Raw genomic sequence first — 1,122,613 nt, 5'->3', positions numbered from 1 at the left:
ACATCATGCTGTTGTGTCCTTGAACTTCTGTTTAGCACCAATGCACTAATTGTGCCTCTGGGGCAGGATAACTTTACTGGGTTGGAAGAAATATCCCAAAAACCATTGTCTTTATCCATGAAGCGTCCCTGACCTTCTGAGAGGGGCCTGCCTCACTTCTTCAATCCAAGGAATTATGCATCTGCCACTGTGTCAGGGAATATATTTAAGGTATAAGAAACATGTACTGTGTCAGGAAACATATTTAAGGAATAGGAAAGACTTTCTCTGCCCTGTGACTCACCCATGCTTGCCTTCGTAGTTATGGGTAGTGTTTTCAGTTGCTCAAAGAGCCTCACAGTTACGTGAGGAGAGGTCTGGTTTATTTCCCAGTAATTATTTTCTTCCTTTCAGAAAATTCCAATGAGTCAGCTGATTTCAATGCTGCTGAACTAATTTCTGTGTCTAAATTTCTTCCTATTTCTGGAATGGAAAAGGAGGCCATTCTGAGACACACTGAAAAGGAAAATGGGAATTTATAACCCAGTGAGGTGAGTGATGAGAATTTATTAGTCATTGTTCAAAACAGCTACATTCCTTTTGAGGATTGAGAGCTCTTCTGGCATTAGAAAGAAAGAATGTAATATACATATTTTATATGCTTATGTGCATATATTTGTATATGTATATATCTATATTGAGAATATATAAAAGCTTATAAATATGATTCATCTCTTAATTATACACATACATATATAGTAAGAAATAATAATACATCCATGGAGCTAAGGAGAAACTGAGTAAGCAAATATAAATTAATCTTTTGAAGACATTACAGGTATCATTTCAGGAAAAAGATAAGACATATTATACATCTGCATTGTATAATACATGCTATGGTAAAGACTGTACAAGACACTACAAGAATACAGAAAGTTTGCCTGAGAAACTTTGGGGTTGTTGTAAGGTGATGTGATATTGAAGGTAAACTTTAAAAATGACTGAAAAATAGACAGTTCCAAAGAAAGTTCACAATATGTGCAAACTAGAGGCAGAAAAAAGAACTATGCCTTTACGGAACTATTAGAAATTTTTTATTCAAAAACATATATTGAACATATTTATGGTAACAAGTAGTACCTCGAGCACTGAAGATACAGAGATAAAAGAGACTATTGGCAAAGACATGATTGTTTAATAAAAGATATCATAGTCTATAGGTGGTAATATGAAGAGGCCATATAGAGAGAAGCGAGGTGGTTAGAATCTAAGCTGAAAAGGCTGCAGAGAGCCCTGTAATGAATGGTCTTACCTGCTATACTTTATGTTCATCTTTCATTTGGGGGTCTGTTGAAGAGGTGATGATGAGCTTTGAAAGTTTCAGATGAGACAAGATGATTAGAATTGCATTTTCACAATTTGCTTTCATGAGAAAAACATAAAAAAAATTTCAAATGTGAACAAGATGTATAGTTAAGCTACACATCAAGAGAAAAAGTTTGTGAAATGAGTTACTAGATACATTTTCTGTTTCTAAAATAATTTGGGGAAGACTACATCTAGAAATGAAATGTAGAAAAAGTTTTTTTATAGAAATACTATATATTGTATATACGAAATATAGATTGAGACAAAGGATAAGAGTTGGAATTCTTAAAGCAAACGAAATGTAAATTGTGAATATCTATAAAATGCACAGCTGATTTTACATACTATATATATACACACACAGATACATGGAGTTCTATATAAACTGTACAGAGCACAAAAGGGTTAATATATGTGAATGTAAATTGTGTGTATGTATGTGTATGTGTAACGTCCAATAGATAATTGGGCAAAGCTATGAAAAGACAATTCAGACAAAATGAATTTCAAATGACGGACATTTTTAAATGTCTGGAGGATTGAAATTATAATTAACAATGAGGTATCACTTTATACAAATCAGACTAACAAAAATTTGAAATACCATCAATATTTATTACTGGCTGGAATACAGAGAAAAAGGCCATTTCAAACACTGCTCTTGGAAGTGTGAGATATGGTAGGTAGCCTTTGGAGAAAGCAATCTGGCAACTTCTATTAAAAATTATTTTCAAAGATTCATAGAGCCTTTGACCCAGCAATTCTCTCCCTGAGAATTTCTTCCATACCAATAAAGTCACCAGTGTGTAATGAGAAATACACAAAGATTCCTTTTTGCAAGGTTGTTGAAAGTGGCAACAAACTAGAAACAAAGTGAATGCCAGTTGACAGAGTAGTGGCTGGAAATATTATGGTTTAGGCAACTAAAAAAGAAAAAATCATCTATAAAATATAATAATATGATTCCATTTATGTATGGGCTATAATCAAATATAATGTTTACATCTATAAAATTATGCATTTGTATGTGCATAAAGAAGCTAAAAATTCTAGTGTTGTAAACTGAGAACCATGAATAATATTTGATTTATAATCTGAAGCATATGAATGTTTTCTGATATGATAAATAATAATTGAACTACTTTTCCCTTAAAGAGTAATCACCGCTGAATAACTGCTTCAGAATCACATGAGGGTGCTTTTAAAAAATGGCGATTCTTTTTTTTTTTTTTTTTTTTTTTAAATCTTTAAGTTCTGGGATACATGTGTTGAACATGCAGGTTTGTTACATAGGTATACATGGGTCATGGTGGTTTGTTGCACCTATCAACCTGCCATCTAGGTTTTAAGCCCTGCATGCATTAGGGGCTTAAATTTGTCTTAATGCTCTCCCTCCCTTTGCCCCCTACCCCCCGGCAGGCCCTGGTGTGTGATGTTCCCCTCCCTGTGTCCACGTGTTCTCATTGTTCAACTCCAACTTATGAGTGAGAACATGCTATTTTGGTTTTCTGTTCCTGTGTTAGTTTGCTGAGAATGATGGTTTCCAGCTTCATCCATATCCCTGCAAAGGACATGAACTCATTCTTTTTTTATGGCTGCATAGTATTCCATGGTGTATATGTACCACGTTTTCTTTATCCAGTCTATCATTGATGGGCATTTAAGTTGGTTCCATGTCTTTGCTGTTGCAAATAGTGCTGCAATAAACATATGTATACTTGTGTCTTTAGAGTAGAATTATTTATAATCCTTTGGGTGTATACCCAGTAATGGGATTGCTGGGTCAAATGGTATTTCTGGTTCTAGATCCTTGAGGAATTGCTACATTGTCTTCCACAATAGTTGAACTAATTTACACTCCCACCAACACTGTAAAAGCATTTCTGTTTCTCCACATCCTCTCCAGCATCTGTTGTTTCCTGACTTTTTAATGATCACCATTCTAACTGGCATGAGATGGTATCTCATTGTGGTTTTGGTTTGCATTTCTCTAATGACCAGTGATGATGAGCTTTTCATCATGTTTATTGGCCACATAAATGTCTTCTTTTGAGAAGTGTCTGTTCATATCCTTTGCCCACTTTTTGATGGGGTTGTTTGTGTTTTTCTTGTAGATTTGTTAAAGTTCCTTGTAGATTCTGGATATTAGCTCTTTGTCAGATGCATAGATTGCAAAAGTTTTCTCCCATTCTGTAGGTTGCCTGTTCACCCTAAATGATAGTTTATTTTGCTGTGTAGAAGCTCTTTAGTTTAATTAGATCCCATTTGTCAATTCTTGGCTTTTGTTGCAATTGCTTTTGGTGTTTTAGTTATGAAGTCTTTGGCCATGCCTATGTACTGAATGTTACTGCCTAGGTTTTCTTCTAGGGTTTTTATGCTTTTAGGTCTTATGTTTAAGTCTTTAATCCATCTTGAGTTAATTTTTGTATAAAGTGTAAGGAAGTGGTCCAATTTCTGTTTTCTGCATATGGTTAGCCAATTTTCTCAGCACCATTTATTAAATAGGGAATCCTTTCCCCATTGCTTGTTTTTGGCAGGTTTATTGAAGATCAGATGGTTGTAGAGGTGTGGTGTTACTTCTGAGGCCTCTGTTCTTTTCCATTGGTCTATATATCTGTTTTGGTACCAGTACTATGCTGTTCTGATAACTGTAGCCTTGTAGTATAGTTTGAAGTCAGATAGCTTGATGCTTCCAACTTTGTTCTTTTTGCTTAGGATTGTCTTGGCTATACAGGCTCTATTTTGGTTCCATATCAAATTTAAAGTAGTTTTTTTCCAATTCTGTAAAGAAAGTCGATGGTAGCTTGATGGGAATAGCATTGAATCTATAAATAACTTTGGGCAGTATGGCCATTTTCACAATATTGATTCTTCCTATCTATGAGCATGGAATGTTTTTCCATTTGTTTGTGTCCTCTTTTCTTTCCTTGAGCTCTGGTTTGTAGTTCTCCTTGAAGAGGTGCTTCACATCCCTTGTAAGTTGTATTCCTAGGTATTTGATTCTCTTTGTAGGAATTGTAAATGGGAGTTCACTAATGATTTGGCTCTCTGCTGGTCTATTATTGGTGTATAGGAATGCTTGTGATTTTTGCACATTGATTTTGTATCCTGAGACTTTGCTGAAGTTGCTTATCTGCTTAAGGAGTTTTTTGGCTGAGATGATGCGGTTTTCTAAATATACACTTGTGTCGTCTGCAACAAGAGATCATTTGAGTTCTTTTTCCTGTTTGAATATGCTTTATTTCTTTCTCTTGCCTGATTGCCCTGGCCAGAACTTCCAATACTCTGTTGAATAGGAGTGGTGAGAGAAGACATCCTTGTCTTGTGCTGGTTTTCAAAAGGAAAGCTTCTAGGTTTTGCCCATTCAGTATGATATTGGCTGTGGGTTTGTCATAAATAGCTTATTATTTTGAGATACGTTTCATCAATACCCAGTGTATTGAGAGTTTTTAGCATGAAGCATGTTGAATTTTATCGAAGGCCTTTTCTACATCTATTGAGATAATCATTGAGTTTTTGTGATTGGTTCTGTTTATATGATGGATTACATTTACTGATTTGCATATGTTGAACCAGCCTTACATCCAGGGATGAAGCCAACTTGATTGTGGTGGATAAGCTTTTTAATGTACTACTGGATTTGGTTTGCCAGCATTTGATTGAGGATTTTCGCATCAATGTTCATCAGGAATATTGGCCTGGTATTTTCTTTTCTATGTTGTGTCTCTGCCAGGTTTTGGTATTAGGATGATGTTGGCCTCATAAAATGAGTTAGGGAGGAGTTTCTCTTTTTCTATTGTTTGGGATAGTTTCAGAAGGAGGAATGGTGTTAGTTCTTAGCTCATCTTTGTACCTCTGGTAGAATTCGGCTTTGAATTCTATCTGGTCATGGTTTTTTTTTTTTTTTTTGGTTGGTAAGCTATTAATTACTGCCTCAATTTCATGACTTGTTATTGGTCTATTCAGATTTGACTTCTTCCTCGTTTAGTCTTGGGAGGATGTATGTGTCCAGGAATGTATCCATTTCTTTTAGATTTTCTAGTTTATTTGTTTAGAGGTGTTTATAGCATTCTCTGATGGTAGTTTGCATTTCTGTGGGATCAGCGGTGATATCTCCTCTATAATTTTTTATTATATTTACTTGATTCTTCTCTCTTTTCTTCTTTATTAGTCTGGCTAGTGATCTGTCTATTCTGTTGATCTTTTCAAAAAACCAGTTCCTGGATTGATTGATTTTTGAAGGGTTTTTCATATCTCTATCCTTCAGTTTTGTTCTGATCTTAGTTATTTCTTGTCTTCTGCTAGCTTTTGAATTTGTTTGCTCTTACTTCTCTAGTTCTTTTAGTTGTGATGTTAGGGTGTTGATTCTAGATATTTCCCACTTTCGGATGTGGGCATTTAGTGCTATATATTTCCCTCTTAACACTGCTTTAGCTGTGTCCCAGAGATTTTTGTATGTTGTGTCTTTATTCTCATTGGTTTCAAAGAACTTCATTATTTCTACTGTAATTTCGTTACTTACTCAGTAGTCATTCAGGAGCAGGTTGTTCAGTTTCCATGTAGTTGTAAAGTTTTGAGTGAGTTTCTTAATCTTGAGTTCTAATTTGATTGCACTGTGGTTTGTGAGACTGTTTGTTATGATTTACATTCTTTTGTACTTGCTGAGGAGTGTTTTATTCCCAATTATGAGGTCAATTTTAGAACAAGTGCTATGCGGTGCTGAGAAGAATGTATATTCTGTTGATTTGGAGTGGAGAGTTCTGTCAATGTCTATTAGGTCCATTTGGTCCAGAGCTGTGTTCAAGTTCTGAATATCCTTGTTAATTTTCTGTCTCATTGATCTGTCTAATATTAGACAATGGGGTGTTAAAGTCTCCCACTACTATTGTGTGGGAGTCTAAGTCTATTTATAGGTCTCTAAGAACTTGTTTTATGAACCTGGGTGCTCCTGTATTGGGTGCATATATATTTAATATAATTAGCTCGTCTTGTTGCATTGATTTCTTTACTATTATGTAATGCCCATCTGTGTCTTTTTTTATCTTTATTGGCTTAAAATCAGTTTTATCACAGACTAGAATTGCAACCCTTTTTTCTTTTTTTCCTTTTTTTTTGCTTTCCATTTGCTTGTTATGTTTTCCTCCATCCCTTTATTTTGAGCCTATGTGTGTCTTGCACATGAGATGGGTCTCCTGAATACAGCAAACCAATGGATCTTGACTCTTTATCCAATTTGTCAGTCTGTGTGTTTTAATTGGGGGCATTTCACCCACTTACATTTAAGGTTAATATTGTTATGTGTGAATTTGATCCTGTCATCATGATGCTAACTGGTTATTTTGCACATTAATTGATGCGGTTTCTTCATAGTGTCATTGGTCTTTATATTTTGGTGTGTTTTTACAATGGCTAGTACTGGTTTTTCCTTTCCATATTTAGTGCTTCCTTCAGGAGCTCTTGTAAGGCAGGCCTGGTGGTGACAAAATCCCTCAGCATTTGCTTTTCTGTAAAGGATCTTATTTATCCTTCACTCATGAAGCTTAGCTTGGCTGAATATGAAATTCTGGGTAAAATTATTTCCTTTATGAATGTTAAATATTGGCCCCCACTCTCTTCTGGCTTGTATGGTGTCTGGAGAAAGATCCACTCTTAGTCTGATGGGCTTCCCTTTGTAGGTAACCTGACCTTTCTCTCTGGTGTCCTTAACATTTTTTCATTCATTTCAACCTTGGAGAAACTGAAGATTATGTGTCTTGGGGTTGCTCCTCTCAAGGAGTATTTTAGTGGTGTTCCCTGTATTTCCTGAATTTGAATCTTGGCCTGTCTTGCTAGGTTGGGGAAGTTCTCCTGGATAATATCCTAAAGAGTGTTTTCCAACTTGGTTCCATTCTCCCCATCACTTTCAGGTGCACCAATCAATCATAGGTTTGGTCTTTTCGCATAGTCCCATATTTCTTGGAGGCCTTGTTGTTGCTTTTCATTCTTTTTTCCTCCAATCTTGTCTTCATTCCTTTTTTCAGTAAGTTGATCTTCAATTACTGTTATCCTTTCTTCTGCTTGATCGATCTGGCTATTGATACTTCTGTATGCTTCATGAAGTTCTCATGCTGTGTTTTTCACCTCCATCAGGTCATTTATGTTCTCTAAACTGGTTATTCTAGTTAGCAGTTCCTGTAACCTTTTATCAAGGTTCTAAGCTTCCTTGCATTGGGTTAGAACATGCTCCTTTAGCTCAGACAAGTCTGTTAGTATCCACCTTCTGAAGCCTACTTCTGTCAGTTCATCAAACTCATTATCTGTCCAATTTTGTGCCCTTGCTGGAGAGGAGTTGTGATCATTTAAAGGAGAAGAGCCATTCTGGTTTTTGGAACTTTCAGCATTTATGCACTGGTTTTTCCTTCTTCATTGATTTATCTACCTTTGATACTTGAGGATGATGACCTTTGTTGGGGTTTTTGTGTGGGGGTCCTTTTGGTTGATGTTGATGTTACTGATTTCTGTTTGTTAATCTTTCTTATAACAGAGTCAGGCCCCCTTCTGTAGTTCTACTGCAGTTTGCTGGAGGTCCACTCCAGACCCTGTTTGCCTGGATATTACCAGTGAAGGCTGCAGAACAGCAAAGATTGCTGCTTTCTCCTTCCTTTGGAAGTTTTGTCCCAGAGGGGTACTGGCCTCATGCCAGCCAGAGCTCTCCTGTATGAGGTGTCTGTTGACCCCTGCTCAGAGGTCTCTCCCAGTCAGGAGGCATGGGGGTCAGCGACCCACTTGAGGAGGCAGTCTGTCCCTTAGCAGAGCTCGTGTGCTGTGCTGGGAGAATTCTCCATGTCAGGATTTGCTGCTCTCTTTAGAGCCAGAAGACAGGAACGTTTAAGTCCGCTGAAGCTGCACCCACAGTCGCCCCTTCCCCCAGGTGCTCTGTTCCAGGGAGATGGGAGTTTTATCTATAAGCCCCTGACTGGGGCTGCTGCCTTTCTTTCAGAGATGCCCTGCCCAGAGAGGAGGAATCTAGAGAGGCCTTCTGGCCACGGCCTCTTTGGCCTCCTTAGCACTGTCAGGGGAAAACCGCCTACTCAAGTCTCAGTAATGACAGATGTCCCTCCCCTGACCAAGCTTGATTGTCCGAGGTCTACTTCAGACTGCAGTGCTAGCATTGAGAATTTCAAGCCAGTGGTTCATGGCTTGCTGCGCTCTGTGGGAGTGGGACCCGCTGAGTGAGACCACTTGGTTCCCTTGCTTCAGCCCCCTTTCCAGGGGAGCGAACGGTTCTGTCTCCCTGGGGTTCCAGGCGCCACTCAGTTGGAAAGGCAGAAACCACCCGACTTCTGCGTTGGTCTCACTGGGAGCTGCAGACTGGAGCTGTTCCTATTCAGCCATCTTACCAGCTTCTAAAAATGGCATTTCTTAATTTTACTGTATTTCCATGGAATAAAAGTAATTCTTACACACACTGAAGTTAAAAAAAAATAGCATTTAAAATTTCTGCTTGGGAAAGTAGTATAATTTTTAACACAAGTCAGTTTGTCTCTGTGTTATACTGTAATGAATTCTTATATGCATATGAAGAGGAAAATGACAATTTTCTATTTATGGTTTTGGTTCAGCCTTGAAGATACCTTGATGAAGACCTGGACTATTGAATGGAGCAGAAATTCACCTCCCTCACTGACTATTACAGTTGCATTTTTATGGAGTTCTTCTTCTCCTAGTATTCCTAAGACTGCTGCTGACTTTATAAAAATTAAGTTTGTGAATGTGACTACTTAATAGTGTATATGAGACTTTCAAAGGAATTAAATAAGTAAATAAATAAGAATATTACTGATTTGAGTTTGCTTTAATTACTTGTCCTTCATTCTATTAATTTCTAAATGAGCTTCCTAATTTTTTGTAGAGTTTCCTAGGCGTATTATAATGTGTTTTATTTGACAGTGTTTCAATTTTCATGTAGAGTACTATATATACTTTTTCTTATTTGGTTTGAATAATTTTTCTATTACCAAATAAAAATAAGTTTATTTTTACTTTAGTTTTTCTAAGAAAGGGAAAGTTAATGGTATTGAAGGGTCTGTAAATAATATATGGTTAATTTTATAAGGCATGACTCACAATAGTTCTTTAACTGCTTTTTGTTACTGTAATTCTGTTCACTGGAATGAAATGCATAGCCACACCTGGTAAGGGCACAAAGACTCAGTGGTTTAGTTTCTCATTCCTCAGGACATTATAACTAAAGCTGAAATAAATACATAAGCTATGTCTTTTCTATATAAATATAATGGTCATAAAGTAAGTTTGTATATTACTAAAAGTTACTTATGATACATATTCACATAAAGAAAAGTTGGCATTTAAAGTAGTACAACATTAAACTTAGGGTCCACTAACTTGCTAACTATCGTAGTTTTCTATGCAATTAATTTTTTTAAAATTTCAGTGGGTCCACCATAAGTGTGTATATTTATGGGATATATAAGATATTTTGATAAAGGCACACAATGTGTAATTGTCACATCAGGGTAAATGAGGTATTCATCACCTCAAGCATATATCCTTCGTGTTATTTTTTAAGTGACAAAATTTTACATATTTATCATGTTCAATATGATATTTTGAAATATGTATACATTGTGGAATGACTAGATCAAGCTAATTGACATATGCATTACTTAACATACTTATTTTTTTTCTGGTGGAGAACACTTAAAACCTACTCCTCTGAGTGATTTTCGAGAATACAATACCGGGATATGAACTGTAGTCACCAGTTGTGACTACAGTTGTGCGGTAGATCTCTTGAACTTTCTCCTCCTACCCAACTGAAATTTTGTACCCTTTGACCTCCCGACACCTTCCCCCAGCTACTGGTAACCACCACTCTACTCTCTGTTTCTATAAGTTCAACTTTTTCACATTCCACATATAAATGAAATAATATAGCATTTGTCTTTCTGTGCCTGGCTTATTTCACTTAACATAATGTCCTCTAGGATCGTTTGTGTTGTTGCAGAGCACAGGATTTCCCTCTTTTTAAAGGCTAAATAGTATTCCATTGTGTATATATACCACATTTTCTTCATTCATCCATCAGTGGACACTTAGGTTGATTCCATATGTGGGTTATTGTGAATAGTGCTGCAATAAACATGAGCATGCAGATGTCTCTTCAACATACTGATTGCCTTTACTTTGGAAATGTACACAGAAGTGGAATTGCTGAATCACATGGTAATTCTATTTTTAATTTTTAAGGCTGTCCTAATTTACATTCTCACCACTAGTTTACAAGAGATCCCTTTTCCCCACAACCTCATCAATCCTCATCTTTCATCTTTTTTATTATAGCTATCTAATAGGTATAAGGTGAGGTGATATCTCATTGTGGTTTTAATTTACCTTTTCCTGATGATTAGTGATGTTGAGCATTTTTTTTTTCATATACCTGTTGGTCATTTGTATGTTTTCTTTTGAGAAATATCTGTTGTTTTGCCCATTTTTAATCAGGTTGTTTTCTCAATATTGAGTTGTGTTCTCTCTGTATTTTGGATATTAACCCATTATCAGTATGATGTAAACTCATTTGTTTATGTTCATCTTTGTTGTCTGTGTTTTATTTCCAAAAAATCATTGTCATGAAATTTCCCCCGTGCCCCGCCCTTTATTATTATTATTATTATTATTATTATACTTTAAGTTCTGGGACACATGTGCAGAACATGCAGTTTTGTTACATAGGTATACATGTGCCATGGTGGTTTGCTGCACCTATCAACCTGTCATCCAGGTTTTAAGCCCTGCAGGTTTTAAGGTATTTGTCCAAATGCTCTCCGTCTCCTTGCACCCAACTCCCTGACAGGCCCCTGCGTGTGACGTTGCTCTCCTGTGTCCATGTGGTCTCAATTGTTCAACTCCAACTTAGGAGTGAGAACATGCGGTGTTTGGTTTTCTGTTCCTGTGTTAGTTTGCTAATAATGTTGGTTTCCAGCTTCATCCATGTCCCTGCAAAGAACATGATCTCATTCTTTTTAATGTCTGCATAGTGTTCTATGGTGTATATGTGCCACATTGTCTTTATCCATTCTATCATTGATGGACATTTGGGTTGGTTCCAAGTCTTTGCTATTGTGAATAATGCCACAATAAAGATATGTGTGCATGTGTCTTTATAGTGGAATGATTTATAATCTTTTGGGTATATACCCAGTAATGAGATTGCTGGGTCAAATGGTATTTCTAGTTCTAGATCCTTGAGGAACTGCCACACTGTCTTCCACAATGGTTGAACTAACTTCCACTCCTGCCAACAGTGTAAAAGTGTTTCTATTTGTCCACATCCTCTCCAACATCTGTTGTTTCCAGACATTTTAAAGATCACCATTCTAACTGGTGTGAGATGGTATCTCATTGTGGTTCTGATTTGCATTTCTCTAATGACCAATGATGACAAGCTTTTCTTCATATGATTGTTGGCTGCATATATAAATGTCTTCTTTTGAGAAGTGTCTGTTCATATCCTTTGCCCACTTTTTGATGGGGTTGTTTTTTTCTTGTAAATTTGTTTAAGTTCTTTATAGATTCTGGATATTAGCAGTTTGTCAGATGGATAGATTGCAAAAATTTTCTCCCATTCTGTAGGTTGCCTGTTTACTCTGATGATAGTTTCTTTTGCTGTGCAGAAGCTATTTAGTTTAATTAGATCCCACTTGTCAATTTTGGTTTTTGTTGCCATTGCTTTTGGTGTTTTAGACACAAAGTCTTTGCCCATGCCTATGTCCTCAATAGTATTGCCCAGGTTTTCTTCTAGGATGTTTATGGTTTTAGGTCTTATTTTTAAGTTGTTAACCCATCTTGACTTAATTTTTGCATAAGGTGTAAGGAAGGGGTTCAGTTTCTGCTTTCTGTATATGGCTAGCCAGTTTTCTTAACACCATTTATTAAATAGGGAATCCTTTCCCCATTGCTTGTTTTTGGCAGGTTTGTCAAAGATCAGATGGTTGTAGAGGTGTGGTGTTATTTCTGAGGCCTCTGTTGTGTTCCATTGGTTTATGTATCTGTTTTGGTAACAGACCATGCTGTTTTGATAACTGTGGCCTTGTAGCATAGTTTGAAGTCAGATAGCATGATCCCTCCTGCTTTGTTCTTTTTGCTTAGGATTGTCTTGTCTATGCGGCCTTTTTTTGGTTCCATATGAAGTTTAGAGTAGCTTTTTTCCAATTCTGTGAAGAAAGTCAATGTTAGCTTGATGGGGATAGCATTGAATCTATAAATTACTTTGGGCATTATGGCCATTTTCATGATATCAGTTCTTCCTGTCCATGAACCTGGAATGTTTTTCCATTTATTTGTGTCCTCTCTTATTTTCTTGAGCACTGGTTTGTAGTTCTTCTTGAAGAAGTCCTTCACATCTATTGTAAGTTGTATTCCTAAGTATTTTACTCTCTTTGTAGCAAATGTGAATGGGAGTTCACTCATGATTTGGCTCTCTGTTTGTCTGTTATTGGTGTACAGAAATGCTTGTGATTTTTGCACATTGATTTTGTATCCTGAGACTTTGCTGAAGTTGCTTATCAGTTTAAGGAGATTTTGGACTGAGAAAGTGGGGTTTTCTAAATATACAATCATGTCATCTGCAAACAGAGACAATCTGACTTCCTCATTTCCTATATGAATACACTTTATTTCTTCCTCTTGCCTTATTGCCCTGGCCAGAACTCCCAAATACTCTGTTGAATAAGAGTGGTGAGAGAGGGCATCCTTGTTTTGTGCCGGTTTTCAAAGGGAATACTTCCAGTTTTTGCCCATTCAGTATGATATTGGCTGTGGGTTTGTCATAAATAGCTCTTATTATTGTGAATACATTCCATTGATACCTAGCCTATTAAGAGTTTTTAGCATGAAGAGCTGTTGAATTTTGTCAAAGGTCATTTCTGCATCTATTGGGACATGTGGTTTTGTCATTGGTTCTGTTTTTATGATGGATTACATTTATTGCTTTGCTATGTTGAACCAGCCTTGCATCCCAGGCATGGAGCCTACTTGATTGTGGTGGATAAACTTTTTGATGTGCTGTCGGATTCAGTTTGCCAGTATTTTATGGAGAATTTTTGCATCAGTGTTCATCGGGGGTATTGGTCTGAAATTTTTTTGTTGTGTTTCTGCCAGATTTGGTATCTGGATGATTCTGGCCTCCTACAATGAGTTAGGGAGGATTCCCTCTTTTTCTATTGATTGGAATAGTTTCAGAAGGAATGGTACCAGCTCCTCTTTGTACCTCTGGTAGAATTCGACTGTGAATCCATCTGGCCCTGGACTTCTTTTGGTTGGTAGGCTATTAATTACTGCCTCAACTTCAGAACTTGTTATTGGTCTAGTCAGGGATAATGACATGATCAAATTCACACATAACTATATTAATCTTAAATGTAAATGGGCTAAATTCCCCAATTAAAAGACAGACTGGCAAATTGGATAAAGAGTCAAGACCCATCAGTGTGCTGTATTCAGAGACCCATCTCATGTGCAAAGATACACATAGGCTGAAAATAAAAAGATGGAGGAATATTTGCCAAGCAAGTGGAAAACAAAAAAAAAGTGGAAGTTGCAAACCTAGTCTCTGATAAAAGAGACTTTAAACCAATAGAGATCAAAATAGACGAAAGGTGTTACATAATGGAAAGGGATCAGTGCACCAAGAAGAACTAACTGTGCTAAATTATATGCACCCAATACAGGAGCACCCAGATTCATAAAACAAGTTCTTAGAGACCTACAAATAGACTTAGACTCCCATACAGTAATGGCAGGAGATTTTAACACCCCATTGTCAATATTAGACAGATCAACAAGACAGAAAATTAACAAGGATATTCAGGACTTGAACTCAGCTCTGGTCCAAGTGGACCTAATAGTCATCTACAGAACTCTCCACTCCAAATCAACAGGGTATGCATTCTTCTCAGCACGTCATCATACTTATTCTAAAATTGACCACATAATTGGAAATAAAACACTCCTCAGCAAATCCAAAAGATTGGAAATCATAACAGTCTCTCAGACCACAGTGCAATCAAATTAGACCTCAGGATTAAGAAACTCACTCAGAACTGCACAACTACATGGAAAGTGAACAACCTACTCCTGAGTGACTACTGGGTCAATAAAGAAATTGGGCAGAAATAAAAATGTTCTTTGAAACCAATGAGAACAAAGACACAATGTACCAGAATCTCTGGGACACATTTAAAGCAGTGTGTAGAGGGAAATTTATAACACTAAATGCCCACAAGAGAAAGCAGGAAAGATATAAAATCAACACGCTAACATCACAATTAAAAGAGCAAGAGATGCAAGGGCAAACAAATTCAAAAGCTTTCAGAAGACAAGAAATAACTAAGATCACAGCAGAACTGAAGGAGATAGGGACATGAAAAATCCTTAAAAAAATCAATGAATCTAGAAGATGGTTTTTTGAAAAGATCAACAAAATAGCCCATTAGTCAGGCTAATAAAATCAAAAAGAGAGAAGAATCAAATAGATGCAACAAAAAATGATAAAGGGGATATCACCACTGATCCCACAGAAATGCAAACTACCATCAGAGAATACTATAAACGCCTCTGCACAAAAAAACTAGAAAACCTAGAAGAAATGGATAAATTTCTAGAAACATACACTCTCCCAAGTTGTTGTTGTTGTGTTATTGTTGTTTTGTGGGGTTTTTTGTGTTTTTTGTTTGTTTGTTTGTTTGTTTTTTGAGACAGGGCCTTGCTCTGTCATCCAGGCTGGAGTGCAGTGGCTTTTTCATAGCTCACTACACCCTCGAACTCCTGGGCCCAAGTGATCCTCCTGCCTCAACCTCCCATGTTGCTGAGACTTTAGATGTGTGCCACCATGCTTGGCAAATTAAAAAAATTTTTTTTTCTAATAGAGACAGGCCCTCACTTTATTGCCTAGGCAGGTCATAAACTCCTGGTCTCAAGTAATCCTCCCTTCAGCCTCCCAAAGTGCTGCGATTACAGGCATCCCCTATGTTTTCTTGTAAGACTTAAAATTTTCAGTCTTATATTGAAGTCTTTAATCTTTTGAGTTGACTTTTATATACAGTGTGAGATGAGACTCTAATTTTATTCTAGTGCATGCGGATATCCAATTTTCTCAACACTGTCTATTAAAGAGACTGCCCTTTCTCTGGTCTGTGTTGTTGGCAACTTTCTTGAAAATCAATTGACCACAACTGAGTGGATTTATTTCCAAGCTGTCTATTCTGTTCCATTGCTCTATACGTCTGTTGTTATGCCAGGACCATGTTGTTCTGATCACTATAGCTTTGTAATATATTTTGAAATAAGGTAAACCAATGCCTTTAACTTTCTTTTTGATCAAAATTGCTTTGGCTATTCAGGGTATTTTGTGATTTTATCCAAATTTTAGGATTACTTTTTGTATTTCTCTGAAAAAAAATGTTATTGAAATTTTGACAGTGATTGCATTGAATCTGTAGATCTTTTTGGGTAGCATGGATACTTTAACAATATCAATTTTTCTAATCCATAAATATGGGAAGTCTTTTCATTTATTTGTGTTTTCAATTTCTTTCATCAATGTTTTATAGGTTTCAGTGTACAAGTAGGCCTTTCACCTCACTGGTTAAACTTCTTCCCAAGTGTTTTATACTTTTTGATGTTATTGCAAATGGGATTTTAAAATTTCTCCCTTAGAAAGTTCATCATTAGTGTATAGAAACGCCACTGATTTTTATGTGTTGACTTTGTATTCTGCAACCTTGTTAAATTTGTTAGTTCTAACAGTTATTTGGTGGAGTCCTTATTATATGTGTGTATGTGTGTGTCAGTCTGTGTCATCTGTAAAAAGGGACAATTTAACTTCTTTCTCTTTCATTTAGATGTCTTTCATTGCTTTCTCTTGCCTAGTTGCTCTAACTAGATCTTCTTGTGTTGACTAGAAGTGGGGAGAGTGGACATTCTTATTCTTTCCTTATTTCAGAGGAAAAAACTTCATAATTTTTTTCAAACCTTGAATCTGGTATTAGCTGTAGGCTTGTCATATATGGCATAAAAATTACTTTGTTTAGGTACATACCTGATGTACCTAGTTTGTTGACTTTTAATTATGAAAGGATATTGGATTTGTCAAATGCCTTTTCTGCATCTCTTGAGATGATTATACAGGTTTCTTTTTTATCATTTCTTCTGTTAATGTGATATATCATATTTATTGATTTGAATATATTGAACCATCCTTGCATTCCACTTGATCATGGTGATAGATCCTTTTAATATGCTGTTGAATTTGGTTTGATATTATATTAAATACCACGTGATGTTTTGATACATGTTTACAATGTGGAATGATTAAATTGGGCCAACTGACAAATTCATCACCTCACACAATTTTTTGTGGTGAAAACATTTCAAATCTATTTTCTTGGCAGTTTTGAAATATATAAGGCATTAATATTTATTAGAGTGACTACTCTGTTAATAGAGCAGTAAAGCTTATTCTTTCAGTAAAGCTTATTCTGTCTAAATGCAACCTTTTACTTCTTATCAATATCCCTCTATTTTCCATTTACTACTCTCCACTCTCTGGTAGCCATCATTCTACTTTTCTATGAGTTCAACTTTTTTAGATTCCACATCTAAGTGAGATTACATGTCATTTGTCTTTCTGTGACTGGCTTATTTCACTTACCATGGTGTCCTCTAGATTCATCCATGTTGTCACAAATGATAGGATTTCTACTATTTTTAAGGCTGAATGGTATTCCAGTAGTATGCCAAATTTTCTTCATCCATTCATCTGATGATGGACATCTAGGTTGCTTCTATATCTTAGCTATTGTGAGTAATACTGCAATAAAAACTGGAGTGCAAATATCTTTCACATACTCGTTTCATTTCCTTTGGATGTATACTCAGAAGTGGTATTGTTAGATTATATGGTAGTTCTATTTTTAGTTTTCTGATAAACTTCCATACTTCTTTCCATAATGGCTGCATTAATTTACATTCCCACTGACAATGCACAAGGGATCCCCTTTTCTGTACCCTCATCAACACTTATTATCTTTCATCTCTTTGATTGTAGTCATTCTAAGAGCTGTGAATTGATATCTCATTGTGGTTTTAATTTGCCTTACCCTGGTGATCAGTGACAATGAACATTTCTTCATATATCTGTTGTACATTTGTATATCTTCTTTTGAGAAATGTCAATTTAGGACCTTTGTCCATTTCTTGATTGGATTATTTGTTTAAAAAAAATTTTTTTTTTTTTTGCTATTGAGTTTTTTCAGTTCCTTATAAATTTAGGATATTAGCCTCTTAACAGATACATGGTTGCAAATATTTTATCGCATTCTGTGGGTTCTCTCTTCATTCTGTTAATTATTTTATTTGCTGTAAAGAAGCTTTTTAGTTTGACGCAATTCCATTTCTTTATATTTGCCTTTTTTTTTTTTTTTTGCCAGTTCTTTTGGGGTCATACACAAGAAATCTTTGCCAAGACCAATGTCATTAAAATTTTCCCATGTTTTCTTCTAGTAGTTTTACACTTTCACTTTTTTTTTTTTTTGTACTTTATGTTCTAGGGTACATGTGCACAATGTGCAGGTTTGTTACATATGTATACATGTGCCATGTTGGTGTGCTGCACCCATTAACTCATCATTTACATTAGGTATATCTCCTAATGCTATCTCTCCCCCTCCCCCTACCCCACAACAGGCCCTCGTGTGTGATGTTCCCCTTCCTGTGTCCAAGTGTTCTCATTGTTCAATTCCCACCTATGAGTGAGAACATGCGGTGTTTGGTTTTCTGTTCTTGGATAGTTTGCTGAGAATGATGGTTTCCAGCTGCATCCATGTCCCTACAAAGGACATGAACTCATCCTTTTTTATGGCTGCATAGTATTCCACGGTGTATATGTGCCACATTTTCTTACTCTAGTGTATCATTGATGGACATTTGGGTTGGTTCCAAGTCTTTGCCACTGTGAATAGTGCCGCAACAAACATATGTGTGTATGTGTCTTTATAGCAGCATGATTTATAATCCTTTGGGTATACACCCAGTAATGGGATGGCTGGGTCAAATGGTATTTCTAGTTCTAGATCCTTGAGGAACTGCCACACTGTCTTCCACGATGGTTGAACTAGTTTACAGTCCCACCAACAGTGTAAAAGTGTTCCTATTTCTCCACATCCTCTCCAGCACCTGTTGTTTCCTGACTTTTTAATGATCACCATTCTAACTGGTGTGAGATGGTATCTCATTGTGGTTTTGATTTGCATTTCTCTGATGGCTAGTGATGATGAGCATTTTTTCATGTGTCTGTTGGCTGCATAAATGTCTTCTTTTGAGAAGTCTGTTCATATCATTTGCCCACTTTTTGATGGGCTTGTTTTGTTCTTATAAATTTGTTTGAGTTCTTTGTAGGTTCCAGATATTAGCCTTTTGTCAGATGAGTAGATTGCAAAAATTTTCTCCCATTCTGTAGGTTGCCTGTTCACTCTGATGGTAGTTTCTTTTGCTGTGCAGGAGCTCTTTAGTTTAATTAGATCCTATTTGTCAATTTTGGCTTCTGTTGCCATGGCTTTCAGTGTTTTAGACATGGAGTCCTTGGCAATGCCTGTGTCCTGAATGGTATTGCCTATGTTTTCTTTTAGGGTTTTTATGGTTTTAGGTCTAACATTTAAGTCTCTAATCCATCTTGAATTAATTTTTGTATAAGGTATAAGGAAGGGATCCAGTTTCAGCTTTCTACTTTTGGTTAGCCAGTTTTCCCAGCACCATTTATTCAATAGGGAATCGTTTCCCTATTTCTTGTTTTTGTCAGGTTTGTCAAAGATCAGATTTTTGTAGATGTGTGGTATTATTTCTGAGGGCTCTGTTCAGTTCCATTGGTCTATATCTCTGTTTCGGTACCAGTACCATGCTGTTTTGGTTACTGTAGCCCTGTAGTATAGTTTGAAGTCAGTAGTGTGCTGCCTCCAGCTTTGTTCTTTTGGCTTAGGATTGTCTTGGCAATGTGGACTCTTTTTTGGTTCCATACGAAGTTTAAAGTAGTTTTTTCCAATTCTGTGAAGAAAGTCTTTGGTAGCTTAATGGGGATGGCATTGAATCTATAAATTACCTTGGGCAGTATGGCCATTTTCACGATATTGGTTCTTCCTATCCATGAGCATGGTATGTTCTTCCATTTGTTTGTGTCCTCTTTTCTTTCATTGAGCAGTGGTTTGTAGTTCTCCTTGAAGAAGTCGTTCACATCCCTTGTAAGTTGGATTCCTAGGTATTTTATTCTCTTTGAAGCAATTGTGAATGGGAATTGACTCATGATTTGGCTCTCTGTTTGTCTGTTGTTGGTGTATAAGAATGCTTGTGATGTTTGCACATTGATTTTTGTATCCAGAGACTTTGCTGAAGTTGCTTACCAGCTCAAGGAGATTTTGGGCTGAGACGCTGGGGTTTTCTAAATATATGATCATGTCATCTGCAAACAGGGGCAATTTGACCTCCTCTTTTCCTAATTGAATACCCTTTATTTCTTTCTCCTACCTGATTGCCCTGGCCAGAACTTCCAGCACTATGTTGAATAGGAGTGGTGAGAGAGGGCATCCCTGTCTTGTGCCAGTTTTCAAAAGGAATGCTTCCAGTTTTTGCCCATTCAGTCTGATATTGACTGTGGGTTTGTCACAAATAGCTCTTATTATTTTGAGATACTTTCCATAAATACCAAATTTATTGAGAGTTTTTAGCATGAAGGGCCATTGAATTTTGTCAAAGGCTTTTTCTGCATCTATTGAGATAATCATGTGGTTTTTATCTTTGGTTCTGTTTTTATGCTGGATTACGTTTATTGATTTGTGTATATTGAACCAGCTTTGCATCCTAGGGATGAAGCCCACTTGATCATGGTGGATAAGCTTTCCGATGTTCTGCTGGATTCAGTTTGCAAGTATTTTATTGAGGATTTTTGTGTCGATGTTCATCAGGGATATTAGTCTAAAATTCTCTTTTTTTGTTGTGTCTCTGATAGGCTTTGGTATCAGGATGATGTTGGCCTCATAAAATGAGTTAGGGAGGATTCACTCATTTTCCATTGATTGGAATCGTTTCAGAAGGAATGGTACCAGCTTCTCCTTGTACATATGGTAGAATTTGACTGTGAATCCGTCTGGTCCTGGACTTTTCTTGGTTGGAAGGCTATTATTTATTGCCTCAATTTCAGAGTCCATTATTAGTCTATTCAGGGATTCAACTTCTTCCTGGTTTAGTCTTGGGAGAGAGTATGTGTCCAGGAAATTATCCATTTTTTCTAGGTTTCCTAGTTTATTTGCATAAAGGTGTTGCATATAGTATTCTCTGATGGTAGTTTGTATTTCGGTGGGGTCAGTGGTGATATCCCCTTTATCATTTTTTATTGCATCTATTTAATTCTTCTCTCTTTTCTTTTTTATTAGTCTTGCTAGCAGTCTATCAATTTTGTTGATCTTTTCAAAAAACCAGCTCCTGGAATCATTGATTTTTTTGAAGGGATTTTTGTGTCTCTATCTCCTTAAGTTCTGCTATGATCTTAGTTATTTCTTGCCTTCTCCTAACTTTTTAATGTGTTTGCTCTTGCTTCTTTAGTTCTTTTAATTGTGATGTTAGGGTGTCAATTTTAGATCTTTCCTGCTTTCTCTTGTGGGCATTTGGTGCTATAAATTTCCCTCTACACACTGCTTTAAATGTGTCCCAGAGATTCTGGTGTGTTGTATCTTTGTTCTCATTGGTTTCAAAGAACATCTTTATTTCTACCTTCATTTTGTTTTGTACCCAGTAGTCATTCAGGAGCAGGTTGTTCAGTTTCCATGTAGTTGAGTGGTTTTAATTGAGTTTCTTAGTCCTGAGTTCTAGTTTGATTGCACTGTGGTCTTAGGGACAGTTTGTTATAATTTCTGTTCTTTTACATTTGCTGAAGAGTGCTTTACTTCCAATTATGTCGTCAATTTTGGGATAAGTGTGATGTGGTGCTGAGAACAATGTATACTCTGTTGATTTGGGGTGGAGAGTTCTGTAGATGTCTAATAGGTCTGCTTGATGCAGAGCTGAGTTTAAGTCCTGGATATCCTTGTTAACTTTCTGTCTCATTGATCTGTCTAATGTTGAGAGTGGGGTGTTAAAGTCTCCCATTATTATTGTGTGGGAGTCTAAGTCTCTTTGTAAGTCTCTAAGGACATGCTTTATGAGTCTGGGTGCTCCTGTATTGGGTACATATATATTTAGGATAGTTAGTTCTTCTTATTGAATTGATCCCTCTACCATTATGTAATGGCCTTCTTTGTCTCTTTGGTCTTTGTTGGTTTAAAGTCTGTTTTATCAGAGACTAGGATTGAAACCCATGCCTTTTTTTGTTTTCCATTTGCTTGGTAGATCTTCCTCCATCCCTTTATTTTGAGACTATGTATGTCTCTGCACGTGAGATGGGTCTCCTGAATACAGCAAACTGATGGGTCTTGACTCTTTATCCAATTTGCCAGTCTGTGTCTTTTAACTGGAGCATTTAGCCCATTTACATTTAAGGTTAATATTGTTATGTGTGAACTTGATCCTGTCATTATGATGTTAGCTTGTTATTTTGCTCGTTAGTTGATGCCGTTTCTTCCTAGCATCGATGTCTTTACATTTTGGCATGTTTTTGCAGTGGCTGGTACCGGTTGTTCCTTTGCATGTTTAGTGCTTCCTTCAGGAGCTCTTGTAGGGCAGGCCTGGTGGTGACAAAGTCTCTAAGCATTTGCTTGTCTGTAAAGGATTTTATTTCTCCTTCACTTATGAAACTTAGTTTGGCTGGATATGAAATTCTGGGTTGAAAATTCTTTTCTTTAAGAATGTTGAATATTGTCCCCCACTCTCTTCTGGCTTGTAGAGTTTCTGCTGAGAGATCTGCTGTTAGTCTGATGGGCTTCCCTTTGTGGGTAACCCGACCTTTCTCTCTGGCTGCCGTTAACATTTTTTCCTTCATTTCAACTTTGGTGAATCTGAGAATTATGTGTCTTGGAGTTGTTCTTCTCGAGGAGTATCTTTGTGGCATTCTCTGTGTTTCCTGAATTTGAATGTTGGCCTGCCTTACTAGGTTAGGGAAGTTCTCCTGAATGATATCCTGCAGAGTGTTTTCCAACTTGGTTCCATTCTCCCCATCACTTTCAGGTACACCAATCAGATGTAGATTTGGTCTTTTCACATAGTCCCATATTTCTTGGAGGCTTTGTCCATTTCTTTTTACCTTTTTTCTCTAAAATTCTCTTCTCACCTCATTTCATTCATTTGATCTTCAGTTACTGATACCCTTTCTTCCAGTTGATTGAATCAGTTACTGAAGCTTGTGCATTTGTCACATAGTTCTTGTGCCATGGTTTTCAGCTCTATCAGGTCATTTAAGGATTTCTCTACATTGGTTATTCTACTTAGCCATTTGTCAAATCTTTTTTCAAGGTTTTTAGCTTCTTTGTGATGGGTTCGAACTTCCTCCTTTAGCTTGGAGAAGTTTGATCATCTGAAGCCTTCTTCTCTCAACTCGTCAAAGTCATTCTGCATCCAGCTTTGTTCCATTGCTGGCGAGGAGCTGTGTTCCTTTGGAGGGGGAGAGGTGCTCTGGTTGTTAGAATTTTCAGCTTTTCTGCTCTGTTTTTTCCCCATCTTTGTGGTTTTATCTACCTTTGGTCTTTGATGATGATGACATACAGATGGGGTTTTGGTGTGGATGTCCTTTCTGTTTATTAGTTTTCCTTCTAACAGTCAGGACCCTCAGCTGCAGGTCTGTTGGAGTTTGCTGGAGGTCCACTCCAGGCCCTGTTTGCCTGGGTATCAGCAGTGGAGGCTGCAGGAGAGTGAATATTGCTGAACAGCATATGTTGCTGCCTGATTGTTCCTCTGGAAGCTTCGTCTCAGAGGGGTAACTGGCCATGTGAGGTGTGAGGTGTCAGTCTGCCCCTAGTTGGGGGTGTCTCCCAGTTAGCCTACTCAGGGGTCAGGGGCCCACTTGAGCAGACAGTGTGTCTGTTCCTAGATCTCAAAGTCTGTGCTGGGCGAACCACTGTTCTCTTTAAAGCTGTTAGATAGGGACATTTAAATCTGCAGAGGTTTCTGCTGCCTTTTGTTTGGCTATGCCCTGTCCCCAGAAGTCAAGTCTACAGAGGCAGGCAGGCCTCCTTGAGCTGCGGTGGGCTCCACCCAGTTTGAACTTCCCGGCCGCTTTGTTTACCTACTCAAGCCTCAGCAGTGGTGGGCACCCCTCCCCAGCCTCGCTGCTGCCTTGCAGTTAGATCTCAGACTGCTGTGCTAGCAATGAGGGAGGCTCCGTGGGCATGGGACCCTCTGAGCCAGGTGTGAGATATAATCATTGGGTGTGCTGTTTGCTAAGACCCTTGGTAAAGCACAGTATTAGGGTGGGAGTGACCTGATTTTCCAAGTGCTATGTGTCACAGTTTCCCTTGGCTAGGAAAGAGAATTCCCTTCCCCCTTTTGCTTCGCGGGTGAGGCAATGCCTCACCCTGCTTTGGCTCTCACTCAGTGGGCTGCACCCACTGTGCGACATGCCCCAGTGAGATGAACCCTGTACCTCAGTTGGAAATGCAGAAATCACCTGTCTTCTGTGTCGCTCATGCTGGGAGCTGGAGGCTGGAGTTGTTCCTATTCGGCCATCTTGGAACTGCCCCCTACACTTGCACTTCTTACACTAAGTTTTTTTTTTTTTTTTTTTTGATATATAATAATTGTACATATTTATGGGATACACGTGATATTTGGATACATGCATACAACATATAACAATCATATCAAGGTAATTGGGATATGTATCACCTTGAATATTATTTCTTAATAATATTTGATTAATTATATTACGTATAATTATACTATATTCTTAAAAATATATAAATGTATTATAGTCTTTAAAATGTAATTGATTAAAATCAATTATATAATTTGTTATTTGGAAATATGCAATAAGTTATTGTTAACCACAGGCACACTATTGTGTTACTAAAGACTAGATCTTATCTTTTCTATCCAAAAGTACATTTGTACCCATTAACCGATCTCTCTTTATCCCCCTTCCCCACTCCCCTTCTACCCTCTCTATCTCCATGAGATCCATTTGCTTATATCTCATATATGAGTGAGAACATACCATTTTTTCTTTCTGTGCCTGGCCTATTTTACTTAACATAATATCCTCCAGTTCCATCCATGTTGCTGCAAATGACAGGATTTTATTCTTTTTATGGCTGGATAATATTTCATTGGATGGCATTTTCTTTGTTCATTAATCCACTGATGGATGGCTAGATTAACTCTGTATCTTGACTGTTGTGAACACTGCTGCAATAAACGTGGAAATACCGATCTCTCTTCAATATACTGCTTTCCTTTCTTTTGGTTATATACCCAGGAATGGGATTGCCAGATCATATGGTAATTCTATTTTTAGCTTGTTGAGTAACCTCCATACTGTTTTCCATAGTGGCTGTACTAATTTACATTCCCATTTGCAGTGTATGAACATTCCAGTTGGTTACTTTCAGTACTATGTTAAATAACAGTGGTAACAGTGGGCATCCTTGTGTGTTCCAGATTTTAGAGAAAAGGCTTTCAGTTTTTCCCCATTCACTATGATACTAGCTGTGAGTCTGTCATATACGGCTTTTATTATGTTGAGATATATTCTTTCTATACCCAGGTTTTTGAAAGTTTTTATCATGAAGTTTTAAAATTTCATCATGAAGGGATATTGAATTTTATCAAACGCTTTTTCGGCATCAATTGAAATGATCATATAGTTTTAATACTTCATTTTGTTGATATGAGGTATCACATTGATTGGTTTGCATATGTTGAACCATCCTTGCATTCCAGGGATAAATCCCACTTGGTCATGATGAATAATTTTTTTAATGTATTGTTAAATTCGATTTGCTAGCATTTTGTTGAAGATTTTTGCATCAATATTCATTAGTGATACTAGTCTGTAGTTTTCTCTTTTTTTGATGTGTCCTTGTCTGGTTTTGATATTGCTGAATTTGGTTTGCTAGTATTTTGTTGAGGATTTTTGCATTAATATTAATCAGTGATATTGGCCTGTAGTTTATATATATATATGTCTTTGGTTTTGGTATCAGGGCAATACTGACCTTATACAATGAGTTTCGAAGTATTCATTCCTCCTCTATTTTTTGGGATAGTTTGAGTAAGACTGGTATTAGTTCTCTTCTTTAAATGCTTGATAGAATCATCATTAAACCCGTTGGATCCCACACTTTTTTTTTTTTTTTTTTTTTTTTTTTTTAAATAGGAGATTTTTTACTATGGCTTCAATCTTATTATTGTTATTGATCTGTTCAGGTTTTGGATTTCTTAATTGTTCAATCTTCGTAGGTTGTATGTGTCTAGGAGTTTTTCCATGTCTTTAATTAGCTTATAGTCATAGTTGCCACTAATGATCCTTTGAATTTATGCAGTATCAATTTTCATGTCTTCTTTTTCATCTCTGACTTTATTTGGATTCTCCCTGTTTTTCAGTCTAGCTTACTAAACTAAAGGCTTGTTAATTTTGTTTAATTTTCATAAAACCAACTGTTTGATTCATTGATCTTTTGTATTGTTTTCTTCATTTCAATTTTATTTATTTCTGCTCTGATTTTTATTATTTTGTTTCATCTTCTAATTTTGGCTTTGATTTGCTCTTGTTTTTGCTCTAGTTCTTTAAGATGCATGATTAGGTTGCTTATTTGAAGTCTTTCTACCTTTTTGATGGACATGTTTATTGATCCTGAATGGGTTTGGGGTAAATAATGAAATTAAGGCAGAAATCAAGAAGTTCTTTGAAACTAATGAGAACAAAGATACAATATACCAGAATCTCTGGGACAGAGCTAAAGCAGTGTTAAGAAGTAAATTCATAGCACTAAATTCCCATATCAAAAACTTAGACAGATCTCAAGTTAACAACCTAGTATCACAACTAAAAGAACTTGAGAACCAAAAGCAAATAAACTCCAAAGACAGCAGAATACAAGAAATTACCAGTCAGAGCTGAACTGAAAAAAAATAGAGTTATGAAAAAACATCCAAAACAAATCAAGAAATTCAGGGGTTGGCGTTTTGAAAAAATTAATAAAATAGACCACTAGTTAGACAAATAAAGAAGAAAAGAGAGAGGATTCAAACATACACAATCAGAAATGACAAGGGGGATATTACCACTAACTCCACAGAAATGCAAACAATGATCAGAGAATATTATGAACACTCCTATGCACATAAACTAGAAAATCTGGAAGAAATGGATAAATTCCTGAACACACGCACCATCCCAAGACAACCAGGAAACAATTGATTCCCTAAACAGACCAATAGTGAGCTCTGAAATTAAGGTAGTAATAAATAGCCTACCAACCAACAACAACAACAAAAGCCCAGCACCAGAGGGATTCACAGCTGAATTATACCATATGTGCAAAGAAAAGCTTGTACTATTTACATTGAAACTATTACCAAAAAAATTGAGAAGAAGGAACTCCTCCCTAACTCATTCTATGAAGTTAGCATCATCCTGATACCAAAAACTGACAGAGATACAACAAAAAGAGAAAACTTCAGGCCAATATCCTTTATGAACTTCGATGCAAAAATCCTCAACAAGATACTGGCAAACTGAATCCAGCAGCACATCAAAAAGCTTATCCACCACGGTCAAGTAGGCCTCATCCTTGTGATGCAAGATTGCTTCAACATATGCAATCAATAAATGTGATTCATCACATACACAGAATTAAAGACAAGAAACACATGATTATATCAATAGGTGCAGAAAAGACTTTCAATAAAATTCAACATCAATTCATGTTTAAAACTGTCGATAAACTAGTTATTGAAGGAACATACCTCAAAATAATAAGAGCCATCTATGACAAACTCACAGCCAACATCATAGTGACTATGCAAAAGCTGGAAGCATTCCCCTTGAAAGCCAGCACAAGACAAGGATGCCCTCTCTCACACTCCTATTCAACATAGTATTGGAAGTTCTGGCCAGGCCAGTCGGGCAAGAGAAAGAAATAAAAGGCATCCAAACAGGAAGAGAGGAAGTCAAACTATCCCTCTTTGCAGGCGACATAATCCTATATCTGGAAAACCCCATAGTCTCAGCCCAAAAGCTTCTTATGCTCATAAATATCTTCAGCAAAGTCTCAGGATACAAAATGTGCAAACATCACTAACATTCTTATACACCAGCAACAGTCAAGCAGAGAGCAAAATCAGGAACACAGTTGCCATTCAGAATTGCCACAAAAAGAATATAATACCTAGGAATACGCTAACCAGGGAGGTGAAAGATTTCTAAAAGAAGAACTACAAACCACTGCTTAAAGAAATCAGAGCTGAAAGAAGCAAATTGAAAAACATTCCATGCTCATGGATAGAATCAATATCATTAAAATGGCCATAGTACCTGATATGGTTTGGCTCTGTGTCCCCACCCAAATCTCACCTTGGATTGTAATAAGGTGTTATTTGATATATCACCTATCAATAAGGTGATATGTGGGACCAGTTATCTCCACCTGGTCCCACGTGTCACGGGTGGGACCAGGTGGAGATAACTGAATCATGGGGGCAGTTTCCACCATGCTGTTCTGATAATGAGTGAGTCTCTTGAGATCTGATGGTTTTATAAGAAGCTTCCCCCTTCGCTCTTCTTTCATTCTCTCCTGCCACCCTGTGAAGAAGGACATATTTGCGTCCCCTTCCACCATGGTTGTAAGTTTCCTGAGGCCTCCCCAGCCATGCAGAACTGTGAGTCAATTAAATCTCTTTTCTTTATAACTTACCCACTCTTGGGCAGTTCCTTATAGCAGTGTCAGAATGAACTAAAACAATGCCCAAAGCAATTTATAGATTCAATGCTATTTCTGTTGAACTACCATTGACATTCTTCACAGAACTAAAAAAAAGACTATTTTGAAATTCATATGGAACCAAAAAGGAGTCTGAATAGCCAAAGCAATCCTAAGTAAAAAGAATGAAGCTGCAGGTATCACGCTATCTGGCTTTAAACTATACTACAGGGATATAGTAACCAAAACAGTGTGGTACTGGTACAAGAACAGACACATAGACTGACGAAACAGAATAGAGAACCCAAAAATAAGACCACACACCTACAACCATCTGATCTTTGACAAACCTGATAAAAACAGGCAATGGAGAAAGGATTCCCTATTCAATAAAAGGTGCTGTGGCCATGTGTGGTGGCTCAGGCCTCTAATTCCAGCATTTTGGGAGACCGAGGTGGGTGGATCACTTGAGGTCAAGAATTCGAGACCAGCCTGGCCAATATGGTGAAACCTTGTCTCTACAAAAGATACAAAAATTAGCCAGGTATGGTGGTGGGTGCCTGTAATCCCAGCTACTTGGGAGGCTGAGGCAAGAGAATCGCTTGAACCCAGGAGGCGGATGTTGCAGTGAGCCAAGATCGCACTACTGCACCCCAACCTCGGCAACAGAGTGAATCTCTGTCTCAAAAAAAAAAAAATGGTGCTGGGATAACTGGCTAATCATATGCAGAAGATTGAAACTAGACTCCTTCCTTACACCATTTACAAAAATTAACACAAGGTGGATCAAAGACTTAAATGCAAAACCCAAAACTATAAAAACCCTGGAAGACAACCTAGGCAATACAATTCAGGGCATGGGCAGGGCAAAGATTGCATGATGAAGATGCCAGAAGCAATTACAACAAAAACAAAAATAGACAAATTGAATCTAATTAAAGAGCTTCTGCACAGCAAAATAAACTATCAAGAGAGTAAACAGACAACTCACAGAATGGGAGAAAAATTTTGCAAACTATGCATCCAACAAAGATCTAATATCCAGCATCTATAAGGAACTTAAATTTACAAGAAGAAAACAACCCCATGCAAAAGCGGACAAAGGACATGAACAGACTTCTTAATAGAAGACATACATGCAGCCAAAAGGCATATGAAAAAAACTCGATATCACTGATCATTAGAGAAATGCAAATTAAAACCACAATGAGATACCATCTCACACCAGTCAGAACGGCTATTATTAAAAAGTCAAAAAATAACAGATGCTGACAATGTTGTGGAGAGAAAAGAATGCTATTGTTGGGAGTGTAAATTAGTTGAGCCATTATGGAAGACAATGTGGTGATTCCTCAAAGACCTTAAAGACAGAAATACCATTTGACTCAGCAATGCCATTACTGCGTATATACCCAAGGAATACAAGTCATTCTGTTATAAAGAGACATTCATGTGTATGTTCATTGCAACACTATTCACAATGGCAAAGACACAGAATCAACCTAAATGCTCATCAATGGAAGACTGGATAAAGAAAATGTGATACATATACACCAAGGAATTCTATGCAGTGAGACTGTCCTTTGCAGGGACATTATCCTTAGCAAACTAAGTCAAGAAGAGAAAACCAAATGACACGTGTTCTCACTTATAAGTAGGAGCTAAATTATGAGAACACATGAACACTTACAGGGGAACAACACACACTGGGTTTTGTGGAAGGTGGAAGGTGGGAGGAGGGAGAGGATAAGGAAAAATAACTAACAGGTACTAGGCTTAATACCTGGGTGATGAAATAATCTGTACAACAAGCCCCCATGACACAGGTTTATCTACGTAACAAACCTGCACATGAACCCCTGAACTTAAAATAAAAGTTAAACAAAAAAAGAGAGAGAGAATTCAAATGGGATTGAGTGGTGTTACCTAAGCCTGTGGTCATGGCAGCCTCTGAGCACTAGAGGGCACCCTAAGCCTCAGAATGCTACAATTTTTGCAGACTAAGATACACAGCCTTGGTGGACTTGGGAAAGATAAAAGAGAATTCCCTGGGTTCCCAGATGGATTCTGGGCTGCCTGGAGTTGTGAAAGGTATGATTGAGGCACTCTCATGACCACCACAGCTGGCACCACACTGAGTCACACCTGAGGCCAATGGCCTCCCAGACCAACACAGTACTTGGGCTCACCCAAAGTCTGAGGACACTACTACCTGGCTACCACTGATGTTTATTTAAGATCCACCGCTACCTGTAGTCAGCAGGTGGGGAATTCTGCTACGGTTGGGTCTGTCCCATCAAAACAGTGGATTCTCTTTTGTCCTGGGGTGGGCCTAGAAATGCTATTCAGGAGGAAAGGCTTGGAACTGAGGTCTTCAAGAATCTGGTGCTTTATTTTACTGTGGCTCAACAGGTACCTGAGTTGCCAAAGTCCTCCATATTCCTCCATCTTCTTCCCCGAAGTGGAAGGAGTCTCTCCACATACTGCACTGTCTAGAGTTGAGGGAGAGGTGATGCAGGCACTCCCATGGCCACCACAGCTGGTGTCACACTGGGTCATATTCCAAGCCCACTGTCTCCAAGACCAGTACAGCACCAAGGTTTGCCCAAAGACTGCAGTCACTGCGGCCTGACTGCCACTTGAATTTATTAGGGTTCCCAGGCCATTGTAGTCAGCCAGTGGTGAAGCTGGCTGGGACTCAAGTTTTCTTCCATTGGGATTGAGGATTCCCCTCTGGCCCAGTGCTGGTCTAAGTGGGCACTGGTAGAATGCTGCCTGGTATTGAGTTCCACTGTGAGAGGGTGGCACTGAGCTCCAATGCAAAGTCTCACACTCACTTCACTCTTCTTCCCCTAAGCACACAGATCCTCTCTCCATGCTGTGTTGCCTATGGCTGGGGGTGGGTAGTGTAGAGAATGCAAGACTGTCCTTCCTACCTTCTTCAGTGTCTCTTTCCTTGTTATTGTGTTAAAACCAGGTACCATGATCTCTCACCTGTTTGTTCTGTTTTGTTTGTTCTTATGGTTGTGCTTTCTTGCTTGGATATTTGTTCAATTTAGTGTTAGTCTCTTGTGGTCCTTAGTATTTATGGGACATCAGTTGTAATGTCTCCTTTTTCATACCTGATTTTATTTATTTGAGTGCTCTCTCTTTTCTTCTTAGTCTAGGTCAATGTTTGTCAAATTTGTTATCTTTTTAAAAATCAACTCTTAATTTTTTCAATCTTTTGTTTGCTTTTCTAGTCTGTTTGGTTTACTTCTGCTCTGTCATTTATTCTTTCCTTTTTGTACTTAGCTTTAGGGTTAGTTTTTTTTTCTTTTTCTAGTTCCTTGAGTTATAGCATTAGGTTGCTTATTGGAGATTTTTTTAATGTAGATGTTTAATGCTGTAAACTTCCCTCGTAGAACTACATTTGTTGCATCCTATAAGCTTTGATATGTTATTTCCATTTTCATTTGTCACTAAATACTTTTTGATTTACCTTTTAATTTCTTCTTCGACCCATTTGTTGTTCAGAAGCATTCGATTAATTTCCATATATTTGTGAATTTTTTCAATGTTTTTGTTACTGATTTCTATTTAATAGTATTAAGTTTGGAAAAGAGACTTGATGTAATTCTAGTCTTCCTAAATTTGTTTAGACTTGTTTTGTGACCTAACATATGATCAATACTGGAGAATGTTCCATGTGTGCTTGATAAAAATATTTATTCTGCTGCTGATAGAATGCTTTGTTTATGTCTATTAAGTGTAGTTTAATCTGATGTTCCCTTATTGATTTTCTGTTTGAATAATTTGACAATTGCTGAAAGTTGAGTATGTAAGCCCCCTACTGTTTACTGCATTAAATTCTATGTCTCCCTTTGGATCTATTAATATTTACTTTATATGTTTAGGTTCTCCTATGTCGAATGTGTGTAGATTTACAATTGTTATGTCCTCTTGATTAATTGACCCCTTTAGCATTATATAATGACCTTCTCTTTTTTTTTTTCCTTTTAAAGTTTCTTTTTTCTTTCTCTTTTCTTTTTTCTTTTTTCTTTTTTTTTTGAGACAGAGTCTGGCTCTGTCGCCCAGGCTGGAGTGCAGTGGCAGGATCTCCACTCACTGCAACTTCCGCCTGCTGGGTTCAAGCGATTCTCCTGCCTCAGCCTCCCGAGTAGCTGGGATTACAAATGCCCACCACTGTACCCAGCTAATTTTTGTATTTTTAGTAGAGATGGACTTTCGCCATGTTGGCCAGGCTGGTCTCAAACTCCTGACCTCAGGTGATCCACCTGCCTCAGCCTCCCAAAGTGCTAGGATTACGGGCGTAAGCCACCGTGCCTGGAGCTTTTAGTTTTTAATTTAAAGTTTATTTTGTCTGATATAAGTATAGCTACCTTTGCTCTGTGTTAGTTTCCATTTGCATGGATTAACTTTTCCCAGCATTTCATTCTCATTCTGTGTGTGTCCTTAATGTTAAAGTGAGTCACTTGTGGTCAGTGTATTGCTGAGTCCTGTTTTTTTAATCTATTCAGCCTGTCTGTCTTTTGATTAAAGAATTTAATCCATTTACATTCAAAGTAATTATTTATAAGTAAGGTCTTACTACTGCCATTTTGTTAATGATTTGCTGGTTGTTTTGTAGATGTTTTGTTACTTTCTTGCTTGCTGTCTTCATTTGTCATTAGATGGTTGTCTCTAGCGGTATGCTTTGATTTCTTACTCTTTTTAAAAATAGAGATGGGGGTCTCTGTTGCCCAGGCTGGAGTGCAGTAGCATTCACAAGTGTGATTATAGTACACTATAGCCTCAAGCTCCTAGGCTCAAGTGACCCTCCTGCCTTGGCCTCCCAAGTAACTGGAACTACAGTCATATACCACTGCATTGGTTCTGATTTGTTACTTTTTATTTTTGGGGTATCTACTATGGGTTTTTGCTTTGTAATTACCATGAGGCTTATATAAAATACCTAATAGTTATAATAGGCTATTTTTAAGCTGACAACAATGTAACTTTGGTTGCATAAAAAATAAGACTTTCACTCTGCTGCTCAATACATTTTATGTTTTTGATGTCATAGTTTACATCTTTTTACATTGTGTACCTCTTAACAAATTATTGGAGCTATTATTACTTTATTCATTTTGTCTTTCAACTATCATACTAAAGATATAAAAAATTTACATACTAAAGATATAAAAGATATAAAAATTTCATCATTGTTATAGTATTAGAGTATTCTGAATTTGACTACCTACGTACTTTTATTAGTAAGTCTTACACTTTCATGTCTTGATGTTGCTAATCAGCTACCTTTTTTTTCAGCTTGAGGAACTTCCATTAGTATTTTTTCTAAGACAAGCATAGTGTTGATGAACTCCCTTAGCTTTTCATTTTCTGGAAAAGTCTACCTCTTTTTCATTTTTAAAAGACAGATTTTCTGGGTAAAATATTCTTGTTTGTTTTTTTCCTTTGGCACTTCGAATATATCATCTCACACAGTTCTGGCTTGTACATTTTCTTCTGAGAAGTCCACTGCTCTTCTTTTTGGATCTCCCTTGCATTTGATATGTGTCTTTTCTCTTGCTGCCTTTAGGATTCTCTCTTTGTCTTTGACAGTGTGATTATAATTATATGTCTTGGAGTCTTGTTTGCATTAAATCTCATTGGAGACCTTTGTCTTCCCTATACCTCGATATTTATTTTCTAAAATATGTTTTCTGGCCTTTTGTCTCTTTCTTCTCCTTTTTTAAGTCATATAATTTGGATATTTACTCATTTGATGCTGTTTCATAAATTTTTGTCATTTCTTTTTATTTCTTTTTCTCCTCTGACTGGTTTTGAGTTCACATATATTATACTTTCTTCTGCTTGATCAGTTCTGTGGTAGAGGCTCTCTGTTGCATTTTTATTTCTTCATTGTATTTATTAGCTCCAGAATTTTTATTACATTTTTTTCTTTTTTAGAATTTTAACCTTTCTGTTAATTTTTAAATTTATTTTGGTAATTGTTTTCTGAATTATATTGAATTGCTTCTCTGTATTATCTTGTTCACCAAGCTTCTTTAAAACAATTATTTAGAATTCATTGTTAGACAGTTCATATATTCATTTCTTTAGAGTTAGTGTCTTAGTCTGTTTTGTGTTGCTATAAAGACATACCTGAGACTGAGTAATTTATAAAGAAAAACATTTGTTTGGCTCACAATTCTCATGTCTGGAGAATCCAAGAGTGAGCATCTTATAAGAGCCTCAGATTGCTTTTACTCATGGCAGAAAGAGAAGGGGTGCCAATGTGTGCCAAGAAAACTTAGCAAGAGGGAAAGCAAGAGATAGGGTCGAGGCGTCAGTTTCTTTTTAACAACCAGCTCTCACAGGAACTTACAGAGTAAGAACTTACTTAACCTTTACCCCAGGTAGCGCATTCATCTATTCAAGAGGGATCTGCTGCCGTGACCCAAACACTTCCTATTAGGTTGCACCCCTAGCACTGGGGATCAAATGCCAACATGAGACTTGGTGGAGACAAACAACCTTATCCAAACCGTATCAATTTTTTACTGGTGCTTTATGTTGTTTCTTGGCGATGCCATGTTTGCCTGATCCTCGTGGCTGTGTTCTTGATCCTTGTGGCTATGCTGGTGTCTGTGCATTTAAAGAGGTAGGGACTTATTGCAGTCTTTGGAGACTTGCGTTGTATGGGAAAGCCCTCTATCACTCAGCCCATCCAGAAGTTATGGACAGGTCATTTGGCATGGTTCGCAGAAAAGCATGCTACTGAAGTCCTCTTGCAGGTAAGCCTGGGGCCTTGGCCAGAAGGAGGGTGAGCCTGGTGTCATGATCCATGGGGTTGGGCCTGGAGCCTGGATCTACTTGAGTTTACCTTCTGATTGGGTCCGTGGGAGTAAGCATAGATCCTGGAGCCACAGGCATTGGCTTGATGCTAGATGGGCCTCAATCCTATAACTGCAGGTGTCAGTCTGGAGACTTGGTTCATGGATGCTAGCTTGATGTCTAGGGCTGCAGGAAAAGGCTGGGAGTCTGAGTCTTTGGGGAATGGCCTGGCCCTGGGATGTATCTGAAGCCCAGGACTGCTGGGGCCAGCCTGGTACTAAGGCAGTCTGCAGTCTGAGGCCATTGGAGTAGGTCTGGTGGTATGGCAGGACCTAAGACTGAGTCCAACAAGCATGGTTGGAGCCTAGGGCTGTAGGATCTGGCCTGACACCAGTGTGGGCCTGGAACCCAGTCTATGACTGCGACCCTGGAGTCTGGGGCCTTGGGCCTGCCCAGTGTTGGGTTTTGCTAGGGCAGGCTCAGTGTTGAAGTTCTAGGCAAAGTCTGATGCTTACTTCCCTTTCCAGGGAGGGTATCTGTCTCCACATCATGCTTTCTGGGTTTGGGGCAGAGGTGATGTTGATCATGTAAAACTGTCCTTCCTCTCCAATGCATCTTTTCTTATTACTGTGCTACACATATGTTCTATAGTCTGTCACCCAGTTTTCTTAGCTTTTGTGAGGGTATTTTTGTGCATGAATAGTGTTCAAATGTTTCTGTAGGGAGCGAGTGTTGGAAAACTCTATTGTGCCATCTTGCCGAGATCCAGGTGAAAGATGAAAATTGATTTTTAATCCTTTCTTAGTATCCAGGTATTACAAACACCGCTTTCTGACATTTAAGTCTCCAAAACAACCCTCTTGTGGAAACATGCCATTTGGCACACTTTCTGTATTTTTGTACTTCTTGTCAATTTCAAATATATATTTGACATAAATTAACTAAATTATTTAGTCATTTATTCAACAAAACTTTTTGAGCACCTACTATGTGTCAGGTATTATGTATTAAATACCCAATTATATTCCATATACTATGCATCCAATCATATGCCAGGTACTATATATATGTGTGTGTGTGTAAATATGAACACATGTATATATCTTTTTAGAGTATATATACTGAGGAACTCTGCCAATATGCTAATTAACATAAATCTTTATGTACATGTTTCAAAGTAATATTTAATATAAAATAGAGTCTTTACTTATATTTTAGATTTATTTTTATCAAAATTATGTGTCAGACATTAATTGTTAAAATATTTCCTGTTAATACATTCCTGGATGGTTAAAAAATATTGTTGTGGTGCTTTCAGATTTTCCATCATTGTTTGACAGAATATTAGTAGTAATGTTCTCTCCCCTTCTTTTATTGCTCAATATTTCCTCTTCATGGTGAAATCTCCACTCCATATAATAAGAGCTAACATTTACATAGTGCTCACTATGTGCTAGGGATTGTCTCAATGCTTTATATGAATTAAAAACTTAATACTCGCAATAACTTTATGAGGTACATACTTTTTAATACCCATTTTAGATTTGGGAAAGCTAAAATACAGAGAGGTTAAATGACTTGCTTAAAAGCATGCAGCTAGTAATGACAGAGCTGAAATTTGAACCCAGGTGCTCTGGATCAAGTGGCCACATTCCTCACCATCATGTTATATTGCTTTTCAAAACAAAATACAGTTTATATGGAGTCAAAACATTTCCAATTTTCATTGTCTTATACCCACTTAAGTGTAAATTTGTGAAACTGTTACTCTTTGTAGGTAACCTGTTTACTTTGATGAAACAAAGGCAAATCTAGAATAAGGGCCACCTCCATACAGATAAGAAACAAATTTATATTAGCAAAATTGTCCTCTCAAGGTTTGCTTTTGACTCCGTCTAGTCTCAATTTTTTCTTATCTTTAATGTCTATATCACTTGGCCACTTCAATCACCTAGTTAAACAAATCATGTTCTTTGGAAAATATGTACTTTAGAAATAAAAATGTTTATCTTTGCCACCTTAATAATTATTAGATTACTTTTTTTAATGACTCCTTTACAGAATTATCTCCTTCTGTTGTCCACCCAATACAATTCATTCATTATTAATAATCTCTCTTTCTCTCTATTGTATGTTGTAATATAACAGTCCTAACACTTCTTGTTTAATTGGCTCCTAAGTAAGTTTGTGCATTTGTTGTCATTATAAATGTATCTTTTTTCTTCCAATTTTTGACTGGATTATTGCTAATATAATACAGATTTCTGTTTCTCTTGAAAATCAGGAGGTCTGAAAACATTGGGCCATCATTTCAACATGACAACGGTGACTTGGAGGTGACTACCCTCTTCTTCCTTCCAACAGGACATGCACCTGCCGTTGTACCACATTCTGATCTCAACTCACTTCATGCATTTACATTAGTTGCCTCATCACTATGGGCAAATGCATTTATTTAGGATTGGGTGAGTCATAGATACAGATGTTGGCATTACTTTGATGAAACAGTATCATGTCTTCTGCTTGGTGCTGCTGTTGACTCTGTGATCTCACCAGCTCAATCTGTAAATATAAGCCCTCCTTCTTGGCCTGTGGGGATTTCTGGGTTCTTATAGCTCTGTCTATTTTCCGTAACCTGCCACTGTCCTTTCAGACCAAAAACAAGTGCTATGTCCTCCTACCTAGTCATATCCTCCAATGTCTTGCCGTTCCTGCCTAGCATGATCTCATGGTTATCTGACAAATAGGTAGCCCTAGAGTGGTTGTAAATATTTTTTTTGTCATCTAAAATCTTGTTTGTATATGTGTTCTAGTTTTCTCTAAAGGTTTTCTAGTTAGAAAGAAAATTTTAAAGCCAAAATTAAAAAAAATATTTCTGGCCCTAGAATTCCTCACTTTTTCCTTACCATATTGTTGCTTACCCCGAATTTCTGCTATAGTATCTATAAGAAGACCACATAATCTATAGGGAAGGAAAAAGGAATTTGTCCCTCACCACTGCAATTTATTATTTTTGGAATCACAGTAGACTATAAAAACTCCTAATAAATATACCTAAAGAAAGACTATGTTATAATTTAAGAAACTTATATTATATACATATATGTATAAATCTATAGCTGTGATTTATAATAACATCATAAATTATACAAATAGGTTATGTTTGCATTTGAAAATGTAGGGTAGCTTGCTCATTTTCCTTCTTTCGGCATATTTCCTCAAATGTTTTATAAACATACTTTTAAAAGATACACTTCTCACTTCTCTTTTAAATAAACTTTTTATATTAGAATAATTTAGATTTACAGAAAATTTGCAAAGATAATAAAGAGAGTTTCCATTTACTGCTCATCCATTTTCAGTTTCCCCTAATCTAATAATTATCATTTAATATCATCATGGAACATTTGTCAAAACTTTGAAACCAGCATTGGTACATTATTGTCGTGGACTGAATTGTGTCCCCACAGAAGATATGTTCAGGTCCTAATCCCTTGTATCTATGAATGTGGCCTCAATTGGAAATAGGGTCTTTGCAAATGTTATCAGTTAAAATGAGGCTATACTGGATTAGAGTAAGCTCAAATCCGATGATGTGTCCTTAAAAGAGGAGGAAAATGTGGACTTAGAAACCCACGGGAAGGATGCTGTGTGGTGGTGGAGGCAGAGGCTGGAGTGATGAATCTTCAAACCAAGGAATGCTTATGATTGCCAGCAACAAGCAAAAGCCAGGAAGAGGCAAGGAAGGCTCCTTCCTTAGAGCTTTTGTAGGGACATGGCCTGCTGACACCCTGATTTCATTCTTGTCATTTCCAGAACTGTAAAAAATATATATTACTATTGTTTTAAGCCACCCAGTTAGTGGTACTGTGCTATGGTAGCCCCGGAAAACAAATCCAATTACTATTAAATAAACTCCAGATTTTTAAAAATGTCAGCAGGTTTTTAAAAATTAATGCCTCTTTTCTGTTTCAGGATCCAATTTAGGATATTACATTGCATTTAGCTGTCCTGTCTTTGTAGTGTCCTCTGGTCTATGCCATGTTCTCAGTCTCTTCTTATTTCTTATGACCTTGACAGTTTTGAAGAGTACTGGTCAGGTGTTTTTTAGCATGTCCCTCATTTGGGGTTTGTCTCATGTTTTACTTGTGAATAGATTGGAGTAGTGGGGTTTGGGAAAGAACACCACAGAGGTAAAGTGCCCTACTCATCACAAAATATCAGGGCATACATGATATATACATGTTATCACTGGGGATGTGATCACTGATCATTTGTTTGAAGTGGTATTTGCTAGATTTCTCCCCTGTAAATTTATTTACCATCTCCTATACTCCATGCTTTGGAAGTAAATCACTAAGCCTAATATAGATCTACTGGTAATGACGTCTCTCAAGCTTTGTTTAAGGGTTTTTAAATTTCTCCTTCGGTTTTTAAATATACATTCACTATGCAGAGTATTCTTAATCGACAGGTTCTTTTCTTTCTTTTAGCACTTAGTAGATATCATCTTCATTGTCCTCATGCATGCACAATTTTGACAAGAGGTCATCTGTAATTTTTTTTCTCTCTCTATATACACAATGTGCTTTTTTTCCTCTGGCTGCATCTCTCTCTCTCTTTCTGTCTCTCTCTCTCATGCCTGTGCAGATTTAAATATGTCATACCTAGGTAGAGTGTGTGTGAGTGTGTGTGTTATTCTTTTTTTACTTGGTGTCCTTTCAGTACATTGTACTGTGGTTTGCTGTCTGTCATTACTCTTAACCATTATTTCTTTGAGTCTTTCTTCTGCCCCATTCTGTCATCATTTTTCTCCTGGCATTCCAATTATAAGTGTGCTGCATATTGTCCTATAGTTTTTAGTTTCTCTGGTCTACTTTTTGTTCACTTTTTGTTGTAGATTTCTTCCAAAATTGTTCCAAATTATGGCTGCCTTCACATATTTGTGTTCAGTGTAATCTGCTCCCCTTGTGTGTGGGCCGGATCTAGTAACTTGCTTCTAATGAATAGAATATGGCAAAAGTGCTGAGATATCAATTTCAAGATTAGGTTAGAAAGGACTGTGACTCCATATGTCTCTCTCTCTCTCTCTCTCTCTCTCTCTCTCTCCCTGTGCAAGATTTTACACTCTTTCTGTTCTATGGGGATGTCCTCCTGGTAAGAAACTCAGGGCAGCCTCAGTCCAATTTGGCAAGAAACTGAGCCCCTCAGTACCACATTCTGCCAGCAACTATATTATGGACTGTATTAGTCTCCTCTGGCTGTCATAACAAAATACTACAGACTGGGTGACTTAAGCTACAGAAATTTATTCTCTCACAGTTCTGGAGGCTAGAAGTCCATGTTCAAGGTGCCAGCAAATTTGGTTTCTGGTGAGGGCTGTCTTCCTGGCTTGCAGACAGCCACCTTCTCTCTGTGTCTTCACATGGCCTTTCCTCTTTGCATGTGTCAAGAGAGCTCTCTGGTGTGTCTTGTTTTGTTCTTATAAGGATAGTAATCCTGGATTAGGACTTTACTCTTACAACTTTATGTAACATTAATTACTTCCCTAAAGGCCCTATCTTCAAATATAGTCACATTAGGGCTTCAACCTGTGGATTTTGCGGGGGACAAAATTCATTCCATAACATTCCACCCTCCACTCCCAAATTCATGTTATTCTCACATGATAAATATATTCATCCCATTCCAACAACACATAAAGTCTTAACCCTTTCCAGCATCAGTTCTAAAGTCTAAAGTGCAAAGTCTCATTTAAATCAGGTATGGGTGAGACTCAAGTTATGATTCATCCTGAGACAAAATTCCTTTCCAGTTATGAACCTGTGAAGCCAGACAAGTTATGTGCATCCAAAAAACAGTAGTGGGACAGGCATAAGACAGACATTCTCATTCCAAAAAAGGAGAAGTGGCAAATTCCATTAGATCTTAAGGTTCAACAATTATTATCTTTGGCTGAATCCTCTGCCCTTCAGGCCCACGGGGGTGGCATTGTCACCACTACAGCTGTAAGTAGCAGCCTGTTAAAACTTTTTGTGGACGCTCCACTCTTCAGGTACTGGATGGAGGCAGCTGGTCTATTGAAACTGAGGAGGTGGTCTCATCCTCTGAAACTGAAGACAAAACAGCATTTTCCCTGGGCCTACAGTGGGAGTGATAGCACTGATGACCTCTGAATCACCTTCAAGGTCATTTATCCCTTTCCTTGAAGGATAAAGCATATTCACAGCTGAATAGCTCTGTTATTTCATCCTACAGAATCTCAGAAGTCAGAAAGCCTTCCGTGATTTATTTCAACCCATCTCTATTCTCTTTGGTCCAAACTGGCAGGGTCTCTGCTGATATAATCCCAACTCTATTCGTGGCTCCTGCTAAGGTGATGAAAAAAGTCATGGTTAATTTCTCTATGGAGTGATTGAGGAGCCACACCATTGATGTTCTCTCCAGAACACATGTTATCATTTTTTTACTATATAAATAGGCCGAGAATTTTCCAAATCTTCAATTTCTGGGTTGCTTTTGTTTTTGTTTTTTCGCCTAACGATGCTGTCAATTTATCTTTCCCCTCTAGCCTTTTACCATGAGCAATTAGGAAGACCGAGGCTGTGCTTTCAACACTTTGCTCACAAATCTTCCCTTTTAAAAATCCAAAGTTGTAATTCACAAGTTCTACACTTTACGAAACACTAAGCCACAATTCAGACAAGTTATTTGCCACTTTAAAACAAAAATCATCTTTTCTGCAGTTTCCGATAACATGTTCCTCACTTCCATGGAAGACTTCATCAGAATTGCTTTTAGCATTCATATTTTTATTGACAGCCCCTTCAAGGCAATTTAGGCTTTTTCAGGCATGCACCTGAAAACTTTTCTGGCCTCTATTCACTGCCCAGTTCCAAAGGCACTTCCACATTTTTAGGTTATCTGTTACAGAAGCATCCCACTTCTCAATACCAAAATCTGCATTTGTCTGCTTGGATCAACATAACAGAGTACTGTAGACTGAGTCACTTAAAAAATGACAGAAATTTATTTTTTCACAGTTCTGGAGGCTAGAAGTTTATTATCAAGGTAATGGGAAATTTTGTTTCTAGTGAGGGCTCTCTTACTGGCTTTTAGACATCCACTTTTTGTCTATGCCCTCATATGGCCTTTCTTCTGCACATATGTGGAAAGAAAGAGAACAAGCTCTGGTGTCCCTTCTTACAAGGACATCAATCCTATTGGATTAGGGCCTCACCCTTGTAATCTCATGTAACCTTAATTACCTCATTAAAGGCCCTATCTTGAAAGATAGTCACACTGGGGGTTAGGGCTTTAATCTATAAATTTTGGGGTGACACAATTCAATACATGGAATAACAGTGGCCATGGGAGCAGATCCTTCCTCAGTCAAGCTTCCAGGTGAGACCACAGCCCCAGTTTACAATGTGATTATAGCCTTGCGTGAGATCTTGAAGCAGAATATTCAGCTATTTCCCCAAAGAGATAGTTATCACATCCCTTATGCCTTTGTATCATAAAGGCAAGAAAGGGACTCATTTAGATTAGAATCTGCTACCAAATATTTGGAGTGAGAGGACTTGGGAGTCTAGAAATGGGAGAAGCTCAAAACAGTAGCAAAGATATTGTGGAGGCATATGTTCTATCAAAGAATAGCAATAATCAGGTTTTTATTGTTTTCTGTTTTCAGTTCCCACTTCTGTGAGATCACTTTACCAGCAGTTAGTTTGCTGTGGATTCTGTTAGCATGAAAGAGTTTCCGGTCATACTGTATTTTAAAAATTTCAGGCAATTTTTCTCAGCATGGTTGAGAAATAATATAGTAGAACAAGTTTCAGCATCCTCTTTTTGTGTCTTCCATTCTTCCATCATATGACCTATTCTAGTTAGTAAATTACATTTTCCCAAAGACATTTCATCGCAAGCTTTCTCAGAAAATATTCTCCCTGTTTTCTTTCTGATTTCTTCTGACTTTGGGCATCTACCTCAGTTCTGAGAAGTAAGAAAGTAACTACATTTTGAGAAAGGCACTTTATCATTTCAGAGGCACATCTCGCTAATATCTAGCAAGCTCTGATGTTTAATTGAATTCAAAATACACGGCATTAATTGCAGCAAAATTTTATTTAGCCTCTGTTATATAAAGGTTTGTCCATATCCTTTGCCCACTTTTTGATGGGGTTGTTTGTTTTTTTTCTTGTAAATTTGATTGAGTTCTTTGTAGGTTCTGGATATTAGCCCTTTGTCAGATAAGTAGATTGCAAAAATTTTCTCCCATTCTGTAGGTTGCCTGTTCACTCTGGAGGTGGTTTCTTTTGCTGTGCAGAAGCTCTTTAGTTTAATTAGATCCCATTAGTCAATTTTGGCTTTTGTTGCCATTGCTTTTGGTGTTTTAGACATGAAGTCCTTGGCAATGCCTATGTCCTGAATGGTATTACCTAAGTTTTCTTCTAGGGTTTTTATGGTTTTAGGTCTAACATTTAAGCCTCTAATCCATCTTGAATTAATTTTCGTATAAGGAGTAAGGAAAGGATCCAGTTTCAGCTTTCTACTTGTGGCTAGCCAATTTTCCCAGCACCATTTATTAAGTAGGGAATCCTTTCCCCATTTCTTGTTTTTGTCAGGTTTGTCAAATATCAGATTTTTGTAGATGTGTGGTATTATTTCTGAGGGCTCTGTTCTGTTCCATTGGTCTATATCTCTGTTTTGGTACCAGTACCATGCTGTTTTGGTTACTGTAGCCTTGTAGTATAGTTTGAAGTCAGGTAGTGTGATGCCTCCAGCTTTGTTCTTTTGGCTTAGGATTGTCTTGGCAATGTGGGGTCTTTTTTGGTTCCATATGAACTTTAAAGCAGTTTTTTTCCAATTCTGTGAAGAAAGCCATTGGTAGCTTAATGGGGATGGCATTGAATCTATAAATTACCTTGGGCAGTATGGCCATTTTCACAATATTGATTCTTCCAATCCATGAGCATGGTATGTTCTTCCTTTTGTTTGTGTCCTCTTTTATTTCACTGAGCAGTGGTTTGCAGTTCTCCTTGAAGAGGTCCTTTACATCCCTTGCAGAAAACCAAATACCGCATGTTCTTACTCATAGGTGGGAATTGAGCAATGAGATCACTTGGACACAGGAAGGGGAACATCACACACCGGGTCCTATTGTGGGGAGGGGGTAAGGGGGAGGGATAGCATTAGGAGATATACCTAATGTAAATGACGAGTTAATGGGTGCAGCACACCAACATGGCACATGCATACATATGTAACAAACCTGCACGTTGTGCACATGTACCCTAGAACTTAAAGTAAAAAAAAAAAAAAAAAGGTTTGTCATGTATCTAAGTCGAAAAGGGACAAGAATAAACAAAGTTCTTGAATTCATCGATGGAGATTTATAAGGACTTATTTATCTAAAGTATTTAGATATTGTATATCTCATTTTAATTTCTGTATATATTAGCTTCTTTTTCACTAATAGGCCTACTCGATATCGAAGTATGGTACAAAAAATCCTGGCAAACCCTCTGATGGGCTCACTTGGGTCATTGACTTTTCCTTGAACTTGTCACTGTAATCGGGGAGACATGGGCCTGTGAAAAGATGTAATCTACCACTCTTAGATATAATCTACCATTCTTAACATATCAAGGAATGGAAAAAGCAATCTTCCCAAAGAAGCAGGGCAGGACATACAGGCCGATCCAAACACAGAGCAATCACTATGAGCTCAGAAGCCACTCATGGTTTTCTGCCTAATGGTTGGTATCATTTAAACGAATATTGTCCAAACTCATTTGATGACCTAGCTTTATTTTCTTTTACATAATCATTAACAATAAAAAAACCACTTTTAAAAGACTCCATTTTTGTTAAACATTTTTATAGACATGAACTTTTTCAAATATGTTTATCTGTGCTCGTGTTTCATCAGCAAAGCTTTCATAGACTAGCCAGTTTTCAGCAATGTAACCTCTTCTGATCCTTTCAGCATAACTGGTTGAAATATGTATGCTAAAGCAAACAAATTTGATGATATATTTTATCTTTTAAATATCTATAAAACTATGCTTACAAGATCACATTTATAGAGCAAAAATTTTTAAATGTGAAACATGAGTCTTTTTTAAAATTTAGAGTGGAAATTTACAGTCCTCTTTATTCTGTGAGACTTTCCAGGCATATTATTTAACTTCCTTTGTTTTCCATATCCTAACGTGCTAAGGAAGTGGCAAAGAAAAAACAACCTCAGCTTTTATAATGACTTCCCCTTTGGAGAACTATGAACTCAATTTTACATTATTGTCATTTCCAAATAGCAGATCTGTTTTCACCTCATAAGTACACTTCTGAGATTACATATAAGAGGACCCAGGAGTTAAATCAGGACTCAGGAAGAGATAGTCCCATAATGATGCTGCCTCAAAACTCTTGGCATATTGGTAAGGGTTTACTTTTATTTTGCTCTGCCATTTGGGAGATGGTGGGTATAGTAAGAATATGTGTAACAACAGACAGATATAAATATTATATAGTAAGGTAAAAAGAAAACAGGACATGAGAAATGTAAAAAAATTGGAAGTTTTTTGGAACTTAGAGTAGCAGCAATATTGGAGGCAAAATTGAAATTCAAGAAAGGAGGAAATCATTAATAAAGTAAACAGAAAATGTATTCTAAAGACTGGAGATTAGAAATCACACAAGGATATAAAGTTGTGGAAATGGAAAGAAGGGATAAATTAGAAACTTATTGTTCTCAAGTGCCAGGTACTACAGTAAATGCTTTAGGTCATTTCAATTTAATTCACGCATGTAACCTATTTTACAGATATCATTGTCTCCCTTGGTAGATGGAACATGAAGACTTATAAGGACTAACTGATTTATGTAAGGTCATATAGTAGAATCTAAAGTATGATTTAAATTCAGGACCAGCTAAGTCTGAGCCCTTGATCTTTCTGCTATAAATTTTAATAAAGCAAATAAATAAAAAGACATTATGATAAAAAACAAAGAATAGGTCTTTGATGGACCCTAAAGAGTAAGGACTAAGAAAGGAATATATGGCTAAGAAGTATTTCAGAGCACGTCTGAAATTAGTAGTATCCTTTCAACTTGCACTTCGTAGACATTTAGTGGAAATAAAGAATCACGAAGGGAGGTTTTTGCTGTATTCGGGACTTATAACTCCTAAATAGGATTGAGGCTTTTGAAAATGCAGTGCTCCTTCTGTTGGCACTGTGTCTCTGTGCCATTCCTCAGTGCAATTACTACAAGTCAACTTAATATTTTGTAACTATTTTGCTTATGACTAAAGACCAGCATATTTCTAGAAAACCAGCAGAAATTCTGATATTTTTCAAAGCCTCTTTTTTGAAAAAGGCTTTCTACAGTTTGAGAAGCTTGGCTGCCTTCTATCTGGCAAGACTCATCTTAATGAATTACAGTTTTTCATAATTCATGTGTGTTACTTAAAAGGTAACATTATTTAACTTTCAACATGCTGTCTGCCATGTATCTAATTAGAAAAGGAATGGGAAAGATGAAGGTCTTGAATTGGTGAGATGGTATTAGATATATAGAGGGTCACAAGTTCTGGCAATTATACTTTAATAGTACCCCTTCTCAAGACTTTCCTACTGCACTGTTTGTTCACATTCATCAGATCTGGATTGTGTTGGTGTCAGAGCTTACTATCCTTTTCTTCTTTATAGTTCATCTTTAGCTCTAACCATTCTTACAAATGGGCACTCAGAGTTTTCTGGAAGGATTTAGGCAGATGAAATGTCCTCCTAGGATAATCGTACACATGAGGTTTGATGGAACTAAATATTATCATTAGGAACAAAAGAAATAAGAGAAAAAAGAAGACCAACTCAGTAAGTGTTTTGGACAAGATGGAAAAGAAGGAAATTGGGACACTAATTGCCCATTCCACACTTATTCTCCCTGTTTGGTTCTATAGGGAGGATTTTCTCTTGATTTGGGTACATTTTCCAAGAATGATGGATGTGACTGATGATAGTTGTAATACTAATGTCTCCTCTATGGTTATTGCTGACTGTTGCTAAACTCACTTGGGATTGCTTCTTCTTAGAGAAGTGCCCAGGATCCATGTTAGTTTCAAAGCATCACTTGAAAAACTAAAGATGTCCACCAAAGCAGCTCGCGCCTTCTGTCTCTGCTTTTGCATGGCCCAAGCAGCATGGGCCTTTCCACGTTGGGTACTGTTCCTTCTGTCCTCTTAGGGTTGTTGTTTTTTGTTGTCTGGGATTACACATGCTCAGTTTAACTCTGACTTCATCTTTTCCATAAGATACTAATGAAAATACTATTTAAGATAGTTCTGTAGCAGTTACAGCTGTTACATACCCCTCAAGTAAACAGGATGATAAATATTATTTTTAAGTATTTCTTATATATTTATTTATCTCTATGAATTAATCATCCCATCTTCCTTTAAAATAATCTTTCTATAATGTAAATTTTATTTATTACACCCTGATTAAATTCTTTAAAGTCTCCAAATAACACTCAGAATAAATTCTCAACTCCTTCGCTTGTGTATTGCTCCTGCCTATCTCAATTCATTCTTTCTGCACATGTGTAGCATAAACTTTATTAGATGCAGAACTGAGCATGACTGAAAAGACAGGGAGTAGTGAGGAAGTGGCAAGATTCTGTAGGAATAATAACATAGTGACCCTGAAGAAAAGTGGATAGCTTTGGTAAATAATCATGAGCTCAATCAGCAGTTATTATAGTGACCTCCAAATGTTGATTTGCTTGTACATTCCAGTCACAAGCCACTGAGTGGAATGCAGGCAAGAACTCTTATTCATTCCTCTGTTCCCATAATGAAGCACAAGATCTGGTACATATGTCATACTCCAAAAAGGAGCAAATGAATGAACAAAGTAGGGTGATAACGTTAGGAGGAAAAACACATTAGTAAAACTGAGGAGAGGGTCAAAGCGTTGAGAAGTAAAAATAACTCAATAACCCAAAATGCTAATCAATTACCCCAAACAGCCACAAAATATATTTGGACATAGAATGCAATTTTTCAGTGAATCATGTGCTAAAATATCTGCCCTGTTACAAACCATTTGGTGCCTTTCCATCACAAACAGGAGCTAATCCTGTGGCTTTTCCTGGGAAAAGGACTTTCTTTTGTGGTATCCTTGACAGGTGGAAGAATAATTCATCTTACTCCTTCTATATTATTTTGGATTTAAGTCATTGAGGTCATCTGACACTTCTTAGAAATACATGAAATTCTACCCTGCTATATTTTGTTTCTCCAGATTTTGGAAGATGCTGCTGTCATCAGAACCTTTTCTCTGCTATGGTAACTTGCATCCTGCTCCTGAATTCCTGCTTTCTCATCAGCAGTTTTAGTGAGTTCTGATGGATGATGACTTTTGGGCTTACAATCCTCTATCCTACCTTTCCCCTACTCACTACTCTAAATGCATATTTTGAGGGAAATAGAACATGTAAAAATAATGTTGGACCTTCAATAACTATATCCTGTAAATAAAGGTGTCTAAATTATTTTTACTCATTTCATATTAAATTTTTTGTTGACATTTTTCTCCTTCAGATAAAGATAATTTCCAAGTTCAGCCGGGCACAGTGGCTCAGGCCTGTAATCTCAGCACTTTGGGAGGCCAAGGCGGGGAGATCACCTGAGGTCAGGAGTTCGAGACCAGCCTGGCCAACATAGTGAAACCACGTCTCTATTAAAAATACAAAAATTAGCTGGGTGTGGTGGTTGCGCCTATAACCCCAGCTACCTGGGGGGCTGAGGTGGGAGAATTGCTTGAACCCAGGAGGCGGAGGTTACAGTGAGCCTAGATCATGCCACTACACTCTAGCCTGGGCGACAGAGCAAGACTCCATCTCAAAAAAAAAAAAAAAAAAAAAGAAAAGAAAAAAGATAAAGATAGTTTCCAAATGTAAAATGTCTCATTGAAAAAATATGGATATTGTATTTTTGCAAATAGAAAAATAGGTTAATAAAAACTTACAAGATACAGAAATCAAAGAATTAAACAAAATTAAAAACATATATGGGTTATACACCATGGAATACTATGCAGCCATAAAAAAGGATGAATTCATGTCCTTTGTAGGGACGTGGATGAAGCTGGAAACCATCATTCTGAGCAAACTATCTCAAGGACAGAAAACCAAGCACTGCATGTTCTCACTCATAAGGTGGGAACTAAACAGTGAGAACACTTGCACACAGGGTGGAGAACATCACACACTGGGGCTTGTCACAGGGTGGGAGGATGGGGGAGGGATAGCATTAGGAGAAATACCTAATGTAAATGACGAGTTAATGGGTGCAGTACACCAACACAGCACATGTATACATATGTAACAAACCTGCACATTGTGCACATGTACCCTAGAACTTAAAGTATAATAAAAAATAAATAAATAAATATATGTATTAATATATTAACAGCCAGAGAAAAGCACGGTTGTTTAAAATACCAATTTGTGGCATTTTTTATAGTTTTATATAATAATGTTTTAAGAAAATTTTGCATTATATTTTATCTATTGGTTATTACCTGTATAGTTCTTTAACATTTTTATTTTATCACATATCACTTATAATACCTTGTTTTATTGGCTGTGTAGTTTTCCATCATTTGGATATACCCAAATAGATTTTAATAAGACCTTATGAGTGATTATTGAAGTTATTTAATTGCTTGGTATTTCAATAATTTTTCAAATATATTACATTTCATAGATCTAACACAGAAATTGTTATTTTTAAGGTTTTTCATTATTTTCTATATTTTTCATTAGTGCCAAATTTGTAGTTTAAATAAAATTTCATTGTCGTTAGATTCTTTTTTTTAAAGAGACAGAGCTTCACTCTGTCACCCAGGCTGGAGTGCAGCTACAGATGTGTGCCACTATACTCAGCTAATTAAAAAATTTTTTTGTATAGATAGAGTCTCACTATGTTGTCCAGGCTGATCTGGAACTCCTGGCCTCAAGCAATCCTCCCATCTCTGCCTTTCTGAGTGCTGAAATTACAGACATGAGCCATGGCATCTGGGCTAAATTAACATTTTAAATGCTGTTGAGATTTAATCATGGTATTCAAATGATTATTTATTTTAATTGAATGCTTACTTTATTTGTGCAATTTTCTTATTTCTGTTTAATCTTAGATAATATTACTATATCTTTGTATACTCCAAAATAGTATTGGTTCTTGCCCAGTTACAGATATTTTTGATTAATGTATTTGTTTTTGTTTTTGTTTTTTGAGATGGAGTCTCGCTCAGTCGCCCAGGCTAGGGTGCAGTGGCGCGATCTCGGCTCACTGCAAGCTCCACCTCCTGGGTTCAGGCCATTCTCCTGCCTCAGCCTCCCGAGTAGCTGGGACTACAGGCGCCTGCCACCACGCCCGGCTAATTTTTTGCATTTTTTGTAGAGACGGGGTTTTACCGTGTTAGCCAGGATGGTCTCAATCTCCTGACCTCGTGATCTGCCTGCCTCGGCCTCCCAAAGTGCTGGGATTACAGGTGTGAGCCACCGTGCCTGGCCGATGTATTTGCTTTTAAAATGCTTTACATTTCCTGATGTTTAATATTATATTTTATTAGACAAAAATGGCCATTTTACAACATATATACAAATCATTAAGCTAATGTAATGTCACACATAAATCCATTCCTCAAACAGGTAACTGGATTTTTATCAACCACTTTTTTCTAAGTATGTTTTCTTCTTCTCTCCCACCTACCTTCCAACCCCACCAGAGAAAATGTCTATCCTGAATTGTGCATTTCTCACTACCTTACTTTTTAATAATAAAATACTTTCTAATAATATGATAGATGTAGATGCAGAAATAATGTATTGTTTAGTTTTGTTTATTTTAAGCTTTATAATATATCAAACTGCATTTAGTGTTCTGGGACTTGCTTTTATCTTTCAATATTATATTTCTAAGCTTCATCTCTGTTGTTACAATGGCTATAATTAATTCAGTTTTCATGAAGCAAAATATATTATCTTGTATAAATAAATATTCCCAATGAATTCATCTATTATCCTGTCAATAGTTATGTGGATTTTTCATTACTATGGTCAAATATACTGCTATAAATATGTCTCTGGTGCAGATTTGTGGGAGTTTACTAGGTTCTATAGGTAGAAGTAGAATTACCAGGTTCTGGGATGTGCATGTTTTCAACTTTACCAAATAGGATGAATTCTGCCAACAATGTATATGTATTTTCAATGACCCATATCCTCACTAATATTTTAAATATTCAGAGTTCTAAAGTTTTGCCAATCAAGAGAGTATAAAGCTATATCTTTTCATCTTAACTTTCAATTTCCTTAAGACTAACAAGTTTAGGCATTTCTCCATGTATTTAATGGTCATGCCTTTTGTTTTCTTCTGTGAAATATCTGTTCAAGTCATTTGCCCATTTTGCTTATTTTTCTAAATATATACATTTAAAAAATATAATCTAGAGACTTTTCCATAGTCATAATATGTGTTGCTAATATATTCTTCACATTTGTGACTTTTCACTTTTTATATGGTGTATTTTGAAGAAGTTCTTAATTTATCAAGTTTTCTTCAATAATTTTTATCACACCTTGGTAGAAATTTGGTATGTCTGAAAATTAGTAGAAATCCTAATGTACACATTGAAAAAATACCTTAATCAATATATTGAAAAAATAGAAATGGCAAATATCAATCATATTAGAATATATATCTCTGTGTATGTGTGTGTGCGTGTGTACCAACTACATTTTTAAGAGCTTTCATTAGACTTATGAGTTATATGATATGGGCACAGGCATTAGAATGCCCCTCACACACATTTCAACTAAAAAGAAAAATGTACATATAGAAAGAAATAGGAAACAGTAGCAGCACTAGGAACTCAGAAAGAGAAATATAAAGAAACCAAAATTTCTGGTTACTCTCATGAGTATAGTATAGGCAAGACCACACTGAATGAAGACTTATGGTTAACTCACAATCCACTTTCAGAAAGAATATTGTTATCTCTTGTGAAAAATATGTTCTCACTGAGCCATTGTGGACTGAAACTCAGAAATGGGAAGCCTTTTCTATTGTATTCTCTCGCCCTGTTTCTCTCTCTCTCTCTGTCTCTTCCTCTCTCCTTCTCTTTCTTTCTCTTTTTCCCTCTTTTTCTTCCTCCTTATTGCTTCTCTCTGTCCCTTTGGCTCACTTGCTCTTCTTACTAACACACCCTCTCATCGTCATCATATGCACAGAATTCACCATAAAGTTTCACGTTGAAAAGTCATGGTTGCTTTAAAGTTTTCTCCCTTCACATTGGCTTCCCAATTAAATTTTTATTGTCTGTTCCTCAAAATTTTGGCTTACAAGTAGATTTGGGTTAATATTAATTTTCACTTGTTTTAAGTGGATTTTTTTCACTTAGGATTTTTTAAAATCCATTTTACTTATTTCAAATTTTTAAGACGGGATTATGAGTAGTCAGTGGTCATCTGAAGGACTGACCTTTTCTGAAGTGGTTGTCTACCTGTGATCCACATAGCTGTTGATTAGGGAAGGTGGAGTAACATGCTACAATCATGGATGACTAGGTCTTCTCCTCCTGCAAAGCCTATTGCAGAATGTATTTAAAACATTTGAGGATATAAATACTCAAAAGTATTTAATGCTGTAGATTTTATTGAGTAGAAAATTATTATGTCAACCTTACAGGATGTTTTCAATTGTTAAGTATATAAAATATCTCCTTCAAAAATGTGAGGTGGAATCCTCAGATACAGATTATTTTGAAACTGACTAGCCAAGGGACTTTCATTCTGCCTGCAAAACAGCCAACCTTACCTTTTCTGTGGTTTATATTGGTGGGAATTGCATAGAAAGGAAAAATTTCTTTCCCTTCTTTTTATTTTCACATTACAATGCAAAGCAAAACTATGCTGCAATGTGGTCTCTAGTTCCCTTTCATGAAAAATTAAAGCTTCTCACCTCAAATTTTCTCATTTTTCTTTTCTCTCTACTATAAGTTCTAATAACAACATTTAAGCTAAATGATCATCATCCATCTCACCTACTTATATTATTTCTGCCTTCTAATCTTTGCCATCTCTAATGTATGTTTCTGTCTTTCTTGTAGATGGAACAGATTTGGAGTTGAGGCTGGTCGATGGAGATGGTCCCTGCTCTGGCAGAGTGGAGGTGAAATTCCAGGGACAGTGGGGAACTGTGTGTGATGATGGGTGGAACCCTGCTGCCTCAATTGTCGTGTGCAAACAGCTTGGATGTCCATTTTCTTTCACCATGTTTCATTTTGGACAAGCCGTGACTAGATATGGAAAAATTTGGCTTGATGATGTTTCCTGTTATGGAAATGAGTCAGCTCTCTGGGAATGTCAACACCGGGAATGGGGAAGCCATGATTGTAATCATGGAGAAGATGTTGGTGTGAACTGTTATGGTAAGAGTCTAACTAGAGTAGGAAGGCAAGGTAAGACCTACCCTCAGGAATCATCTGCTGGAAGGTAGGGGTTTCTATTTTGACTTTAATGGTATTCCTCTGGGAGGTGTAGAAAATATTTTATATATTCTACCCTTCCCTTACTTCCAAAGTAATGTTTAATTGCTTTTCTTTTTATAACTGTAACTGAGTTTAGAAAGAAATGGAGAGAGAGAGACAGAGAGAGAGAGAATATATTACAGTTACCAATGTAATATCTTTATCATAACTGTAATTGAGTTTAGAAAGAAATTAAGAAGGTTGGGAGCAGGGATAGTTTTGATTTCAGTGCCCTTTTTCATGTACCAGGTACACTAACAGAACAAATATTTTCTGAAAAATGAAGTATAAAATTAAAGCAAAACGATAAAGAATATCATGCTAATGATTGATTTTTTCACCTAGGATTTTGTTTGTTTGTTTGTTTGTATATTTGTGTTTAGAAAACAGTCTCACCTACCCCTCCTATAAGTATTTTCAGTTAGGTTTTTTTTTTTATTTTTTGGTAACTTCATTCATAACAGGGCTATCTTCTAAGAATCCTTTTGATTTTATTTCAGGTTCAAAGTTGAATCAATTTTTCATATGTCTGCTTGTCTTTTTCATAGGTGAAGCCAATCTGGGTTTGAGGCTAGTGGATGGAAACAGCTCCTGTTCAGGGAGAGTGGAGGTGAAATTCCAAGAAAGGTGGGGGACTATATGTGATGATGGGTGGAACTCGAATACTGCTGCCGTGGTGTGCAGGCAACTAGGATGTCCATCTTCTTTTATTTCTTCTGGAGTTGTTGATAGCCCTGCTGTATTGGGCCCCATTTGGCTGGATGACATTATATGCCAGGGGAATGAGTTGGCAATCTGGAATTGCAGACATCGTGGATGGGGAAATCATGACTGCAGTCACTATGAGGATGTCACATTAACTTGTTATGGTAAGAGCCCAAGACATGTAGAAGAAAGGAACAATTTGTTTAGAAATAGTATGTATGGAAAGAAAAGGGTCAATCATTCTCTGGAGAAGAGTTTTCTCTGGTTATAACAAATTTTTGTTACCCCTGAAATTGCTCCATTCTGGAGTTTTCCTAAACACTCTTCCTAAAACTGCTCTTCCTAATAAATGTAAAGCACATTTTGAGTTTTAATATTTCCGATTACTCAGCAGTATTCCATAGGCTGATCAAATCTTTTTTTCTAAAAACCTTTTTCAAATAACTTCCTGACATAATATCATATTTTCCCCTTCTTTCTCTGAGGTCACTCATTCTTAGTCTGGTTTCCCCACTTTACTAATTCTTTCCAGCTACCAAAACTTAGATTTCCTCAGGACTAAGTCCCTAATCTCACACTACACTCTTTCCCTTGGCAATTTACTTTCTTAGCTTAACGTTACTTTTGGAAACGTTAAGGTTCAGGTACATTTTGGACCCTTGGCAATTTACTTTCTTAGCTTAACAAAAATTCCACACCAGACACCTCCTAAGAGCTCTAGATACATATATCCGTGTACCTGAACCTTAATGTTTCCAAAAGTAAGCTTATTATCCTTGTTTACTCATCATCAAATCTTCCTAAGCTCAGTAAATAGCATTACTTCCCACTTCATTGTTCAAGTCAGAAATCTAAGGGATCACTTTTTTTTAATATACTTTAAGTTCTAGGGTACATGTGCACAACGTGCAGGTTTGTTACATAGGTATACATGTGCCATATTGGTTTGCTGCACCCATCAACTCATCATTTGCATTAGGTATTTCTCCTAATGCTATCCTTCCCCCAGCCCCCCACTCCCCGCACGGGCCCCGGTGTGTGATGCTCCCGGCTCTGTGTCTATGTGTTCTTGTTGTTCAACTAGGGGATCACTTTTAAGTCCTTCATTTCTCTGTTAGCACACTATATTCATTACATGACCAGATGGAAATGATTATACTATTTAAATATTTTAAAATGTGCTTCTTTTTTGGGGGGACAGAGTCTCATTCTGTCACCCAGGCTGTTGCCCAGGCTAGAGTGCAGTGGCGCGATCTCTGCTCACTGCAGAGCCACCACACCCGGCTGAAGAATGTGGCTTCTTTTCACGATTTTCATTGCTATCAATATAAACCAAGCAACAATCACTCACCACCTCTAAGAAGTCACTATGGAAAGCAACGACCTCTCCCCAGTGGCCTCTCTGCAGTCGTTACAAACACCTTCACATCCATTCTCCACACTGCAGCGGAAGTGATGTTTTTTGAAGCACATTTAGTTGACCTTAAAGTAATACAGGAAATTTCTTATTATCTGCAAGATGTTGCTACTCTCTCCTCTTTTCTGCTTGATCTCTGCTGCGTTCTTTCATGTACGTGATATTTTCTGTCCCACCTCAGAACATTGAGACATTCTTTTCCTCTAGGTAGAAAAAAACTCTTCCTCCTTCATTTCTCTTAGCTAAATTTGGTTATCCATTAACGTCATCTTAAAGAACATTTCCTCAGGGAAGACTTTCTCAAATATAAACATATCCTATTCATATGCTGTGATGGCACTCTGTCCTAATTCTTCATGTGTTAATAACATTTTAGTTATTTAATTTCTTGCCTTCTCTCAAATATGCTAATACCAGAGGGATGGGAATTATTTTAGACTTATTTATTCCTAACAATTAGCATAGTTTTCAGCAATTTTAGGTGACCTATACATGTTTATGTTTTAACTGGTTAATTTATTAGAAACTCGGGAAGGTGGAAGAGGCATAGAAAATATGATGTCTTTGTTCCTATTCTTAAAATCCAGTTCCTCTCGATCATTTTTTTTATGTTTGGAATTTCAGGAAGATACAATATTCTTTAATTTCTAAGTGATCTGTCTCCTACTGGCTGACAGAATTCTTACAAAAAGTGAATAATAATCTGAAAGAACTTAAAGTCTTGGAGTAGTTCAAAGTCAGGAAGAGTACTTAGAACCTTCTGTAAAGCCTTCTAATTTCTTCTGTTTTTTCTTCTACGAATATCTACAGGGTTGTAAACTCCAATAAATGTTTTGAAATAAAGATACAAATTAGTATCAGATTATTTAATAGGATAACTTACTTAATGTAGGTCTTTAGAACTGGGTTACTGAAATCTGAGGTGTTAAAAGCAGTTTTTCAACAAACAGTATTTCAAAGGGACAAACCCAATTCTCCTGAAGTAAGAAAGGACTTGGTGGCCTCCAAGGGTAGAGAAAACACTGGAGTAGCTGTAACTTAATGAGGAAGGTTGCGTGATAGTTGATGAAGCTGAGGGCTTGTACTCAGAGGTTGCGTGATAGTTGATGAAGCTGAGGGCTTGTACTCAGAGACTGGGGAGCTATGGCAAGAGTTTTAGACTTTATTTTAATAGCCAAGGGTATTCTTTGAAGGGTTTTATGCAGATAATTACCATGATAAAATTTGATTATTATAATATTGTGGACTAACTGAATGAACAACAGCTTTTGAGAGCCAAGCTTGGATGCAGAGACACGAGTTAAGAAGACCCTGAAGGAGGTCAGGTAAGACATGATAGTGGTTTGACTAGGGCTAAAATAGTTAAGATAGAGATAAGTGGATGGATTGGAGTTAAAATTACACAGCAGCTTTGATAGTACCAAGAGAAGTGAAAAAAAGGTGAGAAAGAAAGAAGGGTAAGAATTTTTCCCAAATTTCTTATGTATACAGCCTTGTAGCCAGTAGTACCATTTAAAAGCAAGATGCTAAGAGTGTTAGAACATTTTTGAGGTACTTGGAAAATATGCAGGTGGATATTCCCACTGGAAATTCTCAGAAGAAATGTCTGAATTAGAGATATAAATTTAGTATCAGCATATCAGCAGTGCTTGAGGACTTTGCAATTGATAAAATCCTGGGAGATTTTAGAGGAATTAAGACAGATATGATTTTGTGGTTTACAAATTTACTATAAAGACAAATCCAAGGAAATTCTTAAAACATTTTTGATAATTTGCAGTAATGCCTACTGAAGTGGACATTTTATTTTGATTTATAAATGTCATAATAGCCCCTAAGAATTCTATTATTTAACCTAAAATGTGTTTTAATTGTTACATGGTTTGAAAACATTTCTCCTCATGACAAAATGGGGAAGATAAAAGTATCCAGTTACAATTTCAAATTTGAGATAATATCCTTTATTTTACATAGTTTTTTCTTGTTTATTAAACTTTGCTACACATATCTTCTGATTATGTTTAACAATTTTGGCACATAACACAATATTGTATATATAATTATATTTTTTAAGTCAGTTTTTGTAGAAGAAACTCGGATTAAATAATTTGTTATTTATATTTTTACTTTGGTATTGACACCTATAGACTAGTTTGATTGGATTATTTGAGTCTGCAAACATAATTTATTTACTTCTTCCAGCTACCTGGATGTGAAAGGAACATCAGCAGCAGAATTAGCAAAAGTTAGTTTTATATTTTCACTACGTTTAAGTGACCACAAATGTCCCCCAAAGTGCAAAATAGAGTATCAAATTCTCGCCAAAATTACAGCTATTGAAAGCAAGTAGTAATGATGAGGGTGGTATATAGGTATAGAAACAAAAGAGAACAAAGGGAAGTCAAATCTAGGTTTGATACAATACAACTGAATGGGAGAATGAAGAAGTGAGGAAGGGGGCTTTAGTCCAGAAGCTGGTAAATCATATGAAAATACTGGCTTACAGTGCGAGAATACTACTCTGAGTGAAGAAAGAACTACAGAGATAAGTTATAAGTGACAAAGAGATGATTTTTCTAGGGCTTTTTCTTGTTGTGTACTAGACACAATGACTGATTCTGTGAAAAATAAGAAAAAGTTATGTGTTACATATTTTGTCCTCAAGGAACTAATAATCTACTGGGCAAACAGTATGAATACATGCCATCTAAAGAACATTGAAAGTGAACGTATATTTCACACTAAATAGATTCCATTGACTTAAAAAAAATTTTTTTTATCAGTACAATTGTCTATGTTATGTAGCTAAATACAATTCTCTAATTTTACTCCTTATTTTAGTTTCTGGATGATAGTTAAAACCATAAAGGGGGTATCTTGGCAATCAAAATAGTCTTGGATTTTACAGTTTTATTTAAAGGTGTTTGGCTTCAGTTACAGATTTTTCAGTTACAGAAACCCAGTTTTGCCAAGGGCAGCCAGACATTATTTGATTCAGCAGAATTTATCTGGTACTAAATTTATAACAGAATGACGTATAAACAAAGCTTCAAATTATTGTTTTGCAATTAGCAATGTAACTATCAAGTAGGCCAGAATGTTTTTGAAAATTGGTCAGAATATACACTCTTCATAGGAAATTTATTATATAATTGTATAATAAGTTTGATGAGACTTAACTAAGAACAAAAGAAGCAAGGGAAGTAAGTTGTAATTAATCATTGACCAGCACCATTAAATACAGACAGTCTGAAACCTCTATAACTTGGAAGGATGCCTGCATGAGGGGACTGGATTGTCATGTTCACTGAACAAGAATCACATTAGCAAGTATGACATTGTCAAATTCTTGCTATCTGGACTGCCTTTATCGTTTTATTAAAGCCCTTAAATGAGTTTGTTTGACATGTAAAAAGCTGTACATATTTAATATACACAACCTGATGAGTTTAAGAAAAACTGTAAACCCATGAAACCATCACCACCATCAAGGCCATAAGAATATGCATCACTTCCCAAAGTTTCTTCCCACCCCTTTTATTATTAATTTTTTGATGGTAAGAACATTTAACATAATAGCTACCTTCGTAGCTGCTTTTAAGCATGCAGTACAGTATCTGTAGGTCTTTTGAGGTAGAATGAACATTTTAACAATATTAATTCTTTTAATCCATAAACGTGGGATATTGTTCCATGATTTTTATCAATGACTTCTGGTTTTCAGAATACAGATATTTCACCTCCTTAGTTAAATTTACTCCCAGGTATTTTATTCTTTGTGATGCTCTTATAAATGGAATTGTTTTCTCAATTTTTTTCCAGGCAGTTTGTTGTCAGTATATAGAAATGCAACTTTTTAGGCCCGGCACTGTTGCTCACGCATGTAATCCCAATACTTTGGGAGGCCGAAGCGGGCAGATCACTTGAGGTCAGGAGTTCCAGAGCAGCCTGAGCAACATGGTGAAACCCCATCTCTACTAAAAATACAAAAATTAGCCAGGCCTAGTGGCACGTGCCTGTAATTCCAGCTACTTGGGAGGCTGAGGCAGGAGAATTGCTTGAACCTGGGAGGCAGTGAGCCAAGATCATGCCATTGCACTCCAGCCTGGGCGACAGAACAAGACTCTGTCTCAAAAAAAAAAAAAAAAAAAAAAAAAAAAAAAAGAAAAAGAAATGCAGCTGCTTTAAAAAATATTTTCTGTATCCTGCAAATTTACTGAATTTATTTATTAGTTCAAGCATTTTTTTTAAGTCCCTACAGTTTACTGTATATAAGCTCAAGTCATCTGAAAACATAGACAACCTTATTTCTTCTTTTGCAATTTGAATGCCTTTTATTTATTTCTCTTGCCTGATTGCTCTGGTGAGGACTTTCAGTACTATATTGAATGGAAGTGGTGACAGTGAGTATCCTTGTCTTGTTACTAATCTTAGAGAAAAACTTTTTAGCTTTCACCACTGAATATAATGTTAGCTGTGGGCTTGCTCTATCTGGTATCTATTACGTTGAAGTACATTTCTTTTGTACCTAATTTGTTGAGAGAGTTTTTTTTGTTTGTTTGCTTGTTTGAGACGGAGTCTCGCTCTGTTGCCCAGGGAGAATTTTTATCATGAAAGAGTGTTGAATTTGTTTTCAACATTCTTTGAAAATGTTTTCAATTTCTTTGAAAATGTTTTCAAATGTTTTTTCTGCATCAATTGAGATGATAATATGATTTTTATCTTTCATTCTATTAATATGATGTATTCTATTTATTATTTTCTATATGTTGAACTGTTGTTGCATCTCAGGGATAAATCCCACTTAATTATGGCTAGTGATCCTATTAATATGTGGTTGAATTTGGTTTGCCAGTTGCTAGTATTTTTTGAAGATTTTTGCAGCCATTTTTATAAAAGATATTTGTAGTTTCCTTTTCTTATAGTGTCCTTGTCTGACTTTGGTCTCAGGGTAATGCTGGCCTCTTCAAATGAGTTTGTAAGTCTTTCCTCCTCTTTGATTTTTTGCAAGACTTTAAGAACTATTGGCATTAATTCTTCTTTAAACGTTCGATCGAATTCACTTGTAACATCAGGTCCTGGGCTTTTTCTTTTGTGGAGACTGTTGATTACTGATTCAATCTCCTTATTTATTATTGGTCTTCTCAGATTTTCTGTTTATTTTTGAATCAGTCTTTGTAGAGTGTATGTTTCTAGGAATGTAACTATTTCTTCTAGATTATAAAATTCATTTTTAATAATTGTTTTAGTAATATTTTATGATTGTGTTTCTGTGGTGTCAGTTGTAATGTTTTTTCTTTCATTTATTATTTCATTTATTTGACTTTCCTCTTTTTTCACAGTCTAGCTAAGTCTGTCAATTTTGTTTTTTTTTTAAAGCTCTTAGTTTTGTTAAAATTTTTGTTTTTATAGTCTCATAGATTTATTCTCTACCATTTATTATTTCTTTTCTTCTGTTGACTTCAAGCATAACTTGTTCCTCTTTTTCTTGTTCCTTGAGTTGTAAAGTTTGGTTGTTTAAGATCTTTCTTTTTTTCTTAACATAGGTGTTTGTCACTGAACTTCCCTCTTAGAACTGCTTTTGCTTCATTTCATAAGTTCTGGCATATTTTGTTTCTATTTTTGTTTGTCTTAAGATGCTTTTTGATTTCTCTTTTAATTACTTCTTTGACCTATTGATTGTACAAGAGTATGATATTTAATTTCCACATATTTGTGAATTTCTCAACTCTCCTCTGTTACTGATTTCCAGTTTCAAACCATTGTAGCCATACGTGATACTTGACATTATATTAATCTTGTTAAATTTGTTAAGACTTGTTTTGTGGCCTAAAATATGATCTGTCCTGGAGCATGATATGTGCGCCCTTTAAAAGAAGCTATATTCTGCTACTTTAGATGGAATGTTACATATGCGTCTGTTAGGTTCCTTTAGTCTATAGTGTTGTTCAAGTCCACTATTTCTTTATTGATTTTCTGTTTGAATTATCTGTCCATTTTTGAAAATGGAGTATTAAAATCCCTACTATTATGTATTACTGTCTATTTCTCCCTTTCAGTCTCCTAATATTTGCTTTATATGTTTAGGTGCTTTGACAGGGGCTCATATATATTTTTTCTTGTTATATCCTCTTGATGAATTAACCCCTTTATCATTATATAATGGACTTCTTTGTCTCTTTTTACAATTTTGGACTTAAATCTATTTTGTCAGATATAAACATAGATCCTCTGGCTTACCTTTGGTTGCCATTTACATGAAATATGTTTTTGCATCTCTATTTTCAGCCTATGTGTGTCCTAAAACTAAAGAAGTGAGTCCCTTGTAAGCAGCATATATTTGGACCATGTTTTTTCTTAATCCATTCAACCACTCTGTCTTTTTATTTGTTTATTGTTTACTTTAAGTTCTGGTACACATGTACAGAACATGCAGGTTTGTTACATGGGTATACATGTGCCATGGCAGTTTGCTGCACCTATCAACCCGATTTTGGGGGTGACAGGTGGTGTTTGGTTACATGAATAAGTTCTTTAGTAGTGATTTCTCAGATTTTGATGCACCCATCACCTAAGCAGTATACACTGAATCCACAGTGTAGTTTTTATCCTTTACCCACCTCCCACTCTTTCCCCTAAGTCCCCAAAGTCCTATTTATTTATTTATTTATTTATTTTTACTTTAAGTTCTGGGATATGTGTGGGGAACATGCAGGTTTGTTACATAGATATACATGTGCCATGGTGGTTGGCTGACCTATCAACCTGTCATCTAGGTTTTAAGCCCCACATGCTGTCGGTATTTGTCCTAATGCTCTCCCTCCCGTTGCGCCCCATTCCCAGACATGCCCAAGTGTCTGATGTTCCCCTCCATTTGTTCATCTGTTCTCATTGTTCAGCTCCCACTTATGAGTGAGAACATGTGGTGTTTGGTTTTCTGTTCTTGTATTAATTTGGTGAGAATGATGGTTTCCAGCTTCATCCATGTCCCTGCAAAGAACATGAACTCATTCTTTTTTATGGCTGCATAGTAATCCATGGTGTATATGTGCCACATTTCCTTTATCCAGTCTATTATTGATGGGCATTTGGGTTGGTTCCAAGTCTTTGCTTTTGTAAATAGTACTGCAATAAACATGTGTGTGCATATGTTTTTATAGTAGAATGATTTATAATCTTTGAGTATTTACCCAGTAATGGGGTTGCTGGGTCAAATGGTTTTTCTAGTTCTAGACTGTTGAGGAATCACCACAGTCTTCCACAATTGTTGAACTAATTTACATCTCCACATCCTCACCAGCATCTGTTGTTTCCAGAGTTTTTAATGATCGCCATTCTAACTGGTGTGAGATGTATCTCACTGTGGTTTTGGTTTCCATTTCTCTGATGACCAGTGATGATGAGCTTTTTTTCATATGTTTGTTGGTTGCATAAATGTCTTCTTTTGAGAAGTGTCTGTTCGCATCCTTTGCCCACTTTTTGATGGGGTTGTTTGGTTTTTTCTTGTAAACTTGTTTAAGTTCCTTGTAGATTCTGGATATTAGCCCTTTGTCAGATGGACAGATTGCAAAAATTTTCTCCTATTCTGAAGGTTGCCTGTTCACTCTGATGATAGTTTCTTTTGCAGAGCAGAACCTCTGTAGTTTAATTAGATCCTATTTGTAAATTTTGGCTTTTGTTGCCATTGCTTTTGTGTTTGAGTCATAAAGCCTTCACACATGCCTATATCCTGAATGGTATTGCCTAGGTTTTCTTCTAGGATTGTTTATGATTTTAGGTCTTACATTTAAGTCTTTAATCCATCTTGAGTTAATTTTTGTATAAAGTTTAAGGAAGGGTTCCAGTTTCAGTTTTCTGCATATGGCTAGCCAGTTTTCCCAGCATCATTTATTAAACAGGGAATCCTTTACCCATTGCTTGGTTTTGTCATGTTTATCAAGGATCAGATGGTTGTAAATGTGTGGTGTTATTTCCGAGGCCTCTGTTCTGTTCCATTGGTCTATATTTCTGTTTTGGTACCAGTACCATGCTGGTTTGGTTATTGCCTTGTAGTGTAGTTTTGAACTTAGGTAGCATGATGCCTTCAGCTTTGTTCTTTTTCCTTAGAATTATCTTGGCTATACAGGCTCTTTTTTGGTTCCATATGCAATTTAAAGTAGTTTTTTCTAGTTCTGTAAAGAAAGTCAATGGTAGCTTGATGGGAATAGCATTGAATCTATAAATTACTTTGGGCAGTATGGCCATTTTCACAGTATTGAATCTTTTTATCCATGAGCATTGAATGTTTTTCCATTTGTTTGTATCCTCTCTGCTTTCTTTGAGCAGCAGTTTGTAGTTCTCCTTGAAGAGGTCCTTCATGTCCCTTGTAAGTTGTATTCCTAGGTATTTTATTATTTTTGTAGCAATTGTGAATGGGAGTTCACTCATGATTTGGCTCTCTGCTTGTCTATTATTGTTGTATACGTATGCTTGTGATTTTTACACATCGATTTTGTATCCTGAGACTTTGCTGATGTTGCTTATCAGTTTAAGGAGATTTTGGGCTGTGACATGGGGTTTTCTAAATATACAATCATGTCATCTGCAAACAAAGACCATTTGACTTCCTCTCTTCCTATTTGAATATGCTTTATTTCTTTCTCTTGCCTGATTGCCCTGGCCAGAACTTTCAGTACTATGTTGAATAGGAGGGGTGAGAGAGGGCATCCTTGTCTTGTGCTGGTTTCCAAAGGGGATGCTTTCAGCTTTTGCCCATTCAGTATATTGGCTATGGGTTTGTCATAAATAGCTCTTCTTATTTTGAGCTGTCTTCCGTCAATACCTAGTTTATTGAGAGTTTTTTTGTTTTTTGTTTTTTGGTTTTTTTACCATGAAGGGGTGTTGAATTATATCGAAGACCTTTTCTGCATCTTTTGAGGTACTCATGTGGTTTCTGTCATTGGTTCTGTTTATGTGATGGATTATATTTATTGATTTGTGTATGTTGTACCAGCCTGGCATCCCAGGGATGAAGCCAATTTGATCGTGGTGAATAAACTTTTTGGTGTGCTGCTGGATTCAGTTTGCCAGTATTTTATTGAGGATTTTTGCATTGATGTTCATCAGGGATATTGACCTGAAATTTACTTTTTTTTGTTGTATTTCTCCCAGGTTTTGGAATCAGGATAATGCTGGCTTCATAAAATTGAGTTAGGGAGGAGTGTCTCTTTTTCTATTGTTTGGAATCGTTTCAGAAGGAATGGTACTAAATCCTCTTTGTACCTCTAGCAGAGTTCCGCTGTGAATCCTCTGGTCCTGGGCTTTTTTGGGTTGGTAAGCTATTAATTAGGGTCTCTTTTTCAGAATTTGTTATCGATCTATTCAGGGATTTAACTTCTTCCTGGTTTAGTCTTGGGAGGGTGTATGTGTCCAGGAATTTATCCATTTCTTCTAGATTTTCTAGCTTATTTGTGTAGAGGTGGATATAGTGTTCTCTGATGGTAGTTTGTATTTCTGTGGGATCAGTGGCGATATCCCCTTTATCATTTTTATTGTGTCTATTTGATTCTTCTCTCTTTTCTTTCTTATTAATCTGGCTAGCAGTTTATCTATTTTGTTAATCTTTTCAAAAAATCAGCTCCTGGGTTGATTGTTTTTTGAAGGTTTTTTGTGTCTCTATCTCTTTCAGTTTTGCTCTTATCTTAGTTATTTCTTCTCTTTTGCTAGCTTCTAAATTTGTTTGCTCTCCTTCTCTAGTTCTTTTAATTGTGATGTTGGAGTGTCAATTTTAGATCATTCCTGCTTTCTGATGGTGTTTAATGCTATAAAGTTCCCTCTTAACACTGTGTTAGCTGTGTCCCAGAGATTCTGCTACATGGTCTGTTTGTTCTCATTGGTTTCAATGAACTGCATTATTTCTGCCTTAATTTTGTTATTTACTTAGTGGTCATTCAGAAGCAGGTTGTTCAGCTTCCATGTAGTTTTGTGGTTGTGAGTGTGTTTCTTAATTCTGAGTTCTAATTTGATTGCACTGTGTCCTGAGAGACTGTTTGTTATGATTTCCATTCTTTTGCATTTGCTGAAGAATGTTTTACTTCCAATTATGAGATTGATTTTAGAATAAGTGCTATGTGGTGCTGAGAAAAATGTATATTCTGTTGATTTGCTGTGGAGAGTTTTGTAGATATCTATTAGGTTTCCTTGGCCCAGAGCTGAGTTGAACTCTTGAATGTCCTTGTTAATTTTCTGTCTCCTTGATCTTTCTAATATTGAAAGTGGGGTGTTAAAGTCTCCCACTATTATTGTGTTGAAGTCTAAGTCTGTTTGTAGGTCTCTAAGAACTGGTTTTATGAATTTGGTGCTCCTGTATTGGGTGCACCTGTATATATATATATACACACACACATATATGTATATATAAATATATATACATGTATATATGTACACATGAATATATACATGTATATATTCATATACATATATACATGTATATACATATACATACATGCACATACATATATATGTATATATACATATATGTATTATACACATGTATATGTATACACGTATACATATATACATACACATATACATACATGCATGTATAGAATAACATATACATATATCCATACATGTATGTACATATACACATATACATATATACATACATGCATATATACCTATATATGTTTACATATATGTATCACACAAGTATATACATACATGTATATGTATGCATGTATTATACATGTACACATGTATTATACATGTGCATAATACACATATATGCATGTCCATAACATATATGTATACACATATGTATATACAAATATCTACATGTATATACATACATATGTATATGGATATACATATGTATGTGTATATATATGAATATATGTATAAACATGTATGTATATAGCATATTTTGTTTCTAATTCAGCTTATTTGGATCTTATATATACACGTATATGTGTATATGTACATATGTATATATGTGTATATTTTTATATATATTCATATATATATGATAGTTCTGCTTGTTGCATTATTCTCTTTACCATTATGTAATGCCTTTCTTTGTCTTTTTTGATCTTTGTTGGTTTAAAGTCTTCCTATCAGAGACTAGCATTGCAACCCCTGCTTTTTTTTTTTGCTTTCCATTTGCTTGGTAAATATTTCTCCATCCCTTTATTTTGAGCTGATGTATGTCTTTGCACATGAGATTTGTCTCTTGAATATAGCACACCAATGGGTCTTGACTCTTTATCCAATTTGCCAGCCTGTGTCTGTTAATTGGGGCATTTAGCCCATTTACATTTAAGGTTAATATTGTTATGTGTGAATTTGATCCTGTCATCATGATGCTAGCTGGTTATTTTGCACATTAGTTGATGCAGTTTCTTCATAGTGTCATTGGTCTTTATATTTTTGTCTGTTTTTGCAGTGGCTGGTACTGAGTTTTCCTTTCCATATTTAGTGCTTCCTTCAGGAGCTCTTGTAAGGCAGGTCTGGTGCTTGTCTGTAAAGGATTTTGTTTCTCTTTCATCTATGAAACTTAGTTTTGCTGAATATGAAATTCTGCATTGAAAATTCTTTTCTTTAAGAATGTTGCATATTGGCCCCCAATCTCTTTGGGCTTGTAGGGTTTCTGCAGAGAGATCTGCTGTTAGTCTGATGGGCTTCCCTTTGTGGGTAACCTGACCTTTCTCTCTGGCTGCCCTTAACAGTTTTTCATTAGTTTCAACCTTTGGAATCTGATGATTGTGTGTCTTGGGGTTGCTCTTCTTAAGGTGTATCTTTGTGGTGTTCTCTGTATTTTCCGAATTTGAATTTCAGCCTGTCTTGCTAGGTTGGGGACATTCTTCTGGATAATATCCCAAAAAGTGTTTTCCAACTTGGTTCCTTTCTCTTCATCACTTTCAGGTACACTAATCAATCATAGGTTTGGTCTTTTCACATAGTTCCACATTTCTTTGAGGCTTTGTTCGTTCCTTTTCAATATTTTTTCTCTAATCTTGTCTTCACGCTTTATTTCATTAAGCTGATCTTCAATCTCTGATATCCTCTCTTCTGCTTGATCGAGTTGACTATTGATACTTGTGTTTGCTTCACGAAGTTCTTGTGCTGTATTTTTCAGCTCCATCAGGTCATTTATGTTTTTCTCTAAACTGATTATTCTAGTTAGTAGTTCTTTAACCTTTTTTCAAGGTTCTTAGCTTCCTTGAATTAGGTTAGAACACACGCTCCTTTAGCTCAGAGGAGTTTATTGTCCACCTTCTGAAGCCTCCTTCTGTCAGTTCATCAAACTCATTCTATGTATGTATATACGTTTATATACATGTGTGTATAATACATATATACAAACTCATTTGTGCCCTTGCTGGAGAGGAGTTGCGATCATTTGGAGGAGAAGAGGTATTCTGGTTTTGGGAATTTTCAGCATTTATGCACTGGTTTTTCCTCATCTTCATGGGTTAATCTACCTTAGATCTTTGTGACTGAAGACCTTTGGATGGGGTTTCTGTGTGGACGTTCTTTCATTGATGTTGATGTTATTGCTTTTTGTTTGTTAGTTTTTTCTTCTATCAGTCATGCCCCTTTTCTCCAGGTCTGCTGCAGTTTGCTTGGGCTCTACTCCAGACCCTATTTGCCTGGTTATCACCAGCAGAGGGTGCAGGACAGCAAATATTGCTGCCTGCTCTTTCCTCTAGAAGCTTTGTCCCAGAGGGCACCGGCCTGATGCCAGCCAGAGCTCTCTTGTACGAGGGGTCTGTCAACCCCTGTTGGGAGTTCTCTCCCAGTCAGAAGTCATGGAGTTCAGGGACCCCCTAGAGGAGGCAGTTTTTTCCTTAGCACATAGCTCAAGCGCTGTAGTGGTTGAATCCTCCTTGTCAGGATCTGCTGCTCTATTCTCCATTACATCATTCTTATACCTTTGCATCTTCATAGCTTAGTTCCCACTTATGAGTGAGAACATACCATGTTTGGTTTTCCATTCCTGAGTTACTTCACTTAGAATAATGGTCTGCAATTCCATCCAGGTTGCTGTGAATGCCATTATTTCATTCCATTTTTATGGCTGAGTAGTATTCCATGGTGTATACATAGATATAGATATAGATATAAATTGTGATATATATTTTCTTTACCCACTCATTGATTGATGGGCATTTGGGTTGTTGCCATGTTTGTACAATTGCAGATTGTGCTGCTATAAACATGCATGTGCAAATACCTTTTTCAGATAATGACTTCTTTTCCTCTGGGTAGAAACCCATCAGTGACAGACTGGATTAAGAAAATGTGGCACATATACACCATGGAATACTATGCAGCCATAAAAAAGGATGAGTTCGTGTCCTTTATAGGGACATGGATGCAGCTGGAAACCATCATTCTCAGCAAACTATCACAAGAACAGAAAACCAAACACCACATGTTCTCACTCATAGGTGGGAATTGAACAATGAGATCACTTGGGCACAGGAAGGGGAACATCACACACCGGGGCCTATTGTGGGGAGGGCGGAGAGGGGAGGGATAGCATTAGGAGATATACCTAATGTAAATGATGAGTTAATGGGTGCAGCACACCAACATGGCACATGTATACGTATGTAACAAACCTGCACATTGTGCACATGTACCCTAGAACTTAAAGTATAATAATAATAATTTTAAAAATATCTATTTCAGACTTTTTGATGTAGGCATTTAAGGCTATGAACTTTCCTCTTAGCACCACCTTTGTTGTATTCCAGAGGTTTTGATAGGTTGTGTGACTATTACCATTCAGTTCAAAGAATTTTAAAATTTCCATCTTGATTTCATTGTTGACCCAGTGCTCATTTAGGAGCAGATTATGTAATTTCCATGTATTTGCATTGTTTTGAGGATTTCTTTTGGGGCTGATTTCCAATTTTCTTCCACTGTGGTATGAGAGCGTACTTGATATAATTTTGATTTTCTTAAATGTGTGGAGACTTGTTTTGTGGCCTATCATATGGTCTATTTTAGAGAATATTCCATGTGCTGATGAATAGAATGCATATTCTGCAGCTGTTGGGTAAAATTTCCTGTAAAAATGCGTTAAGTCCATTTGTTCTGCCACTTGTTTGCCATTTTTTAACCTCTCCACTCTGTTTTTTCATTAGAGAATTTAATCAATTTACATTTAAAGCAATTATTGATAGGTAAGAACCTGTTGATGCCATTTTGTTAATTATTTTACACTGTTTTGAGACACAATAACAACAACAAAAAACTGCAGGCCAATATCCCTGATGAACATTGATGTGAAAATCCTCAATAAAATACTGGCAAACCAAATCCAGCAGCACATCAAAAAGCTTATACACCATGATCAAGTCATCTTCATTTCTGGGATGCAAGGCTAATTCAATACATGCAAATCAGTAAATATAATCCTTCACATAAACAGAACCAATGACAAAGACCACATGATTATCTCAATAGATGCAGAAAAGGCCTTCGATAAAATTCAACACCCCATCATGTTAAAAGCTCTCAATAAGCTAGGTATTGATGGAATGTATCTCAAAATAATAAGAGCTATTTATGACAAACCCATAGCCAATATCATACTGAATGGGCAAAAGCTGGAAGCATCCCCTTTGAAAACCAGCACAAGACAAAGATGCCCTCTCTCACCACTCCTATTCAACATAGTATTGGAAGTTCTGGCCAGGGCAATCAGGCAAGAGAAAGAAATAAAGGGTATTCAAATAGAAGGAGAGGAAGTCAAATAGTCTCTGTTTACAGATAACATGATTGTATATTTAGAAAACCCCATCGTCTCAGCTCAAAATCTCCTTAAGCTCATGAGCAAATTCGGCAAAGTCTCAGGATATGAAATCAATGTGCAAAAATCACAAGCATTCCTATACACAATAATAGACAAACAGAGAGCCAAATCATGAGTGAACTCCCATTCACAATTGCTACTAAGAGAATAAAATACCTAGGAATACAACTTACAAGGGATGTGAAGGACCTCTTCAAGGAGAATTACAAACCACTGCTCAAGGAAATAAGAGAGGACACAAACATAGAAAAACATTCCATGCTCATAAATAGGATCAATATCATGAAAATATCATGAAAATTACTTTAGGCCATACTGCCTAAAGTAATTTATAGATTCAATGCTATCCCCGTCAAGCTACCATTGATTTTCTTCACAGTGCTAGAAAAAATTACGTTAAATTGCATATGGAACCAAAAAAGAGCCTGTTTGGCCAAGACAATCCTAAGCAAAAAGAACAAAGCTGGAGGCATCATGCTATCTGACTTCAAACTGTACCTCAAGGCTACAGTAACTAAACAGCATGTTACTGATACCAAAACAGATATATAGACCAATGGAACAGAACAGAGGCCTCAGAAATAATGCTACACACCTACAACCATCTGATCCTTGACAAACCTGACAAAAACAAGCAATGGGGAAAGGATTCCTTATTTAATAAATGGTATCAGGAAACTGGACAGCCATATGCAGAAAAATGAAACTGGAACCCTTCCATACGCCTTATACAAAAATTAACTCAAGATGGATTAAAGACTTAAATGTAAGACCTAAAACCATAAAAACCCTAGAAGAAAACCTATTCTAGGTTTTCTAGGTATTTCTAGGCAATACCATTCAGGACAAAGGCATAGGCAAAGACTTCATAACTAAAACACCAAAAGCAATGGCAACAAAAGCCAAAATTGACATATGGGATCTAATTAAACTAAGGAGCTTCTGCACAGCAAAAGAAACTATTGTCAGAGTGAACAGTCAACCTACAAAATGAGAGAAAATTTTTGCAATTTGTCCATCTGACAAAGGGCTAATATCCAGAATCTACAAGGAACTTAAGCAAATCTACAGGAAAAAACAAACCAGCCCATCAAAATAACAAAAGCAGAGGCACTGTTTTGACTCAAAGAGCTGGCATGCCCAATTGTGAATCACTTTGAGTATGCCTAGATCCAAGGTTCCACATTATTTCTGGGAATCTATTTCCTTAATCAATAATTAGATTAAGAAAAAAACATCTAAATAGTTAGAAGAGAAGATTTGGAATGTTCTCGCCACGAATAAAAGACAAAATTTTGAGGTGACAGATATCCAAATTACTCTAATTTGAATATTTCATACTGTATATAGGTATCAGAATATCACATGTATCCCCAAAATACATACAACTGATATATATCAACAAAAATAAAAAAATAGAAATAGTTTTAAAATATTGCTAGTATAACATTCTGTTTCTTGAACCTAGCAATATATTAAAAAAATAATACACTGTAACTAACTGTCTTTCAATGAATGAATGGGTTAACAAAGTTCTATATTCTCACTGTGGTAATAGTTACACAAATTAATGCCTGTATTACAACTTAGAGAACTATACACACAAAAATGTACACAAAACCAGTCAATTTTACTGTATGTTAATTTATTAAATAAAGGTAAATAATCTGTAAAAAAGACTCATTCATTTAACTGACAGATATGGGGACAAAACAAGCAATTGGAGAGAGAGGGAGACAGACAGACAGACAATGTATTCTTGGATTCTTGGAAGACCTAGGCAAATATAACATATAATATAAAACATATTTTATATTATATATTATATTTATATTATATAATATATTATATATATATATAGTGGTCAATTTTGCTAAGTGTAAAAATATGTATGTACACACACAGTTGGCCTTTGGAATCTGTGGGTTTCATATCCATGGAGTCAATCAACTGCTGATGGAAACTTTGCATTTAGTTGAATCCGTGGGTGTGAAACCAGCAGACACAGAAGGCCAACTAAGGAACTTGAGTATCTGCAGATTTTAGTATCCATAGGAGTCCTGGAACCACACCCCCGTGGATATGGTGAGATGATTTTTGTGTGTGTGTGTGTGTGTGTGTGTGTATATATATATATCCAAATTCTCAATCTTTCCTTATTTCCTTATATCACTTAGCAAAATTGATCACTATATATATACATACATATATAAAATATCCAAATTCTCAGCCTTTCCTTATTTCCTTTTTTCTTTATATCACTTAGTAAAATTGACCACTACGCATGATATATATATATATGTAGTGGTCAATTTTGCTAAGTGATATAAAGAAATAAGGTAATAAGGAAAGGCTGATAATTTGAATTAAATCAACAGAGTGTTTTAATAATATGACAAGTCCATAATTTATGGCTGGCCACACTTGCTTTCACCTTTGGAAGTTTTATTTTTCATTTGTTTCATTTGTTCCATTTCATTCAAGAGTAAATTCCAGTAAGATGAATAATTGGAAGTTATATTGCAAGAAGTTGGAGTTAAATGTTCACTTAAAGGAAGAAAAATTTTTGAAGTAGGACTAAGAGAATGATGACGGTGATGACAATGATATCTTATTGCCACTGCTTATACACAGTTATAAGTTCTAAAATGGTTGCTGGCTAGACTCAGAGCCAGCAAGGCTCATGTTTTGACAACAAATTTACATGCATTCTTGACCTTTGGTAGATTTATTCTTAACTCACAATCAGAAAGGGCATTTCTAGTCTCTGTTGTGCTTTATTCCCCAAATGCCAGAGATTCTGGTGGATTGTCAACATCATAGCATGATCCTTTCCTGGGATAGATTCTATTATATTAATCTTGTACGTGTACAAGAATTTTAAAAAGCAAGAGTTAGGCATTCATTGAATCTCAATTTGGATAGCAGGATCTGGAATCTGAAGTTTCTGATCAAAACTTCACCTGGGCTTTGTGTTTATATCTCTGTTTCAGATAGTAGTGATCTTGAACTAAGGCTTGTAGGTGGAACTAACCGCTGTGTGGGGAGAGTAGAGCTGAAAATCCAAGGAAGGTGGGGGACCATATGCCACCATAAGTGGAACAATGCTGCAGCCGATGTCGTATGCAAGCAGTTGGGATGCGGAACTGCACTTCACTTCGCTGGCTTGCCTCATTTGCAGTCAGGATCTGATGTTGTATGGCTTGATGGTGTCTCCTGCTCCGGTAATGAGTCTTTTCTTTGGGACTGCAGACATTCCGCAACCGTAAATATGGACTGTATTCATCAGAACGATGTGTCTGTGATCTGCTCAGGTAAGACTGACATCCACATGATTACATCAGATAAAATTCCTTTTTTGGAGAACTAGGACCAAACCCTGAAGAAGTTACAACCAATTGTGATGTGTCAGAATTGACGCTTTCAATTCTTCCTCAGGGAACACGCCTGCGTTTTATGCAGCATAGTACATTGTAAAAGCCTCATGGGAATAAGGCTTTTACCCACCCCCAACACACCGTTTTACTAATTCTAATTGGTGCAACAAAATATCCAATCTAGTCAAAATTGCTGTTAATCTATACAAGTGTATGGCTTATATTAATATTCAGTATAATTTTTAAATGTGTAATCACTTTGCGTATTCATAGATACAACTATATTTTTCTGTGTTATCATTGAGTTTGTTTTAGCACTTCCTCTCATTAAAATAAACTATTTCCAAAGAGTACCTATCTAAAACTTTATGACTTTGCTAATTACTTTGTACCTTATACTAGCAGAATTTTTGTCTGCAGCCATTTGTTTTCTAGTTTGCAACTGTCAACTACAAGCAAGTTACCCCTCCCTGTTTATTTATAGTTTTGTATATCAGGGGTTAAAATATCGCTCATATTTCTCTCACAGTAGTATTTTATGTTCAAAGATGTAATTAAACGTGTTCACTGTCTTAATAAGATTAAATCCACACCTTCTAATATTCTTATGAAAGGAGACTCCCTAGATGTAAAGCCAAGTATTTTCCTCTGAGAGTCAGTTTGTCTTGATGGAAGAGGCTTCTTTAGTAAATTATTACTGACCTTATTCTACCAGCCTTACACAGGATGCCTTAATCTTATTTCCTATAGAATTTGAGATCAGGTCGCCTCTTTTAAGAAGAGTTTTGCTTAAGTCTAGATTATGCAGCAGGGAACGATATACATAGAAAAACATATGTAGACAGAGGTTTATGGGTTTAGCTGTACCTTAGCCACAGGATTTATGCCATCCTCATAGGACTTTTGGGAAGGATAATATATTCAGAACATCTTTTAATCCTTTTCTTTCTGTTTATACTAGTTTGCTTGCAAGTTTTATCTGGGGAACGACCACTTTCACCATTCAAAAGAGTTTCCCACAGTATATGTGATCAATCCATCATTTTACAAGAAAAATTTTCCTCCACATAAAAGGGAGGTAGAGAAAAGAGGGAGACATGAGAAGATGAGAGAGATGAGAGGAGAGGGGGAGGAAACAGGAAGAGAGAGAGAATCTTAATCATTTTGATACATTTTCTTACAATGAAGTGAATTCATAACAGTGTGCTTCTGACTTTATATAACATCCCTAACTGTAAGACCAGTTGCTATTCAAACTCTGGAACTTCCGGAACGATGTGCCTCTGGAAGAGTAAGGAAGGGCCAGGAAGAATGATGCAGATGTGAAAACAAGGTGGGAAAACAATCCCAACACTGAAAATAGATGTGTATGTGGCCAACCCACAGGAAAATGGGTAGTTAGATACATTGGCCTTCTCTGCAGCCCTGTAGTCAAAGGATTTTTTTTTTTCACCAAACAAAAACAGTTCACAGTTTCACAGTTTAAAATCTGTCACTTGATAATTATGTGACCCTGTATAAATCAATCTCCAAGTTGCAGATTTCTTATATCATGACTAGGATAACAGCATTAAATAAAATAGTGCAGGGAAAATACCTAAAATGTGCCAGGCAACCAAGAAGTTCTCCATAGGTTTAGGCATAATTATTATCATCATTATGACCCACATTATTTATAGGAAAATAAACCTCCAAATCTCCCGAGACTAACCTATTCAATGTGAACCAGATTTCTCACTAGATAGCAAATTACACTTTGTAATGATGTATGAAAAGCTTGAATAATGGGAGGAGATGAGGCATAGAAATTATATCTTCTTTCCTCAATTATTTCAAGAAAAATTCTCCACATTTTTACTTTCTTGGGGTTATTTAACATATTTATTTGTATGCATGAAAAAGCAGAGTCACAGGGACACAAAGAAGTCACGTGATGTACATGCTGACAGAGCGAAAACACACAGTTCCTTCAAAAATTACCACTGAACAAATTTCATTTCCTACGGCAAATATGTTTAATAAGCAAAGGCTTGCTTCTTCATAGAAAACAGTATGAGAAAGAACATGTTTCTATTTAAATCCAAGAGAGATTTTTTCCTAATTGCACATTCTTTTTGTCCCTTTTCTTTCTGAAGTTACTGAAAGGCAAGTATTTCCCAACACTTTATTTTATTTTATGGTGTTAAAAATAATCACTCTAATATTTTGAAAATTAATGTAATTAATGGCATATAGGATTCTAAGGCTTTTTATTGTAATGTTTAGTTTCTTAAATTTTAGCAAGGCTAAAGCAAGGTTCTTAGGATTCTAATTTCAATGTTCATATTTAAAAGAAGATTGTTGTCATAAAGACCGACAAGTACTTTAGCATTGAAGTCTTCTTGTTGAAATTTTGAAACAAAATGCATTTCCAGTCTTTACTTTTCTCAGTATGTGAAGGATACATCTAATCTTCACATGGGGAGGTTGGAGGAGAGGGATGCTGATGATATTGTCCCAAATCCAATTCAGACGTTTCTCTGTGACTTCATCCTAGATGGAGCAGATTTGGAACTGCGACTAGCAGATGGAAGTGACAATTGTTCAGGGAGAGTAGAGGTGAGAATCCATGAACAGTGGTGGACAATATGTGACCAGAACTGGAAGAATGAACAAGCTCTTGTGGTTTGTAAGCAGCTAGGATGTCCGTTTAGTGTCTTTGGCAGTCGTCGTGCTAAACCTAGTAATGAAGCTAGAGACATTTGGATAAACAGCATATCTTGCACTGGGAATGAGTCATCTCTCTGGGACTGCATATATGATGGAAAAGCAAAGCGAACATGCTTCCGAAGATCAGATGCTGGAGTAATTTGTTCTGGTAAGGTTCAAAGATCATGAGAGAGTGCACATTTGAATTTTTAGAAATAATTTGTTGGGAGGTTAGAAGCACTTAGTAGCTTGATAAAAAGGTTTTTTGGTCCTTAAAAAAACCGCAAAGTACTCTTAAGCAGCACAAATACCTTTTCAAATGCACATTGTAAAAAGTTTCTCCTCACTAGCAGTCTCTCCTGAAATCAGACACAGCTGGTACCACTGCGTGAGTATAATCTGTATCTCTAAAATAACTGGGAAAACTCTCTTCATATTAAACTAATGAGTTGTACTAGTTTACAGTTTTCTTAACAGTTTTTCTGCTGCTTTTTAAGTTTTTTATTTAATAATATACATTGTTTATTTCTGATTATAAATTAAGGCTTATTATAGAGAATTAGGAATATATACAAATCCAAATAGCTGATATAGATATATTTATATACATATGTTGATATGATGTGTAATTCTGTAAGAATCTAGAATATCATTAGTAGAATTGAAAACAAAGAAAATCTGTGTGTATAATACTTATGAATTATTTTAAGTATAAAACATTTCCAAGACCTTCTAAACAGAAAAAACAGGTTAGATATTTAAAAAACAAAGCTAGGTGCAGTGGCTCATACCTGTAACACAGGAAGATCACTTGAGGCCAAGATTCACAATCAACTTGGGTAATATAGCAAGACTCCCTCTGAAAAAAATTTAAAAATTATCTGGGTGTGGTGGCACATGCCTGTGGTCCTAGCTACTCAGTAGGCTAAGGCAGGAGGATTGCTTGATCCCAGAAATTCAAGGCTGCAGTGAGCCATGATTGGGTCACTGCACTCCAGCTGGGGCAACAGAGTCAGATCTCATCTTGTAAAAAAAAAAAAAATGAAATAAATAAATAAAATCCAGTCATCATTATTCTCTGTGGCACTTTATGAAGGGAAAAAAAAGGAATATCTAGAGAGTCCTAAGTGGGAGGGGGCACAGGTGTCAGGGGAGTATTGTGAGCCTACATAACCATTTCCAATGATGCTATTTACATGAGAGTATACCTAGATAGTCCTGTTATTTATTGATATCCTAAAAGCCTGATAGATGATAGATATAGGATAAATGAAGAATGATGTTCTTGTAAATGAAACACACACACATACCTTGTATGTGGATGGAAGGATAGAAATATAGATAATGCAACTTCTTATTTTGTATCTTGTCTCTCACTTGCTATAACATTTGCATTTTCCCACACCCTTAAACTAATTTTTTTTTTTTTTTTGAGACTGAGTCTTGCTCTGTGCCCGGGCTGGAGTGCAGTGGCCGGATCTCAGCGCACTGCAAGCTCCGCCTCCCGGGTTCACACCATTACTCCTGCCTCAGCCTCCCAAGTAGCTGGGACTACAGGCGCCCGCCACCTCGCCCAGCTAGTTTTTTGTATTTTTTAGTAGAAACGGGGTTTCACCGTATTAGCCAGGATGGTCTCGATCTCCTGACCTCGTGATCCGCCCGTCTCGGCCTCCCAAAGTGCTGGGATTACAGGCTTGAACCACCGCGCCCGGCCAAAACTAATTTCTTAAAAATTAAAATTAAAAAACTTTATGTTATTCTATCATATGAGTACAGTAAATTTAACCTGAGCTCTTTTCTTGGTGTTTAGGCTGTTGATAATTTTTCACTATTAATATTATACTAACCTGACATTCTTGAATGTACACTTACATACACCTTATATTCAAGAATGTCAGATTAGTATAATATATAATGGTATCCAGAAATTGCAGAGTGGAGTTTGGTTTATGAATCTATTTATCTATCTATTCTGTTCACATTTAATGTGATTAATTTGGTAGGCAAAGTTAACTATCAATTCTTTTGTACACATCAATTTTATTTTAGTTTTCTCTTTCTCATAGATTGATATAAAACATTATAAAAATTGCTTTTGCTTTTTGGAAACTACTTTTTCAAATTATAAACCCAGTGAAAAGGTCAAAATACAAAAAAATTAAAAGAATTTTTTAAATCCACATGCAACGCTGCCATTCATTCTTTTGTTTTTTTGTTGTTGTTGTTTATATTTCTGGATCGTGTGTGTGTGTGTACCCTTTGTGCTGAACAATATACCACAGATATATTCCACATGGCCATTACTAATCTATCTTAATGTTAAAGGCTACTTACTATATTGCATAAATGTACTATAATTTATTTAACTATCTCATCATGTTAAGTTAAAAGGTTTTCAAATTTTTATTGTTAAAAATACGATTTTTTTGATATACTGAGAAATAAATTTTTCACACTTGATTATGTAATTTGCCAAATACTTAAAAATGAAATTGTCATGTAAAACCATATGCATCTTTTTTTTAAGTCTTGGATATATATTAACAAATTATTGTCTATAAATTGTGTTTTTTTCTTCTATTCGATTTCAGTTCCCTATTATTCCACTGTATCATATTAACACTGAATGTTTTCATATTTTAGAATAACTGTTAATCTGATTTTAAAAATATAATAATATTAATGAACAGTTATTGAATATTTATAGTGTTCCAGGCAGTGTTCTATTAGTTTACATATATGGGTTCGTGGAATCCTCATGGAATCCCAGGAAGGGGGTTACTATTCTAATTTCTATTTTACAGTGAGGAAATAGAGATACTGAGAGAAAGTAACTCACCCAGGTCACTCAGCTATCAGGGCAGTAGTGAAGCTGGAGTTCAAATATGGACTGTTTTAGCTCCAAAGTCAATGCTCAAAAATCTTACTTCCTTCATAACAAATGAGTGCTTTTTCCCAATTCTTTATTAGCAACTTATTTGTATTTGTTCATGTGTTAGCATTTCTGGTTCTTTGGCCATTTTTCAGTTGTGTGAGATCTTTGTCTTCATAATGTGTAAGAACTCTGTGTATTTTACAGAGTCCCTTTATAAAATACATAGTCCCCCTCTTCTATTTCTAGAACCATCACATTTTACTTTAACTACTTTAACTAACTTTAACACATTTAACTATCGTAGCTTTCTATAGGCTAATATGTACTGAGATATATATTCCCTAAGTATTCTTATTTTTCATAAAATTCCTTGCGACTTTTTTCTTCTTATTCTTCTAAATATGGATTAAAATTAGAATTGTTTTTAAGGTAATATTAAACCTATGAATTGGTTGGGCATGGTGGCACATGCCTGTTGTCCCAGCAACTCAGGAGGCTGAGGCAGGAATATCACTTGAGCCCAGGAGATAGAGACTGTAAGGTGCTATGCTTGCACCTGTACATAGCCACTCCACTCCATCCTGGGCAATGTAGAAAAGCCCAGTCTCTTAAAATACCATATAAATATAAATTGGCTTGATTTGTGCAGAAATTATATCATTATACTATCCAGTTACCCTATACTAGAATAGGATACACTGCTTCATTTGTATATTTATTTGCATCAGGAATTTAAATTTTTTCTTTGCTTTGTTTCTATGAATTTTTATTTAGTATATCTGGAAATGATATATATTATATATACATACATCATATATCTGTTCATACACCCATACATTTAACCTACACTGAATACATTGGTTTCCATTATATCATGGAAGTACTTGGTGACATACTCAAAACTTTATGTGTAAGGATGTCCATGGCAGCGTAATTTGTGAAAATGAAAAATTAACCATAACATAAGTAACCAAGAATTGTGTCTTGATTAAATAACTTACAGAATCTCTATATCTCCATATGATGGTATCCTATGCAATTATTAAATATTATGTTTTAAAATACACACACACACATACTAGGTTGAATAGAATGTAAGATTATTATAGACACATGGAAGAGTTGTTGTACTGGATAGCAAGTAAGGAAATTGGAAGGCTTTTAGAATTTTTAAAGTGACCCATTATAAAATATTATACCTTTCCTATATCACAGTAGTACCTGCATAGCAAAATATTTCTCGGCTGCGCACGGTGGCTCATGCCTGTAACCCTGGCACTTTGGGAGGCTGAAAGGAGGTCAGGAGTTCTAGACCAGCCTGGGCAATATGGTGAAACCCTGTCTCTACTAAAACACGAAAAATAGCTGGCTGTGGTGGTGTGCGCGTGTAATCCCAGCTACTTGGGAGGCTGAGGTGGGAGGATTAAACCCTGAAGGCGAGGTTGTAGTGAACCAAGATTGTGCCACAGCACTCTAGCCTGGGTGACAGAGCGAGGCCCTGGAAAGAAAGAGAGAGAGAAAGAGAGGAAGAAAGGAAGGAAGAAAGGAAGAAAAAAGAAAGAAGAAAGAAAGAAGAAAAAGAAAGAAAGAAAAAAAAGAAGAAAGAAAGAAAGAAGAAAGAAAAAAAAGAAAGAAAGAAAAAGAAAGAAAGAAAGAGAAAGAAAGAGAGAGAAAGAAAGAAAGAAGAGGAGGAGGGAGGGGGAGGGGAGCAAGGACAGAAAGAAAAGAGAAACAAAGAAGTCAGAAAGAAAGAAAGAGAAAGAGAGAGAAAGGAGAGAGAATGAAAGAAGAGAGAGAAGAAAGAAAAAGAGAGAGAGAAAGAGAGGAGAAAGAGGAGAGAGAAAGAGAGGAGAAAGAGGAGAGAGAGAGAAAGAAAAAGAAAGAAGGAAAGAAGAAAGGAAGAAAGAAGAAAGAACTGGAGAGAGAGAAAGAATGAAAGACAGAAAAAGGAAGAAAGAAGAAAGAGGAAGAAAGGAAGAGAAAGAAAGAAAGAAAGGAAAGAAAGAAAAGAAAGAAAGAGAAAAAGAAAAAAAAGAAAGAAGAAAAGAAAGGAGGGAGGGAGGAAGGAAGGAAGCAAGGATTTTCTCAAAATTTATCAAGTGCTCTGAACACTGGAAAAATTACGAATTAAAAAGGAATTTATTTTATGAAAGGGCAGTTTCATGTACATATGCCTCCCTTTATCTTATAAAACATGGCAGGCAAACTAAAATGAAGACTATGAGGGAATGAACTTTGGTGCTGATGCTGGACTCCACTGCAGAAACCTGCCAGAGTTATCTCCTGAATTGTATCCATACCTCAAAGAACTTCTCTGCATGCTTCCACGTTGCTCATCTTATCCAAACCCATCATTCTTGGAGGCTTTATAACATTCCCCAGGCTTTACTTCGGTAAATTTGCTTTTGCTGTTTCATGCTTTAGAGACACATTCTCTCCAAAAATTGAATAAAAAATTGTCAAAAGAAAGAAAACCAAACTTTTCATCCAAAAGTATGCCTAATATGTCACCTATTAGGCAAAGCCTTATAGTGGTGAATTTAGAGAGTCTTTTCAGTCTTCTGAAAAGACCCTCTCATTTGATCTCAAATATGTGGTTTTGTCTTGCTTGCAGATAAGGCAGATCTGGACCTAAGACTTGCCGGGGCTGATAGCCCCTGTTATGGGAGATTGGAGGTGAAATACCAAGGACAGTGGGGGACTGTGTGTCATGACAGATGGAGTACGAGGAATGCAGCTGTTGTGTGTAAACGACTGGGATGTGGAAAGCCTATCCGTATGTTTGGTATAACCTATTTTAAAGAAGCATCAGGACCTATTTGGCTGGATGATGTTTCTTGCATTGGAAATGAGTCAGATATCTGGGACTGTAAACATAATGGATGGGGAAAGCATAATTGTGTACACAGAGAGGATGTGATTGTAACCTGCTCAGGTAAGACTTGTTCTTGTTTATTATTTCCTGACAAGAGAAATAGTATTCCTCATAGGAGGGGCTTCTGGGTCTATAAACTGGCTCACATCTGGGAATTGATTGAGGGGTCATGACTCTTGTCTTTAAGTTAGACTTCAGTTCACTTTACCTGGAACTCTTCCGCTTATACAGGTAAAGTAAGAAATTAGTAGACAACCCTGACCATGACCCTTTTGATCCCTTCCCCTACCAAATACAGAAGCAGTCTGGCCTTTCAACTTCATTAAGCGTAGGCCACCTTTGGGTACATGTTTCACCCAACCAGTCCAACAAACTATTAGAGCCTTTCTAACCCTTAGCTGCATCATTAAATCTAGAATCTCTGCTTAGGGCTCATATCAGTAAATTCACCCTGATCCAACTTTATGTTCCTTCCAGCATTATCTCAGATCCTTAATATTCATTCTCACATATATTCTGATACCTGTCTGTGTAAATTGGAAAAATCATGGTTGTTTGTGTGCAATTCCACATTAGACACTTTGTACCTCATGTTTTGGAGCTTGCTGGGACTTGAGTCTAGATGTAAAGAGGGCTGATGGAATGGGTGCTGAGGAGAATCAGGAGTGCCTTTCAAGGCAGTTATCTCAGGAGAGATTCAATTTCTTCAAGCAAAGTGGAATTAATATTCTCATACAGAGGTGGATGGTTGTCTCTACTGTTAAAGGAGAAACCGTAGAATTTAGGGTTTCAATGTTCCCAACCTTATCAGATCTCCCCATATTACCCCATCCCAATGTTCAGAATTCTGTTCCATCCCAATTAAATCCCTCACTTAGACAGTAGACATCTTGTGAGGTTGAGAATTCAGTACCTTACCAGGTGAAGGTTTTCAGTAATCTCAGTTCTGTGGCTATAAGAGACATGAGTTTCTTTCCAGGAAGACATAAAAACTTGCAGGTTCAGGTGGGAATTTGAATCTCTAAGTTCATTCTTTTCTTTCCCCACTTTGTCCAGTGCAATGGGGAGTAGCCAGCCAATCTCATTATACTTGTAAGTTTGACAGAAATGTCCCAGGTTAACAAATACATGTTCATTCAGAACTTTACCTCCTATGAGTATTTGATTAGGAATATCTAATGATGAGATTTTGTATATATCTATTGCCACATCATGCCATGGATTTCAGTGCCCTCTTTACTACTGGATATAGAATCATTCATGTCATTAAATTTTTGTCAGGTTAGAGAACCAATTCCAGAATCAATTTATGAATTATAGCATCAATTCGTAAAACTCATCCTTAAGATTTTGTTCCTCTAGAACCACTATTAGTACCAAAATCTGCATTATTCAGGGTTCTCCAGGAAAACAAAACCAATGGAATGTGAGCCTTTCTTCTCTGTGTGTGTGTGCGTGTGTGTGTGTGTGCACGCGCGTGTGTGTGTGCGCGCACGCGTGCATATGTATGTATGTAGAGAGAGGGAAGGAGAGAGAAAGACAGAGATTTATTTTAAGGAGTTGGTTCATCAATTTTATAAGCAATTGTGGGGACTTGTAAGTCCAAAATCTGAAGAGGAGGCCAGCAGACTGCAGAGAAGAGCTGATGTTGCAGTCTTGAATCTCAAGAAAGTGTGGAAGTAGAATTCCTTGGGGGACTTCAGTCTTTTCTCTTAAGGTCTTCAACTGATTGGATGAGGCCCACCCACATTATGGAGGATAATTGGCTATACTCAAAGTCTGCTGATTTAAAGGTTAATCACATCTGAAAAAATACCTTCACAGCACTGTCTGTTTGACTGGTGTTTGACCAAATAACTGAGTATCATAGCCCAGCCAAGTTGACATATAAAATAAACCATCACACCCATTAACTACTTGCTTCATTGTTCTTGGTGCAGGTAATGCAACATGGGGCCTGAGGCTGGCGGGTGGCAGCAACCGCTGCTCGGGAAGACTGGAGGTGTACTTTCAAGAACAGTGGGGCACAGTGTGTGATGATGGCTGGAACAGTATTGCTGCGGCTGTGGTGTGTAGCCAGCTGGACTGCCCAACTTCTATCATTGGCATGGGTCTGGGAAACACTTCCACAGGATATGGAAAAATTTGGCTCGATGACGTTTCCTGTGATGGAGATGAGTCAGATCTCTGGTCATGCAGGAACAGTGGGTGGGGAAATAATGACTGCAGTCATGGTGAAGATGTTGGAGTGATCTGTTCTGGTAAGATACCCAAACCAGGGCTTCCTTAAAAGAAACTGCCTGGGTTCTCTAACATACCTTCTACATACCTTCTTTTTTCTTAATCAGTACATTTATGACTGAGTACTCATTTCTCACTTTTTTTAGAGCTAACCATACCTCATATTCTCATTCATTTTTAATATCTTTCTATGGGATCAAACCTGTTTTCTCAAGAAATGAAACCTAATTTTCTAATATCTATCCAAATTTTCCCAAAGTTAGTTTCATCAAACCACTAGTCAATACAATTCTACAAAAAGATGTTATCCATAGTCAAATCAGTTCAGGAAAAAATAATGAGAATTCAGTTATTTATTTAAATAAATAAACCCTTATGTTGAATCACCCAATTTCTCAAAAATTGGTACCCAAGATTACTCAAATACTCATTGTTACCTGAAAGGCTTATTTATGTAAGGTCAATCCATCCCAACAGCATTAGAACAAAAATACTTCATCCAGAGGTCTGGTCTTATGGATTATATAATTTTTTTATTATTATACTTTAAGTTCTAGGGTACACGTGCACAACGTGCAGGTTTGTTACATAGGTATACGTGTGCCTTGTTGGTTTGCTGCACCCATCAACCCATCATTTACATTAGGTATTTCTCCTAATGCTATCCCTCCCCCAGTCCCCAACTGACCAACAGGTCCCAGTGGGTGATGTTCCCCACCCTGTGTCCAAGTGTTCTTATTGTTCAATTCCCACCTATGAGTGAGAACATGCGGTGTTTTGTTTTCTGTCCTTGTGACAGTTTGCTCAGAATGATGGTTTCCAGCTGCATCCATGTCCCTACAAAGGATGTGAACTCATCCTTTTTTATGAGTGCATAGTATTCCATGGTGTATATGTGCCACATTTTCTTTATCCAGTCTATCATTGATGGGCATTTGGGTTGGTTCCAAGCTTTTGCTATTCTGAACAGTGCTGCAATAAACCTACATGTGTATGTGTCTATAGTAGAATGATTTATAATCCTTTGGGTATATGCCCAGTAAAGGGATTACTGGGTCAAATGGCATTTCTGGTTTTAGGCCGCACTGTCTTCCACAATAGTTGAACTAATTTACACTCCCACCAACAGTGTAAAAGCATTCCTATTTCTCCACATCCTCTCCAGCATCTGTTTCCTGACTTTTTAATGACTGCCGTTCTAACTGGCGTGAGATGGTATCTCATTCTGGTTTTGATTGGCATTTCTTGGACGACCAGTGATGATGAGCATTTTTTCATGTGTCTGTTGGCTGCATAGATGTCTTCTTTTGAGAAGTGTCTGTCCATATCCTTTGCCCACTTTTTGATGGGGCTGTTTTTTTCTTATAAATTTCTTTAAGTTCTTTGTAGATTCTGGATATTAGCCCTTTGTCAGATGGTTAGATTGCAAAAATTTTCTCCCATTCTGTAGGTTGCCTGTTCACTCTGATGATAGTTTCTTTTGCTGTGCAGAAGCTATTTAGTTTAATTAGATCCCATTTGTCAATTTTGGCTTTTGTTGCCATTGCTTTTGGTGTTTTAGTCATGAAGTCCTTGCCCATGCCTATGTCCTGAATGGTATTGCCTAGGTTTTCTTCTAGGGTTTTTATGGTTTTATGTCTAACATTTAAGTCTTTAAGTCAATTAATTTTTGTATGAGGTGTAAGGAAGGGATCCAGTTTCAGCTTTCTACATATGGCTAGCCAGTTTTCCTAGCATCATTTATTAAATAGGGAATCCTTTCCCCATTTCTTGTTTTTGTCAGGTTTGTTAAAGATCAGATGGTTGTAGATGTGTGGTGGTATTTCTGAGGCCTCTGTTCTGTTCCATTGGTCTATATATCTGCTTTGGCACCAGTGCCATGCTGTTTTGGTTAATGTAGCCTTATAGTATAGTTTGAAGTCAGGTAGCATGATGCCTCCAGCTTTGTTCTTTTTGCTTAGGATTGTCTTGGCTATGTGGGTTTTTTGTTGTTGTTGTTGTTGTTGTTCCATATGAACTTTAAAGTAGTTTTTTCCAATTCTGTGAAGAAAGTCATTGGTAGCTTAATGGGGAAGGCATTGAATCCATAAATTACCTTGGGCAGTATGGCCATTTTCATGATATTGATTCTTCCAATCCATGAGCATGGAATGTTCTTCCATTTGTTTGTGTCCTCTTTTATTTCATTAAGCAGTGGTTTATCGTTCTCCTTGAAGAAGTCCTTCACATCCCTTGTAAGTTGGATTCGTAGGTATTATATTCTCTTTGTAGCAATTGTCAATGGGAGTTCCCTCATGATTTAGGTCTCTGTTTTTCTGTTATTTGTGTATAGGAATGCTTGCGGTTTTTGAACATTGATTTTGTATCCTGAGACTTTGCTGAAGTTGCTTATCAGTTTAAGGAGATTTTGGGCTGAGATGATGGGGTTTTCTAAATATACAATCATGTCATCTGCAAACAGGGACAATTTGACTTCCTCTTTTCCTAATTGAATACACTTTATTTCTTTCTCTTGCCTGATTGCCCTGGCCAGAACTTCCAATACTATGTTGAATAGGAGTGGTGAGAGAGAGCATCCTTGTCTTGTGCTGGTTTTCAAAGGGGATGCTTCCAGCTTTTGCCCATTCAGTATGATATTGGCTATGGGTTTGTCATAAATAGCTCTTATTATTTTGAGATGTGTTCCATCATTACCTAGTTTATTGAGAGTTTTTAGCATGAAGCAGTGTTGAATTTTGCCAAAGGCCTTTTCTGCATCTATTGAGATAATCATGTGGTTTTTGTCATTGGTTCTGTTTATGTGGATTACGTTTATTGAATTGAGTATGTTGAACCAGCCTTGCATCCCAGGGATGAAGCCAACTTGATCGTGGTGGACAGACTTTTTGTTGTGCTACTGGATTCAGTTTGCCGGTATTTTATTGAAGGTTTTCGCGTCGATGTTCATCAGGGATATTGGTTTAAAATTCTCTTTTTTTTGTTATGTCTCTGCCAGGCTTTGGTATCAGGATGATGTTGGCTGCATAAAATGAGTTAGGGAGGATTCCTTCTTTTTCTATTGATTAGATTAGTTTCAGAAGGAATGGTACCAGCCCCTCTTTTTACCTCTGGTAGAATTCGGCTGTGAATCTGTCTCTTGGATTTTTTTTTTTGGTTGGTAGGCTATTAATTATTGCCTCAATTTCAGAGCCGGGTATTGGTTTATTGAGATTCAACTTCTTCCTGGTTTAAGTCTTGGGAGGGTGTATGTGTCCAGGAATTTATCCATTTCTTCTGGATTTTCTATTTTATTTGCATAGAGGTATTTATAGTATTCTCTGATGGTAGTTTGTATTTCTGTGGGATTGGTGGTGATATTCCCTTTGTCATTTTCTATCGCATCTATTTGATTCTTCTCTCTTCTTTATTAGTTTTGCTAACGGTCTATCAACTTTGTTGATCTTTTTGAAAAACCAACTTCTGGATTCATTGATTTTTTTAAGGGTTTTTTGTGTCTCTATCTCCTTCAGTTCTGCTCTAATCTTGGTTGTTTCTTCTGCTAGCTTTTGAATTTGTTTGCTCTTGCTTCTCTAGTTCTTTTAACCGTGATATTAGGGTGTTGATTTTAGATCTTTCCTGCTTTCTCTTGTGGGCATTTAGTGCTATAAATTTCCCTCTGCACACTGCTTTAAATGTGTCCCAGAGATTCTGGTATATTGTGTCTTTTTTCTCATTGGTTTGAAAGAACATCTTTATTTTTGCCTTCATTTTGTTATTTACCCAGTAATCATTCGGGAGAATGTTGTTCAGTTTCCATGTAGTTGTGTGGGTTTGTGTGAGTTTCTTAATCCTCAGTTCTAATTTGATTGAGCTGTGGTCTGAGAGACTGTTGGTTGTGATTTCTGTTCTTTTACATTTGCTGAGGAATGCTTTACTTCCAATTATTTGGTCAATTTTAGAATAAGTGTGATCTGATGCTGAGAAGAATGTATACTCTGTTGATTTGCTGTGGAAAGTTCTGTAGATGTCTATTAGGTCTTCTTGGTGTAGAGCTGAGTTCAAGTCCTGGATATCCTTGTTAACTTTCTGTCTCGTTGATCTGTCTAATATTGACAGTGGGGTGTTAAAGTCTCCCATTAATATTGTGTGGGAGTCTAAATCTCTTGTTAGGTCTCTAAGGACTTGTTTTATGAATCTGGGTGCTCCTGTATTTTGTGCATATATATTTAGGATAGTTAGCTCTTCTTGTTGAATTGATCCCTTTACCATTATGTAATGGCCTTCTTTGTCTCTTTTGATCTTTGTTGGTGTAAAGTCTGTTTTATCAGAGACTAGGTTTGCAACCCTGGGTTTTTTTTTTGTTGTTGTTGTTGTTTTGCATTCCATTTCCATTTGCTTGTTAGATCTTCCTCCACTCCTTTATTTTAAGCCTATGTGTGTCTCTGAAGGTGATGGGTCTCCTTAATTCAGCACACTGATGGGTCTTGAGTCTTTGTTAAAGTCTTTAATCACTGATATCCTTTCTTCCACTTGATTGAATTGGCTATTGAAGCTTGTGCATGCATCACAAAGTTCTCGTGCCATGGTTTTCAGCTCCATCAGGTCATTTAAGGTCTTCTCTACACTGTTTATTCTAGTTAGCCATTCGTCTAACCTTTTTTCAAGGTTTTTAAGCTTCCTTGCCATGGGTTAGAACATGCCCCTTTAGCTCGGAGAAGTTTGTTATTACAGACCTTCTGAAGCCTACTTCTGTCAGCTCATCAAATCCATTCTCTGTCCAGCTTTGTTCCGTTGCTGGTGGGGAGCTGCGATCCTTTGGAGGAGAGGCACTCTGGTTTTTAGAATTCTCTACTTTGCTGCTCTGGTTCCTCCCCATCTTTGCAGTTTTATCTACCTTTGGTCTTTGATGTTGGTGACCTACAGATGAGGTTTTGGTATGGTTATCCTGTTTGTTGATGTTGATAGTATTCCTTTCTGTTTGTTAGTTATCCTTCTAACAGTCAGGTCCCTCAGCTGCAGGCCTGCTGGAGTTTGCTGGAGGTCCACTGAAGACCCTGTTTGCCTGGGTATCAACAGCGGAGGCTCAGTTGGAAATGCAGAAATCACCTGTCTTCTGCGTTGATCACACTGGGAGCTGCAGACTGGAGCTGTTCCTATTTGGCCGTCCTTTACATAATTTTAAAGATGTCAAGAATTGCCTTGTAGATTCCTTCTCTAAGATGAAACTTTTTATTAGACAACTGTAAAATGGTACAAAGAAAAATTTGATATACAACTACCCATGTAGTAAAATTTTTAAAAGAGTTGGATTCCCTGACTCAGATACATCATTGGTCTTTGGGCTTCCTTGTTTTCAACATATTTATTCCTTAGTCTGTACATTATTTCTAAGATGAGTGGATAAGATATTAAATTAAATTTTAAAGAATCATTAAGCTCTGATATAAATTTGAAATTTTCCTTTTAAACTTTCATAATTCTATTCTCCCTTTTAATGTAGGTAGACATAGAGTTACGATTTACAAATAGTCACAATCTTTCTTCAGAGATCTTCCAATTTGAATTTTCCTGTTGTTTTCTGGAAGCTTGTTCTTCCAATGCACTATTCTCTTTTTATTATTTTTACTGATCTATAATGTGTGTACATATTTATGGAGTACATGTGACATTTTAACTCAAGCATGGAATGCTGCATGAGTGTAAATGATCAAGTCAGGGTACTTAGGATATCCTTCTCTTCAAATATTTATCATTTCTTTGTATTGATAACATTTCACATCTTCTCTTCTAGCTATTTAAAAATATACAATATATTATTTTTAACTATAGTCACCCTACTGTGCTATTGAACATGAGAACTTACTTATTCCTTCTGTTTAACTGTATGTTTGGACCTATTAACCTCTCCTCATCCTGCCCACCCACCATACACACACCCTTCTCAGCCTCTGGTAACTATCATTTACTCTCTGTCTCCATTAGATGACTTTTTTAGCTCGCATATATGAGTAAGAACATGTGATATTTGTCTTTCTGTGCCTGGCTTATTCTGCATAACGTAATATCATCCAGGCCATCCATGTTGCTGCAAATAGTAACATTTCATTTTTAGGGGGACTGAATAGTATTCCATTGTGTGTATGTGTGTGTGTGTGTGTGTGTGTGTGTGTGTGTATATATACACACCATGTTTAATTATTCATTCATCCTTTGATGGACACTTAGGTTGATTTCATATCTTGGCTATTGTGAATAGTGCTGCAAGAAACATGGGGGTACAGTTATTCCTTTGTTTTTTAATTTTTAAAATTTTTTTTTAAATGTCTGTGGGGACATGCTAGGTATATATATTTATGGAGTACATGAGATATTCTGATACAGGTGTGCAATGAGAAATAAGCACACTGAGGAGAATAGGTTTCCATTCCCTCAAGCATTTATCCTTTGTGTTACATTCTTTACATAAAGCAATCCAGTTACATTTTTAAACTTATTTAAAAATATGCAATTAAGTTATTATTGACTATAGTCACCCAATTGTGCTATCAATAGGAGGTCTTATTCATTTTTTCTGTTTTTTTTTTTGTACCCATTCACCATCCCCACCTTCTCCCCAGCCACCCATTACCCTTCCCAGCCTCTGATAAACATCCTTCTACTCTCTATGTCCATGAGTTCAATTGTTTTGATTTTTAGATCCCAGAAATAAGTGAGAGTATGCGATGTTTGCCTTCTTGTACCTGGCTTGTTTCACTTAACATAATAGGCATAGGAAAAGGTGCTCAACATCATTGATCATCAGAGAAGTGCAAATCAAAAATACAATGAGATATCATATTACCCCAGTTAAATGGTTTATATCCAAAAGACAGGCAATAGCAAATGCTGGTGAGGATGTGGAGAAAAGGGAACACTTGAACACTGTTGATGAGAATGTAAATTAGTACAACCACTATGGGGAACAGTTTGGAGGTTCCCTGCAAAACTAAAAATTGGGCTACCATGTGATTCAGCAATCCCATTGCTGGGTATATACCCCCCAAAAGGAAATCAATATATCAAAGAGATATCTGCACTCCTATGTCTGTTGCAGCACTGTTTACAATTGCTAAGATTTGGAAGCAATCTAAGCGTCCATCAACAGATGAATGGATAAGGAAAATGTGCATATACACAAAGGAGTACTATTCAGACAAAAAAGAATGACATTCAATGATTTGCAACAATATGGAGGTATTCTTTTGGTATACTGATTTCCTTTCCTTTGGATAAATAGGATTTCTGGATCATATGATTAAGTTCTATTTTTAGTTTTTGAGAAATCTCCATATTGTTATCTTATTTTAAGAAATGTCTATTCGTAACCTTTATAACCTTTGCTTCCACCCCCGCCTTTTTTTTTTTTTTTTTTTTTTTTTTGAAACTGGATCTCACTCTGTTGTCTAGGCTAGGGTGGAGTGGCACAATCTCAGCTCACTGCAGCCTCGACCTCCAGGGCTCAAGCAATCCTGTCACCTCAGTCCCCCAAGTAGCTGGGACCACAGGCATGCACCATCATACCCAGCCAATCTTTGTAGTTTTTTGTAGAGATGGGGTTTCACTGTGTTGCCCAGGCTGGTCTCAATCTCCCCGGCTCAAGTGATCTGCCCTCCTTGGCCTCCCAAAATGCTGGAATTCTAGGCATAAGCCACCATGCCCAGCCTACCCACTTTGTAATAGGGTTGTTTGTTTTGTTTTCCTGTCAAGTTATTCAAGTTTTAAAATATTCTGGATATTAGCACTCTGTTAGATGAAGAGTTTGTTTGCAAATATTTTCTCCTATTCATCAGGTTGTCTTTTCACTCTGTTGTTTCCTTTCCTGTGTAGAAGCTTTTTAGTTTGTCTAAAAGTTTGTCTCCTTTTGGTTTTGATGCCTGTGTTTTTGAAATCTTAGCTATAAAATATTTGCCCATCAATGTCTTGGAGTATTTTCTCAATGTTTTCTTCTAGTAGTTTTATAGGTTGAGGTGTTATATTTAAGTATTTAATCCATTTTCCTTTGATTTATATGTATGGTGAGAGAGGGGTATGGTTTCATTCTTCATGTGGATATCCAGTCTTCCCAGCATCATTTGTTGAAGAGGGATCCTTCTCTCGATGTATGTTCTTGGTGCCTTTTGTCAAAAATCAGTCAACTACAAATACATGGACTTATTTCTAGGTTCTCTATTCTGTTTAATTGGTCCATGTGTCTGTTTCATACCAAATAGCAGGCTGTTTTGGTTACTGTAGCTTTGTAGTGTATTTTGAAGGTAGATAGTATGATGTGCCTCAAACTTTATTCTTCTTGCTCAGGGTTGCTGTGGTTATTCAGGTTCTGGGTAGTGTCTTAGTACATTTGCATTGCTATAAAGGAATACTTGAGGCTGGGTAATTTATAAAGAAAAGAGATTTATTTGGCTCACAGTCTTACTACTGAACAAGCATGGCATCAGCATCTGCCTCTGGTGAGGTCCTCAGGTAGCATGGCAAAAGGGGAAGGGGAGCCAACATCACATGATGAAAGAAGAGAAGGTACCAGGCTCTTTTTAACAGCCAGATATCAAGAGAACTAATAGAGTGACAACTCACTCATTACCAAAAGGATGGCCCCAAGGCAACCATGAGCAATCCACCACCAGGAGGCAAACACCACCCATTAGACCTCACCTCTGACATTGAGAATCAAATTTCAACATGAGATTTGGAGGGGTAAACATCCAAACTATATCATGTAGTATGATCATTTTAATAATATTAATTCTTCCAATCAAAAAGCATGAGGTGTCTCTTCATTTCATTTGTTTGTGTCTTCCTTAATTGCATTCATCAATGTTTTATAGTTTTCATCGTAGAAGTCTTTCACCTCCTTGGTTAAATGTATTCCTAGATATTTTATTTTATTCTTTTTTGTGGCTATTGCAAATAAGATTGCCTTCTTGGTGTCTTTCTCCGTAGTTTGTTATTGGTGTATAGAAATGTTGCTCACTTTTGTATGTTGATTTTGTATGCTGTAACTTTGCTGTATTTGTGTATTAGTTCTAAGAGATTTTTTGATGGAGTCTTAAGGTTTTTCTAAATATTCAATCATGTCATCTGCAAAGATGGACAATTTGATTTTCCCTTTTCTGATTTGGATGCCTTTTATTTCTTTCTCTTGTCTGATTGCTCTGGCTAGGACTTCTAGTACTATATTAAATAACAGTGGTGAAAGTGGGCATCCTTGTCTTTTTCCAGTTCTTATAGGTAAGACTTTCAGCTTTTCCCCATTCATTATAATGTTAGTTGTGGGCTTGTCCTATATGGCCTTTCTCATGTTGAGGTATGTTCCTTCTATGCCTAATTGAGAGTTTTTATTATGAAGGGATGTTGAATTTTTTCAAATGCTTTTTCTACATTTATTGAGATGATCATATGGTTTTTGTCATTCATTCTGTTGATATAACGTATCACTTTTATTGATTTGCATATGTTCAATCATGCTTGCATGCCTGGACTAAATCCCACTTGACCATAGTATATATATATATTTTTTTAAGTGTTGGCAGATTTGGCTTGCTGGTATTTTGTTGAGGGTTTTTATATCTATGTTCATCAAGGATATTGGCCTGTATGTTTCTCTTTCTGTTGCTTCCTTTTCTGGTTTTGGTATCAGGGTAATACTGGCCTCATAGGATGAGTTTGGAAGAATGCCCTCCTCTTTGATTTTTTGGAATAGTTTGAAAAGAATTGATGTTAGATTTTCTTTATTAGTTTGATAGAAGTCTGCAGTAAAGCCATCTAGTCCTAGGGTTTCCATTGTCTGGAGACTTTTTATTACTGATTTAATCTCATTAGTCATGACTGATCTGTTCAGGATTCCTATTTCTTCCTTGATTAATCTTGGGCAGATTGTATGTGTTCAGGAATTTATCCTTTCTTCTAGATTTACCAGTTTGTGAGTATATTGTTGCTCATACTTGTCTCTGATAATCTTTTGTGTTTCTGTGGTATCAGTTGTAATGTTTCTCTTTTAGTTTGTGATTTTTATTTGAATCTTTGCTCTTCTTTAAGCAAAAGTTTGATCTTATCTTTTCAAAAAGTCAACTTTTTGTTTCATTGATTGTATTGGTTTTTAGGCTCTATTTTGTTTAATTCTGCACTGATCTGTATTATTTCTTTCCTCCTACACATTTTGGGTTTGGTTTGGTCTTGCTTTCCTAGCGTGTTATGATGCATCATTAGATTGTTTATTTGAAATTTTCCTACCTTTTTGCTTTGTTTATTGCTATAAATTCCTTCTTAATTGTGCTATTGGTGTATCCTATAGGCTTTGGTATGTTGTGTTTCTATTTTCATTTGTTTCAAGAAATATTGTCATTTCCTTCTTAATTTCTTAATTAACTCAGTGATCATTCAGGAGCATGTTGTTTAATTTCCATGTATTTTTAGTTTCCAAAATTTACCTTGTAATTGATTTCCAATTTTGTTCCATTGTGGTCTGATAAGATACTTTATATAATTTTGATTTTTAAAAATTTGTTGAGACTTGTTTTGTGGCCTTGAATATGGTCTATTCTGGAAAACGTTTTATGTGCTGATGTAAAGAATGTATATTCTACAGCTGTTGAATGAAATAGTCTGTAAATGTCCATTAAGTACATTTGGTCTAAAGTCTAGTTTCATCTGATGTTTCTTTACTGGTTTTCTGTCTAGACGATATCTTCAATATTGAGATAAATAGTTGAAGTGTCAATTATTATTGTATTTGAGTCACTCTCCCCCTCCAGGTCTAATAATATCTGCTTTATATGTCTGAATGCTTCATTGTTGGGTGTATATGTATTTAGAATTGTTATAGCCTCTTAATAAATTGATCAATTTATCTGTATATGATGATTATCTTTGTTGGTTTTTTTTACAGTTTTTAACTTAAAGTTCACTTTATCTGATGTAAGTATAGCTATTTCTACTTTTCTACTTGCTTTTGGTTTTCATTTCCATGGAATATCTTTGTCCATTTCTTCACTTTCAGTCTATGTCTATTTTCACAGTTGAAGTCATTTTCTTCTAGGCCACATATATTTGGGTCATTTTTTTTTTTTATCCGTTCAGCCAATCTATATCTTTTAAGTGGACAGTTTAATTAATTTACATTCAAGGTTATTGTTGATAGGTATAAGGACTTATTTCTGTCATTTTATTCATTGTTTTTTGTTGTTTTATATATCCTTTATTTTCTTCTCTCTTATTTATTATTGCTGTTTTGTGGTTTTCTATGGTGGTAACACTTGGATCCTTTTTTTCTCATTTGTCTGCTTAGTGAGTTTTATACTCTCATATGGTTTCATGATGATATACACTTCCAGATATAGATTTCCATAAGTGTTTCTTGTAGGACCAATCTAGTGGTGATGAATTTCCTCGTGTTTTGCTTATCTGGGAAAGACCTTATATCTCCTTCACTTTGGAACGATAGCTTTGCTGGGTATTGTATTTTAGGCTGGCATTTTTTTCTTTTAGCACTTTGAATACACAATACCTTTCTTTCCTGGCCTGTAAGATTTCTGCTGGGAAATCCCCTATTCATCTGATCTGGGTTTCCTTGCACATGAGTGGCCGTTTTTTTCCTGTTGTGTTTAACACTTTTTTATCTTGGGCTTGTCACAGTTTGACTATAATGTGCTTTGGAGAATACATTTTGTGGGAGGAGGTGTAGCTATTTGGACATCTTTCAACTTCTTATATCTGGATATCTAAGTATCTTTTAAAACTTTGAAAGTTTCAGCTATTATTTTATTAAATAAGTTTTCTATGCCATTATCCATCTCTTCTCCTTCTTTTGGGTATTTGGGAATACCCAAAATCCAAATATTTGGTCACCTTATGGAGTCCCATGTGTTGCAAAGGTTTTTTAATTAAAAAAAAAATTCTTTCTTTTTCTTTTACTAGGTTATTTCAAAGACTTATCTTCAAGTTCTGCAATTCTTTCTTCTGCTTTATTTGATTGTATTTTTTATGTTTTTCATTGAATTATTTAGTTCCATGGTTTCTGTTTCTTTTTTATGATTTCTATCTCTTTGTTGAATTTCTCATTAATATCTTAAATTGTTTTTCTAATTTATTTGTATTATTTATCTGTGTTTTTTTGTGTGTGTGTTTCACTGAAATTCTTTAATATCATTAGTTAAAATTATTTTCAGGCAGTTTATCAATTTTATTTTTGCTGAAATGTGTTGCTGGAGAAATTATTGTGTTCCTTTGAAGGTGTCATGTTTCCTTGCCTTTTTATGTTTCTTGTGTCCTGACATTGATATCCTGACATTGATATCTAGGCTAGGGTGGAGTGGCACAATCTCAGCTCACTGCAGCCTCGACCTCCAGGGCTCAAGCAATCCTGTCACCTCAGTCCCCCAAGTAGCTGGGACCACAGGCATGCACCATCATACCCAGCCAATTTTTGTAGTTTTTTGTAGAGATGGGGTTTCACTGTGTTGATATCATTGATATCTGTGCATCTGGTATAACAATCATTGCTTTCGAATTTTGGGGTTGGCTTTCATGGAGGAAAACTTTTTGTTATAGATATATCTATAGTGTTGGTTGAGTAGGACAGTTTATCTTTGATCCTGGGTACATGCTCTAGTGTAATCTCCATGATTTCTTCAGTGGTAATCAGTGTCAAGAGTGTCTGGGATTTCCTCTTTGGCTTAGACTATATTTATTAGTTAAGGCTGTTGTGAAGCTTTGCTAAGAATAAGGATATCAGACAAGCCAGTCCTTGGGTCTCAGTGGTGGTGGTAGCAGGCTGAGCATGCCTGTCCATGGGACCCTAGGTGTCACATGCAAGCACCAATGTGAGCTGATCTAGGTGGGTCAATTCTTGGGCTTCCAGGTGGCTTGCTTGTCTACCAGCAGTGGCAGCATTGGGTTAGGCAGGTGGGAAAGTTCTCAGGCCCCTAGGTAACATGCACGGTGTCCCCAACGGCAGTAGTGGTGGCAGGCCAACTCTCAGGTTCCAAGCTGGTATACACTGGTGCTAGCAGTGCTGGGCAGGCAATTCTCCAAGCCCCCAGGTGGCACATGTAGGTGGGTGCTGGAGGCGGTGGTGGCACCCAGCAGTGCAGGTCTGTCCTCAAGGCTACTGATGTTGCACACAGGGTCAGGATATGATGAGTGGAATGGGGCAATTTACAGGCCATTGAGTGGCATGCTTAGGTGGTAGCAGGTGGGGCAAGCCTCCATGTAGGTCCTTGTATGGCATCCTGGCAAGCCATTTTCAGGCTCACTGAAGGCTCATGCAAGTGCACAGTGTCCCTGCTGCTGTGAGGAAGTGAGGCTGCTATCAGTGATAGTGACCCCAGGCAGGTGGCTCTCAGGCTCTGGGGAGACATGCTTCAGCTCTCTTCATCATGGGGGAACTCCTCTGTGAACTACCCATTTCCCAGTGTGTGAGACACTGTGCATAATAGATGGCCGGGACCTAGATACACTGCCAGTCCAGCCAGCATGGCACCACTGCAGCCCTCCGGATGGACGAAGGAGGATATCAGTGGGGTTCTAGACTTGCAAAGATGTAGGCCCAGGACAGGATGCAATCTTGTGGGAGCTGGACTCTCAAAATGGTGCCATGCTGCAGTTACTTGGTTCTTGGGATTTGGGATTGGGATGTAGGACTCAGCATAAACTTCCCCTCTGGAACAATGCTATTGTGCAAACTCTAGGCAGCTCCCTATATTAGTCTGAGAACCCACAGAAGCTGAGGGGCTCTCCCATGGCTAGGATTGCAAGGGCCCACAGTGGGAATGTGGACTGCTAGGAATCTCTTGTTTATTCTTTTTCTACAGTGGGGATCCTTACCAGGCTTCCAGTCAATCCTAACCAGACAATTGCTTCACTTCTTTCTCTCTCTGTGCCTCAGAAGGATCTGTTCCCTATCACTTCCCTGCTGAATTCCAGTGTTCTATCTTAGACACTATTCGTTGTGAAATTATCTACTTGCTGTTTTGATCGTTTTTGGTGGTGAGTGTTGGGTGCCTCTAGCAACCATCTTGAAGCCTCTCGCTTGAGCTCTTCTCTTTTAAGGGAAAGTTCTTCTCTCCATAGTCATGAGTATCAGTGTGTCTTTCAATAAGACAGTTGAGGGTTCCTGAACACAGGACCCAACTCCAGTCCGTAGAAACTACCCACACCTTTCTTCTCTGTGCTTATATCTGTTACTGTAAACTACAGACTTTCTTATTGGTAATAATTGTTTTATATATTGAGAATTATATATATCTCTGTGTGTATATATATATTTAAAACAATTATCTATAACAATTATATATAAACAATTCTATATAAAACCATTATATATAAAATATATAATTGTGTATATAAAATATATAATTGTGTATATAAAATATATACTTATGTATATAAAACAATTATATATAAATATATTTTTTTAATTCAGAAAAAACTAAAAGTCAATGTGATGTCATCTTTTTATGATGAATCACCTACAACACCTGTTTTTCCATCTAAGACTCTCTCTCAGAGTGGACATATGTTGCTACAAAGCAGTGAAATATGTTTTTCCCCATATTTAGTGTAGTTCATTTAGGGAAGAAAGTTCATCTGTTTCTAGACACCCTTTCATGGAATCTCAATTTCGATAGAGATTCCTACAAGATATATATGTTTATTCTTCCCACCCTCCCCGCCACCACACACAAAATTAGAGCTCTCTAAACATCAGTACCTACAATAAGTCCCATTTTAAAAAATTTCTTTTTACTTTTATGGTAAAGTTGCTAAGACTGATCTGCCACCCTCACACGATTATTGTTTTGAAACTCCTGCCAATTACAAACAGAAACTCATGTTTCACAAACCCTGTCACTGAGCTCCAGAGACACAGAGTAACGAATAGGCTTAAAATGGAAATACATTGCAACTCTATTTTTCTGCTGAATGAGAGTTTTATTTAGAGAATCATCTCATGTCTACACAAGATTATATCAAAAGAACCAATGCAGTAAAATTTCATTCAGCTGTTTTATAAGGCAGGAAGTGGGGTGAAGTGGCAGGAAAGGACAGACATTCCAGGTCCTCTAGACCATGTTCATTATATTTTTCTTCTTCTCAAGGCCAATAGGAAGTAACTTGGTCAGGTTTGAGCTGGTCAGACAAAGTCAGAGTTGATTTTCTGACATGTCAGATCTGTCAACATTAGGAAGTCAATAAATGTATTAAGATAATGTAGTATATAAAGTAGAAAAATAGTTTGATATCACATAGGCATTTAATAATATGAATTTTTATTTTTAACTAAAACAATAGAAAACAAGCTGATACCATTTATAGTTTTTAATTAGATAAAGAAGTATTACACTCTTGTATAATTAGATATATTCTCAAATTAGCAGGCAATATTATTTTTGTTTCACAGACTATGCCACAGCACGCTCAAAGCTACCAAACTGTCCTAAAAAGATAAAGTAACCTTTCTAGAATTAGATTCATTTCATTTTACATCAATACTGCTAAAAATTTCCTTCAAGAGCTGACTCTTTCAATTTGGCTCAGAATTACTTTCTGATTTAATTCTTTTTTTTCCTCCTTTTAAAAAAGTTTTTTATTTCCATAAGTTTTTGGGAGAAACAGGTGGTAATTGGTTACATGAGTAAGTTCTTCAGTTTTGATTTGTGAGATTTTGATGCACCCATCACCCAAGCAGTATACGCTGAACCCAATTTGTAGTCTTTTATTCCTCAACCCCTCCTACCCTTTCCCCTGAGTCCTCAAAGTCCATTGTATTATTATTATGTCTTTGCATCCTCGTAACTTAGCCCCCACTTATGAGTGAGAACATACAATGTTTGGTTTTCCATTCCTGAGTTACTTCGCTTAGAATAATAGTCTTCAATTCCATCCATGTTGCTGTGAATGCCATTAATTCATTCTTCTTTATGGCTAAGTAGTATTCCATCATATATATATGTGTATATATATGTGTGTGTATATATATGTGTATATATGTGTGTATATATGTGTGTGTATATAACACACACACACACACACACACACCAGTTTCTTTATCCACTTGTTGACTGATGGGCATTTGGGCTGGTTCATTATTTTTGCAATTGTGATTTGTGCTGCTATAAACAGGCGTTTGCAAGTATCTTTTTCAGATAATGACTTATTTTCCTCTGGGTAGATACCTAGTAGTAGGATTGCTGGATCAAATGGTAGCTCTGCTTTTAGTTCTTTAAAGAATCTTCACTCTGTTTTTCATAGTGGTTGTACTAGTTTACATTCCCACCAGCAGTGCAGAAGTGTTCCCTTTCCACTGCATCCATGCAAACATCTATGATTTTTTGATTTTTTGATTATGGCCATTCTTACAGGAGTAAGGTGGTGTTGCATTGTAGTTTTGATTTGCATTTTCCTGATCATTAGTGATGCTGAGCATTTTTCATTAAAAAAAAAAAAAAAAAAAAACTCACCTACTCCTCTTCTCACATACAGTGAATTTCATGTTTTCTTTTCCTGAGCTCCAATTTCTTTTTAGAATTACTTCATTTGGCATTACTAATAGGCAAGTTTCTCCATTTTTCTGGATTTGGTAATATCACAACCCTATGTAGTTTTTCCTTGACTTTTTTTTTTATTATTATACTTTAAGTTCTAGCGTATATGTACACAACATGCAGGTTTGTTACATATGTATACATGTGCCATGTTGGTGTGCTGCACCCATTAACTCGTCATTTACATTAGATATTTCTCCTAATGCTATCCCTCCCCCGTTCCCCACCTCACGACAGGCCCTGGTGTGTGATGTTCCCCACTCTGTGCCCAAGTGTTCTCATTGTTCAATTCCCACCTATGAGTGAGAACATGCGGTGTTTGGTTTTCTGTCCTTGTGATAGTTTGCTCAGAATGATGGTTTCCAGCTTCATCCATGTCCCTGCAAAGGACGTGAACTCATCCTTTTTTATGGCTGCATAGCATTCCATGGTGTATATGTGTCACATTTTCTTTATCCAGTCTATCACTGAGGGACATTTGGGTTGGTTCCAAGTCTTTACTATTGTGAATAGTGCCATGATAAACATACGTGTGCATGTGTCTTTATAGCAGCATGATTTATAATCCTTTAGGTATATACCCAGTAATGGGATGGCTGGGTAAAATGGTATTTCTAGTTCTAGATCCTTGAGGAATCGCCTTTTCATTAAATTATTTCACCACTTCCTAACATTCTCTTCGGTATCTAACATGTAATATGTAATTCTTCAAATACTCAGGCAAGAATTAGGGCCATTGAGTAACATTATTTTTTATCCTGTCTCTGATAAGATGTTGTAAGCGAAATTATATCCTTGCTTTATAAGCCAGAAATGTTCATGGATTTGAAACATACCTTGGTGTACTTTTGTTATTTTATTTTTTATCCAATAAAAAGGAAAATTAAGTTTGAAGGAAAGTACAAAATAAAATTAAACACTGGTGAAGCCAGGACCTGAACAATCTCTCAACTTTTGGCCACTGGTCTATGTTAGTGTATGTGAATGGATAAGAATCTTTAATGTCTCACACAGAGTGCTTCTCTAAAATCATTGTGGTATTTGGTTTCAGATGCATCAGATATGGAGCTGAGGCTTGTGGGTGGAAGCAGCAGATGTGCTGGAAGAGTTGAGGTGAAAGTCCAGGGTGCCTCGGGAATTCTGTGTGCTAACAGCTGGGGAATAAACATTGCTGAAGTTGTTTGCAGGCAACTTGAATGTGGGTCTCCAATCTTGGTCTACAGAGAGCCTCATTTCACAGAAAGAACATTACACATCTTTATATCTAATTCTGGCTGCACTGGAAGGGAAGCGTCTCTCTGGGATTGTATACGATGGGAGTGGAAACAGACTGCATGTCGTTTAAATATGGAAGCAAGTGTGATCTGCTCAGGTAATTTCTGGACAAAGATAAACACACTTATTCAATTATTTATTTTTTGCACTTATTTAATACATGTTTATGAAGTGGCTACTTAACAGTATTAGGTCAAAAGTAAATGAACTAGATAAAAGTAATCCTACCCTCTTATCTAGAAGACAGGCATATAATAAAAATATATAATAAAATAATTGTTTATTTAAAATTGTGTGAAGTAGAAGCACAAGATGAAATGAGAAGGCATAATTAGAAGATATTACCTATTTGCAGAGTTGGAGAATACTTCTGTGAAGTGATAGTTAAGGAAAGATGCGAAGGACAGGTATCATTTAATCATATGAAGAAGTGTTGGGAAAATTAATTTAAACAGCAGTATTTTATTCGAGTACCACACTTGGGAATAAGCTTGTGTTATTCCAGGAACTAAAAGATGGTTGAAAGAAGAGGTATTAGATCCAAGTGAACAAGGGTGAAAAGTTATAATAAAGTCTTGATATGTAGGGAAGGGAAAGGTTATTTATGGAATAGGAATTCTGGACTTTATTCTAAAGTGAATGATAAACCATTGAAGGTTGTAAGCATGATACGATTTGCATTTCAAAGACAGCACTCTGGCTGCAGTGTGGTGTGTGTGTGTGTCTGTGTGTGTATTGGAGAGAGGAGGCTATTGGATGCTGGGAGTCACGTTGACTAATTCTAGGGAAGATGTGGAATTCTGATTAGGATGCTCACTGTAGAGCTGCTGAAAAGCTTCCAAATTTCAGAAATATTTAGTAGCTGAAACCAGTAGAACTTAATACACTGAATGTGGGAATAAAGATAAAGGTTTCTAGACTAAGCAGATGGGTGCACTGCAGTTTCATTGTCTGGAAAGATAATCTTGGAAGAGGAGCAGGTTAGAGAGAGTGGGATGATGAGTCCAATTTTGTATGTGTGAAATATGAGGCAATAGTAAAGCAGTCATCAAATGAAGAGGGTTGGAGGAAATATGATATAAAATTTAGGTGATCAGAAGACTTCTATTGAATGGAGATGTAACTATTAGAGTCCTAGATATGTGGATGGAAACTAAATCTAGGAATAAAATGTAAATTGAGAATGTTTAAAGCCTAGATGAAAGAAAGAGGAGCTCTTAGGTCTGAGGAACAATAATATTTAATAGTTTATTGACATAAAAGAAGTTGGAAAAGCATACTGAGGAATAGTGGTTGCAGAATGTCACATCACTAAAGCCAAGGGAAGAAGATGTTTCAAAAAGATGGGGACATGGATTAAAAAAAAAAAAACCCTAAGAAGCCAATATAGATGAAACTGAACAATTTCCACTAAACTTAGCAACAGAGAAGTCATGAATAAATTTAATAAAAGTAGTTTTGTCACATTAGAAAAAGGAGATCATTTCAAGTTGAGAAGGAAATGGGAGGTAAAAATGTTGGAATAATAGGCATAGATTATTTCCAAAAAGTTGAAATTTTAAGGGGAAGAAATAGATAAGGTGATGACTAAAAAGGAATATAATCTCCAGGGGAGTTACTCAATTTTTTTTATTGATAGGAGATTCTAGAGTAGTGCTGTTCAAAAGAGCATCACTTTCTGCGATGAAGTAAAATATATGCTATTAGCTGATGTTAGAAGCTATGGGAAAAAAATAGAACTAGAAAATAGAATCCAGAGTGTTTATGGGACAGAATGAAATTCCAAATAAAATGATTGGGGTAGGCCTTACTTAAAAGGTGAAACATAGACAAAGACTTGAAGGTCATGAGAGAGTCAGTTATATGCATATATGCAGAAGGAAAATACAAATAGAGATACAGCCAGTTGAAAAGCCTTGGGGTAGGATTATGCCTGATATGTTTGAAGAAGAGAAAGAAATCCAGTGCAGCTGAAGAGCAGTAAGTAAAGCATCAGAACATGGCACCAAAAGAAGTAAATGAGCAGGGGAAGGTCACTGAGGGACAAGTAGATCTTTGTAGGAGTTTAAGTTTTTACTCTGAGTAAAATATGGAGTCATGGGAGGATTGGGGGCAGAATACTGATTTAACCTGATACATCATTTTAAATGACCTCTCTGGGTTTTTATTTTTTTAAAAGATGAACTATAGAGGAATAATTACAGAAACAGGGAATCTGTAGGAATCTAATACAGTAACTCAGGCAAGTAATGATGGTGGCTCAATCCAGGCACTAGGATTGAAGGGGTGAGAAGTTTTGGGATTGTGGACATACTTTGAAAATACAGAAAACAAAACTTTCTGAAAGGCGAGATAAATTATGCAACAGAAGTCAAGAATTATTTCAAAATATTTGAATGTCTGGAATGGTAGAGTTCTATCAATAGGAATATGGAAGTCTGCAGCCTTGGATAGAAGTTTGAAAAGACTCCAAAGAATTCACATTGAGATGTCTATAAGAAATCCAAGTGGAAATGCTAAGTAGAAATTGGATAAATGAGTCAGGAGTTTGGAAAAATGGCTGGGTTGGAGACAGATAATTTACATTACTAATATAAGTAGTTTTGCTGCAAAGAATAGAGTCAGAATAATAGGCAGTATTTTTTTGTTGTTTATAAATTACTCATTTAGATGGATTACTGGGATCTAACCAGTAGGTAGAAGTCTTTCTATTCTTACATTACACCATCTTCTTAAGATGACTACAAATCTTCATATATGTTGTTTAATGCTGAGGTTACTTAGTAGTTTTTAATGTAAACAAATTGTGCAATTCATTTCCTTCTGAGGAGCTCTAAATCTAGGATTGGTGGGTCACCAAGACATAGAAAATAGATATGTAATCCAGATCTATGAATTTAAGTCTGTACTGCTAATCTCATCCTCTGAGCCACTACAAATGGGATATTCTAAAGATGAATGGAAAAAAAATTGCTCTGGGGTTAGAGGTGGAGATTGGAGACAGGGATAGATATTGGAAAACCCTAAAAACTAACTTTTGAAATACTATTTTGTAGCCCACAGGCAGCCCAGGCTGGTTGGAGCTGATATGCCCTGCTCTGGACGTGTTGAAGTGAAACGTGCAGACACATGGGGCTCTGTCTGTGATTCTGATTTCTCTCTTCATGCTGCCAATGTGCTGTGCAGAGAATTAAATTGTGGAGATGCCGTATCTCTTTCTGTGGGAGATCACTTTGGAAAAGGGAGTGGTCTAACTTGGGCCAAAAAGATCCAGTGTGAAGGGAGTGAAACTCACCTTGCATTATGCCCCACGGTTCAACATCCGGAAGACACTTGTATCCACAGCAGAGAAGTTGGAGTTGTCTGTTCCCGTGAGATTTTTAAATAATCTTAATTGGTGGGGCTAGAGATGGGGAGTATGAGGCTGGAGCGGATAAGTCATGATGTCTCTTCTATGGCCTTGTCTCCTCCCAGGATATACAGATGTCCGACTGGTGAATGGCAAATCCCAGTGTGACGGGCAAGTGGAGATCAAGGTGCTTGGACAATGGGGCTTACTGTGTGACACCCACTGGTACCCAGAAGATGCCCATGTTCTATGTAGACAGCTCAGCTGTGGGGCTGCTGTCTCAACCACAGGAGGAAAATATATTGGAGAAAGAACTGGTCGTGTGTGGGGACACAGGTTTCATTGCTTAGGGAATGAGTCACTTCTGGATAACTGTCAAATGACAGTTCTTGGAGCACCTCCCTGTATCCATGGAAATACTGTCTCTGTGATCTGCACAGGTAAGAGAACAATGCTTATGGTTAACTACTGTCAATATAACCCAGAGATGGTAGAGGGAGTGTGGGATTAAAGGAAAGAGGGGTAAGAAAATGGGGGCACAGGTGGAGAGAGGATAGGCATGACAGTCAAAGAGTAACATGTAAGAAATAATGATAACTAGGGCCATTCCTAGGGTGAAGTTAACAACTCTGTGTTTGGGATTTACAAGTAGACATCATTAATACAAATGATTTCAATAGACGACAGGGTTTGAGAAGTCCTTACCACAACTGCTGATTCCATGTTATCACAGAACTCTTCAACCTTTTCCATGTATTTTGGTCTTACTTTTGCCCCATTTCCTACACCCTCCACCAGGAAGCCTGACAGGGCCACTGTTGCCATGCGTTGCAAATTTATCTGACCCGTATTTGTCTGCAGTTCCAGAGGGCCGTGCTTTCATCTGCTTAGGTAAGCAGAATCAGTTTTAGGAAACACTGCGACCCTAAAGAATGTGACCTATTAACTGGACTTTCTCCTCTAAGAGGACAAACGGCTCCGCCTGGTGAACGGGGACGGCCGCTGTGCCGGGAGAGTAGAGATCTATCACAACGGCATGTGGGGCACCATCTGTGATGACGGCTGGGACCTGAGCGATGCCCACGTGGTGTGTCGAAAGCTGGGCTGTGGAGTGGCCCTCAATGCCACGGTCTCTGCTCACTTTGGGGCTGGGTCAGGGCCCATCTGGCTGGATGACCTGAACTGCATAGGAACGGAGTCCCACTTGTGGCAGTGCCCTTCCCGGGGCTGGGGGCAGCACGACTGCAGGCACAAGGAGGACGCAGGGGTCATCTGCTCAGGTCTGTGCTACTACCTTTGCACCCTCCTCTACACATACGTGCACACACTTGCACACACACAATTGTAAAGTATAGTGAAAAGTGTATGGCCTAGGAATAAAAAAAAAAGGCACTTGATTTTAATCCTAGTCTTATACTGATTTCTTAATACCCTTGTCATATTACACTTGTCTGGGTATCATTCATAACTGAGAAAAATAAGATTGGTCTTACTGTCAGAGCAGGTTAGACCCCAAGAAAGGGACCTTACGTTACATCCACCGTGGCTCTGAGAACACACTGTCAACCGTGTCCAATCTGCCTTTTTTTGTTGTTCTGTTTTGTTTTGTTTTAGGCTTTTAGTAGCCTGAAGCCATGGTTATTAGTTTCTGTCTCTAGTGGTAAGCGGAAAAGAGGGATGAGGAAGGGGCTTTACCAGCCTGACCAGAAACAGAAACTAAGAACCCATAACTGTATTCTCTCCCTTGGACATCCCTGCAAATGGGATTAACCTCCTGATTATTTCCTGAATTGAATTTATGTTCGAGAGTAGAATGTAGAAGGTTGCATTTTAACTTAAGTTGATACAAATTTAAAGCTCAAATACTATATTAGGGAAACCCACGCTAATCGTGAAATCACACAAGACCTTTAGTTTCCATCAGATTTATGCTGTTAATATGTCAGAGTGATTTATGAAATTGTATCGTGAGCCCTAATATATTATTTCCAAGGGAAAAATGGATTCCTTGGGGAGGAATATTCCAACTCCAAAGGAAATATTTAACACTAAGTTTTGTATTTCTCTGTAGAATTCACAGCGTTGAGGCTCTACAGTGAAACTGAAGTGGAGAGCTGTGCTGGGAGATTGGAAGTCTTCTATAATGGGACCTGGGGCAGCGTTGGCAGGAGGAACATCACCACAGCCATAGCAGGGATTGTGTGCAAGCAGCTGGGCTGTGGGGAGAATGGAGTTGTCAGCCTCGCCCCTTTGTCTAAGATAGGCTCTGGTTTCATGTGGGTAGATGACATTCAGTGTTCTAAAACGCATATCTCCATATGGCAGTGCCTATCTGCCCCATGGGAGCGAAGAATCTCCAGCCCAGCAGAAGAGACCTGGATCACATGTGAAGGTGGGTATCTTTCTAAACACTGGCTGTCACTGAAGCCCTGTGAAATATAACTTAGCACAAATAGCAAATCTTTCCATTCAGGAGCACATGACAGACTCACTGAAAAGTGCATGACAATAAATCCTGATTTATCACATCTATTCTATATTGAAATTTTATTATTTTGGTTTAGTATTTTACAGGGTATTTAAAAATGTATATTGTCTCTTTTGATTCCTTTAAGCTCCTTGTGAGAAGCTGGATGAAAGCACATAAAGGGATAACAACTCATAAAAAATTATAGTGTTTTAAAAAATGAAAATATTATATATATACTTTGTCCTAGAAATTCTAGAAAGCCCAGAACTTTTGAGGAAACGTGAATTAATTAGGGAGATTAAACAGCTCTATTTTTTCCTGCAGAACATTTTACTATGGGAAGTTAGTTGATTATTTATATGAAAATTGTCTTATTTGATTAAAATTTAATATGTTTATTGTAGAGATTTTAGAAATTGTACAATTATAAACAATAAAATGCATTCCACGTTTAATCTGATTATCAAAAATAACCATTACTAATATTCAGAAACATTAACTATTAGACTTCCTTTTGTACCAAAACTTGAAGTTATGATTGTGTGTATGAAATATAGATATGTGTATATGAAATATAGATACTGTATATGTGTATATGTATATATAGTATGATATATATGCGTGTAATATATAGCATTGCACTATATTTAGGATTTCTGTATCCTACTTTTATATGTAAAAGTATACTGTAAATATATTCTAATTTCAATTAATAGCTTTCAAATGGCATGTAATATTTTATCATGTAAACATAAATAACCATGCGATTATTGGTGTTAAGGCTATTTCTCAGTGTCAAACTAGTATAAATAATGCCATTATAAGCATCTTTATTCATTTTCAGTGAATCTCTGATTATATCTGAAGGTTATATTTCTAGTCCCATAATGAGTGGGTAAAATGAGTGAACATTTTTATGATTCTTTATACGTACTAGCTAATTACTCCAGCAGAAAACCTATGCATTAGTTTTCATTCTTATCACCAGTATATGAGAGCATTGATTTTATTTCACCCTTCCCATCAATGTTACACACAGAGAGAAACATATACACAGACATACACATAACTTCCCAAATTAAAATTTCACCTAAATCAACATAATTTGCATGGGCTTGGTTAGTAGTGGATATGGACATTATTTATGAGTATTGTCCATTTGTGGTTCATACTTTTAAGCATTTTGCTTCTTTTTACTATTGTAATTTTGTCACAAAATATCATTCCCCCAAAAATTGAAAAAAAAACAGAAATCTTGAAAAAAAACACAAATATCACCTATAGTACCATGATCAGTTGATGATATGTAGCTGATGTTACACTCTTGAGTATCATATATGTGTATATAATTATATATATTCGTATATTTTATTGCAAAAAAGTTATACTATGCATTTTTGTGCTGCCTGCTCTTTTGATATAGCAGTATTTTCTCAAGTTAAAGTATATATTTTTTTACCATATGATACACTGTAATCTGACACACCAAATCCCTGTCATTGGACATGTAAAAAATTCAAGTTATTTTTCCATTTTAAGTAACATCACATTAAATATCTTTAAATATAGAGAAAATTATTTTAAGCATATTTCTCAATATTTTCTTCCCAAAATCTATTTTCCTATTTGATCAATTATATTACCAATAATAAATTAAATTAAATCCAATAATAAATTTTGGATTTCAACTATCTTAAGTTTTAATTTATCAATATTGTATGTTAAAATTTTACATCTATGTGTATATGAATGATACTATGCAATAGATCTTCTTCAGTGCTCTTTTTATATTTGTTGATATTAGCATTGGAGATTTGTTGAAATATAAAATTGACTAGGATGAATTCTGCCAGCTTTTATGATCTTTAATAGTATATGGAATAAAATCATTGTGTTTCAATATTTGAAAGAGAATAACTACAGCTATTTTGGATAGTAATTTGTTAATACTTAAAAAGAATGTCCAGGACTATTGGCTTATTCTCATTTTCTTGAGTCAATTTTGTGAAAGGATGAAAGAATGCATTAGTCAGTTCTCATGCTGCTAATAAAGAAACATCAGAAACCAGGTAATTTATAAAGGAAAGAGGCTTAATGGACTCACAGTTCCACATGGCTGGGGAGGCCTCACAATCATGGCTGAAGGCAAAGGAGGAGCAAAGTCACGTTTTACATGGTATCAGGCAAAAGAGCATGTGCAGGGGAACTCCCCTGTATAAAACCATCAGATCTTGTGAGACTTATTCACTATCACAAGAACAGCACAGGAAAGACCCATCCCTATGATTCAATTACCTCCTACCAGGTCCCCCCAACAGCACGTGGGAATTATGGGAGCTACAGTTCGAGATTTGGGTGGGGATACAGGCAAACCATAGCAAAGAAGTAGGATTAAAAACGATACTCTGAATTTATTATTATATAGGCCATTCAATGATTTATTATTATATAGGCCATTCAATGGTAGGAGGTAGAAACTAGTCTAAAAGTATTTATTAATGAGCAGGAGATTTACAAAAATGAAGAGAAAAAATTAACACTTTCAAGATGTTTGGCTATGCGAGAGAGAAAAGAGTTAACCTGGTAACTGAAGAGGGACTCTTATGACAATGAGAAAGGAAAATTTTTAAAGGGTACATGTGAAAGTTATCAGGTTTGGGGACTTGGGGATGACTTATCAGACCTGGGGATGAGATATTTAGATCAAAAACACCCTTTTGAATAGAAGCCAAATTACCTAAAAGTTAATTAACTACTGAAACTGTAACTTTTCCTATATTATTACGGGAACTAAGATCCAATAGAGAAATCCCAAGATTCTCTTTTGGTCTTCATGTGGTTAGTGGGCAGAGGTAAGGCTGAGGCTTAGAATATGAAAGAAAGTGTAACAAAATAATAAAGAATGAGAAATAAAAATGATAAGATCATTCTAAAATATCGAGGATTCTGCCAACTTTTTTGGCAGCAAGTTTAAAATGACCCCAGTTATAATTATCTGCAGTGAAACTCAGTATTTCAGGAACCAGCTTAAAGGAGGTGGAGAGTTAGGCTTATCCTGCATTTGCACACAGCCATGTAATGAGAGGTCACTAGTGCCAAGGCATTGTTCATTTGGGAAAGAGAGTGTTTGTAGTTATGATCTTAGTATACATACTTACAGGGAGCGAAGTGAAGGCAAGAAAGGACTGATAATTGGAAGACATAGAAGAAGCAATGGTCTATGGATCAGACTTGAGCCAAACGAACATTAGTTATATTTGGAGAAATCGTGAAAATGAGAGGGACAAGACAGGAGGTTTGTGTCAGATAGGACATTGAAATTTGGAAAATGAAATCAATATGTTTTGTTTTCAAACGCCTAGAGTAGAAAATGAATATCTGGTTTGGCCTCGCTGGAGATGCTTCACCCCTTGACTGTGATTAGGACAAACCACAGTCATGTGTAGGGGCTTATTCACTTTACAGGTTCTTGTCTAATCTATGTAACATTGAAATTCTGCCTTCCTTACCACACCCATATTCATCAAGCACATTTATTACCTTCACGTTTTTCTACCTCAGCATTCTCCCACAATCTCCTTCAGGAGTAAAGACAGCCATGTTTTGTGCCTTTGTAGATAGAATAAGAGTGCGTGGAGGAGACACCGAGTGCTCTGGGAGAGTGGAGATCTGGCACGCAGGCTCCTGGGGCACAGTGTGTGATGACTCCTGGGACCTGGCCGAGGCGGAAGTGGTATGTCAGCAGCTGGGCTGTGGCTCTGCTCTGGCTGCCCTGAAGGAGGCTTCGTTTGGCCAGGGAACTGGAACCATCTGGCTGGATGAGATGCAGTGCAAAGGAAATGAGTCATTTCTATGGGACTGTCATGCCAAACCCTGGGGACAAAGTGACTGTGGACACAAGGAAGATGCTGGCGTGAGGTGCTCTGGTAAGTGTGAAAAGGCCATGCTTAAACTGAGCCTCCCAGTAATGGTAGAGAACATTGGGAAACAGCCTTACGCAGAGAGTTGGGCTGAAGATACTAGGATTTCTTGCTGAAGAATGAAAGGCTATGTTAAACTAATGTTTTTCCACAACTAAATAAGATAATGTTCCACAGTTATCTAAAATAGCCCCCATAATTTTGAGGGAAGCAAGCTGGATTTAGCCTTAGACTAAATCCTCTTAGCAAGAGGATTCTGAGGAGTGATATTTTAAATGACAGCCAATATTCACAGACGTAAAAAGGATATTTAAATGGCATCCAATATTCACAGGAGATGTGAAAAGAAATACCCAGTTCCTTTTCATTCATTTATGTCTTTCTCTCTCTCTCTCAGGACAGTCGCTGAAATCACCGAATGCCTCCTCAGGTATAGTCTTCTGCCTATCAGTGCTGACATCAGTACCTAAGGCTATAAGGAAGATCAAGGGAGGGCAGAAACTGCTATGATACTCAAAGAAGACTCTGGATTGCAGAAAGATGAGTCTCTGGGTCGCAGCCAGTGGTATCAATAGCTCTATGATTGCTTTGCTATGCAGTCCTTCTCTCTAGAAAAATCCTTTTTACACGCAGAGAAGGATAAGACTCTCGTGGTACCCTCATAGATAGAATTATCTTTCTAGATTCTCAACTATTCTTTATGAGACTGGCAGAAACAGCTCAAGCCTCAGGAGAATCACTTAAACCCAGGAGGCAGAGGTTGCAGTGAGCCGAGGTCATGCCACTGCACTCAGCCTGGGTGACGGAGTGAGACTCCATCTCAAAAAAATAAAGAAAAAAGACACAGCTCACAGCTCAAGCTCTAGTATTTTCTGATTTCTGATGTTTTAGTAGTGAATGTAATGCAAGAGGAAAGGTTTAATTATCAAATATTTCGCATAAAATTGGAAGTAATTTAGGGCAATAGAATTATGGAAAGATTTAGATTCAGTTGTTCCTAGATCGTTTTCATCTAAAATAGCTCTCAAAAATTATGTATTGTTCATGAATATGCTGAAATGTATAGCCATTATTCTTCTCAGCAACCAGGGAACCAGTTTTTTTTACAATGTATAAACCCACAACTGATATCTACTAGTTTAATACTTATCAATGCTTAATTTCTATACAGGTCATTCTGCACTTATTTTATCTAGTATCTTTGGTCTCCTTCTCCTGGTTCTGTTTATTCTATTTCTCACGTGGTGCCAAGTTCAGAAACAAAAACATCTGTCCCTCAGAGGTGAGAGCCCCACTAGGATTGTATAAAATGTGAGTTACTTGCCACCAAGGGCACACAGGATGGGGGATTCTTGCAGAGGGGAAGAAATACACTTGCAACTTTGAGTGAGATGGATTGGAAAGTGCCAGGCCAAATGCAGAAGCAAGTGGAAGGATCAAGAATCAGCCCATCCACAATTTCCATTTACACAAATGTAATCTTTTAGAAGCTGTAGCTTGCGTTACAGATGATGAGTCAGAGAGGCAAATATCTTAGCTGATAGAAGGAAAGGAATTGTATGTTTGGGTTCAGAATCTAGATTGCAGAAATAGCCAATAGAAAATGTAGAAGCATGGTGGAGGATTAAGAACAAGAGTGTCCTGGGTTTGAACACCACTTACATAATTTACTAGCTGTGTGGCCTTTGGCTAGAAACTACCTTTCCAAAATCCAATTTCCTAATTTGTAAAGATAATAATAGTACTACTTCATTAGGTTAAGATAGTTAAATAAATTAATCATCTGTATGAAAAATGGCCATCACATAGTAAGTACTATGTAAAGAACTTAGTAATAAAAGTAGAAGAATATCAAGGGTTCAAGAAAAAGGAAGATAAATATTAAAATTGTTAAAAATTCACTAGCAGGGTAGGTGCTGAAAGGGCCAATGGATTTTAGCTCAGAGGGATTAATATGTGTCAAACCTTAGCATTAAGTGTCCTAGTATAAGGGATAGGCCAATTGAATTTGAATCCTAACCATGAAGCATCCATTCTCAGTTTCAACCAGAAGGAGGGGTTCTCTCGAGGAGAATTTATTCCAGGAGATGGAGACCTGTCTCAAGAGAGAGGACCCACATGGGACAAGAACCTCAGGTCTGTGCAACTCCAGGGGCCTCATTCCATGGAGAGGGTGGGAATATAAATACCACTGATATTTAGGAATTCCCACCGGATGGAGATGTGTCTCAGCCTCTTATACAAAATACACGAAAGGGAAACAAACGGGGAATAGATAAAATAAAATATGACTCAAAATTAAGAAAACTGGAATATACATTCCTACTTATTTCATCCTCAGTGTCATATTTAGTTCATGGCAGAGGCACCAAGCAGAGAAGACTAAAATAAAAAGTATTGTTTCTTCTAATAATAAGTCAAATACCTTGTCCACAGTTTCATTACAAACCCAATAAACAATAATTGTTTTCCAATTTCGTTACATTCTGTTTTAATATGGTGGCTAAGTTCCTTGAATCTTATCTATATTTGTACATTTATAATTATTTTTAAAATAATTTTATTATGATATGCAGTGTGGACAAAACAGTGCATAAAACTACATCTTTTTTGGAATAACTTATAATGGAATTACTGTGACAATACAATGAACACCATCTGGCAAAGTGACTTTCCAATAGCTATAACAAATTTTACTCCTCTGAGTTATAAATGAGAATGTATTTTACTGAATAATCACTGACACTAAATAGTTTCATCTTTTATAATGTTGCTACTTTAGTATTTGATAAGTGGCATCTCATTGTTATTTTAATTAACATTGTTTTTAAATTTTATTTTTGTATTGATGTACCTAGTTTCTAGGTACATGTGATAATTTAGTACATTCATATAATTTGTAAAGATCAAATTAATATAATTGCATTATCTGTCACTTCAAATATTGGTCTTTTTATTATACCAGAAACATCTGAATTATTATCTTCTAGCTATTTTGAAATAGCAATAGATTATTGTAAATTATAGTCACCTTATTGATTTATCAAACACTAGATTTTATTTCTTACAATTGTATATTTGTACTCAATCAACCTCTCTTTATCCTCCTTTTCCCCTACCCTTTCCAGCCTCTGATAACCACCAATCTACTCTCTATCTTCATGGGACATTTTTAGCTCCCACATATTAATGAGAACATGGATATTTGTCTTTCTGTGCTTGGCTTATTTCATTTAACATAATGACCTCTAGTTCCATCATGTTACTACAAATAACATGATTTCATTTTTTATGGCTAAAAATGTGTGTGTATATATACCACGTATTCTTCATCCATTCATTCATTGATGGACACTTAGGCTGATTCCATATTTTGGCTATAATAAATAGTGCTGCAATAAACATGGTGCAGCTATCACTTTGTTATATAATTTTCATTCTTTTGGATACATACCCAGAAGTGGAATTGCTGAATCATATAGTAATACTATCTTTAGTTTTTTGAGGAAAATCCATACAGTTTTCCAAAATGACTATACTAATTTATATTCCCATCAATAGTGTATGAGGGTTCTCCTTTCTTCATATCCTTGCCAGCATCCATTATTTCCTGTCTTTTTGATAAAAGCCATTCTGCCTGAGGTATGATATCTCATTGTCTTTTTGAGTTACGTTTCTCTGATTATTAGTGTTGTTGAGCATTTATTTACATATTGGCCATTTGTATGTCTTTTGAGAAATGTCTATTCAGTTCTTTCACCCATTTTAAAAATCAGATTAGTTGGTTTTTTGCTATTGAGTTGTCTGAGCTCTCTCTATATTTAGATTATTAACCCGTTATTAGATGGATAGTTTAAAAATATTTTCTCCCACTCTGTGGGTTGTCTCTTCACTTTGTTGATTGTTTCCTTTGCTGTGCAGAAGCTTTTTTGATTGATTGAAAATAATCCCATTTGTCTATATTTTTGCTTTGGCAGCCTGTGCTTTTGAGGTCTTACCCAAGAATCTTTGCCCAGACCAATATCCTGGAGTCTTTCCCAATGTTTTCTTCTAGTAGTTTCACAGTTTCAGGTCTTACATTTAGTTATTCAATCGTTTTTATTTGATGTTTTATATGGTGTGAGATAGAATCTAGTTTCATTCTTGTGCGTGTGGTTATCCAGTTTTCCCAGTGCTATTTATTGAAGAGACTGTCTTTTCCCAGTGTATGTCCTTGCTGTATTTGTCAAGAGTGGCTTGGCCATAAATGCATGGATTTATATCTGGGTTGTCTATTCTGTTCCACTGGTTTATGTGTCCGTTTTAGTACCATGCTGATTTGGTTATTATAATTTTGTAGTATATTTTGAAGTCAGGTAATGTGATACCTCCAATTATGTTCTTTTGCTTGGAATAGCTTTGGCTATTGGAGGTCTTCTGTTGTTCCATCTAAAATTTATGATTGTTATTTCTATTTCTGTGAAAAACGTCATTAGTGTTTTCATAGGGATTGCACTGAATCTGTAAATTGCTTTGAGTAATTGCTTTGGTTATTTAACAATATTAATTCTTTCAATCTATGAGCATGAAATATAGTTTTATTTTTTTGTCCTCTTCTATTTCTTTCATCAGTGTTTTATAGTTTTGTTTGTATACATCTTTCACTTCTTGGTTAAATTGATTCCTAAGTATTTTATATTATTTATAGCTATTGCAGATTGGATTGCTTTTTGATTTCTTTTTCACGTTATTTGCTTTTGGGATATAGAAATGCTACCGATTTTTATATGTTAATTTTGTATTCTGTAACTTTACTGAATGTATTTATTAGTTCTCACAGTTTTTTGGTGGAGTCTTTAGATTTTTCTAACTATAAAACCATATTGTCTGCAAAGAAGGCTAATTTGACTTCTTTCTTTCCAACTAGGATGACCCATATGTCTTTCTCTTGCCTAACTGCTCTGGCTGGGACTTCCAGTATTACGCTGAATAAATGTGGTGAAAATGGACATCTTTGCCTTGTTCCACATTTTAGAGGAAATGTTTTCTATTTTTCCCCATTTAGTATCATATTAGCTGTGGATTTATCATACATGGCCTTTATTATGTTGAAATATGTTCCTTCTATACCCAGTATGTTGAGGCTTTTCATTATAACAGGATGTTGAATTTTATGAATGATTTTTTAGCATCTATTGATGTGATCATATGGGTTTTGTTCTTGATTCTGACACTTTTTTATTGATTTGCTCATGTTGAACAATCTTTGCATCCCTGGAATGAATTTCACTTGATTTTGATGAAAAATCTTTTAATCTGTTGTTGAATTTAGTCTGCTAGTATTTTGGTGAGGATTTTTATATTTTTGTTCATCAGTGACATTGGCCTGGAGTCTTCTTTCTTGGTTGTTTCATTGTCTGGTTTTGGTATCAGGGTAATGCTGGCTCTATAAAATGAGTTTAGAAGTGTTCTCTCCTCTTCAATTTCATTAAGAGTTTGAATAGAATCAGCATTAGTTCTTCTTTAAATGGTTGGTAGAATTCAGCAGTGAAGCATCAGGTCTTGGGGTTTTCTTTAGTGACAGGTGTTTTAAAATTATTATTATTATGGCTTTGATCTCATGACTTGTTATTGATTTGTTGAACTTTTCTATTTTTTCATGGTGCAGTGTTGGTAAGTTTGTATATGACTAGGAATAAATCCATTTCTTCTAAGTTTTCCAAATTGTCTATAGTTCATAATATTTTTAAATGATTCTTTGTATTTCTGTGGTCTCAATTGTTATGTCTCTCTTTTCATTTCTGATTTTATTTATTTCAGTTTTCTCTCTTCTTACTTAGTCCAGCTAAAGGTTTATCAATTTATCTTTTCAAAAAATCAACTTATTAATCTTGCTGCTCCTTTGTAGATTTTAAGTCTCAATTTAATTTATTTCTTCTCTGATTTTTATTATTATTTCTTTTTATCTGCTAATTTGGGGTTTGGTTTGTTCTTTCCTTTTTTGTTCCTTGAAGTGCACCATTAGCCTGTTTATTTGCAGTCTTTCTACCTTTTTTTCCCCTTTTTAATATGGAGTCTCACTCTGTCACCCAAGCTGGAGTGCAGGAGTACAATCTCAGCTAACTGCAACCTCTACCTCCCAGGTTCAAGCAATTCTCCTGCCTCAGCCTCTGGAGCAGCTAGGATTACAGGCACATGACACCATGCCTGGCTAATTTTTTTTTGTATTTTAGTAGACATGGGGTTTCACCATGTTGGCCAGACTGGTCTCGATCTACTTTTTTGATATGGGTGTTTACTGCTATAAACTTCCCTCTTAGTACTGTTATTTAGTGTATTTTTTTTTTTTTTTTTTTTTTGCTGTATCCCATATATTTCAGTATGTTGTGTTTTCATTTCCATTTTTTAAAAAACTCTTAATTTTCTTAATTTCTTTCCTTTTCATGGCTGAGTAGTATTCCATGGTGCATATCTATCTATCTATCTATCTATCTATCTATCTATCTATCTATACATATATACCACATCTTCTTTATCCACTTGTTGATTGGGCTGGGTCCATATTTTTGCAATTGCAAATTGTGTTGCTATAAAAATGCATGTGCAAGTGTCTTTTTCATAAAATGACTTCTTTTCCTCTGGGTGGACACCCAGTAGTAGGATTGCTGGATCAAATGGTAGATCTCCTTTTACCATTATGTTATATTATATTATTATATATTAATGTTATGTTAATAATATAATTATATTATAAATCATATATTATATATTATATATTATATTTATACTATATTATGATATAAATTTATATTATATTAATATAATATATAAATTACATTATATAAAAATTACAATATAATATGTAATTTATTATATTTATATGTAATATATAAATTACAATATAATATTATATTATATGACATCATATTATATTAAATTAATATACAATATATTAATATATAATTATGTTATGATTATTATTTAATATATTAATTAATATATACTATATTATAGAATAAATTATTAGAATAATTTAATGATATGTAATTATATATTATATATTATAAATAACATACTATATAATTATCTATAATAATAATTATATATTATATAATATTTGATATATATTTATTTTATATTTTATATTATATTTTATTTTATATAATTTAATGTAATTATATAGCATAATTACTATATAGTCTATAATATATAAGTTATATATTATAATATATAATCTATAATAGGTAAGTTATATATTATAATATATAATATAAAAAAATAATATATATATATTATATATTATATAATATATAAGTAATATATACTATATATAATTTATATAAGTAATATATAATATATAAAAATAATATATAGTATATATAATATACAAATGTACCTTATATATATAAATACTCCATTTTACATGTATGTGTATATACACAATGGAATGTATGTGAACTTTAGGGAAATTATACTAAGTGAAATAATTATGCTAAGTAAAATAAGTCAGCCAGAAAAAGACAAATACTACATGATTGCCTTTATAAGAGGTACATAGAGCAATCAAATTCATAAAAACAGAAAGTAGAATGGTAGTTTCTGGGGGCTGGAGGAGGGAAAATGGGGAGTTATTCTTTAATTAGTATAGAGTTTCATTTTGCAAGATAAAAAGAATTCTGGAGATAGATGGTGGTAATGGTTGCACAAACAACTGAATGTACTTAATTTCATCAAATCATACACTTAAAAAAAAATCTTGGGACTCTGAAAAGTAAATAACACATTGAAAAGAGACGTCAGACTGAGGAAAGACTATTGTGATCATGATGGTAAATTTTCTGTTTGTTTTTTTTTCTTCCTGGACTCCTAAAAAAGCCCATCTTTCTGGCCAAAGGACAGGGGAAGGAAAATCCAGGGAATACGGGGGAATCTTCCTATTTTTTAGTTTGCTTTTTTGGCCCTAGCCCTAGTGCAGTTTCAAAGGCATATCTGCCATGCTACAGCCAATGTGGCACAGGCACCCAAGTTTGAGAGAAGATTTATTTCTCTGGATAGCAGAGCATGAAAGAATGACCCCTGTTATGCAAATCATTTGTGGAAAATCCTTATTCTCTTTTCTCTTATTACTTCCTAGTCATGTGAAACTTTACTGCAGTATGAGAAAATAAAACTGTGAGATAACCCATTTATTTTCTTGCCAGAGAAAATAGAAAACGAAGCCACTGGAAGCTAGAGACAATAGAGGAAATTCCATAGAGGGAAGATCAGGAGAAGAGGTCTTGAAGCAATACGAGTACCAGGTTTACCTTTTAGCTCCAAATATACAGAACATCCACAGTAAAGCATAGCAAAGTATTTGAGAACTGAACAAAAATATGTATACTACTCAAATCCCAGAGCAACTCATACTGGTACATACAAAAAGCATACCCAAACAGAATAGCAAAGTCTTTGAGAACTGAATTGGCACTAAATAAACCACCACAGATTGCAATCTGAACCTAGCTGGGTTGATGGCTTGCTAAAACAAAACAAAACAAAAATCCACTTTCTCCAAAGTGTTTTAACAAAACTTTTATAAGACTTAGAAGTCTTACAACATAATATTCAAAATATCCAACATACAAACCAAAATTATTCAACATACAACCAGGAATATCTGATCAATTCTCACGAAACAGACAACCAGCAACTGCCAACCTACATTAAACAGAGGTTGGAATTATCATACATATTCTATGAGGCAATGGCAAGCTTTCTAGAAATGCATAGAGAAATTTTTTCAGGAGAGAAGCAGAATCCCATGGAAATTTAAAAATTAAAAATGTCAGTAAAAATTTTTCAAAAACTCACTGGATTGCCTCAACAACAGAATGAAGATAACAGAAAAAAAATCAGTGAACTTCAAGACAGACCAATAGAAATTATTCAATAAAATAGGAAAAAAGGTGCCTTAAAAATGGGGAGAGAGGAACCTATGGGAATATATCAAAAGATATATATACTGGTGGTGTGTGGTGGCTCATGGCTGTAATCCCAGCACTTTGGGAAGCCGAGGTGAGTGGATCACCTGAGGTCAGGTGTTTGAGACCAGCCTGGCTAACATGGTGAAACCTCATCTCTACTAAAAATACAAAAATTAGCTGGGTGTGGTAGTGGGGGACCTGTAATCCCAGCTACTTGAGAGGCCGAAGCAGCAGAATTGCTTGAACCTGGAAGGCAGAGGTTGCAGTGAGTGGAGATCGCACCATTGCACTCCAGCCTGGGTGACAAGAGCGAAACTCCATCTGAAAAAAAAAAAAAAAAAAAAAAAAGGCATACATATCATTGGAGTATTAGAAAAAGAGAGAGCTTAGACATGGTGCAGGATTTGTTTTTAAAGAAATATTGGCTGAAAACTTCATAAATTTCTTGAAAGACATGAATTCGTAGATTTAAGAGGCTTAGCAAACACCAAAATAAATGTATACATTCCCAGACACATCATGCTCAAATTACTGAAAATCAAACACAAAGGAAAAAATATCAAAAGCAAGAAGACAAAAATGACACATTATGTTTAGAGGAACAACAATTAAAATGAATACAGATTTCTAAAGGGGTCAGGAAACAAACAAAATCTTTAAAGTACTAAATGAAAAGAACTGTCAGTCCAGAATTCTATATCCAGAAAAAATAACTTTCAGGAATGAAGATGAGCAAATTTATCTGTTAGATCAAATAAGAGTAAAAAATTTTTAAGGATTTTATTTTATTTTACCTGTATTTATTTCTTCTCTAATGCTTCCTTTTTTTTTTTTTTTTTTTTTTTTTTTTTGTAGATCAGAGCTTCTGACCTGTATCATTTTTCTTTCTTTCTGAACAATTTCTTTTATAATTTTTTCCAAAGTGACTGTAATGGCAACAAATAACCTCAATTTTTATTTGTCTGAGAAAACCTTTTATTTCTCATTCACTTTTGAAGGATAATTTCCCTGAACACAGAATTCTAAGTTGATGGTTCTTTTTTTTCACCCTAAATATTATACTCACTCTTTTTGCTAGTATAGTTTTTGAAGAGAAGTTCAATTTAATTCTTATCCTTGCTCCTCTATAGACAATTTTTTTTTCTGGTTTCTTTTAATATTTTTCCTTTGTCTTTGATTTTTTGCAGTTTGAATATGAATGCCTAAATTCCGGGGTTTTTTGTTTGTTTTGTTTTGTTTTGTTTTGGCACGTATTCTGCTTGGTGTTCTTTGTGCAGTCTGGATAAGTGCTTTGGTTTCTGTCATTAGTTGTGAGAAATCCTGTCATTTTGCTTCATATATTTTTCTGCTTCTTTCTCACCTTTTTCTCCTTCTGGCATTCCTATTGTATGTATGTTACATCTTTTGTAGTTCTTTCACAATTTTTGGATATTCTGTTCTGTCTTTTTTATTCTTTTCTCTTTGCATTTGAGTTTTTGAAGTTTCCATTAATGTTTCTTCAAGCTCACTCATTTTTTTTCCTCAGCCGTGTCCAGTCCATTGACGGGCCCTTAAAAGACATGCTTCATTTCTATTACAGTGTTGTTAACGTCTAGCATTTTTAATTCTTTCTTTGAATTTCCAACTCTGTGCCTACATTGCTCATATGTTCCTGCAGGTTGTCCTCTTTTTCTTTTCGATCCCATAACATTAATCATAGTTGTTTTAAAGTTCTGGTGTTATCATTTCAACATCTCTCTCATATCTGAGTCTGGTCTGATGCTTGCTGTCTCTTCAGACTCTGTTTTTTGTCTTTCAGTGTGCCTTGTAATTATTTTGTAGAAAGTCAGACATGACATATAGTGGACACAAAGAATTGATGTAAAGAGGGTGTCGGTGTAAGGTTTTATATTTATCTGGCCAGGGATTAGGCTGTATTTGTTGTTTGCTGTAGCTGTAGGTGTCAGAGGCTAATATTTCCTCTGGTGCCCTTGTTTATGTCTCTCCTGTTGTCTTTGGGGCTCCCTAGTGAGTTCTGAAATCAGATCTCTGATGTGCAATTTTATTCCTTGTATTCCCCGGTATTTTATGGGAACCCTATTGAAGTGTTCTTCGTTAAGAAGAACACAATATTTTATACGTACTTCAAAATGACTACTTTCCCCTCTCCTGATAGAAAGCACAAGATGATTTTGCTCCAGTCTTCACTGTGATAACTTGGTAGGGCTTCTAAAGGTAAAATAAAAATGTAGGTCCCCTGGAGTTTTTAACACTGAAACTTTTCCACTCTGAGCCTACAGTAATTTGTCAATTACAGTTTAGATTTCCCTACCCCATTACTGATTTCCACAGGGATTTCTGCCTGTGAGGTCCTGCTCTATAAGTTGTAATTCTCTGTCTCTGCCTGTCTGTCTCTCCCAATTTTGGTGGTCGTGGTTTGCCCTATGACCTCAGTTCTTTGATGGGCCTAAGAAGAGTTGTTGATTTTCAGTTTATTCACCTTTTTTCTTGTTATGTGATTGGCAGTAATGACTCCCAAGCTTCTTATAGGCTGCATGGGCAACTAGAAGTTCAAATAATTACTCTTAAAAGATGCAGTCATATTCAACCTTCTTGATATTTAGTTATCTAAATTTATCCACGGACAACAATTCTTTATTTCTCTCAATTCTGCCAAAAATGGAACAACTCCCTAAATACAATTTTTAGTACCCTCCTATCTTTAGACAATGATGCTTACCATTGAGTTTCACTTGTCCCATTTTAAAACTCAAAATATAAATATCACAATTCTAGGCTTTTAAGATATTGGGAGCAAATCTAATAATCTGATAAAAAAACCTGTATTATTTGTTTTGGTAACACTTAATGGTTTATCCTTTTAAATATGGTAATTGTTTTACTTCAAAACAGTAACTAAGCATGCTCTTAGTTTATGTAATAGTCACTTCTTGCTCTATTATACTTTCCCAGCTGATCAAACACTGTACCTAACAGCTCTTCCCTCTGCAGAAGGGTTTTCTACTACTCAATAATACAGATTTTGCCTCTTTTAGATGATACCCCCAGTCATGGTTGTGAAGATGCTAGAGACACATCACTGTTGGAGGTTCTTCCTGCCTCTGAAGCCACAAAATGACTTTAGACTTCCAGGGCTCACCAGGTAAGTTGAGAAGTATCATTCTTACTAAAACTAGTAATTTAATCTCCCACTGTTGCAGAATTAAACACATTTTTTCCAGTATTTATATTACCATATATTATGTCACTGGTTCTTATCCCCAGTATATCAAATATTCTATGTTAACCTCTGGAAAGCAGAGAGGTTGGTAAGAAAGTTGTTCCTATAGAAAATTTACAGAGTTTATCAGAATTGGTTTTGAGCATTGGCTGGGGCTGCAGATAGTCTGTCACTAAGGAAGAGGTTGATTAGATCTCAGCTTTACATACTGCTCATTGATAACCTCAATTCCTAGGATTTCTGTTCATTTTTGTTACACAGAGTAGGATGTTCACATTTATTCTCTTAAGTACAGCCTAGATTCCATGCATGAATATCACTCCTTATTGCTTTAATCGCCAGTGCCTGACAGATGATACATGCTTCATATTTAATCAATGTAGGTGGCTTTGTCTGATGAGAAAACATTAATATAATAGTAATGAAATCATTCTCTAAAGGTTTAGAAAAACAAGCATTCATTATATAATAATGTTGCATTGAGGCAATTCTAAAACACTCACTGGTGCCAGGACAAATAACTAAAATCAAAGTCAACTAGAAAATCCAGCACAAAAAGAACAGTGCTTTCTCTCAAGTACAGTGGATGGTCCAAATATGATGGAGAGAAAAATTGAACTCAGTGAAGTCAAAGGACTAGAAAGCACTGTGCTTTCTAAATACTGTTGAGAACACCTTTTAATTCCTAGCATGAATGAGCTAGCAATTCTGAAAAGAGCATTTCTGTGTAGCCCAAAGATAATTCTAAATTTTTTATGGGAATAAATGCCAGGGAGCAAAGATAAGTCATATCTCCTGATTTTTATTACAGAATAACTAGACATCACCAACACAAAACTATTTCAAATTTGACCCAAAGATCCAAGTGAATGGGCTTGAGTTTCTCCATTTTTTTCTCGAAAATATATTATTACCATAATAACAATAAAAGAAATACCAGAGGCCAAATGCGTAAAAGCCATTTAGATAATAACTAGCTCCAACATAATTTAATGGTAACTCTTCTAATACCAAGACTTATATTTATGATTGAAGCCTTTTTCCTCTTTATATGCTATTGATAATTTCTCTATTTGGAAAGGTTCATTGAAAAACTTAAAATATATCCTAAAGTGTATCTTATGGTGTTATCATCTGCATGATATAGGGAACAAATGATTTAGTTTATATTATTTTAAACCAATTTTAATAAATACTAATTTATATTAACACAATTTTTCTTTGCCAGTGGATACTATATGTTGTTTTTAAAGTACTTGATACTATATGTTGTTTTTAAAGTACTTGATACTATATGTTGTTTTTAAAGTATTAGGGTTCTATATTAGAAAACATTTTCCCTCAGCAGTTCTGCTTAGTTTATTATTGTGCTTAGTGTATTAGTTTTCTAGGGCCGCCAAAAGAAAATACCACAAACTGGGCAGCTTAAACAACGGAAATTTGTTTTCTCACAATTCTGGATGCCAGAAGTCCATGATCAAGACGGTGGGAGGTTTGGTTTCTTCTGAGGCCTCTTTCCTTCCCTTGCAGACGGCCATCTTCTTGTTACGCCCTCAGATGGTCATCCTTTGGTCTGTGTCGCCTGTGATCTAATTTCTTCTTGTAAGGACACCAGTCATACTGGATTAGGGCTCACCCATGTGACCTCATTTTACTGTAATTAACTCTTTGAAGGTCCAGTCTTCAAATACAATCACATCCTGAGGAACTAGGGGTTAAGACTTGAACATGTGAATTTGGGGGGGATCCAATTCAGCTCATAACACTGAGCAAGTCTATTACTGTATGATACAAAAAAAACTACTTTTGCCCTGTCTAAACCTCATTAATCATCAGTTCTGACTTAGAATCCATCCTAAAAACTTTTGAAAGATTAATTTCCAGAGGCATTCCAAAGAGCAAAACCATATGTAATTGTACCTTCCTTTTTAATTTTGGTGTTATTTAACACTTTTTCTTTGATAAGTAAATTATTACATTCTGAGACTCAGAATTCTAGACTATGGGACAGAAAGAAAATTGCATCATATTTGCATATGCACAAAAAAGAAATATCAGTACATAGCATCTACTAAATCTGTCCTAATCGATCAATTCTTTGTGAGGTGTGTGTGTGTTTGTGTGTGCACGCACACACGTGTCTTAACTTTAACCTCATGTAGGCTAGCATTCTTATTTAGAAGAACAGTAACTTGTTGCCTCTTGTTTTATAATTTCAGATAAACCTCTAAATGTCTTTGAAGGAGACAGCAACTTTTAAATGAATAAAGATGAAGTCAAGTTGCCCTATGGAAAACTGATCCAAATAACATTTCTTGAACAGTAGGAGAGCAACTAAATTGATAAAGACTGGTGATAATAAAAGTTGAATTATGTGTATCACTGTTAAATGGACTGAATGTTTGTGTTTTCCTTTCCCCTCCCACAAAAAAAAAAAAAAAAAATCCGTATGTTGAAATCCTAACGGCCAATGTAATGGTATTAGGAAGTGGAGCTTTGGGGAGGTAATCATGTCGTGAGGGTGAAGCCCTCATAAATGGGTTTAGTGCCCTTAATAATGGAACCTCAGAAGCTCTGTCACTGTCCTTCCCTTATGTGAATGTAGAATGGGAAGTCAGCAGTCTACAACTTGGTAGGGAGCCCTCATCAGATCTGAATCATGCTGGCACCCTGATCTCAGGCTTATAACTTCCCAAACTGTGAGGGAAAAAAATTCTGTTGTTTATATGCCACCAGTTTATAGTACTCTCTTATGGCAGCCCAAACTGAGACAATCACTAACTAAAAAACCACTCTATACCATGTCCTAGTCCTACTCCTGCTGAACAATGAAAAACATTATTTGAGGCTGACTTGTGGCTATTCTTGTAGTTCAAGTTAGTGTAATTCCATAGATATTTGAACATAGAAATCATTTTCAAAATTTAATGTCAGAATAGTCATCTTTATTTTTATCCCTGATAGATTGATTAATGACAGCTTTGCTCAATTGCCCTTGCTTCTAACTTGGCTTCCTCAGATTTTGAACATATTGTTGTTCCTATAGGAATTATAACATATATATTATAGTAACAAGTACCTATCATAAAAGAAAAATAATTTTTAAAAAATCAGTAGGCTTCATGGAGCTGTTACAAGAGATGTAAAACAAACAAACAAAAGAAGCCTAGGTTATTAGAAAAGACATTTTAAAATCTTTAAGACCCTAAATAAGCTTTATTCATTTAGGATCTCTACCCTCAAAGAGTTGGAAATCCTAAAAATCAGGAGACTTTTGTTCACAAATCTGATAAAAAGGATAATTATTCCAATGCCAAGAAAAGCTTGTCTGAAGGCTTCTTCTCAAGAGATAGCAAGATTTTAGATTGTACTTCAAATACTGGGGCCTCTCTGTGCAATATGTTTGCAGTATATATTATGAGGAAATGTAGTAGAGAGTTTAAAGACTATAATTTAATCCTAGCCAATTAATATATATTTCATTAATATTGTTGTACTGCACTAAAATTATTATAGATTCATACACTAAAATAAAGAGCTGTCCCTATTTCTATGTTTGGAAAGTTTAAGTTTTTATTATAACATCAATACATGTTTAAAAAATATTGAAAGAGCAATAATAAATACGAAAAAGTCTATCATTCTGAAATAAGCACTGTTAACATTTTGGAATGTTTCTGTCACTCTTTTGTCTGTCCTCTCTCATGTATAAATGAATGAAATTATTCACCTACATAAAATAAAGATTATTAATTCTTATTATATTATTTTTTGAACTTCCATTAAATGCAACATTAATCGTATTGTTGTTTTCTTGCACATGATGAATCATTTTTCTCTTACTGTTTCCAAGATTTTCTCCTTGTCCCTATCTTTCAACAGCTTGATAGTATCTAGAGAAGGATTTATTTGTATTTCTTCCTTAAGTTTCACTGGATTATTTGGATTTTCAAATTAATATACAAATCTGAGACATTTTCAGCTGTTATTTTTTCAAATATTTTTCTATCTCTTTCTCTCTCTCTTCTTCTATGCCTCCCTTTACATGTATGCTGATATACAAGCTCTGTTAATTTTTCTGCAGTATTTTTTTCCATGTTCTTAAGATTGATCATGTCTATTAAACTACAAATTTGCTGCATTTTTTTCTCCTGGAATTTTAAATTTACTATTTAGCCTTTTTATAAACTTATCATTTCATTTATTTCATGTTCCAACTCAAGAATTCCTATTGTTTTTTGTTTTACAGATTTTTATTTCTTCTTATTTGTAGAGCCATTGTCATTATATTTTTCTTTAATTCTTTAAATATGATTTTCTTTAGTTTTTCAAACTTATTTATATAACTACTTTGAAGTCTTTCTCTATTTAGTCCAGCACCTGGGCCTCCTCAGAGCTAGTTTTCGTTGATTGCTTTTGTTTTTCTTGGTATGAATAGATCACTTCCCTGTTTCTTTCATATCTCTTTTTTGTTTGTTTAGATCTGTACATTTTAGATAATATACTGCAGTAATTCTGGTTTCTAATCTGTCTTCCCCAGGGCAGTTGTTGTTGCTGTTTGTTTTTTGATCTACTTGTCTGCTAACTTGCCTGGACTACATCTATGGACTCTAAGTCCTCCATACTATGCAGCCTCTGATGTCTCTGCCGAGTTTTTTATTCTTGTTTTTATTTTCAAACCTGGATTTTAAACAGGTCATCCCTCTATCTGTCTAGCTTAGCGTTCAGCCAGTAATTGGTTAAACATTGCACCCGAACACACTGAACCGGTAAAGCTTCATCCTCTGCCAATAGATCTCTCTGTGTGTTAGGAAACATATTCTAAGTTCAGGTACTTTTAAAGTCTGCCCTTGTTTCAAATTTCTCTATAGAGTCTCTTTTGTCTCTTCTTCTGCATGTGTGTGTGGTCTTCAGTCAGTCAGGAATGTGTGGAATCCTATATGGCTCATCTATTGCTATCTCGCTTACCAGATCTCCCTGTTAAATACCCTCCTAGTCCACTGGTTGTTTCTATTTTTAGAGATGTGGGGAGAAGAGAGCAACCCCAGCAATAAAGCCAAAGATTTCCACTGTTCTTACTCTAAGTTTAGTCATTTTTCTTGAATAAATAGTTCTCAAACTATTTTTTGCCTTTGGTCAGTTTCCAGAGTTCTAAAATGGTCAGTTTTGACTGTTTTGTTTAGTTTTATAATTCCTTTTGGGAGACAGGATTTGTCAATCTGTTCATTCTATCATCTCTCACTTACCAGAGTTAACATTCATATACTATCAATTGTTAATATGATGATTGCCAAAAGTTATTTTTAAATCCATTCATGATTTTACTTTATTTGTTGAAATTCTACTATCAGTAAGAGCTTTTTCTTCTTCCCTATTTACTTTATTTTCTTTATTTATTCAATATAAATTTATATTGATGCAAAGCCATCTCACATTTGGCCAGCAGGAGCCCCTCATATTAGTTCCTATGTCCTTTAGACCCATTTACGTCATTCTTTGACTTCCTTAACTTATGGGACAATTACAGTTTTCAGGCTTATCTTGTGCTTTCTCTTCCCCAACCCTAGAATCAGGCACCTTTCCAAGGAGCCCTGGTTTATTTTAGAGAGAAATAAAATTTAGAAAGCAATGTCTGAGTTCTAAGTGATCTAATTGTTCCTGAAGTGTCATTTGTAATCTGATATATATTTAGTTGGTCCCTCCAAAATTCATATGTTGAATCCCTAATCTCTGCTGTGACTATATTTGGAGACAGGGCCTTAAGCAGGTAATGCAGGTTAAATGGGATCATAGGGTGTGAGTCCCATCTGACAGGGCTGCTGCCTAATAAGAAGAGGAAGAGACTTCAGAGTGCTCTGTCTTCACCATGTGAGACCACAGTGAGAAGATGGCTGTCTGCAAGCCAGAAAGAAAGCCCTTACCAGAAACCAAATCAGCTGGCATGTTGATCTTGGACTTTCCAACCTCTAGAACTGTGAGAAATAAATTCCTGTGGTTTAAGCTACCAGTCTGTGGTATTTTGTTATGGATGCTCAAGCTAAGGCATACTCGTCTCAGCAGAAAGATGGAAAAATAGATATACATACACATGTATGCACACACACATATTACATACATATACATATTTATATGTATTATCTATCTATATATCTATATGTATTGATGTATATCTATCCATCCATATATCTATACATTTATCTATAATATTCTGAATTCATTAGATCAAAGAAGACTTTATAAAGAGACATGACAATTAAGTTCAATTCATGATCCTTGTCTGAATCCTGGATGAGAAGAAAAAGTCATTACAAATAATATTATTGAAACAATTGGCAATATTCGAATATGAACTTTGCATAATATAATAATATATTTTTGTTTGATAATTGTACTCAGTTACATAAAATGATCTTTTTGTTCTTATACATATTGATGAATTTCAGGTAAAGGGTATGATATCTGCAGCTCAGGAGAAAGGGGTAAAGGGAATGAAGTAAATGCTAAATGGATAAAGAAGAGTAGTTCTTTTGATATTTTGGCAATTTTTGGTACCTTTAAAATTATATCAAAATTAAAATGAATAAACATCATTTCTAACATCTGTTTGTGTAATTATCAAAACATCTAGAGTTGATTAAAATAAAAACAGCTGAAAAGCTTATAATAGTAACTTCGCAACATCTGATTGTTATCTTCCAGGAAGCAGTTTTCACATCTAAGTATGTATTACTAATAGAGTAACTGTACTATGATATAAATTTAAATTGACATTTATAAGTTGAGGAAAGAGGACAGAAAGAGACAGGAACAGAAAAGCAGAGACACGAAGATGCGGTAAATGGATGGATGAAATATCACAAGTAAATTAAAGGAAATAACCAACCACATAACTGTAAGAAATGACAACCCAGAATTCCTTAGCTGTTTGCACATTGCATTTGGGACTAGAAATGAAAAGTCACACACTAAAGACGCTCTCTAAAGTTACATTGTTTCCTGGGATTCACAGAACTCCAGTTCATGAAAAGTAGCTTTAGATATGAGGGGTGATTTAAGATTCACATCTTAGGTCTAGGAACTCTCTGTGACTCCAACTTGGCACCTGGAGCTGCTAATATTCTCTGACTACAACCCAGCTTCTGGAACTGCTTCTGCAACAAAGGAGCATATTTTAGCAAATGAAGATAACTAAATTTAGGACTATACATTTATTTGCTCAAGAAATGAGTCTGCACACCTCTCTAGTGACTTTCTCCATAGCTCCTCATATTTCTGCATAAACTCTGCTTCTGGGAGCTCAGAGAAGAGAAGGGAAACATTTAGTTTATTCCCAGGTCCCGCATTTTTTACATCAGGAGAGAATGTTAGCAATAAAGACAAAGGGAAGAGAGGCAATTGTTCCCAAGCTATGTCAGTTTCATGAATAAGATATTTTGAAGAGTATAAATATACTATTACTCCTCAATGAGCTCGATGAAATACTTTCTATGAGAAAGTCTAGGACATCCTAACTACTTTGGAAACATCCTGTCTTCCCCCAGCTTAGTGTATTGTTCCCATTACTCCAGAAAAACATTTCTGAAAAATAATTTAGTCAACATTTGTAGAGTAATCAAAATGCCCAAAGCTTAGTACAAGTGGCTGAGGATACACTTACAAATAAACGTATCTGCCCACTCCACGTGAGTCAGATCATTTGGTGTGGCCACAACACCTGTAGGGTATGACCCTTATACATCTTTTCATTCTCCCACCTTTCCCTGTGGTTTGTTATTCCAGTCACTTTTATTACTTGCAATTCCTGAAAGAAATAATTTTTTGCTTAACCATAGACCCTTACTAGAATAATTTAACTTCATCTTTCAAAAACAATCTTTGTATTGAGAAATTACTAATTACTTTGTATTGAGAAATTACTAATTACTATGCATTAAGTCATCCAAATCTCCCAGCAAGCATCCAAGAAGATTTCCATTAGTTATTTATACTTCCTAGTTGAGGAAAGTATAACTCAATTTGAGACTTGACTTTGAAATATGAGTAATTTCAAAATAGTCAGTGTCAATCACATCTGAACTACTTCTGCAATATTTAACACAGAACCCAGGATATAATTTAAAAATCAATATATAATTAAGGGTTTAGTAAATGTTATTTGATTAAAGATAAGAAAGTAATTTCTCATGTGCTCTAACTATCATTTCTGGATTTCCACAAGCTTATCAGTCTCTAAACATACTTCCATGGAGACATTCATACTTGAATTCTCCACAATTTCTCGACTCAGGATCAAGTCCAGCTCAGTTTAGCTAACCAGTGTGATTTGGACAGAAATCCAGATTCAGCGTCTACCTCATTGTAATTTTTCCCCTTAAGTCTCAGAAGAGGGAGCTCACAACCTTGACCCTGACCTCCCAAAGTGTTGAGATTATAGGGGTAAGCCATCGCACCTGGCCATACTATTTTTCAACTCTTTTGTAAATCTAAAAGTATTCCAGAGTACTCAGTTTTTAAAAAACATTTATTTTGAAAACAAAAAAACGTAACAAGGACTTATTATTGCTTTGTGAGGGCCTTCCAGCTTTCCTCTAACCTAAGTAATGAATATGTATTAACTATGTACTATATGTAAAGCCTTGTTTTAAATGCTTAGTGTATTTTACTTCACATGAAAGTCCAATAACTCTGTGAAGTAAGTACTATTAAAATTCTCTTTTTTTTTTTCAGTTAATAAAATAAAAACTGAGGCTCAGAAAGGTAACTTGCTAAAGGTAACAAAGCTTATAAATGAAGAGCCTGGATTCAAACCCAGGCAGTTTGACTCAATAGCAATATACTAAATGGCATACTATGTTCTAACCATAGGATTATCCATTAATGGATGGGCTGGAATAGACGCGTGGACTAAGAAATCTACTGTCACCCATTCTCTTCTTCCTTATTAATAGGGCCATAAGTGGTAAACCATATGCCATTCTCTTCTTACAAGCAATAAGATTTTCAGCTAGGTCTGTGCATTAGCTGTGTTTCTCAACATTCATTACAACTCGTTATGGTCATGTGACTGGGTCTCACCAATGAAGAGTTGTGATGTGGGCCACTTCCCTGCACAGTCCATGCTCTTTCGCCTTGCACAGAGTGGTGGCAGATGATTGACGCTCCCTAATGAATGGCAGAGCCTCCTTACGTGGAACTCTGTTCAATATTTTTGTTAATTTTAGTATAGCCTATTTACATCTCCTTGTATTATAGACAAATATAAGAAAAAACACATTTCTAATAGTCATGAGTTGAAGGGGATACTTTAAAAACTACAAATATTTGCCTTTTCTTTAACAATGATGTTTGAAAATGTGTTAATTTAATGATGCAAAGTAGTAAATAATTAAAGAAGAAAAATGTGGGTTTGTGGACATTTGAATGACATGTGAAGCTTATGTGGAAACACAATAATAGTTCAATGCAACCAGTGTTTAATTTTATATTTGTTATTATTTTATCAAGAGAATGGCAATTGAGAAGTTTCTGGTTGTTTTATCCCATGGCATCCTTAGCATAAGAGACTATTCCTTTTTACCTTCAAAATTGACCAAGATAAACTGGTTATACAGATATAAGGAAAGTAACCACCCATTGCAATGAAGAAAACTATTAGGCTAACTTTCAACATCCCAGAGATTGGGTTACAAAGAATATTTTTAAATAAATACATCAGGTATTCATTAGCCCAAGAGGATCTTTGAAGAGCAATGATTTCCTGGTAAGGAAATTAAAATGTTGGTGCCCATACACAAAGATATGTAAACTTAGGTAAACACAATTTTAGAGAAATGAACTGAAAGCTATTGCAATTGTTGTGTGCTTTTAGAAAGACACAGAGAGAAAAAATTTCTTTAAATTTTTAAATTTTTAAAAAAATTTCTTTAAAAATAGAATCTTGATATGTGGCCAATGTTAAGCTCTCCTAACCCAGCAAACTGAAAACTCACCATGAAGAGCAGCAGTCAAAGGAACTAGGGAAATCCTACAGTGTGATCAGTTTTTCTGCTGCAGGTAAACCAAGAGCATCCCTTTACACTGAGTAGACCACTGAGCTGCATTACTGCTTATTAATTCCTCATCATTCTTGCCTCCTTTTATGTTCTCCCTGAATGACTAGGTTTGCAGGGCTAAGAACTTTATTTCCCACAATCCCTAGCAGGAAGAATCTGGGCCCACTTCTACCAGAGAGACTTATTCATGGAAGACATGGTTTCCCAAGGGTCTTTGTACTTGTCCTGAAAACTGCTAGCCTTGGTATTACAGCACGGTGACCTTTAGCAGTGGTTTCCTGGGTGTTTTAAAACTTCCTGATGAGGGTTTTGTAAGCACAATTATTTCCTGTAGTAAACCACTTCCTGCTTAAAATACCTAGGTGACTTTTTGTTTGTTGTCTGATTTTAGAGCTCTTGGTCTCCTTGAATTTGTTTAACCCTGGAAAGAATTACATTTTGGGGAATGGAACAATAGAGCCTTAAGAGTTGCATTCTCTAATTCCAAATAGTGAAACATGAAGAATGAAACAACGTTGGCAAGAAATGTATTGGGCAGACAGAGAAAAAAAGAGTGAAAGAAATTATACTCAGTAAGAAGTAATCCAAGACTTAAGAAACAAACAGTAATAGGAAAGACACACACAAGCTAAAAGATTAAGAAAGCAGGAAAAAGGATTTTAAAATTTTTTAGAGAATCAGAGTAATAAAAAGAATCAATGCAAATTAATAGAAAACATAGAAAAGGGGAGAAATAAAAAATAAAATGGAATAAAAAAGAATAAATGTAGCCCCCAGGAATTTTGGGGGCATCTACATAAACAAGATATCTACAATCACACAAAGTAATACACACACCAAGGAAACCCATGCAGACACAAGAGACTAACATCCATGGCTATATAGAACATCTTAATATACATACAGTTTTACAAACATCAGAGTAAATTGGTCATGTGGTTTGGATATTTGTTCCACCGAAATCTTATGTTAAAATGTAGGCCCCAAAGTTGGAGATTGGGCCTAGTGGGAGGTATTTGGGTCATGGGCACAGATCCTTCATGTCTTGGTGCTGTCCTTGTAATAGTGAATGTGTTCTCCCAAATATATGGTTCTTTAAAAGTGTAGCATGTCCCTGCTCTCAGTTTTGCTCCTGCCCTTGCCATGTGATAAGCCACTCTACCCCCTTTGCCTTCCACCATGGTTGTAAGCTTCCTGAGGCCTCATCAGAAGTCATCCAAACAGATGCCAGCACCATGCTGCCTGTACAGTCTACAGAACTGTGAGTCAATTAAACCTCTTTTTATAAATTACCCAGACTCCGTATTTTGTTGTAGCAACACAAGGACAGCCTAATGCAGAAAATTGGTGCTGTGGAGTGGGGCGTTGCTATAAAGGTGCTTGAAATTATGGAAGCAACTTTAGAACTTGGTAATAGGCAGAGATGGGACGAGTTTGGAGGACTCAGAAGAAGACAGGAAGATGTGGGAAAGTTTGCAACTTCTTAAAGACTGGTTAAATGGTTGTGACCAAAATGCTGATAATGATATGAACAGAGAAGTCCAGGCTGGGGAAGTCTCAAATGAAATTGAGGAACTTTATGGAAACTGGACTAAATGTTACTCACATTATGCCTTAGCAAAGAGCTTGGCTGCTTTCTGTTCATGCCCTAGGGATCTATGGAAGTTTCAACTTAAGTGACGACTTGGGGCATCTAGTGGAAGAAATTTCTAAGCAGTGAAGCATTCGAGATGTGGCCTGGCTGCTTCTACTAGCCTATATTCAGCTACAGAAGCAAAGAAATGACTTAATGTTGTAATTTATATTTAAAAGAGAAGCAAAGCATAAAAGTTCAGATAATTCGTAGCCTAGCCATGTGGTAGAGGAAAAAAAAAAAAAAAAAAAAGAAGAAGCATTATCAGTAGAGAAATTCAAACGGGCTGTGGAGCAACCACTTTCTAGAGATACTTGCATAACAAGAAGGGAGTCAAGTGCTAATAGCCAAGACAATGAAAAAGAGGGCCTGAAGGCATTTCAGAGATCTAAGAACCAGCCCCTCCCATCACAAGCCCAGAAGCCTAAGAGGAAAGAATGGTTTCAGGGGCCAGGTCCAGGGCCTACTGCCCTGTGCAGCCTGGGGACACTGCTCCTCACATGTGCTCCAGCTGCAGCCTCAGTTCAAAGGGACCCAGGTACAGTTGTAGCACCAGCTTCAGAGAGCACAAGCCATTTGTCTTCGTGCCTTCCATGTGGTTTTAAGCATGTGAGTACACAGAATCCAAGAGTGAAGAAGGATTGGCAATCTCAGCCTAGTTTTAGAGTATTTATGAGAAAGGCTGGGTGCCCAGGCAGAAACCTGCTGCAAGGGTGGAAACCTCACAGAGAACTCTAGGGCAATACCAAAGGGAAATGTGGGATTGGAGGTCCCACACAGGCTCCCCATCGGGGCACTGCCAAGTGCAACTGGGGGAAGGGGGTTATCACCTTCCAGACCCAAGAATGGTAGATCCAACAGCAGTTTTTAATATCAGCCTGAAAAAGCCAAAGGGGCAGAGCTGCCCAAGGCCTTGGAAGCCTACCCCTTGTACCAGTGTGCCCAGGATGTGGTACTTGAAGTTAAAGCAGTTTATTTTGGACATTTAAGGTTTAATGACTGAGCTAGGTATGGTGGCTCATGGCTGTAATTCCAGCACTTTGGGAGGCCGAAGCAGGCAGATTGCATGTAGTTGAGAGAGGTGAACAAAGAGGAGGAGTTAGAGACCAGCCTGGGCAACATAGTGAAACCCCATCTGTACAAAAAAATGCAAAAATTAACCAGGTGAGGTGACACGTGTCTGTTGTCCCAGCTCCTAGGGAGGCTGAGGTAAGAGGATCACTTGACTCCAGGAGGTCAAGTCTGCAGTGAGCCATGATAACCCACTACACTACAGCCTAAGTGACAGAACAAGACCCTGTCTCAAAAAAAAAAAATTAAAATTAAAATTAAAAAAGTTTTAATGATTGCCCTCCTGGGGTTTCAGACTTGCTAGGGGCCTGTTGCTCCTTTCTTTTGGCCCATTTCTCCCGTTTGGAATGGGAATGTTTACCCAGTGTGTACTCCATTGCATCTTGGAAGTAAATAAAGTGGGTTTGATTTCATAGGTTCATAGGTAGAAGTAACTCATCTCCAGATGAGACTTTGAACTTGGACTTGGGACTTTTGAGGTAATACTGGAATGAGTTAAGACTCTAGAGGGCTATTGGGAGGGCATGAGCAAATTTGGCCATGTGAGGACATAAGATTTGGGGGGCAAGAGGTGAAATGATATGGTTTGGATATTTGCCCCACCCAAGTATCATGTTGGAATACAATCTCCAATATTGAAGGTGGGGCCTGGTGGGAGGTGTTTGTGTCACGGGGGTATATCCCTCATGGCTTGGTGCTATCCTCAGGATAGTGAATTCTCACAAGACCTGGTTGTGTAAAAGTTTGCGGCACCTTCCTGCTCTCTCTTTTGCTTCTGTTCTCTCTGTGTGATATGCTGGCTCTCCCTTTGCCTTCCAACATGATTGTAAGCTTCCTGAGGCCTCATCAGAAGCCAATAAGATGCCCGGCACCATGCTTCCTGTACATCCTGCAGAACCATGAGGTAATTAAATCTCTTTTCTTTATAAATTACCCAACTTCAGATATTTCTTTGTAGCAATGTAAGAATGGCATTGAGATTGAGATTTCAACCATTCTTTGTCACAAATTGTTATAATTATGAGACAGTGAAGAGACTTTCACAAACCATTTTAACTTCCCATTCCATGCTGAAATTCCTCACATAACTGTTCTGACAGGTAGCACCAGACTTTAACATTTCTACTGACAAGAGTTCCTTTCATCTCAAAACAACCTATTCCATGTCTCCAGTTCATATCTCTCTCCCCTCCTCTTTCCTTCTGTCTCCTTCTCTCTCTCTCTCTTCCTCCCTCCCTCTCTTCCCCCATTCCTAATATCCTCTAATGTATCTAACTAGAGGTTTCCACTTTGCTGTCTTATTGACCCATCATGACAAAAGATATTGCATGTAGTTGAGAGAGTGAACAAAGAGGAAGAGCAGGTAAACAGGTATAAGTTGGTTAAGATAACAGAGATTATGGGATGAGATTTACGTGAAAAGAAAATCTGATGTGGGAGAGGAAAGAGAAAAAGTACTTTCATTTGACACTAAATAAATAATATTTTGGAGTCCATGAAGCTTTGGGTAGAAAATAAAAACTGTAGCAGTTTCTTCCCTATGCATCTTTCTCCACTTGCCTGTAGTCCTGGCTACTTGAAAGGCAGAGGCAGGGGGATCTCTTGAGGTGGGGAGGTCCAGGCTGCAGAGAGCCATGATCATGCCACTGCACCACCATTTCCTTGGGTAAGTGTTGTGCTCCTCTCCAAGGTTGGAGGAAAATGCAACCTGGACAGAACATTTTTGCCGAGACCAGCTCAGTCAGAGAGACCTTAAACCAGCGGCACTAGAGGAATTAAAGACACACACACAGAAATATAGAGGTGTGGAGTGGGAAATCAGGGATCTCACAGCCTTCAGAGCTGAGAGCCTCGAACAGAGATTTACCCACATATTTATTAACAGCAAGCCAGTGATAAGCATTGTTTCTGTAGATATTAGATTAACTAAAAGTATGCTTTATGGGAAATGAAGGGATGGGCCAAAATAAAGGGATGAGTCTGGCTAGTTATCTGCAGCAGGAGCGCACATCCTTAAGGCACAGATCGCTCACGCTATTGTTTGTGGTTTAAGAATGCCTTTAAGCAGTTTTCCACCCTGGGTGGGCCAGGTGTTCCTTGCCCTCATTCCGGTAAACCCACAACCTTCCAGAGTGTGCGTCATCACCATCATGAACATGTCACAGTGCTGCAGAGATTTTGTTTATGGCCAGTTTTGGGGCCAGTTTATGGCCAGATTTTGGGGAGCCTGTTCCCAACACATTTTAGAATGTCCGGGTGATACTTCTGTGGACCATCTTGAGAGGGGAGAGAGGAAGGACTCAGCTGTGGCCTGGGATTCAGAGTTTGCTGAGTCATATAGTAACCATGAGCTTCTCTTCCCTAAAGCTCCACACGTGGCTTTAGGAGCAGAAGACAGCATGAGTCATTTACCTAGGATTTCACCTGAAAGTGGGAAATCTGTGTGAGATTTGAATTGACTAAAATCAATTGTGTGGAAGAAGTTAGAAGTTCAACAAATTTCTTGGTAACACAGAACTTTTCTGAGAGTCTCAAAATATTTATTACCATTTTTTCAATATAAACATTGATAATAAGGGTCTCAAAAATTCTCGTCTCTCTAGAATATAATGTCACAGGTAATTCTTTACAGGCTAAGTGACTCTCATACTGAAGGCCCAGGGGTAGAGATTTCAGCCTCAGAATCCCTGGGCTCTCTTGTCACTTTCACAAGTAGTAAGGGGTCTTTTCCTACCCCATCTTTCTTCCCTCCCAGAACTCCTCTCCTTGGGGACTCCAGAGGACAACCTGAAACAACAAGAAAATTGCTTGGTTATATCTGTGACATAGCAGAATCACCACACACATTTTAGACGCAGAAACAATGCAAGAGATACAGATCATAAAAGTTTCTGTACATAAAATGCTTGGAGCTATCATGTTAGGGCAGGACTATGTAACTCTTGACCCATAGTCTGGAAAATATTTGTTACAAGAGATGATTATTTCTCAATCTGAATACACAAAAAAATGGAAAAGAGGAAACCACAGTTCCAGAACATTTGTTCCTCAATGACAAGTCAACTCTTTCTTTGCAACTATGTCCTGATTCCCACATCTATGCAGATAATCCCAACCTGTATAGATTGTCCATAAATGAATGTTACCTAAACTCTGAAAGTCACCAAATGTCCCACAACTTTCATCTTACATAAGAAACAGAAAATAAATTGATATTTTCTACATCAGCTCTACTGCTTCTAGATCTAATGTTCTCTGACTTTATTTTTTAAATCTGGAATAATGTTCTTCTCATCCAACCCAAGAAACTAAGTAAAGAAAATTAATCTATTATATTAGGAGCAATGGTCACCATAAGGTAGGAAAATGTCAAAAATATGTCCGTATTTTAGCAACTTCCCACACTTTGGACATATACAGAATTAGCACAAAAATCATTTGATGGTCCAAAGAACTAACATTTGAATTTGGAAAATGTGGTCATAATGGCATAACTTGTATGCATCAGTGAATGGGAATGGGGTTGCAGGAGGCATATTCAGATTCTGAGTAGGCTTCTGTCTCATACACCAACTTGCAGAAAAGTGGAAGTTGATGTGTAAGAGAGATAGGAGCCCATTCAGATTTTGAACTCTCTGAAAGGCTCTTGGTCATTTACAAGAAGCCCTGGATAATAAGCCTGGGTATCTCTACCCTTCCTGGGGGAGATACTCCTCTCACTCATTGCTGGAATGGAAAGCTTCAGAAAAAGGCACCCATTTGACCCCTTTGAAAGCAGCTCTTGGAGTATTGCTCTTCTGCCTATGGGTTCTAAGGGCAAACAACAGTCTCAAGAACAATAGCAGGTGAGGAAGTGGTACATGAATTGAAGTGAGGAATCAAAGACATTTGTACAAACAACTGGGAGTTACAGTGACTTCATGTGAACTTTGTGGTAATACACATTTCCAACTATAAGTGTTAAGTTATATATTCTCACTATAAATTACATATTCTAATTTATATAATTGCAGTGTTTGGAGAGACATTCTGATGGTCTACAATTGAAATCATCATATACTTTTATTACGGTGGGGATGCAACAACCCAAAAATGTGGTACCATTCTTCCCTTGAGTTAATAAGCAAAAATGTTCCCAAATCCAATTATGTACTCAGACAGAAATGTATTTTCACCCTGTTTTACTTATCTCAAAGCAACACAAGAACCTTTTACAGACTAGGCATTTTAATTTTGTATGAGGGAAAGCTGTTCAGAGTATCTATAGGACATATTCATAAAATGGTTGTGCAGCAGTGGGCACAAAGAACCCTAGAATTTAGTGTGTTCCCTCTCTGTGATGTGATGAGGGAGCCTAAAAACAGCAAAAAAGCAAATTAGAGCTGACCTTGACTGGAGAGGCAAGTTCCATAATATACACAACCTGCAGGAACTATGATTAACACATGGTCATAATGTCACCCAAAAAAGTGGACTTTCAGTCTCCTCAGGCCATTTCTACGATGATCTCATACCTACAAAGTCCCTTTGCCCTTATCCTATCACAAAAGCAAATTTACAACCACTTCCTGGAGACCAGCCACCTTCTTTTCATTGTCTAGCATGAAAAAAATGATATCTAAGTCACTGAGTCACGTAAGAGGGAACCTCTCTAGTAGGAAGAGAAATATCACAAGTATAGATTGCAAAAGAAACTTTTCAACCAACAAGAGTTAACAGGGCTCAGAATCAAACCTCTGCCTGAAAAATATTCTCTCTAGAGAGAAATCTCAGTGGTTTTAGGCTAAGCTTAGAGGAAGAGAGGTCATGTGCACACTTTGAAGAGTCTGTTTCACTGAGACCAGAATTGAGCATGGGGTTAGCTATCTGGCACATAGACTACGGAACTGACTGGAGTTGCCAGGTTTTGGCCAAAAGAACCCAGAGGCGAAGGGCAAAGAATACTTACCTGTCCTTTCTAGATGGTCCATCTTTATCTCCCTGTTTTTTTTGTCCTTATGCACAGTGTTATGCAGAGAATACCTGCATCTGATCAAAACTAAGACAAAGCATACTGCATCAGAGACTATCATCTGAAAACTCTCTCAAATATCCCCAGATTCCAAACAACGTCCCATATTTTTATACTGGGTATTACTATTGGCTCAGTCAGGGCCCAAGATACTGTCTTATGCTCCATGAGGATACCAGGAATGGACTTCTTAGTCTAGTTTTGTTCTGTGTCCTCCAAGTATATTAATTATATATAAGATTATAATGTCTAAGAACTCTAAATCCTGGGTCATGGAGCCTTGGAGACCAGAGAAGAGCAAGCATTATTTTCTTGTTTCTCACATTATAATAAATATCTTGCCCCCCTTCATACATTTATTATTTCACTATGTTTCCCTGTGCCCTCAGGCCCACCATGACACTTACATTTCTTTATGTGCTGGTCTATCTCAAGTAAAAAGGGAGAAAACATGGCAAAAAGAAAAAATACAAAAAGCATAGCAAACACAACATAGAGCCAAGGAACACCATTTGGGAGTAAACTGGCTCCTGGTTCAACCACCGCCATTGGGATGTGAGAGAGGACATGGAATTCTCTGCCGAGCTCTGTCGTCTCCTTGGTGATCAAAGTGATGAAGTCATAACTTCAGACACAATGGGAGTGATGAATATCTGGGTGGAAATTGGCTAAGCCTCATCCCATATGTGCCATATAGGAATGATAAATCTCGGGCAGTTTCCCTTCCACCAGAGGTCTATTGAGCCTAAAACACTAGATCAGCAGGGTAGACCAGGAGGAAGGTAGGTTACTACACAGATATTCAGAGTAAGCATCTCACTGCAAAAGAACGACATCTGTGTATTACAGGGAAGGGCCTGTTTCCCTAGACTTCTCAGCCCTAGAGCCAATCTTACTCAGCAACGTGTCATCTAAGTTGAAGCACCAAGGAAAGCATATTTTCCCAAAGAAAGACTTCAAGTTTTTCCCTAGAATTCCTGGCATTCCCTGTCTTAACATGCTTATTCATGTCAGGAATATCTCATGTGTATCATAAAACTGTCTCCCCAGAACATGTGTCAACATGAAGGGAACAGTTTATTTTTCTTTTTATTTATTTATTTTTTAAAATTATACTTTAAGTTTTGGGACACATGTGCAGAACGTGCAGGTTTGTTACATAGGTATACCTGTGCCATGGTGGTTTGCTGCACCCATCATCCCATCATCTACATTCAGTATTTCTCCTAATGCTATTCCTCCCCTTGCCCTTCATCATCTGACAAGCCCCAGTGAGAGACATTCCCCTCCCTGTGTCCATGTGTTCTCACTGTTCAACTCCCACTTATGAGTGAGAACATGCAGTGTTCAGTTTTCTGTTCCTGTGTTAGTTTGCTGAGAATGAAGGTTTCCAGCTTCATCCATGTCCCTGCAAAGTACATGAACACATCCTTCTTTATGGCTGCATAGTATTCCATGGTATATATGTGCCACATTTTCTTTATCTGGTCTATCATTGATGGACATTTGAGTTGGCCCCAAGTCTTTGCTATTGTAAATAGTGCTGTAACAAACCTACGTGTGTATGGTGTGTATGTGACTTTGGAGTAGAATGATTTATAATCCTTTGGATATAAAACCAGTAATGGGATTGCTGGGTCAAATGGTATTTCCGGTTGTAGATCCTTGAAGAATCACCACACTGTCTTCCACAGTGGTTGAACTAATTTACACTCCCACCAACAGTGTAAAAGCATTCCTACTTCTCCACATCCACTCCAGCATCTGTTGTTTCTTGACTTTTTAATGATTTACATTCTAACTGGAGTTAGATGGTATCTCACTGTGGTTTTGATTTGCCTTTCTCTAATGACCGGTGACGATCTTTTTTTGTTATGTTTGTTTGGCTGCACAAATGTCTTGTTTTGAGAAGTGTCTGCTAATATCCTTTGCCCACTTTTTGATGGGATTGTTTGTGTTTCTCTCATAAACTTGTTTAAGTTCCTTGTAGATTCTGGATATTGGCCCTTTGTCTGATGGATAGATTGCAAAAATTTTCTCCCATTCTGTAGGGTGTCTGTTCACTCTGATGATAGTTTCTTTTGCTGTGCAGAAGCTCTTTAGTTTAATTAGATTCCATTTGGCAATTTTGGCTTTGGTTGCCACTGCTTTTGGTGTTTTAGTCATGAAGTCTTTGCCCGTGCTTGTGTCCTGAATGGTATTGCCTAGGTTTCCTTCTAGGGTTTTTATGGTTTTAGGTCTTACATTTAAGTCTTTAATCCAATCCACCTTGAGATAATTTTTGTTTAAGGTGTAAGGAAGGGGTCCAGTTTTTGTTTCTGCATATGGCTAGCCAGTTTTCCCAACATCTTTGTTAAATAGGGAATCCTTTCCCCATTACTTGTTTTTGTCAGGTTTGTCGAAGATCAGAGGGTTGTAGATGTGTGATGTTATTTCTGAGGCCTCTGTTCTGTTCCATTGGTCTATATATCTGTTTTGGTACCAGTACCATGCTATTTTGGTTACTGTAGCCTTGCAGTATAGTTTGAAGTTAGGTAGCATGATGCCTCCAGCTTTGTTCTTTTTGCTTAGGGTTGTCTTGGCTATACGGGCCCTTTTTTGCTTCCATATGAACTTTAAAGTAGTTTTTTTCTAATTCCGTGAAGAAAGTCAATAGTAGCTTGATGGGAATGGCATCGGATCTATAAATTACCTTAGGCAGTATGGCCATTTTTCACGATATTGATTCTTCCTATCCAAAAGCATGGAATGGTTTTCCATTTGTTTATGTACTCTCTTCTTTCCTTGAGCAGTGGTTTCCTTGAAGAGGTCCTTCTCCTTAAAGAGGTCCTTCGCATCCCTTGTAAGTTTTATTTCTAGGTATTTTATTCCCCTTGTCACAATTTGAATGGGAGTTCACTCATGATTGGACTCTCTTTTGGTCTATTATTGGTGTTTAGAAATGCTTGAAATTTTGGCATACTGATTTTGTATCCTGAGACTTTGCTGAAGTTGCTTATCAGCTTAAGGAGTTTTGGGGCTTAGATGATGGGGTTTTCTAAATATACAATCATGTCATCTGCAAACAGAGACAGTTTGACTTCCTCTCTTCCTACTTGAATACCTTTTATTTCTTTGTCTTGCCTGATTGCCCTCACCAGAACTTCCAATACTAAGTTGAATAGGAGTGGTGAGAGAGGGTATCTTTGTCCTGTGCCAGTTTTCAAAGGGAATTCTTCCAGCTTTTGCCCATTCAGTATGATATTGGCTGTAGGTTTGTCATAAATAGCTCTTATTATTTTGAGATATGTTCCATCATTACCAAGTTTGAGTGCTTTTAGCAAGAAGGGGTGTTGAATTTTATCAAAGGCCTTTACTGCTTTATTGAAATAATCATGTGGTTTTTGTCATTGGTTCTGTTTATGTGATGGATGACATTTAGTGATTTGCATATGCTGAACCAGCCTTGCATCCGAGGGATGAAACTGTCTTGATGGTGGTGGATAAGCTTTCTGATGTGCTGTAGGATCTCGTTTGCCAATATTTTATTGAGGATTTTTACGTTGATGTTCTTCAGAGATATTGGCCTGAAATTTTCCTTTTTTGTGTGTCTCTGCCAGGTTTTGGTAGGAGAATGATTCTGGCCTCATAAAATGAGTTAGGAAGGATTCCTTGTTTTTCTGTTGTTTGGAATAGTTTCAGAAGGAATGGTACCAGCTTCTCTTTGTACCTCTGGTAGAATTCAGCTGTGAATCCATATGAACCTGGGCTTTTTTTGGTTGGTAGACTATTAATTACTGCCTTAATTTCAGATCTTGTTATTGGTCTCTTCAGGAATTCGACTTCTTCCTAGTTTAGTCTTGGGAGGGTATATGTGTCCAGGAATTTATCCATTTTTTTCTAGATTTTCTAGTTTATTTGCATAGAGGTGTTTATAGTATTATCTGATGGTAGTTTGTATTTCTGTGGGATCAGTGGTGATATCCTCATTGTCATTTTTTAATGTGTCTATTTGATTCTTCTCTCTTTTCTTCTTTATTAGTCTGGCTAGCAGTCTATTTATTTTGTTAATATTTTCAAAAATCAGCTTCTGGATTCATTGATTTCTTTGAAGAGTCTTTCATGTCTCTATCTCCTTCAGTTCTGCTCTGATCTTAGTTATTTTTTGTCTTCTGCTAGCTTTTGAATTTGTTTGCTCCTGCTTCTCTAGTTATTTCAGTTGTGATCTTAGGATGTCGATTTTAGATCTTTTCTGCTTTCTTCTGTGGGCATTTAGTGCTATAATTTTTTTCTCTAAACGCTGCTTTAGCTATGTCCCAGAGATTCTGGTATGTTGTTTCTTTGTTCTCATTGGTTTCAAAGAACTTATTTATTTCTGCCTTAATTTTGTTATTTACCCAATAGTCATTCAGGAGCAGGTTGTTCAGCTTCCATGTAGTTTTGTGATTTTGAGTGCATTTCTTAATTTTGAGTTCTAATGATTTCACTGGGGTCTGAGAAATTGTTTGTTACGATTTCTCTTCCTTTACATTTGCTGAGGAGTGTTTTACTTCCAATTATATGGTCAATTTTAGAATAAGTGCTATTTGGTGCTAAGAAGAGTGTATATTCTGTTGATTTGGGGTGGAGAGTTCTGTAGATGCCTATTAGGTCCATGTGGTCCAGAGCTGAGTTCAAGTCCTGAATATCCTTGTTAATTTTCTGTCTCATTAATCTGTTTAATATTGATGTTGGGATGTTAAAGTCTCCCACTATTATTGTGTGGGAGTCTAAGTCTCTTTGTAGGTCTCTAAAACTTGCTTTATGTATACAGGTGCCCTTATATTGGGTGCATATATATTTAGGATAGTTAGCTCTTCTTGCTGCATTGATCCATTTACCATTATGTAATGCCCTTCTTTGTCTCTTTTGATCTTTGTTGGTTTAAAGTCTGTTTTATGAGGGACTTGGATTGCAGCCCCTACTTTTTTTTTTTTTTGCTTTCCATTTGCTTGGTAAATATTCCTCCATCCCTTTATTTTGAGCCTATGTGTGTCTTTGTACATGAAATGGGTCTTCTGAGTACAGCACACTGATGAGTCTTGACTCTTTATCCAATTTGCCAATCTGTGTCTTTTAATTGGGGCTTTCAGCTCATTTATACTTAAGATTAATATTGCTATGTGTGAATTTGATCCTGTCATCATGATGCTAGCTGGTTATTTTGCACATTAGTTGGTGCAGTTTCTTCATAGTGTCATTGGTCTTTACAATTTGATATGCTTCTGCAGTGGCTGGTACTGGTTTTTCCTTTTCATATTTAGTGTTTCCTTCAGGAGCTCTTGTAAGGCAGGCCTGGAGGTGACAAAATCTCTCAGCATTTGCTTGTCTGTAAAGGATTTTATTTCTCTTTCACTTATGAAGCTTAGTTTGGCTGGATATGTAATTCTGGATTGAAAATTCTTTTCTTTAAGAATGTTGAATATTGGTCCCACTCTCTTCTGGCTTGTCGGGTTTCTGCAGAGAGATCTGCTGTTAGTCTCATAGGCTTCCCTTTGTGGGTATCCTGACCTTTATCTGCCCTTAACATGTTTACCTTCATTTCAACTTTGGTGAACCTATTATGTGTCTTGGGGTTGCTCTTCTCAAGGAGTATCTTAGTGGTGTTCTCTGTATTTCCTGAATTTGAATGTTGTCCTGTCTTGCTAGGTTAGAAGTACTCATGGATAATATCCTGAAGTGTGTTTTCCAAATTGCTTCCATTCTCCCCATCACTTTCAGGTACACTAATCAATTTTAAGTTTGGTCTTTTCATACAGTCCCATATTTCTTGGAGGCTTTGTTCATTTTTTATTCATTCTTTTTTCTCTTTGTCTTCATGGTTTATTTCATTAAGTTGATCTTCAGTCTCGGATATCCCCTCTTTTGGTTGATTGATTTGGCTATTGATACTTGTGTATGCTTCACGAAGTTCTCTTGCTGTTTTTCAGCTCCATCAGGTCATTTATGTTCTTCTCTAAATTGGTTATTCTCGTTATCAGTTCCTGTAACCTTTTATCAAGGTTCTTAGCTTCCTTACATTGGGTTAGAACATGCCCCTTTAGCTCGGAGGAGTTGGTTATGACCCACCTTCTGAAGCCTACTCTGTCAATTCATCAAACTCCTTCTTCAACCATTTTTGTTCCCTTGCTGGCAATGAGTTGTAATCTTTTGGAGGAGAAGAGGCATTCTGGTTTTTGGAATTTTCAGCATTTTTGCTCTGGTTTTTCCCCATCTTGGTGGAATTTTCTACCTTGAGCTTTGATGTTAGTAACCTTCAGATGGGGTTTTTGCATCGGCTTCCTTTTTGTTGATGTTGAAATTATTGCTTTCTGTTTGTTAGTTTTCCTTCCAACCATCAGGCCTCTCTTTTGCAGGTCTGCTGCAATTTGCTGGAGGTCCACTCCAGATCCTGTTTGCCTGGGTATCACCAGTGGAGGTTGCAGAACAGCTAAGATTGCTGCCTGTTCCTTCCTCTGGAAGCTTCATCCCAGAAGGGCTCCTGCTGGATGCCAGCTGGCACTCTCCTCTATGAGGTGTCTGTCGCCTCTTCTGGGGGTTGTCTCCCTGTCAGGAGGCACAGGGGTCAGGGACCAACTTGATGAGGCAGTGTGTCCCTTAGCAGACCTCGAGTCCTGTGCTTGAAAATCTGCTGCTTTCTTCAGTGCTGGCGGGTAGAAACTTTTAAGTCTGCTGAAGCTGCACCCACAGCCGCCCCTTCCTCCAGGTGCTCTGTCCCAGGGAGATGGGAGTTTTATCTATAAGCCCCTGACTGGGGCTGCTGCCTTTCTTTCAGACATGCCTTGCCCAGAGAGGAAGAATCCAGAGAGGCAGGCTAGCTACAGTGGCTTTCCTGTGCTGAGGTGGTCTCTGCCCAGTCCAACCTTCCCTGCAGCATTTTTACACTGTGAGGGGAAAGCTGCCTACTCAAGCCTCAGTAATGGCAGACGCTTCTCCCCCCACCAAGCTCAAGTGTCCCAGGTCGACTTCAGACTGCTGTGCTGGCAGCAAGAATTTCCAGCCAGTAGATCTTAGCTTACTGGACTCATGGGGGTGAGACCTGTTGAGCAAGACCATTTGGCTCCCTGGCTTCAACCCCCTTTCCAGGGGAGGGAAAGGTTCTATCTCACTGGGGTTCCAGGCGCTGCTGGGGGGGGGAAAAAAAAAGAAAGAAAAAGAAGAATCTCCTGCAGCTAGCCCGTGTCTGCTCAAATGGCCACCCAGTTTTGTGCTTGAACCCCACGGCCCTGGTAGTGTAGGCACCCGAGGGAATCTCCTGGTCTGTGGGTTGCAAAAACCATGGGAAAAGCATAGTATCTGCGCTGGATAGCACCATCCCTCACCGCTTTTCTTGGCTAGGGGAGGGAGTTCCCCTGCCCCTTGTGCTTCTCGAGTGAGGCAATGCCTCATCTTGCTTCGGCTCGCCCACAGTGGGCTGCACCTACTTTCTAACCAGTCCCAATGAGACGAACCAGGTACCTCAGTTGGAAATGCAGAAATCACCCACCTTCTGCATTGGTCTAACTGGGAGCTGCAGACAGGAGCTGTTCCTATTTGGCCATCTTGCCCAGAACCCCCAGGGAACAGGTTTTTTTTCAAGATGTAAATTACATTGTCTTGTGAACTAAACAGTATATCGAGCAATAGTTACTCTGACTATCACCATGACATGCTTTCTCGATCCTTGGCAGCAATTCTGGAACCAGACAGGAGAGAGAGGCTCTGCATTCCTAACCTACTATGCAAACCCATCTCATGGTTTTCAAAGAATTTAGGTCAATTCATTCTCCCCCTTTCATAAGAGCACTTACAAGAAGATGTCTCATGCTTCAAGTACCTTTCCCGAGAGTCCCAGCCCACTGCCATAGCGATGGCTCTGCCTTGTTTCACGCCGCACAGCACAGGATGATCCCAATCTCGGTCTAAACACAACCTTCTCTAAAATCCCAGTGGAGACCCACTGATAAGATGTTTGCATGACTCTGTAGCCTTGGCTAGCTCTCAAGACTTCTCATGTACCAGCTCCAGGAGTCTTCATACCTAGTCTCTGTCTGACATGAGTATGTGTGTTCTCTCAAGGTCAAGTTCCCTATTTTTGTTCCCACAAAAGAACAAAGAGAAATCACCACCATTGTGACTCTGACTAAGAATCTAAACTGTGCCAATGCTCCCTCTGCGAGCATCTGATCCAACTGAGGAAATAAAATCCCAGGCAGGAAAGTCAAAGGTCATCATGGGCTGGGGTACTTGGGGAATTCTTTATGGAACAGCACAGAGAAGGAATGACAGCTAGGCAAAGGGAACTAACAGGAAATGTTCTCCTGAGGCTCAAAGTGACTTCTTGGCTTTCGTGGATGGAAACAGGGAATGAAGACAACCATGTATATGCCTTTATTGTCTTTTTGGGAGAAAAAATGATGTTGGGAGACTCTCAGAAACTTAACACTTCTCAGTCTAAATTTCATTTTTAAGTTATTGAGATAATTAATATTTAGAAGTTGAAACCAAAAAACTGTTGATGCTGTTTTACTCTTATAATTATTAATACTAATAACTACATAGAATTCTATCTAGTCCCTGTGTTATTTTGTTTTGTGTGTGTTCATATCTCATACAGACAGATTCTTATTTTAGACCAAAAATACTCTGACTCTAGCACATGCTTCTCCCCTTAGAAAGCTCATTCCTTTTTATGTAGAACTTGATTCATTATTTTTATTGTTATGTATATGATCTGTGTTCCCTCGTGTGAGGAAAGGGAAAATGTCATTTAAATAAGCATAAGTGAAGTAGCTTATAAAAAATAACATTTGCTTTTTCCTTTTAACAAAACCAGAGGGACTCTTAAACCTGAAGTCAATTTAATAATCAAAATATAAACACAAGTAACTTTAAAATAACTATATATGAACAAAGTTATTAAAATGGTACAGGAAAATAGTACAGAATTAAAAAGTGATTTATTAGAATCTCTTTTAAAAATTTATTCTTTTTACTGGAGTTTGCAGTGAGCTGAGATCGCGCCACCATGCTCCAGCCTCAGAGACACAGCAAGATTCCGTCTCAAAAAAAAAAAAAAGAAAATCATTCTTTTTATAATTTTTTTTTTTATCAAGGGAAAGGCAGTTGAAAGTTTCTTACAGTTTTAGTCTATGCCATTATTAGCATAAGGGTGAATCCTTTTAAGTGTTTGGGAAATTCACCAAGTTCAGCTATGCAATTATGTAGGCATAAGAGAATAAACCAGACATTTTCTGTGTATCGAATTCTTAGGCTTTCTTGAATCTGAATTTAGGCCCCAGAGATTGGTTTATAATATACATTCTTTAATACATTTATCCAGTATATCATTAAACAAAGACTATCTTTAAACTTTATTTTGAAATAATCATAAATTCACATAGTTGCAAAAATAGTACATTTGCTTGGCTCCAATTTTGGCTATTACAAATAAAGCTGCAATGAAAAAGTACATACAAGTTTTTGTGTGGATATAAGTTTTCCTTTCTCTGGGATAAATACCTAGTAGTTAGATCTTATGGTATATGTATGGTTCATTTTTAGGATCATAAAAAAGCCTCAATGATTTCAAAAGTTTGTAATAATTCATATATATTATCTGACCAAAGTGGGGAAATAATGATAAAATTAGAAAATAATTTTAACTGAACAATAGTGAAAATATAATATATAAAATTTATTAAATAAAGTAGTACTTATATCCAGGTGTGGTAACACGCACCTATAATATCAGTTATATGGGAGGCTGAGACAGAAGGATTCCTTGAGCCCTGGAGTTTGAGTTCAGCCTAGACAGCATAGCAAGATCTCATCTCTTAAAAAATAGTTTAAAAAGTAGTGTAACAGTTAGAGGAAAAGTTACAGACATAATTATATTAAATCTTAGATTATAGCAAAATGAATCTAAAAATAGTAATAGAATGCATAAAGATACAGAAACAAGCTTAGAAAATGATACAATAGAAAATCAACCTGTAATAGAGTAGATCATTAAAGCTAAAAACTATGTGAAAATCTAAATGAAATTGTTAAAATCCTCCACCAAGATTGATAAAGGATATAAAAAGTATAATACAAATTGTTATTAGGAATGAATAAAGGATATGCTACCATAAATTCTACAGATGCTAAAATGATAATACACCTTGTACCAACGTAGACAATTTCTTTTAAAACCGGCAAAGGAAGAATTAGGAAATCTCAGTAGTCTTCTAAGTATTACAAAAATTGAATGCATTATTGAAAACATTCCCAGAAAGCAAACTTCTGGATCACATAACTTCACCAATGATTCTCCCAAGTATTTAGATCAGAAATATCACTACTTTTCAACAGATGAAAGAAATTGAAAAGGACACACAAAAAAATGAAAAGACATCCCATGTTTATTGATTGGAAGAAATAATATTATTAAAATGATCATACTATACAAAATAATCTACAGATTTAGTGCAATCTCTATCAAATTATGTGTGCCATAAAAATACTTTTATGGTATAGAACATGTTTTTTAAGCCAGCATAACTTAATACAAAAGCTTGGGGGGAAAAACTTTATGAGAAAGAAATACAACAAATCCCTCTTATGAGCATGTTGCATAAGACTAAGCATATTATTAGCAAAATTAATCTGGAGCATATATGAAGAATAATATATTATGACTAAGTAAAGCTTATGCCAGGAATGCAAGGGTGATTTAGCATTTAAAAATTCAATCAATGTAATATCTCTTTGATACTGAAAAAGGGCCAAAATTATACAATTATTTTGATACATATCAAACAAGCATTTGATAAAATTCAACACTCATTAATGTTAAAAATTCTTAGCAAAATAAGAATGGAAGGAAACTTCTTCAACCTGGTAAAGAACATCTACACAAAACCTACAGCAAACACGATACATGCTGACATATTAAAAGCTATCTCTCTCCCTCATATTGCTAATGAAGTGAGTACTATCACTATCACCATAATTCATCATATATACAATCTACCAGGTGTAGTAGGTGATATATAATATATATCCTAATGCATTTTTTATGTTTGTTCTATGAACCTGTGATTTTAGGTTTGTTCATTTCTCTTTTTTGTGTATGAATTTTCATTATTTTAAAAGTGTTGATGGATTTAGAATTAATTTTTGATGACTTGACCTCTTTATCATTATAATATGTTAATTTTTGTCTTTAATGGTGCTTTTATTGAAGAGACTGTTCTTTCCCCAAAATATATCCTTTGTGTATTTGTCAAGAATTATTTGGCTGTAAATGCATGGATTTATGTCTTGGCCCTCTGTTCTGTTCTATTGGCATATGTGTCTGTTTTTACTCCAGTACCATACTGATTTCTTTACTACAGTTTTGTAGTATATTTTGACATCAGATAGTGTGATGCTGCCATCTTTTCTCTTTTTGCACAGGATTTCCATGGCTATTTGGGGTCTTTTATGGCTCCATAGAATTTTAGGATTTTTTTTTTCTATTTCTGTGGAGAATGGCACACATAATTTGATAGAGATTGCACTAAATCTGTAGATTATTTTGTATAGTATGTTCATTTTAATAATATTATTTCTTCCAATCAATAAACATGGGATGTATTTTCATTTTTGTGTGTGTCATTTTCAATTTGCTTCATCAGTGTTTTGTAGTTTTGATTGTTAAATTTATTCCTAGGTATTTGATTTTTAGGTAATTATTGTAAAGAAATTACTTTCTTGATTTCTTTCTCTAGTTTATTATTGGTGTATAGAAACACTACTGATTTTCATATGTTAATTTTGTATCCTGCAACTTTACTAAATTTGTATGCCCATTTTAAAAGTTTTTGGTGGAGTCTTATGTATGTAAGAGCATGTCCTCTGCAAACAGTAACAATTTCACTGCTTCTTTTTCAATTTAAGTGGTCTTTCTTTCTCTTGCCTAATTGCTCTGACTAGTACTTCCAGTACTATGCTGAATAAGAGTGGTGAAAATGGCCATCCTTGCCTTGTTCCAGTTCATACATAAAAAACTTTCAATTTTTCCCTGTTTAGTGTGATGTTACCTGTTTTCTCATATATAATCTTCATTTTATTGTGGTATGTTCCTTCCGTATCTAATTCGTACAGAGTTTTTTCATGAAGGGATAGTGGGTTTTATCCAGTGCTTTTTTTGCATTTATTGAGATGATCACAAGGCTTTTGTCCTTCATTCTGTTGATGTGATGCATCATATTTACTGACTTATGTGTGTTTAATCATCCTTGCACCCCTGGGATAAATCTTACTTGATCACGCTACAAAATATTTTGATGTGCTGTTGGATTTGGTTTTCTAGTATATTATTGAGGACTTCTGCATATATGTTCATCACAGATATAGACTTATAGTTCTTTGTTGTTGTGTCTTCATCTGGTTTTGGTATCAGATTAATGCTATCCTTATAGAATGAGTTTGGAGTCCCCTTCAGTTTTTTGGAATAGTTTGAGAAGAACTGGTGTTAACACTTATTTAAATGTTTGATAGAAGTCAGCAGTGAAGTCATCCAGTCTTGGACTTTTCTTTACTGGGAGACTTTTTATTATGGCTTCAATCTTATTACTTGTTCTTAGTCTTGTTCAGATTTTCTATTTCTTTCTAGTTCAATCTTGGTAGATTTTATGTATCCAGGAATGTATCCATTTCCTCTAGGTTTTCCAATTCATTGGTGTATAGTTTTTCTTAAAACTTACGATCCTTTGTATTTCTGTGGTTATCAGTTGTAACGTCTCTTTTTGTTTGATTTACTTGCGTTCTTTCTCTTTTTTATTAGTCTAGCTAATGATTTGTCAATATTGTTTATCTTCTCCAAAAAACAACTTCTCATTTTGTTGATTTTTATATTGTTTTTCGTCTTGATTTCATCTGCTCTGATTTTTTTTTTTTTTTTTTTTTTGAGACAGAGTCTCACTCTGTAGCTCAGGCTTGAGTGCAGTGGCATGATCTTGGCTTACTGCAACCTCTGCCTCCCAGGTTCAAGTGATTCTCCTGCCTCAGCCTCCCGAGTAGCTGGGATTATAGGCCCATGCCATCGCTTCTGGCTAATTTTTTGTATTTTTAGTAGAGATGGGGTTTCACTGTGTTAGCCAGGATGGTCTCGATCTCCTGATCTCATGATCCACCCTCTTCGGCCTCCTAAAGTATTGGAATTACAGGTGTGAGCCACCGCTCCTGATCCTGCTCTGATCTTTATTTATTTTCTTCTACTAATTTTGTTTTTGGTTTGTTCTTGCTTTTCAAAATTCCTTGAGATGCACTATTGGGTTGTTTATTTGAAATCTTTCTACCCTTTTGATGTAAGCATTTATTGTTATACAATTCCCTCTTAGCACTACTTTAGCTATGAAGGCCCATTGGTTTTCATATGTCATGTTTCTGTTTCCATCTGTTTTAAGAATTTCTTTAATTTTCTTATTAATTTATTCATTAACTTCTTGTCATTCAGGAGCATGTTGTTTAATTTTCATGTATTTATATACTTTCTGACATTTATTCTTGTTGATTTCTAGTTTTATGCCACTAAGGTAAAAAAAAAAAAAAAACTTGATATAATTCCTATTTTTTTAATTTGTTGAGATTTGTTTTGTTACTTAATACATGATCTATCCTGGAGAATATTTTGTGTGCTGATAAGAAGAATGTGTATTCTACAGCTGTTGGATGAAATGTCCTGTAAATATCTGTTAGGTTCATTTGATCTATAGTGCAGTTTAAATCTGATGTTTCTGTGTTGATTTTCTGTCTAGATGATACATCAAATTTTGAGAGTGGGGTATTGAAGTACCCAGCTATTATTGTATTGGGGTCTCTCCCTTGAAATCTAATAATATTTTCTTTATATATATGAGAACTTTGGTGTTCAGTGGATATATATTTATAATTGTTATATCCTTTTGCTGAGTTTATCCATTTATTATTATACAATGACCTTCTTTGGGTTTTTTTGCAGTTTGTTTTTTTTTTTAATTTTTACTTAAAGTCTATTTTATCTGATGTAAGTGTAGCTATTCCTGCTCATTGCATAGAATATCTTTTTTTTCATACTTTTGCTTTTAGTCTGTGTGTGTCTTTACAGGTGAAGTGAGTTTCTTATAAGCAATATGTAAAGTATTTTTTAAATCCATTCAGCCAATCTATATTTTTTAATTGGGAAATTTAATTTGTTTACATTCAAGGTTATTACTGATACATGAAGACTAACTCTTATCATTTTGTTAGTTGTTTTCTGGTTGTTTTGTATTTTCTTTGTTCATTTCTTCCTCTGTTATTGTTTGTCTTTGTGGTTTGGTGGTTTTCTGTAGTGATAAGGTTTAATTTATTTCTCTTTTTCATTTGTACATCTGCTCTATTAGTCAGTTTTTTTGCTTTCATGTGTTTTATGATGGTAGTTATTTTCCTTTTGTTTCCAGATGTAGAACCCCCTTATACATTTCTTTGAAGGTAGTCTAGTGGTGATGAACTTCCTCAGTTTTTGATTGTCTGGGAAAGACTTTATTTCTCCTTAAGTTCTGAAGGTTAGCTTTGCTGGATATAGTATTCTTGGCTGCTACATGTTTCCAAGAAGGAATCCTGTCTGTAGGAAAATAAAATCAAGTTGGAATAAAATTCTTTATTTAAAAAATTTCACACTCAATCAAACATTGCCAAACACGACCAAAAAAAATGGGATAAAATGAAGGAGTGAGATAAAATAGACAACAAAAACAGATTTGCAGATCATGAAAGAGTCTGACATAAATATACAAGGATTTTAAAATAATAATGATTGAGATTTCCACCTCTACTGAAGTGGTAGCTCAAAGAATGTGGAAGCTACAAAGAATATTTCTATTGCCCAAAAAATGAGAATTTGCACTACAGAATCATACCTTTTCTTCAGCTCATTAGATAACTGAAGCCATAAGCCATCCAAGTAATTCAAATTCCAAGATAAACAGCCCCCTCAAAAAATAGGACATAAGGTAAAGTTCTAATGAATTGTTGTTAAGCGTGGGCTACTTCATCAGTTTGGAATCATTGGGGTACCCAGAAACAGGGGAATTTTATACTTCTTCACAATCTCTTCTTCATGGGCCTTTACTGGGACCTCACAAAAAAGATTAAGAGCAGCATAGGACACTGCATAGAGACCCTCCAATGTTACAAGAGTGTGAGAGGTAATCAACAACTGCTGGGGAGAAAAAGCCCTGTCTTCTTCAAAACGTTTTCTTACAAAAAGGAAAAGCCTTGCATCACCAGATAAGAGGCAGCAATCCCTTTTGCCTCAGGGTATAGGCAAAAAAAAAAATCCATTGCTTCTGAGGTAGCAGTAGAAGCAAAACCAGTCTGTCTCTTGCTTCCATGATACAAATTAATAATAATATTAATAATAATAATAATAAAAGATTCATTGCTTCTGTTGAGTGTTGAAGCAAAAACTCTCTACTTCTGGATTGGATGTAAGAAACTGTCTTTGACTCAGGAACCAACACTAATACCAAGCAGAGCTCTGCTAGCCAGTGGTAAAGAGGTAAAAAACAACCACCAAATATCAACCATGATACATTTTAGAATTTGGCCATTATGGGGAGGAAGAAAATAGATGCTGAAAAGATCCACCACTTAAGTCCAAATGCATAAAGTATTCTAAGACTGGGAGTGGACAAGGAAAAGATAGAACTCTCTCTTCTCTCACAATGAACTTGGCACTGAGTAACAAGAGTGAGGCATGAATGAGGAGAAAAATTATCTCTGGGGCACAGATTTGCAGAAACACTGAATTGAGGGAGAATAAAGAACACTGAAAAAAATGCTTTGGTACTGTAGTCCCAACTCAAAGCACAAGATGGCAGCAACCCACTTCTGGGGAAATACAAAGTTTGTGGTGTACTGAAGATAATGATAGCAAAAACATTTCAAAACAGCTGAATTTTTAGCTAGACAAACTCGGCCCCTATACTTATAAACTTGTAAAAGAAGAGGAATTAAAATTTCTAGATGTAAATGTTATTTATCTCATTTTCTACTGTTCTATACATGATGTACAATGTTCAAATAAAAATTATGAAAGGAGAAATAAAATAGGCAGTTCTACAATATAGTTGGAGGCTTTAGTATTCCACTGTTAGTAATGGATAGAACAACCAGACAGAAGTAAGGAAATAGAGGATTTAAACAACACAATAAACCAATTAGGTCTAACAGACATTTACAGAACACTCTACCCAACAACAACAGTATGCATATTCTTCTCAAGGGCACATGAGGCATTTTCTAGAATAAACTATATGTTAGACCACAAGTTAAGTCTCAATATATTTTGAAAGGTAGATGTGTACAAAGTATCTTCTCCAACCACAACAGGAGAAAGTTAGAAATTAATAACAGAGGAAAAACTGGAAGCTTCACAAAGTTGTGGAAATTAAGCAACACACGCTTAACAAATGGATCAATGGAGAGATCAGAAAAAAAAATAGACAATTCTTAGAGACAAACGAAAATGAAAGCACAGCATACAAAAACTATAAAAACATATGGAACACAGTGAAAGCAAAACTAAGGGGGACCTTCATATCTATGAATGCACACATTAAAAAATGAGAAAGATCTAAAATCAACATCCTAAATTTACAACTTAAAGAAGTAGAAATAGGGCTGGGTGCATGGCTCATGCCTGCAATCCCAAGACTTTGGAAGGCCAAGGCAGGAGGATTGCTTGAGTCCATGAGTTTAAGACCAGCTGGGCAATAAGGCAAGACCTCATCTCTAAAAAAATAAAAAAATAAAAAAATTAAACAGGACTGAAAGCAAAAGTATGAAAAAAAATTTCTATGCAAATAAAAATGAGCAGGAATAGCTAACTTACATCAAATAAAATACACTTTAAGTAAAAAAAAAAAACTGCAAAAAGAGACGAAGGAGGACATTGTATAATAATAAATAGAAAAATTCAGCAAGAGGATATAACAATTGTAAATATATATCAGATGGTTGTAGATGTGTGGTGCTATTTCTGAGGCCTCTCTTCTGTTCCATTGGTCAATATATCTGTTTTGGTACCAGGATCAAGCTGTTTTATTTACTGTAGTGGTGGAGTACAGTTTGAAGTCAGGTGCCATGATCAAGTCAGGTGGCACGATCCCTCCAGCTTTGTTCTTTTTGCTTAGGATTGTCTTAGCTATGCGGGCTCTTTTTTGGTTCCATATGAACTTTAAAGTAGTTTTTTCCAATTCTGTGAAGAAAGTCAATGGTAGCTTGATGGCAATGGCATTCAATCTATAAATTACTTTGGGCAGTATTGCCATTTTCACAATATAGATTCTTCCTATCTATGAGCATGGAATGTATTTCCATTTGTTTATGTCCTCTCTTATTTCCTTGAACAGTGGTTTGTAGTTCTCCTTGAAGAGGTCCTTCACATCCTTTGTAAGTTATGTTCCTACATATTTTATTCTCTGTGTAGCAATGGTGAATGGGAGTTCACCCATGATTTGGCTCTCTGTTTGTCTGTTATTGGTGTATAGGAATGCTTGTGATTTTTGCACATTCATTTTGTATCTTGAGACTTTGCTGAAGTTGCTTATCAGCTTAAGGAGATTTTGGGCTGAGACATTGGGGTTTTCTAAATATACAATCATGCCATCTGCAAACAGGGACAGTTCAACTTCCTCTCTTCCTATTTGAATACCGTTTATTTATTTATCTTGCCTGATTGCCCTGGCCAGAACTTCCAATTTTATGTTGAATAGGAATGGTGAGAGAGGGCATCCTTGTCTTGTGCTGGTTTTCAAAGGGAATGCTTCCAGTTTTTGTCCATTCAGTATGATATTGGCTATGGGTTTGTCATAAATATATCTTATTATTTTGAGATATGTTCCATCGATTTCTAGTTTATTGAGAGCTTTTAGCAGGAAAGGCTGTTGAATTTTGTCAAAGGCCTTTTCTGCATCTATTGAGATAATCATGTGCTTTTTCTTATTGGTTCTGTTTATGTGATGGATTACGTTTATTGATTTGTGTATGTTGAAACAGCCTTGCATCCCAGGGATGAAGGTGACTCGATTGTGGTGGATAAGCTCTTTGATGTGCTGCTGGATTCGGTTTGCCAGTATTTTATTGAGGATTTTCATAACAATGTTCATGAACGGTGTTGGCTTGAAATTTTCTTTTTTTGTTGTACCTCTGCCAGGTTTTGGTATCAGGATGATTCTGGCCTCATGAAATGAGTTAGGGAGGATTCCTTCTTTTTCTACCGCTTGGAATAGTTTACGAAAGAATGGTAGCCGCTCCGCTTTGTACCTCTGGTAGAATTCAGCTGTGAATCCATCTGGTCCTGGGCTTTTTTTGGTTGGTAGGTTATTAATTACTGCCTCAATTTCAGAACTTGTTATTGGTTTATTCAGGGATTCGACTTCTTCCTGGTTTAGACTTGGAAGGGTGTTTGTGTCTAGGAATTTATCCATGTCTTCTAGATTTTGTAGTTTATTTGCATAGAGGTGTTTACAGTATTCTCTGATGGTAGTTTGTATTACTGTGGGATCAGTGGTGATATCCTTTATATCATTTTTTATTGCGTCTATTTGATTCTTCTCTCTTTTCTTCTTTATTAGTCTGGCTAGTGGTCTATCTACTCGGTTGATCTTTTCCAAAAACAGCTCCTGGATTCGTTGATTTTTTGAGGAGTTTTTTGTCTCTATCTCCTTCAGTTCTGCTCTGATCTTAGTTATTTCTTATCTTCTGTTGAATTTTGAATTTGTTTGCTGTTGCTTCTCTAGTTCTTTTAATTTTGATGTTAGAGTGTCAATTTTAGATCATTTCTGCTTTCTCTTATGGGCATTTAGTGCTATAAATTTCCCTCTACACACTGTTTTAAATGTGTCCCAGAAATTCTGGTACATTGTGTCTTTGTTCTTATTGGTTTCAAAGAACATCTTTATTTCTGCTTTAATTTCGTTATTTACCCAGTAGTCATTCAGGAGCAGGTTGTTCAGTTTCCATGTAGTTGTGCAGTTTTTAGTGAGTTTCTTAATCCAGGGTTCTAATTTGTTTGCACTGTGGTCTGAGAGACTGTTTGTTATGATTTCCGTTCCTTTGCATTTGCTGAGGAGTGTTTTACTTCCAATTAAGTGGTCAATTTTAGAATATTTTTGATGAGGTGCTGAGAAGAATGTATATTCTGTTGATTTGGGGTGGAGAGTTCTGTAGATGTCTATTAGGTCCTCTTGGTCCAGAGCTGAGTTCAAGTCCTGAATATCCTTGTTAATTTTCTGTCTCATTAATCTGTATAATATTGACAGTGGGGTGTTAAAGTCTTCCATTATTATTGTGTGGGAGTCGAAGTCTCTTTGTAGGTCTCTAAGAACTTGCTTTATGAATCTGGGTGCTCCTGTATTGGGTGCATATATATTTAGGGTAGTCAGCTCTTCTTGTTGCATTGATCCCTTTACCATTATGTAATGCCCTTCTTTGTCTCTTTTGATCTTTGTTGGTTTAAAGTCTGTTTTATCAGAGATTAGGATTGCAACTCCTCATTTTTTTTCTTTCCTTTTGCTTGGTAAATATTCCTCCATCCCTTTATTTTGAGCCTATGTGTTTCTTTGCATGTGAGATGGATCTCCTGAATACAGCACACTGATGGGTCTTGATTCTTATCCAATTTGCCAGTCTGTGTCTTTTAATTGGGGAATTTAGTCCATTTACATTCAAGGTTAATATTGTTAAGCGTGAATTTGATCCTGTCATTATGACTCTGGCTGGTTGTTTTGCCCATTAGTTGATGCAGTTTCTTCATAGTGTTGATGTTCTTTATAATTTGGTATGTTTTTGCAGTGGCTGGTACCAGTTGTTCCTTTCCACATTTAGTGCTTCCTTGAGGAGCTCTTGTAAGGCTGGCCTGGTGGTGACAAAATCTCTCAGCATTTGCTTGTCTTTGTAAGGGATTTTTTTTTCTCCTTCGCTTATGAAGCTTGGTTTGGCTGGATATGAAATTCTGGGTTGAAAATTCTTTTCTTTAAGAATGTTGAATTTTGGCCCCCACTCTCTTCTGGCTTGTAGGGTTTCTGCAGAGTAATCTGCTGTTAGTCTAATGGGTTTCCCTTTGTGGGTAATCTGACCTTTCTTTCTGGCTGCCCATAACATTTTTCCCTTCATTTCAACCTGGGTGAATCTGCTGATTATGTGTCTTGGTTTTCCTCTTCTCGAGCAGTATCTTCATGGCATTCTCTGTATTTCCTGAATTTGAAGGTTGTCCTGTCTTGCTAATTTGGGGAAGTTCTCTTAGATAATATCCTGAAAAGTGTTTTCCTACTTGGTTTCATTCTCGTTGTCACTTTCAGGTACACCAATCAAATGTAGATTTGGTCTTTGCACATAGTCCCATATTTCTTGGAGGCTTTGTTTGCTCCTTTTTATTCTTTTTTTTTTTTTTTCTAATCTTGTCTTCTTTCTTTATTTCATTAAGTTGATCTTCAATCACTGATATCCTTTCTTCTCCTTGATCAATTCGGCTATTGAAAGTTGTGTATACTTCATGAAGTTCTCATGCTGTGTTTTTCAGCTCCATCAGGTCATTTATGTTCTTCTCTACACTGGTTATTCTAGTTAGCAATTTGTCTAACCTTTTTTCAAGGTTCTTAGCTTCCTTGCATTGGGTTAGAACATGCTCGTTTAGCTTGGAGGAGTTTGTTATTACTCACCTTCTGAAGCCTACTTCTGTCAATTAGTCAAACTCATTCTCCGTCCAGTTTTGTTACCTTGCTGGTGAGGTGTTGTGGTTCTTTGGAGGAGAAGCAGTGTTCTGGTTTTTGGAATTTTCAGCCTTTTTCCACTGGTTTCTCTCCACCTTTGTGGATTTATCTACCTTTGGTGTTTGATGTTGGTGACCTTCAGATGGGGTCTTTGAGTGAACGTGCTATTCCTTTCTGTTTGTTAGTTTTTCCTTCTGATAGTCAGGCCCCTCTGCTGCCAGTCTGCTAGTGTTTGCTGGAGGTTCACTCTCAACCCTGTTTGCCTGGGTCTCACCAGCAGAACCTGCAGGACAGCAAAGATTGCTGCCTGATCTTTCCTATGGAAGCTTTGTCCCCGAGGGGCACCTTCCAGATGCCAGCCAGAGCTCTTCTGTATGAGGTGTCTGTCAGCCCCTATGGGGAGGGGTTTCCCAGTCAGGATACACGGGGGTCAGGGACCACTTGAGGAGGCAGTCTTTCCCTTAGCAGAGCATGACTGCTGTGCTGGGAGGTCCGCTGCTCTCTTCAGAGCTGTCAGACAGGAAAGTTTATATCTGCTGAAGCATCATCCACAGTCACCCCTTTCCCCAGGTGCTCTGTCCCAGGGAGATAGGGGCTTTATCTATAAGTCCCTGACTTGGACTGCTGCCTTTTCTTTTTCAGAGATGCCCTGCCCAGAGAGGAGGAATCTAGAGACACAGTCTGGCCGTAGCGGCCTTGCTGAGCTGCAGTGGGCTTTGCCCGGTTCGAACTTCCCAGTGGCTTTGTTACACTGTAAGCATAAAAACCACCTCCTCAAGCCTCAGCAGTGGTGGATGCCCCTCCCTCCCTCCAAGCTCCGACGTCCTGGGTTGATTTCAGACTGCTGCTGTGCTGGCAGCGAGAATTTCAAGCTAATGGATCTTAGTTTGCTGGGCTCTGTGGGGGTGGGACCCGCCAAGCCAGACCACTTGGCTCCCGGCTTCAGCACCCCTTTCCAGGGGAGTGAACAGTTCTATCTCGCTGGTGTTCCAGGTGCCACTGGCGTATGGAAAAAAAGAACTCCTCCAGCTAGCTCAGTGTCTGCCCAAATGGCCACCCAGTCTTGTGCTTGAAACCCAGGGACCTGGTGGGGTAGGCACCAGACAGAATCTCCTGGTTTGCGGGTTGCAAAGACTGTGGGACAAGCCCAGTATCTGTGCCGGAGTTCCTCAGGCTCAGACCCTCACAGTTTCCCATGGGTAGGGGAGAAAATTCCCCAACCCCTTGCACTTCCCGGGTGAGGCGATGCCCCATCCTGCTTCGGCTCGCCCTCCTGGGCTGCACCCAATGTCCAACCAGTCCCAGTGAGATGAACCGGGTACCTCAGTTGGAAAAGCAGAAATCAGCCGCCTTCTGCGTCAGTCTCGCTGGGAGCTGCAGACCGGAGCTCTTCCTGTTTGGCCATCTTGCCAGCAATCCTCTCCTGTAATTCTTCGTTAGGCCTCATTTGTGCTGAAAGACAGTCTATAGCCCAGTCATCCTAGACTATTTATTTATGTATTTATTTATGTGTTTATTTATTTGTTTTTAGAGACAGAGTCTCATTTTGTCCCCCAGGCAGGAGTGCAGTGTTGCCATCAGGCTCACTGCAGCCTTGACCTCCCAGGCCCAAGTGATCTTCCCACCCCAGTCACCCAATTAGCTGGGACCACAAGCATGCACCAACCACCATGTCTGACTAACTTCTGAATTTTTTGTAGAGATGGGGCTTTGCCACGTTGCCCAGGCTGGTCTCAAACTCTTTTGCTGAAGCCATCCACCTGCCTTGGCCACCCAAAGTGCTAGGACTACAGGGATGAGTCACCACGCTTGGTGAGACTCTTACATGTACACTATACCTACCTTGAAATTTATACTTCTTAGTGTTTTATTCGAGACTAGTGTTCTGCACTGGTGGAGTATGCAGTCCACAGTTTGACTTGAGCTGTAAATGGAAGTATTTCTCTCTAACTTATCAAACTGAGATTTATTCTTTGGAGCATTGACTAAAGTGAAAGTAAGAAGCAGGCAAATGATCTAGAAGTGCTCAAAGAAGGAGAACTAAATCATAAAACAATTACATTGGGACATAAATTATTCAACCAATTTTCAAGGGAGTGGGAAGGAAGTACCCACAAAACACCAGAAAAAGTTTAGAAAGAAAGACTTGTATGTATAGAGTATAAAATTGGAGGAGAAAATTGGAGGGAAAGAAATTCATTCACTTTTGCCCTTAAGAACACAGGCTCACAAAATGCCAAGTTTGCCTTAGAGAAACATGTATGTCAAAACTGGGACCCAGACACTGGTGGGATGCAATGAATTAGAGGTGGCGGGGATCAGTTCTTCCCACTCAGCAGGGTTGAGTAGGTACAGGGGCCAGGCTAAATGTGAATCCTCCAGGGACAGACTCAAGTTCGCAGCGGTTCAAAGCTGGGTTCCAGCCTGGAAGATCAGGCTGTTGGGTGAGTTTCTTACACAGTGTGTGGGTGTGATGAAAGCTGCCAGTGAGGCTACAAAGCCAGTGAAAGATGGGATGTCATTCAATCAAATGTGAGGCAGAAACCAGTTGGCAGAGGGAAGGCATGTAGGTCTTATGCATTTTGTGTTATTTTAGTTTATACTATATATTTTTTTAAATTCCCTTGTCCACAGAGGAGGTCTATGAAAAGGGAAAATAAAATAAAGTTCCCTTTTCACCTTCTGAGTAAAAGGATTAAACAGCTTTCAGTAAGTCAGAAATATAAAAGAACCACTGAAATTAGAGAATGATAGACAAATAATGAGGTTAAGTGATCAGATGGAGGGATGGATACTCATACCAAAAAGAAAAAACAGGCAAACAGGCTTCCATGAGTCTGAAACTAGCTGTTTTTAAGTACACATTAACTGAACAGTGACTGTGAGCTAAACACTTGTCATGCCTGATCTTACTGGATATTTTCAATAACCAATAATGTATTATTATTATCTCCATTAATTTTTAAAAATCTTACAGGGAACCTAAAACTTGGGTTAGGTAACTTACTTAGAGTTCCACAGCCAGGTCATGGCAAAGCCAGGATTTGAACTTGGTTTGACTTTTGAACCTGGGGTCTTAATCATATGAGACATACTCTGAAGGCAGCAGACATTGGGAATCAAGTCAGGAGACCAAGTTTTAGTGTTAGGACATCTGTTCCCTGAAGATGCTGGGTAACAAGAGAATAAGGTAGGAAGTGTGAGTAGGGAGTAAGGTCAGAACAGGAGGAGGGTCTAAGAGTGTCTCCTACCCAGATTCTGTACTGAACATACAAGTAGAACCATGATTAATTAGCCAATGCCAGAGCTCTATATGAGTCAGACTATTCTGATTGCTGCTTTCCCTCTGGTGTCCATTATGGTGGCTATGCCCACCTTGCCTTTGATGGTTGAGTGCTGCCACTTGACCCTTGCCACCTCAGGACCCAATTATTTCCATTGTATTTAAATTTCATAGTTGAGTGACTGTGATTCCCACCATTAGACCTGACATACAGAGAAGGGAAATTACAGGGCTCTTCAAAAATGCAGGTGCTGCCCTCACAAATCTATTTCACAAGTCATAGTTTACAGGTATATCTTCTGGACCCTCTCAGCTGGGATGAGTAGGTATCAAATAACTAATCCACTCCACCATCCCAATCTCCCTAAGCCTTTGGATCCCTTCCTCTACATTAAACCACGGGAGATCAGGCATTTCCAGCTCACTCACAGGGGGCCATCTTTTAACCCATATTTCAGCAAACCAAGCAAATATATTATTAAAACCTTCTTTAACTTCCTGAGCTGCAACATTAAATGCAGAGTCCCTACTTCGTTGGCCTAAATCAATAAATTCAGCCTGATCCAACTCTATGTTCCTTCCACCATTATACTGTACCCTTAATATCCATTCCCATGCCTGTTCTCCAGATTGCTGTTTATGTAAATTAGAGAACTCAAACAGTTGTTTTTGAGTGTAGCACACCTCCTCATGGATCACACTCTCAACTTCACCGCTAGGGGCCACCAGGACTTCAGTCTAAAGTCTAGAAGCAAACAGAGGTGTTGGGGGCAGCTTCTGAGGAGAATCAACATTATCTTGCCTGGCAACTGCCTCAGGGGAGGCCATCACTGTTTCCTCAGGCAGCACAGGGTTTATCTCCTCAGACAAAGGTGGAAAGGCTGATGGCAGCATGGGTCCAGGAGGGGATGTTGCCACTACTGGGGATGGGGAGGCTGTTCCTTCTGGAAAGAAAGGTTCATCAGAGTTTACAAACTCAGTGTTCCCAACTTCATCAGGGTCCTCCCATACATCCCCATTCCAAGTTGTAGGGTCCCATTCTTTTCCAGTCAATATCCTCACTTTAACAGTAGACACCTGGTGAGGCTGTGCATGCATCTTTTGTTGCAGGTCAGCCACTCACAGGATAAGAGCTTGTGTCTGTTTTTCCACAATTTTAGCACTTTCTCTACAGGAAATAAGATTCTCATTCAGGGCAATTTTAGTCGATTTAAGACTCAGTATCGGCTTCTGAAGCTGGGAGACAGAATCCCTTAGCTCATCATTTTCTTTCATCACTTTTTCCACTGAACTTAGGAGTAACCAACCAGCCTCATTATGTTCTTTGGTCCTCCACAAATGGTCAAAGATACTATGTATAGAATCACTAATCCCCTTGCCTCTCACAAATGGTGAATCAGGAGTGTCAAATGCATTTATTTTGCATAACTCTCTAAACAGTTTCCGCCAAGGACTGTCAGTGTTCTCCATAGTATTAGAAGTAGAGTCTTTGGCATTTTGGGGTCTAATCATATTAGGCATCCAACTCCAGAAACCTAAAACAAACAAAGAACTCCATCCTTAATATTCTGTTCCTCTAGAACCACTTCTAGAGTGCAATCGCTTGCACCGGAGAGGCGGTGGTTGCAGTACCAAAATCTGTATTAGTAAGTGTTCTCTAGAGGGATAGAACTAACAGGGTGTGTGTGTGTATGATTTTATTAACTTACACAATCACAATGTCCCACAACAGGCTGTCTGCAAGCTGAGGAGCAAGGAGAGCCAGCCCAAGTCCCAAAACTGAAGAACTTGGAGTCTGATGTTTGAGGGCAGGAAGCATCCAGCTCAGGAGAAAGATGTAGGCTGGGAGGCTAGGCTTGTCTCTCCTTTTCATTTTCTGCCTGCTTTATATTTGCTGGAAGCTGATTAGATTTTGCCCACAAGATTAGGGGTGTATCTGCCTTCCCCAGCCCTCTGACTCAAATGTTAATCTCTTTTGGCAACACCTACACAGACACATACAGGATTAATACTTTTGTACCCTTCAATCCAATCAAGTTGACACTCAATATTAACCATCAAAATCTCTTTTAGGACTTTGTAGGAACTTAAATCTGGTAACAACTTTGTACCTGAGTGCCTGAAGAGCAGTATGGGAAGCACTTGCATTTAAACACATTCTTCAAAAGTGGCATATTTTCAATGATTTTTAAAAAGATAGTAACTTGATAGTTGCCAAAACTATGGCTAAAAAGGCCACAGAGGGCCGGGCGCTGTGGCTCACGCCTGTAATCCCAGCACTTTGGTAGATGAGGTGGGTGGATCGTCTGAGGTCAGGGGTTCAAAACAAGCCTGGCCAATATGGTGAAACCCAGTCTCTACTAAAAATACAAAAATTAGCCAGGTGTGGTGGCATGCGCCTGTAATCCCACCTACTGGGAGGCTGAGGCAGGAGAATCGCTTGCACTGGGGAGGCGGTGGTTGCAGTGAGCCGAGATCATGCCACTGCACTTCAGCCTGGGGGAGACTCCATCTCAAAAAAAAAAAAAAACGCAGAGAAAGCAGTGTGAAACACTTAACACCAGCCAACATTCTGGGTTATAAGTCAACTAGAAACATAGCCTAGAAAATTGAGGCTGAAATGGAATTTATTGGAAGCGTTTTGGGTAACCAGAAATACAGGGAGGCTGGAGGAAGCTAGGAGGATGGAGCCAGCTTCAAGGGTCCGGAGAGAGAGCCACTGCCACCACTTCCGGAATGGTTGCTATGCTGTCCCTACCGGATTCAGGATCCGGCAGAGGCGGGGCAGGGGTGGGGGTGGGGGAGAAGGCGGGGCTTGTGCCGGTCTCGCTCCACGCCTCTCTCTGGTGGTTAACCAGGGCTTTAGGAACCGAGCAGCACGGAAGGAGGCTTGGAGGCCGGCTAGGGAGGCCTTTGCTTATGTCTGACGTCACCATCCATTCTGGTAGAGGTGAGGACGCCAACAGTCGCGGAGAAACACCCTTCTCGTTCCTTTCAGCTTGCGCGCGCCATGGCGGCCCCGGCCCAGCAGCCTACTCAGCCTGGCGGCGAGAAGAGAAAGGCAAGCTCAGTATGTGCTGGCCAAGCGAACTCCGCCGCGACTCTGGTGGGCCTCGGCAGCTGGAGCACGGGCTACAGGGCATCCTCATCATCTGCAGAATGAATGAATGCAAGTGCGTGGAGGCCTACAGCCTGCTCAGCGAGTAAGACGACAACATGTAGGGGCCAGAAAAGGTACCGGTCTTGGGTGGGCGGGCGGCGGGCAGACCTTGGGGTAGGGGCGGAGGGAAGGCTGGAGGGCCGGCTGCGGGCGAAGGCTTACGCGCCTTGTGTCTCTGGCCTGAAGCTTGTAGGGGCGTGGCCTCGCCTGCGTTTCCACACCTACCCCTGGCGCTCGCAGACTCCGGGGGGATCGGTTTTGTGCTTGAAGTACTTTAACATTTTCTTTCCATCATTAATCACAGTAGCTCCCACTTACTTTTTTAATTTAATTTTATTTATTTTATTTCATTTTATTTTATTTATTTTATTTTTGAGACAGAGTCTCGCTCTGTTGCCCAGGCCGGAGGATATCATAGCTCAGGGCAACCTTGACTTCCCGGGCTCAAGCGATCCTCCTCCCTCACCCTCCATAGTAGCTGGGACCACAGGTGTGCGCCACCACTCTTGCCTGATTTTTGTATTTTTGTAGATAGGTGGTCTCACTATGTTGCCCAGGCTGGTCTCAAATCCTAGACTCAGGCGATCCTCCCGCTTCTGCCTCCCAAAGTGCTGGCATTACAGGCGTGAGCCGCTCTCCCGGCCTAGCTCCTGCTTCTTGATTGTTCATTGAGTGCCAGGCGGTGTGCTGAAGCTCCTTTAGAAACACACTTCTCACGACAGCTTTGTGAAGTTGCCAGTAATGTGTTTGCCTGCAGCAATAATATCTCTGAAATAATACGTTTAGTACTAATGCTAGTTATTGCACTTAAGATACATTTTAGGCCGGACGCAGTGACTCACACCTGTAATCCCAGCGCTTTGGGAGGCCGAGGCGGGTGGATCATTTGAGGTCAGGCGTTCAAGACCAACCTGGCCAACATGGTGAAACCCCGTCCCTACCAAAAATACAAAAATTAGCTGGCTAGTTTACAGGCGCGCACCTGTAATCCCAGCTATTAGGGAGGCTGAGGCAGGAGAATCACTTGAGCCTGGCGGGGCGGAGATTGCAGTGAGCCGAGATTGCATCATTGCACTCCAGCCTGGGCCACAAGAGCGAGACTCTGTCTCAAAGAAAAAAGAAAGTAAAAACTTGTTTACCAATAACACCTAAAGTCTCATTGTTATTAAGACTTTAATTGGGCCGGTCTCAATGGAAATCAGATTATTGGCTTATCTGGACCACTACACACATGCACAGTGAGGGACTAAATGAAGAAGGGTAATACAGAGGGAATTTGAATTCAAGGCTTATCCTTTACTAGCTCGGGAACTCGAACATGGGCACATTACTTGATGCTGCTGAGCTTGATAAAAAAGAATACTTTTAAGATTGGCTAGAGAGTTCCTTATATACATAAAGTGCATAGTGGTATAAAGTTTCTGTAAATGTGTATAATTATTACTGTGCCTGATGGGGAATCCCACTGGGCACGGGGGGACAGAAAACTGAGCAACAGGTACATGTCCTGTCTACACTGATACTTTGAGCAAATTCTGTTGTTTTGTTTTGTTTTGTTTTTGGAAACATGTTGGGAGCAAGCCCCCCAAAATCCGGCCATAAACTGGCCCCAAAACTGGCCATAAATAAAATCTCTGCAGCACTGTAACATGTCCATAATGGCCCTAACGCCCAAGCTGGAAGGTTGTGGGTTTACGGGAATGAGGGCAAGGACCTGGTCCACCAAGGGTGGAAAACCACTTAAAGGTATTCTTAAGCCAGAACAAAAGCATGAGCGATCTGTGTCTTAAGGGCATGTTCCTGTTGCAATTAATTCAGCCCATCCCTTCGTTTCCCATAAGGGATACTTTTAGTTAATATCTATAGAAACAATGCTAATGACTGGTTTGCTGTTAATAAATATGTGGGTAAATCTCTGTTCAGGGCTCCCCACTTCACACCTCTATATTTCTGTGTGTGAGTCTTTAATTCCTCTAGCGCCGCTGGGTTAGGGTCTCCCCAGCCGAGCTGGTCTTGGCAGAAATGGTCTTGCTCTGTCATCCAAGCTGGGGGCTGGAGTGCAGTGGCTTGATTTTGCAACCTTCACCTCCTGGGCTGAAGCCGTCCTTCTGCCTCAGCCCCCGAGTAGCTGCAACTCCAGCGTGTGCCACCACACGCTCAGCTAATTCTTTGTAGAGACAGGTTCTCAGGCCATGTTGCACAGGATGGTCTCAAATTCCTAGGCTCAAGAGATCCGCCCACCTCTGCCTCCCAAAGTGCTGGGATTACAGGCCTGAGCCACCATGCCTGGCCAAAATTATTGAACAATATATTTCTGTGCCTTGTTCCTAAGTAGAACAAGAGTAAGAGTTTTTAATTCCACAAGTATTTGGTCTAATCTCACTAAAAGGACAGTGTCGTGTCAGGCACAGAGATATCTGGTGAAGGCGTTACTCTTAGTTAGAAAAATGAGTAGGTAGATTCATTTAAAATGTATTATGAGAATTTCTTCTTCTGTCAACTTATGTCATTGCCAGTAAATATTCATTTTAGAGTTCAAGCTTTTTTTTTGCGGGGGGGACGCAGTCTCACTCTGTGGCCCAGTCTGGAGTGCTGTGACGTGATCTCAGCTCACTGCAACCTCCGCCTCCTGGGTTCAAGCAATTCTCCTGCCTCAGCCTCCCAGGTAGCTGGGATTACAGGCGCCTGCCCTCACACCTGGCTAATCTTGTGAGAAAGTGGTGCATCATATTCCCCAGGATATGTACAAAACCAAGAAGAAGAAGACTTCAGTTATTCTATGAATGTTAACCCATCTCAGGCACTTTATTAGAAGATATGAAAACATGTGCAGAAACATGGCTGGAACCCTGGTTTAAAGCTCCAAACAAAGGGACATTTCAGATTGTGTACAAATCTCAAAATAACAGTCACATGAATAGAGAAGATGTTATCAAAGAATTGGCAGGTATGGTTTTCCGTAGGCGTTTAGTGATTTTCCATAGACGTTCAATGGTAAACACTTGTTCTTGGGTTTTTTTGGTTTTTTTTTTTTGAGACAGAGTCTCGCTCTGTCCCCCAGGCTGGAGTGCAGTGGCGCGATTTCGACTCACTGCAAGCTCCACCTCCCGGGTTCATGCCATTCTCCTGCCTCAGCCTCCCGAGTAGCTGGTTCTACAGGCGCCCACCACCACACCTGGCTAATTTTTTTTTTGCATTTTTAGTGGAGACGGGGTTTCACTGTGTTAGCCAGGATGGTCTCGATCTCCTGACCTCGTGATCTGCTTGCCTTGGCCTCCCAAAGTGCTGGGATTACAGGTGTGAGCCACCACACCTGGCCACTTGTTCTTGTTTTTAAGGACTTTTTCTTTTTAAACATTTAAGGCTTACATTTTTGAGTGTAGGACAAATATATTAAAATGTTCTTAAAATAATATTAAATCTAACTGATTTCAATTTGTTGGATATGAGATTTGCTGGTAGTTGGATAAAATCTTTAACTGAGAATTGAATTTTCTTTGGAGAAAAGTACTTTATTAAATGTCTTAGGGTTTCATTTGTATTTATTTATTGCAAGGGTTCAGAGTATTTGAAGTCCACTTAGAAGAATGGATTAGTATATATCTTGTTTTAATGAGAAACAGGGATGAAAGATTTTTTGTATCTATCAAACTTAATGGTATCCTCCTCAGCTACATGGTTTTCTGTTCTTATTACAGGAATAGCGGGCACCCTTAACTCAGAAAATAAAGTACATCTCACCAATCCACAGTACACGGTGGTAGTAGAAATCATCAAAGCTGTGTGTTGCCCGAGTGTTCTGAAAGATTACATGTTTGGAAAATACAATCTCCAGGAGGTGGTGAAGAGCCCTAAGGATCCATCAAAATTTAACCCAAAGCAGGGAAATGGGAAAGAAGCTAAATCGGAATCTGTTGACAAATCAGATCAAAAGAACCCAGCAGAAGGAAAAAACAACCAGCAGGTCATACCAGAGAATAACGAGGAGCTGGGGCAGACAAAACCGATGTCTGATCCACAGCTGGTAAATGAGGGCGGAGCCAAACCTGAACTTGCAAGTCAAGTCACAGAAGGATCCAAATCAAATGGAAATGACCTCTCCTAGGAAGTCATTTGGTGTTGGAGGTGGGTTTCTCAACTGGGGTTCTACAAGATGTTGCTGGGGTTCCACCTAAAATTGTGACTAAAAATACTGGTTTTTATTTGTGTGCTGCATAATGCTGTTCTCACAGTAGCGAACAATGATTTTGTAGCCTATTAACAGTTGGGTGAGGGATCTTTCCGCCCCATATGGTAGTATGTATAGTCAGACCCATATGCTACTTTTGCACAGAGAGGAGGATGGGAGGAGGGGGACGTTGGCCTCTCCTAGGCTCCTCTTCTGCGGTGCCAGCTGACTTCTGGGAGTAAACTGACTGTGAAGTAGAAAATCAGAGGGAAATTTTCATTCTAAGGAAGGAGTTTTTACACGCCACAGCTCAGCTTTCCTCCTGCCACTTTGTTGTAAACATTGCAAAAATGTGGATCATATAAGTTAGAAGTGAATTGTTTAGTGAGTTTGTGTACTATTGTGATTTTCTTGTTTGGTTATGTCTGTTTTTATATTTTATTAACATTTGTGTGTAACAAGCTGACAGTCCATTGCTACAATTTTGGAAGGCAAGATGTGAGAAAGAAGAGGCCCAGGCCGGGCGCGGTGGCTCAAGCCTGTAATCCCAGCACTTTGGGAGGCCGAGACGGGCAGATCACGAGGTCAGGAGATCGAGACCATCCTGGCTAACACGGTGAAACCCCGTCTCTACTAAAAAATACAAAAAACTAGCCGGGCGAGGTGGGGCGCCTGTAGTCCCAGCTACTCGGGAGGCTGAGGCAGGAGAATGGCGTAAACCTGGGAGGCGGAGCTTGCAGTGAGCTGAGATTCGGCCACTGCACTCCAGCCCGGGCGACAGAGCAAGACTCCGTCTCAAAAAAAAAAAAAAAAAAAGAAGAGGCCTGTTTTAGGTGTTTTAGGCATAGAGCTACAGACATTTCTGATAAGGTTGGTGATGAAGAATTTCAGTCTTCTGAGGATACTTCAGTATACGAGTGCAACAAGGGACACAAAGAAATTCTCTTTATTATGTCTTTATAAAGAAAGCTACTTCTCAAGCGTTTTATATGGACGTGGTCCAAGCTGTCCTATCCCATTGTGCATTTTCTGTGGCATGAAACTTACAAAACTGCAGTTGTAACTATAAATCACAGCCACTTGACCAGAAAGAGTATTTATTATTTTAAATGGCTTTTGGAACATCAAAACAGTAAGGCTTTTGTTCAAAAATCACATTCAGTCAAAAGGTTTAGGAAGCAAATTATTTTGTAGCAAAACTTAGAAAAGAAAAATTTGCATGGTTGGTGAGAATCTAATAATAAAATTAAAATGCTGGGGCATGATGTAGTACAAAATTGAAAAGACTTTATTCTCAATAAGTTGAATTACTGAAGATATCTCATATGATGCTAAAAAGGTTTTGTGTCATTAACTGAAAAGCAGCAGCTTCTCTATCCAGGTTGATGAGTCAACGGGTTTCACTAGTATTTGTCATGTTGTAGCATTTGTAAGATTTATAAATGATGAAATTCAAAGAAAACTTTCTCTATTGCTAGGAGCCTCCCGAGACAAAGGCCAATCTATAATGTTGTGTCATCCTATCTTATAACCAGAGTCTGTCATCGGTACTCCTGGTGCCCCATTGGTGATTGTCTCCATGAGAAGTTTGCCTCATTAACAATGACCAAAAACTCCTGACGTTGACGTTATAACACTGCTTTCTTCACAGAGGTGCTGTTATCAAAAACTTGGAGATACAGCAAAGTTCTGAATAATACTTACCTGTATCAACGACCCATTTATTTAAAAATATTTTTTTAAAAACCCAAAACAAAAACCTGGACAAACAGCACACAAATCTGCACCATACACATCCAGTGGCTTTATTAGAGGAAGAGCTCTGTACAGGATATTTGAGTTCAAAGGTGAATTGCCAGAGTACTTACAAGAAAACAGTAAGCCAGCTTTTGCTGAGTGCTGTGCTTTAAAAATGAAGAATGGCTATAGAAACTAGCCCGTGTAGCAGATATTTTTCGTCACATGAACAAGTGAACAAGTTTTTAAAAGGTTCTGGAGAAAAAAATTTTTTCCTCCTCAAGTGACAAGAGTCTTAGTTCTAAAAGGAAACTGACTTGCCACCTTGCCAGAGGAACTCTTGAAATGTTTTTGCAGCCACTTGGACTTCAGAATGAAGGGTACAACTCTCAAATCTTGCTGTATAACCCACCTGGAGGAACCACAAAATCAAATTAAATAGAATTTTCTCTCCTTTTCCCAGCGCTAGTGTATGACCGGATGAGGAAAGCTTTGTCTAAATTTGCTCAGCCTGAAATTTTGTCTCTGAAGGAAGAGAGTGAACTCAGCCCTAGTCAGACAGTTCTAGGTTTCTGTGAAATAGGAGTTTCTTCAACTTAAAGCTAACACTCACATACCATGAGGGTTCCCTGCAGGGGTTTCCTGAATTTGAAAGCTTTTTCAAGGACTATTCCTGGGTAACACAATTGAAAAAGGCTAGAAGAGACAGACACCAACAGAGTCTGTGAAGTAAACTGTCCAGATTAAGAATATTGAGGGGCTGTAAAGTTAGCTTATGGAAATGGACTTATTCTTAAATTTTAAAAAGTAGCAAAAAAGGTTAGGCTTCCCACACAGGTGGCTATGTTTATTTAATGGCTAGTGAACATAGGAATAAATTTGTACCCTCCTAGCTAGTGCTTTTGCTTGGTAAACCAGACTAGAAAGATTTGAGAGGGGCAAAGAGAATAGGCAGGACCTTCCTTCCATAGCTTTAGATTTTTAGAGTGTTAACTCTTAATAATGTTGTAGTTACCTTGAAAGGATTGATAAGAGGATTATTAAAAGTGTTTAGGTAAATAGGGAGGATAGGATTTTGGTGCCTTCTTCAGTAGACTTGCTCTAAGACAAAGATTCTTTTGATAGTACAAGACCAAAGGACTCAGAATAAAATTGGCCGTTTGCCTACAGAACATACAGCTCTGTGGAACTGAGTTGTTTTCACTTTGTGAAAGCTGCTACTCTGTGAAAAGATTTTGATTTTATAGTTTATTTTTAATTGGCTTTTATATTTATTTGTATTTGGTAAGGCTCGGTTGTTATACAAGCTGTTCTTTCCCAGCTATAAAATCCTCATTGAAAGACTTGTTTTCAGGTTTATCAACTATTTATTTTTACTGACATTTGAGCATGTTATTTGGTAAATGATGAGATTCCAGGGTAGGAATCGAGTGCCTTTTTGCCCCCCTTTAGTTTTTTCTTTCAAAAAATTATGTCAGTTTAAAAAAAAAAACTGTAGTCTTGTGGTTTAGAAAATTTGCTTTGCTTTATAGAGGAAAGAATGTTAAGCTTTGTATTTTAATATGTGTTTCTCTAAGGTTAAACATAGTTTTCAAATGTTATTTTTACTTGTATTTTGCTTTTGGTATGGCCAAATATCAAGCTTGTTTTTCATAGTTTCTGATATTTTTAGAAAAATAAAAGTAAATTTGTTCCCTAAAGATTAGTATTCTGTACTTTTTCTTTCTTTCAGCCTCTTAGTAAATCTCTTGCTTTGTGTATATATATACACACATACACATTCAGATGTATATATATGTATATAGATGTACATATGTGTATATATACATTCAGATATATATATACAGATATAGCTCAGTATTGCAGTTAATGCAGATATATCTATATATAATATACATAGGTATATATACACACGTATATATGTGTCTATATATACAGTATACATGTATATATACAGATACATGTGTACTGTATATGTATATGTATCTGTATACACATGTATACTGTATACACAGTACATATATACTGTATATATAGATATATATACATTCAGATATTTTACAGTTAATTTGCTTCAAAATGAGGCACAAAAATACAGTACTTAATTTCATTAAGCTCACTAATTTTTTAATTATTTATACTCCTTATTTTAATGTCTTGAAGTTTGGTCTCATAAAGATGTTAAGCAGAAGAAATTGTCTTGAACATTTCTCTCAGGATATATCTTTATTTTGAATCAATCAGGCACAAGGTAAATGAAATACAGATTCATTGTGTACTTTCTTGTTCTAAGCAATCATTTGATTCCTGATATTTTCAACACTACAAATCATCATCATTACCTTTGTCAGTTTGGTCATTATAACAATTTGCATCCATATATTTTTTAGGCTTTTATTTACTTTTAAATTTAAAAAGCTAAGTAAAAACCAAAAACTCAACAGTTCAGTTTTCAAGCAGGAAAGATCTTAAACATTTTAAGAGAGTAGTCACTGAATTATCAGGAACAAATACTAAAAGAAAGCAACCATATTACTACTTAACCTTTCAGTTTTCTTATCAAGCTATCTTCGTCCCCATTCTTGGTCTCTTAAAACGTTGCGTTTGATTTTCCCAGTGATTGTCTTTGGGAGTTCTTCAACAAATTCCACCTAATTGACAGAATAAAACGTTATGAGACACTTATCCTTCCAATTGTCAGTGCAATGGGAAAGAGCTTGCATGAAACTCTGACTGAATTTTAAAGTCGAGATTATCTTAGCCTAAGCTCATTGAATTTCATGGACACCAGAAACTGGTCTGTTTATATAGGAAGGGTGACAGTGTAGCTCCATCTGATGGATTTTTAGTGCAAATTCACTGAAATGCTTTGCCAGTAGAAAGTCATAGTCCCTTTACCCCATTTCTTTCCCCTAGTTCAAATAAGTCCTAGGCCTCCACTCTTCCCAAGAAACAGAGATCACAGCTAAACACAAAAAGAACAGTTCTTGTCTTTTCAGAGCTGGATCCTGGAGGTTTTGAGGAAGAGTTTTAGGGGTAATTTGGAGTATATAATTTGGAGTATATACAGTTTTCCCTTCTGCCCTGACTTGACCACAAAAATCCTCCTTTTGTTCTCTTTTCTCAAAATAAGACTACTGTATTTTAAAATGCCCCCAAATAGTCTTTCTGAAAGTCAACGATTACTGATTTAGTGAATTTAATGGAGGAAATGTGAGTAGTTTTTAGGTTTAACTGCTTTTTGACTGAAATGATGCCAAATGAAATAGAAATGTCATGCAGCGGATCAGTAATTATCAACCAATTCCACAGTTAGAAGGAAACTACAGGGCCATCTTCATGTATTTACATAGTGTTGTTCTTAAATCATTCTTTGAAGAAGGTTTCAGGAAAGATTCCATAGTTTCTTTGGATACCATCTTCTGAACATTAACTGAGGTTACTTGATACTTCAAGGCATGTACTTTGAATTTATAGGGGTATTAGGGATAAGAGTAGTGAGATAGATGAATCAAGGGCTGTCCCTAAAAACAAGGCACTTGGCAATTCTTTGCCACTGTGTTGTTCTCATACAGAATGGGACTAATTAGTCCTAGAAAGACTCTTAGTAGTGATTCAGTATTGCAGAGTTGATTAAAGGTTCTGGTTTATAATTCACTTATACCGTTCTAATATAAAACATTTTAAAGCAAAATTCTTATGGTTAAACAAATTGAAAAGCGTCATCTACCTATATAATGAGCTACTATAAAGTCAAAATCCAGTAAAATCTAATTCTAGCTTAGACCCTAGTTTGGTAACATCCAAACTTAACTTTTGGGCAAAGTACTTGCCTTTCTTGGATATTTATAAGGTGCAGTTGATTTTTTCACATGATCCTGAAGCTCAAGAGTTAATTTCTCTGGGTTGTAGGACTTAAAGGGTGCAGCTAAGACAACAAAAGCTTTCACCACCTGCAACAGAAAAGTTAATTTATCTTGCTCATCTGTTTTTCAGACATGTCAAGGATTTGCAGCCAATGCTGAATGCAGTTGCTTACTACTTGTTAACAACAGTTCGTGTGATGACTACAAATGCCAGAGGTTACCTCTGAACAAAGCTTGGATACAATTGCAAAGTGATGTTTTTCAGAATATTTTCAGGTAAATGGTGCATGAGTATGAGGAGTACAGTGGTTCAAGAAAGTTAAGTTCTATTTACAGATCACGCATGTATTTAACATTGCAATCAGACTGATCCTATTTATTATACGGGCAGTCCTTGGTTTATGGATGACCACTTACTCCATTAAACCGGTACCATTAGAAGCATGTAGGAGGGGGACAAATGGAGCTCCTAGAGAACATGTGGTTTCAAAGGAGTTTGGAGGGTCCCAGTGGAGGAAGGGCTGTGTATCCTGGGAGATCAAACCTCAGGAAGGGGCTGAGCATGGTGGCTTACACCTATAACCCCCAAGACTTTGGGAGGCCGAGGTAGAAGGATAGCTTCAGCCCCGGAGTTTGAAACCAGCCTGGTCAACATGGTGAGACCCCCCATCTCTACAAAGACTTTAAAAAAAAAAATTAGCCAGGGTGCAGCGGTGCACACCTGTAGTACTAGCAACTCAAGAGCCTGAGGCAGGAGGATCGAATGAGCCCAGCAGATTGAGAGGTTACAGTGAGCTATAACTGCACCACGGCACTCCAGCTTGGGTGACAGAGCAAGTCTCCATCTCCAAAAAACAAAACAAAGCCAAAAATCAAAACCTCTCAGGAAGGATCGATCTATCTCTGTGAGGTCTTTTTTGACTCATATTGTTTGCTTCTCTTTGAAATACTGTTTAAAACCCACCAATTAGATAATTACTGAGGTTAGTAAGCATAATTTATATTATTTATTGTTCATACATTGATTCTAATTCGTGGTTACTTCGGTTCAGCTGAAATCATTTATATTGAGAGAATAAGAACATGGTGGCAGGAAGAAACTGTTTTTGAGAATGGAATAGATGGAGAGTAGAGTGGGTACAGGAGGTAAGAGTATGGGATCCACAGTGTCACTACAGAGGCTAACTGGTGTGTGAGAGGGAGGTACAGATGTGGATTGATGCTGACAAACTGTTTTGAAATTTTGTCACTTGCTATGTCCGTAGGAAATTTCCATGAGGAAAACAAATTATGAAAATAAGGCTTCCTCCTAGAATTAAGGCTATTACTGTCATTGCCAGAGTTCCATTTCCTTAGGTCCTAAATAGGCTCATGAGATTGTCTGGGAACCTGGCCACAATTTTCTTTTTCTTTCTTTCTGTTTTTTTTGAGACGGAGTCTCTCTCTGTTGCCCAGGCTAGAGTACAGTGGTGCAATCGTGGCTCACTGCAACTATTGCCTCCCAGGTTCAAGCAGTTCTCCTGCCTCGGCCTCCTATGTAGCTGAGATTACAGGTACCCGCCACCACACCTGGCTAATTTTTGTATTTTTAGTAGAGACAGGGTTTCACCATGTTGGTCAGGCTGGTCTCGAACTCCTGACCTCAAGTGATCCACCCACCTCGGCCTCCCAAAGTGCTGGGATTACAGGCATGAGCCACCGTGCCCACAGTTTTCTATTTGTCTTGTTTCTGTGAGAAAATATATTCTGAATTCCATGACAGCTTTCCATTCAGTGAAATCTGTGGCTTTTGCTTACGCAGTATCTGTTCCTCCTTTTTAGTAACTAATTTTCCTATGGAGTGTTACCCTAACTTCTGTCTGGTGGGACTGACACCAACACCTACTTCCAAGGATAGACATATGATCCAAGGCTGACCAATTAGCATATACCAGTCTCTGAACCACATTGGTTAGAGATATCATCTAAGGTAGGCAAATGAAGTCTTAAGTGTTACTTGAAACAACTGAAAGCAGAGCTGTATCCTTCCCTGAAGGGGTGGAGGGTTGCTAAGGTGTATATGTCTGGAGTTGGTTGATATCAAGTAGGAAGAATCTGATCAAATGGAGCCATAATAAAGAACAGCAGAGTCAAAAGTGAAGAGAAGGTAAATCTTGCCAACCTCACGTGAACCCTTGGATGTGGCTGTACTTAAGTACTTGTCACTTATATGAGCCAAATGCCTTTTTTTTTTTTAAGGCAGTTTGATTTGTGTTTCTGTCACTTGCCATCAAAAGAATTCTAATACCGCCTCTTTGGGACACAACTTATTGTAAAGTTGGTTGCCTGATTTATATTTTGGCCAAATGCATGCTTCATAATGAGAATTAATAGATTGACCACTCTTGGTTCAGCCTTTACAGTGGTCAAATGGACAGAACTTGAAAACATGAAGTTGCTTCTTTAATGAATGACATTCATCTACCTCTCTTCGGATTTGATCTGGACTACTGACAACAGCCGATTCAACAACTGCTGGGTGCTCAATGAGTGCACTCTCCACTTCAAATGGCCCAATACGGTACCTGAAGAGGAAAAGAAGTTTTTGACCACCACATCCTCCAAGTAAGTGATCTCCCTCCCTGTCAAATTGTTACCTCTTCAGAGTGGAAAAGGTACAAACCCAGAGGATATAATGACATCATCAGCTCTGCCGACAAACCAGAAATACCCATCACTGTCCATCACTCCTCTGTCTCCAGTAACATAAAAATCTCCTCTTATCGTGGCAGCAGTTTTCTGTGGATTGTCCTAGGAACCAAGGATGACATTTGGGGATTAGTCTGGTCAGAACAGAGATGGGTATGGCACTCATTAAGTTACTAGTACATTACACATCCTACTTCTAAAGGAATTTTTTTTTTTTTTTGAGACAGAGTCTCTCTCCATTGCCTAGGCTGGAGTGCAGTGGCTTACTGCAGCCTCGACCTCCTGGGCTCTAGTGATCCTCTCACCTCAGCCTCCTGAGTAGCTGGGGCCACAGGCATGTGCCACAACACCTGACTAATTGTATTATGTTTTTGTAGAGATGGGGTCTCACTATGTTGCCCAGGCTGGTCTTGAACTCTTGGGCTCAAGCCACCCTCCCACCTTGGCCTCCTAAAGTTCTGAAATTATAGCCATGAGCCACTGTGCCTGGCTGGAAATTAAATTTTTTTAAAAGATAGTTCCTAGTGTAAAATACAAAAGGTCCCAAAGAGTATAATAAAAAGCCCCTCTTCTACCTCTAGCACCCCCCAACTGCATCCTTATTCCAGCCTGTCCAGTTTTCCTTTCTGAGGATAACCACTGCAACCAGTTTCTTACATTTGGAATTTCATCTTTACAGTACTCTTGGGTGATAGATGATAGCCTCCCCATTTTACGGTGGATGAAAGATTTTGTTGCTTGCCCAAGGTTACATAGCAAGACATGGTGGAAATGAAATTTGAACCCAAGTCTGTATTTAAGGCATGACCAGCACTTTCTGTCCTCATACCACATATTCAGAGAAGAAACAGAAGGGCCGTGTAGACTTCAGTCTGAGGGCAATTTCCCCTTCTTTGCCAGGTGGTAGAACATTGCCGTTTTCGTCTATAATCTGGAATGAAATAAACAAGTGATGTTCTTAAAATTTTCTTTTCACAAAATGAAAGCAGCTTGTGAATAGTTGTACAATGAATAGCAGAAAAGGAACACGTTCTCTCTCCTTTATGGAACCAGTCAGATATTTTCTCAACCTACCTGGACATCATAGGGCAGCATTCCTTTCCCCATTGAACCTGGTTTGATTTCTTGGCCTTTCTGATTGGCACAAATTATTCCCTATTGAGAGGACAAGCTTTGTATAAGTATACAAAAGTTCCTTTTCTGAAACTATATCATGGCAATGAAAATTAAGATTTGATTTTGACTGATTTTCCTGGCATGCAGGCACACCTTCCGAAATATATTATTTGAGACCAGTAGTTCTCAAACTTGGGTGTGCATTAGAATCAAATTTGAGATTCTGGAGCATTGTTGAAACACAGATTGATGGGCCTTATCCCAGAGTTTCTGATTCATTAGGTGTGGAGTGGGGTCTAAGAATTTGGCATTTCTACCAGATCTACCCAGATGATGTTGATGTTGCTTGGTTTGATGGCCACACTTTGAAAACCACTCCTTAGACTCCATCAAGTGCACCTTAGAATCAGCTTCCCATGGACGCTCTCAGAGGATTATTCCCAGCACAATGGAAAGATGAGCTGCTCAATTCTGAACCTCACCCACCCCCAATGCCTCTGAGGTTTCTCCTGCAAAAGGGGGAGGCAGGAATGATGGAATAATCATCATTCCCCTTCAGCAAAACCTAATTGAGCAATCTGCAAGTTTTGGTAACTGCTGGCAAGGTGAGGTATCCTGGGAAACTCCATACAAATTTAGAGTGGGAGGGAGGCACTTCAGGGGCTCAGCTGACACACCTGGGGCAGAAAGGCCCCCTCATATGCTAAACATAGATGCCTGCTAGATATACCACTTCCGTCTGTCCATAGCCCTCATATAGCTCCAGCCCAGTTTGCGCCCTCCACTGCTCCAGCACTTCTGGGTTGAGTGGCTCCCCTCCCGTCAAGCAGTGCCGCAGACTCTTGAATTTATACCTGGAGAGAGAGAGTTGCATGGGTCTTTTCAAGAGGAACCTGAGTGCTTTCACTGCAAGACAATGAGGACATTCAAGCAGCAAGCATAGCAGCTGGGAGAGGCAAGTCTTAGGAAAGTTCATTCAATAAATACTTGTTAACACCTGCCATATTGCCAGACATTGTTCTAGGTTATGGGGGCACATTAGTGATTATAACAAAAATTCCTGAGAGCTTTCATTTTAGCAGATGGAGGAGAACTTAGCTACTAAAGATGTAAAATGGCAGGAGAAAATGCTATTAATGATACTAAGTGTTTATTATGAGCCACATGATATAACAGCTAATATTGATTGAGTAGTCGCTATGTCGTAAGGGCTTTAGAAGCATTCTTAGACTTCTCTCAACCCCTATTTACGCATGAGGACATTGAGGCTCAGAGAGGTTAAAGAACTTGCCCAAAGCCTCCCATGTAATAAAGGACTGAGTTGATACTCATGAAACTCTACCAGGCACCTTCCACTTCTCAGGGTGATCTCACCAAGCATGTCACATTAAATTCTCACCACTACCTTATGAGGGGGCTCTTAATCCTCTCTTAAAGATGGAGTTGATGGAGGCTTAGCAAGGTTATCTTGAGTGTCCAAGGCCACATGATTAGTAAGTAGCAGGGCCCTGCCTCTTTGACTTTGCTGCTTAGCTTTTAACCACTAGCCTTACTGGACTCAAGTGAGAAAGCCTGGAACAGCCTGCTTCTCATACGCTGAGGCCCCAAATGGGCCAGAGAGTGTGGGTAGAATACAAATCATATGCATTCAAAATAATCATTGAATAGTCCCTGAATTACTCCTGAAACGTGAACAAGATGCTCATGTTTCAAAGGCCGTGACATAGGAGCAAAGGAGTTGACACTGATTAGGAAAAGAGAAGATTCATATTTGCTTTATTCTGTCTCGCATAGCACTTTCCCTCTTGGGCCACCACACTTTGGTGGCAAAGGAGGATGGACAAGCCTATGCTACTGAATTTGCTCCTCTCTTCCTTTCTCTCCTCATGTATTGAGTTTGAATTAAACAAATCTACATTGCAACTCTGCTGGGTGTTCATATGGTTTGGCTAAATTTAATATGACCTTCAAGTCATAAACTTTGTTAGCTTTTCTTCAAAGCAATATAAATGCACTTTTCTTTCTTTCTTTTTTGAGGGCTGATTCTAAATCACAGTGTTTCTAAAAGAGTAGAACTAGAGGATAATTTTTTTTGAGTGGGAGTTCTGGGACTATAGAGGTCTGATTGTCCCTGGAAAAATGTCCAGTTGTCCTAGAAGATATTCCAGTGGTTCTTAGACTAGGGGACAGTTTTGCCCCCCAGGAGACATTAGGCGGTGTCTAGGGACATTTTTGATTTTCACAAATGGGGAGGACGAGGTGCTACTGGCATCAAATAGAGTCTTGGGATGCTGCTCAATATTTTGTAATGCATATGACAGTCTCCCAACAATAGAATTATTCGGTTCACAATGTCAGTGGTGGTAAGACTGACAAAGCCTCAGCTATCCTAAGCTGAAAAAGGGAGATCTGTGATCCTGGATGGTAGCTATTGGTTGTGGTTCAAAGGGAGATTTCTGCCCAAGTACCTCTTAAGGTCTTTTCGCACAAGCATCCGGTACACAGTGGGAGGACTGCACAGGGTTGTGATGGGATAAGTGGTAAGCGTCTGGATGATGGAGAAAGACACAGATGTCAGAAGTGGTCAATCAAAGGCCATGACTAGAGCTGTTATTCTACACCCTGTTATTTTCCTCTATTAATATGTGCCCATCCCATGGTCACTACTAGGAATAAGAAAACAAATATTTATTACTTGTCACTAGTGAGTGTATATCTGTTGGGAATTTCCAATTACTGAAAAGAATGTATATATATTAATATTACAGTAACAGACATACACAATCTAATTCAACAAGTGAATTACTGAATTTGAGAACAACCCAAAGTATGAACTGGTTTATTCTTCCTCAGGGCTGCAAGTTACCTTTTATAGTGTAATCTTGTAACCTCCTGCCCATATATTCATAGATAGTATTGACTATGGATGTATAAGCAAACCTACTGGGACCTTTCCAGCTCCATTCCTATAAAATATATTAGTCTTTTTGAGTAAGTTGAATAAATGTAGAAACAAGCATTTTTTTAGGCCTTTTCTTAATTTTTAAAAATTTGCTGAGTTCATTATGCCTCTGGTTTCTTAAATAAGATATGGCCTAGGCGTCTTAAATCTAGAGAAATACTGTTTTAGAGCTCCTTCTTCTAGAGAAGTTCCACTGTGTCCCTCAATGTATTGACAATTTGCATTAAACTTAAGTATTTGGGAGAAGGCTCTCAAAATGTATATCTGGGCTACCTGGATTGTCACAGATAAAGTATAACGTTTGATCAGTAAGTAAACATTTCTACTGTGTTTATCTGCTCCGTAGATTCTAATTATTTTTATAAAGTATAATATATACACCTAAAAATAGCATACATCTATAAAGGTTTTTATAGCACTTAAAATACACACATGATTTTTGTAAAATAAAAATATTCTTATTTTAAAAACATAGGTTTTGAAACTGCAAAGTTAACTTACCAACTTTAGGGCACTTTGTAAACCTGATGTAGAGATCCCAGTTCTTATGTTAGCATACATTTATGTTAAGACCTTTTAACCAGGGATCCCCAACCCACAGGACAGACTGGTTTCTGTTTGTGGCCTATCAGGAACTGGGCCACACAGCAGGAGGTGAGTGGTAGGGCAACAGAGCGAAGCTTCATCTGTATTTTTTTTTCTTTTCTTTTCCTTTGAGACTGAATCTTGCTCTGTCACCCAGGCTGGAGTGCAGTAGTATGATCTCAACTCACTGCAACCTCTGCCTCCCGGGTTCAAGCAATTCTCTGCCTCAGCCTCCCGAGTAGCTGGGATTACAGGCGCCCACCACCACACCTGGCTAATTATTTGTGTTTTTAGTAGAGAAGGGGTTTCACTATCTTGGCCAGGCTGGTCTTGAACTCCTGACCTCGTGATCCACCCCCCGCCCCCAGCCTCCCAAAGCGCTGGAATTACACCTGCTTCATCTGTATTTATAGCCACTCCCCATTGCCCGCATTAGCGCCTGAGCTCCACCTCCTGTCAGGTCAGTAGTGGCATTAGATTCTCATAGGAGTCTGAACCCTATTGTGAACTGTGCACGTGAGGGATCTAAGTTGTGTGCTCCTTAAGAGAAACTAATGCCTGATGATCTGTCACTATCTCCAATCACCCCCAGATGGGACTGTCTAGTTGCAGGAAAACAATCTAAGGGCTTCCACTCATTCTACATTATGGTGACTTGTATAATTATTTCATTATACATTACAATTTAATAATAATAAAAATAAAGCACACAATAAATGTAATGCACTTGAATCATCCTGAAATTATCTCCCCACTCCCCCCAGTCTCCATGGAAAAATTGTCTTCCACGAAACCAGTCCCTGGTACCAAAAAGGTTGCAGACTGCTGCCTTAAACCATCTTGTCAGACCAGTTAGCAAAATAACAGGTGAAGAGCTTTTATTCACACACAAGTATAGTTTGTATGTAATAATATGTATTTTGTTAAACTTAATAAATTTGTTATGGTTGAAAAATAATTGGCCCTAATCACATTTTTCTAAAGTCTAAAGAAATTGGAGTTATCTGATATCTCAATCTAGCTGTGCCCGGTTGAGAAGGCAGGGCATGCATGCCCGGTTTCCAACAGAGTACTGGGTTCTGAGAACTAACAAAGTGGGAAGTATAGGCTGGGGGAGAATAAGAAGAGCTGCTCTGGGAGAAAGGCACCCCCACTTTTAATGTCCACTCCACACAAGAGTTCCGGTTTATCAGCTATTATCTTTATTTCACTGAATCAGAAATGAAGTATTTGTTTGGACTTCAGACTCCTAATCTGTTATTTAGAACCAGTTTCTTAAGTAGCTACAGATTGAGCAACAGTAATCCTAAGCTATTTGAAGCAGCAGTCCGGATTTCCTGCCTAAGAGTGCTGCAGTTATTCCCCCTCCATCCTGTCAAATACATTTCAAAAGCCAAGACCCTTGAGACTTTGCTTTGTATAAAGAAATGATTTCCAGAAGCCCAAGAAGCCTCGTATTCTGAGGAATAATTTCTTCGTGATTTTATGGGAAACAAGGAGGAACTCTAAAGATCTATCTAGCTGAAGGACTTGACTTACGTCTAGGAAGATGTCAGTGTCAAACTGTGCCATTTGATGCACAAAAACACAGGCTCCACACAGCCAGGAAGAAAACACACTGCCAGTGGCGGCCTTGACCCAGCCCGTGTCAGACATATTCCATATGATATCTGAGGACTTCAAGTCCAGCCAATACCTAAACGATATGAAGAAGCAACAAAACAGACCAAAAGTAAAGAAACAAAAATTACAAACTGGTATCTTTCAGGGGTGACTTTGCCCCAAAATCTTAAGGGCTATAGAGAAGGGTCAAAAGAAGCCCCAGGCAAGGTGATAGATTCTACTTCTACTCTTCTTAAGGGCATTTTCAGAATCCCAGGTGGTCTGAGAGTACAGTGAGAGGCTGGGTGTGGCATGATTTTTTGAGTTTGTCCATTGATGCAACAAATACTTGTTAAGCTGGAATGTTCTAGGCGCTGTTCTACAGCAGTGAGCAAGGTAGACCAAATCTCTGCTCTTATTTTAGGGTGACAGATAGTGAATAAATATACAATAAAGTGAGTTAAGTGTATTAATAAATATAATTATTTCAAGTAGTATAAATGCTATGAGGAAAATAAAATGGGATAATGTGACAATTGTAGGACAGCCTCTCTTTTAGGAAGGCCTTTCTGGGTAGCCCTTCCTGGCAATGAGAAAAGGGAGCCAGACATGCTGTTAAAGGATTAATTGCGGTCGATTCTTAAGTTCTTGCTTGATCAGCTGGTTAGATGCTGCCATTTACTGAGCTAGGTTGGGCAGGGCCAGCAAGAGATCTGTTGTGTAGCTATTATATTGGCAATATCTTACAGCAATTCAAGGAGAAGTATCAGTTAGTTGGATACACATATTGGCAGCTTTGGGGAGTTCACCAAAAACAAACTGAATTTTCTTCCCTACCTTCCACAGAGGGTTAACCCAATGCCGAGGCTGCTCTGAGAGTGCTGGGCCATTTTAGGAGAGCCTGTGGTCCCACTGGTGAAATAAATGGTCATTGGTTCTTGACTTCGTGTTTCCACACAGCTGTGCTCTTCAGAGGCGAATCTGCAAAATATGGACCCCAAGATGGTGGTGGAAGATGGCAGACCAGTTTAACTCTGATATTTCTTCTGCTCAACTACTTATGCCCTCTTGCTACCAGAAGATAGTTAACAGAACTGAACCTAATCCAAAGCTTTCCTGAGAGGAATTCCTCAAGAAATCTTAGCGGGATTTTGAATATCAGTGCTAAGATTTAACAGCCCAGTTCTTTTTTTAAGGTTCATCTCCCTATAGGGTAAAGAAATAGCCAACATAACTTTCAATATTAATAACAAAAGACATGCATTTTATGGATCGTAACTTTTTTTTCCAAGTGTGTTTTTAAAAAGTCTGTGAGTTTTTAAAAATCAGCATTGAATCTTCATACATTGCTATTAATGTTTCAGGGGGTTTTATTATTTAAAGGAAGATCTTTTGGCATTTGGATCAAACTTTTAAATAATTTTTTTTCAGTATCTTTGATATCTGTGGCAGATGCAGCTAGTTGCTTACCAAATAGCTGTCTCCTTCTTCCTTGCACTCATAGAACTGATTCTGTTCAAGTATCAGGCAATTAAGTGCTTCAGGGGAGACTGTCCCTGTATAGCTCCTACAGGCAAATCTTGATGAATCTAAGCCAGTCACAGTCATTCCTTTGGTTGAAGATTGGACACATGATGCAGTTATGGACAATGAGATGTGAGGCTTTAATGGCATATGTTTTCTTGTTCTAAAAAGAGTCATGAGGAAAAGATGCAGCCTTCTTCCCCAGCCCATCCTGTTTTGTGGCCTTTGGGTATTGTTGTGCAAGTACAGGATGTCTGGAGCTACCCTGGCCATCTTGGATTTATACTGAGAGTGGCGTGATAGGAAGATGAATAAATCTGTGTCCATGTTAATTTCATTGACCCACTGAATTCACCAAACTGATAACAATCTCTGTGTAAGATTGTCTGCAAAGATAGCTCCAGATTCCTTCCATCCCTGTAGACAAATTCTTAGATATTGTATTAGTTATCCATCACTGAGTAACAAATCATCCTGGTATGTCATTCCCTCATTGTAGGACAGAGCTTATGTCCTCTCTCTTTGAATCTGGGGTGGTCTCATGACGTTTTTTCATTAATACACTGTGGCACAGGTTCTGGGACTTCTCAGCTTAGGCCTCAAGAAGATTCATAGTTTTCATTTTCCCTGTGGGGTACCTTAGCCACCATATAAAGATGTTTAGACTGTCCTGCTGGAGGGAGAGGCTATGTGCAGGAAAACTGAGGTGCTTCAGCTGGCAGCCAGCCTGACTTAAAGGTGAACCCACTTTGGATACTCGAGTCCCAGTCAGGCTGATTTGGAGCAGAGACCAGCTGCCTCTGCTGAGCCGTATGTGAATTTCTGACCCATGGACTCATGAGCAAATAAAATAACTACTGTTTACACCACTAAGTGCTGGGATGATTTGTTACTCAGTGATGGATAACTGGTACAGTATCCGAGAATTTTTGAGACTGGTGCATCATATTTTTATTTTATTTGTTTATTTATATTTTGAAATGGAGTTTCACTCTGTCGCCCAGGCTGGAGTGCAGTGTCATGATCTCGCCTCACTACAACCTCCACCTCCCAGATTCAAGCAATTCTCCTGCCTCAGCCTCCCAAGTAGCTGAGACTACAGACAATGCACCACCACACCCAGCCAATTTTTATATCAGATGGGGTGTCACCATGTTGGCCAGACTGGTCTCAAACTCCTGATCTCAGGTGATCCACCCGCCTCAGCCTCTCAAAATGCTGGGATTACAGGCGAGAGCCACCACATCTGGCTGGTGTATCATATTTTTAATTTCTCTGGTTGAAGGGAACAGGGTTAAGGATGCTGTTTTAGTTCATCTTGATGGTGAATAAGTGACATTGTCATTGAAACAGTAAAAATAGTGAGGATTTTTTTTTTTTGAGACAGAGTTTTACTCTGTCACGCAAGCTGGAGTGCAGTGGCATAATCTCGGCTCACTGCAGCCTCCACCTCCCAGGTTCAAGCAATCTTCCCACCTCAGTCTCCTATTAGCTGAGACTACAGGCATGTGCCACCATGCCCAGCTATATTTTTGTATTTTTAGTAGAGATGAGGTTTCACCGTGTTGGCCAGACTGGTCTCGAACTCCTGACCTTATGTGATCTGCCTGCCTTGGGATCCCAAAGTGCTGGGATTACAGGCATGAGCCACCGTCCCCAGCCAACAGTGAGGATTATTTAAAAATAGTTTCATAAAATATTAACATGGTTTTCTTGGTAACTTGCTTCCTCCCCTTAAAATAGAAAAAGATCATTCATTCAACTATATTGATTTTCTTTTCAGTGTATGTATAGAGTGAAGTTGATATGTGTTGGCCTAGAGAGGGGCATTACTTCACAGAATCTAATACCTATGGGGAGACCTCTTATGTTTAAACATTTCTCAATCCATAAGGGAACAGATGAATGGACATGATAATTCAGATGGTGATAATTCAGATGGACAGTATGGAACCTTTTGATAGAAGGCATCTATCTATCTTATCTATCTATCATCTATCTATCTCTGTCTATCATCTATCTACCTACCTATCTTTCATCTATCTATTCTTCCATCCATCTGTCTACCTACCTATCTACCTACCTACCTATCTACTTATCCATCTTTCATCTATCCATCTATCTATCTATCTATCTATCTATCTATCTATCTATCTATCTATCTATCAGAAAAAGCATCACAACCTGTGAGTGACAGGAAGATTTTCAAGCAGTGATTTCATTATCTGACTTCCTTTCCTTGAATACCTGAGTTCTGAGTTATGCCTTTCAAGATTTCAGAGCTAATTATATACTAATAACTTCTTGCTTTGTATCTTTGCCTCTTGTCCCTGAGACTCATGTATCTACTACCTGCTAGACATTTGAATGTTCACAGACCCTTCAATCTTGTATGTCCAACTCTAAACTTGTTATGTTAACCTCATCTACTGGCTCTTTCTCCAACTCATGGTACCTACCCACCAATCACCTAAGTCAAAAAGCAGCTCAGCCTTGACTCCTTCTTCCTTCATCTTCCACATCCAATACTCTTCAAGTCCTGCTAGTTGTTTAGTTTGTTTCCTTTCCTCCATCCTATTCATCAGAGCTCAGATTTAGATTTTTTATTATCTCTGCCCTAGATGAGGCTCCAGAATGGCCTCTCTGATTCCAGTTTGTTCCTCCTCAAACTAATCCTCTACATATCTGCCGGATAAATCTATTTAAAATCCATACCTGACCGTGGCACTTCCCTTCTTAAAACCCATCAATGGCTTCCCTTGTTTACAGGGTCAAGTTTAAGATTTAGTATGGCATGTGAGATCTCCCATAATCTGGCCTGTTTGCTCTTCCAGGCTTCACTCAGACTCCATATTTTATTCTCTAGCTAAACCAAACTGCTTGTAGTCCGTTCCCTGCACAACTTAGGGTATTTTTTGGTTTTTTGCTTCCATATCTTTGGTCATGCTGTTCCCATGCTTGGAACACCATCTTGACCCTGTCATGGTCAGAATCCAGAGTCCTGGACCCCACAGGACAGGGTCCTTTGTACTAGGACAGAAAAAGAGACATATCAATCTGGCTTATAATTTTGACCTTTTCCCTTATCCCATTATGAATATTCTGGAAAGTGTTAATGGACTTCTATACTTGGGAGGCAGAAGGATGGCAAGAAGGCTTAAAATGTACTTATTGAATAAAAGATCAACTCTAGCAATGTAAAATTAGCCCACATTATTGCTATGTGTAGTCTTCTGAAAAACTAGCCAACTGTTGGCAATGAGACGGCTATCCCTTCCCTAGTTTTTAGAGAAACAATCCATGGCCATTTGGAGGTATGACACTCCAAAGTCATTTGTTTAAAATGAGGATTTTTTCCGTCTTGAAAACCACTCCCAAAGTGTGCAAATTTCAATTTGAAATCCACATGAATTTAAAGTCCTTTATCTGTTGTAAATTTTGTGGCATCTTTAAGGTTTCTTGGGGACTCAACAGATTATTGCAAAGATTCTTAGGACAGAAGTCTCCGAAGTGGAAGTGCTTGCTGCTCAAAGAGTGTGCAAGGCAACTGGGGTAGAGAAGAAAAAAGAAGAATTGCAAATTATATGTTTTTTGTTTTTTAGACAGAGTCTCACTCTGTCACTCAGGCTAGAGTGCAGTGGCACAATAGTACTGTTTTACTCATCCTCTAAAATTTTTATTTTTGCTATTTGTATAATGCATAAAAGTACATGTATATAATTTATAAATAAATACATGTATTAGAGGTATGTTAAAAAAAAGTATGTTACTAATGGAGATGCATATTCAAATAATATAAATACCATTACCTTAGGAATCACTACACTGTTGAATGACTTTGTTAACTTGAAAATAAGAATGATAGCTGTTATAATTACTATGATATTTATGGAGTAATTACTCTGTGCCAGGCATTCAGCTAAGAATTTTACATGTTTTATCACATTTGGTCCATCTACAACCCCATGAGGTAGATACTATCATAGTCTCCACTTTATGGATAAGATAAAGAGTTTCAGCAATATTACTTGACTTAGACTTATCCAAGGTTACACAGCTTATAAAAGACACAAGTAGTATTCACTGGTGTGGCCCTTGGGAAAGAATTTTGGGATTGGCCAATAGTATTTGGTTTATATTAATTAGTAAGATAAAATTTCATTCTAACAAAAAAAACTGTGCTATTATTCAGCAGGGTTTACATGTCTTCTCTTTCTATAAACTTCTCTGGAAGAATTATTTTTAAACATAAGCTATTCAACACCTCTTTGAAGGATAATACCATTAATTAACATTTTACACATTTTTTGCAGCTTAAAAAACACTTTCTCACATATTCATTTAATTTATCCTCAAAACAACACTTGAGATAAGTACAGTATAATTATTGCCATTTTACTTATGAGGAAAACTGCAGTTGTGATCTCTTTTGTTCATTCGCTTATAAATATTAAGCACGATTTATGCATTAGAAACTAGAGATAGAAAGATGAACCAAACAAAGTCTCTGCTTTCTTACAACTTATGGTTTAGGGCAGGGATTGCCAAACTTTTTCTGTAAAGGAGCAGATAGCAAGTATCTCAGGCGTTGTGGGCCATGCAGTTTCTGTTGTAACTGCTCCACTGTGCTGTTGTTACATAGACAATATGTAAATAAATGAGCATGGATGCAGTCCAATAAAACTTTATTTACAAAAACAGAGCCGGGCATAGTGGCTCATACCTGTAATCCCAGCACTTTAGGAGGCTGAGGCAGGTGGATCACTTTGAGGTCAGAAGTTTGAAACCAGTCTGACAAACATGGTGAAACTCCCTCTCTACTAAAAATACAAAAATGAGCCAGGCATGGTGGCCGGTGCCTGTAATCCCAGCTACTCAGGAGGCTGAGGTGGGAGGATCACTTGAACCCAGAGGTGGAGGTTGCAATGAGCCGAGATCACACCACTGTACTCCAGCCTGGGTGACAAAGTGAGACCCTGTCTCAAAAAAAAAAAAAAAACGGAAACAAGCAAACAACAGCAACAAAAAGGGTGGCAGGCCAGATTTGGCCTTTGGGCCTGAGTTTACCAAACCCTACTCTAGAGGAGCAAAAAGACTACATAAAGGAACAGATAAATGGACATGATAATTCAGATGATGATGAGTGATATGAAGAGAACAGGAGGACGATGTGACAGAGTGGCTTGTAGTTCTATTCTAGGTAGTGTGGTCAAGGGAAGCTTCTTAGGATAAAATATTGAGTCAAAATATGACAAGAAGGAGCCACTCATGAAAAGGGATAAGAAGAGCCCTCCAGGCAGAAGAAATAATAGGAGCTGAGGTAGGGCATGTTTGAGGAAGAAAAGGGAGAGTAGTAGGAGATGTGGTCCAGCTTTAAGCAAGGGCCAAATCACACAAGATTCTCATCATAGACCACAGTAGAAAGCAGGAGGGTGGAGGCAGAGCTATGTCCCTTTCTTCTGCCCTTAAATCCATTTATTAGGTAATATTTTTCTTTTTCTTTTTTTTTTTTTTTTTTTTTTGAGACGAAGATTCACTCTGTTGCCTAGGCTGGAGTGCAGTGGCATAAACTCGGCTTACTACAACCTCCACCTCCCAGGTTGAAGTGATTCTCATGCCTCAGCCCCCTGAGTAATTAGGATTATAGGCGGGCACCACCACGCCCAGCTAATTTTTGTATTTTTAATAGAGACAGGGTTTCACCATGTTGGCCAGGCTGGTCTTGAACTCCTGACCTCAAGTGATTCGCCCACCTCAGCCTCCCAAAGTGCTGGGATTACAGGTGTGAACCACCATACCCAGCTATTAGGTAACTCTTTTCTAAGTAAGAGCCCAGATCAATTCACAGTGTTCCTGAGTCCTTAGAGGCAAAGAGATTCCCCAATGTAGCTATAATTTGTGGTGTTGCCAGCAGAGTAGATTGGCTGGGAAAAATACTCACTGAAATAACTCCTGGAAGCTGAGCCACCCAGTCCGGCTTTGTGGAGACACCAGGAGTTTTGTCTTAAGGTCAGGACACTCCAATGCAATGGACTCCACCACTGGCGCCACCTCTTCACTGGCCACAATGCACTTGGCCTTGGATGCTCGCAGCCGGTAGAGGATGTCTTTTGCTGTCAGCTGGATTGTTCCCGGCATGAAGACGATCCCTGGGAAGGACAGAGGGCCCTGCACTGAACGGAACTGCTGTCCATTGTGGAAGACTTGGGCTTCGTGCCTCGGTGAGGAGAAGCATCACAATCCATTCTTCAGTTACCTCGGCTACCTCTGCCTGGATCCCCAAGGATATTGCACAGGACCCTGATCCCTGAGAGATCCCTTAGAGCACTAGCTTCAGAGTTTGACAGACCATGGGTCTAATCCTGACCTTGCAATTTACAAGCTTTGTGACCTTGATGTCTCTGTGCCTTTCTTTCCTTATCTGTAAAATGGGAATAACAACAATAAGTGTCTGGAATATACTAGACATTATAATGGAGGGCCATTACAATGTAACATTTTAACGTCCGTTTGAATCATTATTATGTATCACTTAATTAGCACTTTACAGCTTATAACACATTTCACGAGCACTCTCTCATTCAATTCTCTAAACCGATGGTCTCCTGCCAGGTGTGGTGGCTCACACCTGTAGTCCCAGCATTTTGGGAGGCAAGGCCGGTAGATTGCTTAATCAAGCTCAGGAGTTCGAGACCACCCCAGGCAACATGGCAAAACCCTGTCTGTACTAAAAATACACAAATTGGCCGGGCGCGGTGGCTCAAGCCTGTAATCCCAGCACTTTGGGAGGCCGAGGCGGGCGGATCACAAGGTCAGGAGATCGAGACCACAGTGAAACCCCGTCTCTACTAAAAACACAAAAAATTAGCCGGGCGCGGTGGCGGGCGCCTGTAGTCCCAGCTACTCAAGAGGCTGAGGCAGGAGAATGGCGGGAACCTGGGAGGCGGAGCTTGCAGTGAGCCGAGATCGCGCCACTGCACTCCAGCCTGGGCGACAGCGTGAGACTCCGTCTCAAAAAAAAAAAAAAAAAAAATACACAAATTAGCCAGATGTGGTGGCGCACACCTATAGTCCCAGCTACACAGGAGGCCTAGAGAATCACTTGAACCCTGGAGATGGAAGTTGCGGTGAGCTGAGATCATACCACTGTACTGTAGCCTTAGTGATAGAGTGAGACTCTGTCTCAAACAAACAAACAAAAGAAAGAAAAAAAACAGTGGTCTCCAAAGTGAGTTTTTCAACAATCCATTGGGACTACGAAATGAAAATAGAAATCTGAAAAATTATTGGCTGGGCATGGTGGCTTACACCTGTAATCCCAGTGCATTGGGTGGCCAAGGCAGGGCCACTTGAGCCCAGGAGTTTGAGACCAGCCTGGGCAACATAATGAGATTCCATTCCTGTTTAATTTTTAAAATTGAAAATTTTAAAGAATTAGAAATTATTGAGAAACTACAATTCTTTTAATGCTTTTATCTCATTTTTATATGTTTTATAATATGCATAGTCTATTAGTGCAGTAGAAGCAAATAAATAGCTATACCCAGATGGGAAGATGTGTATCCTAAATATTTTTATTGATAGATTATACAATCAAAAATGCCTAGAGACTACTGTTTTAAGCAACCCTAGTAGGTCCATGTGGTTGTGCCCATTGATGGAATATGAGATTTGGTCATAACTGGTGAGTGGCAGAGCCAGCCCTCAACTCTATGGATTCCAGTGGTCTGGCATCATCAAGGTTTGCCTAGACTACTTTAGCAATGCTTAGTTTATCTCACCTCTTCATTTCATCCTAAACACTGGCTGGAGACGTCTGATTTTAAAGTACCAGTTCATTCTGGGAAGAACATACATGGACAAATTAGATGAAAGAGAAAAGTTTGTACTTTCTAAAGTGAATTATTGGGAAGAAGAAGTGGAGTGTATATAAATAAAGTATTACAGATAATCACTACTGTTTATTGAGCACTTATTACGTGCCCAGTATCTCACTTAAAATTAATCCCAGTATATAAATAATAACTTGCACAAGGATCACAAAGTCAGTAAGTGGCAAAGGATAGAAAAGATTCAAAGATACATTTCCCAAACTCCCAAGACCTGTGCTATAAGCCAAACTACTTATTTCTTGGTGAGTTCCCTGAAGTTTGCTAAATATAAAAATGTGGAGTTGAATTGCTAGAAAGATTTTATTTTATAAATATATTTTAAAAGCTTTTAAATATCATCCCTTCGGCCGGGCGCGGTGGCTCAAGCCTGTAATCCCAGTACTTTGGGAGGCCGCGGCGGGTGGATCACGAAGTCAGGAGATCGAGACCATCCTGGCTAACATGGTGAAACCCCGTCTCTACTAAAAATACAAAAAACTAGCCGGGCGTGGTGGCGGGCGCCTGTAGTCCCAGCTACTCGGAGGCTGAGGCAGGAGAATGGCGTAAACCCGGGAGGCGGAGCTTGCAGTGAGCCGAGATCGCGCCACTGCACTCCAGCCTGGGCGACAGAGCGAGACTCCGTCTCAAAAAAAAAAAAAAAAAAAAAAAAAAAAAAAAAAATCATCCCTTCTTGAGAAAGTGAATAAATGCAAAAGGATAAGGAAGTTGATTAAGAAAACACCTTAGAATATTCGCTCAATGTAAAAATTTAAGATTATTTATTTTAGAAACCACTTGTTCTTAATGACTCAAATAATTAGTACCCTTGGTAGACTGGTGATGTGAATGTGCTCAATGTGTAGACCGCTAAATTCAGGGTTGGGAGAAGTTTTCTTCTAGTGGATTTCAGATAGCAAATATCTTAGGCTTTACTGGATACACTTTACAGCAAAAATCCAAAATATTTTGCTGTGTGGTATAGTACAATTTCAATATTCTCACTGAAGATTTAATAATTCTGAGTTAGAAAATATAATCTCACCTCCTTGCTTTGCATTTAATTTAGTGTTTTATGTTAGCCATTCAACCTATGTGTTTAGTTTTCATTATTATTTTATACATTTCATAACTTACGTTAAGCAATATTACATTTTTTTATAACAAATCACCTTCAATCTACTCTCAACACACAATTGGTTTAACATTTGCAGGTTGTTTTTGGTGAATGCAAAAAGAATTTTATGTAAACAAATTTTATATAATGCTGTTTTTATTTAATATTGACAGAAAGATCATTTTCAACAGTATTATGAAATCTTTGTAATTATCATTTTAGGAGTATTTCAAGTTGAGTTACCATAATTTTAATCACTTATGCACACACACCTCAACTAAACTTAGTCTCACCTATTATAATTCAGTCATTTCTATTCAGTTGTTTCCAAATTTTTATTATTAATAGCATTGCAACAAACATCTTTGTGTTCTTTACAGTATTCTATCCTTTGATATTCTTATTTATTTTTAATTGACTTATAAACATTTATGTCATGTTTTAGAGCAGGAATTGGAAAACTTTTTCAATAAAGGCCCAGATAGCAAATATTTTAGGCTTTGGGGGCCGTAGTATCTCCATCTCAATGAGGATTTCTGCTGTTGTGAAACAAAGGGAACCATAGACAGTATATAAATAAATAAGCATGGCTGTATTCCATTAAAATCACTTATGTAAATAGGTGCCCGACCAACAGGCCATGGCTTGTCAACTCCTGTCCTAGAGTGGAAAAAATCCTGTCGGAATTTTTATTTGGGGTAAATTATAAATTACTACTTTGGGAGAAAGTGTGTCATTGAATACATTAGTTAGTCTGAAAAAAAGGTAGAGATTTTTCAACTGGGAAGTGCCAATCATATTCTTACAAGTCCTGATATATAAATACTTTTTCTTCTTCTTGTAATTTTTTTGCTAGGGAGAATCCAAATATATCCAGAGAAGTAAATTTTGGATGATCTGGATGAACATGTCCTAGACAATCCAGCACTGCAAAGAGATGTTGGTACCCAAATTTGCTTTTATAGAGCTTTTGTTTTTAAATTCCGATTGCATAGCTTTCTAGCTGTGACTGACTAGAATCGCTTTCTAATTGTGACTTTTGGCAAGCTTTTGTTTGTTTGTTTTTGAGACAAAGTCCTGCACTGTTGCCCAGGCTGGAGTGCAATGGCAAGATCTCGGCTCACTGCAACCTCCACCTCCCAGGTTCACGCAATTCTCCTGCCTCAGCCTCCCGAGTAGCTGGGATTACAGGCGCACACCACCACACCTGGGTAATTTTTTGTGTTTTTAGTAGAGATGGGGTTTCACCATGTTGGCCGTACTGGTCTCGAACTCCTGACCTCGTAATCCACCCGCCTTGTCCTCCCAAAGTGCTGAACTTACAGGCGTGAGCCACCATGCCCAGCTGACCTTGGCAGTCTTCTTAACCTGAGCCTTGGTTTCCTCTTCTGCAAAATGGTTATCACACTAATACCTCCCTCTTAGTGTTATTGTTATTATCATTATATCATGATTACCTTAACTCTTTTTTTTTTTTTTTTTTTTTGGTCTTCTGTACACATAGCTTTAATCAGAGCCAACATTTCAGAAAACCCTTGAGTTTCAGTTTTTCTATGTTTCTGTGTGATTTAGAATGTTAAATATTGGCGCTGACCTGTTCGTATGCAAGCCACATTGACCAGCCACCACTCAGGGATTCGCGGCAGAATCACGGCCACATGGTCTCCCCTCTGCAGGCCACAGGGCTTGGTGAGCACGTTGGCAGCTTTTCGGGACAAGGAGCCCAGTTCTCTGAAGCTCCATTTTACCTCATCCCCTTTGCCATTCACCCACCACAGGGCTGGGTTAGCTGGTCTCTCCCCTGTCTGACCGGGGACACATAGGAAAGAGAGGAGTAGGTTTACATGACTGATTACTCTTACATGGGGCATCTGCTGTTTTCCCCCTTTGGCACCGGCTCTGGTGCATTCTGCTAACAGCACCCTGAGTTCGACTTTGAGGGCACTGCTCCTCTCCTATTGAACACAGCCTTGAAAAGAGAATCCCTCGGAGTGCTTTTACCCTTCCCTGAGCAGTGGGTGGGCATTTGACCAAAGTTGAGCCAATCAGACCTTCTCTCTCTGGACTTTTTGGTTTTCTGAGAGGAATCAAAAGATAGAAAATGGTTGGTACAAAACTTGTCTATGGGTTGTTGGTGCTTATGCATCCTCAGAGAACTGTCCTGGTTCCTGTCCTCATCGAGATGGGCTCTCCAGCGTCCAGCCTAATTTTGTGATCTCTCCTATAGTGCTTGAATAAATTTCTTTCTTGCTTAAATTAGATTCTGTCCCATACAAATAACCTGAATGAATCTGCTAAGTTTAATTGAGAACCAAACATCTCTTTGTACCCTAAGGCTGAGGTGTGGTTTTCACAAGTCACAAGAAGCAGGGTCGAGGGAGGCATCAATTGATTGACTTCTAGAGGAAACTTCTTCCCCTTCATTCTACAAAGTGAGTCATCTGTACTGCAAAACCTGTTTGCCTTATGTATTACTTGGAAAGAAAAAATTCCTCCCCCTTCTTTCCCGTATCTGGAGAACTTATTTTATCTTTTCTGGCTGGCAAATCCTTAAAAGCCCTGTTGACAGGTCAATTAGTCTAGGAGCTTTTCTTAGACTTCTCTTTGTTTCTCCACTGACTTCTCCGTGTTCCTTCATCGTTGTGCTCATACTCCAGACAACTCCAATTCATTATATGACAGATGTGTCTCTTTCCTATGGATGTAACCTCTGTAAAGATCAGGGACTCAGTTTATGTTCTTTTGTGTGGCCTTGGATAAGTAGCTTAGTTTCTATGAGGTCAAGTTCCTCATCTGCAAACCTCCCAGGTTGTTATGGGGATTTGGTGAAATAATATAGGTCAGTATTTCTCAATCTTTAGTCATTTAAGTATCACTGTTTCTGTCAGCTCTGTCTGCACCTGCACTATTCTTTATTTTGTATACTTCTCTACGTTGACTCACTTTTTAGGTGTATACATTTACCTAAGAAGGAATATACATTTAATCAGCACCATTATTGGACAGTTATTACCACTTGCTAAAAAATAGGTTATTGAGAAACAAATATGCTAAGAAAAAAACTATGCCATTAAATTTTATCTAGAGATGATTAGCTTCTACCTGTGGTCTTTATTCAAGAGACTGTTTAGCAAGTGTTAGGTGCTAAAGACACAATGGTTTTCAAGGAAGGCTTTCTCCATGTATTCAACAGGAAGAATTGATTCAATGTTATTTAATACCTTGTCTGTCTAGTACCTAACATCATGTTCCCATCCATGGGGCCTGCAGTGCATTTTGATAAGCACTGCTAGGTTAAGTGTTTAGCTCAGTGCCTGGCAGGGGGTGAGGATCAGTACACAGAGAACTCATCCTGAGGCTGCACTGTAAACATTGCATAAGGGCTGCTTGCTTTATTCTTGTCAACCTCCAATTCTCTCCTAATGACTCCAATGATAACTGTATTCATAAAACCAAAACTCAATTTACTACTTTTTGGATAAGCCTGTGACCAACTTAAAAACAAAGCACTGTTGCGTGGGGCTTGGAGAAGAGAAGGAAAAGAGGCCTAACTCTGTGAGGAACCACCCTGGGGATGCGGGACAGAGAAGGCTCCAGGGCCACCCAGCCATTTGTAGCTGAGGATCTAAGATCTTCCCTGGGGAGAGGGGAGGACAATTGGAAAACAAACAATGGAAACCAAGAGGGTGAAAGAGTGCATTGGAATTAAGTGGTAGACCACAGAACAAGGAAATGGAAGACTGAGAGATAAGGGGACACCAAGCATCTACTGGAAGCCCATCATCGTATACCTTCTCCTTTTGGGCCCACTGGTCCAGCACATCCGCAGCAAAGTTAAAGTTTTCAGGCAATGGCCTGTTACAGCGATTTATGGCTTCAAAGTCAGCAAGAGTCAGAGGCGTCCAAAGCTGGCGATCTTTGTGAAAGTGCCGGCCAGGTGGCTTGGTGAGCCAGATGAATCTAAATGTCTGGTAGCGGAAAAAAATCTTCATGATTCCCAAAGGACTTTGTCTACTGCTGTGGACACAGAGTACTACAGCCTGTAGGGAGAGATGGATAGACAGTATCAGTTTCTCGATGCTCTGTGGTGAGACTGGGAGGTGGATTTGTGGCTGTGTGTCCCTGGCAAGTTGGGGAACACCTGAAAAACACCTCATCCTTCCTCAGAGCTGCTGCTGTTAGCCAATGACTGGTCTGCCTCCCACTGGACTCTTCCTCTTCACTCTGTCTGTAACCAGATGAGTCTAAAAAAACCCCTTAACTACAGAATTGTCAGACTCCCGTCTTCTGTTCCTGTCTTCTCCCCAACCAAACAACAGACAAAGAGAAACTTTGCTGTCTGGATTGGCATTCAGAGCCTTCTTTCATCTGCTTTATACACTGTTCTGTGTCTGCTAACTCCTCTACTTGAACTTTCTCTTCCAGTAGAGGTGGCCCGTTAACTTGCCATGAATCTCTGTTTCCCCTACTAAGAGTTGGCCTGTCATTTCCCTGGCTCCTGCTTACCCTGTTCTCCTCTCCCCTTCAATGTTCCATTGTGATTGCTTGAAAACCTAGGTTTAAGTCCTTGTTCAGCCTCTTTCTGGCCGTAGGACTTTGGGCAAGTTACTTATCTTCCTGTACCTCAATTTTCTCTTCTGTAAAATAGGGAAAAATACAGTACTTCCCTCCTGGGGTTAATTTGAGGATTTAATAAGATAATGTGTATAAAATGCCTGGCTCATAAAAGGTGACTTCCAAGTGTTAATTACTACTGCTGTTTTTTTTTTTTTTTGTTTCTTTGTTTGTTTGTTGGCTCTTATTAAGAAACAAGGTCTTGCTCTTTCACCCAGGCTGGTGCAATCATAGCTTACTGAAGCCTCACACTCCTGGGCTTAAGCAATCCCCCTGACTAAGCGTCCTGAGCAGCTAGGACTACAGTGCCACACCACCATGCTTAGCTAATTTTTTTTTTCTGTAGAGATATGGCCTCACTATGTCCCCCAGGCTGGCTTGTTTCCAACTCCTAGCCTCAAGTAATCTTCCTGCCTTTGCCTCCCAAAGTGCTGGGATTATAGGTATGAGCCACTGCACTCAGCCAACTACTGCTGTTGTTAAGATTATTTTCCTTAATATTATTGTGGCACAGCTTTATTTTTAAAAATTCTACAATATGTACCAGAAGACTTGGATTTTATTTCTTTTTCAAAAATTGCTTTTAGTATTGGTAAAATTACCTGCTCTTTCTGGACTGCCATCTGTAATCTAATTACTTTTTTTTATAATTTGGTGTTTATTTCTTCCTTGGATTTTCTACAACATGCATTTATGCTATTTGTGTGACAGTTGTCTACCTTGTATTATCAATGATAGTTTTTCATATATGTGCCCTGTCTCCCTACCCAGCTGGTATGGGTTGAGGCGACGTAATACGTTCTTAGCACTAAGCATGACTCAAAGAAGATCTGCAATAATAAAAGGCAGCTTTTAGGTTCTTGATGTAGGCAGGCACTTTGCATTTCTAATGTCATTCAATATTCATGACAAGCTTGTGAGGTTGGTGCTATTATTATCTCCATCTTACAGATGAACACACTGAGGCTTATGTACACTCAAGGAACTTATCCACGGTCATTCAGCTCAAAACAAACCATGTCTTGCCTCTACCACCATGAGCTCAATGACACAACCAGACAGAGGCAAGGTTTGAACCTCTCTGGTTTGACTTCAAAGCTTACCTACTCAGCTTCTCTGCTACTTATTCTCCTTTGTGCTGCCTTCTTCAATAAAGGTTTCTTGTTGATGGTGAAGGCCTTCACCCTTTTGCCCTTCAGGCTTGTGTAGTTGTTATGAACGGAGTGGAAGAATCTGCAAATGTAAAGAGTACCTGAGTCTGCAGCATGGTGATAACAAATAAACAATAGAAAGGAGGGTGCAGGGTGTGCCGTCCATCATTGTTATTGCCAAGTCCTCTGTGCTGCTCAGAGTGACTTCTGGATAAGTGGCAGGTCCATTTGGTGCAAACACAATTTGCTGTATTTCAGGAAAAGCTATTTCTGGCAATACTGTTGGTGTTAAACTCTCTGTTATGGCAAGGTAAAAACGAAGAGGGATAGTGCCTTACCTGGCAATTTTCTGGAAGTATAGTGCAATTATCAAGAGTAAAGAAGAGGGAGAAAAGAGAAGCAGAGTGGACCATGTTCATGGTTTAGCATTCTGCCAAAAGTGAGACTCCCATCCCTCTCCTAAAACCCAGATGTGCACGCACACACACACACACACACACACACCACTTGCACCACACTTGCATCCAAACTTGCTTCTCTGGATGACCTTTGCCAAGTTGCTTAACATCTCCATGTCTCATTTTCATCTGTACAATGACAGTAATAATACCTTCTTAACTAGATAGTTGCAAGGTTTTAGTGAGTACCTTAACACAGTGCATGGTTCGTGGCTAGGAATGAATAAATGCTACATATTAAAAATAAAACCTCAGAAGCATTTGTGGCAGAAGACTTCAGCTCTTGATATATAAAGGAACCTAGAAAAGCTATTGGTTTGGAAGGCCGGGTGTAGTGGCTCACGCCTGTTGGGGTCCCCATGTTTCCTAAACAAAGGAATGAACACACAAGACAACACAAGATAAGACAAACGTGGCGGCTGCCTCAAATGGCGTGCTCTGCTTTATTTTATACAGTCGTTTGTGGAATGTTGCCAAGTCACAAGATACATAGTTGTTTTTCTGACCTTTCCCTGACTTTCTGGATTTTCAAGATGTTTACACATAAACAAGCCCCCAGGGTCTGCTGTTTGCAGCTGGCTCCTTTGTCCTCCCTGTTTACAGGGAAGGAATGCCCTGCTTGGTTTGCAAGAGCAGGACTTATCGGGAACGCCCTGCTTGGTTTGCAAGAGCAGGACTTATCGGGAACGCCCTGCTTCGTTTGCAAGAGCAGGACTTATCGGGACTTATCGGAACGTTTGCAAGCATGTAGTCCTCTACATTTCCCCTTTCCTTATTTACAAGTATGAATTTCTTTTAAAACCATCATTACATGTTGGGCTCACTGGGATTCGGTGTTTGCCCTTTGGCACCATCTCCAGCAGACTGTGAAAATGACAAAGGCAAGAACAACAATCAATACATTACTAGAAACAGAGGTCAGCAAAGTTTTTACAGGACTCATAGGGTTCAAAGACGTCAAACTTTGTGCAATACGTTCCCCTGCCTCTAGGCGCATAAATTGTGAGACTTGTACCATAATAAGGATTTCATCAGTAAAATCAGAATCAATAATTCCTGGGACCACCATTAACCCCCGCATAGCGCTGCTGCTTCAACCTAGTAAAAGTCCTACATGTCCCTTTGGCAAAGGACCACACATTCTGGTCACCAACTTATATATGCCTCCATTAGGAGATAAAGTATAAGGTTGGACAATAGCTAGGTCAGCAGTGGCACTCTGCTTAGTGGCAGCATAAAGCTGAGAAACTGGGGTAGGGTAAGATGTCTTTAAGGAGGACTCGAGGTCATTCCTTGATGTTGTAAGCCACTGCTCACTGGGTACTGGGGTAGGCCTGCATTGTAGTTGTTGGGGCCCCAAGCCTGCGGGCCCCGGCTCCCGTTTCCTGAGAGGGGTGACAATACATTCCCACTTTTATCAGTTTTTGAACGGCATTCATTGGTCCAGTGTCGACCCTTGCCACATCGTTTACACATACCAGATGGTAACCTTTTTTCTTTTAGAGCAGAAGAGCCTAATTTTTTCGGCATTCCTTTTTAAAATGACCGGGTTTCCCACATTGATAGCATATACCTTGTTTAGAATTGCCTTTTAAAGCCTTAGAAAGTGCCCCAGCAAACAATTGAGCATTGTAAATAGCTCCTCCAACACCTGCACAAGCCCAAATGTATTCAGCTAAATCAGCTCCACTAGCTTTTAGAGGACGCAGCAATTTTTGGCACTCGGGATTAGCACTCTCAAAAGCCAGAGTATCCAAAAGAATTTTAGCAGCAGGGCCTAAACCTACAGTCTTTAATACAGCATCTTGAAGATGGGCTACAAAATCTGGATACAGCTCAGTGGCTCCTTGTAGGATCTTTACAAAAGATAAAGAAGTTTTACCCGCTATTTCAACCTTAGTCCACGCTTTTATAAACAAGGCTTTAATCTGAGTGAGAGCAATATCATCTAGGCCTGCCTGAGCATTAAGAGTGGCGTATTGTCCTGAACCCGTAAGCTGCTCTTCAGTAGGTCCTGGGGGATTTCGGGTAGCATTTTTTTTAGCTTGTACTCTTGCTTCCTCCCACCACCAACTTTTTAATTGAAGCCATTGTGAACGATCAAGGACAGCCTGTCCCAACGTTTCCCAGTCAATAGGAATCATCATATGTTCTAAAGAGAAGGAATCGAGAAGGCCAAGAACAAATAGTGACTGAGGTCCATAATTAGAAATTGCAGCTTTCATTTCTTTCAAAAATTTAAATTGTAGGGCTGTAAAAGTCACATTCTGGCCACCGTTTGGGAGCTGAGCATTGGGGCCGAAAGCAGCCCGTGTTATTGGGAATAAATCTAATTCCTCAAAGTCATCCTTTTCCTTTGATTCCTTCTTTGCTCCTACAGGAGGAAGAGGCACAGAGAAAACCTGACCTGACATAGGCAAAGAGGTTGGAGGTGGAGGCAAAGGGAAATCCTTTTCCAAAGGAACAGAAGGGAAGGTAACAGGGAAGGCTCATGGCAGAGAGAGAGGAGAAACAGGAGCAGCGGTACCTTGCAATTTTAACAACTGTTGTAACATCTCTAAAATGCGCTGCAAATCAGAATTTCCTTCAGATGAAGGAGGCATTAGCTCTTTTTCCAATTCCTTGTCCTCAACAACCGGGGAGTAAATATGTTCCCCTTTAGGATCATTCCTCTCTAAAGCTTCAGATGCCTCACCTCCTGTGGCAGTATCGCCATGCTCTGAGTCAGTTTCAAGTAACTCTAATGCCTGAGTAATGGAACTACACAAAATCCACAAAGTCAGAGGCATCATTTGCCCTCGCTGATGAGCTCGATGCAGGACTTTAACCACTTGTAACCATTCCTTTCTATTTAACTGCACTTTGGTTTGATATTGAAACCAATAACAATATTGTTCAACATGGGCAAACAATCGCTTCAAAGTCTTATATTCTTTAACTAACTTCTACTCCTATAGACATCAACAGTCCCTGGAGTAACCGCAAATATGCAGAGGCCAGAGAGGTGGAATTCCCCATAATTTTCCCATGGGTCCCCCTTTCTTTATTTACCTGCCCGGGGTGTTCCCCCTCTGGTTCCTTGCTCTCATGGAGCCATGGACCCTGCTCACTGTGCCAGATGTTGGGGTCCGCGTGTTTCCTAAACAAAGGAATGAACACACAAGACAACACAAGATAAGACAAACATGGCAGCCACCTCAAATGGCACGCTCTGCTTTATTTTATACAGTCGTTTGTGGAATGTTGCCAAGTCACAAGATACATAGTTGTTTTTCTGACCTTTCCCTGACTTTCTGGATTTTCAAGATGTTTACACATAAACAAGCCCCCAGGGTCTGCTGTTTGCAGCTGGCTCCTTTGTCCTCCCTGTTTACAGGGAAGGAATGCCCTGCTTGGTTTGCAAGAGCAGGACTTATCGGGAACGTCTTGTTTGTGAGCACGTAGTCCTCTACACATGCCTATAATCCCAGCACTTTGGCAGGCCAAGGTGGGCAGATCACTTGAGGTCAGGAGTTTGAGACCAGCTTCGCCAACATGGTGAAACCCCATTTCTACTAAAAATACAAAAATTAGCTGGGCATGGTGGCTCCTGCCTTTAATCCCAGCTACTCAGAAAGCAGAAGCAGGACACTCACTTGAACGTGGGAGGCAGAGGTTGCAATGAACCAAGATTGCACCAATGCACTCCAGCCTGGGTGACAGAGTGAGACTCCATCTCAAACAACAACAACAACAACAAAGAAAAGCTATTGGATTGGAGCTGCTAAGTTATCTTGTTTCTGCCTCTTATAATGCACACTCTCACTGTGCTCCAAGCTCTTGGGGCTGAGCTGAGCCTCCATCAGTCTGAAGCAGTTTAACTTTCACTTCCATTATCTTGTCCTTTCTTGGTCTGTTTAATGATGAAGTGGAAAAACTTCCAAGATGGGGGAAGCTGGAACATTCTTGCTTCCTAAAGAAAATAGTGCAGAGAATATAGTGGATAGTTTTTAATGCAAATCTCTTCTCCATCCCCTCTAAATTGAAAAATGATTTTTTATGAATTGCTCTTTTATTCCTTGCTTCTATGGACAAATTTTCTAAATCGTAAGAAAACACCCAATTAACATACCAACAAATCTAAAACTAAATGTCAACAGATCAGCTCTGAATATACATTTCAGCATTTCCTGTGTTGTATATATATAGAGTGAAATAGATATTGCATATGCAAACATAATGATTAGTCATAAAATATAAATTAAGATATTATAAAGTAGAATTTTTCAATTAAACTTTAAAATCTTTTTGCCAACAACATTACTTCTTTTTTATCTCTTTGATCTGCTTTTGATTTCCAGATTAGGTTTGGTGTGAATAGACCTTTAAGGAGATCACAAAACTCTGAAAAGCTGCCATTTTGCATTGAACAGAACCATTTCTTGACTTAGGGTTTTGTAGAAAGCTCATATGATTCCAGGGTCAAATATGACAATCACTGACTATTTTAGCTCAAAACATTATCTTCATTGAAATTTGTATATAAATTAATGTAACAAAGTACCTCCAGAAAATATCTGTAAAATTAAGGCTCAAACTAGAGAATTTTTAAAGTTTTAGTGATTTCCAGAGTGTTAAGGGAAACATTAACAGTGAAAAAAAATGATCGACCAATTGGTGTGTGGTCGTATTAAATACTTCAACAGCACTAGGAGGCAGGCATTTTATTTTCTGTATATGCAATTTATTATTTCATGCATAAGGTCACTGAGGTACTGAGAAGTGAGCAACTTATCAAAAAGCCATCCATCTAGCAAGCAGCAAAAATTCCAGCCCACCTTTGTTGTCTCCAAAGCTGTGCAAGGAAATACTACCAGGTTTTTGCTACATTTCTATCAGCCTTAATGAAGTAGGAGAACATTTTATTTTCCTGTCAGAGGACAGTTTTTTAGGGTTGGGTCTGCAGTTATCCAATTACGGCAAGACAATATGCCTCTTTCTCTCTTTTTTTTTTTTTTTTTTTTTGGTGGGGGACAGGGTCTCACTCTGTCACCCAGGCTGGAGTACAGTGATGATCATAGCTCACTGGAGCCTGGACCTCCCAGGCTCAAGTGGTCCTCTCGCCTCCACCTCCTGAATAGCTGGGACCACAGGCATGTGCCATCATGCCTGGCCAATTTTTAAATTTTTTGTCTCACCATGTTGCCCAGGCTGGTCTCAAGCTCCCGGGCTCAAGCAATCTTCCCACCTCGGCCTCCCAAAGTGCTGGGATTATAGGCATGAGCCAGTGCACCCGGCCAACGTGCCTTTTCTCTTACTACTGTGGTACTTTCCCAACTTCTCATTTACTAGAGTCACCTCCATGTTACCAAATGCATTGTTTCCTTACCAGAAAATGATATTATTGATCCAGAAAGGCTGTTAACTCCTTCACAGAGACTCAGTTCTATATCTGCCAGAAAGTCAGTTCCTTCCTCCTTTTCTTTTGTGGCATCTATGCCATTGTAGCCCTAAGTCTCTGGCGTGTAGGTGGAAGGATCATAATCCCCTGGGAGGAGAGTTTTCGTTTCTCTGGACAACCTGTGGTTAAGGTGACAGCAGCTTATAAGACACAGCTGGGAGGAGAGAAAGGCGGTGCAGGGGCAACCTCCTCTCATAGGTCAGTGCCAAACAATGGCTAAGCCCCAGTGCATTAGCAGATTATTTTCATTCACAGAGCTGAAGATAAAGAGATTGACCCTTGTCCAGTGGTCTTTATCAGAGCCTCTCAACGTTGTTGTCCAGCAGCCTAAGCATTGGCATGCTTGATTATTGTGACATAACTGGATCTGGCCTGGCAAACCTACCAAAGTAGTACAGCCAAAAAGCATATCAGAACCCTCAACTCACTGATTAATGAAGATTATGAGAAAACCTCCAAACTCCTGGCTTTTGTTGAGCATCTACTGTGTGCCTGGCTGCTCCTGGATATCCGTTCTGATGTTATCTCATTTGGAAATTATCTTAAGACAATGTTGCTGAAGGGTTTGAACATAAACTTTGCCTATCTATGCCCTTGTGGATGTCAGTTGCTGGCAACAGGAATTGGGTTTCACAAAGTCTATGCTTGTTGGTGACAGTGATGGTGACAGTGGTCAGATGGTGGCACTTTTCACTTTAAGAGTTTATCGGTACCCCTTATAATATCCAGAGAAGAGTATCTCTTATAGGCTCATATGAAGAGAGCTTCCTGGTCTTTTAATAAATGAAGCTAAGCCCAGGATGGTAGACTGAATAAAGGCTCTCCCTGCTAAAGATATCTACGTACTAAACTTTAGAACCTACGGCTATATTTCTTTAAATAGGAAAAAGGACATTACAGATTTGATTACCTTAAGGGCCTTGAAATAGGGTGATTATCCTAGTATATCTGAGTGGGTCTAATATAATCACAAGGGTCTTTATAAGACAAAGGCAGGAAGGTTCATCAGTGAAGGTGACATGATGACTCTGTGCTGCTAGTTTGAAGGTGCAGGGAAAGCCCACCAGCCAAGGTATGCAGATGACTTCTAGAAGTTTGAAAAGGCAAGGAAATACATTCTCCTCTTGAGCCTTCAGAATAAACACAAGCTTGCTGGCACCTTGATTTTAGCTTAGTGAAACTGATGGCAGGATCCTGACCTTCAGAACTGCAAGATGATAAACTATGTGGTTTTAAACGATTAAGTTTGTGGTAATTTATTACAGCAGCAATAGGAAACTAATACCCTCAGAGACTGCACACATCCTGACCACTGCTGGATGTCTGCCATGCACACAGTAGGAGCTCAACAGCTATTAAAGTAATGGCCTGTTTAAAAGCAGGTACTCCCTCTTCCCAGGTATGAAACCTGCAGACTGTTAGATTGTTGAGGCTGGATGAGTCTTTGAAAGTACACAGACCAATCTTTTCATTTTACTAATAGGAAGGCCCCAAGAGGAGAGGTGATTTGATGGGATACACAGAAGGTTGCTGGCAGAACTGGAACTCAGGTCTTTTGACTCCAGATCTGTGGAAGGAAAACAAAAACTTGGGACCTCAATTAATTATGCCGAAAGAAAAAAAATTAAGCTGAAGGCCGAGTCATACAAGAAGCTGATTTTCTTTTTGCTCCTACTGATAAAATGTTACCTATCTGCACAGCTAGCTACTTAGGTAAAGTGCCAATTTACTGAGCATGAGATGAATATATAATTGACTATTCACCTACCTGCTCCTTTTCTCTTGCAACATGTGGGTTCTGTAGTGTGACCATACCCTCTCCTTTCCCCCTCCAGCCTGCTTTTCCCCTTAAATATTGAAGCCCTCAAAATTATCTTCAGAGAAAGGCACAGACCACAGACTGTTTCTGTGATTCTGTGCTTTTTTTCTCCTAGGCATTGCCCTTAACCTTGGCAAAATAAACTTCTAAATTGATTGAGACCTGTCTCAGATACTTTTTGGTTTACAAATTGGCGACCAGCGGAAGGGAATCTAAGTGGAGGTGATCCTGACTGACAAATGTCCTATTGGTGCTTGGTGCCAGCTTGAACGATCTTTATTGCTCCAACTAATAGGACAATCTGCTCAGGTCTGGGGAGCTCCCTGCTCCAGAAAATCGCTGATCTCCCAAAATTTGGTTGATATCTAAGATTTCTTTTGCTGTACAACTCCTTTTCTGGGGTTTTACTCACTTCCAACAAGGAAGGTGAGTTTTCCAGCTTCCATAATAATGGAAAGCAGGTGACTCTTTTCTGGAGTTTCAGCTCACTTCCAACAAGGAAGGCAAGTTTGAGGTTTTTTCCTATAGAATTAAAATAAAATTATTACTTATGATATTGGCTGTGGGTTTGTCATAAATAGCTCTTATTATTTTGAAGTACGTTCCATCAATACCTAGTTTACTGAGAGTTTTTAGCATGAATTTTATCGAAGGCCTTTTCTGCATCTTTTGAGACAATCGTGTGGTTTTTGTCATTGATTCTGTTTATGTGATGGATTACATTTTTTGATTTGCATATGTTGAACCAGCCTTGCATTCCAGTGATAAAGCTGACATGATCATGGTGGATAAGCTTTTTGACATGCTGCTGGATTTGATTTGGCAGTATTTTATTGAGGATTTTTGCATCAATATTCATCAGGAATATTGGACTGAAATTTTCCTTTTTTGTTGCATCTCTGCCAGGTTTTGGTGTCAGTATGATGCTGGCCTCATAAAATGAGTTAGGGAGGATTCCTTCTTTTTCTATTGTTTGGAATAGTTTCAGAAGGAATAGTACCAAGTCCTCTTTGTACCTCTGATAGAATTTGACTGTGAATCTGTCTGGTCCTGGGCTTTTTTTGGTTGGTATGCTATTAATTATTGCCTCCATTTCAGAACTTGTTATTGCTCTATTCAAGGATTCAACTTCTTCCTGGTTTAGACTTGGGAGGGTGTATGTATCCAGGAATTTATCCGTTTCTTCTAGATTTTCTAGTTTATTTGCATAGAGGTGTTTATAGTATTCTCTGATAGTAGTTTGTGTTTCTGTGAGATTAGTGGTGATATTGCCTTTATCATTTTTTACTGCATCTATTTGATTCTTCTCTCTTTTCTTCTATGTTAGTCTGGCTAATGGTCTATCTATTTGGTTGATCTTTTCAAAAAACCAGCTCCTGGATTCATTGATTTTTTTGAAGGGTTTTTTGTGTCTTTATCTCCTTCAGTTCTGCTCTGATCTTAGCTATTTCTTGCCTTCTGCTAGCTTTTGAATTTATTTGCTCTTGCTTCTCTAGGTTTTTTAATTGTGATGTTTGGGTGTTGATTTTAGATCTTTCCTGCTTTCTTTTGTGGGGATTTTTGTACTATAAATTTCCCTCTAAACACTGCTTTAGCTGTGTCCAAGAGATTCTGATACGTTGTGTCCTTGTTCTCATTGGTTTCAAAGAACATCTTTATTTCTGCTTTAATTTCGTTATTTACCCAGTAGTTATTCAGGAGCAGGTTGTTCAGTTTCCATGTAGTTGTGTGGTTTTCAGTGAGTTTCTTAATCCTGAGTTCTAATTTGATTGCACTGTGGTCTGAGAACTGTTTGTTATGATTTCTGTTGTTTTGCATTTGCTGAGGAGTGTTTTACTTCCAATTATGTGGTTGATTTTAGAATAAGTCTGATAAGGTGCTGAAAAGAATGTATATTCTGTTGATTTGGGGTGGAGAGTTCTGTAGATGTCTATTAGATCCTCTTGGTCCAGAGCTGAGTTCAAGTCCTGAATGTCCTTATTAGTTGTCTGTCTCATTGATCTGTCTAATATTGAGTGTGGAGTGTTAACATCTCCCACTATTATTGTGTGGGAGTCTAGGTCTTTTTGTAGATCTCTAAGAACTTGCTTTATGAATCTGGGTGCTTCTGTATTGGGTGCATATATATTTAGGATAGTTAGCTCTTCTTATTACATTGATCCCTTTACCATTATGTAATGCCTTTGTCTTTTTGGTCTTTGTTTGTTTAAAGTTTGTTTTATCAGAGATTAGGATTGCAACCCCCTGCTTTTTTTTTTTCTTTCTTTCCATTTGCTTGGTAAATATTCTTCTATCCCTTCATTTTGAGCCTATGTGTGTCTTTGCACATGAGATGGGTCTCCTGAATAAAGCACACTGATGGGTCTTGACTCTTTATCCAATTTGCCAGTCTGTGTCTTTTCATTGGGGCTTTTAGCCCATTTACATTTAAGGTTAATATTGTTATGTGTGAATTTGATCCTGTCGTTATGATGCTAGCTGGTATTATGTGCATTAGTTGATGCAGTTTCTTCATAGTATCAATGGTCTTTACAATTTGGCATGTTTTTGCAGTTGCTAGTACCGGTTGTTTCTTTCCATGTTTAGTGCTTCCTTCAGGAACTCTTGTAAGGCAGATCTGATGGTGAGAAAATCTCTCAGCGTTTGCTTGTCTGTAAAGGATTTTATTTCTCCTTCACTTTTGAAGCTTAGTTTGGCTGGATATGAAACTGTGGGTTGAAAATTCTTCTCTTTAAGAATGTTGAATATTGGCCCCCACTCTCTTCTGGCTTGTAGGGTTTCTGCAGAGAGATCCACTGTTAGTCTGATGGGCTTTCCTTTGTGGGTAACCCGACCTTTCTCTCTGGCTACCCTTAACATTTTTTCCTTCAGTTAAACCTTGGTGAATCTGACAATTATGTGTCTTGGCATTGCTGTTCTCAAGGAGTATCTTTGTGGTGTTCTCTGTATTTCCTGAATTTGAATGTTGGCCTGCCTTACTACGTTGGGGAAGTTCTCCTGGATGATATCCTGAAGAGTGTTTTCCAACTCGGTCCCATCCTCCCCATCAATTTCAGGTACACCAATCAAATGTAGGTTTGATCTTTTCACATAGTCCCATATTTCTTGGAGGCTTTTTTCATTCATTTTAATTCTTTTTTCTCTAATCTTGTCTTCATGCTTTATTTCATTAAGTTCATCTTCAGTCACTGATATCCTTTCTTCTGCTTGATCGATTCGACTATTGAAACTTGTGTATGCTTCACGAAGTTCTCATGCTGTATTTTTCAGCTCCATCAGGTCATTTATGTTCTTCTCTAAACTGGTTGTTCTAGTTAGCCATTGTCTAACCTTTTTTCAATGTTCTTAGCTTGTTTACATTGGGTTAGAACATGCTCCTTTAGCTCAGAGGCATTTGTTATTACCCACCTTTTGAAGCCTCTTTCTGTCAATTTGTCAAACTCATTCTTCGTCCAGTTTTGTTCCCTTGCTGGCGAGGAGTTGTGATCCTTTGGAGGAGAAAAGGCTTTTAGGTTTTTGCAATTTTCAGCCTTTTTGTGCTGGTTTCTCCTCATGGATTTATTGACTTTTGGTCTTTGATTTTGGTGACCTCCAGATGGGGTTTTGGTGTGTATGTCCTTTTTGTTGATGTTGATGTTATTCCTTTCTTTAGTTTTCCTTCTAACAGTCAGGCCTCTCTGCTTCAGGTCTGCTGGAGTTTGCTGGAGGTCCACTCCAGACCCTGTTTGCCTGGGTATCACCAGCAGAGGTTGCAGAACAGCAAAGTTTGCCACCTGTTCCTTCCTCTGGAAGCTTTGTCCCGGAGGGGCACCTGCCAGATGCCAGCCAGATCTCTCCTGTATGAGATGTCTGTCAACTTCTGCTGGGAGGTTTCTCCCAGCCAGGAGGCACAGGGGTCAGGAACCCACTTGAGGAGGCAGTCTGTCCTTTAGCAGAGCTCAAGCACAGTGCTGGGAGATCCATCATTCACTTCAGAGCTGGCAGGCAGGAACATTTAAGTCTGCTGAAGCTGCACCCACAGTCATCCCTTCCCCCAGATGCTTTGTCCCAGGGAGATGGGAGTTTTATCTGTAAGCCCCTGACTGGGGATGCTGCCTTTTTTTTCTTTTTTTTCAGAGATGTCCTGCCTAGAGAAGAGGAATCTAGAGAGGCAGTCTGGCTACAGTGACTTTGCTGAGCTGTGGTGGGCTCTGCCCAGTTTGAACTTCCTGGTGGCTTTGTTTACACTGTGAGGATAAAACCACCTACTGAAGCCCCAGCAATGGCGAATGCCCCTTTCCTCATCAAGCAGGAGTGTCCCAGGTTGACTTCAGACTGCTGTGCTGGCACCGAGAATTTCAAGCCAGTAGATCTTAGTTTGCTGGGCTCTCTGGGGTGGGATCCACTGAACTAGACCACTTGACTCCCTGGCTTCAACCCCCTTCCCAGGGGAGTGAACAGTTGTGTCTTGCTGACTTTCCAGGTGCCACTGGGCTATGAAAGGGAACTCCTACAGCTAGCTCAGTTTCTGCCCAAATGGCCACCCAGAAATAGAAACACATCTCATGCTCACAGATGGGTATAATCAAGATTGTGAAAATGACCATACTCCCAAAAGTAATCTACAAATTCAATACAGTTTCCATCAAAATACCACTATCCTTCTTCACAAAATTAGAAAAAAAAATCTAAATTTCATATGAAATCAAAAAAGAGCTACACTGCCACAGCAAGACTAAGCAAAAAGAACAAATCTGGAGGCATTACATTACATTATTTAAAACTATAATATAAGGCCATAGTCCCCAAAACATTATGGTACTGGTATAAAAATAGGCACATAGACCAATGGAACAGGATAGACAACCCAAAAAATAAACTCAAATACTTAGAGCCAATAGATCTTTGACAAAGCAAACAAAAACATAAAGTGGGGAAAGGACACCCTTACCCCCAGGTGCTGGGATAATTGGCTAGCCACATGTAGGACAATGAAACTGGATCCTCACCTATCACCTTATACCAAAATCAACTCAAGATGGTTTAAGGAGTTAAATCTAAGATCTGAAACTATAAAAATTCTAGAAGATAACATTGGAGAAAACCCTTCGAGACACTGGCTTAGGCAAGGATTTCATGACCAATAACCCAAAAGCAAATGCAATAAAAACAAAGATAAATAGCTGGGACTTAATTAAACTAAAGAGCTTTTGCGTGGCAAAAAGAACAGCCAGCAGAGTAAACAGACAACCCACAGAGTAGGAGAAAATCTTCACAATCTATACACCTGACAAAGGTCTAATATCCAGAATATCCAAAGAACTCAGACAAATGAGCAAGAAAAAACCAATCCCATCAAAAAGTGGGCTAAGGACATGCATAGACAGTTCCCAGAAGAAGATATACAAATGGCCAAAAAACATATGAAAAAATGCTCAACATCGCTAATAATCAGGGAAATGCAAATCAAAACCACAATGCGATACCAACTTACTCCTGCAAGAATGGCCATAATCAAAAAGTCAAAAAATAGTAGATGTTGGTGTGGATGCAGGGAATACTTCTACACTGCTGGTGGGAATGTAAACTAGTACAGCCACTATGGAAAACAGTGTGGAGATTCCTTAAAGAACTAAAAGTAGAACTACCTTTTGATCTAGCAATCCCCCTACTGGGTATCTACCCAGAGGAAAAGAAGCCATTATTCGAAGAAGATACTTGCACACAAGTGTTTTTAGCAGCACAATTTGCAATTGCAAAAATGTGGAACCAATCCACATGCTCATCAATCAATGAGTGGATAAGGAAAATGTGATTATATTATGATCAACATGTGAATAGGTTTATGAAGGGAGTACTGGATTATACCTTGATTGTGGTGAGGAAAGAAATGTGGAAGCCAGGAAATGTTTTATAAAGAAGAGGTATTTTAGGCTGGGCACAGTGGCTCATGCCTCTAAATCCAGTGCTTTGGAAGGCCGAAGCAGGAGGATTGCTTGTGTCCGGGAGTTTGAGACCAGCCTGAGCGACATAGGGAGACCCCATCTCTACAAAAAATTAGCCGGATGTAGTGGTATGAGTCTGTAGTCCCAGCTACTCAGGAGACCAAGGTGGGAGGATTGTTTGAGCCCGGGACGTTGAGGCTGTAGTGAGCCATGATCATACCACTGCACTCAGCCTGGGTGACAGAGTAAGAACCCATCTCAAAAAAAAAAAAAAGAAGAGATATTTTAGGATGGTCACTCTGGCAATGATCTGGAGCATGTGTAGTAAATGAAGATTCCAGAGGCAGAGAAGAGTTGGGCGATGATCCATAGAAAGGTCAGTTGGTTACTGAATTCTGTTTCTATCCCACCGTGAAAGTGGGAGGAACCAATACTATATTGGTCAGGACCTTTTTGGTTGTAGTGACAGAATTCCAATCAATACAACTTGTGGAGAATTGGGAGGGAATTTATTGGCTTGCTGAATCAAGAATGTATTGATCAGTCAAACCATATGAAGAACAAGGTACAGCTGGACCTTAGAAAAACGAGGGGCTCAAACATCATCAGGAGTCTGTCTTTCCATTTCTTGTCTGTTTCTCTATGTGGGTTGATTGCATTTCTTTTTCCGAAGATTGACTTTCTCCACATGGAGGTAAACACGGGACTTTGTCAATTCTTATATTTTTCATCTTAAGCAGCCTGCCACTCAAGAGATTGGCTATTTTATTTATACTTTGAGAAATTCTGGAGAAGAGCTTTGGATAGGGTTAATTGCCAACCACAGGATCAATCCACAGAAGCCAGGATGAGGATGGGGTCAAGAAATAGCATGGGAGCAGTCATGTTGGCCATATAGTTGAGAGGATTGGCTCTTCCAAGAAATTGATTGCTGGGCATACAATCCTAGCTCTCTGCCCCACTAAGTTAATGCTGATTTTATACGATGTTCAGCTCCAGCAGTTGGGGATGTGAGGCAGTGCCCCATCTTCTTTGAGAAGTCATGAAAAAAACAATCACTAATTCCTGGACAACTTTCTCCTGAATTCAACTTCTCAGTTGCTTTCATCTAGTATTTGGGGCTGAAGTCATTCAACCCTTTCATTTGGGATCCATTTGGCTCTTTGAGAATCTCTGAAGTTTTTGAATGCTGCAAAAGGATTGTAAGAGCTGGATTCTCCCTTCTACAAGGAGCAGGAGGTATTTCATGCTTGCTTTCTTGGTTATACAGGCGTCCTGTGGGACTCACTTGATTAAATGAGGAAGGCCAGGTAACAAGCCACCATTGGATTGCCACCAGCCCTTTAATGGTTCTTCTGGAAGGACTAAGATTTCTTCCAGTTGTAATAAGCACCAGGGACCTTGTGATGCAGGAGAGCCCAGGGAGCATATGTACATGCAGCTTAATCATCAGCTGGGCCTTTAGGGAGTATACTCCATCCCTGGCAAGTGAGGAACTAAAGTAATTCTAGCCCTGCATGGATTTCAAAGGGAAAATGGCAAATCATACAGAACAGAGAATCTACCCCTTAGGTAAGCTCTTTGAACCAGAGGCTGAGAATGTTGAATTGCTCAAGGTCTTATAATCACATCAATCCAAAACCAGGTGCCTATAAATCATCAGAGATCTGTTTCACTTGAAAACTGTCCACATAATAATAGCAGGTATTCTTTACATGTGTATAGTACATTGTAATTTCCTGGGATCTCATATGTTATTATTTTATCTAATCCTCACAAAAATCCTGTGAAGTAGGCACTACCAGTACTATTATTTCATAAATGAGGAAACAAGCTCTGAGAGGTTAAGTAAACTGTCTAGGACCAAGCCTTATTTTCATGCTTGATTCTTTGTCTTTATTATTATTACCAACTTTCAGCATAATAGGTTGGTACCCTAGCAACCTGCAATGGTGACTGGTGAGTTTTTAAAGAATGATTGTGAACTCATAAATATGCAATTATATATAGTTATATACATATGCATATACACACAAAGTGTTTCTACCCAATGCAGTCATTTTTTTTTTTTTATTGCTCAAATTGTCCCAAAGTGACTCAGGAGGGACCCCCTTCAGGCTGGCTTCTGTGTCCTTTTTTGACATGACTTAGTTGTCTTTGAAAGCTTTCTTACTTTCTGGCACAAAAAAGATGTCCCAGGTTCATCTTGTACATTTCCTGTCAGGGTTCTGAAGTCAGCCATTTCACCAAAGAGTTCTGGTTTCCTTTAGTGAGAAATAGTATTTGACAATCAGTAAATCAACCATTATTTGCTGTTGAGCTTTACTAATACAAGAATGACTAACCACGTTAGGCCTTGTAGTATAGTCTTAGACTAGTAACTAACATTATTGGCCTGCAGGGCACAGTATCAGAAAGGAGCCATGAGGCAAGACAGGAAGCTGAACAGACCCCCTGTTTTGTGACTTAGCATTATGTGTCTGCATCAGTCTATATTTGGTTGAAACCCAGGATTATTTACTCCTCAAATATTTACTAGTTAATGTACTTTGTATCACACTCAGTGGAGAGTTTAGAGGTACACAAGGTACAGATACACAACAGCACAGTTATTGGAATAAAGGAAATGGGAAAGTGTTGGAGGCCAAAAGAATGAGGGTCATGACCACCTCAGTATACCACTGGAGGCTATATGAGCCAACAGCAAACTGTTCTCACAAAAGCAGGATGATGGCAAACTAACAAACTGCATCTGCCGCCAGAAGGAATGCTGAGGGCAGTCACGTCCCAAACGCAATGTTCCTTGTGGTTATCTATAGGAACACCTGACGCCCATGGTATAAAGAAAGCAATTAGGTGAACCTGTGATAAATCAAGCAGCTGACCAACCGTTACCTTTCCTCCCTGTTGATTCTATGTTACTAATACAAAGGGCTGTAGAAGCTCAGGGCCCTTGCTCACTAGAAACAAGGAGCCCCCAATCCCTTCTTTTAAGACAGATCGTTGTCTTTGTCTTCATTTCTGTGTTCATCCTCCTTCGTTCAGTCCCATAGTAACTGTCACTGGAAGGGGCTGTCACTCTGTCTTTGTCCTCTTAGGAGCTGATGGCACATACATTAGACAATAACTAAACATGAGCTGCAGTATTTTCTATGCAGACAGACCAGTTAGTCAGAGATGGTGCTACCATAGACTCCAACCTCTATCTCCTGAGACTTCTGGCCTGAGAAGATAATTGCCCTAGGGAGTCTTCTCTTAAACAGTACTCAGATCTTCAGAGGTTTTCAAGTGGATGAAGGGATTCTGGTGCCAGATGTAGTGATCAAAACATGAATTTCATTTCTTCCTCTAGGCCAGTGGGCAGAACCCCAGGTGCAGGCAGAAGAAGAAAGAGCTGTTGTTTCATATGAATGGAAATCAGAAACCAGTATTTAAGAGTTTAAGCCAAATTAATGATCTGCATTTCAGGGCCCCAGATGGTGTAGGTTGGATTACCCCACGATATATTGCTTCAGACTTTACCCTGTCAGTTAGTGGGGGGTGATGGGCTTGTCACATTTCTCATTTATTCAGCTGGATGAGCAGATCATGAGAAATGGGGAAGGTCTATACTAGAACAATTAAATGCTTTTAGAGCCATGTCATTATCTTCCCTCACTCCACTGGAATATAAACTCTATAAAAAGGGAGATTTTTGTCTGTTCTGTTCACTGTTCTATTTTTATCACTTTGGACAATGCCTGGCACATAGTAGCTTTTTTTATTTGTTAAATAAATTAATACATTTCTCCCAGAGCAACATCATTGTGTGGGCTCTTTAGGGACCTTTCTTTTGCCCTTGCTTGGCCCACGTATGCATCTTTCTCCAAGGGAAGTATTTGTGGACTGCATGTGGGTATTCTTGAGTTTCTCATTCATTAATTGCCTTGTCAGATTGAACAGCTGACAGTACAGTCCTTTGTACTGAAGAAATATCTACAGGAATGTTTTCTGCTGATGGACTTAGAGTTTTCCACTTCTGATAGATTTATTAGCAACAAAATAAAGCACACACACATACACAAAACACACACACACATACACTTTTTGGGCATGTGTGATGCATAAGTAGAGCTGGTAATTTGTCATCTCTAGACAAACTCAGAGAGAAAGGATGCAGTTTGTATCAGTCAGGGTGAACTAGGCTATGCTACCTAATAAATAATCCTCCAAATCTCGGTGATCTATAACACCACAATCTTTTGCTCTCACTACTTGTCCAGCATGGGTCAGCTGAGAGATCGTCTATGACCCGGCTGATGGAACTACCCATTATAAGTGTGGGATTGCCCATTATAAGTGTGGGAAAGGAAGCAATTATGTGCTCCAGCCTAGACATGGTGTACATCATTCCAGCTCATAATTCATTGGCCAGAGCTTGTCACATGGTCCAAGTGGAAATTGTAGTACTATCTAGGGGGTTGATATGCTTTGGATCTGTGTCCTCACCAAATTCCATGTCGTATTATAATTCTCAGTGTTGGAAATGGGGCCTGATAGGGCCTGTTGGGAGGTGATTGGATCATGGGGGCAGAGTTCTCATGAATGGGTTAGTACCATCCCATCGGTGCTGATAGTGAGTTATGAGATCTGGTTATTTAAAAGTGTGTAAAGTATGTAGCACCTTCCCCCATCTCTCTTCCTCCTGCTCCAGCCACGTGAAGTGCTGGCTGCCCCTTTGCCTTCTGCCATGACTGTAAGTTTCCTGAGGTCCCTCAAGCAGCAAGAAGTTGCTATGCTTCCTGTACAGCCTGCAGAACCATGAGCCAATTAAACCTCTTTTCTCTATAAATTACCCAGTTGCCCAGTCTCAGGTATTCCTCTTTTTTTTCTTTTTTTTTAATCAGGTATTTCTTTATAGCAATAACAGAATAGACTAATACAGGGGTGGATAACTGGGTAATAACTACCACAGTTGTTTTACCACAGTGTTCTAGATTGATTTTATTTCTGCCAAGTTCCTTCCTTCCTTCCTTCCTTCCTTCCTTCCTTCCTTTCTTTCTTTCTTTCTTTCTTTCTTTCTTTCTTTCTTTCTTTCTTTCTTTCTTTCTCTCTTTCTCTCTTTCTCTGTTTCTTTCTTTCTTCTTTCTTTCCCAATCTCTGACAAATAACTATTTTTTCTGAGATGGAGTCTCACACTATTGCCCAGGCTGGAGTGTAGTGGTGCTATTGTGGTTCACTGCAGCCTCGACCTCCAGAGCTCAAGTGATCCTCTCACATTGTCCTCCCAAGTGTCTGGGACTAAGGACATGTGCCTCCATGGCCGGCTGGTGTAGTTTTTCCTAACAGAACCCGAGAGCACTTTCCTAGAGAGCAGTAGTTGAAAAATTAGACTGGCCATTTTGTAACCTCAGCAAACTAGGTCTTGCAGCAGTAATGATCATAGACTTCGAGTCAGGGAGATGCACCTCTGCTACTTAATAGTTGTGTGCCATTACATAAGACACTACATCTCTCCAAGATGAGTACTGTCCTCTCTAAATCGGGTCTTACTCACAGATAACATGAAATTGTTGTGAAGATACTAGATCATCTAGTGAATTGCTTAGTATACAATATCTGGTACGTATTACCAATTCAGTACATGTGAGTTAGCTTGGAAGATAAAAAGTCTTACATTTTATTAGTTGGTGCTTCTTGAGCCAAGTTTTCTTGGCAGGTAAAGCTTTTATGTTCTCAGGAGGTCTGGCAATTAAGATTGCTCAAATTTCTCCATAGGGGAATGTTCTTTGAAATGATTCTTCGGCTTACCAGTTTCAACTTATATTAATTCTCTTCTTCCACACACACTCTTTCACTGATATTCTCTTTACTACAGAATCTCTGGAAGTCTCTTCTTTTTAAAAAATTTTCTGATACACACACACACATATATATATATATATAATTTTTTTTTCAGACAGAGTCTCACTCTGTTGGCTAGGCCGAAGTGCAGTGGTGAAATCTCAGCTCAATGCAACCTCCGCCTCCCTGGTTCAAGCAATTTTCATGCCTCAGCCTTCTGAATAGCTGGGATTGCAGGTGTGCCCAATCATGCCTGGATAATTTTTGTATTTTTAGTAGAGATGGGGTTTCACCATGTTGGCCAGACTGGTCTCAAACTCCTGACCTCAACTGATTTGCCTGCCATGACCTCCCAAAGTGCTGGAAGTCTCAATATTAGTCTCAACCTTGGCTATCCATCAGAATCCCCAGGGCATTTTTCAAAAGACCTATGCCTGAGTCCCACCTCAGACCCATTAAATCAGCTTCTCTGGGAGTGGGGACCCAGTCATCTATATTTTTAAGGCTCCTCTGGGGATTCTGGTGAGCAGTGAGGATTGAGAACTGCTGCTCTACGTGTCTGCTTTTGCCCACATCTCCAGCCTCATCTCCTGCCACTGTCCTCCCCTTGCTCACCACGCTTTTTTTGTGTTCATTGAACATGCCAAGGTGGTTCCTACTTCAGGACTTTGGCATTCACTGTTCCCTCAACCTAAGTGTGTTGCTTCAGATTTCCATATAACTGATTCTTGTTCATGAGGTCTCAACCCAAATGTCATGTCTTCAGAATTTCATTCCACTGCCCATTCTAAAGTAGCACTCCTCATCTGGTTTTACATGAGCTATTTGCTGATTAATTTGCTTATTTCCTGCCTGTCTCCTCATTAGAATGTGGACTCCAAAAAAGCAGAGCTCTTGTCTGATTTATTCACTATTATATGTCCAGGGTTTAGAACAATGTCTGGCACATAGTAGATACTCAATAAGTATTTGTTGAATAAATCATTCTTGTCTGCCGTTAACTAATATAATTACAAAGTGTCATTTTAATGATGAGTCCTTACGATATATTTACAAAACAATCATTTCCTTAGAAGCAAGTCTTGCAGTTTCTATTTTCTCATGCCCCTTTACATAGTTTATATTGTTTAACTATTTTTTATAGGGAGAAAAAAGAGATAACGCTATAGATAAATACCTATTTTTATTATGATTATTGTACCTATGGCCTTTGCTCTATCCTGTTTTCCTGTCCATTTTGTTCTTTTCTCTCACTGGTTACCATCATTCTGAAGGTTTGGGTTTGAAGGCATTGATGTTTCTTTTCCTTAAACTTCTCTCTCTAGCGATCATTAAGAAAAAGAAAGACTAGGGAACTTGAAATGAAATGTCTGGGTTTGAATTCTGACCCCGCAATTTCCAAGAGCAGGTCATTTAACCTCTTTGAACTTCAGTTTCCTCATTAATGAAGTGAGGACACTAATAGTTTCTCACAAAACTATTTTTTTGAGTTCCTGTCTCAAAAACCTGTAGTAAAAGAAAATGAGAAAATATAGGTAAAATTATCTCCTCCTTGCAGAAGCCGTCAGCAAGTTCCTCAACTTGCCATCTTTCCCTTTCACTCAGTTCTTCTCTCTACATCCCATCTTCCCTGCTCAGGGTCAGGAGGAGGGTGCTCTGGATCCCTCCTCTTTGTCTCTGCAGTGGCCTCACCCATTTTTCCCTCTCTTTTCTCCTCCAGCTTCTCTCTTACTGACCCTTTCTCACAAGCAGTCAAACATGCTGACATTGTTCCTCTATCTTAAAAGCCAATACCTCACTCTAGGCCTGTTGCTATATTAATGTTTCTCTCCAGGTTAAGTTCTTTTTTGTCGTTGTTGTTGTTTTGAGACAGGGTCTTGCTCTGTCACCTACGCCGGAGTGCAGTAGCCTGATAACAGCTCACTGCAGCCTCAAACTCCGGAGCTCAAACAATCCTCCTGCCTTGGCCTCCAGAGTAGCTGGAACACAGGTGCGTGTCACCATGCCTGGCTAATTTTTTATTTTTTGTAAAGATGACGTATCACTATGTTGCCCCTGCTGGCAGGCTAAGTTCTCAACAGAAAAGTTCACTTTAATTGAGGCTTTTACAGCCTTTTCTTCTAGACACCCCTCCACACACTACATTGGCCTCCTGCCCCAACTTCTCTCCTGAAACTGCTTTTGCCATAATCATAGGGACCCTCTGGGTGCCACATTCAGTTTTTCATTATACATATTGATCTCTTAGCAGCATTTGAAACTATTAACCAATTCTTCTTACAACTTTCTCTTTCCTTGGTTTTTATCATATCATTCTCTTCTGTGTTTCCTTTTACCTGTCTAACTCTTCCTTCTTCATCTCTTTCCTGGACTCTTCTTAAATATTGCCATTGCAGGGGCTTCACCTTTAGCCTGCTGTTCTTCTGGAACTATATTCTATGCCTGGGTGACCTCATTCATGTTCATAAATTCAATCACCATTTATACACTGAAGATTCCCCAAGTTCATCTCTCATTTAAGCAACTCTTTTGAGATTTAAACCCATTTCTCCAACTATTTCCTGGTATTTGCTGGACATCTTCACCCAAATGTTCAATGAGCACCTCAGAAAATCAAGAACATAACAATTCTTGAACATATTCTCTTGTTCCTAGAATATAAGTTCAGGAAGATAGGAATTCTTACCAATATTGTTTATTGCTGTATCCCTAGAGCTTATAATATTGTCAGACACATATTAAGTGCTCAGTTAATATTGGTTAAATGAGTGGACATTTTCCCCACCAACCTATTCTTCCCTCTGTATGGCAGTAACATTTGCCCAATTATAGCAACACAGTTTCTTGTCATCTCTTTTTTCCTTAATCCTTATATCCCATTGGTTTCCTATGTCCTGCATATTTAACCTGCTCAATCTAAAGTTCATTCCTTCTCCTACATTCTCACTGATATTTTTCAGGCCTTTATAATCTCTCCTTCGTTTGTATCATCATTTTTCTTATTCATAAGATGGGGATAATAATAGGCGCTATCTCATAGGACAGTCATAAGCTTCAGTGAGGTAGTATACCCAAACTCTTAGTATGGTGCTGTGATGACTCAGTAAATTTGGCAAGACAGCTGTATTTCTTATGTATCTATATGGATCTCTACAAATACATCTACGTGCATTGAGAGGACAGTCTCATTCATCTCCATATTTTAGTGTTAAGTCCTAACCCAGGAGAGAGACTCTTGAACAGATAAATACATTTGCTTTGTAATGTCAATAAAGTCATGTCCTTGTTGAACCTCAGATTGTTCATTTGTTAATTTGAATTTGTGCTATAATGTCAATCAAGTCATGTCTTTGTTGGACTTCAGGTTATTCATTTATTAATTCAGTTAGCTAGACTAGCTAGGATCATTTTATAGCCGTTTCATAATACAAAGCACGTTGATAGCCATTAACTCATTTCCATGGTTATTCTTCATTTTATTTTCATAGCTATTATTATCATTAGCCCCCCAGTTTTACAGGTGAAATGACTGAGATTAACAGGGTGTGAGTTGTCCATAACCCGTCCAATACTTGTTAAAAGCAGAATCAGGATCTGAACCCAGTCTTCTAATGCTAAGTCCTATTGTTCTAAATATTCAGGTGAAAATATATGCATTTTACTTTCATGTTTCAGGACGTTGTTTGTGGTCTCTTATTGCACAGTTTTTTCTTGAGTCAGTTGGTGGTAAAGGATGAAACTTAGTGGTAGAAGCCACCCTAGGGCCCTAGTTCCTTTAGCTTACAGAAGAAAAAGAAACAATAAAAATCCATTTGCTTGAGAGGTTGTGAAATCAGAGGAAAAAGCCACCTCGTCCCACACCCCAATTGTAGTCAAGAGCCAGACTTTGCTGCGGCATTTTTGGCAGATTGAACCCTTTGTCTGTGTTGACATAGATGCTGAGGGGAGCTTTCTTTATTCTGAGATCAAGAGACAGGATCTGAGATTATAAAAGCTTTCACATGTCAGAAAAAGAACCGGTGGGAACAAATTCATTCATGAAACTGCCTTAAGGAACTCCAGGTGTTGAGGCACTGGGAGAGACATACACAAATGGATAGATGTCAGGTTTCCAGGAGCTCCACCCAGACACCATCATAAGTACTCATTTGGGGAATCCAGATTGTTCATTGCGTAGCCCAGTGGCTTTTCAAGTATGTTTTGTGGACCTTCGGAGTCAGAAGAATTGGGGGTATTTTCACTTTTTGCCCTATTTACATGATTTTTCTAAACCATTTGAAAGTAAGTTGCAGACATTATTTTCTTTTTTAAATTCTTCAGCATTCATCTTTAAAACATGAGGACATTCTCCCACATAGCCATAATAGGAGAATATTATGACCTTAGATATTTTCACATCGAAGACATTCATAATTCCTAAATATCATTTATAACCATTCCACACTAAAAATGTCAATTGTCCCAAAATGTCTTTTATAGCTTTTTTAAAAATCCAGGATTCAAGTAGGTCTCCTGCAATGTAGAAGAATTCTCTTGCTTTTATTCCCCATTGTCTTTGAGAAGAATCCAGGTCAGTTGTCTTGATGAGGATCTCACATACTGCATGTGTATTTTTTTGTCCTCGTGGTCTCAATTAACTTGTTCAGGGAAACTGGCAGTCTACTACTTTGCTGAGAGTGCAAATTGAGGTCATCTTTCTGGAGGGAAATGGGTAATATATTTTAAAACTTTCACAGACTTAGGTTTAAATTAAGCTGGAGCCAGATTAGATTCAGGCTAAACACTTTTAGCAGGACTTTTCATAAATAATCCATGTATAATGCATTGCACCATCTTACTAGGCACATGATGTCAGATTGTCCCACTATTGATGATGTTAAATTTGTTCAGTTGGTTCAGATGGTGTCAGCCACATTTTACAAGTGTAACTTTCACCTAGAGGACATAGCATCCAATTATGATCCTTACCTGAATCAATCATTGGAAACTGCAAAATGTTGATTTCTAAATTCTATTACTCCTTCTACTTTTACTAACCAGAGTTTTCCTCTAAAAATAATTTTTCTCCCTCCACCCTTTCATCCCCCAGTCCACCCTGAGTATCACTGTAGACTCGGAATGTTAAAGATTCTATGTTTTTTTTTTAACCAATTGCCTTGATTATTCTTTTTGATACATAAATTGTCTCAAATTTGGCCAGTGAGAGCTCTCTCTAGTTGATTTTTGTATCCTTTTGACATATCAATATCATTTTTTGATCACTTGTTTACTTTCTGATGCAGAAAGAAGTCCCAGTTTCGCCTGGTATTTTGTTTGTTTGTTTGTTTGTTTGAACTTTAAAGATCAGATTTATTTGGAGAAAACAAAAAACCCACAACCCAAAGGATGGGATTTTACATCAAGACATCTCCCAGGTAATAAGTCTACAGATTACAAATCATTTTCATAGAAGATATTTTTGTACAAATTTTACATGTATTCAGGAGCGGGACATTAATCCCCATTTCTATTTTAATAGGGGGGACAAGGCAGGGGAGAGGGAAAAACAGTTTTGGATATAACTATTTGGAAGGAGAGTAGACATGAAGAGGGCAAACCCTAGCTTTTCATTATCTACAATCAATGGTTTTTCCTTTTTAAAAAAAAATTTTAAAAATAAATAAATAAATAAATAAACATTTCAATCTTCAACACTCTTTAAAAGCCCACTTCTTAGCTACTGGCCAATCCACACCAATTATTTAAATTCACTTGGTACACACCTTTGTCAACTGGGTAAATTATATTATGCCCACTGCTGCAGCACGCATAAACCAACACCCCTGCATGGATGAACAGGGCCTAATCTAGGACTGATGGGAGACGGGCTTGCAAACCAAGATCAAGGTGTCGTTTCTCTGCTAATACTGTCTACCAAGCCGATCCCTACAAAAATGCACATACAAGCAGGCAAGTTTAGCTACTGTGTTGCAAGAGAAACCAGGACCTTGTTAAATAGTTCTCTCCATTACCATTTATTCTCTCAAGGGAAGCTTTAAAAAAAATAATAAAGAAAAACAACACATTGCTCTGGCTACCTCATGAATCCAACAAGCATTGGTGTAGCATTTCAGTGGAGAAGGAAACGTGGGGGGGAAAAAACTCATCAAGGTTGTAAAAAAGGCTCCCAATTTAACTGTCCCTGTCTCTATTTATCCACCATCCAAGACCATCCATTATTCTAGAGCACTCTGATCTATAAAAGGGGTCAAAGCATCAGGAGCAGGCAAGGAGTGAGAACCAAAAGACATCAAGAAACCGATTTGCTTGAGAAAAGCAGCGATTCTTCCTTTCACAGCTCTCCATGGCTGAGAGAGAAAATGCCCAAGACATCATCTATGTGACTTAAGGGATTGCTTTTTGGGAGGTTAAGAGTAGCACGAAGAACTTAAGATGACCACAAGAGTCTAAGTTTTTAGTTTCAAGGTTTCAACAGAATGTGGATATATTCAAACTTTCAAAAAGGACAGTGTTTAGAAAGGGTAAAACTAGGACACAGAAAACACTGGGAATTACCACGACCCCCAAGTGCTTCCGGCTCCAGGAAATAACCGTTCATGTGTTTGCTGGAGGTCACACAATTTTCCCCTATTACCTGGTACAAAATGACTCATCACTTCCCAAAAGCTTCTTTTCAAACCACGATTTTCCCATTTATTTTGGTCCAATGCAGTCCTATTCTTTATGGCTTATAGTCTCACTCCCAGCTACCCCCCTGGGGGGGTTAAAAAAAAATTCCCCCTAGGCTGGCCCCCAAAACTCAGAATTAAATAAGAGGAGGGGCTGGCAGCCTCCTGGAGACTAAAACAACTTGAGGCTAAATCTACCTTTCCAAGAGTGGAAAATTTATTCAGATAATATTTTGAGAATTCATATATGCCACAATAGGATAAAAACTAAAAGGTAGAAATCTCACAATTTTCCTTCTACCTCCCTCCCCTACTGCCCAACCAGGTTCCAGACGTTATTATCACTGTCATTACCATTTCTGCTAAATGGAGGCCCCTAGGCACTAATCACACTGGCAACTGTGTGGTGACATAATGCACCACAACTCTTCCTCTAAAAAGCTGTAGTCCCTTTCTCTCTGGCTATATTGGCGATTCTCCAGTTACTTCAATACTTTAAAGGCTGCAGCAGCATGCAAAATAATTTCATTTTTTGTTTTTAAAAAAAGGTAAGAAAGGTCTTCAGGAGATGGTGAGTTTTATTTTGTCTTGTCTGGATAGAGGTTTTGATTTGCTCTCGAATGTTCCAGGGTGGAGAGAAACTAGGAGAAAGCACAGGATGTAGAGGTCTATTCGGCATAATCTCCCTCGTTTTCATCTTCACCATCAACAGAGAGAGCAGCATACTTGCTTGCAGAACTGAACTTCGAAGCTGGATTTTCCTCAGGTTTCTTTGGCTCAGGTGCAGATCTGGAGTCTTGATCCTTTTTGCCATCTTTCCTATCTGACTCCTTCCAAGTCTTTGTTCCCTCCCTCTCCTGGTCCACGGCTAGAGGTCTCAGTTTGGCCTTTTGGGACATTCATCCCATCTACTTTATTTTCATCTTTCCTTGCTGGTCCTTCCTCAGATGGTTGAGCTGGAGCTACTTTTCCCCCACCACTTGTAGGGGATTGCTGCTCTGCGTCTGAGCTCTGAGATCGAGCTGGAGGGTTAGAACTTCGCTTCACCCAAGCATTCTCCTTTGGTGGAGGGGCTGGCATTACCTTTAGGGGCTGATCAGGTTTGGGAGGTTTAGAAATTGGAGAGTGACAATCTTCCTCCTTATTGAGTGTTTCATTTTCTAGAGACTTCTCACTCTCTCTCCTTCGTGCATTTCTGCCAGATGTGGCGGAGGTCCCAGTCTGTGATGACTCACTTCCTGTCCTCGACCGTCGGTTCCTGAGTTTCTTCACTTCGCCAGCTTGGGTGTCTCTCCCGAGGCCGTCGTTCTAGTTTTGGCTCATCCAGCTGATGCTGCAACTTCTCTTGTTCCTTCTGTAGCAGTTCTTCTACTTCTCTTTCTCTAGCAGCTGTGTCAACAGGCTTTGCCCCTCCAAAGATAGAAGCAGCTCGACTGGACTGGGAGGTACTAGCAGAGGAATCATCTTCCTTAGGAGTACTCCGAGGCTTTAGATTCAGTTTGGGTCTTTGAGGGGGACCTCTGTCATCGCGCCTATAATCATCCCGAGAGTAATCATCTCTGGAGCTCCACGACCGATCATCCCGTCTGTCGTATCCGTCTTCATAGCGGTCCCCGCCTCCTCTGTAGTCATCATCCCTGCGATACCCACTGCCAAATGCTCTTCTGCCACTGCCTATCCGGGAATCATAGCCTCTGTCATAGTCTCTGCTGCCTCGGTCATCATAGCGATCCTGGCCACCATATCGATCCATATCCCGGCGTGGGCCATCCCGATACCCATCCCGATACCGGTCTGAATCATAACGATCTCGATACGTGTCTCCAAAGCTATCATCACCTCTTCTAGGTGGGTAGCCATCAAAGCTGTCTGTAGCAGGAGGAGCCCTCCAGTCTGTATCTGTTTTGTCAGAATCCCGATTTCTATCACAGCCAAAAGAACGATCATCCCTGTCTTTATCCTGTGCTTGATCAGCAACGTCCACTCGAATTCTCCTGTTACCTAGAGACTCTTCATTGAGACTCAGGGGACTGAGCAGGGAATCCAGGTCCTCAAATTCAGCATAACCAAAACCTTTCAACCTCTCTGGATTGCTGGGTTCACGTGGTAAACGCACTGCACTGATATTTAATCCTCTAAAGAATTCCTTAATTGACTCTTCTGTCACATCATAGGGTAGGTTCCCTAGAAAAGCAGTGTAGGGTGGCGATTTGGGAAGACGGCTCCGGTCGATATTGGGTTCCCGAGCAGCCCGTGGAGCAGTGGGAAGGATGGAACGGTCAATTGGAGGCGCCCTGTACACATCGTCGTCATTACTGTGCCACGTTGTTGAAACATCTCCTTCCAGATCATCCGTTTCATCAGCCCAGCTGACTGGTTTGGAAACATAGGTGCTTCCTCCACCAGTACCCCCATCCTCAGCCAAAAAGTCTGTTAGGGAGATAGTCTTCCCCTTCTTATTCTTCTTTTTTGCTGAGGCTGCCATGTTGGGAGAGGGAAAGAGAAGGCAAAAAAAAAGCTCGCCTGGTATTTTTTGTGCTCCACCTGTGGAGATATTTTTACCAAGGAGCCCCTTATATCAAGAATGATGTTTAGAAATCAAGATTTGGGCTCCAGAAGCAATGGCATCTTACTATTAGATGCCACTGCTTCCAGGACTTCTGGTACACAGAGCTAGGAAATACAATTTTTTAAAAATTGAGTTTATAATGATATTTCCAAATAAAATTTAATTTTAAAATTTTAACATTTTATTTTTAAATATTTTTTAATATTTAAGGAGCATTTATTTTTTCCTGTGAACTATTCATTCATGTATTTTGCCTACTTTCCTACCAGATTTGGCTTTTTCTTCTTTAAGAACTCCTTACATATTAGGGATATTAACTCTTTGCCTGTTAAATAAATTGCAAATATTTTTTCACCCAGTTTTTTATTTGTAATATCTGGCCCAGGTTCAGCTGCCTGGAGCTAACTTTTGAAAAAGGGCTCCTTATTCACATAGGCAAAACTACAAGGAGAGGAAAATGAAGCTCCTGTTTTCCAGGTGTCAGGCACTGTTCTGGATGCTTCGTGAACATTCTTTACTTGTACCTTGTGACAAATCTTTGAACATTATTCCTTATCTAAACCCCACATGGTTAAAATGTTTTAGAAGTCAGAATTTTTCAGTTTTTAGAAAGTTCATATGGTACATAGAACCATCTCTACTCCCCTAGCAGGACCTGGGGCAGCATCCTGAAATCATATACATAAATATTTCTATAGTAAAATATATTAGTCTTCCCATTATTTAAGATAAATAAAGGCTATAGTTAGTTTCACCTCCTGTCAGGTCAGGCTTTGCTGCCAAATGAGATATGAAAAACGCTTTTGATTGTCAGAGCTTTTCAGCTCTGAAAATCAAATGGAATTGTGGATAAGAGATAGTGGGCTTCTATTAACCTTGCTTTATAAGCAAGGAAAGGAATATGTTTTTAACCAAATAAACCTTCTGACTTTTACCCTTCTTTTCTTTTTTTCTTTCTTTTGTAAGGAAAGAAGGAGGGAGCAAACTTGAGCATTAAAGTGAGCCCCATGAAAACTACAGTATTTCTCTACTTCCCATCCCACCACCTCCCTGGAGCCAGGGTGAGATTGAGAGAGGTAGCCCCTCCAGTAGCCTTTCAAACAATATTTTTTATACACTTCTTCAAAATTTATTTGAACAAAAGACTGTTTGCTGCCTAGGGGATGTTCTGTGTGGGAAATGTGTGAGGGGGAAAGAAAAGACACACACAGATACCTTTAAGGGTAAACAACCTTTATCCCATGTAAATGGCCGTGCAAATATAATAAGCAAATCATATAATAAGCAAATTGCAATAGAAAGGGAAGAAGGGAAAAGATACATACATACATACATATATATATATATATATATATTTTTTTTTTTTTTTTTTTTTTTTTTTTTTTTTACACTCACCAGACTATGGAGGATTCATCACCAGACTGGGAAGCAACAGCCTGGGCTCCAGAGTCAGCCATTCATCCATGCACAGACAACTAGAGGTCTCATGAAGCTTCAGTACAGTCTGGGACCCTATCTCTTTCTGTAAGGAGTTGTTTGGCATGGGGCCAAGTCATGAGGGCCCTTCATGACTGGCCTCAAGGAACGCAGAAAGTTTAACTTGTTTTTGCAATTGTCTGTTGTTTTTCAGTAACTAACGTACAGAAACAGATTTCTCCTAAACTGTACTGGACAAATGCCTCAAGGGGCTCATGCAACCTGCTCCGGGACTTGGTGACTATTGTTTGTGTTCATGTTCAACTGAGTTCAAATTTAACATTTAACTTTCCCTCCGCAGGGGAGGAATAGAGAGGAAAGACACAGAGGACAGTGCTCAGCCTCTTCCTGACATTTCAAGCAATTCTGCTCAGACCCTAAACTTGCATGCCTCTCTGAGACAGAAGGTAAACTTTGCAGTTGATCTGACTCATCTTCCTTAGTGGGGTGGTCAGAAACTATCTGCTTTTTTAAAATTTTTATTTATTTATTTATTTAGAGATGGACTCTCACTCTGTTGCCTAGGCTGAAGTGCCATGGTGTGATCATGGCTCACTGCAGCCTTGAATTCCTGGGCTTCAGCAATCCTCCTACCTCAGCCTCCTGAGTAGTTGGGGCTACAGGTGCATGCCACTGTACCTGGCTAATTTTTTCTATTTTTTGTAGACACAGGGTCTCACTGTGTTGCCTAGGCTGGTCTCAAATTCCTGGACTCAAGTGATCTGCCTGCCTCAGCCTCCCGAAGTGTTGCAATTACAGGCATGAGCCACAACACTCCAGTTAAACTACCTGCCTTTACTCAAATGTGTCTTTTATGAGGTTCTTACGTAGTATTTTTAATTACTTTCAGCTACATATCACAGTCTCTCAGAGAGGAATTCTTCCTCTTATTATTATTATTATTATTATTATTTGAGATAGAGTTTCCCTCTGGTACCCAGGCTGGAGTGCAGCAGTGTGATCTCCGCTCACTGCAACCTCTGCCTCCCAGGTTCAAACAATTCTCCTGCCTCAGCCTCTTGAGTAGCTGGGATTACAGGTGTGTACCACCATGCCCAGCTAGTTTTTCATATTTTCAGTAGAGATGTGATTTCACTATGTTGGCCAGGCTGGTCTCAAACTCCTGACCTCAAGTGATCCACCTGCCTCAGCCTCCCAAAGTGGTAGGATTACAGGTGTGAGCCATGGCACCCAGTCCCCTCAGAGAGGAATCATAATACTACTTTTTCCTTTGTCTTATTCTATTTCTGGTTCCATTTATAGAGTATGTTCCAGGCAAGTATGCTGTGGGCTCTGGTCTGTAATGGTGAAATAGTTCCTGATTTGAGGATTTATCTTGCTTTATTACCTCCATTTATCTAGCTTCTAGGGCCTCCTTCCCTTCTGTGGGGGTTTTACCATCTTTTTACTTTGGTTCTTTATGCTCTATCTCCTTTTTCCATCAAAACCAACTTATATTTTTCCATGGTGCCTCAGGGCACTACTGAAAATCTAATAAGTGATTTCTTGATAGAGAGGAATGAGTTTTCCTTTAAATATTAAATAATACAAAAAACTGGATTAATGAGACATTTCCCCAGAGTTTTGATCTGTTAAAATAATACACCTTAACTCAAGTTCTCTAATGGGGGGCAGGTGTTTTAATCAACACCAGGTAGATGGAAGGCCTGCATACTGAGAACTTTTTATTGCATAATTCACACAGCACCCCATGATATTACCTCTTCCCCAAAGAGCTGTCACATGAAATCCACTGTTTTGGGTTTTAAAAAGCAGCTCCTGTTTACAGCTTTTTTTTTTTTTTTTTTTTTTTTTTTTTTTGAGACAGAGTCTCACTCTGTCACCCAGGCTGGAGTGCAGTAGCACAATCTCAGCTCACTGAAACCTCTGCCTCCTGGGTTCAAGCGATTCTCCTGCCTCAGCCTCCTGAGTGTCTGGGATTACAGGCGCCTGCTAGCACACCCAGCTAATTTTTATTTTGTATTTTTAGTAGAGAGAGGATTTAGCCATGTTGGCCAGGCTGGTCTTGAACTCCTGGCTTTAAGTGATCCACCCGCCTCAGCCTCCCAGAGTGCTGGGATTACAGGCGTGAGCCACTGCACCTGGACAGTTTTCAGCATATTTGATAGCTAAAAGAATAATATCTTTACTTTGTACCAAGCTCTTAAAAATCAATGAAAAATAATACAAAAATCTAACACAAAATACAAAAATAGAGAAAGACAAACATTCAGATTTTAAAATGGGAAAAGGACCAATAAACATAAGGAGAAAGTCAATCTTACTAGTAACCAATATTGTGAAAATGGCCATACTGGGCAAGGTAATTTATAGATTCAATGCCATCCCCATCAAACTACTAATGACTTTCTTCACAGAATTGGAAAAAACTACTTTAAAGTTCATATGGAATCAAAAAAGAGCCCACATTGCCAAGACGATCCTAAGCCAAAAGAACAAAGCTGGAGGCATCATGCTACTTGACTTCAAACTATACTACAAGGCTACAGTTACCAAAACAGCATGGTACCTGGGACCAAAACAGAGATATAGACCAATGGAACAGAATAGAGCCCTCAGAAATAATACCACACATCTACAACCATCAGATCTTTGACAAACCTGATAAAAACAAGAAATGGGGAAAGGATTCCCTATTTAATAAATGTTGCTGGGAAAACTGGCTAGCCATATGTAGAAAGCTGAAACTGGATCCTTTCCTTACACCTTATACAAAAATTAATTCAAGATGGATTAAAGACTTAAATGTTAGACCTAAAACCATAAAAACCCTAGAAGAAAGCCTAGGCAATACCATTCAGGACATAGGCATGGGCAAGCACTTCATGACTAAAACACCAAAAACAATGGCAACAAAAGCCAAAATTGACAAATGGGATCTAATTAAACTAAAAAGCTTCTGCACAGCAAAAGAAACTACCATCAGAGTGAACAGGCAATCTACGGAATGGGAGAAAATTTTTACAATCTACCCATCTGACAAAGGGCTAATATCCAGAATCTACAAAGAACTTAAACAAATTTACAAGAAAAAATCAAACAACCCCATCAAAAAGTGGGCAAAGGATATGAACAGACACTTCTCAAAAGAAGATATTTATGCAGCCAACAGACACGTGAAAAAATGCTCAGCATCACTGCTCATCAGAGGAATGCAAATCAAAACCAGTTAGAATGGCGATACCATCTCACACCAGTTAGAATGGCGATCATTAAAAAGTCAGGAAATAACAGGTGCTGGAGAGGATGTGGAGAAATAGGAACACTTTTACACTGTTGGTGGGACTGTAAACTGGTTCAACATTGCAGAAGACAGTGTGGCAATTCCTCAAGGATCTAGAACTAGAAATACCATTTGACCCAGCCATCCCATTACTGGACATATACCCAAAGGATTATAAATCATGATGCTATAAAGACACATGCACATGTGTGTTTACTGTGGCACTATTCACAATTGCAAAGACTTGGAACCAACCTAAATGTCCATCAATGATAGACTGGATTAAGAAAATGTGGCACATATACACCATGGAATACTATGCAGCCATAAAAAAGGATGAGTTCATGTCCTTTGTAGAGACATGGATGAAGCTGGAAACCATCATTCTGAGCAAACTATCGAAAGGACAGAAAACCAAACACCACATGTTCTCACTCATAGTTGGGAATTGAACAATGAGAACACTTGGACACAGGGTGGGGAACATCACACACCGGGGCCTGTTGTAGGGTGGGGAAGTGGGAAGGGATAGCATTAGGGGAAATATCTAATGTAAATGACAAATTAACCGGTGCAGCACACCAACATGGCACATGTATACATATGTAACAAACCTGCACGTTGTGCACATGTACCCTAGAGCTTAAAGTATACTACTAATAATAAAATAATAATAAAAAAATAAAAGACTCCTAAAAACTAAGATCCATAGATTGGAAACTACTTTAGAATAACTAAACTCATAAAAATCATAAGTAATTAAATCATCTGACCATTTTGAATGTGTGCCAAATTAATGGCAGAAATCTGAAAACAGACCAAATTAAGTATTCCCCTACTTTTTTAAGATCAAGTATAATTTGAATACAAATAGTATAAAGAAACTGAAAACTAAATACTTGACTGGCATTGCAACAAAAGAGATTTCACATTTAACACAGGAAAGGATGTCATTAAAAATTAATCCTTGCCTGAAAAAATTGTTTTTTCCCCCCACTTTTTCTCTTTTATTCTGGAAAAAAAGGAAAAGATAGGAACATATAGATGATTAGGTAGCAGAATCATGTGGTGGCTAAGAGCCCAGTTTTCAGAGCCATACAAAGTTGGGTTGGGTTTAAAACCAGGCCTCAACTAAACCAATATGTAGGAAGGATCTTGACAAGTTTCTTCACACCTCTGAGTCTTTTTCAAATGTAAAATAAAAATATCTATATACAAAAAAAAAAGAAAGAAAAAAAGTAGAGAACACCACATTTATGCATATCTGGGTTCTTGTGTATACATTTTTAAGCCTCCTACAGATTATAAATTCCTAAATCTCCCCAAGTTTATAAATACACTGAGCTGTCACCTACATGGAGTCCTTCCTGATCCTTCCAGCTAGAAATTGCTGCCATGTCTAGTCTATGTCATCTGTATTAACTTGCTTACTGTCTCCAAAGTGGGAGCTTCTTGAGAATAAGAACTGTGTTTTAGTCTTCTTTGAATCTGCAGGGCCAAGTAAAGCCATAACATACAGTAAGAAGTTAATAAATGTTGAATAAATAAAGAAATGAATGCATGAACATAGAATGAAAATAATTCTAAAGTTAATGACCCTCAGGGGGCACTGGAGGTAGGGAAGAGGGGAGACACAAAATTCAAGTAATCATCCTCAGCACAGACTAAACTGGAGACCCTACTGGTCAAAGCAATCAAATACAAAATGTTTTCAAATCCCACTCTGGGGAGGCTCAGACTGCATCCAATTTCTGCACGAAACTGCACCTCAGAAGCCTCTCCAAGGCAAGAAAAAACTGACAGCACCACTATCAAGATTCAGACAGGACGCAGCATACACAGAAATACTCATTAAATATTTATTTTCCAAATCCCCAATGACTAGTTCTGGCCAATGAAATGTGAATGGATGCCACGTGTGTCAATTCCAAGTGGAGGCAGTGAAAAGTCCAAGTAAGATGCTCCAGCCTCTCTATTCCGCTGCCCTAGCAACTACATGTTCCAGATGGTGCATCTACAAGACGGTGGAGCCTAGGTCAACCTGGGTCCCTGAGTTACTATGTGGAACCAAGCCCTCCACCAACCACAGCAGGTTTATAGCATGGTGATAAATAAATGGTGTTTGTGTGACCTATGGAGATTTGGGGGTTAACTTATTCCAGCAGCATGACCTAGCCTATTCTGATGAATATAATACAGAAAGAATACTTGAAAAGAAGATGGAATCTTTTCCATTAAGGTGCTTCTCAGTAGTTTCCTGGATCAGGCTTCCTTCTTCATATTCTTTCCAAGCAGCTCTCTTAGATCTCTCCTTGCTTCTTCTGTTGGACTTTGTTGGCTTCCAGTCACAATTTATTTCTGATTTACTGGCATCTAGATTTAAAACTCTTTTTAAAAGCAGCTGGACCTAGGCGCATTCATCTCCTTTTTCTTTTTATATCTGTCTACTGACAGCCATCTTCCCATTTCTTCCCTTCTGTCCCTGATCCATGACCCTTAATCTCAATCATCTCTCCTTTCCTCCTGGTTAATCAATCCATCATCTTTGATTTTATTTTTATTCTTCCACCATTCCTATACTAATGAAAAAGCAATATATGCCTTTTAAACCTCTTCAGTTTCTTCTTGACTTTTTTTGGCAAATCTGATCCCCAGATTTAGTGCTCCATACACAAGCTCCTTTAATTGCCTTCTTTGGGTAAGAAGTAATTTCACTGGACCCGGCACAGTGGCTCAAGCCTGTAATCCCAGCATTCTGGGAGGCCGAGGCGGGTGGATCATCTGAAGTCAGGAGTTCGTAGACCAGCCTAGTCAAGATAGCAAAACCCCATCTCTACCACAAATACAAAAATTAGCCAGGCATGGTGGCATGTGCCTGTAGTCCCAGCTACGGGGGGCGCTGAAGCAGGAGAACTGCTTGAGCCTGGCAGGGTGGGGGTTGCAATGAGTTGAGATCGCGCCACTGCACTCCGGCCTGGGTGACAGAGCGAGACTCTATCTCAAAAATAATAATAATAATAATTTCACTGAATTGCTTCTTTTCTTAAAAAATACAGTACATACTTTTAATAATAAGGACTGTTGTATCTCATTTTATTATTAATACAATCTAAACATTGACTTGGGTGAAATCATAGTCAGGATCAGAACCAGGGATGGATCCAGGGAGGAGACTGAAGCTTGTGCAGTTCAAGGAACCCTCTATAAGTAAAAGAATACAAAATTAGCAATATGAAATTCCATGGTCCTACTTCAGCCCTCTCCAGTGCACGGAGAAGTATGGCAGAGAGGGGGTTGGAGTGGAAAGAGGGAGCCATCTTAACTAACTGCATTAAAAATAGTTTACTTTTGCGAAGTTTACAAAAGCATGTACCCTTGCAAACACAGTGTCAGGGCCCCTCCCAGAACCTTGGAGGTAGCTGGTGCAGTGAAATTTAGGTCCTGAAGCTTAAACTTCATTAGCTCACGATTAATCCACCTCTGTTCAAAAACTACTGTAATTAACAACTCCAAAGCAATTTGAGTTCTTGTGAGTGGAGATTCTTAAGGTAATTGAATCCAAGGTTAGTGACACCACAGTTCTCTCTCTAGGCCAGAAGACAGAAGAGGAACAGAATTTGGGGAGCCGATCCAAGATTGTCCATCCATGGCTGGTACTCAGAGTTCAAAGCCACATGCTCCCACACAGGTGATCTGTCCTACACATGAAGCTTCGGTGCAGTTTAAAGTCCTGCCTGTGGCCAGGCATGGTGGCTCACGCCTATAACCTCAGCACTTTGGGGAGCCTAGGCAAGCAAATCACTTGAGGTCAGGAGTTGGAGACCAGCCTGGCCAACATGGTGAAACCCCATCTCTGCTAAAAATACAAAAATTAGCCGGGCATGGTGGCACGCACCTGCAATCCCAGCTACTCAGGAGGCTGAGGCAGGAGAATTGCTTGAACCTGGGAGGCGGAGATTGCAGCAAGCTGAGATTAAGCCACTGCACTCCAGCCTGGGCAAAAAGAGTGAGATTCCAAGTCTGCAAACAGATTCTTTCTTTCCTTATCATTGAATCCTTCCTCATCTGGGCATGCTAAGGCCTCTGCAGGCCACAGGCATCTGCTGAGGCTCTGATAGGGCCCAAGATTGGGGAAAAGCCTGTACCTACTTACCTCCCTTATGCCCCCATTTTACCTCTCAGCTACTGCTGCCCTAGTGCCTGAAATTAACTTATGTGTTTATGGCCACTTACTCTTCTAGGCTAGATTTTGAGGGGAGTGACTCTGTATTTCCAATGTCTGTAACTTAAACGATACTCAACTAATGTTTATTGAATGCTTGAATGGCACTGTGCTAGACATTTAAGAGAAATTACCTTATGTAAGAATTGGTTTTGAGAACATTACTTAGGCAATTTATATTTTCACTTCAAAGGCATAAGTTTTCAGCAATAAATAAAGCAAATTCCTATTTTCAAAAACAGAAGCAGTTTATTTCCAACAAACATATACAGGCCGCAGATCTCTCCCGTCTCCAAAGATACAAGACAAACCACAACGTACTAACAGGTGGAGACCCTGAGGCCTCTTACTAAATCTTAATCAGACACAACAGAGGAGGCAGGATGTTTATATATGTATTTATCATTTGGCTGTTTTTCAATTAAAACCACATAGAAGTAAAACAGGAAGAAAAAATTGCTATGAAAAAAAGAACTGCAGCACTGTCTACATGACATAAGGATAGCAATGGGGTGTGAAAAGAGTTGTTTTGCTTGGGAAAACAGCTTAATTAGCCTTTCACCATTGAGAAAGGAGAGTACTCCTGAGCTGACCTTGAAGGATGCTGTAGAGACAACAGAGTAAACAAGAAGCCCAAAATAATCAGGTGATGTCTCAACTTCCAGTTCAACGGAATCATAATTATGTACCCTGGTAGACGTATTCATCCCTTGAGAACTAAGCATCTAAATCAAAGTTTCCAAAGTTGCAGGAACAAGAAGCACAAATTTTGTGTGTGGATAACAGATAACAATGAGGAAGGCCACTTCTCCTTCCAGCCCTCCATTCCTAGACCTATATTTTCTGACTATGGGAGAGAAATTACCATATATTGGTCATTGATTCTGATCAGACACTACATCTTATAGGACAGAACCCTAACCCCTCATGGCATTGTCACTCAGCTGATGCCATAATTGAGTTGTCAACAAACTATTTTATAATTCTATCAGACCAGCTACTTCTGAGTGATGAAATGATAGTGGTAAGACTGGTGAATAATATGGGTATGAACATATTGCCTGGGTTTTTTGCTGTACAATGAATTCCTAGTACAGAAGCAGTATTACATAGGATATCATCATGGTGGATAAGAATTCAATACATCCAAGAATCATAGTGCCAGCAGAAATATCATGTACAGGAAAGACAAATCCGTATCAAGTAAGTATCTATTCCAGTGAGGAAAATAATCATGTCCTTATCCATGATGGAAGAGATCTGATATAATCACCCTGTTCATTGGTCCAGTGAGCAGCACTGAAGTGGCTTGGGAAATCAGTTGGTTGTCATTCACACAAAAAGTCATCTTGTCAAGATGACTTTTGAGCACCACCTCTGTAACAGATGACATTTAGTGAGTATTCACATGGAACACGAATATCTCCACACCTGTGCCCTTACAAAAGATTGATCTACATGCCTCTTCTCTAACTCATTGTCAGTCCTCCCTAAGTCCCTGAACATAGAGCCAAACCATCCGCCACTACCCATGAATCAGTATAGATCTGTAACTTCTGGCCTTTCTCTTTCCAGGTAAAATGGACAACTAAGTGCACTGCTCAAAGTTCTGACAAGAAGATATTTCTTCCTAACTGCCTTTCAGGATCACCCTTGGGGAATTCTATAATGCTGTGGTCATCCACTTTTAGGAGGTAGCAGCATATCATCAGAATCATCTGTAAATCAGACCTGAATTTTTTTCCTAGTCAATTTGTCATAGGAAGTTCCCCATGGAGCCTAGGCGTGGATTAAAGGAGAGGTGGCAATGCAACAGGATTAGATGCCACTGAAGATGTTAAAATATAAAAAGTAATGCGTTTCAGCAAGTAATAGCTAACATTTTTTAAACTTATGTGGCAGGAACTATTGCTTATGATGATAAGTAATAATTATTCTAACCTTACCAATAACCCTGGGAAGTAGGGTTTTTCTTAACATTCCTATTCTGCAAAGAGGAAAACCAAGTTAAGTCAGTCATCTAAGGTTACCCAAGTAGCAAACATGGTACTGTGAAGCTGGGCAGTCAGACTCCCGAGCCTATGCTGTTAACCCACACCCTGAGGCCTAGCAATCTTGGGTAGATGGAGGAGAAAGCAGAAAGTAAGGGAGAGGGCAGCAAATCTGTTGCTTGCTATTAAGGTCCTTTGGCTCCATCTGCTGTTTAGTGCCAGAGTTGGCAATTCCAAATAGTTTGGACTCCTATAATTGATGTTTTTTTCCTTCTCTTACTGGAACACATATGCCTATCATGTTTTCTTCTTCCACTGTTAGGTCGTCTATTCAAACAAAAAGATTATAGATCTCATTTTAACTTCCTAAGTGAGCCCAATATGGACCAGAAGACTGTTGGTGTCCATCTGTTTGAATGTTGAAGGCTGTTTGACTTTGTGCCTGCTTCTAGTATGGTCCAAACAATTGAAGATATTTTGGCTTTGAGAACACCATAAAGAAGAATGAGATCCTGTCATTTGCAACAACATGGTTGGAACTACAGGTCATTACGTTAAGTGAAATAAACTAGGCAAAGAAAGACGAACATCATATGTTCTCACTTATTTGAGGGAGCTAAAAATTAAAACAATTGAACTCATGGAGATAGAATAGAAGGGTGGTTACCAGAGGTTAGGAAGAGTAGCGGGGTGGGTGGGGGGAGTGGGGATGGTTAATGAGTACAAAAGAATAATTAGAAAGAATGAATAATATCTAGTATTCTCTAACACAACAGGGTGACTATAGTAAAAAATAATTATACATTTTAAATAACTAAAAGAATATCATTGGAGTGTCTGTAACACAAAGGATAAATGCTTGAGATGATGGATACCCCATTTACTCTGTGTTTCTTACAAATTGCATTCCTGTATCAAAATATCTCACTTAGCCCATAAATATATATATACCTACTATGTACCTACAAAAATTAAAAATAATTTTTTTCAAGAAAAAAAAACAAAAAGTAAGAGAACTGCAAATATTTAATAGTGGTAGTCATGGTAGATTTTGCTGCCTAGTAGCAGCTGCCAGATATTGCTAATGGAGTCAGCACAAGAATCTTTTTAAACTGATGAAGCCTTTGAAAATTGTGTCAAGTTAGAAAAATTTTTTAACCCAAGTTAAGACATGAAGTTTCCTTCTTTGTGACATGTTAGATTAAGCCATTTTGCAGGGATTGGGGGATAAGGGTTCCCGGATTTTTAGAAAACTTCAACTAGACTAGAGTTCAGAGGAGAACAAAAGATATGACCCTGAGTGGCAGTCGCATCTCCAGACAAGGGACCCATTGCCTTAGCAGATTAAATACGCAGTTTGCTAGAAGACAAGCTATGTAAGTGTCTTAGCCTAAGGTTGTGAGTGGGTTGTTTTACCCTGATTCAACTATCTCTTTCCTTTTCTTTGAAACACAAGGCTGCCATGTAATGTGTGTTCGAACTTTAATAATTTTCATCTATTGTTTGAACAAATGAGGATTTGTTTTCCTACATGAATTGTCCAAGATGGTAGGTAGCGAATCCAATATGAGTTCCGGATCCCAAGGAAACTGCAGCCCGCTCATTCAGAAGCAGGGTCTCCAGAGGCTGTACATTTCTAAAGAAAAACAAATGAGTAAATTGAATAAAACCCAGTTGTACAGTTTGCACTTGAGGAAACTTTGACCTAGAATAGTTTGCCCGTCTCTAGAATATTCTTAAATTTGAAGACCAGAAAGTGTCTCAATTGCAATGAATTCCTATTTTCGTTGATATGAGAAAGACCATTAAGCATCTATATGAATCCTGGAAGGACTCTTAAAGGCCACTGGGATAATCACTATCATAATAGTCCAATAAATCATACCTCCCTGTATCCACATCTCTTGGCAGTGTGTCATTTCTTCTCTCCCCATCAAGAGATGGAGTCTATTTCTTCACACCCTTGATTCAAGGTTGAACTTATAAGTTTGTAAAATAGCGTCTGATATTAGAGTAACTAACTCCCCTCCCTAAAATTGCCATCCCACTCCACATCGAACTGAAACTGCACGTTTCTTGCTGACCACCACAAAGGGACAACAACCAGGGACTGACCAAGAAGGGACTTAGGGTAAAGGCACAGTGCACCCCATACAACTCGGGGAGAGGAGGAATGTACAGGTGCACACGCAGGGCACTCGCTATGCAGCAGGGCCTGTCATGTCCCTGTTGGCCCCCTAAGTCATTTCCAGCTTGGGTGTATGGGTAGAGGCTGCAAAGCCCCTGCAGCCAGCCCGGGCTGCCAAGGGTCATTCTCCACAGGGACAGGCAGCCCCAGTTATGCCTGCCTGACGCAGCAGTCTGACCTCCTGCCTGTGGGACCAAAGGCAGAGCCTTGTAAAATCAGTAATTTGCTTTGACCAATGAAAGGTGGCAGGAGTGAGATTGTGTGAGATCCGGAGACTTGGTCTTGAGAGCCTTGCAGTTCCTGCTGTGTCACTTTGACACCCTGAGACCACCATGCTGTGATGAGGCCGTCTAGCCTACTGAGGAATTCTCCTCCACCTTGGAACATTCCAGCCCTAGTTGAGGCATCAGATGACGGCAAGTGGCCCCATGAATGTTACCCGGCAAGTACAGCAAAGAAACGCCCTGATTGCCAATCCACAGAATAGTCAGAAATAATTATTGTTGTTTTAAGCCACTAAATTTTGGAGTGGTTTTTATGCAGCAAGATATAACTAATACACTTCCCAAGAAAATGTAAATCCCAAAGCAAACTCTGAACGCTTTAGGCGCACTTCACTTGCCCTTTACGAAAAACTTTCCTGCTTGGAAAATGAGAACACAGAGTCTTAATCGTCACCACCTTAATTTACCCAAAGCTACTAAATATGTTAATATTCCCCATGGGCTGATAGTTCATAGAACTAAATCTTAAAATGAAGATTTTCTACCTGGGAAAGGTTTTTTCAAATGAAACATTGGATTACTTTGAATTATAAATTCATGGTTAAAAGTAACTACTACACTGATGTGAAGAAAGAAAAAATAAATACATAAGAATTAGTGTGTATAAAGTAATAATTTATTAACAAAAGATTAAACATTCTTATTCTCTAACACAAACACTTTATCTCCTTTAAAAAGTTGTTGGATGGAAATAAAGGAAATCTTACTTTGGTTTAATGACTTCAGGGTCCTTGCTGTATTACAAGAAAAAATACAAAAGAAATACAAATGGGCAATAGGCTAAAGATTAACCATCACCTAAAGACTAAAGAGAAAATAAAAATAATACAAAAAGTTCTGGGTTTAAGTTTCTAAAATTTGTTTTCTTTTTGACTTTTATTGCAGGTTCTGGGTCTAAATTTCATTCAAATATATTGTTACAGATTGAAAGATATTTTACTTACAAACCTTTTTGTCCTAAGATCTTAAAACCAAAAACTAGAAGTTATGATGGTAAAATAAATATAATTCAGATCGAGACCATCCTGGCTAACACGGTGAAACCCTGTCTCTACTAAAAAAAACTACAGAAAACTAGCCGGGCGAGGTGGCGGGCGCCTGTAGTCCCAGCTACTCGGGAGGCTGAGGCAGAAGAATGGCGTGAACCCAGGAGGTGGAGCTTGCAGTGAGCTGAGATCCGGCCACTGCACTCCAGCCTGGGCGACAGAGCGAGACTCCATCTCAAAAAAAAAAAAAAATATATATATATATATATATATTTTTTTTTATATATATACATTTTATATATATATATAATTCAATTTTACTCCAAAGTAAATTAATTTGTGAATTTTGGACATACAATATTTCTATATAAATATTCTCTCCCATCTTTCCCACAGTGTAAAATAAAAATGCAAACATGGTATTACAGCTTATGCAAGAGTTTGGATTTTCCTTTCTAAAACACTAGATTAAATGAAACCTAAATCACTTACACTTGCCCTGGAGATAAAGTAAGTTGTTATTTCCTTTGTCATTATTTAAGAGTAGGTAATGTATATATGGGTGTGAGTGTTTAAGGAATTTGGGCCAGGCACGGTGGCTCACGCCTGTAATCCCAGCACATTGGGAGGCCGAGGCAGGTGGATCACCTGACATCAGGAGTTCAAGACGAGCCTGGCCAATGTGGTGAAACCCTGTCTCTACTAAAAATACAAAAATTAGCCAGGCGTGGTGGCGGACACCTGTAATCCCAGCTACTCGAGAGGCTGAGGCAGGAGAATCGCTTGAACCCGGGAAGCGGAGGTTGCAGTGAGCCAAGAGCGTGCCATTGCACTCCAGCCTGGGCAACAAGAGTGAAACTCCGTCTCAAAAAAAAAAAAAAAGAATTTGATTTAATTAATATTTAAATTGATTACAAATAATTTAAATAGTGTCTTTGTAAAACGGGTTTTTTTTGTTTTGTTTTTGACTTTTATTCCGGGTTCTGGAAGTACACATGCAGGTTTGTTACATGGAAAAACTGCATGTCGCTGAGGTTTGGTGTACAAATTATGCCATCACCCAGAGGAGTGAGCATAGTACCCATTCGTTTTTCAAACCTTAATCCCGCTCCCACCTCTCTGGTAGGCTGCAGTGTCTATTGTTCTTATCTTTATGTTCATGTGTACTACATGTTTAGCTCCCACTTATAAGTGAGAATCTGTGGTATTGGGTTTTCTGTTCCTGTGTTAATTTGCTTAGGATAATGGCCTCTAGCTGCAACCATGTTGCTGCAAAGGACATGATTTTGTTCTTTTTTGTGGATGCATGGTGTTCTATATTGCATATGTATCACATTTTCTTTATCCGGTCCACCATTGATGGGCATCCAGGTTGATTCCACATCATTGTTATCATGAATACTGCTGCAATGAACATATGAGTGCATGTGTCTTTTGGGTAGAGTGATTTATTTTCCTTTGGGTATATACCCTGTAATGGGACTACTGGGTCAAATGGTAGTTTTAAGTTCTTTGAGAAACCTCCAAACTGCTTTCCACAGTGTCTGAACTAATTTACATTCCCACCAACAGAGTGTAAGTCCCCTTCTCTCTGCAACCTCACTAACATGTTACTTTTCTGACTTTTTAACAATAGCCATTCTGACTGGTGTTAAGATGGTATCTCATTGTGGTTTTGATTTGCATTTCATTAGTAATGTTGAGCATTTTTTCATATATTTGTTGACCAAATGAATGTCTTATTTTGAAAAGTGTCTGTTCATGTCCTTTGCCCATTTACAAAATGGTTTTCTTAACCTTAGCTGTGACTGCAAATTTTGCAGACTACAAAGTCACCCAAATGCATTATCTGAGTAAAATTTTAAGATGCCGCATATCTCTGATAAATTTGGGTTATCAACAGTAATTGTATGAATCATTGATGCTAGCTTCAATATAATTTCTAAAATCCCAAGATGAATTTAGAAATTTTGACTAATATAATACCACCACAGATACTGATAATGATATCATTATCAGTATTATATTAATAGGTAATAGTCTATATCTGAAGATTTCTAAAGTAATTTCAAAATCTATTCATGTTTTTAATGCAAAAGCATGAATAATATAACATTCACAATTTTTTAAGAGAATAATTCTTACCAAATAAGGAAAATAGAAGTTTCTGTAAACTAATGAATTGTTTTACCATTAGTGCTCCTTGATATACAGCCAAAAATCTCTTGCACGTGTGCACTAGGAAATAACTACAAGAATATTCATAGCAACAATTTGTTCATTACAGTCAAAAGTGAAAACAACCTAAATGTTAACTGACAGAAGAATGAGCAAATTATTTGTGATGTATTTGCGAACTGCAGTTATATACTAAAATACAAATGAGTCTTTGAAATATAATGAATAAAAGTAAATCCCAGGAAACTATAATAGAATGATACCATTTTTAGAAGACTCAAAAGTCATTCTTATTGGTGAAAACTTAGAAGCATTGTATACACAAGAAAGAATAAACTCTTTTATTCAATTTTGTGTTGGAGAGTCTAGATAGTGCAGTATAATTTTTTTAAAGATACAATAGTTATAACGATTGGAGAGGAATAAATAAAAAGGTCATCATTTCTATATGGTATGATTGTGCATGATTATAGAAAATCCAAAAGAATCTATTGTCAGATTGATTAAACCTACTGAATCTGTAAGAGAATCTGGCAATTGGATATATCATTACACAAAAAGAATTGCATTTTCATATTCAAAAAGGATTGCCAGAAATAAACTATTTTTACATATAATTTAATAAAGACATAATTTATAATATTAAGTACCTAGAAATAAATTTAATAATTATAAAACATCGCACTAAGTGCTTGCTCTGGCAGCACATATACTAAACTTTATATTTAAAAAATAGCAAACATTTAAGTATATTAAAAGATATTTAGGCCAGGCATGGTGGCTCATGCCTGTAATCCTAGCACTTTGGGAGGTCAAGGCAGGCAGATCACCTGAGGTCAGGAGTTCAAGACCAGCCTGACCAACACGGCAAAACCCCGTCTCTACCAAACATACAAAATTCTACAAGAAAATACGAAAATACAAGAATTCTACCTGTTGGTATATACCCAAACAATAGCTGGGCGTGGTGGCGCACGCTTGTAGTCCTAGTTACTCGGGTGGCTGAGGCAGAAGAATTGCTTGAACCCTGGAGGCGGAGGGAGCAGTGAGCAGATGTCCGGAGCTGCACGCCCCGGCCATAGCGAATAATAATTAACGATTAAAACGCCTGAGCTCTATTCATTTCCACCTTCTACCTCCTCCCTATCTTTGCCTTTTTTCCCCTGTACTAATACCTCGTTAAAGATGGCGCTCTTCCTGCTTCTTCTTCACTCACTTTTCCCGCGCCCGGGGAAAATTGTTACTTAATAGCGCAAGCGCAACATGACGTCCGACCGGAGAAAAGGAAACTAACCTGGCCGCCCCCTCGGCAATGAGATCATTTCCGCCTTAGCCCAACCCCTTCCCTTCCAAGTGTATATAAGGCAGTGCATTACCACCATTAAACGAGACTTGATCAGAGCACTGTCTTGTCTCCATTTCTCGTGTCTCTTGTTCCCCAAATTCCCACCCCCTCCTCCAGGGCCTGCTCTGACTATCCCGCGGGCCGGGATAAGCAGAGATTGTGTCACTGCACTCCAGCCTGGGCAATAAGAGCAAGACTCTGTCTCAAAAATATATATATATATATATACACACACACACACACATATATATATATATATATATTTATTTATTTATACAAATTTCATGGAAAAAAAATAATTGTAAATATATCAGCTCTTTCCAAATTGATCTACAGATTAAATGTAATCCCAACTAAAATCCCAATAGGCTTTTTTGTAGAAATTTATAAACTCCTTACATAATATATATGAAAGAGCAAAGACTCAAGAATATTTTTCAAAAAACACAAAAGTGAATAACTGGGGAAGGAAACTTTCTCTGGAAGACACAAAGGCTATGACAAAAGTTAGATCACTAAGACAGAGTGGTATCAGCACAGGGACAGACAAAAAAATTAATGAAACCAAATAGAAATGAAAGAGATGGCACTGTAGATCACTGGAGAAAGGAGAAGTCATTCCGTGAATGTTTCTGGAGTAATTAACTATCCATATGAAAAACAGTATTAAGTTGGATTCTTACCTCATACCATATATAAAAATCAATTTCGGATGGATTAAAGTCTTAAATGTGAAAGTCAATGCTTTAAAATTTATAGAGCAATATAGAGAATAATATTTTTATGATTTTGAAGTAGGCAAGGACTTTTGAACTACACACAAAAAGCAATAATCATATTTTTTAAAGTGAGAAATGTAACTACAACAAACTTTTGTTAGTCAAAAAAAAAAAAAAAGCCAGTACATGAAAAGACAAGCCACAAACTGACAGAACTTATTTGTAATACATATGGATTCGTATCCAAAATACATGAGAATCTTCTAAAAATCAGTAATATAAAAATAACCCAATAGAAAAATGGACAATAGACATAAATTAGGCAATTCACAGTAATTCACAATAAAAACATTAAGCATCCTTTCATATTTATTGGCTATTCATATAAATAGCCAATAAATATGAATAGCCAAAAAATATGAAAGGATGCTCAATGTTTCTATTATGTTTTTATTAATCAGAAATGCAGGCCAGGTGCGGTGGCTCATGCCTGTAACCCCAGCACTTTGGGAGGCCAAGGTGTGTGGATCACCTGAGGTCAGTTCAAGACCAGCCTGGCCAACATGGTGAAACCCCGTATCTACTAAAAATACAAAAATTAGCCGGGCATGATGGCAGGCTCCTGTAATCCCAGCTACTCGGGAGGCTGAGGCAGGAGAATCGCTTGAACCTGGGAGGTAGAGGCTGCAGTGAACTGAGATCACGCCACTGCACTCCAGCCTGGGCGACAGAGCGAGACTCCATCTCAAAAAATAAGAAGAAGAAGAAAAGAAATGCAAAGAAAAATCACAACGGAATACCATTTTAAAGTCACTAGAAGGGAAAAATTAATGTCTAACAATTCCAAATTATAGAACAAGTTGGAGTTCAACAGTACTAAGCACAGGAAAGATATAGAGCAGTGGGAATTCTTATACATTTATGATGGGGATGGAAAGTGGCGCTCACTTTAAAAACAGTTCAACATTACCCTGTATTAAATAGTGTACCTACCCTAAATTATTCACAAGAATTCTACCCATTGGCATATACCTAACAATTGGTATGCACCCGACTCAACAATTCTACTCCTTGGTATATACCCCAAAATGCTTGCATATGTGCACTAGGAGACAATTACATGAATATTCCCAATTTGTTCTTTACAGAGAACAGTGGAAACAACCTAAATGTTAACAGAAGAATGAACAAATTATTTGTGGTATCTTAGTGGACAGCAGCTGTACACTAAAATATGAATGAGTCTTTGCAATGTAATGCTAGATGAATAAAAGCAAGTCCCAAGAATGTAAAACAAAAAGTTACCATTTTGAGAAAGCTCAAAAACAAATGCATTATTGTTATAGGGAAGCATACGCTGAAAGAACCTCATTTTTGCGCTTTATAAATTACATGTTAAGTGTATTCTCAGTATTATTAAATGTTACATAGTTTTAAACAATGAATAAAAAGGCTTAGTTATAATTCAGTGACTGATGGGATATGGGAGTGAAGAAAAATTTCAGAACTAGAGTTTCCAGGCTGGGAAATGGAAAAAGGGTGCTGCCATTAGTAATAATAACGAATTGTATTAGGAAAGGCTAAATATGGAGAGAAACGACCACATTAGACCTACTATGAGAAACCCCTGGGCCTGGACTCCATTCACTCTGCACTATGTCAAGCTAGGTCATAGTTATGACCGAGGGTCATTAGATGCCTTGAAGATCTGGGTATTCTCCCTTCCCTAGTACATGATAATTCTAGTATTTGGCGGTAGGTCCTTTGAGAGATTTGGAGAATATGTATTGAATATACTTGTATGTGGTATCACATGGTTCTTTTTGAAAGAGACTTGCCCTTCTCTTCAATTAATAACTAATTCAGATCTGGAACCTGGGCAAAGGTGATTCCATTGTAGGGGCTGACATTAGCCTTTTGCCATGCCTTCATTGGCTGTCCATCTCTCTTGCTCTGAGGAAGAACAGGGTTGATTAGCCATGACAAATACGTTCACGTGGATCAAGGGCCCGTCGTTCCTATTCCAACCTTACCATCTACTATGGTAATAATGCTCCTCTTGCTCTGAGGATTAACTGCCTCTACACAGCCTCTACAATTCCAGAACCCTATCATCCCAACTGACACAAGGGAGCCCTCTTTCTCTTATTAGTCTATATGGGATTCAGTACAGGTTTTCAATGGAGGCTTGAGCTCAGGAGCATTTTCTGGGTTTTTGTCTTGTTTTGTTTTTTTGAGACAGAGTCTTGCCCTGTCCCCCAGGCTGGAGTGCAATGGCACGATCTCGGCTCACTGCAACCGCCGCCTCCTGGGTTCAAGTAATTCTCCTGCCTCAGCCTCCTGAGTAGCTGGGATTACAGACACGCGCTAACACGTCCAGCTAATTTTTGTTTTTTTAATAGAGACGGGTTTTCACCACGTTGGTCAGGCTGGTCTCGAACTCCTGATCTCAGGTGATCCACCCACCTCGGTCTCCCAAAGTGCTGGGATTACAGGCATGAGCCACCGCTCCCAACCTCATTCATTTGGTTCTCAAGAGTGATCATTCTCTTTTTCTACTTACTTATTGCATTTTTAATTAGAAAATCCTATTTATTCATTCTAAGAAGTCATTTGTGCTCTACTGGCATTTTCTTGAGAATTCCTCTGTGTGTGTGTGTGTGTGTGTGTGTGTGTGTGTCTGTGTGGGTGGTGGTGGTGTTGTGTGCTGAAGTTCTCTTCTGATTCTCTTAATTGGCCATGGGCCATAGTTGAGTTCTGCTCCAATACTCTCCTTCTTCCCAGTCTGTGCAAATGAAAGCAGGACCAACAAAGGTGTGGCACCTCAGACACCAGAGAGCATCTCATCCAGATGTCTGTGGCCTCTGCAATGCCAGTGTGGTCAAGGCAATCACTAATCAGTCATACCCAAGGTGGTCCCTCCCACCATCACTCTCATTATGCTGCTCTCTCCTGACACTAGTATGAGTCTTCTTAGTAAGGACTCAGAAGCTCTGTTACAAGCTGCATAGCCTTAGTCTCCAAAGCCACAGCTTCCTTGCAAAGAGCTCCTTCCCACTCCACATAACTGCTGAACCCCAGGCCCTGGGCACTGAGGAGCCTCTGGGCAGGACGCACACCCCCACCCCTGCAGAAGTCCCTCTCCAGGAGCAGTGTTCTCCCTTCCATACCAAGAGCAGTTGAATGGGGTTCCTGGCTCATTCCTTGGCTTTGTTCTGAAGGGGAGCACCCCCTTAACTGTGCCCTCTCTAGGCGGAGCCCTCCAGAAAAGTATCCACCTGTACCTTTGTCTCAGGGCACTTCCCCTTGGGGAGGCACAGTGATCAAGAATTTCAATTCATCTTCTCCAACTAGGAGAGAATCAAAACATCTCCACACACGGATCAGCTCCCTTGGCATTTCCTGATTCTTCTACCCACAGTTCTAGAATGCATTCAGTTCACTCAGCAGCACTGATTAAACTTTTACCTGTCATGCACGATAGTGAGACGTCAGAGGTAAGAGATAACACGTCATGTCTAAGAACATTATTTTCAGTGATGAGGAATGGATGGCAAATGAAATGAGAAAAAAAAAAAAAGAAGCTATCACAGCAAACCAAGAAAGAGGATGAACCCCTGAACAAAAGTACTAACAAAGGCGCAGAGATGGGAGGACCTCTGTGACCTATAGCGAGGAGGTAGACCCTGCAGGACTGGGGACTAAGGGAGTATTACGGGAGAACAAGGAGTCCAGATCCACTCACTACTTTCTCCTCATGTGCCTGCAAGTCTACAAAACAAGGCGCAGATTTTTGGAAGGAAATTCCTATTTTGAATTTGTTGAATTTAAGGTACCTAGGGAACATCCAAGTGGAGAAGACAGAACATAGGAGCTGTGCCACGTTTCTAAGGCCTGGGGTGAGATCTAGGTGAGACTGTCATCAACATTTACATGGTAGTTATGCCACAGGTGTGGACGAGGGCACCACAGGATCCTGCAAAGCAAGGAAAGCAAGGCAAGAACAGCCCTGAGGAAGATCAACATTAAGCAGCAGATAGAGACACATAAGGGAGACTGAGAAGAAGAAGAACCATGAGACAAGAAATAACAGAAGCAGGGGAGGAGACTTAAAGCAGGGTGTTCATCAATGCGGAACCAGAGTACAGCCATATAGATTGTGAACTGTACAACACTGCAGATCGGCAGATGGATATTAACGGCATAGTAATACGCAGTGCACGACCTGCCTAACCAGGTGTGGCAGAGCTCACAGTACGGTCAAGATCAGAGATCAATGTGTCCATCTGCTTTGGCTATCTGTGAAGTCAGGTGACCTTGGCAAAGCAGTTGCATTGGTGAGTGCAGGGAACGGTACTGTGGGAGAAGACGTGAATGAAATGGCCTTGAGTGGAGGCAGTGTGCACGGCCCACTTGCTGAAGCGGCTTGGCTGTGAGCGGGAGGGTGGGGTGGGGGAGTGTTCAGGTCTGCTGCAGCTTCTGTGCTTTCTGTTGGAATGTACAGATCAGAGCCTTTGCTCCCAGGACCTGGACTCCTTTTCCATCGAAACTCTCCAGGGCTGGCTCCTACCAATCACGCAGATAACCTCATGTGAAAGGCCTTTCCTCACCACCCTAATGTTGCCACCACTAACCCTCCCCTTCACTCTCTAGTACACAGTGACATTTTTGTTTCTTCAGAGCACTTAGAACTGAAATTGTCTTACTTGTGTACTGTCTCTTCTCCAACAAGTATGTTAGCCCCAAGAGCAGGGATCTCATCTGCTTTGTGAATCATAGCCCTGGTGCCTGGAACTGGTGCTTGGCATATGGTAGGGGGTCAGCAAATGTTGGCTAAATTTTACTGGATTCAAAAGATGTACCTGGCACAAGCCATGCAAGAAAAGCATCCTCTTGGACACATTAATGCTACCAAAATCAGGTGAAGCAGACAAACCTGGAGACTTGGCTTAAACCAAGTGTTAGCTTAATTCTTAAGTCATTTACACAGCCAGACTTTGTCATGTCCTGCACCTGTGTAGGGTGGAAACTGCTCCTCCACCTGCCCAGCCCACTTCCCGCCTGGGTCTTTGCACCACCACCCTGCAGAGCCCAAGACACTAGCTGCCTCATGATCACCCAGGTGGCTACAGGTGCCATCACAGCTTCCTGCTCCCCTCCCCCAGGTGTTTAATTTTCTCCTCTAGAAAAGTACCACATGCACCAAGAAAATTTGAGAATTACAGAGAAGTATGATCTCCCCACTTTTAGCACATTGAGATAGTTCCCTATTGTCTTTTCAATGCATTTTTTTCTTGAGACGATCTGTAAATAATTGACTAACCATTTTTCTCACTATATTGTTAGCATCTATTTGTCACTGGAAATTATTCCATAAATGATTAAATAGCAATAGCTATATTTCACTGTCTGGACAATTTACTTACCCAGTTGTGTTTTAGACCTGTTTTCTTTTGTTTTTGGGTTTTTGGGTTTTTTTTTTTTGGCAGCTTTTGAGCCAACTGGAAAAAAAAAATTAGACTTTGGTCAAGTATGGTGCTCATCCCTGTGATCCCAGAACTTTGGGAGGCTGAGGCAGGAGGATTCCTTGAGGCCAGGAGTTCAAGACCAGCCTGTTCAACACAGTGAGATCTAGTCTCTATTTGAAAAACTTTTTAAATAAATTTAAAAGTTAGACCTTTTTTGGCCAGGCGCGGTGGCTCACATCTGTAATCCCAGCACTTTGGGAGGCCAAGGTGGGTGGATTGCCTGAGGACAGGCGTTCGAGACCAGCCTGACCAACATGATGAAACCCCGTCTCTACTAAAAATACAAAATTAGCTGGGCGTGGTGGTGCATGCCTGTAATCCCATCTACTTAGGAGGCTGAGGTAGGAGAATTGCTTGAACCTGGGAGGCAGAGGCTGCAGTGAGCCGAGATCACGCCACTGCACTCCAGCTCGGGCAAAAAGAGTGAAACTCCATCTCAAAAAAAAAAAAAAAAAAACTTTTTTCCATGTCTAATGTGGCCATAGACATCTATCTCCAAGTATAAATATTTGTATATATTTTAAAATTTTTCCTCAGGATAAATACCCATCTTGATATGGCACTTGATACAGTTCCCGATAAAGGCAGGCAGAGCCAGATGAAAACCTTTAGAAACCCAAAGCGTTGAAAAACTACTATCAAAATCCTTCCATGTAATTCATCATACAGAATGACCTGACAATCATATGGCACTGCACACTTTCCTTTGTAGTAGTAACAGGAGTAAAAGTTCATGATTATCGACATCTCTTTCTCCTGCTAGCCGACAGAACAGGAGCCTGTCCCCTGTGCTCTATCACTTTTAGAGGGATGAGCGGGTAACCAATATACCAATGAGAATTTCAAAGACAAAAACCATTGAATCCCAGTCCTCCAAACGCCAGCTCACCTCCTGCCACCCCACTTCACGGCCAGCAGAACTCATACCCACATCAGTTCCATTTATTCTTCGTACAAATATTTTACAGTTTTATTTTTAAATCATTTACACATATTCATACAAAGAAAAATAAATTTCAGGATGGAATCTTGGGACCATGGTAGTTTTAAAAAAAAAATCTCTCTGATCATTAGCTACTGAAGACAAGGCAAGAGGTTTAGCAGTCATTTCCGGGGGTTAGTGGATCTCCCCATGCAGGGGACAATTGAGAAGAATCCAAGCTGCTCCCTCATCTTCCTTCAATCTTCACCTTCCGGAGATAAGATGGGGGAAGGGGATTTTCCAATGCTCTCCCCTAGAAACATTTCAAGAAGTACAGCAAAGGCTTATGGTAACACTGAACCTTTTTGCTAGAAATCTGGCAAGATCGCAATTTCTGAACCAACTTTCTAGAAGAGTTAGCTCAATTCCCATTCACAGGTACTTCTAAGAGGAGGAGGGACTGCCGCACTCACCACACCCCCTTCCCACTGGCTCTGTCCTCCCACCAACGTTCCAGAACAGAGCTCTTGATCTCTTCTGATCTAGTCCCTCCCCGCTCCCACCCAGCCTCATTTCACAAGGGAACCTTCCTCCTACACCACACACTCAGACACTCTGTAGCAACTGGCCCTGGCAGCTCCTGAGGACCGCAGCAGTGATGACACAGGACTATTGCATCAGCACCGTGCTCACAGGGAATCAGAGCTCAGCCAGGAGAGGTCCCAGAATGACAGAACTATGAGCACTCCCACCAAAACTCAGCTGTGCTCAACCAAATCAACAATTCAACCAAACAGGCCAACTCCTAACACATCCCATCCAGACAGACATTAGAGGCGCACAGCAGATGAACCTCCTACTTCCACTGCCCAAGGAAGCTGGACTACTATCAATTCCCAGTAAAAGTGGGGGAAAGGACAGACATTACAAATGTGGTAGACCCTATTAGAAATGGCAGCTGATGATAACAGTTACCCTAAATCGTTGGGTCCTACCCAAAAAGCAGCACCAAGAAATGGCATGATGAGCAGAGAGATCTGTAGCTGGATGTACAGCCCTTGAATTACCAAGGGACTCAGAGATAACACAGCTCATTTCCCTACAATTATGTAGGAACTAGAACACAGACTACCCACCCCTACGTTGAGGCAGCTCCTGAAAGGCCGTACCGCTTATGGTCATCAGCCCACCCCCTTGGTAGGCCCATTTGGGGAGAGGGAATCACATCCAAAGCAGGGATCCCTCCAGGTGGACACTCACAGGGCAGCCCATCCCACTGTCACTGGGGCAGGCCAAACATAGTTAGGAGGGTGGACAGATCCCGTGCGTCAGCTGCCCCATAGGCATCGCTCTGGCCTAACATAGACAACGCCAAACGCAGGGTGCTCCAGATGTTCTCCGACATGGCGCCTCCTTCACCCCGGGGGCCGCGGCTTTTCCTCTGCATGTTCAGGGCCTCCAGAAAGTGCTCCACAGCCTCCCTGTAAGGAAGAAGAGGAATGAGAGCTATTAAGCTGAACAACAATGGAAGGAAGCAGGTCACCTAGCAGCTAGGGCTGGTTAGTCAAACAGGATCTGAGAATAAGGAGCTAGGGCCAAAGGCAGGGAGAAAAAGCTCATTCATTCATTTCTCAATAGATACTCTCACCGGTGAGCCCCAAGGTTGATGCAGCTGATGCCCAGGTTATAGCGGGACCGGATATAGCCAGGCTGGAGCTCGAGGGCCCGGCGGTAAGCAGCAACTGCTTCTTCACTCTGGTTTCCATTGGCCAGGGTGGCCCCTAGCTTATTCCACAGCAAATAGTCCTGGGAATAGAGAGGCAGAAGGGATGGGAACAGCTTGACTCAGATCAAATTCTGCCCTTCACTCCACCTGTTTCACTATTCTGTTTAGCTAACATGTTTCATCCCATTCCATTCTGAACAGTTCACTGTGTGGCTACAATGTAGCCCCTCTCACCCTATGCAGACTGTCTTATGTCCAGATGACTCTACACTCCCACCCTTCTTTTCCCAACCCTCCGAAGGCAGTCAGTACATAGAACACTGGAATGAAATACCCCAAGACTCCAAAAGTCTGAACAAATTATTCTTTTTTTGTGGGGGTGGGCAGGGCCTTGATTCTCCCACTTCGGCTCCCAAGTAGCTGGGACTACAGGCATGCGCCATCACACTCAGCTTCCCAACAAATGGCTCTTCAATAAGGTACAGAATCATGTCCCATTTCCATTCCTCCCCGGGCTCACATTGGGACGAACGCTGAGGGCAGCTGTGAAGCAGTCCACGGCTTTGTCATACTCCCCACTCAGGTTGAAAAGGACTCCCAAGCCACACTGCACATCAGGGTCAATGGAGGTAGGGTCCAGCCGCACAGCTGCCAGGAAGAGCTCTTTCACTTCAAGAAACAGGGAGCTGGATGAAAAGGAAAAGAAGCACAAAAAAAGTAGGTAGATGAATGTCTCTATTCCCATCCCCCCAAATTAATTCCTTCATTGATCAATCATATCCCCAACATTCATCAATCTATCAGTCATCCCTTCTACTCTCAAAGTCCAATGTAGAAGCCTGTTTTTCTATTTCATCCTAGCACTGAACTGTAGAATTCAGACCTCCTTCAAGGTGATCCTAGGTTTCCTATCCCACTCTCAGGACCCTTCAGTCTCAATCTATCCAAACTTCCAAAATCAAGGTCACCCTCCACCCTCCTACTGGGACTTAGGTTACTGTAATTCCTCATCCTAGGAACCCCTCATACTCACTCAGACAACAGAGACCCCAGGATACGCTTGCTGGGGCCCAGTCCTGCCCCACCAGCCCCTTCTTCTGCAGGTGTCACCAGATGGGCATAGGCTGGTGTGTACCGCAGCCAGTCTCGTAGGGTTTCACAGGCCTGTCGCTGCAGGGACTCATTGGTGAAGCTCACGGCCAGAGCCATCAGTGCTGTCTGGTTATCTGGCTTTAGCTCCAGACACCTGTTTGATCAGGGATGGGCAGACTTGATATCCGCAATGACACTGGCACACGTGAGCACCCTGGGATCCAAGCCAAGCTTTGAACTGCAGAGTCACAATGGCCTCCCTCACCTGTGACTCCTCTGACATGAGTTAATAAAAAAGTTACAGATCTAAGGGGAAAGTTTTAGCAGCCAAGGAACCAACCAGAGCCCTTCAAATAAAGTCAAAAGCCGATGAAGGAATGGAATTCACTCCAACCCTCAGTTTCAGCATGAGAAAACACTCTCGATAGCACCCAGAAAGCAGACAAGGATCCAGGTCTGCACTTCTGTCATTCAAAAGGTTATATGCAGAGACTTGGAAGCACGTCACCCACACCTTTCGGTGTACTCACCTCCGCAACGCACTGATGGCTAATAGTTCTTGCTCATTCTCTGCCTGGGTGGTACCCAGATACTGCCAAGCCTAGAGGGAAGTTGACAGATTCCATCACCCCATATTCACCTCTCCATTCGCCCTTCCCCCTGGCTTCTCCCACTCACCATCTCGCTCTCAAGCCCTTATCCTAGGCCACCACCCAGGCCCTAACCCATCTGCACTACCTCCTTGGGGCCTTTCTCAAGATGGAGGAAGCAGTCTCTAGTCAGAAATCAGAATATGGAGTCACTCACTTCCATGTGCTTAGGATCCTGCTGCACAGCTGCCTCAAAAAGCAGCACAGCATTTGGCAGGTCCCCCTCCTGAAGGCGCCGCAGCCCTTCTTCAAAAGGCTGAGGGTGATCACGCAAGGGGTTCTCCTCCTCAAACTGGTACCCCTACAAGAAAAGCACGTGAGAGACGGACTGAGAGTTGGCACAGTCAGAACAGCAGGGTTGCGAGGATGACAACCAACAGGCGGAGAAGCTGAGGGCCTCCAAACAGGTTCCTGAATTAATTGCTGGCAAATTCTCCATATTATAAAGATCATGTATGACAAAGTAAAATCATTTGGTATCAGGCTCATGCTGCCACCTCCTGTTCATGACACCTGGGAAGCTAGTCAAGTCTACAAACTCATCCACACTGGAAATAAGTTTATTTTAGGAAGTCATCACAGGCTTGCATTCCCACACCTTGATTTCTCACCATCAGGCAGAACATCTCAACAGGATCTGCTTATAGTAATGAGATAAAGTGTCTCTAGCTATTCAAAGTGCGTTTCTTGTTATCCTTCAATAATTAGTGTATAAAGGAAATGTTGTTTGGAGCCCTGCCATTCAAATATAACTCCTCCTTAGCTCACAGTCGTTCCACATGCCCACTAGATGAAACATGTTCAAGCATTTTGAAATTGTTAATTTACTCCCCAATTTCATTCTTAATAATTATGAATATTAATCTGTGTCTGACAGTAAGCAAAACCTGGATCCCAAAATCTAGATGGCAGAGAATACTTCAGAAAGACACCGTTCTCCTCCAGCTGAGGATTTCTCACTTTAGAGAAGAGTTCCAATACTATCTGCAAAGCTTTGTCAACTAGCATTTTACACTAGGCAGAGAAGAAATAAGGTAAAGGGGAGGTCACTAGTAAGTTGCAAAATTTGGGACATGCAAATAAAAAGTCCCTTTTTGGAGAGTAAATGGTTACCATCACAGAATAATACACCAGAATGAAAACAAGATGCAAAATGCCAGGTGGAGGTCTTTCTAAATGCAGTTAAGAATACATTCAGATAAAACTGTACAAAATAAAGACATGAGGCCCTTTTTCATTGTTATTGTGAAAATGATAAAGAATGAAAAACACTTAAATCTTACCAGCAAAGTTCTAAGTCATGATCAGGTGCAAATTATTTGTCACAAAATTATTTATCCTGTGTTTAAGAAGAGAGATATGCTACAGTCGATTTGAGATAAATGTATAGAAAGTAATTTATATTGAAAACAAGTGTGTTTTTGGACATCTCTGTAAAATATAAAAACTCAGAAGGCAGAAAATGACCCTAGTTCAGTGATCAGCAAACTTTTTCTGCGAAGGGCCAGATAATAAATATTTCAGGCTTTGTGGATCTGCTGCAACTACTCAACTCTACTGTTGTTGTGTGAAAGCAGCCAGACATAAGTAAACAAATGAGCACGGCTGTCTTCCAATAACATTTTATTTATGGACACTAAAATTTGAATTTTATATAATTTTCACTTGTCACAAAGTATTACTCTTCTTTTGATTTTCTCCAACCATTTAAAAATGTTAAAACCATCCTCAGCTAGTGAATCATTAAAAACATAAAGATTTATTCCAGAAGCAGTTTGCTGGCCCTTGCCCTAGACTGTTACAGTTCAATAAAACAAATCCTTCCGCATTCAATCTCAACTATTGTTCATCATTACTATGTGTGTTTTAAGCCACTCTACAGAAAACAGAGATTACTGTCATCTATAATGCAATTTCCTAATAAAAGTAATTCCTGCCTATCAGAGCTACAGAGGACACCAAATGAGAATCTTCACCAATGCCTTACCAAAAAGATTAAGCTCCTATGTGTAAATAGCTATTATCCTCATTGCTCTGGCTACCTCCTTAAGATATAATGGCCTGTATATGACAGCCAGGAGTGATGTGAATGCTCTTCAGGTGTCTTCATTAGATAACACAACAACCCAAAGACACCATCTTGCAACCACAGGATTCTCTAAGTTTCCTCTCATCCATATTATCTATCCTCGTTGAAGTCTCATCAATTGCTGATCAAAGAGGAATTCTCCAAAATTAGAATATTTGCAGAGATGATGGAAAAAGAGTACTCTGGAGGATACATCAAAAACCCACAGAACACAGGATAAGCTTGGCTTCACCGTTACATCCTGAAAAGCCAAACCCACGTCATTAATTTTATCTGATACATGGTCTGGTCTGCTCCAAAATATCATAGGATCAAACTGCACAAATGATCACTACAAAGAGTTTGTCCCATCACATACTTCTCTTTTCTCATAATAGTATATTAGTATCTGCCTGGGCTGCAATGTCAATTGCCTCTGAAAATTTAAGGGCTATCAATAAACAAACAGTACATTCAAAGAGACCCATGAATTTATCTAACAATCAAGAGTCAAATTCATTTTGTTTTTAAAAAGTGCTATTGACAAGGAATTTAATATTAGCTTAAAGCCAGATACTGTCGGAATTGCTTACTACATCACTTTTTTGAGGAACATTGACGCAAGTGTTTTTGTCCTAATTTTGCAATATCCCAAAGTATCAATGATATCAAGTAGGGCTCAAGAATCCACAAACATACTTTTAAAGTTTTTAATTACAAAATGTATTCTCGCCAGCATGTCATAAATATGAGAGTAATAAATGATAAAAGAAAATGCTGCTCATACAAAACTAGTATTACGTCTATATGTATCAAAAGCATGGACATTTTTACATAAATATATAAATTTCCATTTATAAGTTGATGGGCCCTACATGACTTATCAAATTGTTAATACAAAATAATAACAAAAGTGTTATCTACATTTCCTTCAGTTCTTCCTTATCAAAATTATATACAATTAACTCATAGATTGGTGAAATATATGGTAAGGTCCCAGCTATCTTTTCCCTTATATCACACAGGATAGTTAGAAAAATCCAGATCAGACTGGAATAATAAACACAATCATATTTTTCCTAATACTGTTCTTCACTGGCTCTCAAACCCTAGCCTTTTTCTGAACTGCATCTTCCCGTCTTTGCATAGCTCCCTTATTACATCAAGATCCATCTCCAGCACCCTAGTTTGCATCTCAGGCCCTGGTTCCAGCCCCAGAATACTTTCCCAGCCATATCTGAACTGAGAAAAAGACATCACTACTCACCTCCCCAGTTCCTGTTTTGCCTTTTTTAAAAACCGAGTGACTCTTTCCCCTCTTCATGCTTTAACTCAGGAGTTCAGTTATTAAACACATCCCCAAATATCCTACAACCCACAGGTAGATTTGTTTTTTAGCAAGACCCCAGAAGTAACATATGCTTCTAAGTCAACAGCACCATATGCAAAATGCAATCATCTTTCATACTAGTAGGAAATTTCCCTAATATTTAAGTTATTTAATATAAATTATTTGAAAACCCTAAATTAGGGCAAGTGGCTAGTACCTATAAAAGATAAGAACTTAAAATGAACGTGTGAGTTTAAAAAGTAAACAGATAGTAAGATGTGGAGGCAAAGGGATAGTCTGCCCACTAACACTCCCCACCAAAGGAGTCAGCAGTCTTCTCAAAAAGCTCCCAATCTGACCTCCAAGCACAGCTACTTCCTCTGTGCTCTTAATGCGGCAAGCAAGTGCAAACCTCCTTCACAGGTGTTGTGTACTGGATTGTCGTTATTGACAAAGGTAGTCTCAATAACATCTATATCCCAAGAATAAAGTATATACTCAATCACTGAAGAGGAAGGGCAAGGGAATGATTCAGACTTCTTTTCATGGAAAGGGACTCAAGAAAATACTTAAAAGCACCCTTCAAATTCAGGATTAAAGGAAACATATTAAAAAGAAGGAAGTTCTGGAACCTGAAAAACTAAGAGTTTTTACCTTACCTTATCATAGGTAGCTGACGTGAGGTCATCATAGTCAGAAAGCCAGGGGTGAGCCTCAGCATCCCGTTTTGCCATCTCCTCCAACTCTGCCTGCAACTTGTCCCAGAAATCGACATCAGACTGTAAGGAAGGGAAGGCGGATAGAAAACGGAGATCCATCATGACCACCCCACCCCACTCTCAGCTCTGCTGGGACTGATTCCCTAAGGCAGCAGTTCTTGAATTTCAACATGGTTAAGAATCATGTGAATAACTTTTTAAAAATGCAGATGGCCGGATCCTATCCCCAGATACTTATTTAGTAGTCTGGGGTGATGGCCAGAAATCTGTAGTTTAGTTTTGTTTTGTTTTGTTTACTTTTTTGTTTGAGACAGAGTTTTGCTCTTGTTGCCCAGGCTAGAGTGCAACGGCATGATCTCATCTCGTTGCAACCTCCAACTCCCAGGTTCAAGCGATTATCCTGCCTCAGCCTCCCAAGTAGCTGGGATTACAGGCATGCGCCACCACACCACGCAAATTTTGTATTTTTAGTAGAGACATGGGGTTTCTCCATGTTGTTGAGGCTGGTCTCAAACTCCTAACCTCAGGTCATCCACCCACCTCAGGCTCCCAAAGTGCTGAGATTATAGGCATGAGCCACCATGTGTGGCCCAGAAATCTGCATTTTTGAACAGCACCCACCCCATCCCCAAGCAACTCTGACACAGATGATCCAGGACAGTTTGCACCATCTTTGATGTTCATACACCCACTCACTCCAAGGCAACCACTCACTCCAAGGCACCCACTCACTCCAAGACACCCACTCACTCCAAGGAGTGTTTTCTTTCGGGTTGCCTCCTCCTGCACTATCTGCTCTCACCTCTATAGCTGACTTGGCTCGTTCAAACTCCATATCAAGGGCAGATGTGTTTACTGGTCTTGTGAACTGGTCAACCCAGGCATCTGATGTGCCCTGTGACAAAAAAAGATGGTCAGTACCACTACCACCAACTTTCCACCCTTCAGACACACACTAAATACCCACTAAACACCACCAACCTGGGTACTTCTGAGAAAACCATTCTCAGAATCTCTTTCCCACCCACTTGGGACCTGGGTGCTATCAAGACAAGCTGGCCTCATCCTTCCCCATCGGGGACCACTGACCACTGAACCCATGGCCTGGGCCATCAGCTGGCTCTGAAGTGGGACTGGAAAGTGACAATGTCCTACCTGCTGCTGTATAAACTCTGCTGCCCACTGTTCTGCCTGAGCTCGGCCCGACCCTGCACCGGACTCCAGGGACACCTGCCCTTCGCCAATCTGCCGCACGAATTTCAGGAACTGGGGCACAGAGACACACACAGGCCACTTGGGAAAGGACTTCCAGGTGTGCACTCTCAATCATGCCCAAGAGGAGCCTGTACTCACCCCTCCCCTGACCATCTCTAGCTGCAGACAAGATATGCTAAAGACGCTAAAAGAAGTAGAGAGCAAAAAGAAAGGGATTCTGGCTCTAAAGACGTGAAAAGGCATCAGAAACAAGAGTTAGGAGGCAAGGAGTTGAGGGAACGAACACTAGCAGGAAGAGGCAGGATCTTAAGTCTCTGCTCTACAGACAGGAAGGAGGAGACCCAGGATCTCTTCTCCTTCTCTTTAAACTGGGGTAAGGGAAGCGAGATTCTTGCCTTCCAAAACCAGCTCTGCTGGGCAAAGCAGCAGAGGGATGTGGCTCACCTCAGAATTAGCCAATTTGGGGTCATCCACTTTGGCCACAAAGTCACTGGCCGTGTGCTGCAGATCCTCCTCAGAATGATATTCGTCATACCTGGAACGGGTAAGAACTAATTTTACACATCAGTCTGCCATCACCTTCCCCGTGCGACTCCCCACTCCTAGCCCATGACAATGACAGTTCCTATGGGGGAACTCCATTCTTCTGTTGAGAACCTACAAACTCCAATCTGCATTATAGAAGGACATTTGGGCAGGAGTGTGAAAGTACTAGCTACATCCTTTTACCTCTCCCTTTCCCAAACATAGCTTTGCATATAGATGGGATAGTAGCAGGCTCAAAATTAAGAAGGGAACAAGGTAAAATTATGAGCTTTAAGATGTAGTTATGAACTTCATATAGGATAGTTAGGATTCTTGAAAAATATATATATTTACATATATACATATATTTTAAAATGACCTGAAAACTCCCTTCCTCCCAAATACAGCTGATATGTATATATGTATATATACATGTGTGTATACATATGTGCATGTATGTATATACATGTATGTGTATGCATGTATATGTGTATGTGCAGGCATATATACATGTGTATGTATCTACATGTGTATATATGTATACGTGTATGTGTATACATGTATGTGTATATATACACATGTACATATACATGTATATATGTATGCATGTATACATATGTGTATGTGTGTGTGGCTCTGTGTGTGCACATGCATGTGCTTTTTTTGTTTTTTAAAGACAAAGTCTTACTATGTTGCTCGGGCTAGACTTGACCTCCTGGGCCCAAGTAATCCTCCTACCTCAGTTTCCCGAGTACAGGCACACAACCACCCAGTCCTTGACTACATTTAAACCATAAATTCACAGGAGTAATAATCCAACGGGAAATCTTAAGTAATAAAGTAAGTTGGTTTGAGAACGTGGATGGAGGAGGTTAGAGGAGGCTGGAAAACTCTCCATACTCCTTTCACAGGATTTGGAAAGGGGCAGCTGAACTCACCAGCGATCGGTGGCTGTTCCCTCAGGTTCTCCCAGCCACAGCTTCTCCTCTGATTGCTCCAAATATTCCTCAGCCCAGCGGGCGGGGGACACAGACAAGGGGTCTGCAAGGAGCAGAGAGGTGGGGAAATCACACGGGTTCATTGAGTGTGGGCTCAGGGAAAGAGAAAGAGATGTCCACATTCAACTGACCCTCTTAGCCACACCAAAGCAGACAAAGCTCTGTTGACTCCCTCAGAAACCCCTGGTCAAAAGAATATACTACTAAATTTTCAACAAACTCAATATCCAACCCATTCTCAAGGAGCCTGGGGCAGAAATTTACCGAGAGTTGGGAACGGGAGATCAAATAAGGAAGCTCAGGAAAGGATTAAGAACCAAACTCTTTTGCTTGAAGTACAAGATATTTCAGTAAGAAATAGGAAGCAGAAGGGCCTTCACTTTCCTCAAAAGTACAGCAGAGAGCCAGTAAGGAGTGAAGGGAGCACAGAAGGGCTCCTGTTCCTTAACCAACCCTCTGGTTTGTTCTCCCTCTACCCAGAGTTCACATAATCCCGGCCAAAGGAGCCTTATTTCATTGTAATTTGCCTACCAAGAGAACCAGAGAAGTGGAATGCTAGGCTAGAATGAAAGATACATGGATCTGCTCTTCCCTATGGATGTCTGGTGGGTTTTTTCATTTTTTAATTGAAATGTAACATACAAATATGAAACCATACAATGTCTACCAAACGTAAGTGTACAGCTAAACTAACGTCCACATATGAATACACTCACATAACCACCACCCGGATCAAGACACAGAATGTTTACAGTTCCCTCACAGGCTACCTCAGTCTCCCAGCCCGCAGAAGTAAACACTATTCTGACTTTTCTCACTTTTGATTATCTTTGAGTAGCTATGTTTTTTCAGTCTAAATCTAGAAACTGTCTCAGAAGCTCTAGTGACGAAGGGGACTGCTGCAACATCAGAATAAACCTATCAAGGCAACAAACTCAATGAGGGTGCTGAACTGTTTTTCAACCTCCAGGACTTTGCCCTTAATATCCTGAGGCCAGAAAAAAAACAAAGAGACTGACTGCAGGCCCTAAAGAACAAGGAAACAAAGAGAAGCTACAAGCCTGCAGTGTTCTTTCCTTCTGCCCTGTGTCCAGAACTAATCTTACTCGTGAGTCTGCCACCATCTTCCCCAGCTATTCCCCCCTCCTGGCCCATGACAAGGACAGTTCCCAAGGGGGAACTCCATTCTCTTGTTGAGAACCTACTAACTCCAATTTGCATTAAAGAGGGACATTTGGGCAGGGCTGTGAAAGTATTAGCTGATACTAGCAGTCTGTCCCTAGTTTCAAGATCTGACTGCCCTTGCTTTTAACAGTGAGAAAGTCAACTTACCCCTTTGGTATTAAAGTATAAAAACTTTTACTCCATTTTAACTGAGACTTTGCCTGAATAATGTCAACAAAGTAGTCTCAAAATCTGAGCATGAAATGTCAAATGTGAAAAACAAAGGATCAAGATTCTCAGAATACCCCTAATTATAAAAAATAATTACTACTTATTACATTATATATTATAATGTATATAAGACATTATACACATACATCATTATACATTATACATATACCTTATATATAATATATAATGTATAATGTAATAAGAAATATGGTTGGCAATCGTTTTTTGACCATAGATCCGGTCTCTTCATTTCAAGGACTCTCAAAAATTCAATGCAGATTCTGCTCACTAGCTCTTACAGGAAGCATTTCTCTTCCATTTGCCCCAATGAGACTGTTGCCTCAAGTGTGGAGACAGAAAGGAGATGCTTAATACTCAAAGAGACTTTAAGATCTCCTAGTTCCTTAGTTCCATTCTTAGTTGAAATTCTTAGTTCCATTCTGTTGAAAAATAACTACTCCCTCCTCAACTCTCCAATCGCTCCTAACTCTCAACTACAGTATTTTACAAAAGCATATTCTGGTCCTAAGTGCTCCTCAAATTCACAGAAAATATTTCAAATTGCTATGAAATGGTCCTCTCAAGGACAAAAAAAAAAAAAAACAGAAAAAATACAAAGCACCTTTGAATTTTTACAACAGACATGAGGACTTAACAATAGATATGAGGCAGTTTAGGGAAAAAAAATCCCAGAGCTGAGAAAAGCCATCCTCAAATTTTGGTATTTGGCCATATTAGCCACAAGACCCAGAATTTCTTGGCATTGGGAACCTACTCCAACAAAAGAGTCAAATAACCAAAAGAATCAGAAGAGTAACACATTGCCTTCACAACCTTTGAGAAATTTCTACAGAAAATCAGATCCACGTGGATACATCTGAGATCAAGGCAACTAAGGTCTAAAGAGGGGACGCCCCTGCCTGAGGTCATAGATTAGCAGAGTGAGAACAACCTAGATACCAAATATCCCACTCAAAATGTGCGCCTCATATAATTTCTCATTGTTTACTCATTCCTTCTAGGCACATCTTTCCCAAGCTCAAAATTCAAAAACTCAGAACTTGCTACTACTCTTACTCATGAAAGTTTCTGTGTCTGCTAAATAGCAGCACTGTGGAGAATACAGGTTCTAGGGTCAGCCTACCCACATTTAAATCCTAACTCCATCATTTATTCACTGTGCATCTTCAGACGAGTTACTCAACCTTCTTAAGTTTCCATGTCCTTATCGTTAAAGCAGAGATAACAGTAGGGGCTGCTGTGAAGACCAACGCACACAGTAACAAATGTTAGCTATTATCATTAGTCTGCTCATGGCAAACTTGTACCAAAAACAGAAAACATCACAATGAGACTGTTATTCCAAAGCCTCTCCTCCACCATCCAGAAAAGATCTGTTGCCAGTTATCTTCTGCTACTGCTATCTGTGGCTTTTCCCATGAAAGTGCAGGTTTATCTCTCACGATTATCCTATGAACCTCATATACCATGTCAACCGAAGCTGTCTAAATTTAAGAACCCTGAAAGATGTGTTTTATCTCCAGATCTGAGCAAACACAAGATTTTTTGGCCCAGAAGACTTAAGACAGGGGAATTCCATCACAAAATAAGGTAAGCTAAAAAAATGAGCTTCATGTGGTGAGAGAATAGTTCTGTATCGCGATCGTGATGGTGCTTACACAAATCTACACATTTAGTAAAATTGCATAAAACACACACACAAATAAGGGCATGTGAAACTGGTAAAACCTAAAGAACTCTGATGATTGAAACAAGGGCAATTTCTTGATTTTGATCTCTGCATAACTGTTACGTAAAATGTTACCACTGGAGGAGATTGGGTAAAGGGTACACAGAACCTTCCTATACTTTTTTTTTTTTTGCAACTTCCAGGGAAACTAAGTACTTCCAAATAAAAAATTTAAATTTAAATAACTGAGCTGCAAAGTTCTTTTTAAAGTTGATTTTTACTCTTAACAACGAAGATTTTAAAATAAGAACTTAAAGAGTATAGCCTTCTTTCATCTCAAAATCTACTTATCTATAAAACCACAGTTAACCTACACAATTGATGTATCAGCCACAAATGCTATAATTAAAAATGAAGGATAATTAAAAAAAGTCAGTTATGACAAAACCAACTCCTTTCCTTTAGCTTTTTCTCCCAGACCTCCATTCATTCATTCAATACCAGAGGCCTGCTACATGCAAAGCAATATATTGCTGCAAGAAGACATTTTTATGAGGGCAGACTTCAAACAGCTCAATTCCAGTTCTAAGGTGTGCATGCCTCTGCCTCTGTGAAACAGGCACAATTCCCAAAGAATATACAAAATACTAGAAGAGCTCTACTAAGAGCATTTAATAGTGAGACAGATCCAACATGTTTTTCTAAAGTTGTTTTGCATTTCAAGTTAAGGAAGATTTTACCGGCTGCACGCAATTCAGGCAATTATAACAAAAATTTCATCCATCTCAATGCTCATAGTAGCAATGATTTTTTTGAGTTATCAAAAATGACTAATGCCCACATTACAACAGAAGCCCCTCTGTGATAAGAGATAGCACTTAAGTCTATGGTTTATGTGAAAAACTGAGTTTCTGTCTAGGAGAGGTTCAGATTTTTAACTTGTGGCAATTTCACAAAGAATCTCAACTTGAGGGAGGGTGCAGTGGTTCACGCTTGTAATCCCAGCACTTTGGGAGGCTGAGGTGGATTACTTAAGGTCAGGAGTTCAAGACTAGCCTGGCCAACATGGTGAAACCCTGTCTCTACTAAAAATACCAAAATTAGCCAGGCATAGTGAAACACACTTGTAGTCCCAGCTACTCAGGAGGCTGAGATGGGAGAATTCCTTGAACCCAGGAAGCGGAAGTTGCAGTGAGTAGAGATCACACCACTGCACTCCACCCTGGGTGACAGAGCCAAGACCCTGTCTCAACAAAAAAAAAAAAAAAAAAAAAAAACTCAAGAGTCACACAGACATGAGTTTGAGTATCATCTCTATTATTCAATGATTTTGCACAAAGTATTTAACTTTTCCAAATCTCAGTCTCCTCATCTATAAAATGAGCGGAAAATATCCACCTTGTAAGTGTTACTGTGAAGTTCTAATGAGCTTAAGAAGATAAAATGCTCAGCACTATTAACAAAGCCAAGAGCACCTACTGTTCTACCTTACCTCCAACTTATGGGTGGGAAAGAGACACATGATAAAACAGACCCACAGATCTTATTAAAGATGAGTTTTAGTTTTTAGATTTGGGGTTTTTCTCTTGTGTGCAGAGAAGCCCATCCTAAACATGGGCCTCCTTCACACACATTTGTCCCTGATCAGATAGGCTTAAGGTAAGAAGAATCAATCCTAAAGGATGCAAGGAGCAATGGATGCTCTCAAGGAAAATTAGGCTGAGACCTTGAAATCTGTAGCAAAGCAAGACAGAACATAAATTAAAATGGTGGGGGTAGAAACCAATCCAGTCCCTTTAATCACCTCAGAAAAATTCAGGAACCATGATGATGGGACTCCCCGAGATCCTGGAACTTTGTAACTTTCTCCATGTGTATCTCTTGTTATTCTTGATTTCTTAAACTGGAAAAAGGCTAACTTTTGAGAGCAAGCAGGAAGAGGAAAGCTGAAGAGACTGCCCTTCCCACCATGTCCCTGATTAGATAGGCTTAGGGCAAGAAGAATCCATCATAAAAGATGCAGGGAGCAATGGATGCTTTCAAAGAGGAAAAATTAGGCTGCGACCTTTAAATCTGTAGCAAAGCAAGAAGAGCATAAATTGCAGGCCTGGCAGTATAGCATCACAGTTAAGGCCGCAGGGTCAGGAATCATTCAAATCCAGGATCAAATCCCAACTCTACCACTGACAAAGCTGTGTAAACTTGGGCACACTTCACCTCTAAGCCTCAATTCTCTTATCTTTAAACTAGGTCTAAAAACAGTAACTACTCTCAAGGAGAGTAAGGAGACAATGCATTCAAAGCATGTAACACAAGGCCTAGAACATAACTATCATTATTAATTTTTATTATGATCATCATGGTATGGTCTTTACCTTCTAAAACCACATATTTCAGGCACTTGAACGTCACAATACTCTGAAGGCCCCAGTTCTGTTCAAAATAACTTAATGCCAGAATCCCAGGTGCCGCAGTGAATACTCTCCTCTTCAGCAACACTGCCATCCACACAATCTGCAGATCCTCTCCACCAAACCACAGTGATAAAGCTCCAGGTAACAAAAAGGACAACCTACCTCTTCGTTCTCTCTATCCAAAAGCTCTTATCTAGTACAAACCCAGTCCTCTGTTTAATATACATTTCATTCTGTTATCACCTAAGGGAAATTGAGTTCAGTACCCTAACCCTCTAGAAATGAGTCATGAGGCCAGAAAAATCATAATCACGCTACACCCTGAACAGGGGAAGGGCATAGAATTCTGCCCCATAGAAGCCAGTATAGATTTTCCCATAACAAGCTTCACCTGTAACTTCAGAGATGAATTCTTGGGACCAGTCAGTCTCATTATAATCCTGAGTTACATCCACAGCATCTCCAGCTGCAAGAAACTCCTGGGCCCAGTTCTCAGACAAGGCCAAGTCTGCCACACCAGGGGCTTAAAAGAGAAAGAGAGAAAGAAAACTAAGACAGAAGCAATACATACCATTCCATCATGCCTAAAGAACCCTGAGTACACGTGAAAACACTCTGTGACTTTTTCTGTCTCCTTCTGCATCTCAGTTCCCCAATGCCAGCAGCATCCAATGGAACCCCCTTCCTTGGCCCTGGCTACATGGAAAACAATCTCCCCTCCCACTAGACTCCGGACTCACCTCTCTGGGGAGCCTGGCGGAAGTTTGACTGTTCAATCTGCTGCATCTCAGCCAGGAGGTCATCCATCTTGAAGGTCTGAGGGGCACGGGACACAAGGGGTGCATTCTGGTCCTGCAGGAATTCAGCCACCAACTGCCAGAAGAGAAATGATGAAATGAACCCATAGGGTCAGGAGGCCCCAGCAAAAGACAGGACCTACTGGAGGGGGATCCCAATGTCAGATACAAGGAAAGGAAAACACAGAAACTGGAGACACACAAACAGAAATTGTCTTTGCATAGATTTAGAAGCACAAAAAAATACATTTAAAAACAAGCAGGCATTCTCATTTGGTCAGGAAAGCCCAAAAATTGAAATATGGGTGAACTAAGTTTAAAGGTAAAAACACAATGGGCAAGAGAAAAATGGGACAGAAAAGAGACTGGTCTATTTACCTCATCTTCAGAAGCTACTCCCAAAGGCTTGGAGGCCTAAGAGAGAAAGACAGAGACGCAAAATGGTGCAGTTCCTCTAAAATGAGGGGTTGATGAAGACCACAGGCATCTGAGCCTCGGTTTGTCCATCCATAAAATGGTTGCCTTTATTTAAAGGTGCACAAGGTTTTCTAGTGTTTAGTAAACGCTCATTAAGTGGTAACTACTATGATTTGCAACACAATAGAGAAAGCAGTTATACCAACATGTACAAACAGCCCCTCCACCTCAGACCACCACCTGGACTTTCCACCTCAAGAACACTCACTGCCTCAGAGGCTGGGGCTCCAGGGGGCCAGGGGCCAGGCCTCAATCCCTCCTGCCGAAGGGCCTTGTCCTGGGTGAAGTGCCCGGCTAGCTTCATGAGCGGGTTGGCACCCCCGCATTCGGCCTCCACCAGCTCCCGCATTGCCATGGTGACCGCCAGCTCTCTGATGGACACAGGAGGTTTGGAACTGAAGTACCGAAGCCAGACTCTTCCCAGACCCACAACTCTGCCCGCACCTGAGGAAGGCACACAAGCGTCTGCCCCGCACTGGCCGCCCTCCACCCCAGTGCCTTTTGCTGTGACCCCCACCTCTGCCAGGAGTTCGAGGGAGGTCGGTACTCTCTCCTGCCGCCCCCCTCAAAGGCCACCGCTTCCAGCCTGTGCCTTTGCAGCGGCCTCCACGACTACGGTCTCATGGGCTGGGGGCCAGCAGCCGCCCCCACAAAGGGGCCTGGAACCCGGGGGACTACGGGGACGCTTCAACAAGCGGGCTGGACGGGGACACTGCCCGGGCAAGGGAGAGTGGGAAAACAGCCCGACCATACCCAGGCCCCCGCAGCCCCAGCATACGGTGAGCACCGCAGAGGGGCATTCCCTCCCCCTAAGTCACCGGAGCCCTTCCCCCGGCTCCGCCCGGTCCCTCCCGGCTCCCCACCGCCCATCTCCCCAGCCCTGCTGCCGCTCCAGCCCCGCCCCTGGGATCCGCGAGACCACCGCAAGGGTGGGGAGGGCCCAGGGACGCTGTCCCGCGCCCCCTCCGGGTCATGCGCTCACCGCCGAGCGCCGCGCCGCACGACCCGCCGGGCCACCAGGTGCGGGCTTGGGGGAGGGGAGAAGGGGGGGCGGGGAGTCAGGGGGCGGGGCTCAAACTTAAAGGGGCCGTGACCGCCCTGCTGCGGCCCAGGCCCAGCGGAAGCTGTCTGAAGAGGCGGGGCCTTAAGACTGCGTTGCAGCCTGACGGGAAGAGCCGTGAGTCTTAAAGGGGAAGAGCACCTTAGAGAGCAGGTCATGGAGAGTCGACTCTAGGAGCGCTCAAAAAGGCCACGGGCCCTAGGATTTGTTTGACGGTAAGCTCAAAGAAGAATGGAGCTAAGAAGGGCTTCCCAGGTTCTGGGGGAAAGCCTAAGACGCGAGATCTTAGGCTCAGTTGATCCTGCCTCTTCCCTTGGGCGCATTGTGACCCAAGGGGATTCGCTGCCCCTTCTGAGCCTCAGTTCTCCCCTCTAAAATGGAGCTGGCTAATGTTCCCAAGCACAAGAAAGAGAAAGGCCCTAACACCAGGGACTGGGGAGTTCAGTCCGAGGCCTTCTTCAGCCTCCTAGGTCTGCCCCACTTCCAAATAACCCCTAGCGGGGCAGCGTCACTGTCTCCATGGAGACAGGGGCCCGCCCCCGCCTCAATCCCTCTCCACCTCTGCATAATGGGGAAAATAGCACTGAATGATGACAAATTCCGGAGACCAAAATAGGGTCCAACGCATCCTGAGATCTCGAGCTGGTAACGTACAGGGAAGGTGTACAGTGAGTCAGCCCTTCCTTCCACTAAGTCAACATAGCGGCCTTATTCCCACCACTCCAGGCTGGGAAAGCACAAACATACAAGAAATGCTTTTAATCACGGAATAAGACTAAGCCTCAGGCCCCCTCATCTGCCAGAGAATGTGCTCTGCTGTCAAACCTCAAAGTCATTGGGAAACAAACCCCGATAATCTCACCCGGCTTCAAGACCAAGGGAGTCCTAGTGTCACGGAGAAGAGCAAGGAGGGGCCCAGGGCTGCCGGTAAATGAGCAAGGGCCGTAGTGCCAGACGAACAGAAGTTCCATCCCAGCCCAGGGTGCACGAGCAGAGAGCCAGGCAGGCAGCAGGTGGCGCCATGGGCCGGGCTTGTTCCCTGGCTGCTCTGCAGATTTCAAAGGTGGAGGCCTCGGGGCGGGGGGGCCCACAAGGAATGTCTGTGTAAACTCATCCCTGGGAAGACAGAGAAGCTGTTCTGACACCTCAGGGGAACAGAATGGCAGGGGAGAGACCATAAGACTGTGCAACATTTCTCCTTTTCCTTGCCTTTTTGCCCTCTTTCAGACGCCCCAATCCTATGCCCCGTTTTCTTCTGGAGAACACAAATCCCAGCCCTTGGGTGTCCCCTGTTCTCAGGCTGCCATCGTGAGGAAAATACCTAGTACCTGATAAACTAAACCACACAAGGCTGAAGAGATGCCCTCCAGACGGTGCATGCTTTTGAAAACAGGACCCGTAGAGAGAGCAATGTTTAGAGGAACCCATCTGATACAGTAGAATTTCAGAACGTCACGGCAACCAGAGTTTCCCAGTACCACTTAAACATCACGACACACATAACCTGCTCTGCTAGGAGTTTATCGACGGATTAGCAGTAAGTCACTTTGTGTGCAGATCTTGGAAGAATGCTAATAATAATAACTGATGTTTACTAAAATCCAGGCGTTGTGTAAAACACTTTGTGTATCTCAATGCTTTTAATCTTCTTAATACCCCTATTAAATAGATACTACTAGACCCACTTCACAGATAAGACTTGTGCAAAATCAGACGGCTAGGAAGTCAAAATTTAATCCAGGCATAACTCCAGGCACCCACTTCCCAGGCTTAGAGAAGACTTACTGATAAACCCTAGAGATCTTTGATCTCCTGGGCCATAGAATCATTCACAGAACTTGGTCCACAGTCCCAGAGGTGCTGGGAAAGGGCTAACAGGGTGACTTTGTAGTTTAATATTTAATTTACTGAAGCTCTGGATTTGAAACCCTAGATTTTGTTAATCCAGGTTCAATTTTAAATTCTTATTCTAGTCATAAAAGTAGTAATTTTTTAAAAAATAAAAATAATAATTTTTACTTATTCCTTAATTAATGTTTGACAATTCAAGTTCAATAGGTTAAATCTTACCATGTTTAGACACATATTGCATTGATTGTGTGCCAGGCATTGTTTCAAGCACTTTTCAACTACTGATTTATTTAATCCTCCTAATAGTTATTAATAATAACTATTATCCCCCATTTTACAAAAGAGGAAACTGAGGCACAGAGAAGTTGAGTGATTTGCCCAAGGTCATACTAATAAATAGCAGAGCTGGGGTTTGAACCCAGACCAGGGTCACCAAACTTTGTAAAGGGCTCAAAGGTCAGTATTTTTGGCTTTGTAGTCCATATAGTCTCTGTCACAGTGACTCAACCCCGCTGTTGGAGCACGAAAGCAGTCATAGGCCACACCTAAACAAATGAGCATGGCTGTATTCCAGTAATGCTTTTTATGACCACTGAAATATGAATTTTATGTAATTTTCATGTTACAAAATATTATTCTTCTTTTGATGTTTTTCCAACCATTTAAAAATGTCAAATACTTTTTTTTTTTTTTTTTGAGACAGAGTCTTGTTCTGTCACCCAGGCCAGCATGCAGTGGTGTGATCTCGGCTCACTGCAACTTCCACCTCCTAGGTTCAAGCGATTCTCCTGCCTCAGCCTCCCGAGTAGCTGGGACTACAGGCGCATGCCGCCAAGCCCAGCTAATTTTTGTATTTTTAGTAGAATGGGGTTTCACTATGTTGGTCAGGCTGGTCTCAAACACCTGACTTCAGATGATCCACCCGCGTTGGCCTCCCAAAGTGCTGGGATTACAGGTGTGACCCACCGTGCCCAGCCAAAAAATGTCAAATACTTCTTAGCTTGCAGACTATGCAAAAACAGGGACCAGGCCATAGTTTGTGGATCTTTGACCTGCACAGTCTTGTTCCAGAGTCCATGCTCTTAAACACTGCACTGTACTTTTGCTTTTTAGAAATAAAAGTCAAATTTCCTAATATTTTTAACTATGTGACATTTAATATTCATATTTTAAATACCTGACAGGGCAAACAACACTACTAGGCAAAACCTTTCTATATTTTTATTCAACCCTTTAAATCTAATAAATCAAACTTATACACATTTATTCAATTTTCTTAATCCTCTTAAAGTCATAAATCTAAAACTTTTTTCTTTTTTGCAGTTGCAAGATTTAATAGAATGAAAACAGCTCCCATACAATGGGAGGGGACCCAAAGAGGGTTGCCACTGCCAGCTCGAATGCCTGGGTTTATATCCCAATCCTTGTCCCTCCCCCTGTGCTCTCAGGCAATAGATGATTGACTATTTCTTTACCTCCTGCTTTTAGCCTAATTGGTATTTTAGTGAGCTCTTTACTACCTGATTGGTCAGGTGTGAGCTGAGTGACAAGCCCCATGTTTAAAGGTGGGTGTAGTCACCTTCCCCAGCTAGGCTTAGGAATTCTTAGTCGGCCTAGGAAATCCAGCTAGTCCTGTCTCTCAGTCCCCGCTCTGAACAGGAAAACCAAGTGCTGTTGGGGATGTTGGCCAACGACCGCTCTAACTGCTTCCTGCCGAATTGGGGCATAGTAGGTCATGCAGTTGAAATTTCCTCAGGAGCGGTGCCTTTGATGTCATCAACATAGGAGCATGGGCTAGCAGACCAGTCCAGGGGTCTGCAGTAGATCTTCGTCATGGACTGCATCTGGGCTCCATTAGAAAAACCATTTGTAGTTTTACAGCTTCGATTCTGGAAGAGACAAACTTAACAAGGAGGTTAAAGATACAGGCATTGAAATGTATGGCCTGACATGCAGGGGGAGGCACATCCAACAGTTAGTAGTGTTTTGGGATGAGGATAAGCCAGTATTGGCTGGATACGTTCCTCACTGAGGGCCCTGGTGCCTTTGGATAATTCTAGCCCTAAGTATTTAACCTGCTGTAAGCAGAGCTGAGCCTTTGGTTTGAAAACCTTGTAGCCACAGGTGGCAAGGAAGTTTAAGAGCACTTGGGTGACTTGATGGCCCAAGGTTTCTGAACGGGCTGCTAAAAGTAAAGCGTCCACATACCAAAGGACAAGAGTGTCCAAGTATGAGAACTGGCTCAAGTCTTGGGCTGATGCCTGGCCAAATAGATGGGGGCTATCCCTGAACCCTTGGGGTAAACCAGTCCAGGTGAGCTGAGACATTGGGTTCAAAGGATCTTCAAAGGCAAACAAGAATTGAGAGTCAGGATGTACAGGGATACAGAAAAAGGCATCCTTAAGATCCAGGACTGTAAACCACTCTGCTTCCTCTGGTATTTGGGAAAGAAGAGTGTAAGAGTTAGGTACAGCTGGGTATAGAGGGACAACAGCCTCATTGATAATCCTGAGATCTTGCACTAACCTCCATGTCCACTGGGTTTCTGTACTCCTAAAATTGGAGTATTGCAGGGACTATTGCATGGTTTTACTAGGCTTTGGGCTTTTAGGTCCTTAACAATCCTTCGGAGTCCTTGTTGGGCCTCGGGTCTAAGGGGGTACTGCCTTTGGTAGGGGAAGGAGGGAGAATCCTTTGGTTTAACTTGAACAGGACGGGCATTCTTGTGGCCCAGACTTCAGGATTAATTCCTTCCTCAAGTAGGGGACAACAAACGGGTGTTCCTTGTCCTATGTTCAAGTGTATAATGGCCCCTGCTTTTGCTAGTATGTCTCCCTAACAAAGGAGTGGGGCTTTCAGGCATAATGAGAAAGGCATGTGAAAAGAGTAAAGTTGCCCAGTCACAACTCAGTGGGTGGGAGAAGTACCCAGTGACTGCCTCTCCTAGGACCCCTCGGATAGTGACAGATCTGGAAGACAGTTGTCCGGGACAGGAGAGTAAGACTGAGAAGGCTGCTCCAGGAGACAGTTAACCTGCTGGCCATCAATAATCAAGCATACCCAGGGCTCTGAGAGGGTGATGGCATGGGCTGGTGCTTGCCCTGGGCACCCAGTCCTGTTGCTGGATCATCTGGTTAGTGGCTTCTGACTCAGAGGACCTTCATCCCCTGGGGCAGTGGGCCTTCCAGTGATTATCTTGACATAAGGGGCATGGACAAGGGGGTGGCTTATTTCTATTCGGACAATCTTTTTTAAAGTGCCCTTGTAGACCGCACTGGAAGCAGGCATTCAACTTGCCCAGCTTTTCCCTTTTCCAGAGCTTCCAAAGCCCGCTTGCCTGAGGGCCATGACTAAAGTGGTAACCTTTTTTTTATCCCGTTTATCCCGTTCTGCCTGCTCCTCCTGATCTCTATTATAAAAAACCAAGGTTGCCAAGTTCAATAGGGTTTCTAAGTTTTGCTCTGGGCCTAAGGTGGACTTTTGAAGTTTTTTCCTAATGTCTGCAGCTGACAGAGTGATAAACTTATCCTTTAAGATTAGTTTGCCTTCAATAGAGTCAGGTGACAGCAAGGTGTGCTTCCTCACTGCCTCCCTTAGTCTCTCCAGAAAGGCAATAGGATTTTCTTCCTTTCCCTGTATTATACCAGACATCATTGAATAATTCATAGGCTTCTTCCTAGTTTTCATTGGTCCTTCTAGCACACAAGTTAGCAAATGTCTGTGGCACCAATCTCCATGTTCTGATTCTGCATCCCAGTGAGGGTCTACACTGGGAACTGCCTGCTGGCCTGTGGGGAATTATTCTTTCCTCTGTTGTCGTCCTATCATTGACCTGACTGAGATACCAGAGATCGCCAAACTCTCAGGCTGCAGTTACGGCGGCACTTCTCTCGTTTGGGGTTAGTGTCTGATTTAGCAGTAACATTATATCTCACCATGTCAGATCAAAGGATTGTCCTAACCCTTGTCAAACATCAACATAGCCATCAGGGTTATCTGAGAATTTACCTAGGTCTATTTTAATTTGCTTCAAATCTGAGAGGGAAAAAGGTACATGCACTCTGACTGGGCCAAATTATCCTCCTCCCACCGCCTGGAGGGGGCATAATCGGGGAATATTGGCCCCTTTGGTTCATTGTTTACCCCTGTGTCTATCTCCTTTTGAACCATATGGGTTGAAGGGAGGTCCTTATTAGTTGGGGAAGGAGTTGGGGGGAGCTGGGGTAGGGAGGTAGACTCTCAGGGCTTCCTATAGGGCATAAATTACACTTTTTATATAACTGCAATTTGTCTCTTAATGAAAAGAAAGTTTGCACATATGGCACTTCACTCCTTTTGCCCTCTTTTCTACAAAAGAGGTCTAGCTATAAGATGGTGTAATAATTTATACTTCCCTCGGGAGGCCAGGTTTCTCCCGCTTGAAGAGGATATCGTGGCCAGGCGGTACTGTAGAAGAATATGTCATTTCTTTCTTAGCATTTGAAGATCAAATTGGTCCCAATTCTCCAGAATACATCTTAGGGGTGTTTTTGCCTTGGGGGGAAAGCTTCCCATCTGAAAAAAAGAACGTAGGGATGCCAGCACCCCTAGTCATTTTCCAATGAGCATTAGTTTTAGAGCATCCTCTATGATCTTAAGGCTTATTCCTTTCCAGAGTGCACAACCACCCATGGACCTCTGCTTATCGGATTATTTACGCTCAGCGATGTAGCAGTCCTGCACCTCTTTTCCCACTTTTCTTGACCATAAAGAAAGGGGTCGGGGCTGCTGGATTCTAGTGGTCCTTTACCAGCGTGCCCAACATTGCCTTTGCACTCAGGGGTGAGTTCTAGAGCTAGGCTAGGTTCCTGACTAATTTCATAACAACCCAGTTGCCCCATCTTGATGGGTTCCTATGCAAATTCATTTCAGAGAGGGTGTAGGTAACCTTTTGAGTATTGAGTTTTTGCCTACTAGGAACTTTGTCCTTCTTTTACTTTGTAGGAATATGCCCTAATTATCAATGTTAAACTTTTTGTTGCCCTGGATTAAGTCCTTTTGGGTATGAAATATGAGAAATGGATCCTGTTTATCCTATGTGCCTCTTTCCTATGAAAAGGGGAGCGAGGAGAAAAGGATGGGCTTGCTGGTTTTATGTGCTAAAGTCCAGTTAATAAACTTCTGGGTGCTATGTTGTCCTTCCCATAGTATTGACTTACATAGGATCACTAGGCGAAGCTGTGAGAGAGATAATTTCTCTCTTGGTAGATGGATTTTAGGAACACAGAGGAAGGATGTTCGCTCGTTGCCCCCATTTGCCACTACAGGAATATGCGCCTTCCTTTAATTTACTCAATTCGTTTTCATCCTGATCTATTATGTTGTCATAGACCCAGTTCCAATTGTTAAAGTACTGGGTCATCAGTTTTAAGGCCCTGGAAAGGGTGGTGGGGAACGGGTCCCACATAACTGCCCATGTCGAGAGCTGTATACCTAAACTGGGAGGGACACCAGGGGCAAGACTGCCAGGGTTCATAGCCTAGGTGCCTAAGGATGCAGCATAGAGCTTCCTTAGATCTCTTTGGAGATACAACTTGCTCTAATACTTGGGAAAGGAAGTAAAAGTCTGAAGCATTTGTACCTAGGAGGCAGGGATCGGAAGAAGTAGATTCATGGGTAAGGAGAATTTTGGGGCTACACTTACAAGAAAGTCATGGTCAGGACCCAGGATGTATGGATCAGAAGGAAAGGTAGAGGCACATGCATGGGCAACTGTTGAGTAGAGACTTCTGGCTATGCCATGATCTCAACTGGCCAATGCCCGGAGTTCAGGATGATACCTTTCTGCCTCTATTCAGCCCTCGGCTTCCCCCAGGAATATTGTGAAAGTGGAAGCTGGTTCCAAGCAGACCAACACTCCCAACCCAAAAGGGTTGGGAGTTGTTAGAAAGCCTTTTCCCAGAAAGTCTGACACCTGAGTCTTAAGTCCGGCAGCCACGCTAATTGTTTTTAACCAACAGGTGCCTGGTATTTTCCTCCAATTCTAAGGAAGGATAGAACAGAATAGCAAGCGAAAGTGGTCCAATATTACTCCCCTCTTTGGAGAATCCCTGTATGGGCCACCAAATGTTACCAGCGGGTCTTTGTTCTTAGACCTCCCAAGATGGTCGTGGACTACTCTCCAGATGGTGGCAAGCCTTTGTTCTCTGACCTGGGATTCTTGACCTCACAGACTCCAAGGAATTGAAACTTGGGCCATGCAGTGAGTGTTATAGCTCTATTAGAAGCCATGGGTCATGGAAGAGAACCGTGGAACCCAGCGACTAGTGTTCAGCTTGATTAGGACGAACCTGGGAACTTAACCATGCAGGAACAATGGTGAGCCTCTAGCCCAATCAGGAGCAGCAATGGGTGCCTCACTGGATCAAAGCACCAGAGACACCCTCCCAGGTCTGGAGGGGTGGAAGTCAGCAGCGGGTCTGCAACGGTGGCGATCAGCAATGGTGGACAGCAGACGAAAGCTCAGCTCGCGCTGGAACAAACACGGACTGGAAGAGTGTACAGTTGCAAGATTTAACAGAGTGAAAATAGAGCTCCCATACAATGGGAGGGGACCCAAAGGGGGTTGCCCAAGTCTAAAACATTACTTTCCAAATCAAAGGCTAATCCATCAGATTCTCTAAAACATCAAACATTTTAACTTATAATGTCACTTACACATCTCTGCAAGGCAAATTTACTGACTCAGGTAAGTCAAGTTTACTGGGTTAAATTTAGAACTACAGTGTAGATACTTAAAAGTCAGAGATTTGAGACTAAGACTCAAGACATAGACATATCCCCAAGACAAGGCTGAGTCACAAATGAATACTCTCAGCCCTGTTTTAGAGCTGAGCTCTGCCTGCTGTGTCATGGATCCCTAAGGAAATTTCCTCCACTTGGTAATGATATCTAAGTCATGAGTTACAACTCCTTTTTTTTTTTTTTTTTTTTTTTGAGACAGAGCCTCACTTCATCTCCCAGGCTGGAGTGCAATGGCAGGATCTCAGCTCACTGCAACCTCCAGCTCCTTGGTTCAAGCAGTTCTAGTGCCTCAGCCTCCCAAGTAACTGGGATTACAGGCATGCGCACCACACCAGGCTAATTTTTGTAGTATTTTTTTAAAAAAGAATGAGGTTTTACCACGTTGGCCAGGCTGATCTTGAACTCCTGGCCTCAAGTGATCCACCCACTTCAGCCTCCCAAAGTACTGGGATTACAGGTGTAAACCACCGTGCCCGGTCATGAGTTTCAAGTTAACCTAGTTATTATCATCTCATTTAGGTACAGCTACTTTCTTTCACAACTTCATTTGGATAAATGAATTTCTTTATTTTTTATTTATCTATTTATTTTGAGACAGAGTTTTGCTCTTGTTGCCCAGGCTGGAGTGCAATGGCACGATCTCGGCTCTCCACAACCTCCACCTCACAGGTTCAAGCGATTCTCCTGCTTCAGCCTCCCAAGTAGCTGGGATTACAGGCATGCACCACCACGCCCCACTAATTTTTGTATTTTTATTACAGATGGGGTTTCTCCATGTTGGTCAGGCTGGTCTCGAACGCCCGACCTCAGGTGATCCACCTGCCTTGGCCTCCCAAAGTGCTGGGATTACCACTGCGCCCAGCCTAATTTCTTTATTTTCTAAGTGTTCAAGTCTACATTCCTTTTGTTTGGAGGAGGGGTAATACTATGGTTTGAATGTGCCCCCAAAATATTAATGTGTTAGAAAGTTAACCCCTCTGCCCTCGTGAGTGGATTAATGTGATTAATGTCGCTATCATGGGAGTGGGCTTGTTATAAAAGCAAGCTCTCTCTGGCTTGCTTGCCCTTGCCCTCTCACCATGTGATGCCCTCCACTATGTTATGATGTAGCAAGAAGGCCCTCATTAGATAGTGGCACCATACTCTTGAACCATGAACTAAATCAACCTCTATTCCTTATAAATTATCCAGCCTCCATAACTATGACCTAAATAAACCTCTATTTTTCATAAATTACTCAGTCTGTGATATTCAGTTATAGCAACAGAAAACAAACTAAGACAGGTAGGAAATGGGGGATGACCCCATCTGATTTGATTCTTTAGTTTTTGAATGACATCAGATGCAGAGTAATAGAAGTTTCCATGCTCTGGAAATTGCAAATCAAGTTACAATCTTTACACATGTACATTTGGAAGGGCTTGTTTGTTATGATTACCTATCCCTCCTTGCAGCCCTCATAGTCATCATTGGCAGAGACAACTTGGCAAAGGATGAAAGCAGTATATGTGATGAAATGCAGCAAATCCCAAAGACAGGACCATCTAAATAGACCTGAAGAAATCTTAATTTGCTTTAAAAGTGTTCAAAGTAGTGATATCTAGATACCCAGGTATACCAAGCACTACGCACCTAGGTTTGGGTACAAATCATCTTAACTCCACCCTAGGCCACCCAGTAGAGAATGCTGCCAGATAGCAGCAAGGACTGTAGTACACACTGTCTTTACCCCTATGTCTTAGTCTGTTCTGGCTGCGATAATAAAATACCTTAGACTGAGGGCCGGGGCACAGTGGCTTATGCCTGTAATCCCAGCACATTGGGAGGCTGAGGTGGGTGGATCACCTGAGGTAAGGAGTTTGAGACCAGCCTGACCAAGATGGTAAAACCCCGTCTCTAAAAATACAAAAATTAGCCAGGCATGGTGGCAAGCACCTGTAATCCCAGCTACTTGGGAGGCTGAGGCAGGAGAATCGCTTGAACCCCAGAAGTGGAAGTTGCAGTGAGCCAAGATCATGCCATTGCATTCCAGCCTGGGTGTCAGAGCAAGACTCCATCTAAAAAAAAAAAACACCTTAGACTGGATGGCTTATAAACAATAAACATTTACTTCTCGCAGTTCTGCAGGCTGAGAAGTCCCATCAAAGCACCCGCAGATTCAGTGTCTGGTGAGGTTCTTGCTTCCTCATAGATGGTGCCTTCTTGCTGCATCTTCACATGGTGGAAGGGCTAGCCACCTCTCTGGGATCTAGACACTAATCCCATTCATGAGGCAGAGCCCTCATGACAGAATCATCTCCCAAAAGCCTCCTAACCACCTCCTAATACCATCACACTGGGGGTTAGGATTTCAACATATGAACTATGGGGCAGACACAAATATTTGGACCATAGCATCCTGCTTCTAGTAGAATCTCACCACTTTTGAAATCCAGAGAAGTTTCAGAATATGTCACCCTTGCCAAATCCAGCTGGGAACCCTTTGATTGTCCCCACACAGAAAAGGAAGGAAGGAAAAAAGAAAGCAAGATTTTTTTACTTGGGAATATTTCCCCAAATGAGTGGTTTTGCTCCCTTTTCAGGATTTTTTCACCAAATATCTATAGCATACACAGATAAGCTGTGTGCGTGTCTGTGTGTTTGTGTGTGTGTGTGTGTGTGCACACATGTGTGTGTGTTTGGAGAAAGACCCTGCTTTGGGAAAAAATGGAGTAGACACACTTTTCTCTATTCCCCCCATTCAGTACAACTTAAAACCCTGAGCATTATATGTAAACCAAACGTAAGAAGACTCTAAAAGGTGTAGAAAAGAAGGCAGACTGGCTAGGGACCACAGGACCCAAGAAACAACATGGTAATGAGTCCCATGGGTTTCCTTTTTGCCTCACATATCTCATACTGAGTGCTTCAAAGGCCAACAACCCAGAAACACCAACATACCCAGACAAAATAAATTCCAATAAAAGCCTGCTCTTTCTAACCAAAGGGTAAGAAGGGGGGCAGCCTACCAAGACAGAAACTTCTAGACAATAACCACTCCATTCTAGCTAAACACCAAATTTAAAACTGTGCCCCTAACCACACACCCAGCAAAGGCCAAGAGGGAAGTCTAGACTTCCTCCCTCATGAGGCTGTAACAAGACACCCCAATAGCCAGGTGGGTACCCCTAAAACCGAGGTGTCGGCAGAGGTATGTTCCTTCTGGAGATGGTAGGGAGAAATCTGTTTTCTTGTCTTTTCCAGCTTCTAGAGCCCACCTGATTCTTTGGTTCATGGCACCTACCTCTGTCTTCAGTCAGCAATGTCTGGCCAAGCCCCTCTACTACTGTCATCCGTCTGGTTCTCTCCCTGCTGCCTCCTTCTCTCACATATAAGGACCTCAGTGATCATATTGGGCCCACTTGGATAATCCAGAATCATCTCTACATTCTCTCTCCATATCCTGGAGGATAATCTCCAGGACCTCTACTACCAAGAGAATGCAGTAATAACTTTTTTTTTTTTTTTGAGTTGGAGTCTCACTGGAGTGCAGTGGTGCCATCTCGGCTCACTGCAAGCTCCGCCTCCCAAGTTCACACTATTCTCCTGCCTCAGCCTCCCGAGTAGCTGGGACTACAGGCGCTTGCCACCACACCCAGCTAATTTTTTTGTATTTTCAGTGGAGACGCAGTTTCACCGTGTTAGCCAGGATGGTCTCAATCTCCTGACCTTGTGATCTGCCTGCCTTGGCCTCCCAAAGTGCAGGGATTACAGGCGTGAGCCATGGCACCCGGCCAGTAATAACTTTTCTTAAGCCACTTAGTTTGTGAAAAATTTTTATAACAGCAATGAGAAGACAAGCCACTGACTTGGAGAAAATATTTGCAAAACTCCTATGTGATAAAGAACTGTTATCCAAAATATAAAAAGAACTCTTAAAACTCAACAATAAGAACATAAGGTGGGCCAATTAATCACTTCCACCTTCAACTGTAATTTCTCTTTGCCATGTGGCCTAACATATTCACAGGTTCCAGACAGTAGGACATGAACATCTTTGGGAGGGACATTATTTTGCACCACACCCACTGAAAATATCCTTCAGGAATGGAGAGAAAATCAAGACTTTCTCAGTTAAGGAAAATGAAAAGAATTTGTCCCCATCAGACCTATCCTGAGTGAATAGCTAAAGGAAGTTCTTAAAGCAGAAAGGAAACAATAAAAGAAGGAACTTTGAAACAACATGAAATAAGGAAAAATGCAGTAAGCAAAAATATGGGTCAATACAATAGGCTTAAGTTTTCTAACATGTTTGACGATTGAAGAAACATCATATCGTTGTTTTTTGGAATAAGCATTAGCTAAACAAATGAAACCTGAGTTGCCCAACCAGTTACTTATATTCACCATCTATGAGTTTCCGTAACTTCACCTTGACATTCACCACATTTTCTCATCTACAATCTGAAGGGACTGCACAACAGATATCTAAAAGTCCCTGTCTCTAAAATCTATGACTGTCCATGTATACATATGTAACAAACCTGCACATTGTGCACATGTACCCTAGAACTTAAAATACAATTTAAAAAGAGAGAGAGAGAGAGAAAAGTGGGTTTCAGGAAAAAAAAAAAAAAAGGTGGTGCCTTTGCACTCAGTGGCAAGTTTTTGTTACAGATTAATTTTTCCATAAATTGAATCAATCAGTAATTTTAAGGTTTTGTTTTTTCTAAGTGGAAGAGTTCAGGATTACACTCTATTAAAATTTTGCCCTAAAATAAAAAAATAAAATAAAATCCGTGACTGTCATGTAGTAAGTAGTGTCAAATGCCCTCTATAAAAGCCAGTCTCGTTGTCCATTTTAATTCAATAATTCAACAAGTGTGTATTAGGCACCTATTGAGCACAAGTCCTCATGCTAATTCCTTAATTTCTTATTATTTATAATTCCTTATTATTTAGGTATTTACTCTGATGTTTGTATTATCTTTAAATCCCCTCCCAGGGCTTAACCTTACCAGTCCCACCACCACCACACACACATACTTACTGTCCACGGGAGCCTTTTCAAGCAGGCTGCTCCCACCCAGCTGCCTAAGATGGCTTCCTGTGAGACCTCCACCACATTCATTGATTCTAAAAAGTATCACTTTAAGAGAATGAGAAGACGAGCTACTAACTTGGAGAAAATATTTGAAAAACTCTTATGTGATAAAGGACTGTTATCCAAAATTTTAAAAGAACTTAAAACTCAGTAATAAAACAAACAGCTCAATTTGAAAGTGGACAAAACATCTGAATAGACAAAAGAAGATATACAGATGACAAATAAGCATATGAAAAGATGTTTAGCATCATATGTCATTAAGAATTGCAAGTTAAAACAACAATGAGAGACCACTACACACCTATTGGAATGGCCAAAATCCAAAACTGTGGCAACATCAAAGTTTGACAAGGGTGTGGAGCAACAGGAACCCTTTTTTCTTGCTGGTGGGAATGTAAAATGGTACAGCCACTTTGGAAGACAGTTTGGCAGATTCTTACAAAACTAACCATACTCTTATCCTATGTTCCAGCAATCACACTCTTTGGTATTTAACCAAATGAGTTGAAAACTTATATCCATACAAACCTTTGCACAATATTATTCATAAACACCAAAAGTTGAAGAAGGGAACCAAGATGTCCTTCAGTAGAGGAACAGATAAGCTGTGGTTCATTCATAAAATGGAATATTATTCAGCAATAAAAAGAAATGAGCTATCAAGCCATTAAAAGGCATGGAGGAATCTTAAATGCATATTACAAAGTGAAAGAAGCCAATCTGAAAAGGCTTTGTAATATATGATTCCTACTGTATGACATTCTGGAAAAGGCAAAGCTATGGAGACAGCAAAAAGATCAGTAGTTGCCAAGGGGTGGAGGTCAGGGAGGAAGGATAAGTAGGTGGAAGACAGAGCATTTTTAGGGCAGTGAAGCCACCTTGTAATGGTGAACACAATCATTTGTCAAAACCCATAGAACTTACAACACAATGAGTGAAGTCTACTGAAAACTATGGACTGTGGGTGACCATGATGGGTCAATGTAGGTTCATAATTGTAACAAATGTACTTCTCTGGTAAGGGATATTGAGAGTAGGGAAGTCTGGGGGTGGGGACAGGAGGTATATGGGAACTCTCTGTGCTTTCTGCTCAGTTTTTCTGTGAACCCCAAACAGCTCTAAAAAATAAAGTCTATTTTTTAAAAAAAGTATTACTGGACTTCTTCAGATGAAAGTAGAGTATGTTTCCTACTGCCTGTTGCTGCAGAATTTAGCCAGCTCAGTACCCTTCCTCCCACATTTCTGTAACACAGAGGAGATAGTACACACCATTGGTTACACACAGCCTGTATTCTGCAGACCTTGGCTGATGACAGGGTGAGCAAGATACATTACGTGTCTCGGGGTAGCACCTATTAGCACCTGCTAAAAATTTTCGGCTAAAATTAAAGAGGGATGGTATCAGTAGATGGTATGTCATGATATAGTCATATAAGTCATAATTCCATGCATGAGTCCTGGAAGCATGGGTCTCCTTCCTCCTCACATCCTTATTCTTGGGTGTAGGTGCCCCCTTCTGCACAGTATTGTAGAAAAAAATGACAATAACTGAAGTTATAGCAGTAACTCACATTTTTAGGTAGTACTCCTGTTCCAGGAACTGTGCTAAACACATTCTCAAGCATTCTCAGTAACTTTAAGAATGTGGGAGACAAGCAGGATTGTCTGGTGAATTACCTGGGGCGCTCCTTCCAGTCGCCTGGCAAGAGGCTAGCTTGGAGGGGTGCGAAGATCATCATCGTCTTTCTCCCAGCAGGACATGCCACTCCAGACAGAACTCAACTTCCCTAGTGACCAACGGCTTTCCAACCTCTCCTCCAAGTAAGAAAAGTAATGCCTGATCTCAGTATATTCCAAGGTCTCTAAATGCTGGGCTTCATGCTTTCCTAGCTACTGCGGTAAATGATTAGCACTCAAACTCAGACTGTCAAGGCCACAAAGCCACCTATACTTGCCGCCTAAAAGTCACAGCAATAGGAAGAGGGAGCCTTCTACAACCCCTCTTCAAGATGCTGAGAGAACAGGGAACCTATTCACCTGCTGACTCTTCCACCTGCTTCATCCCACAGCAAATGACCCACTAGAGTTTTCCCTAAGGGCTTTGCAAGAAAAGAATGTAAGCCCCATGACAGCAGGGACTTCAGCCAGCTCAGTACTGGATCTCCAGGACCTAGAACTGTGCCTGACACACATAATAGATAAGGTTTTAATTGGTTTTATTATTTTTAGGTATGGTAAATCCAACAGATCAGGAAATGATTGCCACTGAAAAGATAGTTTGTTACAATTCCCAGAGAAGTGGGGGGCACACCATAACTACTTTGATATACTTCAGCAGCTTTACCAACTCCAACTATGTCAAATTGAGTGGGTTGAATTGGCCACATGGACAGCCAGTGCTGTAGAGAAATGATTGAAATGTCCGCTCCTGTATCTACCAAACCTTTAAATTTCTTTCCTTGAATAGTTATTTCACAGGTAGGATGTTTATCAGTAATTTGATTTACCCAATAAGCTGCTTTGCCTTGTTTATTTGTGCTTCCAAATCCTCCTGTTCATTTAATTTCACTTTTTCCCTTTCCCACATATGGCACAATCAGGAACTGTCCTATGTGCTCTCCTGGCTCTGCTTTACAGGGAACAGAAGTAGATACAACAATTTGAATTTCCCCATTATAATCTGAATCAATGACTCCTGTATGTATTAGTACACCTTTTAATCTTACACTAGACCTTCCTAAAAGTAATCCTATTGTCCCTGCCAGCAAGGGTCCACAGGCTCCTGTTGGGACCTTTTGCGGGGGTTCCTCAGGCAGAAGGCTCACAGCTTTTGTGCAGCATAAATCTACTGTGGCACTCCCGGCTGTGGCGGGGGACAGACATTGTACAGGGTGAGGGAATGGCCTGAGTTAGAAATGCCCTGGTTTAGAACAGGGCCCAGGACAGGCCCCTCATGGTGCTTCCCAAAATCGGGTTCCCATCTTTATCAAACTTAGAGTGACAATGACTAGCCCAGTGTTTTCCTTTTTCACATTTTGGACATGTTTCAGGCTCAACAGTTTTCTTTTTTCCCCTACCTGGTGGCCTGACTCGCTGATTTTTTTCTACATTATTCTTTAGTATGAATAACTTGTCTAAATTCTTGGAGTAATTTAAAAGGAAAAGGCTCAACTGCAGCTATAGTATTTCCCTCTTGATCTGGAGGGTATATTCTAACAATGAACTGCCAAGCTTCTGAATCACCCTCTCGTCTAGCTTGCTGAATTCCTGCCTGAATAGAACTAAGAGCAGTCACTCAAGGCACGGCTCAGTCACTGGGGCAGCTACTTTCCGCCCAGTGTCCTCCAGAAAAGAAAGATCTGGGGGGTCATTTTCTTCAAAATAACGAGAGGGTGCAGACACAGGGAAGGGATGGACCTCTCCTTCCTTTGCCACTTTAGCTTCAGCTGTCAAATAAGCATGCTCTGGAACCTCTTCTGTTACCTCACTATACTCTTGTTCCTCCCTGTCATCAGTGTGAAAAAGTTCCAAGGTGGAACGAACCAGACCCCAAACTTGCCCCATTGTTACCTTGATGCTTCTGAGCTCCCCTTCGTACTCACCACAGGGATTGCTTTAAGAGTACTCGGGTGTCCTCCAGCTTGTTTTCCATTCCAACTGTCACTGCAGTGACCCTTCGACCTGGATTCGAGCCCCCACAAATGGACGCCACTTACTGAGACCAGCTCGTTCGAGGAGACCCTAACCCAGCAGCGCTAGAATAATTAAAGACACACACAGAAATATAGAGGTGTGAAGTGGGGAATCAGGGGTCTCACAGCCTTCAGAGCTGAGAGCCCCGAACAGAGATTTACCCACATATTTATTAACAGCAAAGCAGTCATTAGCATTGTTTCTATAGATATTAAATTAACTAAAAGTATGCCTTACGGAAAGCAAGGGGATGGGCCGAATTAATTGCAGCAGGAACACGCCCTTAAGACACAGATCGCTCGGGCTTTTGTTTGTGGCTTAAGAATGCCTTTAAGCGATTTTCCACCCTGGGCGGGCCAGGTGTTCCTTGCCCTCATTCCTGTAAACCCACAACCTTCCAGCTTGGGCATTATGGCCATTATGGACATGTTACATTGCTGCAGATATTTTATTTATGGCCAGTTGTGGGGGGGCTTGCTTCCAACAGGGGCAAGTTTATAGCCAGATTTTGGAGGGCCTGCTCCCGACAGAGATATGGAAGAAAAATGTTCAGCCAGTCACTTGTCTACCACCATGGGAAACTGTCCATTGGGTCAGGGTCTAAGATCCCCAGTATACTTATTTGAGAAAGGCCACTAATTGGAACTAATGGAAGGTTAGCTCTGGTATTGACAGGGAGTATTTTCCCCATCTCACCAGGGACAGTTAGGACATTCTCATTGCTAATGGCCCTTTTGCTTATAGTAGACACACTGATTCTGGCCTAGAGGCCAGCAAGTCAGGGGCTCTTGTCTGGGAATCCCAGATGCTGATCTTGTGACACTTTCTTGGGATGAGCAATTTTGAGGTGGCAGGTGACTTTAAGCAACTGTTAACAATTTAACTTTTTGGCTATTTTTTGTGTGTGTTTTTTCCACCTCTTTTGCCCTGGCCCTATTGTTGTAAACTTTATAGGCCATGTTTAAATGTTGACTTATAGAGGTTTAAAGTCCCATTGCTGCTTTTTGTAGCTTCCTCCTAATGTCAGGGGCAGATTGAGTAGTAAAATGTATACCCAGGAGAGCTTGCCCTTCTGAGGAGTCTGGGTCTGCATTGATATATTTCCTGAGTGTCTCAAACAAATGACCCTGAAACAGTGGGATTTTTGTCTTTGAGTTATTTCTCTTGCCTTATCATAATTCACTAGCTTAACCACACACCTTTTCTTCTGCTTTTTTTTCCACAGCACAGCAAGCAGATGACAATACTTGCAAGTCATGATGAGTTGAATTTAAAAACATGGTTTATTTAACAAATTATTTTGTAAATTTTTCTGGATTCTCTGGCCAAATTTTTCCTTGTATAAAGCCAAATCACACATAGAAAATGGCACATGTACTCTGTTTCCTTATTTCTATCAGGCACCTCCCTCAGTGGACACAGGTTTGATTTTAGGGGCTGATATGGAGCCCTACTCCTGGTGGTACTGGTTGGGCTTACTTTCTCAGGCAGCAGGGGTGTATAGGCTGGGGTAGCTGGATAAGGGGAATGGGTACCCAATGACCTTGGGTGGAATTCTTCATTAGAGAACTGGCAGGAACCCCCTCAGAACTGGGGGACTGAGGAGACTCCAGGGAGACCATAGGCCTTCTAGGGGGAGCAGCTAGGAGGGGATCTCTTAGGCACAGCTTTCTGTTACTTAGAAGTAACATGAGCCAGTAAAGGACCATAAAAACCTGTACACAAGGGACCTCCTCTCATTTTCTTTCTTCTTTACAGAATGAGTCTAATGGTAAAATATTATTATAACATATAGAACCATGTTTAGGCCAAATCTATTGGTTTTCTAATTTGAATCGAATCCAAGTGGTATTGTATAGAAGATGAGTTGCTTTTTCTTGAGGCCAAATTTGAATTTGCTCTAATAGCCTAAAAGATAACCCTAGTGGCAATTCCTCTGGTATACTTGTCATTGTCCCATGTCCAACAAGGATTTCTACTGGACATAGTTTTTCTAAGTCTAGTGAAAGGGAAAGGAACTGGGCTTTTACTATGTTTCCCTTTTAGATTCTCACTTCCTGCTGAGAAGGTCTAAGTATAAGTAGCAAGGCATTATGAAAGTGGGTTAGAAGCATTTGCCAGTGAATGAACTATGACAAAAGGAGTATTTTTAAAGCAAAATGTAAAAGGAAAAGTGCAAATAAAGTGACAATAAGAAAAGAAGATGCTGTCATGGAAAATGAAAACTTTAGGGCAGGAAACAAGAAAAGGCAAGACCAATATTCCCCCTAGGGTGTGCCTCAAACCCACAATCCTAGAGGGAACATGAATGCTGAAAGCCCTGGAGCATTCAGAGTGTGGCCAACAATATCAAATGCCAATAACCCAGAGTACCAGAGTATCAGCCAGTGAGGATCCCTACACCAAATGCCAGAAATTCCAGAGTACCTGGGGCTAACCAATGCCAATAACTTCAGAGCATCTAGGGGAAAGCCAACAGTGAACCCCAAAGGCCTGGTTGGAGCCACAGAACAATGTGACTCTAGCATCCCAGAGTCAACACAATGGGAGGGCTCTCACAACCAGGTGACCTGCTTTAAACAATTGCCCAAATACACTTAACAGAAAGTCAAAGCAAAAAACACTGCAGGCAAAACACATTTAAGAACTGAAAATAAAATGGCTGGTTATTTAAGAAAGAGATAGTAAAGACAAGTCAAAAAGTCCAAGCATGTTGTAAATGGTCTTTGTAAGTTGTGATAAGGTTCATGAAGGGGAATTTATGAAAGGAATTCTGTGTATGATTAAGCTAGCTGTAATTAAAATAAAATTGCTTAAAATAGACTTTCTACTTTGGGAGGTCAAGGTGGGTGGATCACCTGAGGTCAGGAGTTAAAGACCAGCCTGGCCAACATGGTGAAACCCCATCTCTACTAAAAATACAAAAATTAGCTGGACATGGTGGCAGGCACCTGTAATCCCAGCAACTTGGGTGGCTGAGGCAGGAGAATTGCTTGAACCCAGGAGACAGAAGTTGCAGGGAGCTGACAAGATCATGCCACTGCACTGCTACCTGGGTGACAGAGGGAGACTCCTCTGTCTCAAAAAAAATTAAAAATTAAAAACAAATAAAATAGACTTTCTAAAAAACGATCTGCATGTTAAAACCAAACTTTCTTGAGGTACTGGTTTGCTAAATTATGGGAAATTTTGCTTTCAATACTATAACCGGTTGTGTTTTTTCTTTTTTAAGCTTCTCAAATTAGTGTTTCCAGTCCTTTATGGGCCATCTCTTCTCCATCTTTTAGATTTCTTTGGACTCCATCATTCTTTCTGATCTAATTACTGATACAAATTTCACTCACACACACAATCGTCATTGTGAATATTTTTAATGTCTAATGTGTGTGAGAAAGACTATTTCCAGGTACTTGGGTTTTTATCAATGTTTACTAAAATTATAATTATAAAACCTGATTTTGCATAAGGCTTTAAATTCAAATTACAAATCTTGAAATTCTGTCTATAAATGCACTAAGTGTTGTTTTTTGAAAGAAATCACTTCCGCTTGTTCTTTGATGTTTAACTCAAACAGATTTACATTTTGTTAGCAATTAGTCCTATTCACAAAGTTAGTACATTTTTCATAACTGATATAAACCATATTCATGTGCTTAATGTATTGGATTTTTTTTCCTCATGCCTTTTCATTACCTGACAAGGTAGAATCCTTATATGCAAAATCTTTCTCATCACTTAAGCAACTCTTGTAAATCTAATTACCTGATTTGCCATGCTCAGATGTTTGATTTGTCCTAAATGTTCTAATACTGCTTATAAGCTTCAGCAGCATCTTATACCTTTCAACTAAAACTCATCAGTCTAAAATCAACACATATTTCAAGTTGAAAACACAATTTAAATTGAGGTTTAACTTAAATTCACACTGGTTTTTAAAATTTATCTTAAACTTGACATCACAATATTATAATTTACCTCACTGATTCTATACTAAGTTTCACACCTTGTCAGAGTTGTAGAGTCGTTCATCCCACTAAGCAAAGCAATTTGACCTTCTCAGGAAGATTCTGGTTATTAGGTCAAAAACTTAGTACCTATTATGGAATGAATGTTTGTGTCCCCTCCTCCTAAAAAATTTATGTGTTGAAATCCTAACCCCCAATTTGATGGTATTAGGTTGGTGAAAAAGTAATTGTGGTTTTTGCCATTTTTTTTTAAAATGGCAAAACCACAGTTACTTTTTCACCAACCTAATATTAGAAGGTGGAGCCGTTGGGAGATAATTAAGGCATGAAGGTGGAGTTCCCATGAATGCAATTAGTGTCTTTCCTTATAAAAAGAGACACGAGCACTCATCCTCACTCTCTCTGGTCTCCACCATGTGCAAGAAGATAGATATCTACCAACTAGGAAGACAGCGAGCCCTCATCAGGAACCAAATCTGCTGACACCTGGATATTGAACTTCCCAGCCAACAGAATTGTGAGGAATAAATGTATTTTTTTCTAAGTCAGTGGTCACCAACCTTTTTGGCACCAGGGACCAGTTTCATGGAGGACAATTTTTCCACAGACTGGAGGGTGCAATGGTTTCGGGATGATTCAAGCACTTTTATTGTGCACTTTATTTCTATTATTATTACATTGCAATACATAGTAAGATAATTATACAACTCACCATAATGTAGAATCACTGGGAGCCCTGAACTTGTTTTCCTGCAACTAGACATCCTTTCTGGGGATGATGGGAGATATTGACAAGCCATCAGGCATTAGATTCTCACGAGGAGCACACAACCTAGATCCCTCACATGCGCAGATCATGACAGGGTTCATGCTCCTATGAGAATCTAATGCTGCCTCTGCTCTGACAGGAGGCAAAGCTCAGGCAGTAATGCCAGCAATGGGGAGCAGCTATAAATACAGATGAAGCTTCACTTGCTTACCTAACACTCACCTGCTGTTAGCACAGTTTCTAACAGACCACAGGCTGATACTGATCAGTGACCCAGGGACTGGGGACCCCTGATTTAAGCCACCCAGGCTTAAACCATCTCAAGGTGGCTGTTGAATTATAATCTTTATAATCCTTTGGTTACCTATACAATCCTTGGCCCTGAAGTTGAATTTTGGAGACCAAAACTGTGGCTGTACCCACTAAGAGTATTATATTTTTTCCAGTGTAGATATCAAAAGGAGGAAGAATCCCTCATTATATACCATGGTATTCTGTTACAGCAGCCCAATTGACTAAGACAGTGCTATAAAATAGTTACTTGTCAGATTGAAGAGCAGGACAAGAGAGCTACATGCTGCCAAGGTAATTCTCACCAGTGACCTCATGAGCATTCTCCTGGTAGATTTACCTCTGCTGACCACAGGCCAGGTTTTTGGCTGGACTGTTTCACAGCTCACATCAGCAGGGCATCTTTTGCATTGTGCCTTCTCCCGTCTTAGGTAGATGGAACAGTACTGCTCCCGTACCTGGATCCTTAGCAAGTTTTCCTCACTTAATAAGTTCTGCATTCTGTATTGCATTTTTCTTGTCTCACCAGACCTGTTAATGGCCTTGTCTAACCCTCTAATTGAGGGTCATCAGACCCACATACACCTTTTCTCTTTCATACACATCTGGCCTGGCCTCTAAATCCTCATACTCCTTTAATATTGTCTAGCTTGTCTTCAAAGACCATAAACCTTTCTCCCAATGAAATTTCCCTCTTCCTCCATCTTAATCGCCTTTTATTTTTCTTTTGTTTTTATTTATTTTCACTGCACCTGTTCCAGAAGAAAGACTAAATTCTATGTTGTTTTGTTGTTGCTGCTGCTGTCTTTAACTAGTTCTTCCTTGATTCCTTGAGCAAATCTGATTCTTAGAATGTTTTAAACATAGGCATTTTAATTGCCTTCTTGAGCCTTTGGGTTTGCAGTAAGTTCAGTTATCTCTGTATCTTAACAAGAAAATGGTATATAATGAGGGATTCCTCCTCCTTTTGATATCTACATTGGAAAAAATATAATACTCTTAGTGGGTAAAGTCACAGTTTTGGTCTCCAAAATTCAACTTCATGGCCAAGGATTGTATAGGTAACCAAAGCATTATAAAGATTACAATTCAACAGCCACCTTGAGATGGTTGGAAGTAACTCCTCAGAGCTTCTGGACAAGCCTTATGATCTGAGCTCAAGACACCTCCACACTTCACTGTCTCATCTCATGGTACAGCTCCAAGTGACAGTAAGAAACTGACCAGGCATGGCCCACTTAGGCCTGCACAAAGCTCACACACACATGCTTGGGAGAACAACTTAGCTTCTTTTTAGATTTGAAGCTCAGACTGAAAACCTGGCTGAAAAACACAACAGAAAAAAAAATCATTGCATCCACTAATGCTTACCTAGAAAGCTTATATTTTTGAGAATCTTTTGAGATTCTGACCATTTTGAGATGATTCCAAAGGACTTTCTATATGGTAAGCTAACCTCCTCTATCTTTGCCTTCCGTGCAGCACTAGGTCACCTTTGCTCATGCAGCTCAAAATCGGCCACAGAAGTTGGAATCCAAAACTCTGTGAGATCTTGCTTACTAAGACCCTAGCAGCTCAGTTCCTGTGTGCTGAAGCCCCCATCTATTAAAAAATAATAACAGGCCAGGTGCAATGGCTCATGCCTGTAATCCCAGCACTTTGGGAGGCCGAGGTGGGTGGATCACCTGAGGTCGGGAATTCGAGACCAGCCTGACCAACATGGAGAAACCTCATCCCTATTAAAAATACAAAAATTAGCCGGGTGTGGTGGCACATGCCTGTAATCCCAGCTACTTGGGAGGCTGAGGCAGGGGAATCGCTTTAACCCAGGAAGCAGACGTTGCAGTGAGCTGAGATCGCGCCATTGCACTCCAGCCTGGGCAACAAATGCGAAACTCCGTCTCAAATAATAACAATAGTAATAACACTGTGCCTGTTTAAATAATAACACTGTGCCTGTTCAAAACAGCCTGGCAATGATAGTCACACTCCTATGGAAATTAGCCACAGTAAGCTTCTGTGAGCTGCCAACGTGAAAAAATCCAGGTGTGTCTGGCTCCAAAGCATGTGTTCAAAACCACAACCCCATGCTGCCTGGGCTTCAGATGGAGAAGCTTGAGGAATTCTGCCATTCCTAAAACCCCATGCTTTTAAAGACCCCAGCATCGCTGGAACTAAGGATGGTTTTGTTACCTCCCGGTAATTAATGACAATGATAGCTAACAGGTAGCATGCACTTTGCAGTATGTCAGCTCTGAGTTATTCAAAAAAGGTTATCTTGTTTAAGCCTCATTCAACCCCTTGAGTAAGTAATTTCCCCATTTAGGTGATGAACCAACCCTTAGAGAAGCTGAAGACCAAGAGTCAACACTAAGTTCCTGGAATATGAACATAGGCAGCACTGACAGCAAAGTCCATGTTCTCAGCTCCCTCCCCACCACCACCGCACCCAGCAAAAGGAGCCCTCTGTGCTTTGGGATTTCCTCAAAGCAAAAAGATGGCATAGCAAGAATAGGTCCCTGAGGAAGAGGGGAAGTGGTCCAATGGTCAGGGAGGGGGCTAGACTTTCAGGGGGCAAGTGGCAAGAGCAGCCTGCATCCTCCTTGGGCCTGGTACCCTGGGGCTTTGCGCAGTTGTCTGGAAATTGTGTTTGCCTCGCTTCACTGCTTCATGCCTTTCGACTTACCTTTCCTCTCTGCAGTGCCATGGAAGGAAAACTACTCTCCTTCCAGTGACCTAACTAAAAATCAGAGGTTTTCTCAAATGCTGCTTTTGTCCCCTGGTAATACCGTCTTCCCCCAGAGCCAGCCACACTGCGACTCAAGGAGAAAGGGTAACACAATCCCAACCTTTAAGTGTGGAAGGGAAGAGACCACGTCTGATGGGGGACGTGGGAGAGGGGCGACAGAGCTGGGGTGAGAACTTCTGAAACTGGAGTCAGGTGGCTGAGATTGGATATTGGGACAGAACTTCCCGTATCCTTATGAATTAGAATCCCCACCCAGGAAATACAGGATTCCTACTCCTTTTCTGACAACGCCAGCTCCCCTCCAACCCGGAGACTTCATTCCCCCTCTCCTACCCACTGTCGCTAAATTTAGAGCCTCATCTGTCCTCTTCCTGTAGGACGTGAGTATTTTAAGTGCTCCGCAGCGTGGTGCCGCAGCAGAGGCAGTGACGCCAGCACCGTGGAGGTAGGCGCGTCAGCTCCTCCTCGCTGCCTGTCAGACACGCCCACCTGCCCGGGCTCACCCAGCTCTCTCCACACCTGTCTGCCTTCCTCCTGTTCTTCCTTTCTCCCGGGAGGCCGCCAGAGGGAGCACACTGAGAGCCTCCGCAGGTTGCTGGGGAGTTTAGGAAACTGCACAAAGGAACCTAATGGACACACTCATCTCCAATTCACGCTTATGGACATCTCAGGGAAACACCCCAGAGTCTGAAAGGTTCACCGGCTCGACACACAGTCCAGAAGAGCTCCTAGTTGGGGTAGGTCTGGGGATATAGGGCATCTACTTTGGGGAGTCCCTGACACGGACCTAAAATCTGAAGGGAACATGAACTATCCCACAGTACCTAGAAGGCTAGGAGCACATGTGACCTTCCAGGCCCACCCCAGTGAAGCCCCCAGGGTGAAGGTGCATCAGCCCAAAGGCTGCAGGATGGAGTGCAGACTTTGGAAGTGGGTAGAGCCACACCTCTGCGCACCGCCAGTGCATTTGTGTCCAGCTGCACTGACGGCACAAAAGTGAATTTCCAGGACTCTGGTTTGGTGACAGGAAGAAGGACACACTTTGTTCTTGAACTGGTGGTTAACATAGTTGCCTCTAGAGCATCGCTTTTCCTCAAGGACATGCTTTTCATCATGCACCTTTAGAGAAGCTAATTAATTTTCATTGTGGAGAGTGGACTTGAGAGGAAAACAGCCTTCCATTGCGGAAAGAACGATTCGAGTGATGCCAAGGGAAATGTGTTTGCTGTTTCAAATTAAACTGGGAATAGGTGAATTGGAAACTCTGCCCCGGGCCTGATATCTCCAGGCTTTGCCAGCTTCTTGGAGGGAGGTTAGGAAACATCTTTCCAGGAGATCTTGAGCAACAAAATAAAAACTCATGCAGAGTCCTCCCTGCTGCCCTTTCCCTGCGTCACTGGAGCTGGCCTCCTGCCTCAAACCTGATCCCTGCGCAGTGTGTGTGTGAGTGTGCGTGTCAGAGACAGGCAGAGATTGAGAGAGGGAAGGAAGTCAGCAAGTGACAGCAGAGGTTCAGGGCATGTGGTGGCACAAGGAATTCATGGTCTTCTCCAGGCCTCTGGTGCCCATGTATACCCCCACCCCAGGTAACATCTGGATGGGCCCAGTAGTCACACAGGGAGATGTGCTAACCATGGGCCAAGACCTGGGCGTCAAACACTGAGGGTGAAGAGGAGGGCCAGGAAAGGTTACACCAGCAGAAATAATCAGTGGTCAGGGCTTCTGATTCTGGAGAGAGTTTCCAGGAATCTCGGGTAGAGTGGATGCATTTAAGAGAAAACCCATGTCCAGCCCCAGAGGCAACCAATCCAGGAAGGCCAAGAGTCAAGCCGAGGCTGGGCAGACACTAAGAGAAGGACATATGCTACTCTGTGGCAGTCTGCAGGGGTGTGTACATCAAGAGGGAAGCAGAGTTCATGGCAAACTTGCCTTCTCACCCGTGGCCACTACCCCTGAGGCTTGAGCTAGAGGTGAATAAGTCTCAACAACAGTGTAGGGGCTCCAAGGACAAACACAAAAATAGTAGAAGCCACTTGGCGTCTGTTCCTCTTCATGGGAAACTGTATCTCTGAGACAGGGTAGGTGAGGACTAAGAGGATGACAAGAAGGAGGAGGGGGCTGAACTTCACCCACTGAAATTCAGGACACCAACTATTAATAAAAACTCTCCTTCAAGCCCCTTTGAGAACCAAAGCTCTCAGATGTCTGAAGTCTGTGATCTTTCGAGCCTCTGGAAGACTCTAGGCAGACAGGCAAGGCGGCCTTCCATGCAGTATTACCACAGACCCCGGAGCATCAGCTTGGTGTCTATCAGACCTGGACTACCGGAGAGGCCACTGCAGGGCGTCTGCTTGGCCATGCTCAGCCCCTGGACCTCCCATGCCGTGGGCCACCAATGGAGGTCTCCTCTCTCTTCCTACCAGTGAGTCTTCCCTGAGTCTGAGAGTCATACACATCACCTCAGTCACCACTGACTGAGCCCCTACTGTGTGCCAGGCCCTATGCAAGTTGCTGGGGATACAAAGAATCTGTGGGGAGACAGACATGTCCCACAGCTTTGTAGTCACTACCATCATGGAGGCATGAACAAGCGGTCCCGAAGCACAGCAGAACTCCTGGAAGAGGCAACTCTTGAACCGGGTCTCCAGTAATAGTAGAAGACTGGCGAGGCACACAATGGGTAAGGGACATGCCAGGGAGAGGGAACAATACCTGCAGACACAGAGGCGAGAAAGAGCAGGGTGCGTGTGGGAAGCATACATGATGTCTGTGACCCCACCGCAGGGGTGCAGGGGTGGTAGCTGCAAAGAGGCCAGAGAAGGAGGAAGGCAGGACCTGCTCCATCTGGGTTAAGGGGCTAAGGCGTCGGGACGCGACCCAGGCCTGTCGAGGAGGTAGGAAAATTGCTATACCGGAGAGTGGTCCAAACGGAGTTGCACTTGAGAAAGGCCACTGAGATCCAGAGTTGAGGATGGGTTGGAGTGGAGCAAGGCACAGGAGACAAGGGCAGGGGGGAGGCAGGTGGAGGGCAGAGGGGAGGCAGGTGGAGGGCAGGTGGAGGGCAGGTGGAGGGCAGGGGGGAGGCAGGTGGAGGGCAGATGGAGGGCAGGGGGGAGGCAGGTGGAGGGCAGGGGGGAGGCAGGTGGAGGGCAGGGGGAAGGCAGGTGGAGGGCGGGGGGAGGCAGGTGGGAGGCAAGTGGAGGGCGGGGGGAGGCAGGTGGAGGGCAGGGGGGAGGCAGGTGGAGGGCAGGTGGGAGGCAGGTGGAGGGCAGGTGGAGGGCAGGTAGGAGGCAGATGGAGGGCAGGTGGAGGGCAGGGGGGAGGCAGGTGGAGGGCAGGGGGGAGGCAGGTGGAGGGCAGGTGGGAGGCAGGTGGAGGGCAGGTGGGAGGCAGGTGGAGGGCAGGGGGGAGGCAGATGGAGGGCAGGGGGGAGGCAGGTGGGAGGCAGGTGGAGGGCAAGGGGGAGGCAGGTGGAGGGCAGGGGGGAGGCAGGTGGAAGGCAGGGGGGAGGCAGGTGGAGGACAGGTGGGAGGCAGGTGGAGGGCAGGGGGGAGGCAGGTGGAGGGCAGGTGGAGGGCAGGGGGAAGGCAGGTGGAGGGCAGGGGTGAGGCAGGTGGAGGGCAGGTGGAGGGCACGTGAGAGGGCAGGTGGAGGGCAGGGGGAGGCAGGTGGAGGGCAGGTGGGAGGCAGGTGGAGGGCAGGGGGGAGGCAGGTAGAGGGCAGGGGGGAGGCAGGTAGAGGGCAGGGAGGAGGTAGGTGGAGGGCAGGGGGGAGGCAGGTGCAGGGCAGGTGGAGGGCAGGTGGAGGGCGGGGGGAGGCAGGTGGAGGGCAGGGGGAGGCAGGTGGAGGGCAGGTGGGAGGGCAGGTGGGAGGGCAGGTGGAGGGCATGGGGGAGGCAGGTGGAGGGCAGGGGGAAGGCAGGTGGAGGGCAGGGGGTAGGCAGGTGGAGGGCGGGGGGAGGCAGGTGGAGGGCAGGGGGGAGGCAGGTAGAGGGCAGGGGGGAGGCTTTTGCCACAGACCAGGCAAAAACACAGAAGGTGCCGGTCAAGGCAGCGGCAGCGATAGGGGGAATAGAAAGCAAAAGACCTATTGGAGAGATTTTAAGGGGTAAGAACAACAGAATTTCGTCACCATTTGGCCATCGGGTTGAGGGAGAGGGAGGAATCTAGGCTGACTCTCAGATTTCTGGCATAGGCAAATGGGTGAAAGGTGATAGGGATAGGTCACAGAGAAATCGGGGAAAGGTGGAGTCTGAGGCACAGGAAGGGCAGGTGAGTATGCCAATAGGTAGTTGCAAATATGAGTTAGGAGAGAGATTCAGGTGGGAGATAAAAATATGGAGGCATCAACACACAGCTGGGAGTTTGCAGCCATGGGCAAGGACAATGGTACCTTGTAGATATCAGAACAGGCGTCAGGTGGAGCACCCACCTCCACCCCAACTGCGCTACAGGCAACCGCAGAGAACCAGGAAGAGCCTAAGGATGCCCTACCCCCTCATGCTGCAGGAAGGAACTAAGACTTGGATCCCTGGTATTTCCTGGGCCAGGACAGCACCGGAGGGATGCTCCCACCAGCAGTTCACTCTTCTGAAATAACCCCTTCGGGTTACCATCCTTTATCACCTGCGGGTTAAGTAAGACCTGGGTCAGAGAACTAGTGGCCCAAAAGGCTGCGGAAGGGCCAGACTCTGCCTGCTGTCAGGCCAGGGGCTGGGCCAGCGTGGAGAGGGCCGAGGCCATTCAGCAGCCATGTGAGGTGGCCACGAGGACATGGGCAAGGAAGGCAGATATCCCCTGGGTCTGAACCTTGGCCAGCAGGGAAGGCTCAGCCTGGGAACAGTCTCTAGATCCCTTTGGTACAAATATCAGGGTTGCCTGCCTTCTCCCTGGGGACACCCAGCAGGGAGCCCGTGTGCACAGGCAATATGTTCCAAGTTGTGGGGTGGGGTTGGCAGCGCCCCTACAAGGCACTGGGCTATAGAAGGTTCCCTGAATCTTCTATACTTTTCCAGGGGGTACTGAAGGAAGGGGGCGTGGGAACCTTCTGCCCCAGTTTACTTTCCAGGTGATCTGGCATCCTGAGGACTTACCCGGTCAGGCCCTCAAGATCACCAGCCCTGCCCACCTCACTTCAGCCCTGCGCAGAGACCAAAAGAGCCCCTGAGGCCTCAGAGCCTCCGTCACGCCCACACAGGACCAGGCAGGCAGGAGACACCTCACAGAGCTTTTTTTTTTCTGATTGTTTTATTTGAAAACCCTAGGATATGTCCCTTCCCTCACCACACCCATCCCCCCGCCCCTGCCCCAGGACATGACGATGCCACACACACACACACACACACACACACACACACACAAGGCCGTGAGCTGCACACGGGAACACAGGGGCTGCACTCACGACAACATTGAAAAAATATACATTATATATATACACCTGGGGCCCCCACATCACCTCCCGTCCCCGCAACTTGGCCACACCAGGTCACAGAGGAGGGGCCGGGGCTGCAGGACCTCAGGACTGCAAGGGCAGGAAGGGAAACAGGACAAGAAAGGAAGGAAGTTGGAAAGGAGGGAGAAGCGGGGTCCCCAGACTGAAATGGAAACGAGGTGGGGCGATCATAAGAGAAGCAGGGACGACAGCCCAGCTGAGGGAGTCCTGCAGAGGGAGAGAAGCTTCCCATGGACAGGAGAGAGAAGGGAAGGGGAGAGGAGAGGGTTTCCTTCAATCCCACTCCCAGCTCCAGCCCCAGCCATTGCAATCATCACCCTCTCCCCAACACAGTGACTGCTAAGGGGGCAGATGCCATCGGGGGTAGAAAGGCAACTGAAGTCCAGCCCACTTTCCAACCCAGCCAGCCCCAGTGCAAGGGGCACACCAGGAGCATGACAGCGCAGAGGCGAGGGATGGGGGGCTAGGGGAGGGGCAGGGCAGACTCCAGAGGGCCCGCTGGGGTTTTGAGATGAAAGGAGGACTGGTTCTGAAGCCTCTCTCCCTCTTGGTCTCTGTTCTCCCAGAAGGTCCTTCTCCCACGTCTGGAGTGTCTGTTTCACCAGGGCAGAATTCTCCCTCTGCGTGGGGAGAGGTGTCGGCCTCAGTAGCGGTGTGGGGGGGTCTCGATGATGCGTCTCTCGTCGCTGCTGGGGGAGTCGGCCACCTCCGAGTCACTACTGTCCTCGTCCTCCTGCTGGCCCCCCGCAGCCCCTGCCACACAGGCCTGCCGATTCTGGTAGGACTGGAGGGCGGGAACAGAGAGGAGAAGGGATCAATGGCCTGCACACACCCCAGCCTCTCTTTCAGGGGCCACACTTCCCTCGGTCCCCTTATCCCCTTTGCACCCCCTTCCCTGCCTGAACCTCTCTCCCTCCTGCTCACTGCAGCTCTGCGAACAGCCTCCACCGGGGCCTGCCCCTCCTCAGGAGTTCTCCCAGTGTGTGCTCCACAGTCTTGACCCTACAGAACCCCCTTCCCCAGCCTCTCACCTCCATGGGGTTCACAATGATGGTGAGAGCTGAGTCATCCCAGAAGAGGTCGGGGTCCTTGGGGTCACCGGAGGCCCCTGGAGGCCCGCCAGCCCCTGAGACGCGGCGGTGAAGGGAATGGATGCGCACCAGGCCCAGGACGACCATGAGCACCAGGAAGCCCACGCACACCACAATGATGAGGGTCGCGGCGCTGGGAATCACTGCAGAGAGAGTGCGGGGGGCGGGGGGTGAGCAGAACGTGACCAGGCACACCTGGGGGCACTCAGACAGGGGGCTGGGTAGGAAAAGAGGCAGCCCAGGCTGAAGGAGTCCCAGGGCAGAACCCACAGTGGCCGAGAAGAGAGGAGCACCTAGAGAAGCCAGAAGAGAAACAGCCCGCCAGGAAGGGCAGGAGACGAGAGGGGAGGAAGGGAGCTGCTGCAAGGTAAAGGGACAAACACAGAGGGTGGCAGGTGTACAGACAGGCAAGGGCAGCAGAGGAAAAAGACTCTCAACCCAACACTGTCGTGACCAGCTCTATTCGCACAGGACAGAGGGCAAGGACTGGAATCTGCCCCTGTCATTCCACCTGTGCCTTCCCCAGAGACCACTCAGCCTAGGAAAGAGGTGCCAGTGCCCAGTGAGGGAGGGGCGGGGCCCCTACATGAGCTTGGCTGTGCAGGAGGAGACGCAGCTCCAAGCCTGGCCTGGCTGCAGGAAGAGGGCACTAGCACCTGAGGCTGGGGACAAGTCCAAGGGGCACAGAGCAACCCCTTCCCTTACCCACCTGGGCTGAGCTCACTCCGTGACACCTCCCTTCTCCTGGTGGGCTTGGGGCTCCTGGACGTCTGGGGTTCCTGCTTCCCCAACATCTCCCCTTGAGGCGTACCTGCCTCCCCCATGGCTCTGCCATGCTTCCGGCCCTGCAGCCCCACTTTGATGCCCAGGTTCAGAGGGGCATGGGCCTTCAAAGGCAGTGAGACACAGAACGGCGCGTGCATTCTCACACGGACCTGAGAGCTGATGGCGGCAAAGCACATGTGCATGCACAGGTACATGCTCAGGAAGACCGTGTGGGCACACAGCTGCACAAAGATCGCCACACCCCACACCGGAGCCAGGCCTCTGCCAGCCTGCGTGCCGGCCCACACCAGCCACCTGGCCGCCTGCTCACACAGCGGGAGTAAAGGAACGCATCTGAGGGTCTCCAGTAAGGCACAGCAGAGCCATATGTGCAGCGTCACCCAGCTCCCCACCAGCTGGGCAGACCAGGCAGCCCCCTGAAGGAAGACATAGACACTACAGACATGGGCCGTGAGGGCCACAGAGCGAGCCACCGTGAGCACAGCCCTGCCTGCTTCCTGCACACACACACACAGCTCTCGGAGAAGCACAAGGAAGCAAAGCAGGAAAGCCCGCAGCCCCAGGGACAGCAGGTGGAGGTAGAGACCCCACACACGCACCCCCAAGCCCAGGGCCCTTACGGGCAGCTGGGTCACTACTCCCCACATGGGTGCACACCCCTGCCCACCATGCATGCACACGGCTTCTCCCTGGGCAGTCCCAGTCCCGTTGCTGAGGGACTATTCCATGTATGTGTGCCCCAAACACACACAGAGACCGGCAATCACACAAGCAAGCTCCTAGAAACATGCACACATCACATCCCAGCCCCGTCCCCAAATTACCTACAGCCCGAGACTCATGTGTCAATAGACAGAGCAGAGCGTAGGGAAGTACATGGCCCAGAAGCTCCCCTGCGCCCACACACACACCGTGCTGCAGCGCCCCCTCCCCAGCAGCCAGCACACTCCGCTGCCACGCACGCCAGGGCCAAGCAGGTGTGTGGAGAACGCCCTGCCTGGGCAGGCCACACACCTCCCTGAGGCCGCCCTGATGGCTGTCTGCCAAGTTGGTCTCCATCCTGACCCGACCCACAGCCCACTTGAGGCCACTAGCCAATTAGAACGGACTCTGCTGGGGCACACTCCCTCGACACTGGTTCCAAGGTGAAGACAGGACTGGCTGGATCAGTATTTCCCAACTGCCTGGGAACAGGGGATGAGGGAGGAGGGGACAGAGCTGCCTCTTCTGCCCATCGGCAGAAAATAGTGCCTCTCAGGTCTCCATGTCAACAGACCAGACCTAGGGGCAGTGCCTCCACTGGCAGGTGGGCCCGGTGGCTAAGCCTAGGCTCTAGAAAGAGTGGTGACCCCAGCCTCAGAGTGGAGGCCAAAGCAGGTGAACTTGCTGTAAGCACACAATGGTGATGAGCTAAAGCTGGTTTGTGCCTTAATCAACGCAGTGTCCCTCCGAGCTCCTGGCCTAATGAAGGAAATGACAAGTTGATTGCCAGGACAATAAGAAATGACCACAGGAAAGACAAAATGCAGACACTGTATCTACAAGCAGACAAGTCTGGTTAATTAGTTTAAGATGAGTCAGCAGCCCAGGGAGATGGGAGGATTTTTAAATCAGCTACAGATAAAAATCAAGGATTTAAGTAGTACGGTCAACTTTTCTTGCTACCTGAGATGTGAGCAGTTAATTCCAGCCTTGAATGACCTCCAGAGCCAACACAAGGGGTGACTTAGCAAATGGCCTGTGGGATTGCGAGGACACTGTTGGAAGCCCTGCCCACAGCCCCACACGGTGCCCTCTGCGAAGAGCCCCGGGAGAGATTTCTTTCTGCTCACAGTCCCGGGGCTTTTCATGAAATAGCGTTTGGCTCCATCATGGCTTTCAGAACTGCTCAGGTTTCCTTTTGCTTTAGCTTCAAAGAAGCTCAGAGTCAAAATTCTGGCCCATGGTAGCAACTGCGCGGCATCTCATAGTATGCATGTTATGAGCTGACTTTATTCCCTGGCTTCATTTGATCTTTATTTCATCATTACCTGTTCCTCCTTACTTCCTCATTCATTTTCTTTCGGTCCTATTGCTTTCTAACTCTGCAAAGCTTCAGATACTTGTAGGAAACAAAGGAGGAAAATTATTCCCAAACTTTTAAAGATCACATGGGATTTTTAAAAACCACTGATACATGGCTCCCACGCGCTAGACATTCTAGGGTGTGATTTAGGTGCCAAGAGTTTTTAAAGCTCCCCAGGTGATTCTGGCAGGCATCAAAATTTGATATGAGTAGATGCACAATACCCTCATCATCTTGGCTCACTCTTCTTAACCAACCTTATTCTCTCTAACCGTAAACACTCCTAACCACCCATCTACCCCCAGTTCTCAAATTCTCATTCTTTCTCATGCCCATGCAAAACTCCCTTCTACACTTCAGGTCCAAATGCAAACTCTACATGTGCCATAAAATATCCCCTGACTGTTCCAGTTTACACTGGTTCCAGTTCACATTGGTCTCTCTTTCTCTGGTGCACTTAGGAGATTTAGAGCGATGGGCCTCTGTGCCACTGGAGGAGATGGCGCCTCTCACTGCTTCTGCATGTTTAGAACGGTTGGATATTGTGAAACCACAATTCTGCAACACCACTCGGCGCTTGCAGGTGAAAGGGAGGGAGCAGCTTGCGGAGTCAGAAAAGGCATATAGAAGAGGTTTTATGCAATGAACGGCCTGTCAGCTCAGGCATGCCAATCACCAGTGCCCTCAGGGAAGCTATGAACTCTGTGTCCTTCTCAGGCCAAAATAAGAGAAGCAGCAAAGGAAAACTGCTGCTCTCAACTGAAATCTGAGGGAAGCTTGATCAGCCTGGACATGAGCTCAGAACAAAGGATGGGAGACTGGGCTTCACTGTGGGGAGGTGAAAGGGTGCCATGTGCAGACACTGCTCCAGGGGCCGAGGGGTGAGAAGCGCTGCCCGCCAGGCCAGCCCATGCAGGGCAGCTGGACACTCAGGGGAGAAGGTGCTGGGCTCTTAGAACAAGAAGTCCCTCACCTCGGGCCTTATACCAAAGAAAGTAAGGATCGAGAGTCTCACCAGGCTGGGCAGCACCCCTATCTACCTTGAGCCTAATCCGAGTAGCAGGACCTAGTATCCAACCCAGAAAAGATTGAGTGGAATGATCCCCAATGAAAGAACTGGAGAAAGTGCTATGGAATCACAAGAAGGAAAAAAAATACATAGCTGGCCTCAAGAGTTTATTTGAAATAAATAGGTTTGGTTTGCTAACATGTCTCTATTGACTAAATACTGTGTGAAACTTCTCTGAATCTTTGCAGCTTGGTTATGCCTTATATTCCCGGCGAATCCTCACTTCCACCTACTTGCTATAGTGAATCACAGTAGAACACTGAAAAAGGCCTCTGCAAGTCCACATGCGGCGGCTCACACCTGTAATCCCAGCACTTCAGAAGCTGAGCCAGGATGAGTGCTTGAGCCCGGGAGTTCAAGACCAGCCTGAACAACAAAGTGAGACCTTGTCTCTATAAAAAAAAATCTTAAAAATAGCCAGCATAGTGGCATGCATCTGCTCCTCGGGGGGCTAAGGCAAGAGGATTGCTTGAGCTCAGAAGTTCGAGGCTCCAGTGAGCTGATTACCACTGTTCTCCAGCCTAGGCGACAGAACAAGACCCTGTCTCCCCCTCCCAAAAACCTCTGCAATTGTTTTCAGAGAAAGCAAGGAAGAAGGGAGCCAGTCCCAGAAAAAAGAAAACATAAGAGACAGCGTAGGTGGTGGCCGCTGCAGGAGGAGAGGAAGCCAGACTGAATCCCTGGGGGCATCAGAGGAGCTGGCCTCTGTCAGAAAACCCTGGGAAGCCCCTCAGGGGCTCCCCCTAATTATGTACAACTCTAAAGTTATCAGACTAATCTTTTTTAAAGCATCCAACATCTGGCGAGAGGGGTGAGGGCCATGGTTAGTGCACAGACTGAAATCATGCCTCTTGGATTTAAATCCTGGCTCCACTTACTTTCTAGCTGTGTGAACTTGGGTAAGGCACTTGAACTCTCTGTGCCTCTGTTTCCTTGCCTGTAAAGGGGATAATTCTGGTACCCATTTCATTGGTTGTTTATGATGGCTAAATGAGTTAATATGCGTAATCCCCCAGCACGGTGCCTGGCACATGATGAGAGCACCCTGTGTTTGTTATAACTATTATTACCATCACATACATTGAAATAAGCTCTGTACTTTCACGTAGTATTCACAGACCACGAACTTCTTCCAGGAAAGCACTCGTGGAATCCTTTGAGAATTGCCTTAAGAGCCTGTGGCACAACCTTTTGACTTTTTTCAAAGGTGACCAGTCTACGGCCTTTGAGAGTGGGTTTAATGTTTAAAAACTTAGAACTATATCCAGAGTCAACTTTGGCAAAAGTGGATGATGAAGTTGAGTAACACTGAACAGGGTCAAAAGCAAGTTATGTCCAAAAAATAACAAAAATAAATGCACCTCATAAATGGGCTCTGAAAGCAATTCTAAGAAGGGGTTCCAAAAATCACTTTCAACAACATCAGCATCAGTAGCAATTTTTAATAACGTGGGAGAATACTTGTTTTATAATATGAAGTGTAAATATCAGGTCACAAAATAGGTTAATCCTAACTCTATAAAAAGGAAAAATTAGGCATAGAAAAAAGACTGGAACAGAAAATCTCATATTATCAGTGGTTTCCTCTCTGATGAAATTATGGCTGATTTTTCTTCGTCATCTTCTTTTTTTTTTTTTTTTGGACACAGAGTCTTGCTCTGTCTCCCAGACTGGAATGCAATGGTGTGATCATGGCTCACTGTAGCCTCAGCCTCCCAGGCCCAAGAGATCCTCCTACCTCAGCCTCCCAAGTAGCTAGGACTACAGGCAAGTGCTACCATGCCCAGTTAATTTTTTTAATTTTTTGTAAAGACAGAGTCTCACTATGTTGCCCAGGCTGGTCTCAAACTCCTGGGCTCAAGTGATCCTCCCGCCTCAGCCTCCCAGTGTGTTGGGATTGCAGGCGTGAGCCACTGTGCCTGGCCTGATTTTTCTTCTTTAAAAGAAATATTTGATATTTATTTTCTGGTTTTTCTACAATTATGCAACTCAAAAGTTGAAAATAAAGTTGCACCATTGGTAAAGGACCATGACTGGGAACCTTTGGGACCATGGCCAGGTTGCTTTGAAGGGCAGCTTTGAAGGGCAGCACTCCATCTGAATGTAATGCTTTGCATATTTGCATATATTTTTTAGAAATATTCTTGTGACTGCACACATAGCACATAATTTTACATGTAATAGTACCAATTCTCTCCTTGGGGATAGGGACTGTATCTATCCTATAAATCATTTAGATCATCTTAGGACAGTGCTAGTACACAGTAGGTGCTTAGTAAATGCTTGATAGCTTCACCACAGAGGATCCTAGGTCCAGGGCTAATTTGATATTGCTTGGGGCTGGAGAAGGAGGCATCATCAGGAAAAACAAACACTTCTAAACCCACACTGACTTTTATGATTCCAGGAATAAGCACCCCTACAATGACGCAAGGCTCATGTTCTTCACAAGGGAAAGTGAGTGATCCAAAGGGAGAGAGGGATTGGTCCGTAGCTGTCAACTAAGGCAGGTATCACAGGGGAACAGAACCCATTGCTCCACCCCCCTTGTCCTCTCCCACAGGTGGAGGGGAGGATACGTGTCCCAACCCACTGACCTGCCACCTTCCCCTCCCTGCCCAGCCCCACCAGGCTTACGTACTGGAGTTTCGGTGGGAGCTGGCCAGGCTGTGTCCAGCCATCTCAGGCGGGGGCTGGTGCCCACGGTGCAGGAACTGCTGGGAGCTGAGCACGTGGCTGGGGTGGGCAACCCGATTCATGCTGTGCAGGACATTGACCTGGGCAGAGGGAGGCCTCCATGGGCACATACGCTTCTCCCAGGTCTTCCTCACTTCTCTAGAGCCCGGCCCCGTCTCCTAACTACTGCCCCCATCGCCTTCTTCTCCACCCACCGCAGGGTCCAGCAGCCCTCCACACTGCCATGTCCATGCCCACCAGCTAACATTTTGAGTCCATGCCACCTCAGCTCCTTTCTGGGGGTGGGTAACTGCGGAAGGAAGGAGACTCTCTAGGTACCTCCACGATGAATTCATTGCTGGAGTAACGGCCATTCATTTCCGAGCAGGAAAGCCGGAATTTCCTGGCGTAGAGGGCAGCTCCGTGTCGCAGCCGATAACGAGCCTGCCTCAGGATCTCTTCATACACAGTGATGCTCTCCACCCCTGGAGATGAGGAAGCACCTCAGGGCAGGTCCAGTGGAGGCAGGACCTGGGCAGGACCCTCTCTGCTGGACTCCCACCAGCTGACACCACACAAGCTGTAGAGCGGGTCAGCCCCATCTCTGCAGAAGTGCGAACTGAGGTCAAAGGGAGAGATGCTCCCCTCCATCCCTGCCCTCTCTGCCTAACTAGGATGGAGAGATCAAGGCTCCGTTTCCTGCTCTGTAGGTTCTGAGGAGGAATGGAAAGAAGGAGATAAAGACATCCTGAAAGACAGAAAGCGAGATGGCAAGCAGGAAGGAGTCTGAGAAAGAGGAAAACACAGAAGGCCTCAGCGAGCCCTGGAAAGGAGTGGAAATAGAAGGGAACTGGTGATCTCCACCTTCTCCATTCTCCCTCCTGGCTTCCTTTGGAAACTACCAAATCATCTCTCCCACTATTCACTAAGAGATGAGCACTTCTTGTAAAGCTCTGTTGTGCACGTGAGATGAGAGAGCTGTACAACAGAGATGACCAGTAACAAACAGCTAGAGGGTTAGAGAGCTGGGCAGAGATGAGCCGAAGGAGGAGAGGAAGGAGAGAAGCCTGAATGGAAACAGGAGTGGGACCAGAAGTGGAGGTGAGCCAGGCTATGCAGAGGAGCAGGAAGAGAGAAGCATTCGGAGCCTAAACCCAGCACACCTCCCCTAGGGACAATCAAAGCCAGAGGATCTTCCAGGCTAGGAAAATGCAAAACGGCACTTGTCCACATCCCCCGACCCAGAGGAAGGACCCTCTGGGCTTCCCAGGCCCTTACTTTTCAGGAGGGGCCCACACACACAGAGGACAGGCCCTCAGGCCCCACTTGCCAGCAATGGTGAGGTAGGCAGATGTGTTGGTGAGCTCCAGCCCTCGCTGCTGCACGGAGGTCGTGTCCAGGAGCAGGCTTTCCCGCTCGGGGTCCAGGTCATCCCCCACCAGAGAAATTTCACAGCCATCCAGATTGTGCACAATCTCATCCGACATGCGTGTGTCTGTCACTGGGTTGGGGAGAGCAGGGTCTGGGTCAGAGCCAAAGGGCCCACAGAGGTTCTGAGTCCCAGCCATCCCCTCACCACCACTCTCCCTCCCTTTCCAGGATCAGGGAAAGGGAAGGCAGCACCATTTTCAAGAATATCATTATGCAGCAATTCATTTCCACTCATGGGTTTCCCACTTGCTCTCCTTCTTAAAGGGAAGTTGTTTAGTCAGACAAACACAGGGTGGAGTCACTTTCTGCTTTCAGCCCCAGGAGTTCTCCCGCACTCTGGCTTCAGACACTGGCTGGTTCTCTGGATGGTGTTACTCCCCGGAGTCATCCTTACCTGTGCCCTGCCAACTTTCATCCTTTTTGGCCTCCACCTGGTGAGAAATGGAGCAGGTGATTTGAAGATCAGGGAACAAAGGGACGCCCTCCGTTCCCTCAAAGTCCACGGCTGGGCGGGCAAAATGGGCAGTGCCACTCAGCAGGATCTGGGGGGCATCGGGCTGAAGGACCACCACATAGCCCTCCACTTCAGGGATGGATACACAGGACTCTTCACTGAAGCATCTATGTGAGAAAGGAGGAGAAGCAGCATGTGACCCCAACACTTCCTCCCTGAAAACCTACATTCTGTTTCACTCCCTGCCCCAGCTACCTCTATCATAGAGCATCTCATGTCAGGGAGGGGCAAGGGAAGAAAGGGGGTCATGCCTCTGCACCCCAACCCCCATAGCAGTTGAAGGGGGACATATCCTTTCCTGGTAGGATGTCACTAAGGAAAATGTTGAGGACAGAAAGTCAGGTAACCCCAACCTGTGGGTGTGATCACACCATCAATGCCCTACCCCAGGATTATGGAGTACCTATAAATGCTATTTTAATGAAAAATAAAGCAAACTGAACTGACAAACATGTATATATACACACATGGTTCTTTATCCAGGAGTTTAAAAATACATAACAGTATACTATCTAGCACATATGCGCCCAAAATTATTCAACAATAAAAGTAGAGGGTGGACATCTATCAAAGGATGTCCTCCTCTTTCGTGTGTCTTTCATTCCCTTCAATAGTGGGGAAACACACTTTGGTAGGTGAGATCATCTGGCCACCTTGGACCTAGATCCACCGTCTCATGAAGCTTTAGGATCCAGGCACCAGGACAAGCTATCCCTAGAGGACTCCGTTGAGCCAGACCAACCAACAGTACAGCTGCTCAGGAGTGATGCCCTCAGGATCACATTTAGCCCCACCTTTTACCAGTAATACCAACACCTCACAATCAATAGCCCTTGCCAGTTTATGAAGCATTTTTCCCATATTATTTCTTTTGTTTGTTTGTTTGTCTGTTTTTTGTTTTTTGGGGTTTCTTTGGGTTTTGGGGTTTTTTTGTTTTTTTTTTTTTTGGTAGAGTTTCACTCCTGTTGCCCAGGCTGGAGTGCAATGGTGCAATCTTGGCTCACTGCAACCTCTGCCTCCTGAGTTCAAGTGATTCTCCTGCCTCAGCCTCCGGAGTAGCTGGGATTATAGGGCACAGGCCACCATGCCTGGCTAACTTTTGTAGTTTTAGTAGAGATGGGATTTCATCATATTGGTCAGGCTGGTCTTGAACTCCTGACCTCAGGTGATCCGCCCGTCTCGGCTTCCCAAAGTGCTGGGATTACAGTCGTGAGCCACCGCACCTGGCCCATATTTCATTATAACCTCATTTCTATGCTGTAAAATGCCTAAAGCTTAGGCTGGGCATGGTGGCTCATGCCTGTAATATTGGCACTTTGGGAGGCTGAGGCGGGAGGATCCCTTGAGTTTAGGAGTTCAAGATCAGCCTGGGCAACATAGTGAAACCCTGTCTCTACAAAAAATACAAAAATTATCCAGGTGTGGTGGCAGACACCTGTAGTCCCAGCTACTCAGGAGGCTGAGGTGGAAGGAACACTTGAGCCCAGGAGGCAGAGGTTGCAGTGAGCCAATAAGATCATGCCACTGCACTCCAGCCTGGGCGACAGAGTGAGACCCTATCTCAAAAACAAAAACAAAAACACAAAAAAGAAAAGAAAGACAGAGAAAACAAAAGAGTCAAGGCTTAAACCATTCTTCTCCTTCCAGGTCCACTGATTTTTGTTTTGTTTTGTTTTGCAGAGTCTCACTCTGTTGCCCAGGCTGCAGTGTAGTAGCGCCATCTCAGCTCACTGCAACCTCCGCCTCCCGGGTTCAAGCGATTTCGTGCCACAGCCTCCTGAGTAGCTGGGACCACAGGCATGTGCCACCACACATGGCCCAAGTCCACTGATCTTTCCACTAAACCACAGGCACCATTTGGGGCCTGGGTTTGCACCAGGGAAATTTATGTGTAAAGACGTTTCCCCACTTGAACAAGCAGACTTCACAGTGGAGTTAGCGATGCAGGAGCAGGGACTCTGATCCACATGCTGGTGCTAGTGGAAACAATTTTGCAGAGAGAACTGTAATTATTAGTGTTACTGAGCATGCCCAGCTTGAATGCTGGAGCAAAAAGGGAGAAGGCATAATCTCAGCAGGCGTGACGAGCTCAGAGTCCCTGAAGCTGCCAATGCCCACGATGTGCTGAGTTCCTGTGCCACATGGAGCAGGGCCTATTACAATCTGCACTGTCATCCAGATAGGCCTAGGGCAAAGCCCCTTGGGAAACAATCCCAGATGACCCTGAAGGCACAGACTCCAACAGACATCCTCCCTGCAATGAGCAATGCTGTGCTGTGCTGCCGCTCTGGGAATCCCAAGGGGAACAGGAGGCCTGACCCACAGGCACTGCTGGTCTGGTAGAGAGATTAGACATGGCACACAAAAGTTAAAACAAAGGTAAATATAGTCATCGACATATGAGTGGAACAAACAACCAGAAGAGTTCAGAGGAGGGAGAGGTTAGTTCTGGCTAGGATAAGAGGAGGGTGCTTGGAAAAGGAAGGTAGGAATGATCAGAGAAAGTAGCAACTGAGCTAGCCTTTGAAGGAGGGTAGTACTGACCCAGAGTGGATGGCGAGAAGCTTAACTAAGGGGAGTAGAGGAATATGAGGCAGGAACGACCAGGAGCCAGATGGCTGGTGGCTTTAAATGCCATGATAAGATCTGACTTTTTTTCTCTAACTTTTTAGAGACAGGGTCTCGCTCTGTCACTCAGGCTGGAGTGCAGTGGTGCAATCATGACTCACTACAGCCTTGAACTCCTGGGCTCAAGTGATTCTCCCACCTCAGCCTTCTGAGTAGCTGCGACTACAGGCATGCAGCCTGTTGGTTGTCCAGGCTGGTCTCAAACTTCTGGCCTCAAGTGATTCTCTCACCTTGGCCTCCCAAAGTGCTGGGATTACAGGTGTGAGCCACTGCGCCCAGCACATTTGACATTTTTATGCAGTGGACAAGAGGAAGCCACTGACATCTTTTTCATCAGGGAAGTGTGATGATGAAAACGCAAAAGATCACTCACCCAGCCTCAGAGTGGAGGATAAATAAAATTAGAAGACTAGAGATAGGTCAGCTAGTTAGGAGGCAATGGGCCAGACAAGAGGTAATAAGACCTGGGCTAGAATAGTAACAGCGGCAAAAGAAAGAGGAGACAGATTCCAGACACCCAGCACAGAGGCAGGGTCCAGGTGACCTGGCAACCGATGGGCAGTGGAAGATAAGACAGGGAAGAATCAAAGATGACTCAGAGCTTTCCAGCTCTGGGTGACTGCAAGGCCAGAGACATCATTAGAGAGAGAGTTCAGGGGGAGGGCTGGTTTGGGATTGCACTTGATTATTTCAGCATTAGCTCATTCAGTTGAGGTGCTGGCGGAACTTCTACATAGAGGCTACAGGAAGCAGGTGGAAAGTCAAAAGCTGTGGAAAGAGGACAATACTAGAGAAAAAGATGTGGTATCTATCTGTTTGGGGGTCAATGCCACAAGTAGATGGGCTTTCCAAGAAAATACTAAAAAAAAAAAAAAAAAAAAAAAAATTAAGGAAAACCTGCATTTAGGCATTGACCAAATAGCTGCATAAATCTGGCTTTAAATAGACAGACGTCCAAGAACTGAAAACTGGAAGCTACGAAAGCCACATGAACAGGGGCAAGGAGAAGCATCAGGGAAAGGGAAGTGTTGCTAGGTACCTGTCTGTCTCTGTTGCATGCACACACACACGCACACACACACGCACACATATCCCTCTATATTTCCTCCCATCACCTCAGGGAAGTATAAGGATAGCACCAACCATGTAGTAACCTTAGATACGGAGAAATGTAAACTCTGTTTCTTAACCTCATAGAGAAAACATCAAGGCCCCTTTCCTCATAGGCAGGTTCCAAGCCCTTGGATAAACCTCTATCCTGGGCATGAAAAAGATAGCAGGAATTCAGATGAGCCACTCAGCAAAGAAAATGTCAACTCCTCCCCCTGCAGGAACTCCCCTTGCAGAGCTCCACCCTAGGCCAAAAACCAGAGCCCTCCCTTCTGACACGGCTCCTGAGCACTGGAGGGAACGAGGCAATGCCTTGGCCTCTGAGGGATTAAGCCTGTCATAACTGAATGACAGCCCTTTAACAACTGGAGCTCTGACTGGGACATGGTGGGGTGCATACTCAGCAATCAGCTGCACCCACATTAACTCATCTGCCTGTGACCTTCAGCTCCATACCCTGAACCAGCAAATTCCCAAAAGCCACGGCCCGGGCCCTTCCACAGCTCTAACTCTGAGGCCTGATGATCACACCCAGTCACCCTCTAGGGCTCAGAGCGCTCTCCCCTCTAAATCCACCCCTCCCAGGATAGGGGCAAATTTGAGATGTTTATCTTCACAAAGATAGCTCACAGAGAAACTGAGGCAGAATGGGGGATGGGGTAACAAGATTGGAACGCAGAAATCCTGACTCCTAAAGCATATAATTCACCCACTAGATGGCAGTATCTCCTAAAAACAGCCCATAAACCATAATAAGGGTTGAAAACGCCTTCATGTAATAATAGCCAGCATTTAAGCAGCATCAGCTCTCTGCTAGGCATTTGATCCAGATTATATCATGTAGTTATGATAACAATTCCATGAGTTACTCTATTGCTATCACTACTTTATAGCATTTGCCTAGTGCCAAAAAGCTAGCAACAGACCCTATGCTCTTAACTATCATACTTTCATTGCCTCTCAATTGATCTGTATTTTTAAACATGTAGTATATACTCAAACCTTGAAATAATCAATCTACAGTTTTTCTTTTAAAGACACCAAAAGTCATTCACTTAGAATTCAGAGGTCAGCAAACTTTCCTTTTTTCTTTTTTTTTTTTTTGAGACAGAGTCTCACTTTATAGTCCAGGCTGGAGTGCAGTGGTACAATCTTGACTCACTGCAACCTCCATCTCCCAGGCCCCAGTTCAAGCAATTCTCCTGCCTCAGCCTCCCAAGTAGCTGGGATTACAGGCATGTGCCATCACGCCCAGCTAATTTTTGTATTTTTAGTAGAGACGGGGTTTCACCATGTTGGCCAGGCTGGTCTTGAACTCCTCGTGATCCGTCTGCCTCAGCCTCCCAAAGTGCTGGGATTACAGGTGTGAGCCACCACGGCCGGCCAGCAAACTTTTTCTATGAAGGATTAGATAGTTCTGTTTGCGGGGCCATATGATCTCTGTCCCAACTACCCACAGTTCTGCCATCCCAGTGTGAAAGTAGCCATAGACATATGCAAATGAATGGGCACTGGTGTGTTCCAATACAACTATTTACAAAAACAGGCAGCAGGCCAGATTTGGCCGAGGACTGCCAACCCCTAGACTTACGTCATCGTATGTGACCTTGCAAGAGCTTGGTGAAGCAAGATTAAAACAAGTGAAGCAGCCCGGACTCACCATTTGCCCAAGGTTATCCAAGCAATTCGTATTGAGTCAGAATTAATGTCCAGTCTCCCCACTCCCAATCCTGTGTCCCACTTTACATATCAGCACAGAGGGATAAAGGAGATCAAAGCCCGAAAACCCTAGAAGTGTGACTTGGTAGAAAGAGTAACGTATTGATTGTTGAGAAATCTGAGTGTAGTCCAGACTCTTCTACCAATATTGCTCTGTGACCCTCTCCATTTGAGGGCCCAGTCTCCTCATCCATAAAACAAAAGAGGTATGCCTAGCTCTAAGTGATGCCTTAGGCCAAGGACCTGTGACACAGTCTGGCTCTGCTCAATGATTTGCCCTGCCCTACCCAACACTCACTTGACAGCAGTGGTGAGGCGCAGCGGCCTGACGCCGGGCGTGGCAAAGCGCAGAGTGTTCATGTAAGCCACGTGCTGCAGGGCATGGTTGAAGGTCTCCACATCATCCCCCTCCAGGGTGAGCAGGGACTGTGAGGGGTTCACGTGGACCTGGGCCCCAGATACAGATACAGCTGAGAGCAGGGCCAGGAGGTGGGAGAGGAAGGGAGCAGAGCTAGAGGGGTAGGGCAAGGGGGAGGGGCGGGGAGCATGCGGGGAAGAACAGGGCTAGAGGATGGGGCAATACCTTCATGCCTTTGCCCAGGCTCTCGAAATCCCTATAGTCCAGCCCCTCCCGACATGCATAGAGGCACTCGATGACCTCACGGCTCTCCAGGCGACCTGAGCGCACACTGAAACCAGCCAGGTAGCCATGGAAATAGTGGTGGATCGGCAAAGGGTCTCCTAGGGTGGGAACACAGGAGCAGGACAGAAGGTGAGAAGAGAGGAGGATGGAAAAGGATGAAGGCTGAGAGAAAGGGAAAGGAGAGAAAGAGCAGAAGAGTCGAGAAAGAAAACAAAAAGGAGAAATGTGGAAACAAAAAAAAAAGGAAAAGTGATGAGAGGTGAAGGAGAAGTGAAGATAAGAGGGGAGGCTGGAGAAGGGAGAAAATGAGACAAAAGAAGACAGAATAAAGCCAGGGGAGAAGAAAAAGGGTGAAAAGTAGAAGCAACAAAGATGAGAGGGAGGAAGAAAAGGAAACAGGACCAACAGGAGGAAAGAGTCAAAACAAGGAGGAAGCGGGAGGTGGCAGGAGAGGACGCCTTTCCAGACATGCAGGGAGACCAGGATGGATGTGAGCGAGCTTCACAGATGCCCAGACCTGACTCCTGACTCCTGCCACCTCCCTTCTGCCATATGGAAAGCCACCAAGAGAGCCCCATTCTTCATTCTGTGGGCTGGACAGGACACCCAGAACCCAGCCGAGCTGCCTCTGGCCTTACCACTCCAGGAGCCTCCGCCCTGCTGTATTTCTTGGAGGCTCTGCCACCTGGTGGCCTAGGAGGCTGCCACAGGCTGGATAGGATTTGGGGTGGAAAAGCGATCTTAGAAGAGAAAGTGAGGATGAGAACTCTCTAGTCTCCAGTTCTTACACACAGAGTACCTTGGGTGATGTCTGTACTGTTGTCTCCCTTTTCCTTCTCTTTGTTCTTCTCCTCTGGGGATTAAAAAACAAACAAACAAAAAAAAAAACAAACAAACAAACAAAAAAAAAACAGTGGTGATGAGTTCAGGGATGTGGAGATTGACAGGGAGGAATGAGACGTCTTCCTCTCATCCCCATGAGTGCTCTCATGTTCACATGGGACTCTGACCCTCCCGTGTATAACCTGCAACCTCTAAGCTCAACCCCAACCCTTCTTTTGTCATGTCCCAAACTCTCCAGCCTCTGTTAGAGACAAACCCCCAAATACGATACACTGCTGAGGAAACACGTGGGCTCTGGTAAGACAGGCAGGCACATGTGCACACACACACTCCCAAGAGGAGAAAAGTTTTTTAATGGCTTAAAAGTTGAAAGACTGAGGACACTCTAAGGGGTTACTCTCCTTAAGCAGGGGAACAGGCTATGGAAGTCATCATCGCTTTGATGGAACAAAGTAGAAACGGGCTGGAGTTACAGAGAGTCTGGGGATGCCTGAGAAATTAATTCCTCCGAGTCAGAGGTGATGACCCATTGGATTAGTGCGAGATATGGGAGGGAGGCTGTGGTCCCCTCCATGGAGATCTTCAGAGTCCCCCTGCCCAGCTGCAGAGAGATGCATGAGGTGGCCTCAGCCGCCGCGTCAGACTGCCCTCGCTCCTCACCAGCCTACCTCCCTTCCCAAATCCTAACCCACTGGAGTCTTCACTGAGAAGACTCAGAGGGACTTACCAGTCCAGCAGGCCCCAATCATGAGAGCAGGCTCCCTTCGGGGCGGGTGGATGAGGCCATTGTCATGGATGAGGGCAGGGTCGAAGGAGATGCCATCGGTGTAGAGTGTGACTGTGGGGAACTCGAGGTTCAGAGCGTAGTGGTGCCACTCATCATCACAGACCTAGGCGAGTAGGGTAGGGGCAAGAGCCTCTCAGGTAATTCCTCTTCAGAGAGCTAACCCCAGGCACTGCCCCGTCTCCTGGGAGACAGGGGACGGTCCCTTTATTCCCAGTTCTACCAATAGGGCTTACTAGTGCTTTGCTGCCTATCCAGCTCAAGGAATAACATCCTTGTCCAAAATCTATCAGGTAATCAGCCTAGTAGCAAAGATTCCACTCTTCAGGGAAAATTAAAGCTATAAATATTCCTAAGAGGCGTAACACACTGTCATGAATAAATTTCCCCAAAAAACTTATGTATTACGTATGTATGTAAGGCACTGGAAACTCTAGAGATGGGGTTTCCTTCTGTCCCCCAGGCTGGAGTACAGTGATGCAATCATAGCTCACTGAAGCCTCAAACTCCTGGGCTCAAGCAATCCTCCCACCTCAGCCTCTGGGGTAGCTGGGACTACAGGTATGTGCCACCACATCCAGCTAATTTTTTTATTTTTTAGAGATGAGCTCTCACTATGTTGCCTAGGCTGGTCTCAAACTCCTGGCCTCCAGTGATCCTCTCAGCCTCCCAAGTAGCTGGGATTACAGTTTATCTCTAAGGTAGCTTCTAACCCACCATTAAGCACTAAAATAAATATTGCTTCCCTTTGCAGTCTCTCCTAGGGCCAGCCAAGATGGAACGGGGGATGGTCAGAGGAAAAAGAGGCACAGAGTACTCTGCCTCATCCAGTTCCAAATATTGGGGTTCCTCAAGGCTCAGACCTAGGCCCTCTTCTCTTTCCTCTCTACACTCTCTTCCTAGAAGTCACCTCATCTGTTGCCATGGGTTTGGGTACCATAGTTATACACTGGTAACTCCAAAATCTGCATCTCCAGCCCAGAATTCTCCTCTGAATGCCAGGTTCTCTGCTTGGATGTCCACAAGTATCTCACATTTAACACATGTAAGATGCAAGTCCATGCCCTTTCCCAACTCCCTCAGTTTCTCCCCAGGCAGTATAAATGCTCCATCATCCATCCAGCTGCTCAAGTGGCTGACACAGGAAACAACTTTGATCTTCCCTTTCCCTCAGCCTCCACATCCAGTCCATCAGCAGGTGCTGTTGATCCCAGGTCCAAACAGAGTTACAAGCTGCAGGTTTCTGTGCAGGACTCTCCGTCTCCATTGCCACACATCAGTCATGTCCCCAACCCCTTTCATGAAGACTGTTGCAACAGTCCTGTTTACTGTCTCCATTAGATCTCTTCAATACATCCATCCCACAGTTGCCAAGGGGATCTTGTTAAAATGTAAATCTGGCCAGGCGCGGTGACTCACGCCTGTAATCCCAGCACTTTAAGAGGCCGAGGCAGGCGGATCACAAGGTCAAGAGATCAAGACCATCCTGGCCAACATGGTGAAACCCCGTCTCTACTAAAAATACAAAAATTAGTTGTGCCTATAGTCCCAGCTACTAGGGAGGCTGAGGCAGGAGAATTGCTTGAACCCGGGAGGCAGAGGTTGCAGTGAGCCAAGATCACACCACTGCACTCCAGCCTAGTGACAGAGTGAGACTCCGTCTCAAAAAAAGAAAAAAAAAAAAAAAAAAAATATATATATATATATATATATATGTAAAAATCTGATCAGGTCATGCCTCTGCTTTAAATCCTTCAAAAAACACTTCCCATCTCTCATATGACAAAAATTGAGACTAACTCTGCTGAAAAAGTCCACTGTACAACCTGATCACTGCCCATTTCTGCAACTTATCTCCAGCCTTGTTCACTGTACTCCAACCTCACTGGCCCTGTTTCCATGCTTGGGACATGCTGAGCTCTTTCTTGCCTCAGGGTCTTTGCATCTGCTCTTCCCTCTTCCTGGAACCTTCCCACTCTCTTCCCACAGGCAGCTGTTTCTCATCCTTTAGCACTAGGCTTAAATTCCGCCTCAGTCAGGTCCCCCAGGAGCATCCAATCCAAGGTGACTTCTCCTCTCCTTGCCTCCCTCCATGCTCTGCCCCAGTCCCTTGCTTGCTACTTTCAGAGCATTTATCATAATTTATCGTTTTTACATGTCTATTTACTTTTTAAAAATTTATCTCCCCAACTAAAATGTAAGTTCAATGATGGCAAAGATTTTGTTTCATTCATTGTACCCCCAGAACCTAGCTGAATGACAGAGACTTAGTTGTATTTAATAGATACTGGTTGATTAAATGAGGTTGAATTAAAGAAAGATAGCAAGGGTGACATTATCAATATTTGCAACGTGTGGGGGGGGGGAGCGGAAATCAAGAAGCAGCAAATGGCAGACTGTCTCTTTAAAAGAGTGCCACAGACAGCAAAGCTTTTGTAGATAGCCCTAAATTATCTAGTTTATAAATTATCTGGGCACTTCTCTTTCTCTGTTCTGCTTTTTTTCTTTTGCCATTTGCTTACTCAGCCACTCCACTAGGACTTACAAGAGAAACAGAAGGAGTGAAAACTCAAATTAGTCCTCACTGGTCCTTGCGGTCAGCCTGGAGAATAAATAATAAAGAGGCTGCAACTCTTGGCTCAAGAGAGGATTTTAAATATTTTATCCATTTTTATTTATCCCTCCATAATCAGGGCTGATAATAGTGAGAATTAACATATACAGAGGGAGTGCTTTTCAGTCTACAAGGGTCTATTACATCATTTAATCCTAACGACTCTGGGATACAGAATTCTTTTTATCCCTATTTAACAGGGTTTTTTTTAACCCTGAAGTTTACACATATTAACAAAGATTTCATAGCCAGCAAATTCCCTTGGCAAGACTCAAACCCAATCTGTGTACCTCAGAATGACTTATCTTGATTACAACAGGCTAACTGCCTGAAAGTCAGGGACATATACTGTTAAAGTCCTATTTAAGAGAGAGATGGAATAAAACAGGGAGGAAATAGATGGTTGGTCGAGTTTGCTGTTAGTAGTCATTTGTTCTTTTTTTTTTTTTTTTTTTTTTTTTTTTTTTTTTTTTTTTTTTTTTTAATCCAGAAGTGCTTTCTGCAGGGAACAAGCCTTGGGAAAAGGGAACAAGAGGACCTGGGAGTAGAATGGTCAGGGGCTGAAAGTGGAGAAGCAAAGAGAGTGCAAGGGGAACCCAGAAAATGCTGACCCTGCCCAGAGAAGGTCCTTTCCTAAAAGTGAGTCACATCTACTCAGCCCTCGCAGGAGCCTGGCTCTGGCCTCACCTGCTCCAGCTTCCAGAGGAACTTGACTGGGCGGGCACTCTCAAGCAGGGGCCAGTAGAGGAAGGCAATCCTACAGCCGTGGACAGTCAGCGAGTAATGAGAGAAGCCATCCTCTGAGGGCACAGGAAGGGGACGGGGTCAAGTACAGAGGCTGAGGCCAGAACAAGTTCAAAGCAGCAGGAAGGAGAGGACGCTGGATTCTCTTAATCCTCTCTCATTCCCTCATTCTCTAGCGTTTCTCTCTCTCTCTCTCTCTCTCTCTCTCATACACACACACACACACACACACACACACACACACACACACACACACTCCAGTCCAAGTGATAACTTGGGCTTCTGAGGCACCCTGGCTGGCTGAGGGGGGAGCGTCAGCGGGCCCACTCCCTCACCAGCTCTTCATCAGTCCTTTGGTTAATACATACATCATGGGTGACAACCCTTTTCGAAAGAGTTGTCAAGGTCAAGAGAAATGAGGTTGGAGAAGTGGCTAGAAATGAAAGAGCAGGTCAAGACTGAGCCCTCTCCAGTGGAGTAAGCCCTGCAGTTGAGGGAAGAACAGGGCTCGGAGATGGGGCCAACCAGTCCCAAAATGGGAAGATGAAAGAATGGGGCACACCATTACCCAGGCTTTCCCATTGCAATGGAGGGGTTTTAATGGGAGTGGAGATAGGGGGTGGGGGCAGCCTACCACATGGTGGGACACAGGGAAGTTGATTGGGCAACTGAAAATGAGAGTAGCAGCAAGGAATCCCATTGCACTCTGACGCAGTAGGATCCAACATGTCATGTTCGGGATAAAGCACAGAATCAAGGCATATCACACCTGGCACTTGCACCTCACAAATGAAGACAAGGGAAGTGACCTGTTCACAGTCACACAATGGGCAGTGACAGAGGCAGGAAAAGAAGCCAGTTTCCCTCTCTGGCTAGTGCCTGGAGGGGAGGCTCACCATTCTGGACAGTGTTACATACGATGGTTTCCTCTTCCTTCTTGCCCTTGTTGGGAGTTACGCCATGCTTCATCCAGAAGGACAGGGTGAAGTGGTCACTGAGGCTGTCCTGGGGCCCAGAACCCAGTCCACTGGGGCCACCCAGGGGCACCTGCACAGCCTGGGTGCCATTGAACCAGTAGATCAGGCTGCTGTCCTGGCTGTAGTGTACCGAGAGTCCTGCTGTCCAGTTGGCATTGGGGCCGGGCATGGGCAACAGATCCACCTCCCCAGTGGCAGCACCTGTGGGAGCCCCAGGAGGCACAAGTGTCAGAGCCAAGAAGCAGCAGATGGTGAAATGGGCAGGAGGCAGGGAAAGAGGGACTGATGGGAAAAGATTTCCTGCAGCATATCTCGCCACCTCTTGTGGCCTTTCAAAGACAAGAGAGGGATGAACTCTCTTCTAAGAGTATCTCTAAAGTGAACCCATTCTCCAGCTCTTCTCTCCCCACCATCGTTCCACCATGCATCTCATGACTGTCTGGTGCAACGACTATGCATTTTTGCCAAAGACATATGTACCTGCCTTTTGGGCCACAGAAGCTAACCATGTGTCACAACCTCTATGGATAAACACCTGAGGATGGCCAGAGGTGACATAAAGCAGAGTCTTGGAGAAGTTTGGACAGAGGTTAGATGGGAAGGGATGGGCCTGAGGCAGTGTTGGGAGCACACCTACCGCAGAGTTTCCGTAGCGCCCGCTCTGAATAGTTGTCACGGTCGCAGCCCTTGGCCACATGGCTGGTCTGCAGCTCTATGGTGGCCTGAATGTTCCAGAGTGGTTCATCACAGGTCTCCAGACGGATACCAGGGAACAAAGCCAAGCTCCCAGCGCCTGGTGCATATTCGATCCTTTTGTTCCAGCCTGCATGGGTGAGACAGAGAGGGCGATGGGGAGAGAGAAGGGTAAAGCAGCCTCCCCTCTCCATGCTCCTCTTGCCATGTCCATGGACAGTTTGGGACTCCTGGCAGGATGGCCCGGCTAGAAGAGATAGCTGCAAACCTGCCCCAATATCCTCCAAGCCCTAGCCTAGCCCCCATGATTGTCAGAAGGGACAGAAAGAGAGACGAAGAAAAAAGAGGATTCACAAGATGGGGCCCAGCGCTGAGCTCTCACCTTGCCAGCTGGGTTTACAGGTGGGCTTCACCTGAATCTCCACCTCGGCGTCATCTGCCGCCCGCTTCTTCCCACAGTCATAAGCCGTCACTGTAAACTTATAGAGCCTCTCACCACTGTACTGCAGCTTCTCTGTGTTCTCAATGTTCCCTGGGGTGGGGTCAGGAGGACAGAGCGTTAGAGCACTGGAGAAAGCCCAGGGCAGAGAGGGGAGGATGTGCGAGTTCATCGGGCAGCAGGCAGGTTAGGCAGCAAGACGCTGGGAAAAGGCGTCTGGGAAGGGAAGGCTCCATTTGGGAAGAAGGGTGAGGCAAGGGTCTGAGGAGTGAAAGTGGAGACTGGAACCCCGGGTTCTCCTGAGGGAGGTGGGTGCACAAGGGGAATTGGGTGGCCAGGGAAGCCAGGGGCGGACTCACCGTCGTTGTCAATGAGGAAAGGGGTGTTGGGTGTGAGAATCTCGTAGTAGCAGATCTGGCTGTACTGGGGGGAGCAGTCACCATCAATGGCTTCCACCCGCAGGATACGATCATACAGCTTTCCCTCTGTCACAGCCGCACGGTACAGCCGCTCCACAAACACTGGGGCAAACTCGTTCACATCGTTGACCCGCACGTGCACAGTGGCCCTGCACATACCAGAGGGGAGGAGGGATGGGGACACGTCAGCCAGCCTCGATATTATACATCGAGATACAGCCTTGATACAGCACACCGAGGTACAGCCTCGATACGGTACATCAAGATACAGCCTTGATATGACACACGGAGGGACAGATTCGATACAGTACACCGAGATACAGCTTCGATACTGTACACCAACGAACAGCCTCAATATGGGCACAACGAGATACAGCCTCAACACTGTACACCAAGGTACAGCCTCAATACGGTACACCCATATGCCAGAAAGGAGCAAGCAGGAATCCCGACCGGGAGCCAGAGCAGGAGGCAGCCTGCCCGTCTATCCCTGAGACTGAGGCAGCCAGCACGCTCCTCGCCACCCCACAGAGCACCAAGCTGCATCAGAGCCATGCCAGGGAGAGGACAACACCAGGGGGAGGGCCCGAAGAAAGGGGACTGAGGTAGGGGATAAGGAACAAGCCCCGGGGTACTCAGGAGCTGATTTTGATGACTTCTGTGCAGAATGCTATGGGTAAGGATGCCAAGAGGCAGGCTAAGGCATAAAATCCAGCAGGGCCTTCCTTCACAACAGTCAGCTCCAGGGGGATAACCGAGGAAGATGCAGAGTAAAAGCCAAATTAAAACCAGCCATAAGAAGGGAAATGGCATTTGTACAAAGGTCACAAGTCATCTGACACATCTGAAGAGCACGTGTGGGCAGCGTTGCCTCCCGTGCATGTGGCCCCTCCGTAGTCATGCGCCAAGGCAAGCAGAGCTGGGTCAAGGCCCTTCATACTGAGCCCTGCCCCCAGCCAAGACGCCGGCTCCCAGGCCCCAGAGGCAAGGGTCCTATCTTCAAATGGGAAACTGAGTCACAAAGAGCATTTTTATCTCTAGTGTCTCTTAGTGGCTCAGGCATCCTGACTGAAGATCTTTCTCTTATTCTCAAACAAGAAGTTAGCTGGCAACAGGCGTAGGTGTCCCAGACCCGAGCCTCTTTCTTGCTACAACCATCCCCTGCCCACCCTCACCTAAAGCTATATGTATATGTTAGGGATCGTGTGTGTGGTATACACTGCAAATAGACTGGAGGGGGCAGTGGAAAGGAATCTGGATGCGTGCTGAGTGTATTCATCCTCTTCCTTCTTGCTCTCCTCCTCGTCATTACGCCCATGTACTGAGCCCTTCACTGTGTATCAGGCACTGTGGTGCATGCTTTCAACACAAACCATCTCCTGGAATCTTCACAGCAACCTTATGAAGTAGGTGTCATCACAATCTCCATTTTACAGATAAGGAAAAGCAAGTCCAGAGAGGCTAGGCTGCCCAAGGTCACGAGAGGCAAAACCAAGATTAGATCCACTGAAGTCTACTGTACGTTTCTGTCACCTTGCCTGAAGGTCCCTAAATCCTAGGAACAGCAGGGGATGGGGTTCCCTAAGTCCTAGGAACAGCAGCGGATGGGGGTGGACATTCGATGACCGCACTGACAGAGGATGGTGGGCTTGGGAGAAGGGAGGAGGACCCCGCAACACATGGGGCAGGAGATAAGGACTTGCTCACTTGTGGGACTTCTTGGTGTTGGCCCCGTCGGGGCCCTCGCCACAGTCATAGGCCTGGATGGTGAAGGTGTGCTCCTTCTGGGCCTCGCAGTCCACAGGCTCCTTGGCCCGGATCAGCCCCTCTCCTGTCGCCTTGTCAAGGATCACGGCCTCAAAGGGCACCCCAGACCCATGGAGCCGGAAGCCACAGATCTCACCTGGCAAAGGGGAGAAGGGGAGGAGTGAGGCTGCTATGTCTCCTTCCCCACCCTCAGCCTCCCCACCTGGGGTCCAGCTCCACCTCTCCTCCCGAAGCCCTGTCCCTTCTCCTGTAGGCATAAAAGCATTAATGATCAAACACACAACTCCAAGCCCAGCTTCCCTGAGCAGCAACCTCCCAGAGCCTCCAGGCCTGAGATCTGACAAAATCATGATGTGTTTAACCCTTGCCTGGCCATGTCCTTTTCTGGCACCCCTGACTCAATCTCCATTCTTCAATGGAGCCCATTTCCCTCCTTGAGCCCACCTTTATTTTCCCAAGGCCTCTTCCCTTACTTTCTCATTGCTCCCAGGACCTTCCCTCCCTCCCTTGATTTTGGCCCTCCCACCCACTTTTCTCTGTCCTATCCTGCCTTGCCATCCCCCAATCCCAATTACCTGCATAGCGCAGCGGGGCATCCTTGTCCAAGGCAAAGAGTGGTGGGTTCAGCAGGACCGTGTTGTCATTCTCCATGACGATGCCCTGGTACTCTGCCTCAATCCATGGCTTGTGCTTGTTGGCTGGCCCCAACCCAGGGAGAGGAGAGGAAGCACCTGTGAGCAGGGCCTCTACTCCCACAACAACCCTTGTTGACCCAGACAACTCACACCTCAGCACCCTCACCCTTTCCACCCCCTATACGAGCACCTTACAGGAGGCGGGTGGTTGAGGACAAGAAATCAGCTACTAAAGGAGTCAGGGGGTCTGCGGAAGGTCATAGCCTTCTCCTATAGTAGGGTAGACAGTTCCCATGGAAACTACCTGCCCTGGGGGTGAGAAGGAGGGGATCACTATCTCCCTGGGAACCATGGTCAGGATGTGGAGAATGTTCTTTAGGGATTTCACATGCTAGAGAATGGAGACTGGGAACTTCAGGGAGCAGTGGTGGGCCGTGAGAAGGCCCTGGAAAGGGAAGGGATAGATTAAGGACAGAATTGAAACTAGAAAAAGAGGTAGAAGTTTCCTGAGATCCTGATTGCTTATCCTCCTCCTAACTCATTTCAATCCTGATTCCTTCACTCTGCACTTCTCCCAGCCAAGCCCCAACTTGAGGCCATTCTCCCAGAACACAGGATGGGGAGAAAGGAGAGAAGTGAAGATATATAGGACAGAGGGAGGGGGCAGAGAGGGGCAGGAATGGAGCAGAGGAATCAATGCCGAGCAACTGGACCCAGCAGAGCCGTCATCCTAAGGGATTATTGGGCTGGCCTAGAAACATGACAAATCCTGTCCCTGCTTCCCACCCCCACACCCAGGAGAACACATTCGAAACCGGCACATTTCTATGTCCTCCACCAGACCATCAAACCACACTCCCTGAAACCCACTTTTTATACAGAACTCAATCCCAGTTCTTATCTACCCCACCCCTCTGCCCTTCAACCACTAGCCAATTCAGAATGGATGCGGGACTCATCAGACTCCCAATCTCCCCATCTTCTACCAGATTCAGGCTGGTGAGGGACTGTGGGGAAGCATATTTCCTCCTCTTCCACATCACCCCCCAACCCAGCCTCCACACTTGCTCTATCTAATCCCATCAAGCCAACACCCAGGCTCCCAAAGCACACCCATGAGGCAGAAGGAAACTGAGTCACCAAAAGGAACCTCATTCCCTGTATCTCATGGTGAGCAAGAAACCCTGATTTCCATTCTCTCCTTCAACCACACCCCAGCAAGCCTGTGGCATGGGAAGGCTTTCTTACTGATGACCACCATAACCCCTTCCTGAATGCTGAGGAGAAAGCCACAAGATGGTGCACAGGAGGCGGTACAGGAAGTGGCAGGAGGCTAAGAGGGGAGGCTGAGGTCAGAGATGCAGGAGAGGAACAGAGCGCCATGGAAGGGCAGGGCTGGGCGCCTTCTGCGCAGCTCCCGCTCCCACCCTGCTTGTCTCCCCAGGTCTCTGAGCCTCTGTCTCCTCTCCTCCTGGCCCCCTGCGGTCTCTGCATTTGCTCCCTTTCACTCCTAGGCTCCTGGGCTCCTCCTTGACTCACTCTTTTCCTGACTTTCCTCTCATTCTTCCCTCTTTTTTCTGCCTCCACCTTTACCCTTTTCCATCCCCTCCTCACCCCCTCCCACGCCTCATCTCCGGTCTTCTCCTTCTCAGCTTTCCCTCTCACTACTCATTTAGCGCCCCCCACACACCCACTTCTGCCCTTTCCTGCCAGTCTCCATCCGTTTCCACCTACCTGAGCCCTCTGCCCGCAAGGCCCCCCACCCCCCATGTCCTCCCTCTCCGTCCGTCCGACAGCCCCGCCCAGCTGAATGTATCCGCTGTCTGCCAGAGAGGGCAGCTCTGGTAACCCACAGCCCAGCTGATGCAGGCATAAGGGTATGAATGCAGAGGCACACGCAAAAACATACGTGCTCCGAATTGCTGAACTGCAGCAAATACTTTCTCCCCAGGATGGGATGGAGGCGAAGCAGATGGATCTGCCACACACCCTTAGCATGCGCCAGTGAAAGGGAGAGCCGCTGGGAGACGTTTGTCACCCGCTCGGGGGCAATCCTTCCCAGACCCGAGGTAGCCACCGGCGCGTAGAAATTGGGGGAGGGGGAGAATAGAGACCACAGGACGGCAATGGAGACCAAATGGGAGCAAGATGACCAGCAAGAGAAACGCATGGGTAGAGATGGACCGGAAAGGAAGGTGTAGCTGGGAGGAAGAGAGGGAGAGGAGACGGAGCAGGTCTGAGAACATGGATGGGAAGGCGGGTGATCAGAAGAGGACCAGACACTTGTCAGGTGCCAGGGAGCCTCGACACCTTCCCACCCCTACCGCGCACGGCGCTGCCCGACACCCCTCTTTCAGGACCCCCACCCCCACCTCACTCACCTTTGTTACAGGAGCAGGACGCGAGCAGAGAGGCCAGCAGAAGGGGCAGCAGCAGGAGGGTCATGGTGCGGCGTGGGGCAGGGCAGGGCCAGGCGTTTGCCTCCCCTGGGAGCCTCCAGCCTGCGGATTCCACCTTGCGGGAGGGATACAGGGGGTCTCTAAGGAGCGGGGGACAGCAGGGCAGGGACCTAAAGGAGCCTACCGCCCACACGAGTCCATAAAGCGGGCCTGGGCAGATCCCAATCTGGGTAGCTGAGGCGGGGGACTTGCAGTGGCTTCCAGTTTCCCCCAGCCCAGCGTCCTCACTCTCTCACTCCCACCCCAACCCCGCTACTGCAGGATGACGTCAGCACAGCCGGGCAACGATTGATGGCGCCGCCGGCCAATCAGGTGACTGGGGGGTACCAGGTGCTGCAGCGGGGGAGGGAGCCAATGGGACTGGGGCGTCGGGGCTGGAGAGCTTCAGGGCTCCTTCCCCTGGCTGCAATTTGGGGGAGCCGAGGAACTGCGGGGGCTGGGGAGGAAGCTGGAGAGCCACGGAGGGGGGTGGGAAAGAAGAGGGACGTGGGGAGAAAGAAGCCAGAAGCCAGGGGGTGGAGAAGAGAGACGTCAGCGGGACCTGAGGGCGGCCAGGAGGGGTGGCGCCGCGTCACCCCGCCCCCCAAACTCTGCATTAACCTCTTTCCACAGCCCCTTCCATCCACAGATCCCTGCTGCGTGCCCTCTGGGAACAGTGAAGTAAAACCCTCAGTCTGAGTCTGAGAAATCCTGGCATTTGTAGCCAAGGTCTGCGAGGAAATCGCAGGGCGGTAACGAGGCTCTGGGACCCGAGGAGGGATAGGACGTCGTGCACCCCTCGCGCGCGCACCTGTAGGGACCGGTCGCCTCCTCCCGCCTACCTGCCTCCCTCCTTCGCCCCGAATTTCACCTTAAACCGTGATGAACCAAGCCCAGGGGATTCTGAAGCCCGGGACGATGGCAGGTTCGAGACAGAACTGGGCAGCTGGGGGCGGGGCACAATATTATTTAGGCGCCTCCACCCCACCTTCACAGAAATACATCTGGAAAGCATGGGCTGTCCTAGGGCTGGAGACTGGGGGTTATGGTCTCATCGATGACTCAGAGGGAGAGAAAACCCTCAGGGTCCCAAGCCAAAGAGAATAAAATTCTCCAGAATAGCCAACAAACTCCTCTCTGGCTGTCTGTTCCGGACTTTGAACTCAGCAGCCCTCGGGCTCTGCCTCCCTCCTAAAGGCTCGTTAGGACCAAGAGTCTGGAAAGCCACTTTGGGGTCCCAGTTGAGCACATTGCCTGAGGGAGCTTTGGGGGCCAGGCCTACAGGGTGCTCTTCATGGTGGCTTCTGGGCAGCTGGCTGTCCTCACCCCTCCCCTCACATCTTCCAACATCACTCAGTCCCAGGATCTCAGGATATTGCTGGAACTCATCTCCACCTCACACAGCCAGACCAGCCTCAGGTGCCTCCCAGGAAAGACTGACCCTCAGGCCCTGGGAGGGTTCCCAAGCCTGCCAAAAATGAGGTGGAGGCCAAAACTGGCCTTTGGATGGTTTGAGTTTTGGATGACTGACAGCCCCAGATCCTGCTCCAGGTTCTTTCCTCAGGAAAAGCCAAGGTCAGACACAACTTTGCCAAATCCCTGCCCCTTCTTCAGGCTGGAGACACCACCCCCAAACTCACCATAGAGGGAGGGAGAAAGTCTGATAGGGACTCTTATTGCAACAGGGCCCCAGCCTTATAAAAAGCCCTGGTAACCAGGCCGTTACACATCCTGTCTCTGTGTGTGCCGGCTGGCCTGAGTCTCTCAGCCTCACCTGCCAGACAACGCCCCCTCCTTCCTCACCCTGTCTCCTGTATTCTCCTGAAACCTTGATCCACACAATGCCTCCCAACCTCACTGGCTACTACTGCTTTGTCTCACAGAAGAACATGGAGGACTACCTGCAAGCCTTAAGTAATGTCTTCGCCCTCCCAGACCCCTGTCACTCCCTTTCTCCCCTCTTTCTTCCTGCCTCTTGGTCCCATGGAGAAGAGGGAATGCCCGGGGTTGGACACTGTGGAAAGGCTCAGGAGGCTGGTGCCTGACCTGGGATCCATTTCTAACCAGGCATTGGTAGGAGGGGGTGAATCCATAGTCCCAGACCCAAGGAAGGGAAACTCACAGCCCTGAGGGGCTGCTGCTGGCAGAGGAGCTCCTGGCTGGCTAGCAGCACCCCTACTAAGAGGCAGCTCCCACAGACATCAGCTTGGCTGTGAGGAAGATCGCGCTGCTACTGAAGCCCGACAAGGAGATCGACCACCAGGGCAACCACATGACGGTGAGGACGCTCAGCACCTTCCGAAACTACACTGTGCAGTTCGATGTGGGAGTGGAGTTTGAGGAGGACCTCAGGAGTGTGGACGGACGGAAATGCCAGGTACGTTTCCCCTGGCTGGGCGGTGGCCAGAAGGAGGCATCACAGGAGACTCCTAACAACATGGGGCAAAACAAAGTGACCTTCCCCAGCCAGAGCAGGGGGGAGGAGGGGAATGGTCACCACAGCAGGGAACGCAGTCCCCAGGATACCAGTCTCCAGAACTAACAGGTCCTGGTGCTCCCTGTCTCTCTCCCACTTCTTCCCTGCCCTCTCTTCTCACCAGCCCAAAGGGCAAAGAACAGGGACACCCAGACCGAAGAGCAAACATTTGCCCACTCTCTAGCCTGTGACACTGTTGGTCACCCAGAGTCTCTTTTACTTTAGCATCAATAACTTCACTCTCCTGCATTTCTTTCTACTTCTTACATATTCCTTCTTGGCCTCTTTGCAGATCCTAATCCTCCTATTAATTCTTTAAACTGGAGTTTTCTCCCCAGAGTTTTGTTCTTAATGTTTTCTCCCTTTTGTCTGCCCACTATCCATAGGCTAAATCATCTACACCCATGCCTTCTGCTTCCATCTATAGGCTGCCCTTGGCATGAATTCTCCAGCCAGAGCCATCTCCTGAGCTCCAGGGCAATGTTTTCAACTGCCTACAAAATACAGTTGGCCCTCCATATTCATGGGTTCTGCATCCACAGCTTCAGCAAACTGCAAATGGCAAATATTTGGGAAAAATAAAAATAAAAAAAATACAAAATGATACAAATAAAAATTAACACAGTATAGCAACTATTTACAGAGCATTTGCATTGCATTAGGTATTACAAGTAATCCAGAGATTATTTAAAGCATATGGGAAAAGGCTGGGCGTGGTGTCCACCCATAATTCCACCAAAAGTCCACCCATAATTCCAGGACTTTGGGAGGCTGAGGCAGGCAGATCATTTGAGGCCAGGAGTTCAAGACCAGCCTGGCCAACATGGTGAAACCTCGTCTGTACTAAAAATACATAAATTAGGCCGGGCGCAGTGGCTCACGCCTGTAATCCCAGCACTTTAGGAGGCCAAGGCAGGCAGATCACCTGAGGTTGGGAGTTCGACACCAGCCTGACCAACATGGAGAAACCCTATCTCTACTAAAAATACAAAAAATTAGCCAGGCATGGTGGCACATGCCTGTAATTCCAGCTACTCAGGAGGCTGAGGCAGGATAATCACTTGAACCTGGGAGGCGGAGGTTGCGGTGAGCCAAGATCACGCCACTGCACTCCAGCCTGGGCAACAAGAGCAAAACTCTGTCTCAAAAAAACCAAAAAAACAAAAATACAACAATTAGCTGGGCATGGTGGCTCATGCCTGTAATCCGAGCTACTTGGGAGGCTGAGGCAGGAGAATTCGACGTACTTGAACCCGGGAGCCAGAGGTTGCAGTGAGCCAAGATCACGCCATTGCACTCTAGCCTGGGTGACAGAGCAAGACTCTGTATCAAAATAATAATAATAAAGTATACAGGGGAATATACATAGGTTCTCTACAGATACTAAGCCATTTTATTCAGCAGATTTGGTGGGGTGGGGGTCCTGGAACCAATTTCCATTTGAAGGCCCAAGGTCAAACTCAAATTCACCGTCTTCCTATCCAAATCTACCCCACTTTTATATCTACTGTCTCCACTAATGGCAATAATCAGCCAGGCCAGAGACCTGGGAGTCATAATCAATATCTCTTGTTTCCTTACCTCTAGGCTCCTAGCACACACACACACACACACACACACCCCACCACCACCACATCTAATTGGCCAAGAAACCTTTGTAACTTTTCTGCATTACCCAGTATAGCAGCTGCTAACTTCAGATGGCCATTGAATACTTGAAATATAACTAGTCCAAATCTAGATGCTGTAAGTGGACTTTCAGACAATGCCAAATAAAAAACAAGCATTTTGGAAATGTTTATATTGGTTGCATGCTGAAACAATAATATTTTGAATATTTTTGGTTAACTAAAATATATTATTTAAATTAATTTCCCCTATTTATCTTTACTTGTCTAATATGGCTCCTGACCCATTTTATTTCTGTTGAGCATCACTCTTCTAAATGGCTCTCCTGTGTTCCCTCCTAACCTTTCTCTATCACCACCCTAATTCAGGCCTTCATTTCTCACCTGGTGCCTGAAATTGGTTTTTCGCTTGTTTGTTTGTTTGTTTGTTTTTGTTAAAGTTGGGTTCTCACTGTGTTGCCCAGGCTGGTCTCAAACTCTTGACTTCAAGTGATTCTCCTGCCTCAGCCTCCCAAATGCTGGGATTAAGGGTGTAAGCCACTGCACCCAGCTGGTTCTCAGTCTTAACCCTCCTCTAATCTGCATGCTGTAGCCACAGGGTCTACCTAAAATATAAATGTGACCATGTCACTCTCTGACTTACACCCTTTCAGTGATGATCTATTACATTACATCATCTATTACACTTAACTCAGCATACAAGGGGTCTCTGTGAATCAGCTCTTCAATTGCCTGCACCACATATACTCTAGGTTAGAGCCCTTCGGAACTAATTGCCTTTCTCTTTTACCGCTATTTCTAGCTGTTTCTTTCCTTGCTAGAAATTTCCCATTCTCTCCAATCTAATTAACTCCCAACTTCCTTAAAGATTTCACTCTGCCTGCCCCACTGCCTGGTGTCACAGTTACCTATTTACTGCTCCTCTATCCGTTCAAGACTCTGAGCTCCTTGTTTGGGGCCTCTCCTATGGGAAAACTCAGTAAGGTTGATTGAATGCTCAGGCCCAGAGGGGTTGACTCTTTATTTCTAAGGATACTTCAGCTGTTCTTGAAACCGAGAAAGAGGAGAAATGAGATTACCTGGTAGGATTTCCAACCAATCTCTCTTTTTTCTCAAAAGTCCCTCTAGGTCAGCCAGAAGTATCCAGAGAAAAAAGTCTCCATTCTTCATAAATGCCCTCCCCAATTTCACCTCTACTTATTCTGCTACCACCCCTGCTCTCACCCAAAGGTCACTGTAGACAACTTTGGGCCCCCCTCGGTGACCTTTAGGAGTGGGAAGCTGGGTGTGATGGTTCATGCCTATAGTCACAACACGTTAGGAAGCCATGGCAGGCAAATCACTTGGGCTCAGGAGTTTGAGTCCAGCCTGGCCAACGTGGAGAAATCCTGTCTCTACTAAAAATATAAAAATTAGCCAGACATGTTGGTGCATGCCTGTAATCCCAGCTGCTTGGGTAGGTGAGGCATGAGACTCACTTGAACCCAGGAGGCAGAGTTTGCAGTGAGCCGAGATCCTGCCACTACACTCCAGCCTGGGTGATGGAGCAAGACCTTGTCTCACCAAAAAAAAAAAAAAAAAAAACTGAAGGGGAAAAGGGAGTCCTGCTGAATCAGAGCAGCTCCCTCGCTCAGTGGAGGGGCTGGAGCAGACAGTATCTGCTGCGGAGTAAAAGGGGAGCCCACTCAGAGTGAGTTGGGAAGCATTTTGAGCGTCCTGCCTCCCAATGTCTTTATTCCCTCTTTCCCTATAGACCATAGTAACCTGGGAGGAGGAGCAGCTGGTGTGTGTGCAGAAAGGGGAGGTCCCTAACCGGGGCTGGAAACACTGGCTGGAGGGAGAGATGCTGTATCTGGTAAATGGGGTAGGGGCTGGGTGTCTGGGAGAAGGGCCTCCAGCTATGAGGCATTCCCTTGTCCAAACCAGATAGGTCCACCACTCTTCCCCCAGCCCAGCCCCACTCCCTGTCCAAGGAATTGACCAGGGAGGGAAAGCAAAAGCACTGGGAGGAGTGGGGAGAGGAAGAAACAGAGTGGCCAAGGTGGGCCCTGGCTACGAGTCATATGAATGCCCATAAATCATCACTGGAGCAATGGAGGCTTCAGCCATTTCACATCCCCTGACCCAGCCACCTTCCTTCCTGAGGGGTGGAAAGTTGAGGATGTGGAATAATGATACAATTGCCCATACATCAAACACTGAAGCTGCTGTATCCGGAAGGAGTAAATGGAGGTCAAGGACCTTGAGGAAGGGGCTCTGGCTGGCAAAAGCCCTCTTTCTCGCTCCCCCTTACTTCCCCTCTCTCCCCCAGGAACTGACTGCAAGGGATGCAGTGTGCGAGCAGATCTTCAGGAAGGTCAGATAGCCAGAGAGGAACTGAGGCCCCTCCAGACAGCACCAGCCCACAGACCCTCCTGCCGTGCCCCCTTCAAGCCCAGATTGTGCCAGGTCAGCTGTCCCTGCCTCTGGCCACCTACCCTCCCTCTGGGTCCCTCCTCATCCCTCCCCTTGTTAATTTGTAACTTGCAGCCCCCAGGCCAAAGTCCTTTCTCACACACCACTGCCCAATAGTGACCTCACTTCCAGGTCAAGGTCTGGCCTCCCAGATGAAAGAAGCAGGCAAAGGGAAGGAACCCCTGAGAACAACCAATGTCCCCTCCCTCCTGTCCATTTGACCTCTTCTTTTCCTTCTAAGAAAGAACTAAGCTATAGGCATTTGGCGATTAGTGAAAATTCTATCCTGATGGACTTCTGGAAAACTGTGACTGGGGTTCAAGAGTTTAAACGAGGGCTACCGGCAGAGACTTTTTGTCCATTTCTTTGTCCTTATTCTCAAGAAAGCCTCATGTACTCAACAAAACCAGGCCCAAGACACAGCCCCACCCACACAGGGTTCAACGGACCCCACAGTTCTGACATCTGAAGGCATCTGGCTATTTGATACTTCCATCCTATGTGTTGGGAAAGAGGGATGGGATGGGGTAAGACCTTTTTCCAATGCTGGGGGAGGCGGGGAGCTTCTGAACGGTGACCTGTCTGCTTTGGGAAGGGCAAGCAGCAAGAAAGCCAGAAAAAGCAGAAAAAGGAAGTAGACGGAGGATGCGAGGTCAAGGAATAAAAGACAGGAATACAGGGGTCTGAGGGCATAGGAGGGAGAAGCCCAGCAGTCCTGGCTATAGGGACCCTCTGCTGAAAGGCCAGAAAGGCTGGAGACCAGAGATAAAGAGGAGAGCTGAGGACAGCAAGGGTCCCAGAGTCTCTGCCTTGGAAAACAGCCCAGAAGGGTGGAGCTGGCTCAGGGACAAGGCCAGCTCCAGACTCGGGCCTCCTCTCCACCTCCAGGGGCCTTGGCTCTTTCAGAATAAAAGTCCTAGGGGGGCAAGTGTCAGAGAGAAGAGGGCTCAATGTGAGGGTGGGAACAGAGCCCGGGGGAAGGGTTGAGGGAGTTGGAAAGTCCCTGGCCCTCATCAGATGAAGACTCTTGCCCCATCTTCCTGCCATGGCTGGGCCCCCCATGCACACAAGACAGTCACTAGGGCTCTGGCCAAGAACTGGGCGTGCGATACTGATCCTACCACACACTCTGGAATGAATTTGGAATAGAAAAAAAAAGGAACTCAGGGTTGAATGGAATATCCTATTCCCTGCCCAACCTCTCTGCAGATGTCCCCAGTAGAGTGGAAAGCCCCTTCTTCGCAAAGCCAACCAGCAGAAGCTCTGAGGGCTGCTGGAATCCACCTTGTCCCATTCCAAGGCACAGGAGGATGCTCCGTGTGTACTCACCCATCGCCCACATCTCTAGATCAACAGTGTCCTCGCTCTTGAGTTTACAGCGCGCGACCAAGCCTCTTCCCACAGGACGGTCCTCCATGCCCTTCAGTGACCATGCTGGTCAGTGGAGTCTTGGCAGAGGCCTTGACTCAGGAGCTTGTAGGCCCCCATGGTGGGTTTTTCTAAGTATTCTTATACATTTTAATTTTCCCCCCAAAGTTTGACACTTCTTACCATGGTGGTTTTAAGACCCAAGCTAAAGTGGGTTCAGTCCCTCAAAACTCCCAGTGATGTAGGCATCCAGATCATGACCACTGCAGGTCCCCATCCTCCACTCGACCACACTCCTCCAGGGGCCAGACCCCACCAAGAGGCCTGGAGACCCCCTAACGGAACACAAGCATCAGGAGTGGACTACGCAGCTTCAGAGGCATCTCCAAGAGGGTGGCAGAGGGGAGGGGACCGCTGTGGGAGGCTGGAGCTGCTGTTTCCCCTGCGGGCAGCAGGGGGCGCTATGCACCGCAGCAGAAGCCAGGGATCCTCCAAATTCAATCCTCCCTCCTCCACCACCTTCTTGGATATTCCATTCCCACACACACACACACACACACACACACACACACACACACACCCCCAGCCCATGTCCTCGTCCTCACAAGACCCTTACCCCTCATTCAAATCAGGTTCCACCCATCCTCGGAAGGAAGAGATAGTCTCCAGTGGGAACAAGATGTGAGTGGAGAAAGGGCAGGGGAGGGGACAAGGGCCACAGACAGGTGGGTCGCACACCAGACCCTCCCAGGGACACACAAAGTTGTGGAGTTGACTTGGTTCGCCAGAGTCTTAAACCCCAGGGATATGATCAGGAATCCAAAATGTTTATTTCCATATGAGATGGAATAACTGTGCTCTCTAAGTCAGCCCAATGCAGGCCCCTGCCCCACTCCCACTCCACCAGGCCCAGATTCTGGCTGGAACTCCAGATGGTCCTTGAGAGTCTGTAAAGACCAAAGGTCAATTCAGAGCCCTCTCCCCAAAATAAACTGAGCGAAAGTGGATGGGGAGGGTGGGTACAGGTGTGTGTCCTGTGAAGCAGAGGACCATGTGCTGCCCAGGACTTGGGCTCCATCCCACTGGGGATCCCAAGAGGAGGGAGAGCAACAACGTCTAGCCGTGTACCGCTCCCAACTGCCCACCTCTCCCCTCGGCCACCACCTCCCACATGACCCTGACTCCTACGTGCCCAGGCCTGTATGTTGAAAACGAGCTCAGGTAGAAGCAGGAAGTGCCTCAACTCTAAAGCACAAAGGCCATCCCAGCCAGGGGTCCAATCCTGTAACATGGTTGGACCACTTATTGGCAGCAGGGAACCCCTAGAGGCTACCACAGATCCCAAGATCCCAAGAGACAACAGAGGCATGGCCATTTTGGTCCCTTTCCCCCACCCTAATGTCACTCCCTAAGATGCAGGAATCACATCTGGTCTAGTCTTAAGTACCCCAAGTAAGAGGCCTGGTATCCCTAGCATGCAGAGGACGGAGATGAGGGTGGGGGCTGCCCCTTCCCTCGCCCTCACCCCCTCCAGCGGCTCCCTGCTCTTCCACAGGATGCAATTCCTCCCCTAGAGCCTGCTGCTCCCACCTGGCCTGGGACCAGGACCACTTTTTCTTTTTCTTTTTCTTCCTTTCTTTTCTTTTCTTTTTTTTTTTTTTTTTTTTTTTTTTTTTTTTTTTTTTTTTTTTTTGAGACAGAATCTTTTTCTGTCACCCAGGCTGGAGTGCAATGGTGCAATCTCGACTCACTGCAGCCTCCACCTCCCAGGTTCAAGGGATTCTTGTGCCTCAGCCTCCTGAGTAGCTGGGACTACAGGCACATGCCACCACGCCCACGTAATTTTTCTGTATTTTTAGTAGAGACTCGGTTTCACCATGCTGGCCAGGCTGATCTCGAACTCCTGACCTCAAGCAGTCTGCCCACCTCAGCCTCCCAAAGTGCTGGGATTACAGGTGTGAGCCACCGCATCAGCCATGAGGCCACTTTCATAACCCCCAACCAGCTGTCTGGGAAATCTCCCCCAGCTCCCTCTCCCTGGGGTAACGCCCTCAGTCATCAGAGTATCCATGCTGTCAGGGTCCCTGGGGGCTCACCCTGCACATCCTGGGGCTGTGTCCATGATTATGGGCAGGTGGGAATCAGGGAGACCTTGTAGGTACAGCAGGAGGTGAAGGGCAAGAGGTGAGGAGACCTAGTGGGCAAATCCAGGCACCCTGTGAAGGACTCTGATATAACTGACCCGAGTTTGCATGGAGGACAGAAAGAAAGAAACAACAGTGGTAGCCAAGGCCTCTGAGGCCAGGGTGCAAGCAGTACCCAGAGAACCCTGCCTGCCCAGGGGCCAGAATCAGCAATCTCCAGGCCCTCACCCTCTCCCCAGGCCTCAGCCAACAGGATGGCATTGCTCTGTGGGAACCTGTGCTCCATGCTGAATACGTACTCCCACTAGAGGCCACTTAGGTACCAGGGGGATAAAATGTAGCTGACCTTCCACACTCACCTTTCCAGCAAAAACAAGAAGGACCTCCATCTTTCTCAAGGGCTTCCTGAGCCACCATCTAGCTGGGGGTGAGCCTCCTGCCTCCCCCTACCCCACCCTTTCCCAAGCTGCCTTCCCTCTGCCCTCATTTTACTCTGGCCGCCAGGGAGAGGAGGCAGCTCTCAGAGCCTCTGTTCTGTTCCCCATGGGCAGTGAGTGCCCAAGCAGAGGGTCACCAGCATAGCCAGGCCATTGAGTTCATGGACAAATCACTTGCCTCAGAGGCTCTAGAGGAACCTAAAATGCCACCCAAAATTGGGAGGCAGTGCTGCATAGTGGCCAGGCATGAAATGCCACCTATCAGTAGCTGCAGGAGTATATACAAATCGCCAGCCTTCAGCAAATGAGCCACATCGACCAGCCCACAAGGCAACACCAAGAGCATTTCCCTCCTGCTGGGAATTCTGTGAAGATTGCACGCACGCTCAGCAGAGGACCTGGAGTGGAGTGCGCCCTGACAGATGCTGGCTATCATTACTTGCACTACTCCCTGCCTCTTCACCTGATGATTGAAATTCTCTTAACTAGAAGCAAAGCCTTGTATTCTTCAGTTAAGGACAAGGCAGCAAGTGCCACTACCCTTGGGGTTACACAGTGACATATTTACACCAAAGTGTAAGTGACGCATACCAGAGAATGGGGGCTAGTGTAGCCATCATCTTGCTGTCCAGGCAGGTAAACCATCTGGGGGTGACAAGGATGAAGGGGAGCTGCCTCCCCAAGGGATCCATATCCAGAGTCTCTCATTGCACCCCACTCCCCATCCCCAGAGAAGGATGCATGGGCTCCCCAGGACAGCACTGCCCTCCAGAACCCCTGCTGCAACAGCCACTCTAGCCTTCCCATCCATGGAGAGAAGGCTTCAATGCAGGAGAAAAGGGATGTGCAGGGTCAGCTGTCCAGCCCAGTACTACTGCAGTGATGGCTGCACAGTCATCAGCTCCAACCACCCCAACCCCCCAGCCCTTGGGACTCCCCCATCCCCCACAGTACGTACTGAAGCTATCTCATTCAAGGTGCTAGGCACCAGCAGCAGAGGCCACATCCCAGGCCTGGACTCCCCCAGTCACCAGCTGCAGGTACTGCCACTCTCCCTTGACCCTCCCAGCTGCTCCCCTCATCCCTATGACAGCTGAATACAGGAACCAGTGCCCTCACCCTATGCTGGAGATTCCTCATGCTTCCCTCTTCTTGAGAGACCTCCACCCTCCTGCCCCTGGTTCCTGCAGGATATCTCGCCATCTTTCTTCTTCTTCCTCTTCCTCCTCCTCCTCCTCCTCTTCTTCTTCTTCTTTTAAAATTTTTTTAAAAACACTCATGAATTTGCATGTCATCCTTGCACAGGGGCCATGCTAATCTTTTCTGTATCCTTCCAATTTGAGTATATGTGCTGCTGAAGCGAGCACATCCCATTATCTTTCTACACTAGCAGAGCTCCAGTTTCCCCTCCATTCATGCCTCAGTTTGTACCCACACCCCCGCCCTACAGACGAGTCGTAGATGGAGGGTCTACCTCAGTGTGAATAGAACAGTTTTTCTTCCACGCAAGTGTGCATATCCCACACGATTCTGCTTGCATGCACTTCTTCAATGTACGGTGTGTGTGCCTATTGTCATGTGGCCTCTCCATGTTCTGTTCTATAGAATTGCTGAGAGCCAGCATCTTCCTTTCCCTCTTTGTGCACAGAACTACAGCTGTGGCATCTTCCTTGACCCAGGCAGGTGGCACAACGCAAAGCTAAAGACACCGCTCGAGGAGTCGTGTAACCTCAGGTGAATTCTTTCACTTCTGTGTGCCTGTTCCCCCTCCCAGGCCTGGTCCTGATCCACCTTCTGTCTTGTCTTCCACACCTGCTCCTCCCCTTGGATTCCTCTCCCTTCCTGGCTGTTTTCAGAAGAGGCTCGCTCATATCCTTGACCCAGCTGTAAGGAAACTATTGTCACCCTTAATGCAACTAAAGCTTATCCTGCTGGGTCCTCACTGGAGCAAGAACCCACAGGGGAAAGGGCAGCCAGGTGGCAAAACCCCACCCCAGCCTGTCTCCCACCACTCCGTCTTTTCTGAGAAGCACAGGTGGGACAAGGTGGGCCTCTTGCATGAGGGTTTATTAAAGTCTTGAAGGAAACAAAAGGGAAATAGAACAGAGAGTAATACGCACCTTGGTTATCTGAGACACAAATGCAGCCTCAGCCATAAACGTATTGAAGGAAGGGATAGTCCAGTGTATAACAGAAACGCCCTGCTATTGGCAAGCAAAGCACAGATGGAGTGAATTTAAAGAGTCCTTTACTAAAGGACTTTGTTTCAGGACGAAAGACCCCACAGAGCCCACAGGGTGTGGGAGATCTGGAACTGGGATCTCCAGGCTCTGAACTTGTTCTGTTGGGCAATCTGCTGGTGGAGACCTTGTCTTCGAGTGTCGGGATGCACACTGTGGTCTGCCTCCCCTAGGTTGCAAAGGGCATTCTATCTGGCACTTGTCTTCCCTGCCCATCTGCTCTTCTTTTCAACAGCTTCTTGATTCTTTTGAAACCTATGCTGTCTTCCCAAAGCTCTACCCGCTATTGTGTTGACCTCCTGTAAGCCATGCTTTGATCCGTCCAGTCCTGCTCTTGGGTGGGATGAACGAGAGGACTCTACAGATCTCAAGGTGGAGGAGGAGAGGGTCAGAGCCCCCAAAGGCACTCTGGATTCGGGTCAATGCACCTGAAATACAAGCACACCCAGCAAAAATAATATCCTGCCAGCTGATCGTCTGCATGTATTGTACTAAAATAATACATCTACTTCTATGAGAACCAGCGTCCGAGACAGCCACCAACAATACCCGCTTCCCAGTATTCCTGTCCTTGTGATGTCTCCTTCCACATCGTACCAGGATTGTCTGTGTGACCAATGGAATAAGGCAGAAATGATGCTATGTCACTTCCAAGGCTGGCTTATAAAAGACACTGCAGCCTCTGCCTTGCTCTTTCCATCTTGGGTCACTCTGGGGAAAGCCAGCTGCTATGCCACGAGGACACTCAAGTGTCCTTATAAGGAGGGCCACGTGGCAGGGAACTGAGGCCTCCTGCCTACAGCCATGTGAGTGACCGTCTGGAAGCAGACCTCCAGCGCCAGTCCTGCCTCCGGAGGACTGCAACCTGCACCTGGACCAAAGCCTTGTGAGAGACCCTGATCCTAAACTACCCAACTCAGCCACTTCTGGATTCCTGACCCACAGAAACTGTGTGAAATAGTACATACTCGCTGTTTTAAACAAAATGTGGGGGTGATTTTTTACAAGCAGACAGATAACTGAAACATAGTCTTAACCTTGATTTTCATTGCAATGACCCCATCCTGATTATAGCCTCAATATTCACTAAGTGGGCAGAAGAATGGGGTTGGGGTGTGGGGGCAATAGATGACTTCGGGCAGTAAAAACGTATCCAGCCACAAAAAGCTATGACTCCACCCTCAGTGCTCGCAGCCCTCCCATCCTAGCTCTAAGCCCACACCACTCAGCACCCACAGCTCAGCGTCTGCCCTTCCACGAGTCTAGAGTGTGAAGTTCAGAGGCGGGCAGCTGCCCCCTTCTCTTCCTCTTTGAGGGACCTGAGTCCTGTCTGAGGACTGCCTCTCCCCTAGGTAATTGTTAAAAGGAATGTCCAGCATCTTCAGATGGTACCCTGCTCCTTTCACAGTTGTGTGACCTTACTCTGTGGCTTCAAAAGGACAGAGACATCAGAATACAACTCAATGTGCCTTGCGCCATTAGACGGCATGAGTGACCAGACGTAGGGAGGATATATCAGACAGCACCGGATCTTAGCTGGTAGGAAGTTGATTGACAAGTTCTGTGGAGGACAGAGCAGCAGGGCCCTGAAGTCCACAGCGAGAAGGGGAAGATGGTGTTCTAGACACACCAGCAGGGAAGAGCCAAACCTGGATGGTCAGTTTGACCTCCCAGGGTAAGGAGCCTCTGGGTCTTCCCTACCCCTCTCAGGACCACCCCAGTGAAACTAGAGCTAGAGGGTTCTTTGCTGAAAAGAGGGTGAGTGAGACGGAGAGATGCAGATGAAAGGAGGCTTTGTGCAGATGCCATCAGGTTTTGCCAAATCTAAAGCCTGGAAAAAGGAGGACACCCGCTGATAGGATTTGGCTCTATGTCCCCACCCAAATCTCATGTGTAATTGTAATCCTCAAGTGTTGGAGGAGGGGCCTGGTGGGAGGTGATTGGATCATGGGGGCAGTGTCTAATGGTTTAGTGCCATCCCCCTAGTGCTGTCTCCCGATGGAATTCTCTTGAGATCTGGTTGTTTAAAAGCGTGTAGCACTTCCGCCTTCTCTCTTTCTCCTGCTGCCATGTGAAGAAGGTCCTTGCTTCCCCTTCGCCTTCCGCCATGATTGTAAGCTTCCTGAGGCCTCCCAGTCATGCTTCCTGTTAAGCCTGCAGAACTGTGAGTCAATTAAACTTCTTTTCTTCATGAATTACCCAGTCTCAGGTAGCTCTGTATAGCAGTGTGAGAATGGACGAATACACCAGCGAAGGTGGTATAAGGGCCTTCTGTTCCACTGTGCTCTTCCTAAGAGTCAGAGCCTTTGGGCAGTCCCCAGTCTGCCAGCTAGAGACTTCTGCTGCCACCCAGGAGAAGCAAAATGCCCACCAGGCCCAGATCTGCTACCACTTCCAGAAGCCCTGTTACCAAATGATAGACCCCAGGTGAGGACCAGCCAGGCCCTCTCCAGGGCAGGATCCTTCTCCTTCCACTCACAGAGCTGCTCTCTACAACCAGGTACCAACAGTGAGCAAGCAGTCACATGGCAATGATCAGGCTTCTCACTAGAGAATAGTAAATGGGGAAGGGCCGTGTTCAGACCCTCAATCTCTACTCAATCCCAGCTCCCAGACGCACCTGTCTACCACCTGCTTCTCTTCCTCCCTGTACACCTTGAAAACTCCAAAACCTGGTGCATACTCTCCACCCTGCCCCATCGCAAGAACTCACCCACAGACACAGGTGGACACCTAGATGTGCTCAGTCCTAGGGCTGCCACAACCTGCAGGACAAAATTCCTCCCTCAAGGAGCCCACAGCCCTGTGGGAAAGACAGACACACGGGCAGGAGGTTATCATGCATCAAGAGTCCACGAGCACAGGGAAAGTCATTTTCTCTGAGTCAAAGAAGGCTTCGCAGGAGAGAGGACACGGGGAGAGAGGTGAGTAAAAATGGCCGGCATCCCAGGTATGATTACTACATGCCGGGCACTGACCCTTCTCAAGAACCCAAGCACATGTCATTGTCACCATTCTACAGGTAAGAACACTAAGGAACAGAGAATTTTAAGTAATTTGCCAAAGGTTATACATCAAATTAAAGACAGAGATGGGATTTGGACCCAAACAGATTGGAGCCTGACCACCCAACCCTCAGTTTCTCAATCTCGCCGCTATTGACATTCAGGGTCAGATAACATTTTGTTGTGGGAGGCACTGCCTTGTGCATTGTAGGATGCTTAGTAGCATCTCTGGCCTCTACCCACTAAATGCTAGTAATGGGAAAAAAAATCTCTAGATGCATCAAATATCCCCTAGGGAGCAAAACTGCTCCTGGTTAGAACCACTGATCTAACCATTTTGCTATTACATTCTGCCTAATTATATTTATTGTTCGCCAAATGACAGGCACTGCCCTAAGCAATTCTGGTTGTTAACTCGTTTAACCCTCACAACAACCCTGGGTGTGGGTACCGTTGTCCTCATCCTTGTTCTTCAGATGAGGATGTTTAGAGGCACAGAGAAATTATGTAAGCTGGCCTTGGTCACCAAACTTTTAAATGGTAGAGCCTGAGTTTAAACGTGGTGAGTGTGGCACACAAGCCCAACCCTTTAACCAGCATGTTATGCTGATGACTAAAGAACATGGCATTGGTCGGGAGTCACACATGCAAATGCAACCGTGTTTGTGAAGCCATAGCATCATGACTGTGCCTGGAACACACATGCGAGGTGGGAGCAGTGGAGAGCGGGGCCAGAAAGTCATGCAGAGCCCGATTATGAAGGAAGAACCTGCCGAGACAAAACGAGTGGCTGGGGCTTCATCTCATGGATCAGGAGGCGCAGTCATTGAAAAGTTTTAACCTGGGAAGGGGCATGGTTGATTGAGATTTTAGATACTGGCAGAGTAGGGAGGATAGGCTTAAGGGCTAAACCTAGTTGCTGACACTTCACTGGGGTTGAACTAGCCACTGCCCAGGTGTCCATAAGGCATGGAAGTTAAGGCCCTGACTTGTAAGCCTGAGATAACTTGGGGGTGGAGGAGTGTGACCCATCAGGGTCACCCCTCTGCCCTGGGCTGTCCACATCTCCACTGGCCATGCCAGACAGAAGCACGGGGTCCCAGCCTGGCTGACTCAGCCGCCTCATCACCCCTGCTGCTCTTCACCTGGCTCCTGTATCTCCCTTCTCACCTGGCGCTGGGCACAAAAGCCCCCACGTGTCCCAGCCCACGGCAAGGTATCTAGAGATAAGACAGGGAAGCTGTGGACAGGAGTGACTCGTGCTGCCCCAGCCTCCTCTGCCTGGGCTCTCCTGTGGCTGTTTGGATTCCAAGAGAGGGCAAGCTCCTCTCTAAATGCTGGGGGCTGATGAAGGCTGCAGAGAAACTCCCTGGCCAGGAAGCCCCAAGGCACTTTCTGTTGTCCTGCCCTTCCCCTTTCAGGACAGTAGGGGGCAGCACCAACATGATTTTAAAAAATAAAACCAAAACGTCACTGGAGCACCCCAATCTTGTTCGCCCAGCTACCATTGGAAAGACCCATGCGTGGCCTAAGTTTATATCTAAGGACAAAAACTTCTTCATTAATCATGTGGATCAGAGATGTCGATTAAAGGATCCATCCCGTCATTCTCTAGTCCTGTCTGGCTCAGAAAGGACCATCTGGTCACAATTATAATTTCAGATACATTTATTTTGTAACTATTAAAGTTATTAAATAATATTACAGAAGTTTTACTAAACAGAGCAACATGGTTTAAATCATCCGCAACCCCATACTCTAATAGGAAGCACTTATTTTAGATTTTTCTCACAGGTGCTTTCTGCATTTGTAAACATGGTATCCTTACAATTTGGTAGCTACCTTTACTTAGCATGCCAGGAATCCCAGCTCCCTTACCTACATCTGGGGGCCTTAACATAGAGCAGAAGCGGCCTGTGTTCTTTAGGGACTCACACTTGGGTAAGGAAAAGGGAACCGAAGTAAATGATTGAAGTGTTAGAAAAAAGGTGACCGACTGTCCTGGTGTGTGCCAGGGAACTTAACTGGTTTTAGTGTTGAAAACCTCATGTCCTAGGAAACCCTCAGTCCTAGACAGACCAGGATGATTTCTAATAAGTTACCCTATTAGAAACAAGTCCCCCCAAATTCAGACATCCATTTTCATTTCTACATCGGCCTTTTAGCTATACTTCTTTGCCTTTTTTCTACTAGTGGTCCTCCTAGGGCAACTGTTCTCAAACTTTATACCCTTAAAAAATTATTGAGAACCCCAGAGAGCTTTGGCTTATGTAGGGTTTATCTATTCATAGTCACTGTACTAGAAATAAAAATTGAGAAAATTTTAAAACACAAAGATACACAAGCATGCATCCCGCTCGTTACCACGGATTGCACATCATGTGGCCTCTGTAAATCCACCGTATACCATGACAGAATGAGGGAAAAAAGCAAACAACATCTGAGTATTTTTATGAAAGTCATTTTGTTACCTCACAGACCCCGTGAAAGGATCTTAGGAACTGTGTGTCTTCCCAGACCACAGGTGGAGACCCACTGCTCTGGGAATTCATCTGCATCCTGAACTCTTCAGTTTTCTCAGTTCCTATTGTACCACTTCGTGTGAAATGAAGGAAACTTGTAACCATGAGTCCACCCCCTTGTCCTCTATACCAGCAGTCCCCACCCTTTTCGGCACAAGGGACTGGTTTCATGGAAGACAATTTTTCCACAAACCAGGGATGGGGGCCAGAGGGAGATGGTTTCAGGATGATTCAAGCACATTACATTTATCACATGTTTTCTTGCTATTATTATTGTTATTGTAATATATAATGAAATATTAATAATTATACAACTCACCATAATGTGGAATCATTGGGAGCCCTGAGCTTGCTTTCTTGCAACTAGACAGTCCCATCTAGGGGTGATGGGAGACAGTGACAGATCATTAGGCATTAGATTCTCATAAGCAGCACGCAACCTAGATCCCTCACATGCATAGTTCACAATAGGGTTCATGCTTCTATGAGAATCTAATGCCGCCAATGCTCTGACAGAAGACGGAGCTCAGGTGGTAATGGGAGTGATGGGAAGCAGCTGTAAATACAAATGAAGCTTCCTTGCTCACCCGCCACTTACCTCCAATACCGGTCCGTGGCCCAGGGGTTGGGGACTCCTTTATACTATAGCCTTCATATATGTTACAGCTACCTATGTTATAAACCTCACAATACAATGTTATCATTTTTGCCTGGAACAGTTTTACATATTTTAAAGACATTAAAAAGAAAATTGTATTTTGTATTTACCTTCAAATTTACCATTCTTTTTATTCCAGCATGCAGCTCTGCTCTTCCATCTGGTTTCATTTTCCTTCCCTCTAAGGAACTCTTTTCTTGAGACAGGATCTCATTCTGTCACCCAAGCTGGAGTGCAGTGGCACCATCATGGCTCACTACAGCCTCCATTTTCCAAGCTTAAGCAATCCTCCCACCTTGGCCTCCCAAAATGCTGGGATTATAGGCATGAGCTATCGTGCCCGTCCTAAAGAACTTTCTTTAGCGCTTCTCATAGTGGAGGTCTGCTGGTGACAAGAATCTCTGTTTTCTTTTATCTGAAAATAGCTTTATTTCATCTTCATTCTGGAAGAATACTTCCACTAGAAAAATAATTCTGAGTTGACATTTTTTTTTCTTCAACATTTTAGAGCTATTCCACTGTCTTCTGGTCTATATTGCTTTTGATGAGAAAACAGTGATATTGAAAATATTGTTGTGTATAGTCTTTAGGATGAGATTGAAAAAAAGAAAAGATTTTCTCTTTGTCTTCGGCTTTTAGCAGTTTGACCATGACGTGCCATGGCATGCCCTTTTTTTAATTGACTACTCTGCCAGTTAGAGACGAGGTCCCATGTAGGGGAGGTGGTGCTGAAAACCCAGCAGGGCACAGCTCAACCCTGGCCCACAGCAGCCTGCAGTGACCAGCTATGTACAGAGCCATCAGCTCCTTCTCCAGTCCCACATCACTGGCCATTCGTCCCCTTGTCCTTGACCCTAACTCACACTGCAGCCACACACACCACCTAGGTGAGACCAAGGTGGGCCCTCATATTCAGAGTGCTGGATTACCCCAAACAGGGACCACATCCAGGCCCTGGACTGCCCAGTCACCTGGGGCTGCCGGTGCGTCACTGCCTCTCCACCCTCTTGGCTCTCTGTCCTCTTTCCCACCCAGCCTCACTCTAGCACTTTTGCCCCTATCCATTTAGGGTGACCACCAGTCCTGGCTTGCCCAGAACTTCTCTCATTTTAAAACTGAAAGCCTCATGTCCTGGGAAACCCGTTAGTCCCATGCAAATCAAAACAGTCAGTCATCCTACCTGTCCTGGAGTTTCCTTCCAAGGCCTTACTCCTCCTTCCTCCAGCTCATCTCCAAGAAAGTCTTCTCAGATGGGCTAGCTGGGTTTTCCAGCTCCTGCCCCTCTTAGCAAACAAGGAAATAATGCTCTGAAGGGAGACGAGAGGTAGATTCCCCAGTCCTGATCTGAGTCTTGGCTGGTTTCTTCCTAACACATGGGTCTTGGGATTGGTACCATTGTTCACTCTTTGGCTGCATCTCTGGCTCCCAAGGTGCTCCAGGTGACCCTAAGAGTTCTATGAGAGAGCAGGTTTCAGTGATCTCACCGGAGGAAAGAAGTCCTAGTCAGAGGGGCCCACTCCTCAAAAGACGGGCATAGGAGATCATCCCCAGGTGTGTTTGGGGTTGGGATGTGGCAGACAGGCAGGCTTGAGCTCAAGGCTGTACCTGAGAAATTGTATCTGTCCTGGCCATCACTCTCTTATCATCTCCTTGTAGCCATGGACTGTGGCTCTCCTAAATCTCTCTAGCCTAGAAAAACCAAAGATGCAGAGCATATCCTGTTTAGGTCTGTAACTTGCTGCCATATTACTATATGCAAAATGGAGGAAGCAATAGATTCTTCTCTGAGAGGGGTGTGTGTGTGTGTGTGTGTGTGTGTGCATGTGTGTGTGTACAGTGTAAGGCCTTCCACACACCTGCCTTCTCTGAGGACAGGACCATCCACCTCCACAAGGGCCTTCTGGCCTTCTACCAAGTTGTGGGTGGATGTCCTTCCTCGGGGAGCGGTGAGAGCAGCCACGGGCTCTAGTGACTGCCTAAAGAAGCTTCAGTGACGGCTTGAGTGATGACTGGGCCTAGGGACTGAGGGACACCTGGGCTCGACCCCAGCCATGACCATGCTGGACGAGCAGCCTGCAGAGGTTGTGGGTAGGATTCAAAAGGCCACCTAAGCGCATGTCCCCCACCCCTGCTTGGTGAGGAGGGAAAGGAAGAGAAAGCTCAAGTTCAAGGATCACAAACTTCAATTCCACAAGAGGGAGGCTCCCCAGGTATGTCGGTGAAGGGAAAGGTCGGGGAGGAAGAGACATGGCTGAGTGAAGGCAGCAGCCATAACTCACAAGGAGTCATCCTACACACGTGGCAAAAATCAGTGTTAAATAGTACAAAAGGGTTGAGTCAGTGTCCTGTCACCCTGACCTCTGAGGGCCAGCGAGGTTTTGGGACTTTTCCCCTAAGCTGCGGCCGGCCCGCTGTTCCTGAGTCCGACGGCAGGTGGCGCTCCGCCCGGAGAATTGGAGAAGGGGAACTGAGGAGTTGCTCAACACTTCCAGGAACTTCCTCCTCCCCCACCGGCCTTCACCTTTTGTTCCCTAGCCTGGGCCAGTTCTCTCGCAGGTCCCAGATGTCCAGTTCCAGATGCCTGGACCCAGAGTGTGGGGGAAATATCTCTGGAGAAGGCCTCACTCCACAGGCTGTCCAGGCGCAATGTGAGTGTGTTCTCGGCAGACGAGGAGGGAAGAGGACGGGAGGGAGAGGGATGGGAGGGTGTGTGGCCGCAAACCCTCCCCTCCCCCCACCCTACCACCCACCCACACACACACACACCCCACACACACACACCACCAGCAGCAGCAGCAGCAGCACAGCACATATTCCATGGGGAAACTGAAATTTGCCTGTGGCCTGTAGCACCTTCCGTGGGGGTGGTCGGTGGGTGTTTGCGGCAGACCCTCACTCGCCCCACCATTGCTCCCTCGGATCCCAGGATGGGGTGGGATCTGCTGAAGCAGAAAGCACCCCCTCCTTTGGATGAGACTCTCCTGGGAGATGAGCAAAGGTGATGTCTTCGGAGGAGGGAAAACCGACAATCCTAGAGCTCAGGCTGCACGGGAGGCTGTAGGGATGGGGTGAGGAAGGGGAGGAAGGGAGGAGACGGGAAGTGCCCGGGCCTCAAGGGTGAGGCCACCGCTTCTGACCCGGCCTTGCCAGGCCTCTCAGTCCTAGCGCGGCTCCCCCGCTCCTCCCACACCCACAGGCTTCCGGCCACAGCTGCGCGGTCCCACCTTGCCCTCCCCCCTACTCACAGGTGGTGGCTGCTCCTCTGGGGAATCCTCCAGGCTTGCCCCACCGGGGGCTCCATCCTTTTGGCCCAAGAGCTACCCCAGCAGCTGACATCCCCCGGGTACCCAGAGCCGTATCGCAAAGGCCATGAGAGCAGCGCGGACATCAAGGCTCCAGAGGGCTTTGCTGTGAGGCTCGTCTTCCAGGACTTCGACCTGGAGCCGTCCCAGGACTGTGCAGGGGACTCTGTCACAGTGAGCTGGGCATGGGGGGGTCCCGCCAGGACTGTGGCCAGGGAGACTCCCGGGGTCGTGGGAAGTGGCGGTGCCCTGAATCACCCATCTGGAGGAGGAATTTTCCATGTAGGGACAGTCGGGCTTGGCTTACCGGGCAGCAGTGGTGGACCCCAGGACACAACCTCCCAGCAGCGCCTCCAGGGCTGCCGTCTGGGCCCCAGCGAGCAAAGAGGGCAGCAAGCAGGCCCTGCATTTGGAAGACTTATGAAGGGACACACAAATCTTGCAAATCTATGGAGCCAGGGTGAGGCACGCACACATTGGTTGTTAAAAATATATCATCATGTATTTGTTGAGTGCCTGCTCTATCAGGTGAGGAAGCTGGGCACAAATAATAACAAAAGATTAAGTCACCGTTCACACTTACCTTAGAAGAGCTGTCACAAAACTTCTAACACCAAAGCCTTATTGAGAATAAGGACATTTTAGAAACAGTGCTTGATGGAGTGATGCAGGCCTGTAGTCCCAGCAGTATACTCAGGAGACAGGCTGGAGGATCAGAGGGCTGGAGCCCAGGAGTTCAAAGCCAGCCTAAGCAATATAGCAAGACCCCATCTCAAAAATAAATAAATAATAAATAAAAATAAAAAGAGCACATTATCTTTTGATTTAAATTTTATTTATATCAAAATGACACACATATAAACTTTTGAACTTTATTTTTTAATTTTAAAATTTTTAATTATTATAGATACATAATAGTTGTAACACTTTTTTTTTTTAATTAAAGTTTTCTAAGCCTGGGCGCAGTAGCTCATGTCTGTAGTCCCAGCACTTTGGGAGGCTGAGGCGAAAGGATCACTTGAGCCCAGGAATTTGAGACCAGCCTGGGCAACATAGCAAGACCCCATCTCTACAAAAACATTTAAAAATTAGCCAAGTGTGGTGGCACGCACCTGTGGTCCCAGCTACAAAAGATGCTGAAGTGAGAGGGTCACTTGTGCCTGGGAGGTAGAGGCTTCAGTGAGCTCTGATCATGACACTGTACTCCAGCCTGGGTGACAGAGTGAGACCCTGTCTCCAAAAAAAATAAAAGTTTTTTAAAAAGGCTTATGCATAGCAACAGTCTCCAAGCTGTTCCTCCCCACCCCTGAGAGCTGCTCCTTGGGAGCAGTCATTTTCCAATTCATGTAGCTGTTTCATCTGGTCTTTAACTTCATATGATAAATAACATGCTTATTTATCTTTCATTTTTACGTATTTTCTATTAACATTCAACTACAGTATAGAAGATAAGGACTAGCTTTATCTGTCTTCAGTCTTCACCACCCACATTTCCCCTCCCCATTCTGCCAGTTTACATATATTATCATTTTTAGTTAACTCTTTATTCATTATTTACATTATTATGACTATAAAATATTTGCATCTGAGCACATGGCATAAAATAATTTAGGAGTCGATAGTTACATGGAGGTTTTTTGTTTTGTTTTGTTTTGTTTTGTTTTTTGGTGGGGGGTGTTTGTTTTTGTTTTGCTTTTTAGTTTGCTTAGTTGTCTCTGTAACTAATCTCACCAGACTCTTAGCCAGGAGTGTAAATCTTCTTCTGAAATACTCAAGCACAAATTTCAGTCTATTGGTCCTCGTTTTAATTGGTGACATCCCTCCTGAAGATCTCTCGATGGTTTATTTTCACAGCCTGAGTTCTTTGCTCTTTAAGCCATCACACATTCTGGGAGTTCCCTTCTCCCTCTTCCTGGGGATTTCCTTTACCTGTCCTGTGCTGAACCTGAATCCCATACCTTTCTCGTTTTTGGTTTACTCTCCCATTTTGGAGGAGCACCTTCACCAGTGGCTTCCTTAGAAAGAGTATTTTAGAATGAATTTTAGAGGATCTTACATGTATCTAAATGTCTCAGTTCTATGCTCACAGCGGATGGATAGTTGATCTGGGTATAGCATTCTAGATTGGACACCTTTTTTTCTAGAATGTTGATGATATTGTCTTCTAGGTCTAGACTTTGTTAAAAAGTTTGATGCCCTTATCATTCCTAATCCTTTGTTTTCTCTCTCTAGAACTTTTGGAATATTTTCCTTATTACCAGTATTCTGGACTTTCATTATGATGTCCCTTGATACACGTGGTTTTTCACGCATTGTACAGGTTTCTTTTAATATAGAGCCGCTTTTAATCTAGTCCTTCAATTCTAGGAATGTTCTTGTGCTATTTTTTAAATAATTTCTAGACATCTCATTTCTTTATTTTCTCTTTCTCCTGTAATTCAGCTGTCGTATGTTCTAGATTGATTCTCTAGCTTTGTTATCTGTTTTGTTCTATTTACCATCTCTTTAGTTCCACTTTCTGGGAAATTTCCTCATCTTTAAATCCCAACCTTTTAGTTAATGGTTTCTTTCCACTGACATACTATTTCATTTCTAAGGATTCATTCTAATTTTCTACATGTGCCTTTTTATAGAGTATTGTTCTTGTTTCATTGATGCAATATCAACTCCTTTCCCTCCTTTGGGATTATTTTTAAATGTTTCTTCTGTTATCTATAGTAGGTCTGTTTCATCCAAGTTCCTTTTTGCCATTTGTTTGTTTTGGTCTCTGCTTTTTGTGTTAGAGACTTTCCTACAATGTCTGATAGTACTTGGCTGTCCATTCATATTTAAGGCCCGGCGTGGTGATTCACATCTGTAATCCCAGCACTTTGGCAGGCCAAGGCAGGCAGATCACCTGAGGCCAGGAGTTTGAGACCAGCCTGGCCAACATGATGAAACCCCGTCTCTACTAAAAACACAAAAATTTGCCAGGCATGGTGGTGTACGCCTGTAATCCCAGCTACTTGGGAGGCTGAGGCGTAAGAATCACTTGAACCCGGGAGGCAGAGGTTGTAGTAAGCCGAGATCAGGCCACTGCACTACAGCCTGGGGGGCAGAGTGAGTCTCTGTCTCAAGGAAAAAAAAAAAAAAGAGTGGAGCACTAAAATACTAATTGGAAGTTCTGTGTAGATAGCTAAAAATTTGTCAAATGATAGGTTTGAAAATAGGGTTATCAACAGGGTGACCTAGATGTGCCATTGGGGGCCTCCCAACTGTCAGGATGTAAAAGCATTTTATTTGGGGACAGCCATTTTCCCCTGAGAGAACTCCTGCAGTCTCCAGCTCAGGGACCCTAGCATTCTGGTCAACAAGCTGAGAGAAGGGCCTGGTGGAGGGAGCTGCAGCTCACTGTTTGGCAGGTAGACTTTCACTTAATCCTTCTGTTTTTGGTTCAGTGAGTCCTCACTTAATATCATCCATAGGTTCTTGGCAAGTATGACTTTAAGAGAAACAACATAGAATGAAACCAATTTGGCCATTGATATAGACAAGAGTGAAGTACCTGCAGCAATTACTGATCACAGAAACATCACCAAACACCTAAATAAAGACCCCAAACACTTCTAATATTAAATATTGAAATACATGTGAACTATGCCTACATGTAAGAAAGCTTAATAAAAATGAGTAAGATTGGCTGGGCGCGGTGGCTCAAGCCTGTAATCCCAGCACTTTGGGAGGCCGAGACGGGCGGATCACAAGGTCAGGAGATCGAGACCATCCTGGCGAACACGGTGAAACCCCGTCTCTACTAAAAAATACAAAAAACTAGCCGGGCGAGGCGGCGGGCGCCTGTAGTCCCAGCTACTCGGGAGGCTGAGGCAGGAGAATGGCATAAACCCGGGGGGCGGAGCTTGCAGTGAGCTGAGATCTGGCCACTGCACTCCAGCCCGGGCGACAGAGCCAGACTCCGTCTCAAAAAAAAAAAAAAAAAAAAAAAAAAATGAGTAAGATTATTTACCCAGTTATTCCAGTTTGGGGTCACGGGTGGCCACCGCCTGGTCCAGCAGTTCAGGATGCAAGGCAGGAATCAGTGCTGGACAGGACAGCATCCTGTTTCAGGACGCACTCACACACATTCATACTCACTCACACTGGGGCCGTGGGGACATGCCAGGTCACCCAACAGGCACAGCTTGGGATGTGGGAGGAAACCAGAGGACCTGAAGAAAACCACTGAAGACCTGGGAAGAATGTGCAAACTTCACCCAGACAGTGGCCCCAGACAGGAGCCGATATTTTTTCTCATCAGTGTCATAATGAAACAACAATGTTATTCATGGACCTGCTGCACTGACCTTCGCCCCCTCTGTCAAGTGTGCCATGGGGCCTCAAGTCCAGGGTTTCTCGTTAAGCTCATGCCCTGTTCCAGGGTGGGCCCGAGGGAGTTGCCTGGGTGCACAGAGATTCTAGGATTCTGTAGTCTCCCTCACAGGCTTCCCGTCTGCCATCCCTGTGCCAGTCCTTCCCTCATCCCTATCTTGATTGCCCCAATTTTTAAAACTTACCCTGGTTCTGTGATGAGAACCTGCTTGCTTTATGTTGGCTCCCGTCATTGCAAACTCAAGTTATATCACTTGCGTCTCCACTCCATCTTCCAAAGTGTGTTCATCTGCTGTCATCCTCTCTCTCCCTTTTTTGTCCTTGGTTATATGTACCATTTTATCCCTTTGCTGTCATATGACTGGGGTTTGAGGTGGGAGAGGAGATACGTGCGTGCATTTATTGCTTCAGACTTAACCAGAAGGGATGATACTTTGCTCAATTCAGCCTGTGTCTGTTGAGCACCTACCATGAGTCCCGTTCCTCTTAAATCACAGAGATTTTTAATCCTGGCCTCTTTTCTTGTCATTGAGAAACTTCAAGATCAGAAATAGGATTCCTCCCAGAGTAAGTCACACACACACACCCCTCAAATGCAGAATTCAGCACACTATAATCTAGTTTATTTTTTACTTGTCAGTGTCCTCAGCCACTGCTCCTCAGGAGTAGAACTGTGCCTTTGTCATATCTGTGTCCCCAGCACCTAGCACAGTGTATTACACATAGTACACACTCAGTGCATGTGTTAAAGGAATAAGTGAAAGAGTGAATCAAATGCAAGCTTATGTGTGTGCGGGACACACAGCAGAATGAATTTTGAAGGAGCAGGTATTGAGTATCCATCCTCACCACTGCTCTTAGTGTGGACTCTGGAAGATGCCATAGAACATGCTGGAAGAGGCCACACAGACCATTACATAGGAGAGGAAACTGAGATCTTGGGTGCTTCAGAAACTCCCCATTTCGCACATGGAGTTAGTAGCAAAGTCTAGAATTTAAGGGTGTTAGGACTCCGTCCTGTGTCCACTCTACTTTCCCAGTTAGAATCCTAAGCAATTGTATTTAGCTAACAATTCAGGGAAAAGAGCAAAAGGAAAACTGGAGGGTTTTACAACCAAGTAGAGCAGTTGAGCACCATTTCCTATATCAAATTGCTTCTTCCTCAAAAGGCAGGCCTCTTAAATGCCAGGAGTTACATTTGTTGATATTCTAAGCAAAAGACCAGTACTGGGATTTGTCTGAGCAAGGTATTTGGGGCGATTTGGAAATTTTCTTCATCGCAACTTTTACCCAGTTACTCTGATCATAATGACATGGTCTGGATGAAGTCTTGAATGAATTTGGGACTTGTGGAGAATGAGGGAATGGAGAGCTAGCAAAAACCTGGGATATATAGATCAGTATGAAAACCAGAACTAAAATGAGCCAAGCAGTGAGCTGTGTACCTGGAACAGAGATGAAGCAGGAAGCATGGCCCAGGAACTCCCTCCAAGCCGCCCTTTCCTTGAGTTGAGGAACCCACAGGAAGGGATTTGAGCAGAGGTGAGACAGTCAAAGGGCATTGAAACAGAGACAACCTGCCAGGTGAAGCAATACCATCCAGTGCACCTGGACTGTGGACACCTGTGTCCTTAGGCTTTCATACATTGTGAGAGCTTCGTTTACAAAGTGCATGGGGTAAGAGGAGGGGCACCCCAAAAGAAGGAAAGCAGGAAAAGGCAGGGACCCCAGAGGCTCAGTCTCTGCAGAGGGTCTTACTGCTTCACAGATGTTGGCCAGAGAAAGTTACTCAGAGAAGTGGAAGGTGATGGGATGGGGCTTGGGGATGGAGGAGAAGCTGGATGGCAGGGGCTTATGCCTATGTTCATTTGAGTCAAAGCTGTGGTGCTATAGGTACCACGTTGAGCACCAGGAACTCAGTGGTGAAAAAGACAGAACTAGTCCTTGACTTCTTAGAGTTTATAATCCAGCAACTCTTATGGGAACCCTGGGGTTCCCAAGGAACTTCTTAAAAGAAGGAAAATATAATGGGTTGTATGAAATAATTATGGTAGGCTAAAGAAACATTATAGTATGCGGTCATGTCTGGAAGAAACTCAGGAGTCAATAATGGAACCAGAAGCTAGTTGAGGAAGCCTCTGTGAGGTGCCTTCTGAGCCCCAGAGGGGCACGGCCCGTCTAGATGGGGCTGGAGTCACACCGAGGATGTGCCCCTGTGATGGCAGCAGCACAGGTTCACCCCACACCTATCTGCAGCCTCACTCCTCCTCCTGCTTTCAGATCTCAGCCAGCGGGTCGGATCCAAGCCAGTTCTGTGGTCAGCAAGACGCCCCTCTGGGCAGGCCCCCCGGTCAGAGGGAGTTTGTATCCTCAGGGAGGAGTTTGCGGCTGACCTTCCGCACACAGCCTTCCTCGGAGAACAAGACCGTCCACCTCCACAAGGGCTTCCTGGCCCTCTACCAAACCGTGGGTGAGTGTCCCTCCTGGGGGTGCAGGGAGGGAGCCTCTGTCCCCAGCCATGACCCTGGTATCTTCAAGCCTTAAGTGGAAGCTTGAGTGACAGCTGAGGTGACTCAGGGACACCTGGGCTGGACCCCAGCCCTGCCCCTGCTGGCAAGCAACCCTATTAAGAGACAGCCATTGCCCAGCCCCAGTGGTGGTTTCCGCACAGATTTATAGGCCCGGTGTTTGCAGATCATCTCACTTTTAAAGAGATGCCAAAAATCCGGGTTTTTAAGTAAAATTATAAATTTTCAAATGATGACTCAGATTGGTTTTGAAAGATAAATACTGGCTGGAGGCAGTGGTTCATGCCTGTAATCCCAGCACTTTAAGGCCAAGGCTGGAAGATTGCTTGAGGTCAGTAGTTGGAGACCAGCCTGGGCAACATAGTGAGACCCCGTTTCCACAAAAAAATTAAGAATTAGCCAGGCGTGGTGGTGCACACCTGTAATACCAGCTACTCAGGGACAGAGGGGGAGGATTGCTTGAGCCAGGGAGTTTGAGGCTGCAGTCAGCCATAATCATGCCACTGCACTCCAGCCTGGGAGACATAGTGAGACAGGAAGAAAGAAAGAGAGAAAGAGAGGGAGAAATAAAGGGAGGGAGGGAGGGAGGGAGGAAGGAAGGAAAGAAGGAAGGGAAGGAAAGGAGGCTGGGAAGGAGGGAGGGAGGAAGGGAGGGAAGGAAGGGTGCACATGATAAAATATCATTTTTTTAAGTATGCTAAAAAGTAAGTCTTCCTCTATCTCTGGCTCTTAACTCCTAGCTGCCCTCCCCAGAAACAGCTGTGTTCTCCATTTCCTAGATATTCTTCCTAGGAAGAGGATAAATTGTGTGTTTCTGTGTTGTAAGTGTTCTGAACTTGGCATTTTCCCACTGAATAATATATCTTAAAGATCATCCCATTCCATATGGTCAGCATTAACTCATTTATTTTTTATTTATTTATTTATTTATTTATTTGGGACAGAGTCTCGCTCTGTCACCCAGGCTGGAGTGCAGTGGCACAATCTCTGCTCATTGCAACCTCCGCCTCCTAGGTTCAAGTGATTCTCCTGCCTCAGCCTCCTGAGTAGCTGGGATTATAGGTATGCCACTATACCCAGCTAATTTTTGCATTTTTAGTAATGGTTTCACCATGTTGGCCAGGTGTCAAACTCCTGACCTCAGGTGATCTGCCTGCTTCAGGCTCCCAAAGTGCTAGGATTACAGGCGTGAGCCACCGCACCGGCGAACTCATGATTTTTATTGACCACATAAAATCCCCTTGACTGATGTGTCATAACGTATTTGATCAGCCCTCCTGATAGATACTTTGCTGCCACACACGGTGCTACTGTGCATATCCTTGCATTTATGTCTTTGAGCGCATGTGTGAGAATATCTTTAGACTAAATTTTTAGAAATGGAGTAGTAGGTTAAAAAAAATTTGCATTTTAAATTTTGATATTGCTAAAATTTTCTCCAAAAATGTTTTGCTAATTTACATACCTACCAAACATATATGGAGTGCCTGTTTCGCCCACCCTGCTTGTCACACTTACCTTCAAACTCTTTGAGTGTTGACAGTCTGATCAGGGAAAACTAACTCAAATGTTTTTAAAAAACTAAAAGTAAAAATAAAAAATAAATCACTGTGCAAGTCAAACCAAGTATAGCCATGGGCCAGAATCAGCCCCTGGGTTGCCAGTTGGCAAATCTGTGCTAGGTGCTGTTTTCCTATAGCTGTGAACTATAGTCAGCCCATCAGCGAGGCCAGCAGGGGCTCTGAGGCCATCAGCGCACCTGGAGACAACCCCGCCAAGGTCCAGAACCACTGCCAGGAGCCCTATTATCAGGCCGCGGTGGCAGGTGAGTCCCCACCTGCTCAGGGGTGGCTTCCATCCGCCTCACTCCCACCCAAACGCCTGACAGCCTCTGAGCGCCTGGTTTGTTCGCCAGCAGCTTCAACTCTGAGCCTATTTCTTTGCCTCTCCTCATTTTGCGCCTCAGGGACACTCACCGGCACAAACCCAGGGACCTGGAAGGACAGACAGGATGGGGAGGAGGTTCTTCAGTGTATGCCTGGTGAGTAGCCACCTGCCAGCACCATTCCCCCAACAAGTCGCAGCTGCAACTGGGACCTACGGGACACAGGGGTTAAAGGAAAGCCTTAGAATAGAAAGGAAGATAAGAAGCAGAAGGTGAGGAAGAACAGGGCAATCAACAAGGCCCAGAAAAGAAGAGGCTTGTTCCTTATTCTTCAGAGGTCAAGATATATCTGAGGAAAAGCATGAAGGAAGTTAATAAGATGGACTAGAAAAGGAGGAAGAGAAACCAACAAGCTGAAGTAAGAGAAAACCCTTTTTGTGCCATATGTTTTAAGGATCTACTGACAGGCTCTCTATTCCTAAAACATCTCCCTACCTAGATGCCACAGTGCCAGAAAGTCAACCATTTTTTTAAAAATTTATTGAGATAAAATTCACGGCTGGGTGCAGTGGCTCATGCCTGTTATCCCAGCCTTTGGGAGGCCGAGGCGGGTGAATCACCTGAGATCAGGAGTTCCAGACCAGCCTGGCCAACGTGGCAAGAACCCGTTTCTACTAAAAAAAATACAAAAAATTAGCATGATGGTGTGTGCCTATAATCCCAGCTACTTAGGAGGCTGAGGCATGAGAATCGCTTGAACCCAGAAGGTGGAGGTTTCAGTGAGCTGAGATCGTGCCGCTGCATTTCAGCCTGGGCAACAGAGCAAGACTCCGTCTCAAAAAAAAAAATAAAATTACAGAACTTCTCAAAATCTGTAGTTGCCAAGAAAAAATTAAAAGTTAATTTTTAAAATTCACATTGCACAAAATTTACCATTTTAACCACTTTTTTTTTTTTTTTTGAGATGGAGTTTCCCTCTTGTTGCCCAGGCTGCAGTGCAGTGGCGCAATCTTGGCTCACTGCAACCTCCACCTCCTGGGTTCAAGTGATTCTCCTGCCTCAGCCTCCTGAGTAGCTGGGATTACAGGCATCTGCCACTATGCCCAGCTCATTTTTTTTTTTTTTTTTTGTATTTTTAGTAGAGACGGGGTTTCACCATGTTGGCCAGGATGGTCTACAACTCCTGACCTCAGGTGAGCGACCCGCCTCAGCCTCCCAAAGTGCTGGGATTACAGGGGTGAGCCACCGCGCCCAGCCTTAACCACTTTAAACAGTACAATACAGTAATGTTTAGTGTGTTCACAATGTAGTGAAACCACTACCACTAATTCCAGAACATTTCCATCACCCTCCTCAAAAAAGCCCAGTACCTCCAACGCTCCCCTGCCCCACCCCTGGCAACCACTAATCTATCTTCTGTCTCTATGGATTTGCCTCTGTGGATTTTGTATCAGTGGAATCATATAATATGTGGCTGTTTCTGTCTGGCTTCTTTCACTTAGCGTAATGTTTTCAAGGTTCATTCCTGTTATAGCATCCATCAGTATTTCATTTTTATGGCCAAATAATACTCCTTTCTATGGATACACCATTTTGTTTATTCATTCAACTGATGGACATTTGGGTTGTCTCTATTTCTTGCCTTTTATGAATGACGCTTCTATGAGCATTTGTGTACAAGTTTTTGTATCAACATATATTTCCAAATCTCTTGGGTATATACCTAGGAGTAGACTTGCTGGATTGCATAATAATTCTATTTAACTTTTTGAGGAACCACCAAACTGTCTTCAGCAGTTTGCACCATTTTACATCTCACCAGCTATACATGAGGGTTCAAGTCCACCATTTTTGAGATCCACACTTTTGAATGAAAGCATTGCCTTCTTAACCCAATCTGATCCACAGAACACTCTAGGGGTAGCCTGAAGGCTCATGGTGCTTTGGGGATGGGTTGGAGGGCAGGTGGTAGTGGGAGATGTTACAAATGAGGAAGTGACACAAAACTGAGGCAGGAAGCACTGAAACAGACTCTGCCTGTAGCATGGGGGCCCAGGATGATCCAAAGGAATTGCTTTAATGCCTCTGAGGAGGCAGGAAGGAGAGCCCTGCAGAACCAGCCCCAAACATGTGCTCATCTCTGCTCTCTACCCTCAGTCCACTGTCCTGAGTCCCATGCAGGATGGGTGCCCCGTACACTTGGCGTTGATTACCTGCCCGTGTCTGCCCACATGGTCTACACTGTGGGTCTGCATCAGTATAAGACTCCTGATCCCGGCCGGGCACGGTGGCTCATGCCTGTAATCCCTACACTTTGGGAGGCCGAGGCAGGTGGATCACTTGAGTTCAGGAGTTCCAGACCAGTCTGGCCCACATGATGAAACCCCATCTCTAATAAAAATACACAAAAATTAGCCGGGTGTGGTGGTCAGTGCCGGTAATCCCAGCTACTCGGGAGACTGAGGCAGGAGAATTGCTTGAGCCTGGGAGGCGGAGGTTGCAGTGAGCTGAGATCGCGCAACTGCACTCCAGTCTGGGCAACAAGAGCGAAACTCGGTCTCAAAAAAAAAAAGAGTCCTTATCCCAGAGCCTCTTCACGCATCCCCTACCACAGCACTTCAGAGAAGTAGGTCTTCAATCAATGTGCCTAGATGCAGCTGCTGACTGTCACCCCTACCCCTCCTCTCTCCCAGTCTGCGGACGGCCAGTCACCCCCATTGCCCAGAATCAGACGACCCTCCGTTCTTCCAGAGCTAAGCTGGGCAACTTCCCCTGGCAAGCCTTCACCAGTATCCATGGCCGTGGGGGCGGGGCCCTGCTGGGTGACAGATGGATCCTCACTGCTGCCCACACCATCTACCCCAAGGACAGTGTTTCTCTCAGGAAGAACCGGAGCGTGAATGTGTTCCTGGGCCACACAGCCATAGATGAGATGCTGAAACTGGGGAACCACCCTGTCCGCCGTGTCATTGTGCACCCCGACTACCGTCAGAATGAGTCCCACAACTTCAGCGGGGACATCGCCCTCCTGGAGCTGCAGCACAGCATCCCGCTGGGCCCCAACATCCTCCCGGTCTGTCTGCCCGATAATGAGACCCTCTACCGCAGCGGCTTGCTGGGCTACGTCAGTGGGTTTGGCGTGGAGATGGGCTGGCTAACTACTGAGTTGAAATACTCCAGGCTGCCTGTAGCTCCCAGGGAGGCCTGTGAGGCCTGGCTCCAAAAGAGACAGAGGCCCGAGGTGTTTTCTGACGATATGTTCTGTGTTGGGGACGAGACGCAGCGGCACAGTGTCTGCCAGGGGGACAGTGGTAGCGTCTATGTGGTATGGGACGATCGTGCCCATCACTGGGTGGCCACGGGCATTGTGTCCTGGGGCATAGGGTGTGGCGAAGGGTATGACTTCTACACCAAAGTGCTCAGCTACGTGGACTGGATCAAGGGAGTGATGAACGGCAAGAACTGACCCTGGGGTGCTTGGACAGTGACTGACCAGCACAGGGCAGGCCCCAGCCAAGAGAGGGCTGGGAGTGAGACTGAACCCTGGGGCAGTGGGGGGGGGGGGGCAGTGGTGGGGGGTGGGCGTGGGGGAGTCGGGGAAATCCTATTCACATCACTGTTGCACCAAGCCACTGCAGGAGAAACCCCCACCCGGCAAGCCTGCACCGTCCCAGACAGGAAGCAGGTCCCAAAGACCACTGCTTCTCGCCCTCCACCTCCCTGTGCGCGTGCACCATGCCCAGAGAAGCCTGTACATCTCAGCAACTTTCACCTTGAATTCCTTAGAATCCCCAACCCCTACTTCGTGTGTTGACACAGCTTTGATACTCACCTGTGGAAGAGCCACCTTCTCACCCGCTATGAGAATGTGGAGGAAGGGGTTTTCATTGCATTGCATTTCTGAAACGTTCCTAAGACCCTTTAGTTGACCTTCAAATTCAAGCTATTCTACAGCTCCAAGATGCAATTATGGAAATAGCTCCTTTTTTATTTTAGGTCCTCTATATGCCAGGTGCTTCACCTGTTATTTCACTGAATCCTCATAGCATATTTGCAAAGGATGTGTTATCCATGTATGACAGATGAGGAAACTGAGGCTCACGGGATAGAGGACTTGCCCAAGTCCCTCAGCTGGTATGTGACTGTGGAGACTGTGCTCTTCCCAGTGTGCCACCATACTTCTCAACTCTCCTCTGACCTGCTGTGTCACTCAGTCCCCACATCCTGACCATTGTCCCTCCCTGGGAATTCCTGCTTCTGTGAAAATGGCGTCCTCTGGCTCACACTTTCCTGATGGCCCCATCTCCTGCAGAAGCCAGGTGAGCCCAGCACTGGACTGAAGTTCCCGCGGACACCCCACCTGTGCCTCCATCATCAAGGGAACTGCTCCACCTGAGAGGACCAACGCTTTAATTTTTAGTAAAGACTGGAGGTGATGGGCCGGGCGCGGTGGCTCACGCCTGTAATCCCAGCACTTTCAGAGGCCGAGGTGGGCAGATCACAAGGTGAGGAGCTCCAGACCATCCTGGCCAACACAGTGAAACCCCATCTCTACTAAAAATGCAAAAATTAGCTGGGTGTGGTGGTGGGCGCCTGTAGTCCCAGCTACTTGGGAGGCTGAGGCAGGAGAATGGCGTGAATTCAGAAGGTGGAGGTTGAAGTGAGCCGAGATCGTGCGACTGCACTCCAGCCTGGCGACAGAGCAAGACTCTGTCTAAAACAAATAAAAGTAAAAATAAATAAATAAATAAATAAATAAATAATTGGAGGTGATTTACAGTGAAAGACACAAAATACAACTATTCAATGGAAATAGAAAATAAACACAATAAAAGAGAGACAGATAATTTGTTAGCATCAAGAGTCACGTTGCTACTATGATCAAAGGTTAAATGTTTGTTTTTTTTTTTTTTTTTTTTTTGAGACGGAGTCTCACGCTGTTGCCCAGGCTGGAGTGCAGTGGCGCGATCTCGGCTCACTGCAAGCTCCGCCTCCCGGGTTCCCGCCATTCTCCTGCCTCAGCCTCCTGAGTAGCTGGGACTACAGGCGCCCGCCACCGCGCCCGGCTAATTTTTTGTATTTTTAGTAGAGACGGGGTTTCACTGTGGTCTCGATTTCCTGACCTTGTGATCCGCCCGCCTCGGCCTCCCAAAGTGCTGGGATTACAGTATCTCTAAAAAAAATGGCAGGATTCGAAGTTGTACATACATGTGGTTACTTCTGTTTTTAACACCCACACACAGTACAAGAGATTATTTAAAATATTCCCAAAAGGACGATGCACACCTATCGTCCCCCCCACTTAGTAGGCTGATACAGGAGGATCACTTGAGCCCAGGAGTTCAAGGTCAGCCTAAGCAACATAGTGAAACCCCATCTCCAAAAATATAATAATAATTCTCTCAAAATACCAAACAAAGGTGGTTTTATTGATAAGATTTTTGCTGTTTGGTTTTCCACTATTCTCTATTTGCTGAATTTTGTTTAATTAGCATAAAACATTTTTATTTTACTAATTTTTTATGATTGAAAAAATGATATGTGTTTCTCCGTACCAAGGCAAAAAAATATATATATACACCTATATTTACATATGTACGTCTAGATCTATATCTACACCTCCATCGCTGTCTCTAGGTCTAGAGATAGAGATATAGACAATGAGATAGAGAGAGAGAGAGAAGTTAGAGAGAGATGATGGAGATGGATGAACTAGCGATAGAGACATGTCCACAGAGGAAAACCTACCACCACTTTAAGAGAGAAATCTTTTTCCCAAGAATCAAATCCTTAGAGGAACAAACACTGTAACAGACAAGGTCCTCAATACTTCTTTTAAAACAGATGCAGCAACATTCATATGCATTTTTTTCCTTCTTGGTATAAGTCAAGGACATAACAAAAATGTGTGAGTAAATGTTATTTCGAATGGTTGGACAGAGTGGAGACAGGGCTGGGACTGAGCTAATGACGTCCAGGTTTGCCGCTCTCCAAGCATGTTGCACAATGCCAAGGCAGAACTGAGAATCCCTAGGATGGATGGAAGAGCTTCAGCTAAGACTTACCTCCTTACCTGTTCCCTCTGCCTCCATTATCAACATATACTGCAAACACACACAGACACACACACACACACACACGCAACACTGCTGCTGCCAGGATATTAATGTGCAGTTTGTTAGACAAGATTCCCCTTCCTTCTCGTCCTCTGATCTAGTCCTTTTCCTTCACCCCTATCTTTTGTCTTTCCTGACCTAACAAGGCTGTGGTTCATATCCTGATCGCATCACAGACCAGCCCTCCATTAGGTTCAGTCCTCAGCTCTGACACACAGGCCTGCTGGAGAAACCCTCCAAGTGTTGGTGGATCTTGCACCTTCTGTGTGCCTGCTGTCTAACTACTGATGACTTGGTCACTGCCTGATGGGGAACTGCATCAGCTCTGTGAATTCTTGCAATCTATTGCCTGGGAAAGTGCCTTGCCATTACACAGGTAGCCCAAAAATGGATGAACGGGGTTGGGGGCAGAAGGGTGGAGGTTGGAGGGATTAATCTAATAAGGGAAACAAGCAGAACAGCCTACAAAGGCTTAAGAACACAGAGGCCTGCTCTGCAGCCCAAGCCCCTCTATGGGGTAAAGTCCCATCAGATATTTGGTGCCATGGAGAGTTGATGAAGAAAGCCTTCCAAAAACAGTGAAATTGTTTTTTATTTGTTTTAACTTTTAGAGATAAGGTCTCACTATGTTGCCCAGGCTGGTCTCGAACTCCTGGGCTCAAGAGATCTTCCCACCCTGGCCTCACAAAGTGCCAGGATCACAGGCATGAGCCACCACACGTGGCCAAGAGCAAAATTTTTAAAGCAGGACACTATGGCCTCATGGACAAGAGAGTCTACGGTCCCTCCTCCCTCCCAGGGGCCTGGCTCCATCTCAGAAACACCAAGCGCCTCTTGCTCCACACCCGCACCCTCGGCTTCAGCCCTGGCACTTGTGTTGAGCAGATGCTGAGGAGATGGGGACATTTTACCCCCTCCGCAGCCGCCCCAGAGGGTCTCAAACCCAGGGCTGATTTAGGGCTGCCCTGACATGGCCATCCCTATTCTATGTCCACGTGTCATTCACGGCTAAAGCAGGCCAGGGCCCCAAGGCAACCAAGCTCCTCTCTCTTCTGCCCACTCCCACATGCCCTCCTCTGCCCCAGTGTTCCTATCATTACATCCTGGGCATGAAAACCCGGGCCATTCTTGAACCAGGGCTGTGGGCTGAATGACGGCAAGAAGAACGGGGTCATGGGAAAGGACAGCCCAGAAAAGAGAATTCACAACCTGTGGTCTCCCACTGCTTTGGTAGGAACCTTGTAAACACAGCAGCAGCCCCCCAGGAAAGTCTTGGAAGGAAGGAGAAGCTGATCAGATTCAGAGACTGAGGCATCTGGGCCTCCAACCAAAGGCTCCCTGGCCCTAAAAAGTCAGACTCCTGTCTCCTTAGCCCTTTCCCTCATAGACCAGCAGGTGGCACCACCGACAGGGATTTCAAAACCAAAACTAAATTAAAGTGGAAACTCAGATCTTTTGTTTATGCAAATAGTTCATTCCCTCCAACATTCCTCCGGGAATGGTCCCCCCTCCACTCCACAGAAAACCCTCCCCTCCCTGCTGTGCGTGACGCGGCCTCCCTCTGCACACAGTGCACGCAGACGCTGTCAGGAGAGCCCAGGATTCAACACGGGCCTTGCAAGGGTGATGGGCACCCAGGCGGGAGGGAGAAGCCAGGGGAGAAGCCAGGACATAGGAGGCAATTCAGGGAGACAGGAACACCCTTCTCTCTTCACACACTCTTCTCTCATCAATCCCACTGTGCACACACATGGACACACACAACACGCGCCCCATCCCTCCTCCTAAGGACCAGAGGAGACCTTATACATAGAAGCCCATGTCATGGTCCTTTCTTCCCTCTGGGCTCACGGCAGGAAGCAGCGAGAGGAGGGGACACTCTGCCTGTGTCTCACACGCCACAGATGGTCTCTCCCAGACGCTCTTACTGAACCTGTGGGAGCCCTTTCAGAGACCCATGGGTGGAAACCCTCACCCTCCATTAACTGGTCCCAAGCCAGTCCTATTCCTGGAAGGGGAGGGGAGGGATGGGGCCGGCAGGGGAGGAGGCTGGAAAGGGAGTGTGAGGGGAGCGTCGTGGCCTCTGGACTGGACACTGCCCTGGGGAGTGACCCAATGCAGCAGCTGCAAAGGCCGCCCTCCCCACCCAGGCACCCCTGCTGAGAACATGTCGGTGAGGTCCAGAGTGGGCAGAGAGGAGGAGGATGCCCAGCAGTATGGCCATCTCATCCCCTGCCATGGCCACTGCCCACATGGCAAGAGTGCTGAACCCCTCCAGCTCCAGACACTCTTTTGTTTTGGCAGGTGGCTCTTGTACCTCCTAGCCTCAACCCTATTCCAAAGGCCAAGAAATCCCATTCTCATCCCTCAGAGGTTATTTGGGGAGGTGACTTCCCCTCTGTTCCCCAAGCCTTACCCCAACAGCTTTGAAACAACCACTATGATCACAGTCCCCACAGGATACGGGGTGAAGCTCGTCTTCCAGCACTTTGACCTGGAGCCTTCTGAAGGCTGCTCCTATGACTATGTTGAGGTAGGGGCAGGATGGGCAGGCAGAGCGGAGACAAAACGGGACCCTCTGGGATCTGGGATCTGTATGGCATGCACACCCCCAGACACAGCCCAGCCCCACAAGAGCTGATGGCCGACTGCATCTCTTAGAGCCAAGGGTTGCCCTGGACGGGGCACTCACTGGTGAAGAGGCCCTCAGTGAGCACTGAGGGGAGAAGCACAGAGAAGGGGACAGGACCCACTCAGGAAATTCACTGTCCACTGAGACAAGAAAACCTTCCCCATCTGCTGTCTAGCTGAGAGCCTTTGGGAAACCACCGTGCCTCAGCTTCCCTGTCTCCAAGGAGAAGACTGGCATGGCTGCCTGCCTCAACAGGAACACAGGGACATGAGGAGGAGAAATGTGTGCTCTGGCAGCACGGGAATAGTCTTCAGCAAGGACAGTAGGCTCAGAACCCTCACCTCTGTGACAACCAAGGGTACCTTCCCTGGCCCATCTTTCTCTATCCAGTAAAAATGAGATTCCGGGCTCAAGCAGAGCCTGCGAAGGTCCAATAACTACCATTCCCAGGAGACCCCCGGAGGTAGGAGGTATGCAGGAATAAGATTGTGGCTGACTGCCACAGTTACTACTTGAGAGAGTTACTACTTGAGACAGTCACTACAACAGTTACTGATGTTACTACTTGAGACCATCATTATGAGACTGAACAAAGGAGGACAAACATAGAAATGAAAATTTAAGACAAAAGAAACTGTTTTAAAGAAAGAGACCAAGGGAAGAAGAAGAGAGCTCCCTGCTTCTAGTGAACAAAGGCCACAGACCCCGAGCTTCCACAGCCCTTCGTATTTATTGGGTAGAATGAGCAGGGAGGAGGAGATAAAGATTGGTCAGCTGCTTGATTGATTACAGGTTCATATTATTATTTTTTTTTTTTTTTGAGACGGAGTCTTGCACTGTTGCGGCTCACTGCAAGCTCCGCCTCCCGGGTTCACACCATTCTCCTGCCTCAGCCTCCCCAGCAGCTGGGACTACAGGTGCCCGCCACCACACGTGGCTAATTTTTTGTATTTTTTAGTAGAGACGGGGTTTCACCATGTTAGCCAGGATGGTCTCAATCTCCTGACCTCGTGATCCACCCGCCTCGGCCTCCCAAAGTGCTGGGATTGCAGGAGTGAGCCACCGCACCTGGCTGGTTCACATTATTTCTAACAGGCTTCAGATATGCCCTGTAGATAATCACAAGAAACGCTTGGGGCATGACTGCCCTCAGCATTCCTTCTGGGCAGCAGATGCAGTGTGTCAGTTTGCCAACATCCTGCATTTATGAGAAGAGTTTGCTGTTTACTCATGTAGCCTCCAGTGGTATACTGAGTTGATCACCACCCTCACTCTTTCAGCCTCCAACATCTCTCCCTTTTTGTTTTTGAATTAATTTAGTAAAGGCAATTCCAGGCTGTGCAGCCTTCAATTGCCGTTGGTGGTTTGTTCCATCTTCACATTCAGATTCAACCGGCTCATGGCTCGCACTGCAGGAGCCAGGCCCACAGCTGGGATCCATGGGTCTCTCCAGTCTCTGGTTCCATGGTCTCACACACCTTGGGGCACCCACACGGTTTGTTCATTTCCTGTGAAAACACAAGCATACCCTCATCCGCAGTTAGTAAATCAACCGAAACAAAAGCAAAGGCTTTTGTGGCTGGAGCCAGGAGGCATGCTGTTGCTGAAGCATCTGCTCCACAAGCTGTAACTCAGCGTCTGCCTCTTTGGTTAATTACTGCGGGGTAAAACGTTCCACTGATAATGAGACAGGCTCTTTCCAATCAACAGAAGGCACAAAGAAAGCAAATCAAGGCTTATCCTTCTCGTGCAATAGCACAGCAAAGAAAACAATCTTCAAGATCTATTACCACAAGAGACCAATCTCTTGCTCCCATATCCATAAGCCCACAAAACTTTCTTCAATTTACACTGAATAAGTGGGTCTATTAGATGCCATGGGTTGTGATAGATAAATTTCCTGTGTAGTTGTACTTCCAAATCCCTGATTCCCTTGTTTCTCCTTTCGTGGAGAAGGGTGCAATTTATAGGGGATAAGCAACAATTGAGCAATATGTTCTCCCTGGTTCAAAAACCCAAAGATCTTATGCCATTACCACTACCTGAGTTTCTGGTTTGTAATCCAAATCAATAACTCCCGGAACCACAGCAATGCCCTGTAAGTTAAGATGACTTTTGCCTAAAATTAATCCCATGTGTCCTGCTGGCAAAGGTCCCCAAAACCAGTGGGAATCTTCGTGTGTTTGTCTCCTCCAACTAATGTAACTCGTTCTCTGACTGGGAGATCGAATCCTGCGCTTACAGGTGTTTCTGCTACTGGAGGGAGCTGGAATCAATGAGTCTCCAGAAACCCACCCCTGAAAAGGGAGTTGCAACCCAGACAGGGAATGCCCTCATTGTTTGAGGTGCCCAGGTCCAGGCCCCCTTCTCATTTCCCAACAGGGGTGGGGGGGGGTGCCATTTTGATGAAACTTTGAGTGGTATTGATTAGCCCAATGATTTCCTTTATTGCAATGAGAGCAAAGGCCTAGCGTTTTTTTCTGTTGAGAGGAGAACTATGTTATCAGATCGCTTCTGCCCAGAGGTCTGACGGCATTCTCCTTTAAAACATCCAATTTTTCTACACTTATAACACTTTCTCACTTTAGGGCTTAACCCTTGGCTTCCTTTAGATCTGTCAGCTACCAAATTAGCCATTGCCTGAGTCAACACTGCAGAGCAAGGAAGCTCGGTTCCCACATCTTGACAAGCTGAGAAAACCTCCCAAGTCCTCTGCACATCTCACAGGTGCCAGCACATGTCCACAATCCATGAAAGCCAAAGCCAAAGTTAGCCTTTCTGTAGTCACAAAAGCAGACGGTTCAAGCCAGTTTTTATCCTCCCTCTCCTGTTCACCACCCTCAATAGGTGCTGTAGGTGCGACAAAAAATTAGCTCAAACCCTGAAATAATAACAAAAAGATGGTACTTACCAAACTCCAAACAAAAGAGAAAAGAAATAACCAAATTCTTCCCTATGTTACCCTGATTCAAAAACTTCCTGTTCTCTGTACCACTTTAGAGCACTGATCTTATATTGCTGCTGGCAGACTTGTAATGGGGTTTCTCATTCGTCTGGTAGGTTTTAGGTTTTAGGTTTTTCTGGGCTTTAGTTTTTCTGCTCCAGCAGACTGTCCTCACTCAAGTCCCTATAGGACCCTATCTGTCTCTGTCTGTCCCTGCAAGTTTCTGCCAGTCTTTTCTAGTCTTTCTTTATCCCTATCTGTCCCTGTCTGTCCCTATGGTCCCTGTTAGTTCCTACAAGTTCCTGCAAGTCCCTACCTATCTCCATTTGTCTCTATTTATCTCTATTCATTTCTATTTATCCCTACTAATCTCTATTTGTCCCTGCAGGCCTCTTCAGGTCCCTGTTTGTCCTTGATTGTCCCTGTTTGGGCGCCACTTCTAACTGACTGCCACAATTACTACTTGAGACCATCACTACAACAGTTACTAATGTTACTACTTGAGTCCATCATTACAAGACTGAACAAAGGAGGACAAATGTAGAAATGAAAACTTAAGACAAAACAAACTGTTTTAAAGAAAGAGGCCAGGGGAAGAAGAAGAGAGCTCCCTGCTCTAGTGAGCAACAGCAGCAGACCCCGAGCTTCCACAGCCCTTCACATTTATTGGGTAGAATGAGCAGGGAGGAGGAGGTAACAATTGGTTGGCTGCTTGACTGATCACAGGTTTATATTATTACTAACAGGCTTCAGATGCGCCCTGTAGATACTCACAAGAAACACTACACTTGGGGCGTGGCTGCCCTCAGCATTCCTTCTGGGCAGCAGATGCAGTGTGTCAGTTTGCCAACATCCTGCATTTATGAGAAGAGTTTGCTGTTTACTCATGTAGCCTCCAGTGGTATACTGAGTTGATCACCACCCTCACTCTTTTGGCCTCCAACATAACATGAAAACGGAACATCTTCCCCACCCAGAGGAATTGGTGAGTGTGCAGTGCTGGGGGAGGGTGTTTGCTGGCAGGGGCAAAAAGAGGTTGAGGAGGCTTTGAGGAGGAAGGAAGAGGGACAAGGCCATGCCTCCTGACACTGAGACTGGTGGGCTTCAGGGCTCATGTTCAGCCAAGGGCATAAGGAGGCACTCAAGGTGTGAATGGTTTCATTAAGCCTAGGTGGAATCGGAAGGCAGAAAATAAAGTAGACATGTCTGGGCTCAGGGAATGAGGGGAGGGGAAAGGCTGGGTACAGACAACCAGGACCCCAGGGGAATAGGCCGCAGGAGGTGGGGATGGAGAATGACCTGAAACCTGCCAGAGGAGCAGAAAACAGGGAAGGGGTGAGGTACCCAGTGCAGGACAACACGCAAAGAGTGAGTCAGTGGGAGACTTGGGGAACAGTTGAAAGTCACATGGGGAAGTTTGCAGTAGCCGAACCCAGCAGGTAGTGACCAGCAGAGCCGATGTGGTGCATGATTCACTCTCGGCGAGACCAGGAGGACCATCACTGAGCCACCACGTGTGCCACTCCACAACAGGTCTTCTTCCTACTCCTTGTCCTTCTTCCACCAGATCTCTGCTGATACGAAAAACCTGGGGAGGTTCTGTGGGCAACTGGGTTCTCCACTGGGCAACCCCCCAGGAAAAAAGGAATTTTTGTCTCAAGGGAACAAGATGCTGCTGACCTTCTACACAGACTTCTCCAACGAGGAGAATGGGACCATCATGTTCTACAAGGGCTTCCTGGCCTACTACCAAGCTGTGGGTGAGTAGCCCCCCAGGGATCCCTTTTCTCGGACCTCAGCCACATTGAATGGAGGCCAAGAAAGGGAATCTTGAATCCAAAGAAGCTGAAAGCCTGGCTTTCCTTGTTCCTCCCCTCAAGAGAGCTTTTCCTAACAAGGCCTGTCAACCTGGGATCTGTCCCCATGGAGCAGTCCCTAGAGAGCATTGGAGAGGCCTGGCCTGGAGATTCAGGTGGCCTAAAGATGCCTTTGTCTTTAGGCCTCTGGTGAGTGACCTCCCTAAGGTCAGAGCCCCTACTCTGGTCTCCCAGCAGGAGCTTAACCCTCCTTCCTGAATGCCTTCCAGACCTTGATGAATGTGCTTCCCAGAGCAAATCAGGGGAGAGGGACCCCCAGCCCCAGTGCCAGCACCTGTGTAACAACTACTTTGGAGGCTACTTCTTTTTTTTTTTTTTTTTTTTTTGAGATGGAGTCTCGCTCTGTAGCCCAGGCTGGAGTGCAGTGGCCGGATCTCAGCTCACTGCAAGCTCCGCCTCCTGGGTTTACGCCATTCTCCTGCCTCAGCCTCCCGAGTAGCTGGGACTACAGGCACCCGCCACCTCGCCTGGCTAGTTTTTTGTATTTTTTAGTAGAGACGGGGTTTCACCATGTTAGCCAGGATGGTCTCGATCTCCTGACCTCATGATCCGCCCGTCTCGGCCTCCCAAAGTGCTGGGATTACAGGCTTGAGCCACCGCGCCCAGCCTGGAGGCTACTTCTGTTCCTGCCGTCCAGGCTATGAGCTTCAGAAGGACAGGTATTCCTGCCAGGGTGAGCCAGAGTGGTGTAGCAGGGAGGCAGGGGTTGAGCCAGCCAGAGTGGCCCCATGATGCCCTGCGTCTCTGTTCTCACAGCTGAGTGCAGCAGCGAGCTGTACATGGAGGCATCGGGCTACATCTCCAGCCTGGAGTACCCCCGGTCCTACCCCGCTGACCTGCACTGCAACTACAGCATCCGGGTAGAGCGGGGCCTCACCCCGCACCTCAAGTTCGTGGAGCCTTTTGAAATTGATGACCACCAGCAAGTACACTGCCCCTATGACCAGCTACAGATACAGCCGTCCTACCCCTGAAAGACCCCTTCTCCTCCCTTCCGTCTGCACTTAGCTCCTCTTGTCTCAACTTCTTCCTGGATCCCCTGGCCAGCTGGGGCAGGAGTTGGCCAACATCACCCATGGGCTGGGCAAGTTCCCACATAACTGGAATTGGGTTGTAGGGATCCCTTTCCACCTTCCCCTGAAAACACACATAAGGCAGGATTTCATCACCACCACCACCCTGGCCACCAGGCTACTACACAGTTGGCCCTGTGTAAAAATGTCCAAGCTGGAAAACAAACAAACAAACAAAAAAAAAAAACCCTCCTCCCCTACCAGATCTATGCCAACGGGAAGAACATTGGCGAGTTCTGTGGGAAGCAAAGGCCCCCTGAATTTGACACCAGCAGCAATGCTGTGGATCTGCTGTTCTTCACAGATGAGTCGGGGGACAGCCGGAGCTGGAGGCTGCCCTACACCACCGAGGGTAAGGCTCCCTGGGGGCCTCCCTCGATGGCCAGCAATGGAGAAAAAGTGGGAAGAAGGAAGGGCAGGTGGCTCTGAAATAAATACGCCCTCTGGTCTCCCCAATAGTCATCAAGTGTCCCCAGCCCAAGACCCTAGACGAGTTCACTGTCATCCAGAACCTGCAGCCTCAGTACCAATTCAGTGACTACTTCATTGCTACCTGCAAGCTAGGCTACCAGCTCATAGAGGTAAGAGCCCAGGGCTGAGGGGAGAGAGCCGGCCCAGCATCCCAGGGGGAATTCAGATGGTGTGTTCACAGAGGATTTAGTCTCACCCCAGCTAGAGTCATAGGCATTTCAGCTGGAAGAGTCTCCTGGTCCACCAGCTCTCCAACTTGCTGCACACTTAAAACAGAGAGTTTACAATCCTGGAAGATTGCTTGAGCCCAATCATACAAGACCCCTGTGAATAGCCACTGCACTCCAGCTTGAGCAATATAGCCAGACTCTGTCTCTAAAAAATAAAAATCAATCAATCAATAAATACTGAAGTCAAGGGCCCCCAGCAGAGACTCTCATTCCATTGATCTGGAGTAGAGCCTGAGCAACAAGACTATTTAAAGCTACCCGGTGATTCTAACGTGCAGCCAAGTTTAAGAACTATTGCCCTCATCCAATAATCAAGAAAGCTGAAGGAACTGGAAAGTCAGGGTAGAAATGTAGTGACTCATCAACACCACGTAGTGATTGTCTACGGCAGGGACTAGGACCCCAATCTCCTGCCTCATGCTCCAGGGCTCTTTTACACATGTGAGTGGTCTCACCCTGGGCCCACCGTCGTGTCCTCAGATCTGAAGATTCAGGAAGGAATATGGTTTTATCCATGGATCAATCTCACAAAAGCTGGTAAACTAAAAATTATCTGTCTCTCTGGACAGAGACCCAAGACTGAACATCCCTTCGTTGCTCAATAGGTCCACACGGAAGACAATCAGAATCAAAGACGAGACCTATGACATGTCCTTAAGTCATAGTTAATTCATTTAATGCACATTGTAAGGGTCTACTGTCAGGCACTGTCCTAGATGTGGGAGGTTCAGTAAAAAGAAACCCACATAGTCACACAGCCTTTGTGGAGTTCACATATGAATGTTGCATCAAGTCGAGTTCATCTGATGCATTGTTCTTTACTCCAAGGTGCTTCCATCTCCATCAGGAGAATTAGGTGGGTGTCCTGGGTCCAGAGGACTGGAGACCAACAACCTCTTTGCTCATATTACAACCCTCCCTTGCCTACACCACCCACTGCCCTTACTTTTGCACATGTCATTCACAACATAGAATTTAAAGCAAGTCACACCGTTTCTCACATTACCTACATTTTACTCAGACGGTCTAGTTCTCACACACATTCTTTTGCAACCAGAGCTAACTCTATGGGATGATTTTTGGTCTTTTTGGGTTTATTTTGTTTTTGAGACAGTCTTGCTCTGTCACCCAGGCAGTGGCATGATCTCAGCTCACTGTGAACTCCGCCTCCCAGGTTCAAGCGATGCTCCTGGATTCAAGCTACTCAGGTACCTCAGCCACCGGAGTTGCTGGAATTACAGGCAAGTGCCACCGTGCCCGGCTAATTTTTGTATTTTTGGTAGAGATAGGGTTTCTCAATTTTCCCAGACTTGACTCAAACTCCTGGCGTAAAGTGATCCACCTGCCTCAGCCCCCTAGAGTGCTGGGATTACAGGCGTAAGCCACCGCACTTGGCCAGTTTTTGGTCTTAGTAAAACTCATTCATATTGTCCAGTAACTTTTCATTTCAAAGACTGCCATTTCCTAGTCTTGTCCCTGCTCAACAGCAACAGCACTTCACATACATCAACGTCTCCAGCACCTTTCAACGGGGTGAGGTGGCTCTAGGATTTCAGGGAAGGCCTCTGTCCTTAGGAAAACTGCAACCCAGGAGAGAGAAAGTGCTGCAGGCCTGGAGGCAGGGGACTCCTGCCAGAGAAACATGGTTCTGCCCTGGAGCACAGGCTTTTGTTTTGATACAAAAAACACTCAAACGTGGCTTGTGATTTTTTAAATTACAAATTGTGGGATTCAATTGGACCTCAGTGGGAACGGGCCACAGTCTAGAGAGAGGATGATCGGGTCTATCAATTAGTCCCGCTCTGACTTGCTGCAGTGTAGCTCAGTGCTCCTGTCTGTAACAGGCTGGGGAGAAGGAAGAAGGAGCCACATCCATGGGGGAGCTGAGAGATGTCTTTGTATTGCCTCCCACTCCTGTGTGGGAAGGGCAGGAAAGGGACCTGCATTGCCTCTTGGCACTGATGGCGCCTGTTCCTCTGCTCAACAGGGGAACCAGGTGCCACACTCCTTCACAGCTGTCTGCCAGGATGATGGCACATGGCATCGTGCCATGCCCAGATGCAACAGTAAGTCACAATTCAGGGATATGATCCTGGGGACTTCCCACCTCCAACCTTGAGGACCTGGGCCAAGAAAGAAGGAGGGGTCCAGACTAAGCCTCTTTCCAACAGACCCTCACCCTTGGATGAGGGTCAAAGAGACTTGTCCTTTGATGCCTATGGCCCATCTCAGGAATCAGTGAGCCCTCATCTCAATGGGATGGATGGGCTCTACCCAGAACTGAATTTCACACCACCCAACTCCTGTCCGTTGTAAGGGCCCTCGCCACTGACTATTTTTTCTAAGCCTCTCAATGTGCTCTCAGGTAGACAACTCACACTCTCACCACTAAAGTTCCAGCACAGTCTTTCTCAGCTCTCACCCTGCCCTGTGTTCTCTCCAAGTCAAGGATTGTGGGCAGCCCCGAAATCTGCCTTCCATTACACCACCACAATGGGGGTGAGTACCTACAAGGCCTGTATCCAGTACTACTGCCACGAGCCATATTACAAGATGCAGACCAGGGCTGGCAGCAGGGAGTCTGAGCAAAGTAGGGACTAACGCAAATGGAAATTTTCTCCCTTCCATCCCCTTGGGGTATCCTCTGAGATTTCTCCCAGTAGAATCCCTAGGGAATGCATATTAAGGTATCTGCCAGGGCACTGGCTTCAGGGGCCTGAATTGTAGCGCAAAGAGGAAGCTAGTAGGTTTGAAGAAGGAGGAGCTGATGCAAAGAAAAGATTCAAATCACATAAACAGCTCACTGTCACCACATCATCCCCACTACCACCACTGCCTCCACCACATCCCCACTGCTACCATCATTGCCATCACCACCACTACCAGTAACAACACAAGCAACACTACCAATAGCATCAATGCCAGCACAATCACCACCATCACTGCCATCACCACAATCGATACCATTACCATTACCAACACCACCATCACCACTACCATTATTACCACCATTACCAACACCACTATCACCACCATTACTAACACCAGTGCCACCATCAACACTACCAACACCATCATCACCACCATTACCAACATCGTCATCACCACCAACACTAACACCACCATCACCACCATCACCACTATCATCATAACCAACACCATTGTCAACACTACCATGATCACCACCACCATTACAACACCACTATCACCACCACCACCATTGCCAACACCAACACTACCATCACCACCACCATTACCACCATCACCATTACCAACACCATCATCACCACCAATACCACCACCACCATTAACACCATTAACAATACCACCATTAACAACACCACTGTCATCATCAACATCGACATCACGATTGCCACCATCATTACCAACATCAACACCACCATCACCACCAACACTGACACCACAGTCTTTGCCACCATCATGACCACTACAGCTAACTCAGTGAAACTCCCCTCTCCATTCTCCCCTCTCAACCTGGTTGTGATTTTTGCACTTAGTTTCACTAAATGACTCTCACTTATTAGTGGGTATTTTTCAAACTTTTTTTAAATATTAGAAATCACATGCATTATAGGTTTGAAACAGAAAAAAAGGAAAAAAATCTGGATTATAAATGGTATTCATTAAGAGCTGAACTTTGGAGTCAGAAAACCTCTTGCACCTTGGTTCTGGCACTTAGAAGTTATGTGACCCTGTGCAAATTATTTAAGCTCAGCCTGCTCATCCACAATGAGGATAATAACACACACCTGCAAGTGTCACTATAGTGTTTAAATGAGATCATGCAGATAAAGTAAGAAGCATGGCACATTTTCAGCAATCAGAAGACGTAGCTACAATTATCATCTATGATTCCACGACTAAGACGCAATCACTGATAAGATTTTGATACATTCCTTCTGGTTTTTATGTCTACTTTCACAAACAGGGATCACAGCAAACATATATTAATGGTTAAGCATTCCGATTTTTTTACTTGACATTAAAACAAAATATAGGTCTAGAGCCTCTGAACACTTGACATTTTTTCCTTCTAGAGTTGAGCCTTTGACCTTTGGCCCTTGCCATGTTGTTCCTCCCTACCCCTCTCCCCGTCGAGCACACTCAGTACTTGCTGGCCTCTGCAACCTAATTTTCTTACCCATCACCTCCCAACTTGATTCTTGCCTCCTCTGCCCTCGGGGGTGTACACCTGCACAGCACAGGGCATTTGGAAGAATGAAAAGAAGGAAGGGAAGATTCCTCGGTGCTTGCCAGGTGAGTGGAAACCCTCTGGGGCCATCCTCAGGATCGTTAGCAGCCTGAAAGTCCTCAGAAGCAGCATGGCCCAGAAAAAGGAGACAGAGGAGAGGAGAGGGGAACATACCAGGAGAAAGAGAGAGAGGGGAAGAGTGCTGAATTCAGTCCCGAAATGCCGGCATTTTCACTAAGCAGATGGGAAATCAGAGAATAAAAACAACGGAAGACACCCCGGGAAGAAATAAACAAGAACAAGGGGCAAGACGTGGTGGCTCACACCTGTAATCCCAGCACTTTGGGAGGCCGAGGCAGGCAGATCACCTGAGGTTAGGAGTTCGAGACCAGCCTGGCCAACATGGTGAAACCCAGCCTCTATTGAAAATACAAAAATTAGCCAAGCATGGTGGCACATACCTGTAGTCCCAGCTACTAGAGTGGCTGAGGGACAAGAATTGCTTGAACTCGGCAGGCAAAGGTTGCAGTGAGCTGATATCACGCCACTGCACCCCAGCCTGGGCCACAGAGCAAGGAGTCTCAAAAAACAAAAATAAAAACAAAAACAAGGAGAAGAGCCTGTCAATAGGCCAATGAAGGAAGTGTGGAGATGGGAGGAGAAAGAGAAAAGAGACAAGTCAAAAAGAGAGGGCAAACGGGGAGCTGGCTGGCCGCAGAAGGAAGAGGTGGGAGACCCGGAGCTGACTTGCCCTTGTCTTCCCTCTCTCTCCCTCAGTGTGTGGGAAGCCCATGAACCCCGTGGAACAGAGGCAGCGCATCATCGGAGGGCAAAAAGCCAAGATGGGCAACTTCCCCTGGCAGGTGTTCACCAACATCCACGGGCACAGGGGCGGGACCCTGCTGGGCGACCGCTGGATCCTCACGGCTGCCCACACCCTGTATCCCAAGGAACATGATGCACAAAGCAATGTCCCTTTGGATGTGTTCCTGGGCCATACAAATGTAGAAGAGCTCATGAAGCTGGCAAGTCACCCCATCCGCAGGGTTAGCATCCACCCGGACTACCGTCAGGATGAGTCCCACAATTTTGAGGGGGACATCGCCCTGCTGGAGCTGGAAAATAGTGTCACCCTGGGTCCCAACCTCCTCCCCATCTGCCTCCCTGACAACGAGACCTTCTATGACCTGGGCTTGATGGGCTACGTCAGTGGCTTTGGGGTCATGGAGGAGAAGATTGCTCATGACCTCAGGTTTGTCCGTCTGCCCGTAGCTAATCGAAAGGACTGTGAGACCTGGCTCCGGGGAAAGAATAGGCTGGATGTGTTCTCTCAAAACATGTTCTGTGCTGGGCACCCATCTCTGAAGCAGGATGCCTGCCAGGGGGATATGGGGGCGTTTTTGCAATAAGGGACCGGAACACTGATCCCAGGATCCCTTCTAGCCCCTTCTGGGCTGGTCCAATTTGAAGTAGGTTCCTTCGCTTCAACTCCTCTTGACCACTGGACATTGTCTTTCCTCCCTGGCATGAGCTGCTGACCCACCAGCCCATTTTCTTCCGACCAAAGAAAAGTGACAATTCACCTTCTTTAAAAAGCTAACTATTTTCCTGAGTTTCAGAAGAAGCGGACGTATGTTCCCAAGTAACTTGCAAGGTACTATGATGGATACCCTTTAAACACAATGAATGACTTTCTAGCCCCTCTAGGACCTGGTGACGAGCTCTTCCCAGCTCTGAAGTCTCTGATGGTGATTCATTTAGATCTTCCCCCTGCCATTCACCCAGAGAAATGACCTTGCAGCACAGTCAACGATCCAAAACCCATACCCGTCACGCTGTACAAGGCGGCAGCAAAGAGGGAAATTCTTCACCAATACCTCAGCCCATCAGCAAGGGCAGAACCCAAACAGACTGGTGATTCTCCGATAGGGAGGAACTTCCTTTTCTGTTACTTATCAGATTCCAGGTTAATGTTTTGCTATTACCCCAAGTATAAAAAAAAGAAGAAAAATATCTCTATCACAGATCATGTTTCTAAATCTTAATATTTCTCCAATGCCTTTTTATCTCTAGAAGAATCCTCCTGTCACCGAAACACTCTCGCCCAGGCCACACTGTCAATTCCATTGCCCCTGCAATGACAGGAAGTGTCAGGAGGTGGCTACGATGCATACAGTTCAGGGGTGACACAGTGACTTTATGCTGCTTGGTTGACGATATAATCCTCCCAGAGGCTCCCAGTTGTAATTCCCTTCAATTCTTCAGGCCCTTCAATTAGAGTTCCTCTGGTTACCACATCGTGTTTACCCTCCAGTCTAAGGTCAACTGTTGAATTTAGCCCTCTTGGTCTATGGAATATCAAAGTCCATTCTTGATGGGCCCAAACAAACCCTTTTTGACTTCTGGTAAAAACTGCCCTCCTGAAAGCCACGTGTCACATCGAATAGGTCAGATTTCCCCTCAACTCTTCTTCTCAGACCTCCGCTTTCCTAAGACACCTTGTTAGGGCAACCGCCATCCTGAGAGAGTTCTCCTGTCCTCAGTTTGTAAAATGCTAAGTCCCTATTCTGTAGTCATTTCTCATCAGTAATCATTCTTTGGGAGGAGGAATATTTTCTTTTCCTTCCCCTAGAAAATAGAAGGGAGATTTTCTGCTATGTCATCTTGGTACAGAGTTCAATCTAATGAAAACATTGTCACAAATTGATCAAAACCACCAGGAAAGCAGACAAGAGCATGCTCAATTTCTGTACTTTTTGTTTTTTGTTGTCATAATATTGCGTGATACAAGTGAGTATTAAAGGAAAATTAACTTTCAGTTGACATATTGAAAAGCATTATACTTAAAGAAGATCTTAAACAGCCAACTCAAACTATTGTACATGGACTTCTGAATAAGTTGGGGTTTTTTTGTTTTGTTTTGTTCAAGACAATGTCTCACTCTGGTTACTAGACTGGAGTACAGTGGCATGATCACAGCTCACTGCAGCCTTGACCTCCTGGGCTCCAGCGATCTTCCCACCTCAGCCTCCTAAGTAGCTGGGACTAAGGCAAGCACCACCATGCCTAGCTAATTTTTACTTTTTATTTTTGTAGAGACAGGGTCTCCCTATGTTGCTCACACTGATCTTGAACCCCTGGGTCAGTGTTCCTCCCACCCCAGCCTCCCAGTGTTGGGATCACAGTTGTGAGCCATGCACCCAATGAGATTTAATGAGTTTCTTTTTTTCCTTATTTTTCCTTTTTTTTTTTTTTTTTGGCCAGGTAAGTATTAATGAATTTCAAAACTAGAATATGATGCCTTACACTTGTGATCTTCATACTAATCCACAATATTCAGTAAATCTCAGTTGGAAGAGAGAAGAAAAGCTGAATTCTCTGTTTTCATGACAATTAAATTAAATATAAGTTGCTAGATGCCCAATTTCAGTGACATAACAGCCTTCTCATCCCACTCCCCTTCTATAATTCTGAGGGTTTGGTGTGGAATGAGGTAAGTCAGCCAAAATTTGCTTATAAACATACTTTATTGTACATATAGAGTGGATACTGAGAATGATCAAGTAAATGGAATTTTGAACAGGTAAAGAGGAAACAAAGAATTAAAGTGTCCCTGTGGAATAGTGCAAGATAGGAGTGCCCCACCCATAGTGTTATCTACAATAGGTACTCAGGGGAAAGGACCCCAAGGAGTCAGACCATGAATGAATGACCAGCACAATTCTATGATCAAACTCTACCTCTCTACTTCCAGCCAGGCATCTCAACAATCAAGTTCTATTTAAATCATTCGCTCGTGTCTTCCTTTAGTCATGATGAAATAATGAGAATATCATAAGGAACAGAAGGCAATGCGTTGGTCACGCCCCTTGGAGAGGCTGGTGGGATGTATCTGGATTAATCCTTACTGGGGGGTGCTATTTTCCTGCATAGTCTTCATTATCCAGTCAACATAGTTCTGTACCCGTGTGTAGAGCCCATAGGTCCCACACTGGGGCCCCCAGGACACCAGGCCAGCTACATAGAATTTGGCCTTGTCATTGGGATCCTGTACAGCAAAGGCCCCACCACTGTCCCCTTTACAGCTATCCATGCCCTTCTCTCCTCCAGCACAGATCATGTTAGGAGTGAAAACATAGGCCCCTGCATCTGCTTTGGGGTTTTCCACTTTCACTTCTCTACACTTTCTTAAAGGAGCTACAGGTAACCTTGCCGCTTTGAGGCGAAGAGCGCGATCTCTCTTCTCTGTTCAGCCCCAGCCTGCGATCAGTCCCAGGTCCCCATCCATGAGGTTGTAGTCAGAACAGGTGCCTGGTAGGCAGATGGGGGCGACGTTGGGTCCCATTTTCACTGGGTCTTTCAGCTGCACCAGTGCAATGTCATTATCAAAATTTGTTTGTGCTTCTGGGACTTCCAGCAGCTTCCATCCCGGATGAATAAACACACGCTCAGAAGTCAGCATCTTGGATTTTGCCAGCCGTGAGGTCTGCACTGAGGTGGACCCAACATACATTGTTGGCTCCTGGTTTCCCTCCACAACATGAGCTGCCGTCAGCACCCAGTACTCATCAATGAGCGCTCCACCAGCCCACGGGTTGTCAAAGAAGACTTGCCAGGGGAAGTTTTTAATATCTGCATCGGATCCGCCAATTATCCTCTGTTTTCCTTCAAAGGGTTCTCTGGGGACTCCACAGACTAGGAAGGAATTAAAAAAAACACGGGGAAGGAGCAAGAAATGATACTGGCTTCCTGCAAATCCTCCAACCACTCAAAGAATTTTACCTGCTAGGTTGCAGGGTTCTCTAGTACAAAATGGTCAATCCTATTTGGTCAACAAGCTCAATACCTGACCCACCCTGGTCTTACCTAAACACCCCGCTTTGCCGATGTCATAGCAGGCTCATGGCAGAGCTCAGTTAACCAGAGGCAGTGTGTGAATCACTGAGTCCAGATGCACTAGTGCCTCACGCTATCTACAGTGTGACTCACAGCCCCTCTGGAGGCAGGGGTCCCCCTTGCACCTCCCAACTCGGCATGTGAGGCCAGTGCCCAACCAAGAGCCAGTGCTGGAAACCCTTTTCTCATACAGATGGTGGAGGAGGGAAGCTTTCTGCCTTCTTCAGATGCCCAGATCAAACTTTAATCGCCTTCTTTACTGGAGTCCTAGTTGCACCTGAGTCCCTCCTAGTAAACCATAGGTCAGCCTAGGAAGTAGAGAGGGGTCCCTTCTTTGGCCTTGACCTCTCACTCCCAGTGACTGGTGCCATTACCATTCAGTTATACTAATAACTGAATTCAAGTGAAGCTGCTTACCTAAATCCCTTGCTAGACAGCCTGGAGGGACTCCAAGTTGAGCACAACAGGCTTTGGACTTAGACACACCTGGGCTCAAAGCCTGCCTTCGCAACTTGCTAACTCTGCAAACTTGCACCCACCCATTGACCGGTCAAATGAGACTAATGACACCTAGCTTACAGGGCTGTTACAAGGATGTGAATGAGATAATAAACACAACAAATCAGCTCGGTCTTCAGCTCTCAGTTACATCCAGGATGGTTATTATCCTACTGGATTTTCCCCAGCCTTCTGCTACCAAACCTTGATCTCGCTCGTTCCCTGAATCTTGAATTCCTCTATATCTTGTTGCCATGTAATTTTTTTTTTTTTTTTTTTTTTTTTTTTTTTTTTTTTTTTGAGACAGCGTCTCCCACTGTCTTCAAGGCTGCAGTGCAGTGGCATGATCTCGGCTCACTGAAACCTCCGCCTCCTGAGTTCAAGCTATTCTCCTGCCTCACCCTCCCAAGTAGATGGGATTACAGGTGCCCGCCACTACACCCAGCTAATTTTTTATATTTTTAGTAGAGATGGAGTTTCACCATTTTGGCCAGGCTGGCCTCAAACTCCTGACCTCATGATTCACCTGCCTTGGCCTCCCAAAGTGCTGGGATTACAGGCATGAGCCACCATGACCAGCCATAAACTTTTAATATAATAACTAGGTTATTTAACTAGTCTTGTTTCCGAATGTTGATTACTCACTCTCAGCTTTCAGGCCCTGTTTTTAGCAGTTCTGTATCTTCTCGCTGCAGCTACATTACCAGACACCAACTGTCGCTGGCTGATGCTTATATTTCCTTGCAGTCGACCTGGCTTCAGTGTAGCTGAGGAGGTTCCCCACAACCCCGACAGCCCACGGCACAGTGCTACTGCCACCTCACTGAGCTGGACTCTGGCAGGCCACTGTTCAGTCCTTTCCCAAGAGGGTTACAGCTGCTTTCAGAAGGTGACTCCCATTCACCCATGCCTATCATCTCTCCCCAAGCCTCGGCCCTCCTTACCTGGAACACATTTCGGCAGCTCTGGGCTCAGCGCCTCATTCACCCAGCTCCCATTACCAGCACACTGATACTGCCCTGGAATAGCACAGAGAACACAGGTCACACTCACCACCACATCTTCCCTCTTCCATCCACCCCACAGCCCGCTCTGTTCCTTCAGAGCCTCAGCTCCTCTGGGATTCAAGTAGTAAATCAGATTAAATCAGCCAGAAAAAAATATCTTCCTCCAAACAATCCCTCAGGCCTCTAGCCTGCCAGGGGAGACAAAGGGAACATCTCCAAAGCAGAAGGAAAGAAGGCATTGAGAAAGTGGGAAAATAAAATACAAAGTAATACAGCCAGGCTCGGTGCCTTACACCTGTAATCCCAGCACTTTGGGAGGCTGGGGCAGGTGGATCACGAGGTCAGGAATTTAAGACCAGCCTGACCAACATGGTAAAAACCCTGTCTCTACTAAAAATACAAGAATTAGCTGGGCGTGGTGGCATACACCTGTAATCCCAGCTACTCAGGAGGCTGAGGCAAAAGAATCACTTGAACCCAGGAAGCAGAAGTTGCAGTGAGCCGAGATCACACCACTACACTCCAGCCTGGACAACAGAGTGAGACTCTGTCTAAAATAAGTAAATAAATAAATAAAGGCAATGCAGAGAACGTATTAGTGTCTCATTCAGCCCTTCTACGTCAAGAAAGCCAGTCAGTGTAGCTTGCTGGCTTAAAGAGGGAGGCATTGCTCCTATGGGCTGTACATGAAATAACTGGTCCAAAGGTGGGTAATCCCATGGAATGGATGTTGTAGGGGAATTCCTACAGCAGCTGTGAAGCTGAGCTGGTGACCTCTATGATTCCCTGTGACTGGTGCTGCCCTGAGCGTGCCCTGCTCCATATGAAAAGTGTATCTTTAGATGAAGTCAAGGGGATGAACACTGTCTGTCCTATCGCCTTCATTTGTCTGCAGACTCTCTCCGGCACAGACAGATTATGCTATTCACCCTCCAAAACCTTCTCACTCTCTCTCCTCCAGTAGAAGAAACCTACCATTTCCTCCATTTTCCATGTAGTAATAGGGCTCCTCACAAGTATAGCGGGTGACAGAACCAAACAAAGTGCTCTCTGGGTCTTCAACTTTACCATTCTCAATGGATTCAGGAATGCCACAGTCCACAGCTACCAGACGAAGGAAGGAGAGCGATGGTCAGGACAGCCACTTCCTCCAAGGAGGAGTCATGGGGCCAGTTTCATCCTCACTGCTTCCCCACCCCATATCCACAGGCACACCTGGGATGAACCTCCCCACACCAGCCTCTCTGTGGCCATCCTCCCCAACTGGCAATTCTCAGGTCTCTGGCCCACTGAGATGCCAACTCAGATGGCCCCGTGAAAGCCGTAGTGAAGAGCCTGGTTCTCAGCGATTGGTAAAGGCCCAGTGGAAGCCACAAATGCACCCACATGGGGCTATTAACTCGACCTATCCCATAGCCCCTTTCTTGGAAAGAAACTTGCCGATCTAGTTGGCCTGGGAACAGATTCGGGGCTGGACTAGAAAAGACTCCATGACTGGCTTCCCTTCAAAAACCCAACCCACTCCCTCCATGCCTAAGAGGAAACCATGCATCTGAATTTGGATGTGCTGATCTTTCCATTCTCTCTGAGAGAAAAAGAAAGACTTCCACTTTGAAGAGACACGTACGTTGACATTTCAGTTTGGAATTACTCCACTTTCCATTGCTTTGACAAGTCGAATAGAAAGATGTTGCACCAACACGTCCCTGGAGAATAATAAACATCACCACTTATTTCTGAAGAGAGATATGGGAAACCAAAATCAAAACTGGAATTGATCTCTGGCCTTGGATCAATGAGGAGTCCTCACCACAAGAAGCTTGGGAACGCCTTAGCAGACTGACCCAAAGCACCCAGGAGACGAGGATGACAGACAGCTCTGCCCCAACGTGTCAACTCCCCTTCCCCAAGAAGACTGAAGGCAGAGAGAGAATGCCAAGCTGGCCAGGGAGCTCCATGACTCACAAGGGAGAACTACAGATCTTAAGCTGTCGTGTTTATGGGAAAGGCGTTATACCTTGATCACACACTTACTTTGGTAAACAACTGGACAATTTCAGTCTGCTCATCCTGATCTGGGGCCAGGGATTGGGGAGAAGCCAAGATGGTACTTTATCTCCACAACCTTCAAACCCATCCAGACAGGTTATCCACACCACATCTCTAAACACATATTTTGCCTTTGCAGGCTCCCAAACAGAAGTGGGAGTTTCTTCTTTAGGACAGGGCATTGCTTGAAAGAACAGAAGCTGGGACAGGAAAAAAGAATTACTAAATAGTTGAAGACTCTCATTCTATTTACATCATTCTCACACTTTCTAAAATCATCCAGTTGTCCTCATTCCTGATGCTTAACATTCCAATATAGCAGATGTCTAAAATCATATGGCATTACCAACTAACCACCCCCAAACTGTCTGCACTCTCAGGTCTAGTTAAAGGATTACTAGGGGTTGAGGCATTCCTAGCAACCATTGACTGGTTTAGATTTTCCTGAGGAAGTGAAGTATCTCAGGATACTATCAGAACAACAATCTATCTGTTTTTTAAATTATTGTTGTTTTGTTTTTGTTTTGTTTTAGAGACAAAGTTTTGCTCTGTTGTCCAGAGTGGACTCAGACTCCTACTTCCTGGGCTCAAGGGATGCTCCTACCTCAGCCTCCCCTGGTAGCTGAGATCACAGGTACTTCCATTGTGCCTGGATCATCTACCTGCTTTGATCCCACATTGTTTGGGGACTTTGGTATCACCAACCAAAGAGGTACTTCTAGGTTACTCACGATCTCCATGGTAGCGAAGTTTCCAGCCCTTGTTTTGCCCTGTTAGATCAGTTTGGAAGATGATATCAAGAGCATTACTCTTGGTTTCAATATTTAGTGGCCCAGGGAATCCACGACCGCAGTAAGGACCAAATTGCTGATCTCCTGCAACAAACTGAACGAAATGATGAAATCAGAAGAGGGAAAGAACTAAAGGAAAGAGGTAAAATTGGAAGATGGGAGATAAAAATAAGAGAGGCATTGAATGTCACATAAAATAAGAAGAAGGAAAATAAGGGTCAGGAGAAAAGATAATTTTATCTTCAGGCTGAGTGCAGTGGCTCACGCCTATAATCCCAGCACTTTGTGAGGCCGAGGTGGGAGCATTGCTTGAGGCCAGGAGTTTCAGGCCAACCTGAGCAACATAGCAAAACCCCATCTCTGTAAAAAATAATAATAATAATCACAATAAAAATGTTAGCTGGGTATGGTGGCGCACGCCTGTGGGCCTAGCTACTCAGGAGGCTGAGGTGGGAGGCTTGCTTGAGTCCAAGAGGTCAAGGCTACAGTGAGCCGTGCTTGCACCACTGCACTCCAGCTTGAGCAAAAGAGCAAGACTCTGTCTCAAAAAAAATTTTTCTTTGTCTTCAGGGAGAGATCTCTTTGTGTAAGTTGAGGGTGGGGGTATTAATCAACCGTCACACACAACTAAACTGTCAAGGCAGTTTCCCTCTGAGTCAGCTGGTTCCACATCAAAATCTTCTCTCCGCACAGTCACCACCACTTGGAACCCTTCCTCCAGCCGGATCTGGTATTCACACCTTGAGTTCTCTGGATACGGTTTGGGATAATTGGGACTTGCAATCTCCCCAATCAGTGCAGTGAATACATCCCCACTGCAATTAACTAAGAGAGAAAAAGTGAAAGGGAGAATCAAACACAGCATCAAACAAAGGAATTCCTGCACTCTTCTATGATTCCTTCTCTCAGAAACTGACAGTCCTCCATTCAAACTAACCAGAGATCCCCGCCCTAACTGGAGGGATGCAGCAATTACACATGCAGTAGATATCAGCAGGAACACCCAAGTCCTATTAGGTTTCCATCACTCTGCTTAGGATGGAGCCTTTCCTGGTTATGAACAGCCCCCAGTAGACTCTTTACAGACATCTATCTCTTTTCTCCAATTAACTAACTTTACCCTGTAGTCTTATCTTCCTCCCTTCTTGTGGCTTCATCTCAGCTTATGAGTAACTAAGAATAGATGCCAATACTGAGTGATATAATGGACTCTGTGGACTCAGCGGACTCAGCATTGGGGGAGGTTGGAAGCGGGATGAGAAAACTGCACATTGGGTATAGTGTACACTGCTCGGGTAACAGGTGCAGTAAAATCTCAGAATTGACCACTAAAGAACTCATCCATGTAACCAAAAACCACCAGTACCCCCAAAACTATTGAAATTCTTAAAAATAATACATAAATAAATAAGTAAATTTAAAAATAAAAAAGAAGAAGAAATGCCAAATGAAGGCTGGGCCTAATCGAAGTTGGAAGGGTGGACAAAGCCCTTTCTGGGGTCTCAGTCATTCCAAATCCCAGGGAACATGCAACCCTCTTAACACCAAGCTCACCTCCACAATTCTTCATGTCATCATGGAGGAAGTATTCCAGGGGGCAGGAGCAGAAGTAACCACCAGTGAAATTGTTGCTGAAATGTCTACAAGGGGCATCTACAAAATCTGTGCATTCATTTATGTCTACAAAGAGTAGAGAGAGGCTGAGGTCAAGAACAAACACCAAGAAGGCAGAATGAGGTTAAACCCAAAACCATAAGGATAAGAAAAAGTAGAAAAGGCCTATTGCTTAAAGATCTCTCAAGGGATCACATTTCAGGCTGGTATTATTCTATATTACTCTCCTGACATACGGTTCCAGAGTCGAGCCCTACCACTACACAGGTATAAGGGAGCTCGTGTGTGTGTGTGTGTGTGTGTGTGTGTGTGTGTGTGTGTGTGTGTGACATAGCCTCACTCTGTCACCGAGGTTGGAGTGGTGTGTGTGTGTGTGTGTGTGACATAGCCTCACTCTGTCACTGAGGTTGGAGTGGGGTGTGTGTGTGTGTGTGTGTGTGTGACATAGCCTCACTCTGTCACCGAGGCTGGAGTGCTCTGTGTGTGTGTGTGTGTGTGTGTGTGTGTGTGACATAGCCTCACTCTGTCACTGAGGCTGGAGTGCTCTGTGTGTGTGTGTGTGTGTGTGGTGTGTGACATAGCCTTACTCTGTCACTGAGGCTGGAGGGCAGTATGTGTGCGTGTGACAGAGAGAGAGAGACTCACTCTGTCAACCAGGCTGGAGTACAGTGATGTGATCTCAGCTCACTGCAACCTCCGCCTCCCAGGTTCAAGCAAGTCTCATGCCTCCACCTCCCGAGGATCTGGGAACACAAGCACCGCCACCATGCCTGGTTAATTTTTCGTATTTTTAGTAGAGACAGGATTTCATCACGTTGGTGAGGCTGGTCTTTAACTCTTGGCCTCCAGTAATCCACCCGCCTCAGCCTCCCAAAGTGCTGGGATTACAGGCATGAGCCACCACGCCTGGCCTAGGGAGCTCTTAATGTCAGAGGTCCTTGACTTTTCTCATGTACAGAGCGTTTCAGCTCCAGGGATGACGCTCTGCAAGGTAAACATCATGATGATGCCTTCTGCAGGGAGAAATCAGTACATTCATTGCTTTATATGATGTTGGTCCTTCTAACAAATCTAAACAATAGTTTGGCTTTATGAGATGTCCTAGCTTCATTTTAACCTGGAGAGAGATACAGAAGTACCCAGAATTTGAAGGTTTGAATGCCATATATTGGATGGGTTTAAATACTACACATTCCTCATGTGATTCTTGGCAAGTTATTAACTTTCCTAGTCTATATTTTCTTCATCTTTATATGGAGCAAATAACACCTACCTTGAAGGGTTAAAGTGATGATTGTGTTAAAATAGGAAAAATCCCCAGCACATACCCAGTTTATAGTGGCTCTCAATAAATTACTGTGTATTATGTAATATGTGTTATTACCATTATCATCGTCACCACTAAGATATGATCATGCATTTGAATTTCACAAAAGTGATTTATGGAGGGACTCAGGCCAAGTCAACACTTTTTTTATGAATTACAAACAGAATCCTCATTCAACGTGTTGCTCAGTGGATTTCTCACTTCTAATCTTTTAGCTGGGTCAATAAGGCACATGCAGAAGGGTGAGCCTTACCTGTGGCGACATAGTATGCAGCAAACCCCGTAAAACGCTCTTCATTGGAAAAGTCTGACTTAAAGATCACCTGGAGTTTGTTGTATGGGACTTGGAACTCTTCCACAATTGGAGAGTGGGGATTGTTACTGGTCCTCTGTCCACAGAGCCTCCCTTCTTCAATGTCTCCTGACATTATCTAAGAGAAGAGTCAACAGCAACAATAAAAAAGCTAGGAAAGGGTAATATTTTGGTATGGAGGTAAGAGAAGGGACAGAGAGAGTAGAACATTTATGCCCCTAGAACTTGACTTCAGTTCACTGTGAGTACAGGTGGCTCTCCCTCCCACATCCTTATTCCACTACCTCAGCCCTGGTCTTCTCTCTCTATTCTTTTTGTGCTTATAACATACCTGCACTGAGTCATATGCACAGTTCTCTGACAGCTCTATGTCCAGATGGGTGAAGTAGAGGTGAATCCCATACCCTTCAGGAACTTCTATGTCCCAAGATTTCTCTACCTCACTGGGGTATGCCTGAGGATAGTTAGGGGACAGGATCTCCCCATACATAGTAGGCTCAGCATAAACCCATGCCAAAAGGGAAAACAGGACAATGCACCTGAAAAAAAAAAAAAAGAAAAGAGGTATAGATTGGTGTGTGGCCCAGGCACTAGTAGCCTAGGACAGAAAGTGCTATTTCTCAGAGGCAGAAGAAAGGGCGAAGAAGAGAGGCAGTCAGTCGGCCACTGGGGAGAATCTTAGGTGCATTTTGGGAGGCCGAGGCAGGCAGATCATGAAGTCAGGAGATCGAGACCATCCTGGCCAACATGGTGAGACCCCATCTCTAAGAAAAATATGTGGGAGTTCAGTTAGGGTGGTGGGAAAGATTTTAGAGGAAATAAACATAAGCCTTCTTGGAAAGCCAAGAAGTTTGCCCAGCTTTTGTAAAAGTCTTGGCTGAAGGCAGCTGAGTTCTCTTAAAAGCTCAGGACATAGATACATAGGAGCATACAGGACTTTATCTAAAGAGCTTATTTACTCATGTAGTCCTAAAACTAATCCTTGATCAGTGGCGGGCAGGATTGCTCTCCCAGGGTGAGGGCGACCAGATTAATTACCCACAGGCGTGTTGACTCAAGTCTTTGCTGTTAAAACTGTGCTAATAAATGTCTGCAGGGCCAGCTAGTTGGGGCTGTGGTGGCTACTCTTTACAGCACCTTCCTTGGTGTCTCTGAGGGGCCAGGACCCCTAGCTGCTGTTCCACTGAGTATCCGTGTGTCTGGGTACGTTATTCATCTGTCTGTGGGTCAGGGTCTGCGGGACGGACCCCAGAAGCTGGTGCCCTGTGTGAGGAGCATCTCTGCTGATGCTCCCAAAGCCCACAGGTGGAGGCAGGAGCTTCTTTCACTAGGGGAAGGCAGGGACCCTGGGACAAGCGGTCTGAGAAGGAAGTGCTGCCCCACTGAGACAGGGTTGTCTGGGGAAGGAGAAAAGGGACAGCCAATGACAAGGAACATAAAAACATCCTACATTCATTTTCCAGAGTTCGTTTGGGGTTGTTTATGTTCCCCCGATTACTGAAAATCCAAGCTATCTCCCCACAGTTCCTAAAATCTTGCTAAAATTGCTTTAACCCTGAAAACAGTGGTAGGTAAGGGGGTGAAGTAGGGGTGGATGGGGTGAGCCTAAGAGAAATAGGCTGTCTATATTCTGCCTTTTTTTTAGGGTGTCTTTGTCAGCCCTCTATCACTGCCCCAAGCCCTCCCACGTGAAGCTTTCTGCCTTTCTTATTTCCTCCATCAAAGCTCTGCTCCTCGTTTGTAAGGATTTTACCTTCAGAAGCAGGTAGGAGCAAGTGGATCAGTCCCCTGTCTCCGGCCAGTGGGCATGCTGGGCAACCCCTCCGGCCCCCGGGGACAGCAGCACAGGGCCTTGACGCTCCCTCTGCAGGAACCTCCTTGTTAACCAACAGCTACCACTCTGAGCCTATTTCTTTGCCTCTCCTTATTTTGCGCCTCAGGGGCACTCACCTGCACAACCCCAGGGACCTGGAAGCACAGACAGGATGGGGAAGAGGTTCTTCAGTGTATGTCTGGTGAGTAGCCACCTGCCAGCACCATTCCCCCAACAAGCCTCAGCTGCGACTGGGACCTACGGGACACAGGGGTTAAAGGAAAGCCTTAGAATAGAAAGGAAGATAAGAAGCAGAAGGTGGGGAAGAACACGGCAATCAAGAAGGCCCAGAAAAGAAGAGGCAGGGAGCTTGTTCCTCACTCTTCAGGGGTCAAGACATATCTGAGGAAAAGCATGAAGGAAGTTAATGAGATGGACTAGAAAAGGAGGAAAAGGCTGGAAGCGGTGGCTCACGCCTGTAATCCCAGCACTTTGGGAGGCTGAGGCAGGCAGATCACCTGAGGTCAGGAGTTCAAGACCACCCTGGCCAACATGGTGAAACCCCATCTCTACTAAAACACAAAAATTAGCCAGGCTTGATGGCAGGTGCCTATAATCTCAGCTACTCAGGAGGCTGAGAGGGGAGAATCCATTGAACCTAGTAGACGGAGGTTGCAGTAGCCAGGATGGCGCCACTGCACCCAGCCTGGGTGGCTGAGCAAGACTCCATCTCAAAAAAAAAAAAAAGGAAAAAAAGGAAAAGAAAAGGAGGAAGAGAGACCGACAAGCTGAAGTAAGAGGAAACTCTCTTTTTGTGCCATATGTTTTAAGGATATACAGACAGGCTCTCTATTCCTAAAATATCTCCCTACCTAGATGCCACACATGCCAGAAAAATCAACCATTTGAAAAATTAGTATTGAGATAAAATTCATGGCTGGGCGTGGTGGCTCACGCCACTCTCCAAGCATGTTGCACAATGCCAAGGCAGAACCGAGACTCCCTAGGATGGATGGAAGAGCTTCAGCTAACACTTACCTCCTTACCCGTTCCCTCTGCCTCCATTATGAACATACAGTGCATACACACACACACACACACACACACACACACACACACCACTGCTGCTGCCAGGATATTAATGTGCAGTTTGTTACACGAGATTCCTCTTCCTTCTCGTCCTCTGACCTAGTCCTTTTCCTTCTCCCCTATCTTTTGTCTTTCCTGACCTAACAAGGCTGTGGTTCATATCCTGATCGCATCACAGACCAGCCCTCCATTAGGTTCAGTCCTCAGCTCTGACACACAGGCCTGCTGGAGAAACCCTCGAAGCGTTGGTGGATCTTGCTCCTACTGTGTGCCTGCTGTCTAACTACTGATGACTTGGTCACTGCCTGATGGGGAACTGCATCAGCTCTGTGAATTCTTGCAATCTATTGCCTGGGAAAGTGCCTTGCCATTACACAGGTAGCCCAAAAATGGATGAACGGGGTTGGGGGCAGAAGGGTGGAGGTTGGAGGGATTAATCTAATAAGGGAAACAAGCAGAACAGCCTACAAAGGCTTAAGAACACAGAAGCCTGCTCTGCAGCCCAAGCCCCTCTATGGGGTAAAGTGCCATCAGATATTTGGTGCCACGGAGAGTTGATGAAGAAAGCCTTCCAAAAACAGTGAAATTGTTTTTTATTTGTTTTAACTTTTAGAGACGAGGTTTCACTATGTTGCCCAGGCTGGTCTCGAACTCCTGGGCTCAAGAGATCTTCCCACCCTGGCCTCACAAAGTGCCAGGATCACAGGCATGAGCCACCACACGTGGCCAAGAGCAAAATTTTTAAAGCAGGACACTATGGCCTCATGGACAAGAGAGTCTAGGGTCCCTCCTCCCTCCCAGGGGCCTGGCTCCATCTCAGAAAAACCAAGTGCCTCTTGCTCCACACCCGCACCCTCGGCTTCAGCCCTGGCACTTGTGTTGAGCAGATGCTGAGGAGATGGGGACATTTTACCCCCTCCGCAGCCGCCCCAGAGGGTCTCAAACCCAGGGCTGATTTAGGGCTGCCCTGACATGGCCATCCCTATTCTATGTCCACGTGTCATTCACGGCTAAAGCAGGCCAGGGCCCCAAGGCAACCAAGCTCCTCTCTTTTCTGCCCACTCCCACATGCCCTCCTCTGCCCCAGTGTTCCTATCATTACATCCTGGGCATGGAAACCCGGGCCATTCTTGAACCAGGGCTGTGGGCTGAATGACGGCAAGAAGAACGGGGTCATGGGAAAGGACAGCCCAGAAAAGAGAATTCACAACCTGTGGTCTCCCACTGCTTTGGTAGGAACCTTGTAAACACAGCAGCAGCCCCCCAGGAAAGTCTTGGAAGGAAGGAGAAGCTGATCAGATTCAGAGACTGAGGCATCTGGGCCTCCAACCAAAGGCTCCCTGGCCCTAAAAAGTCAGACTCCCGTCTCCTTAGCCCTTTCCCTCATAGACCAGCAGGTGGCACCACCGACAGGGATTTCAAAACCAAAACTAAATTAAAGTGGAAACTCAGATCTTTTGTTTATGCAAATAGTTCATTCCCTCCAACATTCCTCCGGGAATGGTCCCCCCTCCACACCACAGAAAACCCTCCCCTCCCTGCTGTGCGTGACGCGGCCTCCTTCTGCACACAGTGCACAAAGACGCTCTCAGGAGAGCCCAGGATTCAACACGGGCCTTGAGAAATGTGAGTAAGGGTGATGGGCACCCAGGAGGGAGGGGGAAGCCAGGGGAGAAGCCAGGACATAGGAGGCAATTCAGGGAGACAGGGACACCCTTCTCTCTTCACACACTCTTCTCTCATCAATCCCACTGTGCACACACATGGACACACACAACACGCGCCCCATCCCTCCTCCTAAGGACCAGAGGAGACCTTATACATAGAAGCCCATGCCATGGGCCTTTCTTCCCTCTGGGCTCACGGCAGGAAGCAGCGAGAGGAGGGGACCCCCTGCCCAGGAGGGGACACTCTGCCTGTGTCTCACACGCCACAGATGGTCTCTCCCAGACGCTCTTACTGAACCTGTGGGAGCCCTTTCAGAGACCCACGGGTGGAAACCCTCACCCTCCATTAACTGGTCCCAAGCCAGTCCTATTCCTGGAAGGGGAGGGGAGGGATGGGGCCGGGCAGGGGAGGAGGCTGGAAGGGGAGTGTGAGGGGAGTATGGTGGCCTCTGGACTGGACACTGCCCTGGGGAGTGACCCAATGCAGCAGCTGCAAAGGCCGCCCTCCCCACCCAGGCACCCCTGCTGAGAACATGTCGGTGAGGTCCAGAATGGGCAGAGAGGAGGATGCCCAGCGGTATGGCCATCTCATCCCCTGCCATGGCCACTGCCCACATGGCAAGAGTGCTGAACCCCTCCAACTCCAGACACTCTCTTTTGTTTTGGCAGGTGGCTCTTGTACCTCCTGGTGCCGGCCCTGTTCTGCAGGGCAGGAGGCTCCATTCCCATCCCTCAGAAGTTATTTGGGGAGGTGACTTCCCCTCTGTTCCCCAAGCCTTACCCCAACAGCTTTGAAACAACCACTGTGATCACAGTCCCCACAGGATACAGGGTGAAGCTCGTCTTCCAGCACTTTGACCTGGAGCCTTCTGAAGGCTGCTTCTATGATTATGTCAAGGTAGGGGCAGGATGGGCGGCAGAGGGGAGACAAAACGGGACCCTCTGGGATCTGGGATCTGTATGGCATGCACACCCCCAGACACAGCCCAGCCCCACAAGATCTGATGGCCGACTGCATCTCTTAGAGCCAAGGGTTGCCCTGGATGGAGCACTCACTGGTGTAGAGACCCTCAGTGAGCACTGAGGGGAGAAGCACAGAGAAGGAAGGGGACAGGACCCACTCAGGAAATTCACTGTGCACTGAGTCAGGAAAACCTTCCCCATCTGCTGTCTAGCTGAGAGCCTTTGGGAAACCACCGTGCCTCAGCTTCCCTGTCTCCAAGGAGAAGATTGGCATGGCTGCCTGCCTCAACAGGAACACAGGGACAGGAGGAGGAGAAATGTGTGCTCTGGCAGCACGGGAATAGTCTTCAGCAAGGACAGTAGGCTCAGAACCCTCACCTCTGTGACAACCTTCCCTGGCCCATCTTTCTCTATCCAGTAAAAATGCGATTCAGGGCTCAAGCAGAGCCTGCGAAGGTCCAATAACTACCATTCCCAGGAGACCCCTGGAGGTTATGCGTGAATTACACGCAAATGGCACTTCTTCCCCACCCAGAAGACTTCGCGAGTGTGCAGTGTTGGGGGAGGGCGTTTGGTGGCAGGGGCAAGGAGAGGTTGAAGAGCTGTGAGTAGGAAGGATGAGGGATGAGACAATGCCTGCTGAGGCTGAGACTGGTGGGATTCAGGGCTCATGTTCACCCGAGGGCGTCAGAAGGCACTCCAGGTGTGAATGGTTTGATTAGGCTGAGGTGGAATCTGAAGACAAAAATAAGGCAGAGCTGTCCAAGCTCTGGGAATGAGGGGCGGGTAAAGGCTGGGTACAGACAACCAGGACCCCAGGGGAACAGGCCATAGGAGGTGGTGGGGTTGGAGATGACCTGAAACCTGTCAGTGGAGCAGAAAACAGGGAAGGGGTGAGGTACCTAGTGCAGGACAACATGTAAGAGTGAGTCAGTGGGAGACTCGGGGAACAGTTGAAAGTCACATGGGGAAGTTTGCAGCAGCCGAGCCCAGCAGGTAGTGACCAGCGGAGCCAATGTGGTGCATGATTCACTCTGGGCGGGACAAGGAGGACTGTCACTGAGCCACCACGTGTGCCACTCCACAACAGGTCTTCTTCCTACTCCTTGTCCTTCTTCCACCAGATCTCTGCTGATAAGAAAAACCTGGGGAGGTTCTGTGGGCAACTGGGTTCTCCACTGGGCAACCCCCCAGGAAAGAAGGAATTTATGTCCCAAGGGAACAAGATGCTGCTGACCTTCCACACGGACTTCTCCAATGAGGAGAATGGGACCATCATGTTCTACAAGGGCTTCCTGGCCTACTACCAAGCTGTGGGTGAGTAGCCCCCCAGGGATCCCTTTTCTCTGACCTCAGCCATATTGAATGGGGGCCAAGAAAGGGAATCTTGAATCCAAAGAAGCCAAAAGCCTGGCTTTCCTTGTTCCTCCCCTCAAGAGAACTTTCCCTAACGAGGCCTGTCAACCTGGGCTCTGTCCCCATGGAGCAGTCCCCAGAGAGCTTTGGAGAGGCCTGGAGGGCCAGGTGGCCTAAAGATGCCTTTGTCTTTAGGCCTCTGGTGAGTGACCTCCCTAAGGTCAGAGCCACTACTCAGGTCTCCCAGCAGGAGCTTAACCCTCCTTCCTGAATGCCTTCCAGACCTTGATGAATGTGCTTCCCAGAGCGAATCAGGGGAGAAGGACCTCCAGCCCCAGTGCCAGCACCTGTGTCACAACTACGTTGGAGGCTACTTCTGTTCCTGCCGTCCAGGCTATGAGCTTCAGGAGGACAGGCATTCCTGCCAGGGTGAGCCAGAGTGGTGGAGCAGGGAGGCGGGGGTTCAGCCAGGGCTTGCTGGGCCAGCCAGAGCGCCCCCGTGATGCCCTGCGGCTCTGTTCTCACAGCTGAGTGCAGCAGCGAGCTGTACACGGAGGCATCGGGCTACATCTCCAGCCTGGAGTACCCCCGGTCCTACCCCCCTGACCTGCGCTGCAACTACAGCATCCGGGTGGAGCGGGGCCTCACCTTGCACCTCAAGTTCCTAGAGCCTTTTGAAATTGATGACCACCAGCAAGTACACTGCCCCTATGACCAGCTACAGGTACAGCCGTCCTACCCCTGAAAGACCCCTTCTCCTCCCTTCCGTCTGCACTTGGCTCCTCTTGTCCCAACTTCCTCCTGGATCCCCTGGCCTGCTGGGGCAGGAATGGCCAACATCAACCACGGGCTGGGCAAGTTCCCATACAACTGGAATTGGGTCGTGGGGATCCCTTTCCACCTTCCCCTGAAAACACGCATAAGGCAGGATTTCATCACCACCACCACCCTGGCCACCAGGCTACTACACAGTTGGCCCTGTGTAAAAATGTCCAAGCTGGAAAAAAACAAAAACAAAAAAAAAATCCTCCTCCCCTACCAGATCTATGCCAACGGGAAGAACATTGGCGAGTTCTGTGGGAAGCAGAGGCCCCCCGACTTTGACACCAGCAGCAATGCTGTGGATCTGCTGTTCTTCACCGATGAGTCGGGGGACAGCCGGGGCTGGAAGTTGCGCTACACCACCGAGAGTAAGGCTCCCTGGGGGCCTCCCTTGATGGCCAGCAATGGGGAAAAAGTGAGAAGAAGGAAGGGCAGGTGGCTCTCAAATAAATACGCCCTCTGGTCTTCCCAATAGTCATCAAGTGTCCCCAGCCCAAGACCCTAGACGAGTTCACTGTCATCCAGAACCTGCAGCCTCAGTACCAATTCCGTGACTACTTCATTGCTACCTGCAAGCTAGGCTACCAGCTCATAGAGGTAAGAGCCCAGGGCTGAGGGGAGAGAGCCGGCCCAGCATCCCAGGGGGAATTCAGATGGTGTGTTCACAGAGGATTTAGTCTCACCCCAGCTGGAGTCATAGACGTTTCAGCTGGAAGAGACTCCTGGTCCACCAGCTCTCAAACTTGCTGCACACTTAAAACAGAGAGTTTACGATCCTGGAAGATTGCTTGAGCCCAATCATTCAAGGCTCCTGTGAATAGCCACTGCACTCCAGCTTGAGCAATATAGCCAGACTCTGTCTCTAAAAAATAAAAATCAATCAATCAATAAATACTGAAGTCAAGGGCCCCCAGCAGAGACTCTCATTCCATTGATCTGGAGTAGAGCCTGAGCAACAAGACTATTTAAAGCTACCCAGGTGATTCTAACGTGCAGCCAAGTTTAAGAACTATTGCCCTCGTCCAATAATCAAGAAAGCTGAAGGAACTGGAAAGGCAGGGTGGAGATGTAGTGACTCATCAACATCACATAGTGATTGTTTACGGCAGGGACTAGGACCCCAATCTCCCGCCTCCTGCTCCAGGGCTCTTTTACACATGTTGGTGGTCTCACCCCGGGCCCACCGCCCTGTCCTCAGATCTGAAGATTCAGGAAGGAATATGGTTTTACCCATGGATCAATCTCACAAAAGTTGGTAAACTAAAAATTATCTGTCTCTCTGGACAGAGACCCAAGACTGAACATCCCATCGTTGCTCAATAGGTCCACACGGAAGACTTAATTAGAATCAAAGAAGAGACCTATGACATGTCCTTAAGTCATAGTTAATTCATAATGCACATTTTAAGGGTCTACTGTCAGGCACTGTCCTAGATGTGGGAGGTTCAGTAAAAAGAAACCCACAAAGTCACACAGCCTTTGTGGAGCTCACATTTGAATGTTGCATTAAGTCGAGTTCACCTGATGCATTGTTCTTTATTCCAAGGTGCTTCCATCTCCATCAGGAGGATTGGGTGGGTCTCCTGGGTCCAGAAGACTGGAGACCAACAACCTCTTTGCTCATATTACAACCCTCCCTTGCCTGCACCACCCACTGCCCTTACTTTTGCATTTGTCATTCACATCATAGAATTTAAAGCAAGTCACACCGTTTCTCACATTACCTACATTTTACTCAGACGGTCTAGTTCGCATACACATTCTCTTGCAATCTTTCCCAGGGCTAACTCTATGGAATGATTTTTGGTCTTTTTGTTTTGGTTTTGAGAGACAGTCTTGCTCTGTCACCCAGGCAGTGGCATGATCTCAGCTCACTGTAAACTCCGCCTCCCAATTTCAAGTGGTTCTCTTGGATTCAAGCTATTCAAATGCCTCAGCCACCTGAGTTGTTGGAATTACAGGCGTGTGCCACCATGCCCGGCTAATTTTTGTATTTTTAGTAGAGACAGGGTTTCTCCATGTTGCCCAGGCTTGTCTCGAACTCCTGGCCTCAAGTGATCCGCCCATCTCGGCCCCCGGAAGTGCTGGGATTACAGGCGTGAGCCACTGCACCTGGCTGATTTTTGGTCTTAGTAAAACTCATTCATATTGTCCAGTAACTTTTCATTTCAAAGACTGCCATTTCCTAGTCTTGTCCCTGCTCAACAGCAACAGCACTTCACATACATCAACGTCTCCAGCACCGTTCAAAGGAGTGAGGTGGCTCTAGGATTTCAGGGAAGGCCTCTGTCCTTAGGAAAACTGCAACCCAGGAGAGAGAAAGTGCTACAGGCCTGGAGGCGGGGACTCCAGCCAGAGAAACATGGTTCTGCCCTGGAGCACAGGCTTTTGTTTTGATACAAAAAACACTCAAACGTGGCTTGTGATGTTTTTAATTACAAATTGTGGGATTCAATTGGACCTCAGTGGGAACAGGCCACAGTCTAGAGAGAGGATGATCAGGTCTATCAATTAGTCCCGCTCTGACTTGCTGCAGGGTGGCTCCGTGCTCCTGTCTGCAATGGGCTGGGGAGAAGGAAGAAGGAGCCACATCCATGGGGGAGCCACAGTCATCGGGGAGCTGAGAGATGTCTTTGTATTGCCTTCTACTCCTATGTGGGAAGGGCAGCAAGGGGACCTGCATTGCCTCTTGGCACTGATGACACCTCTGTCCTCTGCTCAACAGGGGAACCAGGTGCTGCACTCCTTCACAGCTGTCTGCCAGGATGATGGCACATGGCATCGTGCCATGCCCAGATGCAAGAGTAAGTCATAATTCAGGGATATGACCTGGGGACTTCCCACCTCCAGCCTTGAGGACCTGGGCCAAGAAAGAAAGAGGCATCCAGAGTAAGCCTCTTTCCAAGAGACCCTCACCCTGACTTGTCCTTTGATGCCTATGGCCCATCTCAGGAATCAGTGAGCCCTCATCTCAGCCAGATGGATGGGCTCTACCCAGAACTGAATTTCACACCACCAAACTCCTGTCCATTGCAAGGGCCCTCTCCACTGACTACCTTTTCTAAGCTTCTCAGCCTGCTCTGCGGGTGGACAACTCACACTCCCCGCACTGAAGTTCCAGCATAGTCATTCTCAGCTCTCACCCTGCCCTGTGTTCTCTCCAAGTCAAGGACTGTGGGCAGCCCCAAAACCTGCCTAATGGTGCCTTCCGTTACACCACCACAATGGGGGTGAACACCTACAAGGCACGTATCCAGTACTACTGCCACGAGCCATATTACAAGATGCAGACCAGAGCTGGCAGCAAGGAGTCTGAGCAAGGTAGGAACCAATGCAAATGGAAATTTCCTCCCTTCCATCCCCTTGGGGTATCCTCTAAGATTTCTCCCAGTAGAATCCCTAGGGAATGCATATTAAGGTATCTGCCAGGACACTGGCTACAGGGGCCTAAATTATAGTGCTAACAGGAACCTTGTAAGTTTGAAGAATAAGGCATCTGAGCTGATGCGAAGAAAAGATTCAAATCGCATAAACAGCTCACTGTCACCACATCGTCCCCACTACCACCATTGCCTCCACCACACTCCCACTGCTACCATCACTGCCATCGCCACTACTACTAGTAACAACACCAGCAACACTACCAGTAGCATCAATGCCAGCACAATCACCACCATCATCGCCATCACCACAATCGATCCATTATCATTACCAATGCCACCATCACCACTACCATTATCACCACCACCATTACCAACACCACTATCACCATGACCATTACCAACACCAACACCACCACCAACACCATCATCACCACCATCACCATTACCAACATCCTCATCACCACCAACACTAACACCACCATCACCACCATCATCATAATCAACACCATTGTCAACACTACCATGATCACCACCACCATTACCAACACCACTATCACCACCACCACCATTGCCACCACCAACACTACCATCACCATTACCAACACCACTATCACCACCACACTAACACCACCACCATCATCACTATCACCATTACGAATACCACCATCACAACTACCATTATAACCACCACCATTACTAACACCATTACCAACACCACTATCAGCACCACCACCATTACCAACACCAACACCACCATTACCAACATCATCACCACCATCACCACCACCACCATTACAACCATCACCATTACCAACACTATCATCATTACCACCAGTACCAACACCATCATCACCACCAATACCACCATCACCACTGTCACCATTAACAATACCACCATTAACAACACCACTGTCACCACCAACACCAACACCACAATCACCACCACCATTACTAACATCAACACCACAATCACCACCACCATTACCAACATCAACACCACAGTCACCACCAACACCAACACCAACACCACAATCTTCATCACCATCATAAGCCCTACAGCTAACTCAGTGAAATTCCCCCTTCCATTCTCCCCTCTAAACCTGGTTGTGATTTTTGCACCTAGTTTTACTAAATGACTCTCACTCATTATTGGGTATTTTTCAAACTTTTTTGAAATATTAGAAATCACATGCATTATAGGTTTGAAACACAGAAAAAAGGAAAAAAATCTGGATTATAAATGGTATTCATTAAGAGCTGGGCTTTGGAGTCAGAAAACTTCTTGCACCTTGGTTCTGGCACTCAGAAGTTATGTGACCCTGTGCAAAATATTTAAGCTCAGCTTCCTCATCCACAGTGAGGGTAATAACACACACCTGCAAGTGTCACTGTAGTGGTTAAATGAGATCATGCAGATAAAGTGCTTCGCAACAAGCATGGCACATTTTCAGCAATCAGAAGACGTAGCTACAATTATCATCTATGATTCCACGACTAAGACGCAATCACTGATAAGATTTTGATATATTCCTTCTGGTTTTTATGTCTACTTTCACAAACAGGGATTACAGCAAACATATATTAATGGTTAAGCGTTCTGATTTTTTTACTTGACATTAAAACAAAATATAGGTCTAGAGCCTCTGAACACTCGACATTTTTTCCTTCTAGAGTTGAGCCTTTGACCTTTGGCCCTTGCCATGTTGTTCCTCCCTACCCCTCTCCCTATCGAGCACACTCAGTACTTGCTGGCCTCTGCAACCTAGTTTTCTTACCCATCACCTCCCAACTTGATTCTTGCCTCCTCTGCCTTCAGGGCTGTACACCTGCACAGCACAGGGTATTTGGAAGAATGAACAAAAGGGAGAGAAGATTCCTCGGTGCTTGCCAGGTGAGTGGAAACCCTCTGGGACAACCCTCAGGGCCTTTAGCAGCCTTCAGGGCCTCAAAAGCAGTGTGGCCCAGAAAAAGGAGACAGAGGAGAAGAGAGGGGAACATACCAGGAGAAAGCGAGAGAGGGGAAGAGTGCTGAATTCAATCCCGAAATGCCGGCATTTTCACTAAGCAGATGGGAAATCAGAGAATAAAAACAATGGGAGACATCCTAGGAGGAAATAAACAAGAACAAGGAGTAAGACGTGGTGGCTCACACCTGTAATCCCAGCACTTTGGGAGGCCAAGGTAGGCGGATCACCTGAGGTCAGGAGTTCGAGACCAGTCTGGCCAACAATGGTGAAACCCAGCCTCTACTAAAAATAGAAAAATTAGCCGAGCATGGTGGCACATGCCTGTAGTCCCAGCTACTTGAGTGGCTGAGGCACAAGAATCACTCGAACCCAGGAGGCGGAGGTTGCAGGGAGCTGAAATCGCGCCACTGCACTCCAGCCTGGGCGACAAAGCAAGGAGTCTCAAAAAATAAAAGTAATAATTAAAAAAAAAAAAAAAAAGAACAAGGAGAGGAGCCTGTCAATAGGCCAATGACAGAGGTGTGGGGATGGGAGGAGAAAGAGAAAAGAGACAGAAGCCAAAAAGAGAGGGCAAATACGGAGCTGGCTGGCCACAGAGGGAAGAGGTATGGGACCTGGAGCTGACTTGCCCTTGTCTTCCCTCTCTCTCCCTCAGTGTGTGGGAAGCCCGTGAACCCCGTGGAACAGAGGCAGCGCATCATCGGAGGGCAAAAAGCCAAGATGGGCAACTTCCCCTGGCAGGTGTTCACCAACATCCATGGACGAGGGGGTGGAGCCCTGCTGGGCGACCGCTGGATTCTTACGGCTGCCCACACCCTGTATCCCAAGGAACATGAGGCGCAAAGCAACGCCTCCTTGGATGTGTTCCTGGGCCACACAAATGTGGAAGAGCTCATGAAGCTGGCCAATCACCCCATCCGCAGGGTCAGCATCCACCCGGACTACCGTCAGGATGAGTCCCACAATTTTGAGGGGGACATCGCCCTGCTGGAGCTGGAAAATAGTGTCACCCTGGGTCCCAACCTCCTCCCCATCTGCCTCCCTGACAACGAGACTTTCTATGACCTGGGCTTGATGGGCTACGTCAGTGGCTTTGGGGTCATGGAGGAGAAGATTGCTCATGACCTCAGGTTTGTCCGTCTGCCCGTAGCTAATCGAAAGGACTGTGAGACCTGGCTCCGGGGAAAGAATAGGCTGGATGTGTTCTCTCAAAACATGTTCTGTGCTGGGCACCCGTCTCTAAAGCAGGATGCCTGCCAGGGGGATAGTGGGGGCGTTTTTGCAGTAAGGGACCCGAACACTGATCGCTGGATAGCAACGGGCATCGTGTCCTGGGGCATCGGGTGCAGCAAGGGCTATGGCTTCTACACCAAAGTGCTCAACTACGTGGATTGGATCAAGAAAGAGATGGAGGAAGAGGACTGAGCCCAGAATTCGCTAGGTCCAAATCCAGAGAGCAGTGCGAAAAAAAAAAAAAACTGACCAGTTGTTGATAACCACTAAGAGTCTCTATTAAAATCACTGATGCAGAAAGACAGTGTGGAAATTCTCTTTCCTATAGTCCCATTGACGTACTTTACCTGAAAAAACCCAAAGAGGCCCTTCCTTTCTTCCGAGGATTGCAGAGGATGTAGTTATCAATCTCTAGCTGTCACTTTCCTTTTCCACTTTTATACCATTGGGTCATTGAATATAACTTTTTCCAAATAAAATTTTAGGAGAAATGCCAGCGTGCAAAACGAGTCAAAAGTTGTATTTATTTTATATAAAAATATTTTGTAGGCCGGGCACGGTGGCTCAAGCCTGTAATCCCAGCACTTTGGGAGGCCGAGACGGGTGGATCACGAGGTCAGGAGATCGAGACCATCCTGGCTAACACGGTGAAACCCCGTCTCTACTAAAAATACAAAAAACTAGCCGGGCGAGGTGGCGGGCGCCTGTGGTCCCAGCTACTTGGGAGGCTGAGGCAGGAGAATGGCGTAAACCCAGGAGGCGGAGCTTGCAGTGAGCTGAGATTCAGCCACTGCACTCCAGCCCAGGCGACACAGCAAGACTCCATCTCAAAAAAAAAATTTGTAAGAAAGGTCATTTTTAAAATATTTACTTAGGAAGGCAACAAGAACAATTAAGGTCATGCACACACTTACAATTAGGGTTATGGATAACAATAAATGTCCGTGTTTTGTTTTGATTGTACAATAAAAAGAAAATGCTGATTTTCCCACATGCGTAGTTGTAAATATAACAGCTTTTTTAAATTTTTCAAGACACACTCTCACTCTGTCGCCCAGGCTGGAGTGTAGTGGCGCAATCTTGGCTATCTGCAACCTCTGCCTTAGGGTTCAAGGGACTCTCGTGCCTCAGCCACCTGAGTAGCTGGAATTACAGGCACCTGTCACCGCTGCCAGGCTAATAGTAGAGACAGAGTTTTGCCATGTTGGCCAGGCTAGTCTCGAACTCCTGACCTCAAGTGATCCACCTGCCTCGGCCTCCAAAGTGCTGAGATTACAGGTGTGAACCACCGCGCCCAGCCTACAACAGCTTTTTTAACAGCTCATCTTCCAATCTCTAAATATTCCTTAGGAGAGGAGTGCTATGAAATTTTTGTTTCCAAGTTGAATCGCTAACAATATTGTTAAATCACTTGTATTCTTTAAGACATCTTTAAAGATCAGAAAAGGACCCAGAACTTGGATTAAGCATTATAAGTATTTGTAGTAGAACACTATCATGATGTTATTGCACAATTGACTGTTCCAGACTTGTTTAAACAACTTTACATGACCCAGCACACACAGGCCTGAGCTTAAGAAGACCAGCAGAGTTAAACCATTCCCAAGGGATGAGGGGTTTTTTAAACTTTTTTTTAAACTTTTTTTAATTTTTTTTTTTTTTTTTTTTTTTTTTTTTTGAGACAGAGTCTCATTCTAACACCCAGGCTGGAGTGCAGTGGCGCAATCTCAGCTCACTGCAGCCTCTGCCTCCCAGGTTCAAGGGATTCTCATGCCTCAGCCTCCCAAGTAGCTGGGACTACAGGCGTGTGCCACCATGCCCAGCCGAAGTGATGAGTTTATAAGCCCAAATGCAGGTCCACAGTCCAATATGTGACACTCTCAGGGCCAAGTGCTGTTCAATATTCAAGATTCTATAGATTTCACAATGTAATACACTCTGTATTATGGGATGTCGCCAGCATGGTCCAGAGCAGCACCCTATAATAAAATAGATTAATAATTCTTTATAAAAATATTTAAATATTCATAATAAGTGAGATTAATTTTTAAAAAAAATTCTAAATAGCTACCCATCCATTCAGGTCAGATTTTGCCATTAAATAAGTTTTAGTGCCCAACTTACAAAAGCACTTTCCATTTTTAGATCATTTTGGATTTCAGGAATGTGGCCCTGTATGGGCAGAAATGACATAAGAAACTTTTTCCCACAATCTACACAGAAGCATACAGCAACTTTGTGTAATACACTTGAGGAGTATACATTTATTCCAGGTTTTTAATGATTAGAAATGTTTTCAGAAGTGAAGCACCTTCAGCATTCTACCGGGGACTGGAGTGGAGTGGAGATGAGGGTAGTAGAAACAAAACAAATAAACAAAAAGCCACTGAACCATATTATTTATTTATTTTTTTTTTTTTTTTTTTCTGAGATGGAGTCTTGCTCTGCTGCCCAGGCTGGAGTGTAGTGGCAAGATCTCAGCTCACTGCAACCTCTGCCTCCTGAGTTCAAGTGATTCCTGCTTCAGCCTCCCGAGTAGCTAGGCATACAGGCATGCACCACCATGCCTGGCTGATTTTTGTATTTTTAGCAGAGACAGAGTTTTGCCATGTTGGCCTGGCTGGTCTCGAACTCCTGATCTCAGATGACCCACCCGCCTCAGCCTCCCAAAGTGCTGGGATTACAGGTGTGAGCCACCACACCTGGCCTGAACCGTATTATCTCTAACACTCCTGGGAAACTAAGAATCTGGTTCCCTTATCCTTTTTTTTTTTTTTTTTTTTTTTTTTTTTTTTTTTTTGAGACAGAGTCTCACTCTGTCATTCAGGCTGGAGTGCAATGGCCTGATCTCAGCTCACTGCAACCTCCACCTCCCAGGTTCCAGAGATTCTCCTGCCTCAGCCTCCCAAGTAGCCGGGATTACAGGCGCCTGCCACTATGCCCAGTTAATTTTTGTACTTTTGGTAGAGATGGCGTTTCACCATGTTGACAAGGCTGGTCTTGAACTCCTGACTTCAAGTGATCTGCCCACCTCGGCCTCCCAAAGGGCTGGGATTACAGGCACGAGCCACAGCGCCCAGCCCTCTTATTCTTATTTTAATAATCGGAGGAGTTCCCAGGAGAGACAAATGACTCCTCTGACCTTCTAATTCCCACTCCCCTGCCCCAAACTCATGTGTGTCTTATTCTGAAAGCACACTGGAATTGGAAAATACAGACAAAACCAATGATCTGTGAATAGATGGTTCACAGAAAAGAAAACATAAATTGCTTTGAGGCTTTGGGGCTTAACTTCACTCATAATAAGGAAAATATTTAAATAAAATGCCATCTTTTTACCTGTAAGATTGGCAAAAATAATATATTATGTTGCTGAAAACGTAAGAGAAAGAATCACTCTGACACATTGCTTTTTGGAAGGTATATTGGTACAAACCCTACGGAGAGCAATTCGGTGACAGGTAACCAAAATGACCAATGCATATGCCTTTTCACTCACCAATTCAACTTCTAGGAATTTAGCTCACATTTTCTCCCATATGAAATAAATGGCACATGTAGGTTAGTCATTGCAGCATTGTTTATAATAACAAAATATTGGAATCCTGCATTCTGAAAGGTATCTGGTACCAAAGTTTCAGGTAAATTACGGAATATCCAAATGATGATATACAACGTAACCACTCAATCCTTACTACAGACAGCATGCTAAGTGAAAACAAGTAAGATGCAGAATGTATAAAATGTTATGTATAAAATGCTACCATTTCCATTTGCAGCCGGGTGTGGTGGCACAAGCCTGTAGTCCCAGCTACTTGAGAGACTGAGGTGGGAGGATGGCTTGAGCCTGGGAGGTCGAAGCTGCAATGAACTATGATCACACCACTGTACTCCAGCCTGAGTGACACAGCAAGGCTCTGCCACAAAAATGAAAGAAATAAAATAAAATAAAATAAAATGCTACTATTTGTATACATAACAGGAGTAGGTATATATCACTTACGTGTGTATAAAAGATCACTGGAAAGATATACAAGAAATATTGGTGGTCTCTGGTGGGGACATAGGAGTAGAAGGAAAAGTTATCATTGTATGTTGTTTTGATCTTTCAAATTTTTAACCATGTAGGTGTTTTATCTATTCAAAAAATAGATAGTGCTCTTTAAATTTAAAAAAAATTTAGGTCCAAGGCAGTGGCTCATGCCTGTAATCCTAGCACTTTGGGAGGCCGAGGCTGGAGAATCGTCTGAGCCCAGAAGTTCAAGACCAACCTGGTCAGAACCAATTGGTAATGCAAAAAAAAAAAAAAAAAACTTGAAAGAAGACTAACCCGGGCAACATAGTGAGATTCCATCATTACAAAAAAATTAAAAATTAGCTGGACATGATGATGTGTGCCCGTGGTCCCAGCTACTCAGGAGGCTGAAACAGGAGGAATGCTTGAGCCCAGGAATTCGAGGCTGCCGTGAGCAATGATAGCGCCACTGCACTCCAGCCCGTGACCACTGAGGTAGGAGGAAAACCTGGGGAGTTCAGTACTCAGAAGCCAAGGAAAGAAAGTGCATCGAGGTGGAGATAAAGACTGAGGATCCACCCTTCCATGGAGCAGTGTCAGAGTCATTGGTGACCCAGAAAAGCACAGTATGGTGGAATGACAGTGGGAAAAGCCAGAGCAGAGCTGGAGAGAGACTGGGAGAATAGGAACCGGAGACAGGGTACAATCAATTATTTTAAGGAATTTGCTGCAAACAGAAACAAATAAATAGGGAAAGCTGTTGGAGGAATTGTGGTCAAGAGAAGTCTATTTAAATTTGGAGGAATTACAACGTGTTTACATACTGATGGGAATTACACAATAGGGAGGGAAATGGTGATGGTGGGTGGGGGTGGGTAGAGATGGAATCGAGTTGGAAGCATGGATAAGTCACCAATGGGTAAGTTAACACACAGGCCAGCTGAGTGTAAGGGAACAGATGCCAGTATTCCAGTAGATGTAGTGGTGGTAAAAGCTTTATTCTAGGCTTCATGTGTCTTGGTGAGGTAGAAAATAAGGTCATCAGCTGAGAATGAGGACGGAGAATTTCAGGGGTGTGAGAAGAGAGAAGAAATGAAATAGTCCTCTGGGACAGTGGGATTGAGAATGGATTAGGGAATTTTGATTGCCTGGGAGCATGAAGGGTTCATTTGAGACTCATGGCCAACAATTAAAAGGGAGACAGTTGTTCTTTTGTGAGACACTCTCACCTTTTTTGAGACAGTTGTGAGAGCTTGTGTGTTTTCCCCCAGCCACTAGCAGCCATACCAGTTCAGGCATAGAGGAGGCAGGGTTTTATTATGTCAAGTGAGCATATTGAAACCAAAGAAGAGCCAGATGTGGTGGCTCATCCCTACAATCCCAGCACTTTGGGAGGCCAAGGAGAGAGGATTGCTTGAGGCCAAGAGTTCAAGACCAGCCTGGGCAACATAGCAAGACCCTGTCTCTACAAACAAATTAAAAAGTAGCCAGGTGTGGTGGTGCATGCCTGCAGTCTCGGGGTCTCGGGAGGCTGAGGTGTGAGGACCCCTTGAGTCCAGGAGTTTGGGGTGGCAGTGAGCTGTCATTATACCACTGTACTCCCGCCTGGACAACAGCGTGAGAAAAGAAAGAAAGAAAGAAAGAAAGAAAGAAAGAAAGAAAGAAAGAAAGAAAGAAAGAAAGAAAGAAAGAAAGAAAGAAAGAAAGAAAGAAAGAAAGAAAGAAAGAAAGGAAGGAAGGAAGGAAGGAAGGAAGGAAGGAAGGAAGGAAGGAAGGAAGGAAGGAAGGAAGGAAGGAAGGAAGGAAGGAAAAGAAAAGAAAAGAAAAGAGAGAGAGAGGGAGGGAGGGAGGGAGGGAAGAAGGAAGGGAGGAAGGGGAAGGGAAGAGAGGGAAGGAAAATAACAGACATGCAGGAAAAAAGTCATATTTTCAGAGGATAGATGATGGCAGTGAGGACAGCACAGGACACCAAAAGGAGGGCAAGCCACCAAGGACCGGGTAAAGAGACCTGAAAGGCTTCGGGCCACTTAAGGCAAACTCAGACAACTTCATAAATTGCTGGAAAAAAATTCTACATAAATTGTACCACAACTATGTGACAGAGCAGGTAAATGTCTCACGTGACCGTGTAAAGAGACCACCAAACAGGCTTTGTGGGAGCAACAAGGCTGTTTATTTCACCTGGGTGCAGGCGGGCTGAGTCCAAAAAGAGAGTCAGCAAAGAGTGGTGGGATTATCATTAGTTCTTATAGGTTTTGGGATAGGCGATGGAATTAGGAGCAATGTTTTGTGGGCAGGGGGTGGATCTCGCAAAGTACATTCTCAAGGGTGGGGAGAATTACAAAGAAACTTCTAACGGGTGGGGAGAGATTACAAAGTACATCGATCAGTTAGAGCGGGGCAGAAACAAATCACAGTGGTGGAATGTCATCAGTTAAGCCTCTTTTCACTTCTCCTGTGGATATTTAGTTGCTTCAGGCCATCTGGATGTACACGTGCAGGTCACAGGGGATATGATGGCTTAGCCTGGGCTCAGAGACCTGACAGTAAAGTTCATCTAGGTCCAACCTAGGTGGTCAATGTTTTCCAAAATCTCTCCTCAGGGAGTCTCTGTCAAGCCTTTTGGGTTCAGCCCTGCCCCACGCAACCGGCCTCTGCTTGTTCCTGTGAGCAGATCAAATTCTCCCTTGGGGTCTTCAGTTCTATTCAGGTCTCACAGCACTCACCTGCCGTGGTCCCAGGCTTCTCTGCTGTCCTGACTTCTCCCCCAACTAGTGCTCAGGTGCTTTTTTTGCTTTCATCCCTGCTTCTGTGCATTTTTATTCCGTGAATTTTTATTTCTGTCATTTTTGTTTGTTTGTTTTTGAGATGGAGTCTTGCTCTGTCACCCAGGCTGGAGTGCAGTGGCCTGATCTAGGCTCACTGCAACCTCCGCCTCCCAGGTTCAAACGATAATCCTGCCTCAGCTTGCTGAATAGCTGGAACTACAGGTGCCGCCATGACGCCTGGCTAATTTTGTACTTTTAGTAGAGACGGGGTTTCACCGTGTTAGCCAGGATGGTCTCGATCTCCTGACCTCGTGATCTGCCTGCCTCGGCCTCCCAAAGTGCTGGGATTACAGGTGTGAGCCACCACGCCTGGCTCTATTTCTGTGAATAAAAGAGAATTCTAGCCATCCTCTTTTATTTTTTCTGTTAAAAACCTTAAGTTCTTCTTGCTTTCTGTCTAAGAGAGATCAAGAAACATTTTCATTTTATCCATGAATAGGCAGATACCCAGAAAAACCTGAGCATATTATACCAAAAATATTTCACACTCAGTCCTTAAGCAATGAAGACAAAAGAAATAATTTGTTTCCACATTAAACCTAAAGGGAGATAGATACACAATGCAAACAGCCCATTTGGAGATGAGGCAGAATGCAATGGTTACAATCAGAATGAGCTCCTTCCTGGCAGCTGCAGGTCTTTTGCATCCTTTGTAGTGCCTTGTAGAGGAAGAGAGATTTTTTAAAAACAGATGCTCCCAAGGGCCGGGCGCGGTGGCTCAAGCCTGTAATCCCAGCACTTTGGGAGGCCGAGATGGGTGGATCACGAGGTCAGGAGATCGAGACCATCCTGGCTAACACGTTGAAACCCCGTCTCTACTAAAAAAAATACCAAAAAAACTAGCCGGCGACGTGGCGGGCTCCTGCAGTCCCAGCTACTCCGGAAGCTGAGGCAGGAGAATGGCGTAAGCCCGGGAGGCGGAGCTTGCAGTGAGCTGAAATCCGGCCACTGCACTCCAGCCTAGGCGACAGAGCCAGACTCCGTCTCAAAAAAAAAAAAAAACAAACAGATGCTTCCATTCAGGAAACTAGGTCCATCAGAGACTTTCCCTGTAGGTTTGCTTTGGGGGGTTCCCCCATTGTGGTTCTTGTTACCACAACTTCATGTCCCTCAATATGTCCAGTCTCTGGTTCAAGGGTGGACATACCCAAAATCAATTTCCTCTTACGACAACTGAGAGAAGCTGGATCTTTCCAATGTGTCTTTTTACGATCGTAAGAGAAAATTAAAAAGAAAAGGGTGGACTACAAAAATTTGGCAAGAAGGGAATCTTTGTAGTGATGGAATTGTTTCATATCTTGACTGCAGAGGTGCTTACATGACTCTCCAATGTAGTAAAATAACACACAACTACCCGTGCACATTGTACCAGCATAAGTTTCCTGGTTTAGATATTGTACTGTAGTTACCTAAGACGTAGCCATTAGGAGAAACAGCACCTCTCTGTACTAACTTTGCAACTTCTTGTGAATATGTCAAAAGAAAAGGAGTTTTGTTAAATCATTATTTTAATAACCATGGCAGAGTTTGTGGATTTGATCAAGATTAAATAAAGTTGTGTCGTGTGTGTGTGTGTGTGTGTGTCTGTCTGAGATGGAATCTCACTCTGTTGCCCAGGCTGGAGTGCAGTGGTGCCATCTTGGCTCACTGCAATCCCAGGTTCAAGCAATTTTCCTGCCTCAGCCTCCCGAGTAACTGGGATTACAGGCACATGTTGCCACACCTGGCTAATTTTTGTATTTTTAGTAGACAGGGTTTCACCATGTTGGTTAGGCTGGTCTTGAACTCCTGACCTCAGGTGATCCACCCATCTTGGTCTCCCAAAGTGCTGAGATTACAGGCGTGAGTCACCACACCCAGCCTCATATTTTCAATTTTTAAAATAATAACCAATATGCAGGAAAAAAGTTACATTTCCACAGTGTATGTTTCTGATTCTAGCAGTCACCGTAAAGGAAATTTTAGAGTCCCAGGATCCCTTCTAGCCCTTTCTGGGCTGGTCCAGTTTCAAGTAAGCTCCTTTGCTTCAAGTCCTCTTGACCACTGGACATTGTCTTTCCTCCCTGGCATGAGCTGCTGACCCACCAGTCCATTTTCTTCTGACCAAAGAAAAATGACAATTCACCTTCTTTAAAAAGCTAACTATTTTCTCTGGGAGCGGTGGCTCACACCTATAATCCCAGCACTTTGGGAGGCCAAGGCGGGCGGATCATCTGAGGTCAGGAGTTCGAGATCAGCCTGGCCAACACAGTGAAACTCCGTCTCTACTAAAAATACAAAATTAGCTGGGCGTGGTGGCACATGCCTGTAATCCCAGCTACTTGGGAGGCTGAGGCAGGAGAATCGCTTGAACCTGAGAGGCGGAGGATGCGGTGAGCCGAGATCACACCATTGCACTCCAGCCTGGGCAACAAGCGTAAATCTCTGTTGCACCACCAAAAAAAAAAACACTGTTTTCCTGAGTTTCAGAAGAAGCAGACATACGTTCCCAACTAACTTGTAAGGTACTATGATGGATACCCTTTAAATACAATGAATGACTTTGTAGCCCCTCTAGGACCTGGTGACGAGCTCTTCCCAGCTCTGAAGTCTCTGATGATGATTCATTTAGATCATCTCCCTGAGCCTCTGATGATGATTCATTTAACTCTTCTCCCTGCCACTCACCAAGAGAAATGACCTTGTAGCACAGTCAACGATCCAAAACCCATACCCGTCACGCTGTGCAAGGCGGCAGCAAAGAGGGAAATTCTTCACCAATACTTCAGCCCATCGGCAAGGGCAGAACCCAAATAGACTGGTGATTCTCTGAGAGGGAGGAACTTCCTTTTCTGTTACTTATCAGATTCCAGGTTAATGTTTTGCTGTTACCCCAAGTATAAAAAAATAAGAAAAATATCTCTATCACAGATCATGTTTCTAAATCTTAATATTTCTCCAATGCCTTTTTATCTCTAGAATAATCCTCCTCTCACCGAAACACTCTCGCCCAGGCCACACTGTCAATTCCATTGCCCCTGCAATGACAGGAAGTGTGAGGAGGCGGCTACGATGCATACAGTTCAGGGGTGACACAGTGACTTTATGCTGCTTGGTAGACGATATAATCCTCCCAGAGGCTTCCTGTTGTAATTCCCTTCAATTCTTCAGGCCCTTCAATTAGAGTTCCTCTGGTTACCACATCGTGTTTACCCTCTGGTCTAAGGTCAGCTTTTGAATTTAGCCCTCTTGGTCTATGGAATATCAAAGTCCATTCTTGATGGGCCCAAACAAACCGTTTTTTGGCTTCTGGTAAAAACTGCCCTCCTGAAAGCCACGTGTCACATCGAACAGGTCAGAGTCCCCCCTCAGCTCTTCTCAGACCTCTTTCCTAAGACACCCTGTTAGGGCAACCGCCATCCTGAGAGAGTTCTCCTGTCCTCAGTTTGTAAAATGCTAAGTCTCTATTCTGTAGTCATTTCTCATCAGTAATCATTCTTTGGGAGGAGGAATATTTTCTTTTCCTTCCCCTAGAAAATAGAAGGGAGAGGCCGGGCGCGGTGGCTCAAGCCTGTAATCTCAGCACTTTGGGAGGCCGAGACAGGTGGATCACAAGGTCAGGAGATCGAGACCATCCTGGCTAACATGGTGAAACCCCATCTCTACTAAAAAATACAAAAAACTAGCTGGGCGAGGTGACGGGCGCCTGTAGTCCCAGCTACTCGGGAGGCTGAGGCAGGAGAATGGCGTGAACCCGGGAGGCGGAGCTTGCAGTGAGCTGAGATCCGGCCACTGCACTTCAGCCTGGGCGACAGAGCAAGACTCCGTCTCAAAAAAAAAAAAAAAGAAAGAAAATAGAAGGGAGAGTTTAGGAGTCCATCCTCACCGAAATTTTCTGCTATGTCATCTTGGTACAGAGTTCAATCTAATGAAAACATTGTCACAAATTGATCAAAACCACCAGGAAAGCAGACAAGAGCATGCTCAATTTCTATAGTTTTTCTTTTTTGTTGTCATAATATTGCATGATACAAGTGAGTATTAAAGGAAAATTAACTTTCAGTTGACATATTGAAAAACATTATACTTAAAGAAGATCTTAAACAGCCAACTCAAACTATTGTACATGGACTTCTGAATAAGTTGGGAGTTTTTTGTTTTGTTTTGTTCGAGACAGTGTCTCATTCTGGTTGCCCAGGCTGGAGTACAGTGGCATGATCACAGCTCACTGCAGCCTTGACCTCCTGGGCTCAAGCGATCTTCCCACCTCAGCCTCCTGAGCAGCTGGGACTAAGGCATGCACCACCATGCCTAGCTAATTTTTACTTTTTATTTTTGTAGAGACAAGGTCTCCCTGTGTTGTTCACCCTGGTCTTGAACTCCTGGGCTCAAGTGATCCTCCCACCCCAGCCTCCCAAAGTGTTGGGATCACAGGTGTGAGCCATGCACCCGATGGGATTTAATGAGTTTCTTTTTTTTTTTTTCAGGTAAATATTAATGAGTTTCAAAAGCAGAATATGATGCCTAACACTGGCGATCTTCGTACTAATCCACAATATTCAGTAAATCTCAGTTGGAAGAGAGAAGAAAAGCTGAATTCTCTGTTTTCATGACAATTAAATTAAATATAAATTACTAGATGCCCAATTTCAGTGACATAACAGCCTTCTCATCCCACTCCCCTTCTATAATTCTGAAGATTTGGTGTGGAATGAGGTAAGTCAGCCAAAATTTGCTTATAAACATACTTTATTGTACATATAGAGTGGATACTGAGAATGATCAAGTAAATGGAATTTTGAACAGGTAAAGAGGAAACAAAGAATTAAGGTATCCCTGTGGAATAGTGCAAGATAGGAGTGCCCCACCCATAGTGTTATCTACAATAGGTACTCAAGGGAAAGGACCCCAAGGAGTTAGACTAAAAATGTATGACCAGCACAATTCTATGATCAAACTCTACCTCTCTACTTCCAGCCAGGCATCTCAACAATCAAGTTCTATTTAAATCATTCACTCGTGTCTTCCTTTAGTCATGATGAAATAATGAGAATATCATAAGGAACAGAAGGCAATGCATTGGTCACGCCCCTTGGAGAGGCTGGTGGGATGTATCCGGATTAATCCTTACTGGGGGTGCTATTTTCCTGCATAGTCTTCTTTATCCAGTCAACATAGTTCTGTACCCGTGTGTAGAGCCCATAGGTCCCACACTGGGGTCCCCAGGACACCAGGCCAGCTACATAGAATTTGGTCTTGTCATTGGGATCCTGTACAGCAAAGGCCCCACCACTGTCCCCTTTACAGCTATCCATGCCCTTCTCTCCTCCAGCACAGATCATGTTAGGAGTGAAAACATAGGCCCCTGCATCTGCTTTGGGGTTTTCCACTTTCACTTCTCTACACTTTCTTAAAGGAGCTACAGGTAACCTTGCCGCTTTGAGGCGAAGAGCGCGATCTCTCTTCTCTGTTCGGCCCCAGCCTGCGATCAGTCCCAGGTCCCCATCCATGAGGTTGTAGTCAGAAGAGGTGCCTGGTAGGCAGATGGGGGCGACGGTGGGTCCCATTTTCACTGGGTCTTTCAGCTGCACCAGTGCAATGTCATTATCAAAATTTGTTCGTGCTTCTGGGACTTCCAGCAGCTTCCATCCCGGATGAATAAACACACGCTCAGAAGTCAGCATCTTGGATTTTGCCAGCCGTGAGGTCTGCACTGAGGTGGACCCAACATACATTGTTGGCTCCTGGTTTCCCTCCACAACATGAGCTGCCGTCAGCACCCAGTACTCATCAATGAGCGCTCCACCAGCCCACGGGTTGTCAAAGAAGACTTGCCAGGGGAAGTTTTTAATATCTGCATCGGATCCGCCAATTATCCTCTGTTTTCCTTCAAAAGGTTCTCTGGGGACTCCACAGACTAGGAAGGAATAAAAAAAACACGGGGAAGGAGCAAGAAATGATACTGGCTTCCTGCAAATCCTCCAACCACTCAAAGAATTTTACCTGCTAGGTTACAGGGTTCTCTAGTACAAAATGGTCAACCCTATTTGGTCAACAAGCTCAATACCTGACCCACCCTGGTCTTACCTAAACACCCCGCTTTGCCGATGTCATAGCAGGCTCATGGCAGAGCTCAGTTAACCAGAGGCAGTGTGTGAATCACTGAGTCCAGATGCACTGGTGCCTCACGCTATCCACAGTGTGACTCACAGCCCCTCTGGAGGCAGGGGTCCCCCTTGCACCTCCCAACTCGTCATGTGAGGCCAGCGCCCAAACAAGAGCCAGTGCTGGAAACCCTTTTCTCACACAGATGGTGGAGGAGGGAAGCTTTCTGCCTTCCTCAGATGCCCAGATCAAACTTTAATCGCCTGCTTTACTGGAGTTCTAGTTGCACCTGAGTCCCTCCTAGTAAACCACAGGTCAGCCTAGGAAGTAGAGAGGGGTTCCTTCTTTGGCCTCGACCTGTCACTCCCTGTGACTGGTGCCATTACCATTCAGTTATACTAATAACTGAATTCAAGTGAAGCTGCTTACCTAAATCCCTTGCTAGACAGCCTGGAGGGACTCCAAGTTGAGCACAACAGGCTTTGGACTTAGACAAACCTGGGCTCAAAGCCGGCCTTCACAACTTTCTAACTCTGCAAACTTGCACCCACCCATTGACTGGTCAAATAAGACTAATGACACCTAGCTCACGGGGCTGTTACAAGGACATGAATGAGATAATAAACACAACAAATAAACTTGGTCTTTCGTTCTCAGTAACAACGAGGATGGTCTTCATCCTACTGGATTTGCCCCAGCCTTCTGCTACCCAACTTTGATCTTCCTCGTTACTTGAATTCCTTGATATCTTGCTGCCATATAAACTTTTAATATAATAACTAGGTTATTTAACTAGTCTTGTTTCCGAATGTTGATTACTCACTCTCAGTTTTCAGGCCCTGTTTTTAGCAGTTCTGTATCTTCTTGTTGCAGCTACATTACCAGACACCAACTGTCGCTGGCTGACGCTTATATTTCCTTGCAGTCGGCCTGGCTTCAGTGTAGCTGAGGAGGTTCCCCACAGCCCCGACAGCCCACAGCACAGTGCTACTGCCACCTCACTGAGCTGGACTCTGGCAGGCCACTGTTCAGTCCTTTCCCAAGAGGGTTACAGCTGCTTTCAGAAGGTGACTCCCATTCACCCATGCCTATCATCTCTCCCCAAGCCTTGGCCCTCCTTACCTGGAACGCATTTCGGCAGCTCTGGGCTCAGCGCCTCATTCACCCAGCTCCCATTACTAGCACAGTGATACTGCCCTGGAATAGCACAGAGAACACAGGCCACACTCACTACCGTATCTTCCCTCCCTCTTCCATTCCCCCACAGCCCGCCCCATCCCTTCAGAGCCTCAGCTCCTCTGGGATTCAAGTAGTAAATCAGATTAAATCAGCCAGAAAAAAAATATCTTCCTCCAAACAATCCCTCAGGCCTCTAGCCCGCCAGGGGAGACAAAGGGAACATCTCCAAAGCAGAAGGAAAGAAGGCATTGAGAAACTGGGAAAATAAATACAAAGCAATGCAGAGAATGTATAGTGTCCCATCCAGCCCTTCATCTAGCACAACCAAAGCCTCTACATCAAGAAAGCCAGTCAGTGTAGCTTGCTGTCTTGAAGCGGGAGGCATTGCTCCTGTGGGTTTTACATGAAATAACTGGTCCAAAGGTGGGTAATCCCATGAAATGGATGTTGTAGGGGAATTCCTGCAGCAGCTGTGAAGCTGAGCTGGTGACCTCTATGATTCCCTGTGACTGGTGCTGCCCTGAGCGTGCCCTGCTCCATATGAAAACTGTATCTTTGGATGAAGCCAAGGGGATGAACACTGTCTGTCCTATCGCCTTCATTTGTCTCCAAACTCTCTCCGGCACAGACAGATTATGCTATTCACCCTCCAAAACCTTCTCACTCTCTCTCTTCTCCAGTAGAAGAAACCTACCATTTCCTCCATTTTCCATGTAGTAATACGGCTCCTCACAAGTATAGCGGGTGACAGAACCAAACAAAGTGCTCTCTGGGTCTTCAACTTTACCATTCTCAATGGATTCAGGAATGCCACAGTCCACAGCTACCAGACGAAGGAAGGAGAGCGATGGTCAGGACAGCCACTTCCTCCAAGGAGGAGTCATGGGGCCGGTTTCATCCTCACTGCTTCCCCACCCCATATCCACAGGCACACCTGGGATGAACCTCCCCACACCAGCCTCTCTGTGGCCATCCTCCCCAACTGGCAATTCTCAGGTCTCTGGCCCACTGAGATGCCAACTCAGATGGCCCCGTGAAAGCCGTAGTGAAGAGCCTGGTTCTCAGCGATTGGTAAAGGCCCAGTGGAAGCCACAAATGCACCCACATGGGGCTATTAACTCGACCTATCCCATAGCCCCTTTCTTGGAAAAAAACTTGCCAATCTAGTTGGCCTGGGAACAGATTCGGGGCTGGACTAGAAAAGCCTCCATGACTGGCTTCCCTTCAAAAACCCAACCCACTCCCTCACATGCCTAAGAGGAAACCATGCATCTGAATTTGGATGTGCTGATCTTTCCATTCTCTCTGAGAGAAAAAGAAAGACTTCCACTTTGAAGAGACACGTACGTTGACATTTCAGTTTGGAATTACTCCACTTTCCATTGCTTTGACAAGTCGAATGGAAAGATGTTGCACCAACACGTCCCTGGAGAATAACAAACATCACCACTTATTTCTGAAGAGAAATATGGGAAACCAAAATCAAAACTGGAATTGATCTCTGGCCTTGGATCAATGAGGAGTCCTCACCACAAGAAGCTTGGGAACGTCTTAGCAGACTGACCCAAAGCACCCAGGAGATGAGGCTGACAGACAGCTCTGCCCCAACGTGTCAACTCCCCTTCCCCAAGAAGACTGAAGGCAGAGAGAGAATGCCAAGCTGGCCAGGGAGCTCCATGACTCACAAGGGAGAACTACAGATCTTAAGCTGTCGTGTTTATGGGAAAGGCGTTATACCTTGATCACACACTTACGTTGGTAAACAACTGGACAATTTCAGTCTGCTCATCCTGATCTGGGGTCAGGGATTGGGGAGAAGCCAAGATGGTACTTTACCTCCACAACTTCAAACCCATCCAGACAGGTTATCCGCACCACATCTCTAAACACATATTTTGCCTTCGCAGGCTCCCAAACAGAAGTGGGAGTTTCTTCTTTAGGACAGGGCATTGCTTGAAAGAACAGAAGTTGGGGCAAGAAAAAAACGTTACTAAATAGTTGAAGACTCTCATTCTATTTACATCATTCTCACACTTTCTAAAATCATCCAGTTGTCCTCATTCCTGATGCTTAACATTCCAATACAGCAGATGTCTAAAATCATATGGCATTACCAACTAACCACCCCCAAGCTGTCTGCACTCTCAGGTCTAGTTAAAGGATTACTAGAGGTTGAGGCATTCCTAGCAACCATTGACTGGTTTAGATTTTCCTGAGGAAGTGAATAATCTCAGGATACTATCAGAACAACAATCTATCTGTTTTTTAAATTATTGTTGCTTTGTTTTTGTTTTGTTTTAGAGACAAGGTTTTGCTCTGTTGCCCAGAGTGGACTCAGACTCCTACTTCCTGGGATCAAGGGATCCTCCTGCCTCAGCCTCCCCTAGTAGCTGAGATCACAGGTACTTCCATTGTGCCTGGATCATCTACCTGCTTTGATCCCACATTGTTTGGGGACTTTGGTATCACCAACCAAAGAGGGTCTTCTAGGTTACTCACGATCTCCATGGTAGCGAAGTTTCCAGCCCTTGTTTTGCCCTGTTAGATCAGTTTGGAAGATGATATCAAGAACATTACTCTTGGTTTCAATATTTAGTGGCCCAGGGAATCCACGACCGCAGTAAGGACCAAATTGCTGATCTCCTGCAACAAACTGAACGAAATGATGAAATCAGAAGAGGGAAAGAACTAAAGGAAAGAGGTAAAATTGGAAGATGGGAGATAAAAATAAGAGAGGCATTGAATGTCACATAAAATAAGAAGGAAAATAAGGGTCAGGAGAAAAGATAATTTTATCTTTAGGCTGAGTGCAGTGGCTCACACCTATAATCCCAGCACTTTGTGAGGCCGAGGTGGGAGCATTGCTTGAGGTCGGGAGTTTCAGGCCAACCTGAGCAACATAGCAAAACCCCATCTCTGTAAATAAATAAATAAATAAATAACAATAAAAATATTAGCTGGGTATGGTGGCTCATGCCTGTGGGCCTAGCTACTCAGGAGGCTGAGGTGGGAGGCTTGCTTGAGTCCAAGAGGTCAAGGCTACAGTGAGCCGTGCTTGCACCACTGCACTCCAGCTTGAGCAATAGAGCAAGACCCTGTCTCAAAAAAAATTTTTCTTTCTTTTCAGAGAGAGATCTCTTTGTGTAAGTTGAGGGTGGGGGTATTAATCAACCGTCACGCACAACTAAACTGTCAAGGCAGTTTCCCTCTGAGTCAGCTGGTTCCACATCAAAATCTTCTCTCCGCACAGTCACCACCACTTGGAACCCTTTCTCCAGCCGGATCTGGTATTCACACCTTGAGTTCTCTGGATATGGTTTGGGATAATTGGGACTTGCAATCTCCCCAATCAGTGCAGTGAATACATCCCCACTGCAATTAACTAAGAGAGAAAAAGTGAAAGGGAGAATCAAATACGGCGTCAAGCAAAGGAATTCCTGCACTATTCTATGATTCCTTCTCTCAGAAACTGACAGTCCTCCATTCAAACTAACCTGAGATCCCCGCCCTAACTGGAGGGATGCAGCAATTACACATGCAGTAGATATCAGCAGGAACACCCAAGTCCTATTAGGTTTCCATCACTTTGCTTAGGATAGAGCCTTTCCTGGTTATGAACAGCCCCCAGTAGACTCTTTACAGACATCTATCTCTTTTCTCCAATTAACTAACTTTACCCTGTAGTCTTATCTTCCTCCCTTCTTGTGGCTTCATCTCAGCTTATGAGTAACTAAGAATAGATGCCAATACTGAGTGATATAATGGACTCTGTGGACTCAGTGTGGGGGAGGTTGAAACGGGGGCGAGAAAACTGCACATTGGGTGTAGTGTACACTGCTCGGGTAACAGGTACAATAAAATCTCAGAATTGACCACTAAAGAACTCATCCATGTAACCAAGAATCACCAGTACCCCCAAAACTACTGAAATTCTTAAAAATAATAAATAAATAAATAAATAAATAAATAAACAAACAAAAAAATAAGTAAATTTTAAAATAAAAAAGGAATAAATGCCAAATGAAGGCTGGGCCTAACAGAAGTTGGAAGGGTGGACAAAGCCCTTTCTAGGGCCTCAGCCATTCCAAATCCCAGGGAACATGCAACCCTCTTAACACCAAGCTCACCTCCACAATTCTTCATGTCATCATGGAGGAAATATTCCGGGGGGCAGGAGCAGAAGTAACCACCAATGAAATTGTTGCAGAAGTGGCTACAAGGGGCATCTACAAAATCTGTGCATTCATTTATGTCTACAAAGAGTAGAGAGAGGCTGAGGTCAAGAACAAACACCAAGAAGGCAGAATGAGGTTAAACCTAAAACCATAAGGGTAAGAAAAAGTAGGAAAGGCCTGTTGCTTAAAGATCCCTCAAGGGATCGCATGTCAGGCCGGTATTATTCTATATTACTCCCCTGACATATGGTTCCAGAGTTGAACCCTACCACTACACAGCTATAAGGGAGCTCGTGTGTGCGTGTGTGTGTGTGTGTGTGTGTGTATGTGACATAGCCTCACTCTCTCACCCAGGCTGGAGTGCAGTGGTGCGATCTCGGCTCACTGCAACCTCCACCTCCCAGGTTCAAGCAAGTCTCATGCCTCCACCTCCTGAGGAGCTGGGAACACAAGCACGCACCACAAACCTGGTTAATATTTTGTATTTTTAATAGATACAGGATTTCACCATGTTGGCGAGGCTGGTCTTTAACTCCTGGCCTCCAGTAATCCACCCGCCTCAGCCTCCCAAAGTGCTGGGATTACAGGCATGAGCCACCACGCCTGGCCTAGGGAGCTCTTAATGTCAGAGATCCTTGACTTTTCTCATGTACAGAGCGTTTCAGCTCCAGGGATGACGCTCTGCAAGGTAAACATCATGATGATGCCTTCTGCAGGGAGGAATCAGTACATTCATTGCTTTATATGATGTTGGTCCTTCTATCAAATCTAAACAATAGTTTGGCTTTATGAGATGTCCTAGCTTCATTTTAACCTGGAGAGAGATACAGAAGTACCCAGAATTTGAAGGTTTGAATGCCATATATTGAATGGGTTTAAATACTACACATTCCTCATGTGATTCTTGGCAAGTTATTAACTTTCCTAGTCCTTATTTTCTTCATCTTTATATGGAGCAAATAACACCTACCTTGAAGGGTGAAAGTGATGATTGTGTTAAAATAGGAAAAATCCCCGGCACATACCCAGTTTACAGTGGCTCTCAATAAATTACTGTGTATTATGTAATATGTGTTATTACCATTATCATCGTCACCACTAAGATGTGATCATGCATTTGAATTTCATAAAAGTGATTTATGGAGGGACCCAGGCCAAGTCAACACTTTTTGTATGAATTACAAACAGAATCCTCATTCAACGTGTTGCTCAGTGGATTTCTCACTTCTAATCTTTTAGCTGGGTCAATAAGGCACATGCAGAAGGGTGAGCCTTACCTGTGGCGACATAGTATGCAGCAAACCCCGTAAAACGCTCTTCATTGGAAAAGTCTGACTTAAAGATCACCTGGAGTTTGTTGTATGGGACTTGGAACTCTTCCACAATTGGAGAGTGGGGATTGTTACTGGTCCTCTGTCCACAGAGCCTCCCTTCTTCAATGTCTCCTGACATTATCTAAGAGAAGAGTCAACAGCAACAATAAAAAAGCTAGGAAAGGGTAATATTTTGGTATGGAGGTAAGAGAAGGGACAGAGAGAGTAGAACATTTATGCCCCTAGGACTTGACTTCAGTTCACTGTGAGTACAGGTGGCTCTCCCTCCCACATCCTTATTCTACTACCTCAGCCCTGGTCTTCTCTCTCTATTCTTTTTGTGCTTATAACATACCTGCACTGAGTCATACGCACAGTTCTCTGACAGCTCTATGTCCAGATGGGTGAAGTAGAGGTGAATCCCATACCCTTCAGGAACTTCTATGTCCCAAGATTTCTCTACCTCACTGGGGTATGCCTGAGGATAGTTAGGGGACAGGATCTCCCCATACATGGTAGGCTCAGCATAAACCCATGCCAAAAGGCAAAACAGGATAATGCACCTGAAAAAAAAGAGGCATAGATTGGCGGGTGACCCAGGCACTAGTAGCCTAGGACAGAAAGCGCTATTTGTCAGAGGCAGAAGGGGGAAGAAGATAGAGGTAGTCAGTCGGTCGGCCATGGGGGAGAATCTTAGGTCGGAATAAAGAAAAGTCCCAGGTCAAACCAAAACCCAGGCTTCAGATAAGAGCCCCCCCTTTTTTTTTTTCTTTTCAGACAGGGTCTCACTCTGTCGCCCAGGCTGGAGTGCAGTGGTGCGATCTCAGCTCACTGCAGCCTTGACCTCCTGCGCTCAAGTGATTTTACTACCTCAGCCTTTTGAGTAGCTGGGACCACAGATGACACCCACCACACTGGGCTCTTTTTTTTTTTTTTTTTTTTTAATAGAGACAGGGTCTCCTTATGTTGCCCAGGCTGCTCTCAAAGTCCTGGGCTCAAGCAATGCTCCTGCCTCAGTCTCCTAAAGTGCTGGGATTATAGGTGTGAGCCATCATGCCTGGCCCATGAGCACTTTTCTTGAGAAGATGAAGGGAATAGAGTCTGTGTAACCTCTGGAGACCCTTGATGACTTACCACATCTCTGGCGATTCGTCCGCCCTGGTGAGCTGCCTGTCTCTTGGTCCTGGCTTTCTGGACCTCGGGACTTTGGAGCCTAAGGGGTGGCAGGCCTGGCTGTATTTGTCTGACAAACACAGGCACCTTCTTTGGTGGTGTGGCGTCACCTGGGGCTCAGTGTCACCTTCAAAGGGATAACACACAGGTTAAACAGAGCCATATCACCAACATCGCCGCATGGCACCGGGCCCCTCACACCCTCCTTAGTTCAACTTCAACTAACTTTCTAGACTATAACTAAATTGTATCCTTTCCTCCTTGCTTCTCTGGACTTTCTCCTAATTTTTCTCCAAAGGGATCGAGTACTTTCTCCCAGTTTTCTTCTTCCTCTGTTGTCCTCCACCAGCCCCACCCCGACGGTATCAGTCTCTCTCCTGCCCTCAAGAACAATCCTCCCATTTCCACTCGGGTTTTCAGCAGTCTTCGCGCATCATGACCATCCATCTAGGACAGCCCCTCTTCTTTAACCATGATTTCCTTATCTCCTCAAGCAGCCCCGTCTGCTGTTTATCATTGCGTGCATCTCCGTTGATGCTCCCAACGCCCACGGATGGACGCAGGAGCTTCTTTCACTAGGGGAAGTCAGGGGCCTTGGAACAAGCAGTCTGGGAAGGAAGTGCTGCCCCACTGAGACAGGGTTGCGTGAGGAAGGAGAAAAGGGACAGCCAAATGACAAGGAACATAAACACTTCCTACATTCGTTTTCCAGAGTTTCTTTGGGGTTTGTCCCTGCTGCCACCCCCACTCCCCTGCCAACTTACTGAAAATATAAGCTATCTCCCCACAGTTCCTAGTAAAGTCTTGCTAAAATTGCTTTAACCCTGAAAACAGTGGTAGGTAAGGGGGTGAAGTAGGGGTGGATGGGGTGAGCCTAAGAGAAATAGGTTGCCTATATTCTGCTTTTTTTTTTATGCTGCCTTTGTGAGCCCTCTATCACTGCCCCAAGCCCTCCTACGTGAAGTTCTCTGCCTTTCTTTCTTCCTGCATCAAAGCTCTGCTCGTCGTTTGTAAGGATTTTACCTTCAGAAGCTGGTAGGAGCAAGTGGGCCAGTCCCCTGTCTCCTGCCAGTGGGCATGCTGGGCAACCCCTCCGGCCCCCGGGGACAGCGGCACAGGGCCTTGACGCTCCCTCTGCAGGAACCTCCGGTCAGCCTCCCTGTCCAGGTTCTGTTCCTAAGAGTGTGCATGTCTGAAATTCCCTGATCTAAACAGAGGGGGCTGGGAGACCATGACATAGGGAAAGAGTAACTCAGCCTTGATCTTGGAGCTCCCTCTGCTTTTGAAACAAGGATAGCATCCTCCTCCCAGGCCTGAGAGGCCTCTATCCAGGGCTCCAAGCGGGAAAGGAGGAATGGGGAATTTCACCGATTGCTTAATGCTATTTTTCAGCCAAAGGGCGTGTTTCTGAGTTTTCGGGGAAGTCAGGTGATTTGTGGGAAAAGGCGGGGATTGGTACCAGGGGAAAAAACCAAACCCAGAAAGCCCAGCCCTCCAAATGTGTGTGAATCATGAATTAAGGGAAAGTAGTTATCAGAAATGCAAGTCATCTCTGCTTTAAAGCAAATGTAATGGTTGATAATGACTTACACCGAGACCCAAGGTGGTATGGCGTGAGGCTTCCTCTTCATAACATCCCTCCACATCCCTTCCAAACATCAAAATTCTACCCCCCAACTGAACCCCTTTTCAGATCCAATCCAGAGTCCCTTATCTATAACCCTTGGAGCCAGCTGTGTTTTGAAATTTTATAGATTTTTTTAAGGCTATGTAGTCCATGGGCCCAGTATTAGGTAATATCTCCTCCTCTCCCTCCCTTTATGGACCAGGATAACCCCCTATTAACAAACATTAAGATTTCTGCAGCTAAACAGATTGATCTGATGGTAAGTGGATAACTAAAGATGACAAATTCCATCAGTTCGGGTCAGGTTTTGCTGCCAAATTGAGTTTTAGTCCCAAACTTGGAAACAAACAAACAAAAAACAATAGCCAGGTGTTGTGACACACACCTGTAGTCCCAGCTACTCAGGAGGCTGAGGCACGAGGATCACTTGTGTCAGGGAGGTCGAGGCTGCAGAGGGCACCATTGTACTCCAGCCTGGGCAACAGAATGAGATCCCATTACAAAAAAAAAAAAAAGAGAGAGAGAGAGACTTTGTTTTCAGAGTCCTTTGGATTTTTTTTTTTTTTTTTTTTTTTTTGAGATGGAATCTCACTCTGTCGCCCAGGCTGGAGTGCAGTGGCAGGATCTCGGCTCACTGCAAGCTCCGCCTCCTGGGTTCACGCCATTCTCCTGCCTCAGCCTCCCAAGTAGCTGGGACTACAGGCACCCACCACCTCGCCCAGCTAGTTTTTTTGTATTTTTTTAGTAGAGACGGGGTTTCACCGTTTTAGCCAGGATGGTCTCGATCTCCTGACCTCGTGATCCGCCCGCCTCGGCCTCCCAAAGTGCTGGGATTACAGGCGTGAGCCACTGCGCCCGGCGCCTTTGGATTTTAGAATTGCAGACAAGGGAATGAGGGGCAGTGCCACTCCACAGAGCCTTCCCTGATCTCAGCTACCCTTTATGCCCCTTTAGTTGGCTCAGCACTGGGCCAGGAGCCAAAACACAGGCTCATGTCCTAGCTCTGCTCCTCACCAGAGGTAAGGCCTTAGGCTCATCACCTAACTTCCTGATTTCTTTTTTTTTTTTTTAACCTGGCTCACTATTGACAGACCTAGTTTCTTCAACTATAAAACAAATCATATCAGTCCTGCCCACCCTATATGACTATCAGGTGGACCTAATGAAATAATTCGAGCAAACAAGCTTTGTACACTATGGTACCTAATAAATATACATGTTAAAAGGAAGAGAATCATGAGCCCATAAGGTCTCGGAAGGCAGGTGCTGGCTCTGATTCATCTTGGTATTGTCCACCATGTCTAGCAGCGTCAGGCAGACCACAGATGTGCATGCAACCATCTGTGGCTCCCCTGGCTGCCCCGCATTCAAACCGCTTGGCCGTATTTGAGGAGGTCCCCATCATATCAGTCTGGGGAACAGAGCCGACCTCCCAAGAAAGAAGACGCAGGCACAAAAAGGTGTCACCCCCACCCCCAGCAGCTCTGGAGCAGGCTAATTTGTAATCGCCTGAAGGGTTCTTCCTGCCTGCTGCGTAGAGAAAACCAGTTCACTGAGACCGTGGTATTGCAGTAGAGAAAGAGTTTAACAACACAGAGCTAGCCAAGTGAAAGGATGGCAGTTTATTAATCAGATCAGTTTCCCCAAGAACTCACAGGCTAGGGTTCTTATGGATATTTTGGTGGGCAGTAGGAGCAGAAAATGGGTGCTACTGATTCATTGCAGATAAAATGATACGAGTGGAGAAAACAGACCTTGTGCACTAAGCTCACCTCTAGGTGGGGGCCACAGGACTAGTTGAGTCATGAATCATTTCAGAATGCAAAAGTCTGAAAAACATCTCAAAAGACTAATATTTGGTTTTACAATAGTGATGTTATCTATAGGAGCAATTGGGGAAGTCACAGATCTTGTGACCTCTGGCCGCATGACTCCTGAGCAGTAAGGGATTATAGAAAGGCAAGCTAGGAGTCAATGGCTGGTCCTCGGTTAGCTACACCCACATCTTAGCAAAATTCAAGCCCCTCCCATAATCCTAAATCTTGTGGCCTTTCATTTGTTTTACAAAGGCAGGTCCCTGAGCAAGGAGAGGGTTCGTTTTAGGGAGCAACTAGTATCACCTTTCCTTCAGAGTTAAACTGTAAACTAAATTTCTCCCATGGTTAGCTTGGCCTATGCCCAGGAATGATTGAGGACAGCCAGCCTGTGAGAGTAGAGGCAAGATGGAGTCACCCATGCTAGACTTCCCTTACGGTCATCATCTTTGCAAAGGCAGTTTCACATGCACACACGTTCCATTTGTCAGAGGCCCAGGCTTTGAATCCAGAGGCAGTAATGCCAGGAAGCAGGGACCCTGGAGCCTGTGGGGACAGTGGTGGCCACAGCAAGATCACAGAGAAGGTAGAGTTTTCAGCAGCACCCAGCATCCAGTCCCAGTGGGTAAGCATCACAAGCTGAAGCATCCAGGGCACGGCCAAAGAAGTGGCAGCAGAAGCAGCCAGGTCCTGACCGTTGTCCAGGCTGGAAAGCTTTCACACATAGCTCTGCAGCTCCCCTGGCATTTCCATGAGCAATCCAGGATCCCTTTAATAAATTCATCTTCTGCTAAACTCAGCCAGAGTTGGTTTCTGCTGCTTGCAACTAAAAATAATGGCTGATACAACATGCTCAGTGAGTACCTGAGGATTGGCTGATTGAATGAATGTGCCAAAGTGAATTCAAACCATTCACTACCTTTTGTTTTAGCCGTGTGACCTTGAAAAGGTTACTTTGCCTCTCTGAGTTCCAGCTTCATCAGGTGTAAAATGGGGATAATAGCACCTATTTCAGACATAGCTATCACTGTCAGGGCCCATTGTGGCCAAGATTAAACAAAATAACGTATGCTAAGCATTCAGCGTATACCTGGTACTCAGTAAGCTTTTAACAAATAACAAAACATATTAACTTCTCCAAACACCAAACATGGCAGCAGTAGCAGCAGCTGCCTCCCCATCAAGAGCATGCTTCAGTTAGTAGCAAGGAAAAGAGGACGCCTTATCAATGTGTCCAGGGTTCCTTCTCCTTTTCCTTGTAACTCAATGCTGCCTGATCTTGCAAGAAAAGTTAGACTCTTCCCTACCCTCACCTGTGTTTTATGTTCACTTCTGCTATTTTGCCACGAAATTGAAATATATTGCCAGGAGCAGTGGCTCACACCTGTAATCCCAGCAACTCAGAAGGCTGAGGCAGGAGGATTGCTTGAGGCTAGGAGTTCAAGACCAGCCTGGGCAACATAGGGAGACCCTATCTCTCCAAAAAGTGTTTAAAATTAGCCAGCCTGTGGTCCCAGCTACTCAGGAGGCTGAGAGGCGGGAGGATTGCTTGAGCCCAGGAGTTCAAGGCTGCAGTGAGCTATGACCACAGCACTGTACTTCAGCCTGGGTGCTCCGTTTCCCACTCAAATTTCATCGGTCAGGCATGGTGGCTCATGCCAAAGTGCTATAATCCCAGCACTTTGGTAGACCAAAAAGAGAGGATCACTTGACATCTGGAGTTCGAGACCAGCTTGGGGAACATAGCGAGATTTCATCTCTACAGAAAGTCAAAAAATTAGTCAGGCATAGTGGCATGCACTTGTAGTCCCAGTTACTCAGGAGGCCAAGGGAGGAGGATCACCTGAGCCCAGGATTTTGAGGCTGCAATGAGCTATGATCACACCACTGAACTCCAGCCTGGGCAACAGAGTGAGATCCTGTCTCAAAAATAAATAAAATAAAATTTCATCCGGCCATGATATCTAAGCAGCTATCAGAGATCCACGATGAGATTAAACAATGGTATTAAGAAGCTCCAACAATGAAATACCAACAATAAAGTTTTTGAACAACAAATACCCCTCCCAGTTTCAAATTTGAACAACAATTAACCCTCTCATTTATCAAACTCCAAAATTAAAGTTCAAATCCCGTTGCAAACTAAAACTATGACATTAAAGTCAAAAGTAATTGAAGCCCAAAGTTTCTATGTTAAAGCCACAAAACCATCAGTTCCAATTTGTGTTCTGTTTCATCTCAGCTAGTAGGTTTCCAATCCCTGGGCAGTTGTGGTCCCTTCAGAAGCTGCAGCCGGGGCTGGAACAGGTTAGTTCCTCCACAGCTTCAAAGACTGAGTTTGGAAGCAAGCCTTCCATGAGCCTCAGTTTTTAAAATTCCAAAAAGTAATGAGACACAAGAATATTGCAACACCAGCCCCACAACCACAAAATTTAGAAAACGAGCTATCCCCAGACCCCAAGACAATCATCCCAGGCAAAATTAAAATTATATTTCCAGAAACCAGCACTTAATGTCACCAAAATCCGAAGAAGAAATTCAATGGTATCTGAGGGCAACAGAAAAGATTAAGCTTAGTTTAAAACCTTACCTTGAGGCCAGTCAATTTATGCCAATTGTTCAGAATCCATGTCCTGTGGGCCAGGTGTGGTAGCTCATGCCTGTCATCCCAATGCTTTGGGAGGCCAGAGCAGGAGGGTTGCTTGAGTCCAGGAGTTTGAGACCAGCCTGGGCAACATGGTAAGATCTGGTCTCCACAAAAAAAAAAAAGAAAAAAAAAAAAGTGCCAGGCAGGCTAGTGCATGCCTGTAGTCCCAGCTACTCAGGAGGCTGAGGTGGGAGGATCACTTGAGCCCTGGAGGTCAAGGCCACAATGAGCTGTGATCACACCACTGCACTCCAGCCTGGGCAATAGTGAGACCCTGTCTAAAAAAAAAAAAAAAAAGTCTATGTCCTGTGAACTTAAACACCATTGGAAGAAATCATGTAGAAAAAGGTTAATTGGGCATTTTGTACTTGCCATATCGGGATCCTCATAGGTGGAAGTTTTAAATTCGCATCCCCTCCCAACACCATCTCCCAACCTTGTCCCCATGAGCCCCAAGCTGTGGGCTCCTCAGTGCCTTGTTAGTTGGTGAACTCTCCCTAGTTGGAACTCTAGCAGCCTCCATGATATTAAAAATAACAGACATTTCCATCGTATGCCTCTTTTATGACTTCTGCCACTCCGCTTTTTTGGACTCACTAAGACCTAAAAAGTCTTCTTCCTAAGGACGGCTTTCCCCACACCCTCATGTTCATTTCAGCTGAAAGCAGCATCCTCAGCAGATTTTCGAACTAAGGTTGTCACTGAAGCTTTGAAGCCTGAGCCCCAAGGTAAAGACCAACACCTCTACCAGATGCCCTAACACTAGTTTTTCTTCCTCCCCGTTTTTATTCTTTTTTTTTTTTTTTTTTTTAAAGACAGGGTCTCACTATATTGCACAGGCTGGTCTTGAACTCCTGGGCTCAAGTGATTCTCCCTCCTCAGCCTCCCAAAGTGCTAGGATTACGGGCGTGAGCCACCATGCCCAGCCTTTCTTTCCCCTTTTAATTTCAGTAACAAATTAGGGTGACCTTAAGGGTACAGGCAATACTAGCAAACCTATCTATAATAAGTATATCACCTCGAAACTCACTGATATGATTAGGCTTCGTGTCCCCATCCAAATCTCATCTTGAATTGTAATCCCCACCTGTGGAAGGTGGGAGGTGATTGGATCAGGGAGGCAGTTTCCCCCATGCTGTTCTCATGATAGTGAGTGAGTTCTCATGAGATCTGATGGTTTTATAAAACAGTTTTCCCTGCTCTTGTTCACTCCTCTCTCCCGTTGCCATGTGAAGAAGGTCCTTGCTTCCTCTTCCCCTTCTGCCATGATTGTAAGTCTCCTGAGCGCCCCCGCCCCCAAGCCCCTGCCGACTCCGAGCCATGTGGAACTGTGAGTCAATTTAACATTTTTCTTTTATAAATTACCCAGTCTCAGGTAGTATCTTCATAGCAGTGTGAGAATGGACTAATATATCCACCCAGTAATTTGGGGGGAATTTTCCATTCTCAAGTCTGTGAACAAGCCACCCGAGTTCAAGGTCAGTCTTTCCACAATTTCTTCCTTGGTCCTGAACATAAAATGGAATTTGCCAATCTAGTATTCCCTACCTAAGCAGGGCACTCACAAATTAAAGCTAGAATCTTCCTAGTGCTCTAGAGCACAAACAGAACTCAGCTTCCTTGCAGAAGGCATTTCTACAAGGAAACATTATGGGTAAGGAAGAGAATACCACCCTACAACATACAGGGAATCTGGACTATTGTCAAGGGCTGTAGATATAAACAATGTTTGCCAAAGTATCAAAGCATTTAGTATCCAATAAAACGAAAAAGAAATAGTTGATTGATACAACTTTTTTAACCTACAAAAAATATACAAACGAAAACAAGGATCTATCAAAAGAAATAAAGTGAATGCAGGGGAAAATAAAAGAGAATAAGTATGGAAAAGGAGCAGTAACAAGGTAAAGCCAAGGTAGGGGAGCTGCTCTGCTCCACCCTCCACTTGCACTTTTGTATTACAAAGCACAAGAAGACTGTATTAAGTGCCTCGTAGCTTAAAAAGATGATAGGGTCAGAGTCACAGCGCTCGGTAGAGGAAGGTAAGCAATATGAAAGAAGTGTGACAAAGGGCTTCATGGCTAAAAGGAAAAAGATACTGCATCTGGTTAAGGAGACATCAGAAAGAAAAGGCACCATGCATGCGTTGAGATTTCAAATGGGACTGAATGGCTGGCATTTCAATGGGGATCTTACGCTTCCCCTTCCCTTTTTCTGTTTTTTGTTTGTTTGTGTGTTTTTGAGATGGAGTCTCGCTCAGTCTCCCAGGCTGGAGTGCAGTGGCGCGATATCGGCTCACTGCAAGCTCCGCCCCCCGGGTTCACGCCATTCTCCTGCCTCAGCCTCCCGAGTAGCTGGGACTACAGGCGTTTGCCACCACGCCCGGCTAATTTTTTGTATCTTTTAGTAGAGACGGGGTTTCACCGTGTTAGCCAGGATGGTCTCGATCTCCTGACCTCGTGATCCGCCCGCCTCGGCCTCCCAAAGTGCTGGGATTACAGGCGTGAGCCACCGCGCCCGGCTCCCTTTTTCTGTTAATGACTCTACCAATTTCCCAGCCATCTAGGTTCAAAGCTTAGTTGTCTGTAATCCTCCCTCTCCCCTGCCCCCAAATCCTTGCCGAGACCTGCTGATTCTATCTTTTCCATGTCTTTCACATCCTCTGCCCTACTCTAAGTCAGATCCTCATTTCATCTCATCTGAATAGATGCCTTGGAAGTATACCCCCTTTCCTCCTTTCTCAGGTCCCCAGTCATAACCTACACAAACTGAAAACTTAATCCTTCCTAATGACAACTCTAAGTACAGTTTTAAAACCTAGTGGCTCCTTTTGTCTTCAAAATTAGATTACAAAAGGTAGTTCCTCCAGATATTTTACTACTTCCAAACAGAGCATCTGTTCTCTAATGACAGCTTATTGAAACTTCCAATGTTCTTATGCTAATTCATTCATTTACCCAACAAACATGTATTGAATGCTCACTGTGTAGGGGAAATCCAAACACAAACCAGAATCCCCAGTGCCCTCAAAGAACTTACTTTCTAATAGGGAAGAAAGGCAAAAAAAAACAACAACAACAACAACAACAACAACAAAAACCATGTAGAAGTCCAAGGATAGCAGGTGCAGTGGTTTTTAAACATGTCTCGAGGTAGCTAGCCAAGATGGCAGACTAGAAGCAGCTTTTGTGTGCCGCTCTCATTGAGAGAAATAGAAGGGGCAAGTAAATACAGCACCTTCAACTGAAACATTTAGGTACATGCATTGGGATTCAGCAAGAAAACAACTCGACCCACAGAGAACAGAGAAAACAAGGCAAGATGACCACCCACCCGGGAGCGACACGGAGCCATGGGAGTCTTCCCTGCCGAGGGAAGCAGTGAGTGAGTGAGCAACCCTGGGGACCCACGCTTCTTCCACAGATTTTTTGCAACCCTCAGGTTAGGAGATCCCCTCATGAACCCAGTCCACAGGGCCTGCAGTCTGACACGGAGCTCTGTGGAGTCTTGGCAGAGCAGCAACCCAGACACACATAGAGCCCCAGGAGTTTTAGATACTTGGGCTTCCTGGCAAACGCAGCTGTAACTCCAGCAAAGTGTGAGGTTAGACCCCGTGCATACTCCTAAAAAAGGGTTTGAATCCACGGGGCTGAGCAGCAATGGTCTACAAGCCCCGCTTCTACAGCTCCTCGCAGGGTAAGACCCACTGGCTTGGAACACCAGCCAACCACCAATAGCAGTGTTACTCCTCCCTGAGATGGAGTGCCCAGCGGGAGGAGTGGGCCTGCCGCCATCTTTGCCGTTTTGCAGCCTTAGCCGTTGTTGCCTTCAGTGCTGCTATTCTACAAAAAAGTGGCCAGACTGCCTTTTTATGCAGGTCCCTGACCTGCTTCTCCTCACTGGGTGGGACCTCCCAACCGAGGTCATCAGCCAACCTCACCAGTATTTTCCAGCTGGCAGTGGTCTGAGCCTTTCTGGGATGGAGCTCCCAGCGGGAGGGACAGGCTGTCATCTCTGCTGTTTCACAGCCTCAGCTGTTGTTGCCTTTGAGCTCTAGGGAGCAGGCGGCAACTAGAGACTGGAGCAGTCCCCTGACACAGTGCAGCAGCTCTTCGGAGAAGTGACCAGACTACTTTTTCACGTGGGTCCCAGATCCCATTCCTCCTCACTGGGCAGGACCTCCCAACCAACCGAGGTAGCCAGCCACCCCCACAGGTATTTTCTGGCTAGCAGCAGTTCCAAACCTCCCTGGGACGAAGCTCCCAGAGGGAGGCAGGCTACTATCTTTGCTGTTTAGCAGCCTTAGCCATTGTTGCCTTAAGGCTTTAGAGAGTACACAAAGCACAGCTGCCTATGGAAAAGTGGCTAGACTGCTTTTCTATGCAGTTCCCCAATCCCATTCCTCCTCACTGAGTAGAATATCCCAAATGGGGTCTCCAGCCACCTCCTGCTGGTGTGTTCAGGTCAAAGGTCCTCACCTTCCTGGGATGGAGCTCCCAGAGGGAAGGGCAGGCCGCCATCTTTGCTGTTTTGCAGCCTTCAGTATTGATGCTTCAGGTGCTGGAAAATCCAAGGTGACTAGGGACTGAAGCAGATTCCCAGCATACTGCAGCAGCCCTAGGGAAAGGTGGTCAAACTGTTTGTTATGTGGGCCCCCAAGCTCTGTATCTCCTCACTGGTTGGGTCTTCCCAGTCTGGGTCTCCAGCCCGAACCGGGGCTATGGAGCCAGTAGCAGCTCGGCAACTCCCTGGGACAGAGCCCCCAGTGCGAGGGGCAGGTTGCCATTTTTGCTGTCTTGCAGCCCTCGCCCTTGCTGTCTCCAGCTGTAGAGAGTCCAAGAGGACCAGGGGCTGGTCCAGACCTCCAGCAGAGAGCACCCATTTCACAGAAAGGTGGCCAGACTCTTCTCCACACAAGTTGAGGTCCTCACTTCTGCTCACTGGGAAAGGCTGTCTGACCTGGGATTCCAGCACAACCACCATGCCCTTACCTGGCCCCTTCAATCAGAGGCAGCCCAACAGTTAAAGGAGCACCTACACACAGAGAAGAGAAAGAACCAATGCAAGAACTCCAGCAACTCAAATGGCCAGACTGCCCTACATCCTCCAAACAACCTCACTAGTTCTCCAACAAGGGTCCTTAATGAGGCTGAGTTGGCTGAAATGACAGAAATAGAATTCAGAATACAGAGAGCAATGAAGATCGTTGAGATTCAGGAGAATGGCAAAACCCAGTCCAAGGAAACTAAGAATCACAATAAAATGATGCAGGACCTGACAGATGAAATAACCAGTATAAAAGAGAACCAAACTGATCTGATAGAGCTGAAAAACACACTACAAGAATTATACAATGCAGCCGGGCACAGTGGCTCATGCCTGTAATCTCAGCACTTTGGGAGGCTGACACAGGTAGATCACTTGAGGCCAGAAGTTCAAGACCAGCATGGCCAAATAGTGAAACCCTTTTTCTACTAAAAATGCAAAAATTAGCTGGGCATGGTGGCATACACCTGTAATCCGAGCTACTCAAGTGGCTGAGACATGACAATCATTTGAACCTGGGAGGTAGAGGCTGCAGTGAGCCAAGATCATGCCATTGCACTCCAGTCTGGGCAACAGAGTGAGACAGTATCTCAAAAAGAAAATAAAAAATAAAAGACTTTCACAATGCAATCACAAGTATTAACAGCAGGATAGACCAAGCTGAGGAAAGAATCACAGAACTTGAAAATTAGCACTCTGAAATTAGATAGCCAGACAAAAATAAAGAAAAAAGAATGAAAAGAAATGACAAAACTCCTGAGAATTATGGGATTATATAAAGAGGCAAAATCTACAAATCACTGGCATCCCAGAAAGGGATGGGGAGAAAGCAAACAACTTGGAAAACATATTTCAGGATATTATCCATGAAAACTTTCCCAACCTCACAAGAGAGGTCAGCAGTCAAATTCAGGAAATACAGAGAACCCCTGCAATATTCTGCACAAGAAGATCAACCCCAAGACATATAATCATCAGATTTTCCAAGGTCAAAATGAAAGAATGTTAAAGGAAGCTGGAGATAAAGGGCAGGTCACCTACAGAGGGAGCCCCAGCAAGCTAATAGCAGATCTCTCAGCAGAAACCCTACAAGCCAGGAGAGATTGGAGACCTATATTCAACATTCTTAAAGAAAAAAATCTTCAACCAAGAATTTCATATCCAGCCAAACTAAGCAAAGGAGAAATAAGATCCTTTTCAGATCAGCAAATGCCGAGTTTGTTACCACCAGACCTGCCTTACAAGAGGTCCCGAAGGGAGCACTAAATATGCAAAGGAAAGGCCATTACCAGCCAATACAAAAATACACTTAAGTATACAGACACTATAAAGCAACCACACAAATAAACCAGCATAATAACCAGCTAACAACACAGGATCAAATCCACACATATCAATACTAACCTTAAATGTAAACGGGCTAAATACCCCCATTTAAAAGGCAAAAACTGACAAGCTGGATGAAAAAGCAAGATCTTATGCTGTCTGCAAGAGATCCATCTCACACACAATGACACATGTAGGCTTGAAATAAAGGGATGGAGAAAAATCTATCAAGCAAATGGAAATCAGAAAAAAAAAAATCAGCGGTTGCAATCATAATTTCAGACAAAATATACTTTAAACCAACAACAAAAAGACCAGAGTATTACATAATGGTAAAGTGTTAAATTCAATCAGAAGACATAACTATCCTAAATATAAGTGCACCCAAAACAGGAGCACTCAGATTCATAAAGCAAGTTCTTAGAGACCTACAAAGAGACTCAGACTCCCACACAATAATAGTTGGAGGCTTCAACACTCCACTGACAATATTAGACAGATCATCAAAGCAGGAAATTAACAAAGATATTCAGGACCTGAACTCAGCATTGGACCAAATGGATGTGATAGAGCTCTACAGAACTCTCCACCTAAAAACAACAGACTATACATTCTTCTCATTGCCATATAGCCCATACTCTAAAATTGACCACACAATCAGACATAAAACAATTCTCAGCAAATGGCAAAAAACTGAAATCATAACAAATGCACTCTCAGACCACAATGCAATAAAAATAGAAACGAAGACTTTTAAAAATCACTCAAAACCATGGAATTAAACAACCTGCTCCTGAATGACTTTTGGGTAAATAAATAATAAAATTAAGGGAGATATTAAGAAGTTCTTTAAAACAAATGAGAACAAAGATACCACATACTAGAATCTCTGGCACACAGGTAAGGCAGTGTTAAGAGAGAAGCTTATAACACTAAATGCCCACAACAGAAAGTTAGAAAGATCTCAAATTAATAACCTAGCATCACAACTAAAAGAACTAGAGAAGCAAGAGCAAACCAACCCCAAAGCTAGCAGAGGACAAGAAATAACCAAAATCAGAGCTTAATTGAAGGAGATAGAGATACAAAAAACCATTCAAAGATCAACAAATCCAGCAGGGTTTTGTTTGTTTGTTTGTTTTAAAGTTAGTAAGATAGATAGGCTACTAATAAAGAAGAAAAGAGAGAAGATTCAAATAAACACAATTAGAAATAACAAAGGGGATGTTACCACTGACACCACAAATATACAAACAACCAGCAAAAATCTACTACAAACATCTCTATACACACAAACTAGAAAACCTAGAAGAGATTAATAAATTCCTGGACACATACACCCTCCCAAGACTAAACCAGGAAGAAACTGATTGCCTGAACAGGCCAATAATGAGCTCCAAAATTGAATCAGTAATAAATAGCCTACCAACTACAAAAAAGCTCAGTTCCAGATGGATTTATAGCCAAATCATACCAGATGTATGAAGAAAAGCTAGCACCATTCCTACTGAAACTAACTCAAAAAACTGAGGAGGAGGGACTCCTCCCTAACTCATTCTATGCAATCAGCATCATCCTGATACCAAAACCTGACAGAGACACAAGAAAAAAAGAAAAACTTCAGGCCAATATCCTTGATGAACATCAATGCAAAATCCTCAACAAAATACTTGCAAACTGAATCCAGCAGCACATCAAAAAGCTTATCCACCATGATTAAGTGGGCTTTATCCCCGGGATGCAAGGTTGGTTCAACATACACAAATAAATAAATGTGATTCATCACATAAATAGAGCTAAAGACAAAAACCACACGATTACCTCAAAAGATGTAGAAAAGGCTTTTGATAGAATTCAACATCACCTCATGTTTAAAAAAATCTCTCAGTAAACTAGGTATTGAAGGAACATACCTCAAAATAATTAGTCATCTATGACAAACCTACAACCAACATTATATTGAGTGGGCAAAAGTTGGAAGCATTCCTCTTAAAAACCGACGCAAGACAAGGATGATCTCTCACCACTCCTATTCAACATAGTATGGGAAGTCCTGGCCAGAGCAATCAGGGAAGAGAAAGAAATAAAGGCCATCCAAATAGGAAGAGAGGAAGTCAAACTATCCCTGTTTGCAGATGATATGATTCTATATCTAGAAAATCCCTTAGTCTTAGTCCAAAACCCCTCAAGCTTATAAATAACTTCAGCAAAGTTTCAGGATACAAAATCAACATACAAAAATCACCAGCATTCCTATACAAAAACAACAGCCCAGCTGAGAACCAAATCAGGAATGCAATCCCATTCATAATTGCCACAAAAAGAACATAATACCTAGGAATATATACAACTAACCAGGAAGGTGAAAGATCTCTTCAATGAGAATTATAAAACACTGCTCTAAAAAAATCAGAGATGACACAAACAAATTGGAAATCATTCAATTCTTATGGATAGAAAGAATCAATATCGTTAAAATGGCCATACCACCCAAACCAATTTACAGATTCAATGCTATTCCTACCAAACTACCAATGACTTTCTTCACAGAATTAGAACAAACTATTTTAAAATTCATATGGACCTAAAAACTAGCCCAAATAGCCAAGGCAATTCTAAGCAAAAAGAACAAACCCAGCTTCAAATTATACTACACAGGGCTACAGTAACCAAAACAGCATGGTACTGGTACAAAAACAGATACACACACCAATGGAACAGAATAGAGAGTCCAGAAAAAAAGCCACAAACCTACAACCATTTGATCTTGGACACAGCTGACAAACATAAGAATGGGAAAATAACTCCCTATTCAATAAATGATGCTGGGATAACTAGCTAGCCATATGAAGAAGATTAAAACTGGACCCCTTCCTCACACCATTTATGAAAATCAACGCAAGATGGATTAAAGACTTAAATGTAAAACCCAAAACTATACAAACCCTGGAAGACAACCTAGGCAATACCATTCTGGACACATGAACTGGCAAAACTTTCATGACAAAGATGCCAAAAGCAATCACAACAAAAGCAAAAATTGACAAATGGGATCTAATTAAACTTAAGAGCTTCTATACAGCAAAAGACAATATCACTAGAGTAAACACATAATCTAAAGAATGGGAGAAAAATTTTGCAAACCATGCATTTGATATCCAACATCTATAAGGAACTTAAATTTACAAGCAATAAACTCAACCCCATTAAAAAGTGGGCAAAGGGACATGAACAGACACTTTTCAAAAGAAGACATACAAACAGCCAAAGACATGAAAAAAAAGCTCAAAATCACTGATTTTTAGAGAAATGCAAATCAAAACCACAATAAGATACCATCTCACACCAGTCAGATGGCTATTATTAAAAAGTATGCCAGGCACAGTGGCTCACATCTGTAATCCCAGCACTTTGGGAGGTCAAGGCAGGCGGATCACTTGAGGCCAGGAGTTTAAGATCAGCCTGGCCCACATGGTGAAACCCCATCTCTACTAAAAAAAAAAAAAAAAAATTGCCAGGTGTGGTGGCAAGGCCTGTAATCCCAGCTACTCGGGAGGCTGAGGCAAGAGAGTCACTTGAACCCACGAGGCGGAGGTTGCAGTGAGCCGAGATTGCGCCACTGCACTCCAGCCGGGGCAACAGAGCAAGACTCTGTCTCAAAAAAAAAAAAAGGCAAAAAAATAACAGAAGCTGGCAGGTTTGCAGAAAAAAGGGAAGACTTATACACTATTGGTAGGAGTGTAAATTAGTTCAACCATTGTGGAAAGCAGTGTGGCAATTCTTCAAAGAGGTAAAACAAGAACTACCAGCTGGGTGCAGTGGCTCACACCTGTAATCCCAGCACTTTGGGGGGCCAAGGCGGGTGGATCACCTGAGGTCAGGAGTTCGAGACCAGCCTGGCCAACATGGCAAAACCCCCATCTCTACTGAAAATACAAAATTAGCCGGGCGTGGTGATGCGCACCTGTAATCCCAGCTACTCCCGAGGCTGAGGCAGGAGAATCTCTTAGAATCTGGGAGGCAGAAGTTGCAGTGAGCCAAGATCCCACCACTGCACTCCAGCCCGGGCAACAGAGGGAAATTCTGTCTCAAATAAAAGAGAACTACCATTCAACCCAGGAATCATTACTGGGTATATACCCAGAGGAATATAAATAGTTCTACCATAAAGAGACAAGCACACATATGTTCACTGCAGCACTGTTCACAATAGCAAAGACATAGAATCAACCTAAATTGATGTAGCCATAAAAAAGAATGAGATCATGTCCTTTGCAGGAAAATGGATAGAGCTAGAGACCATTATCCTTAGCAAACTAACACAGGATCAGAAAATCAAATACCACATAGAAGTGGGAGCTAAATGAAGAGAACACACGGACTCCAAGAGGGGGACAACAGACACTGGGGCCTACTTGAGGGTGGAGGTGGGAGGAGGGAGAGCAGCAGAAAAAATAACTATTGGGTACTAGGCCTAGTACCTCGGTGATGAAATAATCTGTACAGCAAACCCTCGTGACACAAGTTTACCTATATAACAAACCTGCACATGTACCCTTGAACCTAAACTAAAAGTTTTTTAAAAAATAAACATGTCCCAAAATTCTTTGACCCTCCTCCCAATGAGAGGTGGAGTCTACCTCACCTCTTCCCTTGAATGTGGCTTGGGAATTTGTGATTGCTGCAACCAATACAGAATACAATGGAGTCTGTTTGACTTCCAAAGTTAGATTGGAAAAGGCAATCCTTAGACTTCCTAGCTTGATAGGTAAAAAGAGAAGAGAAAAGGCAGAGAAGAGAAGAGGAGGAAAGAAAAAAAGAAAAGGAAAGGAAAGGAAAAAAAGAAAAGGCAATCCTGGGCAGGCACAGTGGTTCATGCCTGTAATCCCAGCACTTTGGGAGACCGAGGCAGGTGGATCACCTGAGGTCAGGAGTTCAAGACCAGCCTGGCCAACATGGTGAAACCCTGTCTCTACCAAAAATATAAAAAATTAGCTGGGTGCGGTGGTGGGTGCCTGAAATCCCAGCTACTCGGTAGGCAGAGGTAGGAGAATGGCTTGAACCCAGGAGGCACAGATTGCAGTGAGCCGAGATCACACAGCTGCACTTCAGCCTGGGCGACAGAGCGAGACTCTGTCAAGAAAGAGAGAAAGACAGAGAGAGGGAGGGAGGAAGGAAGGAAGAAGGAAAGAAAGCAAAGCAAGGAAAAGCAAAGCAAGGAAAAGAGAAAGAAAGAGAGAAAGAAAAGAAAGAAAGAAGAAAGAAAGAAAGAAAAAGGAGGGAAGGAAGGAAGGAAGGGCAGAAGGAAGGAAGGAAGGAAGAAAGGAAAGATAGAAAGGAAAGGAAGGAAAGGAAGGAAAGGAAGGAAAGGAAGGAAGGAAGGAAGGAAGGAAGAAAGAGAGAGAGAGAAAGAAAGAAAGAAAGAAAGAAAGAAAGAAAGAAAGAAAGAAAGAAAGAAAGAAAGAAAGAAAGAAAGAAAGAAAGAAAGAAAAAGAAAGAAAGCAAGCAAGCAGTCAGTCCTGCATCTGTCCAGTCCTCTTGGGACGTTCACTCTTAGGACCCAGAAGCCATGCAGTGGAGAAGCCCAGACCATGTCCTGGGGTTCTGGTTGAGCCCCCACTGAGGTTGCAGCTGTCAATCAGCATTAATTCAGCACCAGACATCTGAGTGAAGACCTTTTCAAGATGACTCCAGCCCCTTCTGACTGCAGCTGCAGAAGATGCTCTAAGTGAGAACCATCTCTCAGCCTTGTGAGCACCCAGAACCGTGAGAGATAATTCTTCAAAATGAATGTTGTTTTAAGCACCAAATTGTAGGGCAGTTTCATTATTCAGAAATAGATTGGACCGCTTCTTTGTCACACACTTTGCAACTCTTTCTCTAGGAAGAGCTTCAGTCTTTTTTGAATTCAGTGTCCAAGTTAGAGGGCTTAAAGATCACTTTACGGGAAGCTGCATTTCCTGCTGCTATTCCTAGAAAGCTCTACGAGCTGCATTCTTATTTCCTTCCCTTTTGAAAATCCTTCCAAGCACGCTATGCTGGCTCAGGGCATCTCTTCACCTTATGCCTTGCCAAAGCTGACTAGTATTCTCAAAATCTTCAGTGGCCTCTGAGCCTCTGCTTCCATTCCTGAACGCCCATGTTGCAGATGCACCCAGTAGCAGGTGCTGAGTCCCTGGACTAGTTAGGCAGGCTCACTTCAATAACAAATACATCTAAAAACTATTTTGGCTCAAATATAACGGAAGTGTTTGTTGTTTTTTGGTTTTTGGGTTTTTTCTTAATACAGACAGGGTCTTGCTATGTTGCCCAGGCTGGTGTCCATCTCCTGGGCTCCAGCAATATCCCTGCTTCCGCTTCCCAAAGAGCTGGGATTACAGGCATGAGCCACTGCGCCTGCCATGGAAGTGTATGGTTCCCACATAAAGTGTCCAAAATGGTTCCGGATGGTCAGTGGGGCTCACCCCTTACAGACCCAGGAGGACAGCAAAGGCCCTGCAATCCTCAGCACATTCCTCCCAGGGTCACGGTGAGAAAAGAACATTGACAGTCACACAGTAGGAGGTTTGTATGGGCCAGGCCTACATGTGGCACACATAACTTCTACTCATATTCTCTTGGCTGGAACCCAACCACAGGCCACACCTAACCACAGGGTGTGTGCACAGAAACATGAGAGAATTAGGATTTGGTGAGCAGCTAGTGGCCTCTTCCACAAACTCCAAGTATAATGCATATCTTTCCAGCCTGTGGGTGCACCTGGGGTCCTATTAACGTTTCTCTGGCTCTCTTCTTCCACCCACTTAGGCTCTCCAGCCCCATGTTCATAAACACGTCTGTCTGGGAGCACCCAGCACCTTCCACACCATATGGTGAGGACCAGAACACCCCAGCAGTGCCATCCCCTGGTGGGACGCCCCTGCCATTACAGAGAAGCCCACAGGTACTAAAACTGCACAGCAATGTAGCGTGAGGAAAGGAATGGAGAGGAGGAAAACACTTCCTTTTATTTTCTGGTTACTCTTTTTAGGGAGCACCAAGGCAATGTGAAAGTGCTCCCAATGCCTTTCTGAGTTTTCAGTGACACAATTCCTGCATTTTTTACATATGGCCTGCAGGATCCAAACATGAATTCATCAGGGTTGAGGTGAACATCAAATCAGGGGACATCACAGGGTAGTAATATGATTTCAATCAGTCAGCCAATACTCATTGAGTATCTACAGTCAGGCCAGGCTCTGTGCTTACCCTATACGGTATAAACAAAATGGACACAATCCTGGCCCTCCCAGAGTTACAGTGCAGTGCAGGAGAGCCATATGTCAACTCTGACCCTGAGATTTCTGTTACTGAGTTGAGCGTATCATGCCAAGTGCCTTCTTCTCTTTGGGCGAGTTCTTTCCCAAGAGGCTCCTGGTGCAAATAGATTACTAATAATCCCACCTCACCCCTTCACAAGGGAGAGCAGAGATATACAAATCCCAAGTCGCCACCCTCAGCCTCCCACCACATAGGTGAAGCCGTCAGAAAGGCAGGCCACTGAGATAAAACACATCAAACCAGAGGCTCTAAATGTGTGGCCTATGGCCAAACGTGGCCAGCAAATCTATTTGGTTTGCCTTATGTAGTATTGGCCCACACAGCATTTTTTTTAAGTGACTTGCAATTATCTTTTTTTTTAATAATTTCAATTTTTATTTTAGATTCAGGGGGTAAACGTGCAGGTTTGTTACATAGGTATACTGAATGATGCTGAGGTTTGGGGACAATGATTCCATCACTGGGGTAGTGACCATAGTACCCAAAAGGTAGTTTTTCAGCCCTTGTCTGCCTCCCTCCCCTCTCTAGTAGACCCCTGATGTAGTTTGAATATATGTCCCTACCAAATCTCACGTTGAATTATAATCTCCAATATTGGAAGTGGGGCCTGGTGGGAGATGTTTGGATCATGACGGCGAATCCCTCATGAATGTCTTAGCACCATCGCTTTGGTGATGAGTGAGTTCTCGCAAGATCTGGTGTTTTAAAAGTGTGTGGCACCTCCCACTCTAACTCTCTTGCTCCTGCCCTGGTCAAGTGACATGCCTGCTCCTGCTTCACCTTCTGCCAAGAGTAAAAGCTCCCTAAGGCCTCCCCAGAAGCTGACAAATACCAGCACCATGCCTGTACAGCCTGTAGAGCCATGAGCCAATTAAACCTCTTTTCATTATAAATTTTCCAGACTCAGGTATTACTTCATAGCAACGCAAGAATAGCCTAACATGGCCAGGCGCAGTGGTTTGTGCCTGTAATCCCAACACTTTGAGAAGCCAAGGCAGATGGATCACCTAAGATCAGGAGTTCGAGACCAGCCTGGCCAATATTGTGAAATCCCATCTCTACTAAAAATACAAAAATTAGCCAGGCGTGGTGGTGGGCACCTGTAATCCCAGCTACTCGGGAGGCTGAGGCAAGAGAATCGCTTGAATCCAGGAGGCAAAGGTTGCAGTGAGCCGAGATCACGCCACTGCATTCCAGCCCGGGTGACAGAGTAACACTCCGTCTCAAAAAAAAAAAAAAAAAAAAAAAAAGAATGGCCTAACACATCCCAATGTCTATTGTTGCCATCTTTATATCCATGTTTACCCAATGCTTACCTCCCACTTATAAGTAAGAACATGCAATATTTGGTTTCAGTTTCTGTGTTAATCACTTAGGATAATGGCCTCCAGCTGCGTCCACATTACGGCAAAGATCACGGTTTCATTCTTTTTTATGACTGCATGGTATTCCATGGTGCATATGTACCACATTGTCTTCATCCAATTCACTGTTGATGGGCACCTAGGTTGATTCCACATCTTTACTATTGCTACACAGTATAATTAGTTGCCAAAACATTAAAAATGGAAAGTTATATACACACATACCCCTCCATATTTCCATTTTCTTTTGAAGAAAACAGAATATGTAGTGTGCACTTCTACATGGCACATACTCTGTAAGGTTTTCCATACTCTCCACCACTCCCTATTGTCCCTGACTCTGAGGTCAACAGTTATTATTTATCACTGTTTGTAGCAAAAGAGTAAAGAGAATTATGTTTATGGCCTGCATCTGTCAAAAGTGAAAAACCAAAAGCAAGATTAAAAGTTAGAGAGAACCTGTCGGGCGCCGTGGCTCACGCCTGTGATTCCAGCACTTTGGGAGGCTGAGGCGGGTGGATCACGAGGTCAAGAGATGGAGACCATCCTGGCTAACACTGTGAAACCCCGTCTCCACCAAAAATACAAAAAATTAGCCGGGTGTGGTGGCGGGCGCCTGTAGTCCCAGCTACTCAGGAGGCTGAGGCAAGAGAACCACTTGAACCCAGGAGGCAGAGGTTGCAGTGAGCCAAGATTGCGCCATTGCACTCCAGCCTGAGTGACAGAGTGAGACTCCATCTTAAAAAAAAAAAAGTTGGAGAAAACCTATATCTTTATGGAAATAAAGAATATTCCTGGCTGGGCATGGTGGCTCACGCCTGTAATCCCAGCACTTTGGGAGGCCAAGGCATGTGGATCATGAGGTCAGGAGATCGAGACCATCCTGGCTTTGGTGAAACCCCTTCCCTACTAAAAAAAAAATACAAAAAATTAGCCGGGCGAGGTGGCGGGCACCTATAGTCCCAGCTACTCGGGAGGCTGAGGCAGGAGAATGGCGTGAACCCAGGAGGAAGAGCTTGCAGTGAGCTGAGATCATGCCACTGCACTCCAGCCTAGGCAACAGAGCGAGACTCCGTCTCAAAAAAAAAGAATATTCCTGAAAAAAGCTTCTATTGAAGACACCACATGAAAAAATAAATGACTCTGCCAAGGTCAATAGTGAGAAGAAAAAATAAATGATATTTCACTTCACTTAATCACATTATCTGCCTGGCCTCTGTAGGCCCCAGAGTAGAGTGAGGGCTTGATATAGAACAGGGGTGGGGTGGGTGGGGAGAGGGGCCAGTGAAAGACTCCTGGGGAATATCAGAATTTACAGGCAGCTGGAGGAGCTGGAAAAGGAGCCTGAGAAACAGCACAGCAATAGGAGAAAAATCAAGAGCAAGTCACACCAGCAAAGCTGAAGAAGACAGAGATTAAGGATAAGCAGTTTCCATAAAAGATGGTACAGTAAAGGCATGTTTACTCATTCCTCTCCTGAATACACCAAAATTAACAGTAAAATTAGTAGTAGAAAAGAAGATTTTATCTGCACTGAAAATAGAAAATGGCGGCCGGGCGCGGTGGCTCACGCCTGTAATCCCAGCACTTTGGGAGGCGGAGGCAGGCTGATCAGGAGGTCATGAAATCGAGACCATCCCGGTTAACACGGTGAAACCCCGTCTCTACTAAAAATGCAAAAAATTAGCCGGGCGTGGTGGCGGGCGCCTCAAGTCCCGGCTACCCGGGAGGCTGAGGCAGGAGAATGGCGTGAACCCGGGAGGCGGAGCTTGCAGTGAGCCGAGATGGCACCACTGCACTCCAGCCTGGGCGACTGAGCAAGACTCCGTCTCAAAAAAAAGAAAAAAGAAAAGAAAATAGAAAATGGCTACAGCCCAGATCATTGACCATAAGAAATATCCGCCAAGTGTAGTGAAAATTGGAACCAAAACAAGGGAGGTCACCTGGAGCAGATACCTGCTCTGCTCCAGGTGACCTAGTAAAGGAATTAAGAATTAAGAATCCTTTACTGGCACAGTGAAAACTAGGGGCTTGGGGGGGTCATGGAAGTAGAGAACACCCCTCAACAAGAACCCAGTGTGCACAGCAGCGGGGAGGCCGGGCTGATGACAGGCCAGTGTGGATGCCTCCTTCATTTTCCCCCTTCCAGACTGGAGAAAATGGCATGGAGAGAGGCAAAGCGAGGAGAGTGGGCCCACACAACCAATTTTACCGCTGCTGAGTCAGTTGAATACAGGTAATTAAACAGCAAATATCTAAATGAAATCTACCTATAAGCCCTGACAGCCACCGGGAGCTGAGGTGCTTTTCCAAAAGTGACGTGGAGGAAGGGGGATGCAAAAAAGAGGGAGAGAGAAGTTATCGAGCAGAGGAAATGTCAACTTGGTTCTTGGTTAGCTACAACATGATTGAGTCAGAACTGCCAATTCCCTCTAAAAAAATTCCCTCTTTATTTGAGAGCTATTTTTTTTTTTTTTTGAGAGCTAAGTTGCAGAATAAGCAAATAAATCTGAATTAATACATATGAACAAAAACCCCTCCCCAATGAAAAGGGAAAAATAATAGCAAACAAAAGACAGATGATCAAAAAACACTTCAGAAAAAGTTACTCCAGCATCCTCTGTAGAATTCCAAATAAATTATGTAGCTGTCCCATCGTAAAGGATGGGGAACAGAACTCCCCACTCCTTAAGCATGGACTGCTTATAGTGACCTCCTTCCTGAGAGTGCAGTATGGAAGGGACAGGGAGCAAATTTATAGCGGGGAAATCTAATAAACACTACGTTGGGCAGGTGATCAAAGTCAGCATCAACAGTCATAAATCATGCTAATATGGCCAGCTGTGGTGGCTCACACCTGTAATCCCAGCACTTTGGGAGGCTGAGGAGGGCGGATCGTGAGGTCAGGGGTTGGATACCAGCCTGGCTAACATGGTGAAACCCCGTCTCTACTTAAAAAAAAAAATACAAAAAACATTTTCTGGGTGTGGTGGCAGGCGCCTGTAATCCCAGCTACGCAGGAGAATCATTTGAACCCGGGAGACGGGGGTTGCAGTGAGCCAAGATCGCACCGTTGCACTCCAGCCTGGGCAACAGGGTAAGACTCCATTTCAAAAAATAAAAACTAAAAAAAAAAAAAATCATGGTAATACAATGTGACGAGAATGGCACTCACCTCTGAGATCTTCCTCCCCAAAAGCCATGATCCCTAATCATGAGAAAAACATCTGACAAATTCCAGTAGGGGGCATCCTATAATACTCTTACCAGTACTCCTCAAAACTTCAAGGTCATCAAAATCGAGGAAAGTCTGAGAAACTGTAACAGCCAAGAGGAGCCTAGCAGACATGAAAACTAAAGGTAATATGATATTCTGGAGGAGGCCCTGGAATAGGAAAATGACATTAGGTAAAAACTAAGGAAATCTGAATAAAGTATGGACTTTAGTCAATAGTAATGTATCAACATCACTTCCATGATTGTAAAAAATGTTCCATCCTAATGTAGACATTAATAATGGGGAAACTGTGTAGGAGCTGTATGGGAATTATCTGTACTGTATGCTCAATTTTTCTGTAAATCTAAAACTGTCCTATAAAAATAAAGTCTATTTTTAGAAAGTTATTCCAGCAAGCAAAAGAAAGATGTCAGACATATTTTTTCTATACTTGCAAAAGTTAAAGAAAGCATGGACTTTTTCAAAAAAAGATACAAGGGAAAATAACAGATGCATATTTTTAAAAAGAGAGAAAAAAGTGATGTGGTAGAACTTAACTGAGAAATTGGAAATAACAGGAAAGCCACCATAAAAATGAAAAATTCATTATAGAAACAGCAAGAAGTCAAATACATACTATGAAAACATAGATAGTACATGGAGGCCAGTCTTGAAAAAAATCACCCAAAACAAAATGGAAAAGTGCAAAGGGATAAAAGTGATTGCAGAGACGCTGATGAGAATGGATCAAGGAGATACAACAGATACATGATTGGTGTTTTGAAAAAAGAAATATAACAACTAGAATGGGAACGTATTCAAAGATATGGTTGAGTATGGGCACGGTGGCTCACGCCTGTAATCCCAGCTCTTTGGGAGGCCAAAGCAGGCGGATCACCTGAAGTCAGGAGTTCAAGATCAGCCTGGCCAACATGGTGAAACCCCATCTCTACTAAAAATACAAAAATTAGCCGGGTGTGGTGGTGCACAACCTGTAATCCCAGCTACTCCAGAGGCTGAGAGAGGATAGTGGCTTGAACCTGGGAGGTGGAAGTTGCAGTGAGCCAGGATCATGCCACTGCACTCCAGCCTGAGTGACAGAATGAGACTCTGTCCCCGCCACCAAAATATATATATATTTTTTAATATATATATATTTTTTATATATATTTGTATATATTTCTATTGTAGCAGGACAAGCCACAGACAAAACTCCTCAGACACTGGATTAAAGAAGGAAGAGCTTTTTAGGTTTTTATTCAGCCGGGAGCATCTTAAGAGCCGAGCTCCCCGAAGACAGAGTTCCTGGCCCTTTTAAGGGCTTACAACTCTAAGGGGTTCCACGTGAAAGGGTCGTGATAGATTGAGAGCATGTGTGGTTACAGTGGGGGGTTAATCTTTTAACCTCAGGCCTGGTCATCAGTGGCACTGGCTGGTCTTGCCACTGATCATTCCTGTTGTTTTTCAACTTTTACTTCCTCCTCTTCAGAGACAGGAGACAGTAAGAGAAATAGCTTCTCTCCCCAGTATATATACTTATAAATATATATATGGTTGAAGAAAATTTCTGTCAAATAAATGAACTGAAATATTTAAATAAAAGGGCACTCTTACAGGAAAATAATGACAAAGAACCATGAACACTGAAGCCAATCCTGGAGATCCTAAATAACAAGGATAATGTAAAGAATATGGGACAGTGGTTTCCTTCCCCAAGAGTGTGCAGAGGCTTGGGTATGAGGGCCTATTTCTCTTCAGCTCCAGTTCACCCCACGGACCGAGGGCGGGCCTCGCCATCAGGACCCAGTGGTCATGTCCTGATGCGAGCTGCGATGGTCATTGTCCTCCAAAACAGGGATGGAGAAAATACCAGCCCAGGAAGCAGCAGGATCACCAAGGGTCCAATTTCAGTTTTTGGAGACCCAGTTTAAGAGTCTGACTCCAGAGCCTCACTTTGCACAGGCCACCGACATGGAACAGGGACTCACTAGGGCTCCACCTGTTCCCCAGGTGCCTGCTCTTCCCCATGAGGAAAGCCCGGGAGACCAGGCAGCTGTGCTCCTGACAGTCAGGTACCAGCAGTTTGTGACATTTGAGGATGTGGCTGTGCACCTTACTCACAGGAATGGGGATACCTGGACCCTGTTCAGAGGGACCCCTACAGAGATGTGAGGTTAGAGAATTATGGGAATGTGGGCCGACAGGGCATACTTCTCCACCTTCCCTCCACCAGACTCATAGTGTGAATTTTTGCCCGGCCCTGAGTCATACCCAGGCAAGTGCTTTCTCTGGAGAAACTTGCAGTCCTTACAGCAAGAATCTGCAAGAGATGGCCCAAGTATTACCTGCTCGTAAACTCCTTTTCCACAATTGTGAGATATTAAACTTGACTGATGCAATAGATGCCCCCTAGGATGCCACCACTATGTAAAATCGCAGCTCCTCGAATTACCTTTGTTAAATTTCTAGTATCAGAGTCCAAGGAAGCCCTCTGCTACAACCAGATGCACTTTGAACCCAGTTTATTCAGAAACCATGGCTGGTGGTCATCTTCTACTTGTGTTCTGAGAAACCACAAAATTCAACTTCAGCTCTTCAGTTATGATCTCGTCATATTGTTTTAGAATGTGAAACATATGCTGTGTTCCCCTCCTTTTATGTAGTGAATACAACCTGCCCCTTATGATGGCTAACTCCCTGTGACCCCTGGGCTTTCCTCACGTTTAACACTCTGGTTTTCTCCTTCCTGAAGTCCCTGTGGCCCTCTTCAGGGTCCTACCCTCCTCCCCTTTATTCTTTGTAGTTCTGTACAGATTGATGCACTTTTATCACCTTTTCTGATGAAATGTTCCTTAGTCTTTCTTTGATGGAGGGGAGAAGGGAGGAAAAGAAGTTAAATTTTATGTTGGGGCATCAAAACAAATGTCTACTTAATAACTTTGTAAACTGTAAAGTGATATATATAATTGTAAAGTACTATTAATTTTATCTAATAATTACAGAGTGTTCAACAGTTAAAGAAAAAAAAAAAAGAACGCTGGCTCACGCCTGTAATCCCAGCACTTTGGGAGACTGAGGCAGGAAAATGGTTTGAGACCAGGAGTTCAAGACCAACCTGAGCAACATAATGAGACACTGTCTCTACAAAAAAAAAAAAAAAAGAAGAATGCCATAGAAAACTAAGCAGAGAGGCCGGGCGCGGTGGCCCATGCCTGTAATCCCAGCACTTTGGGAGGCCGAGGCAGGTGGATCACAAGGTCAGGAGATCAAAACCATCCTGGCTAACACGGTGAAACCCCGTCTCTACTAAAAATACAAAAAATTAGCCGGGCGTGGTGGCGGGCGCCTGTAGTCACAGCTACTTGGGAGGCTGAGGCAGAAGAATGGCATGAACCCAGGAGGTGGAGCTTGCAGTGAGCCAAGATCACACCACTGCACTCCAACCTGGGTGACAGAGCGAGACTCTGTCTCAGAAAAAAAAAAGAAAGAAAGAAAAAAGAAAACCAAGTAGAGAAAAACATAACACCTATAAAGTTTTTTTAAATCAGGCCTCAGACTTACTCACAGCAACACTCAGAGCTAAAAGGCCAAGGGGGAATGCTTACAGAGTTCTGAGTAAATGGGAAAAAATACACCCCAGTAATTTTATAAACAGGCAAAGTGTTGCTCATTTAAAAGGTAACAGAAAACATTCACAATGGTGAATAAAACATGGTGATGATAACATGCAGCCACGCAAGAGATGAATCAAATGATATTAAAAAATTGGGTATGAGAAATCAAAAATGGTAAGAAGGGACTAGCAGTGAGCATTGGATCCATTCAGATATGAACCAATGCTAAACAAGCATAAGAATTATTATTATACAACAGAACATAAATATTGCAAATCTTAATAATGTAAAAAATAGTAATATACTGTTTTGAAGGTTTGCGGTCAGGGTAAAGACAGGAGAAAGTTTAAGAGAGCTAATTTCGGCCAGGCATGTTGACTCATGCCTGTAATCCCAGCACTTTGGGAGGTCAAGGTGGGTGGATCACCTGAGGCCAGGAGTTCGAGACCAGCCTGGCCAACATGGCGAAATCCTGTCTCTACTAAAAATACAAAACATTAGTCGGGCGTGGTGGCAGGCGCCTGTAGTCCCAGCTACTCGGGAGGCTGAGGCAGGAGAATGACTTGAACCAGGGAGGCAGAGGTTGCAGCAAGCTGAGATCATGCCATTGCACTCCAGCCTGGGCGACAGAGCAAGACTCTGTCTCAACAAAAAAAAAGAGAGAGCTAATTTCCTCATCTTCCTCTGGAAATGTTAACTGTTAGTTTGCAAAGTTGGCAAATCAGGAAAAATAAACTATAATGGTTAACTTTATCTGTGAACTTGACTGGGCCATGGGGTGTGCAGTTATTGATTAAACATTATTCTCAGTGGGTCTATGAGATTGTTTCTGGGTGAGATTCACATTTGAATCAGTAGACTGAGTAAAGCAGATTGCCCTCTCTGATGTGGGTGAGGCTCATCCAATCCACCGAAGACATGAATCAAACAAAAGGTTAAATGAAGGAGAATTTACTCTCTGCCTATCTTCATGCTGGAACATCAGTATTCTCCTGCCTTTGGACTTGGACTTGAACTAGAACTTACACCATCAGCTTTCCCTGTTCTCTAGTTTTCTGACTGCAAATCTTGGAACTTCTCGGCCCTCATAATTACATGATTGTGTGAACCAATTTCATTTTTTTTCTTTACTTTTTTTTAGAGACAGGATCTCACTCTGCTGCCTAAGCTAGAGTGCAATGACTCATTGTAACTTCAAGCTCCTGGACTCAAGTGATTCTGCTGCCGCTCAGCCTCCAAAGTAGCTGGAGTATAGGTATGCACCACCAGACCTGGCTAGTTTCTTTTTTTTTTTTTTTTTCTTAGAGACAAGTTCTCACTGCCTTGCCCAGGCTGGTCCTGCACTCCCGGTCTCAAGCAATCCTCCTGTCTCAGCCTCCCTAAGCACAACCTTTGCCTCCTGGGTTCAAGCAATTCTGGTGCCTCAGCCTCCTGAGTAGCTGCAACTATAGGCGCCCACCACCACACCCGACTAACTTTTGTATTTTTAGTAGAGACAGGGTTTCACCATATTGGTCAGGCTGGTCTCGAACTCCTGACCTCAGGTGATCCGCCTGCCTCAGCCTCCCAAAGTGCTGGGATTTACAGGCGTGAGCCACCTCGCCCAGACTTTTATTGTTGTTTTAAAGTATACTCCTTTTAGTTATATATTTTTTTAAGTTAACTGTAAAACAGCCTTAGGCAGGTCCTTCAGGAGGTATTTCAGAAGAAGGCATTGTTATTATAGGAGACGACAGCTCTATACATGTTATTGCCCCTGAGTGGGATAAGACGTGGTGGTAGAAGACAGTGATATTGATGATCTTGACCCTAGGCTAATGTGTTTGTATCTTGGATTAAAAAAAAAAAAAAAAAAACAAGCTTAAAAAGAAAAAAATCTAAAAGTTAAAAAAGAATAGGACAAGGATATAAAGAAAGAACATATTTTTGTACAGCTGTACAATGTTTGTGTTTTAAGCTATTATTACAAAAGAGTCAAAAAGTTGAAAGAAATTAGAAGTGCATAAAATAAAAAAGTTACAGTAGCCTATGTATACTAATTTATTATTAAAGAAAAATACTTTTTATAAATTTTGTGTAGCCTAAGTGTACAGTGTTTATAAGGTTTACTGTACTATTCAGTTATGTTCTAGGCCTTCACATTCACTTGCTACTTACTGACTCACCCAAAGCAACTTCCACTCCTGCAAGCTCCATTCAGGGTAACTGTCCTATACAGATGTATCACTTTTTACCATTTTTTAGTATTATTATTTTTTGTAGAGATGGGGTCTCCTTATGTTGCCCAGGCTGGTCTCAAACTCCTGGCTTCAAGCTGTTCTCCCACCTCAGCCTCCTGAAGGCCTGGGATGACAGGAGTAAGCCACCTCAACCAGGTGTGTTTTATCTTTCATACTGTATTTTTACTGTACCTTTTCTATGTTCAGATACACACATACTTACCATTACAATTGTGTTACAAGTGCCTACAGTATTCAGTACAAAAACATTGCAAATTAAAAATAAAATTATAAGCCCTCCAAATGACTGAAAGGACCATCTCTTGGCCAAGGGGACCCCAAAGTAGCCTGCAAAACTGAGTTCTCAGGGCCAGGCACTATGGTTCATGCCTGTAATCCCAGTAGTTTGGGAGGCTGAGGTGGGAGGATCACTTGGGGCCATAAGTTCGAGACCAGTGTAGGCAACATAGCAAGACCCAGCATCTACTCCCACAAAAAAAAAAAAAAAAAAAAAAAAAATTTTAATTAGCCATGCATGGTGGCACACACCTGTAGTCCCAACTACTCAGGAAACTGAAGTCATAGGACCACTTAAGCCTAAGAGTTTGAGGCTGTAGTGAGCTATGAGCACACCACTGCACTCCAGACTGTGTGACAGAGCCAGACTCTGTCTCAAAAAGAAAAAAGAAAAAAAGAAGAAAGAAGAAAGATGAAGAAGAAGAGGAAGGGAGGGAGGGAGAGAGGGAGGGAGGGAGGGAGGAAGAAAAGGAAGGAAGGAAGGAAGGAAGGAAGGAAGGAAGGAAGGAAGGAAGGAAGGAAGGAAGGAAGGAAGGAAGGAAGGAAGGATCAGACACATATCAACAAATGACCTGATGCTTCCCTTGCTTCTTTGCCTGATACAAGACCGCTGACCAGAAAGTGGCTCTGGACATTCTATGGAGAATGCACAGTGAGAGTTTTCATGTCCTCTGCTTCAGCTTTTGATGTGAGAGGGTTGAAAACTCCACGCTTGGGTTATAGTAACCCTGCCATTTTTTTTAACGTGGGTCCCATGGAAAAGCATGAAGCTCAATTGCGCATGCACATTTTTCACCTTTTATAACTATTCATCACTCTTCCTATAGCTTATTGAGTACATCTATTTGGCCACCCTACTCAGCATAAATTTCTGTTCCCTTTGTCCGTCCCTCGAGGTGTCTGTTTCTGGATTCTGTTTGGAGGCTATGCTTCCCAGCGTCAGAATGGTCATCCTGCAGTCTGCAGCCCTTTGTGAGAAGTAAGGCTCTACTTTTCAGATTTATGAACTCTTCATTTTTCAGTTGACAAAATGCTGTAAATGTTTGTAGCCTAGGTGCAATAGGCTATACTCTTTATATTAGGAGTATAGTAGGCTATGCCATCTAGGTTTGTATAAGGGCACTCTATGATGTTTGCACAATGAATTTCTCCAACAATGCATTTCTCAGAACATATCTCTGTCATTAAATAAGGCATGACTATATATATATATCTCATACTGGTTCTGTTTCTCTAAAGAACTCAAGCTAAGAGAGGCTTTTGGTACCAAAAGTGCTTCTGGATTAACAAAATGTTAAGAATGAATTTTCTTTCTTTCTTTCTTCCTTTTTTAAGAGACACAGTCTTGCTCTGTCACCCAAGCTGGAGTGGTGGCGTGATCGTAGTTCACTGCAGCGTCAAACTCCTGGGCTCAAGCTATCCTCCCACCTCAGCCTCCCAAGTCGCTGGGACTACAAATGTGTGCCCTGGCTAATTTTTTATTTTTTGTAGAGACGAGGGTCTCACTATGTCGCCCAGGCTGGTTTCAAACTTCTGGCCTCAAGAGAGATTCCTTCCTCAGCCTCCCAAAGTGCTGGGGTTACAGACATGAGCCACTGTGCCAATCAGGACAAATTTTCTGGATGATTCTGAGTTTTCTGGAATTGGATCTCTAATCTGATTAGATTTAAAGATGCTAATAACTCAACTTCCCATGATAAAGAGAACACTGATAATCCATTGTGTGCTCTAGCAATAGGGGTAAGCAAAATATCTCTATCAAAGTAACTCCTCATTAACCACTTACAAGAAACAAGGAGCTGAGTGACTGTGCACATGATACTTTCAAACATTTTTAGAAAACTGACAAATATAATGAATGTCCCATGGTGAGCAAGTCTATGCAAACCTACCATCAAAGACCAAGCAGAAAGCTGAGAAGCCAAAAAAAAAAAAAAAAAAAAAAAAAAAAAAAGAGAGAGAGATTGACAAATCCAGTTTCTCAGAGAGAAACATTTAAAAGGGAAATCCGAACAGAAGCATAGTCTCAGGTGGCTTCTGTGGATTTCTGTGCCATTGCTTCCAAGCCCCAAGGCTTATAAACCATAGGGAAGGAATGTGTAGGCCAATTGAAGTTCACCCCTCAGGGAAAGGCAAGAATGCTATATGAGTCTGCTTAAGGGCAAGACTTATGGTCAGGGTTGTTTTGATCTGAAAATAGACTTTAGAGTAACAGTATAGATAAAGTAGTCTGGGCAAGGTGGCTCATGCCTGTAATCCTAGCACTTTGGGAAGCTGAGGCGGGCAGATCACCCGAGATCAGGAGTTCAAGACCAGCCTGGCCAACATGGTTAAACCCCGTCTCTACTTAAAAAAAAAAAAAATACAAAAAATTAGCTGGGCATGGTGGTGCATGCCTGCAATCCCAGTTGCTTCAGAGGCTGAGGCAGGAGAATCACTTGAACCTGGAAGGCAGAGGTTGCAGTGAGCCAAGATCATGCCACTGCACTTCAGCCTGGGTGACAAAGCAAGATTCCATCAAAAAAAAAAAAAAAAAAAAAAAAGGAAAATAAAGTATAGATAAAATCAAAATCATAGCGGCATTCCTGGAACCGGGGTTAATCAGAAGTCGACGTGGCAGATTAGCATCCATGATAGAGTTACTTTAGCCTCCACAAAGAGGTTAGCTGGTTACTCCTATTGTCACCAAAGTGGTTAAATGATGAGCTCAGGGAATGGCTGAATTACAAAACAATTTTAAGTCTTATCCTCACAGGGTCTGCTGTTAAAGTGAGGGCATTGATTGGGAAAGAATGGGATTCTGTTCTTTGGAATGGGGACATATGGGAAGATCCTGATGAAGCTGGGAACATTGAACCCCTACATTCTGGTGGATCTTCTTTGCCAGTGAAAGAGGCCTCCCCATCCCCAGTGGAGGCATCCTACCTGAGGCTTCTCACTCACTTACTTCATAATTAAACAATTCCCCTTCACTGTATCATCATGACTCCCTCACTGCCTCTCCATTTTCCTAAAATGTGTTGAAGTGATTCATCTGCTGGCATCTCTTCTTCCATTCTGTTGGGATGATCAGACCCAACACCAGGTCATGGGGGTGACGAAGTCTAGCGGAGTCAAAGGAATGAGAAAAGACAGTTTGAGAGAGAAAGTGGGTCCAGGGGGCCATCGCTAAGAATGAAGGCCCCAAACTCTGGAAGCCCAGACTATTTATTGGTGATCAAACAAAGAAACAGGTGGTGAGAATGTGGGGGTTGAAAGGAAGTGTTGCATTAAGCATATGATTTACAGCTGTGATGGTTTAGCATCTGCTCTGCTACTTGAGATAGTGGAGAGCAGGTTCTTTTAACTCAAGACACAACCAACCCTGGGAGAGCAAGAAGCAAGGAGCCAGAAAGTCTGGACACATTCCAGAGCCACTAGCCCTGGATTCTATCCAAGCCACAAGGGGTTTTATGCCCTAGGCTTAGATTACGGTGCATCAGGGTAGCCTTCCACCCTTTAGCACAGAGCTTGGTGTTCCAAAGGCCACAAGGGGTTTTAGACCCTGGACCTGATTTTGACTTGGTTTGAATTGCTTGACAGGACTGGTCTTGGGAACGTGCCTACTCCATTTGAGTGGAAGCATGGACATGTTCCAAGACTCTTTTACATTTTGTCAGACATGCAAGCCCTGCCTCGGCTTCTCTCCCAACACTCAGCTTTTCTCCCAACACATTCCCTTTCCCCCAGTAGAGTCATACCTTCCATACCCACCCTTTAGTATTTTAGTGGGATCTTTAGCACAAGAGGTAAGTCAATCTGCCATTTTTATTAGAAGCTTCCTTCTTTATTTAAAAAATATTTGTATAAGTGGTCTGCTTTAAAGAGTATTTTATGTGGAGCCGGGCACGGTGGCTCATACCTGTAATTCCAGCACTTTGGGAGGTCAAGGTGGGCAGATCACAAGGTCAGGAGATTGAGACCATCCTGGCTAACACGATGAAACCCCATCTCTACTAAAAATACAAAAAATTAGCCGGCTGTGGTGGCGGGCACCTGTAGTCCCAGCTACTTGCAAGGCTGAGGTTAAGGGAGGAGACCACCCCCTCGTATTGTCTTATGCCCAATTTCTGCCTCCAAAGAAAGAATAAGTAAAAACCAAAAGGCAGAAATGAAATCCACAGTCAGACAGCCCGGCGCCACACCCTGGGCCTGGTAGTTAAAGAATGACCCCTGACCTAATAGCTTATTTGCATAAAAAAGGCACTGTGAAGATCCCTGTCCTGTTCAGTTCCTTTCTAATTACCAGTGTATGCCGCCCCCAGTCACGTACCCGCTGCTTGCTCAATCGATCACAACCCTCTCACGTGGACCCCCTTAGAGTTGTGAGCCCTTAAAAGGGACAGGAATTGCTCACTCAGGGAGCTCAGCTCTTGAGACAGGAGTCTTGCCGATGCTGCCGGCCAAATAAACCCCTTCCTTCTTTAACTTGGTGTCTGAGGGGTTTTGTCTGTGGCTCTTCCTGCTACAAGGCAGGAAAATGGTGTGAACCTGGGAGGCAGAGATTGCAGTGAGCTGAGATGGTGCCACTGCACTCCAGCCTGGGCAACAAAGCAAAACTCCGTCTCAAAAAAAAAGAGTATTTTATGTGATTAATTATTCTAATAGTACTCAGTGCTTCTGCCATGAAAAGAAATAAGAGCTGGGCACGGTGGCTCACACCTGTAATCCCAGCACTTTGGGAGGCTAAGGCAGGTGGATCACCTTATATCAGGAGTTTGAGACCAGCCTGGCCAACATGGTGAAACCCTGTCTCTATTAAAAATACAAAATTTTGCTGGGTGTGGTGGCGAGTGCCTGTAGTCACAGCTACTCGGGAGGCTGAGACAGGAGAATCACTTGAATCTGGGAGGCAAAGACTGCAGTGAGCCGAGATTGCACCACTGCACTCCAGCCTGGGTGACAGACTGAGAACTACCATCTCAAAAAAAGAAAAAGAAAAGAAAAAATAATTATTGTAGTAGTTAGCTTTATGTCTTTAAAGAACATGCTAAAGTTTCTGGGTTCTCCAGAGAAACAGAACCAATAAGAGATACTATACAAGGGAACTTCAACAAGTTTGTTTTTAAAAATGGAATTAAAAGACAAAAATAAAAAACATAAACCATATTTCTCAATATAAGTTTCATGAAGTTAAAGACACTTTTGTAAGTAATTATACCAGCCATTTAGTTCATTTCTAAAGTACAAAGCGTCCTGGAAATCCAACCATGTCAATGCAGTCTTTTTTACATTATTAACTGAAGAAAAATAGGTGCCCATTACAGATGTTTTAAGATTAGGAAGCAAAAAGAAGTCAGAAGCAGTCAAATCAGGACTGTAAGGTGGATGCCCAATGATTCTCATCAAAACTCTCCCAAAATTGCCCTTGATTGATGGGAAGAAGGAGCAGGAGCATTGTGGTGGAGAAAGACTCCCTGGTGAAGCTTTCCCAGGCATTTTTCTGCTAAAGTTTTGGCTAATTTTCTCAAAACACTCTCATAAGCAGATGTTATCATTCTTTCACCCTCCAGAAGGTCAACAAGCAAAATGCCTTGAGCATCCCAAAAACTGTTGCCATGACCTCTGCTCTTAACTAGTTCACTTTTGCATTGACTGAACTACTTCCACTACTTGGTAGACATTGCTCTTTTTTCTTTGGATCAGGTATTATAAGTAAAGACATTGCTTTTATTGTGCTTTGTCTTTAGGATTTTACTGGTAAAGCCATGTTTCATCTCTTGTTGCAATTCTTCAAAGAAATGCTTCAGGATATTGATTGCCCTGGTTTAAAATTTCCATTGACAGTTCTGCTGTTGTCTGCAGCTGATCTGGGTGCAACAATTTGGCACCTATTGAGTGGAAAGTTTGCTCACCTTCCATTTGTCAGTCAGAATTGTGAAAGCTGAATCAATTGAGATGTCTGTGGTATTGGCTATTGTGCATATTGGTTCTCTTCAATTAGGGCATGAACAAGATGAATTTTGTCCTCAAAAATTGATGTGGATGGTTTGCTGCCAGAGGCTTCATCTTCAGCATCATCTTGTCCCATCTTAAAATGAGTTTTCCATTTGCAAACTTCTGATTTATTTGGGGTATTGTTCCCATAAACTTTTTATAAAGCATCAGTGATTTCACCATTCTTCTACCCAAGCTTCACCATGAATTTGATGTTTGTTTTTTCTTCACTTTTAGCAGAATTCATGTTGCTCTGAAAGAGACTCTTATTTTTTGTCTTTCTTTTTTTTTTTTTTTTTTTTAATTTAAAGCAGTTTTATTTGTAACTGCCACAGGTGGGAAGCAACCAAAATGCCCTTCAGTAGGTGAGTGGATAACCATAGTCTATCCAGACAGTCCATCCACTCAGCACTAAACAGAAATGCACTGTCATGCTATGAAAAGACATGAGAAAGTAACAACATGCTGCTAAGTGAAAGAAGCCAGCTGAAAAGGCTGTATACTGTAGGATTCCCACTGCACCACATTCTGGAACAGGCAGCACCAAGGAGATGGGAAAAGAATCAGTGGTGATTAGAAGGAAGGGATGAATGAATGGAGCACAGGGCCCTCTTGGGGCAGTGAAACTGCTGTGTGTGATGCTATAACAGTGGATGCACAGCGGATATTCATTTATCAAAACCTGCAGGCGGGCGCGGTGACTCACGCCTGTAATCGCAGCACTTTGGGAGGCCAAGGTGTGCGGATCACCTGAGGTCAGGAGTTCAAGACCAGCCTGGTCAATATGGCAAAACCCTGTCTCTACTAAAAATAGAAAAATTAGCCAGGTGTGGTGGCAGGCACCTTCAATCCCAGCTACTCCAGAGGCTGAGGCGGGAGAATCGCTTGAACCCGGGAGGCAGAGGTTGCAGTGAGCCGATATTGCACCACTGCACTCCAGCCTGGGTGACAGAGTGAGACCCCACCTCAAAAAATTAAAAAAAAAAAACCCACAGAGCGTGCCACACCAAGAGGGACCCCCATGTAAACTGCGGACTTTGGGTGATCATGATGTGGCCATGTAGGGTCATTATTATAACAAATGCACTACTTGGGATGAAGGGTGTTAATAATGGGGGCGGCCGGGCGCGGTGGCTCAAGCCTGTAATCCCAGCACTTTGGGAGGCCGAGACGGGCGGATCACGAGGTCAGGAGATCGAGACCATCCTGGCTAACACGGTGAAACCCCGTCTCTACTAAAAAATACAAAAAAACTAGCCGGGTGAGGTGGCGGGCGCCTGTAGTCCCAGCTACTCAGGAGGCTGAGGCAGGAGAATGGCGTGAACCCGGGAGGCGGAGCTTGCAGTGAGCTGAGATCCGGCCACAGCACTCCAGCCTGGGTGACAGAGCGAGACTCCGTCTCAAAAAAAAAAATAAATAAATAAATAATGGGGGAGGCTGTGCATGTGTATTGTGGGGTGTCGGGGGTGTGTGGGAACTCTATCATCTGCTCAATTTTGCTATGAACCTAATACTGCTCTAAAAAATAAAGTCTAAAAAAAAAAACACAGGCTGGGTATGGTGGCACACACCTGTATTCTCAGCTGCTTGAGAGGCTGAGGTGGGAGGATTGCCTGAGGCCAGGAGTTTGAGACCAGCCTGGGCAATATAGTGAGACCTCCATCTCTGCAAAAAACTTTAAAAATTAGCCGAGCATGGTGCCACACATCTGTACTCCCAGCTACTCAGGAGGCTGAGGAGTGAGGATCGCTTGAGCCTGGGAGTTTGAGGCTACAGTGAGCTACGATCATAAGAAAATGTAGAAGAAGGCCAGGCACGGTGGCTCACGCCTGTAATCCCAGCACTTTGGGAGGCCGAGGTGGGCAGATCACCTGAGGTTGGGAGTTTGAGACTAGCCTGACCAAGATGGAGAAACCCTGTCTCTACTAAAAAATACAAAATTAGCCAGGTGTGGTGGCACACACCTGTAATCCCAGTTACTTGGGAGGCTGAGGCAGGAGAATTGCTTGAACCCAGGAGGGAGAGGTTGCAGGGAGCTGAGGTCGCGCCATTGCACTCCAGCCTGGGCAACAAGAGCGAAACTCCATCTAAACAAAAAAAAAAAGAAAGAAAGAAAGAAAGAAAAGAGAGAAAAGAAAGAAGGAAGGAAGAAAAAGAAAGAAAAGAGAGAAAAGAAGGAAGGAAGAAAGGGAGGGAGGGAAGGAGGGAGGGAGGAAGAAAAGAAAAGAAAAGAGAAAAGAAAAGGAAAAGGAGAAAATCTTTGGGACTGGGAGTCATTGAGGAATTCTTAACCATGACAACAAAAGCAGATCCTTAAAAAGAAAAAAAATTGATAAATCAGACTTCACCAAAATTAAAAAGAAAAAATCCTTTTCTCTGCAAAACACTCCTTAAGAGGATGTAAAAGATAAGCTATGGACTGGGACAAAATATTTACAAACCACACACATACAAAAGCCGTACATCTAAAACATGTAAGGACAAGGCGCAGCTGGGAGCAAGACTGAGAGGATGAGCAGTGGCAGACTTGCCGGCTGCAGCAGTGCTCCATGAGTGAGTGGCCGCTGCACGCCTGCCCCGCACGTCCAAGGCAGCTCTCGTGGCCTCCAGTTGACAGTGCCACCTGGAGTCAACCCGAGGCCAGAAGGCTCGGCCTTATGCTGGAGACCCATCCTGGTCACCTCCCGTGTTCCTTGTGGGAACATCTGCTTCTGCAGAAGGCGGAAAAGGTTGAGGTTGGAAGCTGTGCGGATGGAATTTGGAAAGAAGGAACCGTGAGAGTGCAGGGAAGGGAGGCAGGGAGCCCCCTGCACGGCAAGGTGGTGGCCAAGCACTCCAGGGAAGAGGACTTGGGCTCTGCCCAGTCCCAGAGCGTCAGATGGTGACACTCTATCTCACTGATGCTAAGGCGCACTCTCTCATCTTATCATTTCTAATGTCAGGGTGTGCCTTATAATCAACAGGCCACAAAGGTCATAAGCCACACTCACAAGAACCAGGAAGTTAATTGGAAAATATTCCTTGTCCTTGATCATTGTGGCACAGAGGATCAGACTCACCCTGCAAACACAATCACTGGGGAAGGTGCATCTCCAAGGGGAACGCCAGCCTTTTCCACCACCCCCCACTCAGAGGAAGCCCAAATGCAAACAGACCCAGGTCAACTGGGCCCCTCTCCAGCTCCTGACCAGCAGCTCTGGATCCCTGGGTGGGGTGCAGCTGCCCTTCCCCACCGCCCCTCAGAATAACCAAAAAAGCCTGCCCACCTGCCTGAACGTGGCAGGGGAAGGACAGTTCCCTCCGTGTAAGACACGCTGCTGCATCGCAGAAGCCTCCGCAGAGCGCTGGGCTGCAGAGCACAGTGCACAACTAGGGCACCTCCCTCCCTCCCCTGCCAACGCGCGCGCGCGCGCGCACACACACACACACACACACACACACACACACACACACACACACACGGCGCACACGGCCACAAAGGCACAGCCCCAGGCCAGGAGCACACAACTGCCCTCAAATGCCCTCACCAGCCTCAAAGGGGAGGCCATGTCCACGTGACTTCAAACATCCATACTAGACTAGGATGCAACCAGGAAGCTGAGTCAGGGCCACAAACCTCCTACGCCCCCATCTGTGTCCTCCCCCAACCCCTCCAAAGGAGTTTGCACAGGGGCTGGCCGGGACCCTTGGGTAGACAGCTGCAACCTCTGGAGGGCATTTACACCATGAGCTACAAGTACTTATTGGGGTTCAGCTGGAAGGTGGCTCCCTCTGACCATCTCCCCAGGACACACACGAGCTTTCTGCCATTCTCTCTGATGGGGCTGGCCTGCTTGGCATGGGAAGTCTCCACAGACAAGGCTGTCTGCAGTGACTTGATAGCTCAGTGGCTTAGAGGAAGCTAACCTCCAGCACTCCCCAGCCACAGAGCAAGGGGCTCTTTTCTTTTTTTTTTTTTTTTTTTTTTTTTTTTTTTTTTTTTTTTTTTTGAGACTGAGTCTGGCTCTGTCGCCGAGGCTGGAGTGCAGTGGCCGGATCTCAGCTCACTGCAAGCTCCGCCTCCCGGGTTTACGCCATTCTCCTGCCTCAGCCTCCCGAGTAGCTGGGACCACAGGCGCCCGCCACTTTGCCCGGCTAGTTTTTTGTATTTTTTAGTAGAGATGGGGTTTCACCGTGTTAGCCAGGATGGTCTCGATCTCCTGACCTCGTGATCCGCCCGTCTCGGCCTCCCAAAGTGCTGGGATTACAGGCTTGAGCCACCGCGCCCGGCCTGCAAGGGGCTCTTTTCAAACGGATTTCTTACCCTTCTTAGTGTCTCAAACTAGATCCTGTCCAGACATGTTATAATAAAGTTAGTAAGAATTTATTTTGGGGCCAAAATTTTTTTAATCCATGCATAGTTTTTTTCATAGTATGCATTTTTTCATAAACTTTTTAAGACTCTCTTGTATATACTGGACTGTAGCCTGAGTCTGAAAGCCTTAGAACCAGGAGATCCAATGGTGTAAGTTTTATTCTGATTCTGAGTCCAAAACCAGAAGAATGACGTCTTAGCTCAAAGACAGAGTGTAAATTTCCATTTACTTGGCCTTTTACTCTAGTCAGCCCTTCATAGGATTGGATGAGCCCCACTCACCCTAGGGAGGACAATCTGCATTACTTAGTTTACCAATTCAAAGGCTAATCTCATCCAGAAACACCTTCACAGGTATATCCAGAATAATATTTAACCAAATATTTTGGCATTCCATGGCCCAGTCAAGCTGGCACATAAAATTAATTGTCACAAGTCCACCCCTTGTCAACTTGGCACCCACATGTATCTTCTGAAACCATTCTTATTCTCCAAATAAAAACAATGACAAGGTCATAATTCCACCCGACATGATACAATCATTCCACATACAACTGAAAATGCACTACCTCTTCCCCAGAAGAGAAGGCAAAGTCCTTAAATGATGTTTGTTCTTCTCAATATCTCATAACTTAAACACTATGACGTAAAATGTAAAATAGTTAAATACTATGATATAGAGTCAATACATTTTATGTTACAAGACAGGAAATAAGAGAGGAAAGAAAACAAAGATATTTTATACATATTCATTACAAAACAAGGAGAGTATATCTGAGACCAGCCTGGGCAAAAATGGTGATACCCCATTTCTATTAATAATAATTAATTTAAAAATAAAAAATAAATTTAAAAAAGGAGAAGTACTTATGATAATTATAGTCTTCATTTCTGTAAGTGATCATGTGATCATAGCTGATATTTATAACTACCTTTTTCCACTACCCATTCTGTATGTCCTTTGCCTTCAGCAAGCACCTCACTCAGCTGGTTGTGGTTCTTTATCTGGTAGAGTGAACCAAACCTTCATTCCTGCAGGGACTGGGCCATTAGTAGTCCTGCCTGGATTGGGCTGTTGTAGTTTTCCATCGACATTAATCACAGGCATGACAATACTAAGAGATGCACTCAGGGGACTCCTGTATTCCAGGCATATTCCTCCTTACCTTCATCGTGAAGTAGCAGTCCAATTTCCCCTTGGTAGACAGGATCAATCACCAACCAGCACAGTAATTCCCTTCTTTGCCTGTTGTTTCAGAGGTATAAGGAGTCTGAAGTGACTGGGTGGCAGTCTTAAGATCCAGTTCAATTGAATCATTGCTCTCTCTTGGTGGGAGAATTGTTCCTGTTGGAACTAAGACCAGTAGACCAGTGTAGCATAAGGTTTCAGAAACTGGAAGCAAAAATTTTGCTAGTGGGTCACTAGGGATAATAGTGAGTGGTGCCACTCCCTTTTCTACCCCTTGATTCCCGGACCAGTGAATCTTGGCTATGGGAGAAACAGCACCATATGATGGACGCTGATTCAGAGCACATTTAGACCCCGGAGAACATATTGCTGCAGCTCTGCAATACATTGCCATCTAGCTGGTGCTGTAACTGCATCTTCAAATAATCCTATCATCTTATCACACCCATTGGTTCATGAGACATGGTAAGACCAGTGAATTCCATGAGGATGGTCTCACTGCTACACTTGTTTTGCTGAGAAGTGAGTTCCTAAATCAGAAGCAATGCTGAGTGGAATATCGTGACAATGGATAAAGCATTCTATAAGTCCACAAATGGTAATTTTGGCAGAAGCAGTGTGTAAGGATGGAAAATTGTTATCCAGAGTAAATTTCTGTTCCAATGAGAACAAAATACTGCTTCTTCCAAGATGAAAATAGTCTAATGTAATCAATCTGCCATCAGGTAGCTGACCATGCTGGTGAGTGACGCCATATCAGGGACTCTGTGTTGGTCTCTGCTGCTGACAGATCGGGCATTCAGCAGTGGCTGTAGCCAGATCAGCCTTGGTGAGTGGAAGTCCATGTTACTAAGCCCATGCATAATGTCCAGCCTTGCCACCATGGCCACTTTATTCATGAGCCCACTGGGCAATGGCAGGAGTTCCTAGAGAATGAGGCTAACTGGTATCTACAGAATGGGTTAGCCAATCAATTTGTTATTTTAATAAATAACTTCTGAGATCACTCTCTGGTAAGCATTCACATGGGACACAAATATCTTCATTATTTTCCCATTCAAGAGGTCTATCCACATACCTCTTCCCCAAATTTCCTTGTCACCAATTATCCAATCATGTTCCTTCCAAGTCCCTGATCATCCATCCAAACCATTGACCACAGAACATGAATCAGAATATACTTGCACATCTGGCATCTATCTTTTCAAGAAAAGTGAACTGGCTTAAACTGCTTAAACTTCTGCACATTGGGCCACACGTATGGTGCATGCCTGTAATCCCAGCAATTCAGAATGGTGAGGTAGAGGATGACTTAAGCCCAGGAGCTCAAGACCACCCTAGGAACATAGCTGACACTGCCCCTATAAATTTTATAAAAGTAACCAAGGAAGGAAACGGGGGATAAATGAAAATTAACCCAGCTTGCAGCACACTCAGCATTAATCAGTAGGTCAGCCTGCTCCCTGACCTGCTTCTTCACAGTTGTTTGGTGCCTATTGTTCTAAAATCATGTAGACCTTAAATTATTCCCCTAAACTATCCTATAGATAACACCTAAACATTATGAAACATTAAGATTTCCCTTTGAGCTGGGTGAGGCGGCTTGTGCCTGTCATCCTAGCACTTTGGGAGGCTGAGGTGGAAGGACTGCTTGAGCCCAGGACTTTGAGACCAGCCTAAGCAATACAATGAGACCTTGTCTCTAAAAAAAAAAAAAAAAACAAAAAAATTCCCTTTGAGGTAGTCCTTCAGGTCCTGCATTCTGAAGAAACTGCTCAGCTGAGAACCGCATGGACACCAGCTGATCTGAAAGATTCCACTGACTAACCTGGTCTGAAGGGCCCCACTAACTCAGCTGGTCTAAAGGACCCCACTGACTCAACTGGTCTGAAAAATGCCATTCATTCAGCTGGTGTAAAGGACCCACTGACTCCAGTGGATCTGAAGGACCCCACTGATACCAACTGATCTGAAAGATCCCACTGACACCAGCTGATCTGGAGGACCCCATCGACTCAACCGATCTGAAGAACCCCACTGACTTAGCTGATCTGAAGGACCCCATTGACTCAACTGATCTGAAGAACCCCACTGACTTAGCTGATCTGAAGGACCCAGTTGATACCAGCTGATCTGAAGAACCCCACTGACTTCAGCTGATCTGAAGAACCCCACTGACACCAGCTGATTGGAAAGATACCACTGACTCAGCTAGTCTGAAAGATCCCACTGACTCAGCTGATCTGAAGGACTCCACTGACCCAGCTGATCTGAAGGACTCCACTGACTCAGCTGATCTGAAGGACTCCACTGACTCAGCTGATCTGAAGGACCCCAGTTTATCTGACTCAGCTGGTCTGAAAGACTCAACTGATACCAGCTGACCTGAAGGACCCCACTGACTCAACTGATCTGAAGAACCTCATGATGCCAGCTGATCTGAAGGACCCCACTGACACCAGCTGGTCTGAAGGACCCCATGAGGAGCTGGCCCACCAAAGAATGCAGTTTCCATATCCTGATTATTTTCTCTCTCTTGTGCTGCCCAATCAACAATCCCAATTCTCCAGCCTCTCATCCTCCACAATCCCCTTAAAAACCCCAGCTCAGAACTCCTACGGGAGATGAATTTGAGGATCTCCTCCCAGCTCCACATCTGGTTGCCCATGATAATTATATGTTTTCTCTTCTGCATCCCTGCTGTCTCAGTGTAATTGGTCTATTACTGTGCAGGAGGCATATGAACCTGTTGGTCATGTAACAAAGTGAAATCCTATCTGTTTTTATTTCTTTTTTAGATTTTGTTAAACCATAGCATTTACTGACAAATAATAATAGTGACAATAATAGTGAAAAATCATTGAAATTCCTAAGATAAACTGGTTGCTGCCATAGCTGCTCTGTCAGGTTTAGATGATGTTCCTCCACAGAATCCATGCTTGAATCTGTGGTGTACAGTTTTTAGGTGTTTCATTCAATCAGTCCCGGTGGTATTTTGTCTTTCAGCCTTTGCACTCCAGTTATACTTTCTCTTGCACTTGGCAGGGTAGTCATATTTGTCACAGGTAGACTTCTGAAGGTGATAGGCCTCAGAGCCACACCAGTGGTACAACATGTGTGTCTTATTGCAATGCTTTCAAAACAATGGCATTCCCTTCATCATCTCACTTCTGCAGACTAGACCAAAGAGACTGGAGACCTTGTCTCTTAAAAAATTTAAAAATATAAGTTATGTCCACTGAGAGTACTTTCCTTCATCACTGTCCTTCAGGGATGTCACAGAAAGGGGTTGTAGAGCTGCAGCACTCTTGGGTGGTGCATACATTTGTGCAGAACCAGGCCTAAGTCTTCTCTTCTGTCAATTGATCACAGGCAACTCCCCACAAAGTCACAGGGGCAATCTGGGAGACAAACGTAGTGTAGCAGTGATGGTGGCATTGGCCTGTCTGGAGCAGCCACTGTGCTAATGCTAGCTGCAGCGGGAAAGGTGAGTCCAGGGCTGCGCACTCTGTGGAGCCAGTGGGGGCTAGGAACAGGCAGGAGCCCCATCCCCTACTGAGTTGGCAGGGCAGGAGCCCTGGACTCTTGGGCGCAGCTACAGCCACCCAGTCATGGCTCTGGACCAGGGCATCCCTATGCTCTCAGGGGGCCAGGAGGCCACCCTGCTCCTGCAGGCTCAGAAGTGTCTGCTCTTGCTCTCTGGCCTCTCCCCTCTCCCAGCACACACCCCGATTTTGGAGCAAAGTTGAAGCTGAGCCCGGTGCTGTCACAACCCAGCGGGTGTGCACATGCTCAGGGCACCACCGACATGCCAGCCCCCTGCTGCCTCAGTTCTCTCCAGACTTTGGGCACCAGTGAGCACAGGAGGGAGACCAAGGGTGGGGGGCACCAAGGGAAGCTTGGCACAGGCCTCCAGGCACCCTTTGGTACAAACAGCCTGGGTGCCATGCGTGGCATGTTTATGGTGGCAGGAGGCAGACAGGCTCCTGGGTGAAAAGGGGTGGGTCTCTGTTGAAACTCCACCTTCAGGCCAGGGATGTCCTGAAGCCTAGGGGCCAGGCTGCCAGGTCTGGGTGGAGTCCATAGCCTGGAGTGAAAACTTATGGTGCTTTTTCCAGGTCCACCCATAACCACCCATGGACAAATCAGCACATATTTCCTCCCTTCTGAGCCCATAAAAACCCTGGACTCAGCCAGATGTGAACAGGTGTTGGAACTACCAGCTGCAGAAAGGGGCTACCCACTACAGGTCTCCTCTCTGCTGAGAGCTGGACAGCCGTTGGGTCAACCTACCTGCAGAAAGGAGCTACCCACTATAGGTCTCCTCTCCACTGCGAACTGGACACTCTCATCAGGATGACCCACCTTGGAAAGGAGCTACCCACTACAGGTCTCCTGAGAGCTGTTCTATCACTCAGTGAAGCTCCTCTCCAACTTGCTCACCCTCCAGTTGTCTGCATACCTCATTTTTTGTGGACCAAGAACTTAGGATCTGCTGAATGGTGGGACTGAAAGGGCTGTAACACAAATAGGCCTGAAACATGGTCCCCTGCTTGCCACATTGTGGGTGACAAGAAGGAGAGAAGAGCTGTGAGGCCCTCCAAGGAGCCCAGACCTAGGGGCTCCGTGAACCAGGGCTGTGACACCCTCTTTGGGGCTGTACGGTTCCTGGTGTCTCCAAACTAGGCCCCACCATGTTCCCCTTGTCCAGACACATGTGGTATAGCTGGTCCAGCTGCAGCCTTGCATGGAGCCGGCACCTGTGCCAGCACCTGAAGCTGCCACCTGCCCCGCCACAGCAACCTGCATGCCTGACTGTGTGCAGTGGCTAGACCCCACACTCACTCACTCACACACCCCTTGCCACTCTGCACCTGGCTCACCCTTGGCAGGTGTGGGATCTGGGCCAGTAGTGTGAGCTGACCACAGCCTGCCAGGCCAAGTGGGCAGAACAAGCCCAGTAGGCATGAGCAATACTCGGGCAGAAGGCACCACCGGCCACAGAGGTTTCCAGTGGGCAAAGTGACACCCCAAGGATCCCGTGACAACAGGAGTCGGGACAGTGGACATTTGGGCCACTTCTTTTTTTTTTTTTTTTGAGACAGAGTTTCGCTCTTGTTCCCCAGGCTGGAGTGCAATGGTGCGATCTCCACTCACCACAACCTCGCCTCCCGGGTTCAAGCGATTCTCCTGCCTCAGTCTCCCGAATAGCTGGGATTACAGGCATGCGCCACCATGCCCAGCTAATTTTGTATTTTTAGTAGAGATGGGGTTTCTCCATGTTGGTCAGGCTGGTCTCAAACTCCCAACGTCAGGTGATCCACCCACCTCAGCCTCCCAAAATGCTGAGATTACAGGCATGAGCCACCGCGCCCAGCCTGCCACTTCTTCGTGTAACTTACTTGTGCCTTCATAGCCTGCTCAGCCCAACTGAAGTATATACCACTTCCATTTGATGATGGAGTTCTGCTGCGTATGCCCAACTTTATGGCTTGGTGGGTCAGATAACACTCAGCTCATGCTGGGCAGCTCAGGTTGCATAGTAACTTGGCGGCCCATGGTTAAGTGTTCAGTCTCTATGGAGACTCAGTATCAGGCTAAGAGCTGTTTCTTTTTCTTTTTCTTTTTTTTCCTGCAGTTTAAATTCAATAAGAGGCCGGGTACAGTGGCTCACGCCTGTAATTCCAACACTTTGGGAGGCTGAGGTGGGCAGATCATGAGGTCAGGAGATCAAGACCATCCTGGCTAACATGGTGAAACCCCATCTCTACTAAAAATACAAAAAAAAAAAAATTAGCCGGGCTTGGTGGTGGGCACCTGCAGTCCCAGCTACTTGGGAGGCTGAGGCAGGAGAATGGCATGAACCCGGGAGGCGGAGCTTGCAGTGAGCCAAGATCACGCCACTGCACTCCAGCCTGAGCGACAGAGCGAGACTCTGTCTCAAAAAAAAAAAAAAAAAATTAACCGAGCATGATGGTGCATGCCTGTAGTCCCAGCTCCTCGGTTGGGGGCTTAGGCAGGAGGATCACCTATACCTTGGGAGGTCGAGGTTGCAGTGAACCATGATCGTGCCACTGCACTGTAGCCTGGATGACAGAGTGAGACTCTGTATATAAAAAAAAAAAAAAAAAAAAAAAAAGCATAGTAATTATCCACCAAGGCTGGCAGGGCTTTGCTCCAAATCCTAAGGAACAAAGCTCCAAACAATATCCCTTTCTCCACTGACACTTCAAGCATCACTGGGTCTGCTAGATCATATGGCCCAAGTGATAGAGCAGCTTGCACAGCAGCCTGGACCTGTTGCAAAGCCTTCTCTTGTTCTGGCCCCTCTAAAAGCTAGCAGCTTTTTGGGTCAGTAAATGGGCTGGAGTAACACACTCAAATGAGGAATACGTTACCTCCAAGATCCAAAGAAGATCACTAGGTGTTGTGCCTCTTTTGGTTGTAGAAGGGGCCAGATGCAACAACTTATCCCTCACTATAGAAGGGATATCTCAACATGACCCACACCATTGGACCCCTGCAAATTTCACTAAAGTGGAGATCCTTAAATTTTTGTCAGATTTATTTCCCACTCTCTGATACACAAATTTCTTATGAATAAGTCTAGAATAGGTTGGGCACGGTGGCTCAGGCCTGTAATCCCAGCACTTTGGGAGGCCGAGGCAGGTGGATCACAAGGTCAGGAGTTCAAGATCAGTCTGGCCAATATGGTGAAACCCCGTATCTACTAAAAATACAAAAATTAGCCGGGTGTGGTGGTGCATGCCTGTCCCAGTTACTCAGCAGGCTGAGGCAGAAGAATCGCTTAAACCAGGGAGGCAGAGGTTGCAGTGAGCCAAGATCATACCATTGCACTCCAGCCTGGGTGACAAAGCGAGACCCTATCTCAAAAAAAAAAAGTCTAGAATAGTTGCCACTTCTTGTTCACTAGGTCTGATCAGCATAATGTCATCAGTGTAATTGATTGCAATTGCCAATCAATGTGATATCTTGTGGAAGGGAAAGGCAATCAAGATCCCAGAAAACTAAATTATGACATAGAGCTGGGGCGTTGGACAGGCATGGTGGCTTATGCCTATAACCCTAGCACTTTGGGAGTCTGAGCCAGGAGGATCACTTGAGCCCAGGAGTTCAAGACCAGACTGGGCAATATAATGAGACCCCAACTCTACAAAAATAAAAATTAGCCAGGCATGGTGGTGCATGGTAGTGTGTGCCTATAGTCCCAGTTACTCAAGAGGCTGAGGTGGGAGGATCACTTAAGCCCAGGAGGTCAAGACTACAGTGAACCATGATTGTATCACTCCAATCACGGAGAACCATGATTGTACTCCAGCCTGGGTGACAGAGCAAGACCCTGTCTCAAAAACAAAAACAAAACAAAACAAAACAAAAGTGAGCTGGAGAGTTGATATACCTCTAAGGTAGGACAGTGAAGGTTTATTTCTGGCTTTGCTGGCTGAAATCAAACTGCTTCCGGTAATTTTTGCTAACAGATATCAAGAAAAAAAGCGGCCAGGCATGGTGGTTCACACCTGTAATCCCAGCACTTTGGGAGGCCGAGGTGAGTGGATCACCTGAGGTTGGGAGTTCGAGACCAACCTGACCAACATGAAGGAACCACGTCTCTACTAAAAATACAAAATTAGCCGGGCGTGGTGGCGCATGCCTGTAATCCCAGCTACTCAGGAGGCTGAGGCCAGAAAATCACTTGAACCTGTGAGGCAGAGGTTACAGTGAACTGAGATCGCGCCATTGCACTCCATTCTGGGCAACAAGAGCGAAACTCCATCTAAAAAAAAAAAAAAAAAAAAAAAAAGACGCCGAGTCCAGGAATGAAAGCTATTCAACTCCTCAAGGCCCAGAGGCTACTGCAGAAGAGGTGGGCACATGAGATGGTAAGGGCTGATTTTGAAAGATAAAATAAGTTCAGTTTCTCTATAAATTAATCATTAATGTCAAAGGCACACTGATGCAAGACCAGCATATGGGCCCCTGTGTTAGATGACCAAGGTTTTCTTGAAGCAGTCACTGACTCCTCAATAAAAGTTATGAAGGTTATAAAAGGCTTATGGAAGTTATATTTTATGGTCAAGATTAAAATTTTATAGATTATAAAATTTTGAAAAACAAATGTAATTGACTTCATGCTGTTTTTATTAAGGCTTGTTGTTTGGAAAATTGTCTCCCCTCTCAAAGAATGAAGATTTTTACCTTTTTTTCTGAAATCTTTCAGTTATCACTTCGGTTAAATGAATGACTTATTTTACAATGACCTGTGATCCTATTTTGTGATATCAAGTGTTGAAACCTTTGATACTTGACAAACTTTCCAAAATCAGATTATAAATTATGTCTTTTTCTGACCTAATTATTCCTTTAAGATATTAGGTTCCCTAAATTATAAAAATGACATAACTTGGCTTATTTGTTACAAAAATTATACAAGAAGCATTGTCAAATATAAAATGGTGCTGGTTTTCTCTGGACTGTATTTGTATAAATATGATGTCGGTATGTGTTCCAAAGTTATGGGAAACTCCTGTAATTCTGATATGACTTAGTGTACATTATCAGTAATAATCAAAATTGTTATGTTAAAATTGTTGTGTACCACAGAAGTAACAAATTTCCTTGCCAATGTGTCTTTGACGATGGCTGCCCTAAAACTTTTTGTCATCCATGGACAATGGTTGTAATGTTTTGATCCTCTTTAGAAGGTGGATTTATAATCAGCTATAAAAGTCTAACAGGTGCTCTTGAATGCAGGTTTTTTATAACTTTGGAGATTGTGACACTGGAATAGAGGAAAAACTTTCCCCTATAGGACTAATGGGCTAAAATGTTCATGAATATCAAGCAGAACAGGAATTAACTGCATGGACTGAACTCATTTTTCTGACTTTTTGTTTAAAACATTGCTGATCCTGGCCAGGCATGGTGGCTCTTACCCATAATCCCAGCACTTCAGGAGGCTGAGTCAGGTGGATCACCTGAGGTCAGGAGTTTAAGACCAGCCTGGCCAACATAGTGAAACCCCATCTCTACTGAAAATGCAAAAATTAGCCAGGCGTGGTGGCAGGTGCCTGTAATCCCAGCTACTTGGGAGGCTGAGGCAGAAGAATTGCTTGAACCCAGGAGGCGGAGATTGCAGTGAGCTGAGATTCGCCACTGCACTCCAGCCTGTGTGACAGAGTGAGACTGTATCAGAAAGAAAGAAAGAAGGAAAGAAAGAAAGAAAGAAAGAAAGAAAGAAAGAAAGAAAGAAAGAAAGAAAGAAAGAAAGAAAGAAAGAAAGAAAGAAAGAAAGAAAGAAAGAAAGAAAGAAAGAAAGAAGAAAGAAAAAGAAATGAAAAGGGGGTAAATGTGAAAGGAAAATCTTATGGCCCCAATACTAAACTAATGAGAAAAGTCAAGCTGGGAACTGTTCAGGGCAAACCTGCCTCCCATTCTATTCAAAGTCATTCCTCTGCTCATGGAGATAGATGCATATCTGATTGCCTCTTTTGGAAAGGCCTATCATAAACTCAAAAGAATGCAACCATTTGTCTCTTACCTACCTGTGACCTGGTAGCCCTCTCCCTGCTTTGAGCTATCCCCACTTTTCTGGAGAGAACCAATGTACTTCTTATATATACTGGTTCTCATGTCTCCCTAAGATGTATAAAACCAAGCTGTGCCCTGACCACGTTGGGCACATGTCGTCAGGACTTCCTGAGGCTGTGTCACGGGTTCGCATCCTCAACCTTAGCAAAATAAATTTTCTAAATTAACTGAGACCACCTCAGATATTTGGGGTTCACACAGCCATGCCCAGCTGTTTTGCGTTATTTATTTATTTTGATACGGAGTCTCGCTCTGTCGCTTAGGCTGGAGTGCAATGGTGCAATCTCGGCTCACTGCAACCACTGCCTCCCGGGTTCAAACTATTCTTCTGCCTCAGCCTCCCAAGTAGCTGGGACTACAGGCGCCTGCCATCATGCCTGGCTAGGTTTTTTGGGGGTTTTTTTTTTTTTTTTTGTATTTTTGTAGAGAAGGGATTTCACCATGTTGGTCAGGCTGGTCTTGAACTCTTGACCTCAGGTGATCCACCCAACTCGGCCCCCCAAAGTGCCGATCACAGGCATGAGTCACTACACCCGGCCCTGTTTTGTTCTTTTAATTTTTGTAGAGAGAGAGTCTCACTATGCTCCCCAGGCTACTCTTGAACTCCTAGCCTCAAGCTCTTCTCCACCTGGACTTCACAAAGTGCTGGGATAACAGGCATCACCCTCCATGCCCAGCCACAAATTTATTTCTTACAATAATGGTGAAAGACATGTCTTCTGGATCCTTCCAGTGTGGGTGAATAGTTCTTAAATGACAATCCCTCTACATTTTCAATCTTCCTAAGCCTTTATGTATCTTCCTCTACATTAAACCAAGGCAGGTTTGGAATTTCTGATTTACTCATTATGACCCACCTTTGATCCATGTCTCAGCCAAATAGCTAGACAAATTGTTAGAGCTCTTCCTAACTCTCTGAGTTGCAATATTAAATGTAGAACCTCTATTTAGTAAGACCATATAAATAAATTTGGCCAGATCCAGTTTTATGTTCCTTCCATTATCCCATGCCTTCGATATCCATTCCCATACATGTTCCCAAAATTTTTGTCTGTATAAATTAGACATCTTAAGCTATTCTTTTGGAGTGTCGCACACTTCCTCATGGGTCACACTTTGTCCCTCACCTTAGGGGCCTGCTGGGATTTGAGTCTAGTTACAGGTCTAGAAGCAAAGAGGGTAGGTGGGGAAGGGTCCTGGGGAGCGTCAGCTTTGTCCTGCATGGCAACTGCATGGAAACCATTACAGTTTCTTAGGCAATGCAGGGTTAGTCCTCTCAGATGGGATGCTTCCACCAGGGATGGGGAAACCTCTTTCACTGGCAAAAAAGATCCATCAGAATTTAGGGGCTCAATGTCCCCAGCTTCATCAGGGTGATGAGGTTCATAAATATAAAAAAGAGGGCTTTATTTATCATAAAGGGTTGTAAGCCTACAGGGTGGCCATTCTGATAGGCCAAGAAGCATAGCCTCCAGCCAGAAGCCAGAAACAGACACTTCAAGGGAGGGCCAAAGGGAAGAGAAATTTATGCTGAGTGGGGTGGCCAAATGTACGTATTTAGTACGTTATAGGAGTGATGAGTTTTACGAAAGGATAAACATACTCATGTGCAATTGAGCTTCATGCTTCTCCACGGACCCCATGTTGAAAAATGTGGCATTAGGATGCTCTAAGGGCAGAGTTTTTGGCCCTCTGGCATCAAAAGGTGAAGCAGAGAACAGGAAAACCCTCACTGCACTCTCTGTAGACTGGTCAGAACCACTTCGTATTCAAAGCTCTCTTATCAGACATAAAAGGAGGGGACAATATGAGACAGTTGGTTGATATCACTGGTAGAGTCTTTTGAAAGAGCTAGTTTCTGTTTAGCCCTTAGGTTAGAAAACCTAAACGGGTTAAGGAGGGAAGTTACAAATCTGGTGACCTCCTGAACAATGAGCATAAGGAGGCATGCCTGGCCTCATCCCATCACGACCAATAACTCAGTTTTCAAGGTTACTCTGGGGTCCGCTTTGCCAGGAGAGGGTCCATTCGGTCAGTTAGTGGGGGCTTCGAATTTTACTTTAGTTTACAAGGGTATAGCCTATTGCTCCTCGGCTAAAAACTTGCACAGCATGTTATTATAATGAATATTGTGTATTACAATTATAATACAATTATAATGATAACTATTTGTGTGTATCTAAACACATCTAAACATAGAAAAGGTACAGTAAAAATATGGTATAAAAGATTAAAAAGGCCGGGCGCGGTGGCTCACGCCTGTAATCCCAGCACTTCGGAAGGCGGGCGGATCACCTGAGGTCGGGAGTTCGAGACAAGCCTGAACAACATTGAGAAACCATCTCTACTAAAAATACAAAATTAGCCAGGCGTGGTGGTGCGTGCCTGTAATCCCAGCTACTCGGGAGGCTTAGGCAGGAGAATCACTTGAACCCAGGAGGCGGAGGTTGCAGTGAGCCAAGATCATGCCATTGCCCTCCAGCCTGGGCAACAAGAGCGAAACTCCGTCTGAATAAAAATAAAAAATAAAATAAAATAAATTTAAAAATGGTACACTTGTATAGGCCATTTACCTGAATGGAGCTTGCAGGACTCACAATTGTTCTGGGTGAGTCGTGAGTGTGAAGAGTGTGAGAATGAATGTGAGGGCCTAGGACACTGCCATACACTATCCTGTGTGATTGCCCAGTGGGCCTCTTCCTGCCCTCTGCACACACAAAATCAATTCACTGAGACCATGGCATTGCATTAGAGGAAGAGTTTAATTGATGCAAGGCTGACCATGCCACATGGTACATGAAGCTATTACTCAAATCAATCTCCCTGAAAATCTAGAGGCTAGGATTTTTCAAAGACAGTTTGGTGGGCAGGGGCCTACGGTATAAGTGCTGCTGGTTTGTTGGGGATGCAATCAGAGCGGTATGGCAAATGATCCTCATGCCCTGATTCCACCTCTGGATGGGGTCCATAGGACTGGTTGAGTCATGAGTCCAGCTGGCGTTTGCAGAAATGCCAAAATCTGAAAAGACATCCTAAAAGGTCAACCTTAAATTCTACAACATGATGTTATCTAGATGCATAATTGGGGAAGTTACAAATCTGGTGACCTCCTGAACAATGGTTGGGAATCACTTAATTATGCCTACGTTTTAGCAGAATTCAGGCCCCTTCCATAAGCTTAACCTGGTGGCCTTTCACTAGTTTTACAAAGGTGGCTTAGTTTGGGGACGGGCTATTATCCCTGCTTTAAGGTTAACTATAAACTACATTTCTCCCAAAGTCAGTTTGGTTTATGCCCAGGAATGACCAAAGATAGCTTGGAGGTTAAAAGCATGAGGGAGGTTGGGCATAGTGCTCACACGTGTTAATCGCAGCACTTGGGGAGGCTGAGGCAGGCAGATCACTTGAGGCCAGGAGTTCAAGACTAGCCTGACCAACATGGCGAAACCCCATCTCTACTAAAAATACAAAAATTAGTTGGGCATGGTGGTGCATGCCTGTAATCCCAGCTTCTTGGGAGGCTGAGGCACAAGAATTGCTTGAACCTGGGAGGCAGAGGTTGCAGTGAGCTAAGACCATGCTCCTGCACTCCAGCCTGGGTGACATAGCAAGACTGTCTCAAAAAAAGCAAGATGAAGTCAACTATATCAGATTTCTCTTACTGTCATAATTTTGTAAAGGCAGTTTAGTTGGACTCTATAAACACTATATGTTTAGGCTTTACTGAAGTTATAAATACATATATAATTTTCTTTCTTTTTTTTTTTTCTTTTTTTTTGAGACAGAGTCTTGCTCTGTCGCACAGGCTGGAGTACAATGGCACGGTCTCAGCTCACTGCAACCTCCACCTCCCAGGTTTAAGCAGTTCTCCTGCCTCAGCCAACCAAGTAGCTAGGATTACAGGCACCCACCACTGCGTTTGGCTAATTTTTGTATTTTTAGTAGAGTCGGGGTTTCATCATGTTGGCTGGGCTGGTTTCGAACTCCTGATCTCAGGTGATCCGCCTGCCTCAGCCTCCCAAAATGCTGAGATTACAGGGGTGAGCCACCGTGCCCAGCTTTTTTTCTGAGACACAGTTTTGTTCTTGTTGCCCAGGCTGGAGTGCAATGGCACGGTTTCGGCTCACTACAACCTCCACCTCCCGGGTTCAAGTGATTCTCGTGCCTCAGCCTCCCAAGTAGCTGGGATTGCAGGCGCCCAACACCACGCCTGGCTAATTTTTTTGTATTTTTAGTAGAGACAGGGTTTCACCATGTTGGCCAAGCTGGCCTCTAACTCCTGACCTCAGGTGATCCACCCACCTCGGTCTCCCAAAGTGCTGGGATTACAGGCGTGAGCCACTGCGCCTGGCCTATATATATAATTTTTGGTTTCTTTGCAAGACAGAGTCTCACTCTGTCTCGCAGGTTGGAGTGTAGTGTCATGATCACGGCTCACTACAGCCTCAACCTCCCAGGCTCAAAGTGATCCTCCCACCTTAGCTTCCTGAGTAGCTGGGACTACAGGCACGTGCCACCATGCCCGTCTAAAATTTTTTTTTTGTAGAGACAGGGTCTGTCTGTGTTGCCCAGGCTGGTCTCCAACTCCTGGGCTCAAGCAATCTTCCTGCCTCAACCTCCCTAAGTGCTAGGATTACAGGCATGAACCACTGTGCCCGGCCAATATAAGGCATGCAAAACTATACTAATTTTCCTTTCTGGATATATGCTGTATGTAAAGTATTAAAATAGGCATGGGATTGATAAATACCAAAGTCAGCAAAGTGGTGACCTCTGAGAAAAGAAAGAGGGAAATGCCCTCAGGAAGGGATATACCAGCTTTTCAAATGTATAGGTGATTTTTTTTCTTAACCTGGGGAAGTTATATTATTCTCTACTTTTCTGTGTGAATGAAATATTTCGTTTTTTAAAATTTTGCCCAAAAAGGGAGTAGGAGTAGGGAATTTGACAGACCTTTGTTTAAATTCTGTCTGCCGCTTACTTGTAAAGGAACTTACCCGGGTTCTTAATTTTTCCAAGCCTCTGTAAGAGGACATCATCATAATAAATATTCTATTGCACAGTCAAAGCAAGTGAAATAATACGGATAAAAGTGCTTTATAAAGTGCAAATGCTGTAAAAGTATAAGCTGTAATTTTACAAGAATGCGCCACAAATTATTGTAACTAAGAGTTATTGCAAGAAACTCGTAGTATTCCTTTGTTACATACTCTCACAGAACCTTGCTTGACCTTTTCCTTCAGAGCACTTACCCTCACTTGCAATAACACGTTCATTGATGCTATTATTTGTGCACCCTCCCACCGTGGTTCTGGGCTCCTGATTCTATTCCCAAGCCCAGCACAGTCCCTGGCACATGGTAAGTGCTGGACAGAAATTTTTTCTTTTTCTTTTTTTGAGACAGAGTCTCGCTCTGTCGCCCAGGCTGGAGTGCAGTGGCGCGATCTCGGCTCACTACAAGCTCTGCCTCCCGGGTTCACGCCATTCTCCTGCCTCAGCCTCCCGCGTAGCTGGGACTACAGGCGCCCGCCACCACGCCCGGCTAATGTTTTGCATTTTTAGTAGAGACAGGGTTTCACCGTGTTAGCCAGGATGGTCTCGATCTCCTAACCTCGTGATCCGCCCGCCTCCGCCTCCCAAAGTGCTGGGATTACAGGCTTGAGCCACTGCGCCCGCCCTGGGGCGTAATCTTAACAGGATTACCTGTAGGAAGTGAGAATGGAAAGCAGGACCTGGAGATAGGACTCTGCTGTTTTACATTACTATACTGTTAGAACTTTTATCATAAACATGTATTAGTGCAAAACTATTTGAATTTTTAATTAAAATAATAAGTGTTAAATATGCATTTCTTAATTTCATCGCCTCTCGGGGGAAGATCACGTTTTACTACACGAAATTGCATGGAAAAGGGATACAGGAAATAAAAGGAGCAATGACTGCTCCTGGGGCACTGGGCTTTCCACTGAACCTCGGGGAGTGAAGGCGACTTTAACAGCCTAAGAATTTAAGAATGGGCCGGGAGGGGCCGTTAGGGGGCGCGCGCGAGGCGGCGCGGGCGTTCCCGCCTCCCCGTTACATGCCCCAGTAACCTCAGCGCCGGCGACCGGGAGTAACCTCGCGCGCGGGCCGTCCCCCCGCGCCCAGACTCTCGCCTGCTCCCGCCTCAGCCAATGGGAAGGCAGCGAACGGCCGGCCGGTTGCTCGCCCGGGAGGACTCCTCCCGGGAGCACTTCGAACGGAGTTGAACGGTCGCCGGGCCACGGGCTCAGACCTTTCCAATGGCAGCTCTGGGTCCCGACGCCAAGCCCCGCCCAGCCCTAGGCCTCCACCGTGTGCATTCTCGGCAGGAGTCACCTTTGCCTTACAAACCTTCAGACCCGCCCTCTTCCTACCTTGCCGCTCTAGGCCCCGCCCTCTGCGCGGGTCGGCCAATAACGGGGTGAGCTGGCGCCGCGGGGCGGGCCTCTAGCCAATGCGCACGCCGTGGGCGGGCCCCGAGCCGGAATTGGGGGTGAAGCGATAGCGTTTTGCCTGCATTCGGGGCGCGCGGAGCTGGGGGGTCCCTGTGGGGCGCCCGGAGTTAAGATGGCGTCCTCAGCGGAGGGGGACGAGGGGACTGTGGTGGCGCTGGCGGGGGTTCTGCAGTCGGGTTTCCAGGAGCTGAGCCTTAACAAGTTGGCGACGTCCCTGGGCGCGTCAGAACAGGCGCTGCGGCTGATCATCTCCATCTTCCTGGGTAAGGACCCTCCTGCCTCCCTCCGCCCCTCGCGGAGTCCCCGGGGAGTAGGGGAGGAATGGGGACAGGACCGCCCTCTCTTCCCGGAGCCACCCGGGAGGGCTGTGCCGGGTGCGGGTGTGAATCCTGAAGCACACCAACAGCTATTGAGGGAAGACAGAAGTCCTGTCTCGAGTCTGGGGAGCTGTGCCCTCTGAACCTCTTCACCTTTCTCTTCAACCCCTGCCATGCCCTCTGGCCCCTCAGTCGGGCCCCCGCCCTCTTGTGCCAGGCTCTACCCGTGCTCCCACGACCTGTCTTTATTTGTCGCTCTGTTGAGTTCCACTGTCTGGCCATGTGTCCTGCTCTGTCATTAATAACCACCCCGCACACGCGCGCATCTTATCGGTAGGCATAGGGCCCCTAACTTAGGAATTTTAGCCCTTTCGTCCTTTTCAGCCCCATATTCCATATTTCATATTCTTAGTGTCTGTTTTGTTTATTGCCAGCTTGTATTATACTTTCGTCTCTTTTCTGTCCCGTTCCTACTATTTTCTTCTTATGCCATGTTGCTTTTTTTTATTTTCCAAGCCACCTACCTGTCATTTACCCTGGAATATCATTTTAATGATGGACTTGGGAAACAGGACTAACAACCTCCTTAAAATCGATCCATACTATTCCAAGCGTTTATTACACGTGTGGTTCAAAGGATGTGGTGTATCTGAATTTATGCCACAACAAGCTGCATTACAACTGGTTTATAGGCTTTTTTACCGCATCCTCACTCCATGGTTTAATACATGGAGGCAGCATAGTACAATGGAAAAAAGTATGGGCTATGAAGGCAAACAAATCACACCCAGCCTTGTTGCTGCTCAGAAACTGAAGGACCCTAGGCAGGCCACAAAACCTTCTGGGGCCTAATTTCCTTATCTATGAAATGAGGACAACAGTGCTTACCACATAGGATTGCTATAAAGTCCTGTAGAAAGGCCAAGATTGGGAAGTACCTGTACATATATATACATAAAATTTAAGCAGTTGGAACGTTCTATGAAGGTTATGGAACTTTAGGAGAGGGTGGGTGGGAAGGATTAAGCAAAAGCTGTAAGTGGTGATTAGGAAACAGGACTGGGGCTAGAGCAGAGGGTTAGAGGTCTGAACCATGAGAAGTCTGAGATAAAGTTGGGCAGGAAAAGCCTTAAATGCCAGAGAGAAGTTTGGCGTTTATCCAGTAGAAGCACTGACATATAATATCACCAGAGGGTGTTAACCCAATCTAGATAATGGGATAGGCATTAATTCATATTTAAACAACCTAGCCTAATAGCATTGTTATTTGCCTATTACATATCAAACCAAGATCTTCCTTTCTTCCAAATAAAGATCACCTTTTTCTTCCTCTGTAGAATTGTAAGATTTTAAAGATGGAATGGAACTGGGGTTTTGCAATCTGCTCAGTGTCACCTAGACATCACCCAGATTTATCAGCACCCCAGTCTAGGGTTATTTGCACTACACCAGCTTTGAACTTCCTACTCTTTCATCCTTGTTTCTGACCCAGTTATTTGTTGACGTTGTAATTGGCGACTAGTGTTTACATTTGACAGGACTCAGTGGCTTATGCTTATAATCTCAACACTTTGGGAGGCCGAGGTGGGAGAGTCACTTGAGGCCAGCCTGGGCAACATTTTATTTGTCTCTGCAAAAAAATAAAAAAAAATTAGGCCAGGTGCAGGTGCAGGGGCTCATGCCTATAATCCCGGCATTTTGGGAGGCCAAGGCGAGCAGATCGCTTGAGGTCAGGAGTTCGAGACCAGCCCGGCCAACATGGTGAAACCCTGTCTCTACTAAAAATACAAAAATTAGCTGGGCGTGATGGTGGGCACCTGTAATCCCAGTTACTTGGGAGGCTGAGGCAGGAGAATCACTTGAACTCAGGAGGTGGAGGTTGCAGTGAGCCAAGTTAGCACCACTGCACCCCAGCCTGGGTGACACAGCGAGACTCTGTCTCCAAAAAAAAAAATAAAATTAATAAAAAAATGAGGTAGGCAGCGGGGTGCAGTGGCTCACGCCTGTAATCCCAGCACTTTGGGAGGCTGAGGTGGACAGATCAGGAGGTCAGGAGATTGAGACCATCCTGGCTAACACGGTGAAACCCCGTCTCTACTAAAAATACAAAAAATTAGCCGGGCGTGGTGGCAGGCACCTGTAGTCCCAGCTGCTGGGGAGGCTGAGGCAGGAAAATGGCATGAACCCGGGAGGAGGAGCTTGCAGTGAGCTGAGATCGTGCCACTGCATTCCAGCCGGGGCAACAGAGCCAGACTACGTCTCAAAAAAAAAAAAAATGAGGTAGGCATGGTGGCTCATGCCATGCCTGTGGTCCCAGCTACTCCCGAGGTTGAGGTGGGAGGATCACTTGGGCCTGGGAGTTTGAGGCTACAGTGAGCCATGGCACCACTGCACTCCAGCCTGAAGGATAGAGCAAGACCCTGTCTCAAAAAAAAAAAAAAATAGTCTTACTATTAGTAATTAGTTAGGAAACTGTTGGTTCTCAACAATAAATTGAGAATGTAACACAAGTAGCAACCAGTTATAAGGGGCAATCTGTTAAATGGAGTTAGGGCTGGAATTAGGACTTGGAATTCAACTTTTGTGTGTTGACATAACCTGCCTGTGCACTCCTGCTGGGCTGTTGCTGTGTACTGTCATGGGGCATACAGCTGACTAGGAAATTGTTTTCTCCGTATCCCACTCCTTCTCTCATCTTCTCTCATTACCACCAATCCTCAAAGTAATAAGCACTTGGTGTAATGCATCTACCACACTCTGGAGCCCCCTTGCTCATTCTACCATTTCCCACACCCTCCCTTCCTGTCTCACATACACTGTTGCCTTCAGTAACTCATAGTATTTCTCATTTTTAGCTCAACTTGGGGCTTCAGCTTGCCTCCTATCAGGTATAGCTCATTCATGTGGACAGGTAGGATTGTATTCCTAGTAGGCATAGGTTAAATACATATATGTAAATATAAATTGATTAAGCTTGCTGTGTGCGTGGTAGGAGTGCATTTTCGTTGTAAATATGTTTCCCTTACAAAAGGTTATTACCACTTCTGTGTATTGTAACCTAGAAACCAGTAGACTTTCAGCAGTGGAGTTCCTGGTTCTTGAACCCAGCTCTCCCAGGGAACTGGGCTACTGGAGGAAATCCTTGCTGGAGGCACCAAGAAGCCTGTAGTTCAAAATGATTTCCCGTTCACTTTCCTGATTAGATGAATTCAGGTTAAAAACACCTCCCTAAATGCAAATACCCCAAGGGAAGAGTTAGCTATATCATTCACATTTTAAAATATACGTTTTAATCAGCTAGTCTAATTACTATTTTCCTAACATCTTTCTTTTGTTACGTCAGTTCTGTGTGCTGATCTTGGGGTGAAATGCAGAGCATTAAAGCACTAGCTTTCAAACCTTTTTGACTAAGACCCATCGTAAGAAATATGTTTTGCATTGTGACCCAGAACACACAGACATGTATATGTATACACGTATTTGAAACAAGTTTCAGGAAAGAATACTTTCCCTTAATCATAACTCACTAAGTTGATTTCATGGCTTATTAATGAGTTATAACAGTTTGAAAAATTTTGAGTTAGAGGCCTGCAGTTTTTTTTTTTTTGAGACGGAGTCTCGCTCTGTCACCCACACTGGAGTGCAGTGGCGTGATCTCGGCTCACTGCAGTCTCTGCCTCCCAGGTTCAAGTGATTCTCCTGCCTCAGCCTCACAAGTAGCTGGGACTACATGCACACGCCACCACACCCGGCTAATTTTTGTATTTTTAGAAGAGGCGGAGTTTCACCATGTTAGCTAGGATGGTCTCAATCTCCTGACCTCGTGATCCACCTGCCTCCCAAAGTGCTGGAATTATCAGTGTGAGCCACCACGCCCAGCCGAGGCTCCAATTTTTAATATTCAATACTTCAAAGAAAAAGTAAGTTTACGTGGACTGCTGCACTGGAGTATTTTGAGCAGTCAGAAGACTATAAATGGAGTGTGTTTATGTTTGTGTTGTGTGTATGATTGCAAGGAGTTTGATGGAAGGATCCTGAAGAGGAATTTTGCCATGAGCCCTGGTGCTGGCAAATACTACCAGAAAACATCTCCCCTTCAACAACTTGGATCTCATCACTCCTTAATGTAACTGATACCATGAATTATTCAAATACATTTAGTAACATGCACCTACTACGGTAAAGCAGTATTCTTAACCTTGCAAGGGCAAGAGCTGTGGGTGTAGTATGAGTCATGGAGCCCTGCACTCAAAGGTATTATGGTCTGTTAGGGTACAAGAAATGGGCATAAGTACACTAATGACCCCAATAAATTTTAAGTGCCATAAGAGAGGTACAGAGCTTTATGAGATTTAAAGATGGAACATTTCATTGAAAGATGAGTAAGGGCCGGGCGCGGTGGCTCAAGCCTGTAATCCCAGCACTTTGGGAGGCCGAGACGGGTGGATCACGAGGTCAGGAGATCGAGACCATCCTGGCTAACACGGTGAAACCCCATCTCTACTAAAAAATACAAAAAACTAGCCGGGCGAGGTGGCGGGCGCCTGTAGTCCCAGCTACTCAGGAGGCTGAGGCAGGAGAATGGCGTAAACCCGGGAGGTGGAGCTTGCAGTGAGCTGAGATCCGGCCACTGCACCCCAGCCTGGGCGACAGAGCAAGACTCCGTCTCAAAAAAAAAAAAAAAAAAAAAAAAAAAAGAAAGATGAGTAAGGTTTCAGCATAATGAGACAGTAAGACTTAAGGAATAGCATGAGCAGAAGCACTGAGGTGTGAATGTGGCAACACAGCCAAGGAACAAGTAGCCTAGTTAGATTAAAACAGGACTTTAGAGAAGTGATGGAAAATCAGGCTGGAACTGTAGGTTAAAGAGCCTTTAAAGCCTTTAAAGCCAAGGTACTCACAAGTTTGTACTCACATAAGTGATAGGGAACGCTGGAGATTTTTGAATGGGGAATAATATGACTGGAGCTGTATTTAAAAAGATAATACAGCCTGGGGTGTTTTGAAGTCAGCATAGACAAGTAGTAGGCAAACTAAGGAGAAGGAAGTGATCTAGAGAGGAAGTTATAATGGCTTGGAGGCAGGCTGACTGCACTGAGAGGAGAAAGTAGGGATCTCCTGTGACATATTCTAGGAATACCAGAACCTTTTGAAAGGCTGATTCTGTAGACACTGTCATCCCCACAGCTGCTCATGCCTGAAACCCAAGAATCAGCTTTGTTGCCTTTCTTCACTCCCCGCATCCCAGTCACCCAGTCCTATCAATACAACCTTTAGATTGTGTCTCAGATTCATCTATTCTCCATCACCACAGCCACCAGCCATCTGTCACCAGCAGCACCCGAGTAGCCTCCTGACTGGTCTCTAATTCTGTTCTTGCCCCCTCAGTCCACTCTCCAAAAGCAGCCAGAGAGATCCGATCCTGTGCCTCTCCTGCTCAGAACCCTTCAGGGGCTTCCATACCTGGCTGGTAAGCCCCTGCCTCGTCCCAAGCAAGCTGACCACCTTTTAGCCACATGACCTTTGTTCAGTTCCTCAGGAAAGGCATGAAGCCTTCCCTACCTCAGAGCCTTTGCACACGCTCACCTGCTGCCTGGAGTGCCCTTCAGTCACCTGACAAACTCCTTTTCATCTTCCTCTGAGAGTTCTTCCCTGACTCTCATGTTAAATTATGTCCCCTGTTACACTTTCTCATACTGACTGGAATTTCCTTCCAAGTATATATCACACTTTGTAATTATGTATTTGTAGATGAGGGCAGAAACCATGGAAGTTTTGTTTACCACAGTGTACCCAGAGTTTAACACAGTACTTGGCTTGTAGAAAAGGCTCGATAAATGCTTGTCGAATAGGTGAATGTGTGAATGAATGACTTGGCAACTTATTAGTTGGAGGATAAAGTTGTAATTTTAAAAAGACTCCATCCTCCTGCCTGAGTAGCTGGATGGGCTAAAGACAGAGTTTTAGGAGACAGTATTGGTATCATAACTGACTCAGGGAGGGAATGAAATGCCACGGAAAAGCTTATACAGAGAAGAGGATCTTATTCATGTTGATTGGGTATGTTAATATTGCTACCCCTTGATAATAGTAATAGTTGGCATTTATTAAGGATTTTCTGCGTGCCAGACATTGTCCTCAGTGGTCAACAGGCAGTTCCCCACCTAAACCTACCAGTTACCCGTGAAGTAATTATAGTACTGTTAAGATCTCCTGGTACAGACAGGAAAGTCAGCCGTACAAAGATTGAGTAACTTGCTTAAAGTCACACTCAGTTCTGCCTGACTCAAGTTCCTGCTCTTTACCACTGAGATTGGGAGGAGCATGCGGGGGTAGAAAAGATAAATGCCCTTGGTGTCCTTTTCTCTTTTCACTCTCAGTGGTTAAACCGAGATGCAGTCAGCATATGAGCCACCTCTCAGCGTCCCAAGCTAGAGCTGGCCAAATGGAGCAGATGGCCACCCTGCTTAGTGTGAGTGTTCCCTAGTCTTCGCCATGATGGTGGCTTGGCTGTTAGACTGATCAAAAATTGCAGCTGGGGGTAAGAATTCATTCCTCAGAGGTTCAGAATTAGCATCACTAAAGTTAGCGACCTTTAAAATCAAAGGAAGTCCTGCAGTTTAGTTCCCTTTGGACCAAAGTCAGGTCTGGCCCATCAGAAAAAAATCCATTATTCAGTGCAAAAAGCTTTCTTCAGGTAGCACTGGAATCACAATATAAAGAGACCAAAGGTAAGCTAGATGAAAATTAAGCAGCATTAATGAAACAAAGAGACTTCTGACCATAACACAAAGCAGGGTCCAAAAATTCTACTGCTGTAAAATAGGGAGATTGTCCTAAATGACTTTCAAGGACCCTTCCAGTTTTAAAAGTCTAGGTATATTACTCCTACATTTTTAGACTTTATTCTAGTTCATAGCCACAAATTTCATCATAATCTAAACCTTCCTGTTTGGGATTTTTTTTTTTTTTTTTTTTTGAGACAGGGTCTCACTCTGTCACTCAGGCTGGAGTGCAGTGGTGCAGTCTCAGCTCATTGCAACCTCTGCTTCCCAGATCAAGCAATTCTTTAGCCTCAGCCTCCTAAGTAGCTAGAACTACAGGCGTGAGCCACCATGCCCGGCTAAATTTTTTTTGTGTGTGTATTTTTTGTAGAAGCAGGGTTTCACCATGTTGCCCAGGATGGTCTCTAACTCGAGCTCAATCAATCCACCCGCATCAGCCTCCCAAAGTGCTGAGATTACAGGCATAAACCACTGCCCCTGGCCAAGAATTTCTTTTACATACAATTTTCCAGGTCAGGCATGGTGGCTCATGCCTGTAACCTCAGCACTTTGGGAGGCCAAAGCAAGAGGATCACTTGAGTCCAGGAGTTCAAGACCAGCCTGGGCAACATAGTGATACCTCATCTCTACAAAAAGTGAACAGAATTAACTGGGCTTGGTGGCATGTGCCTGTAGTCCCTGCTGCTTGGGAGGCTGAGGTGGAAGGATCACTGGAGCCTGGGGTCCTCCCCTCAACTCAGGACGTTGAGGCTGCCTTGAGCCAAGATCATACCTCTACACTCCAGCGTGGGCAACAGAGCAAGATTCTGCTTCAAAAATAAATAAATGAATAAATAAATAAGTAAAATTTTTTTAATTATCCAGGCATGATGGCATGCACCTGTAGTCCCAGCTACTCAGGAGACCAAGGTGGGAGGATCATTTGAGCCCAGGAATTTGAGACTGCAGTGAGCTATGATGATGTCACTGCGTTCCAACCTAGATGACAGAAGAAGACCTCATCTCTAAAAATAAATATATATATTTTTTCCAACCACTTTTTATTTATACTCCAATGTCTTACATTTCATAAAACATTATGTTTTGAATTCCAGTATAATTTTATTGTTAAACATGTTTATTTGCAGAAGCATGTATAAGTTAGGGTCCACGAGATTATTTGCATAAGCTAATTTACAAAAAAAATTACATAATCACTGACATGAAAGCATGTCTGGGCAGCCATGGGAGCTCATATGAGGCGTCCAGTTCAGTCGCCTTTTAAAAATATTTGCATTAGCTGGGCATGTTAGCATGTGTCTGTAGTCCTAGCTACTCAGGAGACTGAGGTGAGAGGATGCACCAGAGCCCCAGAAGTCAAGGCTGCAGTGAGCCATGATCGCACCACTGCACCAGCCTGGGCAACAGGACTAAGGCCTTGTCTCAGTCAGTCAGTCAGTCAATAAAGGTATTTGGTCTTCTAAAAGAAAGTGGCATTTTAGCTGGGCCTTAAAGGGGATGGTAAGATTCTAGTCAGGTAGAGATGAAAGAGGAGGAGTTTTCGAGCTGCAAAGAGTAATCTGGAGGTCAGGAAGAGTAAGATCCTGTCTGTCCCAGAATCTAAGGAAAAAGAAAAAAAATTTTTGAGAAAAATCTGAGGACCAGCAAGTAGTCCTCTGTAGCTAGAACAATAGAAGATCATGAAAGAGCAGTAGAGAAAAACATGATAGGCCTTTTAGGTAGGTGGGGGTCAATGACAAAGTAAGGTCGTAATATGTGCATTGCCTTTAGAGACCTTCTGGCCTGGGTTCAAATGCTAGATCAAATAAATATGTTCTAGCTGTGTCACCATAAGCTCATTACTAAACTTCAACTACCCATTTCTTCATATTGCCACAGGCCAATTTTACTAAAGAATTGCAATTAAGAGTTAAGCAATGTATCTAATAAATAATTCTTAGATTTATATTTCATTCATAACTAGCAGCAGTATTTTGAAACAGAATACAAAATGTGTATGAATTTTTAAAGTAATACAGTCATCAGAGAAATTTTCTATTTCTGGAAGACTGCTTAGGCATACTCTTTTTTGATGTGTTCATTCTCCTTTGATCTGGAAAAGTTTGAGAACTGTTGCTCACTGGGATGTTGGGAGGACTAAATAAGATAAACTATGTAAACACTTAACCATGCCTTAAATAATTGTTCTTCCCTTCCCTGTCAATAAATATTTATTTTCTCCCTTTCCAAGGAGACACAAAGTATGGTCTTGTAACCAACAGCGTCTGTATCTCATGGGAGCCTGTTAGAAATGCAAATTCTTTGGTCTACTCCAAAACTACTAATTGAGAAACTCAGAGGACAGGGCCCAGTAATCTGTTTCAGCAAGCCAGGTTATACTTATTACTCTAGAGTTTGAGGATTACTAATTTAGTATATTTCTTCCGGTGCCTATCTTGTAGTACTTAATGTCCTGATATTACCTTTTTGAAGTGTCATTGGCTGGGCGCAGTGGCTCACGCCTGTAATCTCAGCACTTTGGGAGGCTGAGGCAGGCAGATCACCTGAGGTCAGGAGTTCAAGACTAGCCTGGCCAACGTGGTGAAACCCATTTCTACTAAAAATACAAAAATTAGCTGGGCATGGTGGCACACGTCTGTAATCCCAGCTACCTGGGAAGCTGAGACAGGAGAATCACTGGAACCCAGGAGGCAGAGGTTGTTGTGAGCCGAGATTGCGCCATTGCACTCCAGCGTGGGCGACAGAAAAAAAAAGAAAGGTCATTATATCCGGTACTCTTTGGAATAAACAAAACTCTTAGATTCCTTATGATTTAGTTTTTCCCATTTGTAGGCCCGACAGATAGGAAAGTTGGGCCTACAAAGATTGAGTAACTTGCTTAAAGTCACAGTTCTGCCTGACTCCAGAGTTCCTGCTCTGGATGTTATTTGAAGAATAACGAGATGTTGTTGTTATTATCTTCACATTATTATTATGTTGATTATCATGATCATTACATACACCATCTGTTTCACACTTTTGATGAGAAGGTTAGATAGAGAGGAGGTTTTTTTTTTTTTTTTTTTTTTTTTTTTTTTTTTGAGACGGAGTCTCACTTTGTAGCCCAGGCTGGAGTACAGTGGTGCAATCTCACTGCGTTGCAGTATGGAGGTGCAACTCTGCCTCCAGGGTTCAAGCAATTCTCCTGCCTCAGCCTCCAGAGTAGCTGGGATTACAGACATGCACCACCACACCTGGCTAATTTTTGTATTTTTAGTAGAGATGGGGTTTCACCACATTGGCCAGGCTAGTCTCGAACTCCTGACGTCAGGTGATCGGCCTCCGAAAGTGCTGGGATTACAGGTGTGAGCCATCACACCCAGCGGGGAGTTTTTAATAAGGTTATTGGACTAATAGCTCCATCTTTTTTGTGTTGCATCAGCCACCTTGAGCAATATAGCAGTCTCCTGATTGATCTCCTTACATTTCTTAATATAAGTGATAAATTGTGACTTGTAGATCTAACAAAAATTAGGTGCCCTCGTTGCAGCTGCCACGGAAAGCTGGTCTAATATCAAAGCAAACTATCCTTCTTCTCGAGCAGAGTTTTTAAGGTAGGAGTGTGTGTGTATTGACATTTTCCTAGCAGTTGCTGAAGTTAAGGACCAGGAGATTTAGGGCCCACTTGGAGTTCTTATGGTGAAACAGTAATAGCTTCCTAGAGACCTTTAAAGCCTGTCTATAATTTGTATAGTTGAAAAGATATTGTATATATCATTATTTCTCCCTGCTTTCAAAACAGGAAGGGGGTGTGGAGAGTAACACACTAAAAAAAGGATAAGTAAGTAGTTTCTGGGAAAGAATTTCCTTTTGGCCTCAAATGGACTGGTTCTGTAAGTTCCTCCCTTTTCTTTTTTTTTTTTTTTTTTGGAGACGGAGTCTCGCTCTGCCGCCCAGGCTGGAGTGCAGTGGCCGGATCTCAGCTCACTGCAAGCTCCGCCTCCCGGGTTTACGCCATTCTCCTGCCTCAGCCTCCCCAGTAGCTGGGACTACAGGCGCCCGCCACCTCGCCCGGCTAGTTTTTTGTATTTTTTAGTAGAGACGGGGTTTCACCATGTTAGCCAGGATGGTCTCGATCTCCCGACCTCGTGATCCGCCCGTCTCGGCCTCCCAAAGTGCTGGGATTACAGGCTTGAGCCACCGCGCCCGGCCTAAGTTCCTCCCTTTTCAAGCAGAAGCTTTGAAGATAGTGAGATACGTGAAGCTCTGGACATCTTGAATGAGGTATTCTGTATTATTATACACCAAGTGTATAATAATTGTTAGTAATAGAGGCTTCTCATAGAAATGGCACTGCATTATAATTGTAGGGACAATTTGTCAGAGACTAGGTAGAAGATTATCAGACCCAAGTTTTGTTCTTGGCTCACATGAAGTCATCAAGTAGGCTATTTAAATGCTTCACTTTAACCATAGGCTGAGATTAAATTAAAAATAAAAAGCTTTTGTCATGGTCGGGCACGGTGGCTCATGGCTATAATCCCAGCACTTTGGAAGGCTGAGGTGGGCAGATCACCTGAGGTCAGAAATTCAAGACTGGCCTGACCAACATGGTGAAACCCCGTCTCTACTAAAAATACAAAAGTTAGTCGGGCATGGTGGGCACACGCCTGTAATCCCAGCTACTCAGGAGGCTGAGGCAGGAGAATCGCTTGAACCTGGGAGGCGAAGGTTGCAGTGAGCCAAGATTGCACCATTGCATTCCAGCCTGGGGGACAGAGCAAGTCTCCGTCTCAAAAAAAAAAAAAAAAAAGCTTTTGTCAATTAAAGATGCTTTTCAGTACTGAGTATTCATGTTGCTATGGCATTTTTATAAGAAAACTGTACATGGTCATATCTGCTACCTAAAATAATATATAGTGAGATGGTAATTTTACAGGCAATTAAGAATTTGCTGGCCAGGCACGGTGGCTTATACCTGTAATCCCAGCACTTTGGAAGGCCGAGGTGGGTGGATCACCTGAGGTCAGGAGTTTGAGACCAGCCTGGCCAACATGGCAAAACCCCGTCTCTACTAAAAAAAAAAAATCCAAAAGATTAGCCAGGCGTGGTGGCGGGTGCCTGTAATCCCAGCAACTTGGGAGGCCGAGGCAGGAGAATCACTCGAACCCGGGAGGTGGAGGTTGCAGTGAGCCGAGATCACACCATTGCACTCCAACCTGGGCAACAAGAGCAAAAACTCCGTCTCAAAAAAAAAGAATTTGCTATCATAGCAGATCCATGTGTACATACTGTATGCAAATCTTAGGAAGATATTAGATCCCAGAAGGTTAAAGTTCTGATCTCTATATATTTGTATATGCTTTAAGGAGAAGTGGCATCCATGTAGATGTGGTAAATGGCTTATAACTCTCAAGGTTTCAAGGTTTCCAATTTCTGCTGTGGTAGCAATTCTAAATTAAGATGGACTTGGACACTACTCTGGATTACTGTCCCTAAATATCAACTACTGTTTATAAGCCAGCAAAGGCCAACTGAAATAGTACCCACAAAGTTCCTCAGCATATCCTTCAGACAGAAGTGGAAAAGATTGATTAAAGTTGGAATACAAACATATGGGGCCCTGACCAAAAATACTGAACCATACTACTAGAAATCCCCATTCTTTAGCTAAAGGATAATCTGACTTCACTTTTAATTCTTCATTGACCATTGGTGTTCTGAAAGAATAGGAAATAATAGCAAAACATGGGAACTCCTAGATAGCATACATTTATTTTTAAAATGTATACCGTCGGCCAGGCACCATGGCTCACGCCTGTAATCCCAACACTTTGGGAGGCCAAGGTGGGCAGATCATTTGAGGTCAGGAGTTGGAGACCACCCTGGGCAACATGGTGAAACCCCATCTCTACTAAAAATACAAAAACTAACTGGGCGTGGTAGCACACACCTGTAATCCCAGCTACTCAGGAGGCTGAGGCAGGAGAGTTGCTTGAACCTGGAAGACAGAAGGTGCAGGGAGCCACGATCACGCCACTGTACTATAGCCTGGGAGAAAACAAATAAACAAAAAACACATATGGTCACCTTCCCAAGTAAAGTAAACTGACCAACGTCAGTTTAGGTTCACTGTAGGAGTGCCTTCCATAAGCCAGTGCCTCTCGGCCATTCCACTAAGTACATTAAGATCCTAATAGTAATCATTGGGACCCAGGTCATCGTCTCAGCAGAAGCTCCAGATTTCTTCAAGTCTTGGCCCTCTTGTTTTATATCAAAATTTTATGTGTATTATTTTTATATTTCAAAAATTCTCCCCAAATCATCAAGTAATATTGAGATGCTGATGTAGAAAAAAGTAGATTTCCAGCTGGTATGATCAGTGATAAATTGGACTTCATCAAAATTAAAAGCTTTTGTGCATCAACGGATACTATCAAAAAGGTAAAAAGCTATCCCACAGAATAGGAGAAAATATTTGTAAATCATGAGTCTAGTATTCATATGTTTAAAGAACTCTTAGAACTCAACAATAAAAAGATAACCAAATTTACAGAATGGATATGAATAGACAGTTCTCTAAAAAAGACACATACATGGCCAATAAGCTCGTGAAAAGCTGTTCAATATCTTTAGTCATTAGGGAAATGCAAATCAAAACCACAGTAAAATATCACTTCATACCTACTAGGATGGCAATAATCAAAAAAGCACACACAAACAGGTGTTGGTGAAGATACGGAGAAATTGGAACCCTCATGCATTGCTGGTGGGAATGTAAAATGGTGCAGCCACTTGTGGAAAATCGTTTGGCAGTTCCTCAAAAAGTTCACAGCTACCATATGACGCAGCAATTCCATTCCTAGGGTTACACCCAAGGGATCTGAAAGCATACATTCACACAAAAACTTGTACGCAAATGTTCATAGCTTTATCATAACAGCCAAAAGTGGAAACAACCAAGCTGTCCACCAGTTGGGACAAATTGAATGAGTAAACAAAATGTTATATGGATACAATGGAATGTTAATTCAGCCATAAGAAAACAATGAAATCCTGACAACATGCTGCGACACAGATGAACCTTGAGAACTCACTACATGAAACAAGCCAGACACAAATGGCCACATATTGTCTGATTCCATTTATATGAAATACCCAGAATAAGCTAATTCATAAAGACAGAAGATAGATTGGTGGTTGCTAGGGGATAAGAGGAAGGGTGAATTAGGAATGACCGCTATGCGGTACACGGTTTCTGACGTTCTGGCATTAGATAGCAGAGATGAAAATATTCTGGCGTTAGATAGTGGAAATGGTTGCATAACACTGAATATACTAAAATCCACTGAATTGTACACTTAAAAAAAGAAGAAAGAAGGACTCTGCATGATCAAAGAAAAAAAATGCTTTGGGTGCAAGTAGGGATAGAAGAAACGGTAAGACTGGAAAGACAGATTGTGAAGGACCTTGAATGGCAAGCTAAAGAAGTTGGCTTTCATCTTGTAGATGGGAAGCCACCAGAGTATTTTGAGCAGGGGTGACATGTTTAAGGTAGTGTTATAGGAAGTTTAATTTGTGAAATGAGTAAGAGATTCTATCAGCCAGGAGAGGTGGAAGGTTCTATAAAGTCAAATTGAACACCCGAAGTTTCAGATTTCATGAAGGACCCTGGGTATGTGTGTATACACGTATGTATGGGATTCGTAGCCATCTAGGGTAGGCTGAGGTGCTAATATGAATACTAAAAACTAGAGAGGTCATATAGCAGAGTAGTCAAAAACAAAAACACTCTGAACCCACACGCTGTCTGGGTTCAAATTCCAGCTCGGCCACCTTCCAGCATTGTGACCTTAGGTAAGTCACTAACCCTGTCTGTGCTTCAGCTTCCTCTTCTGTAAGATAAGGATACCCACTCATCAAGGTTGTTTTGAGGATTAAGTGAGTTAATACATACAAAGTGTTTACAATGTCAAGCTTAAAGAAAGGTCCCCAAAAATGTCAGCTGCTAGTCTGAAACTCCAGAGCACGTTTGAGAGTAGCCCACTACTGTTCTCTGTCCCGAATAACCTATGAAGTAACAGTCCTGAAGTGTTAAAAGACAAAACAAATTTTTCTTTGTGAAAAATGACCCTTTAAAACAAACTCCATCTACTAATAATGAAGCTTAGTAGTAGTAAAATGATTATTTTTAGCCATAAAATGGGTTTTCTGTATGTTAACAAATATAGTTTGACAATATTCTTTGATATGAACCAGTCTCATACTTTCTGTACAGCACTGATTCTCTAAGTCAGATGCCAAGGCATGACCTCCCTTCAGGAATTGGGAATCTGCATTTTTAATAAGCATCCTAGGTAATTCTTATGCATGATACAGGTTGAGACCAGTGCAATGTACAGAAGTGGGAAAAATGGCTTGTGAAACTCAGTTGTATTTAGCACACTGTAGTAGACATAAAAATTGAAAACCCAACCTGGACAACACAGTGAGACCCAGTCTCTACTAAAATAAAATAAATAAGTGAACATTGAGAACCAATGGATAGTAGAATGTATTCAGTTCAGTGGGACATGAAACAATATTTTTGCTTAATTGAATCAAACATGTTAAAAAAAAAAAAAAAAAAAACCCACCCTACTCCCAAAGCACTCAATAAATTCTTCAGAGAGAAGGAAGAGCTTTTTGTACTACATTGCCTCTAAAATCTTGTAGGATAAGATATTTTAAGATAACTTAAAATCTTAAAGTTTTTAAGTCTAATTTTAATAACCAAATAAAATGGTTTTTATTTGAGCCAGTTTCAAGTTCTTAAAGTGACACGTAGGACTTAACAAAATCCATTATTTGTCATTTATGCTTTGCCCATTTTTACTTATTTCTTCATACTCTGAAGGAAAAAAATGCTACAAATATATGTTGGTATATAAGACAGTGCATTCCACAAATATTAGAAAATTTGTTTTTTTTTTTTTTTTTTTTTTGAGACGGAGTTTCACTCTTTTGTCCAGGCTGGAGTGCAATGGCACGATCTCGGCTCACTGCAACCTCTGCCTTCCGGTTTCAAGTGATTCTCCTGCCTCAGCCTCCTGAGCAGCTGGGATTACAGGCACCTGCCACCACGCCCGGCTAACTTTTGTATTTTTAGTAGAGACGGGGTTTCACCATGTTGGCCAGGCTGGTCTCGAATTCCTGACCTTGTGATCCACCAGCCTCCGCCTCCCAAAGTGTTGAGATTACAGGCGTGAGCCACTGTGCCCAGCCAGAAAAATATTTTTATAGAATTCAAACTTGTATTTTCTTTTGAAGGGCTATAGAAAGGGTGAGAGAACCCAACAACCACACTTATTCAAATTTATAAGGACAATTAGGAGTATTCTCATGGTTATCTTTAGAATCTTAGCAGGGTAAAAAAAGAGTTTATTGTTTCATTTGCTGAAACTCCTGAGAAAAAGTCTCACCACGTTTGTATTCACAGAGGTTAGATTTGGCAACTCTAAAGACAAGAGAAATTATCATGATAAGTGTTTGGAGGGGTTAGAGAGAAAATTAGTCACTTGGCAGTGTGGCAGGGCAACCTTTGGACAACCCAGTCCAGATTAGGTTAGAAGAGGAGTCGAGGACCTTTTGTCCACTGCAAACCAGTGCCACAAATGAAGTGGGAGGAGACGGGTTACCACATACTGGTTGGACTTATTTGAGAGAGAACCAGAAAGTATACAATCCCATAAGCATAAAAAATGGGGATAAAACTTCAAGTGTATATAAGGGTAAGAACAGGAGGAAACAATAACAGAGAGGGCAGGAGAGAAAGATCAGAAGGAATCAGACAGCCTGAGAAGAGCTGGGGGCTGAGGCCTGGCCTGGCCTGGCCTGGCCGCTCCCCACTCCTCCGTCTGTGCCTCTGAGGGGCTTCAGTTGTCCCAAGTGAGAAACAGCTGTGCTAGATTTCGTCTACAATCCTTTCCACTCCTGGACCAAAACAGTTGCCCCTGCATCTAAAATACATAGCTTTAGCATATAAAATGCAGGTTACCTCAACTCCCCCCGACTCCCACATCTCACTCCCTTCCTTTCCCTGCCTGCCCCAATTCTGGCTGCATTCTGTTCTTGCCTCATATGGGCTCTTTTTCTCCTCCCCTTCTTTTCCAATGTCATGCAGTCTCTTGAACACTGGGTTTCAACCACTATACAGAAAAATGTTAGTGAAAAAGGAAGAGGGGTTCTATGCTGCGTGATTCCCCTTAGCCACGCACACTCCCTAGCCAGGCACACTAAACTAGGGGTGACAATGTATCACAAAGTCCAGACTCGCAGTCTTGCTGCCTCTTCTCCTCTTCAAAGTTTGTTTCGGAAGTACCACCCCTTGCACCTCACATCCCAGCTGACTCTGCCTACCTGTCAGCTCCAGCCCTCCTCGGGCCTGCCTCAGCCTCACAGCCAGGATCCTACCAACACCAACACTGCACCAAACAACCCTTCCCAAAAGCCCCACCGGAACTAATGTGGGGACTCTGCCTATTATTAGGAACACCTTGGATGCAGCCCCTGTCCGCAGAATTCTGGCAGGAGAAGCAGAGTTTTCAGGCATATGCCTAATTTTGTTGGGGTGATGGTTGATTATTTTTTTTAAATCTAGGATTTCTGGGATCTGAAGCTTATACAATCTTGGATACCTTCTTTAAGAAAAAGAATACAAAAATATCTTCTATAAGTTTTACAAAAATATATGACCATGTGAGCACGTTGCTAGCTCCCGCCCCCACCCCACCCAGAGCCTTGGAAGGGGAGTGAAACCGAAGCTTTTTTAGCTTCGTGGCAAATATGCTTCTTCCTGGGAGTACTGGGTACATTTACAGACCTTTATTTTTTACTTTCTATAGATTGAATTTAGTTAAGTCAGTTTTAAGCGGGCAAAGGCTAAAATTTCTCACCCCTAGGTGGCTCAAATTTCTGAACCTGAGATTTTATATCTTAAAATCCATTAAAAGAATACTCAGTTTTTAAGAAGTTAGGTGTAGGTATGCTTATATAAAATATTTAGACATGCATAAGTATTTTAAGTGGCCTGAAGGAAGTACATGCATGCTGCTTTTGCAAATATTTTCGCTTTTTGTTTTTGAGATGGAGTCCCACTCTGTCGCCCAGGCTGAAGTGCAGCGGCACGATCTCAGCTCACTGCAAGCTCCGCCTCCTGGGTTCACGCCATTCTCCTGCGTCAGCCTCCCGAGTAGCTGGGACTACAGGCACCTGCCACCATGCCCGGCTTTTTTTTTTTTTTTTTTTTTTTTTTTTTTTTTTTTTTGTATTTTTAGTAGAGACGGGGTTTCACTGTGTTAGCCAGGATGGTTTCAATCTCCTGACTTCGTGATCCGCCTGCCTCGGCCTCCCAAAGTGCTGGGTTTACAGGCATGAGCTACCGCACCTGGCCAAATAGTTTCACTTTTAAGCTGCACAGCAGCCCTGCAAGATGGCTGGTATTTTCCCTATTTCACAGATGAAGAAATTGAGGTTTAATGAATGTAAGTAGACTGGGCACGGTGGCTCACACCTATAATCCCAGCACTTTAGGAGACTGAGGCGGGCGGATCACCCGAGGTCAGGAGTTCAAGACCAGCCTGGCCAACATGGTGAAACCCTGTCTCTACCAAAAGTACAAAAATTAGCCAGGCATGGTGGTACACGCCTGTAGTCCCAGCTACTTGGGAGGCCGAGGCAGGAGAATCGCTTGAACCTGAGAGGCAGAGGTTTCAGTGAGCCAAGACTGCGTCACTGCACTCCAGCCTGAGGAACAGAGCGAGACTCTGTCTCAAAAAAAAAAAAAAAGAATGTAAGTAATTTGCCCAAGCTGCAGAGCTAAATTTTAAACTAGATCATTCTGATTCCAAAGCCCAGATAATCTGGCTAGAAGTTGCCACCAGGGGATTTACTAATTTACAAAGAATTAGAATGCGATAAAATGCCCTGAGTACAGGCACCTGGAGTGTGATTTTTATCTTTGCTAGTAAAGCCATTTAGATGTCTTAAAGTACCTCAAAGTCAATCTGTTGCACCTGCTCTACTAAAACAAAGAAATGAGTCAACGGCCTCTTTTAGCTTTAACATGCTTTCTGTCTATACATTTTTATAGAATAATTTTTAGTTTTTGCAGCAGGTTTCACCAGTCAGCCAACAGGTGTGTATAACATCAATCACTAGCACTATACATCAGAAGTCTTGCTTATTAAGAGCACTCAGCTTAAATGGAGAAATTAAAGGCCTTTGGGACAGGTCAAGTTTAGGTTGTTTGGTTGGGTTGAGAGAGTAAAACTAACATTTCTTAACCTAACCCTTTTTCTTTCTTTCTCACAAGTAACAACCATCCAATAGCTTGCCTTTAAAATGTCCCCTCTATTGTTCCTCCACCAGACATTTTTGATCACTTGTCCCAGTTTCCATGAGTCCTGTATCACAGCTGTCAAAATGCTTGAGCTATTCAGGTGGAGATAACTTTCAGAAATGAACTGCTGAAGGGGACGGAGTGCCCGAGAATTAGATTAACAAAGAAAGTACACCTAAATTTAGCATTAAAATGAACTTCTAGAATATTTTTCAATAGGAAGATAAGCAAAGATAAAAATGGGCATGCTTATGTCTATAAACAGGTGCTGGAGCATAGATTGTTATCTGGAAATCAAAGAATAATAGAGCTGTAACTTTAAAAGAGCACACAGCTGGTTATTAGTGATTCACTCCCAGGTCACTGCCAAGTGCCAAGGCATGTGGCAAGAGCAGTAGAATGGAAATCAGGTGATGTGGATTCTAATTTGAGCTCTGCTCTGTTAACCTTGGGCATGCCAGTTATCCCCTTCCGGCCTTAGTTTCTTATCTACCTAATGAAGGGTTTGGAGCAGGTGATTCTTCAGTTCTAAGAATCCGTATTCATGGATAACTGTTTAGCATATGACTCAGCCCAAGGTGTACAGGATTGCTGGAGTGTGGAAGGTATGTTGGCTCCTGCCCTTACTAGCAACAAGGCTTAATCTAGTGAACAGAAAGGATCAAAGGTGGCTATATCCCCACCTCAGTGTCCATGATCTACAAGTGCTCTTCCAGCTGGCAGAGTGTGTCAGTAATGAGATTTTGTATCTCATTATACGAAGTTCTAAGCACTGAGCCTAATCAGTTACCCATCACTTAAGTAGACAGTGTCAGGCAAAGCTTAACTCTCCTTCCTATTTTTCTTTGTCTTTCTTTTCTCTGGAAGCTTCTCTAACATAAGGAACTTCCATTTTGGTGAAAGAATAGAAAAGTTGAGGGACAGGCCAGGTGTGTTGTCAGTAAGACTGATCCAGCTGATTGGTTTGCCATTTAGATTGCATGGCAGACATCTGCCATAAGCACTTAAAACACACCTTCAATAGACATTAAAAAGCACACACACGGCCAAACACAGCAGCTCACACCTGTAATCCCAACACTTTTCCAGGCTGAGGCGGGAGGATTGCTTGAGCCCAGGAGTTCAAGATCAGCCTGGGCAATATAGCAAGACGCTATCTCTACAAAAAATTTAAAAATTATCTGGACATGGTGGCACGCTCCTGTGGTCTCAGCTACTCAGAGGTCTGAGATGGGAAGATCACTTGAACCCAGGAGGTCAAGACTGCAGTGAGCCGTGACTGCACCATTGCACTCCAGCCTGTGTGACAGAGCAAGACCCTGCCTCAAAACACACACACTGACTAGGCACGGTGCTCATGCCCAGCACTTTAGGAGGCTGAGGCAGGTGGATCACTTGAGGTCAGGAGTTCAAGATCAGCCTGGCCAACATGGTGAAACCCTATTCTACTAAAAATACAAAAATGAGCCATGTGGCCAGGCACGGTGGCTCTTGCCTGTAATCCCAGCACTTTGGGAAGCCGAGGCAGGAGGATCACCTGCGGTCAGGAGTTCGAGACCAGCCTGACCAACACGGTGAAACCCTGTCTCTACTAAAAATACAAAATTAGCCAGGCATGGTGGCACATGCCTGTAATCCCAGCTACTCGGGAGGCTAAGGCAGGCGAATTGCTTGAATCCAGGAGGCAGAGGTTGTGGTGAGCTGAGATCACGCCATTGCACTCCAGCCTGGGCAGCAAGAGCGAAACTCCGTCTCAAAAAAAAAAAAAAAAAAAAAAAAATCAGCCATGCGTGGTGACACACAGTTGTAATCCCATCTACTTGGGAGGCTGAGGCAGGAGAATCACTTGAACCTGGGAGGCAAAGTGCAGTGAGCCAAGATTGCACCACTGCACTCCAACCTGGGCAACAGAGTGAAACTGTGTCTTGAAAAACACACACACACACACACACACACACACACACACACAATTTGCTGTCGTTTTGGGGGCATGGTGGCACATACCTGTAGTCCTAGCTACTTGGGAGGCTAAGGCAGGAGGATCACTTGAATCCAGGAAGTTGAAACTTCCGTGAGCTGTGATTGTGCTGCTGTACTGCCTGTGCAACAGAGTGAGATACTGTCTCAAGAAAATAAAAATATAAAGAAATAAAAACCAAGGTTTAGATGGCAACTTTAAAATGTGAAAGGAGGATATATAGTTTTTCAAAATTCTTCTAGGAGCTGTGCCAGCAAAAAGGTTTGAAGACATGAAGCCATTATATCAGTGGCATAAACATCTTTAATTTGTCCTTTTCCTTATCCTACACCTGGTCAATTGATTTTTTTTTTTTTCCCATTTATCAATTTCAGACTCTGCTTGGTTTTTCACTTTCCCATCCATTTTGTTACAATATTTTCCCCTCTTGAAATTAGTCCAGTCTCTTGGAGTGAATGCCCCATGCTCTTTCCTACCTCTGTGTCTTTACTACATTATCCTCCCTTGGAATGCCGTCATCTCCTCTGTTCAAGAACTACTCCTCCCGACTACTATGGTCGAGATTGATTTCTCTTTAACCTCTGCTACATTGGCTATTCCATACAGTTAGCACTTAGCATAGAACATCATCGTTTGATTTTGCTCCTTAAGAACAGAAAGCACCTCTTAAAATTCTACCATATTCTCCCTAATGCCTAATGCAATGCTAACCACATAGTGGGTGCTTAATAAATACTGTATTGACTGCCTAGAGTACAGAGCACTTGTTCACTCATTCCTTCGGCCATTCAGCTAATACTTTTTGAGAAATATCGTGTACCAGGAACTGTACTCGGCACTGGGGTATGGTAGGGACTAAAGTAGATGACAATCCCTGCTTTAAAAGACTGAAAAGTAAAATATATGGTATGTCAAAAGGTAGTAAGTACTGAGAGGAAAAATAGAAAAAGCAAGAAAGAAGAACAAGAAGTGTGTGATGGGGGAGGGCTACAGGGTGGGGAGGGGTAGTGTTGTATACAGTTCTACATAAGATAGTTAGGGAAGTCCTCACTGTTATCAGTGAGGACTTATGGTGACATTTTGCAAAGGACCTGAGGTGTAGGAAGGACTTGAGCTTATCTGTGGAAAGAGCCTTCCAGGCAAGGAATTTATCATGTGAAGCCACCAAGGCTGGACCTGCCTAAATTCCAGGAAGGGAGGGCTTTGGGGCTGGAGCAGAAGGGTGGAGGCCAGATTGAGAGGTGAGTCAGAGGACAGTGGGGCCCGGGCAGAGGGACAGAACTGCGGGTGCTGGCTGCACTCAGGCTTTTGATCTGAGTGAGAATGGAGGCCTTGAAAGGGCTTTGAGCAGAGGAGTGACCTGCTGACTTAAGTGGAATAGAACCCTCTAGATGCTTCATTAAGGCTAGACTGAAGGGAGGCAAAGGCAGAAAGGGTGAGATTGATCAGGAGGCAACTATATAATGATAATACATTGAATATAATAATGGCATTAATAATGATAATAATCCAGAGATAGTGGCAACTCGGACCAGGGGAAGCAGTAGAGGTGGAGAGAAGTGATCAGATTTCGGATTTATTTTGAAGGTAGAACAGACAGGATTGCTGACTCTTGAGTAGTCAGCTGGGAGCTATTGATGGGTTCTGAGCAGGAGCTGAAGGAATATTACTCCAGACTGCTGGGAAGACTTGGTGCAGGCAGAGATCAGGTAGGAGGCCATTGCAAGGATTTAAGGGTGAGATCCCTAAGAGTTATTTCATGGCTAGATACAGAGAACCAATATGAAGAAGGAAAATACTTTTTTTTTTTTTTTTTGAGATGGAGTCTGGCTCTGTTGCCCAGGCTGGAGTACAGTGGGATGATCTCGATTCACTGCAACCTCCGCCTCCTGGGTTCAAGCAATTCTTTTGCCTCAGCCTCCTGAGTAGCTGGGATTACAGGCACGCACCACCACGCCCAGCTAATTTTTGTATTTTTAGTAGAGATGGAGTTTCACCATGTTGGTCAGGCTGGTCTCGAACTCTTGACCTGGTGATCCACCTGCCTTGGCCTCCCAAAGTGCTGGGATTACAGGCGTGGAACCACCACGCCTGGGCAGGAAAACACATTTTTTAATGTTGTGTGACCTGGAGAATGGTACCACTGTTAATTTTTTTAAAAAACCCAGAGAAGTCTGATTTAGGGAGAAATTTATGCCTTAGTTATACAAAGTTTGAGATGGTAATGAAATATCAAATTACAACTGTCCTGCAAGGAAGTAGAAAATGTGGAACTGAAACTTAAAGAAGTTAGAACTAAAGATGTGGATCTGTCTTTGGCATAAAGATTATATTAAGTTACTTGAGAGTAGATGAGTTTCCAAGAAGCAGTGTAGCAAGACTAGTGAAGGGCCAAGACTGGATCCTGGAGGTCAGCAACATCTAGGAGCCAGAAAAAATGCCTTCGGTGAAAGAGACAGAAAGTTGGGTCTGTTCAAATTGTAGTCAGCCAACCCATGCCAGAAGTAAGCACAGAAAGTAAGGGTGAACATTGGCCAAGCACAGTGACTGATGCCTGTAATCCCAAAGTGTTGGGAGGCCAAGGCGGGCAGATTGCTTGAGCTCAGGAGTTCGAGACCAGCCTGGGCAACATGGTGAAACTCCAGCTCTACAAGAAATTAGCCAGTCCTGTGTACACCTGTAGTCCCAGCTACTAGGGAGGCTCAGGTGGGAGGATTGCTTGAACATAGAAAGTTGAGGCTGCAGTGAGCTGTGAGCATGCCACTGCACTCCAGCGTGGGTGATAGACCGGTGACTCACGCCTGTAATCCTAGCACTTTGGGAAGCCAAGGCAGGTGGATCACTTGAGGTCAGGAGTTCGAGATTAGCCTGGCCAACATGGAGAAACCCCATCTCTACTGAAAATACAAAAATTAGCTGGGCATGGTGGTGCACACCTGTAATCCCAGCTCCTCAGGAGGCTGAGACAGGAGAATCACTTGAACTTGGGAAGCGGAGGTTGCAGTGAGTCAAGATCATGCCACTGTACTTCAGCCTGGACAACAGAGAGAGACCCTGTCTCAAAAAAAAAAAACAAAAAAGAAAGAAAGAAAAAGAAAAATTCCAGGAGATCCATTCCTAGGTATATACCCAAGAAAATTAAAAACATAAAAATATATGTTCACACAAAAACTTGTACGTGGGCTCATACCTGTAATTTCAGCACTCTGGGAGGCCAAAGCAGGAGGATCATTTGAGGCCAGGAGTTCAAGACCAGCCTAGGCAACATAGTGAGACCCTGTCTCTGCAAAATGCATGAATGTTTGTAGCAGTATTCTTCATAATGCCTGAAAAGTGGAAACAACCCAATTGTTCGTCAACTGATGATGAATGGGTAGATCATATGCAGAGCATCCAGGCTGGGCGTAGTGGCTCATGCCTGCAATCCTAGCACTTTGGGAAGCTGAGGTGGACAGATCACTTGAGCTCAGGAATTCAAGACCAGCCTGAGCAACATAGTGAGACCTTGTCTATAAAAAAGTTTTTAAATGTTTAAAAAAAAAAAAAATGCAGAGTATCCATACAAAGGAATATTATTCAGCCATAAAAAGGAATGAAGTGCTGATACATGCTACAACATGGATGAACCTTGAAAACATGCTAGGTGAAATAAGCCAGACACAAAAGTCTACATATTGCATGACTCCATTTATATGAAACACCTAGAACAGGCAAATCTATAGAGACATAAAGTAGATTAATGGTTGCCAGGCTCTGGGAGTTAAGAGAGAATGGGAAATGACTGCCAACGTGTATGGGGTTTCTACTTGAGGTGATGAAGATATTCTAAAATTAGATAGATAGTGGGGATAGTTGCACAACCTTTTTTTTTTTTTTCCTTTTGAGTCGGAGTCTTGCTCTGTTGCCAGGCGTAATCTCAGCTCACTGCAATCTCTGCCTCCTGGGTTCAAGCAATTCTCCTGCCTCAGCCTCCGAAGTAGCTGGGATTACAGGCGCGCACCACCACGCCCGGCTAATTTTTTGTATTTTAGTAGAGACAGGGTTTCACCATGTTGGCCAGGATGGTCTTTATCTCCTGACCTCGTGATCTGCCCGCCTCGGGCTCCCAAAGTGCTGGGATTATAGGCATGAGCCACCACACCCGGCCACAACCTTTTGAATATACTGAAAAACATTACATTTTACACTTTGAAGGGTGAATTTTATGGTAAATTATATCTCAGTAGAAAAAAATCCAGGAAACTGTATATAGTCAGCCCTCCGTATTTGTGGGTTCCACATTCATGGATTCTAAACTAATAATACAATAATAAAAATATAAATAAAAAACAATATACTATATAGCAGCTATTTTCAATAGCATTTACATTATATTAGGTATTATGAGTAATCCAGAGATGATTTAAAGTGTATGTGAAGATATGTATAGGTTACATGCAATACTACACCATATTATATAAGGGACTTGAGCATCTGTGGTGTTTGCTGGGAGTGCTAGAACCAATCCTTCATGGATACCAAGAGATAACTGTATTCAAAACTAATGAAACCAGTGAAAGAGAAGTTTCAGTAAGAATGAAAACACAGGCCGGGCGCGGTGGCTCAAGCCTGTAATCCCAGCACTTTGGGAGGCCGAGACTGGCGGATCACGAGGTCAGGAGATCAAGACCATCCTGGCTAACACGGTGAAACCCCATCTCTACTAAAAAATACAAAAAAAAACTAGCCGGGCGAGGTGGCGGGCGCCTGTAGTCCCAGCTACTCGGGAGGCTGAGGCAGGAGAATGGCGTAAACCCGGGAGGCGGAGCTTGCAGTGAGCTGAGATCCGGCCACTGCACTCCAGCCTGGGCGACAGAGCCAGACTACCTCTCAAAAAAAAAAAAAAAAAACAAAAAAGAATGAAAACACAGCAGGGCTGTCAAGGAAACTAGGGAGGAAGGAAAGACTACTGGATTTGGGTATTAGAAGATAAAATATTCAAACAAAACATCATTCCATATTAGCATGCAGTCCACAGACTACTCCTAAAAGTTCTGAGACCTCTTTAAGGAATCTCTTTGGGGTAAAAATTATTTTCATGATACTACTAAGATGTATTTGTCTTTTCACTGTGTTAACACTTGCACTGATGTCGCAAAATGGTGGTGGTGAAACTGCTGGCGCCTTATCACAAAGCAAGACATTGGCACCAAACTGTACTGATCACTGCACTCTTTACTGCCATGCACTCACAACCAAAACAGACAGTTTCACTTAAGAATCCTTGATGAAGTGGTAAATTTTTTCTGGTTTTTTTTGAGTCAGGGTCTCACCCAGGCTGGAGTGCAGTGGGACCATCACAGTTCACTGCCACCTCAACTTCCTGGGCTCAGGTGATCCTACCTCAGCCTCCTGAGTAGCTGAGGCTACAGGTGTGCACCACCACACCTGGCTAATTTTTTTTTTTTTTTTTTTTTTTTTTTTAGAGTTGGGGTTTCACCTTGTGGCCCAGGCTACATATTGTTAATTTTATCAAATGTCAGTCCTTGAATAAATCTTTTTCTTCTTTTAAACTGGTATACACCACCACACCCGGCTAATTTTTGTATTTTTAGTAGAGACGGGGTTTCACCATGTTGGCCAGGCTGGTCTGGAACTCCTGACCTCAAGTGATCCACCCGTCTTGGCCTCCCAAAGTGCTGGGAGGCATGGGTCACCATGCCTGGTCCTGAGTACATCTTTTTAACCTTGTTTGAAGAAATAGGAAATATGCATTAACCACTTCTGCTGCACACTGGTAGAGTACAGTGGTTGTCACAAGGAAAAGCAGTTGGGCGATTATTTGAGTTGCATATTGATTTAGCAGCTTCTTTTTTCACTGACCACCATTTTTACTTGAAAGAATGATGGACAAACTATGGTGTTATTTAGATTTAGGCATCTGGCAGACAGTCTTTTGGAACTGTATGAAGTGAGCCTGTCACTTCAAGGTAAACAAATGACAATATTTGTAGCCAGTGATAAAATCTACACTTTCAAGTAAAAATTAGAATTTTGGAAAACTTGTATCCACTCCCATGAGCTTGACCACTTGCCAGTATATAAGGACTTTTCTGCTGAAATCGATGGTGAAATTTAAGGAATATGATTTTTTGATATGTATTCTAATGAAATATGTCAGTATTTAGAAGATCTGCCTAACAACAGTGAACCAGTATTTTCCAGTGACCCATGTGTGATGTTACAAAGTCATGCATGGTACAATATCCATTCAAAGTGCAAGAGAAGCCAATGGATTTTATTATAACAAAAGTTCCTAACTGTTAAGATACTACTACTTGTCAAGTTTTGATGTAGTGCTAAAGAATGTCCAAAATTATCTGAAAATGCAGATACTTTCTCTGTCTGTGTAAAGCCAGATTTTCTTCGTATTATTTTAACCAAACTAACATATTACAACAGATTAAATGCAGAAGCAGATTTGAGAATCCAGCCATCTTCCATTAAGTCAGACAGAGGCCATAAATTTATGAAAATGTAAAACAATGCCATTCTTCTCATTAGATGGCTTTATTTCTTTGATTGTGTTGGGAAATATAGTGGTTTTCATTTAAAGTGTGTTATTTATATTAATGTGTAGTAGTTTTACTGTTAATATTTTTACTGAATCATATCTTTTACTTTTTTTTTTAGTTTTATTTTCTTTCTTTTTTTTTTTTTTTTTTTTTTTTTTTTTTTTGATATGGAGTCTCGCTCTGTTGCCTAGCCTGGAGCACAGTGGTGTGATCTCAGCTCACTGCAACCCCTGCCTCCTGGGTTCAAGCGATTCTTCTGCCTCAGCCTCCCAAGTAGCTGGGATCACAGGCGCCTGCCACCATGTCTGGCTGATTTTTGTCTTTTTAGTAGAGACAGGGTTTCACCATGTTGGCCAGGCTGGTCTCAAACTCCTGACCTCAAGTGACCCACCCACCTCGGCCTCCCAAAGTATTGGGATTACAGGCGTGAGCCACCACACCTGGCCTTTAGTCTTATTTTCTAACACAGTAGACATTGATATGTAGTTCCCACATTAACAAAAGTTGTTTGGGGCGCTCAATTTATTTTAATTTTTATTTTTTGAGACAGAGTCTCAAAAAAAACCAACTTTGTTGCCCAGGCAGGAGTGCAATGGCATCATCATAGCTCGTTGTCGCTTCTGTCTCCCCAGACTCAGGTGATCCTCCTGCCTCAGCCTCTCAAGTAGCTGGGACTACAGGCATGCGCCACCCACCCCACCCAGCTATTTTTTTTTTATTTTTTGTAGAGACAGAGTCTTGCTTTGTTGCCCAGGCTGGTCTCAAACTCCTGGGTTCAAGTGATTCTCCCGTCTCGGCCTCCCAAAGTGCTGGGATTACAGGCGTGAGCCACCACTCCCAACCAGATTTACCAGACTTAATGGAAAGAGCCCATTTCTGTTTCTTCAGATGAAACCTCGCAACTTTAGGATTATAAGTAATCTCAACAACTATTGTTCAGGAAATAAGAAAACGTTCCCGCTAGAAATGCAGGTTGTGATAGATCTGGTCCCTGACACAAACAGCACTTGGAACTGAGTGAAGTCCAGAGACTGAAGAATACAGTTCTATCCACTCCCTGTGCTTGACTACAACCCCTGAAGAGGTCTGGTGCAAATTAAATGTATCCCAGCAGCTGCTTGAAAGACCACAGCATTTTGAATGCCCCTAGCATTAGGGCTTATAGAGCTCCCATTCTAGTAGAAGAGCCTCAGGTTTGGAGTGTACTAAACGTCATCATCCTTCATCTGCTAATAAGTTTCTGAAGGCCCTGCTTTAAACAAACAATCAAAAAGAAGGAACAGTTACAGAGCTGCCAAACAAGTTCTTACAAACCTCTGGTCTGTTACAAACCCATCTGGTGCTAATAAAGGCAAGGCATCAACCCCAATCTCCAAGCCGAGAATTTTATCCTCAGGACTGAGTACTGCGACCTGCATCCGGATGTTAGTGGGGCTGTCAAAGCCGTGTGTCGTGCTGTTACAAGTGGAGGTCCTTCCCACTCAGACCCACAGAAGCCAACTCTGATGAGTGGGAGGGTGAGCAGGAGGGGCTTCGGTCATTTTTCATAGATTCTTCAGGTAACTGTAGCCACCATATTAAGCATTGGCTCCCATAAAAAAGCTTTAAGGCCCAGAAACCTCTTGTAGGGTCACACCCTCCCTAAAAACCGCACATCCCTGAAGTGGTGGCTGGGCAGCCAGGCTCCAAAGCCTGCTGAGCTGAGCTGAGCGGCAGCCAAGAGCAAGGTTTGGTGTTTACATACTCAAAATCAGCCTGGGTTGTCACAGCAACTCACCCCAGCACAGTTCTTCCTTCTCCACGGCGGCTTCCTTCCAGGCTTTGCTGTTCTCTGTCACCGTCTTAATGTTCCTGGTAACCTGGCCTGCTGCATTCTTTTTATTTTTCTCCCAATTCCTCCACCTTCTTGTCATGTGTTTGCTAGTGTGCAATACTTCACCTGTTTGGAACTCAACAACGTCCCCTCCCGCAAAACGCACCTGAAAGCAAGAAATAGCACACAAGACCTCTCAGTGGCCAGAACAGATGTTGCCAGGCCTGTGCACTAAGTCCATAAGGAAAGCACCCAAGCCCCCTGCTTTTGTCTTAAAATCTTTTTTTTTACACCTTTAAAATAAGATTATGGTTTTTAAGGCCTGCAGTAAATTGGAAGTAGGGAGAGGAACTATTGCCAAGCACCCCGGAAGTTCAAGAGGTGACTATTAATCCCAGAGTAGCAAGGAAAGGGACAGACAGGCTATAAGAAGTGGACACAAGAACTCAGGACAGTGTAGGCCTTATTAGAGTCAGGCAGACAATTTCACATACCTCAGAACGTCATAAAGCGATCATGACATTACTCTGGAATAGCTATGATCCAGACACCTAGAAAATGTTAAACTAGATTCAAGTTAAAGAGGCAGAGTAGTATGTGTAGTGTTTTTTAATTTCAAGCATTCCAAATGGTTAAGGGTTTTCATGCTTATCTTTAATAAACTTAGACATCTAGAACTTATTAGTGCTCTAGATAATTATCTACTCTTTTATATTTTTATTTATACCCCATTACTTAAAAAAAAAAAAAAGTAAAAATAAAGCAAAAGATTGAAGACATTGACTTTTAGTCTATATAGTATCTAGTTCCTGGCTCTAGTTCTTAGCAATATTTGCTCCTAACCTGGTGTTCTATCTCTGCCAAATTTCTGCCCGTATGAAATGTATGAGACTTGATCCTATTTTCTTGCTCATTCATCTGCCTGAAAGGATCATAGACGTCTCCACCTCCCTTGAGCTAGTGATCCTATATCCCATCATCTCAGTCAGCTAGAAAATGAACCATCACATGCCACCTCCTCCCAGTTACATGCTCCATAAACAGAATACCTGGCATATAGCAGGCATTTACTAAACACTTGGTCAATGAATACATGAGCCTGTAATCCACAAGATATCAGTAGAATTAACTACAGTTGACCCTTGAACAGCACAGGGCCTATGGGAGCCCACCGCTTGTACAGTCAAAAATCCTCATAAAATTTTATTTATTTATTTATTTTGAGACAGAAAAAAAAATTGCCCAAGCTGGAGTGCAGTGGCGTGATCTCAGCTCACTGCCACCTCTGCCTCCCAGGGTCAAGCAGTTCTGCCTCAGCTTCCCAAGTAGCTGGGATTACAGGCGCCTGCCACCATGCCTGACTAATTTTTGTATTTTTACTAGAGACGGGGCTTCACCATGTTGGCCAGGCTTGTCTCAAACTCCTGACCTCAGGTGATCCACCCTCCTAAGCCTCCCAAAGTAGGGGATTACAGGTGTGAGCTGCCGCACCCGGCCCACACGTATAACGTTTTGTTTTTTTGTGTTTTTTTTGAGACAGAGTCTCGCTCTGTCACCAGGCTGGAGTGCAGTGACTCAGTCTCAGCTCACTGCAACCTCTGTCTCCCGGGGTCAAGTGATTCCCCTGCCTCAGCCTCTTGAGTAGCTGGGACTACAGATGCGCACCACCATGCCCAGCTAATTTTTTGTATTTTAGTAGAGACAGAATTTCACCGTGTTAGCCAGGATGGTCTCGATCTCCTGATCTCGTGATCCGCCTGCTTCGGCCTCCCAAAGTGCTGGGATTACAGGCATGAGCCACCGCACCCGGCCACATAAAACTTTTGACTCTCCAAAAACTTAGCTACTAATAGAAGACTTACTAATAGCATAAACAAGTTAACGTGTATTTTGTATGTCATTTGTATTACATATGTATTTCTTACCATGAAGTAAACTGTAGAAAAGAAAATGTTATTAAGAAAATCATAAGCAAGAGAAAATATGTTTCCTCTTCACTCAGTGGAAGTGGGTCAGCATAAAGGTCTTCCTCCTCATGGTCTTCAGGTCGAGCAGGCAAAGAGGAGGAGAAAGGAAGGGTTGCCGTCGCAGCAGTGGCAGAGGCAGAAGGAAGTCTAAGGGGAGCCATGCTGTTCAAAATTGTGTTGATCAAGGGTCAGCTATACTTGCATGAAGCTATAAATTTAATTAAGAGCCTAGCCCATTATGGGAACAGCAATAAAAAAAAAAAAACACCAGTTTGGGAACAGCAATAAAAAAAAAAAAACACCAGTTAGCCAGGCGTGGTGGCTCACGCATGTAATCCTAGCACTTTGGGAGGCCAAGGCAGGTGGATCACCTGAGGTCAGGTGTTTGAGACCAGGCTGGCCAACATGGTGAAACACCGTCTCTACTAAAAATACAAAACTTGCTGGGCATGGTGATGGGCACCTGTAATCCCAGCTACTTGGGAGGCTGAAGCAGGAGAATCGCTTGAACCCAGGGGCCGGAGGTTGCAGTGAGCCAAGATCGTGCCATTGCACTCCAGCCTGGGTAAAGACAGCTAAACTCCATCTCAAAAAAAAACACCAGTTGGTCCTGGCACCAAGAAGATCAAATGGTGGATATGCTGTTATATGGGAAAAGTAGGACACACATCAGTACAGTTTGTTTGTTTTGAGACAGTCTCGCTCTGTCGCCCAGGCTGGAGTGCGGTGGCGCCATCTCAGCTCACTGCAAGCTCCACCTCCCGGGTTCACGCCATTCTTCTGCCTCAGCCTCCCAAGTAGCTGGGACTATAGGTGCCCACCACCACGCCCGGCTAATGGTTTTTGGGTTTTTTGTTTTTTGTTTTTTGTGTGTGTGCTTTTTGTGTGTGTGTATTTTTAGTAGAGATGCGGTTTCACCGTGTTAGCCAGGATGGTCTCGATCTCCTGACCTCGTGATCCATTCCTCTCGCCCTCCCATAGTGCTGGGATTACAGGCATGAGCCACCACGCCCAGACTTTTTTTTCTTTAATGTATGGGGGAATAATTACTAGAAGGACAGAAACCAACATATAATATGATTGTGCATTTACTTATTTAACAAATAATTGAGCAATTTATTTCTGTATGATACTATTCTAAGCATTTTAGAGTTAACCAAACTCACAGTAAACTGTATTGCCAATGATAAAACTGCACTTACATAATTTTAAAGCAAGAATCGCAGCAATTCATCAGGCACAGTGGCTCATGCCTGTAATCCCAACACTTTGGGAGACCAAGGCAGGAGGATTCCTTGAGCCCAGGAGTTCAAGGCCAGCCTGGGCAACATAGTGAGACCTCATGTCCACAAAAATTACAAAATAGCCAGGCATGGTGGCAAGCACCTCTGGTCCCAGCTACTCAGGAGGCTGAAGTTAGAGAATCACTTGAGCCCGGGAAGTCAAGGCTGCAGTGAGCTATGATCATGCCACTGCACTCCAGCCTGGGTGACAGAGCAAGACCCTGTCTCAAAATAAATAAAAATAAAAGCAAGAATTGCAGAAAGTATAAACCATGACCAACTCAAGAGAATAATCAATGAAAGAATAGGCAGAATGTCTTTCCAAAAAGCAGTTGGGAGATTCCCATCCTCCACATACGCACTAGTGCAGTGGGAATGTTGCCCGGCGTGGCAGCCAGACCTCTAGATAGAACACTGAAGGTGAGTCTGCAGTAAAGCCACGGAATATGCTAATTTTAGTTTAGGAATACCAAATGGTATTGACCGCTTTTAATTCAATAAGCAACCCTTGGCCGTGTATAGTCAGTTCATGACCCATCAAGAGATCCTCTGTGGTTCAGTCATGGCCTTTGGACTATACTCTAAATCGTGGCTTTAGAAGACATTTTTCCAGTATACTTAAATGAATTTTATAACTTGATTGATGCCCAGATTACAGACTGTGAGGAGTATCTCCACATATCTTGTAACTGCTATATGCAGTCAGCAATTCCAGTATTTAGCCTGATAATTAATTTATATTTGTCCTCATAATCTGATAATACTGTGCTAGCAAGATAGATCACAAAGTGTAAATGAGTGTTTCTGGAGCATAGATGGGTACCCTCAAATCTCTGTATCTTGTTTTTTAATAGAGACGGGGTTTCGCTATGTTGCTCAGGCTGGTGTCGAACTCTTTGGCTCAAGCAATCCCCTTGCCTCAGCCTCCCAGAGTGCTGGGATTACAAGTGGGAGCCACCATGCCTAGCTTCCTTGTATCATTTTTTTTAATTCAAGTAAGAGAAAATGTCTGGCAATAGTTCATAAGCTATAATGAAACCTAGTCTTAGGACCCAGCTTTATATTGCCTCAATCAAATATTAATATCTTCAGTTCAAAATTTCCATTTACAAAAAAACTTTTGGTTCTTGGGATACTGTTATTGCCTTCTCTGTTGCCATCCATATAATGTATGTTTTTTTTTTTTTTTTTTCTCTCTCTCCCTCTGGGCTGCGTTTCATGCCAGATAAACTTCCAAACCAAATTGGGATGGCACCAGGCACAAATAACACTCTTATCTTTTTCTCCATCTAGGTTACCCCTTTGCTTTGTTTTATCGGCATTACCTTTTCTACAAGGAGAGCTACCTCATCCACCTCTACCATACCTTTACAGGCCTCTCAATTGCTTATTTTAACTTCGGTGAGTAAACTAAGTTAGTAGTGACACTGCAGTTAGAGGGAACCTGGAAGGAACAGACTTGGATGGAATTTCCTTGAGAGAATCTAATAGGTAGGGAAGTTATAATGCTCCTGCTTGCAAAGAGGGTTGTATGGACAGGAACACAGCTTAACTTTTCCTTTTTGTCTTTTGTGTACATTCCTCTGTCAGATAAAAACATTTTGAGGGTGGTCACCCTTGCCAGACCCCATCAACAAAGAATCCTCAGTTTCTCTCTGCTGTGGATGTAACTGAATGAGCCAGGCAATCTCCACTTAGATTCATTCTTCACTTCAGACATTCAAAAATACAGTAACAAGCTGGGTGTGGTGGCACTTGCCCAGGAATTCAAGGCTGCAATGAGCTATGATTGAGCTACTGCACTCAAGCCTGGACAACAGAGCAAGTCTCATCTCTAAAAAAACAAACAAAAAAAGAAAAGAAATACAATAACACCCTAATAATCCTTTTTATTTATACAACTAATTTCCATCCTCTCCTCCAAAACATGAGGTTATTCTGAAAAAAAGATCCTGATGCCAACATTTTTTCTTTATATATTATGTTGTGATTGGAAGTCTCAGGACAGGTGGGAGTGTAAAAACCAGGCTATGTTCTCTCTTCTTGCATCCAGGAAACCAGCTCTACCACTCCCTGCTATGTATTGTGCTTCAGTTCCTCATCCTTCGACTAATGGGCCGTACGATCACTGCCGTCCTCACTACCTTTTGCTTCCAGATGGTAAACGTCTTTCCCTTAGCAACTGAGGCTACAGCTGACACCAGTTCAGGGGACAGGGGTAGGCAGGAGACTGTGGTATAGAAATTAGCAGACCTAATTTCTAACCCCTCTCGCAGCACTTAGCAGTATGACTTCAGGTAGGTGGCTTATCACAGGTGTTCCATCCACAGAGTGTAATGGTAACTCTTTGCTTGCCTCAAGGAAGGGCTACCAGCTAACCCTTTGCATACTGTACCATTAGGCTCTTTGGTTTAGCCCACTATCCAGGAGGAGAGTCACTTCAAGGCAAGATAGAAAAGCAACTTAGAATGAGTCAAAGAACCTAAGCCTAGGCCAGGCACAGTGGCTCACACCTGTAATTCCAGCACCTTGGGAGACCAAGGCAGGCAGATTACTTGAGCCCAGAAGTTTAAGACTAACCCGGGCAACATGGTGAAACCCCATCTCTACAAAAAAAATATAAAAATTAGCCCTCCAGGCCGGGCGTGGTGGCTCAAGCCTGTAATCCCAGCACTTTGGGAGGCCGAGACGGGCGGATCACGAGGTCAGGAGATCGAGACCATCCTGGCTAACACGGTGAAACCCCGTCTCTACTAAAAATACAAAAAACTAGCCGGGTGAGGTGGCGGGCGCCTGTAGTCCCAGCTACTCGGGAGGCTGAGGCAGGAGAATGGCGTAAACCCGGGAGGCGGAGCTTGCAGTGAGCTGAGATCCGGCCACTGCACTCCAGCCTGGGCAACAGAGTGAGACTCCGTCTCAAAAAAAAAAAAAAAAAAAAAATTAGCCCTCCAGCCTGGGCAACATGGTGAAACAAAAATAATTAAAACTTAGCCGGGTGAGGTGGCATGCACCTGTGGCCCCAGCATCTAAATTCTCATCTCAGTTTAGCCCTCATTTTGCCGAGAAGCCTTGAGCAACACTCTTCCCGTTATAGGTTTTCAGCACCTCCATTGGTAGGAATTTATTAAGGCTTTTAATGATGGGATGAGGAGAAAGGAAAAAGGAAAGAGAACATTGAATTTCAGAGCAGGGAGAAGAAATAGTAGTGATGCTGGAATACATACTTCTGCCTCTCCTAGGCCTACCTTCTGGCTGGATATTATTACACAGCCACCGGCAACTATGATATCAAGTGGACAATGCCACATTGTGTTCTGACTTTGAAGCTGATTGGTGAGTGATGGTCACTGCCTGCCTTCCTTACATGTAGGTACCTCCCCCATCTCGCTAAAAACTTCCTCGGCACCCCTCCGCCATACACTCCTGGCTGCACTCAGTCTACAGGCCACATCCTCAGTGTCCTCTCCCATCACCCTACCCACCCGTTCTCTCTCTGCTCAGGTTTGGCTGTTGACTACTTTGACGGAGGGAAAGATCAGGTAAGTACCCGTTCATCAGCAGAGAGGTTCAAGACTTAATGAAAGGGAAGAAAAAGGTTGTTAACAAAGACTGAACCCAAATTCCAGAGCAGAGCCTCTCCCTCATTCCCCAGCCTGTGCAATCTCCCTTTCAGATAGCACTGAGCAAGGATCAACAAACCTAATTTGCCCAGGATCCAGCTCTTGCACAAAGTCCAGAGATCAATGCCAGCAAGGCATTTGCTACAGCAGCAACAGCCAGCTATGCACACACATACGCATTTCCACAAGAAGCAACTATTTGTCATCCCCCAAAGAGAAGGCTATTTGAAGAACCCCAGTCAGTGGGGCACACGGGTGGGGAACACTCAAACTGGCTCTTGTGGGGAGATTCAAGGCTATCCTGAACCATGCATTCTCTTCTTGGCATAGAATTCCTTGTCCTCTGAGCAACAGAAATATGCCATACGGGGTGTTCCTTCCCTGCTGGAAGTTGCTGGTTTCTCCTACTTCTATGGGGCCTTCTTGGTAGGGCCCCAATTCTCAATGAATCACTACATGAAGCTGGTGCAGGGAGAGCTGACTGACATACCAGGAAAGATACCAAACAGGTAATCGCCCCTCTTGGTCCAGATGTTCATGTAGGTATTGCACTCACTCTGAAGTGACTCTTCTGAAAGCTGCATTCTCCAGCATGACCCTGGCGTAGAGACCTGTGTCATGCAGGCCCTGGACTGTTGTAATGGATACTCTGTGCCAGGAGTGGGCCCTTTTTAGTTTAGGGTTCTTCCAGCTATCCATTCTGACACTGGTACAAACATAAAAATCCACATTTATGCCACAGGATTTTGTCTGAACCAGTCACATTTCTGCCTTTAAAGCCTATTTTCACATATATATGAAATATATTTATGATTGATAGGTAGGTAGGTAGGTAGGTAGGTAGGTAGGTAGAGGCTGGGCACAGTGGTTTCACCTCTGTAATCCCAGCACTTTGAGAGGCTGAGGTGGGAGGATCGCTTGAGCCCAGGAGTTCTAGACCAGCCTGGCAACATAGACTCTGTCTCTACAAAAAAATACAAAAATTAGCAGGCATAGTGGCATGTGTCTGTAGTCTCAGCTACGTAGGAGGCCGAAGTGGGAGGATTGCTTGAGCCCAGGGGAGGTGGGTCAAGGCTGCAGTGAGCTTTGATCACACCACTGCACTCCATTCTGGGCGACATAGCCAAATCCTGTCTCAAAAATACTTATTTATCAGTAGGCAATGTAGGAGGGCACAGTGGCTCATGCCTGTAATCCCAACGCTCTGGGAGGCCATAACAGGAGGATCACTGGAGGCCAGGAGTTCAAGCCCAGCCTGGGCAACATAGTGAGACCCCATCTCTACCAAAAAAAAATTATCCAGGCAAGGTGGTACATGCCTATAGTCCTAGCTACTCAGGTGGCCAAGACAGGAGGATCACTTGAGCCCAAGAGTTCAAAGCCACAGTGAGCAATGACTATGCCTCTGTACTCTAGCCTGAGTGGCAGAGCAAGACCCTGTCTCTAGAAAATAAAAATTAAAAAGGTAAAAAAAAAAAAAGTTTTATTGCCAAAAGAATTCCTTCACTGAGAACTTGTTCATCCTGTGTTTCAGCATCAATTCAACCAAGAAATGAAGGAGCAGATTCAAAGTGGTTATTTTTATTGTCTTACCTCCACTGGGTTTTCAGTCCCAATGGAGACTGTGAAACCTGGCAAGACCTTGAGATCAGTAGCATCCCTGAGGGGTAAACACAAGACTGGTCCACTGTCTGCTGCCCTGACCTTCCCACAACTCTTAGAGGTTTGCAGTCCCCATTCCTCATAGCCAGCCATAGAAATCTTTCCCTGAAACAGGAAACACTGGGTAGCAGAGCTTCTCATCCCATTCCAGGTAGACAACCACACCCCTAAAAACTCCTCTCCATAACTGAAGGTCAGAGGGTGAAGGGAATAGTCTGTGCTCTCTATGACCAGGAACTTCACTCGTTCCTTTCCAGCACCATTCCTGCTCTCAAGCGCCTGAGTCTGGGCCTTTTCTACCTAGTGGGCTACACACTGCTCAGCCCCCACATCACAGAAGACTATCTCCTCACTGAAGACTATGACGTGAGTGTCTACTAAAGCAGCAGCAGCATGACCACACCAGAGCTAGAAAATGGACAGGCAAGGATCCCTATAGATAGTAGAGAAGTAGGAAATATCACCTACAAATGCTCTAGATCTGTGAGTTGGTGTCAGTGCCAGCCAGGCCGGGACACATTCACTGGCCACCACTGAACGACCTTCGTGGGCACAGGGCTGTGCCAGCTGCACATTTAGCACCCCTTGCCTTCTCTAGGAGCCACTCCTAGCTTGCCTTATCACATCCACGTGACCCCTCAGAGCACAGCAGCTTCTGATTCTCCAGCCTATTTTCTTCTCTTGACTGATACATTTGGGCGCTTCTAGGGAATTCAGAAACCAAGGGAAGCGGGAAGTGCTGGCTTTTGCTCCTGCCCAACTGAAAAACTTGAAAACAGTTCAGTAATTCTGGGCAGGTTTCTCTCCTTAAATTTAAATCCAATATGGGCCCCTCCGTACTTAACATTCCAAATGCTCATTCCAAACACTTTGCCAACGAAGGCAAACAGGAGTTAAACACAATGCTGCCCTTGGGGCTCTCCAAGGGAAAGGTGAATGAATATTCTCCAGGCCCTCTGCTTCTTCCTCTCTGCCTGTGGTGAAGGCAATCAGGCCAGACTATTGGGGACATCTGGCAGCAGGCCTTAGGCAGGTATGAAGTAGCCAGCCACAAGTGTGAAAAGGAAGAGTGCTAAGAGAAACTGCCTAGTCATGCCATATCCCTAATGCACTGTGCTTTCTTCTCTCAAGAACCACCCCTTCTGGTTCCGCTGCATGTACATGCTGATCTGGGGCAAGTTTGTCCTGTACAAATACGTCACCTGTTGGCTGGTCACAGTAAGTAGAAAAGTTGAAACTGGGTCCTATTTAGACGAGCCATGGAGGCCAGTGTGGGGGGTGGCAAGAGCCCTAACTGAGCTATTCCCTCTCAGGAAGGAGTATGCATTTTGACGGGCCTGGGCTTCAATGGCTTTGAAGAAAAGGGCAAGGCAAAGTGGGATGCCTCTGCCAACATGAAGGTGTGGCTCTTTGAAACAAACCCCCGCTTCACTGGCACCATTGCCTCATTCAACATCAACACCAACGCCTGGGTGGCCCGGTGAGCTGCTGGTGGGGAGCCTGGACCCTGGTTCCTTCCTTCCACTGTCTTCCCAGATTGGAGGGCAGGGGTGTACCATGTTCACCCTTATGCGTCTTTCCCACCTGGGCAGAACCCCCTGTCACTCACACAGACTTTGATCCCCACCTATACCCCCCCAAAAAAACCATTCCTGTCATTTGAAAAAAAGGCAAGATACAAAAGTGCGTTGAGACCTGGGTGTTACTCCAGCTCTGCCAATGGACTTATGTCCTCCACTGCCCTGTTTATAAACTTGACTTGTTTGTCCCCACCACTAGAGTGTGGGCAGCTTGAGTGTCTGGTTCACCACTGATCTCGGCATCAGCACTCAGTCACTGCTGCTGAACCAAGTGACTCGTGCGCACACGGTCTCCAGCTCCGCCTTGGGTCTGCTTTCCATCTCTAAAATTAATCAGTCAGCACTGCCTCCTGTACCCTCTGGGGGCTACTCGTGGGAGCCCACCAGCACTCCACTCCAATCCTCAGGGTGAGGACCCAGAGGCAGGTGGCGGGATGCAAGGACCAGTCAGTTTGAGGGTCGCCCCACCCACCCTTTTCTCCAGCTACTTCTTCAAACGACTCAAGTTCCTTGGAAATAAAGAACTCTCTCAGGGTCTCTCGTTGCTATTCCTGGCCCTCTGGCATGGCCTGCACTCAGGATACCTGGTCTGCTTCCAGATGGAATTCCTCATTGTTATTGTGGAAAGACAGGTAGGCCTCCAGGGTGGGGGTGAAGGGGGATATGAGGGACAAGATGCTGATGAGCTCCTCCTCCCTCCCCAGGCTGCCAGGCTCATTCAACAGAGCCCCACCCTGAGCAACCTGGCCGCCATTACTGCCCTCCAGCCCTTCTACTATTTGGTGCAACAGACCATCCACTGGCTCTTCATGGGTTACTCCATGACTGCCTTCTGCCTCTTCACGTGGGATAAATGGCTTAAGGCAAGTGAAGGCCTGCTTATGAGACTGGGAGGGACTCACTGCAACCTCGGGCAGCGAGGGATACTCCATGCCTGTCTACCTCAGTGGCCTCTCTCTCCACAGGTGTATAAATCCGTCTATTTCCTTGGCCACGTCTTCTTCTTGAGCCTACTATTCATATTGCCTTATGTTCACAAAGCAATGGTGCCAAGGAAAGAGAAGTTAAAGAAGATGGAATGATCCATCTCCCTGGTAAGTGAATACAGCTAAGCTAAAACCACCACCAGGTTACAGAATAGAGCAACAGACTGGGGAAAAAAAATAGTATTAGAAATCTGGGGTGAATTCCAAGGATTAGCCTGGCTACTAAGGGACACAGTATGGGCAATGACTGCTGTGACTTACTGAGGCATGCTAGGAAACATCTGGAAGGGCTACAGACCAGGAAGTAGGGGAGTAACTAACCAGCCTTCCAATCACATGTCTTGTCTTGCAGGTGGCCTATGCAGGACTGGTGCAGAAACTACTTATCTCCCTTTTCATAGCACTCCTTTGCCCCAGAGCACAGAGAATGGAAAAGCCAGGGAGGTGGAAGATCGATGCTTCCAGTTGTGCCTCTGCTGCCAGCCAAGTCTTCATTTGGGACCAAAGGGGAAGCTTTTTTTTTGAAGAAGGAGTCTTGCTCTGTCACCCACGCTGGAATGCAGTGGCGCGATCTCAGCTCACCGCAACCTCCACCTCCCGGGTTCAAGTGATTTTCCTGCCTCAGCCTCCCAAGTAGCTGGGAATACAGGCGTGCCACCACGCCCAGCTAATTTTTGTATTTTCAGTAGAAACGGGGTTTCACCACGTTGGCCAGGCTGGTCTCGAACTCCTGACCTCAAGTGATTCGCCCGCCTCCGCCTCCCAAAGTGCTGGGATTACAGGCGTGAGCCACCATGCCTGGCCCAAAGGGGAAACTCTTGTGGGAGGAGCAGAGGAGTCCACATCTCCCCTCTGGCTCCCCCATGCACATTGCCTTATCTCTCCCCATCTAGCCAGGAATCTATTGTGTTTTTCTTCTGCCAAGTTACTATGATTGTGTATGTGCCGCTACCACCACCCCCCCCATGGGGGGGCGGAGAGGGGTGCGAGGCCCTGCCTGCTCCACTTTTTCTACCTTGGAACTGTATTAGATAAAATCACTTCTGTTTGTTCAGTTTTTCACCACCAGCATTCCTGACTGCTGTCTTTCACAGTTCTTCTCCACCCTTGCCGTGGCTGATTATCAGGGTTCTCTCCTTAGGGGCACAGGAATCTAGGAGCTAAAGCCTGCCTTCAAAGCATGGAACCAAACTGTAAACTCTGTAACCTCGTATCTGTCCCTGAAGTCCCAGGGGAACAAACAGTTTTACACCATTAGATACTTTAGGAACCCCAAAACAACCAGGTTTGCAAGAACAGTATTCATAGGATAAACAAATAGCAAATGTACAGCCTTGGCTTCCCCAAACTCCACAGTCTCAGTGCAGAAAGATCATCTTCCAGCAGTCGGCTCAGACCAGGGTCAAAGGATGCGACCTCAACAGTTTCTGGTTTCAGAACAGGTTCTACTACTGTCAAATGACCCCCCATACTTCCTCAAAGGCTGTGGTAAGTTTTGCACAGGTGAGGGCAGCAGAAAGGGGATAGTTGCTGATGGACACCATCTTCTCTGTATATTCCACACTGACCTAAGAAGAGAACAGTTTTGTCAGCCAACTCTCACTCAGTAGCTGTTTCAACCCTTCTTTAGGTCAGGAAAACTATAGCTGAGCTAGTATTTCAGCTGTGCTGTTTAATATCAAATTCCTACAAAGGATGAAGAAGGTCCTAACTGTGACTATTACAAATATGGCAGCAGTCCTCAAAGGATGTGCACTGGGGCAGGGTGTGAAACTGTCATGTGTCTTTAGCTCATTGTAAGCATTGTTAAAATGCCTACTGCTCTGGGAATTCTATACTAAGTTCAGCTCTACCAAGAACCTCAGGGTTGAGCCCAGACCTTACCTTGCCATGGGCAAAGGCCCCTACCACAAAAACAATAGGATCACTGCTGGGCACCAGCTCACGCACGTCACTGACAACCGGGATGGAAAAAGAAGTGCCAACTTTCATACATCCAACTGGAAAGTGATCTGATACTGGATTCTTAATTACCTAAAGTGAAAAAGAGAAAAGTCAGCCCCAGAAACATTCCCAGAACCAACCTTCAACTAGTAGGTTTCAATACCTCACCTTCAAGAGCTTCTGGGGGCCATCAGCTGCTCGAACACTGAGCTTGTGTAAAAGTTGAACTAGAAGGGGGAAAAAGAGTTCAGAGGTAAATGGAGACCATCGTCCTTCTCTGTCCAGTCATTATCTAACAAGGAAAACCCCATAGGTAAGATGAGTTCCCTGAGTGCTCTATATCCAGACTGGACTCCTGAAATGTTAGGAACGAACAGTTGCCAAGCATATGGCTAGCTGTACAGTGATAGGTTCAGACTCCCTCTTTCACTCAGCCAGGAAGCTACTGCAAGAACAGGAGAGTGGAGTTTCCACAAACAGAAAAATAATAGGAGTCCTTGTCCTGGTATTAATCATGTTGTTCTCCCATCTCCTCGCTTAAAAATCCGACATTTAGTTCTCCCTTTTCCTCTTCCTCCCTTCTTCCCTACAGACAAGTTCATTCTGAACTTTGTTCTAAGGCTTCTTACCCATGAGGCCACAAAAGCGGTCAAAGGTTCTGGGAATTCGGGTCTGGGGATTCACTTCAATCAGAACATTCTTCTGTGTATGGATATAAACCTGTAGCAAGCCAGCTCGGTTCAGGGGACTATCCATCAGCATCAGCAAACTCTGAGCAAAGCAGAAACCACGGCATGGTTAAGGCTGAAGAGAGGCAGCACTCAGCTGCCAACCCTTCCAAACAGAGGCTCAAAGGGTTGTGAGCACTGTCCCTGGAGTTACCTGGTGGGCGATGTCTGGCCGCACTTCCCCAGGGTCCCGTCCATTCTTCAACAATATAGACTTGTGCTTGTCACAGTTGAGTAGCTCGTATGTCTTCCCTACCTGAAGAACAGGGAACATGACCAAAGAACAGCATTACCTAGCCCACCACCACCAGCAGCTGCATCTGGAAACCTGTTAGGCAAATTCTCAGGCCCACCCTAGACCTACTAAACCAAAAACACAGGAGGTGGAGCCCAGCAAGCCCTTCAGGAGATTACTGTGCAGCCATATTTGCACTCCCCAGTAAATGGTCTTGGAAACAGGAGAAAGGGCACAACCTGTGACTTCACATTACCTACCAATACACTGGATTTAATTTTAAAACCTGTGGCTGTTAGGCAAGGCCAATGAGACATCCTGGAACTAGGCAGGAGTTAGTAGTTAGTGAGCAAGGCTGAATGCTTTGTTTATCACAGGAGCAGTATGTATGTACTATGCAAAACATACCATCACTACCATCAGTTTGCGTACACCAAACATGCACTAAGTGAAGAGCTGCAAATCTGAACAAGAAGAAATGTGAAAATTCTAATGATGCAGGAGGCAGCTGAATCAAAGAAAACGCAGAAGTAAAATGAAGAGGGGTTATTCCCAGTTTTAAGACTGGCATGGGGACAGGTGCAGTGGCTCAAGCCTGTAATCTCAGCACTCTAGGAGGCCAAGGAAGGCAAATCACTTAAGGTCAGGAGTTCAAGACCAGCCTGGGCAACATGGCAAAACCTCATCTCTACTAAAAATACAAAAACTAGCTGGGTGTGGTGGCATATGCCTGTAGTCTTAGCTACTTGGGAGGCTAAGGTGGGAGGATGGCTTGAGCCTGGGAGATGGAGGTTGCAGTGAGCCAAGATTGCACCACTTTACTCCAGCCTGGGTGACAGAGCAAGACCCTGTCTCAAAAAAAGAAAAAAAAAGATTGGCATGAGCAGAGGTACAGTTAGAATCAAGAAAAAGTAGCTAGGTGTGGTGGCTCATGCCTGTGATCCCAACAAGTTAGGAGGCCGAGGCGGGAGGATCACTTGAGCCCAGGAATTTGAGACCGGCCTGGGCAACACGGTGGGGCCCTGTCTCACCAAAAAAAAAAAAAAAAAAACAGGTGCAGTGGCATTTGCTGGCAGTCCCTGCTACTCAGGAGGATGAGGTGGGAGGACTGCTTGAGCCAGGGAGGTCGAGGCTGCAGTGAGCCATCACACCACTGCACTCTGTTGCCTGGGCAACAGAGCGAGACCCTGTCTCAAAAAAGAAACAAAAAAGTGAAAACGAAGAAAGGAAATTTTGAGGAAAATTGGGAGCTGGGACACTGAAGGGCAGTGATTATATATGAAGCTGCTTTGTAAACCACAAAATCCTAATGTATCGAGCACAAAGCCAAAAATCTGGAGTAAGAAGGGCAGGATGGGAATGACTGACAGACACTATCCTAACAACTCTGTGTACACTGAAAAAGACATCAGAAGTTTGATGATAAAGAAGTGGACTACATCTGTAGCAGCTAAAAGAAATAATTCCAAGTTGCAATTTGGAGTCCCAAGGAGCATTAGGGTGGTCAGTAAAAAGCCTAAAAACAAACTGTTATATACAAATACAGGTTTTGGAAGGCTAAGTTTTTTGTTTTGTTTTGTTTTGTTTTTTTTGAGACTGAGTCTGGCTCTGTCGCCCAGGCTGGAGTGCAGTGGCCGGATCTCAGCTCACTGCATGCTCCGCCTCCCGGGTTTACGCCATTCTCCGGCCTCAGCCTCCGGAGTAGCTGGGACCACAGGCCCCCGCCACCTCGCCCGGCTAGTTTTTTTGTGTTTTTTAGTAGAGACGGGGTTTCACCGTGTTAGCCAGGATGGTCTCGATCTCCTGACCTCGTGATCCGCCCGTCTCAGCCTCCCAAAGTGCTGGGATTACAGGCTTGAGCCACCGCGCCCGGCTGGAAGGCTAAGTTTTTATGTATCACTAGAATGTTTGTATATGTCTAGCAACATTCTTGAGATACATGGCTCCAAAAAGTCTGCGAAAAAAGGGATACAGATTTTGAAATTGAATAGTTGAAGTAGCAATGTCACAGAGTAAGCACAAAGAAAGAACAAATGACGAAGAACTAAGTCCATGAGACATCCTTAGTTATAGAAGAAAAAACCTTCTTGAATGAATAATAGTTTCAACCCATTAGTAGGATATAACCATGTTTTCTATTCCTTTAATAGATTACAGGTGCAGGCCAGTAATCCCAGCTACTCTGGAGGCTGAGGCAGGAGAATCGATTGAACCCGGGAGGCGGAGGCTGCAGTAAGCCAAGATCATGCCACTACACTCCAGCCTGGGAGAGACTGAGGCTCTGTTTCGCGCACACACACACACACATGCACACACAAAGTGTATTTAGAACGAAGACTAAAATCCTGGTCTGACTTCTAAACCCATGCAATTTCTCCTGGGCCTACTCATTGAATTATTTCTAAAGGGTAAGAGAAAGGAGGAAGAACATTGCCCAAGGCTTTAAGATAGAGAATTGCTGGTTCTGTTTATTACATGTGGAGAAAGACATGAATGATAGATAAAAATGCAGACGTAAAAGTGTTAAACAATAACCTGGTCTGGACAGTGTTTCCAGGTGGATATTAGAGAGAGGTGACTATGGACACTAATGAATTGAAACATGAAGCCCTTACAAAAAGGGAGGGCAGACTAGGCTACATAACTACCTTTCTCATCCGCCCAGTAACTTGTCTTGGGATGTGGAATGATGCAACAAACGAAACTTTCCTCTCCTTAGACTACTGTATCACAGAATCCTGGTAAACCAGTTGGAAGCAAAGAGGTGAGGGCTGGAATGGCATTCAAGAAGAGCAAAAGAAAATGAGTACTACCGGCCGGGCACGGTGCCTCACGCCTGTAATCCCAGCACTTTGGGAGGCCGAGGCGGGCGGATCACTTGAGGTCAGGAGTTCGAGACCAGCCTGGCCAACATAGTGAAACCCCATCTCTACTAAAAAAACCCAAAAAATTAGCCGGGCATGGTGGCGCGTGCCTGTAGTCCCAACGACTCCAGAGGCTGATTCAGGAGAATTGTTTGAACCCGGGAGGCAGAGGTTGCAGTGAGTCGAGATCGCGCCACTGCACTCCAGCCTGGGCGCCAGAGCGAAACGCCATCTCAAAAAAAAAAAAGAAAAAGAAAAATGAGCACTACCATCCCAGGATGTCAGATCAACGCACAGCCAACCAACCCATCTTCCTTCAAAAGCATCTTTCACCCCTCTCTGCTTTCTCCATCCACTCTGAGCCCCTCACCCTCATTCCACGGATCCCAGTCTATTGATTTACTACTTATCCACTTCCTGTCCCAAACTACCTTGACTGTCTCCAGACTGGCCCCTTCCAGCACCACAATAAGCCTACGGCCTCCGATCTTGTTTCCTGCCCCTAGTCGGGGCCGCTTGGGTGGCACAGCATCCCAGTCCTGTGCCTGCTCCCCACCGCTTCGTTCACGAGGCTTGAATCCACCACTGGGCGCGGCCATCTTGCAACCAGACCGGAAGTTGCGCTAACGCTCTTAAATGAGAACAGTGAGGCTTCTAATCACAAATTTCCTTCCGGCTGCCATTTTGAAAGTGGGCTTGTAAATGGCGATGACTTGCCGTCTTGCGCTGCCCTCCCTGGGAGGGCAGCCCTCCAGAAAGGGGCGGGACTTCCGTATGCGCTCTTCCTGTGCGCGAAGTTCGGGTCGGTAGTGGGCTAAGGGGGAGGGTTTCCAAGGGAGCGCACTTCCGGTGCCCTTTCTTTCGCCAGCATTACGGGCCCGAACCCTCGTGTGAAGGGTGCAGTACCTAAGCTGCAGCGGGGTAGAGGCGGGCCGGCACCCCCTTCTGACCTCCGGTGCCGCCGGCCTCAAGATCAGACATGGCCCAGAACTTGAAGGACTTGGCGGGACGGCTGCCCGCCGGGCCCCGGGGCATGGGCACCGCGCTGAAGCTGTTGCTGGGGGCCGGCGCCGTGGCGTACGGTGTCCGCGAATCCGTGTTCACTGGTGAGCAACCTTCGCCTGCTCGCCGGACGCTTCCAGTCCCTCCCCCAAACCCCTTGCCCTATCTCACCGGTCCCCGCGCCCCACCACGAGCCTAGCTAGCATTTACTCTGAGCAGCGGCCTGGCCTGATCACCACCCCTCTCCCCACAGTGGAAGGCGGGCACAGAGCCATCTTCTTCAATCGGATCGGTGGAGTGCAGCAGGACACTATCCTGGCCGAGGGCCTTCACTTCAGGTAATGGCGGGCAGAGCTTACTGACCCTGACCTTTCACCCTTGACGCCGACCCAGCAGTGGCTGTAGTGGGACGTGCAACAGGATTCAACGCTGCTCTTTTCCCTCTCTCCTCATCCCTGCTCGTAGGATAGTGGGTGCTGCGCGAACCTCCAGCAGCATATGAACTGTTGTTTTCGAAAGGGACAAGAGAATCTCTCCTTGTCGGTGGTCATGGGTTGGAGCAGGCCAAAAAACGCGTGGTGAGGGGAAACCGGGCAAAGCTAGTGAAACTGCGGCTTTTTTTGGGGAGGGGGGCGCGGGAGTTTTGCTGTGTCGCCCAGGCTGGAGTGCAGTGGCGCGATCTCGGCTCACTGCATCCTCCGCCTCCTGGGTTCAAGCGATTCTCCTGCCTCAGCCTCACGAGTAGCTGGGATTACAGGCGCCCGCCACCACGCCCGACTAATTTTTGTATTTTAGTAGAGACGGGGTTTCACTATATAGGTCAAGCTGGTCTCGAACTTCTGACCTCAAATGATTCGGCCGCCCAAAGTGCTGGGATTCCAAGCGTGAGCCACCGCTCCTGGCCGAAACTGCGGCCTCTTAATACCTATCCCTGTCCCCTCCAGGATCCCCTGGTTCCAGTACCCCATTATCTATGACATTCGGGCCAGACCTCGAAAAATCTCCTCCCCTACAGGCTCCAAAGGTAGGTCTGAGCACTTGGTAATCACATGGCAGGTGGGATGATCAAGGGAGCTGGCAAGAAACCCCAGGTGAAGATGGTAGTGTCAGGCCTTTAGGCCTTAGTTTCCATGTCTGCAAGAACTAACAAAAATACCTGCCTCCCGGGGTCAAAGCAGCACATTCTGAACACCCTGTGTTTGCGTGCTTTCTACTGTCTCATCCCTGACGTATTCATTAAGAGTATTGTTTGTCTTTTGTCTTATGCACTGCCTAGATCAAAGCCTTGTTTTAAAGCCTTTTTTTCTAACTGCTTGACTTACTATATCTACAGTTACATCCACTAGTATACTCTGTTCAGGAGAAGTTTGTCCCTACCCTTGACTAGTTCACCTGTTCTCTCCTTCTAGACCACACATAAAAGCCATGCCTTTGAGTTTCCCAGACTTCTTCCTCCTCCACACACACACACACACACACACACACACACACACACACGCATACACCCTGGGTGAGGTAGGTCACCTGTAACCTGTAATGTACTTCTTTGTACTATACCTAGTGCAGGTGGCTTATTCATTTACTAGACTGCTGGGCCCTGGAATACAAGATTCATTAAGCACATTTTTGTCCCCCAAGTCCTTACAGGAGACGTGATTACGGTACAGCGTGAAAGCACCCACATTAGAGGTTGCATGGAGTACAGAGGGGGAAAGAGCAGTCAGCCCTGCTGGTGACGGGGTTGCAGTTCCAGGCTTCACAGTGGGTGAGGGTGCATTTCACCTGTGCTGCTTCATGTGTTCCTTGTCAGCCTGATTAACTCTCCTCCCCCCAGGGCAGTGCCAGGCTGTACATCATTGCACAGGGCATATAGGGAGGAACATGAAGGAGAAAAATGCTTGGGAAAGGGTGTTTGGCCTTGACCAGCCACTGCTGACCTCAATCTCAGACCTACAGATGGTGAACATCTCCCTGCGAGTGCTGTCTCGACCCAATGCTCAGGAGCTTCCTAGCATGTATCAGCGCCTAGGGCTGGACTACGAGGAACGAGTGTTGCCGTCCATTGTCAACGAGGTGCTCAAGAGTGTGGTGGCCAAGTTCAATGCCTCACAGCTGATCACCCAGCGGGCCCAGGTCTGACTCCCACCACCATCTGCATGGTGTCAGCCTTTCCCTTCTAGGCCCAGAGTACTGGGAATTAGGAAAGGCAGCTTAGTAGAAGAGGATTGTCACCCTAGTGCCATTTCCACCTAAAAGCTGTGCTAATTGCCACTGTGAGATAAGGAGAGCCAGCATTAGAACTCGGTAGCACTTGGTATTAGGAAGCACAGAGGAAAGTGGCCAAGTCTTGGCTTTTCCTGCACCTCTTTCAGCAGAGAGGCTTATGTTATAGGTTTGCCTGACAGGAAGCTAAGGCAGCGCATATTGTATTGAGAGAGTGAAGGATTCGGGGTCGCAACCCAGTCCCCTCAAACCACCCTTCCCCACCCCTGCCCCCAGGTATCCCTGTTGATCCGCCGGGAGCTGACAGAGAGGGCCAAGGACTTCAGCCTCATCCTGGATGACGTGGCCATCACAGAGCTGAGCTTTAGCCGAGAGTACACAGCTGCTGTAGAAGCCAAACAAGTGGGTGAGTCGCACAAGCAGTGGGGTGAGGGCTTCCGAGATGCAGGAGGAGGAAAGACTCGGTGGACGGGGCTCCTGACCCAGCACACGGTCTCCCTGACTCTCTCCCACTACAGCCCAGCAGGAGGCCCAGCGGGCCCAGTTCTTGGTAGAAAAAGCGAAGCAGGAACAGCGGCAGAAGATTGTGCAGGCCGAGGGTGAGGCCGAGGCTGCCAAGATGATATCCTTCTGCGTGAGAGGTCTCGGCCCAGTTCCTAGGGCGCCTGAGTTCCCCATCCTCCACGGGCAGGCTGATGAGACTAAGGCGAATGCGACTCCGTGCTCTCTGGCCCTTGGCTCCTTGTTGCGGGTGGGGGCTACAGATGAGATCTGAAATCTTAGCGGGGGTACCTGAGCCCTGACTCCCCACTGTAAGGCCAGATCAATAGCACTGCTGGCCTTGCCTTCATTTCTGCTGCTGCCCCTAGTTCCTGGCAGCAGCCTGCAGGGAGGCCCACAGGTGGGGTCCAAGGTAGAGCGGGCACAAGCCACCTGAGCGCAACCTTGGATCTGACAGCCCAGAGGAGGACTGTAGCAAGGGAGTGTGGTAAGGACGGGGCTAGGGATTGAGACCTGCCCTTGTGTGAACCTTAACCCTCCTCACCTTGGAGAAGCACTGAGCAAGAACCCTGGCTACATCAAACTTCGCAAGATCCGAGCAGCCCAGAATATCTCCAAGACGGTGAGTGTGTCAGCCCAGCGTCTCTGATGGGGCTGCCTTGAGAAAGTGCTTTCAGTTAAGGCACATTGAGGTGAGGGAATTCAAACCTTGCTTGTTCGGGTTTCTACTCAGAGTGGTTTTATGGCCGGCGCAGTGGATCACCTGAGGTCAGGAGTTCAAGACCCACCTGGCCAACATGGTGAAACCCCATCTCTACTAAAAATACGAAAGAAAATTAGCCTGCTGTGATGGCGTTTAGCTATATTCCCAGCTACTCAGGAGGCTGAGGCAGGAGAATCACTTGAACCCAGGAGGCAGAGGTTGCAGTGAACTGAGATCACGCCACTGCACTCCAACCTGGGCAACAGAGCAAGATTCCGTCTCAAAAATAAATAGCCGGGCGTGGTGGTTCACGCCTGTAATCCTAGCACTTTGGGAGGCCGAGGTGGGCGGATCACAAGGTCAGGAGTTCAAGACCAGCCTGGCCAAGATGGTGAAACCCCATCTCTACTAAAAAAATACAAAAAAAAATTAGCTAGGCGTGGTAGCGGGCACCTGTACTCCCAGCTACTCAGGAGGCCAAGGCAGAGAATTGCTTGAACCTGGGACGTAGAGGTTGCAGTGAGCCGTGATAGCACCTCTGCACTCCAGCCTGGGCAACAGAGCGAGACTCTGTCTCAAAAAAATAAGTAAATAGGCCAGGCGCAGTGGCTCACGCCTATAATCCCAGCACTTTGGGAGGCCGAGGTGGGCGGATCACGAGGTCAGGAGATCGAGACCATCCTGGCTAACACGGTGAAACCCCGTCTCTACTAAAAAAAATACAAAAAATTAGCCAGGTGTGGTGGCGGGCGCCTGTAGTCCCAGCTACTTGGGAGGCTGAGGCAGGAGAATGGCGTGAACCCGGGAGGCGGAGCTTGCAGTGAGCCGAGATCGCGCCACTGCACTCCAGCCTGGGTGACAGAGTGAGACTCCATCCCAAAAAAAACTAAGTAAATAAAAAATAAAAAAAATAAATAAATAATTGGCTTCTCCAGTACTTCTTCCCTCATCAAGAATGATTCCTCTGGATTCCCTGACCTTTTGTTCTTGCCTCTGTTACTTTGCTAATAGTCATAGCTGCTGCTCACTGCTCTGGATCCCTAAATGAGAGTAGAAACCATGTCTTATTCATTGCTGTATCCCTGCACTAATCTGCGTGTGTTCCATTAAGTGGCTACTGAATTGCAGGGGTGGAATTGAGGTCTTTGTATTTCCTGCCCTGTAGATCGCCACATCACAGAATCGCATTTATCTCACGGCTGACAACCTCGTGCTGAACCTACAGGATGAAAGTTTCACCAGGTGAGAGATGTGACCACACAGTGGGGTCTCACAAAGAACGTGGGACTTGGGTCTGGGTGCTTGGGCTCTGGAGCCTGCTACAGCTATTCATATGGCTCTGAGAGACATTGAACCAAAATTAGAAAAGGGGGTGGTTGACAGTTTCTATCTTGTGTTTCATAGGATTGATTTTATGAGATCAAATAGGATTATTCACATAAAAAGCACTTTAATTATAAAGTTTTCATCCAACCAAAAAGTGATGAAAGATGATACTCAGTGTTCTTACTCAAGAGCCCTCAAACTCCTTTGGTGCGGGGAGGGATGTTAGGAAAGGAGATGAGAAATAGCAGTGGCCATGAGAACACGCCACCTCCTTTCATGAATCAGAGATTCCTGGCTGTCAACCCTGTTTGTCTTTTCTCTTGGGAGCAAAGGAGGGTTCAAAACTGAGTGGGGCCTGAAGCTGTCAGCTAACATGTGCATTTCTCTTCTCTGCTTCCTGTTCATCTGGCGATCTGGCACCACAGAGGAAGGTAAGTTGTTGCTACTTCTGTGGGGTCCTGCAGGCCACCTTCTCCCAGTACCTGCCTCCTACCCTACTCCCTTTCCCACCTCCCCGCAGACAAACCCTCAATCGGGGTAGGAGGGTCGTAGAGGGAATGGCCTGGAGTGTCCTGCCTCTCACATTTATGTCCCCTAATAATGTCATCATCTATCTTTTTTTCCTACAGTGACAGCCTCATCAAGGGTAAGAAATGAGCCTAGTCACCAAGAACTCCACCCCCAGAGGAAGTGGATCTGCTTCTCCAGTTTTTGAGGAGCCAGCCAGGGGTCCAGCACAGCCCTACCCCGCCCCAGTATCATGCGATGGTCCCCCACACCGATCCCCTGAACCCCTCTTGGATTAAGGAAGACTGAAGACCAGCCCCTTTTCTGGGGAATTACTTTCCTCCTCCCTGTGTTAACTGGGGCTGTTGGGACATTGTGTGATTTCTCAGTGATTTCCTACAGTGTTGTTCCCTCCCTCAAGGCTGGGAGGAGACAACCACCAACCCAGGAACTCTCAATAAATTTTTATTACTTAACCTGAAGTCAAGGCTTCACGCTTCACGTGTTCACGTGGATAACGGGCAGCACGCATGCGCACGTTCACATATGCGCTCCTGAGTCTGTCTTTGTGTCTGCCAGCAGGGGGCGCAAACAAATCTGGCTGGGGCAGCTACCGGGAAGCTGGGCCTGGGCTCCAAAACAGGACCCAAACTGGGAAGGCTGGCCCTGAGTTCTGGAGGCCCAGCTGTGCTCTTCACCCCACCCTCTATTTCTCCCACACCACCTGTTTTTTTAAGGCTGGACAGCCATGGCTTTGCTGAGCCAGATTTAAAATCTGATGACCCCAACAGAGCTGCTTCCTTGGTTGCAGGGTTCCTTGTGACTGTGGGGAGCCTGCCTGTGCCTGTTGAGGCACTTCTGTGCCCAGAAGCCCGGTGGATTGCGTGGCCTGCTATAGGCCACCCACACTCCATTTCTCAGTCACCAGGCGTGAGGAGCTGCTCGCTAACAGGGCCCCCCCGTGGAGGTGGGCTTTCCCACAGCTCTGGGGCCAACGGAACAGGTGCCTGTCTGTTCAGTCCACAGATAAGCTGACACTTATCTTCCCAAGACAGGCCTTCCTGAATCTCAGGCACCAGAGAAACAAAGCCACTGTTTATACCTGAATCTCCCACTACTGCCCATTTCCCATCCCTGCGGGGAGACAAGGAAGATGTAGAACTCAGACAAAACATGGGGGCAAAGTATGTACAGGAACTGCCAAATGCAGATAGGGCAGCAGGTGGATCTGAACAGAGGGACTGGGTTAATCAGCTTCGATTTTTAAGATGTTTTTCTCTGCTTAGGGTTGAGTATCGAAGGACAAAGCAGACGTCGCAGCCCCAATCCTGAGTTGCTGGGAGGCTGAGATCAACAATTAGACAAAAGACAGGTCAAGTGACCTGGGTCAGTCTTCCTCATGTTCCCATTCACACTTTATTTCATGTTCCCAAAGCGGGAAGACAATGGAGGTGCCTAGGGAACCAGTGTTTCCAAATCTTGCTGCAGCCGTAAAGGCAGCCATTTTGTCTTCTTCCCATTGTTCCCCTTTGCCTAGTGATTCGTCCCCCCATCCAGAGGGGTGAAGGTCAGAGGTTGTTGGTCAGTAGTCCTCCATGGTCTTCAGGGGTCCCTGAAGGTCACTGCCGAAAAACCGACCCGGGGGCCATCTTTACCAGACAGTGTTAGGAGCTTCACAATTAGACCATCCAACACTGTACTGGAAGATGGACCCAGGGCCAGCCAAAAGAGAACTACGGTGCATGCTCACCAGTTGCTACAGGGACCCTGGCCACAGGCCAGGTCAGGTCTCTTGAGAGGGGGCGAGCCAACCCCAAGCTCAAGGTCGACTGTGGGTTCTAGATCCACCAGGTGACAAATCGCACTGGGTGGGAGGAGGGGCTGGGGCCCATTGTGTCCCTTAGTGGCAGCCAGTCAACAAGAGCCACCCCTTGTACAGCACTCTCAGCTCAAGACAAGGGGCTTCCGGGGAGCGTGGGAAGTGGGGAGGGGGCTGCAGCCAGCTAAGAGCTGGGGACCTGAGGCGATGGATGTTGCTGACACAGGGACGGGGGCCTCCATCATTACCCGGCAGTATTAGAGACTCCCAACCGCACCCAAACACTGCTGGGTAAGACGAGGGCCCCCACCCAGCCCGCCCACCTTGGGTCAGGCAGCTTCAGGCCCAGGCTCCCTGCGGAAAAGCTGCAGATCCCTGGCTCCCATCCCCCCACCACCCGAGTCCCTGGGGACACTTCCTGGTGAGCCTTGCTACCCGCCACCAGCCACACCCTGGGTCGCTGATTGCTAGGCCCAGGTTGCGGTCCAAGCAGCCTTCCGAAGCCCCTCGCCCGTCGGCCCCCTGCCTCTGAGCCACCTTCCCCCACCCCCGCAGCCTGTCCCGACCCGCAATACACACCGATTTACCCACCCTCGTCCCCCCTCTGCAGTAGCTCAGCCCAGGACCTCTCCCCTGGTGGCCTTTACCTGTCAGCGGGCCCGCCTGCCCCCAGAGAGTGGGTGCCGGGGAGACGAAGGGGCTTTAAGGCCCTAGATTCCACGGCCTAGAGCCCGCCCTGGCCTCCGCTCTTCCTCCTTCCTTCTCCGCCTGCCGGGCAGCGCAGGCTCCTTACCTGGGCCCCGCCTGCCACCCTGCGCACAGGTGTGTCCTCCTGCCATAGGCTGCCCCTCACCGCCTTAACCCCTTCCCTCCCAGCGCCAGCCATGGGCACCTCCTCTAAGGCTTGGCCACTCCTCTAGGCCTCCCACCCTCTCCCAGGGGCCTCTTTCCTCCAACCTGCCCAGTCTCACCCCTCTCTCCAGAGGAACAAAAAGAGGGGGGCTGTTCTCAGGTCCCCTCCCCACAGCAGCTGCTGCCCCCAGGACTAGCCCATTCTTCTGTGGCCTCAGACCCTGCCCACAGCAGAGCTGGAAGGCCAGAGAGATCCCTGAGGTCAGCGAGGGGTCAGCTGGGCAGGAGTTGGGCTGTGCCGCCACGCGGTGCCCAGCCTGTGCTGGGATCCCCTGAGGGAAAGAGGAGGGAGAAGGCCCCGCCAGGCCTGGGAAGGGCAGGTGGGTCCCAGCAAGGTGCCCCTAGTGTGGAGTTACCCACCGCTACCCAGAGACCCCAGCTGGCCCGGAGCATCAGCCCTGCCCCTCGACTGAGGCCTGCAGAGGGAATGATCGCGCTCCACTCTCGGACCGAGCTGCTCCTGGACCCACCTCACAGCACAGCCCTCAGTGGAGTCCAAGTCCCACCCCAAGGCCAGGTAGCCCAAGGGCGGTTAGAGGAGGTGGGACTTGCCTTTGTGCAGCTCCGGCTGGGATAGAAAGGGCGTTGCTGGGAGCGGGGACCTGAGCCCGACGGGTGATTGCCCCACCCGCACCCTGGAGGGCCGTAGCCCCAGGGAGCTATTGTGTTGCTCAATCCCTAGCTGTTCTCTCTCTCGGTCTTTGTTTGCTTCCTTCTTAATACCCGCCAGCAATTATTTGATGCTTGTGATCGGATTGTGAATCTGTCTCCCTGACCAGCCTAAATTCCAATTCGGGGGACTGCGAATGCCTGTGGTGCCGGGGCCTCTATAAGAAGGACTTGCTGAATAATGCACTCCCAGCCTCTGGGCTTTGGAACCTGTGCCGTCTCAGCCTTTCCGGGAGTGGGCGCCAGCCCTTCCTGAGGGATGAGTCCCACCGGCTTTACTCCCCAGGAGACCAGTGTTTCAAATAAAGAAGAAACACCAATCCTGACATGGGGGAAGGAAGAGGGGACCAAAAAACAAAGCAATCTTCAAGCCAGCCAGCTCTTCAAACTCTGCCCAAAAGGATAAGGGCGGCAGCAGCCTGGGTGAGGGGAGGAGCTGGGCGCACCTGGGTGCACTGAGGAGCCAGTCCCTGTTCCCGCCAGAGGGGACGCAGCAGGGCTGACCTCGGGTCTGCGCTTCCGGCTGTTAACTACTCTTCTTAGTTCAGATCTGGAAGTCGGCATCAGGGGAGTGTGATCAGGCCCCCGTGAGGGTGGCCCCAGCTGCAACTCCAGGGTAAGGAGTGTGGACTCTGGGGCCAGACGGCCTGGGTTCAAATCCCAGCTTCACTGTTCCATAACCCTGTGACCTTGGGCAAGTGACCAAGTTACTTAGTCTTTCTGTGCCTCAGTTTCCTCCACTGTAAAATGAGAATGATAAAAGTGCCTAGACTGAACTATCGTGTGTAGTCTTTTAGTGCCTGGGCACATGGCGAGCTTGTGGTGAGTCACTGTGCCCGTCTTATCGTCAGCCGTCATCTCGGTGCTTTTCATAACCACCTTGTTATGATCGCCCTCCATTTTAAAGAAGGAGACTGGGGAGCTTCGCCCACGGTCACCCTCCCACGTGTGAGGCGGAGCCCCGACCCACGTCCGTCTGACAGAAGGCGGAGCTTTCACGCGAAGGCACGCACGGTTACCCATCCTGCCCTCCGGCCGCCCACTCACTGGGCAACCACTCACTGGGCAAGCAAAGCGCTCAGAGGCGACACACAGTGATCCCAGGGCTTTATTTACAAGAGGAGAAGGGTTGGCCCTGCCTGGGGCCTGGCTGGGCTATATACAGGGTCAGGGAGAGGTGGGGGGGATGCAGCCATTTAAATTACAATAGAATGGGACGCTCCTAGGTTCAGGTTGTGAGTCTGTCCACCGTGGAAGGCTTCCGCAGGTTCAGGGCTGAGGCTGCCAAGAGAAGCGAGTGAGGGAGTGAGAGGGTGGCTGGAACCTGGAGGGGGAACAAGAAGGTCTGGGGCATCTGGGAAGCACAGAGTGAGGCTACGGCCACCCCATCCACCCAGGGAAGGCAGTGGAGCCAAGGACACGGGGCAGGGCCGGGAGGACACCCAGGCAGAAGAGCTGTACCATGGCCACCTGAGGACAGCGCCGCTCACTTCCTCTTGAGGGAACCCTTGCTCTTCTCCTTGTCTGCTGACCGCTGCTTCTTCACTTTCTCCTCCCTCTTGTTCTTACTGTGCAGGTTCTCATACACATCCTCCTTGTGTCTGCAGTGGGGTGCAGGGGGGCAAGTACAGGCAGTGGGTGCAGGTCAGGAGACAGCACGGGGGACTCGGCACTGGCAGCCCCCTCTGGCCACCCCATCTCACAGGCGACCCAGCCACTGTCCCCGCACTAGACTCCAAGCTCCTAGAGGACAGAGGCTACATCTCATACAGGAGTGCACGGCTGGTACCTAGCAGAGGCCCACACGTGGTGGGCACTCGGGAAATGCTTATGAATAGAAAGGGTGAGACCCAAGCCTGAACTTGAAGCCAGGCCCCCCCAGCTGTGACACTTGTCCTCTCCAGAAAGTGAGGATCGGGTTGGGCAGGACAAAGGGTGGATGCCGGGCGGTGGCAGTCAGGGCCACTCACTTGGACGAGGTGCGGGAGGCCTTGGCATGGGCGTTCTTCATGGCTGGGGGGTAGGTGATGTTCCCATACTCCGACTCCTGGCCCTTCTGCGACTATGGACAGAGGGATGGTGGGAGGGTGGTGGTCCCAGCACGGCTAGGTGGCGCCTGCCCTGCACTGCAGCCCCCCAGGCCCTGCTCTGCACACACCTGCAGGACCTCCAGCTTCTTCTTGGTGGTTTCAATGAACTGGGCAATGGCCACGTAGATGAACTTGTACTGCGCCTCTGTCTGCACCATGCCTGAGCGCTGCGCCCGCACCATCTGGATGGTCTTCTGGATGTCAATGTCACAGTCCAAGCCTGGGTGGGGGGCAGTCAAACCTCAGGTCCAGGCATAGGCAGACACCGAGAGGCTGCTCAGCCCCACTCCCAAGCCCCCAGGTGCCCCTCACCCTTGGTGGAGATGTTCTCCATGAGCATGTCGATGACAATGATGGTGCCCGTGCGGCCAATGCCGGCGCTGGGGAAAGACGGGGGTACGGTCAGAGGCCAGTCAAGCCCTCCCGGGAAGGGGGGTACCCAGTGCTCAGCTCCAGCCCCAGGCACCACAGGAGCAGCCTGAGCCTCCAGTGATGGGAGGGAATGTGCCCAGGGTCACCGGGCAAGTGACGACGGACGTTTGCCCAGCTCTGCATGGGCGCGCTCCACTCTGGCTCTGTGGTGTTGACGCCGTCTCCCCGGCTGCCACCATCCTTCCCTCCTCCACTCCTCGCGCCGACTCCCCACTCCTGGTGAGTGGCTGCCCCCACCCCGGAAGACCTGGGACCCCCAAATCCCACCACTATCCTGTCGGCTCCCAGGTACCCTGAGCCCTCCCCGCCTCTCCCTGCAGGAGATCTGGCGCGTCTCTCAGCACGGTTCACTTCGTTTTTCTTCAAACCCTGACATCAGGAAAAGGACACCCCTGAGACAGCAGGGTGCAGGCGCGCCGGGTCAGGGCGCTCGGAGGAGCAGGGCCGTAGGAAGCTTCTCTTCTTTCCCACCCCTGGGCAAACAGACGCCAGGGAGACCCCAGGCCCACCCTCGGCTGGGCCCATCAGGCTGATGCCCTGAGTCGCACTGTCTAATTTCAAACCCAGATTGTCAAAAATAACCCCCCACACCCACTTCCTTCCTGTAACGTCTAAATAAAGGCCACGGGGCTTCCAAGAAGTGTGTGATGTGTGTGTGGCGGGTGAGCAGCAGGGTAGCTCTCGGGGATGGGCCTGTCTCTGAGAGAGCAGAGGACAGAGCCGGGTCCCCGAGACAGCCCGTCGGGGGCACCTCTAGATTTAGCTGACTTGTCCCAGGACAAACAGCTGCTGGGGGAAAAGGAGGAAGCCAGAGACTGTCGCAGGCCTGGGGTCCACGGTGGGAGTGGGAAGGGACCAGAGCAAGGCAGGTTCTCATTTCCCCCATTCTCTGCCTGACGTGAGTTACTAAACCAGTAACAGCGCCCCGTGTTTGAGGGCTGACGGAATTCCAGCCGCAACGACAGGGTCTCATTGAGTTCTCACTACAACCCTGAGGTCCTGATTTTACAGAGGAGGAAGCTGAGGGTTAGAAAAGTTAAGTAATTTGTCCAAGATCACGCAGCTGGTAAGCGGAGGGGCCCTGCACCCGCTGCCTCTCATCCACCCAGGCCAGGCGGGCTCAGTGGGCTCATCTGTGGGACCCCTGCTCCTCCTTGAGGCCCCCACCTCTGCACCTTACCAGGGTCTCCTGATCACAAACATGAGGGTAGATAGAGGAGCTATGTGCACCCCCAAAAAGGCATTGTCCATCCCCACACAGCCCTGGGGGCCAGGATGGGGCGCCGCCTGGGGAAGCTGGGAGAGAGGGCGGAGTCAGGAACAAGCCAAAGCCCTGGGTCTACCGATGGAAAAAGAGGAGGAACGGGGAGCACAAGCCCCATGGATGTTCCTGGGAGGCGAGAAGAAACCAACGGAGTGAGACCTGGAGAGAAAGCGGAGCAGCCAGGACCCAGGCCTCCTGTGGGTGCCTGCCCGGCCTTGCCCTGCCTAGCTTGGGCCTGGCCAGCAACTGGGTCCCAGGTTCCTCCTCTGTATTTGGCAGGGTTGGGCGAGATGGTACATCTGGGGAGGGCTCTGAGGAAGACAACCACAGGCAGAGGGCCAAAGTGGGGCTGGTTCCAGCCACGTTCCACCCAGGGGTCTGGAGCCATGAGGGGACCCAGAAGAAGCTGGGAGTGAGCGGAAGGCACTAATCGTGTGAGCTAACGTGTATGTTGCTTATAACGCTCATGGCACTTAGCAGTATTTACTTCTCAGCGGCCACTACTACCATCAGGATTATCATCCTCACCTGCAGTGCACGATGATGGGCCCTGCATGAGGCAGACTTTCCTGCCGCTGGTTGATCTGGTCCAGGAAGCTGAGGACACCCCCAGGCTCACTGGGGACCCCATGGTCGGGCCAGCTCAGGTACTGGTAATGCCAGATCTCCCGAATGAGGTCCCCCTGGGCCGAGGACACAGGGTCAGTGCCCCCTGCTCCCTCGGAACACCCCACCTGTCTCGCCCTACCCAACCAGAGAGGAGAACAAGTCCGGGAGGGACTCCCGGAGCAGGGCAGGGAGTGGGGGCCGCTCACATTGTCCAGTGGGGAGACGTGTAAGGTGCGGAGTTTGTATTCGGTCGTGTCATGCTCCCCGCAGTTGGTCACAGAGTAGGGCCCATAAACGCGCTGAGTGCCCACCTCGGGCCAGTATGGGACACATTTGTTCTGGAAAGGGAGGGTCGGGTGGGGATGAGGCACAGAGCAGGGCGCTGTGGCCCATCCCAGGTCCCGCTCTAGGTTCTGAGTGCCTGGCACCGGCCCAAACGTTTGTTGGATGGATGGATGAGCTGGCAGAGAGGCAGGAGACCTGGGCTCTCGTCTCAGATCAGCCACCAACAGGTGGTGCGACCTGGCCAGCCGCTTTACTGGTACATCCATTTGTCATTCAACAAACATTGCCGAGGCAGGCGTTGTCCCCGAAGCCGTGCAAACCAGGCTGTAGTCACAGACACAGCTAACACCCAGTCTGTGCCCCTGTGCCTGGAGGAGCTCACAGAGACAGGTGACCGGGGAGACGCCGCGCTGAGGAGCGTGGCTGGGAACAAGGAAACTCGCCCTCTAGGTCCTGGAGAAAACAAGACCTGAATTCACAGAGAAGGCAGCGCTTCAGCTGTGTCTTCAAACACGAGGCATCTGCCGGGCAGAGACAGTATGGAGAGAGAGTCATTTCCTAGCAGAAAAGAGCTTGTGCAAAGAAAGGCTGGGAACCTGAAAGAGCCGCGGCTGCTGGGAGCGGTGAGCCTTCAAGAGAAGCGTGGGAGTCAGAGGGAAACCACCAGGCCTTGAACGCCAGGCCTTCGAGTGTGACTTTATCCCAAAGGTGACCAGGAGCCATGGAAGAGATTTCAGAGAGGAAGGAACTCGACCCAGTTTGTCACGGATGGCATCACTTCAACGGCAGCACAGAGGGTGCTGTGTAAGGGGAGGCTGCAGAGTGAGGGGCAGACTCCACAGACATCTATGGGGCAGGGAGGACAGGAGGGGCCTGGATGCAGACAGGTGGGGAAGGTGTAGGAGGAAGGAGGACAGCCTAAAACCCGGGTCTGGAGCTCAGAAGAGCCCAGGGGTGCATGCAGGGATCTGGGGGTTGCATCGTGTAGTCGAGACTTTGTCACTAGCCCTCAGTTTCCCAACTAGGCTGGACCCTCACCCCCGAGATCCCTTTCTGCTCTGGCATCTGACGGTTCTTTGACTTAATGGTATGACCACAAGGACGGGGCACGGATGTGGGGATGGGGCGGGGTGCCCTACCCGGCCTTTCTCCACCTCTCGGGTGGTCATGACGATGACGCGGGTGTTCTCCTGCCACGCCATCTGCCAGAAGTCGTTGACCGTGGCCTCTAGACAGCCCTGGCTGGCGATGTAGGTCTTAGTGTTCTCATCAGGGCCTAGCAGCTGGTTCTGGACACAAGCGTGGAGAGACGCACCCCAAAACAGTGAGCCCCTCAGCCCAGCACAGGGCCTGAACCACTGCTCCCCTCACCCATGCAAGAAGCCAGCTTTGGCTTTGCCCAGGTGTCTCTGGATCTAGGGTCCCCCACCAGACAGGGAATTCCCAGGGCCCAGCCTCTCCTCCCACATGACCCACACCACTGACCTTGATGTAGTTGGCATTGATATAGTCGGACCCCGGGATGTTACTGTCACGTCCCTGCAGGATCACTCGGCTGTGGTCAACTGGGAGTGGGTGGAGAGGAGGCGAGATGGCCTGGGTCAGCCAGGGACTCACCACACCTGCATCAGACCCTCCTGAGCTAACAGGCCGTTCTGGTCTCAGAAGCCATGAGGCTTGCGGGGGACTGTGGGCAGCAGGGGTGGGGGATCATCTGTACGGAGGGAGTGAGGGGATTCACAAGAAGGAGGTTGGGAGCAAGGGGCAGCCTGCCTGCTGATGGTGGGGAGGCACTTCTGGGAGGAGTAGAGGCCTTTTGGAGAAGGGGTGTGGGGAGATGGCCCCTCCTGGAGTGGAGGGTGGAGACCTGTGAGATAGGGGCGGCGGCTGGAGCGGGGCGGTCTCCTGGGTGAATGGGGCAGGGGCGGCGGCTGGGGCGGGGCAGTCTCCTGGGTGAATGGGGCAGGGGCAGCGGCTGCAGCAGGGGAGGTCTCCTGGGTGAATGGGGCAGGGGCAGTGGCTGGGGTGGGGCGGTCTCCTGGGTGAATGGGGCAGGCTGGGTGCTCACAGGGCAGAATGTTCTTATAGCGGTTCTTGCCCTTGTTCTCTGGCCGCTGCCCTTCCAGACGCTGGTGCAAGTTCTTCACCTCCTGCTTCTGCAAACTCTGAGATGTGGGTGAGGAAATGAGCATCACCTCCCAGAGAGAGCACCCACCAGGGGAGCTCACGTGGGGTGGGTCAGGAGCAGAGGTGGGCAAGGGGAGGAAGGTGTCCGCCTGGGGCCCCACGCGGCCGCCACCGCCTCAGCTGCCCCAGCCCTGCCGGTTCCCCACCATGCACCTCAAACTCCTCCCAGAAACCAGCCTTGGCTGTATCCTCGGACTCCTTCTTCTTGTTCAGTTCCAAGACTCGGTTCTCAATGTCAGCCGCATTCACCCTCGTGGCGTAGTACGGCTGGGATAGGGGAGAGCGAGAAGTCAGCAACTCAGAGGTCTCAGAAGCTCACACCTGGGGGACAGCTCAGGGGAAGGGAGGAAGCAGCTGGGTCCCCGCCTGACCTGCCGCAGGTAGACAAAGGCACCTGAGGCCTCCTCAATCCCCGTCTTCTTGAAGTGCTCCACCAGGTCCGTGAGGCTGTCGAAGGTCTCTGAACCACCCACTGTGTAGCGTCCACCCTGGAGGGAGCCAAATAAGGCCACTCACAGGGCTCGAGTCTCCCTCCCTGGGCCCCAGCCTTGAATTCAAGCCCAGGCAGACCCTCCCTGCCACCCACACTGCGGTCACAGACAGGAGCCTCGGCAGAGGCTCCCCCACCACCTGGCTGCCTTACCTCACACATGACCTTGATGTGGGTGACCCTGAGCGGGGAGCCTGGGCCAGCCTTGGGCTGGTCACTAAGCACAGATAGCACAAAATCTCCAGGCTGGCTGAGGCTCTCACGCACAAGAAATGTCCAGGGCTCGCCCTTGGCCTGCAGCAGCGTCTCTGCCTGCCCTCCAGACATGTGGCCATGGTACCACCTACAGAAGGCAGCGTCAGGGAAGGTGAGACCCAGGCCACAGGGGAAGGCGCTGAGCAAAGATATTCACAGAGAGGGGCAGGAAATCAAGCACCTACTGTGGCCAGGCACTGCGCTAGATGGTTCCAAATCCACCATCGTACTGATGCCTCTCACAAACATGCTGAGGGCTGGGTATGATATTACCCCCATTTTATAGATGAGGAAACTGACGCTGAGCTGTTACTCACTGGCCTAGGGCCCCTGATGGACTCCAAGGCAAGCCTCCCGAGCTCTGTTGCCCAGGCTGGAGTGCAGGGGCACGGTTATTGCTCTCTGCAGCCTTGACCTCCCAGGCTCAAGCTATCTTAGCCCCCAGAATTCTGACCAGGCTTTGAACCCAGAGACCACCTCTGAAAGGCAGAAGGGCTGGCAATATTCCAAATATTTGGAAGAGGGAAACTAAGGAAGAGTCTCCATGAAGGATCAGGCTGTGCCCCGGCAGAGACCAGAGGCAAAGAGAAACACAGACCAAGGCCACACCACAGGGAGTGGCGGGAGATGGACAGGGAGACACAAGTCACAAAGAAGGCCAATGGGGTGCGCTCCCCCAGGGAGGCGGGGAGGACAACCCCACTGGGGAAAGAGTGGTGTAGGGGGCTCTGGGGTGCCCTGGATGATGTCACTGAAGGGGAGCCCAGGGTTCAAAAGGGTTCAAAGGGATTCAAAGGGGCTGTCGGGGCAGAAAGCAGAACTAAGCCCTTTCCCCAAAGCACACCCCTTTCCCAGGAGGAAACTGTAGCCCCACAATGCCCTGCCCCACAGGAAACCACGTGATGGAAAAAACACAAAACTCCTTCTGGGGAGAGAGTGAGAAGTGAGGTTGTGAGGTTTCCTCAGCCCAGGGACAAGGGGAGGGCGGGCAAATTTTCCAACCGCAGGGATGGGGGGAAGAGGGGAGGACCAGTCTGTCCCAACCCATCTCACCCCTGCCCAGAGGTGACTCCAGCCGAGAGACCCCCCAGAGCCTCCATACCCCATTAGGCCACTTCAGCCCACCACCTGGGGACAGGCTAGGACCCCAGGCAGCAGGGAGGGGGCTGAGCCCCTTCCCTTGGGCCCCAGGATGAGGAAGTCTCCATGCAAATGTCAGGCTGACCACAGGAAGCGCAGAGCCACCGAGGGACAGATGCAAATTCCCGCAGAGAAGGAGGTGCCACAGACAAGGCAGGGGACACAGCAGAACCTGGGAGAAAGTCTCTCACACACTCCCAGGTTCGGGGGTGACACTGGCTCCTGGGATGGGTCACCCAAAAGGGCCTTCAGTGTGGCTTCCCCGGTCTTAACCTCCTGCCCCAGCACTGCCCTCCCTTCCTTCTCTCTCTTCTCTTTGAACCCAGGCCTCAGCCTCCTCTGCAGGGGCCTCCTGGGGCCCTGCTCCTCTCTTCCAACTCTAGGCACTGGTCAGCCCGTCCTCCTCCTCCTAGCTTGAGGCAAGGAGAAACAGAGGACATGAGCTTTAGAGGGTCTCACTGGCAGAAGCCCCCTGAGTGTTGCAGTGGGGAAGAGGAAGGGCAGGGGGCAGACATAGAGCCAGCCATGTGAGGCTCAGATGAGGAAGGCCTTGAAGGAGGCAGATCCAGGAAAGGAGGCCTCCCAGGTGGGCCACAGGGCTGTACCGCGACCGAATCCAGCTCTAAGTTTCAATCAGTGACTTGACCAAAAATATTGATGCAGTTTGGAGGCCCGAATCTAAGAAAGGCTGCAAGCTGGCAGAAGCAAGTTTCCCAATCATTTCAACAATCGATCCACGAATGCAGGGCAAGGGCAAGTCGGCTTGGCCCAGGGGTCCGTGTGAAAAGCCCCTAGCGTTATTCCGCTGCCCTTTAAGAGGATCTGGCATTGAGATGTGGCTGCTGAAAGGAGCTATGGTGTCCTGAGGAGTGTTCAAAGCTCCCCAGCCCCCCATCCATGCCTTTGGAAGACCACAGGAGGAGTCGAGGAGGGCACAGGAAGGAAATGCCTGGAGTATTATTCTGTGCCTGGGACAGTGCGAGACCCTTTACACAGGTGAACACTTCACATCCTGCTTTCAGTGATCTCTGTATTTGACCCCACAGGACAGACCCATCCCCACTGGGCGGCTGGGACAAGGTGTCAAGTGTCCTGGCAACCGTTCATCCCCATCCTCATCCGCAGTGTCAGCTCCTCACTGTCCTAACATGCACTGGGGTGAGAGGCAGACGGAGGAGGGCAGGCTGGCTTCCAGAGGAAGAAGAGCTTTCTAACAACAGAGCTGGCCGGCACGATATGCTGGCCACCAGCAGTGGCCTCCCTGTGTCTAGTGGGACCTGGGCTGCAGCGGCCAGGGCCCCTGGTATAGGGCAAGGCAGCTTTCTCTGGCTTCCTCGGGGTTAGGTGGAAAGGGTGGTAGGTTAGGCTCTGAGACACCAGGCCACAGGACAGCATGAAGGAGGGACACTGAGAGCCCCAGCCGGTGCGGGGAGGGGAGGGGATGGAGGGCAGGCAGTGCCGGGTGCCAGGCTCCCTGTCTCCCTGGCCGCTTAGGGCGGGAGCCGACTCACCCCTGCTTGCGAGTGGCGGGGGTACAGAGGCCTCACCTCTCACTGGTGGGATCGGAGCAGTTCAGCGGGTACTTGAGGTGGATGATGGTGCCGTCGCGGTCTTGCAGGACGCCCTGCTGCTGAGTGTAGTACTCCACCAGCTCTGTCAGCGTCGCGAACTTCTCCCCTCCATACAGGTCATAGAAATCCCCTGAGTTCTGGATCCGAATATGGGTCACCTGATCCCCCACCCTGCAGGGCACCAGGCGGTGAGGCCAGTCGGTGCAGGAGTAAAGCAGGAGGGCAGGGATCGGCTGAGGTCCTGGGTGGGGGCACACATGGGCATGGGTGGGCACAGACAGGGGTGGGGAGGGCGGGGGTGGGGCGCGAGGGCACAGACGGGACGTGGGGGTCGGGGAGTCGGCACTGCCACGGGGAACCAGGAATGAGTGGTTCAGGGCCTGGATGGCACAAGACAGTGGCCAAAACGCCGGGGGTGGGGGCACCTACCTGACAGAGAGCGAGAAGTCACCCTGGTTCTTGCGACTGGGCCGAGCCAGGAAGCTGCCATGGACACCTCGGCCCTTGAGCAGGGTCTCTGCATCCAGCCCACTGAGGTCTCGGTGAAACCACCTGGGCGGCCCAGGCAGGGCAGTGAGGAGGGGTCCCGTGGGCACCAGGCACCCTTGCCTCCTGTCTACCTTGGGTGGCAGGCCCTTACCTCACCATCCTGGGGGCTTCCGGAGAGGAAGGGGGCGCAGGGAATGAGGAGGTGCAGCTAGTCTGGGCAGGCGGAGAACTCAGGGACTAAGCCTCAAATGCAGCTCCCAGTGCCAGGCCGCTTCACCACCCCTGGTGGTCCCAGTTCTGGGGCTGCCACTCCACTGGCCTGGGGCGGCCGGCAGGGCGGGGACAGGAAGAGGCGCGGCCGACCCCTTGGGGGAACTCACTTGCACTTCTCGTTTTAGAGCAGAGCAAGGGAAGAGAAGCAGAGCACGGTGGCACTGGGGGTGGGGACGGGGCCCACTTCCCACACGTCTGCAATCAAAGGCTTAGGAGCATGGCATTGCACACATGTGACAACACATGCAGTAAGGACACACGTGTGCACTGCACACTCCAGGCCCAGATCATACTTCATGCATGTGAACCGAGACGCTCACACGGCATCTCTTCCTCCTCCACCAGCTGCTTTTACACAGCCCTCCCTGGCCCACGCTAATGACAATGATGGCGGTGACAGCTGTCAGCGAGTGAGTCCTGCTGGATGCCGGGTGCTGTGCTATAATGGCGTTCACATGCCTCGTCTGATTGATTTCTCACCACAGCCCTATGAAATAGGGGCTATCTTTATCATCTCACAGACAAGGAACCTGAGGCTCAGGAAGGGTAAGGCATTGCCTGAGTCCCTCAGTGAGTCAGCTGCAGTGCCAGGATTCAAACCCAGACAGGCCGGTTCCAAAGCCAATGCTTTGAACTCCTATACACCAGCCCTCAGGGCTTCAAAGAACAGAGATTAAGAGCCTCCTTGTGCAAAGGGGCTGCCATGGGAGCGGGAGACTGATAGTTAAGACCTTGCCAGTGCTTGCAAGAGAGAAGGGTGCACTTCTGTAACCAACATATGCGTTTTGTCCATGCCACTGTGGCAGAGGGATGGACAGCATGACCCTGAGCAGCCCTGTCAAACTTGGGTCCTTTCTGATTCTTGTCCCTAGGCCTCTGCCCCGCCCCAGGACTCCCACCAGGGGGCCTATCTCCGGGGGGCTGGGGACCAAGGTCCTCGCCATGGCTGATTTTCTCAGGGCTGGTTGATCTTAGAGGCCCTAAACACTAAGGTATATAATGCTCCCTGCCTGTAATTCCAAATACAAATGCCAACACCGCCAAACCAAAATGAGGAAAAGAAGCTCAACAGGGGATACATAAGAAACACCTATTGATGGCTTCCCCTAGGGAGGGAAACTGGGTGGCTAGAGGACAGGGCTGGGGGGACACTTGGTTCTCTACATACCTTTTTGAATGTTATATGATGGGCATGCATTACCTTTACAAAAATCAATATGCTAACTGGGAACAATTTCTGGGAAACTTTTAGGGTGCAGGGAAGGCTCTTTGTCTCCACCTGGATGCTTTCTGCATGGGTGTGTATAAACGTGAAGTCGGCCGGGCGCGGTGGCTCACGCCTGTAATCCCAACACTTTGGGAGGCCGAGGCTGGCGGATCACGAGGTCAGGAGATCGAGACCATCCTGGCCAACATGGCGAAACCCCCTCTCTACTAAAAATACAAAAAAATTAGCTGGACGTGGTGGTGGGCGCCTGTAATCCCAGCTACTCGGGAGGCTGAGGCAGGAGAATCACTTGAACCCAGGAAATAGAGGTTGCAGTGAGCCGAGATCACACCACTGCACTCCAGCCTGGTGACAGAGTAAGACTCTATCTCAAAAAAAAAAAAAAAAAAGTGAAGTCAGGTTGTTGTGTACTTAATGTTTATGAACATTATGCATGGTTTGCTTCAGTTAAAATAAGAAAAAAATAAAGTTTTAAGCCCAACAAGTCTAATTTTCCCATGATAACTACTTTATCATTTTTAGAAACAACAAACATTAATGTTTTCCCCCAAAAAAAGGCTTTTCCACTTTTTCTTCTTCCTTTATGTTCTATTTGTTTCCGGTTTTCTTCTCTCACTGGTGCACTGGGGAATCTGCCTGGTGGGTTTATTGCATGGTCCGGCTTTGACTACCTCTTCAGCTTGGACACCACCCTGGAGCCCCAGAACTCCACGGAACCCCCATGCCCAACGCCAAGGAGCAAGAACACAGCAAAGCGCGCTGCAGTGCGGGACACCCGCTGGTGCTCTCGCTCATCTCAGTGTTCAGAGTCCAGTGCGATGCCTGGCACTGAGCAAGTGTCTAACAAACAAACTTGTCAGTCCATAGGCACATACCTGGCCACAAGTACAGCTTCCTGGTCCTACACACACAGCCTGCTTGTCATACACAGCCAAGGATGCACACATAGTCACGGCACATGCACCTCATCATCCATGTCCACCTACACAGATACCTGGTGCAGTGCACATCCCCACGCGTGGAATGTAATTCTGACCACACACAAAGTTTCAGGTCCATGCTCAGCACCAAACACCCACTGCACCCTGGCCCCAGTACACTGTCCTTCCAGGGCTTAAACCCACTTGGTGGAAAGGAACTAACTAGGTACCCAGAAGAAACTAACTAGGCACCTCTTCCTGAACCATGGAAGAGGCAGGAATTTCTCTGAAGGGTGTCAAGCCAAGATGCAGAACTCAGACAAGAGGTACAGTTTCTGCTATCCTTTGGCAGGAAAATGAAAAACTACCTCCCTGACTTTGGTGTGGTGTGGGATTTGCAGATCACTTTCACATACATGATCTCATTTAGGCCTCAGACAGCCCTGTGATGTAGGAATAATTTTCCCCGTTTTCTTATGGGAGGAAACAAGCTCAGGGAGACTAAGAATTACAAAAGTAAGTGCCTGATAATTCAGAAGAAAAAAATATTTCCTTGGAAGCAGGAAGATAAAAGTCGAGATCAAGGCCAGGTGCAGTGGCTCACGCCTGTAATCCCAGCACTTTGTGGGGGTGAAGCTGGTGTATTGCTTGACCCCGAGTTTGAGACCAGCCTGGGAAACCTGTCTCTACAAAAAATACAGGTGTGGTGGCACAGCCCCTGTAGCCCCAGGTACTTGAGAGACTGAGATGGGAGGATCACTTGAGTGTGGGGTGGTCAAGGCTGCAGTGAGCCATGGTTATGCCGCTGTAATCCAGCCTGGGTGACAGAGTGAGACACTGTCTCAAAACATAAAAATAAAAATAAAAATATAGCTGGATGCAGTGACTCACACCTGTAATCCCAGCACTTTGGGAGGCCGAGGTGGGAGGATCGCTTGAGGTCAGGAGTTCGACACCAGCTGGGCAATACAGTGAAACCCCGTCTCTACTAAAAATACAAAAATTAGCCAGGCGGGGTGGCAGGCGCCTGTAATCCTAGCTACTCGGGAGGCTGAGGCAGCAGAACCGCTGGAACCTGGGAGGCGGAGCTTGCAGTGAGCCGATATTGGGCGGCTGCACTCCAGCCTGGGTGACAGAGCAAGACTCCATCTCAAAATAAATAAATATAAAAAAAATAATTTTTTTTTTTTGAGACGGAGTCTCGCACTGTCGCCCAGGCTGGAGTGCAATGGCACGATCTCTGCTCACTGCAAGCTCCGCCTCCTGGGTTCACGCCATTTTCCTGCCTTAGCCTCCCGAGTAACTGGGACTACAGGCGCCCGCCACCACGCCCGGCTAATTTTTTTGTATTTTTAGTAGTGACAGGGTTTCGCCATGCTGGCCAGGATGGTCTCCATGTCCTGACCTCGTGATCTGCCCGCCTCAGCCTCCCAAAGTGCTGGGATTACAGGCGTGAGCCACCGCGCCCGGCCCAGTGAATTTTTAAAAAATTAAAAACCAAGCCAGGCGTGGTGGCTCACATCTGTAATCCCAGCACTTTGGGAGGCTGAGGTGGGCAGATCACTTGAGGTCAGGAGTTCGAGACCAGCCTGGCCAACATGGTGAAACCCCGACTCTACTGAAAATACAAAAATTAGCTGGGTGTGGTGGTACACGCCGGTAATCCCAGCTTCTCAGGAGGCTGAGGCAGGAGAATTGCTTGAACCTGGGAGGTGGAGGTTGCAGTGCGCCAAGATCGGGCCACTGCACTCTAGCCTGGGCAACAGAGTGAAACTCCGTCTCAAAAAAAAAAAAATTAAAAACCATGCAGATCAAGATCAACGGTGATATAAGAAGATAGGCAGTCTGGAAGGGCGAATAAAGCAAAATAATCTGTAGAAAATTCGTGAACTTCTCTGAGCCTCAGAATCCCCGTGGACAAATGAGCTTAACAATATTTCCCAAATACTGATGTGAAAAGCTGGTAAGTGGCAGGGTTTCAGTGCCGCCAGCTTTTACATTATAGTATTAATCCTCAGGCCAACACTACTTAGTAGGTGTTATTCACCCAATTATAGAAATAGAAACTAACACTCAGAGATGTGAAGTAATTGGCCAGGGTCACAAGCTAGTGAGTGGGAAGGTGGGTAAAACAAGGATGTCAGATGCCGGAGCCTGGTGCCCTTTCCACCACCAACCATACCGCAGCAGACAGCGTCGGGGTCAGATGGGATAGGCACCACCACAGCCCATGATGGAAGGTGGAGGAAGAAGTGCTCCCCCAGAGGCAACATGCATCAGGGCAAAGGGGTGGCACGCACAGAGTCCACATGTGCAGTGCCTGGCTGTGAGCAAGCTGTGTGGCTGGAGCAAAGCTGCTCTGAGAGGTTGGGACCCTGCTGTAGAGGGTCATTCAAGGCCAGGCTGAGAAACCAAGGATGGAATCTGCACCAGGGGAGGCCTGGCCAAGCTACCTGGCAGGAAAATGACCACGGAAAGGATCAAGCACCAGAAGACTCAGTTGGAACCCCATCGGTGGGGCCGACAGTGACAAGACGTGCACTGGGGCAGGAGCAGATGTGAGTGTGAGAAGCAAGAATCAGCAGGGCTGGGGAGCCACCCACCCACAAACTCACCAGTACTCTGTAATCAGGTTGTCACTTTTTCTTTTTTGTATTTTTTTTGGGGATGGAGTCTCTCCCTGTCGCCCAGGCTGGAGTACAGTGGCGCAGACTTGGCTCACTGCAACCTCTGCCTCCCAGGTTCGAGCAATTCTCCTGCCTCAGCCTCCCTAGTAGCTGGGACTACAGGTGCGCCCTACTGTGCCCGCCTAATTTTTTTTCTTTTCTTTTCTTTTCTTTTTTTGTATCTTTAGTTGAGACAGGGTTTCACTATGTCGGCCAGGCTGGTCTCGAACTCCTCCCAAAGTGCTGGGATTACAGGCGTGAGCCACCGCGCCCAGCCAGTTGTCACTTTTTCTTTCTTCTTTCTTTTGGCCAGTTGTCACTTTTTCTTTTTCTCTTTATTTTTTTTCTTCTTTCCTCTTTCTCGCTTTCCTTTTCTTCCTTCTTTCTCTTTTTCTTTCTTTCTTCCTCTCCTTCCTTTCTTCCTTCCTTCCTTCCTCTCTCTCTCTCTCTCTCTTTTTTTGACACAGAATCTTGCTTTGTCACCCGGGCTGAAAAGTGCAGTGTCACAATCACAACTCACTGCAGTCTCAACCTCCTTGGCTCAGGTGATCCTCCTGCGTCAGCCTCCCAAGTAACTGAGACCACAGGTGCGTGCCACTATGTCCAGCTATTTATTAGTAATAGTAGTCATAGTTGAGACGAGGTCTCTCTGTATGTTGCCCGGCGTGGTCTTGAACTCCTAGGCTCAAGTGATCCTCCCACCTCAGTCTCCCAAACTGCTGGGACTACTACATGCTTGGGCCATCATACCCAGTATTTTTTTTTTTTTTAAATAGAGATGGAATCTCTCTATGTTGCCCAGGCTTGTTTTAAACTCCTGAGCTCAAGCGATCCTCCCATCTCGGCCTCCCAAAGTGCTGGGATCACAGGCATGCACCACCTCATCTGGCCAGGTTTTCACTTTCAACATCCCAGATCCAACAAGGTCTAACCTGCCGTGGCCCTGCCTCTGCTCCACGAGGGCCCTCTGCCACGGACACACGGTCCTTTTTTTGTTTGTTCCCACATTAGGGCTTTGTGCTCACCATCTCCTCTGCCCAGGGATGCTCCTCTGCCCAGGCCTTGATCACCACATCACATGGCTGGCTCCTCTTCCTCCTCAAGCAGGTCTCAGCTCAAATGTCACCTCCTCGGGAAGGCCTCCCCGATCCCTCCAGCTAGTAATGTCACCTGCACACCCAGTCACTTGCTAGCACATGAAGCTGGTTCATTTTCTTTTTTTTTCTTTGAGACAAGGTCTCGCTCTGTCACCCAGGCTGGTGTGCAGTGGTGCAATCACTACTCACTGCAGCCTTGACCTCCCAGGCTCATAGCTGGAACCACAGACGCATTCCACCACACCCAGCTAATTTCTTATTTTTTGTAGAGACAGGGTCTCACTATATGGCCAGGCTGGTCTCAAACTCCTGGGCTCAAGCAATCGTCTCGCCTCAGCCTCCCAATGTGCTGGGATCACAGGCGTGAACCACTACACCCAGCCGAGGCTGTTTCATTTACTGCATAACACTTCTGAGAATCTGCAATGATCCAATTTATTGGGTTATTTGTTCAGTCTGTAACCTCCCACTGGAATGTAAGCTCCGTAAGAGCAGGGACCATGTCTGTCTTGTTCACTCCAGTATTACCAGCATCTTAAACAACACCTGGTGTGCAACAGACGCTCAACACGTACCTGTTGAATGAATGATGCAGGGGAACGGGAAGTGAAAGGAAATGGAAGGAAGATGGGACCAAAGTCAGATGCTGGGAAGAGCGGGGAAGTTGGCTGGGCATGGGAGGGCCTTCGCGGGTGGCCTCTGATTGCTGTTTCAGGTGTTGTGAGCTACCCATGGGGGACAGGTCCTAAGCAGGAGACAGAAGCAGGAGCCCAGAGGCTGGAAGTAGAAATGCAATGGAGACAACAGATACACACTTGTCAGGCGGAAAATGTTAAAGATGGGGCAGAGGGGCATGAGTGAGCCTGGGGGTCCTCACACTTTGCGGGAAGGGGAAGGTTTATAGGGACCGCAAGCAGGCGCGAGGCAGGGCAGCGGCAGATCGCACTCACGCTCACATACATGATGGAGTGAGCATCAACAAGGCCCTCCCTCCCTCCAAAACAAACAGGAGACTAGGACCCAGGTGGTGCCTGGGACTTACCCACAGGACAGCATCTCTCTGTAGGGATGGGGAAGTCACAGCGGAGGGCCACAGGGGGCGGGGCTGAGCCAGGGGCACAGCTGTGCACAGCGGCCCAAGCCAGGAAAGGAAGAACCACTCAGAAATCAGCCACTTCCTCCTCGATCCAGCCTGCCAGGCCAATGGCACCGCAGGGACAAACCCTGGACTAATAGTCTCCAGGAAAAGGACAGGTGGGGCGGGGCTGGCCTGAGACCGCCCACAGTGGCCAGCTTCCCTGCAGCCCCAGTGCGGGAGTACAGCAGGCCTGCCCGCTGGGCCAGGGCCCCCTTCCCTCGGGAGAGGAGGAGCCACCTGGAGCTCCACCTGGAGCTCAAGCTGACAGAGCAGCGGGACGCTGGGTAGGAGCAAAGACCAGGAAGTAACCCTGGCTGAGGGAAGAGCAACCAATGGGGGAAAGCTCTCAGTAGGTGGAAACCAAAGGGCCTAAGGGAAAGTCCTAACAGCCCAATTCCTCAGATAAGGAGGTGTCCCCAGTGCAGGCCCGCCCACCCACCCAGAGCGTCGAGGGGCCCAGTCCAGCCTCTCACCCTGCCCTGGGGGAAGGGGAGGAGCCTCAGGCCCTCACTGGAGCAGGGTTAGGCCCAGCCAGGAGTATAGGAAGGAGCTGGTACATGGGGATGGGGCCTGGAAAGGCAGAGGGAATCTGGGAAGGTGAGATGGGGGTTGTCAAGTCTGCAAAAGACTGACACCAAGGCTAAGTCACAGGCACGTTTATTATCGTCTGGAACATCAAGGCCTTTTCTTCCCTGGCAGGGGCACAGGGAGGACCAACTCTCAGGAGGCAGCCACGCTGCCACCAGCAGCAGGCCCGTGGGGTGGCAGGGTCATGGGCGGCAGGAACAGCGCCTTCAGCTTGCCTGACAGGCTGGCGATCTCAGGATCCTGGGCTTCATAGGACTTGACCAAGCGAGCAAATTTAAGGACACCTGCAAGAGGGAGTGGAGGGTCAACGCTTCTTCCAAGGACCAGCTGCATAAGACAGCTGGAGGGGGTGGTAGTTTAAGCATGAACTGCTTCCCCACTGGCTGGGCAGCTGTTTGCAAAACAGGACGCATGCAGGCCTCTGTCCTATGTGGTTTGGATCAACTTCTTGGTCTACACTGGGCACAACTAGATGGGATGCAGTGAATGAAAATATCCCAAGGCAGTGTGCTTCTTGCTCTCAGGTGAACCCTTTTAGCAGTTTAGTCACTGGAACCCCATGAATGAACACGAGACCCCAGGTCTGTAGCTGGAACGCAGGAAGGCTATGGGGCAGCAGAGCTGAATCAGTCAGCACCTTTGGGGAACACCAGGATCTCACCAAAAATTTAACCACCAACCCCCAAACAGAAATTAGCTAAAACACCCTGGAGAGACTGCAGCCACTGCTGTAATGCAGACCTCTCACTAAAAGATGGCACAACAGCGTTGATGTCCAGCTCTGCTACTACTAAAAGTCTGCACCATTAGCGTTTGCTCCCTCATCACAAAATGTAATAATAATGTGATTCACAGTACAGGTTGACCATCCTTAATTAGAAAACCCAAAATCTGAAATTATTTGAGTGCCAGTGTGAAGCCAAAAATGGAAAATTCCACACCTGACTTCATGGTGGGGGGTGGGGGTGGGGGGACTGTAGTCAAAACGCAGTCAAAACTTTGTCTCATGCACAAGATTATTCAGACTATTATATAAAATTACCTTCAGGCTATGTGCTTAAGCTGTATGTATACGAAACAAAACAATTTCGTGTTCAGATTTGAGTCCCATCCCCCAAGATATCCATGTATACGTAAATATTCCGAAATCTGAAAAAATCCGAAACACTTCTGGTCCCAAGTATTTCGGATAAGGGATACGGAACCTCTCCTGTACAAAATGCAACTCGGAGGCACAAGCTCAGGGTAGACCCTGAGCTCTGAGTGCCAACACTGTCGCCGTGTGGCGAGAACGGGGACAACCACTCAGGGCCCCACAGATCCGGCGCCCTCTCCCGACCCAACCCCCGCCTTCCCGTGTCTGACCCACCTTCCCCGTCGCAGCTGAAGCCATAGGCTTTGATAACCTCCTGCTGGATCTGCGTGGCCACGGGCAGCACGAATTGCAGCATCTTACCCATGTCGTTGCACGCGTTATCCCGAGCCTCGTCCATGCGCACTGCATTCTCAGGGGCGGAGAACGCCTGGATCACCTCCGCCAGGACCACTGCGCGTCAGAAGCATCCCAGGGAGGCGTCCCGGGTAGGCGTCGGAGAACGGAGAGCGGGCCCAGTGGAGAGCGCAGGGAATTAGTGGATTGAGGCTATAGGTAACCCAATAAGATCCCAAGTCTTGGGGGCAAGCGCCCCACTTAGAACGACGGGACCCGGCGTCCCCTACCCTGTTTTCCCGGCGGACGAAGCCAGGTTTGTCGCCCCACATCCTCTGCCCGCATCCTCCCCGGACCGGCAACCCATGCGTTGACTACGATTATTCATTCTCACCCTTTGCCTGCTCAGCGCTGAGGGCCGCGGGTTGGGACGCGGCGGACGCCATACGGCGTCTGAAGCTGCAAGTGCAGCGAAGATAAATGGAAAGCTCAGGAAGAAAGAGCCACGTCCTACTAACAGTTCCCAAGACCAGTGGGGGCGGAAAGGAAGCAACATCCGGTGTAGCCGGAAGCCCCCAGGCGTGGTCCGAACCTTCGCATCCAAACCTTCTAACATCGTTTGCACCGGGAAAACTACCTACTAAAAGAACTTCACGGAAATTGCGCGCACTAAACAGATTCTATTGTTATGAACAAGCTATGTGAAAGGGGCTTTCCGGCAAATACCGGAAAGCCTGCTAGACAAATTCTAAAAGAGCTGTAACACTGCTGCGCATGTGTGTAGAGAGAAGAAGGGATATGCATGAACTCCACAATTGGTGAGGGTGAACTCAGGTGGCTTTTTTCTTGTTCCTATTACTGTATAAACAACGATGCATGTTGTAACTTTCGGTAGGAAAAAGAATATTCTAAGGAACTTAAGTCATCATTTCTAGAGTTCGCGAACATTTGCTCTCAGCCTATGCAAATGAGTTCGATGCTGATTGGTTGAGATACCAGCCAGTCACAGCCCGTTCGTTGTTGTTAAGCCCAGAGACCTGGATTCGGCAGTAAAAGCCCAGAGCAAAAGCCATTCTCGCACTTTCCTAAAATGGCCTTGTCTACTGATGGGCGACGGAGCATAACGCCCGGCCTGATTTCCCTTCCCTTCCAGGCTTTTGAGATTATCAACCACTCCCTTCTCAAACTGTAGGGTGGTTAAGGATGCCAGGTACTAATCGCCTGGATCTATTAAAACTAGCCCACCCCATCCCCGCTTCATAACTGGTTTTGTTTTTTGTTTTTGAGATGGAGTCTTGCTCTGTCGCCAAGCTGGAGTGCAGCTGGAGGGATCTTGGCTCACCACAACCACCACCTCCTGGGTTCAAGCGACTCTTCTGCCTCAGCCTCCCAAGTAGCTGGGACTACAGGTGCGCACCACCATGTCCAGCTAATTTTTTAGTAGACACAGGGTTTTGCCATGTTGGCAGGCTGGTCTCGAACTCCTGACCTCGTGATCCGCCCGCCTCGGCCTCCCGAAGTCCTGGGATTACCAGCGTGAGCCACCGCACCTGGCCTTATAACCGTTTCTTAAACTATTCCATGGAAAGGATTCAGGACTCTGAAGCCTTTGTTCCAGAGGACTCTGGTGGCTCCTAACAGTGAGACCTCTCTGAATAGATTCCAAGACCTGACCATGTCAGAGGTGGGCTTGTCCCAGGCCTCTAGTGTTTGGTTGGTTGGGGTTTCTTTTGTTTTGAGATAGGGCCTTGCTTTGTCACCCAGGCTAGAGTGCAGTGGTGCGATCATGACTCACTGCAGCCTCGACCCCCAAGTGATCCTCTCACCTCAGCCTCCTGAGTAGCTAGGACCACAAGTGCACCACAACGCCCAGGGGATTGTTTTTTAAGATGGGGTTTCTCTATGTTGCCCAAGCTGGTTTCCAACTCCTAGGCTCAAGCAATCCACCCGCCTCAGCCTCCCAACGTGCTGGGATTACAGGCATGAGCCACAGAGCCCAGGCCCAGGCCTCCAGTATTTTGACTTCCCAGCCTTGGGACAGGAGGGAGCACTAGCACCCCCGGTACCGCCTTGGGCTGAGTCAATGCTCCGGGCTCTTCAGGGATCCCCTCGCCAATTCTTCCCAGCCCCTACACCCAGTTCCTTAAGAAGGACTGGTCTCTTCCCGCTTCCCTGCCAGAGCCTGGCTGCAGTTCTAAGTACGGCTGCACTGAGACCCAGCCTCACCCCCATATCCCGCAAAGAACAGTCACAGCCATGTTCCTGGGGAGTTGTGAGGATGTTTTTGTTTGGTTGGTTTTGGTTGGGATGTTTTTTAAGAGCATCATATAGATATTTATATATATAAATTATTAATGTGGGGAAGGGGCAAGGGGCATACATTGCAAAGGGGGCGCGCACACAGGGATCAGGGAGGGGCAGGGGTGGCACACGATGCTACGCAAAACAGCCACATCTAACAGATGAAATAATCACACCAACGGGGCAGGGGAGGGGCGGCGGCCACGGGGCTTGGGCATAGGGGAGAAGAAAAGCAGGGGGGACAAGGAAGAGAGACCTGGTCCAAGATTCTGTGCGCTTTCTGTCCCCATCCTCGCCTCCTCCCCACCTCTGCACACCACACCAGACCTTGGCCTTCTGTCTGTCCCTCCCTCCCCCACTCTGTCCAGCTGCGGAGGCCCTCCAACTGAGCAGCACCCTCTTGGCTCTGGGTGGCAGGCCAAGGGTGGGGTGGGGGGAGGGTGGGGATGCTCCAAGGTCCAATGTAGGAGCCGTGGTGCTCTCTTGATCGCAGGTTCTACAGTGGCTTGTCGCTCTCCTTCTTCAGGTGACTAGGGAAGGGGCAGTGCATAGCAGAGAGGTAAGAGACTTGAGACCAACCCTGACCTTGCCCCCTTACCAAAGGGGTTGGGAAAGGAGGGGTTCCCTCCCCCCAGGAGCACAGTGCCCAGCTGTTCCATGCCCACAGCCCCTCCCAGGCTCGCTGAGCCCATGTCCCCCTGGGGACCCTGGGGTACCTGTAATAGTCCTCCTGGGCAGGCAGCGGCACACTGTGCAGCGGGTGATGGGCATGCAGCCACTGCTGCTGTTCCAGCGCCAAGCGCTGCAGCTCAGCTGACTGTGCGTGCATGGCCTGCAGCTGATGAGCTGCTGACATTGGGGCAGAAAGGGAGGCCGGCAGGTCCCGGTAAGGGGCAGCTGTGAGCAGGAAGGGCAAGGGTCACATGACCAATGGATAACAAGCACCTGCTCTGGACCAGGGGATAGCCAGCTCCTTTACATACAAAGGTAATGAACTAAAAAGTTAGGTAACACAGCCAGTTCTGTAAGTTGCCAGTGGTAGAGTGGAATTGGGATTCAAACCTCTTAGGCTGACACTAAAACTTGTGCGTCTCTTGGGCAGAGGTTCAGCTCTCCTATTCCCATGCCCAGCTCCTCTAGGCATCTCCTCATTCCTCCTCAAGCCCAACTAGGCCCATCCCCCCACCTAAATACCTCCTTTCTGCCCTTTTCTCATTACAGCTTGCCTACCCCAACTTCCATCCTTACCAAAGAGCTGGTGACGAAGAACTTCGTTCTCGTGCAGAGGGTGAGGAAGCAGGGGGTTAGGGAGAGTTCCAGCTGGGTAGGGGATCCGAGTAAGGTGAGACCCTGAGGCCAGGGGGTCGATGAGAGGGTGCACTGAGGCAGAGGCTGGAAAGCAGAGAAAAGGAAGGTGTCACCAGAAGGCAGGTTTAGGGAAAACCATGCATTTGGGTGAAGGGATCCAAGGCTGGGAATTGAGTTGGACAAACACAAGGAGCTCCAAAGTGGAACAAAGGCAGAATGGAAGAACTAGAGGCCTGTGGGGGGGGGGGGGGTGGACAGGCTGAGCCCTACTGGAGGAGGGACATATGGATGACAGAGGACAGGAAATTAGTCATCAGAAGGGTCTGAGGGGAAGGAGAGGGAGAGGTAGACTGCTTGAAGGAGGTGGAAGATAGAAGTTTAGGAAATAAGACAGGAAGAGGCCAGGTGCGGTGGCTCAAGCCTATAATCCCAGCACTTTGGGAGGCTGAGGCAGGCGGATCACCTGAGGTCAGGAGTTCAAGACCAGCCTGGCCAACATGGTGAAACCCTGTCTCTACTAAAAATACAAAAAAATTAGCCAGGCATGGTGGCACATGCCTAGTCCCAGCTCTTCAGGAGGCTGAGGCAGGAGAATCGCTTGAACCTGGGAGGTGGAAGCTGCACTGAGCCGAGATTGCGCCACTGCACTCTGGTTTGGGCAAAAGAGCGAGACTTGGTCTCAAATTAAAAAAAAAAAAAAAAAAAAGCAAGCAGGTGCAGTGGCTCACGCTTGTAATCCCAGCACTTTGGGAGGCCAAGGTGGGCGGATCACAAGGTCAAGAGATCGAGACTATCCTGGCCAACATGGTGAAACCCCGTCTCTATTAAAAATACAAAAATTAGCTGTATTTGGCGGCACACGCCTGTAGTCCCAGCAACTCAGGCAGGCAGTGCCTGCTGAGGCAGAAGAATCGTTTGAACCCGGGAGGCAGAGGTTGCAGTAAGCTGAGATCGCGCCACTGCACTCCAGCTTGGCGACAGGGCGAGACTCCGTCTCAAAAACAAAATGGTGAAAGGATAGTAAGTAAAGCTCATTATTGCCTATGACACCCAAACCCAAAGCTACAGGGCCCCTTCTAGGAAGTTACAGATCTAGAGATGGGGAAGAACATGAAAGACCTCCCACTGTGAGAAAAGGAGAAAATGGCAAAAAATAAGAGTTAAATCCAGAGAAATCAGAAAATAGGTTTGTGGATTGGGCAGGGTGGCTCACGTCTGTAATCTCAGGACTTTGGGAGGCCAAGGTGGGTGGATTGCTTTGAACTCAGGAATTTGAGACCAGCCTGGCCAATATGGCAAAACCCCATCTCTACCAAAACTACAAAAATTAGCCAGGTATGGTGACACACGCCTATAATCCCAGCTACTCTGGAGACTGAGGTAGGAGGATTACTTGAGCCCAGGAAGTTGAGGCTGCAGTGAGCTGTGATTGCACCACTACACTCCAGGCTGGGTGGCAGAGCGAGACTATGTCTCAAAAAAATAAATAAGAAGATATGTTTGTGAAGGGCTTGGGAGAATGGGGCTGTGAGGATAGAAAGGTGTGTCCTTCAAAGGCTCCCACCTGGGCCTGTCATGGGTAGGATACTAGACTATGGAGAGGACTGGGGTGTGGGGAATACAGGCTCTGTGGCCAGGCAAGGCCATGAGGAGACAAGGCTGAGAGAACGTCAGGGAGGCAAAGTTGAAGGCAGCAATCTCAGGAAAAGTTCATGCCAGGCCAGGGGAGGAAAGTCTCAGCCAGAAGAACAAAAGAGCCCAGACGTGATGGGGGAAGGTGGCCCCAAAGGGCCAGGGAGAGGAAGGAGGGGGTCTCACCTGCATGGATAGCATCTTGCTGGTGCAGGTGCAGGTGCGAGTGGATGTGGGAGTGCTGGTGGTGATGGGGAGTCACATTGAGCATCTGCAGCCGGGCCAGCGGGTCATTGCCCAGGGCCGCCACCCTTTCTGCGTGCTGCCTCTCAGCTGCCAGCCGCTCAGCATAGGACATGTCAGGCCGCAGGGCTGGCCCAGCTGCCAGTGCTAGACGTTCTCGATCCAGGGGCCCCAGGCTCGGATGAAAGGGGAAAGGGTGCAGGCCAGGTGGGCCAGGCTGCAGAGCCAGGCCCCCATGTCGGGGAAAGGGATCCAAGCCCGGCCCAGGGACCCCATGTAGGGGTTCCAGCTCACTAGGCTTCACCTCGAAGCCAGGCTTGAGGCGGTCACGGAGGTCTCGTTCACGGGCTTCCCGTTCCCTCTCCCGGGCAGCAGGATCACTGCTGTACAGGGCCGGGACATTGTAACCCAGGAGCCCCGGGTCCACTGCCCCCAGGGGCACGTAGAATGGATGGTTGCGATTGCCAGGAGACATGACATGAGGCCGGGCATATTCACTGAGAGTGCGCAAGGCTGGAGTGTCAGGACCCAGGTAGGGGGGCACTGTAGCCACCGCACTGCCCGGTTCAAATGGAGGGCGATGGGGCACTGGGCCCAGAGATGGGCATTCCACCGGAGCACGGCCCTCCTGAGCCAACTTCTGTGGGGTACAGGGAAAAGTGGAGTCAAAGCGGCAGTTATGAGAAGAGGTGGCTGGTTTCAAGCTGCCCATTTGTTTCCACAGCTGAATGCCAAAATGCCTCACCTCACTGAAACTCTGCCCACCTGGAACTTAACTGCGACCCGCCCCCCCCCCCCGAATATCTGCCCTTCTTGGGATCCACAGGTAGTCCCATCTGAGCAGGCCTTCTCCCAACCCAGGAATGCAGACTGCTGTCGCTGAAATCCTTTTCGGCTCCATTTCCTGGGCTGCAGTGGTACCTCCCCTCCGACAGGTGGCGACTTGATTCGCCCGCCCACCTAGCACAAGCCCCAGCCCCAGCCCCAGCCCCAGCCCCAGCCCCAGCCCCAGCCCCAGCCCCAGCCCCAAGCCCAGCCCCAAGCCCAGCCCCAGCCCCAAGCCCAGCCCCAGCCCCAGCCCCAGCCCCAGCCCCGCAGCGCGGCTAAGAGAGAAGGAGGCAAAGAAGGCGGTGGCGCAGGCAGTGACGCACTCACCACGCTGCGTTCAAGCTCGCGCTCCTTCTCGCGCTCGCGCTCCTTCTCGCGTTCCCGCTCGCGCTCCCGCTCCTTTTCTTCGCGCGCGCGCTGCTCCGCCTCGCGCCGCACCTTCTCCACCAGGTCGGCCCGCTTCTTGGCCAGTTTGGAGCCCTCCAGTGGCACGAAGTACAGGTCGCTGCGCGCGCACGAGTTGAAGCCGCGATCCAGGTGTTTGTTGAACCTGCCAGGCGTGGAAGCAGCACGCGCTCAGCTGGTGCGAGATGCCGGATGGAGCCCGCGGAGCCGCGACCCCGGCGAGTGCTTGTAGCCCCCGCCTAAAAACCACCCCTGCAGGCTGAGCTGCTGCCGGCCTCACTGGCCGCTAGGCATGGACGGAGGAGAGGGGCGTGCTTTTCTAAAACACTACACCAGCGCAGGGCCCCTCCCTGCTACTCCCTCTCCGTCGCCGCCTTGTCGTCCCCCTTCCAGGCCCACCTCCGCCCCACCTGGCCGCTCACCTGGCAGACTGACTGGCATGGCTGGGCACATCTACCACCTTGGGAGGGGGCGAGGGGCTGCGGGCTGGCGGAACTGGGCTCTCGGGGGTCTCATACTCCTCAGCCGGCTCCTGCTTGATCTGCGTGGCGCTCAGGGGCGGCCCTGAGGCAGGGGCCGCGGGTGGTGGTGGCAGAGATGGCAGGCCTGAGGGCCCCGCAGGTGGCAGGGGCCCAGGTCCCACGGTGGGCGAGCCCGGCTTGAAGGTCCCTGGGCCTGCAGGTGGCGAGGTTCCTCTATAGCCCGGGGGGGTCCCCGTTCGGAAGTTGGGAGGAGACCCGGGCTTGTATCCGGGTGGGGTGGCTGCCTTGTAGGCCCCCGGGGACGGGGCTCTCTTTCCGTACGGTGGGGGCCCAGGTGGGGAGGCCGTTTTGTAGCCTGCTGGCGAGGAAGCCACGGTGGCAATGACCGTGGAAAGGGTAGCCGAAGAGGTGGTGACCGTAGGCACCGGTGGGAAAGGGTAGGGCGTCCCCTGAGGTCCCTGGGAGGGGGAGGGGTGTGAACATGGGAAGGACGCTTGAGAAGTGGAAGAGGAAGAGTTGGAAGAGGAAGAGACTGGAGGGCCATTGGGGCCTGCTTGGCTGTAGGACACCTGGCTGTGAGGTGGGGGCAGGTGTGTTGGCCCTGGTGGGTAGGGCCTCAGAGACCCCAGGGAGGGAGACATGGCATAAGGGTGTGCGTGGTGGGAGCTGCCGCCCTCCAGGGGGTGGGGAAATGCTCCAGGAGGGGGCCCAGAGCTTCCGTGATGCTGCTGCTGCTGCTGCTGCTGCTGCTGCTGCTGGTGGTGATGGTGATGTGTTGAGGCTGGTGGGTGGGCAGTGGACTGGGCCCCAGTAGATGGCGGGAAGGGGCCTGGATGGGCATTGCTGTTGGCTAAGAGGCGGCCATAGGGAGGAGGTGGTGGGGGACCCTGGCTCCACACAGCCTGGGATGGGAGAGAAGGCTGAGTATACTTGGGGGGCTGATTGGAGACAGAGAGGCTTGTTGGGGGAGGGAAAGAGTGGGGGTAACTGGGCAATGCCTGGGAAGCTGGGTAGGGGGAGGCAGAGGAAGAGGAGGAAGAACTGGAAGAGGAGGCTGCTGCAGAGCTACTACTAGAGGATGAATAAGGAAACCTCATGGGGGGTGCTGGGGCAGAAGAGGAAGCAGGAGGCAGAGAGTGGGGTGAAGGAGCCAGAGTCGGGCCCTTCTCTGGGCCAGGAGGAAGTCCACCCATACCCTGCCCCATGGCATGGGGAGAGGGCAGATGCCCAGGTAGTGGTTGGGCCCCCAGGCCAGGGGGAGAGGCTGAGGCATTGTTGAGGGGTCTCAGGGCAGGTGGGGGAGGCAGGTTCGGGGTCACATGGGGGAAGTTGGCTGGTGGTGGAGCAGAAGGCAGGTTCCCACCACCCACCGGAGTGTTAGGTGGCTTAGCTGGGGGAGCACCGCTAGCCCCAGAGCTTGATACTGAAATGGGAGTAGTGGGTGGGGGGTGCTGCTTACCCCCATTAGGGCCCCCCACTGATGAGGCAGCCCCTCCCCCCTTGGGACCCATTGGGGGTCCAGACAAAACTCCTCCACCAGCGCCCCCAGGATAGAGCTGTGGGTGAGGGGGAGGGGCCCCAGGAGGAGCCTGGAACATTCGAGATGTGGGGGGCTCCATGGGAGCATGATATCCAGTGGGTGTCACAGAAGGATGGGGTTCAAAGCTAGCCTCTGGCTGTCGAGGGGTGCTGTCTGGCGGTGGAGGGGAAGGAGGAAAGAGTGGAGGTGGGTGGTAGGGGCGGGCTGGGCCCTGGGACAGGCCAGAAGATGAGTCGGAGTCATTCTCCACACTTCCAGGGCTGTAGATGCTGGGGGACGTGCTTCGGTTGTCCTGGTCAATATCCCTAGGGTCGCTGCTGCCATCATCATTAAGGCTCCGCCCATCCAAGCTATCCAGATCAGAGGGAGACTGTGGCCGAGGGAGTTCCTGCTGTAGAAAAGGGAAGCCTCATTTTTTCTCTTTTCCTTTCCTGCTTCCCTGAGATTTAGGGCCTGTCTTGCATAAAATCATTTCCCCTCACAGCACACTGTTGTACTGTGATGTGGTGAGTACCTCTTGCCATCTGGGGATTTCCCACTTTCCCCACATTCTTGGCTGCTCCTTAGCAGCCAGTCTTGTTTCCCTCCTATAAAACCCTATTCCTTCCTCAAGGATCCATCTCAAGCACCTTGTCTTTACCCACAGCTGACTCCAAATCCCTGTCTTCCACCATCTCATAACCACCACTTTAACCATCCTCCATCCCCCAAGCCCTTGGTTCTTAGACCACTTCTGGCCGGGCACAGAGGCTCACACCTGTAATCCCAGCACTTTGGGAGGCTGAAGCAGGAGGATCACTTGAGGCCAGGAGTTCCAAACCAGCCTGGCCAACATGGTGAAACCCTATCTCTACTAAAAGTACAAAAATTAGCCGGGCGTGGTGGCTCATGCCTATAATCCCAGCTACTCGGGAGGCTGAGGCACAACTGCTTCAACCCAGGAGGCGGAGGTTGCAATGAGCTGAGATTGTGCCACTGTACTCCAGCCTGGGTGACAGAACGAAACTCTGTCTCAAAAACAAACCAAAAAAAAACAATAAAAAAGAAAGACCACTTCTGCATTTTCCTTAAGATTTATTTGTTCCTCCCACTAAGACTTCTCACCCAGAGACTAGAATCCCCCAACTCTTCTGGTCCCCTTTGGCCCTGCCAGGTCATCTGGTGGTCTGTCAAAGTTCTAAGACTCTCTCTGGCATATTAGAGACAGAACTGCTCTCATAAGCACTATGATCTGGCCTTTCTCTTATGTCCCAGGAGAGATCCAGCTAAGAATAGTGAGCATAAGGAAATCTGAGAAAAGAATGATCACAAGATGGGTCAGGATGGCGACAAGGGTCTCCCACCTCAGTTTTGGTCTTTTTTGGTGCATTGGTCTCCTCACTTTCACTCTCTGAGATCTCCTCACTCCGACCCTGCTTGTTGACCTTTGGGGTGGAGGCTTCCTCTACTCGGGCCTTCTGTTAGAGAGAAAGAAAATTCCTGTCTTTTCCCTACCTCCCAAGCTTCACTGTTACCCTCTGCCAAACAGGAAGTTCCCCCGACAACACACACACCCCCTCAGCCCCAGTGCCTGGGCATCCTGTGGGAGGACCTGAGGACAGAATACCTTGGCTGTCTGCCTGGACTTCTCAGCTTTGCCATCACTGCTGGACGTGCTGACCCCTCCAGGGGAGGCCCGGCCCCTCGATCTCAGTTCTTCCCGGGGCCCAGGGGCCTCTTTCTTCCGTCCACTCCTCATTGACATCTGCAGGAGGAGGAAGGAGGTAGGTAACACTGTTCTTTACACTGCAGCTAACTTTATGGTGCACATTATTTGTTCTTCTCTAGACCCTTCCTCCTAGCTTGCCTGCCCCACCCCTCATCTTTCACATCTCTCATTTTAACTCACCGAGTCTTTATTCTGTCGTGTCTTCATTCTTCAGGCTGTGGAGACCCCATTCTCCTCTGCCTGGGCAGCTGAATACAGAAACTTCTCTGCTCCACCCCAAGTTCCCCACAGCTGTGGTCTGGGAAGCAGGATCTCCAAGTTTCCAGTATAGGCACCTGGAACTTTTGCAGGATCTGTTTTCAGTGAAACCTGTTAGAAGGAAACCATCAGAGTCTCCCACTGGGAGAATAGAGTCACAAAGGAATACTATTACGCTTGTCAGAGAACTGAGCAAGCGGCCCAACCCTAAGCCTTTAGGCCAAGAGGTACAGATACCACAAGACATTGCTGGCTTGCCCCATGGGCCACCTTAGCTATCTAAAAGGCAGGGAGATTCTGCTTAAAGTATAATCTCTTTCACCTCTGTAGAGGGCAGAAAATTCAGATGTACCTACAAGCTCCAATCCAGGAGATCACACAGTTTGACCCTTCATGATCCCTAAAGGATATTTGTGAACGCACACATTCCACGGAGCCTTGCAAAGGAACATAAAGAAATGGAGCGGGGCATGGTGGTTCACGCCTATAATCCCAGCCCTTTGGGAGGCCGAGGTGGACGGATCGCAAGGTCAGGAGTTCAAGACCAGCCTGGCCAACATGGTGAAACCCAGCCAGGCGTGGTGGCGCGTGCCTGTAATCCCAGCTACTCAGGAGGCTGAGGCAAGCAAATCACTTGAACCTGGGAAGCAGAGGTTGCAGTGAGCCGAGATCATGCCACTGCACTCCAGCCTGGGTGACAGAGTGAAACTCTGTCTCAAAAAAAAAATGACGTTCAAGTATTAATTTATTGAGTACCTTCTTTATATCAAGCCCTTCACACACATGATTTCATTTAATATTTACAACCAACCCTGAATGGTAAGTATTATTACCTTCATTATATAGGTGAGGGAACTGAGGCTCAAAGATGGTGATTGTGACTAGCTCAACCTCACACAGTGAGGAACCAGTGACAGAGCCAGAATCAAACCCACGTCTGTGACTTCAAAGCCCATGCTCTTTCTTCTATACTTTGCTATATTCTCCTCAGAAGTTGGTGGGGAGAATTCTCAGAAGGCCTAGATCAGTCACAGAGATATGAAAAGAATCTTTTCTCACATCAGAGTAGGTAGAAGAAGAATGTCCCATTCTATAATACAAAGGAACACAGCCCTACCAATCCCAAGACTAAACCTAGGTAGCCCCAAATTGTAGAACTTCACTTTTGAGAGCCTCATAAAGGACTCATTCTCTAGTACTTGAGCTCCCTAAGGCTAGAGGAAAAGTCAGAGTTTTCACATGAATGATTAAAGACTCAAAATATCCGTGAGCAAACAATACAGATTTACCAATTTTGAAGCCTGTCCTCCTACTTGGTATAGACAGGGTTACACAGCTCCTCAAGCCAGTCCATCCATATCTGTCTATCAGTAAGTAGGCAGGTATCTATCTTTATCCAAATCCCTATAGCCAGCTATATTCATTTGCACTTGTTCGTATTTCTTTTTTTTTTTTTTTTTTTTTTTTTTTTTGAGACGGAGTCTCACGCTGTTGCCCAGGCTGGAGTGCAGTGGCGCGATCTCGGCTCACTGCAAGCTCCGCCTCCCGGGTTCCCGCCATTCTCCTGCCTCAGCCTCCTGAGTAGCTGGGACTACAGGCGCCCGCCACCGCGCCCGGCTAATTTTTTGTATTTTTAGTAGAGATGGGGTTTCACTGTGGTCTCGATCTCCTGACCTTGTGATCCGCCCGCCTCGGCCTCCCAAAGTGCTGGGATTACAGGCTTGAGCCACCGCGCCCGGCCCGTATTTCTTGCTAAGTGTCAAGTCCCTCCAAATTACTGATTGTAAGATCTTTTGAGAGCAAAAATGGTATTTTCTTATTTTTTCTTCCTTTCCACTGATGTCGTATATATACGTGTGTGCACTTTTCTTGTGATTGACCTTTAAACCCACTAACTTCAGTAGGTCTTTATTCCTGAATTAAGTGCTGCCAGCTCCAGTGGGAATAGACTAAGCTTACCCGTCTATTCTATTCTGAGTTGGTGGCCTGCTAGGTAAACGGCATGTCCATATTCTGTAGTGTATTTTTCCCAAGGAACACAGTAATTCTCACTCAGCTCCATGGAACCATACTGATGCAGGCAGTAAGGGGTGAGTTTAACCTTTCCAGGAAACTTCACAATTTACTTAGAATCACAAAATTGCTGGGACAGAGCCTGTCTTCTGAACTTTCAACTGATGTTCTGCCCAGTAGACTAGTCTTTTTTTTTTTTTTTTTTTTTTGAGACAGAGTTTCACTGTTGTTGCCCAGGCTGGAATGGAGTGGCGTGATCTCACTCACTGCAACCTCCACCTCCTGGGTTCAAGCAGTTCTCCTGCCTCAGCCTCCTAAGTAGCTGGGATTACAGGCTGTGCCACCACACCCTGCTAATTTTTTTGTACTTTTAGTAGAGACAGGGTTTCACCATGTTGGTCAGAGTAGTCTCGAACTCCTGACCTCAGGTGATCTGTCTGCCTTGGCCTTCCAATGTGCTGAGATTACAGGCGTGAGCCACTGTGCCGGGCCAACTAGTTGTTGTTGTTTTTTTTAAGTAGATTTTCGCTGTTCTTCCCCAGGCTGGAGTGCAATGGCATGATCTCAGCTCACTGCTACCTCCGCCTCCCAGATTCAAGTGATTCTCCTGCCTCAGCTTCCCAAGTAGCTGGGATTACAAGCGCCCACCACCATGCCTGGCTAATTTTTGTATTTTTAGTAGAGACAGGGTTTCACTATGTTGGCCAGGCTGGTCTCGAACTCCTGACCTCAGGTGATCCACCCGCCTCGGCCTCCTAAAGTGCTGGGATTACAGGCGTGAGCCACCGCGCCTGGCCTTTATTATTTTTTTTTTTTCAACTACAGCTATTTTCCCACATTTTTTAGTTGTTGTGTAGACTGGTTTTAAAATACTATCAACCAAAAAAAAAAAAAAGAAAAGAAAGAAAAAAAAAATCCAAAGAACAACACCCACCATAGCAAAAGAGGAATCTTAAACAAAAAGCACAACAAAGATGACTATTTGTGACTGGTGTATCTTTGCCAGCCCTCCTAGAGAAGGGTGTCCATCTCCCTTCCCCATCACAGAACCTGTTCACCAAGTCAGTTAGGTTAGGGGATTCAAAAGGTCAGAGAAACACAGGAATGTACCTGAGGAACACAGCAATCATAGTATGCCCTTTTTTAATCACCTGAAATCTGATAAAACTAGCAATGAGTAGCTTTGAAGGAGAAAAGCAGTCATAAAAGAACAAGTAATCCTGGGGATAAGGAGTGGCAGAGGAGGGAAGGAGTTAGGGTTGGATTGTGTGTGTTTCTAGACCTGGGTCATGTTTTAGCACCAGCCTACACTCCTAGCAGACAATAATTGTAACTAATATTACAGAGCACCTACTCTGTATCTGGCCACACACTAAGCACATTCACCTTCGTTACCTTACTTTAAAAAAATGATTAAGACCAGACTGGGTTGGGAGGAAAGTGAGACATAGAAAAAGAGCCCCTAAGTAAGACCAGGAAAAGAAATTAAGAGACATATGGGATGTCAGAAGGAATACAGTGGAGTCACAAGCTCCCTGGGAGGGGCTCACAGGCTAAATTTCAGGATCATTGGCCCAGCCCCCAACATCATTCTGGACCTGCCAGACTAACCAGTCCAAAGTGACTCCTAGATAACAATGCAGCCCAGACCAGCGGATAACAATGCACTGGCCTAAGCCTTCTGAGAATCCAGGACCTTCAGGGAGGTCTCAGAGATCATCTCATCTATGGCCCCTTCATCTTAACAATGAAGTCGGACACTCCAAGAGAAGTGACTTGCCCAAGGTCACAGAGGCACAGCCAGGTCGAGAGACACAGGTCTCCTGGCTCCTATTCTATAGTATTTCCCCTGCATGAGGCTGCTTCATGCAGCCCTCTGTCCTGGGCCACCCTCACCTGGGATGGGCCTGGGAGCCCAGCCATTTCTACAAGGTCAGGGAAGAAGGCCAAAGGTTAGTTGAGGGAAGGAGGAAAAGGGTAAGTTATTCAAGAAGGGAGGCTCAAAGAGGAATTCGTTTTAGAAAATGAAAGTGCAAAGAAGCAAAAAAACAACTCTACAAAAAATAACATAATAAGGGAGGTAGAGGTCAGAACCAACTGCCAAAAGATGGTGAAATCTGAACAGGAGCATTTTCATCCTCCCATCATGCCTAGGTGGAGAGACTTGGAGAAACACCTATGATCTGCAAGGAACATATCTACCTGTTCAAACAGACTGCAACATGAAAGGGTACACGCCGCCGTGGGGAAACTCCCATCCACCAACAGATCCAGAAACATCCTCCAGAACCCAGCCCAGAGTCCCAAGGACATAGCCGCAGGCCGATGTCCAATGAAGATTCGAAGCCCCCCGCCTACCAATTGGACATCCCACTGGATCACTACCATAGCGACACAGTGGCAAAAGGTGCCCCCAAGAGACCATCCCAGGAGTCCATCTGGAAGCCACCTCTGCCCCCTCCCAGTTGCCAAAGCAACTCCTACTCTCCTATAGCACCTCAGGGAAGGGAGTTTAAAGGTACCTACCCTAGTCGAAATAAGCCCATGCACAAAGGGAGATCTTTGAGCTCAAAGCAGTAACTAAGGCCTCCCTATATAGATCACAGCTCCAGGGGCAGCGGACGCTCCGGAAATTGGAGGGTGGAGGGTGGAGGGTGGAGGTCGCAACTTGCTTGGAGTGCCTGTAAGGTTGCTCAATTATCTCATTTCCATCCTCCCAGAACCCCTTTCTTCCCAACTCCCCCTACTGTGTTCCTGTTTTCCTCCTCATTAGTTTTGGGATAACCCACACTACTGGGCCCCAGTGTCCTCTCCAAGAAGTAACTATGTCTGGGATGGGGAAAACAGGGTCAGAGGTGACCTGGAGTAGGGGAATGAAAACCGTCACAAAGACATGGCCTTCCCACTTCCACGCTGGAAAACCTCCGGCTCTTCTCAAAGATGGACCTCTTTTTGCCCAAGCCTCCGTTTCCCCGAGGTTCATCAGCCACAGTCCCTCTTTCCACCTACCACACCCCTTTCCCGTTTCCCACTTCCCGTCCATTCCTAACGCCCCCAACCCCAGGCTCCGGAACCCGTGTTCTGGGCCTTTGGAGCTTTTTCCTGGAGCCTTCATGCCCCACCTCGCTGCCATCTCTCCTATCCCTTCTGCCTTCGCCCCGAACCCCACTCAGAGCATCCCCCGTTTTCCTCCGCCAACCCCCGCCTCGATGTTCCTCCTCTTTTGGGTCCGCGGGTCCCGGCTACCCTCTGGCCCCACAGCCTTCCTCCGGAGACCCTCCCTCCTTCCCCACCTTCCCGATCCTCCCGAAGCCCTGGCCCCCGACCCTCCTCGGCGGGCCCCACCCCCTGAGCCCCCGGCCTCAGGCCAGGCAAAGCCCGCAGTGGGGGGACGGGATTGGGAAAATAACAAATGGAGGCGGCGGCGGCAGGAGGGGGAACTGGGAGGGGTGGGGGTGGGGAGCCGCAGGCCGGAACCCGGGCGGGACAGAATCCCGCGGGCCCGGGGCCCAGGCGGCCGCAGACCTTACCTGCTGGTAGCTCGGGACGGCTGGCTGGCTGCGAGCGGGATTCCGGGCTCCGGCGCCTCTGGGGGGCGGCGGCGGCAGCTCCCCCGCCCCCCTCTCCTCTTCTCGGCCTCAGTCGCCGCCGCGACGACGGCGGCGGCGGCCCCGACCCCCCCGGAGGGCGGCCCCCATCCCCCCTTTTCCCCGCCTGGCCCCAATCGCCCGCCGGCCCCCGGAGCAAACCCCGATCCCCGCTCTGCTCCCCACCTCCCCGGGCTCGCCGCCTCCCTCTGGCCGCCCGGAATGCCCCGGGCCGCGCCCGCCCCCCCCCGCCGCGCCCGCCGCCCGGCCCCGCGGCCCGCCCGGCCCTCCGCGCGGCTCCGACCCGCCGCCCGCGCCCGCCTAGCGCAGCCCGCACCCGCGCGATCCCGGGCCCCTCGGCCGCCTCGCCCACGGCCCCCGCCCCTTCCCCGGCGGCCGGCTCCCTCGCCCCCTCCTAGCCCCTCCCCGAGGCCGCGGTCCCTCCGAAATGGCCCGGCCCGAGGCCCCGACCCGGCACGGGGCTGCGGACGGGCTGGGCGGTGCGTCCAGCGACTCGCACAGGAAAGCGGACGGCGAAGGGAGGGAGCCTGGGAGAGGGGGATGGGAGAAGGGAGGAAGAGGGAGAAGGAGGGAGCGCGGAGGAACGGAGGAGAGAGGGGCCAGGAGGGAGACGCGAGGGAGGGAGCGCGAGGCAAGCCGCGAGGGGGGAGAGAGGGGGAGCCGGAGAGGGGGAGGCGCCGCGCGAGTTGGCCGAGGCCGAGGCCGAGGGGGCCGGGGCGCGGGGAGGGCTCGCGGTGGCGGAATGTGGGGAGCCCGCGGGCCCGGCGCGGGAGAGGGCTAGGTAGGAGGGGCTGTGGGTGGTGAGGGCAGATGAGGGGAGGCTGAAGTTTGGGGGCGACCGGGTCTGTGGCAGAGGTGAAGTGGGAGGAGTTTGGGGGATCCTGGGGTAGAGATTGGGATAATGGGATTGGATTGGAAAGATGGAGCTGCCTGGGGGCTTTGTGGGTGCCTGGTGAGAAGTGAGAGAAGCTTGGGGTGAGGGGTCTGTGGCAGAGATGGAGCCAGATGGGTTTGGGGTCTATTATCAGAGAGAATGGGATGGAAGTTTGGGGTCATAAGGAGGGAGAAAAATTGAAATGATGACATATATAAGAAGATGGGGCTTCTGGAAGACAGCAAAGCTTTTGGGGGTGATTCGTGTTGGGAAAAGAGTCAGAAATATAATAATTGGGGGTGGGGGGGTGAAGGAGAGCTGGAGAGAGAAGTCCAGAGGAAACGTCAGTGAGGAGAGAGGAGGGAACGTGAAGAACCTTAAGAAGGGATGAAGGAGGTGGACCCAGGTGCCAATTCTAGAGAAAATGGGTTCTGGGTGAGAAAGGAGGGCTCTGGATGGGAAAGGAGGGTGGGAGACACGGGGCTGGCTGGATCCTGGGGGTGGGGGCTCCCAGTGGAGCCCAGGAGGATTTACTTGGGCAAGCAGAACGGGGAAGAGGGGGATAAGAAGATTGGAAGGAAATGTAAGCTGAACAAGGCCTTTGGCGGCAGTATGGAAGAGGAAAGATCATGGATGGGAAAATAAAATGGAGATGGGGCCAGCGCGGGGGCTCACGCCTGTAATCTCAGCACTTTGGGAGGCTGAGGCGGGTGGGTCACTTGTCAGGAGTTCAAGACTAGCCTGGCCAACATGGCGAAATCCCGTCTCTACTAAAAATACAAAAATTAGCCGGGTGTGGTGGCGCATGCCTGTAATCCCAGCTACTCGGGAGGCTGAGGCAGGAGAATCCTTGAACCTAGGAGGCAAAGGTTTCAGCGAGCAGAGATCGCACCACTGCAGTCCAGCCTGGGCGACAGAGCGAGACTCCGTCTCAAAAAAAAAAAAAAAGAAAAACAAAGAAAAAGAAAATGGAGATGGGAAAGGAGGGCAGTTAAAGGAAATGACAGATTTGGTGGGGTGGGGGGGTTGCTGGCAAGCCCATGGGTAGATAGGTAAGGGATACAGCTTGGAGGAGTGAGACACCATCCTCAGGCCTTCCATCTAGTGACATCTCCATTTTCCTTCTCAAATCTATTGAAAGTCATCACTGAAGATCCCCTGGGTCACAGGGAAGCAGTCGGGTGAAGATTGGGCTTAATGTGGACCCAAATCCCTAGGTATCCTTGTTCCTCAATCCCACCTGTTCTAAGGTGTAGACAGTCCCCACCACAGACTGCAGGCTCCTCCCAACCCTTCCCTCTCCCTCCCCTGCTCTCCAGGTAGCCTCTGGCAGTCAGTCTGCCACCGGCCATGAAGCCAGCACCTCGGCTAGCCCACCACCAGTTCCTTCTCCTGGGCTCCCTCCTGGCCCTCCACCAAGCAGCAACATCTCTCAGGACAAAGGACACAGGGTGATTTTTGGCAGCAGAAATTGGGAAGGCCAGAGAATGGGAGGGAGGCAGGCTGGCAAACCGGAAGAGCTGGAGCTGGAGTGTGGATTGGGAGCCCTCAGTAGCGCTCCATATTTGGGGTGGGGGCCGGGTACTTGTGGGACCAGTCTTGCTGGAGGCTAAGGGTGGTCCCTGAACTGACAAGATCCCACCTGCCTTCAGGGAAGGAAGGAGGTTGGCTCTGGAGCAGCTCAGTAGATTTTGTCTCACAATTCCTTGGGCCAGATTCAACAAAGTTCTGGGAATACTCAAAAGCTCTAAGCAAGATTCCAGAGCACTGGGGAACTGGGCGCAGGAACAGGAACACTTCCTTGGCCTGGGAATGAGTCATCACTCTGAAGTCCCTTGAATTGGTTGGCACTCACCACTCCATGCACACCTTCCCAGCCCCTCCCAGGGCCTCCCTGAGACCAGGCCAGCTCCCTGTCTCCCGGTGCGCCCCACTCCCTCTTGCTCTAGGGTAGCTCCTGCTCCTCCCCACCCCCAGCTTTGTTCCAGGGCTCCCCCTTTCCCCCTCGCCCTCTCTCCCCATTGCATTTCCTCTCTTTCTGCACCACTCAGTTCAGACTCCCACTGGGCCTTGGCTCAAGCCCCTTCCAAATCCCTTCCAGGCTGAGCTCTTCTCCTGTGTTTTTAAATCACTAAGGAACGGGCTACAATGGAGACTAAAAGAAAAATTTAGGCATATGTGGGGATAGGGGATGGTGAGAGTCACAAAAGAAACCAGTGTCTACCCTCTCCCATTCCTCCCCTACCTGAGGCTTATAGTCCAGCTACAGGGGACATCTCTCTCTCTCTCTCTCACACACACACACACACACACACACACACACACACACACACACACACACACACACACGAGCGCGCGCGCGCCCTCGCACAGCCCCCGCCATCCCTCACCCCAGCTCCCTCTCTGGCTCAGCCCCCCACAACCCATTGGTCTCCAGGCAACGGCACAAAGGGAAAGTGGAGAGAAGGGCCTGGAAGGCCCAGGCAGAGCTAGCTGTAACCCAATCCAACCCCAGTACTTTGGGGATGGGGGGGCCAGACTGTCAGAGAAGGCGACCTGGTGAGGAGGGATGAAAGAAAGGACAGAGGCTAGGAACTAGGCTCAAACTAGAATAGTCCTGGTCAGTCTGGGAGTTACTAAGGTAAGATAGGTATCAGGGACCCCAGAGAAAACTGAGAGGCACAGAGAAAAGTACAGGAAACCCCAAGGGAGGCATAAAGGGTCGCCAGAAGACAGGAGAAAAGGGAAAGATGAGATGCCCACACTGAAATTAAAAGGCACAGAAATGGAAAGGGGGCATGAAGCTCTTTGAATTGAAAATGGCTGAGGTGTCAGGGACCCAGGAAGGAGGGCAAGAAAAGAAATGGGCCATGCCTATACAAAACTAGAATCCTATTTTAGCCCTGGAGCTGAGCAGGATGGCAGAGGGAGCCAGGACCGGACCTTAGCAGAAGCAGAGTGGGAGGCCCACAGGGGACAGCTTGAAGTTCCTCCCACTTGGCCTCTAGTATGGCGTCCTGCAGAACTCTAACTCCCTCTAGTGGTTAGATCTCCCATGTGCAGACCCTATCTGTGGGACGCAAGGTTGCATCCAAGCCACGAGGAAGGGATTTGTCTCCCTCGGTGGTACCTAGAATGAGCATCTCAACGCTGAGGCCCCGTAAGAGTTAACGAGTTATAGCTAAGGAGTCATATGTCTCTAGCCACATATTGGAACCCTACTATTAGTCTGACCCAGCCAGGGGTCTGTTAAGCACTTTCGTCCCTGAATTTTCAGTTTATTGGAGGACTCTGTTTCCTCAGGTCCTTCTCTCTACTACCCCCAGAACCATTCTTCCTTCCCATTTCCCCATCTTGCAGTGAGTAATGGCCAGGAAGTCCTGTTCCATTCGAGAACCAGCCAGGCTTTTGTTGGCAGAGGTCCAGTACAGGAGCTGCTCCAGTCCACAAGCCCTTTGGATATGAAAACACCTTAGACCCCCTTTCCCCCAAAATACACATACACACACAATATTTTATGCTTTTAGGGGCTCTTGAACCCCTTAATTCACCCGGGTCTGGGAGCCAAGCCTGCTGCTAAGAAAGCAGGGGCCACATGCACCCCACCTAGCCAGAATGGGGGAGGCAGTGCCATCATCTTGGCCATATTTGTTCAGTCTGTCTTCCTCTTTTTGTGCCCTCCCCAGTTCTGCTGTCCAGTTTCACCAGCTTCCAGGTGCTCCATCTTCTCTCCCCTCATATGGACTAGAGTAAGACTCCTCAGACACAACAGTACACTGATTCAGACTTTAATGGTGGTGCTCATTTCAGTGCCACAGAGGTGCTGGCAACCGTGGAACGTGGCATGGGGAGTGAGAGGTTGCTCTGGTGCAGCTGGAGGAAGAACAGGGAACCTAGGGTTGGGGAGAGATGTATAGAGGAAAACTCCCCCAGGCACACAGCCTCCGCTCTGGACCAACGCAGGCTTCAGTGAGTACACACAAAGGAACTGATGTCAAGGCCCTTTCTATGACCCTTCCCATTCTAGCAAGACCTCCTACCCCAGTCATCTTGGGATCTACAGCCACATGAAATACAGACACATCGTTCCCTCAAGTCAGGCCAGTTTTAGGCCATTGAGTTATGGGGAAATGATTAATGGGATGAATGAAAAGCAAATAAAATAAATAAATAAATAAATAAATAAATACACTAAAGCCTTATTAGCCAGGCATGATCACACGCCCAGCACTCCCCTCCACCCCAGCACTATGCACAGTTCATGGCTCATATGCAAAGTGGAAAACACATGGGACAAGAGCAAAGCACAAGTGACACATGGTCCCTCTCTAACACCTCAGCACACCAACCCTGACACTCCCATCACAGACGCTGATCATTCTTCCACAGACCCCCTTTTATAATAATCCTCATTCACATTTCTAGTTTTTGAGGGAAGAGAGAAAGAGAAAGGAAGAAGTGGAAAGTGCAGAACCCCAATGAGTAGGGCCCAGAAAGGAGGGTGAGCAGAGACAGCAGAGGTCAGGTAAGCCAAGGAGCAGCCGGAGCAGGTCAATCAGGGAAGTTCTGGAAACCCTGGGACTCAGGGGATCTCACAGGGTGAACTATCACAGATCAGGACAGCAAGGTTCCAGGAGGATGAGACAGAGGTTCCACGTCTCCAGGCAAGCAAAGGAATCACAGCACACTGGGATTACGGAAGTTATGTCCGGCAAATCGAGCTTCATCCCCCAGCTCTTCCTCAATTCTGAGAGACATGAACCACAAAGGAAGTGGTCAGGGATGCAGAAGGATCCTGCTTCTCTCTCTAGGGGGTCCCCCAGACTCCAACCACCCCCACACCACCTGCTTTTGTGTCCTGCCCCAAGGCTGAGCATTCCCTGGCTTTCCCATGTGATCTCTGGGATCTGTCAATCAGGCCATCAATAAACCCAGGAAGCAAAAACCAATATTATCTGGAAATGGACTGTCATCCAGGCCCTGGGTGCTAGAGATTGTCCGGCAGGCAAATGGGGCCTTTAGCCCTCTGGGCCAGGGGCTCCCACCCCAGGGACCCTCACCTCATGAGCTGGTTGTACTTAGCCAGACGTTCAGAACGGCACGGGGCGCCAGTCTTGATCTGAAACATTTCAAAGGATTTGCAGCTCAGTGGCTGCCCTCTCACCCCTGAAAAGAAACTTCTGCTCTCCTGAAACTCCCCTGACACCCTCAAACACCTGGAAGGAGAGACCAGGTGGGTGAGCTAGAAATACCAGTCCCACAGAGAGTTATCTTCACTCACCAGGCTGCCTCACTCACCTGGCCTGTGCACAGCCCCACCACCAGGTCAGCAATGAATGTGTCCTCCGTCTCTCCTGAGCGATGACTCACCATGACCCCCCAGCCATTCTCCTGGGCCAGCTTGCACCTGTATCCACACACAGCACTGCTTCTCCAGCCCTCACACTGGGCACGCTCTTCCCAGCCCCGACCTTGGTCTATATCAGGAAACATCTAGGGGAAAGCTATCTGGGAGGGGAGCAGAGAATCAGGGGTGGAGGGGCAGAGGTGAGAGAACTGTGATGATGATTCCAGGTTCCCTGCTCTCTTTGGCATCCCTGGGTAGAATGAGGCTGGAGCACTTGCAAGAGGGGTCTTATAGAAACGAGGACCACACAGGAGAGGGCCCGAAGTCACTCACGCTTGGATGGCTTCAGTGACCGAGCCGATCTGGTTGACCTTGAGCAGTAGACAGTTGCAGGCCTTTTCTTCCACTGCCCGCTCAATACGCTTTGGGTTGGTCACTGTCAGGTCATCACCCACAATCTGGATCCCTACATTGGCTGTGAACTTGGACCAGGCAGCCCAGTCGTCCTGGTCAAATGGGTCCTCAATGGAGACCACTGCAGAGAGAGCATGGGGGGTGGGGGGTGTTCATCTTCCCTGGGCCTCTACATCAGGCAGGAACATGCCCCTTTATTCCCTGAAATGGACAGGCCCTTGGTTAACTATACCTGTTCATCCTTGCTAAGACAAATCCCCCTAGTGTAAGCCTGCCCTGATTCTTAACCTTTTTTTTTTTTTTTTGAGACAGAGTCTCACTCTGTCATCCAGGCTGGAGTGCAGTGACACAATATCAGCTCACTGCAACCTCCACCTCCCCAAATCAAGTGACCCTGCCACCTCAGCCTCCTGAGTAGCAGGGACTATAGGCATGTGGCACCACACTCAGCTAATTTTTAAAATTTTTGTAGAGATGAGGTCTCACTGTATTGCCAAGCCGGTCTCGAACTCCTGGACTCAAGCGATCCTTCTGCCTCGGCTTCCCAAAGTGATGAGATTACAGGCATGAGCCACCATGCCTGGCTCCTGATTCTTATTTCATAAAACCTTACAGGGAGAGGCCAGGCACAGTGGCTTATGCCTGTAATCCCAGCACTTTGGGATACTGAGGTGAACGTATCATTTGAAGACAGGAGTTCCCTGACCAACAGAGTGAAACTCCGTCTCTACTAAAAATACAAAAATTAGCCGAGCATAGTGGCACATGCCTGTAATCCCAGCTACTGGGGAGGCTGAGGCATGAGAATCACTTGAACCTGGGAGGCAGAGATCGCACCCCTGCATGCCAGCCTGGGCGACAGAGCAAGACTCTGTCTTTAAAAAAAAGACAGCCGGGCACAGTGGCTCAAGCCTGTAATCCCAGCACTTTGGGAGGCCGAGACGGGCGGATCACGAGGTCAGGAGATCGAGACCATCCTGGCTAACACGGTGAAACTCCATCTCTACTAAAAATACAAAAAAAAATTAGCCGGTCGCGGTGGCGGGCCCCTGTAGTCCCAGCTACACAGGAGGCTGAGGCAGGAGAATGGCATGAACCCGGGAGGTGGAACTTGCAGTGAGTGGAGATCACGCCACTGCACTCCAGCATGGGCGACAGAGCGAGACTCCATCTCAAAAACAAAACAAAACAAAACAACCAAACAAAAAAAAAACAGGCCAGGTGCACTGACTCACGCCTGTAATCCCAGCACTTTGGAAGGCCAAAGCAAGTGGATCACCTGAGGTTAGGAGTTTGAAACCTACCTGGCAAACATGGCGAAACCACATCTTTACTCATCATACAAAAATTAGCCAGGCATGGTGGTGCGCACCTGTAATCCCAGCTACTTGGGAGGCTAAGAGAATCATGCAGTGAGCAGAGATCTCACTCCACTTCCATGGGCTGGGCACAGTGGCTCATGCCTGTTATCCCAGCACTTTGGGAGGCCAAGGCATGTGGATCACTTGAGCCCAGGAGGTCGAGACCAGCCATGAGCACCATGGCTAAACCCTGTCTCTACAAAAAAAAAAAAAAATTAATTAAAAGCAAACCTGCCGGGTGTGGTGGCTCATGCCTATAATCCCAGCACTTTGGGAGGCCAAGGCAGGCAGATCACCTGAGTTGGGAGTTGGAGACCAGCCTGACCAACATGGAGAGACCTCTGTCTCTACTAAAAATACAAAATTAGCCAGGCATGGTGGCACATGCCTGTAATCCCAGCTATTCGGGAGGCTGAGGCAGAAGAATCGCTTGAATCCAGGAGGTGGAGGTTGTGGTGAGCCGAGATGGCGCCATTGCACTCCAGTCTGGGCAAGAAGAGTGAAACCCCGTCTCAAAAAAACAAAAAACAAGAAACAAACAAACAACAACAACAAAAATCCAAAAAACAAAAAAATCTTCCAGTAACAAGGGTTCACAACTTAACTTTGCATTTTCCTGTTCTCACCCCCAGGAAGCCCTTCCTCATTGCTAATCCAAATCCTTAAATCTGCAATTATGTTTATTTTCTTTCGCTCTGTTTCAGGAAGATGGAGACCAACTGCCTCCTTCCTGGGGTAAAGGCCCTGGGCAGACTTGCAGAAGCTAATTCAGTCCCCCTCAGCCTTCTTTCTACTCACACATCAGTCCCAGCTCCATTCAGCATCCACAATTTCATCAATCAAAGATACCGAAATATTCTAGTTCTCTGCTAGATCCAGTCACCCTCTCACCATCCCTGGTTCCTTCCAGAGCCTTCCCCCTGACCCCAGTAATTTTCAGAACCCATGACTTTAATCAGGATCTGAGGCAGATAGAACAGATTAGTCTCGGGTACCTGCACTTTTACACTACATACAAAGCCCAGTCTTTGCAGGTGGCTCCTGCACCCTCTCCCTGGTTCTCAGGTTCTTCTTAGGACACCTCCACCTGGTGCCTGAGTCAGCACCCCATAAGGTCCAGAGTTGCTGGGACACTGCCTGCCCCCAGACCTCCCCCTCACACTGCTTCCTCTCACCAGGATAGTCCCTGACAAAGTCCTGGTAGAGTGTCCCCAGCTGGTCCCCAGTGATGTATCGGGAAGGATCAGCGGGAGACTTGAAGTCCAAGTCGTATTTGCCATCACGATGGAACTCTGAGGCAGCAACATCCATGCCAATGACGATCTTTTCCGTATAGCCAGCCTTGTCGATGGCTTCCTTCACCAGCTCCAAGGCTGGGGACAGAATACAGTGAGATTATAGTACAAGCAAGAGGGATGGGCGAGGAGGAGGGAAAGAAAAGACATTCAGGGCAGAGGTGGAGGACCGTTCCTGAGGGAAGTGTGGTGGGGTTGCTATTGGGGTTATCCCCAGGACTGGGAGGAGAGGACATCTGGGAACACAGAGGAGTGGAATTCTGCTAATAATACTTATTATCTTTTCATTGGCAGCATGTCGCCTAAGCATTTCATATATATTTCGTTTAAACCTCACACTACTATGAGCTAGATTCTGTTATTATTTCCAGAGAGAAGTAAGAAAGATCACCCGCAGTAACTTCACAAGTCAGGGTTCAAATACATCCAGGTAATTTGGCCCCAGAATCTTAACTTTTGACCACTACCTACATTGTTTCCATTCCCTATACAGTTTCTCCCAAGGCACAGAAAAATTAGGGATTCTAGAGGCCTAGGAGGTTGGAATGGGGATAGGACAGATTTCGAACGGATGGGATGAATCCAACAGGTCACCCAGACCATCTCCCAGTATTCCCAAGGGCTACAGTGACAACTTTTTTTTTTTTTTTTTTTTTTTTTTTTTTGAGACGGAGTCTCGCTTTGTTACCCAGGCTGGAGTGTAGTGGCACAATCTCGGCTCACCACAACCTCCGCCTCCCAGGTACAAGCCATCCTCCTGCTTCAGCCCCACTAGTAGCTGTGATTACAGGCACGCGCCACCATGCCCGGCTAATTTTTGTATTTTTAGTAGAGACAGGGTTTCACCATGTTGGCCAGGCTGGTCTCAAACTCCTGGTCTCACTCCTCAAGTGATCCACACACCTCAGCCTCCCAAAGTGCTGGGATTACAGGCATGAGCCACCGCGCCCGGCCCTCCAGTGACAACTTAACAGATGCTAGGCCGGGCGCGGTGGCTCAAGCCTGTAATCCCAGCACTTTGGGAGGCCGAGGCGGGCGGATCACAAGGTCAGGAGATCAAGACCACAGTGAAACCCGTCTCTACTAAAAATACAAAAAATTAGCCGGGCGCGGTGGCGGGCGCCTGTAGTCCCAGCTACTCAGGAGGCTGAGGCAGGAGAATGGCGGGAACCTGGGAGGCGGAGCTTGCAGTGAGCCGAGATCACGCCACTGCACTCCAGCCTGGGCAACAGCGTGAGACTCCGTCTCAAAAAAAAAAAAAAAAAAAAAAAAAAAAAAAAAAAAAAAAACAGATGCTAACACATCCGGCTAGGCAGATGAAAGACTGGTCCCCTAGGTCTGCATGTGAATTTGGGAAGCCCCCTGCAATCCACTCTAAGAACTGGTAACTTTTGGAGTTTGCAGAGTCCGAGGACCCTCCACACCTACTCAGGACTTGGTGAAGTGTGTGGCCCTTTCTGATGTCCTGCAGTAGGGTAAGACTTAGAGCTGGCAGTGGGGCTCTTGGCCTCACCTTCACTGTTCTCGAGGATATTGGGGGCAAAGCCACCTTCATCCCCCACATTAGTGGCATCCTTGCCATATTTGTCCTTGATGACTCCCTTGAGTGTATGGTAGACCTCTGCACCCAGTCGCATGGCATCCCGAAAGCTCTCAGCTCCCACTGGGAGGATCATGAACTCCTGCATGGCCAGCTTGTTTCCAGCATGAGAGCCACCATTGATCACGTTGAAGGCCTGGGAAGCCGCAGAAAGACAGAAGGGTCAAAGAGCCCCTCCCTGCCTGCCCCAGGAGTCTTAACTCAAGATCCCAAACTTCCCCCAGCTTCCCGGACTAAATCTCACGTCCCCATCCTTCCTCTTTACCTCCCCCAATTCACTTTCCTCCCATCATTCCTCATGAGTTGCATGCCCCCTCCCCCACCCACCCCTGGGAGAGTCACAGGCACGGCTCAGCGCTCACCGGCACAGGCAGGATGAGGTCTGAGTTCCCGGCCAGCTGAGCAATGTGGCGATACAGGGGCAGTTCCCGCTCAGCTGCCCCTGCCTTACACACGGCCAGAGACACACCCAGGATGGCATTGGCCCCAAACTTGGCTGGAAGATTATAGAGGAAGGTGCTGAGCACAATGTCCCCTTCTCCTTCTAGCTCCTGCCTCTATCTGTAGTCTCCAAAAGGAGCCAGTAAAGGAGACCCCCTCCTCCCTCCTTACCCCTGCCCCAGCAACACCTCATCCATGCTCTCCTGAAAACAGCAGGGAGAGGAATGGGTGGGGAGGAGGAGACTGGAAGCAGCAGAGAGCCGCACCTCTGTCCAAATATCCCTGAGACCACAGACTCTCTCAGGCCAACCCCCTCCTATATATGCTACAAAGAAGGTCTTCCTTCTGCCTAATGTCGGTCCCTCCCTCTGCAGCTAAACTCATCTCCCCTTGCTCCGGCTTTGGGAGGAGGAGGCCCCTGACAGTCATTCCTGAGGAAGCCATTACAGCACTGGCCCTTCAGCTCTCTATCTGCTCCACGCCTCCCCACCCTGATGCTTCCCCACTTTCTCCCAGCCCCGGCTCACATTTGTTCTCAGTCCCATCCAACTCCAGCATCAGGTTGTCCAGTTTCTCTTGCTCCACCACAGAGAGACCCTGAGGGCAGAGCCTCCATCACCCGGGGCCAGGCTGGAGGCTGAGCCCTCAGGCAGAGGGTCCCCTCATTCACACCCAAGCTCACATTTGGCCAGGGCCCAACCAGGTCCCTGTGACAGGGGCCTGCCTGGATTAGGGGACCTGAACCCCCATGGGACCAGGGGCAGTAAGGAATCTGTTCCCCACCCTTCCCCCTTGTGACCATGATTCCTAAAAGTGGGCATTCTTTCTCCCCTTCCTCCTGCCCTGCTCCAGGATTCCTTCCAGAACTCTGGCCCTGCTATCCCCAGCAAAGAGCGGGCCTCACTGAGCTGATGAGGGCTGGCGCGATGGTGGAGTTGATGTGGTCCACTGCCTTCAGGACACCTGGGGAAAGGAAGAGGCTGAACTGGGTCAGGCCAGGAGGGGCCGGAAGGGACAATGGGAGGAGGGGAAGGCATGCTAGAGGAGGACTGGGGACTGGTGTGAGGTAGGGGCATAAGGCTGAGGTTGGGGAAAGTCTGGAAAAGAGAAAGAACCTCACCTTTGCCTAAGTAACGCTGTTTGTCTCCATCTCTCAGCTCCAGGGCCTCATAGATGCCGGTAGAGGCTCCACTGGGCACTGCAGCCCTGAAAAGACCTAAAGGAGGAACATGGAATGAGAGGGAGTGAAGAGAACACAGGGTCCAGGGAGTCCCTCAGCCTTCTGGCTCTAAACTTCCTGCCTACCACATCTAGCTCTCTCCCCACACTGCTCCCTAACGTCTCCCCCACCCCCTGCCACACACAGAGGCAGATGCACAAGAAGTGGCCTCCTCATCCGCCCATCTGAGGCCCCACATGCACAAGTGGGAGCCCGCAAAAAGGAAATTGCTCGCAGCACACGTCTGCACACATGCAGGTGCACAGGAAGACACACGGAGGCAGGGCATGCCTCACACGCTCAACTCGAACACAGACTCACCTACCCTGGCTCCCTGGACAAGGAGGATCCAACCTTTACAACCCAGGCTTGTGAGCCTGGCCCAGCACCCCATCCCCCTGGATATCAAAAAAGGCCTCCGAACCCCTGGCCAAACCCAGCCTGGCGGTGGAAAAGCTAGGGCTGTAGGAAGGCCCATGCCACACCCATTACCTTTGGCAGTATAGAGATCCACCTCCACTGTGGGGTTCCCGCGGGAGTCCAGGATCTCCCGGGCCCAGATCTTCTCTATGGACATGATGGCTGGGATCTCCTCGGGTGGAAGGGAAAGAAGGAGAAAGATAAGAGGCTTAGAGGGGTGGAGCCTGAGATCAATGGGCGGGGCAGGAGGCTGGGAGGGATGGGAAAGAGGTTACTGCAGTGGGGTTGGGGGTGGGTAGGGAGGTGCTGGCTGCAGTCTAGGGCTGTAGAAGGGATTCCCCCTCCCCCCTGGGAAGAGGAGAAGGTCAATGCAGTGAGGAAGGGGAGGTCACTGCAGTGGGGGGCGGGGTACGATCAAATGATGAGATGGGAGAACACTGCAGTGAGGAGGGGAGGGGCACGACAGTGGTTCCCGCGCCTCTTTGCAGCTTGGCCAGCCGGTGGGGTTCCCCCAGATCTCCTCAGAGCGGAATGGCTGCCAGGCTTGCATTTCTCCTGGGAGCCACGAAGAGGATGGGTTGCCTGGGCCTCTCTTCCAGAGCCCCCATCCCTCCCCAACTTAACACCTCAGCTGCCTGAACTCTGCCCCTTCCCCAAGGTCCCACTCTCTCCCAAACGTGTCTCCCTCCTCTTCCCGCGAAAGGCGCACGCAGTAGAGGTGTCGGGGGAGAGGGTCCTGAGAAAGGCCCTGCAGTCCCTGGGGGTTGCAGCGGGAAGTGAAGAGGATAAGAGCCGGTGGGGAGTGGAGACCAGCTGGGCCTGTCCTCCTCCCTGCGCCCCGACAAATCCCCACTTCTTCCATCCCTCCCCCGTGCAGCTGAGGGGAGGAAGCGCGAACGGAGAGGGGCGTCGTGGGGAAGAGCAGAAGAGAGGGGAGTCCAAGGGAAGTCTGGCGGGGGGGCGGTGAGGAAGGGTGAGAGAAGACATTTCCCCAAATGCAAACCAAAAGGGACGCGCCAGGATAAAAATGCACCGCCCGGAGAGACTCCCAACTTAGAAACAAATGGACAGAACCGTAGGTGAGGGTGAGCACCGGGAGAAAGGCAGGCAAGGGTGGAGAGGCGCAGTTAGAGACAGGCGTGGAGAGGGCCAGAAAGCTAGGGCAGCGGGCGGGGAAGGCCAGGGAGGGAGGGCACCCTGGGCGCGGGCGGCCGAGCAGGTGCGTAGCTGCACCGGGCCAGAGATGCGGAGAGGTGCGCAGCGGCACCGGGTAAAGGGGACAGGGGCGCCGCGGCGAGGGGAGGGGGCCGCAGGGGCTCGGGGCCCGGCGGGGGCTTCACCTCTGGACTGCAGACTCAGCCAGTGGTAGTGGCGGTGGCGGTGGCGACGGCGGCACGGAGAGAGCGGGAGTGGCAGCGGCGGCGGCGGCGGCGGCTGCGGCTCCCGGGCGGCGGGCGGAGGAGGCGCCTATAGGGCCGAGCGGGCGCATGTGACCCGGAGCCCCCGATGAGTCAGGAGCTGCCGGCGGAGGCGCACGTACTAGCGCGGGTGGGGGACCGACGCGGGTGGAGTGGGGGAGGGGGGAGGATGGGGGAAGGGTGGGGGCACCCACGACCTGGCCCCCCCGCGCACACAAGTGCTCATACCCACGGCCCAACCCACTCGAAAGTAACAGAGCCGCACCCCTGTAGCCCGGGTACGAAGGCCCACACTGCCAGTGAAGCTCAAGACAGCCTTAATGTCTCACAAACCCGGTCAGACACAGGAGCATCACACTGTCTCTTTATTGGAAATCCGAACACCCCAGCCGCCTCCGCAAGTCTCTCCAACCACTCCTACCAGCACCCCGCGGCCCACGCGGGCTTGGCTCCCACCCACACCTGCCCGAGGGCGGCCCCCGGCCTAGGCTCCAGGCAGCGCTCAGGTCTAGGCACCCCACTCTGCACCCCACACTGCCCAGAGGACCCGCACAGAGCGGATCCTGGGCCTCAGGTTGTGATGAATTTCCAGCTTTGGGGCAAAAAGAGGCATCCTCTGTCCTCGCCCTAGGAGGTATGAATGTGGTGGCCCCCCTGGGAGTCCGATCAGGTCTGAAGGCCAGCGTTTTTGATCTCCTGGAGGTAGAAAACAGAAGTAAATAGGGACCGGGCGCTGTGCCTCACGCCTGTAATCCCAGCACTTTGGGAGGCTGAGGCGGGCACATCACGAGGTCAGGAGATCGAGACCATCCTGGCTAACGTGGTGAAACCCCGTATCTACTAAAAATACAAAAATTAGCCAGGCCTGGTGGCATGCGCCTGTAGTCCCAGCTACTCGGGAAGCTGAGGCAGGAGAATTGCTTGAACCCGGGAGACGGAGTTTGCAGTGAGCCCAGATCATCACGCCATTGCACTCCAGCCTGGAGACTGAGGGAGACTCCCTCTCAAAAAAAAAAAAAATAGAAAAAAAAGAAAACCGAAGTAAATAAATAAAGCCTCTGCCCTATCTAAAGTGCCTGGCAGCCATCCTCATCTCTTCAGTCTCCTTCTGCCTCACTGCACCCTCTTTTCTTCCCCCACCTCTATGTCCTGTTATTTTTAGCTCAAATTTTTTGTGCAGGATCTTCCTCTCCTGCTTCTCTCCTAGGTCCAGCTGCATACACCACCAGCCTTCCCCTGCAGCGCCTACCATGCACCCACACCTGTCCTTTCCTAGCAGACTTCACTCTGTGTCAGGTATGGCTGCCCCACCCCCATCAACTCCTCTGCCGGCCACCCCAATTCTTTTCACTTACTCTTCTGGCCTCCTAAGCCTTTCTCAGCTGGTCCCAGGCCCCACAGGTCCCTTTTCCTCTCCCTGACTCCTAACCCTGCTCTCTTTAAGGGTTCTGCTTGTCTGATGCTTTCCTCCCCCACCTCCTTCTGCAGCAGCTTCCCCTCTTGCCTCTTTCCCTACCTGCCCAGCCCTTGGCCTCCTCCCACTGCCTCCCTGCAGGCTTCCTTACTATCTTTAGAGGCTAGAACTGCCGCTAGATCAATGACTGTTCCGGTTCCAGGTCAGGCATGGGCTCAGGCTCCTGCTCCTTCTCCTTGTCTTCCTTCAGACTCTGTCGAATCTCATCAGCCTCAGCCCGTTCCTCCTCCTCATAGAATTCCTTGTCCAGGCGTTCGAGGTATGGCATCTGCACCAGGGCCTCCTGGCGGTAGTTGGTTTCCTCCGTGCATGGGTTATCGAGCAGCACCAAGGCTCGCAGCTTGGGCAGGTCTCGAAGCTTGGCCAGCTCCCCCAGGTTGGCCACCATGTTGCCCCTGCCAGTGTGGTCAGGAGGGGTTCACGCAGGAATAACGGGCTTTGGTTGCCAGTTGCTAGGAATGGGGCCTCTGGGGGACTCTGCTACTGGGTTCCCGTTTCCCTAGAAACACTGAGAACTGGCCTGCCAAGCCTTGCCAGATTTACTGCAGAGGTGCTGTGCAACCCCACTCTGGTCCTGCTTCTGCTCTTCAAGGAGTCCCTAAGTGCCATATTCTACTCTGTCATGTGTTCATGTGTTCTTTTGGTGCAGCAAAGCTAGGCCACAACCCTGTCTTGTAGCTGGGGAGGAGAGGGCAAATTTTCCTCACAGGGAGACACGTTTTCTGTGATCACACCTAAACAGAAGGTAGAAGGTAGGACCCAGCCTGGGCAACATAGTGAGACCCCATCTCTACAAAAACTAAAAATAAAAAAATTAGGTGGGCGTGGTGGCACACACCTGTAGTCTCTGCTACTTGGCTGAGGAGGAGGGATCGCTTGACCCCAGGAGTCTGAGGTTACAGTGAGCCGAGATCGAGCCACTGCACTCTACCCTGTAGGACCTAGGTCAGGGGACAAGGAACTGGGATCTAAGCTGGAGTTTAGAGTGGTGGGTGCTCTGTTGGTGCTCCCCACAAAGGGAACCTAGGGCTACAGATGGGTTGGAGCCTCCCAACCTGGAGAATAAACTTCATCTCCTAATGTGCCTCATTATATGATACTCTATTTATTTTTTTATTTTTATTGAGATAGGGTCTCACTATGTCACCCTGGTTGGGGGTGCAGTGGCATGATCATAGCTCACTGCAGCCTTGAACTCCTGGGCTCAAGCGATCCTCTCACCTTAACTTCCCAAGTAGCTCCAGGCACGTGCCACCACACCTGGCTAATTTTTAAATTTTTTGTAGAGACTGGGTCTCACTATGTTGCCCAGGCTGGTCTTGAATGCCTGGCCTCAAGCAGTCCTCTTGCCTTGGCCCCCCTAAAGTGCTGGGATTACAGGCATGAGCCACTGTGCCTGGCCTTTTATTTATTTTCACGTTCTCGCTTTAAGCCTTTATGCAATCATATTTAAGTGTTTCAGCCTGATCTCGTGGTCGTGCTGAGCCTCATGCAGTGTTTCTCACCAGGAGGGCTACAGGCACTTTGTACTGGACTCTGCCTTGCATTGTTGGATGCTTAGCATCTCTGGCCCCAGAGGCACCTCCCAATCATTGAAACACCCTCACCCCCCTCCACACACACACCCGACTTACTCTCAAAACATCCCCATTTAATAGCCACTCAGGAAGGGCCCATCACGCCTGTCTAGATCATTAACAGGAAGATGGCACATATACACACCCCATCAGATCTGTGTGGCAGACTTCATGAATAAGAGATTGCCCAGGGGGTCAGGATGAGAGTTGGGGCTTCCAGATGCAACCACCTCTCCCTACTTGGAGATGCTCTTTCCATTGCCAGCTCAAGAATCTGGTCTTGTCGACTAAGGAAAGAGGCAGTTTCCTTACATGTTTGCTTAAAGACACACACATAAAGTCCTCCATCCGACAAGAGTGGCTGATCTTCAGTGCCTTTCTACCAAAAGATTTTCTTACAAATGTCCTTCTCTCCTCAAATCTGAGCACATCTTGTGTTTTATATCAGTAAAAAGGTCATCCCTTACAGGTGGGGCTCAGGAGAAGAGAGGCAGGAAATGGGAAGGTGAATTGGGACCGAGGAAATGGAGAAGGGCAGTGGAAACTTATATAGGATAGGGCAAGGAAAAAAGAGTTGGAGCCACACTGTGAGCCCCTTAGGAACAGGAATCACCTCTGATTCCTTTATTTCTTTTAGAGACAGCTCACTCTGTCACCCAGGCTGGAGTGCAGTGGCACAATCATGGCTCACTGCAACCTTGAACTCCTGGGCTCAAGTGATCCTCCTACCTCAGCCTCCTAAGTAGCTGAAATCACAGGTGTGCACCACGAGGCTCAGTTAATTTTTATTTTTAATTTAATATTTTAATTTTTATTTAGTATTTTTTGTTTTTGAGGCAGGGTCTGGCTCTGTCACCTACTCTGGAGTGCAGTGGCTTGATCTCAGCTCACTGCAAACTCCACCTCTAGGCTCCAGCAATCCTCCCGCCTAAGCCTCCTGAGTAGCTGGGATTACAGGTGCTTGTCACCATGCCTGGCTAATTTTTGTATTTTTGGTAGAAACGGGATTTTGCCATGTTGCCCAGACTGGTCTCAAACTCCTAGGCTCCAATTATCTGCCCGCTTCAGCTTCCCAAAATGTTACAACTACAGGTGTGAGCCACCATGCCCAGCCATTATTTTTACTTCTGTAGAAACATGGTCTTACTATGTTGCCCAGGCTGGTCCTGAACTCCTAGCCTCAAGTGATCCTCCCTTCTAAAGTGTTGGGAGTACAGGCATGAACCACCATGCCCAGCCTCTGATTCCTTTAAATGTCCCCAAAACACAGCACAAGGCCTGGCATATAGCACATTCTCAATAATTGTGGATTGAATGAATACAAATTCAGGGGTCACAAGCTATAAGGGACTTAGTGTTGCAACTCAGTGCAGAAGAAAGTAAGGAAAGGCGGGGTGAGGATCAGGGAGGAGGATGAGGTGAGTATCCAGCTGTAGGCTAGGACTGGGGAATTGGGCCAGGGAGGAACACAGACTCAAAAGCTGCACCTGGTCAGGGGTAGGGACAAGGTGGGGCTTAGAAGGGGTGCATACCTCAGGTTGAGGTACTGCAATGATTTCATTTCCCTGGAGAAGCCACTCAGAGTGTCAATCTGGTTGTCTCGAAGATGCAAGGTGGTGAGATTGCTCAGGTCCTCCAAGCCTTCCACCTTCTTCAGCAGGTTTTGGGCCTAGACCCCCAGGGCACAGTGGATTGATTGAGAAGGAGCAGGGACAGGGAAGAGAGAGAAGTCAGAATGAGATAATGCAAAAGAGAAATCCAAGACGTTGAGAGGGAGGAGTGGAAGAAGGGAGTGGGGATGAGTAGAGATCAGTATAGAAAGTAAAGAAGTTGGCTGGGCGCGGTGGCTCAAGCCTGTAATCCCAGCACTTTGGGAGGCCGAGACGGGCGGATCACGAGGTCAGGAGATCGAGACCATCCTGGCTAACACAGTGAAACACCGTCTCTACTAAAAAAATACAAAAAGCTAGGCAGGCGAGGTGGCGGGCGCCTGTAGTCCCAGCTACTCGGGAGGCTGAGGCAGGAGAATGGCGGGAACCCGGGAGGCGGAGCTTGCAGTGAGCTGAGATCCGGCCACTGCACTCCAGCCTGGGTGACAGAGCGAGACTCCGTCTCAAAAAAAAAAAAAAAAAAAAAAAAAAAAAGAAGTTCAGGAGAAGCTGCCATCCCAGAGAAAGGTCAGCAGTAACCTGCTACCACTCACCCCCCAAAGCCACTTGGGATGGAGGAGATGCTTCAGCCCACTCCCCATATGGCCCAGGAGCCCCCATGCCACCACTGAGGATTGCCATCAGCACCATCCCAGAATAACGAAGCTTAAGAGTCTAAAAGACAGGCCGGGCGCGGTGGCTCAAGCCTGTAATCCCAGCACTTTGGGAGGCCGAGACGGGTGGATCACGAGGTCAGAAGATCGAGACCATCCTGGCTAACACGGTGAAACCCCGTCTCTACTAAAAATACAAAAAACTAGCCGGGCGAGATGGCGGGCGCCTGTAGTCCCATTTACTTGGGAGGCTGAGGCAGGAGAATGGCGCAAACCCGGGAGGCGGAGCTTGCAGTGAGCTGAGATCCGGCCACTGCACTCCAGCCCCGGCGACAGAGCGAGACTCCGTCTCAAAAAAAAAAAAAAAAAAAAAAAAAAAAAAAGAGAGTCTAAAAGACTAAATATTTCAGTGGCTTCCTGTGGTGTTAATTTTTTTTTTTTTTTTTTTTTTTTTTTGAGACGGAGTCTCGCTCTGTCACCCAGGCTGGAGTGCAGTGGCCGGATCTCAGCTCACTGCAAGCTCCGCCTCCCGGGTTCACGCCATTCTCCTGCCTCAGCCTCCCGAGTAGCTGGGACTACAGGCGCCCGCCACCTCGCCCGGCTAGTTTTTTGTATTTTTTAGTAGAGACGGGGTTTCACCGTGTTAGCCAGGATGGTCTCGATCTCCTGACCTTGTGATCTGCCCGTCTCGGCCTCCCAAAGTGCTGGGATTACAGGCTTGAGCCACCGCGCCCGGCCCTGTGGTGTTATTATATATAACGATTTTCATCCACAGTCCCTAGCTTATAACTCCCATAATAGCCCTTGTTGCAGTCTTTTGTTATAAAGTTGGGTGTGCTGGGTCTCAGGGGCAGGTCTCAGGAACCTTCTCCTGCTGTCTTTTCACCTGCCCCAAGGGAAGGCTCTTATCTTTCCCCGCTTCTCCCTCTTTCTGGTTGTGGGTTTTTTTGTTTTTGTTTTTGTTTTTGTTTTTTTGAGACGGAGTCTTGCTCTGTTGCCCAGGCTGGAGTGCAGTGGTGCCATCTCGGCTCACTGCAAGTTCTACCTCCCGGGTTCACGCCTCTCTCCTGCTTCAGCCTCCTGAGTAGCTGGGACTATAGGTGCCCACCACCACACCTGGCTAATTTTTTTGGTATTTTTAGTAGAGATGGGGTTTCACCGTGTTAGCCAGGATGGTCTCAATCTCCTGACCTTGTGATCCGCCCGCCTCAGCCTCCCAAAGTGCTGGGATTACAGGCATGAGTCACCGCACCCGGCCTCTTTTTTTTTTTTTTTTTTGAGATGGAGTCTTGCTCTGTCTCCCAGGCTGGATTGCAGTGGTGTCATTTCAGCTCACTGCAAACTCTGCCTCCTGGGTTCAAGCGATTCTGCTGCCTCAGCCTCCCGAGTAGCTGGGATTACAGGCACATGTCAGCATGTGTGGCTAATTTTTGTATTTTTAGTAGAGACAGGGTTTCACCATGTTGGCCAGGCTGGTTTTGAACTCCTGACCTCGTGATCCGCCCGCCTCAGCCTCCCAAAGTGCTGGGATTACAGACGTGAGCCACCGTGCCCAGCCTGATTGTGGTTCTTAAGACCCTCCCCAGAGACAGCCTCCCCAATTCCCTGGGGGAGGGAATACTAATATTTGAAGCTTCCATGGAAACCCAAGAGGACTGGGTCCAGAGAGCTTCTGGGTAGCTGAACACATGAAGGCTTTTGGAGGGTGATGCACCCAGGAAGGACATGGAGCACTGCACCTATTCCCCCAGACTTTGCCCTATGCATCTCTTCATCTGTGTCCTTTGCCCTTGCAATAAACTGATAAAAAGTCACTCCAGAAAATTAATTAAATCCAAAGAAGAGGTCATGGGAACCAGCTTCATGTTGAAGCTGATGTGTCAGAAGTTCCGGAGGTTTGGACTTGCAACTGGTGTCTGCGGACGGTGTGGGGGTCACTCTTGGGAACTGAGCCCTCAATCTGTGGGATCTGATGCTATCCCCAGGTAGATAGTGTCGGAATCGAATTAGAGATCACCCAGCTGGTGTCTACTACTTGGTGTATGGGGAGAAACCCCACATCTTGGGCCCCGGAAGTCTTAGGTTGATTATTGCTGTGGTGGCTAGGGCAAGAGCTGAAGAAAAACCCAATCTGAGAGGAGAGTTTTCCTAAAACATTTCCACAGCCTGATGTTTGTACCTCAATTATGGTCCATTTTGCTGCTACCTGTATCAAAGTAAATTATCTCTGTATTATCCACATATTATATATTATCAGCCTTGCTAGGTGGCTCTGTATCTCCACAGTATCTGGAACCAACTATGGGCTTGATAATACCAGTTACTATCATAATGAAGAAGTTAGTAGCTGAGCCTACTAGAAAACAGGCATCCTGACCCCCAGGACAGTGCCCTCTTCCCTGCACCACCCTATGACCCAGTGAGTTACCAGGTAGAGGTTCTTCAGCTTAGGAAGATTGATCCCCACCGTGCTTTCCAGCTGATTCCCCCGAAGCTCCACTGTGTGCAGGCTGATCAGCTTCTGGGGGTCCAGACCTGTCACCATGTGGATTCTGTTTCCTGGGGAGGAGGGTTTCAAGAGCTCAAAGGGCCACTCCAAATGTTCAGCATTAGAGCCTGAATTTGGGAAGCCTCTAAATCACCCTACCCTGGACATTCACAAAGCAGGGTAGTAGTGAGGAAGGACAGCTCCAGACTTAATACCTCCAGAGCCCTGGGGCAAGTGGTGTGGTAGTCCAAGGTCCTGATGGACATATCCACCTAAGCCTTTGAAGAGTGAACGAAGCAGCTGACATGTCTAATTCCCTCTCCTTCTTCAACTCTTTGCTCAAATGTCATCTTCTCAGTGATGGTTGTCCTAACCAATCCATTTAACATTGCCACCTATGTCCCCCATTCCTCTTACTCTGATCTATTTCTTCCAAGGCACTTGTCTCCTTTTAACATGCTACATGAATTTACGTATTGTGTTTGTTGTTACTTGTACGTCTCTCCCAACTAGAAATATAAGCTATATGAGAATAGGGACATTTCTTGTCTTATTCGCTCCTATATGGTTAACATGTAGAACTGTCATAATGAATCACATTGCGTATCTGAATGAATGAATGAATGCAGACTGCCATGTGCCATAGCCAAGGACCATACTGCCCACTTCTGTTGGCCTCAGGCTAGGAAGGAAAGAATCTTGTGTAGCCCATCCTAAGACCCACCTTGGCCGGGTGCAGTGGCTCAAGCCTGTAATCCCAGCACTTTGGGAGGCCGAGATGGGCGGATCACGAGGTCAGGAGATTGAGACCATCCTGGCTAACACGGTGAAACCCTGTCTCTACTAAAAAATACAAAAAAACTAGCCAGGCGAGGTGGCAGGCGCCTGTAGTCCCAGCTACTCGGGAGGCTGAGGCAGGAGAATGGTGTGAACCCGGGAGGCGGAGCTTGCAGTGAGCCGAGATCCGGCCACCGCACTCCAGCCTGGGCGACAGAGCGAGACTCCATCTCAAAAAAAAAAAAAAAAAAAACCCACCTTTGAGATTCAGGGTTTCAAGACGAGGATGAGAGATGCCTTCAGTGTCAGTAATCTGGTTATAAGCAAAACTAGCAATCTGCAGGTAGGGCAGTTCATTCAGCTGGGCACTTCGCAGCCGATTGCCATCAGCCTTGAGCCAGAGCAGGTGGGTGAGGTAGTTGAGTGGCGACAGGTCTGTCAGGTGATTCTCAGAAACATCCACATAGCGCAGATGGATGTAGGAGCGCAGCAAGTAGATGTCTGTCAGGTCCCTAGGAGATGGAAGAGGGAGAAGGAACCAGGTTTAGGGTTAAGAACCCAGCGAGGACTGGCAGAGTTGCTAAAGCAGAAGGCTTATAATGAGGAGAAGAATGGGCAACAGATGGTAGGCGAGAAGAAGGGTAAGAGAAGGTAGGTGGGTTCTTAACAGTGGGCAGAAAGACCTGTGTCTGTGAAGGACAGAGAACCCATACTCTGAAAGACAAATGAGGGAATCCAGCAGGAATCCCCCCATATACTCTCAGTCTCCAATTCCCCAGGTCAGCTTTGATAGAAGTCTCAGCGCTCCTGAAAAGTAAATTTTGTCCTTCCCTTTCCACTAGGCATGAGAAGGGTCAAACTCTCAGCCAGAACACCCAGGAATGACAGTGGGAAAGGAGACAGGGGCCCTACAATCTCACAGTCCTCATCTGGTCCCCCCACAACGCACCTCTCTTTAACCTCCAGCTTGACATAAGCATGAGCCAGCCCACTGCCTGTCTTACAGAGCAGAGAAAGCCCTTCCTTCATCATGTCCTCCGTGAGGGGCGTGGGCAGCCACTGCAGGTGGAAGTGGAATAAGGCGTCCCTCCCCTGCCCAACCCCGCCCCTCAGCCCTAGGACCCCTCTTTGTCCAGGCTCTCACTTCCTCAGGGAACTCTTCCCCCTCTTTTCTGTAGTCCTCCCCCTCCTCTGTCTCCTTCTCGTCCTCTTCTTTCTCAAAATCATCCTGGTCTGGCTCAAAGTCTTCTAGATCATCTTCATCTGACATCTTTCTTCCCTCCTGAAAGCTCTGAAGTCAGATAAGCTCAGTCCTCCTCCTGAGAAAGAAGGTCTCCTCAGCTTCTGCCAGCCTTCAGCTCCTTCATCGTCATTGACACGTGCCACTCCCATCACCCCCATCACTTCTGACCCACCAACTCTAGGCTTCTTTCCTCATCCCTGTGAACATCTCATTTTGACTCTCAACCCCCACTTCACACTTTCCACTGAGGACCCCCTCCCTTCAGGATGTCACCCACACCCCCAGGCCTTTCCTGTCCTTCGCAGTGGCTCCAGCTCTCCTCCAGCAGCCCAGTGTCCCTATTTCCTGGGCTTCCCTCTCCCCCATTCTTCCCACCTCCCCCTTAAGCCATGCTCTCCACTCTTCCCTACCAAGTCCTCCTCCTCCTCCTCTCCTCTTAGCTCCCACTGCGCCATCCCTAATCCCCGCTCCATTCATTTCTTCTACTTTTCCCTCCCCACTGGACCAATTTCCTTGGGCCCTCTGGTACACCAGCCTAAAGCGCAGTCTCCAGTCCTCCCACTCAATTCGCCTTAGCAAAGGGGCTCAGACCCTGTTTCTGCTCAATCAGAAGCAGTTCTGGAGAGGCCCTTGGTCCCGAGAGGGAAGGACTGTTTAGCAAGCGGGCGAGGGGAAGGAGGGGTTGTGTACGGCTGTTATGGCAACGGGGGCGGGGCACTTGGCTACTGAAACTCGCCACCGTTGAGCGCAGAGCGGCGACTACCTGATGCGCAAATCAGCTGGGGAGGGGATTGATCAGTAGTTGCCTGGTTACCAGGCCAATTTCCCAGTCCCGGGAACCCGGATGAGGCGCGGAAAGGGCGTCGGGCCGCTAATTGGTTGAGGAAAAAAAAAAAAAAAAATGGTCAGGGCTGAGAAGAGAGAAGAGAGAGGGCGGGGCTAGTCATTACGTCACCCAAGACCTTAAAGGGACCCCCGACATCTTCAATGCAAAAGTATTGTGAATTCAGGAAAAACTCACCCTTCGAAGCAAAAAGGGCGGGGCTGCGAGGAAAAGCAAGAAACACCAAGATAAGGGGTCTTTTCCCCTTCCCCCTATAGTTTCTGCTCATTAGTTATTTTCAGGTAGACCTTTGAAAGGTGGCTTGGTAGAGCGGAAGGAGCCCAGACACAGGTATCTTAAGAACTGGGTTGGAGTCTTGGCAGATCTGCATTTACTAGCTAAACGTACCCAAGACTCTTTCTTATCTGTAGATCAGCTTAACTATATCAACTGGCAGGGATCCAGTATGAGTTATCCTGGACTGGTTTGATGCAAACCTTTTAGTGGGTGGAAGGCAGAAAATTCAACATCTGCCCACTGAAATACTCCTGATCCAACGTTGTTATATCAGTAATCAACAGGAACTGGCATAGCCAAAAACCCAGGCACTCAGGCCTGTCTGACGTGTTGAAGAAGTTGAAAAAGATGTTGAGGGCCGGGCGCGGTGGCTCAAGCCTGTAATCCCAGCACTTTGGGAGGCCGAGACGGGCGGATCACGAGGTCCGGAGATCGAGACCATCCTGGCTAACACAGTGAAACCCCGTCTCTACTAAAAATACAAAAAAAACTTAGCCGGGCGAGGTGGCAGGCGCCTGTAGTCCCAGCTACTCGGGAGGCTGAGGCAGGAGAATGGCGTAAACCCAGGAGGCGGAGCTTGCAGTGAGCTGAGATCCGGTCACTGCACTCCAGCCTGGGTGACAGAGCGAGACTCCGTCTCAAAAAAAAAAAAAAAAAAAGAAAAAGAAAAAGATGTTGAGATGCAATAAATATTTCTGAAGAGTTTGTGCGAGACATTATGTCAAACGTCTTTACAACTGGTATTTAATCTCTGCAACAGTCCTGTAAGACAGACATTTGAAAGAAGAGGATACTGAGGCTCAGGGAGGTTAAGATGACACAATTCCTGCCTGGGGAAAGGGGGATGTTACCAATCTTGTTGTGGAATCTAATGTAAATGAAACAATCAGGTAACCAGGTAAGATGGTATGTGATTCATTGTTAAATTGTGCCTACAGACTTTATATAACATCAAAGTGGTCTGATAGAAGATGTGGTGGACAAGAAATCAGAAAGTATTACATTACCTCCTGCCCAGGGCAGCTTGGAGGAATATAGTTAATAGGCAGATCTGTTTACTTGGTGTCATGGAACCAGTAGGGACTTTAAAGTCAGAGACACCAGCTTCAAAACCCATCTCTACCACTTAATACCTGTGTGTTCTTCAGCAGGTTATGAAATCTTACTAAGATCTAATTTCCACACTTGTGAAATGGGAATTAAAATGTCCACCTGTAAGGATTGTTAAGGGATTAAAACAGATAATGCAGGTAAATCGCCTTGCACTTAGTTGACCCTTAGTAAACATTTTCCTGCTCCTCCCCACCCTTGGCCTGTGTCCTTGGTACAGGGGTTGCTGTGAGGAAAAAGAAATAATAAATATGAAAGCACTCTGAAGAGTTAGATGTGCTATACAAATGAAAGTTATTGTATTGTCGGAGTGCAGAGAACGGAAAAATCCATGTGGTTTGAGGTAGTCGAAAGAAATGGATATGATTTTCCTTGGCCAAGAAGAAAGAGGAAGACACATTAGATGGGAAGAAAAGTTGTGATGTAAGGGTTAGGAATGTGTCCTTGAACACACACTTTTTTTTTTTTTTGAGATGGAGTCTTGCTGTGTTGCCCAGGCTGGAGTCCAGTGGCGGGATCTCGGCTCACTGCAAGCTCCGCCTCCTAGGTTCACACCATTCTCCTGCCTCAGCCTCCGGAGTAGCTGAGACTACAGGCGCCCGCCACCAGGCCTGGCTAATTTTTTTGTATTTTTAGTAGAGACAGGGTTTCACCGTGTTAGCCAGGATGGTCTCGATCTCCTGACCTTGTGATCCACCCGCCTTGGCCTCCCAAAGTGCTGAGATTACAGGCGTGAGCCACCGCACCCAGCTAGACTTTTGTTATTTTGTTTTTATTTTTGTTTTGAAATAGAGTTTCCCTCTGTCACCCAGGATGGAGTGCAGTGGAGCAATCATAGCTTACTGCAACCTGTGCGTCCTGGGCTCAAGCAATCCTCCCGTCTCAGCCTCCTGAGTACCTGGGACTACAGCTGTGCGCCACCATGCCCAGTTAATTTTTTTGTATTTTTTGTAGAGACAAGGTTTTGCCATGTTGCCCAGGCTAGTCTGAAACTTCTGGTCTAAAGTAATCCGCCCGCCTCGGCCTCCCAAAATGCAGGGATTACAGGCATGAGCCACTGCACCCTGCCACACGTTTGTTAAGCACTTAATCTGTCCCTGGCTCTACATGCTTGGCCCTCGGGGACAGTAAGCACGGAAGTCCTTATCTTTTATGTTCAAGAGGTGTACAGTTCAGTGACAAGGTTAAATACCCAAGTAATTCAATATAATGAGACATGTTGTAATAATCACACCCAACATTTATAGAGCTTTTACTGAGTGCTAGGGATCACTGTATAGTATATGCACATACATGATGCCATATATTCGGGGCAGAGATTTCAGACACAGGAATCACCTGTGGTAACACTTGGAGAAGAAAGAGCTCAATGCCTGTGCAGAGAAAGCAGGTGGTTCTGCTGGCTGGAACAGTAGGTGCAGTGGGGGGTTGGAATATGGTAGAAGCAGTAAACAGACTTGGATCACACCGAAGGATCTGGACTTTATACTGAAAGCTGGGGGGAGCCATTGAAGGTTTTATTTTATTTGTAGTTGGCAAGAACTGAAGTTACACTGTGTAATGAGAGCTAGATACTCCACAACATCCTTGATATTTTTCCCCCATTGGCTGGTCTAGATAGAGTCTCTTTCAATTATAAAAGTAGTATTTAGGCTGGGCGTGGTGGCTCACGCCTGTAACCCCAGCACTTTGGGAGGCCTAGGTGGGTTGGATCACCTGAGGTCAGGAGTTCAAGACCAGTCTGGCCAATATGGTGAAACCCCATCTCTATTAAAAATACAAAAAATTAGCCGGGGTGGTGGCGCCCCAATCCCTGCTACTCCGGAGGCTGAGACAGGAGAATCACTTGAACACGGGAGGCGGAGGTTGCAGTGAGCCGAGATCGCGCCACTGCACTCCAGCCTGGGCAACAAGAGTGAAACTCCATCTCAAAAAAAAAAAAAAGAAAAGAAAAAAAAATTAGCCAGGCGTTGTGGCTTGTGCCTGTAGTTTCAGCTACTTGGGAGGCTGAGACACGAGAATCGCTTGAACCCGGGAGGCAAAGGTTGCAGTGAGCCAAGATGACGCCACTGCACTCCAGGCTGGGCAACAGATCGAGACTCTGTCTCAAAAAAAAAAAAAAAAAAAAAAAAAAAAAAGGCCAGGCGCTTTGGTTCACGCCTCACGCCTGTAACCTCAGCACTTTGGGAGGCCGAGGTGGGCGGATCATCCGAGGTCTGGAGTTCAAGACCAGCCTGGCCAACATGGCGAACCCTGTCTCTACTGAAAATACAAAAATTCACCGGGCGTGGTGGTGGGCATTTGTAATCCCAGCTACTCCGGAGGTGAAGGCAGGAGAATCACTTGAACCTGAGAAGCAGAGGTTGCAGTGTGCTGACATCGCACCACTGCACTCCAGCCTGGGCAATAGAGTGAGACTCAGTCTAAAAAAAAAAAAAAAAAAAAACAGATTTTTTTTTTTATTAGATTAGGGTTTTGTTTTTTTTCCTCTAATTATTCAATTCTAACATGTCTTGGGCTTCTTTCATGTCACTGAGCATAAATCTCTTTATTTTCCTCATAGTTGTCTAGTCTTCCATTATGTGAATATACTACCGCTTTCCTTTCTTTCTTGTGTTTTTCTAGGGAGAGTCTCACTGTGAGGCAGGAGAACAGGGTCTGGAGGCAGGGAACCTAAGGCCGAATCATGCTGACTGAGTATCAGAGGGTACTCCCTTTTCAAACCCTCTTTTCTCTGTACGGCAGTTGAAAAATGAAAGTATCTCTGATTGGTCCCCTCTCGCAACCAATCAGACTGATAGAAGGCCTACTCTTCATTCTGATTGGTCCCCTCCCACAACCAATTAGACTGGTGGTGGGCCATTACTTTATTTGCATAGACCGAACCAATGGGAAACCTCTAGAGGGTATTTAAACCCCAGAAAATTCTGTTACCAATGCTCTTGAGCCACTTGCTCGAGCGTGCTCGCACTCTGCGGATTGTACTTTCCTTTAAAATAAATCTGCTTTCGGTGGATCACGAGGTCAAGAGTTGGAGACCAGCCTGGCCCATCTCTACTAAGAATACAAAAATTAGCCGGGCGTGGTGGGGCAAGCCTCTAATCCCAGCTACTCAAGAGGCTGAGGCAGGAGAATTGCTTGAACCCAGGAGCCGAGATCGTGCCACCGAACTCCAGCCTGGGCGACAGAGCAAGACTCCGTCTCAGGGGGGAAAAATTTAAAAACAAAAACAAAAACTCTGCTTTCACTGCCTTGCTTTGTGTGTTTTGTCCAATTCTTTGTTCAAAACGCTAAGAACCTGGACAATTACTCTCAACCGGTAACAGCTGGAGTGCAATGGTTTTTCACAGGCACAATTGATGCAGGGCAGGTGAGCACCCAAATTGGCGATTAGCCCAATAATATTGGCTCATGGTTCTTTCTTGAGCATGTGGTAGAAGTTATAGCTTTATTGAGGATGTAGTTTTACAGCCCTATGCCTGCTCCTACCGAGCAAGACCACCCTCTAGGCAGTGTGTGGAGAGCAGCAACTCAGGGAAACGGCTGCAGTCACATTTATACTGACTTTTAATTACATGCAAATTAAAGGGTGGGTTATTCAGAGATTTCCAGAAAAGGGGTGGTAACTTCCAGGTTGTTATGGAAAAAGGCAGTAACTTCCGGGTGTCGCCATGGCAGTGGTAAACTGTCGTGCTGGTGGGCGTGTCTCACGGAGAAGTTCCTTCTGTGCCTCTTTCCAGTTTCAGCCAGTCTTGAATCTGGTCCAACGTCGAGGTCCTGTTTCCTGCCCACAATCATTGTGCACTACAGCCTCAAACTCCTGGGCTCAAGCCATCGACCTGCCTCAGCCTCTCAAGTAGTTGGGACTACAGCTGTGTGCCACCAAGCCTGGTTAGACTTTTAACTGTTCCCTACTGATGGATATTAACTTTAAAAAAAAAACTGTCAGTATTACAAATAACGCTGTTTAAATCCCCATAGATACATCTTTGCTCTTTTGTATGAGTACTCTGTAGCAGTATTCCTCAAATGTTAATGTGTATAGAAATTGCTTGAGGATCTCATTGAAATGTAGACCTCTCAAGTGATGCTGATGCTCTTGATTCATGGACTACACATTGAGTAATATGACTATGTGGGAAACATTTTTTTTTCTTTCCCAGGCTGGAGTGCAGTGGTGCAATCATCATGGATCACTGCAGCCCCAACCTCCTAAGTTCAGGTGATCCTCCCAACTCAGCCTCCCAGGTAGCTGGGACTACAGGCGTGTGTCACCATGCCTAGCTAATTTTTTGTAATTTTTGTGGACATGGGGATTTCTCCACATTGCCGGGGCTAGTCTTGAACTCCTGGGCTGAAGCCATCTGCCCGCCTCGGCTTCCCAAAATGCTGGGATTACAGACAGGCAGGAGCCACCGTGCCTGGCGTACATTCTTAGAATGTAGAATTTCTGGGTCAAATGGTATGTACTTTGCCAATCTTAATATGTTAAAAAATAGATTTTGAGGGCTGGGTACAGTGGCTTATGCCTGTAATCCCAGCACTTGTAAGGCTGAGGTGGGCTGATCACTTGAGTTCAGGAGTTTGAGACCAGCCTGGCCAAAATGATGAAGCCCTTTCTCTACTAAAAATACAAAAATTGGCCGGGTGTAGTGGCTCACACCTGTAATCCCAGCACTTGGGGAGGCTGAGGCGAGCGGATCACGAGGTTGGGAGTTCGAGACCAGCCTGGCCAACATGATAAAACCCCTTATCTACTTAAAAAAAAAAAAATTAGCCGGGTATGGTGTGGCACATTCCTGTAATTCCAGCTACTGGGGAGGCTGAGGCAGGAGAATCGCTTGAACCCAGGAGGCAGAGATTGCAGTGAGCTGAGATCGCGCCACTGCACTCCAGCCTCGGTGACAGAGTAAGACTCTGTCTCAAAAAAAATAATAAATACAAATAAAACAATTAGCTGGCATGGTGACACAACGCCTGTAATCCCAGCTACTCGGGTGGCTGAGCTATGAGAATCTCTCGAACCTGAGAGACAGGGGTTGCAGTGAGCCAAGATTGCGTCACTATGCTCCAGCCTGGATGACAGAGAGAAACCCTGTCTCGAAAAAAAACAAACGAAAATCACATTATTCTAACTCTTCTAAAGATTGTTATTTTACAGTATATTCTTTTTTTTTTTTTTTTTTTTTTTTTTTGAGACAGAGTTTCTGTCTTGTCACCCAGGCTGGAGTGCAATGGCACAATCTCAGCTCACTGCAACCTCCACCTCCTGGGTTCAAGTGATTCTCCTGCCTCAGCCTCCTGAGTAGTTGGGATTACAGGCATGTGCCACCACACCTGGCTAATTTTTGTGTTTTTAGTAGAGACGGAGTTTCACCATGTTGGCCAGGCTGGTCTCGAACTCCTGACCTCAGGTGATCTGCCCGCCTCAGCCTCCCAAAGTGCTGGGATTACAGGCATGAGCCACCGCGCCTGGCCAGTATTTTTTCTTTTTTCTTTTTTTTTTTTTTTGAGACAGTCTTGCTCTGTTACCAGGCTGCAGTGCAGTGGCATGATCTCGGCTCACCGCAACTCTGACTCCCTGATTCAAGTGATTCTCCTGTCTCCGCCTCCTGAGTAGCTGGGATTACAGGCACCCACAAGCACGCCCAGCTAATTCTTCTATTTTTAGTAGAGATGGGGTTTCACCATGTTGGCCAGGATGGTCTCGATCTCCTGACCTCATGATTCACCTTTCTCAGCCTCCCAAAGTTCTGGGATTACAGGCATGAGCCACCACTCCCGGCCCCGGCCAGTATATTCTTAAATATTACTGTTGAGCCGGCCGGGCGCGGTGGCTCAAGTCTGTAATCCCAGCACTTTGGGTGGCCGAGGCGGGCGGATCACAAGGTCAGGAGATCGAGACCACAGTGAAACCCCGTCTCTACTAAAAATACAAAAAATTAGCCGGGGGCGCGGTGGCGGGCGCCTGTAGTCCCAGCTACTCAGGAGGCTGAGGCAGGAGAATGGCGGGAACCCGGGAGGCGGAGCTTGCAGTGAGCCGAGATCGCGCCACTGCACTCCAGCCTGGGCAACAGCGTGAGACTCCGTCTCAAAAAAAAAAACAAAAAAAAAAAAAAAAAAAAAAAAAAAAAAAAAAAAAAAAATATTACTGTTGAGCCATATATATGACAATGGTGGACTTTGATGAATATCTGCACATCTGTAGTAAAATGTGAAGCTACCTTCATTTTGTTGGTATGGTGAACTTTTTAAGTATCTCACTTTTTTAAAAAAGTTGGTTTGTGTGTTTTCTATGCTTACACATTTTTCCATAGTACCGCAGATCATTTTACTGATTAAATTTGACCCTTTTGACAGAAAAACAGGTCAATGAGTTCCTTGGGATCAAGAAGGGGTTGACTTCTTGATTTTGAGGGAACTGTTAAGAGTGATTCTACAATTGTTCTATGTCTTGATTATGATATGACTATGCATTTGTCAGAGCTTAACAGGGTGTTTTTGTTTGTTTGTTTGTTTTGATTTTTGAGATGGAGTCTTGCTCTGTCCCCCAGGCTGGAGTGAAATGGCACGATCTCAGCTCACTGCAACCTCTGCTTCCTGGGTTCAAGCAATTCTAGTGCCTCAACCTTCCGAGTAGCTGGGATTACAAGCACATGCCACCATGCCCAGCTAATTTTTTTGTATTTTTAGTAGAGATGGGTTTTTGCTATGTTGGCCAGGCTGGTCTTGAACTCCTGGCCTCAAGTGATCCATCCACCTCAGCCTCCCAAAGTGCTAGGATTACAGGTGTGAGCCACCACAACCAACGAACAAGGTGAATTTTACTGAATGTAAATTCATACTTCAATAAACATGACTTTAAAAACTTTAAAAAAATAGGTACATCATTATTATTATTTTTAGAGACAAGGTCTCACTGTGTTACTCAGCCTATAGTGCAGTGGTGTGATCATAGCTCATTGCACCCTTGGCCCCCTGGCTCTAGCAATCTTCCCACCTCAGCCTCCTGAGTAGCTGGGACTGCAGGTGCGCCTCACCTTGCCAAGATAATTTTTAGCTTTTTTGGTAAAGATGGAGTCTCACTATGTTGCACAGACTGGTCTCGAACTCCTGGGCTCAAGCGATTCTCCTCCCTTGGCCTCTCAAAGTGCTGGGGTTACAGGCATGAGCCACCATGCCCAGTCAGCCAAGTGCAACTGTTAACTGATTATAGCTGTATAACAAATTATCTCAAAACGTAGCAGCTTAAAACAGCAAAATGTATTATCTCGGTTTCTTAGGAATCCAAGAGTGGCCCAGGTGGGTTGCAGTCAAACGGTTGGCTGCAGCTGCAGTTATCTGAAGGCTTGGCTGGGGCTGAAGGATTTGCTTCCAAGATGGCTCACTCACATGGTTGTTGGCAAGACAGTTCCTTACCATCTGGACTTCTCCATAGGACCTGAATGTCCTCATAACATGGCAGCTGGCTTCCCCCAGAGCAAGTGATCCAAGAGAGAAAGAGACCAAGATGAAAGCCACTCTGCCTTTAACTGAGTCTCCAAAGTCACACACCATCACTTCCACTTTATGCTATTCTTTAGATGCCAGTCACTAAGTCCAGCCCACACTCAAGTTGGGGGGAATTAGGCTCACCTCTGGAAAGGAAGAGTATCACAGAATTTGTGGACGTATTTTTAAACCACCACACAGACACATTAACTTCTTGTCTCTTGTACATGTTGAAAATATTTTCCGCCGGGCGCGGTGGCTCACGCCTGTAATCCCAGCACTTTGGGAGGCCGAGATGGGCGGATCACAAGGTCAGGAGATCGAGACCATCCTGGCTAACACGGTGAAACCCCGTCTCTACTAAAAGTACAAAAAACTAGCCGGGCGAGGTGGCGGGCGCCTGTAGTCCCAGCTACTCGGGAGGCTGAAGCAGGAGAATGGCGTAAACCCAGGAGGCGGAGCTTGTAGTGAGCTGAGTTCGCGCCACTGCACTCCAGCCTGGGTGACAAAGACTCCGTCTCAAAAAAAAAAAAAAGAAAATATTTTCCTACTTTTTCATTTCACTTTGCTTATAGAGTGTCACCTTACAGAAATTTGATATTTGTGTGTAGTTCAAACTACCAGTCTCTTGCATAAGGCTTCTGAACTGTGGGTCTGGTTCAGAAAAGCCTTTTCACCCCTAAAGTTATGAGAATATTCTCTTGAATATTTTGATGGTATTTAAATATTTTTCGGTCTTTATTACATCTAGAATAGGTTGGTATATAGTGTGAGGTAGGGGAGCCAAAAGGGGAGCCAATTTTTTTCTACATCATTCATTGATTAATCCCATCCTTCTCTACTGATTTGAAATGCCATCTTTATCATATATATGGGTTTTATTCCTGGACTCTATTATCTTCCATTGATCTCTGTATCTATTTCTGCTCTAGTATCATACTGTCATAACTATTGATTTTAGTATTGATTTTTCTCTATATATCGTATATCCTGCCACCTTATTATTTCTTTTTTTTTTTTTTTTTTAAGACAGGGTCTCACTCTGTCGCCCAGACTAGAGTGCAGTGGTGCAATCTTGGCTCACTGCAACCTCTGCTTCCGTCAAGCGATTCTCATGCCTCAGCCTCCTGAGTAGTTGGGATTACAGGTGCGCACCGCCACAGCCAGTTTTTTTAATTATTATTATTTTTAGTAGAGATGGGGTTTTGCCATGTTGGCCAGGCTAATCTCAAACTCCTGGGCTCAAGCAATCCACCTGCCTCAGCCTCTCAAAGTGTTGGGATTACAAGCATTAGCCACTGTCCCCAGCCTGAGATGGGGTCTTGCTTTGTCACTGAAACTGGAGTGCAGTTTGGGAACACAACTCATTGCAGCCTCAAACTCCTGGGCTCAAGTAATGCCTTGGACTCCCAAGTAACTAGAATCACCTAGTTACCGGGCATGCCACCATGCCCAGATAATTTTTTTTTAATTGTTTTGTAGAGATGGGGTCTCACTGCGTTCCCTGGGCTACTCCCCAATTCCTGGGCTCAAGAGATTCTCCTGCCTTAACCTTCCAAAATGCTGGGATTACAGGCATGAACCACCATGCCCAGACTTCTTTTTTTTTTTTTTTTTTTTTTGAGACAAAATCTCACTCTTGTCCCCCAGGCTGGAGTGCAATGATGTGATCTTGGCTCACTGAAACCTCTGCCTCCCAGGTTCAAGCGATTCTCCTGCCTCAGATTCCCGAGTAGCTGGGATTACAGGTGTTCCCCACCATGCTCAGCTAATTTTTGTATTTTTAGTAGAGATGGGGTTTCACCATGTTGGCCAGGCTGGTCTCAAACTCCTGACCTCAGGTGATTGCCCACCTCGGCCTCCCAAAGTGCTGGGATTACAGCTGTGAACCACCACGCCCGGCCCAGGCCTTCTTTTTCTTTTCTTTTTTTTTTTTGAGACGGAGTCTCGCTCTGTCACCCAGGCTGGAGTGCAGTGGCCGGATCTCAGCTCACTGCAAGCTCTGCCTCCCGGGTTCACGCCATTCTCCTGCCTCAGCCTCCCGAGTAGCTGGGACTACAGGTGCCCGCCACCTCGCCCGGCTAGTTTTTTGTATTTTTTTAGTAGAGATGGGGTTTCACTGTGTTAGCCAGGATGGTCTCGATCTCCTGACCTCGTGATCCGCCCGTCTCAGCCTCCCAAAGTGCTGGGATTACAGGCTTGAGCCACCGCGCCGGACTTTTTTCTTTAGAAATAGGGTCTTGGTCTGTTACTCAAGCTGGAGTGCAGTGGTGTGATCACAGCTCACTGCAGCCTTGACATCCCAAGCTCAACCAATCCTCCTACCTCAGCCTCCCAAGTAGCTGGGACTACAAGCACACGCCACCATGCCTGGGTAATTTGTGTGTGTGTATGTCTGTGTGTATGTCTGTGTGTGTCTGTGTGTGTGTGTGTTTTGTAGAGACGAGGTTTTGCCATGTTGCCCAGGCTGCTCTTGAGTTCCTGGGCTCAAGCTATTTGTCTGCTTCAGCCTCCTAAAGTGCTGGGACTACAGGCATGAGCCACCACACCCAGCCCACCTTATTGTTTCTAATAATAGAATAGACTATTGGATAGAGAGAAGTAGAAAAACTCAATAAATTCTAAAATGTTACTTTAAGTTCTTAAAATAGATAGAAAATGCATCTGTATATATATGGTATATATCTGGCATATGATTCAATGAAGGTAGAAGAATCTTGAAAGTTTAGGAAGCTGAAGATGGTAAGTGTATGGAGTAAGGAGGTAGGGATGGAGAGGAAGACTCAACAAGACTCAGCAACTGAATGGACACAGGACATGGAGAAGATGAATATATCCAACTAGTTAGTGGTAATGGAACATTGTATTAGTCTGTTTTCACACTCTTATAATGAACTGCCCGAGACTGGGTAATTTATAAAGAAAAGAGGTTTAATTGATTCACAGTTCTGCCTGGCTGAGGAGGCCTCAGGAACTTTGCAATCATGGCAGAAGGGGAAGCAGGCATATCTTACATGGTGGCAGGTGACACAGAGTGTGAAGGAGGAACTGTCAAACATAAAACCATCAGATCTCATGAGAACTCACTCACTATCACAAGAACAACATGGGGGAAACCACACCCATGATTCAATCACCTCCCACCAGGTCCCTCCCTAGATGTGGGGATTACAGGGACTACAATTTGAGATCAAATTTGGGTGGGGACACAGAGCCAAACATCCTCATAGAGATGTCCATTAGGCCACTGGAGACAGGGAGCTAGAGCTGAGTTTCACAGTTGGCTGATCCTTCAGCTCTACCATGTCTTCCAGGACTGCAGTCCACAGTGCCGACTTCTCTAACTGAGTCTTCTCAGTGTCATGTGGTGGCTGCACATAGCTATCAGAGACTGAAGTGGGACCACTGACAGTCCTTTCTTACTGCTGTCTCATAAGAGCAAGGAACCATCCACTTTCCAGAAGCCTCTTGATTTATTTTTATGTGAGATAATAACTGTCCATATGAATTGTCCTTTAATACCATTTCTTCAGAATTTTTGTGACTCAATGGAAAGGTTTTTTGTTTTTTTTTTTTTTTTTGAGACAGAGTCTTGCTCTGTCACCCAGGCTAGAGTACAGCAGAGCAATCTCGGCTTACTGCAAACCTCCGCCTCCTGAGTTCAAGTGATTTTTCTGCCTCAACCTTCCAAGTAGCTGGGATTACAGGCGTTCACCACCACACCCAGCTAATTTTTTGTATTTTTTGTAGAGATGGGGTTTCACCATGTTGGTCAGGCTGGTCTTGAACCCCTGGCCTCAGGTGAACTGCTTGCTTTGGCCTCCCAAAGTGCTGGGATTACAGGCGTGAGCCACCGTGCCTGGCCAAGTATCTTGACACACCGCTCCTTGCAAATCACTGATACTCAAAAGGCTTTCTTTGTATATTTACTAGCCATAGAGTTTGCAAAACAAGATGTATGTTTGTTTGTGTGCGTATGTGTGTGTGTCCCATTTTTCACATTCAAATTATTATTTTTGAGATGGAGTCTCACTCTGATGCCCAGGCTGGAGTGCGGTGGCACGATCTCGGCTCACTGCAAACTCTGCCTCCCAGTTCAAGCGATTCTTGTGCCTCAGCCTCCCAAGTAGCCGAGATTACAGGGGATCGCCACCTTGCCCACCTAATTTTTGTATTTTTAGTAGAGATGGGGTTTCACCAGGTTGGCCAGACTGGTCTCAAACTCCTGACATCAAGTGATCCACCCACCTTGGCCTCCCAAAGTGTTGGGATTACAGGCTTGAGCCACCACGCGGCCACATTCAAATTATACTCTCAAGATTTTGGTGGGGTGCGGTGGCTCATGCCTGTAATCCCAACACTTTGGGCTGCCGAGGCAGGTGGATCACCAGAGGTCAGGAGTTTGAGACCAGACTAGCCAACATGGAGAAACCCCACCTCTACTAAAAATACAAAAATTAGTGGGGTGTGGTTGTGTGAGCCTAAAATCCCAGCTACTCGGGAAGTGAGGCAGAAGAATCGCTTGAATCCAGGAGGCACAGCTTCCAGTGAGGTGAGACTGCACCACTGACCTCCAGCCTGGGGGCAACAGAGCAAGAATCTGTCTCAAAAAAAAAAAAAAACTAACAAAAACAACAACAACAAAAAAACAAGATTTTAAGTAGTATCTGTAGTTGTGATGTGCTGGTAAATGTTTAATAAGAGGCTCTCCAGAGAGAACAAAAAGCCCTTGATTAAGCATTTGCTTATTTCTCTAGTGTAAATACTCCCGCCATGGCTGATTTCAAGCTGCAGCTCCCTGAACATGGAGTTGGGAACGTGGAGCTGGGAAGAGGTGTACATGCAGAACATAGACCCCAGGGCTGCTGGTGCACAGACTGTATGAGCAGGAGAATGAGGCAGGAAATCGCAGGAGGCGGAAGTTGCGGTGAGCCAAGATCAGGCCACTGCACTCTAGCCTGGGAGTCAAAAATAATAATTTGAATGTGAAAAATGGGACACACACACGTTTTTTTGAGGCTCTGTCTCAAAAAAAAAAAAAAAAAAAAAAAAAAAAAAAAAAAAGGCTATATGAGGACTCAGTGAGAAGACAGCCGTCTGCAAGCCCAGGAGAGAGACCTCAGAAGAAACCAGACCTGCTGCTGACACCTTGATCTTGAACGTCTTCCCTCCTGGGGAGCGATTCCCTGTAATCCCAGCACTTTGGGAGGGGCCGAGGAGGGGGGATCACGTGAGGTCAGGAGTTCGAGACCAGCCTGGCCAACATGGTGAAACCCCATGTCTACCAAAAATACAAAATGAGCCAGGCATGGTGGTGCATGTGCCTGTAGTCCCAGTTACTCAGGAAGCTGAGGCAGGAGAATCGCTTGAACTCAGGAGGCAGAGGTTGCAGTGAGCCGAGATGGTACTCCAGCCTGGGTTCCAAGAGCAAAACTCCATCTCCAAAAAAGAAAGAAAGAAAGAAATTTCTGTAGTTTAAGCCACTAAGTTTGTGGTATTTTCTTACAGCAGTCTTCACAAAAAACGTAGTAAAATAATTATAGAGTGATGAGTTTTAAGTACGGTGTACCTCTGTTTTTAACTGTTTTTAATATAATTAAATTAAAAGCTCATACAATTTTAGGAGCAACAGAGCAAAACTCTGTCTCAAAAAAAAAAAAAAAAAATGCTGTGTTTAACCGGTTCAGGGAATTAATGAAAACTTAACAATCAGCTTTCACAAGCCTGTACAAGCCAGCTCCAGCACACTACTGCACATTCTAATGAGTTCCAATTTTATTTATTTATTTATTTATTTTTTGAGACAGAGTTTTGCTCTGTTGCCCAGGCTGGAGTGCAGTGGCGAGATCTCAGCTCACTGCAACCTCCACCTCCTGGGTTCAAGCGATTCTCCTGCCTCAGCCTCCCGAGCAGCTGGGACTACAGGCACGCACCACCATGCCCACTAATTTTTTTGTATTTTTAGTAGAGACAGGGTTTCACCGTGTTAGCCAGGATGGTCTCGATCTCCTGACCTCATGATCCGCCTGCCTCAGCCTCCCAAAGTGCTGGGATTATAGGCGTGAGCCACCGCGCCCGGGTTGTTTTTGTATTTTTAGTAGAGACAGGGTTTTGCCATGTTGGCCAGGCTGATCTCAAACTCCTATCCTCAGGTGATCTGCCCGTCTTGGCCTCCCAAAGTGCCGGGATTACAGGTGTGAGCCGCCACACCCACCCATGAATCCCAAATTTCTTTTTTTTTTTTTTTTTTTTTTTTTTGAGACGGAGTCTCGCTCTGTCGCCCAGGCTGGAGTGCAGTGGCCAGATCTCAGCTCACTGCAAGCTCCACCTCCCGGGTTCCCGCCATTCTCCTGCCTCAGCCTCCCAAGTAGCTGGGACTACAGGCGCCGCCACCACGCCCGGCTAATTTTTTGGGTTTTTTTTGTTGTTGTTTTTTGTTTTTTGTGTTTTTTTTTTTGTTTTTTTTTTTTTGAGACGGAGTCTCGCTCTGTCGCCGGGACTGGAGCGCAGTGGCCAGATCTCAGCTTACTGCAAGCTCCGCCTCCCGGGTTTACGCCATTCTCCTGCCTCAGCCTCCTGTGTAGCTGGGACTACAGGCACCCGCCACCTCGCCCGGCTAGTTTTTTGTATTTTTAGTAGAGACGGGGTTTCACCGTGTTAGCCAGGATGGTCTCGATCTCCTGACCTCGTGATCCGCCCGTCTCGGCCTCCCAAAGTGCTGGGATTACAGGCTTGAGCCACTGCGCCCGGCCGAATCCCAAATTTCTATCTCGAACCGAGAACTTTTTTCTGAGCCCCAGGCTCATACATCTAACCTTCCACTTCACTTCTCCATTTACCTGAGGCACGGACATCTCAACTCAACATGTCCAAAACCAAGTTCTCGATCTTTTCCTCTAACTCTGCTTTTCTTTCTTTATTTTTTATTTTATTTATTTATTTGTTTTTGAGATGGAGTCTCGCTCTGGTGACCGAGGCTGGAGTGCAGTGGCCTGATCTCGGCTTACTGCAACCTCCACCTCCCGGGTTCAAGTGATTCTCCTGCCTCAGCCTCCTGAGTAGCTAGGACTACAGGTGCCCACCACCACACCTGGCTAATTTTTATATTTTTAGTAGAGACGGGGTTTCACTATGTTGGCCAGGCTGGTCTTGAACTCCTGACCTCAGGTGATCTGCCCACCTCGGCCTCCCGAAGTGCTGGGATTACAGGCATAAGCCACCGCACCCAGCCTGCTTTTCTTTAGTGTTACCTATATCACTTTCAGATGCTCAAATCAAAATCCTTGGGTCATCCTTGCAGAACTGCCAAATAGAACTTTTTCTTTTTCTTTTTCTTTTTTTTTTTTGAGACGGAGTCTCGCTCTGTCGCCCAGGCTGGAGTGCAGTGGCGCGATCTCGGCTCACTGCAAGCTCCGCCTCCCGGGTTCACGCCATTCTCCTGCCTCAGCCTCCCGAGTAGCTGGGACTACAGGCGCCCACAACCGCGCCCGGCTAATTTTTTGTATTTTTAGTAGAGACGGGGTTTCACCGTGGTCTCGATCTCCTGACCTTGTGATCCGCCCGCCTCGGCCTCCCAAAGTGCTGGGATTACAGGCGCGAGCCACCGCGCCCGGCCTTATTTTTCTTTTTCTTTTTTTCTTTCTTTCTTTTTTCTTTTTTTTTTTTTTTTTTTTTTTTTTTTTTTTTTTTTTTTTTTTTTTTGCAACAGGGTCTCACTCTGTTGCTCAGGCTGGAGTGCAGAGGCATAATCATGGCTCACTGCAGACTTGACCTCCTGGGCTCAAGTGATCCTCCTGCCTGAGCCTCCCAAGTAGCCAGGACTACAGGTGTGCACCAACACACCTGGCTAGTTTTTTTGTAGAGGTGAGGTCTCCGTATGTTACCCAGGCTGGTCTCAATCTCCTGTCCTCAGGGGATCTGACCGCCTTGGCCTCCCAAAGTGCTAGGATTACAGGCATGAGCAACCCGCACTTGGCCTCCAATAGATCTTGAGTTCTTGAGTTTCACTCTGCACCCTACTACCTGGCATAGTGTCTAGCACACAGTAAATGGTCTATAAATACTTTTTTTTCTTTTTGAGATAGGGTCTCACTCTGTCACCCAGGCTCAACTGTAACAGTGAGATCACAGTTCACTGAAGCCTGGACCTCTCAGGCTCAAGCAGTCCTCCCACCTCAACCTCCAGGGTAGCTGGTATTACAGGAGTGAGCCACTATGCCTGGCCTAAATGTGCTTTTTTATAAAAGGTAATCAAGAACACCCTCCCTCAATTTGGATTTGGCCTTATAGATAAAATCCCCTTACCTCCCTCCACTTTGAGAATCACTGCTAAGTAGTGAACAAGTGACAAGCCTCGAAGATACCCTGTTAGGATTAACTAGAAAGAAATAGAGGCTCGGAAGGATGTCAAAAGGAAAACTAGGGCCAGGAGCGGTGGCTCACGCCTGTAATCCTAGCACTTTGGGAAGCTGAGGCGGGCGGATCACCCGTCAGGAGTTCAAGACCAACCTGACCAACATGGTGAAATACTGTCTCTACTAAAAATACAAAATGAGCTGGACGTGGTGGTGTATGTCTGTAATATCCCAGCTACTCGGGAGGCTGAGGCAAGAGAATCGCTTGAACCAGGGAGGTGGAAGTTGCAGTGAGCCAAGATCACGCCACTGCACTCTAGCCTGGGCATCCAAATAAGACTGTCTCAAAAAAAAAAAAAAAAAAAAAAAGGGAAAACCAGGAAAAATTTGGATATTTAAAAAAATAGCAAGGATAGACAAAAGAGCATTTACCTTTGTAATAGGTGTGCTACTTTACGCTGCAGTTTCTTTCTCATCTTTTTGAAACGGTCTTGCTATGTCATCCATCCTCCTAGAGTATTCACAGGCGCGATCATGGCTCACTGCAGCCTCGACCTCCAGGGCTCAAGCAATCCTCCCGCCTTAGCCTCCTGAGTAGCTGGGACCACAGGCATGAGCCATCGCGCCGGCTACCATACAGTTTCTAACACAACCTGGGTGTCTCCCACTTCTGACCTCCCTCCTCGGGGAGAACAAAATGATTCTCTCCCAGTGGAGAGTCCCTAGACATACCACCAAGATAGAAGAAAGAGGGATGGGGAAGGAAACATTTTGAGGGCTGATGCAATGGAACCCTTTAAAACGTAAAGAACTTTAGTAGGTAAGCCTCAATTAGGAAATTTCCCACAAGCACTCGGTCCATTCCACGCTCTTCTGGAACCCGGGCTAGAGTCGCCCTGAGCTGCCCGTTTAGCAGCCCTCGCCACCAAGCACGGACTTTCAGCCTCTGGTCCTAGTTTCCGCCCTGGGGTCTTTGTTCCTGGCCAGAATATTCCACGCGTGAACGTCAGCGCCGGGGCCGAGGAAGAGATTGGCGGGGACGGGAGCTGCAGTTCAGGAGAAAGCCCTATGGCAGGCTCCACTTTCTGTAGTGACTAAGGCGTGAACTACTGGGAGGAGGTCCCGCGACGCGTGCGGCCGCCGTGGGGCGCGCGCGAGGCAGTCAGACCGCCCGCCTGCTTCGCGCCAGCTCACTTGACCGCCGGCCCGGGGTGAGTCAGCGTCTGCCCAGCCCCCTGCCGCGAGCTTTGCCGTGGTTACACAACTAGCACCTGGGCGGCTGCGCGCGGCGGGGCAATGGCGCTGGGCGGGGAGGGGCGGGGCGTTGATGCGAGGCAGGACGGAGCTTTGGCGCTGGGCCGGGCGGCGACCGAGAATCCCGGTTTTAAAAATTTTTTGCTGTGTCATTTGCCATTTCCTCTGCACTAGTGGGCCGGGGGAGGCTCTTCGCAGTTGACTCTTGACTTTGCCATTTTCCAGTTCTGTAGTCTCGGACAAGGCGTTTAACTTCTCTAAGCCTCAGTTTACTAATCTAAAAATTGGGTTATCTTTGTTGTGAGGATTAAAGGAAATGTGGAGTTTCATCGCAGACTCATTTAACAATGCTCAGATTAAATAGAGCAGAGTGGGGCCAGGCTCCACTCCGTGCGAGTGTGAGATGGGAGACTGTGTTCTCTTGGTCCCAGTTCTGGGCCCTTCAGTGTGTATCTTGTGAAACTGACAGCGATTCTACTGTTTTGTGTCTTAAACTAGGTTGTAGTGTTTTAAGATACTTCCTTTCTGTATAACTTGATCCATCTGAAAGGCCATCAAGCACTTCGGTAGGCACTCAACCGAAGAAACAATTCCCTTCCGTGGTAGCATACAACTCTATCTCCAAAGTGGAAAAAAAAAATACGGCCTCAGTCTATACATTCAAGATTCAAAAAATTTGTGAAGCGAGGTCAACAGATGCTCCTACAACTGCTAAAGTGACAACGAAGATATGTGATTAATGAAAATGGCAGGCCGGGTGCGGTGGCTCATGCCTGGAATCCCAGCACTTCGGGAGGCCGAGGTGCGTGGATCACCTGAGGTCGGGAGTTCGAGACCATCCTGGCTAACAGGGTGAAAACCCGTCTACTAAAAATGCAAAACTTAGCCGGGCGTGGTGACACACGCCTGTAAACCCAGCTACTCAGGAGGCTGAGGCAGGAGAATCACTTGAACCCGGGAGGTGGAGGTTGCAGTGAGCCGAGATTGTGCCATTGCACTCCAGCTTGGGCAACAAAAGCAAAACTCCATCTCAAAAAAAAAAAAGAAAGAAAGAAAATGGAAAGGTCACTAAGCTTATTACTTACCAGAAATATGTGTCCAGGCCAGGTGCAGGCCAGGTGCGGTGGCTAATGCCTATAATCCCAGCCCTTTGGGAGGGCAGGACCAGAAGCTAATCCTCTTGAGGCCAGGAGTTGTAGGCTGCAGTGAGATATGATTGCAACACTGCACTCCAATAGAGCAAGACCCTGCCTCTATATATTAAAAAGAAAGAAAACAAAAAAGAAATACGTGCCTTACAATGGCAAGATGTGGCAAAAAAAAGGGAAGAAAAAGCTCTTCATATCAAGTCATAGTTCAAGCCTCCTACTAGAGAAGTCAGCCTTTGGATGGAAATATTTCAAAACCAGTCAAGGATAGCATAATGATTTTAGAAGCCATTTAAACCTCAAAAAACAAACTATTGGTGAAACTATAGAGGAACAGACAGCACAACCCACTCAGAACTATTAGAAAGGTTTATTGGCATAGGCCGGGGATGGTGGCTCATGCCTGTAATCCCAGCACTTTGGGAGACCAAGGTGGGCGGATCATGAGGTCAGGAGTTCGAGACCAGCCTGGCCAACATGGTGAAACCCCATCTCTAGTAATAGTACAAAAATTAGCCCTGCATGGTGGCGGGCACCTCTAATCCCAGCTACTCGGAGGCTGAGACAGGAGAATTGCTTGAACCCAGGAGGCAGAGGTTGCAGTGAGTCAAGATTGCACTACTGCACTCCAGCCTGGGCAACAGAGCAAGACTACGTCTCAAAAAAAAAAAAAAAAAATTATTATTCCAGAATACCATGAGGTTGGTAGTTGGTATCTTCTGGGGAAAGATGCCCAACTGCATTTAATATTTCCAAACTAGAAACACAAGGCCCTGGTTTGAAAGCAACTAATGATCTTCTGAATGCCATTTCCCTCAACCCTTTGCCCTTGCCCCCAAGTGCAGTGACAGTGTAGTTCTACAGGGTTGTCATTCTACAAATCCTGGTGCCCTTTAAAAAAAAAGAAAGAAAGAAAAAAGGTGGTACGGTGGCTTACACCTGTAACCCAGCCTTTGAGACTGAGGTGGGCAGACCACTTGAGGTCAGGAGTTCAAGACCAGCCTGGCCAACACAGTGAAACCCCATCTCTATTAAAAATACAAAAATTAGCCAGGCATAGTGGCACATCCCTGTAATCCCAGCTACTTGGGAGGCTGAGACAGAATTGCTTGAACCTGGGAGGGAGAGTTTTCAGTGAAGAGAGATCGGGCCACATTACTCCAGCCTGAGCGAGACTCTCTCAAAAACAACAAACGAACAAACAAACAAAAAAAACCTGCCTGTGCTCTAGCAACCAAATGCAAAGTCCTGGGTGACTGTAGTACTTTCCCTGATTCAGTTTCAAATATCTTCATTCTAGAAGTCAAGCAGGACCTCAAAGAGAAAAAATTTGGCTTTGTGCTACAGGACACAACAATACCACCCTGATGTACCACACACTTTATGAATGTGCTCATAAAGGCATTGAATAAAGTTTTCCTGTCCCAACATTACTCCATCCTTCACTCTGCTGATCTAAGCATGATTTGCTGTTTCAAAACCACATACATTAGACTGAGATTCTCCCTTGACTCCCAGAGTCATGGATGCTGACCCTAATCTTAATGTAGTAAAGATCTGGAAGTCCTTCAATATTGCTAGTTGCATCATTTCTATTTAAACAGGCAATGGGAGGCCAGGCGTGGTGGCTCGTGCTTGTAATCCCAGCATTTTGGGAGGCTGCAGATCCCTTGAGTCCAAGAGTTCAAGGCCAGCCTGGGGAACATGGCAAAACTTCATCTCTAAACGTTAGCTGAACGTGGTGGTGCGCACCTGTAGTCCCAGCTACTCAGGAGGTGGAAGCAAAAAGATCACCTGTGCCTGGGGAAGCTGAGGCTGCAGTGAGCCATGATCACGCTATTACACTCCGGCCTAGGTGATACAGCAAGACCCTGTCTCAATAAATAAATAAATAAATAAACAAACAAACAGGTAATGGAAGTAATGAAGCCTGACAGTCAATGCATGTGGAAAGAACGTGTTCAGGATTTTAAGGGTTTCTTTCTTTCTTGTTTTTGTTTTGTTTTTTGAGACAGAGTCTTGCTCTGTCACCCAGACTGGAGTGCAGTGGTATGATCTCAGCTCACTGCAACCTCCGCCTCCCAGGTTCAAGCAATTCTGCCTCAGCTTCCCAAGTAGCTGGGATTACAGGCGTGTGCCACCTTGCCTGGCTAATTTTTGTATTATTAGTAGAGACAGGGTTTCACCGTGTCTGCCAGGCTGGTCTTGAACTCCTGACCTCAACTGATCCACCCATCTCTCGGCCTCCCAAAGTGCTGGGATTACAGGCGTGAACCACCATGCCCAGCCAAGGGTTTCTATTGACAAATAAGTGAAACTCATTGTGCAAGTTGCCTAGCAAGTGGATCATGATGGCTTTGTTTACACATCATTGAGGAAGAAAGTAAATAACTTCTTGGCCTGGCCAGGTATGGTGGCTCATGCCAGTAATCCCAGCACTCTGAGGGGCTGAAACCAAGGATCCCTTGATCATAGCTCAAGGTGACAGTGAGCTATTTCGCTACTGCACTCCAGCCTGTCTGACAGAGTAAGACCCAGTATCTAAAAAATAAGGAAATAATCATAAAAATAAAGAAGTTTTTGAGAGCCACGGAGAAACACTAATAAAAAATCTTAAGGCACTGATAAAATCACCCTAAGAAAAAAAGGAAAAGACCAATCTAAAGCTTCATAAATTTACTGAAGTTTTTCATGCTGCAAAATCTGAATGGTTTTTTTTTGGGGGGGGGTTGTTTTTGTTTTTGTTTTTGTTTTTTTTGCATTACTGCTGATATATTACAGGTCCTCAACAGGACTTTATTTATTTATGCATTTATTTTGGAGACGGAGTCGTGCTCTGTTGCCCAGGCTGGAGTGCAGTGGCACAATCTTGGCTCACTGCAACCTCTGCCTCCCAGGGTCAAGCAATTCTCCTGCCTCAGCCTCCCTTGTAGCCAGGACTACAGGCACATGCTGCCATGCCTGGCTAATTTTTTGTACCTTTAAAATAGAGATAGGGTTTCACCATGATGCCCAGGCTGGTTTGGAACTCCTGAGCTCAGGCAATCCACCCACCTCCACCTCCCAAAGTGCTAGAATTACAGGCGTGAGCCACCGCACCCGGCTATTTTTTTTCTTTTCTTTTCTTTTCTTCTTTTTTTAACTTTAGGCTTTAGATTTATTTAGGGCTGTTTGCATATGCTTATAGAATATTTAATTTACTCTAAAAGATGACAAGACAGCTCCCCCTCAGTGAGACCCCAGCCTAAATGTATTTGCTTTATTTATATAGCAAGAGGATAACATTAAACATGGAAGCTTTCAATTTGTGGCACTGAATGATGATCTACACAGGGCATCCTTCAAAGGCTACAATTAAGGATCCACCGGCCAGATATGGTGGCTCACGCCTGTAATCCCAGCACTTTGGGAGGCCAAGGAGGGCAAATCACAAGGTCAGGAGTTCGAGACCAGCCTGATAAACAAGATGAAACCCTGTCTCTACTAAGAATACAAAAATTAGCCGGGCATGGTGGCACACACCTATAATCCCAGCTACTCGGGAGGCTGAGGCAGGAGAATCGCTTGAACCCAGGAGGCAGAGGTTGCCGTGAGCCGAGATCCTGTCATTGCACTCCAGCCTGGGCAACAGATCAAGGCTCCGTCAAAAAAAAAAAGGATCCACCCAACTTTTCAGCAATACAAGCCCGACTGAGATCTTCTGGTCCATTTGCTTGACATTCATGTTTTATGCCTTGAAATTTCTTTTTAATTGCATCCTTGGAGCTTGCATAGATCATTTTACTTTTCAGAGGTGCTAGTTCTGGTGCCCACAAAAAAACATCAATTCTTCTGGATTATTTTGTTTCAAAGCTTGCATCGTACAAAGCATAGGGACAATCTTTTTCAGGAAGCATTCCAACAAAATGCTTGAAAGGCTCAGTTATGGTTACACCAACATCTCCAACCAAGATCTCTTTGCCTTCTACAATGATGCATTTTTTGTCTGCACTGAGACAAAAAAATGACAGTCTTCTTTCTTTTCTTGATTTCTTCTGGTGTTGAGCATTTACAAAGTCTCATGTCATAAAAAATGTGACATACTTCATCAGCATCTTGCACTCCTGAGGCATGTTGTTCACAGTTCTGCTCTTCTGAGCTTCCAGTCTTTACATTCAATTTCTTACCTCACATCTCCAGTTGTATGTCTCAGAGGCATCTGATGCACAACAGTTCATCTTCCGACCACAGGTCATGGTCGCAGGGACGCAGGGGAGGGAGCAAGTCTGGGGAGCATCCTTCTCATGGCTGAGGGACCGAGAGACCCAGCGTGGAGCTGACACAGCAGCTTGAGCCTCCTCCTATTTTTATTTATTTATTTATTGAGATGGAGTCTTGTTGCTCAGGCTGGAGTGCAGTAGCGCAATCTCATCTCATTGCAAGCTCTGCCTCCCGGGTTCATGCCATTCTCCTGCCTCAGCCTCCCGAACAGCTGGGACTACAGGTGCGTGCCACCACACACGGCTAATTTTTTTTTTTTTTTTTTTTTTTTTTTTTTGTAGTTTTAGTAGAGACGGGGTTTCACCGGGTTAGCCAGGATGGTCTCGATCTCCTGACCTTGTGATCCGCCCGCCTCGGCCTCACAAAGTGCTGGGATTACAGGCGTGAGCCACCACACCCGGCTCTCCTATTTTTTTTTTTTTTTAAACATCCTGTTCTACAGCTTCCTTGGCTCTTTGTGCCTGTATGCCGAAGAGCTGGGCATTTGCATGGGCCATACAGAGACTAACAAGGCCTTGAAGTTTTCCCCCTAGTCAGTGATGACTCTGGCTTTCTCCTTCTTGTAGACACTGCCGATGGGCATTTCTGGTCCTGTCAGCTGAGTATCCAGTTTGAGTTCTGCAGCAGAATTGTCTCCCTTCTTGGGGGCCAAGGGCTTCCTGGGGAAGATGATGAGCGAGGAGCAGTACTCCTTCAGCTTCTGCACATTGGCCTGCAGGGCCTCGGTGGACTTGTTCCTCCTTCTTGTGTCTCAGAGATGCCAATGGTCTGGGCCACCTTCTTGTGAATGCCAGCCACCCTTTACTCCTCCAAGCTGAGGCCCCTGCCAGCTGGTGCTTTGTAGTGATGCCTCAGCGTGGGGCACCTTACCACGGGTGAATGGGCCCATATGAGTGGGCCATGCAGCCTGCTTTTGCTGGCCGCCTTGCTTCTGCAGATTTGCCCCGTGGGTTAGCTGCGCCACTGCCAGTCCTTGTGAAAGTTGGGCTTCAGGATCATGCCATTCTGGCTGGGTGCCCTGCTTGCCTATGGCCCACGGGTAGCAAAAGAGAGGAGGGGAGCAAGTGAGGGACCACCCACAGCCATGTGCACTCACGTGGCCACTGCCACCGCCCTAGTCCTCCAGCCTGGTCGCACCCACAGAGCCTGGTCTGGCCAGAGGCCTTCTTCGATGATGAAGATGCCCCAGCTTGGGCCGATGTCCCTCCATGGCTCCGTTGGTGACAGTGCTAGGCCTATGGAGGTGGACAGAGCCTGATAGCCCCAGACAGTGCTGGAACTCTGAATGATTTAATTTCTGAATAAAATGTTCCTATGGAAAGAAATCAGAAAATTGCATGTGATTAAATCTATATGTTGTAATCCCTTATTACCCAGCAATTCTGCACATATGTTTGCACCCAAGAAAAATGCATGCCTAGGTCCACCAAAGAACTGTGAAAAAAGTTCTCTGAAAAGGAATTTTGTTATATTAGTTTATTTGTTTTAAAAGACAGGGTCTTACTCTGTTACCCAGTCTGGAGTACAGTGGCACATTTGCAGCCTCTGCAGCCTTGAACTTCTGGGCTCAAGCAATCCTCCCACCTCGGCATTCTGAGTAGCTAGGACTACCGGTGTGCACCATCACACCCAACTAATTAAATTTTTTTTTTTTTTTTTTTTTTTTTTTTTTTTTTGAGACGGAGTCTCACGCTGTTGCCCAGGCTGGAGTGCAGTGGCGCGATCTCGGCTCACTGCAAGCTCCGCCTCCTGGGTTCACGCCATTCTCCTGCCTCAGCCTCCTGAGTAGCTAGGACTACAGGCGCCTGCCACCGCGCCCGGCTAATTTTTTGTATTTTTAGTAGAGACGGGGTTTCACTGTGGTCTCGATCTCCTGACCTTGTGATCCGCCTGCCTCGGCCTCCCAAAGTGCTGAGATTACAGGCTTGAGCCACCGCGCCCGGCCTAAAATTTTTTTTATTGGCCGGGCCAGGTGGCTCACTCCTGTAATCCCAGTACTTTGGGAGGCCAAGGCAGGCGAATCACCTGAGGTCAGGAGTTCGAGACCAGTCTGACCAACATGGAGAAACCCTGTCTGTACTAAGAATACAAAATTAGCTGGGCATGGTGGTGTATGCCTGTAATCCCAGCTACTCGGGAGGCTGAGGCAGGAGAATCGCTTGAACCAGGGAGGCAGAGGTTGCAGCAAGCCGAGATCGCGCCATTGCACTCCAGCCTGGGCAACAGGAAAAAAAAAAATTATTTGCTAAGGAGGTCTCAATATACTACCTAGGCTAGTCTCCAACTCCTGGCCTCAAGTGATCCTCCCATCTCAGCCTCCCAAAGTACTGGGATCACAGGCTGTAAAGGAATTTGGAGGAAAGAGATTTTATTCCAGTGAACAGTGTGCAAACCAGCAGCGTTCCCCAATTTGCATTTTTTTTTTTCCAAAAAATACAGCTCTTCTTTGTTTTTCTTCTGCAGGCCTCAGGGTCTTTTGTTAACAGACTTGTACAGTAATGCACATGGCAACTTTATAATAGTGGAAAACTGGAAACAACTTAAATATCCATTAACAGGCCCAGTGCAGTGGCTCACACCTGTAATCCCAGGACTTTGGGAGGCTGAAGTGGGCGGATCACTTGAGGTCAGGAGTTCGAGACCAGCCTGGCCAACATGGTGAAAACGCCATCTCTAATAAAAATACAAAAATCCAGGCGTGGTAGTACACGCCTGAAGTCCCAGCTACTTAGGAGGTTGAAGCACGAGAATCGCTTGAACCTGGGAGGTGGAGGTTACAGTGAGCCAAGATCGCCCTACTGCATTCCAGTCTGGGCGACAGAGCAAGACTGTCAAAAAAAAAAAAAAATCCATCAACAGTAGAATAGATAAATTGTGGTATATTTAGATGACAGAATACTATATGACAATGAAACTTATGAGCTATTTCATGCAAGACCATGGATGACTTACAGATACAATGTTGGAAAGACACAAAAGAGTACATACTATATGTTTTCTTTTTCTTTCTTTTTTCCTTTCTTTTAGAGACAAGGTCTCCCTCTGTAACCCAGGCTGGAGTGCAGTGGAACTCCTGAGCTCAAGCAGTCTTCACATCTCAGCCTTCCAAATAGCTGTGCCTAGATGCAAGTGCCACTGCATTTGACATTCTGATTTCATTTATATGAAATTGAAGAACAGACAATGCTAATCTATACTGATGGGGGTCTAATAGGAGCTACCCTTGGGGATGTATCATCAGGGAAAGAGCAAGACAGATGCTGAATTCTTTTTTCGTGTTTTTGTTTTTGTTTTTTTAAGACAGCATCCAGCTCTGTCACTCAGCCTGGAGTGCAGTGACATGGTCAGGACTCACTGCAGCCTCAAGCAGTTCTCCGACCTCAGCCCCCCAAAGTAACTGGGACGAGAGGCGTGCACCACCACACCCAGCTAACTTTTTTGAATTTTTAGTAGAGACGAGGTCTCCCTATGTTGCCTAGGCTCATCTCGGAACTCCTGAGCTCAAGTGATCCTCTGCCTTAGCCTCCCAAAGTACTGGGATTACAGGTGTGAGCCACCGCTCCCAACCAGCTGGATTCTTTATCTTGATCTCTTTGGTGGTTGTCACCCAAGTGTATATGAATGGAAAAGTTCACTGGGCAATTTAAGATTAGTGTACTTTATATATGTTACATCTCAATAAAAAAGTAAAAACGGCAGTTGAGGGGGGCACTTTTTTTTTTTTTTTTTTGAGATGGAGTCTCGCTCTGTCACCCAGGCTGGAGTGCAGTGGCCTGATCTCGGCTCACTGCAAGCTCCGCCCCCCAGGTTCATGCCATTCTCCTGCCTCAGCCTCCCGAGTAGCTGGGACTACAGGCGTCCGCCACCTCGCCCGGCTAGTTTTTTGTATTTTTTTTAAGTACAGACGGGGTTTCACCGTGTTAGCCAGGATGGTCTCGATCTCCTGACCTCGTGATCCGCCCATCTCGGCCTCCCAAAGTGCTGGGATTACAGGCTTGAGCCACCGCGCCCGGCCACATTATTTTTTTAAAGGACTGATCGCAGTGGCTCACGCCTGTAATCCCGATACTTTGCGAGGCCAAGGTGGGTGGATTGCTTGAGCCCAGGAGTTCGAGACCAACCTGGGCAACATGGTGAAACCCTGTCTTTACAAAAACATTCAAAAAAATTATCCAGCTCACTGCAAGCTCCGCCTCCCGGGTTTACGCCATTCTCCTGCCTCAGCCTCCCGAGTAGCTGGGACTATAGGCGCCTGCCACCTCGCCCGGCTAGTTTTTTTTTTTTTTTTGTATTTTTTAGTAGAGACGGGGTTTCACCGTGCCACTGCACTCCAGCCTGGGCGACAGAGCCAGACTCCATCTCAAAAAAAAAAAAAAAAAAAAAAATTATCCAGGCATGGTGGCGGGCGCCTGTTGTCCCAGCTACTCCAGAGGCTGAGACGGGAGAATTGCTTGAACCCAGAAGGCAGAGGTTGCAGTGAGCCGAGATCGTGCCACTGCACTCCAGCCTGAGCAACAGAGCCAGACCTTGTCTCAAAAATATATGTAAAATTTTAAAAAGTAAAAACAGCCAGGCATAGTGGCTCATGCCTGTAATCCCAGCCCTTTGGGAGGACGAGGCAGGAGAATTGCTTGAGTACAGGAGTACCTGGGCAACATAGAGAGACCCCCACCCCGTCTCTACAAAAAATTAAATATTAGCCAAGCCTGGTGGCACGTGCCTGTAGTCCTAGCTACTTGGGAGGCTAGGGTGGGAGGATCATCTGAGCCTGGGGTAAGGTTGCAGTAAGTCATGATCGTGCCACTGCACTCCAGCCTGGAGTACAGTGAGACCCTGTCTCGACAGAAGAATAAAATAAGTAAAAAGACATTGTGGCACATGCCTGTAGTCTTAGCTACTTGGGAGGCTGAGGTGGAGTGATTACTTGAACCCAGGAATTTGAGTTTAGCCTGGGCAAAATAGCAAGACCTCATCTATAATTTTTTTTTTTTTTTTTTTTTTTGAGAGGGAGTCTCGCTCTGTCACCCAGGCTGGAGTGCAGTGGCACAATCTTGACTCACTGCAAGCTCCGCCTCCCGGGCTCCCACCATTCTCCTGCCTCAGCCTCCCGAGTAGCTGGGACTACAGGCGCCCGTCACCAGACCTGGCTGATTTTTTGTATTTTTAGTAGAGACGGGGTTTCACCATGTTAGCCAGGATTGTCTCGATTGCCTGACCTCATGATCTGCCCACCTGGGCCTCCCAAAGTGCTGGGATTACAGGCGTGAGCCACCATGCCCGGCCAATTTTTATTTTTTAATTTTTAAGTAAAAATTTTAAATCATTTGTAGCAATATGAAAGTTTTTACCTTTTAGCAACAAATGTTTGACTAGCTCAAGATTCAGTGGCATCAACTGATGAATTGTTTTAAACAACCTTTTGTTTTTTTGAGACAAAGTCTTGCTCTGTCGCCCAGGCTGGAGCGCAGTGGCGCAATCTCGGCTCACTGCAACCTCCGCCTCCTGGATTCAAGCGGTTCTCCTGCCTCAGCTTCCTGAGAAGCTGGGACTACAGGCACGCGCCACTAGGCCTGGCTAATTTATTTGTTTTTTTTTTTTAGTAGAGATAGGGTTTCACCATGTTGGCCAGGCTGGCCTCGAACTCCTTATCTCAGATGATCTGCCTGCCTCAGCCTCCCAAACTGCTGGTATTCCAGGCGTGAGCCACTGTGCCCGGCCAACAATTATGTTTTAAACAACCAGCGGCAGCAGCAGCACAGGAGTGATTAAATTCTCAAGCTGAGCTAGAGCTAGTCATGGAGCAGGCACCGCTCTCTGTCCCCAGGCCTTGGTTATCACACAGGTACTTCACTAATATTCATCATAGGCTGCCATCCACAGTCATGAAGTCATTTATTTTTTGAGACAGGGTCTCGCTCTGTCACCCAGGCTGGAGTGCAGTGGCATGATCTTGGCTCACCGTAACCTCCACTTCCTGGACTCAAGGGATTCTCGTGCCTCAGCCTCTTGACTAGCTGAGATGGCAGGCGCCAGCCACCAAAGCCTGGCTAAGTTTTTGTATTTTCTGTATAGGCGGGGTTTTATCATGCTGCCCAGGCTGGTCTTCAACCTCTGATCTCAAATCAGTCGGCCCACCTTGGCCTCCCAAAGTGCTGGGATTACAGGTGTGAGCCACTGTGCCTGGTCTTACAGTCATGATGTTATTACTGATGTCACATACTAGCAAGTATATCCAGGTGGATGACAAGTTTCAGGTTCATATCTTTATTTTAGTATGCTTTCTTCTTCTTTTTATTATTATTTTATTTTCATAGGTTATTGGGGAACAGGTGGTGTTTGGTTACATGAGTCAGTTATTTAGTGGTGATTTGTGAGATTTGGGTGCACCCATCACCCAAGCAGTATACACTGAACCCTATTTATAGTCTTTTATACCTCCACCTCTTCCCACCCTTTCCCCCGAGTCCCCAAAGTCTATTGTGTCATTCTTATGCCTCTGTATTCTCATGGCTTAGCTCCCACTTATGAGAACATATGATATTTGGTTTTCCATTCCTGAGTTACTTCTTAGTATGCTTCCTTCTTCCTCTTCAAAACATTATAAAATATTATTGTGTACATCATTATATATATATATACTGCCACATAGTGATTTTTACACAAATATATGCTGTACCTAATAGATGCAGTAACTAAGGGATTTTCTTTTTCTTTCTTTTTTTTTTTTTTTTTTGAGATGGAGTTTCGCTCTTGTTTGTCCAGGCTGGAGTGCACTGGTGCAATCTCAGCTCCACTGCAACCTCCACCTCCCAGGTTCAAGCGATTCTCCTCCTCAGCCTCCTGAGTAGCTGGGATTACAGGCATGTGCCACCACACCCAGCTAATTTTTGTATTTTTAGTAGAGACGGGGTTTCTCAGTCTGGTCTCAAACTCCCGACCTCAGGTGATCCGCCTGCCTCGGCCTTTCTTTTTTCTTTTTTTCCCTAGTTCTCGTGGTCCTCAATTATTTTATTTTATTTTATTTTATTTTATTTTATTTTATTTTATTTTACTTTTTTGAGACAGAGTCTTGCTCTGTCGCCAGGCTGGAGTGTAGTGGCGGGATCTCGGCTCACTGCAACCTCCTACTCGTGGGTTCTCCTGCCTCAGTCTCCTGAGTAGCTGGGATTACAGGCACACGCCACCATGCCCAGCTAATTTTTGTATTTTTAGTAGAGATGGGGTTTCACCATGTTGGCCAGGATGGTCTCGATCTCCTGACCTCGTGATCTGCCCGCCTTAGCCTCCCAAAGTGCTGAGATTATAGGCGTGAGCCACCACGCCCGGCCTATTTTATTTTATTTTTGTTTTGTTTTTTGAGATGGAGTATCAATATCACTCTGTCGCCCAGGTTGGAGTGCAGTGGTGCCATTTTGGCTCACTACAACCTCTGTCTCCTGGGTTCAAACAGTTCTGCTGAGGGATTACAGGTGCAAGCCATCATGCCTGGCTAATTTTTTTCGTATATTTAATAGAGACAAGATTTCACCATGTTGGCCAGGCTGGTCTTGAACTACTGACTTTGGCCTCCCAAAGTGCTGGGATTACAGGCATGAGCCACCGCGTCCAGCCTATTTTATCATTATTATTATTATTATTATTATTTGGTAGAGATGGGGTCTCACTGTGTTGTCCAGGCTGGTCTCAAACTCCTGGGCTCAAGCTCCTGCTTCAGCCTCTGAAAGTGGTGGGATTACAGGAATGAGCCACTGTACTCAGCCTACTAAGGTATTTTCAAGGGTAACTTTAACTATGTGATATAATTGTAATTTACTTCTCCTCATTTTCTATTCCTTTAAAATGTAAAGCTTGTGACAGTCCAGCCCCTTCAGCCTGGAGTCCCACCTCCCAGTCCCCACATGTGCTGTCTCTCACCAAGGTTGCCAGTGACCTCTGACCAAAACAATCTTATAAGTAATCAAAACTGAATTTTCTACCTTAGTTCAACTCCTGACTAAAGGCTGACACACCTCCCAAATCCCTGTCTCCAGCCCAGGCCTCTCATTCTGCCTCCAGACCTGCCATTTTTTTGTGTGTTCTGGATGGTTTCATTTGCATGTGGCTCAGACATCTCAAAAACATATCCTAAACTGAACTCACCATCTCCCTCTCTCACCCTCCTGCCCCTGCCCTCAATTACTCCTCTTTCTGTCATCTTCATCTGGATTGGTGGCAACACCTTCCAATCAATTTTTCCAGGCTAGAAACTTCCCTTTCTTTCTCTCTCTCTTTTTTTTTTTTGAGGTGGAGTCTCGCTCTGTTGCCCCAGTTGAAGTGCAGTAGTGCCATCTCGGCTCACTGCAGCCTCCACCTCCCTGGTTCAAGCAATTCTCCTGCTTCACCCTCCAAAGTAGCTGGGATTACAGGTGCCCACCACCACACACAGCTAATTTTTGTATTTTTAGTAGAGACAAGGTTTCACCATGTTGGCCAGGCTGGTCTTGAACTCCCAACCTCAGATGATCTGCCTGCCCCGGCCTCCCAAAGTGCTGGGATTACAGGTGTGAGCCACTATGTCCAGTCTCAACTTCACATCTAATCAGTCACCAAATCTTGCCATTTTATCAGTGTTTCTTGAATTATTTTCATCCTTATTTCTACTGTCCTATTTCAGGCTCTTGACACTTGTCACCTGGTCTGCTGGAAATGGTGTCTTTGCTTCCAGTCCTATTTTTTCTTTTTTTTTTTAATTTTTTAGATAGAGTTTCACTCTTGTTGCCCAGGCTGGAGTGCAATGGCACGATCTCAGCTCACTGCAACCTACGCCTCCCAGGTTCAAGCAATTCTCCTGCCTCAGCCTCCTGAGTAGCTGGGATTACAGGCATGTTCCACCACGTCTGGCTAATTTTGTATTTTTAGTAGAGATCGGGTTTCTCCATGTTGGCCAGGCTGGTCTTGAACTCCCAACCTCAGGTGATTCGCCCATCTTGGCCTCCCAAAATGCTGGGATTACAGGCGTGAGCCACCGTGCCCAGCCAGCTTCCAGTCCTGTTTCCTTTGAAGCCTCCTCTACATTGCTGCCAGGGTGGTTTTTCTAAAATGCAGATCTGGCCAGGCACAGTGGCTCACGCCTGTAATCCCAGTACTTTGGGACGCTGAGGCAGGAGGATCACTTGACCCAGGAGTTCGAGACCAGCCTGGGCAACACAATGAGACTCTGTCTCTATTTTAAAAATTAAAAAATAATAATTTATAATTTTTTTTTTTTTTTTTTGAGACGGAGTCTCGCTCTGTCCCCCAGGCTGGAGTGCAGTGGCCGGATCTCAGCTCACTGCAAGCTCCACCTCCCGGGTTCACGCCATTCTCCTGCCTCAGCCTCCCGAGTAACTGGGACTACAGGCGCCCGCCACCGCTCCCGGCTAATTTTTGTATTTTTTTAGTAGAGACGGGGTTTCACGTGTTAGCCAGGATGGTCTCGATCTCCTGACCTTGTGATCCACCCACCTCGGCCTCCCAAAGTGCTGGGATTACAGGCTTGAGCCACCGCGCCCGGCCTTTTTTTTTTTTTTTTTTAGACGGAGTCTTGCTCTGTTGCCCAGGCTGGAGTGCAGTGGCGCGATCTCGGTTCACTGCAAGCTCCGCCCCCCGGGTTCACGCCATTCTCCTGCCTCAGCCTACCGTGTAGCTGGGACTACAGGCGCCCGCCACCATGCCCGGCTAATTTTTTGTATTTTTAGTAGAGATGGGGTTTCACCATGTTAGCCAGGATGGTCTCGATCTCCTGACCTCGTGATCCACCCGGCTCGGCCACCCAAAGTGCTGGGATTACAGGTTTGAGCCACCGCACCCGGCCAATAATTTATAAATTTAAAAAATAAAAATAAATTAGCTCGGCATGGTATTTATGCACCTGTCGTCCCAGCTACGCAGGAGGCTGAGTGGGAGGATCACCGGCGCTCAGGAGGTTGTGGCTGCCATGAGTTGTGATCATGCTACTCCACTCCAGCCTGGGTGACAAAGTGAGACCCTGGCTCAAAATATATAAATAAATCAAAAGCCTATCTGACCACGTTCCTCTCCTGCTTCTATCCTACGGTGGCTCCCCATCACTGGCCTGTCCTATGAGAAAACATTTACATTCCTTAATTCAGCCTAGAAGGCCTCTGTGACTTGCTGTCTACTTCTCTGGCCCTTCTCTTGCTTCCTTCCTGGCTGTAGAAACCTTGAAGATACTTCCCCAAACCCACCTGCTGATTCTTGCTTTTTTCATGCGGACTCCTCTGTCTGGAATGTCTTCTACATGCTGCAACCCTAACCCAACCTCCATACTGCAGAGAAGTGGCTGGTCTCAGGCCAATGCCTAGTCATCCTTTTAGATTCAGCCCAGGCCAGGCGCGGTGGCTCACGCCTGTAATCCCAGCACTTTGGGAGGCCGAGGCGGGCAGATCACGAGGTCAGGAGTTCGAGACCAGCCTGGCCAACATAGTGAAACCCCATCTCTACTAAAAATACAAAAATTAGCCGGGCATGGTGGCATGCACCTGTAGTCCCAGCTACTTGGGAGGCTGAGGCAGGAGAATCACTTGAACCCAGGTGGCGGAGGTGAGCCGAGATCATGCCACTGAACTCCAGCCTGGGCATCAGAGCAAGACTCCATCTCAAAAAAAAAAAAAAAAAGATTCAGCCCTGTGTGAAGGTGTGAACCCCTTCTAGGACATGAAAAGATTCAGCCCAGGTGTGATCCTCTTCTAGAACATGTTCCTTTCCTAACTGCTTGAACCCCAGATAGAAGTCCTATTCTTTTTACTTCTATAGTACTTTCTTTATATCTCCATAATTTTATTTACTATTAATACATGATACATTGTTTTATAAAAGTCTTTGTAACCTCCTTAAGGATTCACTGCTTAATCTCCAGTGCTTAGCACAAATCATTAAATGCGAACCAGAAACTGTTCCAAATGTGTTACATCTATAACCTCATTGGATCCTCACTACCAACCCCATGCAATAGATACTAATGTGATCTCTGTCTTACAGAGGAAGAAACAGGCACAGGGAGGTTCAGTAATTTGTCCAAGATCATACACACAGTGGCCTTCAGGTACTCATGAATGGGGAGTCTGGTTCCACAGTTACCATGTTTGCCATTATATTATATTGCCTCCTTACTAGTGTCCACACTCTGTAAGCATATTGACATCTACGCTTGTTGAGTGCATACCATGTACCCAGCTCTGTGCTACATGTTTTACCTGAATTATTTCAACTGCATAACAACCCTGTGAGGTAACTACCATCATTGCTCCCATTTTACATAACAGAAAACTATAGAAATCTGGGGCTGGGCATAGTGGCTCATGCCTGAAATCCCAGCACTTTGGGAGACCCTGTCTCTAAAAAAATTTTTTTTTGGCTGGAAGTGGTGGCTCACCCCTGTAATCTCAGCACTTTGGGAGGCCGAGGCAGGCAGATCACAAAGTCAGGAGTTCGAGACCAGCCTGGCCAGCATGGCAAAACCCTGTCTCTACTAAAAATACAAAAAATAGCCAGGCATAGTGGTGGGTGCCTGTAATCCCAGATACTCAGGAGGCTGAGGCAGGAGAATCGCTTGAACTTGGGAGACGGAGGTTGCAGTGAGCCGAGATCGTGCCACTGCCCTCCAGCCTGGGCAATAAGAGCAAGACTCCGTCTCAAAAAAATAAAAATAAAAATAAAAATATATATATATATATATATATATATTTTTTGAGACGGAGTCTTGCTCTGTCACCCAGGCTGGAGTGCAGTGGCCGGATCTCGGCTCACTGCAAGCTCCGCCTCCCGGGTTTACGCCATTCTCCTGCCTCAGCCTCCTGAGCAGCTGGGACTACAGGCGCCCGCCACCTCGCCCGGCTAGTTTTTTTTTGTATTTTTTAGTAGAGACGGGGTTTCACCGTGTTAGCCGGGATGGTCTCTCGATCTCCTGACCTCGTGATCCGCCCGTCTCGGCCTCCCAAAGTGCTGGGATTACAGGCTTGAGCCACCGCGCCCGGCCATAAAAATAATTTTTAAAAAATTAGCTGGGCATGGGAGCACATGCTTGTAGTCCCAACTACTTGGGAGGCTGGGGTAGGAGGATCACTTGAGCCCAGGAGGTCAAGGCTGCAGTGGGCTGTGATGGCGCCACTGCACTCCAGCTTGGGTGACAGCAAGACCCTGTCTCAAAAAAAAAAAAAAAAAAAAAAAAAAAACAAAGGAGAAATCTGGCAACTTCCCCGAGATTACACAGTTAACTAGTGGCATAGCTTCACTCAAACTCCAAGTCTCAGCCAGGACACTCTACCAAATGAGATCAACGGCTCAGTAATGGATTGGCATCCAGCATGAAGACTGGACCAGCAGGGAAAACTATGATGCGTACAGCCCAGAGCCTGAAGCAGACTTCACAGCCTCAGAGGTGGCACAGGCTGACTCAAAACCCGGGGCAGAAAGGGACCAAACCAGAAACAGTGACCCAGAATCACAGGGAAATAGAAATGGGAGTCAGCACAATGAAGCCCCTCCTTCACCCCATGCTCCTTATCCTCAAGGTCGCAGGAGTTAGTTGCTCAGGCGGTTCAAAGGTCTTGACGGTGAACACCATCCCCAGGGATTCCCAAGGCGGTGATGCCATCAAAGCGTTAATTCTGAGCTGGGCCTGACCGGGTGCGGACTCTGCCGCAGGGAGAGAAGGGTTAATCGCCCCGGGCCTTCGCCGTGGGGGCGGGGCTTCGGGGAGGGTCACAGCCCGGTGCGGAGACCCGAGGTTAACCGCCCGGGGTGGGCTCCAGGGGGCGGGGCATGCTCCCCGCGGCTGCAGCGGGTAGACAGGTAACTGCCACCGAAGGGGCGAGGCCATACAGGGGCGCGGCCTCGGGCTGCACAACCCGGGGCGGCGATGAGAGGGTTAACGCCCCGGAGGGCCCTGGCGGGGCGGGGCCGCGGGGTGAGCACCGCCCGAGGGAGGTGCTGGGGGCGGAAGCGGCACGCCGTGTGCGCCCTGCGCGCCTCGGCTTCTTTCCGCCCGGCTCTTCCAGAGGCCCGGCGACTTCCTGGGCTGGGAAGCCAACCGAGGTTCGGGGGCAGCGGCTAGGGCTCGGGGCGAGTAAAGCGGATGGTCCCTGCTGAGGCCCAAAGGGGGCGAACTCGCGAGAGTCTCGGGCGACCTGGGTCAGATGGGGCGAGGGCAGATGAGGGGTCCGGGAGCTTTCGGGCAGCGAGGGGGGAGGAGCGGGCCAGTTGGCAAACTTGGGTGAAAGGATGGGGTGCCTGGGTGACGACCCCCCGCCAGGATTCTGCTCCTCCACCCCTTTTCTCCCAACTCGCTTCCAGGCCAATCTCAAACTGGAGCTCAACTTTTAGAAGAGAGACGCCCCAGCAAGCCTCTTTCGGGGAGCCCTATAGCTCCTCACCTCCATGGGCGAGACAGCCCTGGCGGGGGACAGCAGCAGCACCCCCACCCCACAGGCCCTGTACCCTGACGTCTCCTGTCCCGAGGGCTTGGAAGAGCTGCTGTCTGCACACCCTCCTGAACGGGGGGCCCAACGACGCCACAGTTGGAACCCCATAGACTGTTCAGAGAACATCGAGGTCAAGGAAGGAGGGTTGTACTTTGAGCGGAGGCCCATGTCCCAGAGCACTGATGGTGTCCGGGGTAAGAGGGGCTATTCAAGACGCCTGCACGCCTGGGAGATCAGCTGGCCCCTAGAGCAGAGGGGCCCGTATGGCCACGGCCCGCGCCCCACTGCCGACTAAGCACTACGCGGCGCTGCTGGGCAGCAACAGCGAGTCGTGGGGCTGGGACATCGGGCGGGGGAAGCTGTACCATCAGACCAAGGGGCCCGGAGCGCCCCAGTATCCAGCGGGAACTTAGGGTGAGCAGCCGGAGGTGCCAGAGAGGCTGCTGTTGGTTCTGGACATGGAGGAGGGAACTCTGGGCTACGCTATTGGGAGCACCTACCTGGGGACAGCCTTCCGCGGACTGAAGGGCAGGACCCTCTATCCGGCAGTAAGCGCTGTCTGGGGCCAGTGCCAGGTCCGCATCCGCTACCTGGGCGAAAGGAGAGGTGAGGCCTGGGGCAGATGTGGGGAGAACTTTCTGTCCCTGGTGGCAGCGGTTTGGGATGGAAACTCTTCTGACAAGAGCAGAGGGGATGCACCTTCATCCAGCCTGCCTCTCGCCTCTGTTCAGTGCTGGGAAAGGCTAGGGGTCTTTACGGCTGTTATTTAATCCAACAGCAATAGAGGTGAAACAGGCTTGAGAAAGCAACTTTCTCAAGTTTTCTTGGCCAGTAAATGGTGAACCTTCAGAATGGAGGGAGGCACTCCAGGGATGAGAGAATTCAGGAGATATCAACCCCTGAGCAAGAGGCGCAAAGGGTTAGGTACTGGGTTTGATGTACAGGTCCAAAAGGAGGAGGACAGGCAGAGCCAGGTACCCGGGGTGTGTACCGGATTCTCCGGGCTCTGACCTGTCTGTGTGCCACATACCCACTTCCTTCCTCAGCATGGAGACACTGGGGCCCTGGGCACCAGGGAGGAGAGCAGTGGAGGAGGCAGGGCCTTAGGGAGGGGCAGCAGGGGAGGAGCCTTCCTAGGAACTGACTGGGGCCAGGGCTTGGAGCTGCTCTCTGCAGTTGTGTGAGCTGTAGAGTGGACGGCCATCCTTCCTCACCTCAGCCCCAGCTCCCAAGCCTCTGGAGTCAAAGCCTGGGCCAGCTCCACCACGGTCAGAGCCACCTTGGCCTGTCACTTAGAGGGCCTTAGCCAGCGCTTCACCCCAGCTCTGACTAGGGATGTGTGAAATCTTAAGTGGGAGGCAGAACTTCAGGGCATCTCAGATTCCCCTTTCAGCCAAGGTGGGCACACTCAAAGCAGGAAAGCAGAAAGGCATCTGGGCAGGACCCTGTAGTTTGAGGACGTCTGACTGGTGGCTGCACCCATACTCACATTCCCCTCCTTCTCTCTCCCAGCGGAGCCACCTGTGTGTGCGCCACACCCTGGGGGATACCCGGCTCGGCCAGGTATCTGCCCTGCCCTTCCCCCTGCCATGAAGCGCTGCCTGCTCTACCAGTGAGCCCTGTGATACCACAGACTGTGCTGAGGCCTTGCCACCACCCCTCCCCTTGGGAAGGTGGGGAGGCACTGCTGGCCTAGACCAGCTATTGAAAGCTGGTGAGGCTGGGCCCCTACCCCAACCCAAGCTCTGAGGAAATCAACAGCCCCAGAGCCACTCAGAGGAAGAGAGGGAGCCGGCATTCAAGGCTATGACAGTTTGCTACGCAAAACGTTTTTTTCTAGTAAAAACAGTAAGAGGTACTATTATAGAAACCTGTTCTTGGGTTTTTTTTTTTTTTTTTTTTTTGCACAAAGGATCATTTATATAGCTGCCTCAAAAAGGAAGATTATCTGGGCAAGTCCAGTGAAGGCAGACAGACCACAAGACCTAGTGCCAGGTGTTTATTCCCTCACATGTGGGTGGTTCACGTACACAGCACACAGGCACGGGCACCATGGGAGAGGGCGGCACTCCTGCCTTCGGAGGGGAGGATCTCGGCCTCACTGTGTAAGAAGGGAGAGGATGGCTTCTCTCCTGCCCTCACTAGGGCCTAGGGAACCCAGGAGCAAATCCCACCCCTTCCACCTCTCAGCCGAGGAGAAGCCACCTTGGGGACATTTAGTTCCAACCATTATAGTAAGTGGAGAAGGGATTGGGCTGGTCCCAACCATTACAGGCTGAAGATAGTAAAGGAAGGTACAGTTTGGATGAGGCCACAGGAAGGAGCAGGCGACACCATCAGAAGCATGTGCGGGGGAGGGGCAGTGACTGGGCTTCTGGGCTGCTTAGTCCCTGGCTTGGCAGGAAGGGTAGGGAAGGTGGATGGGGCTCATTGTTTGGCATTGATGATGTCCACGAATTCGGGCTTGAGGGAAGCACCACCCACAAGGAAGCCATCCACGTCAGGCTGGCTGGCCAGCTCCTTGCAGGTTGCCCCAGTCACAGAGCCTGGGAAGGGAGCAGAACAAGGGCTTGGTCAAGAATGAGATGAGTATACCCCATCCCCACCTCCATGTCCGAGGGCTCAGTCTAGTCCTCAGCCCACTCCCCCTCAGCCGGGAACCAAAGCCACTCACCTCCATAAATGATACGGGTGCTCTGAGCCACTGCTTCAGAGACGTTGGACTTAAGCCATCCTCGGAGCTTCTCATGTACTTCCTGGGCCTAGAACAAGAAGCTGGACTAAGGAAGACCGTTTCTGTCTAAGAGGAAGAATCACTGGCACCAGTGGACACTTAGTGTGGTTTCTGGCTGAGTCAGAGTACCAGGGCTCCGATCCATGCCAGGCCCTGGACTGGATGCCCTTGGACAAGTCACTGTCTCTGGGCCCAAGGTCTCCGTCTCTTTGAAATAAGGGGTTGCCCAAGATGGTCTGTGTCTGTCCAAACCTACTGAGGCAGGCTGGGATGAGGGCAGGGCTCCTGGGCTCGGTTACCTGTTGGGGCGTTGCAGTCTTGCCAGTACCAATGGCCCACACAGGCTCATAGGCCAGGACAACCTTGCTCCAGTCTTTCACATTATCTGCAGGGCACAGATCACAGATGGAGGGAAGGGTGAACAAGAAAGAACTCTCCAGCAAGGGTCTCCAGGAGTATGAAGGACGGTGGTCTACTGCCCCCTGGTGGACACTGGGGGATTTCCAGGTGGCATCTACCTTGGGGGCTGGAGAAGTGATAGGCCCCAAGCAAGGATTCTCACTCCCCCTCCCCCTTTTCCTTTTCTGGATCAGCATGGGGACCAAGACAGGCTCCAGGGCCTGACCCTACCCTCTGAGTCTCTGTGGCCCTGGATAGGCTCAAAGGTCCCTTTTTCCAGAGATACCTGCGATGACCTTTGTCTGCTCGAAAACAACCTTCTCAGTGATGCCAGCTTCCCTTTCATCTAGCTTCTCCCCAATACAGGCGATTACTCCGAGTCCCTCAGCCAGAGCATGGGCCACTTTCTGCCCAATCAGCTGTTGAGAAACAGACTTGGTGAGACATCCTTCTTGGAAAAAGACATCCCTTATCTTCTCTCTTGGCTACTAACCTCATCTGACTCCCCAAAGACATGTCTTCTCTCTGAGTGCCCCAGGACCACCCACGTGGCTCCGCAGTCTTTGATCATGCCAGGGCTAAAGGAAGAGATGAAGCCAAGGTTCAGCAGGGAGCCCGTCCTGTGGCTTTCCCCTCAAAGCCACAGGGGAAGTGTGAGGGAAGGGTCCCACACACCCCTCTCCACCTCGATCTCACCTGATCTCCCCAGTAAAGGCCCCATTAGTCACTTTGTAGCAGTTCTGTGCAGCCACAGCAATCTTGGGATCTAGCTTCTGCCGGGCGAAGTCGATATAGGCAGTGGGGGGAGCACAAACCACTTCTGAGGGCAAGATGGTACCACAGGGGGATGAGACTAAAGAAAGCCTTCATTCTCCACAATTCCTAACCGGAGCCCTGGAGCCCCAAAGCCCTCACCCTCTTCTTCTTGGTTCTGCTCTCCTCCCCTTTTCACCCCAGCAAGATGACCTCTGTCCACTTTCCAGCCGAGGCTGGGTCTGCACTCAACTCGAAGAGCCTTCCAGATACCCCTGAGAGGCCACGGCCCTCGCCTTGCCCTCTGCTCTTTTAACAGCTGTGGCTCCAATTTCCTCGAGCTATTCTGGGCATAGGCACCTCACAGACTCAGCATTCTGTAGGGGCCAACTCTGCTTCCTTTCTAAAATAGCCCATCCTCATCTCCCCTTTGCAAGGCAAGGATCTGTAGCAAAAGGAGAGGGGCCAACTCCTGGGGTTTGTATTGGGGCCTCTGGGGAATGAACGAGAAGGGGATGCCTCTTTGGATCAGGCCCGTGACTCTCCGATTTCGGTGGAGGGAGGAAGGAGGATGGAGGAGAGCATCCTTTGCCCGTGGGTGGTAGAGCTAACTGACTCAGAGGCCTTGCGCTTTGCCGTTTCCAGGTTGGGGAAGGCGGTAGGATGGCTCCTCACTCCCAAATCGCTCAGGCTATTTGGCACCGGCTCGGTCCCTTCAGTGGAACGCGGGAGTCGCACAGGTTGCCCAAGGGAAGGGGTCAGATCTGGAGGCTCAGGGACCCCGAGCAGCTTGGCGCGGGGACCCGGCCGCTAGCAAGGAAGGGGAGGAGTCTGGGGCTACGTGCTGCGGCGCACGGCGCGGGAGGCCAAGGGGCAGGTAGCGGGAAGCCCACGCGGCCCAGCCTCCTCCCCGACCCCGGGGTCTGCGGTCAGCCTCCCCTGGTCTCCTGCAGAGCCTCGGGTTCCGCTCCTAACCTGTCGCCTGGCGGACACAGCCCCAGTGCGCGCCCCGGGGCCACCTTCCTCCAGAAGACCCAAAACGTCCTTACCTGCCCCACGGTCGAAGGGGCATCATGTGCTCCGCCCTGCCCCCTCGACGCACCGACGGGGCTGCAGCTGCGAGGCCCCTGCCCGGACCCCAGCGGCCCTCGTCCCACAGCCCTGCATCATCAGGTCCGTGCGCACACCGGCCTCGAGGCCTCGGGAGAGGACGCTGCCACTCCCGCCCCGGCCCCGGCCCCGGCCCCGGCCCCTCCTCGGCGAGGGCTTACCGGTGTCTGCCGGCACCTTGGCCGCGTTCAGAGTGCCGATGAGCTCCCCCAGATTCTGCTTCCGCCCGTTCATCTTCCAGTTCCCCCCAACGAAGAACTTCCTGGAAGGCGCCATGGCGATGGAGCCGAGACGCTGAAGGTCAGTGTCTGCGCGCAGCCGCGGCCACTGCCCGCTTATATAGAGCGCCGCGAAGTGGAACTCCGCCTCCTCGCCGTCCTCCGCCATGGCCCGCCCGGTCCCCCGGAGCCCTGCCCCCCGCCCGCCCTCCTGCAGCCGCCTCGGCCGCCGCCCCGTGTTGCACTGTTCCGACGTTCCCCCTTCTTGTGGCAACGTTCTAGGCGCGTCGGGGGCTCGGTCGCCTCCGCCTCGATTGCGGGGCTTTCGGGACAAGGCGAGACCTGTGAGCTCCGGCGCTCAGGGGAACCCCCGCTGACCCCACGGGGCCAGAAGTGGTTCAGCGGAGCTAGCTGTTGGCAACTTGGCCGTAGCCCAAATCGCCTACTGTGGCAGAGAGGGCCCCTCTCCAACTATGGGATAGACAACCTCCTTCCCCCATCGGAGCAGCTCGTGCCCGACTACTGAGCAGGCAACCTTGTACCCAGGGAGTCTACCTGAGTCAAAACTTGCGGGACAAATACAGGGTTCACAGCGGGAGGGGCAGCCCAGAGAAGCGTAGGCCACCAGGAGTGTCCCAACCCTCGCCCCGGCTGGCAAGGCCTGGCAGGAACTGTAGGGACTGAGTCCCAGACTGAAGCCAGCTAGCCACTAGGGATATCTGGGAAATACTCGGACTCCTGTGTGACTAGAGAAGGGCTCTTCACTCCGTCTTTCCTTGGCTTTGTGTCGGCACTTTGTCACTCTACACCTCCCCACCCAACCCCAATTTTCCTAGAGCTCTAGAACGAGTGAAAAGTGGAGACTTGCCTTTGGGGGGGAGGGGGCCAGAGTTAGGAGTTTTCTGAAACGTCCTCCTGCTAACCCCGGGAAGGTAAGCCTCTCCCAAGGTATCAAACAGGACACAATTTAGCAGTTGTACTTTTATTCACATCGTGTTTTGGCATTTTCCAGAGAAGGACAAGGAAGAGACAGGGTGGGGGAAAGACTGAGGCAGGAGGGCAAGGGGGGGGTCCCTATTTCCCTCACATCCCTCCTTGACCAACCACACAGGGGCAAACAAAGGGGGAGGGGAGGCACAGGTGCTCACTCGCCTGGGGAGAGGACACACAAAGCTACACCCACGCGCGCACAAACCAGACCCCTCCCTCCACACCAGGGGGCTGGGCAGGGCAACAGAGAAGCAGAGCACTGTGGATTCCGGGGCAGGGGAAGCAACAAAGTCTCCTTACAGACAGGTGGCCGGCCCCTCCCGTCCCCATCCTGCTCCATCCCCAGAGTCTATCGCTGCCCCTCTGCTCTGCCCGGCCATTCTCCCACAGCCTCCAGCTTCTTCCCTGCTGCCGGGGACAAAAGGAAAAAGGGTACAGAGCAGAGGGGCTAAAGTCCATCCCTCAGCCCCTCTCCCTCATGCCAGGTGGTCTTCCCCTGCCCCCATTGGTAAGGGGTGAGGCAGGCTCTTAGCTGGCCACTCTCTGGTAGAAGTAGATGTAGCCCAGGTCCTTGGGCGGCTTCTCAGAGGCACACACTTTCTGGTCATTGTAGATCACCCATCTGGGGAAGTGGGGAAAACAGAAAACGATGAACAAACTGGGCATTCCAAGTGTCATCATGTAGTCTCTCAGCCATGGCCCCTGGAAGTGCTCTCCACATTCTCTGCCCGTACCCCAAATCCACAGCCCAGCCACCACCTGCCGTAAGGGAGCTTCACAACCTAAAGGGTCGCGGCCCCTATTATGTCTTCAGATCCTCCAGTACCTCTGCAACCACCCCCAACCCATTCCAGGGAGGTGGGGGTTGGTAAACTTTTTCTGAAAAGGGCCAGATAGTATTTGAGGTTCTGCAGGCCCTCTCTCTGGTCTCTGACACGACTCAACTTTCCTGCCGCAGCGTGAAAACAGGCACAAACACCACATAAACAAGTGTGTTCCGGTTCCAGTGAAATTTTACAAATGCAGGGCGCCTGGCCAGGCGTGGTGGCTCATGCCTGTAATCCTAGCACTTTGGGAGGCCGAGGCAGAAGAATCACTTGAGCTCAGGAGTTCAAGACTAGCCTGGGCAACATAGTGAGATCCCATCTCTATTTTTAAAAAAAGCTGGTGGCCAGATCCAGCCCTTGGGCCAATCAGTGCTGCAAGACCTTCTGTCACTCTCTGGCACTTTATGTCCCCACCAGGCAGTCCCTTCACCTTCTCCCATAGCTATCCCAAGGACTTCCAGATGGCCCTCCTCATTCCCACCACCATTCTCCATTCAAAAAGCACATGGCCAGCACTCACCTGCCTTCCTTCTTGATGTGGCAGACGTAGTGACCACACATGGTCGAGGTGCCCATGTGACTAATGAAGGCAAAGAGCTGATACTCTAGAGAAGGAGAGAGGGGGTCAGAGAAGGAAACAGAAGAGGAATGCTTGAGTGACAGTCCAAAGATACAGACAACAGCTCAGACTCAGGACAGAAGTTTCAGGGAATGTGAGGCATGTACTGGGCCAGAGCCTGTCTCCATGTCAGAGAACCCCACCCTCAGATGCCACGTTGAGGTGGAGAGAAGCCCCTGACCCCTGAGGAGGGCAGAGCTGCCTGAATGAGGGATCTGGTGTAACAGACTGACCGGATTCCACCAGGCCTGTCCTGCTTCCCGGGGACACTCACTTCCAGGACCATCCCGGACTTTAGGTCCCACTGGCACAGACTCAGAGATGGAGTCGGCAGCTGAGCGGCCCTCTGAGATGTCCATGGCAGCTTCAGCATCCAGGTCATCAATGTGACTGAAGATCCAGTCCACAGCCCGTTCTAAACTATTGTTCTTGGAGAGGAAGGAAGCATTACTTTTTTTTTCTTTTGAGACAGTCTCGCTCTGTCGCCCAGACTGGAGTGCAGTGGGGCAATCTCGGCTCGGCTCACTGCAAGCTCTGCCTCCCAGGTTCACGCCATTCTCCTGCCTCAGCCTCCCAATTAGCTGGACTACAGGTGCCCGCCACTACGCCCGGCTAATTTTTTTTTTTTTTTTTAAGATGGAGTTTCGCGGCCGGGCGCGGTGGCTCAAGCCTGTAATCCCAGCACTTTGGGAGGCCGAGACGGGCGGATCACGAGGTCAGGAGATCGAGACCATCCTGGTTAACACGGTGAAACCCCGTCTCTACTAAAAAATACAAAAAATTAGCCGGGCGCGGTGGTGGGCGCCTGTAGTCCCAGCTACTCGGGAGGCTGAGGCAGGAGAATGGCGTGAACCCGGGAGGCGGAGCTTGCAGTGAGCTGAGATCCGGCCACTGCACTCCAGCCCGGGCGACAGAGCGAGACTCTGTCTCAAAAAAAAAAAAAAAAAAAAAAAAAAAAGATGGAGTTTCGCTCGTTGCCCAGGCTGGAGTACAATGGCGCGATCTTGGCTCACCACAACCTCCACTTCCCAGGTTCAAGTGATTCGCCTGCCTCAGCATTCCCGAGTAGCTGGGATTACAGGCATGCACCACCATGCCCAGCTAATTTTGTGTTTTTAGTAGAGATGGAGTTTCTCCATGTTGGTCAGGCTGGTCCCGAACTCCCAACCTCAGGTGATCCACCCGCCTCGGCCTCCCAAAGTGCTGGGATTACAGGCGTGAGCCATCGTGTCCGGCCAATTTTCTGTATTTTTTAGTAGAGATGGGGTTTCACCGTGTTAGCCAGGATGGTCTTGATCTCCTGACCTCGTAATCCGCCCGCCTCGGCCTCCCAAAGTGCTGGGATTACAGGCGTGAGCCACCGCGCCCGGCCAGAGAGAAGCATTACTTTTTCTAACAAGTTCTGGGGCAAAAAAGCCAGCAGTAAATGCAGGCCTCAGCTCCTTCATCGAAGTCACAAAAGAGTGGTGCCCAGCCTTGGCCAGACCACACCTGTTGTCTTTGGTCTTGCTCAAGAAGGATGGCCCCTCACTGCCCCCCACTTCTTCCCCACTGGCCCCATGTCCTTAGCTGGGGCAGCCCATACCGTGGCCCGCAGCGCTTTCAGGGCCTGGTCCCGGGAGAAGCCCATGGAGACAATGGTGGTCACACAGTCCTCAGGAGGGGGGTCGGCTGCTGCACTTGTGGAGCCTGGCCCGCTAGACCCAGGCAGGATGAGGGGGTTCGCAAAATCTGTGGATGTGAAGGGGTTGATTTGTTTGGGGGAGGATGGAGGCCCTGCCCCACCCTGCTCCCCACCCCAGGCTACCTGGATCATCCATGTGTGACATGACCCAGTTCATGGCGGCCTCGGCCCCGCTGTTGCCCGTGTAGTAGACAGCTTTGCGGCAGGCGTCCATAGGGAAGCCCATCTCCACCAACTGGATGATGACGGATTCATCCAGCATGGGTGCTGCAATGGGAATTGTGGGTGCAGGGACCGACTGATGGGGCCACTGTTTGCTCCTCCTCCCTCCCACAGGCCAGGACCCAGCCCTCTTCCAATCACCCATTCCATGCATTTTTCTCCCATGGATTGGCACCTTTATCCCAAAACTAAAATGACCACACAACTGTAATGTGGGTCCCTGCCCATTCTCACAGAATGGGCTGTGTTTCTGGAGCATGATACCCCCACCCTACCCAAACCAGGGAGGTAGCACGGGCAGAGAGGTCATTAGCTGGTACTGTTGCCATCCACACCCAGAAGGTGGCTGGGAGTGCTCTGGTGAGGCCCCATGTCAATCAAAGAGGGCAGAGGAAATTTGAAAGGGAGGACAGGAGACACACAAAGGACAGGGGCAGGGGATGCAAGGCAGCGAGGCCCCCATCGGCACGGGAGAGAGACAGGCAGGAAGAAGAGTCACTAACATGTCGGAGAGGAGAAGTGAGGGGAGCAGAAGGAGTCTTCGTCTTCGTTGCCATAGAAACCAAGGCTACCTTTGGGCTCATCCGGAGTGACCAGGGGTGGGGCAATGTCTGGCAGCTCCTCCTCTCCAGGCTGCAGCCCTGTGCCCCTCAACTGGGAGATGTCAAGCTCCTCTGGCATCTCGATGGACACATCTGTGGGAAAAGGGTCACCTCAGCAGCTCCCGGAGGCCTACCTGGAAAGTGATTCGGGAACCTCAATCCCCTGCCCCCCTATGTCAGAACTGCTCTGTCAAGAGGAGCTGCTAAAAGCACGGCACCCATCTTAGGGGTCCCAGTATAAGACAAATAATACTAAGCCTGGGAGTCAGGAGGCCAGGATGCTGCTCCCAGATCTGCCACCATAAGCTATGAACAGGGCAGGGGACCTAGAACTTGTGAGACAGAATGATTTTATACTCCTGTGAGTCTCAACTTCCTTATCTAGAAAATGAAGGTACATCACGAGTTCTCAAATGACAGTCAGGGACCTGTAAGACTCACGAGAATTAATTGTTTCAAGATTAGCAAAATGAAAACATCTTACCAATTATTAAAAAAAAACTACAAAAACCACTTTTGGTTGTAAATCATACCTATAACAATCAAAGAAGTCTTTTAATATTTTTAGTTAGTGCTTTGAAACTAGATACATTTTGAAACATTGGAGGTGATTTTTTTTCCCCTTTCAGAGGAAACAGAAACACTAGTTTGTATGTGTTAAAGCCCCTTCTTTTTCTAGCATTTTCTGCATAACCTCCCTCATTCCAGCAGCCATACCCAGTTTCTTGGGCACCCAGTCTAAGCCGAAGGTGAACTTCTTGATCTGGATGACCAGGTAGTCAGGGAATGAGGCAAATCGTGTGGTCCTAGAGAAGAGAGAATGTGCTGGTACCCAGAGAATGCCCTGGGTTTTCCTCTCCTGAAACTCCCACCTGGGGTTCAGCCCCTCATGGATAGAAGTCCCAATAACCCAGAAGATCCTCCATATTCTTCTCTTTCCCTGGGCAGGTGTCTAATGCCTGTCCTCAGCCAACAAGGAGCAGTAGAAGCCAGAAGGAAGGCTGTGAGCAAAAAAAAAAAAAAAAAAAAAAAAAAGGCCTAGGTGTGGTGGCGGCTCATACCTGCAATTCCAGCACTTTGGGAGGCCAAGGCAGGATGACTGCTTGAGCCCAGGAGTTAGAGACCAACCTGGGCAACATAGTGAGACCCCGTCTCTATTTAAAGAAAAAAAAAAAAGCCACACACAGAGGAAGAGCTGTTTCACTGGCAGGAGCAGCAAAAGGTTGGGTAGCTGACTCCCCAAGACCAAAGCCCTTTCTCAGGTCTCACGCCCGTACCAGGTGCCAATGGGTAGGCACAAAGTGGGGCTATTTGCTGGAAATCCAAATTCTGCCCACAGATGATCCTAAGTGCCTGTGCTCCGCCATGACTGAGGGGGAGTGAAGAGAGGCTACGCTACAAAGAGACCCTCTGCCGCAGGAGAAGAGGGAGTGGTTGGGGCAGGACAAGGTGACAGATGCAGTCAGCACCTGTGTCTCCCCCTACCAGGGCCCCTTGGTTCCATCAGGGCCAGATTACCAGCCCAACTGATTCAACCCTGGGATTCCAACCACAAAGGGATGAAAGAACAGGGAAGAGGCAGAAATATCCTCTGGGATAGCTGTGCCATAGACCCACAGCCTCAGGCCCCAACCAGAGGACTTACTTGACAGCTACTGACTTGGCCTGCAGGGCCGTGCTCCAGAAGTCATCCACCTGCTCAGGGGCCCCGTAGGCCTCCAGGCAAGAGCTGAAGGGCACCTGGGCCCGAACCAGTTCTGGCAGTGGCATCTTCTCCTCTTCGGCTTGCCGCTTCTTCTCCTCGTACTCCAGAAGCTCCTCTGGTGACAGAATGGGTTGGTGGATCCTTCAGAGTGTGCTGCTTCTTTCCCTTCTTAGCCTCTCCCTACTGGCTCTGTGTCCGTATTTCAGCTCCTCTACCCTTCCAAGGCACCCCGACACACGTCCAGTATGTCTCGCCTCTGTTTCCACGCAGCTCTGCTAACAAGCTGAGAGTCCACTGGGCGAGGTTAACCCTACCTACTCCTGGTGGCCGAGACTGGAACCTTGGTGGTGGAGCAGGGCATTCCATGGACTCTGCTCCCATCAGGTGCCCAAGCATTCCTCCTAGACCTTAGCCTCCCCCCGTGCCAAGGCCTTGCTGATGGAGCAACCTACCTTTGTTAAGGGCTGCATCCATGGGCACAGGCAGCTGCATGATGTAGTCAACTCGCTGGGTGTACTTCACCTTCTCTGTGGCCAGGCACTTAATCTTCTCCTCCACCAAGAAGCGGAACACTTCATTCGGATTTTCAGAGCTCCGGCAATTCCTCTATGGGAAAGAGGCAGGGTAGGGAGGTCTGGGCAGCCAGGGAACAGAATGGGGCCTGAAAGGTTCATGGGAGAGTCAGGGAGAGAAGGCAGACTACCACTCAGAACTCAGGGACATAAGGGCAGAGCAGAAACCTTCCCTAATTCACCAACCCCTCCCATTTCTGGCCCCACCCCTGCACTGAGGGACTGTGCTGGAACACGCCTGTGTTTTTCTTTATGAGCAGTAAGTATTCTCATGTCGTTGTCTTTGGGCGCAATCTGAATTGAGCTTCGAGCCCATCAAGGGTAAGGATCGTCACCTTCACTATCCTCCTTAGGTGCAAATGCTGCTCACAGGGACATAGACCGTAGGGATTCAGGGATGGGACTGGGTTGGGGCTGACCGAGGGAGAAATGGGCAGGAAGGAGAGCGAGTAAACTGCAGGAAAATGAGGGTGTGCCATCTTCCCAGCCCTTACCTCCACCATGTTGATAAGGTGAAGGAAGAACTCCTGGGCATCCTGCTGCCGGTTGGTGGAGAATTCAGGGTGGCCCTTGCCGATGAGGGCCTTGAACATCCGAGGGGCAATGCCATCTTGAACTTCCTGGGAAGAGTCAGGGCAGGGACTCAGCTGGGGCTCAGTGGTCATCCCGGGGCCTTCTTTAGACATCTCCCAGACCTCAGCTTCCCCACAATCCCAGGGCCTGAAAGGGACAGAGTCCTAGACGCACCTTCTGTTCTGGCACCCGCTCCCCATCGCCCGACTCTGGTACTGGCTTGGAATACTCCCCGGAGAGAAGGCCATGGCCCAGCTTGGCCCTGCGTTAATATCCAAGAAAACATTTCACTTCAGTCAACTAACGACCCTGTATGTCCCCAACTCAACCCCCTGCTCGTGGCTCTCCCTAGCTAACTCTTGACAATGTGAAAAACCTTAGATTCCACAGGAACCCAGCTCAAGACAGACAACACGCCCAGAGGACAGTCACCCAAATACTCCTAATAGGCCAGGGGTGGCCATGCATGGTGGCTCACGCCTGTAATCCCAGCAATTTGGGAGGCTGAGGTGGGCAGACCACGAGGTCAGGAGATCGAGACCATCCTGGCCAACATGATGAAACCCCGTCTCTATTAAAAATATTTTAAAAATTAGCTGGGAGTGGTGGCGGGCGCCTGTAGTCCCAGCTACTTGGGAGGCTGAGGCAGGAGAATCACTTGAACCCAGGAGGCAGAGGTTGTAGTGAGCCGAGATCGCAACACTGCACTCCAGACTGGCAACAAAGCAAGACTCCGTCTCAAAAAAAAAAAAACAAAAACAAAGGCCAGGGGTTAAAGTGCTGTGCCCCCCAGGCGGTCATGGAGGAGGAAGGTATACGGCCATGACTCTCAACAGCCTTCCTACATAGGACCTGGTTACATACACCTGGGTGCTGAAGTCCTGGGTAGGGTCTGTCGGGGCATTCTGGAAGATCTTCTCCAGCTTATCCACATACCTAAAAGTCAAGGAAAGGACGGTTGGAGGGGCTCTGGCCTGAGCTCTGAGGAAAAGGGAAGGGAGCAAACATTTACTAATTCTGTGAATGGGCTCCCGTCAAGAGTGGGGAGTCGCTTCTCTCCAGCAACCTGCCTGTTCTCCCCTTCTCAACTATGTCCAGTGTGTAAGCACGCTGGGCGGCACAGGAGCCAGGGAGGGGAGGCAGCCTGGGATGAGGACAAGGGCAGTTCATGTTCCATTAGACAGAACCTGTTGACATATTCTGAGCATTCACATTCTAATTGTTCCCCAAATTCAAAAGTAAACTCATTTCCGCTGAGAACCTGCCTTTCTTCTTAGTGTACCAAGCCCCCTTCCTCCCCAAGTGCTACATGTCCATGTTAGGTGCTCATCTGAGGTCACTGGCCTAAAATAAAGACCATCTGCTAACCCTTGAGTCTGTCAGAAGGCCACAGAGCCCGGGGACCTGGCACTCTGCACTATCAGCGGGGTTTGTGTGTTGGGGTGCTGGTGGTGCAGCTCCCTAACTTGCTCCCCTTACAGCATGTCAGCCGAGTGTGACAGGAATTATTGTTTTTTTTTTTTTTTTTTTTTTTTTTGAGACGGAGTCTCGCTCTGTCGCCCAGGCTGGAGTGCAGTGGCCAGATCTCAGCTCACTGCAAGCTCCGCCTCCCGGGTTCCCGCCATTCTCCTGCCTCAGCCTCCCGAGTAGCTGGGACCACAGGCGCCGCCACCTCGCCCGGCTAATTTTTTGTGTTTTTAGTAGAGACGGGGTTTCGCCGTGTTAGCCAGGATGGTCTCGATCTCCTGACCTCGTGATCCGCCCGTCTCGGCCTCCCAAAGTGCTGGGATTACAGGCTTGAGCCACCGCGCCCGGCCTTTTTTTTTTTTTTTTGAGGCGGAGTCTTCACTCTGTCGCCCAGGCTGGAGTGCAGTGGCACCATCTCAGCTCACTGCAAGCTCCGCCTCCCGGGTTTGCGCCATTCTCCTGCCTCAGCCTCCCGAGTAGCTGGGACTACAGGCGCCCGCCACCGCGCCCGGCTAATTTTTTTTTTTTTTTTGTATTTTAGTAGAGACGGGGTTTCACCGTGTTAGCCAGGATGGTCTCGATCTCCTGACCTCGTGATCCGCCCATCTCGGCCTCCCAAAGTGCAGGGATTACAGGCGTGAGCCACCGCGCCCGGCCCTGTTTTTTTTTTTTAAAGAGAAGACAGGGTCTCGCTATGTTGCCCAGGCTGGTCTCAACCTCCTGGGTTCAAGCGATTCTCCCATCTTGGCCTCCCAAAGTACTGGGATTACAGGTATGGGCCAACACACCTAGCTGATAGGAACTACTCTAAGATTAGAATCAAACACAGAGGTGCCAAGGGCGGCTGAAGGGAGTATGCCCAGAGGGTGCTGACCAGGAGGGGGCCTGGGGAAGGAGAGCACTACTCACTTCCTCTGGAAGTCAGGGATGCTGAAGAGCACCTGGACCACGGAGTTGAGGTAGCAGCTGTTACCCAGGTTCTGGATGCCTGTGTAGCCAGGCCCAAACAGGGGCTTGAGTGGCACACCCGACTCCTGGATCAGCTCCCATTCACCAATCCGCTGGTTCATGTCTATCTCCAACTCAGTCATCGTCTTGTCTGTCTGTGTGAGAAGGGGCACTTCAGACTGAGTGAGAAACTCAACCCTATAGTTTTTACCTTGATCTCTCACTGAATCTAGGATGACACCCGACTGTGGCCTAGAATTTGTGGAATTACAGGCTCAAACATGGGAGGCATGTTGAATATCATCCGGTTCAAGTTCTGGAAGGTCATACATAATTGTCCCAGAGGCCCTTTAGTCTTCAGGGCCTCTGCTTGAATGAGGAATAAAAATTCCTTTTACCTGAAATGTTTTTCCCATCCTTAAGTTACCCCTAACCTCCTTCACATTGTCACTTAAGCATCATTTCCTCAGGGAAATGTCCCTGATCCCTAAACTAGGCCAGGTCACCCTGCTGTTAATTACTGTAGTACCCTCCATCTCTCTTTCATAGTACCCACCACAGTTTGCAACTGTTGGCTTATTTATCTGGGAATGTGACTAATGTCTGCCTTTCCTTCTAGAGTAGAATTCTTGTAAGCAAAAACCACATACGTCTTATTCACACAGCATCTAGCACATAGTAGGTACTCAGTACTATTCACTGCATACATGATTTGAGATATTTAAAAGCAGCCCGTGTATCTTGGTGATGGGGTTAACTAGAAGATTTCTCCGAAACCCTACTTCAGCCTTGGGCGAAGAGGAAGGGCCCTCACAGGGGCAGGAAGTAGAATCTGAAGCTGGAGGGGTCTCACCTTCTGCATCTTCAGCATGTCGATGCCGAAGTGGGACAGGTGCTCAGCCAGGCTGGGGTCCAGGACCATGTCATCCTCATCATATGAATACACGTCTAGAGCAGAAGGCAGGAAGAGAATCATGGGAAGTGGCTCAGGACTAGCCTGGCCACCATCCCATCCCTTGCCCAGAAGGGACTTGAGGGGACAAAAGGACAGCCAGTAAGGTCCACCCTCTTGGTTCCCTTGAATGTGAGTGAGGTCATGGCCCTTCTGGGACTGTCAGGGAAGACAGATGAAACAGGGTGAGGGTTGGAATTAACTGTGATTCTGATTCTACCCATGAGGTAAGACAGGCTTGATAGGAAAGGGATGAGGATTTGAGTGGGGAGTAATCAAAAATTTAGTATCATCTGCAGTATTTTCCTTTTTTGAGACAGGGTCTCTGTAGCCCAGGCTGGAGTCCAGTGGTGCAATCATAGCTCACTGCAGCCTCAACCTCCTGGGTGCTCAAGCAATCCTCCTGCCTCAGCCTCCTGGGTAGCTGAGAGTACAGGCAGGAGCTACCACACCCAGCCAATTTTTATTTTTTTATGTGTGTAGAGATGAGGTCTCACTATGTTGCCCAGGCTGGTCTCGAACTCCTGGGTTCAAGTGATCCTCCTGCCTTGGCCTCCCAAAGTGTTGGGATTGCAAACGTGAGCCACTGCACCTATTTTCCTTTCTTATCAAGATAATACATTCATGTATTATACATGTCACATGAAATTACTAACAAATGAAATACATTTAAGCATGAGAGTGGCTGGAGGAGGGGAGGCTGTACCAGCTCCATCAGGGGTGATGGTGCCCAGCTTGACAGCTAATGGGTAGCCCGTCTCCCGGTAGTGCTCCACAGCGTGGTTGTTGCCCCCACTGCCGTCGAAGTAGCGTCGCCCACAGAGGATGGAGCCATCCGTCAGGTTGAGCCACAGGTTCTCTCTCATGTCACACTTAGAGCACTTCCAGCCACTAACCCAGGGAGAAGAGAATCAGCGGAAATGTGGGTCGGGGATTTGTGGGAGTGGCAGAGAGAGGGGGCTCTGCAGGCCCCCTGCCAATCCAAGGTCTCTCTCTCCTCTCCTCTGGCCATCCCCATGTCTTGTTCATTTCCAAGTTTCCCTTCCTGTCCTGCTTCCTACCCTCTCTCCCACCAGATCCCCCAGAAAAGTGGTCTCCATGTCCTTGCTCTGGGGGTGATGCCCGAGGCAGAGGGGCCAGGCCTCACCAGGGAGGGATTCGAGCAGGGTTGTCCAACTGCTTGAGGCTGAAGGCATGCTTAGACACCTGCCGTACTTCCCCATCCCATGCCTGCACCTCCTGCTTGCGGGAGGCTGAGTCAGCTGACAGTAGGGCCTCCACTGCACTGGTCACCTGGGGGAAGCAGAGGGTCAGAGGCAGTACCCAACCCCCTGCCCCACATGCCCCTCTTCCCCTTGGCCTTCAGCTTTGTCAGTGCTTGCCTCAGACATCACTACCCTGGCCCATCTTGCTCTAGAATCTTGGGGAGCGTGGGAGGGAGTCATACCCGATCTCTGACAATGTCAGGCAGTCCCCCCAGTCCATCCCGGGCAATCTCCAGGTAATCTGGCAAAATGACAATCTTCACATCCTCGTCTAATTCAAACTTCTCCTCGCTAAGGTCAAACCCGCCTTCAACACCTGGAAGGACAGGGAAAAAGAGGGAGAGTAGAGCAATGACAACAGGTCAGTGTCCCTCCTCCGATCCAGCAGCTCACTTGCCCCACCCAGAGTTCTAGGGCCATCAATCAGGCCCACTCTTTGGGGCTTTCCTGGTGCTGCTGAGAGCCAGAAAGACCAGCTCAGGCAGAAGAATAGAAGTGCAGTGGTGCTCACCAATAGCCAGCCGCGTGGGCTTCTTCCGGGGTGGGTCTCCAGTGCCTGTAGCAGGGTCCTCCTCTTTCTGCAAAGAAGCAGGAAGGGCTGGATCAGCAATGAGCATGAGCGAAGGAACAAGTGGGGAGGAGAGACGGGAGGAGGTAGTGGTTCATCTCAGAATAAAGCTAAAAAACATCTGTGCCAAGCTTTAATGACACAAAAGTAGGTGAAAAAAAGAAACTGAGTCCAATAGTAGGTCAGAATACAGACAGAATGGAACAGAATGTACCCAGGCCTTGCCCCAGCCCTGTCCCTACCAGACGCCGGGTCCGCCGGAGGTGCAGGTAGACTCGCTGGCCAGTCTTATTGAAATGTCTCTCCACATACTGTTTCCCGAAGCCCAGAAATGTGTTCATACAGATGTAGAGGCCCCCCTCAGACTCCTGCAGGACAAGAGGTAAGGGTGAAAACACGAGGAGGTTATGAGCCTGGTCAGGAGAGGAGACCAAAACCCGGAGTCAGAACCGCTGGTTCCAGAGAGATGCTCTGTCCGCTAACACTGTGGGGCCCCTGCAAGCTACTTAGCCTTTTAGGACCTGGGACATAGCTAAGATTCTCCCCATTTCCTCCCATGACTTTGATAACAACCAACAAGGGCATCAGGGGGCTGAGGAACACCAGCTCATCTTCGCCATTCAACCCCAGCCTCCATTTATCTTTCCACCTGCTCCTTCTTGGGCTTTGGAGCTCTTCAATCAATCACAGAGGACTTCCTTCACTTCCTTCCTGGGGCTAACAGATCCAGAAAGTCAATGGCGATCAAATATTGTGGCCTTCCGGTGCTGGAGATGACATTCAAGGGGAAAAGGGTCCCTCCGTGGGAGAGGAAGGACTTTCATGTCAGACACTGAACCCAAACCAGGGACACCTAAGACAAACCCTATCTGATCTCCATGATTCAGAAAACCTTCCAGACCGGAGGAGCCGAGATTCCAGCACCTGCACAGTATATCTGATCCGAGTGTGCCAGCAAGCAAAACTACCTTTCCTTTAAAAAAACAAAAACATTTATTTTAGAGACGGGGTCTTACTCTGTCACCCAGGCTGGAGTACAGTGGCACGATCATAGGTCATTGCAGCCTCAACCTCCCAGGCTCAAGTGATCCTTCTGCTTCAGTCTCCAAAGGAGCTGTGACTACAGGCACACATCACCATGCCTAGATTTTTTTCTTTTTTTAGAGATGGAGTCTCACTATGTTGCTTAGGCTGGTCTTTAACTTGTGGCCTTGAACAATCCTTCCACCTTGGCTTCTCAGAGTGCTGGGATTACAAAGGCAAGACTAAACATCCAGCCAAAAACACCTTTCCTTTACCACACTCTACCAGGTAGTCAAACCCTGGTCCACACTGTGAGTCTTCTCCCTCCTCTCCTGCTGAAGTGTGGCTCCAGGGAAACAATGACTTGTTAGGGACTCACAGCTAAACCTGCACCCCGTCTGGCAGGGTCATCAAGTCCAGCATTCTATAGCCACCACCCTCTCTCCTCTGCCTCCCCTCTGACCACTAAGATCCCTGCTGAAGTCCCAACAATCACCAATCTCAAAGCCATCCCCTTCTGACAACAATCTCGCAACACTTGCTGAGGTAGCTAGAACGCACATAACCATGAAAACAGGGACAAATGGGTGTCCACCCAGAAACACAGCTGAGAAGGGGATGGGCTTCCCCCAAAGCTGACCAAGTTCTCCAGTGCCTTTGTAAAGATGGAGAAGGTGGAGGAGGAAATTGGAGAAAGTAAGGGTCTTCCCTCAGATCCAAGGCTTTGAGCAACAACAGGCATCCTCTTCCAGGAATAAAAGTCTCAGTGGCCTTGAACATTTCTCTGCTGTGATATGAAAAATAGTGCACTAAGGTAGTTCTCGGGCCCATAGATTGCTCTGTACCACCTCCTAGAACAGTGTGTACTGCAAGTTCATGAACAAATAGAGCATTTCTCACCAGGGAGGTCAACTAAGCTCTTTCTACCATGAACCCAATCTGAAGGTAACCAAATATGCTGGAAGTTGGTTAGCAAAGAACTAGGGCACATTGAAAATCTCTTGACTTGGGGTGAAAGAGGCAAAGTGTCAGAAGATTACAAAAACCCTTTTTGGATTATTCAAAGCCGTTACTAAGGAGAGAGACAGGAGTGAATGTCAGTGTAAAGAGGGGCCCACTGACTTCTACCATCTGCTGGTAATTTAAAAAAACATTTCCTCCTGGGAAGAATGTGGGAGCTCTGAAGTGATTAAACTCCTCTGTTGGAAATTAAAGATGCTGATTTCACCAAGGATTGGGAACCCTGGAGCTCTGCTCTGCGCAGTCTTCTTTTACCTCTGCCAAAGCCAGACTTCAGAGAAGCAGCACATTGTCTGAGGCCCAGATCAAAGCCTAGTAAACCAAGCAAACCACAAATCACAGTGATGATCCTGAACTGGGCCTCACATCATGCCATTCTACTCAGTACTGGTGATGCAGTAATGAAGGCTTTCCACTCTGACTTGCAGTTTTCAGGCCATGAGCTGGTCTGGCAGAATACCCTGGGCAGGGCCCAGCAGCTTGAGGGGAGGGGTGGTGAGGGGGGCGGATCCCAACCAAGCTGCTGCCTTCTCAGTTCAGGCCCCAAAGGGCCTCCGCTTGAGGGTGACACAGGAAGGCAGAACTGCAGGAAGGGAGGTACCAGGTGGAGCCTGCAAAACGTGAAGCATGGTGTGGGAGGTGGCTGTGTGTAACTAGCCAAGAGTGGGAGCGGGATGGGAAAGAGGCCTTAGCATCCTCCAAGAAAGAAACCACCACTCTAGGAATACTTTAAAAGGGGTTATCTCAGCTGTCTGTGATAGGCTGGGGGGCGGAGGAAGGGTGGGGGTTGCGGCCATTGCTCACTTCAAAGGAGAAACGACTAGAGCTTTCCTCTCCTCTTTCCTCCCCTCCCCGCCCCCTGTCCGTTTTAACCACAGGGTGAAGGCTCTCTAGCTCTTCCTTTCTCAGAACCGGACTTCTTGAGAGCCCATTCCCCGACTATTAACCGCCTAGGAACTGCGGACCCCACCCCACAACTCCAACCCCGGCCGAGAACAGTGGGGAGTCGCCCCCATCACTCCCACACAAGACTACAAAACCCGGAGAGCCGTGCGCGGCAGACAAGGCCGACTGCCAGGTTTTCTCAAGGGTCCACTTGGGGGATGTAGTCCGACGGTCTGGCTGCACCCCTAGCTTAGAACGACAACGAGGGCAGTGAGCGACTACAATGCCCACAGTGCTCCACGAGGCGGGGAGCTGACGAGGTGAGCGCGGCGGCTTCCGGGGGCAGTAGTCACAAGACAGCCGCAGTTACTGAAAGGCAACGGCAGAGTGGAGCGTGGGAGACTACAAGTCCCATGGTGCATCGCAGGGAGGCGGTAGCCCAAGCCTTGCAGGCCCCGGCGGAATGACCAGGGCGATGGAAGGCAGTCGTGCTCGTTGCGGGCGTGGGGAATGGGCTTACCGGCGTGTCGAAGGAGAAGGCGCACTCGTCTTTGTGGACCCGGTCTCCAGCCTTAGGGACCCGGATCGTCGGTAATACTGACAGCAGCGCCTCCTCACTCAGCTCCGCCATGACACCGGCAGCGGCTTCTCCACACACCGCCGCTCCCACCGTTCCTAGTCTCCGCCCCTGTCCCTGCCGTCCAATGAGCGCCACTCGTTAGGGGCATGCGCCGCGGGGACGACGCGCGAGAATGGCAGTTGGACACAGCCTGCCTGCCGGTGCTCCGCCCCTGCCCCGCGCTTGACCGACGCCAATGAGAAGCGCTCCTAAGGCAATTGATGGTTGAAAGAACCAATCCCACTCCTCCAGGGCGGGAGCGCACGTAGAGCAGCTGGGTGGGCTCCGAAGTTGCAGCTCCTCCGGCTCCGGGACCTTTAGGGTCGCTTCGCGTGCCTTCTATTGAAGAGCAGGAACTGACGGTTGTTTTAAGTCTCTCACTTCCAGAAAGTTTCCTGGGGACCTGTCCCGTCGGAATGTCGAGGGGCAGTTGTCTTGGTATTTGAAAAGGGGGTATCCAGTGAGGCGGAGCTTGAGGGGGTGGTGTCGAGTGATTGATAAAGCTGTCAACCAATAAGGCTACTATCGCTCGCCTCAGGAAAACCACGACTCCAGCTGGATGTGCGCATAATAGTGTAATCACTCATAATTCTATTTTGTTTAATAAAATAATTCGTTCTTGAGACTAGACGTCTCGAAAGCGAAGACTGGCACTCCTCAGTCTACCACGGACTGCTCGCAGGCCGATACTGAACAGAAGTACCCTTATCAAGGAGGCGTCACCTCTGGGCAAGCCTAGCATCAGTCCATTGACCCCCCACAGTCACCATGATAGACGTTCTCCCAGACCAACAGCTTCCTTTGGCTCGAGGCGGGTCTTACGTGGAGGGCCTATGGATCTACGTCGGCTCAGCCAATAGGGTCAGGGCAGGGGGCGTGGCGGGAAGTTTGAAACTGGTAACTTCGGGAGTTGCGCCACGAGCTGTTGTGCACCCAGAGGTGGAATTGGAGCCCGGTAAGTGATTTGAATAATTTAATAAACAAGTTAGCGGGCTCGGCAGGCCCAGAATGAGCCATTTTGTCAGCTGCAGCGGTCATTAACTCCGCAGAGGCCTCTCGTCCCCCGCCAGGAAGTTTCTTCGCTGGAAACTGGGAAGATAGGGTGGTTTAGGGTTGAGGGTCCGACGTGGAAGGGATAAGGGCTGAGACCTCAGTCACTTCTCACAGGCATTCCTTCCTCTTCCCGGGCTGGCCCTTGCCCCTACCCTGCAACTCCTGGTTGAGATGGGCTCAGCCAAGAGCGTCCCAGTCACACCAGCGCGGCCTCCGCCGCACAACAAGCATCTGGCTCGAGTGGCGGACCCCCGTTCACCTAGTGCTGGCATCCTGCGCACTCCCATCCAGGTACTCTGGGCCAGAGTGGGAAAGGCAGAGAATGTCTGAATTCTTGGGCCTCTTCCTAACCTGATTTTGAGAGAGCCCTCATGTCCCCACCCTTATCCTGGCCTTATTTTCTGCATTCTCAATCTGTGTGGGGTAGACTGGATATCTGAGGGCCTTGGCAATTCCTTCCTGAAATATGGGGAGGAGAAGAGAGAAGAATCAGGGCCCAGACTTGTTCTAGCCTATGGTCTTGACAGGTGGAGAGCTCTCCACAGCCAGGCCTACCAGCAGGGGAGCAACTGGAGGGTCTTAAACATGCCCAGGACTCAGATCCTCGCTCTCCTACTCTTGGTATTGCTCGGACCCCTATGAAGACCAGCAGTGGAGGTAAGTGTTGGGCCCAGGGAATGCTGATGAAACTGTCATCTATTATTCTTGGGTAGGGTCCATGAAGCCATTCTCTCAGGGATCTTTAAAGGGTCCTCCATCCTCCTGCTTCAGACACATCTCACTCTTATCTCAATGTTTTGTTCCCAGCCTGGGTACGGTGGCTTATGCCTGTAATCCCAGCACTTTGGAAGGCCAGGGTGGTCAGATCGCTTGAGCCCAGGAGTTCAAGACCAGCCTAGGCAACATGGCAAAACCCCATCTCTACAAAAAATGCGCACACACACACACACACACACACACACAAAAGCACGGTGGCATGGGCCTGTGATCCCACCTACTCAGGAGGCTGAGGTGGGAGGATTTCTTGAGCCCACGAGGTCAAGGCTGCAGTGAACTGTGATCATGCCACTGCACTCCAGCCTGGGGGACAGAGCAAGCCCCATCTCAAAAAAAAAGAAAAGAAAAATTGCTCCCTTTCACCTTGATTTCCTTGATTTCTCTCTTCCCACTTGCTCACTCACCTGGGCATGAGTCCTAAGGTTCCTGTATCTTTTGCTCCTTGCTGAATGTTGCGTATCAGAAGGTCACTGTTCACTTCACTTTCTTCCTCTAGACTCCCCAAGCCCACTGGTGAAACAGCTGAGTGAAGTATTTGAAACTGAAGACTCTAAATCAAATCTTCCCCCAGAGCCTGTTCTGCCCCCGGAGGCACCTTTATCTTCTGAATTGGACTTGCCTCTGGGTACCCAGTTATCTGCTGAGGAACAGATGCCACCTTGGAACCAGACTGAGTTCCCCTCCAAACAGGTGTTTTCCAAGGAGGAAGCAAGACAGCCCACAGAAACCCCTGTGGCCAGCCAGAGCTCTGACAAGCCCTCAAGGGACCCTGAGACTCCCAGATCTTCAGGTACAGAATCTAAAGGCAAGATGTAGGGAAGATAAGCTAGGATAATGTTTTGGGATAAGGTCCATGGGTGAGTGTGGGAGGAATAAACTGTGAGTCCTAGTTTTAGGTCCTTGCGTTAACTCCTTACCCACCCCAGGTTCTATGCGCAATAGATGGAAACCAAACAGCAGCAAGGTACTAGGGAGATCCCCCCTCACCATCCTGCAGGATGACAACTCCCCTGGCACCCTGACACTACGACAGGTAAAGGAAGAGAAGGTGAAAGCTGTTATTAGGATATCCAACGTAGAGGGTGGGAGACCCTTTTACCCAGATCTTCCCTCTCCTGAACAGCAACCCCCCAACTCATATACTGCCGTTTTCAGGGTAAGCGGCCTTCACCCCCAAGTGAAAATGTTAGTGAACTAAAGGAAGGAGCCATTCTTGGAACTGGACGACCTCTGAAAACTGGAGGACGAACATGGGAACAATGCCAGGACCATGACAAGGAAAATCAGCACTTTCCCTTGGTGGAGAGCTAGGCCTTGCATGGCCCCAGCAATGCAATCACCCAGGGCCTGGTGGTGTCTGTGTCCTCTCACCCCTTCTTTCCCAGGGATACTGAGGAAAGGCTTGTTTTCTTAGACTCCTCCTCAGAGGACTCAGAGCTTTATTGGGCTTTCTTTGTGTCTTGTGTGTTTCTTTTATATTAAAGGAAGTGATTTTAAATGTTACTTTAAAAAGGTATATGTAAACCTTGCACCGAGTTTTCTGTGTGTAGAATGGCAGCCTAGAGACCTTGTGTTCCCTGGCCTGAGCCCACCGATGCTCTGAGCTTCCTTTGCACATCTCCCTTAAACCATGGTGTCCCCATGGCTCTGTCCTTGGCCCTTTCCTCCTGCTCTCCCTAGGTGTTTACTTCTAGGGCTTTAGCTATCACTTCCCTATATTCTGGTAACTTCCAGGTCTCTCTCTCTAACCCTGACCTTTATCCAGCTGCCCTATAAATACTTCAAAGTCAGTTTGTCTAAAACTGAATTCATGATCTTCCCCCAAAAGCTATTCCTCATGCCCTCTTCCCTATCCTTGTGAATGACAGCATTATCTACCCAGCCACCAAACTCAAACCTTGGCCATTATCTCAAATCCTTCCCTCCCAATATCCTCTATCCTAGCATTTGGTCACTAAATCCTGGTGATTCCACATTTTGTTTGTTTGCTTGTTTTCTTAGAGGCAGGGTCTTGCTCTGTCACCCAGGCTGGAGTGCAGTGGCACAATCACAGCTCACTGCAGCCTCAACCTCCTGAGCTCAAGTGATCCTCCTGTCTCAGTCTCTCGAGTAGCTGGGCTTACAGGCATGAGCCACCAGGCCTGGCTAATTTTTGTATTTTTTTTATACAGATGAGGTCTTGCCATATTGCCCAGGCTAGTTTCAAGCTCCTAGGCTCAAGTGATCTGCCTGCCTCAGCCTCGTGAAGTGCTGGGATGACAGGCATGAGCCACCATGCCCAGCCTGCCCAGGTAATTTTAAATTTTTTTTGTAGATACAGGGTCACACTATGGTGCTCAGGCTGGTCTCAAATTCCAGGCCTCAGGAGATCCTCCTGCCAGCCTTCCAAGGCTCTAGGATTACAGGCATGAGCCACTGTTCCAGCTGATTCCACGTCTTTAATCTCTTCCTAATCCCTCTCCCTAACCCCTCTGTCCTGTCACTCTTGCATTTCTTGCCACCTGCCTCCTATCTTGTTTCCCTAGTGCCAGTCTTTCCTCCCTCCCTTTCATCAACCTACACTGCTTCTTTCCGAAAGATCTGGAGCAACCTTTCTGAGAAGCATAACTGAACGTGTTACTACTCTGCTCAGAACTCCTTAATGGCTTCCCATTGCCCTTAGGAAAACGTCTGGACTCTCTGGCTTGGCATTCAAGACCTTTTATAATCTGATTCCTTCTCAATCTAACCCTCCCGTACAAACACATGGGCACCACAGGCAGGCCATAGCAAACTGCTGCACACACAGTCCCCCAGCCACCTGCTGAATACCTTCTCCCCCTGACCCATCTCAGGCCTCCTCCCATGAGCCCACAAGCTGTCCAGTACCTAGCCTTTATCACAGCACCTGTAACACATTACTGCCCTTAAATGGGACCTGGGTCTTTTGGGAACAGAAGGGAGTGGAAGGCAAACATCACAGATGTACCAGGGTGCTACACTTTATTGCAGTTGTCTTAGGAGAGAAAAAAAGGTAGAAAAAGGAGAAAGCATAAATAAGAAGAGGACCAGGACTCTAGTGGTGCCAGAGCCATAGTCACAGGGCCAAACACCTATACCACCCAGGTCTGGACAAAGGTCGTGGCTCCAGGGGAGGAATCCTAGGGCCTGGGTCCTCAGACTGAAGTCTGCTGGGCCTGCAAAGGGCTGGGGAGGGGCTGGTTGTCCTTGCTCATTAAGGGAGAGGCTCTGAGGACTGTGGGGAGGGAAGGCCATGGGAGGAGATGGGGCAGTTCTTTGCCCCTGTGTCCCTGATGCTTCCTCCCAAAGGCAGAGTCCCCATGCTCCCCAGTGCCCTCAAAGGAGAAAGCTTAGTGGGAATGGCACCTGGAATATAGAAGAGAACACCTGAATGAGATGGGGTCGGGGAGGGGCCGCTGAGCATCTTCACTGCCTTCCGCTTCCCTTTCTCTAGCCTCCTCAGTTCCAGATTTTGAGGAAGCTGTCCCAGGAACCTGTGGCCACAGCCATCCCATCAGCTGTGACTCCCAGGCAGCTGACCCTGTTGTCGTGGCCAGAGAGGATGCCTGAGCAAGAGGGAAAGGAGTCAGCCTGTCTCCAAGCTGATTTGGAAAGCAGTGTGTGCATGTGTGCAAGTGTGTGCGTGTGTGTGTCGGGGGTACATGTGCATGCGTGCGTGTGTGTGCACGTGTGGGTGTGTGTACGTGTGTTTGTGCATGCGTGCCTGAGCACATGCATGCAGGGATCCTAGACTGGGTAGGCTAGGCTCAACCCCTGAAGAAGGCAGAGAGTCTGAAAGAGGATTAGCCGTAGGGCAGGGGGTTCTCTCTCAAGAGCTTTGGTTGGGGGAGGGCTGGGATCAGACAGAGAAAAGCTGGAAGCATCTGTGTACTCTGAAAAAAACTGAGGGCACCTTGACAGGTGCTGGAAAGCAGAAGGCAACCGTTCATCTGATTTCTTTGTTTCCAGATGAAGAAACTGAGGCCCACGGAGGAGTGACTTGTGCAAGGTCACTCAGAGTGAGCAACAGAATTAGGATTCGGATTCTGCCCCTGCCCAGTGTTATTTTCATCAGCACCTGGCCTCTTGATAGAGAAGAAGCCATCCTGTCTGACCAACTTCAGGCTAGTCTTAGATGAGCCCTAGGCAGGAGTCAGGGCCCTCGGGCCACTCTAGATCTTGATTCTGCCTTGATTCCATATTTCCCTGAGGCTGTCTTGCCTCTCAGTGGGTGCCCCTGAAATGCCAGGAACCCAGAACTGACTGGACAGTCATGGTCTACAGATCTAGGGCAGGGAGCAGCCATGGCATTGGGCAGGGGAGAGAGGTTGCTTAGAGCAACTGAGGGAAGACAGTCCTAGTTGGGAGCCAAGGGATACTGGATTCCAGGAGTGGAGTCACCCAGGACAGCAGTAAGAGAGTCCAAAATGGGAGCTGATGGGGGTACAGAATGAGGAGGGAGGGCTGGAGAGGGGCCTTCCAGCTGAGGAAGCCGCAGCCAGGGCTGGCCCTTACCCACACGCTCGGACTTCATGGAGTCCCAGACATTGCAGTTGAAGTCGTCGTAGCCAGCGAACAGCAGGCGGCCACTGAGGGAGAAGGCCACGGACGTGATGCCGCAGATGATGCTCTCATGGGAGAAGCAGATCAGCTCTTGGTCCGCCCGCAGGTCAAACAAGCGGCAGGAAGCATCATCCGAACCCGTACAGATGGCCTCTCCATTGGGGAAGAACTGAGGGCATAGGTGGCAAGTGGGTCAGGGATCAGACCTGGGCAGCCCACAGCCTCTCCCGCCCTCTGGCTCCCACCTGACAGCTCCAGGGCAAGCCGCTGCTCTCAGCCTCTCTGCCTGTCCCTTCCTTGGTTTGGGATGAGAAGCAGCCCTGCCAACACGTACCACGTGCCACTGACTTCCCTATGCCCCTCGCCCGCTCTGCACTATACAGCGCTGCAGGCAGGCATCATTTCCATGTCACAGGCAAGAGCACCAAGGCTTGCCTGCAGTGACCTGGCTAGAAGGGCAGACGGAGGTTGTCCCAAACTCAGACTACACAAGTGGGCTGGATCAGGGTGTGTAAGAACAGGGTCAAGTACAAATGCAAGGCCTGAATCTCATTGCGAGGAAATGTCAGATAAACTCAAACGGAGGGAGAGTCTATAGAAAACTGGTTTGTACTCTTCAAAAATGTCAATGACATAAAAGACAGTTAAAGGTGGGAAAACAGTTCCAGTTTAAAGGTGGTGACGAAAAAGATATGGCAAGGAAATGTCATGCATGTTTCTAGATTGGATCCTGGACAGAAAAAAACCATAGCTATTATGGACATTTTTGAGGCAGTTGGTGAAATTTGAATATAGACTGTAGACTATAGTATTGTGTCAATGTTAAATTTTCTGATTTTAAGAATCATACTGTGATTATGTTACAGAATGGCTTCGTTTTAGGAAGTACTTAAGGGGTAAGGAAACATGATGTCTGCAAACTACTTTTAAAAGACACAGAAAGAAAATGTGTATCTACATCTAAGTGTGTATGTGTGTGTGTATCTATGGCTATTTCTCTACAGAGAGAAAATGATAAAGCAAACGTGACAAAATGGACTGGGCGTGGTGGCTCATGCCTGTAATCCCAATATTTTGGGAGACTGAGGCAGGAGGATCGCTTGAGCTCAGAAGTTCCAGCTCAGCCTGGGCAACAGTGGGAACCCATCTCTACAAAAAAATCAAACATTAGCCAAGCGTGGTCGCACGCACCTGTAGTCCCAGCTACTCAGGAGGCTGTGGTGGGAGGATTGCTTGAACTTTGGAGGTTGAGGCTGCAGTGAGCCATGATCGCACCACTGCATCCAGACTGGGCAACAGTGTGAGACTCTGTCCCCAAAAAAAGAAAGAAAGAAAGGGCTAGGGAAGGCTGGGCACGGTGGCTCACACCTGTAATCCCAGCACTGCACTCTGGGAAGCTGAGGTGGGAAGATCGCCTCAGGTCAAGAGTTCAAGACCAGCCTGGCCAACATGGCAAAACCCCATCTCTACTAAAAATACAAAAATTAGCCAGGCATGGTGGCGCACACATATAATCCCAGCTACTCAGGAGGCTGAGGCAGCAGAATGGCTCCAATCCAGGAGGCAGAGGTTGCAGTGAGTTGAGATTGCGCCACTGCACTCTAGCCTGGGCGACAGAGTGAGACTCTGTCTCAAAAAAAAAAAAAAAAAAAAAAAAGAAAGAAAGGGCTAGAGAAGCTACGGGAGGGGCAGAGGATGTGTATTATATGTGTTGTGGGGAGTGCGGGGGAAGGAGTTGGAGTCAAGCGGGGGCAGGGGGTGCACTCACACAGATGGCGTTGATGTCCGACTCGTGGCCAGTGAAAGTCTGACGGCAGGTCCCCTCTCGCACATCCCAGAGCTTGGCGCTGGCATCACAGGCCCCCGAAATGAAGAGATTGAAGTCAGGAGACACAGCCAGGCTCATGCAGTCACCCGTGTGTCCCACAAATACAGTCTTCTGCTGCCCAGTCTCAATGTCCCACAAGGCACTGCCAAAAGGGAGGGAGACTGTTAGAGAAAGGCCAGGCCAGGCCCACTCCCAAGCCCCAGCACCAACAACGTTCAGCCTCACCACGTGGTGTCCCCCGAGCTGGTCACAATATTGTTGTCATCCAGGAAGCGGCAGCAGGAGAGATAACCTGGAGGTGGTTAGAAGGACAGTGCCCTGGCTGCATAGCCACAGCCCACTGGAAACCCAGGATTCCCTGAACCCCTCAGGAGGGGAGGAGAGGGTCTCTCCCTCACCTGTGTGAGCAGAAAGCTCCCGGCTGACCTTGACATTGCCCTCACGGGATTTGAGGTTGTAGATAGAACACATGTTGTCCAGCCCCCCACATGCCACAAAGTTCCCTGATGGGGCATAGGCACAGGTCATCACCCAGGAGGAGCGCAGTGGGATGGCATGCACCTGCAGGGAGGGTGGTTTGAGCAGAGATGGCACCGGAGCCAAGCTCCCAGCTGGGCAGAGGAGGGTAGGCATAGCGCCCCAGGAAGGATGCGGCGGTGGAGGCTCGGGGAGGCAGGGCTGGTACCTTGTTGGTGGTGTAGCTGTCCCACACGATCAGCTTCCCATCTTGCGAGGCACTTACCAGCAGCCTGGGGAGAGGGCATCCCATATTACACAAGCCTCTCCTTCCCGCCTTCCTCACTCCCGCTCTCCCCCTCCCATTCTCGGTTCCCCCCAAAGCCTCACTTGGAGTCAGTGGCCCAGTGCATGGCATAGATCTTGGCCAGGTGCCCCCTTAACGTCCGCCGTGTCCGCATCTGGACTCGTCCCACCACCTCTAGGCCAGACACCAGCTGCAGAGAGAGGGGCATTGAATATCGGGGTGAGCAGGTTACATGCCCGGATGTCTGTCACTGATCTATACAAGTTCCTGCTCTGTGCCAGGCTCCAGGTCAGGTCCCCCAGCCTTAGAGAAATAAGCCTCTGTCCTGGAGTGTCTTAGACTGATGTGGGAAAGAGATGCATGCATGGCCAGGGGTGTGCTGCTAAGTGTTTAACAAGCACCTCTCCAGTGTTGGTGAGGAAGGTGGGAAGGTGATTTCCATGATATGAATCTTGCACATTGACCAATTTCAAGCTGCCAATGTGAGGTCATTGGAAACAGATTTGGGAAGAGATGCACACGGTTGGCTCTTCCAAGCTGAGAGGAGCCTGCCGTCACCTACCACTGCAGCAGGGCTAGCTTTTTAACTGGGTGCCTGGGGCATCACCGTTACCCTGAACTGCACCTCCGGAAATTTGTGGTACTATGCCCCTTGAGCTCTAACCAGATTTTAGACTTAGGCTGGGGGTCCACAGTGAACAGACTTGATTTGCCATCACTTACTTTGTTATCTTTTTTTAGAAAAATTAAAAACAATTTTTTTATATGAAGATGAGATCTCACTATGTTGCCCAGGCTGGTCTCAGACTCCTGAGCATAAGCGATCCTTCCACGTCAGTCTCCCAAAGTGCTGGGATTACAGGCGTGAACCACTACGCCCGGCCTGCTTTGTTATCTTGGGCAAGTTACTTCACCTCCCTGAGTCTGTTTACTCAAGGTGTAGAATGAGGCTTATCATAGCACCTACCTTACAGAGATATCATGAAATTAAATGAAATTAGGTATTTATGCAGCTTAACCCAGTATCTGGCTCATAAAAAGTCTTCACTGTTAACATATTTAATCCAATCTAAGATGCATCACTAAGAATAGAAGATGCTGCCAATTCTAATTGAAACGATGATCCATTGTTGAATGCATCTTGATTTCAGAGATGTCAAAATGTGAAGAAATGTGCATCTTAGAATTAATAAAATACAGTAGAGAACACCAGCAATTAGAGTCTACAAGGGCTTTATCATTTACAAAGTACTATCGCCTCTTCATCTTCAAGGCCCTGGGAGGGGGCTGTGGTGACTCTTGTCCTATGGACAAGAATAGGAACCGTGTCTGCATCTTTCCCATCCAATATGGTGCCTGGCTCAGAGCAGGTCCCACTAAATGTTGGCTGAATGAATTAATTAATGGGTTTCCTCACTCCAAGGACAGGCTGTACTAATGCTCGGAGCAACGGGCTATTGCAGCTCAGGGAGCTCCCTTCCCCTCCCCCAATGCCCTGCCTTAGGCGGGGACAGGGGGTCTTACCTCTGCCAGAGTAACGTCAGCACAGGCTTTCCTGGCATCCTGCAGGGAAAGCAGACATCAGGGGAGCAAGGGCAAGGTGGGGGTGGTGGGTGCATGGGCCTTCAAGGCAGGTTGGGCTTGGGGCACTGGGGCTTGGGGGTCTCAAATATGCAAGCCAAGTTTAGAAAGTCCCTGGTCACTTCTAGTCACTCAAGAGCAAACCCAGTCCCCTCCCCCTGAGCCACACTCCCTCATGTCCCCAGCTCTTTTCTGGGGCCCCAGTGGGAGGGCTCTGGAGTTACTGCAATCTGCTTCTTGAGCTGCTCCGCTTCCTGACGCAGTTGCTCCATCTCCCCCATGGCTGACAGGTCGAGGGGTAGCTCTGGCTCCTGCCAGGAACATGGGGTCCGTGTTGAGGAACCCCCACCAGGCTGTGCTTCTGCCCTTCATGCCCACACCAGACTCCAAGACACAGGGCAATGCCTGGGTGGCTGCACCCCCTCCCCAGCTAGGCTCTCCAAGTTTGGGGTCCTTTGCCTCCAGCCCCAGCCTGCCTGAGCCCTGCCTGCGCCCCAGCCCAGGAGAGCAGAGCCCAGGCCAGCTCCCTCTTACTTGGGCTCTGGCTGGACCTCGGCCGGGTTTCCAGCTCCGGTTCCTGGGAGCCTCCTTACTCCCTCAGCTGCGACGCTTGCGCCCGCCCGTCACCTGCCCAGGCTCTGCTGCCAGAGGAGCTGGCCTGGCCTGGCTCCGACCGGCGGGGGGTTGGGGGGGCCTGACAGGGAAGGGTAGAGCCAACCACAACGTCAGGCAAATGAAATCAGCTGGCAGGGGTGGGGGGAAGAGGACAGGGAGGGAGAGAGGTGTGTGGCTTCCAGAGACTTGGGCCCAGCCTGGAGGAGGGGTGGGGGCGGGATGTGGGGCCGTAGAGAGGAGCAGCCCCCACCACAAGCCCTGAGAGGGGAGGGGGGTGAAGGGGCGCTTCCCTGGTCAGTCTCTGCAGGCAGAGATAAGAGCATCAGGCCCCATGGGATTAGAGCAAAGCTGTGAGTAGATTAAGGGTTGGGGTTTGGGAGGGGTGCAAAGGAGCAGAAGCAACTACAGCTCCAGTGGCCACCCCGGTCCGGGCCCCCATCTGTGGTGATAATCTCAGCAGTCAGGGCCACTTAGCAAGCAGGCCAGAAGGCGGGATATAAGGGTGATAGATGGCCCCGTTGTCAGTACCTCAAACTGTGCTCCTTAGCTCAGGGTGGTGGGGAAGAGGGTTTGGTGAGTATGGGAGGGTACAGGCAGGAGCTGAGATTAGAAAGGACTGATCTGGATAATCCTTCTTCTCGACAAACCCCAACCAGCTGCCTCTGGGTCTGATCCTGTGGGGGGAGAAAGGTACAGGGGACCCACAGAGAACGATGGACAGGTCTGCCCCTGTTGTGGGTGGGCAAGGGAAGCCCCGCACCCTGCTGCCAGGCTGCGGCCTCGCCCCCTCCTTGCCCTCTTGCGCTGTGAAAGCAGGAGTCAGAGAGAAAGCAGGCGGCCCTAAGTCTCAGCAAAAGCTCCGAGAGGGAAGACAGGGCTTAGACTTGGAGGCCTAAGGAGCAGCTGCCAGGGGCTTGGGTCATTTGCATGAGGGGAGCAGGTGGCTGAGATTTCCCTGACAAATCACAGGCTCCAGGGGCCCCGCCTCTGGGAGGCCCAAAGACACCTGTCTCCTCCCAGGCCAGCCAGAGCCACCCCCACCTCCAGCTATCACGGAATCTGTGATACACTCGACTGGCCCCTGGCTGAGGGATCTTCATGACCTTTATTGCACAGAGTGGGAGAGAGCAGCAGGGTTATGCCCCCAACCCCACCATCCTCTTCATGTAAAGCATCAGCCTCCTCCCCTGCCATTTCCGTTCAGGGAGACACAGTGTTCCCCATCTGTCCGGGGCTGCAGGTCCGGCAGCTGGGCCCAGTCCCAGCTCCCCAGCCCTGGTGAGCTCCAGGCTACCCTGTGCATTGTCCTCTGAGTCCAGGCCCTTGTGGGTCCCCAAGATGGTGGGGGTGCAGGGACAGAGAGCTTGCTGTTCTGCTCCTGATGTCACGCAGGGGCTTTCTGTGGGTCCTGGCATCAAGATGGCCTTGCACAAGTCAAGTGGCCCCATCCTCAAGGAGCTGGCTCAGCCACTCACAGCTCCTCCCGAACCCGAGGTGCCTTTCCAGCCTTGTCTTGGACCCTCTGGTGCCTGCGGCTAGGGGGCTCTGGGGAAGGGTCTTTGCTGGGCATTTCTTCCTCTTCCTCCTCCTCCTCCTCTGACTCCTGCAGCAGTTCTTGGGCTTCTATCCACTCCTGGGGTTGGGGAGGAGAATGTGGCCAGTTCCCTGCACCCACCTTCCCTGGGCCAGCTCAGCCCCTGCCCCTCACCGACTGTGAGCCTTCTCAGGGGTGCCTGCCCACCCTTCACGCACCAGGAGAACCACATCCCTTCCTACCCCACTCCTTACCTGCTCCCTGTGCTCAGGTGCCCATGTGTGCCACAGCGCCAGGGCACAGCGCCGTCCCCGAGTCACGGCCCACACCCCATGGGGATTCTCCCCACCGGAGCTGAAGGCTACAAGGCGTCCGCAGCGAGGACGCACCCGAGCCTGGGGGGATGAGGGCAGGTTCAGCTCCAGGGACCGGCTCTCTCAGAGAACTTGGCCCTCACTCCCTAGAGCAGGATGGGGACAGGGCCACAGAGAGGGTCAGCCCTCTCGCTATCACTTCCCACTCCTTAATTCAGGGACTAGCTTGGGGCGAATGGGAAATCAGCTTCAACTTGCAGAGCAAAAATGCCAGATTAAGGCAAGAGGAGTTGGAAACCAAAGGAAAAAGGGGTCTCCACGGAGGGTCTCCTGTTGGTTCCTGACCCCCGGTACCCTGATTTTTCCAACTCAGCCCTTTGAACCCAGGATGTGAAGCAATCTGGGGGCGGGCATGCAGTACTAGACTCTGTGTAGAAGGGGATATGGATATTGGAGCCATTTTCACACCCCACACCCAGATGAAAAATCACTGCCCCTCTCCTCCTACCCAATCCTGGCCCCTGGCATCTAGAAATTTCCCACTTAAAAGTCATTAATTGCTTATTTTTACCAGGCACTGCCTCATTCTTTTAGGTACATTACCTAAATTACTTCCTACAATGACCCTTTAAAATAGGTACTATTGCCCAGGCGAGGTGGCTCACGCCTGTAATCCCAGCACTTTGGGAGGCTGAGGCGGGCAGATCACGAGGTCAGGAGATCGAAACCATCCTGGCTAACACGGTGAAACCCCGTCTCTGCTAAAAATACAAAAAATTAGCCAGGCGTGGTGGCAGACGCCTGTAGTCCCAGCTACTTGGGAGGATGAGGCAGGAGAACGGCATGAACCCGGGAGGCGGAGCTTGCAGTGAGCCAAGATCGCGCCACTGCACTCCAGCCTGGGTGACAGAGCGAGACTCCGTCTCAAAAAAAAAAAAAAAAAAGAAAAATAGGTACTATTATTATCACCTCAATTTAGGAAACTAAACCTCAGAAAGGTTAAGAATGTGAGCCCCAGTCGAGGTGGCCCTGGTATCTGTGCGCCAGCCACTGTGCTCATCTCACTGCAAAGAGGAAGGACTATTTCAAGTTCCCCAAATCCCTAGAATAGGGCCATGGAGTCCTGGAGGCACCTGCAAGCTGTGCTTCATTCACCCTTCTTTAGGAGGTGAGACGAATAGTGATGGCAGGGTTGGGGGGCCCACCTGCAGACCTAGCTACGGAGGAAGCAGCGGGAGGGCTGGGGAGGCAGGGAAGTGAAAGGGTTAAAAGCACTGGCCATTTCCCTGCATTTGCCTCTGGAACCTTCTGTTTTGAATCCTGACCCCACAGCTGGGCCCTCTGTCACACCGTCACACCCCCCACTCCACGCACCGTGACAGTGAGGGCGTTGGGCTCCGTGAAGAACAGGTCCCCACCCTGGAAGTCATCGTTGAGGTAGAGGAGTCCACTGCGGAGGGAAAAAGGCAAGACGCAGTGAGACCCCAACCCAGGCCCAGGCCAGCAGTGGGATGACCTTTGTCTGCCCACCTGCCTGACCCCTAGAGGGGCTGCCCACCTGTAGTCCCGATAGGTGTAGGCTGGGGGCTCCCGCCAGCACTCTCCTGTGTCGGGGTCCAGGACGCAGTTGTCTGCGTGCACTGGGTGACTCAGGTCCATGCGCTGCTCTTGCTCTCCTAGGACACAAAGGGGTCTGGGGCTACCTCTGTGCCCCTGTGCCCATCTGCCACCCTGTGGGCTCATGCCATGCACATCCACCCTGGGGCTCTTGGGGGCAGTGTCCTGGGGGCAGGGCCTGAGCTTGGAGAAGAGCAGTGGGGGTCCCTGTCATACCTTCTATGGCGCTGCGGCACACCAGGTGGGTGAAGGACAGATGCAGGGGCCGTTCCGGGGAGAAGTAGGCCTGGGTCAAGGTCCGCACCCGCTCGCTCACCTCCAGAAGCAGCTTAGCCCCCTGACTGCCCACTGTCCCAGCCCGGGCCAGCTGCAGGCAGCGAAAGGCAGCACAGAAACGGAGGAAGGCAATGGGAAGGTGGTCTCAGCCCTAGCTCCTGCCCATCTCTGCTGCTCTCCACCGGAGGTTTGGAGTCTCTCAGCATGCAGCTCTGTCCATCAGCCCAAACTGCTCCTTCTGTCTTTCCATGACAACAACCCCGGCCCCAGCTCTCAGAACATCCCTTTTCTCCATGCTGGGTCCTATCAGGTAGTCTCGGTCCCAAGAAAGCTCCTTCACAAAAGCCCAGGCCCTGGGGCCCGGCTTCCTGCACAGCCTCTCCTCCAGGTCTGGGCATCAGACGGATCCAGGTACCTCCTGTGCTCACCTGTGCAGCCTTAAGCACTGTGAGCCCCTCGAAGCGTTCATGGGGGGTGTGAGGGGAGCGGCGACCACGATAGCCAGACCTGGCTCCAGCCCCAGCTGCATCCTAAATAGGGAGGAGTTTACCGTGGTGTCACTCCCCCAGCCCCTCACTGTCTGCAGGGCTGCAAGACCCTCCCTCCGGCCCTCCCGCTCTCCAGAAGAAGCTAGATGCTCCCACAGTTCTGTTGCGGCTCCTCTTCCTGAATGCTGCTCCTTCCCAGAGAGTGCCCCCCGCCACGGCTGGCCGACTGTCCCTCTCTGGTACAGGCTGGAATCCTGCTTACCAAGGGGACTGTGGACAGAACTCGGGAGAGCTTCCTACAGCAGTAAGGGGGCCTCTGAGAGGGTAGGGACAGCTGGGAAAGTGGGGCAGAGCTGGGAACTAGGCAGGAAGGGCTTGATCATTAATCCCTGATGAGCCAAGAATAGAGGAGTCTCTCAGGAAACAGGACCCTAACAGGAAGTTCCACAGTTAGGCCAGGTCCCGGCAGGAAGCTGACTGGCGGTAGGGCGACAGCATCAGCGGGCTATCCCTCTCTGACCTCTTCCCACCTGACATTCTCTCGGGGAAACTGTGGACTCCGTGGCTCCCCCACTCCTTGATACTGAGTCACAATTACCCAGCCACCTATGTGACCAGTCTCACTACCTGGAGGTCTCCTAATATTTGGATGTCTACACTGGAATCATTCCCTTTTCTGACACCCATTTTTTTTTTTTTTTTTTTTTTTTGAGACCAGTTTGTTCTGTAGCCCGGGCTGGAGTGCAGTGGCCGGATCTCAGCTCACAAATCTGCCTTCCTGAGTAGACTACAGGCGCCCGCCACCTCGCCCGGCTAGTTTTTTGTATTTTTAGTAGAGATGGGGTTTCACCGTGTTAGCCAGGATGGTCTCGATCCCCTGACCTCATCCGCCCGTCTCGGCCTCCCAAAGTGCTGGGATTACAGGCTTGAGCCACCGTGCCCGGCCTTTTTTTTTTGGTCCACTTTTTGAATCTGTTTAAGCACCACTATCTAGTTACCCCTGCATACAAATCTCACTTCTGAGAGACACCGAGTCACCCAAGCCATCTAACCTGGGTTTTTTGTTTTTTGCTTTTGAGACCGGGTCTTGCTCTATCACCCAGGCTGGGGTGCAGTGGCGCGATCATAGCTCACTGCAATCTCCACCTCCCAGGCTCCAGAGATCCTTCCAAGTAGGTGGGAGAATATAGGTGCATAGGCCCAGCTAATTTTTTGTATTTTTTGTAGAGACGGGGTTTTACCACAATGCTCAGGCTGGTCTGGAACTCCTGAGCTCAAGCCATCCACCCGCCTCAGCCTCCTGAAGTGCTGGGATTACAGGTGTGAGCCACCTCGCCAGCCAACAGTGGCACTTGTCAATTAGTCCGTTCTCGCGGTCTTTTCTCCTGCTGCATTCTACGCACTGCCACTAGAGGGATCTACCACTTCTACAGGTTACTCCAGACCCTGCACTTGGAGGTTCTACAGGAATGCAAAAGTCAACTGCTCCTAAAATCCTTCAGTAGCTGTCTACCATACACAGATAAAGTCCAAACTCCTTGGGAGGCCACAGAAGACCCTCACTGTCCCTGGGCCTTCATGTCTGGGCTCTCTCCCTCTTCCCTATACTGCCTCTTGGTAACATACATCCTGATGATTCTATGTTCTTTGTTTTTGTTTTTTTTTTTTTTTTTTTTTTTTTTTTGAGACGGAGTCTCACGCTGTTGCCCAGGCTGGAGTGCAGTGGCGCGATCTCGGCTCACTGCAAGCTCCGCCTCCCGGGTTCCCGCCATTCTCCTGCCTCAGCCTCCTGAGTAGCTGGAACTACAGGCGCCCGCCACCGCGCCCGGCTAATTTTTTGTATTTTTAGTAGAGACGGGGTTTCACTGTGGTCTCGATCTCCTGACCTTGTGATCCGCCCGCCTCAGCCTCCCAAAGTGCTGGGATTACAGGCTTGAGCCACCGCGCCCGGCCTGATTCTATGTTCTTAATTAATTAATTTTTTTTTTTAATTTATTTTTCGAGATGGAGTTTTGCTCTTGTTGACCAGGCTGGAGTGCAATGGCGGGATCTCGGCTCACTGCAACCTCTGCCTCCTGGGTTCAAGTGATTCTCCTGCCTCAGCCTCCCCAGTAGTTGGGATTATAGGCACCTGCCACCATGCCCACTAATTTTTTTTGTATTTTTAGTAGAGACCGGGTTTCACCATGCTGGCCAAGTTGGTCTTGAACTTCTGACCTCAAGTGATCCACCTGCCTTGACCTCCCAAAGTGCTGGGATTACAGGCATGAGCCACCACACCCAGCCAGTGATGATTCTATGTTCTAAGAGCTTTACCATGTGCTAACTCATTTAATCCTCACAACACTATGACAAAAACACTATTATTATCCCCATTTTATAGATGAGCAAACTAGGTTCAGAGATATTAAAATAAATTGCCCAAGATCACACAGGTAATGACTATTGGAGCTGGCCCTGCTCTCACCCCTGTGCTTGACTGCAGTTCCCAGAATGCACCTTGCTCTTGTCCCTCTTAGACTGATTCCACGCCCCCATCACCTGGTTAACTTATCCTTAAGACTGAGCTCAAACACCACCTCTCCAGCAAGCCTTCTGTAACTGCGCATTTCAGCACTTCTATCTGGATGAGTACATTTTTTTTTTTTTTTTTTTTTTTTTTTTTTTTTTTTTTTTTTTTTTTTTTTGAGACGGAGTCTTGCTCTGTAGCCCGGGCTGGAGTGCAGTGGCCGGATCTCAGCTCACTGCAAGCTCCGCCTCCCGGGTTTGCGCCATTCTCCTGCCTCAGCCTCCTGAGTAGCTGGGACTACAGGCGCCCGCCACCTCGCCCGGCTAGTTTTTTGTATTTTTAGTAGAGACGGGGTTTCACCGTGTTAGCCAGGATGGTCTCGATCTCCTGACCTCGTGATCCGCCCGTCTCGGCCTCCCAAAGTGCTGGGATTACAGGCTTGAGCCACCGCGCCCGGCCCATTTTTTTTTTTTCTTTTGAGACAGAGTTTCGCTCTTGCTGCCCAGGCTGGAGTGCAATGGCACAATAACAGCTCACCACAACCTCCACCTCTCAGGTTCAAGCGCTTCTCCTGCCTCAGCCTCCCAAGTAGCTGGGATTACAGGCATGTGCCACTATGCCTGGCTAATTTTTTTGTATTTTTAGTAGAGATGGGGTTTCTCGTATTGGTCAGGCTGGTCTCGAACTCCCGGCCTCAGGTGATCCACCCGCCTCAGCCTCCCAAAGTGCTGGGATTACAGGCATGAGCCACCGCACCCAGCCCAAGTACATACTTCTTTTACCAAACTTACCACCTGCTTATATTATGTATTTCCTTGTCTGTTTCCACCTCTACACTGGAGCTCCCAAAGGGCGGAGTCTATAATCATCTTCCTCTCCCTAGAACCTAGCAGTTTCTGGGGTACAGCAGCTACTCAATGAGTATGTTACTGAATGAGCACTAACCTGAGATAAGGGTTGAAGCTTCATAAATGGTAGCCTCAACCTGGTGAGTATGAGTCATTCAGCCCAAACTAGAAGGAGGGAAAGAAAGGCCTGCGTGTCTGCTGAGCCATCAGTCAAGCCAGTAACTAAACTCTTGGCTAACCAAGCAATCCTTACCTGCACACTCATCCATTTTTATGCCTTTGTGGTTTTTGTTTTGTTCTTCCTATCAATTTCTAGCAAAATTCGTAAAATTTGTAAAGAACATCCACCTGTGTCAGCTAAATTAAGACACGAAGGAACTTATCCGCAGCTGAGAGGCAGTGGTAAGCACAGTCCCGGTTGGATAATCAGGACAGGCAGAACGAGGGGGGCAGGCCAAGAGCAAGGGAACAGGCAGCTGTACCCAAGGGTCTTGAACGAGCTGATGAACTTGCAGGTCTTCCTACCTTAGCCAGCTGCAGCAGCACCCCACACTCGGCTGGGGTGAGCAGCCCATCCAACACCGCTCGCTCCGACCCATTCAGCTGCCTGGAATCCTGGGTCAAGGTCACACCCTCCAGGAGAAGGACATCTGCCAGGGAAAAGACAGAGCAGAGGTGGCTGAGCAACCCCTAAGGGCAGGCAGAGCAGTAGCTGGCAGCCCCCAGACCCTCCAGGCTCCTGTCTCCTCCCTCCCAGGAACTCACCCTTCCAGTAGGTCAAGGGCTTTGGCTTCGGGGGCTCATGGTCCCAAGGCCTCTTCTCTTGATCCTCTCTCAGGGGTGAGAGATGTGCTCAGTGGGTGCACAGGACAGTCCAGACCCAGCCTCCCAGCTCAGGCCGAGTGCCTCCCACCACAGGGCATCTCCTACCTGAGCTTTTCTCTAAGTGCCTCAGGGATGAGAGCTGCAGGGGTCCAGGGGTCCTGTGACAGTCCAGAAAAGCATCATCATCCACCAAGATCAGACCCTGGGATCCCTGACATTAGAGCTGAAATATCTCGTTAAGGTCCTCCTGTTTCCAGAGAGGGAGACGGAGGTAGGAAGAGCCTGAGAATCAATGTCAGGCGCCCTGGGCAGTGGACCAAACTCTGTAACAAGTACAACTATAACTCCTATAGCACTTACTATCTATCGGCTGGGGGCTATTCTAAGAGCTTCATTCATGGAAATTGAATTTCTCCTTTAAAGTTCACAATAGTCTCATGAAACAGACAATATTAAAGTGCTCATTTTGTCATTGAGAGCCCTGAAATATGGAGAAGTAAAGTAACATGCTCAAGATCACACAGCTAGAAGTGACAGAGTTACTTTTTTGTTTGGTGGTTTTTTTTTTTTTTTTTTGAGACAGAGTCTCACACTGTCGCCCAGGCTGGAGTGCTATGGTGCGATCTCGGCTCACTGCAACCTCTGCCTCCCGGGTTCAAGTGATTCTCTTGCCTCAGTCTCCCAAGAAGCTGGGATCATAGGCACCCGCCACCACGCCTGGCTAATTTTTTGTATTTTCAGTAGAGACAGAGTTTCACTATGTTGGCCAGGCTGATCTTGAATTCCTGACCAAGGCCCACTTCAGCCTCCCAAAGCAGAGTCAGGTTTTAAACTAGCCTCAGGCCAGGTGCAGTGGCTCACGCCTGTAATCCCAATACTTTGGGGGGCCGAGGCAGGTGGATCACCTGAAGTCAGGAATTCAAGACTAGCCTGGCCGACATGGTGAAACCCCGTCTCTACTAAAAATACAAAAATTAGCCAGGGAAGGTGGTGGGCACCTGTAATCCCAGCTACTCGGGAGGCTGAGGCAGAAGAATCACTTGAACCTGGGAGGTGGAGGTTGCAGTGAGCCAAGATCGCACCATTGCCCTCCAGCCTGGGTGACAGAGCGAGATTCTGTCTCCAAAAATTAAAATTAAAATTAAAAAATTAGCTTCAGAGTTCTCACTTTTAACCAGTGGTTCTCAAGCAGGATACTTCTGCCCCCCAGGGGTCAATTAAGCAAAGTCTGGAAACATCATTGATTGTCATGACTCAGGGGCTGTCAATGTGCTATTGATCTCTACTGGGTAGAGACCAGGGAAGCTGTTGAATACCCTCCAAGGCATAGGACAGGCCCTGCCCTCTGCCCCAACAAAGCATTATCCAAAATGTCAGATCCAAAATATCAGTAGTGCCAGGAAGACTGAGAACGCCTGCTTTATGCCCTAGTCCTAGCCACAGATAACCTCTGCCCCGCAGTTTCCTCTCATAACTACAAGAAGAGAAATAAAAGCAGCAGTAACAGAGCTTTCTATGTTGTTATCAAATGATGTGGTTTCAACAACCCTGTGACAACCCTGTGAAATAGATGTGATTATTCCAACTTACAGGTAAGGAAGTTGAGGCAGAGGCAAGTTGAAGTTCAGAGATGTTTGGGGCAGAGGAGGACTGACACTTAGGCCTGTGTGACCCCAAAGCTGCCCTAAGGACAGGCACACTGTCTCTGTCCCCGTAAAACTGGGATGGCAGACTCTTCTCCAAGCCTCATGGTGGAAAAGTGGAAAACTCTGTTGCAAACCAAAGTGCCATCCCTCCTGGGAGTGCGGAGGGGTGGGATGGGACAGAAGCAGAATGACTCACAGGATCCTTGAAGCTGGTCCCCAGGTGCTCCATGGCATAGTAGAGCTGCCTCTTCTCCCCCAGGGATCGGAGGATGAAGCGTTGGATGTCCTGAGGGTGAGATGATGAGCAGTGAAGCGGGGCTGAAGGAGGGCAGGGAAACCCAGGCTCTAGGGCACTGCCTGGGTGCTCCATGCTCCCTGAACCTGGCACCATGCCCCCGGTTCCTCCGTTCAACGTTCCCCCTCAGCAGCTTCAGAGCGTCTGGGCTCAAACTGGAAAGGGTGTAGGGGGTGGGAGTGTGTGTGAGTGTGTGGGGGTGTGTGTGCATGAGCTCGGGGGTTGGTGGCAGGCAGGAGTGAGGTAAAGGCAAGAGAGATGGGACTGAGGGCTGGAATCGGAACTCCAGGCTGCCGTGGGGAGCAGGGAGTGGAGATGGAAGTCGGATGCTGGACTTGGAGTCCTCTGGGTGACTAGAATGCCTGGCTAAGAGGTCAGCAGGGGGTGGGGGTCCAGGTTACTTCTCAGGTCTATTTGTTTGATTTGGGGCTACCTCCCAGGTACGTGTGGAGAGGGGGTTACCTCTCTGGGTCCGAGGCCAGGTCTCGGCTCTCCCAGCTGGGTCTGGTACTGGTTCAGAGCCCTCTTGGCAGCCTCATCATCCGGGTAGAAGAGCAGGACACTCAGGACATTTTCTATAGCCTGGGACAGATTGCCCACTGGAGAGGGAGTGACAAGGTCAGGGGTCAGGGGATAAAGACTTAGAGCACATTCATCCTTGGGGCAGAGGCAGTGCTGGAGAAGGTGGTCTCCAGAGGCCAGCCGGCCAACTCCAAGAGCCCCCCTCCCACTGGCAGACAAGTTCAACTGCCGGTTCTTTCAAACGCTGGTGCAAACATACCTTAGCTGGAGATTTCAAAGAAGAGCAAGAGGGAGGAAAATAAAGGAAGGTGAGAAGCAGCAAGGCAGAAGGAAGCCCATCTCCTGAGCTTGTCACAGGCGCCAAAGGAGAGCAAATTAGAGTCCTTGTGAAGTGATGGTTCCCATGGAGCCCTGACAGTGAAACTACAAATCCAGAGACAGATGGGAGGGATAGAGAGATGGAGCTCAGGATAGCAGCAGAGGCAAATCTTCACTCCGCGTTTCCACCCTTCCCAAACTGACCCTGAGCATGGGCCTCATGTAGCCGCCTCAGCTGGCTGGGAAGGAAGTCTGGGACAGGGAAGCTGCGACCAGGGCGTGTGGCTGTTTCCCCTACACAGCGTTGCCGGCACTGCAGGACCTGAATCCAGTGTCCTGCAGAGGAGACCCATGAGCCATTCAGCTTGTTCATGCCCCTCCCTGGGCACCGACCCACCCCCCACACACACTCCCAGCCCCGTACTTGCAATGGCCTCATAGAGGCCCCCCTGGCTCCCAGCCTCATCCTCCTCTTCTTCAGCCCCCTCCTGCTCCTCAGGCCCCTGGCAGTCAGCACGGCAGCTCTCCATCTGGGCCAGGCTCCCCTGCAGGGCCTCCTCTAGCCTGGGCAGTGCCAGTCCTGCCTCCTGGCGCTCCAGTAGCTCCAGGCCGGTGTCATAGGCTGCCTGTTGGGGAAGGGAGCAGTCACCTGAGATCCAGGGGGTTGCCAAACTGGGAGGTAGAGAGGAGAGCGGTGTTGGTCTCATTTGGGGCAAGGACTCCATGTCCCTCTTCACCATGGAGAAGAATTAAGGATGGGCCTCAGAATCATAATGTTGGAACATCAGACTTCAGCGATCATCCAGGAAGGAAACGAAGTCCTAGAGAAGGACTCCCCACCAGGGTCGCTGAGGATCATTACCCCATCTCCGTACGCTGAAGCAGCACAATGCAGCAGTTTAGTGAGGCCTGTGTATCCAGCCAGGAAAAGGCTGGGGGCAAGACAGGGGTGGTGCTGGGGGTCTCACCCAGTGTGGCGGCGTCTCCAGGTCCCGGAAGCTCTGGGGCTGAACTCCCGACATTCGTCTGTACTTAGCCATGTCCTCTCGCATCTGCAGGTGCATAGGGTTTGCTACAAAGAAGGTGTGTGCTGCGGCGGCTGCCAGATCCAGCTTCTTCAACTGAGGAGGCGGAGGGAGGAGGGCATCAGAGCCCTGGGATGGAGGTCACACCTCTGCTCCCTGGTCGGCCTCCCCACCCTACCCCAGACACACACTCTGGGTGCCCAAGAGCCTCATGGAAGACTGGCCAATAAGAACCGCCCACCGCCCAAATTGCAGACCCCCTAGAAGCCAGAACATTGGGACTCTCAGAAGGCTGACACCGAAGGAAAGGGGGTCTAAAGACGTAGGAGTTGGGTGGGACCTGGGCCTCAGGACTTCAGGCCCTCAATTTGGGAGACCAGGTGGAAGTGATGGGCTTAAGTGAGGTGGGGAAGCGGGGGAGACCTCAGCGACCAGCAAAACCCGCAGGTCTCTAGGACCCTGAGCTGAGGTGAGTGCAACCGGCGCCCCGCTTCCCCAGCCACGTAGGCAACTGCTGCGGTACCGGCGGCTGCGGCGTGCTGTCCCCTCCCCGCCCGCAGAGGTCTGGCCTCGGAGGCCTCCAACCTTGCCTCCGTCTGCTCCTTCCTTTCCGAAGCTACCTCCTGCCCCAAGCGAAGGTTCACACTCACCACCACCCCCGACACACACACACCCACGCACACTTCCCGTCCGACAGCCGGTTTCGCCCCCACCGCCTCCGCTTCATTCCTAGGAAGAGGCGGCCCTGTCCCTCCATCTTCGATCTGCTCCCGACCCGCCTCACGACCTCCCCGCCCCATTCCCACTCTGCTCGCACTCCCCCTCGGCTGCTCTTCCGCGATCTCAACAGGTCCTCGCGGTCGCTTAGCCAGCTCCAAAGCAGAGGCCGGCGGTACGCCCCCCAGCCCCGTCCGGGGTCCGGGCAACAGCATTCCGCCTACTACTGGGCATCGTAAAGTAGGACAGCGTCGTGGTGAGGGCTGGGACCCTCGGAGCTGCCCGGCCCGCTCCCCACCTGGTAATAGGCCCTCTGCAGGTAGTTGTAGGGCTCCCGACGGCGGAAGGCGTCCCGGAGCGTGCTCCCCACGCGAAGCCGCGCCGCGCCCCCGGGGCCCAGCCTCCGTGCTGCGCACTGGGTCAGGCAGTCTGCGCGGCGGAGCGCTGCACGGAGGAGCTGTCGCTCCCAGGACCCCTGCGTGGGTCCCGGCCCGGAGTCGGGCTCCGGGGCCCCGAGAAGCACGGCGGGGAGCGCGGCGCCCGGCTCGGCCGCGCAGCTCGCCCCGCAATCCAGCCGCACCCGGCCCAGCGCCGCCTGGCTCCGCAGCGCCTCCCGCAGCAGCGCCACGGCCGGCGCCCAAGCCCCGGCCGCGTAGGCGCGCAGCCCGTCCGCGTAGAGCAAGTCGGGAGCCTGCGGGGGCGCTCCCGGGGACAGCTGGGCCAGGCCGGGGGGCTCAGGGGACCCCGGGGGAGGCAGCAGCAGCAGTAACAGCAGCGGCCGGAGGAGCCGGAGCATGATGTCGGAGCCGCCGGCCGCCGAGGGGAAATGCGGGAGCCGAGAGGGAGGGAGAGGAAAGGGGGGAAGGGGGAGGGAGGGGAAGGAAGGAGAGGTGGAGAGGCGGAGGGAGAGGGAGAAGGAATGAGGGAGGCCGAGAGAGAGAGATGGGGCTGAGACCCGATGGTGGGAGAGGCCCATGTGAAAGATGGAGAAAGAAGAATGCCGAGTGGAGAAAGCTGATCTAGTGTGGAACGAGAGGGAGAAACTGGGAGGAGGGGGGCAAAAGGCGGGAACTGGAGCAGGCCTGGGCATCCATGGAGGACCAGCGGTGACTTCAGCCCCTGAGGTCTGGAGGTAACTGCTGGGGCAGTGTTCCCTCCACACACACGCTTCTGGGTCCAGAAAAAGGACTGTGGACGCGGACCCCCGCTCCTCCCCCTCCCCCCTCCCCACACACACTCATCCACCCTTACACTCCTTTGGAGAAAGAGCTTTAAAATGCAGCAGGGAGGAGGTGTCCAGGCCCGGGACACTACGTCAGCCCCAAACCCTTTTCTGCCCATAAAGTGAGCCCCTGGATGGATTTGGGGTTAGAAGGAGAGTTGGGCACTGGGACTGGAGCCACGCTCTAAAATCACCTCAACAAATCTGAACAGAGATCCTTCACACCCCAAACCAACAAAGACATGTGTGTCCTCAAGCCCTGCCCCCAGCAGGATATGCTCCTCCCAGCCTTCCCTGTGCGAGGCTGCCTGGTGGAGCGTGTGATCTTTTCTCCACGTGTCCTTCTATGCCTCTGTCTGCTGCCCCTGCTCTGTCGTGTCCTCTGTGAGCCTCTCCACCCTCCAAGCCCCTTTCCATCGCAGTACACTGGACGCTGAGGTTTCCATGGCAACATTTCAGACTTTAATACATATTGCTAGGGGTGATGGAAGGTGAGTAGGGCATCTGGTCACTTGGATGGGAGAGAGCAGGGCCTTCTGAGCCCCAAATCTAGCGCCCATCTCCCCAGAGTCTGGAGGCAGCTGCCCTACTCTCAGGGCCAGAATGAGGTGTTACTCACTCAGGCTTCCTCCTCTGAGTTCAGCAGGCCTGCTTGGGCTCACAGGGTCAGCTGGGGAAAGATAGGGTTGCCTGGGCCCCAGGATCCTCCCCAAGCCCTTGCACTTTCTTCGGCCCCCGTCAGGGAGCAGCGTCTCCCTGCACTTAGTCCCAAAGGAAGTCCAACGGCTCTGCTCTCAGGGGACCCAAGGGAGAGTCGGCGGGGTGAGAGGCCCAGTGGCCGGGGCCGACGAGGAGAGTGCCCTGGTGAGGCAGTCGGAGAAGGCAGAGGTGTCTCATCGATGAAGGTGGTGATCTCCTCCCGGAAGAAGCCAGGGCCCCGTGGGGGTCCCCCACCTGACCCCAGAACCCCACTCTCCAAGAATTGGCGAAGGCTGGCCAGCCCCCCACCACCTTCAGCCTCCTCCTCGTCCGCCTCATCCTCCAACCTGTGTCTTTGTCCCAGGTACTCAGGAGGACCCCCGAGGGCCCGGCTTTGGGCTGGGAGGACCCGGATGTCATCAGAGGATGACCACTTGTGCAGGAAGGAGCCTGGTTCCCGAGGGGTAGAGAAGATGTTTGTCTCATCATGGGACAGACGCCGGGATAGGGGGACCTGGGAAGAGGAGCGGGTAAGACCTGAAGGTGCTGCAGGGACAGAGGCAGAGGAACCAAGTGGGGACTCCAGAAGATGGTGCCACCTTCTTAACCTTCTTCAAAACGTTTGCTCCGGTGGGCAAACCTGGCCCCACGAGATCTGAAGGGATGCCTCTCTTACTATAGTTTTCTTTCACCCAGCTTTATGGTGCCCTGAAAGCCAGGGCTAGGGAAGAGGGGATTGGGGTGCATAACAGACACTGGAGAAAAGTGATGAGGGGCACCAAGGGTAGGAGGTGTATCCCCCAGTTCCATACCTGTAAGTAGTGGACTCTCTCAAGAGGAGGGAAGAGCATGTGCCTTCCAGGCAGCAGCTTCACCTGGGCGGGGTCCCGGCTCCCTGGTCCTGTAGCTCCATTGGCATCAAAGCGAACTTTGCAAACTCTGCCCTCTGCATAGTCATCACAGCCCCCATCTAGGAGAGAAAATGGGCAGAGCAGTTACAGGCAGGGAATGCCTACCACCCCCGACCACTGCCTTGATAAGCTCCCAGAGACCCCTTTAGTTCCCATTAGCCTGTATGTGTCAAGAGGACAGTGAGAGTAGCTAGCATTTGCTGTGTTCAGTGCTAAATCCTGAGTGGAGTGCTTCATACATATAGATGAAGTTATTGAAACAATTACATGCCCTCCCCCAAGAGCCATCCCTATGGCTGGGGGCCTCTCTCAGGAAGCTCAGGTTCCCCATAGTGCCAGAGCTGGGTAGTGTGGACTTCTGGAGGGGAGCCTAGGCCCGGTGAAGGGAGCCCTGAGTGCTGCAGGAAGCAGTAAGTGGACAGCAAGGTGCCTGCTTAGGGAAAGGGGAGCCCAGGGTGGTGCAGGTTCTGTCCAGTAGGGGGCACTCCAGGGCAGCCCATCCTCTGACTGAGAAGGAAGGGCAGGAAAGGGAATAGATAGATGTCCAGGAAAGCCAAAGCCCAGCCCCTCTTCTGACCGTCATCTCCATCCTCCTCAGACATGATGGCCACGCATTGCTCCCACACTGTGCGCACGTCGGCGCGGTAGCGCTCGCAGGACCAGATGAAGGAGGGCAGCAGCAGCGTCTGTGCCATGGAGCACCACAGCACAGCCAGCACCATCCAGGGGGGCGCCGAGTCCGACTTGAGAGAGAAAAAGCTCACCACCTGGGGAAGGGTGGGAGTGGGCTGGGTCAGGGCCAGAGCTGAGGAGCCCACCTGAACCCCATATCCTAGTGCAGCTGGTGGGCAAGACGTCAGAAGTAATGCCTGATCCCTGTGATCCAACAGAGGTGAAGCCGGAGGTGGAGATGGAGTGAACAGAGGGAAGGAACTGACTCAGAGGAAGGTAGGGGAGAGTGCTGGAGGCAAAGCCCTGCGGTCAGGAGGGAGAGGAACAGAGGTGGACCAGGAAGCGTAGAGACAGAGAGGAACCCAGGAACAGTGACTAGATGGGGTGGTGGGGTGAGCCCTGTGGGGTTTCCACCCAAGACTGCTCAGAGACCATGTGGCATCCAGAGGGAAGGAGGGAATGGAGAGTGGAGCCCAGCAGCTGGATGAGAGGTCTGCGGCTGAACTGTGGAGCTGCAGGATGGATGACGGAGCTGGAGGACAGGTAGTGGAACTGAAGGACGGTGATGGAGCTGAGGAGTGGGAACTGAAGCAGATGCTGGAGCTGGGGTAGACAGGGTAGTGGGAACTAAAAGTCAGATGATCAAGATGGGGGCCACAAATGGAGTGGGGGATGGACAGAGGAGAGGAAGATGGATGATGGAACTAGAGGAGAGATGACGGAGCTGCTGTATGGCTGATGAAGTTGGAGGTCAGGTGATGATGCTGGGGCCTGGATATTGGGGAGAACAGGTGGGGAGGACCCCGATCTCACCAAGATGGGCACCCCTGTGAGTGAGTCATAGAGAAAGACGATGGCGCTGACCAAGTTGGTGACCTGCAGGGATGTCTTGGCAGACTCCGAGCCATCCAGCGAGGACCGCCGCTTCCCTCGGGCATCCTCCACCACAATGGCTGGCACCTCAAAAGCTGGCCGGGTACCCAAGCCCCCTGGCCCACCCGCTTTGGTCCCCCCACCGCCCCCCACTCTCCGGGCCTGCCGAGCCCTCCTGGGCCGGGCCCACAGTGTCTGGTAGAAGGTGATGGCCACACAGACCAGCCCCATGACAATGCCCCCAAGTAGCAAGAGGCTGAAGCAAACACCAAAGCCGAGGCCGATCTTGGAGACTATGAACTGGCAGCCGCGGGCATAGTAGCGCTCGCCGTTGTTGTGCCAGCCAATGGAGGGCAGTGTGGAGAGGATGAAGCTGACCATCCAGATGCCCACGACGGCATGCAGCGCCTGCTTCTTGGCGTTGCTGAGGCGGTAGTTGACTGGCCAGCGCACCATCCACATGCGATGGTAGGAGAGCGAGGCGACCGTGAAGCAGGTGGCCAGGGCCAGGGTGTAGTAGGTGGACACGAAGACCTTGCAGATACTCTCGTTCCAGTCATAGTCGGAGGAAGCCTGACGCCGCAACTGTACCACAGCAAAGGTGGTGAGGGGCACAGCTGCCATGAGTATGTGTGTGCCCGCTAGGAAGCACAGCAGCAGCTCCAGTGGCTTGTGCTTCTGCTGCTTGGCCGAGATGCTGAGGATGATCCAGGCATTGGCCAGCAGCGCCAGGAGCCCACAGGCCAGCCAGGACAATGCATTGGAGTGCAGGGAGGCCTCCTCTGCCCTGGCCCCGCCCCGAGCCATCCTATCCTCAGCCCCCCACCCCCTTGAGCTCCGTGGGGGTGGGGGCTAGGTCTCACCCAGGAGCCCCACTCACAAACATGCCCATGATCCCCACAATCCTCGCCCTGTCAGCAGGCAGGCTGCCCCCAGGCTCACCCCAGTGCTCAGCATTGCATGATCGACCCAGCTGAGGGCAGATGTGGAGGGCAGGGGAGGAGACTGAGGGTCAGCAGAGGCAGTCCTCAGCTTTCATACTGGGCGGGGCCTTCCTTAAGCATCCCTGCAATTGATGGGGCAGGCAAGCTGGCTACTTTCCCAACTGTGAGGCTGGCTGGGGGGTTCTGGGCCCCATGATGGGACGTCCGGGTCTCTTTTTCCTCTGGTTCTTGACTACTCAGGAATCTTCTGGATGCCCCAGGGATTTGGGGGTGGGGCTCAGCCCCCTGGACAGGCTGCAAGGGAAAGATGAGATGTGGGAGGGAGAGGGCAAAGGTCTATAACCAGCCTCCTGTGCCCCCTTTCTTGAAACTATAGGGATAACTGATTACTAGGGCCCTGAGGGTCATTCAGAACATTCCTTTGCCTTAAATCAGACAGCTAAACACCCCGCACAGATGAGAGCCCCGCTCTTCCAGACCTCTAGGGAAGAGGGTATTCCCACCTCCCTGTCTCCTTTAGCCCTTTCTCCTCCCGCTGGAACTCCCGGGTTCCTTCTTAGAACATCCCCTGCTCAGCACTACTCCACCCCTATCTTCAAGTCCCTAAATGTCTCTTCAGAACTACTGATGGGAGACACATGACTGGTTTCCTCTTGAGGGTTCACAGTGAACGGGGATATGGCATTACAGCCTTCCTCCCCTACCTGCCGGTCTCCTGGATGCGGGGGTCTTGGTGCTTAGCCCCTACTTCCCCAAACCTGGATGATCACCCTCCAGCTCCCCAGATCTGGGAAAATGGGAGAAAGGAGTCTGGGACCGAAGGGGGTGCTAGGGAACCTGAAGGCGGGGAAACCGCTGACATCAGAAGCATCCAGAAATGGAAAGAGGGGGAACTAGGGAGAAGGAGGAGAGTTTGAGCAGAAGAGAAAGAGGGGGCAAAGTGGTAGTATCTGAAAATAGCAGGAAAAGCTCAAACCCCCTGGAGAGGAGGCTTTGGAGGGAGGAGGGACTGGAGGAGGAAGGGAGGGAGGGAGCAGTGAATAGGAAGCTGAGAAGAAAAGCCAAATGTTCAATAAGGTGCTGACTCCCGCGGGGAGACCTTGACTCTTCCTCCCTGGCCCAGAGCCTCAGTTTCCCTCTGATGGGAGGAAGGATGGTCCCAGTTTTAGTGCGTGATGCTGAGCTTCAGTGAGCCCTGGGAAGGGGGTAAGGGAATCGGGTGAAACCCTGAACAGAGTGAGGCTGTAAGGAAGCACATAATGGCTTTAGGGTAAGTGGGGTAAAATGGGGCACAGCAGTGAAAGGGTCTGTTTCCCATGGAAGCAGCTCAGACCCTTGCTTTCCCCAAGAGGTCCTGGTCCACCCCCACCCTTGGCTTCCCTCCGGAGCCCAGTACACCCTAGTTGCCATGACAATGGCCAGCCAGAGGGAGGTGGAGGGACTTGGCCACAAGCAGTCCCCAGTGTCCTCTCCTACAGCCCTGGACCCCTTCCCACCCACCTCTACCCAGGCCCAGCTGGTGGGCTCAGGACGAAAGAGATAGGAAGTCAGAGAGGGAAGGAGGCAGGAAAGATGTGAAGGACAGAGAGAGGGAGGTGAAGGACAGGGAGAGATCAGAGGAAGGTGGGAAGGGGGATCTGGGAGGTTCCCTGGCCGACGGGGTCCCTCGCCCTTTGGGGTGAAGGGGTAAGGTCAGGCGGCTCCTCCCTCCTGTCCCCCTCCAGGTTCTCCAGGGCAGAAACAGCAGGTGGCTGGGAGGAGGGGTGGCCTAGGGGAGAGGAGGCAGCCTTGGGGGGAAAGGGAGGCAACACGGGGGTTGGGGCAGGGGTCGTCTTACCTCTGGCTGCGCCCAGCACTGCCATGGAGACCGCACTCCCGACGCGGCTCTCTCAGGCTCGCGCTGCCTGCCGGCTCCAGCTCACCCGCCCTCCTCCCTCCTTCCCTCTCTCCCTCCCTCCCTTCCCCCGGGCCTCCCTCCTCCCCCTCAGTCCCGGCCTCCCTGGCTCAGCCTGCGGCTCACTCAGTCTCTGCCCCTCTCACTCTCCAGGACCCTCTCTCCCACGGTCATCCTGCCAGTGAGCCCAGGCGAGGGGGACTGCAGGACAGCTTTGTGGGGTGGGGGGCGGGAAACGAGTGTAGGGTGGGGAACTGGACGGTGGTGACTAGGGGAGGAGGGGCAAGGAAGGCGCCGAGAGGGAGGCGGGTGAGGAGGATGGCTGGGAACCGGCTTCATTGGTGAAATGGTTCATGTCCTGCCCCCACCCCTTCCCGTTTTCAACACGAACACAAGCTCCAAGAGGCAGCTGGTGTTGTTGGGGACTGAGGAGCTAGCTGTTCGGGGAGGAGGAAGCGTGTGTCACTGTGTATATCTGTGTGAGGGCTGGGCCTTGAGTTTGGGAGTGAGGGGGCTTGTGGTGCAAGCTGGGGCTGCTTGTGGAGTTGAGGGTGGGTGTGCACAAGCTAAAAGGATGTGGGCGCATGCATGCACACAGACACACACACACTGCTTCCTCCTCCTGGAACACAAACACACATGTTGGGGATACAATTTGCACACACATGTTACAGTTTCTCACAGTCCTTTTTCTCTGCCACACACATACACCAGGAGAGCTCACGCAACCCTGAGTCCCTCCCCCACAGTATATCACACACGTGTAATTACAGAGTCTCAGCCTCACACACACACAGGCCCACACAGAGCCCTGTGGGTTGTGGAGGTGGATAGCCAGCCTCCACAGAATTTTTCCCTCTCCAGGGAAACTTCATCTCCTTCCTGGGGCACGCCAGGCAACCTCTCCTCTGGGTCCGACCCCAAAGACCAGAAGATTCCTGGTCCCCAGAGAAGGGGTCTCTCTCTCTTTCTCTGTCTCTCTCTCTGTCTCTGTCTGTCTCTCTGTCTCTGTCTCTCTCTCTGTCTCTGTCTTTCTCTCTCTGTCTCTCACAGACACACACACACACACACACGAAGAGCATCTTCTTTTAGTAAGTTTATTGTATTTTTCTTTCAGCTCAGGGGAGCAGGGGTGGAGAGTGGGCACAAATGCAAAGTAAGCAAATGGGGAGCCCCAGCAGCAATAGGGTGGTCTTCCTGGAAGAGGCAGGCTGTAAAGATAGGAGGAGACGAAAGAGGGAAAAGGAGTTGGGACTGAGGGAAGTGGTGAGGAAGGGTAGGAAGAGAGGGGATCCTGACAGAAATGGGTCAAGAAGAAGACGATTTGTAACCCTGATTTCCCTGTGTCCTGACTGGTCTGGAGGAGGGTAAGGGAGGGTGTGGGGCAGGCACAGAGCCTGGCACAATCACCTTTGAGGTCCCTTAGAGGGTTCCCTCTCAGGCTAGCTATCCCTTCTCCCAGCAAAACTCACTTCCAGGAGGTTCTGCACAGGGTGAGTGGCTGGTCACTGGGCATTGTCTGCCACAGGGCCTGTGCTCCCAGCCTGCACTCTGATCAGAAGAGCCAAAGGCTTTGTCCTCTGGTAACAGATTCTGCCACCAGCGGGGGATGAAGGAGGAATTTTAGACAGGGAGGCCTTCATCCCTGCTTATAAATTCTCTAAGATGGGCCCTTCCCATGGGTGCTGTGCTCCTGCGAACCCAACAGTACACCCTGAGTACCCACCACTAGCCACTGGTGACAGCCGTGTGGCATTTGTCCCTGCATTCAAGAGGCAGCAGTGGAACTTGGGACAAGGGACCTGGGTTAGTCCCGACTCCAGCACTTGCTAGCTGTATGACCTTGGGTAATTAATCATCTAGCTTTTCTGAGCTCTGATTCTGGTCTGTAAACTGGAGATGATCATCTTAGTTCTGTCACTGCCAGCCTTGTAGGATTTTTGTAAGTCTCAAACAGACAGAGGATGTGAAGCATCCCTTGTGGCTGTGTACATGGGGCTGTGTCCAGTGGGGCTGCCTGTGCAAGGTCAGGACGTGAGTCTGTGGCCCCACCCACATAGGGTGAGACGCAGGCAGCGTGGGGCAGGAGGTGCTGGCTGCCAGAAACCTCTGGATCTGCATCTATCCTTGACTGGCTTGGCTGTGTGATTTTGTGCAAGTTCCTGCCCTCTGTGGTCCCAGGGTCCTGTCCTGTGAAATAACAGTCCCATGTTCCATGCTTCCGGACACCTAGCCTCACCCTCCATGCCAGCCAGGGCTGGCCCTGAACACTCCCCTGGGATCCAAATGAGCAGTGGGGGAGAAGGTCAGAGAGAAATAATGAGAGAAGGGCTAGGGCTTGAAGGAAAAGGAAACGGTGGGGAGAATGGTGTGATTAAGCCTCTGGAAAATAGAGAGCAACACTTAACCAATGAAGCTGGGGCCTAACCCAGGAGAAACAATGGTAAATCGTAGAGGAGGCGAACAGGAGGCCAGAGGCCTAGGATCTGCTACATTCATCTGGTCCGCAGGCCATGAGCCCAACGGGAAACGCGGGGCAGACACCTGGGGAGGCTGCAATTGGGATCTCCCTGGCCTCGTGCCTCAAATGGGGCCACATGTCTTCTGAAACCGGCTGCGGAACAAAGAAGAAGGGGAGCAGGTCTGTCCCCACTGCAACCCCTTTATGTTCTAGCAGCTCCATGGCTTTTCCAGCGCAGTGCTAGCCTCTGGGCAACAGCTGCAGAACTAGTCCAGAAAGGCCCTGGCCTGCTGCTCCTTCAGCTCCACCCTCCCACTTCCGCCTCCTTCTAGCTCCTGGCCATCTTTTCCCACCCCTCTATCCTCTCCACCACACCCCTTTAGCCCCAGTCTCCTCGCCTCCGCTCCCCCCAACTCTCCCTCCTCAACTCCTTCCTCCTGTCCATCCTCCCTTCCTGCCCCCTTTGTCCCCCCTTCCTCCCCCTCCTCTCTCACTCCCTCTCCCCACCCTTTTCCCCTCTCCCAGCCCCTCCTCCCAGATCCTTACTGAGGGCACTGGCAGGTCTTCTTTTCACTGAGGAGTCTCTTGATCTGAGACATCCGCTCTGCTTGACGCTGTCCAGGGACAAGAAAGGGAGTCATGAGGGTTCCAGGCCTCCAGAAGGGAGGTGCCCCTTGGTGGGGGGATTGGGGGAAGCTGGGAGAGGAGAAGCAGTTACATAGCTCAGGCCATCTATCCTGGAATTAACTCTCTGCTCCTTTCTGTCTCTCCCTTGAGTGGCATCTGGGTCAGGGCAGCAGGGGAACTTAGGGGTGGGCAGAGGGAGCTGGCCAAAAGCAGGTCCCATATACGGGATCTCCTGGTACGGGACTCAGGGGTTTGAGGGCCCTGTGGGGACCAGGTGTGGGGTCACTCACCCTTCGATGCCGGCACCTGACACAGAAGAAGATGCCTAGCCCAGTGAAAAGCAGGAGGCCCGCAACGCCCCCCAGCACAATCAGGGCCATTGGCTGCACCGGGGTGGGCCATGTGGGCACAACTGCAAGGGAAAGAAATGTGCTCAGTGCACCACCCTCCTCCACAGGCCAGCGGACTGAGGACTGACCTGCAACCCCGCCTGGCCAGTCTCTGGTTTGATCCTGGGGTTGGGAGAGAGGGGCAGAGTGCTTGGGGACTCTTAAAGGCCGCCAGTGCTGGGGAATCGGTTTTATGTTTGAGAGACCACAGGGCACTCTGCAGAGGTAGAAGCAGTGGTCTAGACCCTGGACTCTGTGTGTGTGTGTGTGAGTGCGTGTGTGTGAATGTGTGTGTGATGTGTGTGAATGTGTGTGTGTGTATGTGCATGCGTGCGTGTGTGCATGTGTGTGAGGATGTGTGCGTGAATGTGTGCATGTGAGTGCATGTGTGTGAATGTGTGCATGCATGTGTGTGTGTGCACGTGTGCATATGAATGTATGTGAGTGTATGAGAGTGTGTGAGTGTGCATGTATGAGAGTGGGTGTGAGTGTGCGTGGGTGAGAGTATGTGTGTGAATGTGTAAGAGTGTGTGCGCATGTGTGTGCATGTGTGAATGTGTATGCATGCGTGAATGTGCATGTGTGCATGTGTGTACATGTGAGTGTGTGTGCGTGTGAGTGTGTATGAGTCTGTGTGAGTACGTGTGTGTGAGTGTACGAGTGTGTGAGAGTATGTGTGAGTGCATGTATGTGAGTAGATGTGTGTAAGTGTGTAGGTGTGAGAGTGTGGATGTGTGTAGTGTGTGTATGAGTGTGTGCCAGTGTGTGAGTGATGTGTGTGTGGGTGTGTGAGAGTTTATGTGAGTACATGTGAGTGCATGTGTGTGTGAGTGCATGTGTGAGTGTGTGTGTATGTGTGTCTGGATTTGGAGAAAAGCCAGGAGCCAGGGAGGAGGGCTTTTGGTCAGGTGGACCCCATTCCTAGGCTGTAGACCTGAGGGAGTCGGAACTTGTAGAACTACAGTTGGCAGCCTAGAGCCCAGGACCACAACCCACCTCACCTCATCACTTCTATGCCTCCAGGACACCATCCCCATAACCCCCCAACTCAGGCATTGGGAGGCTGGGACTCTGGGTGGTCTCTGCCAACCACAGGAAGGCCCCGTAGCTCAGGAGGCAGAGGCCATGGAACCTGGGTCCTCACCCTTGATGTTGGATTCTAGCAGGACCTGTCCCGAGTCACTCAGCAGACACTGCCACATCCCCGCCTCAGGGTTCAGCACCCACACCGCCTTCGCCTGCTTCGAGACCGTTGCCCCCTTGTTCTCCAGTTTCAAGCTCAGCGTCAGCTTAGGGGAGGTGGGTCCCCACACTTCACAGGTCAAATTTTCCTGGAACTGAGTGGCTGCAGAGGAATGAGAGGCTGAGATTGAAAGCCTGAGATTCAGTGGAACAATTAAAATGATACTCTATATGGGCGGCCTTCTTTTAGCCTTTTAGAGCAGATTTTCATGCAGTCGTATGAGGAAAAACAGCGTTTGGGGTCCAGTGGTATTGGATTTGAATCCCAGCTCCGCTGCTTAGCAGCTGAGTGCCTCTGGGCAAGGGACTGAACAACCTGCGGACAGTAGTAAAAGCAGACATACATGTAGTGTCTGGATGGGGCCCGGCCGGTGCTGAGCATTAAGTGTTAGCCATTATTATTTGTGGAGTTGTTATGATGATAAGGAGATAAGGAAGCCAGAAACTCAACTTGGAGCTTGACATTATCATCATTACTATCCTACAGAGAGCAGATTTCATTATCTTTATTAGACAGGTCAGGAAGCAGGCCTGAAGTGGGAGGGGGCTTAGTCAGGGTCACAAAGGGTTGGTCACAGGCAGAACGGGAACCCCGGTTCTTAGCCCAAGTGGTTTGCGGATCTTCAGTGAAGCCAGCCCCACGCCGGCTCATAGATGTCTCAGCTCAAAACCAGCCCCAAACCCAAAGGGCCCTCCCTTACTTCATCCAGGTAACCAGGGCCTAGGCATCCCCTCTTGGGGCCTGGCTTGCCTCAGAGGGAGCCCTGGGCCAGGGCCCTCCACCTCCTTCCCCTGCCTGCCCCTCCCTGGCCTGGCCCCTCACCTCTCATCACCACGAGGTTCACTTCCTGATGCAACTTTCCTGTTTTCGCTTCAAGGGCCAGCGTGAGGTTTCCAGAGCCAGCATACTGAGGCAAGGCCTGGGGCAGGGTGAGGTGGAGCGGGAGCTTCTTGCCCATCTGGAGCTTGGGGTCCTGGGTAACCCGTTTTACAGACACTTCCTTGTTCTTCAGGTCGAAGGTAATCCAAGACTTGGAGGAGGAGGCCCTCTCCGCCTGCCACCACAGCTCGCCACTGCCCGTCAGCTTTTCAAGTGTAAAGGCGAGTGGGAAGGAGAACTCCACCTGTTCCCCCTCTTTCTTATAGACTGTGCTGGAGGCCTTCTGGAAAGCTGGAGGTGGGAAGGGAGAGACCCCGAGTGAGGAGATAGGAAGATGAGACTGCACGAGTGGGGTCGGCATGCGGGGGCAGCAGGGAGATGGAAGGGGAGCCGATGAGAACAGACACCCACCTTGTCATTTCAGATGCTTCAGTTCCTTCCTACCTCTCCAGCCTTCTCTCCCCTCTTCCACCCAGCATTTTCCTATAGCAGACCACCTCTCTCCTCCCAGAAGCCATCACAGAACAGCCCAGCCACAGGGGATCCTTGCTGTCCTCAGGATTCCTGGACCACAGAAGCCATTTGGCCTCCACTCCTTAGAGCCATAACTCATCACCCTTCACAAAATAAGAACGAACACTTAACTTTAACTAGGGCTTACTCTGTGCCAGGCACCATTTTTAGTGCCTTGCGTGTATCAGTCCTCAACTTAATACAAGGTAGGCACTATGGCAGTTAACATCATCCCCATTTCACAGAGGCTGAAACCAAGGTGCAGAGAGGTTCAGTAACTCACCCAAGGTCACATGGTTGTGGCAGAACCAGGATTTCAACCAGGGTCCATGCACTAAACTGGCACACTACACTACCTTATGTCCCATAAGCACCCAGGGGACAGGATCTGGGGTAGGACCTCGGTCTCTCCACAGTGGCCTGACTCAGGGGTCCAGAGGTACAACATAGAACATCATCAGGGTCGGCTTGCTGGTGTTAGTGTCCGTGAGTAAGTGGATTTGCCAACTTGGTAGGGGTGGGGAGCTGAGGCAACAAAGAAAGTAAACGCCCTGACATTCATCCTTTGGGGCCTCCAGAGGAGACTGGGGCCTCTAGCATCCTTACCTTCCCCAGCCCTTCCTTTCTCCATGTCCACCACACTGAGGGGTGGCTGTCAATCAGCCCCCTGATAATGAGGGTCCCAGTGAGTCCTGCAAGAATGGCCTCAGCTCTAGGGGACCTAGCCTTCTCCACTCCTGACCTCCCAGCACCAGACCCAGAAGCAAGGAAGTGAGAGCAGAGGGAGGGGCTGTCAGCCTCCGGGGCAGGGAGGAGACTGCGGGCAGAGGGGCTTCCCTTACCTAGCACCACGATGTCTATTTTGAACTCCACCGTCTTCTGGTCCTGCGAGACGGTGCATGTCCAGGTGCCACTATCCTGGCGCTCCAGCTGAGGCACAAAGAGGGTCCTCCCCCCCTGTATGTTCTTACCCCCTGGACTCCTACATTTCACTGAGGGGCTACTACCAGGGGGGCTCTCCAAGGTCAGGGTCAGGCTTTGCCCCTCAAGCAGGTGGGTGTCAGAGTTGGCAGTCACTGTGGAGGGAAAGGCCAGCTGTGTCACACACATACCATCCCCAAGGAGAAGGGCAGAGGACAGGAAACCAAGAACATCTCTCCATTATCTCCATCCCAACATCTCCTTCCTCCCAGCACCCAGCTGCCCACCCCCAGCCAAGACAGGGTTTCCCTCTCCCCTCCTCTCTCTCTTCTTTCCTCCTCTCCCCTCATCCTCTCTTCCCCAGTCTCTCTCTCTCCTTCCCTTGCTTCCTTCCCTTTTCTTTCCTTTTCCCAAGGCCTCTTCCCTCCTCCGCCCACCACCATCCCCCACCTAATCAAAAGGGCTTTGAAGAGATTCGGAGGCCAGTTTGACAGCCTGGTCCTCTTGGGGCTGCTGCGGTATCACCAGCTCAGGCTGGATTTGGTGCAGGGGTGGGAGTAGTGGGGAAGAGAACCAGCCAGGAGGTATCCTCGTCCCCACCTGCCCCACTCACATCCGAACACCAGCAATTCCACCTCCTCCTTCTTGTTCTCCACTTCACAGATGTAAGTATCTGAGTCTTCTATCTTAAGATTCTTGATGATCATGGAAAAGCATCCTTGGTCCCAAAGGCTTTTTCTTGAGTCAGCACGATCGCTCAGCTTGGATGGACCTGGGAGCAGAAGACAAATGGGAGAGGCTGAGGTGCCTTGGAGACATGGCACCTCTGGCAAGAGAATGCCCACAGCTCTTCTGATCTCAATTGCTAATTTCCTGCAACATCTGCTCCTCATTCTAATCAGAGAAACCCAGTCTGGTAAGGAGGTCTCATCATATCCATTTACCTGGCTGGGACAGTGGCTCACAAATACAAATAAAATCATATCCTTATTTGGAGAGCACCAACTCCTACATGCCAAATACTTTACATGCATCATCTCAGTAATCTCCACAATAATTCCAAGAAATAGATATTGTCAACACTGTTTTGCTTATTTTACAGATAGAGAAACTGAGACTCACACACTGAGATTAAGTAATTACCCAACTCTCACACATTGTAGGAGAAGAAACCAGTACAATTTCTTTGGAGGGTGATTTGTACTATATATCAGAATTACAAATGTATATACAAAGCGAAATGTCCATCAATAAAGAATAGGTTAAATAGCTCATAGCTCACCCATTCAGTGGATTGCTATGTAGCCGGAAGAGAGGAAGAGGAAGTGCTTTGTATACTGATTTGGAACCGTATCTAAGAAACATCACTAACTGAATAAAGCAAGGTATTAAACAGTCTACTATTTGTTTTTAAAGGGAGAGAAAATATATTCTTTGTATATGAAAAGAATATTTCTCGAATTAAACATAACAAAATGAGGCCATTAAAAAGAGTTATAACGTCTAAAAAAAAAATTAAAAAAGAAAGAAACTGAGGCCAGGCATGGTGGAAATCTCTCATCCCAGCTCTTTGAAAGATCGAGGTGGAAGGATTGTTTGAGCCCAGGAGTTCGAGATCCGCCTGGGCAACATGGCGAAACCCCATCTCTAAAAAAAAAAAAATTTTTTTTAATTAGCCACCTTAGGAGGCTGAGGTGGGAGGATCGCTTGAGCCCAGAAGTCAAAGGTTGCTGTGAAACAAATGAGATGGCACCAATGCACTCCAGTCTGGGTGACAGAACGAGACTAAGAAAAATTAACTGGGTGTGGTGGTGCATACCAGTAGCCCCAGCTACACCGGAGGCTGAGGTGGGAGGATCACCTGACCCGGGAGGTCGAGGCTGCAGTGAGCTATGATCGTGCCACTGCACTCCACCCTGGGCGACAGAATGAGACCCTGTTTAAAAAGAAAAAAAAAGAAAAAAAAAACTGGGAGGCTGAGGCACAAGCATCGCTTGAGACTGGGAGGCAGAGTTTGCAGTGAGATCGAACCAATGCACTCCAGCCTGGGTGACAGAGTGAGACTGTCTCAAAACACACACACACACACACACACACACACACACACACACACACACAGATAACCTTGGTTGCCTCTAGGAAGAGGAAGTGAATACTCATGTGTAGGAAGAAAGCTTTTCACTATATGCCCTTTGCTTTTTTTTTTTTTTTTTTTTTTTTTTTTTTTTTTTTTTGAGATGGAGTTTCGCTCTTGTTGCCCAAGCTGGAGTGCAATGGCACGATCTTGGCTCACTGCAACCTCCGCCTCCCAGGTTCAAGCACTTCTCCTGCTTCTGTCTCCCGAGTAGCTGGGATTACAGGCATGTGCAACCAAGCCCAGCTAATTTTGTATTTTTAGTAGAGACAGAGTTTCTCCTTGTTGGTCAGGCTGGTCTCGAATGCTCAACCTCAGGTGATCCGCTCACCTTGGCCTCCCAAAGTGCTGGGATTAGTGAGCCACCACACCCAGCCTGCTTTCTTTTTGTTTGTTTGTTTTTATGGAGTTGAGTGTTGGATCTCTGCTCACTGTAACCTCTGCCTCCTGAGTTCAAGGGATTCTCCTGCCTCAACCTTCGGAGTAGCTGGGATTACAGGTGTGCACTACCACATCTGGCTAATTTTTGTATTTTTAGCAGAGACAAGTTTTCCCACATTGCCCAGGCTGGTCTCGAACTCCTGACCTCAAGCAACCCGCCCACCTCAGTCTCCCAAATTGCTGGGATTGCAGGTGTAAGCCCCTGCGCCCAGCGTATATGCCCTTTTCTGCGTTTTGAATTTTGACTCCCCTAAGTGGTGGAGCTAGGATTAAAATGCAGCCTGTCAGGAGTCTGGGACCAACCTGGGCAGCAAATAGACACCCTCATCTCTAAAAACAATTATTTTAAAAGAATTAGCTGGGAGTGGGTGCCTGTAATCCCAGCTACTTGAGAGGCTGAGGCAGGAGGATTGCTTGAGCCCAGGAGTCCAAAGTCACAGTGAGCTATGATTGTGACACTGCACTCCAGCCTGGGCAACAGAGGCCTCATCTTAAAGAAAAGAAATTTTTGGCCGGGTGCAGTGGCTCATGCCTGAAATCCCAGCACTTTGGGGGGCCAAGGCAGTGGATCACTTGCGGTGACGAGTTCAAGACCAGCCTGGCCAACATGGTGAAACCCCATCTCTACTAAAACTAGAAAAAAAAAAAAAAATTAGCTGGCACATGGTGACGCATGCCTGTAATCCCAGCTACTTGGGAGGCTGAGGCAGGAGAGTTGCTTGAACCCGGGAGGCGGAGATTGCAGTGAGCCGAGATCACGCCACTGCACTCCAGCCTGGGTGACAGAGTGAGACTCTACCTCAGAAAAAAATAAAAATAAAAAATGTTTTTAAAAATAAAAATAATTCAGGCTGTTTCACTATGCAATGCTATCTCTGGAAAGTTCTTCAGGCATAAGTATGTGTCTCCTTTGGCCTCTTCTTGTAAAATCTAATACCCATCACCAAGGGAAGTTTTCTCTTTAGCTGTCCGTTTTCTGGGGTGCGGTGGCAGCTCCAGAATCTCTATAGAACAGGGCTTTAGAATCTAAATTTACATAGCAAACAGTTCTGCATTGCTTTGTTTTTACTTCGAATGTATATTTGGAGGAATGGGGCAAAAGTGGCTAAGACTAAAGCCTCTCAGCCTGCTTGGCACTACCTCTGCCTCCCTGAGATGCCTAGGCCCTCTCCCTCTTTCTGCCTTGGTGTGGGAGCGTGGATACCCATTCAGCCGCTCACCCTCCTTTCTCTCCTCTTCCAGACCACACAGTCCTCTTCCCCACTGCTCAGCTCTCACTGTCCAGGAGCCTCTTCCAGACAACCTCACAGCCTCGGCACACAGTTGCCCCAAGCTTCCCCGGGGCACGGCAGGCACCCAATCCACCCCACACCTTCAGTTTCACTCTTTTTTTTTTTTTTAGATGTCCCTACTCAAGACAACCCGGATCCAGCCTCCCCCTTTATTTGTTCCTTCAGTGGTTCCTGCCCTATTTGCTGTTTCCCTGGATCTACACACTGCTTTAATTCCCCAGCTTACCCTGAAATTCAACTACATTCCTTTCACAATTCCTTTACCAAACTTCTTAGAAGCGTGGCCTACTCTGATTCCGCCCCACTTTGCTCCGCCTCTTTTGCTCCTCTCCTCCATTTCTAAGAATGATTCGTTTTTCTTCATCTTGAACTTTTGCTCCGACAGCTATATTTAGGTGTTGTCCCAGACTGTCTTTGGTCCTCTTCCTCATTTCTACAGACATTCTCAATTCCACCGCATCCCCAGTCAGGTCTGCAGACGGTGGCCAAGTTGTTACTGCCAGCCCTGACTTCTCTCCTCAATTCTAGGCACACATTTCCAATGGTCCAAGTAATAAATTTATGTTAATATCCTGCTATCACCCCAAACGCGATTGGTTCAAAATGAAATGTATAAGCCTCCTCCTAAAATAACTCTGCCTCCTTGCTTCTCTTAAAAGGAAAACCATGGCCTGCTTGTCCATACTGTCCCATACTTTGAAAAAGCTACAGCAAGATAATAGGAAAGGTCTAAGCATATGAGTGAGTCTGGGACAAATTCATGGGACAACCAGTATTGAATGAAGACTTAAAAGAGGTATAGACCTGTGGCCAGGTGCGGTGGCTCACGCCTGTAATCCCAGCACTTTGGGAGGCCGAGGCAGGCAGATCACCTGAGGTCAGGAGTTCAAGACCAGCCTGGCCACCATGGTGAAACCCAGTCTTTACTAAAAATAGAAAAATTAGCCAGGAATGGTGATGCACGCCTGTAATTCCAGTTACTCGGGAGGCTGAGGCAGGAGAATCCCTTGAACCTGGGAGATGAAGGTTGTGGTGAGCCAAGATCACGCCACTGCACACCAGCCTGGAGGAGAGAGAGACTCCGTCTCAAAAAAAGGAAAAAAAAAAAAAAAAGGCATAGGCAATAGACTAGAGGAGATGGGGAGCAGCAAGGACATTACAGGAAGGGGGAAAGCTCCAGAGAGGCAGCACAGGCAAACTGTGGGGAAACCTCCTGGGTGCAGAGGTTTCCGCTGGGAAACTGTGAGCAGTGGCCCCGAGATGGTGAAGGTCCTGCAGAGGCTTATAGGCTTAGTCTAATGAGCTAAGACGTGGCATGTGCAAAGCATGACTTTGGAAGGCAATGCTGCAGCAGGAGGAAGGGAAATCCAAGTAGGTGAGTAGGTGAGACTAGTAGCAGACCAAATTACCCGGAAGCTCACTGTAATCCATTACCCGGAAGCTCACTGTAATCCAGGTGGGAGGTATGTGGGGCTTGGCTGGTGATGGTGGTATTCCCATGGGAACAAAGAAGAGGATGAAATTAGAACCTTTTTTTTTTTTTGAGACAGGGTCTCACTGTGTCACCCAGGCTGGAGTGCAGTGGTGCAATCACGGCTCACTGCAACATCTACCTTGTGGGCTCAAGCGATCCTCCCACCTCAGTCCCCCAAGTAACTGGGACTACAAGCCTGTGCCACCACTCCCCATTAACTTTTGTATTTTTTGTAGAAGTGGGGTATCACCATGTTGCCCAGGCTGGTCTTGAAATCCTGAGGTCAAGTGATCCAGCTGCCTCAGCCTCCCAAAGTGCTAGGATTACAACAGGTAGGAGCCATCATGCCCGGCCCAAAATACTTTCAAAGCAAGGAATGGTCATAGTTGATGATGATGGGAAACAGGGATTGAAGTAGAGAAAAAAACATGACTCTGTGGCCAGGCGCGGTGGCTCAAACCTATAATCCCAGCACTTTGGAAGGCCGAGGCAGGCGGATCACCTGAGGTCAGGAGTTCGAGACCAGCCTCAACATTGAGAAACCCTGTCTCTACTAAAAATATAAAAATTAGCGGGGCATGGTGGCGCATGCCTGTAATCCTAGCTGCTTGGGAGCCTGAGGCAGGAGAATCGTTCAAACCTGGGAGGAAGAGGTTGCGGTGAGCCAAGATTGCACCATTGCACTCCAGCCTGGACAGCAAGAGTGAAACTCCATCTCAAAACAAAACAAAACAAAAAACATGACTCTGTGTTTCAGAAATTGGGGGTGATACTGTTATTGTTAGAAATCAGGAAGTTGGGAAGGGGAGCTGTTCTGAAGGAAGATGAGATCCATAGAAACAGAACAAAAGCATCAACACAAAAGACTTAAGAGTTTTTAGAAAGTAGAGCATTGTTTTAATCTCATAGGCAGTGAAAGAAATGCAAATTAAAACAATGATATATTTTTCAATTATAAAATTGCCCCCCAAAAAAAGTTTTATATAATACAACTCAGTGCTGACAAGGTGTGCTCAAAAAGTTCATATCCTTAATTTCATTTCTGGAACTTTATCTTTAAAACAATAATTTTAAAATGCAAACCATAATTTAGGTACAAAAATAATACTTATAGCATTGTTAATAAGATACAATGTTAGACAAAATGATAATGGCTGTATATTAGAGGACAATTAATTTGATGGAATTCTAGGTTAGCACCAAAACCAATATTTACAAATAACTTATAATGAAATAGAAAATACTAACAATATACATTTCTAAGTTGTTTTAAGATAATCTTTATTTAGAGAAGTAAGCTCTTGACTTTTTAAAAAGAAGAAAATTATCTCACAAAGTAGGGAAGGAAAAGAAGAAAAATTTAAAAAAAAAGATAATCTTCACTTTTTTTTTTTTTGAGACAGAATCTCACTCTGTCACCCAGGCTGGAGTGCAATAGTGTGATCTCGGCTCACTGCAACCTTCATCTCCTGTGTTCAAGTGATTCTTCTGACTCAGCCTCCCAAGTAGCTGCGACTACAAGCGGGTGCCACCAAGCCCAGCTAATTTTTTGTATTTTTAGTAGAGACGGGCTTTCACCGTGTTAGCTAGAGTGGTCTCGATCTCCTGACCTTGTGATCCGCCCGCCTTGGCCTCCCAAAGTGCTGGGATTACAGGCGTGAGCCACTGCGCCTGGCCAATCTTCACTTTTTAGGTTAGTTATTTGAACTACAAAAATTATACAGACTCAACACTTTCCTGGCCCTACCTGCTTTCTTTCTTTCTTTCTTTCTTTTTTTTTTTTTTGAGAAAGAGCCTCACTCTGTTGCCCAAGCTACAGTGCAGTGGTGTGATCTCAGCTCACTGCAACCTCTACCTCCTGGGTTCAAGCAATTCTCCTGCCTCAGCCTCCCGAGTAGCTGGGACTACAGGCATGTGCCACCACACCCAGCTAATTTTTGTATTTTTAGTAGAGACCGGGTTCGCCATGTTGGCCAGGCTGGTCTCGAACTCCTGGCCTCAAGCCATCCATCCATCTCAGCCTCCCAAAGTGCTGAGATTACAGATGTGAGCCATCACACCTGGCATTAAATTAAACTTATTGTTTTGAGATAAATGTAGATTCACTTGCAGTTGTAAGAAGTAATAAAGAGAAACCCTATGTACCCTCTATCCAGTTTACCCTAATGGTAATATCTTGCAAAACTGTAGTACTATATCACAACCAGGATGCTGACATCGACACGATCAGGATACAGAACATTTCCAGCTCCATAAAGGTTGTTGCTTTTTGTAGCCATCCCCTTCCCCTCCCCATCCCTGAGCCCCTTAAACCCTGGCAATCACTCATCTGTTCTCCATTTCTATAATTAGTTATTTTAAGAATGTTATATAGGCCGGGCGCGGTGGCTCAAGCCTGTAATCCCAGCACTTTGGGAGGCCGAGACGGGCGGATCACGACGTCAGGAGTTCGAGACCATCCTGGCTAACACGGTGAAACCCCGTCTCTACTAAAAAATACAAAAAACTAGCCGGGCGAGGTGGTGGGCGCCTGTAGTCCCAGCTACTCGGGAGGCTGAGGCAGGAGAATGGCGTAAAAACCCGGGAGGCGGAGCTTGCAATGAGCTGAGATCCGGCCACTGCACTCCAGCCTGGGCGACACAGCAAGACTCCGTCTCAAAAAAAAAAAAAAAAAAAAAGAATGTTATATAAATGGATTAATACAGCATATTACCTTTCGAGATTGGCTTTTTTTCACTCAGCATAAGTCCCTGGAGATTCATCCAGGTTGTGGTGTGTACTGTAATTCATCCTTTTTATTGCTGAAAAGTATTTCGTGGTATGGATATAATCATTCCCCAGTTGAAGGACATCTAGATTGTTTCTACTTGTTGGCTACTGTGAATAAAGCTACTATAAACATTTGTGTACAGCTTTTTGTGTGAGCGTAAGTCTTCACTGCTCTGGGATAAATGCCTAGGAGTGCAATTGCTGGGTTGTTGCATGTTTTGTTTTATAAGAAACTATCAAACTGTTTTCCAGAGTGGCTATGCCATTTTAGTCTCCCACCAATATTGGAAGAATGACCCCGTTTCTCCACATCCTCATCAGCATTTGGTGGTGTTCCAATTTTTAATTTTAGCCATTCTGATAGGTTTAGTGATAGCCTATTGTGGTTTTAATGTACATGTCCCTAATGATTAATGATGTTGAACAGCTTTTCATGTGCTTATTTGCCAACTGTATGTCCTTTTGGGCCTGTTTTCTAATTGAATCGTTTTTTTGGTTTTGAGTTTTGAGAGTTGTTTATCGTATTCTGGATACCAGTCCTTTGTTGAGTATGTGGATTATGGATATATTTTCTTATATTCTGTAAACTGTCTTTTCTTATTCTTCTTCTTATTTGAGATTGGGTCTCACTCTGTTGCCCGGGCAACCAGGCAACATCTTGGCTCACTGCAACCTCTGCCTCCCTGGCTCAGTGATCCTCCCACCTCAGCCTCCTGTGTCGCTGGGAATACAGGTGCACTCCACCAAACCCAGCTATAAATATATTATATATATATAATATAATATACAAAATATATAAATATATTAAATATATAAACACAGAAATATATTTATGTATTTATATATAATATTTATATTTAATAAATTTAATAAAAACAAAAGTATAAAGTATATAAATATATTTGATATATAAACATATATTTAATTTAAAATATTAAATATAAATATATAAAAATATATGATATATAAAATATATAATATATAAATAAATAATATATATATATATATATATACTTTTATTTATTTATTTATTTATTTTTTTTTTTTTTTGAGACGGAGTCTCACGCTGTCGCCCAGGCTGGAGTGCAGTGGCGCGATCTCGGCTCACTGCAAGCTCCGCCTCCCGGGTTCCTGCCATTCTCCTGCCTCAGCCTCCTGAGTAGCTGGGACTACAGGCGCCCGCCACCGCGCCCGGCTAATTTTTTGTATTTTTAGTAGAGACGGGGTTTCACTGTGGTCTCGATCTCCTGACCTTGTGATCCGCCCGCCTCGGCCTCCCAAAGTGCTGGGATTACAGGCTTGAGCCACCGCGCCCAGCCTTATACTTTTATTTATTTATTTTTTTGTAGAGACAGGGTTTCATCATGTTGCCCAGGCTGGTGCCAAACTTCTGAGCTGAAGTGATGAACCCACCTCAGCTGCCCAAAGTGCTGGGATTACAGCAGTGAGCCACCGTGCCCAGCCCCTTTTTGCAGAGCAAAATTATTTTGCTTTTGTTTTTGAGACAGGGTCTCCCTTTGTCACTTAGGCTGGAGTGCCAGCTGGAATGCAGTGACACAATCATAGCTCACTGCAGTCTTGAACACCTGGGCTCAAGCGATCCTCCCACCTCAGCCTCCCAAAGTGCTAGGATTATAGGTGTAAGCCATTACACCTGGCCAACTTGTTTATATCTATAAAAAATCTTGCTGGTATTTTTATAGGAATTGGATGAAACCTGTATATAGATTTCGGGAAAATTGACATTTTTCTTATGTTAAGTCTTCCAGTCCATCAATCCATGAGTATAGTATGTCTCTCCATATATTTAGGTCTTCTTTGACTTCTTTAATCGGCATTGTGTAGTTTTTAGCATATAAATTCAATATCTTTGTTTTTTGTTTTTGGTTTTGGTTTTCTTTGCTTGTTTGTTTTTGTTTTTTTGAAACAGACTCTTACTCTATTGCCCAGGCTGGAGTGCAGTGACTCTATCTTGGCTCACTGCAACTTCTGCCTCCAGGGTTCACGCAATTCTCCTGCCTCAGCCTCCAAAGTAGTTGGGATTACAGGCATGCGCCACAACACCTGCCTAATTTTTGCATTTTTAGTAGAGACAGGGTTTCACCATGTTGGCCAGACTGGTCTCAAACTCCTGACTTCAAGTGATCCACCAGCCTCAGCTTCCCAAAGTGCTTTGATTGCAGGCATGAGCCACTGCACCCGGCCCTATGCATGTTTTTTAGATTTACACCTAAGTATTTTTTTTTCTCTTTCTTTCTTTCTTTTTTCTTTTCTTTTCTTTTTTTTTTTTTTTTTTTAGATAGGGTATTGCTCTGTTACCTAGGCTGGAAAGCAGTGGTGTGATCATGGCTCACTGCAGCCTTGACCTCCCAGGCTCAAGCAATCCTCCCACCTCAGCCTCCCCAGTAGCTGGGACTACAGGCATACACCATTATGCTTAGCTAATTTTTTTTTTTTGAGACGGAGTCTCACTCTGTCACCCAGGCTGAAGTGCAGTGGCGCAATCTCAGCTCACTGCCAGCTTTACCTCCCAGGTTCATGCCATTCTCCTGCCTCAGCTTCCTGAGGAGCTGGGTCTACAGGTGCCTGCCACCGCGCCTAACTAATTTTTTGTGTTTTTAGTAGAGAAGGGGTTTCACTGTGTTAGCCAAGATGGTCTCGATCTCCTGACCGCGTGATCCACCCACCTTGGCCTCCCAAAGTGCTGGGATTACAGGTGTGAGCCACCATGCCCGGCTATGCTCAGCTAATTTTTTACTTTTTGTAGAGACAGGGTCTTACTATGTTGCCTGGGCTGGTCTTGAACTCCTGGGCTCAAGCAATCCTCCCACCTTGGCCTCCCAAAGTGCAGGACGTACAGGTGTGAGCCACCATGCCTCGCCTTTTTGAGCAATTATAAAAGGTATTGTAGCTTTAATTTCTATGTACACGTATTCCTTTCTAATATATAGAAATACAATAGATTTTTGTATGTTTATCTTATATTCTGCAACTTTGATGAATTCATTTATTAATTCTAAGAGGTTTTTTTGTAGATTCTTTGAGATTTTCTATGTAATCATGTCATCCACAAATAGGAACAGTTTTATTTCTTCCTTTCTGACAAGTTTTCCTTTTATTTCATTTTCTTGCCTTATTGCACCGGCAAGGGATTGCAGTACCATGTTGAATAAGAGTAGTAAGAGCAGACATCTTTGTCTTATCTCTGCTCTTAGGAAGAAAGAATTCAGTTTCTCACCATTAAATATAATGTCAGTTGTAGTAGGGTGGGTCTTTTGGGGTTTTTTTGGGGTGCTTTTTATTTAATTAACTAATTTCGAGACAGAGTCTTGCTCTGTCGCCTAGGCTGGAGTGCAGTGGCGCGATCTCATCTCACTGCAACCTCTGCCTCCTGGGTTCAAGCGATTCTCCTGCCTCAGCCTCCCAAGTAGCTGGGACTATAGGTGCATACCACCACAGCCGGCTTTTTGTATTTTTAGTAGAGGCAGGGTTTCACCGTGTTAGCCAGGATGGTCTCCATCTCGTGACCTCATGATCTGCCTGCCTCGGCCTCCCAAAGTGCTGGAATTACAGGCATGAGCCACAGCACCTGGTCTTTATTTATTTATTTATTTATTTATTTATTTTTTTGAGACGGAGTCTCGCTTTGTCGCCCAGGCTGGAGTGCAGTGGCCGGATCTCAGCTCACTGCAAGCTCCGCCTCCCGGGTTTACGCCATTCTCCTGCCTCAGCCTCCCGAGTAGCTGGGACTACAGGCGCCCGCCACCTCGTCCGGCTAGTTTTTTGTATTTTTAGTAGAGACGGGGTTTCACCATATTAGCCAGGATGGTCTCGTTCTCCTGACCTCGTGATCCGCCCGTCTCAGCCTCCCAAAGTGCTGGGATTACAGGCTTGAGCCACCGAGCCCGGCCCTTATTTATTTATTTATTTTTGTTTTATTTATTTATTTTTTGAGACGGAGTCTCACTCTGTCACTCAGAGCGAGCAATGGCGCGGTCTCAACTCACCTCAACCTCCACCTCCTGGGTTCAAGCAATTCTCCTACCTCAGCCTCCTGAATAGCTGGGATTACAGGCGCCTACCACCATGCCTGGTTAATTTTTGTATTTTTGGTAGAGACGAGGTTTCACCATGTTGGCCAGGCTGGTCTCAAACTCCTGACTTCATGATCTGCCCACCTTGCCTCCCAGAGTGCTGGGATTACAGGCGTGAGCCACCATGTCTGGCCTATTTTTTAAATTTATTATTGGTTTGTTTGTTTTTCCTTTTTTTTTTTTTTTTTTTTTGAGACAAAGTCTTGCTGTGTTGCCCAGGCTAGAGTGCAGTGGCACAATCTTGGCTCACTGCAATCTCCACCTCCTGGATTCAAATCATTCTTGTGCCTCAGTCTCCTGAGTAGCTAGGATTACAGGCTCACACCATCACATCCAGCTAATTTTTGTATTTTTTGCAGAGATAGTGTTTCACCATGTTGGCCAGGCTGGTCTCGAACTCCTGATTTCAAGTGATCTGCCTGCCTCAGCCTCCCAAAATGCTGGGATTACAGGTGTCAGCTACCTCACCCAACCTGTTTGTTTTTCTTGAGACAGGGCCTTGCTCTGTCACCCAGGCTGGTGTGCAGTGGTACAATAGCTCACTGCGGCCTCCACCTCCCGGGTTCAAGTGATTCTCCCACCTCAGCCTCCTGAGTAGCTGGGATTACAGGCATGTACCACCACATCTGGCTAATTTTTTTTTTTTTTTTTGTATTTTTAGTAGAGACAGGTTTTCACCGTGTTGGCCAGGCTGGTCTCGAACTCCTGACCTCAAGTGACCTGCCAGCCTCACCCTCCCACAGTGCTGGGATTAAAGGCCTGAGCCACCACGGCCTGCCCTATATCATTATTTTTGAAGTGAGTTTCTTATAAACTGCATATTGTTGAATTGTGCTTTTTAATTCATTCTATCGATTTTTGTATTTTAATAGATGTATTAGACCATTTACATTGACTGTAATTATTGATATGTTAGGGCTTGAATCTGTCATTTTATTTTTGTTTTCTGCTTTTTTTGTTTTCTTGTTTCTTTTTCCTGCCTTCCTGGGGGTTATTTGGATATCTTTTTGTAACAAACTTCTTAAGAACAGTTTTAGATTTACAGCAAAATTGTGAAAATGGTGTGGAGAACCATGGAGATAACACTGCCATCCCAGTGAGCCTTTTGGAATGAGAACATCTATCCTATGCCTGTATACCATTGTGTTTTAGATACACATAACTTGCCTGGTTTCACAGGTTCACAGCTGGAAAGAAATTTTGCCTCAGGATGAACCGTATCTCAAGTCTCACCCATACCTGATTTAGATGACATTTTAAAATTCCATTTATTTATTGATTTTGTTTTTTAGAGACAAGTTTCACAATGTTGACCGAGCTGGTCTCGAACTTCTAGGCTCAAACGATCCTCCACTTCAGCTTCCTGAGTAGATGGAACTACAGGTGCATGCCACCAAGCCCTGACTTAGATGCTATGTAGATGAAACTTTGGACATTAGACTTTGGAGTTGATGCTGGAATGAGTTAAGACTTTGGAGGCTATTGAGATGGAATGAATGCATTTTTCATGTAATAAGGACACAAATTTGAGGGGGCAGTGCAGAATACCATGGACCAAATTGAGTCCCCCACAAATTCACATGTTGAAGCCCTCACCCTCAGTGTGATGATATTTTGATATATGGCCCTTGGGAGGTAATTCAGTTTAGATGAGGTTATGAGAATGGGGCCATCATGATGGGATTAGTGTCCTTATAGGAAAAGACATCAAAAAGCTTTCTTTCTCACCGGTCGTGGTGGCTCATGCCTGTAATCCCAGCACTTTGGGAGGCTGAGGTGGATGGATCATCTGAGGTCAGGAGGTCAAGGCTGGCCGGACCAACAGAGCGAAACCCCGACTCTACTAAAAACACAAAAATTGGCTGGGTGTGGTAGCAGGCACTATAATCCCAGCTACTTGGGAAGCTGAGGCAGGAGAATCACTTGAACCTGGTAGGTGAAGGTTGCAGTGAGCTGAGATCATGCCATTGCACTCCAGCCTGGGCAATACGAGTGAGGCTCTGTCTGAGAAAAAAAAAAACACATAAAAACACGCACACACAAAAAATTAAAAATTAGGTGAACATGGTGGCGTGCACCTGTAGTCCCAGCTCCCGGGAAGGCTGACGTGGGAGGATAACTTGAGCCTGCAATGTGTTGTGGTCATGCCACTGCACTCCAGCCTGGGTAACAGAGTAAGACCCTGTCTCAAAAAGGAAAAAAAATAAAAGAAACATTGGATGAAAATAAATCAAAATGTTAGCAGAGGATATCTCTGAGTGGTAGAAGTATGCATGCATTTGATTTTCTTCCATGTTCTTTCCTTCGTTGACCAAATATTTTGTGATGAGCATATAATACTTTAAATCAGGAGAAAAGGCCGAGTGCAGTAGCTCATGCCTATAATTCCAGCACTTTGGAAGGCTAAAGCAGGCGAATCACTTGAGGTGAGGAGTTCGAGACCAACCTGGCCAATATGATCAAACCCTGTCACTACTAAAAATACACAAATTAGGCATGGTGGCACACGCCTGTAGTCCCAGCTACTCAGGAAGCTGAGGCAGGAGAATGGCTTTAACCCGGGAGACAGAGCTTGCAGTGAGCCAAGATCATGCCCACTGCACTCCAGCCTGGGCAACAGATCGAGAGTTTGCCTCAAAAAAAAAAAAAAAAGTAGAAAAAAAAAATTCTGGGCCAGGCACAGTGACTCACGCCTGTAATCCCAGCACTTTGGCAGGCCAAGGCGGGTGGATCATGAGGTCAGGAGATCAAGACCAGCCTGACTAACACAGTGAAACCCTGTTTCTACTAAAAGTACAAAAAATTAGCCAGGCATGGTGGCACATGCCTGTAGTCCCAGCGACTCAGGAGGCTGAGGCAGGAGAATCGCTTGAACCCGGGAGACAGAGGTTGCAGTGAGCCAAGATCACGCTACTGCACTCCAGCCTGGGCGACAGAATGAGACTCCGTCTCAAATAAATAAATAAATAAATAAAATAATAATAATAATTCTGCAACTTTTTTTTTTTTTGAAATGGAGTCTTGCTCTGTCACCCAGGCTGGAGTGCAATGGTGCAATCTCAGCTCACTTCAGCCTTTGCCTCCCAGGTTCAAGTGATTCTCCTGCCTCAGCCTCCTGAGTAGCTGGGAATACAGGCCTGCACCACCACGCCCGGCTAATTTTTGTATTTTTAGTAGAGACCAGGTTTCACCATGTTGGCCAGGCTGGTCTTGAACTCCTGACCTGCGGTGATCTGCCCACCTCAACCTCCCAAAGTGCTGGGATTACAGGTGTGAGCCACTACAGCTAGCCTTTTTTTTTTAATTAAAAAATTTTTTTTGGCTCGGCATGTAATCCCAGCACTCTGAGAGGCCAAGGTTAGTGGATCACTTGAGCTCATGAGTTCGAGACCAGCCTGGCCAACATGGTGAAACCCTGTTTCTACAAAAAATACAAAAATTAGCCAGGCATGGTGGTGCATGCCTGTAGTCCCAACTACTTGTGAGGCTGAGGTGGGAGGATGACTTGAGCCTGGGAGGTGGAGATTGCAGCGAGCCGAGATCACACCACTGCAATGGAGCCTGGGTGATAGAACCAGACCTTGTCTCTCTCTCTCTCTCTCTCTCTCTCTCTATATATATATATATATATATATATATATATTTTTTTTTTTTTTTTTTTTTGTAGAGACAGAGTCTCACTATGTTTCTCAGGGTGGTCTTGAACTCCTGGACTCAAGCAATCCTCCAGCCTCGGCCTCCCACAGTGCTAGGATTACAGATATGAGTCACTGTGCAAAATATTATCTACATGGGTCTGTAGCAACAATACTCAAGAAATCATGGGTGTTAAGTGGTAGTGATTGTTGTAAAACTCACTAAAATAAGTTCATGAATATTAAAATATTCAAATTAACATACCACCAAAAGCCTTTCCCTGGGCCACCAGCAGTTGGTGTAGGGAAACTCTGGACAAGAATGCCACTGAGTTTCTGTCAACCCCAGCCCTCTGGGATCCCAGAGTTTAACTAAGAGCAGATCTCAGACACCAAAGGCTTTCAATCCATAGTGTGTTTTCCTCCCTGGATGGGGGGCCAGGGAGCCCTACCTTTAGTTAAGAAGGAGCCCTGAATTCCCAGAATCTTTATCTGGTTGGAGTTTTTCCAGTGGAATTGTGTGTTCTTCTTCTGCGAAGCATTACAGGTCAGTTCCACTGTATCCCCTTTCTTGCCCAGCACCACTTTCTTTCCCTGGGTGACTGCTGGGAGTAGCGCTGGGTGGAAAAGAAAGGAGTCAGGTCCCAATGCTGCCGCTGTCCCCCTCTACCCCATCCTCCACCTTTGCCTTTCCTCCCACGCCATCTGCATTGAGACCCCAGGTCTGAGAACTTACCCAGTTGCAGCACCAGAAGCAAGTGCCTAAAAGGGATTCCCCGGTTCATTGTGGCCTTGCTGAGGGAGGCAGGGGCTTGAGCCAGTAGGGACCTGAGCCTGCAAAAATGACAGGGCCTGAGGGAAATACCAATCATTAGTCAGCAAACATTTATTTGACCTGGAGTATACAGGGGCCATATGCAACCTCTCCCTCAGGACCCTTGCAGCCAGCCCAGTGAACTTGAGGCAGGAGAACAGCAGAGGGAATTGGAGGTTGGATTAAGGAAGGAATGAGTAGGAGCACAAGCAAGAGAAAGAAGGAAGTGAGCAAAAACAGAAGTAAGATAAATAAGTGAATAAGGAGCCCCATGGCTGGCTAGATCCAAACCAAACCAGTAAGGAGCAGCTCCTAAGAGATGGGCATGTACTGGGCTGGGTGCAGTGGCTCATGCTTGTAATCCCAGCACTTTGGGAGTCCAAGGTGGGTGGATCACTTGAGGTCAGGAGTTCAAGATCAGCCTGGCCAACATGGTGAAACCCTGACTCTACTAAAAATACAAAAATGAGCCGGGCGTGGTGGCATACACCTGTAGTCTCAGCTACTCAGGAGGCTGAGGCAGGAGAATCACTTGAACCAGGGAGGTGGAGGTTGCAGTGAGCCGAGATTGTGCCACTGCACTCTAGCCTGGAGGACAGAACGAGACTCCTCAAAAAAAAAAAAAAAAAAAAAAAAAAGCACATGTACTCCAGAGAAAAGAAGATATCCTTAAAATGACCCCATATAGTAATTGGCTACTTAAGGTTCGGAGTGCATATCATGCATGTACTTAAAATTATGGGAAGGAGGTGACACGCAAGCACACAGAGGCCAAGAAACTGAGCAACTCACCTGTCAATCAAAAGGCACATGCCAGCTAAAGATTAGGCAGCTTGAGGAAGAAGAGAAAAAGACACATAGAAAAGGCATGAAGTATAACAAACCATAACTGACACCATTCGCAGGTCATCCTCGATCCATAGTGGATTGTACCGTGCTTAATAAACTTTTTGCTGTTTTGCTATTTGTGTGTGTCATGTCCAATTCTTTGTTTGTGGCACCAACAAATGATGGTTGTGGGACTTCACAACATCAGTTGGTAACAAACTAAACTTGCACACCCCTAACTGGATGCTCGGAGATACACACCACGAAATGCTATGCCCAGGCCAGGAGGGGGTTCTTTGCTGGGATGAGTGAAGAGGGGATCAGAAAAGGATGCACGGAGAAGGTGACAAATTGGTGGGGAGACCATGGAGCCAGGCCAGGACGTGGAAATGCTTGAAGGCTGTGCTGAGATGCTGGGACTGGATCCTGGGCACTAGAGAGCCAGCAGAGGATTTTCTATAGAGAAGAAGGTGATTAGATTTGCCACGTGGACCCCTGAAGCTGCTGAGTGAAAGAACTGGAGGAGGTGAGGCACCAAAGGCAGGACTGCAACCATCCTGGTGAACAAAGGGCCTGAGCCAAGTGGCTGTGGGAATGTGTGGGACAGTTCTAAGGTGACATTCCCAAGGATTGGGGCCTGATATAGTGTGAGAGGTGTGGGGAAAAGAAAGAGAGATCAGATTGTTACTGTGTCTGTGTAGAAAAAGAAAGACATTGACCGGCTGCGGTGGCTCACGCCTGTAATCCCAGCATTTTGGGAGGCCGAGGCAGGCGGATCACCTGAGGTTAGGAGTTCATGACAGCCTGACCAACATGGAGAAACCCCGGCTCTACTAAAAATACAGAATTAGCCAGGCGCGGTGGCACACGCCTGTAATCCCAGCTACCAGGGAGGCTGAGGCGGGAGAATTGCTTGAACCCGGGAGGCAGAGGTTACCGTGAGCTGAGATTGTGTCATTGCAGTCCAGTCTGGGCAACAAGAGCAAAACTCCGTCTCGGGGGAAAAAAAAAAAAAAAAAGAAGACATAAGAAACTCCGTTTTGATCTGTACTAAGAAAAATTGTTCTGCTTTGAGATGCTATTAATCTGCAACTTTTGTCCCAAACCTGTGCTCACAAAAACATGTGCTATATTGAATCAAGGTTTAATGGATCTAGGGCTGTGCAAGATGTGCTTTAAAAAAGTTCTTGCAGGCCGGGCGCGGTGGCTCACACCTGTAAACCCAGCACTTTGGGAGGCCGAGGCGGGCAGATCACGAGGTCAGGAAATCGAGACCATCCTGGCTAACACGGTGAAACCCCATCTCTACTAAAAATACAAAAAAAATTAGCCGGGCATGGTGGCGGGCGCCTGTAGTCCCAGCTACTCGGGAGGCTGAGGCAGGAGAATGGCGTGAACTCGGGAGGCGGAGCTTGCAGCGAGCTGAGAGCACGCCACTGCACTCCAGCCTGGGTGACAGCGAGACTCCATCTCAAAAAAAAAAAAAAAGTTCTTGCAGGCAGTATGCTTGGTGAAAGTCATCGCCATTCTCCATTCTCTATTAACCAGAGACACAATGCACTGTGGAAAGCTGCAGGAACCCCTGCCCGAGAAAGCTTGGGTATTGTCCAGGATTTCCCCCCTGAGACAGCCTGAGATATGGCCCCACGGGAAGGGAAAGACCTTACAGCCCCGCAGCCCCACAGCTGTAAAGGGTCTGCGCTGAGGAGGATTAGTGAAAGAGGAAGGCCTCTATGCGGTTGAGATAAGAGGAAGGTATCTGTGTCCTGCGCGTCCCTGGGAATGGAATGACTCGGTGTAAAACCGATCATATATTCCATTTTGAGAGAGGAGAAAACTGCCTTATGGCTGGAGGCGATACATCATGGCAGCAACACTACTCTGTTACTCTTTACTGCACTGAGATGTTTGTGTAAAGTTAAACATAAATCTAGCCTATATGCACATCCAGGCACAGCACCTTTCCTTAAACTTATTTATGACACAGAGTCTTTGCCCACATGTTTTTCTGCTGACCCTCTCCTCACCTTCACCCTAGAGCCCCACCACATTCCCCTTGCCGACATAGTAAAGATAGTGATCAATAAATACTGAGGGAACTCAGAGACCAGCACCAGTGCAGGTCCTCACTTGCTGAGTGCTGGTCCCCTGGGCCCCATTTTCTTCCTCTATACTTTGTCTCTGTGTCTTATTTCTTTTCTCAGTCTCTCAGTCTCCACCTTGCAAGAAATACCCACAGGTGTGGAGGGCAGGCCCCTTTCAGAGAGGTCAGGGGAGAAAGAGCAGAGGACCATTTCTCTGTCCAATATCAGACCAACCCTACAAGGCCTCTGAGTGGGCCAAGCAGAAGGCGTTGGTCCAGGGTTTGGATGAAGAAGAGATTCCTGTGTGTTTGGCAGACAAGTGAGACTGGGGGTGGAGGGGGCAGGGCACAGAGGCTCTGAATGGACCCTGGGGAATGGACAGCTGTAGGTTAGAGGAGCGATTCCCAAAGTCCTGGATCAGCAGCAGCGGCAACATGACCTGGGAACTTGTTAGAAATGTAAATCCTCGGCCCTACCCTAGACTTGCTGAATCAGAAACTAGGGGTGGGTCTGGTCATCTGGGTTTTCATAAATCTCCAGGTGACTGATCACGCTCAAGTTTGAAAACCGTAAGTTAGATGGAAAGGAAAGGGGAGAGGCATCCCCATTCTGAGGTGTGCGAAGGTGGTAGGGATGTGCGAGGAGGCTTTGGGGGAAAGAGAGGGCTCAGGGAGGAGATGGTGGAAGAAGGTATGGGAAAAGCATTTGGGGCTTGACTGTAAATCTTTTTATTTTTAGTTTAGATCCACTCTGTCACCCAGGCCAGAGCGCAGTGGTGCAATCATAGGTCATTGCAGCCTGGAACTCCTGGGCTCAAGTGATCCTTTCATGACAACACCCAGCTAATTTTTGCAGGTCATGATTGCAAATATTGACAGGCAGGTCGAAGAGCTGGAGCTTTGTCCTGGAGGTGATGGGACCCACTGCTGATTTTTGAGCAGAGATGTGACATGGTCTATGTAGAGCTTTCGGAAGCTTGATGTGGTAACTGGGGACCAGATGACATGGGATTGGAGCAGTGATTATAGAAAGGGCTCCGAGGCCGGGCGCGGTGGCTCAAGCCTGTAATCCCAGCACTTTGGGAGGCCGAGACGGGCGGATCACGAGGTCAGGAGATCGAGACCATCCTGGCTAACACGGTGAAACCCCGTCTCTACTAAAAAATACAAAAAACTAGCCGGGCGAGGTGGCGGGTGCCTGTAGTCCCAGCTACTTGGGAGGCTGAGGCAGGAGAATGGCGTGAACCCGGGAGGCGGAGCTTGCAGTGAGCTGAGATCCGGCCACTGCACTCCAGCCTGGGCGACAGAGCGAGACTCCGTCTCAAAAAAAAAAAAAAAAAAAAAAAAGGGCTCCGAGATAGCACCTCAAAGGAGGGTTGGAGCAGGGCTCAAGTGTCTTTGAATCCAGGCCCAGGATATAAAGCGAGCTCAGAGAGGTGACTGCCTGGGGAAGGGGTCAGCCTGCACCTGGCCCCTGCTGGTGAGACAGGATCCTGCCTCCAGACTTACTCTGTCTTCCAAGCTTGGTCCTTCTCTCCCCCAGTGGCACCTTTGTCATTGAAGTTTGGTGACGATCTGCCTACTCTGAAGTCCCACAGCACCCCGTTGACATGCTCCTGGGTGCGTTCCACCTTCTACCTTGTGTGTAGTGATTTGGTTTCTCAACTCTCCTCCACCAGCTTGAGCCCCTTGAGGACAGAGATGACAGTCTAGCCAGCTGTGTGGCCACCACAAGCCTGGCAGCAGCTGAGACAGACAGAGGACTTGGGATGGCTTTCGGTAACTTAAGCCAAATTGAATTGTATGGAGGAGGAAAAGTCACTGATTTCTTCTTTCTGTACTCACCATATTAATTCTGTTTCTAAAATGGGTCACTGAAGTGTGTGCACACACCCAGCTCTGGCATAGATGAAGCCAAGTCATCCCAATCCATGCTGTTCATCCCCCCGGGGCCCTGCCAGCCACTCTCCACCCTGTCTGTGGCTCTCCACCAAAGGCCTGACAGCCACACATGGCTCATAGACTCTCTTGCCCTCCAGCACCAACTGGGGCTGGCCAGTGGGAAGTGCCTGTCAGAGATGAGATGGAAGGGTGGGGGAAAGAGGCTGGGATATTTTCCCTACTCTATCCCTGTCCTGGACATATTTTCTGTCAATAGCTGTGTGTTCATCCTCACCTGCAGCCCTGCCCCTCCACAACTTCTGTGGGGTGGCCCCTTATCCAGAGCGTAAGCACTCTCTGGGTTCCAGAAATACCATTTTCACTTCCTCAGGACTCTTCTTGCTGTTAACTGTGTCTGTGCTTCAAGAAGTTGGTTGATTCCCTTAACCTCTATGAATAACCCCCTTTTTACAGTCTCTTGAACCATGGGAGGTGGACTGTGTTTCCTGCTGGGCACTAAGACACAATCCATGGAGAGGAATGGAGCACTCAGAAGGTATGGGGAATCGGTCCTCCTACTGGGGTTTAGCAGAAGAAAAGAAAGTGACTCCATCTTTGTCAGCTGCCTCCTGTGACTCAATCTGTCTGGGAGAGGAGGTAGCCAGGGCTTAATATGTGGTAGGTGCTTGAGATAGACAGGTAGGTAGGTAGGTAGATAGATAGATAGATAGATAGATAGATAGATCAAATAGATTAGGTATATTAGATAGATTAGATGATAGATTGATAGATTAGATACATAGATTAGATAAACACACAGACAGATTAAATAGATGATTAATAAGATAGATAAAACAGATTAGGATGGATGGATAGATGATAGATAGATAGATAGATAGATAGATAGATAGATAGATAGACAGATAGATAGATAGATAAATGATAAAGACAGACGTAGAGGGCCGGACACGGTGGCTCACAGCTGTAATCCCAGCACTTTGGGAGGCTTAGGCGGGTAGATCACCTGAGGTCAGGAGTTCGATACAAGCCTGACCAACATGGTGAAAACTTTCTCTACTAAAAATACAAAATTAGTCGGGCATGGTGGCATGGGCCTATAATCCCAGCTACTCCAAAGGTTGAGGCAGGAGAATCACTTAGAATCCAGGAGGCAGAGGTTCAGCAGTGAGCTGAGATTGCGCCACTGCACTCCAGCCTGGGCGACAGAGCAAGACTCTGTCTCAAAAACAAACAAACGAACAAACAAAAAAGCCATATAGACAGATAGATTAGATAAATAGATGATAGATAAGATAAATAGATGGATTAGATTAGACAGTCAGACAGATAAGATAGATACATAAGGCTGGATGCAGTGGCTCACACCTGTAATCCCAGCACTTTGGGAGGCCAAGGTGGGTGGATCACCTGAGGTCGGGAGACCAGCCTGGCCAACATGGTGAAACTCCATCTCTACTAAAAGTACAAAAATTAGCTGGACATGGTGACGCACGTCTGTAATCTCAGCTACTTGGGAGGCTGAGGCAAGAGAATCACTTGAACCCGGGAGGCGGAGGTTGCAGTGAGCCGAAATCCTGCCACTGCACTCCAGCCTGGGCAACAGAGTGAGACTCCGTCTCAAAAAAAAAAAAAGATAGATATATAAGATAGATCAATAGCTAGGATAGATATATAAAGCTATCTGTCTATCATAGATGGATATAGATAGATAGATATAGATAGATAGATTCGATAGATAGATAGATAGATTAGATAGATAGATAGATAGAAGCCGGGTGCCGGGCGCGGTGGCTCATGCCTATAATCCCAGCACCTTGGGAGGCCGAGGCGGGCAGATCACTTGAGGCCAGGAGTTCGAGACCAGCCTGTCCAACATCGTGAAACCCCCGTATCTACTAAAAATACAAAAAAAATAGCTGGGGATGGTGGCGGGCGCCTGTAATCTCAGCTACTCAGGAGAATCACTTGAACCCAGGAGGTGGAGGTTGCAGTGAGCCAAGATCACGCCATGCACTCCAACCTGGGTGACAGAGTAAGACTCTGTCTCAAAAAAAAAACAAAGAGATAGATAAATAGATAACAATTTTGTTTAAACCAGGGAAGTAGGAAGAAAAGAGGTCAGGAAGGAGGTTCTGAGAAACGAGGAAGGGAGACTAGCCACCAGCCATGGTGAAGTGTCTACAGGTTAGCATGCAGCACAGGAAGCATCTAGGGGAAGGCTGCAGTGAGAAGAGTAGAATAGGAGTAGCCTCATACCAAAGAGTGGTTCCCACTGTCCCCCATCCCAGACTGACTGTGTCCTTGGTGAGCAGGGAGTGAAAGAGGGGAAGTCTCCATATAGGATATCCCTTCTCTGGGGTCCAAATCCAGCTTACCCTGATAAGATGCCTGGGGAAGACTAGAGGCATTCTTGACCCTTCCCCACATGGTGGCTGTTTTGACTCCCCCTGCTCCATGGTCCTGAGGTCTGTGCAGACAGCCACCTCCCTGCCTCCAGCTCCCTGTTCCGCCTCATCTCACCCCAAGGCTCTGCTAAGTGGAGGAGGCTGTGGGTTTCCAGCATGCTTGCTTTGGTGCTTTGGGCTTCCGCTGCCACCACAGAGATCTGGCCTTTGATTCCCATACTCAGCGTCCCCAGAGGTGCCTTACCCTAGTACAGCAGCATCCTGTAGACCAGCACTCCGAGAGAGGTTGGGAGGGCTCTCTGGTCCCTCAAGCCCTAGCACGTCTCTCTCTTTCTCTCTCTCTCTCTCTCTCTCTCTCTCTCTCTGCTTGCTTCTCAGCTCACATCTGTGCATTTCTGTATCTATGCTTCCCAGCCCCCAGCTTATGCCCCCAGCCTGCAGCTCCCTGTGTCTGTGTCTGTCTTCCTCTGTGCCTCATATGCCAGGAGGTCATGCTGGCTCTCCCGGGCTCCCCTGGAATGCCCCTTGCCTCTCCTCCTTTATAATCTTCCCCTCTCCAGCTGCCACTAAGCTCTAGCTGCTTCCGGTCTGTACACAGGCCTCCTGGCCTTTGGCAGCAATATAGACCCTGGACAAGCTTTGATCTGTGGGGAGGCTGCCGAGCACGCCTGCAGCCCAGGGTGGATGTGAGGGAGCCGGCTGCAGGGTGGGAGGGACACCGTGGACAAAGGGAAATGGACAGATTTCCCCAGAATGCACAGAGGCCTCAAGGGAGGAGGGGAGGGAAAGATGTGGGAGGGAGAGACCTGGAGCAGCTTGTTAAAGCAACAGCTACGCACACACAATCCACAATCACACACAAAGCGCAGGGTAGTACAAAAAAAGAGGAATAGAAGAAATTCTGAGAAGCAAGACAGATGCACAGAGCATAGATCCAAAGTGAGGCAAAGAGAGACTGAGAAAGAGATGAGACCAAAATGGCAACACACACCACGCACTCTCTCAGAGCCTTGAGGTTCCTGCCGCCCTCACCCCTGGCCCCCAGGGATGGGATGAAGAGCGAGGCTTGGGAGGGTAAGAGGGCCCAGCTCCACCACAGCGAGAGTCTGTGGTCCCACAGGCACTTTTATCTTCTCTCCATAACCCCCAAGCAGCCCACTCAAGCCCAGCCGCGGGATGTGCCCCACCGCGTTCACTCACCCTCTCTACTGCTGACTGGCTTCCTATAAACTTCCTAGAGACTGTGACCCCTCTAAGGAACTCTTGTGGTTGGTGGCTGCAACCTCCGCCATCCTCTTCTTCGCCTCAGACACCCACATCGGGGGAACCGTGCCCACCCTCCTCCCCTCATCCCCTCAAAGATACAGAACAGAGCTCAAACTCAGCGCTTTGCAAACCCAGACCCCTGCCCGTCTGCCTCTGATTCCCCACCTTCATCAAAGTTATTTTGAGACAGGGCCTCACTCTTGCCCAGGCTGGAGTGCAGTAGCACAGTCAGGCCTCACTGTGGCCTCCATCTCCCAGGCCCAAGCAATGCTCCCACCTTAGCCTCCCAAGTAGCTGGAACCACAGGCACACACTACCATGCCCAGCTAACTTTTGTGGGTTTTGTAGAGATGGGGGTTTCACCATGTCGCCCAGGCTCGTCTCAAACTCCCAGACTCAAGCCATCCTCCTGCCTCGGCCTCTCAAAGGGCTGGGATTACAGGTGTGGGCCACCATGCCCGGCCCATCACAGTTATTTCATTCAACAAACATTTATTGAGTGTCCACAGTGTGCAAGACTGGCCCACTGTGGTGGCTTACATCTGTAATGCCAGCACTTTGGGAGGCCAAGGTGGGCAGATCATTTGAGGCCAGGAGTTTGAGACCAGCTTGTCCAACATAGTGAAACCTGGTCTCTACTAAAAATACAAAAAGTAGCCAGGCGTGGTGTTGGGCGCCTGTAATCCCAGCTACTCGACAGGCTGAGGCAGGAGAATCGCTTGAACCCAGGAGGTGGAGGCTGTAGTGAGTGGAGATCGCATCACTGCCCTCCAGCCTGCGCAAGACAGCGAGACTCCGTCTCAAAAATAATAATAGAAAGTAAAACGTGCAAAACAGTTGGTCTAACCAATTCCCCTCAGCGCCACCCCGCCATTACGGCCAGGGTCAGGGCCTAGGGCTGCCCTCAAGGTTCTGCCTAGCACCAATGGTGGGAGGAGTTTTTATCTAGATATAGACCTCTCCCATATAAGTGCTCCCACATTGAAAGAGGGAAATCATCTCCCGAGTGTCTCTAACGCTGTCCTCAGGGGCTCCTTCGTCTGACTTTGAGGGCGGCGGCCATTTTGTATCAGCCTACAGCATCTGATACAACATAAGGAATTATTTGTCAAAATGTGAAGTAGCAGTGACCTCCCCCATCAGGCCCTACTCTTAGCCTTGCCCAGATAAAAATGTCCCCCACAAGAGCAGGGCATTCAGGAAGCACTATCCCACTCAGAGTGAAATCTTTGAATTATCAAGAATGGGGCCTTTCCATGTTGAGAGATCAGAACCTACCCCAGGAAACCTCTCTCCCAGAAGAAGCCTATGTGGGAAAAGCAGAGGACACCAGGGATAGCATGACTTCAAGGCCATCAGGTCTCAGGGGCTGGAAAGGCCTGAGGGCGGAGAGGCTGAGATGGTACAGGGCTTCCCGTCAGGAGGGATAGTGAGTCCTCACTCTCCCTCACACCCGGCCAGGCCCAGGAGGAGCTGCACCTCCTTCTGCAACTCTCCTGGCCTCATGAAACCCATACCACCAATTCTCTTCGAATCCATTTCTCAAATGACGTATTTAGCTAAGGATATGTATCTGCAACTTTTAGGGCATTTCATACGCAAAAGCTCAGTCTCAGCACTTTCTGAGAATGTTAACTTCCCTATTTCACGAATCATTTCCTATTTCATAAATGATTTAAAAAGTAGAAGTGCGTTTAGACATTGTTCAAAAATCTTAAAAGAGCAAAAAGGTAGACAAAAATTTAAAAATACACACATAAACACAAAAGGTAGTTAAAAGAGACTATTACATAGATCATGTGACTTATGAAATGCTGCAAGTATGATATTTGGTGTCAATTTTTGGAGGTTGTGTATTAGGAAAATTGATTTTGCAAGAATTTTCTCTAGACTAGATTCCACTTCTTTTGCTCTTTTTCTTGCTTTTATCGTTTTTCCTCATCATTTCTTTTTTATAGGTCTCCTCTCACCTTATATTTATTTTTCTAATTTTTTCCCTCCCCTCCTTCACTCTTTTTCTCTCCTCTTCCCCTCTTCCAGTCTTCTCTCCTCCACTGCCCACAACTAGTTGCCTTCCATACCTTTCCCAGCCTGGGATAGTCTCCAGTCCTCACTCCCTCTCTGATCTTGCCCTTTAGGTCAATACTCCTCTGAGGAGCACCCACCGCTCTGAACACTGAGCTGTGCACGCTGGGGCTGCAGAGAGGAGTCTGGCACAGTCCCTGACCTCTGGAAGCTCACAGTTCCAGTGGGAGATCACTGCCCATGACCGGTTCCAAGAGAAATGCAAGAGAAAGTGGCCAGAGCTGTGGGCAGACAACTGGGCAGAGCATATTCCTGTGCATCTGCCCCACGTTCTCCTCCCTCTCAGCTCCGGGGAAAGAAGCCGAGTCTGACCGTCTTACCTCTGGGCTTGCGTCTTTCTTGCCCGCTGCTTCTCAAACAAGTGTATCTGTATGAGGACTTGGAGCTTTGCAACCAGGAGCCCAGTGGGGAGGGTGCTTTGTTCCTTCTGCAGAGTCGTGCTTAAATGAAGAGAGACAGGAAGCCCGATGGCGAGGCTCCTCCACACCCTAGGCCTGGGCCGGCCCCCAACGTCACCATCTGGGGCTGGGGTCCCCACCCCCCTGGCTCTCAGGGAACATGTCAAAGTGAAAATGCCAAAGTCAAGGGAAAAAGTTAACCAGAATCAGGCAGGAGCCAAAGTGTCACTGCCACTGTTAAGCGGCAAGAAAAAGATGGCAAGAAAGATTCCATCAGTGATACTGCCATGTCTGACCAGACTGTGGGGAAAGAAGAAGTGGGAGGCAGTTGGCAGCATATGGTGACAGCAGTGGCAAGCCCACAAATAGCTCCTTGCTCCGGGGCCCTGAGGGCCTGTGTCCAGTGGGTGCCTCCAGGGGTATCTGTGGAGGCTTTATAGATGGCCCAGTGTGGAAGAGAGGGCGTGGGCTGAGCAAAGAATATCTGAGACACCAGGAGTGACTGTTAACCAGGCTCTGTTCCTCTAGGCATCTCTGGCCAGGCCTCAGGTGCTTTCCTCTAGCCCATATCTCCCATGAGCTCCCAATGTGAGTATCCGTCTGCCCACTGGACATCTCCAATGGGAAGCTCACCAGACATAGCAAACTCAACACATCCCCAACTAAGCATACCACCTGCGTACTACCACCCTCCAAACCTGCTTCTCCAGGCTTCTCACTCAGTGAGGGGCTCACCATCCACCAACTTGCCCAAGCAAAATAAATTGGGTGTGATCTTTGACACCTCCTTCACCCAACTTCTCCCATGTATTCATTTTCCAATTCCCGTGGATGTTACCTTCTAAATGGCTCCAAAATCTACCCAGGTCACTCTGCACTACCACTACTGCCACCATTCCAACCCAAGATGCCAATATCGTCCCTTGCCTGGACGACAGCTCCTGCCTCCTCACTGGTTGCCATTCTTATACCACAGCCCAAATGATCATTTAAAGATGCACATGTGAGTGTGCGTTTTCCAGTCTGAAAAAAATGGGGCTGGGCATGGTGGCTCATGCCTATAATCCCAGCATTTTGGGAGGCCAAGGTGGGAGGATCTCTTGAGCCCGGGAAGTTGAAGCTGCAGTGAACCATGATTGCGCCACTGCACTCCAGCTTGAGTGACAGAGAGAACGTGTCTCGAAAAGAAGAAAAGAAAAGAAAAGAAAACAAGTGGCTAGTTCAGCTTGTGACTGCAGCAATTAACGCAAGTACCCCTATTTGACAGCATTGTACTTCATCCGTAGCATATAGTACTGTGTGCTGCTTCTCATTTCATGACACACCGTACTCAAGGGTTGAGATTTAATAAAATTAGTATTTACTGCTTCATTAAGGGCTTTTTTTTTTTTTTTTTTTTTTGAGAGGGAGTCTCACTCTGTTGCTCAGGCCGGAGTGCAGTGGCATGATCTTGGCTCACTGCAACCTCTGTCTCCCAGGTTCGAGCAATTCTCCTGTCTTGGCCTCCTAAGTAGCTGGGGCTACAGGCACACGCCACCACACCCAGCTAATTTTTGTATTTTTAGTAGAGACAGGGTTTCACCATGTTGCCCAGGATGGTCTCGATCTCTTTTTTTTTTTTTTTTGAGACGGAGTCTTGCTTTGTCACCCAGGCTGAAGTGCAGTGGCATGATCTCAGCTCACTACAACCTCCGCCTCCTGGATTCAAGTCATTCTCCCACCTCGGCCTCCCGAGTAACTGGGATTACAGGCACCTGCCGATGTGCCTGGCTAATTTTTGTATTTTTGTAGAGACAGGGTTTCACTATGTTGGCCAGACTGGTCTTGAATTCCTGACCTCAGGTAATCTGCCCACCTCAGCCTCCCAAAATGCTGGGATTACAGGCGTGAGCCACTGTGCCCAGCCTCATTAAGGGCATTCTTAAGTAAAACTGGCATTAATTTTTTTTTTCTTTTTTTACTGTAAGTACCTGGCAGTGAAGAATGCAATGACTATCATATGGTTTGGCGCCACTGCCTTCATTTATGCTAAGGCAGCAGTTTTATCCAGATTGCTTTTGCAACATTATTGCAATGTCAACATAGTGACAAAGGAAAATAACATCGTGCATTTTTTTATGAAAATAGCTTGACCTTGAAGATTCCCTGAAAGGGTCTCAGGGACTCCCAAAGGTCTGCAGGCCACACTTAACTCTGAGAACCACTGATCTAGGTAATTTTTATTCATTCTTGAGATCTCAGCTATTGCGTTAGCTGTCCCCAAAGTCTATTTTCTCCTTCTTCTTGGTAATAGAACCCTCAATTTTTAGCTGAGCTCTCAGCTACCCAGATTTAAAATATACTTCCCAGACTCCCTCACAGCTGGATGTGTCCAAGTGACTCAATTTTGGTTAATGGATGATAGTGAAAGTATCAGGTGCAACCTCAGAGTTGCTCCTCAAAGTGGGGAAAATGTATCCTCCTCAGGCCTTCTTCCTTCAGACTGAAAAGCAAACACCCTCCCTATTGTTCACAGCCACCCTCCCTATTGTTCACAGCCAGTCTGCTTTTCTCATTTACATTACCTGGCAGGCTCTCATAGGCACTGACTTTTGAGTCGATGCCTATGTTTTGAGCCCTGCTCCATTCATTCGTGTGTGTAGTTAAGCATGTACCAGCCCAAGGCACTCTGCTAGGTGCTGGGGATGTGATGCTGAATAAGACAGATATGGTCACCACTCCAGCTTATGACATAGACACTAAACAATGAACAACTTCATGACAATTCGACAAGTGCTACAAAGGAAAAAGCACAAGGTGCTGGGAGATCTTATCATGAAAGAACCTTCTTTCAACTGGGAGAATTGTCTATCGGTAAGCATTGGGTTCTGCTACAAGCAAAAGAAAACCCAAAATAATAGAGGCTTCAACAAGATTGAAGTTATTTTTCACATCTAGGAAGTGTGGAGGTGGGTGGTGCAGAGGTGAGGGAGCAGCACGCCGTCCTCCAGGGCCAGGATTGGGGCTGTTTCTATTTTGTTGCTCTATCATCCTCCTGCACAGAACTTCCTCCCCAGAGTCACAGAGGCTACTCAGGTTCCTCAGTTGAAATCAGTTTTCCTTGTGATAAGATCTCCCACTCCCCTGTGCTTCTCCCTGATTTTCCAGTTGCGATGAAGTCATTCGCTGCTTAGTGTCTAGCTCATAGGCCAGAGTGGTGACCGTGTCTGTCTTAGTTAGCACTACACTCCCAGCACCCTCACAGATGCCTTGACCCTGGAAGACCCTTAATACTTGTTTAATATTTTCCTGATATATTATATTTTATTGATATTAAATTTATTGTGGTAAAATACATGCAACATAAAATTTTCCATTTTAAGCTTTTTTTTTTTTTTTTTTTTTTTCTGAGACAGAGTCTCATTCCATCACCCAGGCTGTACTGCAATGGCGCGATCTCGGCTCACTGCAACCTCTGCCTCCTGGGTTCAAGCGATTCTCCTGCCTCAGCCTCCTGAGTAGCTGGGACTACAGGTGCACACCACCACACCCGGCTAATTTTTGTGTTTTTAGTAGAGACGGGGTTTCACCATGTTGGGCAGGCTGGTCTCAAACTCCTGACCTCAAGTGATCTGCCTGCCTTGGCCTCCCAAAGTGCTGGGATTACAGATGTGAGCCACCGTGCCTGGCGATTTTAAGCATTTTTTTTTTTTTTTTTTTTTTTTTTTTTGAGACTGAGTCTGGCTCTGTCGCCCAGGCTGGAGTGCAGTGGCCGGATCTCAGCTCACTGCAAGCTCCGCCTCCCGGGTTTACGCCATTCCTCCCCTCCCCTCCACTCCCCTCCCCTCCCCTCCCCTCCCCTTCCCTTCCCTTCCCTCCTTCCTTTCTTTCTTTCTTTTTTGAAAACAGTCTTGCTCTGTAGCCCAGGCTGGAGTGCAGTGGTGTGATCTCGGCTCATTGCAACCTGTGCCTCCGGGGTTCGAGCGATTCTCCTGCCTCAGCCTCCCGCGTCGGGATTACAGGTGTGCAACACCACGCCCGGCTGATTTTTGTATTTTTAGTACAGACAGGGTTTCACCATGTTGGTCAGACTGGTCTCGAACTCCTGACCTCAAGTGATTCGCCCACCTCTGCCTCCCAAAGTGCTGGGATTACAGGCATGAGTCACACTGCGCCTAGCCGAGGAGTTTCAGTTGTCAAAGGTCACAGAGCTAATAACCATAGCTGGTGGACCGGGATTTGAATTCACCCACTTGGACCCCAATCTCTGGGTGGTTCCTCTTATTGCACTGCCTCTCCTCTGCATTAAGAAGGTTCAGGACCAGGCGTAGTGGTTCACACCTGTAATCCCAGCACTTTGGGAGGCCAAGGTGGGCAGATCATGAGGTCAAGAGATCAAGACCATCCTGGCTAACACGGTAAAACCCTGTCTCTACTAAAAATACAAAAACAAAAACGAAAACAAAACAAAACAAAAAAAGAAGGTCCAGGTGGGGCGCGGTGCCAAGTGCCTGTAGTCCCAGCTACTGAGGAGGCTGAAGCGAGAGGATGCCTTGAGCCCAGGAGTTCTGGGCTGTAGGGCACTGCACGGATCAGGTGTCTGCACTAAGTTCAGCTTCAGCATGGTGACCTCCCGGGAGTGGGGAACCACCAGATTGCCTGAGGAGGGGTGAGCCAGCCCAGGTTGGAAACACAGCAGGTCACAATTCCCATGCTAATCAGTAGTGGGATTGTGCCTGTAAATAGCCACTGCACACCAGCCTGGGCAACATAACGAGACCCTACCTCTAAAAAAAAATTAAAAATAAAAAAAGAAGAAGAAAGGCCAGGATGGCAGCTAAGAGAAGTCTTCTCCCATAGCAATGGAGTGGGGTGTGAGGCCCACCGCCTCATCTGGAGCTTCTGAGGCTCAGCAGCACCATGATCCTCACATCTATAGAATGGTTTTCCATGTTCCGAGCACTCTCACGTTCGTTTGCACACGCCAGACCTTTTTGGTAGGTGTTACTGTTACTATCCTCACTTTACAGAAGAAGAAATGGAAGTCAAGCTATCTGCCCCTACCACATGTCTGAAAGCATGGGACAGTGGGAGTTCCAGAGGCTATTTTTGCTGTGTATATCCTGTGTCTCTAGGCTGTAGAACAGGAGGAGACCAAGCCAGGGGAAGAAGTGATGGGGAGGAGAGAGAAGCTGGTGTCAGAGGCTATAGACAGAGTGCTGGAGACTAGATGATCTGAGAGACCTAGGGCAGCCAGGGTTGTAGGAAAGTTGAAAGTCCCAGGTGCAACTCTGCGGTGGCCTCCTTACCAGAAGTATGTTTGGCGGCACTGACGCCCTCTGCAAAGGGGGCTGGGGGCAGGGTTTGAGGATGGAGAGCAGGGGAGGGGTCTTTGGGATTATTCTCTGGGAAGCAAAGTCTAGGAGTATCAACACCGTGTCTACCCCATCCACATTTCCCCTGGCTGCAGGACCACTTGTTGCCACTCTCAGAGGGTGGTTCTGGGCCTCCCTCACCCCACGGAAGTTTGAGTAGGCACATTTCAGAGCTCAGGCTGGCCTCAGACAGCTGACACCTGCAGCCCCTTGGAGAAACTGTCAGCCACAGAGTAGAACAGATAGAACCGACCCTACCCCAAACCCACTCCCTTCAAAGGAAGAACCCCACCCTGGGGTGGGCCTGTGCAGGGGATCCTAAGCTCCTTGATCTCCTCCTTTGAAGGAGGGATAGCAGCAGGGGCTCAGGCCTGAACCCTAACATCTCTACCAGGTAGGGGAGGTGGGCAAGGACATTTCTGGGCCTGCAGAGGCTCCTCCTCTGCGCTATGGAGCTGAGAAGACCAGGTCACGGGTAGGGGAACAGCTGGCAAACCCGACTCCAGGGCTGAGTGTGCACAGTACGGCCTCCTACCTCACACACTCGACTTGCCAGGGCCCTAGACCTCACTTGGCTTCCAGAACTTCTCGAGAGTGGACAAGAGAAGACAGCTGGGGATGGAGATGCTCAGAGGGGTCCCTTCTCCTCTCTTGGCCTATCCCTGTTTCAGGCACTGCTCCCCACTCTGACAGCCAGGCTGCAAGATGGCCCCCAGTGACTCCTGTCTCCCTCCGTTCACACCCTTGCATTGCCCCCTCCTGCTTGCACCAGGTTGGTCTCTGTGACCAATAGAATAGGGCAGAAATCATGGTATGTTGTTTTCCAGATCAAAAGACATGGTAGCTTTTGTCTTGTCCACGCTGTCCCTCTGGGGGAAGCCAGTTGCTGTGTCATGTTGTGAGAGGCCCCATAAAGATGCCCAACGCAGGGAGGCGCTAAGGCCTCTGGCCCACAACCTCCCAAGGGAGCTGTCTTGGAGGCAGATCCTCCAGCCCCATCCCAGCCTTCAGATGGCTCCTGGCCTGGCCCACACCTCAGCAGCAACCTCATGAGCGACCCTGTGCCAGAACTACTCAGCAAGACTGCTCCTGAGTTCCTCATTGTGTGAGATAGTGTGTATTGTGATCGTTATTATTATTTTTAGAGACAGGATCTCACCCTGTCACCCACTCTGGAGTGCAATAACACAATCATGGCTCACTACAGCCTGGAAATCCTTCCAGTGATTCCTCTCCCTCAGCCTCCTGAATAACTAGGACCACAGGTGCATGCCACCATGCCCAGCTCATTTTTAAATTCAAAAAGAAAAAAAAATTGTAGACCGGGCACGGTGGCTCACGCCTGTAATCTCAGCACTTTGGGAGGCTGAAGCAGGCGGATCACGAGGTCAGAGATCGAGACCATGCTGGCTAACACAGTGAAACCCCGTCTCTACTAAAAACACAAAAAGTTAGCGAGGCGTGGTGGTGGGCACCTGTAGTCCCAGCTACTACAGAGACTGAGGCAGGAGAATTGCTTGAACCCGGGAGGTGGAGCTTGCAGTGAGCCAAGATTGTGCCACTGCACTCCAGCCTGGGCAACAAAAGCAAAACTCTGTCTCAAAAATAATTAATTGATTATTAATTAAAATACAAAAATTCAAAAATTAGCAGGGTGTGGTGCCATGCGCCTATAGTCCCAGCTACTTGGGAGGCTGAGGCAGGAGAATCACTTGAGCCTGGGAGATGGAGTTTGCAGTGAGCCGAGATCAAGCCACTGCACTCCAACCTGGGCAACAGAGTGAGACTCTGTCTCAAAAAAAAAAAAAAAAAAAAAAAAAGTAGAGGTGTGATCTCACTAAGTTACCCAGGCTGGTCTTATACTCCCGGCCTCAAGCAATCCTCCTGCCTCAGTCTCCCAAAGTGTTGGGATTACCAGTGTGAGGCACCCACCCAGCTTATTATTTTAAATTACTACGTTTTAGGGTAATTTTTTGGTTAAACGCCAATAGGTAACTCACACACACCCCCTTCCTTCTTAACAAGGAGCTGAGCTGATTCCCACCCACCCACTGAAGCTCCCTGAGCTCCTGGCCTCCTGATGCTCCTTCCCCTCCAGGACCACAGCCTGGAGCACCAGTTGACAGATCAACTTGGAGAAGCCAGATGAATTAACCAAGCTCCCTAGGGGCCTTTGGAGGACAGGAAAAAGGCTGGAGGTTATCCTGCCAGACTGATAGTGGGGGGCTGTGGAAAGAGGAGTGGGACCAAGAATGTCACCCTTAGGAGAGACCCCACAGAGAAGCACTCACGGAATGCAGCCCATATGCCCCCTCTTCCTTCCGCCCTTTGCTCTTCTCTAGGGGGTAAAGGAAAAAGGACGCCCTTCATTCTGCTTCTGTCCCCTCCCTGTCCCCTTTATGAAAGAGCATGGGGAAGTCCCCGCATAGGCCTCAGTGAATCTTCGATGACTACTCTCATAAACCCAAAGGGCATAGGATGTTAGCTAGTAGAAAGGAAAAATGCCACCCACAGAACTTTCCAGGAAACCCCTGCCCTATTAAAATATCAGGGCTCCCACTAAGGCTGTGGGGAGCAGGGTCCTGGGGCAGAGCTGAGGAGTCTCTGAGCAGCAACAAAGGGTGGGAACGACGCTTTGGAGGCTTCTTATTTTATGTTTTTGAAACAGGGTCTCACTCTGTCACGCAGGCTGGAGTGTAGTGGCACAGTTATGGCTCACTGCAGCCTCAACCTCCCAGGCTTAGGTGATCCTCCCACCTCAGCCTCCCAAATAGCTGGGACCACAGGGGCGTACCAGTGTGCCCAACTAACCCTTTTTTTTTTTTTAAAGATGAGGTCTCACTATGCTGCCCAGGCTGATCTTGAACTCCTGGACTCAAGCGATCCTTCTGCCTTGGCCTCCCAAAGTGCTGGGATTATAGGCATGAGCCATGACACCTGGCCTGGAAGTTTCTAAAGGGACTTCAAGTCCTTTTGCAGTGTGATCATCTCTGGCAGGGCCAGAGCTTCCTCCTCCCTGTGCCAGTGTTTCTCTGCCAGTGACAAGGCAAGAGTCATCACCATCCTGAGGCTCAGAACCTCAGATTGCTGTAAATGGTTCATTGTTCAGGCTTCAGAGGGTCCCCCCTCTCCCTAAGGCTCTGCACAGAACAAAGGTGTCACCCTCTTTATCCTCTGTCTCCAATGAGTGACTATGGTGTCTCTGCAGGGACATGTCCTCAGGTCTGTCTTTTTGTGTCTTTTTGCACACGTCACACAGACCCAGTTGGCGCCACTCACACATGCCACCATGCCCCTCCTGCTCCAGCAGGCTCACTCCCACTCACCCACTCACTTTCAATATTTTGTTCTCCTGTATGGGGTTAAAGTCCCCTGACAGAGCTATCTGTGGCCAAAGTGCAGGGCCCACACCCACTCACAGGCAGAAGCATCTGTCCCATTCCAGACTGGAGGGTGCCATGTGCTGAGGCCGGTGTGCTCTGCTGAGAGGGCCATCGGCATGGCCCAGGTGAATGCTCCAAGAGAGACTGTCTACAGAGTAGGGCGCAGGGCGACTTGGGGTCTTCAACATCATTCGTGGCATGACCAGAGCAGGCCTGCTTTCTCCTTCACTAATGGATAATCAGATAAGTACTCCACACATGCAGAGCACTTCACAGTTTCCAAAGCCCTTTATTATCCAATATTCACAACAACCCATTCTGGTGGGTTATTATCATTATCCCATTTAATAGGTGAGGAAACTGAGGCTCAGGGAGATTCACTACAGTCACATCAACAAAGCTGGAATGAGAAGCCGGGGCTCCTGATTCCCGCAGCCGTAGCTGGCTGTTTTGCTCCACGCACAGGCCTTTGTTCACAGCCTTCCCCTTTGTCAGACATAGATTACACCCTTGCCAGGGTCAGCCAGGGCTGTATCTCCTGAGACATGCATTGTTCAGTCCCTCTCCTGAAGGGTGCATAGGACATGTGACAGTCACTGGGCGCACACTCATATGCTGCACATAGAGCGTACACAATACAAAGGCAGTGCCTGCATTCGCAGCAATCTGTGCTCCGCCTTGTCCACTGCACTGTTCAACTCCTCAGGCCTGCCGCAGCCGGCCCAGTGACCGCCGTTGGGGTGTGACAAACACTGACCACTGGGTGGCAGTGTGTTCTCATGCCTGGGACCTGAAAAGCCGCCAAGGGCTGAGGAACGTGGGGGGTGGGGCAGAGGTAGGAGCCCCAGCCGGCTGCCCAGAGAGGTTTCCAGACCAGATCTCCTGGAAGACTTGACAAGGCAGTCCTCCGCGCGCGTGTGTGCGTGTGTGTGTGTGTGCGTGCGTGTGTGTGTGTGCATGCGTGTGTGCACGTGCGCGCGAGCATATGTGCGCATCTGCTGCAGCCGGAGGGCCAAGGACAAGTGCTGAAGTGCAGCTGAGTGTGGGGTGGGGTGGACCCAAAGGACAAAAATATCAAGGAAACCAGGGCAGCCAGCGCACTGTGGGTGGAAGGTGGGTGGAAGGACGGAGGAGAGAGCTGCGGAGGCAAGGGGCAAGGTCTTTTTGGGGGGAGCTTCAGGGAAATGATTACCCAGGAGAGAGAAAAAGAGAGTGAGCGCAAGAGAGAGAGAGACCAAGAAAGAAACGCGAAGCAGCCAGAAACAGAAAAGGGGAAGGTGAGGGAGGCTGGCTGGGGAAAGTAGGTTAGGAGGCTAGGGTGGGAGAAGGGAGCCCCCAGAGGCTGGGGAGAGACGGGAACCTTCACTTGGACAAGAAAGAGCTAGACTCAGGCTTGCTGCTGACAGGGAGTTTATTTGGACTGGGCTGCTGAGATCTGCTGGCTGCCTCAGCTCCAGGTCAGAGCTGCTCCGGCTCGGGCTCAGGCCCCGGCTCGGGCTCCGGCCCCAGCTCGCGCTCCAGCTCCGGCTCTGGTTCCAGCTCCGGCTCTGGTTCCAGCTCCGGTTCTTGCTCGAGCTCCTCTATCTTGCTCTGAGCCTGCGGAGGGTGAATCCCTTGCTCTAAGGCAGAAAATCTTCTTGGTCGCCACTGTAAGAAGAGATGGAGAGAGAGATGGAGGGTGGAAGGAGGAGAAGGATGAAGGGAAACGGATTAGGAAGGACACTGAGTCCATCTATTTTTTCTCAGCCACCCTGCCCTCCCCATCTGGTCCTGGCTTTCTCTCAACCCCCGTTCCAGCCTACCCAGGCACAAGCCGTCCCTGGAGTGAGAGGCTTATGAAGAAGGGGGGGCTCCGAGGGCAAGTTCAGGGTCCCCTTTGATCACCTTCCTGAGGAAGGGGTGTCATCAGCACTCTGAGGATGGAAGAGGAGGGGCTGTTGGGGGAGCGGGGTTGGCACGTCCCTGGCTCACCTGTCTTCTCCAAAGGTGAAAGCCAAAGGCTCCAGTCACCAAAAGGAGCAGAAAAAGGACACCAAGGATGAGAAACAGCGGGAGGTGGCCTGCTCGGAGGGCCCCTGGGGCTCTCCCAGAGCGTTGTGCACCTATGGAGAAAGTACAGGATGAGGTGTAGGGTCAGGGCTAGAAAGGACATTTTGTCACTCCCTCAGACTTTACAGATGCAAGGAGATCCAGAGAGTTTAAGGGACTTGTCCCAGGTCTTTCAGCTGATTATTGGTGGAAACAGGTCAACCCTAGGCAAGAGCCAGAGATCAGGTCCCTGTCTGGAAAGAAAAGTGCTGGGATGGGGGTGGCAGGGGCTGTTCTGGAAGGGGATAAAGATTATTGCTGTGGCATTGGGGTCCTGGCATTTTGGGGCCTCGGACCTGGGCTAGACAGTTCTGTGAAGTATACTGCTGCTCCAAGAAGCCTCTCCCCCTGGTGCAGCTGGCATTGCCAAGGCTGGGAAAGGAGCTGGGCTTCCTGGGCCTCCAGCCATGGTCCTGAGAAACTCCTCTGGGATGGGGTGTTCAGGGGGCTCCACACAAAGTGTTCTTGTCCAGATGCTGGAGTCACCTCACAAAGCAGCTTCCCCAGGGAGCCAGGTGACCCAAAGGATTTGGGAGTCACTGAAAAGAGTAGAAGGAAGAGATCTTTTGGGTTTCTGGCCCCCTTATGTGATACCACAGGTTGAAATCCAAGCCTCAATCACCATGCACTCACTTGGGTTCTGGCCAGGTGAGGTTGGGGAAGGACATCAGGGGTCATGGCCACATTCATCTTTTTCTTTCTATTTAATTTTTTGTTAAATTTTATACAGATGGGTTTTCACCATGTTGCCCAGGCTAGTCTGGAACTTCTAGACTCAAGTGTTCTTCCTGCCTCAGCCTCTCAAAGTGCTGGGATTACAGGCGTGAGCCACCACACCCTGCCGGCCACATTTATCTTGTTCAGACAACGCTCTAGTCAGCTCCTTCCCCTGCTCAAAACATTTCCAGGCTCCCTACTGCCTTCACACTCAAACTGGCCCTGGCAGACCACAGAAAAAATACTATTACAGATTCTTTTATTACTTTCTACTCAAAATGCTCAGAACCCTCAAAATCAGTCAGATGAGCTGACCCCCCGTCCACTTCACAATTTTGCAACTTCCATGACATGGCTCACATCAGTGTCTCCTGCCTTGTGGTGTCCCCTGAATGAACATCATCCCCCTTTCTGAATGTATAGAGAACAGGGAACTGGCCCATTCATCTAGAGACTGAGCATTCTCCAAGTTGTAAAGTGAGAGATGGGAGGGTGGGAGGAGACAAAGGGTCCTGAAGAGTGATTTGGTGATGCAGACACCTGAGTTTAGACCCAGAGTCTGGCACTTCCCAGGTGTTTTGAGAAAGTCTTCAGGGGTAACAGTATCTTTCTCATTGGGCTGTCTACATAAAACAGTTGACCTTCAAGAAGGCATTGGACAGAAAGAACTGGTGGGCTTTGATGACTGATGGGACGTAGGGAGGAGGCGGCCAGGTTTCGAGGTGGGTGGATACCAGTGGATTACTGACAGGCTGAGTCAGCAAGGGGATTGGTGGTAGAAAAAGATGGGATTCAGGGTGAGGCGGCTGAGAGGTGGTAGAATATCTAGTTAGAGGTATCCAGAAAGCAAGTGAAAACTCAGGATTGGCCTTCAGGAGATGTATTATCCATTAGCATGTTCATGTATTCATTCAATCTCTATACATTATTAAGCACCTGCCATGGGGTGCTACTACTTAGTGACCGCAGGTGAGTGCTGCAGACATAGTAATCTGTCATGGCTGATAGTTATCAACCAGTCAACACATACTCTCTGAGTATTATTTTTTCTGTGTTTATTTTATACCGTCTTGGAAAACCCTTACTCAGTAAATATTTGCTGACCAAGGGACGGATTTATTAACTCCTCCCAAATCTAGGCCACTTCCTGCAACTTTAACCCAAGCCCTGTCTGCAAAGTAGAAAAGGGTTCTAGAAATATTTTCTACCTCTTTTGAACCATTTGGAATTTTTGTCACCTTTCCTTCTAACTTCCCAGACCCTCCCGCCAATTGAGAGCAGGGGAGTCCCATAGAGAACAGTGGAACTTTTATCTTGTGACTCAAGAGGAGATTTTCAGTTTCGATTCTTTATTATGGGGGTGAGAAAAGTGGGGGCCGAGATGGGCAGGCTCAGGAACTTGTGCCCAGTGGCCTGGCATCACCCACTGGGTGGGTTTGCTCAGTCTTTGCCCCGCCAGCCCTTCCTCCCTGTTCTTTCTCTCCTGGGAGGGGAGCTACTCCTTTCCCATGTGAGGCTGACCTGTGATGATTGCCAATGTGACAGTGGCATTGAGCTGCTGTCCCTGTAGACGGATATGGCAGATGTAGGTCCCAGCCTGGGCCTGGCTTACATCCTCTAGTCGAAGGGTAAAGTCGCCATTGTCTCCAGCCACCAGGAGGTCAGGGCCTCCCCCAGGAGGAGCCCACTTGGCAGTAAGGAAAGACTGGGTCCCCACAGCAGGAGGCAGGCGGCAGGGCAGCTCCACCCTGGAACCTGCTCCAGCGTACACTGTCAAGGGAGTTGCGGGCTCCAGACCTGAAGAGAAAAGAAAATCCAAATTTAAAGCTGGGTGCTGCAGTGGGGAGGGAGTGCCGGGGCTGCAGGGAAGGGAGGCAGAAGAGTGCAGGAGATGCCCTGGCTCGTAAGAGTGCTAAGGAGCAGAATAAGGTGATGAGCTGAGGATGCGCAGAAACCCAGCAAGTGGGCTTAGCCAGAAGGAGAGGGAAGGCTGGCAATGATGCTGGAAGGCTATGGGAGAAGCAAGAAGGGGCGATGGCAGCTGCAAGGCTGCCAGCAATATAAGGGGGTCGAACAGTGAGGCCCACAGCAATGATGTAGGCCACTGGCTGCCGAGAACCTGGTTTGGGGACCCATAGTCAGGGGAGGTGACAAGGGGGGCAGGAAGGGGTTGTGGTAAAGTGTGAAGCAGAGTGGGGGAGTTACCCAGAACAGTGAGGTTATACATGATGGAGACATTGAAGCCATCTCTGTAGGTGAGGATGCAGCCCCAGAGCCCAGAGTCCATGGGGCCGACATGGGGCAGGAAGAGGAAGCTTTCCGCTAAGTGGTGATGGGGGGACCCCTGGACAGGGACTCGGCCCTGGCCACGGCTCCGGAACCAATGCACAGAGGCTGGGCGGTCAGGGCGGCTGAAGGAGCAGTTCAAAATGACCCAGTCAGAGGTCCTGAGAGACCCTGGGGGGCTGGCAGTCACTGTGCAAGGATAAAGAAGACTTGATCAGCCCACTGGAAACAATTTCCCAACACAGCAGGACTGCCAAGCTGGAAGCTCCTGGAAACAGGAACCTGGCTTTAGACTTGTCTTCTCTCTCGAATCACCCTCTCCCCATCTCAGCTCCCAGCACCTGGAGGTGCATAAAGTGGATCCCCAAGAGTCCCCAGGGCTACTTTCCCCTGTCCCTTGCCTGGAATTTACTTGGCATCAGCCACCCTTGCCGTTCTCCTGGCCTGGATCCCTGCGAAGCCCACCCCCTGAGCCACAGATATCTGAAATGAATCACTCTAGCCCCGTGCTCTCCCCGCTCCGCCCGCCTCTGGGCACTCCCGCGTGGGTGGGAGAAGGGGAGCTCGGGGCTGACACAATCTCTCCACAGGGCCCCCCATACACGTGCTTCGGGGGGCCCCTTCCACTCCAGCAGGCCGCCCACCCCCTTCCTCTACTCTTCTGGGAGCTCTCGGACACGGCCTAGAGCGCAGCCTCTGCCCCAGCCCTTCCTGCCTCCCCGGCGGCAGGGAATGGGGACCCACCTCCCAGCCCCTCTCCGGTCGTCCCGCCCCACATACTCGAGGCCTGGCCCACGCGCAGACGAAGGCGGCAGGAGAGGGCGCGGTCCCTGAGGTGCACCGTGGCGCGGTACTCGCCGGCGTCCGCGCGCCGGGCTGGGCGCAGCCACAGCGAGAAGTCCCCGCGCTGCCGGCCGCGCTCATCCAGCTGGACGCGGGGCTGCAGGGGCAGCCTCCCGCTGCGCAGGCCTCCAGGACCCACGCTCAGCACCGTGTAGCGGCGGGGCCTGGGCCCCCAAGAGTAGGGCGCCGCCGGGCGATGGCCGGGGGCCGGGGGGTGGCCGGGGGCGGGAGCGGGCGGGCCACTGGGCGGGAAAGAGAATGGAGTTGAGAAGTTCAGGGGCAGGCAGCCACCTGTTGAGGATGAGGAAGCCCGCCCCGAGAGTTATCTTGACCACCAACCGTCCTCTCACCCCCGACCCCTCTGTTGGACTGGCAGCATCCCCTTCCGGAGAGAAGGGATGCAGGTGTGAGGGTATTGCAGAGCAAGGGCAGGAACGGTGCGGGCGAGGGCAGGGAGACTGGGTCACTGGCTTCAGAGGGAGTGGCACCTCAGGGTAGGGGGCAGAGGACCGGCATGGGTGTTGGGTTGTGAGTGCTGGATTCGGGGGTCCTGTTGCCCAGGTTTGGGGTGCATACCTGTCTGGTTGATGCTGCCAAGTGACCCCTGCTCTTCGCAGAAGGCTGAGATCCTGGAGGGGGATTGTGGGGCTGCAGGGGAGCTGGGCAGGAGCCCCCTCCTGGGCCCACACCACCGAGATCTCAGCCCCTGGCTGGGGAGGCTTCACTAGGTGAGCAAAAGAGAGGCCAAGGGGAGGGGGCGTGAGCCGAGAGGCAGGGGTAGAGAATGAGCCTGGGTGCTTCCCGAGGGAGAAACAGGGTGCAGGAAGAGCTTGGGTTTCTGTCCCTTCTCTGCCCAGAGAGGCTTTGGGGGTGGAAGGACTGTCCAAAAAAGGGATTAGAAGAATCCACCACAGAGCTAAGGACCTCAGAACCTTTGTGGCCACAGAGATCCCTGCTGGTCCCCTCCTGTGGGGCCGGAGGTCAACCCTCCCGCCATCCCCGCTTTACCTGGAGCCACCCAGAGCGGCTGCAGAAACAGCAAGCCCAGGAACTGAGCCTCCCACATCTCTCCTATGGTCTGGGCAGCACTGAGCCCTCCAAAAGGAGGTCAGAAAAGGAAAGTGGGCAGTGGTAGGGGGTGGGGGGGCAAAGGAGAAGTTCTGCAGCTAGGGAGGTGGAGGAAGAGGATCTAGAAGAAGGGAGACCAGGAGAGAGCCTTGGAGAGAGGGTGGGGAGGGATGACCAGAGGCCAGAATCCAGAGGAAAGCTGGGCAGATCAGGCAGCCTGAGGAGGTGGGGGGGGTGTCCCAGGGAACAGAGCAGGGCCGTGGCGGAGAGCAGACAGAGCAAAGTGGCTGTCGTGACTGGGATGCCGTTCTCCGGGCCTTCACCTCTGTGCCCGGCCTTCCCTCCACCTTCCCCACTTCCCCTCCTCCCTGCCCGCCCCCCGCACCCCAGGGCTTACGGTTTCACTTCGCAGTGGAAAGTCTGAGGGGGCTGATTCCCAGCAACAGCACCCTCCACCTCTGTGGTGGCGCTCCCCTTGTTTACTTCCTCAGTCCTGGGTCTCCCCACCTCCCCCTCCCCGCCTCTGCCCCACCTTCCAGACTGGTCCCTCTGCCAGGGACCTTCTGCGGCCACGCACCATTTCTGCCTGAAACTGCCCCCTTGCCCATCTCCAAGCTGCCTCCTCAGTCCCAATATTCACACTTCCTTCTTGGCAAGCTCTTTCCTTGTTGCTTAATCTCCTCCCTCATTCTCTTAACCTCCCAGAACTTCGTGACCCCTTTAGACCGGCCTTTCCACCCATCAGTACAATGTTTCCTGGGAACATGGTGGACAGGAAGCTTCACTGCACCCTAAAACATGGTAGGTCTAAGGCGAGGCGTGCCAGCTTTGCAGGGCATGGAGAGTAACTACATTGTATTGAGGCTTCATTACGTGCTAAGCACTGTATAGGACACTTATAGTAATTCATGAAATCTAGTAATTTTCCCCATTGTACAGATGAGGAAACTGAGCTTCCAAGAAATTGTACAATTTGCCAAGGTTAGGGAGTGTGAAGATAAAAGCTGTGAGTGTACCTGTGTGCGGGAGAGTGTTTAATCCTGACCTTGAATGAGTTATGGGAGTCTCCTGGGACAAATGATGCTGTTGATGAGTCAACACCCCTCCCCACTCCAGCTGCGGCCCCCATGCACTCAGAAGCATTCTCCAATCCAGAGGTTCCGAACTGAGAGGAGAGGGCAAGGGTCATGCAGAGATGGAGAAATGCAGAAATCTCAGCAATCTCCTAACAGAGATCACACTCAGGGGAAACAGAGGCAGTGGGACTAGGGAGGGCCCAAGACTGACAAGAGTCATACAACTCCCGCTCCCCAGCCCAGCCCAGGGAGAGTGGGAGGGCAGGTGACGAAACATACAGCTGACCTGGGAACAACAAGAGGCCCAGGATTTCCCTGCTTGACTGGAAGGAACTCTCTTCTGTGCCAGGCAAAGGGCATCTCTGATGCCCAGCAGCTCACTCCAGATCCTAGGAGGCTGAGACCCAGGACTACCAGCCCTCTCCCAGCTCAGGGGCAGGACTTCCTGTTTCTGGGCTGTTTCTCTGTGCCTGGTTCAGCACAATAGAGCTGGTAGCTTTCCACTGGGCTCAGCAGTGTCTAGGTCTTGTGTGGGTTAGCAGGGAAGTGTGTATTGCTGGGGAGGAGCATCCCTGAGAATCCAAAACAGGACGTAAGTCAGCTCTCAGAAGAGCTGGGTTCCGGGCCACCCCTGGAGGGCTGCTCTTGTCTTCTTGAGTCGTGGGTGGCAGGAGTGTGCTGCTGCTTTGGTATCAAAGGGAAGGGTCCTGGCAGAATGTGAGGTCAGCCACCCTCATCCCTTCTCTACCCTTTTGTCGCACTGACTGGACCCCCCCGGGAAAGCAGGAGACAGGTTAAAAACAGAAGCGCGACCATTTCTTTATTAAATTATACAAAAAGGGAGGGGAGGGGGGCAGCTGTGGGGCTCGGCCCCAACCCCGGCCCCACCCCGGCCTGGCGCTGTCTGAGAAGAGGGGATCTGAGGGAGATCCAGGGGTCAGGCAGGATAGGGATGGGGCAGGACATGAGGCTGGGGGATGCAGAGGTTAGGTGGGAGAGGCTACCAGAGGAAGGATGGGGCTGGTAGGGGAGGGAGAAAGAGAGCAAAGAGAGAGAGGAGCAATTGGGGGCCAGCTGGGGAGCTCAGATGGAGCAGGTCAGGAGGTGGAACAATGGCAGAGTGAGGGTGGAGGGCGCAGTGTCTGGAAAGGCGGAAATGAGAAGGCTGGGGAGAAAGAAGAGGGTGGCAGCTCTGGTGCAGGGCCCAGAGCAGGGAGCCAGGTGAACAGTGGCTGGACTTGTCTGCCCCCACCCCCACCTCCAGGCCCAGAGAGGCCTCCCAACCCCAGCCTGTTGGCAGGGGCTCACGCCGATGCCCCATTTTCTGTCTTCTGCCGCTTGGGATCAGCTTCATCCTGTGGAGAGGGAGAGAATGGGGGAGTTGTAAAATGGGAGGGGAGACCTCCCCCTGTCCCGGTCCTGTTCCAGCCCCCACCCCTGCTGCACAGGTATCTGGGTCCAAATCCAAAGGGCGCCCAGCCCGGCTGCATCCCTGACAGCCCCTCAGGCCCAGCAACCCAGCCCAAACCTCCTCTTCGGCAGCTCTCTTCAGCGCGGGCCCTTCGTCATCCTCTTCTTCTTCTTCCTCATCTGAGGAGCCAGAAATGGGTCATTGGGGAAGGGCAGGAAGCTCCGGCACAGACCCCCTGTGGTCGCCCTTAGCCCTGCTTCAGGTCTTCAAACCCACCCTGACTCTGCTCATTGGAGCCCAGACTTTGCCAGCCCAGCCTCCCCTGCCCCTCCCCACCTTCTTCTTCCCCTTCATCTTCCTCCTCTCCATCCTCAGCAGTTTCTTCTTCTTCCTCCTCAGCCCCGTTCTCCTCCTCCTGTGGGGACCAGGAGAGGGAGTAGCCTCAGGCTGGCTGCATGCCCTGCCCACCATTACCACCAATGGGAGGGGAGACTGGGTGAGAAAAGGACTTGGGAGGGGCCTCAGGGTGGGGCAGCAAGGATGAGAGGGCTCAGTGCAAGGGCAGGACCCAGCACCCTCAGAAGGAAAGTGGAGGAAGGATGAGATGATTGGAAGATGGTAGGGTAGATGTGGTCCTCTCCCTGACCCCTCCACACCTCCACCACTTCTTTCTTTCGCTCTTTCCGGCTTGCCTTCTCCTCCACCTTCTCCTTCTTCTCCTTCAGGTCCTGCAAGGGAGAAAGAGGTCACCTTTCTCACCACAAATGGCTTGCAGCCCCTAAGTCCCTGCAGCCCCCGTCCTCCCTCTGTAGTGAACTTAGAGGAGTATGAACTGAAAAGGTGGCCATAACTTAGAGACAGAATAGGGGCCCCGGGGTCCTTACATTAGGGCCATGAAGGGGTTGAGACCAAACACCTCCTTCCCCAAGACCCAAGGTGGGGTGGGAAAGGGATGAAGAAGCAGGAGCTGGCAACCAGGGTAACGATCCCCACCCCCATCAAGTTCTCCCAAACCTCACTGGCTGAAGAGTTCAGCTCAGCAAAGCAAATCCTCTCCATCTGCTTGCAGCCTCAGTGCCCCACCCCCTCCTGTGTCCCTCCGCCTCCCTGGCCTGCCCCCCACTGCCCGCCCAGCTCTGCCTTTTGTCTACCTCTGGGGCCTTTTCCTGAGGACTCTCTCTCCTGGGCATCCCTCCCAGCTTCCCCTTCAGCTTCTAAGGTCTTTGTTTCTCTCCGTCTGTGTCTCCCTAATCCTCAGGCCCCTACTTGGCCAAACACTACCAGAGATAGGGAGAGCACCTTAGCACATTCCCAGCACCCCTCCCACTTTCTGCCCTCCCCACCCCAAAACAGTTCAAGTAGTTTCCTTCTTCCTGCCTCCCATGATGTATGCATGGGTGTAGTGGAAGAGTGGAAGTAGCATTTCCAGTGGAAATGTAGGTGAAGTAGGAGAGAAAACAAGGAGGGGAAGAGTAGCAGGCATGGGAGACAAGGAGAGAGCAACAAACAAGGTCTGTGACTGGGGTGGGATAGGAATGGAGAAGAGGGAGGCACCTGTCTAGTAGACCCTCCCACCGGCCAGCCCCTCTCCTTCACCCCAAGATCCTAGCAGGCATAGGATGACATCCTGTGCTGATATGGCAGCGGGAGATGCCCATGTGAGTCCCTTCTGGACACTACACTAGCCTCCCAATTCAGATTCCAGTCCTCTCCCCACCCACTCCTTGGCAGGCACAGTGTAACACGGTAGGTGTCCTTGTGTGATCTGATCTGGTGTTGGTGTGCCATGCTGTGTATCTGATTCCATGTGAATGGAAGTCTCCTGTGTGAGATCACCCTGGGAGGGGGGTCTTTTCTGGAACAGGATAGGGGATAGGAGAGGAGCCCGGTGCAGAACGCCTGACCTGAGGGGCACTCAATTCCCTTCTCCCTTTAAGGGTAGCTGAGAACTCTTCACCCTCACTCCAGCGAGGCTGCCCTTCCACCCCACCGTGAGGTCTTCATTTCTGTGCCACAAGGTCAGTATGGCATTTCCACTACCTAGTGGGCTCTTCCCTACATCCTGGGCCAAGAGAGCAAGGAGCTGGTCAGCTTCTCTCTGGGAGCCCCAGCACCAGAAGTCTGTAGGGCCCTGGCCTGACTTTCCCATCTGGGCTGATGGAGGGAGGGAGTGAGAATACCAGAGACCAAAGTTCAAGAGGCCGGGCCCTCTCCTCCCCTGTTCTGTCCTTCTGGTCACTGTCCTTCCATGATCCCTTTTCCAGGAGAATATGTGACCTGGGCCCTAGGTCTTCTGCTAAGCGGCCCTCTGGCCTCATTTACTCAAGACAGGCACACACACCTACACTGGCCGACAGCGATGCACAGAGAGGGGCACCCACGCGATGGGAGACACATGGCCCAGCGCTGGGCCATTCTGGTACACACTCTTGAGACAGCACGGGAGCAAAGTGGAGCCACTTAACACTCACAAAGCGACAACATGGCTCCAGAAAATCTACGTCTCCACATGCACACATGTAACTGACACGGGCAGTCCCACACACTCGCTGGATTTCAGACATACAAAGACACCTACTCAGTGAAGTCACATGCCACCGCACAGCCCGCCGGAGGGCCACACGGGCGCACCTTGGCAGATCGCACACAGCCCCTCTCCCACCGCCGTTAATCCCATTGGCTCCCCCCGTTTCACTTCGCTGGCCTCCGGGAGACCAGTGTGACGGCCCCTCAGCAACCACCGCGCCCCAACCCGCCCCGCCACACACATACACACACAAGATAGGGCTCCCAGCCCCCAAACCCCGGCCGCGTTAATTTCCCAAAGCGACACTCCGAAGGTTCCCTGGGGAAATTAGAGAAGGCTGGAAGAGAAGCAAGGGCGAACGGATGGGGCAGGGGAAGGGAGCTGATGAGGGCGAGGACAGCTCGACGCAATGCCATGCAATGCCCAGCCTCGGCTTTTTCGAAGGCTATTCCTGCCCCGCTTCTAATTTTTAGGAATTCGAGATTCTTCCAGTGTGTATGTGGGAAAGGGACGATGAAGAAAAAATAAAGCTGAAAGCCAGCTGAGGGGAGGGAACGAGAAAACAGAGGCAGCCGCCGTCCGGGGAGAGAAGCGAGCGACGGTCGGGCCGCGGGGAGGGGCCGGGAGGAGTAGCCTCCAGGGAGAGTCCTGTTTACACTTGAGGATCTCAAACCGCTTAGCGAGGAAAGGTGAGGTCGGGTTGCAAGGAGAGACGCGGCAGCGGGGCGCAGGGAGGGGGCGCGGCAAAGTGAGACTCGGGGCGTTGGGACGGAAAGCCGGACGGGATCCGGTCAGCGAGGTGGGGCCGAAGAGGGGTGGGGACGGCTGCGGGGGCCGGCGCGACCGGAGCGGCGAGGCCGGGCGCCGTGGTGCGCGCAGGGCAGCTAGAGGGCGCTGGCGCTAGCCGCGCGGAGCCGGGAAGGCAGCTCCGGGCCGGGGAGCGGTGGGAGGGCGCAGTGGGGTCCGCCAGGACCCGGGCGCGAGGGCCGCGCGGGGCCGTCGGGGGCGACCCGGGGCGGAGGACCGCGCCGGGCCCCAGGGCCACGCGAAGTCCGGGCCGCCGCTGCCCCCGCCCGTACCTTGGCGCTCAACTCGGCCGCTGCCTCCACGCTTTTCTCCGACATGGTGCCGGTGCCGGGGCCGGGGCCGGGGCTGGCGGGGAGCCGGGGTCCCGGAGCCGAGACGGAGGGGCCCTGGACGGCGGAGGGTGGCCGCGGCCGGAACCTGGCGCGGTGGCGGCGGCGGCGGCGACAGCGGCAGCGGCGGCCGCTCGGCAAGCTGGGTCTCTGGAAGAGGCGGCAGAGGCGCGCGGGGTGGGGCGGGGGTGGGTCTGGAGCGGAGACCCGCAGGGCTGCGGCCGTCCGGAGGGCGGGCGGAAGGGCGGTGCAGGCGGTGGCCGGCGCGCTCGGCCGCGGTCGCTCGGTCCCGGGCTTGCCACCCCCGCACCAGCAGAGCTGCCGCCGACCAGCCGCTGCCGCCCCCGGGAAGGGAACCCGCTTATAAGGCGGCGCTGCCCGACGGGAGGGGCTTCCCAGGGGTGGGGCAGGCGGGAGCGGGGAGGAGAGGAGAGGGGAGGGGGATGAAAGAGGAGGTTGGAGAGGTGGGGATAGGAGGATGAAAGCGAGGGGAGGGAGAGCTAGAGAGTCGGGAGGGAGGACGAGACCAGGAGGGGGAAATGGAGAGACTGACGGCCGCGGAGAAAGAGTGGGGCGAGGAGGTGGGAAGGGGTGGGGTTCCTGCGGGGAGGCACCTTTCCAAATCCCAACCTACTGCCTGCGAATGTGGAGTCTGGCTTTTGGGGGCGGACTGGAGAGGTGGCCAGAATCCTACTGACCCCAAAAAAAGCCCTGGGATTTTGTCAAAGGGTGGGGTGAGGGGAGCAGATGGGAAGATAGGGCAGGTATTTGAGAAACCAAAAGCTTAAAGAAGAGGAATAGGGTTCGGGCGCTCCTTCCACACCACGCCGGATTTCCCCCTCTCATCCTCCATCCACATTCTCTGGATGGCCTTGAGGGATGGGAGGGCAGAAAGGGCGGCCCAGCCTTCCCTCCCGCCAGATTGACACTTGTGACCCTTGCCGGGTGCCTGCCTTCCTGTCCCCGTGCTGTGAGCTGGAGGGAGTCAGGCCCCTGGTCTCCTTTGCTTCCAGCTCTCCTCCATCTTCTACCTCTCTTATTCGCCTGTCACCTCACTTTTATTCGCCTGGTCCTTCTATTTCTCTTCATCTGTCCTCAGTCATCTGTACCCAGACCCCTCCCTCACAACCAATTATAACTCGAATCGCTCCCATTCTTCTCTCACCTCTTCTCCACTCCTTACTGACCCTCTTCTGCCCTTACACCTCTGGTCTCTTTCCCTACCTTTCCCAGACAACCCTACTCTTGTCTTATCTGAGTCAGGCACCTGGCCCTCTATTCTTGGCTGGCTTTCCTCAACTCCTCTTTCTGTCCTCATTTTTTACATTTGCCGTCCGTTAGCTTTTCTCATTCCTCTGCTGCCATCTTCCCTAGCCTTTCTGGGTTATATTTGCCTCCTTTGCAAATATAATACAGGTCCAGGTCTGGAGTTCCAGCCCCACCCTATTCCAGACATCCTCAGCTCCTCGCCCTCAATCTCGGTATCTTTGAGTCATTTTGAAAAGCTTGGGATTTCAGAAGGGAACAGGGGCTGGGTTGTGTATTAAAGGTCAGGAAGGTGGACGGGGTGGAAGGCTGGGGTTTGGAAAAAGTCCTTTGGTGTGCGTGCACTCCTATATTTGTCTGTCATTATCATTATTCCTCATCTTATTTTCATTTTATTAATAAAAAACCATTTTGATGATCATTATCATTATTTTGTGTTGGAGTACTTAAATACACCATCTTTTGGCCCCTTGATGTACACGCCTCCCAGTTTCTCTTTCTGACTTTTCTATCAATATTTCATTCTCAGTCTCCTCAAAAATCTTGGGGCCCCACCCAGGATTTTTCCTTGCCGGACTCTATCTTTTCTGAGATCTTTCCATGTCCCTCTCTCAATCTGTTTCTCTGACTCACTGGCTGATGTCTTCAGCCGTCTCTCACCATCTCCATCTCTGTACTCCTCTTGCTTCATTTATCTCCCTCTCCTCGATCCTTTGCTACTCCCCCCCCCAACCAACCCAGTCTCCCAGTCTCGCTCCCTCCCCATCAGGCTGTTTCCTCTCCCTCCCGCCTTCCTTTCCTCTTCCCTCCACTCCACCTCCCAGCCCCGCCTGCTGTCTCGGACACCCTGCTGGGCTCTTACCCTGTTGCCCTGGTAACCGCCCCCCACTCCGGTCACCTCCACTCCCCTCCCCCCTCCAATCACCGCCACCAACAACCTCCATCCACCTTCCTCCTATTTTTCCTGACAGCCAATAGAAACCCTGTTGCCAGGTGGAATGCTCATTTGAATCAGCCAATCCAGAAGCCTAACTGCTTGCCCTGCCTTATATGGGGATGTGAGATGGGCCACTCCCCCAACTCCAGCCCCACAGGGGACCAGCCCCTCCAGTGTCCCTTCTCCCCGCCCTAAAGAGAGGCTGGGACACTCCCTCTCACCCTTCCATAAGGGGCCTGGCCTCCCACTTCTCTAACTGGGACCACCAGGGTTAGCGTGGGCTGTGGGCCGGACTGTGGGCTGGGCCTCAGGGCTGGGGGTGGGAATGAGGTGTGATTAGGGAAGGGGAGGCGGAGGGAGCCGGGAATTTTGCCCAGGGAGGGGTGTCTGGGAGCAGAGGCAGCTGCAGTGGAAAATTCCAGAGAGATGGAGAGGCAGAGAATGGGAATCCTGCCCCAAAGCCCAAGGGAGTGCCTTGAGAATCTAAGAGCTTGGACACTAGGGTCCGAGGGACCCCAGGGAAAAGGTCTAGGAAGCTGGAGGCCTGGATCGAATTCCTTTCCTGCGTGGATGAAGCATCCTTTAGCCTTCTCTCTCTGGTTGGACAACAAGCCAGTCTTCTGAAGTCTTGGCTTCATGAGAAAGAAGCTGGAAGTGAGACTTGGGATGAATGTGGAGTGAGTGGGATCTGAAAGCCACCCGACAGTCCTAGGGGTTAGCCTCAAGCCTCTGGGGCCAACGGTCTTAAATGCCTGTGTTTGCTTTTCTCCATGGAACTATTTCTGAGGCTTTGTGGAGGCTTGCCTATTCCTAGAATTACCTTACTCTACAGTCCAATTGAGAATTTCTCCCACTAGTTGAATGGGGGAAACATGTGCTTCTTACACATTTTCTGAAAGTGGGAAAAAAGTGACCAGGTGAGAACAACGAAGGTCTGAGCCCCCCGGAAACGATGACTTCTGGCCTGACATCCTAGAAATTTACCTTGATACCATGTGTGGGAAGTGTTCAATTCTAGTTATTTCCATGTCATTCTTGGTGAATTCTTCCCCCTCTCCAGCTTCCTGGATTTTTTTCAGTGTGCCTATTTCTCCTATTGGTTAAGGGGTAAGGAAGGCCTAGTTATCATTCAAGGCCTTGGAAGACAGACTTGAAAGTTGGGGGAGTTATCTTCACTCCTTGTTTTACTTTATCCCCCTTCCATTCCCAGTGACCTCATTTTCTATCCCCCATTTCCCCCATTTTCCTTTGCTTTTTTTTTTTTTTTTTCCCAATCTAAAACTTTTCAAAATGAAAGTCAGTGGAGAGTTGAAAGGAGATGGAGTCCTAGAGGAAGACCTAAATTAGCCTAACTTCGATCATGTTTTTTTATTGTTGTTGTTTTGAGACAGAGTCTCACTCTGTCAAACAGGCCGGAGTGCAGTGGCACAATCTCCACTCACTACAACCTCTGCCTCCTGGGTTCAAGCAATTCTCATGCCTCAGCCTCCCAAGCAGCTGGGATTACAATCGTGCACCACCACACCTGGATAATTTTGTATTTTTAGTAGAGATGGAATTTCACTATGTTGGCCAAGCTGGTTTCCTGACCTCAGGTGATCTGCCCACCTCGGCCTCCCAAAGTGCTGGGAGTTCAGGCATGAGTCATCACACCCGGCCGGATCATGTTTGAGTGTGTTACCTCCACGAGTGTTAAGAATAAGGAGAGATCATCTTCCAAGCAACACTAAGGCATATCCATCATGCGTCCCATCTCCGTGGGTACTCCCTTTCTGGAATGCCTCCCTGATTCCTCCTGACTTTGCAGACCCTTATCCATTTTTTCCATATGTTGTTCTCAACACCAAATCGCCTTCCTTGGTCTTCCACCCATACTGATGTCTCCTATGGCATAGTATCTAGCACCACACCAGGCACAAACAAGAAAGCTCAATAAACCACATATTTCCGAGCCCAGAAGCACCATTTTGGACTCAATCTGACAGCTCTCTCAGCCTTCTTCAAAGAGGCTGGGAAAACACAACATGCTGCCGGGATACTGGCTTCCCTCTGTCTGACTTGAGATCTTCCCAGTAACTACTGATGTCCTGGTTGGAAATCTCTTTTATGTTTTGAACATCACAACCAAAGTTTCTGTGGCTTTCCTACTTTTCTCCATGAACTTTCTCCCCAGTAAAAAAAGAATGAGTTTCACCTTTGTACCTCTCCTTCAGATTATTATATTTATTTATTTATTTATTTATTTATTTATTTATTTATTTATTTTGAGACAGGGTCTCACTCTTTCACCTGGACTGAGCACAGTGGCAGGATCTCAGCTTGCTGCAACCTCTGCCTCCAGAGGCTCAAGTGATCCTCCCACCTCAGCCTCAGCAGCTAGGACTAGAGGCGCCCCACCACACCTGGCTAATTTTTTTTATTTTTCGTAGAAATGGGTGTTCACCATGTTGCTCAGACTGGTCTCGAACTCCTGGGCTCAAGCGATCCACCCACCTCAGCTTCCATTACAGGCGTGAGCCACCAAGTGGGCCCTTCTTCAGAATCTTTACTGGCTTTTCTTATTCCCCCTGCCCTCCTTCGTGACTGTCTTTGCCTTTTTTTTTTTTCTTTTTTTGAGACAGAATCTTGCTCTGTCCCCCAGGCTGGAGTGCAGTGACGCGATCTCGGCTCACTGTAACCTCTGCCTCCCAGGTTCAAATGATCCTCCTGCGTCAGCCTCCCAAGTAGCTGGGATTACAGGCGCCTGCTACGGCGCCCAGCTAATTTTTGTATTTTTAGTCGATATTGGGTTTCACCATCTTGGCCAGTCTAGTCTAAAATTCCTGACTTCATGATTCACCTGCATTGGCCTCCCAAAGTGGTGGGATTACGGGTGTAAGCTACTACACTCGGCCTCACCTTTGCTTTTATACCTAGAATAGTTTGCTATTGCCTGACCCTCCCTGTCCTGCCTTCAATTTTTCCCCCACATTCACTCTTCAACATGTCTTCATGGGCGTTCAACAAAGTCCAGAAGGAAGGCAACATTATGGGTGCTTTCCAGCTCTGTCCAACAAAACTTTCTGTGATGATGGAAATGTTCTTTATCTACACTTTCCAATACAGTAGCCAATAGTCCTGTGTGGTTACTGAACACTTGAAAATGTGGCTAGTGCAACTGAGGAACTGAATTTTTTTTTTAAGTTTTTTTGTTTTGTTTTGTTGTTGTTTTTTTGTTTTTGTTTTTGTAGAGATGGAGTCTTGCTCTGTCACCCAGGCTGGAGGGCTGGAGTGCAGTGGCATGATTTCTGCTCACTGCAACCTCTGCCTCCCAAGTTCAAGCAATTCTCCTGCCTCAGCCTCCTGAGTAGCTGGGACTGCAAGCACATGCCGCCATGCCCTGCTAATTTCTTTTGTATTTTAGTAGAGACGAGGTTTCACCATGTTGCGCAGGCTGGTCTCTTAACTCCTGAGCTCAGGCAATCCGCCCACCTTGGCCTCCCAAAGTGCTACGATTACAGGCATGAGCCACCGCACCTGGCCTTTTAATTACATTTATGTATTTATTTATTTTTTGAGACAGAGTCTCGCCCTATTGGCAGGGTGGAGTGCAGTGGCGCGATCTCGGCTCACTGCAACCTCCGCCTCCTGGATTCAAGCAATTCTTCTGCCTCAGCCTCCTGAGTAGCTGGGACTACAGGTGCACACCACCGTGCCCGGCTAATTTTTGTATTTTTAGTAGAGATGGGGTTTCACCATGTTGGCCAGGATGGTCTTGATTTCTTGACCTCGTGATCCCCCCACCTCAGCCTCCCAAAGTGCTGGGATTACAGGCGTGAGCCACCGCGCCTGGCCATTAATTAAATTTAAATAGTTAAATAGCCACATGTGGCTAGTGGGTGGCTATTTTCCCATATAGGACAGCACCACTTTAGACCTTGGCCCTAAACTGCCTCTTTTCCTTTTTTTTTTTTTTTTTTTTTTTTGAGACAGAGTCTTGCTCTGTCGCCCAGGCTGGAGTGCTGTCACGCTATCTCCACTCGCTGCAAGCTCCGCCTCCCAGGTTCACACCATTCTCCTGCCTCAGCCTCCCAAGTAACTGGGACTACAGGCGCCCACCACCACACTCGGCTAATTTTTTATATTTTTTTAGTAGAGACAGGGTTTCACCATGTTTGCCAGGATGGTCTCCATCTCCTGACCTCATGATCCGCCCACCTTGGCCTCCCAAAGTGCTGGAATTACAGGCGTGAGCCACCGTGCTTGGCCTAAACTGCCTCTTTTTCCACCTTTTCAACCTCCATCACCAGTAATCCTTAAGTAGAAAGTCAGGGAGCAACTCTGGCTGCTGTGTTTCAGGTAATCAGGGCCACTGTTGACATATACTTTACCATAGGTGTGTGTTTGTTCAGAGTGTTCACATTTTCACAGATTAAACAGACTGTGGCAGATCCAGGGGATCAGTAAAAATGAAAAGGCAAGGGAAAATGGGACCAGGAGTAACAGCTAAAGACTTGTTTTGCCCAGAAGACTGAGGAAGGGAGGACTTAATGACCAGGAGGAGATGATGACAGTGTCCACGGAACCCTCCCAGGTGACTTCAATCTCAGAGGTCCTGTTCTCTCTTCACAGACTCCCTAAACTATTCCATAAGTTCCACTGCCAACACACACCTCAAACACACTTTTAACTCTCTGGCACTAGCTTCGCTCCAGAGCTCCAGAGTCGTGATTCCAGTTCTGTTCTGTTCAGTTCTCCCCGGATGCAACACAGCTCCTCAGACCTAATTTGTTCCCACTGATACTCCTTTGTGTTTCCTCTTTCAGTTGATGGGACTGCCCTCCACCCATTCATTCCCACCCAGGAGTCATCCTAGACTCCACCTTTTCTTTCCCTCCTCAGATCCCTCATTCCTTGAGTGCCTCCTCTGCTGTCCTAATCCCCGCCCTGCCTCTGCTCAAAGGCTCACTCACTGACTTTAAGCTTAAGCTCCTTAGGGTTTTCAATCATGATTTAAGAATTTTTTTTTTTTTTTTTTTTTTTTTTTACATCTTCAGCACCTATTTCCATACCTGGAATATTGTAGAAGCTCAGAAATGTTTCCTGAAACGCATAAACTGCCTTTCTGCCTAAAATATAAACAGACTATTGTAATTTTCCCTACAGGACAAAGTCTAGAAGCGAATACGGCCCTTCAAGGTCTGATTCCTTTTAACATATGTAGCCTTACCTCACACCGCTACTCCCTCAAAGTTTTGCTTCAGCAATTTTTTTTTTTTTTTCCTGAGACGGAGTGTCGCCCTGTTGCCCAGGCTGGAGTGCAATAGTGCCATCTCAGCTCACTGCAACCTCCACCTTTAGTAGAGACAGGGCTTCACCATGTTGGACAGGCTGGTCTCAAACTCCTGACCTCATGATCTGCCTGTCTTGGCCTCCCAAAGTGCTGGGATTATAGGCATGCGCCACCATGCCCGGCTAATTTTGTATTTTTAGTAGAGATGGGGTTTCTCCATGTTGGCCAGGCTGGTCTCGAACTCCTGACCTCAGGTGATCCACTTGCCTCAGCCTCCCAAAGTGCTGAGATTACAGGCGTGAGTCACTGTGCCTGGCCAGGATGTCTTCTTGAAATGATTAAATAATAATTTGAAACTCCGGTGCTAATGCCAACTAGTACTATTAGCGTATCTACCCAAGATGGTCTAATATCCAATATCTTATAGTCAGACTAGGTATGGAAGTCCCTCATTCCTGTTGTCCACATCGCCTCCTACCTTAGGTGGCTAGCTTCAAGAGATATGTATCCAGGTCAGTTATCCTGGATAGTCACACAGTCAGGAGTTTCCAACCAGTCACTGCTTTAACATATTCTCAAACCACTATTTGTACATATTCAGTACAGTACTTAGCAGTGTAAGCAGTACCCAGGCCAGAAATCCTGGAATCATCCTTGACTCCTCTCTCTCACATTGCATCCATCCGTCAGCAAATTCTGCTAGCTCCATCTTCAAAATACATCCAGAATACGACCGACCCCTTCTCATTGCCTCTACTCCTTCTAACCTGCTCTAAGCCACCATCAGGTCTCATCTGGATTATGGCTACAGCATGCTAATAGGGCTTTCTGTTTCTGCTGTTACCCTCCCCCAACAGTCTGTCCTCCATACAACAGCCAGAGTGATCCTTTCCTAGGTTTTACAAAGGCTTAGAAAGTCCCACATGATCTGGCTTCCTTCTTCCTCGGTGATCTTACCACTGCTCTTTCCTTCTTTCACACGAGTCTAGGCACATTGGCTTCTTGCTGTTCCTTGACCACACTAAACACGCTTCTGCCTTCCTGCATACTTTAGGGCCTTTGCGCTTGCTACCCTTTTTTGTTGTTTATTTATTTATTTTTATTTATTTATTTAGAGATGGAGTCTTGCTCTGTCGCCCAGGCTGTAGTGCAGTGGCTCAATCTCTGGCTCACTGCAAGCTCCGCCTCCCAAGTTCACACCATTCTCCTGCCTCAGCCTCCTGAGTAGCTGGGACTACAGGTGCCCGCCCTGCATCCGGCTATTTTTTTGCATTTTTAGTAGAGACCGGGTTTCACCGTGTTAGCCAGGATGGTCTCAATCTCCTAACCTCGTGATCCGCCCGCCCCGGCCTCCCAAAGTGCTGGGATTACAGGCATGAGCCACCGTACCCAGCCTTTTTGTTGTTTATTTTTTGAGACAGAGTCTCGCTCTGTTGCCCAGGCTGGAATGCAGTGGCGTGATCTCAGCTCACTACAATTTCCACCTCCTGGGTTCAAGCGATTTTCCTGCCTCAGCCTCCTGAGTAGCTGGGATTACAGATGCACACCACCACACCCAGCTAATTTTTGTATTTTTTAGCAGAGACAGGGTTTCACCCTGTTGGCCAGGCTAGTCTCGAACTCCTGGACTCAAGTGATCCACCCACCTGGGCCTCCCAAAGTGCTGGGATTACAGGCATGAGCCACTGCACCCGGCCTGCACTTGCTACTTCTGCCCAGAATGCGCTCATCCTAGCTGCTTCTCTCACCTTGTTCAGGCCTCTGCTTAAATGTCACTTCATCAGTGAGGCCCCTATATCAAAAGCAACCACTGCCTGCCTCCCAGCTTGCCTGCCTGTCCTCTATCCCCATTCTACCTTGCTTTATTTTTCTATCATTACCGTATCTCCAGAACCATGAACAGTACTTGACAGAGTAGGCATTCGGTACATATTTGTTGAATGAATGTGGCTATATATATATATATATAAGCTGAAAAGCTGACTTTTAAAAAAATGCTCTCAAGTCACTTTTCTATCTCACTGAGTTGGCATCCCCTCGCTCTACCTGGGGGCACCTTAGCGCTGTTTTTTATTTTTTTTAATTTTTATTTATTTTTATTTTTTTATTTTTTGTTTTTTGAGACGGAGTCTCGCTCTGTCGCCCAGGCTGGAGTGCAGTGGCGCGATCTCGGCTCACTGCAAGCTCCGCCTCCTGGGTTTACGCCATTCTCCTGCCTCAGCCTCCTGAGTAGCTGGGACTACAGGCGCCCGCCACCGCGCCCGGCTAATTTTTTGTATTTTTAGTAGAGACGGGGTTTCACCGTGGTCTCGATCTCCTGACCTTGTGATCCGCCCGCCTCGGCCTCCCAAAGTGCTGGGATTACAGGCGTGAGCCACCGCGCCCGGCCAGCGCTGTTTTTTATAGTTCATCTCCCTCCCCCAACACAAATGCACATCACATCCACACACACTCAGCCACACCCGCTCATGCTGCTCAGGCAAAAAAACTCAGTCTCCCCTCATTCCTTCATCACTCCTCCAGCCTCCTTCCACTCTCATCTCCAGCAGTCCTGGGATTGCTCCAGAGACATGACCTCACATCTGAAGAGAGGACTCCTTTTTCCATGAAGTCCATTAAGTACCCTCTCAAGGACTTCATGACTTGGCTCCATCAGATACAACAGTGAACGTAGGAACTTTGTTTCTCTTCCTTGCCAACAATCCTTATCTGCCTTATATTGAGCCTCACCCCTGGCAGGGCCTGCTCTGCCTTCTACATCTCACCTATGGGACACTGCTCACCACAGCTCACTGGACAGAAAGGAAAGGAAAGAGAAAAGAGAAAAGAAAAAGGAAAGGAAAGCGAGTGAAAGGAAGGAAGGAAGGAAGAAAGGAAGGAAGGAAGGAAGGGAGGGAAGGGAAGGGAAGAGAAGGGAAGGGAAGGGAAGGAGGGCACGAGGGCCAGGTGTGGTAGCTCACGCCTGTAATCCCTACACTTTGGGAGGCCAAGGCAGGCGGATCACCTGAAGTCAGGAATTCGAGACTAGCCTGACCAACATGGACAAAACCTATCTCTACTAAAAATACAAAATTAGCCAGGTGCGGTGGCACGTGCCTGTAATCCCAGCTAGTTGGGAGGCTGAGGCAGGAGAATCACTTGAACCCAACCTGGGAGGCGGAGGTTGCAGTGCACTGAGATCATGCCATTGCACTCCAGCCTGGGCAACAAGAGCAAAACTCTGAAAAAAAAAAGAAAAAAAAAAAAAAAGGAAGGAAAGTAGGAGAGAAAGAAAGAAAGAGAGAGAGAGACAAAGAAAGAAAGAAAGAAAAAAAGAAAGAAAAGAAAGAAAGAAAAAAAAAGAAAAAAAAGAAAAAGAAAAAAAAAGAAAGAAAGAGAAAGAGAGAGAGAAAGCGGGGAGGGAGGAAGGGGGAGGGAGGGAAAAGAGAAGAGGGAGGGAGGAAGAGAGAGAGGAAGAGAGTGAAGGAGAGGAGAGAAAAGGAAATGAAGGAGAGGGAGAGACCGGGAGAAGGAAGACAGACACAAACTCTGGTTACTTGCAAAGTTACATCCCTTTAATTCCTGGAGTAGACAACTGCCTATATGGTATGTCTCCAACAACTCTGAAAATGGGCTCTTGCATTTCCTTTTTCATCCTCACCTGTTCAAGAGTTTTTTTCTTTCTTTCTTTTTCTGTTTTAGAGACATGGCCTTGCTCTGTCGCCCAGGCTGGAGTGCAGTGGTGTAATTATGGCTCAAGCAATCCTCCTACCGCAGCCTTCCAAGTAGCTGGGACTACAGGCACACGCCACCACACCTGGCTAATTTTCTTTACTGAAGAGACAAGGTCTCACTACGTTGTCCAGGCTGGTCTCCAACTCCAGGGCTCAAACAAGACTGCTGCCTTGGCTTCCCAAAGTGTTGGAATTACAGGTATGAGTCACTGTGCCTGGCCAACAATTTCCTTTTTTCTTTTTTTTTTTGAGACAGAGTCTTGCTCTGTTGCCCAGCCTGGAGTACAGTGGCAAGATCTCAGCTCATTGCAACCTCTGCTGCTGGGTTCAAGCGATTCTCGTGCCTCGGCCTCCCAAGTAGCTGGGAGTACAGGCACCCACCACCATGCCCAGCTAATTTTTTTGTATTTTTAGTAGAGATGGGGTTTCACCATGTTGGCCAGGCTAGTCTTGAACTCCTGACCGCAAGTGATCCGCCCACCTCAGCCTCTCAAAGTGCTGGGATTACAGGCATGAGCCACCACGCCTGACCAGCAGATTCTTAAGTTTTGGAAGGAAGAAGAGAAAGGGCTCTAGGCACCTAAAGGCAGTAGGTAAAGGACAGCAAGTGGCTGGGTGCGGTGGTTCGTGTCTGTAATCCCAGCACTTTGGGAGGCCAAGGTTAGGCAGATCACTTGAGCTCAGGAGTTTGAGAGGCCAGCCTGGGCAACATGACGAAACTCCCCATCTCTACAATTTAATTAAAAAAAAAATAAAAGGATAACAGGTAACCAAAAAAGAAAAAGGTGGCTACAAGATTGTATGCCTTCAATTGGCAGAGACTGTGTCTTATACTTTTGTATGTATGCTTAATACAACGTACCTAGGATAGTGCCAGGCCTCATTAAGCATTTGTTTTTTATTTTTTTGGAACAAAGTCTCGTTGTATCCCCCAGGCTAGAGTGCAATGGTGTGATCTCGTCTCACTGCAACCTCCACCTCCCAGGATCAAGTGATTCTCCTGCCTCAGCCTACTTGTGGGATTACAGGTGCTTGCTACCACGCCCGGCTAATTTCTGTTTTTGTTGTAGTTGTTGTTTTGAGCCGGAGTCTCACTCTGTCGCCTAGGCTGGAGTGCAGTGGCGCAATCTTGGCTCACTGCAACCTCCATCTCCTGGGTTCAAGCGATTCTCCTGCCTCAGCCTCCTGAGTAGCTGGGATTACAGACATGTGCCACCATGCCTAGCTAATTTTTGTATTTTTAGTAGAGACTGGATTTCACCTTGTTGGTCAGGCTGGTCTCGAACTCCTGACCTCGTAATCTGCCCGCCTCGGCCTCCCAAAGTGCTGGGATTACAGGCATGAGCCACCGTGCCAGGCCTTAAACATTTGTTGATTGGCTGGACAATAAAGAACTTGCTTTAGAAGGAGGAGAGGACAAAAAAAAAAAAAAAAAAAAAAAAAAAAGGAATGGATAGGGTATCTTTAGTTAAGTTTCAGCCACAGAACCTTTACTGGGACAACTCTTGATCACATGTCAAACTGCTTTCATTTGGGGCAAGAGGATAAGGGGAAGTTGCATGGTGGAATGTGCAGAGATAGAGCATCTGGAAGATAAAAGATTTTACTAAGTATCTTCCCCAGAAACAGCAATGAAAAACAAATTTACTTTTATTCTGTCTCTGTTTTCCTCTGACTTGCCAGTCTGCCAGCTTGTATCTTAACTATCTGTCTCTGCTCCCTGTCTCTATTATTGTTTTTTCCTCTTTAATAATGATCAAGTCCAAAGAAACCTGAGAAGCCCTGTTCCTAGCACCTTTTCCTGAGTTACCAGGAACCCCCTCTTTCTCCCCCAGGGAATTATCGGGAACAAGTCTTTCTCATTGGGTCAGACTCCACACAGCACTAATATGGCTAAAAGCCAGAGTAAAGAACCAGGGAAAGCTGGAGTTTGGATGAGTCTGGTTAAAGTCCATCCTAGACAGTCCAAATGCCCTGACCCCAAAGGGGAGGGCCCTTCTCTCCAGCAGAGCCAGATTTTATGCAAGACATTTAGTATGTCAAAGGATCAGTCTCTGGCCTTGGAGGCAGGTGTCCTGGGCCCCGTTTTAGCTCCTCCCCTGGGTGATCCAGGTTAACTGAGCTCTCCACTCCTTTCTTCCCCCAAACTTTAGACCTTTGACCTAAGAAAGCAAGCAAGAAAGGTCAGTGCAGGACTGGGAGCTCTTGAGGACGCAAGAATTAGAGTAAAAGGAAAGGGAGAGTGGCATTAAACTAATAGATTTCAGAACTGTAGCCTTTCCCCAGTCCAACCCTTCACAGTTGGGTAATGGGGGAGGGCTCCAGGTCCCTCTCCAATGCCAGTTCTCAAGGGCCTCGGGTTCCAGCCTGGCCAAGGAGCGCCATCTGGCGGCCAACCCCCCAACCTGGATTCTCTGCCCCATCCGACTTTCCGAAGCCCGAACTAGATCTGGGCTGGAGAGTGTCACCTCCTCCTCTGCGTCACTCCGGGGACTCCGCCCTGCCAGGAACGCTCCTCCTCAAGCGGGGACAGGCCCAAGCGACTCCCCGGCAAGAAAACTGCCCATCCTCCCTCCAGGGTAGACTGCTTTTCCACTAGAGTCTGCTTAAAGCTCCCCCAAGGCATCCGCCCCGCCTCGTCGCCCACAGAGAGCCCGTCTCTCCCCGAGGGGCATCTGCCCCTAGTCCTCCAGTTTCCCCCGGAGGAGGGAGAGGGAACGTGCTGCACAGCGCCCCCAAGTTCAACCCCCAACTCGGTCCCTCCCGAAGAATGGATTCCTCTTCTCCTTCTCCTCCCCAGCCTTATAGGAGCCTCTTCCAGTCCACAGAACCCAAATCCAGGTTACTAATGAGTTCCCCTTCCTCGTGGCCAGGTGAACCCTCTCGACCTCAGGTTCCGCTCGCCTGAGCTTGGCCCATGGCCCCGCCGCCCCTGGGACTCGGCCCCAGCCTTCTCACCACCCACGCCAGTGGGCGGGGCTCCCACGGTCCGGCCCCGGGTGGGCGGTTCCATCGTGACGTCACTTCCGCCCGGGCCTGGCCTAGGTTCGGGCTCCGTGGGCCGAAGGGGGGGTACGGAGGTGGCAGCGGTGGGAGGAGGCGGCGTGGAAGGCCGAGGAGCTCGAGCCCGGACCAATCCCCGCGTTCTGGGCCACGACCCTGACCCTGCAGCGCACCGGGAAGCGAAACCGGCCGGATGGGCCGCTGAGCCCGAATCGGGCACTGGTGAGGCTCAGGCAGAGCGGGCAGCGTTGAACGGGAGCGGGCCCGCGGGGCTGCAGGGTCTGGGAGCCCGGGATGCGGGCTGGGGAGACGAGAGGCTCAGGCCTACCTCTTCGGCTCACCCGGTGGGGAGGCGGGAGCTGGAGGAGCCGCAGACAGGCGCGGGGGTCTTAGTGAGGCCCGCCTGGGGGAGGCCTGGTGTAAGGAGGGGGCGGGGTGGCTGGGGTCATTAATGGGGCGGAGGACCGGCACTTGGGATTTTCGTCTAGAACGGTGGCGGCGGGGGAGGAGGGGAGAGTATGCTACCGGCCAGAGCTTTGGGAAGAGGATGGCTCTGAGTGGGGGAGGGAAAAACCGAGAGGCTTGGAAAATTTTTCCGTGGCCCTAATTGAGAGAGAGGTTTGAAGAGCCCTTACCTCCTTAGAGGGTTGTGCGGAACACTGGAGTAGGGTCTCCCTGGAGTTTAGGGGGTCAGTTACAGCGTTTGGAAAGGACAGTGCTCTGAGAGTCCCTACACTGAGTGGGTGTGCAAAACCCTGGCCACCTCCAAGTATCTGAGCTTCCACATGTTTCCAGTGTGGAGCCCCCTGGAGCTGAGATCAGGATGTTCCGCTTCATGAGGGATGTGGAGCCTGAGGATCCCATGTTCCTGATGTGAGTATTCCCTCCCCCTCAAGCTTCCCACTCCAGGTCTCTCAGCAGTTTAGGCAGACGTCGGGGTTTCCATTGCTGGGAATGGTTGGAACTGGCTGGATACCCAGCTTCTACCTAGCAGGAAGTAGGCATCGGTGCCACTGTTGCTCTGTGCGTATTTTTTGCAGGGTGGTGGAGGGATTAACAGTTTGGCGCTTCTGCCATCCATACTATGTGCTCACTCCACAGGGATCCATTTGCTATTCACCGTCAGCATATGAGCCGTATGTTGTCAGGTGGCTTTGGATATAGCCCCTTCCTCAGCATCACAGATGGCAACATGCCAGGGACCAGGCCTGCCAGCCGCAGGATGCAGCAGGTAATGGTACTACGACACACCTGAGACCCAAAGAAAGGTTGGAGGTTGGTTAGGAAAGCACTTTAGTTTTCTTGCACTACAGCCAACTGAGCAAGTGAAGTGCTCTAGGAATGGGGGAAAGGGTCAGGAAAAAGGGCTTTGTGACTCCCTTTTGAGAGGATGGAAAAAAAAAATTGAGGCCATGGGCCTCGTTTGGGATTGTATAGAGATAGGATGTGGTCTGTAATTTCTGTTCCTCATGTGTTCCTGTAGGCTGGAGCTGTCTCCCCCTTTGGGATGCTGGGAATGGTGAGTCTTCATCTCCCCGTGTCCTGCCATCTCAGACACACTCTCTACCCTTAGGTATTATTCCCAAGTGTGCCTTTTAGGAATAGTTTCATGGGTAACCCCAGAATCTTCTCTTTTTATGGCATTCACAAAGCTCTGAGCCTGCTGGCTACTAGGAGCCCTGTGGGTTAAAGGTGTTATTAACTCTCGTTGGGAGGCCGAGATGGATCATCACTTGTGGTCAGGAGTTTTGAGACCAGACTGGCCATCGTGGTGAAACCCCTTCTCTACTAAAAATACCAAAAAAGCCAGGCATGGTGGCACACACCTGTAGTCCCACCTACTCTTGAACCTAGGAAGTAGAGGTTGCAGTGAGCTGAGACTGCACCAGTGCACTCCAGCCTGGGCAACAGAGCCAGACTCCACCTCAAAAAAAGAAGAAAAGACGTTATTAACTCTTGTACTCCTAGAAGTCCATGCTCATTAGGAAGATGTAATTGTCTAGCAAAATTTGTTCTTTGGAGGGGGGAGGCACAGTTAAAGGGCCAACTAGAGATGATTTTTTGGTAGGTTTTAACAATTTCATGCCTTATCTCTTTAGAGTTTAGGATCCATTAACTTTGGCTTGCTTCCTAAAGATGGGGGGAATATAGCAGGCAGGAGAAGGAAAATTGGATCAGAGCAGTCATAGAGATTGAGGAAGGGGTCAGCAGTTTACAGGAAGAGAAACATGAGTATTCTGGTTACGTTAATAGAGAATGAGAAAGAGAACTTGCTAGATGTGAAGAAGAGAAAGGAAGTGTGCAGCCACGTGGGTTGTGGGTTCCTAAACAGGATCAACTCTGAACACTGACTTTGCTTTCCTGACTCTCTTTTCCATCTCTCCTCCAGTCGGGTGGTTTCATGGACATGTTTGGGATGATGAATGACATGATTGGAAACATGGTGAGACTTGCCCCACACCCTTCCCCGGCCTTGCTCTCAGTGATGGCTGACAACACCTTGAATCCTCTAAGGCAAGAGGGAGACAGTATGCTAGTGAAGGGTAAAGTACTGGATACCGTAATTGAACCAGAGAGCCTTGGGACCCTGTATCTGCTGTCATGCCTGCCTGAAGCAGCCAGCAGCAGCACTCTTACGTAGCATACAATTAAGGCTCTGTCTCTTCAGATCCTTCTTGCTCGTGGTTGGACTCAGAGGAATTTGGGAGGGTAATGATGAGGCCTGATGTTTTTTCAGTTCTTGCATTTTGTGAGAAAGATACAGGCTAGAACAGGCAGCTGAAGGGTGAAATCTCTTCACCGGGGGGATGCCTCCCCATTCAGCCCTCTCCTACCTACCCTGTCCTCAGGAACACATGACAGCTGGAGGCAATTGCCAGACCTTCTCATCTTCCACTGTCATCTCCTACTCCAATACGGGTGATGGCGCCCCCAAGGTTTACCAAGAGACATCAGAGATGCGCTCAGCACCAGGCGGGGTGAGTGGGGGGCCCTCCTGTCCCAGAGAAGGGGGGATTGAGTGGCACCGCCAGAAACCCTGGCTGCTTTTTTCCCGATTGGGTTGTGTGTGGTGTGTTTCTCCTGAGATGGTATAGCCAGGGCTTTGGAAGGGGCGGCTGAGTGTGCCATGTTCTGCCTTATCCCAGATCCGGGAGACACGGAGGACTGTTCGGGATTCAGACAGTGGACTGGAGCAGATGTCCATCGGGCATCACATCCGGGACAGGGCCCACATCCTCCAGCGCTCCCGAAACCATCGCACGGGGGACCAGGAGGAGCGGCAGGACTATATCAACCTGGATGAGAGTGAGCCTTCCCTCCCACTTCCTGGCCGGCAGCCCCTAGCCCAGTTCCTGTGGGCTAGGAGACATCCCTAACTCATAAACACTTCTGGGCAAAGCTCTGGATCAGCCCCATATATATATATATATTTTTTTTTCTTTTGAGATGGAGTCTCGCTCTTGTTGCCCAGGTGCCCAGGCTGGAGTGCAGTGCCGCGATCTCAGCTCACTGCAACCTCCGCCTCCCGGGTTTAAGCAATTCTCCTGCCTCAGCCTCCCGAGTAGCTGGGACTACAGGTATGTCTGTATTTTTAGTAGAGACGGGGTTTCACCATGTTGGCCAGGCTGGTCTCAAACTCCTGACCTCAGGTGATCCACCTGCCTCGGCCTCCCAAAGTGCTGGGATTACAGGCGTGAGCCACCGCGCCCGGCTGTCAGCCCCATATTCTTACGCACTCGGAGCCTCCTCCGCTCAGGGGCTGAGTCAGGTGCCGGCGGTGTCTTTGAGAGGGGCCTGCTTGGTCCCTGAAGTTCCGTATTGATAGTGTTACACTCTTCTCCACCTGGATCTGTTTCTTTCTCCCCTCTTTATCTTTTTCAAATCCGCAATTATTAAGTACTTAGTGTGCACACAGGACTATGAACCTGAACTGAAGAAGAATCCCATTCTGATTTCTTCCTCCAGTAGGCCACCTTAGGCCTACCGGTGGCTTCCCGGGATCGTGCAGAAACCAAAGAGCTAAGGGAATTGCCGCCCCACCCACCCCTGCACACACACTCAGCCTTCGCCGCTTTGGCCGGAGAAGCTGTGACTCGCTCGCACATAGGCCTCCAGGAGCCAGGCCGCACACAGGCCTCATGTGGACTCCGTCCCCTCCAGGTGAGGCCGCAGCGTTTGACGACGAGTGGCGGCGGGAGACGTCCCGATTCCGGCAGCAGCGCCCCCTGGAGTTTCGGCGGCTTGAGTCCTCAGGGGCGGGGGGACGAAGGGCGGAGGGGCCTCCCCGCTTGGCCATCCAGGGACCTGAGGACTCCCCTTCCCGACAGTCCCGCCGCTATGACTGGTGAGGGCCCCGGGCCCTCAGCCTCTCTTGTAAGTATCAGGGGTAAGGAGGGCGGGGTGCACCTGCGGATGGTCCTCGGCCGCGAGGCAGGCGCAGTCCAGGCTCCCGCAGGAGCTGCCTTTGATAGTGCGAGTTGGTGTGGAAAGAGAACAATGTTCTCACTGACATAGGCGATTAAACCCCAACTCCTGGCTCTTAACATAAGTTTTTTCTTCCTTTTGATTTGTGCTCCTCTCTTTTCCCCTCCAGGTACAGGCTGAGAGGCTGAGAAATCATCCCCTGAATAACTTTTTCCTCTCTGATTCCCATCCCCAATTTAATATTAAATTAACAGGCAAGCCGGCCCCCACCTCTCCCTGGGGGTCTCAGGGAGAACCTTTCCCTACTTTTTCCTTCTTTAATCCCCTTACCATGATGACTTCGCCTCTGCATCTACTAACTTGATTTTTCATTCTGCTGCTCCATCTTCAAACCCCCTCACCTTTCCCATTCTACTCCTGCCATGCATTGAAGGGTCTTTTGGGGTGAGCTCTGGGTTTAGGGGCCTCCTCCATCCCTCAGCTACCCTGGATCTTTGCCCACCTCTTCCTCAGAGCCCCCACTGAGGGGCCGTAGCCCTGTCTAGGGCTGTGGAAGGAGCAGACTGGTTCCCAACTCTTTCTCCCTACTCCTGCCCACACACATCACCAGAATCTTCCCTAAACCCTTCCCTGCCTTTATTTTTTGATTTGTGCAACTTGTAACTAGGTGTTTATGGAATAAAGGAGAATAGAAAAAAGACCAAATGGGATTCTGGCTGTACTTTTGATCTTTTCCTGTTCAATTCAACCCTCCTGTCTCCTCTGAAGTTATCTTCTCACTTTTCCTCATCTCCACGTGTAGCTTTCGTACCTCAGAGTTCAAGCCCACATCTCTTTGGTGCGGAGAGACCATCAGCACTGGCAGGTGCAGGCCATCAGCACTTGGCTGGGCTAGGCTGGGGCGTGAGAACATGAGCACGTGCCTCGCTGGCTCTCCCCTCACATTCTGCTGTCACTTTTCTCTTCAGGGATGCCTTGGGCATCTCTCATGGGTGCCTGCAGAACTTGCTGCCCCTTGCTCCTTAGGCAGAGTTTCTTTCCTGCACTCTGGGTGGAAACACTTCAGATAACCCTGCACAGGCCTTCAGAGGGGAGGAACTCTGGTCTGCAGCGTTCCACAAACCCTCCACCCACAGTAGTTGAGAATTTGAGCCCAGGGAAGAAGACTAGAGAAGAAAACTTAACCTGGAACCTGAGCATGACTGGAAGGGCATGAGGAGCTCAAATTTCTCAAGACGTTCACTCTTGCTTTGCCCAGCCAAATGGGTCACTCTTTTCCTCTTGGGAACTTACTTAATGATGACAAATGTGTAGGAGAGTCTGATAATGGTTTCCTCTTTATCAAAGTCTTGAGTTCTTTTCAGTTGGGGACATAAAGACACCTAAGGCTCTGGGTCCTCTCAGGGAAGGGAGAATCTTGCCCTGTGTCTCATGGACGAGTAGATTCAAGAGGATAAGGAGCGGCTGAGTGCAGTGGCTCACACCTATAATCCTCGTACTTTGGGAGGCCGAGACGGGCGGATCGGGAGGTCAGGAGATCGAGACCATCCTGGCGAACATGGTGAAACCCTGTCTGTACTAAAAATACAAAAAAATTAGCCGGGCGAGGTGGCGGCGCTTGTAGTCCCAGCTACTTGGGAGGCTGAGGCAGGAGAATGGCGTGAACCCGGGAGGCGGAGCTTGCAGTGAGCCGTGATTGCGCCACTGCACTCCAGCCTGGGCGACAGAGCGAGACTCCATCTCAAAAAAAAAAAAAAAAAAAAAAGGATGAGGATTTGTCCAGTGACTCAACAAGCAGAGAGATAGAGATGAAGTTGAGCTCGGCCAGGCGCGGTGGCTCAAGTCTGTAATACCAGCACTTTGGGAGGCCGAGACGGGCGGATCACGAGGCTAGGAGATCGAGACCATCCTGGCTAACAGGGTGAAACCCCATCTCTACTAAAAAATACAAAAAAACTAGCCGGGCGCGGTGGCAGGCGCCTGTAGTCCCGGCTACTCGGGAGGCTGAGGCGGGAGAATGGCATAAACCCGGGAGGCGGAGCTTGCAGTGAGCTGAGATCTGGCCACTGCACTCCAGCTTGAGCGACAGAGAGAGACTCCGTCTCAAAAAAAAAAAAAAAAAAAAGGAAAAAAAAAGTTGAGCTCAACAACCAGGCACTGGTGTCCTAGTCCAGTGCAGTTACTAAATCCCATTAAGTAGGCTGGTGAAGATGCACGACCAGGTCAAGGGAACCCAGTGGTGAAAGAATCCAGGAATCCGGAAGTCAAACAGGTGTGGATTATTCACCAGCTGGGCTCTGAACTGTGGATGATGGAACTCAGCAGCCATGGTCCTCATCTTTCTTTCTTTTTTTTTTTTTTTTGAGATGGAGTATTGCTCTGTCACCCAGGCAGTGGCGTGATGTCAGCTCACTGCAGCCTCTGCCTCCCCAGTTCAAGAGATTCTCCTGCCTCAGCTTCCTGAGTAGCTGAGACTACAGGTGTGCGCCACCACGCCCAGCTAATTTTAGTGTTTTTAGTAGAGACAGGGTTTCACCATGTTGGCCAGGCTGGTCTTGAACTCCTAGACTCAAGTGATCCACCTGCCTCGGCCTCCCAAAATGCTGGGATTACAGGTATGAGCTGTTGTGCCTGGCTTCATAGCTCTCATCTTTAAGTGTAATCTTGCCCTGTGCAGATAAGCACACGACTGTTTCCTCTGAGAAAGGAGTTTTCTTCACTCGCCTGAGAAGGCAGCAAGGTAACCTGGAATTGAAGGAGCCTCAGTCCTTAGCTCTGCCACTAACAGCCTTGTGGTCTTGGGCAGGTCACTCACCTCCCTGGACCTGAGTTATGTGGGGCCCTTCTAGCCACAAAATATCAGGCCCAGCCTCTCAACCCCGATTTCAGTTCCAGTGCTGCATGCGCAGGTGTAGTCCTGAGTGTGACTGGAGCAGGGTAAGGCTGCCCTGACCTCAGTCCAGGTGAGTCAGTCCAGTGTTTTCAGGGATTCCCCTGTTCAGGTCCCAGCCTTTAGGCATGTGAACTGATTTGTACCCCTGCTCCCTGCTGTAGGGTTTGGACCACCCTTCACCCCAGCCCTTACTCCTAGGGCCTGTGACTAGTTCTCAGCAGGGATATGTTGTGGGAAATGAGGTGTGTGTTAGCATCAGTAGAGTGAGATGCTCAAGAACCAACCCCCAGTGGGGCGCGGTGGCTCATGCCTGTAATCCCAGCACTTTGGGAGGCCGAGGTGGGCGGATCACGAGGTCAGCATATCGAGACCATCCTGGCTAACACGGTGAAACCCCGTTTCCACTAAAAATGCAAAAAATTAGCCAGGCGTGGTGGTGGGCTCCTGTAGTCCCAGCTACTTGGGAGGCTGAGGCAGGAGAATGGTGTGAACCCGGGAGGCGGAGCTTGCAGTGAGCCGAGATCGCGCCACTGCACTCCAGCCTGGGCGAAAGAGCAAGACTCCGTCTCAAAAAAAAAAAAGAACGAGCCCCCTAGCACATCCTGACCTGTCTGCCACTGGGGTAAGGGCCACGGGACAGGAAGAGGAAAGGAACTTTTCCGAGGGACACAGATATTCTACTTCCGGTCAGCTCTCCATCTGGGCCCAGCCTCACACAGCGGCCACCCCTCAGCCACCGGCCCAGCGAATATCCAGAGGACATGGGCAAATGACTCAGGTTATTTTCTCCACCCCAGAACATTACAGGTTGGAAGAGGCTGACACTAGGTGTGTGACTAAGCAGAATAACACAGAGGAGGGAAACAGGCTGGAGACGCACAAGCAAGACCTGGCCCCACCACTCAGCCACACTGTGGGAAAGACTCTTCCTCTCTCGTAACGTCAGTTCCCCACTTTGTCAAATGGACCTTTCTAGGCACTGGTGACTGGATTCATACCTCAGAACTGAGACCCGAGTGAGTGCAGAGAGCGTCTGACACGCGCATGGGATACAAATGACCGTTCCACGCTAGTATGTCTCCCTGGTCACTCTCTCCCTGCCTTGCTCCTTCAGGGTTCTCTGGTGGTCCCTCATCCCCCACTCCATCCTCAGGACCCCTAAAATACTTCCAGACACAACCTGGATCTCATCCTACTGGCCTTGAACAGCCCCCAGCCGTTCACCCTCCCAGCTCCTGGCTATCATCTCTCACTCCCTCCAGACCTCAAAGTAGAAACAAATGTCTGAGGCCACTCTCCCCCTGCCCTGTTTGTGGTTTGGGGTTTTTTCCCCATTCTATTGTAATGGCTTCAGGCCCTAGTAATAATACCCTTTTTCCTCCACCCCCTACCCCATGTCCAAGTTATCTAAACAGGTGACCCAGAGAACCAGGAACTGGCCCACAGGACCCAGAAGTCTGGTCTTGCCACCTGCATATTCCAAGTCCATTTAACTCACATACCTTCCTGCCTTTATGTTCCCAATCCTGGGACTGTCATTCCAGGGGCTGAGGGAACAGCAGGGCTCAAAGATGCCTTCTCTCAGCCCATTCCAGTTGGGCTAGGGGCAAGAAGAAAGCAGTCTCAACCTCTGTCGCTCGTAGACACCACTGGAGTCTTAGGAGAGGCAGGAGACAGGTAGTGCTGCACCAGGACGGGGAGATAAAGATGGGACGGCGAGGCATGGGAGGCACTGGGAGGCGAAATAAATCACTGAGGAGCTGGGGCATGGGGAGACGTTGGTAGCTGGCTCTCATAAGGAGCCTCTGTCCAGCCTCATCCCTCGGGAGAGCCTGTGTTGGGGGCACAGAGCTAACATAGCCTGAGGGAGAGGGGCCTGGGACGCTGAAGCCTGACAGAGCTACTACAGAGGGGGCCCTGAAACCCCCCAGTGTAGAGCAGTGTAGAGTGTGCTCATGACTCTTAGCCCTCTTAGCCTCCGTGTCTGCTTTTTTTTTTTTTTTTTTTGGAGACGGAGTCTCCCTCTGTGCCCAGGCTGGAGTGCAGTGGCGCGATCTCGGCTCACTGCAAGCTCTGCCTCCCAGGTTCACGCCATTCTCCTGCCTCAGCCTCCCGAGTAGCTGCGACTACAGGCGCCCGCCACCACGCCCTGCTAATTTTTTTTTTTTTTTTTTTTGTATTTTTAGCAGAGACAGGGTTTCACCGTGTTAGCCAGGATGGTCTCAATCTCCTGACCTCGTGATCCGCCCGCCTCGGCCTCCCAAAGTGCTGGGATTACAGGCATGAGCCACCGCGCCCACCCTTTTTTTGTTTTGTTTTGTTTTGTTTTGTTTTTAACGGAGTCTCGCTCTGTCACCCAGGCTGGAGTGCAATAGCACTCTCGGCTCACTGCAACCTCTGCCTCCCAGGTTCAAGTGATTCTCCTGCCTCAGCCTCCAGGTAGCTGGGATTACAGGCATCTGCCATTACGGTCCGCTAATTTTTTAATTTTTAGTGGAGAGGGAGTTTCACCATGTTGGCCAGGCTGGTCTTGAACTCTTGACCTCAGGTGATCTGCCTGCCTGTGCCTCCCAAAGTGCTGGGACTACAGGCGTGAGCCACTGCACCCGGCCCATGTCTGCTCTTAAACGGTAGCTCTTGGCGGACCAGGAGAAGCAGAAAGTGCTTTCCTGCCTGGGCTCAGGGCCCTCTGGACTGTCCCTGAGACGAGACAAACTGGGTTAGCATTCAGCCTTTCTCTGCCCCTTGAGATTCTCTTCTTCCTCCCTAAAGCCCTTATCTTTTGGGTGGGAATAGGGTGCTGCTCCTGGTTTATCCCAGCATCACCCCCTCCTTTTCATCTGTCACCTGCCACCTGGAGAGTTTGACATTTCTGGAACATCATCTTGAAGATGTCAGTGTTCTCCGGCCAGGAGGCCAACCAAGCATCTGAGGGGTCTGAGACATATGGGCCCATGAAGCTGGAGGATGGGAGAGAGGGGGGACTTGAAAGAGCTGTCCAGGTGGGACTGAGTCTCTAAAGAGCAGAAATACCGGCTGGGCGCGGTGGCTCACGCCTATAATCCCAGCACTTTGGGAGGCTGAGGCAGGCAGATCACGAGGTCAGGAGATGGAGAACATCCTGGCTAATATGGTGAAACCCCGTCTCTACTAAAAATACAAAAAAAAAAAAAGTAGCCGGGCATGGTGGCGGGCGCCTGTAGTCCCAGCTACTCAGGAGGCTGAGGCAGGAGAATGGCGTGAACCAGGGAGGCGGAGTTTGCAGTAAGTGAAGATCGCACCACTGCACTCCAGCCTGGGCAATAGAGGGAGACTCCCTCTCAAAAAAAAAAAAAAAAAAAAAAAAAAAAAAAGAAAGAAAAAGAGCAGAAATACCTTGGGAAAAGCCAAGATGACACTGAGGTGGTGTATTAGTCCGTTTTCACACTGTTGATAAAGACATACCCGAGACTGAGTAAATTATAAAGAAAAAAGAGGTTTAATGGAATCACAGCATGGCTGGGGAGGCCTCACAATCATGTTGGAAGGCAAAAGGCACATCTTACATGGCAGCAGGCAAAAGAGAGAATGAGAACAAAGCAAAAGGGGTTTCCCCTTATAAAGCCATCAGATCTTGTGAGATTTATTCACTACCACGAGAACAGTACGGGAGAAACCACCCCTATGATTAATTATCTCCCACCGGGTCCCTCCCACAATATGTGGGAATTATAGGAGCTACATTTCAAGATGAGATTTGGGTGGGGACACAGCCAAACCATATCAGATGAGAAATGCTTTGGTGAAAGTAAACAAAGTTGTGTTCCTAGAACACCACTGGTGACTCCAGATAAAGATGTTATGTATTTGAGGTGGGGGAATTCACAATTCACAAGGAATATGGCAGGGAAGGACAGAAGCCGATTCCCAACATAGATGAATCTCAATTTCAGACAGCCCAAATATAATATAAATGACAATTTCGACTTAAAAGAGACTTTAGATATCGTCTGCTCTGGAAATTCCCAAATATGGCAGTAGGTCTGCTTTCAGAAACACTAAAGCAGAATGTCAGGGTTGGAGATTATTTGGATGGCCCTTAGCAGTAATTCCAGATATCATCAAAACCACCGTTTCCATTTTCTTTTTTTTTTTTTTTTTTTTGAGACGGAGTCTCGCTCTGTCACCCAGGCTGGAGTGCAGTGGCCGGATCTCAGCTCACTGCAAGCTCCGCCTCCCGGGTTTACGCCATTCTCCTGCCTCAGCCTCCCGAGTAGCTGGGACTACAGGCGCCTGCCACCTCGCCCGGCTAAGTTTTTGTATTTTTTAGTAGAGACGGGGTTTCACTGTGTTAGCCAGGATGGTCTCGATCTCCTGACCTCGTGATCCGCCCGTCTCGGCCTCCCAAAGTGCTGGGATTACAGGCTTGAGCCACCGCGCCCGGCCTCCATTTTCTTCTGAAGAAACAGAGAAGTAGGCCGGGCGCGGTGGCTCAAGCCTGTAATCCCAGCACTTTGGGAGGCCGAGGCGGGCGGATCACAAGGTCAGGAGATCGAGACCACAGTGAAACCCCGTCTCTACTAAAAATACAAAAAAAAAAAAAAATTAGCCGGGCGCGGTGGCGGGCGCCTGTAGTCCCAGCTACTCAGGAGGCTGAGGCAGGAGAATGGCGTGAACCGAGGAGGCGGAGCTTGCAGTGAGCCGAGATCGCGCCACTGCACTCCAGCCTGGGCAACAGCGTGAGACTCCGTCTCAAAAAAAAAAAAAAAAAAGAAACAGAGAAGTGACTTGTTCAGCATCATACAGCTATCTGATTGCAGCACAGCGAGAGCCAGGACTCAAAACCTAGATTGACAGAAATGATACTAATATGTATGGAATGATTCACCGTAGAAGTCCTTTAAATAGAACGTTTCGGCCGGGCGCGGTGGCTCAAGCCTGTAATCCCAGCACTTTGGGAGGCCGAGGCGGGTGGATCACGAGGTCAGGAGATCGAGACCATCCTGGCTAACATGGTGAAACCCCGTCTCTACTAAAAATACAAAAAAACTAGCCGGGCATGGTGGTGGGCGCCTGTAGTCCCAGCTACTCGGAGGCTGAGGCAGGAGAATGGCGTGAACCTGGGAGGCGGAGCTTGCAGTGAGCCGAGATCGCACCACTGCACTCCAGCCTGGTGACACAGCGAGACTCCGTCTCAAAAAATAAAAAAATAAAAAATAAAAAAATAAATAAATAGAACGTTTCCTGCAGGGCGTGGCAGCTCACGCCTGGAATCCTAAACACTTTGGGAAGCCGAGGTGGGAGGACTGCTTGAGCCCAGGAGTTCGAGACTAGCCTGGGCAACATGGCAAAATCCCATATTTACAAAAATAAAAACAAAGCTGGGCGTGGTGGCTCACACCTGTAATCGCAGCATTTTGGGAGGCTGAGGCAGGTGGATCACCTGAGGTCAGCAGTTCAAGACCAGCCTGGCCAATATGGTGAAAGCCTATCTCTACTAAAAATACAAAAAATTAACTGGGTGTGGTGGCATGCACCTGTAGTCCCAGCTACTCAGGAGGCTGAGGCAGAAGAATCGCTTGAACCCGGGAGGTGGAGATTGCAGTGAGCCGAGATCATGCCACTGCACTCCAGCCTGGGCGACAGAGTGAGATTCCTTCTCAAAAACAAAAATAGGCCGGGCGCGGTGGCTCAAGCCTGTAATCCCAGCACTTTGGGAGGCCGAGGCGGGCGGATCACAAGGTCAGGAGATCGAGACCACAGTGAAACCCCGTCTCTACTAAAAATACAAAAAATTAGCCGGGCGCGGTGGCGGGCGCCTGTAGTCCCAGCTACTCAGGAGGCTGAGGCAGGAGAATGGCGGGAACCCGGGAGGCGGAGCTTGCAGTGAGCCGAGATCGTGCCACTGCACTCCAGCCTGGGCAACAGCGTGAGACTCCGTCTCAAAAAAAAAAAAACAAAAATAAAAAATTAGCTGGGCATGGTGGTGCGTGCCTGTAGCCCAACTACTTGGGAGGCTGAGGTGGGAGGATCACCTGAGCCAGGGTGGCAGAGGTTACTTCAACCCAGGTAACATAGCAAGACCTTGTCTCCAAAAAAAGAAAGTTTTTTTGTACAAATTTTTACATAAAAAATTACCCAGCCAGGCAAGGTTGCTCACACCTGTAATCCCAGCACTCTGGAAGGCTGAGGTGGGTGGATCACGAGGTCAGGAGATCAAGACCATCCTAACCAACGTGGAGAAACCCCGTCTCTACTAAAAATACAAAAATTAGCTGGGTTTGGTGGTGCACGCCTGTAGTCCCAGCTACTTGGGAGGCTGAGGCAGGAGAATCGCTTGAACCAGGGAGGCAGAGGTTGCAGTGAGCCGAGACTGCACCACTGCACTCCAGCCTGGTAACAGAGCAAGACTCCATCTCATAAAAATAAATAAATGAATTAATTAAATAAAATTACCCAAGTGTGCTGATAACCCTGTATGTTTTTCTAACCTTTTAAAAAAAACTATGGCAAAATTGCTTCATGTGTGTATGTGTGTATGTTCTGTGAGTTTTAACTCACATGTACAGATTTGTGTAACCACCACCACAATCAGGATTAGAACAGTTCCATCACCCCTCAAAGCCCTCCCTGTAGCTCCTGTAGGTACACCCTTCCTCTACCCCAACTCCTGGCAACTAATGATTTGTTTTCCATTGCTATAGTTTCACCTTTTCCAGAATGTCACATAAGGAAATCACATACTAGGTAACATTTTGAAGGTGCCGCCCAGACTGAAGTGCAGTGGCACAATCTCGGCTCACTGCAAGCTCCACTTCCTGGATTCACGCCATTCTCCTGCCTTAGCCTCTCAAGTAGCTGGGATTACAGGTGCCCACCACCACGCCCGGCTAATTTTTGTATTTTTAGTAGAGACGGGGTTTTACCATGTTGGTCAGACTGGTCTCGAACTCCTGACCTCAGGTGATATGCCCACCTCAGTCTCCCAAAGTGCTGTGATTATAAGCATCAGGCACTGTGCCTGGCCAAAGGTGGCTCTTTCACTCATCATAATGCCTTTGAGACTCACTCATGTTGTGTGTGTGTTAATAGTTCCTCAGTATTCCATTGTGTGTTTATTGTTTATTCACTCACCCATTTGGGCCATTTAGGGCCGGGCGGGGTGGCTCACGCCTGTGATCCCAGCACTTTGGGAGGCTGAGGTAGGCGGATCACGAGGTCAGGAGATCAAGACCATCCTGGCTAACACGGTGAAACCCCGTCTCTACTAAAAATACAAAAAACTAGGAAGGCATGGTGGTGGGCACCTGTAGTCCCAGCTACTCGGGAGGCTGAGGCAGGAGAATAGCATGAACCCGGGAGGCGGAGCTTGCAGTGAGCCGAGATCGCACCACTGTACTCCAGCCTGGGTGACAGAGCAAGACTCTGTCACAAAAAAAAAAAAAAAAAAAAAGAATATTTGGGGTCATTTACAATTTTTGGAACTATGAACAGAACTGCTGTAAACACTTACGTATGGGGCATTTGTGTGAATATAAGTTTTCTTTTATTTCTTTGAGACAGGGTCTCACTGTGTTGACCAGTCTGGAGTGCCGTGGTGCCATCATGGCTCACTGCAGCTTCAACCTCCCGGGCTCAAGTGGTCTTCTCACCTCAGTCTCCTGAGTAACTGGGACTACAGGCGAGCACCACCACACTGGGCTAATTTTTGTATTTTTTGTAGAGATGGGGGTCTTGCCATGTTGCCCAGGCTGGTCTCCAACTCCTGGGCTCAAGCGATCTGCCCACCTTGGCCTCCCGAAGTACTGGGATTACAAGCCTAAGTCACTGTGCCCAGCCAGTTTTTGTTTCTTTAGGAATGAAATGAAGTGGGATTGCTGGATCATATAGTAGCTGTAAGGTTAAGTCTATAAGAAAATAGCAAAGTGTTTTCCACAGTGGCTGTACCATTTTGCATTCCCACCAGTAATTGTAAGAGTTACAGTTACTTCACATTCTTGCCAGCAGTTACTGTTGTCAGTTTTTGTTTTATTTTAGCTATTCTAATAGGTGCATAGGTATTCTATTCATTCTACTAGATATTTCATTGTAGTTTTAATTTGAATTTGCTTAACGGTTAATGATTTGAGCATCTAATCATGAGCATGTCTTCATGTGCTTATTTGCCATCATAATAGCCTCTTCTATAAAGTGTCTAAGTCTTTTTGCCCTTTTTTTTTTCCTTTTTTTTTTTTGAGATGGAGTTTCACTCTTGTAGCCCAGGCTGGAATGCAATGGCATGATCTTGGCTAACTGCAATCTCTGCCTCCCGGGCTCAAGCGATTCTCCTGCCTCAGCCTCCCGAATAGCTGGGATTACAGGCGCCGGCTGTAATTATTGATTATTAGCCACCATGCCCGGCTAATTTTTTGTATTTTTAGTAGAGACGGGGTTTCACCATGTTGGCCAGGCTGGTCTCGATCTCCTCACCTCAGGTGATCCACCTGCCTCAGCCTCCCAAAGTGGTGGGTTTACAAGCGTGAGCCACTGCACCTGGCCGTCTTTTGCCCATTTTTAATTGAATTGAATTATTTTGAGACAGAATCTCAGGCTGGAATGCAGTGACACGATCTTGGCTCACTGCAACCTCTGCCTCCAGGGTTCAAGCAATTCTCCTGCCTCAGCCTCCTAAGTAGCTGGGATTACAGACGTCCACCACCACACCCGGCTAATTTTTGTATTTTCAGTTGAGAGAGGGTTTCATCATGTTTGCCAGGTTGGTCTCAAACTCCTGACCTCAGGTGATCTGTCCGCCTGGGCCTCCCAAAGTGCTGGGATTACAGGCGTGAGTCACTGTGCCCAGCACCCCATTTTTAAAAATTAGGTTGTTTTCTTACTGAGTTTTCAGAGTTCTTAATGTATTCTGGCTAGAAGTCTTTTATTAGGTAGATTCGCAAATGTTTTCTCACATTCTGTAGCTTGTCCTTTGTTCCTTCTAATGCTGTCTTCCTCAGAGCAAAAGTTTTGAATTTTGATGACGTGGAACTTACCATTTTTTTCTTTTATGAGTCATGCTTTTGATGTTAAATCTAAGAACTTCTTGCCTAACTCCAGGTAACTAAGATTTTCTCATATGTTATCTTCTAAAAGTTTTATAGTTGTACATTTTATATTTACATCTACCTCTTTTTTCTTTGGCGAGTTTTGGTAACTTGTGGCTTTCAAGATTTCTTAGTCTGTTTTGTGCTGCTATTAATAGAATGCCTGAGACTGGATAATTTAAAACAAAACAAAACAAAAAAACCAGAAATTTATTTCCCAGAGTTCTGGAGGCTGGGAAGTCCAAGACCAAGGGATCAACAGGTTTGGTGTCTGGTTAAGGACCTGGTCTCCACTCCCAATACGGCACCTTGAGCACTGCACCTCCAGAGGGAATACTGTTCTTCATATGGCAGAAGAGCAGAATACAGTGTACCCATTTCTGAATGCTCTTTTTTAGCGTCATTAATCCCTTAATCCATGAAGGCGCCACCTTCGTGACCTAATGCCTCCCATTAAGCCGCACCTCCCAACACTGTTTGCACTGGGGACTAAGTTCAACATGAATTTTTGAGGGGACAACAATATTCACACCATATCACAGGAATTGGTACATTTCATCTAAGTTGTTGAATTTATGTTCGTAAATGTGTTTATAGTATTCACTATTCACCTTTGGGGTCTGTGGTGATATCTCCTCCTCTATTCCTAATCTTAGTTAACTTGTACTTTCTCTCTCTTTCTCTCTTTCTTTTCTCTCCCTCTCTTTCTTCTTCCTCTCTCTCTTTTCTGTTAGTATGGCTAGAAGTTTAGCAATTTTATTGATCATTTCAAAAAAAATCAACTTCTGGTTTCATTTATGGTGTTTTTGTTTGTTTGTTTGTTTGTTTTTGAGACAGAGTTTCATTTTTGTTGCCCAAGCTGGAGTACAGTGATCTTGGCTCACTGCAACCTCCTCCTCCCGGGTCCAAGCGATTCTCCTGCCTCAGCCTCCCAAGTAGCTGGGATTACAGGCACACACCACCACACCCAGCAAAGTTTTTATATTTTTAGTAGAAACAGGGTTTCATCATGTTAGCCAGGCTGGTCTTGAACTCCTGACCTCAGGTGATCTGCCCACCTCAGCCCCCCAAAGCACTAGGATTATAGATGTAAGCCACCACGCCTGGCTCATTTATGTTTTTATTTTTCTGTTTTCAATTTCATTAATATCTGTTATCATTTTTTTTCCTTCTGCTTGCTTTGGGTTTAATTTTGCTCTTCTTTGTCTTCTTTCTCAATACAGAAGTATAGATTGTTGACCTCAGTCTTTTCTTCTTTGTTTTTTCTTTTTTGAGACAGGGTCTTGCTCTGTCACCTAGGCTAGAGTGCAGTGGTGCATCACAGCTCACTGCAGCCTCAACCTCCTGGGCTCAAGTGATCCTCCCACCTCAGGCACCTGAGCAGCTGGGACTACAGGCATGTACCACCATGCCTGTAAATTTTTTTTTTTTTTGAGATGGAGTCTCTGTCGCCCAGGCTAGAGTACAGTGGCATGATCTTGGCTCACTGCAAGCTCTGCCTCCCAGGTTCATGCCATTCTCCTGCCTCAGCCTCCCGAGCAGCTGGGACTACAGGTGCCCACCACCATGCCTGGCTAATTTTTTGTATTTTTTAGTGGAGATGGGGTTTCACTGTGTTGACCAGACTGGTCTCAAACTCCTGACCTTGTGATCTGCCTGCCTTGCCCTCCCAAAGTGCTGGGATTACAGGCATGAGCCACCATGCCGGGCCACCTGTAAATTTTTTGTAGAGACAGGGTCTTGCTATGTTGCTCAGGCTGATCTCAAGCTCCTGGGCTCAAGTAGTCCTCCTGCCTTGGCCTCCCAATGTGTTGAGATTACAGGCATTGAGCCACCACACCTGGCCCCTTTCTTCTTTTCTAATTAAGTATTTGATGCTATGAATTTTCCTCTAACTGCTGTTTTAGCTGCACCTCACAGTTTGATATTTTGCATTTTCATTTTTGTTAAGTTCACAGTGTCTTCTAATTCCTCAAGACTTCCTCTTTGATCCATGAGTTATTTGACAGTATGTTGTTTCGTTTCCAAGTATTTGGAGATTTCCTTGTTATCTGTTACTGATTTCTAGTTCATGTTCATTATGGTCAGAAAACATACTTTATATAACTTCACTTTTTAAAATTTGTTGAAGTTGGTCTTATGACCCAGGACATAGCCTATCTTGGTAATTCCATGTGCACTTGAAAAACCTGTATTCTGCTATGTTGGGGGGTGTTCTATAAGTGTCAATTATGTTGGTTGGTGGCATTGTTCAGTTCTATATACTTCTTCATACTTGCTAATTTTCTTTTTTTTTTTTTTTTTTTTTTTTTTTTTTGAGACGGAGTCTTGCTTTGTCACCCAGGCTAGAGAGCAGTGGCCGGATCTCAGCTCACTGCAAGCTCCGCCTCCCAGGTTCACGCCATTCTCCTGGCTCAGCCTCCCGCGTAGCTGGGACTACAGGCGCCCGCCACCTCGCCCGGCTAGTTTTTTGTATGTTTTAGTAGAGACGGCGTTTCACCATGTTAGCCAGGATGGTCTCGATCTCCTGACCTCGTGATCCGCCCGTCTCGGCCTCCCAAAGTGCTGGGATTACAGGCTTGAGCCACCGCGCCCGGCCTTATACTTGCTAATTTTCTGTTGATTATTGGGAACAGAGTTTTGATGTTTTCAACTATACTTGTGGATCTGTCCATACCTCCTTTGAGATCTATCAGTTTTTGCTTCATGATTTTTTTTTCTTTTTGAGTCAGAGTCTTGCTGTGTCACCCAGGTTGGAGTGCAGAGGCACTATCTTGGCTCACTGCAACCTCCACCTCCCGGGTTCAACTGATTCTCCTGTCTCAGCCTCCCGAGTAGCTGGGACTACAGGCATACATCACCATACCTGGCTAATTTTTGTATTTTTAGTGGAGACGGGGTTTCACCATATTAGTCAGGCTGGTCTTGAACTCCTGACTTCATGATCCGCCCACCTCAGTCTCCCAAAGTGCTGGGATTACAGGCGTGAGCCACCACACCCAGCTGTTGTTTTCTTTTTTCTCTTTTTTGAGACAGAGTCTCGTTCTGTTGCCCAGGCTGGGGTGCAATGGCACAGTCTCAGCTCATTGCAACTTCCACCTCCCAGGTTCAAGCAATTCTCCTGCCTCAGCCTCCTGAGTAACTGGGATTACAGTCACATGCCACCACACCTGGCTAATTTTTTATACTTTTGGTAGAGACAGGGTTTCACCATGTTGGCCAGGCTGGTCTCACACTCCTGACTTCAAGTGATCTGCCCGGCCTCCCAAAATGCTGGGATTACAGGTGTGAGCCACAGTGGCTAGCCTGCTTCATGTATTTTAAAGCTCTGTAGTGAAATGCATGGACATTTGGAATTATTGTGTCTACTTGGAAAACCAAATATCTTATTATTATGTAATGTCTTTTTTTTTTCTTTTCTTTTGAGATGGAGTCTTACTCTGTCACCCAGCCTGGAGTGCAGTGGTATGATCTTGGCTGACTGCAACCTCTGCCTCCCAGGTTCAAGTGATTCTCCTTGAACAAGAGCAAGACAGAGCAAGACTCCATCTCAAGAAAAAAAAAAAAAGAAAAAAATTATTTTGATGTTTATTTAGAGATGGGGTCTCTATTCACTGTGTTGCACAGGCTGGTGTCAAAATCCTGGGCTCAAGTGATCCTCATGTCTCAGCCTCCCAAAGTGCTAGAATTAAGGAGTTTTTTTTCTTTCTTTTTTTTTTTTTTTTTTGAGACAGGGTCAGTCTCTGTCACCCAGGCTGGAGTGCTGTGGCACAATTACAGTTCACTGCAGCTTCAACTTCTCAGGCTCAAGCAATCCTCCCATCTTAGCCTCCCAAGTAGCTGAAACTACAGATGTATGCCACCAGCCTACCCATCTTTTAATTGTATTTAGGCTATTTAAATTTAATATAATTGACCAGGTGTGGTGACTCACGCCTGTAATCCCAGTACTTCGGGAGGCCGAGGCAGGAGGATCACCTGAGGTCAGGAGTTCAAGACTGTCCTAGCCAATAGTGAAACCCTGTCTCTACTAAAAATGAAACCCTATCTCTTCTAAAGAGACTCCATCTCAAAAAAAAAAAAATTAATATTATTAGTATGTTTGCATTTATTTCTATTATTTATTATTTATTTTCTGTTTGTTCTGTTTGTAATTTATCTGTCTCCATTTTCCATCCTTGTATTGGTTTACTTGAATGTTATTTAGTATTCCATTTTAATTTATGTATAGTTTTCCCCCCCCCAGTAAATATCTGTATCATTTTCTTTTCTTTTTTTCTTTGAGACGGAGTCTCGCTCTGTCGCCCAGGCTGGAGTGCAGTGGCGCGATCTCGGCTCACTGCAAGCTCCGCCTCCCGAGTTCCTGCCATTCTCCTGCCTCAGCCTCCCGAGTAGCTGGGACTACAGGCACCCGCCACCACACCCGGCTAATTTTTTGTATTTTCAGTAGAGATGGGGTTTCACCGTGTTAGCCAGGATGGTCTCTATACACTGACCTCGTGATCTGCCCACCTTGGCCTCCCAAAGTGCTGGGATTACAGGCGTGAGCCACCGCACCCGGCTTTCTTTTCTTTAGTGGTTGCTCTAGGACAGGTATTGGCAAAGTTTTTTTTTTTTTTTTTTTTTTTTTTTGAGAGGGAGTCTCTGCTGCCCAGGCTGGAGTGCAGTGGCGCCATCTCCGCTCACTGCAACCTCTGCTGCCTGGGTTCAAGCAATTCCCTGCCTCAGCCTCCTGAATAGCTGGGATTACAGGCGCCTGCCACCGCGCCTGGCTAATTTTTGTAGTTTTAGTAGAGGTGGAGTTTCACCATTTTGACCAGGCTGTTCTTGACTTCCTGACCTGGTGATCCACCCACCTCGGCCTCCCAGAGTGCTGGGATTACAGACGTGAGCCACCGCGCTCCGCCGGCAAACTTTTTCTGTAAAGGGCCGGATGTAAGAAATATGATGAGCTTTGTCAGCCATACAATGTGTGTTGCAACACCCAAATCTGATGCTGTAGCGCAAAAGCAACCATACATAATATGTAATGAACGAGGTGTAACTACAGTCCAAAAAGACTGTATTTACAAAAACAGGCAGTGGGCTGGATTTGGCCTGTGGAATATGGTTTACTAACCCTTATTATGGGGATTACAAAATACATACTTTTCACAATCAAGAGTTTTTTCTATCACTTCAAGTTAAATGTAGAAATTTCACCACAACATAGGTCCCTTTACTGTCTCATCTCGTAGTTGTCATATGTATTACTATAAATGACAAATACCACATACTACCAATACTGAAACTCCGCATACTAAATGCTAAAAATGCTTAGTTCTAGGTGAATTTATCTGTTGATTTTTAATTTTTGAGGCAGGGTTTCACTCCTGTCACCCAGACTAGAGTGCAATGGCACAATCTTGGCTCACTGCAACCTCCACCTCTCAGGCTCAAGCAATTCTCCTGCCTTAGCCTCCCAAGTAGCTGGGACTACAGGCACATGCCACCGTGCCCCACTAATTTTTTTTGTATTTTTTGTAGCGGTGAAGTTTCACCATGTTGCCTAGGCTAGTCTAGAACTCCTAGGCTGAAGCGATCTGCCCATCTCAGCCTCCCAAAGTGCTGAGATTATAGCCGTGAGCCACCACACCCAGCCTTCTAGGTGAATTTATTTATTTATTTTTTGAGACAGAATTTCGCTCTTCTTGCCCAGGCTGGAGTGCAGTGGCGCGATTTCGGCTCACTGCAACCTCCGTCTCCCAGGTTCAAGCAATTCTCTTGCCTCAGCCTCCCAAGCAGCTGGGATTACAGGCATGCACCATCATGCCCGGTTAATTTTTGTGTTTTTAGTAGCGACGGGGTCTCACCATGTTGGCCAGGCTGGTCTACAACTCCTGACTTCGGGTGTTGCGCCCGCCTTAGCCTCCCAAAGTGCTGGGATTACAGGCGTGAGCCACCGCGCATGGCTCTAGGTGAATTTATGATTGTTTTAAAATTATATTTAGAGAATTCCCTCTTGAGGAGACAAACATCAAGAAAATTTATAATTTTCTTTCAACTGTCATAAACATTTTAAAGAACTTAAGAGGAGAAAAATAATCTATTATATTTACCATTGCTGTTGCTCTTCATCCTTAATATTCCGTGTTTCCTCTGGTGTCATTTCTCTTCTGCCTGAAGAACCTCCTTTAGGATTTATTTTACAGCGGGTTTGCCAGTGACAAATTCTTATTTTCCTTCACTTGAGAATATCTTTATTTCACATTCATTCCTGAGTAATATTTTCACTGGATATAGAATTTTGAGTTATTTCCCTTCGGCCCCTTAAAAGTATCATTCTAGTTCCACCTGACTTTCATAGTTTCTGATGAGAAATGTGCAGTCATTTCAGTCATTTTTATCCTGCGTGAAAAGCACTGTTTTTCCAAATGCTTGTAGGACTTTTTTCTTTGTCTTTAACCTTTAGTAATTTTATTCTGATGTGTCTGGACATAGATTTTTTTTTTTTTTTTTTTGAGACGGAGTCTTGCCTATCACTCAGGCTGGAGTGCAAGTGATTCTCCTGCCTCAGCCTTCCAAGTAGCTGGGACTACAGGCATGTGCCACCACACCGGCTATGGATTTGAGTATATCTTGTTTGCTATTCACCAAACTTTTTGAATCTGTGTTTGTCTTTTCCTAGGTTTGGGAAGTTTAGGTTTTTGTTTTTTTTTGAGACAGAGTCTTGCTGTTGTCACCCAAGCTGGAGTGCAATGGCACAATCTCAGCTCACTGTAACCTCCACCTCCCAGGTTCAAGCGATTCTCCTGCCTCAGCCTCCCAAGTAGGTGAGATTACAGGCGCCTGCCACAATGCCTGGCTAATTTTTGTATTTTTAGTAAAGGTGGGGTTTCACCATGTTGGCCAGGATAGTCTTGAACTCCTGACCTCAGGTGATTCGTCCAGCTCGGCCTCCCAAAGTGCTGGGATTACAGGCGTGAGCCACCACATCCGGCCTAGTTATTGCTATTTTCGGTTTGGTTCTTTATATCTTCCATTTCTTTGCTAAGACTTTCTTTAGGCCAGGCGAGGTGGCTCACATGCCAGCACTTTGGGAGGCAGAGGCGGGCGGATCATGAGGTCAGGAGCCTGTAGTCCCAGCTACTCAGGAGGCTGAGGCAGGAGAATGGTGTGGACCCGGGAGCTTGCAGTGAGCCGAGATCACACCACGGCACTCCACTCCAGCCTGGGCGACAGAGCGAGACTCTGTCTCAAAAAAAAAAAAAAAAAAAAAAAAAAAAAAAAAAAACAAAAAAACTTTCTTTACATTTGCTTCAAAAGCATTCTCCCTTTCTTCTTCCTGCATGGTTAGACTGCTTGCAGCATTTGCTTTAAATTCCAACACTTCCACCTCCTTGGGGTTGGCTGTCTTTTCCCTGGAGAGTTATTTGTATGCTGAGTCATCTTAGATTATACTCTGGATATTTTGAATACTATGTTTTGAGGCTCTGGGTCTTGTTAAAATCTTAAGGAGTATGTTGAACATGTTGAATGCTAATTTGTTTTAGCAGGTAATCAGGTTCAGGCAGCAAGTTTTGACCTGCCTTTTTAGCATTGTGGTTTCAATGTCAGTTTTATTTTAAAAGTGTTCGCATTGGCCGGGTGCGGTGGCTCAAGCCTGTAATCCCAGCACTTTGGGAGGCCGAGACGGGCGGATCATGAGGTCAGGAGATCGAGACCATCCTGGCTGACACGGTGAAACCCCGTCTCTACTAAAAAATACAAAAAACTAGCCGGGCGAGGTGGCGGGCACCTGTAGTCCCAGCTACTCGGGAGGCTGAGGCAGGAGAATGGCGTGAACCCGGGAGGCGGAGCTTGCAGTGAGCTGAGATCTGGCCACTGCACTCCAGCCTGGGCCACAGAGCGAGACTCCGTCTCAAAAAAAAAAAAAAAGTGTTCGCAGTGCTATTTGGATCAGTCCGGCTCAGATGCCACCCAGTGGCCAGTCAGACCTGGACAGTGATCCATTCTGTAACTCAGTTCACAAAGCCTTAGCTAGGCTGTTTAGGGGCAGATCTATGCTTGCACAGCTCAGTTTAGCCCAGGAGTTCATAAACTTTTATGGGACTGTTCTCTTGATTTTCCTCCTGTGGTCTCTCTGACATTTTCTGGGCCCCTGGGGCTTCCCTCCCCATTCCCATATGATCCTGCCAATGTACTCCAGCTCCAGTGACAGAGCAAGACATGGTCTCAAAAGCAAAATAAAACAAAAAACAAGATATATTTGCCAATTGACTGATAAATGAACATTAAGTATAGCATTGTCTATCTTGCCCCATCCCCCAAATTATGCATTTCCTATTGAAGGACAGGCAGTGGGTCACAGAATGAAGCTTTCTGCCTGCAGGCCTTTATCCCACTATTCTTCCCAGCCAAGATGCTCACCCTCTCTTTTATCAGGCTAATTGCTACTTGGGCTTCTAGTTTCAGTTTAAAGGTCATGTCCTTGGAGGCTTTTCTGACCCCAAGCAAGATCTAGATCTGAGTTAAATGCTTTCGTGTCACCCAATACTTTTTTTTTTTTTGAGATGGAGTCTCGCTCTGTCGCCCAGGCTGGAGTGCAGTGGTGGGATCTCCACTCACTGCAAGCTCCGCCTCCCAGGTTCAAGCCATTCTCCTGCCTCAGCCTCCCGTATAGCTGGGACTACAGGCGCCCACCACCGCGCCTGGCTAATTTTTGTATTTTTTTAGTAGAGACGGGGTTTCACCGTGTTAGCCAGGATGGTCTCGATCTCCCGACCTTGTGATCCGCCTGTCTTGGCCTCCCAAAGTGCTGGGATTACAGGTGTGAGCCACCACGCCCGGCCACACCCAATACTTCTTAAGGTACTTATCACACTTGTAATATATAACCATGTACTTAAGAACCTCGAAGGAAAGGACAAGTTTCTCTTGCTCTCTTGCCCTGTACTCAGAAGTTTCACTTTTGCCCTTCCCTCTCAGACGGTGACCCTGGGCCCCCTTACATGTCTTCCAAGGCCCTGCAGCAGCCTTTTCAGAGCCCTTGCAGAGCTGAGACAATGAGGGTGACGACGGCACATTTCCAGTTCACACCCTGGAGATGCTAATTCAATAGCAAAGGGTGGGAGTGGGGTCCAGGAATGTACCTTTTCAGAAGCTCCCCTGATGATTTTGATGCTGGTGGCCCAGAAAAACTGTCTGTGGTAGGGAGCTTCTAACATGGTTTCCAATGATTCCTGCCTTCTGACTTCACACCCTGTGTAGTCTTCACCCCTTGAATATAGACTGGACCCGGTAACTGGTAAAAGTGACGTGATGTCACTTCCATGATTAAGTAACAAAAGACTGTGACTTCATCTTGCTGGTGTTGTCTTTCTGGCTCTTGCTGTGATGGAGGCTACCTGGGTGGCCTCTGGCCAACAGTCAGTCAGGAAATGAGGTCCTCAGTCCAACCAGCTGTGAAGTAATGAATTCTGCTGACAACCACTGAGTGAGCCGGGAAGCAAATCCTTCCCACTTGAACCCTGAGAGGACTATGGCCCTAGCTAACACCTTGACTCCAGTCTTGTGAGAAACCTAAGTAGAAAGCTAAGTCAGCCGTGCCCAGATTCCTTACCCATAGAAACTGAGATCATATTTACATGTTGTTTTAAGGCATGGTTTTAGGGTAATTTATTACATAGTAATAGATAACTAACTGTTGTGACCAGCCCTAAAATCATCCAAGATTGCTAGCCAGTAAGGATCAGCATATGTGTGAGCGTGCAAGTGGAAGACAAGATTCTTGGTTAGGAAGATTCTCCTGGTGCCCTGGGCCTGGTTACACATGGAATCCCTAAATCTTAAACCACATTTCTGGGTCAAAAACTGATCCTCACCACCTCTCAAATAATTTACTGTCCTTTCCCCAGGCCTTCACAGCCAAGACAGTTCTTTCTGTAAATCAAAGGCAAATGGCATTTGTCTTTGTCCCATAACCTTGGGATGTGAATGCTTTCCCCTCCCTCTTTGGGTGAAGTCAGGCAGTCCCAGCCTAGCCCACATTGGACTTGAGAGCCATTCTTAAAGGATAGAGTAAGGGAGGCCTGGGAAGTTATGGCACCATTAGCTGGGACCAGCTTACAGGTAAAGGCGACACTAAGTTCCAAAGGAAAATTAGAGCATGGGCAGGGGTGGCAGGACAGGCTCAAAGCACCAAGGGTTAGCAACTTTTACACACTAGAGGGTGTGGGAAGAAGGCGTTATTTCAGAGGCAGAGACTGAGAATCAACTCTTGCTTGTCTAGGGAAAAGCTGAGAAGCCAAGAGTTTCAACTCCTGAAATGGGGCACCTTAGACTGGTCTCATTAAGTCACTGCCCCGCTCAAGACAAGCTTACCTAGCCAATTTGTAATAAAAAACCTAGCATCTGGCTGGGCGTGGTGGCTCACGCCTGTAATCCCAGCACTTTATTTTTTTATTTTTATTTTTTTTTGAGACGGAGTCTCGCTCTGTCGCCCAGGCTGGAGTGCAGTGGCGCGATCTCGGCTCACTGCAAGCTCCGCCTCCCGGGTTCACGCCATTTTCCTGCCTCAGCCTCCCGAGTAGCTGGGACTACAGGCGCCCACAACTGCGCCCAGCTAATTTTTTGTATTTTTAGTAGAGACGGGGTTTCACCGTGGTCTCGATCTCCTGACCTTGTGATCCGCCCGCGTCGGCCTCCCAAAGTGCTGGGATTACAGGCGTGAGCCACCGCGCCCGGCAATCCCAGCACTTTAGGAGGCTGAAGCAGGCGGATCACCTAAGGTCGGGAGTTTGAAACCAGCCTGACCAACATGGAGAAACCCCGTCTCTACTAAAAATACAAAAATTAGCCAAGTGTGGTGGGGCATGCCTGTAATCCCAGCTACTTGGGAGGCTGAGGCAGGAGAATCACTTGAACCCAGGAGATGGAGGTTGCAGTGAGCCAAGATCGTGCCATTGCACTCCAGCCTGGGCAACAAGAGTGAAACTCTGTCTTGAAAACACACACACACACACACACACATACACACACACACACACACAAAAGAAACGCAGAATCTCACTCCCACTTTTTTTTTTTGAGACGGAGTCTTGCTCTGTCAGCAGGCTGCAGTGCAGTGGCACCATCTTGGCTCACTGCAACCTCTGCCTCCTGGGTTCAAGCAATTCTCCTGCCTCAGCCTTCCGAGTAGCTGGGATTACAGGTAAGCGCCACCATGCCCGGCTAATTTTTGTATTTTTAGTACAGATGGGTTTCATCATGTTGGCCAGGAAGGTCTTGATCTCTTCACCTCGTGATCTGCCCACCTCGGCCTCCCAAAGTGCTGGGATTACAGGCATGAGCCACTGTGCCCAGCCCCCACTCCCACTTTCTAATTCCATGACTGATAGCTTTAGGACCAATGAAGGGTGGTCTGTCCTAAATCTCCACCTAAAGAACATCACAAGCTCTGGGGAGCAGTTGTCAACCCCAGGACCCTCAGAAGGCAACCACTTCACATGCAAACGAAGGCTCAGCTGTCCCTCACACCACAGTTCTCCAAATCTAAGGAGTCCATGGCAGCACTCTAGCTAGGCCAAGGATTCCGATCCTTCTAGCACACTTCCTAGAGAGCTCTAGTGGACAGAGGGCAGGAGTCCAATGGCTTCTTCTTGCCACAGATCTGACAGTTCTGTGTGGTTCCAATGTGAAAATTCAAGTTCATTATCAACTCTTTCCCTTATAATTCTATGAGGTGGGAGGACACAGACTGAACTTCAGTTCCTTGAGAGCAGAAACAGTGGCCACCATTTGCATGTCCAGAGCCTTTTTTTTTTTTTCTTTTTGAGACGGAGTCTCACTCTGTCACCCAGGCTGGAGTGCAGTGGTGCCATCTCGGCTCACTGCAAGCTCCGCCTCCTGGGTTCACGCCATTCTCCTGCCTCAGCCTCCCCAGTACTTGGGACTACAAATGCTCACCACCGCACCTGGCTAATTTTTTTGTATTTTTAGTAGAGACAGGGTTTCACCATGTTAGCCAGGATGGTCTCAATCTCCTGACCTCATGATCCACCTGCCTTGGCCTCCCAAAGTGCCAGGATTACAGGCATGAGCCACCACACCCATCCCTTTTTTTTCTTTTTTTTTTTTTTGAGATAGAGTCTCATTCTGTCATTCAGGCTGGCATGCATGATCTTGGCTCACTGCAACCGCAACCTTCACCTCCCAGGTTCAAGCGATTCTCCTGCCTCAGCCTCCTTAGGGGATTATGGGCATGCACCACCACACCCAGCTAATTTTTTTGTATTTTTAGGAGACGGGGTTTCACCATGTTTGCCAGGCTGGTCTCACACTCCTGACGTCAAGTGACATGCCCACCTTGGCCTCCCAACATACTGGGATTACAGGTGTGAGCCACTGCGCCCAGCCATATCCATTACTTCTGAATGGATGCTGAGCAACCTGTCCAAAGGCATACAGCTTGAGATCTAGGCCTCAGCCAGAGACTCAGCAAATAGTATCTGGGTCTCTTCATTTTCCAGTACTGTTTCTTTTAGAGTGAACTGGGAATGAGTCTTCTTCCCATCCACAAATATCAAACACAGAAGATACCTGGTTCAGGGTAGTTTGTAGATAGATTTCTCATAGATTTATTTCTGTGTCATGTTATATATAGATATATGCATATATACCTTTTTTTTAATACAATCTATATACCCTTCCCTTCCCCACCAAACTCACAAAAGGAGATTAAACCCTTCCAGGATTGCCAACAAGCTTCCCAAAATGGCCAGGGCCAAGAAAGACCCATCTCTCAACATGTTAAGAAACGGCTGCCATTCTTAGGCTCTGGGGTTGAAGCAGCAGCAATCCCAGGACCAAAGGGCCAGAGAGAGGAAAAGAAACGACTGTAGTGTGACAGGATTCTAGGATGAACATGTCCAGTGACTCCTGGAATGGCAGACTGGCTCCCAGAATTCTCAGGGTGTGAGTAAAGGTGGGGGCCCTACGGCTCTTCAGAGGCTGCTCAATAGGTGGAGGGTAAGGTATAGGAATTGGGGATCAGGCATGCAGGGATGAGGTGGTAGAAAAGACGCCTGTGGGTTATGCTTGAAACACAGCAACCCCTATCAGGGCTACCCACCTACTCAGTGACATTTAATGAACAGGGACAGATGCTGAGCTCTTAAGGAAACAGGGGAGACAGGATGGCAGCGGGGAGTAATGGAACACACGAAGTCACAAAAAACAAAAAGTACCAACAAAAACATAACCTGCATTTGCCTCCTCCCTAGAGAAGGTGTGATCTATGTTTGGGGTTAGGGGAAGTGAAGGGTCATGAACCTAGGATTATCAGCTGGCCAGGGGCACAGGAAGGCTCTCTGAGGACTCCTAAGAGGCAGGCAGGCAGCTGGGACCCCACATCCCCAGGGAGGAAACGACAGTCCTTTCAATTCGACTTGGACCAAATCTTGGCACTCCCTCGGAGCCTGGCAAGGAGAAGAGAGAGAAAGAGAGAGAAAGAGAATGCAGGGAATCCCCTAACCTCTGGAGGTTCCCCCCACTCCCTACTCCCATGCAAGTAACTGAAGGAAATGAGGACAGAGAGGTCCCTGGGGTAAAAGCAGGGCACCCTGGAAGTGAGCAGTTCCTGCTACCCTGGCTCACCCCTTGCCCTTTGAGGCTTTCTTGCTGGGCTGACGCTGGTTGGTGCCAGGAGCTGGTTCCCTCAGCTCAGTCAGGTGTTGCTCAGGGTCCTGAGATGTGGCCGCGGCTGCTGCTGCCGTTGTAACTTTAATGGTTTTTTTAAGGTTGGCAACCTACCAGGATGAAAGGAATGGGGATAGCAAGGAAGGTTCCAGAACCTTCCAGCCCCTGCTCATCTGGCTGTCTGCTACAGCCACTGTCCAAATCCTCTCTGCAAAGGACAAGTGGCCCAGGCTGGGGGAGCTTGGGTCTGCCCGCTCCCCTGACTGCTCACCTCACTCTCAATCTGCTGCTTTAGGCCCAGTTGCTGCTCCTTGTGCTGGTTGGCACGGCTCACCTGCTCCTCAATGCCTGACAGCACAACCTCACAGCCCACACACCTGCGGGAGTCAGGGCAGAGAAGTGTCAGCAGACAAGGACTGCGATCACAGACTCGCAGAAAACGGACTCAAAAAGAACCCTAGAGGCAGGGCGCAGTGGCTCACCGCCATAATCCCAGCATTTTGGGAGGCCAAGATAGGCAGACTGCTTAAGCTCAGGAGTTCAAGACCGGCCTGAGTGATACGGTAAAAACCCGTCTCTACAAAAAATACAAAAATTAGCCGGATGTGGTGGCACGAGCCTGTAGTCCCATGCTACTCGAGGGACTGAGGTGGAGGGTGGCTTGAGCCCTGGAGGTTGGAGGCTGCAGTGAGTCAAGCTGGTGCCACTGCACTCCAACCTGAGCAACAGAGCCAGAACACAGCTTCAGGCATTTTGAGTCTGAGTTGGGAACCCTCACCAGGGCACCTAGAAACTACCTGTGATAACACTCCTAGCAGTGGGATAGACACTCAGTGTGGTCAGAGAGCGATAAGGAAGTGCCTGGAGTAATGTGCAAGATGGGAGTAGGAACTAAAAACAAAATAGGGCAGGAGATGCTAAAGAGCAAAAGAGGTGACTTAATGAATACAGAAACCCTGAAGTTAGATGGGGACACAAAGAAAATAAAAAAGAGGAAAAGGTCCATGGCCTGTGGACAATGGTAGTTATAGACCAATCGACAGAATCCAGCCTAAGATAGGCGACCAACCTTACTGGTTAGGATCCCCTCAGTTGTACCACTCCCTTTCCCTCCCCCAATTGCTGTATCAAGGACGCTGACTTCTGCCGCCTCCCAAGGTCTCCCCACTCCTGCATTCCCCAGAAGCCTTTGGAGGGATAAATTCATTTCCCTTCATCCTCCTGGGTTCCACCTCTACAGACCAGCCCAGCTCTTGCCCTCTCTCACCCTGAAGCGCCTTTCTCCTTCTCAGGGTGACAAGGAAGGGGACAGTGCCAGGATACGGTTCTCACCATTCCTGCAGGGTTCGGGCAATGGCATTGAGGTCCTGGCGCTGGATGTCCCGCCCGATGCTGTAGTCAACCTCGAGCCGCTGGTTGCGCTGGTCCAGGGAGCCACGAAGCACGTCAGCATACACAGCCTCAATCACAAGGTCTTCCAGCTGCCGCACATTACGCAGGGCAAGAGACTCCAGCAACACTGCATATGGGATACACTGGGGCCGCGCAGATCAGGTCAGGATTTGTGAGGTTCCGCACAGAAAAGGGCTTCCAAAAATCTTCCCTCCTTTTCCCCCTGCCCCAGCCCACCTGCCCTCCACTCCCATTCCTAAATCACTTCCTCTAAGAGGCTGGTTCTAAAGCAAAATAAACAAAAGTATTCCCACTTCAAAAACAGCATCATTAGAAACACAATCTTAAATAAAATACAAAATGCTCCCCTAACACCCTCACCCCTGCCACACCACAGAGGGAGAAAATGACATCTGCCTGGGTGTCACTCCTTTGGCCACAGTTCAGGGTATCACCCGGTCCTCAGTCAAGATCAGCTTGACATAGGGGAGAAAGCGGAAGTGGGAGAGGTCTGGAGTTACTGTTTATCATTTATACTCTGCCTGCTTGCAACAGGCATTCCTTTGGAGGTGTCTCTCAATAGAGAGCCTGGTTTAAATTAAATCCCGAGGACAACTGAGAGTCAAGTAACTATTGCGAGCTGCAGACTGGGCAGGCTGGGGAGGTGGGTGGTGATATTAGACAAAAAACAGCCATTAATAATGGGAATATACAGATACTTCTGGGATATATATTTCTCATCCTAACAAAGAGAAGCCTAGCACTTCATCAAGAGAGAGTCTGGTTTCCTGCAGTAGGGAAGAAGGTATTGTTGAACAACACCTAAACAACATCCTAGTTGCTATTTTGACCAAATACACAAAAGATGTTTATTTAGAACTTAGGTTGATTAAAAAATAAAAACAACACAGAAAACTAAGAATACTATCAGCCTAAACGGTTGCTAATGGAGTTTATATACAGACCTTGGACAAGGGGAGGGCAGGAAGCAGCCATGGTCCAGACAAAGGCTGTCCTAGTGTGGACTCCCAGGGACATACAAAAGGATGCTCAAGACCGTAGGACTGGGGGACTGCCACTCACCTTTACTTTAGCAGCCAGGGTGACAACTGAGAGGTGTCGAAGCTTATTCTTCTGAGCCTCTGTTAGTGGAGGAAGATTCCGGGCTTCAGCTAGGGAAAAATGACAAAGTGTAAGGAATCCTGATATCAGTTTTCTGGGAAGCCCTAGCCTCCTTCCCTCCCCTCCCATGTTCAATGCCAATTCAGGTCTTGACACTGACCCTACGTGCCCAGGGGATCTAAGTGGGATATCCTGGGAATTTCTTCTGAGTCCCTCCAGAAATTGCCCTTCTCCCATCTCCATTACTCCAGAGCACCACACCCTCTGGTTACCTAAGTAGTCAGCGTATGTCCCATAAGCAAACACTGTGAGCAGCCGGAAGGTGGAGGCAAAGTCACTCTCAGCCAGCTGCAAGAATGAAGACAAAGGAGGTGACCCAAGTCTTCCTCTCCACCCTCCCAGCCTTACCCTGTGTGGAACTCCACTTTTTGTTCCATCTTTCCCAGCCAATGTTAACTCTCCTGGCTCATCAAAAGCAGTTCTCTGCCTCTCTGATCACGCTTCCCACAGGAAGGGCGCATTTCCACCTTCAGGCCTTTGCTTACACTATTCTCCCAATCCACAATGCCCTCTTGCTCCATACGCCATCCAATTCCTACCCTAAATTCAGAGTTGAAGACATTCAGTTTTCAGAGTCGAACAGACACACGCACCAGACACTGCAAATTGTGTTGTCTGGCCCTCAGAGTGTTTGATATTTCTAAATTGGAATATGTCTGGGCAGTGTGCAGTACTCCGCAATTCAACAGATTCCTGCCTCGGCCTCACTCATCTCTGACAGCTGCACAGCCTAGAAAGACATCTAAATTTGTGGTCTCTGCTTCAGACCCACCTGACCAGGACACTGTCTTGCATCACCCAGTCCAGTCCACCCAGATTTCCTCTCCTATCATGGATCACTCATTCTGGCATTTTTTTTTTTTTTTCGCGACGGAGTCTCCCTCCGTCACCCAGGTTGGAATGCAGTGGTGTGATCTTGGTTCACTGAAACCTCCGCCTCCTGAGTTCAAGTGATTCTCCTGCCTCACCCTCCCAAGCAGGTGGGATTACAGGCATGCACCACCACACTGGGCTAATATATGTATTTTTAGTAGACACAGGGTTTCGCCATGTTGGCCAGGCTGGTCTCGAACTCCTGACCTCAGGTGATCCACCACCTGCCTCAGCCTCCCAAAGTGCTGGGGTTACAGGCATGAGCCACTGTGCTCAGCTTCATTCTGGCACTTAATCAATCCTTGCAGAAGGTTGCTACCTAAGAATATCTTTCAACAAGATTATAGACCCAGTCTCTGGTATCCCACAGAGCTATGCAGTAATTGCCTCAGAAGAAATACTCGCTAAATAAATAATTTAGATTTATATCCATTCATCTTATCTCTTCTGATACTTTTCTTGTATTCCCAGACCATAAAAAGGGCAGTAAACAGCCACTCAATAAGTGCTTCTTTTTCTTTTTCTGAGACGGTGTCTCGCACTGTCACCCAGGCTGGAGTGCAGTGGTGCGATCTCGGCTCACTGCAACCTCTGCCATCCTTTTTTTTTTTAAATTATACTTTAACTTCTGGGATACATGAGCTTTTTGTTTGTTTGTTTGTTTGTTTGTTTTTGAGACAGAGTCTCACTCTGTCGCCCAGGCTGGAGTGCAGTGGCGCAATCTCGGCTCACTGCAACCTCTGCCTCCCGGGTTCAAGTAATTCTCCTGCCTCGGCCTCCCAAGTAGCTGGGATTACAGGCTCCTGCCACCACGCCCAGCTAATTTTTGTATTTTTAGTAGAGACAGGGTTTCACTACCTTGGCCAGACTGGTCTTGAACTCCTGACCTCATGATCCACCCACCTCAGCCTCCCAAAGTGCTGGGAACAGGCATGAGCCACCAAGCCCGGCCCTGTTTTTTGTGGTTTTTTTTTTTGGGACAGTCTTGCTCTGGAGTGCAGTGGCGTCATCTCAACTCACTACAACCTCCGCCTCCCGGGTTCATGCCATCCTCCTGCCTTAGCCTCCCGAGTAGCTACAACTACAGGCGCCCGCCACCATGCTCAGCTAATTTTTTTTTTTTTTTTTTTTTGAGACGTAGTCTAGCTCTGTGGCCCAGGCTGGAGTGCAGTGGCCGGATCTCAGCTCACTGCAAGCTCCGCCTCCCGGGTTTTTTTATGCCATTCTCCTGCCTCAGCCTCCCGAGTAGCTGGGACTACAGGCGCCCGCCACCTCGCCCGGCTAGTTTTTTGTATTTTTAGTAGAGATGGGGTGTCACCGTGTTAGCCAGGATGGTCTCGATCTCCTGAACTCGTGATCCGCCCGTCTTGGCCTCCCAAAGTGCTGGGATTACAGGTTTGAGACACCGCGCCCGGCCTTTTTTTTTTTTTTGAGACGGAGTCTCACTCTGTCGCCCAGGCTGGAGTGCAGTGGCCGGATCTCAGCTCACTGCAAGCTCCGCCTCCCGGGTTTACGCCATTCTCCTGCCTCAGCCTCCCGAGTAGCTGGGACTACAGGCGCCCGCCACCTCGCCCGGCTAGTTTTTTGTATTTTTTAGTAGAGACGGGGTTTCACCGTGTTAGCCAGGATGGTCTCGATCTCCTGACCTCGTGATCCGCCCCTCTCAGCCTCCCAAAGTGCTGGGATTACAGGCTTGAGCCACTGCGCCCGGCCTCAGCTAATTTTTTGTATTTTTAGTAGAGATGGGGTTTCACCGTGTTAGACCGTCAGGATGGTCTCGATCTCCTGACCTTGTGATCCGCCTGCCTCAGCCTCCCAAAGTGCTGGGATTACAGGCGTGAGCCACTGCGCCCAGCCCTGTTTGTATTTTTAATAGAGACAGGGTTCTGCCATATTGGTTTCACCTCCTGACCTCAGGTGATCCACCTGCCTTGGCCTTCCAAAGTGCTGGGATTACAGGCGTGAGCCACTGCACCAGGCCAAGTGCTTCTTTTTCATCACCTTGATGGATACCCTTTAGTTCCACTGCAGATGAAAGCAGGGAAAAGTCAGCCAGTTTTCACCATATCACAGAGTGATCCAAAAGGTTAAACCACAGACCCCACATAACTTAGCTCAGTTTACCCACATATCACTGTCAGCATGTCAGGACTCAGGCTGCCTCCTCTGTAAATTAACTCTGCCACTTTTGTGTGAATGGTTCTCTCTGCTGTGTTCCTAGTGTTTGCCATGTGTCTTTGGAAAAAAGACACATTCTCCCTTAGCTACCTTGAACAGATTAGCATATGCTGCACATAGGGAAGAACAGGGCATGCTAATTTAACATGTTCACTACCCACTTGTACCAGACTTTACACTTTCCCATAATCTCACTTTATTCCCACAACAGAGGGGGCAGTATTGTCTCCATTTTTAAAAAAGAGAGCTCAGGCCCTAAAACAAAAGTGACCTGATCAAGGTGACATGAGAATTAACAGCTATTACGCTGGTGGAGACGGGCTGGAAATCAGATTTCCTATTCTGAATAACATGCTCTTTTGCTTAAAATGAAAAACAGTGGACTTTACAGATCCTTTATCTCCAAAGGAAAGCTGGTTTGCTTGTTTACTGGTTACTTTTGCAAGTTGGCATTTAATCATCACTGTTTTCTTGTTCAACTGAATGGTATGGGATCACAAATTGAGCCCTGCCCACCCATTCTCAAATTCAAACCTTTGCCCATGCTTCTCTGTGGACTATTCAAGCCAGCAACCCACCTCTCTAACATTGGGCATGTCCAGCAGTTCTCCAAACACGTAGACACCAGGGGCCTCCAGCACCTGATGGATGAGTGTGGCCAGCGCTGCCCCCTTGGCCGACTTGGCTAGGAGCAGAAATTGCTCCTGGTTCTGCCCTGTCACCTTCACTTCCGCACTCATGACTGCACTGAGCTGGGGGCACCTGGGCTCAGGATGTCCAGAGCTGCAAGGAAAGAGAATGTGAAGCTAGAGATCCCCGATGGCTGGTAGAATGGGAAGCACATGGCTGAAGGACTGGATTGTATAGGTACTAAGTCGGTTCTGCGGTGAGGAATCAGACATGGAGCGGTCTAGAATTCTGATCTACAAATCCTAAAGTCAGCCACTTCACAAGGCTGCCACACCCACCCCCTCCCCTGAGCCTAACCCCAAGCCCCATCATGTGCACCGCCACTGAACCCCAAGACAGGATGCAACGGAGAAAGGGGTGTCGCATGGTATCCACACTAACGACGACGCTCCCTCAGTTCTCCACTCCTGCCCCGCACGCGCCCACAACCACGTGACCTCACCCCAATGAAGCTTACACGTGGCTCCGCCCCCTCCCTTAAAGACACCGCCCAGCGACCGTGGGCTCCCGCCGACTGCTTCGTCGTACCCTGGGTCAGGCTCTGCGGGCCGCTACCTGGAAGCTTCGCCCTCCAGCGCACCGGGCGGGGCCGCCGCTCCGTCACCTCCGGCAGCTGTTCCAAGCCTTTCCTGCCACCTCCCTGAAGAGTCGCTCTGGCCACTAAACTCTATGGCGGGCTTCCGGCCGTACTTCCGCTCTAAGGACGCAAATTTCGGCAGGACATGCCCCGCCCCCGCGTTCCAACCGCTGAAGCTCCAGTGAGGGACGCAAGCATTCTACTCTCCGATTGGTCGCCGGGGGAAGAATGACGGGCGCCTTTTTAAATACTGTATTTCAATAAAACTTTATTAGTGGAAGAGCGCTAGCCACTAAACACAGACGTCTTTGGCGGGTCCCCTGGTCTCGGCCGACTCTGTGTTTGTTCTAAGCCGCTGGAGAGCTGGAGATCAGGACTGCCCTGGGTGCCTGAGGCAAGAGAAAAGCTGTAATGGAATGAGTGAAGAAGCGGGAAAAAAACGGGATGGGGGAGTAAGGGGCAGAGAGGAAGTAAACAATAATCAATAATAGAAGTTTAGCAGCAGAGATCACCTAGGTCGTTCAACCACTCACTTTTTTGAAGAGCAGGAGAAAAGAAGTGAGAAGAGTAAAAGATAATAATTGCTAACATGTATTGAGTGCTTACTATTGGTCAGACATCTTTTAAAATTTTATTCCGTTGAATCCTCACAAATATTCCCAGTGTGATTTCAGGACACCCTCTACCATGATTACTATATATGTATTAATACTTGTAGAATGATGCTTTCAGTACATGGACTCTTAGTTTCTTGGGGCGGAAAAACCCCTATGTTACTCTCATTTTACAGAAAAGGAAATTGAGACTCATAAAAATCCAAGGATTTATCTGGAGCTTTTCAAACTCAAAACCATCTTTCTACTTCAACATACTTTAATAAAAACAAAAACAACTAACATTTATATAGTGTTTTATATTTCACAGCAGGCTTGCAGAAGGTCAAGTGAGGGTAAAGTTAATGACATCTTGGCCTTTGTGTTAAGCTACGAGCATTACTTAATTCATCTGATACAACAATCTAGTAATTGTTATCTCCACTTTCCAGATGGAAAAACTGAGACTCAGGAAAATTAAGAAACTTATAAGTAATGGAAAGACAAGAAAGTGAAAAAGAGAAAGATAAAGAGAAATAGAACTCGTAGTCTGTTAGGGCTAAAGGAACTGCAGATGCAGTTTATGGTCCACATATTTTGGTTTGTAATAGAAAATAAGCAGAAACACAGAAAGGAAAGGGAAAGGAGGAAGAGGAGAAAAAGAAATGAATGGAAAAGGTGAAACAAAAGTGAGAAGGAATCAAAGGCATAATAAAATATTAAAACTTTGAAGGAACCAAGGAATTAATGAGTCCAAACTTATTTTTTTTTTGCATCCACCCCTCCCCGCCCAAGCTTATCTTTTCTTTTTTATTTTTTTTTTGAGCCAGGATTTCACTCTTGCCACCCAGGCTGGAGTACAATGGCACAGTCTTGGCCCACTGAACCTCTGCCTCTTGGGCTCAAATGATTCTCCTGCTTTGGCCTCCCGAGTAGCTGGAATTATAGGCGTGCGCCACCATCCCCGGTTAATTTTTGTATTTTTAGTAGAGATGGGGTCCAAGCTTATTTTTAAAGAGAGAAGGGAAAAACATGTAAGATGAAAGAATGAGAAAACAACCCATATTTGTTCTATTTTGCACCAAGTGCTTCATTTGTTCATTTTTTACTTTTTTTTTTTTTAGAGGCATGGTTTCACTCTGTTGCCCAGGGTGGCATGCAGTGATGTGATCACAGCTCACTGCAGCCTCGATTGTTCAAATTATTTATTTATTTATTTATTTAGACAGAGTCTCGCTCAATCGCCCAGGCTGGAGTGCAGTGGTGCGATCTCGACTCACTGCAAGCTCCACCTCTCGGGTTCAAGCGATTCTCCTGCCTCAGCCTCCCGAGTAGCTGGGATTACAGGGACGTGCCACCATGCCCAGCTAATTTTTGTATTTTTAGTAGAGATGTGGTTTCACCATATTAGCCGGGATGGTCCTGATCTCCTGATTTCATGATCCACCTGCCTCCGTCTCCCAAAGTGCTGGGATTGCAGGTGCGAGCCACCGCACCTGGCCGATTGTTCAAATTTTTATTCGATTTTTGCAACCCTATGAGGTGCATATTAGTGTGTCTCAATTCACCTGTGAGGAACACAGAGTTAGGAACTCCTTAGGAACACAGAAGTTAAATAGTTTGTTGAAGGTTACCGGTCTGTGATGGAACTGAGATTTAATTCAAGTTTGTCTGATTCTAACACTGTATTGAGAAAGAGAAGAGAGCCAGGTGTGGTGGCTCAGGACTGTAATCCCAGCATTTTGGGAGGCCAAGATGGGCGGATCACTTGAGGCCAGGAGTTCGAGACGAGACTGGCCAACATGGTGAAACTTCATCTCTACTAAAAAAAAAAAAAAAAAATTAGTAGAGTGTGGTGGCAGACCCCTATAATCCCAGCTACTCAGGAGACTAAGGCAGGAGAATTGCTTGAACCCTGTGGGAGGAGAAGGGGATGGAGGTTGCAGTGAGCCAAGACCCTGTCTCTGCACTCCGGCCTGAGCAACAGAGCGAGACTCCGTCTCAAAAAAAAAAAAAAAAAAAAGAAAGCGAGCCGGGCACAGTGGCTCATGCCTGTAATCCCAGCACTTTGGGAGGTCGAGGCAGGTGGATCACTTGAGGTCTTGAGATCAGGAGTTCGAGACCGGTCTGGCCAACATGGTGAAAGCCCATCTCTACTAAAAATACAAAAATTAGCCGGGTGTGGTGGCACATGCCTGTAGTCCCAGCTACTCGGAAGGCTGAAACAGGAGTATCTCTTGAATCCGGGAGGCAGAGGTTTCAGTGAGCCAAGATTGTGCTATTGCACTCCAGCCTGGGCGACAGAGCAAGACTCTGTCTCAAAAATAAATAAATAAAATTTTAAAAAAGAAAGAGAAGCGGGAAAAAAGCAGAAAGGAAAGAGCGAGAGAGAAGAGAGGACAAAGAGAGATAACCTGAGATTTAGTCCTGATTTGGCCTTAAACTAGCTGTGACCTTAAAGCAAATCATGCCGTTTTGTGGTATCTCCTCTTCCATAGCAGCCAAGAGAGATTAGATATAAGGCCAATTTGGGTTCTGATGTCTTTGGTTCTATAGGAGAAAGAGGAATGAGAGGAGGACATGAGAGAACTGAGTAAGGAGATAAAAGAGAGTTTAGAGAAAGACAGGAGAGGAAATGGACTAAAGAAGTAGGATTAGAGAGAGAAAAGGAGGAGCAGGAGGAAATGTGAGAAAGATAAGAAAAAGGAGCAGAAATGGGAAAAGAAGAGGGGAAAGTGGGAAGAAAAATAAAAGGTGTCCCAAGAAGATGATGGAAACTAAATATAAGCAGAGTTCTAGAGATAACATTAGTTCATTCGTTACTAAGTGGCAGTTATATACAAGGGTGTGTGCCAGCTGCTGTTTTTCATGCTAATTATAGAAAAGATGCACTGAAATAAAGCTGGAAAAGCTGACTGACATCCAAGGAGTCAGACATGTAACAACATATTTATCATTGAGTCAAAAGGTATCTATTATTGCTCTAGCTCCTGGAGAGGTAGACAAAATCCCTGCCCTCTTGCTACTTGTATTCTTGTGGTAGAACTCGGGTCTTAAATAGTTACAAGGTGATAAATATGAAGAAAAACAAAAACAAGGTAAGGGGGATGGGGAATGCAGGAGACATTTGTTATTTAAGGTCCTTAGGAGGGCCTCCCTGATAAGATGATAAGGAGCCAGTTGGATGGATTTGTATGAGAATTTCACAAGCAGAGCAAACTAGCAGTGCAAAGGCCACGTGATGGAGACATACTGGATGTGTTTGAGGAGCACCAAGGGGGCCTGTGTGGCTGGACCTGATTGAGAAAGGGGTGAGGAGGCAAGGTAGAGAGAGAGCAGGGCGTCCAGATCATCTCTTGTGGGCAACTGTAGGGACTTTGGCTCTTGCTTAAAGTGAGATGGGCACCAGTGGAGGATTTGAGCAGAGGAGTGACACCATCTGACCCACATGTTTAGCATATTAAAATGGCTGCATGGGCAGAACCAATTAGACCAATTAGAAGCCCACAGCAGTGATGCAGGCAAGAGACGGTGATAACTTAGACCGTGATATTAGTAGTGGATGCAAAGAGAAGTAGCTGGATTCTGTATGTATGTATATTTATTATATTTATTTACTTTTGAGATGGAGTCTCATTCTGTCTCCCAAGCTGGAGTGCAGTGGTGCCATCTCAGCTCACTGCAACCTCTGCTTCCCGGATTCAAGTGATTCTCCTGCCTCAGCCTCCCAAGTAGCTGAGACTACAGGTGTGCGCCACCATATCCGGCGAATTTTTGTATTTTCAGTAGAGACAGGGTTTTACCATGTTGCCCAGGCTGGTCTCAAACACTTGACTTCAGGTGACCCACCCGCCTCAGCCTCCCAAAGTGTTGGATTACAGGCATGAGCCACCGTATCTGGCCTGGTTTCTGTATTTAACTTAAAGGTAAAGTGAACAGAATTTGCAAATTGATTAGATGTGAGGTATGAGAAGAAAAGAAAGTCAAGAATGACATCATAAGTCAGGCACAGTGGCTAACGCATGTAATCCCAGCACTTTGGGAGGCTGAGGTGGGTGGCTCTTTTGAACTCAGGAGTTGAAGACCAGCATGGGCAACATAGCAAGATCCTGTCTCTATTTTAAAATAGGGGGAAATTTTTTGTTTTGTGCTTTTTGTTATTTTTTGAGACAGAGTCTTGCTCTGTCACCCAGGCTGGGGTGCAGTGGTCTGATCTCAGCTCACTGCAACCTCCACCTCCCAGGTTCCAGCGATTCTCCTGCCTCAGCCTCCCGAGTAGCTGGGACTACAGGCGCCGCCACCTTGCCCGGCTCACTTTTTGTATTTTTAATAGAGATGGGGTTTTGGCCAGGCTGGTCTCGAACTCCTGACCCTGTGATCCACCTGCCTCGGCCTCCCAAAGTGCTGGGATTACAGGCGTGAGCCACCAAGCCCAGCTGGAAATTGTTTGTCTTTCTTCTTTTTTTTTTTTTTTTTTTTTTTCTTGGAAAATTGTTTGTCTTTCTTCTTCTTTTTTTTTTTTTTCTTGGTCGCTCTGTTGCCCGGGCTGGAGTGCAGTAGTATGATCTCGGCTCACTGCAACCTCCACCTCCCAGGTTCAAGTGATTCTCCTGCCTCAGCCCCTAAGTAGCTGGGATTACAGGTACCCACCACCCTGCCCGGCTAATTTTTGTATTTTTAGTAGAGATGGGGTTTCGCTATGTTGGTCAGGCTGGTCTTGAACGCCTGACCTCAGGTGATCCACCCACCTTGGCCTCCCAAAGTGCTGGGATTATAGGTGTGAGCCACCATGCCTGGCCAGAATTTTTTTTTTTTTTCTTTTGAGATGGAGTTTCACTCTTGTTGGCCAGGCTGGAGTAAAATGGCACTATCTTGGCTCACTGCAACCTCTGCCTCCCAAGTTCAAGCGAGTCTCCTGCCTCAGCCTCCCTAGCTGGGATTACAGGCATGCACCACCACACCTGGCTAATTTTGTATTTTTAGTAGAGACAGGGTTTCAATATGTTGGTCAGGCCGGTCTCAAACTCCTGACAGATGACCCACCTGCTTCTGCCTTCCGAAGTGCTGGGATTAGAGGCATGAGTCACTAAGGCCCGCCGAAACATTTTTTATTTTAAAAAAAATGACATAATCAAGGCAAATAGCACCAAACTTTCAAAGTGCAGATCATATTAATTTTATACAAACTATTCCAGAAAATAGGAAGAGAGCACACTCCTCAACTTATTCTATGGGGTCAGAATTACTTTGATAACAAGATCAGAAAAGGGCAGTAATAGAAAGGGAAATTTTAGTCCCATCTAATCAGGAGCTAAGGTGGGAGGATCACTCAAGTCTAGCAATTCAAGTTCAGCCTGGGCAATACGGCAAGACCCTGTCTCAAAAAAAAAAAAAAAAAAAAAAAGAGAGAGAAAAAAAAAAAGAAAAGAAAAAGAAAGTATGAAAGGAAAATTGCTAGGCACAGTGGCTCACGCTTGTAATCCCAGCACTCTAGGAGGCCGAGGCAGGTGGATCACCTATCAGGATTTGAGACCAGCCTGACCAGCATGTTGAAACTCCATCTCTACTAAAAAGTAAAATTACCCAGGCATGGTGGTGCATGATCACTCCTGATCACGACGTCAGGAGTTGGAGACCAGCCTAGCCAATATGGTGAAACCCCCCATCTCTACTAAAAATGAAAAATGGTTGGGCGCAGTGGCTCACGCATGTAATCCCAGCACTTTGGGAGGCCGAGGCGGGCAGATCACCTGAGGTCAGGAGTTCAAGACCAGCCTGGCCAACATGGCGAAACCCTGTCTCTACTAAAAATACAAAAACTTAGCCTGGCATGGTGGTACGCACCTGTAATCCAGCTACTTGGGAGGCTAAGGAAGGAGAATCTCTTGAACCCAGGAGGAGGAGGCTGCAGTGAGCTGAGATCATGCCATTGCACTCCAGCCTAGGCAACAAGAGCAAAACTCCGTCTCAAAAAAAAAAAAAAAAAAAAAATTAGCTGGGTGTGGTGGCAGGTGTCTGTAATGCCAGCTACTCGAGAGGCTGCGGCAGGAGAAGCACTTGAACCTGGAAGGCGGAGCTTACAGTGAGCCGAGATCATACCACTGCACTCCAGCCTGCGCGACAGAGCGAGATTCTGTCTCAACAAAACAAAACAAAAAACAAAACCAGGAACAGGCGGGGCGCTGTGGCTCCTGCCTGTAATCCCAGCACTGGGCGGACGAGGTGGGCAGATCACTTGAGGTCAGGAGTTCAAGACCAGCCTGGCCAACAGTGAAACCCTGTCTCTACTGAAAATACAAAAAAATTAGCTTGAACCTGGGAGGCAGAGATTGCAGTGCGCCGAGATGGCCCCACTGCACTCCAGCCTGGGCAACAGAGACCCTGTTTCAAACATAAACAAAAAAACAAACACAAAAATGTTCTGACTAGGAGGAGGATAGAGAGTGTTGTGGGTAATTTTGGTGGTGGTGTTTGTTTTTGTTTTTTGAGACAGGGTCTCACTCTGTCGTCCAGGCTGAAGTGTGGAGGCACGATCTCGGCTCACTGCAGCCTCAACCTGCCAGGCTCAGGTGATTCTCTCACCTCCCAGCTGAGTAGCTGGGACTATCGGTGTGTGCCACCATACACCGGCTCACTGCAACCTCCGCCTCCTGGGTTCAGATGATTCTCCTACAAAAAACACTTCCAGCTGTTTTTTGTATTTTTTGTAGAGTTGAAGTCTCCCAATTTTGCTTAGGCTGGTCTCAAATTCCTGAGCTCACGCAATCCTCCTGCCTTTGTGGCTGACTGCCATAAATACTACTTGAGACCGTCATTACAACAGTTACTACTGTTACTACTTGAGACCAACATTACAAGACTAAAGGAAGGGACGAACATAGAAATGAAAACTTAAGACAAAAGAAACTTTTAAAAGAAGGGTCCAGGGGAAGGAAAAGAGAGCGCCCTGCTTCTGTGGGCAAAGGCAGCCCCTCATTCTTTCGGCCTGTAACATGCCTTGGCCTCCCAAAGTGCTGGGATTACAGGCATGAGCCACTGCAGCCAACCTGAGAATGATTTTTATTCTTTATTTTTATTTTTTTGAGACAGAGTCGCACTCAGTAGCCCAGGCTGGAGTACAGTGGCACAATCTCAGCTCACTGCAAGCTCCACCTCCTGGGTTCATGCCATTCTCCTGTCTCAGCCTCCCAAGTAGCTGGGTCTACAGGCTCCTGCCACCACACCTGGCTAATTTTTTGTATGTTTAGTGGAGACGGGGTTTCACCGTGTTAGCCAGGATGGTCTCGATCTCCTGACCTCGTGATCCGCCCACCTCTGCCTCCCAAAGTGCTGGGATTACAGGCGTGAGCCACCATGCTCGGCCGAGAATGATTTTTAAGTTCAAGATACAGGTCGGGTGCAGTGGCTCACGTCTGTATTCCTAGCACTTTGGGAGCCCAAGGCAGGTGGATCACTTGAGGTTCAGGAGTTCCAGACCAGCCTGGCCAACATGGCAAAACTCTGTCTCTACTAAAAATGCAAAAAAGTTAGCCGGGCGTGGTGGCCTGCGACTGTAATCCCAGCTACTCGGGAGGCTGACACAGGAGGATCGCTTGAACCCGGCAGATGGAGGTTGCAGTGAGCTGGGATTGCACCATTGTACTCCAGCCTGAGCAAGAGACTTCTTCTCAACAACAACAACAACAACAAAAAAAAATATATATATATATATGTATAATAAAATAAATTCAACATACAAAAAGCATAATCACAAAATAAGAGGTTGATAAATATACCATATAAAAATTAAGAACTTCTGATAATTAAAATATATCAAGAAAAAAGTGAGAGGAGGATCACAAATACCTTCAAAAAGGAACAGATATTTGCAATATATATAACTGGCAAAAGATTAGTAGCCAGAATATATAAAAAACTACAAATCTGGCCAGGTGCAGTGGCTCACATCTGTAATCCCAGCACTTTGGGAGGCCAAGGCGGGCGGATCACTTGATGTCAAGAGCTCAAGACCAGCCTGGCCAACATGGCGAAACCTCGTCTCTACTGAAAATACAAAATTAGCCGGGCATGGTGATGCATGCCTGCAGTCCCAGCTACTCGGGAGGCTGAGCCAGGAGAATCATCTGAACCCAGGAGGCGGAGGTTGCAGTGAGCCGACATCATGCCATTGCACTCTAGCCTGGGCAACAGAGCGAGACTGTCTCAAAAAAAAAAAAAAAAAAAAAAACTACAAATTGACCAGGCATGGTGGTCCACGCCTATAATCCCAGCACTTTGGGAGGCCGAGGTGGGTAGATCACCTGAGGTCAGGAGTTTGAGACCAGCCTGGCCAACGTGGTGAAAAACCATCTCTACTAAAAACACAAAAATTAGCCAGGCATGGTGGTGGGTGCCTGTAATCCCAGCTACTCAGGAGGCTGAGGCAGGAGAATCGCTTGAACCTGGGAGATGGAGGTTGCAGTGAGCCGAGACTGTGTCATTGCACTCCAGCCTGGGCAACAGAGCAAGACTCTGTCTCAAAAAAAAAACAAAAACAAAACGGCCGGGCGCGGTGGCTCAAGCCTGTAATCCCAGCACTTTGGGAGGCCGAGGTGGGCGGATCACAAGGTCAGGAGATCGAGACCACAGTGAAACCCCGTCTCTACTAAAAATACAAAAAATTAGCCGGGCGCGGTGGCGGGCGCCTGTAGTCCCAGCTACTCAGGAGGCTGAGGCAGGAGAATGGCGGGAACCCGGGAGGCGGAGCTTGCAGTGAGCCGAGATCGCGCCACTGCACTCCAGCCTGGGCAACAGCGTGAGACTCCATCTCAAAAAAAAAAAACAAAAAACAAAAAACAAAACAAAAAAAAAAACTACAAATCAATTAAAAAAACACAAGCAACTCAAATGATCAGGCATTTCCCAGAAGAGGAAATTAAAAAGGCTAATAAGCATACAAAAAGATGCTCAACTGCACTAGTAATTAGAGAAATGCCAAAAAAAATCCACACGAAAATACTATTGTATACCCACTAGATTGGCAAAAATAAAGAAGTCTAAAAATACAAGTGTTGGAGAGAATGTAGATCAATCAGTATTCAAATACAGATGAAAACTGGTCAGGCACAGCGGCTCACGCTTGTAATCCGAACACTTTGGGAGGCCGAGGCAGGCAGATCACCTGAGTTCAGGAGTTCAAGACCAGCCTGGCCAACGTGGGGAAACCCTATCTCTACTAAAATTACGAAAAGTAGCCAGGCGTGGTGGCGCACGCCTGTAAACCCAGCTACTCAGGAGGCTGAGGCAGGAGAATTGCTTGAACCCAGGAGGCAGAGGCTTCGGTGAACTAAGATTGTGCCACTGTACTCCAGCCAAGGCGACAGGGCAAGACTCCACCTCAAAAATAAATAAATAGGCCGGGCGCGGTGGCTCAAGCCTGTAATCCCAGCACTTTGGGAGGCCGAGACAGGCGGATCACGAGGTCAGGAGATCGAGACCATCCTGGCTAACACGGTGAAACCCCGTCTCTACTAAAAAATACAAAAAACTAGCCGGGCGAGGTGGCGGGCGCCTGTAGTCCCAGCTACTTGGGAGGCTGAGGCAGGAGAATGGTCTAAACCCGTGAGGCGGAGCTTGCAGTGAGCTGAGATCCGGCCACTGCACCCCAGCCTGGGCGACAGAGCAAGACTCTGTCTCAAAAAAAAAAAAATAAATAAAAAATAAATAAATAAATAAATAAATAAATAAACAAAACCTTAAAAATGTGGGGAAAATTGAAAACAATTTGGCATTCTCTCTCAAAGCTGATTTCTTTTTTTTTTTTTAGACGGGGTCTCGCTGTGTCACCCGGGGTAGAGTGCAGTGTTGCAATCTCGGCTCACTGCAACCTCTGCCTCCAAGTTCAAGCAATTCTCCTGCCTCAGCCTCCTGAGTAGCTGGGATTACAGGCATGCGCCACCATGCCTGGCTAAGTTTTTTTGTATTTTTAGTAGAGATGGGGTTTCATCATGTTGGCCAGGCTAATCTTGAATTCCTGACTGCAAGTAATCCACCCACCTCAGCCTCCAAAGTGCTGGGATTAGGGGCGTGAGCCACTGTGCCCAGCCAAAGCTGATTTTTCTTATACCTCACAAGCTAGCAGTCTCACTTCCAGGTATATACCTTAGAGAAACTCTTGTACATACATAAGAGACAAATACAATAATGTTCACAGCCACAGACTTTTTTTTGAGACAGAGTCTCACTCTGTCACCAGGCTAGAGTGCAGTGGCACGATCTTGGCTCACTGCAACCTCTGCCTCCTGGGTTCAAGCGATTCTCCTGCTTCAGCCTCCCGAGTAGCTGGGACTACAGGCCCACACCACCACGCCCAGCTCATTGTTGCATTTTTTTTTTTTTTTGTAGAGATGGGGTTTCACCATGTTGGCCCGGATGGTCTGGATCTCTTGACCTCGTGATCCAGCCGCCTCGGCCTCCCAAAGTGTTGGGATTACAGGCGTGAGCCACCGTGCCTGGCCAGTAACAATGTTTATAGTAGTGAAAAAAAAAAAAAAAGCAATTCATAAATGCGTCTACAGGAGAATAGACAAAGTATGATATATTTGGTATATTCACTCAGTAGCTCTTTACCTTCCAGTGAAAACATATGAACTGCAGCCACATGGAACAATATGGCTAAATCCTGGAAGTGTAATAGTGAGTGAAAAAGCAAGTAAACAGTGCTAGAAGGCTACATATAATGTCATTTTATTTATTTATTTATTTATTTATTTATTTATTTATTTTTGAGACGGAGTCTCGCTCTGCTGCCCAGGCTGGAGTGCAGTGGCGCGATCTCCGCTCACCGCAAGCTCCGCCTCCTGAGTTCACGCCATTCTCCTGCCTCAGCCTCCCCAGAAGCTGAGATCACAGGCGCCCATCACCACGCCTGGCTAATGTTTTTTGTATTTTCAGTAAAGACGGGGTTTCACCGTGTTCGCCAGGATGGTCTTGATCTCCTGACCTCGTGATCCGCCCGCCTCGGCCTCCCAAAGCGCTGGGATTACAGGCGTGAGCCACCGCGCCCGGCCATTTTATTTATCTATCTATCTATCTATCTATATATTTATTTATTTATTTATTTATTTATTTATTTACTGAGACAAGGTCTGGCTCTGTGGCCCAGGCTGGAATGCAGTGGTGCAATCTCGACTCACTACAGACTCAACCTTGCATGCTCAAGTGGTCCTCCCACCTCAGCCTCCAAGTAGCTAGGATTACAGGTGCGTGCCACCATGCCAGGCTAATTTTTGTATTTTTTGTAGAGACGGGGTTTTGCCACATTGCCCAAGCTGGTCTCCAACTCCTGGGTTCAGGCAATCCACCCACCTCAGCCTCTCAAAGGGCTGGGATTACAAGTGTGAGCCACTGCACCTGGCCTTATTTATTTATGTTTTGAGACAGTCTCGCTCTGTCACCCAGGTTGAAGAGCAATGGTGCAATCATAGCTCACTGCAGCCTCAACTTTTGGGGCCAAAGAGATCCTCCCACCTCAACCTCCCAAACAGATCGGAACACAGGCATGTGCCACCACATGCGGATTTTTTTTTTTTTTTGCAGAGACAGGGTCTGCCCAGGCTGGTCTTGAACTCCTGTGCTCAAATGACCCTTCTGCCTCAGCCTCCCAAAGTCCTGGGATTACAGGTATAAGCCACCATGCGCAGCCAGTTATTTTTTAGAGATAGAGTCTAGCTCTGTCACCTACGCTGGAGTGCAGTGTTGAAATCATAGTTCACTGCTGCCTAGAACTCCTAGGCTCATGGGGATCCTCCTGCCTCAGCCTCCCCTCCTGAGTAGCTGGGACTATGGGCGTGTGAAATCAGCCCAGCTAATTTTTGAAATTATTATTTTATAGACGCTATGTTGCCCAGGCTAATCTCTTTATTTATTTATATATTTTTGAGATGGAATCTTGCTCTGTCACCCAGGCTGGAGTGCAATGGCACGATCTTGGCTCACTGCAACCTCCGCCTTCCGGGTTCAAGCAATTCTCCTGCCTCAGCCTCCTGAGTAGCTGGGATTACAGGTGCACACCACCACACCCAGCTAATTTTGGTATTTTTAGTACAGACGGAGTTTCACCATGTTGGGCAGGCTGGTCTTGAACTCTTGACCTCGTGATCCACCTGCCTCGGCCTCTTAAAGTGCTGGGATTACAGGCATCAGCCACCATGCCCATCCATTTTTATTTTCTTTATTTTTTAATTAAAAAAAAATTTTTTTTAAGACAGAGTCTGGCTGTCACCCAGGCTGGAATGCAGTGGCGCAATCTCGGCTCACTGCAACCTCTGCTTCCTGGGTTCAAGCAATTCTCCTGCCTCAGTCTCCCGAATAGCTGGGATTGCAATCACGTGCCACTATGCCCAGCTAATTTTTGTATTTTTAGTAGAGATGGGGTTTCACCATGTTGGTCAGGTTGGTTTCAAACTCTTCACCTTGTGATCCGCCCACCTTGGTCTCCCTAAGTGTTAGGATTACAGGCGTGAGCCACCATGCCCAGCCTAATTTTTATTTTTGTAGACAGTGTCTCGCTCTGTCTCCCAGACTGGAGGGCAGTGGTGCAATCATAGCTCACTACAGCCTCAAACTCTTGAGCTCAAGTGATTCTCCCACCTCTGCCTCCTGAGTAGCTGGGATTACATTAAAAAAACAAAAAACAAAAAACAAAACAAAAAAACAGAGTTTCAGTCTTGTTGCCCAGGTTGGAGTTGCAATGGCACAATCTCAGCTCACTGCAACCTCTACCTCCCGGGTTCAAGCGATCTTCCTGCCTCAGCTTTCCAAGTAGCTAGAATTACAGGCACCCACCACCATGCCTGGCTAATTTTTGTATTTTTAGTAGAGATGGGTTTTCACCATGTTGGCCAGGCTAGTCTTGAACTCCTGACCTCAGGTGATCTGCCCGCCTTGGCCTCCCAAATTGTTGGGATTACAGGTGTGAGCCACCGCACCTGGCCTAATTTTTAAAAATTTTCATGGAGATGACATCTTGCTATGTTGCCCAGACTGGTCTTAAACTCCTGAGGTCAAGCGATCCTCCCACTTTGGCCTCCCAAAGTGCTGGCATTACAGGTGTGAGCTACTGTGCCTGCCCTATTTATTTTTTTGATTTAGAACAAAATGGAACGCGTCATGAATGTGCGTGTCATCCTTGTAGAAGGGCCGTGCTAATCTCTGTCATTCCAGTGTTAGTATATATGTTGCCAAAGTGAGCAGTAGTAGTTTTTTGTTTTCGTTTTTTTTTAGATGGAGTCTTGCTCTCGCCCAGTCTGGAGTGCAGTCTTACGATCTCAGCTCACTGCAACCTCCACCTCCCTGGTTCAAGCGATTATCCTGCCTCAGCCTCCCAAGTAGAGGGATCACAGGCACCCGCTACCACACCCGGCTAATTTTTTTTTTTTGTATTTTTAGTAGAGATGGGGTTTCCCCACATTAGCCAGGCTGGTCTCGACTCCTAACCTCAGGTGATCCACCCCCCGCCTCAGCCTCCTAAAGTGCTGGGATTACAGGCGTGAGCCACTGTGCCGTCCATTTTTATTTTCTTTTATTTTTATTTATTTATTTATTTGTTTGTTTATTTATTTATTTGTGCGTGTGTGTGTGTGTGACGGAGTCTCACTCTGTCACCCAGGCCGGAGTGCAGTGGTGCAATCTCGGCTCACTGCAACCTCCACCTCCTAGGTTCAAGCGATTCTCCTGCCTGAACCTCCCGAGTAGCTGGGATTAGAGGCGCCTGCCACCACGAACAGCTAATTTTTTGTATTTTTAGTAGAGACGGGGTTTCACCGTGTTAGCCAGGATGGTCTTGATCTCCTGACCTCATGATCCACCCGCCTCACCCTCCCAAAGTGCTGGGATTACAGGCATGAGCCACTGCACCCGGCCAATTTTTATTTAAAAAAAATTTTTTTTTAAGTTTTTTTTTGTTTGAGACGGAGTCTTCCTGTCACCCAGGCTGGAATGCAGTGGCACAATCTTGGCTCACTGCAACCTCTGCTTCCTGGGTTCAAGCGATTCTCCTGCCTCAGCCTCCCAAATAGGTGGGATTACAAGCACTCACCAGTATGCCCAGCTCATTTTTGTATTTTTAGTAGAGACGGAGTTTCACCATATTGGCCAGGCTGGTCTTGAACTCCTCACCTCATGATCCACTCGCCTTGGCCTCCCAAAGTGCTGGGATTACAGGCGTGAGCCACTGCGCCCAGCTGAAAACTATATTTTAAAAACAGGGGGCCAGGCATGGTGGCTCACGCCTGTAATCCCAGCACTTTGGGAGGCTGAGGCGGGTGGATCACCTGAGGTCAGGAGTTGAAGAACTGCCTGGCCAACATAGTGAAACCCTGTCTCTACCAAAAATACAAAAATTAGCTGGGTGTGGTGGCGCACGCCTATCGTCTCAGGTACTTGGGAGGCTGAGGAAGGAGAATCACTTGAATCCAGGAGCCAGGAGGTTGCAGTGAGCAGAGATAGCGCTACTGCACTGCAGTCTGGGCGACAAGAGTGAAACTCTGTCTCAAAATAAAATAAAATAGGCTGGGCATAGTGGCTCAAGCCTGTAATCCCAACACTTTGGGAGGCCGAGATGGGTGGATCACCTGAAGTCAGGAGTTCCATACCAGCCTGACCAACATGGAGAAACACTGTCTTTACTAAAAATACAAAAATTAGCTGGGACTGGTGGCTCGTGCCTGTAGTCCCAGCTACTTGGGAGGCTGAGGCAGAAGAATTGCTTGAACCTGGGAGGCGGAGGTTGCAGTGAGCCGAGATCATGCCACTGCACTCCAGCCTGGGCAACAGAGCAAGACTCCATCTCAAAAATAAAATAAAATAAAATAAAATAAAAACAGGGGCTGGGAGCAGTGGCTTATGCCTATAATCCTAGCACTTTGAGAGGCTAAGGTGCTGAGTTGAGACCAGAAGTTGGAGACCAGCCTAGACAACATAGCGAGATCCCCCACCTCTATCAAATAATAATTAAAAAATTAGCTGGGCTGGTGGTGCACACCTGTAGTCCCAGCTACTCTGGAGGCTAAGGCAGGATTTGCTTGAGCCCAGCAGTTCCAGGCAGCAGTGAACTATGATCACGCCACTGCACTCCAGCATGGGCAACCCGGTGAGATCCTGTCTCAAAAAGAAAAAAAAGTGAATTACAAAAGTTAAAGAGTTTAGATTAAAGCTAATACAAGAGAGAAGGAATTGGAGAAGTAGAGGAGACGGTGAATAGAGAGCATCTTCTGGGAAAGCTTTCCTGTAAAGGGAAGCAGAGAAGGGCAGAGGCTGGGCCCAGCCAGCCAGTTGAGAAGGATGTTTTAAGCTGGGAGGAATTACAGCGTGTTTGTGGGCTGCCGGCAATGATCAAGTAGACAGGAGGAGAGTGATGCTGCAGGAGAAGGAGGGACATTTGCAGGAGTGATGACTTTGGGTGGGTGGCAGTGTTTGAGATCCCCCACAGTAGGCGCAGTGGGGCTGGGGTGTGCTGGTGGGAATGGGGAAGTTTTCTCCTGCTTGTTTCTATTTTCTCAGAAAAGCAGCAAGCAAGATCATCAGCTGAGAGAGAGAAGAGTTCAGAAGAAGAATATTGGATATTTGAGGACAGAAAACAGACAGAAATTCACCCTAAATGAGCCAGGTGAAGGTGGCTCACGCCTGTAATTCCCGCACTTTGGGAGGCCAAGGTGGGAGGATTACTTGAGCTCAGGAGTTCGAGACCAGCCCGGCCAACACGGCGAAACTCCATCTCTGAAAATAAATTAATTAATTAAAAATGAGCCCAGAGATAGTGATGAAGATACCAGCAGAGCCAGAAACAGGACAAGGATGTACAGAGACTGTGGAGTGTGGGCGGGTCCTCAAACTCATCTGAGGTCACATTTATCACTGCCCCTTTCACTGCCTCCCTACCAGACTGTAAGCTCCACCAAGACAGACATGACTTCGTTCTTGCTCTCCACTGTATCCCCAGCCACGGCACAGTACCTGGCATGTCACTGGCATTTAAATGACCATATTTGTATGACCAGCCTGGACAACGTGGCAAAATCTCATCTCTGTAAAAAAAAAAAAAAAAAAAAAAAAAAAACACCCCACAAATTAGCCTGGCATGGTGGCACACACCTGTAGTCCCAGATACTTGGGGGCTGAGGTGGGAGGATTGCTTGAGCCCAGGAGGTCAAGGCTTCTGTGAGTCGTGATTGTGCCACTACACTCCAGCCTGGGTGACAGAGTGAGACCCTGTCTCAAAAAAAAAAAAAACAAAAATAAATGGAATGAATGAATCAAGAATAATAGAAATAATTAATGACCCAAGGTCCTCAGTGTCAAAAGCACTTACACTGAGCATGAATATTCACTTGATAAGCTTGGTCCATGCCAGTGACACAAGTTCACCTGGAGCATATCCTCAGGATGTTCTGGGGCTTAAGGAGCCCAGGATGTGGTAGGAGTTGCGCACCTGACTCACATGGCCCCTTGGCCAGGTTCACATCCAGTGTGCGTTGTCTTTCCCCCACCAATGGGAGACGCTAGGAGGACGGCTCACTCACTGCTGTTCTGACCTCAAATGAACGGCTGTCAGGGACAGGCGAGCAAGAGGGCAGCTGCTGCAGATGTTGGTCAGAACAGCAGGCTTCCTTCCTTCCAGGAGGCAGGAGCTCCAAGCTGACGACGGTTCACAATGCAGCAAATGTAGGGGGAGAATCTGAAGGGGTGTGGACATGAGCCATGAGCACAGGCTCAACCTGAAGCATTTGGCACAGGACAGAGATCAGTGGGGGGCAGGCAGCTAGAGAGGAGAGGCAGGAGGACAGCAGGGGAGAGAACTAAAAGAGTTCAGAGTGGGCAGGGGTCCCAGGAGAAGTTCATTAAGTGGTACATGTTGAGCATCTACTACATGCCAAGGCAGTGCAGTAGGAGTAGGGATACACAGTCAACAAGACAAATAAGATCTTGGCTCTCTAATGTATGGGGGGGCAGGAGGGAGCAGACAGTAAATAGTAAACACGTATTAGATCATTTCAGAAAGTGATGAGTTGGGCCGGGTGTGGCGACTCACGTCTGTAATACCAGCATTTTGGGAGGCCGAGGTGGGAAGATCACCTGAGGTCAGGAGTTCGAGACCAGCCTGGCCAACATGGTGAAACCCCGTCTCTAGTAAAAATATAAAAATTAGCAGGGCAGTAGTGGGGAGCATCTGTAATCCCAGCTACTTGGGCAGCTGAGGCAGGAGAATTGCTTGAGCCTGGGAGGCGGAGGTTGCAGTAAACTGAGATCATGCCATTGCACTCCAGCCTGGGCAACAGAGAGACACCCTGTCTCAAAAAAAAAAAAAAAAAAAAAAAAGTGCAGGGATGCTAAGAGAATGACTTCTGATGTTACAGAACGGCAAGTAGTCTGATCCAGCAGGAGCACTGTGTATGAGGTGGGTACAGGGTGGTGGGCTTCTCCTTACAAGGAGTTCAGATTTATTCCAAGTGTAATGAAAAGCCACTCGAATATTTTAAGCACGGAAGAGCATGACATGGTTTTGATTTTTAAAATATTATCAATATTGCAAAAACTAGTTTGTAAAGACAAGGGCAGAAGCAGGGACCAGTGAGGAAGCTATTATGATAATCTGGATGAGACATGAGGGCTTAGACCAGGACTGTAGCAATAAAGATAGAGAGAAGGAGATGAATTTGGGATATATTTTGGACGCAGAGCCCACAGGACTTGTTGGTGAATTAGATACAGGGACAGAATCAGTGAAAAAAAGGGGAAAGGAGGGATGTTTCCTAGATTTTTAGCCTGAACAACTAGTAGTTGTCAAGCCCCAAGATGGGGATCACTGGGAGAAAAATGGATTGGGGGTGGGGGAATTCAAGACATCTATTTTAGTCACATTAGCTTTGCATGGCTATTAGACATCCAAGTGGAGATGTCAAGTAGGCTGTTGGATAAATGAGTCTGGCGCTCTGGATATAAATTTAGGACTCACTGACATTTACATAGTATTTAAGCCCTGGGACCGGATGAGATCACTGGACAGAGAATGTGGAAAGAGAGAATGGCCAAGGACTAAGCCCTAGGAGGCTCCAACATTTAGAAGTCACCCAAGGAAGACTAAGAACAGCCAGTGAGGTTGGAGGGAAATGAGGAGAGTGTGGTGTCCTAGAAGTGCCCAGAGGAAAAACAAGGTAGTGTGGTAGAGAGGGATGGTGTCCAGGTGGTGGGAGAAGGGGCAGGAGAGGCTACTTTTGATAGCCACATTAGGCAAGGCCCCCCAGAAGGTGTTGGATCTAGGTGAGACTGGAATGAAAACAGTGAGTCATTGTGAAAAGCCAGGGAAAAGTATTCCAGACAGAGGGAACAGCAAGTGCAAAGGCCCTGAGGCAGGTTAAGCTTGTCTCCATCCAGGAACATCCACCTTTTTTTTTTTTTTTTTTTTTTTTTTTTGAGGTGGAGTCTCGCTCTGTGGCCCAGGCTGGAGTGCAGTGGCGTGATCTCGGCTCACTGCAACCTCCGCCTCCCAGGTTCAAGTAATTCTGCCTCAGCCTCGTTAGTAGGTGTGATTACAGGCACCCACCACCACGCCAGGCTAATTTTTTGTATTTAGTAGAGACGGGGTTTCACCGTGGTCTCGATCTCCTGACCTCGTGATCCACCCGCCTCGGCCTGTCAAAGTGCTGGGATTACAGGAGTGAGCCACCGCGACTAGAAATCTTTTTTTTTTTTTTTTTTTTTTTTGAGACGGAGTCTCGCTGTGTCTCACAGGCTGGAGTGCACTGGCGTGATCTCGGCTCACTGCAAGCTCCGCCTCCCGGGTTCACGCCATTCTCCCGCCTCAGCCTCCCAAGTAGCTGAGACTACAGGTGCCGCCACCACGCCCGGCTAGTTTTTTGTATTTTTAGTAGAGACGGGGTTTCACCATGTTAGCCAGGATAGTCTCGATCTCCTGACCTCGTGATCCACCCGCCTCGGCCTCCCAAAGTGCTGGGATTACAGGCTTGAGCCACCGCGCCCGGCCCACAAGAAATCTTTAGGAAAGGAAATCAGAGAGCCACCTAGGAGCCAGGTCATATAGGTTCTTACAAGTCACCGTACGGAGTCTGGGTATTCCAGCGCTGGAAAAGCCCAGGAATTTCGACGTGATCCACTTAATGCATGGTAGCAGAGCCAGAGTGAAATAGGGGATCAAGCTGTGGGGATAATCCAAAGATGGTGCAAGGTCCTTCCTCCCCAGTCCTTCCCTCCACCCCTTGCCCCCAGCCTTGACCTCGGGCACCTTCCACAGCGGACAAAACAAAGTTGGGGGACAGGCAGTGTTGACTGTAATCCCAGCACTTCGGGAAGCTGAGCGGGAAGGATAGCTTGAGCCCAGGCGTTCAAGACCAGGCTGGGCAACACAGCGAGTCCCCATCTCTACAAAACAGAATACAAAAGAACAAAGTTGGGAATGCAGAGCATTGAGTGACTCAGAATCTCAGAAACTGATTGAGGCGACCGTGGGTGTCCCTGGAGTTGGGGTGAAGGAGGTGAGGAGACTGCCATCAGAACCCAGGGAACCGGACGGTCGCTGGACCCCGCCACCCTCTTCAGCCCTCCACCTGGGACATAGCCGGGTTTGACTCCTGCAGCGCGGCAGCAGGAGGGTTAAACCGTGCGTGGCCTCCGGCGGGAGGGGGAGGCGGAGACGGAGCGGTCCCGGCCGCCGCGCCGAGCCCAGCCGAGCCAAGCCGAGCGGAGCCGAGGCGAGCATCTCCCGCCGCCGCCGCCCCGCGCCCCGGGCGCCCGCCCCCCACCCGCTCCAGCGCCCTGCCGCGGGCCAAACCTCCCGACCATGCCCCGCACTCCGCCCGCTCCTGCGACCCCCCAGCCCCGCTCAGGCCCGAGCGCCCGCAGTCGTCGCGCCGCCGCGCCAACCATGCAGGTGAGTGAGAGGGACCCCCACGCCCCCACCCGCGGGGAGTCCGGCCCTGCCCTTCCCGGCTCCGCGCCCTTCGCCTCCTGCCCCTCCCGACGCGGTCCCTCGCCCGGGACAAGGCCTCCAGCCTCCCAGCGCCCCTTCCCCGAAGGGCTCTCCATCCCTCTGCGGTCCTGGCTCGCTCCCGCCCTCCCTGGCGCAGCCGTCCCCGTCCCCGCGGCTGCCTCCATCCAGCCTCGGCTCGGCGGGCGGCTCCGCGCAGTCTCCTGCCTCGGGTCCCCAGTCCGCTCTCGGCGCTCCCTGCCTCGGAGTCCCTTCGCCGACCTCCTTTTCTTCGTCTCCCCCGACTCTCGCCACTCTCCAGCCCTGTGCGGAGAGTGCGAGCCTGCGGGATGGGTGGGATGGGGGCCACGCTGGGGCTGGGGCCCGGCTCCCGCACCCCGAGGCTCCCGCCCCACCCCCAGCTCGTCTCCTGCGCACAACAGGTCGGTGAGGAGCTGGGAGAGGGGTGGGGGTGGCGCGCCAGCCCGGGGACTGCGGGCTTCCTGGAGGGGGCGGCTGAAGCTGTGCGGGGCCCAGGGGCTGGGTTGGCGCTGGTTGGGGGGGATGCACAGGCGGAGCGGCGATAGTCTTGGAGTCAGCTGGCCACAGATGCGCCTGGGAGCCCTTCTCCGCTTCACTGGTTCGCTCTACACGCCTCGCTCCCTCCCTCTAGCTTTCTTCCCTTCCCCTCTCTCCCTTCTTCCCACCATGCCCCTATCCCTATGTCTTTCCGTATCTCCATATCCCTTTACATTTGGGGGAGCAATTCCCAACTCCTCCATCTTTGCTGCTCCCGCCTCGTTTCCCAGCCCCTTCCTCATGTCATTTTTTCTTCAGCATTTATGTTCTCTCCTTTCCCACTTCCTTTCTCCCCATCCTGGGCTCTTCCCCCTTTTTTCCCATTCCCTTACGCTCCACTCCTCTGGCTGTCCTGCCTGGACCGCTGTCTTCTTCTCCTCCTGCCCCTTCTTCCCCTGCACCTGTGAACCCTTCATCCTCTCCGTTTCCCCTCCCTGACCTTTTCTCTCATCCTTTCCTCCTTTCGGCATCCTCCACAGTTCGGGTCTTCTGCACCCACTCTCCTCCTCTCTTCCCAGTCCACTCTTTTTCAGGTCTGCCTGCTCTCTCTCACCCTGCACTCCAGGCCAGCTTCCTCTTCACCTCTCTCCTCTCTCACTCTTAACCACCCTTCCATCTCCCAGCCCTTCACCCCTTCCCATCTCTCCCACTGCCGACTTCCCCACTCCCTTCCCGTGACTGTCCCATCTTGTTTCCCTGTTGTTCTCTGGGAAGACTCAATGGGCAGATTATTTATTTATTTTTATTTTATTTTTTGAGTCGGAGTCTTGCTCTTGTCGCCCAGACTGGAGTGCAATGGCGTGATCTCTGCTCACTGCAACCTCTGCCTCCCAGGTTCAAGGGATTCTCCTGCCTTAGCCCTCTGAATACCTGGGATTGCAGGCGCCCACCACCACCCCCGGCTAATTTTTGTATTTTTAGTAGACACGGGGTTTCACTATGTTGGCCAGGCTGGTCTTGAACTCCTGATCTCAGGTGATCCACCTGCTTTGGCCTCCCAAAGTGCTGGGATTACAGGCGTGAGCCACTGCATCCGGCCCATTGGGCAGATTTAGACCCAGAATCTAGAGGACACCGGGTGTCCTGTCCTCACTCCCTCTGGGGAGGCTGCCCCTCCTGGATCCACCACCCTCAGCTCTGAGAACATACCCTTTCTCTTTCAAAACCAACCATCCCGATTTTCCCAGGATTCTTTACCCAGGAGAGCCACATTTGAGGGGGTGGCTTCTTCCTGACTCCACCTCCCTTCAGAGGGCACCTATGCACTTGGATGATTAAACATTAAGAGCAAAAATTATATTCTGTAGTTTTTCTCCCACTCACCTCTCTCTGTCTCTTTCCTTCCATCCCTCCATCTCTTCCTTTCTCCTGAAGATGCAGACTCCTGGGGCTAATCATAAGACAAATGCCTGGCACTGCCAGTGGGGTGGGAGGGCTGGAAGGGCCCCCCTGCACGCACACACACTCACTCGCTTGCTCAGATTGACTTCCCCATCCCTCCCCCTACCCTCAGACTCCCTCCCTAGCGGTAGGTGCTCAAGGAATCACAAGGTTCTTGGCTCTAAATTAAGATCCAAGAAAAGCCTGGAGCTGTGGGCAGAGGAAGTGAGAAGAAAGGAAGCCAGAGAAGCCAGAGTAGACCCTGGGGTGGAGAGGTAATAGGGACCTGAGAAGTTGTAGATGGGGCTGGGGTCTGGTCAGGCAACCAGGCTACAGTTTTTGCCCCAAAAGGATGCTAAGAAGCAGTGGATCCTGGGTGCAGCAGCATAGCTGGCAGCTGGGCGGCCTGGGAGGGCAGATGCGGGTAGAATTGGTGGATGAATTAGCTGGGGAAGTACACAGGGCAGGGCTGGGGTGTGATGGCCCCCTTTTTCTCCCAGTAAAGGCTGAAAATCTGGGTCACAGCTGAGGAAGACCTCAGACATGGAGTCCAGGATGTGGTAAGTTTGGCCCAGCAGAGGGAGCTTGGAGACCACATTCCCTGGGGTCATGACTCCTTCCTTCCTAGACCCATCCAGGGCCTTCCCTCCTGAGGGCCATCCTCCCTTGGAAGATGGGAAATGAGGCGAGAATCTTCCCAAGGCCCACCTGCTTTCACAGGGAAACCTGGAGGTTTCTGGCGTGAGCCTGTCCTTCCCACACGTAGGCCCACAGTAGGCCTGTGTCTCAGCCACGTTCTCTCCCTTCTTGCAGGCCTGCGCTGCTGCTGTCCCACCTCCTCCCTCTCTGGCCACTGCTGTTGCTGCCCCTCCCACCGCCTGCTCAGGGCTCTTCCTCCTCCCCTCGAACCCCACCAGCCCCAGCCCGCCCCCCGTGTGCCCGGGGAGGCCCCTCGGCCCCACGTCATGTGTGCGTGTGGGAGCGGGCACCTCCACCAAGCCGATCCCCTCGGGTCCCAAGATCACGTCGGCAAGTCCTGCCTGGCACTGCACCCCCAGCCACCCCATCAGGCTTTGAGGAGGGGCCGCCCTCATCCCAGTACCCCTGGGCTATTGTGTGGGGTCCCACCGTGTCTCGAGAGGATGGAGGGGACCCCAACTCTGCCAATCCCGGATTTCTGGACTATGGTTTTGCAGCCCCTCATGGGCTCGCAACCCCACACCCCAACTCAGACTCCATGCGGGGTGATGGAGATGGGCTTATCCTTGGAGAGGCACCTGCCACCCTGCGGCCGTTCCTGTTCGGGGGCCGTGGGGAAGGTGAGTGGGAAAGGCTGGGAGGGATATGATGGATGGGGAGGCTGGGTGAAGCCTCCAAGGGGCAGAAATAGAGGCCTTGTCTGTTAGCTCCTCCAACAAATGTGTCAGGCACTATACTGGCACAGGACGCAGCGACAGAGACGCCCTGTCGGAGTTCAGGTCCGCTGGAGCAGACAGATATGAAAGTACTCGGAGAGGAGTCAACGTAATAAATGCTTAAATAGAGGCACTTGCGGCATGATTTAGGAAAAAAGAGAAGTGAGAGTCCCCTCCTGCTTGGGGATCAGGACACCTTCAGAGAATTGACATGTGAGCTGGCCCTGAAAACAGAGTGGGAGGATTCTGGGCAGAGAATGCCACGGATGAGGGGCACTGCCCGGGAGGCGTCTTGGCTCAGGGAGTGCTGACAGGAACAGGGCCCGTGGTTTGGGAGTTGGGCCACAGCAGAGACACCTCCACCCCATAGTTTCTAGGCATAGCGGTAGGTTCTTTCTGATCACAGAGCCTCATCCTCGTCACATACACACACAGGATTTGGTGAAATACATTTGGGAAAGTGGAGGAAAAGAGCTGAAAACTCAGGGGAACGCTGGTGATAACAATAAAGAGGGAGGCTCCAGAGGGGCAGACAGAGTCGGCAGCGTGGCTCCACACAGCAATGCCACTCCAGCCCCCAGCCGAGCCCCCAGCCCCTCTTGGCTCCTACCACCTCGGGGCTCCCTAAAACTTTCTTCCCACCCCAATCAGGTGTGGACCCCCAGCTTTATGTCACAATTACCATCTCCATCATCATTGTTCTCGTGGCCACTGGCATCATCTTCAAGTTCTGGTAAGCTGAGAGGAGGAGGGTGCTGGCAGATGGGGATGGAATGTTTGGCAGTCGAGGCTCTAGCCAGGAGGGGCAGGGGCAGCACTTTTGCTGGGGGGTGGGTGGGAAATGTTGGATGAAGACAAGAACTTGGGAAAAGATAATAAGGATTTGGCTGGGGGAAGACAAATTTCTGGTGAGAAATCAGGGCAGATTCTGTCTCCCAGGGAAATACAAGGATAAGAGAAGACAGGGGAATTATTTCTGTGCATTCGGGGCTTTGGTAGGCCTCCCTTGCCCCTATTTCCTCCAACACAGAGAAAGCTGATCCAGTCTGCAGAGCCCTTCTTAGGGTTGCCTGGGTGGAGCGAGAAAATCCAGAGCTTTCTTTGCACACATTTAATAATGCATCACTCAGTCCTTCACACTTTACTGAATCATTAGACTCAGGTGTCCAAGTCATTAGCTTGCTTTGAACTAGAACTAAACCTGCCAGTCGTCTGCCGAGGAGAGAAATGACTCTTTTGGGCATGCAGAGGGGAGGACACTGTGGTGGTGGGGAGGGGATACTAATTCTGTGGATCTGGATCAGGTTTAGAGGGTAAGGAGGTTTAGATTTCCAAGCCCCCCCAGAGGGCAGGGGAAGTGGTTTTATGGGCACAGAGTCCAAGGGGATTTAGTAGAGGGAACTGTTTTGGCCAGTTTCTCTGCTGTAAGATGTTGGGAGTGACTGGGCAAGGCTAGGGGTGACCACTGGTGCAGGCCCAGGATGGGGGCTACTTGAGTGTGCAAGAGAACCTCTTTCCCTCTGTGCCCCAGCTGGGACCGCAGCCAGAAGCGGCGCAGACCCTCAGGGCAGCAAGGTGCCCTGAGGCAAGAGGAGAGCCAGCAGCCGCTGACAGACCTGTCCCCGGCCGGAGTCACTGTGCTGGGGGCCTTCGGGGACTCGCCTACCCCCACCCCTGACCATGAGGAGCCCCGAGGGGGACCCCGGCCTGGGATGCCCCACCCCAAGGGGGCTCCAGCCTTCCAGTTGAACCGGTGAGGGCAGGGGCAATGGGATGGGAGGGCAAAGAGGGAAGGCAACTTAGGTCTTCAGAGCTGGGGTGGGGGTGCCCTCTGGGTGGGTGGTGAGGAGGCAGGCGTGGCCTCCCACAGCTCCTGGACCTCCCAAGGATGCTGGACCAGCTCCTCTCTGGGAGGCAGCCGTCCTTCTCCCAGTCTCTCAGGATCTGTGTCCTATTCTCTGCTGCCCATAACTCCAACTCTGCCCTCTTTGGTTTTTTCTCGTGCCACCTTGTCTAAGACAACTCTGCCCTCTTAACCTTGATTCCCTCTCTTTGTCTTGAACTTCCCCTTCTAGTCTGGCCTACCCCTTGGTTCCTGACTGTGCCCTTTCCCTCTTCCTCTCAGGATTCCCCTGGTGAATCTGTGATGCCCCCCAATGTTGGGGTGCAGCCAAGCAGGAGGCCAAGGGGCCGGCACAGCCCCCATCCCACTGAGGGTGGGGCAGCTGTGGGGAGCTGGGGCCACAGGGGCTCCTGGCTCCTGCCCTTGCACACCACCCCGGAACACTCCCCAGCCCCACAGGCAATCCTATCTGCTCGCCCTCCTGCAGGTGGGGCCTCACATATCTGTGACTTTGGGTCCCTGTCCCCACCCTTGTGCACTCACATGAAAGCCTTGCACACTCACCTCCACCTTCACAGGCCATTTGCACATGCTCCTGCACCCTCTCCCTGTCCACACTGCTCCGCTCAGCTGACTCTCATGTTCTCTCTTGTCTCACATTTGCACTTTTCCTTCCCACATTCTGTGCTCAGCTCACTCGGTGGTCAGTGTTTCCTGCACACTTTACCTCTCATGCATTTCCCGGCCTGATGTTGTGGTGGTGTGCGGCGTGCTCACACTCTCCTTCATGAACACCCACTCACCTCGTTTCCGCAGCCCCTGCATGCTGCTCCAGAGGTGGGTGGGAGGTGAGCTGGGGGCTCTTTGTGCCCTCATCTGTCATGGTCTCGTCCCATTCCTCACCATTTGTTTCTCTGTCTCCCCATCCCACTCCAAGGGTGCCGGCATCACCCTGAGGGCTCCCCCTTGGGAATGGGGGTAGTGAGGCCCCAGACTTCACCTCCACCCCACTGCTAAAATCTGTTTTCTGACAGATGGGTTTTGGGGAGTCGCCTGCTGCACTACATGAGAAAGGGACTCCCGTTTGCCCTTCCCTTTCTCCTACAGTCCCTTTTGTCTTGTCTGTCCTGGCTGTCTGTGTGTGTGCCGTTTTCTGGACTTCAGAGCCCCCTGAGCCAGTCCTCCCTTCCCAGTCTGCCTTTGGGCCTCCCTAACTCCACCGAGGCTGCCAGGGACCAGAGTCAGCTGGTTCAAGGCCATCAGGAGCTCTGCCTCCAAATCTACCCCTTCTCTTCCCGGACTCCCTCCTATCCCCTCCTTTCTTCCCTCTTTCCTTCCACTCTCCTTCCTTTTGCCTCCCTGCCCTTTCCCCCTCCTCAGATTCTTCCCTCCTTCTCACTGGTTTTCCACCTTCCTCCTTCCCCTCTTCCCTGGCTCCTATGCTGTGATATATATTTTTGTATTATCTCCTTCTTCTTGTGGTTGATCATCTTGAATTACTGTGGGATGTAAGTTTCAAAATTTTCAAATAAAGCCTTTGCAAGATACTCAAGTCCCCTGGTTCTGCCTTCTGACCCCCGTAGAGAGGAGGAGAGGGGGTGGACAGCCAGGAGGAGGTACAGGATGAGGTGGGGACCCCCTCTAGACCTAAGTCACCTGCCCTCCTCTGACCTGGAGCTGGGGGCCAACTGGGGCTTTAACTCGGGACAAAATGGAAGGGAGCCGTCCTGACGGGCAGTCGCACAAGAGAAACTAGAATAGAAATTGTGGCTCACTTGTTCCTTGCCAGGGAGGGTCAAGAAAGACCAAAAGAAGGGAGACAGAAGAAAAGGAAAGTTACATGGAAGGATAGGAGGTGGATCAAGGTGGAAGAGAGAGCTGATAAGACAGATGGAGGGAGAATGGGGAAAAGAGAAGAGAAAAATGGAGCAATGGAGAAAAGATGAGAGGGAACCATCTGAAAGAAGCTGCCCTGCTTGGTTTATTTTCAGCTTTGCTCCCTAACCTGCCCCCACCCACAGCTGCCCCCCAAAAGCTGTACAGAATCAGAAGCCCTGTGGTTAACTCATTAGCTTTCCCTACTCTGCCCTCTCAGAGAGAGGCACTGCAGGGGTGTGGGAGTGGGATCAAGGGGTGTGTTTGGGGAGGGAATGCAGGCTGCCCAGTTGAGATCAGTCACCTCTGAGTCCCCAATTCTAGGTTTGGCTCTTGTAACAGCCCTGTGAAAACCCACACATCAGCCTCTCAGCTGTTGCTAGGCTCTATTGCTATGGTAACCACCCAGGTCCTATCTCTCCCCCCTCCCCCAATCTGTGCCCCACTTGCTCCCTGGAAAAGGGGTGGCCTCAGGGAGGACAGGGATGTTGTAGTGTACAAAAGGGTGGCCCAGGCTGCCCTAGACTGGATATGCCCCATGCGTTTATCTTTCAAGCTAGGATAGGAATGTCTGTGTTGGTAGGTGTGTGCTTTAGGTGTTGGGAGCTGTACTGTGAGCTGAGGGAAGTGGAGCTGAGCCTGTGCAGCACAGAATGGTGAGTGCCAGGAGGAGGCAGCGTATCTGTCAGGACTACAGCAGTGTGTGCACTCAGGGCGTCACACTCCCTAAGGAAAGGACTGCTACAGAGGAAAGAAGCAGAGTGGGGCCAAGGATTGATGAACCAACTCAAAGCAGAGGTGCCAGGCAAACAAGCTTCTGAGGAGTCAACTCATTGGGGCATGAAGATATCCCAGCAGGCGGCTGATGGGAGGGAGCGGGTTGGATGAAACCTGAGGGTACAGGATGAGGCATGGATGGTATATGCTGTGGGCCGTGAGGGAGGGATCCAGATCCAAGGAGGGTGGGATAGGAAGCTTCATTAACCTTTCCTTCTTTCCCCACAGGAATCTAGTCCTTGTCAGGTGAGGGTGGGGAGAAAAGAGAAGCATTGGCACAGAAGGGGAAGGAGCTCAAGTGCCGGAGAGCACACTGGGCTCTCACCTTCAGCAAGGATCTCTCTTCAAAGGGACAGTGTGACCCGTGGCTCATCCATATGCAAAAGGCACACATGAAGGCCCCTAATGAAGAGGGAATTAATTACTGCCTGATTAGACCGCTGTTTCTCTAAATTTAAATAAATTAAAATACACCAGCAAGATACTGGAAATCCTCACCTGTTCCCTCTCCCTAAATGTCCTCCTTTCCCCATGGAAAGTCAGATGGCAGGAGACAGAGGAGGAAGGAGACTGTTCCAGACACTGAACTGTACTAAAATAATTCTCCCAAACGATATTGCATTGTCATGTTAGCCATGAAGAGTCATGAGGCCCTGAGGAACAAACCCTAACTTTTCTCTCTCCTGTAGTTGAAACAGAGACTGTGGGGCTTTGGGAGGTCCTCAGAAACCTGCAGCAGAGTCGCTAACCAAGAACAAAACAATGGCCATCTGCCCTTTTGGGAACTGGAAGGTTCTTGGAGGTCACACATCACAGGCACCAGTGGAACCAGTGTCTCTCATCACCATCCTTTCTTTGCCTCCTGAGCTGTGCATCAAATGACTCAGCCAGGCTTCTCTTAGCATTTTTCTGGAATGCTTGCCATTGTGGCTCAGACCAAACCAGGGAATGGGGAAGCCCCCAGGAGGAGGGAGGGATCTCCCAGGCACAGCTCAGGGTGTGGAAGTGATTCAAGATGGGAACAGTATGCCAGCTGGAGAACCCCAGGCTAAAATTAACAGCCCTCCTCCCCCTACGCCCCACATTTATTGTTCTAAAGCTTTTCCCTAAGGAGTTCAGAGCACTTGAAACTTGCTTTTTTTTTTTTTTTTTTTTGAGATGGAGTTCAGTTCTTGTTGCCCAGGCTGGAGTGCAATGGCATGATCTTGGCTCACCGCGACCTCTGCCTCCCAGGTTCAAGTGATTCTCCTGTCTCAACCTTCCAAGTAGCTGGGAAACTTCCTTCTTATAGCAAGGGCAAGAACAGGGCTGACGGAGACACTGAGGCCTAGGAAGTGCCCAGTTAACGTAAATAGGAAAAGAGCAGGAGGAGAACCAGGACGTATAGCTATTACTACGATTTCCTGTTCCCACCTTTCAATACCAGCCCCTGATGTCAAGGTTTCTTGAATCAGCAATCTCTAACCCACACAGCAATAGGTCTGGTCACATCTGAGCCCTTAAAATCCTTACTCTCCATCAACAGAGACTGAGTGCTGAGCCCAAAAATGTGATAAAGGGAACAGACACTTTAAAAAAGATACAAACTACAATTACAAACAAAGAAATGCATCATCTATTTAAACATTTAAATATTTAAAGGTGTACTTTGTTACCTTCTTGCTTTGACCTTGGGGGGAAAAAAATCACTTAAACCTTTAGAGGATAATTTTCATCATTTGTAAAATGGGCATTATAATTATTTCTGTTAAAGTTATTTTTTGCTGCACGTGGTGGCTCATGCCTGTAATCCCAGCACTTTGGGAGGCCGAGGCGGGTAGATCAGTTGAGGTAAGGAGTTCGAGACCAGCCTGGCCAATATGGTGAAACCCCGTCTCCACTAAAGATAAAAAAAATTGGCCGGGCGCGGTGGCTCACGCCTGTAATCCCAGCACTTTGGGAGGCCGAGGCGGGCGGATCACAAGGTCAGGAGATCGAGACCACGGTGAAACCCTGTCTCTACTAAAAATACAAAAAATTAGCCGGGCGCGGTTGTGGGCGCCTGTAGTCCCAGCTACTCGGGAGGCTGAGGCAGGAGACTGGCGTGAACCCGGGAGGCGGAGCTTGCAGTGAGCCGAGATCGCGCCACTGCACTCCAGCCTGGGCGACAGAGCGAGACTCCGTCTCAAAAAAAAAAAGATAAAAAAATTAGCCAGGCGTGGTGATGGGCGACTGTCATCCCAGCTGCTCGGGAGGCTGAGGCAGGAGAATCGCTTGAACCCAGGAGGCAGAGGTTGCAGTGAACTGAGATGGCAGCAATGCAATCCAGCCTGGGTGATAGGGTGAGACTCTCTTAAAAAAAAAAAAAAAAAAAATTATTTTTCTCAGCAAGGGGCTCTTACCGTTAGTAGAGATACCTCAGTTCTGCTTAGAGCTGAGCCCAGAGGGATTCTGGCCAAGTCAGGGTGCACGCTTGTAACAGCATTCACTTATTCAAACAACATATTCAGCATTGACTACGTGCTTAGCAAAGCAACGTATTTCCTTCCATGAAGAGCTACAATCTTGCTTGGGAATCACATGTATGAAATAGTTAAAATATCAATAAAAGGTACGTATTAAATGCTATGGGAATTCAGGGGATCATTACAGGGTGGAGCAATCAGGGAAGGCTTCCTGAAAGGATTCATATTGGGGATTCATAATGAACTACAGTACATTTATACAACAAGAGTTTACAGACCACTTAACTGCCACGATGTGAGGATACAGCAACGAACAGTTCGGTCCTTGCTGTCCTATAGCCGATATTTTAGTGGGGAGAGGTGGACAGCAAACAATCAGGCAATAATGAGTGCTATATTTAAAAGTAAAAGAGGGTAAGGGGATAGAGATGTGGGTATGGGCAACAAGAAAAGACCAAAGTAAAGAGAGTAAGGGAGTGTCAGAGAGGGAGATTTTGATGGCTGGGAGAGGTTCTAACTGGACCTAAGTAGGGACCTCAGAAAAATATAGACATGTCCTAGTCCTTTCCCGCATATTCAAAGCATTGAGACATTCTTGGGGGTATCAGAAAAAATAATGGTAATTTCCTACATCAGCTTATTCCACCCAGAGGGAAGAGAAACGGATTCCTAGCATCTGAAGAACCCACACCTCCTCTCCTACCTTGATGGATAATTGATGAACCTGTCGCGTTTCCACCCCCCACCCCCGGCCCCCAACTTCCCCAGAAGTCCCTTCCGGAAGCCGAGGGCCGCAATCCTCCGGTTTCAGCTTTTGCCCTTAGCGGAACCCGCCTTCACTTCCGCTATAGCGTCACATCCCCTCTACCCGGTCGCTGGGCAGAAGCTACTTCCGCCCCGAGTTACCGTAACTTCTGCCCTGAATATCTCGCAGACTAGCGGCGCCGGATGTGTTCCAGCCACTCCCGGAAGTGACTCGGCTTTTGCACGCCCCTCTTTCTCCATTAGCGCCCCCCCTACATTGCTATTTCCCTCCCTCCCCCCTTTTCGTTTCCGGCGCTCCCGCCTTCTCTCCGCAGAGCTCTTCTCTGAGCCTGTTGGGGGGAGGGAGGGAGGGGGGCGTGGAGGAATTGGGGTTCGCGGGAGCACGAGCTGCAGCACCACTTCCGGGTGAGTGCAAGGGGAGGGCGGCGGGGCGGGGGGCCACCCACTGCCTCGCGCCCCCGCCCTGCGGGTGTCTCGCGCGCGTTCCCTGCGTGTGAGTGTGTGGGTCTGTCTCGCGCCAGAAGTGCGTGCCCGCGCGCTGCGCCTCGCGCTTTCTCCCCTCCCTCGCCCCCTCCTGGTCCTCCCACCCCACTCGGCTCCCTCCTTTCCCAGCAAACGCCGCCCCTCCCGCGCTCTGGCTCAGGCTCTGGCGCCGCCGCAGCCGTCGCCGCCGGGTGAGTCTCGCGCCGCTGCAGCCGGCGCGCGCCAAGCTCCCTGCTCCTCCCCCTCCCCTTTTCCCTGGGCGGGCGGGGAAGGGGGGGTCCACGATGTGACTCTGTGTGTGTGTGTGGGGGGGGGTGGGTGTCCGTCCCGGAACCGGAAGTGGTTGTGGAGGAGCGGGCGATGGGGAGGAATGGGGGGGTTTAGGGGGCGGGTGCCTGTCTGGTGGGTGGCAGAGTTCAGCTCCCTGGAGGGGAAGGAGGGACGTCCCAAGGAAGGGTCTTTGAGAAAGGGGTAGGGGACGACATCAGGAGAAGGCTCCCAGGAACTGTCTCAGGGGAGCGAAGGTTTTGGGGGTACAGCTGGGGTCTCCAGTAGATAGACCACGGTGCAGGCTGTGGGAGGTACTTCTTGGCACAAGGCCTTGGGTAGGCAGGGGGCGAAGTCCTCGAAGAAGTGGGGGGAAGGCTAGAGGAAGTGACTGGGCCTGAACTGGCACTGTGCCTGACACAAGGGCTTGTGCATCCCCCAGCCCTCAGCTTTGCCTTCTGAAGCCACTCCTCTGGGGTAGAGACCCTCCTCCTCCATCTCTTCTGTTCTCTGACCCCTGGTTACCTGTGGCCTGGGAACGAACGAGGACCAGTCTCTGAGCCTAGGAGTGGAATCCACACGCTGGTGATAAGAGTTCGTCTTAGTTTCTGGGAATTGGATTTATTTCCCTCGTATCCACATAGAGGGTTGCACTACACTCCTGTTACTATATCCACCCATCTTTGGATTGCTGGTTGGGGGGTCTGCCTGCCTTCCAGACTGACTGCTGACAAATAATTCCTGAGGTTCTCCACACTTCTGTGTTGGCTGCACCCTGCCTGGCCCCTGTAACCTAGACAATTTGTTTACAGAAAGTTCAGGAGCCCTGGAAAGGAGAAGGAATAAGACGGCAGGAGGAAGAGAGAGAGAGGGTAAGATAATTTTTGGGTTAATGGTTTTTCTGGTTTTGGGGGAGAAGGGGTCACAACCAAATGGGGCGTGTGTGTGTGTTTCACAATGTGATGGAATACTTAAAGTAATAGCAATTGTAATGCTGAGGTTTGTTGTGGGAGAAAAATCAGCTTCTATTATCTCTTGAGGGTCCCCAGGAAGTTTTTGTGTAAAAAGTTGGTACTGTACCGTATCACTTTCCATTCCCTCTAATGCTCATCAGGAATGAAATGTGAAATGCTCAGGTGAAGCCACTGAATAGTGTTCCCTTGTGTCCAAAGGAGAGATTTTTATTCTGCTTTGGGACACAAAGACCCTAAGTGCCAATATAGTCCTTATGGAATTGCTTTCCTGTATCTGGAACAAGCAGGGCAGAGTTTAGAATGGAGTTCCTATCACTAATACTCCAGTGGAGTGTTAGAAGTGGGTCTGTGGAGTGATTAGAATCTGTGACACAGGATTATTTGAGTTTGGTGTGGCAAGATGAAATTTTCAGGGGAAAAAAAAACAAAACAAGAAAACAAAAAAACTGCTTCATGGGTAGTTTGGAGTGAAGTGGATAAAACTGTATGGAGTAGACTCCAGAAGTAGGTCTGGAAGAGTTTTGGGTGGCCTGAAAATGGCAGTGAGTCAACCTAAAGAGTTTGAGTTCGGAGCTTATGATCCCAGAGGTATCTTTTAAAAACCAGTTCCAGGTTGATTGATAAAATGCCCTGTGGGTTTCTGAGCCAAGTTGTTGATTAAATATTGGGTACATATCTCTTCTTCTCCAGTCTTATTTATTGTGACCTCACATTCCCCAGATCCATCATTTATAGTGGAACAGACAGGGCAAGGAGAACCACAGTGCTGTTCTTCCCATGGAATGCAGGGTATAGTGGTCCAGTGGTGCCCAGGGTAGAAGCTGTTGGCCCAGGTTGCCAGCTGTGTGGTGGTAGCAGTCCTGTTTGGTCTGTGCATGGTGTGATGGTGTTTCCCAGTAACATTGGGGTGCACTTGTTCTGAGTTACTTGTACTTGGAAGAGTTTATGGATCGTAGCAGGAAAGCCTCACACATCCTACTGGGATGGCCCTTCTTGAATGTCTTTAGAACCTGAGAGAAAGAGATTTTGTTTCCTTATTGAGGAAAAAAGAAAAAAAAAATTTTCTCTGTGTTTCTTCATTTCAAGTCTTGAACTAAGGTAACTTTTTGCAGTTGTATGGTTTGGAATGGTTTCTCAATAGTGTCTAAGTTCTTTCTGTAGTTGAATTCAAGTTCATTTTTTTTCCATCTTTTTCTTGTTGATGTTACTTGTAGATGATTACTAAACTGGAGGCTATAGATTTGTTACTTTTGGGTAGATCCTTTGTAATTATGTAGTCCTCATATAATTTTCACTAATTGGCGCTAATAGTCCTCATCTTGTGAAAGTATTTCTGTAACTCTTCCTTTCAGAAGCACTTGGGGTATTTAATTCTTTCTCTTTTTTGTGCTGCCTTTATCCCATCACCATATGCCTTACAAACTTACTTATAAAGGCCTCATCCTCTTCCATTCTCCATCCTAATAGAAACCTCGTGAAATGGTTAATTCTTCCACTTAAATAGTTAAGAGTCATCCACTGATATAGGACCTAGAATTAGAATTCACAAGTCTTGGCCGGTCACAGTGGCTCATGCCTGTAATCCCGGCACTTTGGGAGGCCGAGGAGACTGAATCACCTGAGGTCAGGAGTTCGAGACCAGCCTGGCCAACGTGGCAAAATCCCATCTCTACTAGAAATACAAAAATTAGCCAGGTGTGTTGGCAAGCGCCTGTAATCTCAGCTACTTGGGAGACTGAGGCAGGAGAATTGCTTGAACCTAGGAGGTGGAGGTTGCAGTGAGCTGAGATTGTGCCACTGCACACTCCAGCCTGGGCAACAAAGTGAAACTCCGTCTCAAAAAAAAAAAAAAAAAATGAATTCACAAGTCTTGATTCCCAAGGCCATTCTCTAGCTACTGAAGTTGATGAATGTATTTCATGATTTTCTAAGCGTTGGTTGTGTTAAGGGAATGCTATTTTCTTGGGAAAAGGAAATCATGCTTTATTTGAAAAAACAACAGTAAAAAACAATTAGTGGGTTCTGGGAAAGAGATGGTGGTCTTCTCCGTATCTGCCAAAAACACCTGCTGGAAGCCGTGTCATCTTTATCCCTGGCTGGTTGGTAGCATTATGGAAGGATGTGGCCAGACAGACAAAGCTCTGGTCTGAGAGTTCAAGTCCTGCTGTGTTTCATGACTGTTATTAATACTTGATAATGTCTCTTTTCTGTATCTCCTGAGGGTTTCTGAGATTTCTTTTGAGATTGGAGAAGGAATATGCAGTTCTTGTGTCTCTGAAGAGAAAATTATCCTCCAACTTATAGTAAACCTCCCTTCTTTTTTTTTTTTTGAGACGGAGTCTCGCTCCGTCACCCAGGCTGGAGTGCAGTGGCGCAATCTCGGCTCACTGCAAACTCCACCTCCCAGGTTCACGCCAGGTTCACGCCATTCTTCTGCCTCAGGCTCCCGAGTAGCTGGGACTACAGGCGCCCGCCACCTCACCTGGCTAATTTTTTATATTTTTACTAGAGACGGGGTTTCACCGTGTTAGCCAGGATGGTCTCGATCTCCTGATCTCGTGATCTGCCTACCTCAACCTCCCAAAGTGCTGGGGTGCTGGGATTACAGGCATGAGCCACCACGCCCGGCCTTTTTTTTTTTTTTTTTTTTTTTTTTTTTTTGAGACTGAGTCTCGCTTTGTCGCCCAGGCTGCAGTGCAATGGTGTGATCTCTGCTCACTGCAACCCCTCCTCCTCCCAGGTTCAGGCGATTTTCCTGTCTCAGCCTCCTGAGTAGCTGGGATTACAGGCACACGCCACCACGCCCGGCTAATTTTTTGTATTTTAGTAGGACAGGATTTCACCGTGTTGCCCAGGCTGGTCTTGAACTCCTAAGCTCAGGCAATCCACCCGCCTTGGCCTCCCAAAGTGCTAGGATTACAGGCATGAGCCACCTCGCCCAGCAGTAAATGTCCCTTCTTATTAACAGAACAGTTGAGGCTTGGTGCAGTAGTAAAGTTGATATGAGAACCCAGATTTTCAACCTGCCAGCATTTTTCTTTCTACCAGTTATATCTTTCCTTCTCTTTTGTTTTTTCTTTTTATTCTCTTTTTCTTTTTTTCTTCTTTTTTTTTTGAGACAGGGTCTCACTCTGTTGGCCAGACGGGAGTGCAATGCGTGATAATGGCTCACTGCAGCCTTGACCTCCTGGGCTCAAGCTATCCTCCTGCCTCAGCCTCCCAAGTAGCTGGGATTACAGGCGTGAGCCACCATGCCCAGCTGCTTTTTAAATTTTTTGTAGAGACGTTTGATTTTTTGTAGATACAAGGTCTCCCTATTTTGCCCAGACTGTTCTTGAATTCCTGGGCTCAAGTGATCCTCCTACTTTGGCCTCCCAAAGTGCTTTCTTTAAATATATTGGCATAATCATGAAAACCGGCACTCTCTGTGTAGACATGAGTTTTCTGTGTAACATCAGGGGGCTTCTTTGGGTGATAAGAATGTTGATATGTGCCTGCTTGGATGTTGGGATGGATTGGAGAAATTTCCTCCACAAAAGATAAAGTGGTAAAACAGACAGTAAGCAGGTCTGGCACCAGAGCGCCCTGTTACACAACTCTAGTGGGCGCCATTTACCTTGTATTCTGGCAATAGTTTTGATTCTTAGCTCTCCATTGATCTCATTTCAGGAGTACACAGATGATTAAGTCAGCCTCATCAGTGGCACCGTGGCATGGCATTTCTCAGGTGTCATTTTGCTGGTAAAGGTGGCTTCTAGTTGGATGAGCAGTACTCTCTGTGGTCCCCCTTTTGGACTGACCTATTTCTCAGAAGCCCGTAACGCATATGTAGTGTCTTGTCTTGTCCTTGGACCAACTGTGGTTCTGTTAAGAACCAAAGCAGAGCAATCAACTAGGTATCCAAGGAAGTGGAGGGGCTTTTTGTTTATTTTCCTTTGTGACGTCTGGCCTCTTCATTCAGGCTCTGTCATCTTAAAATAAGTTATCTTGGTAGCTAAGGCAGGTTTCACAGAATAGGGAATATGACCTTGAACCGCATGTCATTTTGCTGTTATCAGAAACTTCAATTTTGAAAACATTTTTTGAGAACTAGCTGGAAAATACATAGTTCATTCCTAGAAATATTCTAAATTTTATTTCCTGAATCAAGCCATAACATCAGAAAGTGTGTACTACAGTTGTATGGTTTTGGTTCCTTGTAGAACCCCTTTCCTTAACTTGCTCTTTGGTGCCTGGATTCACATTCCTGCTTTGCTATTTACTGTTGGACTCTGTGCCTCCAGTTTCCTCATTTCAAATGGGAATTACAGTACCTACCTCATTGTTGCAGGGACTAAATGATGTAATAGTTGTAAAGTGCTTAGAACGCTGCCTTGAACACAATAAGTGCTTAATAAGTTTTAATGATAATGATAGTGGTGATATTGTCCACCACTTTTTTTTTTTTTTTTTTGAGACAGAGTCTTGTTCTGTTGCCCAGGCTGGAGTGCAGTGGTGCGATCTTGGCTCACTGCAACCTCCACCTCCCAGGTTCAAGCTATTCTCCCGTCTCAGCCTCTTGAGTAGCTGGGACTACAGGCGTCTGCCACCATGCCTGGCTGATATTTGTACTTTCAGTAGAGACAAGGTTTCACCATATTGGCCAGACTGGTCTTGAACTCCTGACCTCGTGATCCACCCGCCTTGGCCTCCCGAAGTGCTGGGATTACAGGCATGAGTAACCATGCTGAGCCTCCTCCTTCCTATGTTTTCACATCCATAGTGCATTTACTTCCTTCGTTCTTTTTTTTTTTTCCCTTTGAGACAGGTTCTTGATCTGCCACCCAGGCTGGACTGTGGTGGTGCAATCGCAACTTACTGCACTCAGGTGATTCTCCTGCCTCAGCCTCCCAAGTAGCTGGGACTACAGGTGCCTGCCACCACACCTTGCTAATTTTTGTATTTTTATTAGAGATGGGGTTTTGCCATGTTGGCCAGGCTAGTCTTGAACTCCTGAGCTCAAGTGACCCACCCACCCTGCCCTCCCGAAGTTTTAGTATTTTTTTTTTTTTGAGACGGAGTCTCGCTGTGTCTCCCAGGCTGGAGTGCAGTGGCGTGATCTCGGCTCACTGCAAGCTCCGCCTCCCGGGTTCACGCCATTCTCCTGCCTCAGCCTCCCAAGTAACTGAGACTACAGGCGCCCGCCACCACGCCCGGCTAGTTTTTTGTATTTTTAGTAGAGACGGGGTTTCACCATGTTAGCCAGGATAGTCTCGATCTCCTGACCTCGTGATCCACCCGCCTCGGCCTTCCAAAGTGCTGGGATTACAGGCTTGAGCCACCGCGCCCGGCCTCGAAGTGTTAGTATTACAGGCACGAGCCACCACACCCAGCCAACTTCCTTGATTCTCTGGGGAAAATTATACATTGGCCCTTTGTTTCTTTTACTCTCCCTCTTAATTATTATTTTTGATCTTTTTTTTTTTTTTTTTTTTTTTGAGACAGAGTCTTGCTCTGTTGCCCAGGCTATAGTGCAGTGGTGAGATCTCAGCTTGCTGCAGCCTCCACCTCCCAGGTTCAAGCAAGTCTCCTGCCTCAGCCTCCTGAGTAGCTGGGATTACAGGCGTGTGCCACCATGCCTGGCTAATTTTTGTATTTTTAGTAGAGATGGGGTTTCATCATGTTGGCCAGGCTGGTCTCAAAGTCCTGACCTCAAGTGATCCACCCGCCTCGACCTCCCAAAGTGCTGGAATTACAGGCATGAGCCACCGCACCCATTCTCTCCATCCTAATTCTCTACTTCATTCCCACCGTTTATCACCACTCTTAGTTCTTGTCTGTTTCATTTCCCTCCACTAGAAGGTTAGACATGGATTGTGGATAAGACTTGAACCCCTAGCATTGTCTGCAAAATCTATATGTATGTAGTCTACTGTTGTTCAATTCATTAAATATGTAATTGTGTCTTGGGTGATAAAGTCATATGTTGGGGATGTTTATAAGATACAGATGTAAAAGATGTGATTGCTGCTTCCCAAAAAGTTCGGCAAGATTGGATTCTCTTAAACTGTGATCTGATTGTTATCTTGATTCTGTTGGCTGACGATAACCTGAGACCCCCATCTTTGCTTTGTTTTGTTGTTTGTTTGTTTGTTTTTGAGACAAGGTTTCTCTCTGTTGCCCAGGCTGGAGTGCAGTGGCTCAATCTCTGCTGACTGCAGCCTCTGCTTCTCGGGCTTAAATGATTCTCCTGCCTTAGCCTCCCAAGTAGCTGGGATTACATGCACCCGCCACCATGCCTGGCTAATGTTTGTATTTTTTGTAGAGATAGGGTTTCACCATGTTGCCCATGCGGGTGGACTCAAGCAATCTGTCCACCTCAGCCTCCCAAAGTGCTGGGATTACAGATGTGAGCCACCGCAACTTGCATGTTTTTTTTTTTTTTTTTTTGAGACAGAGTCTCACTCTGTTGCCCAGGCTGGAGTGCAGTGGCCAGATCTCAGCTCACTGCAAGCTCCGCCTCCCGGGTTTACGCCATTCTCTTGCCTCAGCCTCCCGAGTAGCTGAGACTACAGGCGATCGCCACCGCGCCCGACTAGTTTTTTGTATTTTTTAGTAGAGACGGGGTTTCACCGTGTTAGCCTGGATGGTCTCGATCTCCTGACCTTGTGATCCGCATGTCTCGGCCTCCCAAAGTGCTGGGATTACAGGCTTGAGCCACCGTGCCCAGCCAGCTTGCATGTTTTTTAAGAGATGGGGTGTTGCTCTATTACCCAGGTTGGAGTACGGTAGTGTGTTCATAGCTCACTGCAGTCTTGAACTCCTGGGCTCAAGCAGTTTTCCCACCTCAGCCTTCTAAATACCTAGGATTATGGGTATACACGACCACATCCACTTTTTTTTTTTTTTTTTTTTCCAATTTTTTTTTTTTTTTTTTTTTTTTTTTTTTTTTTTTTTGAGACGGAGTCTCGCGCTGTCACCCAGGCTGGAGTGCAGTGGCCGGATCTCAGCTCACTGCAAGCTCCGCCTCCCGGGTTCACGCCATTCTCCTGCCTCAGCCTCCCGAGTAGCTGGGACTACAGGCGCCCACCACCTCACCCGGCTAATTTTTTGTATTTTTTAGTAGAGACGGGGTTTCACCGTGTTAACCAGCATGGTCTCGATCTCCTGACCTCGTGATCCGCCCGTCTCGGCCTCCCAAAGTGCTGGGATTACAGGCTTGAGCCACCGCGCCCGGCCTTTTTTCCCATTTTTTTTTAGAGACACGGTCTCAAATATATTGCTCACGCTGGTCTCAAACTCCAGACCTCAAGTGATCCTCCTGCCTAGGCCTCCCAAAGTGTTGGGATTACAAGCATGAGCCACCACACCCAGCTATAAAACCCCTTTATAAAGCTATGGCTGGAAGGGCCAAGTTAGTACCTGTATCAGAGACTGATTAATTTTATTGTGTTTTATAACTCAGAAAACAGAATTGATGTATACTTGATCTTTGGTCCTTATTAATAGTGAGCCTATTTATGTGAAACTGTTGTAGTCACAGATTTGGTACATTACACCCTTGCTACTTTTTAAAAAGGCTGAAATTCAGTTTTTTCCTTTATAGATTTTATGAAAATTGAGGGTGTTTAATAGAACAAAAAAAGTGATGTTTTCTATAAAAGAATAAGGAACAGAGTTAAGTTAGAGTGATTTTCAGTTTCAGCGCCTTTGTTGAAGATCCTTCCCTGTTTCCTTAGTATTTAAAACTGAGTTTCTGTGCCAGCCTTCCCTTTAGCTCTCAGTAGCTCTAGTGTCTGCCTCCAGTGTATCCTCAGTGGGTCTAACTTGCCTGTCACGGGTCTTCCCCACCTGCACCTTAGTTGTGCTTTGCTCAGAGTAGCAGCCTGGTAATACTGTTTATTTTTTGTTGTTGTTCCTCATTTCTCCGTTTCATCAGTCTCACACTCTCTTCTTTGCTTTTTGTGGGGCTCTGTCTTTGCTGGTTCAGGATTTTGGGAAGCTACTCTTGACCAACATACTGCCAGTTAAACCTTGGTAGGAGAAGTGATCAGACTGTGAAACTGGGTGGTGGGATGCCTGTGTTCTGTACCCATCTGTTGCTTGTTGGCATGATTCTGAGGGATTACTTTTCTTGCTGTTTATTTCTCACAAAGGTTTCTTTTCCTTTTTTTTTTTTTTTTTTGAGATGGTGTTTCACTCTTGTTGCCCAGGCAGTGGCGTAGTCTTGGCTCACTGCAACCTCTGCCTCCTGGGTTCAAGCAATTCTCTTGCCTTAGCCTCCCAAGTAGCTGGGATTACAGGCACCCGCCACCATGCCTGGCTAATTTTTTGTACTTTTAGTAGAGATGGGGTTTCACCATGTTGGCCAGGCTGGTCTTGAACTCCTGACCTCAGGGGAATCAGCCTGCCTTGGCCTCCCAAAATGCTAGGATTACAGGCGTTAGTCACTGCGCCCGGCCGGAAGCATAGTTTTTGAGAAATATAAAGCAGGAGTCTAGCACTCTTGCTATATGGTGTAGTGAGTGTTACTAAAAATATTTTGACTTGAGAATAGTGAAGGGTGAAAAAAATACAAAGCCAATAGAATGTCTATGCAAGTATAGTCAAATTTAAATATAAAAAACACAAAACACAAAATTAATTTTTGAAATGTGTCTTTGTTAAAATATTTAACCCAATTCACTCCTAGAACTTCAGTTTCACATTAGGAATTGAGGTTAGTAAACTGAAGAATATTAGTGAGATTTATATGTTTTATATTTTATGCATATATAATTTACATACAATAAAACACAAAGCTTTTAACTGTGTAGTTTGGTGAGTTTTGACCAAAATATACACTATATTTACAAAACAGGCCCACTATTATGCCTATTCTGAAACGCTTTGGAAACCTGGGATACTGCTAGTGCCAGAACACTTTTAAAACTAGTAATTCCTTGATTCTCACTGCTCAGCACTGCATGTGTGGTACCCAGTGGCGCACCATGGATGTTCTTAGACCTTGGTGGGATTGGTGGGGTGTGATCTTGATAGTAGGTGGTACTCAAAATATGCTTTGATTCTGATTTTTTTTTTTTTTAAATGGGGTTTCGCTCTTGTTCCCCAGGCTGGAGTGCAGTGGCACGATCTCAGCTCACTGAAACCTCCGCCTCCCAGTTCAAGTGATTCTCCTGCCTCAGCCTCCCGAAATAACTGGGATCATAGGCATGCACCACCACACCCAGCTAATTTTTTATTTTTAGTAGAAATGGGGTTTCACCAGGTTGGTCAACCTGGTCTCAAACTCCTGACATCAAATGATCCACCTACCTCAGCCTCCCGGAGTGCTGGGATTACAGGTGTGAGCCACCACACCCAGTCTTCATCTTTTAATTTTCTTAGTCATTTTATGTTCTGTTCTGGAACCTTTTCAAACCACATAGAACTGTAGACATATGGGTTGGAACTCTTGAAAAATTTTTTCTTTTTTTTTTGAGACGGAGTCTTACTCAGTCACCCAGGCTGGAGTGCAGTGGTGCGATCTCGGCTCACTGCAAGCTCCGCCTCCCGGGTTCACACTATTCTCCTGCCTCAGCCTCCTGAGTAGCTGGGACTACAGGCACCCACCACCACGCCTGGCTAATTTTTTGTATTTTTAGTAGAGACGGGGTTTTACCGTGTTAGCCAGGATGGTCTCAATCTTCTGACCTCATGATCTGCTTGCCTCAGCCTCCCAGAGTACTGGGATTACAGGCGTGAGCCACCGTGCCTGGCCGGAACTCTTGAAATTTTTATTGGCTGGGCACAGTGGTTCATGCCTGTAATCCCAGCACTTTGGGAGGCCAAGGTGGGCTGACCCCTTGAGCCTAGGAGTTCAAGACCAGCCTGGGCAACATGGAAAAACCCTGTCACTACTTTAAAAAAAAAAAAAGAAAGAAAAGAAATTAGTCCGGCATAGGGTTACACGGCCTGTAGTCCCAGCTCCCTAGGAGGCTGAGCCCGGGAGATTGAGGCTGGAGTGAGCTATGATTGTGCCCCTACAGTGTAGCCTAGGTGACAGTAAGACCCTGTCTCAAAAACAGAAAAAATAAAACATAAAATTTTTATTTTAAGGAGTATAGTTTTGAAGAATAAGAGAAAGGAATAATGATAGGTACTAGTACCTGGCCGTTTTCAAGTCAGTCAGTGATTTGTTTTCTGTGACCTTGGGTACATCATCTCCCCTCTCATGACCTCAGTTTCTTTTTGCCGGCAAAGGAAAGTAATACCAGTTTTTCTTCAGGGGGCATGAATAACATTGTGTGAGTAAATGCGATACGTATAAGTTCTTTCACAGTCATTAAGTAGGATAGCCTCTGTTGGATGGGGATACAGTGACAAGTGGCTCTGACCAAGGGACTAATGTGCTAGACACTAAGGTTTTGACTGCCAGTCCCCAACCATGTGATCAGGTGCCAGAGGAGACCAGGAACCTTTCAGTTCCCCTTCTCCATTGCTTAGCTTGTTCAGAGTAATTCCGGAATGTGATGTGTTCTCTCATTTTTTCTTCAGGTAGAATGGAAGAATCTCACTTCAATTCTAACCCATACTTCTGGCCTTCTATCCCCACAGTCTCAGGTCAGGTAAGTGGTGTTGCTTTCTTGCTCTCCCCAACTCTCAGTAGCAAGTTCTGTTACTGTGGAGACTGAAGGTCCACCACGTGCTGTTTTCCTTCGTCCCCCACCGCTGAGCATTATCTAGTGTTTCTGCCTTGGCTTCTCTCTAGAAGGCCGAAGGTATGAAGTACTCATCCTTGATCCCTAAGGCGGACAGACACTGAAATGTGCTCACGAGCAAGCAGAATCAACCTCTCAGTCTGAAGAGGGTGCTCCCTTCCCCTTCCTTTTCTCTTAGATTGAGAACACAATGTTCATCAACAAGATGAAGGATCAGCTGTTGCCAGAGAAGGGCTGTGGTCTGGCTCCACCTCACTACCCCACCTTGCTGACAGTGCCTGCCTCAGTGTCCCTGCCCTCGGGCATCAGTATGGACACAGAGTCCAAGTCAGACCAGCTGACCCCACACAGCCAAGCATCCGTTACCCAGAATATCACGGTGGTCCCTGTGCCGTCTACAGGACTGATGACTGCTGGTGAGCAACTCTGCTCTTCTCCAATCTGAGGTGTTGATCCTCCATGATCAGTACCCCAGGCTGGGGGGCTCCACGGACATGGGGAGTGGGATATGTGTTTGATTACTCAATCACATTTTTATTAAGTGCCTACTGTGTGCCTAGCAATGTGCTAGGCATTGTGGGGGATACAAAGAAGTAGAAGATGCGGTCCCTGCCTTTGAGGAGGTGACATTCTTTCCTTCTCTGAATCAAGGAGTCTCCTGTTCTCAGAGGTGGAGAAGAGAAGGGAGTCAATCAAGGGGTAAATCTCACTGTTACCAGGGGGGTGGGGACAAGGGTTAGGAGACCATTATTTTTCTACAGGGTTTGGGGTTTCCTATGTACTCTGGGTTGGGTTGGCGGGGGGTGAGGGGTTAATTAGACAATGATGTGGGGGAAATGAAATAGGGTTAGGATCCGAACTGAACAACGTGACGCCATCTCCTTTTTCTCCCAATCCTAGGTCCGGGTTTGGTAATCACGTCCCCCTCAGGCTCTCTTGTGACCACAGCATCATCAGCTCAGACCTTCCCCATTTCGGCTCCCATGATTGTCTCAGCTCTTCCCCCTGGCTCACAAGCCCTGCAGGTTGTCCCTGACCTCTCCAAGAAGGTAGCATCGACCCTAACCGAGGAAGGAGGTGGAGGTGGTGGTGGAGGTGGCAGTGTGGCTCCTAAGCCGCCCCGGGGCCGGAAGAAGAAGCGGATGCTGGAATCAGGGCTGCCTGAGATGAATGACCCTTATGTCCTCTCCCCTGAGGATGATGATGACCATCAGAAAGACGGCAAGACCTACAGGTAAGACTCAGAGCCAGGGGCAGGATGAGGCGAGGATGCCTAGCTTGGTGATTCTCCCTGTACCCTCATTGTGTTCTGCCCCAGTCAGGTGCTACACTCTGACAGCTTCCCAGCTCTGAGCCACTTGCATGTCAGGTGTCCCGTCATAGGATAGGAGGCAGAGCTGCTAGCATCTTGTTAGGATGCAGAGACCCATTTCACCCTTTCCTTTTTTTAACCCTTGTTTTGGGGGTCGTTAACACTGACTTATTTTTTAGTAACAAAGTAGAATCTCTCTCTTGTAATGCGGCTTTATGCTGGGTTTAAGACTCTTGTCTGTAGCTCCTTTTTGCTTTCTACATATTCCATTCCTATTTTTCTAAGAATCTTTTCTGGTAAGCACCTAACCTATGTGCCATTCACCAGTTCCTGGGTCATATTTGAACACTGAGCCTGCCTCACCCTGCATGGTTGGGATGATGGGAGGGGCTTTCATAAGAAGGCAGGAGGAATAGGATGCCTCCCCCTTTGGAGTGTATACTTATAGAATGACTTTGTTCGCTTTCTGATTTATGAAAGTCATTTTGATTCTCCACTTCCTCTAAGTTTGCCTTTATCAAAAAGCATTATATGCATATTTGCATGTGATACTATATAAAAATAATTACGTAAGTAAACTCCCTGCCCTTTGAAAGTTGAACATCTTTTAATCCCTTTGAGAACTGTCACATGCCCTAGTGGGTTTGGGGAGTTTGGTAGCACTGTATAGAGTGGGATAACTACTGTCACAGCTTTGATATAGACGGGCAGATGTGCATGGCTGGGAGTCTGGGTCTGTCCTTAGTTCCTTAGTGTACCCAGATGGGCAATGTTGTTCCCATTTTAGGAGCGAAGGGAACTGCGGCACAGGAAATGGACAGAGCCTTGGGCTCATGGATTCAGTTCCCGGCTCCACCACGAATTTGCTGTGTGACCCTGGGCAAGTCCTTTTCCCCTCTCTGGGCCTCAGTTTCCTCATCTGTAAAATGGGGATAATTCTGTTTATGCCTCCCATTTGTTGGGAGTATATATCAGATAAGATTTGAAATGTTGGGAACTTCAAAAGAAAGTTAAGAAATAGTTACTTAGCATTTATTTTTATTTGTGTTGTATAGTTCTACTGTGGAGAGTAGCCTACAGAGTGTTTAAATCGCTCTTTATAAGTGAAAATGAGAGGAGTGTTGCTATGCAGAATTGAGCACTGCAGAATTCCAGCTCATAATCCAAAAGTTCATTGCAGCTTTATTATTACAGGTGTACCCCACTTTATACAATAAAAGTGTTCCTGGAAAATGTTTCCATCATATCATATTATAAAGGTACCTGACAAGTTTGATTCATTTAAAGGCATTCTTTTATATATCAGTTCATAAAATTAAAATCCATTTTAAGTTATCGTATAGAAATCTGGATTCTTATGTGTTTGTTTAAAGTGAGGCCATTGTGACATGGAGATACATCTATATACAATTTGTAGAAGTAGTGGAAGGATCCTTTAACATCCTATAGAGAGAGCCCTTCTAATGGATCCAGGGTCCTCTCCTTCTGCCCTTTCTCCACTGGGACCCACATTAAAGCTATCTCTGGACTTTCCAAACTGTGTACATTAAAAGAAATGTGAATATACAGTTGGAAGAAAGCCTCATAGGACTTTCCACACATTCAGTATTTTTGAAATTCCTGAATGACCCTCCACCCAGGTGACTACAAAGAACTCTGAAATTGAAGGGAGACTTATTGTATCCTAGGTAAACAGAATTTCTTCAGAAACTCAGAACTCTTGACGTTCCAAAGAATTTTTTTTTTTTTTGAGACGGAGTCTCACTCTGTCGCCCAGGCTGGAGTGCCGTGGCACAATCTCAACTCACTCTAACTTCCACCACCCGGGTTCAAGTGATTCTTGTGCCTCAGCCTCCCAAGTAGCTGGGACTACAGGGTCGCCACCATGCCCAGCTAATTCTTTTGTATTTTTAGTAGAAACAGGGTTTCACCATGTTGGCCAGGCTGGTCTCAGACTCCTGACCTCAGGTGATCTGCCTGCCTCGGCCTCCCAAAGTACTGGGATTACAGGCGTGAGCCACTGTGCCCGGCAAAAGAAATCTTTTTAATCACAATGAATTTCTGTTTTGATGCATGTGTGGGTCAGCCATATCCATTTCAGTGGTCAGTAGCATTTGACTGGGTATTGGGGGAATTGGGTTCTGTTACTCTGGGCAAGTCAACATATCTCCCACTCTTCATTCCCATATATAAAATGGGAAGATCAACCATGCCTTCATCTACCTTGTAGAAATGTTTTGAGGCAAAGTCAGAATATCTGAAATTGTTTTGAGCATTTTAGGAAGCATGGATGATAATTCAGTGGCCATTGTAATCATTATAATCAAGGCCATTGCATTGTATGCTTCCGAGGGGCCCGTTCTCATTGTGCTGGATGTGAATGGTGCCCCTGGAGGAATGCACCCAGTGATATGGATGCTGGCTTTTCTATCCTCTGCTGACTGCCACAACTCTCCGAAATTGAATTTCTTTCCAACCACCCAGCATCTTGCATTAGAGGACTCTCTTATTTGACGTCATAGGATTTTCAACTTGGAAATATTTTAATGATCTCCTTGGTCAGTCCCTTCCTGGCAGATGATTCCAATCTCTGCTTGAATACCTCTGGTGTTAGGAATCTTAAAGTAGGCTGGCATCATGGCTTTGTAGTGAATAACTGCCCTTTGGCAAATTACTTTCTAAGTCTTTGTGTTCCTTTCTGTAAAACATGGGTAAGACTTGCCAGGTTGTGAGGAGTAGAAACTGTGTGTCTGAAGTGCCTAACCTAGTGCCTGGCACTGTCAGGCCTAACAACAAATGGCAACTATTATCATTGTGCTCATCATCATTATTATACCTAGTGTATTCTGAGATTGCTCATTCCCTTGCCAGCACATTATAAATGAATTTAAGTTTTGCAAGTTCTCTTATTGGAAACTTTGATTAAGTGGGTTATTATTATTATTTTTTAAAATTAACCTTAATGTTAAGGGCAGAATTGTTTATTGAACACCCTCACACACAAATTGATGAGATTTTATTTGGGTTAAAATAAATATGTTTTACCTGTCTGAGAAATTGTAGCATCAAGGGAAATTAGTTTGCAACTTTAGTACAGTTGCCCTTCAAGTGACAATGTGTCCAGCTTCTAACCCCAGTCTGAGTGAAATATTTACTAGCATGAGCTCGTCCGTCAGCACTAAGGCTTGAGATGAGTGCAGTTTTATTACTGGAGAATACTTGGCTTACCTTTGACTGTCCTACCTTTGACTGTTTGCTGGCCCTTCTGGGGGCAAAAGTTTAGTTCTCCATTTTACACACCGGAAAATTGAGGTGTATTAATGAGCAAGTTTGTAACTGAACCCCGAGTAGAAGCCAGGCATCCCGATTCCCACTGCTTGTGTCCTTTGGGTTATGCTCCCTATAAACAGAGCCTCCTCGTCTCCTGCAATGATTGGGCATCTCAGACAACTGCCAGGGATCAATAATCTGGTAACTAAAAAATTCTCCTGAGGTGGAAAAAGTGCAGAAATCATCACGCCACACCACCTGAAGCCTCTCTTAAGAAGAAAAGTTAGGGGGGGACCCAAAGAAGAGGGACTTGTGCTAATTGCCTGGCTTCCAGGCCATTGCCTTTTCTACTAGCTCCCATTTTACACTGGCGAATTGCTTACGAAAATGAAAGATGGCTTTTACTCAGTCAAGTTTGGATAGTCGTGGCTTAACTTGCTCAGAGGCCTCCTTATTTGATATTTGGTGGACAATACCAGAGTGGAAAGGATTGCCAACTTGGGATGAGTGAAAGTATGATCAGGTGCTGCTGATGTCACCCCAGAGTGCTGCCACTGGCTGCGTGTGCTAGGGAAGAGGAGAGGTTTAGCTTCGAAGATAGGTGTTCTGTAAACACTTTTCTCCCAAATGCTTGAGGGATGGCACCTTCCCCTAGCAGCTACCTTGGTCATTGCAAAAGTGGTTTTCACTTGATTGTCAAGGGGCTATGGGCAAGGGGTGGGTAGATGATGGATGGAACATCAGATAAGAGGGTGGAGAGCAGACATACATGGTTTGAAAAAGCCCCTCCAAATAATTCTGATACTTCCTCACCCCCATCCCTCTAGAAATCACTGCCAAAAAGGAAGTAGGGGACAATCTGAGGGAAGAAAATTATCTGTGGAGGCAAGAGAGGATCTAGTTAGTTGTTCCTCATTATCATCTAGGGGTCTTGAGGAATACAGAGGCATGTACTTCATACACAGGAACATTAGAGAAAGGAATTCTTAAATGTTTGAAATCAAGCTGTAGGCAGAAGGAAAACAAGTTAACTGATATTCCTGGCCCATTGAAATTTGCATCTAGGCCGGGCGCGGTGGCTCAAGCCTGTAATCCCAGCACTTTGGGAGGCCGAGACGGGCGGATCACAAGGTCAGGAGATCGAGACCATCCTGGCGAACACGGTGAAATCCCGTCTCTACTAAAAAGTACAAAAAAACTAGCTGGGCGAGGTGGCGGGCGCCTGTAGTCCCAGCTACTCGGGAGGCTGAGGCAGGAGAATGATGTAAATCCTGGAGGCAGAGCTTGCAGTGAGCTGAGATCCGGCCACTGCACTCCAGCCTACGCGACAGAGCGAGACTCCGTCTCAAAAAAAAAAAAAAAAAAAAAAAAAAAATTTGCTTCTGCCCGGAGTTCATACTGTTACTCTGTTTTATCTGGTTGAAATACATTTTTGCACATCGAGGCAGTCCAGTCATTCAGCAAACATTCATTGAATATTTATAATGTGCTGGGCACCATGTTAGACGCTTAGGCCATGAAGATGAATACATAGAGCCCTACTCTCAGGTTGGAGTAGGAGAGAACTCAGATAGGTGGGCTTCTCTTGGACATAGAGGGGAGGGTTCAGCCACACCTTCTTGATGGGAAGGGTTCTAACCATTGCCCTCACTTGGCTCAGGTGCCGGATGTGCTCACTGACATTCTACTCCAAGTCGGAGATGCAGATCCACTCCAAGTCACACACCGAGACCAAGCCCCACAAGTGCCCACATTGCTCCAAGACCTTCGCCAACAGCTCCTACCTGGCCCAGCACATCCGTATACACTCAGGGGCTAAGCCCTACAGTTGTAACTTCTGTGAGAAATCCTTCCGCCAGCTCTCCCACCTTCAGCAGCACACCCGGTAAGGCTGCTCTTGGTTTACCCCACCACCTGGCCGTGAACCCTAAGGCCATGTTACCTGCACCTACTCCTCCACATGTATTTTTTTTTCCCTTTCACCTTTGCCCATTGGTAGCCTCAACCTCCTATTACTGTCTGTGGAAATTATATATCCTAGCTCTTTGGGGGGCCTTGAAAATTGTGGTCTCCAATTCCAAAGTCTGGAACAATTTTTGTGGTTTCTCTCTGTGTCTGTGTTTGGAAATCTTCTGCAGAGCAGGCCTGCTTTTACTATATGCTTCAGTTCAGAGCCAAGGTGTGCATTCAACTTCAGGTCCATGGGGAACAGGCGGTATTGGTCTTTGTTCAAATTACTATTTGGAAGCAGGGTATCTGTGGTGAGTGTGTTAACCTTAGGAAAAAGCGGAGGGTGATGAGATTGACTACTTTAAGGTTACCAGGAGCCATGGGTTGCAGCTCTTCATCATCTCACTGCCATTCTAGCCACCGACTTACGATCAGCAACAACCTAGATCTGGGTGTCCTCTTCATTTGCCTATCCAGGCTGGAGTGCTTTTGGGAGGAGGGAGGAAGGGGGTGCTCTCATCCGTCAAGCAACATCATTTCACCCAGCAGAGAGCTGAGCCCCTGGTGTCGAACTGCTTCCTCCTCCCCCCTTCCCTCCTCTCCTCTCCGGCAGGATCCACTCCAAGATGCACACGGAGACCATCAAGCCCCACAAGTGCCCGCACTGCTCCAAGACCTTCGCCAACACCTCCTACCTGGCCCAGCACCTCCGTATCCACTCGGGGGCCAAGCCCTACAACTGTTCCTACTGCCAGAAGGCCTTCCGCCAGCTCTCCCACCTCCAGCAGCACACACGGTAAGGGAGAGTGGCGGGCTACTGACCCCGCCCCGCTGGCATGCCCTCCCCACCCCCGCCCCGGACACACACAACAACCCGCATGCGGGGGGCGGGGGAGAGACCTGGCTGGAGGAGAGACCTGGCTGGCATCTGGGAGAAGGAAGACCAAACACCACTGGAGATTCAAGTGGACACAGAGAGAGCCTCTCTGGGGCAAGAGCTACATCGGGGAGCTGCAGTGACTGTATGATATTCACTGGTCCATGGGAGACAGACACGTACCTGGAGTGGAAACAATTTTTCTCTTATTTTCCTCCCTGAAAATACTCATGTACCCGTCTTGCAAGATTTGCCCCCTTGATGCCAAAACAGAGTCATTTGAGTGGAGAAGACCGTACCTCTAGCCCTTAGGGCACCAATTATGAACAGAAGATAAAATCAGACATTAGCTGGGCACCAGCCTGGTGACACCCACAGCAACAAGCAAGGCTCCGAGGGATGCCAAGAGTAGAGAACAAAAGAAAACACGTACTAAATGTTCAGAGAGAATCAGCAAACAGAAAATGAAAAACCTCATGCTTTGTAAAGATGCCCGCCCAGTGTTTATCCTGTGAATCTGGAGTGACTAGGAAGAAGTGAACCTGCCAACTAGAAGAAGTGATGATCTCCTTCGGTGCTATCTCAAGTTGGAGTCCAGACTTACAGGCCATAGACCATCTCACCCGGCTTCTTGTGGATGTGATGATCTCAAAGTGATCAGGCATCTTGCTTTGAGAAGAGGAGGGGAGGAATCAGGCTTTCTTCACAAAGAAGAGACGTGTCCTGTGACGTTTTTGAGATTTTATACCAGAGGTCCAGAAAAGCACCTGGTCATGGAGATGGTTCTGAAGTTGCTGATGAGGAGCGGGTGTCACTGCACCCTTAAGTCCTTGGCTCATCTTAGCAGAGGGCCCTGTGGTGTTGGGGAAAGAGGTCACATTGGTACTAAACTAGGCATTTCCTGCCATTAGGGGGCTGGACTGCAAAAAGCACTTAGAAGTTTTAATGAGTTTCCATTCATATCACTACTACTCTCCACAATCAGTGTAACTCTGCTTTTCTTTGATACCATAACATTCTCTGGAAGTGATGCTCAAGGCTGAGGGGACTGTTTCTGGCTATAAGGTGGGACCAAGGAAGACGCGTTGGGCTTTTCTTTTTCCTTGCCATTGTGTTTATCTTATGTTCTTGAATGTTCGTTAGGACAGTTACTGTAGGAGCTGAGTTGTATGCCAAATTGTGGGCTGCCTGTCCCTTGGGTGCCAAGTCCTCAGTCTCTCCTCCCCCAGCAGAGAGGAGCCTCAGCTTGAGCTGAGTGATGCAGGCATTGACCAGAAGCAAAGCGTTAGTACCTGATCCACATCAGAGAGGAAAGCTGGTGCCTCTTGGAGGCCCATCTGATGTGCCTCCTTAGGAGAGCAGGATTGACCTGGAGAAAACTTGTTGAGCCAGTTCCTAAGTGGTCTTGCTGACATTCTTTCCCTTTCTTCTCATCCTGTGCAGAATCCACACTGGTGATAGACCATACAAATGTGCACACCCAGGCTGTGAGAAAGCCTTCACACAACTCTCCAATCTGCAGGTAAATGTTCCACCCTCCACACAGACCTTGAGTCTGAGACTTGGGGCCATTTGAATAGTATAGTGGTTCTCAAATGTTTTCAGGACTCTTTTACACTCAAAAATTATCGAGGGACCCAAAGAGTTTTTGTTTATGTGGGTAATAGCTATCTACATAGAGGTTGTAAAACTGAAAAACCTGAAAAATATTTATAATGGTAATCTGTTTAGAAAGAACAAAAACCCATTGTGTGTTAACATGAATAACATATTCCAAGACCCTCCAAAAACAACTGAGTGAGAAGAATGGCATGATTATACATTTTTGCAGGTGTCTATTTTTAATTTTGGGGACAGGGCCTTGCTCTGTCACCCAGGCTGAGTGCAGTGGTGTGATCACGGCCCACTGCAGCCTCAGCCTCCCGGTCTCAAGTGATCCTTTCACCTCAGCCTCCCAAGTAGCTGGGATTATAGGCATGCACCACCACACCTGGCTGGTTTTTTAATTTTTGTAGAGATGGGGGTCTTGCTGTCTTGTCTAGGTTGGTCTCGAACTCCTGGACAGAGGCCATCCTCCCGCCTCAGCCTCCCCAAAGTGCTGGGATTGCAGGCATGAGTCATCGCACCTGGCACAGGGATCTTTAATGTCTTAAGCTAGAAGATGAGTAGATTCTCATATCTGCTGCATCTGGCCTATTGTGTTGTCACACATCATGTAACCTCTGTAAAGGTTACATGTAAAACATATGGCAAAGTGAAGCCACTTGAAATTTTGAGGGAAGCAAGATTTCAGTTAGGTTTTTCATTTTGTGTGTGTGTGTGTGTGTGTGTGTGTGTGTGTGTGTGTGTTTGAGACAGGCTCGCTCTGTCACCTAGACTGGAGTGCAATGATACGATCTCAGCTCACTGCAGCTTCCACTTCCCGGGTTCAAGAGAGACAAAGGCAAACATTGTCTTATTATTTTGAAAAGATTTGGCTGGGCGCAGTGGCTCACACCTGCAATCTCAACACTTTGGGAGGCCGAGGCGGGCGGATCACCTGAGCTCAGGAGTTCGAGACCAGCCTGGCCAACACGGTGAAACTTCGTCTCTACTAAAAATACAAAAAAAAATTAGCCGGGCATGGTGGCATGTGCCTGTAGTCCCAGCTACTTGCAGGGTGAGGCAGGAGAATCGCTTGAACCCAGGAAGCAGAGGTTGCAGTGAACCAAGATTGCACCACTGCACTCCAACCTGAACGACGACAAAGTGAGACTCCATCTAAAAAAAAAGAAAAAAGAGTTTTGATCCTGTGGGCCCCCTGCGAAGATCTTAGTGTTCCCTAAAGATCCCCGTGCCTCACTTTAAGAACTACTGGACTGGTGAGACGGGCATAAGCTGTCTTGGGATCCTGGTATGTGCTGCATGAGGTATGCTTCCACCCTTAGCCTGTAGCTTCTCAAGTTTCATTTGAAACAATTTCTACTTTCTTCAGATGGAGAGAGAAGCTGGGAGGCCTGACACCTACCTTTTTGCTTTCCATCAAGGTCAAGGGGGCAGGAGGGAAGAGGACAATGTATTCATTCTGGTTTCTCCCAATTTTCTCAGTCCCACAGACGGCAACACAACAAAGATAAACCCTTCAAGTGCCACAACTGTCATCGGGCGTACACGGATGCAGCCTCACTAGAGGTGCACCTGTCTACGCACACAGTGAAGCATGCCAAGGTGTACACCTGCACTATCTGCAGTCGGGCATACACATCAGTGAGTGCTCCATTTCTTCTCTTTCCTTCCTGATAGTCCTCTAAGAGTACAGTCCACTTCATCCCATTTTCTGGGTAGAGGTCTGTTGCAGCGAATACCCTGCCTCCCTAGCTCCAACTTAGCAGAACAAGTAAGTGTTCAGAAATTAATTAGACCCATAGCCGAGGAATTTAGGGGATGCCTGATCCCCTAATCCTATAGAGATTGATAAACTGTAATTCTTCATTTTACTTAAACATAAGGCAAAATAAAGCCACTTGAAATTTTGAGGGGAGCAAGATTTCAGTTAGGTATTTTTTTTTTTTTTTTTTTTTTTTGAGACAGAGTCTCGCCTTGTCACTCAGGCTGGAGTGCAGTGGTGTGATCTCGGCTCACTGCAACCTCCACCTCTTGGGTTCAAGCGATTCTCCTGCCTCAGCCTCCTGAGTAGCTGGGATTACAGGTGCATGTCCCCTCGCCCAGTAAATTTTTGTATTTTTAGTAGAAACGGGGTTTCACCATGTTGCCCAGGCTGGTCTCAAACTCCTGACCTCAAGTGATCCACCTGCCTTGGCCTTCCAAAGTGCTGGGATTACAGGCATGAGCCACCACACCTGGCCCAGTTAGATATTTTCTATGAGACTCCAGGAAAGGTTGTAAGGTTGTTTCATTCAGGGGTCTTCGAAAAAAATAGCAGCTCATTCCTTTGCCAGTTGAATGTTCACTGACTTCTAAAGGTTCCCCTCTCTTTTTTCTCTCAGTAGTGAGCCACTGAAAGTCTTACTTGAGTTTTGCTCAGTCTTGGCTCCAGAAAACCAGTATAAACCTTAACTCTAGCAGAATCAGAGCCTAGGGTGCTAGTTACAAGTAATCTCTTTTCCTTCTTCTTCATCCCTCAACTTCTTTTTACCATCTCCCTCAGGAAACATACCTTATGAAACATATGCGCAAACACAACCCTCCTGATCTTCAGCAACAAGTGCAGGCAGCAGCGGCGGCGGCAGCAGTGGCCCAGGCCCAGGCGCAGGCCCAGGCTCAAGCTCAAGCGCAAGCCCAGGCTCAGGCTCAGGCTCAGGCTCAGGCCCAGGCCCAGGCCCAGGCCTCCCAGGCATCACAGCAGCAGCAGCAGCAGCAGCAACAGCCACCACCACACTTCCAGTCTCCTGGGGCAGCCCCCCAGGGTGGGGGTGGTGGGGACAGCAACCCCAACCCTCCACCCCAGTGTTCCTTTGACCTGACCCCCTATAAGACGGCGGAGCATCATAAGGACATCTGCCTCACTGTCACCACCAGCACCATCCAGGTGGAGCACCTGGCCAGCTCTTAGAGATCCGTGCTGCCACCCACTGGGAAGAGGAAGAAGTAGTCCTGGTTTCTTCTTTCTCCAACTCCTCTTGGTGGGAAAAGTCCTCTTCTTCACAGGCCTTGGCTCCATCTCCTTGGGCCTCAGGCACAGCTTTCCTTCACAGGATACCATCCTTTTTCTGAACTCTTCAAAAGGAACATCAGCCCTCCTGATTGCAAAGGAATACTGAGCTGATGGTATCATCCAGCAGCCTCCCCTCCCAAGCAAAGCTTTTAAAATTGGGGGTTGGTGCTCAAGGGAAGGATTTGCTATGACCTCATAGAAACTTGTCCAGTGTGGTCACTTACCCTATCCTTACCCTCCTTATCCTCAAAGTTTGGGTTGATAGAAGACTAGAGGCTGGCCCTCCCAGATAACAGAGAAAAGGGAGCCCCAAATGCAACCAGCCTCTTGTTCTATTCTTGCCTGCAAAAGAACAGAGGTTTCTCAGTTGCCTCAGTCCCTGAAAGCCATTTCTTCCCCTGCATCGTCTCACTTCACTTCCTGTTGACTGCTGGTAGAAGATTTGGGGTAGGGGACAGACCTCCTTTTATTTGAAGGGGGCAAGGGCTGAGATGTGGTCCCCAAGGGGCCAGAAATTTCCAAGTTGGTCACAGGTGGCTTAGAAGTGTGGGTTATGGTTTTAGGGATTTCCTTGGAGCCTCTCTCCTTCTCTGCCTACACAGACCCTATACTCTCAGTCTCCCCAACCCACCCCCCAAGGAGCTGTGGGAGGCTTTGTGTTATCTGTGAAACTCCAAAACCGGGGTGTTGCGGAGAAGGGAGAGTTCAAGGCAAACACAAGGACTGGACTTAGCTCCCTAGGTGCCACGGTCAGATGCCGGACACGGATTTATATATAAATATATATATATAAATATATTATACCCACTCATCACGGCCATCTTTGTTGTAACCATTTCTGTGTTTATAAATGCATTATCTCTGAGAATTTTCATATTTGATGTTTTGTTTATTTTTGTCCTTTTTTTCCCTCCCTCCACCCCTGTCCTCCAGCCACAGCATTTTTTTTTTGTCTTTTTTTTTTTTTTTTTTTTTAAATCATGGCAGATTTCAGAGAAAAGGAAATTTAAAAAAAAAAATCAGGAAACCAGTTGTTATAAAGCAATCTAAAAATGAAGAAAAAAAAAAGAAAAAACCTTATGTACAAACCAAGGGGTGTTTTTAGAACATTGTATAGAAATAAATTCATGTAAAAGGATCAGAGGCAGTGGAGCTACTGATGTGAGTGAGCATGCGGAAAAGGCATTTGGGGAGATGTCCAAGAATAGTATTTATAAACTGATAAATAGCAGAGTGTGTGTGTGATGAACGAGTGCTTGTGTGATGATGTGCCATGTGTGCAGTTCTCCAGTCATGGAAGGGTACAGTTTCATGACGTCTCCAGTGAATCCTGGCTGATGAGGACTTCTACATACACATTCTGTCATGGGGGATTGCATTTCCTAAATAGGTGAGAGCAAGGCTTTGGTTGTGTGTTAACCCAACAGCTCAGCTCCCTATGGAAGAAAAATGGAAGCCTCTTGGAAGGATCCACACTCCTGCCTGAGTCTGGAGTAGGGGCTTGCAGTTGGCAGCGTATCCATATGTATGTTTATTGACTTGTGGAAATCATAACCGGTTAAGGGGTGCAAGATTGGTTTATGCAGGAGAGCTGTAGTACTGTGGAGTAGAATGTGATCATGAAACCTGGACTTAAGCCCTTTGCCTACTATCAACCAGTGTTGACCAGGGTGCTGCTTCAACTGTTAGTGAAGGGATTGGACTAGATAACTCTCAAGATACCTTGTTTGAGAATTAAGAAGCTTGCTTTAAGGCTGGGTGTGGTGGCTCACACCTGTAATCCCAGCATTTTGGGAGGCCGAGGCAGGCAGATCACTTGAGGTCAGGAGTTCAAGACCAGCCTGGCCATTGTGGTGAAACCCCATCTCTACTAAAAATACAAAAAAAATGATCTGGGCATAGTGGTGGGCATCTACAATCTCAGCTACTCAGGCTGAAGCAGGAGGATCTTTTGAACCCGGGAGGCAGAGGTTGCAGTGAGCCAAGATCATGCCACTGCACTCCAGCCTGGGCGACAGAGTGAGACTGTCTCAAAAAAATACAAAAATTAGCCAGGTGTGGTGGCACACGCCTGTAGTCCCAGCTACAGGCTGAGGCAGAAGAATCACTTGAACCTGGGAGGCAGAGGTTGCAGTGATCTGGGATCGCACCACTGCACTCCAGGCCGGGCCACAGAGTGAGATTCTGTCTGGAAAAAAAAAAAGAGAAGAAAACCTTGCTTTAAGCACTGAAAAAGTCGTGAAAGTTGTGACCAAGCTCCCACATGCCGAGAACTGGTGGTTCTCTGGGACTGCTGGCCAATAGTACTTGTTACCTAGTTGGGCTGGGATAAATAAAGTACACTTAATTTAGTGCTAGATATCCTGTGTGGGCACCTAAGGTGGTCTATCAATATGTTGTGTAATACCAATGAATGTATCACATATGACCAAATATGCCAGTGTTTCTTAGCTCCCTGGATATTTACTTGCTTTTCCTCCCACTCTCAACAGCTCTTGAAAAGGCTCTAATGGCCCTAACTTCACCAGTATTAAAACTTATTGCAACAACCCTATGAGGTAGGTAGTATTCTCACTGTATAGTAAAACAGGCACAGAGATTAAATTACTTACCGAAAAGCATGACTCTTATAATGAGAGCAAAATTTCCTGGATTCTATTGCTGTATCTTACTACCTGCACACTAGTAAACCTGGGGTTTACGGACTACAGATCCTCTCAGCCCTGATACCCCCACCACTCTACAGCCCCTGACCCCTTTCTCTAGCCTGCTATTACTGTCCAGATAATGTTTCAAATACATCCCTGCAGCCATCTCAAAGCAAAACAAAGCAACTTCCAATCCGTCCCGGGTGGGAAGTTCCTCCTCTTCATGTATTTGGTAGAAATTATATAGCTGAAAGTCTGTCTCATTAAAAACTTGACATAAGACATTGATAATTCTTATGAAGGATGTGTGAGGGTATGAAAGGCGTGAGGGGTGGCAGCTATCTCTAAGATGCTATCTTACTAACACCACTATTAGGTTATGGCCTTTGAGTTCTATTTGCCTAGTGTGTTGGCAGCCTCTCATACCCTTGACTGCTTTCCATTCTGATGGAAACCACAGAAATCACTCTACCATAGCTAACTAGAGTGATGGCTGGCAACTAGCTAGCCAACTAGCCCTGTAGTGATAGTGCTGCATCACTCGACCCCTTCAGAATTATGATGCTAACATCACATATAAACAAAAGGAAAACAAAAACATGAGGTTTCCCCCTTAGAGAGTAGCAAGAGGTGCCAGGCACAGTGGCTCACGCCTGTAATCCCAGCACTTTGAGAGGCTGAGGAAGGCAGATCGCCTGAGGTCGGGATTTCAAGACCAGCCTGACCAACATGGAGAAACCCCGTCTCTACTAAAAATACAAAATTAGCCAGGCGTGATGGTGCATGCCTGTAATCCCAGCTACACGGGAGGCTGAGGCAGGAGAATCACTTGAACCTGGGAGGTGGAGGTTGCGGAGAGATGGCTCCATGATCACGCTATTGCACTCCAGCCTGGGCAACAAGAGTGAAAATTCTGTCTCAAAAAAAAAAAAGTAGCAAGAGGGCAACGTCAGAAGTAATATTTTATATGTGAAAGTATTCGAGTGTAAAGTACAGGAGGTCTGACAAAAGATGTGCAGAATTATAGCATTATTGTCATTATTTGTATTTATAAGTAGAAAGTTGATAATCCTTCTCAAGCTAAAAAAATAATGCTGGGGGAGATGGTGTTTGTGTGAGTGAAAAGAAATGCAAAGGGTTTAAATCTCTCAAGGCTTGATACTCTTCCCCAACTTCCTTAAGAAACTAACTGGCTTGAAAAAAGTCATATTATGCAAAGAGGGAAAAAAAGTTGTATCTTCCAGTCGCTGAGAAGGGATGTTTACGCAATATAAGCCTAAAGTGAACAGTTACCCCTGCACCGATTGCTATACATTCCCGTTTTGGAGGGAAAAAAGTTTGCCCGATAATGCAAAATGGCGACCTTCAGTGACGTCATACCTGTCTCGGTCGCGTCCTGGGGTCTCTGTAAGGGCGGAAGCGGGCTACAGCTGCCTCACTATGGGCGGTCGTGGCCACCATGCAAAAGGAAAAGTTTGAGCGTCGGGCGGATGTGTACCGACGGTAACATAGTAAGGGCGGAAGTTCTCCTTTTTAGGGCGGAAAGGCTTTAGCCCCAAAATGGCTTCGGACCCTGTCGCGTTATAGTCACTTCCGGGGCGGATCGGAAGTTGCTTTGTTTTGCTTCGAGATGGCTGCGGGGATGTATTTGGAACATTATCTGGACAGTAAGAGCAGGCTGGAGGTGGGGGTCGGGGCTGTAGAGTGGTGCGGGGATCAGGGATGAGAGGATCTGTAGCCCTTAAGTCCCAATGACGAGAAGGTTACAATTGTGAGGGGGTTCTGTGGCAGGAAATATTGGAGGGTGCGGAGAAAGAGGGGGCGGGGCAGCAGGATCGAGGCCCCGCTGTTGGGGGTAGAGGAGGGAGGGGCTGCGGTGTGGGGGTTAGGGACGTGTCTTGAAGGGCTAGTGTGCACGGCCGGGAAGATAATTGCTGCCCCCATTCTCCAGCGTCTCCAGCCTCTGGGTAGATTTTTTTCCTATAGTCGTTCAGAATCGTTATCACCCACTGTCATTTGGAGCAGCGGTCAAGACCTCTCCTCCACCCCATTCTTCCTCAGAAGTGGCTTCTCGTGGGGTTGAGAGTGGTGGTGGTGAGAGTGGTGGTGGTGAGTGACCACTGTCAGATGATGAGCTGGAACGCTTCTCTTCATGGAGTAAAGATCTAATTCCCATCAAATGAAAATCTGGTGTTATGCCATTTATGTAAACCACCCCTGCACAAAGCCTGTCGCCCTATGCGCTTACATTTGTTTTAGGGCCCGGAGTCGTTTATTCAACAAATATTTATTGAGTTCCTGCTATGGGTCAGACATAATGGCAGGCACTAGGGATAGAAAAATGGGTAAGACAAGGCCCCTGCCCTCAAGAAGCTCTCGATCTAGAAGGAAACAGATTCTGCAAGTAATTGTAAAACACTGTGACAAGTGAAATAATGGAAATCCATTAAAAAGGACATTTGGTAGGCAACACTGGAGAAAAGGGGGGTAATTACCTGGCAATGTAGGAAAAGCTTTACAGAGGAGGTGATGTTTGAATAGGGTCTTGAAGGTTGTTTGCCAGTGAGGAGAGAAAAAGGGAATTCTAGGTTGGGGAAAGTGTCTGCAAAGGTACTGTGATAGGTTTGTGGCAAAGTCAAGGGTGTTTGATATTTATGACTCAGAGGTCAGCGTATTTAATATTTATGACTCTAATGTAAGAAATTGAGAAACGAGACTGGAGAAAGAAGCTGAGGCTAGATTGGACAAAGTCTTTTAAGCCAAACTAAGAAGTTTGCATTTTAAAGTACAATGTGATTTTTATAAACGAAAATGACTAATATATGGTAAATTGAAGCATGATATCACTGATAACAGAGATCAATTAGTGATAACATTCCAGGACAGAGATAAGAACCTGATTTTAGGGAGTTATGGAAGTATTTAGGAGTTAAATATGAAAGGACTGCCGGGCGCGGTGGCTCAAGCCCGTAATCCCAGCACTTTGGGAGGCTGAGACGGGCGGATCACAAGGTCAGGAGATCGAGACCATCCTGGCTAACACGGTGAAACCCCGTCTCTACTAAAAAATACAAAAACTAGCCGGGCGAGGTGGCGGGCGCCTGTGGTCCTAGCTACTCCGGAGGCTGAGGCAGGAGAATGGCGTAAACCCGGGAGGCGGAGCTTGCAGTGAGCTGAGATCTGGCCACTGCACTCCAGCCTGGGCGACAGAGCCAGACTCAGTCTCAAAAAAAAAAAAAAAAAAAGAAAGGACTGACTGACTGGGTGGTTGAGAGAGAAGGAAGAATCTAAGGTGGCTTCTTCCTGCTTGGAAAGTGAGGTAGACAGGCTGGGCACAGAATCTTATGCTTGTAATCCCAGCACTTTGGGAGGCCAAGGTGCGCAGATCACTTGAGGTCAGGAGTTTGAAACCAGCCTGGCCAACATGGTGAAACCAGTCTCTATTTAAAAAAAAAAAAAAATTTATCTGGGCATGGTAGCATGTGACTCTAATCCCAGCTACTTGGGAGGCTGAGTCAGGAGAATCACTTGAACCCAGGAGGTGAAGATTGCAGTGAGCCAAGATCATACCACTGCACTCCAGCCTGGGCGACAGAGAGAGACTCTGTGTCCCTCTTAAAAAAAAAAAAAAAAAAAAAAAAACTTGTGGCCAGGCCAGGTGGCTCACGCCTGTAATCCCAGCACTTTGGGAGGCCGAGGCGGGCGGATCACGAGGTCAGGAGATCGAGACCATCCTGGCTAACACAGTGAAACCCCGTCTCTACTAAAAATACAAAAAAATTAGCTGGGCGTGGTGACGGGCACCTGTAGTCCCAGCTACTCAGGAGGCTGAGGCAGGAGAATCGCTTGAACCTGGGAGGCGGAGGTTGCAGTGAGCCACTGTATTCCAGCCTGAGCAACAGAGTGAGACTCCGTCTCAAAACAAAAACAAAAAGGCTGGGAGTGGTGGCTCACGCCTATAATCCTAGCACATTGGGAGGCTGAGATGAGTGGATCACCTGAGGTCAGGAGTTCAAGACCAGCCTGGCTAACATGGTGAAACCGTCTTTACTAAAAATACAAAAATTAGCTGGGCATGTTGGCAGGTGCCTGTAATCCCAGCTACTTGGGAGGCTGGGGCACAAGAATCCTTTGAACCCGAGATTGTGCCATTGCACTCCAGCCTGGGTGACAAGAGCGACACTGCACCTCAAAAGAAACGAAAGTTAGAGGAGAAAAGATCATGCCAACTGCTGCAGAGATATTTTTTAGGATAGGTTTAATAACACCGTTAGATTTGGTACATCGACGGTGACTTAATCTTGTGAACTGGTGGTAGCAGACCTGAAGTTGTACGTTTAAACAGTAGAGGCATTTTGTTTTTTTTAAATTTATTTTGTTTTAGGTGTTTTTGTTTGTTTGTTTTTGAGACAGAGTCTCGCTCTGTCGCCCAGGCTGGAGCGCAATGATGCGATCTTGGCCCACTGCAACCTCTGCCTCCTGGGTTCAAGCAATTCTCCTGCCTCAGCCTCCCGAGTAGCTGGGACTACAGGTGCCCGCCACCATACCCAGATAATTTTTGTATTTTTAGTAGAGACAGGGTTTCACTGTGTTGGCCAGGTTGGTCTTGAACTCCCGACCTCAGGTGATCCACCCACCTTGGCCTCCCAAAGTGCTGGGATTACAGGCATGAGCCACCATGCCAGGCATTTTATTTTTAATATATATATTTAATTTTTTAGACACAGAATCTGGCCATGTTGCCCAGGCTGGTCTCAAACTCCTGAGATCAAGTGATCTGCCAGCCTTGGCCTCCCAGAGTGCTGGGATTAGAGGCGTGAGCCCCTGTGCCCGGCCAGTAGAGACATTTTTAAAGTTTTAGGTGGAGTCTTGGGAAGAGATTTTTCTTGTACTGAGGGGACAAATATTCATGCATTTATTCAAGTATTTTACTGACTACTTGCTCTTCGCAAGTCATAATTCTAAACACTAGGGAAACAGGAGAGAACATGATAGCCATGTTCGGCGTGGGGAGACAGATACCAAATAACTAATTACACAATTATTATTTTTTTATTTTTTTGTTTTTTGAAACAGTCTTGCTCTTTTGCCCAGGCTGCAACCTCCACCTCCCTGGTTCAAGCAATTGCCCTGCCTCAGTCTCCCGAGTAGCTGGAACTACAGGCACAGGCCACCATGCCCATCTAATTTTTTTTTTTTTTTTTTTTGAGACGGCATCTCGCGCTGTCGCCCAGGCTGGAGTGCAAGTGGCATGATCTCAGCTCATTGAAAGCTCTGCCTCCCGGGTTCACACCATTCTCCTGCCTCAGCCTCCTGAGTAGCTGGGACCACAGGCGCTTGCCACCATGCTCAGCTGATTTTTTTGTATTTTTAGTAGAGACGGGGTTTCACCGTGTTAGCCAGGTTGGTCTCAATCTCCTGACCTCATGATCCACTCTCCTCAACCTCCCAAAGTGTTGGGATTACAGGTGTGAGCCACTGCACCCAGCCTAATTTTTGTTTTGTTTTGTTTTTGAGATAGAGTCTCGCTCTGTCGCTCAGGCTGGAGTGCAGTGGTGCAATCTCAGCTCACTGCAACCTTCACCTCCTGGATTTAAGCAATTCTTGTGCCTCAGCCTCTCAAATATTTGGGATTACAGGTTTCACCATGTTGGCAAGGCTGGTCTTGAACTCCTGACTTTAAGTGAGCCACCCGCCTCGGTCTCCCAAAGTGCTAAGATTACAGGTGTGAGCCACCGTGCCTGGCCCTAATTTTTGTATTATTAGTAGAGATGGGGTTTTGCCAGGTTGCCTAGGCTGGTCTTGAACTCCTCGCCTTGAGTGATCCACCTGTCTTCCAGAGTGCTGGATTACAGGCGTGGGCCACTGCACCCAGCCCACTAATTACACATTTATTTAATTACAGTTGGATAAGCGCTTTAAAAAGGTAGATAGAATACCTTGACATAGATCTAGGGCAGTTCACAGAGCCTAGGAAAGTTGAGTTTGAGCTGAACTTTGGAAGAACGAACAGGAATTTAATAGGCCAAGAGGGATGGGGTGGATGGGATGAGGAGAAGCAAGCAGTGCCTTCCAACTAGAGAGAACAGCATGTGGAAAGCCGAGTGGCAGGAGCAGAGGCCAGTTTGGGGCAGTGAGAGGAGGCCAGTATGGGCAGAGCAGAGCACAAAGGGAGACAGAGTGAGTTAAGGCTGGTGTGAGGTAAGCGAGGGCCAGAAAGCGCAGCACATCTTCAGAGCAGTAGGAGGTCACCAGAAGGTTATAAGCTGGAGAGTGACTCGATTAGGTTTGCATGTTTTATTTTTGTGTTTTGTTTTTGTTTTTGTTTTTTTGAGTCAGTGTCTTGCTCTGTCATCCAGGCTGGAGTGCATTGGTGTGATCTTGGCTCACTGAAACCTCCACCTCCCAGGTTCAAGGGATTCTCATGCCCCAGCCTCCCAAGTAGCTGGGATTACAGGCGTGTGCACCAAGCCCGGCTAAGTCTTTGTATTTTTGGTAGAGACGGGGTTTCACCATATTGCCCAGGCTGGTCTTGAACTCCTCAGCTCAGCTGATCCATCCACCTGGGGCCTCCCAAAGTGCTGGGATTATAGGCATGAGCCACTGTGCCTGGCCAGGTTTGCACTTTTTTTTTTTTTTTTGAGACGGAGTCTCGCTCTGCCGCCCAGGCTGGAGTGCAGTGGCCGGATCTCAGCTCACTGCAAGCTCCGCCTCCTGGGTTCACGCCATTCTCCTGCCTGAGCCTCCCGAGTAGTTGGGACTACAGGCGCCCGCCACCGCGCCCGGCTAGTTTTTTGTATTTTTTAGTAGAGACGGGGTTTCACCGTGTTAGCCAGGATGGTCTCGATCTCCTGACCTCGTGATCCGCCCGTCTCGGCCTCCCAAAGTGCTGGGATTACAGGCTTGAGCCACCGCGCCCGGCCCAGGTTTGCACTTTTTAAAAAGGACATTCTGGCTGCTATATGGAAGTAGATTGGAAGTGTTAGGTGTATAATAGAGGATACCAGGAGACTATTTATAATTTGAGGACAAAGAGCTTGGAGGCAGAGATTGAAAATAAAAGAAAGGGGCCGGGCACGGTGGCTCATGTCTGTAATCCCAGCACTTTGGGAGACCAAGGCAGGAGGATCACCTGAGGCCAGGAGTTCAAGACCAGTCTGGCCAGAATGGTGAAACCCTGTGTCTACTAAAAATACAAAAATTAGTCAGGTGTGGTGGCATGCGCCTGTAGTCCCAGCTACTCTGGAGGCTGAGGCAGGAGAATCACTTGAACCCGGGAGGCAGAGGTTGCAGTGAGCCAAGATTGTGCCACTGTACTCCAGCCTGGGTAACAGAGCAAGACTCTGTCTCAAAAAACAAAAAAGGAAAAGAAAGGAAAGGGAAGAGCTTTTTTTTTTTTTTTCTTTTTCTTTTTGAGACAGAGTCTCACTCTGTCACCAGGCTGGAGTGCAGTGGTGCAATCTTGGCTCACTGCAACCTCCACCTCCCAGGTTCAAGTGATTCTCCTGCCTCAGCCTCCTGAGTAGCTAGGATTACAGGTACGCGCCATCACACCTGGCTAATTTTTATATTTTTAGTAGAGACAGGCTTTCGCCATGTTGGCCAGGCTGGTCTCAAACTCCTGACCTCGTGATCCACCTGCCTCAGCCTCCCAGAGTGCTGGGATTACAGGCTTGAGCCACCACACCTGACGGGAAGAGCATTTGTAAAGGAAGGTCACTGAAGGCAGAAAGGGTGGGATAGCTATGCAAAAATGGAAAGGTTTTGTAGAGAAAGAGTTAAGCATGGCCTGTCATGAGAGAACTGATAAATCCTGTCACAGATAAATCCAGAGGTTCAGAGGAAGGAAAACTGAGCTGCACTTTATTTTTTGTTTGTTTGGTGGTGGTGTTTTTTCTTTTTTGAGACAAAGTCTCCCTGTCTCCGAGGCTGGAGGGCAGTGGTGCGATCTCGGCTCACTGCAAGCTCTGCCTCCCGGGTTCTTGCCATTCTCCTGCCTCAGCCTCCCGAGTAGCTGGGACTATAGGCGCCTGCCACCACGCTGAGCTAATTTTTTGTATTTTTGGTAGAGATGGGGTTTCACCATGTTAGCCAAGATGATCTTGATATCCTGATCTCGTGATCCACCTGCCTTGGCCTCCCAAAGTGCTGGGATTACAGGTGTGAGCCACCGTGCCCGGCCATTTGTTTTTGAGGCAGGGTCTTGCTCTATCGCCCAGGCTGGAGTGCAGTGGCTCAATCACGGCTCATAGCAACCTCTGCCTCCTGGATTCAAGTGATTCTCATGCCTCAGCCTCCCAAGTAGCTGGGATTGGAGGTGCACACCATCACACCAGGCTAATTTTCGTATTTTTAATAGAGATGGGGGTCTCGCCATGTTGGCCAGGCTGGTCTTGAACTCCTGGCCTTGAGTGATCCACCCCCTCGGCTTCCCAACGTGCTGGGATTACAGGCATGAGCCACCATGTCCAGCCTGAACTGCACTTTAAAAGGAACTGTAAGGCCTATGCACAGTCAGTCCTGTGATTCTCTGTTTCTCTCTTCCGTAGGTATTGAAAACCTTCCCTTTGAATTACAGAGAAACTTTCAGCTCATGAGGGACCTAGACCAAAGAACAGAGGGTACGTATAGAGTAAAAAGTTTTGGTATAAAATGAGTGTGTGTAATCATTTATTTTTCTACTTGATGTTACCGTATCATCTGGTATGTTCTGGAGAACTGTGACTTCTCTCTCTTCTTTTTTATGCCCTTGGAATTCTTAAAACAGGATAATGATCCTCATTTCTGTATCAGCTTTTTCATAACAAATAGAGTGTTGTGAAAACACCGCAAGAATTCAAAGATGCTATGTTCTTTATATCTTCCTCAAGAAGAATTAGCCGGGCGTGGTGGCTCACACCTGTAATCTCAGCACTTTGGGAGGCCTAGACTGGCAGATAACTTAAGGCTAGGAGTTTGAGACCAGCCTGGCCACATGGTGAAATCCCATCTCTACTAAAAATACAAAAATTAGCCAGGTGTGGTGGCATGCATGCGCCAGTAATCCCAGCTACTCGGGAGGCTGAGACATGAGAATCGTTTGAACCTGGGAGGTGGAGGTTGTAGTGAGCCAAAATCATGCCACATGCCACTGCACTCCAGCCTAGGCAACAGAGCAAGACTCTGTCTCAAAAAAAAAAAAAAAAAAAAAGGAAGAATTAAAGAAAGTCAACTCAAGTCATTTCTGCTCTCCACGTTTGATATATTTATAGGATGACTAGAATGTTTCTACTTCTCTGCATTGTTAATGTTACTGTCACAAATTCCCAGTGTGACTTTAGACTGCAACATATGTTAGTAGATGGGAGGTTTGCTATATGAGAAGTCCTTAAAAAGAGAAAGAAAAAAGAAAGAGAGGAAAGAAAAAAAAGTAGTAATTGACATCAGGATCTCTACACCATTCACACTTACAGAAGCGTTAGATACCATCTCCGGCCTTGAACATTGAGCAAATTTGGCTGCAATGGGGCGTTCACTTGGTTTCTTCAAATCAAAGATGTCTGTTGGAGCTATTCCCGTACCCACTGAAGGATCTGTAGTCTTGTCTTCCATTCTATGTAGCCATATTCAAGGATGTAACAGGCTGGTTTTGAGATACATGAAGCTGTGTCTTAAGTTACTCTGAGTTTACACATGAAAAGGTGAACATCATCGAAAACCCTGGATGTAGTTCCCTGAGAACCGCCTGCCGAATGGTGAGAACCAGATTGCTTTTTTTGTAATACAGTTGTAACGCTTGAGTTCATGCATGGAAAGACCAGTTGGAGATTATGGAACTATATGCTTTTTCAGCTTCTTCCAAGGGCCTGGAATGAATGGAGTATAAACAGTATATTCACAGATCCTCCTGGTTATCTGTTGCTGCACTACGTTAGAGTCAGACTTGCCTCTTTCAACTGACATATTTATGAGTCCTACATAAATTTCAGTAAACATCTATAGACTCAATGTCCTGGGACATTACCATTCTTCCAATATTAAAACATTTGGGGCCGGATGCAGTGGCTCACACCTGTAATCCCATCACTTTGGGAGGCAGAGGCAGGTGAGTCTCCTGAGGTCAGGAGTTTGAGACCAGCCTGGCCCACATGGTGAAACCCCGTCTCTACTAAAAATACAAAAATTAGTTGGGTGTGGTGGCGCATGCCTGTAATCCCAGCTACTCGGGAGGCTGATGCAGGAGAATCACTTGAACCTGGGAGGTGGAGGTTGCAGTGAACTGAAATCACACCACTGCACTCCAACCTGGGTAACACAGTGAGACTCGGTCTCAAAATAAATAAATAAATAATAAAATAGAACATTTGGGAGGCTGGGTGCGGTGGCCTATGCCTGTAATCCCAGTACTTTAGGAGGCCAAGGCAGGCAGATCACTTGAGGTCAGAACTTTGAGACCAGCCTAGCCAACATGGTGAAACCACATCTCTACTAAAAATACAAAACTTAGTCAGATATGGTGGCACACACCTGTAGTCCCAGCTACTTGGGAGACTGAGGCACGAGAATTCCTTGAACCCAGGAGGCAGATGTTGAGGTGAGCCAAGATCGTGCCACTGCACTCCAGCCAGGGCAACAGAGCAAGACTCCGTCTCAAACAAAAAAATGTGTTTGGAACAATATCTAAGATGGACAAACAGGAAAAAAAAAGTGATGGAAAATAAAATAAGTTGCAATGATGAGCCAAATAGGGTGGACAGCCTGGGTGCAGTGGCTCACACCTATAATCCCAACAGTTTGGGAGGCTGAGGCAAGTGGATTGTTTGAGCCCAGAAGTTCAAGACCAGCCTGGGCAATATAGTGAGACTTCTACAAGTAATTTTTTAAAAAAATTATCAGAGTGTGGTGGCATGTGCCTATAGTCCCAGCTACTCCAGAGGCTGAGGTGGAAGGATCATTTGAGCCCAGAAGTCGAGACTGCAATGTGATCCATGCCATTACACTCCATCCAACCTGGACAATAGAGTGAGATCCTGTCTAAAAAAAAAAAAAAAAAAAAAGAAAAGCAGAATTGTTACATGGATGTTGGAGTAAGGTTTAATTTTAAATTGTATGATATACCCAACTACTCAGGAGGCAAAGTGACAGAATCACTTGAGGACAGGAGTTGGAGGCCAGCCTAGGCAACAAAAATAAGAGAGAACCTGCGCCTGCCTCTAAAAATAAATAGATTAGGCCAGGCATGGTGGCTTACCCCCTATGATCCCAGCACTTTGGGAGGCTGAGGCAGGCAGATTGCTTGAGTCCAGGAGTTCGAGACCAGACTGGGTAATGTGGAGAAACTCTGTCTCTACAAAAAAATAGAAAAAATTAGCCAGGCGTGGTAGTGCCTGAGATGGGAGGATCACCAGAGCTCAGGAAGTTGAGGCTGCAGTGAGCCATGATCATGCCACCACACTCCAGCCTGGGCGACAGAGTGAGACCCTGTGTCAAAAAGAAAAAATACTAATAATTTTAAAATGTAGGATATTGATATACAGACTTGGAAACCAGCAACAGCAGATGACTCAGCCTGATTTGCGGCAGACAGAACTGCTGTGGGATGTTTTTGAGAAGGAAACAATGGCTTTTGAGACAAAATTCAAGAAGCAGCAAGCCCTTCAAAGAAGCATCTTCAAACATGGACAAAAATATACTTCGTATTAATGTGGTGTGCAAAGGATCCCTTGCTGTGTTTCAATAATTTAAATTCCCACTATGATAGCAATGTTTTCAGCACCTTGAACGGACCTTTAAGGCAAATATTATCAGTATGTTCCATTACTTGAGTGCATGGCACAGTACCTCTGAACATGCAGTACTTTTTAGTTGGAAGGTTATGCTAGTCGATGGAAAAGGTGCAAAGAACAAGAGGAAGAAATGTGTTTCACCTAGCCACTCAGGGGCCATTGTGACCAGGCCTCTGTCTCTGTTGTAGACCTGAAGGCTGAAATTGACAAGTTGGCCACTGAGTATATGAGTAGCGCCCGCAGCCTGAGCTCCGAGGAAAAATTGGCCCTTCTCAAACAGATCCAGGAAGCCTATGGCAAGTGCAAGGAATTTGGTGACGACAAGGTGCAGCTTGCCATGCAGACCTATGAGATGGTATGGCCCTGTTCATGGCTCCCCACCTACCTCCCATCTAATCCTCAGGGTCTTAGACCCTTCCTTCAACTATGCTGGGATCTGTTTGGGGTCTGTGAGATCCATAAACTCTGCCTTAACCTATTTTCTTTAATTGGAGATAGTTTTGTACCTCTCCTTTCTCCTTCCTTTCCACCCAGGTGGACAAACACATTCGGCGGCTGGACACAGACCTGGCCCGTTTTGAGGCTGATCTCAAGGAGAAACAGATTGAGTCAAGTGACTATGACAGCTCTTCCAGCAAAGGCAAAAAGAGTGAGGAGGGGGGCGGGGCTGTGAGAGGTGGGGCGAGGATTCAAAGGGAGAAGTCAGCTCTTCATCTGGTGGGAAGTGGAGCACCAGGTTGGAAAGGGGGAGAGAAGAGGACTTAACCCATCTTTCCGTCTCCCTGCCTTCTGGCTTTCCCCCTCTTCCCTAGAAGGCCGGACTCAAAAGGAGAAGAAAGCTGCTCGTGCTCGTTCCAAAGGGAAAAACTCAGATGAAGAAGCCCCCAAGACTGCCCAGAAGAAGTTAAAGCTCGTGCGCACGTGAGTGTATCAGGGAGCCCTTTGCTAGATGACATCCTCTTCTCTCCCGGTGCCCCACTCCCAGCCTGCACCGCCCCCTGCCGTTTTCTGTATCTCTGCGCCAAGAACTCTTCTTACCGTTTTGGTATCTGCTGGAGAAGCCACAAATCGTTTGCCCTACCAGGATCTCCTGCCACCTCCGAAAGCCTCAGGCTTTAGCTTCCCTTTCTGCAGATGACACTTTCTCTTCCTCTTGGCATGCAGAAGTCCTGAGTATGGGATGCCCTCAGTGACCTTTGGCAGTGTCCACCCCTCTGATGTGTTGGATATGCCTGTGGATCCCAACGAACCCACCTATTGCCTTTGTCACCAGGTCTCCTATGGAGAGATGATTGGCTGTGACAACCCTGATGTGAGAAACATTTTGCCTCAGGATGGGGGGTTGTGAGGGGCATGAAGGGAGTGGGTATGAGAGGAAAAATCCCACAGTTGAGTACTGGGACTTCAGGATAGAAGAAAGATGGGCTGGGCGTGGTAGCTCTTGCCTGAAATCCCAGCACTTTGGGAGGCTGAGGCAGGCGATCACGTGAGGTCAGGAGTTTGAGACCACCCTGGCCAACGTAGTGAAACCCTTCTCTAACTAAAAATAGAAAAATTAGCTGAGCATAGTGGCACACGACTGTAATCCCAGCTACTTGGGAGGCTGAGGCAAGAGGCAGGAAAATTGCTTGAACCTGGGAGGCACAGGTTGCAGTGAGCTGAAATCATGCCACTGCACTCCAGCCTGGGCGACAGAGCAAGACTCTGTCTCAAAAAAAAAAAAAAAAAAAACCTGAAAGCCTGGTGCTGTGGCTCATGCCTGTAATCCCAGCACGTTGGGAGGCCAAGGTGAACAGATCACTTAAGATCAGGAGTTCGAAACCAGCCTGGCCAACACAGTGAAACCCCGTCTCTACTAAAAATACAAAAATTAGCCAGGCATGGTAGCATGTGCCTGTAATCTCAGCTGCTCGGGAGGCTGAGGCAGGAGAATCGCTTGAACTCGGGAGGCAGAGGTTGCGGTGAGCTGAGATCATGTCATTGCATTCCAGCCTGGGCAACAGAGTGAGACTCTGTCTCAAAAAGAAGAAAAGAATAGAAGGAAAATGGTTGGAACTGGTTGGCCTTGGGACTTCCAAGAATTCTCCAAAAGGATGGAGTAAAGGACAGGATGTTCCTAAGGAATCTGGAGGGGCTTTCTCTCCTTCCTCTGGCCCATCCCGGCCCCTAACTACTACTACTTTCTTCCTCTCCAGTGTTCCATTGAGTGGTTCCACTTTGCCTGTGTGGGGCTGACGACCAAGCCTCGGGGGAAATGGTAAGTGGCAGGAGTGGGAGGGTCCCTAAGTTGAGTGGTCGAGGGCGTTCTCCTTTCACTCACTTTTCTCTCCCCTTCTCCAGGTTTTGCCCACGCTGCTCCCAAGAACGGAAGAAGAAATAGATAAGGGCCTTGGATTCCAACACAGTTTCTTCCACATCCCCTGACTTGGGCTAGTGGGCAGAGGAATGCCTGTGCTGGGGCCAGGGGTTCAGGGAGAAGTGGATGGCACAGTACTGTCATCCCTTCTCCTCCCCTCTCCCTACTCCCGGTGCTGAGGCTGCATCAAACCCTGGTAGGGAGGGGTGCCGCAGCCACTGACGGTATGTGCTCTCCTTCAGTCCTCTCCCTTCGGAGGGACGTGGTCTTGCCCACTGTCCTTTTGCCTCCATGCTGAGGTTGGTGCTGTATTTCAGAGGGAGGGTCCTTTTCATTCCCCTTGCTTTGTATTTAAGGACTGGGGCATAGCATGGGGGCAGTCCCCCAGACCTCTTCATTCCCCCTCCTCCTGTGGTGAGGGCTAGGTGTGATCAACACTTTTCTTCTCCATTCCCTTCCTGCTTTTTTCATGGTGGGGGATCCACCAGGTCATCTAGGCTCTGGCCCTAGTTGAAGGGGCACCCCTTCCTCTGTGCCAAGAGGATTCATCCTGGCCTTGTGAATGGGAGAGGGGGCAAGGTGGAATGCAGATAACTCACATGTAAAAGGAACTTGGGTAGGTAAATAAAAGCTATACATGTTGGCCTGCTGTGTTTATTGTGGAGACGCTGTTTCAGTAAACGTGCTGAGCATTCTTTGTGCATCCTCCGGGTTGGATACGATGTGAGAGGATGGCATGCCAGAATTAGGACACCACATGAAACCAGAGTGGCGCCTCTGTCCGAGAACCCACAAGTTCTCAACTCGGGAAAGACAGAGGTGCCGGAGGGTGGGCCTCAGACCAGGGGTCTCCAAAACTTTGTAAATTGTGCATCTTTTCTCCATAAAACATCTTTCACCTAATTTCCAATAAATGATGTATTTGTGCTATACATGTGTACTGCTATACTATACATTAGCTTGACTTCTTTTTTTTTTTCTTTGATGCAAAGTCTCACTCTGTCGCCAGCCTGGAGTGCAGTGGCGTGATCTCGGCTCACTGCAGTCTCCGCCTCCCGCGTTCAAGTGATTCTCCTGCCTCAACCTCCTGAGTAGCTAGGATTATAGGCATGCACCACCACATCTGGCTAATTTTTGTATTTTTAGTAGAGACGGGATTTTAACATGTTGGCCAGGCTGGCCTCGAACTCTGAACCTCAGGTGATCCGCCCACATCAGCCACCCAGAGTGCTGGGATTACAGGTGTGAGCCACCGCACCCAGCCTGTTTATTTTTTTGAGACGGAGTGTTGCTCTATCACCCAGGCTGGAGTGCAGTGGTGCGATCTCAGCTCACTGCAACCTCTGCCTCCCAGGTTCAAGCGGTTCTCCTGCCTCACCCTCTTGAGTAGCTGGGATTACAGGTATCCACAACCATGCCCAGCTAATTTTTGTATTTTTGGTAGAGATGGGGTTTCGCCATGTTGGCCAGGCTAGTCTTGAACTCCTGACCTCAGGTGATCCACCTGCCTTGGCCTCCCAAAGTGTTGGGATTACAGCTGTGAGCCACCAGGCCTGGCCTATCTTTTTTTTTTTTTAAAGAAATCAGCCTGGGTGCCATGGCTCACGCCTGTAATCCCAGCAGTTTGGGAGGCCAAGGCAGGCAGATCACGAGGTCAAGAGATGGAGACCATCCTGGCCAACATGGTGAAACCGCATCTCTACTAAAAATACAAAAATTAGCTGGGCATGGTGGCACATGCGTGTAGTCCCAGCCACTGCACTGAGCTGAGAGCAGCCGTAATTTTTGTATTTTTAGTAGAGACTGGGTTTCACCTTTTTTTTTTTTTTTTTGAGACGGAGTCCCGCTCTGTCGCCCAGGCTGGAGTGCAGTGGCCAGATCTCAGCTCACTGCAAGCTCCGCCTCCCGGGTTCACGCCCGTTCTCCTGCCTCAGCCTCCCGAGTAGCTGGGACTACAGGCGCCCGCCACCTCGCCCGGCTAGTTTTTTGTATTTTTTAGTAGAGACGGGGTTTCACCGTGTTAGCCAGGATGGTCTCGATCTCCTGACCTCGTGATCCGCCCGTCTCGGCCTCCCAAAGTGCTGGGATTACAGGCTTGAGCCACCGCGCCCAGCCACCTTTTTTTTTTTTTTTTTAAGATGGAGTCTTGGCCGGGCGCGGTGGCTCAAGCCTGTAATCCCAGCACTTTGGGAGGCCGAGACGGGCGGATCACGAGGTCAGGAGATCGAGACCATCCTGGCTAACACGGTGAAACCCCGTCTCTACTAAAAAAAAAATACAAAAACTAGCCGGGCGAGGTGGCGGGCGCCTGTAGTCCCAGCTACTCTGGAGGCTGAGGCAGGAGAATGGCGTGAACCCGGGAGGCGGAGCTTGCAGTGAGCTGAGATCCGGCCACTGCACTCCAGCCCGGGCGACAGAGCGAGACTCCGTCTCAAAAAAAAAAAAAAAAAAAAAAAAAAAAAAAAGATGGAGTCTTACTCTGTCACACAGGCCGGAGTGCAGTGGCGTGATCTCAGCTCACTGCAACCTCCGTCTCCCGGGTTAGAGCAATTCTGCTGCCTCAGCTTCCTGAGTAGCTGGGACTACAGGCACGAGTCACCACACCCTGCTAATTTTTTGTATTTGTAGTAGAGACAGGGTTTCACCGTGTTAGCTAGGATGGTCTCGATCTCCTTACCTGGTGATCTGCACAGCTCAGCCTCCCAAAGTGCTGGGATTACAGGCGTGAGCCATCGCACTGGCCGAGTTTCACCATTTTGGCCAGGCTGGTCTTGAACTCTTGACCTCAAGAGCTCCACCCTCCTTGGCCTCCCAAAGTGCTGGAATTCCAGGAATGAGCCACAGTGTCTGGTCTCTATTTTATTAATTTATTTTTTTTTAATTTTTTTTTAAGACAGGGTCTCACTCTGTCACCCAGGCTGGAGCACAGTGGTGAGATCTCAGCTCACTGCAGCCTTGACCTCTGAAGACTCAGGCGATCCTCCTGCCTCAGCCTCCCCAAGTAGTAAGTGGGACAACAGGCGTACACCACCACACCTGACAGTTTTTGCATTTTTTGTAGAGACAGGGTTTTGCCATGTTGCCCAGGCTGGTCTGGAACTCCTGAGCTCAAGGAATCCACCCACCTTGACCTCCCAAAGGCTGGGATTACAGGCGTGAGCCACCAAGTCTGGCCCAAGACAATTTCTTGTTTTCTTTTTTACTTTTTTTGGGGGGTGGGGATAGGGTCTCACTTTGTCACCCAGGCTGGAGAGCAGCGGTCCGACTGCACCTCACTGCAGCCTTGACCTCATGGGCTCAAGCAATCCTCCCACCTCAGCCCCCCAAGAAACTGGGACTACAGGCATGTGCCACCACGCTTGGCTAATTTTTTGTATTTTTTGTAGAGATGAGGTTTTGCCCTGTTGCCCTGGCTGTAATTTCTCATTTTAAACACAAAACAGATACAAAAACAAAAGTTCTCCTCCCACACCTCAGTGGATTGTCTTACTCAATTACCCCTCAGAAACCACTTTTGTAGGCCATTGAGCCAACCTCTTGTTTTCCCCTTGGACCCATTTTGCTCATGGAGGCGCCCTGCCTAGTTTCTGCCCAGGTAGGCCTTGACTTGGTTTTGCACATTGCATCTCTGCCTGTGCTTACCTCTAGACCTCAGGACCTGTTGGGCCAGTTGCTTCCCTAAGCCCCGATTTCTCATCTGTAAAACAAATGATAGTGTATCCACCTTATGGGATTCCTATAGCAATTAAGTAAGGTAGTCCATGTAAAGACACTAAGTGGCTGGCCACAGTGGCTCTCACCTGTAATCCCAGCACTTTGGGAGGCTGAGGTAGGCAGATCACTTGAGGTCAGGAGTTCAGGACCAGCCTGGCCAACATGGTGAACCCCAGTCTCTACTAAAAATACAAAACTTAGGCTGGGCATGGTGGCTCACGCCTGTAATCCCAGCACTTTGGGAGGCCGAGGTGGGCAGATCACAAGGTCAAGAGATCGAGACCATCTGGCCAACATGGTGAAACCCCATCTCTACTAAAAATACAAAAATTAGCTGGGCATGGTGGCGCACACCTGTAGTCCCAGCTACTCGGGAGGCTGAGGCAGGAAAATTGCTTGAACTCGGGAGGTGGAGGTTGCAGTGAGCTGAGATTGCGCCACTGCACTCCAGCCTGGGCAACAGAGCAAGACTCCGTCTCAAACAAACAAAAAAGCCAGGCATGGTGGCGCGCACCTGTAGTCCCAGCTACTCGGGAGGCTGAGGCAGGAGAATCACTTGAACCTGGGACGCTGAGGTTGCAGTGAGCTGAGATCGCGCCATGCACTCCAGCCTGGGCGACAGAGTAGGACTCCGTCTCACCAAAAAAAAAAAAAAAGAAGAAGAAGAAAGAAAGAAAGAAAGAAAAATAGACGCTAAGTGAAGATAGCTTTTGCCATCCCTACCATCTCGATGGGATCAGGCCACTTGAGGGCCCTGAGAACCCGGCTGTCGAGGCCCCGCCCTGGCCCGCTCTTTGTGACGCGTGGGCGGTGCCCGCGTGCGCCCCGCCCCGCCCCGCCCCGCGCCTGCTGCTCTCTCTGCGGCTCGGCCCGTTAGAGGCGGCTTGGGTCCGCGGAACGTGGGCGGATCTTCTGCGGCCATGAGGAAGCCAGCCACTGGCTTCCTTCCCTCACTCTTGAAGGGTGAGAGGTTTCCACCTGCTCCAACAGACTCTCCCCGGGCTCAGTCCTCTCCCTCCCGAGAGCTCTGCTTTTACGGTTTCTGGAACGCGTCCTCGTGGTGGTCGCGCTGGGTCCGCTCCCTAGCTCCTGGGATCCTCCCGTCTCCCCCCGCCAGCGGCCGGACCTTTGCCTCTGTCTCTAGAATCCCCCCACCCTCGTCGGCAGGGATAACCCGCACCCCGTTCCTAATTTGCCAGTCTGGGTCCGTCTGCCCTGGTCTCGGAGCGGGTTTTGGGGTTCTGTCCTTCCATCGTCCGTTCGCCCGCTCCGCAGTGCTGCTCCTGCCTCTGGCACCTGCCCCAGCCCAGGATTCGACTCGGGCCTCCACTCCAGGCAGCCCTCTCTCCCCCACCGAATACGAACACTTCTTCGCACTGCTGACTCCAACCTGGAAGGCAGAGACTACCTGCCGTCTCCGTGCAACCCATGGCTGCCGGAATCCCACACTCGTCCAGCTGGACCAATATGAAAACCATGGCTTAGTGCCCGATGGTGAGGGCCAGGCTAGGGGGGAAACCGAGGCACCCGAGTGTTCACCCAAAACTCAGGGCAAAAACCCCTGTGCTCATGTGAGGCGGGGAAGGGCATGGCTGGCACCTCACCGTGTGCCCGTACTCTCCACCCTCCCCGTGTCCACCCTCCCCACGGCCTGGAGTCCATTGCCCGCAGCCCCACCCCAAGCTCCCCGTGGTTCATCTTCTCCACCCCTGCCCTTTCTCAGGTGCTGTCTGCTCCAACCTCCCTTATGCCTCCTGGTTTGAGTCTTTCTGCCAGTTTACTCAGTACCGTTGCTCCAACCACATCTACTATGCCAAGGTGAGGTCCAGGACAAAGGTTGGATTTGGTGCCCCAGGGCCAAGGGAGAGGCGGCAGCAGTGGGGAGTTGAGGAAGGGTTCCAGGAGAGTCATCCTTAGCTCCTCCTTCCCTGCCATTTTGCCAGTCATGTACCCAGATTAGATATGAATACAGTCTCACCTTGGACATTCAGATTGAACAATTCTGTTACTGCAAGAAAAGTAGAGAAGAGACCGGGCATGGTGGCTCATGCCTATAATCTCAGCACTTTGGGAGCCCGAGGTGGGCAGATCACCTGAAGTCAGGAGTTAGAGAACAGCCTGCAACATGGTGAAACCCCGTCTCTACTAAAAATCAAAAAAAAAAAAAAAAAAAAAAAAAAATAGCCGGGCTTGGTGATGGGCAACTGTCATCTTAGCTACTCGGGAGGCTGGGGCAGGAGAATTGCTTGAACCAGGGAGGCAGAGGTTGCAGTAAGCCGAGATCATGCCACTGCACCCTATCCTGGGTGGCAGAGCAAGACTTGGTCTCAAACAAAAAAAACGGCCGGGCGCGGTGGTTCACACCTGTAATCCCAGCACTTTGGGAGGCCGAAGCAGGCGGATCATGAGGTCAGGAGATCGAGACCATCCTGGCTAACACGGTGAAACCCTGTCTCTACTAAAAATACCAAAAATTAGCCAGGCGTGGTGGCGGGCGCCTGTAGTCCCAGCTACTCAGGAAGCTGAGGCAAGAGAATGGCGTGATCCTGGGAGGCGGAGCTTGCAGTGAGCCAAGATCACACCACTGCACTCCAGCCTGGGTGACAGAGCGAGACTCCGTCAAAAAAAAAAAAAAAAAAAAAAAAGTAGGCAAGAGGGATGGAAAGAGGCAAAGAGATAAGCTCTCCTGTTTCTTCAAACAGGTCAGTGATTTTGAGTTAAATGCAAAAGTGACGGCAGGGTTGTGGCCCAGACAAACAGAGGTTCATCTTCTGAAAGGACCCTTTCTCAGGTCTAGAGGGTTCCAGCAGGGACCATGTCCCTTTATCCCTGCCTAGAAACTGTGAGAGATAAAACAAGCTGGAAAAGAGGTGGAAGAACCAGCTGGAGCAGAAGTCTGCCCTTTGGGAAAGGCTTTCCCATTTTCCTTCTCTTCCTGCAGAGAGTCCTGTGCTCCCAGCCAGTCTCTATTCTCTCACCTAACACTCTCAAGGAGATAGACGCTCCAGCTGAACTCTCGCCCACCACGATGACCTCCCCCATCTCACCCCACTTCACAGGTGAGACCCTCTCAGCAGCTGGGAGACCACCAGCTACTCCTCCCACAATTCCCAGAGCCCACAAGGTAAGGCATCCAAGGCAGGGAAATGGGAAGCATGTTGGGTGGGAGGGGGACGCCGGCAGACAGCTGTTTACTCGAAGGACTGTCAGCTTTTTATGAATACAAGTTAGGGCTCTCCTGGACCAGAATCTCTTCTGCCATTACTTACAGTTTTGCCCTGAATCCATTTTTCCCAATTCCAAAGACATTGTTGCATTGGAAGACTCTGGGCCCTTTATAAGCTAACCTCTTCACTTTAGAAAGGATTTGCTGCTAGCTACCCAGCATACTTGGTGTTTCCTACGGGAGTGGGACAAAAGGTGGTATTTGAGGTGGAAGTTAGGGAAGGAGGAGTGCTTGCCAGGGAGGTGGGAAGGTGACACATACCACCAACCTTACAATTGCTGTGGTAATGTTCTTTTAGTTTGATACTTACATTCTTTTCTGTGTTTTTGTGTGTGGGTAAGTGTGACTTGGTCTGCTTTGTTTATGTGTGTGTCCCTCTGTGAACAAAGACACTCAGGGGCCAGAAGCCTGACTGTCTCTGGCCGGGCGCGGTGGCTCAAGCCTGTAATCCCAGCACTTTGGGAGGCCGAGATGGGCGGATCACGAGGTCAGGAGATCGAGACCATCCTGGCTAACACGGTGAAACCCCGTCTCTACTAAGAAATACAAAAAATAGCCGGGCGAGGTGGCAGCGCCTGTAGTCCCAGCTACTCGGGAGGCTGAGGCCGGAGAATGGCGTGAACCCGGGAGGCGGAGCTTGCAGTGAGCTGAGATCCGGCCACTGCACTCCAGCCTGGGCTACAGAGCGAGACTCTGTCTCAAAAAAAAAAAAAAAAAAAAAAAAGAAGCCTGACTGTCTCTTTCCCGTCTCTCTAAACCCTGCTGTAGGGACAGAACGCCAGGCCTTCCAGCCCTGGCCTGAGAGGCTTAGCAACAACGTGGAAGAGCTCCTACAATCCTCCTTGTCCCTGGGAGGCCAGGAGCAAGCGCCAGAGCGCAGGCAAGAGCAAGGAGTGGAGCACAGGCAGGAGCCGATGCAAGAACACAAGCAGGAAGAGGGGCGGGAACAAGAAGAGCAAGAAGAGGAACAGGAAGAGGAGGGAAAGCAGGAAGAAGGACAGGGGACTAAGGAGGGACTGGAGGCTGTGTCTCAGCTGCAGACAGACTCAGAGCCCAAGTTTCACTCTGAATCTTTATCTTCTAACCCTTCCTCCTTCACTCCCCGGGTGCGAGAAGTAGAGTCTACTCCCATGATGATGGAGAACATCCAGGAGCTCATTCGGTCAGCCCAGCAAATGGATGAAATGAATGAAATATATGATGAGAACTCCTACTGGAGAAACCAAAACCCTGGCAGGTATAGGAAGTTTTGACTCTGTCATCCACCCTGCCCTCCCTTCTGCCTTCCTTGGGAATGAGAAGCCCATTTTCCTAGCTTCAGCCTCCAGATCCACTCAGACCTGTCTGGGCTTCAGGCACAGCTAGCAACTTCCTGCCTCACCCATTCTGTGCCCATTGTTGGCTTAAGCACTGCTCAAATACTCATTCTCCATGTAAGCCTTGTACCTGGAACTACCAGACTTGGGTTCTGGTCTTGTCTCTGCCCTGTTTAGTATTGCAATCCTGAGAAAGTTATTTCTCCTTTCGGGTCCTCAGTTCCTCATTTGTAAAAGTAGGCGATTTGTCCAGAGGCCTCTAAGGCCCCATGCTGAGCGTACTGAATGTGTATGACCAAAGCAGACACTAAGGGAAGGGGAGGAGACTGGATGTAGCTTCCTGCCCCAGCCACCTGGCCCAGCCCCACCCTCAGTGCTGTCTTCTTGCAGCCTCCTGCAGCTGCCCCACACAGAGGCCTTGCTGGTGCTGTGCTATTCGATTGTGGAGAATACCTGCATCATAACCCCCACAGCCAAGGCCTGGAAGTACATGGAGGAGGAGATCCTTGGTTTCGGGAAGTCGGTATGCCTGCCATACTCTCTAATGGATACATGCCACTGGGCATCCTCTTGGCCAGGCACTGTGCTAGGCTATGGGAGTGGAGGATGGGCAGGAGAAGCATGAGACATAGCTGGAGAGATTCTCCCCAAGTGGGACTCTTTTCTCAGGAAGGACATTACCAGTCCACCTTAAAGGAGGAAGGCTCCAGACCCAGTCTGGAATCCACTCCAGTCCAGAACTCATTCTTCACCTTCCTGAGTTGCCAGGCTTCCAGATTTCACTCTTTTTTTTTTTTTTTTTTTTTTTTTTTGGAGACAGGGTCTCACTCTATAAGGCTGGAGGGAAGTGGTGCGATCATGGCTCACTGTAGCCTTGACAACCTGGGCTCAAGTGATCCTCTCATCTCAGCCTCTTGAGTAGCTGGGACTACAGGCATGTGTCACCGTGCCTGGCTAGTTATTTTTATATTTTGTAGAGATGGGGTCTCGCTTTGTTGCTTGTGTTGGTCTAGAACTCCTGGGCTCAACCAATCCTCCTGCCTCAGCCTCCCAAAATGCTGGGATTACAGGCGTGAGCCACCATGCCCAGCCCTGAGTCAACTTTTGATTCTTGATCCAGCTCACCATCTTCCTAGCTTTGCCTTAGATGCAGCTCTTCTTCTTTCCAGAGAGTTCATAGAACCCATTCCAGGGAATCTGTAAAGAGATTCCAGTCTCAATGTGTCCTCAACAACCAGCAAGTCTATTCCCAGGAAAATATACTTTAGATTTTCACAAATAATACAATTTAGCAAATATTTCTGGAGAGCTCAGATACCATCCATTCATCTGTTTGTTCAACAAATACTGATTGGGGACAAACTCTACTAGATATTTAAGATGTTAGCAGTACGTGCAATAGAGCCAGTCCTCTGTCCTCTTGGAATCCGGGGCAGGAGAGAGACAAGGAAATATGCAGGATGGTGCGAGGGGATCAATGCTGTAGCAGGGAGAGGCACAAAGTACAGAGACAGCAGATGGGGTGGGTTGGGGACAACTGTCCATGTTTGGGAGGATCAGAGGTGCTTCCAAGAAGAACTGATGTTTAAACTGAGACCTGAAGATAAAAGAAGTGAATCCAGGCAAAAGAAGGGGATTGGTAGAAGATTCCTGCTTGCTAGAAGATTCCTGATAGAGGGAATAGTATGTGCAAAGGCTCTGATGCAAAGAAGAGTAGAAATTTCTTTTTTTTTTTTTCTTTTTTTTTTGAGATAGTGTCTCACTCCATCACCCCGGCTGGAGTGCAGTGGTGTGATCACAGCTCACTGCGTCCTTGACCTCCCGGGCTCAGGTGATTCTCCTATCTCAGCCTCTCCAGTAGCTGGGACTAGTGGCATGCGCCACTACACCTGGCTAATTTTTTGTATTTTTTTGTAGAGACAGGGTCTCGCCATGTTGCCCAGGCTGATCTCAAACTCCTGGGCTCAAGGAATCCGTCTCAGCCACTTCCACTCAGCTGGAATTACAGGCATGAGCCCCCGTGCCTAGCCCAAAGAAGAGTAGAAATTTCATGAGTGAAATTAGTATGCTAACAATGAGCACACTGTTTCTGCTCTTAAGGGGCCAAGAACCCATGAGGGGGTTAATATGGATACAGTAATGTTACAAAAGGAGTGTGGTAGGTGAGGTTGTTAAACAAAGTGTGAGAAGTTCGGGGTTTTATGGAGGGAGCTCACTGGATCCGATGGCGTAGATAAGAGGACGGTAAGGAGTGAGTCCCTTTTACCTGGAGCAGAGCACAGGAGACAGAGTCAAAGAGATCAACAGGGTCACGATGCGAAAATTCTTGAACGGCAGCATGAGCATTTGCACTTAATTTGATAGGAAAGGGGAATCCAATCAAGATTTCTGGTCGGGGACGTGATGCCTCCCTTATGTGGGAGGAGCAGGCAAGGTGCTGTAGGAGATTTCATGCACTGTGACAGGCTGTGCCCATGGGGGAGGAAGGAGGCCCATGGGATTGACTAAAGATGCTGCTTAGCAAGATCTCCTGCTAGTGCTGAGGAAGCTGAGGGCAGGATCCAGCTGGGAGGTTGGTAACTCCACTCTGAAGAATAGCTTCCAAGAACTTGGAGGTTTCCAACCCCAGTACGTGGGTAGAGCATAGGTTTTAGAGTTGGAAGGACCTGGACCCATGTCCCAGCTTCCCCATCTGATAGATAGGTGGCTTTGAGCAACTTACCCAGCCTCACTGAGAGTCCGTTTCCTTGTCAGTAAATGAGAGTAATATTAGTACCTCTGCTATTACAGGGTTCTCGTGAAGACTAAATGAGATGAGAGCATGTGTGTCCATAGTGCTGGCACCGTGTCACCTCTTTGTAAATATTAGCGTTATCATTAGCAGGTGGCAGGGGAGGGTTATGAGTTCTTTTCAGATAGGCTAAGTTGGGGTAACTGTAAGATCACCTGATCACAGGCATCTGTCAGGCACTTGGCAATGAGGATTTGGAGCCCAGGAAAGAGATGAGAGCTGGTGATAAAGATTTGGGTGTCACCTGTAGATAGATGATTACCTAGGAGTAGATCAATCATCCAGGAAGAAGGTGAAGGAATAGCTAAGGCAAGGTCCTTGAGGAACCCTTGAGGAGGAGGACAAGTAGAAAAGCCAGAGAAGCTTTTAGAAGAGGCTAAATGCAAAGACATTCTGCAGGATGGCTGAGGGCTGAGGCATGGGAGAAGGCAGGCCGCTGACTCTCGGCTTCAGCCTCACCCATTCTCCTGCCCCAGGTCTGTGACAGCCTTGGGCGGCGACACTTGTCTACCTGTGCCCTCTGTGACTTCTGCTCCCTTAAGCTGGAGCAATGCCACTCAGAGGCCAGCCTGCAGCGGCAACAATGTGACACCTCCCACAAGACACCCTTTGTCAGCCCCTTGCTTGCCTCCCAGAGCCTGTCCATTGGCAACCAGGTACCTAGCCCGGCAGCCTGCGGTGGGAAAGGCAGAACTGGGTGGCGGGAGTGGGGTGGGAGGAGGCCAGCAGGAGGGGAGGGGCATGCTTCTCTCCCCTATCTCCTGTGCCACAGGTAGGGTCCCCAGAATCAGGCCACTTTTACGGGCTGGATTTGTACGGTGGGCTCCGCATGGACTTCTGGTGTGCCCGGCTTGCCACGAAGGGCTGTGAAGATGTTCGAGTCTCTGGGTGGCTCCAGACTGAGTTCCTTAGTTTCCAGGATGGGGATTTCCCCACCAAGGTCAGAGCCTTTCCCCAAAGCTCAGCCCCATCCCCACCCTCACCCCATTCCTTGCAATTACTTGCTGTGGGTAGCCCTAGTTTGTGGAAGGGGGCTTGGGCCCCTGGCTTCTGAGAACCAGTCCTCACTGAATGTCCTGCCTCTCTCCAACAGACTATTGCACCCCCCCCACCCTCCACCAATAGAGCAGGCAAAGGAGTGGGGACCTGGAGGGCTGAGAAAGCACAGGAGCTAGAGGTTCTGGTCCCAGCTTTGCCAGTTGCTTGCTGAGTGGCTGTGATCAAGTCACTTCCACTCAACCAAAGTTAATCATCTCTACAAGAAATGACTGACACGTGCACCACTGCCCAACCCTGTAATCCAGGACTTCCTGGCCTCAGCCTGACGGGCTCTTCCCAGCTCTTCCAGTGCCTTCCCTGCTCAGTAAAATCAACTTGGCTCTCCATTCCCCTGCTACCTTCCCTGTGGCATGATCTGTTGTTGCCAAGAGCCAGGCCTCTCCTTCTGTAGTTAGCAGGAAAAACTAAGGCAAGGAAAAGTAAGGGCAGCTGAAGCAAGTAGCTGAGCTGAGGGGCCCATGTCCAGCTCTGGTCCCTAGGCCCCTTGATCTGGAATGGGCAGGCGAGGTCCAAAGAAGGAAGTGACTCACCACCATCACACATTGGAGATTCTCTTCCTCCTTCCCTCATCTACCATTACCAGAAAAATCCTTGACATCAGGCCACTAATTGGGTCCCTGTCCCATGTTCTGGACCCTTATCTGCCCCGTCCTGCCCCATTCCCACTTCCTCAGCCACTTTTGCAGTAAGCTGACCAGCAGCCTCGTACTCTCCCAGGCTCCTGGCTTCTTCCCAGCAACCTGTGACAGAATGGGAGGGGAAAGGCAGAGGGAAAGCAGAGTGAGGGGCCACCTGTGTGTGGAAAGCCTGGGTCTCGGGCCACACCCTGCCCCTGGCTCTGTCCTAGCAGGTACCCCCTGGAGTACTGCTGTCCGGTGAGGCTTCTGATATCCCCTTCTCTCTCCCTGGCTCTTGGCTTAGATTTGTGACACAGACTATATCCAGTACCCAAACTACTGTTCCTTCAAAAGCCAGCAGTGTCTGATGAGAAACCGGAATCGGAAGGTGAGCACCTCTACCTTGCCCCTCCTTCTCCCAGCACCCCCTCAATCAGTCACCACAGTTGGTCTATTCTGAGGCCCCCTCTGCGAGCAGCTAGGATGTGGAAAGCGCTTCCCTGCTTGCATCTTTGGGGCAGAGGCCTCCACCAGCAGGCTCTCCTCCATTCCTCCAGTCCTGGAGGAAGCAAGGCCCTCCCTGGCAGGTGGTGGATAACAGAGGAGGGCCCTGAGAGCATCACAAGAAGAACCCTCAGCTGGGCCGGGAATTGGACGTTGGTTTTTTTTTGTTTTTTTTTGTTTTTCTTGTTTTTTTGAGACGGAGTCTCGCGCTGTCACCCAGGCTGGAGTGCAGTGGCCGGATCTCAGCTCACTGCAAGCTCTGCCTCCCGGGTTCACGCCATTCTCCTGCCTCCGCCTCCCGAGTAGCTGGGACTACAGGCGTCCGCCACCTCGGCCGGCTAGTTTTTTGTATTTTTTAGTAGAGACGGGGTTTCACCGTGTTAACCAGGATGGTCTCGATCTCCTGATCTCGTGATCCGCCCGTCTCGGCCTCCCAAAGTGCTGGGATTACAGGCTTGAGCCACCGCGCCCGGCCCGAATTGGACGTTTTTGAGATCTCGGTCTGTCTCCTGTTCTTACTAACCAAGTAGACTGGGACGAGGCACTTCCCCCGCTGAGCCTCAGCTGCCTGTTTCTGCAGGAAAGGGGTTGGGCTGCTTGATGTCTCCTCTGGCCTTAAAAAGCCACATTTGAGTTTCCTCCTTCCCTCTACTGCCCTGTGCCCATGCCTGCCTACCTCTCTCTTTTGGGTTTCTGACACTTCCCCTCCTCCCCACTCCTGGCGCCTGGCTCTGTGATACAGACTGTCTGCCCTGAATCCCTGTGTAGGTGTCCCGCATGAGATGTCTGCAGAACGAGACTTACAGTGTGCTGAGCCCTGGCAAAAGTGAGGAAGTTGTGCTTCGATGGAGCCAGGAGTTCAGCACCTTGACTCTAGGCCAGTTCGGATGAGCTGGCATCTCGTCTGTCTGCACCCCAGCCCAACCTGCCCACATTCTCTATTGTTTTTAGACCCCATCTGTCGGTTTGCTTTCAGGCTGCCCCTTCTGGGTCTGTTACTCGGCCCCTGCTCACATTTCCTTGGGTTGGAGCAGCAGTCCCAGAGAGGGCCACAGCGGGAGCTGCGCCCTCCTTCAAAGATGACTTTACATAAAGTGTTGATCTTCAGCCTGTGTGGCCTATTGTGGTTGGGATCCCCATCCTCAGCACTGCTACCCTGCTCCGTGGCAGTCAGTCCCCAGACCCCGGTTTTATGGACCCACTTGCCGGTGAGAGAATCTCATAGGAATGGTACTGAGGGAAGCGGCCATCTGCCAGGAGGAGCAGAAGACCTGAGAACCCAGAGACGTGAACTGAGGAAGGCCAAGAAGGCTGGGGCCCTGAGGATGATGGGGCATGAAGGCAGGTGTGTGCGTTCATTTCTGAAGCCCTAAGCCCCATGATGTCAGATGCAAGTGTAGTATTGTTCCTCTGTAGGTTAAAGGCCAAAGCCTGATGAGACCTTGTCCAAAGGGACCAATCCTGGGTTATAGGGAGGGTGTAGCTTGCACTTTATGAGGAAGGGAAAAACCAGGAACTACAGCCTAGATCAGGAAACCTTGGGGTTGTTTTGTTGTTGTTGTTGATTTGTTTTTGTTTTTGTTTTTGAGACAGGGTTTCGCTCTGTCACCCAGGCTGGAGTGCAGTGGCGTGATCACCACCCACTGCAGTCTCCACTTCCTAGGCTCCAGCCATACTCCTACCTCAGCCTCTCAGTTACCTGTGACCACAGGAAAGTGTCACTATGCGTGGCTAATTTTTAAAATTTTTTGTAGAGATGGGGTCTCTCCATGTTGCCCAGGTTGGTCTCAAACTCCTGGGCGCAAGCAATTTTCCCAGCTTGGCCTCCCAAAGTGTTGGGATTACAGGAAGGAAACCCAAAGTGTTGGGATTACAGGAAGTCCAGGAATTTGCCAGATGATCCAGATGTTTAAGTGGTTGCATCTTAACAACCTACATTGAGGTATGACTCCAGCACTGGCCTTTAATAACTTGAAATATCCCAAAGTATGTTCCAGGGACACTGTAGAGTCTCTCTCCCTTCTGTAGGTTCATGGTAATTAACAGCATTTTGTTAAAGCTCACTTACTCTGAGAGTTCAAACATGCACAAAAATAGAAAAGTATAGGCTGGGCGCGGTGGCTCAAGCCTGTAATCCCAGCACTTTGGGAGGCCGAGACGGGCAGATCACGAGGTCAGGAGATCGAGACCATCCTGGCTAACACGGTGAAACCCCGTCTCTACTAAAAAATACAAAAAACTAGCCGGGCGAGGTGGCGGGCACCTGTAGTCCCAGTTACTCGGGAGGCTGAGGCGGGAGAATGGCGTGAACCCGGGAGGCGGAGCTTGCAGTGAGCTGAGATCCGGCCACTGCACTCCAGCGTGGGCGACAGAGCGAGACTCCGGCTCAAAAAAAACAAAAAGAAAAGAAAAGTATAATGCACCCTCTTGTACCCTTCACCCAGTTTCCATTGTCAACACGAGGCCTGTCATTTCACAGCATGTTAAAGGCTCTCTAGAGCTCAGTAATAGAGAAATGTGTTTAACCTATAGCTGCCCAAACTCACTTCACCACAATCCCTTTTCTGCCTGCCACCAAAACACTTGAACTTGTTTCTGTTTAGTGAGCATAGACAACATGCCCAGCCCCGTGCCTACAGGGCCCCTTGTCTCTGTGTCCCCTGTCCCAAGGACACAAGACAAGGGGCTGAGGAGAAACAGACCTAAGCAAAGAGGAACCATCCCGCCTAGTGACTGCTCGATGCAGGAGCCAAGTGTGCTCAGTGGGAAGCAGGACCTAGCAGAGCACTGTCATGCAGAGGGCCCCGGGCAGGGTGGGGCACAAGCCACTAGTGGCATGGGCTAAACCACCTGGCAGACCCAGGAGAGGAAGAGAGACACCCAGGGGGAACCGGTGAGGACAGCGAGAGGCTGGTGGGTTAGTCATCTGGCATCAGACGGTGGGTGTGCCAGGAAGAGCTCCCAGACACAGCAGGAATATCTGAACGATGGGTGGGGGCAGTTCCCAGTCAGCGAGAGTCGGGGCTGGATTAAGTATCCTTAGCTGCTGGGGTTTTTCTCTGGCCAGTCTGGGAAGGCCTCTGAGGGCAATTCCTCTTCATCTTCACTCTGTCCTTGGCCCATGTGGGGTTGGGTGAGTGCACTGAGCTGGGAGGGATGTGCTGAGATCTGCTGAGGTGGGTGTGCCCCTTCCACCCGGAGAGCAGGTCCTACCAGCCCAGCCCAGCCCAGAGCAGACAGCGGAATCCAGCTTGGGGCAGCGCAGAGCGACACGGAACACAGGTATGGGGGTGTCACGAATTGAACTGCACAAGGAGCACAAGGGGAAGCAGCCCCCTGGAGAAATGGGGGACTTGGGTGGGGGACAGAGACGAGGGTGGGCATGGGCCCTGGAAAACCCTTCTGAACAGAGTAAAAAGCCGAAAGGACTTGCCTCAAATAGATCTTTTCACATGGAGCTGGACAAACAGCTAACATGCCTGCTACACCCCAGGGGTGCCCCTTTTTGACGCTTGAAGACCCCACTCTGGGCCATCTCGCAGAGGCTGTGTCCTCCCCCTCCCCCTCTAGGCCCCCACTGTGGTACTGAGCCCTGGGCTTCCCAGGGAGGACCCTCTGGGGACTGTTTACACCCTTTTTCCACTTCCAGTTAAACCTCAACCCCTACACCACTCATCCTCCAGGGCCAGGCAGATGCCAATGGGCTGATCTAATCAAACTTGTTAATGGGTTGACTGGCACAGACGTGTTCGCGGTGTTCTCCTTCCCAGCTAGCCAAGGTGCACGGCACGGCGCCTCCAGGAAGTGCTGCCTTAACCCAAAAGCTGCATCTATATAAGGGATTAGACTGATGGTCTTCGATGTCCCTATGGCTCTGATAGACTGCGGCTTGAGGGGATGGAATTTTGGAGGTGGGGGACGTATTTGGAGGCCAGCAGGGCTTTATGATACCTTTGCATCACACCATGAGGATAGGGCCTACCTGTTACCCGTGGTTGTGGGGCTCCCATGACAAGAAGGGGACCTCCACCAGATTGTATCTCCAGAACTACTCCTTTTGTTCTTTTTCTCTTTCTTTTTTTTTATTTTGAGATACAGTCTCCCTTTGTCACCCAGGCTGGAGTGTAGTGGTGCGATCTCAGCTCACTACAACTTCCACCTCCTGGGTTCAAGCAATTCTCTGCCTCAGCCTCCTGAGTAGCTGGGATTACAGGCATGCACCACCATGCCTGGCTAATTTTTGCATTTTTAGTAGAGACAGGGTTTTACCATCTTGGCCAGGCTGGTCTTGAACTCCTGACCTCATGATCCACCTGCCTCGGCCTCCCAAAGTGCTGGGATTACAGGCATGAGCCACCGCCCCCAGCCATTTTTTTTTTTAAGACAGGATCTCATTCTGTTGCCCAGGCTGGAGTGCAGGGTCTTGAACATGGCTCACTGCAGCCTCAAACTCCTGGGTTCAACCAGTCCTCCCACTTCAGCCTCCCGAGTACGTGGGACTACAAGCAGGCACCACCATGCCCGTCTAATTTTTTTTTTTTTTTTTGAGATGGGGTCTTGCTCTGTCATCCAGGCTGGAGTGCAGTGGCGCGATCTAGACTCACTGCAAACTCCACCTCCTGGGTTCAAGCTATTATCCTGCCTCAGCCTCCAGAGTAGCTGGAAATACAGGCTTGAGCCACCATGACCAGCTAATTTTTGTAATTTTTTTTTTTTTTTTTTTTTTTTTTTTTTTTTGTAGAGACAGGGTTTCGCCATGTTGCCCAGGCTGGTCTTGAACTCCTGCGCTAAAGCAATCCATTCGCCTCTGCCTCCCAAAGTGCTGGGACTACAGGCACGAGCCACACACCCGGCCTCTGCTAATTTTTTGACATATTTTTGTAGAGCCGGGCACGGTGGCTCACGCCTGTAATTCCAAAACTTTGGGAGGCTGAGGCGGGTGGATCACGAGGTCAAGAGATTGAGTCCATCCTGGCCAACATGGTGCAATACCCCATCTCTACTGAAAATACAAAAATTAGTTGGGCATGGTGGCATGCACCTGTAGTAAAAAATTTTCTTTTAGAGATGGGGTCCCACTATGTTGCCCAGGCCAGCAGAAATCCTCCTTTTAGGGTAAGCTAAAGTTGCAGACCTAGTGGGACATGGAGGCAGGGATTGAGGTGAGACAGAAACTTACTCGCATGCAGTATATGTAGGCCTCACCTCCCGGCTACTCAGAGGCACTGGAGCCCAACTCCATCTGTCTGATGCCATCTGCTCTCCCCACTCTGCTGCCCCCAGTGCATACCCCAGGACATACCTACTGACAGAAATCTTTTATGCCCAGGGGCATTTTAAAAAGCCCAGGAGAATGGCCGGGCACAGTGGTTCATGCCTGTAATCCCAGCACTTTGGCAGGCTGAGGAGGGCGGATCACCTGAGGTCAGGCATTCAAGACCAGCCTGGCCAACATAGTGAAAACCCGTCTCTACTAAAAATACAAAAATTAGCCAGGCGTGGTGGCAGGTGCCTGTAGTCTCAGCTACTCGGGAGACTGAGGCAGGAGAATTGCTTGAACCTGGGAGGCGGAGGTCGCAGTGAGCTGAGATTGCACCACTGTACTCCAGCCTGGGTGACACAGCAAGTGAGACTCCATCTCAGAAAAAACAAAACAAAACAAAAAAACCAACCCAGGAGAAGGAGCCGGCAAGAGGGGTGAGGGCTGAAGCCAGTGCACACTAAGGTCAAGCGAGGTCAGCAAGGCCCACAGGCTCTAGTGGATTTCCCTGAGGAAGCAGGACTTGCCAGGCTACAAGCAAGGGTCAGATGCACACAGACCACCTCAGGGCACATGTCAGGGGGCTGGGCCTGCCTCCCTGGCTTCTCTTGGGACTGACTTTCTTGCTTTTCCAGCTCTCGAAAGTAGGGTAAAGAGAGAGGCACAATGGCAAGGTGATATCCGCACATCAGGGAAACTGATCATTGAGCTGTAGACCACCTTTACTTTCTGCCTTTTCCCAGACAAATGTCAGGAGGGATGAGGTCAGAGTACTCAGGGAGGGAGAAGCCAGGGCCGAGGATGATGCTGGAAATGCAGGAAGAGGCAGGCTTCAGTAGAGAAGGGTGGGGAGAGGCAGGAGCAGGAATTTTGGCTGGAGAAGCAGGCAGGCTTGGGCCAGGGAGGAGGGAAGACACGACCTGACACGCGGGACCGTGCCAGAGACTCCTCTCTGAGGAAGAATGTGGCCCCTGGGGCAGAAGGAGGCCTCCCCACTCACCCTGGGGACTTTGTATTGTCTCTAAACCTCCAGGATGAGGATTTATCCTCGTGTTCCATTTAGTGTTCCATCTCATCCCTGCCCCTCAGGCCCAGGATAAGCAGAAGAAAAGGATTCATTTGTGCCCCCAAAACAGCTCTGGGACAGAGCTTTTCACAAAGGCTTTAGACCGAGCCAAGCTTCTGCTGGAGGCTCAGCACCACAGCTGGGGTCTGTCTGGAGGGCCTGGATACAGAGATACTAAGTCTTCACGATGAAGCCTGTCTGTGGGGAAAGGGTGCATCCTCCCAGCGCTGCCTGAAATCAGAAGCAGAGGAAGTAGGCTTCGCCAATTCAGCGAATGGGTTAGAGCACGTACTAAAGAGGGACTTCCTGTGTTGGGGCTGAGACACTGATGGGCCACGAGACTCTAAAATGAGCGTGGGCCTATTCCAGAGCTGATCCTCAGGGGCAAGGGGGATAGGGAGATGTAAGAACCTTCTTTTCAGACCTCTGACCCTAGGAACTGGAGTCGGGGGACCCAGGATGTGAATTATTTGAAAGAGGAGGCAGGCCAGGTGCAGTGGCCCACGCCTGTAATCCCAGCACTTTGGGTGGCCGAGGCAGGCAGATCACAAGGTCAGGAGTTTGAGACCAGTCTGACCAACATAGTGAAACCCCGTCTCTACTAAAAATACAAAAAATTAGCTGGGTGTGGTGGTGCACGCCTGTAATCCCAGCTACTCACGGGGGCTGAGGCAGGAGAATAGCGTGAATCCAGGAGGCAGAGGTTGCAGTGAGCTGAGATCACGCCACTGCTCTCCAGCTCAGGTGACAGTGCGAGACTCCGTCTCAAAAAAAAAAAAAAAAAAAAAAAAATCCAGAAAGAAAGAAAGAGGAGGCAAAGACAGAGCAAGGCATGTGGTGCTTGTGGGGAGGTGGGCAACACAGGAAGAGCATGGGGGAGGAACTGGGCAGAGAGGAGGCATTCCCCTCCCCCTGCCCTTCTCATTGTACCCAACCCCCGGTCTGTTCTCTTCAGCCCCCCTCAACATCGTTCGCCAGAGAGGCTGGATACCGGGACAGGGTGTGTGGAGGAGAGTGAGGGAATGATCATGACTGCACCTCCTGCTCACTTTTACACTCCTGTTCTCACTTCCTGCCTCTGGCAGAAAACAGCCCTGCCCCTCTGGCTTATCTCAGCAAAGAGCAGTGCCCAGCCCAGCTCAGAGGGCAATGGGACAGATCCCAGAAGCCCTGAGGAGGTAAGGAACCTGGGCCCCGGGTATGTATGTGGGAAGCTGAAGAACAGAGACCCAGGGAGAAGGAAGGTGGCTGCACACCCTCCGGTGTGTGAGCGGTGTTGGGTTGGGTGATACAGAAGGAGCAGTCTCGGGGCCTCTGTATCGCGGTCTCTTTGCTCCTCAGTGCCTTGGGGTTGAGATCGCCGTGCTTGTGAACTGCCCGGTTCTATGTCTGTGTAAGGATACTGTCCCTAAGGCAGGGCCTTCTTTCTCTTCCTCCCCAGCCCAGTTGTCTGTGCACATACATGTATATTACAGGATGTGTATGGACACTGATTTCTGTGTTACGAGGGATCTTGTGTGCACATCTCTTAGCGTCTGTGTATGTCTGTGTCTGTGCACACACATGTGTCATGAGTGGTATACTTACCTGACATCAGTAAGGAGAGATTTATCCTCCTACGGGGGCCTCCATGTCCCTCCTTCCTGGTGTGCCTTCTTTTCTGGGGCAGTTGCCATTTCTTTGATTCCTGCATCTCTCCCACAGCCTGACCTCTTCTTCAAGGCAGGATTAGGGGAGAGGGTCTGTGCTGCCCCTCCCCCACACCTAGATTCCCTCCTTCCACTTTCTGTTAGCCTCCTTTTTGGCAGTCTTTTCCATCTTCGCCATCTGGCCTGGCACTGTGCCTATTCAGCTCCTGAAGGGAGCCGCAGGGCTCGGGAAGCAGGAGTGTGGGATGGGGACCAGGCCAGGGGCCTGGCAGCTCTCAGTGCTCAGCTTGGGCCATTCTGTGTGACTGTCAGAAAGAGGTGGCTTTTGACAACCAGGCTCCTTTATAAAGAAACCCAAGATGGGCTGGGGCCAGGTGCGGTGGCTCATGCCTATAATCTCAAGCACTTTGAGAGGCCGAGGCGAGTGGATCATCTGAGGTCAGGAGAAACCCCGTATCTACTAAAAATACAAAAATTAGCCAGGCATGGCGGCACGCGCCTTAGTCCCAGCTACTCAGGAGGCTGAGACAAGAGAATTGCTTGAACCGGGGAGGCGAAGGCTGCAGTGAGCTGAGATTGCACCACTGCACTCCAGCCTAGGCGACGGAGGGAGATTCCGTCTCAAAAAAAAAAAAAAAAAAAAGATGGGCTGGGTGCAGTGGCTCATGCTTGTAATCCCAGCACCCAGCACTTTGGGAGGCCGAGGTCTGCGGATCACTTGAGGTCAGGAGACCAGCTTAGCCTGGCCAACATGGTGAAACTCTGTTTCTACCGAAAACACAAAAGGTGAGGCAGGTGTGGTGGTGTGAGCCATGATCCCAGCTACTCAGGTGGCTGAGGCACAAGAACTGCTTGAACCTAAGAGGTGGAGGTTGCAGTGAGCCAAGATGGTGCTACTGCACTCCAGCCTCCAAACAAAGTGAGACTCTGTATCCAAAAAAAAGAAACCCAAGAACGTCTCCCCTTTGGAATAGAGTAACGAGAGAGCGTCGCCATTTCGTTTCTAAAACATTCCTAACTTTACCTTTACATTTATTGATTTATGTTTTTGAGACTGAGTTTCACTCTTGTCACCCAGGCTGAAGTGCAGTGGCGTGATCTCAGCTCACTACAACCTCCAACTCCTGGGCTCAAGCGATTCTCCTGCCTCAGCCTCCCAAGTAGCTGGGATTACAGGTGCCGCCACCACGCCCAGCTGATTTTTGTATTTTTAGTAGAAATGGGGTTTTGCCATGTTGGCCAGGCTGGTCTTGAATGCCTTACCTCAGGTGATCTGCCCACCTCGGCCTCCCAAAGTGCTGGAATTACAGGCATGAGCCACCACTTGGCCTAACTTTACCTTTAAGTAGCTGCTCAACTAAATATCTTGGTCTATTTAACATTGTAATTTTTTTTTCTTTTTTTTTTTGAAATGGAATCTCACTCTGCCGCCCAGACTGGAGTGCAGTGGCGCAATCTTGGCTCACTGCAACCTCTGCCTCCTGGGTTCAAGCGATTCTCCTGCCTCAGCTTCCCGAGTAGGTGGGATTACAGGCATGTGCCACCAAACCTGGCTACTTTTTTTGTAGTAGAGATGGAGTTTCACCGTGTTAGCCAGGATGGTCCGATCTCCCAACATCGTGATCCGCCTGCCTCGGCCTCCCAAAGTGCTGGGATTACAGGTGTAAGCCACCGTGCTCGGCCCTTTCTTTTTCTTTTTTTTTTTTTTTGAGACGGAGTCTCGCTCTGTCGCCCAGGCTGGAGTGCAGTGCCCGGATCTCGGCTCACTACAAGCTCCGCCTCCTGGGTTTAGGCCATTCTCCTGCCTCAGCCTCCCGAGTAACTGGGACTACAGGCGCCCGCCACCTCGCCCAGCTAGTTTTTTTTGTATTTTTTAGTAGAGACGGGGTTTCACCGTGTTAGCCAGGATGGTCTCAATCTCCTGACCTCATGATCCGCCCGTCTTGGCCTCCCAAAGTGCTGGGATTACAGGCTTGAGCCACCGCGCCCGGCCTCTTTCTTTTTTTTTTTTTTTTTTTGAGACAGAGTCTCGCTCTGTCGGCCAGGCTGGAGTGCAGTGGCACAATCTTGGCTCACTGCAACCTCCGTCTCCCGAGCTCAAGCAATTCTCCCGCCTCAGCCACTCGAGTAGCTGGGATTACAGGCGTGTGCCACCACGCCTGGCTAATTTTTGTATTTTTAGTAGAGATGAGGTTTCACCACGTTGGCCAGGCTAGTCTCGAATTCCTAACCTCAGGTGATCCGCCTGCCTCGACCTCCCAAAGTGCTGGGATTACAGGCGTGAGCCACTGCGCCTGGCACGTTGTAACTTTTTCAACAGAAAGATTTGAGATCAGCCAGGCACGGTATAATCCCAGCATTCTGGGAGGCCGAGGCTGGAGGATCACCTGAAGTCAGGAGTTCGAGACCAGCCTGGCCAACATGGTGAAACCCAATCTTCTCTACTAAAAATACAGAAATTGTCCAGGCGTGGTGGCTCATGCCTATAATTCCAGCACTTTGGGAGGCCGAGGCGGGTGGATCACCTGAGGTCAGCAGTTCAAGACCAGCCTCACCAACATGGAGAAACCCCATCTCTACTAAAAATACAAAATTAGCTGTGCATGGTGGCACGTGCCTGTAATCCCAGCTACCAGGGAGGCTGAGGCAGGAGAATCGCTTGAACCTGGGAGGCGGAGGTTGCAGGGAGCCAAGATCGAGCCATTGCACTCCAGTCTGGGCAACAAGAATTAAACTCTGTCTCAAAAAAAAACAAACAAACAAAAAAACCCAGAAATTAGCCAGGCGTGGTGGTGAGCGCCTATAATCCCAGCTACTCGGGAGGCTGAGGCAGGAGAATCACTTGAACCCAGGAGGCAGAGGTTGCAGTGAGCCGAGATTGTGCCTGTTCGCTACAGCCCGGGTGATACAGCATGTGAAACTCCCTCTTGGGAAGGGAAGCGGGGGGAGGGGAGGGGAGGGGAGGGAAGGGAAGAAGGGCTGCCTTGAGGTTCTTTGAAAATAATCCATCCACTCATTCAGTGTCTAGTATATGCTTTCTAATTGGAAGTATCTACTGGTTCTCCAAGTCATGGTTAAGAATGATCAAGTGATACTGTAATTATAGTGTAAACTGTTACTGAAATCTTAATTGCAAGCTGTTTCCAAACAGGTCTTTTAAGGGAAGTGGTCTTTTGGCCGGGCGCGGTGGCTCAAGCCTGTAATCCCAGCACTTTGGGAGGCCGAGACGGGCGGATCACGAGGTCAGGAGATCAAGACCATCCTGGCTAACACGGTGAAACCCCGTCTCTACTAAAAAATACAAAAAAAACAAGCCGGGCGCGGTGGCGGGCGCCTGTAGTCCCAGCTACACAGGAGCCTGAGGCAGGAGAATGGCGTAAACCCGGGAGGTGGAGCTTGCAGTGAGCTGAGATCGTGCCACTGCACTCCAGCCTGGGCGACAGAGTGAGACTCCGTCTCAAAAAAAAAAAAAAAAAAAAAAAAAAGGGAAGTGGTCTTTTGCTGAGTTATACATTTGGACAAAATTGATATAAGAACTATTATCACAGAATTAAAGCATGGGCGGGGGCAGTTGGGGGTGGGATGGGTGTATGGGGTGGGGAGGTTGAATTTCCTATTAAGCAGCCAGTAAGTGTCACTCAGGGCCTGCTAAATGCAGAGAGTGAAATGTGTCTGCAAGGTGGGCTCCCACCCTAGGAGCTTACCATCTAGTTAGGGAAATAGAGCAAATACACATAGAACGATTGAGGGGCTCAAAACAGCAAACTAAGTGCTTATGTATGCACTTAAGGGGGAATTTTTTTTTTTTTTTTTTTTTTTTTTTTTGAGACGGAGTCTCGCTCTGTCGCCCAGGCTGGAGTGCAGTGGCGCGATCTCGGCTCACTGCAAGCTCCGCCTCCCGGGTTCACGCCATTCTCCTGCCTCAGCCTCCTGAGTAGCTGGGACTACAGGCGCCCACAACCGCGCCCGGCTAATTTTTTGTATTTTTAGTAGAGACGGGGTTTCACCGTGGTCTCGATCTCCTGACCTTGTGATCCGCCCGCCTCGGCCTCCCAAAGCGCTGGGATTACAGGCGTGAGCCACCGCGCCCGGCCTTAAGGGGGAATTGTAAGGAGGCTTATTTATTTTTTTGAGATGGAGTTTCACTTTTGTCACTCAAGCTGGAGTGCAGTGGCACGATCTCTGCTCGCTGCAACCTCCGCCCCTCGGGTTCAAGCAATCCTCCTGCCTCAGCCTCCCAAGTAGCTGGGACTACAGGCATGCACCACCATGCCCAGCTAATTTGTATTTTTAGTAGAGATGGGGTTTCACCATGTTGGCCAGGCTGGTCTCAAACTCCTGACCTCATGATCTGCCCGCCTCGGCCTCCCAAAGTGCTGGGATTACAGGCGTGAGCCACCGCGCCCGGCCTGTTTATTTATTTATTTTCATTGAGACGGAGTCTCACTCTGTTGCCCAGAATGGAGTGCAGTGGTGTGATCTTGGTTCACCGCAAGCTCCACCTCTTGGTTTCAGGTGATTCAAGGAGGCATATTTATGTGCGTGTGTGAAACATGAGTTTATGTCACCACTTTTGGAAGTGGGTTATTAAAAATATTATTAGAATAACCCACTTTATACATTTCAGTTGGACAAACGAGGAAGTGAAATAATGTATCTATGTTGGATGTTATGTATGCACACTGCAATATGGTGATGATCAGTAAATGATAGCTATTATTTTTAACATTTACAGAGGTAGGTGCTGGGAATACACAAAGATGAATAAGCCATGGTCCACAGCCCCTCCCTCTAAGAGCTCACAGTCTAATGGGAGGGGCAGACCAGGAATAGCTGACTACCATGCATGGGGAGAGCACTGAGAAACCGCCGCACTGCAGCGGAGGCACAAGTAAGGATACCACATCTGCCTGTGTTGCCCGGGGCGGTCAGGGACGGCTTTGCAGAGTCTGGAGAAAATACTAGGCTTGCCAGTTGGAGAACAGGACGCAGGGCATTCCAAGTTGAAAAAACACCACATACCAAGGCAGAGTCCTGAAAACTTAAGGTATGTCCACAATTAGTATTAGTTTGGTGTGAATGGAGCAAAGGAGCATGGGCCAGGGGAGTGTATCAGAAATGAGCCTGCTTTTACTTGCCTTTCAGCATGTTTAAGTCCCATTTGGTATTATTTTTGTTGTTGAGATTGGTATTTTGCAGAGGAAGTATTTCTTTATTCCCTTTAACTGTTCTACTATATCTCTTACAAGTCTCAAACTGTTGATGGGGGTGGTTGGAGGGAGAACAAAACCAAATACAAGAAAAACTTGTGGCCCGGTACAGTGGCTCATGCCTGTAATCCTAGGACTTTCAGAGCCCCAGGGCGTAAGGATTGCTTGAGCCTATGAGTTTAAGACCAGTCTGGGCAACACAGTCAGACCCCGTTTCTACGAAAAAAAGTTTTGTTTTTCTTTTTTTGAGATGGAGTCTTGCTCTGTAGCCCAGGCTGGAGTGCAATGGCACGATCTCAGCTCACTGCAACCTCTGCCTCCTGGGTTCAAGCGATTCTCCTGACTCAGTCTCCTGAGGAGCTGGGATTACAGGCACCTGCTACCATGCCTGGCTAATTTTTTGTATTTTTAGTAGAGATGGGGTTTCACCATGTTGGTCAGGCTGGTTTCGAACTCCTGACCTCAAGTGATCCACCCACCTCAGCCTCCCAAAGGATTACAGGCATAAGCCACTGCACCCGGCCATCTATAAAAAAATTAAAAATTAGCCAGGGATGGTGGCACACACCTGTAGGTCCAACTACTCAGAGACTGAGGTAAGAGGATCCCTTGAATCTGGGAGGTCAGGATTGCAGCGGACCAAGATCAAGCCTCTGCTTTCCAGCCTGGACCATGGAGTGAGATCCTGTCTCAAAAAAAAACACCAAAAAAAGTAAAACAACAACCAAAAAAACTTGTTATAGTCAGGTTTATGACTTATTTTCTTGCAACAACTTAAACAGTTCCTTTTTTTTTTTTTTTTTTTTAATTGAGACGGAGTCTCCCTCTGTCACCCAGGCTGGAGTGCAGTGGCTCAATCTCGGCTCATTGCAAGCTCTGCCTCCTGGGTTCATGCCATTCTCCTGCCTCAGCCTCCCGAGTAGCTGGGTCTACAGGCACCTGCCACCATGCCCGGTTAATTTTTTGTATTTTTAGTAGAGACGGGGTTTCACCGTGTTAGCCAGGATGGTCTCGATCTCCTGACCTCGTGATCCGCCCGTCTCGGCCTCCCAAAGTGCTGGGATTACAGGCGTGAGCCACCGCGCCCGGCCTAAACAGTTCCTTTTAAAAGGAATAAGCTTGGTGTCTTGGGATAATTGCTCAGGGTCTCAGACAACTTCTCTCCCTAAGATGACATCTAGACACCCATGTTCACAGTGGCATTATTCACAATAGCCAAAAGGTGGAAAGAATCCAAGTATTCACTGACAGATGAATGGATGAGCAAAATATTATACAGCGAAATACATTATCCAGCTATAAAAATGAAATTCCAGGCCAGGCACGGTGGCTCACGTCTGTAATCCCAGAACTTTGGGAGGCCGAGCCAGGCAGATCACCTGAGGTCAGGAGTTCAAGACCATCCTGACCAACAGGGAGAGATCCTGTCGCTACTAAAAATACAAAATTAGCCAGGTGTGGTGGCGCATGCCTGTAATCCCAGCTACTTCGGAGGCTTAGGCAGAAGAACTGCTTGAACCCCGGAGGCAGAGGCTGCAGTGAGCCGAGATTGCACCATTGCACTCCAGTCTAGGCAACAAGAGCAAAACTGGGTCTCAAAAAAAAAAAAAAAAAAGTAAAGGAAAAAAAAGAAATTCCTTTACATACTACAACATGAATGGATCTTGGAAACATTATGCTAAGTAAAAAAAAAAAAAAAAAAAAAAAAAAAAAAACAGATACAAAAGGACAAATATTGTGTGATTCCACTCATATGAGATATCCAAGATAGGCAAATTCATTGAGACAGAAAGTAGACTAGAACCAGGAGCTGAGTGGGGTGCGGTGGGTAGTACCGTTTAATGACTGCAGAGTCGTTGCTTGGTTGATGAAAAAGTATTTCTGGAAACAGACAGTGGTGACGGTTAAGCAACACTGTCTTGGTCTTTTTCGTTGTTGTTGTTGTTTTTGAGACGGACTCTCGCTCTGTCTCCCAGGCCGAAGTGCAGTGGCACAATCTTGGCTCACTGCAACCTCTGCCTCCCAGGTTCCAGCAATTTTCCTGCCTCAGCCTCCCAAGTAGCTGGGACTACAGGCACATGCCACCACACCCAGCTAATTTTTGTATTTTCACTAGAGATGGGTTTCACCATGTTGGCCAGGTTGGTCTTAAACTCCTGACCTTGGGTGATCCACCCGCCTTGGCCTCCCAAAGTGCTGGGATTATAGGCATGAGCACCCCGCCCGGCCACAACACTGTCAATGTACTTAATGACACTGCATTGTACACTTAGAAATGATAAATGTTAGCTGGGTGCAGTGGTGCATGCCTGTAACTCCCAGCTACTTGGGAGGCTGAGGCAGGATCATTTGAGTGTCCAAGAGTTCAAAACCAGCCTGGGGAACATAGTAAGACCCTGTCTCAAAAAAAAAAAAAAAAAAAAAAAAAAAAAAATTATAGGCCTGGCACAGTGGCTCACACCTATAATGATTGTAAACAATCCTCCCACTTTGGGAGGCAGAGGTGGGCAGATTACCTGAGGTCAGGAGTTAAGAGACCAGCCTGGTCAACATGGTGAAACCCCATCTCTACTAAAAATACAAAAAAATTTAGCTGGGCATTGTGGCACATGCCTGTAATCCCAGCTACTCGGGAGGCAGAGGCAGGATAATTGCTTGAACCTGGGAGGCAGAGATTGCAGTGAGCTGACATCGTGCCATTGCACTCCAGCCTGGGTGACGGAGCATGCACACAAAAAATTTTACCAATTTTAAGTTATGTATATTTTACCACACATACACAAAATAGATGGTACGTGGGGTTGAAGTGGAGGGGTGGCTTCCATGGCGTTATGGCGTTGAGGAAGGTGGCATCCCTCAGACTATGTCCTTTCCTCTGTCTCTTCCATCTCTTGACCACATCCTTTGTCTGTCAGTTTTTGCCTGAGGACTGCAGCTGCTGCATTCTCCCCTCTGGCAGCCTCGTCAGCACCAGTAGTACCCTTCCTCACCTCACCTCTGTGCTCTCTGGGCTTAGGGTTCCCTTTGATCACTCACTACCAAACCACCGTCTCCCTACTACCACAGAGCTTCATCTGGGATTAGACCTGCTGGGGGAGCACTTGGCAAAACTCAACCCACAGGGCCTTCCCCTGCCTAGCGAGACTGTGCTGTCAAATTTATTCACATGTGGCTCTGGTGAAGACGAGCATGCCATCAGCTATGAGGGCACTGTTATGTTATTATGCCCATTTTACAGATGAAGAAACCAAGAAGTCAAACCATTAAGCTGAACCCAGTTTGCTTTGACCACAAATCCAGCCCACATAGGCGCAATGATGGATGTGATGAGTAAGGCTGGGATTTTGTTCTGTATTTGGGAGTTTTGTTTGCTTGTTTGCTTGTTTGAGATGGAGTCTCACTCTGTCACCCACGCTGGAGTACAGTGGCGTGATCTTGGCTTACTGCAACCTCCGCCTCCTGGGTTCAACTGATTCTCCTGCCTCAGCCTCCCATATACTCAGGAGTTTGACCTTTATTCTTTGGATAATGAGGAGCTAGCCTAGCACCTGGTCCTAGGAGGTGTTCCATAAAACGACCTATTGATTTGTGCTTATTATCTGTCTCCCTCCAATGGAATGTAAAGGAGGTGCGGCACAGACTTTTTGTTTTGTTCCCTGCTGTGAACATGCCTGGAACCTTCTATGAGCTCAGTAAGCAAGGAAAGAAGGAAGGAAGAGATCTTGAGATAGTAACAGCAACCTAAGCATTTTACACACATCATCTTAATCGCCAAACAACCTCATGAATTTGCTGTCTCTCTCTCTCATTTTTTGAGACAGAGTCTCGCTCTGTCATCCAGGCTGGAGTGCAGTGGCGTGATCTTGGCTCACTGCAACCTCTGCCTCCCAGATTCAAGCAATTCTCATGCCTTAGCCTCCCGAGTAGCTGGGATTACAAGTGCACGCCACCACACCTGGCTAATCTTCGTATTTTTAGTAGAGGCAAGATTTTGTCATATTGGCCAAGTTGGTCTTGAACTCCTGGCCTCAAGTAATCCACCCACATCAGTCTCCCAAAGTGCTGAGATCACAGGCATAAGCTACCGTGCGGCCCCCTTTCTTCTTTTTTTTTATTTTTTTTATTTTTTTTATTTTAGACGGAGTCTCGCTCTGTCACCCAGGCTGGAGTGCAGTGGCGCAATCTCGGCTCACTGCAAGCTCCGCCTCCCGGGTTCACGCCATTCTCCGGCCTCAGCCTCCCGAGTAGCTGGGACTACAGGCGCCCGCCACTGCGCCCAGCTAATTTTTTTCTATTTTTAGTAGAGACGGGGTTTCACCATGGTCTCGATCTCCTGACCTTGTGATCCGCCCGCCTCGGCCTTCCAAAGTGCTGGGATTACAGGCGTGAGCCACCGCGCCCGGCCTCTTCTTTTTTTTTTGAGATAGAGTCTCATTTTGTCACCCAGGTTCGAGGGCAGTGGTACAATGTCAGCTCACTGCAGCCTCCACCTCCTGGGTTCAAGTGATTCTCCTGCCTCAGTCTCCTGAGTAGCTGGGACTACAGGCACATGCCACCTCATCTGGCTAATTTTTGTATTTTTAATATAGACAGCGTTTTGCCGTGTTGGCCAGGCTAATCTTGAACTCCTGACCTCAGGTGATCTGCCCGCCTCAGTCTCCCAAAGTACTGGATTACAGGCATGAGCTACTACGCCGGCGTGCAATGGTGTACTTGACGCTCACTGCACTGCATCCTCCACCTCCCTGGAGTCAAGTGATTCTCTCACTTCAGCCTCACAAGTAGCTGGGACTATGGACATGTGCCACCATGCCCGGCTAATTTTTTAATATTTTTTTTTTTTTTTTTTTTTGAGACAGTCTTGCTTTGTCACCCAAGCTAGAGTGCAATGGTGTGATCTCGGCTCACTGCAACCTCCGCCTTCTGGGTTCAAGTGATTCTCCCTGCCTCAGCCTCCCAAGTAGCAGGGATTACAGACGCCTGCCACCACACCCGGCTAATTTTTGTGTTTTTTAGTAGAGACAGGATTTTGCCATATTGGCCAGGATGGTCTCGAACTCTTAACCTCAGGTGATCCGCCCACCTCAGCCTCCCAAAGTGCTGGGATTACAGGTATGAGCCACTGCGCCCAGCCTTATTTTTATTTTTTATTTATTTTATTTTTAATTTTATTTATTTATTTTTGAGACGGAGTTTCGCTCTTGTTGCCCAGGCTGGAGTGCAATGGCACGATCTTGGCTCACTGCAACCTCCACCCCTCGGGTTCAAGCAATTCTTCTGTCTCAGTCTCCTGAGTAGCTGGGACTACAGGTGCCTGCCACTACACCAGACTAATTTTTCGTATTTTTTTAGTAGAGATAGGGTTTCACCATGTTGGCCAGGCTGGTCTCGAACTCCTGACCTCAGGTGGTACACCTGCCTCTGCCTCCCAAAGTGCTGGAATTACAGATGTGAGCCACCAAGCGCGGCTATTTTTATTTTTTGAGACAGAGCTTCACTTCTGTTGTCCAGGCTGGAGTACAATGGCACGGTCTCAGCTCACTGCAACCTCTGCCTCCCAGTTTCAAGCGATTCTCCTATCTCAGCCTCCCGAGTAGCTGGGATTACAGGTGAGCACCACCACACCCAGGAATCATTTTGGTACTTTTAGTAGAGATGGGGGTTTCACCATATTGGACAGGTTGGTCTCAAACTCCTGACCTCAGGTGATCCACCCGCCTCGGCCTCCCAAAGTGCTGGGATTACAGGTGTGAGCCACTGCACCTGGCCCTGTATTTTTTTTGTAGAGACGGGGTTTTGCCATGTTGCCCAGGCTGGTCCCCAACCCCTAGGTTCAAGCGATTGATCTGCCTTGGCCTCCCAAAGTGCCAGGATTACAGGTGTAGGCCACTGCACCCAGCCCAGATTAATTTTTCTGAAGTCACACAACTAGGTAAGTTAGCAAAACCAAGAGTTAAACCTAGGCATCCGAGTCCCTGCCTTCAAGACTGGGCGTTCAACACTGTACTATATAGTCCTGCTGTAGGAACCTATTCTGGCCCAATGGCAGACTTGAGGCTGAGAAAAGATTCAGAAGGCCTGCCAGTGTAGCCCTGTCTCTGTGTAACTTCTGGCTTGCCTTCCTATTTCAGGTCTCTGCTGCTGACGAAGCTGTGACCAAACGCACCCAACCCTTGGCAGCCATCTGTCCCTGCAGCCATAGCCCACATTCCCATACCCTCCCTCTGCTTGTTTCGGGACCATGTCTGTACAGCCTCCAGGCCCCAGCCCCGGAGGTGAAGGCCATGCCATGACTCTGGTGTGCCCCATGGCATCCCCAGCCTAGCTCCCATTCCCACTTTGGCACAATGTTGGCCAACAGCTCCTCAACCAACAGTTCTGTTCTCCCGTGTCCTGACTACCGACCTACCCACCGCCTGCACTTGGTGGTCTACAGCTTGGTGCTGGCTGCCGGGCTCCCACTCAACGCGCTGGCCCTCTGGGTCTTTCTGCGCGCGCTGCGCGTGCACTCGGTGGTGAGCGTGTACATGTGTAACCTAGCGGCCAGCGACCTGCTCTTCTCCCTCTCGCTGCCCCTTCGTCTCTCCTACTACGCACTGCACCACTGGCCCTTCCCCGACCTCCTGTGCCAGACGGCGGGCGCCATCTTCCAGATGAACATGTACGGCAGTTGCATCTTCCTGATGCTCATCAACGTGGACCGCTACGCTGCCATTGTGCACCCGCTGCGACTGCGCCACCTGCGACGGCCCCGCGTGGCGCGGCTGCTCTGCCTGGGCGTGTGGGCGTTCATCCTGGTGTTTGCCGTGCCCGCCGCCCGCGTGCACAGGCCCTCGCGCTGCCGCTACCGGGACCTCGAGGTGCGCCTGTGCTTCGAGAGTTTCAGCGACGAGCTGTGGAAAGGCAGGCTGCTGCCCCTCGTACTGCTGGCCGAGGCTCTGGGCTTCCTGCTGCCCCTGGCGGCGGTGGTCTACTCGTCCGGCCGAGTTTTCTGGACGCTGGGGCGCCCCGACGCCACGCGGAGCCAGCGGCGGCTGAAGACGGTGCGCCTCCTGCTGGCCAACCTCGTCATCTTCCTGCTGTGCTTCGTGCCCTACAACGCCACGCTGGCGGTCTACGGGCTGCAGCGAAGCAAGCTGGTGGCGGCCAGCGTGCCTGCCCGCGATCGCGTGCGCGGGGTACTGATGGTGATGGTGCTGCTGGCCGGCGCCAACTGCGTGCTGGACCCGCTGGTGTACTACTTCAGCGCCGAGGGCTTCCGCAACACCCTGCGCGGCCTGGGCACTCCGCACCGGGTCAGGACCTTGGCCACCAACGGGACGCAGGCGGCGCTCGCGCAATCCGAAAGGTCCACCGTCACCACGGACGCCACCAGGCCGGATGCCGCCAGTCAGGGGCTGCTCCGACCCTCCAACTCCTACCCTCTGTCTTCCTTCACACAGAGTCCCCAGGATTCCGCTCTCTGAACGCACACCATGCCACAGCGCCGTCCGTGCCCGACTCCCAACGCCTCTGGTTCTGGGAGGCTTGCAGGGTGTGCACACAAGAAGGTGGGCTGGGCACTTGGGTCTTTGGGTGGCAACTCCAGCTTAGCAACGCAGAAGAGTACAAAGTGTGGAAGCCGGGGGCCCGAGGAAGGCATTGATGCTGGAAATGGCTTCTTTAAACTGTGAGCACGCAGAGGACCCCCGTCTCCAGTGGTGGGAAGTGATGCAGAGAGCCCACCCGTGCAGAGGGCAGAAGGGGACGAAATGCCTTTGGGTGGGCGGGGAATTAAACTGCTAAAAGCTGGTTAGATGGAACAGAAAATGAGCATTCTGGATTTAAACCGCCACAGGGGCCTGAGAGCTGAAGAGCCCCAGGTTTGGTGGACCATGCTACTGAGATGCCTGTTCATCTGCTGACTTCTGTCACGGATGCCACCCACTTTCATTTCAGCCTAGGCTTCCCCTGCTCACCATTGAGACCTAATACAAGAGTTCCATATAGACAGAACTAGGTTCTTTCTCGCACCGTGACTTGTGACAATTTAGACCTGGCACCCAGCATAGGATAGTTGGGGCAAGGCAAAACTGGCTTAGAGTTTCCTCCTCGCCAAAATCCAAGTCCAAACCCTTTTTAGGTTATCCTTTCTTCCATCACTCCCCCTTTTCCAGGCCTCCTCCGTTTTAGATCCTTAATATTCTCTCTCTCTCTCTCTGCTTTGTCCAGAGTAAGGAGAAAATTCTTTCTACTAAAGCATTGGTTCTCAAACTTTTTGGTCTCAGATGCCACTCTTGGAAACTGAGGATCTCAAACAGCTTTGCTTATCTTTTGATACTTACCATACTAGACATTAAAGCAAATACATTTTAAAAATAAATACACATGCACACATTCTGTTAGCCGCGAGAGCAATAATGTCACCACACACACTTCATGAAACCTCTGGAAAACTCTACAGTATACTTGTGAGAGAATGAGAGTGAAAGGGACAAATAATATCTGTGTAGCAGTATTATGAAAATAGTTTGACCTCGTGGACTCCCTCAAAGGGTTGGTCCCTGGATCACACTTTGAGAACCACACTTGTCCTGAAGTATTAGAGTTCATGTCTAACTTCTTCCCAGGGCATTATGTACAGTGCTTTCTATTATTGTGGGGAAAGGGCAGTGCTAAATAAATTAATCAATTCTGATAGTCTTCATGTCTTGGGGTTTTCCTGCGGCCCTAGGAGTAGTACATACAATGGAACACTACCCTGGGCATATCAGAGCAGCAGCCCTGGGGCAGGGATGGAGACGGGGTGGAACTAGTCATATGCTGAAGGGGAGGGAATGGGGCTTCTCTGGGGGAGGAAAAAGGGAACTAAGAGAACTGTGCCATAGCCAGGAAAGAAGAGTTTATGGGGAAGTTAAGAGTGAGATGGAAGGACAGGAATAGGCTGTCCATTCTCAGCACGCTGGAAGCAAGGGAAATGGGCCATCTACTATTCCTTCCTTTTTTTTTTTTTTTTTTTTTTTTTTTTTTTTTTGAGATGGGGTCTAACACTGTGGCCTGGGCTGGAGTGCAATGGTGTGATCTCGGTTCACTGCAACCTTCGCCTCTTGGGTTCATGCAATTCTCCTGCCTCAGCCTCCCAAGTAACTGGGATTACAGGTGCACACCACCAAACCCAGCTAATTTTTTGTATTTTTAGTAGTGATGGGGTTTCACTATGTTGGCCAGACTGGTCTCGAGCTCCCGACCTCAGGTGAATCTGCCCGCCTCCCAAAGTGCTGGGATTACAGGCATGAACCACCGCGCCCGGCTATTCCTTCCCTCTTTACCCAAGTTGGGGGCTCGGAGGGGCTGCAGAGTTGGCACTTGTGGACATCTTCAGACCCTGACATTACTGAGGGAGTTGTTGCTCTGTGTGCATCCTACAGCATTTCTGACCCTATGTCTCAATACTGTATCTTTATATGTGTGTGCGTGCACTGTGTGTGTGTGAGAGAGCGAGAGAGAGAGTGTGTGTGTGTGTCAGGGTTCTCCATTTGTGTCTGTGTGTTTTAGTCCAGGGTAGCCTTTTGTGTGTGCCTTTATGCCAAGTGCTCCAGACGGTGATTTACAGGGGTAAAATGACCCCTGGTGGCCAAATGAGAGAACTGACCCAGATTCGTCAGGGATAGCCATGAAATCTGGGCCTTTCTCCATCTGGATGGAGACTGGAGTCTGGAGCCCGGCACTTACCTCCAGCCACTGTGGAAGAGGCCTATTGATTAGCACTTGCTCCATCTCTCTTCATCTTCAGGGTTCAAGATCTGTGCCCTTCCTGTCCTGAGAGCACCGGCAGCACAAAACCTCGTAGTCCAAAATCTTAGCACTTTGCCCTATTCAAACAGAATCAAACACAATTTTTAAAGATTACTTGAGTACTTTTATAGGCAGGTATGTGAGTTCCAAAGTAATTACAACTCACGGCATGTATCACTTTCCAACATACCATATAATTTATTTATTCTAATTTTTATGGTTTATCATCTCCACCACCCCGTCCTATATCCTAGGTAGAATGTAAGTTCCGTGGGGGCGTGGATTTTTCTTCGATTCTCTGATGATCCCCAGCATCTAAAACAGTGCCTGGCACAGAGAAAGTGCTCAATAAATATTTGTTGAATGAATGAACAGTCAGATCTTGTTGTGAAGTAGTTTACAATCTAGTGGGAACCATAGAACAAGTAAACAAAAACTATAATGCCAGGCAGAAAACACAAGAATGCAGCGTAAGGTATTGGCAGTTGGTTTAGTGGGCAATGGGAAGCCCACGGAGGCTCCTGAGTGAGGTTTTGCTCACACTGACAAACTGTGTGGAATAAGCTGGAGGAAAATGATTGGTGGGGAGAGTCTAAGGAAAAGACAGACTTGTCAGGGAGCCATTACAACAGCTGAGGGCGGCCAGGTGCGGTGGCTCATGCCTGTAATCCCAGCACTTTGGGAGGCCAAGGCGGGCGGATCACCTGAGGTCGGGAGTTCAAGACCAGCCTGACCAACATGGAGAAACCCCGTCTCTACTAAAAATACAAAATTAGTCAGGCATGGTGGCACATGCCTGTAATCCCAGCTACTAGGGAGGCTGAAGCAGGAGAATAGCCTGGAACCTGGGAGGCGGAGGTTGCAGTGAGCCGAGATTGTGCCATTGCACTCCAGCCTTGGCAACAAGAGCAAAACTCCGTCTGAAAAAAAAAAAAAAAATAGCTGAGGACAAGTGTGACCATGGCCTGTGGAAGAGCTAGATGGCAATACGTTGTCTCTGATGTGAAATCTCTGGTGTCAAAGCCCTGGTGGACTATTTTCCCCCATTCAGATATCCAAAGGCTTTCCATCAAGAGAAGAGAGAGGCAAGAATAGATTAGGCTATTTTCATAGGGTTCCCAAGACTAAGAGAGCAGTATGAAGTCCAGAACCCTCACCCCCTGTCCTGGAGCTGCTCCATTCAAGGTCTAGGAAAATCCAAAGACAGAGAAGGGGAAAATCTTAGATGGAAGGGAATGAGCATTAGCAATTTTTGTTGTTGTTGTTGTTGTTGTTGTTTTTGAAATGGAGTTTCACTCTTGTTGCCCAGACTGGAGTGCAGTGGCATGGTCTTGGTTCACTGCAAACTCCGCCTCCCAGGTTCCAGCTATTCTCGTGCCTCAGCCTCCCAAGTGGCTGGGATTACAAGCGCCCGCCACCGTGCCTGGCTAATTTTTGTATTTTTAGTAGAGTCAGGGTTTCACCATGTTGACCAGGCTGGTCTTGAACTCCTGATCTCAGGTGATCCACCCACCTTGGTCTCCCAAAGTGCTGGGATTACAGGCGTGAGCCACTGCGCCCGGACTTTTAGCAGGTTTAAAAAATACTCTTCTGTATGCCAAGATTTCAAGTTAGTGTTTAAGATGCATTATCTTCTTTATTATATTAAATAATATAGTCTGAGTTAGAGACGATGTTCATCCCTTTTACAGAAGAAACACCCTGGAGAATCTGAGGTCTTAAGGTCACACAACTAGGAAGTGGCTGGATCTGGATCTGGCTCCCAAACTCCTGCTTTTTGCAGTACACCTCTCCTTCCTGGGACTTTCTTTCCTGTTACAGATAACCCGGGTTTCCTTCCTTCTCCTCCCTTCCTCATGTAGCCACCTCTTTCAACTGCCTGGCTTGCCTTGAATCTGCTGCATCATCTTGGCCTTCCTCTTCCCAGTTCTTCCTCCATGCTCCTAATCCACTTGCCCTACAGCACACCCACCCCTTCACTCTCTGTTTGTCTCAGCTCCCTGTTTATTGAACACCATGTGGCTGCAGGGGTTGGGGGGGTTGAGAGCTGGCTCACTCAAGGTTCCAATTGTGTTGGACCCTAAAATACACCCCATCGAGGGCCCACACACAAGCAAGATGCCTTAAGACTTCATGCAGTTGGCCATGACTCCCCTCCCCCAGCTTGTGATGTACCCTACATCTCCAAGGCAGCACTCCTGATTGTCTACACTGAGCAGGGACCATTCTTTGGTTCGCCCTTCCTCAAAGTCTGTCTCCTCTGTAGGATGGTCCCTCCACGTGGTGAGAGTAGCTGGGAAGAGTAACAACCATTAATTTTATTTAATTTTATTTTTTGAGACAAGGTCTTGCTCTGTCATCCATGCTGGAGTGCAGTGGTGCTATCTCGGCTCACTGCAACCTCCACCTCCCAAGTTCAAGTGATTCTCCTGCCTTAGCCTCCTGAGTAGCTGGGATTACAGGCATGCACCACCATGCCCAGCTAATTTTCGTACTTTTAGTAGAGACGGGGTTTCACCATGTTGGCCAGGCTGGTTTTGAACTCCTGGCCTCATGTGATCCTCCTGCCTCTGCCTCCTAAAGTGCTGGGATTACAGGTGTGAGCTACCACACCTGGCCACAATCATTAATATTAAAAGAAATTTAGGAGCGCCAGGGCAGAGGTAAGGGATACCAAAGGAGAGCAGAGATTCTTCCTTCTTGGTCCTCAACCATCTTGAGGATGGAATTCCCTCGAGGCTGCCATCTGGGGTCCCATGGAAGAAATGGGGAAGGGAAGGTTAATCTCACACAGGAAGGCCCTGGACAAGCAGAGGTAGTTCTCACCATGTCCTTGCCGGAGGAGCATGGAAAGTACTGGAAGGTGAACTTTCTCACTCAGGGTTTGGGGAATCCCAAAGGCTCCAGAACTTTGGAATCAAATCTGGGCATGAATTTCAACTCTCTCACTTCTTGGCAATGTGGCTTCAACAAATTTCTTGACCTCTCTGAGCCTCTGTTTTCTCCCATTTCTCTGTGAAATGGGGCTCATAATATCCACTTACTGGGTTATTGTGAGGGTCAAGGAGCCCACCTTTGAAAGGTACTCTAGAGGCCCCATAAGTGGGAACGCCTTCTTTCCAACATGAGCATGGGGAGGCAAGGCCATTGATAAACTGCCAGTAATGCCCAACGCGAGTGCTTCCAGAAGACGTGAAGGGCTCCAGGTGAATCCTCACCCAGACAGAGCTCTGCCAGCCATCAGAACTAGGACCACGGGAGGTGGTGAACAAGGCAGGCTGGGCAGGTTTCCACGGTGCTAGGTCAAGCAGGCAGTCTTTAGGGGCAGCGACTGGACTGTTGCCCTCTGGGGGCACTCTCTCCCCACTAGGCCCATGTCCATCCCATAGACCAAGGAGGAGGTGGAAAAGTGCAAGACAGGGGTAAGCTGGCTGGAGAACCAAGCAATGGAGAAAGGGCAAGGGAGGAGGCTGGAGGGGAAGCGAGGGCCCAGGCAGGCACGGGGTGGGGCTGGGAGAGGGGCCCAGGGCAAGAGGGCGGGAGGGAAAGCGCGACCAGGGAGGGAGGAGGGACAGGGAAGGAGGCCGGCGGCGCTGACACAGCCTCGATGTGTGGAACGGGCTGGGGTTTGGCCCACAGGTCAGGCGTCTGGCAGTATTATGGGATGGAGAGGCCTTAGGAGACAGGGAGAGTATTATGGGCTGGAACAGCCTTAGGAGACTGGGGAATATTATGGGCTGGTGAGGCCCGGCTCCAACTGGAGGCGGGAGGAAGGGGTGCGGGGCGGGAAGGGGGGGGGGTGGTGGTGGAAGGGAGTATTATGGGCTGGAGGCCTCCTGCGACCAGAGGCAAGAGTATTATGGGCTGGCAAGGCCTTCGGTGGCCAGAGGGGGGAGCAGCGGGGGATGGCACCGGCTGCATGTGACTGAGGGGGGGCCAAGTTGGGGGGGTAGTGAGTGGGGGTGGGGGAGCTTATTATGGGATAGCTCTTTGTACCTACTGCGGGGACTGCCTCTCCAGAAGATATTATGGGATGTCGTGTGTGGGAGGGGGAGTGGGGCTGGGGGGATTATTATGGGATGGTGGTGCAGAATGGGGAGGGCCTGAGGAGCTCTTCTCCAGCCCCCCCCCACCTCCTCAACCCTTACTCGCCTACCATCCTTTCTAAGGTCACCCTCCTCTCTCAAACGCCCCAAGGGGAACACCTGAAACTCATCTCCCTACACACACAGAGTTTGGGCACCTCAACCCATCCCAGGCATCTCCCCTAACTAGCAGACACCTCCGGGGTGCTGAGGGGAAAAGTAGCCCCTGGCGAATGGGGAGAAAGCCCTAAAGCAGCGTGGTGGTGGTCAGTGGATCACACCTCCCACCTGCACAACGGCCTCCTCTGCACCCTAGCCCCTTATACCACCCTCCTTCCCCTTCTCCCTGCATCCCACAAAGTGGGGGCCCTGGATCCTTCTCCCCTCCCCCCTCCCCTCCATTTCCTCTCCAGCTCCCTCCACAGCCGTAACCAGTAAAACAGGCGGCCAGCTATTATGGGATGGCTGCTCCCAGCAGCTCTGCAGGGAGGGGGCGGTCACCGCGGAATGTCTCTTGTGGGTGGCTATTATGGGATGGCCGCCTCTCTTTTTTTGGGGGGGGTAAGGCTAGCGAGGAGGATTATTATGGGATGTGCCCTGCACAGCTGGGTGGGGCTGTCCAGGAGAGGTGAAGCTCTAGGGAGGGGTGGGGAGGGGGAGGGAAGGAAGAGGGAGGGAAGGAGCTGGGGAGGGCAGGGTGAGCCCTGGAGTCGGACCTGAGGCCTGGCAGGAGTAACTGGCTGGAGAGGTTTCTTTGGTGACAGCTGTTTGAAGGGGCCCCTGAGGCAGGCTCCAGCGAGCCAAATCTGAACCCTGGACACCTGGGTCCGTTGAACAGCTTGTGCGATACAGGGTTACCCTGTGAGTCCGTCGCCTGCAGTGCTGCGCTGCAAGTGAGAACTGAGAGGTTCTGGCCGGGTGGCATACCAAAGGGAGTAGTACTCCTAGATAGCAATAGTACCCATCTTCCTTCCATCTTTGTCTTCCTGGGTTTGAGCCCGGGGACCGTAGCTCAGGTTGGGGGGTTGTGCATGGGGCGCTTTGCTACCTTGCAGTCACACCCAAAGAACAGAGAGGCTAGGTTGCCTCCTGAGATACAAACACCTGGCATGTCACCCCCAAGCCCCACGTGATCTGCATCCTGTCTAGCCTTTGGAGTGTACTGTCACTGTGGCTTTTCTTCCCTCTGTTGTCTCCCAAAATCCCCTCTTCTGACAGAGCAGGAGAACACTGTGGCCCCTTGGACCTCTTATAAACAGAGTTTTTCAGGTTCACGCAAAACAGAGGTGTAAGGAGAGGAGTTATAGAGCAAATCCGAAAAACTCTGTGAACGACCCACTCTGAGTGTTATTCTAGGTTCTTCTGTACCATGGGATGAAAACAGAACTCTAAGGTAACTGGCTAGAGAGGCTGCCCTCCTGGGTGCGTTAATTAGGAGATTATCCCACCCTTAGTCTCCCTGGGCCAATCATGCTAGTGGTTTATTTATAATTTATCTGGGAGGGTAGCATGGGGCTAGAGGAGGGAGGGGAAGCGTAGAAGCATAAGGACCACAAAGCAACACACCAGCACACACCTCCGAGCCCTTTCTGGAACTCAAGAAGAGAGGAAGGGATTTTAACTTTCTCCTTGTTGTGGTGTCAGGGAGAGGTGGGGAACAAGAGCAGCAAAGGAAGAAGTGGGTAGAACCTACAGGAATAGGGACACAGGGTGATAGTGGACAAAGGATATATGGATAATAAAATGTGGATATTTTTAGTCACGGGCAGGAGGCTGTGACTACCCAGTTAAACACTCTCTTACTGGTTTATATGGACAGATGACTGTGGAAATGAGCGTATGGGTATGGGCAGATGGAGATACTGCAGAGGGGAATTTGAGGCCCAGAGACAGGCTGAATCCCCTGGAGAAATGAGGGTAGTAGAGGGCACAAGAGGCATCTGGCAGCCCTCTGTAGGAAGGAGAAACTTCCCTGAAAGGAGGTGTCCCCACATCATGATATCTGAAAAGAGCTGCCTCCTCACTGCCCGTTGTGGAACACAAGTTTCATTCTTAGTACTCAGAATGAGTATGGGAGAGGGCTTGGGTAAGTAAATGGGGCCCAGTCTTGATGTCAAGAGCATTTAATGAGGGAAACTGGAAGACTTGCAGAACGGAGGAGAGTGGCCCGCTTGCCACAATGAGTACAGTAAGAGGGTGGGCCAAGGAGCTGAAGGGAAGGTTGGAAAAAGAAAACACCTACTTCAAAGGTGACAGAGGGAGCTTTTGACAGGACCTGATGTCTTTGATGCCGAAAACTCCAGTCCTAAGCTGAGAGTTAAATGTGGAATGCTAGTGGGTTTACAGAGTCAGCCAGGAGCTGGTGGAAGACCTGTCTGCGTGTCTGGTGTTCTGCTCAGGACCAGAGGGATTGTAATTCCCTGAGGCAAGCTCTTGCCTTCCCTGAACTTGTTTCTTTGTGCCAGTTCTCCAGTCCCTTGGATCCTAGAGAAGGGGAAAGCCATCTGGCCAGGCCTTCCTCTAGGGAAATGAGATGAGAAGGGTAATGCAGAGATGGCATGAGGTTCATCCCACTCACTACTGGTTAGGAAGGGCCCTTTCTACAAGGAAGTTCCAGTTTCTTTTCAACTCGTCCCACTTCCATAGGTCTTGAACCCATGCAAAAAAGGCAAATGAGCAGAGGGAGACATTATCCTTGGCCTGGGGGTCAGGGCACCAAGGCAGTGGTGCTGGGACATTGGTTTTCACTCAGGCCTGAATCCCTGGGCTTCAGGAAGAGGGAAAAGTGACAGGCTGATGGGCTCAGGTTTTCTGAGGGCCAAAGGGTTTTCAGATTGGGCTCTTTCCTGAGGCAGGAAGATCACTGGAGTCCAGGAGTTCACAGTGAAACCCCGTCTCTACAATAAATTTAAAATTTAGCTGGGTGTGGTGGTGTGTGCCTGTGGTTCCAGCTACAGGTAGGAGGCTGAGGTGGGAGGATTACTTGAGTCCAGGAGGTTGAGGCTGCAGTGAGCTGTGATTGCGCCACTGGGACCCTGTCTCTCAAAACAAAACAAAACAAAATTGGGTTTTTTCAACTTCTAGGGTTGCGTCCATAGGGTGGCTGGAGGGTAGGCATAATAAGGGAAGGGGATGGTATATGCTGGAGGGCTACCTTGGGGCATAATTCAATGTAGGCCTCCTGGAATGTTGACTCTTTTTTTTTTTTTTCTGAGACAGTCTCGCCTGTTGTCCAGGCTGTAGTGCAATGGTGCAATCTCAGCTTCCTGCAACCTCCACCTCCTGGGTTCAAGCAATTCTCCTGCTTCAGCCCTTGAGTAGCTACGACTACAGGCGTGTGCCACCACATCAGGCTTTTGCATGTTTAGTAGAGATGGGGTTTCACCAATTTGGCCAGGTTGGTCTTGAACTTCTGACCTTGTGATCCACCTGCCTTGGCCTCCCAAAGTGCTGGAATTACAGACATGAGCCACCGTGCCCCGCTGGAATATTGACTTCTATACAGGCGGGAAGATGGGGAACATTACACAACTAAAAGATTTTTTTTTTTGAGGTGGAGAATGGGGCCCCAACAAGATGAGGATGGAGGCCATTGGAGGTATTATGAGACTTCAGGATATAAAATGGGAAAGTGCCTGAAAAATATGGGACATCGAGGATAAGGAGGATTTGGTGTTCAAGAATGGGAGAAACAATGCTGGCATATTGTGGAGTCTCTTAAGAAGGAAGGACATGAACATATTATAGGATTTCAGTATTAGGAACACTGGATGGATGAACTTGCTTTCCAATAAAAATCCCCTAGTAAGTAGGGAACAGAAAGGAGATCATGTTGACTATGGTCTATATCCATAAATCCTTTAAGTATCATCTTCCAGCCTCTGGAAGGACCACGATAAATCTTACTGGGATATGTTCTCTCTTGGGACCAGGGGGATTTTATTTGCTGTAACAGGAAATTGGGAAATAGTGCTCAGCAGTTCTCCCTTGGCACCATTCTGTCTGTCGTGTATCATAGTTTGCTTGGTTGCTTATGCTTTTTGAAGCGAGGCCCCCTGGTCTTCCTTGTTTCTCCATGGTGCGCAGCTCCGCCTTGCTAGGTACTCTGTCAACATAGGTTGAATGAACATGAGCAGTGGTGAGTAGGGGGAGGGCAGGCCTCTACTCTCGGTGTGTATAGAGAAGGATTCTGAGTTCACATCATGATGCCATGTCCATTCGCCGGAGTGGCCTGCGGGTGTTGGTGAAAAGTCCCTGACCTGGGGGTGTGGTGAGGGAGAGGATTGCTAGAATGTTGAGAGATAGTCTTTGGATGGGAGTTGGTAATTATTATGGGATGTTGTAGGGTGAATTAGACTTCATGTAAATGTTTCATCTGTCAGCTTGGTATTTTGGTTGGTTGGTGTTCCTCAAAACTTAGGAGCTGGAGGTAAGCATCTGGAAAATACCTGGATTTTGGTGGGACTAGGTGGGGCCCTAGGTGGGCTTCTAGCCCCCAAGTGTCTGGAAATGATGGTATGAGGGAAGCTGGGGTCCCAGACATGAGGAGGCTTTTTGCCAGGATACTGCTTTGGCCCAGAAAGGGATTAAGGTGTGTGCAAGTGGGGGCGGGGACAGGGAAGCGTGGGTAGCCTGCCTGGCCCTCCCTGCTTTGGGTGTTAGAATAGACTGACAGCGCCTGGAGATGGGGGTGGGAAGAATATGAATATTATGGGATGCCTGGCTCAAAGGGTATAGGGGTGGTGGAGTGGAGATGAAGCATTATGGGATGTGACACTGGGTTGTGTTGGGAGTATTACGGTATGTTTGGTTGACCACGGGCTCCTTGCAATTATTATGGGATGTCAGGATGTGGGTAGGAGAGTAAAATTATTATGGGATAGCTTTCCAGTGTCAGAGGAAAAGAGATTAGATGTCCATCTGTGGGGCGACAGTAGGGCTGTTGATCATTACGGGTTATCTTTTTGATAGAGGAGGGGTACTTACTATAGGCTGTGGAGCTAGAAGAGGGAAGGGTGGGGGTGACGTGAGCCTCTAGACCCTAGCCTGCAGGGACTGAGGGCAGCCCTAGGGGGTTAGTTATTACGGGATGTCAGTATAGAAAGTGGGAGACTGATTATTATGGGATGTGTGTGGGAGGAGGCCGAGTGTCCGTTGTTGTAGTATGGGGGGGGGGGTGAGTTTCAGACTATTATGGGATGTCAAACTGGGGGTGGATGAAGGATGGTTATTATGGGATGTCTGTGGGGGATGGGGCTGAGTATTATGGGATATGAGGCATAAGTGCTGGGAGGGGTGCTTATTATGGGATGGCCATGGGGAGGGAGGGGTGAATTATTATGGGATGTTAGCATTAGGGCCAAGAGTGAAGAAGTTGGCAAAGGATGGCTATTATGGGATGTCTAAGAGGGTTAGTTGCAAAAGGTCTGCAATATTATGAGATGTCAGCAGCCCCTGGCATATGTGTATGAAATGTGGGGGGGCAGGGTGTGTGTGTGTGTTGTGTGTGTGTTTTGGGGGGGGGGGGGTGTCCGTGTGTATTATGGGATGGCCAGGAGGTGGGCGGTTGCCCAGGTGACACGCGCGCGCGCGCTCGAAGGGGGCGTGGCCAGTGGTTGCCTGAGCGACGAGGGGGCGGGGGTTGCCCGGGAGACCTGGGGAGGAGGGTGGCGGTAGTGGAAGGGGGGGTTGGAGTTGGTTGAGGTTATTATGGGCTGTCCGTGGGGGGGCGGGGCCTGTGCGGTGGGATTTCCCGGCCGGTGTTTCAGGCCCTTTAAGAGGCGACGCCGGAGCCGGAGCCATTTTCCCCCCTTCGGCCGCGGCGAGGAGGAGCTGGAGCGGGAGTGACACTGAGCCGGACCCAGCGCGACCTGCGGCGGCTCCGGGGTGAGGATAGCGCGGGGTTCCCAAAGAGACGCCCCTCACGGCCCGACCAGCCCCGAGGGTCATCCCGTCAGCCGCCCCTTCCTTAGGCGTCTCCGGACCCGCGGACCGCCCCTTGCCCAGAGGAGCCGACCCTTCCTTTCCTGGCCTGCAGGGCGCCCGGCCTCCTCCCTAGCACCCGCCCTAACCCTGCCGGAGTCTTGCTCCCCGCGACCCCCGCCTCCGGCTTGGTCTCCCACAATGCCCGGCGCCCACCCCCTCGCCCTTTGATCACTTGCCCCCCCGGAACACGTGGCCCGGCCCCCTTCCCGGTGGGACGCTTTAGCCCCCCCCGTCCCTGCCTCCGGCCCCCCGCAGCGCCCGAGCCTCCACGCCCCCTCGTCCCCGCAGCTCTTGAGGAGAACCTGAGTTGTCCCAGAGGACAGCCTTTGGAGAGCTGCCCTGTCTGGGGACTGGCCCCTCCCCGGGCGCTGGGAGGCGCCCCCCCACCCCCAAGTGACCTTGTGTCCCAGAGCGTTTCGCCGCCTGCCGCCTCCCCTGGCCCCCCCGTGCCGCTGCCACTCGGACCCCCTCCCCCGTCACACCCCGCTCGGTCCAGCCCGGCGTCTCCCCTCCCCGCGCTTGCACCAGCCTGCCCTCGGAGGCGTCGCTCCCTCGCTCCGTGGGGGCGCCTGCCGGGGAGCCGGCTTCCGGGCTGCCCCCAAGGAGTGTGGAACTAAGTTCAGCCTGAGCGGTTCGGGTGCCCTGCTAGGGTGGCTGGGGTGGGGGGCGGAAAGAGCGGGTGGGTGTGGGGGAGGGGGACAGTGCGCGTCACTGACTGTTCTCTGTTTCTCCCCCCTCCCCCGCACAGTGACTCGGGCCAGTGTAGAGGGCCCCAGGCCGCCGGCAGGAGCAGCTGGGCCAATTCCCTGGCCGGGAGCGGAAGGGGATGGCGTCGGGCCTGGGCTCCCCGTCCCCCTGCTCGGCGGGCAGTGAGGAGGAGGATATGGATGCACTTTTGAACAACAGCCTACCCCCACCCCACCCAGGTAACATCTTCCCCAAGGGCCCAGGGCGGGAAGGAGGCATCTGGGGCTCTCCCGAGTGACTGCTCTGGTGAGGCAGGACTGTGTTGCTCGGCTGTCTCTGTGCAGAGCCGGAGGTGGAGGGCATCCGAAGGGAGTGGTTCCCTTCTGCGGAGCTCTGGTGTGAGGGGGGTGGAAGCCATGTGCCTCCTGGGCACCGCGGACGGAGATGCCAGCTTGCTGCACTCTGTCTTGAGGAATGCTCTGCAGTTCCCAGTTGAGGGAGCTCTCTGGGCTGGCAGGCATTACCTTGTGTGTGGGTCCTCGGAGGAATGCAGGTAGCTGGGACCCCTGGAGGCTTGTGGTGGTGGCGGAGGGGGGCATTGAGGATTCTGTTTGAAAGACCAGCCCGGCATCTGTGCTAGTAGGATCCTGTGGTTGCCGCTGTGGAAAAGAAAGAGGGAGTGCTGGTTACACTCTATCTGATTATTTTTAGCTTCTGATCAGTTACCGGTTTTCTGTGCTGTCTCAGCTGTGTGAAGTTTGAATCGCGCTCCTCAGCAGGATCTGGAGTGCTTTTAGCCAGGCAGATTGCTGGAATGTTTTGAGTGGGGAAGTGATGGGGGCTCGGGAAGGATGTAATAGCCTAGTGAAGAGGGGCAAAAGAAGGGAGGGCATCTCTCTTCTCTTGGTGAGTGGACATAATTTTGGTTTTTTTCCTACTGGCTTCTGCCTCTATGAGGTAGCCTGGCGTTTAGGCTAGCAGTGTGAAGCGTCTGTGTAGGTGTGCTAGGGGTTGCTCTATCTGTGTTTTGGGGTGGCTCCATGAACTGGCCAAACCCGTATGGTTATAACTACATTGCCTGATTGGGGGAGCCCTTGTCTATCCTCAAATGATGGTTGATGTCATGTTCCTAAGCAGATGTCTTTCTCTTCTGTGTCCTTTTTCAGAGTCCCTAGCTAAGTCATCTACTTGTTTCCTTGACCTTCATGTTTTCTAGGTTCATTTTTTTTCCTATGTGTCATTTCTTCATTCCTTCTGCTTCTACTTTTCTTCTCATTTTGGAGCCTGCTGATCCTGATTTTGTTTCTCATCCAGCATCATTCAGTTCTGCCTTCTCTCTTCTTAGCTTCAGTGGAAGTTGAGGTGGTCTGGGAGAGATGCTTTCACATTTGGTACTTTTTAAGTTGGAAGTCTTGACTTCAACCTGAGGCCATTTAGGAGAGGGGTTAGTGTTGTCATGGAGTCTTGGCTGTTGGGATGAGAAACTTGGTTTCATCCTTGTGTAGGGTAGAGGGGCAGATTTCCATGCCCTTGCCCAAGGTGAGGGCAGGGTGGTGGTGCTGATAAGGGGACCCCGTCCTTCTGAGAGGGGCATGAGAAACAGTAGTGCTGCCTAGACATTGTGGGTTCCACATCTTGGCCTCCCATTGTCCCCTTGGGCTGGGGCTGCCTTTCATGTTGACTGGGAGCTGCGCAGGAGCTGTGAACTCTGTCCTGAGCTGTAGCATGACCCACTTTTTCCTATTGCCACACCCCATTCCTGTCCCTTTCCCAAATCTTCCTCTATATCTCAGTCAGTTTGTTGTTTGCCATTTCAGCCTATTATTTGCTTGAGAAGTTTGGGGGTTCCATGTGCATGGAAGGATGTCCCCTTTGCCTCTATGGGTTATCTTTATCTCCACTTCCAGCTTTTATGGGGGTGGTGAGATATAGCTAGCTGATGGGGATTGGGGGTTGACTTGGGGATTGTTGGGGAAAAGCCCTGAAGAAAATGATTCTGGTGAAATCCGGGCTGGTGTTCCATTCCCAAGGGGGAATGGGAGGGGCTTTCTTGTGCCTGGTCTTATTCTGGGCTGAGAAGCAGGGAGGCTGATGGTGCTTTGTCCAGCCTAATGTCTCATTCCCTAGTGTCGGTCTAGCTCAAGAAGTGGGGAGCCAGAGACATTTTAGGGCTAATTTTGGGGGTTAAGAGCTAAGAGCATGTCAGGGATTGAAGGAGGGATATTACTTTCTTTTTTATTTTTGAGACGGGGTCTCACTCTGTCACCCAGGTTGGAGTGCAGTGGCACGATCTTGGCTCACTGCAACTTCCACCTCCCTGGCTCATGCGATTCTCCTGCTTCAGCCTCCTGAGTAGCTGGGATTACAGGCACCCACCACTATGCCCGACTAATTTTTGTGTTTTTAGTAGAATTGGGGTTTCACCATGTTGGCCAAGCTAGTTTCGAACTCCTGATCTCAAATGATCTGCCCGCCTCAGCCTCCCAAAGTGCTGGGATTACAGGCATGAGCCACTGCACCCGGCCGGGATGTTATCTTCTACCACTGTCTGGGTCCTGCTCCTTTTTTTTGTGCAGACATTCCCATATTTGTTGGATAGGACTCTGGGTGGGGGGGGGGTGAGGAAGCTGAGCTTCAGAGGCTTCTTGTGGGCCTCCATTCCTCAAACTAAATCTTTTGGGTATCAGAAATTTGGGGAGAAGGTTGTATGTCCTGACCACAGGTCCACTGAGCCTTTGTTAAATCTCAGCTCTGATGACTGAAAAAATAATTGTGATTGAGGGAGTAATTGAGTTCTTCCCTTAGTATTATCTTCATGTTTGTCTCGCTCTCCTTGGGTTTCCTTGCTTAGGACATTAGGGTGGCCTCTTGTGAACCGTGTCATCCCAGAGTAGGTGGCATTTGGACTTGGGGCCAGATAATAATTTGGGGAGGCTTCTATGAGGGCAGTCTCCCCCCCGCCCCACCTCTGTCAACCCCGCCCCCCCTCTGTCAACCCCGCCCCCTCCCCTGCCACTTCCTGTCTGTCCTATGTTGGCAGCTGGGTGCCCTGGACTGGCTTCTGCGGTCAGGAGCCATTTTCCCTCTCCTCAGTGGGTGAGGCACTCCCTTCTTCTCTCCACTCCTTTCTCTACCCCCCCCCCAACTTGGGCGGGGGTGGCTTGGAAAGAGGGAGAGAGAGGAGGGAGGAGGGAGTCTGGTGTGAATGTCTGTTACAAAGGAAGCTGCCTCCTGGCCTTCTGTGTGCCCCTTCCCACCTATCCTTGGCCAGGAGCTTTCAGTGTTACCCCAGGCTTTGTGTGTGCTTCCAGCCAGGGGAGGAGGTGGAGCCAGATGGGAGGAGGATTGCTGGGGGGCGGGTGCAGGGGGAGATGGTGACAGCTGGGCTGATTTGGGCCCCTAGGGAGAAGAGGCTGCTGACCCAGGAGAAGCTGAGGAGGAACATTAGGGTTGGAGATGGGGAAAGGAAATTGTATTTTGGGAGTGGGCATGAGATTGGTCTGGCACCTGAACCTAGGACTTAGAGGTTCTGGTTAATTTGAGCAGTGATGATTTCAAAGTGGTTGGAGAAGGATGTGGTTTCCGAGACCCCTGAACTGATCCTGTTCTGGGAAGGTATATTGTATAGTTTTTGCTTTCTGAGTAGGATCTTTCATTCTCATTCCCTAGTTTATAGAATACTTGGTGGCCAGTTATAGGAGGCCTAAATCTAGTCCTCTTACATGGTGAACTCTAAGCAGCCCAGTTCAGCTGTACTGGTGAACATCTAGAGGATTGCTGGTAGGAATGGGAGAGAGGAGGCAGGGGTCTGGACAGCTGCCCGAGGTGGGCCTGGTCTGGCCTGGCAGGCCTATTTTGGGTATATACAGCTCTCTCTTTGTCTGTTTTTGTCCTGGGTATCAGCTTCCTTCTGTACAGAGTATAGCAGTTCTCTTCAGAGGAATCTGGGACAAGAGGTGGGGAATAAAGTCTAAAGCCTCTGGATTAGGGCCTAACCTTTTGCTATTGATCTTTTTCCCTGCCTACCACTCTTTGCCAAATACATGTAGAAAATGAAGAGGACCCAGAAGAGGATTTGTCAGAAACAGAGACTCCAAAGCTCAAGAAGAAGAAAAAGCCTAAGAAACCTCGGGACCCTAAAATCCCTAAGAGCAAGCGCCAAAAAAAGGAGGTGAGTGGGTGACTGAATGTTACGGGGAACCAGAAGAAGAAGGGAGGAGCTCTGAGAAGGGTTGAAGGGCTGAGGGCATTTGTTTCTTTCTTAGGAGTGGTGGGCCAGGTTCTGGGGATGAGCCTCAGGGCTGTCCTGAGGTCAGCATGTGTGTAGCATGTGTGTGTCTGTCTCCCTCTCCCCCCCTTTCCTTGCTCCAGCGTATGCTCTTATGCCGGCAGCTGGGGGACAGCTCTGGGGAGGGGCCAGAGTTTGTGGAGGAGGAGGAAGAGGTGGCTCTGCGCTCAGACAGTGAGGGCAGCGACTATACCCCCGGTAAGAAGAAGAAGAAGAAGCTCGGACCTAAGAAAGAGAAGAAGAGCAAATCCAAGCGGAAGGAGGAGGAGGAGGAGGATGACGATGATGATGATTCGAAGGTGCCTGGACCTGCATCCTCTTCTTTGTACAGTTAAACTTTTGTCCTTTTGTTTCTTAGACATCCTACTGCCCTTTAGAACACTTTCTTTTCTTTTCCTTTTAACTGTTACTCTGGTTTTTCAGTACAAATTTGTTCAGCAAGTGTGGGCACTAGGTGGCAGGTGCTTGACTTTGCTCTTTCTGCAGGAGCCTAAATCATCTGCTCAGCTCCTGGAAGACTGGGGCATGGAAGACATTGACCACGTGTTCTCAGAGGAGGATTATCGAACCCTCACCAACTACAAGGCCTTCAGCCAGTTTGTCAGGTAAAACAGGAGGGGCTTGCGGAAGGGGGAGGAGAGTCTTTCTATTATCTCTTCTTTCTTCTCTTTCTTTTTTTTATTCTTTTTTTTTTTTGAGAGGGAGTCTCGCGCTGTCGCCCAGGCTGGAGTGCAGTGGCCGGATCTCGGCTCACTGCAAGCTCCGCTTCCCGGGTTTGCGCCGTTCTCCTGCCTCAGCCTCCCGAGTAGCTGAGACTACAGGCGCCCGCCACCTCGCCCGGCTAGTTTTTTGTATTTTTTAGTAGAGACGGGGTTTCACCGTGTTAGCCAGGATGGTCTCGATCTCCTGACCTCGTGATCCGCCCGTCTCGGCCTCCCAAAGTGCTGGGATTACAGGCTTGAGCCACCGCGCCCGGCCTCTTTTATTCTTAAACATTTTTCTCTGCTCTTCTCCATTTCTCCACCAGACCCCTCATTGCTGCAAAAAATCCCAAGATTGCTGTCTCCAAGATGATGATGGTTTTGGGTGCAAAATGGCGGGAGTTCAGTACCAACAATCCCTTCAAAGGCAGTTCTGGGGCATCAGTGGCAGCTGCGGCAGCAGCAGCGGTGGCTGTGGTGGAGAGCATGGTGACAGCCACTGAGGTTGCACCACCACCTCCCCCTGTGGAGGTGCCTATCCGCAAGGCCAAGACCAAGGAGGGCAAAGGTGAAATGGGGTTCAAATGGGAGTGGGGGTGTCTAGTGTGGGCTTAAGATGTCAAAGACAGAGCATGGGAATGGTGTTCTGTCAGCCCTAAGGTAGGAGATAGGAGGGAGGAGTGAGTCTTGAATTTTGGAGGGAAGTTTGGGCATCTGAATGTGGGGAGATCTTTTCCCATCTTTGGTGATGTGGTATTTTATATATTTGGATGTATCCTGATTTTAGGTCCCAATGCTCGGAGGAAGCCCAAGGGCAGCCCTCGTGTACCTGATGCCAAGAAGCCTAAACCCAAGAAAGTAGCTCCCCTGAAAATCAAGCTGGGAGGTTTTGGTTCTAAGCGTAAGAGATCCTCGGTGAGAGCCCAGCCCATCACTTTAGGGAGGGTGCCATGTATACTAGAAAGGATGTGACCTTATATCAGGACCTGTCCTTCATAGTAGGCACATAAGAATGTGGGGAGTTACCCACAGAACAGGATGAGACTCGGCTCCCTGTATAACAGTGCTTGCTGGGATTCTGGTATCCTCAGTGAGAGAGCACTCCCTTGTCTGCCACTCTTTCCTTCCCCTTGGCTTGAATGTCTAACCTTATTCTTTTTCATCCTGTCAGAGTGAGGATGATGACTTAGATGTGGAATCTGACTTCGATGATGCCAGTATCAATAGCTATTCTGTTTCTGATGGTTCCACCAGCCGTAGTAGCCGCAGCCGCAAGAAACTCCGAACCACTAAAAAGAAAAAGAAAGGTGTGTTTCTTTTCTGTATATTTGTGATGGGATGAGGTGGGAGTGATTGGGGAAGAATCTCCCTAAGGAGATAGGGGTTGGGGGTGGGGGGAGGTAGTTTTTTTCTAATAACTGGGCTTTCCCTCTTCCTTGCCCAGGCGAGGAGGAGGTGACTGCTGTGGATGGTTATGAGACAGACCACCAGGACTATTGCGAGGTGTGCCAGCAAGGCGGTGAGATCATCCTGTGTGATACCTGTCCCCGAGCTTACCACATGGTTTGCCTGGATCCCGACATGGAGAAGGCTCCTGAGGGCAAGTGGAGCTGCCCACACTGCGTGAGTGTCTGGCCATTGTGGCCCCTTGGAACTCATGAGAAGAAGGGTGGGACAGTAAAGCTCTTTGGGGCCTGGATGGAAATCGAAATGCTGGTGCTGCGGGTTGTGAGCTTTGGGAAGCATTCAAAGGAATGATGGGTACTGGCTTCAGACTTCGGTGGGTGGGTGGGGGTAATAATCTGAATCTGTGGTCGTTTACTGCAGGAGAAGGAAGGCATCCAGTGGGAAGCTAAAGAGGACAATTCGGAGGGTGAGGAGATCCTGGAAGAGGTTGGGGGAGACCTCGAAGAGGAGGATGACCACCATATGGAATTCTGTCGGGTCTGCAAGGATGGTGGGGAGCTGCTCTGCTGCGATACCTGTCCTTCTTCCTACCATATCCACTGCCTGAATCCCCCACTTCCAGAGATCCCCAACGGTGAATGGCTCTGTCCCCGTTGTACGGTGAGTGACTGATCTCAGCCAGGGCAGAACATGTGGAAAGTGTAGTCTCTTCTATGTAGGGAATTGTGAAGCTGGGGTGCGGGAGAGGAACTGTGCGCTTTTCAACCCTGAGAAAGGGGTTTTCCTTTATCCTATAGTGTTGGGATACTTTTGTCCTGGGAAAATGTAGGACTGACTTCAAACAGAGGAGTTGATGTTTTGCCAGCTCTCTGAAGAGGAGATGAAGCAGTGTTCTTCTAGCTGAGAACATGTGTCTCTGTGTTGACACCCTGCCTCAGGGTCTTGGTAGCTTACAATGTTTTTAATTTTTTTGTTAAAAAACTTTTTTTTTGGAGACAGGGTCTCACTCTGTCATCCAGGCTAGAGTGCAGTGGTGCAGTCATAGCTCATTGCAACCTCCAACTCTTGAGCTCAAGTGATCCTCCTATCTCAGCCTCTTGCTGAGTAGCTAGGAGTACTGGTGCATGCCACCACATCCAGCTAATTAAAAAAAAAAAATCTGGCCGGGCGCGGTGGCTCAAGCCTGTAATCCCAGCACTTTGGGAGGCCGAGACGGGCGGATCACGAGGTCAGGAGATCGAGACCATCCTGGCTAACACGGTGAAACCCCGTCTCTACTAAAAAATACAAAAAACTAGCCGGGCGAGGTGGCGGGCGCCTGTAGTCCCAGCTACTCGGGAGGCTGAGGCAGGAGAATGGTCTAAACCCGGGAGGCGGAGCTTGCAGTGAGCTGAGATCCGGCCACTGCACCCTAGCCTGGGCAACAGAGCAAGACTCTGTCTCAAAAAAAAAAAAAAAAATCTTTGTAGAGACAGGGTCTCACTATGTTGCCTAGGCTGGTCTTGAACTCCTGCTCTGAAACTATTCTGCTCTCTTGTCCTCCCTAAGTGCTGGCATTACAGGTGTGTACCACCGTGCCAGCCAGGTTAGAATGTTTAATAGGGCCACTTACTGCTTTTAGATTGCTTAAGGGAGGAATTCTGTGCTTTAAGTCTGTTGATTTCCTGATTCTTTTGGCTGCTTGTTGAAGTCTTAACTACTGGCTTTGTTAAGCGGATAGGAGTGATAGTGGCACGGAAATCCTGGATGATGTCCAGAAATGGAGAGAGAATTGTATCACAGGTTAGGATTAGATAGGTATCTAATCCAGAAGTGGGAAATCCAAAATACTTCTGGTCCCAAGCATTTCACATGAGAGGTCCTCAACCTGTATTCTCTCCCTGGAGGAGTCCTGGGATTAGATTTTATTTGAAATGAGATCTTTTTGTTTTTTTGAGACGGAGTCTCTCTCTGTCCTGTCCCCTAGGAGGGAATGCAGTGGGGCAATCTTGGCTCACTACAACCTCTGCCTCCCAGGTTCAAGTGATTCTCCTGCCTCAGCCCTCCGAGTAGCTGGAACTACAGGCGCGTGCCACAATGCCCAGCTAATTTTTGTATTTTTAGTAGAGACAGGGTTTCACCATGTTAGCCAGGATGGTCTCGATCTCTTGACCTCGTGATCTGCCCGCCTCGGCCTCCCGAAGTGCTGGGATTACAGGCATGAGCCACTGCTCCAGGCCTGAAATGAGATCTTAATCGTCCTTTGATAAAGTTGAGACTGTGGGCTGTCCCTCCCCCCCTGGTTATGATTTGAGATTAAGTTGTCTCTTTTTCCCTCAGTGTCCAGCTCTGAAGGGCAAAGTGCAGAAGATCCTAATCTGGAAGTGGGGTCAGCCACCATCTCCCACACCAGTGCCTCGGCCTCCAGATGCTGATCCCAACACGCCCTCCCCAAAGCCCTTGGAGGGGCGGCCAGAGCGGCAGTTCTTTGTGAAATGGCAAGGCATGTCTTACTGGCACTGCTCCTGGGTTTCTGAACTGCAGGTAAGTTGAGGATAGGCTGGAGATGTAGGGGCTACGATGAATAGGATAGTGATAAAAGAGCCTTGTGGATAGAAAGAATGAACACAGCTTCTTGGTGGCTGATTTTCTCTTTCCGCTCCAAGCTGGAGCTGCACTGTCAGGTGATGTTCCGAAACTATCAGCGGAAGAATGATATGGATGAGCCACCTTCTGGGGACTTTGGTGGTGATGAAGAAAAAAGCCGAAAACGAAAAAACAAGGACCCTAAATTTGCAGAGATGGAGGAACGCTTCTATCGCTATGGGATAAAACCTGAGTGGATGATGATCCACCGAATCCTCAACCACAGGTACCAGCTGGGCACATGGGAGATAGGCAGTCTCAATGGGAGATTCCCGCTAAAGGGATTGGGAAAATGGATGTCACCGGCAACTTAGATTTGGAAGACACTGGTTTTTTTTTTGAGACAGAGTCTCAGTCGCCCAGGCTGGAGTGCAGTGGTGTGATCTCGGCCCAGTGCAACCTCTGCCTCCCAGGTTCAAGTGATTCTCCTGCCTCAGCCTCCTGAGAAGCTGGGACTACAGGCGCGAGCCACCACGCCCAGCTAATTTTTTGTATTTTTAGTAGAGACGGGGTTTCACCATGTTGGCCAGGATGGTCTGGATCTCTTGACCTCAGGTGAAAGTGCTGGGATTACAGGCGTGAGCCACCATACTTGGTTGTTTGTTTTTTTGAGATGGAGTCTTGCTCTGTTACCCAGGCGGGAGTGTAGTGGTGCAACCTTGGCTTGCTGCAACCTCGGTCTCCTGGGCTCACGTGAATCTCCTGCTTCAGCCTCCCTAGTAACTAGGCATAGGCACCTGCCACCATACCCAGCTAATTTTTGTACTCTTAGTAGAGACAGGGTTTCACTATGTTGGCCAGACTGGTCTTGAACTCGTAACCTCAGGTGATCTGCCTGCCTTGGCCTCCCTAAGTTCTGGGATTAACACACATGAGCCACCATGCTTTATTTTGAGACAAAGTCTAGCTCTGTTGCCCAGGTTTGAGTGCAGTGTCGTGATCACTGCTCACAGCAGTCCCAAACTCCTGGGCTCAAGCTATCTGCCTCAGTTTCCCAAAACGTTGGGATTACAGGCGGGAGCTACTGCGCCTGACACTTTATGTTATTTATTTATTTATTTAGTTTATTATTGTGTTTTTTTTTTGAGACGGACATGTTGCCCAGGCTGGAGTGCAGTGGCGCGATCTCAGCTCACTGCAAGCTCCGCCTCCCGCATTCATGCCATTCTCCTGCCTCAGCCTCCCAAGTAGCTGGGACTATAGGCGATCGCCACCACGCCTGGCTAATTTTTTTTTTTATTTTTTATTTTTAGTAGAGACGGGGTTTCACTGTGTTAGCCAGGATGGTCTCAATTTCCTGACCTCGTGATCCGCCCGCCTCATCCTCCCAAAGTGCTGGGATTACAGGCATGAGGCATCGCGTGTGGCCTATTTATTTATTTTTTGAGACAGAGTCTCGCTCTGTGGCCCAGCCTGGAGTGCAGTGACATGATTTAAGCTCACTGCAACCTCCGCCTCTCAGGCTCAAGTGATTCTCTGCCTCAGTCTCCGGAGTAGCTCTGATTACTGGCGTGTGCCACCGTGCCTGGCTAATTTTTTTTTTTTTTTTTGAGATGGAGTCTCTTTCTGTCACGTAAGTTGGAGTGCAGTGCTGCAATCTCAGCTTGATGCAACCTCTACCTCCTGGGTTCAAGCAATTCTTCTGCCTCAGCCTCCTGACTAGCTGGGATTACAGGCATGCACCACCACGCCTTGCTAATTTTTGTATTTTTAGTAGAGACGGGGTTTTACCATATTGGCCAGGCTGATCTTGAACTCCTGACCTTGTGATCCACCTGCCTCAGCCTTCCAAAGTGCTGGGATTACAGGAATGAGCCACTGCGCCTGGCTTGACGCCTGGTTAATTTTTTTTGGTAGAGACGGGGTTTCGCCATGTTGGCCTGGCTGGTCTTGATCTCCTGGCCTCAAGTGATCTGCCTGCCTTGGCTTCCCAAAGTGCTGGGATTACAGGTGTGAGCCACTGCACCTGGCCAACACTCTATGTTAATTATTAATTGACTGAATTCTGGTGTTTGAGTGTAACTAGGAAAGTATAAATTAGAGATAATTTTTGGTCAAAGACTGGTATAGTAGAGGCTCTGAAAACGTGTGATCTGTGGCATACCTAGAGGTCTGGTGTGGAACATACGGTATTGCCAGTTTTTGAGAGCAAGTGAGGAGGGTTGCTTTTTCTGCCTCTGAGGGTTTTTTCTCCTTGACTTGCAGCGTGGACAAGAAGGGCCACGTCCACTACTTGATCAAGTGGCGGGACTTACCTTATGATCAGGCTTCTTGGGAGAGTGAGGATGTGGAGATCCAGGATTACGACCTGTTCAAGCAGAGCTATTGGAATCACAGGTGAGTGATTTTGGGTGAGGAATAGAGTTATTTCTTTTTTTTTTTTCTTTCTTTTTTTTTTTAATATGGAGCCTCGCTTTGTCACCAGGCTATAGTGCAGTGGCATGATCTTGGCTGACTGCAACCTTTGACTCCCTGGTTCAAACGATTCTTCTGCCTTAGCCTCCCGAGTAGCTGGGATTATATGCATATACCACCACACCCAACTAATTTTTTTTTGTTTTTTTTTAGACGAAGTCTTGCTCTTGTCCCCCAGGCTGGAGTGCAATGGTGCGATCTCGGTTCACTGCAACCTCTGCCTCCCGGGTTCAAGCAATTCTCCTGCCTCATAGCTGAGATTACAGGCGTCTGCCACCACGCCTGGCTAATTTTTGTATTTTTAGTAGGGACGGGGTTTCACCATGTTGGCCAGGCTGGTCTCAATCTCCTGACCTTAGGTGACCTGCCTGCCTCAGCCTCCCAAAGTGTTGGGATTACAGGTGTGAGCCTCTGTGCCTGGGCAAGTTGTTTCTTCTATAGAAAAGGACTTTGGGCAGCTGCGTGACGTCTTTCTTCTTTAGGGAGTTAATGAGGGGTGAGGAAGGCCGACCAGGCAAGAAGCTCAAGAAGGTGAAGCTTCGAAAGTTGGAGAGACCTCCAGAAACGCCAACAGTTGATGTGAGTCGGAGTGGAAGGGACTGGAGGGTAGATTGTTGGGTAGGACAGTGTATCTTTGCTGCAGTCTAATGATGGTACTCTTAGGTAATGAAAAGATCACTTCAAGTCTGCTTCCCCACTTCTCCACGTCTCTATATATCAGAAAGCACTGGGATTACTTTCTTCTTTTGTCATCAGAAAAAAAAAGGAGGTGTATTTTGAATGACTGAAGAAGTGTTATCTAGGGGGAGGGGTCACATAGCCTAGCTTTTATGAACTTACATTGGAATCTGGCTTAATTCAGGCTCAGTTCCTCTGGGTTTTGTTTGTACAGTGTAATTTGAGGGTGATTAAAGTTAAAAAGATTCATCTAACAGGGACATACATTATTTACCTGGTAGATCCTGACTAGTAGAATTATTGTATTGGTAGGGAGTCTGTGATGTGTTTTTCCTCAGTGATATGTAGGACCAAAATCAGATCTGTCTGGTTAAGCCCTGTTTCCTGGAGGACCCTAAAGTGAACATGAAATTGCAGTAATTATAGGGGATCTCTTCCCTCAGAATTTTTGTAGCTTTTCCCCAGGAGGATCCGTGAAGACTAGAGAGGAGGAAGCAGCTGCTGTATTAGGGGAGGAAGGGGGTTCCTTGCCAGCTCTTGACTTCTCTGTTTCATCCTTCAGCCAACAGTGAAGTATGAGCGACAGCCAGAGTACCTGGATGCTACAGGTGGAACCCTGCACCCCTATCAAATGGAGGGTCTGAATTGGTTGCGTTTCTCCTGGGCTCAGGGCACTGACACCATCTTGGCTGATGAGATGGGCCTTGGGAAAACTGTACAGACAGCAGTCTTCCTCTATTCCCTTTACAAGGAGGTAAGGAAATCTGGGGCTGATAGTTTTTTTGTGTGGATATTTTGTGTTTGAAGCCTTCACTTACACTCTGAGTAGAGAGATAAAGGAATAAAAAAATTGGTCTCTGACCTTCAAGAACACTATGGATAATAGATAAACACATGTACACATGTGTTTAATAGATAGTAGATAAATGTGATAGTGGATAAACATACGTACGCAGCGGAAGATTTGAGGGTGTGGAGCCCTGGGTAGGATTAGCAGTGGGTCCGTAGAGTCTCAGTTCTAGGGGAATGATTATGTGTTGAGGGAAGTAGAATTACGAGTAGAATTAGTATGGAAAGACTTGGCTGTACGCAGTGGCTCACACCTGTAATCCCAGCACTGGGAGCCTGAGGTGGGTGGATCACCTGAGGTCGGGAGTTTGAGACCAGCCTGACCAACATGGTGAAACGCCGTCTCTACTAAAAATACAAAGTTAGCCGGGCGTGGTGGCGCATGCCTGTAATCCCAGCTACTTGGGAGGCTGAGGCAGGAGAATCACTTAAACCTGGGAGGTGGAGGTTGCAGTGAGCTGAGATTGCACCATTGCACTCCAGCCTGGGCAACAAGAGTGAAACTCTGTCTCAGGAAAAAAGTATAGAAAGACTTAATGGGAGAGATAAGACTTGTGGTTATGGTGGGACCTTGTCTTTTTGGAAAGGCACAGGCTGGGCATGTGTATGGAGGAAGGTGAGAACAGGAGCAGGAGCGCAGGTGTCAGTCCTTGGCTCGGCTTGAGGGGACAGCAGGGTGCTGGGCGTTCACTGGGGTTGCAGTGTGCGGGGGCCCTCAGTCCTGACTTTCCTCTTCTTCCTCAAAGGGTCATTCCAAAGGCCCCTTCCTAGTGAGTGCCCCTCTTTCTACCATCATCAACTGGGAGCGGGAGTTTGAAATGTGGGCTCCAGACATGTATGTTGTAACCTATGTGGGTGACAAGGACAGCCGTGCCATCATCCGAGAGAATGAGTTCTCTTTTGAAGACAATGCTATTCGTGGCGGCAAGAAGGCCTCCCGCATGAAGGTATCTCAGGGCAGGGAAGCCACCCTAGAGAAAGAGTTGCGGCTTCTGGCTTAGTTTACCTCCTTGTGATCTGGTCCTTGGTGAGGCAAAAGGGTAATCCTGGGAGGAGGAAAACACTCCGTCAGTCCCCGGGTTGTGATTACATGAGAGAAGGTGACTAGTAGTGACCAAGTTGCCTTCATGTGCAGAAAGAGGCATCTGTGAAATTCCATGTGCTGCTGACATCCTATGAATTGATCACCATTGACATGGCTATCTTGGGCTCTATTGATTGGGCCTGCCTCATCGTGGATGAAGCCCATAGGCTGAAGAACAATCAGTCTAAGGTGAGGGCTGAGGGAGGGATGTTGGAGCCCTGACTTTGAGTTTTTTCTAGTACTTCCAATTTGTTAAGGGGAAGACTTGCAGGTGGAGAGGAGAGAGAAAAATTGTCTCTGCCTTCTTTCCTTGTATGTGACAGCCCTTGGTGGCCAGGCCTTTAAAAAGAATGTGGGGAGTGGGATGCTTAACTATTGGGCAGTGAAAAACTTGAAATTTGGTAGAGATTTACTAGAGCTGTGTTTTCATTGGATTTCACATTTTTCCATCTGCTTCACCAGTTCTTCCGGGTCTTGAATGGTTACTCACTCCAGCACAAGTTGTTGCTGACTGGGACTCCATTACAAAACAATCTCGAAGAGTTGTTTCATCTGCTCAACTTTCTCACCCCCGAGAGGTTCCAGTAAGTATGTGTTTATCTGTAATCGGCTCATAATTGTGCTTCTCATTCTTCCTGTTGCCCATTTCCTGTATCACTTTTCTTTCTTCCCTTCTCCAATAACTTTTTCCTTTTTCTTTCTGAAGCAATTTGGAAGGTTTTTTGGAGGAGTTTGCTGACATTGCCAAGGAGGACCAGATAAAAAAACTGCATGACATGCTGGGGCCGCACATGTTGCGGCGGCTGAAAGCCGATGTGTTCAAGAATATGCCCTCCAAGACAGAACTAATTGTGCGTGTGGAGCTGAGCCCTATGCAGAAGTGAGTTGGGAGGGACAGAAACAGACTCCATTTAGACATCTGCCAGTCTGCAGTCTTTCCTATTCCTCCCTCACTCAGCTTCAAGGCATCTGGTGACAGGAGCAAGCAAGGCCTAAAGAAACCTGATGCTAGGGCGCTGGAGCACATGGTTCTTACTTATTTTAAGTTATACCTTTCCGTATTTAAAATGGTGGTGGTAGTGCTTGTGCGTTAGGTGTCCTTAGTGCCAAAGTGGGATGTGTTGGAAGAAAGATCTCAGTTGTTGGGCCTGCATTATTAGTCACCGAAAGCCTCTCAAGTCTAACCTGTCTTTCTACCTTGGCCATGTAGGAAATACTACAAGTACATCCTCACTCGAAATTTTGAAGCACTCAATGCCCGAGGTGGTGGCAACCAGGTGTCTCTGCTAAATGTGGTGATGGATCTTAAGAAGTGCTGCAACCATCCATACCTCTTCCCTGTGGCTGCAATGGTATGTAGTGCCACCTCCTGTTTTTCCCTGGGTTGGGACTCCTCCATATGTGCTTTCTTTTAATATTTTTTTCTTTGCTTTTGTTCTCAGGAGGCCCCTAAGATGCCTAATGGCATGTATGATGGCAGTGCCCTAATCAGAGCATCTGGGAAATTATTGCTGCTGCAGAAAATGCTCAAGAACCTTAAAGAGGGTGGGCATCGTGTACTCATCTTTTCCCAGGTATCATGTGGACTGGGAGCTTTAGGGAACAGTCATAGACAGCCCTCAGTGACCTCAGGAAAGGGTTACCATCTGACTCTTCCATAATTAAACCATGCTCCTTTTACAGATGACCAAGATGCTAGACTTGCTAGAGGATTTCTTGGAACATGAAGGTTATAAATACGAACGCATCGATGGTGGAATCACTGGGAACATGCGGCAAGAGGCCATTGACCGCTTCAATGGTGAGAGAGAAGTTGTTTAGTTTCAGGAATCCTCTGTAACTTCTTGTGCATCTGCTTTTCTGTGTAGTTCTTTTCGGGCTTTGTCATTTGAGATGGAAGAGTAAAGCTTTTGAATGTCTCAGTTGGAAGAATGTATTGGACTATTCCTAGGAGATTTTTTCCTTTGGGGTCTTTGTTTTTTCTGCTAGAAAGAAGAAAGCATTGTATCTTGAGGGCAAGCAAGAGGTCAGGACTTGTTCAAGCTCAAATAGCAAGTTACTAGCAGACTTATCTGCCTCAGTAGACACTACTAGGGTTTGGTTTTGTTTTTTGTTTTTTGTTTGTTTTTTTTTTGAGATGGAGTCTTGCTCTGTTGCCCAGGCTGGAGTGCAGTGGTGCGATCTTGGCTCACTGCAACCTCCGCCACCTGGGTTCAAGTGATTCTCCTGCCTCAGCCTCCCAAGTAGCTGGGACTATAGGTGCGTGCCACCACGCCCACCTAATTTTTGTACTTTTAGTAGAGATGGGGTTTCACCATGTTGGCCAAGATGGTCTTCATCTCCTGACCTCATTATCCGCCCGCCTTGGCCTCCCAAAGTGCTGGGATTACAGGCACGAGCCACCATGCCCAGCCTGTTTTGTTTTGTTTATTTGAGATGGGGTCTCACTCTGTTGCGGAGGCTGGAGAGGAGTGGCATGATCATGGCTTACTACAACCTGGACCCACATCCAGGCTTAAGTGATCCTGCTGCTTCAGCCTCCCAACTAGCTGGGGCTATAGACTTGAGCCACTGTACCTAGCTAATTAAAAACAATTTTTTGAAGAGATGGGGTCTTGCCATGTTGTCCAGGCTGATCACAAACTTCTGGGCTCAAGCAGTCCTCCTGCCTTGGCCTCCCAAAGTATTGAGATGATAGGCATAAGCCACTGTACTCAGTGTCACTACTACTTGTTTTAAAAAAACTTTTTATTTTAATTTTAGACTTAGAAAAAAGTTACAGAACAGCACAGAGAGTTCATGTATACTGTTCAACTAGCTAGCTTCTCTTAATAATAACTTACATAACTGCAGTACAATGATCAAAACTAGGAAATTATCATTGGTATTATACTATAAATGACAGACCTTCAATGGATGTCACCAATTTTTACTGATGTCTGTTTTCTGTTTCAGGATCCAATCCCAGGTCCCATGTTCCATTTAGTTATTGTGCTTCCTGCTATCTATGACATTTATTTTTTTTCCTTTTCTTACATGATACAGATTTTTTTTTGAGATGGAATCTCACTCTGTTGCCCAGACTGGAGTGCAGTGGCACGATCTTGACTCATTGCAACCTGTGCCTCCTGGGTTCAAGCGATTCTCCTGTCTCAGCCTCCTGAGTAGCTGAGATTACAGGTGTGCGCCACCATGCCCAGCAGATTTTTGTATTTTTAGTAGAGACGGTTTCACCACGTTGGCCAGGCTGGTCTCGAACTCCTGACCTCAGGTAATCCACCTGCCTCGGCCTCCCAAAGTGCTGGGATTACAGGTGCGAGCCACTGTGCCCCGTCAATATAGATACTTTTGATGAACACTGGTCAGTTATTTTGTAGCATGGCTCTAAGTTTGGGTTTGTGTGATGTTTTCTCTTGATTAAATTAGACATTTTGTGCAAGAATGCCACAGAGGTGATGTTGTGTCCTTTTCTTTTCTTTTCTTTTCTTTTTTTTTTTGAGACAGTCTTGCTCTGTTACCAGGCTGGAGTCTGGAGTGCAGTGGTGTGATCTTGGCTCACTGCAACCTCCACCCAGGTTCAAGCCATTCTCCTGCCTCAGCCTCCCGAGTAGCTGGGATTACAGGTGCCCGCCACCATGCCCGGCTAATTTTTGTACTGTTAGTAGAGACGGGGTTTCACCACGTTGGTCAAGATGGTCTCGATCTCCTGACCTTGTGAGCCACTGCACCCGACCGATGATGTTTCCTTTTCAATGCATCATACTGGGGCACAGACATGTGTTATGTCCCCTTACTGGTAATGACTTGATCACTGGTTAAGGTGGTGTCTGTTGAGTTTCTGCAGTGTAAAGTTTCTCTTGTTCCCAATTGTGATTGATAAATAGCTTGAGGGAGATACTTGAGACTGTGTCAGTGTCCTGTTTCTCCTTAAACTTTCACACTGATTTTAGTATCCATCAGTGGACTTTGCTTACAATGATTATTACTGTGGTGTTTGCCTATGAGGTTTTATATTCTGACATTCTTTCTTTTTTACCTTCGCCTCCTGGGTTCAAGCGATTCTCTTGCCTCAGCCTCCCAAGTAGCTGGGATTACAGGTGACTGCCACCATGCCTGGCTAATTTTGTATTTTTAGTAGGCAGGATTTCACCATGTTGGCCAGCTTAATCTCGAACTCCTGACCTCAGGTGATCTGCCCACCTCAGCCTCCCAAAGTGCTGGGGTTATAGGCGTGAGCCACTGCACCTGGCCTATTCTGATGTTTTTCTTTAAGAAATGGGGTCTTGCTCTGTTGCCCAGGCTGGAGTGCAGTAGCACAAAGCTCACTATAACCTTGAACTCTTGGGCTCAAGTGATTCTCCTGCCTCAACTTCCTGAGTAGCTGGGACTACAGGTGTGCACCACCATGCCCAGCTAATTTTTCTTTTTTTCTTGAGATAGAGTCTCTCGCTCTGTTGCGCAGGCTGAAGTGCAGTGGTGCAATCTCTGCTCACTGCAAACTCTGCCTACCGGGTTCAAGCGATTCTCCTGCCTCAGCCTCCCGAGTAGCTGGGACTACAGGTGTACACCACCATGCCTGGCTAATTTTTGTATTTTTAGTAGAGGCAGGGTTTCACTATGTTGGCCAGGCTGGTCTTGAACTCCAATGATCCACCTGTGTCTGCCTCCCAAAGTGCTAAGATTACAGGCTTGAGCCACCGCCCCGGCTTAATTTTTTAAACTACATTTGTGAATTGGAATTTAGGAGACACTTCTAATGGTGTTTTTGGTTCCTTTATTAGCACCAGGTGCTCAGCAGTTCTGCTTCTTGCTTTCCACTCGAGCTGGGGGCCTTGGAATCAATCTGGCCACTGCTGACACAGTTATTATCTATGACTCTGACTGGAACCCCCATAATGACATTCAGGTGAGCAGAGGCAGCAGGCAGCCTTAATAAGTAACATGTTAGAGGCATAGTGGCCTCTATGAGCACTCTACCATCTGGAATTAGGTTTTTAGGTGAGAAACAACAGATTATTCTTTTTGTGTTGTTTACCTTATTGTAAGCCAGAGAATTTGGTTAGCTGTGGTCCTATTTTGGGTAACATGTTAGACAGTGGTGTCTGGAGGCAGGGGTGCAAAAGGAAGTTTCCTATGAGGGCAGGCTGTAGACCTTGTCTTGTGCCGAATTTAGAATACTATGTGGAAGTCAGGGTAAGAGTGGCACCAGGAAAATACAATTTCTGGCTTTATTTCCTGCTCAACTCCAGGCCTTTAGCAGAGCTCACCGGATTGGGCAAAATAAAAAGGTAATGATCTACCGGTTTGTGACCCGTGCGTCAGTTGAGGAGCGCATCACGCAGGTGGCAAAGAAGAAAATGATGCTGACGCATCTAGTGGTACGGCCTGGGTTGGGCTCCAAGACTGGATCTATGTCCAAACAGGAGCTTGATGATATCCTCAAATTTGGCACTGAGGAACTTTTCAAGGATGAAGCCACTGATGGAGGTGAGCTAGTCAGGAACTTACATTTTGGTGTGGGGCTTGGCCTCTCTAAAGGTTAGGGAGAATCTTTGATACCAAGGGTCTTGTGGGACTTGCTTTTTCCACTGCAGCTGCTGAAGCTGACTTTGGGGATGTGGGCCCTTGAGTTTTTTATAGGAGGAGACAACAAAGAGGGAGAAGATAGCAGTGTTATCCACTACGATGATAAGGCCATTGAACGGCTGCTGGACCGTAACCAGGATGAGACTGAAGACACAGAATTGCAGGGCATGAATGAATATTTGAGCTCATTCAAAGTGGCCCAGTATGTGGTACGGGAAGAAGAAATGGGGGTGAGTATGAATCCAAGGCAATCCTGTGCTTGGTGATTGGTCTGAAAATTGGAATTGAGACCAAGGTGGTATTTGAGACAAGAGGAAAACATCTATAGGCAAATTCTTACATTGATGAATTGATACACCTCTTCCTTTGAAAACAAGGCTGATAACATGACTAATCAGATTTTCATCTTTGCCTTGGTTGTCAGAAAACTTACAACCAAATATGCTCACAACAGTTATTTTGGCTCTTTACCAGAATGTCATTTTCTCTTACGTGTTTTATTAAACCTTACACATAAAATTTTGAATGTTACCTCATCTCTCTAGAGAAAAGGCAGAAGATCCTAGATAATCTGTCTCTTTGTGTTTTCTGCTTTTTATTTAAGAGACAGGGTCTCTACCAGGTGTAGTGGCTCAAGTCTGTAATCCCAGCACTTTGGGAGGCTGAGACAGGCAGATACATCACTTGAGGCCAGGAGTTTGAGACCAGCCTGGCCAACACGGTGAAACCCAGTTTCTCCTAAAAATAAAAAAATTAGCCAGGCATGATGGAGCACACCTGTAGTCCCAGCTACTCAGGAGGCTGAGGCAGGAGAATCGCTTGAACCCAGGAGGCAGAGGTTGCAGTGAGCTGAGATCACGCCATTGCATTCCAGCCTGGTGACAGAGCCAGACTCTGTCTGAAGAGAAAAAAAACGACAAAAAAAGAGACAGGGTCTGGCTCTGTCATCCAGGCTAGAGTGCAATGGCACAGTCATAGCTCAGTGCAACCTTAAACTCCTGGGCTGAAGAGTGACCCTAGTAGATGTGTGCTACCAGACCTGGTTAATTTTTTAAATGTTTTTAGAGATGTCTTGCTGTGTTGCCCAGGATGGTCTTGAACTCCTGGCCTTAAGCAGTCCTCCTGCCTTGGCCTCCCAAAGCACTCCAGGTGTTACCCACTGCACCAGGTCTCCTTGTGTTTATTTTTATGTATTTATTATTTTATTTATGTATTTATGTATTTATTTATTTATTTATTTTGAGATGGAGTCCCACTCTCTCCCCCAGGTTGGAGTGCAGTGGTGGGATCTCAGCCCACTGCAAGCTCCGCCTCCCGGGTTCAAGCAATTCTCCTGCCTGAGCCTCCCGAGTAGCTGGGACTACAGGCGCCTGCCACCACACCTGTCTAATTTCTTTGTGTTTTTATTAGAGACGAGGTTTCACCGTGTTAGCCAGGATGGTCTTGATTTCCTGACCTTGTGATCCACCCGCCTTGGATTACAGGGGTTACAGGCGTGAGCCACTGCCCCGGCCTTACGTATGTTTTTTTTTGAGACAGAGTCTTGCTCTGTTGCCCAGGCTGGAGTGCAGTGGTGGGATCACGGCCCACTGCAACCTCCACTTCTGGGTTCAAGCAATTCTCCTGCCTCAGCCTCCCAAGTAGCTGAGATTACAGGTACGCACCATCATGCCCGGCTAGTTTTTTTATAGTTTTAGTAGAAATGGGGTTTTACCATGTGTGCTGGGGTATTCTAGAACTCCTGACCTCAAGTGATCCGCCTGCCTCGGCCTCCCAAAGTGGTGGGATTATAGGCATGAGCCACCGCGCCCGGCCTCCTTGTGTGTGTGTGTTTTTTTCTTTTTTTTCTTTTTTTTTTTTTGAGACGGAGTCTTGCTCTGTAGCCCGGGCTGGAGTGCAGTGGCCGGATCTCAGCTCACTGCAAGCTCCGCCTCCCGGGTTTAGGCCATTCTCCTGCCTCAGCCTCCGGAGTAGCTGGGACTACAGGCGCCTGCCACCTCGCCCGGCTAGTTTTTTGTATTTTTAGTAGAGACGGGGTTTCACGGTGTTAGCCAGGATGGTCTCGATCTCCTGACCTTGTGATCCGCCCGTCTCGGCCTCCCAAAGTGCTGGGATTACAGGCTTGAGCCACCGCGCCCGGCCTCTTTTTTTTTTTTTTGAGACAGAGTCTTGCTCTCTCGCCCAGGCTGGAGAGCAGTGGCGTGATCTTGGCTCCCTGCAACCTCTGCCTCCTGGGTTCAGTTCTCCTTCCTCAGCCTCCCGAATAGCTGGGACTACAGGCATGTGCCACCACGCCCAGCTAATTTTTTGTATTTTTAGTAGAGATGGGGTTTCACTGTGTTAGTCAGGATGGTCTCGATCTCCTGACCTCATGACCCATCTGCCTCGGCCTCCCAAAGTGCTGGGATTACAGGCATGAGCCACTATGCCCGGCCCCTCCTTGTGTTTTTTTAAAGATTAGAATCGGGCCAGGTGCGATGGCTCATGCCTGTAATCCCAGCACTTTGGGAGGCCGAGGTGGGTGGATCACGAAGTCAGGAGATCGAGACTATCCTGGCCAACATGGTGAAACCCTGTCTGTAGAAAAATACAAAAATTAGCTGGGTGTGGTGGTGGGCACCTGTAGTCCCAGTTACTTGGGAGGCTGAGGCAGAGAATCACTTGAAACCCGGGAGGTGGAGGTTGCAGTGAAGCCGAGATTGCGCCACTGCACTCCAGCCTGGCGACAGAGTGAGACTCCATCTCAAAAAAAAAAAAAAAAAATTAGAATCGGTCTATACCTTTTTATTCTCCTCCCTTCTCTTTCTTGGTCTTTTATAGTAAAAAAAGAAAATAGTATGTGAGGAATGTGTGGCTTGTTTTAATGTTTTTCTCTCCCAAATGATGTAGAGGAGTATGAAATGGAAAAATAAAATTTCCTTTTTCTTCTGGTCTTCTGTAAACCACTTAGCTCAGGATTCTTTGAATTGGCGTTGGTTCTGGTGGTCTTTGTCATCTTTTCTCATTCTCCCACCTCAGAACCATCCCCCTTGCTGTGTTTTCCTGATACTTACCTGTGATTTTGTTCTTGAAGGTAATATGTCCAACCTCAGTTTATATGTAAGTGTGGCTGAATGGTCTGACATAGGTCTGCATACTATAGTGTTTAATCAGAAACGACCCTACTAATAGAATGCTCACATTCCTTTTTTTTTTTTTTTTTGAGACGGAGTCTCACGCTGTTGCCCATGCCCAGGCTGGAGTGCAGTGGCACGATCTCGGCTCACTGCAAGCTCCGCCTCCTGGGTTCACGCCATTCTCCTGCCTCAGCCTCCTGAGTAGCTGGGACTACAGGCGCCCGCCACCGCGCCCGGCTAATTTTTTGTATTTTTAGTAGAGACGGGGTTTCACTGTGGTCTCGATCTCCTGACCTTGTGATCCGCCCGCCTCGGCCTCCCAAAGTGCTGGGATTACAGGCTTGAGCCACCGCGCCCGGCCTCACATTCCTTTCAGTGGCAGTGAATGTAATAGAAGTGATTGACAGGAGGGAGAGCACATGATAAGTGGATCATCCTTGTTGGTGACTACACAAGTATACACATTGTTCTTTGATTAGTGACTGCAGCTGCTGTTGACTTCTTTTAAAAATTTTTTAACTTTTATTTTTGATAGTAATTTACATAGCTCAAAATACAGGAAAGGGCAAGATGCGGTGGCTCATGCCTAGAATCCCAGTACTTTGGGAGGCTGAGGCGGGAGGGCCGCTTGAGCCCAGGAGTTAGAGACCAACTTGGGCAACATGGTGAAATTCCGTCTCTAAGTAATAAAAACATTAGCTGAGTGTGGTTGCTCATGCTGTGGTTCTAGCTGTGTGGGAGGATCGCTTAAACCTGGTGGTCAAGGCTGCAGTGAGCCATAATGATGCCACTGTACTCTAGCCTAGACAACACAGCTAGACCCTCTCCCCAAAAAAAAAAAAAAATACATATATATATTTGTATGTACACACACGTATCTCTTTTCTCTTTTGTCCTCTAACAATTTAGTTCCCTTCTTGGGGACAGCTAATGTTTTCAGTTCCTTTTATATCTTTACAAAAATATTTTATGTGTATACAAATTATACATATATTCATACATGTATATGTACACGCACATACATGTACCCAAAAACATTTTTTTCCTTTTAAACACAAAAGTAATACCAATGCGATGTAAATGCCACATTTGGTTAGGGAATAATAACAAGAAAAAAGTCTGTACATGTTGAGTACAGACAATTTTGTTTTTTCTCTGAATATTTTCCATCTATGGTTGTTTGAATCCACAGGTGCAGAACCCATGGATACAGAGGGCTGATTGTAATTTATTTAACTAGTTCCATAATGATGGACATTTAGGTTGTTTCTAATGTTATGCTATTAGCAGCTGTTTAATTCCAGTATAAGGGATATGGAATCAGTGAGTGATCCTGAAGTGTCTGAAAAAAATTCACTTTTAGAGGAGTATCAACGTTTTTGGGATATAAGAGGCTATATATAATTCTTTTCGCTTTGCAGACAGTCGGTAAGCTTTTATGAAGTTTATGAAGAACAGAAAGGCTTATAGACCTCTTTTCTTCTCTCTTATGAAAATCTTTTACAGTATTTCAGAAGCTTCTCCATTCTGCCTTGCTAAGGCTCTGACCTCTTTTCTTTTTGCTTTTTTCGATTGTATATGCACCAGTGCAAGGGGTTAGAAGAAAGCATTCTGTCTCTTCATCTTTCCCTGTGATAATGGCTCTATCCCATGTTTTTCTTGAGTTATGCTGACTGCTAATGTATACATAATTATGAGGAGCTATGTACTCTCAATTAAATTTCTTCTAAGTTCGTAGGTCCAAATAGGCACACCAACTATTTAAGAGTCCAGTCATGAAAAGGAGCTAGCAGAGTGGGAACTATGAGGACCAGGGGTAGCTGGTGGTGCTGACTTCAGCACTCCTGAGTCCTGGCCCTCCCTCTGTCCCAGGAGGAAGAGGAGGTAGAACGGGAAATCATTAAACAGGAAGAAAGTGTGGATCCTGACTACTGGGAGAAATTGCTGCGGCACCATTATGAGCAGCAGCAAGAAGATCTAGCCCGAAATCTGGGTAAAGGAAAAAGAATCCGTAAACAGGTCAACTACAATGATGGCTCCCAGGAGGACCGAGGTGTGTGTGGCCGGCCCCGCCCCCCACCCATGGGCCGTTCCACTAGAGCAGTGGGCCCCGCTCATCTGCCCTCTCTCCCTCCAGATTGGCAGGACGACCAGTCCGACAACCAGTCCGATTACTCAGTGGCTTCAGAGGAAGGTGATGAAGACTTTGATGAACGTTCAGAAGGTGAGGGCTGTGCTTTTTTGTTGCTTTTCTAAATATTGCTTTGTTTCATATCCTACCTGTGTCACTCATTCATCTTTTTCTTCCTGCAGCTCCCCGTAGGCCCAGTCGTAAGGGCCTGCGGAATGATAAAGATAAGCCATTGCCTCCTCTGTTGGCCCGTGTCGGTGGGAATATTGAAGTAAGTGCCATGGGATTCTAAGGGTGGGTGAGTGCCAGATATTGGATCTTTGGTGGAGTGCGACCTGCTCCCTCTCACCTGGGTTTCTTCTTCCCCTAGGTACTTGGTTTTAATGCTCGTCAGCGAAAAGCCTTTCTTAACGCAATTATGCGATATGGTATGCCACCTCAGGATGCTTTTACTACCCAGTGGCTTGTAAGAGATCTGCGAGGCAAATCAGAGAAAGAGTTCAAGTGAGTTGAGGGCTGGCGTGGACTGATCTAGAGCAAGGGCTTCTTCTGCTATCTAGCTGGTCATTCCATGGTTCTAGGCCCAGCCGTGCAGGGAAGTGGGCTGTTTCCTCTGTTGAAGTTGGCAGGTGAAGCTGTTAGTAATGTGTTCCTAGCTTCCCTGGAAGAGAACCTGGGTCGTCTTGTGGGGTCTGGAGATCAGCCTTCCAGTGCAGTGGTGGGCTTTACCTCAAGGTGGAGCCATAGTTATTGCCTGTGATAATGCCTCACGAAGGGATGGAAAAAGAATCTTGGCCGGGCGCGGTGGCTCAAGCCTGTAATCCCAGCACTTTGGGAGGCCGAGACCGGCGGATCACGAGGTCAGGAGATCGAGACCATCCTGGCTAACCCAGTGAAACCCCGTCTCTACTAAAAAATACAAAAAACTAGCCGGGCGAGGCGGCGGGTGCCTGTAGTCCCAGCTACTCGGGAGGCTGAGGCAGGAGAATGGCGTGAACCCCGGAGGCGGAGCTTGCAGTGAGCTGAGATCCGGCCACTGCACTCCAGCCTGGGCGACAGACTGAGACTCCGTCTCAAAAAAAAAAAAAAAAAAAAATCTTAAGAGTCAGCATGATCCCTGTTTAACTCATTTCTCTACTTCTTTACACAGGGCATATGTCTCTCTCTTTATGCGGCATTTATGTGAGCCGGGGGCAGATGGGGCTGAGACCTTTGCTGATGGTGTCCCTCGAGAAGGCCTGTCTCGCCAGCATGTCCTTACTAGAATTGGTGTTATGTCTTTGATTCGCAAGAAGGTGAGCCCTGAGCCACTTGCCATTGTTAAAAGTTTCTAGGGGGCCAGGCGCAGTGGCTCACACCTGTAATCCCAGCACTTTGGGAGGCCGAGGCGGGCGGATCACTTGAGGTCAGGAGTTTGAGACCAGCCTGCCCAACATGGTGAAACCCCGTCTCTACTAAAAATACAAAAATTAGCTGCGTGTGGTGGTGGGCACCTGTAATCCCAGCTACTCAGGAGGCTGAGGCAGGAGAATTGCTTGAACCCAGGAGGCGGAGACTGGAGGGCCAATAGGAAAGGAGCCTGCAGCTGGAATTGGGTCTTCAATTTCTTGTCCCATTGCTACAGGTTCAGGAGTTTGAACATGTTAATGGGCGCTGGAGCATGCCTGAACTGGCTGAGGTAGAGGAAAACAAGAAAATGTCCCAGCCAGGGTCACCCTCCCCAAAGACTCCTACACCCTCCACTCCAGGGGATACGCAGCCCAACACTCCTGCACCTGCCCCACCTGCTGGTAAGTCTGCCTGTCCTATCATTTTCTGTCCCTCTCTTTTTGTCCTGGCCTATTTTTCTGCTCCCCTGTGCTCAGTTCTAACAGGGTAGTCTGGCAGGACACACAGCAATTTCCCTCTCAGTTTAGGAGGGCCGTCCTAAGAATGGGGCTGGCTCTTAAAGGCACGAGAGGACAATTTAAGATGAGACAAACTGGGAAGAAATGACCTTCTCTCTGATGTAGGACCTTCTTCCTAATTGATTGTCTCTTATTGTTCTGCAGAAGATGGGATCAAAATAGAGGAAAATAGCCTCAAAGAAGAAGAGAGCATAGAAGGAGAAAAGGAGGTTAAATCTGTAGCCCCTGAGACTGCCATTGAGGTAAGAGATGGGGGTGACTGAATGCCACACTAAAGACAAATGTATAAGTCCAGTCTTCCTTGTAGTTGCTGGCCTGTCTGCTTCATCTGTTTTGTTTTTGTTTTTTTTTCCTTTGAAGTGTACACAGCCCCCTGCCCCTGCCTCAGAGGATGAAAAGGTCGTTGCTGAACCCCCTGAGGGAGAGGAGAAAGTGGAAAAGGCAGAGGTGAAGGAGAGAACAGAGGAACCTATGGAGACAGAGCCCAAAGGTAAAGGTATCCACGTTTTTTTTTTTTGAGACAGTCTCGCACTCTTGCCAGGCTGGCGTGCTGTGGCGCCATCTTGGCTTACTGCAACCTCCACCTCCCAGGTTCAAACGATTCTCCTGCCTCAGCTTCCCGAGTAGCTGGGATTACAGGCATATGCCATCATGCCCAGCTAATTTTTGTGTTTTTAGTAGAGACAGGGTTTCACCATGTTGGCCAGGCTGGTCTCAATCTCCTGGCCTTGTGATCCACCCGCCTTGGCCTCCCAAATTGTTAGGATTACAGGCATGAGCCACTGTGCCTGGCCTTTTGTTTTCTTTTTTTCTTTTTTTCTTTTTTTTTTTTTAAAAAAAGGAGTTTCACTCTTGTTGCCCAAGCTGGAGTGTAATGGCGCGATCTCGGCTCACTGCAACCTCTGCCTCCTGAGTTCAAGCGATTCTCCTCCCTCAACCTCCTGAGTAGCTGGGATTACAGGCATGTGCCACCATGCCTAGCTAATTTTGTATTTTTTAGTAGAGGGGGTTTCTCTATATTGGTCAGGCTGGTCTTGAACTCCTGACCTCAGGTGATCCACCTGCCTTGCCCTCTCAAAGTGCTGGGATTATAGGTGTGAGCTACTGTGCCTGGCCGGTGTCCATATTTTTAGGCACTACAGATCCCTGTGTGAACCATGGTCACTCATGAATTTTCACTGGGGCTGTAGAGATATCAGGAGGAAGCGATACACTGAAGAATCCTGCACCCTTGATTTTAGGTGGCAGGTTTTCCTATCTCTTATGACTTTATTTTTTTTTATTTTTTTTTTTGAGATGGAGTCTCACTCTGTCACCCAGGCGGGAGTGCAGTGGCATAATCTCTGCTCACTGCAACTTGCGCCTCCCGGGTTCAAGCGGTTCTCCTGCCTCAGCCTCCGAGTAACTGGGATTACAGGCATGCCACAACCATGCCCAGCTAATCATTTATTTATTTATTTATTTATTGAGATGGTGTCTCACTCTGTCGCCCAGGCAGGAGTGCAGTGGCACGATATTGGCTCACTGCAACCTCCACCTCCTGGGTTCAAGCGATTCTCCTGCCTCAGTCTCCTGAGTAGTTACCATGCCCGGCTTTTTTTTTTTTTTTTTTTTTTTTTTTTTTTGAGGTGGAGTCTTGCTCTGTCGCCCAGGCTGATGTGCAGTGCAGTGGTATGATCTCGGCTCACTGCAACCTCCACCTCCTGGGTTCAAACAATTCTCCTGCCTCAGCCTCCTGAGTAGCTGGGATTACAGCACGCACCACCATGCCCGGCTAATTTTTGTATTTTAGTAGAGACGGGGTTTTGTCATGTTGGCCAGGCTGGTCACAAACTCCTGACCTCAAGATCCACCCACCTCGGCCTCCCAAAGTGTTAGGATTACAGGCATGAGCCACCATGCCTGGCTAATTTTTGTATTTTTAGTAGAGACGGGGTTTCACCATGTTGGCCAGGCTGGTTTCTAACTCTTGACCTCAGGTGATCCACCCACCTTGGCCTCCCAAAGTGCTGGGATTACAGGCATGAGCCACCACACCTGGCTAATTTTTGTATTTTTAATAGAGATTGGGTTTTCCCATGTTGGCCATGCTGGTCTTGAACTCCTGACCTCAAGTGATCTGCCCGCTACTGTCTCCCAAAATGCTGGGATTACAGGCATGAGCCACTGTGCCCAGCTGACATTACTGTAATCGCAGACATTTAGATGTAGGTCTATCCAGTTGGATAATAGTGTGTAACAGAGGAGAATGTTCTTCCTTTAGGTATATTTTCAATAACATTTCTTCCCCTAGGTGCTGCTGATGTAGAGAAGGTGGAGGAAAAGTCAGCAATAGATCTGACCCCTATTGTGGTAGAAGACAAAGGTGGGTGTTTGGAGAAGTTGATTGTGGTTTAGAAGAACTCTAAAACCGGAAGCAAGGACTGTATCTGCCCTGCCTCCCTGTCCATACTCATCTAGCCATTTTATCCCAAAAGACTGCACCTGTCCCCAGTGGGCCAATGGCACCATTTTCTGGGTCTGAGAGACACCCAGGTGGAGAAGGGGTGGAGGTGGATGGATTCTTGTAGCATACAGTGTTCTGGGTAAGGGCGATGGGTGCTGGGCTTTGGCTGGAACCGACATTTTTCTTCCTTATATTCTGTAGAAGAGAAGAAAGAAGAAGAAGAGAAAAAAGAGGTGATGCTTCAGAATGGAGAGACCCCCAAGGACCTGAATGATGAGAAACAGAAGAAAAATATTAAACAGCGTTTCATGTTCAACATTGCAGATGGTGGTTTTACTGGTATGGAAATGAGGGGCCCACCAGGGTTAGAAGGATCGGATGTGAAATTGGGGTTCTTGTCAGAAACCGTGGTACAGGGACTTTACCTCTGTTCGATGAGGGAATGCCAAACTGATAGTGTACTCCCCTGGGTTCTGTGGAGAAAGCCAGAAGCAAATCATATAAAGATGGATCCAGGGATGGGGGATGGTGGGGGACAAGAATAAGTAGCATTTTCAATTCTCACAGATGTTTGCTTCCCGCCCCCCCTCCCACCTTCCCTAAATTCCTCCTCAGAGTTGCACTCCCTTTGGCAGAATGAAGAGCGGGCAGCCACAGTTACCAAGAAGACTTACGAGATCTGGCATCGACGGCATGACTACTGGCTGCTAGCTGGCATCATAAAGTATCCTTTGCCTGAATCTGGACTGAGGCTTTTGGTTCTGAAGGTCTCTTAGTTTGAGGTTTTTACTTTTCTTGTTTTGTTTTTCCTGAGCACTTTTCCAATAGCCATGGCTATGCCCGGTGGCAAGACATCCAGAATGACCCACGCTATGCCATCCTCAATGAGCCTTTCAAGGGTGAAATGAACCGTGGCAATTTCTTAGAGATCAAGAATAAATTTCTAGCTCGAAGGTTTAAGGTGAGCGGTTGGGGAGGAATATATTGATTGCTTAAGTGCGGAGGGAGTCTGTCCATCCAGTGCACCGTTCTCACTTTCTTCATTCTATGGAAGGCTTTGGTTCCAAGTAACTTACACATTAGGGTTGAAGACACACAGACTTGAAAGTTAACTAACTGTACATGAGCTGTAGGTGACTATGGTCCAATGAGCGACACTAGTGCAGAGGGGTGTGTTTGGGGAACACTGTAGAGTATTCAGGAAAGATACAGAGGTGGGATTGAATTGCATCTCTGAAGAGGTAGAGCTGTATCAGTCAGTGGGCTGCTGTTTTTTTTTTTTTTTTTTTTTTTTTGAGACAGTCTCTGTCATCCAGGGTGGAATGCAATGATGCAGTCTCTGCTCACTGCCACCTCTGTGTCCTGGGTTCAAGTGATTCTCCTGCCTCAGCCTCCTGAGTAGCTGGGATTACAGGCGCCCGCCACCACACCCAGCTGTTTTTAGTATTTTTAGTAGAGATGGGGTTTCACCATGTTGCTAGGCTGGTCTCAAACTCCTGACCTCAAGTGATCCACCTGCCTTGGCCACCCAGATTGCTGGGATTACAGGCGTGAGCCACTGTGCCTGGCATCTTTTTCTGGGCTGAAGAGTAGCTGTGTGGGCCAGGCGCAGTGGTTCATGCCTGTAATCCCAGCACTTTGGGAGGATGATGCATGAGAATCGCTTGAAGCTGGGAGGTGGAGATTTCATTGAGCTAAGATTGTGCCATGGCACTCCAGCCTGTGCAACAGAGTGAGACTCTGTCTCAAAAAAAGGAAAAAGAAAAAAAGACATGTCTGTTGTCTCATACGCTGAGTATAATCGGGGAAGAAATGCACACTAATAAGCCTTCAAGTATTATGTACTAAGCAATGATGTGCCCAGGGATAAAGAGACAAAGTATGGTATCTGTTTTCAAGGAGCTTTCAGTTTCAAGTAAGAGCACATGTGTAATCAAATGAATGCCATTCTGCATATCAGGAGAGAGATTGCTGATTGGCATAAGAAAGTTCTCCAGAATTGCTTGAACCCGGGAGGCGGAGGTTGCAGTGAGCCGAGATCCCACCACTGCACTCCAGTCTGGCAACAGAGCGAGACTCATCTCAAAAAAGAAGAGAAAAGAAAAAGGTCTCAGAGAGGCAGACACAGTGGCTAATCCCAGCATTTTAAAAGAACTGATTGCTTGAGTCCAGGAGTTCGAGACCAGCTTGGGCAACATGGCAAAATGCCACGTCTACAGAAAATACAAAAATTCACCAATTCTGGTGGCGTGCACCTGTAGTTCCAGCTACTCGGGAGGCTGCAGTGAGCCTAGATTGTGCCACTGCACTCCAGCCTAGGCATTAGAGTAAGACGCCTTTTTTTTTTTTTTTTTTTTGAGACAGAGTCTTGATGTGTTGCCAGGCTGGAGTACAGTGGTGTGATCTCTGCTCACTGCAACCTCTGCTTCCTGGGTTCAAGTAATTCTCCTGCCTCAGCCTCTAATTTTTGTATTTTTAGTAGAGACGGGGTTTTAGCATGTTGGCCAGGATGGTCTCGATCTCTTGACCTCGTGATCTGCCCGCCATGGCCTCCCAAAGTGCTGAGATTACAGGCCTGAGCCACTGCGTCATCCGAGACCCTGTCTTTAAAAAAAAAAAAAAAAGTTCTCCAGAGGAATTGGAGTAGGGAGGGAACTCACAAATGGCTTTATGGAGAAGATGGCGTTGGAATAAAGTTTTGAGGAATGCGATGGAGATTTTTTGGTAGGAACAGAAGAGTATCTGAACAAAGGGATTAGGTTGGGCAAAGACATGAGGCAGCAAAGTTTAGTATGTCTGGAAACAGCAAATAGCCCAGTTGAGCTGTAGGGAAACATTTGTGTTGGGTGATGGTTGGGAGGTAGGTTGGAAAGAGAAAGGTAGAAGAGCTAGAGGTCAGTAGGTGGGTTCTTGGCACCAGATAAGAGAGTTTGGACTTTACCCTGTTGTTAATGGGCAGCCACTGAAAGTTTGTGAGCAGAGTTTTGATAGGACCAAGGGAAATGGAAACAGCATTCATAAGGTTATAAAACTATCATATAATCATGAGGTGTTAAGGGTCTGGGCTGTGATGCTGGTTGTGGAAAATGAAAAGGGTAAAGATAAAGGAAACAAAACACCAAAGAATTTACTGGACTTAGTGACTTATTGTAGGGGTCAGTAAACCTTTTTACTCTTCCGCAAACCAAAAATGGTTAATAAAACCCCCCCTTTTTTTTTGGAGACAGTCTCGCTTTGTTGCCCAGGCTGGAGTGCAGTGGTGACATCTCCCAGCTCACTTGCAACCTCCGCCTCCCGGGTTCAACCAATTCTCCTACCTCAGCCTCCTGAGTAGGTGGGATTACAGGCATGTACCACCATGCCTGGCTAATTTTTGTGTTTTTAGTAGAGATGGGGTTTTGCCATATTGGCCAGGCTGGTCTCAAATTCTGGACCTCAGGTGACCTGCCTGCCTTGTCCTCCCAAAGTGCTGGGATTACAGGCGTGAGCCACTGCACCCAACCAAACCCTTTCTTTCTTTTTTTTTTTTTTTTGAGACGGAGTCTAGCTCTGTTGCCCAGGCTGGAGTGCAATGGCCGGATCTCAGCTCACTGCAAGCCCCGCCTCCCGGGTTCACGCCATTCTCCTGCCTCAGCCTCCCGAGTAGCTGGGAGTACAGGCGCCCGCCACCTCGCCCGGCTAATTTTTTTTGTATTTTAGTAGAGACGGGGTTTCACCGAGTTAGCCAGGATGGTCTCGATCTCCTGAACTCGTGATCCGCCCGTCTCGGCCTCCCAAAGTGCTGGGATTACAGGCTTGAGCCACCGCGCCCGGCCAAACCTTTTCTATTAAAGGGCCAGATAGGCTTCAGGCTTTGTGGGACATGTGGTCTCTGTTGTACATACTTAACTCCGTCTTCGTTGTGTGAAAGCAGCCACAGGGGATACATAAACGAATAAGTTAGGATGTGTTTCAGCATTTCATCTATGGATATTACAATTTGAATTTTGTATAATTCTCATTAAGTGGCATGAAATAGTCTTGTTTTGACTTTTTGCCAACCATTTTAAAATGTAAAACCCATTCTTAGCTCTTCAGCCATATAAAAACAGGTGGTGGGGCAGAGCTGGCCCACAGACTGTAGCTCGCCAACTTCTGACTTACTGGATTTGAGGTACAGAGTGAAAGAGACTGAAAATAACATTTTGAGCCTGAGTCACTGAGAAAGGTGAATTGTCATTTAAGAAGAGAGCGAGCAGTTTGTAGAAAAGAATGATACTGAATTTTAGACAAGTCTTTTGGTATTTCTCACAAATCAGCACCCCTCCCACTACCTACCCGCATCACCATACACTAGTGGGATCAGAACCAGTGCTCAAGGTACATGTTTGAGAAGCATCAAATCATCTGCATAGAAGTGCTGGCTGACACTAGGAGAGGAGAAGCGTATAAGAAATCTCATATGTTGAGTCATAGGTTTTATGAATATATTTTTTAAGTAATTAAAATCTTTTCATAAATTAAGAACCAACATTCTGCCTCTTGGGATATATTTCAAAGAACCTTTAATACAGCTCCATCAGGTGACATATGCATGAGTGTTTCTGCAGTATGATTTTTGGTGATGGGGGCCTAGAGGCAACCTAAATGTTCAGCATTAGGAGAATGCATAGGTAAAACATGTATTCATATTATGGGGCATTAAACAACAGAAGCAACAAAATTCATGTGCATACAACATAAGTGTACCTTTTAAAAAGTATGTAGTGGGAGAAAAAAAGCATAGGTACAGAAAACATCATTCTGTAACTTAGAAACATACATATGAAACAACACAGTCTTTAAAAACCTACACAAAAAGCTACAGTATTACTATATTAGAAAGGTTGCTTTTCAGAGGAATGGAAGTGAGATGGCGATAAGAGGAAATAAAAAACAAAAATATTTTAAAATAGAAAAATAACCCTGTTTTTTTGAGACAGAGTTTCCCTCTGTCATTCAGGCTGGAGTGCAGTGGCATGATCCCAGCTCACTGCAACCTTTGCCTCCCGGGTTCAAGCATTCTTCTGCCTCAACCTCTTGAGCAGCAGCAGTTACAGGTGTGCACTACCATACCTTGCTAATTTTTGTGTGTTTAGTAGAGATGGGGTTTTGTCATGTTGGCCAGGCTGGTCTTGAACTCCTGACCTCAAGTGATCTGCCCATCTCAGCCTCCCAAAGTGCTGGGATTACAGGTGTGAGCCACTGTGCCCAGCCAAAACGTGTTTTTGAAGAGTAGTTGATAAAGAGTAGATGATAAAAAGGAAAATGTTTAACTGTAACTAAATGAAAACATAATATGGATATGTATATAGTATGATCTCAGTTATGTAAAAAACTATGCACAAAAAAACCTAAAAAGAAAAACATCAGGATATATTTCTAGAAGGTGGGATCATCTGTTGTTAATTTTTGATATTCTATTTTCTAAATTGAGTTTTTATTGCTTTTGTATAAGAGAATCTAAAGGGTAAAGAGTTTTAAAAACGACATTGAAAAAGGGAAAGAAAAAAGATACAAGGCAAAGTTAAACTGCTTGGGTGTGGGAATGAGCTGTCCATGAAGTTATTTATAGGTTCTTATTACTATCAGAAACAATGAGAGGTGAGCTGAGAGGCCAGTCAGAAGTAAGCAAAGTGAGTTATCAGTCGAACTCCCGTTTCCTCTTATCCCTTGTCCAGCTCTTAGAACAAGCTCTGGTGATTGAGGAACAGCTGCGCCGGGCTGCTTACTTGAACATGTCAGAAGACCCTTCTCACCCTTCCATGGCCCTCAACACCCGCTTTGCTGAGGTGGAGTGTTTGGCGGAAAGTCATCAGCACCTGTCCAAGGAGTCAATGGCAGGAAACAAGCCAGCCAATGCAGTCCTGCACAAAGGTAGCCAGTGGCTCCCCTGCCTCCTGCTGATTAGGCCTCCTCCCTCATCTAACTGCATCCCAATGTACATATATTTGTTTTCAAACCTTTTTCAGAGCTCCTTTGGGAGTTTAGGAGTTGGTAGGGACCTTTGCCATCCTTGGGGAGTTAATATGTTAGAGGCAATCAAGGACAGTAGTTCTTTGCCTCTTTTTTTTTTTTTTTTTTTTTTTTAAGAGGTGGGCTCTTGGCTGGGCGCGGTGGCTGACGTCTGTAATCTCGGCACTTTGGGAGGCCAAGGTGGGTGGATCACGAGGTTAGGAGTTCGAGACCAGCCTGGCCAACATGGTGAAACCCCGTCTCTACTAAAAATAGCAAAATTAGCCGGGCATGTGGCACATGCCTGTAATCCTAGCTGCTCAGGAGGCTGAGGCAAGAGAATCGCTTGAAACCAGGAGGTGGAGTTTGCAGTAAACCAAGATCGTGCCATTGCACTGGCTATCAGCCTGGGCAACACAGTGAGACTCCGGAAAAAAAAAAAAGAGATGGGCTCTCAACATTTTGCCCGGGTGGGTCTTGAACTCTTGGGCTCAAGTGATCCTCTTGCCTCAGCCTCCTGAGTAGCTGGAACTACAAATATGTGCCACTGTACCCGGCCACCTTTTTTTTTTCTTTTTGAGATGGAGTCTAGCTCTTGCCCAGGCTGGAGTGCAATGGCGTGATCTTGGCCCACTGCAGCCTCTGCCTCCTGGGTTCAAGCAATTATCCTGCCTCAGCCTCCCGAGCAGCTGGAACTATAGGCATGCGCCACCACTTGCGGCTAGTTTTTGTATTTTTAGTAGAGATGGGGTTTTACCATGTTGGCAAAGCTGGTCTCAAACTGACTTCAAGTGGTCTACCTGCCTCTGCCTCCCAAAGTGCTGGCATTATAGGCGTGAGCCACCATGCCCCGCCCTGGCCACCTTTTTTTTTTTTTTTTTTTTTTTTGAGGCGGAGTTTTGCTCTTGTTGCCCAGGCTGGAGTGCAGTGGCGTGATCTCGGTTCACTGCAACCTTTGCCTCCCAGGTTCAAGCGATTCTCCTGCCTCAGCCTCCTGAGTAGCTGGGATTACAGGCATGCACCACCATGCCCTGCTAATTTTGTTTTTTTGTTTGTTTTTTGAGATGGAGTTTTGCTCTTGTTGCCCAGGCTGGAGTGCAATGGCGTGATCTCAGTTCACCACAACCTCCGCCTCCCGGGTTCAAGCGATTCTTCTGCCTCAGCTTCCTAAGTTGCTGGGATTACAGGCACCCGCCACCATGCCCGGCTAATTTTTTGTTTTTTAGTAGAGATGGGGTTTCACCATGTTGGCCAGGCCGGTCTCAAACTCCTGACCTCAGATGATCCACCTGCCTCTGCCTCCCAAAGTGCTGGGATTACAGGCATGAGCCACCACGCCCGGCCCCACCTCTTTTAACTTTAAATATATTCAGGTTCTTGAGATGGAAAGCAAAGCAGAATAATATAGTGTCATTTGGGATACTTTAGAGGTAACTTAAGGTGATAAAAGATCCCTTCAAATTCTAGACCCCTTTCGGCGTTTTGTTTCTAATTAAAGTAAAAGGTTATGAGGAGGCGGAGGGTGAAATAAGGAAAAGAATGCTGTTATAATGGAGGTGGGAGACAGATTCTGAAGGTAGAGAAGAGAAAAAACAGGAATAAGCTTCTCAAGAAGAGGAAATACAATAATAGTAAGGGATAGTGAAGGTTTAGGTGACTTTTAAGAGCACAAAATCATGAACAGTTGGAACTGGAATATGAGGAGCAGGAATTTGAACATAGTGGAGGTCAGGTCAGGTGACAGAAGATAACACATCACAGTCACTTGGTCACTGAGAAGTGATGCTGGTCCACTAGGGTAGAGGGAGCTCAGTCTTGGCCACCACAGCTCACCACCTCTTTTTCTCCCTTTGCAGTTCTGAAACAGCTGGAAGAACTGCTGAGTGACATGAAAGCCGATGTGACTCGACTCCCAGCTACCATTGCCCGAATTCCCCCAGTTGCTGTGAGGTTACAGATGTCAGAGCGTAACATTCTCAGCCGCCTGGCAAACCGGGCACCCGAACCTACCCCACAGCAGGTAGGACCATTTTCTTCTTGACACCACCTCTTCCTGCAGAACCATTCTGGAGCTTGTAACTTTGTTGTATGTCCCTAGCTTTACATACTGGGTGGGTAGGCTGTCAGTGAATTCCCTTGAGATTGGGTGGATTCCTATCATCTGGAATTCTGACTCCTTGGGTCTCCTTCTCTAGGTAGCCCAGCAGCAGTGAAGATGCAGACTGATACCACCTCCACCGCTGAGCAGTGACCTTCCTCACTTTCTCTTGTCCCAGCTTCTCCCCGGGGGGCCTGAGAGACCCTCACCTTCCTTCTGCCCATCTTCCATGTTGTAAAGGAACAGCCCCAGCGCACTGGGGGAGGGGAGGGAGTGAGGGGCAGTGGTGCCCTTCCTGCAGGAGAGACATGCAGCAGTAGCGCCGGCGCCATCTGCAGGAGCTGGCGGGCTGGCCTTCTGGACCCTGGCTTCTCCCCACTGTAACGCCTGTTACACACAAACTGTTGTGGGTTCCTGCCAGGCTTGAAGAAAATGATCTGAATTTTTTCCTCCTTTTGGTTTTATTTTGTTGGTTTATTTTGTGTTTTCTTTTCTCCTTTTTTGGGGGTATTCAGAGTGGGCTGGGCCCCTGGGCGAGACACAGCTACCTCTGTTGGCATCTTTTTAATACCAGGAACCCAGCGGCTCTAGCCACTGAGCGGCTAAATGAAATAAAGTGGAAAAAAAAAAAAAAAAAAAAAAACCAAAAGCATAAAAAACCACAGCAAATTTCTTGATGAAAATTGAAAATAAAAGTTTCCTTGTATTTTAGTGCTCTGGTTCAGTGTGGGTGTAGGTGCAGGTGGATGAGTGTGTGCAGCAGGAGCCTGGCACCTGTATAGTTGAAAATTAAGGGCTATGTGGTGTCCTGATACTCCACTGAAGAACTGGGTTCTGTGTGGGTGTGCAGTGTGTGCCTGGCCAGCGATGACTTCCACCTGTGGAAAATGAGAGGCTGCAAGACTCCAAGTACCACAATGGCCTTGAGCAAGTTTAACTTCTGTGGGATGCAGGTTTCTCATGTATACCTCATACGGTTGTCAAGTAAAACCAGTCAAGTACATGGAACAGTTTTTAACACCTAACCACTACCTTAACGTTAGTTTCAAGGAAGGCTGAGGGGGGTTTTCTTGCTCAGTTGTGCAAAATTGGGATGCAATTTGTGGAATAACCCAGCCTCAACCCCACGCCCCCGGAGACCCGACCTAACGCCCTCCAACCTTGAAACCCTGGTAGTTCACCCCTCTTCATGTCCCAGACCAGGTCGGCGTTGCAACCCGTTGTTTCCCAACTAATTGTAGACCCACCTGAAAGCGAGTTCCGGCCGAGGCCTCCTGCGGACCAGGTGTAGTGCAGCACCTTAACTGAGGGGCTGAGCAAGAGTGAGCATCAAGGAAGGTGCTGGGAGGTTGGGGCACGATGCCTCACAGCCTGTAATCTCAGCACAAAGGTTGGGGGCAGGAGGATCGATTAAGCCCAGGAGTTCCAGAGCAGCCCTGGCAATATAGTGAGACCCCACCCCCTAGACCCCGTCTCTATAAAAATATTTTTTAAAAAGGGGCGGGGGCTGGGAGTAGGAGTTGAGTGGCATGGAATTCCATGATTTTTTTTTTTTGAGATGGAGTCTTGCTCTGTCGCCAGGCTGGAGTACAGTGGCGCCATCTCAGCTCACTGCAACTTCTGCCTTCCAGGTTCAAGTGATTCTCCTGCCTCAGCTTCCCGAGTAGCTGGCACTAAAGGCGTGCGCCACCACGCCCAGCTAATTTTTGTATTTTTGACAGGTTTCACCATGTTGGCCAGGATGGTCTCGATTTCTTGACCTAGTGATCCCCCGGCCTCGGCCTCCCAGAGTGCTGGGATTACAGGCGTGATCCACCGCGCCCGGCTGTTTTTTGTCGGGTTTTTTGAGGTGGAGTTTCGCTCTTGCTCAGGCTGAAGTGGCACGATCTGGGCTCACTGCAACCTCTGCCTCCCGGGCTCAAGCAATTCTGTCTGCCTCAGCCTCCCGAATAGCTGGGATTATAGGCGCCCGCCACCACGCCCAGCTAATTTTGTGTTTTTAGTAGAGACGGGGTTTCAACGTGTTGGCCCGGCTGGTCTCGAACTCCTGACCTCAGGTGATCCACCCACCTCAGCCTCCCAAAGTGCTGGGATTACAGGCGTGAGCCACGGTGCCCAGCCTGGAATTCCGTTATCTCGAGGCTCGACTAGGGCAGTGGATGCCAGAAAGAGGGCCCCGCTGTCGGGCCCTGGTTCGAGGAGAGGGTGCGGCTTTCACGCACCAGCTTTTCCAACAGAAACCGGCCGTGAGGCTAAAAGCCAACTCCTTGAGGGAAGGGCGGTCACGCTCAGCGGTTTCTCGTCACAGTGCTCCCTCCACCCGCCGCGGGTGTAAGCTGCGCGGCTCCTTCGAATTTCCCCCTACTCGCCGCCGCCGGCTCCGCTGGCGTTCCCTGGTCCAGCGTAAGTTCCGGGTGCGGCGTCCGACTGGGCGCAACAGGAAGAGGCGGGGCCGCGAGGCTAGCGTTGCCCTTGCGCCTGCGTGGAAGGACTCTGTGGCGAGTGGCGGCCGAAAGCTAGCTGCGGAGTGCACGTGGAGCGCGGCCCCGAGGGCAGTCTCGGGCCTTAACCCGCATTCTGGTGGGTCTAGAGGAAATTGGGGGACGAAGGGTGGCAGCCCTGACCTGGTCTGGGACGTGGGGAGAGGAGTGCACTACCTGGGTTTCAGGGTGGGAGGGCGTTCGGTCGGCCTCCAGGGGGATAGCGGGGGTACTTGAGTCGCGGGTGCTGAGTGAATCGGGGGTGCTGAGTGAGTTGCGGGTGCTGAGTTGAGCTTGTCCCCTTTCCCACTATAGTACGCCAAGCCTGCGTTCTGCCGTTTCCTCCGGCACGCGCGACGCCACCTTCTCACATTTCTGTCTGCCATAGTACTATGGGGCGCAAATTGGACCCTACAAAGAAGGAGAAGCGGGGGCCAGGCCGAAAGGCCCGGAAGCAGAAGGGTGCCGAGACAGAACTCGCCAGATTCTTGCCTGCAGGTAAGGATTAGTTGTGGTCTCCTGATCCCTCAGCTTTTGCAGTATTCTGTATCATAACCTCTTCTCTTTTTTAGTCTTTGTTCATTTTCTATTTAGGTGGAATCTTCTATGTATTAGTTACTAGGAGGTATGAATGAAACACTGTCGTTTAGATTGTAGGGAACTGTTTAGGTCGTAGAGATGTGAGGACACGGACACAACTATTCATGCAAGAAAAGGTGTGATTTAAAACATTGTGAGTTCAGAGGAAGGGGGATCCCATGCAGAACTGCATGTTAAGCTGGGTTTTGAAAAATGGATTAAGTTGTACCAAGAGGAAGTAGTGAAGGGGAGGGGTCAGTCATTGATTTTTTGGAAGGAATGGAAATGGAAAAGCACGGATCCGGCTTCTCCATGCCAAGTAGTAGTCTACTGTGTGGAAGACTGGTGGGAGATAACACAGGACCTGGAGTTTGTGTTGGGCTTTGGATAAAGGATGCAGTTTATTGATATAGTAGCAAGTCCTGGGCACTATGTTGAACTTGTTGGTCTTGTTATGTCACTTCATCATCTTAGAGCCCTGTGAGAGAGGCACTATTAAGGAAATGGATGCGGAGAGGTTAAGAAACTCGTATAGCCAGGCTCAGTGGCTCACGTCTGTAATCCCAGCACTTTGGGAGGCCGAGGCAGGTGGATCACCTGAGGTCCGGTGTTCAAGACCAGCCTGGCCAATATGGTGAAACCGTGTCTCTACTAAAAATACAAAAATTAGTTGGGTGTGGTGGTGGGAGGCTGAGGCAATAGAATCGCTTGAACCTGGGAGACGGAGGTTGCAGTGAGCTGAGATCACGCCATTGCACCACTCCAGCCTGGAAGACCAAGAGTGAAACTCCATTTCAAAAAAAAAAGAAACTCATATACAATTATTAAATAATGACAGGGCTGAGATTTAAATGGACTCCTTTTAATTAGTGTACTAATTCTCTTACCATGTTTATTTCCATTCCCATTTATTTTCAGTGTCCCCTGTAACTTGTTCTGCCTCGTTTTTCTTTTTCAAACAGTAAGTGACGAAAATTCCAAGAGGCTGTCTAGTCGTGCTCGAAAGAGGTAAGTGTGGGTGTCAGGACTTAATTGGTACTGCTTATCTTTGACCACAGAGTTAATTCTGGACTCTCACTTTTCCCTATGGTGGAAATGGCAGAACCTGGAAATATCTTTCCATTTCTTTACTCCTTGAATCTCTTGTGTCTTTTCAGGGCAGCCAAGAGGAGGCTGGGTTCTGCTGAAGTCCCTAAGACAAATAAGTCCCCTGAGGCCAAACCATTGCCTGGAAAGCTACCAAAAGGTCAGTGAAACTAAGAGCTGGATGCTACATGAGGAGTCCTCTGGGTCCTGGGTAGGGAAGGACTTGCTAAACATTTCCGGAATGAAAGGAACAGCCAGAGGACATTCTGAGGGGTAGAAAGTGCAGGCTCCCCAGGGTGTGGGGCCCGGGAATGTGTGGCTGCCATTAGTCCAGGACTCGTCAAACCCTTAGGGATCTTTGCAGGAGCTGTCCAGACAGCTGGTAAGAAGGGACCCCAGTCCCTATTTAATGCTGCTCAAGGCAAGAAGCGCCCAGCACCTAGCAGTGATGAGGAAGAGGAGGAGGAAGACTCTGAAGAAGATGATGTGGTGAACCAGGGGGACCTCTGGGGCTCCGAGGATGATGCTGATATGGTAGATGACTATGGAGCTGACTCCAACTCTGAGGATGAGGAGGAAGATGAAGAGGTGAGATTCATCTCCGGGCATTCAGAGAAGGATCCTTGCTATTTAGTTTCTTTCCAGATTCTTGAGACTGTTTCTTAGTGGCAAGGATAAGCCTGACTAGAGGAAAGGGGTTTTTGTGCTCCATCACTGTTTCCCTACTGCCTTATATCCTCTCCCAGTGCACCTACAAGTTTGAAGGAGCTGTAGGATAGAGCATTTAAAAAAATCTAGAAGGCTCTCTTGGTGTGGATGTGGGAAGGTGGACAATGGTGTGCTCCACTGATGGGAACAGAAATGCACTTTTTATAAAGCAGTTATCTCAGAACTGTGAAATATTTGTTCCTTTTGGCTGGGTATGGTGGCTCACGTTTGTAATCCCAGCACTTTGGGAGGCTGAGGCAGGAGAATTGCTTGAGCCTAGGAGTTGGAGACCAGCTTGAGCAACACAGGGAGATACCGTCTCTACAAAAAATTAAAAATTGGCTGGGTGCAGTGGCTCACGCCTATAATCCTGGCACTTGGGAGGCCGAGGTGAGCGGATCACCTGAGCTCAGGAGTTGGAGACCAGCCTGGACAACGTGGCAAAACCCCATCTCTACTAAAAATACAAAAATTAGCTGGTGTGGTGGTGTGCACCTGTAATCCCAGTTACTCCTAGCTACCCGGGAGGCTGAGGCAGGAGAATCGCTTGAACCTGGGAGGCGGAGGTTGCAGTGAGCCGAGATCGTGCCATTGCACTCCAGCCTGGGCAACAAAGTGAGACTCTGTCTCAAAAAAAATTTTAAAAAAAGTTAAAAAAATTGTTTAAAAATTAGCTGGGTGTGGTGGCGTACGCCTGTAGTCCCAGCTACTCAGGATGCTGAGGCAGGAAGATGACTGGAGCTTGGGAGGTTGAGGCTGCAGTGAGCTGTGATCTTACCACTGCACTCCAGCCTGGGTGACAGAGTGAGACTGTCTCAAAAAAAAACACAAAAACTTCTTCCTTTTGACATAGTAATTCCCTATTAAGGAAGATGATCCAAAACATCAGCAAATAGTTCTTTACTGAGGTGCAGGAAATTATTATACAATTAGTATGTAGATGTATTATTAGAATCGTATAGAAAAAAAAGAGAAAGTCCCCATGTGCACCCCTTTCTTCCATCCCTTTGTATCTATAGGGTCATTATTAGGTTTGCAGGCACCATGTGGATCATAATGCCAAAAACTCTGGAAACTTCCAAAATATACAATATGTTTAAGTTATGGTTCATGCATATGATGCAGTTAACACTGGTCATTGTGTCTATGAAAATGCCTGTGATTTAACTGAAGTCTAAAAAGCAAGAAACAAACTTGAAAATGGATTATGTGAAAAATACAGAGTAACTCTAAAAAAATATAGCAAAATGGGCCAGGCATGGTGGCTCACACCTTTAATCCCAGCACTTTGGGAGGCCGAGTGGGCAAATCACCTGAGGTCAGGAGTTCGAGACCAGCCTGGCCAACATGGTGAAACCCCGTCTCTGCTAAAAATACAAAAAATTAGCTGGGCATGGTAGTGCATGCCTATAATCCCAGCTACTTGGAAGGTTGAGGCAGGAGAATCGTTTGAACCTGGGAGGCGGAGGTTGCAGTGAGCCAAGATCGTGCCATTGCACTCCATCCTGGGGGACAAGAGCAAGACTTCTCTAAAAAAAATATGGCAAAATGGTAGTCAAGGGCAATTTTTGTCCTTTATATGTGCAGGTGTTTTTCAAGTTTTTTTTTTTTTTTTTTTTTTCTTAATGGAAAAGTGAAAAACACATAATAGTAGAAAGAAAAATGTAATGAACCCTTTAATTCATTACTTGGTTTTTGTTTTGTTTTTTTTTTTTGAGATGGAGTCTTGTTCTGTTGCCCAGGCTGGAGTGCAGTGGCTCGATCTTGGCTCACTGCAACCTCCACCTTCCGGGTTCAAGCAATTCTCCTGCCTCAGCTTCCTGAGTAGCTGGTATTTACAGGCGTGCACCACCATGCCCTCATTACTTAGTTTCAACAGTGATCAATATTGTGCCAATTTTATCTTCGTTTCTTTGCTCCTCTATTTCCTTCTGAGAGCAAGTGTTGGATTTTTATTTTGCGAGAAAATAAGATACAGAGAGAGAAAGTGCTACAAGGGCTGATGGAAGGGCAGGCCTGTATTAACAGCCCTTGTGTCTCTTCAGCTGCTGCCCATTGAAAGAGCTGCTCGGAAGCAGAAGGTCCGGGAAGCTGCTGCTGGGTGAGTTTTGGAAGCTACTGGGATGGAGCATAGGCAGCGGCTAGGGTGGGGAAGCTGTGTGGAAGGAGGAGGTGTCTGTTTTGGTCTGTGAATCACTCTGTTCTTGGACCTGTTTCTAGGGTCCAGTGGAGTGAAGAGGAGACGGAGGACGAGGAGGAAGAAGTGACCCCTGAGTCCGGCCCCTCAAAGGAGGAGGAGGCAGATGGGGGCCTGCAGATCAATGTGGATGAGGAACCATTTGTGCTGCCCCCTGCCGGGGAGATGGAGCAGGATATCCTTGCAGGACAGAGTGAAGAGTTAGGAGGAAGGTGCTTGGGAGAGGGATTTCCAGGCCCTAGGACATCATGACACAGTTCCTTAACAGGCCCACATGCCCAGGCTCCAGACCTGCAACGAGTTCACAGGCGGATCCAGGATATCGTGGGAATTCTGCGTGATTTTGGGGCTCAGCGGGAGGAAGGGCGGTCTCGTTCTGAATACCTGAACCGGCTCAAGAAGGATCTGGCCACTTACTACTCCTATGGAGACTTCCTGCTTGGCAAGCTCATGGACCTCTTCCCTCTGTCTGAGGTACTGGATTGCCAGAATGCCTCCTCTCTTTTCTCACCTCCTTACCCTGTGTAAGGAAGAGGTTCAGCCCCCTTGCCCCGCTCCCGTGACTGAGCTCCTTAGCCATCCTCATTTATTCCCTGCTGTCTTGCCTGGCAGCTGGTGGAGTTCTTAGAAGCTAATGAGGTGCCTCGGCCCGTCACCCTCCGGACCAATACCTTGAAAACCCGACGCCGAGACCTTGCCCAGGTGAGGGGTGGCCTTTGAGGCTTGCTCATCTCAGAAGGGAAGTGATTTCTGCCAACTCCAGAGATTGCCCTGTGCTTCCCTGACTGGGTGGGGCCTTAGGACCTAAGCATGACCCTGAGGGGCAAACCCAGAGGCCTGGTATCTCTGGCAGGCTGGGGGCCTAGGACCTCTGAGGAATGGGAAGTTCATCCCTCCAACCTCTGTTCCCTGTGACTAGGATGATGAGACTTCAGGATGAGCGTGCTGCCCCCAAGGAAAATGGAGGGAGATGATTGAGGAGCTGGGGAAATATGATTCCTGACTGCAGAAAAAAGATACATGTGCACAGTCAATATTTTAAACTCATTTCTGAGGGTTCAGGGACCCCAGGTTAACGACCCATTCTAAAGTTAGTTGTTGGGTTATATGTGTTGTGTATTTCCTGGTGTGAAGAAAACCTAATAATGTAATGTGCTATAACCAGTATCATTAAATTTTTAGTATGGTGGAGGGGTCAGCCTCTTAGAAAATCAGATGCCACTTCCAGGAAATAAAGTAACAGGAGGCGGCATCCTGCTCCATTGGGATGAAGTTCAGACCTTGAGTTAGGAGCCTGAGGTTAAGAAAAAAAGGGCACCGTAGGATGGAGTGGGAAAGAGAAACTGCTCAATGAGTCCATGATGACTGTATTCGGAGCAAGCACCCTAGGAGTTGTGGGGCCATGGGCCATGTTTTTAATGTCTTCATCTGTTTTCTGGGTAGAGTAGCCTATGAGGTTATTAAAATCTTCATCCCAATTGGGTGCGGTGGCTCACACCTGTAATCCTAGCACTTTGGGAGGCCGAGGCGGGCAGATCACCTGAGGTCAGGAGCTAGAGACCAGCCTGGCCAACATGGTGAAACCCCATCTCTATGAAAAATACAAAAATTAGCCAGGCATGGTGGTACATGCCTGTAGTCCCACCTACTCAGGAGGCTGAGGCATAAGAAAGAATTGCTTAAATCCGGGAGGTGGAGGTTGCTGTGAGCCAAGATTGCGCCACCTCACTCTAGGCTGGGCAACAGAGTGAGACTCCGTCTCAAAAAAAAAAAAAAAAATCTTCATCCCTCTTCAGGCTCTAATCAATCGTGGGGTTAATCTGGATCCCCTGGGCAAGTGGTCAAAGACTGGACTAGTGGTATATGATTCTTCTGTGCCCATTGGTAAGTCTCCACCCAAGAGCCCTTCTACCTCTGTCCCTGTCCCTACCGCATGTCACAGGGTGGTCCTCCTCCACAGGTGCCACCCCCGAGTACCTGGCTGGGCACTACATGCTGCAGGGAGCCTCCAGCATGCTGCCCGTCATGGCCTTGGCACCCCAGGAACATGAGCGGATCCTGGACATGTGTTGTGCCCCTGGAGGAAAGACCAGCTACATGGGTATGAGACGGGCAGGCAGGTGGGATTCATCGGGCTGTCTTGCTTTTGAAAGTAGATGGGGTTGCTGACTCACTAGCGCTCACGGAACACGATGTGCAGGCTCTAGCAGAGTGGTGAGGAGCAGTCTCTGGAGTCGGCCTGGGTTCCAGTGCCGGGTGTGCCACTTATACACATCTGACTCTGGATTCTCTTTTGTCATCTGTAAAATGGGATGGTAATTGCGCTTGGGGTTCCCCTTGGATTATGCTTGGATTGTGAGGGTTAAGATGATGCATTTAGAAGTCCTTGGCGGTATTCAGCACATACTCAGCAGCCATAACTTTTATTAAGCTGCTATCACTTAAAAGAAGTAATTTAGTATGTAGGACCAGATAGGTGTTCAGTAAAAATGGGAAAACCACGTTGGTAGACTTGCTGACCACCAGGGGCTAGTGCAGAGTGGATCAGCCTATAGAGTAGGCAGGCTTGTTGGGAGTGAAGTTGCCTTGAGGTGATACCACTTGTGTGGATTCCTGAGCAGGAGGGTGGGAGCTAGTATGGAGGCAGTGGAACTGGCTGATCAGCACTGTTACTGCCCTCCCTTTAGCCCAGCTGATGAAGAATACGGGTGTGATCCTTGCCAATGACGCCAATGCTGAGCGGCTTAAGAGTGTTGTGGGCAACTTGCACCGGCTGGGAGTCACCAACACCGTTATCAGTCACTATGATGGGCGCCAGTTCCCCAAGGTGAGACTCAAGCTGTGTGTCTCCTGAGGCTTCTTGCAGTTGACCTTCTCCCTTCCTGACCTCAGTGTTCAGACTTGACCCTAGTAAATAGTGCGCTGCTGGTTGCGGAAGAGACATAGGATTCATCTGTATCTTTTCCCCAGGTGGTGGGGGGCTTTGACCGAGTGCTGCTGGATGCTCCCTGCAGTGGCACTGGGGTCATCTCCAAGGACCCAGCCGTGAAGACTAACAAGGTGAGGAGTCAGGTGGTGGCCACTGAGATGCCTTGGCTGGGTCTCGTAGAGCTGGAAAGTGAAATGGGGACATGCTCTGGGCTCCCCTCTCCTCCTGAGGCTGCCTTTGGGTCTCTTTTTGGGACAGGATGAGAAGGACATCCTGCGCTGTGCTCACCTCCAGAAGGAGTTGCTTCTGAGTGCTATTGACTCTGTCAATGCCACCTCCAAGACAGGAGGCTACCTTGTTTACTGCACCTGTTCTATCATGGTGAGGCCTCTGCCATGGCAGAGCAGGGGAGGCTGGGCTGGGGGGCTCTTTGCCCCATGAGCTCCCTTCAGCTCCAGCTCTGCTTTTTCCTCCCTTGTTTATCTTCCCCCAACATCCAGGTGGAAGAGAATGAGTGGGTGGTAGACTATGCTCTGAAAAAGAGGAATGTGCGACTGGTGCCCACAGGCCTAGACTTTGGCCAGGAGGGTTTTACCCGCTTTCGAGAAAGGCGCTTCCACCCCAGTCTGCGTTCTGCCCGACGCTTCTACCCTCATACCCACAATATGGATGGGTTCTTCATTGCCAAGTTCAAGAAATTCTCCAATTCTATCCCTCAGTCCGAGACAGGTGAGTGATCTTTTTCTACCCTTCATCACCACCTTTGCTCTTTTCACCTTTCAGGAGCCTTTATGGCGTGACAGAAGGGAAGGGAAAGGAAAGATTCATGCATCCCTTACTCCAACCTTTGCATGCTTGGATGAGAGAACCCTCTCATTCCAGCTAGAATTGCTTTTGAGTGCTGGACCCCATGTGAATAAGCTGAAGTGTTCATATGGATGGAGGCCTTTTCCTTTATTCTGCCAAGTGGCTGCAGTTGTTCAGCACTAAATACATTCCAAATGAAGGTTGTGGTTTCTTTTCCTTCTTGGCAGAGGGTTGACTTACTGGTACTGTACCTCTGCTGGTCCAGCATTCTCAGCACTGGGTTGGAACGGAGCTCCACAGAGCTTTGTCAGCAGTTCTCAGCCCGTCACACTCATTGCAGATTGTTTTCTCAGCCATCTTGAGGAGTCCGGCCTGCATCTCAAGGGAAGGGTGGGGTTTTCTGAAACAGCCTTGAGAACACTACTTACTGGGATATAACCCTGGGTTTAATTGCAAGAGGGAGAGAAGAGCTACTTCAGAAATAGTAGAATTTGTCTGGGCGTGGTGGCTCATGCGTATAATCCCAGCACTCACCTGAGGTCAGGAATTCCACATGGTGAAACCCCGTCTCTACTAAAAATATAATAATTAGTTGGGTGTGGTGGTGCATGCCTGTAATCCCAGCTACTCAGGAGGCTGAGGCAGGAGAATTGCTTGAACCTGGGAGGTGGAGGTTTCAGTAAGCTGAGATCATGCTATTGCTTTCCAGCCTGGGCAACAAGAGCAAAACTCTGTCTCAAAAAAAAGAAATAGTAAAATTTGCTATAACTTAAAAAGTACATATTTTAATTATCCTGCAGTTCATCATAATCCGTGTGGAAAAAAACTTCTCTGATTTAAAAAATAAATAGGCCAGGTATGGTGGTGGCTCATGCCTGTAAATCCCAGTACTTTGGGAGGCTGAGGTAGGAGGATCGCTTAAGACCACAAGTTTGAGACCTGTGTGGGCAACAAAGGGAGACTTTGTCTGTAGTTCCAGCTACTCTGGAGCCTGAGGCAGGAGGATCCCTTGAGCCCCAGGAGTTTGAGGTTGCAGTGAGCTATGATGGCACCACTGTACTCCAGCCTGGGCAACACAGTGAGACCCTGCCTCAAAAAAAAAAAAAAAAAAAAGTAAATAAAATAAAGGCTAGTGCTTCAAATTCATTTAGAAGACTCTGTGAGGCCGGGCGTGGTGGCTCGTGCCTGCCTGTAACCCCAGCACTTAGGGAGGCTGAGGCGGGTGGATCACCCGAGGTCAGGAGTTCGACCAGCTGGTCAACATGGTGAAACCCCGTCTCTACTAAAAATACAAAACTTAGCCAGACATGGTGGCACACGCTTGTGATTGTCGGGAGTCTGAGGCAGGAGAATCGCTTGAACCCAGGAGGCAGAGGTTGCAGTGAGCCGAGATCACACCACTGCACTCCAGCTGGGGCGACAGAGCAAGACTCTGTCTCAAAAAAAAAAAAAAATACCCAAAACCAATTCATTTTTTCCTTACAGCGTCTTGTTACTTCCTGTCCTCAAGAGGGCGCAGCTTTCTGTAAAAAATCTTTTGGCCCAAGGATAGGCAGTGATTTTTTTTTTTTTTTTTTTTTTTTTGAGACAATGTCTTGCTCTATTGTTCAGGCTGGACTGCAGTGGTGCAGTCTCAGCTCATTGCAACCTCCACCTTCCAGGTTCAAGTGATTCTTGTGTCTCAGACTCCCAAGTAGCTAGGATTACAGGTGTGGACAGGTACCACCATCCCTGGCTAATTTTTATCTTTTTAGTAGAGACGATTTCACCATGTTGACTAGGCTGGTCTTGAACTCCTAGCCTTAAGCAATCCACTTGCCTTGGCCTCCCAAAGTGCTGGAATTACAGGTGTGAGCTACCACACCTGGCCTATAAGCAGTGATCTCTTAATACAAGGTTCAAGTAGGACTTGAGTAAAGGCCAAGTTAATTAAGTAATGGGAATTTCGGTAATCTGCTTTTAGGCACTGACCTAAATGTGTGGAGCTCCTGCCCAAGAGATGGCAATTCTCATATTTTAATATGAGAATATTAAAATATGGTGATGGGCCAGGCACAGTGGCTCATGCCTGTAATCCCAGCACTTTGGGAGGCTGAGGTGGGCGGATCACGAGGTCAGGAGATCGAGACCATCCTGGCTAACACGGTGAAACCCTGTCCCCACTAAAAATAAAAAAAATTCTATGGGCGTGGTGGCGGGCGCCTGTAGTCCCAGCTACTCCGGAGGCTGAGGTAGAAGAATGGTGTGAGCCTGGGAGGTGGAGCTTGCAGTGAGCCGAGATCATGCCACTGCACTCCAGCCTGGACGACAGAGCGAGGCTCCGTCTCAAATAAAATAAAATAAAATAAAATACGGTGATAAGGCCTATTTTCTGACACCATCTGTTTAATTTTAACCCCAGGAAATTCTGAAACAGCCACACCTAAAAATGTAGACTTGCCTCAGGTCATCCCCAAGTCTGAGAACAGCAGCCAGCCAGCCAAAAAGGCCAAGGGGGCTGCAAAGACAAAGCAGCAGCTGCAGAAACAGCAACGTCCCAAGAAGGCCTCCTTCCAGAAGCCGAATGGCACCTCTAAAGGGGCAGACTCAGAATTGTCCACTGTACCTTCTGTCAGAAAGACCCAAGCTTCCTCCAGGTGCCAGGATAGCAGTCAGCCAGCTGGAAAAGCCGAAGGGATCAGGGAGTCCAAGGTGACTGGGAAGCTAAAGCAACGATCGCCTAAATTACAGTCCTCCAAGAAAGCTGCCTTCCTCAAGCAGAATGCCCCTCCCAAGGGCACAGACACAGAAACACCGGCTGTGTTATCCCCATCCAAGACTCAGGCCACCCTGAAACCTAAGGACCATCATCACCCCCTTGGAAGGGCCAAGGGGGTTGAGAAGCAGCAGTTGCCAGAGCAGCCTTTCAAGAAAGCTGCCTTCCAGAAACAGAATGACACCCCCAAGGGGCCTCAGCCTCCGACTGTGTCTCCCATCAGTTCCAGCCGCCCCCCACCAGCAAAGAGGAAGAAATCTCAGTCCAGGGGCAATGGCCAGCTGCTCCTGTCTTAGATGGTTGAAAACTAGACTGGGGTGGCTCACTGCCATTGTCACCGGGTTGGAACTCTTGCCTCTATGAGGATGCCTTCTCCACTGTGCATACCCATGAAATTTAATACACATTTTACAACCTCTGGCCGCTGAGTATTTTTGAGGGAACTGGGTACTGCCTTTGCTGCTTTAAGGGTAGAGGTGGGAAGGTGGGACTGGGATCTTCTGAGGAGAGGGAATGGTTGGGTGCTACTGAGAAATCAGGTCAGTTTTAGGCTCCTGCAGCCTTGAGTCTTCCCAGGAAGGGAGAGCCCTGGAGTCAGAGCTAGGGGTGATTGAACTCTGGGGAGAGGAGGGCAATAGAAGTGTAGGGGAAGGCCGGGCATGCTGGCTCACGCCTGTAATCCCAGCACTTTGGGAGGCCAAGGTGGGTGGATCACCTGCGGTCAGGAGTTCGAGACCAGCCTGGCTAACATGGTGAAACCTCGTCTCCACTAAAAATACAAAAAATTAGCCGGGCATGGTGGCGGGCACCTGTAATCCTAACTACTCGGGAGACTGCGGCAGGAGAATCGCTTGAACCTGGGAGGCTGAGGTTGCAGTGAGCCGAAATCACGCTACTGCACTCCAGTTTGAGCGACAGTGAGACTCGGTCTCAGAAAAAAAGTAGCGTAGGGGAGATGGGCTTGCCACCAGAATCCATGGGGTACTGGAGGGCCTGGGCTTTACGCCACCCCAGCTGGATTCCAGGCGGTGGGCCCCTCATCCCTGGGCTAGGCTTCAGATCCGGAAAGGTCCAGGGTCCGGCCTCCAATTGGAGCCTGTCATTGGCTTCCCCCTCGGCCCGCCCCCTGACCTCTGCCCTGCCGCCGAGCCTCCTGATTGGTCGGCCCTGTCCCGCCGGCGCCGCATTGGCTCTTCTCGCTCGCCCTCCATCCCTGCTCTTGCACTGGTTTGCATCTCCCAGCAGAAGGCGCAGCCATGAATCCGTTATTCGGCCCCAACCTCTTCCTCCTACAGCAGGAGCAGCAGGGCCTGGCCGGGCCGCTGGGGGACTCACTGGGAGGCGACCACTTCGCCGGGGGAGGAGACTTACCCCCGGCGCCTCTCTCGCCGGCCGGCCCTGCTGCCTACTCGCCCCCCGGGCCGGGCCCGGCCCCGCCTGCCGCCATGGCCCTCCGCAATGACCTGGGCTCCAACATCAACGTGCTCAAGACCCTGAACCTCCGGTTCCGCTGCTTCCTGGCCAAGGTGCATGAGCTGGAGCGCCGGAACCGGCTGTTGGAGAAGCAGCTGCAGCAAGCGCTGGAGGAGGGTAAGCAGGGCCGGCGGGGCCTGGGTCGTCGCGACCAGGCCGTGCAGACCGGCTTCGTCAGCCCCATCCGGCCCCTGGGGCTGCCGCTGGGCGCCCGGCCGGCCGCTGTCTGCAGCCCGTCGGCGCGGGTGCTGGGCTCGCCCGCGCGCTCCCCGGCCGGCCCCCTCGCGCCCTCCGCGGCCAGCCTCTCGTCGTCTTCCACCTCCACCTCCACCGCCTACTCCTCGTCTGCCCGCTTCATGCCCGGCACCATCTGGTCGTTCTCGCACGCCCGCCGGCTCGGGCCGGGACTGGAGCCCACTCTGGTGCAAGGGCCTGGCTTGTCGTGGGTGCACCCGGATGGGGTGGGCGTCCAAATCGACACCATCACGCCTGAGATCCGCGCGCTCTACAACGTGCTGGCCAAAGTGAAGCGGGAGCGGGACGAGTACAAGCGGAGGTAGGGATTGGGAAGAGGGGACAGGGCTCTCTGTGTCATGCCCCTCACAACGGGCCGGGAGTCGGTGTGGGTTCCGAAGAATCAGGGGTGAAAAGAATGAGAGGAAAGTTTGTGCTGTATAATGAGGAGCTTGGAAGGAATTGGACGCAGGGAGACTAGAATCTGCAGAGAATGCAGAAGCCCCACTCGTGACAGGAAGAAGGACGCTGGGAGCGGAACACTGGGGAATTCCTACTTTTCCGGCTTGTCTCTGCATCCAGGCTTAACTGCGGGCTTTGTGGGTGTGAAAGGGACTGGGTCTGAGCCCTACCGGTCACAGCCCTGGGGCAGTTTAGGGATATAAACTTGAAAAGTAGGAGGCAAGGATATAGCGTCAATTTGGGAGAGTAAATTGAGTGAAATTGGAAGGGGGTGGTAAGGAAGGGGCTGTACCTTGCAACGGGTGATTCTTTCACAGCCCAAGGTTTCTCAAAGAATACTGATGGAAACCAGGTACCTGCTGTGGTTTCATAGGAAAAGCCCCGGGACCTCATTGCTTGAGAAGGTCAACAAAGTGGGAAAAGAAAGAGTGAAGGGAATTCCCTAGGGTGAGGGTGGAGAGCAGGGCTGATGGGGGAATCTCTTGGCAGTATAAAACGCCAGCGGTGGAGGGAGAGTGGAGAGCCAGCAGGGGACTGAGCGGGGAGAAGCTGGGATATGGACACTCCCTAGGACTGCGAGGCCGCGGGGCGGGCCCAGTGCATTCTGTGGATGAAGATTTGGCTGTCTGAGAGGAGCCCGGTCCCAAGGGGCAAGGGGAAGGGATGTGATGCCAGGAGTGCTGGCTGTATACCAAGTGGATTCCTTAGATGGCTGATAACCAAGTCGATAGGACAGGAGAACAGAGGTAGTGTCTTGCAGACTCCAACCCATGCCTTGAGGAGGAAGGCGGTGACTGACAGAGAAGACTTTGGTTTGGCGGTCTCCCCTCTCATCTCAGCTATTATGACCCCTTGTGGGCGGGCCTGGGAACTACCTATGCAGCCCAGTGTAGCCGAGATTCAGCGCTGGGTGAGGATTGGCCGAATGTTCTAGGAAATGACCACTGGGTGTGGGGGCGACCTTCAGGGATCTCCACCCTGCTGGAGTTTACCAGATCAGAGATCAGCAGGCTTTCTGAGCTTGAGTCCTGTCCTTGTGCTGGCTTCCTTAGTTGTGGTCCATGTTACATGTCCTTGGGAGTTTCAGTTGTCCTGATGTCATTCTGGCACCCGAACCAGCCTGCTCTGCCCGTGCAGGAGCTAACTAACACACTCAGCAGTGGAACAGGCACAGTTCTGGAATACATCCATAACCACAGGAACAACTGCTGTTCTCAGGAGCTTTTTTCTTTTTCTTTTTTTTCTTTTTAACTGAAGGAGCGTTTGTCCTTGGTCCAGCTGTCCAGGGCAGGAAAGAGTTATTCCTTGGGGACTGATTAGCTCATAGCTCTGCAGCACACTGCTGTGTAGAAGGCCGTAGCTAGACTTGGATGGTACGTGATACTGGCAGTGACTCTTCTTCCACCCCAGATCCCTTGCCCTCATTCTGGTCTCTTTATAGCAACACTGTAACTCCTGTTTTCTGCCTGGAAGGCCTGGGATGGCTTGAGCACTAAACTGGGAGGTAGCTGAAGGCCTCCTGGGTTCTATTTTCAGCTCCCCTGCCTTGCATGTGACCTTTTCTTGAGCCCCCATTTTTCCAACCTAGGATTGGTCCCTGCTTTCTCTCTTCAACCCAGGGATAGAGTTTTTTCTAAGAGTGGTGTTTGGTTCATGCAGAATGCATGGAAATCGCTCTCAGATTCTGCCCATGTTAAGGGAACCTTGTAAGTGAGACCAGATGGAAATGGAGGTGAAAATGAACCTGTTTGTGTGAAATCTGGCTAAAGAACAATAGAATTGTAGTGGACTTCCAGATGATTCATTTTTAGATTTTTTACCCTGTAAGATTTCCTTAAGCTTAACCTTTAGCTAACCGCCTTCCTTAAGTTTCTTCCAGGTTTTGTTGAGCTCACTGTCAGATAGCCCCTCCTGCCCTCCCTCACACATCTTGTCCAGAGTTAGCATGCCCTTGACAGGTTTACTGTCTTCCTCGAGGGACTCATGGGCTCCAGGGGCATGAGGGCACCACAGTTCATGCCTTCACATCGTAGATGAAGAAACCAAGACCTAGAAAAGATAAGGGGCTTAGCTAAGAAAACATATAACCTGATGCAACTATGGCCCTTAGTGGCCTGACTGTGTGCATGAGAATGCCAGGGGGGAGGGGAGAAGCACCTGTGGGACACACAGGGAAGGGGGCTGGGAGCCAGGAAGGCTGGGAGCTGGGCTGTGTGGGGAGCCTGGCTGTGTGGGGAGCTGGCAGGGTGGTGGCTGGGCTGGCTGCCTCCTCCTGCTCTGCCCAGCAGGGAGGGGCAGCCGAGGTGATGTAGAGGAGTTATTATTAGGAATACTGCAGTGCGGCTGTGAGTGAGGAGAATGGGACCCAGAGGCTGACATAGGAAGGAAGATGGAGGGAAGGGGAAGAAAGGGCTTAAGCCAAGGCTTCAGAAGCTGCCCACTTAGATTTTCGTTTTTCTTGCTGTCTTCTTGGCCCCTTCCTAACCACCTTTCTTGTGTTGAAGTTTCTCTCTTGGTGCAGTTCCTCTCCTTTCTCAGGCTGGCAGAAGGGATGAGCTCACAGGAACAGGGTCTGAGATGTGCTGCTACACCAGCTAGACTGCGGGGCCCTGGAACGCCGGGCAGGTCCTAAGCAGCACATTGCCCTGGCTTCCATCTCTGTGATGGAATGGAATATGCGCCGCCTGCCATGGCTGATGAGACATGACAAAGCTGGCTCTGGGAAGCATGCCCTACCTAGGACCCTGCCCTGTGGCCCAGAGTGTCGTCCAGCCCACCTGCAGCCTTCATCTCTGAACTCTGGGCCCCGCAAGAGGCTGCTTCTAGTTCTCATCCGCCGTACTCACCGGGCCCCTTTACATACTCTGCTTTCTCTTTCCCTCTGGGTTGGAGCGCTAGTAACCCCAGGCTCGTGTTTCCACTGCTGTCATGCTGCTGTAGGACTTCTGGCCTCTGAGCCAGCCTGGCCGCCTCTCTGTGACTCACTTAGAGGAGGCTCTGGGTGGGCAGTTTCTGGAGCTTGTGGGGAAGGACTTTGAGTGTCTCCTACCAGGCTCTTGACCCACTCTGTTGATACAGTATGTGTCCTGCAGATGCTTTTACAGGGTTAAATGATACCACAAGAGGCAGGGCAGCGGGCTCGACGAGCTCTGTTCTGGTGCGGGCAGGAGGCGGGAGCCTGGATCTGTGCGACTGAAGGTGGGAGACTGGGCCGGGTGGACCTGGTGGTCTGGTGTGGGCAGGCGGTGGGCGATGAGGCCAGCCAGACAGCTGGCTGAGCTGGGGCCTGAGCGGGGATGGGCGCCGCAGAGGACTGGAGCCTCAGCAGTTGCCCAAACAGAGCTCCTGGTGTGTGGCCCGGAGGTTCCGGGAAGGCAGCTGGCGAGCTGGACGCCCGTCAGGAAGCACAGAGCCACGTGACAGCTGCAGTTGGTCACCAGCTGGCTGGCCAGGCATTCCCGTGCCCTGCTTCTCCCCATCCAGGGAACCAGAACTGGGGTCTGAGGCCTGAGCCAGAGAGGTGGGGACAGGGAGCCATGGGGGCAGGGAAGGACTCTACCTAAGCTCTCTCTGCCCTTCCCATGTCTGTCAGGTGGGAAGAGGAGTACACGGTGCGGATCCAGCTGCAAGACCGTGTAAATGAGCTCCAGGAGGTGAGGGTGGCACCCCACTTGCTGCTGGTGCTTCACTGGGTGCCCCTGTCTGCCCATGACCCTGCTGCCATCTCCTGTCCCTCCTTGTCATCTTTATCTTCCTTCCACCTCGGCAGTGCCACTAACATCAGGGTTTCTCCCAACTGCAGGAAGCCCAGGAGGCTGATGCCTGCCAGGAGGAGCTGGCACTGAAGGTGGAACAGTTGAAGGCTGAGCTGGTGGTCTTCAAGGGGCTCATGAGTAACGTGAGTGCAGCCCAGGCTTCCCCGAGGGTCGAAGTGAGGCTTCTGAGGCCAGAGGAGCAGGCCCTTCCAGTGTTGGCCTGTTGGTGTCCCATCCACGGCTCCTCCCCTTCTTTTTGCTCTCCTTCCCTTTTCCCCCAGCCACCCCTAACTCCAGAGAAAGAGAAGGAACAAAAGTCTTGGTGTTGCGTCACAGAGGTGGCGAGATTCTGAGGGCCTAGGGTTACAGAGCAGTTAGTGAGCGGCTTCTGGGGTGGAGGCTCTGCAGCTGGCACCGGGGCCCTGGGCCGATTCCTCAGCCTCTGAGGCGTCATCTTTGGCGTGGGGAAATAAAGGCGTGCACTCTGCAGGAGTATCGTGGAGGTGATCATGTACTCAGGACGGTGCCCAGCACGCAGTATTAGCTGGAAGAGTGTGAGCTGTTGCGATTAGTATAGTCCTTTCTCCACTCTTACAATTCCCAGGAGTCTCTTTCTCTCTGGGGATGTAAGTTCCAGGAGGATGAGGACCGCTAATGGTTCCAGTGAGCCCCTGTATGTCCCGGGCACTGGCCATGCTCTTCAGGGCTTCCGTTTGGTCAGGGAGCAGCGGCCCGAGTTGCCCGTTGCCCAGCACATGCACACAGTGCTGTGGGGGGGCCCCCACTCCCCAGGAAGAGGGGTGCACTCAGCTCAGGGAGACTCCACAGAAGAGGCACCAGTGCAATGTGGTGGGAAGGATGAGGACCTTGCCAGGCCTCATTCGTCCTTGTCTGGAGAACTGGCCGCCTCCTCACTGTTCCCTGGGCTCCCTGGACAGAACCTGTCGGAGCTGGACACCAAGATCCAGGAGAAAGCCATGAAGGTGGATATGGACATCTGCCGCCGCATCGACATCACTGCCAAGCTCTGCGATGTGGCTCAGCAGCGCAACTGCGAGGACATGATCCAGATGTTCCAGGTGAGGACGGAGCTGCCCTCTGCTCTCAGGGGTGGGTGGGGCAGGGAGATGCTTCCTTGGCGGCTGGCCTGGAGCGCAGGCCCTGCCTCCTGCTTGGGGAGCCTTACCTGGCACCTGGGGCCCTCACGGGGCTAGGCTGGGGGTAAGGAGCAGCGTCAGGAGGGGATTGTGGGAGCGGTCTCTAACGCCGTCTCTCCCTTCCCCTCTCTCCTCTGTCTGCTTCCTCTCCTCTCCCTCTTATCTTCTCTCTTGCCTTCTCCACAGAAGAAGCTGGTTAGTTTGATCTCATGCAAGCTTATTAATGTCCCAGTCCCAGTTCTAAGCTGCCTAGGCCTCCTGGCCCTCAGTTTGGGCCCGCTGGGCTCTTGAGCACTGATTCTTTTTCTGCCCTTTCTCTTTTCCTTGCTCTTCCCCTTTTTCTCTCTATCTCTTGTTCTCTTGACTGCATTTCTTTCTCTCCCTTCTCCCCTGGCTTTCCAGATCTGGATGTGATTCAGGTTCTCCTTTGTACACATTGCACCCTCATCCTCCTTGCAACCTAAAGCTTTTTTTTTAGTTGAGTCATTTAATCAGAAAGACTTTTTGTAGAAAATAAATTTCCTCTTGAGCCATCATGCACATCTGACTGCGGCCCCAGCGAGCCCTTCCTCCCTTGTCTGACTCTCTCTTTCTCGATTTCTTCTTGTTCTGCCTTCTCAGTCTGCAGCCCTGGCCTCTGCTGTGTGTCTGTGTGCCTGGCCCTTGGTGACTGTCCGTGTTTCTGTTCCTGTCATTGTAACTGTGACTTTTCTCTCTGTCTGCCCCACCCTTCCTGCTGGTTCACGCTTCTCCCCCATTCCCGCCCTCTCTGCCCGGCCTCCCGCTCCCGCCCTTTCTCCTCATGCACCCGGCCTCGTCTCTGTAGTCTCTGCACTTGTCTCCCATTAAGGTCCCATCCATGGGGGGGCGGAAGCGGGAGCGCAAGGCTGCCGTCGAGGAGGACACCTCCCTGTCGGAGAGTGAGGGGCCCCGCCAGCCCGATGGGGATGAGGAGGAGAGCACAGCCCTCAGCATCAACGAGGAGATGCAGCGCATGCTCAACCAGCTGTGAGTCCGCAGGCCGTGCTCCCGTAGCACCGATGCCACAGCAGCCCAGGAGGCCGGAGCTCCCCAGTCCCCCGCCAGGACGAGGCCCCGCCCGCCCTGACACCCGGGTTCCCTGTCTCTAGGAGGGAGTATGATTTTGAGGACGACTGTGACAGCCTGACTTGGGAGGAGACTGAGGAGACCCTGCTGCTTTGGGAGGATTTCTCAGGCTATGCCATGGCAGCTGCAGAGGCCCAGGGAGAGGTAACCTCTGCTCCCGGCCTCAGGGCCCTCTGGCTCTGCCTCTCCAGCCTGACGCCCACCCCCCCGCTCCTCTCCTCGCTCTGTCCCCCCATGTGGCTGTCATCCTCTACCTGCGTCTCCCCTCTTCCTTTATCCTTTTGCTTTTCTTTCTCCAGTTTCTTTAACCGGACTTCCTCTCTCTCTCTCTCTCCCTGACTTGGCCCTTGGAATGCGCCCTATCCCATCCCTCCCTGGCTGGCCTCCCCTGCTTCCCTTTCTACTCCAGCAGCAGGAAGATAGCCTGGAGAAGGTGATTAAAGATACGGAGTCCCTGTTCAAAACCCGGGAGAAGGAGTATCAGGAGACCATTGACCAGATAGAGGTAAGGGCAGGAGCGGAAGCCAGGGGCACAGTGTCCCAGAGGGTTTTGAGTGGGGCTGCAGGTGCAGTGGCCTCATCCCTCCTGCAGGACCCTAGAGACCAAGGTCTTGGGAGGAGGAGTGATCTCTCAGCTATAGTCCTTCTGGTGGGCTCTGAAGACCTCAGGCTCTAGAAGCAGAGAGATGTTGGTTCAAATCTCAGCTCTGTTACTTACAACCACTCTGAACGTGTAACAAGTTACTTGTTCCCTCTGAGCCCCTTCCTTCCTCCCTCCCTCCCTCCCTCCCTCCCTCCCTCTCTTCCTTCCTCCCTTCCTCCCTTCCCCCCTTTTTCTCTCTCTCTCTCTCTTCCCCTCTCTCCCTCTCTCCCTCCCTCCCTCTCTTGTCTTTCTGTCCTTTCTTGTTTGAGACAAGGTCTCACTCTGTTTCACTCTGTTGCCTAGGCTGGAGTGACCCTCCCCACCCCAGCCTTCTGGGTAGCTGGGGCCACAGGTGTGCGCCACCACACCCAGCTAATTTTTATTTTTTACTTTTTGTAGAGATGGGGTCTCCCTGTGTTTCCCAGGCAGGTCTTAAACTCTTGGGCTCAAGTGATCCTCCTGCCTCAGCCTCCCAAAGTGCTAGAATTAAAGGCACGAGCCATGTGTCCTGTCCTGTACCTGTTTCTTTTTCTTTCTTTCTTTCTTTCTTTCTTTCTTTTTTTTTTTTTTTTTTGAGACAGGGTCTTGCTCTGTCACTCCAGGCTCACTGCAGCCTTGATCTTCTGGATCCAAGCAATCCTTCTACCTCAGCCTCCCAAGTAGCTGGGACCACAGGCGTGTGCTACCACGCCCGGCTAATTTTTTGATTTTTTACAGAGACAGGGTCTCACTATGCTTTCCAGGCTGGCCTCAAACTTCTGGGTTCAAGCAGTCCTCCTAACTCGGCCTCCCAAAGTGTTGGGATTACAGGCATGAGCCACTGCGCCTGGCCTTTTTATTTGTAAAATGAGGAATTTAATAGTACCTCATCTATAGGGTTGTTTAGAAGAGCGGATGAAATAATGCACATATGGAGCTTAGGGCAGTGTCTGGCTCATAGCGAGTGTAGCATAGTGGGGACCATTTTATTATTATTAACACTATCAGTGCCATAGCACTGAGACGGACCGGGACTTTCCTGTTTCTTCCACTCAGCCGTTGAGATAACAGAAGTCTCCATGCTTTTTCCCAAGCCTTGAAGTACCTTCTAGAGGTACCTAGAGGCAAGTGGAGCTGGTGCTTTAACTCAAACTCTAGGCTTTAGGACCTGCAAGAAGGATTTGTGGAGGCCGGGCACGGTGGCTCACGCCTGTAATCGCAGCACTTTGGGAGGCCAAGGTGGGCGGATCACGAGGTCAGGAGATCGAGACCATCCTGGCTAACACGGTGAAATCCTGTCTCTACGAAAAATACAAAAAAAATTAGCCGGGCGTGGTGGCGGACACCTGTAGCCCCAGCTACTCGCTACTCGGGAGGCTGAGGCAGGAGAATGACATGAACCCGGGAGGCAGAGTTTGCAGTGAGCCGAGATTGTGCCACTGTTCTCCAGCTGGGTGACAGAGCGAGACTCTGTCTCAAAAAAAAGAAAAAAAAAAGGAAGGATTTGTGGAACCACAGAATGGAGGTTGCTGTGGGAGGAGGGATGGACGGGACCCCTGTGAGCTCTCCTGGCCTGGTGAGATGGTCCTTTCCCGACGCTCTGACTTGAGGAGAGGCATGGAGCCTTCTCTGACTCTCAGCCTCTCTTCAAGCCCATGTGGGAGATTCATACAGTAGTGCCCTCTTACCTGCAGGGCATGTGTTCCAGGACCCACAGTGGATGCCTGAAACCAAAGATAGCACTGACCCCCTGATAGCTTGGGTCCAGGTGCTGTCAACCGGAACGTGTTTCTGTTCATGTCTTCCACCCACACATTCAATGCTTTTTCTCTCTTAACTAAGACTTAGCATGCGGTGTGGCAGTACCTTTTGCAGTTCGAGGTGTGACAGCAAAACTGGCACAAACTTCTTTTTCCTTCTTTACAATTTCACGGATAGAAGATTCTTACTATAGACCTTAGTAACCTCAGTATCGGATTCTTTTTCTTATTAAGTTGAAAACTTTTACCTTTTCACTTAAAGGGAGCACATTTTGGCTTCTCTTTGGCATATCCAAATTGCCAGCATCACTACTCTTGTGCTTTGGGGCCATTATGAAGTAGAAGTAAGGGTTCCTTGAACACAGGCCCTGCGATACCATGACAGTCAATCTGATCACTGAGATGGCTACCAAGTAACTAATGGGCAGGCAGTGCAGACAGTGTGGATCCTTGGGACAGAGGGAGGGTTCATGTCCCGGTCTGGATAGAGTGAGATTTTTTTTTTCCCCCAAGATGGAGTCTCGCTCTGTGTCGCCCAGGCTGGAGTGCAGTGGCGCGATCTCGGCTCACTGCAAGCTCCACCTCCCGAGTTCACCCCATTCTCCTGCCTCAGCCTTCCGAGTAGCTGGGTCTACAGGCGCCCGTCACCATGCCCGGCTAATTTTTTTTGTATTTTTCGTAGAGATGGGGTTTCACAGTGTTAGCCAGAATGGTCTCGATCTCCTGACCTCATGATCCGCCCACCTTGGCCTCCCAAAGTGCTGGGATTACAGGCTTGAGCCACCACGCCCGGCCGATTGTGTGATATTTTATCAGGTCACTCAGAACAGTGTGCAATTTAAAACTTAGGAATTGTTTATTTCTGGAATCTTTTTTTTTTTTGAGATGGAGTCTCGCTCTGTCGCCCAGGCTGGAGTGCAGTGGCACTATCTTGGCTCACTGCAAGCTCTGCCTCCTGGGTTCATGCCATTCTCCTGCCTCAACCTCCCGAGTAGCTGGGACTACAGGTGCCCACCGCCATGCCTGGCTAATTTTTTGTATGTTTTAGTAGAGACGGGGTTTCACCATGTTAACCAGGATGGTCTTGATCTCCTGACCTCGTGATCCACCCGCCTCGTCCTCCCAAAGTGCTGGGATTATAGGCGTGAGCCACTGCACCTGGCCTGGAATCTTTCATTTAATATTTTCAGATCAAGGTTCACCTTGGGTACCTGAAGCCGTGGAAAGTGAAACCAGTGGATAAGGAGGGAGTGACTTTATTTTTATTGCTCTCACATTGGATGTGTTTGAGAAAGAAGTCGAGAAATTATTTTCCTATATACTCATTCTCCCAACACACATCAAACTGTCCTGCTTCTCATCAAACCTGGTTTTCTTGGGCAGGTAAATGAGATTTCGTGGATTTGTGCTGCTAGCTAAAGACATGGCAAGGGAAACCAGTCGTCCCCACCCTTCTGTCTGCCCTGGCTCGCTGTTTCCTCCCTGCTGCTTACCTGATTCTTGCCTCCCTCTTTTGGATGGTGGGTTTAAGGTCTGTATTTTCACTGCATCTTCAACGAAGTCGAGGCCTTTGTGCGGCCATCTTCGTGAAGAAGAGATCTCGGGCTGCCGTCTCTCCCTGGTCTTCCCTGGACCGCAAGTGCCCAGTGTAAAACATGATCTGAAAGAACAAAAATGATATATTAAATGGAATAATGCCTTGTAAGCTATTTTTGGCTGGGTGCGGTGGCTCTTGCCTGTAATCCCAGCACTTTGGGAGGCCAACGCAGGCAGATCACTTGAGGTCAGGAGTTCGAGACCAGCCTGGCCACCAACATGTGAAACCCCGTCTCTACTAAAAATGCAAAAATCAGCCAGGCATTGTGGTGGGCATCTGTAATCCCAGCTACTTGGGAGGCTGAGGCAGAAGAATTGCTGGAATCTGGGAGGTGGAGGCTGCAGTGAACTGAGAGATTGTGCCACTGTGCTACAGGCTATGCAACAGAGTGAGACTCCGTCTCCAAAAAAAAAAAGGTATTTTCAAATCATGACTCCTCCTCTCTCCCAGTACAATGACTTTAGGCAGCAGTCCCCAACCTTTCTGGTACCAGGGACTGGTTTTGTGGAAGACAGTTTTTCCACTCACCCAGGGGGGAATGGTTTTGGGATGATTCAAGCACATTACATTTATTGTGTACTTTGTTACTATTTTTAAAAATTATTTTATTTTATTTTTTTTGAGACAGAGTTTCGCTCTTGTTGCCCAAGCTGGAGTGCAGTGGCACAATCTTGGCTCACTGCAACCTCTGCCTTCCGGGCTCAAGCGATTCTCCTGCCTCAGCCTCCCAAGTAGCTGGGATTACAGGCATGTGCCACCACGCCTGGCTAATTTTGTATTTTTAGTAGAGACGGGGTTTCTCCATGTTGGTCAGGCTGGTCTTGAACTCCCTACCTCAGGTGATCCACCTGCCTCAGCCTCCCAAAGTGCTGGGATTATAGGCGTGAGCCACCATGCCCAGCCTGTGCACTTTATTTCTATTTTTATTACATTTAATATATAATGAAATAATTATATAACTCACCATAATGTAGAATCAGTGGGAGCCCTGAGCTTGTTTTCTTGCAACTAGACAGTCCCATCGGGGGCTGATGGGAGACAGTGACAGATCATCAGGCATTAGAATCTCATAAGGAGCACGTAACCTAGATCCCTCGCATGCGCAGTTCACAGTAGGGTTCACGCTGCTGTGAGAATCTAATGCCGCCGCGGATCTGACAGGAGGTGGAGCTCGGGCCGTATGCCAGTGATGGGGAGCGGCTGCAAATACAGATGAACCTTCACTCACTTGCCCACTGCTCACCTCCTGCTGTTTGGCCTGGTTCCTAACAGGCCACAGACAGGTACTGGTCCGTGGCCTCGGGTTTGGGGACTTCTGCATTAGGGGAACTGTTAGGAGGACTTGCTGACTTCAGGAGTACCCAAGGTGCCTTTATCTTTGTGACCTTTGATCTCTCAGGGTCACTAAGATGGAGCAAGGACCAGTTCCTCTGGCAAAGCCAAGGCCCGGAGTGGTGGGCGGGAGGCAGTTCTTCCCCACTGCTCCTCACCTCTCTCCATCTCCTCCCCTCTCACCCCCAAGTCTGGTCACACAGCGAGCCTGCAGTTTTCAAGGTAGCTTGTCAAAGACATCTCCTGACTTGCACGTTCACCTCCTGACCTTGTTCCTGCTGTAAATTTGTGAATTAAGTGGGGACATAGACATATGCAGAGACTACTGGTGGCAGTACTAGCCTTGTATTTCAGTAGAATATATTTGGTTCATTTCCTTCTTCCCAGTCTCCCTGAGTGATGGTTCCAGAACCCAGCCCCCTGCACTCCAGCTTTTCCAAGGTGGAGAAATTGGCGTGTAGGCAGCTGATCTGAACAAGGACTGGTGGCTCTGTATTTTCTCCCTGGGTTGAACAGTCACCATGTCCTGTTCCTCCCACTACTGTGGGGCTCCAGCTGTGGAGCCAAGGCTACCACTGAAGCTGTCCCCACCGGGGCTTCTCACCCAGCCAGCCACCATCTCACCCCAGATGTCACTGTCCTGATCATCTCTGTTGTCTGGCCCTGTAACCTGTTTCCTCTCTAAGTTCCCACCCTCTCTGTCCAATCCAGATTATCACAGCTGGTATCTTCCCCATTCTCTTCACTCAGGCAGTCACGAACGTCATCTCCAGGCAGTTTCATTTTGCCTCCCCTTGTGGCCCCTGCCCTTTGTACCCAAAACAAAGAGAGGCAGTCGGCTGTCCCTGGCACAGAGTTTGTGCTGCCTGGGCCGTGCCTCTCTGCCTGCCTCAGAGTCTGGGCTGAAGAATGGGCCCTGGGAGGGAGACTGGATTTCTTTGATTCTGAGCCCCATGTTTTCCACGTGTGACATTTCTGAAGTCAGGACATGTCTCAGAATCAATGGCACCTCCAATATGGGAGTCTTCCTTGTAGTGTCTCAGAATGGCTTTTAGGTGAGAAAATAAAGTGATAAGGAGAAAATGGTAAGAGGATTGGGCCCCTTTCAGCAGTGAGCCAGGCTTCTTGTATGCCGCGGTCTCGTGGGCACGTCACGGAGTGAGTTAATTCCCTTCGAGGTCTGGGTCTGCCAGGATGAGGAAGACCCGTTGCTAACCCTTACAAGAGCTCACAGTGCAGGGGATGAGGGATGAGCCAGGCCCGGCGGGAACCCGTGTGGCCCTGGGAGCTTGTGGATCTGCTCCATTCCGCCCACACCGAATTTCCTCACCACTCTTACCAATCTTAAAAGAACACAGCCTGCCGCAGTACCTTTGCATTCCTCCATAGGCAAAGATTTCCAGGAAAACCAGAGGAAATGATAGCATATTGGGTGCCTTCTGCCTTGGTCTGATTTATTTTAAAATCTGAGCCTTCAGTAATGGCTGCCTGGGCCCCCAGCCCAGCCACTGCTCTTGGCCTGTTAGCCTCCTGGCATGGGGAACAGAGGCGCTGTGAACCCCACCTGCTAACCCTGATGGCCCTGCCTGCCCCACCACAGCTGGAGCTGGCCACAGCCAAGAACGACATGAACCGGCACCTGCATGAGTACATGGAGATGTGTAGCATGAAGCGCGGCCTGGACGTGCAGATGGAGACCTGCCGCCGGCTCATCACCCAGTCCGGAGACCGGTAGGCGCCTCCCCTGGGCATGGGGCCTTCTTGGGGGACGCAGTGGGGAGAAAGGTTGGAACACAGCCCCAAAGACCCTCAGGCAGTGACTGGGTCACATCTTGCTGTGGGGCTGCCCTTTGGGAGTCACCTGGTTTGGCTGTTCCAGACACACAGCTCTCTCCCTTGGCAGTTGGAAGACGCTGTGTCCATTCATGGTGGGAGGACTGAAACCTCCCAAGGCCACCAGCTCTGGTGGTTCCCCTGGTTAGAGGCAGTTTAAAAACTGGCAAGGAACGGAAGGGTTGTGGGGGCAGATTTTTATCTAACGTCAGGGCCATGATTTATGCATTTGACCCTGTGTAAGTTACACCGCAACAAGAAAGTGAATTTTTAAAAATCACAAAAATACTGCAGATAGACATAAAGCCAACACCCTAGAGTCAGGGTGCTGAAGGCTCGGCAGCTTCTCTCCTCTCCTGTGACTTCAGCTAGTTCATTCGTTCTTTTTTTTTTTTCTGGCTCACTACAACCTCTGCCTCCTGGGTTCAAGGGATTATCTTGCCTCATGCTCCCAAGTAGCTGGGATTACAGGCGCCTACCACCACACCTGGCTAATTTTTGCATATTTAGTAGAGATGGGGTTTCACCATGTTGGCCAGGCTCCCCTTGAACTCCTGACGTCGTGATCCACCCGCCTTGGCCTCCCAAAGTGCTGGAATTACAGGCGTGAGCCATCGTGCCTGACCTCAGCCTCAGTTCCCAAGACACAGGCGGGGCCCATTTCCCTGTCAGGGTGGGGTTGGAGAGAGTTCAGTCCCTGCCGCTCCCTCGCCATCCCGCGGCCCCGCCCTCGCTTCCGGTACTTCTCACCTGTTGCCAGAGGATGAGGCGGCAGGAAGAGGAGTGCTGTCTTCAGGATTCCGGCCTGCCCCAAGGTTGACGACTAGTGTTTTTTTCTAGAAAGTCTCCTGCTTTCGCTGCGGTCCCGCTTAGCGACCCGCCGCCGCCGCCAAGCGAGGCTGAGGACTCCGATCGCGATGTCTCATCTGATAGCTCCATGAGATAGAGACCTGCCTCTCCCTTGCACCGGAGGCCCTCGCAGCTGGGAACTCAGCAAGGCAGAGGGTGGGGCTGCACCGAGGGGAGCATCAGCTGCAGCAGTGCACCGGGCCTGGCCCCTGGGGACAGGCGCTCCTCCCTCGGGCTTCCTCCCTCGGGCTTGGCTTCTCCAGGGCTCTGCGGTGTCTGGAGCTAGGCTTGGCCCTACCATTCTGGGGCCGTTTCCACCACAGTTGGGGCTCTCCGGCCTTCACGCGTGGGTGTCTGCTACTTCTCCATCTTTAAAATGCTGCCAGAGCGATTGCGGCCCCTCACCTTGTCCACGTATCAGGAATGTGAATGTGGGAACTTTTCTCCATGCCTGTTGTCCGGAGCCAGCTCACTGTCTTCCGCACTGGTGCTGACTGGCCCAGGCACTGGCGTGGAAGAGAACGCCACTGGAGGCTACACATGGCCTCTGCAGCACACGCAGTTGGAGAGGGCTTCTGTCCCTGTCAGCGGCGGAGGGCGTTGGGGCTGGCCGGGGCACCTTGTCCCTGCTTTGGTCCACATGCTCACGCTGTCCACCTGCTGGGTGGAGTGTATGTGGCTGTGGCCCTCCCTCGTGGATGTGCCGTGGTTTAAAGAGGCCTTAGTGCCCGGGATGGGCACAGTATTTTGAAGGGAGGTGGGAGCTCTTGCTCTCCTGGTCACTGCAGAATGACAGAGAAGGTGAAGCTCCAGGCATGTGTGCGCGGGTGTATGTGCGCTCAGGGTCTCTGTTTAAGTATTAGCTAAACATGTGCCTCCTCCGTGTCTGTCATACTCTGAGACCAACAGGCTACAGTGTCCCTGATTCTTGGAAAAGCCTGGAGAAACGGGGGAGATGCAATTCACAATGCCTTGGTATAGGAGGCTGTGTTGAGCTGACATTCAAATGGATTCTTTAATAATAATGAAACTGGCGAGTATTTAATGTGCACTTTGGTGTCACTGTCTCAAGCACTTCCTAATATTCACTAGTTTGAACTCTGAGGTAGGTACTTTTTTTTTTTTTTTTTTTTTTTGAGATGGAGCCTCATACTCTGTTGCCCAGGCTGGAGTGCAGTGGTGTGGTCTCAGCTCACTGCAGCCTCCACCTCCCGGGTTCAAGCGATTCTCCTGCTTGAGCACACCTGTAGCTGGGACTGTAGGTGTGCGCCATCACTCCTGGCTAATTTTTGTAGTTTTAGTAGAAATGGGGTTTCACCATGTTGGCCAGGCTGGTCTCAAACTCCTGACCTCAGGTGAGCCGCCCACCTTGACCTCCCAAAGTGCTGGGATTACAGGTGTGTGTGCTCTACTGAGGTAGGTACTTTTGTCTCCACTAGGTAAGTCCACGTGCAAAGTGAGGCCCCGGAGTAACTGCCCAAAGCAATTGAGCCTTTCAGTGGCAGAGCCAGGGGTCTGGACCTAGGTCTCAGCGACACGCCTTGCCCCTACCCAAGCTCCCTTAAGGGTGATGATGGAAAGTCACCCTGACCCATCTTTTCCTCAGAACCGTGCGAGGTGGGCGCTAACTTCACCGAGTTTTAAAGATTCTATAGCGCTGCCCATCTTTTTTTTTTTTTTTTTTTTGAGACGGAGTCTCGCTCTGTTGCCCAGGCTGGAGTGCAGTGGCCGGATCTCAGCTCACTGCAAGCTCCGCCTCCCGGGTTCGGGCCATTCTCCTGTCTCAGCCTCCTGAGTAGCTGGGACTACAGGCGCCCGCCACCTCGCCCGGCTAGTTTTTTGGTATTTTTTAGTAGAGACGGGGTTTCACCGTGTTAGCCAGGATGGTCTCGATCTCCTGACCTAGTGATCCGCCCGTCTCGGCCTCCCAAAGTGCTGGGATTACAGGCTTGAGCCACCGCGCCCGGCAGCGCTGCCCATCTTGGGCGTGGTTTTAGGTTCTTGTTTACCTAGATGAATCCTCCTGAAGACCTTAGGGGCTGGCCACAATGACGTCCTCAGCTAAGACAGGCGGGCACAGAAAGCAAGAGTCCTTGCTCAAGACCTCACAGCTGCGGAGGCCAAGCTGGAATTACCCGCTGCAGCTCATCTCCAGGCTGCGGTCTACTAACCAGTCACCAGCCCAGTGTGAACCCCGACTTCCTCCACCAGTCACCCTCCCTGGGGCTGCCCATAGAACAGCTTCTTCCATGTTTGGCCAGCAGCAGATAGCCTAGGACTGGAGCAAGCCTTGTTCTCTGAAGTAGTGGTGCTAGCTTTCCGTAGCACTCAGTCTGAGCAGGAAGCAAATGGCAAGCAAGGCGGTTGGGAGGCCCTACCCTCAATCTGAGGGGAACATACCAGGTCCCTCCCAGCAAGAATGTCTCACCTTGACACAGCCCAGCTTCCCTTCCCTCCGCCCTACACCCTAGGATAAGACAGGACAAAGAACTGGCTGAGCACAGGGGATTTTATTGATGGTACACGACAAGGTGGGGCTCCCTAGGCCCCTCCCCTCTTCAAGGGGTCTACATGGAAACTGTGAGGGGAGATTCAGTGTGGCGGGGGACTGAGTGTGGCAGGGACTCCCCAGCAGTGAGGGCCTCTCTCTCCCTCTTGTGCTCTCGCTGGGGCTGGTGGTCCGGGGGTCTTACTCCTTGGAGGCCATGTGGGCCATGAGGTCCACCACCCTGTTGCTGTAGCCAAATTCGTTGTCATACCTAGAAGATGAAAAGAGTCGTTAGGGCCCTTTTTCTGAGCCAGTCACCAGAGGGCGCCAGACTCTGCACCACTTTTTAAGAGCCTGTCTCTGGCCCCAGCCACATACCAGGAAATGAGCTTGACAAAGTGGTCGTTGAGGGCAATGCCAGCCCCAGCGTCGAAGGTGGAAGAGTGGGTGTCGCTGTTGAAGTCGGAGGAGACCACCTGGTGCTCAGTGTAGCCCAGGATGCCCTTGAGGGGGCCCTCCGACGCCTGCTTCACCACCTTCTTGATGTCATCGTACTTGGCAGGTTTTTCCAGACGGCAGGTCAGGTCCACCACTGACACGTTGGCAGTGGGGACACGGAAGGCCATGCCAGTGAGCTTCCCGTTCAGCTCAGGGATGACCTTGCCCACAGCCTTGGCAGCGCCAGTAGAGGCAGGGATGATGTTCTGGAGAGCTCCGCGGCCATCACGCCACAGTTTCCCGGAGGGGCCATCCACAGTCTTCTGGGTGGCAGTGATGGCGTGGACTGTGGTCTGGAAAAGGAGGAAGTGAGGCCCTGCAGAGTGCTCCCCACATCACCACCCCTCTACCTTCCTCCCCACCTTGAAAGGAAATTATGGGAGAGCCATCCCCAGAAGGCCCAGCCCCCAGGGTTGCATGCAGCCCTGGCCGGGAGGAGGAGCCAGCGCTGCAGGAGAAAGGCAGCAGCCTCAGTCCCATTCCCCAGCTCTCATACCATGAGTCCTTCCACGATACCAAAGTTGTCATGGATGACCTTGGCCAGGGGTGCTAAGCAGTTGGTGGTGCAGGAGGCGTTGCTGCAAACAAAGAGGGGGCGCAAGTCAGGGGAGCGTGTCCATAGGGTGCCAGGCTGGCCGCTTCTCCACTGGCCCTGCCTTCCTCACCTGACGATCTTGAGGCTGTTGTCATACTTCTCATGGTTCACACCCATGACGAACATGGGGGCGTCAGCAGAGGGGGCAGAGATGATGACCCTTTTGGCTCCCCCCTGCAAATGAGCCTACAGCAGAGAAGTAGACAGTTATAAACCCGGGTTCTGCCTCTGCAGGGCTGAGCCAGCTTCCCCTACCGCGGGCCCTCCTGCACTCACCCCAGCCTTCTCCGTGGTGGTGAAGACGCCAGTGGACTCCACGACGTACTCAGCGCCAGCATCGCCCCACTTGATTTTGGAGGGATCTCGCCTATGGGGTGGGGGAGACAGGGATAGGACATATTGAGGGACACGAGGTTACCATGTACCCAAGGGAGCCGCACCACCCTAGCTGCCCCCCACAGCACATTTCTCCCACTGCCTTCCACTCACTCCTGGAAGATGGTGATGGGGCTTCCATTGATGACGAGCTTCCCGTTCTCAGCCTTCACGGTGCCATGGAACTTGCCATGGGTGGAATCATACTGGAACATGTAAACCTGGGGGAATACGCAAGGGTGTGAAGGGGCTGCCTGGCAGCCAGGTGGCTCCTCCCACATCAGCTTTGGGGCAGCACTCACCATGTAGTTGAGGTCAATGAAGGGGTCATTGATGGCAACAATATCCACTTTACCAGAGTTAAAAGCAGCCCTGGTGACCAGGCGCCCAATACGACCAAATCTAAGAGACAAGAGGCAAGAAGGCATGAGGAGGGGAGGCTTCTCCACAGTATGTGAGCTGCCCTAGGACACCTCTCCATTAAGAGGGCGAATGCAGCATCTCCTTACCCCCAGCATCTCCTTACCTCCATTAAGAGGTGAATTGTATCTCCCTTGAGCTCCCCTGCCAGGCTGGCCTGGCTTTACGGCATGGCTGCAACTGAAGGCTCCACTGCTGCCTAACACCCCCCATCATAGGAAGCCCTTCCAGGAGAAGCGGCCATGTGGGGCACTGCCACCCACAGTCTGGGCACAAGCTTTGCACGTGGCATTCAGCACCTCACTATGCCACCCCAGGAATGCTTGCTGCTGCCTAGCTCAGCTTCAAACTGCACCGTTTAAGGAGAAAAGATTTGTACACTCAGCATCACCAAACTCAAAGGGCAGGAGTAAAGATCAGAAATTAATTGGACAGGGCAAGCCCACCCCTTCTCTAAGTCCCGCCTACAAAAGGGACAGAGATTGGGCCGGGGGAAGAGGGGAAGTTGTTTTTTAACCCCCTAGTCCCAGGGCTTTAATTTGCAAGCTTCCAGTCCTTTCCTAGCTCTTTTCCAGAATTCAGGAGTGGGAGCACAGGTGTGTGCATGTGTGTGGGAGAAGGGATGGGAGACGGCCCAAGCCCAGGCCCCCAGTTACAGAAAGGTCAGCAGCTATATTTATCCTCAGACCAGGGTGCGGTGGGAGATCTGGTTTCTGGAAGACGGAATGGGGAGAAGGGCAGGTTTCCCGAGGCTCCCAGACACCCAATCCTCCGGGTGACATTTACAGCCTGGCCTTTGGGGTGGGGTCAACGCTAGGCTGGCAGGGGAAGAGGGGGGCCATAAGGTGAGCCGCCGCTGCAGAAAGGGGCCACCGCCAGAGGGGCCATTTTGCGGTGGAAATGTCCTTTTCCAACTACCGATGACTCAGCTCCCCCCGGCTTGGCACCAAGCCACAGCCACCACACCTCTGGAGGGAGGGGACACAGGAGGACCTCCATAAATCCACTTCTTTGATTTACCAGAGAATTATCTAGAAAAAGCATCACCTGAAGGGGAAATAGGGCTTGCAGCTCAGGGGCCGACTTGAGAGCAGGGGCCGGGAAGCCTCGCTCCACCTGACTTCCCCGCCACACGCGACTCCACCCACCGAGGCAGGAGCGCAGGGTTAGTCACCGGCAGGGTTTCCTAACGGCGGCCCATTCATTTCCTTCCCGGTTGCAACATGGCGGCCGCTCTACCGCAGGCGCAGCCTCCGGACTGGGATGCACCCGCTGCGCACTAGCATCCCGGGGCCTGCGGTGCCGGAGGCCATGGGGGAGGGGCTCCTCTGCGACACGTGACCTCGCAGAGCGCGAAAGGAAAGAAAGCGTCCCCAGCTAGGGGTCCGGGTCGGATGGAATCTCGGGCGGGAGTAGGGACCTCCTGTTCCTGGGGACTAGGGAAGGCAGGCCCCGGGCAGATGGCGCCGCAAGGGCGGAGCTGCACAGGGCGCCACAGCCTGGGTGCGGGGCTCCGCCAGGTCCGAGCGCTGACCTTGAGCTCTCCTTGCCGGACGCAGCTACCCTACCCCAAACGACAGCAAAGACCCAGAGCCCGCAAGGCTCGTAGACGCAGTTTGCGGGCGGCCCAGGGCCCCCCAGCCACCCACGAACTCACCCGTTGACTCCGACCTTCACCTTCCCCATGGTGTCTCAGGGATGCGCTGCGCGGAGAGAGAGAACAGTGAGCGCCTAGTGGTCCCGGTCGACACCCACGCCTCCCCTCCCCTCCCCCCACCAGCCTCCATGCCCAGCCCGCGCCGCATCACGTCCTCCGCCCGCCCCTGCAATGCGGAGGCAGCCCGGGCCCGGACCCGGACCCTGGCCCGCGCCCACCCCGCAGCGGCGCGAACACGTCCGGCCCGCGCCCGCTCCTGCCGCCTTCAGGCCCGTCCCTAGCCTCCGGGCTCCTCTCCGCCCGTCTTCACCTGGCGATGCAAGAGAAAATGCGGCTGACTCTGGAACAGGAGGAGCAGAGAGCGCAGGGGGAGTCTGCGGGCTCAATTTATAGAAACCCGGGGGCGCGGCAGCAGGCGGTGACTCTGACCCCGCCTCCCGCCGGGCTCAGCCAGTCCCAGTCCAAGGACTTGAGGCCTGAGCTACGTGCGCCCGTAAAACCGCGAGTAGCGGGGCCCTGCTTTCTCCCTGCTCTTTTTTTTTTTTCCGCAGCCGCCTAGTTCAACTGGGCACGCATCAAGCGTGTGGGCCCCGACGGAAGGGGGAAGGGACTGAGACTGGCCCGATGGGAGGTGATCGGTGCTGCTTCCCAGGACTGGAGTGTGGGCAGCAGGAGACTAGGGAGTCAAGGACGGGGGCCCTTACACGCACGGATGAAACAGGACTTTGGGAGCGACTGAGATGGGGAATTGGAGCCCGAACCCTGCACGGCTCGCGGCTGCACGCGGCCTGCCCCCTCCCCTTTCTTTCAAAGGCTGAGAGGCGGGAAAGTTGGGGAACTTCTCCTCGAGGCTCTGCGGTAGTGACACCGGAATAGCTGAAGCAAAGGGCTAGGAGGGGCCCGTGGGCCCTTCCCAGCCCCCACTTCCCCCTCCCCATCTCCTGGCTCCTGGCCTCTCTGGGACCGAGGCCTGGCCTGGGCACTGGGCAGTGGGGGCCTGGAGAGGAAGGAGGCTCGGGAGGCGGCTTGAGGGGGAGGTTTCTACACGGAAGGTCACGATGTCCTGCAGCCCTGTAGCTTGGACCTGATGATTAGGGCAGACAATCCAGGCCCTGTGTGCACCAGCGGCTCTCCCCGGACTGGGGCCCCAGGCGGAGGACATGATGGCTGGTGGGGGCCCAGAGGCCTCCCACAAAGTCACTCCTGGAGCCCCGTGGGCTGTGCTGCCTAGGGTGAGAGACAATGTGCCTTTCACTCCATCCAGCCCGGGGCGAAGAGCGGGACGTGAGGGCGGAAGTGCCTCCCCGCCCTGGGACGTGCAGGCGAGCCAGGAGCCAGGGGCTCCCCTTCACTGGCTTCGCTGGGGGATATTGAGGGCAGGGCGAGTCAAGAAGAGGGGAAAAGTGGGAAAAGAGGTCTTGGGCACATGGTGGGAACAGGCCCCCTGCCCCTTCCCACAGGGTATCCATTTCTCTGGTAGGAGGGCAGAGGGCCAGGTTTGTGAGTGTGGGATGGGAGCGTGCCGAACACTTGTAAGGAAGGGGGTGGGGTGGGGTGGCCTTGGCCCATCAGCAGGTGCATGGGAGGGGGATCCTGGGCCTCTTTGCTGGCCCAGCATAACCTGACACCAGCCCCCTGCCCTTCTAGCTAAAAGCCGTTTGCTAAGTTTAGCCCGCCTGGTGATAATCTTTGCTTAAAAGGCACCCACAGGACTCCAGTCCTTGTCCCTGCCTTTCTGGGATTGCCTTTCCTCCTGGGACCCAGAACCAGGCTGTGTCCTCGTCTGGCTGCCATTGGCATGGTTGGTGCGGGCTTTTCACAATGACCACCCAGAGCAGAGTAGCAAGAGCAAGGCAAGAGGGTCCTTAATGGTGGAAGGGTGGGGTGGGGGAGTGGAGGAAGCCCCACCTCTGACTCAGCTATTCCTGCAACCAGGACCATTAACCCTTTCCCATCCAGAGCGTTAAGAGCACCTCCATGCTCCTGCACCACCAAGCGTGATTTGGGGGCGCCATCTTCCCCTCTGCCTCATGCTTGTCATTTTTCATTACTGTCTTCTCCCCGCTAAGAGGGAGCTCGGTGCCCAGGGAGCACTACTGACGTAGTGTGCTGTTGTCATGACAGCAGAGGCACCAGTGTGGTCACGACAGCCAGCTCACAGCTCCGGTTCTAAGGTGACTCAGCAGAGACGACTTGAGGAGCTGGAGAGGGGTGGGCAGGCTTCAGGGGCAGCCCGCTTGCAGCATAGCCTGCGCCCCCTGCAGACCTGGGAACAGTGAGGAATGCGGGAGACAGACCTTGTCTCCTGCAGAGCTGGAGGGGATCATGACCTGACCTGCCACCAGCCTGGCCCAGTCCGCTGCCAGCCTTTGGAGATGGGATTAGGGAACACGAGTGGGGGTGGGGTGAGGCACACAAAGGAAAGCAACCCTTGGTCTAGAGCAGGTTTTCTCAACTGTGACACTATTGACATTTTTGGGCTGTGTAATTCTTTGTTGAGGGGCTGCCCTGTGCACTGTAGGCTGTTTAGCAACATCCCTGGCCTCTGCCCACCAATGCTGGTAGCATTCTTCCCCCACAGGCTATGACAACAGAAAAGGCCCCAGGTGTTGTCAAATGTCCTCTGGCAGGCAAAATTGCCCCCGTTCAGAAGCGCTGATCTGGAGTCGAGGCACTGCATAATTCTCCCGAGGCTGGCTGGTCACTGTGCAGGGTCCGGAGGTTGAGAGGGGAAAGGTGGCAGTGACAGGGCAGGAAGCTCATCTGCCATCCTGGGACAGGCCCTAGTTCTCTGGGCTCGCTCATCTCTCTCTGCACTGATAACCCTCTCTCTGCTGCATGAATCTGGGCTAATGTGAAAGATGAAACAAAGACAAGCTTAGGAAAAAATGTCTAAAAGTATATAAAAACATTTATTCATTAGAAAACAAGGAGATTGGCAAACATATTCCAAAGTGAAAGCAGCTCAATGCAGTTCAATTAGGCTAATTTAAGAGAAAGGCCTTGCATTTTAAAGATCGTGTATGTACTTTTGTTTTGAGACGGAGTTTCACTCTTGTTGCCCAGGCTGGAGTGCAGTAGGGTGATCTCGGCTCACTGCAACCTCTGCCTCCCAGGTTCAAGCGATTCTCCTGCCTCACCCTCCCGAGTTGCTGGGATTACAGGTGTGCGCCATCACGCCTGGCTAATTTTTAATTTTTAGTAGAGACAGGGTTTCTCCATGTTGGTCAGGCTCGAACTCCAGACCTCAGGTGATTCACCCGCCTCGGTGTCCCAAAGTGCTGGGATTACAGGCGTGAGTCACTGCGCCCGGGCGGTTTTGTTTTTTGTTTTTTTTTAAAAGACAGACAAATATTTTACAAGGGTAACAATTAGAATTCCAGGTCACCCTACAAGTCCTAGGGTCCGCGCCGGCGGGGAGCGTGCCTCCTAGGGTCTGCGCCTGCGAGCCGATGCCCTGAGAATGGGGGTTGTTTTCTTGGGTGTCTCGTCTTCTGTCATCTCTGCTGAAAGATCTATGCAAAGAATTAGAGGAATAAGAAAAAGCTGAGTCACAAAGATGGTGAAAAATAGATATGAGAGAACAAGTGGGACAATCCCACACCACCCTGCAGAAATAAAATGCAAGCTGTACAGGAGGCCCTGCTGGGGCAGCGGGCAGGGCATCTACACTCAGGCCCCCACAGCAGGTCCCGTGGAAAGCAGCCCCCCGCACCCTGGCTGTGCGCCTTCTGGGCCGGGACAGGCGGGAGCATCATACCTTCCTCACTGGACTCATCGCTTGAGAAGACAACTTTGGGTTTCTTTTTGGAAGCTCGCTGCTGGGTGTTTGGATGCCGACGGGTAGTACGGCGGGGCTCCGGTGTGACAAAGTCATTGTCTGAGGCTGTAGAAGCCAGAGGTTGGTGCCTAGAAACTAGAAGAGGCAGGAAAATGTGATTTTAAAAAGAAGAAGAAACAAATCACTGCAGGAGGGGAAGGCCCAGTCTGGTCCCGCCAGTACAGCTTGCCTCACGCACCAGTGGATGGTCTCTTGGCTGCTGGGGCTCTCTGGCTACCTGCCTGGCCAATCTCAAGCTCATCGATCCCATCCAAACCTCTGGTATGACAGGCCCGAAGCTTCTGCTCAAATTCATCTATTACAGCCTGGAGGGAGAAAAGGAGATTAAGAGCAGGCTTGAAAACAGTTACTTCTGATTAAAAAGAAACAAGGCCACAGAAGACATGGAGGGCCTTAAATGCACATTACGAAGAAGGCAAGCTGAGAAGGCTCCATGCTGGATCGTTCCAGTGATACATTCTGGAAAAGACAAAGCAATGGCAACAGTAAAAAGATCAGGGGTTGTGAGGACAGAGGGATAAACAGGTGGAGTGCAGGGGATTTGTAGGGCAGTAAAACTCTTCTGTATGATATCCCAGTGGTGGGTATGTGTCATTACGTACAGTGAACCCCAATGTAAACCATGACTTTGGGAGATGAGGTGTCAATGTAGGTTCAGCGTAACAAATGTACCTCCCTGGTGCAGGATGTTGACGGTGGGTTAGGCTGTGATGTGTAGGAGCAAGGGGTAGATGGGGACTCCCTGTACTTTCTGCTCAATTTTGCTTTGAACCTAAAACTGCTCTGAAAAAGAAAGAAAAACTGAGGCCGGGGCGCGGTGGCTCAAGCCTGTAATCCCAGCACTTTGGGAGGCCGAGGCGGGCGGATCACGAGGTCAGGAGATCGAGACCATCCTGGCTAACACGGTGTCTCTACTAAAAATACAAAAAGAAATTAGCCGGGCGTGGTGGCGGGCGCCTGTAGTCCCATTTTGCTTTGAATGGCGTGAACCCGGGAGGTGGAGCTTGCAGTGAGCCGAGATCGCGCCACTGCACTCCAGTCTGGGCGACAGAGCGAGACTCCGTCTCAAAAAAAAAAAAAAAAAAAAAAAAAAAAAAAAAAAAAAAAAAAAAAAAAAAAAAAAAAAAAAAAAAAAAAGAAAGAAAGAAAAACTGAAACAAACAAACAAGAATTGGAAGAGATGCTACTTTGGTTGTGTTTTTGGAGTAATAAAAAAAGAACTGGAGACAGAAAGATCTGGTCTTGGGTCACTCTGGCAATTTGGTTGCACCAAGCTGGGGATAAGTCGGACGGGAACGTGACTGTGAGAGCTGGATGTGGCCCAGGGTCGGCAGATGTCTCAGCCAGCCCGGATCCCGACAGGCATGGAAGCGTCCACACTGCTCACCTTGCCCTCAGGCTTGGCCCAGCGTCGCAGCTTGCCCACAACTGACAAAAAAGCACTGAAGATGGACTCATCTGACAGTTTGTCTCCAAAACAGTCAAAATTGTCAAGCATCTTGCGGAGGCCTCGCTCTGTGAGGGGCAGTTGTGACACACAGTAGGCCAGGTCTCGCTGCTGCCGCTCAGTTCTGCAGACAGGAAGGGCTTTGTGAGGAACCGCGAGATCCAGCCAGTAAAGGCTCAACTTTCCCCATCAGCCTTCCCAGTCCCAGGGATGCCACAGTGCCGCCAGGGAAGGGGTAGGGGATGGACCTTTCTCCCCTGCAGGGCCCTGCTCGCACAAAGAACCCTCAGGGAGGGCAGCATACCGGGCTGTGCGGAACCGCTGACACAGCTTTTCCACCAGGCTCTCTGTCTGCTTGTCCTTGGTGATGTAGGAGAGGAGCTGTCTGCAGGAAGGGGAGATGAGGATGTGCCATGGCCCAGGGCCAGCTCTGCCATCCACTAAGACCAACCCTGGACCCTCCCCCAGCCCAGTCTTCCCTGATGTTCTCTGCCACGGCCTCTGCCTCACCCCTCCCCTTCAGCAGAGCCCCATTCAGCAGAGAAGGACCCCCCACCTCAGGAATTTTCACTGTGAATGGAAATGAACAGGAACAGCTGCTAGGTAGTGAAGGCTCCTGTATGCCTGCCACCATGTTAGGAACTTTATCTTATTTAGTATTTTCAAGAACTAAGGGTTAAGTATCATCAGCCTCAAAAGAAGAGGAAATAGGCACAAAGAGGCTAAGTTATTGCTGAAGGCTGTACAGCTAAAAAGTAGCCGAGGTGGAATTCAAATACAGGGGTGTCTGATTCCTCCGCCTGCGCTATGTGGAAAATGTGCCCCAAGGCCCGGGGAACAATACTTCATGATGGTGTGGAAAGGCTCTTCCTCCACCCCCAGCTCGGGGTCTGACAGGCGGCTGATGATATCTGGAAGGAGATTATAGATTGCGTTGCCCTGTAAGACAGAGAGAGCCGTGTTAAGGAGATGAGGTGACCGACATATTCCCTCTGCAGCAAGCCCTCAGTACCTCGCTGCCTCTCACCTTGTGGGAGAGCTCGTTGAAGAAGTTCTTGGCCAGGGCAGCAATCTGAGGCTCGGGGTCGATGAGTAGCACTGCCATCTCGCTCACCTGCCCCTTCACCTTCACCATGTCCTTGAGGATCAGGTGGGTCATCACCAGCCCCGCTGTTTTCCGCACTTGCTGAGCAGGGTCCCGGAGGCTAGGAATGGAATTGCGGGTCATGGGGACCGAGACCTCCGGATGACACCCTAACGCTGGTAGAAAAGGCCCTCAGCCAGAATCGATTATCCCATGCTCCGCCACTCCAGAAGCAGTCAGAAAGCTGTCTAGAGTTGAAAGCTGGAGTAGGGGAAAGAGGTGAAGCTTCTAACCAGAAGTGTCAATCCCACTGGGGTGACTCTTAGTCAGGGGCCTGTACAGGTCAAGTATCAAGCAGATGTTCGCCGTGATGCCAAAGCCTAGGGGAAGAGCCCTGGTGATTCTCACACTGACTCTGAACAGACTCCGGAGCTCTTGGGAACTGCCACCACGTTGTGAGGGGTCTCTTACCGAGCATACAGATGAGGAGTCCAGGGGTCCACCAGATTGGGAAAGCGGATGGCCAGATCCCCAGTGGCAACCATGAGGTTAGACCGGACAATGGGAAGTGGGGACTTTTCCAGCATGGTGAACAGAAGACGAAGCTGGGAGTCACAGAAAGTGGCACTAGGAGCAAGAGGAGGATCATCAGGGAAGCCATTTCATCCCCATCTTCCTTGAGAAGGTGGTACCAACCCCACGGCCTACCTGATCATGCAGAACTTGCCAAGGGCAAGTGAAGCAGCTGCAGAGAGGTCTGGGTTGCTATAGAGGCCTGGGTTGTTGCAGACTTGAAGCAAGAGTGGAACGAAGGCAGCCAGTGTCTGTCTGCCTGTTGGAAGAGTAACTGCAGGTTTGGGACAGGCTCTGTCAATTGGGAAGAAACTGCTGAGTGCAGCAAGTGTTCTCACCGTCCAACAGTTCCATCTCGCAGATGCCGCGGATCAGTTCCGCCTCTGTGTCATCTGCTGTTGCCCCAACCAGCCCCAGCTCCTCCTCCATGGTGGTCTCAGAGCTTGTATTCTAAAGGGAATGAAGGCGGGGATCAGGATAAGCAGAGACATCATTTTTGATTCCAGCCCATACTTTATTTGGCATGAACAACGTGAGGAAGGGCACATTCTACAAAACCATTTAGAGAATTGTCAAATGTGTCTGTAAAGAGAAAGGATTCCTGAATTAAACAGGGAAACAATGAGGCCCCCATTTGTTTTTCAGTTGCCAAAGTGTGTTTCTACGCCTCTTCCTCATGGAACACATCGTTTCCGATGTATGGTAAACAGATGGATCATGCCAGACAATGGTTCAAAGTCACAGAGGTCAGACTTTTATTTTCTCCAGTGCTGCAAGGCTCTGTGTCTTATTTGTCTGCAAGACATCACTGCCTCTAGTGGAGAGAACGCAGGCCCCATCCCGGGCCAGGCCAGCAACGAAGGCTGATGGAAAAGGCGGGCGGGTATGTGCATGTTCTGACAAACCCTGCCTCAGACAAAAAGCCTCTATCTTATGCTGAGGTGTCCAACTCCACACTCTGCATTGACCTAAATCTTTCCTTCCTGGGTGATCACTGACAGTTTCACCATTGTTCACACGAACGTTTCCTAGGGTAGTAGCCACAGAGACGCAGAAATTCTTCGCTTCATGTAATAGCAGAGGAGCAGATTGCCGGAAGGGGATCAGCTCAGCTCTGAGCTGAGGTAATGAAATAAATCTGGGAAGTGCTGAGGACATTCACACACCTTCTCCTTGGGATCTTTGGTCTTGTGCTCCTGTTCTTCCCGGAGAACTCGGCGCCGACAGAGCTCTCCACTCACTGCCTGCTCCAAGTGGACCAGCTGCTGCAGAGCCACATCCCCAGCCAGGGACAGCAGGTTCATCAACAGGAAAGTGGGGAGCATTGCGGGGGACTCCCCTAGAGGAGAGGGAGAGGGAAGGCGGGCAAAGAGACATTTTTAAGTCCCATCAAACCTGAATCTGATTTTTCCTGATCTTCCCCTTGCTCACGTGCTATTCAAACTAGTGAAGTAAGAGTTGGGGGTGGGAACTGGCCCAACTTCAAATTGGACAAAACGAGACAGTGTACACTAAGGGTCGTTGCAGAAAGTGGTGGTGGCAGTGGCTCCTGGCCCTGCAGGGAAAACAGAAGCTGGCTGCCTCAGTGGGTCAACTCCTGCCCACTTACTCAGGTCCTCCTGACTGGTTCTCTTCTCTTCTAGCTTCTCCAGGGCCTGTTTGGCACAGCCCTGCAATATCTGGGCACAGATCACTTCGGGGCCCTCTGCCAGTTGGTAAATGAGGGTCACTGCCACCTCTTTGAATGGGATCCACAGTGGGTCTGGGTGGACAAAGCCTGCAGAGAAGAAGGGAAAAGTTGTTCACTGCAACAAAGGGCCCAAATCTGCCCAAGGCCTTTCCTGAGAGCTCACCTTTTGTGACCGTCTCCCGCAGTCGCTCAAACAACCTGTGTTCCTGAGGCAGCCGGAAGGGGGGTTGACGTTTGCCCAGAGAAGGCTGTGCAGAACAAGACAACGTGGGTGTGTGTACAGGGTGGACACAAGGATCTCCACTCTCCTTAGTTTGGAACCACCCCCACATACCTTTCTCCTGTCAGAGATGTTGGCAATGGCATGGCACACCTGCTGGGCCAGCCTGTAGTCCTGTGGAAACTTCTCATCCAGCCCTATGCGCACCAGTGTGTCTAAATTGCTTCCCACAATTTCTGGCTTTCCTCTAGGGGAAGGAAGTCACAGAGTGAAAGGCAGTCATGGATTGGACTCAACGGGGAGAAAGGGCCAACAGGGATAGGTACCAGCAGCCCACGCGGTGTCTAGAGCCTTGGAACACTACAGCGAGGCTCTGGCGCGAGGCCAGCCCCTTGGGTCCTGTTGCTTTACTGAATCCCACTACTTCTACTAGGCAAGAGGGCTGCTACTCTCACTATTTTCTTTCCCATTTAGGTGGCATCATAACTCACAGCAGAGCTCAGGTGGGCCTCACTGTGACAATGTCACTGAAGGAAAAGGGGCCTTCTCAGAACCCTCCTTTGCTCTCCCACCCCTTTGCCTGCTGGATTTGAGCCTCACCGTGCCATCATGCCAAGAAGCATGACAGAGGAACAGCGCTCCAGAGGACAGCAGGCGACCTTCTCGGTGGCCCGCTCCCACAGCAGCTGGGTCACTGCTGGTTTCAACTCATCGTTCCGCACAAACTCACAGAGCTAAGGAGAAAAGAAAAAGGGCTCAAGCCAAAAATGAACAATTCCTTGATCTTTGGTCTGCTTTTCTGAAGATGATATTGAGAACCTGAAGTAGAAAAAGTAATACTTAGGAGTGGAAAAAGAAAGAGGAGGCTCAAAATGTAAGGCAGGGGTTTGAGAGGCACTTCTCTTTCCATTCTCTACTTTTCCACTCTCATGCCTCCAAAACTATTTTATTCAAGTGACGTATCGAAACTGACCTTTTGAGTTCCATGTGGGTCCATAGTTCTAAGTCTGGAGATTTCTAACAGGTTTTCTTGCCATTATCACAAACTCAACATGTCTAACATGGAAGCCATCATCCTTCCTTGCCTTTTCATTTTGCCAGTGGTATCAACACTCTATCAGTTACATAGGCTTAAAATTTCAGTCACCTAATTTTTTTACAAATCAGTCACTACTTTTCCTTTAAAAATTTGTCTTCAGTTAAGCCCATTCTGTAGTGATTTCTCCAATCCCCAAGTCCAGCGCCTCGTTACTGCCCACGGCAGCAGCCTCCACCGGCCTTCCTGTCCCATGGGTTGGTCTCAGCCTCTGCTTCCCCATATCACTTCTGCTGCACCCCAGTTTGCAGCTGCTCTCCCCTGCCTCTTGTAGGGCTTTTGCCAGTAATTGGCCTATGACATCGTGGCCAATCACCACCACCAGGCTCTTTTCTTTTCCCCAGTGAGGAGAAAAATGTGGCTGGCAGGAGCGCTCTTCCCAGCGGGAGCTGGAGGTCAGTGCCACTTCCACTCTGTGCCCACAGTGCAAATGCTACAAAGCAGAATGGTCTCACTCAAATGCTGGGTGCCTGGCTAACACAGTTAAAGTCCTAGACAATGAAGTCATTCAGGGACTTTCACAGTTTAGTTCCAACCTACATTCACAACTTTCTCATCTTTTCCAGATAATTTTTATTTTTATTTTTTGAGACAGTCTCCCTCTGTCACCCAGGCTGGAGTGCAGTGGTGCAATCTCGGCTCACTGCTACCTCCACCTCCTGGATTCAAGTGACTCTCCTGCCTCAGCCTCCCAAGTAGCTGGGACTACAGGTGGCCACCACCACATCTGGCTAATTTTGTTGTATTTTCAGTAGAGATGGGGTTTCGCCATGTTGGTCAGGCTGGTCTCGAACTCCTGACCTCAGACCTCAGGTAATCTGTCACCTCGGCCTCCCAAAGTGCTGGGATTACAGGCATGAGCCACCACGCCCGGCCTTTTCCAGATCATTTGAACCAGAACACAATCTTCTTTGTTCTACAATGTGAACTGTGCTTTTTCTTGGGTTCTGTTTGAAATGCCCTCCCTACTTGCTGATTCTCTAAATCCTACTCATCTTTTGAGACCCAGCTTAAGTCCTACCACCTTCAGGAAGCTTCCTGACCATCTTACCCCAAACCGCTCTCTTTCCTACTCTGTACCCCTCAGTAGAACACAGAAGTTAAGAGTATGTTTTCTAGAGCTCTTATTGCCTGAGTTTGAATCTCAAACTTTGCCACTAACTAGCTGTAACCAGCCAAGTTCAGTAACTTCTCTGTGCCTCAGATTTCTCATTGTAAAAAGCAGATAATACTACCTCACAGGGCTGTCGTGAGGATTAAACAAGTTACTGTAACATGTGAGTGCCTGTCATATATGAAATACCATATAAGTGATGTTGTTATGTTATTGCTGTGACAACCATTACCTGTACAACTTATTCTGGCACTTTATTACCTATCTGCTGCATTGTTCTAAAAATGTTCTGTGGTTTTTGTCTACTAACTAGACTGTTGGTTCCTTTAAAGTTGGGAACATGAAAGCAAATAGTCTTACACTTCTTTCTGGGGCTAAGTAAATTGCTAAATACATAGTAATAACTCAATAATACTTGTTGCCAGGCGCGCTGGCTCACACCTGTAATCCCAGCACTTTGGGAGGTTGAGGCGGGTGGATCATGAGGTCAAGGGTTCAAGACCAGCCCGGCCAACATGGTGAAATCCTGTCTCTACTAAAGATACAAAAAATTAGCCAGGCATGGTGGCGCATGCCTGTAATCCCAGCTACTCAGGAGGCTGAGGCAGGAGAATCACTTGAACCGGGGAGGCAGAGGTTGCAGTGAGCCAAGACTGCGCCACTGCACGCCAGCCTGGGCAACAGGGCGAGACTCCATCTCAAAACAAAAAACAAAAAACCCCAAAAATACTTGTTGAATGAATAAAGAAAATGAAAGCAGGAAGCCTTACAATTTCCTCAAGACACTGAATGGTCCCAACCGAGGCATCCACTAGCAGCAGAGAGAGATTCTGAATCAAAGCCTGGGCCTTGGCTCTGTGGGAACAGCAGAGATCAGCGGTCATTATAAGATTGGGAAGCTGAACTTGGCCAACAGTGCTTAGGGCTATCCCACCAGTGTTAAATAACTGCTCTCCCTGGAAACCGAGCCCCACCCTAAGCCCCGTTATGATGGACTGCCTATGGATCTGGAACTCCTTGGGAGAAATGCACCTCTTCCTTTAGGAGACAAGGAAAGTCCTGTGAGAAGCTGACCTTGGAAAAGTCAGCAAAGGCAAAAGTACCCCATATACCTGGCAGAGTCCCCTTTGGGGTTGAGGTAGAGTTGGCGGAAGGCATTAAGCACAGCTTCCCGGACACCAGGCTCCTTAGACCAGATGAGAGGCAGCATACGGCGCACCCCAAACAGGGCCTGGGGTACCCCAAATTGGAAGACCATCACAAAGAATTCAATCACCTCCTGCACCACTGAGAGAACATGTACAAATGTCACCCATCTACTTCGCAAAACCCCCTCAATACCTAAAGACAGAACCTTTCTGAATGTAACAAGATGCAAATGGAGGCCTTCCTCATTTTCCCTGAGAGTGTCGACTCTTCCTGTAAGGCCTTATCATGAAATACTATATGCATTAAAATGTATAAGCTGTGTCTAGAGGAAGCAAATAGAAATAAAGAACCCCTGCCTTTTTTTTCCTTTTTTTAAGACACAGGTTCTTATTCTGTTGCTCTGGCTAGAGGGCAGTGGCATGACCACAGCTCACTATAGCCTCAAACTCCTGGGCTCAAGCAATCCTCCTGCCCAAGCTTCCGAGTACCTGGAACTACAGGTGTGTGCCATCAAGCCCAGCTAATTTTTGTTTCTTTGTAGCAATGGGGTCTTGCTATGTTGCCAGGCTGCTCTCGAACACCTGGCCTCAACCTGTCCTTCTGCTTTGGCCTCCCAATGTGTTGGGATTACAGGCATGAGCCATCGTGCCCAACTGAGAACCCCTGCCTTTTAAAGGAGGAGATAGCTGTATCAATAAAATATGGACAACAACTCCAAGATCCATGGCTGGGTGCAGTGGCTCACACCTGTAATACCAGCACTTTGGGAGGCTGATGCAGAAGAATTGCCTGAGCCCAGGAGTTGGAGACCAGCCTGGGCAACAAAGGAAGCTCCCATATCTATTATTAATAAAAATTTAAAAAATTAAAAAATCCAAAAGAACCCCAAGGCTGTCCTTACGGAAAGGAACTCTGGCATACCTGTAGTTGTGTTTTCATACATCATCTTGCTGGTAATGCCAATGGCCGCTGTAATCTTCCGGGAGAAGCTGTAGGCATCCTGCAGATACTGCACCAGCATCTCCTGCTTCACCAGTTCATCACTTCCCCTGGACTCCTCAGGCTCCAACACACTGGGCTTATTTTTACAGACAGTCTGTCCTGTGACCATGTTTCCTACAGACTCCTGGGGATTCTTTTCTTGTGTGGAAGCTGCTGGGCCTAAGGAGTTAGAGAAGTACAGGATGATTTCTTTCGTTCAAGGGGATACAGGGGACTCCAATAGCTGTCAACATTCCTGGATATTTACTTACTTATTATTTTATTATTATTATTTTTGAGACAGAGTCTCGCTCTGTCGCCCAGGCTGGAGTGCAGCGGCACGATCTCAGCTCACTGCAAGCTCCGCCTCCCAGGTTCACGCCATTCTCCTGCCTCAGCCTCCCGAGTAGCTGGGACTACAGGCACCCGCCACCACACCTGGCTAATCTTTTTTGTCTTTTTAGTAAAGACGGGGTTTCACCATGTTAGCCAGAATGGTCTCGATCTCCTGACCTCGTGATTTGCCCGCCTCGGCCTCCCAAAGTGCTGGGATTACAGGTGTGAGCCACCGCGCCTGGCCTACTTATTTATTTTCCTTCTTTTTTTCTTTTGAGATGGGGTCTCACTCTGTTGCCCAGGCTGTGCAGTGGCATGGTCACCGCTCACTGCAGCCTCAACTTCCCTGGGCTCAGGTGATTCTCTCACTTCAGCCTCCTAAGCAGCTGGGACTACAAGTGTATGCTATCACACCTGGCTAATTTTTTCTGGTATCTCTTATAGAGATGGGGGTTTTGTCATGTTGCTCAGGGTGATTTTGAACTCCTGGGCTCAAGCAATCCTCCTGCCTTGGCCTCCCAAAGTGCTAGGATTACAGGCATAAGCCACCACCTCTGGCCCTGGATATCTCTTTTCACAATGTGAAGATATGAAATTAGAACTTACTCTAACATATCTTAATTTCTCAAAAACCATACCTAAAGTCCTCTATGGTCTGGACAGTCACCCTGTGACTATCAATCTTAGGCCCGTGGGCTGCTTCCATTCCAGAGCAAAGGCAATGCCAATTCATCTCTGGGATCTTCAGCACCAGGTTCTGTTAACCAGGCCAATGATGGCATAAAGTAAATGCTCAGTAAATACTAGTTGACATGTGTTATTTATTGACTGAAGAAGGAAAATGATTACCTTTGAAGATAAGTCCTAAGATATTCAAGAGCCTGGTCTCCTCTGACTCCTCTGGGTCTATATGACTGAAGGGTTCGGACTCCTGGAAGTGGCCTGTGGCTTCTCGAGTGAGACTGATGGCCTGCCTGAAAGAACACGAACACCAGCCTGTCAGCACCCAGAAGAATGTCACTGCAGCCTTTCATAAAGGAGTTTACCTCACGATTCCATCAAGTCCCTGGACCTACTGCCCAGAGAAAAGGAGCACTTAACATGCTTAAAAAGTTGTTACAGCACCTGCTAAGGGGTAGGGCTCAAAACACCTTTCCTATTTTTTTCCCCCGACTGCCCATCTGCAAACATTTTTCTTATTTCTGAAGCTACAAGGCATTACTACAGTCTTCAAAAAAACTCCAATAAGGCTTTTTAACGTTTTAAAATCATAAACCTACTCCGAACACCTGTTTAAAACTTTTCCTAAGTTTAGAAACAATAAACTTTCAATAATTAGTTAATTCGGGCACATCCAGACAGTAAGATTCTATGAAGTCATAAAAAATAATGGGGACACGTGAGCCCAGGAGTTCGAGATCAGTCTGGGCAGCACAGGAAGACCCATCCATATAAAAAGTGAAAAAAGTTAGCCGGGTGTGATGGTGTGTGCTTGTGGGCTCAGCTACTCGAGGGAGCTGAGGTGGGAGGATCACTGGAGCCTGGGAGATCAAAGCTGCAGTGAGTTGTGATCATACCACTGTACTCCAGCATGGGCAACAGAGTGAGACACTCTCTCTCTCAAAAAAAGACGAGAGTGGGAAACTATGTTTTTAGAGACAGAGTATTGTTCTGTCACCCAGGCTGAAGTGTAGTGGCATGATCTTGGCTCACTATAACCTCTGCTTCCTAGGTTCAAGTGATTCTCATGCCTCAGCTCCCCGAATAGCTAGGATTACAGGTATGTGCCACCACAACTGGCCAATTTTTGTAATTTTAGTAGAGATGGGGTTTCGCCATGTTGGCCAGGCTGGCCTCAAACTCCTGGCCTCAAGAGATCCACCAGCCTTGGGCTCCCAAAGTGCTGGGATTACAAGTGTGAGCCACTGCACCCGGCCATCTATAAATTTTTTTTTTTTTTTTTTTTTTTTTTTTGAGATGGAGTCTTGCTCTGTTACCCAGGGTAGAGTGTAGTGGAGCAATCTCAGCTCACTGCAACCTCTGCCTTCTGGGTTCAAGCAATTCTCCTGCCTCAGCCTCCCAAGTAGCTGGGATTACAGGCATAAGCCACTGCGCCCAGCCATAAGTATTTTTAAAAACCACTGAGACACATAGTTAAGTGAAAAAAACAAGATGGTAGATCAGTGGGTACAGAATTCTATCAGTCATGTAAAAGGGGGAAAAAAGAATACATGTTTGACTGCTTATCTACATGTTATCTTCTTCCATGTTGCCCAGGCTGGCAAAAGCCAGGCATGGTGGTGTGTACCTGTAATCCCAGCTACTTGAGAGGCTGAGGCAGGAGAATCGCTTATTTTTTAAAATATATTTCCACTTTTAACAAAATTTAAAAATCATTTAAGTCAGGCACGGTGGCTCACGCTTGTAATCCCAGCACTTTGAGAGGCCGAGGTGGGTATATCCCTTGAGTCTAGGAGTTCGAGACCAGCCTGGGAAACATGGCAAAACCCCATCTCTAACAAAAAAAAAAAAAAACAAATACAAAAAACTTAGCCAGGCATTGTGGCGCACACCTATAGTCCTAGCTACCAGGGAGGCTGAGGTGGGAGGAACACATGAGCCTGGGAGGTGGAGGCTGCAATGAGCTCTGATTGTGCCACTGTTCTCCAACCTAGGTGACAGAGTGAAACCTTGTCTCAAAAAAAAAAAAAAAAAAAATTCAAAAAAGTTTTGTTCTAAGCCAAGTGTGGTGACATGTACCTATAGTCCGAGTTAGTACTTGGGAGGCTAATGTAGGAGGATCACATCAACCCAGAAGTTCAAGTTCAGCCTGGGCAACACAGTGAGGCCCTGACTCCATAAAAAAAAAAAAAAACAAAAAACAAAAAGTAAGTTTTGTACCAATGTATGTTTATTTATTTATTTAATTTTATTTATTTATTTATTTTTTTGAGACGGAGTCTTGCCCTGTGACCCAGGCTGGAGTACAATGCACTGATCTCGGCTCACTACAACCTCCACCTCCTGAGTTCAGACGATTCTCCTGCCTCAGCCTCCTGAGTAGCTGGGATTACAGGTGCCCACCACCACGCCCAGCTAATTTTTGTATTTTTTTTTTTTTTTTTTTTGAGACGGAGTCTCGCTCTGCCGCCCAGGTTGGAGTACAGTGGCCGGATCTCAGCTCACTGCAAGCTCCGCCTCCCAGGTTTACGCCACTCTCCTGGCTCAGTCTCCCGAGTAGCTGGGACTACAGGCGCCCGCCACCTCACCCGGCTAGTTTTTTGTATTTTTAGTAGAGACGGAGTTTCACCGTGTTAGCCAGGATGGTCTCGATCTCCTGACCTCGTGATCCACCCGTCTCGGCCTCCCAAAGTGCTGGAATTACAGGTTTGAGCCACCGCGCCCGGCCTAATTTTTGTATTTTTAGTAGAGACGGGGTTGCACCATGTTGGGCAGGATGCTCTCGATCTCCTGACCTTGTGATCCGCCCGCCCTGGCCTCCCAAAGTGCTGGGATTACAGGCATGAGCCACCGCGCCCGGACTGTTTAAATTTGTAACTGGAAGCAATACAACTCTAGATTTGTAATCTGAATACTTGGGGCCAGCTCTGCTATTTACTTAGCTGTTTGTGACGGTCAAGTTATCTAACTTGATCTCTGTTTCTCCTTATCTGCAAAATGGGGAAGACAATCTGATAATATCAGCTACCTCCAAAATTGTGTGAAGAAACCATAAAAAGTTGTACAAACTTAAGGCAGACAATATAAAAAGCAGAGAGGAAAAGCTGCTGGTTGTGAGGCAAAAAACTTAGTTATTAAGAACTTAAGCTCCAGCATTTACTGCTGAGGATTTCTGAAGGAGGGGCAAAATCTTTAACCTGAGAAGAAGCCTTCTTCAGGCTGGGCCTGGTGGCTCATGCCTGTAATCTTGACACTTCGGGAGGCCGAGGCAGGCGGATTGCTTGGGCCCAGGAGTTCGAGACCAGCCTGCACAACTTGGCAAAACTCCATCTCTACCGAGAATATAAAAATTAGCTGGGCACAGTGGTTCACGCCTGTAATCTCAGCACTTTGGGAGGCCGAGGCAGGCGGATCACCTGAGGTGGGGAGTTCGAGACCAGCCTGACCAACATAGAGAAACCCCCATCTCTACTAAAAATACAAAATTAGCCAGGTGTGGTGGCGCATGCCTGTAATCCCAGCTACTCAGGAGGCTGAGGCAGGAGAATCGCTTTAACTCAGGGGGGTGAAGGTTGCAGTGAGCTGAGATCGCGCCATTGCACTCCAGCCTGGGCAACACGAGCGAAACTCGGTCTAAAAAAAAAAACCATATATATATATATAAATTAGCCAGGCTACTCGGGAGGCTAAGTGGGAGATTGCTTGAGCCCCAGCAGGTTGAGGCTATACTGAGAGGCTGTAGTGAGCTGTGATTGCGCTACTGTACTCTAGCCTGGGCAACAGTGAGATTCTGTCTCAAAAACAAACAAACAATCCTCTTCTAATTGACAGGAGAAAATACTAGAATGTTTGGTGGAACATGCACTTATAAAACTATAGTCTCTATTTTTGCTTTAGCAAAATAAAAAAGAGAGACACTAAAGAAACATAAGGGACTCATAGGGCAAACAAGCCACTCTCTAGCCTTTTAAAAACAGCCCAATTAGGTAATAAGTAAATAAATACCAAGTAACTTGTGGCTGAGGTTTAAGAACACTTGTTGGCAGCTGAGTGCGGTGGCTCACGCCTGTAATCACGGCACTTTGGGAGGCTGAGACGGGTGGATCACCTGAGGTCAGGAGTTCAAGACCAGCCTGGCCAACAAGGTGAAACCCCGTCTCTACTAAAAATAAAAAAAATAAGCCAGGTGTGGTGGCGCACGCCACTTGCGAGGCTGAGGCACGAGAATTGCTTGAACCTGGGAGGCGGAGGTTGCAGCAGTGAACCAAGATCGTGTCACTGTACTCTAGCCTGGGCAACAGAGTGAGACAGACTCCATTTCAAAAAAAAAAAAAAAAGAAAACAACTTGTTGACGGCTATAAGGGCTTTTGTTGTTAAGTTCTAGAGTCACAAAAACACTAGGAGAAATCTTCTCTAAGATCAGGTTTCATACTAGGTTTGAAGATTAAGGTAGTATTATGCATGTTTGATATTATTAGCTCATGAAATTTAGAATTAGAAAGTCCTTAGAGATCATAAGATCTAATCAATTTCTTATTTTATAGATAATGAAACTGAGGCCCAGAAAGTTAAGCAACTTATTCAAGATCATGCAACTAGAACTTATTTATAGGTGCTCTTCTTCAATTGAAGGAGGACTAATGTTTAATTACAATATGGTTAACATTTAATTGTTTCAGTAGTTTCTTTAAACATTTATAAAGTAGAAACACATGCTTAATTGTGGACTATGCCTATAGTCAGAGCATTACTACATGAAAACATCTACCATCATTTGGCGGCAGCATATCTGAGTACAGTTCATTTAAAAGAAACATAAGTTTCTCAAAAGTTAACTCTAAACATAAACAGATCATGAAGAATATCCCATTCTTTTGCCTACTTGTAACTAGCTTTGGCAAGCAGTTGATGGATGCGTCCTTTCACCTCTTCAGTCGTCTCTGTATTGGCAATTCGCTCAGGAATCTCCTCTTCTCCCTGGGGAAGCTGTAGAAGCTGCTGCAGGGTAGACTTCAACTCTGGCAGCATGGCTTCCCACTCCTCCTCTGGGTCTAGCACCGCAGCTAAATTAGAGTATCACTCAGTCTCTTTCATTGGAGGTTTTTATTTATTTTTTTTTTGAGACGGAGTCTCACACTCTCACCCAGGCTGGAGTGCAGTGGCGCCATCTAGGCTCACTGCAAGCTCCGCCTCCCGGGTTCACACCATTTTCCTGCCTCAGCCTCCCGAGTAGCTGGGACTACAGGCACCTGCCACCTCCCCTGGCTAATGTTTTGTATTTTTAGTAGAGACGGGGTTTCACCGTGTTAGCCAGGATGGGCTCGATCTCCTGACCTTGTGATCCGCCCGCCTCGGCCTCCCAAAGTGCTGGGATTACAGGCCTGAGCCACCGCGCCCAGCCACATTGGAGTCGCGCTCCTCCATTGCAAGGAGAAGCCTGTCTGAGGTTAGGACTCCAAGGCAGTAACTACTTACAAGATGCTGCAGTTCGCCTCTGGGCCCTCATCTCTTGTAATTTCTGGGTCTCCTTCTGCAGTGGTCCAGCAAGGTCAGTATCACTAAGCTATCAGGTAAAATGAATAGCAGGGTCAGTAAATGACATACTTTCATCCCTGTTTCCATTTAATTCCTTCTCTTTTGGTGGACCAAGTCTACTTACCTTGCAGGAAAAAGGATTATTGGCTAGAAAACTGGCCAGCAGCTGGATGGCATTTTTACACACTAGCACTGACTTGTCTGCCAGACGTCCCACAGCTAAAGCCACCACTGCCTGGAAACGTGTCAAGGGGAGAGCCTGTGTTGGGTAGGAAGAGAAGAATCTGCTCAAGTCCCACATCATCCATTTTGTTCAAGATGATCTTTAAGTGTACTCTGAACAGAGCTACCCACTCACTCTAAAATACCTTTCTACAGAATATAAATTAGGAGTACTCCTTGTAGTGGTAAGACACATTAGAGTCCTTAAAGGGAGCCAGATATCCTTGTCCTTGGTAGAGGAAGACTTTTACTACTGATAATAAAAATGTGAATTCTAGACTTTTTGGGGCAGATATTTATCTTTAACACTGGATTCCTCTTTACACTGGTACATAGAGAGGTACCATATGTCTTTGCCACATAGAAGGTTGCTTACCTTCTGCTGGACAATTCGGGTGAAAAGCTGCAAAACACGGCTCCGCACAAAGGAGTTGACATCATGGCCATGGGCTTGTAAAGTATCCAAGAATTGGTCTCTGGTGTCTCGGGCTGCTGCTTCCAGTTGATCGCCATTGAGAACCTGCAGCACCATCTCTGCCATGGCTGCTAGCACAGCATTACGCATCATGTAATTCTAAGAGAGCGCAGCATAAAGGGGTAAAACCTTTAGTCAAGGCGAAGCTTGCTTGTGCTTGGCCATAACTTCTTCGATTAACTGCCTAGGTATTCAATCCCAAGGTCACAGGAAAAAGCTGAATCCCGAAGAGGACTTGTTGCTCAGAGAATGCTAGAACAAACAAGGGCCAAAACCAATTTTTCCTCATAGGGCTCACACAGGAAAGCATGGTAGTAGCTAAATAAAAAAATCACATCCACTCACCAACGAACATTTGAAAAGCATTTTTTACTACCTTTCAGCTGAGGTCTCAAAGCCTTATTTATTTATTTATTTTTGAGACGGAGTCTCACTCTGTCGCCAGGCTGGAGTGCTGTGGCACCATCTTGGCTCACTGCAACCTCTGACTTCATGGTTCAAGTAATTCTCCTGCCTCAGCCTCCCAAGTAGCTGGGATTACAGGCATGAGCCACCACACCCAGCTAATTTTTGTATTTTTAGTAGAGACAGGGTTTCACCATGTTGGCCAGACAGGTGGTCTCAATCTCCTGACTCATGTTCCGCCCACCTCAGCCTCCCAAAGTGCTGGGATTACAGGCGTGAGCCACCGTGCCCATCTGTGTGTTTTTTTTTTTTTTTTGAGATGTTGTCTTGCTTTGTTGCCCAGGCTGGAGTGTAGTGGAGCAATCTCGGCTTACTGCAACCTCAGTCTCCCGGGTTCAAGCGATTCTCCTGCCTCAGCCTCCCAAGTAGCTGGGATTATAGGTGCCCACCATCGTGCCCAGCTAAGTTTTGTATTAGTAGAGATGAGGTTTCACCATATTGGCCAGGCTAGTCTCAAACTCCTGACCTCGTGATCCACCCTCCTTGGCCTCTCAAAGTGCTGAGATTATAGGCATGAACCATCGCGCCCATCTGTGTTTTGTTTTTTGAGACAGTCTCGTTTTGTCACCCAGGCTGGAGTGCAGTGGTGCGATCTCGGATCACTGCAACCTCCATTTCCCGGGTTCAAGCAACCCTCCCACCTCAGCCTCCCAAGCAGCTGGGATTACAGGCGTGCACCACCACACCCAGCTAATTTTTTTTGTATTTTTAGTAGAGATGGGGTTTTACCATGTTGGCCAGGCTAGTCTTAAACTCCTGACTTCAAGTGATCCGCCTACCTCAGCCTCCCAAAGTGCTGGGATTACAGGCATGAGCCACCACACTCGGCTTCAAAGCCTTTGATCCTTGCTAGTAAATATCCCCTCCTTTCCCTCCCACTCTCCTTTCCACGCTTTACTGACAGAAAATGAGACAGAAACATGGAAATCAGCCTTAGAGTGCCAGCAAGTCCAATACATAATCTGGTGGAGAGCAGGGTTAATGTTGTTGCCAGGCCAAGAACCAGAGAGAAAGGTCTTGCACAAAAAGTTAAAGTAAATTAGATGAACAAGTGGACTGTCTTTGTCCTTGACATTCACCTAGGAGTGCCTAACATCAGTATGGGAATCAGCCAGGTTAGCATTCAGGGATGAAAGAGAATGGAGAGAGATGACATGGGTTGATTTGAGAAAGCTCACTGTTTGAGGAAGCAAAGCAAGTCAGGTGGTGGGAAGACGCTTTATCCTGAGGAATAGATGGGACTCAGAGTCAAAGCTGAAGGCTAAGCATGGTAGTGCCTGTAATCCCAGCACTTTGGGAGGCTAAGGCAGGAGGGTTGCTTGAGACCAGGAGTTTGAGACTAGCCTGGGCAATATGGCAAGACCCCATCTCTACAAAAACTAAAAAAATTAGCTGGGCATGGTAGTATGTGCCTGAAGTCCCAGCTACTAGGGAGGCTGAGGTGGGAGGATTGCTTGAGACCAGGAGATCGAGGCTGCAATGAGCTATGATTGTGCTCCAGCATGGGTGACAGAGCCAGATCCTGCCTCCAAAAAAAAAAAAAAAAATCAAAGCTGAGTTGCTCTTACTAGACTTAAGCTGTGGAAATGTCATCTCCCTTACCAGAACTGGATAAAAGCAATGTGAGCCAGGCGCGGTGGCTCAAGCCTGTAATCCCAGCACTTTGGGAGGCCGAGATGGGTGGATCATGAGGTCAGGAGATCGAGACCATCCTGCCTAATACGGTGAAACCCCGTCTCTACTAAAAAAATACAAAAAACAGGCCGGGCGCGGTGGCTCAAGCCTGTAATCCCAGCACTTTGGGAGGCCGAGGCGGGTGGATCACGAGGTCAGGAGATCGAGACCATCCTGGCTAACATGGTGAAACCCCGTCTCTACTAAAAATACAAAAAATTAGCCGGGCGCGGTGGCGGGCGCCTGTAGTCCCAGCTACTCGGAGGCTGAGGCAGGAGAATGGCGTAAACCCGGGAGGCGGAGCTTGCAGTGAGCCGAGATCGCGCCACTGCACTCCAGCCTGGGTGACACAGCGAGACTCCGTCTCAAAAAAAAAAAAAAAAAAAAAATACAAAAAACTAGCCGGGCGAAGTGGCGGGTGCCTGTAGTCCCAGCTACTCGGGAGGCTGAGGCAGGAGAATGGCATGAACCCGAGAGGAGGAGCTTGCAATGAGCTGAGATCCGGCCACTGCACTCCAGCCTGGGTGACAGAGTGAGACTCCGTCTCAAAAAAAAAAAAAAAAAAAAAAAGCAATGTGAATTGAAAGATTAACAGATTAATAAAAAGCTCTTTATTCAACAAACTTGAACTGCTTCTCTACAGAAAGGAAATGTCACAATGATAAATCTAGACAACTTGTCAAAGCTACTTTCTTGTTCTGTTAAGAAACGGCCTTTCAACACTGGACTTAAAATCCTCAGAAAAAGCTCAGTGATCCCTAGTGGACCACCTACCTCTCCATCCAGGTGATCTAGCAAAATGCACATGCTGGACATCAGGATAGCTGGGACACGTTCTGCTAGTTCTGTCAGGAATGCTGCAAAGCCCTTTGTCCCTGAAGGGTCTCGACTCAGCTCTTGGGGACACTTTTGTCCAATCTCTCTACACAGGGAAGAAAACACAGCCATAGCAACATAGATCAATTATTCAGATCCTAGTAAGGGTACTACAGGGTAAGACAGGTATCTAATATCTGAAGGAATCTACAGTTGCACAGATAATGTATTTCCAATCTTTCTTTATTCCCTCCCCAAGGAAAATGAGCATGAGAAACTTCGAGAACGAAGAGTCACCTTACAATCTCTCCCACTATGCTCTTCATTCCATAGTCAGTTGCCCATAGACTCACAGCTGCAACCAGTACAGGTGCCAGGTGTTCAAAGTGCTGCAGCATCTGGATGATCTTCACTGTAGCACCTGTGGAAGCACTAAACATAAGAAATTATGGGCAATATAAAAAAGGCGGGGCAAAGCAATGGGTAACTTACTGAGCATATGGTTATAACGGGTCAAGGCTACACCAAGCAGGTGTGTTATGGCTTCCCGAGTGGAGCGGTTCTTCTGGTGACTAATGGTGGGATTCTCCAGAAGGCGGTAGCAACAGCCAGTAACCAAACTGAGAAAGGAAGAGTTTGAGATGATGAAAGCAGCTGTCTGGATCCAATCATATCAGAGCCCTGCCTCATTCATTCTATCGCTACTGCTCCCAAAGTCACGGTTTTCTTTATTCTAGCCATTACCTTCTATAACAAGTTGCTTTGCTTTGCTGACCCCGGTTAGGTACTCCTTCCTTCAAGATTACCAACTTTCAACCAGTTGTGATGCTGACAAAGAACCTGAATATATGATAAAAATATGACAGAGTTGGCCGGGTGTGGTGGCTCATGCCTGTAATCCCAGCACTTTGGGAGGCCAAGGCAGGTGGATCACAAGGTCAGGCATTCGAGACCATCTTGGCCAACATAGTGAAACCCTGTCTCTACTAAAAACACAAAAAATTAGCTGGGCGTGGTGGTGGGCGCCTGTAATCCCAGCTACTCGGGAGGCTGAGGCAGGAGAATCCCTTGAACCTGAGAGGCGGAGGTTGCAGTGAGCTGAGATCACGCCATTGCACTCCAGCCCATGCGATGTTGCGAGACTCCATCTCAAAAAAAAAAAAGAAAAAGAAAAAAAAAGACAAAGTCACCAATGACTTCTCATTCCTAAATATAACGACTGATTTAATCCTCATCGCAAGTGATCTTTCACAGCTGCATGTGATATAGTTAATCAGTTTCTCCTTGAAATATATGCTTTATCTTGCTTCCAGAACACGAGAACAAGACTCCTTTCCCAGTTTCTTTGGCTAGTTCCTCCTCACACTCTTTTTATTGAGACAGGGTATGCCTCTGTTGCCCAGGCTGGAGTGCAGTGGTGCGATCATGGCTCACTACATCCCTGACGTCCTCATAGCTCAGGTGATGCTCCCACCTCAGCCTCCACCATGCCCAGCTAATTTTTCTATTTTTTGTAGAGACACAGTTTCACTATGCTGCCCTGGCTGATCTCCAACTCCTGGGCTCAAGTGATCCTCCTGCCTCATCCTCCCAAAGTGCTAGGATTATAGGCGAGCCGTGAGCCATGCACCCGGCCTCCTCACTCTTCATGCTGGAGAGCCCTCGGGTACCCGACCTTGGATTCCTGCTCTCTTTTAGCTACACTTATTGATTGGGTGATTTCATTCAGTCTCACGGCTTTGAATACTATTATATTCCCAAATGTGCTATCTCTAGCCCAGACCTCACTCCTGAACTCCAGATCTATATATTCAACAGCCAAATCTGACAACTTTGCATGGCTGTCTAATAAACACTTCAAACTTTGTATGTCCAAAACAGAACATCTGATCTTCCTCCCAAAACACCTATTCACAGCCTTCTCCCTATCTCAGTTACGGTTAACTCCACTCTTCCAAATGCTCAGACCAAAACCCGGGAGAGTCACCCTTGACTGAACTTTTACCCTCACACCTCACACCCAGTCTGTTAGCAAATCCTGTAAGCTCTACCTTAAGGAAAAAGTATATAATCCAACTACTTCTCCCCATCTCCACTGCCACGCCTTGGTCTAAGAGACCATCATCTCTTGCTTGAGTTATTGGAACAGCCTCTTAACTGGTCTCTTGCTTCCCCTTTCCCTCCATAGTCTATCTCAATACAACAGCTAGGATGGCCCTGTTAAAGTACAAGTCAGATCACCTCACCTCCCTGCTTGTGGCTCCCCAGTGGCTCCATTTCACTCTGAGGAAATCCCAAAGTCACCATGATGACCCACAAGAACCTGCGGTGTGGATCCCCACTGCTCCCATGGCCTCACAGCCTAGCCCTCTTACCTGCTCTCAGCTGACAACTCTCTGGCCTCCTTGCTATTGCTCGTACGTGCTGGACACACTCCCTCCTCAAGGTCTTCACATTTGCTATTCCTTTTCCTTGCCCTTCCTATTCCTCCACATATTCTCATAGCTATCAGTCACCTCCTCTGGGTCTTTGCTCAAATATCACCATCTCAAAGAAGTCTTACTAGAGTAGCTTATCTATCTGTTTGTCTGTCTATTTTTTTTGAGACAGGATTTTGCTCTTGTCACCCAGGATGGAGTGCAATGGTGCAATCTCAGCTCATTGCAACCTCCCCCTCCCCGGTTCAAGTGATTCTCCTGCCTCAGCCTCCCAAGTAGCTGGGATTACAGGCGCCCACCACCACGCGCAGCTAATTTTTGTATTTTTTTAGTAGAGACAAGGTTTCACCATGTTGGCCAGGCCGGTCTTGAACTCCTGACCTCAGGTGATCCTGAACTCCTGACCTCAGGTGATCCCCACGTCGGCCTCCCAAAGTGCTGCGATTATAGGCATGAGTCACTGCACCTGGCCTAGAGTAGCTGATTTAAAATCACAACCTTCTTCCATCACACTTATTTTACTTATTTTAAAAGTAAGACTTCTGGTCTGGCACGGTGGCTCACGCTTGTAATCCCAGCACTTTGGGAGGCCAAGGCAGGCAGATGACCCAAGGTCGGGAGTTCGAGACCAGCCTGGCCAACATGGAGAAACCCTGTCTCTACTAAAAATACAAAATTAGCCAGGCGTGGTGGCTCATGCCTGTAATCCCATAATCCCAACTACTCGGGAGGCTGAGGCAGGAGAATCGCTTGAACCCAGGAGGCGGGGGTTGTGGTGAGCCAAGATTACGCCATTGCACTCCAGTCTGGGCAACAAGAGTGAAACTCCGTCTCAGAAGAAAAAAAAAAACTTCTGCTCTATAGTACAAACTCTAAAAGGGCAGAAACTTTTGTTTCCAGTGCCTATAATGATGCCGGCTGCACAAGAAGGAGATTCTCAGTAAATACTGCTTCAGGAATAAACAGGCATTTAGAGATGACAGGAATTCACATCAGTTTCTAACATTCCATTATCTAGTTCTTAGCAACTCCATGTTATGATTACACTTTTATTACAGATAGAACTGAGACATGAAATGAAGTATTTAAAAGGCAGATCAGCCGGACACGGTGGCTCATGCCTGTAATCCCAGCACTTTGGGAGGCCAAGGTGGGTAGATCACCTGAGGTCAGGAGTTCGAGACCAGGCTGGCCAACATGGCACAACCCCGTCTCTACTAAAAATACAAAAATCAGCTTGTGGTGGCGGGTACCTGTAATCCCAGCTACTCGAGAGGCTGAGGCAGGAAAATCACTTGAACCCAGGAGGTGGAGGTTGCAGTGAGCCAAGATTGCGCCATTGCACTCCAACCTGGGCGACAAGAGCAAAGCTTTGTCTCAAAAAAAAGAAAAAAAAAAAAGGCATATCTAGCAACAGAGCCTCACTCTCACAGCCCAGTATTATCTGTAGCCATCCTCCCTACCCACCTGACAAATTCTTCTTCAATTATTGAGTGGTTCCACAGGTGACGGATGTCCAACTGAAGTAGCTGTGTCAAAAGCTGAAGAATTGGTTGCCTCTCTTCTTCCCAGTCAAAGCCATGGGCTGCCTTGGTCCGAGCTTTCTTACCCTAAAAAGGATCGTGTATACATTGAGGAAAAAATAAGGGAAAAAATAGGGTCAAGATCTGCCAGTCTGAGTGCCCAAACAATCTAGTATGAAGACAAGATAGAAGGTAATATGGAAGAAATATTACAAGTTCCATAGTGCTACTTGTCCAGGAAGAAAATGTGTGACACTTTTGAGTTCTTTCTCCTAAACTCTCAATGAGGACAGAAAGGATTCATGAATCATTGGATTCCCTTCTTTCCCATCTACTCCCCTTTCTCCCCAGACCCCACATAACATGAGCCCAAAACTCCAAATTACCTTCCCACCAAGGTCTAGGTCCACGAGGTTTGTCTGACTGGTCTCAAAGGATTCCAGGAGACGTATCAGAGCATAACAGTTCATTTTGAGGGCGTTTAGATGGGCATTTCTATCTGATCCACTCAAAGTTGTATCATCCAGGATAGCTGGAAGCTCCTGGGAGTGGCGGGACACCACTGTGAAGGGCAGAATCTTGGAATCAGTTTCACTCACTTCTTTCATATACCCCAACTTCAAAACACCCAGCACTTACAGCCATCAGATTACCAAAGATCTGTGTTTCATCTCTCAGTGGCCATAATACAAGCTAAGTCCTTTGGGACCCTTGGCCCTGATAGCCTGAACATGCCCTGTTCCTACTCTCTCACTCCAGTTACCACAATTTCTCTCCAGCAACTGGAAGAATCACCCCCATTAAAAAGAGGTAGTTCAAAAGTAGGAAAAAGTTCTTGTTGGTCTGCCCTTACAGTGAACACACATAACTCTGTATTGCCCACCAAGATTACAGACCTTTAACAGGCCAAAGGTCCCTGGGCTTAGCCAAACCAACTGAATCACAACAGCCTTGATATCATCATGTGGCTGACACAATGTAGGAAAAACAAACAAACAAACAAACGATAACAAACACCTTCCATCCCCGACCCCCGACCCATAAACACCTTTTATCAGGAATTCCAGAGTATCTTCTTTGAGGTCAGGATCTATACTTCGAAAGTGACTATGAGGGAAAGAAAGTGTGGGGGTGAGATAGGAAGGAGCCTGCAGAGCCCTTTTTAACAGATCAGATCTAACCGGTGAATCTAATGTTTAAAAACACATGTGAAATTGTTCAACTGAATTAATATAGTGGCAAGTTGGGTACATGCTCATCAGTAGAGATATCAATATCCAGAAGCATTTATCAGTGAAGCTATAACTTGGAATTTCAGGACTAACATGCACAGTTAGGACAAACAGCCACCAGTTCTTTTTTTTTTTTTTTTTCGCTCTGTAGCCCAGGCTAGAGTGCAGTGGCCGGATCTCAGCTCACTGCAAGCTCCGCCTCCCGGGTTCACGCCATTCTCCGGCCTCAGCCTCCCGAGTAGCTGGGACTACAGGCGCCCGCCACCTCGCCCGGCTATTTTTTTGTATTTCTTAGTAGAGACGGGGTTTCACCGTGTTAGCCAGGATGGTCTCGATCTCCTGACCTCGTGATCCGCCCATCTCGGCCTCCCAAAGTGCTGGGATTACAGGCTTGAGCCACCGCGCCCGGCCCCACCAGTTCTTTTTAAAGTACCAGTTGGGTGTTTCACTTACTGCAAAATGCTGTAGATGGTATCAAAGTGCTCCAGCACAGCCAGCGGCCCCTGAGCTCGAAAGGCAGCCTGAAATGCTATGAAGATGGAAAAAACAAATCAATTTGGAGGGAAGAGAGACCTTTTCAGTAAATTCTATCCATAGCAGAAAACTAGGCTTATTGCTTGTATTCGTAGAATCACAAAAAAGAGACAAACAGTCCACTTCAATGTAACCTATAATGACGATGACAGCCAGGCACGGTGGCTCATGCCTGTAATCCCAGCACTTTGGGAGGCCGAGGCAGGTGGATTACCTGCAGTCAGAAGTTCGAGACCAGCCTGGCCAACATAGTGAGACCTCGTCTCTACTAAAAGTACAAAAAGTTGGCTGGGTGTGGTAGCAGGCACATGTAATCGCAGCTACTAGGGAGACTGAGGCAGAATTGCTTGAACCCAGGAGGTGGAGGTTGCAGAGAGCCAAGATTGTGCCATCGCACTCCAGCCTGGGCAACAAGAGTAAAACTCCATCTCATCTCAAACAATAAATAAAATAAAATAATGATGATGATATCTTATATTTGTGTTACTATTAAAGCCTTGTTAGAGCTTCACCACACCTGAGCAAAAGCAGACAGTACCACGCCTACTTTACACCTTAGAGTGGTTGTATGACTTGTCCAACTTACAGTAGTTAAGAGGGAACACAAACTCAGGATCTTTAAAAAAAAAAACCAGTTTATCCTATTTGTGTCCTTTTTCTGCTTCAGGATCCCACAGTGCACTTAACTGTCAGGTCTCCTTCGTCTCCTCCAGTCTTTATCTTTCATCATCTTGACACTTCTTTGAGGAATACTTGTCTCTTATTTTGTAGAATGTCCCTCAATTTGGGTTTGCCTGTTTTCTCACGATTATATTGAGGTTATGTATTTTTGTAAGATTACAGCAGAAAGGAGGGTCGGTCCTCAGGCATCGTATCAAGAGGTGCATGAAGTGAATGTCTTATTACTGCTGATGTTAACTTTGATCACTTCATAGTGTCTGCTACATTTCTCCACTGTAACATTATTATTTTCCCCTTTGCAATCAGTATTTTTGTGGGAAGATACTTTCAGACTACATAAATATCCTGTTTCACATCACATTTGCCCACTAATTTAAGCATCCATGAATGATTCTTGCCTGCCACAATTACTGCTGTGTTTACTAAATGGTGATTTTCTATCTCTATTATTCCTTCTACATTTACTAATGAGAATGCTGCTGTAACGATTAGTTGTCCCTTTCTCTTTATTTAGTTATTCACTTATTTATAGCAGAATGGACTTATGGATATTTCTCTTATTCTGTGCTTTAATCCATTACTATTTATTTTCTTGCACAAATTGTCCAATACTTGGTCTCTGCGATCTCCTTCAACTTGGCCTGTGTCCTTTGAACATGACTCCATTTTTTTGTGTTTTTTTTTTCAAGACAGGGTCTTGCTTTGTTGCCCAGGCCAGAGTGCAGTGGTGCAAACATAGCTCACTGTAGCCTTGATCTCCTGGGCTCAGGGGATCCTACTGCCTACTCCCTACTGCCTCAGCCTCCCGAGTAGCTGGGACTACAGGCGCCTGCCACCACACCCGGCTAATTTTTTGTATTTTTAGTACAGAGGGGGTTGCACCATGTTAGCCAGGATGGTCTTGACCTCCTGACCTCATGATCCACCCACCTCGGCCTCCTAAAGTTCTGGGATTACAGGTGTGAGCCACTGCGCCCAGCCTAGCTAATTTTTTTTTTTGTTAATTTTTTGTAGCGATGGGGTCTCACTTTGGTGCCCAGGCTGGTCTCGAACTCCTGGGCTCAACTGATCTGCTGCCTCAGCCTCCTGTGGGATATGATGAGGTTTCTCTTCAAATAGCCTGATTAATCCTTTATTCTTTAATTCGTAGTACCTCCCCCACTACCTTTTTTCCTTTTTCTCTGTTTTTCCTTTCTGCCTTTGTTACATGGCCAGACACACCACAGTACCAGGCTTATCAGTACCAGACTTATCAGTACCAGCTCACATTCCCTTCCTTATTTGGAAAGAAGACTAGCTTTCCTTTATTACTATTTATTTATTTTCTTTCGTACTATTTCTTACTATTACTTTCTTACTATTTCTTATTATTATTATTCCTTTCCTTATTTGGAAAGAAGACTAGCTCTCTAGCTCATTGCAGACACCCCTTCACCTTTTCCCCTCTCTCCCTTATGCGCCCACCTTATCTAAAGTTCAAATGTTTGGCCAACTGGGCTAACTGTGCGACCAGACCCTGGCCAATGGGAAAAGGGTACGGGGGCAGGACTTGCGTCAGGAATGAAGGCTCTTGTGCCCCTCTGTTCAGGTGTGCTCTCATGGCAACTGGCCAAGGAGAAGCACCCCTCTGCGTAGAAGTAAAATTGCTTTGCTAAGAATCCTTTGTTTGAACGTTCATTTTCCTTAGGATTTTGAGCGTTATTCCCAACACTTCCAAAGTACTGGGATTAAAGGCGTGGGCGACTGCACCCAGTTTCCCTTCACCTTTGTTGCCTGTCTTGTATCATGAGAGGGGCTGGGCTCATGCCTGTAATCCCAGCACTTTGGGAGGTGGAGGCAGTAGGATCGCTTGGGCCCAGGAGTTTAAGATCTGCCTGGGCAACATGGTGAGGCTCCATCTCAAAAATAAATAAATAAAATAAAAGATGTTCTGGGCTCATCTTGTACTTTCCCTGGCCCAGTCCTGTAATCAACCATTCTCAGTGGAATCCTGGCTCCTATTATGGAATAACAGTATGTAGAAGCCAAACTCTAGGCACTACTTGCACTCATTTCTATTACAATATTACTGCCTTTGGCCCTCTCACTGGAGAAAAGTAGGACACATATGTATGTCTACAATTAATCTTCGAACAACAAGATTTGAATTATGTAGGTCCACTTATATGCTAATTTTTTTCAATAAATATACTGGAATTTTTTCTTTGTTCCTTTTGAGACAAAAGTCTCACTCTGTCTCCCAGGCTGGAGTGCAGTGGCACGATCACAGCTTACTGCAGCCTCAAACTCCTGGGCTCAAGCAATCCGGCTGCCTCAGCCTCCTGAGTAGCTAGGACAACAGGTATGCTCTACCATATCTGGCTAATTTTTTTTTAAAGCTAGGTATGTCATGAATGCATAAAATATATGTAGATCCTAGTCTATTGTATCATTTACTACCATAAAATATATATGTCTATTTTTTTTTGAGACGTAGTCAGTCTCTCTCTGTTGCCCAGGCTGGAGTGCAGTGGCACTATCTTGGCTCACTGCAAGCTCTGCCTCCTGGATTCACGCTATTCTCCTGCCTCAGCCTCCCAATTAGCTGGGACTATAGGTGCCCGCCACCACGCCCAGCTAATTTTTTGTATTTTTAGTAGAGACGGGGTTTCACCGTGTTAGCCAGGATGGTCTTGATCTCCTGACCTCGTGATCCGCCCACCTTGGCCTCCCAAAGTGCTGGGATTACAGGCATGAGCCACTGCACCCGGCCAAATATATATGTCTATTATAAAGTTAAAACTTATCAAAATTTGATGCAGGCTGGATGTGATGGTTCACACTTATAACCCCACCACTTTGAGAGGCTGAGGCAGGAGGACTGCTTGAGGTCAGGAGCTCCAGACCAGCTTAGGGAACATGGCAAGACCCCATCTCTACGAAAAATAAAAAATTAGCTGAGCGCAGTGGGGTGCACCTATAGTCCTAGCTGTTCCGGAGGCTGAGGTGGGAGGACTGCTTGAGCCTAGGAGGTTGAGGCTGCAGTAAGCTGTGATCATACCACTGTACTCCAGGATGGGTGACAGAGTGAGACCCTGTCTCAAAAAAAACCCAAAAAAACCCACACACAAACACAGATAGTACATGGCATCATTCACAGCCCAAGAGAAATGGAAACAAATATAAAGATGCAATATTATTTGTTTTTGTTTTTTTGAGACAGGTTCTTGCTCTGTCACCAAGGCTAGAGTGCAGTGACAAAATCTCACACTCTCTTACCTACTAAAGGCACTGCTCCAATGACTGTTCCCTCTTCCTTCTGCATCATCAGCTTTCCCCTCTCTGATCATTCCTACTCAACATACACACATGCAATGCTGCCCATCTTAAAAGAAATACATTATATAAATTCATCATCTCTAATCTCTGTCATTCCATTTTCTTAAAAACCTATTCCAAGCAGGCTTTTGCCCCCACTATCTTCTGAAACAGCTTTGTCAAGGTTACCAGTGACTATGACATCAATAAATCCAGTAGTTAATCTGCAGTTGACCTCTCCTTTGTTTTTGAAAGACTCTCTTTATTTAGCGTCCATTTAGCTCCTTCATTCACTTTCTGCCCCAATGACTGCTTCTTAATTTCTTCTACTGGTTCTTCTTCATCCTCCTAGCCTCTAAATGCTGGACTATCTCAGGTCTTGGTCTTCAAACTGCTTCTCTTCTCCATCTACATTCACTCCAATCTCATGGCTTTAAGTGCTGTCTACATGCAGAGTATTAAATCCTAAATGTGTATCTTTAGCTGACAACCTCTCCCTTGAACTCCACACTCACATAACCAACAATCTAAACCTCTCCCTCCCATATGCTACCCCATCTCAGTAAATGGCAACTTCATTCTTCTAGTTGCTCAAGTCAAAAAGCCTTGTAAGGCCGGGCATGGTGGCCCATGCCTGTAATCCTAGCATTTTGGGAGGCCAAGGCAGGCAGAGCACTTGAGGCCAGAAGTTCAAGACCAGCCTGGACAACATGGCAAAACCCCATCTCTACTAAAAATACAAAAATTAGCCAGGTGTGGTGGTGCACACCTGTAATCCTAGATACTCAAGTGGCTGAGGCATGAGAATTGCTTGAACCTGGGAGGCAGAGGTTGCAGTGAGCCAAGATCACGCCACTGCACGCCAACCTGGATGACAGAGCCAACAGAGCAAGACTGTCAAAAAAAAAAAAAAAAAGCCTTGTAATCATTCTCATCTCAGATTCCTTTACTAACCCTATAAATCCAATCCAATTCATCAGCATTCCTGTCAGCTCTACTTTGAAAATATATCCGAATCATGTTATCACCACTTCCCCTGCTATCCCTCCAGTCCAGTCTACTTGGTATTACCATATTAGCCACTTAACTAGTCTCCCTGCTTCTCTCCTTGCCTCTTATAGTCTCTGCTCAACACAGTAGTCAGTGAATCTTTTAAAATGTCAGACCATGTCACTCCCATGCTCAAAACTCAATGGCTTTCAAGTTCATTCACACTGAAGTTCAAGTTTTTGCCATGATCTACGAGGCTCTAGAGATCAGTGCTTCTCAAACTAATAATTGCATCCAAATTGCCTGAGGGATCTTCTTAAAATACAGATTTCCTGGCTGGGCGCAGTGGCTCAAGCCTGTAATCCCAGCACTTTGGGAGGCCGAGACGGGCGGATCACGAGGTCAGGAGATCGAGACCATCCTGGCTAACACGGTGAAACCCCATCTCTACTAAAAAATACAAAAAACTAGCCGGGCGAGGTGGCGGGCGCCTGTAGTCCCAGCTACTTGGGAGGCTGAGGCAGGAGAATGGCGTAAACCCGGGAGGCGGAGCTTGCAGCGAGCTGAGATCCGGCCACTGCACTCCAGCCTGGGCGACAGAGCGAGACTCCGTCTCAAAAAAAAACAAAAACAAACAAACAAACAAAAAAAAGCAGATTTCCTGATTTAGCAGCTTTGACATCCTGGGTCTTGACATCCTGCATTTCTAATAAGATCCCAGATCAGGAGATCATGATATTAACACTGCTGATCTGAGGACCACATTTTGAGGAGCAAGATTCTACAATAATCTGTACCACTTCCTACCTAATCTCTTTTTCCTGGCTTACTCCAACTCTATTGGCATTTGCCCACCTCCAGGCCTTTGCATAGGCTTTTCTGTTTGCTTGGAATGCCCTTCCCTGACAATCTGCATAGTTCATTTCCTTACTTTAAGGTCTCTGCTCAAACGTGACATAACAGCAAGGCTTCTCTGATGATCCAACATGAAATGGATGAAATGGCAGGCCCTACTATCTTTCTTCTTTATATTATTTATTTTTAAGCTTTGTATAATTAATTTTAGAGACTATGTTGCCCAGGCTGGTCTCGAACTCCTGGCCTTAACAATCCTCCTGCCTCTGCCTCCCAAGTGGCTGGGATTACAGGGATGAGTGACCATTTGCAGTACACTTCTTTTTTTCTTTCTTGAAACAGGGTCTAGCTCTGTGGCCCAGGTTGCAGTGCAGTGGCATGATCATGGCTCACTGCAGCCTCTGCCTCCTGGGCTCAAGCAATTCTCCCACCTCAGCCTCCCAGGTAGCTGGAACTACAGGTGTGCACCACCACGCCTGGCTAACTTTTTTGTAATTTTGGTAGAGATGGGGTTTCACCATGTTGGCCAGGCTGGTCTCAAACCCCTGAGCGTGAGCAATCCAACTGCCTTGGCTTCCCAAAGTGCTAGGATTACAGGTGTGAGCCACTGCGCCTGGCCACACTGTCTTCTTTATTTTTCTCTTTGGCTCTTACAACCATCTGACATACAGTGGTCCTTACCAATCTGTGTTCTCACTTTCTGAGGTTTCAGTTACCCGTGGTCCGTCTCAAGTCTGAAAATATTAAGTGAAATATTCCAGAAATAGGCTGGGCGCCGTAGCTCACACCTGTAATCCCAGAACTTTGGGAGGCCGAGGTGGGCAGATCACATGAGGTCAGGAGTTCGAGACCAGCCTGGCCAACATAGTGAAACCCCGGCTCTACTAGAAAATAAAAAAAAAATTAGCTGGATATGGTGGTGGGCACCCGTAATTCCAGCCACTTGGGAGGCTGAGACAGGAGAACTGCTTGAACCCGGGAGATGGAGGTTGCAGTGAGCCGATATCTTGCCACTGAACTCCAACCTGGGCAACAGAGCAAAACTCCGTCTCCAGAACAGAAAATAAAAAACCAAAAAATTAGCCAGGCATGGTGGCACTCGCCTGTAGTCCCAGCTACTTGGGAAGCTGAGGCAGGAGAATTGCTTGAGCCCAGGAGGTGGAGGTTGCAGTGAGCTGAGACTGAGCCACTGCACTCCAGCCTGGGCAACAATGCGAGACTCTTATCTTAAAAAAAAAAAAAAGAAAGAAAGAAACATTCCAGAGATAAACAATTCATAAATTATAGGTTGTGTGCCATTCTCAGTAGCATAAAATCTGGTGCTGCCCTGCCGCCTCCTGCCTGGGATGTGAATCATCCCTTTGTCCAGCATATCCACACTGTATATGCAACCCTACTCACCCGTTAGTAGAACCACCTTGGTTATCATATCAACTGTTGCAGGGCTTCTGTTCAAGGAACCTTTATTTTACTTAATAATGGCCCCAAAGTGCAAGGGTAGTGATGCTGGCATAGTTATAATTGCTCTACTTTATTAATATTGTTGTTAAACAGGCCAGGCGCGGTGGCTCACGCCTGTAATCTCAGCACTTTGCGAGGCCGAGGCAGGCAGATCACAAGGTCAGGGGATTGAGACCATCCTGACCAACATGGTGAAACCTGTCTCTGCTAAAATACAAAAAATTAGCTGGATGTGGTGGCATGTGCCTGTAGTTCCAGCTACTCGGGAGGCTGAGGCAGGGGAATCTCTTGAACCTGGGAGGCGGAGGTTGCAGTGAGCTGAGATTGTAACACTGCACTCCAGACTGGGTGACAGAGCGAGACTCTGTCTCAAAAAAAAAAAAAAAAAAAAAAAAAAAAAGTGACAAGAACAAGATCATGTCCTTTGCAGGGACATGGATGGATCTGGTACTCCATCCATTATCCTCAGCAAACTAATGCAAGAATAGAAAACCAAACACTGCATGTTCTTACTTACAAGTGGGAGGTGAACAATGAGATCACATGGACACAGGGAGGGGAACAACACAATGGAGCCTGTTAGGGGGTGGAATAGCAGGAGGGGGAGCATAAGAAAAAATAGCTAATACATGCTGGGCTTAATATGCAGGTGATGGGTTGACAGGTGCAGCAAACCACCACGGCACATGTATACCTATGTAACAAACTTGCACATCCTGTACATGTACTCTGGAACTTAAAAAAAAGGTGACCATTTTTAAAAATGATGCATCATTATAATAACTGAAGAGCAATTTGTCATAGTATGCAGCATGTTCAATTGGTGACACATATATCCACATGATATGGACAGAACAGTAAACCTGTGGACACTGTTGGTTTGCCATCCATTAGCCAACCACCACACTCTGCCTTCTTCCTTGCTTACCAAATGGTTGATATGCTCAAGTTTAGGGAGGCTCCTAGGTAATAATCTTGATCAGTTTAACCAGTCTGGGTAATTCTATTTCTCTTACCTGTACAGTCCTGTGCCCTGTAACATTTTGGTAAACAATAGATCACATATGCGACAGTGGTGCCATAAAAATATAATACAGCTGAAAAATTCCCATCGTCTAGTGACTTCTTGATGACCTTGACCCTGTGTAGGCCTAGGCTAATGTGTGTGTGTTTTAGTTTTTAACAAAAGAGGCTGGCCGGGCATGGTGGCTCATGCCTACAATGCCAGCACTTTGGTACATGTCTGTGGTCCCAGCTACTTGGGAGGCTGAGGTGAGAGGACTGCTTGAGCCTGGGAGGTTGAGGCTGCAGTGAGCTGTGATCAGGCCACTGCACTCCAGCCTGCAGTCCCAGCACTTTGGGAGGCTGAGGCGGGAAGATTCATTGAGCCCAGGAGTTCGAGACTAGCCTGGGCAACATAGGGAAACACCGTTTCTACAAAAAATAAAAAATGTAGCCAGGTATGGTGGTGCATGTCTGTGATCCCAGCTGCTTGGGAGGCTGAGGTGGGAGGATTGCTTGAGTCTGGGAAGTTGAGGCTGCAGTGAGCCGTGATCATGCCACTGCACTCCAGCCTGGGCAAGAGAGTCTTAAGTACCTTGTCTTTCAAAATAAAATAAAGAATAAAAAATACAAGATAGAAAATTCCTTTTTCCACTTCTGGACATTAGAGCAAGAAGCTGCCATCTAGCCTGGTGCAGTGGCTCATGCCTGTAATCCCAACACTTTGGGAGGCTGAGGTGGATGGGTCATTTGAGGTCAGGAGTTCAAGACCAGCCTGGCCAACATGGTGAAATCCCGTCTCTACTAAAAATACAGAAATTAGCTAGGCAGTAGTGGCGTGCTCCTGTAATCCTAGCTACTTGGGAGGCTGAAGCAGGAGAATCGCTTAAGCCTGGGGAGGCGGAGGTTGCGGTGAGCCGAGATCACCCCACTGCACTCCAGTCTGGGCAACAGAGTGAGACCCTGTCTCAAAAAAAAAGAAAAAGAAAAAGAAGTTGCCATCTAGCAACCGTGAAAGAAAAGCCAAGAGGAGACAAGCTGGGGCCATATTGTCAAGCTGCTGCATTAACCAACCGTTCTTCTTGTAGGTGATAACAAATGAAGTAGGTTATAATCTCTATATTTACAGATGAGGAAACCAAGGCATTGAGAGAATTAAGTAACTTGTCCAAGGTCAGAGTAGCAGAACCAGGATTCAAATCCAGGCAGCCTGGCTCTAGTCTTTAATCTCTATACCTCTGCAAAGCAACCTAGCTGCTATAAGACCGCTTCCAACAAGCACAAGGACATTATGAAGTCTTTCTGGTAATGCAAAAGGTGCTTTTGATCATTTACAGGTTTCAGTAGGTGACTGCACTGTACATATATTGCATGGTGTTGCAATGGTACATATATATTATGGGTTTTTTCCCCTATAATTGTACATCTTGGAAGGAAGATATCTAGACTCTAAAAAGGTATTACCAAAAACTGGTCAGGTTAAGTCCCAGACATTCTGAAAAAGCGATCCCTTCCTATAACTCTTAAATCCACCAGGACTTAATTTGGACACACGGTAAGGGGTAAAGATGGAAAATAACTTTTTCCCAAAGAGTAATCACATACGCCAAGACTGTTTTTGACTAATCTAGAAAAGGCAGTTAATGAATGTATTCTTTGTGTCATGCATCCCATGCAATGTTAGGATAAAACAGCAAAATAGGAAAAACATATTTCTTGCTCTTATGATGCTTCCAGGTGCAGTGAAACAGAAATGACAATGTAGCAATTCCATGTGGGATGGTCCTTTGAAAGAGCTAAGTACAGTGACAGCTATGGAGTCTTACCTCTAAGCTGTGGTGGAAGATGTTTGATGGACAGTACCTCTTGCACAACATACTGATTCACCCCTCCACTTTTCAACAACTCCTCTGGGGATAATGGCAGATGGAACTCATACATTTGGGGAGCCATTCTTCTCCTACAGGCTCACAGGGCTAGAAACCAAACAGTGAAAAGGTCAGGGTCTATATTCAAGACCTGTCTTCGTATCTGGTTCTATTACTTTCCCATCCCCAACATATATAATGGTTTTTAGTTTTATAGCAAGCTAGTAGCATTATCTGGTTCTGTTACTTCCCCATCCCTAACATATATAATGGCTTTTAGTTTTATAGCAAGCTAGTAACATTATCTTACAGGATCTGAGATTGACCCTGGACTAGAAACTAATTCTAGTAGTGACACTGGCACTTGATCGTGTCAGTTAAACCCCTGGACTTTATCTGTAAAAAACAGGGTTACTAAACTCTGATTACTTCACAAAGTTGCTCTGATGATCAAACGAATCAAGCAGTATAAAGGTGTTTAAAGAACTATAAAGTGACATATTAATGTGCAAAGTATTATTATTTCCATTTTTATGTGCAAAGCTCCTTAAGTAGAGAATGGTCCGATCTCATCTGAGGCCAGAACAGTGCCCCAGCATGGGCTAGTGGGCTTCCTGCACCAGAATGGTAAGAGCATTAACAATGATGATTTATTTATCCTGTGCCAGGTCTGTTAGGCTATTTGCATGCATCATATCTGATCTAAGTCTCCTAACCTCAATCCCATGAGGTGCATAATAATACAAATGAGTTTACAGAGCGGATATTGCAGTAAGAAAGTTAAGCGATTTGCTTAACATCTTCCGTTGCGGATCTGTCAGACTCACAGTTTCTCCCACATCGCGCCCCAAGGATATATCTACTAGACCTCCCTGCCTATTGTATATTGCCCAATACTGGGTCATACTGACATGTACTCGATTTTTCTACTCTTTTACGACCTGCAACACCACATCTTACCTGGGGATCTCACCCGCGGCTCTGACTCCGGCAGTCAGGCTGAAATGAAAAGGAAAAAACACTCGGGCACAACACGCACCAATTAGCAAGGCAGTTTTCAAGTTGGCGGAGAATCCGGCCAATCCCCGGCAGGCAGAGGCAAAGGGCCGCCTCTGAGTCTGGCAACTCGCGGGCAAAGCCACAAATACCGAGTTCAAATTTCAACGGCTGCCAGGGGGCCAATCGCGACGCTCGCTGGAGCGGCCGGCCAATCACAGCGCCGCCTGGGGACGTGCCAAGGCTCCGCTCCGGCAAGGTACCCCTTTGCCCGGTCGGCGGGGAGGAGGCCGTATTTCTGCCGGCCAGAGATGTCGCGTCCCTGGCTGGGCAGTAGTAGTGCCCTGGAATAGTGAATCATTCAGTCACCCCCAGGAAAGGAGGCCAGTCCGCGCTGGGAGTTAGAAGACATCGCCTCTAATCCAGGTTTCTCCATCTCCTCCGCTAAGTGACGTCCAGCAAGTCACTTCACTTTCAGGGCCTCAAATTTCCTTCCCAGTAGTAAAATGGGGGTAATAAAAAAAGCTACAGCGCAAGACTGTTGTGAGGCACAGAGAAAGGGCTTGGTTTTTGGAAGCGGGTTCCAGGTTCTCAACCTTCATTTCCTTCACAGTTGAAGGACGCCAAAAAAAGCAGAAAGGGTGAATTTTCTTGAAATCTCAGTTTTGGGGAATCAGCAACCAGTCGCGGACCTCAGCTTGTCCGGCGCTCCAAAACTTCCGGCGGGCGAACCGGAAGCAATGAGGCGGGAAGGGTGGTAGAGGCCCCTTCGGCCGGAACCCGGGGGCGGGGCTTGTGGCTGTAGTTGATGGGGCGTAGGTGGGCCCTGCGCCCACAGCTACCTGGGTAAGGCCCAAGATGGCTGCCCTCGTGTGAAGTCGGCGGGGACGGTTCCTGTCGTCATCTTGAGGGCCACGTCTGGCCCTCACTCCTGGACTTATTTGGTGTGTTGTTGAAGCGGGGAGACTAGAGAAATGGCAGGGAGCCTCTTATCTGGGGCAGGCAGGCGCCTGTGGAACTGGGTGCCTCTGGCGTGCAGAAGCTTCTCTCTTGGTAAGTGGCTGCTGTAGACATCCGGATAACTGCTTCGTAGTATAATAGGCGGCTCAGACTAATTCCCTCCCTTCCCCATCCCTAGGTGTGCCGAGATTGATCGGTATAAGGCTCACTCTCCCGCCCCCCAAAGTGGTTGATCGTTGGAACGAGAAGAGGGCCATGTTCGGAGTGTATGACAACATCGGGATCCTGGGTACGACTTGACCTTCGACGTGGTACACAATTTCAGAATAGCAATTACTCTGTAATGACTATCTTTTTCTCCTGTGTAGAGAGTGGTACTGTGCTCAATAGTAAGAGCAAACACTTATGTAGCTGTTTACATTGTGTTTGTCACTGTTCTGAGTACCCTCATATAATTTTTACTTCATAAGTAAAAGTTAACAATTTTTCCAAAGTTAATAAATGATAGTATAAGAATTTTAACCCCAAGCAGTCTGGCTCCAGAGTCTCTGCTATTGTTCTGTACTGTGATGTGTCTTGTCTATAGGTGCTGCTAAGCAAGATGCAACTGTGGGTTGAAAGCTTAGCTGGTGTAGGATGGGTTCTCTTGTCTTGGATCTAATGTGTTCTCTCACATTACACAGGAAACTTTGAAAAGCACCCCAAAGAACTGATCAGGGGGCCCATATGGCTTCGAGGTTGGAAAGGGAATGAATTGCAACGTTGTATCCGAAAGAAGAAAATGGTTGGAAGTAGAATGTTCGCTGATGACCTGCACAACCTTCATAAACGCATCCGCTATCTCTACAAACACTTTAACCGACATGGGAGGTTTCGGTAGAAGAGAAAGCTGAGAACTTCGGAAAAGGCTCATCTGTCACCCTGGAGAAGGGAAACTGTACTCTTCCCTGTGAGGAAACAGCTTTGTATTTTCTCTGTAATAAAATGGGGCTTCTTTGGAATTTGATAGCCACATGCTTCTGTTTTCCTCTAGATGCTGCCTCTACTTACTCATGTAGACTGTGAAGTCTTTTTTTTTTTTTTTTTTTTTTTTTTTTTTTTTGAGACAGAGTCTCGTTCTGTTGCCCAGGCTGGAGTGCAGTGGCGCGGTCTTGGCTCACTTCAAGCTCCGCCTCCCGGATTCACGCCATTCTCCTGCCTCAGCCTCCTGAGTAGCTGGGACTACAGGTGCCCGCCACCATGCCCAGCTAAATTTTTGTATTTTTAGTAGAGACGGGGTTTCACCCTGTTAGCCAGGATGATCTCGATCTCCTGACCTCATGATCCGCCCACCTCGGCCTCCCAAAATGCTGGGATTACAGGAGTGAGCCAACGTGCTCGCCGACTGAAGTCTTGACTCCTCGTAGATCTTAGGATCTTAGGTTTGGGCTTCACACCACTTGCCTTTTACAGTCTAGCTATACCTAATGCCTTTAAAAAAAGAAAAGTTGATGAGAATGTTACTGGCAGTTTTTGACATAATGCTGTTAATAGTGTTTCTAAGGAGCCTTCCACACTGAAATGAAATATAAGAGAAAAATGGAGTCATACTTCTGTATTACTCTAATAAAATATTTTATTAGGCATATTCTTTGAGTAGGAACTATAGGAAAAACAAAAGTGTGAGGTGTCCTTTCCATTTAAATATGAAACATTAAGTACCATATGAGTGGTAGAGATGGGGGATACTAAGCCTGACTGGTCATCAGAGTTGTCTGGATGTTTTAACATTTCAAAAGCCTAGTCTCAACCCCTGAAGATTGATCAGTAGAGCTGAATTGAGTCTAGGGCATCTATGTGTTTTGTTCTTTTTAAATAATAATTTAAAAAAATTACAGCTGGGCATAATGGTGCCCACATGTAATCCTAGCATTTTGGGAGGCTGAGGTAGGAGGATTGCTTGGAGCCAGGAATTTGAGACTGGTCTGAGCAACATGGTGAAACCCCGTCTCTACTAAAAAAAAAAGTGGCCAGGTGCGGTAGCTCACACCTGTAATCCCAGTACCTTGGGAGGCAGAGGCAGGCGGATCATGAGATCAGGAGATCAAGACTATCCTGGCTAACATGGTGAAACCCTGTCTCTACTAAAAATACAAAAACAAACAAAAAAATTAGCCGGGCGTGGTGGCGGGCGCCTGTAATCCTAGCTACTCCGGTGGCCAAGGCAGGAGAATCACTTGAACCCGGGAGGCGGAGCTTGCAGTGAGCCGAGATAAGTGCCGCTGCACACCAGCCTGAGCGACAGGGCAAGACTCCGTCTCAAAAAAAAGAAAAAAAGAAAAAAAATTAGCTGGGCATGGTTCTGCATGTCTGTGGTCCCAGCTCCTCATGCTTCTGCATGCCTGTAGTCCCAGCTACTCAAGAGGCTGAGGTGGGAGGATCACCTGAGCCCAGGAGTTTGAGGCTGCAGTGAGCTGAGATCGTGCCACTGCATTCCAGCCTGAGCAACTGGGGTGAGACTCTGTCTCAAAAAAAAAAAAAAAAAAAAAAAAAAAAAGAAGTTAGGGCTGGGTGCAGTGGCTCACACCTGTAATCCCAACACTTTGAGAGGCGAAGGCATGAGGATTGCTTGAAGCCAGGCGTTCAAGACCAGCCTGGGCAACATAGCAAGACCCCATCTCTATGTTTAAAAAAACAAAAATTTATAAAAATGATGTTAGATTAATAAATACTGGCCGGGCGCGGTGGCTCAAGCCTGTAATCCCAGCACTTTGGGAGGCCGAGACGGGCGGATCACGAGGTCAGGAGATCGAGACCATCCTGGCTAACACGGTGAAACCCCGTCTCTACTAAAAAATACAAAAAACTAGCTGGGCGCGGTGGCGGGCGCCTGTAGTCCCAACTACTCGGGAGGCTGAGGCAGGAGAATGGCGTGAACCCAGGAGGCGGAGCTTGCAGTGAGCTGAGATCCGGCCACTGCACTCCAGCCTGGGCGGCAGAGCGAGACTCCGTCTCAAAAAAAAAAAAAAAAAAAAAATAAATAAATAAATAAATACTTGTTGTGAGGCAGTTGGTGCACACTTATAATCCCAGCTACTCTGCAGGCTGAGGTGGGAGGATCCCTTGAAACCAGGAGTTGGAGGCCGGCCTTAGGAACATAGGAAGACTCCATCTTTAATAAAAATAAAGAGTACTTGTTAAATTACAGGTGGGTTTTGGATAAATGGATTGATGGGTATATATGAAAACATGATCCTGGGTCTTAGGGAAATGTTTTGGAGAGTCAGTTTTCAGAGGGGTGGCTGGAAGGAGCTATGCATGAGAATGGAGAGGTTGATGTGAAATGTTAATGACTGTGATACTTTACATGATTTGGTGGTACTAGAGTGGAGAAAATAAAATATTTGGGACTGTGCTAAGTGCAAGGTGCCCTGAAGAAGATATCTACATATCTTGGTAGAGTATCTGATTGTTAGGGAAGAGAAAATTAATAGGTCAACAGGCATTTATAGAATATTTCCTGGTTCACACATACAAAAGGTTTTGTATTCAAGGACAGAACAATCTTGTTTGTGGTATGAAACAGTATATAACGTTTTCTTTCAATAAATACTGAATTACTATGTGCAAGAATATTTGGAGGAACAAAAATCACCAAGGTAGAGTTGGTTCTTACCTCTAAGTAGTCTTCATTCTACTTAAAAGATGTCTGGTGGCTCACACCTGTAATCCCAGCATTTTGGAAGTCCTAAGTGGGCGGATCACAAGGTCAGGGGATTGAGACCATCCTGGCCAACATGGTGAAACGCTGTCTGTACTAAAAATACAAAAAAATTAGCCAGGTATGGTGGTGTGTGCCTGTAATCCTAGCTACTCGGGAGGCTGAGGCAGGAGAATTGCTTGAATCCAGGAGATGAGAGAGGTTGCAGTGAGCTGAGATTGCACCATGCACTCCAGCCTGGGTGACAGAGGGAGATTCTGTCTTTAAAAAAAAAAAAAAAAAAAAAGTCTGAAGGATGTAAAGTTACAAGATGGTAGACCAATGTGATACTCTGCAGAACAGAATTAACATAGCCCTGATTAAAGACCATGACTGTATACTGTTGTTCATCCCCTCCATGGTGGACTGCTTCTGACCATGCTCTTGATGCTTTAGGAGAGAATGTTGGCTGGGCATGGTGGCTCAGACCTGTAATCCCAGCACTTTGGGAGGCCAAGGTGGGTGGAACACCTGAGGTCAGGAGTTCGAGACTAGCCTGACTAACATGAAGAAACCCCATCTACTAAAAATACAAAATTAGCTGGGCGTGGTGGCGCATGCCTGTAATCCCAGCTACTCATGAGGCTGAGGCAGGAGAATCGCTTGAACCTGGGAGGCGGAGGTTGCAGTGAGCCAAGATCGCGCCATTGCACTCCAGCCTGGGCAACAAGAGCGAAACTCTTGTCTCAAAGGAAAAAAACAAAAAAGAAAAGAATGTTCACCAGGTGCAGTGACTCACGCCTGTAATTCCACTTTGGGAGGCTGAGGCAAGAGGATCAGTTGAGCCCAGGAATTTGAGATCAGCCTGGGCAACATGGTGAAATGCTGTCTCTTAAAAAAAAAAAAAAAAAATAGCCGGGGGTTGGTGGCATGTGCCTGTAGTCCCAGCTACTGCGCAGGCTGGGCGGAAGGATTGCTTGAGCCTGGAGAGGTGAGACTAAAGTGAGCCGAGCTTGCGACACTGCACTTCAGCCTAGGCAACAAAGCGAGACCCTGTCTCAAAAGAAAAAAAAGAAAGAAAAACAATGTATTTGCTAAATCAGTGGTCACAAACCACAAATGTGAGGCTATGTTAATCTGCTCCAATAAAGATATCCCATCCAACAGACAGTTAGCACTGGGATTCTCACTTGGTTAAATTGGCAGCAGCTTCATCTCGTTTATGCAGGGGCAAGACTGGAAAAAAGAAAAAAAGAAGAGATGTGTATGTAAACAAAATGTGAATTTAAATATGATGATGAAAGTGAGTCCCATGAGAGTGGTGTGTGTTTGTTTTTTTGGTTTTTTTTTTTTTGGTTTTTGTTTTGTTTTGTTTTTTGCTGAGGGGATGATCAGAAAAGGTATCTGTTGAAAAGATGGTATTAGAATGAGGTCTTGAGGCCAGGAGCAGTGGCTCATGCTTGTAATCCCAGCACTTTGGGAGGCCAAGGCGAGCAGATCACTTGAGGTCAGGAGTTCGAGACCAGCCTGGCCAACATGGTGAAACCCCAGTCTCTGTTAAAAAAAAAATACAAAAAACAAATTAGCTGGGCATGATGGCACGTGTCTGTAATTCCAGCTGCTCAGGAGGCTGAGGTGGGAGGATGGCTTGAGCCCAGCAGGTGGAGGTGGCAGTGAGCTGAGATCATGTCACCACATTCTAGCCTGGGCAACATAGCAAGATCCTGCCTTTAAAAAAAAAAAAAAAGGAAAAAAGAATTCACCCAGTGCAGGAGGCAGATGAAGAAGCATAGTTATGAAACCCAGTATGTCGTGACATTCAAAGTTTGTTAACATCTATGTGTATAGGTGTGGAGAGGAAGAAACACCTATCTTTTCCTGAGGAAGCAGGAATGGGGAGGAGAACGGCTTTAGAGAAGAGGTGGCCACTGAGTTGTCTTAAAGGAGTGGAGGCTAACAGGCTTTCCAGGCAGTTGAAGCAGAAATAAAGGCCCAGAGGCAAGAAACAGTATGGTGTGCATGAGAAAGCTATGAGTGGTATTTACTGGTGGAGCTACTGCTTGTGGCAAAAGACAGGAAAAGAGATGGGAGGCAAGAGTCAGATCCTGAAGAGTGTAATGAATATTAAAATTTAGCCTCTAGTGAAATGGTGTACCCACTTTGGAAAAGTGGCAGTTCCACAAAAAGTTAAGCATAGAGAAGTCATGAGTTCGAGACCAGCCTGGCCAACATGGTGAAAGCCCATCTCTCCTAAAAATACAAAAATTAGCTGGGCATGGTGGTGGATGCCTGTAATCCCAATTACTTGGGAGGCTGAGGCAGGAGAATCGCTTGAACCCAGGAAGCGGAGGTTGCAGTGAGCCAAGACTGCACCATTGCACACCAGCCTGGGTGACAAGAGTGAGACTCTGTCTCAAAAACAACAAAACAACAACAACAACAACAAAAAGAAACCAAAAATTAGCCGGGCATGGTGGCAGGCACCTGTAATCCCAGCTTCTCAGGAGGCTGAGGTAGGAGAATCGCTTGAAGCCAGAAGGCGGAGGTTGCAGTGAGCTGAGATCACACCACTGCACTCCAGCCTGGGCAACAGAGGGAGATTCAGTCTCGGAAAAAAGAAAGAAAAAGAAAGAAAAGAAAAGAAAAGAAAAGAAAAAGCATCCTCTTCTTGTTCTTGATCTTAAATGGAATACATGTCTATTAAATATTTGTTATGAATCTCTAGTAGATAACTTTTACCAAGTTAAGGATATTTCCTTCTGTTCCAAGTTTAACATTCTGTTTTGTTTCAATTATAGAGTTGAGTTTTTAAAAATTCCTTTTACAATATCAAATGAGATAATCAAAAAGAGCTAAAACCTCATCTTTTATAACAAGAATCTAACTGATTTCTATAAAACTGATAAAGTGGCCAGGTTCAGTGGCTCCGGCCTGTAATCCCAGCACTTTGGGAGGCTGAGGCAGGTGGATCGCCCAAGGTCAGGAGTTCAAGACCAACCTGGCCAACATGGCAAAATCCCATCTCTGCTAAAAAATACAAAAATTAGCCGGGCATGGTGGCACACGCATATAATCCCAGCTACTTGGGAGGGTGAGGCAGGAGAATCACTTGAACCCAGGAGGCAGAGGTTATAGTGAACTGAGATTGTGCCACCCTACTCCAGCCTAGGCGATAGAGCAAGACTCCATCTCAAAAATAAATAAATAAATAAATAAAATTGATAAAGTGGTTGGGCACGGTGGCTCACACCTGTAATCCCAGTACTTTGGGAGACTGAGGCGGGCAGATCACTTGAGCCCAGGAGTTTGAGACCAGCCTGGGCAATGTGGCAAAACACTGGCTCTACAAAAAATACAAAAATTAGTCTAGTGTGGTGGGATGCGCCTGTAGTCCCAACTACTTGAGAGACTGAACTGTGGCTGGGCACAGTGGCTCACGCCTGTAATCCCAGCACTTTGGGAGTCCGAGGCGGGTGGATCATGAGGTCAGGAATTTGAGACCAGACTGGCCAACATGGTGAAACCTTGTCTCTACTAAAAATGCAAAAAAATTAGCCAGGCGTGGTGGTGGGTGCCTGTAGTCCCAGCTACTTGGGAGGCTGAGGCAGGAGAATCGCTTGAACCAGGGAGGCAGAGGCTGCAGTGAACCGAGATTGCGCCACTGCACTCCAGCTTGGGCAACAGAGCCAGACTCTGTCTCAAAAAAAAAAAAAAAAGAGGGAGAGGCTTAAGTGGGAGGATCACCTGAGACCAGAGAGGTTGAGGCTGTTGTGAGCTATGATCGCACCACAGCACTCAAGCCTGAGTGACAGAGTGAGACTCTGTGTAAAAAAAATGCCGGGCCCGGTGGCTCACGCCTGTAATCCCAGCACTTTGGGAGGCCGAGATGGGCAGATCACGAGGTCAGGAGATCGAGACCATCCTGGCTAACACGGTGAAACTCCGTCTCTACTAAAAATACCAAAAAGTATCCGGGCATGGTGGCGGGGGCCTGTAGTCCCAGCTACTCGGAAGGCTGAGGCTGGGGAATAGCATGAACCCAGGAGGCAGAGCTTGCAGTGAGCTGAGATCTCACCGCTGTGCTCCAGCCTGGGCGACAGAGCAAGACTCCGTCTGAATTAAAAAAAAAAAAAAAAAAAAAAAAAAAAATCACACTGATAAATCATAATATTATTTCATATTATGATGATAAGTACCAGAAAAAAACAGCTAGGCCGAGCAAGGTGGCTCACACCTGTAATGCCAGCACTTTGGGAGGCTGAGAAGAGAGGATTACTTGAGCCCAGGAGTTTGAAATCAGCCTAGTCAACATGACCCCCATCTCTACAAACAAACGAAATCTCCAGTCTCCTCAGAGGATGCCTCAAGGACCTTTCTTCCACAGACTTCTGGGAGCTGTACTGTGCTGTCCCTCTTCCCCAGCAACCTTCATAAGTGGCAGTTGTGCCAGCCTTTAGCATGTCATAGGTTTTAGGAACAGGGGAATGGCCTCCAACAAAATCATTTTCAACCAAGTGCAGGTTGTAGACATACTCAGGAACACGCTGGTTCGGTGAAGATTGCCGTTGACCACGGATCTGCGGCCCTTCCTGGAGAGGATCTGCTGCACCTGCTCCTGGATTCGCAGGCTCTTGACTGGCTGCTACGGCCGCTGCTCCCTGCCAGCTTCAGCTTGGCCTTAGAGGGCAGCGCCAGGCTGGAGTTGTCCAGTTGTCCCAGGATCTGCTGGCCCAGGATGGTCCAGATGTAGCCGTACTCAGCTGGGGTGCCGGGGGCTGCCATGGGGCCGGTGGGGAAGACCGAGCGCTCCCTTGCCTCAGGACTCATGGGCGAAGCCACCGCGGAGCTGGGGGCACTCCAGATAGGAATCTTTAAAAGTACAGAAGGCCTGGTGTGGTGGCTCATGCATGTAATCCCAACACTTGGGAGGCTGAGGCAGGCAGCTCACGAGGTCAAGAGATCGAGACCTTCCTGGCCAACATGGTGAAACCCTCTCTCTACTAAAAATACAAAAATTAGCCAGATGTGGTGGTGGGCGCCTGTAGTCTCAGCTACTCGGGAGGCTGAGGCAGGAGAACCAATTGAACTCAGAGGTGGAGGTTGCAGTAAGCCCCGAAATGGTACCACTGCACTCCAGCCTGGCGACAGAGTGAGACTCCATCTCAAAAAACAAACAAAACTTAGTATGGAGTAGAAAAAAAAAAGACTAACATTTAAAACAATATTTATGTAATTAAAAATATATGAACAGAAATAATGCACAGGTGGGGAACGGTGGCTCATGCCTGTAATCCCACCACTTTGGGAGGCTGAGGCGGGTGGATCACCAGAGGTCGGGAGTTCAAGACCAGCCTGGTGAACATGGTGAAACCCTGTCTCTAACAAAAATACAAAAATTAGCTGGGCTGGTGGCAGCACCTGTAATCCCAGCTACTCGGGAGACAGATGTTGCAGTGAGCCAAGATTGTGCCACCTCACTCCAACTTGGGCGACAGAGCAAGACCCTGTCTCAAAAAAAAAAAAAAAAAAGCAAGCAAGCATGTTTGCCAAACACAAAATGATCAATATCAAATGATTTAGAACATTCTCTATGGCGAGAGAGTGGAATGGGGAAAAAGGGAATATACAAAGGAAACGAGGCAGGATCCTTCCATGGCTAAGTGAAAATGCACGTCAGGAATCAAAGAGTATAATTAACTCCATCTTTTGCACCTGAGGTCTCCTAGAAAAACAATGTTCTGTTTTTTTGTCCTTAGGGACATTCATACTCTAAGAAACACTCATATAAGAAACCACTCCTGCTGGGCACAGTGGCTCACGCCTGTAATCCCAGCACCTTGGGAGGCCGAGGTGGGTGGATCACTTGAGGTCAGGTGTTCAAGACCAGCCTGTCTCTACTAAAAATACAAAACTGAGCCCAGTGTGGTGGTGCATGCCTCTAATCCCAGCTACTCGAGAGGCTGAGACAGGAGAATTGCTTGAACTTGGGAGGGGGAGGTTGCAGTGAGCCAAGATTGCACCACTGCACTCCAACCTGGGCAACAGAGTGAGACTCCATCTCAAATAAATAAATAAGTAAATAAATAAAGAAAGTGCTACAAATTGGGTGGCTTAAACAACAGAAATTTATTGTCTCATAGTTCCAGAGTTAGAAGTCTGGAAATCGGCCGGGCGCGGTGGCTCAAGCCTGTAATCCCAGCACTTTGGGAGGCCGAGACGGGCGGATCACGAGGTCGGGAGATCGAGACCATCCTGGCTAACACGGTGAAACCCTGTCTCTACTAAAAAAATACAAAAAACTAGCTGGGCGAGGTGGCGGGCGCCTGTAGTCCCAGCTACTCGGGAGGCTGAGGCAGGAGAATGGCGGGAACCCGGGAGGCGGAGCTTACAGTGAGCTGAGATCCGGCCACTGCACTCCAGCCTGGGCGACAGAGCGAGATCACGTCTCAAAAAAAAAAAAAAAAAAAAAAAAAGAAGTCTGGAAATCAAGGTTTCAGCAGGGTGGGTACCTTCTGAGGGCTGTGAGGGAGGATCTGTTCCATGCCTTCTCCTAGTTTGATCTCTACCTTCAAGTTGTCATGGCGTTCTTCTGTGTGTGTGTCTGTCTCCAAATTCCCCCCCACCCCCGCTTTTTTTTTTTTTGAGGCGGAGTCTCGCTTTTGCTGCCCAGGCTGGAGTGCAGTGGCATAATCTCAGCTCACTGCAACCTCCACCTCCTGGGTTCAAGCAATTCTCCTGCCTCAGCCTCCTGAGTAGCTGGGACTTTAGGTGCCTGCAACCACACCCAGCTAATTTTTGTATTTTTAATGGAGACGGGGTTTCGCCATGTTGGCCAGGCTGGTCTCGAACTCCTGACCTCAGGTGATCTACCCGCCTCAGCCTCCCAAAATGCTGAGATTACAGGCGTGAGCCACTGTGCCTGGCATCACATATTAATTTTTAGAGGACATAATTCAACCCATAACAATAGCCTTCAGTCTTTTTCCAGGACATTCTTATGGTTTTGTTGTTGTTAGTTCTTGAAATTCATGCTTTCTTACAGCTTCTATAGATTCCCCAGGTTTGATTTTGAAAGAGAGAGCCAGTGACCTGTATTAGCTAGTCATCTTGTCGGGAAACTGGATTCACACCCCTACCTAACTCCCCTTTTCTTATACCTCCCATCTTCTATTTCTCTTCATTATAGTTATCTCAAAATTTTGGCTTAAATCAGTAGAAGTAGACAGCGTTTACATCAGTAGGACTTTGTAAATATTGTTTATTACTGAGGCAAATGGTGTACTGTGGCATAACTTACGTTTCTTTCTTTTTTTTTTTTTTTTGTTGAGGTGGAGTCTCGCTCTGTCGCCCAGGCTGGAGTGCAGTGGCGCGATCTCGGCTCACTGCAAGCTCTGCCTCCCGGGTTCACACTATTCTCCTGCCTCAGCCTCCCGAGTAGCTGGGACTACAGGTGCCCGCCACCACACCTGGCTAATTTTTTTTTTTTGTATTTTGGTAGAGACAGGGTTTCACCGTGTTAGCCAGGATGGTCTCCATCTCCTCACCTCGTGATCCACCCGTCTCAGCCTCCCAAAGTGCTGGGATTACAGGCGTGAGCCACCGCGCCCGGCCATAACTTACATTTCTTATTTTAAACATCTTTATATAGACTGGGTGCCACGGCTCAAGCCTGTAATCCCAGCACTTTGGGAGGCCGAGGCAGGCGGATCACCTGAGCTCAGGAAGGAGTTCGAGACTGGTCAACATGGTGAGACCCTGTCTCTAATAAAAATACAAAAAATTAGTCAGGTATGGTGGCAGGTACCTGTAATCCCAGCTACTCGGGAGCCTAAGGCAGGAGAATTGCTTGAACCCAGGAGGTGGAGGTTACAGTGAGCTGAGATCACACCACTGCACTCCAGCCTGGGCAAGAAGAGTGAAACTCTGTCTAAATAAATAAATAAATAAATATCTTTATGGGTATGTGTGTGTGTGTTTTTTTTTTTTTTTTTTTTTTTTTTTTTGAGGCGGATCTCCCTCTGTCACCCAGGCTGGAGTGCAGTGAGATGTTCTTGTCTCACTGCAACCTCCGCCTCTTAGGTTCGAGAGATTCTCCTGCCTCAGCCTCCTGAGTAGCTGAGACTACAGGTGCCCACCACCATGCCCAGATAATTTTTGTACTTTTAGTAGAGATGGGGTTTCACCATGTTGGCCATGGTTGGCCAGGCTGGTCTTGAACTCCTCACCTCAGGTGATCCACCCTCCTTGGCCTCCCAAAATGCTGGGATTACAGGTGTGAGCCACTGCACCCAGCCAAAAATCTTTATATCTTTATTGCAATATAATTCTCACAACATACCATTCACTGTTTTTTGTTTTTTTTTTAATGTTTTTTTGAGATGGAGTCTCACTCTGCCACCCAGGCTGGAGTGCAGTGGTGTGATCACTGCTCACTGCAGCCTCCAACTCCTGGGCTCAAGTGACCCTCCCACTTTAGCCTCCCGAGTAGCTGGGACCACAGACATGCACCGCCACACCTGGCTAATTATTTTTATTTTTGATAGAGATAGGGTTTCATCATGTTGCCCAGGCTGATCTCGAACTCCTGAGCTTGGGTGATCACCCTTGGCCTCCCAAAGTTCTGGGATTACAGGCTTGAGGCATTGAGCATGGCCTCAATGGTTTTTAGTAATTTCACACCCTCACTGCAATCAATTTTAGAACATTTTCATCATCACCTCAAAGTGAAACCCCACACCCCTCAGCCTTACCCCCAATCCTCCTCTATGGATTTTTACCTATTCTGGATATTTCCTATAAATGGAATCATACAATATATGATCCTTTATGACTTCTTGCACTTAGCATAATGGTTTCAAGGTTCATACCTACGTTGTAGCCTTTTTTTTTTTTTTGGATAGTGGAGATGGGGTTTCACCATATTGGCCAGGTTCGTCTCAAACTCCTGACCTCAAATGATCCATTCCCCTCGGCCTCCCAAAGTCCTGGGATTACAGGTGTAAGCCACCAAGGCTGGCCTTTTTTGTACTTTTAGTAGAGACAGGGTTTCGCCACATTGGCCAGGCTGGTCTTGAACTCCCAACCTCAAGTGATCCACCCACCTCAGCCTCCCAAAGTGCTAGGATTACAGGTGTAAGCCACCATGCCTGGCCATTTTTAATTTTTTTTTTTTTTTTTTTGTAGAGACCAGGGTCTTGCTGTGTTGTCCAGGCTGGTCTCAAACTTCTGGGTTCAAGTGATCCTCCTGTCTGAGCCTCCCAAAATGCTGAGATTGCAGGCACGAGCCACTGTACCCAGCCTGTTGTAGCACGTATTAGTACATACTTCATTCCTTTTTATTGCTAAATAGTATTCCATTGTATGGATTTAACAGCTTAAATTTATTCTTCTATCAGGTGATGAACATTTGGGTTGTTTTCAGTTTTTTGGTGATTCTAAATAATGCTGTTATGAACATTTTTGTACAAGGTTTTATGTGGGCATGTATTTTCATTTCTCTTGGGTATATAATTAGAAGAGGAATTGCTGGGTCATATGGTAACTCTGTGTTTAACAGTTTAAACAACCGCCAGACTCTTTTCAAAATTAGAAATTCTGGCCAGGCACGATGGCTCATGCCTGTAATCCCAGCACCTTGGGAGGCTGAGGCTGGTAGATCACTTGAGGTCAGGATTTTAAGACCAGCATGGCCAACATGGTGAAAACCCGTCTCTACTAAAAATACAAAAATTAACCTGGCCTGGTAGCAGGCACCTGTAATCCCAGCTACTCAAGAGACTGAGGTAGAATTGCTTGATTGCTTGAACCTGGGAGGCGGAGGTTGCAGTGAGCCAAGAATGTGCCACTGCATTCTAGCCTGGGTGACAGAGTGAGACATTGTCTCGAAAAAAAAAAAAAAAGCCTCCCTTTCATGTATCTAGCTCTATTTGTATTCATATACCCCATCGGATCTGTGAAATACTTGATCATAGGTTAGATGTGATGGCTCATGCCTATAATCTCAGCTCTTTGGGTGGCCAAAGCAGGAGAATAGATTGAGCCCAGGAGTTTGAGACCAGCTTCAGCAATACAAAGAAACCTCGTCTCTATAAAAAAAATTAAAAAATTAGCTGAGCGTGATGGCACACACCTGTAGTCCCAATTACTCGGGAGGCTGAAGTAGGAGAATCACTTGAGCCCAGGAGGCAGACGTTGCAGTGAGCCAATATTGTACCACTGCACTCCAGCCGGCGTGACAAAGAAATACTTTGTCTTAAAAAACAAAAAACAAAACCCCAAAACCCAATCATATTTTTATTATTATTATTTTTGAGATAGAGTCTTGCTCTGTTGCCCAGCCTGGAGTGCAATGGCACAATCTTGGCTCACTGCAACCTCCGTCTCCCGGGTTAAAGTGATTCTCCTGCCTCCTGAGTAGCTGGTACTACCGGTGCCTGCCACCATGCCTGGCTAATTTTTGTATTTTTAATAGAGACGGAGTTTCACCATATTGGCCAGGCTGGTCTCAAACTCCTGACCTCAGATGATCTGCCAGCCTCAGCCTCCCAAGGTGCTGGGATTACAGGTGTGAGTCTTGTATTTATTGATTGATTAATTTATTTATTTGAGACAGAGTCTCGCTCTGTCGCCCAGGCTGGAGTGCAGTGGTGCGATCTCAGCTCACTGTAAGCTCTGCCTCCCGGGTTCACGCCATTCTCCTGCCTCAGCCTCCAGAGTAGCTGGGACTACAGGCGCCTGCCACCACGGCCCAGCTAATTTTTTGTATTTTTAGTAGAGATGGGGTTTCACCGTGTTAGCCAGGATGGTCTCCATCTCCTGACCTCTTGATCCACCCACCTCGGCCTCCCAAAGTGCTGGGATTACAGGCGTGAGCCACCACACTTGGCCGAGTCTTGTATTTATTTTATAATCAATCTCACACACACCTTTTTTTTCTCCCTCTCCCTCACATACCCTGTTTTCTCTTTTTAGACATTGGACTATTAATTAGACATTGGACTGTTTGGCTTAATTTTCTAATTTTCTTATTTCCTGTCTCCATCTCTGCTGGTTCTTGTTCTTGGTATCTTGTTTCTTATTTGTTTGGAATTTTTGACCACAATTTATTTTTCTTGAAACTGTATCTGTGGAAATTCCCTGAGGCCTAGATTAAAGATGAGTTCATCCACAAAGGATCTGCATTGCTTCTGCTGGGTTCTTGGTGTTACTGTCAATCCAAAACCACTTGACATTCTTGCTGTTTTCTTTTTAGGATCAACAAACAGTTCAGGCAGAAACACCACAGCCTGTGGTTATACCTTCTCTGCAAATATTTAAAAGAAAAAAAATAAAAGAACTCCAGTAGGCACCTAGGTTCCAGGCACCTAGGTTCCAGACAAATGACTTTCCATGGAGTGCCCTAGGGGCAGTTTGGGTTCTAGTATATTTTTAATTCATTCTTACATGAGGATATAGTCCTTTGGGGTTCTGACTTTATGGTAAGGGCTTTCTATTAGATTTCCAATCTTGGGTAAGCCCTGGGCTTTATTTCCTGTGCCACAGTGGTAGCCTGTGAGGTGCTATGCTCAAATTAAACTTGATAGCAAATACCCTCAAGGCAAAATAGTCTTTGGGACTCAGCAACTTCCCTGTTTACTGGCTTTCACTTAGTTTTTCGTGTTTAAATAGTCTTTAGTTTCAGGCCAACTCATAAATAGATTTTATCTATAGAAGAATAAAGAAGAATAAAATAGGAGGAATAACTCTATCTGATGCTTACTAATATATAGTTGCAGTAATCAAGACAGTCTGGTATTGGTGGGAGGACAGACACATAGATCGATGGCACTAATGAGAGAATGCAGAAATAGACCCCTACAAATACACATATCTGATTTTTTTTTTTTTTTTTTTTTTTTTTTGAGACCTAGTCTTGCTGTGTCGCCAGGCTGGAGTGCAGTAATGCAATCTCGGCTCACTGCAACCTCTGCCTCCCAGCGATTCTCCTGCCTCAGCCGACCAAGTAGCTGGGACTACGGGCACGCGCCACCACGCCCAGCTAATTTTTGTACTTTTAGTAGAGATGGGGTTTCACCATGTTGGCCAGGATAGTCTCAATCTCTTGTCCTCATGACCCACCTGCCTCGGCCTCCCAAAGTGCTGGGATTACAGGAGTGAGCCACTGCGCCTGGCCAACACATCTGATTTTTGACAAAGGTGCAAAAGCAATGCAACGGAGGAAGGATTGGTTTCTCAACGAATGGTCCTGGAGAGCAGTTGGATATTCATAGGCAAAAACATTTTTTTTTAAAATTGAACATCTATCTAAATAAACATCAGACCTTATTAAATTGGACCTTATCAAAGTTAAAAACTTTTGCTCTATAAGACTATTATAAAATATTATTTTTATTTATTTATTTTTTTTGAGATGGAGTTTCACTCTTGTTGCCTAGGCTGGAATGCAATGGTGCGATCTCAGCTCACTGCAACCTATACCTCCCCAGTTCAAGCAATTCTCCTGCCTCAACCTCCCAAGTGGCTGGGATTACAGGGACCTGCCACCACGCCTGGCTAATTTTTTGTATTTTTAGTAGAGATAGGGTTTCACCATATTGTCAGACTGGTCTCGAACTCCTGACCTCAGGTGATCCACCCGGCTCAGCCTCCCAAAGTGCTGGGAGCCGCTGGTGAGCCACTGCGCCCAGCCTATGTGGTTTTTTTTTTTTTTTTTTTTTTTTTTTTTTTTTTTTGAGACAGAGTCTCTCTGTCACCCATGCTGGAGTGCGGTGGTACAATCTCAGCTCAATGCAAACTCTGCCTCCTGGGATCAAGTGATTCTCCTGCTTCAGTCTCCCGAGTAGCTGGGATTACAGGCACCCACCACCACACCCGACTAATTTTTGTATTTTTAGTAGAGATGGGGTTTCACCATGTTGGCCAGGCTGATTTTGAACTCCTGACCTCAGGTGATCCACATGCCTCAACCTCCCAAAGTGCTAGGATTACAGGCATGAGCCATAGTGCCTGGCCAAGACTATGTGAAGAGGATTAAGAAACAAATGACAGACCTGGAGAAACCACAAATTGGACAAAGTACTTTTTTCTTTTTTTGAGACGCAGTCTGGCTCTGTTGCCCAGGCTGGAGTGCAGTGGCAAGATCTCGGCTCACTGCAGCCTCCGCCTCCCGGGTTCCAGTGATCCTCCTGCTTCAGTCTCCCGAGTAGCTGGGATACAGGTGCCCATGCCCAGCTAATTTTTGTATTTTTAGTAGAGACGGGATTTTGCTGTGTTAGCCAGGCCGTTCTCAAACTCCTGGCTTCAAGTGATCTGCCCTCCTTGGCCTCCCACATTGCTGGGATTACACATGTGAGTTACCGCGCCCGGCCCTTTTTCTTTTCTTTTGGCGATAGGGTCTCATTTTGTCATCCAGGTGGGAGTGCAGTGCGATGATCTCGGCTCACTACAACCTGAACATCTGGGCTCAAGCTATCCTTCCGCCTCAGGCCCCCAAGTAGCTGGGACTACAGGAGTGAGCCACGGCACCTGGCCCCATTCTTTCTGTCTTTGGGGGCTTATACATTTTTGCAAACTTTTCCAAATTGTCATTTTTTTTCCCCCTAACTAGCCATTTTGATGTGGTTTCAGGAGGAGAATGGGATAAACACATATGATGAATGCATTATGTTTCCAAGAGCAATTGTTTAAGGCTTTTCAGAAGACCTGTGACATTTGGATAGATAACTTTCGTGGATTTTTAGAGAATGGATGTGAAGGATGGCAAGACTGGAAGCAGAATGATATATCATTGATCTTAGGAGGCACTTGGTTTTTTTTTTTGCTGTTGTGTGTGTGTGTGTGTGTGTGTTTCATTTTAATATCTTCTAACTGGGATGTTTCACTTTAGCTATTAGTCAGACAGCAGTCAAACTATATTTGTCATACCTGCTCATGAGCATCAAAGCTTGCCAAATGGATGTCTGAGGCTTGGAAGAAAACTCTAGAGCCTGGAGAGGCACAGTCTTAGGAAATGCTGCATCACCAAAGCCCTTATGACATGCACAGAGGACTACATTGCGTAGAAATTCGTGGACATCCAAGACTGAGTCAAAAAAGTGAATCCCTAACAATCAGTTTCTGAATGTGAAGTTTTAGGGATAGTTACCATGTTATTGTTTTCTATTTCCCTTTTTATGCATGCACAAGAGTGAACTATGATAGAAATCGGTATGTATATAAATCTGTATTTTCAATAGATGTAAAGCAAAAATGCTAAATGGTAAGGAAAGCATTTGTCACAGATAATTTGCAACCTTTTTTTTTGAAACAGGGTCTTGCTTGTTGCCCAGGCCAGAGTGCAGTGGCCTGATCTCGGCTCACTGCAACCGCTGGCTCCCAGGTTCAAGCGATTCTCTTGTCTCGGCCTCCCCAGTAGCTGGGATTACAAGTGCCCGCCACCACGCCCGGCTAATTTTTGTATTCTTAGTAGAGACAGAGGTTTCGCCATGTTGGCCCGGCTGGTCTCGAACTCCTGAGCTCAGGTGATCTGCCTGACTCGGCCTCCCAAAGTGCTAGGATTACAGGTGTGAGCCACTGCGCCCCGCCATATAACCTTTTTTCTTAGTGGAACATAAAATAATGGTGAATTTTCCAACTGATAGAGTCCAGGAAACGGATAATAGTGAGCAGAGGGGAAATAACTACCGGAATACCAAGAAGGAAAAATCAGCTGGACTTGGCAGATAACTGGGGGAGAGGTAAAGGTGAAGGGGAGGCAATCTAGGATGGTTTCCAGGTTTCTGGTCTGGGCTACTGAGTCGATGTGGTAACCTGGACTGGAGCAGATTTGGGAGGGAGTTCAATTTAGGAAGGCTATGTTGAAAGAAACTGAGGAACGAAAGTTTCATGCTTGCTTTGGTGGGACTGAACCCCGCATCTGCTATCTGGCACCGGGAGCTTGTGGCTGTGTCTCGAAGCTCCCGCACCCTCAGAGCGTTAGTCAGAGGCGGGGCGGTAGGGGCGGAGCGAGGGCCAGGGCGGGGCACCAGGGCTGGGCACCAGGGCTGGGCGCGCCCCAGGGAGCCACCGCCTCCCGCGGAACGCGCGAGTCCGGGCACGGGGCGGGGCAGGGGCGGACACGGTCTTCAGTAACTGCCCAGCGATTGGTTGGGAGGCACCACAAACGCCTAATGAACTGCTGAAGCGCCCTCCGAAGGCACAGACCTCACCTCCACCCCGCCCCGTCCCTCCGCCAGACTGGAGCGCAAGCTATGGTTGCATTGATCACCGAAGGCTCCTCACAGCAACCGCTCCTTTCCGGAGTCGGATGAGAGGAGACTTGTGACTGGCAATTGGCAGGGACGGGGCGGGCTAGGCCTGTAGCGCTGGGCGACCGTCCTGGGCATGGATTGGGCCACGGGGTTGTCACCGTTATCCGGGAGGCGTGGTCAGCGCTAATAAAGGCGGGGGCCGGCGCGGCAGCTGCAGTAAGTTCCACCGCAGCTAGACCTCGGAGTGGTCGGCGCCAGGCGGAGCTCGTCAGTTCCGTCCACTTCAGCTGCAGCGTCCCCCGCCGGGTGTCTCGCCGCAGCCTCGGGAGAGGAACAGACCCTCACTCTCTCTGTCAGAAAAATGTGAGTTGACTCTGGTGTGGGAGGCTCGGCACCTCCTTGACAACTCTCACTCCAAGCTCCCGACTCTGCGGGACGGAAAATGGCGCATTGCAGCAGCTGCAGCAACGCGGGGAGTCACCACCGCGCGCCGCCTCCGGACCGGGCCACCCCCAGGGAGGGGGGCTAGCACCCCATTCTCGCACCAGCCACAGCTAGCACCCCACGGGCAGTGCAGGGGCACAGGGGTCCCGCAATCACTGCACCCTCTCCTGTCGTCTGAGTGGGGCCTCATTCTGGTTTTAGTATAGTGGAGACTCGGAGAGGGCGGGGGCTGGGGGTGGTGGATGGGGACAACTGGGCAAGGGACTCGAAAGGCATTTCTGCCATCTGGCTAAATAACTGCTTAGCGCTTCAGGAAAGACAGTCATGGGTGCAACTGCCAGTTGTTAACTTGGGTTGCCCTACAATCTCTGGATTTGTTTACCCCTCACCCAAAGTGTGATGTCTAGCCCCCCTCATGGCAGTGAGCAAAGTTCCAGAAACTTATCTGCCAGTTCTCTGGCACCAGGTGAGCAGCTCAGAAAGACTCAAGGGGTAGTGGGATAGTGGCCTGTCATCCCAAGCGGCTGTTCATGCCGACGCCGCTCGTATAAGAGACGTTTTTCTATCACCGAGTCTTATCAAATATTTGGGGAGAAATAGGGAGAGCGGAGCTTCCTCCTTTCCTCCAACACACACAGTTTAGTCTCCAGCAATCTTCAACATCACCCCCTTCACAAGATCCTGTGGGAAAACTACGGCTAAACAAATGAAGTACTTCTCTTTCAAGACCTCAATATGTCTAATACAGATTTTTTCTTTCTGATTCCTACCCTGGCCTGGTCCTAGATGTATTTATGTTGCTTCTATAAGTGACAAAAAAGGGAAAGATTTACTTGTGTTACATAAGGGTTGTAATTATCCCTAGATATTTTACTGCTGAATGTTTCCAACTCCCAACAAGTAGTAAGTGAAATTGGCCTTGCAAATACTTCATAGCCATTTCACCTTTTCTTTTGATTACTATGGTTTTAACCAGATATGAGTGTTCTATGCATTTTGGGCAAGCCGTAGAATTCCAGTTGTTTTCATTTTGGGGCGGGGGCCTCCAGATGGTATCCACGTGGGATGAACAGAAGGCAACGGAGAAATCCTGGTGGCTAGCGGGGCATCACGAGGTCTCTGACCTTAATCTTGTCATTGGTGCCACCATCCTGGACTGCTTCCAACCCTGGCTGCTACCTAGTCATTGAATTTTCTGCCTTAAGTCGAGAACTAGATTGCTTAGCTAGCTCAGTGGCAGGACAAGAGTCTTATGGCTCCCATGACTTTGTATCTATCTTTGCTTTACCTCCTTTGCACCTTAGAGGGAAATGGGAAAGTGATCCTTTAAGTGGAGAATGAGTCAGGTGTAATCTGCTACTATAGCCTCTCTGAGGAGTTATTCTTTATCTTTTTAGACTAAAAGAAATTCACTTAATCAAGGAGGAGGAGCTTCTGGGTATTAGTTCTATTAGTCAAATAGTTTCCTTTTTGGTGACTTTGTGATGGTTTCATTTTTGTTGCATTTACTCTTGGACTGCTCCTGTGAAGTATGTTTGGTGAGATTCTGCTTCTGTATGAGGAGTTCTTACTGTAATTTCTGTTCTCCATCAAATTTGAGAGATCTCCCCCCTGCCTGTGGGTGCTTCCTTGGCCAAGAACATCTCATGACTTAGGTTATACTTCCGGGAATTCTTTAGGAGGTGAGTTTAGCCTTCATGTTTTGGGACACGGAGAGGAGTTTGTCTTGAACACCACACACTGGCTTTGAGTGGTACAGAACGAGAGAACATTCTCTGTGTGTATAGTACAGTAAACCAAGATCTCTCTTTGGGATGTAAGTAACCAAGGGAGTCATCTGAGACTCTGTGCCAAATCCAGAAAAGGAAGGGACAGAATGTCTATAATGCATGCACATTGAGGACAATTTCTAGCATCTTTGCTTCCTGTCTATGCTCTTGGAACAGTTTCCATAACTAATGTAATTGCTTTGGGCCCCAGATTCTATCTAAGTGAAATCCCCATTTTCTCTGCCAAAAACAAAGCAAACAAACAGTCCTGACTCACTCCGCCTACATAGACTTTGCCTTTGGTGATTTTCTAAGCTGCCGTTATGGTAGCTCTGATTTCCTCATCTTGTGTGAAGCATAACCAATAACTGGGCATATAAACCAATAACCATAACCAATAACTTGAATGTAAAAAGGGGTGAACTGACAGACATTACAGCGTACAGCCTCCCTCCTGGCTGCTTGGCAGGATACAGCCTCCCTCCTGGCTCCCTTCACGGACTGGTGTTGAGTGTCTGCAGCTTTTCCAGGCACACGGTGTAAGCTGCCAGTGGATCTACCATTCTGGGGTCTGGAGGATGGTGACCTTCTTCTCATAGCTCCACTAGGCAGTGTTCCAGTAGGGACTCTGTATAGGGGCTCCAACCCCTCATTTCCCTTCTGTACTGCCCTAGCAGAGGTTCTCCATGAGGGCCCTGCCCCTGCAACAGACTTTTGCCTGGGCATCCAGGCGTTTCCATGCATCTTCTGAAATCTAGGCGGAGGTTCCCAAGCCTCAGTTCTTGACTTCTGTGCATCTGCAGGCTCAACACCATGTGGAAGCTGCCAAGGCTTGAGGCTTCCACCCTCTGAAGCCAGGGCCTGGGCTCTGCATTGGCCCCTTTCAGCTACAGCTGCAGTGGCTGGGACATAGGGAACCAAGTCCCTAGGCTGCACACAGCATGGGGACCCTGGGCCTGGCCCACAAAATCACCTTTTCCTCCTGGGCCTCCAGGCCTGTGATGGGAGGGGCTGCTGTGAAGGCCTCTGACATGGCCTAGAGACATTTTCCCCATGGTCTTAGGGGTTAACATTAGGTTCCTTGCTATTTATGCAAATTTCTGCAGCTGCCTTGAATTTCTCCTCAAAAAAGTATTTTTTTTTTTTCTTTTGTACTGCATCATCAGGCTGCACATTTTCTGAACTTTTATGCTCTGTTTTCCTCTTAAAATGAAATGCTTTTAACAACACCCAAGTCACCTTTCGAATGCTTTGCTGCTTAGAAATTTCTTCTGCCAGATACCCTAAATCATCTCTCTCAAGTTCAAAGTTCCACAAATTTCTAGGGCAGGGGCAAAATGCTGCTGGTGTCTTTGCTAAAGCATAACAAGAGTCACCTTTGCTTCAGTTCCCAACAAGTTCCTCATCTCCATCTGAGACCACCTCAGCCTGGACCTTATTGTTCATATCACTGACAGCATTTTTGTCAAAGCCATTCAACAAGTCTCTAGGCCATTCCAAACTTTCCCACATTTTCCTGTCTTCTTCTGAGCCCTCCAAACTGTCCCAACCTCTCCCTGTTACCCAGTTCCAAAGTTGCTTCCACATTTTTGGGTATCTTTTCAGCAATGTCCCACTCTACTGGTACAAATTTACTGTATTAGTCTGTTTTCATGCTGCTGATAAAGACATACCCAAGACTGGGAAGAAAAAGAGGTTTAATTGGACTTACAGTTCCGCATGGCTGGGAAGGCCTCAGAATCATGGCAGCAGGCAAAAGGCACTTCTTACATGGTGGCAGCAAGAGAAAATGAGGAAGAAGCAAAAGCAGAAACCCCTGATAAAACCATCAGATCTCATGAGACTTCATCACTATCACGAGAATAGCACGGGAAAGATGGGCCCCTTGATTCAGTTGCCTCCCTGAGTCCGTCCCACAACATGTGGGAATTCTGGGTGATACAATTCAAGTTGAGATTTGGGTGGGGACACAGCCAAACCATTATCAGTGGGGAAATGCCATGTAGGACAAGGCTAGCACATTTGTCCCTGTAGCCATCATGGCAGAGGACTTGTTTGAGTTGGGTCAAAGGATAGCCTCAGACAAGATCTCTTGATGCCATCCTGGACGTCCCTGAACCGCATCCAAATGTTGCTGCAGAGTCTTTCATCTTTTACTTTTTGCCTCTATGCTGCATCTCCCTATTTGAGATTGCCAAGGAGTAAGAATCCATTCTAATTTTGTATAGCCTAATCATAATTGTTTAAGTGGTTTGGGGTGAGGATGCATGTGAGTCCTTTCTTTTTTTTTTTTTTTTTTTTTTTTTAAGATGGAGTCTCGCTCTGTCACCCAGGCTGGAGTGCAGTGGTATGATCTCGGCTCACTGCAAGCTCTGCCTCCCAGGTTCACGCCATTCTCCTGCCTCAGCCTCCCGAGTAGCTGGGATTACAGGCGCCCGCCACCACGCCCACATAATTTTTTCTATTTTTCAGTAGAGACAGGGTTTCACTGTGTTAGCCAGGATGGTCTCAATCTCCTGACCTCGTGATCCGCCCACCTTGGCCTCCCAAAGTGCTGGGATTACAGGTGTGAGTCACCGCGCCCGGCCCTTTTTGTCTGGTTTTTTTTTTTAGAGATGGTGTCTTGCTATGACGCCCAGGCTGGCCTCGAACTCCTGGGCCAGGAGGATGCGGGGAGCACTTCAGCCTCCTGAGTAGCTGAGACTACAGGTGTGTGCTACCACGCACTGCTCCTTTCTTGTCTTGGTCACTTTGTGTACTCTGCCCATGTCTTTCCACAGGTCTGCTCCAGCTCAGCCACCTGCTGAAGGGACAGAAGGGACTGCCCCAGGTGGGGGTCCCCCTGGCCCTCCTCCTAACCTGACCAGTAACAGACGACTACAGCAAACCCAGGCACAAGTGGAGGAGGTAGGTAGATAGCTGTTTCTCTGAGAGTTTCCAACTCTAGGAGTTTGGAACAAAAGGGAACTTCTTATCTTTTCTCCTTTTTTTGTAGGAGAACAGTCAAAAAGGCCCCGAGAGGCAGAGCACCCTTTAGAGTTGCACAGGGCCAGACTTGTGATTCTCTGGTTGTTGTTCTTTCCTCTGTCTTTGGCAGGAAGCTTAGTAGCTTTGTTTCTGTGCCCTCCTCAGGTGGTAGACATCATACGTGTGAACGTGGACAAGGTCCTGGAGAGGGACCAGAAGCTGTCAGAGTTGGATGACCGAGCTGATGCCTTGCAGGCAGGAGCATCACAATTTGAGAGCAGTGCTGCAAAGCTAAAGAGGAAGTATTGGTGGAAAAACTGCAAGGTGAATTTTCTTGTCCCCTCCTCCATCTTTTCCTGGGCTTCCACTGGTAGAAGGCAAGAAAACCTTCAACTTCTACATTTCTTCCCTCTGATGGTGCAGTATCTCTCTGACCAGCATAATGCTTGAGAGGAAATCCGAAAAGCCTCCTTTTGAGATTGCATTACCCAGAATTGGCCACCAGGGTAGGCTAGAGTATTCGGAACCGCTATCAGGAAAAAAGTGATACCCTGAGGAGTTTGGAACGGTTAGTTAAGGAGCTTTTCCCCCATAGGAGTGGCCTGCAAAAATTTTCTCCTGTCTCATCCTCAGACACACCCAACATCAGCACAATGGCTCAGGTATATGTATATATACACACACACATTATATATATACACACACAATATATATATATACACACACATATATACACACACACATTATATATATACACACACATAATATATATATACACACATACACATATATACACACACACATATATACACACACACAAAATATGTATATACACACACATTATATGTACACATACACATTATATACACACATACAATATATATACACACACATAATATATATACACATACACACATAATATATATACACACACTATATATATACACACAATATATATACACATACACACATAATATATATGTACACACACAATATATATACACACACACTATATATATACATACACACATTATATATACACACACACATAATATATATATACACACACATAATATATACACACAATATATATATATACACACACACATATATACACACACACAATATGTATACACACACATAATATATATATACACATAATATGTATACACACAGATACACATAATATATATATACACACACACTTCATAATATATAAATATATATATACACACACACACACACACTCTTCTTTTTCTTTTAAATTAGCTTTCTCAGGTTGAAATATATGTTTTTAAATGACTGCAACTTTTGGGAATGAGCTGAACACTTCACAGTGAAAACTGAACCAATTGGTTAAATATCCAGAGTCTGTATCTCTATTGGAATGCCTTCTAAAGCCCCAAGACACCAGGAACCAAGCAAAGAGGAGCTCAGTGCAGGTCCTGTGATGAATCTGAAAAGCTACAGACGTACTGAGGTTATGATCCCCTGGGAAGCAGAAGGGTAGGGCCTCTCTAAGAAGCCTGCAGTCTCCTGGGTGATGAGTGTTTTTTCCACTGTCCTGAGGGTGGAGGGAATTCTGTTTCCCACTAGAGATATGGTTCTTTTCCTCATTCCTGAAATTCAAGGGCTCATTTTTTGTCCATGTTTCCTCAGATGATGATCATGCTGGGAGCCATCTGTGCCATCATCGTGGTAGTTATTGTAAGTAAGTATCGCTGAGGTTGCTGGTGGGTTGAAGAGGTGGGAAGGTCCTGGAGTCTTCTCCCTGCCTGCCTGCCTGCCTGCCTGGGGAGTGGGGCTGCTCTGACTGAGGTATGGAGACCGCTGCTATGGGATCGTCACTTGGTTCGGGAGGGGGGAAGGGCAGAGACAAGGGATTTCTTTGATGGACAAGGCTTCCCCCTGCAAGGCATTGCAGGGAGATGGTGCCTCCTGTTCTGAAGAAGTAGGGCTATGCTGTGTGTCACTGGCTTGGGTTGGAGGGACATCGTGGGGATGGGGCACTTAACAATGGAAAGACCTGAATGTCCAGTAACTTGGTGTAATTTGCCCTCTTGTTTTCTCCTGTCTCTTTCTCTTTTCCGTCTGGGACTTCCTGATTCCTGTGTCCAGTCTACTTTTTTACTTGAGAATGTGCCACCCCTTCCCTGTTCTCCATTGCCATCCACACTCATGTCCTCTCCCCTCTGTTTGCTCTCTCAACACACGTCCCCACCCACCGTCCTCCATTCCAGCCCAGGCTTCTCCATCACCCATTCCTCCTTTTGCGTTGCGTTCATTTGCACTCTGTCCCTCGACAGTAGAAATGCTGCTCGTGGTGCAATCTAAGTCACTACCTGAAGAGCAACAGCTGGCGCCTCCTCCCCGCGCGCTTCTTCTGTACTCTCAAGTTCCCCCAAAGCCCCAGAGAGTTGGAGGCCACGGGAAGGGGCAGGGAGGGGAGTAGCTGAGGCGAAGTACCCGTGAAGCTGCCCAGACTTGGGAGGAGAAGAGTATCGGTGCCCATGATGTCTCCTAGAAAACCTGGTTACTGGCAGGGGCTAGAGAGGGACTGGGAAGATGGCAGCTCACTCAGTGCTGCCTGGTCATGTGGAGCCTTCCCTCCTGAGCCAGGCCTGGAGAGGGTCCTGGCGGTGGACCAAAGTCCAACTTGGTTTCAGTGCAGCATGCTTTTTGAAAGTAAAACTTGCTTTTTGTAGTTATTTCTAATCTGTTCGTCCAGGATTTTCTATGTCTTTGGGGATCTTACAACTTTACTTTGTTCTCCAGAGGCCTGGAGAACACTTATGGATTGTGAAAATAGCAGGACTTGTTTCCATCCTAGAAGCAGTCCCATGTGCTTCTAACTGGAAGGAGCTTTCTCTTCTTTACATTTTCTACAGCATTCCGTATGAGGGCACCAAATAAATTCATCTAGCCAGTAGTTTTATCTAGCCAAATAATTTCACCTAGCTCCCAGTTAATTGTTGGCATAAAGAGAGAGATTGCCTATTAGTTATAGAGAAACAGTGAGTCAAGTGCTTGATTTGAAAGTAACAAGCTCAGAGGAAGCCACTCCTTGCCCTCGTTAAAGAGGGTCCCGTTCCTCTCTTCCTGTTGATGAAGGGGTGTGAGGGTGTTAGAAGTGTGAGATCTTTGGATACCCATGGAATCTCTTCCTCCACACCACCCGTGCCCTTGCCAAAGACAGGGATGAGGCAAGAGGTCCTTCCTGAGGCCCTGCTGATCCTCAGGATGCAGAGAAGTCGTGTAGACCCACCAGCCCCACCTTGCGGGGAGGCGTGCCAGCCTGTGACAGGTGTCGTTGTGTATTGCTGTGCTGTCACGGCGCCTTCTCCTTGAGAACCGCCTGTCTGTTCTTCCTGCAGTATGTTCCCCTTCGAACCACCCTTACCTGTCTGAATTCTACTTTGCCTCCTTTCTCTTCCTCCTCTTTGCATGGTTTATGTGTATAGACAGTGGAACCTGAGGATGGGATCTGCTCAGCCTATCTTCAGGGCAATTGCTGAGCTTCAGGATGGGTTATTAATGTGGGATAAACCCAGGTGCAAGGGGAGGAGGACAGGCTGGGAACAGAGTGGGGAATACCCATAGCCCTTTATTCCTTCCTCCCTCAGTCCACGAACAGGAAGAGGGTGAGGCCATGCTGGGCAGGGTCTGGATGCCCACTTTCCATGCAGCAGCATTTCATTGCACAAAACCATCCTTCCTTTCCCTTCGCCCTTGTTTCCCATATTCCCTTCGTCCTGCCCCAGGGCGGGACTGAAGAGCTGGAAGAAAGCAGTCAGTACCCTCCCAACGGCCCCCCTCGAAGGTCTCCACTCTCCTCTGGGCTCCTCCTTGCCTAATGCAGGGGGTCACCGCTGGAGAAGAACCACCACTGTCCTCGATGTGTCCCAAGCCTGGAGCAAATCGGTCCTCTTGGCTCTCCCAGCCCTATTACAGAAATCATTCCTGGGTTTCTGTCCCTCTGAGGCTCACCAGGTGTAGTTGGCTTTGTTCTTTGGGGGTATTAGCCCTTCTACTTTCTTTCTCACCCACCCTGTACCCTCTTCTGTGTGTCTTTGCTATCTCCCTTCCCTCCCACCACTCATGTGCATGAGCAAATGTGCAACTAAACCCTGGGACTTTGCAGTCAAATGAAGCTGAGCTTCCCACATCCCCTTCTTTGGTTTGCCATGAGACGATGTGGGGTTTCCACTGTGTGTCTGTCATCACCTCTTTGTCTTTTTTTCCTAACCCTGATCTCATACTTGTATAGAGTAATAACAACAGTTGTACTTCCACCAAAGGCATGTGGCATATTTACCAATTTCATGTATTCTGAACAAAGGCAAAAAATACAAATTCCTACCACTAAACTGGCTTGGTTGTTGTTTGGGTGGGAGTAGTTGGGGGGTTTGGGGGGAAGGGTGTCGTTTCTTTCTCGTAGTCTCATGTCACTTCAGGTCAGCTGGGCTGGCTTACATGTGCTGCACGGTCTTCCTGGAGATGGGAGGTCTGTGCGTCAGCACAGGAAGTGGTCTCCCAGCGTTCAGCCTGAAGCAGCCCAACTCTTGTAGGTGCTGGTGAGAGGAAGTGAGGACAGGAAGTTGCGTGGGCATCTCACACTAGCAAACAAGCGCAGGTTCCCTCAGGCCTCTTCTATCTGCCTCCTGTGCTCCTTCCTAGGTCCTTGGCCTGCTTGTCCTGTCCCAGAGGATGTGCCCAGATAAGGCTGTCAGTGAACACCTCCTTACCCCCTTTTCCCCATCATCCTCACATACAGTTTTGGTATGCTGAGTTCCACTGTATTGACCAGGCACATTTTAGAAATGAATAAAAGGAGAAATCTCTCCCTTGCAGCTGAGGGAGTGAGGCATTTGCAGGTATCCTGAAACTCCCAGCAGTTATCCGAAGGAGCAGAACCCTAATTGCAGCAGAGATGCAACTGAGATGGAGCCCGGGGGTGCCTCTGAGGGCCTTTGTTCCCTACCTTAAACACTTTGCAAGTTAGAGCCGCTAGGCTTGGGGACAGGGCTCAGTTGGGACCAGTGTGGAGGAAGACAGGAAAGTGGAACTGCTTGGTCACAGCAGACACAAGGGGCTTTTATTTTGACAGAGCCGAGTTTGGGAGGGGTAGCCCAGCCCCAGCCCGTGCCTCATTGTCCCTCACTTGTTCCTTCTCCATTTCTTCCAGCTTTGTTTTCCTACCACCACACCACCAACCTGGCTCTTTAGTCTTAACCTCCATCTGGACATTCTGCCTTCTTCTTGTCCCCTCACTTCTTCCTGTTCTCCGCCTTGGTGCATGAGCCCAGGGTGCACAGTGAAGGAAGGCAGAGGCCTATGCAGAGCCAGGCCCAGTGACCCGTGAGCTGGTACCACCTTCATGCCTTTTTAGCTCTGCGACTTGACTTAGAGTCCTTCTGGGAGCACATGACTGCTCTTTCTTTCTACTCTGAGGCAGGAGAGTGGCTACCCAGAGTGCCTTAGAGTCTTGACAGACCTTAGGGAGGTAGCTAGGAGAAAACAAGAGGGAACACGACTGGTTTCATTTTCATTTAGGGCAAACTCAAAAGCAGGAGGCTGTGATGGGTGGGTGGCTGGAGCTTGGGGCATCTGGACTTCCACCCTGGTCTGGGTGGGGAGGTGGTTAGAGTGGGTGAGGTGGGCCAGGTCCAGAGCCAAGGGCAACCAGGGTCTTACCTTGGCGTCTCTGAAGCCCCAGGAACAACAGTGCAAGAAGGAAGAGGCTGCTGGCAACGATGACTCCCAAGGCTGTTCTCTGCTCTGTAGGTGAGAACAACATGGGCGGGGATTATCGTGTGCAGGAATCATGAGCTGAGCCCTCACCTGCAGTGTCCACCCCAGGGAGGAGGAGCTAAGGAGTGTGTGTGTGAGTCCCTGGTTGAGGAGCCTGGAACAAGGCACCCAGCAGCATTTGTACTTATTCATAAGGTTGCTGGATACTCGTGGGTTACTCCACACAGAATTCTCTACCTCTTCTCACCTAAGGACGAGTTTTTAAAAATTGCTTTGCAAGTGAGATTTAGGTTGGTTTATTTGTTAAGAGTTAACTTGCCTGGACACAGTGGCTCATGCCTGTAATCCCAGAAATTTGGGAGGCTGAGATGGGTGGATGGCTTGAGCTCAGGAGTTCAAGACCAGCCTTGGCAACATGGTGAAACCCTGTCTCTACCAAAAATACAAAAAATTAGCTGGGCGTGTTGGTGTGTGCCTGTGGTCCCAGCTACTCGGGAGGCTGAGGTGGGAGGATCACGAGCCTGGGAGGCAGAGGTTGCAGTGAGTCGAGATTGTGCCACTGCACTCGAGCCTGGGCGACAGAGTGAAACCCTATCTCAAAACAAAATAAAACAAAGCAAAACAAAATAAAAACAACCTGTTAACTGGGATTTTGTAAATAGTTGGGGAATGATGTGAGCTGAGGTGAAACCTCAGTTTTGGGGAAGTTCACAGTCTAATGAGCGACCAAATGCCCAGTGCTCCTGGATGTTTCCATTTTGAGTTGCGGGTTCTTTCCTGTCCCTTTCCTGTTTAAAACCTTTCAACAGGCAGGGTGCGGTGGCTCATGCCTGTAATCCCAGCACTTTGGGAAGCCGAGGCGGACAGATCATTTGAGGTCAGGAGATCGAGATCAGCCTGGCCATCATGGTGAAACCCCATCTCTACTAAAAACACAAAATTAGCCAGGCTTGGTGGTGCATGCCTGTAATCCCATCTACTTGGGAGGCTGAGGCAGGAGGATGGCCTTGAACCCAGGATGTGGAGGTTGCAGTGATCTGAGATCGTACCACTGCACTCCAGCCTGGGGAACAGAGCAACATTCTGTATCAAATAAATAAAATGAAATAAATAAATAAATAAATAAATAAATAAATAAATAAAACCTTTCAACAGCATGCTATGGCTCTCAGGAATTTCCATCTTGAAGGCCCAGTGAGATCTACAGGGTTTAATTAAGCCCGTAAGGGGAATCCGGTTGCCTGTTTTTCACATTCTCTCTTTACCATTGATTGATAGGTGACCTTGGGCAAATTCATTGACATCTGCAAGTGCCAGTTTACTCACCTGTAAAATGGGAGTCATAATCCATAAAATCATACATTTAAGTGTTTTCTACAGTGCTTGATTCATGTAAATGCTCAATAAATAGAATTACCTCCGAATCTTCAGAGCCACTTTCCCTTTTTCCCATGTACCCTAGGCTTTAGCTGTGCTGAGTTACTTGCAATTCTCCAAAGTTTCTTTAGGCTGTTGTATGATTTGGCTTTCATATATGCTATTGTTTCTATCTTGAGTTTCCCTTCCCTCTAAGCTAGTTAACTTGGCTCAAATGTCATCTTCTCTGCCTACTTAGTCTTGTCTCTGTCACTGGACTGATCTCCTGGAGGGCATGATGAGGAATTACTCATCTGGGATCTCCAGCCTTAAGCACATTGCCTGGCCCCCTGGAGGCTGGAGTATAATGAAGTCTCAGGGGATGTGTGGTAGAAGCTGTGGCAGCTGCCACCTTGGGAAAGACAACCAGGAGCTGAGGCAGCAGCATGAAGCTAGGGCTGTGAACAAAGTGGATGGGCAGCAGAACAAGGCCATAGATGAGCTGGGGCAGGAGAGCCATGAGCCCTAGTGTGGAGGTGGGGAAAGGGAGGACACTCCCAGTACCTGGTGGGACAACCTGGGTGCTGGCCCCAAGGGGCTCCTCCAGAGAGATGTGGGTGACCTGGCAGGTGTAAGTGGCACCTGCAGAGCCAGGTTCTGCGATGAGAGAGGAGGAGATGCTGTAGGTGCCTGCCACGCTTTGCCTGAGGCTGGAAAAGGAGGCACCAGAGACTTGGACTGGGGATCCGCCCAGCTCCTGTCGGGTCCACGTCACTGCCACATCCAGAGGATAATAGCCAGCAATGTCACAGATGAGGGTGGGCAGCAGAGCTTCGTTTGCCAAGCTCAGTCGTACTTTGGGGGAAGCTGGAGAAAGAATGAGGAATAAGATTACACATGGATCTAACTGGGGACAGCGGAAGAGCCTGAGGCCTTTTCTTCCTGCCAGGATGAGAGTAGATTGTGGAGGCTAAAGTGTCCCTTGGTGGTGTACCAAGGCGAGGGTGTGTGCAGGGCCCACCTGGATGCAGGCCGTAAGTGGGGGCGGGGGGGGGTTACATTTTCCAGAAAAGTGATAGTTGTAAAGCCAACTAAAGGTTGGCTGGCTTCTTACCGTCATTCTAAGCCAGATATATATATTTTTAAGATGATGTCTTGCTCTGTTGCCCAGGCTGGAGTGCAGTGGCATCTCAGCTCACTGCAACCTCTGCCTCCTGGGTTCAAGCAATTCGTCTGCCTCAGCCTCCTGAGTAGCTGGGACTACAGGCGTGCACCACCACGCCTGGCTATTTTTTGTATTTTTAGTAGAGATGGAGTTTCACCATATTGACCAGGCTGGTGTCAAACTCCTGACCTCGTGATCTGCCTGCCTTGGCCTCCCAAAGTGCTGGGATTATAGGCGTGAGCCACCGCGCCCAGCCTCTACGCCAGAGATTTTAAAGGATAGCAGTGATAATGGTCAGAACCGCTTCCACTGCCCTGCCTTGGTTTGCTGCTGCTGCCATTCAGGATGTGGTCCAAAAGGACTGGGGTGATGGAGACAGCCGGCCACAGCAGGGCAGCAGGATCCTGGACTGGAAATCTCTTGGTGGAATTATCCTGGAGTCCAGCGGGACTCCTTATCTGATGCCATCTGTGCTTCCGCGGTGAAGATGGCATGTAAGTGGTGGGACTGAAGCCTGCTTCTCAGGAAAGCACTCTTGCATTTGGGTCCCAGTCTGAAAACGCTCCCAGTGGACATGTTATATCCCCTTCCCTGGGATAACCATGTCCTGGCCTCACCTTGGATGTTGAGCTGGATGATCTGCTGAGTTCGGTACAGAGAGGTGGTGATCTGACAAACGTAGGTCCCCTCGTCCTGTATAGTGAGGCTGGGCAGGGTGAGGGAGGCATCCCTGGCCATGCCCAGCTGCTCAGGCTCCAGGGTAGCGCCCTTCCGCACAGCCTGCCCCTGCCCTGTGGTCCAGCTGTACACCAGCTGACCCCTGCCCTTGTGCTGCAGCCGCCACTCCACACTGATGAGGTCCAAGCCTGGTGCCATGGAGAAGCCACAGTCCAAGGAGGCTGAGGACCCCAGCAGGAAGGTCAGGGATTGAGTCTGTGTCGTCACCTGGAACTCCACTGTGAAGAGGAAAACAGGGGTGATTTGTGGGCTACTTCCTCCTTGAGGTCACCTGATCTCCAAGCTGTGGGCATGTTGTGTGGCATACACCTGCCTCTTCTTCCGTGCCTGACAGGCCAGATGAGCTTATTTTCCATCACACGGAACCACAAAGAAATGGGGCTCTGGAAAGGCAGCATGGTGCGCATGATGGCCATCACCATTTTGGGATCACTTACCCTAGGATAATTTAGTGAAAGCTATAGATCTCTCACCAGGAAAAATACACATACAAAATTAAGAGTTACCATCAATCTTCAGGTAAGTACTACTAGAGTAGCAGAAAAAGCTCTGAAACCCTGGTGTTCCACTTACTGGCTCTGTGACCTTTGACAAGTCACTTGGTGTTACCAAGCTCACCTACTTAAGCAAGGATGCTGTGAAGACTAGGAACAAGAGTTTAAAAAGCACGCGGTGGCTGGGCGCGGTGGCTCACGCCTGTAATCCCAGCACTTTGGGAGGCCAAGGTGGGTGGATCACCTGAGGTCAGGAGTTTGAGACCAGCCTGGCCAACATGGTAAAACCCTGTCTCTACTAAAAATACAAAAATTAGCCGGGCATCATGGCAGGTGCCTGTAATTTGAGCTACTCGAGAGGCTGAGGCAGGAGAATTGCTTGAATCTGGGAGGTGGAGGTTGCAGTGAGCCGAGATTGCACCATTGCACTCCAGCCTGGGTGACAAGAGTGAAACTCCATCTCAAAAAAATGTAAAAAAAAAAAAAAAAGTATGAGTTATTAGGAAGCTGAGGCGGGTGGATCACCTGAGGCCAGGAGTTCCAGAACAACCTTACCAACATAGAGAAACACCGTATCTACTAATAATACAAAAATTAGCTGGGTGTGGTGGCACATGCATGTAATCCCAGCTACTTGGGCGGCTCAGGCAGGAGAATCACTTGAACCCAGGAGGTGGAGGTTGCGGTGAGCCAAGATCAAGCCATTGCACTCCTGCCTGGGCAATAAGCGAAACTCCATCTCGATTAAAAAAAAAAAAAACATGTGGTAGTAGTATCTGTGCCAAACATGCTTAACCTAAATCCAGTCATGAGGAAAACAATCAGACAAATCTAAATGGTGGGATACTCTACAAGACCACTAGCCTGGACCCTTCAAAAATGTCAATTCTGTGAAAGATGTTCTAGATTAAAATAGGGAACAGCACAACTAAATGCACTGCATGATTCTTGTTTGAATTGTGTACTTAGAAAAAGAAAGCAGTAAAAAAACATATTGGGACAAGTGGAGAAATTTGAATTTGGAGACATTTAATTATTATTATTATTATTATTATTATTATTATTTTTTTTTTTTTTTTTGAGACAGAGTCTCGCTCTGTCACCCGGGCTGGAGTGCAGTGGCCGGATCTCAGCTCACTGCAAGCTCCGCCTCCTGGGTTTACGCCATTCTCCTGCCTCAGCCTCCCGAGTAGCTGGGACTACAGGTGCCCGCCACCTCACCCAGCTAGTTTTTTGTATTTTTTTAGTAGAGACGGGGTTTCACCATGTTAGCCAGGATGGTCTCGATCTCCTGACCTCGTGATCCGCCCGCCTCGGCCTCCCAAAGTGCTGGGATTACAGGCTTGAGCCACCGCGCCCGGCCTTTAATTATTTTTTTAAGAGAAGGGTCTCAGGCTGGGCACAGTGGCTCACGCCTGTAATCCCAACACTTTGGAAGGCCGAGGTGGGTGGATCACCTGAGATTAGGAGTTCAAGACCAGCCTGGCCAATATGGTGAAACCCATCTCTACTAAAAATACAAAAATTAGCTGGTGTAGTGGCGTGCGTCTGTAATCCTAGCTACTTGGGAGACTGAGGCACAAGAATCACTTGAACCTGGGAGGCAGAGGTTGCAGTGAGCCGAGATCGCGCCACTGCACTCCAGCCTGGGAGACAGAATGAGACTCTGTTAAAAAAAAAAAAAAAAAAAAAAAAGAGAGAGAGAGAGACAGGATCTCGCTATGTTGCCCAGGCAGGACTCAAACTCCTGGGCTCAAGCCATTGTCCTGCCTCAGCCTCCTGAGTAGCTGGACTACAGGTGTGCATCACCATGCCCTGAACTTTATAGTTGAGACTATCATTGTATCAATTAAAAAGTATCTAAAAGGATGAAGATCCGTGGCATACTAGGCAGTGGTGTCGGGGGATAGGGACAGTCTGCCCTGGCAGGGAGGAGTATTTTATCACTGATAATATTCAGAATTGTCAATGTCAGGAGATGGTGAGACTATAAAGCCATCTGACTTTTAGCCAATTTTATTATTGTTCTGAAATATTTTACACTCTGCACTCCCTTATTGCCTGCACCATGGGTAGACTACTCCCCCACTTTGGTTTGTTTCTGACATGATGGTTTTGTAACTATGAAGGATTACGTCCTTGTCCTTCGCTGTAAACTAATACATGCTATGGATGGGAGCATTTGGGGTTCAAGTGTTGCCTTCTGCAACTTACTCTCAGTTCAGAGGAAAATACACACATACACATATACACACACAGGGAGTCAGGGGGAGAGAGAATGTGGCAAATTGGTGACAATTGGTGGATCGAGGTGTAGGGTATGTAGGTGTTCATTATATTATAATTTCACCTTTTTTTGTAGGTTTGGAATAAAAAGAGAGAAATATCTACCCATGCCAGGAGTGTGGTAGACACTGGACAGCTGCGAGGACCTTTTCTTTCTAATGTGGCAGATGAGATTTAGGTGGGACCACAGAGAGGTTAGAGTGTTTTAGGGTTTTCCAAGGATAGGAGGGTTGCCCCCTAATTTTCTCTGGACTTGGTTGTCTCTTCTTGGAGACACAAAGAAGCGGGGCACAGAGTCTTGGATTAATGGGCTCTGGGGAACCCTGTCATCATGTTGTCAATTTGTTGTGCCCTCGAGGATGTGCGGAGCTGGAGAGGGCAAGTACTGGGTTTACTAATAAGATAATGAACAAACGATGCATCCCTGAGCTTTACCCCTAAAGCACCAGACCAGGCTAGCCTTTCACTGGGAGAAAACCGGGTTTTGGCTCAATAAGACTACAGTGGACAGCGCCCATGAGCAGAATAGCATCATGTGTCTTATTTCCTCATGGCAGCCCAGTGAGATGAGAATGATCTCCATTTTGGAAATAACACACAGGTTGTCTGTGTGCTTGCACCTTCAGGTAGGGGCTTCGAAGCATTCTCTTGTGGACTCAGGGTTTTTTTTTGTTTGTTTTGTTTTTTGAGATGGAGTCTCGCTCAGCTGCCCAGGCTGGAGTGCAGTGGTGCGATCATGGCTCACTGCAACCACCGTCTCCCAGGTTCAAGTGATTCTCCCATTTCAGTCTCCTAAGTAGCTGGGATTACAGGCACCTGCCATCATGCCTGGCTAATTTTTGTATTTTAATAGAGAGGAGGTTTCACCATGTTGGCCAGGCTGGTCTTGAACTCCTGACCTCAGGTGATCCACCTGCCTCGGCCTCCCAAGGTGCTAGGATTACAGGCGTGAGCCACCGCACCCGGCCTGACTCAGGGGTTTTTAGGAAGAAAGGACCAAGGCCTAGGGATGCCCTGAGGTGACCAATGTGGATGGAGGTGGATTTGTTCCCTTCCTTCTCCTTCTGTCCCCCATATCTTACCACTTTAGAAAAGCAAAACTTTATATGACTTGCTTTTCATTTTCTTTCTTTCTTTCTTCCTTTTTTTTGAGATGGAGTTTCCCTCTTGTTGCCCAGGTTGAAGTGCTATGGCACGATCTTGGCTCACTGCAACCTTGGCATTCTGGGTTCAAGCAATTCTCCTGCCTCAGCCTCCCCAGTAGCTGGGATTACAGGCACCCGCCACCCTGCCCGGCTAATTTTGGTATTAGTAGAGACAAGGTTTCACCATGTTGGCCAGGCCGGTCTTGAACTCCTAACCTTAGGTGATCCACTGGCCTCGGTATCCCAAAGTTCTGGGATTACAGGCATGAACCACCACGCCTGGCCTTGCTTTTCATTTCCTTACCTGCAGTTCGCACAGTCCCCTGGGGGCTCAGGGGCAAGTTCAGCGTCGGATGCCAGAAAGCATCATTCTTGGCATCTATGGGAGTCTTCATCACCATGGAGATGCTAGGTCCTCCTCCGGAGACCTGCACGTTGGCCATGAAGCAAGCTGCTGTCTCCACAGTGGTCTCTCTCGTCTGGAGAAAGTAGTGGGAGATCTCACAGGTCACCTCCTTCCCGCTGCAGTCAGCATGGAGCAAGGCCTCCGCCTGGGGAATCTGGACCAGGTCCACTGGGGAGAAGCGGGGCACACACGGAGGGCAAATTGGGGTGAGAACACCAGGGCCAATGGGAGGCAGTATGTGTGGCTGTAATCCGGACCTGGGCTGTCCTGGTGGAGGGAGCCCGGGAGGACCAAGGACACAGGTGGAAGGATTTTACCTGAGGCCTCGAAGATATCAGTTGGGTCATCTTGGGCCAGCGTGCCCCCTTGGAAGTCGGTGAAGTCCTCCAGGGAGCCATCGTCCAGCACTGGCACCTGCTTTAGCACGAGGGAGGCCCTCGCCCTGTCCTCACTGCTGGCGAGAGCTCCACGGTGCCCGCCGTCCTTCGCCAGGAAGCAGTCTAGGACCACGTCCACTGCCCGCCACTGTGTTTCTGCTGTGTGGGGCTCTGCAGACAAAGGCTGGGGTGAGCACCCCCTTCCCCAGAAAGCTACTCCACACTTGCTTCCTGCCCCCACCCCCAAACTGTGGAGTCAGCAAAGGGTAAAAGTTGCCCTCCAAGATCCTAGCTGTCTCTGTGTCCCTCTATTCTCCTGTCGTCCCCCAAACCAGTTTTCTGGAGAGCACCTGCTAGTCCAGGCAAATACTTCTTGGTGTGGGTTACAGTCCTGGATTTGCCTTGCTTAGAGGAGTTTATACTTGCATTTCCAACTGTTGAATGAAAGACTATCTTTTCAGTCAAAGGAATTCTCAGAAAAAAAGCAAGTGCCACCGCAGAGAGAGGAGGCTGGGCGGTTGCTGTTGCTGGGGCACTGACAGCCTGCATTACTTTCTCCCATATCGGGTAGTCTTCCCCTCCCCCGCCTTCAAGGTCACCTTCCAAGTGATTTCCTCGCCTGGGGAGTCCTCTCCTCTTCTAAAGTGTCAGCTCCCAGGCCAGTGCCTTCTCCGTAGGACAGTGGCTCCCGACACAGCCACACAGGCAGCCCCTCTTTAGCGTTTTCCCTGTGGAGTCCCCACCCTCCCTCCACACACACTATTGGTTCCTTCTTTTGCCAGCCACTGAGCCTTCCCCCTGTTGGGCTTAGAAGGCGATTCGGTCAACCTCGGCCCCTTTTCTCCTCTGGAATCTCGGGGAGGGTGGCACCCTGGGGCTTCAGTAGCTCTCCTCCCAGCCAGCTCTCCCCAACTCCCAGACTCACTGGTTTCTGCTGCTCCAGATAGAGCCAGGCAGAACAGCAGGCACCAGCTCTCCTCTGTGCCCATGGAGGCTCCTTGCCCACCACCCTTCTCCGCAGTCCTACGCTGCTTGCGAGGCCTGGCGGGAGAAGGGGGGCTCTCCAAGCACCCCTGGCCAGCCAGAAGCCTTTGGATTTCTTCTGTTCCCGCTGCTGTGGATTTTTCTTTCACTTTCACTTGGAGCAAGGTGGCAGCCCGCGTCTCTGTGTGAAGCCCTCTGCAGCAGCTGCCAGAGCCCTGCTTACTGTTCCCCTTTCTCTCCACCCACCTTACCCAGAAATCCCCAGGTGATTTCAAGACCTGACTTCTGCACCCTTTTGCTCCCCTCCTGTCCCGAGAAAGTGGAGATATAACTGGGAAAAGGGGATCTGAAATCAGACACAGGATCCGCAGTAGCCTGGGGACCTTTCTCAGCCCCACCCTTGAGCAGGCCCCAACGTAACCGGCTGAGAAACCTCCTGTGCCAGATCCTGAGCTGAGCCAGGAGGCGGCCAGGAGCCTGGGTTTGGGGACTGGAATTTCAGAGAGGAAGCTGGAGAGCTGCAGGGTGGTCGTCTGGCACTTTATTTTGTCTGTCTTGTAGCATATGGGTCTTTCGCAGCAGGAAGTGTGTTTTACAACCAGAGCCCCGCCCTCCTGCAGCGCAGGCGCAGCTGGCTGGGCTCCTGCTTCCCACTCTCCACCTCATCCGTGTTTGTCCTGGTCCCTGGCAGTCTCGAAAAGGCACTCTGTCACGTGTACACAGGAAAGGGCCCTGACAAGAGGATGGGACTGCAGTGGTGGCTGCCAGGTCTCATTCTCCCTAGGATGGCCGGCGGGGTGGGGTGGAGGCCAGGGCTGTAGTGCAGCTCCCGCAGGTGCTGGCTCACGGGGAGGAGGCAGGCTCCGGTTTTCGGTAATCCTCTTGGATGGGGATGGTGCTGCCTTCCTCCTCCCTGGGGCAGCTGTAAGGACAAGGTTCTGCAGGCTCCATGGGACTTTCTCCTTTGTCTGCAGAAGGAGATCTGATGAGTCTTGGCCAGCAGTGGGGGCCGGGGGAGACGGGAGAAGGAGATGGGCAGAGGCAGGTGTGCTTGGGGGAGGAGTGTCAGGAGCACACCAGCTAAGGGGAGAGAAGGGCTAGGACCAAGGCTGGTGAAGTGGAACTGGTGGGTTTCAGTGAGATTCCAGGCGTGGGCAGTGGGGCTGAGCTGTTGGGGTGTGGTGCAAGGGCAGGACCGGAGACCTGTATTCTGTCTCTTACTTGATCTATATTTCCTTTGTTGATGGAGGAACAGGGTTCCGGCCAGGGTGAAAACAAGAAACATTCCGGAGAAGATCACAAGGATACGAATAAAATCTGAGCTGCACAGGGATCTTTGGGCTGTGATAGGAGGGGACACACAGGGGTTAGGGGAGGGTCTAGCCCTTGGCTCCCTCAGCCCAGCCCTCCTGTCACCTTGTCTGTCCCCTTTCCCCCATCTTCTTCTCTCCCACCCCCCACCGTTAGCCAACTCCTCTGCTAAGTGGTGGACTCTGCTTTTTCCCCTCCTCTTATCCCTACTCCAAGGAGCTTTCTGTCTGGCTTCCCTCCTGGCCCCTCCTGTGTGCATTCTCTCTAGCAGTGGGGATTAAGGAGAAAACTCACGTGGCCAGTGGGTAGAGAGAGTCCGGGCAGGCAGGTGCCTGAAGTCAGCCAGAGTCTGCATGTGCCCTGCTGTTCTGGCCTCCAGCATCTCTGGAAAAACAGAGACAGAATGAGTAGCAGCAGGGAACCCCGTAGGGCACATCTAAAGGCCTGAGAGGCGCTCAATGGGATGAGAAGGCAGAAACAGGCTGACCTTATCCAGGGGTAGGAGTGGGGAGTGCTGGTTGGGGTGTCACCCCTACCCCATGTGATGGCACAGAGAGTTGCCTGGAACTTACCATTGACATAAGGTAAGTGGGTGGGCTGAGGGTGTGGGCCCAGGGCCTGAGATGGCCAAGTGGTCAGCGAAGGGTTTGGAGGAGGATCACACTCAGTACACTCCTTGTCCCTGCACTGCCAGCCATTGCGACAGGCACACACAGCGTTGGCAGTGATGGTGCAGTTGCGAATGAGAAGACCTGGGGAAAGAGGAGGACCAGAGAGCATAGGACACTCAGACCTGTGGAGACCTTCAAGGTCCACTTGCTTCATTCCCCAGCCCCCATCCCAGGCCCACCTCTAGGGACGTGCTTCCCTTTCCATTCCCACCCCTGCAAAGGCCTCCCCTTGGCTCACTGTCCCCCAGTGCCTTTGCCATTATTATTGTTATTAAAGAATAAAGTTAGACCTTTCAGAAGGAAGATTCGTGGGTTCAGACATAGTAGCCATGAAAAGTAGAAAGAGCTTATATAACTTTCTCTTGTACTCTCTGACACTTTTTTTTATTTTTATTTATTTATTTTTTTTGAGATGGAGTCTCACGCTTGTTGCCCAGGCTGGAGTGCAGTGGTGTGACCTCGGCTCACTGCAACCTCCACCTCCTGGGTTCAAGCCATTCTCCTGCCTCAGCCTCCCAAGTAGCTGGGATTACAGGCACGTGTCACCACACCCAGGTAATTTTTTGTATTTTTAGTAGCAACAGGGTTTCACAGTATTGGCCAGGCTGGTCTTAAACTCCTGACCTCAGGTGATGCACCAGCCTCAGCCTCCCAAAGTGCTGGGATTATAGGCGTAAGCCACTGTGCTCGGCCCCAATACTTTAATAACTTTTAATTGAAGTATAATATACATACAGAGAGGCACGCAATAGTGTAAAGCTTAAGAATTTGTACAAATCTGGCTTACAGGCATAACCAGCACCAGATCAAGAAATAGAAAATAGCTGGGTGAAGCAGGGAATTGCTTGAACCCGGGAGGTGGAAGTTGCAGTGAGCGGAGATCGCACCACTGCACTCCAGCCTGGGCAACAGAGTGAAACTCCGTCTCAAAAAAAAAAAAAAAAAGAAAAGAAAGAAAGAAAATAGCCAGGTGCAGTGGCTCATGCCTGTAATCCCAGCACTTTGGGAGGTCGAGGTGGGTGGATTGTTTGAGCTTAGGAGTTTGAGACCAGCCTGGCCAACATGGTGAAACCCCATCTCTACAAAAAATAGAAAAATTAGCTGGGCGTGGTGGCACACACCTGTAGGCCCAGCTACTGGGGAGGCTGAGGTGGGAGGATTGCTTGAGCCCAGGAGGCAGAGGTTGCAGTGAGCTGAGATCATGATACTGTGCTCCAGCCTGGGTGACAGAGTGAGATCCTGTCTCAAACACCACCAACAATAAAGTATGTTAGGAATTTCCAGGGGCTGGGGATGGGGATGGGGGTGGTTGGGGGGTAGAAATGGGGAGTAATTGCTAAGGGGTATGGGTTTCTTTGGGGTGATGAAAATGTTATAGAATTAGATAGTGTTGATGGCTGCACAACCTGTGAATACAGTAAAATAAATAAATAATAAATAGATAGTTACTTGATTACAGTTGCTAAGCATTTTTTTTGTTTGTTTGACGGAGTGTTGCTTTGTCACCTGGGCTGGAGTGCAGTGGCACGATCTTGGCTCATTGCAAACTCCGCCTCCTGAGTTCAAGTGATTTTCCTGCCTCAGCCTCCCCTAGTAGCTGGGATTACAGGTATGTGCCACCACGCCTGGCTAATTTTTTGTATTTTTAGTAGAGACGGGGTTTCACTGTGTTAGCTAGGATGTTCTCAATCTCCTCACCTCGTGATCCACCCACCTTGGCCTCCCAAAGTGCTGGGATTATAGGCGTGAGAATTTGCCTTTAAAATATACATTTTGCTCAAGTGTAGGGGTCTGATGTTGGGTGGTTGGCTGTAATCCCAGCACTTTGGGAGGGGGATGGGTAGGGCACTAGCTGGTCTGGGCTGGGACCTTGCTGGCTAACACGGTTGAGAGGAGGGTGATTCTAAGGAATACAAAGTGACACCCAGAGGTGGACAGGCCTGCAAGAAGCTACTGGGAGGCCTGAGGGCAGAATGGCTTGTGGGGAGGCGGGCTTGAGTGAGCTAGAGCCCTGACACTGTGGACTCCAGCCTGTGCAGAAGAGCGAGGATCGTCTCAAAAAAAAAAAAAAAGGTCATAAAAAAATATATATTTTATTCTACTTACATTTTGCTCAGGTGTAGAGGGTCTGATTGTTGGGTGGTTGGCTGTTAATCAGTTATGGCCCTGTGACCTCCTAGGGACTAGCTGGGCTGGGCTGGGCTTGCTACTGGCAATTTGGGTTGAGAGGAGGGGCTTCAGAGGAAAGGCCACGTGGAGAACCCAGATGTGGGACAGGCTGCAAGGAAGCCTGGTGGGCCTTAGGGCAGATGCTTGTGGGGACTCGGGGAGTCCTAGGAGTCCTGACAGGTGGAAGAGGGGTGCAGAAAGGGAGGATTTCAAAGGGACCCCGTCTCCAAAGGTCAATACAAAAAAATTTTTCTTCTGTATGCCTTACTCGGGACTAGGAGAGGGACAAATTCCTTCTTGGCATCCTTATGGCCCTGTGACCTCCTAATGAATGCTGACTCTGAGTTGCTACTAGAATTTGGAGACTCTGCTTCTAGGAAAAATGAAAAAAAAAAATAAGAACCTGCAAGGGAAGAATGAGGAAGCCTGGGACAGAGCACTGGTGGTAGGGAGGAGTGATGACAAGAGTCTCCGCTAAAAGGGAAATGGAAGGGTTAAAGAAGGGGCTGGGGAGGGTTAAGACAATGAGGTGCTATTGTTTCAGTGGGGAATATCTGGAGACCTGGGAGTTCTATTTAGCAGGTACAACCTGGGCTCAAAATTCCAGGCTGACTTCAGGCATGTCTTCGTCTCACAGATGCCAGCACTAAGGCCCAGAGAGGGCCAAACTCATTCAGCCTGCCCATCTTCTCACCCGTGGCTGCAATCCCCTGGGGTCCTGCTGCAGCCAGGTGCCGCTGTGGTACTTTGGGATCTATTGGCTGAGCTCCCAGAGAAGGGTCATGGATTGGGCTAGTCTGGAACAAGTGAAGGGACTGAAGATGGGCTCAGTATGGAGCAAAGACCTTCAGGAAGGATCTGCAGAGTGAGTAGGGAGGTTTTGACTGGAAAAATTCCAACCCTGCAGGGGCCGCTGCCAAGAGGAAAGCATCTACTACAGGTACATTTTTAAGTTAAGTAGACTGAAGAATATTTCTTGTGTATTAAAGAAGTTCCTCTTTGGTTGATTTGCAATGGAAAAGCTTTTATTTTCTTTTTTCTTTTTTGGAAACAGGGTCTCACTCTGCTCACTCTGTCACCCAAGCTGGAGTGCAATGGTACAGTCACGGCTCACTGCAGCCTCCACTTCCTGGGCTCGCATGATCTTCTCACTTCAGCCTTCTGAGTAGCTGGGACTACAGGTTCGCGCCACCACGCTCGGCTAACTTTTTGTATTTTTAGTAGAGACAGGGTTTTGCCATGTTGCCCAGGCTGTTCTTGAACTCCTGGGCTCAAGGGATCGCCTGCCTTGGCCTCCTAAAGTGCTGGGATTACAAGTGTGAGCCATTGCATCGGCTTTTCTTGTATGTGTGTGACAAAGGGTTTTGCTCTGTTACCCAGGCTGGAGTACAGTGGTTGATCAGCCTGGACCTCCTGGGCTCAAGTGATCTTCCCACCTCGGCCTCCCAAGCAGCTGGGACTACAGGTGCACTACCACAACCAGCCAATTTTTTTAGAGACAAGGTCTTTCTGTGTTGCCCAGCTGGTCTCGAACTCCTGGGCTCAAGTCTCTACAAAAAATACAAATATCCTTCTGCCTTGGCCTCCCAAGTGCTGGGATTATAGGCATGAGCCACCACATCCAGCCTTGGTTTTTGTTTTTGTTTTTACAGAACCAGTCTCTGTAGTCACACCTGTAATCCTGGCACTTTGAGAGGCTGAGACAAGAAGATTGCTTGAGCCCAGGAGTTCAAGGCTGTGGGGAGCTATGATTGCACCACTGCACTCCAGCCTGGGTGACAGAGCTAGACCTTGTCTTTAAACAAAACAAAACCAAGTACCAACAGACCCAGTGACACCAAACACATTTTGCAAGTAGGTAGTTTAATAGTTACAGTTACCGGCCGGGCGCGGTGGCTCACGCTTGTAATCCTAGCACTTTGGGAGGCCGAGGCGGGCGGATCACAAGGTCAGGAGATCGAGACCACGGTGAAACCCCGTCTCTAGTAAAAATACAAAAAATTAGCCGGGCGAGGTGGCGGGCGCCTGTGGTCCCAGCTACTCAGGAGGCTGAGGCAGGAGAATGGCGTGAACCCGGGAGGCGGAGCTTGCAGTGAGCTGAGATTGCGCCACTGCACTCTAGCCTGGGCGACAGAGCGAGACTCCGTCTCAAAAAAAAAAAAAAATAGTTACAGTTACCTAGTTCTAAAAAGTGTCTTGCTAGAGAACATTTGTTCAAAGGGGCCACTTTAAAGCCTGCTATTCTAGTGTATACTGGCTGTAGTTTCTGAAATTGTAGCAAAGATGGAGAAATAATAACAGCATTCATAAGCACAACTGCAGATATTATACTTCTTAGTTTAAAAAATCTTTTTTTTTTGAACTATAAAATAAAAACACAGGCCACATACATACTCATTTTCTCAAATTGGCTTTTGTGCAAAAAAAGTTGTTATCTATTGGGTTATTTTGTTATCTCCTTAGAAAGATGTATTCCAAATTCCCCATGGCCAACCTACACATGTGGACTCTGGGAACACAGCCAGTTTATTGGTTGGGCGTTACTTGCCTGAAATCTGGGGTCATAGAGCCACTTCTCTCATTTTATTGTCTTGATCCTATCCATAGACCCATTCTCACCAATCCCTCAAATTCTATTTATCCCTTTCCCTGAAATACTAGATTTCTGCCCACATTAATTCATGCCCCACCTAGGGTACCCCATTTCCCAGCATTGGCTCCACTTGCTGTGAGCCTTGAAGAAGGCTGAAGCTTTGAACCCCTCATCCTCCTTGCACTCTCAAACCCATCACCAGCCTTGCTCCCCCAAATGCTTGTCCAGTGTCCCCACCTATACCCTTGCCCACCTCACCAGAGTTACAGTGCCGACAGCTCTCACAGTGAGGCCGGGTGTGGTGGTCTGGAGAGAAGGAGACCCCTGGTATGCAAGGATGACACTGGGCAGCCTTTCTGTGCTGGTCACAGTCCTTCACAAGGAATGTTCCTGGGAGGAGAGGGTAAGGAATCAAGGCTTGAGAAGGGCTAGTTCTCTGCCCCCTGGAAGGTGGTGCCTCCCCACAGCTGCAGGATTTCCCTCTTTGCTTGAGTTCAGTGTCACCCTGTGCCTATTTACTGTATCAACGCCAGTCCTCTCTCTTTCACCACTCACCTGGCCCTTGCCAAGGCCCCCTCTTACCTGGCTCACACATCTGGCAGCACAGTTTTCCCCGAGCCCAGTAGTGCCTCTCTGGGCAGCTCTTGGGGGCTGGAGTAGCTGAGAGCCCCACCAGGGTCCCCAGAAAGCACAGCCACCAGGGATGTGGCCGTGCCATGGTTCCTGCCCAGGGAGCGCCTTTCTGTGCCCGGTTGCTGACGCGGGCCTCTGGAGTTAGCACCTCCAAGCTGGGCGCTGCTGTCGCTTCTTTGCACCCCCTGGGCAGCGGCTGCTTTAGGTGGTAAAGCCAGCCTTTGACGGCAGCGGCTGCTTTAGGTGGTAAGCCAGCCTTTGACGGCAGAAGCTCTATTGTGGCTGGTTTTTTTTTTTTTTCTCACAGCAGCAACCTCCACCCCCTTCCCCTTCCGTGTGCTGGGGAGAGTATTAAAGAGCAAACTGTCAGACCTGCTGCTCCTCAAACATGCCTCCTCCAACACACGAGCCTCCCTTGGTTTCCACCTCTCCTGCTCATGAAGCATGTAGCCCACTGACTCCTGCTTCTTTTACAAAAAGGTGATGGACACACAGTCTCCCACTCCTCCTCTCCATATGCACTTGTGCACAAAGGTGCCCACATTATCCCCCCACACCCCGCCCGTCCACAGTTTACCAATGAATTCGCGTGTCTCCTGTCTCCCATACCTGCATCCCTCCTTTCACAGACAGCAGCTGAAAGAAGGAACGAGAGCCAGAATTGAGCACAGGTCCACAAGCTCTTATCTGAAACTTTGCGGGTCAGATAAGTATTGAAATTCAGAATTTTTCAGGTTTATGCAGAAACTAGCACCACAAAACACCCTCGGGGAGTTGGGGTAGCCTCATAATCAAACGCAACATTTCTGCAGCAAAACTATTGAATATTTACACCGACTGGGAGGAAGCTTAAATAGCCTTGTCTCAATTGAGGTCTGGTTTGATGGCCAAACGAGTTGGCTACAGAATGCTCAGAACTGCAAGCAAGGGGCGTAGAGCTGCCTCTCTCCTGTCACTGTTGCAGATCACCTATGCTCTCCTTTAATCCTCACGTCAGCCTCTGATGTGGGTGCCACCTCCTGCCCGCATGGCCTTCCCTCTCAGACCCTTGCTCACTCCTCACCTTTGTGCCATCTTTATCCTCCCCTTCCCACCTCTGGCTGTGTCAGTCACTGGTGTCCTGGATCACCTGGGGCGTCTTCTCTCCCAGCCTTGGGCACTCAGGATTAAAAGTAGCTTCCTACGGAGGTCATCTCTTTTTTATTTTCCCAGTTCTTCCAGCAAGACTGATCTCGGGATATTGGAAACAGCTAGACTTTTCCCTCTTTGAGTCATGGGGGCACACATGGGTCAGCAACCTCCTCCACTCTTTCCTCGGCAACCGAGACGCGGAGCGGCTTATTTCCCCAGGAAGTTTTTCATGCAGGGGCTTTGCCGTTGTTTCCACACCGCTCATAAATGTCACACTGCTGTGGTCACACCTGTCAGATCTGTTCTCTGTCTCACTCTGTAGTTTCCTTTCTCTTCATTTTCTCCATTCTCTTGTCTTTTCCCAGGCCCCTCTGCAGCTCTTCATGGGGGTCCACTCAAGTCGGAAGCCACATCTGGGTGTGATTCAGAGAGCTGTTTATGCAAAACCAGCCTTTTCACCATCAGGCAGGGCACCTGAATTCCCAGCACAGAGTGCTGTGGCCCTGAGGACTTTTCTGTCACCCGCCATTTCCAGGTTGTGGTAAATGTCTTCACCGCAGGCATGGGGCAGTGGGGTGGCTAGCTGACAGCAGGCCCTGGGAGGATGGACGAGACCCTCAGAAGAATCATGAGGAACTGGGGACCTTTAGGAAGAGACTTGTCAAGCGGGGACTCGGAGTTCGCCGAGCCTAGCGACGAACTCGACTGGGAACTGCTCACTCGCCTAAGGCCTCTGTCCTCTGGACCAAAGTCCATCGCCTCTCTCCTACATACCGCTTCTCCAGGGGCTCAGAGCAGGAGCAGGGTCTGCCTGGCTCTCCTGGAGGGCCTCGGCCAAGAGGAGGAAAGCCAGGTTTCTGGACCTTTTTCTTTCCTGGCAAATAGAATGAGCTCATCTCCAGCGCTCTTTGCATCCACTTCTGGCGAACCTTCCCCATCCTAGGCTGGCTCCCTGGACGGGACCTTCCTTTTTTTTTTTCTCCCCATCTCGCTCTGTCACTCCAACTCCAGGTTGGAGTGCAATGATGCGATCTAAGCTCACTGCAACCTCCATCTCCCAGGCTCAAGCAATTCTCATGCCTCAGCCTCCCGAGTAACTGGGACGACAGGTGCACACCACCACGCTCAGCTAATTTTTGTATTTTTAGTAGAGATGGGGTTTTGTCATGTTGACCAGGCTGGACTGGAACACCTAGCCTCAGGTGATCTGCCCGCCTTGGCCTCCCAAAGTGCTGGGATTACAGGCATGAGCCATCACGCCTGGCTGGGCCCTTCCTTTTGTCTACAGGCCCTGGGATGCAGCCCACTGACATCTTCCTTGAAATCTCACACAACCATTTTCTCTTTTGGGGTCAACCTCTCCCCCGTGCCTGGCTGGGGCATAAAAATATATGGTATTTTCTCAACAGCTCCCCACTTTTCTTTCCTTTCCAGAAACAGGCCCACAGAAGCCCTTCTTGAGAACTCTGAGGAGTCTCATGACCTTTTTTTTTCGTTCTTTTTTTTTTTTTTTTGAGACAGGGTCTCCCACTGTTGCCCAGGGCTGGAGTGCAGTGGCATGATCTCGGCTCACTGCAGGTTTTGCCTTCTAGGTTCAAGCGATTCTTATACATCAGCCTCCCGAGTAGCTGGGATTACGGGCACCGGCCACCATGCCCGGCTAATTTTTTGTATTTTAGTAGAGACAGGGTTTTGCCATGTTGGCCAGGCTGGTCTCAAACTCCTGGCCTCAAGTGATCCACCTTCCTTGGCTCCCCAAAGTGCTGGGATTACAAGCGTGAGCCACTGCGCCCGGCCTCTCATGACTTTTTTGTTTGTTTTTTTGAGACGGAGTCTCACTCTGTCATCCAGGCTGGAGTGCAGTGGTGCGATGTCAGCTCACTGCAAGAAACAGGGTTTCACCGTGTTAGCCAGGATGGTCTCGATCTCCTGACCTTGTGATCCGCCTGCCTCTGCCTCCCAAAGTGCTGGGATTTCAGGCGTGAGCCACTGCACCTGGCCGTCTCATGACTTTTGAGAGGGCCTCACCAACCCTCCACCTGGCCCAGTGACTGTAGCCTCGATGTCTGCCAGGGGCACCCTGCTCCTTGAAATCTAGATAAGATGCTCCTTGCTCCCCACTCAGGGCAGGTCCTCTGCAGGCTGTCCACCTGCACAAGTTCCAGTAGGTTGGGTGTTCTTGTGGCCACCTCTGGCTCTGATTTCTCTTTCAGCTGAAGTCTTGTTCTTGCCTCCGTGTCTCCTGTCTGTTGTCTTACCTGTACCCTGCCTCAAGCCCGAAGTGTAGGACACAAGACTTGCTTAACGTTTCCTCTAAACCAGCTCTAAACAGAAGGCTATCACATGTGGCAGGCCTTTTCTTTTTTCTCCAATTTTTATGAATTCATAACCTGTTAAAGCGCTCAGCAGGACCAGTCTCTGCAAGACTTTTGCTTAGGAGGAAGTTCTGTTATGGGACAAAGATGTCTGCAGTCACTGTTCCTGACTTAGGGTTCCTGAGTCTCATCACCTGAAGCTCTGAGTTTGTCTGGCCTTCTTTGTCCCTTGCTCCCCATTCCTTCCTCCCCAATTCCCACTTTCTTTGATGACCACCACTGGCACCGCTGCCCCCACCACCTTAAAGCCTCTTTCCCAGCAAGGCTTTGAGAGGCCCGCGCGGGACAGTGAGTTAAGCTCATTAATGAGGTTCTGGGTCTTGCAACTCCATAATTTTCATTTCTGCACCTCCCCACTCTGGGTGACATGGGGGACTGACCAACTGTGGGTTCCAGCCTCTGCCCACTCCTCAGAAGCCCAGCACAGCTCCCAGTGTCTCCTAGCACATAAGGCACTGGCTCAATATTGGATGGTCCAGCTCAGCTTTGTGCCGTAGCGGCTCTGTCCACAATGATAAGATGGCAATGTCAGAGGGCTCAAGGCCCTTTAGACCTCCTCATTCATTTGACGAGCGTTTTCCGCACATCCATTTTGTGTTAGGAACCAGCTAAGTAATGGGGCACAAAGATGAAAAACAGACACATATGTGGTTTCTGCCCTGATGGAGTTGACACACCAGTGTGAGAGTCAGACATTGATCATATGATCTCAAAGACAAATGTAAAACTGGCCAGGTGAGGTGGCTCACTCCTGTAATCCCAGTCACGTTGGGAGGCCAAGGCGGAAGGATTGCTTGAGCCCAGGAATTTAAGACCAGCCTGGGCAACAGAGTGACACCCTGCCTCTACACATAATAAAAATAAATTAACTGGGTGTGGTGGCAGGAGCCTGCGGTCCCAGCTACTCAGGAGGCTGAGATGGGAGGATCACTTGAGCCCAGGAGGTCGAGGCTGTAGTGAGCCATGATCATGCCACTGCACTCAAGCCTGGGTGACAGAGCAAGACCTCATCTCACAAAACCCCCCCAAGAAAACAAAATTAAAATTTGTTAGTAATGGTCATTATTGCTATGAAGGAGAGAGTCGGGGTGCAATGTAGGTGTTATACCCCTAATAGGGGGATTTAAGGGGTCAGGAGTGCCTCATCCAGGAAGCAAAATTTAACAGAGATGTGGGATCTGGCAGCTCGCTACCTACATGATAATTGTTACTTTCCTTGGTTTCTGTGACACCATTCTATTTTCCTTGCTTTGACCACTTGTTTTTTAAGTGCCATTTTTAATTTTTTTAATATACAGATTGTATATAATAGGGATAATCTGTTCCTTGAAAGCCTGGTAGAATTTGATTTGCTTAGCTGGGCGCGGTGGCTCAAGCCTGTAATCCCAGCACTTTGGGAGGCTGAGACGAGCGGATCACAAGGTCAGGAGATCGAGACCATCCTGGCTAACACGGTGAAACCCCGTCTCTACTAAAAAATACAAAAAGCTAGCCGGGCGAGGTGGCGGGCGCCTGTAGTCCCAGCTACTCGGGAGGCTGAGGCAGGAGAATGGCGTGAACCCGGGAGGCGGAGCTTGCAGTGAGCTGAGATCCGGCCACTGCACTCCAGCCCGGGTGACAGAGCGAGACTCCGTCTCAAAAAAAAAAAAAAAAAAAAAAAAAAAAAAAAGAATTTGATTTGCTTATGTGTAGGTGTTTCACTGTTGTCTTTTTTTTTTTTCTTTTTTTTGGCAGTCTCGCTCTGTCGCCCAGGCTGGAGTGTAGTGGTGTGATCTTGGCTCACTGCACCCTCCTCTTCTGAGGTCAAGTGATTCTCCTGCCTCAGCCTCCTGAGTAGCTGGGATTGCAGATGTGCACCACCACACCTGGATAATTTTTGTATTGTTAGTAGAGATGAGGTTTCGCCATGTTGGTCAGGCTGGTCTCGAACTCTTGACCTCAAGTGGTCCACCCACCTTGGCCTTCCAAAGTGTTGGGATTACAGAAGTGAGCCACTGTACCCGGCATACTTTGCCATTCTTTATATAATTTATTGGATGCTTAATTAATTTAGAAATTTCTTCTTTTCTAATATATGCATTTAAGACTATAAACTTCCCTAGAAGATCTACTTTAGCTACATCTCATAAGCTTTGCTATATATTTTTTTATTGTTGTTGATTTACTTTTCCCGTTATTATTTATTTTTACCTATATTTCATTTATAAATGCATTAAAATTTTTCTGTATCTGTGGGGCTTAACTTTTCCTTGTTTATTATTTTAATTTTAAATTTATTGTGGCCAGAGCACTCAGTCTGTCTGTGTAGCATGGCAGGCAGAACGTTGGCCTCCCGAGGACATCTGTGCCGCTGGAACTGCATGTTAAGTTACATGGCAAAGGGGAGTTAAGGCTGCAGATGGAATCCAGGTTGGCCTTGAGATGGGTGATTATTCTGCATTATCCAGGTAGACCCAGTGTAATCACAAGGATCCTTGTAAGTGGAAAAGAGAGGCAGAGGAGAGAGCGCCAGAGAGGCGGCTGCATGAGAAGGATCAATGATGTTGTTGACCTTGAAGCTAGAAGAAGAGGGCCATGAGCCTCGGTATGTGGGCGGCCTCTAGAAGCTGGAGGGAGCAAGGAGACGGATTTGACCCTAGACCCTCCAGGGGCAGTTGCACCTGCCAACACTGATTGTAGCCTGCTGAGGCCCGTTTTAGACTTCTGACCTGTAGAGCTGTAACATAATACATTTGGGCTGTTTTCAACTACTAAGTGTGTGGTAATTTGTTATAGCAGCTGTAGAAAACGAATACATATGAATCCTCTGGCATTTGTTTGAGATTTGCTCTATAGCTTAGTATGTGGTTGTATGTGTTCCATTTGTGCCTGAAAAAATGTTTATTTCTAATTCAGTGGTCTCTGCTATTTTTTTTGTACCCTATCAATAAAATGATTTTCAGCATGTATCGCAAAGTAAACAATATTTTATTTTATTTATTTATTTTTTGATAAACAGACATGTTTAATGATAGCTTGCTCTTCACAAAGATGACTACAGAGACCTTTAATCTATAATCCAGGAGTATATAACCATGCAGCACAGACCAATTAGCCAAATGTAAAATAAACTAGATTCTTACCACAAGTACCCTGTAAACATCGCAACTATTCTTTCCAAAAGGACCCTAATCTTATGTGAAAACACCTACTGTGGGGGAACCAGAAACCTAGCTATGTGGCCAAAAGTAAAAACCAAAGGAAAAAATAGCAATTCCGTGGTTAATTGGTGAAAGCAGGGAATTTGTGCCCTTTACTGCTGCTTTGGTCTTCTTCCTTTCGTTCTTTTTGTCCCTCTTCTCAGCCCATCCATGTTAGCTCTCGGTAGGTTTCAATAAGCCATCTGAAATGTATTCACTTCCTTGGAGTTCACCACAGTGCTCCTCTGCTTTTTCCCATCGGTAGCTGTTAACAGACACTTGTTGTCTGAGGACTCACAGCCCTCCGCAGAACCCTTCTTTGAAACGGGTTTGGTTCAACCATCCTACTTCTTCAAGGTGGTATAGACGCTGCCCGTCGTTCGGCACTTCCAGAAGAGTCTGGTCAGTTCCGTCAGGAATTGCTCGCTCTCCAACCACACCGCTGCGGTGACGCTGGTTCGACTCCCCACAATATTTTAAATACGTTAATCATATATTATACACTCAAATAGGTTCTATATAAGAATATGTAGACATTCTAGGCCGGGTGCGGTGGCTCACGCCTGTAATCCCAGCACTTTGGGAGGCTAAGACGGGTGGATCACGAGGTCAGGAGATGGAGACCATCCTGGCTAATATGGTGAAACCCCGTCTCTACTAAAAATACAAAAAAAAAAAAAAAAAAAAAAAAAAAAAAAAATTAGCCGGGCGTGGTGGCGGGTGCTTGTAGTCCCAGCTACTCGGGAGGCTAAGTCAGGAGAATGGCATGAACCTGGGGGCTGGAGCTTGCAGTGAGCCGAGATTGTGCCACTGCACTCCAGCCTGGGCGACAGAGCGAGACTCCGTCTCCAAAAAAAAAAAGAAAAAGAATATGTAGACATTCTAAAGGATGAGGTAGAATTACATGATCACATATAGAAACATAAAAAGGATGAGATTGGCTACATGCAATGGCTCATGCCTGTAATCCCAGCACTTTGGGAAGCTGATGTGGGAGGATTGCTTGAGCTCAGGAGTTTGAGACCAGTGTGGGCAACAGCAACAAAATAATAAAAATAAAAAGAATGAGATAAGGATAGGAAAAACAATATTTAAAGATATTGCATTTACTTATTTGCAACATAAAAGATCTAGTTGCTCTCATTAAAATATTAATAGGTAACAAAATTTTCTACAATATAATAAAACATTAATAGTAATATATTTAGTAAGAGCAATATGATTTAATGTGTTTTATTATTTTTAAAAAAACTTTCCTCAACACTTTATATATAGTGATCTGAGTCTAAGCACAAATATTTGATTTTTTTTTTTTTTTTTTTTTTTTTTTTTTGAGACGGAGTCTAGCTCTGTAGCCCAGGCTAGAGTGCAGTGGCCAGATCTCAGCTCACTGCAAGCTCCACCTCCTGGGTTCACGCCATTCTCCGGCCTCAGCCTCCCGAGTAGCTGGGACTACAGGCGCCCGCCACCTCGCCCGGCTAGTTTTTTGTATTTTTAGTAGAGACGGGGTTTCACCGTGTTAGCCAGGATGGTCTCGATCTCCTGACCTCGTGATCCGCCCATCTCGGCCTCCCAAAGTGCTGGGATTACAGGCTTGAGCCACCGCGCCCGGCCACAAATATTTGATTTTTATGACTGACTTAGATGAAAAAGTTTCTCTAGGTGAAACTGTTTCAGGTGTGTTTTCTAATTTTGAATCAAGAGTGCATCTTCAAGCCCACCACAGTGGCTCACACCTGTAATCTCAGCACTTGGGGAGGCTGAGGCAGGAGGATGGCCTGAGGTGAGCAGTTTGAGACCAGCCTGGGCAACATAGTGAGACCCCATTGTACTCCAGTGCTGGTGACAGAGTGTGACCCCATCTCCATTAAAGAGAGGGAGGGAAAGAAAGTGCATATTCAACAGGCTTTTTCTGTGGGCCTCCTTGGTGGCTGGGTTGAGGACATGTCCCTTCAGTGTTTTTGCATTTGCTTTTGTCAGACACCCCAGGGATGTCACTGACTTGAGACCAGTTTTCATGTTATTTTCTTGGGGACAAAGGAAGTTTTCCAACCATGTGGGTAATATAAATCTAACCCCCATACCTGGCCGAGCATAGACATGTAGTTATGCTTTTTTTGTTTGTTTGAGACAGGGTCTCGCTGTGTTGCCTAGGTTGGAGTACAGTGGCAACATAGCTCAATGCAGCCTCAGTCTCCTGGGCTCGAGCAATCCTCTTGCCTCAGCCGCTCGAGTAGCTGGGACCACACTTGGCTAATTTTTTTTATTTGTTATTTTTTTGTAGAGACGAGGTCTTGCTATGTTGCCCAGGGTGGTCTTAAATTCCTGGGCTCAAGCAATCCTCCCACCTTTGCCTCCTGAAGTGCTGGGATTACAAGGTGTGAGCCTGGCCACATTTTCTTTTTTAGGACTTGTCACGCTTGTGATTTTATGTGATCTGTGATTTAGGGGATTTATTTTGGTCTGAGATAAAGCTAATTTCTGAAATCAGACATTATGTAAATTGATAGGTGTGAGGTTTGAGTGCTGACTACTGAGGCTTTCTGACTCTCAGTCTATGTAACTAGGGAAGGGCAAGACCAAAAAAAGGAATTTCTCAGATACCAGGCAAGGGGAGAAGCATTGAGGGAAAGACGTCGCTATGGAGGGAGCAGTCTTGACCTGGAACTGAAGGGTGGTTCAGGGGCCCAAACCCACTGAGACAGGAGGATCCTGGGGTAGGTGGAGAGAGCTTGACTTTCAGAACCAGACAGACTGGTGGTCCAAATACCTCTCTGCCAGCTACTACTCACATCATGTCCAGCATGTCCCACAACCTCTCGACTGAGTCCTCGTCTGCTTGAGGATAGTGTTATGCACTTTGCCATATGTTGGGACAATTAAGGGTAACAATATAAATGAAATGTCTGGCCTTGTCTTGTTTGGGTACTCAATACATATTCATTCCTCCTTTCTCCTCCTCGGTGTTCGAGGCTGCAAGTCCCAAGGCATAGGGTTGAGGGAACAGCTAGTTAACCTGGGAACTAAACCAAAGGAGTGTGAAAGAGACAGAACGACTCACTAAATTGAACAAGCTGTGCATAGGCGATATGTCTGCTCTGTATGTATTATTCATACTCGGTTCTTTATCACGCAGAATCATGATTTCACAAGGCGACAGGGGACGTTTCCTCTCACAGTAGGGTCCTGGGCCCCTGGCATTTTTTCTTTTTTTGAGATGGAGTCTCACTCTGCCACCCAGGCTGGAGTGCAGTGGCAAGATCTTGGCTCACTGCAACCTCCACCTCCCAGTTCAAGCGATTCTCCTGTCTCAGCCTCCCGAGTAACTGGGATCACAGGCATGCACTGTCACGCCCAGCTAATTTTTGTATTCTTAGTAGAGATGGGGTTACACCATGTTGGCCAGGCTGGTCTTGAACTCCTGACCTCAGGTGATCCTTGGGATCCTTTGGGAGCCTTGGCCTCCCAAAGTGCTAGAATTACAAGCATAAGCCACCATGCCTGGCCTTTTTTTTCTTTTTTTTGAGACGAGTCTCGCTCTTTCGCCCAGGCTGGAGTGAAGTGGTTGTTCACTGCAACCTCTGCCCTCCGGGTTCAAGTGATTCTCCTGCCTCAGCCTCCCGAGTAGCTGGGATTACAGGCATCTACCAGCACATTCGGCTAATTTTTGTAGTTTTAGTAGAGACAGGGTTTCACCATGTTGGCCAGGCTGGTCTCGAACTCCTGACCTCAGGTGATCCACCTGCCTTGGCCTCCCAAAGTGCTGGGATTACAGGTGTGAGCCACTGTGCCCAACTGTCCCTGGCATTTTCTACTTGCTTTTTTTTTTTTTTTTTTGAAACAGCGTCTCGTGCTGTCACCCAGGCTGGAGTGCGGTGGCACCATCTCAGCTCACTGTAGCCTCGACCTTCTGAACACAAGCAGTCCTCCTGCTTCAGCCCCCGAAATATCTCTGACTATAGGCATGCACCACCAAGCCCAGCTATTTTTTTTTTTTTTTTTTGAGACGGAGTTTCGCTCTTGTTGCCCAGGCTGGAGTGCAATGGCGCAGTCTCTGCTCACTGCAACCTCCGCCTCCTGGGTTCAAGCGATTCTCCAGCCTCAGCCTCCAGAGTAGCTGGGATTACAGGCATGCACCACCACCCCCGGCTAATTTGGTATTTTTAGTAGAGATGAGGTTTCTCCATGTTGGTCAGGCTGGTCTCAAACTCCTGACATCAGGTGATCTGCCAGCCTCGGCCTCCCAAAGTGCTGGGATTACAGGCGTGAACTACCGCGCCCGGCACGCCCAGCTAATTTTTGTATTTTTTGTAGAGATGGAGTTTCACCGTGTTCCCCAGGCTGGTCTCGAACTCTTGAGCTCAAGTGATCTGCCCACCTTTGCCTCCCAAAATGCTGGCATTACAGGTATGAGCCACCATTCCGGGTCATTCTTGCTCTTCTGAGTGACTTCCCTTGCCCACCAGATGAGGTAAATGGCTCATGGAGCCAGTCTAGTGATCTTCCCTGTGTTGGGGAGGGAGGCATGCCCCACTTCCCACAGCTGTTTCTGAGCCTCATGACTGTGACCCCTGAGAGGCACCTAAGACCTTAGTTTCCCCTGCTAGTCTCTGGTGTGGTGTCTGAGCCTGAGCTCTGAGGGCAGCTTGCTCCTGGGCTGTGCTGGAGCCCGCTAGCACTGCCTCGCCAAAGCCGGATGTTTACATTTTTAGGAATTTTGTGGGGTTACTTGTTGGTAGCTTGAAATTGGCCAGTTGGCCATAGTAGGAATTCTTCCAACCACATACATCACCAATGCCATAGATCAAGGGCTTCCCACCCCGAAAGCTGGCTGTTAACATTTACCACCGCACCACCACTGCTGACTTACCGGGGTGAGGCCCCGTCATTACTTTTAGTTATCTTTTGGGTCTTGGAGAGACAGAGTTCTTTCCTTTCTGGGATCCTGTCCCCTCCTCCTGGCTTCTAGGTAGAAGCTCCTGTGGGGATCCCCCATCTTACTGCTCCAGCCGGCTTAAGATTTCAAGCCAGCAGGGCTGGAAAATGATTCTGACCTTCGGCTTTACCCTCTCACTCTACATCTATCAGAACCATGGGCTGCGGAGGCAAAATGACGTTCCCTGTGTGGCACAGCTGGGAGAGAACCCAGGTCTCCTGAACCCCAGTCGACTGCTGACGAGCCCTTATAGAGTGCACGCCTCAAAGGTGCTCAGCTCCTGTGCTGATCCGACTGTGTACTCGCAGCACCTTCCATGATCATCCTGCAGGCATGGCTCAGCCGCCCTTCCTGCCTGTCTGCTTCTGGTCTCATAGACCGTTCCCTGCCCTTTCACGCTATGAGCCCCTCCCAACTTGTTTCTCTTCCTTTTTAAAATTGAAATTTAATGATAAAAGCAATATTCATATCACCTCCTTATGAAAAATTAAACCAGCAAAATCCATCATTTTCATCAGTAGGTAAATGCACTAAGAAATCTTGTACCTGTGCCCCAGGAGACATATGCAAAAAGAGTCAAGCACTACTGTTTGTAATTCCAAAAGAAAAAGAAAGAAAGAAAGAAAGCCGGTGTGGTGGCTCACACCTGTAATCCCAGCACTTTGAGAGGCTGAGGCAGGCAGGTGGCTTGAGCCTAGGAGTTTGAGACCAGCTTGGGCTACATGGCAAAACCCCATCTTTACTAAAAATACAAAAATTAGTGTGTGTGGTGTGTGTGGTGTGGTGGCACATGCCTGTAGTCCCAGCTACTCTGGAGGCTGAGGCATAAGAATAGCTTGTAGCTGAAAGGTGGAGGTTGCAGTGAGCTGAGATCGCGCCACTGCAAAAGAAAAGAAGAAAAGAAGGAAGGAAGGAAGGAAGGAAGGAAAGAAGGAAGGAAAAGAAAAAGAGAAGAAAAGGAAGGAAGGGGGGGGGAAGGAAGGAAGGAAGGAAGGGAGGGAGGGAGAGAACAGTAGCTGAATAATAAATTGTTGTATATTCACCCAGTGGAATATTCACACAATGTAGTACTTTAGAGGAATGAATATGAACCACCTGCATCTAGCCATGTAGATTAATTTTCATGAGTCTCAAAAATATAATATTGTACATCGTGAATGTACTTAATGCCCCTTGAATTGTACATTTAAACATGGCTTAAATGGTAAATTTTATGTATATTTTACCACATATAAATAAATAAGTAGATAGAAAAAGCATGTTAAGTGATATTGCACACACACACAGAAGCAAGGCATAGAAAAGTACATACGATTCCATATATAAAGTTCAAAAACAGGCAAAACGAAACAGTTTGTTGTTCAGGGTGCACACAGATGGTAGAACTAGAAAGGAAAGTGAGGAAGTGATAGACACAAGCCAGAGCTGCCTCCGCGGGTGAGGAGGGAAGGTGTGATCAGGGCGCTTCTAAGGTTCTGCTAATGTTCTGATCTTAACGTGAGTTTTCAATGTGTTATTTTCATGTACGATTTTGCATATCTTAGTTCACAATAAAAAGTACAAATTATATTTTAAAAGTTGGAGGTGAAAATAAAAATGGAAAATTATAGATAAGACTCAGGTTTCCTTTGATCAATCTCCTCCCCCAATCCCTGGTCCTCTTCCTACCTCCTTAGGGTAAGCACTATTTTCAGATTATTGAGTATTCTTCCAGAACTTTCCTAGACAAAAAAGTTATGTGTGTTGTTTGTGGGGGTGTGTGTGTGTGTGTGTTTTTGTTTGTTTGTTTTTGTTTGTTTTTTGTTTTTTTTGTTTTTTTGAGACGGAGTCTCGCTCTACCGCCCAGGCTGGAGTGCAGTGGCCGGATCTCAGCTCACTGCAAGCTCCGCCTCCCGGGTTCACGCCATTCTCCTGCCTCAGCCTCCCGAGTAGTTGGGACTACAGGCGCCTGCCACCGCGCCCGGCTAGTTTTTTGTATTTTTTAGTAGAGACGGGGTTTCACCGTGTTAGCCAGGATGGTCTCGATCTCCTGACCTCGTGATCCGCCCGTCTCGGCCTCCCAAAGTGCTGGGATTACAGGCTTGAGCCACCGCGCCCGGCCCCATGTTCTTCTTATATTGCTTTTTAAATTACTTCTTTTTGCAGATAGAGAAAGGCTTGTTAACTGGCCTCATGACTCAGCCTGCCAGGCACAATTCTCCATCGCCCCCGGCACAGTTGTATTTTTATGTTTGTTTTGTTTTTTTCCATAAATGATACACAGTATGTATCCAACGATTTGCTTTTTGCGCTTTTAATCCAGTTATATGTCTTGGAGATCATTTCATGTTATACTTCTAGAACTACTCGTTTTCTTAAATAGAGAATGGATGTGCAGAGGCTTTTTAGCCATTCTCCTGGTTCCTGAATACTTAGGTTGTTCCCAACAATGCATGATCCTAAGTGGTGTTGCATAAACATCTCATACTTCCCTGTGCATGTGGGAGTGTCTCTTTAGAATAAGTGCTGGGCATTGGAATCGCTGAGTCATAGGATGTGCACATTTTTCACTTTAATAGATGCTGGCGAGTTGCCCTCCAGAGTGGCCCTACCAATCCGCACTCCCACCAGCAGTGGAATGAGAGCACATATTTCCTCACGTCCTGCCAGCCTTTCATATTAGCAAGCTGTTTTTGAGCATCTCACTGGAGGAAAATGCTGTCTCATTGTTTCAGTGTGCACTCTTCCCATTCCTGGGGGAGGCTGAGCATCTTTCCATGATTACGCTGTTTGTGTTTCCTCTTTTGTGTCCAAGGTCTTTGTATCCTTATGTCACCACCAGTGTTCTGAAGTCTACCCTTGGCTCTTCCCCACAGCAATCCTGTCCTCCAGACCCAAACTGCATTGCCTCTACAGTCACGGGGATGCCTCTGCCAAACATGGTATACGCTTGCCATCTGCCCTGGGGACTGAGAAAAGCCTCCTGGTGGCAGGGGAAATCTCTGCTGTCCCTCCCTTACTAATGTCAGGGGACTTCAGACCTGCACAGAGGGTGTGTCCTTTACCTCACTTGTCACATGGCAGCTGGGACTTGCATGACCCCAAACTCTTTCTGCTTCAGCACTCAATGACCCCCCAAACTACACTGACCTCCAGCCCAAACTGAAGGGATCCTTGGTGTCTGTTGACTTTTATTGAGATGAAATGAATAATTTTAATAATTTTAAAATGTACCATTCAGTGGCTAGACTTTTATTGAGATAAAATGAATCATTGTAATCATTTAAAATGTACAATTCAGTGCTTTTACTGTATTCGCAAAGATGTGCAGATATCACCGCTAATTCCAGATCATTTCCATCTCCCCTAAACGAAACGTCTTACCAGCAGTCGCAGTCACTCCCAATTCTCCCCTCCCCAATCCCTGGCAAACACTAATCTAGCTTCTGTCTCAATGGATTTGCCTATTTGTGACATTTCATATAAATGGAATCATATTAATATAAAACGTGACCGTTTGCATCTGGTTTCTTTCATGTAGCATAATGTCTTCAAGGTTCATCTATGTTGTAGCTTATATCAGTCCGTTCCTTTTTATGGCTGAATGACATTCCATTGTACAGATATATACCTTGTTTTGTTTATCCACTCGTTAGTGCTGTTGCCACTTCTTATTTTCTTATTTTTATTTATTTGTTTTTTTGAGGTAGGGTCTTTCTCTGTCACCCAGGCTGGAGTGCAGTGGTGTGATCTCAGCTCACTGCAACCTCCACCTCCCAGGCTCAAGTCATCCTCCCACCTCATCCTCCCGAGTAGCTGGGACTACAGGAGTGCACCACCATGCCCAGCTAATTTTATTTTATTTTATTTTTGTAGAGATAGGGTTTCATTGTCCAAGCTTGTTTTGTTGCCCAAGCTTGTTCCACTTTTTGGCTATTATGAATAATGCTGTTGTCAACATTCATGTACAAGGTTTTTTTTTTTTTTTTTTTGAGACGGAGTCTCGCTGTGTTGCCTAGGCTGGAGTGCAGTGGCGCAATCTCGGCTCACTGCAAGCTCTGCCTCCCGGATTCACGCCATTCTCCCGCCTCAGCCTCCGAGTAGCTGGGACTACAGGCGCCTGCCACCACGCCCGGCTAGTTTTTTGTATTTTTAGTAGAGACGGGGTTTCACCATGTTAGCCAGGATGGTCTCGATCTCCTGACCTCGTGATCCACCCGCCTCGGCCTCCCAAAGTGCTGGGATTACAGGCTTGAGCCACCGCGCCCGGCCTTTTTTTTTTTTTTGAGACGGAGTCTCGCTCTGTCACCCAGGCTGCAGTGCAGTGCAGTGGCCGGATCTCAGCTCACTGCAAACTCCGCCTCCTGGGTTTACGCCATTCTCCTGCCTCAGCCTCCCGAGTAGCTGGGACTACAGACGCCCGCCACCTTGCCCGGCTAGTTTTTTGTATTTTTTAGTAGAGATGGGGTTTCAACGTGTTAGCCAGGATGGTCTCGATCTCCTGACCTCGTGATCCACCTGCCCCGGCCTCCCAAAGTGCTGGGATTACAGGCTTGAGCCACCGCGCCCGGCCCATGTACAAGGTTTTATGCAAACATATGTTTTAAATTCTCTTAGGTATATACCTACTAGTAGAGTTGCTGGGTCATACGGTAACTCTATGTTTAACTAGTTGAGGAACTGGCAAAGTGTTTTCCACACAGCTGCACCATTTTACGTTTCCACCAGCAGTACCTGAGGTTTCCAATTTCTCTACATGCTGGCCAACGCAGGTACATTTCTATTTTTAAAAAAGTTATAACTACCCTAGTTGGTATGAAGTGGTATCTTATTATGGTTTTGATTTGCATTTCACTAGGGCTAATGATGTTGAGAATCTTTTTATGTGCTCATCGCCATTTGTATATTTTCTTTGGAAATGTCTATTCAAATCCTTTGCCCATGTTTAAATTAAATTATGTGTCTTTTGTTATTGAGTTCCAAAAGTTTTTTTTTTCTTTTTGATATTATGAATTCTAGACCTTACTAGATATGTGATTGGAAAATATTTTCTCTGGCCGGGCATGGTGGCTCACACCTGTAATCCCAGCACTTTGGGAGGCCGAGGCGGGCGGATCATGAGGTCAGGAGATCGAGACCATCCTGGCTAACATAGTGAAACCCCATCTCTACTAAAAATACAAAAAAAAAAAAAAAAAAATTAACCGGGTGTTGTGGCAGGTGCCTGTAGTCCCAGCTACTCTGGAGGCTGAGGCAGGAGAATTGCTTGAACCCAGGAGGCGGAGGTTGCAGTGAGCCAAGGATTGCGCCACTGCACTCCAGCCTGGGCGACAGAGCAAGACTCCGTCTCAAAAAAAAAAAAAAGGTTTCACATTTTGATGAAGTTCACTTTATCCACTGTTTCTTTTGTTGCCTGTGCTTTTGGCGTCATATTTAAGAAACTGTTGCCAAATCCAAACTCATACAGATTTTCACTTATCTTTTCCTCCAAGAGTTTTATAGTTTTTAACTCTTAAATTTAGTTCTTTGATTTATTTTGAGTTAAATTTTTTATCTGGTTTTAGGTAGGGGTCCAACTTCATTCTTGTACTTGTCCTAGCACTGCTTCTTGAAAAGACTATTATTTTCACATAGAATGGTCTTGGCACCATTGTTGAAATTAATTGACCATAGATGTATGGGTTGATTTCTGGACTCTAAATTGTATTCCATTGATCTAGATGTCCGTCTTTAGGTTAATACCACGGTTTTGATTACTGTAGCTTTATAGTAAGTTTCAAAATTGTGACTTCAACTTTGTTCTTCTTTTTCAAAATTATTTTGGCTATTCTGTGCCCCTTGCATTTGCATATGAATTTTAGGATCAGTGTGTCCATTTATGCAAAAAAGAAGGCAGTTAGAATTTTGATGGAGATTGCATAGAATCTGTAGATGAAATTGGGGAATATTGGTACCTTCAGTCCATGAACACAGATGTCTTTCCATTTATTCAGGATTTCTTTAATGTCTTTCAACAATGTTTTGTAGTTTTCAATGTATAAGTCTTGAACTTTCTTTGTTAAATGTATACCAAGGTTTTTTGTTTGTTTGTTTGTTTGTTTGTTTGTTTTCTTGAGGCAGAGTCTCACTCTGTTGCCCAGGCTGGAGTGCAGTGGCCCAGTCTCGACTCACTGCAGCCTCCGCCTCCCAAGTTCAAGCGATTCTCCAGCCTCAGCCTCCCGAGTAGCAGGGATTACAGGTGCCTGCCACCATGCCTGGATAATTTTTTGTATTTTAGTAGAGATAGGGTTTTATCATGTTGGCCAGTCTGGTCTCGAACTCCTGACCTCAGGTGATCCACCTACCTTGGCCTCCCAAAATGTTGGGATTACAGGTGTGAGCCACCGCACCTGACCAATGTATACCTAAGTTTTATTCTTTTTGATACTATTGTAAATTGAGTTGTTTTTCCTAATTTTTTTTTTTTTTTTGAGATGGAGTCTCACTCTTGTCACCCAGGCTGGAGTGCAATGGCACAGTCCCTACTCACCACAACCTCTACCTCCTGGGTTCAAGTGGTTCTCCTGCCTCAACCTCCGGAGTAGCTGGGACTACAGGCTGCGCCACCACACCCTGCTAATTTTGTGTTTTTAGTAGAGACGGGGTTTTACCATCATGGTTAGGCTGATCTCAAACTCCTGACCTCAGGTGATCCACCTGACTCGGCCTCCCAAAGTGCTGGGATTACAACCGTGAGCCACCGTGCCCAGCCCCTAATTTCATTTTCTTTCTTTTTTCTTTTCTTTTCTTTCTTTTTCTTTTTCTTTTTTTTTTTTTTTTTTTTTTTTTTGGAGGCAGTGTATCGTTCTGTCACCCAGACTGGAGTGCAATGGTGCAATCTTGGCTCACTGCAACCTGCACTTCCCGGGTTCAAGTGATCCTCCCACTTCAGCCTCCCAAGTAGCTGGGACCACAGGCACGTGCCACCATGCCTGTCTACTTTTTGCATTTTTTTGAAGAGATGGGGTTTTGCCATGTTGCCCAGGCTGGTCCAGAACTCCTGGGCTCAAGTGATCCACCCGCCTTGGACTCTCAAAATGATTACAGGTGTGAGCCACCGCACCCAGCCCCGAATTTCATTTTCAAGTTATTCATTGCCCATGTAGCAGTTGACATTTGAAGGAGGCAGTTGTTTTCTCCAGAGTTGGAAGGTGGTGCCTTAAGGTGTAGGCGTGTTGCTATGACACCCTGTGGGCCGTTGCTGGGGCTCTCTTGTGACTTTTCTGAAGTCACAGATGGAGAGTTTGACTCTGTAACACAAAGGGAAACATGTCTGACTAATCTTTCCCACACTCCCTTTGCTTCTGATGGCTCCCTCAGCTAGGAGGAGGAGAGGAAGAGAGTGTGTTGGTGGGGCCTAACCCTTTCTTACAGGTGCTTCCTCTGACCCTTTTCTTTTGCAGGGTATTTTTGGGCAGCTACTGAAGGGACAGGCACTCCCAAAGGGCAAGGGCTGTGGCAGCCTTCTCTTTTACCCATAAGTTGGCCAGAATTGATGCTGTCTACTTTATTTATTTATTTATTTATTTATTTATTTATTTATTTATTTTTGGGAGACGGAGCCTCCCTCTGTCACCCAGGCTGGAGTTCTGTCACCCAGGCTGGAGTGCAGTGGCGTGATCTTGGTTCACTGCAACCTCTGCCTCAGCCTTGGGTTCAGGTTCAAGCAATTCTCATGCCTCAGCCTCCCAAGTAGCTGGGACACCAGGCACGCACCACCATCCCTGGTTAATTGTTTTGTATTTATAGTAGAGACGGGGTTTCGTCATGTTGGCCAGACTGGTCTTGAACTCTTGGCCTCAAGTGATCTGCCCACCTCAGCCTTTCATTGTGCTAGGATTACAGGTGTGAGCCACTGCACCCGGCCTGATGCTCCCTACTTTGATGGGCATAGAGGAATGTTGCAGACGACAGGCATAGGCAGGGTCCTGGTGGCTGGTGATGTCAGAGAAGCCTGGGGAGGGAGTCCAAGGATCAATCAGTTGGTGAAAATCTGAAGGAGTGGAGGATAATTCGAGTAAATCTGTGCTGCCTGGCCTGCGTCCAAGGCTGTCTCTCTGCTCAGCTACTTGCTCGCTGCCCAGTTACTCATGCTCTGTGGGTTTGTTTCCACTGTCACATGGGGGTGCAGATGCTGGCCTCATAGGGAGGGTGTGAGCAGCCATGTTTGGTAACTCGGGTGAATGCCCTGCAAGGACCTGATGCAGAAGAGGTGCCAGTCAGTGTTCACCGGAGTATGACTTGATCACCAGCAACTTCCTTCTTGACTGGGATAGGGCAGCATGAGAGCTCAGAGTTCCTTAAGTGGGGCTGTGCTCAGAATGGGAAGGAAAGAGTGAAGAAATCCACTAGGAAGAAGTGTGTGGGAGGCGTGTGGGACAAATCTCACCTTTATGAGAGCTCAGCTAGTCAATGGGAGCTTTAGGATGAACGGTGTGGGTGCTTCTTGGGCAGAGGAGACCCCATCATATTTTCATACCAAAGGAATGGGGTGGGCTGGATGGGGAGAGCTGCAAGAAGCAGGATGTTACAAGTTTGTGTGGTTTTGTTTGTTTGTCTTGTTTTGTCTTCTGAGACAGGGTCTGGCTCTGTCACCCAGGCTACAGTGTAGTGGTGTGATCATAGCTCACTATAGCCTCGAACTCCTCACCTCAAGCAATCCTCCCACCTCAGCCTCCCGAGTAGCTGGAACTACAGGTGCATGCCATGATGCCCAGCTAGTTTTTGCATTTTTAGTAGGGACAGGGTTTCACCGGTTGTCCAGGCTGGTCTTGAACTCCTGGGCTCAAAGCGATCTGCCCGCCTCAGTCCCCCAAAATGCTGGGATTACAGGCATGAGCCACCATGCCCGGCAATTATACATTTTAAATATTAATATAATAATGAGATTAATCTATAATGCTTCTATGTCAAGGTCTCACCCAGAACCATACAGGGATTAATTTCCAAGAAATATGGTTTCATCTTAGCTAAGTTGAGAGGGTGAAAGCCATCACAAAGATTGATTCCAAACCTTCCTGGGGTTAAAAGAACACTCGTCCACGAGGGGAACAGTTTTATTGTCTCAAGTGGGCAGTGTATGACCGTGATCTGTGATTACTGTCTCAGGAAGGCTAACCTTATTTATTTGCCAGATTTGAGGCTAGGAAGCCAGACTTGGGCCTGCGTACATCTATATAGTTCTCAGTTTCGTACACTGTTCCCTTAAATGTTTCAAACTACATTTATAAATTTAATAGTTCTGGCTGGGTGTGGTGGCTCATGCCTGTGATCCCAGCACTTTGGGAGGCTGAGGCAGGTGGATCATGAGGTCAGGAGTTTGAGACCAGCCTGGCCAACAGGGTGAAACCCTGTCTCTACTAAAAATACAAAAATTAGCCGGGCGTGGTGATGTGTGCCTGTAGTCCCAGCTACTCAGGAGGCTGAGTCAGGAGAATGGCTTGAACCCGGGAGGCAGAGACTGCAGTGAGCCAAGATCGTGCCACTGCACTCCAGCCTGGGTGACAGAGCAAGACTCCATCTCAATTAAATAAATAAATAAATAAATAAATAAATAAATAAATACATTTAATAGTTCTGAGTTTGTCTAAGTCTATACCCTTTTTAAAAATTAATTTTTTTTCATGTTGACAACGAATCAAAAGAAGAGTCCATATGCTTTTGATGGGTTTAGATTTGCAACCTTACTCCTGGGTCCAAATTTTACCCCCACTAGAGTATCTGGAAGTCTGGAATCTCCACCCTCAACTGCAGCCCTTCTTGGTGCCTCTTCCCTTTGTCCTGACGACTGGATCTTTTCTTTATTCTTTCTGTCCGAGTGGGTCACCACTCTATAGCCATATGCATACCTCCGCGGGGCTCTGCTCACAACCCTGAAATCATGCTCATGCTCGTGAGCACTGGACAGGAGCCTGCACGGCCTCAGGAGGAACTCCAGGGAGTGCAGAACAGAAGCGCACGCCATGTTCACGCAGGGTCAGGATATTACCCATCCCGGGCAGAGATTTTCCCCCCGGAGGAGGGATTACAGGTGCACATGCAGGCACCTGTAATCCCAGCGACTTAGGGTCACCTCTAGGGGAGGGACTGAAGCCAGCAAGAACCATACATAAACTCTGTCCTAAAAGGAGCTGGTGAAGGCCCCTGGGGAAGGGGTAAAAGGGCCCTGTGGGCCAGTTGCGTAACTGGGACCTTCAAGCTGTGGCTCCCTGCCCAGGGAGCCTCTGCTGTCCAGTCATGCTTGATTCGAATGGAGGCAGGTGCGCGTCGTCCCATCTGTCTGGGCTTTGGGTGCCCCCTTGTGGCAGAATAGTGATTTCGTCCTTCACACTGTCTCAACACAGCCCTCTCAGGAGCCCAATTCGGGCTTCAAGGCTGTTACTCTGAAGCTACATTTATCGCAGCACTGTTTATGAGAGCAGGGATGTGACATCAACCTAAGGGCCCATCAATGGATGACTGCATAAAGAAAGTGTGGCATATTTATACCATGGAATACTACTCAGCCATTAAAAAGAATGAAATTACATCTTTTGCAGCAATATGGATGGAACTAGAGGCCATTACCTTAAGTAAAATAATTCAGAGACAGAGTCAAATACTGCATGTTCTCATTTATAAGTGGGAGCTAAATAATGTGTGTGCATGGACACAGAGAATGCAATAGTAGACACTGGAGACTTGGAAAGGTGGGAGGGTGGGAGGTGGGTGAGGGATGAGAAATTACCCAATGGGTACAATGTACACTATTCAGATCGTGGTTATACTAAAAGCCCAGACTCCACCACGACTCAACATATCCATGTAACAAAACTGCACTGTACCCACTACATCTATAAAAATAAAACAAAATGGGATTCTAATAGGAAAAAAAGGACATAAGGGCAGAGGTGCCAGGCGTCTGGTATACTCCCAGGGCTTCTCTGTGTCTGCACAGCAGGCTGGGTTTCAACAAGTTCAAAGAATTCACCCCCCCCCCCCCCCCCCCCCCCGCCCCCCCCCCCCCCCCCCCCCCCCCCCCCCCCCCCCCCCCCCCCCCCCCCCCCCCCCCCCCCCCCCCCCCCCCCCCCCCCCCCCCCCCCCCCCCCCCCCCCCCCCCCCCCCCCCCCCCCCCCCCCCCCCCCCCCCCCCCCCCCCAGGAACCCCCTAAGGGAGGGCCACTGGTGGGGACAGAGAGGTGATCCCAAGGATTCCTATCTGTGACTTGAGGAATCTATCTTTAATATAACCTAAAAGAATGTACCAAAGGCCGGCACGGTGGCTCACACCTGTAATCCAAGCACTTTGGGAGGCTGAGGCTGGCAGACCACGAAGTCAAGAGATTGAGACCATCCTGGCCAACATGGTGAAACTCCATCTTTACTAAAAATACAAAAATTAGGCCGGGCGCGGCGGCTCAAGCCTGTAATCCCAGCACTTTGGGAGGCCGAGGCGGGTGGATCACGAGGTCAGGAGATCGAGACTATCCTGGCTAACATGGTGAAACCCCGTCTCTACTAAAAATACAAAAAACTAGCCGGGCGTGGTGGCGGGCGCCTGTAGTCTCAGCTACTTGGGAGGCTGAGGCGGAAGAATGGCGTGAACCCGGGAGGCGGAGCTTGCAGTGAGCCGAGATCACGCCACTGCACTCCAGCCTGGGAGACACAGCGAGACTCCGTCTCAAAAAAAAAAAAATTAGCTGGGTGTGGTGCCAGGCACCTGTAGTCCCAGCTACTCAGGAGGCTGAGGCAGGAGAATCTCTTGAACCTGGGAGGCAGAGGTTGCAGTGAGCCAAGATCATAGCACTGCACTCCAGCCTGGGTGATAGAGCGAGACTCCATCTCAAAAAAAAAAAAAAAAAAAAAAAAGAAAGAAAGAAAGAAAAAAAGAAAGTAAAAAGAATGCACCAAAGAATGACCTGATCTTGTTTTCTTTTTGAAATTAAAATAGGGGCCGGGGGCGGTGGCTCATGCTTGTAATCCCAGCACTTTGGGAGGCTGAGGCGTGCAGATCACGAGGTCAGGAAATTGAGACCACCCTGACCAACATGGTGAAACCCCGTCTCTACTAAAAATACAAAAATTAGCTGGGTGTGGTGGCGGGCACCTGTAGTCCTAGCTACTTGGGAGGCTGAGGCAGGAGAATCGCTTAAACCCAGAAGGCAGAGGTTGCAGTGAGCCGAGATCATGGCATTGCACTCCAGCCTGGGCAGCAGAGCAAGAATCTGTCTCAAAAATAAATAAATAAATAAATAAATAAATAAAATTAAAAAATTAAAATAGGGACAGGGTCTTGCTATGTTGCCCATACTGGCCTCAAACAATCTTCCCGCCTCAGCCTCCCAAAGTTCTAGAGTTACATGAGTGAGCCACCATGACTGGTTATGATCTGAACTTTTAGCTCCTGTGGCTAGGTGCAGTGGCTCACGCCTGTAATTTCAGCACTTTGGGAGGCCAAGGTGGGTGGATTACCTGAGGTCAGGAGTTCAAGACCAGTCTGACCAACATGGTGAAAACTTGCTTCTACTAAAAATTAGCTGGGCGTGGTGGCGGGCGCCTGTAGTCCCAGCTACTTGGGAGGCTGAGGCAGGAGGATCACTTGAATTCAGTAGGCAGAGGTTGTGGTTAGCCAAGATCATACCACTGTACCGCACTTCAACCTAGGTGACAGAGTGAAACTCCATCTCAAAAAAAAAAAAAAAAAAGCTTCTGTACTTAGTAGCCTATTTTAGCCCAGGCTCTAGACCAGTGGCTTTTATTTAACTTTTTTGGGATCAAGGGGCTCCTTTGAGAATCTTAGGAATGATGTTGACCTTGCGTTAGAAAAATGCACATGCTGGCGAGGCGCAGTGGCTCACGCTTGTAATCTCAGCAATTTGGGAGGCTGAGACGGGAGGATCACCTGAGGTCAGGAGTTTGAGACAAGCCTGGCCATTATGGTGAAACCCCATTTCTACTAAAAATGCAAACAACAAAAAAAAAAAAAGAAGAAGAAAGAAAAAAAAAGAAAAGAAAGGAGGCCGGGCGCAGTGGCTCACACCTCTAATCTCAGGACTTTGGGAGGCCGAGGCAGGCAGGAGATCGAGACCATCCTGGCTAACATGGTGAAACTCCGTCTCTACTAAAAATATATTAAAAAAAAAAAAAAAAAAACTAGCTGGGCGTGGTGGCGGGCACCTGTAGTCCCATTCGGGAGGCTGAGGCAGGAGAATGGCGTGAACCCGGGAGGCGGAGCTTGCAGTGAGCCGAGATCACACCACTGCACTCCAGCCTGGGCAACAGAGCGAGACTCTGTATAAGAAAAAAAAATTAGCTGAGTGTAGTGGCGGGTGCCTGTAATTCCAACTACTTGGGAGGCTGAGACAGGTGAATCACTTGAACCCAGGAGGCAGAGGTTGCAGTGAGCAGAGATCGCGCCACTGAACTCCAGCCTGGGTGACAGAGTAAGACTCTGTCTCAAAAAAAAAAAAAAGTAAGAAAGAAAGAAAAATGCACATGCAGGCTGGGTGTGGAGGCTCACACCTGTACTCCCAGCACTTTGGGAGGCTGAGGCAGGCGGATCACTTGAGACCAGGAGTTTGAGACCAGCCTGGCCAACATGGTAAAAACCCATCTCTACTAAAAGTACAAAAATAAGCTGGGCATGGTGGCAGGCACTTGTAATCCCAGATACTGGGGAAGCTGAGGCAGGAGAATTGCTTGAACCCAGGAGGCAGAGGTTGCAGTGAGCAGAGATCGCGCCACTGCACTCCAGCCTGGGCAACAGAGCGAGACTCCATCCCCACCCCCCCATCCCACCCCCCCAAAAAAAGCACATGCATACAATATTGTGAATAGAATTTTAAGGAGTTTGTGAACTTTGGGGATGCAGGAGCCCATAGGGTTTGTAAAAGCTCCACTTCTAGATCTCTGGTCCTATTAGTTTCTCAGGGGCTTGAAGCCCTCAAATAGAATTGCTGCTCTCTGAGGAGGCTGACAGTGTCCACTTAAGGACAGCTTCTCTGGAGAGGAGGAAAGGACACAGGGTAAAATTTCTTCTTATGAGAGAAGTAACGTTAGCGTTAGCCTCAGAGATGCGTAAAGAGCTGCCTTGTGTCAAGAAACAGACGTTCCTTTTTTGAAAATATCCGAGAAAGACAAATAACAGAGATGGATAATTTACATAATTTCAAGACAGAGATTGTCTCCAAATTGCCTAATTTGAGGGATCTGAATGAGATGAAAGACAAGACATTCTCTGGAAGGATTTCCTAAAGCAATTCTTCTTAAATTCTATTTTTGGTTGATCTCAGATGGTCTCTGAAAGTTTCCAGAATCAAGGCAAAACATTTAAGAGGTTCCAAAAACTCATACCAAACTGCTTCTAGAAGAAAACTTAAACAAATTGATTCATGTTCTTTCAAGACACACCTTTAAAGGGATTTTCTTTTGGTGGGTACTGCTTATTTACTTGACTAATATTTACTTAATGCATACTGGAAAAGAGTATTTCAGAGTTGGCAGGAACTTCAGGCATCTTTTATTCTGATTCCTTTATTCTCAGACAAGCAACATGAGAACCAGAGAGGAAAACTGTCCCTCATTCATTCATTCAACAAGTTTATCAATCACTTCCTATGTGTTAGGAACTGGGCTTTGTATAAGAAATAAAAGAGGGCTGGACGCGGTGGCTCATGCCTGTAATCCCAGCACTTTGGGAGGCCGAGGCAGGTGGATCACAAGGTCAGGAGTTGGAGACCAGCCTGACCAACACGATGAAATCCTGTCTCTACTGAAAATACAAAAATTAGCCAGGCGTGGTGGTGCATGCCTATAATCCCAGCTACTCAGGAGGCTGAGGCAGGAGAATCCCTTGAACCCGGGAGGTGGAGGTTGCAGTGAGCTGAGATCACACCACTGCACTCCAGCCTGGGCAACAGAGTGACACTCTATCTCAAAAAAAGAAAAAAAAAAAGGAAAAGAAATAAAAGATGAAAATACGTTGAGGATAATCTCATGAGGTAAGGAGATATGTAAGGGGAAAACCACAATTCCTATTTTTTTTTTTTTTTTCTGAGATGAGGGTCTCACTCTGTCACCCAGGCTACAGTACAGTGGCAAGATCTTGGCTCACTGCATCCTCTGCCTCCTGGGCTCAAGTGATTCTCCCACTTCAGCTTTCTGAGTAGCTGGGACCAAGTGCACCACCATGCCTGGCTAATTTTTTGTATTTTTGGTAGAGACAGGGTTCTGCCATGTTGCCCAGACTAGTCTCGAACTCCTGGGCTCAAGTGATCTGCCCGTCCCAGCCTCCCGAAGTGCTGGAATTACAAGCATGAGCCACGGCACCTGGCCAAAAGCTACGATTCAAAAAAGATAATTGTTTTAATGGAGGCTGTTTAAAAAGCACTGGAAGCTTACTTAGCAGAGAAACCAGCTAAACCTGCGAGAGTATCTGAGGATGACTTCACAGAGGAGGTAGTGTTTGAGCTGTGGCTTGATGGGTGAGGAGAGGTTTGCTGGGTGGGCCAGCGTGTTTGTTCCAGGCTATGGAAATAGTATGCAGGTTGGTCAGGGCAGTATGGTGCCAAGCCAAGGGATGCGTGGGGTCTGGAATCTAGCCTCAATAGGGGGAAGTGGCACCTTTTCCTAATTTCCACAAAGGCACAGTATGGCTACCAGTCTTGAGATGTGGGCGAGGGTGTGGAAATGTAAAAAAGTAAGGTGTGTTCTGGGATCTAGTAGTTCTTGAGAAGCACGAGTTCAGAATTGCTGAAGAACAGAGTGAGAGGTGATGAGTTTGCACAGGTAATGGGGCCAGATCATGAAAGGCTCTTCTATGACTGTGTGTAGTGGGAAAGCTGGGAATGGAACCTGGATGCCTTTCTTCCTGACCATTACTCTTCCTGCAGCACCAACTGCCCCTGGCCTGGACACTGAGCTCTGTGCTGGGTGCTGGGCAGGATGCGGGGAGGAATATGCTCTGGCCTTGCCCTCGAGGGTTCATAATTAGGGGTTTATAATATGCAAGACCCATGGATTAATAGTGATAATAGAGTAGAATGTGGTAAGTAGGCCGGGCGCGGTGGCTCAAGCCTGTAATTCCAGCACTTTGGGAGGCCGAGACGGGTGGACCATGAGGTCAGGAGAGGTCGCGAGGTCAAGACCATCCTGGCTAACACGGTGAAACCCCGTCTCTACTAAAAATACAAAAATTTAGCTGGGCGAGGTGGTGGGCGCCTGTAGTCCCAGCTACTCGGGAGGCTGAGGCAGGAGAATGGCGTAAACCCGGGAGGCGGAGCTTGCAGTGAGCCGAGATCCGGCCACTGCACTCCAGCCTGGGCGACTGAGCGAGACTCCATCTCAAAAAAAAAAAAAAAAAACAATGTGGTAAGTAGCCAAATAGAGGGACAAGAAGGAGTACTGGGCACACACAGTACCCAGAAGTGGTGTGCTCAAGGCCACACGCCATAAGCCAGGAATTCAAGGTTCAGGTCTGTCTGGCTTCAAAGTCAATGTTCTCATAGGTTTCAAAGGCTTTAAAAGTGCTCACACTCTTTGACTTAGCAATTCCACTTCTAGGAGTCTATGCTAAGGAAATAAAATGTGTACAAAGATTTAGTTATGAGGATGGTCTGTGAATTTTTTTTTTTTTTTGAGACAGAGTCTCACTTTGTCACCCAGACTTGAGTGTAGTGGCGTGATTTCAGCTCACTGCAACTTCTGCCTCCCGGGCTCAAGGGATCCTCCTGCCTCAGCCTCCTTACAGGGATCCTAAGGGATCCCTGCCTTACAGGTATGTGCCACCACGCCCAGCTAATTTTCTGTATTTTTAGTAGAGACGGGATTTCACCATGTTGGCCAGACTGGTCTCGAACTCTCGACCTCCAGTGATCCGCCTGCCTCGGCCTCCCAAAGTGGTGGGATTACAGGCTTGAGCCACCATGCCCTGAAGGGGTGGCCTACCCCTCCACACCTGTGGGCGTTTCTCGTTAGGTGGAACAAGAGACTTGAGAAAAGAAATGAGACACAGAGACAAAGTATAGAGAAAGAAAAAGTGGGCCCAGGGGACCGGCAGGATAATAGGATCATTATAGGGAGAAAGTCAGCAGTAAGACATATGAATAAAGTTCTCTGTGACATGAATAAGTTTGAGGAAAAGTGCTGTGCCTTGATATGCATATGTAAATATCTCCATAAACCTTTTTAGTGCATAAAGAGCAGCATTGCGCTAGCAAGTCCCGCCTTTCGCCCTAAGGCGGTTTTCTCCTTTCTCAGTAAACAGAACATACAATCGGGTTTTATACTGTGATGTTCCATTGCCCAGGGACGGGCAGGAGACAGATGCTTTTCTCTATCTCAACTGCCAACAACCGCCAAAAGGCCTTCTTTCCTCTAGTACTAGCCCTCCTCAGCACAGACCCTTCATGGGTGTCAGGCTGGGGGACGATCAGGTCTTTCCCTTCCCGTGACGCCGTATTTCAGACCATCACATGGGGAGAAACCTTGGACAATACCTAGCTTTCCTAGGCAGGGGTCCCTGCGACCTTTGGCAGTGTATGTGTCCCTGGGTACTTGAGATTAAGAGAATGGTGATGACTTTTAACCAGCAAGCTGCCTTCAGGCACTTGTTTAACAAAGCACACCCTGCACAGCCCAAAATCCTTTAAACCTTGAGTCACCACAGCACATGTCTCTTGCAAGGACGAGGTTGGGGGTAGGGGTCACAGATTAACAGCATCTCAAATACAGAACAAAATGGAGTCTCTTATGTCTACTTCTTTATATATAGACACAGTAACAGGCTGATCTCTCTTTCTTTTCCCCACAATGCCCAGCCGTGGCTTATTTTTATCTAACTTCTTTTGCCCAACATAATGTTTTTGAGATTCAGCCATGTCATTGCGTGTACCTGTGTGTTACTACGGTGGAATATAGTAGGTTACTATTGTATGAATAGACACAATTAGTTTATCCAGTCACCTGTTGATGGACATTTGGGTTGTTTCCAGTTTTTGACTATTATAAATAAAATCTGCTGTGGACATTCTTATACAAGTATTTTGGATATTCGTTTTTCTTTCTTTTGGATGAATACCTAGGAGTCGAATAGCTTGGTCATAGAGTAAGTGTACATTTAGCTTTATAAGCAACTCCTAAAGAGTTTTCCAAAGTAGCTGTAACATTTTAAACTTGCTGTGGTGTTATGATATATATTGGATATCATCCATGCTTGCTCATAACTCCAATAGCCCCTGTTACAGTCTTTTTTTTTATCATGTTGGGTGCGTTGGGCCTCAGGAGCAGGCCTCTGACCTCCTGTCCTCTTTTCACCTGTTCCAAGGCAGGACTCTAATGTTCCCCCTCCTTTCTGATTGTGGGTCTAAATAGCCTCCAATGAGAGGGTCCCACCCTATACCCTGGGAGAAGGAATGCTGATGTCTTGAAGCTTCCACAAAAACCCAAGAGGACTGGGTGCAGAGAGCTTCTGGATAGCTGAGCACGTGGAGGCTGCTGGAGGGTGATGCACCCGGGGAGGGCATGGAAGCTCTATGCCCCTTTTCCCATACCTCGCCCTGTGTATCTCTTCACTTGTATCCTCTGCAATATCCTTTATAATAAACCTGTAAACATAGGTAAGTTCCCTGAGTTCTGTGAGCCGCTCTGGCAAATTAATCAAACCCAAAGAGGGGGTCGTGGGAACCCCAACTTGAAGCCAGTAGATCAGAAGTTCCAGAGGCTTGGGCTTGTGACTGGTGTGGCAGAGGGCAGTCTTGGGGACTAAGCCCTCCATCTGTGGGAGACAGTGTTGGGAAGACAGTGTGGGAACTGAATGAGAGGAGAGCCAGCTGGTGTCTGCCACATGGTGTGCAGGGAACCCCCCGCAACACATTTGGCCTTAGAAGTCTTCTTCTGTGTTAAATGTTGTGGTGTGAGAGTAGAGAAAAAGCACAGTTAGAAGGAGTTTCTCCCATACACTTGCTCCAGCAGTTTATGAGCATTCCAGTTGCTCCATATCTTTGCTCATATTTGGTATCGTCAACAACTGGACCTCTGTCATCGTAAAGGAGGATGTTGAGTTTTTTGGTGAAGATGGGTGCCGTGTCGTCTGTTGACAGCAAGAGCATGATGAGGTAGCATTTGGAAGTTTGCATAGAGGAGGTGTGAGCACTCATTGCACGGAGGGAAGGAGCAGGTTGGCCACTGGGAGGTAGCAGGATCTCCAGGCAGTGTTGAGGGCCCGGTAGGACAGTAAACTTGAAGTCACAACATACATTGACCTGTGAGACTGTCCGTGGTACTCAGAGATTCACTGCAAACATGGAGAAGGAAATAGTTCAGTTCATCCAGAAGTGGGATGTTTCCATAACGGCGTGATTAAAGTTCAGAAAGGCAAGAGACTTTACCGTGTCAACAAAAGAGTGACAAAAACAGTGGGCTATAGGATGTAAGATGGACAGAAAGGAAGTGAAAATGGAAGGAGCTGATGCCTGCAAAACAAGTAGAGGAGGCAGAGGACTGGCAGTCCTGAGTGAGGGGCTGAGGCATAGTGGGGGTGGTTGAGCAAGAATTGAAGGTTGTGGTCAAAGGGTTTCCACATCTGAAAAGTGGAGGAAATGGTGTGTTGTAATGAGGATTAAAAGTGGGCCGGGCGTGGTGGCTCAAGCCTGTAATCCCAGCACTTTGGGAGGCCGAGACGGGAGGATCACGAGGTCAGGAGATTAAGACCATCTTGGCTAACACGGTGAAACCTCATCTCTATTAAAAATACAAAAAATTAGCCAGGTGTGGTGGCACGCACCTGTAGTCCCAGCTCCCACCATGTCTGTCTAATTTTTGTGTTTGTAGTAGAGACGGGGTTTCATTATGTTGGCCAGGTTGGTCTTGAACTCCTGACCTCAGCGGATCCCCATGCCTTGGCCTCCCAAAGTGCTGGGATTATAGGGCATGGGCCACCACGCCCAGCCCCAGTAGGCAATTATAGCAAGTTTTTAGTACACAAGATTAATACACAAAAGTCAATTGCTTTCCTATATATCATCAATGAACAAATAGACTTTGAAATTAAATACACAATACCAAGTATATTGGAAGCCTCCCCCCAAAGAAACACTTAGGTATAACAAAATATGTGCAAGATCTATATGAGAGCTGGGTGCAGTGGTTCACACCTGTAATCCCAGCACTTTGGGTGGCCAAGGTGGGTGGATCACCCAAGATTAGTAGTTCTAGACCAGCCTCACCAATATGGTGAAACTCCACCTCTACTAAAAATACAAAAATCAGCTGGGGATTGTGGCATGCACCTGTAGTCCCAGCTACTCAGAAAGCCGAGATAGGAGAATTGCTTGAACCTGGGAGGTGGAGGTTGCAGGGAGCCGAGATCGCACCACTGCACTCCAGCCTGGGTGACAGAGCGAGACTCTGTCTCAAAAAAAGAAAAAAAAAAAATCTATATGAGGAAAACTACAAAATTCTGATGAAAGAAATCAAAGGAAATAAATGGAAGGATATTCCATGTTCCTAGAGAAGAAGACTCAATATTGTCAAGATGTCAGTTCTTTCCAACCTGATCTATAGATACAATGCAATCCCAGTAAAAATCTTAGCAAGCTATTTTGTGGATATTGCCAAACCAATTATTGAGTTTACATGGAGAAGCAAAAGATCCAGAATAGCCAACACAATACTGTAGAAGAATGAAATTGGAGCACTGATACTACTGAGTTCTGTATAAAGCTGCGGGAGCAAAGACGATGTGGTGTTAGTGGAAAGAACAAAGGGCTGGGCGCGGTGGCTCACGCTTGTAATCCCAGCACTTTGGGAGGCCGAGGCAGGCAGATCACCTGAGGCCAGGAGTTCGAGACCAGCCTGGCCAACATGGAGAAATCCCGTCTCTACTAAAAATACCAAAAAAAATCAGCCGGGCGTAGTGGCGGGCACCTGCTACTTGGGAGGCTGAGGCAGGAGAATCACTTGAACCCGGGAGGTAGAGGTTGCAGTTAGCGGAGATCGTGCCATTGCATTCCAGCCTGGGCAACAAGAGTGAAACTCCATCTCAAAAAAAAAAAAAAAAAAAAAATAGACAAAGGAATTAATGGAACAGAATAGAAAGACCATAAGTAGACCCACATAAATATAGTCAACTGATATTTGACACAGGAGCAAAGGCAATACAATGGGGAAAAGATAGTCTTTTCAACAAAATGTGCTGGAACAACTGGGCATCCACATGAACAAAAAGATCCAAACGCAGACCTTATGTTCTTCACGAAAATTAATATAAAATGCAAAACTAAAAACACTCCTGAAAGATAACATGGAAAATCTGGATGACTTTGGGTTTTTTAGACATGAAAGGCACAAGCCATAAAGGAAAGAACTGGTAAACTGGATTTCATTAAAATTGAAATTTTCTGGCCAGGCACTATGGATCACACCTGTAATCTCAGCACTTTGGGAGGCCGAGGTGGGTGGACCACTTGAGCTCAGAAGTTTGAGACCAACCTGTGCAACATGGCAAAACCTCATCTCTACAAAAAAAGAAAAAAAGGAAAAAAAAATACAAAAATTAGCTGGGGCATGGTGGCACATGCCTATAGTCCCAGCCACTAGGGAGGCTGAGGTGGGAAGATCATTGGAGCTCAGGAGGTAGAGGTTGCAGTGAGCCAAGATGCACCACTGCACTCCAGCCTGGGTGATAGAGCCAGACCCTGTTTTAAAAAAAAAAAAAAATCTGGCTGGGTGCGGTGACTCATGTCTGTAATCTAAATGCTTTGGGAGGCCAAGGCAGGAATATTATATGAGCTCAAGATTTCAAGACCAGCCTGGGCAACATAGTGAAACCTGTCTCTACAGGAAAATTTAAAAATTCGTTAGATGTGGTGGCTTAGACCTGTAGTCCTAGCTACTCGAGGGGCTAAGGTGGAAGAATTGCTTGGGCCGGGCGCGGTGGCTCAAGCCTGTAATCCCAGCACTTTGGGAGGCCGAGACGGGCAGATCAAGAGGTCAGGAGATCGAGACCATCCTGGCTGACACGGTGAAACCCCGTCTCTACTAAATAATACAAAAAACTAGCCGGGCGAGGTGGCGGGTGCCTGTAGTCCCAGCTACTCGGGAGGCTGAGGCAGGAGAATGGCGTGAACCCGGGATGTGGAGCTTGCAGTGAGCCGAGATCTGGCCACTGCACTCCAGCCTAGGCGGCAGAGCGAGACTCCGTCTCAAAAAAAAAAAAAAAAAAAAAAAAAAAAAAAAAAAGAATTGCTTGAGCCTGGGAGGTTAAGGCTGCAGTGAGTCATGATTGTGTCACTGTACTCCAGCCGGGGTGACAGTTGATACCTTGTCTTCGAATTAAAGAAAAAAAGTTAAAAGTTAAAAAAAATCTGAGTTGTGAAAGATGCTATCAAGAGAATGAAAAGACAAGCCATAAACTGGGAGAAAATATTTGCAAAAGACATCTGACAAAGGACTGTTATCCAAAATTTACAAAGAAAAAAACTCAACAATGGGAAAACAATCAGACTAAAAAATGGATCAAAGACCTTAACAGACACTCCACGAAGAGAGATATACAGATAGGAAATAAGCATATGAAAAGATTCTGCCTATCATACGTCATCAGAGAAATGCAAATTAAAAACAACAATGAAATACCCTTACACACCTCTTAGAATGGCCAAAATCCAGAACACTGACAACACCAAACGCCAGTGAGGTCGTGGAGCAACAGGAACCCTCCTTCATTGCTTGTGGGAATGCAAAATGGTACAGCCACTTTGGAAGACAGTTCGGTGTTTCTTATGAGACTCAATGTACTCTTACTATATGATCCAGCAATCACACTCTTTGGAATTTACCTAAATAAGTTGAGTATCCGTACGAAAACCCGCATATGTATGTTTTAGCAGCCTTATTCAAAATTGCCAAAATGGAGAAGCAACCAAGATGCTGCTCAGTAGGTGGTTGGATAAATAAATGGTGGTTTCATCCAGACAATGGAGTATTATTCAGTGCTAAAAAGAAATGAACTATCAAGCCATGAAAAAACACAGAGGAGCCTTAAATTCATATTACGAAGTGAAAGTAGCCAGTTTGAAAAGGCTAGGTACCATGTGATTCCAACTAGAGTCATGAGCTGCGTAACGACGTTGCAGTCAACAGCAGACTGCATATATGATGGTGGTCCCATATTTGTCCCATAAGATTATAACACCATATTTTTACCATACCTTTTCTATGTTTAGATACACAAATACTTATTGTGTTACAATTGTCTACATTATTCAGTACACTAACATGCTGTACAGGTTTGTAGCGCAGGAGCAATGGGCTATGCCATCTAGCCTAGGTGGGTACTAGGCAATACCATCTGGATTGGTGAAAGTACACTATGATGTTCACACAGTGACAGAACCACCTAACGATGCATTTCTCAGAACACATCATCATCACGTGCCTATACATAGGATATTCTGGAAAAGCAAAACTAAAGAGGCAGTAAAAAGATCAGTGGTTCCCAA

The 1,122,613-nt window shown here is 46.7% G+C and overlaps 46 protein-coding genes, 3 long non-coding RNA genes, 6 other non-coding genes and 6 pseudogenes across 167 annotated transcripts in view; 28 read left to right on the top strand and 33 right to left on the bottom strand.

The window, feature by feature from the left end:
• The window catches only part of CD163 (CD163 molecule), a 37,228-nt gene extending 25,723 nt beyond the window's left edge, over positions 1 to 11,505 (top strand). For 2 of the 4 annotated variants that reach the window (XM_050749517.1, XM_050749518.1), the window contains 2 exons: positions 394 to 530; positions 8,949 to 11,505. In XM_050749517.1, the coding sequence (XP_050605474.1) occupies positions 394 to 521 (128 nt within the window). In that variant the 3' untranslated portion in view covers positions 522 to 530; positions 8,949 to 11,505. The remainder of the gene's footprint in view (positions 1 to 393; positions 531 to 8,948) is intronic. The other 2 variants (XM_050749520.1, XM_050749521.1) reach the window with 1 other exon arrangement.
• A 33,662-nt stretch (positions 11,506 to 45,167) lies between these two features.
• CD163L1 (CD163 molecule like 1) lies at positions 45,168 to 127,471 on the top strand. 2 transcript variants are annotated; one of them, XM_050749515.1, is made up of 20 exons: positions 45,168 to 45,499; positions 48,365 to 48,457; positions 53,237 to 53,557; positions 54,205 to 54,525; positions 73,575 to 73,895; positions 76,495 to 76,815; positions 82,136 to 82,456; positions 84,337 to 84,657; positions 102,245 to 102,565; positions 105,525 to 105,839; positions 105,943 to 106,257; positions 106,616 to 106,708; positions 106,783 to 107,097; positions 107,889 to 108,209; positions 111,905 to 112,213; positions 112,605 to 112,637; positions 113,379 to 113,489; positions 114,248 to 114,343; positions 124,188 to 124,294; positions 126,592 to 127,471. In XM_050749515.1, exons 1-19 carry the CDS (start codon positions 45,340 to 45,342, stop codon positions 124,268 to 124,270), a joined length of 4,491 nt encoding a protein of 1,496 aa, XP_050605472.1. In that variant the 5' UTR covers positions 45,168 to 45,339; the 3' UTR covers positions 124,271 to 124,294; positions 126,592 to 127,471. The 2 variants fall into 2 exon arrangements, with proteins under 2 accessions (XP_050605472.1, XP_050605473.1); XM_050749516.1 differs by lacking the exon at positions 48,365 to 48,457.
• A 41,513-nt stretch (positions 127,472 to 168,984) lies between these two features.
• LOC126931389 (THUMP domain-containing protein 1-like) lies at positions 168,985 to 176,888 on the top strand (annotated as a pseudogene).
• Positions 176,889 to 177,399: 511 nt separating this feature from the next.
• On the bottom strand, positions 177,400 to 202,602 carry ACSM4 (acyl-CoA synthetase medium chain family member 4). The gene is made up of 13 exons (XM_050749582.1): positions 202,369 to 202,602; positions 200,172 to 200,382; positions 195,534 to 195,741; positions 188,906 to 189,049; positions 188,006 to 188,162; positions 185,388 to 185,467; positions 183,650 to 183,773; positions 182,878 to 182,958; positions 182,633 to 182,734; positions 181,778 to 181,905; positions 181,580 to 181,679; positions 179,083 to 179,202; positions 177,400 to 177,900 (listed from the first exon to the last, which is right to left on the bottom strand). Exons 1-13 carry the CDS (start codon positions 202,567 to 202,569, stop codon positions 177,814 to 177,816), a joined length of 1,743 nt encoding a protein of 580 aa, XP_050605539.1. The 5' UTR covers positions 202,570 to 202,602; the 3' UTR covers positions 177,400 to 177,813.
• Positions 202,603 to 229,134: 26,532 nt separating this feature from the next.
• LOC126931373 (eukaryotic translation initiation factor 4B-like) lies at positions 229,135 to 232,987 on the bottom strand (annotated as a pseudogene). The gene has a single exon (XR_007717839.1). The product of XR_007717839.1 is annotated as a eukaryotic translation initiation factor 4B-like (transcript).
• A 12,030-nt stretch (positions 232,988 to 245,017) lies between these two features.
• On the bottom strand, positions 245,018 to 277,304 carry PEX5 (peroxisomal biogenesis factor 5). 13 transcript variants are annotated; one of them, XM_050749522.1, is made up of 17 exons: positions 275,740 to 276,224; positions 275,431 to 275,593; positions 275,124 to 275,159; positions 274,689 to 274,821; positions 274,340 to 274,471; positions 268,390 to 268,492; positions 267,371 to 267,461; positions 266,867 to 266,977; positions 266,514 to 266,606; positions 265,652 to 265,771; positions 261,752 to 261,895; positions 261,475 to 261,545; positions 260,886 to 261,098; positions 260,373 to 260,538; positions 259,775 to 259,932; positions 259,387 to 259,607; positions 245,018 to 245,612 (listed from the first exon to the last, which is right to left on the bottom strand). In XM_050749522.1, the coding sequence occupies exons 2-16, from the start codon at positions 275,575 to 275,577 to the stop codon at positions 259,406 to 259,408; spliced, it is 1,920 nt and encodes a 639-aa protein (XP_050605479.1). In that variant the 5' UTR covers positions 275,578 to 275,593; positions 275,740 to 276,224; the 3' UTR covers positions 245,018 to 245,612; positions 259,387 to 259,405. The 13 variants fall into 13 exon arrangements, with proteins under 13 accessions (XP_050605479.1, XP_050605487.1, XP_050605482.1 ...); XM_050749530.1 differs by lacking the exon at positions 266,867 to 266,977 and having other exon boundaries at positions 245,019 to 245,612; positions 276,205 to 276,365; XM_050749525.1 differs by lacking the exons at positions 245,018 to 245,612; positions 275,740 to 276,224 and adding an exon at positions 277,145 to 277,251 and having other exon boundaries at positions 258,131 to 259,607.
• LOC126931400 (uncharacterized) lies at positions 276,390 to 298,184 on the top strand. Of its 3 annotated transcripts, none has more exons than XR_007717841.1 (3): positions 276,390 to 276,497; positions 277,510 to 277,819; positions 298,084 to 298,184. It is a non-coding gene; the product is annotated as an uncharacterized LOC126931400 (long non-coding RNA). The 3 variants fall into 3 exon arrangements; XR_007717840.1 differs by lacking the exon at positions 298,084 to 298,184 and adding an exon at positions 294,921 to 295,047; XR_007717842.1 differs by lacking the exon at positions 298,084 to 298,184 and adding an exon at positions 284,266 to 284,280.
• Positions 298,185 to 306,696: 8,512 nt separating this feature from the next.
• CLSTN3 (calsyntenin 3) lies at positions 306,697 to 335,703 on the bottom strand. Its single transcript, XM_050747550.1, has 18 exons — positions 334,949 to 335,703; positions 332,508 to 332,630; positions 331,873 to 332,068; positions 330,106 to 330,314; positions 329,690 to 329,839; positions 329,252 to 329,437; positions 328,534 to 328,815; positions 327,581 to 327,693; positions 324,223 to 324,385; positions 323,452 to 323,505; positions 322,593 to 322,750; positions 322,308 to 322,456; positions 316,433 to 316,659; positions 315,938 to 316,108; positions 314,947 to 315,092; positions 314,573 to 314,708; positions 307,952 to 308,154; positions 306,697 to 307,704 (listed from the first exon to the last, which is right to left on the bottom strand). The coding sequence occupies exons 1-18, from the start codon at positions 335,010 to 335,012 to the stop codon at positions 307,564 to 307,566; spliced, it is 2,871 nt and encodes a 956-aa protein (XP_050603507.1). The 5' UTR covers positions 335,013 to 335,703; the 3' UTR covers positions 306,697 to 307,563.
• Positions 310,630 to 371,603, top strand: C1RL (complement C1r subcomponent like). The gene is made up of 8 exons (XM_050747553.1): positions 310,630 to 310,639; positions 356,396 to 356,585; positions 357,185 to 357,413; positions 363,885 to 364,074; positions 365,832 to 365,957; positions 366,099 to 366,173; positions 368,711 to 370,911; positions 371,186 to 371,603. Exons 2-7 carry the CDS (start codon positions 356,515 to 356,517, stop codon positions 369,481 to 369,483), a joined length of 1,464 nt encoding a protein of 487 aa, XP_050603510.1. The 5' UTR covers positions 310,630 to 310,639; positions 356,396 to 356,514; the 3' UTR covers positions 369,484 to 370,911; positions 371,186 to 371,603.
• Positions 334,429 to 336,131, top strand: LOC126930480 (uncharacterized). Its single transcript, XM_050747555.1, has 3 exons — positions 334,429 to 334,636; positions 335,288 to 335,338; positions 335,639 to 336,131. The coding sequence occupies exons 1-3, from the start codon at positions 334,451 to 334,453 to the stop codon at positions 335,702 to 335,704; spliced, it is 303 nt and encodes a 100-aa protein (XP_050603512.1). The 5' UTR covers positions 334,429 to 334,450; the 3' UTR covers positions 335,705 to 336,131.
• RBP5 (retinol binding protein 5) lies at positions 336,623 to 341,911 on the top strand. The gene is made up of 4 exons (XM_050747554.1): positions 336,623 to 336,919; positions 337,204 to 337,382; positions 340,863 to 340,964; positions 341,421 to 341,911. Exons 1-4 carry the CDS (start codon positions 336,847 to 336,849, stop codon positions 341,472 to 341,474), a joined length of 408 nt encoding a protein of 135 aa, XP_050603511.1. The 5' UTR covers positions 336,623 to 336,846; the 3' UTR covers positions 341,475 to 341,911.
• LOC126931968 (U6 spliceosomal RNA) lies at positions 346,770 to 346,879 on the bottom strand. Its single transcript, XR_007718063.1, has one exon. It is a non-coding gene; the product is annotated as a U6 spliceosomal RNA (small nuclear RNA).
• A 2,697-nt stretch (positions 371,604 to 374,300) lies between the features above and the next one.
• On the top strand, positions 374,301 to 387,041 carry LOC126930487 (complement C1r subcomponent-like). Its single transcript, XM_050747559.1, is given in 16 exon segments — positions 374,301 to 374,306; positions 374,544 to 374,666; positions 374,749 to 374,842; positions 375,021 to 375,087; positions 379,201 to 379,469; positions 379,796 to 379,882; positions 380,200 to 380,259; positions 380,343 to 380,535; positions 380,860 to 381,011; positions 381,119 to 381,240; positions 383,348 to 383,426; positions 383,805 to 383,837; positions 383,840 to 383,948; positions 385,562 to 385,638; positions 386,351 to 386,959; positions 386,962 to 387,041. Coding segments are annotated over 16 exon segments (2,160 nt in total).
• A 2,040-nt stretch (positions 387,042 to 389,081) lies between these two features.
• Positions 389,082 to 400,946, bottom strand: LOC126930486 (complement C1s subcomponent-like). The gene is given in 13 exon segments (XM_050747558.1): positions 389,082 to 390,268; positions 391,912 to 391,986; positions 392,950 to 393,078; positions 393,602 to 393,703; positions 394,100 to 394,207; positions 394,755 to 394,908; positions 395,440 to 395,639; positions 396,369 to 396,494; positions 398,009 to 398,186; positions 398,400 to 398,607; positions 399,452 to 399,465; positions 400,019 to 400,036; positions 400,920 to 400,946. Coding segments are annotated over 13 exon segments (2,130 nt in total). The 3' UTR covers positions 389,082 to 389,477.
• A 1,438-nt stretch (positions 400,947 to 402,384) lies between these two features.
• On the top strand, positions 402,385 to 412,867 carry LOC126930475 (complement C1r subcomponent). Its single transcript, XM_050747551.1, has 11 exons — positions 402,385 to 402,596; positions 403,307 to 403,535; positions 404,725 to 404,917; positions 405,239 to 405,385; positions 405,484 to 405,680; positions 405,999 to 406,146; positions 406,254 to 406,375; positions 408,504 to 408,582; positions 408,944 to 409,099; positions 410,978 to 411,052; positions 411,784 to 412,867. Coding segments are annotated over exons 1-11 (2,118 nt in total). The 5' UTR covers positions 402,385 to 402,594; the 3' UTR covers positions 412,554 to 412,867.
• An 11,047-nt stretch (positions 412,868 to 423,914) lies between these two features.
• On the bottom strand, positions 423,915 to 434,508 carry C1S (complement C1s). Its single transcript, XM_050747552.1, has 12 exons — positions 434,152 to 434,508; positions 433,090 to 433,255; positions 432,311 to 432,518; positions 431,920 to 432,097; positions 430,595 to 430,720; positions 429,650 to 429,849; positions 428,967 to 429,120; positions 428,304 to 428,419; positions 427,815 to 427,893; positions 427,162 to 427,290; positions 426,411 to 426,485; positions 423,915 to 425,100 (listed from the first exon to the last, which is right to left on the bottom strand). The coding sequence occupies exons 2-12, from the start codon at positions 433,092 to 433,094 to the stop codon at positions 424,304 to 424,306; spliced, it is 2,067 nt and encodes a 688-aa protein (XP_050603509.1). The 5' UTR covers positions 433,095 to 433,255; positions 434,152 to 434,508; the 3' UTR covers positions 423,915 to 424,303.
• Positions 434,509 to 456,301: 21,793 nt separating this feature from the next.
• On the top strand, positions 456,302 to 544,641 carry PHB2 (prohibitin 2). Its single transcript, XM_050747546.1, has 9 exons — positions 456,302 to 456,311; positions 538,708 to 539,003; positions 539,153 to 539,237; positions 539,844 to 539,923; positions 540,848 to 541,032; positions 541,399 to 541,528; positions 541,641 to 542,245; positions 543,492 to 544,083; positions 544,282 to 544,641. Exons 2-7 carry the CDS (start codon positions 538,877 to 538,879, stop codon positions 541,895 to 541,897), a joined length of 864 nt encoding a protein of 287 aa, XP_050603503.1. The 5' UTR covers positions 456,302 to 456,311; positions 538,708 to 538,876; the 3' UTR covers positions 541,898 to 542,245; positions 543,492 to 544,083; positions 544,282 to 544,641.
• Positions 459,347 to 459,873, top strand: LOC126930485 (zinc finger protein with KRAB and SCAN domains 1-like; annotated as a pseudogene).
• On the top strand, positions 490,831 to 533,188 carry LPCAT3 (lysophosphatidylcholine acyltransferase 3). The gene is made up of 13 exons (XM_050747545.1): positions 490,831 to 491,486; positions 525,572 to 525,679; positions 526,332 to 526,438; positions 527,518 to 527,611; positions 527,780 to 527,817; positions 528,229 to 528,407; positions 529,818 to 529,926; positions 530,692 to 530,778; positions 530,874 to 531,040; positions 531,625 to 531,772; positions 531,845 to 532,003; positions 532,106 to 532,234; positions 532,479 to 533,188. Exons 1-12 carry the CDS (start codon positions 491,336 to 491,338, stop codon positions 532,220 to 532,222), a joined length of 1,464 nt encoding a protein of 487 aa, XP_050603502.1. The 5' UTR covers positions 490,831 to 491,335; the 3' UTR covers positions 532,223 to 532,234; positions 532,479 to 533,188.
• EMG1 (EMG1 N1-specific pseudouridine methyltransferase) lies at positions 533,413 to 538,710 on the bottom strand. Of its 2 annotated transcripts, XM_050747548.1 has the most exons (6): positions 538,329 to 538,710; positions 534,953 to 535,054; positions 534,700 to 534,841; positions 534,239 to 534,297; positions 534,011 to 534,160; positions 533,413 to 533,694 (listed from the first exon to the last, which is right to left on the bottom strand). In XM_050747548.1, the coding sequence occupies exons 1-6, from the start codon at positions 538,494 to 538,496 to the stop codon at positions 533,581 to 533,583; spliced, it is 735 nt and encodes a 244-aa protein (XP_050603505.1). In that variant the 5' UTR covers positions 538,497 to 538,710; the 3' UTR covers positions 533,413 to 533,580. The 2 variants fall into 2 exon arrangements, with proteins under 2 accessions (XP_050603505.1, XP_050603506.1); XM_050747549.1 differs by lacking the exon at positions 534,011 to 534,160.
• LOC126931937 (small nucleolar RNA U89) lies at positions 541,811 to 542,079 on the top strand. Its single transcript, XR_007718040.1, has one exon. It is a non-coding gene; the product is annotated as a small nucleolar RNA U89 (small nucleolar RNA).
• Positions 544,642 to 545,537: 896 nt separating the features above from the next.
• On the bottom strand, positions 545,538 to 546,758 carry LOC126930473 (uncharacterized). Its single transcript, XR_007717600.1, has 2 exons — positions 546,626 to 546,758; positions 545,538 to 545,781 (listed from the first exon to the last, which is right to left on the bottom strand). It is a non-coding gene; the product is annotated as an uncharacterized LOC126930473 (long non-coding RNA).
• A 1,891-nt stretch (positions 546,759 to 548,649) lies between these two features.
• Positions 548,650 to 565,869, bottom strand: PTPN6 (protein tyrosine phosphatase non-receptor type 6). Of its 4 annotated transcripts, none has more exons than XM_050747436.1 (16): positions 565,598 to 565,869; positions 558,312 to 558,434; positions 557,859 to 558,053; positions 555,070 to 555,259; positions 554,798 to 554,914; positions 554,580 to 554,693; positions 554,308 to 554,404; positions 553,725 to 553,804; positions 553,379 to 553,528; positions 552,161 to 552,292; positions 551,874 to 552,028; positions 549,962 to 550,029; positions 549,718 to 549,869; positions 549,530 to 549,621; positions 549,021 to 549,160; positions 548,650 to 548,883 (listed from the first exon to the last, which is right to left on the bottom strand). In XM_050747436.1, the coding sequence occupies exons 1-15, from the start codon at positions 565,609 to 565,611 to the stop codon at positions 549,046 to 549,048; spliced, it is 1,794 nt and encodes a 597-aa protein (XP_050603393.1). In that variant the 5' UTR covers positions 565,612 to 565,869; the 3' UTR covers positions 548,650 to 548,883; positions 549,021 to 549,045. The 4 variants fall into 4 exon arrangements, with proteins under 4 accessions (XP_050603393.1, XP_050603391.1, XP_050603392.1 ...); XM_050747434.1 differs by having other exon boundaries at positions 548,650 to 548,840; XM_050747435.1 differs by having other exon boundaries at positions 548,650 to 548,840; positions 549,030 to 549,160.
• Positions 565,870 to 566,334: 465 nt separating this feature from the next.
• On the bottom strand, positions 566,335 to 568,957 carry C11H12orf57 (chromosome 11 C12orf57 homolog). Of its 2 annotated transcripts, none has more exons than XM_050747540.1 (3): positions 568,105 to 568,957; positions 567,651 to 567,827; positions 566,335 to 566,565 (listed from the first exon to the last, which is right to left on the bottom strand). In XM_050747540.1, the coding sequence occupies exons 1-3, from the start codon at positions 568,154 to 568,156 to the stop codon at positions 566,414 to 566,416; spliced, it is 381 nt and encodes a 126-aa protein (XP_050603497.1). In that variant the 5' UTR covers positions 568,157 to 568,957; the 3' UTR covers positions 566,335 to 566,413. The 2 variants fall into 2 exon arrangements, with proteins under 2 accessions (XP_050603497.1, XP_050603498.1); XM_050747541.1 differs by having other exon boundaries at positions 567,738 to 567,827; positions 568,105 to 568,341.
• On the bottom strand, positions 568,417 to 568,478 carry LOC126931872 (U7 small nuclear RNA). The gene has a single exon (XR_007717981.1). It is a non-coding gene; the product is annotated as a U7 small nuclear RNA (small nuclear RNA).
• A 1,012-nt stretch (positions 568,958 to 569,969) lies between the features above and the next one.
• On the bottom strand, positions 569,970 to 584,386 carry ATN1 (atrophin 1). 4 transcript variants are annotated; one of them, XM_050747396.1, is made up of 10 exons: positions 583,959 to 584,386; positions 578,338 to 578,526; positions 578,056 to 578,193; positions 577,793 to 577,906; positions 574,850 to 576,840; positions 574,350 to 574,572; positions 573,138 to 573,834; positions 571,260 to 571,403; positions 570,728 to 570,908; positions 569,970 to 570,541 (listed from the first exon to the last, which is right to left on the bottom strand). In XM_050747396.1, the coding sequence occupies exons 2-10, from the start codon at positions 578,362 to 578,364 to the stop codon at positions 570,508 to 570,510; spliced, it is 3,549 nt and encodes a 1,182-aa protein (XP_050603353.1). In that variant the 5' UTR covers positions 578,365 to 578,526; positions 583,959 to 584,386; the 3' UTR covers positions 569,970 to 570,507. The 4 variants fall into 4 exon arrangements, with proteins under 4 accessions (XP_050603353.1, XP_050603357.1, XP_050603355.1 ...); XM_050747400.1 differs by having other exon boundaries at positions 570,728 to 570,860; positions 583,959 to 584,104; XM_050747398.1 differs by having other exon boundaries at positions 574,850 to 576,837; positions 583,959 to 584,102.
• Positions 576,513 to 836,124, top strand: PIANP (PILR alpha associated neural protein). Of its 4 annotated transcripts, XM_050747491.1 has the most exons (7): positions 576,513 to 576,522; positions 829,934 to 829,994; positions 830,220 to 830,279; positions 830,533 to 831,038; positions 831,786 to 831,867; positions 832,666 to 832,887; positions 833,260 to 834,524. In XM_050747491.1, the coding sequence occupies exons 3-7, from the start codon at positions 830,263 to 830,265 to the stop codon at positions 833,279 to 833,281; spliced, it is 849 nt and encodes a 282-aa protein (XP_050603448.1). In that variant the 5' UTR covers positions 576,513 to 576,522; positions 829,934 to 829,994; positions 830,220 to 830,262; the 3' UTR covers positions 833,282 to 834,524. The 4 variants fall into 4 exon arrangements, with proteins under 4 accessions (XP_050603448.1, XP_050603447.1, XP_050603444.1 ...); XM_050747490.1 differs by lacking the exons at positions 576,513 to 576,522; positions 829,934 to 829,994; positions 833,260 to 834,524 and adding exons at positions 827,512 to 827,724; positions 835,858 to 836,124; XM_050747487.1 differs by lacking the exons at positions 576,513 to 576,522; positions 829,934 to 829,994 and adding an exon at positions 827,512 to 827,724.
• Positions 588,685 to 599,268, bottom strand: ENO2 (enolase 2). 4 transcript variants are annotated; one of them, XM_050747462.1, is made up of 13 exons: positions 598,691 to 599,268; positions 598,348 to 598,474; positions 597,080 to 597,176; positions 596,489 to 596,584; positions 596,273 to 596,331; positions 595,896 to 595,965; positions 595,290 to 595,423; positions 594,841 to 595,063; positions 593,208 to 593,405; positions 590,591 to 590,792; positions 590,209 to 590,317; positions 589,971 to 590,029; positions 588,685 to 589,657 (listed from the first exon to the last, which is right to left on the bottom strand). In XM_050747462.1, exons 3-13 carry the CDS (start codon positions 597,162 to 597,164, stop codon positions 589,588 to 589,590), a joined length of 1,305 nt encoding a protein of 434 aa, XP_050603419.1. In that variant the 5' UTR covers positions 597,165 to 597,176; positions 598,348 to 598,474; positions 598,691 to 599,268; the 3' UTR covers positions 588,685 to 589,587. The 4 variants fall into 4 exon arrangements, with proteins under 4 accessions (XP_050603419.1, XP_050603421.1, XP_050603420.1 ...); XM_050747464.1 differs by lacking the exon at positions 598,691 to 599,268 and having other exon boundaries at positions 598,348 to 598,523; XM_050747463.1 differs by lacking the exon at positions 598,691 to 599,268 and having other exon boundaries at positions 597,080 to 597,179; positions 598,348 to 598,473.
• LRRC23 (leucine rich repeat containing 23) lies at positions 598,777 to 609,188 on the bottom strand. 9 transcript variants are annotated; one of them, XM_050747475.1, is made up of 8 exons: positions 609,011 to 609,122; positions 608,149 to 608,323; positions 607,954 to 608,063; positions 607,263 to 607,516; positions 606,168 to 606,298; positions 603,009 to 603,145; positions 599,991 to 600,294; positions 598,777 to 599,428 (listed from the first exon to the last, which is right to left on the bottom strand). In XM_050747475.1, exons 2-7 carry the CDS (start codon positions 608,272 to 608,274, stop codon positions 600,015 to 600,017), a joined length of 1,038 nt encoding a protein of 345 aa, XP_050603432.1. In that variant the 5' UTR covers positions 608,275 to 608,323; positions 609,011 to 609,122; the 3' UTR covers positions 598,777 to 599,428; positions 599,991 to 600,014. The 9 variants fall into 9 exon arrangements, with proteins under 9 accessions (XP_050603432.1, XP_050603431.1, XP_050603428.1 ...); XM_050747474.1 differs by lacking the exon at positions 609,011 to 609,122 and adding an exon at positions 608,839 to 608,968; XM_050747471.1 differs by lacking the exon at positions 599,991 to 600,294 and having other exon boundaries at positions 598,777 to 599,121; positions 609,011 to 609,188.
• Positions 627,579 to 632,959, bottom strand: LOC126930484 (destrin-like; annotated as a pseudogene).
• Positions 633,398 to 645,618, bottom strand: LOC126930483 (60S ribosomal protein L13-like; annotated as a pseudogene).
• On the top strand, positions 645,946 to 648,938 carry SPSB2 (splA/ryanodine receptor domain and SOCS box containing 2). The gene is given in 4 exon segments (XM_050747505.1): positions 645,946 to 646,058; positions 646,317 to 646,708; positions 646,710 to 647,160; positions 647,162 to 648,938. Coding segments are annotated over 3 exon segments (789 nt in total). The 5' UTR covers positions 645,946 to 646,058; positions 646,317 to 646,400; the 3' UTR covers positions 647,192 to 648,938.
• Positions 648,429 to 656,772, bottom strand: TPI1 (triosephosphate isomerase 1). 4 transcript variants are annotated; one of them, XM_050747485.1, is made up of 8 exons: positions 656,769 to 656,772; positions 651,602 to 651,743; positions 650,274 to 650,397; positions 650,071 to 650,155; positions 649,864 to 649,996; positions 649,478 to 649,563; positions 649,119 to 649,206; positions 648,429 to 648,990 (listed from the first exon to the last, which is right to left on the bottom strand). In XM_050747485.1, exons 2-8 carry the CDS (start codon positions 651,714 to 651,716, stop codon positions 648,872 to 648,874), a joined length of 750 nt encoding a protein of 249 aa, XP_050603442.1. In that variant the 5' UTR covers positions 651,717 to 651,743; positions 656,769 to 656,772; the 3' UTR covers positions 648,429 to 648,871. The 4 variants fall into 4 exon arrangements, with proteins under 4 accessions (XP_050603442.1, XP_050603441.1, XP_050603440.1 ...); XM_050747484.1 differs by lacking the exon at positions 656,769 to 656,772 and adding an exon at positions 651,840 to 651,843 and having other exon boundaries at positions 651,602 to 651,750; XM_050747483.1 differs by lacking the exon at positions 656,769 to 656,772 and having other exon boundaries at positions 651,602 to 651,830.
• USP5 (ubiquitin specific peptidase 5) lies at positions 652,625 to 681,576 on the bottom strand. Its single transcript, XM_050747401.1, has 21 exons — positions 681,573 to 681,576; positions 668,101 to 668,290; positions 664,895 to 665,020; positions 664,596 to 664,662; positions 664,267 to 664,400; positions 663,967 to 664,112; positions 663,526 to 663,710; positions 662,721 to 662,815; positions 661,829 to 662,022; positions 660,317 to 660,388; positions 659,627 to 659,714; positions 659,374 to 659,499; positions 658,760 to 658,913; positions 658,248 to 658,422; positions 657,320 to 657,408; positions 656,504 to 656,695; positions 655,902 to 656,045; positions 655,680 to 655,825; positions 654,369 to 654,522; positions 653,996 to 654,080; positions 652,625 to 653,270 (listed from the first exon to the last, which is right to left on the bottom strand). The coding sequence occupies exons 2-21, from the start codon at positions 668,209 to 668,211 to the stop codon at positions 653,177 to 653,179; spliced, it is 2,577 nt and encodes an 858-aa protein (XP_050603358.1). The 5' UTR covers positions 668,212 to 668,290; positions 681,573 to 681,576; the 3' UTR covers positions 652,625 to 653,176.
• CDCA3 (cell division cycle associated 3) lies at positions 668,296 to 671,545 on the top strand. 7 transcript variants are annotated; one of them, XM_050747496.1, is made up of 6 exons: positions 668,296 to 669,154; positions 669,424 to 669,543; positions 669,780 to 669,909; positions 670,526 to 670,819; positions 670,956 to 671,077; positions 671,185 to 671,545. In XM_050747496.1, exons 2-6 carry the CDS (start codon positions 669,424 to 669,426, stop codon positions 671,338 to 671,340), a joined length of 822 nt encoding a protein of 273 aa, XP_050603453.1. In that variant the 5' UTR covers positions 668,296 to 669,154; the 3' UTR covers positions 671,341 to 671,545. The 7 variants fall into 7 exon arrangements, with proteins under 7 accessions (XP_050603453.1, XP_050603457.1, XP_050603456.1 ...); XM_050747500.1 differs by having other exon boundaries at positions 669,367 to 669,543; positions 670,601 to 670,819; positions 670,956 to 671,062; XM_050747499.1 differs by having other exon boundaries at positions 669,367 to 669,543; positions 670,601 to 670,819.
• On the bottom strand, positions 672,995 to 680,125 carry GNB3 (G protein subunit beta 3). 2 transcript variants are annotated; one of them, XM_050747482.1, is made up of 11 exons: positions 679,908 to 680,125; positions 679,299 to 679,458; positions 678,989 to 679,075; positions 678,708 to 678,746; positions 677,267 to 677,373; positions 677,106 to 677,169; positions 676,819 to 676,981; positions 676,646 to 676,712; positions 676,361 to 676,562; positions 674,545 to 674,761; positions 672,995 to 673,595 (listed from the first exon to the last, which is right to left on the bottom strand). In XM_050747482.1, exons 3-11 carry the CDS (start codon positions 679,043 to 679,045, stop codon positions 673,489 to 673,491), a joined length of 1,023 nt encoding a protein of 340 aa, XP_050603439.1. In that variant the 5' UTR covers positions 679,046 to 679,075; positions 679,299 to 679,458; positions 679,908 to 680,125; the 3' UTR covers positions 672,995 to 673,488. The 2 variants fall into 2 exon arrangements, with proteins under 2 accessions (XP_050603439.1, XP_050603438.1); XM_050747481.1 differs by having other exon boundaries at positions 679,299 to 680,125.
• Positions 680,466 to 693,146, bottom strand: P3H3 (prolyl 3-hydroxylase 3). 2 transcript variants are annotated; one of them, XM_050747402.1, is made up of 15 exons: positions 692,612 to 693,146; positions 691,540 to 691,692; positions 690,996 to 691,197; positions 690,776 to 690,907; positions 690,194 to 690,330; positions 689,633 to 689,722; positions 687,896 to 687,948; positions 687,731 to 687,798; positions 687,491 to 687,615; positions 683,549 to 683,650; positions 683,061 to 683,211; positions 682,786 to 682,903; positions 682,602 to 682,677; positions 681,168 to 681,308; positions 680,466 to 681,012 (listed from the first exon to the last, which is right to left on the bottom strand). In XM_050747402.1, exons 1-15 carry the CDS (start codon positions 693,107 to 693,109, stop codon positions 680,851 to 680,853), a joined length of 2,208 nt encoding a protein of 735 aa, XP_050603359.1. In that variant the 5' UTR covers positions 693,110 to 693,146; the 3' UTR covers positions 680,466 to 680,850. The 2 variants fall into 2 exon arrangements, with proteins under 2 accessions (XP_050603359.1, XP_050603360.1); XM_050747403.1 differs by lacking the exon at positions 680,466 to 681,012 and having other exon boundaries at positions 681,225 to 681,373.
• GPR162 (G protein-coupled receptor 162) lies at positions 693,975 to 699,814 on the bottom strand. 4 transcript variants are annotated; one of them, XM_050747441.1, is made up of 6 exons: positions 699,472 to 699,813; positions 697,633 to 697,928; positions 696,631 to 697,275; positions 695,723 to 695,912; positions 695,047 to 695,204; positions 693,975 to 694,748 (listed from the first exon to the last, which is right to left on the bottom strand). In XM_050747441.1, exons 2-6 carry the CDS (start codon positions 697,645 to 697,647, stop codon positions 694,194 to 694,196), a joined length of 1,563 nt encoding a protein of 520 aa, XP_050603398.1. In that variant the 5' UTR covers positions 697,648 to 697,928; positions 699,472 to 699,813; the 3' UTR covers positions 693,975 to 694,193. The 4 variants fall into 4 exon arrangements, with proteins under 4 accessions (XP_050603398.1, XP_050603395.1, XP_050603399.1 ...); XM_050747438.1 differs by having other exon boundaries at positions 696,631 to 697,928; positions 699,472 to 699,814; XM_050747442.1 differs by lacking the exon at positions 696,631 to 697,275.
• CD4 (CD4 molecule) lies at positions 700,613 to 734,289 on the bottom strand. 2 transcript variants are annotated; one of them, XM_050747458.1, is made up of 11 exons: positions 734,104 to 734,261; positions 727,635 to 727,813; positions 723,137 to 723,252; positions 722,853 to 723,017; positions 707,175 to 707,333; positions 706,483 to 706,716; positions 705,071 to 705,418; positions 704,150 to 704,350; positions 702,907 to 703,028; positions 702,536 to 702,603; positions 700,613 to 702,142 (listed from the first exon to the last, which is right to left on the bottom strand). In XM_050747458.1, exons 3-11 carry the CDS (start codon positions 723,183 to 723,185, stop codon positions 702,112 to 702,114), a joined length of 1,377 nt encoding a protein of 458 aa, XP_050603415.1. In that variant the 5' UTR covers positions 723,186 to 723,252; positions 727,635 to 727,813; positions 734,104 to 734,261; the 3' UTR covers positions 700,613 to 702,111. The 2 variants fall into 2 exon arrangements, with proteins under 2 accessions (XP_050603415.1, XP_050603414.1); XM_050747457.1 differs by lacking the exon at positions 727,635 to 727,813 and having other exon boundaries at positions 734,104 to 734,289.
• On the bottom strand, positions 744,318 to 751,216 carry LAG3 (lymphocyte activating 3). Its single transcript, XM_050747447.1, has 8 exons — positions 749,861 to 751,216; positions 749,429 to 749,576; positions 748,790 to 749,094; positions 747,929 to 748,198; positions 747,245 to 747,520; positions 745,303 to 745,545; positions 744,890 to 745,020; positions 744,318 to 744,565 (listed from the first exon to the last, which is right to left on the bottom strand). The coding sequence occupies exons 1-8, from the start codon at positions 749,916 to 749,918 to the stop codon at positions 744,377 to 744,379; spliced, it is 1,620 nt and encodes a 539-aa protein (XP_050603404.1). The 5' UTR covers positions 749,919 to 751,216; the 3' UTR covers positions 744,318 to 744,376.
• On the top strand, positions 748,059 to 880,716 carry ING4 (inhibitor of growth family member 4). The gene is made up of 9 exons (XM_050747509.1): positions 748,059 to 748,063; positions 867,549 to 867,619; positions 874,502 to 874,573; positions 877,906 to 878,072; positions 878,252 to 878,366; positions 878,530 to 878,638; positions 878,882 to 879,029; positions 879,913 to 879,974; positions 880,058 to 880,716. Exons 2-9 carry the CDS (start codon positions 867,583 to 867,585, stop codon positions 880,095 to 880,097), a joined length of 750 nt encoding a protein of 249 aa, XP_050603466.1. The 5' UTR covers positions 748,059 to 748,063; positions 867,549 to 867,582; the 3' UTR covers positions 880,098 to 880,716.
• PTMS (parathymosin) lies at positions 751,791 to 1,003,785 on the bottom strand. 21 transcript variants are annotated; one of them, XM_050747531.1, is made up of 6 exons: positions 1,003,782 to 1,003,785; positions 756,014 to 756,407; positions 753,064 to 753,135; positions 752,744 to 752,822; positions 752,525 to 752,586; positions 751,791 to 752,351 (listed from the first exon to the last, which is right to left on the bottom strand). In XM_050747531.1, exons 2-6 carry the CDS (start codon positions 756,056 to 756,058, stop codon positions 752,301 to 752,303), a joined length of 309 nt encoding a protein of 102 aa, XP_050603488.1. In that variant the 5' UTR covers positions 756,059 to 756,407; positions 1,003,782 to 1,003,785; the 3' UTR covers positions 751,791 to 752,300. The 21 variants fall into 21 exon arrangements, with proteins under 21 accessions (XP_050603488.1, XP_050603481.1, XP_050603480.1 ...); XM_050747524.1 differs by lacking the exon at positions 1,003,782 to 1,003,785 and adding an exon at positions 978,984 to 978,987; XM_050747523.1 differs by lacking the exon at positions 1,003,782 to 1,003,785 and adding an exon at positions 931,368 to 931,371.
• Positions 770,302 to 775,391, top strand: MLF2 (myeloid leukemia factor 2). Of its 3 annotated transcripts, none has more exons than XM_050747510.1 (8): positions 770,302 to 770,483; positions 771,057 to 771,134; positions 771,363 to 771,492; positions 771,745 to 771,780; positions 772,651 to 772,704; positions 773,111 to 773,239; positions 773,408 to 773,567; positions 774,423 to 774,639. In XM_050747510.1, the coding sequence occupies exons 2-8, from the start codon at positions 771,085 to 771,087 to the stop codon at positions 774,608 to 774,610; spliced, it is 747 nt and encodes a 248-aa protein (XP_050603467.1). In that variant the 5' UTR covers positions 770,302 to 770,483; positions 771,057 to 771,084; the 3' UTR covers positions 774,611 to 774,639. The 3 variants fall into 3 exon arrangements, with proteins under 3 accessions (XP_050603467.1, XP_050603468.1, XP_050603469.1); XM_050747511.1 differs by lacking the exon at positions 770,302 to 770,483 and adding an exon at positions 770,496 to 770,680 and having other exon boundaries at positions 774,423 to 774,634; XM_050747512.1 differs by lacking the exons at positions 770,302 to 770,483; positions 771,057 to 771,134; positions 771,363 to 771,492 and adding an exon at positions 774,856 to 775,391 and having other exon boundaries at positions 774,423 to 774,635.
• On the bottom strand, positions 799,240 to 807,401 carry COPS7A (COP9 signalosome subunit 7A). 3 transcript variants are annotated; one of them, XM_050747494.1, is made up of 8 exons: positions 807,186 to 807,401; positions 806,519 to 806,723; positions 803,102 to 803,177; positions 802,791 to 802,879; positions 801,648 to 801,850; positions 800,587 to 800,692; positions 800,274 to 800,425; positions 799,240 to 800,095 (listed from the first exon to the last, which is right to left on the bottom strand). In XM_050747494.1, the coding sequence occupies exons 2-8, from the start codon at positions 806,678 to 806,680 to the stop codon at positions 800,056 to 800,058; spliced, it is 828 nt and encodes a 275-aa protein (XP_050603451.1). In that variant the 5' UTR covers positions 806,681 to 806,723; positions 807,186 to 807,401; the 3' UTR covers positions 799,240 to 800,055. The 3 variants fall into 3 exon arrangements, with proteins under 3 accessions (XP_050603451.1, XP_050603449.1, XP_050603450.1); XM_050747492.1 differs by having other exon boundaries at positions 807,159 to 807,349; XM_050747493.1 differs by having other exon boundaries at positions 807,088 to 807,316.
• Positions 820,932 to 821,033, bottom strand: LOC126931869 (U6 spliceosomal RNA). The gene has a single exon (XR_007717978.1). It is a non-coding gene; the product is annotated as a U6 spliceosomal RNA (small nuclear RNA).
• Positions 839,110 to 864,172, top strand: ZNF384 (zinc finger protein 384). Of its 19 annotated transcripts, XM_050747415.1 has the most exons (14): positions 839,111 to 839,243; positions 839,451 to 839,512; positions 840,031 to 840,182; positions 840,401 to 840,460; positions 851,078 to 851,148; positions 851,420 to 851,657; positions 851,893 to 851,940; positions 852,142 to 852,475; positions 853,341 to 853,433; positions 857,484 to 857,708; positions 858,387 to 858,569; positions 860,094 to 860,172; positions 861,738 to 861,896; positions 862,798 to 864,172. In XM_050747415.1, the coding sequence occupies exons 5-14, from the start codon at positions 851,083 to 851,085 to the stop codon at positions 863,200 to 863,202; spliced, it is 1,830 nt and encodes a 609-aa protein (XP_050603372.1). In that variant the 5' UTR covers positions 839,111 to 839,243; positions 839,451 to 839,512; positions 840,031 to 840,182; positions 840,401 to 840,460; positions 851,078 to 851,082; the 3' UTR covers positions 863,203 to 864,172. The 19 variants fall into 19 exon arrangements, with proteins under 19 accessions (XP_050603374.1, XP_050603373.1, XP_050603372.1 ...); XM_050747417.1 differs by lacking the exon at positions 840,031 to 840,182 and having other exon boundaries at positions 839,110 to 839,243; positions 840,401 to 840,457; positions 851,077 to 851,148; XM_050747413.1 differs by lacking the exon at positions 840,031 to 840,182.
• On the top strand, positions 884,601 to 894,407 carry ACRBP (acrosin binding protein). Its single transcript, XM_050747446.1, has 10 exons — positions 884,601 to 884,750; positions 885,063 to 885,281; positions 885,511 to 885,605; positions 886,729 to 886,846; positions 887,782 to 888,250; positions 888,720 to 888,852; positions 891,597 to 891,776; positions 891,893 to 892,060; positions 893,101 to 893,184; positions 894,069 to 894,407. Exons 1-10 carry the CDS (start codon positions 884,708 to 884,710, stop codon positions 894,189 to 894,191), a joined length of 1,632 nt encoding a protein of 543 aa, XP_050603403.1. The 5' UTR covers positions 884,601 to 884,707; the 3' UTR covers positions 894,192 to 894,407.
• On the top strand, positions 900,628 to 915,167 carry LPAR5 (lysophosphatidic acid receptor 5). Its single transcript, XM_050747466.1, has 2 exons — positions 900,628 to 900,804; positions 912,617 to 915,167. Exon 2 carries the CDS (start codon positions 912,833 to 912,835, stop codon positions 913,949 to 913,951), a length of 1,119 nt encoding a protein of 372 aa, XP_050603423.1. The 5' UTR covers positions 900,628 to 900,804; positions 912,617 to 912,832; the 3' UTR covers positions 913,952 to 915,167.
• CHD4 (chromodomain helicase DNA binding protein 4) lies at positions 925,975 to 965,031 on the top strand. 8 transcript variants are annotated; one of them, XM_050747392.1, is made up of 40 exons: positions 925,975 to 926,230; positions 927,078 to 927,255; positions 931,066 to 931,187; positions 931,409 to 931,603; positions 931,791 to 931,909; positions 932,332 to 932,573; positions 932,793 to 932,920; positions 933,177 to 933,312; positions 933,450 to 933,628; positions 933,833 to 934,072; positions 935,732 to 935,935; positions 936,058 to 936,263; positions 938,243 to 938,374; positions 938,935 to 939,031; positions 939,693 to 939,884; positions 940,726 to 940,926; positions 941,115 to 941,252; positions 941,526 to 941,647; positions 941,770 to 941,943; positions 942,274 to 942,415; positions 942,506 to 942,637; positions 942,747 to 942,864; positions 945,845 to 945,969; positions 946,313 to 946,550; positions 946,704 to 946,879; positions 951,638 to 951,818; positions 951,903 to 951,989; positions 952,079 to 952,167; positions 952,267 to 952,400; positions 953,047 to 953,191; positions 953,521 to 953,686; positions 953,948 to 954,045; positions 954,164 to 954,293; positions 956,097 to 956,168; positions 956,451 to 956,588; positions 956,865 to 956,973; positions 957,078 to 957,210; positions 961,949 to 962,144; positions 964,079 to 964,242; positions 964,418 to 965,031. In XM_050747392.1, the coding sequence occupies exons 2-40, from the start codon at positions 927,156 to 927,158 to the stop codon at positions 964,433 to 964,435; spliced, it is 5,718 nt and encodes a 1,905-aa protein (XP_050603349.1). In that variant the 5' UTR covers positions 925,975 to 926,230; positions 927,078 to 927,155; the 3' UTR covers positions 964,436 to 965,031. The 8 variants fall into 8 exon arrangements, with proteins under 8 accessions (XP_050603349.1, XP_050603348.1, XP_050603350.1 ...); XM_050747391.1 differs by having other exon boundaries at positions 961,949 to 962,147; XM_050747393.1 differs by having other exon boundaries at positions 931,388 to 931,603; positions 933,489 to 933,628; positions 961,949 to 962,147.
• On the top strand, positions 953,726 to 953,862 carry LOC126931911 (small Cajal body-specific RNA 11). The gene has a single exon (XR_007718019.1). It is a non-coding gene; the product is annotated as a small Cajal body-specific RNA 11 (non-coding RNA).
• On the top strand, positions 966,760 to 978,281 carry NOP2 (NOP2 nucleolar protein). Its single transcript, XM_050747543.1, has 16 exons — positions 966,760 to 966,900; positions 967,116 to 967,298; positions 968,342 to 968,387; positions 968,537 to 968,625; positions 968,830 to 969,053; positions 971,219 to 971,274; positions 971,394 to 971,545; positions 971,645 to 971,844; positions 971,983 to 972,072; positions 973,167 to 973,254; positions 973,331 to 973,471; positions 974,058 to 974,197; positions 974,341 to 974,430; positions 974,558 to 974,680; positions 974,800 to 975,028; positions 977,508 to 978,281. Exons 2-16 carry the CDS (start codon positions 967,193 to 967,195, stop codon positions 978,155 to 978,157), a joined length of 2,424 nt encoding a protein of 807 aa, XP_050603500.1. The 5' UTR covers positions 966,760 to 966,900; positions 967,116 to 967,192; the 3' UTR covers positions 978,158 to 978,281.
• On the top strand, positions 979,050 to 995,082 carry IFFO1 (intermediate filament family orphan 1). Of its 3 annotated transcripts, none has more exons than XM_050747444.1 (9): positions 979,050 to 979,890; positions 983,623 to 983,683; positions 983,833 to 983,928; positions 984,724 to 984,864; positions 985,793 to 985,950; positions 986,073 to 986,193; positions 986,462 to 986,554; positions 992,961 to 993,091; positions 994,034 to 995,082. In XM_050747444.1, the coding sequence occupies exons 1-9, from the start codon at positions 979,118 to 979,120 to the stop codon at positions 994,137 to 994,139; spliced, it is 1,680 nt and encodes a 559-aa protein (XP_050603401.1). In that variant the 5' UTR covers positions 979,050 to 979,117; the 3' UTR covers positions 994,140 to 995,082. The 3 variants fall into 3 exon arrangements, with proteins under 3 accessions (XP_050603401.1, XP_050603400.1, XP_050603402.1); XM_050747443.1 differs by having other exon boundaries at positions 986,459 to 986,554; XM_050747445.1 differs by lacking the exons at positions 992,961 to 993,091; positions 994,034 to 995,082 and adding an exon at positions 991,190 to 991,312 and having other exon boundaries at positions 986,459 to 986,554.
• On the bottom strand, positions 996,534 to 1,000,483 carry GAPDH (glyceraldehyde-3-phosphate dehydrogenase). Of its 3 annotated transcripts, XM_050747470.1 has the most exons (9): positions 1,000,386 to 1,000,482; positions 1,000,076 to 1,000,121; positions 998,301 to 998,400; positions 998,113 to 998,219; positions 997,900 to 997,990; positions 997,694 to 997,809; positions 997,525 to 997,606; positions 996,909 to 997,321; positions 996,534 to 996,801 (listed from the first exon to the last, which is right to left on the bottom strand). In XM_050747470.1, exons 2-9 carry the CDS (start codon positions 1,000,102 to 1,000,104, stop codon positions 996,732 to 996,734), a joined length of 1,008 nt encoding a protein of 335 aa, XP_050603427.1. In that variant the 5' UTR covers positions 1,000,105 to 1,000,121; positions 1,000,386 to 1,000,482; the 3' UTR covers positions 996,534 to 996,731. The 3 variants fall into 3 exon arrangements, with proteins under 3 accessions (XP_050603427.1, XP_050603424.1, XP_050603426.1); XM_050747467.1 differs by having other exon boundaries at positions 998,113 to 998,400; positions 1,000,386 to 1,000,483; XM_050747469.1 differs by having other exon boundaries at positions 998,113 to 998,400; positions 1,000,294 to 1,000,430.
• NCAPD2 (non-SMC condensin I complex subunit D2) lies at positions 1,003,271 to 1,040,983 on the bottom strand. 2 transcript variants are annotated; one of them, XM_050747394.1, is made up of 32 exons: positions 1,040,317 to 1,040,983; positions 1,039,315 to 1,039,464; positions 1,029,122 to 1,029,197; positions 1,028,485 to 1,028,543; positions 1,027,823 to 1,027,998; positions 1,027,381 to 1,027,523; positions 1,023,968 to 1,024,095; positions 1,023,773 to 1,023,896; positions 1,023,434 to 1,023,581; positions 1,020,422 to 1,020,619; positions 1,019,948 to 1,020,082; positions 1,019,764 to 1,019,851; positions 1,019,171 to 1,019,351; positions 1,014,456 to 1,014,580; positions 1,013,211 to 1,013,450; positions 1,012,253 to 1,012,427; positions 1,011,911 to 1,011,995; positions 1,009,531 to 1,009,664; positions 1,009,045 to 1,009,177; positions 1,008,874 to 1,008,958; positions 1,008,630 to 1,008,797; positions 1,008,187 to 1,008,359; positions 1,007,359 to 1,007,470; positions 1,007,156 to 1,007,279; positions 1,006,919 to 1,007,074; positions 1,006,391 to 1,006,568; positions 1,006,208 to 1,006,302; positions 1,005,668 to 1,005,748; positions 1,005,304 to 1,005,487; positions 1,004,095 to 1,004,221; positions 1,003,836 to 1,003,991; positions 1,003,271 to 1,003,590 (listed from the first exon to the last, which is right to left on the bottom strand). In XM_050747394.1, exons 2-32 carry the CDS (start codon positions 1,039,439 to 1,039,441, stop codon positions 1,003,505 to 1,003,507), a joined length of 4,200 nt encoding a protein of 1,399 aa, XP_050603351.1. In that variant the 5' UTR covers positions 1,039,442 to 1,039,464; positions 1,040,317 to 1,040,983; the 3' UTR covers positions 1,003,271 to 1,003,504. The 2 variants fall into 2 exon arrangements, with proteins under 2 accessions (XP_050603351.1, XP_050603352.1); XM_050747395.1 differs by lacking the exons at positions 1,027,823 to 1,027,998; positions 1,028,485 to 1,028,543; positions 1,029,122 to 1,029,197; positions 1,039,315 to 1,039,464; positions 1,040,317 to 1,040,983 and adding an exon at positions 1,024,220 to 1,024,315 and having other exon boundaries at positions 1,027,381 to 1,027,473.
• On the bottom strand, positions 1,028,076 to 1,028,405 carry LOC126931938 (small nucleolar RNA U85). The gene has a single exon (XR_007718041.1). It is a non-coding gene; the product is annotated as a small nucleolar RNA U85 (small nucleolar RNA).
• A 129-nt stretch (positions 1,040,984 to 1,041,112) lies between the features above and the next one.
• MRPL51 (mitochondrial ribosomal protein L51) lies at positions 1,041,113 to 1,042,313 on the top strand. Its single transcript, XM_050747538.1, has 3 exons — positions 1,041,113 to 1,041,405; positions 1,041,491 to 1,041,601; positions 1,041,996 to 1,042,313. Exons 1-3 carry the CDS (start codon positions 1,041,327 to 1,041,329, stop codon positions 1,042,190 to 1,042,192), a joined length of 387 nt encoding a protein of 128 aa, XP_050603495.1. The 5' UTR covers positions 1,041,113 to 1,041,326; the 3' UTR covers positions 1,042,193 to 1,042,313.
• A 6,887-nt stretch (positions 1,042,314 to 1,049,200) lies between these two features.
• On the bottom strand, positions 1,049,201 to 1,049,773 carry LOC126930482 (plakophilin-2-like; annotated as a pseudogene).
• A 10,376-nt stretch (positions 1,049,774 to 1,060,149) lies between these two features.
• VAMP1 (vesicle associated membrane protein 1) lies at positions 1,060,150 to 1,069,781 on the top strand. Its single transcript, XM_050747542.1, has 5 exons — positions 1,060,150 to 1,060,602; positions 1,065,233 to 1,065,359; positions 1,065,585 to 1,065,743; positions 1,067,079 to 1,067,130; positions 1,067,538 to 1,069,781. Coding segments are annotated over exons 1-5 (357 nt in total). The 5' UTR covers positions 1,060,150 to 1,060,600; the 3' UTR covers positions 1,067,555 to 1,069,781.
• Positions 1,069,704 to 1,080,924, bottom strand: TAPBPL (TAP binding protein like). 3 transcript variants are annotated; one of them, XM_050747450.1, is made up of 7 exons: positions 1,080,063 to 1,080,924; positions 1,079,078 to 1,079,308; positions 1,078,659 to 1,078,928; positions 1,074,309 to 1,074,647; positions 1,073,091 to 1,073,393; positions 1,071,114 to 1,071,197; positions 1,069,704 to 1,069,990 (listed from the first exon to the last, which is right to left on the bottom strand). In XM_050747450.1, exons 1-7 carry the CDS (start codon positions 1,080,124 to 1,080,126, stop codon positions 1,069,875 to 1,069,877), a joined length of 1,407 nt encoding a protein of 468 aa, XP_050603407.1. In that variant the 5' UTR covers positions 1,080,127 to 1,080,924; the 3' UTR covers positions 1,069,704 to 1,069,874. The 3 variants fall into 3 exon arrangements, with proteins under 3 accessions (XP_050603407.1, XP_050603408.1, XP_050603409.1); XM_050747451.1 differs by lacking the exon at positions 1,069,704 to 1,069,990 and adding an exon at positions 1,070,038 to 1,070,114 and having other exon boundaries at positions 1,080,063 to 1,080,760; XM_050747452.1 differs by lacking the exon at positions 1,069,704 to 1,069,990 and adding an exon at positions 1,070,848 to 1,070,926 and having other exon boundaries at positions 1,080,063 to 1,080,759.
• Positions 1,080,646 to 1,087,765, bottom strand: CD27 (CD27 molecule). The gene is made up of 6 exons (XM_050747506.1): positions 1,087,448 to 1,087,765; positions 1,087,124 to 1,087,255; positions 1,082,005 to 1,082,184; positions 1,081,727 to 1,081,816; positions 1,081,343 to 1,081,462; positions 1,080,646 to 1,081,089 (listed from the first exon to the last, which is right to left on the bottom strand). Exons 1-6 carry the CDS (start codon positions 1,087,581 to 1,087,583, stop codon positions 1,080,965 to 1,080,967), a joined length of 783 nt encoding a protein of 260 aa, XP_050603463.1. The 5' UTR covers positions 1,087,584 to 1,087,765; the 3' UTR covers positions 1,080,646 to 1,080,964.
• Positions 1,084,791 to 1,093,954, top strand: LOC126930469 (uncharacterized). Its single transcript, XR_007717599.1, has 3 exons — positions 1,084,791 to 1,085,453; positions 1,088,995 to 1,089,164; positions 1,093,452 to 1,093,954. It is a non-coding gene; the product is annotated as an uncharacterized LOC126930469 (long non-coding RNA).
• Positions 1,093,955 to 1,122,613: the final 28,659 nt, after the last annotated feature.

This window comes from Macaca thibetana, chromosome 11 (genome assembly GCF_024542745.1).
Source record: "Macaca thibetana thibetana isolate TM-01 chromosome 11, ASM2454274v1, whole genome shotgun sequence".
Taxonomy (NCBI): Eukaryota; Metazoa; Chordata; class Mammalia; order Primates; family Cercopithecidae; genus Macaca; species Macaca thibetana.
Note: the sequence above shows the minus strand (reverse complement) of the source record. Positions and strands in the feature narration are given on the sequence as shown.

What these genes read in the sequence shown, in the direction of transcription:
- CHD4 (XM_050747386.1), top strand. Translation starts at nt 927,156, where the DNA reads ATGGCGTCGGGCCTGGGCTCCCCGTCCCCCTGCTCGGCGGGCAGTGAG. An exon ending in GCAAGCGCCAAAAAAAGGAG is followed by an intron (nt 931,188 to 931,387) that starts GTGAGTGGGTGA and finishes TCCTTGCTCCAG; the next exon opens with CGTATGCTCTTATGCCGGCA. An exon ending in TACGGGAAGAAGAAATGGGG is followed by an intron (nt 946,880 to 951,637) that starts GTGAGTATGAAT and finishes CCTCTGTCCCAG; the next exon opens with GAGGAAGAGGAGGTAGAACG.
- ENO2 (XM_050747462.1), bottom strand. Translation starts at nt 597,164, where the DNA reads ATGTCCATAGAGAAGATCTGGGCCCGGGAGATCCTGGACTCCCGCGGG. An exon ending in GGATGGGACTGAGAACAAAT is followed by an intron (nt 595,424 to 595,895) that starts GTGAGCCGGGGC and finishes ATAATCTTCCAG; the next exon opens with CCAAGTTTGGGGCCAATGCC. An exon ending in GTCACTGAAGCCATCCAAGC is followed by an intron (nt 590,318 to 590,590) that starts GTGAGTGACTTC and finishes GTGTGGATACAG; the next exon opens with GTGCAAGCTGGCCCAGGAGA.
- NOP2 (XM_050747543.1), top strand. Translation starts at nt 967,193, where the DNA reads ATGGGGCGCAAATTGGACCCTACAAAGAAGGAGAAGCGGGGGCCAGGC. An exon ending in GCCTGGAAAGCTACCAAAAG is followed by an intron (nt 968,626 to 968,829) that starts GTCAGTGAAACT and finishes GGATCTTTGCAG; the next exon opens with GAGCTGTCCAGACAGCTGGT. An exon ending in AGGAAAGACCAGCTACATGG is followed by an intron (nt 973,472 to 974,057) that starts GTATGAGACGGG and finishes CCCTCCCTTTAG; the next exon opens with CCCAGCTGATGAAGAATACG.
- MRPL51 (XM_050747538.1), top strand. Translation starts at nt 1,041,327, where the DNA reads ATGGCAGGGAGCCTCTTATCTGGGGCAGGCAGGCGCCTGTGGAACTGG. An exon ending in GTGCAGAAGCTTCTCTCTTG is followed by an intron (nt 1,041,406 to 1,041,490) that starts GTAAGTGGCTGC and finishes CCCCATCCCTAG; the next exon opens with GTGTGCCGAGATTGATCGGT. An exon ending in TGACAACATCGGGATCCTGG is followed by an intron (nt 1,041,602 to 1,041,995) that starts GTACGACTTGAC and finishes CACATTACACAG; the next exon opens with GAAACTTTGAAAAGCACCCC.
- LRRC23 (XM_050747471.1), bottom strand. Translation starts at nt 608,274, where the DNA reads ATGTCAGATGAAGATGATCTAGAAGACTTTGAGCCAGACCAGGATGAT. An exon ending in AAGCTGGAGGTTAAAGAGAG is followed by an intron (nt 607,517 to 607,953) that starts GTGCGTTGTGGG and finishes TCCATCTCCTAG; the next exon opens with GGACCTGACAGACATCTACT. An exon ending in TGAAACCCTGAATCTCAAAG is followed by an intron (nt 606,299 to 607,262) that starts GTGGGTTTTTTT and finishes CCTCCTCCCCAG; the next exon opens with GAAACAGAATCCACATGGTG.
- ATN1 (XM_050747396.1), bottom strand. Translation starts at nt 578,364, where the DNA reads ATGAAGACACGACAGAATAAAGACTCG. An exon ending in GCGAGCTTGAACGCAGCGTG is followed by an intron (nt 573,835 to 574,349) that starts GTGAGTGCGTCA and finishes TGTACCCCACAG; the next exon opens with AAGTTGGCTCAGGAGGGCCG. An exon ending in TCTTCGTCACCAGCTCTTTG is followed by an intron (nt 570,909 to 571,259) that starts GTAAGGATGGAA and finishes TCCTGCTCACAG; the next exon opens with CTGCCCCTTACCGGGACCTG.
- LAG3 (XM_050747447.1), bottom strand. Translation starts at nt 749,918, where the DNA reads ATGTGGGAGGCTCAGTTCCTGGGCTTGCTGTTTCTGCAGCCGCTCTGG. An exon ending in TGGCAGCATCAACCAGACAG is followed by an intron (nt 749,095 to 749,428) that starts GTATGCACCCCA and finishes TTTCCCGCCCAG; the next exon opens with TGGCCCGCCCGCTCCCGCCC. An exon ending in GTATAACCTCACTGTTCTGG is followed by an intron (nt 747,521 to 747,928) that starts GTAACTCCCCCA and finishes TTTTCTCTTCAG; the next exon opens with GTCTGGAGCCCGCAACTCCC.
- VAMP1 (XM_050747542.1), top strand. An exon ending in CCCAGGCACAAGTGGAGGAG is followed by an intron (nt 1,065,360 to 1,065,584) that starts GTAGGTAGATAG and finishes TGCCCTCCTCAG; the next exon opens with GTGGTAGACATCATACGTGT. An exon ending in ATTGGTGGAAAAACTGCAAG is followed by an intron (nt 1,065,744 to 1,067,078) that starts GTGAATTTTCTT and finishes ATGTTTCCTCAG; the next exon opens with ATGATGATCATGCTGGGAGC.
- LOC126930480 (XM_050747555.1), top strand. Translation starts at nt 334,451, where the DNA reads ATGCAGAGGCACACGCAAAAACATACGTGCTCCGAATTGCTGAACTGC. An exon ending in CAATCCTTCCCAGACCCGAG is followed by an intron (nt 334,637 to 335,287) that starts GTAGCCACCGGC and finishes CCGCTACTGCAG; the next exon opens with GATGACGTCAGCACAGCCGG. An exon ending in TGGCGCCGCCGGCCAATCAG is followed by an intron (nt 335,339 to 335,638) that starts GTGACTGGGGGG and finishes CTCTTTCCACAG; the next exon opens with CCCCTTCCATCCACAGATCC.
- PHB2 (XM_050747546.1), top strand. Translation starts at nt 538,877, where the DNA reads ATGGCCCAGAACTTGAAGGACTTGGCGGGACGGCTGCCCGCCGGGCCC. An exon ending in CTCCCCTACAGGCTCCAAAG is followed by an intron (nt 539,924 to 540,847) that starts GTAGGTCTGAGC and finishes CCTCAATCTCAG; the next exon opens with ACCTACAGATGGTGAACATC. An exon ending in TGATCACCCAGCGGGCCCAG is followed by an intron (nt 541,033 to 541,398) that starts GTCTGACTCCCA and finishes CCCTGCCCCCAG; the next exon opens with GTATCCCTGTTGATCCGCCG.
- GAPDH (XM_050747467.1), bottom strand. Translation starts at nt 1,000,104, where the DNA reads ATGGGGAAGGTGAAGGTCGGAGTCAACGG. An exon ending in CCCATCACCATCTTCCAGGA is followed by an intron (nt 997,991 to 998,112) that starts GTGAGTGGAAGG and finishes CCCACCCCATAG; the next exon opens with GCGAGATCCCTCCAAAATCA. An exon ending in GTATCGTGGAAGGACTCATG is followed by an intron (nt 997,322 to 997,524) that starts GTATGAGAGCTG and finishes CTCCTTTTCCAG; the next exon opens with ACCACAGTCCACGCCATCAC.
- LPCAT3 (XM_050747545.1), top strand. Translation starts at nt 491,336, where the DNA reads ATGGCGTCCTCAGCGGAGGGGGACGAGGGGACTGTGGTGGCGCTGGCG. An exon ending in TCCTCACTGAAGACTATGAC is followed by an intron (nt 529,927 to 530,691) that starts GTGAGTGTCTAC and finishes TCTTCTCTCAAG; the next exon opens with AACCACCCCTTCTGGTTCCG. An exon ending in CGTGGGATAAATGGCTTAAG is followed by an intron (nt 532,004 to 532,105) that starts GCAAGTGAAGGC and finishes CTCTCTCCACAG; the next exon opens with GTGTATAAATCCGTCTATTT.
- C1RL (XM_050747553.1), top strand. Translation starts at nt 356,515, where the DNA reads ATGCCTGGACCCAGAGTGTGGGGGAAATATCTCTGGAGAAGGCCTCAC. An exon ending in GGCCCTCTACCAAACCGTGG is followed by an intron (nt 364,075 to 365,831) that starts GTGAGTGTCCCT and finishes GTTTTCCTATAG; the next exon opens with CTGTGAACTATAGTCAGCCC. An exon ending in TTATCAGGCCGCGGTGGCAG is followed by an intron (nt 365,958 to 366,098) that starts GTGAGTCCCCAC and finishes TTTGCGCCTCAG; the next exon opens with GGACACTCACCGGCACAAAC.
- COPS7A (XM_050747494.1), bottom strand. Translation starts at nt 806,680, where the DNA reads ATGAGTGCGGAAGTGAAGGTGACAGGGCAGAACCAGGAGCAATTTCTG. An exon ending in CCCTGGCTGCTAAAGTAAAG is followed by an intron (nt 801,851 to 802,790) that starts GTGAGTGGCAGT and finishes GCGCGGCCCCAG; the next exon opens with TGTATCCCATATGCAGTGTT. An exon ending in AGCAGCAGATTGAGAGTGAG is followed by an intron (nt 800,426 to 800,586) that starts GTGAGCAGTCAG and finishes TCATCCTGGTAG; the next exon opens with GTTGCCAACCTTAAAAAAAC.
- CD4 (XM_050747457.1), bottom strand. Translation starts at nt 723,185, where the DNA reads ATGAACCGGGGAATCCCTTTTAGGCACTTGCTTCTGGTGCTGCAACTG. An exon ending in GCTTCTGGTGCTGCAACTGG is followed by an intron (nt 723,018 to 723,136) that starts GTAAGTTCTCAG and finishes TTTTCCACCCAG; the next exon opens with CGCTACTCCCAGCAGTCACC. An exon ending in AAGACCTGCCAGTGCCCTCA is followed by an intron (nt 702,143 to 702,535) that starts GTAAGGATCTGG and finishes TTTGTTCCGCAG; the next exon opens with CCGGTTTCAGAAGACATGTG.
- GNB3 (XM_050747481.1), bottom strand. Translation starts at nt 679,045, where the DNA reads ATGGGGGAGATGGAGCAACTGCGTCAGGAAGCGGAGCAGCTCAAGAAG. An exon ending in CTGACGTTACTCTGGCAGAG is followed by an intron (nt 677,374 to 678,707) that starts GTAAGACCCCCT and finishes CTCTCTCTGCAG; the next exon opens with CTGGTGTCTGGCCTAGAGGT. An exon ending in ACAGCTACACCACCAACAAG is followed by an intron (nt 676,982 to 677,105) that starts GTACCAGCCCTG and finishes CCCTCCCTGCAG; the next exon opens with GTGCATGCCATCCCACTGCG.
- IFFO1 (XM_050747443.1), top strand. Translation starts at nt 979,118, where the DNA reads ATGAATCCGTTATTCGGCCCCAACCTCTTCCTCCTACAGCAGGAGCAG. An exon ending in ACATGATCCAGATGTTCCAG is followed by an intron (nt 984,865 to 985,792) that starts GTGAGGACGGAG and finishes TCTCCCATTAAG; the next exon opens with GTCCCATCCATGGGGGGGCG. An exon ending in CAGCGCATGCTCAACCAGCT is followed by an intron (nt 985,951 to 986,072) that starts GTGAGTCCGCAG and finishes CCCTGTCTCTAG; the next exon opens with GAGGGAGTATGATTTTGAGG.
- EMG1 (XM_050747548.1), bottom strand. Translation starts at nt 538,496, where the DNA reads ATGGCCGCGCCCAGTGGTGGATTCAAGCCTCGTGAACGAAGCGGTGGG. An exon ending in GGCCAGACATCGCCCACCAG is followed by an intron (nt 534,842 to 534,952) that starts GTAACTCCAGGG and finishes TGCTTTGCTCAG; the next exon opens with AGTTTGCTGATGCTGATGGA. An exon ending in GGGCCTTTGCCCATGGCAAG is followed by an intron (nt 533,695 to 534,010) that starts GTAAGGTCTGGG and finishes TTCTCTTCTTAG; the next exon opens with GTCAGTGTGGAATATACAGA.
- RBP5 (XM_050747554.1), top strand. Translation starts at nt 336,847, where the DNA reads ATGCCTCCCAACCTCACTGGCTACTACTGCTTTGTCTCACAGAAGAAC. An exon ending in TGGACGGACGGAAATGCCAG is followed by an intron (nt 337,383 to 340,862) that starts GTACGTTTCCCC and finishes CTTTCCCTATAG; the next exon opens with ACCATAGTAACCTGGGAGGA. An exon ending in AGGGAGAGATGCTGTATCTG is followed by an intron (nt 340,965 to 341,420) that starts GTAAATGGGGTA and finishes TCTCTCCCCCAG; the next exon opens with GAACTGACTGCAAGGGATGC.
- P3H3 (XM_050747402.1), bottom strand. Translation starts at nt 693,109, where the DNA reads ATGCTCCGGCTCCTCCGGCCGCTGCTGTTACTGCTGCTGCTGCCTCCC. An exon ending in TGCAGAGGGCCTATTACCAG is followed by an intron (nt 691,693 to 692,611) that starts GTGGGGAGCGGG and finishes CCGCCTCCTCAG; the next exon opens with TTGAAGAAGCTGGATCTGGC. An exon ending in ACATGAGGCCCATGCTCAGG is followed by an intron (nt 690,331 to 690,775) that starts GTCAGTTTGGGA and finishes CTCCCTCTCCAG; the next exon opens with TGGGCAATCTGTCCCAGGCT.
- MLF2 (XM_050747510.1), top strand. Translation starts at nt 771,085, where the DNA reads ATGTTCCGCTTCATGAGGGATGTGGAGCCTGAGGATCCCATGTTCCTG. An exon ending in GAGGATCCCATGTTCCTGAT is followed by an intron (nt 771,135 to 771,362) that starts GTGAGTATTCCC and finishes CTCACTCCACAG; the next exon opens with GGATCCATTTGCTATTCACC. An exon ending in TGCGCTCAGCACCAGGCGGG is followed by an intron (nt 773,240 to 773,407) that starts GTGAGTGGGGGG and finishes GCCTTATCCCAG; the next exon opens with ATCCGGGAGACACGGAGGAC.
- PTMS (XM_050747515.1), bottom strand. Translation starts at nt 757,388, where the DNA reads ATGAGGACAGAAAGAGGAGTTGAGGAAAGCCAGCCAAGAATAGAGGGC. An exon ending in AGATGAAGGGGAAGAAGAAG is followed by an intron (nt 752,587 to 752,743) that starts GTGGGGAGGGGC and finishes CTGGCTCCTCAG; the next exon opens with ATGAGGAAGAAGAAGAAGAG. An exon ending in AGAGAGCTGCCGAAGAGGAG is followed by an intron (nt 752,352 to 752,524) that starts GTTTGGGCTGGG and finishes CCCTCTCCACAG; the next exon opens with GATGAAGCTGATCCCAAGCG.
- USP5 (XM_050747401.1), bottom strand. Translation starts at nt 668,211, where the DNA reads ATGGCGGAGCTGAGTGAGGAGGCGCTGCTGTCAGTATTACCGACGATC. An exon ending in ACCTTATCAACATGGTGGAG is followed by an intron (nt 658,914 to 659,373) that starts GTAAGGGCTGGG and finishes TCTTTCCCATAG; the next exon opens with AGGAATTGCCGGAGCTCTGA. An exon ending in CACATCAAGAAGGAAGGCAG is followed by an intron (nt 653,271 to 653,995) that starts GTGAGTGCTGGC and finishes CCACTTCCCCAG; the next exon opens with ATGGGTGATCTACAATGACC.
- CDCA3 (XM_050747496.1), top strand. Translation starts at nt 669,424, where the DNA reads ATGGGCTCAGCCAAGAGCGTCCCAGTCACACCAGCGCGGCCTCCGCCG. An exon ending in TATGAAGACCAGCAGTGGAG is followed by an intron (nt 669,910 to 670,525) that starts GTAAGTGTTGGG and finishes TTCTTCCTCTAG; the next exon opens with ACTCCCCAAGCCCACTGGTG. An exon ending in TGAGACTCCCAGATCTTCAG is followed by an intron (nt 670,820 to 670,955) that starts GTACAGAATCTA and finishes TACCCACCCCAG; the next exon opens with GTTCTATGCGCAATAGATGG.
- LPAR5 (XM_050747466.1), top strand. Translation starts at nt 912,833, where the DNA reads ATGTTGGCCAACAGCTCCTCAACCAACAGTTCTGTTCTCCCGTGTCCT.
- C1S (XM_050747552.1), bottom strand. An exon ending in TGCATACTATGTCGCCACAG is followed by an intron (nt 430,721 to 431,919) that starts GTAAGGCTCACC and finishes TACTCTTTGTAG; the next exon opens with ACATAAATGAATGCACAGAT. An exon ending in ACTTCGCTACCATGGAGATC is followed by an intron (nt 428,420 to 428,966) that starts GTGAGTAACCTA and finishes TGTTCTTTCAAG; the next exon opens with CAATGCCCTGTCCTAAAGAA.
- LOC126930475 (XM_050747551.1), top strand. An exon ending in GGCCTACTACCAAGCTGTGG is followed by an intron (nt 404,918 to 405,238) that starts GTGAGTAGCCCC and finishes AATGCCTTCCAG; the next exon opens with ACCTTGATGAATGTGCTTCC. An exon ending in GTTGCGCTACACCACCGAGA is followed by an intron (nt 406,147 to 406,253) that starts GTAAGGCTCCCT and finishes TCTTCCCAATAG; the next exon opens with TCATCAAGTGTCCCCAGCCC.
- NCAPD2 (XM_050747394.1), bottom strand. Translation starts at nt 1,039,441, where the DNA reads ATGGCTCCCCAAATGTATGAGTTCCATCTGCCATTATCCCCAGAGGAG. An exon ending in CCTTTCCACACCATCATGAA is followed by an intron (nt 1,005,749 to 1,006,207) that starts GTATTGTTCCCC and finishes CCCTTCCTGCAG; the next exon opens with ACAGCTCCTCTCCTACATCA. An exon ending in AGCCAAGAGACCATCCACTG is followed by an intron (nt 1,003,992 to 1,004,094) that starts GTGCGTGAGGCA and finishes TGCCTCTTCTAG; the next exon opens with TTTCTAGGCACCAACCTCTG.
- ACSM4 (XM_050749582.1), bottom strand. Translation starts at nt 202,569, where the DNA reads ATGAAGATTTTTTTCCGCTACCAGACATTTAGATTCATCTGGCTCACC. An exon ending in GTGCGAAAAGACCTTAAGAG is followed by an intron (nt 183,774 to 185,387) that starts GTACTTGGGCAG and finishes CTCTCTCTCCAG; the next exon opens with GTATAAATTCAAGAGTCTGC. An exon ending in GCTATGGACAGACGGAAGTG is followed by an intron (nt 182,959 to 183,649) that starts GTATATCTAGCA and finishes TCCTCTCAATAG; the next exon opens with GGAATAATTTGTGCCAATCA.
- TAPBPL (XM_050747450.1), bottom strand. Translation starts at nt 1,080,126, where the DNA reads ATGGGCACAGAGGAGAGCTGGTGCCTGCTGTTCTGCCTGGCTCTATCT. An exon ending in ATCTGGAGCAGCAGAAACCA is followed by an intron (nt 1,079,309 to 1,080,062) that starts GTGAGTCTGGGA and finishes CTTTGTCTGCAG; the next exon opens with AGCCCCACACAGCAGAAACA. An exon ending in CATCCAGCTCAACATCCAAG is followed by an intron (nt 1,073,394 to 1,074,308) that starts GTGAGGCCAGGA and finishes TTCTTTCTCCAG; the next exon opens with CTTCCCCCAAAGTACGACTG.
- ING4 (XM_050747509.1), top strand. Translation starts at nt 867,583, where the DNA reads ATGGCTGCGGGGATGTATTTGGAACATTATCTGGACA. An exon ending in AAGTTAAAGCTCGTGCGCAC is followed by an intron (nt 878,639 to 878,881) that starts GTGAGTGTATCA and finishes CTTGGCATGCAG; the next exon opens with AAGTCCTGAGTATGGGATGC. An exon ending in TTGGCTGTGACAACCCTGAT is followed by an intron (nt 879,030 to 879,912) that starts GTGAGAAACATT and finishes CTTCCTCTCCAG; the next exon opens with TGTTCCATTGAGTGGTTCCA.
- CD27 (XM_050747506.1), bottom strand. Translation starts at nt 1,087,583, where the DNA reads ATGGCACGGCCACATCCCTGGTGGCTGTGCTTTCTGGGGACCCTGGTG. An exon ending in CTGCCAGATGTGTGAGCCAG is followed by an intron (nt 1,087,256 to 1,087,447) that starts GTAAGAGGGGGC and finishes CTCTCCTCCCAG; the next exon opens with GAACATTCCTTGTGAAGGAC. An exon ending in TCTCTCTACCCACTGGCCAC is followed by an intron (nt 1,081,463 to 1,081,726) that starts GTGAGTTTTCTC and finishes CTCCTATCACAG; the next exon opens with CCCAAAGATCCCTGTGCAGC.
- CD163L1 (XM_050749515.1), top strand. Translation starts at nt 45,340, where the DNA reads ATGAACTCAATTTTACATTATTGTCATTTCCAAATAGCAGATCTGTTT. An exon ending in GACCTGGATCACATGTGAAG is followed by an intron (nt 108,210 to 111,904) that starts GTGGGTATCTTT and finishes GTGCCTTTGTAG; the next exon opens with ATAGAATAAGAGTGCGTGGA. An exon ending in ATCACCGAATGCCTCCTCAG is followed by an intron (nt 112,638 to 113,378) that starts GTATAGTCTTCT and finishes ATTTCTATACAG; the next exon opens with GTCATTCTGCACTTATTTTA.
- PIANP (XM_050747490.1), top strand. An exon ending in GGCATCATCTTCAAGTTCTG is followed by an intron (nt 831,868 to 832,665) that starts GTAAGCTGAGAG and finishes TCTGTGCCCCAG; the next exon opens with CTGGGACCGCAGCCAGAAGC. An exon ending in CCAGCCTTCCAGTTGAACCG is followed by an intron (nt 832,888 to 835,857) that starts GTGAGGGCAGGG and finishes CTTTCCCCACAG; the next exon opens with GAATCTAGTCCTTGTCAGGT.
- C11H12orf57 (XM_050747540.1), bottom strand. Translation starts at nt 568,156, where the DNA reads ATGGCGTCCGCCGCGTCCCAACCCGCGGCCCTCAGCGCTGAGCAGGCA. An exon ending in CAGCGCTGAGCAGGCAAAGG is followed by an intron (nt 567,828 to 568,104) that starts GTGAGAATGAAT and finishes TCTGACGCGCAG; the next exon opens with TGGTCCTGGCGGAGGTGATC. An exon ending in CTTCAGCTGCGACGGGGAAG is followed by an intron (nt 566,566 to 567,650) that starts GTGGGTCAGACA and finishes TCCCTCTTGCAG; the next exon opens with GTGTCCTTAAATTTGCTCGC.
- TPI1 (XM_050747483.1), bottom strand. Translation starts at nt 651,827, where the DNA reads ATGGCGGAGGACGGCGAGGAGGCGGAGTTCCACTTCGCGGCGCTCTAT. An exon ending in GCCTTTACTGGGGAGATCAG is followed by an intron (nt 650,156 to 650,273) that starts GTGAGATCGAGG and finishes CTCTTCCTTTAG; the next exon opens with CCCTGGCATGATCAAAGACT. An exon ending in TCTTTGGGGAGTCAGATGAG is followed by an intron (nt 649,997 to 650,070) that starts GTTAGTAGCCAA and finishes GTTTCTCAACAG; the next exon opens with CTGATTGGGCAGAAAGTGGC.
- ZNF384 (XM_050747416.1), top strand. Translation starts at nt 851,083, where the DNA reads ATGGAAGAATCTCACTTCAATTCTAACCCATACTTCTGGCCTTCTATC. An exon ending in AAAGACGGCAAGACCTACAG is followed by an intron (nt 852,476 to 853,340) that starts GTAAGACTCAGA and finishes TTCCCATTTTAG; the next exon opens with GAGCGAAGGGAACTGCGGCA. An exon ending in AATTTGCTGTGTGACCCTGG is followed by an intron (nt 853,434 to 857,483) that starts GCAAGTCCTTTT and finishes CACTTGGCTCAG; the next exon opens with GTGCCGGATGTGCTCACTGA.
- PTPN6 (XM_050747436.1), bottom strand. An exon ending in TCCGATCCCACCAGTGAGAG is followed by an intron (nt 555,260 to 557,858) that starts GTGAGGCCTCTG and finishes TGCCTTCTGTAG; the next exon opens with GTGGTACCATGGCCACATGT. An exon ending in AGAAGCTGGAGGTCCTGCAG is followed by an intron (nt 549,622 to 549,717) that starts GTGTGTGCAGAG and finishes CTCTGTCCATAG; the next exon opens with TCGCAGAAGGGCCAGGAGTC.
- CLSTN3 (XM_050747550.1), bottom strand. Translation starts at nt 335,012, where the DNA reads ATGACCCTCCTGCTGCTGCCCCTTCTGCTGGCCTCTCTGCTCGCGTCC. An exon ending in GTCCTGCTCCTGTAACAAAG is followed by an intron (nt 332,631 to 334,948) that starts GTGAGTGAGGTG and finishes GGTTGGGGCCAG; the next exon opens with CCAACAAGCACAAGCCATGG. An exon ending in GCAATGAATTCATCGTGGAG is followed by an intron (nt 314,709 to 314,946) that starts GTACCTAGAGAG and finishes CCCTCTGCCCAG; the next exon opens with GTCAATGTCCTGCACAGCAT.
- PEX5 (XM_050749525.1), bottom strand. Translation starts at nt 275,577, where the DNA reads ATGGCAATGCGGGAGCTGGTGGAGGCCGAATGCGGGGGTGCCAACCCG. An exon ending in GGAACAGCCACCGATCGCTG is followed by an intron (nt 267,462 to 268,389) that starts GTGAGTTCAGCT and finishes TACCCGTTCCAG; the next exon opens with GTATGACGAATATCATTCTG. An exon ending in GAGCCAAGTCAGCTATAGAG is followed by an intron (nt 265,772 to 266,513) that starts GTGAGAGCAGAT and finishes CCTTCCTTACAG; the next exon opens with TCTGATGTCGATTTCTGGGA.
- ACRBP (XM_050747446.1), top strand. Translation starts at nt 884,708, where the DNA reads ATGAGGAAGCCAGCCACTGGCTTCCTTCCCTCACTCTTGAAGG. An exon ending in AGAAACCAAAACCCTGGCAG is followed by an intron (nt 888,251 to 888,719) that starts GTATAGGAAGTT and finishes GTCTTCTTGCAG; the next exon opens with CCTCCTGCAGCTGCCCCACA. An exon ending in TGAGAAACCGGAATCGGAAG is followed by an intron (nt 893,185 to 894,068) that starts GTGAGCACCTCT and finishes ATCCCTGTGTAG; the next exon opens with GTGTCCCGCATGAGATGTCT.
- GPR162 (XM_050747438.1), bottom strand. Translation starts at nt 697,497, where the DNA reads ATGGCTCGGGGCGGGGCCAGGGCAGAGGAGGCCTCCCTGCACTCCAAT. An exon ending in TCACAGGGGTGCCCATCTTG is followed by an intron (nt 695,913 to 696,630) that starts GTGAGATCGGGG and finishes ACCCTTCCCCAG; the next exon opens with GTGGTGAGCTTTTTCTCTCT. An exon ending in AGAGAGTCCACTACTTACAG is followed by an intron (nt 694,749 to 695,046) that starts GTATGGAACTGG and finishes TCCTCTTCCCAG; the next exon opens with GTCCCCCTATCCCGGCGTCT.